The 935,514-nt window shown below is 41.9% G+C and overlaps 97 protein-coding genes, 10 long non-coding RNA genes, 2 other non-coding genes and 3 pseudogenes across 266 annotated transcripts; 53 read left to right on the forward strand and 59 right to left on the reverse strand.

The window, feature by feature from the left end:
• Positions 1–11,631: 11,631 nt before the first annotated feature.
• LOC117606537 (uncharacterized) lies at positions 11,632–13,091 on the reverse strand. The gene is made up of 4 exons (XM_034329090.2): positions 12,937–13,091; positions 12,661–12,810; positions 12,226–12,360; positions 11,632–11,912 (listed from the first exon to the last, which is right to left on the reverse strand). Exons 2-4 carry the CDS (start codon positions 12,664–12,666, stop codon positions 11,745–11,747), a joined length of 309 nt encoding a protein of 102 aa, XP_034184981.1. The 5' UTR covers positions 12,667–12,810; positions 12,937–13,091; the 3' UTR covers positions 11,632–11,744.
• A 1,112-nt stretch (positions 13,092–14,203) lies between these two features.
• On the reverse strand, positions 14,204–16,944 carry LOC117606536 (uncharacterized). Of its 2 annotated transcripts, none has more exons than XM_034329089.2 (3): positions 16,378–16,510; positions 16,059–16,214; positions 14,204–14,564 (listed from the first exon to the last, which is right to left on the reverse strand). In XM_034329089.2, exons 1-3 carry the CDS (start codon positions 16,390–16,392, stop codon positions 14,283–14,285), a joined length of 453 nt encoding a protein of 150 aa, XP_034184980.1. In that variant the 5' UTR covers positions 16,393–16,510; the 3' UTR covers positions 14,204–14,282. The 2 variants fall into 2 exon arrangements, with proteins under 2 accessions (XP_034184980.1, XP_034184979.1); XM_034329088.2 differs by lacking the exon at positions 16,378–16,510 and adding an exon at positions 16,700–16,944 and having other exon boundaries at positions 14,210–14,564.
• An 11-nt stretch (positions 16,945–16,955) lies between these two features.
• LOC117606535 (uncharacterized) lies at positions 16,956–29,111 on the forward strand. Of its 4 annotated transcripts, XR_004581985.2 has the most exons (7): positions 16,956–18,427; positions 24,140–24,216; positions 24,321–24,521; positions 25,709–25,917; positions 27,336–27,568; positions 27,743–27,788; positions 28,389–29,111. XR_004581985.2 is itself a non-coding variant. In XM_034329087.2 (6 exons), the coding sequence occupies exons 1-6, from the start codon at positions 18,405–18,407 to the stop codon at positions 28,404–28,406; spliced, it is 669 nt and encodes a 222-aa protein (XP_034184978.1). In that variant the 5' UTR covers positions 16,956–18,404; the 3' UTR covers positions 28,407–29,111. The 4 variants fall into 4 exon arrangements, 1 of the variants encoding a protein (XP_034184978.1); XR_004581984.2 differs by having other exon boundaries at positions 27,336–27,788; XR_004581986.2 differs by lacking the exon at positions 27,743–27,788.
• LOC143305537 (uncharacterized) lies at positions 19,166–20,616 on the reverse strand. The gene is made up of 2 exons (XM_076689568.1): positions 19,501–20,616; positions 19,166–19,284 (listed from the first exon to the last, which is right to left on the reverse strand). Exons 1-2 carry the CDS (start codon positions 20,614–20,616, stop codon positions 19,279–19,281), a joined length of 1,122 nt encoding a protein of 373 aa, XP_076545683.1. The 3' UTR covers positions 19,166–19,278.
• On the reverse strand, positions 22,097–24,035 carry LOC117606534 (uncharacterized). The gene is made up of 2 exons (XM_034329086.2): positions 23,607–24,035; positions 22,097–23,405 (listed from the first exon to the last, which is right to left on the reverse strand). The coding sequence occupies exons 1-2, from the start codon at positions 23,762–23,764 to the stop codon at positions 22,313–22,315; spliced, it is 1,251 nt and encodes a 416-aa protein (XP_034184977.2). The 5' UTR covers positions 23,765–24,035; the 3' UTR covers positions 22,097–22,312.
• Positions 29,112–31,881: 2,770 nt separating the features above from the next.
• Positions 31,882–35,063, forward strand: LOC117606541 (histone-lysine N-methyltransferase SETMAR-like). 2 transcript variants are annotated; one of them, XM_034329097.2, is made up of 8 exons: positions 31,882–32,030; positions 32,339–32,443; positions 32,629–32,709; positions 32,893–34,067; positions 34,253–34,301; positions 34,492–34,545; positions 34,725–34,782; positions 34,971–35,063. In XM_034329097.2, the coding sequence occupies exon 4, from the start codon at positions 33,007–33,009 to the stop codon at positions 34,063–34,065; it is 1,059 nt and encodes a 352-aa protein (XP_034184988.1). In that variant the 5' UTR covers positions 31,882–32,030; positions 32,339–32,443; positions 32,629–32,709; positions 32,893–33,006; the 3' UTR covers positions 34,066–34,067; positions 34,253–34,301; positions 34,492–34,545; positions 34,725–34,782; positions 34,971–35,063. The 2 variants fall into 2 exon arrangements, with proteins under 2 accessions (XP_034184988.1, XP_076545649.1); XM_076689534.1 differs by lacking the exon at positions 31,882–32,030 and adding an exon at positions 32,080–32,101.
• Positions 32,497–32,561, forward strand: LOC117606834 (small nucleolar RNA SNORD31). Its single transcript, XR_004582074.1, has one exon. It is a non-coding gene; the product is annotated as a small nucleolar RNA SNORD31 (small nucleolar RNA).
• Positions 35,064–37,108: 2,045 nt separating the features above from the next.
• LOC117606807 (carbohydrate sulfotransferase 4) lies at positions 37,109–40,384 on the reverse strand. 6 transcript variants are annotated; one of them, XM_076689532.1, is made up of 8 exons: positions 39,990–40,384; positions 39,517–39,662; positions 38,860–38,907; positions 38,433–38,566; positions 38,135–38,370; positions 37,861–38,059; positions 37,611–37,790; positions 37,109–37,534 (listed from the first exon to the last, which is right to left on the reverse strand). In XM_076689532.1, exons 2-8 carry the CDS (start codon positions 39,652–39,654, stop codon positions 37,213–37,215), a joined length of 1,257 nt encoding a protein of 418 aa, XP_076545647.1. In that variant the 5' UTR covers positions 39,655–39,662; positions 39,990–40,384; the 3' UTR covers positions 37,109–37,212. The 6 variants fall into 6 exon arrangements, with proteins under 6 accessions (XP_076545647.1, XP_034185620.1, XP_034185621.1 ...); XM_034329729.2 differs by having other exon boundaries at positions 39,535–39,662; positions 39,990–40,383; XM_034329730.2 differs by lacking the exon at positions 38,860–38,907 and having other exon boundaries at positions 39,990–40,383.
• A 382-nt stretch (positions 40,385–40,766) lies between these two features.
• LOC117606806 (beta-1,4-glucuronyltransferase 1) lies at positions 40,767–66,294 on the forward strand. 3 transcript variants are annotated; one of them, XR_013062651.1, is made up of 7 exons: positions 40,767–41,218; positions 58,824–59,346; positions 60,794–61,171; positions 61,296–61,631; positions 62,232–62,474; positions 62,703–64,803; positions 64,890–66,294. XR_013062651.1 is itself a non-coding variant. In XM_034329726.2 (6 exons), the coding sequence occupies exons 2-6, from the start codon at positions 59,005–59,007 to the stop codon at positions 62,898–62,900; spliced, it is 1,497 nt and encodes a 498-aa protein (XP_034185617.1). In that variant the 5' UTR covers positions 40,767–41,218; positions 58,824–59,004; the 3' UTR covers positions 62,901–64,844. The 3 variants fall into 3 exon arrangements, 2 of the variants coding, with proteins under 2 accessions (XP_034185617.1, XP_034185618.1); XM_034329726.2 differs by lacking the exon at positions 64,890–66,294 and having other exon boundaries at positions 62,703–64,844; XM_034329727.2 differs by lacking the exons at positions 40,767–41,218; positions 64,890–66,294 and adding an exon at positions 56,431–56,950 and having other exon boundaries at positions 62,703–64,844.
• A 2,132-nt stretch (positions 66,295–68,426) lies between these two features.
• Positions 68,427–73,797, reverse strand: Pp2C1 (protein phosphatase 2C). Its single transcript, XM_034329725.2, has 6 exons — positions 73,200–73,797; positions 72,481–72,831; positions 72,189–72,409; positions 71,972–72,118; positions 70,520–71,898; positions 68,427–70,432 (listed from the first exon to the last, which is right to left on the reverse strand). Exons 1-6 carry the CDS (start codon positions 73,501–73,503, stop codon positions 70,057–70,059), a joined length of 2,778 nt encoding a protein of 925 aa, XP_034185616.1. The 5' UTR covers positions 73,504–73,797; the 3' UTR covers positions 68,427–70,056.
• A 2,323-nt stretch (positions 73,798–76,120) lies between these two features.
• Positions 76,121–80,457, reverse strand: LOC117606408 (uncharacterized). The gene is made up of 3 exons (XR_013062500.1): positions 80,351–80,457; positions 76,468–76,567; positions 76,121–76,343 (listed from the first exon to the last, which is right to left on the reverse strand). It is a non-coding gene; the product is annotated as an uncharacterized LOC117606408 (long non-coding RNA).
• On the forward strand, positions 76,828–80,344 carry Xpc (DNA repair protein complementing XP-C cells homolog). The gene is made up of 5 exons (XM_034328789.2): positions 76,828–78,625; positions 78,689–78,894; positions 78,962–79,226; positions 79,297–79,465; positions 79,590–80,344. Exons 1-5 carry the CDS (start codon positions 76,976–76,978, stop codon positions 79,943–79,945), a joined length of 2,646 nt encoding a protein of 881 aa, XP_034184680.2. The 5' UTR covers positions 76,828–76,975; the 3' UTR covers positions 79,946–80,344.
• A 171-nt stretch (positions 80,458–80,628) lies between the features above and the next one.
• LOC117606407 (uncharacterized) lies at positions 80,629–82,466 on the forward strand. Its single transcript, XM_034328790.2, has 4 exons — positions 80,629–80,888; positions 81,054–81,717; positions 81,775–81,905; positions 81,975–82,466. The coding sequence occupies exons 1-4, from the start codon at positions 80,854–80,856 to the stop codon at positions 82,441–82,443; spliced, it is 1,299 nt and encodes a 432-aa protein (XP_034184681.1). The 5' UTR covers positions 80,629–80,853; the 3' UTR covers positions 82,444–82,466.
• A 132-nt stretch (positions 82,467–82,598) lies between these two features.
• tho2 (THO complex subunit 2-like protein) lies at positions 82,599–91,731 on the reverse strand. 2 transcript variants are annotated; one of them, XR_004581956.2, is made up of 29 exons: positions 91,562–91,731; positions 91,372–91,415; positions 90,987–91,078; positions 90,702–90,815; positions 90,483–90,598; positions 90,277–90,407; positions 89,680–90,059; positions 89,432–89,610; positions 88,770–89,362; positions 88,453–88,687; positions 86,782–86,899; positions 86,556–86,718; positions 86,292–86,473; positions 85,949–86,233; positions 85,759–85,871; positions 85,491–85,686; positions 85,298–85,426; positions 85,103–85,231; positions 84,761–85,018; positions 84,550–84,701; positions 84,354–84,483; positions 84,181–84,286; positions 84,055–84,089; positions 83,867–83,977; positions 83,725–83,785; positions 83,598–83,659; positions 83,135–83,207; positions 82,991–83,055; positions 82,599–82,899 (listed from the first exon to the last, which is right to left on the reverse strand). XR_004581956.2 is itself a non-coding variant. In XM_034328788.2 (28 exons), the coding sequence occupies exons 1-28, from the start codon at positions 91,624–91,626 to the stop codon at positions 82,869–82,871; spliced, it is 4,275 nt and encodes a 1,424-aa protein (XP_034184679.2). In that variant the 5' UTR covers positions 91,627–91,731; the 3' UTR covers positions 82,599–82,868. The 2 variants fall into 2 exon arrangements, 1 of the variants encoding a protein (XP_034184679.2); XM_034328788.2 differs by lacking the exon at positions 83,135–83,207.
• Positions 91,732–92,014: 283 nt separating this feature from the next.
• On the forward strand, positions 92,015–92,986 carry RpL31 (ribosomal protein L31). Of its 2 annotated transcripts, none has more exons than XM_034328752.1 (3): positions 92,015–92,138; positions 92,506–92,732; positions 92,803–92,986. In XM_034328752.1, the coding sequence occupies exons 2-3, from the start codon at positions 92,512–92,514 to the stop codon at positions 92,951–92,953; spliced, it is 372 nt and encodes a 123-aa protein (XP_034184643.1). In that variant the 5' UTR covers positions 92,015–92,138; positions 92,506–92,511; the 3' UTR covers positions 92,954–92,986. The 2 variants fall into 2 exon arrangements, with proteins under 2 accessions (XP_034184643.1, XP_034184644.1); XM_034328753.2 differs by having other exon boundaries at positions 92,118–92,223.
• Positions 92,987–93,649: 663 nt separating this feature from the next.
• Plap (phospholipase A2 activator protein) lies at positions 93,650–96,964 on the forward strand. The gene is made up of 6 exons (XM_034328749.2): positions 93,650–94,042; positions 94,177–95,046; positions 95,145–95,475; positions 95,553–95,790; positions 95,865–96,283; positions 96,366–96,964. Exons 1-6 carry the CDS (start codon positions 93,867–93,869, stop codon positions 96,690–96,692), a joined length of 2,361 nt encoding a protein of 786 aa, XP_034184640.1. The 5' UTR covers positions 93,650–93,866; the 3' UTR covers positions 96,693–96,964.
• Positions 96,965–97,460: 496 nt separating this feature from the next.
• On the reverse strand, positions 97,461–102,422 carry Mkp3 (Mitogen-activated protein kinase phosphatase 3). The gene is made up of 4 exons (XM_034328750.2): positions 100,639–102,422; positions 100,242–100,427; positions 99,918–100,160; positions 97,461–99,844 (listed from the first exon to the last, which is right to left on the reverse strand). The coding sequence occupies exons 1-4, from the start codon at positions 101,030–101,032 to the stop codon at positions 99,468–99,470; spliced, it is 1,200 nt and encodes a 399-aa protein (XP_034184641.1). The 5' UTR covers positions 101,033–102,422; the 3' UTR covers positions 97,461–99,467.
• A 5,097-nt stretch (positions 102,423–107,519) lies between these two features.
• On the forward strand, positions 107,520–109,999 carry LOC117606689 (uncharacterized). Of its 2 annotated transcripts, XR_004582032.2 has the most exons (4): positions 107,520–107,648; positions 107,823–107,906; positions 107,983–108,356; positions 108,502–109,999. It is a non-coding gene; the product is annotated as an uncharacterized LOC117606689 (long non-coding RNA). The 2 variants fall into 2 exon arrangements; XR_004582031.2 differs by having other exon boundaries at positions 107,983–109,999.
• Positions 110,000–110,043: 44 nt separating this feature from the next.
• On the reverse strand, positions 110,044–118,727 carry LOC117606679 (ATP-binding cassette sub-family G member 5). The gene is made up of 7 exons (XM_034329459.2): positions 118,124–118,727; positions 113,185–113,309; positions 112,617–113,116; positions 112,137–112,419; positions 111,574–112,079; positions 111,033–111,499; positions 110,044–110,972 (listed from the first exon to the last, which is right to left on the reverse strand). The coding sequence occupies exons 2-7, from the start codon at positions 113,295–113,297 to the stop codon at positions 110,376–110,378; spliced, it is 2,466 nt and encodes an 821-aa protein (XP_034185350.1). The 5' UTR covers positions 113,298–113,309; positions 118,124–118,727; the 3' UTR covers positions 110,044–110,375.
• A 95-nt stretch (positions 118,728–118,822) lies between these two features.
• Positions 118,823–121,840, forward strand: LOC117606681 (ATP-binding cassette sub-family G member 5). The gene is made up of 5 exons (XM_034329461.2): positions 118,823–119,223; positions 119,281–119,856; positions 119,922–120,144; positions 120,204–120,418; positions 121,117–121,840. Exons 1-5 carry the CDS (start codon positions 119,028–119,030, stop codon positions 121,782–121,784), a joined length of 1,878 nt encoding a protein of 625 aa, XP_034185352.1. The 5' UTR covers positions 118,823–119,027; the 3' UTR covers positions 121,785–121,840.
• SCOT (Succinyl-CoA:3-ketoacid CoA transferase) lies at positions 121,837–124,410 on the reverse strand. The gene is made up of 7 exons (XM_034329463.2): positions 124,120–124,410; positions 123,586–123,969; positions 123,075–123,500; positions 122,896–123,004; positions 122,610–122,826; positions 122,343–122,554; positions 121,837–122,279 (listed from the first exon to the last, which is right to left on the reverse strand). Exons 1-7 carry the CDS (start codon positions 124,207–124,209, stop codon positions 122,089–122,091), a joined length of 1,629 nt encoding a protein of 542 aa, XP_034185354.1. The 5' UTR covers positions 124,210–124,410; the 3' UTR covers positions 121,837–122,088.
• Positions 124,411–124,672: 262 nt separating this feature from the next.
• kermit (PDZ domain-containing protein GIPC-like protein kermit) lies at positions 124,673–128,791 on the reverse strand. The gene is made up of 6 exons (XM_034329466.2): positions 128,276–128,791; positions 126,966–127,294; positions 125,667–125,763; positions 125,219–125,601; positions 125,059–125,140; positions 124,673–124,968 (listed from the first exon to the last, which is right to left on the reverse strand). Exons 2-6 carry the CDS (start codon positions 127,278–127,280, stop codon positions 124,811–124,813), a joined length of 1,035 nt encoding a protein of 344 aa, XP_034185357.2. The 5' UTR covers positions 127,281–127,294; positions 128,276–128,791; the 3' UTR covers positions 124,673–124,810.
• Positions 128,792–129,541: 750 nt separating this feature from the next.
• shams (glucoside xylosyltransferase 1 shams) lies at positions 129,542–131,523 on the reverse strand. Its single transcript, XM_034329465.2, has 2 exons — positions 130,663–131,523; positions 129,542–130,597 (listed from the first exon to the last, which is right to left on the reverse strand). The coding sequence occupies exons 1-2, from the start codon at positions 131,104–131,106 to the stop codon at positions 129,944–129,946; spliced, it is 1,098 nt and encodes a 365-aa protein (XP_034185356.1). The 5' UTR covers positions 131,107–131,523; the 3' UTR covers positions 129,542–129,943.
• A 417-nt stretch (positions 131,524–131,940) lies between these two features.
• Positions 131,941–134,697, reverse strand: Keap1 (kelch like ECH associated protein 1). The gene is made up of 6 exons (XM_034329462.2): positions 134,407–134,697; positions 134,162–134,326; positions 133,418–134,085; positions 133,094–133,342; positions 132,547–132,845; positions 131,941–132,474 (listed from the first exon to the last, which is right to left on the reverse strand). Exons 1-6 carry the CDS (start codon positions 134,695–134,697, stop codon positions 132,287–132,289), a joined length of 1,860 nt encoding a protein of 619 aa, XP_034185353.1. The 3' UTR covers positions 131,941–132,286.
• Positions 134,698–135,301: 604 nt separating this feature from the next.
• On the forward strand, positions 135,302–136,039 carry LOC143305615 (uncharacterized). Its single transcript, XR_013062641.1, has 2 exons — positions 135,302–135,461; positions 135,708–136,039. It is a non-coding gene; the product is annotated as an uncharacterized LOC143305615 (long non-coding RNA).
• A 189-nt stretch (positions 136,040–136,228) lies between these two features.
• On the forward strand, positions 136,229–139,698 carry LOC117606688 (uncharacterized). The gene is made up of 2 exons (XR_004582030.2): positions 136,229–136,465; positions 137,837–139,698. It is a non-coding gene; the product is annotated as an uncharacterized LOC117606688 (long non-coding RNA).
• On the reverse strand, positions 138,986–145,375 carry LOC117606677 (uncharacterized). 3 transcript variants are annotated; one of them, XM_034329457.2, is made up of 9 exons: positions 145,030–145,375; positions 144,290–144,816; positions 143,879–144,228; positions 143,213–143,812; positions 142,289–143,153; positions 141,872–142,221; positions 141,212–141,584; positions 141,071–141,141; positions 138,986–140,991 (listed from the first exon to the last, which is right to left on the reverse strand). In XM_034329457.2, exons 2-9 carry the CDS (start codon positions 144,770–144,772, stop codon positions 140,049–140,051), a joined length of 4,035 nt encoding a protein of 1,344 aa, XP_034185348.2. In that variant the 5' UTR covers positions 144,773–144,816; positions 145,030–145,375; the 3' UTR covers positions 138,986–140,048. The 3 variants fall into 3 exon arrangements, with proteins under 3 accessions (XP_034185348.2, XP_034185346.2, XP_034185345.2); XM_034329455.2 differs by having other exon boundaries at positions 141,071–141,138; positions 143,213–144,228; XM_034329454.2 differs by having other exon boundaries at positions 143,213–144,228.
• Positions 145,376–146,512: 1,137 nt separating this feature from the next.
• Positions 146,513–151,409, reverse strand: aux (cyclin-G-associated kinase). The gene is made up of 7 exons (XM_034329458.2): positions 151,270–151,409; positions 150,582–150,643; positions 149,924–150,509; positions 149,078–149,862; positions 148,267–148,989; positions 146,763–147,860; positions 146,513–146,674 (listed from the first exon to the last, which is right to left on the reverse strand). The coding sequence occupies exons 1-7, from the start codon at positions 151,391–151,393 to the stop codon at positions 146,567–146,569; spliced, it is 3,486 nt and encodes a 1,161-aa protein (XP_034185349.2). The 5' UTR covers positions 151,394–151,409; the 3' UTR covers positions 146,513–146,566.
• On the forward strand, positions 151,371–155,198 carry Atg7 (Autophagy-related 7). 3 transcript variants are annotated; one of them, XR_004582026.2, is made up of 11 exons: positions 151,371–151,512; positions 151,607–152,039; positions 152,116–152,342; positions 152,431–152,902; positions 152,972–153,288; positions 153,371–153,671; positions 153,749–154,096; positions 154,162–154,277; positions 154,347–154,641; positions 154,699–154,837; positions 154,959–155,197. XR_004582026.2 is itself a non-coding variant. In XM_034329460.2 (10 exons), the coding sequence occupies exons 3-10, from the start codon at positions 152,146–152,148 to the stop codon at positions 154,759–154,761; spliced, it is 2,109 nt and encodes a 702-aa protein (XP_034185351.2). In that variant the 5' UTR covers positions 151,371–151,512; positions 151,607–152,039; positions 152,116–152,145; the 3' UTR covers positions 154,762–154,952. The 3 variants fall into 3 exon arrangements, 1 of the variants encoding a protein (XP_034185351.2); XM_034329460.2 differs by lacking the exon at positions 154,959–155,197 and having other exon boundaries at positions 154,699–154,952; XR_004582028.2 differs by lacking the exons at positions 151,371–151,512; positions 151,607–152,039 and having other exon boundaries at positions 152,203–152,342; positions 152,420–152,902; positions 154,959–155,198.
• A 563-nt stretch (positions 155,199–155,761) lies between these two features.
• On the forward strand, positions 155,762–164,935 carry LOC117606686 (uncharacterized). Of its 2 annotated transcripts, XM_034329468.2 has the most exons (5): positions 155,762–155,964; positions 157,705–157,944; positions 162,635–162,802; positions 163,260–163,466; positions 163,698–164,935. In XM_034329468.2, the coding sequence occupies exons 2-5, from the start codon at positions 157,887–157,889 to the stop codon at positions 163,775–163,777; spliced, it is 513 nt and encodes a 170-aa protein (XP_034185359.1). In that variant the 5' UTR covers positions 155,762–155,964; positions 157,705–157,886; the 3' UTR covers positions 163,778–164,935. The 2 variants fall into 2 exon arrangements, with proteins under 2 accessions (XP_034185359.1, XP_034185358.1); XM_034329467.2 differs by lacking the exons at positions 155,762–155,964; positions 157,705–157,944 and adding an exon at positions 158,653–161,727.
• Positions 164,936–168,170: 3,235 nt separating this feature from the next.
• On the forward strand, positions 168,171–171,632 carry LOC117606687 (uncharacterized). 5 transcript variants are annotated; one of them, XR_013062504.1, is made up of 5 exons: positions 168,171–168,895; positions 168,989–169,214; positions 169,296–170,254; positions 170,362–170,453; positions 170,832–171,632. It is a non-coding gene; the product is annotated as an uncharacterized LOC117606687 (long non-coding RNA). The 5 variants fall into 5 exon arrangements; XR_013062502.1 differs by having other exon boundaries at positions 168,172–168,895; positions 169,296–170,453; XR_013062503.1 differs by having other exon boundaries at positions 168,172–168,895; positions 170,362–171,632.
• Positions 171,633–172,484: 852 nt separating this feature from the next.
• Positions 172,485–177,987, reverse strand: LOC117606475 (sorting nexin-13). Of its 3 annotated transcripts, none has more exons than XM_034328936.2 (10): positions 177,807–177,985; positions 177,094–177,206; positions 176,916–177,015; positions 176,770–176,856; positions 176,547–176,671; positions 175,917–176,478; positions 174,277–175,845; positions 174,023–174,211; positions 173,737–173,951; positions 172,485–173,409 (listed from the first exon to the last, which is right to left on the reverse strand). In XM_034328936.2, exons 1-10 carry the CDS (start codon positions 177,834–177,836, stop codon positions 173,079–173,081), a joined length of 3,321 nt encoding a protein of 1,106 aa, XP_034184827.1. In that variant the 5' UTR covers positions 177,837–177,985; the 3' UTR covers positions 172,485–173,078. The 3 variants fall into 3 exon arrangements, with proteins under 3 accessions (XP_034184827.1, XP_034184828.1, XP_034184829.1); XM_034328937.2 differs by lacking the exon at positions 177,807–177,985 and adding an exon at positions 177,332–177,750; XM_034328938.2 differs by lacking the exon at positions 172,485–173,409 and having other exon boundaries at positions 173,815–173,951; positions 174,019–174,211; positions 177,807–177,987.
• A 1,399-nt stretch (positions 177,988–179,386) lies between these two features.
• On the forward strand, positions 179,387–179,577 carry LOC117606832 (U2 spliceosomal RNA). The gene has a single exon (XR_004582073.1). It is a non-coding gene; the product is annotated as a U2 spliceosomal RNA (small nuclear RNA).
• A 1,169-nt stretch (positions 179,578–180,746) lies between these two features.
• Positions 180,747–182,609, forward strand: LOC117606366 (uncharacterized). The gene is made up of 2 exons (XM_076689801.1): positions 180,747–182,493; positions 182,601–182,609. Exons 1-2 carry the CDS (start codon positions 180,772–180,774, stop codon positions 182,607–182,609), a joined length of 1,731 nt encoding a protein of 576 aa, XP_076545916.1. The 5' UTR covers positions 180,747–180,771.
• Positions 182,610–186,483: 3,874 nt separating this feature from the next.
• On the forward strand, positions 186,484–186,663 carry LOC117606838 (U2 spliceosomal RNA; annotated as a pseudogene).
• Positions 186,664–193,551: 6,888 nt separating this feature from the next.
• On the forward strand, positions 193,552–193,729 carry LOC117606839 (U2 spliceosomal RNA; annotated as a pseudogene).
• A 1,467-nt stretch (positions 193,730–195,196) lies between these two features.
• Positions 195,197–195,360, forward strand: LOC117606833 (U2 spliceosomal RNA; annotated as a pseudogene).
• A 221-nt stretch (positions 195,361–195,581) lies between these two features.
• LOC117606561 (lipase 3) lies at positions 195,582–198,602 on the reverse strand. The gene is made up of 8 exons (XM_034329129.2): positions 198,444–198,602; positions 197,544–197,736; positions 197,128–197,242; positions 196,673–196,919; positions 196,346–196,501; positions 196,188–196,272; positions 195,972–196,114; positions 195,582–195,897 (listed from the first exon to the last, which is right to left on the reverse strand). Exons 1-8 carry the CDS (start codon positions 198,561–198,563, stop codon positions 195,745–195,747), a joined length of 1,212 nt encoding a protein of 403 aa, XP_034185020.2. The 5' UTR covers positions 198,564–198,602; the 3' UTR covers positions 195,582–195,744.
• A 2,253-nt stretch (positions 198,603–200,855) lies between these two features.
• Positions 200,856–204,286, forward strand: LOC117606563 (pancreatic triacylglycerol lipase). Of its 2 annotated transcripts, XM_034329133.2 has the most exons (9): positions 200,856–201,561; positions 201,637–201,720; positions 201,782–202,047; positions 202,698–202,774; positions 202,858–203,168; positions 203,243–203,494; positions 203,553–203,667; positions 203,783–203,989; positions 204,070–204,286. In XM_034329133.2, the coding sequence occupies exons 1-9, from the start codon at positions 201,483–201,485 to the stop codon at positions 204,152–204,154; spliced, it is 1,476 nt and encodes a 491-aa protein (XP_034185024.1). In that variant the 5' UTR covers positions 200,856–201,482; the 3' UTR covers positions 204,155–204,286. The 2 variants fall into 2 exon arrangements, with proteins under 2 accessions (XP_034185024.1, XP_034185022.1); XM_034329131.2 differs by having other exon boundaries at positions 200,860–201,561; positions 202,694–203,168.
• Positions 204,287–204,342: 56 nt separating this feature from the next.
• Scox (Synthesis of cytochrome c oxidase) lies at positions 204,343–205,747 on the forward strand. The gene is made up of 4 exons (XM_034329134.2): positions 204,343–204,510; positions 204,646–205,057; positions 205,125–205,330; positions 205,414–205,747. The coding sequence occupies exons 1-4, from the start codon at positions 204,430–204,432 to the stop codon at positions 205,594–205,596; spliced, it is 882 nt and encodes a 293-aa protein (XP_034185025.1). The 5' UTR covers positions 204,343–204,429; the 3' UTR covers positions 205,597–205,747.
• Positions 205,748–206,225: 478 nt separating this feature from the next.
• On the forward strand, positions 206,226–207,258 carry LOC117606715 (transcription initiation factor TFIID subunit 10). The gene is made up of 4 exons (XM_034329528.2): positions 206,226–206,431; positions 206,517–206,666; positions 206,741–206,805; positions 206,880–207,258. The coding sequence occupies exons 2-4, from the start codon at positions 206,550–206,552 to the stop codon at positions 207,079–207,081; spliced, it is 384 nt and encodes a 127-aa protein (XP_034185419.1). The 5' UTR covers positions 206,226–206,431; positions 206,517–206,549; the 3' UTR covers positions 207,082–207,258.
• A 193-nt stretch (positions 207,259–207,451) lies between these two features.
• Positions 207,452–216,110, forward strand: LOC143305575 (GIGYF family protein Gyf). Of its 6 annotated transcripts, none has more exons than XM_076689694.1 (16): positions 207,452–207,684; positions 208,525–208,567; positions 208,658–208,889; positions 209,294–209,467; positions 209,646–209,847; positions 209,928–210,138; positions 210,230–211,232; positions 211,481–211,831; positions 212,038–212,349; positions 212,423–212,515; positions 212,600–213,027; positions 213,100–213,304; positions 213,528–213,734; positions 213,909–214,311; positions 214,388–214,617; positions 214,819–216,110. In XM_076689694.1, exons 1-16 carry the CDS (start codon positions 207,543–207,545, stop codon positions 214,942–214,944), a joined length of 4,362 nt encoding a protein of 1,453 aa, XP_076545809.1. In that variant the 5' UTR covers positions 207,452–207,542; the 3' UTR covers positions 214,945–216,110. The 6 variants fall into 6 exon arrangements, with proteins under 6 accessions (XP_076545809.1, XP_076545810.1, XP_076545811.1 ...); XM_076689695.1 differs by having other exon boundaries at positions 213,528–213,728; positions 213,906–214,311; XM_076689696.1 differs by having other exon boundaries at positions 213,528–213,728.
• Positions 216,111–217,056: 946 nt separating this feature from the next.
• On the reverse strand, positions 217,057–219,716 carry PIG-A (phosphatidylinositol glycan anchor biosynthesis class A). Of its 4 annotated transcripts, none has more exons than XM_034329523.2 (8): positions 219,483–219,710; positions 219,169–219,359; positions 218,904–219,060; positions 218,651–218,830; positions 218,345–218,579; positions 217,980–218,277; positions 217,542–217,902; positions 217,057–217,464 (listed from the first exon to the last, which is right to left on the reverse strand). In XM_034329523.2, the coding sequence occupies exons 3-8, from the start codon at positions 219,057–219,059 to the stop codon at positions 217,393–217,395; spliced, it is 1,302 nt and encodes a 433-aa protein (XP_034185414.1). In that variant the 5' UTR covers position 219,060; positions 219,169–219,359; positions 219,483–219,710; the 3' UTR covers positions 217,057–217,392. The 4 variants fall into 4 exon arrangements, with proteins under 4 accessions (XP_034185414.1, XP_034185413.1, XP_076545814.1 ...); XM_034329522.2 differs by having other exon boundaries at positions 219,131–219,359; positions 219,483–219,709; XM_076689699.1 differs by lacking the exon at positions 219,169–219,359 and having other exon boundaries at positions 217,980–218,268; positions 219,483–219,716.
• Positions 219,717–219,906: 190 nt separating this feature from the next.
• On the forward strand, positions 219,907–228,485 carry Neurl4 (neuralized E3 ubiquitin protein ligase 4). Of its 2 annotated transcripts, none has more exons than XM_076689691.1 (17): positions 219,907–220,340; positions 220,685–220,900; positions 220,974–221,423; positions 221,579–221,779; positions 221,855–222,074; positions 222,303–222,399; positions 222,476–222,652; positions 222,765–223,073; positions 223,151–223,344; positions 223,410–223,699; positions 223,782–224,175; positions 224,557–224,878; positions 224,944–225,137; positions 225,201–225,406; positions 225,466–226,823; positions 227,431–227,583; positions 227,645–228,485. In XM_076689691.1, exons 1-17 carry the CDS (start codon positions 220,158–220,160, stop codon positions 227,838–227,840), a joined length of 5,160 nt encoding a protein of 1,719 aa, XP_076545806.1. In that variant the 5' UTR covers positions 219,907–220,157; the 3' UTR covers positions 227,841–228,485. The 2 variants fall into 2 exon arrangements, with proteins under 2 accessions (XP_076545806.1, XP_076545807.1); XM_076689692.1 differs by having other exon boundaries at positions 227,704–228,485.
• A 250-nt stretch (positions 228,486–228,735) lies between these two features.
• Gbeta76C (guanine nucleotide-binding protein subunit beta-2) lies at positions 228,736–231,119 on the reverse strand. Its single transcript, XM_034329525.2, has 6 exons — positions 230,895–231,119; positions 230,638–230,783; positions 230,238–230,537; positions 229,959–230,160; positions 229,415–229,631; positions 228,736–229,302 (listed from the first exon to the last, which is right to left on the reverse strand). Exons 1-6 carry the CDS (start codon positions 230,961–230,963, stop codon positions 229,196–229,198), a joined length of 1,041 nt encoding a protein of 346 aa, XP_034185416.1. The 5' UTR covers positions 230,964–231,119; the 3' UTR covers positions 228,736–229,195.
• A 1,319-nt stretch (positions 231,120–232,438) lies between these two features.
• Plod (procollagen lysyl hydroxylase) lies at positions 232,439–243,020 on the forward strand. The gene is made up of 9 exons (XM_034329517.2): positions 232,439–232,735; positions 235,091–235,325; positions 235,398–235,738; positions 235,818–236,271; positions 236,346–236,573; positions 240,162–240,483; positions 240,637–240,741; positions 241,026–241,172; positions 242,168–243,020. The coding sequence occupies exons 1-9, from the start codon at positions 232,642–232,644 to the stop codon at positions 242,450–242,452; spliced, it is 2,211 nt and encodes a 736-aa protein (XP_034185408.2). The 5' UTR covers positions 232,439–232,641; the 3' UTR covers positions 242,453–243,020.
• LOC117606714 (immunoglobulin domain-containing protein oig-4-like) lies at positions 236,613–239,456 on the reverse strand. 2 transcript variants are annotated; one of them, XM_034329527.2, is made up of 5 exons: positions 239,271–239,456; positions 238,981–239,130; positions 237,331–237,510; positions 237,111–237,260; positions 236,879–237,037 (listed from the first exon to the last, which is right to left on the reverse strand). In XM_034329527.2, the coding sequence occupies exons 1-5, from the start codon at positions 239,454–239,456 to the stop codon at positions 236,879–236,881; spliced, it is 825 nt and encodes a 274-aa protein (XP_034185418.1). The 2 variants fall into 2 exon arrangements, with proteins under 2 accessions (XP_034185417.1, XP_034185418.1); XM_034329526.2 differs by lacking the exons at positions 238,981–239,130; positions 239,271–239,456 and adding an exon at positions 237,843–238,026 and having other exon boundaries at positions 236,613–237,037.
• Positions 243,001–245,522, reverse strand: Vsp37A (Vacuolar protein sorting 37A). Its single transcript, XM_034329524.2, has 5 exons — positions 245,380–245,522; positions 244,829–245,018; positions 244,657–244,765; positions 244,087–244,596; positions 243,001–244,015 (listed from the first exon to the last, which is right to left on the reverse strand). The coding sequence occupies exons 1-5, from the start codon at positions 245,466–245,468 to the stop codon at positions 243,669–243,671; spliced, it is 1,245 nt and encodes a 414-aa protein (XP_034185415.1). The 5' UTR covers positions 245,469–245,522; the 3' UTR covers positions 243,001–243,668.
• On the forward strand, positions 245,520–252,382 carry LOC117606716 (uncharacterized). Of its 4 annotated transcripts, none has more exons than XR_013062583.1 (5): positions 245,520–245,658; positions 245,717–245,780; positions 245,889–246,051; positions 246,157–249,887; positions 250,330–252,382. It is a non-coding gene; the product is annotated as an uncharacterized LOC117606716 (long non-coding RNA). The 4 variants fall into 4 exon arrangements; XR_013062582.1 differs by having other exon boundaries at positions 245,717–245,776; positions 246,157–250,159; XR_013062581.1 differs by having other exon boundaries at positions 245,717–245,776.
• On the reverse strand, positions 246,111–248,596 carry LOC117606710 (uncharacterized). Its single transcript, XM_034329518.2, has 3 exons — positions 247,551–248,596; positions 246,837–247,478; positions 246,111–246,758 (listed from the first exon to the last, which is right to left on the reverse strand). The coding sequence occupies exons 1-3, from the start codon at positions 248,594–248,596 to the stop codon at positions 246,239–246,241; spliced, it is 2,208 nt and encodes a 735-aa protein (XP_034185409.2). The 3' UTR covers positions 246,111–246,238.
• A 50-nt stretch (positions 252,383–252,432) lies between the features above and the next one.
• Positions 252,433–259,254, forward strand: LOC117606626 (uncharacterized). Of its 5 annotated transcripts, XM_076689497.1 has the most exons (15): positions 252,433–252,613; positions 252,704–252,915; positions 252,986–253,047; positions 253,118–253,424; positions 253,646–254,143; positions 254,289–254,562; positions 254,668–254,772; positions 255,472–255,749; positions 255,937–256,044; positions 256,654–256,940; positions 257,067–257,765; positions 257,858–258,015; positions 258,094–258,205; positions 258,282–258,493; positions 258,926–259,252. In XM_076689497.1, exons 11-15 carry the CDS (start codon positions 257,662–257,664, stop codon positions 259,030–259,032), a joined length of 693 nt encoding a protein of 230 aa, XP_076545612.1. In that variant the 5' UTR covers positions 252,433–252,613; positions 252,704–252,915; positions 252,986–253,047; positions 253,118–253,424; positions 253,646–254,143; positions 254,289–254,562; positions 254,668–254,772; positions 255,472–255,749; positions 255,937–256,044; positions 256,654–256,940; positions 257,067–257,661; the 3' UTR covers positions 259,033–259,252. The 5 variants fall into 5 exon arrangements, with proteins under 5 accessions (XP_076545612.1, XP_076545615.1, XP_076545614.1 ...); XM_076689500.1 differs by having other exon boundaries at positions 252,704–253,424; positions 258,285–258,493; positions 258,926–259,254; XM_076689499.1 differs by having other exon boundaries at positions 252,704–253,424; positions 257,861–258,015; positions 258,926–259,253.
• Positions 259,255–260,417: 1,163 nt separating this feature from the next.
• On the forward strand, positions 260,418–265,019 carry LOC143305505 (uncharacterized). Of its 6 annotated transcripts, XM_076689494.1 has the most exons (7): positions 260,418–260,582; positions 260,705–260,826; positions 261,422–261,552; positions 261,625–261,719; positions 262,317–264,121; positions 264,403–264,671; positions 264,882–265,019. In XM_076689494.1, exons 1-5 carry the CDS (start codon positions 260,418–260,420, stop codon positions 263,919–263,921), a joined length of 2,118 nt encoding a protein of 705 aa, XP_076545609.1. In that variant the 3' UTR covers positions 263,922–264,121; positions 264,403–264,671; positions 264,882–265,019. The 6 variants fall into 6 exon arrangements, with proteins under 6 accessions (XP_076545609.1, XP_076545604.1, XP_076545607.1 ...); XM_076689489.1 differs by having other exon boundaries at positions 261,422–261,719; XM_076689492.1 differs by having other exon boundaries at positions 261,422–261,719; positions 264,487–264,671.
• Positions 264,799–267,543, reverse strand: LOC117606497 (transmembrane protein 26). The gene is made up of 5 exons (XM_034328999.2): positions 267,350–267,543; positions 266,613–266,790; positions 266,119–266,526; positions 265,622–265,977; positions 264,799–265,210 (listed from the first exon to the last, which is right to left on the reverse strand). Exons 1-5 carry the CDS (start codon positions 267,541–267,543, stop codon positions 264,799–264,801), a joined length of 1,548 nt encoding a protein of 515 aa, XP_034184890.2.
• Positions 267,544–268,706: 1,163 nt separating this feature from the next.
• Positions 268,707–271,660, reverse strand: Tpr2 (Tetratricopeptide repeat protein 2). 2 transcript variants are annotated; one of them, XM_034328998.2, is made up of 11 exons: positions 271,370–271,660; positions 270,993–271,081; positions 270,792–270,916; positions 270,528–270,716; positions 270,336–270,454; positions 270,103–270,256; positions 269,879–270,043; positions 269,637–269,802; positions 269,427–269,573; positions 269,211–269,354; positions 268,707–269,121 (listed from the first exon to the last, which is right to left on the reverse strand). In XM_034328998.2, the coding sequence occupies exons 1-11, from the start codon at positions 271,417–271,419 to the stop codon at positions 269,018–269,020; spliced, it is 1,452 nt and encodes a 483-aa protein (XP_034184889.1). In that variant the 5' UTR covers positions 271,420–271,660; the 3' UTR covers positions 268,707–269,017. The 2 variants fall into 2 exon arrangements, with proteins under 2 accessions (XP_034184889.1, XP_034184888.1); XM_034328997.2 differs by having other exon boundaries at positions 269,193–269,354.
• A 218-nt stretch (positions 271,661–271,878) lies between these two features.
• Positions 271,879–275,825, forward strand: eIF3c (eukaryotic translation initiation factor 3 subunit C). The gene is made up of 11 exons (XM_034329556.2): positions 271,879–271,971; positions 272,234–272,330; positions 272,400–272,817; positions 272,887–272,984; positions 273,053–273,180; positions 273,247–273,657; positions 273,736–273,945; positions 274,012–274,165; positions 274,386–274,601; positions 274,700–275,516; positions 275,585–275,825. Exons 2-11 carry the CDS (start codon positions 272,238–272,240, stop codon positions 275,716–275,718), a joined length of 2,679 nt encoding a protein of 892 aa, XP_034185447.2. The 5' UTR covers positions 271,879–271,971; positions 272,234–272,237; the 3' UTR covers positions 275,719–275,825.
• Positions 275,826–275,970: 145 nt separating this feature from the next.
• Vps33B (vacuolar protein sorting 33B) lies at positions 275,971–278,574 on the reverse strand. Of its 2 annotated transcripts, none has more exons than XM_076689780.1 (7): positions 278,433–278,574; positions 278,139–278,363; positions 277,839–278,062; positions 277,252–277,758; positions 276,944–277,174; positions 276,560–276,885; positions 275,971–276,361 (listed from the first exon to the last, which is right to left on the reverse strand). In XM_076689780.1, exons 2-7 carry the CDS (start codon positions 278,294–278,296, stop codon positions 276,098–276,100), a joined length of 1,710 nt encoding a protein of 569 aa, XP_076545895.1. In that variant the 5' UTR covers positions 278,297–278,363; positions 278,433–278,574; the 3' UTR covers positions 275,971–276,097. The 2 variants fall into 2 exon arrangements, with proteins under 2 accessions (XP_076545895.1, XP_034185459.2); XM_034329568.2 differs by having other exon boundaries at positions 278,139–278,368.
• Positions 278,575–278,678: 104 nt separating this feature from the next.
• LOC117606727 (uncharacterized) lies at positions 278,679–283,319 on the forward strand. 4 transcript variants are annotated; one of them, XM_034329553.2, is made up of 10 exons: positions 278,685–278,846; positions 279,249–279,367; positions 279,474–279,719; positions 279,790–279,911; positions 279,990–281,360; positions 281,436–281,645; positions 281,903–282,012; positions 282,085–282,299; positions 282,378–282,634; positions 282,701–283,319. In XM_034329553.2, exons 1-10 carry the CDS (start codon positions 278,685–278,687, stop codon positions 282,784–282,786), a joined length of 2,898 nt encoding a protein of 965 aa, XP_034185444.1. In that variant the 3' UTR covers positions 282,787–283,319. The 4 variants fall into 4 exon arrangements, with proteins under 4 accessions (XP_076545886.1, XP_034185444.1, XP_034185445.1 ...); XM_034329554.2 differs by having other exon boundaries at positions 278,718–278,846; positions 279,106–279,367; XM_034329555.2 differs by having other exon boundaries at positions 278,809–278,943.
• LOC117606733 (sorting nexin-30) lies at positions 282,787–285,875 on the reverse strand. Of its 4 annotated transcripts, XM_034329573.2 has the most exons (8): positions 285,747–285,875; positions 285,503–285,674; positions 285,201–285,356; positions 285,028–285,138; positions 284,786–284,950; positions 284,522–284,717; positions 284,167–284,441; positions 282,788–284,101 (listed from the first exon to the last, which is right to left on the reverse strand). In XM_034329573.2, the coding sequence occupies exons 2-8, from the start codon at positions 285,665–285,667 to the stop codon at positions 283,739–283,741; spliced, it is 1,431 nt and encodes a 476-aa protein (XP_034185464.1). In that variant the 5' UTR covers positions 285,668–285,674; positions 285,747–285,875; the 3' UTR covers positions 282,788–283,738. The 4 variants fall into 4 exon arrangements, with proteins under 4 accessions (XP_034185466.1, XP_034185464.1, XP_034185462.1 ...); XM_034329575.2 differs by lacking the exon at positions 285,747–285,875 and having other exon boundaries at positions 282,787–284,101; positions 285,596–285,727; XM_034329571.2 differs by lacking the exon at positions 285,747–285,875 and having other exon boundaries at positions 282,789–284,101; positions 285,503–285,733.
• Positions 285,876–285,904: 29 nt separating this feature from the next.
• Positions 285,905–297,175, forward strand: Rfx (regulatory transcription factor Rfx). Of its 7 annotated transcripts, XM_076689772.1 has the most exons (20): positions 286,319–286,485; positions 286,614–286,766; positions 286,832–286,923; positions 287,017–287,281; positions 289,219–289,532; positions 289,775–289,967; positions 290,262–290,306; positions 290,635–290,740; positions 290,802–290,901; positions 290,981–291,136; positions 291,379–291,510; positions 291,768–291,949; positions 292,030–292,500; positions 292,573–292,694; positions 292,763–292,860; positions 292,928–293,083; positions 293,155–293,357; positions 293,430–293,583; positions 293,653–293,704; positions 293,777–296,098. In XM_076689772.1, the coding sequence occupies exons 4-20, from the start codon at positions 287,272–287,274 to the stop codon at positions 293,818–293,820; spliced, it is 2,538 nt and encodes an 845-aa protein (XP_076545887.1). In that variant the 5' UTR covers positions 286,319–286,485; positions 286,614–286,766; positions 286,832–286,923; positions 287,017–287,271; the 3' UTR covers positions 293,821–296,098. The 7 variants fall into 7 exon arrangements, 6 of the variants coding, with proteins under 6 accessions (XP_034185448.1, XP_034185449.1, XP_034185455.1 ...); XR_004582045.2 differs by lacking the exons at positions 286,319–286,485; positions 286,614–286,766; positions 286,832–286,923; positions 287,017–287,281 and adding exons at positions 285,905–286,208; positions 297,039–297,175 and having other exon boundaries at positions 293,777–294,009; XM_034329557.2 differs by lacking the exons at positions 286,319–286,485; positions 286,614–286,766; positions 286,832–286,923; positions 287,017–287,281 and adding an exon at positions 285,905–286,208.
• LOC117606737 (uncharacterized) lies at positions 289,895–297,248 on the reverse strand. The gene is made up of 4 exons (XR_004582046.1): positions 297,124–297,248; positions 290,469–290,597; positions 290,113–290,360; positions 289,895–290,005 (listed from the first exon to the last, which is right to left on the reverse strand). It is a non-coding gene; the product is annotated as an uncharacterized LOC117606737 (long non-coding RNA).
• An 899-nt stretch (positions 297,249–298,147) lies between these two features.
• LOC143305593 (uncharacterized) lies at positions 298,148–483,303 on the forward strand. Its single transcript, XR_013062636.1, has 3 exons — positions 298,148–298,255; positions 330,826–330,868; positions 483,173–483,303. It is a non-coding gene; the product is annotated as an uncharacterized LOC143305593 (long non-coding RNA).
• LOC117606734 (traB domain-containing protein) lies at positions 298,625–301,341 on the forward strand. 2 transcript variants are annotated; one of them, XM_034329578.2, is made up of 7 exons: positions 298,625–298,844; positions 299,299–299,536; positions 300,015–300,223; positions 300,304–300,418; positions 300,485–300,618; positions 300,684–301,093; positions 301,170–301,341. In XM_034329578.2, exons 2-7 carry the CDS (start codon positions 299,305–299,307, stop codon positions 301,339–301,341), a joined length of 1,272 nt encoding a protein of 423 aa, XP_034185469.2. In that variant the 5' UTR covers positions 298,625–298,844; positions 299,299–299,304. The 2 variants fall into 2 exon arrangements, with proteins under 2 accessions (XP_034185469.2, XP_034185467.2); XM_034329576.2 differs by having other exon boundaries at positions 298,626–298,844; positions 300,012–300,223.
• Cchl (Cytochrome c heme lyase) lies at positions 301,424–304,003 on the reverse strand. 2 transcript variants are annotated; one of them, XR_013062509.1, is made up of 4 exons: positions 303,779–304,003; positions 303,356–303,711; positions 302,973–303,276; positions 301,424–302,872 (listed from the first exon to the last, which is right to left on the reverse strand). XR_013062509.1 is itself a non-coding variant. In XM_034329579.2 (3 exons), exons 1-3 carry the CDS (start codon positions 304,001–304,003, stop codon positions 303,036–303,038), a joined length of 822 nt encoding a protein of 273 aa, XP_034185470.2. In that variant the 3' UTR covers positions 301,424–303,035. The 2 variants fall into 2 exon arrangements, 1 of the variants encoding a protein (XP_034185470.2); XM_034329579.2 differs by having other exon boundaries at positions 301,424–303,276.
• On the forward strand, positions 301,478–302,825 carry LOC117606736 (putative histone-lysine N-methyltransferase set-23). Its single transcript, XM_034329580.2, has one exon. The coding sequence runs from the start codon at positions 301,478–301,480 to the stop codon at positions 302,231–302,233; it is 756 nt and encodes a 251-aa protein (XP_034185471.1). The 3' UTR covers positions 302,234–302,825.
• On the reverse strand, positions 310,512–314,109 carry LOC117606730 (uncharacterized). Its single transcript, XM_034329566.2, has 4 exons — positions 313,988–314,109; positions 313,390–313,576; positions 311,922–313,298; positions 310,512–311,493 (listed from the first exon to the last, which is right to left on the reverse strand). The coding sequence occupies exons 1-4, from the start codon at positions 314,022–314,024 to the stop codon at positions 311,205–311,207; spliced, it is 1,890 nt and encodes a 629-aa protein (XP_034185457.2). The 5' UTR covers positions 314,025–314,109; the 3' UTR covers positions 310,512–311,204.
• On the reverse strand, positions 323,591–326,332 carry LOC117606732 (nuclear RNA export factor 1). Its single transcript, XM_034329569.2, has 3 exons — positions 326,155–326,332; positions 325,944–326,057; positions 323,591–325,847 (listed from the first exon to the last, which is right to left on the reverse strand). Exon 3 carries the CDS (start codon positions 325,743–325,745, stop codon positions 324,171–324,173), a length of 1,575 nt encoding a protein of 524 aa, XP_034185460.2. The 5' UTR covers positions 325,746–325,847; positions 325,944–326,057; positions 326,155–326,332; the 3' UTR covers positions 323,591–324,170.
• Positions 404,264–467,637, reverse strand: LOC117606403 (uncharacterized). Of its 6 annotated transcripts, none has more exons than XM_076689779.1 (8): positions 467,577–467,637; positions 445,113–445,562; positions 437,383–438,666; positions 434,050–434,195; positions 412,568–412,702; positions 405,627–405,816; positions 405,074–405,276; positions 404,264–404,931 (listed from the first exon to the last, which is right to left on the reverse strand). In XM_076689779.1, exons 2-8 carry the CDS (start codon positions 445,297–445,299, stop codon positions 404,905–404,907), a joined length of 2,172 nt encoding a protein of 723 aa, XP_076545894.1. In that variant the 5' UTR covers positions 445,300–445,562; positions 467,577–467,637; the 3' UTR covers positions 404,264–404,904. The 6 variants fall into 6 exon arrangements, with proteins under 6 accessions (XP_076545894.1, XP_034184678.2, XP_034184674.2 ...); XM_034328787.2 differs by lacking the exon at positions 467,577–467,637 and adding an exon at positions 450,642–451,190 and having other exon boundaries at positions 405,627–405,792; XM_034328783.2 differs by lacking the exon at positions 467,577–467,637 and adding an exon at positions 450,642–451,189.
• Positions 467,574–508,689, reverse strand: LOC143305592 (uncharacterized). Its single transcript, XR_013062635.1, has 3 exons — positions 508,525–508,689; positions 508,223–508,331; positions 467,574–467,661 (listed from the first exon to the last, which is right to left on the reverse strand). It is a non-coding gene; the product is annotated as an uncharacterized LOC143305592 (long non-coding RNA).
• Positions 508,690–508,825: 136 nt separating this feature from the next.
• On the forward strand, positions 508,826–510,168 carry LOC117606490 (U3 small nucleolar ribonucleoprotein IMP4). The gene is made up of 2 exons (XM_034328991.2): positions 508,826–508,969; positions 509,110–510,168. The coding sequence occupies exon 2, from the start codon at positions 509,160–509,162 to the stop codon at positions 510,093–510,095; it is 936 nt and encodes a 311-aa protein (XP_034184882.1). The 5' UTR covers positions 508,826–508,969; positions 509,110–509,159; the 3' UTR covers positions 510,096–510,168.
• A 130-nt stretch (positions 510,169–510,298) lies between these two features.
• LOC117606486 (uncharacterized) lies at positions 510,299–512,848 on the forward strand. Of its 3 annotated transcripts, none has more exons than XM_034328985.2 (5): positions 510,299–510,578; positions 511,229–511,767; positions 511,828–511,903; positions 511,990–512,175; positions 512,436–512,848. In XM_034328985.2, the coding sequence occupies exons 1-5, from the start codon at positions 510,455–510,457 to the stop codon at positions 512,846–512,848; spliced, it is 1,338 nt and encodes a 445-aa protein (XP_034184876.1). In that variant the 5' UTR covers positions 510,299–510,454. The 3 variants fall into 3 exon arrangements, with proteins under 3 accessions (XP_034184876.1, XP_034184878.1, XP_034184877.1); XM_034328987.2 differs by having other exon boundaries at positions 512,505–512,848; XM_034328986.1 differs by having other exon boundaries at positions 511,235–511,767.
• Positions 512,849–513,100: 252 nt separating this feature from the next.
• LOC117606477 (glycine dehydrogenase (decarboxylating), mitochondrial) lies at positions 513,101–517,176 on the reverse strand. The gene is made up of 10 exons (XM_034328968.2): positions 516,862–517,176; positions 516,717–516,795; positions 516,153–516,288; positions 515,694–516,084; positions 515,113–515,633; positions 514,774–515,053; positions 514,051–514,700; positions 513,520–513,983; positions 513,303–513,448; positions 513,101–513,238 (listed from the first exon to the last, which is right to left on the reverse strand). Exons 1-10 carry the CDS (start codon positions 517,063–517,065, stop codon positions 513,128–513,130), a joined length of 2,982 nt encoding a protein of 993 aa, XP_034184859.1. The 5' UTR covers positions 517,066–517,176; the 3' UTR covers positions 513,101–513,127.
• Positions 517,177–517,489: 313 nt separating this feature from the next.
• pont (RuvB-like helicase pontin) lies at positions 517,490–519,456 on the reverse strand. The gene is made up of 3 exons (XM_034328984.2): positions 519,200–519,456; positions 518,220–518,895; positions 517,490–518,146 (listed from the first exon to the last, which is right to left on the reverse strand). Exons 1-3 carry the CDS (start codon positions 519,338–519,340, stop codon positions 517,593–517,595), a joined length of 1,371 nt encoding a protein of 456 aa, XP_034184875.1. The 5' UTR covers positions 519,341–519,456; the 3' UTR covers positions 517,490–517,592.
• A 323-nt stretch (positions 519,457–519,779) lies between these two features.
• On the forward strand, positions 519,780–520,970 carry LOC117606492 (cation-dependent mannose-6-phosphate receptor). The gene is made up of 5 exons (XM_034328992.2): positions 519,780–520,006; positions 520,075–520,183; positions 520,257–520,454; positions 520,534–520,743; positions 520,830–520,970. The coding sequence occupies exons 1-5, from the start codon at positions 519,855–519,857 to the stop codon at positions 520,884–520,886; spliced, it is 726 nt and encodes a 241-aa protein (XP_034184883.1). The 5' UTR covers positions 519,780–519,854; the 3' UTR covers positions 520,887–520,970.
• A 192-nt stretch (positions 520,971–521,162) lies between these two features.
• On the reverse strand, positions 521,163–525,097 carry LOC117606484 (hydroxypyruvate reductase). Of its 2 annotated transcripts, none has more exons than XM_034328982.2 (7): positions 524,943–525,097; positions 524,513–524,653; positions 523,797–523,948; positions 522,644–522,996; positions 522,362–522,580; positions 521,860–522,291; positions 521,163–521,681 (listed from the first exon to the last, which is right to left on the reverse strand). In XM_034328982.2, exons 2-7 carry the CDS (start codon positions 524,645–524,647, stop codon positions 521,437–521,439), a joined length of 1,536 nt encoding a protein of 511 aa, XP_034184873.2. In that variant the 5' UTR covers positions 524,648–524,653; positions 524,943–525,097; the 3' UTR covers positions 521,163–521,436. The 2 variants fall into 2 exon arrangements, with proteins under 2 accessions (XP_034184873.2, XP_034184874.2); XM_034328983.2 differs by having other exon boundaries at positions 524,513–524,669; positions 524,943–525,071.
• Positions 525,098–529,205: 4,108 nt separating this feature from the next.
• On the reverse strand, positions 529,206–533,419 carry LOC117606487 (trissin receptor-like). Its single transcript, XM_034328988.2, has 4 exons — positions 532,551–533,419; positions 531,586–531,754; positions 529,701–530,346; positions 529,206–529,635 (listed from the first exon to the last, which is right to left on the reverse strand). Exons 1-4 carry the CDS (start codon positions 532,560–532,562, stop codon positions 529,206–529,208), a joined length of 1,257 nt encoding a protein of 418 aa, XP_034184879.1. The 5' UTR covers positions 532,563–533,419.
• An 80-nt stretch (positions 533,420–533,499) lies between these two features.
• LOC117606481 (sodium-independent sulfate anion transporter) lies at positions 533,500–536,235 on the forward strand. Its single transcript, XM_034328978.2, has 11 exons — positions 533,500–533,713; positions 533,788–533,969; positions 534,027–534,222; positions 534,278–534,498; positions 534,580–534,724; positions 534,806–534,970; positions 535,226–535,387; positions 535,444–535,584; positions 535,641–535,786; positions 535,856–536,020; positions 536,089–536,235. Exons 1-11 carry the CDS (start codon positions 533,674–533,676, stop codon positions 536,233–536,235), a joined length of 1,710 nt encoding a protein of 569 aa, XP_034184869.2. The 5' UTR covers positions 533,500–533,673.
• Positions 536,236–536,487: 252 nt separating this feature from the next.
• On the reverse strand, positions 536,488–538,067 carry LOC117606495 (uncharacterized). The gene is made up of 3 exons (XM_034328996.2): positions 537,769–538,067; positions 536,796–536,927; positions 536,488–536,691 (listed from the first exon to the last, which is right to left on the reverse strand). Exons 1-3 carry the CDS (start codon positions 537,943–537,945, stop codon positions 536,488–536,490), a joined length of 513 nt encoding a protein of 170 aa, XP_034184887.1. The 5' UTR covers positions 537,946–538,067.
• Positions 537,777–618,403, forward strand: LOC117606476 (uncharacterized). 24 transcript variants are annotated; one of them, XM_076689764.1, is made up of 24 exons: positions 561,715–564,087; positions 565,884–570,472; positions 584,014–584,061; positions 589,837–590,198; positions 591,161–591,187; positions 591,373–591,544; positions 591,656–591,854; positions 591,921–592,116; positions 602,065–602,224; positions 603,123–603,248; positions 603,756–603,927; positions 604,106–604,249; positions 605,571–605,716; positions 606,472–606,525; positions 606,696–606,764; positions 607,254–607,343; positions 608,469–608,531; positions 609,114–609,339; positions 609,856–609,966; positions 610,034–610,141; positions 610,212–610,409; positions 610,487–610,586; positions 612,964–613,016; positions 617,036–617,308. In XM_076689764.1, exons 2-24 carry the CDS (start codon positions 565,921–565,923, stop codon positions 617,163–617,165), a joined length of 7,506 nt encoding a protein of 2,501 aa, XP_076545879.1. In that variant the 5' UTR covers positions 561,715–564,087; positions 565,884–565,920; the 3' UTR covers positions 617,166–617,308. The 24 variants fall into 24 exon arrangements, with proteins under 24 accessions (XP_076545865.1, XP_076545864.1, XP_076545879.1 ...); XM_076689763.1 differs by lacking the exon at positions 617,036–617,308 and adding an exon at positions 614,033–616,330; XM_076689768.1 differs by lacking the exons at positions 612,964–613,016; positions 617,036–617,308 and adding exons at positions 616,299–616,405; positions 617,678–617,815 and having other exon boundaries at positions 561,716–564,087.
• Atg9 (autophagy-related protein 9) lies at positions 538,184–543,392 on the reverse strand. Of its 7 annotated transcripts, XM_076689774.1 has the most exons (9): positions 542,897–543,142; positions 542,562–542,809; positions 542,318–542,426; positions 541,751–542,073; positions 541,209–541,675; positions 540,938–541,149; positions 539,920–540,876; positions 539,470–539,850; positions 538,184–539,392 (listed from the first exon to the last, which is right to left on the reverse strand). In XM_076689774.1, exons 3-9 carry the CDS (start codon positions 542,369–542,371, stop codon positions 539,207–539,209), a joined length of 2,580 nt encoding a protein of 859 aa, XP_076545889.1. In that variant the 5' UTR covers positions 542,372–542,426; positions 542,562–542,809; positions 542,897–543,142; the 3' UTR covers positions 538,184–539,206. The 7 variants fall into 7 exon arrangements, with proteins under 7 accessions (XP_076545889.1, XP_076545890.1, XP_034184864.1 ...); XM_076689775.1 differs by lacking the exons at positions 542,562–542,809; positions 542,897–543,142 and adding an exon at positions 543,250–543,390; XM_034328973.2 differs by having other exon boundaries at positions 540,938–541,122; positions 542,562–543,142.
• Positions 543,282–550,663, reverse strand: LOC117606478 (uncharacterized). Of its 2 annotated transcripts, XM_034328970.2 has the most exons (10): positions 550,219–550,663; positions 548,729–548,796; positions 548,306–548,657; positions 547,788–547,968; positions 547,668–547,705; positions 547,371–547,577; positions 546,966–547,278; positions 546,306–546,910; positions 545,598–546,243; positions 543,282–545,345 (listed from the first exon to the last, which is right to left on the reverse strand). In XM_034328970.2, exons 1-10 carry the CDS (start codon positions 550,239–550,241, stop codon positions 544,968–544,970), a joined length of 2,811 nt encoding a protein of 936 aa, XP_034184861.2. In that variant the 5' UTR covers positions 550,242–550,663; the 3' UTR covers positions 543,282–544,967. The 2 variants fall into 2 exon arrangements, with proteins under 2 accessions (XP_034184861.2, XP_034184860.2); XM_034328969.2 differs by having other exon boundaries at positions 547,371–547,705.
• On the reverse strand, positions 556,673–559,435 carry LOC117606494 (uncharacterized). Its single transcript, XM_034328994.2, has 5 exons — positions 558,964–559,435; positions 557,551–557,734; positions 557,334–557,488; positions 557,150–557,269; positions 556,673–557,080 (listed from the first exon to the last, which is right to left on the reverse strand). The coding sequence occupies exons 1-5, from the start codon at positions 558,981–558,983 to the stop codon at positions 556,912–556,914; spliced, it is 648 nt and encodes a 215-aa protein (XP_034184885.1). The 5' UTR covers positions 558,984–559,435; the 3' UTR covers positions 556,673–556,911.
• b6 (pentraxin-related protein b6) lies at positions 592,125–596,097 on the reverse strand. Its single transcript, XM_034328981.2, has 8 exons — positions 595,910–596,097; positions 595,519–595,756; positions 595,000–595,105; positions 594,433–594,647; positions 593,820–593,919; positions 593,300–593,511; positions 592,897–593,235; positions 592,125–592,840 (listed from the first exon to the last, which is right to left on the reverse strand). Exons 2-8 carry the CDS (start codon positions 595,711–595,713, stop codon positions 592,469–592,471), a joined length of 1,539 nt encoding a protein of 512 aa, XP_034184872.2. The 5' UTR covers positions 595,714–595,756; positions 595,910–596,097; the 3' UTR covers positions 592,125–592,468.
• On the reverse strand, positions 598,925–600,949 carry LOC117606489 (adhesion G protein-coupled receptor D2). Its single transcript, XM_034328990.2, has 4 exons — positions 600,662–600,949; positions 600,331–600,436; positions 600,056–600,264; positions 598,925–599,994 (listed from the first exon to the last, which is right to left on the reverse strand). Exons 1-4 carry the CDS (start codon positions 600,788–600,790, stop codon positions 599,458–599,460), a joined length of 981 nt encoding a protein of 326 aa, XP_034184881.2. The 5' UTR covers positions 600,791–600,949; the 3' UTR covers positions 598,925–599,457.
• A 2,880-nt stretch (positions 618,404–621,283) lies between the features above and the next one.
• On the reverse strand, positions 621,284–622,580 carry mRpS22 (mitochondrial ribosomal protein S22). The gene is made up of 3 exons (XM_034328989.2): positions 622,443–622,580; positions 621,871–622,343; positions 621,284–621,772 (listed from the first exon to the last, which is right to left on the reverse strand). The coding sequence occupies exons 1-3, from the start codon at positions 622,534–622,536 to the stop codon at positions 621,284–621,286; spliced, it is 1,056 nt and encodes a 351-aa protein (XP_034184880.2). The 5' UTR covers positions 622,537–622,580.
• Positions 622,571–623,731, forward strand: LOC117606493 (uncharacterized). Its single transcript, XM_034328993.2, has 4 exons — positions 622,571–623,163; positions 623,242–623,377; positions 623,458–623,514; positions 623,579–623,731. The coding sequence occupies exons 1-4, from the start codon at positions 622,826–622,828 to the stop codon at positions 623,729–623,731; spliced, it is 684 nt and encodes a 227-aa protein (XP_034184884.2). The 5' UTR covers positions 622,571–622,825.
• Positions 623,732–623,832: 101 nt separating this feature from the next.
• Arp8 (Actin-related protein 8) lies at positions 623,833–626,205 on the reverse strand. 2 transcript variants are annotated; one of them, XM_034328979.2, is made up of 7 exons: positions 625,926–626,205; positions 625,690–625,857; positions 625,132–625,623; positions 624,564–625,055; positions 624,284–624,503; positions 624,086–624,214; positions 623,833–624,005 (listed from the first exon to the last, which is right to left on the reverse strand). In XM_034328979.2, exons 1-7 carry the CDS (start codon positions 625,953–625,955, stop codon positions 623,833–623,835), a joined length of 1,704 nt encoding a protein of 567 aa, XP_034184870.1. In that variant the 5' UTR covers positions 625,956–626,205. The 2 variants fall into 2 exon arrangements, with proteins under 2 accessions (XP_034184870.1, XP_034184871.1); XM_034328980.2 differs by lacking the exon at positions 625,926–626,205 and having other exon boundaries at positions 625,132–625,626; positions 625,690–625,821.
• Positions 626,206–628,592: 2,387 nt separating this feature from the next.
• 128up (GTP-binding protein 128up) lies at positions 628,593–630,703 on the forward strand. Its single transcript, XM_034329599.2, has 8 exons — positions 628,593–628,987; positions 629,069–629,234; positions 629,304–629,434; positions 629,516–629,755; positions 629,939–630,107; positions 630,174–630,303; positions 630,369–630,491; positions 630,562–630,703. The coding sequence occupies exons 1-8, from the start codon at positions 628,946–628,948 to the stop codon at positions 630,662–630,664; spliced, it is 1,104 nt and encodes a 367-aa protein (XP_034185490.1). The 5' UTR covers positions 628,593–628,945; the 3' UTR covers positions 630,665–630,703.
• dila (centrosomal protein dilatory) lies at positions 629,303–634,752 on the reverse strand. 5 transcript variants are annotated; one of them, XM_034329587.2, is made up of 12 exons: positions 634,411–634,752; positions 634,015–634,182; positions 633,850–633,946; positions 633,667–633,769; positions 632,605–633,043; positions 632,316–632,533; positions 632,096–632,255; positions 631,787–632,043; positions 631,557–631,728; positions 631,334–631,497; positions 630,514–631,186; positions 629,303–630,417 (listed from the first exon to the last, which is right to left on the reverse strand). In XM_034329587.2, the coding sequence occupies exons 1-11, from the start codon at positions 634,750–634,752 to the stop codon at positions 631,048–631,050; spliced, it is 2,259 nt and encodes a 752-aa protein (XP_034185478.2). In that variant the 3' UTR covers positions 629,303–630,417; positions 630,514–631,047. The 5 variants fall into 5 exon arrangements, with proteins under 5 accessions (XP_034185478.2, XP_034185479.2, XP_034185480.2 ...); XM_034329588.2 differs by lacking the exon at positions 634,411–634,752 and having other exon boundaries at positions 634,015–634,349; XM_034329589.2 differs by lacking the exons at positions 634,015–634,182; positions 634,411–634,752 and having other exon boundaries at positions 633,840–633,946.
• A 505-nt stretch (positions 634,753–635,257) lies between these two features.
• Positions 635,258–640,509, forward strand: Drep2 (DNA fragmentation factor-related protein 2). 2 transcript variants are annotated; one of them, XM_034329593.2, is made up of 5 exons: positions 635,258–635,399; positions 636,878–636,974; positions 637,394–637,567; positions 638,349–638,707; positions 639,073–640,509. In XM_034329593.2, the coding sequence occupies exons 1-5, from the start codon at positions 635,388–635,390 to the stop codon at positions 639,979–639,981; spliced, it is 1,551 nt and encodes a 516-aa protein (XP_034185484.1). In that variant the 5' UTR covers positions 635,258–635,387; the 3' UTR covers positions 639,982–640,509. The 2 variants fall into 2 exon arrangements, with proteins under 2 accessions (XP_034185484.1, XP_034185485.1); XM_034329594.2 differs by having other exon boundaries at positions 639,076–640,509.
• Positions 640,510–651,738: 11,229 nt separating this feature from the next.
• mmd (disintegrin and metalloproteinase domain-containing protein mind-meld) lies at positions 651,739–699,898 on the forward strand. Of its 4 annotated transcripts, none has more exons than XM_034329582.2 (25): positions 651,739–652,551; positions 677,245–677,295; positions 680,502–680,650; positions 680,739–680,795; positions 680,862–680,965; positions 681,133–681,202; positions 681,266–681,412; positions 682,807–683,010; positions 683,378–683,452; positions 683,527–683,699; positions 683,761–683,930; positions 683,993–684,156; positions 684,990–685,157; positions 685,438–685,742; positions 685,812–685,925; positions 685,995–686,076; positions 686,358–686,453; positions 686,525–686,687; positions 689,623–689,761; positions 691,646–691,789; positions 692,779–692,850; positions 694,516–694,652; positions 696,343–696,802; positions 697,705–697,893; positions 699,077–699,898. In XM_034329582.2, the coding sequence occupies exons 1-25, from the start codon at positions 652,467–652,469 to the stop codon at positions 699,666–699,668; spliced, it is 4,110 nt and encodes a 1,369-aa protein (XP_034185473.1). In that variant the 5' UTR covers positions 651,739–652,466; the 3' UTR covers positions 699,669–699,898. The 4 variants fall into 4 exon arrangements, with proteins under 4 accessions (XP_034185473.1, XP_034185474.1, XP_034185476.1 ...); XM_034329583.2 differs by having other exon boundaries at positions 682,810–683,010; positions 699,077–699,897; XM_034329585.2 differs by having other exon boundaries at positions 682,810–683,010; positions 689,623–689,722; positions 699,077–699,897.
• On the reverse strand, positions 696,796–700,850 carry LOC117606746 (uncharacterized). 2 transcript variants are annotated; one of them, XR_013062517.1, is made up of 6 exons: positions 700,569–700,707; positions 700,250–700,485; positions 700,008–700,178; positions 697,742–698,125; positions 697,497–697,583; positions 696,796–697,397 (listed from the first exon to the last, which is right to left on the reverse strand). It is a non-coding gene; the product is annotated as an uncharacterized LOC117606746 (long non-coding RNA). The 2 variants fall into 2 exon arrangements; XR_013062516.1 differs by lacking the exons at positions 696,796–697,397; positions 697,497–697,583; positions 700,569–700,707 and adding an exon at positions 700,757–700,850 and having other exon boundaries at positions 697,887–698,125; positions 700,250–700,415.
• Positions 700,851–700,889: 39 nt separating this feature from the next.
• On the forward strand, positions 700,890–704,056 carry LOC117606743 (protein phosphatase PTC7 homolog). Its single transcript, XM_034329601.2, has 5 exons — positions 700,890–701,421; positions 701,642–701,821; positions 701,895–702,093; positions 702,185–702,441; positions 702,942–704,056. The coding sequence occupies exons 1-5, from the start codon at positions 701,196–701,198 to the stop codon at positions 702,989–702,991; spliced, it is 912 nt and encodes a 303-aa protein (XP_034185492.1). The 5' UTR covers positions 700,890–701,195; the 3' UTR covers positions 702,992–704,056.
• A 299-nt stretch (positions 704,057–704,355) lies between these two features.
• Der-2 (Derlin 2) lies at positions 704,356–706,672 on the reverse strand. Its single transcript, XM_034329602.2, has 6 exons — positions 706,391–706,672; positions 706,230–706,295; positions 705,979–706,146; positions 705,763–705,885; positions 705,527–705,690; positions 704,356–705,452 (listed from the first exon to the last, which is right to left on the reverse strand). The coding sequence occupies exons 1-6, from the start codon at positions 706,481–706,483 to the stop codon at positions 705,350–705,352; spliced, it is 717 nt and encodes a 238-aa protein (XP_034185493.1). The 5' UTR covers positions 706,484–706,672; the 3' UTR covers positions 704,356–705,349.
• Positions 706,673–707,355: 683 nt separating this feature from the next.
• Positions 707,356–710,719, forward strand: LOC117606745 (protein phosphatase 1 regulatory subunit 14B). Its single transcript, XM_034329607.2, has 5 exons — positions 707,356–707,503; positions 708,403–708,620; positions 708,702–708,791; positions 708,872–708,913; positions 709,116–710,719. Exons 2-5 carry the CDS (start codon positions 708,411–708,413, stop codon positions 709,155–709,157), a joined length of 384 nt encoding a protein of 127 aa, XP_034185498.1. The 5' UTR covers positions 707,356–707,503; positions 708,403–708,410; the 3' UTR covers positions 709,158–710,719.
• A 1,554-nt stretch (positions 710,720–712,273) lies between these two features.
• On the reverse strand, positions 712,274–715,386 carry Bap60 (Brahma-associated protein 60). 6 transcript variants are annotated; one of them, XM_034329598.2, is made up of 7 exons: positions 715,243–715,386; positions 714,527–714,658; positions 714,292–714,467; positions 713,630–713,960; positions 713,361–713,558; positions 713,027–713,285; positions 712,274–712,961 (listed from the first exon to the last, which is right to left on the reverse strand). In XM_034329598.2, the coding sequence occupies exons 2-7, from the start codon at positions 714,638–714,640 to the stop codon at positions 712,555–712,557; spliced, it is 1,485 nt and encodes a 494-aa protein (XP_034185489.1). In that variant the 5' UTR covers positions 714,641–714,658; positions 715,243–715,386; the 3' UTR covers positions 712,274–712,554. The 6 variants fall into 6 exon arrangements, with proteins under 6 accessions (XP_034185489.1, XP_076545625.1, XP_034185486.1 ...); XM_076689510.1 differs by having other exon boundaries at positions 713,618–713,960; XM_034329595.2 differs by having other exon boundaries at positions 713,630–713,975.
• A 364-nt stretch (positions 715,387–715,750) lies between these two features.
• Positions 715,751–819,565, forward strand: trol (terribly reduced optic lobes). 23 transcript variants are annotated; one of them, XM_034329396.2, is made up of 61 exons: positions 715,751–716,383; positions 716,472–716,622; positions 716,810–717,051; positions 717,543–717,824; positions 718,109–718,286; positions 719,009–719,126; positions 750,335–750,500; positions 750,572–750,726; positions 750,789–750,939; positions 751,010–751,178; positions 751,399–751,559; positions 751,921–752,070; positions 752,392–752,661; positions 752,921–753,037; positions 780,743–780,850; positions 785,446–785,562; positions 787,349–787,462; positions 787,610–787,723; positions 789,293–789,400; positions 793,611–793,727; positions 795,053–795,202; positions 796,337–796,486; positions 796,939–797,049; positions 797,708–797,821; positions 801,403–801,510; positions 802,407–802,556; positions 804,569–804,679; positions 804,749–804,889; positions 804,964–805,029; positions 805,158–805,172; positions 805,635–805,862; positions 805,934–806,071; positions 806,145–806,393; positions 806,474–807,353; positions 807,424–807,548; positions 807,617–807,797; positions 807,874–808,084; positions 808,310–808,438; positions 808,518–808,811; positions 808,885–809,087; positions 809,161–809,386; positions 809,469–809,833; positions 809,905–810,187; positions 810,249–810,684; positions 810,839–811,135; positions 812,389–812,531; positions 812,590–812,770; positions 812,943–813,215; positions 813,282–813,845; positions 813,917–814,334; positions 814,406–814,607; positions 814,680–814,965; positions 815,085–815,345; positions 815,425–815,694; positions 816,068–816,256; positions 816,731–817,000; positions 817,160–817,311; positions 817,397–817,704; positions 817,963–818,429; positions 818,514–818,679; positions 818,949–819,565. In XM_034329396.2, the coding sequence occupies exons 6-61, from the start codon at positions 719,052–719,054 to the stop codon at positions 819,061–819,063; spliced, it is 11,718 nt and encodes a 3,905-aa protein (XP_034185287.1). In that variant the 5' UTR covers positions 715,751–716,383; positions 716,472–716,622; positions 716,810–717,051; positions 717,543–717,824; positions 718,109–718,286; positions 719,009–719,051; the 3' UTR covers positions 819,064–819,565. The 23 variants fall into 23 exon arrangements, with proteins under 23 accessions (XP_034185287.1, XP_034185288.1, XP_034185290.1 ...); XM_034329397.2 differs by lacking the exons at positions 715,751–716,383; positions 716,472–716,622; positions 716,810–717,051; positions 717,543–717,824; positions 718,109–718,286 and having other exon boundaries at positions 718,731–719,126; positions 814,409–814,607; XM_034329399.2 differs by lacking the exons at positions 715,751–716,383; positions 716,472–716,622; positions 716,810–717,051; positions 717,543–717,824; positions 718,109–718,286 and having other exon boundaries at positions 718,731–719,126; positions 752,428–752,661.
• A 389-nt stretch (positions 819,566–819,954) lies between these two features.
• On the forward strand, positions 819,955–823,003 carry LOC117606625 (basement membrane-specific heparan sulfate proteoglycan core protein-like; the record flags this gene model as incomplete). The annotated part of the gene is made up of 5 exons (XM_076689511.1): positions 819,955–820,368; positions 820,438–820,804; positions 820,873–821,074; positions 821,136–821,486; positions 821,574–823,003. Coding segments are annotated over 5 exons (1,593 nt in total), but the record flags the coding sequence as incomplete, so codon positions are not given.
• Positions 823,004–823,765: 762 nt separating this feature from the next.
• ste14 (isoprenylcysteine carboxylmethyltransferase ste14) lies at positions 823,766–825,285 on the reverse strand. Its single transcript, XM_034329420.2, has 3 exons — positions 824,788–825,285; positions 824,239–824,718; positions 823,766–824,156 (listed from the first exon to the last, which is right to left on the reverse strand). Exons 1-3 carry the CDS (start codon positions 824,983–824,985, stop codon positions 823,974–823,976), a joined length of 861 nt encoding a protein of 286 aa, XP_034185311.2. The 5' UTR covers positions 824,986–825,285; the 3' UTR covers positions 823,766–823,973.
• A 1,647-nt stretch (positions 825,286–826,932) lies between these two features.
• On the forward strand, positions 826,933–829,601 carry LOC117606397 (uncharacterized). Of its 2 annotated transcripts, none has more exons than XM_034328762.2 (5): positions 826,933–827,132; positions 827,228–827,290; positions 827,361–827,478; positions 827,538–827,718; positions 827,801–829,601. In XM_034328762.2, the coding sequence occupies exons 1-5, from the start codon at positions 827,075–827,077 to the stop codon at positions 828,425–828,427; spliced, it is 1,047 nt and encodes a 348-aa protein (XP_034184653.1). In that variant the 5' UTR covers positions 826,933–827,074; the 3' UTR covers positions 828,428–829,601. The 2 variants fall into 2 exon arrangements, with proteins under 2 accessions (XP_034184653.1, XP_034184654.1); XM_034328763.2 differs by having other exon boundaries at positions 826,935–827,132; positions 827,553–827,718.
• Elys (AT hook containing transcription factor 1 homolog) lies at positions 829,579–839,076 on the reverse strand. 5 transcript variants are annotated; one of them, XM_034328755.2, is made up of 7 exons: positions 838,963–839,076; positions 837,114–837,319; positions 836,664–837,041; positions 836,304–836,601; positions 830,941–836,232; positions 830,788–830,863; positions 829,579–830,541 (listed from the first exon to the last, which is right to left on the reverse strand). In XM_034328755.2, the coding sequence occupies exons 2-7, from the start codon at positions 837,141–837,143 to the stop codon at positions 830,355–830,357; spliced, it is 6,261 nt and encodes a 2,086-aa protein (XP_034184646.2). In that variant the 5' UTR covers positions 837,144–837,319; positions 838,963–839,076; the 3' UTR covers positions 829,579–830,354. The 5 variants fall into 5 exon arrangements, with proteins under 5 accessions (XP_034184646.2, XP_034184647.2, XP_034184645.2 ...); XM_034328756.2 differs by lacking the exon at positions 838,963–839,076 and having other exon boundaries at positions 829,579–830,538; positions 837,114–837,443; XM_034328754.2 differs by lacking the exon at positions 838,963–839,076 and having other exon boundaries at positions 837,114–837,443.
• Exo84 (exocyst complex component Exo84) lies at positions 837,589–840,998 on the forward strand. Its single transcript, XM_034328761.2, has 8 exons — positions 837,589–837,954; positions 838,041–838,402; positions 838,478–838,780; positions 838,854–838,998; positions 839,498–840,007; positions 840,089–840,219; positions 840,295–840,711; positions 840,792–840,998. Exons 1-8 carry the CDS (start codon positions 837,900–837,902, stop codon positions 840,996–840,998), a joined length of 2,130 nt encoding a protein of 709 aa, XP_034184652.1. The 5' UTR covers positions 837,589–837,899.
• A 267-nt stretch (positions 840,999–841,265) lies between these two features.
• On the reverse strand, positions 841,266–842,387 carry LOC117606398 (sperm-associated antigen 7). The gene is made up of 5 exons (XM_034328764.2): positions 842,186–842,387; positions 842,040–842,107; positions 841,869–841,957; positions 841,464–841,801; positions 841,266–841,405 (listed from the first exon to the last, which is right to left on the reverse strand). Exons 1-5 carry the CDS (start codon positions 842,262–842,264, stop codon positions 841,281–841,283), a joined length of 699 nt encoding a protein of 232 aa, XP_034184655.1. The 5' UTR covers positions 842,265–842,387; the 3' UTR covers positions 841,266–841,280.
• A 2,841-nt stretch (positions 842,388–845,228) lies between these two features.
• Positions 845,229–864,621, reverse strand: Galphao (G protein alpha o subunit). Of its 2 annotated transcripts, XM_034329723.2 has the most exons (9): positions 863,964–864,621; positions 858,876–859,404; positions 855,271–855,313; positions 854,442–854,583; positions 853,668–853,828; positions 851,169–851,297; positions 849,870–849,999; positions 849,098–849,251; positions 845,229–848,305 (listed from the first exon to the last, which is right to left on the reverse strand). In XM_034329723.2, exons 2-9 carry the CDS (start codon positions 858,991–858,993, stop codon positions 848,118–848,120), a joined length of 1,065 nt encoding a protein of 354 aa, XP_034185614.1. In that variant the 5' UTR covers positions 858,994–859,404; positions 863,964–864,621; the 3' UTR covers positions 845,229–848,117. The 2 variants fall into 2 exon arrangements, with proteins under 2 accessions (XP_034185614.1, XP_034185615.1); XM_034329724.2 differs by lacking the exon at positions 858,876–859,404.
• A 2,133-nt stretch (positions 864,622–866,754) lies between these two features.
• RanBPM (Ran-binding protein M) lies at positions 866,755–877,205 on the reverse strand. 2 transcript variants are annotated; one of them, XR_004582062.2, is made up of 8 exons: positions 876,956–877,205; positions 873,812–874,167; positions 872,846–873,033; positions 872,641–872,753; positions 872,103–872,531; positions 871,663–871,983; positions 871,135–871,318; positions 866,755–868,372 (listed from the first exon to the last, which is right to left on the reverse strand). XR_004582062.2 is itself a non-coding variant. In XM_034329721.2 (7 exons), the coding sequence occupies exons 1-7, from the start codon at positions 877,152–877,154 to the stop codon at positions 871,185–871,187; spliced, it is 1,740 nt and encodes a 579-aa protein (XP_034185612.1). In that variant the 5' UTR covers positions 877,155–877,205; the 3' UTR covers positions 869,454–871,184. The 2 variants fall into 2 exon arrangements, 1 of the variants encoding a protein (XP_034185612.1); XM_034329721.2 differs by lacking the exon at positions 866,755–868,372 and having other exon boundaries at positions 869,454–871,318.
• Positions 877,206–877,741: 536 nt separating this feature from the next.
• On the forward strand, positions 877,742–879,489 carry LOC143305613 (RNA transcription, translation and transport factor protein-like). Its single transcript, XM_076689815.1, has 4 exons — positions 877,742–877,920; positions 878,453–878,674; positions 878,750–878,851; positions 878,933–879,489. The coding sequence occupies exons 1-4, from the start codon at positions 877,860–877,862 to the stop codon at positions 879,295–879,297; spliced, it is 750 nt and encodes a 249-aa protein (XP_076545930.1). The 5' UTR covers positions 877,742–877,859; the 3' UTR covers positions 879,298–879,489.
• Positions 879,490–880,451: 962 nt separating this feature from the next.
• On the reverse strand, positions 880,452–882,588 carry LOC117606796 (AN1-type zinc finger protein 2A). The gene is made up of 3 exons (XM_034329707.2): positions 882,227–882,588; positions 881,778–882,089; positions 880,452–881,700 (listed from the first exon to the last, which is right to left on the reverse strand). The coding sequence occupies exons 2-3, from the start codon at positions 882,071–882,073 to the stop codon at positions 881,367–881,369; spliced, it is 630 nt and encodes a 209-aa protein (XP_034185598.1). The 5' UTR covers positions 882,074–882,089; positions 882,227–882,588; the 3' UTR covers positions 880,452–881,366.
• A 317-nt stretch (positions 882,589–882,905) lies between these two features.
• Positions 882,906–886,081, forward strand: LOC117606797 (protein RCC2 homolog). 4 transcript variants are annotated; one of them, XM_076689811.1, is made up of 5 exons: positions 882,906–883,069; positions 883,135–883,660; positions 884,130–884,370; positions 884,562–885,409; positions 885,477–886,081. In XM_076689811.1, the coding sequence occupies exons 2-5, from the start codon at positions 883,460–883,462 to the stop codon at positions 885,645–885,647; spliced, it is 1,461 nt and encodes a 486-aa protein (XP_076545926.1). In that variant the 5' UTR covers positions 882,906–883,069; positions 883,135–883,459; the 3' UTR covers positions 885,648–886,081. The 4 variants fall into 4 exon arrangements, with proteins under 4 accessions (XP_076545926.1, XP_076545929.1, XP_076545927.1 ...); XM_076689814.1 differs by lacking the exon at positions 882,906–883,069 and adding an exon at positions 883,707–883,838 and having other exon boundaries at positions 883,465–883,595; XM_076689812.1 differs by lacking the exon at positions 882,906–883,069 and having other exon boundaries at positions 883,519–883,838.
• An 867-nt stretch (positions 886,082–886,948) lies between these two features.
• On the reverse strand, positions 886,949–888,854 carry LOC117606624 (uncharacterized). Its single transcript, XM_034329323.2, has 6 exons — positions 888,665–888,854; positions 888,300–888,589; positions 887,787–888,244; positions 887,512–887,723; positions 887,254–887,437; positions 886,949–887,140 (listed from the first exon to the last, which is right to left on the reverse strand). The coding sequence occupies exons 1-6, from the start codon at positions 888,721–888,723 to the stop codon at positions 886,949–886,951; spliced, it is 1,395 nt and encodes a 464-aa protein (XP_034185214.2). The 5' UTR covers positions 888,724–888,854.
• A 504-nt stretch (positions 888,855–889,358) lies between these two features.
• Positions 889,359–891,764, reverse strand: LOC117606795 (RAS oncogene family member Rab18). Its single transcript, XM_034329706.2, has 6 exons — positions 891,631–891,764; positions 890,871–890,965; positions 890,326–890,462; positions 890,134–890,251; positions 889,747–890,064; positions 889,359–889,689 (listed from the first exon to the last, which is right to left on the reverse strand). The coding sequence occupies exons 3-6, from the start codon at positions 890,397–890,399 to the stop codon at positions 889,528–889,530; spliced, it is 672 nt and encodes a 223-aa protein (XP_034185597.1). The 5' UTR covers positions 890,400–890,462; positions 890,871–890,965; positions 891,631–891,764; the 3' UTR covers positions 889,359–889,527.
• Positions 891,765–891,792: 28 nt separating this feature from the next.
• On the forward strand, positions 891,793–898,549 carry RhoGAP93B (MyTH4 and RhoGAP_KIAA1688 domain-containing protein RhoGAP93B). 4 transcript variants are annotated; one of them, XM_034329696.2, is made up of 11 exons: positions 891,793–891,935; positions 892,964–893,068; positions 893,367–893,505; positions 894,058–894,222; positions 894,295–894,820; positions 894,935–895,609; positions 895,670–896,065; positions 896,133–896,321; positions 896,386–897,245; positions 897,314–897,754; positions 897,917–898,549. In XM_034329696.2, exons 1-11 carry the CDS (start codon positions 891,922–891,924, stop codon positions 898,109–898,111), a joined length of 3,705 nt encoding a protein of 1,234 aa, XP_034185587.2. In that variant the 5' UTR covers positions 891,793–891,921; the 3' UTR covers positions 898,112–898,549. The 4 variants fall into 4 exon arrangements, with proteins under 4 accessions (XP_034185587.2, XP_034185590.2, XP_034185589.2 ...); XM_034329699.2 differs by having other exon boundaries at positions 894,295–894,715; XM_034329698.2 differs by lacking the exon at positions 891,793–891,935 and adding an exon at positions 891,979–892,125.
• A 1,019-nt stretch (positions 898,550–899,568) lies between these two features.
• On the reverse strand, positions 899,569–916,747 carry LOC117606793 (pancreatic triacylglycerol lipase). Of its 4 annotated transcripts, none has more exons than XM_076689807.1 (10): positions 916,226–916,747; positions 904,768–904,922; positions 903,837–903,991; positions 902,818–902,937; positions 902,343–902,489; positions 901,827–902,055; positions 901,075–901,506; positions 900,597–900,723; positions 900,195–900,404; positions 899,569–899,918 (listed from the first exon to the last, which is right to left on the reverse strand). In XM_076689807.1, coding segments are annotated over exons 1-10 (1,680 nt in total). In that variant the 5' UTR covers positions 916,228–916,747; the 3' UTR covers positions 899,569–899,815. The 4 variants fall into 4 exon arrangements, with proteins under 4 accessions (XP_076545922.1, XP_034185592.2, XP_076545923.1 ...); XM_034329701.2 differs by having other exon boundaries at positions 901,075–901,497; positions 916,226–916,742; XM_076689808.1 differs by lacking the exon at positions 916,226–916,747 and adding an exon at positions 905,874–906,005.
• Positions 916,748–919,054: 2,307 nt separating this feature from the next.
• Positions 919,055–925,857, reverse strand: LOC117606794 (pancreatic lipase-related protein 2). Of its 2 annotated transcripts, none has more exons than XM_034329704.2 (8): positions 925,712–925,857; positions 924,072–925,001; positions 922,653–922,921; positions 922,312–922,582; positions 920,694–920,933; positions 920,197–920,430; positions 919,521–919,848; positions 919,055–919,271 (listed from the first exon to the last, which is right to left on the reverse strand). In XM_034329704.2, the coding sequence occupies exons 2-8, from the start codon at positions 924,238–924,240 to the stop codon at positions 919,166–919,168; spliced, it is 1,617 nt and encodes a 538-aa protein (XP_034185595.1). In that variant the 5' UTR covers positions 924,241–925,001; positions 925,712–925,857; the 3' UTR covers positions 919,055–919,165. The 2 variants fall into 2 exon arrangements, with proteins under 2 accessions (XP_034185595.1, XP_076545925.1); XM_076689810.1 differs by lacking the exon at positions 925,712–925,857 and adding an exon at positions 925,267–925,387.
• Between the last annotated feature and the right edge of the window lie 9,657 nt (positions 925,858–935,514).

The following is a 935,514-nucleotide window of genomic DNA, read 5'->3' on the forward strand; positions in this document are numbered from 1 at the left end:
CGGACACAGTTAACAAACAATTAGCGAAAACCGGAGGAAGACTAGGAAACTTGGCGATTACGTTCAGGACACTTTAATTATACGCCAATTTGTCGCGTGAAACAAAGCTAAGGATTTAATTCCTTCACTTTTACCGCTATTATGAGCCATAATGCCTTGAAGGAAGTTTAGGCGCACTATGGTAGCAACATCGCTATCTATCATGTTATCACCTCAAAGTTCTTTACAGAGACGGTATATCAATATTTGATAGCTCAAGGCACATCCCCTTTAGGCTGTTCCTGCTTTTTGCATCAGAAGATGCTTTAGAATTAATCTTCCTAGGTCGAGGGAAAAAGGGAAGTTCAGGGTTGCGGGGGTGGCAGTGTCGAGACTTTTTCATATTTATAAACTGATTACCCACTTTTCAACTTGTAAAGAGACCCGCAGACACTCAGGACGGATAAACCCGTTGGTAATTTGGTGTCTAAATTTCAGATAGGACGAGGAGAGAAACGATTAAAAAGTTTCTGCAAGCATAGCTCGTTTACCCGATATGTTTGCTCTTACAAAATCCAACAAAGACCAACTTTTATGAATAGCAAACTAATTACGAATGCTCCAGCGCTGGCCCTACGGTGCTTCCTGCTGATGCTGGTCCATCAGTAGGAGTTGATGGTGCCAGCTTCCCAGTGCTGGTCCCTCGGTGCTATTTACCCATGATGCTGGTCGGTACTGGTCCTCCAGTGCTAATGATGGTAAGACCTTTATTAATATTGCTGCTACTATTACTATTACTACTGTAACCGTAGTTCAGTGTGACCGAGGAGGAAAGGGCCAACCCAACTGAGTTGCCTGGGGACCTTACTGAATATGCACGCTTTATGTAAGATTTAGCAAAGGCGTTTATTCTCTTATTGCTTAAACCTACACGGTCTTACAGTTACAGTTCGGGGTTTTTAAATTTATGGTTCCGAGCCGTCGCGGTGGCCATAGAAGGTTCCCTTGGTTGGTGGCTTTCGCCGGGCCAGAGGACCTTTAACCCGCTCGCTGAATAGCTTCCAGCGACCCGCGCTCTTGCGAGAAAGGGCCTCGCCGGTCGTAGGTCTCGCCGGTCGTAGCCCTCTCGCGGCCGCCAGTTGAACTCGCGGCCTTTCTACGCTTCAGTCTTGTGCGTGGGCACTTGGCCTCGTGCCCGTTACATTATTGTGACTGCTGTCGCGCTTCCCTCACTTAACAATGAAAGAAACTTATCCCTATACCCTAAAAGCAGTTCCTTAGATATCTAGGTATAGAAAATTTCTTTTCTTCTCAACAAATAATCTTAATCCTTCAGAAAGAAGTACTTTCGACCCGGTGCCTAACAGTAACAGAATATACCTTTCTATTTGTTCAATTATCGACAAATCACATCCCTCGTCGGTGGATCGGACAAATCGAATTAATTCTCGGCCGACGGTCCATCTTACCGACAGAGCAACTTTCTCTTCGATAATGTCGGTTTTTAGGCGAAATCGTGACCGGTTTAGCTCCGATAGAGCGATCCGGGTTAACTTCGTTGGGCACTTCCTCACGGTCCGGACCGATTAATTTGTCCAAGCCGAGGAGAAATCGTCGTGACACGAGCGGAGCGTCGTGTATCGATTCTCGCAGAGAACGCGTCGAAACATATAGAGCTACTCATTTTTCTGGACCCGGGGTCTAATTGAAAGTCATCCTCGGGCGAACACTTTCGTCCGATGGGGCACATAAGTTTTGAGGGGACAGGAATGTTCATTTACCGGCAGATTCCTCTCGAATTTACGACTTGACGTAGTCGACCGAAAAGATTTGTCGAGCACGCGGACCGATTTTATGACAGGGACCTGACTTTTTTCTATCCTGAAAATCGATCCTGTTCATTTTTCAGGACCGAAACGAACCGGATTCGCTGAAATATGGAGAATTTACAATCACCTTTTGGCTTCTGAACGTGCATCTTTATTACTGTTGACTTAAAAAGTTCGATGGATTTTCGCTTCTTCGATGAGCTTCGCGGAAAACTTCGAAGCTTCAAAGCTGCTTCCCTATGATTGAATTTTCAAATTTTGAATTTTCATTAGAAAATATTGTTTCAAATCTGTAATACCAAATGTTTTATGCAAATCCAGATTATTCCAAAAAGCATTGTTCTGCTTTTAATACCAAATTCGGTATGTTAATTTTTAATTGTCAATTCCATTGTGCCATTGCATAATGCTTTCCCCGGAAATTACTACAGTTTTCATGCCACTTCCGTTTGCTATTGGCCAAACGATCAAACGATACGATAAGCTCTAATCAATGCCTGGATAATAAACATTTCTCGGATTCCTGATTGCAATCGAATTTGTTCATCCGAATTAGAACTATTGACCCGTTAATTAACAGTGCAATTTACGTTCACCCAAACAACAATAAAGACTGCTGCACGATAAATGAGTGGATAAATTATACTTTGAAGATCTAAATGATGGCAACAGTTTGTCAAATTTATAATGAACCTTAATTTTTAGACAATTACAATTACTTGATAATATAATAATTTCAACCGCATGGGAACGAAAACGGATGAGGTTGGAATGGTAGAACAGATTTGCATACAAAAGTGCGCGAGGAGAGGAGGTCTCACCTCTCGTATCGACGTGTATGAATTTTTCATTGAGTTCTCTTTCATTCGTCTTCGAACCCCTGAACCTAAATACACCATACCAAAAAGAAAAAGAAGATATTCGATCGAATAACTTTAAAGCTGAGCAACAGAAACGTTGCATGGAATTTATCGATAAATAATCAAATGGCAGTCAATTTTAACGGTTAATTACACAAGCGTTCGCGACTGGTCAAAGTATATCCTCCCAACATAATTTAACAACGTTTACCAATAAACGTCACGCGGGTCAATACTGTGCCTCGCTAACTACGACCTGCAGTTGCAAAATTATCCCGCAGTTAATGAGATTATAAGTTGCTGCGCGTTGACGAACTTGCGACCCTTGTTCTTACCAGCCATGGAATGGCCGGGGGCGGTGAAGCAAGGAGGAGCACCTCGGGCTTTCGAAAGTTAAGCAAGAGATTGTTCGTGATCCTTTTGATCTAAGTTTTATATATTATTTCAAATTGACAGTGAACTTTTCACTGTGGACTCTCCAGAGATTCATAGAGTACTATAAATGACCATTGGTTTAGGTTAGGTTAGGTTGAAAGGCATGTCCTGGAATATCCTATGAGCCTCTGTTAATTTATGTTAAGTCCAGGTTTAAAATACGATATTCTATGTTCTGTAGAAATAACTGGAAAGGAATCCATCATGAAACGCAACATAACCTCAAAAGTAACCCAAGAAAGTCTCTCCAGAGATTCATAGAGTGCTATAAATGACCATTGGTTTAGGTTAGGTTAGGTTGAAAGACATGTCCTGGAATATCCTATGAGCCTCTGTTAATTTATGTTAAGTCCAGGTTTAAAATATGATATTCTATGTTCTGTAGAAATAACTGAAAAGGAATCCATCATGAAACGCAACATAACCTCAAAAATAACCCAAGAAAGTCTCTCCAGAGATTCATAGAGTGCTATAAATGACCATTGGTTTAGGTTAGGTTAGGTTGAAAGACATGTCCTGGAATATCCTATGAGCCTCTGTTAATTTATGTTAAGTCCAGGTTTAAAATACGATATTCTATGTTCTGTAGAAATAACTGGAAAGGAATCCATCATGAAACGCAACATAACCTCAAAAGTAACCCAAGAAAGTTGCAAGAAAACGCCAGTCATTATATTTGTAGCATCACATTCGATATTTCTATCATTAGGGTCGTATTAAATTTCCTCGAAGAATGGATGAAACTGGAAACGTCACTTCTCGTCAAGCTCGCATTTTTCATCGAGCGTAGATAAGTGAATATCATTGAAGTTGAATGACGGATTGGCTAACGAGCAAATAGCGAACGGTTTTCCACCGTCGTTGATGTACCAATGATTTATTTCCTAGGACAAAATCGACCCGACCAGAAATTCAATTTCACCGTCGTTTCGTAACTTAATTAATTCTAATGACGAATCTAACGGTGGGGAAGTTTCTAATTAAATCTCCAATTAACTGAATTCCGTCGGTTTGTTATTCCACCATATTGGAATCGAAGCAACGTATTCTGGTGAGAAAGTTTGCATTAGTGTACCAGTTGATATAAGAAAGCACGTATTACTACGTTTTTTTAATTTTACCAGTATAATCCACGTAGTACTACGTGATAACGTTCGTACTAAGCCTTCTTCATTATAGAAGCACGGAATTGCGTGCTTTTGTCGTCAATTCATTACCACACGTAGTACTACGTGAGAATGTTTGCCATTTATTGTCGAGCAATTCTCGAGGGTAAGACATTAAAGCAAACCAGTAATCAGCGTCTCACGCAATCTGGTATCGCTGCAATCACCCCAAGGATGAACATGCCCCCTGGGACCGGAAACACGTGAATACTTGAATGGAATTCGTAGCACGGTCATGTGACCTTCGTGCTACCAGGGAATCCGAAAATTGCCATGATTTCACGGACGATTTCGCTCGGTTACATAAGGATTTGCCCGGTGTGAATTTTTGCACTCGGCCTGGAATCGTCGATTTCGGAATAAATTAGACGAAAGGTGCAACTGGCACGTGGCAAGAATTTTATTCCTCATCCCTGTCTATCGGGTTCGAATAATTGAACGTAGTACTACGTTATTTTGAAAAAATCCTTAACCAGAAACAATATGTCCTTTTATTATTTATTAATCTCAACGATGCTCAATGTAATTCGTCGAATCGAAAGTAACGCCTTAAAACGTAGTACTACGTTCCCTCTCTCTAGAACCTTTTAAAAACCCTTTAATCAAACTCTGTCTCGTACACTTTACGGAAACATCATTTGTCTAGCTGCAACTCGCAAGAATTAACTCGTTCCCTTTTCCGTGTCCTGCAGAGGATTCCGAGTCTCTGGCACGTACGATTTATGGCAAATTCAACCCCTGTCCCTCCTACTACGTTCAGCTTTCTGGTACTGGGCTCGAACGATGTCATCAATATTTATTGCAACGAACGTCAGAAAGTTTGAAATCTTCTCGGCGTGACTAACAAGTGAATGCCCGTTGTACGTGATTTTAACTGCTGTTCCTTTGAATACTAACGCCCCTGTTAAAGGGAGGGGGAGGGGGTGGGGTAACAGAGAGGAAAAATGTTCTCAAACATTGCTCGTTAGACACGGAAAAGGTGCAACGAGCAGATAGAATATGTAGTTTACATAACCGGGAGATGATTCCTTTGTTCTCTGAGAACGTAGTACTACGTGTATGGTTCGAGCTACATCAAACGTGAGTTCCTGCTTCTATTGCACCCTGTGATCAAGCTTCATGCATATATAGTTGCTTTATTACGAATATGGAACCACTTTCGAACTGTTTGTCAAGATTTCTAACCTAACCTAACCTAACCTCATTGCGTCGTGTTTTGCAGAAGCCGGAATGAAAGCAGAAAACGCTTCATTATCCGCTTCTTTCGCACTCTGTGATCAAGCTTCACGCATGTATAGTTGTTTTATTACAAATATGGAACCACTTTCGAACTGTTTGTCAAGATTTCTAACCTAACCTAACCTAACCTCATTGCGTCGTGTTTTGCAGAAGCCAGAATGAAAGCAGAAAACGCTTCATTATCCGCTTCTTTCGCACTCTGTGATCAAGCTTCACGCATGTATAGTTGTTTTATTACAAATATGGAACCACTTTCGAACTGTTTGTCAAGATTTCTAACCTAACCTAACCTAACCTCATTGCGTCGTGTTTTGCAGAAGCCAGAATGAAAGCAGAAAACGCTTCATTATCCGCTTCTTTCGCACTCTGTGATCAAGCTTCACGCATGTATAGTTGTTTTATTACAAATATGGAACCACTTTCGAACTGTTTGTCAAGATTTCTAACCTAACCTAACCTAACCTCATTGCGTCGTGTTTTGCAGAAGCCAGAATGAAAACAGAAAACGCTTCGTTATCCGCTTCTTTCGCACTCCGTGATCAAGCTTCACGCATGTATAGTTGTTTTATTACAAATATGGAACCACTTTCGAACTGTTTGTCAAGATTTCTAACCTAACCTAACCTAACCTCATTGCGTCGTGTTTTGCAGAAGCCAGAATGAAAGCAGAAAACGCTTCATTATCCGCTTCTTTCGCACTCCGTGATCAAGCTTCACGCATGTATAGTTCCTTTATTACGAATATGGAACCACTTTCGAACTGTTTGTCAAGATTTCTAACCTAACCTAACCTAACCTCACTGCGTCGTGTTTTGCAAAAGCAAGAATGAACGGCAGCGTTAATTTCGAAGCAGAAAACGCTTCATTATCCTCCGCCTTAATCCGTCGAACTGCAAAACAGTTGGACAGGCTGCTTAATTGTTGGGAAAGACGCTTAATACCAGGATTACGCGGTTTTGAACGTAACGCGTGGATTTGGAAGTAGCAAGACTTCCAGTGTATCATTACAGGCAACTTTGGGTACTGCACTTTATTGGATATTTGCTGCAGCATCTTCGGGAGCGATAGAAATGTTAGCCGTGTTCCCTAACCTCTTTATAACGAGGCAAGAAACATCGATACGCTGCTAGGATACACGTAGCCAGACGATATTAAAGGAAAAAGCAGACGGGAAATTAAAACACGGTACACGTGCTGTTCCTTTGTCTTTCGTGAGAAGAGAGCGGGACGAGAGGTGTAGACAGCTGCCTACCCCGTTGGGATGAGTCGATGGGGTGGGCGGATGCTGGAGGAGACTTGTATCGCTCTCCAGAGGGTGTACGTCGGTGTGCGCGCACGGAAAATCACCGACCACACTGTTCGTCGCATGGAAACGAGAGAAATCTGAATAGATCCAGCCTCGTGTGCTTCTTATGAACAGCACACCGTGGATTATTCGGGGCGCGTTGCGTTTCAGACACCGGCGGGCTAAGTCCCACCTTTCAAATGCAATGCAAAGTGGCTTAGCGATTTTCAAAGCTCGCTACGGGAGTGAACCGAGCTGTTTTGGGATGAAGATTTCAGTTATACGAAAAATATCCGTGGCTTGTTTTTGGCTTCGAACTGATTATCATAAGTTCCAGATTGGGGTATTTATATATTCTGAGTATTGCAACCAATTAGACAAATGATGTAGGATTGGGTACCCTAGGTGGTCAGACATATGACTGGTACCACAGATGATCAGACAAGGAGTAGCCTTGGTCCAGGTATCCTAAGTGATCAGATAAGTAACGTATGGTCCAAATACAACAAATGGTCAGACAAGTAATGTATGGCCCCAAGTATGATTTATGGACACCAAGTCCCACCACTGAGAAGAATTCACTGTACCACTACATAACTTTCAAATGCAATTCAAAGTAGCTTGCTTTTTCGATCCGTGTAGAAATGAGAATTTGCGTTATCGTACGAGAAATACACGTGACGTGTTTTTGGCCAGGAGCTGATTACCATAAGCTCCAAACAGCGATATTTATGTGGGGACACTTGAGCGTAACAGGAAGTGAATTTACAACAGACATGCATACATTCATCAATTTAAGAGAATTTTATTCAAATACTATAGGGCAGACCTGGGGAACATCTCCCCCACCGTCGTTGCACTGCTCCCGCCATTACTGAGGCGGTTCCCCTAACAGACCAGTCCCTGCGTGGCGCCTGAACGGCGGGACCTACAATGGGAGCTAGTATAGTAGGAGGAGCGCAGTGGAACGAGATTAGAGACCGCCTGGCTCCCGGGCCACCAGTTTCCTCGGCCTATTGCAGGCTACCAGATAGCCTGAGTGATCAAACAAAAAGAATATGACGCAAAATAAGTGGTTAGGCAAGTTAGGTCACAGGCTGACAGACCTCATTCTTCCTCGCCAGTTGCTAAGTCCCTATGCCAGGCCTGTCCAAGTAGGGGAATCCACTCCTGGAACACATGCTTTGGGTCCCCTTCCAACGCTGCTCCTTCAAGTAAGCTGGGACGGTTCCGACTACCAAAGACGGTAGGAAAGACGGAGAGGCGGTAGTCGGAACCGTCCCACCTTACTTGAAGGAGCAGCGTTGGAAGGGGACCAAACACATGTGTTCCAGGAGTAATTTCCCCTACTTGGACAGGCCTGCCCTATGCGACCCTAACCTTATTGGCTACAGAAGACGACTGGGAGTAGAATACGTGCTTCAATGAGCACGAGGCACTCCTAAATAGAATGATGGCAATACGTGATCAGGCAAGTAGAAAAAGTAAAACTAATATGAAATAAATATTTTATTTTCCATTTATATAGTTGTATAGGTATTGATTTTCTTTGATATGTTATTTATTGAACGATCTTTTCTATCAAATAACAGGAGAATTACAATATAGCAGGGGTGAAATAAAAAATATTTCGCCTTTGGAGAAGTTTTGTATGCAAATAACGTAGGAACAGGTTTTCGGTTCCCAGGTTTACATTTCAAAGCAATCGAAACGACGAAATTCGGTAGCTGGCTGAAATGAAATTCTACTGAAAGCCGCGGTACATCCTGCGTCCCAGTTTTCATTTTCCAACAAATCCTTCCTGTTTTATCGAATACTTTTCCTGTCCTGTAAATCCACCCTACTCAAAGTTGTATACAGGAAAATTGAAACCGTCATAGATCGTTCGGTATCGTATCGGAAATATGTTACTCCTGCTTTTCGAAGCAATCGGCAATTCAATTAATCGTAACGGAACATTAACTTTTATCAACTCCCATTATACCTCGATGTTACTTTGCCAGGAGAAACGGATATTTACGAGGCACAGGGTGATTCTAGCCTCGAGATTAGTGGTTCACTAGCTCCGTTGCGGTTACTACCCCATTAAACCTTTGCCTTTTATAGTTTTCACGATCGTTCAGAGCATCATGCTTCGGGATTAGTTATTCGAGCCACGAAGACCATAGACTTTACCACTTCCTATACCCCGACCTCGAAATAATCGCGTTTCCCTGAAGGAGCCCGACCTTCCGGAAGTATTAACTTTGAGTACTTCGTGCAGCAGGTTGTAAAAAATTCTTCAACATCTTAATAGCTAAATTTGACCCCCATTATTTTACCCATAATTCATCTTCCATGCACTGCTATAATATTTCTATTAATTTTTTAAGTTTGCCTAACTTAGACCTTCTGGGATAGGTCAAGTCCCATAAAAATTTTGAAAATCTAAAATTTTGTCATTTTGAATGTTATAGAATCTTTAAATTTAAAAATGATCAAGGTCTACATTTTTGGGGAAGGTCAGGCCGACCTTGTTTCTTAACTAATTACTCCAACCTTTTTGCTTCTCAAACGACCTTGTCACTTTGTTTAACGAAACATTTCTTAAGGGGTACGTTTAGCCAGGTTTTGCAGCGACGATTTAACTAGCCATCTGCCTGAGATTTAGCCAAATGCTCAGCATCAATCTAATTAAACATCGCCATCAAGGTGTCGTCTCGTTGTCTGAAAGCCAACGTAAGATTAACTGGAAGCTACAGAGCAGTTCGCGCCAGCTTTTCGGGATTAATTTTGCTAGGGAAAAAATTCGTCCAAGGTGTTTGTATCCTATCTAGGAAATTGCAAGGATCAAGGAAGACCGGAGGATCCTCGAACTGAATCAAAAATTGAAAACAGAAACGTTGTGTTCGAAAAATTTCTGATTCCAATAATTTTCATTCTCTAGGAAACGTCGTTGTATTGTAATCTTTGTAAATCATTATTTTATCAATAGATTAATATAATACTAGATCAAAGTGATCCAGGATAGCCGTTAGTTATGGTGTTGATCAAAGCGAGTGCAACACCTATTACTTTCGACTGAAGTAATTGGTTTAAGTTTCTCAGAATCATCTGGTAAAGGCCTTCAAGGATGACGATAATCTAAGCTGGTGTTCAAAGGATCAATTATCTTGTATTACGAAATTTATGGACGTACTATCTCTAAAAGGCAACAATTTCGGAAGAAAATTTCGTTTCGTAGAATTCATAATTCAGGCGAAACGACGTTGTTCTGTGGAGAGTTAAAGGGGTGAGGGTTAATTCAGGAGAAGTGCCATAAACGAGGGAGAAACTTTGGATTTTATAAGGAATTAAACGTTTCCAAGATGGTTGGAATACAGAAATTCACTAGTAACTTTTCCAAGAAGAAGTTTACTGTATTAATCAATGTTTTATTAACAAGAAACCAGGGGACTCATCAGTTAAGAGAGGCAACCGCGTTAAAAGTAAAGCTGCCAGCTAAAGGGAATTAATTAAACAGGTTCGAAATTAATAAACAGAGGTGTAAAGTAATTAAATATTGTATAAATAGACGATGTTTCTTAATCAAGGGACAAACAAGAATTATATTGTAATCATGTTCATCTTTTAATTTAATTAGTACAAAATAGAGGAGGATACGAATGTTATAAATTTCATTCGTATTCCTGCTAATTTTACATTAGTTAATTAATGATAAACAGAGGTAAAGTAATTGAAGGTGGTCAAATAGAGGTATCCCTTTGTCAGACATAAAAAAAATTTTGTACAAATGTTAGTATAAGCTCTTGATTTAATTATTCAAATTATGAAGATATTTTCTCTCAAAAGAAGCAGAGTATGTTTTACTCGAATGGCTTTGAAGTCATCCATTTGAAATCGATTAAACGGTACAAATTACATGTTGATTTCAGGCTTGATAATTGAACGCGTGAATCATATTGTTGTTAATTAAAGATATTTATCAAATGTGTGAATTTGAATACAGACTGGTGTACTACTCTGTCTGTATGTTCGTGTCTCTTTATTTTAATGAACATACTGTAGAAATTTCGTAACTATATCCAACTTCAATTTTCCACCATGATTAACTGTTTTCAACTTTATTATATGTAGTAACGTATTACAAATTTACGTACGCAACATACAAGAAATTCAATTTACGCCTCTCATCGTTCTCTGTACATGTATATTATGTTGTTTCATAACATAAATTTCCACATGGAATATTTCGCACGTGCAATTTTCCGTTTTAACAACTTTCACCTACATTATTTATCATTAGCCACACATCACCAGATTTTACTTTATTGGAAACATTTTAGTAATTTTCTAGCTTTTTAATCTGTATATTTTGGTTATCTTTTATTCAGAATTGGTGAATTCGGTGGGGAAATCATTGAAATTATTGGTGGAATATCGGCAGATTTTTATGTTTTTTGAATTATTCTAGTGTAATTTTTACTGCTTCTGAGATATCCCTAGAAATTTTTGTTATTTTTATTCCCATTTTGCGATTCTGATGGATATATAGTGAGAAAAACATCTGAAAATATTGGTGAAATTTTTGCATTTCACCAATTCAATAAATTTTGTTGAATCTAACAAGAATATGGTGAGAAAAACGTGAAATGTTGGTGAAAAAATCTTATTCATCAGCGAACGGGATTTGAACCCTGGTCATTTTTATGGGAGCCCATAACACTACTCCCATGACCAAACTTCTTACCCTGCGGTCATTAGCTATTTTTTATATATCTGGTGTATTAATTATACAGAATAGTACAACCATTATACACTTTAAATTTTTGCTTTAATTTAAACATGGTTTCTGATAATAACTATATACAGAGATTGCTAATTACATTCGGACCATTGTATTCTTAATCGTATAACGATGGAATAACGTTTTAAGTGATACGAACTTGAATGTTATCTCATTGGAGTTTGATTAACCACGTACTCGTGATAGAACAGTCTGAAACTTCTCCGCAAACTCGTTGAAAATGGTTTCGAGACCCGGGACCGTTTGTTTAAGGCACCATTTCGCTGTCATCGGGCTGATAAGGATTATGGCGATAACAGTCACCGTCAAGGGGGCGAACAACATCCAAACAAGCTGAGAAACAACGTTATCGTTAATTCGTTCGCATAATTTTGCGATCCCTGCTGCGAGGCCAAAGAAACTTTCGCCATTTTATCCGTTTCAGTGTAAAAAAAAAGGGTCCTTTACTTTACTAAAACATGGCGTTTTTTGTTGTACCATTTTAAGGTAATACAACGAGAAATTTTATATGGAGAAACTTATAATTTCATGAATTATTTCTCCAACATTTATTTTTTTATTCATATGATGGCATATTAACCTCAAATACAGAACGATGTTAACATAACCTCTAAAATATGTTTAGGTTATGATTCAACATACGTACATAAGATATCCAAGAGATAATTAGCCACCCTAACAGCACTGTACCAGCTGTATTTAGATACGGTGCGTACTCGGGTCGTAGAATATGTTGCAAACATGGTAATTTCGTGTTTAAGTCCGCCAGGATGACCTGAAACTGTATGAAAAATTGATGGATCATAAAATTTGCTTGCAACAGAATTTTCACTTGCAGTGTTCCGCTTTAATGCTGTTATGCATATACGTGAGTGTGGTTATAATAATAATTCTTTAATAAGAGTCCAGAAGCAGTGGTTCTTGTACATTTCTTCTAAAGAAATATTAATTATATTCATTTATAAATATTAATTAGTTTGGTATTAGTTAAGCATTTAAATGCTAAGTTAAAAATTCAAAGATATGAAACTTATATAAGGTACCATTTTAAAATGGTACCGGAATACAAAATGTCACTTACGTCCATTTTCTTTTCATTCACTGGTGCTCTTTCAAAACAGAGAAATGCACTCGAAATTTTATTTAAATCAATACCAAAATTAACATTTTTATTTGGCCTTCATCCTTCTACTACAGATTTCTTCATCAACATAGCATGTCTTCGATTAACCTAAATATATTTTTTAATTTAATAGAAGTAAAAGCTCAGAGTTAACTTAACTTTCGGTTGAAGTTTATCTTGGATGTAAAATTAATTAAATCAAGAAAGTTGTATAACTTTTTAAAATGTTTATACCTGGAAATCCACATAATTTCTTTTCCACCCCTTTTTTTTTATATTTATAAAAGGGGAAAGAGATTCATAACCTCGTTTAATGTTAACATTCAAGGCAGCTAAATGATGAAATAAACGAACAACAGAGGAACAAACTTCACGGTAACAGGAAATACAAACAAAAAATTCTGCTGACGTTGTAGGAAAAACATTTTCCATTCCGAGATGGATCCTGGGGAGGTGTAAACCTCTAGGTTCCTTTTGGATTTTGTAGGAAACCAAGAGTTGGACTACATTTCAGATACATGGAAGAACTTTTTCCGAGCAGAAAGCAGAGAGTGTTCCGTGAAAACATTTTATTCAACTCGTAATGGTAAAAAGAAGAGATTACTACACTTGTGAATCTCATTCCACTCGACTGCAAAATTTTTACATTCAATTACGCAGAAGTTAAAAGAATTTGATAGATTTCCAAATTAACCCGAATTTTTTAATGGACAAAATTCATGCTTGACACTTTCATTATAATTAATTTAATTACCATCCATAACGCCAGTCCGTTTGAAGTTGTCCAGTAGGTTCTCATTTCATTTCTGTTTTTTTTTTTCAATAAAAATTACGAACTCAAAGAAAAATAACGCTGTATAAACAGGAGCCAAATAAAAGGTTTTTTAAAAAATGGTAACAATTTATAATTATTAGAAGAATTGACGGGCTTTTAATTAAAAAGTCATAAGGAAAATTAATTATCTTTTACGACAACCCTGGGCGTTTTAAATGCCACTCAGAACAGCATTGACGTGAATTTTTGCAATGAAGAAGCTTTTTAAGGCTTCCTCGACTTCTTCGAACGATCCAGAAGCGATCTTAAAAGCGTGATATTAGATTTCCTTTTGAAGTTCCCACGAGTACGTGCATTCGCTTTTATTGTTATCGGACTTCGATGATCCTTTCGAATGTTCTCCACCATTCTGTGTTCACTGCTGATGAGGTTCTTTCGAAAATCGGCTTGAACACGGGTCTGCAATTTTCTACCATTGTTATAAAATCCTTTTCAATAGAAAACGAAAAATAAAATTGTATTAAGTTAAATATAAGGTTAGGTCCTTAGTCGCCATTTTCTTGATTCTAGTCAGAAAATGGCGGAGCTGAAATAGGAGTAAGTTAGGTTAGGTTGCACTCTAAAAGTAAAAAACATTAATTTACTCTTGTGTTTAGAACCAAGACAAATTATAAAATGTGTAATTTTTTAAAATAATATCTGATCTACATATTTCTTCAGGTTCATTAAAAAATCCTTATTTGATGTAACTCTATATATTTGAAATTTTCAAATGAAATATAAAAATTAACACAAAAGTTATTTGTTATCCCGTCGTCTCGTCAATTTCTTCCTCCTGCATCGTTGAGTCACCTATCGTCACTTCAGTCGGTGCAGTGCTCGCCGTTTCCTGTTCTTCGGTAGACCCGATATCGATTATCACCGGCTGCGTTTCCTCTACGAGGCCAGGAATCGCGCTTCTGGCATAACGGACTTCCGGTGTTTCCATGCTTATTCCGTCCAATGCCGATTGTAATTGTACGTGGTCCATCTCGCACATCTTGTTAAACGCATGTGACGTACACCTCGCACTCTGATCTACCAAGGACTGCGAACAGGCAGGTTTTGAACATTAACTGGCCAAGGGCTTTCTGGCCCTGTCTGTTACTTCCATTGTTTCAAGTTGAATTATAATTCACTTTAAGTGAATATGAGATGAAGTAAAGAGTATAAAACAACAGCCATTAAAATATTAAGACATTTGTCCAACTTGTCCTCGTCCTGAGTGGGGGGACACTGCCCCCTTAATTTTAAGGTACATTCATCTTAATCCTACTTTGAGAGGGAATTAAGACATCACTGCTACTGCTGGAAGAAATAAGTAAACACTAAGGGTTTATAACTTAATGAACAATCAGAGTTGGGAAAAATAGTTGATAGTATCAAGGTCCTCCTGATCAAGGCACACTATAGGAAGGGCAGTGGCAGCATCTGCTTCTCACCTAAGACTAGCATCTTATCTACTACTTTTATTGGAATTGATTAAATGCCTTCATTTTATAATGTAATACTGATTAAAAATTAGAGAGAAATCCCTTCTATGATGACGTCCCCAGATGCTTCCTCTGAAGTTGACAAAAATGAAAGAAAAAAGAAACAATGGATTATAAGGCGGAGGTTATGACTACGGTTTAGAGGTTATATGACGATGGTTATGGGTACAAGTTATAGCTTATAAGATAGAGGTTATGTATATAAGATTATGATTATAGGTTATGTGTACAGTTTGATCCAATAAATTATAAACCTCCTGGAATGTGAACTAGGAGTATTAGGAATAAATATAGGTTAGGTTAAAAATGTATAGGTTATAGATTACATGTATGGAATGTGAACTAGGAGTATTAGGAATAAATATAGGTTAGGTTAAAAATGTATAGGTTATAGATTACATGTATAGTTCGGTTCAATGAACTATAAACCTGTAGGTGTTCAGGTTAGATTAGTTCAGGTTAGGTTAAAAACAATGAACACTGAGTAAAGTTCATTAGATACGGGATTGCTTCCACGGCGGAAATACGATTCGCTCGTGTAAGAAATTATACGCTCGGTGATATCAAGAGAGGAGGGTGAACATAGGTGATCTAATTTCCACAGACGACGGCTTCTACAATGACGCTAGATTATGAAATTATGTAATAACCTAATACTTTAGCAGACTTCCCTCACCCCTTCTGACAGCTTCCCATTTTCTCCGGAGTTCGCGTACTCTGAAATGCACACGACAAAACGGATATCCAACGTGGCGTACTAATTAATCCCGATGGCTTTAATACGCGGTTTCATTTTTCCGCAACAGAACCACCCTTTTCATTTGTGTTTCGAAGAAATTCAATTACCAAGTTGAACGGAATTTTTTCGAACGGATACCTAGTGAAATCTATACAGCAAAGTTTCGTGTTTCCTGGAAATTAATCAGCTCCGTCCTAGGGATTTTTTTGTTCAGACGCAGATTTATTAATTTCCAGTTGATTCTGGACCGTTGGTTTCCTGTATCGTCTGAAAAACATATCTTTTAGAAGCTTCGCATTTTAGTACTCACAACGGCTAATCGTCCAGACTGATGCAGCATGAAAGTCGTCATCGGGTGAACAAAATGGGTGATGGTGACTTCCATCAATAACGAAGTAGCAGCGACGGCAGTTAAAACCGCGGTAAACAGCACGAATAACACGAACTGGAATAGATTCGTTACCACCTGAAATATTGAAGGTGATTTAAACTCGAGAATGAAATTCACATGATCCCGGAAACGTGACGTCGTCGTACAATGACGCTAGGGAATATTTATCGTTTCCTGGATCTATTCTGGCAGCCATATTTCGTCCTCCCGATTATCAATGCCATTTTTTATTTCTTACCAATAAATAAAACATTCTCCCTGTCTATTTATAAGATCGAAAACATCAATCGGAAAATAACCTCGAAATAAAAAAATTCTAAAAATCTCAACAAAATGAGACGAACAAAGAAGCACATCCTAAGAATATCCGTAGAGCGGATCGATCATTCTCGACTCAATCTTTCGCTCTATTTCGCGCAAATTGTTTCTCCTCGATAACCTAAAAAAAAAAAAAAAAAAAAAAAGAAAAGAAAGGGTGCCTTTCCAATTCGCTCGCAGCCACATCCGGAGCAACGAACAAACGGTTCGAAAGAAAACTGCAGAGAAGAAAGAAGGCTCACGTAGAGAATCGGCATTGCCAGTTCAGTTGTTGTCAGGGAACGGGTCGAACTGTTGGTTTCACGGATAAGCCATCGATATCCGATTCATTTCACAGGATCGAGCCACGTACGGGGGCGCGATGCATTCTTCCTCTTCCGTTTGCCTTCCTGTTCGAAGCGAATAAGGTGTCCTGCTGTTCGGAGAATCGGTCACAAGAGAACGGAAGAGGACATTTGTATTCCTCAGTTCGACACTCGACAACGTCTCGAAGGAAACAGAAGGGAAATAGAACGCTTTTTATTTCGTACCTTGTTTGGATTCTATCTTCAGACCGGTGCAGACGGTCGGTCGATTTGTTTTCGAAACGGCTGCCAGCCGAGTTTTAAGGTTAACTCTCAGCCTCTTCAACCTTAGCCACGGAATCGAGTGTTTGCACACCTTGTCCTGGACTCGAAACTCGCTAAAATGAACCGAGAGGCGAGCTTTGCCCTCCCTAACAAACGGAATCCCGTCGATTCGGACGAGTGCTTCGACAGGACAAGAAAACGTTCTTTCCTAACCTCAACTACTGCAACGACATATAGCGTTTATTTGCGTCGCAGGGACCAAATTTTATAATAATTGTAGAAATGATAGATTATTTAGTAGTATAATTATTTTCCTAACCTTCAATTCAGAAGATCAGAATTTTGCTAGAAAAAATTACATAACCTCAAATTTTTTCTTTAATAAGGGAGGAAAATCTTGGTAGTTACCGGAGAAAGGATGTTTCTCAATAGCTTCCTAACGCAACTGCGAATAAATACTTGAAGTTTATTTAACAAAGATAGCGGTTGGAAATGGAACGTAGAAATTTCATTTTTCAGACGACTCTCTGGTAATGGAGGTAGCTTATTCGCGAGGGTCATGAATAATAATCAAGAGAGAAACTACGATTCCGTTGGAGGCTTTGTGAATGCTGGGACCACGTTGTTGAGTTTATTTCACGCGGTAATTACTCGCTAAAGGAACAATATAAATGTAAATGGACGCATAAATCGAGAGGTTTTCTATTTTTCTCACCACGACAAAATACTTCAGATATTTGATGTGTTATGAGTGGTTATAATCTCTGGAGTAGTAAAATGGCGGAGTGATTAGGCGAGAAAATGGTGGCGAGTTGGAATAACAAAATGGTGGAATGGTAAAATGGTAACAAAGTTGGAATAGCGAAATGATGGAATAATGTAATGTTAAAATGGCAAAATGGTAAAACTGCAGAGTGATAAAATGGCAAAATGGAAAAGTAAAAGAACAAAACCATAGAATTATAAAACCAAGGTATCACAGAAATAACAAGAATCGTAAAATGATAGAATAAGATGATCGTAAAATCAAACTATCGTAAAACCATAAAACCAAAGTATCGTAAAATCGTAGAAGCCACCATATTTAAACATTCTAAATTCAATTATCGAGTCTCTCGAAGTAGCAGAACTTCTACGCTAGGTCGGTACGACCGTGACAAAAGACGGTAATTCGCGAATAACTCGATATACGAAATTGCATCGAGAAAGCGTTAATCGGACGCGTTCGCGTCGCTGACAGAAATACGTTCGTGTCGTGTTGTAACCTTCGGATCCCGATGAACGTTTAAATTGTTCGGTTGATCGCTCGTAAACACTGGAAAACGAAGCTTCCCGACAGTGCACGAATTTCAATCATCGAACAAAGAGACTCGGAATTATGGGCGTGCCAAACTCGAAGAGGTAACCCAGAAATTTTCATTTTATGCAAGAAATAATTTAACGGAAAGATGCAAGATTTATTCAGTCTAATTGTAATAAAAAGGAGATACGATTCCCCCTCCTCCGTTGCATAGATCATCCTGAAGGGTTTGAGTCATATAGGTTAGGTCATTTATCATAACCTCCTCGACTATCTTCATCATCGCTGTGAGATATGAGAATACGTCATAAGGACAAATTATATGGACGAAGGGTCACATACGGTGCTATAAAAAAGAAAAAACGTTTTCCCTTCAAGGTCATAGTTTATTATTCCGTTTGTAAATCTTGATATTTGCTAGCCGGTGTGTGCGCGCCATCGATCCTAACGACAGCCATTTAACGAGCCCTTTCGAAGGAATTCATTTTGTTGGACGTGCGATGATAAATCGCGTACGATTCAGCCGATGATTTCAAATGCTCGTCAAGTATCGTGAATGGACTCTTCTCGCGGTTGTCAGGCCGGCAAATGATGACGCACGCTTGTCTGGAACTAGGATAGATTAATCGGTTCGAGAACCTTTAAAATATAGTCGCAGAACTCGGCTCGATGTGAATTGGAAAACGTTCGATACCGTTTCAAATTGAAACGTCAGGTTAATAGATTCGATTTAACCAGCCGAATGAAATTCGGTGCCTGTAATCCGATAGGATTGATCTTAATTTAATTACTCGGATAATTAAGGGACATTAAGAGATTCGTCACATTATTTCTTGGTACTTTTATTGATATTTAACAATATTTAAAGGCGAGCAAGGAGGAGGTAACATTATAATATTTTGTCTTGAATTTTTAAAGCTGTCCTCTACCCTCAGCCTCCAGAATGGATAGGTTAGGCCTGCTACAATATAAAAATCTTTATTAGTAAGAATGTTACCTAATCTCTTTTCCTCTTCTCATTCGCCACCCTAACCTAATCTTAACGTTATTCATCAACTGTCTTACCATAATACCCCCAAGCACTCGGTAATCACTTTCACCCTGAATTCCTCGAGAACTATAATCCACCCTCTTTCAAGCTCAAAATTAACCAAGCCTTTTAATAAATATCTACCTTCTTCTCCTCGGTCGCGTCTGCTTGGCGGGGCACCAGAGTATGCCCGCCCATCATGTTGCTCCTCTGTATGGACATGATGCTCATCGGCTCGACGGACATGCTGGTGGGTCTGCAGTTGCATTGGACGACGGACGACGAATGGGAGTGAGGGCAGTGCGGCACTTTGAGCACGGTAGCCATTTTCTGCGGTTCGGACATCATGTACATGGGTTTCACGACCATCTGCTCCTTGTAGACAGGCGCCATAGGGACGCAGCTCATGTCAACCTCATCTAGATGTGGGACCATTACTGTCTTCGTTATGTAGTGGGGTTTGACGATCTTCGCTGGTGGCTGAGGAGTCGTCTGAGGCATTGGGGCTGGGGTAGGCTCTGGTTCGTTGTTCATCTCAATGGTCTCTACTTCCTTGGTTGGAGGCTGTTGGTACTGGATGTTGACGCTGGGTTGTGGGCATGGCTGAGATGGTTGGATGATCTGCAGAGTGTGGATCGGTTGGACTGGCTGGGGTATCACTACTGTCTGAGGTGCAGCTGGTTGAGATTGAGTGTGGATCACGCTCATGGTCTGGACTTGCTGCTGGGCTGATGGGATGCTGTAGGCCTGCACTGGCTGCACTGTCTGATGGGCTGATGGGATGTTGTACGTTTGCACTGACGACGCTGGCTGCACTGTCTGCTGGGCTGATGGGACGTTGAACGTTTGCACTGACGACGCTGGCTGCACTGTCTGCTGGGCTGATGGGATGTTGAACGTCTGCACCGACTGCTGGCCTGATGGGATGCTGTAGGTCTGCACCGACTGCTGGGCCGTTGGCTTGCTGAACGCCTGCATCTGTTGCCCTCCATGCATATGTTGCCCTCCATGCATCTGCGGTACCAGGTTCATAGTTTGAACAGGTCCGAGTTGTCCCGCTTGTGCGCCCTTGTCCTTGATCTCCATGCAGAACGTCGACTTCTTCGCTCGCTCCTTGTCATCGCCGAGTTCCTCGGCCTTCAGCTCCTCGTTGAAGGCTGGCTCGTCGTTCACCGACTTCTTCTCGATCCTTGATGCTGGAATGGCGTAGGCCAACGCCAAACCGAGCACAAAAAGGGCGAAACAAGCTTTAGGATGCATTGTTGAAGATCGAACGATGCTGAACTGACGATTCCACCGATTCGGCTACTATTTAAAGGTCCTCTCGGCCGCGTTTAATATCGCAATTCTGCACGCATCCACAACATGCGGTACTGCTGACCACGCGGAATTCCGGGCGTTATTAGGTCACTTGTTGACACGACGCTACGGTGCTCGATGCCTGCGTCGATTCGCACGCATCGTCTCTTTACAGGAAACATTTTTCAGCTTCGATTCTTCCGAGTTTCAATCTCTAAAATAAATTCATTTTTATTTTTTTAAATATTAAAAGACAATAGAGTGGTAGAACTGTCGAGTTGCAAAATTAAAAACAATTTATAGTACATTTCGAAATTTAATTTTTATCATTTCAGGTAATTATTATACTTCACATTTTAATGTCAAATGGTTTTTTTTTTTTTTAATTTCACGTAGTGATATTAACTGCTGTCAGCATTACGATAATTATTTTAATTATATATTGTTTCCAAACAATAACATATGTATGCTGCACGCAATAATTTAACAAACGTTAATTGCGCCAGCGGTCGCATCACGGTGATGAAATGCCGTAATGAAATATCGAATCAAAAGCACGCGGTCGCGTATGTTTGCTTGTGTAACCGATTCGCAAACGTTCGAAAATTGAGTTGCAAATTTTTTTCTTCGTTATTTCGAAACCTTTGATCAATCCGGCGCAGAGATAATTTAATTATTAATTAAAGGAAAATTTATACACGAGGTTGAAAATAATAACAAACAAATAAGAGGCTTCCGTATCATAATATTTTACTATTCTGCCAGATCTTCAACTATTTAAGATTCTTGAAAAGTTGTTCGACTCAAAGTCCTTTGAAAGTGAACTAAGACATTAAACTATTTCGCAATCCTCGGCGGGGATCTTTTCTGCGCAACGCTCCAATTGTTTCCTCTCTAACGGAAGTACGTTTTAATCTCCGGCACTTGCTTCCCTCAGGGAACAGCTGAGATTCTTCTTATCTCCGCCACGTCGATTGGTATCACCGCGTAACAGACGAAAGTACGTGCAGAATCATTTCTCATTACGAGAATACTCTCGAATGTCGGATCGGATAACAACTCTGTTCTCCAAAAACTTTTTTCCCCTTTCTATTTTCTTCTATTTATCGTGGCGAGATCATTTAATAAGAGATTTAAGTTTCACGTTCGTTAGAGGAACATCCGTTCGTATAGGAAATTTTTATTTATCCAACGAAACGCAGGCAGCACTGGCTGAACTAAAAAACTAGTTCTACGTTCTTCATTTTATCGAATATATTGATTATACAGGATGTTATTGCGCGTTTCTAAATATCTATAAATTCATGCATCGACGATGTGTGGGTATTTATAGAATTTTTTATTTACACGTTTTATTTAACTGATACTGAATATTCATAAAAATTCTGGGAAGGAAACAGAATGTTGGAAGAACACTATATTCTTTTATTTTATCGATTCTTATATTTATTCAGATTTGTACATCTAGGGTTTTTCATTTGGTAACATTTTCATCAAATAGTTTCTTTTTGCCTAAAAAAGGAACTAGAAATCGATGACAGTCTTACGTTAATTGCTATCGGGATTCCCTATAGAAAGTACTAGAGAATTTCATTCCAACGAAATTACCAGCAGTTAAACTGGTCGGTGATAGCAGCCGAGAAACATTTCCGCAGGATTAAGCAGCGATTGGAGTCTTTGTCGTGACCTCGCGTTCTGGTGTTGTAACTATTTCGGTGTCCCGTAAACTAACCTCCGTGGAAGGTTTCGTTAACCTGTTCCAGGTCACTTTAGACTTGCCCAGTACCTCGACATTAGTGTTTTCATTAACGGCGTCCCTGTTTCCTATCACGTGTTCCTGCTGGTCATCTCCATTAGAACTAAAATGGCCATTACTCTGACGACCGCCATTACCTTGATTCATCTGTGCCATTCTAACCCTTTGCTGATTTTCGAATTCCTCCCTTTGTCTCCTCTCCAATTCTTGCCTCTCCTGTTCCCTCATCTGGTCTCTGAAACCACTGTCATTAGGGACCTCCGCAGCATCCCTGCCTCTGTTCTGCGCCGTTTTGTAGACATTCAGGTCAGGTGACCGGTTGTACGGATTGTTCCTAACCTGTGGGGAGTAGATCATTGGGGAACTTTGAGGTTGCTCCCTTCTGGTTGGAAAGAACTGCTCCATGTCCGGTGCTCTTGGACCTACTGGCACCCTGCGATTGGGGGTGGGTCTTTGAGGGTAGGGCAGCGGTTGGACAAGGGGGCGTTCGACACCGAAGGAATGATCAGGGTATCTTCCACTTCGGTAGGCCTGGTATGGCTTCTTGTTTGTGTCCTCATAGGAGTTGGATAACCCAAAGCCTCCGAAGGATGGCTCTTCATAGGACAATCCATAATCAGAATATCGATTAGGGGTCGCTAAGTCGGACTGCCGACTGATCGTGTTGTATAAGTTGGGCTTCATGTAATTCGTCATGCCCAAGTTCCTAGATACTTGATAAGGAGGCTGGGAGTCCAGGGCTGGATCGTCTAGACCGCGAACAGGGGCGGTCGGTGCAGGAGCCAGGTCAAAAGTGATGTCCCTTTGGAATGCGAAGGGATTCTCGCGTTTGCTTGCGTCTGCGAGACTGCGGAAAGGCGGGCTTCCTCTGCTTCTAACGGCTCGGTCGTAAGGATTGTAGTAGAGTGGGTCAGGCTGGACCTGCTGTTCAGCAGGCCACTGGTCCACTTCTGGCTCGAGGGGTAGGAACTCTCTTCTGACTGGTTCAGAGTACCTGAAGAAAAATAATTATTCCTACTTAATACTTTTAATAAAATTTAAATTAAGGACACCAATGATCCAACGTACGAAGGGTCTGGGTCCTAAGGAGATGCCAAAGTGCCAGGAGGTTTTTCAAGGTACTGGACGACCTCCTAGCTGTCTAATGCTCCTAGGGAAGTTCTAATATTTCTAGTAAAATTCAAAGGGTACTCACCAGGATACCAAGGCGTCAGGGCGTTCTCGACGGCACGAGGGACAGGAAGCATGTCTTTGATTCCTGACCTCCTGATAGTCTTGGTAGAACGTTGGCGATCCAGACACCAGGATCGCGAACAAACACGGCAATAGTGCTCGAGAGATTCGTTCGAACATGCTATCTGAGTAAATGAAGGGCACAGCTGATCGTGGCTACTTTATAAGCTACCGATGTGACGTACTGTGTTTCCTCTTTCCATCAAGATGTTTTCGTTCACGTTGCATCAGGCTCGTGTCTTTTGTGCAAACGGAAGCACAGATGATTGGATGATTTGTATCACCTTGTTTTGCCACTCTGTCCCGGAAATTGACCGCGGACCTTGATCCACTTCTTATGCAGGTTGCAAGAGAAGGAATATTATAATATTGGAACGTGTGTAATATGGAAACGTGATTCTGTCCTTGGATTTTGTTATGCAACGATGTCGTCATATTCCTTGAAATGGAATATAAAATATAAAATTTTAAAATTTATGATTTCTTCCCCCACAGGCAAGATACAGATGACGACATAATATCAAAGAAATCACTGCAGGCTGTGAAGCAAATCATCAGTTTCCTAAAAGAACGTATGCAAAATAAGAATAAAAATTATTATATTTCCTAATTGGAAAACAATCTAGGAATTGTTTCCAAAGATTCTTAGCTAATGATATAAATGCTCCCTTTCAAGATGCCAGAGAGGAGGGTTTGTTTCGACGCGCGGGCCGTCGCGAGCTACGAACGCGAATATTAAATTCATTGAAAAAAGGAGAGAAGCCACATTTGGACAACAATAACAACGCGGCCTTAGAATGTGCAGCAGCGTTGCAACTTTTTCTTAGCCACTTGAAGAAACCCGTGATGCCTCAACATGTCCAACAACTTCTTCTGGGTAATCTTGCAATTTTCAAATACACAAAAGTTTGTACAATTATAAAAAAGTCGCTTAACTCGTTAAGTAAATATTTCGACGAAGTGATTGATGAAACTAACGAGGGAAAAAAAAACTGTCGCATTTTTGCAAAAAATATATACTGTGCACGTTCCCACAATGTTGCTTTTAATTACACTTTTTTTTCTGCATAAAATGCAATGCGATAAGGTACACTGTTATTCGAGCAACATGCGAGCTGTAAATATTTGCGGTTAAGTAACATCCAGAATTATTACATAATACGACACCGAGCAGAGCTCGTTAATTTTATAGGTTATGTGTATCGTTTTGGATACTCGTCGAGAATTATGCAACCGTGCAAGTGAATGTATTGTGTTGCATATCTAGTTCGACGATATTGCAATTTTGCAACGACCTAATTGCTTATAGCCAATTGAAAATTCCATTGGGAGACATTCATTTCTGATGGCAACTATTTTTGTTTTGGGAGGAGGTTAGGTCCCCCAGCATCACACACGATTACTATAAGCATGAGGCATCTAATATTGCTTAATTATAATATTCTATAACAATTGGTAATTGTTATAAGGTTCTGGTAATCAATGGTTGTTATAATAAATGAAATCACTTTAATCATATCTTTATTTTTTTTAATATTAACGCTTTTCTTTCATTCGCACGCTATATCTATCATATATGTACTATACACCCGAACTATTCTCACACGTATACCAACACACACACTGTTCACCGATCACAGGAAGTCCCATGAGAATAACGCAATCTGATTGGCCGCCCCCCACCTCACTTACTTGTACTTTCAGTCCTGACGTATGATTGGTCGAAGCGGTCACATCACTATTTAGATTCGTATAAAACTAGGGTGTTAGTCGATGTGTGCATAGTACCTCCTCTTGCCTATGTGTCGTCCCGCGGGACATTTTGTGATCGATGCACAGTACAAACATAAGAAAGCTATTATTCCCCATGACAGTAACATTATAAAATGTCGATGTTATTCTTATTGCAATTAACCACCATGGTATTAGGTAAGACCCCTTTAGCCCATAGGGCATAGGGCAATAGCGGTACCCCTTGTTACCATAAATTTCAATGGTTCCTTTCCCTGCCATCAGCGAAGTAAGGACGACCGAGTGATTAAATGGTAATTTTGCATCGACCAGCCGACAATCCCGGGGTGACCGCCCACGTAATCGCGAGGGACGCGCTTGGATTAATACGACAGGACGTCGGGGGTCGTCACGGGGAGCTTCTGGCCAGGCTTCTTGATTTACTCAGACACTTGACGCTTTCCGGCCCACCGTCGGAGAGATCGGAACTACGCGGCTCGCCGCTTCCGATTGCGCTGCTTCCGGTCTTCTTTACCCTAACGGTAAGGATATACTCGCCTGTGGAGGTTGGGGCAGTCCTTTGGAGGTCGGTCTTTTCTCTTCATTTATGGGGTAAGGGCTGTTTGGAGTGTCTGGGCAATCTCTTGGAGCAATTTAATGCAATTTTAAGCCAGACAAAGGAAAATGAGTTATAGTATGGTACCTCAAAAAAGGACATGGTAAAACTCGTAGGTACTGTTCGATGTGCTTAATCCCTGTAGTCATAATTATTTTGTAACCATGGTATCTGACAAGGGGAACTACCCAAGTGTTACACTCACTTATTAATGAAACTTTGCCAGCTTGTAGAGCTCGTCGAGCTGAACACGCCTATACCCCGTTTTGTGGGCAGACGACTAATTGTTTAAAAGATATTAATAATTAAAGTTGGTTACTACTTACATTGAGAAGTATGACAGACTCACACATACAACTCGCAATCTAGAGATCCACGCTTCAAATCCTTGATTCACAATATTTTTTTTTTTTTTTAAATGATAATTTGTCTCTTTTTGAATAACTATTAAATAAAAGTTATCATAAAAAAAAAAATTTTTTGGGAACCAAGGATTTGAACCGAAGACCTTAAACTTGCAAGTTACGAATCTGCTCCGTGGTTAAACACATGACTCGTAATCTAAAGGTCCTCGGTTCAAATCCTGGGTTACTGTTTTTTTTTTTTTTTTTTTTTTTTTTTTTTTTTTTTTTTATGATGATAATGTTTGGTTAATAGTTATTGAAAAAGAGACAAATTATGATTAAAAAGAAAAAATGTTGGGAACCAGGGATTTGAACCGTGGATCTCTAGATTGCGAATTGTATGTGTTAGTTTGTCATACTTCAGAATGTAAGGAGTAACTAACTGTAATTGTTAATATCTTTTAAACAATTAGCCGTCTGCCCACAAAACGGGGTATAGGCGTGTTAAGCTCGACGAGCTCTACAGACTGGCAAAGTTTGATTAATAAGTGAGTGTAACACTTGGGTAGTTCTCCTTGTGAGTATTTTACGCTATGGTAGTTGAATATCCTGAGTGTTACCATGGCAATGGAGTATCCTAAGCGTTACCATGGCAATAGTACCACAGGCGTTACGATAGTAACGAAGTGCCATATGCGTTGCTATGGTAACAAAGTACCCTAAGCGCTACCACGGCAACGGAATAAGCAGGCGTTACCATGGCGACCGAGTATTCTAAGCGTTGCCATGGCAACGGAATACTATAAACGTTACCATGGCACCCAATTACCCTAACCTCTACCATAGCAACCGAGCGTCAAATAACGCATCTTCCTTGTCTGTTTGGGTTATATCTTATCAAATGAACAGTATCGTATCGGCTCTGCTACACCGATTAGGAACGAAAGTACCCAGATCCCTCGGTTTTATTGGGAACTGATCGATTACTTTTCCGTTACAGCCGGCTGACCTGGTGAAATGGAAGCAAGTAGCCGCCAGATTCAGCGAATTAATTACCGAAGCTCCTGAGCAACTGCAGCTGAATGAAAATCGATCGTATGACGTAGAATCAACGGGTGTAACTAGCGGGAGTGAGGCGAACGTAAGAAACAGAAACGTCCTTATGGTCTAACGAAAATATAAAAACTGCCTCAAATTACCCTGTGTAAAAAGCAAAAGTCCTAGTCATGACAAGTAATTATCCTTCGTCATCGTATTTTTCAATAAAAGAGAGACAGGAAGAAAATGGAAAGATAGAATGAAAACGTCACAGTCGAAATTTATCACGTCATTTTTCCTATCTCCCTTTTTTTATTACGTGCCTCTCTCTTTCTCTATCTCCGTTGAATAAACACATTAATGAAACAGACGACACTGGAAGAGTTGGCATATCTTTCGTACTCATATTACGCCAGTAAGTATTACTAACTTTTTTTCCAAATTAAACCCGTTCGCTTAATCCAGTAATTTTTTTTAAATCCGAAATTACCTCGAATTAAATCCACGAAAGGGAAACTTTTAAATAAACTTTCTGCGTAAATTCTCTATATTTTATTCATTTTATTTTCATCAAAACGAGCCCTAATCTTGCGAGGATTAACACCACCAAACAAACTGGGTCGTTCATATTAAAGTTTCATTTTTTTTTTTCTTATTATTTTAAGCTTTCAAAAATACTGAAAATATTTGAGAACAGTTATTAAAGTCTCCGTTACGGTCATTCCTTGCTTCGAATCTTTAATACCTTCTTTTTTAAATAGAAATAAAAATTCAAATGGAAGCCTTCATTTTCCCAGATTTAATTTCGCGGGGGGTTAAGAAATGAATATAAAAGGTGGTGGAGATTGAAAATTGATAAAATGAGCTGTTAGAAATATTTTATTCAGATATCTGAAGAATATAACGAAGGATTAAGTAACGGTTTGAAATTAAAAAAAAAAAAAAAAGAAGACGTTCCTTCTTAGACATCTTGATTTCAATAACAAATTTATACAAATGCCTTTTATCGTTTCAGGTCAGGTTGGAGAGATAACTCGCATTCTTGCTGTGCCGTTGCATAGACTTCCGGCAAGCAGACTTCATCCAGCAATTTCCAATTCGAATCGATAGCCACGGCATTAAAAGACATTAATATAAATGCAATTCTTTCGCATAAATATTAGGGAACGATGCATAAATTATCTGTATCCATTTACTGCACTTCTCATACTTCGTTCGATGGAATGAAGAAAGAAAAAGGAATTGCTTCTAGTTATGCATTTTTATACTTGGTTCTTATACCCTCATTTTTATTGTAATTATTTATTTTTGTATAAAATACTGTAAAATAAAATTACTTTCGCTGGTACCCCAATTATCAACGTTATTGTTAACCAAGACTCGGAGATAATTACATGGGATAATTACATTAATGAGATGAAATTAGATGCGAAACACAGTCTCTCCCTCGTTTTGCGTAATGATATTGGAGATCCTTTGGCGATGTACTGTGCTTTGTGAAGCGATAGAGACGGTTAATTAATTATATTCCATCGTTACAGAACGAAGAGGCACTTGAGTAACTTATGTTTAAAGTAAGAAATCCTAAACTTCAGGATTAAGATGTTTAATGAAATTGTACTGTAATGAGTAAGATTTATATAGAAATACATAGAAACTTTAGACAAAGGTTTAACATAATATTGAATTTCATTTGTAGAATATTATATTAAATATTTAGTGTAAGATAATATAAATATTGGCATGTATAACCAATGTAATACAATATGATACTGATTGTAATAAATTATTTCAAAAGAAACTAGAATTCGTCAGTATTTTCTCGGTCTACCGAGAACATCCTTTACACTCCCCTCCCAGGGTTGCATCCCCTACATCCCTGGGCACTCACATCCCGGTATCCCTTACTTCTCTACATCCCTTACATCTTTGCATCCCCTACATCTCTGCATCCCTTACATCCTTGTATAGCGCCCTCTGGTGATAAAAAAAGGAATTAAAGCAAGAATAAATTTTGGCCCTCTTGCGGCAAAAATTTGAACTAAAATCCCGACCTCGAATCAGCGCCATCTGGGGGTAGAAAAAGGAACTAAAGCAAGACTAAATTTTGGCCCTCTTGCAGCAAAAATTCGAACTAAAATCTTGACCTCGAATCAGCGCCATCTGGGGGTAGAAAAAGGAACTAAACCAAGACTAAATTTTGGCCCTCTTGCGGCAAAAATTCGAACTAAAATCTCGACCTTTAACCAGCGCCCTCTGGTGTTAAAAAAAGGAACTAAATCATGCAGCGATTTTGGCCCTCTAGCGGCGAAAATTTCAACTAAAATTTTCAGGTCGAAACAGCGCCCCCTGATGATAATAATCAGAACTAATTTTCGGACAATTTTTCGCTTTCTGCTACAGGGATGAGATCCAGAGAAGTAATATGAAGAGAGCGGGAATGTAAGGGATGCAGAGATGTAAGGGATGTAAGGGTTGCAGGAATATGAAGAGAGCGGGAATGTAAGGGATGCAGAGATGTAAGGGATGTAAGGGTTGCAGGAATATGAAGAGAGCGGGAATGTAAGGGATGCAGAGATGTAAGGGATGCAGGGATGAATGGGATACTGGTAATTCAGGGGTAGTCCCTGCGTGGTCCATGAAAAGAATGAAAAAAATATATAACTGCGAAAGGAACCCTTGGTCCATAAAGAGAAATAAGGGTGAAAAGGGTGATCTTTAATCTGTAAGGAGGAATAAAATAATAAATAACTGGAAAAAGTGAAGCGGGGTTCACAAGGAAGGATAAAATAATAAATAAAAGGGGTGATCGACCACGGCCCAGAAGAGGGATGAAATCGTTTTCATTCCTCTTTAATGAGCTTATTTAATAAGCGAAAAAGTTTAATAAAGTAAGTTAAATAAACTCCGAAAGGAAATTTGAAGTATATGGATGTCTGATAAGTTGATCTGCACCCCTCGGCAATCGCTATAAGACTGAGGTCGCACCTCGTTCTCATATTGGGAAATAAGTATTTGATTTGAGGTTGATTTTCATGTATATTATGTTTTTAATTTATTAAAGATCAAACAATTATTTAATCTTGTATTTATAAATAACTGAGAAAAGAAGTTAAACACATTGAATAACTAAAATGATAGAAGAATTTAAGCGAAATAAATAAATAACTCAGGAAAAAAATTATACGCATTTAATAAATAACTCAGAACGGAAATTGTATAAATTAAATAAATAACTCAAAAAGAAAACAGGGTAAAATGAATAATAACTCAGTTGCTTTATTAAAATGATTTATTTACCAAGGCATAAAGTGAATACAAGTTTGTCTTACAATTATTTTAATAATGTCTCGGTCTTATACTAGTTTTCATTAATTTATAAAAAATACAGTTAGAGGGAGTCAAAATTGTCTTCTCAGTAGTCTGTGCGAAGTACAGTAAAAGAGGCATTGGTAAAACACGCACGATTCTCATGTCGACTGTATTTTGTACAGCTAACTGTGTCCAGGGGTTCTCAGGATCCCAGTACGCGAAACGGGGTTCTTAGGATCCCAGTGCGCGCCGCTGGGGTTCTTAGGATCCCAGTACGCGCGGTGGGGTTCTCAGGATCCCAACGCGCGCCGTTGGGGTTCTTAGGATCCCAGCACGCGCCGCTGGGGTTCTTAGGATCCCAATGCGCGCCGCTGGGGTTCTCAGGATCCCAGTACGCGCCATGGGGCGCGCGAACTCAACATGCCTGGGGTATCTGGAACCCCAAGTGCGCTTCGGGGTTTCTAAGACCCCGTAGATGTGCCATGGGTTATCTAGGACCCCAAGAATGCAGCCTGAACTGTCTAGAATTCCCAAATTGCGGTATGGTGTATGTGGTATATAAACATTGAGATAATAGTATTCCATACATTCATCAAATTAAATGTACATACATTTTAATTATTAATTTAAACAATTACCTTCGCAAGTAATTCTGAACGCTATTACCCTCCTGCGTTTTTTTATTTCCATCATTTTCCTAATTGTCGGTAAATCGTAACACAGACACTGTTCAAATAATTTCAACTTGCATTTACTTAGAAATTTCAATTTATATAAATTTTGTTTTCTAACCAACAATCGAGAATTAATCACTGATTTTTCGAATTATGATGTGAAACTGCTCTACAAATTACCGATCGATTTTCCGGTTATCGACCTGTCCTCCGGCAGTCGGTAAATTGTTGCGTAGTTCCTTTCAATTATCGACCGATCCTCCTACCGTCGGTAAGTTGTCGCGTAGTTTCCGCTACTTTCCGATAGGTGGCGCTAAGGTCGGAAATGAAGAACATACCTTCCTCCTTTGATGTCCAGAGACAGACTGACGCGCTAGAACGCGAAGCAGTTTACTTATACTACCTTGCCCCTACTGTCGCTTACTTTTATTCGAATTAATGTCAAACAATTATTTTAATAATTTTAATAATATCTAAATAAACAAAATCAAAAGGATGTAATCAGTTCGGATTATGCACCTAATTTCACTTGGGGGTGTCTAGGACCCCGAAAATCATGTCCCTCGGCATGTCGGGTCTTTTTTGCATCTGTAGTCACTACACGAAATGGGGATCTTTCAGCTTGAATGTTCCTCACTTTCATTTTGGATTTCATCATGGACGGTAGTAAGGTAAGTCTAGTTTATTCGTTTCACATAATCGTGTTTAATCACGTGCATCAACACATAAAATATAAAAAAAAGTAATGAATTTCGATTCACTTATTCTGTAATGTATCATTTATTGTTATATTTTTATTAATTTTCTACTACATTTTATAAAAATCGCTTTAAATGATGATATGTTAATAGTCTCGTTCGTATGATATTTCCTGATTACGATCTAAAATATGATTCTGAATGCATTAAAACGTTTAGATATTTTTTTGTGAATCAATTAATCGTTAATTAAGAGTTTGATTTCTTTCTTTTTTTCTTAGAATTGGCTAGAAATGCGAACGATATTAAGGTTAATATCTAGACACGTGCTTTGGGTCGCCTCGCATTGATGCATCTCTTGCTTCAACTTTGTTGCAGATTTTCTAGTAAGTATTACCTTTCAATTCATATTTCTCTAAAAATTATGTTGCATTTAAGTATCAATGATGTTGAGTTACTGCCCCAGTCTGATAGTTATGAATGATTCAGTTATTCTGAGATGAATTATGTAAATTAATAAATAATGTGTCTGATTTAATTGTATATTAAATAAATTCTCTTCTGTTTTTAGTATATAATGGCAAAGATGAAGTTGCAGTACCTTGCAATGAATTGTACCTCCCTGCCCAACATCGTTTCACTATTAATATTAGTAAGTATTGTTTATTGATTCTTCCTTCTAACACTCATATAACATAATTGTGATGAATATTTAATCACCGCTCTAGTCAATCAGAACCATCATGTAGAAGTGCAAAACCTGAGAATTTAATATAACAAACGTGTATCTTTTACATGACTAGTTACGTAATAAAATATGCATATATCGTTGCAGGCAGAAGTATGAGACTACACCGATAAGCTGCATAAGTGTTTACATATTTGGGGGAGGGTACTGTAAACTGTGGACAAAGGAATATCGCCCTTAGCTATGTTATTTTAATTCAAAATGGATCTCAATCGCGAGCATTTCAGAGCGATGATTTTCTACGATTTCAAAGTCGGTTTAAGTAGAGTCAAAAGCTTGGAACGCTTGCGTGGAGCGTTCGGTGATTCCTCGCCGTCCCAAGCCACAGTTTACAGATGGTTCAGAGAATTTCAAAGGGGTAGGGGTTCGTTGGTAGACGAGGAGCGTGTCGGTCGACCAGTCACAGCTGCAACGGACGAGAATGTCCTTGCTGTCGAGCAGATGTTGAGCGAAGACAATCGTATGACGTATGCGCAAATACAGGGTGCCTTAAAGATCGGATCAGCAGCAGTGAAAACCATCCTTCATGAGAAGCTTAGCGTCAGGAAGCTCAGCAGTCGTTGGATCCCTCATCAGCTAGCAGATGCACAGAAACAGGACCGGGTGAAATGGTGCCAGGAGATGCTACAAAGATTTAACAAAGGACGCTCAGAGGCTGTTTATAATATCATAACAGGCGATGAGTCTTGGATATATCAGTACGAGTCCGAAAATAAACAGCAATCCGCAGTCTGGGTATTTTCTGGGGAAACTCCCCCTATGAAAATGAAGAGAGGCCAAAGTGTTGGGAAGAAAATGCTTTGCACTTTCTTTTCCGCAAGTGGCCATATCGAAACTGTAACGTTAGAAGACCAAATAGTTACTGCAGAGTGGTACACCGCTGTATGCTTGCCACAAGTCTTTGAAAAACTTGAGACCAAACGACCCAAGATAGACATGAAAGGGATTTTATTGCACCATGACAGTGCATTGGTTCATTCAGCTGAGAAAACAGCAAATTATTTCAGAGAATTAGGGATCCAAGTTCTTGGTCATCCACCTTATAGTCCTGACTTAGCACCATGCGATTTCTTCCTGTTTCCAAAAGCTAAAGAGAGCATCAGAGGACAACGATTCGAATCCCTAGAAACTGCAATAGCAACTTACAAAGAATTTTTGGATAGTATACCAAAAGAGGAATGGCGAGCGGAGTTCGGCAAATGGTTCGACCGAATGAGGACTTGCATCCGACGAGAAGGAGAATACTTTGAAAAAATATAATGGTAAATGTTCTTTATATAAAGCGTCCTATATCATTTTTATGCAAGTCTTTGTGATGAATATTTTAGTTATCCCTGTCATACTTGAACACATGGTGACAATTACTTTACTGATATAAACTTGGTATACTTAAACTTAGGAACCTATAATAGTTTTCAGTCGTTCTAAGTAAAATTGTTTGTTACAGGGAAAGATGGAAATGGATTCATAGAAACAGTCAATAAACCAGAAAAGAAGTAAGCAACTTTTTATAATTAAGTATTTAAATTTGTTGAGAAAGTTATTTGATTATGATGATTTATTTGACAAGCATATGTCTGAATAAGTTTTGATGCAATTTTCTTTTCTGATCACAATTCACGATTGATATTCAGATGTAAAATAAATATTAATTTATAAATTAATAGTACTTTTGTTTTGTTGCAGAAGTTCCATATGGTTTTCTTTGTATCACAAAATATACTGCCATTTCGATATTAGGTGAGTGTTACATAGTAAATATAAATATAATTTTTATTTGAAATGATGATGATACACAATATATACGCTATAATGATTTACGAAGATGACATCCACTTGCCCTCACTGAATATTAGATCCATAAATAAAAATTTCATTAATGTAATCTTCGTGTTTTAATAGAGTTGCGTTTGTTACAGGTGTGCCGCCATTTTGTAACATACAGTAAAACGCAAACATAACCTTGTTATGAAAAAGGTGATTACAATATTTCTTTTTTTACATTTTCTTACATAAGGGTGTTAACTTTCCCATTTAATGATGTCTTTTATAATATACGCTATGATTTTTAGTGATAACAAATTATTTTTCTGAAATAAACATGTGATTGTAACTTAAACTGTTCAAGTATGTTAGATTTAACGCAATATTAATTAATATTTCAGTGGGATGTTGAAGAAGTAAGATCGAGAATGAAGTCTGATAAAAATTATGTAATAAATTATGCAAATTAGAAAATAAATCTAAATACATTTTTTATAAAATTTACTGTTGTTTTCTTTACATATTCATTATCAACATATAAAAAATTTAGTTTTAAATTTTAAATTAAAGTATGTTCCAAAAGAACACGCTTAAAATATAATTACGACGGATTGTCAATGTATCTAATAAGTTGAAGAAGGTATGCGATGAAAGAATGACATCCTCCATCGTTGACTTCTGGGATTTCGCGCTGAATTTTGTCTCCTAGTAACAGGATTACAGAAAATACGAGGAGGTTACAGATCACGAATGACGTGTGGTGGAAAAACGTGCCACCAACTCCAATCATGTGCTCCCGATGCTGGATGCACCGCAACTAATAGGAGCGCAAAACAGAGATGGGACATAGGACGGGTTTTCCCGCGCATGCGCGAGTTTTGCAGGGACGTGACTATGTGGTGGTGCAACTACGGACTAGGCCCTAGTTACTAGGGGGCGTAGTGTTACCAGCGGGAAAAGAGCATAAACATTATTTTGGTAAGCTACTAAATAAGTTATATTTAAATACAAAATAGCGTCTAATATTGATGAAGGAGCGATTAAAATTATGCAGGGTGATTAAGGTACCCCATTTTATTAAAACTTGTACTATACTGATGCTAAAATCGCTACACATGCGCGAGATAACCCGTCCCATAATCCATCTCTGCCCCAACTTCCCGCCTTTTTTCAAACACGGCATCTGGGGTGATCCTGAATAAATAACTTTTTCTTTTGATGAAATGAATGCTCGTTGGACTAGGTAGATTATTTTATTGCAAAATAAAGTTTCACAAAATGATATTAACATTATAAATTTAGTTTGGTGTTAAAAAAATCTCTGTTGAGGTAAATAATGCGTAAGATATTTAGATAATTGTTAAAACATAACAGTATAAAAAGACATTTTTTTAAAATTTACAACATAAAAATAATCAATAGAATGCCTCAAATGTTTAATATAACTTAACGTAAGTATAAAAAATTAATATTAAATAATATTTTTGTTAATTTGATCGTTTGATTGTTGAAATCGAATACACATGTGTGCCCACTAAAATAAATGTTCAGAGAAATCGAAGTGTGCTATAAATATAATGTACAAATTTATTAAAAGTTTTATACGAGTAAGCATACAGTACATTCACTGAATAAATTTACAGTTAATGAAGTACTTCAAATAATTAGAATAAAAACGTTAATTTTTTATTAAGTTAAGCATTTTACTTTCATTAATGTTCCCCCAAAAAAGAAATATTGCCGATATAATTTAACATTCTAATTTTTGGATTTCAAGGCCGGTTACAAGGAAACTACCCAAACATAATTATCATTAATCAATCGAACAATCCCTACCATTTACAAATTTATTCTAATTAATTCAGTTTAGTACGAAACTCGATTATAGATGCTTCTCTAAAAATAAAAAAATAAACAGTAACCATTTTTATGTCTAATAAAAACGCTGATAACAAGTACGAATTAAACATTAATATTAATTTGTTTGTAACATTTGTTCATATTTGTACAAATATATTACAATTAAAATTATGATCATATGCATTATGCATATAGATATCATATAGATCTCAATTTGTTCGTTGAAAGAAACAGAACTTTCGTATACCCAGTGAAAAATAACATTTTAGCAAATATTTTCGTTCCCCTAATTCAGTGAAAAATTCTCTCAATTACAATTATACCAAGACCTCATTGTTAAACTCTGAATCCTAAAAAAAGACTATCAATTAGATTCGTTTAATGTTTGCACTGATATGAATGTTTCCTTGTTGCACGCTAGGATCTTAGGAACTCGGTTTAATGTTTTGCACCTAACACTCTCATCTAAAATCCTAGCTAAAAGTGTTCCTTCGTTATGCAACAAGCTCGAAGAGCACTTATATGTCTCTTAAATTCTTTAAGGAACAAGTGTACCATTGGTCTTATAAGGTCCAAATTAATTTACTATATTAATGATCATCTTTCATCGTACCAGCGAAATAAACTGATAGTGAAAGTTTTTAAGGGCATAGTCAGCTTTTCAGCACCACCATTTCAATATGAATTTCGGGCACTTGTGATAAGTTCAGTATCTGTGCTGGTAAGCTAGGAATTAATCTACATTTACGTCGAGACACTACACAGTTAGTGCTACGACACGTGTCACAATTTTAATTGATATGCCGTAAGCGGATCGAACTCCTTTTGATGACTAGAATTCGACGCCATTACGTATCCCCATAGGCGCATAGCAGCTGCGCAAACCCTTTGTATCTCGTCGACTTCCTCAAAATCAAGATCCGTACGCCAATGAAAGGGGGCTACCTTTGAATTTCTAAAGGTACTAGACACCCCACCGACGTCGTTTTTTGTATGAGTGTCCAAAAATTTTTTTACATTAATATGAAAATCTAAACCATAAAAATTGTACAGTTCCTTCACGTGTTTGTAGGGATCGACGGATAAATCCTCGTAACGTACCACCCTGTTGAAATATTACATTTGAGTAATTTCATTTAATCGAAGGAGAATAAATAAAGATCAATTATAAAAGAAGATACCTAAAAGTATGTGGATATTTTTTTATTAACCGCACGGCAGCACTGAAATCTGAGACCATGTCAGCACATACTAACGCTGGATCCGAGCAATCCGGGTTAGTGGGACACCATTCCCGATGTTTCCTTGATTGTAAAATTCCTCTTGGATCACGGATCAATAGAACTAATCGTACTCCTAAACTGCAAGCATACAAACGATTAATTTTCTGTACACGGATTGTTTAACAGAAAAATGAAAATATATATTTACTCTTCTTGCTTGAGAAGCTTTTCCGCGGCTCTTAGTCTCAAGCGAACGATCTTCATTGATTGAAAAGGAAACAGTTTGCAAAATTTCGAAACGAAACGTGGATCCCAACAGATCTTTTTATGTATTTGACACTGCTTCCATAAACGATTATTGTGATTGAAGACCCAGGAATGTGTTTTACCATAATCCAAATAACGATCTAGAAACATAACAAATTAATGATCAGAAGTTTGATTAAATATTGATAATCATGTTTGTAGCAAAATGAAATTACCAAGATTAAAGTAATCGCATCTTAGCAGAGACTCAAGGTTTTTAAGGGCTTTGTCAGCGAGCGGTGGACCTCTGATTTGTACAATTCCAAAATCAAGCAGAGGTTCGTAATGATAAAAATTTGCTGGATGTGCGTTTACGACATCGCCAAGGAATGTACTTCCGCTTCGCCAGCTTGTCAGAATTATGCTTCTCATTGGTCTTCCTCCTTTTTCTAACACTAAATCCTCCAATTTACTGTAAAATTAATTACGTTATATACACGTATATTAATATTTTCAATGTAAGAATCAACAAACCTAACATTCACTCCGTATTTTCCATTTGGATATTTATAATCTTCCATCTCATTTTCAATCGCATTCCTCTGTTGATCCACAACTTCTTGTATTTCAGACAGTGTGATATTTTCTATGGATCCTCTAAAATATGCCTATAAAACAATCATACAATTAACGTGTAATATTCATCTATTTTATGGTTCAATTTTGTATAATACAAGCAAAAGCAATAGCAATTTTTTATTATGTTTGTTCCCATTGCCATAATAAATGTGTTAATTGTTCAGTAGAAACAGAAGAAAACAAATATTCACTTACCTACAATATACTTTTACTTAAATTAAAATTAAAAAAAAAATTATTGAATAAATTTCATCTGACTTATATTTATTTAATCAAATAAATATACGTGACATTTATATGTATACATGCACATATTGCTTACCGTTACTGGATCTTGAATTCTGATGATATGGGGCCTTATCTCAACATCCTATATTCAAGAAAATATCGGTATTTTAACATTCTGAAGGTGCACATTATATTGTGAACACGATAATGCTGCTGATGTAACCAGGACAATATCTTTCTCCCTCTTTCTTTATGTAGGTAATGAATTAGTGTCCAGTATGTGCAATAGTGCAAATAAACTTATATGTGTGGATGAAGGAAATGAAAAGTAAGGAGGTTTTGGTTGGTACTGGATTTAATATACAGAATAAACAATGACACAAATAAATATAGAAAGCTGTATCATAAATACAATAAATTTCTTCGTTCAAATGTGAATTACCATAAAGTGATTGCAATTCTGTGACCATGATAATTATAAAATCCTCTTAACATAATGTCAAATTACCCAAATAATCCTCCAAAATTAAGCAGAATGCTTTCCACAATCTTCGCTAACTGTTGTCTCTAATGCTGCGTGAAAAACAATGGAAAGGAATATGTGGAAACAGGGAGAAAGAGAGCTGGTAGTATTTTGCATAGCTCGATAGTTTGTTGTTAGTGTACAAGTGGAAAAAAGTTAGGTGCAAAAGTTAGACTTTACCATCAGAAAGAGCGTGTTTGGCGTGACTCAATTTAGAGCAATCCCCACCTCCGATTTTTTACTGACCGATATCACCGGCTGCAGTCGATGCTCGAGATAGCTGCTGTAGCGTTGATTAAATGCTAAGAAGAAGATGCAAAGGGACGCCAGGCCTACCAGACCATAGAAGCTGAGCCGTTTTGACATCCTTGGTTCTATATAAATAAAAATATTGATAAACAGTGATAAAATAATAATCATAGTACTATTTCCTGTATTGATAAATATACAAACTATATATATAATACAAATGTTCTGTTTTATTCTCAGAAAAGAAAGAACAATACAAAATAAAGTCATCAACTTAATATTTTATTTATATAATTACTGACATGATTAGATATTTATAATAATCTAAGTACAGAAACATTGAAATAAACTGCTGATCATTTGAATAATTTAATATACCGAACGAAGTTTACTCGTCGGAAATAGTACTGGATATACGAACACGACAACGTAACATTAAAGATCTCCCTTACCTCAGGATCGAATAATTCATTACATCTGAAGAATTTCAGGTGTAAGTAACAGGCTTATCGAAAACCTCACGTTTTTCTTGGTATTCTAATGTGACAGCGGAAAGCGTACAACCAACGTGAAGCATTCATCGTGATCTACTGACGCAGGATGGCCCGTATTGCGGTTAAGCTATCCACACCAGCCATATATTTGTACATGGATTCATATACTTATACAAGTATATAATATCCATTACAGATGCAATTCCCAAATCACGAGTCAACATACGTACATACAAGGCCGAAAGTTCTAATACTTGTGTCAAGTCATTTTATTAGCCTAAGAAACATGTGAAGCAGCTGAGATCAAAATTTCCGCTTTTTCGTGTAAAATAGTGACTTCATGCTAAGTCGACGATAGTATTCTGGTACATTGATTTATTTAAATAAACTGTATTTAAATTTATAAATAAAAACTTAAGCCCCTAACTTTTAAAAAGGATTATACAGTTTGTGCATAGTATTTCAGAAATAAAAATTAAAGTAACAAAACATTCGATACATTTATTTCAAATGCTGTATATATTTAAATTATGATTCCTAGGATGCACGCAAGTATAAAAATTGTACAAAATTTTCTTTATTTTCAATTTTATCTGCGATCGATAAAAGGAGCCGAATTTAGTAGGAATCTTCTTTATCATCGGAGATAGAAGAAACTGCAAAGATGGCGCCACCGCTCGTTGTGGGCAATTGGATGCTGTTGCTTGAGCGGTGCAGTTTTGCTGGTTCGAGGGGGAGGTATTTCAGTGCACGCTCTCGTCCCTTTCTCTTTAACTCGATGTCACGCTCTTCACTCGGATTTTAAAGTTGCATCGTTTAGTACCGGGCCGCGTACGACGTCCGTATCTGTCCATCTCTATATGCTGTCGTGTCTCTCCCTCACGGAGCGGGTTGAAAACTCGACGGCTTTGGAGGGTATATTCTCGAAGTGGAAACACCTCGTGATCAGATACGTGAATTCGCACGAGTTTCGTTACCCGGCCAGAAAACGTCTGCCGGTGAAAGATACTTGGAACTCGAGCGTGCATCACGATGAACCTCATACCGTGGATTTTTTGACTGGCCGTGATCGGGTTATTCAGTGGTGCAAGTGCAACGGAGGAGGCTCGTTTACGGGATCGAAAAATCGTGTACGACATTTTTCTGAAATTCTCAGCCACCGAAATGTCACGCTGAAAGTGTACACGGTGAGTTCTCTATAATTTTAATTGGAATTTTAGCGGTACATCAGCCAACACTGGTTTGTCTGCTTCCTCTTTTTTTTTTCTTTTCTTGAACGTTTTCATGAGAATCGTTTGAGACTTTGTTTATACCGGCTGAAACAGGGCTACTAAATTATATACGCATATGCAACGACCATACCGGCGGCCTACATACGGGGTTGAATATGGTTAGCATTTTATTTGCGAGTTTCTTTTCTGTTAAATATTAAATGTACCTTGCTGGTTAAAGATTTAGAGGCTACCGCAAATAGAGTGTTCTGTAATTTACAGTGATGAATACGGGAGATAATTAATCCCTTGAGAATCTGAAAATTGAACTGGCCATTCGCTAAAATGGCAACCAAAATAATTTTTTAAGCAGCTTGAAATATTAAACTATCAATGGTATTTAATTTATTATTCTGATCGAATTATCGTGAACAATTAAGCGTATGTTTCGTTCGATAGCACAATTGTTCGATTATCGAGATGTAACGATCACTGTATAATATATCGAACAATTTGCTTAAGTAATTAAAGTCGCAATGTCCAAGAGCTGACTCAATGATGGTTTACAAGAATTAATTATAATATACATCATTGCGTTCAAGATTTATATATGTTTCTCTTGGTCAAAACATTTTCAAAAATATTCGTACAGAAATCGATATCGACCGACAACTTCATTCCGTTCGATTTTTCGAAACTCGATTTCGAAACGCAGTTGTTTTTAAAGCAATTTCCCCATCACGAGAAAGAAAAGAAAAATGTGATTATCGAGTCTACGGATGTCCGCGTTACTTCCTTTTTTTCCATCAATTGGGATTTCCCCATCACGAGAAAGAAAAGAAAAATGTGATTATCAAGTCTACGGATGTCCGCGTTACTTCCTTTTTTTCCATCAATTGGGATTTCCCCAATATTTTCCCGGAAGTGAAGAAATTATTCGCGCGAAATTTAACTAGAGGTCGGCCATTTTTGAAATTTAAACGGCAGGGTTGAAAATGTACCGTGAAATTCGTGCAACTGTGTCGAACGACGAGTGGAAAAGAGAATAGATGATAATTGTTCGATTAGTCGCGTTTAAAGTAGATAGAAATCTATTTCTCTAACCTAAAATGAAATAACAATCGTATTTGTTCGTGCATTGAATACTTAGGTTAGATGAGATGTTATATAAAAATTCATTTGCAAGCAGCAAAGATATCCTCCATTTTCGAATAAATATTTTTATCCTTCTTTCATCGCACGATATGCAAAATTAAATAAGAGTAGAGTTTTATGCATGCGATGGCCTGGACGTAATACTCGACGTGACAAGAATGCGAAGGAAGGAGGGTCATATTAGTAATATTTATCCTCGATAAAGGGCTAAATAAAACCGCGTTAATATTCGTTTTCAGAATTAAAATATTTATTTTTAATATTGATAAAGAAAAATATTGAAAGTGAAAGCCCGCGAATTTTGAATGTGGCTAATAGTAACCTCAAAATATTTCGAACTCGTGACTCAACAAATAAATATCCCGCTGATTTCTATACCAAAATAGTGCAGAAAAAAAAAAGAATAGAGGCAACTATGAATTATTTATAGCCGGATGTCGGTGTACGAACCGAGCTATTCAATTCAGAACACAAATTACCGTCCAGGAAAAAGAAGTCACAATCGAAAACGAAGTTTCGCTACGAGTTACGCCATACTTTTGTCTAATTTTTCTGCTAGAGAGCGGGGCTACTTAGCCGAGGGAAATGATACTAACTTTTACACGAAACACGCACGGAACGTTCATGATTTAGGGAGGTTAATCGTTCTCGACAGGCGAACTCGCCTAAGTTTCGTTAGCTTCCTGGGGAGCATTAGTGAATGAACTGTAGAAAAATAGTCAGTCAGGAAGTTTGCGTGCAACCGCGTCGCTTCATTAAATACGTTCTAGGGATATGGACGAACTATAATCGATAGAGGGTGCAAGCGTCTCTTGATCCATATTACGGTTCGCGCGTCAGACGGACAAGGAATAAAAACCATTATATTTTGTAGGTTATAATTATTTATCGACACGTGATCAATTGTTAAACACGATCTATAAGAGAATAGTTCCGTTATGCCTGTTAGATTTCCCTCGTAGGTAATTAATTGTGACTCAGCATAGTACGCAATTCTAGCCGTGATCTGTTATTGATATTCCGCGGCGTGGGGAATTATTACTTTCATCTCTCTCTCTCTCTCTCCCTCTTTCGTGAAACGAACCGACTCTATCCACCGGATTAACCGGCCAACGAACGACTTGTGGTATAAATTTCAACGCTTCCCGCTTATCTTCGACTGTTTCCTTAAGACATGCAAATTCTTACTTGAATAGTTGCGGTCTCTGATATAGTAACAGGAAGTGTAACCAGGGCGAGATCTTGCGTGTCTGTCATCGAGTCATCGATCAGGGGCCATCAGGTTTCATAACCTGCAAGATGAGTCCTATCAATTTTTAAACATTCCTGCAGGGTCTCGTGTGCTCTAGCACACTGTATGATATTCTCTAGGGAAAATGGTGATATAGGGGAAGTAGGAATTCTCCAAATATCAATTTTGACGATATTGTGATTAAAAGTAATTTAGGGCCAGACTCTTATACATGGGAGCCCCTTCTCTTTGGGAATGCCCAAAAGGAAAGACGGGAACCATTTTTCCTGGGGAATCCTAGGGAATAGGATAGGGGCGGATTGGGACTTAAATTTTTATCGGAAGATTACCAACATGATCCACCATCTTATCTAAGAAGCGTGTGACCTTACACGCAACAAAATGGCCGCGTGTTAAGACCTAACTTAACAGTTAGATTAAACTCCCAATGGAATCGGTGTAATATATCGTTCTTTCATTCGACGTGGTACAAATTGTTGTCATTTTTTACAACCGCATCGACGGCTGGTCGTATAAATTCTTAAAGAAGATCAAATCGTTACGCTAGTCACGAACGTTGCGCGTACTATTACGCGATGTCATGACAAGCGTTATTTCTTTTTTCATCTAGAAAATATCTAAAGCGTTTATTTCGAATGAAATTGAAACGTAGGGGCGGTGTAACGAAATACATGGCCCCTTGTTACCAGGGCCATGTGGTCGCCAGGAAAGCCGGTAAATTGTGCAAGCACGTAAACACGTAATTTACGTAAACGACCCTCGGCCGCATAGGGAAAGATCGTTTCTCGGTTAAAAAGAGTTAAAATATCGCCAGACTGTGGTCAGCCATAATACAACACGTGCGTGCCATACGGTGCCCGAAATTCGACGCGACGCTTAGCGGCTAAAGTGGATTGTTCCCAGGCTACTTTCGTCTCCCTTTGGAAATATGTCCAATGGCAAAATTGATTATTTCTTCCTCGACGAGCTTCTGACAGAAATACTGTCCGAAGGATTAATCTCGGTAAAATTAACATACACGATTAACAACATCATAAAATTGATGAGATCGAAACGATGGACTCTTACAGACTGCTTCGTTACAGAAAGCAATCAGTATTCAAAGATGAATGAGAATCTTGATAAGATCAGTGGAGGAGATTTTCCCACTAAAATTTCGTTCGTTAATAAATCCTCGCGTCATTAATTACTGTACAAGCGCATTTCAGTTTCCGATACATCCAGCCCGACGTTAATTATCAAACGGATACGTAAAACAGGGCCGTCCTAGATTACCGAGTGCCTGAAATAATCAGTACTCGATGAAACAAGGGAGGAAGCGCGAGAAACTTGATAGGATCCCCGAGGAATCCTTCAAACAAAGTTTCTATTGGCTACAGATATCCGCGGTGCCCTAGCCAAGGTTATGAGCAGCAATTTTTAAAGCTCCAATTACTTAAACCGATCGGAAGAGAAACTCGATCGAGTCTTCGGAGGATCCTCCAAGCAAGGAAGATTTGTAAATATTCAGTTACATAATCGGACAGGTACTCGAAGAATCAAGATGAAAGCGAGAGAGCTGTTTCTTTGGTGCTGATTTTCTAATTATCGAGCGACTGGGAGCTGAGGTATACTTAGTATGAAGTTCCATTGTGTATGGGGGTTTACTGCATACAAGGCTCTAAACCTGGGTAGGCCTGCTGTATACAAGGCTCTACTATGTCCAGGGACTACTGTACACAGGACCCAACTAAACCTGGGGTCTACCCTATATGATGATATACTGGATGAGTGGGCCTGCTCTATACAGGGATCTACTGACTGGTGGACCTGCTGTATACATACCTCTATCATATCTAGAGGCTACTGTATGAAGAGTTCTACTGAACATGGAGGTTGCTCTATAGAGGAACCTATTGAATATGTGGCCCTTCTCTATACAGGGCTCTACTGAACCCAAAGGCTGCTGCCTAAGGATTCTACTGCATACAGGAGTCTTTCAAAATCAAGGACCTATGGCATACAGGAATCTTTCATAGTTAAGAACCTATGGCACACAGGAATCTTTCCAAGTCAGAAACCTGTGGCATACAGAATTGAAGTCCTAGTTCTCACTGCAGTAGGGCCCTCTCTAGTCCATATGACTCACCCTCCCAACAATATAGTTTGCTTTCATTCTAATAGCACACCATGCTACCGGAACAGTCGTAATGCATATCAAAGATCCTCTTGACACGACCAAATGCACTTACGACCTAGGTTCACTGTTGAGTCAGACTCGAGGGGGTCGTTCCTCCCCTCCTTCCGCTTACTCATATAGAATTCAAACGCACCTGGTTTCGTTGCTACTTATCGTTAGCTCCGTCGCCAATTACAACGAACCGCTCGTCTTCGACCCGTTCCAGCGGATCGTTAAATATTTACCGGAGGTGGCTCGGGGTACACCGCTAGGGTCATTATGCATATCCCATCCGGAATGACGCAGAGGTCGGCTAACATCCTCGGAACGACCTTGAAGTCCGGCAGAACGAGAATCTAAGAAACGGGGACGATCTTGTAAGGTGAAAGCTCGGCCTTCTGTCTTACGTCGACGCAGAGTTGAGCGAACGTTAACGACGACGATGCTCAGGGACGCGTTGCTTTTTATCGCCACGGATCACCCGACGAAGACCCGATTAGAGGACTGAACCCTTTGAAGTAATTTAAACGGTCGCCATAACCTACATCTATTTTTCTCTTACAACCTTGCCGTTTCTTTTTTCGCGCCAGCTGTACGTGTTCGCTTAAGAAAACACTAATTACCATTTGTTAACGCTTTTCTGATCAAGGTTGAATTCTCGAGTTCTACATTCTCGTTACACTTTTCTGACAAAAGGTTGCTAGAAGTAGGGATTACCGATCGGTACTACCATCTAGAGACCGAACTAGACGTTCAGATGATGGCTCGGATTTCTCCGATTTCCCGTTATCGAATCTGTAATCGGGAGAGATCCGTGGCATGGTTTCTCTTCGAAACGCTTTTACCGCTGCGCCGTTCCGAAGAAAGTGCACGCCGAGGAATGCCACGGAGCCGTGAAAATGGGGAAAGTCTGAAAGGTGTACTTTCATCCGGTAGAAGGGTTCAAATGCGGACCGTCGCTTCGCGGTCCTCGTTAGACCGAAAGTAAAATCGGACCTGGGTGTCAGTAGGTCGCCAGGGGAATTACATAATCGTTACGTCAACCGCGTGTTATCTTGGAATTGGGATCGCGGACATTATCTCATGGAAGAAGGAGAGGGCCGCGGAAGATGAGACGTGAAAGTACACGCGTGCTCGGGAAACTTGTTGACGTTGCTTCCTAGCGAATAAGGAACTGTTAGCAGGGTTTAATTGAATTTATTACGCGGCTTGCTAAGTGCCCTTGGGAACATTTTAGCGACACATGTATCGTTATGCTTCGCTGAGTATTTGGATGATTTGAACAGTTTGAAAAATGATGATCTATTTTGTGGAAAATAGGTAGAGGATTTGGAAAATTGAAATGAAAATAATAAAGCGGGGCTCTAAGGATGACCTATGCTCCATCCTCCTCGATGGTATAGTCAATTTATTATGAAAGACAAAGTGCGTTCAGAGGGTAAGAGATAGGGGGTGAGCGATCGGTCAAAGAGCCACTCGACGTTCGGCTGGTTCGCCGAAGGCAAGAGTCGCGGCATAATCAATAAAGCCGGTAAAGAAAATAAAACGGTATTGCAAACGCGAATTGGCTACGGCTTATGTTTATTCATGGCGTGTCACATGCAACATTAAATTCCGGATGACGCGTATCGATTCGTTTATTATCTACGTTTTGCTTATCACGCCTCCGCGCACACGGTTTCAACTCGATGACGTATGTATATTCTATTCTCTTCGCAATGATTTATAATTAGTTTACTTTGATTCAGTTTTTACACCACTTCCGAGTATTTTCAGCCGTCTGGTGGTTTATCTTTAGCCTTATCTTCGGTATGCTATCATTTAATTCTTAATGCGATGTTTTACTTTGTTTTTGAGTGTCTATTGGTCTTTCAGTATAGTTTAATCTTCTTGAGACTCTCTGAGTCTTTTTGACCTTTTCTACCTTTTATTAGCTCCCATTGGTTCTCTGGATCTACCTAGATCTCTCTGGCACTCCTTGGTTTCCTGGCTCTCCTTGAATTTCCTTGGATCTCCCTGGACCTTTTTGACTTCCTGGGTCTTTCTGACCCTTTCTGCCACTCCTTACCTCTCATTGGCTCTCTGGACCTATCTGAACCACCCTAGCACTCCTTGGTTTCCTTGGGTCTCCCTGGCCCCCCTTGAATTTCCTTAGATCTCCCTGGACCTTTTTGATTTCCTGGGTCTTTCTGACCCTTTCTGTCACTCCTTACCTCTCATTGGCTCTCTGGACCTATCTGAACCACCCTATTACTCCTTGGTTTCCTGGCCCTCCTTGGGTTTCCCTGACTCCCCTTGAATTTCCTTAGATCTCCCTGGACCTTTTTGACTTCCTGGGTCTTTCTGACCCTTTCTGCCACTCCTTACCTCTCATTGGCTCTCTGGGCCTATCTGAACCTCCCTAGCACTCCTTGGTTTCCTGGCTCTCCTTGGGTCTCCCTGGCTCCCCTTGAATTTCCTTAGATCTCCCTGGACCTTTTTGACTTCCTGGGTCTTTCTGACCCTTTCTGCCACTCCTCGCCTCATATTCCCTCTCTGGACCTCCCTATACCTCTCTGGCACTCTTTGACCCTCCCTCGTTCCCTCTACCTCCCATCGGACCTTCCCAGATCTTCCTGACCTTCTGAGTCCTCCTAACCCTTTTCAGCTCTTCTCAGCTCTCCTCGACTCTCGCTGATCCTCCCACCTTCTGCCATCAAATTCTATTCATTCTAACCCCTCCTTATCTCCTTCCACCCTTTCCAACCTCCCTCGATACTTAAAGATTCTTTATTCATCCAGTTTCGTACGGTAAAGCAGCTCGATCTCGCTTCCTCCACCTTTCTCCACACGATACCTTGCAATTATACCTGTTGTAACTGCATTCACTCGTGTAACGCGAAGAAATATCAGCTTCCAAAGGTTTCAATGCCGGCTGCGAGTTTCTCGGTGTTATATAGCACGGTCGGTGGCAGTGGAGCAGAACGCACATCTGTTGTGATCCAGTTAATTGTAAAGGGAACTCTCCTACAGTGAAACCAAATACGATATCTCTGGTGACAGTACTTGTACGGAAATCACCGTCCAGATTCCTTCGTTCCCGATTTCCATAAAAGAAAGAAAATTGATGGCCAGGTTTAATACGGTTACTAGGTAATTTAAAGAAACAATAAAGGAGAAACGATCGGAAGGAAACGAAGGAAAATTCATGGATTTATAGCGTACGATTCTCTTTAAATCAGAACAAAGTTACCAGTTGAAGAGGATAAAAAAGAGGTTGTATATCGGAAGCAATATTTCATCAGGCACTGCGCACAGCTGCAGGAAATAAATTTTTTTTCCCCCGATCGATAATTAAAGCGCCTTTTTAAGATAAAAAATAATACGCGACGCTCGCGTCTTCGGACGAATTTATGGGGCTAAAGGAGTATCTGGTTATTTACCGTGAGATAAAAACTAGCTTAATCAGCGTTCCAGGTTCTGTAATATTAATTAGCCGCGCGAAGAGCGGAATTTCGTGTACGTCGCACTAAAAAGAAAAAATCTTATTTATACATTTATTTTACCCAACCGCGCGAGAAAGTGCGAAGAACGTTTCATTTTTCATCGACGAAACGAGGAATCCCACGTTCCGTCGAACCCGGTGATTATTCATCCGTCTGTTTCGCAAAACTTCTCGTCGAGATAATTGCGTTTCGTGCGTCCTTCTAAATAACCAGTGATTATTTACGAAATTACACGTTGAACCGCACCTTTTCACGCTTTTCGCTCCATTTTATGATACGTTCGTGTTAATCGAGCCGCAAGATAACGCATATTAGGTAATCGTTGAATTGTCATGTGCCGCACATTGCGGAGGATAATTAAACTCCTCGTTGTTAACATCAACCGCTTCAATTACACGTGCACGTAAATTAACCGTATAATCGTCAGGAAAACACTATGTCGGTTAAACTGTCTACTCTTTTTAATGACTTCAATTACTTCCGAGAAAATGATATTCAATTTTTCAACAAAGAGTTGCGTGGTCTCAATGAAACCGGTTGGCATCGATCGTGCAGACTTTATTGCCATTGGCAGTGGGTGGGTCTGGGCTCCCAAATTGTAGCTTGGGCCCTATTTGGGCCACTTGGCACTTCTAGTAAAGCTAGGAGACCTAATCTTCCCAATATACAGATTGGGCCCCTCTTGGGACCCTTGGCACCCTTAGCACTTCTAGTGAAGCTAGGAGACTTGGCCTCCCCAAAATACTGACTGGGCCCCCTTTTGGAACAATTGTCACTTCTAGTAAAACTAGGAGACCTAGTCTTCCCAATATACAGATTGGGCCCCTCCTGGGACCCTTAGCACTTCTAGTGAAGCTAGGAGACTTGGCCTCCCCAAAATACAGACTGGGCCCCCTTTTGGAACATGTCATTTCTAGTAAAGATAGGAGACCTGGCTCCTTCCAAATAATTACGTCAATGCTTGCAGTTAAAAAAATATTGCACCAACGTGAAAGTTTCGAATACGTCAGATACACCTGCCCATCGAACCCGAATGCGTCGATCCCTCATGGCCGAAGCAATTTCCTTGCGGTTCGATGCTTCCAAACGGCCCCCCTGAGACGCGATCGAAGCTGTCTCGGCGATTTATTAAATTATTCCAGATTATATGAACCAGGCTAATGCCGATTGGCATATCTCCTTATAGTTACGTAAGGTACGTAAGGAGCGTCGGGCTCGACTTGAGAAATTATATTCTTTCCTCCTGTTTGTGGAAAAACATGCAATACCTTATTTCACATAGCAGTTTATGGGTTCCAAGATTTAATACCCCCAGAAGAAGTAGAGAGCTTAGGGAGTAATGGTACTTTGAAGGAATTCGCAATACCAACCCTCTTACAATCCTCATTTAACTATCTATCCTAATACACATCCCCTGCTCTCCCCCATGCTAGGTTCCCCCATTGTCTAGTCGAGTGGACAGTAGAGGGTGCTGTCAGGATTTGGTTATTACCCCAACATTATATTGCTACATTTTCATTATAATTGAAATTCCACGCTTAAATGATGTTCAACGAACCTCTATACCGTAGGAAACACGTAGAGTCAATGAACAGAGAGCGCGGACCTCCGAGAGAACAGGTAACCAAGTGGTCGCGAACTGGCTCGGAGGGCCGATTTTTCTCGCGTCCGGTTCTTACGAGTGCTCGCCGAGCTAAACATCGCTTTGTCCGTGGCAACGCATTAACCTAACGCGCCAAGCAGGAAACGGGTCTCCGTGATTATTTATAGTGGCCTGGCGTGCACTGGTTAAACGCGTTACCCGTTACTTCATCGGGCAACTCGGAACGTGTACGATTTTCAAGGGCTGTGGGGATGGTATAAAGACATTTTCGATAGTCTGCGAATTTTCCCACTGGTGTCAGATAGCCGGAGGACCCGATAGAAGGCCCGACAGCCAGGGACTACACCGAAGTAGGGAAAAAAGTTCCTGGAAGGTCGATCCCTCGCGGGCTTAGCCGAGAAGTCGTCCCCGAGTGGACGATCGAGGCGTTGTAACGGGCTCAGGAACCGTGAACTTGCCCATTAGAATTTGTAAGGCTTCCCCACCCCGCTGCGAAACGTGGTCTGCCTCGTTATTCCGCAGAATTCTCCTCAAGGTTGTCGCGGGAGTTTAACCGGTTCTGAAACTATTCCCCGGCGTCTTTCAACGTACACTTGGAATCATTAATGTCTGCCTGCCTCGGCTGTCCGGCCCCACCACGTCGCCCTGTGCAGCAGGAGTAGGAGTAGGTCTCCTGGCGCATTGGGACATTGAGACTACCGTTTGTCAGGTCGTAAATGTTGCCTGTAATGTCATAAAACTGTGTGCCGAGGTGTGAAAACACTATATGAATAAATGATAATGGTTCAAATTAAATATGGACCCCAATGAATTGCGGAAGGGGCATCATGAATAATATGCATGCCTGGTACAGAGGGGCGACTTTGGCCATTGTAATTTGTCCATTTACTTTTCAAATTCTTCTATAAATAATTTATTACAATCATGCACTTTGGCAAGGGCCTTATAACTGATCCCCCAACGGCGGACCATGGAGAGAGTCCCAATTTCAATTGAATTCTATTCTTCGAGGGTTAATACCTTAAAATCGAGTCCATTATAGAAATATTTGTGTTTCGGATAATCTACAATCCCCGTGGCGCCATAGAAAGTGGTCAGTCTGAAACTGGGCCCTACGGCGCGGCACAAAATGGTGGGGATATGTCCACTGTTGGCGCGTCTCGTCGCGCGTCGGTTCGGCGCTGCCGCAAAAGTTCGGGACTTTACGACGCCGATCAAATTTCGGAAATTCAATCCGTTTCCGCTGATTTCTTGTTTCACATCGATTTATCGTAACGGCCAATAAAAAATAACTTATCAAACTGTTCTTAGCTTTCCATTCTCGCGTGTTATCGATCGCAAATAATTGCACGAACGTGGTGTCCGCACAATATCGGCACAAATCTCAAGCTTTTGCTTTTAACATTTGCACTTTTTCTTTTTTCTTTTGCAACCGCGATAAAAATAAAATTGTTTTTCAATCGTATCTCACCGACGTCTGCGTCGTTAATAATCCCTGAGCTATATTGTACATATTTACATTTCCGTTCGAACGTTTTTGCCTCTTCAGCCTCGTTAATACGGAACAATTAATTCAACTACTTGTTTAATAGATAGAATAAAATTGAATAACTAGGACGTTGTAACAAATGGAATAAATGGAATATTTTCAGATCGACGAAAAAACGGGATGGGAAGTGAGTTATCGGGAATCGCGTCGTTCTATAGCCGGCAATCAATGTTTCGCAAATATTAAAAATCATCGAAATGAAAAACTTGATTTCGTGAAATCGTTTGTACGGTACACCGTTCTAATCCGGCCTTCGAATATAGCTTATTAATTGGATTGGAAAGTCGAGCCGTCTGTACGAGTTACGGAAAATCCCCGATTATCCAAACTGTTTGAACGATCAAAAGATTGATTAATTAAAAAGAAAAAAAGAATCGCCAAACAATTAGTATGAAGCTTACGGTACGTGGCTCTGTAACTGTTCTATCGATGAATTCTCAAAACTTTCAGCGTGAGTCCAGAGAAGGCTATAAAGACAGAGTGTAATTAACAGAAATTCCATGTATAATAATTTACATTTCTATGTAATATCTCGTCATCGTTTAAGAAGTATTTATGTTTCTTCATCAACAATGTCGCGACATTCCTTGCACGTGCCGACGGAAATAGGACGATCATTCCACTCTGTCTGCAGACGCGCAGGAATCCGTTTGCATCACGCTGTATTGATTGATATGTGACGTATCATCGTTTTCCCTATAAAAATCGATGATTCTTGCATTTTATAATTTGTTTATTTTTTTTTTCCTCGATAACACGTGGCATTGACACGCATCGTGTAATCGTGTCACGACAATTCTTTTTTTCCTTGATTTGTTTTCTTAAGAAATTGTTCATACGATATCGCAAATTGCAATTTCTACTTTTCTTTGTTTTGAGAAAAGTAATTGAACTCGATCGTACACGTAATCACACGTGCAATAAATAGTCGGAAATGGAGTGTAATTGTTGCAAATAATATGGTACTTCTGTTAATTATGCCCTGACGTATTTTAGATTAAATGTTACTTAGTTTTCTATTTTTATATGAAAGTATAAATCGTCTAATCACGTTCGCGCTGAAAGTTTTGAGAATTCATCAATAGAACAAGTTTTAGATTTCAAAATATAACTTGAGTCAAAGCATTGATGGGAATTCTCAAAACTTTCAGAGTGCCCTGTCTAACTAGCCTGTTTACTCGAACGTTTAGCGATGATCTTCGTCAATTTATTCATCAAACTTATCAATAAGCATGCGGCGTATTTCCTCGCTATGCCGGAAGAACGTCATCGTATCTAGCCACCTTGACACGAAAGATCCGCAATTCAGCGACGGTTTCGTAAGCTTTAAAAGGCCTACGGCTGCTTCGAAAATAGAAAGGTCGATCTGTTGCACGCGTTTCGGTACGCATGATACACTCGAAATATTGTGTAATGCGTTACCTCACACCTTATGCCCGAAACTACTTTATGAGTTAAGAGGATGACCCTGGTTAACGTGCTCTTCCATGGTCCTAAGACGAATTTTGAATAGAAAAGTGTCATTTTTATCTTTAGGAGGTGATATTGAAGACTAATATGGCTGTTTGTAGAGTATCTCAGTGAAGGACTCAGAGTATTCTAGTGCTCAGTACTTTAGTGTTTGGTACCCTAGAACTCGAGGTTCTAGTATTCAGTACATTAGGACTCAGTATTTTAGTACTTGGTACCTTAGAACCCAATACCCTAAGAACTCAGTATTCGAAGACTCAGCACCTCCAGCACTCTAGAACCCCAGTACTCAGTACCCAACATTCTAGAACCCCAGTACCAAAGCCCAATAGTATCCCAATACCCTAGCACTCTGAAACCCCAGTACTCGGTATTCCAGCAATCAGTACCCTAGTATTCAGTATTCTAGGACTTGGTACCTTAGAACCCAATACCCTAAGAACTCGGTACTCGAAGACTCAGCATCCCCAGCACTCTAGAACCCCAGTACTCAGTACCCAACATTCTAGAACCCCAGTACCAAAGCCCACTAGTATCCCAATACCCTAGCACTCTGAAACCCCAGTACTCGGTATTCCAGCAGTCAGTACCTTAGTATTCAGTATTCTAGGACCCCAGTACCCAACACTCTAGAACCCCAGTATTTAGCACTCCAGTACCAAAGCCCTGTGTACACTAGTATCCCAAATACTAAGCACTCAATATCCTAGTGTCCCAATACCCTAGCACTCTAAAACCCCAGTACTCGGTATTCCAGCAGTCAATACCCTAGTATTCAGTATTCTAGGTCCCCACTACCCAGCACTCTAATACCCCACCACCTGAGTGGCCCTGTATGCCTACCGTCTCCTTTAATCTCGTGTTAGTTAACGACTATAATCATCTTTAATACACCATGCACGCATGGTTGATCATAATTTTAAGAGGGAGGGGGCAGAACAGCCGAATCGAGTTCACGGACGTGAAGCGGAGCAGCGAGTGGCCCGATTGAAAGGTAGGATTTACGGGCATACGTGACATAGATGCGCATACTTGAAATAATCGACGTTAATGGCCGAACAACGTGAGTTACGCAGCCAGGTCGGCGGTCATGGGGCAATTTAAACGCAGAGTCTGCTCGAGCAATTTGTCAGCGACCTGTGTGCACCAGTGTATTATCAGTGCTCTACTCCTCAAGGAGGACTCAGCAATGGGTGACTACGGTCATCTTCGGCACGAAAGGCCCAGTCGGTAGGTGACTATAGTGAACGATGACTATAACAGAAGTTTGACCTCACTTTCCATATAGGCCAGAAGGAAACTGAGGCAAGTAGATTAAATCTTGTATAGTCACGAGTTCGTTGAACCATCCGCTTAGCCACGTGACTCTGGTCTCCAACGACAGGTGATGAATCCCACAAAGCCTGCGTTTCTTTTCTACGAACAATAGCAGTGATTCGAGCAATTTAAGGCACGTTCCTAATGCAGATTAAGGAAATTGCTCTCTGTAATTTTGGACTTTACCTGGAATTTGAATGTTGTCTCGGTGGATTTTAATAATAAATAATGCCAAGTGGAAGTTTGGTCGATAGAATTTGGTAAATGGAGTCTTTTTACTGATATCGACTGACGCGATTAACCTTCAGACCATCTTGCGAAATTGAAAGTTCTTTTTATTCAGTTTTATTCGAAGAATCGCATTAGAATTCCCCGTCGTACTCGAAGGACCGTAGACACATTCGATCGTCCCCAAAATCAATGTTAGATGAAAAATGGATGTGCGTTGGTCGCGTAGAAACGAAATGAATTATGGAGCGGGGAAATAAGCAATTGTTAGACGGGAGTTTCGCAAAAAAATCGAAGTCCTGTCGGGCTGGGGACGTGTCGAGGACGAGTTGGAGCGGTGGTGTTAAACGAGTGACTCAACCGACTCATTATCGAGGCAACGGCCAAGAAATTACAGGTCTATTCTCATGTCTTGACAAACGTTTTACGTGGAAGTATGATGAGATTTTTGCTTAAGACCGAGGTTAATCGAAGGCCTCGCAGTTATTGTAAGCGTTAAAAGGAAAAAAAAACCAGTGGCCGAGGTTGCTATTTTCAGCCTCATTAGCGTCATTAAACCTGTCGCGTTTAATGTTAATGACCTTGTTCCGATGGAATATCCATAGGATGCCAAGCGTCTATTTACAGAATTAAATCCACATACAGGTATTAGAGACACCAGTTGTGCGATATAGGATAGAAGTGTGGAAAATATAAAATTTTCCAATTACCAATTTTCCTAGTTACAAAATTTTCCAGCCACCAAATTTTCTTAGTTACCAATTTTCCTAGTTACAAAATTTTCCAGCCACCAAATTTTCTCAGTTACCAATTTTCCTAGTTACAAAATTTTCTAGCCACCAAATTTTCTTAGTTACCAATTTTCCTAGTTACAAAATTTTCTAGCCACCAAATTTTCGTAGTTACCAATTTTCCTAGTTACAAAATTTTCTAGCCACCAAATTTTCTTAGTTACCAATTTTCCTGGTTACAAAATTTTCCAGCCACCAAACTTTCTTAGTTACCAATTTTCTTGGTTACCAAATTTGAAACCCCCCCTCGAGTTCAATTGACTCTACTGCTTTATAACACACCATATACGTGTGTTTGCTTAAGAAACTTAAGCAAATCCTCATATTTGATTTATAACAGATATATCCCATTGTAATATTTCTGCTTACACTGATCAAAAATAACAAAAGATAATAAAAAGAAATTATGCTTATCATCAAATAACGAGATCAGACCACTGGAGAGACTTGTGTAAAGAGAACGAGGTGAATAAAAGCCTGTCTCTAGATTCGGAAACCAGTTCGTATCAATTTCGGTCACCTACGCCTACTTCCGTGTACGACCGGATGACACGGCCGGATGTCGTGGGCGTTTCGGGATCGCGATCGACATCGATCTGACGAGAGTTGAATTTCGCCAGAGAAATTAGTAAAACGAAGAAACATCGACCAAGTGTAACGTCAGAGTTATTATATTTATCAAGCAACAAAATAATATCCGGTGCGTTTCCAAGAACGATTACTTTATCATTTCCCGTTTAAAATGGAGCACAAGGGAAGGATTGTATCGGGAATGAAATTTCTTGGATAAATGGGACGATGATGACCCGTTGGAAGTCAAGTGTACCGCATTCCATTTCTTGTGCCAACAAAATCTGACGATCGATAGAAAAGGAATGGTAGCGTTCCCTTACGGAAGTCGATACAGCAGTCCTCCATTTTATTGTCGAAGAACATCGCGTTAAGTAAACGAAAGTATTCTCCAAGATGAATTTAAGAACAGTCACGTAATTTCGTTATATGTGAAATTTCCTTGAAGACAACCAGGAGGTCTGACTATTCCTAATTCCAGACAAAAGAAGCTGTTCCGCCGCCATTACGTTTCTAATTGAATACCCGGCCGATGTACGAGACGGCTTTCAACCTGATAATAACTCTATTACCAAACCCAGCAGTAATACTCAGTTACGAAACAAAGGAGAGAGAACTATCTATTTGTTCTCAGAAAATTCAGTGAAACTTTCTTCCTACCAGCCAGAAAATTATCAACGTCTTCGTGGCCGATGATAGGATCAGAGTTGTTTCAATTTAAGACATTTTGTTCCGCTAATTAGGCCGTTCGAGAAATATCAGAGTCCTTCGTTCTTAGAGCCTTGGCTCCACCTCCTAAGACCTCAAGCGTTTAGCTTCAGAACTTCAGAGGTTCGAATATTAATTTTCTAAATCATAAATCTTAAAATTGCAAAGTTACTATCGACCTAAATGCAACTGTCCATCGAGTAGCCCTAAAAGACTCAAAGGCCCAGGGTAAAGCAGCTTCTCTATCGCCCTGGATCTTTTCAGAGATGATCTAAATTCAAATTATCAAATCAACAGTAGAAAACGTCTAGCTTGACCTAAAACAATTTCAACATTCAAAAAATCCTTCATCGTTTCACCAAGGACCAGGTATTCTCTAAGGACATAGCTAAGCTAAGTGAAAGTTTATCAGCTGGAAGTGTTGGGCCACCGTTAGGGCAAAAAATGGGCTTAGATCGTCATGAATTTCTGCGGTTGATCGTTAGTCATCTTCCACTTTGATTTCACTGGACGTTGCTTAAACGTTGATTCATGATCCCGAGTGCGGCAGCCGGGTCGTTGAAAGAAATGCGGCTTGTTAGCGATGGTTGGTTACCTAACCGAGCCACCGGTGATAATGACACGTTGCTAGTTCGATCTTTTTGCCCGGCCTCTCACTACGCATGAATGACTGCGAACGAGCATGGCAATGGCTTCGCTGTTGGATCGTTAGACACGGCGTTGTGTTGCGCGAGCCGGGAATTAAGCAGCGTACGCTGCCGCGTTTAACTTTCCCGGGCAAAAAGCTTGAAAATTTCGTGTTTATTCGAACGTTTCGAAAGTGTGCTGAACAATAGGTTCATCGAGGATCGTTCGCCGGGCACAGGTAGCCAAGAAGATTCCAAGGAATTACCATATTTCCTCATTTCAATCTCCGAGGAGTCATCAGACGATTATGCCATCGTTGATTCCCTTTAATTAATACGTAATCATCGTCTCTGTAGACGCGCAACTGTATAGTCCTACTAGGTTTCATAGAATAAAGTAATAGAATCTGACTTCCCTAAGGGGTAGGTCAACGCCCACACAGCATCCTTCCTATTCCAGGGAGGGCTGAGATACTTGTGTCAATTATTACTGCTGCTTTTCATTTTCCTTTTCAAGAAATTTAGAATTGACTTACTTTGGTGTACATAGCGATGCCCAGTCCTCTGATCCGGGCACCTCCCTAAGGGCCAGAGCCCTATGGCCATCGTGCTTCCAGAGGACCAATGGGAGCAGAACACTTTCCATTAACCAGTGCCTATTCTTTTCAGCCAGCAGCAGTCAGAGGAGGTCGAGGATCTCTGGAATCATGCTTAGATCCTGATCGCGGAGCAGCACGGGCCCCTCCGGGGTGGAGTGGTGGTGGAGCAGGACACCAAAGACAACTTCCAAGGAACCTAAGACAATCAAGGTGCGCTAAGCGGAGAGCACGGTCCTGGAGGAGGCTGGAGAATGAGCATGTTCAGCATACTGCGTAGAAATTGGGCACTTCGCGTGTCGGTGGTGCTCAACATCTGCGTGTTGCTCTACGTGTGCGCCCACTTCGGCTCCTCCGGGCCCTGGATCGAGGAACCGCCTACCAATTGGGCGGCGCCGTTACAGTCGGACACTTTCGGCTCAGTGGAACTAGTGAACGGTACCCAGAAGGGTGCCACATCCTCGGCGCTGCCTGCCACCAAGGATGCCTCTGGCAAGGCTGTCCATGGGGTCAATTCGACCAGCCTGGCCAGGACCAGGCTGCCGACCACCAAGTCGTCGCTCGAGACTGTCGATAATCGTGGCCGGAATCAAACGGTGAGTGATTTTCAGATTATAGATGAATCGTATAGAGGGCGTAGGTCAGGCTAGGGTAGGAATCATCAGGATGCTGATGAATATGACGGTACAGGCTTTGGGGAATCCCCTGACTCTGGGTTTTGAGTCATACAGTCTATTACCACTGTCGGTATGGCAGAACAATTTTGTTTCTTTTGCCGCAATCTTAGTTTTCAACAGCGGAGTCTGGGTCAGTTGTGACCCAAACTTACAAAATATTACCCTAAGGTTAAAGATACAACGTAAAATTTAAAAAATGAAAATAATATCGAATAGGAAATTAAATGGAAATTGTACCTCTCTCCATGGTCCGCCGTTCGATGGTTAACGTAAATTAAAAAGTATCCAAAAAACTGGTGGAAAATCAGTGTTTCTCAACTTTCACTGTTGAATTGTACATTCACAGTGTACTATATTCTTGGATTGAAACACTGTTCAATCACCTTGTCGTCTACGTTCGATGGTTATCAGGCTTGTTAAATAAAATTGTAATAAATAAAGCTGGTAACAAGGAAATTGAGTTGTTCGATGGAAAGCACGATAAAACATGATTTTCTCTCGACCTTTCCTCTCAATTATCGCAATTGTACGAGAGATTCCTTGCACTTGGCTCGAGCGAAGAGCTATGACTGCTAATCGTGGCGGTTCAATCTATTCTATGACATCATGATGTTAACAAATCAACTGCTTCTGATCGAATCAACGATCGACCCGTGAAATTGCCCGTGCTACAGGATATAAATAACGACTCTGTGAATAATTCATTGACCCTTTTGAACAGCTGATCGTCTGGGGAAAGTTGGAAGGGGGAGACAACAAATGACGATACGGTATTTTCATTTGTTTCTTTAAAAAAAATGAAGAAATCATCAGAAGGCGAAATAGTAGAAATTCCTCTTAACTGTGCTTCTATTCACGAACATCCTATTAAAAAAAAAAGACAAATTAATAATCGAACGTGTAGTTAATATTAAAATATTGTGCAGTACATATTCCATGGGTGGCTAAGAACAGCAGCCAAGAATCCTCTCCTGTTTCCTGCCCAACCTCTGCCCGACAAGATTACCGATGGACGAAGAATCTCGATGAGCAGGTTCATTCTTTTTTCACGTTTTACCGCGTATATTTCGTTCACGACTGACGTCACCGCTTTTACCTTCCCTCGACGAAACCTTTCACCAGTGGATACCCTTTTTGTTCTCTTCAAATAACTGGTCGACGTTTGAGATACCATTCGTATCTATCGCGTCCTCAGCATCTGTAATATTACTTAGTAAATGGATCCACAGTTCATCAGTTGGGATCATATCCTCGGTATTTAACATTTCAAGAATGGCCATCAAAGGTATACCCCAGGAATCATTGTACTAACATAGATGCACCTCCGATGTTTCTCACTGTTCACCTCCTTTGATGTCTCATTTAGGTGAACAGCAGCCTGCCATCTGCTCGACCAACGATGAGCCTGAAGGATGCCATCCTCTGCAACGAGAAGTCCATGAATCCTAGGAGAGCCCAACGGGGCGACTATTGGGTCCTCTACAATTACGTGCCGATGAGCATGGCGGTGAGGTGCTGGGAGAGCGTGACCTACACCACTCACGCGGACTACACGTTCCTGGACAATCTGGAACCGTTGCTAGAGCGATGGAGGGCGCCGATATCGATTGCGATGCACGCCCCTGGCACAGACTTCGCGGCGACGCTGGACGCGATCAAGTACTCGAGAAACTGTGGCAGCACCCTGATCTCGCAGCTGGTCACCTTCCACGTCTTTTTTAGCAGCAAACACGTGCCAAAAGTGGTGGGTGTATCTACGGTTCTAGTAGGGCAGTCCGCATGTCCGACTATCCTTGTGGGGAGGCTCCTGCCCAATGAGGTTACCCATAGTCCTCCATGCCTCTACAGAATCTCATTCGTCCCCACAGGTACCCCCAAGCGAGAAGGTCGTCTCTGACACGTACAATTGCTCGCTGGGACCGCCATGGGTGAACGTGACGTTCTCGAAGATGTACAAGAACGAGAAGAAGCTGCTTTACCCTGTGAACGTTGGCCGCAATATAGCCAGGGAGTCGGCCGCTACGTACTACGTGTGTGCCAGCGACATCGAACTGTATCCGAGCCCAAACTTGCCCGCTAAGTTCCTCGAGATGATCAGAAAGAGAGACCAACCGAGCCTCTACAAGCCCAATCCAAAAGTTTTTGTACTGTCCATCTTTGAAGTGGACGAGAAGAGCCAACCGCCGAATAACAAGACTCAGTTGGTAAGTTAGAGTTCGTGTTTACGGACACCCCTGTGCACTATGGCCTAGAAAGGAACACGACTGCCGTACCGTTCCCTCCTCTGTTCTACCATATTGACCCTTGATTCTCATTCAGATGTAAGTGGACAGAAAGATAGAGAGAGAAATCCCGACCACAGGGAAAGCTTATTATTAGCCGCAAAATGGAAGCGTACCGAAATGAAAGCACGGCATCGAGTCCGTTCACACTTGACATTTAAGCAAATCGAGCTTGGAGGTAATTAAGCGCCGTGCGAAAGAGCGCGTCAGCGACTGCAACCGATGTCTGACAATGCGTTAAATGGCGCAGACACGAGGGTCATTTAATCAATGTCGCTTCCTTTGACCGTGGACCTTGATGCTGGCAATTAATGGCGTCGCTGGGAAGCGCAGCTGGCCAACTGGACGCACTTCTATCAAACATTCAATTCAATTCCACCACTTTTTCATTCGAGAACATTTTTCAGCTGTCGGTCAGAGCACAGCTTCCATCATAAATATAGATAATTGAATATTCTTTGTTTCTCTATGGAGTTAGATCATCTGTTTACTCTTTTCTTCAGACGTTTATTTCTCTTTCAGTCCCAGATGCTGAAGGCTGGCACCGCTATCCCTTTCCACAAGAAGCTATGCTCCAGCTGCCATAACGTTCCTCGAAGCAAAGAATGGCAGGAAGCGCCCGAGACCGAGGGCCTCCACGTGTTCCATGTAGGCAAAAGGACTGGTAGCTTCGTTCACTGGGAGCCAATCTTCATAGGGACCAATCATGAGCCTCTGTACGACGAGAGGCTCAGCTGGGAGGGGAAAAGCGATAAAATGCCACAGGTGTGAACTGAGTAAATCAAAATCTAATCTATAAACGTAGTGTCATTCTTCAAATAGTCAACCTATCGGCTGCAGTAAAATCATTCTAATTTATGTTATCTTTATAAGTGGCTTAACTCGGCAAAGCCAAAGCATACTTTATCGGTCAAGTTCAAGTGCCTTACTACTTCTGAGATAATCTGAGATTTGATTGAATGCTCTTGTTGATATAATTCTCATTCACTTCAGGGTTACGCATTGTGCGTTCTCGACTACGATTTCCTTATCTTGGACAACGCGTTCCTGATCCATCGTCCGGGTATCAAGATCTTCAAGAGGGACCCGCACCGAGAGATGCTGACCGCCAAGACGAACTCTCTGATAAAGAAGATAATCGTTCCGGAATTGAAAATTCTTTATGGAACACGGAAGGGTTGCGCGGTGTAGCCCGCAGAGATAAGAGCACGGTGCGTGCTCCACAGGTGTCATTTAGCGAAGTGGCATCACCTGCGACCATCTTCGACGTCCAGAATGTCAGAAGTACAGCGAAACAACAGCAATGTTCGCGGGAGGCTTCTTTTGATCAGACGTGGCTTCAGTGGACAGGTTCATGCCCGTTTAAGTGTCTCCTATAGCGAGAAGAACCTGTGAAGACATTTTTATGATAAAAAATGATGCCAATCGACACGGTGCCGAAAATAGAAAATTGTTGATTAGATTTTCGACGGGGCAACCTCGCGTTTGATTCAACTTCTCCTATGATCGTTAGTTCCTGCAACGAGTCACATGTTGTGCGTCAATCCTTCGTTTCTCGCTGATTAATTATTTTCTTCTTATACTTCTTAAGCAGTACAAAAGTGTGATGGCAGCATAAACACAAAATCACAGAGAGACTTTAGTTCTCTTCACTGTAAAAGAATCTTATTACACGTATTTTTCACCCAGAAAACGCGTTTAGCTAGAATAAATTGTACATAGTAGCGTCGAAAATGGTGCCTCGTATATACAAAAATGTTGTGGTCCTCGGTGAATGTGTGCATTTCTGTCTCGTTCCATGTTCCCCATTGCCCTTTGCGTTCAACAGGCAACAGGAGGGAATGAAAATTGTGTTAATGAAGCATACAAGTATGCAGATACATGCCAAAAAAAGTACACTGCTCAAGTTAATTAAGCGATCTTGTATTTGGAATGCACATTTGAATATCAGGAGTAATTTTATACTCGTAGAATTTTTAACGAACATTTAGTTGATCATCTCGGTTATATAAAGCGATCATCTAATTATTTTGAACAGTGTATGTCACAGTAAACGCAGACTCTATGCTTCCTGTTTCGATGAAAATAAAATAAATGGTTTTAATTTATATTTATGATTCTTACATGTACAGAGGCATAGAGCTTTGTGCGGTTCACTATGATCCAAATGACTGAAGTCATCATTTTCTTTTCTTTTTTTTTTTTATCATTAAAGGATAAATAATATTAAGTGATTTGGTTATATAACAAAACAAATGTAAAACCAAATGAAGCTATAAGATAATATGTATAAAATGTAAAGGCAATGTTTTGTTATACAAACATAGTAATCACACTTAAGTCAACTATGTAACATTCTCAGTTGTGTTTAGTTTTGTGTTCTTCAACGAATAACGTGAGAAAAGAATAATGAAACAAATCAAACACGAATTATTCATGAAGCCAGGAACATTTTACTCTCCAAGACTGAAGAACATTTGATAACAGTTTACTAGGACATATTATCCTAATAATCTTCGATTAAAGAACGTCAAGTCATTAGTTGTTTAATGATTCTTTACTTAGTGTAATGAATTAAGATTAACGCGTTTCTTTGTACACTGATGAAAAATGATTGGTGCTTCCAATGTTAGATATCAATCATGAAAGAAATACTCTGTTCACTTTTGATCATTATAAAAAAGAAGAAATTGTTATTTTGAATCTCACTAAAGAAAGTCACGTGACGAATCCATAAGGATAATTGTTTGCTACCATTTTTCATAAAGTCATACATCTATTTCGTAACTGTACATTATGTGCTAATACTTTTAAAAGAATCATTGTGTAGATCACGTTCGAGAAGAAATGTTTCTTATGCAATTACGACTTTGTGTATTTTATGAACACCTTCGACATTGTATGTGAATGAAAACAAGAGATATAAATATGTCTGTACCTTTAAGCATAAGCATAACGTAACTTGTACTATTTTACACGGTTGGTTAGGAAGACAATGTGAATTTCAATACTCTAAGATAAGAAAATGTACTGTCATGAAATGTTGGACGTGTCTGTGGATTCCAAATTGCGATATTTTATCGATGAAAGTGACGCAAGTGTTCTTTTTCTAAAGTAAAAATTTATTTTTCTCAATTGTGTTTATTGTCATTTAATTGTATTTATCTATTGTGCAATTAGTACCTATCAAAATTAACTGTCAAACAAAGCATGACAGTAAATGAGTGAGATAGTAAAAAATGTGCATAATTCGACATTGCTAAGGGTACTCTCACTAGTCAACAAAAATGAAGTCACTATTCTTTAGTAATCAATTGTACAATTTAATTTACAATTAACAGTCAATTGTTCCAAGTGATCAACAAGTTTCTTTTTCGTGTGAGTACTCTCAATAGTGTGTGACACATGCACAATGCACACAATTATAATATTACTACATTATATATACACACACACATCTTTTTTATCGCCGCCCCGAGTAATCTGAAAAAGGCTACAAATGTAAATATGATTTTTTTTATCAGAAGACTTAAAAAATAACTGAGTACAGTAATAAATGTCTTTAATCGAGACAATATTCTGGGAAATCTAAAATGCTGACCCAATTTTTGTGATAACCATAGGGCACAAGCTATCTGCTACTTCAATGATTGTTTTGCTGATTATTGAAAAAGAAATTTAGTTACACTAGCAAATACTCAATTGTCGTAAGAAAAATTTAATTTTTTACATGTTGCAGTTCACTATAATTTTGTTTTATAGGAAGACATAAATTGGAATAAATAACAGGATACTGTCATGCAAGAAAAAAAGAAGAACTAATGGAAAATTATGTAACATTCTCTTCTAAGTAAAAAATGAATTGAATTGAATTGAAGTTTTAAGTTACAGAAAGCATATTCTATGGTGTGCTTAAAAAATTATTTAAAAAATTTGATTTACAGATTAATATTACTATATAAAAAAATATTGTATATCTGGCATGTATACTGCTGAGTAATTTTTAAAGACACCAGTGGTGTATTTTAATATAAATCTCCTGATAAGTAGTTTCATTTGTGAAAGCAGATTTTTCTGACAAGATAAGTTCCTTTTAATGCTCTTGCCTTTCTTCTTTATTCGTCGGGGCTGTGCAATCCGGTGTAATGATTGCTCGTAAATAATAATGTGTATTCTGTGCCTTATTGTCTTTATCTTCAATGCGTATATGCGCATGCGTGTGCGTTTGAAAGCAGTGTGTTGGACTTGAAAGCACCTAAAAATGCCCATTCAATTGTAAATAGTTAATTATAATAATAAAAATGTTTCCAAGGTGCAATGTATCTTTGAAGAATTCCTCATATAAATTATTAATACTAACAGATATCAATTCTAATAATTCATGGCACTTTAAGACACATTTTATTATTATAATTAACATATTAATCAATTCTTCATGTAAACAAGATTTTACCTATAATACGCTTTTTATAATAACAAAAAATGAAAGAAAAATTTCTCTCCTCTAACGTCATTTAGTTTCTTCTTATTATAATTAGGTTTTAATACGTGTAATTCATCTCTATTGAATTTATTTTTCTCTGCTGAGCACTTTATTATAAAGACAAAGTGCAAAATTGCAAAAAAAATTATAAAATCATGAAAGAAATAAATAAAATTATTATATATTATAATTGTACGTATTGTAAATATTAATAGCCAACAGTATATATATATTTTCTGTGTTACACTAAATTTTCACAGATGTTGAAACAAGAACTTTTCCAAATTTGTTACAAATACTACATGAAAGTTTCCTCTTGATAATATTGTATAAAATACAATGAAATAATCAAACTAAAAAACAATAATGATCCTTAGTATAAATTTTAAAATTCAATACTATTATTTTCAAAAATATACATACATCTTTTATAAACTTTAAATATTCTGTGTGTTTAATACAAACAAAAATTATACGTATTGTTAGTTAAAACACTTTGTGTTAGATTGTATAAAAAATATATATATATATATATAAATGATCCAGCATATTGTACAAAACAATAATCTATTATAGAAATGACATCTGAAAGATACTCTTGAAGAAACAAGTGATGCTTGAAACAGAAAAGAAAGTATTTGTTGTTAATATAAGTTAAATTAATATCGAACATGTATATTAATTCATTAAATGTTTCTCTGTACTAGGAAGTGTTCGAGAAACATTGTATCTTTGAACATATGTATATTATACTTGTACAAGCACATAAAAGAAAATCTGACTTGACTTTTTGTTTTTGTACATATGTATGTAAAATTGTATTTTTCCAAATAACAGGCTAGAAATATAAATATTATTTGAATAAGTTTCAAAAGACTTCAGTTCATCCCTTGATCACAATTTATTCTATTTCAATTATGTTTCTTTCCTTTTTTTTTTTTGTACCATTACAAGGAATATTAACAGTTTACATTGAGTTGAAGTCTTGTACTAAGTTTCACAATGAAAACATTTACAAGCATTTGTATATTTCAGTTTATTTAATTAAAATATACAGATTTTAAACGTGATCACACATTTGTTCGAGTTCTCCTCCTTCGACCTAGTCTTAACCTGAGATAAACCACTATTTAATTTTCATTTGCTACAATGTTTCTGATTTCATTAATAAACCCATCTGTTCTTGTTACTTCAACTCTCAGAAAATACTTAGTTTCGATCACCTATTTAACGTATGTTAAACCTACAAGCGCGATTAGACGGTTTCGTCCTTTTTTTAAATTTTTTTTTTAACTACTCCACTCTTTTTCTCTATGTATAATTATATAATAATTTTTCATGTATATAAATAAACGCTAGCAAAAATTTTATTTATTTCTTCTCCTATGAGCATAATCATCTACAATTTTTATCTACACGTATATAGACACCTCATGAATATACGTGTACAATTTACATTTACAATTTATGTATTTAAATGTTTAAATACATATTTATATATTTATATGTATATATAGTGACAACTTTATAGTGGCATGCACCAAGAAGAGTCATTCCTAAAGTATATATATATATATATCTTCTTTTTTAATTAAGTCTAATATCTATTCCATTTAAAATTTGTTTTAGTCTTTTGTCGCTTTTGTCTGTTACAATAATTGAAAAACACTTTCTTCTTGGTCCATGATATCCTAATACACTTTTTATATATACATATATATATACATTTAAATGGTAACTATTGTAGGCACGTGTTATTATTTATCATACTCTTCGTCACCCTTTCATATAACTTATGTTTCTTTGCACTGTCTATAATGAAACGTAAAAATATAAAAATATTAGATAAAGTAATTATAAACATGTACTTTTCTGAAGTATTACTACAATTTTAAACCTGTGGACACAGTAAATTCTTTTATCACAATGTTATTTTATATGAAATATATTTTCTATTTATTAAATGAATTAAATCAGTTCCAAAATTTGTATAGTCAAGTTAAAATCCTTGATCAGATTCTTAGTAATTTTTTGTACAAAAGAAAAGAGTATAAATTGTAAAATAAAACTGTAGTATGTACACGTGAACTTACTGTACCACTTTAATTATTTATAACAAGTTCAATCTAAATTGTCCTGAAGTACATTTTGCACCGTGCAGTGCTAGCTACTTAAAAACTTTAAATTATCCCTTAAAGTAATACCGCATGCTCAGAAATCACATCCTTAAAATGAAAAAAAAAAAAAAAAAGAAGAAATTCCAATGAATTGTATTCCTACTTAAAAATTTAAGCACTGATTTATATAAAACACCTGCATCCTGATCACCCTTTCATTATTATACAACTATAAACAACTGAATTTATTACTTATTCAATTAATTCAACCATTTCAATAAATTGTTCTAAATATAATCTATATTTCATATCGCATAATAGACAGTCATTTTGTTGCTTCGTACCAAATGGTTGCTATTCAAGACATGGTGCACATATTACTTACAATGAAATACCTCTAACGATGATAAATAGAATAACGAGTTATTCTTTTTACATAGAAAGACAGGGACTTTGTGCTGTGATCGTATAAAGTTAAATATCAAAATTTAATGATTACTTTTCATTTTCATTGTATCTTGAATAGCCACTCCGTACTTAGCCAAAGCAGATCACTGATTACGTACCTACATCCTATAATATTAATAACTTCTAAATCTTACTGTAAGCAAATTACATTCTCTTTAACCATTTGTTAATCACCTTAAAGTCGTTTCCTCCTAAGAAGACTGTAACACTTAAAGGAATCATTGGAAAAACATAATTTCTACAAATCACGTATACAAACATTTTCTCCCTTTGACGCATTCATTCTATCTTCTTGTTCATCCTTTCATACTCATACAATTTATACATATGTTCATTTACTTTCTTAACTTCCCCCTTTTTTTTTCTATAATTAACACCTCAATAAGCTAGTCAAATATTAGAAAGCATAGAATAATTGGAAGGAGTCTCATATTAGTCATTAAGCCAGTGATATTTTTTTAGCGAAACGAAGCAATAAAAATATTAAACAAAGCATCTTTAAATAAATACAAATTTTAATCCATATTGATCATTTTTGAACTAACAGTTGGAATTTGAAGAAACAGGAACATTTAAGTTATCTCCAAGAAATAAGATAACTGTTACTTTCCAAGATCAAAAATTAGATATCTGTTCTATAATGCAAAAATTGTATACGGATAATGACACACGTTGGACAACAGGATCAACTGGAGAATACACGTGCAAATTCTATTCGTTTGATATTTCGTCACAGTGGAACACGAAAAATGAAAGAACACGTTATACCATTCTCAATTGGTGTTTATATTATTGCTAACATTGATAATGTTGAAAAGTACGCAATTATGAAAAATACTATTGATTTTTCACCTTTAATGTGTCGTGGAAGTTGAAGTGGCGTATACCATTGCATCGATAAGAAAGCTGTTGCCCTGCTTGCTATTTAAAACAGTTCAAGAGGAGGTAAGAATTACACTAGAAAAAAAAAAAAAAAAAACGAGGTTAATTTCTCTCTTTTTTTTATGTATGAATTTGGTCCATAAAATGCAAGCCCAATTCCTTCGAGGCATCTGGAAAACTTTGACTCTGACAAAATACCTTGCCTATGGCATTATCCTTGACGCATAAGATCCGCGATGAAATGCAATAGTACAGACGAAAATATTTATAATCAGCACACCTTCCATAGAAATCAAAAGCAACACGCAGTAAAGAAAGAAAAAATAAAAAGAAACTTTGAGGGTAAGAAACAATACCCTGTAAAACAAGTAACATAATCAACACGTGTTACTCTACCTCATTTTCCAAGACGCTTAATTCGTGATCTCGTGGTTAATGATCTAGCGCTTGGATTATAAGGTGACTTTACTCTCTTAGCCATCCCAGAACTAGTGTTGCATCCTGTGCTCGTAGGATTAATCGTCGAGCATGCCCCGTTCCCGGTACCATTATTATTTTGTTTTATACCGGACGACAACGAGGATGACCTTACTCTACTCGACTGTAGATAACCATTATTACTAGACTGTTTCAATTTACTCGGCAAAGAAAGTCGACTTTGCTTTACCATTCCGTACTGATGGACTAATTGTGCTGATATCGTGTGACCGTTTATCTCGACGTTACGTGAACGCAATGTTTTAACAGGTGTCGCAGCAGCAATGGTGTCCGACCTGAAAAATAAACATAAATATCAATGACACTGCGATGGTTGTATACAAGAATATTTATGTAGAGAAGAAAAAAAAAGAAAGACTAACCTAAGCCAACGTTGCGAAACGGTGTCTGGCGAGCCTATAATAGACATAGTTCGGTTTATCCTTCGCTCGGTACAACTACTCGTTGTTCTATTACTTTTCCCTTGATCCCACTCTCTCGCCCCACGACTAGCAGCCCAGAGTTGCTTCAACAGACCTTTCAGCGATGGTCTTCTGATCGCCTTCACCGGTGTGGCTTTCTTTCCTAAATTTCTTTGGAAAGTGTTCAAAGATAGCCTATCTTGTACAGGTACAGTTGTAGCACCGTTCGTCGAACGAGTGATATTCGATTCGGTATTAGGCCAACTTAAATTACTGCTCGCATCCTTCGTCGACTGATTAGCCGGATCGTTCTCGTCGACTGGGTTCCTACGATCCTCCGAACGCGTTCTCCTCTTCACCGATGATTCTTGTAGAACACATGACTCGTCAGACGTGTTAACTACACTCTGTGATATTGCACTATGTCTCCTTTTATTACCAACAGCACTACTCCTCGTCTTGCTAGCCGAGTTCCTTACACTTTCCTCCACTGTATTCCCTGTCACCGATACCTTTGTACTCCGCAATTTAAATCTCGAATTAACATAAGTTTTCCCCTCTAACGAACCTGAATCTACAATAGTATTACGCGAATGGGCGTTCAAGGTGTGACCCCTTCGTCCGTTCCTGATTTCCGTTCTCGGGCCAGAAAATAACGTGGACTGTTTATGACGTGGTTTGTTTAAAACGTCACTTTTTATCTCATTCTCATTAGCATTACTTTCCGTGATAAAATCACTGTTCTGTTCGTTACTACTAACACAAGTAGAAGAGTCAATGTCATTACGTTCACTAGAAAATGCACTTTGGTGTATCACATTTTTAACATTCGTGTCGTCTCTGTCTTTTGATTCGGAAGATTCGTTTTCATGAGTTACCTCGTCAATACCATCCTCCTGTTTATCTAGCTTCTCTGTCTGTTCCCTATCAGGCCTTTCAATTACCTCTGTCGAGTCTTTTTCGAATTCAGCGATACTTGTTTCTAAGTTGTCGACTATTCCGTTAGAAATGGTCTCTGAGACCTGAATACTACTTTCTATAGGGTTGTTCTCTACATTTTCGTGCATTAGATCTTTCGATTCGTGAGTTAAATCAAAATTTTCATCAACCTTGTTTACCAACAACGGATTATCTGATCTTGGCTCTCTGCTGTCTTCGGTTCCAGGCAAGAAGTCTGGTCTCTTGAGATCAACATTGTGAGTTATTATTGGAGAAGGTCTTGGTACGCTTCGAACAACTGGACTGGGCGTTAGTTTCTCTGGGTTTTCAGAAACTGGTGTAGCTGTAAGCGTGGGTGCACTATGATGCGGTAAGCCACATTCTTTTTGGCTCAATATAACCTTTTAAAATACAGAGTTTGATTAATATCTCGATGAGAATTTTTCCAAGTTCTTCTGAAAAGAAAATAAATACCTCGCTACGGGATGGACCAGGTGGGTCCAGCATTAATGTAACTACACTTGTATTATCGGCACGCAGCCTTTTCGAGGACCACCTTTCTAATGCTCTGTCTACTAGGCTCTTCGAGGGGTTTATCCATAGCTGAACGTTATCAGCTTGCTGCTCAAAATCGTTGAAAATAATTAATTCGAACTTGACTATTCTTATAAAATTGTTTATAAATACACACCCCGTTACACGTTTGCTGAGAGGCAATCAGGTGTTTCTCATTGTGCCTGTCGGCAGCTTGAACAATAGCAACTGCAGCTTGGGGCGTCAACATGTTCCATAAACCATCTGTTCCAAAAATAAGACAACGATGTGATTCAACATCAATTGCAACTACTTTAACATCCGGTTCTGGAGATACAACAAAGGTATCTAATTCGGAATTGTAACTCCAAAGATCACCTAGAAAATGAATATATCTGGTTATTTTAGATAATTGTATAAAATCAACTGATCTATGTTACAAGTCGTACCTAAAGATCTAGCGACAGCAAGAAATGGTATTTCATCTATATGAGTTGATCTCCGAACCGGTCCCTTGTGTCCTATGCGCGGTCTGTTCCACACAACTCTTGGCACTCCTGATTTACTGACTACTTTACCACCAGACTCACGTATTCTTACCATTTCTGGCCCACTTTCCGGCTTGTGGTCTTTGGTTAACGCCCTGGCCCGCCACTGTGGATCGCCGTCCACTTGGTACCCAAGTATTATACCGGAATCTCCAACGTGGCCAATATAAATCTTTCCTTTGCGAATGAACGCTATGCTAGCTGTGGTACCGGCCGTAGATGGTAGCCCGGATGCGGTTCTTGGCCACTTATCTATCATAGAAGAAAATTTTTAACAAAATTCAAATTCACCCTTGATTATCGATATACTATTTTTCTAAAATTCTCTGCTATATAAATAATAAATTAATCGCAGAGAAACGTACGATATCGAATATTTTCTCTCAACTACTTTTATTTCAGTTGATACTTTCAGGTTAGCTCGGATTACATAACCTAAATTCTAACCTAATCGGGCACAGGTGGTGGGGGAAATACGCGGGACAATGAGAGAAATTCTTCAACGAATGTTATAAGCATCAGTTTTCCGGGCGAATATATTGAAAATCTATTCAGATTTTCGAAGAAACTAGAGGAACGATGAAATAACGGGACTAGATATGAAAAAAATGGTCTCTTACCAAGCTCCCGCCACATCGCATAGTGCGTGTTCACGTATCCGTCTCTGATGGCTCGAAGTACGTCTTCGTCACGATCACTCCAAAAATTTTTCTGCTTCACGATTACGTTCATAAGGTGCTCCTTGGCGAAGGTAGCTGCCTCGCCGCCACCGTGGCCGTCGAATATCCCAAAGAAGGCGTACTCCAGATCTTTGTCATCCGGTGTAGATTGAAAGGCCACGCTGAACATGTCCTCCATGTACTTACGACCGCCCTGATTACAGTGCCCGGTCACTCTTAGGTTAACCCCAATACTCAACGGCATGATGGACACACGCCGGTGACACGGGATACCGAGATGTGGATACTTTCTTCGTTTACTACGCACTCTTTCGACACGTACTCGGTGAACGGAAACCTCGTATTTACTGGGCAGGCTGCGCGCAGCTCGAGGGACGCACACACACTACAACGATCATGGCCCCACACGGCACAATGACGTTGCGCCCAACGGAGTAGGGCAAGAGGGGTCGTCCCCTCTATGATTTCACCGTCGCCAATGCGCCGCACCACGTCCGACGTTTCTCGACGGAAATCTTCAAACGGAAGATTTTCGACCGATGGCAACGCGTTTTCTTCCCCCGATCTTCCCTTACCTTTCCCTAAACTTACCCCTATCGCCCTGACATCAAACTCCTGCCACGGTGAATACGTACGCATCAATTTCAATTACCTATGCATTCCAACAGCTGTACAGTATATTTGAAGTTTTCGAAAAATTCTACATCGCGAAGTTAAGCATGGAACTTGAGATTCGCGCGCTGATTTTACGCGGGATCGTTAATGCATCGTTTATGTGTGTTTGGGGAGTTTTGAAATCATTCGATCGATGCATTTTTTCAGATAATTTTTCTTGATATAGTTTTATCCCCACCTAAAATACGTTAGGTAATACCATAGTATGTTAATCGGAGAAAATTCTGGGGAATTGATACCGTTTCGAATTTAACCGGGGAAATTAGATGTACCCTATGAAATTACCAAAAATTCTCCGTAAACAGCTACACGGTAACATTACCTCGGTTATATTACGCTCACCGATGACTACCACACGCAAAGCGTATCGCTTACCCCTTACCTTTCTACGTTGCTCCTCCATCCCCACCACTGTGGAAACTTTTACCCTCCCCCTTGCCCCGTTGAGCCCCTGACAACGGGCCGACCCATCAACGTTGGTGCTATTCATGCCGCGCATCTCGGCTCACGCAGTTGCTACGTTGTCACGTTTCTTCCTTTGGACTCGGCCTTTCTTGTCCGACGGCAAGTTCGAACTTGTCTTGAGGAATTTTTTTTTCAAAATTCTACCATTGAAAGGAACGTTGAAACGTAACTACTATATGTTAAACGATCACGATTACATTTTGATTATTATTTTTGGAAAGAAACGAAACGTTTCGGTAAGATCGATGAACGTACGTGAGATACTTATTGGAGCATGTAATATTTCGCATATTCTCGGATTTAAGTTTCCCTCTTCGTTCCACTATTTTAATGTTTAAAACGTGTGACACACGTTTTCAGGGGTATGCTTCAGGGTGATCGTTCAACAGCTTGAAACGATGATTTTATTTCAGCATTTGATCGATCAAGTATATTCGCGAAAAACATACCGATGAATCAAGTGAAAAGCAAACATTCTGTTTTGTCAGGCAGTGCAGTTATCTCTTTCCAAGAGTAAAACACGGGGCACGTGTTTGAACTTGCTCGCCGGACGATCTGGCAACGCTGTGCTTCGTTCAAAATAGCACTCCCAGCTGGCGGCTTTCGTTTAACATTCGATAGAATATGGTTTGATAAAGATCATTTTACATTATCTTAAATAACGTAACGATTCGATTGTAATCGCGGTTTGCAGTTTTACTTATCATGAAAACTGACTGTTAAGAATTTGACAAATTTGAAAGCGACTGGCGACACAGTCGATACGTGTCATCGATTGCATCATCTTAAAAAGATGGCTGTTCCTTTCTGCTTGGAAACAGTTATGCGGAAATACATCAATAGGTTGTTAAGCTATTTCATACATTATTTACGTTAAACATTTAAAATACTTTCAATAGAAACATCATAATTCGAATAATCTGTGATTAAATCTCGATTATTGATTAGAAAATAAAATTTATATAAATAGAAATGTTCTAAGTAAATGCAAGTTGAAATTATTTGAACAGTGTCTGCGCTACCATCTACCGACAATTAGGAGAATACATAGAAATTGAAAAACGTGGGAGGGTAAAACGTTTAGAATTACTGCAAAAGTAATTTTTAAAATTAATAATCAAAATATATGTATTCAATTTGATAAATTTATCTCAATGTTTTAGAGATGCTGGAAATATCAAATGATCATCGGTAAATCAATTTTCAATTCAAGGTAAAATTAGTACAGTTTGACTGGTCCATGTATTTGTTAGATTTGCTTATTTTATTAGCACATTTAAAATTACCTCTTCGCAGAATAGCAGGTATGAGAATTTTAAACACGGACGTCTGCATACCACGCTGAATCATTCGGCAATCCTCAGGACAAGTCCGTGCAGGCAGTGACCTGTAGTCACTGTTCAATGCAAAGTGTTTTATATTTTGATAATAAGATAGAGCAGATGGCGTTCGTTCTCGAGGCACAAATTCAAAACTCCTGGAACACAAAGCATGCGTTATGGAGTCTAAAGTTTAGATGAATTGATTATAATTTTTTATTTGAATTGTAATTTATAAATGTTTTCAAGTCTTCGCAGCTTGACGAATGAGGAAAGGATGAAAGTACAGAAAAGTTTTTATAAAAATAAATGACTGAAAATGATTAATTTCTTCTTTATCGACCTCGACGACCGCCGCAGCGCCTGTGGGGTGAAGGTAATGCAGATTGTCGGTAAAAAGGATTACAACTGTCGATAAAGGCGTGTTCCTTTTACCTTCACCTCACTACATTAAATCAATTATTAGAGTTTTTGTAACACGTATAATATCAAGAACAAAATTATAAACAATTTAAAATCGAGCACCGGAAGCGGGAACGCTCAGCGACGCCACACGCCTTATTAGGGTGCCTTGGGCCTGACGCCCCCGCCATGATGCACCCGCATTCTGTTCTGTTCCACGCACCTGGAAGGTTAAAAGCACACATGTAACACCTTCATCGCCATCTTGTTTTCACAAAGCTTTATTACAATAAAAGTCTCTATCTCATTGTCAGTAAATCGTGAACAATTATTGCAATTTTACCTACTATCATTTTCATGACGCGCAATCATATCTCGCGCGGCCCCTAAACATGTTCAGTCTTGTTGGATTGGAGTCACTGCTGGCTGTAACGACGAAACCGCCACCTGACAAAATTGCGCTAAAGTAAAATATGAACCACAATGAATTTGCATTATAATATTCATTATCAACGAATAAATGATTATAATACCAACAAATAAGACAAAGTTTCATTCATTTCTATTTTCTTAAATCCTTTTTCTAAACACGACAGCGATTGAATTGTATATAATTATTTATTTCATGTATTTATTTGTAATGTGTTAAATAAATTATGCAATTTTCGTTACAACAGTAATGTTATCTTATTTGTACTATCTCTTTATCTTAATTATCTCCTACTTTGTGTAAATCTACCCTATGAATGTCACCGAACTATAGAAACATGTTTGCAGATTTATAGAATGCAATAACATGTAACATGGTGCAAGAGGAGTAAGTTGACGCTGAACTGGTAATATATTTTCGCTGAAATGAATGGCTTATCAGAGGATGACACGTCTGATAGTAGCGATGAACATTTTATTGATTTAAAGAAAAGTAATTCGAACTCTAGGGAAAGTCCTAAACCTAACGTAACTTCATCCGACAGCGGTACCGAAGATGAGAGTACCGGAGATGTAGATTTCAATGACGTCGATCAAGCAAGTAACATTGAACTTTTCACTCAGGTTTTAAAGAATTTAGAATATTCCCAGAAACTCGAGATCAACGATGAGAAAACCGAAAAAGAACCGTCCACTTCGAACTACCTCTTACCGCCAAAAAATGAGGGAAAAATACAGAAGCTGAAAACAGAACCACAAGATACGTCTTTCAACGAGATCACTGAACTTCTGCTTCAAGGTGAGAGTAGCACAGCATCAGCTAGTAAAAAGAAACTTGTAAATACTCCTGTAAAAACTGAAGACGCGGAAGCTCCTACCGAATATACCATCCCAAAAGATGGAGTTAAGATTACTCTGCCTGGTACGAGCTTAGTGTTTAATAAAAAGAAGAAGAAGGGAGGTCAAGATATAAAAGCAATTTTAAGGAGACGCTTAAGAGCTAGTCAGATATTGGTAGAAAAAGTTGGATTGCTATGTTGGCTAGCCTATGGATTTCATTTCAACAAACAGATTAATCAGCCTGAGATAATGGCAGCTGTATTGTCTTTAATTTCAACTTCCAATTATCCGAAGAAAAGAATCGATCTGGTATATTTAGAAAAGTTTACAAAATGGTTTAAGCATATATTCTCGTTTGAAGTTGTTGAAACCAATGGTAATAAATGCATAAATAAGGAATCATTGTTGAAGGTAATAGAGGAGAAGAAAATTTCTGATTATAAGGAGCTAGTATTGCTATACATTGTTGCATTGAGAGCTCTAGGTTTAAATTGTCGGTTAGTGATCTCTCTTTGTCCACCACACAGAGTGTATAGTGATAGTCCATTATTCCAAAACGATTCAAAAGGGCAGCAAACCAAATCGAAAAGTAAATCTAGTACAGGGAAAGAAGGGAGTTCATCGAAGAAAGGTAAGAAAAGTGCGAAGAAAGAAACTGATACTACAAATGTAGTCCAAAATAGCCCAGAAGCAAAGAAAAATGCTAATATAGAAGCAAAAAGAAAAGCAGCTGAAATTTTGCGTTCAAAACCCCAGAAAAGTACAAAGAAAAACAAAGATTCCAAAACTAACAATGAGGCAGCTACAACATCAGGTAATAAAAGTAAAGGTAGCAAAGATGAATCTGAAACTGTGGAACAAGGAAAAAGTGGGATCAGTTTCAAACAATTACGATCTCGTAAGGTGAATGCTGTTCCTAAAGATAAAGCAATAGCAGAAACTGATGGTACAAAATCAAAATATTATATAGAAGAGGATTCCACTGATTCTGAAACGGAATTTCAACCTACCCCCAAACGTTCAAAAAATAATTCGAATAAAAAGGAAGTAACAAAAACTGTTAAAAGCAATAAGAGAAATGTTACAAAGCTACTGTCTTCTGATAGTGAAACTGAGGAACCAGATAAAGCAAAAAAGTCACAGGACATTTGGGCTGAAATATATTTAGAATCAGAGGAAAGCTGGATCTGTGCGAGTGTGATGGATGAAAAGATCCATTGTGTCACAGATATATATGTAAGGAAATTGAAAAATAATGTTATATTTTAAAATACTAATAATAATTATACCTTGTTCCAGAAAAGAGCAAAGAAGCCGGTATTATATATAGTTGCTTGGAATTCAGAGAATTTAATAAAAGATGTGACTAGACGTTACTGTCCCCAATGGCTGACAGTTACACGTAAACAACGCATTGATGAGAAATGGTGGCTTGAAACTTTGTCCCATTGGAAGGAAAAAGATACTGCTATTTCTAGAGCTGAAGACGAGATGCTATTACAGAAGTATGTATTTAATTAAATACTTTTATTTCTGAAAAATGCATATTTTCACATATTATGTATATTTTAGAGAATTGGAGCAACCATTGCCTAAAACGATTGGTGAATGCAAAGGACATCCATTGTACGTAATTGCAAGGCATTTACTTAAATTCGAAGCACTATATCCACCGGACTGTGTACCATTGGGACATCTTGGCACAGGTGATGCCATTTACTCACGGCACTGTGTGCACACGCTTCGTTCAAGAGAAACGTGGTTGAAACAGGCCCGAGTTGTAAAACCGAAACAGGAGGCTTATAAGATAGTTAAGTCTCGTCCAAAATATGATAAGGTAATGGATATTTTAATCTCCCACATTTTTCACTAGCGAGCACAATATTTCAATATGGAAATTTTTACAGCTTTCAAGAATGGTAATTAAAGATTCGGCGTTAGAGTTATTTGGTGAATGGCAAACTACAGAATATGAACCACCTGAAGCGAAGGATGGTATTGTTCCGCGTAACGAGTACGGAAACGTAGATTTGTTTAAACAATCTATGCTTCCAAAAGGCACGGTTCACGTAAATCGTAAGTAACTAAAAATTTGCCTGAACGCTATATTTTTCAACCGAAAATGGCTAAGCCATATCTGATCTAGCAATTAGATAAAGAACGGGATTTAAGATACAATCAAAATGGAATAATGTTATAGTTCCAGGTTTAAATCGTATTGCTCGAAAGCTTAATATAGATTGCGCCCCAGCAGTGGTGGGTTTTAACTTTGGATGTATGGGCGCGGTACCAGCTATCGAAGGATACGTTGTTTGCTCAGAACACGAGGATACGTTAAGAGAAGCTTGGGAAGAAGAGCAGGTCGAAGCTACTAAACGAGCTAAAGAGAAGCAAGAGAAAAGGGTTTACGGTAATTGGAAGAAGTTAATTCATGGTTTACTAATAAGAGAACGACTGGCGGCTAAATACGAATTTTCGAAGGAAGAAAAATCGGTCGCAGCGAACAAACGACCAAAAACTAAAAGAACAGATGTAAAGAAAGCTAAAGTTTCGTAAGTTTCATAAGAAATTCTTTCAATTCTTAATTTATATTTAAATGAAAGAAAAATGATCTGAACGATACTAAACGGTTGCAAGACAACTTTACCTAGTATTACAGAGTTAGACGATTTACTATAAGTTGTACAAATTGTACAAAATTGCGATACACATTGTCTGAAAAGGTATACATATATTGCATGTTTGTGATTGAAAGAAGCATTATCATGTGAAGGATTTGTAATTTTTCTTTGGTATTATTGTTTCTAATTTGTTTTTCAATTGAGTGTATGTGTATGAAAAGAATCTAAAATTCTTACAATTCTGTTGTTGAATAATTATGAATATTCAACATTATTTACCTAAGAAACCAGCGATTTTTGTAAAGCAATATTAATAAATTCGTATATTTTTATATATTACGTGTTAATATGAATTTTGTATAAAGTGCCAAAGACGATAGACTTCTGGGAAAACGCGACGACCCGAGGTCTTCACCCCTTCCCATGATTTCCACCCTAGCCCGTAAGCGGCCCGGGCGAAAATGCCGATGAAGTGGAAGGGGCCTCGTATATATAGGTCTGTGGTCCTTCCCCCACCCCGCCTCTTGAGTGTGTACAAACGTCTGCGCGCGAAAATTTAAATTGATATTTACTTTATTATTCGTACTTTTCAGTTATATATTAAATTTTATGATATTTAATAATTAGAAAATATATTATTTTGTTTATACATATATATAAATCACTTGTAATATTAATATCATCAGAATTATGATTTTAAGAATTCTTGCTTCCCCTACATCGCCATTTTCCATAAAGAAGCCTTGTATATACAAAAACTGATGTGTTTATTTTCAAACAGGAACAATTCTAATTTACAGATACATTTTTACTTAATAAATATTTGAAATTATTTAATGCAAAATGGATCAAGAATATTTTTCTAATATGTACCAATGGTGAATAAGTACTAAATAATGTTTCTTAAAAAGATATAGGTTAAGTTATACACACGATTAATAGAATTTATATTTTAAATATTCTATTAATTAGTATTATTTTAAAATAGATAACTCTCGATTATTATATAAATTGTAATTTATACTATAAATTTATATTTGAAGGTTTGAAAAATGTGGAGTGATATCCAACATAAGAACGCAACTTCGTCAAAACTTAATAAATGCATTAAAAAGTAAAGATTTCACTTTGAAAAACAATGGTCCAAAGTCTGCGAAACAATATATTTACGATTTACTAATAGCAGAGTATTTGTTGAACCATAATTATGCTTATACTCTATCTGTATTTGCAAGTGAAGCACCCCTATTAATAGATTTTTCTAAGAAAACTGTTCAATGTTCTGACGAGAATGAGAAATGTAATAAAGAAAAATTACGAAGCGACTATGTATCGCATGCCTTAGAAACGTTAGGTATAAATCCTCATGATCCTAAGGGACAGTACGTCATATCACAGTATATTGAAAATGATATGCCGCTTCTTTTATGTATATTAAAATGTATTACAATGTTCTCTTATAATCTGCACAATGATGTGCCAATAAAAGAGAAAATCATTCTTTGTAACGAACATACACAAACTGAATTTTCTTGGCAATCTTACAATGCATATATAGAAAAATTAACTGCATTGAAGAAGAAATTAATTATACATAAACAGACAGTTGATCACAAGTTGCACGAAAGAGAAATGATGTTAAAAGAACAAGCAATACTCATCGAACAGCAGCTTGAAATATTGAACAAAAAACTGCAGGAAGTTCAGGTAATATATATTAATTTTATAGATATTCATGAGTTTAAAGTAATTTTAATTTTGTAGAACATCATGCATTCCTTGAGTTTGAAGGAAAAACATTTGAAAGAAAAGAAGCAGAGTAAGGAGCATCAGATTTTTCAAAAGGAAATGGAATTGACATTGAAAGAAAGATTATTGTTACAGGAAGCTGAAAGGTAGCTTCATATTTAAACATATTTTATGCGTTATTTCTTTTGAATTACTATATATTACAATTTGTACAGATTGCAGGAAGAACAGGACAAGCGTAATAAATTAGAGCAAGAGCTAAGAAAGTTACAAGAACAGAAAAGAATGCAACCAGAACCCTCGGTAGACAAAGTATCTAATCTTATATTTAAAAACATAGAAGTACAAACGGACGATATTAATGACATAATACAAAAAGATAAAATTAAAGTTCTTACTAAGGAGAAGGAAGAATTAACTGCCCTTGTACAGGATCAACAGTCAAAGATTGAACAGATAACTCAACGCGCTCTTCAGTTATCACGTCAAGTAGAAGGAATACGTTCGTTGAGACCCATCAGCGTAGAAGTTCCAACGCAAACTGTTAATACAAACACGGTTATCAGTGAAAGTAGCTCAACAGAAGATATTCTTCAAGATGCAAAACTGAGGCTTAAACGTTTGGAAGAGGAAAGTTTGAAAGCAGATCAATATTATTATAATTTCATCAATAATTCACCATGATGTTGCCTTTATAGTAGTTTTATAGCAGTAAGAAATTTGTTTAAGAAATATACATCAATTTTACAGCACAATATTTATATTCATTTTTTACACTGATCTAATTTCCTCAGTTTACAGAGGAAATCTGCAATCAATGAATAATGAAACGATAGAAATACTGCATAAAAATTTTTATTGCAATTACTAATTTCTATTATAAATAATATAAAATTTGTATTATATGTACAAATCTATGATTGAACTGAACGTGTACCAAAAATCTTTCGTTACCTACTTTATTTTATAAAATTGGACGTTAATATAATATACAAATTAATCGCTAATTTTTTTTTCTTTATTATTATTATTCGAATTCTACCTTAATTACATGCAACACCAAACGTAGTATATAAAATGTTAAGTCAAATTTTGTCCATTGTTGTACATCATCTTCGTTTGGGATCCGAACTCCTTCTAGTGTTTATGGTTAAGGATTATACTTATATAATTTACAAAACAAAATCAATAAATATCAATGAATATTTTATAACGTATAAAAAAAGGATATTGTTTATCTCGGCTTTCACGACCTTCCCGTTCATGAGTACGTTCCTTTGTGTAGGGTGACTTTTCCTGAAAATAATATATTTATATAAACTTTATGAATGCCATCTTTGTCTGCAATTGGCGTTTGGGTACTTGATAGTATCACCTAGTTTTTCTGGTCTTTGCTATTGTCTCCCATTTCGTCTTTTCAATGTACTCGAAGCGGACGTCTTTATCAACTAAGGGGTCAAGGAATAGTGTTAGAAAAATGATTAAAAAGTTAATTTATAGACTGAATGTTGGGATATATGCAAATTGTGATGTTACAGGATTTACCAAAAAATAAAGTGTAATATGTTATATGTATAATGTGTTGTCAAATATTCTAATTAAACAGGGACACGAATGTTTTCTAAACTTGTGATATCAATTTTATAGCGGGAAGACGACTAATGAAAACCTACTCATGAAAACGCTAACTTTATCATTGATGATTAAATTGACAAAATATGAAGAAAAAAAAAAGTCTTCTAATGCGATGCCCTAATAATCGACCATTTTATTTTAAATATGATACTCTTTATCTTTGTTAGATGATTGAAAAGTAAATGAAAATTAAAACAACTAACCTTGTTATAATGATGTTTTTCTCTGTGTTCAGGGATATCACCATTTTGATGTGTTCCCTTTGCTGAAAATAATCAATTATCGTTTATAATAAAATAGAAATCTTTCACCGACAAAACAAATAATCACCTCTTTCATCATCTTTCCTTCTCTTTTGTTCGGTTGCAACTGCGGATTCATCTGCTCTATCCTGTTTAAACACAAATTATGTATACATGTATTAAACGAAATTATTATGATTTATATTAAATACTATAAATATAAAATATACCCTTTTTCGTCCTAATTTCTTTTCTCTACGGAGTTCCTTTTGTTCATCCCTTATTTTACTTTTACTTGAACGTTCCTTTTTATCGAGATTACCATCTGCCCGTCTTCCTTCCTGTTAACAGAAATAATAGTTACAAAAGAGTATTTAGAAAATGGAGGATATGATAATAGTAGTTCAATGATTCACACCTTTTGTACACTTTCAACTTTTCTTCTTTTGGCATCTGAAATGAAACACGAATGTCATAATTTATATTAAAATGTATACGTACAATTAATATATGTATTTCTTGCATTTCTTTTTTAAGTGCAAACCTCTGTCTGATCCATCTTGTGTTGGCCCAGAGCTAGCACTACTATTTGATACACTAGAAAGATCTCGGTCTAAATTATCTACTCCAGTTGCATAATAATGTTCTTCCTACAATTATATTCAAATTAAAGATTTATAAATGTTATCTGTTCACTTTTATAGTATGTATAATTACTTTGTAATATTTTCTATCTTTTTTATCCATTGAGTCATCTTCCTTAACCTCCTCCTTTTTTATATGCTTATCCTTACTCTCTGAACTTTCTTTATTTTCTTCTTTTTTCCTAATTTTTTCCGAACTTTCACTGAGTTAAAGACAAAATATTAATTGGTTATTAAAGAAAGAATTAATTACTTAGTGTATAACTTACTGATGCAATTGATTTGATGCAGTTCGTTTTTCTCGTTGATCTTTATTTTCTTTTTCTATTCTTGTATCACCATTAGTGATTTCTTTATTCGATATACCATCACCAACTTTCTCTGACGCTTCGTTATTTGGGGCATCTTGTGTTTTTCCAGTCTGTGTAGAAAATAATGTTGAATAAACTACTCGATGCATTAAAAGTACCTAAACCTAACCTTGTCCCCCACATGATGGAAATCTGCTTCGCGAATCATGTTTGGAGTTTTAGCTTTTAGCTGACCGCTGTACGACGTAGCAAGAACATGCAAATCCTGACGTTGACCACGTTCCTCTTCTCTAACCTTTTCTACTTTTCTTTCAAGAATTTGAGACAACTTTGCCAGCACAGGGAAATGTGGCAATATTTTGATTAATATTATTAAAGAATTTCTTATTTGTACATAATCCTTGGAATCCAAACAAACCACAATAGCCTAGAAAATGAAAATACAATTTTGATATTTTAATCCCTAATCTCTTTAAAAAAAAACACCATACCATTTATACAAATGGAGTACCTTTGTGATTTTATAATGCCACTTATGGCACACGTGTCGATAATTTTCAAATCCTACCATGTCGTTCGCCTCGGAAAATTGATTACTAACGCGAAACTTCGTTACGAATCCTGGATAATTACTACATTCCTAAAATAAAACGTGAATGTGTAAGAATTTTAATGATTGCTTTCAAAGTACACGAGAAAAATATACCTTATCGAATATGGCTTTTTCAGAGTGCCACCTCATTACTGTTTCTAGCATGGCGCACAGAAATCTACCGTAACGATTCGCCTCGTTCTCGGTACACGAGGTAACTGAATATGTTATATCACAGAACAGCTGGAAGATTAAACATAGTTCAATAAATAATTGCACGTACGTTTAATTGATTAATTGTACTTACTCTGTCATAGCAAAGAAGGGTTGAGAAGTTTGCTGTTTTTAAAGAATGTATTGTGTGAACAAATTTGGCGCAATACATAGCATCCACGGTGGTAAATGTACACCGGGGAAACAGGCACAATTGTAGGAATTGTGTTATTGTTTCATTCTTTGCGGATTTTGCACTCCGAGATAAAAACCATGTATCTTTTTCTTGCCTAATATTCAAGTATCAATAACAAAATTAAACCTTTCTCTTTTTAGTGTATCGTATAATCAATAAAATTTACCTTAAATATGCAAACACTTTTTCAACGTGTTCCTCTTGCTTCCTCCTTTCATCCTGTAGTTTCTCAATCAAGGTTGTGTATCTTTCTTGCTCCTTCTTTCCCTTACTAACAGTCTATAAAAAATATATGAATTTAAAATTAATGTTTTACAAAGATTTTATGTTTCTCTTAAAGAAATTTTTCAACGTACCATATCTTTGGAATCAGCACTTTGCGCAGCGAATTGTTTCAATTTATTTATTTCCCTCTGATAACTTTCAACGGGAACATACAGATCGTACATTGACAGTGACCAAAATGTTACAAGGAACTGCGGAGAGATATCTTCCCATACTTTTAAAGGATGCAATGGTCTGACTGACTGAGCAACAGGTGCCATTACGGCTTGTGCTGCTTCTGCATATTTTGCTTGTTTCATAGCAGTAGACATTTTTTTGTAATTTGGATCAGCTTTACGTAGAGCATCATATTTAATCTGAAAAAGGGTAGATATTAGATATAATTGAAGATTAAGAATTTAAAAAGTTACTCACATTAATAGCATGTGCAAACATTGGTCTTGCAAGGAAAAATGCAACATCAGAATGTATGTGATTGTCTTGGAGCATCGAATGTATAGAAGGAAGTCTGTCCACGTATTCGTCTACGGTCATTGTAGAACCCAAAAATGTTCCAAACTGTACTAATGTATCTTGGCATTGATCGTACAGTTTTCCTATAATATTATATCAGATTATATTTTTTTATAGTTCTTTTAGTGAAATCTCAAAAGAGAAATTATAGATATATATATTTACCAACAAGTTTAAGGTGCGACTTATCTGTTTCTCTATACACAACACAATGCTTTTGTTGTGCCATTAAAAGACACAGAGCCACGGCTAAATCATGCTCAGCGAGGGCTTCTTTCAATCGTTGGGAGGATTTTTTTGTATTACGGACTTGACTAAAGTAACCAGCCTAAAAAAATATGTTATTAATAATCATCTATTTAAATCAGCCATCCCCATAATTAAAAGTTACCTCATTTTTCAATAAGTCTCCCCCTGCCATGGCGTTCAATTGATCTGAGGTCATTTCTTCAGCAGCTTCGATACCTGCCATTTTTTGTACTATTTCTTTCAGTATTAATAAATCTAAGCTGTAAACAAAATAAAATAATAAATTGCCAAATTACTGTGAATTTAGAAGTTTTACCGTTCGTCTTGTCTTCCTATTTTTATAGAAAATTTAATAAATTAAAAAGTAGAATCCTATCTTCCTATTTTTAAAAATACATAGTACAAATTAACTATTAATGTTGTCTTTTTTTTTTTCAATGTGTGATGTTTATGTACTAATATAATAATTCAGTTGAATTGTACATTTAGTTTTGTACAAATACAATAAACTTTTTCCACTGTTTCCTTAAAAATTATTAGAAATAATCCTTAATTTATACTTTTTATTGCAGAGATTCATACACTTGACTAGCTTTTTATCCCTTCAATTAAAATATTATCTTGCCATTTTTCTCATAAACTTGTAAATACCTAGAAAGAAAAAGTATAATTCGAAATATTGTAATATATTTTCACTATGCTTTATTAATGCTGTTCATATTAAAACAGCTAAATTAAAACCAATCCCATAATAAAAATTGTTATTTACCTTGTCCTTCTAGGTTTTCATTATATCGGTGGCAATATTTCTCATATTGTAAAATAATCTTTCAAATATGTGTCAATTATTTATATCCACTTATTTGTATTTTTAATAGCAAAGTGTTTGTATTATATAAAGTATTGTAAGAAATATTTTGTATTAACAACTGAATAAACCTTTTTTATTTTTCTATCCATTTGTTTCTTGTTTATAGAGGATTATATTTAATCTCAATCCCTTCCTCGAAGTTCTTTCCTGTTTCTGTATTAAATTCCTCTTACTGTTAAAAATGGTTTATGTTTGATTACTTCAAAATTATATTAATCTTCTTTGAACTTTGTCATTCAAATATTAGATGGCTCAGTAAAGAACAAAAATATATTTGATATACATTGGAATACATTGTAATGTAAAATGTGTTTGAAAGAAATGAAGAAAGAACTGTATATTGCCACACATTTGAAATAATCACTGGTAAATTTCCTTTGCAATGAAAAATTTGTAAATTCTATTCATTCAATGTTATTAGGTATTTCCATTTTAGGAACTATTACAGCAGAGTGATAGTATATGTATGTTCACTGCAATTAAAAAGTCTTCATAGTACATACAACACAATTTCACTGATGTTTTTTTTTTTTGTCAGTATTAATATTCTGAAATTACAAACAGTGGATCAAATTTGTATTTCATCTTGTTTTTCAATGTCTTCTTTACCACACATGTGAAAGTGTTCAATACCCTGTGCATTTGAAAATAATGTGCTAACGTTCATTGAAAAAAAAAAAAAATACACTATTTGTCTCAATAGATCTTAATAATTCTTATTATTAGTTTAAAAAAGCGATTAATTAATAACTTCTATTAACATTACCACTGAAAAAAGTACAATTATCTGTATTAATCTGATTCCCTTGTATTATTTTATACCCTAACATTCGAGAGAAAGAAACGAAGAATTGTAGAAATATCCAATGTATTATTAAAATTAACTAACGTATAATTAAAAGATGTACGCTATGATAAATAAATTTATTTTCTACAATGTACCTTTTTTGTGCTTTAAGTTGATTAGCTACATACTGCAACAAACCAGTAAGTTCGATATTATATTTCTTAAATATAGCTCCACAAAATGAAGCAAGAGACTGTAACCACAGAGATATACTGGTGCCGTCGTGTTTAAATCTATCTCTATCAGCACCGGCTAAAGCTTCCACGAGACAGTAACCGAGTACGTCGTATGAAATGTTTGTTAGATATTTTAAAGAATCTACAACAGGTCCTGTAACATAAAAAGAACAATTAATACAATGTAAATCCTGAAAGGTTCACGTCAGACCAGAATCCCTGGAAAATTCACATACCTATAAGATTATCGTACAATTGAATTTGTATTAAAACATAATCAAACAATACACCAGGCGAGGAATGGGTCAATTTCCCTATTGATCTTCCTACAGGTTTAATAGTTTCCTTGCTCACTCTTTTCATGATCGATTTGATTTTCTTCTGGGCGTCAGCCCTCTTTCGCAAAAGAGCGGCGTGTTGCAATGGGGTATCGTTCTTCCATCGTGCGTACAAACAATACCGATTCTGATATGGGTAGTATTTTAAAATGTTCCACAATTCCTCCGCGACACAACAATTACAATCCATAAAAGATAATGAAGGTAATAATGCTACATCGAGAATAGTCAATACATCATAATATAAATTGTTATTCTTATCCACTGGTTGCTTATTCGAATCTAACGGGCACTGCTTTATAACAGCGTGACATAACCTCATTATTTTGTACATTAAAACAGGATCATGGTGTAAATTCGGGCCCAGAACTATAAGCATCGGTAAGAGTTTATCGTGTATGTTTTCGAGATTTTCTATTGGCTTTGGTGCAAGAGAACTCTTTAGAGGAGGAACTCTTCTGCCTTGTAATTTTTGTGATATGATACAATGTCTGAAATATAATATGGTGGTACAGTTATCAAAATCGAATGGCAATTGAATGATAGAAGATTAAACTTACTTGCGATAAACCGGCTCTATTAAAGATTGAATCATTTTACACAACGCCAATGCAATAGGACGTTGATCGGTTAAACTGTGCTCCGGTAATCGGCTGAATAAGTTTTGTGCTACGTCCCAAGCTCCTATTTCCAGCAATGCTTCGCATAATCCGAATTTCTGATTACTTGCATATTTGTCCTATAAAACGACAATAATGTAAGTGAAGTTATTTGAATACCATTGTTTATTAGGATGAAATTAATCTACCTGGGGATTTTCCTTTTCTTCCTGCACTTCTTCTTTATCTTTAGTAGAAATTACGCTTAATTTACGAACATATTCTTTCGCTTGTTTCATTGCCTGTTCGTGTTCTTTGATGATAGTGCTATCATCCGGAATTAACCAGGGCAATATGTCATCCAATTTAATAACACCGTGTTGCAACATAAGTGCAGTGACTTTTTGCAACGAAAACGGGGTAGAGTTTACCATTGAACAATATTTAAATCCTAAAACTTCACAGAGTACCTGCTGATCACTCATGTAAGAACGAATTAAAGGAATAAAAAATGCATCATCCTGAGGTCGATTTTCAAAAGTTTCTAGTAAAATATCAAGTACTCTGTTGGGGTCAAGATTAAAATACCCTATAAAAAGAATATATATTTAACGTTATATTATTTCAACACTATTATAAACTTGTCAATAAATCATATTAAATGTGGAGCAGCGAGCATGGTAGAATTCAGTAGAAAAAATGGCACTGTGGTGTTCTCTAAATTAATTTCTGTATTCAGGTTTTAAAAATTCCCGCCATTTTTTCTAGATAAGCCTACCACGAATAGTACTGTACATCAAACATACCAATAAGAGATTTAACAATTTCTAAAATTGATGCTACTTCATTTTCTGGACGTTCCTGATTCAATTCCACTATAAGCTTAGAATATCCTTCGCTTTCTTCTCTAAATAAATTAAACTTCCTTTGTTTATAGCTGTAAAAATAGTAAAAATAGCTGTACAAATGTTTTCAATAATACGAATCATATCGATAAAGAAAGAATACATACTACAATTTTGTCTTCACTTTGATGAATTTGGTTTGAAAATTCTTATTCTTTAGCGTTCCTACATCTTGTAATGTTTCAATTTCTAATCGTTCTTTTAATATCCTATCTGTAAGAAACTATATAAAAAGCAAATGATATCAATTAACAATGTAATTATACATTTTTTTTTTTACATTATATAAACACTTTAATCATTCTTGGTATCTTGCGAAATGATACCTTTTCTGATTCTTTTACAATGTAATAGAAGTTATTCCTTTCATCGTTAAGTGCTTCCGCGTCTATCAGTGTAAATATGTCCACTACTGCTGATGGTATTGCTCCATCAATATTCTGAAAATACATATACATTCTGTACATTAAACATATGTAAGAAAATCTAAATTCAATAGTTCTACCAATACACTTATAAGCTCCATTACGGTTTCTCTAATTTTATATCAAATCTTTGTCTCTCAATTTTTATTTCATTTATTCTAAACTTCAATAAATTATTAATCTTACCATCAGTTCACCTAATGTCTGAACAACACTGTCCTTTTTTATGTTCCCACGGATTCCATTCGTAATTAATTCGTATAATCCTCTTCTCCATTCTAAAAGTAGAAACAATAACATACAAAAATGTAAAGAAAAATATAAATTGACAAAGGCTCATTATATATTGCGCGATATCACAAAATGAGGATAGTAATGTATACATTATATCTGTAATATTTATGCGCATTCTTTACTTAAAGTATACATAAAAAACTCTTCTAATGCAACATTATTCATTTATCTATTGAATAAAAAATGTTAGTAGGTTCGAGAAATAATATTTAACACATATAAAGTTCATACTGAAACTCATGGAACATGGTAAATTCCAAAAATTGTTGAGGATTACCTGCAGTGTTGCCTTCCTTAAATTTGTGCTTGAATAACTTGAGGCTGCAAACAGTCGTTAATTGACAATTAACTCTTCAGAAGAGCGAGAAACAGGAGAGATAAGTTGCAACCATCAATTGCACAGAGTATGCAGTATCAATTCAATATTAATCGAACGCACTTCGGACGTTAACGCGTTAGCCACTTACAAATCATTTTTTCCGTGCTTATCCCATGCTTTCCATATTTCTGAATTCCACATTTTACCAGCCATTTTAATTCCATGAAAAGCTTTTTACGATTACAAACAATTGTATTAACATCACAGGTTAACAGATTCCATTTTCCACCATTGCAAGCGTCCTCGAAGCTATCGTAGCGCGATCTTTCTTATACCATAAATTACATTTTAAATAGTAGGAAATCTTTATTACCAAAAACCTTTCAATACATTAATTACTTAATAATAAATTATTGCTATTAAGTACAACAATATACAGTTACAAAATATCTTGTTAAACATTTTGCTATTCAATAATAAAAGCTGTATCAATTAGCTGACTACAGTCGGTAATTTCTTTCGTAATATTTTATGTATTTTTGCTTCATTTATAATATTTAATTTAAATAAATGTAATTTATTATAACATAATAGTTCAATCGTTATATATAATTTTACAAAATTATTGTGTAGCCATTTTGCAATAATGTAACATTATGCAAAACCGATGAGTTTAGGAACCCTAGAAATTTGGTTCTTTTACATCGGAACCATTAGTGAGAAAGGTAATGTCAATTTTAATAAAACAGAATCCAGTAACATCTGGCTGTAAATTTTAAAAAACAGATAACTTTTCTTAGAATTATATCGGTTAGTTAGTGTACAATAATATACGTTTCATATTATTATTATATAAAACATGCTGTATAACAAATACAATTGAGTTCACCATTATTTACCTGTAAACGTATATGTAATTTAGGCAATAAAAACGTAAACTAATACTTTAAGTTAATAGGAGATTAAGTTTATATAAGATATATTTATATTTTTATTGTAATTTGTGTTATTTTATTAATTGTATTTCAGTTTTCTTTCAGTTGTTTGGTTATGTCACGTTGTCATACTAACAGTTCCATGCTTTGTTTTTAGTGCAAAATGGCCAAATCTACAGAGAAGAAAGGAAAGAGTGCTATCAACGAGGTTGTGACTCGTGAATACACTGTAAATCTTCACAAACGCCTTCATAGTGTTGGATTTAAAAAACGTGCTCCACGAGCCATCAAGGAAATCCGTAAGTTTGCTGAAAAACAAATGGGAACACCAGATGTGAGGATTGATACTCGTCTTAACAAACAACTTTGGTCTAAGGGAATAAGGTAAATCTCGTGCATTTGTTAATTGAAAGTAATTTAAAGTGCAATGAAACATAAATATATTTTTTTCTAGGAATGTACCATTCAGGGTGCGTGTCCGGTTAAGCAGAAGGAGAAACGACGATGAAGATTCTGCAAATAAATTATACACACTTGTTACATATATACCAGTAGCTACTTTTAAAGGTTTACAGACAGAAAATGTTGATGCCAGTCAAGATTAAATTACCTATAATTAATAAATAATTTTCATCAATTGTTGTGTTTAAAATTTGTTTAGTGCAATGAACTCTCGCTATATTATCATTCGTTAATAAAGACTTTGATAATCAAAGGCTACATCGAAACAGCTTTCTTTATGTTGTCAGTTCTAAGAATTTTCCACTCCTTCATCTACAAAATTGGAAATATAGCAAGAGTTTGTTGGATATTACCTATCGCTTTAATTAACAATGTCGAGGATTTTAGTTCTTTCAAAACTATAATATAAAATTATCGGTTATTATTGAAAATTGTTTTTAGAACAAATTATAATTGTACAGTAATGAGCATGGGAGATTTTCTAAAAAAAAAAATGGCGATGACCCATCCTTCCATCTGTCCCCGTTGGTGACCTCGGGGATACTACCCACGTAATAGAAGAAGGGCCCGTATATATAGATCTATGGCCTCCCCCACTACTTCTGTACGAACGATTACGCGGGAGAATTTGAATTGATATTTATGTTATTATTCACATTGTATAGTTATATATTAAATTTCATAACATTTAATAATAAAAAACTACACTATTTTGTTTCTAAATCATTTCTAATATGTGCTAATATTAATATTGACAAAATTAAGTTTCCCATAGTTCCTGTTTCCCCTATATCGCCATTTTCCCTAGAGAAACCCACTTTGCTCGATGCTGTACCAGACATTCGTTAATGACGTTAGCAAGAAATTAGCGAAAATTTTTGTTTACGTATGTAATGTGTTTTACTTACGAAAATGCATGTAATGCTATACAAATACAGCGTTAAGTGTCACGCATGCTCGAAAGTGTTTTAAATGTCAAATAGAAAAGCATTTATCCGTAGTTATACATTTTGGTTGGAGAAAGATTTTCATACGACCATAGAATTTGCATAAGTTATGTCCTTGTTGCGTGCTTCGCACGATTATCAGAATACTATGGCTAAACCGTGTTACAAACTGAGAACGTCCCTTTTTGGGCATACGTCTGATGTAAGAGCTGTGGCAACATTCGCCGATGGAACTATCGTATCAACCTCCCGGGATGAAACTGCCCGTGTATGGAAACCGTCTGGGTATTTAACCTGTTAATATATTTTAATTAACATTAATTACACTACACTTTATATCTAATCTAAATCAAGTAAGATGTTTGATTTCACTTTGTTGATACGTCTAATGTAATAAACGTTAATGAAATATCTTACAGAAGTGGCAAGGATTACGAGCATACCACCACACTGAAGGGACACTCTAATTTTGTTACCTCTGTATGCGTTATAAATCCATCAGAACGTAATCCTACAGGTTTCGTTATAACCGGCAGCCACGACAAAACCATACATATTTATGTACCGGATCAAACGGAACCTATAAACGTTATAAAAAGTCATCAAGATACAGTATGTAAGCTAAGTACAGGTAAAAAGGAAGGTATATTCCTTTCCAGCTCTTGGGACATGAGCGCCAAAGTATGGAATCTTAGCGATTTAAGCAAACCGCAGTTGAATCTGTTAGGTCATACAGCAGCTGTATGGTGCGTCATAGATTTATCAAGCGGCTTGTACGTGACTGGATCAGCAGATAAGTTAGTCATAATATGGACAAGCGATGGTTCCGTACAACATAAATTAACTGGTCACACTGATTGTGTTCGTGATATATCTGCAATAAATAACAATGAATTTTTAACTTGTGCCAATGATGCCACTGTACGTCATTGGAACGCATCTCTTGGAACTTGTTTAGGAACGTACTGCGGACATGAGAACTATATCTATAGTATCGTAGCCTTGGAAAATGGTACAAATATATTTACATGCGGCGAAGATCGAACGCTTAGGATATGGAATAACACCGAATTAAATCAAACTATTACCTTGCCAACTCAGTCTGTATGGTGCATCGCTTTACTTCCTGATGGTGACGTTATTGCTGGAAGTTCCGACTGTGTTGTCAGGATATTCACTTGCAATCCAGAACATTATGCGGATGCGGAAACGTTAAAAGAATTCGAGCAGGAGGTAGCCAGCAATAAACTCAATGCTCAACTAGAGTTAGGTGGGATCAAAGTCAAGGAGTAAGTTAAGAATCTGAGAAAAAAAAAAAAACAAAAAAAAAAATAAAATAAATCAGATTATAAACAATAAACTGGCATGTTAATTTTTACACTAACAGTTTACCAGATGCAAAAGCATTGTTACAACCCGGTCAAAGAGATGGTCAAACGAAAATTGTTAATGACGGAGATGCGATAAGAGCGTACAGTTGGTCACAAAATGAACAAAGGTGGATAAAAATCGGAGATGTGATGGGCGCAAGTGGTGGCAGTGCGGCTACATCTGGGAAACAGCTATATAACGGAAAGGAATATGATTATGTATTTTCAGTTGACATACAAGATGGTGTTCCTCCGTTAAAATTACCTTACAATAACGATCAAGATCCATGGCACGTTGCACAGAAATTCCTTCTTGACAATGGTCTTAGCCAATTGCTGTTAGATCAGGTATACAGTTTAAATGATACCCATTATATTTTCCCTAATAACAAATCGTTTGTATAGTAATTGACTTTCATTTACAGGTTGCAAATTTTATAATAAAAAATTCTCGACCTGCACCAGTTGTGAAAGCTGATGCTCAGTATGCTGATCCTTTCACAGGAGGCAGTAGATACATTCCTCAAGCAACGACAGACACAGTACCGCAGGAATGTGCGAAACCAGCAACAATAAACTCCTCTGATACGTCATTAACTCCTTCTTATATCCCTCACATTAAATACCTGAAATTAGAACAGGCTAATCTTCCTGCAATTTTGGGTATATATATTTTTATTATGTTCAGATTCGTCGTTAATGTATTTATTGAAAGATTTTTCTATTTATTTTTGCAGAAAAACTACGTGAATTAAATTCCAAACAAAGTGACCCTCTTAAGGTGTCGAATGAGCAGCTGGAATGTTTGGTAAAACTTGCAGGAAACAAAGCATCCGAACAATTAAGAGGCGATGCTCTGAACACGTTAATGGTCCTTTTAAATTGGTCTGATGACGTATTGTTTCCTGTTCTCGACATAACGAGACTGGTAGTACTGTGTAAAGATATTAACGATGTCCTGTGTACAGATGAATTGTTGCAAATCGTTAAGAATCATATTAGAAACGATGCACTTCCTTCTAACCAGATGCTCGTGTTTCGTTTATTAGCAAACATGTTTGCTTATGAAAAAGGTGAAAAACTGTGCATTAATTATAAAGATGAAATATTAAGATCTATACTGGATCTACAGTCTCTTGGGAGTAAAAACAATCAGGTAGAAATAGTACATAGGATAAAATTAAAATTCAATTTCATTGTTCTAATTTAATTACTAAAATTGACTAAAATGGTTTCAGGTTGCAATTTCAACTTTTATATTAAACTTAACCGTGGCTTTGAACAAGTACAGTGATACCGTTGGTAAAACTCAATGTTTAAACGTAATATTTTCGGTTTTACCTCGTTTAAACGAATCCGAGGCGGTGTTTAGAACTCTGGTAGCATTAGGAACACTTTTATGTACGACAACAGATCAAAAAGACCGTGATCATTTAATCAAAGCGGTCCGACAATCCGAAGCTGCGTTAAATATACTTAAAACAATGTCAGAAACAAAAATCTCGACAAATACATCGAACAAGCTGGCGAATTGTTCAAAACAGATTATCAGCTTAATTATTTAAACATTGCAAGATATTATAGAAAATTATAAAAAAGAACAAAAAAAAAAAAAAAATACGAAGTGATGAACTCGAGACTTTTAATGATTAATGTTGTAATTAACGAGTATACTTGCCGAAATTGCGTTAAATAGGCTTCTTATATTTTTTGCAATTTGATATTTAAAACATTATAGTTACCTATTACTAATAAAAGTACATTTTGCCATAATAAAAAGATAATCTTCATTTGTAAAAAAAAAAAAAAAAAAAAAAAAAAAAATACCAATATCAAACTTCGTGAAACGTATAAGTTTTCTTCATTTCTTTCTCATCTCGACGAGAGTTTTGTTTTTACTCGGTTCAGGTAAGATAAGTTGTATTTCCAAATGAAAATTAATTAAAATATATGTACAACGATGAATATAAAATAATAATTTATGTAATATACATAATATTTGATTAAATCTTTCGAGCATCGTGCTCGATAAACATACAACAGACAACAGTGTAATAGTAGAATATTGTTATTACATTAACGTCAAATATATATTTCCTTAGTTGTATATCAATTAACTCTTGCAAATAGTCAAGAGTCGATTACCACAACTGTTTTTTTTTTCTTTCTTTCATTTTTTCTTCTCTCCTTCTTTTAGTTAATTACATGAAAAATAACATTCACTGTGTACACTCAATATTAACTTCAATTATGCTCGATGAACAATACATATAGTACACGAAAGATAGTTACAGTATCAGGTCATTGTGGCTTATGGGAATGTGAATACGCGATTTCATTTTTTTTTTCTTTTTTCATTTTTACAAAAATAATTTTAAATATATATTCTGAGATCTGCAAGACAATAGAAACAGTGCTGATCGTACAATTCAAAATTTAGCATTCAAATTGTCGTACATAGTTTATTTTACTCTTACTCCTGTAGTAACGCGCACAGAATCGAGATCATCGTACAAAGAAAATTTCTTATTCGATAAATCTTGAAGATTAATTATACAGAATTACTGTCAGAAATTATCTGATCTATATTTTGGTGCAACATAGACTTGTCTGGATTAAAAGGAAACGCAGAAATCTCAACCTTTATACAGGGTGTCCCAGAAAGAGTGTTAGTCCTTTCAGGGAATGATAGTTGGGGTGAATCTAAACATCATTTTCCTTTGCAAAAATGTTGTTTGAAGCTTCGTTTTCGAATTATTAAGGAAAACCACTGGCCAATCAGAGTGCGCGGGCTCAGGGACGGCAGCCTCGACTCCTGAGCCCGCGCGCTATGCGCGCTCTGATTGGCCAGTGTTTTCCCTTAATAATTCAAAAACGAAGCTTTAAACAACATTTTTGCAAAGGAAAATGTTGTTCAGATTCACCCCAGCTATCATCCCCTGAAAGGACTAACACTCTTTCTGGGATACCCTGTCGATGAAGATCCCTCGTGTTTCTCTTTAATTAAGAGAAGCTCGTTTCATTTATGACGTTCAGATTCTCAAATTTTCTTTCTACGACGACCCTGACCTTTTTTTCCCCGTTTTCTTTTTTCTGGAAGTAGAAGAGATTCGGAATGCCCTATAGAAATGCACCGATCCATAAAGATGTACTCCTTAATTTTATTTAACCGAGATTATTTTTCGAGAGAATGTGCACACAACGTTGCATCTTAAAAGTCAGAATGCATCAAGAATACCCTTCTCAAGATAAGTCACTTTTGTGTATTGAAAAACTATGTCAAAAATTACGACGCTCGAGCTTCGAATTACCTCGTGTATAACTTTTTTTTTATCTTTAATCTATACTGTTGAGTACGAGAATGATTTTTCTCAATTTTGTACCTCCGAACTTAAACTTAGTTATGTGTGTGTGTGTGTGTGGTGTGTGTTTTCTTTTTAAGCAGTTAATTAGTTTATTTCAACTACTTGTGATTGCCTGGTGTTTCGACGACTTATTTTCATCAGAGAACACGTGTCACTTCGAATAAGCATCGTCTTGCGATAAAACAAACACAGCCTCGTTAATTGAAGGGTTCAGGGAATAAGTATTAAAAATATAGACTTTGTCCTTCGGGGATATAGTGTACGTATAAAATTGTATCCTAGAAATATACGAGGATAACATAGTGCTGAATAAATTCAAGGTATTTCAGACACTACTACCATTCACATAAAAGAAGTTTGAAATTGATATCTGGTAATATATCAATGTACAATGACGATCGTAGTAAGAAAGTACAGATTTCAATTTATAAAATACTTTCAATATTTAACACTATAGTGATAACTTAGAAAAAGTTGTTATAGAACCCTTTAACAGTCCTAGTTATTTTTCCTAAATTTTTAACATGACTTATGTATTATAATAATTTGACTATGTATTATATATATGAGAAATTTTAGAATCATAATATCTTATTTATCAAATTAAGTATCTTTTTCGAAAAACAAATTTTTTATTTGTTTTAGTAATTCATTCAACTTCTTTGTATGTAGTATAATAGAATTGTGGCTTGGAAAGCCTGGAGAAAACAATTGTGTGTACATAGAAAAATACTAGAAAGGCTCAGCCATTTAACAACGTGCGACGAGTTAGTTCTCTTCAGGAGTTAGTACTCAACGAACATTCCTAATTATCTACTTTTACACTGTGGTTTCAATTGTCCTAGGGATGTATTTTCCTAGCTGAATGTAAACTTTGTTTCCTGCACCCTTCAATTAAGGCTTTTCATTCTCTAAAATTGCATTCAGCATGATAGGAGGGACCTAAAATTTGTATTGGGTCCCCCCTTGCCCGTCTCATTCAGCCGGCGTACTCGACGCCCACCTATCAAATTCTATTCCCGAGTCTGGGCTTAGACCTAAATCGATGGGGCTAAGGAAACTGGGCGCTGGACAATTACAGGGTCCCCCGGGTCGGCAGGCTCCTATACACCTCTGATCGTTCCCTCTGTTTCGGTCACCACGATCTCTCAGTTCCTTTTCAAAACTATGTAACTGTTCCATAAAATGAAAATTTGGGGCAACGTTCGATTTTCGACTACGTACTAGATTGAAAGCATCGTTCAAACTGAGGCTACACTTGTGCATAAGGTAAGCAACGGTGATTGTAACAGACCGAGATACTCCAGCTAAACAGTGAACCAGCACTCCTTTGTCCGAGCTCCGTGCTTCCTCTGAAAATATTTTACATTTAATTCCCTTCATAGATTTGATGTAATTTGTTTTCCTTTCGTTATATATACTTACCAATGAATTGAATTGCTTGGGGAAAGAAACTAGCTAAGTTCTGGCTCCAATGATCACTTATAGGTATTTGCATGTATTTCATGGAACCCGCGCTTTCAAATACATTTGGCAAATCTGGGGTTACATTCAGAATGTATTGTATCCTGTGACGAGCTAGAGCCTCTCTATCTCCGCTATTTGCCGCGTTTCCAAGATACAAGTGGGGCAAGATTTCAACTGGGAAGTCTTTATCTTCTTCGGGTCCTGAAATAAGTTGCAACAGTTTTCATTTCTTTTCTTTCTTCCAGATATTTTATTAAACCAGACATTTTAATGTATACTAACCAACAGAATCACACGTACTATCACTGTCAGAGTCTGAGTATGACCTTGTCGGTGGAGTAGATATCCGAAGAGATCTGAGACCCATTAATTCTCCATCGTTAGAGTCCTGACCAGGAGGACCTTCACCGGTAGTCTGGCTACCTTCGCACCATTCAGGATATCTATTTCTGAACGCTTCGAAGCCATCTATAAAGAAATGAAGAAAAAAGAACCATAGTAAAGTTGTAGTAAAATATATCCCTTCACAGAAATCAATATTTCATTCATTCTCAATGTTTCAATTGATACGTGCTCTAGAGTCTTTAAGTTTTTACTATAAAGTTTAGCTGAATGAAAACTTGCATCCAAATCAATATTACAGGAATACATAAATATTGGATCTACCATTGACACTTACTCATTAAAATAGCTACACATCCTCCGCTACTTCTAAGCCTTCGAGTTAAAACTTGAATCGTTTCACCCTGATGTCCTGCAGGGTCAGTGGAGTCACCGATCAATACGAATGTCCCTCTGCTATTTTCATCACCGCACAGAAACACTTCAACTCGATTTCTTAGATCTAAGCACCTTATCGTCGACAGCAGATCAACTTTACCTGCTGCCAATCTTCTCAGCATGATGCTAGGTATGGCTAAAGGAACCGAACCTCTTATATGAGCTTCAGAGAAATCAGAATGCGCTCGACAGTCTAATATCAGAAGTTTGCTCGGACCGTCTCGAGATCTAAGCTCTCTGAAAAGCCATTCAGGGTCCACAAACTCCTCCTCCGTAACATTTCCCCCTGGCATGGTTGTACGTTTTAATTAAATCTCCTGACGCTTCTTTGGCCTGTGACTTCTTTTATGTTCCTTTTAAAACGCACCTGTTTCTATTCGCAAATGTATATCTTATCTCCATAGATTCCAGCGTGTTCCAAGAAGCAGAAACCTGAGTTTTCACAGTGTCGAAAGAATTTCTTTCATCTTATGGCACTTCCATGTAACGTGTTATCAATGATTCGTATAAGATAGTTGAAGCGCACGCATGACATTTGTCTCGCAAGAGAAAACTTGTTACATATTCGCTCATTTATGATCAATGTGAAATAAGTATGTGTACATTTAGCGCGCTTTCATGTGTGTGTCTCTGTGTCTGTGTAGGTGCATGTGTTTCATATATATATATATCTATTATTAATATTTATTGAATATGATGAAATGGCACTTAGAGTTGTAATAGTAGTACGTATCCCATAGAGGCATCCAGACGCACGTTGTCGTTATTCTCGCGTGTCAATATCCCGATTCGAGGTTTTCTCACGTGTTGCCATCACTTCCTGCGGCAGTTTAATGCCGTTTTTACTCCTCCTCCTTCTCCTTTGCCGCTGCCACCGCTAACTCGTCTCGATTATTGATCCTTTTGTAAATAAAGACGACAAGTCCAATTAACGCCACATCCACGGAATGTTGTTCCTCGTACGAGAAATGCATGATCCACGCGTTGTCCAACCAAGGGTAAACGATCGATCTCAAACTATGATCAAAGAGGGTTCCACGTGAACTGACATCGTCTCGATTGGGTTGAGCGGGTGGCATTATCCTCACGACGGATAGACGGGGCCCCGACTATTCTTCCCGTACATATCCGTTGCTGATGTTTTCGTTTCGCTGTCTTAACCCGCGCGGTGGATCCGGTCACTCGAGCCAAGCTTCGATTCTTCTCGTTGGAATCCAGCGGAGAAAGGGATGCTGCGCGCGTGTACCTGGTAGCCGCGTCAACGGTTGATTCGAATTCGGTCTGAGCGAACTAGGTGCTTAGTTTGGGAGATCGGTCGCGTATCTCGGGCGCTGCGCGACTCGGGACCGTCGCCCTCACCTCACGAATCCCTCCAACATTGCCTCGACGCGTCTTCCCTTGGTCGCCGTACCGACTTCCTGTAATTTTTTTTTTTTTTCCTTCTCTTTCGGGAGTCTCTCCTCACCGCCGACCCACAGCAGCCACGGCTCAACGATTCTCGTGTCTCCTCGCCTTCTGTCTTCCTTTCGCTTTCTTTTCCTATTCCTTCTATCTTACGCGATTCAACCACTGTCTCCGTCTCTCTCACACTCTCTGTCGTTCGTGGCCTTCTAGCCAGCCTGCTGCAGGCCACACCTTACCTCGAGCGTTCTTCCGTCCAGAATGGGCAAATGGCGCTTGGATCCTCGAGCGTAGGGGAAACTTGACTCTGCGTTGATTGGCTCACGATCACGTGGTACGCCCTAACCGACCAATCACCGAACGGGCTGACGTCAGTTCATTGACAAAAGATGTTTTCATTAACAAGGCGTGGGTAGATGGGTCGGGGGGTCGGTACTGACCGAGCTGTTTGGTAAAGCGAAAGGGTAGGAAGCGCGAGGGGAGCGTATACTACACGCTCACTCTCTCACGCGTGCGTGGGCGCATATTATTACGATCCACACGAGAAAGACGGGATTCGTCTACTAAGGTCTATACTTCGTATCGACGTGCACGCACACTCGCGTCCACGTGCCGACCGTACAGGTTCGGCGTAACTCTTCTGATCGCCCCGATGAATTATTCATTTTTCTATATTAATTTGATGGTCCGCGATAGTAAGAAAAATTATATTTGTATCGTTGTTTAAAAATTTTATATTAACATCAGAATTAAAATTTAAAAAATTCAAATCAAAATAAAATATTTGTTAGATTAATATGAGTTACATTAATTGAAAATAAATAGGATTTAAAAGTAAAATTAATAATTTTATTTATAATAAAATTTGAAACAAGTCGAATACGTTAGTGTATGATCACCTGCTCTTCAGATACACCTTAAAACAATAGAAATCAATTACAGTCTATATATCGAGTTTGTAATTCTGTAGACGAGTCATGATCAACCGAGTCATGAATTAAAATGAGAAAGATGAATGAAACGTCTGAAAGGAAACTGAATGTTAGCTTTGTACATACACGTTCCAGTTGACTCAGCTTGAACAAACAAATGTTTTATCGTTAATACCCTTGAATCTCTGATTGGCATCTAATCTCCCAATGATTAAAACAAATACATACCTTCATAAAATTATTTTCTCGATATGCTATGCACCATTTTAAATCTGAAATATATAGCACTACTAAATATTATTCGAATACGACGCCCCTTGAACCACGTATACGTTCCTGAACATTGGAGTACTGTACGCGAAGCCTCACCTCGGATCGAGCCAGCCTATCAGGCGGCTCTCAAGCGTGGGCTGGCATTCCATTCATTTGGGCTGCTGTCGTTGAAGATTTTCACGTTCGATCACGCGGACCGCGCAGGGCCACTTCATCTGCGACCCCTAGGAACGTCGGGGAACGGAAAGGACCGTAGGTAGAGAAGGATAGACGGCGTCGAGAGGTGAAGGTAAAAAGGGCCGGGTCGGTGTCGGTGGCCTTCGACGAGTCACGGACATTCGTGTATAGCGAGACGAATTTCGATTCGATCGCGTGGGAGTGGTTGATAAGGTGAGCGTACTATACCGTCCTTGATACCACGCTCGGATTCGATCAATGGTCACGAACAGATTTACGTGAGAATTTACGCGCTTCCTCTCCGGGGCGCATCGACGTCCTAACATTTACCCTATTCCACGTGAATCATCGATAAACGAAAGGTTGATCCCGATGGATAGTAAAAACTCGATTAAACTTCAGCACGCGAGATGTTAACTAATGCTACCGATGACGTGTCCGTACAGGTAGCGACCTTTCCGAAAATAAAAATGTTCAGCATTAGGAGCCGAGCAAACGATTGTACTAGCTAATCCATAGGACGGCGTAGGTTGTACCCTATATTTAGCGAAAAATCGAAATAAATATAGAGTACAAGTCGATACGTTGTTATATCCATGTTCTACGATGAACACATCGGTTCATTATAAATTGTATAAATTCATTCCATTAAAACGGTTACTAAATCGCAAGTTAACGAGGAAGCGTGTATGTAACCAAAGAAAGTTTCCCCGCGGTATCATTATGGCAGTCACACCGGTAATGTGTACGCTAAGATGACGTAAGTGATACCTGTTGATGACCTTAACAGGTGTGCATACTTAATGGCACTGCCATTACGTATTTCGTGATGCAGTCGGAAGTCACACAGGCGCGCGTTACTCAATCACAATTCTATAGTATACCTTTTTTTCTCTTTTCTGACAGAGAGGAAATACGTTTACGTGGACGCTGACCACCTCCTGGCGTGGGAGGAGGGCCAGGGTACCGTGGGACTCCGGGGTGCTTACCCGAATTTTAGCGGATTCTGGCCTCGCCAACTCATTTTTCGGCTAGACCAGAACTTCTATAGTACTATGTACCTTCTTTTTTGTTTATGGAAGAGGAAATACGTTTACGTAGACGCTGACCACCTCCTGGCGTGGGAGGGGCCAGGGTACCGTGGGACTCCGGGGTGCTTACCCGAATTTTAGCGGATTCTGGCCTCGCCAACTCATTTTTCGGCTAGACCAGAACTTCTATAGTACTATGTACCTTCTTTTTTGTTTATGGAAGAGGAAATACGTTTACGTAGACGCTGACCACCTCCTGGCGTGGGAGGGGCCAGGGTACCGTGGGACTCCGGGGTGCTTACCCGAATTTCAGCGGATTCTGGCCTCGCCAACTCATTTTTCGGCTAGACCAGTACATACTTCTATAGCACACAGTGCCGGTTTTAGCAATATTGGCGTCCTGGGCAAGGTTATCGTGGTGCCTATTAAAATATATGTATATAAGTAAAAAACGCGTCAGGGATGATGTAGACGTAAATGCCGCAGCATATATAGCATATATGTAATATTACATATGAGATGTAGAGAGAAGAGATAATGAGAAAATATCGGTATATTCGCATATTAGGGACACTGGGCTGCGGCGCCCCTACAGATCTAGCGCCCTGGACGATTGCCCCCCCCCATGCCGGCACTGATAGTACATATACCTTTTTTTCTGTTTATGGAAGAGGAAATACATTTACGTACGCGGGGTTGACCCCCTGTCGCACTATTCGGCTAAGGAGGACCGGGCAGTGTGGGGCTCATACCACCCAAAAGGGGTATCTATAGCACTATCTTGCAGGATCCAAGCGTAATAGGTTCTCTTGTGTCCTATCCATAGAAGAATCATTGCAATTCAATATACAGGGTGTCCCGTAACGCATTTTCACCCTCTCAGGTGGTGGTAGATGGAGTGATTCTGAACAACTTTTTCCTTTGCGAAAAAGTGGTTTGGAGCTTCCTTTTTGAATTATTAAGCAAAATTCGTGTGACTGTCATTTAAAAAGAGATCTTGGCAAAGTACCATGACCATTTGACCATATATCAAACTGATCGCTTAACGATACAAGGTAAAAAGAAACATCCGCAAGACGGATACAGAGCCGGTACAGTTTCTACGAATTGAAAACAGCGTGGCTCGTGCAGCGCGCCGTTTATTTGCGTCTGGTTTCTGCAGGCTACCGGAGGAGGAAACCGATTATCGGGTTCACAGTGCTTTGCCAGATGTAACGTCGAACGTGCGGGCACACACGCGCGCTCATACGTGTACGTGCGTTAACCAACACCGATGTAAACGGGTGTACGCACCGGAAGCAATACTCCCTAGCACTTGGCTGGACATTAGTGCACGCACTTTCCTATGTGTGCGCGTGGCTCTCGCCTGTACGTACAGGGAAGCGTGGGCGTGCGCGTGTGATTACCACGAAAAGCGGCCCCAGGTTGACAGGAAATGGTTCGAGATAAGATAATGACGTCCCTCGCCTCTCCTGCATCCGGCAGGCTTTCTTTGCCGTGGCCGCTCGAACATTATAAAAGATTCCTTTGTATGTCACTTGAGGACAGGTACCAAACACCGTTCCCAATTATCCAAATTGAATGGGTTCTATAAATTTTGCATACTGTACGAACGCTGTTTGATACCGTTACATTAGATTTTTTGTTCATTGACCTCTAAAAATTTGACCTCTATAAAAAAATGTTAAAAAGAAAACATTTGTTTTATTTGGACAAAATCAAATTTTTAGTTTAGCGTCAGCTAAACTTTACTTAAATAATATTTTAATTACAAATGGCGTCCCAAACGAAAACCGTATACGTTGCTGTCAATAACTCGGATCCTCCCTAGCCTGGCTCCTAGCAAACGAAAATAGCGTACGAGCGTTTCCTTTGCGAGGATTTTTCAAAATATACAAACCCGACGCCGACACAGCCGCGTAAATTAAACCAGGAGCCTTTGTTTTAACAACGAAACCGACCTCCTACGTCTGCTAATATTCGTCGGCGTGTCGCAACGTGAATAATCGTATCCTGTCGTGTTCGATAAATAACCGAGAAAGAAATACATATGTACAAACATTATAAGATACGGCTTTCAGATTGTATCGAATAAATCTTTGGGCGTATGCCTTTTTTGTGACCAAATAAAGTTTTCGATGAATTGTCATCCATGCATTTTTTTAGGTTAGAGTTGTTTATTTGTTCCCGCCGTTTTCCCTAGTTTGAGAAATCTGAATATGGCCGGACGCTTCTCTGAATGATTCTCGAAACTGGTGCGCCCACATTCCTTTGGTCACGTAAGATCTAAGCGTTAGATCTAAAGTCACGGCACATTCACTAACCTCGATTATAAAACTGCCTACACGATTTCAATCCGTCCCTTTCTTACCTCCTCAGTTTTTGAATAGATGATACCTGCTTCATAAAAGACGGCATGCGGTTCGACGGTACCCCACTTTCGATTATCGATCAACAAAGAATGAGAATATATTATACCTGTCAGATTTATTCATCGTTGTACATACCTGTTTCATTCTGATTTATATCGTTGCAGTGTTTTTACTTGAAAGTAATTATTCGCACATTCGCATCTAAATAATTGCACCTTGACGGTTGAAACAAAAGACAGGAACAATGAAAGGTGGCGTTAATTAACCTAATTCCCCGCGTTTTTTAACCACTTTATGCAAATCAATGTTGATAACAATAATATATGTAAATAAATATTTATATATTTAGAAAGCAATTTTGCACGTTTGTCATTATTTTTCATATTTCTTTAATTATTTATAAATAATATAAAAAAAGAGGGCGCTGATAGGTTGTTTATTTGAATCATTTCTAGTATTTTTTGTCAACTGTTTTAGTAACTATATTTGAAATTTATATCAAATCTGTTATTGTTACATATTTCTGTAAAATATTTCAGAATAAAGTTTGTATATATCATTTTATTTTAATCGATCAAATAATATTTAAAACGAATTCGGTATAAGGGTAGCCACTCTGTTTTCCGCAATGATGGTTCCTCTTCTACTTCCGGTGCTTTCTATTTGCACAGTGTTTGGAGATCGTTTTACATTTTTATGAAATCCAGCATTGAAATGCCAATCGTAAGTATAATTGTTCAAGTTTAATAACAAAATTTTGAAGCGTTAACTACTTTATCCGAATTTTTTATTATTATCACGATTTATTTCTATTTAAGTTGTATCCATGTGTTTCTACACGATCACTCGACATCGCGTGCTAGATCCAAAACGCTAAATATTTCTACCGTTCTTTAGGCTCGCAAGCTTTCAACACTGTCGAGGATATCTGATAAACCTGATTACCACTGTGAAACATATTTTTCAAGGTTAAATACCACGGTGAGTAATCGTACGAGTTCGTGGAAAATTTGTTTAAAAAAAAAAGATTGCAAGATGTAGCTCGAACACTTTACAGGTGCCCTGTTGAAACGAAATTGCAGTAGGACAATGGATAATTAATCTTCCTTATTAGAGGACAATTTTCCCCCAAGGATCCGGAAATACGCTCGCACGTAGAAGGTTGTATAAAACACGTATAAGTTACGCGCTAATATAGACTGCTAGCACATGGCGGTATAGGTAGAAAAGCGGTGGCGAAGTAAAATAATCAATGAAGAGGCGAACGGGATCAGGAGGGAGAAAGCGAAAGAGCTTTATACGTTCGCGCCCACGCGGACCTACGGGCTCGTTATCCCGTGTTGTTTTTTATTCTTCCTGCCGTATACATTACCGAGACCTTGCTAGGAATTGTGCCGAATCCGCCTATTTTATCATTAGAAACGGGAAAAGGTAATGGAGCATAGAACCATGATCAAATATTCTCTCAGACACATCGGACCCAATTAATGGAGCATACGTCTCCTAATTTAATATTCCATTAATTATGCAAACCTTTCTTAAGGTTTACGTTGTTCTAACTGGTTCAATATTTCAGGTGATATGCAACTGCAATGAAAATCACGTAGAAGCTGACGTCGTATGATTCCTCTTTCTCTATCAACGAACGGCTCGCGTGCTTCTCAATGAACCGACCTTTAATGCACGCGCACGGAATACAAGACAGTAGTTCATTGATTTTAGAGAGGTTGCGAGGTGTAACGACGCCGGCCAGAGAAGTTTAACGTTCTCACCGTCAGACTGAAGAACGCGATTCTCCTCGTTCTGGTCTAACGAACTGGATAGCTTGCAAGTCTGCGCTTTTTTCCACGAATTCACTCTCTGCGCCCCGTCGTCCAGCCTACGCGACCATTTAATTACTTTCATCGACGGAAGTCGGCATTTACGACGGCTGCTCGTCGCCAATTCATACTAATTCGGTGAACGAACCAGGGTGATAAGTTCGAAAACTTGGATGAAAGACAAAGAACAAGATCAGAACGTACTATTATGAAATATCACTGGATTGAAATATCAGTGAAATAGAGGCTAATCGCGCCGAAATGAAGAACAATAGAATTAGAGTAATCAAATTTCTTAACTGAATTGAAGCTCGTCGGACAATTTGAAATTGTTAGCTTTGGAAGTTAGTAAATTTCCATTATCGAAAAGGAATGAACGAAATGTTCAAACACGATGCTTGTAACAAGGCAGAAATTGCAACGTAACGCGTATCTGGCTTTTAAAGATAAACGATAGTCGTCTGTTCAAGCTTTACGATCTCCAGAACCGATTGTAAAAGTTGAATGCCTGCATTTCGTGCTGCTTATCATATTGTTTGCCATATCTTTGTTCAGATTATATAGAAAGAAAAAAATGAAAATTATCGCGATAATTCTTCGAGGTGAATGGAAAATAATCAATGAGAAAATCATTGATTAGATACTCAGGCTGTATTCGAAGCAAAGCTATATGAGATTAAAAAATAAAATACCTAGATGTCCGATAAAATTGCTCGGATTCGCTTAATTAGCCAGCTCAGACGGTCTATTTTCTTTGACGATCGTGCTAAAATATTCATTGTGCTATTAGCTGAAAGAGATATATTTACCCGTACACCAATGTTAGCCGTCTAAGTCTTTCCAGGATTAATAATAAATCATGGAATCACTTTTAGACGGGACTAAAATTCTCTCTTTAAACGTGTATCATTGATTTTCAAAGTACTTCTTTTGGGTTCGATAAATTATTCACTTTCTATTGTAATAGCAAGTTTGTTTTTGTAAATTAAATGGGAAATGCTATATTCGTTCGAATCGAATCAATAAGAAATTATACTTATCGTTTGAAGGTAATTTATTAGCTAGGGATATTCTATTTTACCGACTGCTGTAGATGGAGCTTATTGTCGAGTTTTCATTTTGCAACCGACTAAGCTGACTTTGATTTTAAATTTTGATAAAAAATCTTTTCTTTTCTGAAAAGTATTAACTATTACTTACATGATTAGGTAACTGGAGAATGAGGAGTATTAAAACTGGAAAGTAGATTTGATAAAAACACTTTTTTTTCAGTTTGATTATAGCAATACAAATACAAGTTACAATTTTAAAGCATTCAAAGGGGACTGCAAGTTAATTACTCATTGAATTTTGGAACTTTATTGTACCAGTCTATTTTGCAAGTTTCTAAAGCTCCTTGCTTTAAAAAGTCGCAAATAATATAGACAAGAATCAAAATCAATGAGCAGGACATGGTATAAAAGTAATATACTTTATAACAAAGCGATGAAGTACATTTCTTGTTAATATCTATGCTTGTACTTACAAAATTGCAATGTTAAAGGAATACTTTGCTACTTGTTTAGATTAATGATAAAATAGACTAATTAAGGAATGTACGGTTTCAATCATTGATTGAAATTATTGCACTTTATGGCTTGTTCGGTGCACTTCTAAGTCTTTTAGGAGTTGTGTACCTAATGCACAGGAATACCAATACAATTAATACACTGACAATGGCTATTCCTATTCCTAGCCAAAGTTCTCCTTGTACATTAAGTCTATTCAGAGCAATTTCGTACAATGCCAGAGCACCATCAGGTGGTTCGCAAGCTGCTTGAACAATAATATCTTGCCTCTGAATTTGTTTTGGCTTGCAGTTTGTCAATTTATTCATTGTATCTGTTTGATGAAGCAGAGGTAGCAGCAATGACAGAGACCATTGCATGGGACTGATCTTCTGATACCATCCTGGCAGATTTTCTAAATGCAAAGTTACACCTCCTGCCAAAGTCATTTCACCAATCACGATTCCAGCAAACAGGGAGGCCAAATAAATCCACTTGCATGTGTGAGCGAACAGAATACAGATCAAGTGTTGCAGTATCAAATACAACAAGCCGATGCCAAGATAATTCCAAAGGGATGTCAGATTTTCATCCGGCACTAAGTGCAGTCCTGACATTGCGTAGCCTGGTGCTAAATATATTAAATAAACTATACACCAGGACAATATTCCACAAAGTAACTGAAAGTAAAAATGAGTTAAGCACGAATGAACTCATATATTCTTCAAGCAGAAACTTACCTCCATAAAAATGTATATAAATCTACCATAGAGGCCATCTTTAATGTCCCTTTCAACGTTTGGCCTGCAGTCGGCTACCTCGCAAATCGCCATTAGTGTCAGAGGCCAGAATAGGATACCTAAGCTAGCGTAATGAAAACCTACTCTATCCCTTAAATGTAAATTCGAGTCCCCGGCAACATCCCAAAATATTGCACCAAGTAAAATACTGAGCGACGCAGAGATGACTATCTTCCGCAGTAATCTGGTTAGCGTCCAAGGCTGACTGTAGATCAGCGTTCTCAACAGCAACGCATAGATCTGAGTAAATATATTAGGACTTGAAATGGAGGGTGGCAATGCACCGGGTGGTCCAGGATCGCATAACGGCGGTAGTCTCGTCCTTGCTAATTCAGCTAAGTGATCTATCCTCTGGGAGGATTCCAGCATCGCCTCAGCAGACAGATCATCCAGAGTCACCAGGTCAACTGAAAGAAGATCAAGTGATTTAAATTAATAAGAATGAAATCACGTGTCTATTGAACGGTAAAGTGATACGTACGATAATAATCAGAAGGATTCTTGAACGGAGGACAAGGGAATTCGGCTAGTGCAAAATATGGCAACATATCCCTCCTGGGACCAGAGTACATGATCCTGCCGCCAGAAGTGAGCGCAACCTTCGACACCATGGTCAATATTTCATAAGTGGGAGGATGCAGTGTCAACACCACTAACCTCTGCCCTCTATTCGCCCATTGTCTTAAATAATCCACCAGGAAGAAGGCGTCGAATATGTCCAAACCGTGCGTCGGCCTGTCTAACGCCAGGATGTGAGAGTCTTGCAATAGTCTACACGCCAGTGCCAGTCTTCTAGCCTCGGAAGTAGTCAAAGAGTTCACCAGACAATGCTTGGTAGCTTCCAGGCCAAGCTCCTGGAGTATTGCTTCAGCCTCGAGCTTGGAAGTGTTCGGGCCGCCCCTCAGCAACATGTAAAAGCTGAGGGTTTGTTGAGCGGTTAGACCTGGACTTAGACTGCACTCTGTAGATAAGTAAGCCACGCGAGACCTATAAAAGGAGACGATGTAAGAACATGAGAAAAGTGATCTCACGTAGAAAGCATACCTCAAGGATCGTGACGACACTGATCTCCCATTTAACAGGATATCCCCTCGCTTGATGCGTTTTCTACCAGCAATCGTCTCCACGATCAGCTTCCCCTCTTTCTCTGTGGTCGCCATGATAGCCAGAACCTCAGTGGCTCCAGCTTCCAAAGTGATTCCACGAAGCAAGGGTAATCCATCTGATCCTGAAGCTTCCACGCCACGAAGTTGAAGATGAGGATGCTGAAGACAGGGCACTGGTCTGAGGGGCAATGCGTAACTTTCTGGGCCCAGGATACCGTGTCCTGAAATACGTTACCAAGTTGAAACAAAGTTGAAGAACCAAGAATAAAGAATATTTGTCTTTATGCAATGATGAGATGAACTTGAAACGACTGGTAGGCGTAATCGTTTAACTTGGTCGTGCCAGGTTTCAAGCCCAAACTTCATCCAAGAAGCATTTTTCCAGAGTAGCACCTTTTCTCACAGGTGCAGAAGATACCTCTAGGTTCATGGACCCCGTAACCAGGATCAATCGGCGCTATGCTGTGCCTCCGGTTGTTTTTCGCTCCTCCCTGAAGAAGATTCGCCTCGCTCGCGCTTCTTAGCCGCGGATTCTCCCGGGAAACCGTTAGCTGCGAGTGCGCGTGCTCCCTGGGCACCGCGTGAACGTGCCTGAAATCGGGATCGCTTCTGGCGGAACGCATAGCCGAGGTGGTCCCGTGGCCAGAGGTCCCGGCATGGGACACACGGCGTCCTTCCTCGCTGGAGTCATAGCCGCTGGACCCGTCGCGATTCCGTGAACTCGGAGGCAAAACTCGTGGCAGACCGAACTTTAAATAGGTATACGAGTTGCTAGCCAGAGGACTCTTTGGTCCGTATCTAGGATGCCTGAGTATGCTCTGCACCGTCGAGTCGCGTAGCTGGAAGTTTCCGTAAGGAAGAGGAGACTTTTCTGCTGATCCCAACGCCGAGTCCGTGAAGTCGGAATTCAAATTTTGCCTGAAACAATCGACGCTCACGTGGGCTCCTTTTTCGAAATATCCTCAGGATGGAGGAAAGGAAATCACCTGTAGATGGACCAGGCATGCAAGTCTTCACTGGCGGGTGGTTCTAATCCTCTGGTGTCCAAGGCTCCCGGAACCGAGTATCTTCGTTCCAGCTCCCACGCTTCCGAACCCATGCTTTGCGGTATCTGAACAGTTCATGCGAGACTGAATTGAACGTTCCACGGATTACCGTTTCATAAACGAATATATCTAAACTCTATTATGCCACATTTGCAACCCCGCTGGAACTCTACTTGGACTTGAATGCCTCATTGATCAAGAGAAAGGTATGCTGAGATGAAATCATGGTACACTAGTGGAATTAATTCTGGACACATTTTTAGAATTAATTTCACCAGTGTATAGAAGATTAAAAATAGATATTTATTTTCTTTGGAAAGACTTATAATTTGTATTGTTTTATTATATCGATGGCATTCGTTTAAGTGGTTCCATGTTAATAACAAATGTATTCGAATGCGGCGTTATTGAAATCACCATAACATTCCAACACCATGAGTAAACACCGTGCGAATAATCGGCGCGCCTTTGAAATTACTCGCTGCCGAAGGCTCGAAATTGTTGAGGCCTGGTGGTGGTGTTGTGAAAGGAAAACGTGCGCTTAACTGGAATATCACTGATTAATTCTGTTGTCAAATAGAAACCAGTTCTATTTTTAATACTCGAAGCCAAAGGTTTTGATTCTTTTACTCCATAACGTTGGTAAATATTTACATCATTATTAAATTCCTATCAGATTACATGGTACGCGTGTTATTCGACCTGTAACCGTCATCGAGTACACAAAAATAAGTTCTTCTCTCGCTGGTTGCCCCAGCAAATATAAGCATTGTCTATAGACATTATTATGCTCATTGTACACGGATACGAGGCTGAGACACGCCGTTTAACGGTGATACCGACGATGAACTTGGAAGTGCATACGTGATGTCTATTTCAAGACTGCAACTTGGTAGAGATGATCATTGTGATTCAACCCTATAGACTTCTACTGAAATAAGCTATATATTCACCCAGTATTGTATTATAATGATACAAAACGCAGCTATGATTAAAAATAAGCACAGTAACAGAATAAAAAAAAAAGGAATAGCTGTCGTTGAATGCTGGCACTTATCATATCTGTCAGTATTACAATAAAACTGGGAAACTGGATGATAATGATACACAGAAGAAACTTGTGCATTGAATTCTCTATGCAAATGCTACTGTCCCATGTCAGATGCCATCAGGAAGATATTTTTTTTCTTGAAGCCACAACTGCTTTCCCGTTAGATGTTGACTCACTGGCTAAGTGTTTGTGCGAAACTGAACATCCTCAAACAAAACGTTCCCTCTTTTCTCCAGATATCAATCAGTGGATACTTGATATTGGTAGGAAAAAAATCAGTTGGTGCTGATCGTTGAAGCTCTCTCTCTGAGAATTTTGCCTTCCAACAAGGCTGCCTCTTGATTATTTGGTAATGGATTGTCCGTCTTCTTGGAACCGTTCACTGCTCGTCCACCATCAGCTGATATTTTTACCCGTCATGAAGTAACGGTATACCCTGTTCGTCACTCCAGAGCTAGCCAAGATTCTGTGTTATTTGCAACGCTAATCGTCGTTCTTGATCCTTATCCACCTGATCTCCGATCCAATGTAACCAGGTTCTTCAGATTCTCAAGTAGCATCAAACATCTTCTTTATAATTTTTGTTAATTTAATACCGGTTTGTTAATTACAGTCTCCGTCTTGATCACGGGTAACACTTTAACAGCTCCTCCAGAATATATTTTTCAGAATAGAGTATTCAGGATTCTAATCGAGGTCACTTGTGCCCGCATGGTGAACGCTGCGGGTTCCCACTGCCATTATCACCCTATGAAATGGAATTACGGATTCTCTCTGCGACTCTTTCTCCTCGTGGACTTCTATAGGGTGATACTCCCGCAAATGTGCTTAAAGGAAATGCCGCCACACCAGTATGAATGGACCTAAGCCCAAAACCTTTTCACGGACCCAGCCACAGTATGCACCCCCATCGAGATAGTCCAGAAAAGAGCTTGGGTCCATTCATACTGGTGTGAAGGCGTTTCCTTTAAGGGGGTAGACACGGGTAATAGTAGTGCGTTGACATTACCGGCAAAAATGGGCCTAAACAGGGGTTTATGGGAATCGGTTACTCGTCCTTATATGAGAAGATTTGGGGCTGGGTGAGGGCTTATTCGAAAGAGGAAGGTCCAATGCAGTACGGTCAATTCATGCTTCACTGGGATTATGTTGAATCACCCAGGCGAGAGAACCACCCTGTACATTTTAGTACAGTAGTCCCTATACAGGGTGATCCTCTCGCTAGCGGACCCGAAAGGTAGTGCCGCCACAATAGAATGTAGAAGTCGACATCCCATTTCTGACGGAGGTGGCCCCCTCTGTTTTCCGCAGCGTTTAAATCCGGCAGTGCTCTGGTCCGATACCTGCCGAATTACCGAGAGACCACCGTATCTGCTCTAAGGTTCTACTTGAACTCTTCTTCGGATCGCAGGGTCCGCGACCGACCCTCTAGGACGCTGATACGCGTAATGACTCGCGTAACCGTAATCCAATTTACGTAACTTCGCGTAAGGCTTTTTTTTTTCACCCGATAACTATCTCGGATTCGAGTTAACTGTTCATTTGCATATCCCGTTTCTGCAACAGTTGTATCGGCTGCCCGGCGATTTCGCGTTACGCGCGCTGGCTTGTCATTATACGTTACATTTTTATTTTTTTTTTTATTTCCACCGACCCCTCGCGCCAGTTCACCGGCTGAGAAACGCGAGACACACGGGTCCATAAAAGTCGTCGGTTACTTTCTGAAATGCTTCGACGTGTCTGGCGTCCGGTGAACCGTACCTCGTAAGCCAGCGCCAGTTGATATTTAATTAATTCCTCGACGCGACGGTTCGCTGATTTTCATCGCGAACATTAGACGAATAAGAGAGCACCGGCTGCCTGGTCGACATGCAAATTCACTTTTCAATCCACTGATGTTTAGAACACTGCCGGTGAAAAGTGATAGTTCTATGCTACGATGTCAGTCCACGAGCGTTCCCTATTGTTTTCTACGTTTCTAATAACGTTCCCAATACCGATGACATAAAATTAATCGAAACGAACACCTGCGACGTATCAATTTGTAGATGAACCATCGGAGAGAATTGTTACACGTACATGTTTCTCGACTGGGAGAGCGCACTTTATGAAACGAATTTTAAAATTTCAAGGAAGAAGCTGAATAGCCTGCTGGCTCGTTTAGAGGAAACGATGCTGTGATTTCGAAATGACTTCCGGTGGCTGTGGGACTGTCCCACGCACCAATTTCTACGCGTGCCTCTCAATCGTACTCACGTGACAGCGTATCTTAATAAGACGCTACCTGAATACGTGGCCTGGATACCACGTGCGCTCACCAATCTTGCCTGCAGACTTCTCTTAGAAATTGTGGAAAGTTCGGCAAATTAACTGATCAGAATTTATTATCCAAAGTGGTAACTGATACATTGAAAAACTTTGAAAGTAAAATTAACGCCATGGGGGTTACTAGTGACCGGACCCACAGCTTACACGTGCCTGAATAATTAAAAGAAACCAATAGAAAAACATTATTTTAAGTAATATTGCTATGGTACAAATAATGTGAAATGGTAAATGGTAAGCTTGAAATTTGAAACTTAATTATTACTATTCGTCCAAGAAGAAATGCCCAATTTCACTGTGGCATTGAACGTGTTAAAATAGACTAATGAATAACTGGAAGCATAAGCCAAGAATTTTTCACGTTTGTTTTCTTATTAAAAGAAGACACCAAGGTCAGTGTCGCTGCCTTTTTCATTATTCCATCGTGGTACGTACACTTGTGCGCGGTGAGGAAAAGTTAATTAACATTGCAAATACATGGGGTTCCGCGTAGCGTCCATGGCACGTGAAAAGGTGTAGAGGCACACGTCTTGTGCGCTCATTGAAGTCTCTCAACGTAGCATCGTCCAGCCCGTAAGCCGTGTAGCCACTTCAACGCGATGGCACCATGAAATTCATAATCTATACATACTATTGACTCTTCGGATTTTTCAGATTGTTAAAAGCGTTAAGAAGAATGTTTGCCTATAAAAGAAGCAGAAGAAACGAGATAGATTGAAATTGATCTCAGTTGCTCAGAATCGCACAATAATACAGAGAGTTCAACATTGGACGATTACAATATCCGAACGATTACGATTTTATTATCGACTCGGTGAAAGTACACGTGAAATTAAAAGCATTCGAAGAAAGTAACGCCACGGAATATTAAGCACGTTCCGCGTTCTCCAAACTCGTATCCAACGATGCAGTCAGACATGCTTTTTTAAAGAATAAAAAAAAAGAAAAACTAATTCCCTCCTTGCCGAAAGAATTGATCGAGTGATAAACTGTATCCGATACTCTAAAAACAAAATACCGGAACGTTTCTAATCACCTGTTGCTTTCACCGTGTAACAGGTAAACCTTTCTCATTATGCAAAATCAGGTTTGCCAGTCGTTGAGGCATGACCGACGGCGCGGAATTAAAGCGGTGAGCACGCGGTGTGTTAACCGTTTCATTGTACTTTTATTTTCCCTTCGGCAAGAGAATAGAGAGCAATGATTCGGCACCTCGAGACACCGAGGACAACTCTGTACCGCTAATTGGCTGCTGCTTCGATAAACTCGCGTTGGAAATGGCGTTCCAGCCGCAAACGCACGGATCCCTCGAGCAATGTTGCAACTCTCGTGAATCGCAATCCGTTGCGGTGCGTTATAGAAAAATAGAGCGGCATAATTGGAGAGAATTGGATACTCGCGCGTGTGCAAGACACGCTGGTGAAACTGGTCCCTAGGACCCACGCGTGACACCGGAGAGCTCGCGTGATACATTGCTGAAGAATCTTGGCGACAATGACTCACCGCCGGTATTCAGGATGAGCTTCGAAGAGAGCCACGTCCAGTCAAGAATAATGCTGCTCCTCCATTCCGAACACTTCTTCTGTCTCTGCGATCGTATCCCGAAACTGTTACCCTAAACACGCTACGTTTTGTCACCTGAGAAATGGCAGGACGCGTTCCGCGAACGCATCACCCGATCCGCGATCGCGATACTGCAATGGCATCGGTATGCCCAACGCCGGAGTACCTTTTCTAAACGCTGCCTTCTGACAGACGTGCCTTCCGAGTCTCTCCTGCGGACCCCTTCTCGGTCCTCCTACCTTCCCTGTTGGTCTTTCAAGTTCGTAGCGACGTAGCTAGTGACCCAGGGTACCCCGGACTTAAGTGATCTCAACGAAACTTTGATTCTTAGAATTATCTATTCTCCATTGCCTTTCAATTTTATTTTATTTTGATGGACTGGCAAAGTGTATTCGATGAACTGTTCTATTGTACTAAAGAATCTATTGGTTCCGTGATGGCTGCCGATTAGGTGATACTGTTTCAATGATACTTTTTGAAGTATGCGAGGTGATGATTTGGAAATTATATTTTCCAGGGGGCCTGGTTCGATAGGTACACCTCTGTGCTACCTTCGACCTCCCACCAGTCTCCTCCGAGAGGAGACATTCACCTCGCGAAGCCAACTCCCAGGTATCGCCACCAATAGCTGGCCACTTCTATGGCCACGCTGCTCGCTGGTAGATCATCCTGTTCGCTGTGCGTACGACTTATTTTCAAGAACTGACGCGTCAACCCAGAGAACGCGCTCGGTGAACGATCATCAGCCTGCCGGAGACTCGAGTCTCTTTGTTCTCCCAGGTTGGATCACTGTTAAGGTTCCTCTTGATCCGTTTACGAGGAATGTGACTTAGAAAGATCCAAGATGATCCCATCAGACTGTACTTTGGACATCTCGAACGTGTTCCACTCCACTGCTGTGGTGATCGAGGGAAGTTGTCTGAGTAAATCGGAGCCAACTGCAGTATTGAGAGACGTGTCTGCTAGAGTACACGGCGGAGAAGTGTTGGCTATTCTAGGATCGAAAGGATCTGGCAAAAGAGCCTTACTCGATGTCATTGGTAAGGCAATGTTTCAGATACATCAATGAGTTGATTCTAACGGCGATTGCTTTTTAGCTGGGAGAGCAGAGGGTGAGACCAGGGGCAGAGTGACCCTCAACAATAATCTATTGACTCCAGAATTGTTCAGGCGTCATGGCGGATACGTAGCTCACAGATGCCACTTGTTACCCAGTCTGACTGTACGTCAGACTCTGACCTATGCCACTTGGCTGGCTAATTTGAGCAATAGGGATGCCAGGGTACGTCAGACACTGGCTGATCTAGCATTGTCCCAAGTTGCTAACAGGCCAGTGAACGATTTGACCAAACCAGAGTACAGGAGACTGATGTTGGGTGTGCAACTTGCTAAAGACCCCACTCTGTTACTCTTAGATGAGCCTACATGGGACACTGATCCCTTGAACACCTACTTGATCGTTTCCATGCTTTGGTCCTATGCGACCAGAAGAGGATCCATCGTTGTTCTAACGATGGAAACTCCAAGATCAGACGTTCTACCGTTTGTCAGTCGGGTGACTCTTCTCTGTTTGGGCGCGGTGGTCTATTCCGGGCCAACTAGGAGCATGTTGGATTACTTCACTTACATTGGATTTCCCTGTCCAGAACTTGAGAATCCTTTGATGTATTATTGTGAGTACTTTAATGAAGGATAGGAATGATAACTGGAAATCAAAAGATCATTCCTCGATTTTTAGTGTGTTTATCGACCGTCGATCGTCGATCCAGGGACCGTTTCTTAGAGTCCAATCAACAGATATCCGTGCTGGTTGAAAAGTTCAAAGCTGAGGGTGCTGTTTACATGAAGGAGGCTCCGCAAGTGCCGCCCAACGTCAAGGACGCGGCTCTTGGCATTATGCACAAAGGTTTAGGCCGAGGAATCAAACCTGGCTGCTTCTCCACTCTTCTTGCTCTTTACTTGTATGTATTTGAAAATATCGCGCATTGCTCCAGCGATGGTTATGGCGTGTCTATTTTAGGAGAGGCATGGCAGCGACGTTTGGCTTCAATAAGTCTGGTTTAGGACACTTCGCTGCTCGACTATTACTGCTACCATTTTCTGTAGCCTTAATGAGCATCTTGTACTCCCATTCTACCCCCGTACAGTCTAGAATATTTTTACAAACCGGAGGCTTGATGTTCAACGTACTGACTCTATTTTACGTTGCTGGTATAGCGTCAACGGCTCTCCTCTGTAAGTTATTAGCCATCATGTTTCTACGTAACCTGTTAATAACACAAGCAAAAAGTAACATTACTGGCTCTAATTTAGTACATGGGCTGCTCCCTCCAAGGGAGGGGGTTAGTTAACTAATTTCAATAATTTTGACATTGGAGTCGCGTGGGCGGCCAGAATATTAATATAGCCTAACTTAACCTAATGTGGATTAGCCGCCATATTTGCAATCCTCATCCTCCAAGCTATCCAACGATATAGGTTACACCCCAATGGGAAGCAGCCCATATACTAAATGATGCCAAATTCAAGTTCACCGCAACTTTGAACCCCTATATCTCCTCCCCCTTAAGACTTCGACACCTGCAGCCGCCATATTTGTAATCCTCGTCCTCCAAGCTATCCAACGATATAGGTTGCGCCCCAATGGGAAGCAGCCCATATACTAAATGATGCCAAATTCAAGTTCATCGCAACTTTGAACCCCTATATCTCCTCCCCCATAAGACTTCGACACCTGCAGCCGCCATATTTGTAATCCTCATCCTCCAAGCTATCCAACGATATAGGTTACACCCCAATGGGGAGCAGTCCATATACTAAATGATGCCAAATTCAAGTTCATCGCAACTCTGAACCCCTATATCTCCTCCCCCTTAAGACTTGTGGGGAGTAGCCCATATATTAAACTGATGCCACATTAGTTAATCGTTCAGTTCCAGGTTATCGAGCCAGATATTATCAGGAGAAAAGGGAAGGTCTTTATGGCGGTGCGATGTTCCTAACCGCATACGCGTTGCTGAGTTTACCGCTGAGTTTCATCTCAACCATGATCACCATTGGCATTCTCACGCCCATCTTGGAATTAGATCTGTCCTCATGGGCATACGCTTGCGGTGTTCTTTGGGCCAGCTACGTTGCAGCCGAACAAGTAACCGTGGCTGTGTTGATGGTAGTTGGTAAACCCATAACAGGCGCCATAACCGTACTCTATATGACATTAGTGTCTCTAGTGATCGCTTCTGGTGCAATCAGGAGTCTGAAAGGTTTACCCTACTGGCTCGCCGCGGTGTCCACCGCGTTACCAGCAAGATACGCGTCCTTAGCCCTGAATCAATTGGCCATCGACGTGCCTGAATCGTTGAATTTACATTACAACGAGAGCTTCGCCTGTCCTGGGATACCAGAGCTGTGCCGATATCCGGACGGTAGGTCCTATCTGATCGAACGCTTCACACGGGAGGGTGAAAACATTTCAGAAGTGTTGAACGTTGATTTGAATCTGTTAATCTCGTTGGCGTTCGCCGTTGGTCTGAGCATACTGAACAGTGTCCTTTATTTGTTACCACTTCCAGCAAGAGTGAAAGCGAAATTTCGAGAGTGAGCCGTTGTATGATTTATTCTTTTAGAAATTAAAATTATAGTTTATTTTTCAGCGTGTATATTACAAAATTATATTATTTAGTTCGTTAAAAACCTAGCTACCATCTTGCAGGAAATAGATTTACAATAAAGTATACAAACCTTAAAGTTACCTATTCATAAATAATTTTACAGTTTAAAATTGTATTTGTCTGCACGAGTAACTTTCCTGTTGCTACGTTGTGCAAACTTAGAAACGAAGCAGGCTTTTTTCAAAGTTCATCGATCTTGCCGGTAATTGGAAGTACTTGAAATTAAGATTATCCCTATTGGCAATCGGTTAGCTCTACTTGACCCATTTCTTTAAGATCATCGGCTACTGAAAATTCGCAGCCGGTAGAGCTAACGACTTCGCTTATATCGATATTGGGTGCAATTTCGATTAATTTCAATCCTTCTCCCTGGATTACTTCAAATACAGCCATATCCGTAATTATTAAGTCCACGCATTGTTGACCTAGAATGATATACCAGAACGTGAATAAAATATATTTAGTCGAAGCATAGAGTTAACTGGTACCTGTTACGGGTAATGTGCATTGCTTCAAAATCTTTGGGCTTCCATTCCTAGCCTTGTGTTCCATAGTGACCACTACTTTTGTACTTGCTGCAGAAACTAAATCCATAGCTCCTCCCATTCCCTTTACCATTGTTCCTGGAATCATCCAGTTGGCTAGGTCCCCATTCTCTGATACTTCCATAGCTCCAAGCATGGTTAAATTGACGTGACCCCTGAAAGAGCGAAGATTAATAGTAATTTTCTATGGGATATTTTATTAGCACGTACCCTCGAATCATGGCGAAACTTTCGTCGCTACTGAAGAAGGAGGCACCTGGCAAGACCGTGACTGTCTCCTTTCCAGCATTGATAAGATCTGGATCAACTTCGTTTTCATCTGGGAAAGGACCTAGCCCTAGAATACCATTCTCGGACTGCAAGATCACCTTCACGTTCTTAGGAATATAATTACACGCGAGCATTGGGATACCGATTCCCAAATTGGCTGTGAACAAATAAGTTCATTAGGCTCTCCACATTTTCATCACATTAGTCGCTTCTTTAACCGCCTTACCATACATTCCATTTTTGAATTCAAGTGCAGCACGTCTGATGATCCTCTCCCTCGCTTTACCCGCCGGTGTGACCTTCTTAGGCTTCATATTTTGTTTGGTGTATCGTTTCTAAATTTGTACAATCAGTTTTGTAAATGATCTTGTTCGAAATCATTTTTGTATAAAAAAATGTACAAACCTCTACTCGTTTCTCGTATTTTGTTCCTTTTACAATTCTATCCACGTAAATACCAGGTAAATGAACATGATCAGGATCTATTTCACCAATTTCTACTATTTCTTCTACCTCAGCAATGGCTACTTTAGCTGCTTTGCACATGACTGGGTTGAAATTTCTAGCTGTCTTTCTAAACATTAGATTCCCAGCTTTGTCTGCTTTCCAGGCTTTTACAAGAGCGTAGTCTCCTGTAATCGCAGTCTCCATCACATAATTTCTACCGTTGAACTGTGCCACATTCCTTGGTTCACCAGATATTTCTGCATTTCCCTTTTCATCGTATTTCACTATAACATTACCCTCTTGAACTATAGTTCCAAACGCAGTAGGGGTATAGAATGCTGGTATGCCAGCTCCACCTGCACGAACACGTTCTGCCAGTGTACCCTGTACAAATGTTTAAAATACAATTACAATATTCTTTGGATATTGTACGGTTGGATTAGAAATTCTTATTATAAAATATAACCACCTGTGGTGTTAATTCAACTTCTAATTTACCGCTAAGGTATAGTTTCTCAAATTCAGGGTTTTCACCGACATAGGAAGAGATCATTCTCTTGATCCTTTGTTGCTTTAAAAGTAAACCTAATCCAAAATCTTCCACTCCTGCATTATTTGAAACAACAGTTAAATCTTTCACACCCTTTTTTAATATAGCGGCAATTAAGTTTTCAGGAATGCCACAAAGTCCAAATCCACCAACCAAGAGTTTAGCACCGTTTGGCATATCTGATATTACTTCCTCCACATTTCTAAATACTTTTCCTTCTCCTACTGGTGGCGGTGGAGGTACCGTTGGTTCTTCCTTTACTTCAGGGATATCAGTTTTGATAGAAAAATTCACAGAGCATATCTGGTAATAGAAAGATTTTTATTTCATTTGTTATTAGTAATACAAAATGGTTATTTCATTTAATATTATTAACAGATAAAATATTCATTTTCAGGTATTCAGAAAAACAGAGGTTATTAAGTATTTTTAATGAATATTAATATTACATACCCTTGAGAGTTTGAAATTTTTATAATTACACCTTGAACCTGTGCTTACACGGAGAAGCAAACAACCAGCTCTGTTTATGGCAAAAATCATGATTATGTTCTATAAGAAAAAGCAAGTAGTTAAATAAGCTGTACGTTTATGCAGGTTAAATCTTGTGGTGCTTTTTCGTCAGCGATATCAATGTTAACTTGATATACAACAAGTTCTTATTTCAACTTCGTTAATGTTTAATTGAATATGCAAATATTTAAATTTAAATATTATCTGGACTGAGAAATCCAAGGATTAGAATAATTGCATACGTTTAAAAATTTGAAACGAATTCTGCTATGTTCATCGCGCGGGTTTTTTTAAACTTGGCAATTTGTTTGCCACTGATTATATCGGATGTTTTTTTAACTTTACTTTTCTCTTATTTCCGCGTTATCGCAACGTTATCTGTACACTCGAGTAGAAATGATGAAAACAAGTTGATAGTTCTGGCATTCGCACAGATTACTGAATCTGACGATTTGAAATAATCGATGATACGTTTCTGATCATTTATTTATAAATTTATAATATAAATTGTACAAACTTTAAACGCTAATACTACAAATAATTTACATTTTAATCTGCTTCGGTAGACTGATTCCAGTTTAAAGATCATGATTTTTCAACTTTTCTCTATTAATTTACAGAAATCCTTGTATCATCGATGCCTCCCGGCTCTGGCATCGGTAACAGCGCCCCATAATTCAATGACAAAATCGTCGGTGAATCCAAATTCTTCCAAATCAGAATTATCAATAGCCTCAGCAAACTCCATACTGTTATCTTTTCCTTCTGCGAGCTCCCAGATTTGTGTAGCTATATTTTAACAGAAAATTCAGTGCAATTCAATCTAAGAGTCTGTATAAATAATGTATATTCTATGTATTTGTAAATCATTCTGTGTACCTAATTCTGTATCATATATGCCCATGAAACTCTCCAGAATCACGTTAATCTTCTGAATTCCTATTGAAGCAGTGTCGTCCACCTATTCATTAAAAATAATAGAAAAGAAATGAAGATAATGATTGATAACGTTTATCGATCACTCTATGTAACTGATTACCTTTTCTATGATTTGCGCACTTCCATCGGCTTTAAACCTAAGCGTCTCTTTTCCAGAACCGTAGCCTGATTTCTTGCCTTTTTTCAGCTCCCCCCTTGGACCGATACCGGCGAAGCCATTCTTCAGGGGCTCGACAAGCCTCAACGTAAACGTGGTACCTTTTGGGATCTCTTTAAGCATCCTTGCCACCTCGTAGTGACGTTTACCAACCAAGCTTGTGGCGTCGATTTTCTCCAAGTGATCTCCTATTTCTATCACCTTTATCCTGTCGATCACGGATCCTTCCTTGATGCGCTTTATGAAGGAGTATCCTGCACCGTTGTCCGTTATAGTCAGTCCAAGGGAATCATCTGTCTTCACCAGTTCAATCTCTTTAGGCCTTCCTGGAATATGATTGGTAATGAAAATAAGTAAAACTATTGTTCATACTTAGAGACAGTAATGGTACCTTTCTTATGGGCAAATATAAAGTCACCGACTCCTATCTGACCGCCCAGTAATTCAGTCATATCCAGCTTGTGTGTATTCAGCGTGCAAAACAGTATCTGAAATCATAAAAATTGTAAAATAATTAGAATTTGAATTCAAGGACACGAGGAACTGGAATTGAGAACAGCAGCCATCTGGCGGTGACTACGAGTACTAAGTAGATTCTTAGGGGCCCCTGAACTCCTATTTTTTTATGTATCAAAGTTGCCCCTTTCAGCTATCTTCCATCTTAACACCGAGGCTGATGAGGAAAAAAAAGATGAAAAGGATAAATGGCAACAGAAATCAGGTTTCTCTGTACCCATGATAAAAATGATCACTTGGTATCTAGAAGTTTCAAAAAACAGAAAAGATATAATTAACGACATATCAACTTTCACTGTGACTTTTAAGCAGTGTTACAGAAGGCGGTTCAATTCTGTGATTGGAATGACCTACTGCAACATGGTTAAATTGTAAACGTATGGGTAATGACGTTTGAAGTCTGGTATTACAGGTAGAACTCTGGTCGGGACAGAAAGGACGTATCCGGCAGGTCGAGAGACCACCATCCGTAACCGGTGTTTCCTGTATCCGGATCTTTCTCCCTATTCACAATGAACCATCCATTCGTAGAATAAATAGGGCATAGGGCATAAGCTATTAACCCTTAACATACCAAGGGGGTCCTCGAAGGACCCCAGAGAGTTATTTTTGGTGATTCTACCGTAACTATACCAACAAATATATCCTTCATTTTTATATGTGCCCTGGATCCGTTTAAGATAAATATTACATAATTAGTGCTATAAAACGTTCGCTCAAAAATATAAAAAGAACTGCAGAGCCCCGGTTGGTATACTGCATTACATATTTGGAGTGATTTATTTCTTGTTGAATGCACTGGCATTTATGGCATAATAATATGGAGGTGAGCGCGGGCCTGCCCATTTATGACCAGCCGGTTCCCTTGACTTCGAAATAAAAGGGAGCTGCTATCTTTGGGCCCACAAAAGCGCATCCGCCGTGGCCAACAATGCTTATTTAACTTAAATATATTTTAGTCATCCAAAGAACCTGATTTGAGTAACTTTCCACACTAAAATGTTGGGAAATTTTTTAAGTACCATGGGGTCCCAGAAGACCCCGCTTGGTAAACAACGTTGACGACTTAGGCTTGGTATGTTAAGGGTTAAATAGAAAAGCTAATTGTGCATTGTATAAACTTGAAGTTTATGCAAAACCAGAATCAAACGACGATATGAAACGAACAACTCACTTCTCCCGCTGGTAAATCATAACATTCCGCTATTTTCTGATAGAGCTCCCGCACGTTGCTGAAGCCCGATATCAGTCCCGTGGGACTTCCGTGCGCTAATTGACAGTGAAAGACCAAAGGCGATCTCGACACCCTGGACGACCGTCTTTGTTCTTGAGCACCATTCTTTTGGTCGTAGGTTCCATTGTTATCCGACTCCTCTTGTTCGTTCTTGTTGCCATTTTGCTGACAATTGCCGTAATGCGATCCACCGTTTGACATCTCTTTGTCGGACGTCGGTGAACGCGGCGCAGCACGCGCTTTGAACAGCGGCATGGTCTCTGTGAAACCTAGCGTAGAAATTTTTTTTTTTTATTAATAATTTAATAATCGTAATTTTATTTTTTATTTTTTTTTTTTGATAATTATATGTAATTGGAATTTTAATTTGAAGGTATGGAGAAGCAGATGAACAAAGAGTAAATGAACAGGGCCGGCCCTGAGATTTCGGGGGTCCGAGGGAAGTTCCGAAAAAGTAGCTCAAATAAAATTTATAAAATTAACATTACTCTTGCATTCTTAGACGCAAAATTGTCTTATGGGGGCCCTGGACCTTGGGGGGCCTTAGGCGGCCGCCTAGTCTCCCTAGGCCCAGGGCCGGCCCTGAGATTTCGGGGGTCCGAGGGGAGCTCCGAAAAAGGGCCCCTTCACAAAAAAAAGTAGCTCAAATAAAATTTATAAAATTAACATTAAAGTTTGTATAATTAATTTAGATTTGCATTTACATCGATTAATATTCAAGTAAACATTACTCTTGCATTCTTAGACGCAAAATCGTCTTATGGGGGCACTGGACCTTGGGGAGCCCTAGGCGGCCGCCTAGTATCCCTAGGCCCAGGGCCGGCCTTGTAAATGGATAAAAGTGGGAATTATTAAAAATCAAAGGAATTGATAATATTAAGCCAAGCGACGTATGGGCGACGATAACAAGAACAAATTTACAAATGTTCAGGTGATTCATAATTTCGCAATTTTTAGATGATGATCATTCCAAGAAGGTATGTATCGTTACTTGAATTTTGAAGTAAAGTAGTTCACCTTTATAGGAGAACCACTGCAAGGTGATACTGATTTAACGGATCGTTGGCTTCGCGTTATAGTTCTCACAGTTATTAATTTTAATTTTCTAATTACTTTTAATCGAGCGTAATTCTGAAAGTCTACAGGCATATCTTCTTGTTATTGTATGCAGAACAGAAATCCTTTTATTCTTAATTAAACAAGCGTATAGGTCGCGCTTAAAACGAAAGGAACCACTTAAGATCTCTTACCTTCTCTCGGCTGTATACGAAGCAGAAAATGCTACTGTCCACAGACGGGGAACGAAACAATTGAATTATCAACAGGAAGCGATACACGAATAAACGTTACGAAGCTGCAGCATATCTGACGTCCTCCGTATGCAACGAGGTTTCAGTAGTCGACAATAATCTTCTTATCAAATTCGTTCTTATCGCAGCGCCAATTCATTGGACACGCGATCCTACCTCATCGTAGATCGTTGATCCCACCTTCTCTCTCACTTTCGTGGATGCATACGGAACGAGAGGTTCGCGCGTGACAAGGATAGTCTTCGCCCTGTTCTCGCTTCATGCAAGTAGGTTAAACGATTTATTCGACCGAGGTGATTTCAAAACCACCTGTTTATACGTTCAAAGAAAAATTAACGCGGTCAATTTTCTTCGAGGCACAATTTCACAGAACTTGTGCGTCTAACACGATCAAGATCATAGGAGTGTATCACCGGATTCGGTGAACGGGGCTCCCTTATTCCCTCTTCAAATGTGACGTTCCCCCTCTCTTTTTACCGTCAAGAGTCGAAGTACTGTGACTGTGACGTATTATTGCAATTTAGGTGTAAATCGTATTGCCATATTCATATGTGTATGGGCGGCGGTTCAGTATAATGGCAATGTTCGAAGGGGGCGGGTGGGAGGGGGAGGGGGAGTAATACGAAACCCAAAGAATTGTTTTGAAGAAATAAACGGTTCCCGAGATATTTGCAAAAGACTGCTACTGCATCAGGATCTTACATCTGCGTGCACGTCCCTGGCAGCGCATGTGCTGGTTACGCTAACCAAACCTCATCTTAGAAAAATGTATCGAAAAAAAGTTGTTGAAAATGCTAATTTCTACAATATATTCAAATATCATCAAAATCGGTTAGGAGGTACTATATCTATATAATTATCTGTTACAAACATTTGAAACACCCGCCTGAATTTTATGTGCAGAGCAGGTTGCAGCATGCCCACGCATGCGTTGCCAGGGACGTGAACATGCAGGTAAGATCCCGATGCAGTAATAGTAGCGGTTTTTTGCAAATATCTCGGTAACCGTTCATTTCCTCAAAATAATATTTTTAGATCTTTACTCCCCTCGACTTCCTCTTTATAACTATGTATATCATACCCCTGTAAGGCGTTGTCACGATACTGAACTTCAGCCTGTGTATGGAATAAAAACAGGCGTTGAGTTTAAACGTTTTTTTTTTTTATTCGTATATAAGAAAAGTATCACAAACAACATATCAAATAATAAGATAAGAATGTTTGTATAAAATTTGTCAATGGTTCTAAACTGTACACATGTTTCTATAACAATTTCTTTTTTTCACTTGTTAAGTATACAAAAAGGTATTTCAAAAGTTTGTCAAAATTTTTCTTCGAATATTGTCAAAAAGATCTTAGCTAAAGATGTAGTAACTAACACACTTTTTTTGTTTTTTTAATGTAATACATTGTATAAAACAGTAACAATCACAGCGCACTTGTTAACAAAGAAAAATGAAAATGCACTATGGAATATGATCAGTCTATGTATAGGATTTATGTTAAGGAGCAGTACTACTTACTTACACAGTATAGTGTGTTAAATGTTTCGAATGTTTTGATGAATACTTTATATTCTATGAGTTTAGAAAAAAAAACGCTTAAATATTATTGCTGGCCTAGATGTAATTCAGGTTGAATAATAAATACTTTCCATACTTTTCCACAATTAGATTTGTGTTCCAGAGCTAAATAACTTCTCATTGGCATCAACAGATAGTCATAGGGATCTGTATTTAATTGATATTCTTCCATAGCTTGGTAAATTGCTCTAAAAGGTGGCTGTTTCTGAGAATGAAACGTTCCTCTGGAACCATGCAAAACCAAAGCACCTTCTTTCTCAGCCTTGGTACAAACAGGCATATACATACAATGATCAGGCCTGTAATTATATCTGCAGGAATATACATAAAGCTTCTCAGGATGATAATGAAATATTATATTTATTATATCTTGATCTCCCCATGTTATCTTCAATTTATATTCCTTATGTATAGGTATCACGTATTCTATCCACCTAAATTCTCTCATCCTTGTCAAATTCATTAACATCACGCCTGAGTTTACACCTAATTTACCATAATATGGGTGCTTTGCAAATCTATTATACCATCCTGTATTAGGATCTTCGTGTTCTGGACTCAGAGCAGCCAGCTGACTGGAATTCATCTTTTTGAACTCGTCCCAAATTGTCTCTGGTGGAGCTAGGAATAAGGTATCTGTGTCCACGTATAAAACAGCGTCCGTGTCGTTTAAAACTGTCTGCAATTTATAAAAATATGTATTTAATAATCATTTTTAAAATTTCATTTTTTAAATCTACTTACAGGTAGAAATAATCTTTGAGCTGCGCATGGTTTAAACAGTTTCTTCCACATGGCTGCGTCGCTTCCCTCAGGAAATGTTATAGGTTTAACTACGAAGTCAAACGTTTTATTCGATATAAGCTTCCATTCTGTTAGCTTTTCGTTGAATGCAGGAATTATATTAGTCTCTGCTAGAATAATGAACTGCAAGGGTCTTCTTGTGAAAACTAATGCAGATTTAAGCATAGTCAGAGATTCATCCAATCTGTCCCCACACACCACCACGCATATTGTTACTTCCCCTGTTATCGGGGGTGGTAAGATCTTTTTTGCTGGTATTGGGAGAATGGCAGCTTCTTTGGTTTGTGCATTGTATATCTTGTTTGAGAAATTGGTCAAATTAAGTAGTATTATTAAAGCAACAAAGATAAGGCACAAGAAAAACAATTTGTACACAGATTTCATTGTTATACTTTTACTTAAATTTCACATTGTCCACCGAATTTCCGTTGATTTACAAACGGTGGAGAATATCGTGGAAGAAATTATAATTTTCATTTTCTATCTCGTTATTTATCATTCAACTATGATTTCTTTCAAACGAGCACAATATTTATAACCTAATACCATAAGAGAACCACCATAGACAATTGGTAAATATTGTGTCTCAGGTATTCACGGATGCCATTTGAGAAAAAAATGTTAAGAAAATTGCTGGTCACATTTCTAAAGAGAAAATTCTTATTCCATGCGATTTACAGAAAAATGTTTATCGTAAAATCAACTATATACACTTTGTTACTTTCGAAAATATCAGTGTTCCAACTTGACAACAGAACCTGTTTTTAACTCCCACGTATACACCATACTTTTTCAAGGTATTGAGTAATCAGGGTGAATAATTTTGACTAAGGAATGCGTGTTGCATTCAGTATAATTTAGAAGAATTGATTTATTTTTCAACTTAATATTAATTAATACATGGTATTCATATCTATTAAGAAAGCAAAAATGACATAAAATTATATTTCTTTCTATGTGTAATTATAATTACAATTAAGTCTTCCAGAAAACGACATTTTACAATTAAATATTCTTGAACGTTTAATTTATTATATAGAAGGAAACAGGAAATAATAAAATCAAAAATATATAAATTAGTTACTGGATACTTTACATGTATCTATACATATATATATATTTGATACTTTGTTTTCATAATATATTACAGATATATAGTGATTTAAATAAGAAAATTTTATAAAAATCTTTTTAAAATAATATATATATATATGTATATACATATATATTTACAAAATTATTTTAAGTCTTCATGATTTTATAAAAACATACATTATTTTTAATGGAAGTAAATCACTGGTCCTTTCATGAATAAACTTATAAATCGTTTAATAACTAGAATATTGAGAAACTGTGTAAAAACGCATTTACAACCTTAGGAATTTGACTCATTTCCACAGAGTGAAAGATATATCAGTCTGCAATAATCGATAATTCGTTTATTGCTTCAACAATTGATTTCATTATTTTATTTCTTCTTTTAATATTAATCTTCCTAGGCTAAAGTTTGTAATCCAGCTATTCGTACAAATAGCTGATTCAATGGTTCCAATAATTACACGTATCACGATGGTGGCTTTTCTAACGATATATTGTGATCTAAATGATCACAGTGTATAGGACACTGATGATAAGACACTGCACTCGCATGACCTGATCTTCCTGAAGTCATGGGAACACCCTGTTCCCATGTATCTTTAGCAGGATCGTAAATTTCTACAATACTTAAAAAGTGTTCACCATCATATCCTCCTAAAAATATTAAGCAACAATGAATTACTATAATTATATAATGTTGGATCTGTATTTTCAAATGGTGCTTACCCATCGCGTACAATTTTCCATCTAGTACTGTAACACTGAGTGCGCTACGAGCGATAGTAACGCTACTAACAAATTCCCACGTATCTTTCTCCGTGTCGTATCTCTCAACAGAATTCAATTGTCTAGTTCCATCGTATCCTCCTACAACATATATGTACTGTCCAAGGTTAGCAACACCAGCTCCTGAACGACTGCACTTCATAGATGAAACCATTGTCCATTCGTCGTTTTCAGGATGGTAACATTCCACCGAGTTCAGTCGATCCACTCCATCGAAGCCACCAATGGCGTACAATAATCTGTTATTAAAATTCACATAAATGATATATTATTTTGCATTGAAATCTTTATTCGTAATATTAGGTGTACCAATTAATTGTTAGTTACTATTTTAAATTCGAATAATTTCCCGCGCTTTAGTGAATTTGAAAAATGGCGCGAGAATATGATATCGATAACTGTAACTTCTTAAAAATATTTAAATTAATTAAAAAAAGAAAAAGCACCGAATTAATTTGTACACCTAATATGATATTTATTTTTTTACCTGTTAACTACCGCTACTCCAACCCCTAACCTCTTGATGTGCATCGGTTTTACGTTGCTCCACGCATCGTGCTCTGGATCGTAACATTCAACGCTATTGTGATATTCTGCACCTGCGCTACCACCGACAGCGTATAACAAACCATCCATCACAGCCACTCCTACCCGATGTCTTGGCATGGACATTGGACTACAAGTTCTCCATTGATCCATCACTGGATTATATCTGTCTACCCAATCACTGTCGTATCTGATGAAATTGTCATAAAGAATCTTTAATTTTTTTCGCTTAACAATCAAACATTGGAATTTTAAATATGCTTACGTTTTCTCTGGTGAATTATTTCTTCCACCGACTGCGTAAAACATACCCTTTAAGAACGCTCCGCCCAAACCAGACCTAGGAACAATCAGTTTCGCGTGTTGGGTCCAAGTTTTTTCATCCACATTGTAACCCTCTAAAACGTCTAAAGAATGTTTCAAGAAACCACCCGCTATATATATCACTCTTCGCGTATTGGGTGTTCTTTCTTTAACGATCGGTTTCTTATGAAGGGTTAAATCCTTAAAGATTTGTGCCAAGTATTCCCGGCACGCAGGTACTTTCTTCAAAACGTCGCAATTCTTCATTTGTTCTCGTAAAAAGTTCGGTGTAAGATACTGGCATCTAACTGCGTGCAGTATGTGCTCCATTTTAGGCCCTCTTGCTTCTTCATTGTACTTGACCCACTTTAACACAGCGTTGTAAACTTCTCTCTCTTCCTGAACATTCAGCTCATCCTTTCTCACTAGCGTTATCAACTGTATCGCTGATAACTGTAGAAACTCTTCCTCTTGACATATTTGACTAAAATGTTGAACAATAAACTGATTCGCTTTTTGATACAAACTCTGACAGCCGTGTTGTTCGGCAAAATTTGCAATTCCAATAGCATTCGTTGGATCTAACTGTCTTTCCAAGAAAACACAACACGCATCAATCACATTACTAACCTACATCAGAATAAGAATAAATGTAGAAACTTGTAACAGGCATATTTTTAGACGTGGTTGTTTTATTTTTATCTACCTGGAACATGGTGGCTGCCGATAAAAGTGAACACACTGTAATCTCTGTAACTCTTACTTGACCTGTATACATAAAGTACAGGAGACGCGCCATGCTTGTCGGAGAGACACCTTGAAGTTTTACTCTGGTCATTTCAGACTCTTTCAAACCTCCTGTGAACATTGCCTATAACATTATAAATTGTATCCTTGTCTATTTCTTGTTTACACGTTTAAGTATATAAATTACTACTCCGTATAAATTACCTTAAAATATGGACTAGCTGCAGCTAAAATAACTTTGTGCGCGTAGAACAATTCCGAGCCTACTTCCAGTACAACATCGGTGAGCATATGATGGCTACGCATTATGAACATCATTTTCATAACATCTTTAATGTAATTGGCCATACGAAATGTCATGTCACCCAGGTCTCCATGTTTCTCCGTGAATTCTAAGCCCTTGTCGTCTGTCATGAACGATGAATTGGATGCAACATTTTCAGACTTGAAGCTACCTGGAGCTTCTTTTTTTATAAAACAATCTTCTTCATCCATTAAAGTGAACTGTGAAAGTTAGAAATGATTATAATTATTTAAAAGGCTGTAAACACTGTGATGGAAATATGTACTTACCTGTGTGATTGAAAAGTCGCCAAAATATACAGAAAAGTATAAATTATAAAGAAAATTCGTGGCTAGATGATTTTTTGTACATCAACCGAAGTAAGATGGGGAGAGAAGGTGCAACTGAACAATCATAATTCATACAAGATATAATTGACGACTAATTCATTGATGTTGCACGATGACGCAGGGATTGGACAAGTATATCCCCGGGCCTGTCCCTCGATAAATGCGATATTAACAGAACGTTAGCCACGTCAAATCCACAAATTAACATACGCACGTGCTTTTACGTGATCTTAAAACACTGACAGTTTTCCTTTTGTCTGATTGAAACATTTGATAAATCGTTTCGTCACTATCACACCGTTATAGACTATTCTCGATGCGTTATATTATGCGTACAGCTCGACGCTAGTAAATTTTTAGAAACTGACAAGGAATTCATCTATACTATTCTCGATCAGCTTGTGAATGAAGAACCTGTATTCCACCCATGCTCGATATAACGCCAGTTGTGTATTTGTATATACGAAACGAACTAAAAAGAAAAAAAAAAGAAAAGCAAAGATGAAATAAGTAGACGAGCGGACAGAAGATCGAGTTTATAGAAACGAACGATAATTAATGCAAAATCAATGTATATATTTACATGTCACTGTATAATCGTGACTTGTGCCCTGCCTAAATGATCGGTGAGAAATACTTTTTCGGTTATCACGAATCGCGCGCGAAACAAACACAAGCGAAAGTCCGACAGTGAAACAGCACTCGTGATCCTAAATGACGTGAATGACTTGCAATTCTTTCGCTTGTGTCTGGCTTGACGAAGCACGTAGCTTTATCCACGTAGCATTCCTTCTCTAGCTTTGAGAACGCTTTGTGCACTTTTGAACCATTGGTCTCCGATGATGATGATCTTTTTTATTTTTTTTATTCAGAAATCACATCTTTCCGTGAAGATCGAATAGTGCATTCTATAGATTGTACAGTTTGCCACATGCATATATATATATATGCCTTATACATATATGGAGTCTGCTCGGCATTATCTGAGAAAAAACCTATTAAAGCAATGTAAATGTGCAAGAAAGGATGATGTAGCAAACTCGGTGAAGGATTTTAAGCATTGATGTATTCAGTTTTTTCGATGTATTAATAATAATATATAACATTTTTTATTATGTATTTATAGTGTAAATATATTTAAAATAGGTTTTTACTGTTATAGAGGTGTATTTATTATATTATAAAGTAATATTTGTTTTAAGTATTTTAATCTTGTCATTTATTTAATGAATACACGATAACGGTGTATACATATATATATATTGTATACCGCAGTTCACCAGAGTCCATAACTGCGACGCGCAGGTTGGAAGATGGTGGGGGAACGTAGCGAGCTCTCTGCTAATCGCTTTCCACTTCGTTTGGGAGATCGCCAATCAGGGCGAAGATGCGCACTGGAGGTGCGCGAAGAACGAAAACTGGTCTTTTCGCAGTTATGGACTCTGGTGAACTGCGGTATATGTATGATAATGGAGATTAATGGCCGAAGTGCTACAATGTTAACAATTAACTTGGAGGAACTGCAGGATAATGAAAAACCATGATTATTTTGAGACAATATATTTATTTTTTATTAATATGGAGTTTTCAACAATAACAGTATAATAGTAGGCGTAACAAGAGAGACGAGGTAGGTTACGAGGAACCTAACCTAATACCGTACGCCAACAAGTCACCGTAATAACAGAATTTCATGATAATTAATTAGTTATATGTATTTTCGTCTACCGTAGGATCTACAACAGTTATTTATTTCATTAAAGTTGTTCGTATCGTGCTTAGTTGCGACAGCATAAAAAGCTACTGAACACGAATTTTTCAACTTTAATGTATAATTTCAATTCTATCATTTACTAAATTAAAAGTTACATTGCTAGGTAACTAATTAAATGAACTTCACACATATCAGTGAGAACTAAGAGATACAATATGAAACACTTCATTCCTAATTGTAATAGTAAAATAAAGGAGACTCGTTACGTAATTTGGAACATCTTTGGCATTGTATTCTATGCAGAGAAATTTAATGTCAGATTTCCACGATACAAGAAGTTCCATAGTAGTGGTCATTGAAAAAATAAATTTCACAGATATCAGGAACCTTGCTCTGCAAATCGATAAAAGTTTATGCATAGAATTCAACGAACAAGTTCCTTTGCTTTTTGTTTTTAAGATAAATGTTGATTATTATAGTTTCTTATTTGTTAATATTCCATATATTCATTATCTTACTTAGAAATGTTCTCATAATAGAGTAACGAATGAAAGTTTTTATCGTAAACCTAAATAACAAGAAGTTTGACACTTTTTTTATTCAACTTTTGCTGATAAATTTTGAAAATTGAAGGAGTACATTTCCGTGATACACGATGAGATTTTAATACGACAACAATATTATTTGGCAGGATTTTGAAAATCAATGTAACAATAGTTGAAATTATGGCAGTGTTTTGTAGTGTAGAATAATCTTATTGCCATTAGACATGGAATTAATATATTAAGGCTAATACGATGCTAATGATATTTTAAGTACTAATATTTAGAGTTATTTCTAAAAACTAAAGTGCAAAAGTTTATGTTAGATTTGTTAAGCAGTAACGTTAGCTTCTAATTTCTATTCACTGTGATCTCTTGCTTTCTATTCCATGAATTTTATGAGTAGCCTTTTTTCAAAATTGTAAATGAGAACACTTCACGATATTGATTTATCAAATGGAAAGAAGAGAGCACTGAAAATATTTAGAGTAATCAAGAACAAAAGATAGAGTACAGTTCTTTTTTTTCCCTTATAGTAGATAGGCCGATCTTGTGTTTCTATGTTTTCATAGTTAATAACAAAATAATTGTGTGCAGTAATTTTTCTGTTCAATTTATCAGTGAGGATAGAGTACAGATCTTTGCTCTGATCTTTCCATACAATGTTCCAACTGTACAGGTTCTTGTTGGCGCACAATGAAGTAGGGGGCTCGACCTTTAATTCAGTGCAATAATGCCTTTTCAGGTATCTAGAGTAGAAGACACATACGTACAAGGACTTTCAGAAGACAGGTTTTTGTTTATACATTCTGGAACGAATTCAGGAAGAGAACATAAGATCACTACTGAACCAAATTACTGGCAGAACCCGCTTTATCAAAGAATATTACAACTATAATTAATTCAATACGTCTATCTTTGATTTAATTAGGCTTAGGGTGACTCTAAACTGGCCCCCTATATTATTTGTATTTTGATTATCTCCTGAATCAATTGCAATATATATTTGTTATCCAGTAATATTTTAACTAACCAAGCCAGTCACGCTTCTCACTTCAAAGGAAAGTACCGAAATCATCTTTGTTGTTTGTAAAGCAACATTTTTATCGTTACATGTACAAGGTGCTTGTTCAAAATAACGATGATCTGTAAATGATGAAACTAACAAAACAATGCAATTATCCAGGACACTTTCAATGGTAGTAGCCATGTATTATCGTGCAGTCAAATGAAAATACTTACAAATGTATCAGCGAACAATTTGATTGAATCATGGAAGTTTTGTTCAAGTATAGCCTCGAACCAGTTCGTTTGAGGATAATAAGATATTATTCATGAGAGTCTGTACACTTGAAGACTTTCAATAATTTCATAATGATTCAAAGTACAGTGCCTAAACGAGAAAACTATGAAACTAAATCTCTATCTCTATACGTATAATTATAATTGTAATATAGCGAATTGCTCTTTAATACAATAACGCTATATATACAAGTAAAGAATTGGGCGGATCGACTACTCCTAAGGCCTCGCTCATCAATTATTTTTCATTAATTTAGTCCCACGCATTCGTTCTAATAATCTAGGTCGAATATAGTAGCATCAAACAGCTGCTTTCGTTTCGTTTCATTCTAATCCGAAGGAAGAGAAGAAAAGAAAAAAAATTGGATTCAATTCCGATGATGTCTCCCAATGCTTCTGCAATTCCTGAATAAATTTCGCCTATCACATTCGGATGAAAGGTTGCAGGATTTTTTTTCTTTTTAATGGAATAACAATGTTCCATCACCGACTGGAATCTTCAACAATAATCACTATGAGCAATGATTTCACATGTTTGCTGATTGAATCTGCTGGCGATCGGTACAAAAGAAATGATCGAAATTTCGTCCGCCTCTAATGATCTCCCTTATTTTTTTTTTTCTTTCAACGGGCATGAGATAATCGTACGATTATGTGTTTCGCAGTAAGTGGTCATTCTACGCCGAGAGTTCTTTGAGCGAGTCTCTCCGTTCGCGATCACAAGAATTGTCAAAGTATACGGCAGTACGCGGAACTCTATAGATCAGCGTTTCTCAACATTCGCGTATCCTTTCATCTCGTTTTGAGTCGTCTACTCGATGTCACCAGAGTCCATAACTCCGAAAAGACCAGTTTTCGTTCTCTTCTGCGCATCGTCGCTCTGATTGGCTATACTCCCAGCGTAGTGGAAAGCGATTGGCGGAGAGCTCGCCGCGTTCCCCCACCATCTTCCAACCTGCGCGTCTTATGTCAGCTATGGACCTTACGTGACATATAGTATGTACAACTTGTTAATCCTCCTATCTTCGATGAACAACTAAAGGACCAATTTTCGTGAAGCATTTACCCTCACGTCTATGAAGGATGAAAAAAGAAGTTGAGAAATACGGCAGTGTATAGACGGGTGTCTATCAGTATCATTTACAACGAGGAGAGACCCACCCAGACTGACGGTTTAATGTAGAGTTAAAATGCCAACAAGAAAAATATTTTAGTATTCGTTTAAGTACTACGTATTTTAAGACATCTTCTCTACTCAAGTTTATAGCACTTTTTTTGCTTTTCTTTTTATCTTTTTTTTTTCAATCAACATACTCTATCATATTATCAATGTACATAACAACATGAACAGACAAAGAGATTTCGCTTCTCTCCATTAGAATTTCTCTCTCTCTCTCTCGCATACATTTTTTTCCTTTTTCTGTTTTTTTTTTTCTTAGTTTATTACATCCCCCCGCCCCCCAGAGACACTGTGTCTATGTGTTTTTTTTTGTTTTTTTGTTTTTTTTTTTTGGTTTAGTTATAATTTCTCGGATTCCTCTACAAATTGACCTATAAATCTGATATTGCTTAAATCAATCAAAGCCCCTCAGAGGCAACGATCCTCAAAGCTTGCTGCTTTCAAGAACTCTTCTAAATATTGGCGTGTACGTCTATCAAGGAGGATGGAGGTCGCGATGATGAGCTCTGGCACTTAAAATAGCTTTCAACTCTGACTCTAATTGCTTTTTCGTTCGTTCGCTTACCGACCGGCCACCGACCACCGGTTGGGCGGCGAGTCTCGGCGATGGTAGATCGGCCATCAGCTTACCGGTCTCCCTGTTCTCGTGACTCCTCGCTCGTCGTATGGGTTTCTTAACCGGCATCGCGTCGTCCTGGATCTTCTCGTGGCTCGGACGCTCCAGGGACAACGTCATCTCTTGGCTGAGGGTGTATGTCGAGCCTTTGGCAACGGTTTCCGTGGATCTGGCTAGGTCCACGGTACCGGAGCCCCATTCGCGGGACAACTTTCTTCCGATGGTAGAAGTTAACTCGTTCGGAGAGAGGAGAGGACTCTTGGATATTTGATAGCCAGATGAATGGGGCGGCCTCAACGTGGCGAACACCGGGAACGACTGGCCACGTTTCGCAGGGCTACGGGCGTATCTAGGCGTTGGCGCGCCGCCTACGCTCGGCTCGGCCTTCAACGTAGCCGCGGTACCACTCGTAGCTGTGTCGTTCCTCGCCGTGGCGAACGGTCGCAGGGTTGCACTGCCGCCGAAGTGGGATCCGAGGCGAGGTGGAGGCGAACCACCGTCACCGTGGCTCAATCGTCGACCGACCGTCTCCAATGGACTCCTCGCCCTGAGATTGGTGCTGCTCAAAGTGAACTCCCTGGGCTTCATCGGTGCCTCCAGACTGATGGGTGACAGGCCAAGCCTGGAACTCGACAAGTTCGTCGAGCTCCTGCTTTTCTCTGATCTCTTAGGACTTCGTGGCATCAGAGGACTCTTGCTCCTGCTCCTCTCTCTTTCTTTCACTGCTTTCTCTTCTTTCTTGAACGTTGTCATCCTCTCAGTCACCTCGAATACCGTCTCTATCTTGTCCTCTTGTTGGACTCTGTGGAATTGAAACGATTAACCCGTTGGTTACAAACGCGGTGATGCTAGCTGGAAGATTTCTGACCTCTAGCGCCTACCTTCGTATCTCCTGAATCATTTCAAAGAACTGCGCTTTACTTTTGCGTCTGCGACGCTGTTCGTGTTCCTTCTGGAACATGGACACCTTGCAGATATGCGAGGAACGGTTTTACATATGGCGGAAACAAAAATGTACTTACTCGTTTGACGCTTTTCTGGAAGAGGGATGCGATCTGTCCCTGTCGCACCGTGTGGACCAGCTCCCTGGCCGCGTGATGCGGGGAAACCAGCTCCACGCAGTTAATGAATCTGTACAGTTTCTGCGAGAAGAACATCACGTTACGGCTGCGCCATATAGAATCCTCCGGCCTGTGTCTCAGCCTGGGCAACGTGTATTTGTAAAACAAGTGCTCCCCGGCTAATATGATGGTGCCGAGCACCACACCCATCCCGAGCAGACAAAATACACCGGCCACCGATGCCACCCCCAACGGTCTAGGCTGACCCCTTTGCTCGTGCATCAAACCTGCGTCCATGCCTTTTCTTCCTCGAATACAGGGTAAACCACCGTACCTGAAAAAAAAAAAATGGGCGCATAATAATAAAGTTAATAATAAAACACTGGAATTTTTAAGTATAGAAAATGGAGAAAAACTATAAAAGTATTGCAGGAATAGCAACAAACTGTAAAACAAGAGTAAAAAGCTATTTAAAATTCTGTAAGCGATTTGAAAAAAGGATTGGCAGGGATGTCCCTAGGGTATTATGAAATAAAATGAAGGATTAGGATTATGTTCTTTGCATTTCATGTTACTATGAACTATAGACTAGTGGAACTAGAAATTTAAAATACAATTTACCATTTTTCTTGCAAAATGTCCAGCAACCCTGTACTCGTATAATTGGCAATCACTTTGGATATACTTTCTTTCAAGGGATGCCCCTTCGTGAGCGCAACAGCATAGGTATCCTCGTTTATGGTGTCCCCTATCTTCTGCAAACGGCACCCATCGTCCGTCGCTCGATAATAATCCAAAATAGGTGTGTCTGCTATAAGTATATCTAAACTGCCGTTCCTTAATCTCTCGACACCCTCGGCGACGTTCGACAGCGAATAACGTGCCATGTGGGGCCATAAATCTGGATTCGCTTTCTGTACATAGTATTCAGCCGCCGATGCCCTTGGCGCGCCAACTTTCTGTAACAGTAACTATAATACCGTCCGGTTTATTATTACACCGAGTTCGGTTCAACGGTATATTCGCAGGCATACTCACGCTTTTGTCGTAATTGCTTCCCGCTGAATGAAAGAAAAGACCGGCTATCAGGGCGGCTATGTTGGCCGTGTAGGATGCCACGAAAATAACCGAGAAACCTCCCCAAATGTTGATCAGAAACTTGTTAGGCCATGATTTTGGCGCTTTGAAGGCGACAAGGTGCCCGCATAGGAGGCCCCACATCACCCACAAAGCAGATGCTATAGAGAAGTTCTTGCTTCGTTGTCTGCCCCATGGATTCAAGCCGAACGGGCTGAACCATTCGTACAGAGCTACCGCTATGGCAGTAAAGTTCAGCGACGTGAACACAGCGATCCATAGCTCCGTACTGAACGGAAAGAGGAACGCGAACAGTGGTATTTCATAATTCGGCTTTGGCGCGGTGAGGAAGCTAACTCCGCTGAAGAAGTAAGGTGTAGTGAAATCTACAACCTCGGCCCTGCGGGCAGAGACGCTCAGAGGTGCGAAAGCCAGCTGGGCGCGACCAGAGACTAGCTCCCCCATTATCCCATTCCATGTACCGGTTCTACCGTTTCTCTTGCCGAACAGACCATCCTTAACCAGGTACAAATCATAACGGAATCCTAATTCACGGGACACCAGGGACATCAGGTCCATGGTTAAACCGTAACAGCACATCACGGTATCGCCCTGGCGACAGAATAGTCCTCTCAGGCAGATACCTTCCTGGAGGCTGGTCACCATGGTAAATGGCGATGCTAATGCTGTGACGATGCGATACATGGGCATCCCTATTTTCTCGCCACCTTGCTCCAGATAAGCTGGCACGATTCCACCTCCTGGCCAGATTATGGTATCCAAGTGTACCTCTTTTCCACCTTTAACAGTTCCCACTTTGGTCCACCTAAAAGAATTCAGATGTTTATTTTTCAGGTACCAAAGTGGAACATTGCTGAAACAAACCTCAATTGAGTCTTATTCCCAGAGAAACGTATAGCCTGCAAGTTCAACAAATGAAATTTAGCCTTGTCTTTGGAGATCTGGCTCACAGCCTTCCTCAATTTCTGTGCGAGGATTTTCGACACGTTCCTCCTAATCTCGCTGTTCAAGAATTTGAAGTTCCTCTCTGGAAAACATTCCGGTACAAAATTATCGTCCAAATGAGCCTCCGACATGTAATTTACTTTCGATTTAACTTCCACAAACGTTTCGTCCAATGCTTGCGAAGTCTCCCTTATCATTCTGGATAATATAGTGTCGCTGCCCATTAATTTGATGCCGGACGGCCTTAACGCGAGCATACCGACCGGCATGAAGTCCTTTGAGTTTAAGTCTTTGTTCATTAGCCTAATCTCTTCGTCGTCGTCGAAGTTAAAAACTTTGTCGTCCTGTTTCCCGACAGATTTCTCGTTCTGCCATCTGTATTCTTGTAGTCGATGTATGTCGTTGGCCAGGCTCGGCAAAGCGTTCAACGATAACTGGCTCTCAGGCACGAGGTTCGCGGTACGGCTTATGCTCTCAACGGGAGCTGGATTTTCGTTCGTTGCTATCGAGGACCTTGAGCTGTGCAGGATATGAGAACTGATTACGTTCGGTTCGTTAGGTCTTAATTCCGCTTTCAGATCTAACCAGAGCCAAAGAAATCTTCCCTCGAGCATTTCGTATTTCCCAGCAACACCGAGTATCTTTCGAGCGTTGTTCAAGTCGCAACCCATCACTATAACTCCACCGCTTCCCCCCTCCTCGGCTACTCGCCTCAGCCTCATTTTCAACGTCTTATCGTTCGTTGGAAGGTGTATAATTTTTCTAGGCGTTAGGGTCGTCTGATTCGCGTGCAAAAGATGAGTCAATGGAAGCAAAGTTGTGTCTATCAGAAGAGTAAAGGCATGCCAGTTTGCTCTGTGCATCAAAGCGGCAGCAGCTGCTCCTACTTCCTTTGTACTCGAGCCTATACGACTTTCATACTTTCCAAGATTTCCCTGAAAGATAGGATTTTTCATTAGTTAGCCGCATATTGTTATAGCCAGTGTGCGAACAAACCTGTCTAAGAAAATCTTCGTGTGTAAATGGTAGCCATAAAGCTGGAATGTTTAGAGAAGCTGCAGCTGTAACGAGGAACCTGGCTGCTGACCCTCCCCCGATGATCAGGCTCAACACTGTTTTACCGCCTTTAATTTCACCACAAAATTTATTCAATAACGATAAAGGGTTAGGGAGTAAATCTGTCTTCGGCGGTGCCTCTATGTAGGATACGTTCATGTCTGCATGAGACGACTCCAGCCTTGCTTTCTCCCATGCTTTTTGTACGTCTCTCTTAAGCGATCCTTGGGATTGAGACAAACATAGCACCACGCGCCATGCATTGTAAGATGTTCTTAATCTTCCTTTGACTGCTCTCGCAGATCTAGCTGCATCTGCAGAGCATGAAGCCACAGAGCAAAATAAAATTGCCGATAAGAAAAGAAATATGAATTTACAGGGGAAGCCAAACATCTTCATGGTTTCTCTATTTCTCCTCTTCATTTATTTAACTCCTTTCCCTCGCATCGTCCATGGAAGGTTCTGATCTAGAATTATTTCATATTTCTCAGTATATTGATACAAACAGTATCACATTTAATAATCGTGCGTTTGTCAAAATTAATTTTTTTATTTATTTTATATTTTCTTTTGACACTGTTTCTCGGTGGTTCTATTTTCTTGTACATTTACGGAATTCAATTAAATCCGATTTATTCGTTTACAGCGCGTTAAAATATGAAGTATCGAGAAGAGTTTACCTTTTACCGAAGCGAATTATATGCCGTAGATCCGGTGGTGGATGAAGAAGAGCACGAAGATTGCTTCTTAGCCGCGACATAATAGCTATCGATTAGATAACCGTGCGAATCGTCGTCAAATAATGTCAATCGGTCAGTGGGGAAGACAGGGATAAACCGTCACTTGCTCTTTTCTAGACGTCCTACCCCGTGCATAACAGCCATTTTCGTGAAGCCCCTCCCTTTAAGTTTCACCCCTACGGTATACACTACTTGCGCAGATATCTGCTATATACAGGGTGTCTCAGAACTCGGGTAACACCCGGAAACAGGGGGTTCCTGGGGTGATTCTGAACAACTTTTTCCTTTACCAAAATGTCGTTTGAAGCTTCGTTTTTGAGTTATTAACGAAAAACTACTGGCCAATCAGAGCGCGCGTAGAGCGCGCGCTGAACCACGGGAGCGATGGTTCTCAACCGCGCTCGATCATGATCGTGAACAAACGCATTCGATATTCGTGAATAACAAATAATTCCATATTGTTTTTAATTTAAGACGATGTAACATTTCTCAAACGCTTCCCTCGATATCCACGCTGTGCAAATGCGTTTGTTCACGACCATGATCGAGCGCGGTTTAGAACCAACACTTTCGTAATTCAGCGCGCGCTCTACGCGTGTTCTGATTGGTCGATGTTTTTTCTTAATAACTCAAAAACGAAGCTTCAACCAACATTTTGGTAAAGGAAAAAGTTGTTCAGAATCACCCCGGCAACCCCTCATTTCCGGGAATTACGAGACACCCTGTATATGTGTGCCTGTAAAACCACAAAGCATTGAGTAATGTCTCTGTCCCACCTTTTTTCCCCCAAGATATATAGTTTTTTATGTGTGAAAATGTACAACATCAATCATAGTGTCAGTTCGTCTAGTATATTTTGTAATTTCAAAAAAAGTATTGAAATAAATATTCTAAAGCTTTTATCACGCTTTTTAATAAAATTATTTGATAATAATTAGATTTAGTGTTTTTTCACTAGACGAACGGACACTGATGATTGATATTGTATTCAATTTTTTTTTTAAATTATTATAAAGGAATTTTGATGAAGTTGGAGAAAATAATGATAATAGGCTGAGGATAGATTACGTTTATGATTGGGATATATTTATTAGATAGAAGATAAAATACTTGGCCGGAAAATATCTTTATATATTTGGAATCTTCCTTAATTTACATTTTGCCTTATATACATATATACGTTATGCCGCAGTACGGTTAATACAGTAAGTGATCTTACAAGGTTTTTATATGATAAAGATGCATATACACAGGTAGCCATCACAAATGCAACTTCAAACACTGCCCTTTCGCTATCGAATCCGTTAGATTTTTGTCGCTACAGCTAAGATAACATAGCTGGAATGTGTAACACGGAGTTATCTTACATTAAAATAATATTTTCGGGTCTCTTTTCCGCTAGGAACTACCTTTAATCATGGACATAAATTTCAAATTTTTTTTTTTTTTTTTCAGCAACAAGTAACAGCAATTGGAATTAACTAAATAAGTTTTGTTGCGATGCATCGTTCTCAAATGTACTCCATGCATTGTTCAGTTCCATAAAAATCAATTTTGCTATATTCTCATTGGCCGTCCCTGCTTGCTGAAACAACAAAAGAATACATATTTAAATAACGTTTCAAAACTAGTGATTAATTGCCCAGAATAATAATTCGATGCATATGATATACCTTGTCCGGATGCACAGCCAAGCAAGCTTTTCTATACGCTTTCTTAACATCCGCAGCTGAAACTAATTGATGCATCTCGCATCGTTGCCACCTGTCCGCCTCCGGCCACAAAACAGTATGCATCGAGCAAAGAAGAGCGCGTAGATTCCCCTTTTTCCCTTCCGTCCACTCGGCAATCTTCAACCTATCTGGATCCATTGTCTTAGCAGCCTCGACTTTTCTCATTTGATTTATCGTCTTCGGACTGTCTTTCTCCGCTTTCCTTGAACTAAAGAAGTTGTATCCTTGACTACCGAGTAAATCCTCGAAGGCATCGCCTTTGGTTGATTTATTGCTAGAAGCACCGGTATCCGCCATATTGTTCTCACCGCTGGCTACGTTCGACCTGTGCGTATTAGGACTGGAATGAATCGGCGTACTAGCCGGGGCGGGGCTAGCCGATTGGGGAGTATTCGAGTTCCTCGGCGTTCCGTTCCAACTGGACGTTAAACCGGCCCCCAAAGAACTGGCAAGATTAGCGAACGGGTCCTTGCTCTGCGCTGCAAAGTTTGGAACGCTCGAGTTACGCGGAAAGCTCTCCTCGGTGGTCGAAGATTTCACGGTACTCGATTTAGAGCTTGGCATACCACCTAGGAAATTGTTCGCTGATGTTCCTCCGAGAGGATCGAATAATAAATCGTTCACTTGCTGTTTGCTATTGGATTGATTCTGTTCGAAGAACATGTTTAAGTTATTGTTAGTATTATCATTTTTCGTAGGCTGATCGTGTCCAAAGAGTAAATCATTCTGGGCAGGATCGCTAATCTTCGGCACGGTGCTTTTCGTTTCTTCCTGAGGAAAAACACCAAAACCTCCTAAGAGATCACTTTCGTTTTGACTAGAGCTAGAAAATATATCTAATCCAGGGTTCACTGGAGGCTGTGGAGAATTTAAGGTACTGGTATCCGGCATTCCTAGATTCAGTAGATCGGCTTCTAGCGGTACAGCCTCTTCCTTCATTTCTTCCTCTACATTTTCAATCGGTTCGGCTTCCTCTTCTTGCACGCTAACGTTGCTCGGCTCTTCGGCTAACGGCGTAGCCGACACTTCTTTAGGAATCTAACAGAAAATTGCATCGTTGAAAAGCGCCGGTGTAACTGAATACTATAACACCGAACAGTGGCGGTTCGCGTATAGCATCCCCTATTTCCACTTGATATTAATTCTTTGTTTATACTTGTACAATATATAATCCTTAAGCTTAATGTCAGTAGCCATCCCCAAGTTTATGAAAAAAGATAGAAAAATCTTTGTATGGAACTGTGCGCTTCAAAGTTCCCGCGGCGCGGTGTTTGACCGTGTGCGCATGCGCACGTAGGAAGCTGCGCGCGAAGGCTGCGCAGGAGAAAGAGCACTGTCGCTCCCACTTTTTAAATTAAAGGCTAAACATTTTCTGGAGCATCACCCCCACTAATTTTACCTACGAGCCGCCACTGCACCTACATTTAATTAAATCAAGTTTTACCTCCTCCGGTTGAGCAGTTCTAAAGTTTTCTAACGTTTCTTCCATTTCTAAAGTGGACCCGAAGAGCGCGTCCGGTATCAAACTAGTGGTCACTTCTGCCTCCCATGGTGCCGGTACTCTGGCCAGTTTCGAATTTTCCTCGGCGACCATAATATTCAGAAGAACGTGGAACTTCCCTCCGATTTCAGGGGCGTCGTCCAGATCCTTCTTCTTAAACGTTAAAGTGTTCTCAGTCAAAGGTATGTAACCCGTGTGAAAGTGAACGGACGCGATTTTAATTCCTATTATACGACCGAGCTGCTGTCGGGCGTGGAATATTACAACGGTTACGTCGCCGCGGACCGTAGCGTTTCCTAGCGCCAATGAAACTTTCCCTTCCATCATCCCGAACAGCCGCATATCCTCGTACTCGGGCCGCTTCGTAGAGAAGACTAACGCACCGTTGCTGTAGATATCTATGTACGGCCTGGAACCATCCTTCGCTCTGGTGAACAACGGCACCGGTTGTATCATCAACGAGCGAAGGGCTAACGGTTTCGTGTGTGGCTGTACACCGCTACTTAATAAGCTCATGTAATTAATACTGCGTAGTTCCGATGGCTGCAGCTGTGGCGGTTGACAACGCCTGGTCGTGAACAACGATATCGTCTCTTCGGGGGTCGTCAACGCTCTGGCATAGATGAGTAAAGTACAGGCAACCGTGGCACTCGCTCGGTATCCATCCTAAAATTATTTTAATAAACGTTACAACTACAGATTCTCGTTTTACAATTTTTAACGCTATAAAACAATTTCAAGGAAACATACTCACGGTGCAATATAACACTACAACGTGATTGAAGTCCGCGTTCAGGTACCGATAAATATCCTGACAAATTTGGTACAACGCGGACAACAGCGGGGCGTGCGAATCCGACGTGGCATAGGCGAAGGAACAATCGATGTGCCTACCAGGAAGTCTGGTTACGTTCGGTCGTCCCCGGGACAGATTGTACAACTGTATGCGAGCCGGTGGCGGATGTCGTGCCTGAAGGAAAGCCCTGACGTCCTCCACGTGATTTGCTCGATAGGCGGACTCGATACCGTCCGCTGGATACGGCATTATTAATATACGAGACGTTAAGTAACTTGCGTCCAGTTCAGTCCTGGCCATGCTTTGTTGCACCGTGTGCATCACTTTGCTCGAGGTATCTTTTAAGTTGCGTAGAATACTACCAGCACCGCCTTTTAACGAACTAAATAGGCCAGTCGATTGAGCTACAGGGACCTTGGCGACGGCGGTTTGAACCGGCGCAGGCCTAGGTGGTGGCACGTTCACCGGCGGTGACGGCCTCGGTGGAGGAGCAGGCGTACTGGGCGGCGGTACGGGTCTAGGAGGTGGCGGTGTCTTTGCTGGAACTTCTATCTTCGGGGGTTCTCTGGGATCAAAGTTGTTCGACTCTGCTATCGCCGCGAGACGTTCCAGTATCATCGATGTCGTCAGCCTTCGTACAGGCGATACATCTAAACAACCTTTCACTATGTCATGGAGACAGGCTAGACGAGGATTAGCAGGAAGCGGTGAATACTTGCCGTTAACGATAGCAAGTTTATTACCTGTAAACACGTTGTTACCAGTGACAAAGCTGATTCTATTATTCGCGTTTTCAATGCGTACCTTCGGGAAACGGATGCCTCAACGTTATTAAGGAATAGAGTATACAACCGAGTGACCAACAGTCAACCGGTGGACCGATTGGCTCGTTGTTCCATGTATCCATCATTTCCGGTGCACGATACATGGGCGTTGTGTACTTTGCCATTTGATCCTCTAACGTGGCTCGCCTCTGAGCGTTCCACGATGGATTCGGTAAAATCTGCTGGGTCGACGTGCTACCGAAATCGCAGAGTTTCACTAAACCATCGGTACCGATTAAGAAATTTTCTAGCTTTATATCCCTATGAACGAACGGTTCAGGCTGTTGGCTGTGCATGTGATGCACAGCTCTGGTCGCCTGATAGGCTACTTTACATATTTGGGCAAGAGTTAAGGTATTCGTTGATAAACTCCTAAGTATATCAGCTACCGTCCCACCAGGACATAATTCGGTTACTAATAAATACTCGTATCCTTTGCGGTCCTCCCGCTCCAACCGCTGTGCGTACAGATACTGAATTACATTCGGATGACCGGATAGCCTTTTCAAAGTTTCTATTTCTTGTACGATACTTTTGTTAGCCTCTTCATCCACAGCGATGAGTCTCTAAAAATGCAGATGTAAGTGTTATAATTTATATTTAATTGTATCGCAATAATATAAATAGCAGGTGTTTACCTTAAGAGCGTATTCCTTTCCTGTATTAACATCTTCCACCGCGAATACTAATGCCCAGCCACCTGTTGACATTTAATATATTTAAATATCAATGGTAATTATATATTTTATCATGGAAATGTAAAGGAGCATACATATACAAATAACAAGCATACGTATTAAAAATTTCATTGTTTCAATAATATTTTGTTTTCAAATTTAATAACAGGGTGAAGTGCTTCTTATTTCTGAATGGATCTATAATATTTTATCAAACAAAAGAAACGAGAGCACTTGTCTGTTACATTTAGTTTTGATTTCCTCTTAAAATATCATCAACTGCATTGTATTTTGATTAAAAAACGTACGTTAAATTGTCAAATACCAATTGCCTGGTACTGCATGTGAAAATATTTAAATGAACGTTAGTAAATAAAATTCTATAGCTATTTTTAATATGTTACAAAACATTATTTAGGCGTGTAATGTATATAGATCTGAATGTCAAAACATATTTGACACATGTCAAAAGGTTGAGGATTTACGGTGTTCTCAGGATGTACGCGATTCCCTTGCATTACCATCGAATGTTAACACAACAAACGGATATTTTTGTGCAATAATTAAGAGGGGTCACTGTAAAAAACAGTTACTTTGCTTGAATATAATAATCATACATTGGGACAAGTGAAAGGGTTGACAGACTCACCCTCGGCAAGTAGCCTGTTCACACGTAATTTCACATTGTTGATTTCTAGTACTTGTCCAACGTATTCGTTCGTATTTGTGGCTCCGTTCAAGTATCCAAGAGCAGATCTTAAGTAATCCGACATATTTCTTTAAAATATCCCTTTGAACCCCCGAAAAGCGTCTTTCAAAGTTACAGTGCAGACAGCCGATGCTGTCCGGCCATACTGTCTTTGTGACGTCATCGGGACCCATCGGCAGTACCGTACGAATCTGTTTTTTAACTTACGAAATAATGGAAATGGTTTATAATCATTTTTTCAATAATTAAATTATTAATTCTGTTAATTTTCTTTCAGAACGAAGGCTCCATTTGATATTTCAATTAACTATTAGCGTTAAAACATATAAGATATACAGATAAATTTTAATTATTGTTCCATTTATATCAGTTTATAATAAAAAATGATTGTCATTATTAATTTTACAGGAAATAAGAAAAATGGTGGGGAATTGGTGGGAATACTTTTGTTGTTTTTTCATTCCTTTTGTGAATACTGTAATAATTATCATTGTAATTCAACGCGCGCATGCGTGCATTATTAATGTATGTACAATAACATTCGTACACCTATGACACGTAAATTAAAATTGTTTTTTTCAATCATATGAATTTCGTATCGCTTTGTATCGTCGTAAATTTAGTCATTATCGACGATTATAAAGCGGTCGGAATAGGTTATTAAGATAAGCAGACCGTGGACGTATTCGGAATCTCCAACACACGCATTTGTGAGTTTTGTCATGTTGTTATCGAATAAACCATATTTTATTACTGGGCATAACATTAACGTTAAATCATTTTCAGATTCGTTGTTATCTGTTGGAAGCCTTAAACATGTCGAACTTTGTGAAATTCGCAACTCTCAGGTCTACCACAGATTGTACGTTTTGGGCAAAATTTGCAGAATTGAAAATAGATAAATTCAAATTGGATGAGAAAGCAGTGATTAATTTATGGGGAATTTATAGCCTCGAGTCTTTAAACGAGGAGAATACTAATCCGTTGATAATGGATTGTACGTCTTTCAACGAGTAAGTTTATATTTGTACGAAACATAATCGCTTGTAAATATAAGCATTTGTCGGAATTAAATTAGAATTACATGTAGGTCATTTTTAGAGACACTGAAACGTTCAGTCATAATTCATCTGTGGTTTGTTTGGGACATATGATCAATACCAACACCTTTGAAGCATTTCGAAAGATAGATCCTGAGAAACTCATTGATTCAATCGGAAAGGATATAATTCACAGCATTCAAGATGGTTCTATATTACAGAAACCTTGGAAACTCTCGTTATTTTTAGTAGTGGCTTATTCAGATTTGAAAAAATACAGATTTCATTATTGGGTTGCTCATCCTACTCCTTTAAAATTGCCTGAAATGTACTATGAAGAGAATCCAAAACCAATTAACCAGGAATTTACTAATAATTCGGATGATCTATGCAGAGGCTTTCTACGATTAGACAGCAGATCAAAAAATTATTTTACAGTCTTGATATCTAAAGAAGATAAAATGAGCATCGTTGATTTAGCCACAGGAATCAATACGCTTGAGATGAATAAAGTTGATTCAAATGGATCGCAGGTATTAAATATATAATTTTATGTAATTACATTGTTCATTTCATTTCCTATTATCAGTTAACTGTTTCAGGAATACAAGGAACTTTACTTTGCATTTTATGACCCTTGTACAACTGCACAACCTGGATGGCCATTACGTAATTTACTATGTTTATTATTATGGCATTGTCCTACGTATTGTTTCACAAAAATTATTAAAGTAATATCAATACGAGGAAACAAGGCCCAGAATAGTATCGTCTTTAAATTAAAGACAAAAGAGTACGAAGATTCGAAGAAAATCAGAAACTACGTATTTGGATGTTCTTTGGTTGGTTGGGAAAGAAACGCAGCTGGTAAAATGGGCCCTACTATTGTAGATCTATCGCATACCATGGACCCAGCCAAGTAATTATTTGAAAAATAAATTATATATAACATCTACATTTTTATGTAAAACGTTTCACTGGAACTTATGCTTTTGTATCAGATTATCAGACAGAGCTATCAACCTGAACTTAAAATTAATGAAATGGCGTCTTGTACCAGATTTAGATCTAGAAAAGGTTAGTAATCTTAGGTGCCTTCTATTGGGTGCTGGCACTTTGGGTTGTGCGGTGTCGAGAGTCCTTCTTGGTTGGGGAGTGAACAGCATAACTTTTGTTGATAGCTCGAACGTTTCTCACAGTAACACAGTAAGACAAAGTTTGTACACTCATGAGGATGCTGTGAAACATAAGCACAAGGCTCATGCAGCTAGAGACGCGTTGCTTAATATAAGACCAAGTATGGTGAGTAGTTAAACATTTTCTTATTTCGTACAAAATTTCATTATAAATTTCATTATAATTGCACATTAACGCTATAGAACGCAGAAGGTGTGGTCCTCCATATTCCAATGCCCGGACACGTCGTTGGTGAAAGCATGATGGCCTCTACGATAAAGTCATTGGAACAATTAGAGGAACTCGTCGAGAAGAGCGACGTGGTATTTCTTTTACTGGATTCTCGCGAAGCTAGGTGGTTGCCCACTGTTTTGTGCGCGGCGAAGAATAAAATTGCGATCAACGCAGCTTTAGGTTTTGATTCTTACACCGTCCAGAGGCACGGTCCTCGGAACCTTACGGTTCCATCTTCTCCAGACTTGGACACAAAACATCCTTGCGGTTCAGATCTTGGTTGTTACTTTTGTAACGATGTAACGCAGCCTGGAAACGTACGTGTGCTATGAATTAATACAAACATTTTCATTATTTCTTATTTATCTTTCATATTCTGCAGTCGCAAACCGATAGAACCCTGGACCAGCAGTGCACAGTTAGCAGGCCAGGTTTATCACAAATTGCTGCAGGATTGGCGGTTGAATTACTGGCAGCTGTAACGCAACATCCTCAAGGGTGAATAAGAGAATAGAAAGCTTTGGTTAATTGGTGAAATTTTATTTAACGTTTCAATTCTTTTTATAGCATCGAGGCTGGAGCGTTAGTGGGCAACAGCAGGGACAGTATTACTCAGAATGATACCGAATTAGTCGGTCTGTTGGGATGTGTACCGCATACGATACGCGGTTCTCTATGGAATTACGATACACAGTTGACGATTACACACAGGTTCACCGCGTGTACCGCGTGTTCCGTCCCTGTTATCATGGAATATAAAAATCGCGGTTTATCGTTCGTATTGGACGCGTGTAATATTCCAAACTATTTGGAGAAATTATCTGGTTTGGAACTGATATTGAAGAGACCCGATTTAGAGGATGTACGTATCGACTGGAATATTGTAAAATATATTTTCTATTATATTTTCTTATTTTAGCTTTGCTACGCGTTGGACAACATAAGCGACGACGAAGAAGAGAAAAAAGATGATACGCCTTGAAAAAATAAATTTATCATCGCTTGTACACATTTTACTTTGGACGAAGATGCGTTTGTTACATGTATAATAGATTAAGGTAATCATTACGCGCCGCGTAATCGAATAATATGTATTATAATACCATTGGTATTCTAGAATTTGTATAATTGAATTTGATACTCGACATTTATTGTAATTGTTCTTTTCTTTTTTTATAGATTGACACTCGACATATGTCTTTGTAAAGTATAATCTTCAGATCAATTTATTATTACAGATACAATTTTTATATAAAATTTTATACAAATACTGAGAAAAAAAAGAAAGAAACGCAATGCAACAAAATGTCTTTCAATCTCGTTTTTAACGATCGGATAACGCAAGCAGGATATAGATTAATAAATGTTAATAAATACAGTGGTTGTCTATGGTAGCAGGGTGAATAAAGTATTCTCTACATTATCCTTCAAAGTCCCATCTATCCCATCATCTACCATTGCGAAAATTTTATTTGATGCTTCGTTTCCGAATTATTAAGGAAAAACGCTGACCAATCAGAGCGCGCAGGCTCAGGGACGGCAGCGTCGGCTACGAAAAATGGGTCCCGAACGAACAATTTCGGCAGCATGCTAGTATAGCAGGAGTCGAGGCTGCCGCCCCTGAGCCCGCGCACTACGCGCGCTCTGATTGGCCAGTGTTTTTCCTTAATAATTCAAAAACGAAGCTTTAAATAAAATTTTCGCAATGGAAAATTTTGTTCAGAATTACCCCAGCTACCGCCCCCTTAAAGGACTAACACTGTTTCTGGGACACCCTGTATTATTCATAATCAGATACATTTTGTTCTATAAAATTAATCGTACAAAACATTTTCTACAGGAGTGAGCATCCGAATGATAAAAATCATAATACATAGTGGAAGGACAAGAGGGACTTTAGACCATATTTATACGAAGTATAACGCGTCTATAGTTGACAGTTTTGTCTGCAGATCGCGCTGCAAGAGGCGAATGCCATACATTCCAGTGTAACGTTGAAGTAGTGGGGAACCGAGGCTGTCTCTCGTATGTCAAGCAGCCTGTGTTCCGTGTGTCCGCCCGCATACCATTAGATTTTCATCATTTTCAATGAAAATACGTGCTCTGTGTTGATCCGACATGCCATCGTACGTCGTACCGAATGTTTGATCGCAGTTTCGCGAAGGTGTCATCGCGTAACGTTCAGGTAAGTAAAGAGATACGCGAACGAGAGAACCACCATTCGATTTACCTTAAGGAATGCGTGGCTCGCTGACTTTTTTTTTTCACGCTACGCCGCATTCCTCTATCGATTCCTTTGACTGACGGACACGTTAACCCGGCGAATGCTTCTGTTTCTGTCGCTTGGTCGGTAAAAATGTACATTTTCAAATTACGTAGTTAATCGATTTTGCCTTTTAAAATTCTTTCCTATTTTACCCGCCATAATAAGAAAACGTTATTTTTCATTCGTTTCGGAATTTTCTGATTGGTCATGGCTGTACATGTGTGTACGTATGCCTGCGTGTTGTTACGCGATACCGAACTGCGCTCAACGTTTCGTTGATTCATCGCTTTCGACAAATTCCATTTATCGATAATTTATAATCCCTATCGATACGTTCTATCGTCAGACTTCAGTGGTGTCTGAGATTCATCGATAATCCGTATCCGTTGACACTTTGCAGGAGGTATCAACGACGAAAAAATTATTAATAATAATTAATGTGGTAGTTAATTAATATTTCATTGAGAATCAGTAAATTGCGAGAGTCGTCGACGGGGTGGGGTTAAAGGTATTCGATTCAGATTATGAGATCGTTAGGGACATTTTTCTTTCGTTCAATTTTCTTACGCTTGCACATTTGTATTTTATTAGAGAATTATGTGGAGGGATTGCATTGACGGAGTTTGGATTTTTCAAAGAGGAATATTAGGGTAATGAAAAATAGGAGAATTCCTGGAAAGAATGTCAATTTCGTGAGGCCATTGTTTATATCGTTCGAATGAAATTGCGATGCCGTATGATGCCGGTTGCGTGGAGGTTTGGAAAGAGAGCAGGGGGCGCGATACGGGAGTGAGAAGAGGAACAGTGGCTAGTGATGGATTGGAGTTGTTGCTGAATCGGTGTACAAATATCATTTCTTTATTCCAACAGTAATTTACAATAATTACATTCATTACATTTTGATCTTAACTCTTGGAATCCTTAATTTTCTTCTTCTATTAAAAAGCTCTCAACTACATATATAATTCTATATACTAATCTGCTATTTTATCAGGTAGAAAATCCCAGCCCTTGCATGGTTCCAACGCATCTCCCAATCACGAGTCCAATTATCCAAAACATCCATTGAACGAATCCAGTATCAATATAAAGAGAAGCATTTCAAGTGTCACAGGCTAAGAGGCTGGCATACCGCGCCAAATGCAGTTTTTATTTAGTCCACAAAATTTCCTTTCCTAAATATTTTTATTACTAACTTAGTGCTAAGAAACAATTACAAACCAAAGAAAATAGCCAAAAGCTTTATGCAGTAATAAGTGTGTCCTAGAGGCTCACTTGCCATTATATACTGACTCATATGTGTATTTGTAACAGAAGAAAGATTGTTAATAAACAATGTTAAAAAAAAGCAACCCTTTCCTCATCTAACATTCCAAGATGTTCAAAATCCGATTCGCGCGACGCGTCGAGCCCGTCGCTAGCCATCGCGGTAACGGTGGGTGGAGTGGGATCGAGTGCACGGCGGGGTATGCGGAGACTCGCGAAGCAGCTAAGGGGCGGGCGGGATGAGGCGAGGAAAGAAGCGAGAGGCGGGCCTCTGGTGAGGGGTCCGCATTCCACAGACAATGTCACGTTTTTTAATCCCCGTTTTACTTTATTTGTGCTGGCTCCGGCCGCGAGGAAGGCCCCCAAACAGTTAACTTCGACTTCTGTCCCTAGAGAGCGGATTCCTGCGGACCGTGTGCCGGGGCTTGGAGCGATTATCACGCGGACGAGCGCCTACACCGGGTGCCGTCCATCGATTAAGAATCCCCGTCGATCGCGTATCAAGGGTGAAGCCGTTTTCCACTCGAGAGGCGTACATCAGCGACGGTTCAGCGGTGGTTCCTTGGAAGAGGGAGATGTCCGCTGTCGAGAGCGCCTTGGACGTCCTCTCCAGGGCGGCGACGATGGTGCAAGGTCAGTTTGCTCGAAGGAGCCTTCCTTTCTCTGCCCGCTGTTCAATTCCCTTCGGAAATTAAATTGGCTTTAAGTTTTTATTTTAGCCAGCTCACCAGACAAGATCATGGAAATGAATGCGATATATTTTCATGGAGATGGAAGAGGGGTGAGCCAATGAAATTCTTTGGAGGAAATGTTATACGTTTGATTGGAAAATTGAGCTATGAATTAGCGAAACTACTTGATACGATCTCCTCAATCGACCATGCGCGTGTATGTGTGTACGTTGTCAGCTGTTCTGAACAATAAGCTATATGGTATTTTTCAATGTACCACCAGTAGACGTACGGCGCGCTCGTTAAATGGCATTTCCATGAATCCGTTTGTCATTGGTTGATCCGTACGACGATGGATTCTAGTTAGAGAGTAGCAAGGAGAACGCGATATTTCGGCCCAGTTCAAGCCTCGCATTCCTACGAAATGCCAATTTCGCGTCGAATTAGATAACATTGTGCAGTGTTTATTTTAGATCCCTTGCCGGTTCTCCAACGCGGCCGTTGGCAAGAGACACTCGATGCTTCTTCTTCTGACGCGTTTACGCTTCGCCATAGCGGAACGCACGTGATTGTCGTTTGGGTATCGCTTTCTTCGACGAGCACACCTCCCCTGTCTAACTACTCTTTGCTTTCGTTCTGCTTTCGAAACGTAAGAATGGAAAGTAGTTTTCTGTTAAACGGTCGAATTTTTTTCATTCGAATTCCAACCTCGTTACAATTGCATATTGACAGGGCCGGCCTTGAGATTTTGGGGGTCCAAGGGGAACTCCACATATATGACATAAAAAAAAAGTAGCTTAAATAAAATTTATAAAATTTGCTGGACCCTGGAGGGGGGCCCTGCATATTTCACATTGAATTGTTTACAAATCTGCGCGTCAAGGTTCTTTTCATTTAATTCAGGGCCGACCCTGAGATTTCGGAGGTCCGAGGGGGGCCCCTTCACATATATAATATAAAAAGTAGCTCAAATAAAATTTATAAAATTAACATTAAAGCTTGCATCACTAATTTAGATTTGCATTTACATCGATTAATATTCAAGTAAAATCTTCTTGCATTCTTATATGCAAAATCGTCTTATGGGGGCCCTGGACCTTGGGGCCCTAGGGCCGGCCCTGCATATTGTTTACCAATCTACGCGTCAAGGTTCTTCTTTTCAATGGATTTAATTATTCAGAATTAGCTAGGATATCTTGCAAATATTTTATATCGAAACTAACGATATTTACTTATTAAAGTAATTGAATTTCAATTATAGCCGAATAAAGGACGCCGTTTTATCGGTACACATGTTGCGCAACAGTCGGAGGGAAAAGGTTCGATTTTCGAAAGCGATCAAGAGCAAATGAACAACGTGTCATCATAGTAGCTTTGGAAATAATTTTCATAAATCAATCGAGCTACTATCGGATCGAATGGCGGACCGTAACGAGAGGCCTGTAAGCTCGCTTGTGTGGCGAGAGTGTTACTGGTTTTCTCGTGCGGTTTGTTGTGATGGAATCCCGAGGCACCCGAACCTGTTCCGAATACCAATCGTAGTTCCGCTCCTCGACGAACGATGGCGCTTTCGGTGACTTTCTCGGGCCAAAAATATGTTTACCATAAATTTACGAATTATTAATAACCATGTTCGAGGGGAACTGGTCCAGTAGCCGGATATTTTTAGGAATCTTCAATCCTCATAGGAATCTTGCCAATTAATTTTCGTGGATCGATCAGCGGGTGATCCATCGCTGTTGATGGATCTATTTTAAGCTCGCGGATAGGATTTATAGCAACAACAGATTCTTCATCGTTTTCAAAATCATCGAGAATTATTTTAGCATCCGAGGAAGGATATTTATTTTCACTGGTGTTTTGTTCCCAGCAATCTTTTTTTTTTTTCTTTTTCTAATTCAGCACATTCCTCGGGGTAGAAATGACATTGTTCTCGACCGGTGTAGAATCTACGAGTTTCGGTTTAGAAGAATGAGGAAGAGATGGGGCGACGTAGATGGTCACATCGCGTTGTGCAAATTCACGCCCACGAGCGATGGGATTCGCTGTTAAAGGAACGTCCGATAACCGCGTGCGATTACCTGGTCTCTTTGCTATTAAAATACTCGACATTCCTGCCCGATGCCTCACGATTCCTCGAGGATAACGTGGCACCTTGATCTTGCTTGGGAATTATGGCGCTGACAGCGAGCCTGACGAAAATCAATGGACTGTTCAAGGTCACAATCCCCCCCCCCTCCAATATTTAATTATCACTTTCCATGAAAAGGGTAAAATGGGTAAAAAGAAAGTTTATTAAATTCAAGGTGTTCTCTAGAATTTAAATTAAATTAAATTTAATAATTATTAAAAAATTTCTTCTGATAATTTATATAAATTATGAAAGAATCTCGTGGCAAATTTCTTCGCGTCCATGCTAGGATGAAGCGAGAAAGGAACGACGATGGAATTCGAGAATTCTCGGTTGGATCTCTTATCGGATGAATTTTTTTTTTTTTTTTTTTTTTTTGTAAACGTGACGGCGTGGATCGCGTACACGTGCACTCGATGCACATGTGCATAGGTGAGCGTGTATCGATCAGCTTTGCTCGACGTATTCTGCCTACCTGAGGAAAGAAAAAAGGGGGAAAAGAGGAAGAGGAAAGAGGCGAGTTAGTATCTCCACGCACACATGCATTCCTGTAACTACTTAGCGACGGCTTTGAGCTGTGCATCATTTCTTCAAGTTGGACTTTCGAATAGATTGATCGAAGATTTGGTCTTAATTCAGATATCAAATCTTCAATCCATTAAAAAATTCTAGGAACCCAAAGTATGTATACCGCAGTTCACCAGAGTCTATAACTGCGAAAAGACCAGTTTTCGTTCTTTGCGCATCTCCAGTACGCATCTTCGCCCTGATTGGCGATGCTCCCAAACGAAGTGGAAAGCGATTGGCGGAGAGCTCGCCGCGTTCCCCCACCATCTTCCAACCTGCGCGTCGCAGTTATGGACTCTGGTGATACATTATAATTTCAAATTGAAATCGAATTTCACTCTAATGCTTCAAATATTCTTACAGCGTTCACATCAGTAATTTATATCAGTTACTCCAAACACTAAAAATCATTTATCCGTAGGTAGAAATTTGTTCGTATCGAGCTCGACAGGGAGCCATCGCTACAGGCATGTATGCAGCTCCTGCATGTGTAAAAGGCAAGCTTCTCCAACGTGAGGTGGAGGGTGGGGGCAGAGGACGGGACGAGGCGGATGAATGAATGAATCTTAAGACAGTCGTGTAAGAGGGGCATTCACGAATCCACCGGGTCTTTTCAGCGACGTTTCTCTCGGTCGAAAAGACCCTGCCTTTCGTTGTTTCATTCTCGGCCAACGTTTCCACGATTATGACCTTTGACCTCGCAAATTCACGTCTACCCCGTGCGCCGATCACCGGTTGAATTTCCCGACCACCTGGCAGCTTTCCTAAGACGTACCCGAGGCCAGGACATCATGGAAGCCACTTTCTTCGGCGAGAGGAAGATCCTGGCTCGAATCGAGTCCTTGGACGATCCGTGTGCCAAATAGTGCTCTTCGTCGGTTCATCTTTTTCAATGTTCAATCGGTGTGCCGGACTTGTTTCGTGTACGACCCATGGAGACGAAGAATTTGTTAATCGTGTCTGATGAGTGGAGATCGGAGGGAATGGAGGTCCCGTCGAAAAGGAGATGCCTCTGGCAACCGTGGCTGAACACGGACAAGCCAGGAGGTACGTGAGGTTCTTCGTTACTGACCTCTTCTTTCGTTTCAACTTGTTGAGCCATTGATGTACTTACCTGTTGCAGAGGTATTATTTCTGTGGAATTTAATATATGGAATCAGAAGGATGTGGAAGGACGTCGAGCGACGAATTTCTGTAAAACAAGGAGTAAGAGAAACGAGAAAGTGAATTGAACGAAACGATTTGGCTCACCTTCGATCCACATGTTTCGTCCATTCATCCTTTCATTCTTCATCTTTAAACCAGTTTCGCAGTCTTCCTGACGATCCTCTCACGGCTATTAGGCACTTCCTGCCTCGTCCTGGGAACCGGACTCGTTCCACCACCCTATACACCGTCTTTCTTTCTCTTTCGGTCCTACGCTAGTTCTCGATTGTTCCAAGGGTTGTCGGGATCGATTTCCGATTTTAGATACACTAACCCCCGAGTATTTTATAAATAATATCGACGATGCTGGAGGCTCAAGGACAGGCATATTCTCTTCTCACATTCGTTATTATTAGGTTCAGTAAACAGTCCATTTGCTCTTGGTTTGGTGGGATTATGTATAAGGGACTTGGCACCATCTGACTTTTATTTATTTCAAACATTGCTAAAAACATAGATGAAGTAAAAACACAATTTTATGAAAAAGGAATATAGCTCTGAAACGCAGACTTTTTATTTCATGCAAATTTCCTTTCTTTCAATTTATCATTTCTTTGATGAAATGAAAAATTCAAAGTACAGTACAGAAAGCTGGACCTTGTTTCTTTCTCCAGCTTTTCAGAAGGATGCAACACATGCAGCAGCAATCATTCAAGATTCATTTATTTTCAATAAACATACATGTAAATCTATTGCATATGACACATATGAAAGCGCAAAGAAACTCATGCACCTTGTATTTCCACAGAGGAGCGACCAAAAGCGACGAATCTACACCGGAAGCCTAGCAGCGCGTGGCGCAAGGAGCGTAGGAGGGATCCGATTCAGAGCGAGGCACTCGACATGTCTGCGGCCAGGGTGCATCACCATCATCACAGCAGGCCCAGCGTGATCGTTCCAACCACGCCACAGCCTGGTAAGCGAGCCAGGCGGAGGCCGTACTTCGACCAGGACTCGTCGCGAATTCGTTAAAGCGTTGTCGCGTTATTCTTGCCCTCTCGCCGGGGGTTGGAAGGGTGCCTATTGTCCGAGACTGGGGTGACTACGCGCCGTGACAATGCGGCGTGATGCACGGGGCGCAGATGCGTGCATTCGAGCCGTGTTTCAATAGAGGAATACGGTTAATCTGCGGCCTCTCCTAGGATTCCTTGCGGGCTTGAACGGAAAATTGTCGCGTCTCCCTTGTTAGGCTTAATTAACGACGTTTAAACGTGCGAAAGATGGGCATACTATAGGGGATAGAAGTTGGTAGGAATTATTGAGAATGATAGAAAATTCATTTCTTAGATTTTATATAATTTTCATCTCGAGTGATTTATTAGGAATTCGTTTATTTGTATTGGGGTATTAATGTATTAATTATTATTTACCAGGTACAACGATCGAGGACACCGCGGTGACACCTACTCCATCGTTGACACCCTCCGCAGCAACAGCGGGTGGGCAAAGAACCGGTATTAGAACTGTGGGTGGTGTAAGTGATCCTGCGATAGACGAGCACTTTAAGAGATCATTGGGCCTGGAAGAGTACGCAGCCGTATTCAATGCTACTACTACCGACAAGGAGGCAGGTCTCAGTGGTACGGCATAGCGAGAAACTTATTTTCTTTAGAAGAGATATCTGCTTATTTTGATATACATAAATGTATAAATTATTTGCATGCATTAAAAGCAAAGATTATACAATGCGTTTGATATTCAGTATCCCTGTTCCTGGTATTTATTTTTCTTTTTTTTTTTTTTATATATATATATATATTTAATTTCACTTTGGAAAGTGTAAATTTCTATCTTTAAAATTATACTTACAGTGGACGATCATTTTGCAAAAGCATTGGGTGAAACATGGACGAGGCTGCAGGCGACCAGTCGAAGCAAGGACTCCACCTAACTGCCGGACAGTTAACAAGAGTTCCAAGGATGTCGCCGTTAAATACGTTGCTGTCCCCGTTTCGTCTGCGCGTGGATCTTCAAGTCCAGTGTCGTGTTCCAGTTACTCGTCGATCAATAGTGATCGTCACGAACAACAAACGTTTTCTATTTTGTTTTTTTGCTTTTTTTTTTTTTTTATATTTGACAATCCGAGTCGGGAATCGACGGTCCACGTAATGATAGAGTACCTAAGTGTCCTTGAGTGCGCAGGATCACATTCGTGGATAGCGAGGGACGAGCTCGGTACGGGAAGAGGGAAGAATTCAGAATAGGAGAGCAACGTGCTTATCTCTGACCTTGTGAATCGAATATTGTACATAGACGGATAGTATTCTTTTATTGTACGCTAGTGATGTGCGGCCCGACTGATACGTCGGGTTCCCGAGTATTCGGATCGCTTCGGAAAACATCGGCCGGGCTCGGACGGGCGTCCGACGCGTACGCGCAGTCGGGCGGCCCGACTGTTTCGGGTCAGGTCGGATAAAGTCGGGCAGACTCGGACGAGCTCCCGCGGGCCGCGGCCTAATTCTTATTTACTTGTTAATACTTGGAATAATCATGTTCAAAATCTGTTTCATATAGAATTTTAGAATAATTTTTATTTGGAAAAATAATGCAACGAATTTATTTCCATTTTATACAAAATAGATTTTCAAGCGCTAACAAGTACACGAGAGTCGGGTCGCGAATCTGCCCGACTTTACCCGACCTGACCCGAAACGGTCGGGCCACCCGACTAACGTATGTATCGGACCCCTACCCGAGCCCCTAATATCGGGTACCCGCACATACCTACTGTACGCCATTATCACAGCCCTAGGGGCTAGATAAAGTTATTTATTACGAAGTTCCATACTGCCTCGCTAAATAGTTCATACAAATCCGTTCGCTCTCTCGCTAACCGAGATCGCGAACGGATCAACGTGTACACGTAATTAATTATTCAGCTAACCGTTTACGTTTCTATACATGTATGTAACGATTATCTTGTAATTATAGAAAGCCGAGAGACTTTATAAATGACCGTAGAGAATAAGGAACGTGGAGACGCGCGTTCGCGTTGGAAATCACACTGTATCGAAGAGAATGAAAAAAAAAAAAAAAGAGGATACATAAAGCGACTGATAACAATTTTAAATACCGTACGTATTTCGTTCCGCGAATTCCAACTCGAGCCTTCACCTTACGGATTCCCGGATACTGTGGATTGCTAAGAAGAGTAGTACTGATTTCAAATGGTGCTAGGAAGTCCATCGCAAACCCCAGCACGCACAGAAGTCAGTACCTCTGCCTTCTTACTGTTCTCACAGTTTCTTTCCATTTCCAATGTTCGTATGATGAGATGAATTTCGGGGGATACCACAGCACTTTGTGAAACTTCTTCACTGATAGGAATTTTTAAGCAGATACTTCACTTATGCGAATACAAATGAACACCGATGATATTTTAACTTTCCTCGGTGTTAGCGACACTTATTTGGAAGGTACGACACACGGGTAACAAGGACGGTGGCCAAGAGGCTTTGTGTATCGTAGGTGGGCCCAGACGGGCGAGCCAGACTGTCCCAGGAGCGCTCGGATGGCTTCCTATATGCAGGCAGCCTGTTCACTTGCCGTAAAGCAAAATGGTAACTTAATATTAGACTTGAATATAAGTACGGTAATCCCACACCAGAGTCCAAAGTAAGCCTACACCTACCCGCCGCCCCGTCCGGCAGCCATCCCTGGACCTCCGTTCCCCCTTGCGAACGCCCTCGAGCATAATAATACGATGGGATACTAGATATCGGTGCTCTCTGTGCTCTAGGTGCAAATTGCGACCACCTATGCCTCCGCTCTCTCTCTCTCTCTCTCTCCTCTTTTATCTGTTTCTAGCGCGTCTTCGCTCAGCTGCTCGTCCCTCTTCCTGTCTGCAACACTCCTCTTCTTGTTACAAGGAGAGACAACTCTGTTATGGGTATCCTCGATGGAGAAGCAAATGGACTGTAAAGAAAAGTTTTGTATCAACCTACTGCCAAATCGTTTCTGCTTAATGTAGATGGATACAATGGTACCTATTGTTTATCTGTGTTTCTTATTATGTTATTTTTTTAAGGTATTTATATGATTTGTATGATTGTAGGAATTGGGTGGTCCTGATGAATGGCATGGGATATGTATCTTAATTCATCAGTGTTATGTCATGATTATTAATTATCTCCTGATGGTTCTTAAAGGGAAAGCTCAGAATTCTGTTTATAGGATATTTTCAATGAAATTGATTCTTTTTTTTTTTTTAAGGAGGAAGCACAATAAATATATAAGCCTTGATATTGCATTAATTACAGCTATTTCTGTCGCATGGTTGTAACATTTAATATTTATAGCATCATTTCTGAAGCATTAAACCATGTAAGAATGTTCTATATCGTCAGGGGCGTAAGTATTGTACAGTAGTCTTGAAATAGTGACGTTGCCATTGAAGCACTCCCTCCTCGTCACTTTCACCGGTGGATGAACACCGTGTACTGACCACCCTCGTTCCTCTAGCTGAGTCACGGGGTGTTCTTTGCTTCTCAGCTGACTCTCCCTAAGCTCAATAAACAAAAGTAAGCCGGCAACGATCATTCTGTTTTCATAGAATTTTATTTCTTATAAAATTCAGTGTTTATTTTTCTTAAATTTCCTTTCAGGATCTCCTACGGTTTCATTGCAAGGAAACATCTATTGTTGATTAATCAAGAAGGTGACACCATTTCATTTCTTTATTCAATTTTCTATTATGAAATTGTTAAGAAAGACACAGGATACCAGAGGAAGTAATCTATCCAAGAAAATTTTCTGCACCCTTCAAGAGAACACAGCAGGCTCTTTTCATAGAGTCATAATGAAAAGGTGTAGAATTCGCTTGCAATTAGAGGAAACGTGTACCTGGAACTCAAGTAGACTTTTCGCGGTGCGAAATCGTAGAAACTCGATCCATTTTTTCAACATATTTCCTTTTTTTTTTTTTTTTTTGCAGGGAAACAAGAGTGCGAGCACTCTTCGAAGTGCGACGACCTTCGCGACACGTAGAACTAGGATAAACCAGTGGTCTGCGTGTCTCTTTAGAGGCGAAGTAAGCTAATCCGACCGCGTATCATGTTTTCCAGCCCCTTTAAACGATACTGATACGCCTTAGTCCACTGAAATACACGACGTTTCGTTGAATTTCCTTCGTCGACACGCTTAATCCTTCAATTTTCCAACTAACACGTTCTACAAAGTGTTTTAATTAATTTATCAATCTACCAGTCATTGGTAAGGTTCATCAAGATTTTTGCAATTGCAATATCAATTTTTTAGTGGAATATTTTTTACTCTATCTGGTAATAATGAAAACACCTTTTCTAATAATGTAAAAAGTGAAATGAATTCACAGATGTTCAAAGTAATTCCATGATAATTTAAAGCTTTCTTTTTCCAGGACTTGAGCTGAGGGTGCCTGGCCGACTGATTTTCGAGTAATTTCAAATTAATCAGCCCCTGGGGAGTGAAACGCAGCTGTAAATAGGCCACTAGACCACGGACAGATGCACGTTCAAGTTATTTCCTTGGCTACACAGGTGTCTCTATAATTGGACACATCCTTTAACTCTAGAAAGACTAAGGGTCGTTTAGAAAGTATATTATTTTCCACAGAAGATTTCACTTGGACTTTCAAGATTAATACTGAAGAATTGTTCTTGGTTTATTGAAAATATTATTTTAGAAAAAGCATTCTTTAAATATGTATATTGTTTATCTAATACAGAAGATTTCACTTGTATTTTCAAAATTAATACTGAAGAATTATTCTTGGCTTATTGAAAATATTATTTTAGAAAAAGCATTCTTTAAATATGTATATTGTTTATCTAATACAGAAGATTTCACTTGTATTTTCAAGATTAATACTGAAGAATTATTCTTGGCTTATTGAAAATATTATTTTAGAAAAAGCATTCTTTAAATATGTATATTGTTTATCTAATACAGAAGATTTCACTTGTACTTTCAAAATTAATACTAAAGAATTGTTCTTGGTTTATTGAAAATATTATTTTAGAAAAAGCATTCTTTAAATATATATATTATTTATCTAATATAGAAGATTTCACTTGTACTTTCAAAATTAATACTGAAGAATTGTTCTTGATTTATTGAAAATATTATTTTAGAAAAAGCATTCTTTAAATATGTATATTATTTATCTAATACAGAAGATTTCACTTGTATTTTCAAAATTAATACTAAAGAATTGTTCTTGGTTTATTGAAAATATTATTTTAGAAAAAGCATTCTTTAAATATATATATTATTTATCTAATATAGAAGATTTCACTTGTACTTTCAAAATTAATACTGAAGAATTGTTCTTGGTTTATTGAAAATATTATTTTGGAAAAAGCATTCTTTCCAAGGTTTGTAATTTATAATATATATATAAAAATTGTTGAAATGCAAGTAACATGTACAATTATTATTTTTCTATATGAAGAACGTTTCCATGAAGATCTGAAGCGAGGCTTTTCATGTGATTCTTAACCGAAGCAATAACTGCAAGGATCTCCTTGAGGATCTCGAGATCGATTCCGACTATTCTTTGCAGACTCGCTAGGAGATCGTGTTCTAGCTTTTCTATCGGTTCACGGCATTACTGTTTGTTTATTTTAAGTCCCAGGCGTATCTTGTTTCGGAACCAGACCCAGCTGACCGCAACCCGGCATCGTTTTCTCGTTTTATTCTCTTGCGTTACGCTTGCGTCTCGTTGGTGCGAATTAATCGTGAAAAATCAAACTAACCAGTCGTTCTGATATGTTTCTTTTTAATTCACGCAAACACCTCCGTTGACCGCTAATTATCAGGTGCTAAATGAAATCTATATTTACGTTTCATCATTTTATAAATTAATTGAACCATCAGGCTTGGCGTAAATATTATTTATAAAATAAATAATTTCAGGTTGATTCAACGGTGGAATGGTTTCATTTGAAGCGCGTCAGGACGCCTCGTGCCGCTAGCCTCGCATCGAAATCCCCAAGCCACCCTCGACAAACGATGCTGCTGCAAATTCTATGTAAATTCTTCTTTTTTTTTTGCAAATTACCTCTGATATCTTTTATGTTAATTTACAATTGAAAATTAAGGTAAAACTTACAATCGTTCAAAGAATTCCAGATCCATCTCGGTGACCCAATACCAAGGATATGGCGCGACAAACATGTCCTTTCCAGTTAAAAAAAAAGAATCTCCTTAAGGAAGCCCGTAGGAATCGTATTCCGGTCACCAGGCACACACGCACACGGGGGATCGTCGATGGATCCCGGAAGCGGAGGAATAATCAACGGCGATCGCGCACTAGGACCGCGACGAGTCGACGCCGAGGGTCGCGGCGGGTAATTTTTAAAAATGTTCAGTAGCTTCCCTTGTACACGGTTCACGACTCCTATCACTGACCTTGGACCATGAATATTTAGGTCTCACCCTGATGGATCTACCAGGACGACGTAAACTACGCGCGGAATGGTGAAAGACGTATGGAAATGGAAGGGAAGAAAAGACGAACGAGTAGCACAGAAGGTTTCCAACGGCATGGGACTTCGGCCACGACTGATCGAGTGTCCGAGGGGGTAGCATTGTAAGAATACCCCTCCTCGTGCGCTTGTATAGAATTACGTGTGTGCCCGCTCATCGCGCATACAGCTCGTCCGTCCCCTTGGTTCCAGCCAAAGGGAGAACGAAGGGAGAAGAGTGGCTCTCCGTTCTCTCTTCCCCTCTTCTCATTGCTCCCCCTTCGCGTCTCTACTCTCTGTCGACGTCTATCCACACCTAAACCCCCCCCCCCCCCCCTATCTAATTCTGTCCTTGTCCCGACCGATCGGCCGGTTCCCTGTGACACGCGTCTCTCTCGGGTGCGTGAATCATGCATATCGATTTTCTTACGTTAGTACGCCGTTCCGTTCCGCGAGGTACGTTGTGTCGGCCCCGCGTAGTACGCCCGTGGCGATCCCCCTCTTCTTGCGCTGAAAGGCCGGGGGCCGAGCGGTCGACAGAACCCCTTCTGAAAATCCGAGCGCGACGCCACCACCGGTGTGCCTTATTCCTTTTCTTTTTTTTCCACAATAGAGGATCTAGCTGGAAATCTCTTGGCGAAGAAACGAGCCACTGTTTTCTCGCTGATAGACCTCTGTTGGAAGGTTTTTAAATAATCATCAGGGGTAATTGAATTGAACTGGGATAGAAAGGAGGGGGTAGTTTTGGTTACACTCAGTGGCGTAACTAGGAGACTCGTCTGGCATGGACCAGTTTAACTTTACTATAAAAATGTTCTTTCATGTAAACATAGCTTTTATTCATATTTATAGGTAGTATAATAATTATTGTAGATTTAGCAAGTTTTGGCCTAAATGCTTCTATTGATATAAGGTCTCCAAAGGTAACAAATATTTCTTTTGCACCCTCAAAATTACCTAATTACATTTAAGGAACTATATCAGTGGGTCTATTGCAATTAAATTAGTTATAATCATATTTATTTTACAGGAATACAATGGCTCAATTATGAAGAAGAATTTTCTTGTTTTACTTTTGCTGGAATCTGAAGAGGGAACCTGCGTGTATCAAGCGTCAGTTTAGTAAGTTGCGTATCAAAGAAACTGCAAGCAATTTTACCAAGTGATTTCGATTGAATAGTGTCTGAAATACCCGGATCTGTTCCCGTCCCCTTCCTCGGGACGTTCAAAGAACCCCCTCCCTCTTCACGTTCTTTTGGTTCGAGCAAAATGTTCCCGTATGACGGGGAACAACGATGAGACGATGCTCTTGTACCCGGTTCTCCCCCCCCCCTCTTTTTCGCCTAATGTTCTTACTCCCCCTGAATCTCACCAGCACCCCGCTTCAATACTAAGCTTGGCAATAAACTTTCTTTGTTTTTGCTCGCTCCTTTCAATCTGTCGCGTACCCCGTTCATTGTTAACCCGATTCGAGGTAATTAACTTCTCTGTTTGTTGCAGCTTTTGAAACGCGAACGCGGTAAGGATTAGCATTCGAGGAATTTCTTCATTTGATCTATTTAATCTCTGGCTTTGAAATTCCACCGACTTCCGGCTGTATCAAGGAAGTATTATTTCTTCTTGTTCCCTTCAAAGGAATATTTTACATTTTCTTCAGCTTCTCTGGGCAAGGAATTTTTATTGAGTTTAAGGGTAGTTTTATTGTTTCAATGAAAATGAATAAGGAAAGTATTTTTATTTTATTACAGTTGATCTGAATGTTGAAAAGTGGGTAGTAAAAATTAGCAAGAAAGTATTCAATCCCTGGCTATTGAATTAGGACTAGGGAAAATTGAAAAATTTCCAATATAGGGAAAATTATCTTACAAGGGGAACTACCCAAGTGTTACACTCACTTATTAATGAAACTTTGCCAGCTTGTAGAGCTCGTCGAGCTGAACACGCCTATACCCCGTTTTGTGGGCGGACGACTAATTGTTTAAAAGATATTAATAATTAAAGTTAGTTATTACTTACATTGAGAAGTATGACAGACTCACACATACAACTCGCAATCTAGAGATCCACGGTTCAAATCCTTGATTCCCGACATTTTTTTTTTTTTTAATGATAATTTGTCTCTTTTTGAATAACTATTACATAAAAATTATCATAAAAGAAAAAAAAATTTTTTGGGAACCAAGGATTTGAACCGAGAACCTTGAACTTGCAAGTCGCGGATCTGCTCCGTGGTTAAGCGCATGGACTCGTAATGCAAAGGTCCTCGGTTCAAATCCCGGGTAACTGTTTTTTTTTTTTTTTTTTTTTAGGCGAGAATTATTCAAAAAGAAACAAATTATGATTAAAAAAAAGAAAATGTTGGGAACCAAGGATTTGAACTCTGCATTGGGGATTATATGTGTAAGTTTGTCATACTTCAGAATGTAATGGGTAACTAACTGTAATTGTTAATATCTTTTAAACAATTAGCCGAGCTGGCAAAGTTTCATTAATAAGTGGGTGTAACACTTGGGTAGTTCTCCTTGTTAGATCATTCAAATTATTGATAACGATGTATACGTAGTGATTGATTTGTTACTATCATGATAATAATCAAATTACCGTTTACGTTAGCTGGTGATCCTAATTCGACGGCCAGGGATGGAAGACAGGGGAGGAGGGTGAATAGAATGAAGAGTATCAATTTATAAACAATTCCTTTAATAATAAGTAAACGTGACAGATATGGCGTTTCAACACGATAGAAATAACATTATATTTATATATATATACAATTGTACGACATTTACAACAATTTTTTACACAATCGTGCCGAGTATTATCATCGACAAAGAAATAAAATAAAATTTTACAAACATTACGGCTAATTCGAGTGATTTCAGAGGCTCGAAATAAATATTACATACAATTTCTCGCTATGCGAATGGCACGATACAATTGATAACCATTTCTTTCATTTTCTTTGAAGACGAATTAAGTATAAGAACAATCGTGACGATTCCCTAGGTTAAGTTGCCGCGGAAACTTGGTCTTCTAGTACGTGTAAAAATTGTTTAACATTAGTGTGAAGTACATATCGTGAAATGCAAATTGGAATGCATAATGTTCTTAAATACGTGTCCCTAACGGCTAATCGCGCAGAAGATTGTAAAACTTTTACATTATTCTCTACGTAATACCGACATGAATCGCGTCCCCTACGACTCGAACTTGATTATAATATTTATTTCAAATTACTCGTATAACTGTTTATTATTTGGCCACTTGATTACTGCGCTTACTTTAACGAATATGCTTATTATAAATTGAAAGCCTTTTGTATAACTTTCACTTTGTTCCCAGTTGAGAGAAACGATTCTTTCATTTCATTTTTTTTTTGCTCCATTATTGCAGTGTGAGATTGGTTATTGGAAATAATTTATACATTGCTCCTGGTTGCATTACGTCCACGAATCACAAGTTTCTTCAGCTCAATAGTGATTCTTGCACTTCATTGCTATTATTTGTACAAAATCAAATGGCCACTCAAGTCATCCTCAATCATTCTGCCATTCTGTTATATTTCAACTCTTTCGGGACAAAGAACACAAATATTTAACCCTATTTCAAGAATCCCAAATATAAAATTACATGTGCGAGTAAAGTAGAAAAAATGAATGAAACTATAACTGATGGGTATGAAATAAAAATTGTTGCAGTGTTTAAAATGATGATCTTGAGTAGCCAATATTTGTTGACGTGTTATCATTAACACTTTTGCATGTTTCTGTGTTGCACCCTCGGCGAAACAGAGTAGAGTTTCCGGAATATCTCTACAAGATTGTTCTGAGGGAACAGGGTTTCTATTATTCCTTCTAAGAGGACGTACAACAGTCTTCTGTTCAGTACAGGTCGTTGGAACAATTCGAACACTCTCAAAAGACCTCTTCTGGTCGTTTCGCTACCTATGATATGTTTTAATTCGTCGGACAAGCAAGATAACAGAGCGACTTTAGCTGCCACTCTTGTTCTGTTTTTCATCTCTGCGTCCCTAGCTGGTTTCTTCTCAGCCTTAACACCATTTGGCCAAAAGCTATTTCTAAAGTATGAAATAATAATTTGTTAAAATCGTGAAAAAAATAGTGAAGGGTAATTTTTCAACTTTTTTATGTAAGCCTATAATAAAAATTTAAAATATGTCTTTCGTGGATTCAAATAAATTATGTGTATGCTGAAAATTTCATCGAGATCGGTCAATGCTCTTAGAAGTTACTAGAGAAGTTACTAGTAATTTTTTAAAACGATGAAAATATATATTTTAATGAATTAATTTTTATAGTTTCTCAAAAAACTTGAAGTTATTTAATTCAATTTTAATCGAGGTATTCTATTTTGAACAGTGTCTACTCACTGTAGTTTTACTCACTTGAACAATTTCAAATAGCCCGCCACTCTTGCTGGGCTAGTTAACAACGACACGTACTCGACTATTCGTCTGTTAACTATGTCCCCAAACATCGTACGAATAATTTGCCTTAGCAAAGTGACAATTCGTCGTCTAAGCCATTGATTTCGAACTTTCAAGTCGAATATTTCATCCATCAGCAGTAACATTATACGGAGAGGAATATTATCATCAGTCTAAAATATGAAATTTTTGTAAAATATAATTTTTATTCTGTACCATTTTAAAGAAAAAGAAACACACCTACCTCTACATCCAGACCAGCGCCAACTTTAGTGTTCTCGTAAAAGGAATTGGGCTTCTTTGGATTTCCAAAAAATTTGCTTATATTATCCATAACACCGTCCACTGTATTCAGCATGTTATCAGGCATAGTTTTCACAGCTTGGGTTACAGTTTTCATGGATGTCTTCAGAGGATGCATCAAAGTGTCTATCTGTATTAAACAGAAAATTGATATTTTATATAGAACCTTCTCCCAATTTCATATTCATTACTTACAGTTTTTGATATCTGTCCCCCAGTGACACCCTTGTCATAATCCCCTTGCTCCAGAAAACTGAGCAATAAATTTTGCAGACCCATGTGACCATCCACCACTGCTGGTTTAGTTAATTGATACATCCAAGAGTTTAGCATCAACATTCTTCTCTCCAAAACAGTTCTTTCCATATTATGAAAAGCTTTCTTAGCTGGGAATGGTATTTTCGCCAGATCATAATACTTCTCTTTAATTTTCTGATGCAAATCATAGAAGTCAGAGTACCTCCTGTAAATGTGCCACTTCTCTTGGTACCCTGAATCGTAGCTCTTGGTCACAGCCACCGCATAAATACCGTAGGTTTTACCACGGTCGTTTACAATTCCAGTCTCAATGATCTTGGCAGTGATCACGAATCTACCCTGCTGTAACTTTTTAATCGCGTTCCGATCGTAGGTATTCTCATCTAACTTAACAAACTGTTCAGCATTCGACTCTAAATAAAACGACACATCCTTCCCCTCGTTAATTTGATCTACATCGATGCTAGAAGCTTTCCTCATACTTTTTATAGCTCTGATATTCATCTCCGAGTCCGTTTCGTCGGTTCCTCTGCCCTCGTTAGGCTCCACGATGCTCGCTAAACTGGTCGACGAATTTGATCTGAACCTACTGTCCTTCAATTCAGTTCCCCTAGTTTCATCCGGCTTGCACATCTCTGATATCTCGTCCAGGGTTTCCAGTTCATTGTTCGTACTTGATATACTGATGCTGTCTAAAGATTTACTGTCGTCTTCTGAAGTGGGATCTTTCAACAGATCCAGTTCAGCGAGCAGCTTCACGTACGCCATGGATCTCTTGAATCCTGGCAGAAATCTGTCTTCATTTTGCAGCTTCTCGTAACAACAGGTACGAAGATCATCGAACCAGGTTTCCTTCACTGGTTCGATTCTTATTCTGTTTAATAGTGTCTTTACTAAAGCGTCGTCCAACTGCAACTTTGGCGACGCTTTCTCGCTAAGGTACTGCTGATAGATCTTCGTAGCTGCCTCCTTTAAATTCTCCAAGTCGTTGTTCTTACGCCTGGTGCCCATTATACTGGTAGCTGCCTGGGACATGTGTAATTTTTGTAACTCTATGTCGGATATCTGTTGTTCAGCCGACACCCTCCATCCGTATACGTTCAAATAGAAATACAAGTAAGATTCTGCGTTTATCGAGGTCATATAATCGATGAAGTAACTTAACGCTATATTATTCTTCAGCAATTCGTCCAACGGTAAATTCACTAATTTTTGCCCTGGTATCAATAATCTGTTCCAATCGGGCTGAGCACCTATCCCATCTGTCTCCGAGTCCAATCCCTCTTGCATACCAATGATTCTGGTCTCCAATATCTTCTTCACGTACAGTAAACTGTTCAATTGTTGCTTTACGGATAAATCATCGTCTCCCCCCGAGTCCTTAGAACGTAGGTGAGCTATTTCCTTACAAACTATGCTTTTCGTCGCTGTTAATTCGTCTAAGCTATCCGTGACTCTGATCACCGTTAAAAACACGTCGCTTGGTAAACCGCCTTCCTTGGCGCACTGAAATGAATAATCATATCATCAGGTTTCTCTTCTTAACGAAGATACTGGTGAACGATGAAACATCTTACCAGCCATATACACGCCTGATTAATATAATCAGGGTCAGAGAATAAATCCAGCAATGGTCTAATTATCACGTTCACTAACAATTCTCTTAATATAAATCTCACAGTCAGACAATCGAAATCTCCCTTTGGTAATACCAGATACAATAATATCTCTGATATCTCACCGAGGAATTCAAGTTCCTGTGTGCTGTTGGTGCATACCGTATCTCTGCTGATCAGATTGTTCTCCATCTGAACCTCGAGGTCGAAAAATATCTTCTCTAACGATTCATCTTCCTTCTCCTCGCTCGCCTCGATCGGCTCGGTGAGCGAGGATAAATTAGGAATGTAAAACTTTGTCTGAGAATACCACGACACATCTGTCTCGCTTTTGTTCCGTCTGTGAGTGGGCGTTCTCTTAGGAGTTCCACTGGACGTGCTCGAGCTCGCGCTACCTTTTTGCAATTTTTTCGAACGGACCTGCTTTATCCTGGCTCTCGCTTGACGATAAAGCCTCACGTGGGAGGCTACATCGTCCACGAGACGGGTTGTTAAATACGGTATCCAATCTACACCTTTCACTCTGTTTCAGAAAAATTTCTCTTTAGACAGAGGAAACCTTCGGCCTTTATTCGTTTCATCGTTACCTACCGATTTGCGATATTGATAGCTATCTTTTGGGCGGTATCTCGAACAGAGTAGATGAATTCTTCGTCGTCTGTGATAACGTTGTACCATGGTTCCACGTAATCTCTGATAACGAAATCCAATATTTCCTGTACGCAAAGAAAATTGCAAATTGCTATGATACCTTTACCATAAATACATAGAACTTTATATATAATTAGAGAAATTTTGAAAATTGACTATGTACTTGCAGGGACTCGTCGATAATACGACTACCAGTGATCCTTTTATCTAAAGTGAAGGTCATCTTCTGCTTGGACACATCTAGAATATACTGGAACAGCAATGAAGATTCGATTAAAAAGAACGTCAATGATGTGAAGAATTATTTACCTGGCGAAACTTTTCAGTCTTCTTATTCAAGTCTTCCCTTTCTGACTTAATAACGTCATCAAGATTTGCACTGTACGTTCTATATACACACGTGATTGTTCTGTAACAAAATATATGCGTATAGATGTAATTCTTAACAATGTATGATTCTAATTTTGTTAGGTTATATATATAATACCCTAAAATTAAAGCGAGCAGACAAATAAATAGCTTCACAATCGTTCCAAATCCAACAAGATACACGAGTAGAGTCGCTGCAACTCCAAGAAACCCATACAGTGGAACGTTCATCTGTAAAACAATTGCAATCCTTGGAATTGTAATCAATGACCAATAACGTACTAGAACAAAGTATAGTGTGTAAGAAAATATAATATATTGTCCCCTGTTCAGATAATCAAAGAAAAATACTTTACTGGAATTTTCCTATGCAATGGTCCTTATCATTGCACAGAATGATGTATATACAGTGCTCTGCATTATCGCGAGAACTGTCCAGCTCTTTAAATGCAACATTTATTATTTTTACAGCATACGAAAAACGTAACTTCGTTGAACGTTTCATAAATGTGAACCGACGACCTCTCTGTTTATATATTTTTATTTATACAGTAATGAAAGGTCTAAACCCACGTAAATGTACAAAAGGAATGTATGTAGGAATTGACCCGGGGTTGGAAATGAAAAATTTCATTCATTTAATGATGAAAAATCAGGGGGAATGTTTATGGGGGATCGTTCGATCGGCCAGTGCGTGCTCTGTGAAAAAATTTGCGCACGTTGCAACAAAAATAAGTGAATGTTAACAATATGTTCCCGTCTACTGTGGTGGAAATCGTTTGACATTGCACAGACACATAGAAATGCACACAAATATGTACACGCACCCACCTTTGGATTCTTGGATAAACAGCCGGACATGTAGTTACACACATATTGCGGATCTCGTACGATTCATCGCACGAACTGGTCACCTAACTAACAATTTATTTACATCTTTGCAAGAGAACATTAATCCAGCAAATACGTCGAACGACATGTCTATTTAATTCCGCGTGCGGATGATAGAGGCGCTTTTACGCGGTTATCGCAAATTTTATATGCTAGAGGCGTACTGTTCGATTCTCACCGTATGCAACTAAATTGCGTGTAATTACCAGTCACATACGTTTCAATTACTCTTATAAGTATCTTTAAACATGATTTATTCATGAGGATTTAAAATTTTTTATGTTAATGTTCAAAGATCAAGTTGTTTTTTGTATAAAATTATCATATTTCGTTGGGGAAACGGTATATTCATTGGAGGAAGTATCTATTAATAATTAATAATCGTTATCAGGTTTAATTATCAGGATTTTAACTGATAACGGTTATTTTAATAGGGAAAGCAAAGTACCGCGTAACAAAAAGGTTGTAATCGCATCGAAACGATCGGTCGCGGTAAACGATATATCGAAGCAACCTCTGTTGCGCGCGCAACTGGTAACTAACGTCATCTATATATGAAAGCGCGTACTCCAAATAGTCAGTCGTTCCTGCGCAGCAGCGCAGAGTGCATCGTACAAAAGGGGGAGTTTATGCAAATTTTTTTCAGAATTAACAAATTGGACATCTAAAAACAACTTAATCATTTATATTTAATAAATTTCTTAATTCAAACATTAAACTAAGTCCTTTAATATAATAATAATATCCAATGAATTAGTGCCTCTCAAATAGGCAACCTTTATGTATTATAGCAACTTGGTTGCCTATCAAATAGGCAACCTTTATGTATTGTTGCAAGTTGGTTGCCTTAAAAATAGGCAACACATTTATTTGTTGTAACATAACGTTGCTTTTAAGGCAACAAAAAAATGTTTAAAATTCAGTAACTTCGTTTCGTTTTGACCATACCTCTAATATACAGTTTTGTAAAACGTATTATTATGATTATACATACAAACATTATCATAAGTTCTTTAATGCTTCTTTAGGTAATATCCAATGGATTAGTGCCTCTGAAATAGGCAACCTTTATGTATTATAACATATGTTGTTCTTGAGGCAACTTGTTGCCTTAAGAACAATGTGTGTTATAATACATAAAGGTTGCCTATTTCAGAGGCACTAATCCATTGGATATTACCTAAAGAAGCATTAAAGAACTTATGATAATGTTTGTATGTATAATCATAATAATACGTTTTACAAAACTGTATATTAGAGGTATGGTCAAAACGAAACGAAGTTACTGAATTTTAAACATTTTTTTGTTGCCTTAAAAGCAACGTTATGTTACAACAAATAAATGTGTTGCCTATTTCAAAGGTACTAATCTATCGGACCCCCACCAGTCCTCGCTCGCCGCGCGCCGACCCGCTGGTGAGTCAAATTTTCACCGCTAGGGGATGTTTCGACCGAAAACTTTCTCGCAACTAAAAGGGGTTGCTACAGCACATAAAAGGCAATGTAAAGCAACGTACAGCATCGCTTCTCGGCCTGATGGCTAAGATCAAAGTGTAGTATCTGTTCTTATCAGCTTAATATCTGATACACTCCCCATCGGGGAGTCAGAATATTAACCTTATTTTTGGAATTGGTCGGACTCCGGGGCTTGCTCCGACTCCGACACGGGTCGTACCTGCCTTGCAGTGCCGCAGGACGCGGCCCACATATACTACTCTAAACACATTGTATTCTTCTTTCTTTCTAAAAATATTCTGACTCCTCTTTTCTATTCTAGTCTAGTGCTTTTTTTTATTTTCTTTTATCCGCGATCGCGCTCGCGTCTGGCTCTTCCAACGGCGGTGCGACTCGCTCAGCACAGCGGCGACTGACTGCGCGGTAAGTGGAGCTTGGGAGTCTGGTGGTGGTTTTTCGTAGTGTAGCGGTACTGTAGAGTGGTGCCACCTGGAGCAGGCAAAGCGCTGTCGACTCCAGGCGGACTGTTTCGATATATCGAAACCCTTTCGCGCCGTATCCGATTCCGGTGCGGCTTTGCTCGCGTTTGCTCTGTTTTGATTCTATGTTTAGCTGTTATCCGTGAGAACGCTGGTCGTTTAAACCGATAACAGCTGTTTGTCCCACTAACCGACTTGCCGAAATCCACTTTTTGTTGTAGTTTTTGTGCTCCCGTATAGGCTAAATATAGACATTTAGACCGTTACGGGTAGACTTTATTCCATTATTCTAGCTATTTAGCTAGAAATTTTTCTATTTGCAGTAGAGTAATTAGCTTTTCTCCGATCAATTATCGAGGTACACGGGTCCCTTTACAACTTGTGTAACTCGATATCCACAGTTTAGTCCCCTGTGTGCGGTAATTTGCAGATTTAATTTGCAAATTATCGCGGAGAGCGACTCGCACGGTCGTCTTCTCGTTTCGTTCGTTTTGTTTTTTTACTTTCTGATCTCTCTAATCTAGTCACTAGATTAAGGTTTTTATTTTTTATTTTTATTTTAGTTTATCTATTTTGATTTTACTTTTATTTTATTTATTTTCTTTTGGTCATTTTTTATTCTCGCGACGTATATACCTATTATTTAGGTATATATCCCCGCTTTACTCTATTCTATTTTATTCTTGACATTATTTTCTTTATTTTGCATATTTTATTTATTTATCTTAGTGCTAGGCTTAAATATTGACTGGGGAGTCCCTACATTCTACGCTCTCTATTATACTGACTATTTTATTTTATTTATTTTACCAATTTATTTATTTATTTATTTTACTATATATTTTAAAATGACTTCGACGACGAACCCCCAGCCGAGTTGCACCGCCAGGGGTAACGAAGTTATTATCACCTTCCCCCCTCCCGAAACCTTCCCGTGCCCCTTCTGTAATGAAGGGGCACCCCCATCCAGAATGAAGGTGGCCGTGTACCAGCGGCACGAGGACTTAGGCAAACACCTGCGCCTCCACCACCATGGCGCCAGCAGAAGGTGGGTCTGCGGGGTCTGCTTCTTCACCGACGACAGCGCTTATGCGCTGAAGAAGGTGAGGAAGCACCACGCAGACTCCCATGCAAATAATGCGGTGCCTCGTGCCGCTGGGGCACGGACATCTGCCCCCGCGGGAAGGGTTAGTGGCGGTGCACCCTCGGTTGGGGGGGATTCAGCCGAGGAGCGACCCTCTATTGACGTGGCTTTGCCCGAGACGACGCAGAGGCCCTCTCCGTCACCACTGGAAGCGGCGGCACCCACCACGCGTGGAGGCGCGCTAGCGCGCGCCAAGAAAACTACTACCTCAACCAACTCCCGGACCACGGTGGCTGCCAAACCAAGCAACGCGCCGAAGAGAAAACCGGTCATCACTTCTACGGTGACGGGGAGGAATTTATTGACGGGCTGGGCCATTAAAAAGACGGCAGCGACATCGACCACGAGGAAGAGCGGGACGCCGTCCAGCCCCGCTGATGGACGACCTCCATCCACGGGGAGTCCCGCCACCCCGCCGACCGTGGATCTCACCACACCTCCAGCGGGAACCGGCGCCGCCAAAAGGACCAGCGGCGGGTCAGTGTCAATGAGGAGGCCGAGCGGGGGTGCATCCACCACCCTGACCCCCCCCATAAAGGAAAAGGAGAAGAGCCCGGGGACGAAGAGAAGGAGCACCCGGGCTACGACGGAGCCTCCTCAACCTGGCCCGCCCCAACGGACAGCAGCCAGGAAGGTGACCCCCGCCGTCACCTACGCTGAAGTGACCAGGGGCACGTCGACCGTCACCACAACCATGACGACGAGGAGGATGGCACGGGCGACCTCCCTCCCGCCTGTGCCGAGGAATGACAAGGATGGGGGCGCATCTACCACCCAAGCGCCCCCCACCATGCCAGTGACGGCGACGTGCACCTTCGCGACGGCGGGGACACTGACCTTAACGACGACCTCGGTCTATAGCAAGCCGGTGGCCGTCGTCACCGTCGCTACAAGAAGGAGCGGAGGGGGAATCTCGCCGAGGGGGCTGAAGGAAAAGATTCAGGAGGATACGGTGCTCCTGGAGTCCGCGCCGACGACCAGGGCGCGGGCTACTAGGGCAACCACCGAGCCCCCTCGGACCCCCCCCAGGGCGAAACAAACGAAGAAAAGGAGGAGCCCACCAGCGGATATGAGCCCTGCGACGGTGAGCGACACGGCCACCCCGACAACACCGGAGGAGCGCCCTGCAACAAGGAGGAGTACCCGGGCGAAAACCCTCTCGCCTGGGTCAACACAAGAGAAGAGGAGGAGGGACGGGACTACTACCTTACCGTCCCCCGCAGGGCGCCCCGGGAGAAGAAGGATTCTCCCAGCTATAGCCGAGGCGTCGCCAGTGGTCACCGCGGCGCCGATAAAGGAAAAGGGGAAGAAGAAGGAAAAGGAACAGGAAGATGAAGAGAAGGGAGAATGGCGGGACTTCACGCCGCGGATCAGGAGGAGAAGGGTTGGACGGCGTGAAGAGGAGGGAGAGACGACAAACCCGTCACCGAGGACGCAGGCGCGGCAGCCACCCCGATTACATGACGAAGGGGCTGAAGAGGAAGTGGTCCGGGTACCGCGTGTGGTTGAGGTCTCCGTGGCGCCGGAGCAAGGGCCTCCAAGTGATAAGGTGACCATTGACAGGGGGACTAGCCCTGTCAATTTTAATATTAATAATACCAATAATAACAATAATAATAATTCTAGTCATAATTGCTGTGAGTGTGTATGTCCTAGGTTAAGTAATGTCGCCAGCAGCGTGACTAATTGCCCCGGGTCAAACCGGGGCTCTGTTTTCAGCAATAATGGGCAGAGCAGGAGGGGCCGAGGGGACACCGTCAACAGTACGAGAGCAGGAACCCGCGAAGCTAGAGCTAGAGGAGTACCCCCCAGAGGTCGGGCCCAACAGACGCCCGCGACGCACCGGCGAGGGAGAGTGACCCCCCCGCCTTCACCTGAGCGCTGGGGATCCCGGAGAGGGCGCGACCCGCATCGGGACACACGGCTCCCTGATGCCGTCCCACACGCCGGCCGAACCGACGAGCCAACCCGCGGTGCCGATCGACCCGAAGTGCTCCGTAGGAGCACGAGGGCAGCGATAGGCATCGAAAGGGTGAGTCTCGTTGAGGAAGCCGAAACGGTAACGACGCTTCAGGCGCTGGAGGACTTCGCTGCGAAAGTGGCGGAGTTCTTCGTTAAGCATCGGGCTGTGGATACCGAGCGGGCCGCAAATTCAGCCACCAGTGGGAGGGGTGGCCGGCCACAAGCGGCTGCGGGGAGAGAGGGTGGGTCTCGCCGTCCGAGGGACAGCTCGACGACGACCGGTACTCCTACCAACCGCGAGGAATATGTTCGAGAGGCGACGCGCATTCAGCGCTTGTTCCGTGCGAACCGGAAGCGTGCGGTGCGGGAGGTCCTGAAAGGGTCCTCCCCACACTGTGAAGTGTCGAAGGACGTAGTCCAGCGACACTTCACAGAAATGTACGCTCCTCGGGATCGTGCGGGGCCCCTCCCGACTATCCATTACGAGACAGCACAGGAATGTGACGCTCTGGTGTCGGCATGTACGGCCGCCGAGGTGAGTCGCCGCCTGGACCGGATGAAGAAATCTTCTCCGGGTCCCGACGGCGTAACCTACGGTGATTTGCGCGATGTCGACCCAGGCGCCACGCTCTTAACGGCGTTGTTTAACGCCTGTCTCAAGATGGAGCATATTCCGCGCGTCTCGAAGGAGTCCAACACCGTTCTTATTCATAAGAAGGGTGACCGGGATGACTTGTCGAACTGGAGACCTCTCGCGATGGGCGATACCCTGCCCAAACTCTTCGCCGCTGTTATGGCCGACCGCCTCACTCACTGGGCCGTACTTAACCGACGGCTCTCACGAGGCCAAAAGGGCTTCCTGCCGTACGAGGGGTGCCTTGAGCATAACTTCGTGCTGCAGGAATGCATCGCCGACGCTCGGAGGAAGAAAGGGGAACTGGTGGTGGCGTGGCTGGATCTTTCCAATGCTTTTGGATCGATCCCGCACGCCACTATCCTGGAGTCGCTCTCCAACGCCGGGGCACCGCGGGCGATCACAAATATCGTCGCCAGTCTGTACACAGACTGTGCGACGAGGGTCCGCACCTCTGAGGGATACACGGAAAGAATCCCCATTCAATCAGGGGTAAAACAGGGATGCCCCCTCAGCCCCATCCTGTTCAATCTCGCAATTGAGCCCCTACTCCGCGTAGCCGAGGAATCGACCGGTGGCTACGAGATCGCGGGTGAAACGGTCGATGAGCTTGCCTACGCGGATGATCTCACGCTGCTGGCGACATACGAGGAGGAGATGAGGGATATGCTGCACAACGTTGAAGTTACTGCCAACAACTTGGGTCTCGCCTTCAACGCGAAGAAATGTGCAACTCTGCATTTACGAGGCCGGGACGACGTACTGAACACCGTGTACTGTATCCAGGAGGAACCCGTTCCGGCTCTGGGAAAAGGTGAGCCCTACCAGCATCTAGGGGTCCCAACCGGGGTTCAGCTCGATCAGACGCCCTACACCACGATCCGTGGCGTGTTAGAGGACCTGGGCGCGGTGGACCAGTCACTGCTCGCCCCCTGGCAGAAGATCGAGACGGTGGCGACATTCATTGTCCCTCGTCTCGATTTCTTGCTGAGGGGAGCCAACATGCGGCGAATGGCCCTGTCGGAGCTCGACAAGGCTATCAAGCGGACGGTCAAGCTATGGCTTAACCTGCCCCAGCGGGCTAGCCCGGAGGTGGTCCACATTCCCCCGTCACTGGGAGGGTGTGGACTCCCTCCGATAGCCGACCTCGCGGAGGTTACGGCCGTGGCTCACGCATTCAGGATGCTGAATGCGGGTGACACGGTCGTGGCTAACATCGCGAGGTACTCGCTGGAAGCTGCCGCGAGCGAGAAGCTTTGCCGGGCTCCGACTGGTCGGGATCTTGCCCAGTACCTGTCGGGCTCTTTGGCCGGGGACTGGTCAAGACCAACGACGGGTCGTTCGTCGTTTTGGTCGAGGGTGCGATCCGCTGCGCTGAGGTCTGGAGCGCGTCTCGGTTTTCGCTGGGAGTGGTGCGATGATCGAGCTGAACTCGCGGTTGTGATGGAGTCCCGAAATGGACGTCGGGTGGTCGTGCCGCCTCAAGCCAAGGCACACGTCATCACCAGGATGAGGGCCGCGGTGGCGGAGCGCTACCTGTCCTCGCTTCTTCGGAAGTCGGACCAGGGAAAGGTTTTCCAGGCAACCACCCAACATGCGGCGAGCAATCGCTTCATGAGGGGTGGTGCGTTTATCCGCTTCGCTGATTGGAGGTTTATTCATCGCGCCCGCCTCGACGTGCTCCCGTTAAACGGAGCCCGTCGATGGGGGAGCGATGATAAGCGCTGCAGGCGATGCGGATACACGCTGGAAAGCCTTCCTCATGTGCTCTGCCACTGCGGTCCTCATTCTGCCGCCAGGCAGAGACGGCACGACAACCTCGTCCTGAGGCTGAGTAGGGCGATCCGGCTCCCCGGTGAGATCCGGGTCAATAGGCGTGTTCCCGGGGCGTCAGGAGTGTCTTCGGCGCTTCGCCCGGACATTGTAGTCACGCACGAAGCGTCGAAGACCATAGTTCTGGTCGATGTAGCCGTGCCCTTTGAAAATACGATGCAGGCCATCGTAGACGCGCGTATGGAGAAAATTAACAAATACCAAGACCTAGCAGATTCTCTAAAGGGGCGCGGCTACAAAGTTTATTTAGATGCATTTATCGTTGGCGCCCTGGGCGCCTGGGATCCGGGGAACGAGTTCCTCCTGGAACTACTCAGAATTTCACCGCGATACGCGTCTTTAATGCGCAAACTTATGATTGCAGAAACAATCGCGTGGTCCCGAGACATATACGTCGAACATGTCTCGGGCATTAGACAGTACACGGTGTCCAGTACTGAGAACCATAATGACAATAACAGGGTCAACGTCGACGAACTGGAAGGCGAGGCCCGCGTACCCTCATCTCCTCCTCAGGCATGAACACCGAGAGTAAAGTACACGTAATATGCCTTGTTTCTCTTTTTCTCCTCTTTTCGTTCTCCTTTCTTTTTTTTCCTTCTCTTTTTTTTTTCCTTTCCTCATTATTTCATTCTTCTTCTTCTGTTTTACCAACCCACCTAGCCCAGGCTCTACTCGGTGTTCTATATGCTACTTCTCCTTACTCTATTTGCGCTATTTCTGTTTTTACTGTCTTCTTTTACTTATGCTCATGGCTGGATCTAATAATTTTCTAGTCATATCTATATCTATTTAATAACTATACTCGTAATCTACGCTTATATCCATTCCATATTTATGCTATACGTGTGCATCAATACCTATATTTACATTCATCACTATTTATATTTATTCTCATGCACTTGCACACAACTAATAACTACATTAAAAGAAGACATAAGCGGGCCAATAGCTCCTTCTTTTTAATATTTAAATGGCGAACCTCGCTCGATACGATAAACGCGACGCATGCAACGGGAAAATGTTCCCGCTGCACTAGATTATTTTTTTTTTGCCTATTGTTTCTGAAGAGCTACGCCCTAGACTGCTGTATATGTACCCCCCCAGAGGTTCGCCTCTGGGGAAACATTAATTGTTATCTGTTCTTATCAGCTTAATATCTGATACACTCCCCATCGGGGAGTCAGAATATTAACCTTATTTTTGGAATTGGTCGGACTCCGGGGCTTGCTCCGACTCCGACACGGGTCGTACCTGCCTTGCAGTGCCGCAGGACGCGGCCCACATATACTACTCTAAACACATTGTATTCTTCTTTCTTTCTAATATTCTGACTCCTCTTTTCTATTCTAGTCTAGTGCTTTTTTTTATTTTCTTTTATCCGCGATCGCGCTCGCGTCTGGCTCTTCCAACGGCGGTGCGACTCGCTCAGCACAGCGGCGACTGACTGCGCGGTAAGTGGAGCTTGGGAGTCTGGTGGTGGTTTTTCGTAGTGTAGCGTTACTGTAGAGTGGTGCCACCTGGAGCAGGCAAAGCGCTGTCGACTCCAGGCGGACTGTTTCGATATATCGAAACCCTTTCGCGCCGTATCCGATTCCGGTGCGGCTTTGCTCGCGTTTGCTCTGTTTTGATTCTATGTTTAGCTGTTATCCGTGAGAACGCTGGTCGTTTAAACCGATAACAGCTGTTTGTCCCACTAACCGACTTGCCGAAATCCACTTTTTGTTGTAGTTTTTGTGCTCCCGTATAGGCTAAATATAGACATTTAGACCGTTACGGGTAGACTTTATTCCATTATTCTAGCTATTTAGCTAGAAATTTTTCTATTTGCAGTAGAGTAATTAGCTTTTCTCCGATCAATTATCGAGGTACACGGGTCCCTTTACAACTTGTGTAACTCGATATCCACAGTTTAGTCCCCTGTGTGCGGTAATTTGCAGATTTAATTTGCAAATTATCGCGGAGAGCGACTCGCACGGTCGTCTTCTCGTTTCGTTCGTTTTGTTTTTTTACTTTCTGATCTCTCTAATCTAGTCACTAGATTAAGGTTTTTATTTTTTATTTTTATTTTAGTTTATCTATTTTGATTTTACTTTTATTTTATTTATTTTCTTTTGGTCATTTTTTATTCTCGCGACGTATATACCTATTATTTAGGTATATATCCCCGCTTTACTCTATTCTATTTTATTCTTGACATTATTTTCTTTATTTTGCATATTTTATTTATTTATCTTAGTGCTAGGCTTAAATATTGACTGGGGAGTCCCTACATTCTACGCTCTCTATTATACTGACTATTTTATTTTATTTATTTTACCAATTTATTTATTTATTTATTTTACTATATATTTTAAAATGACTTCGACGACGAACCCCCAGCCGAGTTGCACCGCCAGGGGTAACGAAGTTATTATCACCTTCCCCCCTCCCGAAACCTTCCCGTGCCCCTTCTGTAATGAAGGGGCACCCCCATCCAGAATGAAGGTGGCCGTGTACCAGCGGCACGAGGACTTAGGCAAACACCTGCGCCTCCACCACCATGGCGCCAGCAGAAGGTGGGTCTGCGGGGTCTGCTTCTTCACCGACGACAGCGCTTATGCGCTGAAGAAGGTGAGGAAGCACCACGCAGACTCCCATGCAAATAATGCGGTGCCTCGTGCCGCTGGGGCACGGACATCTGCCCCCGCGGGAAGGGTTAGTGGCGGTGCACCCTTGGTTGGGGGGGATTCAGCCGAGGAGCGACCCTCTATTGACGTGGCTTTGCCCGAGACGACGCAGAGGCCCTCTCCGTCACCACTGGAAGCGGCGGCACCCACCACGCGTGGAGGCGCGCTAGCGCGCGCCAAGAAAACTACTACCTCAACCAACTCCCGGACCACGGTGGCTGCCAAACCAAGCAACGCGCCGAAGAGAAAACCGGTCATCACTTCTACGGTGACGGGGAGGAATTTATTGACGGGCTGGGCCATTAAAAAGACGGCAGCGACATCGACCACGAGGAAGAGCGGGACGCCGTCCAGCCCCGCTGATGGACGACCTCCATCCACGGGGAGTCCCGCCACCCCGCCGACCGTGGATCTCACCACACCTCCAGCGGGAACCGGCGCCGCCAAAAGGACCAGCGGCGGGTCAGTGTCAATGAGGAGGCCGAGCGGGGGTGCATCCACCACCCTGACCCCCCCCATAAAGGAAAAGGAGAAGAGCCCGGGGACGAAGAGAAGGAGCACCCGGGCTACGACGGAGCCTCCTCAACCTGGCCCGCCCCAACGGACAGCAGCCAGGAAGGTGACCCCCGCCGTCACCTACGCTGAAGTGACCAGGGGCACGTCGACCGTCACCACAACCATGACGACGAGGAGGATGGCACGGGCGACCTCCCTCCCGCCTGTGCCGAGGAATGACAAGGATGGGGGCGCATCTACCACCCAAGCGCCCCCCACCATGCCAGTGACGGCGACGTGCACCTTCGCGACGGCGGGGACACTGACCTTAACGACGACCTCGGTCTATAGCAAGCCGGTGGCCGTCGTCACCGTCGCTACAAGAAGGAGCGGAGGGGGAATCTCGCCGAGGGGGCTGAAGAAAAAGATTCAGGAGGATACGGTGCTCCTGGAGTCCGCGCCGACGACCAGGGCGCGGGCTACTAGGGCAACCACCGAGCCCCCTCGGACCCCCCCCAGGGCGAAACAAACGAAGAAAAGGAGGAGCCCACCAGCGGATATGAGCCCTGCGACGGTGAGCGACACGGCCACCCCGACAACACCGGAGGAGCGCCCTGCAACAAGGAGGAGTACCCGGGCGAAAACCCTCTCGCCTGGGTCAACACAAGAGAAGAGGAGGAGGGACGGGACTACTACCTTACCGTCCCCCGCAGGGCGCCCCGGGAGAAGAAGGATTCTCCCAGCTATAGCCGAGGCGTCGCCAGTGGTCACCGCGGCGCCGATAAAGGAAAAGGGGAAGAAGAAGGAAAAGGAACAGGAAGATGAAGAGAAGGGAGAATGGCGGGACTTCACGCCGCGGATCAGGAGGAGAAGGGTTGGACGGCGTGAAGAGGAGGGAGAGACGACAAACCCGTCACCGAGGACGCAGGCGCGGCAGCCACCCCGATTACATGACGAAGGGGCTGAAGAGGAAGTGGTCCGGGTACCGCGTGTGGTTGAGGTCTCCGTGGCGCCGGAGCAAGGGCCTCCAAGTGATAAGGTGACCATTGACAGGGGGACTAGCCCTGTCAATTTTAATATTAATAATACCAATAATAACAATAATAATAATTCTAGTCATAATTGCTGTGAGTGTGTATGTCCTAGGTTAAGTAATGTCGCCAGCAGCGTGACTAATTGCCCCGGGTCAAACCGGGGCTCTGTTTTCAGCAATAATGGGCAGAGCAGGAGGGGCCGAGGGGACACCGTCAACAGTACGAGAGCAGGAACCCGCGAAGCTAGAGCTAGAGGAGTACCCCCCAGAGGTCGGGCCCAACAGACGCCCGCGACGCACCGGCGAGGGAGAGTGACCCCCCCGCCTTCACCTGAGCGCTGGGGATCCCGGAGAGGGCGCGACCCGCATCGGGACACACGGCTCCCTGATGCCGTCCCACACGCCGGCCGAACCGACGAGCCAACCCGCGGTGCCGATCGACCCGAAGTGCTCCGTAGGAGCACGAGGGCAGCGATAGGCATCGAAAGGGTGAGTCTCGTTGAGGAAGCCGAAACGGTGACGACGCTTCAGGCGCTGGAGGACTTCGCTGCGAAAGTGGCGGAGTTCTTCGTTAAGCATCGGGCTGTGGATACCGAGCGGGCCGCAAATTCAGCCACCAGTGGGAGGGGTGGCCGGCCACAAGCGGCTGCGGGGAGAGAGGGTGGGTCTCGCCGTCCGAGGGACAGCTCGACGACGACCGGTACTCCTACCAACCGCGAGGAATATGTTCGAGAGGCGACGCGCATTCAGCGCTTGTTCCGTGCGAACCGGAAGCGTGCGGTGCGGGAGGTCCTGAAAGGGTCCTCCCCACACTGTGAAGTGTCGAAGGACGTAGTCCAGCGACACTTCACAGAAATGTACGCTCCTCGGGATCGTGCGGGGCCCCTCCCGACTATCCATTACGAGACAGCACAGGAATGTGACGCTCTGGTGTCGGCATGTACGGCCGCCGAGGTGAGTCGCCGCCTGGACCGGATGAAGAAATCTTCTCCGGGTCCCGACGGCGTAACCTACGGTGATTTGCGCGATGTCGACCCAGGCGCCACGCTCTTAACGGCGTTGTTTAACGCCTGTCTCAAGATGGAGCATATTCCGCGCGTCTCGAAGGAGTCCAACACCGTTCTTGTTCATAAGAAGGGTGACCGGGATGACTTGTCGAACTGGAGACCTCTCGCGATGGGCGATACCCTGCCCAAACTCTTCGCCGCTGTAATGGCCGACCGCCTCACTCACTGGGCCGTACTTAACCGACGGCTCTCACGAGGCCAAAAGGGCTTCCTGCCGTACGAGGGGTGCCTTGAGCATAACTTCGTGCTGCAGGAATGCATCGCCGACGCTCGGAGGAAGAAAGGGGAACTGGTGGTGGCGTGGCTGGATCTTTCCAATGCTTTTGGATCGATCCCGCACGCCACTATCCTGGAGTCGCTCTCCAACGCCGGGGCACCGCGGGCGATCACAAATATCGTCGCCAGTCTGTACACAGACTGTGCGACGAGGGTCCGCACCTCTGAGGGATACACGGAAAAAATCCCCATCCAATCAGGGGTAAAACAGGGATGCCCCCTCAGCCCCATCCTGTTCAATCTTGCAATTGAGCCCCTACTCCGCGTGGCCGAGGAATCGACCGGTGGCTATGAGATCGCGGGTGAAACGGTCGAGGAGCTCGCCTACGCGGATGACCTCACACTGCTGGCGACATACGAGGAGGAGATGAGGGATATGCTGCACAACGTTGAAGTTACTGCCAGCAACTTGGGTCTCGCCTTCAACGCGAAGAAATGTGCTACTCTACATTTACGAGGCCGGGACGACGTACTGGACACCGTGTACTGTATCCAGGAGGAACCCGTTCCGGCTCTGGGAAAAGGTGAGCCCTACCAGCATCTAGGGGTCCCAACCGGGGTTCAGCTCGATCAGACGCCCTACACCACGATCCGTGGCGTGTTAGAGGACCTGGGCGCGGTGGACCAGTCACTGCTCGCCCCCTGGCAGAAGATCGAGACGGTGGCGACATTTATTGTCCCCCGTCTCGATTTCCTGCTTAGGGGAGCCAACATGCGACGAATGGCCCTGTCGGAGCTCGACAAGGCTATCAAGCGGACGGTCAAGCTATGGCTTAACCTGCCCCAGCGGGCTAGCCCGGAGGTGGTCCACATTCCCCCGTCACTGGGAGGGTGTGGACTCCCTCCGATAGCCGACCTCGCGGAGGTTACGGCCGTGGCTCACGCATTCAGGATGCTGAATGCGGGTGACACGGTCGTGGCTAACATCGCGAGGTACTCGCTGGAAGCTGCCGCGAGCGAGAAGCTTTGCCGGGCTCCGACTGGTCGGGATCTTGCCCAGTACCTGTCGGGCTCTTTGGCCGGGGACTGGTCAAGACCAACGACGGGTCGTTCGTCGTTTTGGTCGAGGGTGCGATCCGCTGCGCTGAGGTCTGGAGCGCGTCTCGGTTTTCGCTGGGAGTGGTGCGATGATCGGGCTGAGCTCGCGGTTGTGATGGAGTCCCGAAATGGACGTCGGGTGGTCGTGCCGCCTCAAGCCAAGGCACACGTCATCACCAGGATGAGGGCCGCAGTGACGGAGCGCTACCTGTCCTCGCTTCTTCGGAAGCCGGACCAAGGAAAGGCTTTCCAGGCAACCACCCAACATGCGGCGAGCAATCGCTTCATGAGGGGTGGTGCGTTTATCCGCTTCGCTGATTGGAGGTTTATTCATCGCGCCCGCCTCGACGTGCTCCCGTTAAACGGAGCCCGTCGATGGGGGAGCGATGATAAGCGCTGCAGGCGATGCGGATACACGCTGGAAAGCCTTCCTCATGTGCTCTGCCACTGCGGTCCTCATTCTGCCGCCAGGCAGAGACGGCACGACAACCTCGTCTCGAGGTTGAGTAGGGCGATCCGGCTCCCTGGTGAGATCCGGGTCAACAGGCGTATTCCCGGGGCGACAGGAGAGTCCGCGGCGCTTCGCCCGGACATCGTCGTCACGCACGAAGCGTCGAGGACTATAGTACTGGTCGATGTAACCGTGCCCTTCGAAAACACGATGCAGGCCATCGCAGACGCACGCACAGAGAAAATTAATAAATACAAAGATCTCGCAGATTCTCTGAAAGGGCGCGGTTACAGGGTATACTTGGACGCTTTCATTGTGGGCGCCCTGGGCGCCTGGGATCCGGGGAACGAGTTCCTCCTTGAATTACTAAGAATATCGCCGCGATACGCTTCTTTAATGCGTAAACTAATGATAGCTGAGACAATCGCGTGGTCCCGAGACATGTACGTTGAGCATGTCTCGGGAATTAGACAGTACACGGTGTCCAGTACTGATAACAATAGAGTCAATTCCGATGAATTGGAAGGCGAGGCCCGTGATTCCGCATCTCCTCCTCGCAGCTGAACACCGAGTAAAATGTTTACAACATATCTGGCTTCTTTTCTAGCTACTCTTTCTTTTTCTTTCTTTTCTTTCTTCGCTTGCTGATTCTTTAATCTATAATACTGTATTCTATCCTCTCCATAGCTAAATCTTTACTCGGTGTCTATGTGTTGTCTTCTCCCTCTGCACCCATTCTTCGTATGCATATGCATGGCTATGCTTAATCTCTAGTCATGCCTATACCTGCTCTATATTTATATGCAAGCTTATATTTACACCTTATATATGCATTTATTCTTATATCTATATCTATATCTATGTTTATTTTCATATTTTCATATAGGTCTATCTATGCTCGAAAATAGATCTATCATTACATCTAGCGCATAGTACTTAAGAACTACATTAAAAAGAAGATCTCCTCGGGCTATTAGTCCCTTCTTTATAATACTCGAATGGTGACTTTTATAATATATTATGAACGCGACGTATGCAATGGGAGAATGTTCCCGCTGCATTAGAATATCCCACTATATCATACCACCTGAAGGGCTACGCCCAAGACTGCTGTATGAACATCCCTCAGGGACAAGTCCCTGGGGAAACATCAAATGTTAAAATAAAGCGCTTTATCTGTTCTTATCAGCTTAATATCTGATACACTCCCCATCGGGGAGTCAGAATATTAACCTTATTTTTGGAATTGGTCGGACTCCGGGGCTTGCTCCGACTCCGACACGGGTCGTACCTGCCTTGCAGTGCCGCAGGACGCGGCCCACATTTATTAATTTAAACGTAATATTGAGCATTTTAAAATGCTCTGACTTTTCTTTTAGTTTTTATTTTTATCTGGGGTCGCGATCGCGTTTTGGACTTATCCCAATGGCAGTGGTGCGACTCACTGTGAGATAGACGACTGGGACGCGTGGTAAGTGGCGATTGGGAGACTGGTGGTGGTTTTCTATAGCGTTGCGTTACTGTAAAGTGGTGCCACCTGGAGCGCGCAAATCGCTGGTCAACTCCAGGCGGACATTTCGATATATCGAAACTTTCGTCGCGTCCGTTTCCGGCGCGACTTTGTTCGCGGTAGTTTGTCTGTTTATAGTTCGAATTAACTGTTATCTGTGAGAACGCACAGTCGTCTCTTCGTTTCGTTCGTTCCTGTTTTTATTTTTAACTGATAATCTAGTCACTAGATTAGGGTTTTATTGTATTCTACTTTATTTTACTTCATCAATTTTATCTATTAATTTTATTTACTTTATTACTATTTTAACATGAGTTCGACGACGAACCCCCAGTCCAGCTGCACCGCCAGGGGCAACGAGGTCATTATTACCTCCCCCCCCCCATGAAACCTTCCCATGCCCCTTCTGCAATAAAGGGGCACCCCCATCTCGAATGAAGTGGTCGTGTACCAGCGGCACGAGGACTTAGGCAAGCACCTGCGCCTCCAACACCACGGCACAAACAGAAGGTGGGTCTGCGGTGTGTGTTTCTTCATCGACGACAGCACTTATCTGCTGAAGAAGATGTGGAAGCACCACGCAGACTCCCACAGGAGTAATGCAGTGCCTCGTGCCGCTGGGACGCGGTCATCTGCCCCAAAGGGAGATAATAGTGGCGGTGCACCCTTGGCTAGGGGGGATTCAGCCGAGGAGCGACCCTCTATAGACGCGGCGCCCTCTACGACCCAGAGGCCCCCTCCGTCCCCGTTGGAAGCGTCAGGGACCACCACGCGTGGAGTACCCTTGGCTGGGGGGGGATTCAGCCGAGGAGCGACCCTCTATAGACGCGGCGCACTCTACGACCAAGAGGCCCCCTCCGTCCCCGTTGGAAGCGGCAGGGACCACCACGGGTGGAGGCGCGCTGACGCCCGCCACTAAAGCTACCACAACCAACCCCAGGACTGCGCTAAAGGAGAAGCCTGTAATCACTTAATCGGTGACTGGGAGAAACCTTATGATGGGCTGGGCTATCAAGAAGACAACGACCACGAGGAAGAGCGAGACGCCGTCCAGCCCCAGCGATGGACGACCTATTTTTATTTCTATATTTGTTTTATATCTATGTTTATGTTCATATTTATATGTCTATCTACGTTTTAGTATAGATTTATTTCTACATCTAGCGCATATTACTTAATAACTACACTAAAAAGAAGATTCTATTATATGTATATTCCCATCTAAAGGGCTACGTCCAAGACTGCTGTAAATGTACCCCCCAAGGGCAGGCCATTGGGGAAACGTTAATTGTTAAAATAAAGCGCTATATCTGTTCTTATCACACACTCCCCATCGGGGAATCAGAATATTAACCTTATTTTTGGAATCGGTCGGAATCCGAGGCTTGCTCCCACTCCGACACGGGTGGTACCTGCCTTGCACTGCCCCAGGACACGGTCGACATTATTTATTTTGCAGTTTAATTTAAATTATTAGACTTTTTCTCGAAATTTGAGTAATACGCTCACCGCGCGCTCCTACTGCTAAATTGCGGCTAGGGAGCAAGGGGGGACTATACACAATTATATAGTTACAGTTCATACACACTCCTATAGTAGGCAACATTTATCTAATTCCAGCTGTTTCAACCAAAAAAAGAAACAGGTAAAAATGCAATAATCGCACTAATAAACGTTAAGTATTTTTAATACATAAAAATAGAACATACAATTTATTTCGAATAATACATTTACAGATTGAACAATCCTCCAGAATAGAAGATGTACATTTGGCATATTATATATAGGAACGTTTGGTCGAGTAAAAAGCAGTGGTCGAATACTTTTATTAATTAACTCTTATACTGTTTCAGCAGGCTGAAAATCTTATTATACACCAAAGAGTCAACGTTGTTGCCCCAAACGAAATCAAGATGTGCATAATCCTTGTTTGGTATCAATAATTTCTCCGCACTAGGTACTACTTCTGATAATCTGATCGAGTCCTATTAAAGTGGAACAAAATTGTACATAAATCATTTAAGTAATCCTACATACAGTCAAAGTGTAATATACAAACCTTGTAATCAACCAAAGCGTCATTGGTACTGTAAAGTATATATACTGGTACAGTGATATTATTCAGGTTGTATTGAGGAGGCTGAATCTGTTTATAAGTCTGTAAGTTAGTGATAAGACCATGGTCGAACCGTTGAAACTTCCCTATGAAGAAACAGAAACACGCAATGAACGACTATAAGAGAAGAAAATATACAAAATGGTATAAAGTATTAACCTGAGTTCATTAACTGTCCATAATGCACAAGTTGCATCACCGATGCACCGGCAGGATCGTATCGCACAACTTGAGGTACCAGTGTCTATAATTAAAAAATAGAACGTAATGAAATTGCTAAACTGTAATAAAACAACGAACATGCTAATTGCAGTTACCGTATTTAGTTCTTTGTCAACTCCAGCCGCAAGGAACATAATATTTTTACACATGGGCATTAAAGGTGCATTCTCCTGGCATCCTTTTGTTGCAAGAATCTTCAGAAGCGTCTGCGATGGCATAAACTCGTATAGACCTATCAGATCTCCCAGTGCCTGCGGAGTTAATTCAAATATTTTTTATCTCAAAATATACAGTGGGGACATAAACTGCTAAATAAAAGGAAAGGAAAGAAAAGAAAAAGATAGAAACATTCACTGTCGCGAACAACTTTAGAGTCAGACATCTGTGGAGTAGAAGTAATTGATACAATATGGGAATTTCACCTTTAGATCCGAAGCAAACGGAGCCAAAAGACGTAAGAAAGCGTTCCTCGAGTTTCCCATAAAGACTGCCGGTGCCAAATTGAAGGAGGCGATTATTTTCTTCTGATATTCTGGTCGTTCGCTGGCCATCACGAAGAACGAGGTACCACCCTGGCTGTGCCCTATGTAGTAAATCTTCTCCTGCTTCGTTTTCTCTATAATGTAATCGATCATGGCTGGAACGTCGTACGTCCCTATCTCGTGCCAGCTTTACATAAACATTCATTTTTCAATTTTACATGAAGTATTTATCTTTTCGGTTTATCAGCTGATGATAAAGATTTTGATTCTACTTGAAAATGACATTGTAATCGTGATGATAATTACTTCACAGATCCTGAGGAGATAACGATAACAATGATGAGATTATTCACTAAAGAACCTGAAGATTACATGAGAAGATTTCACTAAAGTACCTGAATTTCCAGAATTTGCCGTTCGTAGTGTTCATCACTCTATGTTTCCGGCTGTATCTGCTGCCACGAACATTGCCCAACCACACATCGTATCCCCGATCCGACAGCAAGAAAGCTAGAAAAGAAAGTACGGTGTTTATCTTTTCAAAATTCGGGCCATTTTGGTCTCAACACGTCGACTGTCATGATGGTCTTTGGTAATTGAATTATTAGGAAAAGAGAAGAAAATGGAAAGCTTGAACAACCCAAGACACCAAATTGAAATTTTTATTTGGAAAATTAACCAATTGTAAGGTTCATAATATTTCTAACCACACGGATCTGTTTCTACTGCGCCAGCCAAGGTGTTAATACTCTTCTTCTGAAGAGAAAAGTTATGACACAAAACCATCTACCATGTGAACAGAAATGAATACCTAAACTCCTTGTAGGATCCGAGATTACCCATGTAGCTGCGCAATCGAACAGTCCGTGCAAAAGTAACACAGCCGGCTTAGGTTTAGAGGTATTTTGGCGACCGGTGACTCTATGCATCTGCAGTATGTAGCCATCTTCTGTGGTGACTTGATGAGTTTCAGCGTTGTAGCCTTTCCTTCTCGCTAACTCAGCCTATCAGAATATAAGTTTTTTATTCTATTGTATTTTTTAGCAATAATACAACAAATTCTAAGTACATTGCTAATTATTTGACTTGGAATTGGCAATATAAAAAAAGCTCTATCTATGCATAGGCAATATAACGAGAGTTTACTGTATTAAGTAAAATTTTTTCATCCTTTTCTATAGAGTTATCCAAATTGAGTGTCACATCTTCAAATTGAAATAAAACGCAAAGTATGTGATTTTTTTATGGTTTCTTTATTTTAACACAAAGTCTACTGTGTGATATTAATTATCATAGATAATATTATTTAAATATCGTTTCACCCAATTTTTCATTATATTTTCATACAAGTCGAATTCAATTTCATTCTTTAGTCAATAGTCTTTGCATTATTGGGATAAACTTCACTTTCCATAAAGCCCATAAAAAAATCTAATGGTGTTTAATCATCCGATCTTAAGTAGCAATTGGTGTCTCCTCCTCGTGAAAAATTACTCGTTAAATTTGATCAAATGTATCGAGCTCGCGAAAAAAAGCAGAGAAGGACTGTTGAATGATATTGTTTTTCATAATTAACGTCATAAAATAGACTTTGTATTAAAATAAAGTAACCATACAAAAATCAAATACTTTGCGTTTGTGCCACTCAATTTGGATAATCCTATATAAAACGTTTCTTAAAATTTTCTTTATTACAATGAAATTTACTTACAGGATCTGGAAATATAAATTTTGTATCAAGATTGGAGCTCGGCACATTTTCCTCTTCCTTAATGGGTACTCCCAATACGAATGGCAACACGAGACACGATACATAGAATATTTTGAGCATTCTGATGTTCCAGCTGGTTGTCTGCTAAAAGCAAACAGTTTCCACGCTTTATATAAAGAAACATCGATCAGATTAAAATTTATCGATCATCAACTTGTCGAGTTATCGATGAAAAAAAGGTACACCCCTCCTGGAACAATTTGATGATCTTGATATGTTATTACACTGATCAATTTATCTGAAATTTATTGTTATCGGCTGTTTATTAATTTAATCCATATACCGTCATTGCGAACACATTTGTTAACTGATTAAACCAAACAACTTCAATCTTTGTAAGATAATAAATTTAGAAAACGCAAATATTCCAGGTGTTCACATGAATTTAACGCATGCAGTTTATTATCTCATATATCACTGTTCGTGAAATGATAAATGTTAAACAATCGACGTTAATTATATACTGTTCTTACCGTATAACGCTATTTTAATTCTGTTTAATCAGTTAATAATAGGAGCATGTTTATCTCTGTGAATCATGATCATTCAGCAGATGATTAAAATAAGAAAATCTACTTTTGCTATTCAAAGATCAATGTTCCTTTCCTTCTTTCTACTTCTTCTTTCATTGCAATGCAGTAAAATCTCTATAAGTCCTCACTCCGGATAAGTCGTCATTTTCCTTTCCTCGTCATTTTAAAATTTATACCGCAGTTCACCAGAGTCCATAACTGCGAAGACCAGTTTGCGTTCTTTCGTGCGCATCTTCGCCCTGATTGGCGATACTCCCAAACGAAGTGGAACGCGATTGGCAGAGAGCTCGCTGCGTTCCCCCACCATCTTCCAACCCGTGCCTCGCAGTTATGGACTCTGGTGAACTGCGGTGTATATGATTTGTACTAACTTCTCGGTCTCTTGAGCGACTACTTATCGAGGTTTTATTGTAATTAAAATTTTCATTGCAAGCCCACGAAAAACATGCTGGTTGGTCAGGTTCATCAAAATGCGATCACGAAACTCGTTCTCAACACGTTCGTCCGGTTTGTCGAACCTCTAACAAGAGAACAACGCGAACCGTCACTCATGGATTTGAATGAAACTTTGTGGATTTATAGAGTGATCCAAGGTAAAAAGAACGGTATGCTTCATTCGTGCCTAATCGCCCGTTAAAGATACGAAAATGAACGTCAAAGTTGCGTCAAACTAACGTCAAACGAGCGCTATAAAAAAAAGCCTTTCTTCCTGAAAAAATAATGTTTCTTAGGATATTTAAAAAAATTTTACATTTTTATAATAACTAAAAATATTACTTATTTTATTCTTAATTCAACGGTATATACTAATTTTATTATGCTTATTATGCTAGGCATAAACAGATATACGACGAAACGTAGACCGTGCGCGGGATTGCATATTGATAACAAATAAGTTGATATTCAGATTTCCTTTTTTTGTTGCAGACTATAATATATGACGATGACAAACACAATAAAAATTCAAAGGTATTAAAATGTATTAAATATCTTAACTGCACTTGTTTTGTATGAGATACATTTAATCGCGTTCCCCCGATGTTTTACCTTCAACTTTAGAAACTGCTATTGGTAATTTATTGGCAATTATTGGTAATTTCGCACGGCTGTTTGTAAAGTTATTATTCCCACATCTAATGCTCTGTAAATTGTATAATGTTATTTGATAATTTGATAATGTTATTTGACAAGGGGGGGCAATGGAGGCACTTGCCTTTGGACCTTAGAGCCTTAGGACCTTATGACTTTGGGGACCTTAGAGCCTTAGGACCTTAAGGACTTTAGAATCTTAGGAACTTGGGACCTTGAGACCGTAGAACCTTAGGACCTTAGGACTTTGGGGACTTTAGAGCCTTAGGACCTTGGAAACTTGGAAACTTGGAACCTTGAAACCTTAGGATTTTAGGACCTTAGGACTTTAGAACTTTAAGGACTTTAGGATCTTAGGACCTTGCCTTGGATAAAAAGAGAGTGTCGGATGTCGAATATAGCATTTATTGTCTCCTTCGTTTGGAACTCCGTCTCTTTCTCGCTCAAACTATTTCGAATTGTTCTTGACTCTTCTTTTCTTTCACACGGCTATAGCATACATTCGTTAATCTAGAAGTGATATTTTATATCATGCCCCCCCCCTAAAGAAATCCTACGGATGCCCATGCCACAAAGTTTCATTCAAATCTGTGAGTGGACGGATTCGCGGTGTTCCCTTGTAAGAAAAGACCCATGCACAATTTTGGACACCCTTCGCGCAGAGATCTTCGCTTTGGTAACTCTGGCGCCTTCCGATTTCACAATTCCTCTTCCCGATAAGATTTCGCTATGATACCGTGGGCAATGTTTACGCAGCGATTTAAGATTTCTAGGAATCAATATATAAACAATTGGTAAAACAAATGATAAATCTCTATTCTTCTTCTATGCGTCCTGAAATCCAACAGGTGAAAGCAGTGCGATTCTATGGGCACGGTCATTATATTTGCGCATGAAAGACTGCAAATATTACATCACACATTGCATGGTTTAAAACGAGGTCGTAATACTGGTGACCGAGGGAAAGTACATTTACTGCTTTTCGTTTGACAAGTTGTAAGCAACCAGTACGAATTTCTGCTACCATTGGCTACTTCATCTAAACGCTCCTAATTAAGTATCTTGATACTCCCGTATAAACAGTGTAGTTTTACGTGGACTAATTTCATTTTCTTTCATTCTGTTAGGGTACCTGGATTTTGTTCAAATTGAAAGAAGAATAGCAAAGGTATAAAATAACGATAGAGTTGGAAAAGAAGAGACGAGTGTCCGGTACTGTATTTGAGTTTCATACCGCATAAGGAAAACCTGAAGAAGGCAGGGACAGTGGAAGAAACTTGTAGAAGGAGAAAAAGAAGAAGGTGGCAAGAGCGTCCGAGTTACACGGGACAAAGATTCGATGAAAGGTGAATGAAAGATGCAGTCCAAGTTGGTAAGACAGGGTTTGGTTTTTCTAATCCTCATTGGCCTCTGGGTGATTGAGGCTAAGCGTTCCGGTAAGTGCTACTCAGATTATTTTTAAGATTGTAATTATTTTTAACTCACCTATTTAATTTGAGCCTTGTTTTTAGGAAAACTTCTGACATTGAGAAACCGACCTCTGCTTCGTCGAACGGATATTAATCGTCAGGACTTGAAACCGAAAATTTGCTACGGTAGGAATTGCGACAAAGCTTTCTGGATAGAATATACGTAAAGGGGATAATTTATTTTTAGATTTAGTCGGATGTTTCGCGGATCCTCCGCCTCGTTTGACACTGAAACGACCACCGGAGCATCCAAATGTGATTCAGACAAGGTTTTTATTGTACACTCGTACCAGGCGAGAATCACCGGACAGTCTGCAGTACGGCGATGACTTTACATCGATTTTGCATTCACGATTCAACACCTCCAAGCCGCTGAAAGTTATAATACATGGGTACAAGGGGAGCGGAAGTGACGTTGGTGCGATACTCCTGGTACAGGCTCTTCTGAACTTGGTAATGAAAGAAAGATTCGTTTATTATTGTTAGATCTGTTCAGTGGAATAGCTGGGATTTTTAGGGCTGGGCCAGGTATTGTATTTTAGAACTTTAGAGCTATAGGATTTTGGGACATTGGGACTTTAAGGACTTTGGGAACTTTAGAGCCTTAGGACCTTAAGGACTTTAGAATCTTAGGAGCTTGGGACCTTGGGATCTTAGGAATGTGGGGACCTTAGAGCCTTAGGACCTTAGGAATTTGGGGATCTTAGAGCCTTAGGGCCTTAGGACTTTGGGGACCTTAGAGCCTTAGGACCTTAGGACTGTGGGGACCTTAGAGCCTTAGAACCTTCGGACTTTGGGGACCTTAGAGCCTTAGGACCTTAAGGACTTTAGAATCTTAGGAACTTGGGACCTTGGGACCGTAGGACCTTAGGACCTTAGGACTTTGGGGACCTTAGAGCCTTAAGACCTTAGGACTTTGGGGACCTTAGTGCCTTAGGACCTTAGGACTTTGGGGACTTTAGAGCCTTAGGACCTTAGAATCTTAGGACCTTAGAACTTTAGGATTTTAGGACTAAACCAAGTCCAGGCCCACTCTGATCCCTCCCCAGTTACGCCACTAGTTCTTTTCTCTATCATTACATCAAGAAATACTCCCCAGGAAGACACAAGCGTCCTGGTTCTCGACTGGACCAGAGGAGCTGCGACGACTTATCAAGCAGCAGTGGCAAACACCGAGCTCGTAGGTCGCCAATTGGGTCTGGTCCTATTGGATGCCATTCACCTAGGCACTCTTCCTAAAAACATTCATATAATTGGCTTTAGTCTCGGAGCCCACGTGGCTGGCTGCGCTTCCGAGATTCTCAAGAAGAGGAATATCCTCCTTGGTCGTATCACCGGTCTAGATCCTGCATCGCCATTTTTCAGAAACCATCTGTTCAGGGAAAAGTCCAGGAAATTGGACGCAACTGACGCTCAACTGGTAGACATAATCCACACTGATGGATCCGAGGACTTTGCTGACGGTTTTGGACTCCTGAAGCCTCTGGGTCACATCGATTTCTTTCCTAACGGCGGTAGAGAACAGCCTGGCTGCGTTGATGTGAAGAACTCCGTTGTCGTTAGTCATTTAAACGGTAGAATTTTCTTCATTTAACATTTGATATTAATGGTGGAGTCGCTGGTAGCAATGTGAACAATGACATTGCAGAGGAAATGCTAACTAAGGAGATAGCTTGCAGCCATTTGAGAGCGTGGTCGTTGTTTTTGGAGAGTATGCACATGACGAATGAATCTTGCAAATTCAACGCCTGGCCCTGTCCTCAAGGGAGAAATTCCTATATAAACGGAATCTGTTTCCCAATGGAGTCCACTATGTGGTCCCAAGAGATGGGCTATAATGCCAACCTTGGCCCTTTAGGAATTTATTATTTGCCTACCCGAGAAGAGGAACCGTTTTGTGGTAAGATTGTAATGAAAATATGTACAAATATTTGTATTTTCATTCGGCTCGTCGCCAGGGCAATCTCTGAGAGCATCGGTTACCGTTTCTGATGAAGGAACGAAAACGTCTGGAATGTTGTTTTTGAAGATGGAACAACGTAATTCGACGATAATCTTCAAGCTTCAATACACGTAAGATACGAACAAATAAAATATTAATATTTTATAATTAATTTCAAGGTCTATTGTTCATCTTAATATTATCGGACACTTCGTATAAATAATGTAACGATATATGTTGTTTAAGAGCAACGAAGCGGAGAAACAAACCGATGACGTTTTACAACATTGCTGCAGCGAAATTTCAATTTTTATCGAATAATCAAATTGCGATAAGAGCACAGATTTGGTATCAAGCAAACAGGGATGAAGAAAACGAAAATGTAATTAAGAAGCCTAATTCGGATACTTTATTCATAGATAAGATTGCAATTGAGGATAGAAAAAACAACAGGCACGTAAATTTATGGTCATCTTAAGATGAAATTAAAGATAAGACAATTTTAATTTACTTTTTATCTATGTACTGTATAGATGGGAATATTGTGGTTCAAATACAAGTATAAATTTACATGGTAGAACTGTGCTGTTGCAACGAGGAGAATGCAACGTTTTGTGAAAAAAAAGTTTTTCTTAACCTTAAAAATATAAAATGATTATATCTAAAGTGTAGAATATAAACCCGAATTAAATGATTATCTATTCCTTTTTAATATTAATTTGTATCATTGTTCCTTCTGCTACGATATAATTGTCTAATTACTATAATTTTTTGTAAAATGTGCTAGTACTTCAGAGTAAAGAAAAAGAATTTTTCAAATAGCCCGCGTGAAAACAAACGCGATGAGATGCGGTATAACCATAACCTCTTCTAAATAATAAGTCGATCCAAGAATGACTATAAGAATGATGTCAAATTTAATGAATCAGTCGGTTTTCTTATTGAATAGAAGCTCGATTCAAATTTTGAAAAAAGTGAGTACTATTTTGAATAAATTTTGCTCAACATCAACAAACTAATAATTTTAAAAACAAAAGAATTTTTTGGTGAAGTAGTTAATAGCTTAGGGTAATGCTTTCTTCTAATATTATTTACAAATATCATTTCAGAACTTGCCAAACTTCAGACAGTATTATGCACAAATTAGATGTATAAATACCTCTGTAGCTTACTATCAGTCTAATAATGTAGGGTCGTTGCCCCAAAAAAAGAAGAGCATCTTTGAAAAAAATCCTATTACATGGAAAAGTGCCATTGTAACAGGTACAATAGGTATTGCTCTTTTATCGTACTTATATTATCTACAAGATGTGAAAGATAAACAAATAGAACGTGAAAGAAGACGTGAATTAGGAAAAGCAGCAATAGGAGGGAAATTTGAGTTAGTTGATCCCGAAGGAAAAACTGTGAAGTCAGATGACTTTTTAGGACAGTGGCTTTTGATTTATTTTGGTTTCACGCACTGTCCTGATATCTGTCCGGATGAACTTGAAAAAATGAAAAAAACTGTTTACCTGTTGGGTATGTTATAAATAATATTGACATTAAAACACAAAAGATAGTATCTTATACTTGATTCTTATTTCAGAAACAGAACATAAGATTAAAGTTCAGCCTTTGTTTATCTCTGTTGATCCTGACAGAGATACACCGGAAATTGTAGGAAAATATGTTAAAGAATTTTCTGACAAATTTATTGGTCTTACTGGAACAAAGGAACAAGTTGCTAAAGTCTGCAAAGCATACAGAGTGTACTATAGTAGTGGACCTAAAGATCAGGATGCAGATTACATTGTCAGTAATATATTTTTATTATACCTTGTTTAAATTATATTGTGTCAAGGAAAATAATGTTTACTTTGGTTGTTTTGTTCTAGGTTGATCATACAATTATCATATATTTGATAGATCCAGATGGTTTATTTGTAGATTATTATGGCTTAACTCACACTGCTGAGCAGATTGCACAAAGTGTTGCTATAAATAAAGTTAAATATGACAGTGTAAAAAGTGATTCCTGGGTCCCGTCATTGTCGTTGAAAAGTCCATTACCAGCGTAATTTATACATAATGTGCATTTTTGCATGTTAATAGATAATTTCTAAAAATTTTCCTATAGTGCATTTTTATATTAATTAATTACTGGATAAATCTTTACAAAACCTGTATGTGAAAGTTGCTGCGGATATGTACATAAATTGTTCGTAAAGAAGTTATTAATGATTTTTCCTTTCACTGTCAATTTAAAAAAATTTTATGGCAATCTGTTTAAAAAAAACTTTAATTTGTAATTATATCTTATTTATTTTTTTTGTTCGTCGATAAAATATAAATACAATTTGAATTTAATCGGTAAAACAGAAATCTAACTTAAATCTCTTTCAAAAACTCGATCGGTAAGTTGTTGAGTAGTTTCCGCCGTTTGTGTATAGATGGCGCTAAGATCGAATTTTAAAAATATCAAATCTATGGTGGGCTTTTTAAAATACAAATTTGTCTAACAATTATTGTAATAATTGGTTTGTGTCTTTTTAGTTGCGATTTAATTTTGCAGTTAATTCATGATTAATTAGTTATCTGCTGTTATTGTCAACTTAGATTAGATTGTTACAGTGTGAATTGTTGAACATTTTTTAATTAGGACAGAGCAGATGACGCTCGTTTTCAAGGCACAAACTAAAGACCCCTCAAAAACAGACATGACCAGTCTTGTTGGATCTGTAGTTAATGGTTGACGTTTATACATAGTTTTTTATGTGCATTCATAAATAGTACGTTGATATTTTCAACGTTCGTTTAATTTGCAGCTAAACAATATTCGAAAACGACATTACTGGCTGTTAATAGGACTTCAGAAACTTAATCAAAAGAAATTTGGTTGTTTGTTAATTGAAGGTTAGGATATGTCATCTATAAACTCTACAAATTTTTAATTGTAATGGATTCTGTTAATAGTATTATTTAAAATTATTTTCTATAGTTTCTAACATAACGTGAAAACAGTTCGTTTTAAATGGCAGAAGATTTTGGGAGAGATACACCACCGATGTACACAGGAAATGAAGAAACAAAAACAGCTGGTCAACCTCTCTCAGATTTTTTATTACAACTAGAAGATTATACACCCACGGTAGTCGCATAATACATTATAAATATGGTGACTCATTTATATTATATACAATATAATAAAACAGCTTTTTTTAGGTGCCTGATGCAATCAGTGAACATTATTTGCATACAGCTGGTTTTAACACAACAGATCCCAGAATGTAAGCATCCTATATAAATATAAATTTTAAAGAATATATTTTTGTGACTGCTGACATATGAATAATCATTTTAGAGTACGACTTGTTTCGTTAGCAGCACAAAAATTTATATCTGAAATAGCAAATGATGCTCTGCAGCACTGTAAGACACGTGGAGCTAATCAGAATACAAAAACAAAAGGAAAAGATCGACGCTACACCTTAACCATGGAAGATTTGACACCAGCTGTGGCAGAATATGGCATCATAGTTAAAAAACCACATTATTTTGTTTAATCCATTTTATCTCATTATTTTTCGTTTAGGAATAATGTTTGTTTATTTATTTAATGTTCTTTTGCATGCATACCAAGTAAACTTGTATATCATGTGTACATTGTATAGCTTTTATAAGAATCACCGAATATTATGAAAAACAAATTATACAATTAATACAGTTCAAAGTTCATACATTATAGGTTTTATACAATTAAAAAAATTGCAATATATATTATGTTCCATTCCAGAAATCAATTTTATAATTCTTTTAGGTATTCAAACATAAATATCCTGTTTTTTATTAACTACTTGATAAAATTACATCCATAAGGTTTGAGATAGTTTTGCTTATCCATAAATAAAAAACGAATTCTATCATAGAAAAAATACAAATAAAATGTTCTTTCGTTTATAAAATTCCAGCCGAACTGGAAAAGTTGTTTTAGATTTATAAGATCGAAGATAAAATTCTTTATCCGATGGTAACTAGAAAAACATTATTACTAGTAACATTTCGATGCGTCAGGTATACCAACGATCTTCGCATGCGCTTTATTCCAAAAAAAAACCATCAGCCATATTGGTGTGTTGTATCGCTGTCCTCAGTAATTTCGAAGATCGGTGAGGTATTTTTCTTGTTCATCACCCGATTCCTTTTATAACCGTTATTCCACGAATAACCGGGAATGCCAATGTGATATATATCCGAAATAAAATTGTCACTTGTGGATTTTTATGACATTCGTGAGCGGAAAAAGTTTGGTTAATGTTGCCACCTGGGCTCAGAAAAATCGGTCTGTTTAAGAACATGTTGTAAATAAACGCGTATTATTTTCACTGGAGTGGAATGTTCGTACGATATTAACACCATCTCCAACGCCGTTCTATTTTCGCGTAAGATTACTACGGGTGTTAATTGATCTCGTAAAGAATTATAATTTTCGGAGTACTTTGCCACCGTCTGTCGCGCTCTCCTTTCGACCACTTTTGCTTCATTTTTTTTCTTTTTTTTTTTTTCTATACCCGTCTCGTATTTGTTTGTAGATCATAACATATCATTCGCTACACTTACGATCGATGTTGATTAACACATGTTCGTTGCTCAATTTTCATCGAGCAACAGGTAAAAAATTGTCAATGTGATTTTTCACAAACGTACTGATAAAAAGCACTTGAACATTTACGATTATTGTCATTCAAGTATATTTGTAACTGACGTTCCTTTTTTGTTACACAATATAATAGCATATATGACATAGCGCAATCTTTTATGTAGTATCTAAAAAATAAAATATTAATTGTGTTTATATATATTGTTACAAATTTTCTTTAATTTATCTTTAGGATTCATGCACAAAGTATGCATCATTTATTTATTTCTATTTCAAACTGAAAGAAACTTGGATCATTTCAATATTATAATACAGCAAAAAGTTATATAATAAATTTTCTATTTTTCAGCAAATCTCATCATGACGGATTCCATGAAATTTGGTCCAGAATGGTTTGTAGTAGTTTATTGATACAGTTATTATACTTATTTATAATTATATACTTTGTACGTTCAGTTTATACATTTTATTGTAACGCATAGGTTGCGCAATTTGTCTGGAGACAATTGCAATAATAGCGGAGGTGGTGGAGGAAGTACGAGCTTAACTACTCCACGTTACCAACTAGCTGAACATAGATACGGGCGAGAAGAGATGTTAATTCTGTTCGACCGTAATTGTAAACCTCCTGAACCATTAACAAGTTTTTCGTCTCTATACGTTGAAAAAACTCAACTTCCTTTGGCTCTTATACAAATGACAGAAGATGAAACGGTAACTAAATGTATATACCTTTATGCTTAAATTTTGCATTAGTATTAAAGAAGTTTTAATAAATAATTTGCCTTTCTTTAAACTATTAAGGTAGCTCGATATAAAAAGAAGGATTATTAATATTATTTACTAATTATATATTCTTATTACATCCTATATTAGGAACTGCCTCGTGCAGTTAATTTAGATCTAAAAATATAACACACTGGAGCCCTTGTGCCAGCTCTTCGTGTCATTTCTCCAATCTCTGTCCTATACTTTACATAATGATTACTATTTTTCTTATCATTCTGTATTCTCTTACATGCTCTTATAGATTTATAACATTGTATCTTAGGCTAGGGAACAGATTAATTGATGTATCTTAAGTATACTGATTTAAGTTACATTTGAACACTTTTTAGCGGATGTGGAATGGAGGAATAACTAATACCGTTGGTCGAGGGAGAGGCGGAAGCGTCGATCGCGGTGTGCGAGGAAGAAATGGTAGAGGTAGCTTGTATACCTCGCATTATTCCCGGGGCGTTGGTTTCGATGATTCAGGGGATGGAGTTCGAATTGACAGTCAACCATTTCAAGTAGGTGGCTTTATTTATCTTTCGTAGAATAAATCAAAATATAAAATAATTATTTTCCTTTAGTTACCTCGTAGGTAAATTATGTCGTTATAAAAGTACGATACTCAGTGAGTTGTACATTATTTTAGAACAAATAAGTGTATGATGTGTTTATTAATAAAATATATTTTTTATTCAGGCAAGAAATCGCACGTTTGACCGATCTCAAAGTGAACGTGGATGGTCAGAAAGGAACGGAGCTACGGAACCAGGTGAATGGAACGGTTCTACTAGCCCTAGAAAAGAATTAAATCGCGGGGCTAGTGGTGGTTCTCTAATGGAAGGTAACTGGCGACGTCATCGTGGGGGAGGAGAAGACGACGATGGTTGGCGTAAATGGGGTAAATGGATAGAACAATTTTGAATTTATGAAATATTTTAAAACAGTCAACGTGCTGTACGTATTGAATCTATATTTTAGGTAGAAGCAGTTGGCGCGAAGGTGGAAGTATGGATAGAGATAGATTAGATAGAAACGAGGAGGGGGAGGAGAGTCGAAACAGTGGTGGGAGATGGGAACATCGTGGAACCCATAGAACCACCCACGATTCGAGTCATCACCCCCCTCCTCGTACCGCGCGTATTTGGGAATCAAATCACCACGATAACAATCATGACAACCTTCCTGAATGGTGCATTTCTTTACACGCTAGTAAAAAAAATCTAGTTCATAATTTCAAATCTAATAGGCTCAAGTTTTGTTAATTATTTTACTAATTCCAGGGCGACCGAGAATCCCGGTGAAAGTGGTAGTTTCGATGCATCGGGTGCTTTCCATGGCGGTATGTATTCAGACGACGACGAGGATGGGGTGATCAGTGCTGGTGGTAATCAAGAAACTAGGACTCGACGCGTTTCCGAAGGGAGCGCTGCTAATACGAGATCTGGTAACAAACATTTAGCTTATACCTCGTCTCAGGCGCAAACGGCGAACCGTAATCCTAATAATGGAACTAGTACAATCACTAAAGAAAGATCAAAGTCCTTGCACCTGCTCGATAACAAAGACGAGCCCGTCGAGAAAGAGAAGATAAGTAATTCTCCTGTGAAACCGTCTGTCGCGACTACGGTTAATACGCCAACGAAAACATCGTCGTCAGTATCGTTGGAAAGTTCGCAGAATAAAAGTAACGTCGCGACGAGTACGGAGCAAAGTGACGTTAAGAAAATTCCACCAAACGATTCGGAAAATAATAAATCTCCTGGTAAAACACAGACTAAAGTAGACGAAGCTGAAACAAAAACGGATCCAATGGCCACGGGAAAGAAACAAATTCCTTTGCGAACAGAACCACAAAAGCCTAAGCACAGCCTGTTCAAGCTAGCCTGTCAAAAGCTTAACTCAGATATTGATAATACTAAGAAGAAGACGGAGGACGATTTTGATAGAATGAAGGAAGAAGCGGACGCGTTGGTAGCTAAATTGATGGCCGACGAGGAGAATCATAGGGAGAAAACTTCCAGTGTACCGACTTCTATTGGTAACCAATCATCCACAGTTCCATCTACGAATGGACAGGAGAAATGGTTTTACCGTGATCCGCAGGGTGAAGTTCAGGGACCGTTCTTAGCGAGCGAAATGGCGGAATGGTGTAAAGCTGGTTACTTCACAGCAGGATTAATGGTAAGGAGAACCTGTGACGAGCGGTATACTACTTTAGGAGACTTAATGAAGATGTGCGGTAGAATACCGTTTACACCTGGTCCTCCTATTCCTCCGCTAAAGGTATCTTTTCATGATAATGAAGAAAAAATGAGTACAGTGATACCTCGGTATACGTCCTCTGGACGTGACAAATTTTGCATCATTTTAAAATAATTATCTCAGAGGAAAGATTAAATTAATAATCAATTGTATTAGAAGTTGATGTCATATAAGAAAATATGCCGAGGTGGCACTGTATTTTAAAAACTATAGCACATAATAATGTTTATCAGAGATTGAAATATTAAAAGAATTGTTATTTCTTTTAGTTAACCGATCAGGTGATACCACCTGTTCCTAACGCGGTACCAACTGGTATATCTGCATTACCAAAAACCGGTATCGAAGATCCGCTTCTTTTACTTCAGTATCAACAAATGCGATTGTTACAAAACCAACAGTTACTTCTTAGGCAAATGCGAACGTCGGCAATAGCGAAGCTTTCGCAGTCCGAGCATTGGGCGACGTTGAGCCCCATGGAACAGAATCAGTTGATATTTCAGTATGTTTTCCAAGACTCGGAAATGTCGGAGGTGCCAATCTCAACGAATCCATTCGTGTCTCATCTACCGTCGCAGCCTTCGAATCCTGTGATGCAACTTTTCACTCAGATGCAGCAGGTTTGTATGAAACTTGGATATTAACCCTTTCACAGTGGACCACAGTACAAATTTTATATTAAAAATTTTATAACGTTAAAGAACTGCAAAATATATTGCCAATGGTCACCAGCGACCACCATTGCCCAAATGGAAAGACAAGCTCCGGTCCCAACGAAAGGGTTAATGGTTCTCAACGATGAGGTAACAAGTTTTGAAATTTCCAGGCGAAAACGCAACCAGAGGCTCATTTACCTTCGACTCCACGTTCAACGACACCGGCGCATCCTCCAGCGATGGATCCTATACAACAGCTTATACAACAAATGGGTGGCATGCAGAACGTTTCGGGGATCCAACAGTCGAACATAAGCTCCGCGCCATCAGCAACGCAAGAGGACAATCCAATCAAATCTTTGTTACGCCAATTGAACGTTAACACGAACGGTCACCCGCAAGCTGCTCATATAGATACCGTATGGCCCCAGCCACCGCCGCAAATAAATCCACAGTTTAATGCACAAAATTGGTTGGCGCAGGTACCAATTTTAATTCCATCATTGAGACTGTTTGTACGTTTGAAAAAGTTGTAGTAATTTTAAAATTTGTTAGGTTGGACCGATACCGGCAGTACCTCCTGGCCAGTTACCAACATCGTTATGGGATCTACATACTAAAGAAATAAAGACTGAGCAGCAAATATTGGTAAACTAAAATTGATGGAGAAGTAAATGAATTAGATAGGTGAAACTGAGGTAAGAATTAAATTGTTATTATTATATATTACAGGATGAACAAAATCTTAGATTACAAGAGGATAGAAAGAAAGAGGAACTGAGGAAACAGGAGGAATTACAGAGGCAGGCCGAAGAGGAGAGCGCGAAAAGGAAAAAGGAGGAGCAAGCGAAACAAGCGGAGGAAGCGAAACGGAAAGACGAGGAGAGGAAAAAGAAGGAAGAGGAGAAGAAACGGAAGGATGAAGAAAAGCGTAAGCAGGAGGAGGAACGAAAGAAGAAAGAGGAGAAGAGGCGCAAGGAGGAGGAGAAGAAACGAGAGGAGAAGAGGAAGCAGGAAGAGGAGATTCTAAGGAAAAAACAGGAGGAGGAGAAGAGGAAAAAGGAGGAGCTTAAAAAATTGGAGGAGAAGCAGAAGAAGGAAGAAGAAAGGAGGAAAAAATTAGAAGAAGAGCAGAGGAAGCAGGAAGAAGAAAGAATGCGGTATAGAATCATTACATTATTTATTTTAATTATTCCCAAAATCATCTTTCTACTAACGTTACATCTTTACAGGAAAGAAGAAGAGGCGCGTAAGCAGGCAGAAGCTGAAGAACAAGCTCGACGAGCGGAACAAAGGCGACGAGAAGCAGAAGCGCTTCGTAAATTACAAGAAAGGAGTAAAGCACCCTGGGCTCAAGCACCTCGTGCACCTGCTGCTACCGCTGCACCTGCCGCGTCGCTTGCTGAAATTCAACGACTCGAACGAGAAAAGAAAGCAGTACGCTTTCTTACGTATTTTAGACAAAATATTATTAACTCTTTCCACTCGCCATCCTACATTATTCTAATTAAGTTAAATTGCAATATGTTCCCTAAAAATGTTTTCATCTTGATGAAATATGAAAAAAAATTCTGAGTTAATTGGTAGCCTTATAAATACTAGTGGAAAGGGTTAATCATACAGAACTTGTACGTTTTATAGTACCAAACGTTTTTTTCAGGAAGAACAACGATTTCAACAAATGATGCAGCAACAGTTGGCTCAACAAAAAGCCACGGAAGCCGCTCAGGAAGCGTTGGCCACTGATTCGTCTAAACGACTGCAATTCAAATGGGCCGAAAAGGCGACGTCTTCAACGAAACCTTTACAGGTGAAGAGTCTCGCACAAATCCAACAGGAGGAACAGGAACGCATCACCAAGGTAAAGGTAGCTATTACATTTTCAGTACTTTTCCAAACCGGTACGTTAAATTTGTTCAATTCTTTATATGTTTTATTAATGAGTACTTTTAGTTGCACATTCTTTGTTTTTGCCAAAGAATTGTTTGTGCGATAGAAAGATAATTATGAGTGGTTGATTATCGCTGACTCTCTTCAGCAGCAAGAAAGGGAACGTCAAGAGAAAGCAGGGCAGAAGGAGTCGGCGAATGTACTACAGAACGCTGGGATATGGGGTACCGCGTCTCAGTGTTTAAATTGGGCGAATTCAGGGGCGTCTAATGTCGGTCAAGCATGGTCGAACAATAGCGGTACCAGCGGTTTCTGGGACGAACCGACGCCGGTGAAATCATCATCGGCGACGAAACAGTCGGCGAAGCAAACCGCGGTGATAAAGTCACCATCTGGTAATCAACAACAACAGCAAAGCAACAAGGCGAATAAGAGTAAAAATAAAAGGGAAGAGGAGTTAGTTAAGAAATTATTCGAACAGAACACTGCCAAGACGGACGACTTTACGCAATGGTGCAACAAAGCTTTGAGTGGCTTACAGGTGTCTGTTGACAGTAAGTTACAGACTTTTCAAACACACATATTACCGTTTCGTTTATAGAATGTTTGACAAAGAAATTTTACATACAGTACCTACGTTCGTTGGATTCTTGCGAGACATAGAATCTGCTTATGAAGTTAAAGAATACGTACGAGATTATCTTGGTGATAATAAACAGAGCTTAGAATTTGCTAAGCAATTTTTAGAGAAACGTAGTAAATGGCGATCGGCGCAACGGCCCCAAGCCGAAGCGGACGATTTATGCAAACCTGCGCCAGCTGTTAACCCAAATGCACCTGCGGAATTTCAAGAAGTTAAGGTATCATTTTTAATATACAAAATTATATGGTACAATGAGTTGCATTGAACTTGTCACAGTGAAGTTGGCTACAAATTCACTTCACCGACGCTGCGGCGTGAATGTGTTAGTGAATTTGTAGCCAACTTCACTGCGACAAGTTCAATGAAACTCAGGGTACAATTTATTTAAAATGCGTCTAAGCCATAATAATATTTCCAGGGAAAGTCAAAGAAGCCAAAGAAGGGAAAAATGTACAAAGTTGATAATAGGATTCTTGGCTTTAGCGTAACCGCGGCCCCCGATCGTATCAACGTTGGTGATCGCGATTATGGGGAAGGTGTTTGAACGAACTCTGACGGTTTTCACTGCTTTATGGAAATTATGCAACGCTTGGCCCAATAGATGATCCGTTATTTATTTATTGTAGATGCCAAATAAGTTCTAAAAAGGAACCTGTTGCGAGTACTTCATTAAAACGTATATAAGAATTTTTTTTTTTTTTTTTTTCTTTCTATTTTATCGTCATGCGTGCAAGGATTTTGTCCCTCGTATTCTCTTTTTACTCGACACGTTAATGGGAGCCTTAGACACCAATATAGGCGTGGCGTTACTTCCATCCCAAACAGAACTGAAAGACACTCCGCAAGGAAACTCAATTGTACATAATACTATTTCAAGAGAGAAAAAAAGGAAACAAAAATGATACTTCATAAAGCAAAGAGAGTGAACTCATCTTCTATTTACGCGATACACATACTATGGTACATGTATAGTATTGAAACGTTTTGTAATATTTCATTATTATCGACGTGAATAAAAAGAAATTATGCCGATCGATATAACTTGTACACGCGGAAACATCGCAGTTGAAAGCAATATGTGCTCACGATAGTGTTCAGTAAACGAAACTACTTTGTCAATGTGTGCTTGTGATTTTAAAAAAATGAACATCGATCGAGCACAGTGTTGATTGGGTGCATCGGTGTACTTGCACCGAAACGCACCGAGTATGTTATATATATATATATATATATATACACATACATATAAATCCTATGGATTTCTTGCTTCATCGCAACATCAAATTATTCTAATACGACTTTAGTTTCGCTACTGTGTTTTAATCAACTAATATTCTTATGTTTGATACGTTGAGTAACTTTTTCTGACCGATTTACGATTGTTTTTATTCAAATTAGATGGATACTTTGACTGAAGGCAACAGTTCAAAGAAACTGAATTGCATATTGTATTATATATTGTGTAATAAATTACTCCTTGCTATGGGAGTCACGTTTATATAGAGCTTACCAGGAAAAAGGAATGAAAAATTACATTTCAATGATGTTGCAAAAAAAAAAAAAAGAATACAAATGGAAGCTCTTGTACTTTCTTAATACTTTTGAATACAATAAGATGAGGAAAACATAGTACTTGCATGTTGTAAAATTTATAAAAGAAATAAACTATCTTCCAGTATGTTGTTTTGCACCAGAAAAAAAAAAAAATAATATGAAAGTAAGGTCATGTAAACACCAGGAACGTCTATTACCGATTTTTTAAAAATTTAAATAGCACATAAAATGAAATATCTGGATTGATTGCTGCGTGTGCCTACGTGTGGATCTCACTCTCGTCGGCATAGTGTTCTTATAATGCTGAGATCAATCTAACGATAAACATCTAACAAGTTTATGTAAGATTTAATTAATGCAATATTTAAAAGCAGTATCTTTTGTAAAACATTTAATTATAAGTGTACATGTTATGAAGTGTCCCACCTCTAACAAGGAGTTAAAGGAGAAAACTTTTAGCACCTGTTTGAAAACCATTGATTTTTTTTTGATTTTTTTTTTTGATTTTTTTTTTTTAATTTTAAATTGAACTAATAACTTGGACAAAGTGGTATGAATACTCTGTTCATTTCGTGGAAAATGTTGCGACAGATCTGACCGCTCTTAATATTATAATGGTTGTTAATTAAGGTTCATTGATCTTCTCTTAATACAAGAAAAGTATCCTTAGGAGAAGATTATAGACCCTTACATGAAAGATTTATGTATAAATAAATAAATGTACAGTAATACAATAATTAAATAGCAAAAAACACATCATTGATATTGTATTAATATTATTATTGTATCTAACGTACAACGTAATAAAATAAATATTATTATATTTTCAATTTGATCTTTTCATTATTTTTTAGCATCAAAATTTTATTATATTCTGATGAATATTTAAAATGGAATTAATGTACGTTGGTATAATAGTAGTTAAAAATTCACATAAATGTCAAAGGGTATATAATTTTACAATTTATTTTTGCAAAACTTAATCAATTGAATAAAAATTGTAGCTTGGACATGATAAAAAACGAAATGCGAACTGAACTTATAGGCACAGGTATATATATCAATTCATTAAATATTTATTATGATGGAAGAAATAACATAAGTACCCCATGAAATTATTTTTACAAATAATGTAAAGGAAATGCTATTTATTAACGCTATTACTTATGAAAGTAGGAAGAGAATAATAAAACTGTTTTGGACGATTTAATTTTTATTAACAATTATATTTGTACTTTCGACGGTGTATTTCACTTTTTTATACATACAATCTTTATACAGTATTAAAATGTTTTATCAAACAAATGATAATTATATTAATGAACATTAAACTGTTCTTTGTGACACTGATAGGAATGTTTCGGCATATAAAATACATATCAGTAAAACGAAATTTCAGTTCAAATTTCATTGTATATCGTATAAAATAAATAAAATACTAATCTTCTTTTCGTTCTCCCTGAGACTGTATAACGTTGATCTCGATGTAATCTTTCGCAATATCAATGTACTGAAAACAATTTTGTTATTCATTGATAAAGAAAAAAAAAAAGAATTGACTTAACGTTGGAAAGATTTTTAACTCACCTTTCTTGGAACAACAATTTCTAAAATTTGTAAAATAATATAGCACAAAGATACCACCAGCAGGTATGCTAATACACCACTTCGAACATAATTAGCTAATTGTTCACCTAAATTCATTTTACTTTCTTTCTTTACCAGATCATAGACTATCTCGGTTCTTTTGGTGATATTAAACCAATTATAAAATAAACTTATTCTTTTATTCATTTCAAATGGACATTTAGTATTGCCTTCTCTGTAATCTTTTATTGCAAATTCCAGTCCTTCGATAAGGGCCTGCACTGTAGGTTCTACTAAATAAATTAAATCTTCAGGCAGGACTTCGGGTATACCACCAACTTTTGTTGAAACAACTTGTAAACTGTAATGAAAGAAATACATTAAAATGATAAGAGTTAATACATCAACGTTATATTAAAATTTTCATTAATATTTCACCCGCATGCAGCTGCTTCAACAATTGCCATGCAGTAAGCTTCGGTTAAACTTGTGTTGAGGAATATATGCCCTTTATTCAAGACATGTCTGACTTGAGAATGTTCCAAACTCCCAAGTAACGTAACTCTATGCTGTAACAAGTTTCTTTCTCGCACCTCTTCTATCAGCCATCTCTTAGGACCATCTCCAGCAATTAGAAATTGTACGTTGTCGTATCGACTACAAATATCGGGTATAATGCGAGCTAATAAGTCCACACCTTTTCGATATACTAAGCGGGATACTATGACTATCGTAACTACAATTAGTTATAGCCAATGTTAGTAATTTGCATTTTTCTCTGAGTAATATTAAGTGATACTTACTAAAATTATCATCTCGTTTAGCAATATCAGGCATGAATAAGGTGGTATCTACTGCGTTTGGAATAACAGAAACCTTCTCTTTCAGAACGTTTGCTCTTAATACAGTGTTCTCTTTTCCAGTATGGGATACGCATATACAATGATTGCAATCAGATAATGATATTTCTAGGAATTTATTTGTTAAGATAGCAGATGCATCAGCGAAACCAAAAAGTGAATGATCTGTGAAAGTAGTCTGGAAGTTCAAAGATGATTATAATTGAAACATTGTATATTCATTTTTTATTAAAATAAATGAATACCTACTTTCAGTCCCATTAATCGACCAATTAACATTCCCTCATGAGCAAGAGCAGAGAATGCAGAATGGCCGTGTACTATCTGAATTTCTTCCCTTATAAAGATATATCTAATAAGAGGAATTGAACAAATCATTGTTGGTAGAACACACTGATTATAAAATACCTTTACCGGTATATAATATACCTTAAATAAGACACAGATTAATCTCAAGTTATATGTAAAAATGAAACATATTTTTTTATTAAATAATGCATACTTTCAGGCCATTTGTCATGTAACGTACTCCAATTCTATCACCGTACGAGTGGGTAAGCACGACAACCTTGTGTCCAAATCCCAATAAACATTGGGATAAATTAAAAATATGTTCTTCCACACCACCCATGTTAGGATAAAAGAAATCAGAGACCATACTGAAAAAAAAATTCAGTATATTAGAATAATGCATGCGACAATGGAACATTTTTATTGACATTTACAAACCATATTTTATGTTTTAAGGTACTCATTGTTACACCTACATTGTAGATGACTCATAGATTAAGATAAGCGATGCTATTTATTCAATATATCCGAAAATTTGGAAAGTTTTTAGGTGTTGATGATCATTTGAATGAATATTTGACAGAATGCTCATCATGTTGACAATTTATTGAATAATTCGTATGTCGAAAAATATTGATGAACAATTGTTAAACAATTATTTTTATCTCTACGAACAATGAATTAAAATTTAAGAAATTTGTTTTACATTCGTAAATTTCCTTTACATTTTCTATAATACATTTATATACAAATAACCCCATTTATCCTAGATTTAATGCAAATAATTGACCTTTTCATATTTTTAATTACTCGTTCAATGTCAGTCAATTTTTTACAACATATTACTGAAAAAAACGCATCTTTGGCCATGCCATAGGTTTTGAAGGTGGGGCTAACATATACCGCATTTAAATCGAATTCAGGCACTTATATTCGATTCGACTTTTTACTAGAATCAATGAATTTCGAGATTTCCATTCTCGAAGATCGATATTCGTTTGACGAGAAAATTGAATTCTTTATTTTTCAGGGCATTTTATAATTCATCGTTTCCGTTATCATTATTAAAATACGTAAGTCTATAAATTCTATAAATTTCTATAATTCTATAAACTATTTCTATAAATTAAAATTTTCTTTAGAATAAGACATGTTTATTTTACATATCCGTCACGTTCTAATAATTTTCTTTATTTACATTATCTCGTTTCCAGAGTTTCTTAAATGTAAAATAAAATTTTTTGTAAAATCCATTATCCAATGAGGAAATACTAGAGGAAAGGGACGGAAAGTATGGTATACGATCGTTTCTATCTTATCCATAAAGTTGCGATTGTTACTTCGTTCGTGACTGCGTCCGAAGAGAAAGAGAAACAGAAAGCGAGATGGAGCGTGGCCAGTGATCGTTAGCAAAACGAAGACAGAGAGACGGTAGAAACGAGAAGGCGATGCACGATTTGGTTATATGTCGACGGTCGGTGCACAACAAATCGTCGACATGTTTCATCAACGATGCGGTCATCGAGTGACTTTAACGAACAATAATTGCACGGCCATACGAGATTTTTTAGAATATAATTATGGATTGGTTCTAAGCGCGGAGCCGCTCAAGGATGACCAGCTTTTCGAAGTCCGCATTGACAAGAAGGTACCAAACAGCAACATTCGAACTCTAATTAACTGTCTCGCATCTGTCAAAATCTTGTTTACAATGTTTATACATGAAGTTTTTCAGTTCTGTCATATAACGAAGCGTCGTCGAATCAACTTGTAAACCCGCATTTTTCATTTGTTGTTTCAATTAACTTGCCATCAATTTTCAATTGTTCATCCATTTTACAGTTCCATGAAATTTAATAAATCATCAGCGTTTAGAGAAACACACAATTGCAGTAGAATGCATTAAAAAAGAAATTTCTATGATTTCCATACAAATCCTAGTTTCTTTTTGAAATCAAGCATTACAATAAATTGTAACTTTCAACTACGCAGCTGAAATCATGGAGCGGCAGCATAGAAATTGGTGTAACCGAATGCGATCCAGAGATAATAGAATTGCCTGCCCGTGCTACCAATCTGTGTCAAGGGACGTGGATCATGACCAATTCTGGTATAGTACACGACGGGGTAAGAACAGTAGAAACTTACGGAATGAACCTGAACGCTTTGGAAGCAGGAAGTACTTTGGGAGTAATGAGGACGTCTAACGTAGGTCTTAAAATGTTAACGACAAATGTTTAATAGGGTAATTTACTTACCGTGTATATTTTTCCAATTGCAGCACGAGCTAATATTTTACATCAACGGTATTTCCCAAGACGTGGCTGTATCAAATATACCAGAACGCATATTTGCAGTGGTGGACATGTACGGTGATTGCGTACAAGTGACCATAACATACCCACAAATAGCTGCTGCTTTATGCAGCGAGCCGAAGGACGAGGTTGAAATCAATAACGATTACGCTCTTGGAGAAGCATCGAATTCTTCGACAACCAATCTAGTCGCTAATTTAAATGTTAATTTAAACGTTAATGTTAATGTTAATTTACCGAAAAACCCGAACCCTGCTGCTGTTAGAGAGGATAGACTGAGGTTTCACGAAAGGGTTGGCTCGCTGGTTAAGTTGTCAAATAATGCGAGGACAGCGGAAAGGAGGAGACCCTTGGATGAATTTAATAATGGTGTGGTAATGACCCATAGACCGTTAAGGGATAACGAATTGTTCGAGGTGGGTAAAAATTTAATTTAATATAAATTTATAAATATCGAAGGTTAATAATATAATTATAAATTAATAAATAATATTAAATAATTTATATATATTTAATAATAAAGAACATCATTTGATAGAAGGAATATTTATTAAACGTTACATTATTGTAGGTACGAATTGATAGACTTCTGCATAAATGGTCAGGCAGCATAGAAGTTGGAGTTACTATGCACAGTCCCACGGCATTAGAATTTCCAGCGACAATGACTAATATGCGATCAGGCACCACAATGATGTCCGGGTGTGGGATACTGGTGAACGGGAAGGGCACGTGCCGCGAATACGGAGAATTTAATTTAGACGAATTGAGAGTAAGATAAAAAAAAAAATACAGTATCAATGAATTATTCGTCGCAGCTGTGATATCGTAGGTAATGTTTACTTAGGAAGGTGATAGAGTAGGAATGATTAGAAGAAGCAACGGAAATCTTCATTACTTGATAAACGGGTTGGACCAAGGAATCGCTGCTAAAGTACCCGCTGGTGTATGGGGTGTTATAGATCTGTATGGGATGACGGTGAAAGTGACGATCGTCGATCGGGACGAAAGGGAAGAGCAAAACTTAGTCACTAGGAGAAACACCTTGCATTTGCAAGGTTTAAATGGTAATGCTAATGTTGATTAACCCTTTCGCTGGCACCAGTGGGCCACGATACAAATTTTATAATGGCAATATATTATAATAACGGTACAATCTTGCCAATGGTCACTGATAACCACCATGGCCCAAATGAAAAGACAAACACCTGTTCTATAGGACCAACGTGGCAGCGAAAGGGTTAATTCATTACAACCCATTACAATAAACAATCTCAAGTATTCTTCATTTTTAGAAGACGAAGAAGAACCGCCAGACAGGCTCATGTTTCATTCCTGTTGCGGTACACACGTGGAAGTGATCAACAATGGTCGTACTGCTCATAGGCCTAAGTAAATAAAAATTTCTATATAAATACTCGAGCAGTGCTGTTTCATTCGCATTTATAACAACATTCTCGTTTTCTAGCGTGATGGACGACTTCAACAACGGCGTTGTACTGACCTCGAGGCCACTGAAACCGAACGAATTGTTCGAAGTGCGATTAGACAAAATTGTAACGAAATGGGCAGGGTCGATCGAGATAGGTGTCACCACCCATTCACCAACAGAGCTGGAGTTTCCTTTCACCATGACAAACGTTAGGTATGTAAAAAGAATATTTCCAATTTATATTTATACGGTACATATTATTTTCCTAATTTATGTTAAGTTTATCGCCCGTGTTATTGCTCGAAGGTGGTCATGTCCCTTGCAGATCCGGCACATGGATGATGACTGAAAACGGTGTGATGCACAATGGCACTACTATAATAGATCAGTACGGACAGAATCTAGATCGATTGCAAGTCGGTGATCGCGTTGGTGTAATGAGAAAGGACAACGCGACGTTACACTTTTACGTGAACGGCGCTGATCAAGGAGCAGCGGCGATGAACGTGCCCGAAAGAGTTTACGGCGTTATAGATCTTTACGGGCAGGCCGCGCAAGCGACCATAGTCGACAATACCGATTTCTATAGTCCAACTACGAATAATTCAAGTTTCAGCAATACAACTTTATATAGGTTTGTACAAAATTTATCGTACCTTCAATCTCTACCCTTGGAAACTTATATTTTATTATTAATTGTGTCACGGATAGTGATTTGAGGTTCCATCACATACACGGTAAAAATGCGAAAATAATAAACAATGGATTGACCGCCCTGAGGCCTAGAGCCTTAGGGGAATTCAACGAGGCCATCGTGATAGCGAATCGTCCATTACGAGACGGTGAAATGTTTGAAGTGACCATCGATAAGATGGTCGACAGGTGGACCGGAGCGATCGAAGCAGGTAAAAGAATAGAAGTTTAATAATTGAAATAAATCATATTATTTTCTTATAACAATATCTGTTAGGTGTGACTCTTATAAGGCCTGACGAGCTAGAATTTCCATCTACGATGACTGACATCGACCACGATACTTGGATGTTATCTGGATCCAATGTGATGAGGGACGGTGTTACCTTAACGAATAATTATGCCTGTGATTTAGACAAACTAGTAGAAGGTAATCGTATCGGTATGATGCGATGCTCGGACAGCAGTTTACATTATTATCTAGATGGAGTGGATCAAGGGCCTGCATGTACGGGCTTACCGCCGCACGTTTATCCTGTGATTGATTTATACGGTCAGTGTGTACAGGTATGTTATGTTCCCTTTTTATTTACAAAGAAACACAACCAAGGAAAGACCAAGTATATATTACATGTAGATGATTTATTAGGTGACAATTGTACTACCAGAACGTAGGGATCCAATGACCCAACAGTATTTACCATCAGAGAACAGCACTAGTCAGCAGCCTACGTCTGTGATCCAGCTTCAGGCTCAAACGGAAATAATGCATAAGTTTCACGAGTCTGTAGGCTTAAGTATTCAGTTGAACAGCGACAGAACGGTGGCGACTAGGTGTAGAGAATACAGTAACGCTGTGTTGTTGAGCGAAACACCGTTAGAGAATAATGAAATTTTCGAAATTACCATTCAAGAAGTTGCCAGGGAGTGGAGTGGATGTTTGAAAATAGGCGTTATGAGCAATGAAACTGGAAACTGGTTGACGTCTATGAATCTTGTACCTGGTATCGGATCCATACCGCCTGACGCTTGGTACTTAACAGGTAGTGTTACAATGATAAACGTAACTCCCGTGACAGCTGGAAATGGGGGGTTGCTGGGGTGATTCTGAACAATTTTTTCCTTTACCAAAATCTTGGTCGAAGCTTCGTTTTTGAGTTATTAACGAAAAACACTGGCCAATCAGAGCGTGCGTAGAGCGCATGCGCGGAACCACGAGACCTCTGCGCGCGCATAGAGCGCGTGCGCGGAACCATGATACCTCTACGCGCGCTCTGATTGGCCAGTGTTTTTCATTAATAATTCAAACACGAAGCTTTGACTAAGATTTTGGTAAAGGAAAAAGTTGTTCAGCAACCCCCCATTTCCGGGTGTTATGGGACACCCTGTATACTTTAATATTCACTATGATTTAATGTATTCAGGTAACGAAGTAAGGCACAATGGATACGTTTTATGCATGAATTATTGCCCCAGCTTAGAATGGTTGCGGGTCGGTGATAAGATTGGAATGAAACGTACCCACGAGGGTAATCTAAAGTTTTACATAAACGGGGAAGACATGGGTATAGCGGCGTCGAATATACCTGAAATGGTGTACAGTGTGGTCGAGCTTTTCGGTAGTACAGTGGCTGTAAATATAACTAGTAGCAAACAACAGAATACCGCTGTGTCACCGAATGCTAGTTTGAGATTGCAGGACTCCTTGGAATTGTTATTAGATCCTATGCCGCCTGTTTTGCGAAAGTATGTATTAATTATTTTCAATCTATCTTTTGATATTTAAATCATATTTATTGATTCATTCTCAGCGATGCTGGAATGGATACATCAGCAGATGTGTCTGAAGGGAAATTAGTGAACGATGTAACGCTTACACCCACACAGACTACCCCTCACTTGGTTGGGGAAAGTGATTGGAGTTACGAGTTTCATGAGAACCATGGTAGAAATATCCAATTGGAAACGAAAACAATTGCTCGTAGGGTTGCGAGTTATAACCAAGGTGCGATATACAGGGTGTCCCGGTTTGATTATATTTTCTATAATATTTTGTGTTCTTTTTAAGGGGTGGTAATGTCCAGTCGCCCGCTAATAAAAGGCAAGCCATTTTCAGTGAAAATAGAAAAATTGAACGAACGATGGGTTTCTAATATTCTTTGCGGGGTAACTTGCATTTCACCGGAGAAGGCTAACTTCCCTCTAACGGCTCTTGGTTTTAAAAAGCACTCGTGGATCATTTGCAGCGACTGGATATCTCATAACGGTATCAGAGTAAGTATTAATCAAATTGTATTAATGATAATGATAATATAATTGTATAATGATATTAGGTAAAAACAAAATACGGAGCTGCTTTGGAAAATCTTCAGTCTAACTCCATAGTTGGTTTGTTCATCGACGAAGATAACAGATTGCGATTAATCATCAATGGCGTTGATCAAGGGGTAGCCGCAACGGACCTGCCCCCTTATGTTTATGCCGTATTCGACCTCTATGGTCAGTGTGAACAAATTTCAATCGTGGGAAATAATGTGGAACCATTTTCATCCACTTCCATCGATAACACCGTGACGTCGGTGGAATGTATAAGAACGAAACTGGAGGATGCGGAGAATTCGAGAGAGAAAGCCGACTTAGAGTGTCACGAAAAGGAGAACGTTGTCGCTGCAACCTCCTCGGACTTATCTTCTTCTACCTCGCCGAGTGTACCGAGCCAGTGCAGCTCGAACGTAAAGAACGACGACACCGTGGAGTACCAAGGAACCTGTAACAACGGGAGCGTGCATTTAATGAACAACATCGAGAACAAAGCGATGCCGAATAACTCGGATAGTAACAATCTGGAATCGAGCTCGGGCATGAGCAACGACGCGACCTCGCGAACCGTGAAAAACAAGAATTACGACAATTCGAATCAGCTGAACAACAGCGCGATATCGAACAGTCAGTCGGAGAATTCGAATAACAGAAACGAGTGTACAAATGTAGAAATAAATAACGCGACTAATATTAATATTAAAAACGGCACGGCGAACAGCACCAGCAATATAACTAATATGAATACAAATGCTAACAATGTGATAAACGAAAGCATAGCGTCCAATAGTCAAGGGGTTAATTTAAACGCTACGCATCAGAACAATGCGTCTATTAATATGTTAAGCTCGTCCCAGAACACGCTTAGCAACGGTGCGTCTGATATGTCGAACACTGTCTCATCTGGTTTCAATGAGATCCGTACGAACGTGGCCTGGAACAACACCGTGTCTGTGAATAATTCTATCGGTGGTAACACAACTATTTCCGGCCAGAATACAGCCTCGATTCATAATGCACCTTCGTTACAGCTACTCCAGATATCGTCGTTACCGTCCACTCCGCTCGCAACGAATACTGTACCTTCGAAAAAGTGTGAATACCTGAAGGCGTGCATGAGGTTGAAGAAGTCGCTGGTTTTACCGGACGAATTTTTCTCCCTAGACGACGTATTGTGTTACTGTAGCGCTTGTTATAAAGTAGAGGGGGACGGTGCGGTATGCAAGAAAGGCGAACCACCGGCGGAGTTTGCTGTACCGATAGGGTGGACCAGGTTTCCGTTGAGACAAAGTATCAACGCCAATCAAATCCCCCAGGGTACGACGGACAAATGGCACGTTGCTTTCTACGGTATACGCCTCGACGCAATCAGGTAGAGGAAAATTACTAAATAATTATTTCAGTGAGCAAGGAAACGTTATTGGGGCGAAGCTTTTTAACTGAAAATCTAGATCATCAATTTTGAATTTTGTGTCACTGTGAGTGTTTATACGCAGGGTGTAATTCCTGGAAATGGGGGTTGCTGGGTTGATTCTGAACAACTTTTTCCTTCACCAAAATGTTGGTTGAAGCTTCGTTTTTGAGTTATTAACGAAAAACTCTGGCCAATCAGAGCGCGCGTAGAGGTGTCATGGTTCCGCACACGCGCTCTATGCGCGCGCAGATGTCTCGTGGTTCCGCGCATGCGCTCTACGCGCACTCTGATTGGCCAGTGTTTTTCGTTAATAACTTAAAAACGAAGCTTCGACCAAGATTTTGATAAAGGAGAAAGTTGTTCAGAATCACCCTAGCAACCCCCCATTTCCGGGAGTTACAGGAACTACGTGTCCTTGAGGAATGGAATTATTATATCGCGCGAGCTTTGAATTCGTATTCCGTAAATTAAAACTCGAGTTGTTTACTTTTACTGCAAATCAATCGCTTCGCTCCAGTATGTGAATGGCGGCCTAGTTTAATTTTTGAATTTTATTTATTCTCAGGCTAATCCTGGACACAGGAGAACTCATGACAAAGGAACAATTAGACGTGAGTAATTTGACGATGAATATAAAGGCAGAGGATCAAAATCCCCAGGTGACATTTTCCCCCAGTATAAAGTACGCCGCATCGGAGGAATTCACTAGGAAATATCCGTAAGTGTTTTCAGACGAGTTTAATATAAATTACGTATCACTGATTGTTCGAATGTCGCAGATACATCGACACCCAGTCGAATAAAAAATTAAATGCCTCAACTGCATTTCAACTGTTAGTAAGGCCCGGTTCGTACACGATTAGCCCCGGCGGTAAAGACGGCAATGATCCACAATTCGAGTCCAGCAAATGGTCTACCAAAGAAGCAGGAGCCACGGTGATTATGGCTCTCTTAATTCAACTCGATGGATTTTAATTTATTACCACAGGAGAGTTGCGAGAGGACGTTTCCCCTTTGCGGCTCGCTAAGAGACGCGTATTTCATTTAAGGATGAACGAATGTACATAAGCATTATAATAGCGTAATATAATTACCGTAAGATATTTTTTAAAATGAATTTTTTATCTTCAATTATTCCGTCGAATCTCCGCTCTGTATATTTACGTTCAATTATGTATTAGGTTACTTCAGTGTAAAATGGTAGCGATCGTTTTGGTAGAGATCCGTTCGTTGAAGATTATTCGTTCTCTTCGACTTAATTTAGCATGCAATTGTTAAAGAGAAGATATTGTGATAGGTGTAATTTATTGACCGTTGATCAAACCAATTTGTAATAATCAGTTCGTTCAAGTATACAGTAGCATGTATATCGAATACATAAATCTATATGTATTATGTTATACATTTAATGTAGCTACTGGCCTAGGTTTACAGCGTCGAGGATTATGTCGAACAGATACGCACCGAAGGTTCGTTGCTACATTAACGAAGCACATTTTAATCCTCGAGCTTTACTCTTAACGAATACCAAATCTTTAAGTATTAGTAACGCAGGTAAAAATCCCTTCTCTTTCTTTTTTATTTTTTTTTAATTTTTTTTTTTTTTTTTTTTTTTTTTAAGCACTCAGCAGTATCGATAAAGAGACATGTTATCTGTATAATGTAGAAATAAAATGATACTACTGTAAATCACAATATAATGCTATCGAATAGAATTGAAGACGCAAATACCCAAAAAAATGAATACATTTTGGAAAATGTAATAACCATATTTTGAAATACGCTGTTTAAAGTTCGAATTTTTCTTTGTGAATATCATGTGCACCATTTATAAATGCAGAGAACTCGCAAATAATATAACTGGAAAGAAAACGATCAACGTGTGTATATATTTTATAACATAATTCGTTCAGTTAGTTATAATCATATTTTATAATGTATTCTGTTTATATCTTTTTTTTCTAATATTCTTTATTTTTCAGTTAAAAAAAAGAAAAGGAAAACGTCAGAATTGAAACTTCAGTAACTAATGCTCCTTTTTTTGGATAGATGTATAGAGAATTATCTTTATACCTCAGCATATTCTATAGGCATTTATGAATATAAATTAATATTTTATCATATCGTATAATCATATTATATAATCATTTAATTTAATATGTATAATGTATAATTTCTTTGTAGAATCTATATAGGACCTGCTTTTTCCACGTATCAAAAACTTTGGTGAGATAGTGAAGAACAAGTGCAAAACGTTTTATCATTATTTTTCTATTCATCCTTTCATTTTTGAGATCCTTGGATGGATGTTGACAACATTTCTCCAAACTTTACACCCAAATTCGAACGTTCTGGTCCCAGGAGCAGCTAGCAATAGCCATACCATTTCCAGCAACGCTTAACGACGTTACTCGATTCTCGTGGCCCGACAAAACGCCTTCAAACAACAGGTAAAATCAATTATATTATATTAGAAATTACTATCTGTGTTTAAAGATTGAATTTTCAACGTTTCTTCTTTTTTTCAAAAATCAAGGTAAGATGCTCACCGTTGTGCTGGTTCTTTAACGTATCCCATATGTGGATAGTATTGTCATCGCTTCCACAAAATATGAATCTACCGCTAAAGGATAAACCGCAGGATGTGTATCCAGGAGTTGCACTCGGTGGCTTAAACGTAGCCAGCTGCTGATCCGATCTCAGGTCCCACAATCTTGCTGTCTTGTCCTCGGAGGCTGTCACGAAAGCTTGTCCCGAAGGATGAAACTGAAAAAGAAATATTAACCCTTTGAGATACAATGAAATTTCATGTGCTATTGTAAACTTTCACGTCTCCGAGACGTCAAGAACTGTCTCCGGCGGACGCCTAATTTATTATTCTATAGCGTTATTTAATTATTATCCATTAACATCACATATCAACCTGATTAAATGTTATATAGCAATGCAAATTTCCAAATAACATGTTCTGTTTCTAAGTTTGCACATAACTGTTCAGTCGAGCCAAATTAAATAGTATTTTTAAGACGCATCGAATTCCATTTTATTTATATGTCAAGGGGTTAAGCAAAGTTTTGATGATCTTGTACTTACGCAAACCGAGTTCACGTCAGCCTCGTGCCCAAAAAAGGTTTGATGCGCAGTCTCCTCCCTTACATCCCACAGCTTACATGTTCTGTCAACTGATCCTGTAACATATGTGTTCCCATCTGGAGATAGACTGATGCTAACCACGTCTCCAGCGTGGCCACAGAAATCTGTCGTTTTCTTGTTTGCTTCCAAATCCCATATACAGCTGAAAGAATATAACATCTTTTATAAAAAAGAAACTGAATAATGATGATAATTGATGTTATCATTTTCCAGGTATACATTTTCATGTCACCAGAGCCGGTAATGATCTTCTTGTCTTCAAAAAATCTACAGGACGAGAGGAAGCCTTCGTAGCCAAGTAATTCTCTAACAATCTTAGCCGAGCCTGTGGCATCACGATTATTCACGTCATAGATGGTGCACATATTGTCCATACCGCCGCAGGCAACGAAATTTCCAGACGGTGCAAAAGCCACCGACATCACCCATGCTGAACGTAGTGGAATCACCTGAACCTTGTTTCCAGTCCAGGAGTCCCAGATAATTAATTTTCCATCTAACGAGCCTGTCACGCAATGTCTGGAAAAGAAGCGACCGTTTCAAAGTACTTGGGATTAAGCAACGGGAACGGAGTTACGGTTCTTCCTTTGGTGAAGTAAATTAAGATTCAGACGCTGACCTACTGTCACCACTGTAATGCACCGAGTTCACCTTGTTGATATGTCCTTTAAGTAATTTTTTTGTTGATAATTTAACTTTTGGAGCGTCCGCTGCACCGCTGCATGCCTCCTCCAAAGTGGTATCCTGTTGCTTCTTTTGATCCTCCTAGGATGTAATGAAGTAAGTTTTCAGACCATGTCAAGGTAAAGACACCGTTAACGTTCTTTTTCTTCTTTTTTTGTCAGTGTACAGTGCGAATGATTTATCTAATACAACCTTGCATTTGTTGATCAGATCCTCCAGTTCCTTCTTCAAGGCCACCGTTTCCGCATCATCCTTCCCCATCTTCTGACTAACTGCTGGTTTGTTTGAAAATTGTCTGAAAACGAAACAGTGACGATGATGGATGTACGGATACTACGAGCAAAATTTTCATCAAAATGTGAAAGAAGCCTCAGCATCGTCTACCCTGCTGCCCTAGTAATTGTATTAAATCGAAGTTTAATCTCATTTGTTGGGCATTAGTTCGATTCTCCGAGCTAACTTAATTACCTACATACACAATAACGCCTGTGTAACTTTTTTTTTTATTAATATTCAGTAACTAAACAAATGTTACAGGTGTGTTGCATAATCTCTTGGAAAGGAGTTTACATTTTTAAAACTATTTGAATGAATGAATGAGGAAATGAAAGGATCAGTGCTACGTTAATGGAGGATCTGTATGAAATTTGGATTCATTCATTTTTCTTTCTGTAAAACAATGTTTTATAGCTGTAGGAAGTAGAAAGGGGAAAAAAGGTACTCGGTTACGGTGCACAAAGACTCCCGTTTACCTCCTACAAAAAGTATGATCCGTTGCGCTTTCGAATTCTTTCACCTATAAATCATTCGGTCGTCTATCCGAATCGATTTAGTTTAATCGGTTCATCTGTTAGAGATAAAAATGTGCTGCTGATAGTGTAAAGATAACAAGACACAAGTGCTTTTATTTTAAAGAATTGATATACATTGAACGAGTGCAATCAATTAAACATTCATTTACTAATATTTATCTTTCTAAGTATTTATTTAAAAAGAAAATATTGGTGATTAGTTTGAAAGATTTATTAACAATAGTGCATATCATACAATCAAATATGATAAATAAAAGAAGAAACATTATTCTGTTTGGAGTTTTTCTATTGAATTTTCTAAGTTGTAATGTTACAACTGAAAAAGTTTGTTTTAATTCAATGCGGGACCGCAACAACACATCCTGTGAAAATTATTTTTCAAATATGTTTAAGCAAATTATTGCTGAACGTTATAAAGGAAGCATACAATCATGCGATATTAGTATAAAGGGTGAGTAAATGATATAATGAAAAGATAGCTGTACTTTATTATTTTAAACAGTACAATGTTAAATTATTATTTGAATTTTTCGCAAAGATTTGCCAACTTTATTAGAATTACTTTTAACCTATTAAGTTGGCACATTATTAAACGATATTTTCATAGTATTATCGACTGCGCAAATTCAATGTTTGCGCAGTCGGTAACTAAACAATATGCAGGTACAAAACAAGTGCTTGACATTTGATTTATTTTAATTCTATTTACAATATATTAAATTCTACTTTTTAACAATTAAAACGTTTCAAAGGTACAATTAAACATTTATTTTATTTTTACGTTAAAACAAAATACGACTATAGTAATACACCCAATATAACAACATACTACAATCTGTGCCACTCCCCATATTATTAAATCAATGAAAATATAAATTTAGAAATTTGTAGTATTCAGAGATTTATTGTTACATTATATGGTTGAAAATACACGTAAGAGTTCAGTTACATTTCCCCGAAATAATAGGTTAAATATAACCAGCGAACATAGTCGTTGAAGATAGTAACTTTTGTTGAAAAAGCGTGGGAGCAACGGCGAACTTGCTTTCCGTTCTTCGGCCCAGTCTTAGTTGGAACAGAGTGTTTGATGTGTTCGTCTGTGCACTCGTGCTTTTCATCAGTTTAAAATGCGTCCCAAGAACGTTGGATGCTGTATTCTTTGGAGCTTGTTCCTAACATACCACGTGGTTAGTGAGACACCACCATCAACAGATACAAATGGTAATACTAATCTTCGTGATTGTTTCAACCCTTCAATAAGAAAGGGGTAGTTATGCGTTGAACATTTTTCTCAATGTTTCCAAAACCATAACTGCATCATTGTGCATGACAAAGAAATATTACTGTAATCATAATTCGTTTTCATTTTAAATTATTTATTAATTTTAATGAAATTATTTATTACCTCATTCATTTTGTCTGAGAAAAAGTAACTGGATGCTGGAGCGCAAGAACGCCGTTTAGTATTTACTTTTACTTTTGTTTAAATATTTAACTACTTAAGATTTTTACCCGGCGTATCTTTGAACGAGGTTTTGCAATAAACTCTCATTCGCTGTCTTTTTTTCGTTGTCGCCCGGCAGGGAAAGTTTTCAGTCCATTGACCCCAATAAGCACGAGATCTTTCGGTTGTTCGACTGCATTTTGAAAAATATTCATGAGAGAAGTGCATGGCACTTATTCCATAGAGGCATTCGCAGTAAAATCATTTATCTCGTTTATCAAGAAACTGAACTGAAAACAGTTGACCTCTTTCCTTCCATTTGTACGCGGGATCACGGTATTTTTATCCATGACATAACTTTGCCGGGAAGATGTAACATTTTACTCAGGGTCGGCCCTGAGATTTCAGGGGTCCGAGGGGAGCTCCGAAAAAGGGTACCTCAAGTAAAATTTATGGGGCCCTGGATCTGGAGGGCCCTAGGCGGCCGCCCAGTCTGCATAGGCCCAGGGTCGGCCCTGCTTTTAGCGTCCAATTTATTGCGCACGCATTACAATACAATAATACGTCTATCAAATTATCAATTTCAATATGTACATAAATTAAAAAATTTCACTTCAAATTTTTCTATAAATGTTTAATTAAATTTTCATTTTTTTAATAAGTAATAATTTGCCGTTTTAAAAAGAACATAATGGATGGTCGTTTATAAGAGTGGACAAGAATAGCGATTAATATATCGGCTACGTAATTCGATTAACGAACAATATGCATAGTTGAAGCAATGAAGTTGCATCGTTGTGTTTGGATACAGATCCATGCAGCGTAACTTGATGCGTCTTGGTACTGATTTTATTGAACGAATATTTCCTTGTCGATTTTTTAGAAGAAAGGGATTGTACGGTTACTGCGATGCATTGGATGCGCAAAGGGAGCATTTTACAGTTTCATTTTTATCTCCTCTTGTCTTTAGTTCGACGGATAACTGGATCGTACATGAAGTCGTTATCTTTCCGTTTCCGGCTGTAATGGCATACGTGATTCTGGAGATGCCTCGTATTTCCTCTTATTCAATTATTATTTATATTCGTTCGCGATTCATCTTCGTCTCTTTTCTGTTTTCATAGATTAATATTCAGAATTGAAAATTTTTTCCAAGGACGCTATGAGCAAATTACGCTGCCTACGCGCTATCTGTAGAATGCGAATGTTGGTTGCAGTTTTATGATTATGTACTTGAAATTGAATGACTGAATAAAATGATGATCTCGTTTTTCTGAAAAAAAAGCTACATTGACACTTCTATGAGAAATTATACCGTTTGACATTTCTGCAAGTTTGCCGGTTGCGTTTAGAGATGACGCGACTTTTAACGCAGCCGGCAACCTCGTTTGTATTACACCACTTGACGTCACGTCGGAAAAGCAACGCTTGGGAATACGTTTCGTTCGAGCACATGTACCAGACCCATGTGTTTATGTTATTTAGCCAAAAATAGATGAAGCCTTTTGAAATTCCAGGGGTGCCCACACGTTGGAACAAAAAAAAATACTGATCGAATTTAATAACCTCCTCCTTTTCGAAATCGGTTAAAAAATGCTACTCGACATTGAATGAAATGTAATCCAAAATTTTGGAATATTTTAATTTATAGATAACAATATTTTTCTGTACATACTGCAAAGTGATTCATTCCATTTTTAAAATTATTTATTAGTTCTTTTATTTTATTAATTTCTGTATTTTTTATTAATCCAAAATCTTGGAATTTTTTAATTTATAGAAAACAATATTTTTCTGTACATACTGCAAAGTGATTTATTCCGCTTTTAAAATTATTTATTAGTTCTTTTGTGGAATTAATTACAACTGAAAAATGCCTGCTATTGTATTATGTTGATTGAAAACCGCCATTTGTCAAGTACTCTATATCACAGAAAATGTGATGTTGCGAAAGCATTATTATACGCTCTACCGATTGCTTGAGGTTTCAGATTACGCGTTCTCGATTGAAGCTGTGATTGTCGCGTTCTGAATTCAAATCAATTCAGGCGAATCAAACTCTGTTCTCTATTAAGAACGACACGTTGGATAACTTTCTACTATTCTTGTACTTATTATTTGCATCATTTCAGATGTTCTCGTCGTCACCGTTGCCACAAACGAGACCGATGGTTACAAAAGGTATCTCAGATCAGTCGAAGTGTACGGATTTCGCGATAACTTGAAGGTCCTTGGCATGGGAAATCCTTGGCTAGGTGGAAAAAATATAAAAACCGGTAGGGGAGGAGGATACAAAATTAATCTGTTGAAGGAAGCGATAGAGAAATACAAAAATGATGACCAGAAAATTATAATATTCACCGATAGGTTTGTATTTCTATTTTATAATCAAGCATCTTTAATTCTTTAATTTGAGCTTAATGAAACTTTATGTTTCAGCTATGATGTGATATTCTTGGCGGGCTTATCTGAAATTATTGCCAAATTTAAAAGCACGGATGCTAGAGTCTTGTTCTCCGCAGAGGGATCCTGTTGGCCAGACAGATCCTTAGCCACCAAGTACCCTGCTGTGAGCGGAGGGAAACGTTTTCTAAATTCTGGTGGCTTCATAGGCTATGCTTCAGATGTACATGCAATCTTGACGTATTCCCCATTGAAAAACGAGGACGACGATCAGTTATTCTATACAATGGCATATCTTGATGAGAAATTAAGAGAGCAGCACAAAATTAAGTTGGATCATAAGTCTGAAATATTCCAGAATCTTTATGGTGCTGTAGGTACGTTAATAAATTAATATTGAACAATTTTGTCCTCTTTTAAAAGCGTCCAGCATTATGATGGATTTATGCATTACAGCTGATGTGGAGTTGAAATTTGAAGGAGCTAAAACTTCCCTGGTGAATACCGTTTACAACACAGAACCACTGATACTCCATGGCAATGGTTATAGTAAATTATCATTGAATTCTTTGGGAAATTATTTGGCCAACGCATGGAGCCCTGAAGAGGGGTGCATTACATGTTGGGAAGGCACAATGGAATTAGATAAAACACTACCAGATACATATCCAATTATATTAATCGCTGTATTCATTGAACGACCGACTCCGTTTATGGAAGAATTTTTCCAGAAGATATACGATCAAGCGTATCCAAAATCAAAGCTCCATCTGTTTATTCACAATACCGTGGATTATCATCAAGGTGTAATTGATGATTTCTTAATGAAATTCGAGAAGGAGTATAGAAGCAGCAAAGTGATTCTTCCAAAAGATTCCATAAGCGAATCTGACGCGAGGAACTTGGCCATGTATATATTATTTAATACATATCATTAATTAGGATTGCATTTATTTTTCTTTTCTAACCAGAAATTTTCTTCAGGGATTATTGCCTGTTGAAGAAATGCTCCGGTTACTTCACGGTCGACTCCCTTGCTCATTTGGACCACGAATATACTTTGAAATACCTAGTTGATCAACATCGAGGAATCATCGCCCCCTTGCTAGTTAGACCTTATAAAATGTGGAGTAATTTCTGGGGCGCTATAATGGACGACGGATTCTACGCTCGAAGCTTCGACTACATGGAAATCGTGAAGAACGAGCGGAGGTAATATTTGGAAGAGAACAACTACTTTTTTAAAACAGCGATTTCAGTTTATTGCCCAAGTGTCTTTTATACAAAAGTGAATCTGGAGAATCTTTTTTATTAGCTTGATTCATAATTAATGCTGCTTTCTTTGCTCCGCCCCCGAATTTTGATTATTCATTTCTGGACATAAAAATATATGTAAAATTTAATTAATTTCATCCAAATTAATTATGAATCAACCCAATATTTCTCTAAAGATTTGAAAGAAAGATTTTCTTAACTCATCAATAGCAATCTATGATTACGTTGAAAGAAACATAAACTTAATCGAAAGCGATAGAAAAGTCAGTTTTGAATGATCTACGATCGATACTATACATATTGTCGGCTGTACATTCGTAGACACCGGCATCCATTTGCGTAGCAGGATCAATTTCTAGTTTCGATTTCACTTGGTCAGGTCCCTCTTGCCATTCGTGTACCTTTACATGAAAAATTTTCTATTTTACACATTTCTCAGTATGCATGATCAGAATTAGATTGAAGAATACCGACGTGCAGGTAAAGATGATTATAGATCTCTGCGCCATCCTTGAACCATGTGATATGGGGACGCGGATTTCCACGTGCAACGCAGAGGAAGACGATTTTGTGTCCCAAAACGTACTCCAAATCAAAGTGCGAGGACAGCAGTATCTTAGCTCCCTGGACAGAAACGTGTTTAAAATTTTCAGTTGAATTTCATTTCATTTCTTTCCTCTAGAAATGCACATACGTTATGATTATTGTAATACTGATCACTCTCTGGATCACGGTACTTCCCAGTGATGGGTAATCCAATTTGAACTCTTGATCTACTTTTACCCCTGGCTCGTCCTCTTCGAGCAAGGGTCTCCTGGCTGTTCAGCAGCAGAACGATTAATAGAAATATCACCATGGAACGTGACATGACTATCTGAGGGAAACAAAGAGGAACGTGTAATCAAGTCAGAAACTATAGGACAAGAGTTTGGATTTGAATAAAGTGAAGAGATTCTCTCTAGAGCCAACCCTTTTTAAACACAAGAATTTTAACTCTTACCCGTTTGGTCTGTACAAAAGTGACTGAAGGTCTAAATTCTATTATCAAGATTTTCAATCTTACATTCAGGTCGACTGGTAATATCTCAAAGGTGTTTATTTAAATCTCATTGCACTTGATATTTTTCAGAATTTCATATCTGAACCAGAGGTTCGATGCACCAGAAAAGACGATAGTTAAAGCAGTAAAGCCTCGCGGATACTCACCGAGTACAAGCAACGTACGACGATCACAGGGAACTCCGATGTAACTGACTGTTACCTACTCATTACTCCCCTAATGTCCTTTCCTATCTATTACATACGTATGGAGAGATACTGTTCGCTTCCATGTATCGCGCGTACGTGTGCTAGTTATTCTTTTGACACCTATTGTAACTCGTGCATTATCGTCATCATCATCGAATACCAAATTCATTGAGTTGATATCAACTGAAGCGGGGTGGTGAACGAGCTTAAACGAGAAGGGATTAAAGCCAATGAAATAGCAAGTTATGGCAATCTTCTAATTTGAATTTTCGTTTCCAGTATCCTTTTAGAATTTGATGATTCATTTTTCATTGATTTCATTCAAGAGGTTTACTTCAGATGATGTTTGTATTTTAATGAAACTTCCTAAATAATTTGTTGGAGAAATTTCAATATAATTCATATTCTGCACCGCAGACATTGACCACCCTTGTGATAGCCAATTGTGGTTTAATGAACAAGTGCTGGGGGAACTGTGAATTTCAAAGTGTGTCGTGATGCGTTGGAATCCTTAACAATGAGAATTTCAGTGCATTAAAGAAAGCAATGAAATATGTAATATATTTTATTAATTGATTCACAGTGGTAATGGATAAAATTCATCAGGTACTTTTGATCAGTCTTTAATTGATATTTCTTAAGGAATTTCACAGGTCTGTCTTTGAATTAATCATTGGCATATTTTCTTTTATTATTTTTTTTTTATAAATGAACAATCTATAGTATTACTAAAAATACACAATTGGAATGTTCCAGTTTTATTTGAAAGATTCCAAAAGGACAGAAGATGAATTAATATTCTTACAATTCTAGGGAGTCAGTTACAAAAGCTACTTTATCATGGAGTTACGAAATAAAGAAGGTACCAATATTTTCAATAGGTGATCATGACATAATCTGTCCTGAAGCCACGACGATCGACCGCGTATTGATTGTCCGCTTGACACTCGTAGTACCCCGCATCTTTCTGTGTAGCAGGATCAATTTCCATCTTTGATTTTAGGGTGTCATTTCCGACTGGCCATTCGTGTACCTGGAATTACAGGAGAGCATAAATCAGGAGAATTGTATTCTTGTCCATCAATGGAAATTATACCTGAAAGAATTTATGATGATACAATTCAATTCCATCCTTTAACCAGGTGATCTCTGGCCTTGGAAATCCTGTAGCCATGCAGAAGAACGTGATCTTCCTACCGAGCATGTAATCTAACTCAAAATGAGATGATTTCACTATTCTTGCGCCCTAAAATTTTCCAAGATTTCACAAACTTTCAGGTTGAATGAAAATTTCTGTAGGTATACAATTTGTAGAATTACAATGAAATTTCTTCAATCGTTCAGTACAATTTTAACGCTATAATTCAAGGATTATTATAGACTCACGTCTTTGTTTTCATAGTAATTGGCACTAGCAGGATTTCTATGAGGAATTAGAATAGGCATCCGTGATTTGTATACTCTTCCACCGCCCCGTCTACCGCCTCCTCTGGCTCCTCCACCTTTTGCCGCGTCTGTGCCGATCAGCAAAGCGGTAAACAAGAACAGGTACAATAGTCGACATCTCGTCATTTGTTCGACAACGAAGTTCTCGGTTCTCTTTTTAAAGAAACGACCAAACTTATAATGTACACTTGCTTGCCTTGTTCTCCAGATATACCCTCTGGCCAGTCTCTACTAGATTTTTATACAAATTAACGACTAAGTGGATAAGTCACAACATTTGACAACGAGATTGTTACACACAGGATTATCCAATGTATGTTATTGATTTATTTCTTCAAATGGAAACTTCACTGAAAAATAGATCCTGGTAGGAAGAATGACACCGGTGCTTGCTAGGAGACGCTTCCTGCAACAAGTGGTCAAGCAAAATCGGTGGCTTTCGGCTCCGCCTGTCCCTACTGCCTAAAATATGAATGGACTACACTTGATTGTCATACCGTCACTGGTGACAGAGTTATGAATCTCAATTGGATAATTATGCATAACCCATTGCCAGTGTGTTCACCGGCCAATCACGGCATCGGAATGATTGCCTTACAAAATATTTAAACGATGCCCTCTGAAAACAACTTTGTCTCGTCGGAAGCAAACAAACCCGTGTCTGTCCCTCTGATCGTTTCGCGGTCTGCTTCTTCGTTAGCCTTGAGCCCCTGAGAATGTCAGACCGAACGGATACTCACGTGCCCCGGTTCAATCTAATATTTTTATTTCAATCAGAAAATTGCAATCGGACCCTTAATAGGAAATTAATATGGTTCTGTATCATTTCAGGGGATTATGGAACGTACCGTTCATCAACACCTGCTATCTAATTAACGCGACTTTGATAAGCAACAAAGAGACTCGTCCTTCCTACGAAGAGGGTGATCTGGACACGGACATGGCGTTCGCTTATTCTAACAGAGAACGATCCATCTTCATGTACGTCAGTAATAGGGCCGACTTTGGGCATCTCGTTGATCCAGACAGTTACGACGTTACACTGACTCATCCGGATTTGTATCAAATTTTCGACAACAAATTAGACTGGGAAAAGAAGTATCTACACGTTAATTACTCGCTTAATTTTCAGCCTGAACAAATTCCTATACAGGCAAGTTACGATGCTCCCAAATGTGGATTTCAATATATATATTTCTTTTTTTATCACTTGCAATAGGATTATATTAAATAAAAATATCAAAATTAAAAATTTGACAATTTATGCAGTTCTTTGTGTTAATTCAATTCATTCTTTTCTTTTTAGCCTTGCCCAGATGTGTACTGGTTCCCTGTAGTGAACGAGAAATTCACCAAGTCGTTGATTGATGTTATGGAAGCATTTGGAAAGTGGTCGGATGGATCCAATAATGTATGATAATTTATGATCCTTACAGTTCACAATATTAGCATGATGTTCTTTATATATTTTATTATCGATGTGCAGAGTCAGTGCCGCAACGAGAAGGCGCCTGCCACAAAATTTAGCTTGTTACATTAAAATTTTTAATTTTTTTGTCATTGGATTACGGGGAGGCGCAAGTTAAGACACTTGCCACAGGCGCTTCATACCCTCGTTACGGCATTGTGCAGAGTAATTGGAAGGAGTATTATTTATTTTTATCTGAAGTAATCGGTTACTAATCTCTTCGACAGGACCCAAGATTAACGGGCGGTTACGAAAACGTACCAACTCGTGATATTCATATGAATCAAGTGAAATTTGAGCCACACTGGTTGCATATTTTAAAGGAGTACATTAGGCCTCTTCAGGAACACGTTTTCACCGGCTATTTCCATGATGTAAGATATGTTTCTTCTTTCATTTAACATACTCGTTAATGATTTTTAGGATCCACGTATCGATGGCGGATACGAAGCGGTGCCGACGCGAGATATACACATGAAACAAGTTGGCCTTCACGAAACTTGGTTAAATTTTCTATACGAATATGTCAGCCCCCTGCAAGAACATGTTTTTATTGGCTACAGTACAAGCGTAAGAACGACAAGAAACGAAAAGAATTTTTTACGGGGGTGCAGGAATAGTTTTAATTGACTGCACGATAGTTTTGTACAAAATCAATGCACCATACGCACTGATCTTAAATTGTATAATTCTTTGTCGTGTGATTCAGTTGCACCGCTTCTTTCTGGTAAAAGGCTTCGTGTTTATTTTTATTTTATATTTGAAAAATTACAATTATGGCTGTACATAGCTGATTGAAATATTTCTGATCAGTATAAAAAATGTAGGGGCGTCATGTTAACTCTTCCCTAAATACTCCTAGGAAAAATCTGATCTTACCTAGTAGGCAAAATTTTATTTCTGTTTCTTTATTAAATTTTGATTATCAGTAATTTACAAATATTTCACGTCAGTATTTTTATTAATTTATTGTAGGTTTTTAATTCTCAATTCTATGGTTCTCCAAGGCATCAGGGTCCAGTTTCACAAGGGCCGGTCCTGAGATTTTGGGGGTCCGGGGTGAGCTCCGAAAAAGGGCACCTCAAATGAAATTTATAAAATTAACATTAAAGCTTGTATAATTAATTTAGATTAATATTCAAGTATACATTACTCTTCTTGCATTCTTAGACGCAAAATCGTGTTTAGACTTTGGGGGGCCCTAGACCTTGGGGGTCCCTAGGTGGTCGTCTAGTGTGCCTAGGCCCAGGGCCGGCCCTATACCTTGAAGAGCCCTAGGCAGCCTCCTAGTCCGCTACCATACTCTACTTGACGCCCCTGGGAAAACTTATGTTATCGAATGATATATCAATTAAATAATTATTTTCAGCCACCTCGGGCACTCATGAACTTCGTCGTGAGGTATCGTCCAGACGAGCAGCCATCGTTGAAGCCGCATCACGATAGTTCAACTTACACGGTCAACATCGCTCTAAACAAGGTGGGAGTGGATTACGAAGGAGGAGGCTGCCGATTTATCCGATATAACTGTTCCGTCACGGACACGAAACCCGGTTGGATGTTGATGCATCCCGGAAGACTAACCCATTACCACGAAGGACTTCGAGTGACCAGCGGTACTCGATATATCATGATTTCATTCGTCGATCCTTGATCGTCCGAATCATAAAATACTCTTATTAATAAAAATATATCATTATCGTATTAGGATAGAAAAGTGTATAGAAAGCATACGATCTGTCTTCGCATACATGTTTTATCTATCAAATAGTAAATTAATAATTAGTTGTAAACTTAAACTGCCAACGTGAACAAAGTATGCATTTAAGGAAAAGAATGTCCTGTTGATGTTATTTTTCTAATATATGAAGAATATAATTGCGGAACAATTAGAAGTCGTAAGTGTTTCGAAATAAAACGTTAAGTTGCATTTTATATTTGTTATTGTAATTGACAATACTATGGAATGATTATTTAGTATATCGGATTTTAGTTTATTGCTTCCTTTTTTTTATTAAAATTTTTCCTTTAAATTATTTACAACTTAAGATAAATTCTACACAGTTATTTTCACATTTCTTTCCAGTAATTTATATCGTTCAACGCGTAACCTCGTTCTTTCTTGAAATCCAATCTGTTGTTATATCTTAAACTAATCTTCTAGTGCGATTACATACGCCGCAAAACGTTTAGAGACAAAGCTTTTCCTTTTTTTTTTTTTTCCTCCTACTCTCAGACTTCGCGTATTTATACAGTTTTTCAGTATGTTACAATATTAGGAACATCCGTAGGATAAGTAATTAGATTAACAAATCACTGAATAGCAAACCTTGAAAAATTGATTTAATCATATTTTCCGCACGTTTATTTACATAGTAAAAAAAGTGCCTCGTTTAGAATGACATCGACGAAATTGTAACATGTCACAGCGCAGCAACGGGATACTTAAATTCATTTAAAAGACACTTTCTGTATGAAAAGATAAGTACATTTAAAATTAATTCCAGTATTATTTTTTTCCTTTTTTCATTTTTTTTTTTACAGTTTGACCAACCCTTTGTTTACTTCACATACACACATTTAATAATTTTAAAGAATTCAATCAACCCACGTGTGCACTTTCACGCTTTTTAAATTATCTTTTTTCCTTTCTTCATGCCACACGATCGAACTGAATTTCGACGTAGCACAAATATATATATATAACAAGCGATTGAGTAACGTAGTAGTACGTCATAAAAATGTTCTCTGCCAGCGAGTATCTTTCTGCCATATAATAGATATTCAGTAAACACGAATGCTATTCAATTTAACTAGGCATTATTTACAATTTGTTCGATTCATAGAAAAGATTAAGATTATACATCGTTTTAATAACCAGCTCGTTTTAATTCGTTCAATTGATGCGCCAACTTCTCCTCTTTAGTTCTTCTCGCTTGACCCAACTTCCTGCATTCGATGTAGGTGCTCAGGAAGCGTTCGACGTCGATCTTCCTGTTCAGAAAGTCCTCGGCTATCTTCTCGCTCTCCTCGTGACTTTCATCCGCTGCTTTCTTCAAACACTCCTTTATATGATCCGGAGTGAACACCTCGGATAATTTATTGTATCGTTGTATCAGCTGATCGTATCTAGCCTTTAGTACAGTTACAGTTTGCACCTTATTCGCTACATCAGATTGTAATTCTCTAAGCTCAGGTTCTTTGGCTACGTTGGCCTCTAAAATAATTAGAAATTTCAATATGATACAATTTGAATATGAGATACAGTAAAATAGAAAATAGCATTACCGGCAGTTTTTTGGACCCAATCTATTGCTTCGTCGATGGCTATGTTAATGTCTTTTAAGTTGGAATGATTATCTAGGAATTCATCTAATCTGTCGTCGTCCTCACTGAGCCGTTTCAATTCCTCGTTAGTTAAACCGTTTAATTCTGGAAACGCGACGCTCTGTCGAGGCTTCGTTTGCGCCTGACTCGGCAATGATTGCTGACGGTAATTCGCGTTCGAATAATGGGAATTTAAATACGTCGAGTTGTATCTAGACGGGTCTGTATTATGAATCGAGCTGCTCCTCGAGGTCGCTATGTACGCTGAATGCTGGGACGGTGAACCAAATTTCGTATGGCTGTCCGTTACGTACGACGTACCCGAATTTGTATGATTGTAGTTGTAAATACTAGTGTTCGCGCTGACGGACGAATATTGTGGATATTGGGTGGTGTAATAAGAGTTGTACGATGTAGGGACTTCTGGATACTGTTGCAGAGAGTACGATGGTGAATTTCTTCCTTGCAAATCTACAATTCATGTTTCATTAAACAAAGTTCACTTTTTCCATATTCGACAAGCATAAATACCTCTATGCGATTTCACAGGAGAAACGTCTTCCAACAGTTGCGGAGGATTCTTACTGAACTCCCTAATGATAGCTTGAACAACACGACCAAGATCGCTGTGCACTGTAAACTGATATATAAAATTAAATAATCTTCCTAGTTCCGATAACTGTTTATGCAAAAGAATTCTTACATTAAGAAGCCCAGGTGCACTAGTCACTTCGCTGTGTTCGTTGCACCAAGGATGGCTTATGGGTGGAGAGACCCTTAATACTGGCTTTTCCATCGGAAACTCAGGTGACAAAGAAACCACAATAGCCATTCTCCTGTCCCCCGCGTTGAATTGTACTTGATATTCAACATCTTCTCTTAATTCTACTACACTGAAATGTTATGTTATAATTAAACATTAGTGCATAATAACATAAACAATTTTTCTGAAAAATCAAAAGGAATTTTAGGTATTATTGTCTTAATGAATTGGGTGTGGACTGAAGAAAATGATATCATTAATCGTTGTATTACGAACGCGTATAGTTTAAATAAGAAACTAGCTGCTAATTGATGCTATTATTTTTTATCACGATTGATATTTTTTTATTTTTTAACAAGAATCGATCATTATATTGTTTTATGTGGACGAGAAAAATAAATGTAATAAATCGTTGTCGAATAGATAGGATAGGTTACAACAAGGAAAGTAAGGTTAAAATGAAGTAGGGCTACGGGAAACAGTCTTCTTACTTGTCATTAAAAATTTTCAGGGTATCGATTTGCCGTTTTCTCTTGACTGCGACATTCTCATTTTCGCCACGGAATATTCGCGATATCATTTAAAAGGATGAAATTTAAACAAAACATTCGCTTTATCCTTCAACCTCTCTGTCAAAGCAACCATCCAGCAGCAGAACAGCTGTTTAGACGTTCGTCACACTTCACGGGGAAAGCGAAATCTATTGTAGTGTTAGCGGTGTTCGTTACACACGCAACACCATTAAGAAAATTCTATTCAGCATAAAAAAAGTACATATTTCGAATATAATGTTTTTTATATAATACATTAATTCCAAAATAATTTCAGATTTTATGTGAAACGTATTCGAGCGAAGTTTTTACGATATTAGAGTCTGCATTGTTATCTGTAGGTTAAGAAAAGCTATTGAAATTATTATTTTACTGTTTTTTAAATTTTAAAGAAATTTGTCGATGTTAAATTTATATTTCAATTTAATTTCTTCATTTTTATTTTGCAGGTGTGATTGGACTTTGATAAGAACAACCATATTAATTTTTAATAATTAGATGTGGAAGGATTAGAATTCTTTGTAGACTTTTACAATGTCTAATAAGATTATAATTCACAGTTTCTGGATGTTTTTGAAGCAGCAGGATTTTCATATTTGTACAAATTGTTAGGTTAGTTTGTTAATTTCTTTTTCTTATTAAACATATAAATTTAATAATTAACATTAAAACTAATTATAAATAAATTTATTTTCATTAATGTGCAAAATCTAACAGCTACAATTGCACTGAATGCATAGGCATGCTCTCACGTAATTGGACATCAAGATTTCTCTATACACAGGTATAAAATTTACGCTTATTCAATGTTAATAGAACAACAATTTGATATGCTGCCTCGGAGAAGGAGAGGTACGTTTGGTCTTTCCACACCACGCTGATACATATTCCTTCTTCTTTGCCTTTTTGTACAGTTAACTGATTCCTTCTTCACCGAGTCTTTATTCACACTATTTATTGCAGAATTCGTAGCTGCACGATCCTGGATGGATTCTTCTTTAACATCATCATTACTAGAACTCTCCTCATCTGCATTCTTCGAACACGTACTTTGCCAGTACTTCATTTCACCCCTCTCGAGGAGGTCCAAGTGTTCAGGATGTACCATTGCTTTCTCGATGGCCAGACGATCCTCTTTAGACAATTTCTGCAACTTTTCATCCATCATTGCTGCCTCACCCGGAGCGAAAGTCCAACGGCAACCTTTTTGTTGATGTTCATACCCTAGGCACTTCACAAAGTTTTTGTTGAACCATAGATAATGAGTGATGGAGTCCTTCCAGCGGTCTGGCGTGGTTTTAAAATATGGAAAGTGTCGACTGGAAAATGATATTTAGAACTTTACCAGCTGATCATTTCTTTTTTTTCTGAAACTTTACAGTTCGCATCCAACTTACCGCATGAAATCATATATCTCTGTGGTTGTTGCAGTACCCGAAGGGCTATTCTTTAACGCCATTGCGATCAGGCAGTGGTAAGGGTAAGGGGGTTTGAGATAGGACCTAGTATCATTATCCGACTGATCAGATTCATTATCATTTATGCCACTAGTGGCTTCTGAATTGATTTGTGAATTATTATTGCAGCTTTTTTTCTGTGATGTCTGAATAAGATTCTGCAGCATTTTCAAGCTTCGAGCCCTGATCTCTGACATGCCATTCGTTTCTGGGACTTTTGTACACCGAGGGGAAGCAGACTCAGGCATCACCGACTTGGAAGTCTCTTGTTCATCCTCAAAATTCTCTTCCATTTTGACAAGGACCATCTCGTATTGTCCTATCATGGTATCCTCATTTTCGTTCACCTGTTCCTTCTTTACTTCTATTTTATTCTCATCCTCATCTTTATTTCCATCTGTCTTCTTATTCTGATGTTCTTTGTCATTTAGGTTCTCTGGAAGAGCGTTATCCTCCTCGACGTCGATCTTCTCCTTTTTCACCCCCTCCTCAAAAGAAATATTCCTCCTTTCATTGTTTGAAGTCTGTTGGATTTCTGTTCGAGGGATTGGAGAAATGGGACTGAGATCAGAATCGAAATTGCTGAAAAATAATAAAGCTTTATTAATTTATCACCTTGTGATCCAAGGACACTGTAAGTATCAAGGTATTTACCAGTATATTTTCTCGCAGTACTCTCCTCTACACCGAATACAACTCTTCATCCTGTCAAACCATTTATCAAATTCCACCCTCCACTCCTCTTTAGGGATGCTGTTTAAGAACTCCTTGTACGCGGCCACAGCTGTCTCCGAGGTCTCAAAGCGTTGCCCTCTGACGCTGTCCTTAACTTTAGGAAATAAAAAGAAGTCTGAAGGGGCTAAATCTGGACTATCCGGCGGATGAGCGAGAACAGAGACTCCTAATTTGTTTAAAAAAGCGACCGTCTCGTTGAACGAATGAAGCAACGTGTTGTGATGTAAGATGATCTCTTTCTGATCCTCGGTTTTTAATCTTTTCTTTCGGAACTTGTCAAACACCTGAGCCAAACAAACAGTGGTGTACCATTTTGCATCCCCGTTGCTTTGGTCCTCCAGTGTGATAGTTTCAATATGGCCGCCAGCGCAAAAGAAGGAGCATACCATTTTCTTCCCAATGCGTCGACCTTTCATTGGGAAAGTTTCACCAGGAATAATCCATTCTGTTTTAAGATCATTTTCATACTGATAAATCCATGATTCATCGGTCGTTATGATGTTAGATACCTCGTTTGAACAACCGTTGTCGAATCTCTGTAACATTTCTTGGCACCATTTTACTCGGGCCCGTTTCTGTTCGTTCGTCAGGTGATGGGGTACCCAACGGCTGCAGAGTTTCCTGGTTCGAAGCCTGTCGTGAAGGATGGTCCTCACCGCTGCTGATCCAATCCTTAACGTAGCTTGTATCTGTGCGTAAGTTGCACGGTTATCCTCTTCCAGCATCTGTTTCACTGCAAAGACATTCTCGTCGGTCACAGCTGTGACCGGTCGACCGGCACGGTCTTCATCCAGCAAGGATTCCCGACCGTTCTGAAATTCCTTGAACCATCTGTAAATCGTAGCTGTGGAAGGAGAACTGTCGCCAAACGCGGCACGCAAACGCGCACAGCTTTGGATCTTGTTTAAACCAATCTTAAAGTCATAGAATATCATCGCTCGGAAATTTTCTCGACTAACCTCCATCGTGAACTACACACTGGTATACACTAAAGAAAATCAACGCTCAACCCTTCTGTTGACAGCCCCACCTGTTTGGATGCAAGGCTTCCATCAGATGACGCTACAATAGCTGTTATACATATATATGTGACCTGTATTGGTGGATTATTAAAACTTTTAGCGTGAAGCCCGTGTACAGGCAAGTTTCCACCCCTTTCGCTGTATTTGTATGGCTTTTTTATTGGGAATATAGAGAATAGATAGTAGGTAGATTAGTAGGTATACATGTAGGATAGGTTAATCAAATATTATTATTTTCTTAACGCATGTGTAAGTCGTTTCAGGATACAGCTATTAAAACGAATAGGGAATTTTGTCTTTGTATTCATTGCTGATATTAATTACTGCAAAGTAATTGATTTTATAAGCCGAAAATATTTCGATAACATTTTAAAAAGGCCACTCTAGAATGTTACTGTCAGCGCCATCTAATAATAAAGCGGTGAACACGGCGATGAAACAACTATTAAGTCGGTAAAATACCGACTGCGCCGCGTCGGTAAAATACCGGCTGTGCGGCGTCGGTAATGTACCAACAGTTAGTTTTTGTTACAAGCAAATAGTTCCTTGCTCCGCCACTGCGTGTTATTTATTTATAAAAAATATGTGCAGTATCGTTGGCGAGTATTTGAAATGCACGATACGAAAATCAAAGTTCTAACAAAAAATCATAAAAATGGCGATTAAAATCTACTCAATTTTAACAGGAATAAATGGCGTATTCAAGTAAAGTCGCATATGGTAAAGAATTTATATTTTATTTTATATTTTATGTTCTTTAAATTACGTTTATACTATACATTTACAGAACATTAGAAAAGGAAGGCTGGTAGTCGTGTGTTCTATCATTGACAGGTTCTCTCTTCCTCAAGAAATGAAAATTTAAGTATTTAGTCATTCTATTAAAATATGGAAATGAAAAACAGCATCACTGAAATAAGAAACAATAGATTTTAGGTAATTTATTGAAGATTGAAAAGTACCACGGAGAATAGAGGATGGCAAATTTTCAAGGGCGCGATTACGATGTACTATTGTTGGCGAACCTGCTTCTTTTTATCTGTATTGTCTCCCACGATAAAATCTGGACCAACAACGTATATACCTGTCCCGTACAGAAGACCTTTCGCAGTATTGATCACTGCGGAAAGGAAAGGCACGTTGGGGGTGGCCGATGAACACGTGGCATCGCTCGAACTTCCAACTGAGGATTTTTAGTCCTTCCAGGGATGACTAAAAAATATGATAAGACAGAGTTAAGAAATTCTGATGAATATTATTCCAAACGAAATTATTATTACTATTCAACTTATGAACATTGAAAATCTTTTTACTGATACATTGAAGTATTGATCCAGCATGGTTGAAATATAATTTTGTTGAATTTAGTCATTCAAAAGAACTTTAGAATCAGATAGAACTGGAAGATAATAAAATATTAGTATTGTTTGCAATTTGCTGAAGTATCAAATTGAATAAATTACTATGATAGAAGATAAACTCATTATTCATTCATAATAACTTGATGTAGGTTTATATTAATATTAATTAAGATTTTATTACTCTTCAAGTATCCAGTTTTTTTGTATTTTCTCTTCTTTCAATCTGAAACAGTATCAGTAACATTATCACAGATAGATTTCTGCTTATATTCCATGTATTGAAAATGTTGAAAACTCTCATGAGATAAATTTCAGGTATCCATTGGTTGAGGAGTGTTCAGGATCAACGTTGCGCGTAGTCACAGGAGGAAGACGTTATCGAAGGGAGGCGGAGGTTGAAAAAGAGACACGAACGGAGAGAACGCAATCAGAGGGGTTGATAATGCGAGCAAGCCGATAGGAACCGACCCAAGAGCAGCGTAATAGTGTTGGTAAGGCAGGAGCAGCGAACGTCTGCTCCTGACAGCCCATTACCACTGTACAAACGCGAGCTCTCGGAGGATGGCGAAGTTTCTCCTCCCTTCCACCCTCACGTTCCATCCCTTTCTGCGTCTGTTCTCCACCTCCGTCCTCGCTACCCTCCTCGTCCACTTCTACAACTTGCTCTTCTTGCGCGAAGATGGTGGGAAACCACCTTGAACTACATCACCATCACCCAACGATTACGTTCAACATGGAAACTGGCTGTCTTCGTTGTTCTGTTAGCATCCTGATTGTAATGAAACTTCAAAGCTTATGAAATTACTCGATTAAACAAAGGGGGTTGTTTCGTGGAAGTTGGAGACCCTTTAAGGAAGCTTTGAGGTTTCAAGATTTCTTTCTGAATTGTAGAATCTCTATGATAGTTTAACTTCTGGAAATCTTTGGGGATAAAGTAATTCTAGAAATAGAAAGTAGTTTTTGAGGACTTTTGTTGTTATTATAAAAGGAGATTGTGTTCATAGATATTCTACAAATCTATAAAATAATCGTTTATAAGAAATGGAATCCGTGCGGAATCAATTTGACGGGTATCCTCGGCGAAAGAGGAGAGGGTTGTCTAGCGGTTTTTCCAGGGTGGCGTCAAGACCACGCCTGCCGCCACGTATAAGCCACGCCCGTGGAACGCAACCAACCCCCTCGATAGGGTGTCTCGAGGGCCGAAGGGCTAATAATTCACGTCACGAGCACACCCCACCATAAAGAGTCAGCTACAGCCGTGGCTCCTCGTATATTCCATATCAGCGTTTGTATATGAACGTTATCCAGCTACGGTTACTGTTAATTACCGATCATCTTCCGTAATTAATTGCCTTCGCATTGGAGAAGCGGCTCCTCGATCGACGCGGCCGGCTCTCCAGCCTGCTGGCTATCGATCCGCTGAGTTTGCTGCACGTTGCCGGGAACGTGCGAATGATTTTAGCGAGATACCTAGGATAACCAGGACACCGGGATTCTTTGGTATCCTGGTTTAAAGAGTCGTTATTGTTGTAAACTTGATACACTATAAGGGCCTTTATTAGGATTTCAGGGTGTTCTGTGTTAAATTAAATTACATGTTTAGAGTATTTTAGTTGAAAAGAATTTTTGTATTCTGTATTTAGGGAAATTAATTGTTAAGAGTACCATGTATTGTGAGAAATTAATTGTTAAGGGAAATTATTAAGAGTACTCTGTAACAAGGGTAATTAATTAAGAGCAGACTATGTTAAAGGCAATTAGCTGATAAAAATATTCTATGTTAAAGGAAACTAGGTGTTAAGGGAAATTAATTAATTAATTTTTAAATGTAATCTATGCCAAGGGTGATTAGTTTCCAAGAGTACTATATGTTAAAGACAGTAAGCTGTTAGCAACACTGTATTTTAAAGAAAATCAGTTGTTGAGATAGAAATAGTGAAATTTGAAACAGAAATTAGTATATATTCTTACAGAAATTATATTTTAAAAAGTAGAGGTATGACAACTATGAAATCAATATTGAGTATATGTATTTATAGGATACATTTGTTTCTCTATATCAGCTCTGTTTTAATTCTGAAAATCAATATCATCTTTTGTCATTTATTATCTCACTGGAAACAAGATTACAACGATAGCATATAATGTGAGATAATTGATTGAACTGACAATTATGTAACGTATTGATTCATTTACACTCAGCCGTTCCATCATTTGGTAATTTATTGGGGTCATCAGAATGGGAGGAAATTTCATTTCAAGGATATATACTTCAATAACTACAGGACAATTAAAGTATATTGTTTTAGATGATTGGATGATCATGAGACTTTACAATATTAAAGTTCTCAAGAGATTGCTGCAGAGATTAGACCTACGGGGGGGGGGGGGGGGGGGGGGGGGGAAGAAATGCTCGACTTTGTCGCTGGTGGTCGGTAGTTTGCCCCTAAAATTAGCCACAGTGACATATTGAAGAGTGCGTTGAAGCGGGCGGGTCATGGTGCCCCATCCAAGGGTCCCCTTGCTATTAAGCACAAAAGCGGTGCCCTGGGAAAATCAACTGACGCGTAACTAAACGGTGTATCATTAATTCCAACACGTATGTTTATATCGGCTGCGTTAAGCAGCATTGCACGGCCAATTTTCTCTGACAATCACAGCTTCACACTGCACTCCTTTTTTCTTCCAGGCTTCCAACGTCCCACCTCTATGTTGCTCCCATAAGTGGCTTGGCTCTGTGCTTTGATACCTGAAACCAATTGCTGAATGGAAAAGTTTTCAAATAATTGATGGGAAGATGAAACATAATCAAAGACAGTTTGCTAATTAAAAATTGAAGAGGAGGCAGTAATGAGCAAGAACAGGAACACTTTATGGATGAAATTTTTTGAAATGAAATAGGTAATTTCTGAATATAATTCATATGAAGATTAAACATAATTAAAGACACTTTGTTAATTAAAAATTAAAGAGGATGCTGTAATGAGGAAGAACAGGAACACTTTATGAATGAAATTTTTTGAAATGAAATAGGTAATTTCTGAATATAATTCATATGAAGATTAAACATAATTAAAGACACTTTGTTAATTAAAAATTGAAGAGGAGGCAGTAATGAGGAAGAACAGGAACACTTTATGAATGAAACTTTTTGAAATGAAATAGGTAATTTCTGAATATAATTCATATGAAAATGAAGGATGGTTGAAGGTAAAAAATTGAACCAATAAGGATTCATGATAATCTCTGGTTATCATAGTCAGCCTCTGTCAGCTTTTTCACCCCTGGATATTTCACCTTACGCGAGAGAGCGTTTTCACGTTGAAGCTGTCGAGCAGAAACGTCGATTCCTCGGCTCGGATTATCGGCGTTCACCTTCGGCGATGGAGGGCCATTGATTGGCACAAAAGGTATCCGTTTGTCGCGACAGAAAGTGTTAGGAAAAAAAGTATGAGCATTGAGTGTTAGCTAGAAGACAGAAGGAACGATTATCGAAAACACAGAGATGGATGTTTGGATCAATTTAAACCTCATCATGTTTCAATCTCATTTTAAAGAAGAAAAATCAAATGAAGGATAAAAAGGATTAATTAGAAGATATTAACTAATATTTAATTTTTCATTTATATAGATCCTCCTGAAGGGTTCCCAACTGTTTCAAGTTATAGGAAACTTAAGAAAATTAAAATTGAATTGTGGAAGAACAGAAGATATCTTCAACATCCACAAGTAGCGATAAAGTTGAAGTTGATAAACGTAAACCATTTCTGAAGAACCGCACGCTTCATAGGACCCGTGACCATCACGACGGTGGTCGTTGGTCGAGGCAAACAGGCTTTGGACCACCAAGCCTATTTGGTACACGTGTCCTTGCACGTTGAATCTCGAGGATCCTCCCCTCACTGGGGCAAAGTAGAGACCGAGCTGGTGACAAAAGGCTGCACGCTTCGGCACGTGGCCGCCGTTGGGACGACTTCAGGGCACCAGTAAGTGCCAGAAAGCAAAGGGGGGTCCAGAAGTCTTTTCCTCCTCTGCCATGTTGCCTCCTAGCAAGGAGCTTTATCAATTAAAATTGACAATGGTATTTTGGATAATTGATACAAATAGATTCATGGTGATGGCACTTAAGGTAGAAAACACTTACTATTATTTTTAATATTTTTTACCCTACACATTTCTTGTTATCAAATATTTTATGAATGGTTTGTAAAAGAGAAGTAGTATTTTTATTTGTAAAAATTTAGATACCTCATCTTTTATTCTTCCTCTTTCAGCTCACGTCCCTGTGCGTTCTCTTCTCTATTCCACCCTGCTCTCTTTTCAACGTCGGACCGTCGATTGGCCACAATTCAGTGTCGCGTCGTTGCACACAGTTTGCGGCGGTGAACGTCAATTGCATTGCGCCGCATATTTCATTTCAGTCTGGTCCGCTTAAAGGGAATCTAATGATAATCCTTGAGGAGAAGGAAAAATCAAATGGTAGATGGAAAAGCCAAATCTGTGGAAGATTAATTTAAAAATATGAGAATCGTATCATAAATAAAACAGGTGGAATTTAAGTATAATATTAGGATTAGTCTTAGGTATCACATTTCTGTCTACAACAGGCAACCATACTTTTTCCATATTTTCATCATGTTCATATAATTTCAGATGCTTCATATGATCATGGAACGTGAAGGAAAAAATAGAGAATCAGAAAAATTCTAGAGTTTACCTTTCCCAAAGAACAGTTCAAACAGATTGGTGGTTGAAAAGGTGAAAACCGCTTCATCGTCGGCGTATTTGACCAATAAATAATTTAGCAAACAAATTGATCCCCAGGGACTATAAACAGATACTTAGAGGCACGCGTTTCTCTTTGCTCATCGGGTAGAGAATCAACTGACCAATTTTCTCTCTACACTGTCCTATTGACCGATTGGACAATTAATGATCGACAGAGTATGAGACCCCTACTGTGAGAACCGAAGTGGGGCCCGCGGCGTGAAATCTCTATTATCGTGGGGTTGGAATGGTACCCCGTTGTTCCCTGTCGTTTGTATATGTGTTCTGGACGAACTGGTGCTGACAGGGACTACCCTCTGCTCCTCGCCCCTTGGAAATAATGTAATCGCGAATTAAATGTTTGCTCGGCTATCCGCGATCCCTCGGTATTTCTTGTACATACATACACTCCTGTGGATGTTGGTCCTCGCTTGGTTAACCCTTCAACGAGGGAGCTGGCTCAATCGACAGTCAGATTTGTGAAAAATATCAAATGGTATTTTCACTAAAATTAGAGTTACCAATTTTCTAACAGAAGGGTTTCATACTCTGAATAATTAAAAATTAGAAATTAGAAATTAGAAATTAGAAATTAAATGTAAGTTAGTAATACTATATGTGGTATAATAGTAATAGTAGTAATTTAATAATTAATTATACTATGTTTTATTTGAGAATTTGTTTGCATAGATTTGATGCATGAACGAGACTGGAAAAAATTGTAGATCCTCGAAGCAGATTCTCCCCTTCTTCTCTACCCGGCTACGTGACAAATTGAGATAAATAATTGTTTGCGGGTATACACAATGCTCTCTTGAAATTTGTCACGGCGATCCTCGAAACGGCACGCTCCGGAACGTTTGCGGGACTGATACTCGTAAAAGCGATACTCGAGCCGCATCTGGTTCACATTTTACTCTGGAAAATGATACTTCAAGATCTGATCGATATTAACCGGGATCTATAGGGTAACTACAAAAATAATTATGTTTTTTATGTTTAAATTACTGTACCAGTATTTTTATTTTATTATAAATTGTAGGGTACCTTTTGAATTATTTCAATTGTTTATTGAATTATTTATATGTTATCTTTTTACACTTTCCACTCTTTGACTCCAAAGAGCCATCTAAAATTGAATTTTAATTTTTGCAGAGACTGCCAGTCCCTCTAAGGAAGCATCAACAAGCCACACACCATGAAATTCAATTCCAGCCAATGGATAATATCAAAATATGCAAATTGAACGTGAAAGCAAGAGAGGTAGCTTTATCTGAACGATGTTCTCATACGTTCCACGGCTAATCCCAATTATAATAGGCGAAAGTATTGGTAGCCGACAATATTAATTCCCTTCGGTAGACCACCGTCGAGTATTAGACTCGTTTTCCCAATGGCTGAAGCGACAAAACTTTACCACCCGCCTAGGTACAACCCTAGCGAACAACCATTGTGATCGTATTAACACCTTGCATAATTGCATCGCCACCGACGCCTCTGCGTTTCTCATTGTCCGTTAAACGCGTCTCATTTGAATATTGGCCCATTCAGATCTCCAGTTCTCGCTGATAAAGGGGAAGCTCTGTCCGCGGTTGCTTCCTATCCGTCGATCCACTCTTTCTCAGGCTGTCAGTTTCTCCTCACTGTGGATCATTTAAGCTGGATAACATTCGAGTTTTATATTAACTCTTGACGGTTCAGTTGTTTTGTTTAAAAATCTTAGAAAGAAATTAATTAAACTAGCAATGTGCTGTGTGTTCATTAAGTACACTTTTCAATGAATATTGATGTAATTAGGATTTTTGTCTGAGGTGAATCTAATTTATAGTTAATTTAATTTAAGTTTATTTATATAAATATTCTTCTTTGTAGGAAGCTGAAGAATTAGATGAGCCAAAGGAGTATTTAAACCATCTTAACACCCATTGGTGACCCATATGGGTGACGCTTGAATTTTAATAGGAATCCATCACTCATACTATTAGAAATTCTTTGACCTACTTAATTGGAAATACTTGTATTAGATACTTGAAATTGTGGATAAAAAGTGAAGACAGAAGTAATACTTAATAGAATTTTCAATTCAAAGTGTTAAAGAGGACTAACTATTAATTGTTTAAGGAGTATAAAATTGAAATAAATTCATGATCAACTACAGGGTAGGTATAATATTTACATGAACAAATATTTCTGCGACGCAATAGAAACAGCACCAAAACCACCTCCCACCCACTGTATAACGTTCAAGTATCCCAACGTATAATTCCTGGACCTCGAATTTTCAGGTTTAAGGAGCGTCCATTCGGGAGGAAACGAGCTCTCCTCGTCACGAAAAGGATTATTCCTCCTCGTTTCTCGTTGGTCCATCCAGAACCTCCTCCTCCTCCTGTACGATGTCAGAGGGTTGGAAAACGATGGAAATAAAATTTCACCCAGGCAGTAACAATGAACCGCAGCAGTGTCGGGGTTGAAGTTCTGGTTATTAACCGATTGGCCAATCGCTGATCATTCTGATAGACGGTCGCACCCCTGGCACGGTCGCTATTGGTCGAGGTCTCCGCCCAGGGGTTGGTATCGATCATCCCCTTAGCTCTGCTATATAAACCAGTCTCCCCAGGGACTCTGCCGATAGTCTGAATCGTTGTTGTCCCCGTGGACATTCTTGGCCTCCACGTGAAGTGTCCCTGAAGAGCTTAGAAAGTTACCTCTTCATCAAATTGATAAGCAGGCACAAAAGTAATAATTACAAGTGAATGTTCAGAACGTTGGGGAGGATTTCTTCGGATCCTCAGCTCCTTTGAAGGTTCATCCTTTGGATAGATTGACTCTAGAGGTTGCAAGTGAAGTGATTAATGAGCTGGTGAGGAGGAGAGAAGCGGAATGGCGAGTCATTCTACGTACGAGTACGAGGACAGAGGCCAGAGGATGCGACATAGGGTCGGTACCACTTCCAGAGCTGCTGACTCCACTGTGGCATGCACCAGGTGAACTTTCTTCCTATTTCTCTCTGACAAACCTTAGGATCTACCAGGGAGGAAATAATATTTTGCACTCTAACTTCAATTATTAATTCCAGTAGTCAGTACTATGTGGGCCCTAGCAGTGACATCAGTGAAGAAGATCTCGTGGAGCTACCTTCCTGCGTTTACGCAGGGAGATCCAGTCAACACGTTCCACATACATCCTCTCATACTCATTCTCCTCTCCATTACCATATGCCAGTTTCTACACCTGGTAATTAGATTGAAGAAATTTTTTACCTGTTCATTGAAATTTTCGGATCAATCAGATAGATGAAATGATTTCTTTTAGATCATAACGATACAGAGTTAAATGGTGTAGAAGAGGGCTATTATCCAAACGGCAGCCCCTACAGAATCCAACGGCACGCCGCGAACATAAGGGAAAGGAAACGTATGCTCAGGTGAGAAATTTGTAAATAGGCGAGGGTGATCCAGTGAACGGATAAAGCAGGTTGTCAGTGTGATTACGATTTTTAGCAGCATCAACTCGGCTTTCGACGAGCTACGAGTTCACGTACCAACGTTCCCTTACGAGAAGAGGCTATCGAAAATCGACACTCTTCGTCTGGCGATAGCTTACATCGCTCTCCTCAGAGAGGTGCTGGCCGCCAGGCTCGACCCGTTGACTTACGTCGAGAGGTGCCTTAGGGGAGAGATAAACGGGGAACGTGCTGAATGGAATACCAGTGGTAAGGATTTATTTACTGATTTAATATGGGTCGTCTGAGGTACTCTTTTACCTGCTTGGTAGATACATTATTAGCCCCCCTTGCAGGGGCCAGAGTGGGCTTGGCCCCCTCGCCATTTTTTAATTTTTTAATTCTGCAATTCCAGAATTCTAATATTCTAAAAACTTAACACTGTCATTAACACGTTGAATGCCACAGTGAAATTGGGACGTATTAAGGCTCTAATTACTAAGAATAGTAGCAAATTTCAAGCTTTTTATAGCAATATTACTTAAAATAATGTTTTTCCATTGTTTTCTTTTAATTATTTAGGGGTCCCCATGGCGTTCAATGTGTCAAAGTTAAGGCACCTGGCCCACTACAGAAATAACCCTACTGCATCAATATTTGTACTCATTCTTTCAATTAATTCTTAATATCTTTGCCCCTTAGATTTGACAGCACGCTTATCATGGATAAACTGGGAGAACCTTGGAGTGAACCCTAATCGACGATCGGTATTAACAACTCTGGCTCTTACCACGGACAATATGAACTAAGAAAGGATCATCGGAGATAACTACAGAAAAATTTTTCTTTCCTTTTTTTTGTAAATAAATATCCACTTGAATAGAGTGCCAAAAGGAGGTTATACATAAATGTGTATATTTCAGTTCTAGTCTCTACGTGCAATACGAGCGACAATGTTACATTTCGTACTTCTAAATATAAATATAAATATATATATATTATACAAAAAAAAAGGGAATAGCTATTCTAGTTTTAGTACATTTTGTTTGGAATAAAATCAACACTCGTCAAGAGCTACGATGAGACTTGTTTGTTTTATTGAATGAACCCTCTTCTGGTACTTAAACGTGATACCCTATTTTTAATTAGCTCTTTAATTTGTGTCAAATTACATTCAACTACAGTTTTGTTAGAATTGTATGAATGAAATAGAATTGTTCCAATTGTATATTGGACACATTGCTAGAAGAGAAACGCAGTCACTGATCTGAAATATGATATTCTTTTGTATTCAATGGTGGCTGTTGCGGGGTCCTTTGTGAGGACCTAGCACGTGGCCAAAAAAGAGATCCCTGCAGATTCGTGCGATACTGTAATAGGTTACGTTTAAGAAGGATAATTAAGGTAGGAGGATAATTAAGCAGCTGAATTGCATGGTAACATCCTACATATTTTATAAGTATCTTTGAACTCCGATTGCTAGATGATACTATTAGGGCCGGCGCGACCTTTTGCGAGGCCCGGTTCAACAATTTTTCGGAGCCAGAATATTCAAATCCTATATTTAAATTTCACAATAAGGAATTATTTATTATAATACAATATTACATAATTTTTCTCGCTTTTTTCGCCGCAAAATCTTTGATTACTTAAAATTGATTGAGTTTGCTACTTCGCTTTTTATTGCAAGAATAGCCAGAGATGTAAATCGGTCTTGGCTTATTGATGATCGAAGATAATTTTTTATTAATTTCAACCGCGAGTTTTCGCGGGGCCTTTCAAAATGCGAGGCCGAGTTCCGGCGAACGCGTGAACCTGCCTCGCGCCGCCCCTGGACACTATTATTCATCTCAGGAAACAAAAGCATGGGATGCGTGGTTGGGTTAGTGTATCGGTTATATATTTCTATAGATCATTCATAATCCCATAAAAATAGTTTGTGTTTATCGACAAGTGTTTTATAAACAACATCAGACATGTTGCATGCGTAGTAGAAGATCACTGAACATCACGAAACAGTATGTCACAGTAATCGTTTACTTTATGCAGTTTAACCCTAGAGCAGTAACGCAGTTCACCGGTGACGTAAAATTAATTAATTTTTAGAATTAATTTCTATGTGTTCAAGATTACCATATTACGTCATCGGACTAAAGAAACCGGAAGAATTGCACGGTTTACTTAATTCCATAAAATGGAGAACCGAAAACAAATGGTACCAGGGGAGAATAATTCCGACGGCAAGGAGGACGATGACGTGAGTGTGATTGCTATAATAGAAAAAGAAAACGATCGGTCATTGAGACACGAGCAAACGGAGAAAACGGATGAGAAACAAGAAAATCGACGAGTGATCGAGGTGAGTGATAAAAATGTCCTTAAAGGAAGCGGAATAATTTCGAATCATCGAACGTGACAGAAGAGTATAGGAACTCGAAAATTATGAAAAAATTATCCTCCGATACGTTTGATATGACACAGGACAAAAAATATAAGGAGGACAGTGATTACGTGCGTGATTCGACAGAAACCAGTAGCGGAGCCTCGACTTCCGGCGGTGGAGTTAGCAAAATAAGAAGAGTCTATCGAGCTGTAAGAAAAACGTAAGTTTCTTCAAAGGTACTGAAATTTAATGAATAATTTAATTTAATAACATATGGGCTGCTCCCCACTGGGTAGTAACCTATATCGTTGGATAGCTTGGAGCAGTGGCGGCTCGCGTATGGGCACTGTGGAACTGCAACACCCCTATTTCCACTAGATATCGAGTCCATTTTTCTTTAATTCTTTCATTATACTTTTACAATATATAATCCTTAAGCTTAATGTCAGTAGCCATCCGCTAGTTTATGAAAAAAAATACAAAAATCTTTGTACGGAACTGTGCGATCCACAGTTCCAGCGGTGTGGTGTTTGACTGTTGTGCGCATGCGCGCATGGCTGCGCGAGAGAAAGCGCACTGACGCTCCCGCAGTGGCGGTTTTTTTAAAATGGCTAAAAATTTTCTGGAGCAGCAACCCTACTAATTTTATTTACGAGCCGATGGATGAGGATTACAAATATGTAATCCCCCAAACTATCCATCTGTATAACTCCTTCCAGGGGAGCAGCCCATATACTAAATCGGAGCCGAAAATATTATTAGGTGAATTTTACTTGAAGGAATTAATGATAAGAAAGATTTTTCTTTAATTGCAGTCACAGCGTGACGGAAGTACGTAGGAATCCGATACGCGCGAAGAAGAAGGATCCAGATAAAAATTTTCCCCGATTAAGACAGCGATTACTTGCCGCGAAAAAGAAGGAAATGCTTTTCAGTTCGGAGGATGGTAAACGAGGAAAATCTTCCACTAAGCCTTACATGAACACCAGATCAGTGACACGAAAAATGTACAATGTAGGAGCCACTTATCAGGCACCCACCATGAAGGATGCACTGGAATGGAAAGAGTGGCCCGTACATGGAATGCACGAGAGACCAGTTTTCCATCCTCAGGCAAGACTATCAATAAAAGAATGTTCTAATATTTATTTTTTTATTTTTAAGGTGAATTCTTTCAAATTTAATCAAGATGAGTATCTCTAACCTCAAAATTATTCAGCCCGTGTGTTGTTTATACAGGGTGTTCGACAACAGGTGGGCAATATTTTAAGGGGTGATTCTAGGGATGAAAATAAGACGAAAATCAAGAATAACGAAATAGCGTTTACGGCTTTGTTTTCTAGTTATTAACGTTTAAAACTTCGAGTAAAAAGCGCCTAAAACCTGCAATCCGCTCAGCACCGACGATCGAACGTCACGTCGGCAGGGGTCGGTACAGTCATAACCAAGAATAGTAGAAACTTACCTCGTGCTGTTCTCTTTCTCGGTACTGCAGTATTCGGTTTCGATTCTTGGTTATGACTGTACCGACCCCTGCCGACCTGACGTTCAGTCATCGGTGCTGGGCAGGTTGCAGGTTTTAGGCGCTTTTTACTCGAAGCTTTAAACGTTAATTACTGAAAAACAAAGCCGTAAACACCTGTTATCGAACACCCTGTATATTCTTCTATCTGAATTATTATTAGATATTAATGAAATGTGAATTTTCAGCTTGGTCTGGCCGCAGAATATTTGGGCCGATATTTCACAAGCTTCGACGGGCTTTCTTACTGTGAGATAATTAATCGGCCGGAAATAGAAGTGGTATCCGTCGATCCTCACTGCGATTCTCTTCATTCCTCTTTCGAAAAAAAACGTAGTAAGAAAAGCAAATCGAGTAGAAGCTTCACAAATATTAGAAACTCGAAAGATCCATCAGAGAAGGTGAAATCCTTTGAAAGTTGTATGCATGAAAGTTTCCACTGTGTCCTTGGTTATTGCTCCCAAGTGATGACTCCTACTTATAAAACCAACGTGGAGGGAAAGCTGGATATGTTAAATGAAAAGAAGAATTCATCTACAGTCGTTAAAGAAACACCGAAACAATCAAACATTGTCGAACAGACTCCTAGGAAAGATTCACCAAATAATTCCAAGGAAAATCTACAAAAACCCATTGAAGAAAATAGAATGGATAATTACACAGCTGTTATGATGCCACAGAACGCGAAGAACTTTAATCAAATTCCAAAAACTCAATTGTTCCCAGCACAGAAAGTCTACCTTGCTAATTCCCAAAAATCAATCGCCTTCGCTAACATGAAAACGCTTCAGGGAGGACAGGTGAAGATTCAAGATGCAGTACGACCGTCCAAGAACCCTTTCATACTGGTTAACACTTCAGACATAAAGGACACACGGTTTGTAAAATCCACCCCAAGCACTGTGAACACAAAAGCTGAAGACACAATCGTTGGTGAAGAAAATTTAGGCGAGCTGTCGTCGATATACAAACACTTTGACCTGAGCGAACAATTTGGCTCAAAGAAAGCTCCAACGAAACGCGAGAAGAAGGTAGAGTTCGCTATGACCAGATACCTGCTTAATACTGCTAAACACACCAAGATTCAAATACCAAACGCTGGGGAAGGGAAATTGTATTATGAAATACCCTGCAAAGGACTGAAAGTCAAATCACCTTCTACCACTTTGAATAAGACCTGCTACAGCAACGAAGCCACGGAGATCGCCAAGATTCTCTCTGAGTACAATAAAAATACCACAAAGAAACCTGCCTCGGAGAACGCTTCTTTCTGCCCTGGGAAGAACACGAGGGTCAACGAACTTTCCTGCAAAGATGAGAATACGAGTCAGAACTCTCAGGAGACTTGTATAGAGAAGAACACACAGTTAACGTTCTCCCATGGTAAGTGGAGGCGGTTTCACTTGACTATGGGGAAGGCGAGAGACCTGAAAAGTATCAGAAACGAGGAGAAACTTTTGCCGAATAGGCAGTCGTTGTTCAGGATCAATCCGACTGGGCTGCGTTCCTCGCCAGGGGGGATGATCGAGGTGTCCAAGCACCTGGAACTGCTTCAACGTAGGCAAACTAACGTGGAGAACGTGGAGGAGAAGAAGAGGGCGTCTGCAACGAGCGACGATGTCGATTCAACAGCTCCTAAGATGCAGTACTTGCAGGAACTGTTGGAAGATACAGCCATGTTGTACTGCGCTGCTACTGGTACACATCAGGATGATCTAGCTAATTATATTGACACTTTGGACGCTGTACAAAGCGTGCAATGGTTGGAAAGCTGCAAGAATTCAATAACATGAGTACTATTTAAAAAAAGGGATTACAAGCTTTATGAATTTTTATTACATTTTTCACAATATTCTTCTTCATTCATTGTTCTTCCATAATTCTGTTTTAGTTAAGTCATCGCAAAGCAAAGATCCATCGTTTGTTTTTATTAACGAAAGCATCAGACAATCGACACAGTATAAACATTTTATATTGTTTACAATATAACCAGGTATTAATTAAGGGTTGTATTATTCAATTAATAATGTAACACGCGACGAATCGAATGTAGAATTGATCAGATATTAAAATAATGTCTTTCTATATTTAATCTAAATCGTTTCTCTTATTTTAAGCTAATCGGGTGCTAAATTTCTATAGACATTAAAATTTTGTGCTCCACACGATTTTTCACTCTTTGCACTCCATTTGTGCGTCTCGAACGTTCGCTATAAAATTCTTTAAATATAAAATACATTAATCTTTTTTTTTTTCTCTTTTTTCTTTTTTTAGGTACCTTTCAACATTGCAACATTAATGATTTGTGGTGGAGTGCAAAGAGCTAATTAGTACGAGATGTTTTCTTTAATTTCGTAGTCAACACCATGCCGTCATTGACCCCGGCATGTATGAAAAGCATGCAGGTAACGAGGATCGCGGAATAGACGAAGAAGAGTGCGATTATGCCGAGGCGTCTTTGTCAGTCTCTATCTTGTCGCCGTTTTCGGTGAACGTACCTGAGGAGAATAGAAACCGTTTTATTTAACAAAATTTTATTTATGGTAGAATAGTATTTTCTTTTCAACTAGAAAATAAGAGAGTTGTTATCTTCCTTTAATCTTTTTTAATTAAAAATGTAATGTATAGGAATAAATTAGTAATGTATGTTACATTGTTAGCTTCTTTATTTTATATTAGAATTTTAAATAGTATATTTAAGTTAGATTGTTGATAAATTAAAGTAGAATAATTAATGTACCTTTTCCTTTCAGGTTCTGATTCACTTTCCTCGGTGACAGTCTTTCCAGCGACTTCTTCAGTGGTCGACTCCTCTTCGCTATTGTCTTTGCACTTCCTACTCCTGCTGGAGCTTTTACTGGAGTCGTCCTGTTTGGATTTCAACCTGGTGCTCTCGGAGAAATTCCTGTCTCCTTTGGTCGATGGTTTTCTGTCGACTTTCCGTCTACGTTTCTCTTCCTCCGTTGAAATCTCGCGTTTGGAATCATTTTTGCGCGATGATTTCTTCTTGATTTCAATCCTTTTTAATTTTCCTTGTTTCCCAGAACTTGACGTAGAGTAATCAATGTCTTGGCGAGTTTTTCTGTAAGATTTTAAGAAGTAAGTCAACCAAGAAGCATATATCATCGTAAGAATTATTATTAATTAGAATTATTATTATTATTATCATTATTAGAATTATTATTATTATTATTAGAAATATTATTATTGTTAGAATTATTATTATTATTAGAATTATTAGTATTATTATTAGAATATTAAGAATTATTATTATTATTATTATTATTATTAGAATTATTAGTATTATTATTAGAATATTAAGAAATATTATTATTATTTGAATTATTAGTATTATTATTAGAATATTAAGAATTATTATTATTATTAGAATTATTAGTATTATTATTAGAATATTAAGAATTATTATTAACAAAGAATTATTATTTTTCAGGTTGAGAAGAATAATTATTTAAAAAGAGGAAATATTATGCACCGTTTAGGACGAGTATTTCTTGGAGAGGAGTCAAACTGGTCATCTTCTTCTGTGGTTTCTTCGCTCTGCGAGTAATTTGCCTCAACGTCATTGTCTCTTCTTCTCTTTCTTCTTCTCTCAACAGAAACTTTACGACCTTTCACGTGCTTATACATGTCCCCTCGTGAAATGATACTAATATTTGACGTTTCAGGTTTCTTCTTCCGCTTGTTCCTGTTCTCTGTCTGTACCACGTACAAACGATACAGTTGCAGAAGAATAACCAAAGTGTTTTTGCACGTGAAGAAAATGTTCATGTAGCTGACAATGTGGTAATGAATGATTAGAATAAGTCGAAATGCAAGAAATGGTCCATCCTGTAACAAATTTTATAAGAGACTTCATCAGAAACTGGAACGAGATGAAAATTAATTTTTAATTTAATTGTCTTCATGTGTAAAATTACAATTATTGAATCACTGTTTCATAGGGTGGTGGTTTCTGTAAGTAAAATCTACCTGTAAAAGCATGTTCAAAGCGATCCCCCATACGTCTATGCTACAACAACTGGTCTCAGTGTGTACTCTCTTTTTGACAGCGCTTCCGGACGAGAGCCGCGACTTCCTGGACTTGGTCGCCGTCAGGACTACGGTAAATTGCATCAGGGACCACGCCCAAATTCCTAGGGTCAAATAAACCAGCACAGGTTCACGTGCTATTCGATCCTCTTTGAACGAATCGAAAAACTCGATGATGTCCGCTGCTGTTCCAATGTAAACTAATAACAACTGGCTTAATTGGTCGCGGGTTAAGTCACCTTTTGGTAACATCCATCTTCCAATGATCAGAATCAGCATCAGGAATTGTTCTATTAAAGTCACCCAGGTTTCTGTGGAGATCCGTATGTCTGGCAGGTAGATGTTCACCTGAATCATCAATCAAGACAAGAAAATGATTTAAAGAAGAAACTAGACTTCTACTGATTATTTGTTCAGAGGGAAGAAATACCCACGCCAAATGCTTTCTCCAAGTGTTTTAAGTCTTCAGCTGCTAAATTGGTAAGATCAAAATTTTCTGATATGTTTACATTTGCTTCAAATGCTCTCAATCTTCTGTCAACCTTATCCAACTCCAACAGCCATATTGCAGGCACTACACTGCTTAGATACAGGAAAACAGAAGGACAAAACCTGTTGAAGAAGAAAGAAAATTGGATGTTAATCAATTAATAATATCAGGTAAATTGAACAATGAATATTTAATATTGTACATATTTTGTTCTATAATACATCAATGTTTTTTCAGGCATATTTCTGCTGAATCTCCGTCCAATCGATCACACAATATGAATGGAAAAGGATATTAGAAAAAGGGGGTCACTGTTACGTAGCCTTTTCTATATGTCGATAATTTTCGACCTGCTTCTACCTATAGTGGATTGTGTCTCGTCCCGCTCTTCTTACTAATGCTTCAATTTCCGACTGTCAAATTGAGATGAACCCACAAAAAACACGCCCTTCTTTCAACGGGAAAGTAGACTTGTTTTATCATTTGAATTCCCTTCTAAGGGTGTTAATATTATTCATATATACTTTGATAAATCCTTCACATATCTGATCTTTTAAATATTTAAACATTTCAAAAGATAAATAAAATTTCTTAAAGAATAATCAAAATGAAAAAGGTAATTCAAATAATGTTGAATTTTCTTCTAAGAAATTTGTTTAGTAAAGATGAGTTGTTATTTACCATTTCCATTCTTGATTTTCTTTTATAGAAAGCGTGAAGATCCCCTCGAAGAAGAGTAACAGAATTGGACAACTCAGGTACCAGAAGAGAGGATTCTTTTTAAACGTGGTAACTTGCCAAATTGCGATGAAACCATGAGCCGCAAAAACTAACCGTGTAATAATTGCTTTAATAGTTGCTAAAAACTTTGCCATTGTTATAAAATATTTTACTGTTTAATTAACACTTCACTATATTCAGTGGTTTTATAGCGACGCGCAGGAAAGAAATAAAACTAAGCTTTTCTGTTAATTTACACTTGGAACACTACATTTTTCACGGTGGTTGATATAAAAGATTATTGTTTAGTTGAGTGCGGTTCAACTGGAGTTCACTGTACCAGAACTGAAATAAAGCACTAAGGATTACAGAGGGTTTGGATTTCAGGCCGCCGTGCGCATGCGTGCTTGTATCCTGTAAAATTTAACTGAATAAGCAATAAGTTAATTGAATTTCGAATAACAGTGTTTTGTAGAGTATATAAATTATTATTGTTTAAATTATTTGGTATATTTAACGCTGAAGAACGTATAGTGGGGGGACGGTAAAAGGGGATGATCATTCTTTATAGCTTGCGCTAGACGCGCAACTCCTCAGTAGGACGCGAACTGCAGTGGGGGGAGGACCGCTTGTTTCCTTTTCCTTCATTTTTTAACTTCTTTGGATATTTCAAAGATTGAAATAAGACATCCTTTCCACTTAACATTACTTTGAATATAATTGCATTTTTATTTTAATTAGAAATACAGAAATTTAAATGAAAGTAAGCATGGATTTTACTTTCAGGATCTTTCGGAATTTTTATTGACCGATATTTATTACATTTAATTAGATATTACAATTATAGTACAATGTAATGCATAATGGTTTACCGAATGAAGAAATTCTGATTATTTCAGGTAATATATTGCAATTTCTACTCGTTTAAATACCACTAACTATGATTGAAAGATAGATTCAGTGCCTGTTTCAGAGTTTATTATTGCTCAATATAACAATGGTTAACACATTAATATTTCTATAGAAAGTTTATATAAGTTTACAATCTCACTCCAATGGTAATTGAGAAATCGTGTAACGTGTACATGAATTAAAGCAGAGTTTCAGAAAAATTTATTACGAATATTATTTAGTTCCAAGCCTACTCCTGTAACCATTCGCTGTGATCAGGGAAAACTAAGGGAAAATAACTTAAATGTAATAAGTACTGTAGGAAGCTGGAAAGAATTCATTAAACCAGAGCCAGCCCCTGTACGCTGGGGACCCTTCTTACTCCGGTGTCGTCCCGGATGAAATCTCAACGGCTCGCTACAGTACCTACGTCAATGCAACTGTACTTTGTGAAAAAAAAACACATTTGTTTCACTTAAGAATCCGTATGAGCGTTAATATTCAGTCACGTTTACTGTCTGTATCGCAGGTCTATCGAGATGTTGTCGTATTTACAGTTATTTAAATAAATATATAAAACTATGTCTAACAAGTAGGTTTTACATTATTTATACTACATGCTGATACGGGATGTGCTATGAATGGAAGATACACAAATCCGGTACATTCATCTATAGAATAAAGTTCTGATGGCTTGAAACGTTAAAGTGGTACGGGAACCTGTATGTCGGAATGCTGTTAACCAAAGTGGAAAGTAAAGCCACCAGGAAAACCAGACGTATGGAACTGATAGCCGTCGTGTTGGTTGAAAAATGTTTGGAACATCGCGCTTGGATCGATATCTGAAAAGAAATTTAGTAACGTTAAAAATGAAAATGAAAAATAGAAGCGTGATCTAAGAAAATATTTTAACCATGGAATCCACCATCACCATCATCAATGTCGTATATGTCGTGTCCACTGTCGTAACGTGACCGCTTTTTAGGATCAGATAGAATCCCGTACGCTTCTCCTACTTCTTTAAATTTCTTTTCTTGCTCCTTCTTTTCCCCTTCTGTTGCGTTGGGATGTCGGTCTGAATGGAATAACGCAAACAAAAATGATTAAATTAAGGCAGTTAAAGAAAAGGAACTACTTGGAAACTTACCAGGATGATGTACCATCGCTCGTTTCCTATACGCTTTCTTGATATCATCGGTCGATGCATTCTTATCAATACCTAAAATCTTATAATAATCTTTCCTCAACGATTTTTTCAGTGCTAATTTGGCTTCCATTAACAATCGTTTGTTTTCTGCAAATGGATATAATGGATTATAAAATGTAGACTTTTAAAAATAAATTATCCTATTCTTACCGCGACTCTTATCCAGTTTACACGCTTTCTCGAGATCATGAACAGCCTTTTCGAATTCATCGAGCTCCATGTAAGAAGCTGCCCTTCTTAGAAGAGCTTTCAAATAATTTTCATCTAATTTTAATGCCTCTGAACATTCTACTACCGATTCGTTTAATCGGCGTAACTATAGAGTAGTAAACGAAAATTAATAGCATTATTTGTAAGACGTGTTTTAAAAACACAAAGTAACGATATAATACCTTGGCTGCAGCCATTGCCTTGTTAAAATGAAGTTTCGCGTTTGTTACTATGTTATGAGGATCTATAGCCAAAGCTTCGCTGTATAGTTTGTATGCTTCCTGATATTGTTCCTTTTTATAAGCTGCATTTCCTTCCTCCTTTTTCTTTTTCAAGCTTTTAGCTTTCTAAAATATTACAATGCAATATTATAAGTGTTTCTTAGGGATTTAATTAAACCACTTACCTTATATATTTCTAATGCCTTAACGTGATCAGGTGCTAGTCTAAGTACTTGTTGAAAATGTGCAAATGCTTTATCAATATTATCTTGGAAGTACAAACATATTGCACGAATGCACATAGCATCGACATTTTGCTTATCAAAATGTAAAATATCACTGAAATAAAAACAATCAAATAAAATATAATCCTGTAATCTAATATAATCCGTTGAGCTATGAAACAACATAAACATACTTAACGATTTTTTGTGCCTCTTGATACCTTCCTAAAAATGCTAAGCATTCTGATTTAGTCAGTTTGAATCTTGTACAAGAAGTGCTTACGTCGAGACAACGATCCATACAATACACAACCTAAACATGTTACAACAGATTAATAATTATGAATTACATACACATTTTATATTTTTGAAATTGGACTCCAAACCTTACGATAATCCTTAGCAGCGTACGCAGATTCCGCGTCTTTAATAAACTTTTGTACAGTTTTCAAGACACGTTTCTCTACAGGTATCGCCTCGTTTTCAGGATCAAGTTCCGTTAACTTAGTTAATATATTTTCAGCCTCCATAATATCTCCCAAAATTAAACTACATTTCACAACTCTCACGTATGCCTAAACAGGAATTAATTAAAATCAAAAGCTGTTCATTTACTATGTACACAGTTTCATACAAATTGCACAATTTACTTTAAATAATTTAGGATCCAACTCGATGCTTTTTTTGGCATCGGCTAGAGCATCACGGTATTTCGCGAGCATCATATTACACGCAGCTCTGTTTCCATAATACACTGCATTGTTTGGGCATAGCTCTGAAAAATATTAATTTGATTAATTCATCAGTTCGGCTATATTACCAGAGTTCTATAATTAAAAAGTATACTTTACCGATAAGTTCACTGTATTCTACTAATGCTTTTTTATATTCCTTCACAAAATAAAGTTCCTTGGCAGCTTGATTTTTCTTGTTTGCCACCCTAAAATGTATAATGAATAATTTAATAATCGCTGTCGTACCATATTCCTCCCTTTAACAATTACATAATCCCATAACAAACTAACAAGCTTACAGAATTATTGGTAAAATAAAAATATCTAAATATATAACAAGATGAAAAATATATCTTCAGGGCTAAAATTTCCAAATGAATCATATTACATCCTGTATATTACTGAAGAACATGATACTTTTAAATATTCGAAAATGAATAATTGATGTATTATATGTAGAAGTTTGATATTATATTAACATATTCCATACTTACTCTTCGACGGATTTTTCAGGATCCATATCACTCATCATAGCAGTTGCCATTGCTGCAGCTTTTGCGATAAACTGGGATAATTCCCGCAAAGCAAAATGACATTCAACGAAATGTTACGTCTTGTACATAGACTGCCCGATATTTTTCTCAAGCTCTCAATCTCGTTAGAAAAAAATATACAATTACTACCTAATTTCCTTATTTTCTTTGTGAAAAAGCTTGATTTCCTTTAATAATACCAACAGAAGGGACGAATTTCTAATGATCCCGAAATCCCGAATAGCATCTACGTGTTCTGAAAAGCATTCGGAATGATTAATCAAAATTTTCAAACCTTCAACTACTCCCTAATGTTATAATTTATATGTATAATTATTAACAATAGACGAGTTGAACAATATGTATATAATTACAAATGATAAAAACGTATAATAATCTGAAATATTTGTGTATAATAATTTTATGATAAGTTTTAGAACGCTTTATTACATATATATATATATACATATAGTATATTCAATGGCGAATGAGCCTGTGGCAGTATAATATAACCTGTAAACCTCGACGTTTTAAAAGAAAGCGAGCGATTGATTTTATAATCCGTAAGATTTATAAAATACATAAATTTCTGTTTCTTGAATTAAATTTTGTTAATAGCATTTATTGCGTGATATCCGAGATTATTTATTTAACTACTGTGCCATGCGTCCATAGACCGAACACATACGATCCCTTTTATAATATTTCGTTATATTGGATTATTACACTAACTAAATAAAATCAAATATTTACATTGATACGATATATTTGAAACGTTTAACTGCATTGTTTCGAGCAGAGTACATATTAAGTATTTTTTTACAGAAAAATGAGTCGTTTTTTCGCAACTGGATCAGACTCTGAGTCTGATACCGCCTCAGAAGAAGAGCAGATTCAGAAAACACCAACTGCAGCTTTTACAGTAAGTAGACTAGACTCATCTAATGTCTCTTATTTCCAGCAACTGTAACATAATATTTTCTTTCTGTAGTTCAGCGATGAAGAAGAAGAAACCAAAAGGGTAGTACGCTCGACAAAAGAGAAGAGATACGAAGAGATAGCTAATCTCATTAAACTTATAAGAAACTATAAGAAGATTAAAGACATGAGTAGCATGCTTTCCAGTTTCGAGGATTTAATGCGTGCCTATCAGAAGGCATTGCCAGTAATAGCGAAAGAGGAAGGCGGTCAAACACCCCGTTTTTATATCAGATGTTTGGTAGAAATGGAAGATTTCATCAATGAAGTATGGGAAGATCGTGATGGTCGCAAGAATATGTCGAAAAATAATTCAAAATCGTTGACATCTTTGCGTCAGAAACTTAGAAAATATAACAAAGACTTTGAAGAAGACATAGTCAGATTCCGAGAGAACCCTGATCAGGATGACGACGAAGAGGAAGAGAAACGTAAATATAATTCAGAAATATCATTAATTATATTTATAGGTAAATATTAATTTAAATGTGAAATTTTAGCCGAAGAAGTTGTGCAGTCAGAGGAAGAGGACGATAGTGCTGTCGCTTTTAAGAAAGCTGGATCTGAAGCAAGCGAACCAGACATTTCTAAATTTAAGGTTCGTGTTACACGGTAATTCTGTATTCTAAATGACGTACTTGTAAGCAAGATTTTCATATTTTACAGAAGAGCGTAGTCGATGGGGAGGACGCTAGCGAAAGTGAATCTGATTGGGGCAGTTCATCAGATAGTGAAAGCACTAGTAGCGAGGATGAAGGCCAGTATCAAAATATCCGTGAACGATTTATCAAAAGGTGCGTATAATTATATAGAAATTAGTGGAAAGATTAATAGTAATTCAAACATGTTAATGGAAGTAGAGCTGCGGATAAAGAGGATGAAGAAGATAAAGTAAAACGAAAGGAACAGCGAAAGGAGCGTAAAGAAAAGGAAAGGAAAAAGAAGAAAGACGAGGATGACGGAGAAGGTGAATGGGAAACCGTTAAAGGCGGTGTTGCTATTCCATCTGAGAAACCAAAAATGTTTGCAAAAGATGCTGAAATTAATGTAGCTGCTGTTTTGAAGAAATTATCTGAAATAATCGCAGCCCGTGGTAAAAAACGTACAGACAGACGAGAACAAATTGAATTATTACACGAATTACAGTCCATAGCCGATGCTCATAATCTTGGACCAGCAGTGGCTGTTAAAATTAAATTTTCCATTGTGTCCTCCATCTTCGATTACAATCCCAAAGTATCAGACGCGATGAAGCCCGAGTATTGGTCAAAGTTCGTATACGTTTCATTTTGGTTTTATAACACAAAATTGTCCTAGTTCAGAAATATACAGCAGATTACTTTTTACAGGATATTGGAACGTATAACAGAGATGCTCGACATGCTTTTGAGCACTAAAGATATGATAATCGCTGAAGTGATATCCGAGGAGGGGGAGGAGTACGAAACACCTCCGTATAAAATCCATGGATGTGTGTTAACTTTAGTAGAACGATTAGACGAAGAATTTATAAAATTATTAAAAGAATGCGATCCGCACAGTAACGAATACGTTGAAAGGTACGTTTAGAAAGATTTTTGAATTACGAATGTATAATAAAAATATCATTTACAATCAATTTTTAGATTAAAAGATGAGAAACAAGTATCTGCTATAATAGACAAGGTTCAGGAATATTTAGAAAGGCAAGGAACCGTTTCAGAGCTTTGTCGCGTATACCTACGTAAAATTGAACATTTGTATTATAAATTTGATCCCAATGTTCTTAAACAGAAGGAGGTAAGAATGATATTACATATTGTTAACAGGGCCGGCCCTGGGCCCAAGGCAGATTGGGCGGCCTCTTAGGGTCCTCCAAGGTCCAGGGCTCCCATAAGGCGATTTTGCGTCTAAAAATGCAAGAAGAATTTTAGAAATTTTATTTGAGGTGCCCTTTTTCGAAGGAGTCCTCGGACCCCCGAAATAGACGTGGAACTGTATAAAACTATATCTTTTTCAGGGTGAACTTCCTGCTGACATAGTAACATCTGTCCAAGTTATGGAAAAACTTTGCAAATACGTTTATGCTCATGATGGGACCGATAGGCTTCGAACTCGCGCGATTCTTTCCCACATTTATCACCATGCTCTTCACGATAATTGGTTCCAAGCGCGTGATCTTATTTTAATGTCTCATTTACAGGAGACTATTCAGCATTCCGATCCAGCTACCCAGGTGCGTATTTTATAATTTTCACAAAATTGCGGGGAAAAAATAAAATACAAAAACCGTGGGAATTTATTTACATTCTTTTAACTGCATTTAATTTACAGATTTTGTATAACAGAACTATCGCTCACTTGGGCCTGTGTGCATTCCGTCATGCGAATATCAAAGACGCTCACAACTGTTTGGTCGACTTAATGGTAACGGGGAAGGTGAAGGAACTTCTGGCACAGGGTCTTCTTCCGCAGAGGCAACACGAGCGTAGCAAAGAGCAGGAGAAGATCGAGAAGCAACGACAAATGCCGTTCCACATGCACATCAACTTGGAACTTCTCGAGTGCGTTTATTTAGTTTCCGCGATGCTGATCGAAATCCCGTACATGGCTGCGCACGAGTTCGACGCGAGAAGAAGAATGATTTCGAAGACCTTCTACCAGCAGTTAAGGTCCAGCGAGCGTCAGTCGTTGGTTGGTCCTCCTGAATCCATGCGCGAACACGTCGTGGCGGCGGCAAAAGCGATGCGCAATGGAAATTGGTCAGCTTGCAATAATTTCATTATCAATGAAAAGATGAACGCTAAAGTCTGGGATCTTTTCTACCAAGCGGATAAGGTTCGGGATATGCTGACGAGATTGATCAAAGAGGAAGCGTTAAGGACGTATTTGTTCACTTATTCTCACGTGTACGATTCAATTTCAATGCCAAAATTAGCAGAGATGTTCCAGTTGAAGCGACCGGTTGTTCATTCGATTATCAGTAAAATGATTATCAACGAGGAGCTTATGGCATCGTTGGACGACCCAACGGAAACTGTTGTGATGCATCGCAGCGAACCGAGCCGTCTGCAATCCTTAGCGTTACAACTTACCGATAAGGTTAACAATTTCGTTGATTCCAATGAACGCATCTTCGAAATGAAACAAGGTAATAAAAATTTGAAATAATTTCTTGTTGAATTTTGAACGTTAATAATATTATGTATTATGCTACAGGAAACTTCTTCTCAAGAGGAAACCAAGGTAACTTCCGCGATAGGCAGAATTATAATCGGCAAGGACAGGACTGGGGTCGTCAAAGACGTGATCGTGACCGTGATCGTAACCGGGAAGAGAATCGCAATTATTAAATCATTTTCAAATGTGGAATGTTATTTACTTGGGTGTTCGGCATTAAGTTATTATTACGTGTATGCACTCATGTAAATAATATTGAGAATAACAGTATATTAATTCAGTCTTTATTGAAATATCTGTACTTCCATATTTGCAATTTTTTATATACAGTGAGAGGCAGAACTGTTCAAAGTGGAATACTTTGGTTAAAATTGAGGTTTTTTGAGAAGAGATAAAATATGTAATTTTTTAAAATGATGAAAATTAATTTTTATAGCTTCTAAAAAAACCTCAAGTTATTTAGTCCAATTCTATTTTGAACAGTGTCCATTTATTTTTGCCTCTCACTGTATATAAAAACATTTTATTTTTCATATAAATTATTTTTAATGTTCAGATTTCTTGTACTTTTTCGAGCATCTTATTACCAGTTATTACACTATCAGACGCAAGGACTAGTCGAATTCCGGTTGATTTTTCTATGAATCTGCAAGCTGTTATTTCAGCATAAGTGATACCTCCTATAATACATATCACCACCATCTTTGGTAACAATGGACCACGTTGACCGCTTATAACACTGTTGGATAAATTAGCTATCTCTTCAAGATTTTTCGGCTCCTTATCTTGATTTACAATAGCATTTAATATTTGAGCCTGTGAAAATATGATTCTGGTAATTTTATTTTAATTAACCCTCTATTGCATGAATAATAAAATTGTGCAATGTTCCCACTTGGAACCAACTCAGAGTCTTCAGTATTACTATAGAACATTTGAAATTTAAGTTCCCAATTGGGACTGGAATGCAATAGAGGGTTAATCAATATAAATATGAATAAAAATGATACCAACGATTAGAGGTATGTAAGCGTTATTGAATACATAACTGGGGCACGAACGACCTTTCTGTTCAGCTTGTTTCGAGGCACTCGGTAGGAGCTTCAATTTTTGTGCATTGCTATTCCACTCGCTAGTCCAGTTCGGTAATTTGTACAGAATATTCTCTGCCCTGCACTTCAGTAAACCTATACTCTGTAGCTTGTAGAATAATGGTATATGCTTGTAACCGTGTGCGTGAAGATGAAGTTTTTGAACAGAGTGCAATTCACTCTGTGTAAGACCATCACTAGCGATAGACAATAAGCATAACAAACGCAAAGTTCTTAATGGATGATCGTCTGAAAGATGAATCAATTTAAATCTCAATGTAATAATAAAAGAAAAACGCAAAAGTACCTATGTATCTTTCAATGTGATTGAAACATTCTTTCCTCTCTTTGCATTCAAGCACACATTTTTCTATTTTCTGCAGAGTTTGAAAATCCGAGCCTAATGTATCCGCGATAAGCTGGCAGGCAGAAATGTGAAAAGCAAGCTGACGCGTCAGATCTCTGGTCTTTTGTAATCTTGTCGTCACGTATCTCTCCATTTCGGACAGCTTCATCGTTTGTATCGCATCTTGCTCGGCTAATGAGTAACATCAAAGATAATATCAATATTTATGAAGTAAAATTAGCGAAAGAAATATAGGCAAATAAATATACATTTTAGAGATTTAGCTTTTCCATGCAAAATGGGGAAAACATCACTGCATGGCGTGTCCCTAACTTCTCCATAAATCTGATCTTTATCCGGATCCAATTTGGTTTGAGATTTTCCTAAAACACCTGTTCCAACGTTTACATCTACAACTTCCTGTAATAATCCAGCATACGTTACTGGAGTTAAAAGGGACGTGGCTAGATCACAATTCCTGTCCATTAGAATTAAAGCTCCTATTTCATTTTCTATATTTGACGAGCCTAAACATTGTTTCATTGACTCGATAATGTTCAGTACTTGTTGACTGTACTTTCCAAGGGACACTGTTAGTTTAGGTGCACCAATTATCAGTTGCAGTGACCATAAGCAGTGCGCCAATGCTGGTAGTAGGGTGGTATCTTTATGATAATAGAGATCAGTAAACATAGGATTTTCTAGAGATAAGATGTTTCCGTCTAATCTTATGAATTCCCAGCAGAGTGTTTGCAATGTAACCAATCCGGATAAGCCTAAATAAACAATCATAGTTTATCTGTAACGTAATTTCTAATAACTATCATTGTGTGTACTGATCAAATAAGATATTCACCCTCTTCTTCGATAATCGAATTAAGGACAGTGGGTACAAATGGAGCGACCAGTATATGATGACTCGGCTGCAAGCACGGTCTGATATTCAAAGAAATCTCTGACTGTATTTGATCTAACACCCTCTTGCAAGTGATCAGGTCGCTTGAAACTAGAAATACATGTTGAGAATTTGAAAGCTTCAAGCCCTGTTCCATTTTATAGATTTTTTCAACTCCATAGCGTCTAAATAAAGAGTGATATTTAATAATTATCTCTATCTAATAATAATGTTTCAAAGACATTAGTTAAGAACGATTACTTAAGAACAGAAACTCCTATGAAACTGTCCAAGATTTTCATAAGCCTCTGCTCTATCACCAAGTCTTTCGTTCCAGGAATAGAGTCCAATATTTCAACAAATTTTCTTTGACTAATTTGTTGCAATACGTTTAATCTGTCATCTAAAGTGATGTCCATACTTTTTTCTTACAATTAGAGCGATGGGTTTGAAAAATCGTCCACGTATTCTTATCCAGTTTCAAAACTGAACTAAAATAGTATCAATAAGTACATTTTTTATTGACTGATATGAATTTGATGCAAAATTAAATACCGTGTATAGAATTTTGACGTTCTGTTCATCCATCAATATTCATTTATACATATCGCAGGTTTTTCCTTACAAACTTCCTACGAGATCAATCTCAAAGAGCTAAGAAATGATCTATTATTAATCTGTTTGGAACAGATAAAAATTAAGTAATGCACTCATACGATAAAGCTTCCTGAACCGGATTGAATAGTGTTTGCTCGTTACACGCTGACGCGCGTATCTGCGCGTATCTTTCAGTAGGGTTATTTAAAAATGGCGGACGCATCGTCTTCCGATACTACCTCAGATTGTTGCAATGAATGGTTCTCTGATATTACTTCCGAAAAATCAGAGTACATTATAGTAGGCCAGAAACCGTGCCTGTCCCATCGTCGGAGTAAAAGACATTTCTTACAGAAGCTATTTTTACGAGAGGTAGGCTCGCTTAACCTTCAACCTACCGAAGTATTAATAAAATTGACGGACTGAAGATACCTGTCAGAATCGGTCTTTAATCCGAACAAATAGCTTTGTATGTTTAGAAAAATTAATTCAATTGTTTCTAAATGACATTTACTCGTTATCGCACGAATCGTCACGTTGAACTTCCATCGACTGCAAGAAAAAAAAATGTGCTTTTGTTCTTGCACAAGAAGTTTACTTTATTGTCTTCCTTTTTTCTTTTTTGTTGCAGTTTAATTTTTTAATAGTAGTTGCATGATGTCTAGAAGCTTGAAATAAAAAATTTAAAAAAAGTATCACGAGCATGATGGACAGAATTAGAAGTTGCGTATTAAAGAGTAATAGTAACACTGCGAAAACAATTAATTTTTATAGATCAGAGGTTGTTTATCGGCGCACAATTATGCTTCAGAAGAAAGACTGTTCGCTACTGTACCTTCCTGGCGACATTTACCTCTCCTACACGTAATCCCAAAGTCGGCGTTAGAAGCAGGGTATGTCTAGCATTTATTTCTACTCCGAAAGAACGTAACAAAGTTAAAAGAGTATTATATGAAATATATATATATGTTGTAACAACAATACTTATTGTTATTGAAGACACATTGTAATGGGATTGACACAGTGTGGTCAGTTTTTACTTACATATACATATACTATGGATATGAGTGGCAATACTTCCTTGTATAAATACTTGTTACATTGGTGGGCTTTTACTCCGAACCATGTCGCACGTAAGGTGGCAGAGGTGACACTTTTTGGTAACTACACTATCTACAGAGAACTTAGTATAGTTATATCTCAATGGCCACTGGAAAGAAGTAAATTAGTAATACACGGTCTTTGGTAAGTTTTCATTCAGATTATTTCATTTATTTGTTCACCTTAAGATTAACCGATAATAATTCATTTTTAGTACAAACTGGTTGCACTTACAACCTACAGATAGAGCATATTTAACAATAACCACAGTACCTTCTCTTGAAAATTGCAAAGATTGCTTAAAGGTTGCAGCATCATATGAAGAAGAAGGCGAAGGTAATGTCATATTATGAATATTAAGAACTAGGTAATGATGTGACAAATAAAAATATATTTCTTTAATATTTTTTATAGAGTTAGCAGCAAATTGGGACGGTTGTGTACGGTGTAACTGTCTTCAACATGGGCTTACCGTTCATACCACATATGAAGTAATTTCCCCATATCCTAGGTTTCGTGCTACTGTCTGTTTGAATTATTGGAATCATGTGGTAGTTAACACAGGAAACTTTTTACATGTACTCAGGGTAGACTTGGACATTCCAAAATCGAAAAACCAGAAGACTTGTGATAAACAGGACACTGTCGTTACCGATACAGTGCCGTTAGACATGAGCGATGTCGAGGAATTGGATTACACGAAAGTGGTGGAACGTTACGAATGTTCGGACGAGAAATTATGTACACCCGAGTGCGCGATCCAGTCCCCGATAATCGAACATGATTACCTAGAAGAACCAATTAAATTAAACGATAGGTTAAATCGTGATTCATTAAATACCTCAATAATTAATCAAAGCGATTGTGTCTGTGATATAAATAAGTCTGCCGACCCTACGACCGTTAAATCGTGCGAGTGTATGGACGTTAGCGAATGTAAATGTAGGACAGCGAGCCCGATATCGCGAACCGAGCAACAAGCAATATCAGTTAGGGACAAAATTTTACAAGATTTCTGCGAGGACATGTCTCAAGAACTGAACATCGGTAGCGATTTAATTACGTTAGTGAAACATCCGTCGTGTTCACCAAGGTCTACACCGCAAAGGCTTCCCTCTGATCTCAAAGCGATGACTACATGGTCTTCGCCGATTCTCACACCGCCATCGGACATTCTGAAAACCCGAAATTCCGAGTCTAGTCAGAAGAGTATCCGTACTTTTCAACGTTCAACTTCCCCTCAACCCGGTGCTTCGGAGGATAACAATCTAACTTCCGTTAATTCTCCCCTTCATTCGGTCTCCGTGAGTCCTTCGTCCTCATCGCGTTTGATGTCACCGCCAGTAACACGGTCCTTTCGACACCCGAGCCCGAGGAAACGATCCAGCTTACACTCCCCACCGCCCATCGTGAATTCGACGCAGTCGAGGACGCGACCCACTCATAAACTGATCCTCGAAGCGGAGAAAGCGTACGAGTTCACGGACGAGGCGCAGGAAACCTGCGAGAAGCTCAGTTCGTTCAGGAAACGAAGACTCGCCGACAAGAAGTACGAGTTCTGCGACGAAACGGAGGACGCGGAGAACATAGTTCCTTTCAAACATATACGGGATCAATTCAAACACCGTGGATGTTCGATACACCAGATACCATCGTCGCCTACGATGTCGCCTGCCCTAACCAATGGTAAAAAACATTGGGTGGATTCGGATCAAAGTGAAACGGATGATTTGAATATGAGTCAAGATCAAAATGGAGTCAATGATTTAACAACTGTTGATTCAAGTAAATTAATTAAGAGTATAAAAAGAAGGATAAATCACCTCCTTGATATTTGATAACACTGTTTTAATGTTTCAGCTGAAAAGAATGTGTTACGACCATTGAATCAGAACCAGCTGCCTAATGGGTGTATCAGCAGGGAACGTTCTGGGAAACACTGCTTCAATTCCTCTCCGTTGGTTCCAAAAATAAATTTACAATATCCCACCATTAAATGCACCGCACACTTTAAGAGGAGTTACATAGAACTTGACGATGAAATGATATCAGTTATCACAGATGTTGAAGGTATATACTTTAGTATCTGTTATTTTGATTATTCTTGTTAATTACAATATGATGCTATTAACACGTTCAACGCCACTAATTATTAAGAATAGAAATAGTTAATTTTCAAATTTGAAGCTCTCTATTTACCATTTTACATTATTGCAAAATAATGTTCTTTCTATTGTTTTATTTTAATTATTCAGGCATGTGTAATTTGCTGTGGCGTTCAACGTGTTAATTAAAATAAAAAGCATAAATATACGTACGTTTTACAGATGAAGAAACAGGAGGATATGTAAGTTATCAGTGCGTGCTTCCTATGCATGTCCACGGATCTGGATACGTCCAAATGCAAATGATCAGCAACAGTAAAGCTGAAAAATTGGTATTGAAATTGGTTTAAAATTACGAATCTATCGTTTCGTACGCTGAATAAATTTGAACAATCATTTTTCAGATAGTACCTTGCGTATCGATCAATCAGTTGAGCTTCGATATTGAAACGTTTTCTCATCACATAGCTGACTGGATTTGTATGAGATTTAAAAAGAGATACTGGCACTGTAGCGACTACGACATCGAAATAATAGACGTGTGTGCGCTAAGCGGTGATATTATTTGTTTATTAATTATGAAGATTCAAGCTAGCGAAATTAATAATCAAACACAGTGGTTCGTATAGTGATTTATGTTTAAAGAGGAAACCTTTTCTCATACTTTGGATAATTATTTAGTAAGATTAAATCGTAGTTCCCAAGAGAGGAAGCAGTACGAAGTAGGATGTAAATTTACATGGAATATTGATACAAGCCAGTATAGAATAACGGACGTGTTACCAATGGAGGAGGTGAAACCAGAATCGTGGAAACCGAATTGTATAGACGTTCCAAACTTTCGTACCCCTTTGTGGAATCCAACTCGACGTCTAGCACCGAAATTAAGAGAGAAAATTCAACAACCGTACGCGCATACAGTGCGATTTTTACATAATGAAATGACACTGATGGGTGAGTGTTTCGAGGAAAACGTTAATTTAATTTTAACGAGGATAACATACAGTATTATTTTTTCAGGCGAATCTATAACTAGACTGTACGATTTGGATAATTTAGTTGAATTTTACATAACACCAATGCCAAATTACCCTTCGATCGAATGAAACAATTGTCGGATTAACCGCAAAACAATAATTTATTTATTGTTACAAATCTAAGATAGAACGTGTATAATGTAATTGAATCGTATTGGAAACATAATCCGTACATAGTTCGCAGTGACTGTACCGGGGATCGTTAAGTTGAAACGTGAACAACAGATGTAACTGTTTGCTTTCTTTTCTTTGACAAGACTTACTTTATGTGTTAAGTACTGCTGCGCGAATTTCCCGAAACTTAACGATATAGATTAAGGGTACTGAATAACAATACAACGAATATTACAAGCATTCGCTTGAATTTGTAAATTATATTCTAGAATTATACACTAACTATCTATATTATTATAGACAAACTTTGGTAATAACCACATATAGGTAACTAAGGACTGATTGTCAGTGAATGTATTGTAATGTGTGGTTAAAAGTATAAGGGAAAGAAAGAATAGTGAAATTTAGTATTTGGTCCCAAAAGTAACTGGCGATTGAAAAAGAAAAAAAAAAAGAAAAAAACAAACAACAACAATATATCTCAAAGTCTTAATTAATTAGTTCTCTATGCCGACAAATTTTCCTAGCTATATTTATAATATTGAACATGTTAATTTAAGTTTTTACGTTACTTCATGACCTTATTGTATCATAAAGCCATTTTATCATAAAGTTTTTATATCTGAAAACTATAAATACATATATAAATGTGTATAACATGTACGACTAACAAACGCATCTGTAATTTATGTAATTATCAATTGAATTCTCGAGAATAAGCATTTAAGGCTTGACGAAGTTATTTAATTGCTGAAGCGACGACAAAGCTGGTAAGATCGAATTTCTTAATTACCAATAAAATCTTTGTTATTTACCGGCAAACGATTTAAGTGTGTTTTTACCTTATTAAATGCATAGGATATTTTTGAGTATGTTCAAGTAGCAAAACGTGACTTCTTAGTCGGATTCAAATTGGTATCTTGATCGACGATCCTACGTTCACATCGCCTCCTGTTCCATCCAACTTCAGACCAGCCAGTGTTTCCTCCCACGCGTTCATGCACTGTTGGTAATGCCGTATTTGTCGATCCGCCATCGAGATCAACATATTCTTCAAATCCATCTGTTTCTCGACGTTCCATCTTTGCAAATCGCTCCGCAAATTTTCATTCGCGCATTCAACGCGATCTTGCAACAATTCCGCTTGCTTCGCTAATCGCGGAATCGCTTGTCCCAGTCTTTCTAATTTCTCATCGCGGGACTCCGCTTTCCAAAGGGATCCACCCCAGTTTTGCGTCGACAGGTTTCCACTTACGATACCCATTAGCTGCTTAAATAATTGGCATTATAAATTAATGTACTTATAGAAATTGAACAGGCGAATTATACACGTACCTGATCCTTTTCGACTCGTTTCTTCGCGAGATCCTCGATCGTCATTTCATATTCGATTTGCATCGAGTCGCGTCGAGACAGAGCACCTTTCACCGCATCTATGTACGAAATGTATTCTCGCTCTTCGTTCGGTACATTTTCTAGAAGCTTTTGATGAGCTACCGCGTTACATTCAATCGCTTTCGCGATTGCCAACAAAATCGGGGCTAATTCTGGTTCAGAAGTCGCCCACAATGTGAATATTGGATGCAGCTGATGCAATTCAAGTAAATAATCTAACAAGGTGGTACATGTAATGTTTGGTAGAATTTATAACGGTTTTGATTAAGAGAATAAAACTTATTTCTTATTGTACCTTGCCTGTCTTTTTGTATACGATGATTTATCTTATCTATAGTCGCTAACTTTTCGCTAAGAGCCGTACAATATTCCCGAATTTGCTCGAACTCGAAATGACGTTGCTTCATAGTATACGTGCTTGCAATATTTTGCAAGGAGTCCGTCATTTTTACAAGAACGTTTCCACGATTTTTACGATGTATGAGAAATTCCTGAAAAGAGAAAAAAGATAGAGATTCAAAGGTGTATATATAGGGAAGAAGAAATGACTGAGGCTTACCGCAGGTTTAGATGTCAAGAAAATGTGTAAATTTTTGTCGCAGCTAAGAATAGGATGATTTACAACTCTGTTCAGAAATATATGTAACAATTTCATGCGTGCTATGATAAATTCTTTGGAATAACGATCTAACTGCGCAAGTAATGTATGCTTCCCAGGCATCGGCTGTAACATAGACAATTAATATACTGAATATTATTCTAAAAGTAGTAAGGAAGTAACTATAATATTAATAGACTTACTGGTATGATATGAGTTGGATACGAATCCACTAATTTTTGCCTTAGCCATATGAAATCATTGTACCGTCTTCTGACAACGTATTCTCCCTCGTCAAACTCTGGTCGCGTGGACTAAAATAACAAAGATACAATTAAACATTAATATTTATAAATAATTAAATTTATATACTCACCTTTGTTGTTATACGAAAAGTGATATAAGTTTCAAGAGTTTCTAGATGCTTCTGAGGATTATCTACTTTCACCTGTAAGTCCCTAGAATCTGCCTGAAAATCTGATATCTCTTGTTCTGGTAAAGTGGAGAAACTATCGACAGAAGGAGATGCTATCTGAAAATTTATTCAATTTAAATATATTAAATACAATGTATATTTTAGCATGTTAATCATTATCATTTATTGTAGTTCTATTAATTTTTATTTCTACAACATTGTTAACACACGGCTGTCAAAATAGTCTCAGGTTATATTCTTACCACAGAACCTTCGACAGACGTACTACAGTTCGAAAGAAAATCCGTATCGCGGCTTTCCTGCTTAATAACACCGCCGACTGCCATTGTGCTTACTTCTAAAATTGCCGTATCTTCCGCATTGTTTTCACCCAGCTTTTCTACATCAGTTTCCGACGAAGTCATCATCTTTAAACTGTCAAGCAACAGAGAGCTTTAACGACGCTGCGTCACGATGCGCAGCGTTGCTTTAAAGAACGATACGCACATTGATTATGTTTCAAAAAACCTGACTGAACATTCGTGAATTCTATTCAATTATATTTTAAATATACTTTCAACCGTAATCGTATTGATGTATTTTTAAATGTAACTTATAATTTGCCATTATAATATACCCGTTATTCCACGCTGGAATACGTTGTTCTCTGTAATTTGAAATGCTATAATTCAACTTTCGTTTGTTCTGAAATGTAGTGATGGAAATTTACGACATTCCGGAGTAAAAAAGCAAATATTTTTCGCCCGTGGAAACCGTATCTCTGGGATACACTCGATACGTTCTTTTCCCGCGATCAAAAATTCGAAACTTTCGCACCGATTCCACGAAAAATGGACTGGCCAGAAGATGACGAATACCCTTCGGTTTTTTCCAAAAGATATTCCATAATGATGGCGGAAGAATCCTCACTGCCTATTATTTATTACCGATCGCAAAATTCATTATCCAGTAAGTTTTCTTCTCTTTTTTTTTTTTTAATAAATACGATTAATAATTTATAGTTTCTCGATGCGTTAATTTCGAATAACGCGCCGAATCTGTTGGCTTCGATAAAGTGAAGAAAGCTTTACGATGAATTAGAAATTTTTATATAATGTGTGTTTAATTAGACAAAAATCAACAAGTGATCAAAACAATTATTTATTAACGCAAATGTCATAATGCAGTTGGCCGGCATCGTGTATGTATTATAGCCTGCGCATTAATACGTGATTGCGCACGCATGGTAAGAATACCACACAGTGTAATTTCTTTTTACGAATAACACTCGTTATTTTCAAAATACCAATTTTCTTTTTCTAAAAAAGAAAGTTTGGAATTAAGACTTATCCAAATGAATGTTATTAATTTTAGCGACTTCAGATCAGATGATCGACGAGCTGTTTAGAGTAAAAGGGGGAGCACGCGCGATCCTATTCAGAGACGTATTAATAACTTAATAATCCTAGTGCAAAACAAATTGACATTAATTGCATTAATGAAAGAAGACAGGAGACATCGATGGAAGTCGGTATATTACAATTTCTGAACATTTATTCTAATTTTTTTTTTCAAAGAAAAATTTTTACTAGGTATTACTTGCATCGAGAACGGAAAAGAAATTTCACCAAATAGGAATAATTTAAATTTATACTAGTGCAATGGAAATAGATACTTTCAAGAGGTATGAATGAGATTAGACATATTACTCGTTTGATCTGATTATGGCACCCATGCGAATGAATATTATGTACGCTACTGATCGTGACGCGGGCAGTGATGCCGTAGTCAAGGAGACCGCAGTAGCAGACAACCAACACTCCGACCAGCCGTCGACAACAAAATATACAGGTTCGTCGGAGTGTGCTGCTCCGCTTTTCCGCTTCTACGGTGCCTTCGCCATCCGCGTGGTTTCCTGGGTGACAAGCCACCGCCGTTTCTTGATCGGGAAAGGGCCGGTTGAAATCTGTCGGGGGGAAACGTTCGGCCGCGTAAGTGCGCCCGGGCGTCGTGTTGAAAGTACACGCCATTCATGAAGACAGGTGAGTGAAAATGAGACGTACGAACCGCGCTTTTCCTTCCATTCTAATCACGATCATTGCGATACATGTTTTATATGATTTTATAAACGCAGCCGCAGAAGTAACATCTATTACATTTAAATCCGACATACTGCCGCCTTATCAATTACGAGATACTAGGATTATCGTTCGCAATATGTATTTGCTCAGTGACAGTTGGCATAGAACGATTATTGATAATTATAAACTAAACAATACAAGTTGTATTTGGATGTATGTATTAAAGGATGCTTTAGGACCAAGTTAAAGGATATCATACTACTCATTTCTAAGCTGGCATAAACTTCAGAATGAACTATTTCAAGGATTCTACTATTATTGTTAATTCTACAATTGTTAGGTATTCATAGAAGAAAACAATGTCTTTTCATTATTAAATCAATATCTGATATCTATATTTCAGATTGTTTATCTTAAAATTCTCTATAGTTTTTAGTATGCTGATTCGTCTCAAAGTTTCTTCATTATTCAGGAACAATTAATTTCCTTCATACTACTTTGAAAGGAAACCATTGCTGGATTTTTGCTTTATATATTCCCCTGCTGCATCATGCTTTGGCGATTTTATTGTACACTTCTACCTAGGGGGCATTTAATATTTGAAGGTCTATATAGGTTTTAATTAAAACAGGCTTATCAATTCCATCAATGTATTTCTTGAAGCATAATAGAAATCACTTTTTACCTATTTAATTATTGTTTTTATTTTTTATAAGATTCACCTTACAATAAATTTTTAATTATATTTTTAAAAATATTACCATTGTTGTTTCTTTATATCATTTTTCCTTTTAATACGTACTCTTCTTTCTTTTACATTTGTTTCATAAAAATTAATATTATAAAAGTTCAATCAAGTATGTTCTGCAAAAGGTTTATAAATAGATAGTAAAAGGATGGAGGGTAAGCATTGTAAAATAACAGATAAGGTGTGCAGAGCAGTTTCAAGCATCAGTCATGCATAACGGTGGCCAGGTGTACATATGGTATCCTTTCTAATGTGATCACCTTTTATAGAATATCTTGTACCATAAAATATACTTTTCTGTAACATAATAAATTTCAGTGTGAGAATGTTATTTGCTTGTCTGTTGTTTGTTAAAAATTGTATGCTTCTCATGAATCTCCAGGGTAATTAGAAAATTTATTGCTATTGGCAAAAGGGAAAATTTAATTCTCTCTAATTGCACCTATCATCTGCCCATTTCTACTGATACTTTCAATCCCCTTGACAAGAGCTTTGTGTCCAGTCACGCGTACATTGCATTTTAGTCACCACCCCTCTCCATTTCGTTTTCTTCCCTTTGAAACATTGTTTGGTACCTGCTACCCCACAGGTACAGGGTGTACTAATACATCCTGTTATATGTACGTTGAAACTACAATGACGTGTTTCATTCGTATTGGAAGCTCTTCGGGGCTTCACTTTGATCTGTAGATTATTGAATGCTGCACACCTGCGAGAAATTACGTAGACCGATCCTTCTTATATGTAGGTTAGGGTGTTTGTTAATCTGTCGGTACCCACCCGAGTGGCGGGCGTCGTCGTCGAAACATGTTCCTTCTTTCTGTTCACGAATTTACGTGACATATAATGTTAAATTTAATGCAATAAAAACGATTTTTATTATGCTTTTATTACAACATACACATACTTGTATTTCCCATTATAATATAATAAAAAATCATTAGGTGTACAACATGTTTCTACAGGACATGTATATAAGGTCTGTGTTTATTTAAAACCTTAATGAAAAATTCATCTCTACTTATCAATGATTTAACTTTAATAGAGTATTTAAGTATACCAAAAGAATTCACAGCAGTCTTTCATGCGTCGAAGCTGTTGGGGAAACTTTATTGATATTTGTTTCATTGGTATTGGTGTCTGTCTACAGATTCTTCCCTTCACAAACGGGGAGGCAACAACGGTGGTGATACGGTGGGAGTAGAGAGAGGTGAAGGAGTGATTGCCATGACTACAACGGGAGCTCAGTATGCCCTCGCAGCATCCACCAGAGCTAATAACAGTGGGGGTAGCTCTACATCAGTGGGGGTGGAACCAAAGCCAAGCGTTGTTGTCGTGACTACTTCCAGCTCCAGTGGCAGTGGCAGTGGAAGCGTGGCACAGAGCCAGTCGGCGAGAGGGCAACAGCTTATCACTGTTGTTACCAGTCCTGATCCTTCCAGTCCAAATTTACAACCTATACAGGTTTGTTTACTAGTACATTATGTCAATTAAGTTTTTATCTAACATAGATTCTTTTCTTTCTGAACATATTTTATTGATTTTCAAGCATTCAAGAGTATTGTATTACATGTCTGTATTAAAAGCATAAATTTTTATCTCTGTACTATTAATATTTATCAAGAAATTTTATTTTTTTTTTTTGTATATTATATAGAAAGTTACAGTTGATCATGAGAACACGCATACTATAAATAATAATTTAGTTATTGGTTCAGGACCCGCTTGAAACAGCTGCAGATTCTTCCAACGGCTCAACAGGTACTCCAGCACATGTTACAGCACAAGTAGTTGTGAATACTACTCACTCAGGACAGCACACCCTTGTCGATTCTGACGCTGCGTCCACATCGGCTGGCACCATCGTCGGTGGTTCCCCGCATTTTATAACAGTAACAGGTACGTGTTACATAACATAAAACTCATCTTTATTTTACCTGTTGTTAAGTCGTCGGTTAAAATTTTGCAATCGTTCAGGAAAAGTCCTAGAGATTAGTCTTAACAATTAGCCTTAACGCGTATAGAAAAGAAAAAAGAAACTTACTAAGTTGTGAAAAGACTTCTTATAAGTCGCTTATGTTAGGGGTGAGTATCAGGATCAGTTTGAAAAATTATAGTGTTTGAGTAGAGATTTGGCCCTTTCCATGCTGCTGAAAAACATGCACCTCTGTTCTTCTACTCTGACTACACTAGGCACCAGTGATTCACCATCCTACGCGTCCCTCACAACGGCAGTAGGTGAGGGCAGAACATGATCAGCATGCATTATTATTTTACTTACATGTAGACTGTCTGTAAAATTGCAAATATTATATTTGATATTTTTATACAGATTGATTTTGCATGTATCAGTATACATTTCATTTACATGAATAAAGAAATAAGTATTAACATACGTACGTTAGATTTCATTTTTGAAGAGTGCAAACGTTCGCTTAGATGCACTCTGTTCTTTCTAGCAACTATTTGGCAAGGTATATTCTGAATGTTGTGTGCATTTTGTGAAGCTTCAATCATGTGAAATTATTTCTGATAAACGAATTGAAACATATTATATTTGTTTCAGTGTCAGGAGAACCAGAGGCAGTGGGGTCCGAGTCGGTATCTCATCCTACCTATGTACAATATGTTGAGGGGGATGGCTCCACGTATATACCGACAAATGGTCAGATGTAAGTATAAAACTACTGTAATTAACTTATGATGTTAAGTTAAATAAATTGTTATTTATAGGACATATCCTGTATATGCTGTGGGAGAAGCAGGTGCAATGTATACTCCTGCTTCGAGCCAGTATTACACACCAGCATCTACACCGGTGACATATGCACAGGTAATTTATAATAAATTTTATTTCCTTTCGAACACTCATTTTTTGTTGCATTATAATCAACAATTTTATATACATTTAGGTCACTGGTCAAGGTTCAAATTCTACAACTGGACAATTATTATCTCAGGGCAATGGCACGTATCTAATTCAACAAAGCGTCGTGGATGGAGATCCCACTACACATGCATTAATATCCGCAGCTGCTGCGCGTGCTAGTCCACAAACAGAAAATGCGGTAAGATGGCAGTGCATGTGTAGACGTTAATTGCTTCAATTTTCTTTCTCATTTTGTCAACTTGTTAGAAATTATTATATAAATACAGATTCTTCTATCTACAGGCATGGTAATCCTGCATGATTGTGAAAGGGTGAATGTTTTTATTTGATGGTACAAATGTTATTGTTTCCTTGAGTAATTTAGATAACGTTTATTTTTTAACTAGTAAACATTAAATTGGGATTTGGATTGTTTGATAGGAATCTGTGGTTAGCGGGGGTGGAGGGGCATACTTGATCAGCGGTAATTCAGGGGGTGCTACTGTCACCGTGGAAGATGCTGCAGCAGCAGCAGCAAACATGACGCATGCCACTAGAGTTTCACAAGCCACAGTAAGCTGATACATAATCCTAATTTGTAGATTTTCTGGTACACTAATTTGTTACAGCATGTTTGTGATTAATTGCTGATGTTTTAATGAATGCTTTTGTACGAGTTTCAAAGTTTTCTGTTCGACAATAACACAGACAATATAAATGTTATTATTTAAAAATTGTGAATGTTGCAAGTAACTAGCCTCTTAAGATGTTTACTATTGTATTTAATATATAATTTACAAAGTTGATAATAATTTTTATTGTATAATTAGGTTCATTGGTTGCTCGAAAATTACGAAACAGCGGACGGTGTTTCTCTTCCAAGATCAACTCTTTACAATCACTATTTGCGTCATTGTTCTGAAAATAAATTAGATCCTGTAAATGCTGCGAGTTTTGGAAAACTAATACGTTCTGTCTTTTTGGGTTTGAGAACTAGACGATTAGGCACAAGGTAAATGTTTCTATTAATTTTTTTATATTTAATATTATATATTGTACATTAACTCTTTGGAGTTGTACGACTTGTTACAGAGGAAATTCAAAGTATCATTACTATGGAATTCGGGTAAAGCCTAGTTCTCCTTTGGTGATGTTGAACGAAGATGGAACGCCTCGTCAGCAACAAAATGCAAATTCACAGACGAAACGATTCAAATTTGTGAATCAAAAGCAGGACGCTACGTATGAGAATAACACGCATTCGAATACGAATATTTCGTCGAATACTTCACCGCCACAGTATCACCAGTATCTTGGAGAAGCGAGCGGTGCCATTCCAGAATTTCCCGAAATAATAGTAGGGCATGGTTCGTCTCTTCCAGAGGACTGTACGTTAGAAGACATCGATACTTTTCGTAGTATATACAGGGAACACTGCGAAGCCTTTTTAGATGCTGTACTCAACTTTGAATTTGCTACTGTAGAAAGCCTTTGGAGAGAATTTTGGCGCAGTCAAGACAATAATAACGGTGACGAATGCGAGGAAGAAAAGTACTTATCAAAGTAAGCCTCGATTCACCTACAATTTTATATTCTATATATTGCAAGATAATATTAACAATCTCTTATATTTAGGACTAAGCTATATCAAATATGTAAATGTTCTGAAGTTCAAGATTTCATTAGAAAGGTTGATTATACGTTTTATCAAAATCTGGTTGAAGTATTAATGCCTAATGTACTACGACCTATTCCAAGTAAGTTATTCTTTTTAATTTCTTATGAAATTTCTTAACATTGTACTAATTAATGTACGATACGTTAGGTTCGTTAACACAGTCAATTAGAAATTTTGCAAAAGGATTAGAATCATGGCTGACATCAGCAATGGCCGATTGTCCAGAAGAAATGACCCAGATAAAGGTATTATTGAGATAGTATAAATTTTACTTCTTCAAGGTATTATTTTAATAACAAAACTTTATTTTAGTTGACTGCTGTATCTGCATTTGCTCAGACACTAAGGCGTTATACATCGTTGAATCACCTTGCTCAAGCTGCACGTGCAGTGCTTCAAAATTCTAGTCAAATAAATCAAATGTTAGCCGACTTAAATCGCGTTGATTTTCACAATGTACAAGAACAGGTATTGCATTAACGAAATTATATTTTCATGTTATATCCTTTCTGATTTTACAAAATATATATCCTTTATAGGCTTCATGGGTATGCCAATGCGATTATGCAATGGTACAACGTTTAGAAGCAGATTTTAAAGTGACACTGCAACAACAGAATTCGTTGGAAGATTGGGCAATCTGGTTGAAGAGCGTCGTAACGCAAGTTCTAAAACCTTTCGAAGAGAAACCAACATTTGCTAAAGCTGCACGTCAATTTTTGCTCAAGTGGTCATTTTACAGGTATTTATAGCAATTTTATATAAAATATTTGATTATTAGTTTATTATCTTTTATATATCATTTATTCGACAGTTCCATGGTTATTCGCGACCTGACTTTAAGAAGCGCAGCTAGTTTTGGATCTTTTCATCTTATTCGATTATTGTACGATGAATACATGTTTTACTTGATAGAACATCAGGTAGCAGTTGCTACAGGAACAACCCCGATAGCTGTGATGGGAGATGTGCGTAATTTTTATCAAATATTGTAGAATATTTATTCTACATTTATTTATTCCAGTGTTTTCTTCCAGAAAAGTCAAACTTGCTCTTTAGTTAGCGCGTTTGGTGCAACTTCTAACGGAGGTGAGGTTGCTTTTCGTGATTGTCAATGTTTCATGTGAAACTTGTTAGTTAGAAATTGTCCTTTCTTTTCAGATACATCTAATACATGTCAACCAAAGCGTATGAAATTGAGCTAACTGCGTGCCTACGTCCTTTAGTTTGGAAGTGAGCCAGTAGCACCTGATAACGAAACGTTAGCACAAGAGCATGCAGGCCTATTAACACACTAGTCCCATAAATTATAATTTTATATAAGATAAAATCTTATTGTACTATGACTTAACAAAGAAGATTTTTGCATAACACCCAGGATGTATACAATCTAAGTAAGTTTGTGTGATATAATATGTAGGAACATGTACTGCAATCTTGTTTCATACAAAACATATGATTCAAGTATAAGGTATCGCTGGCACGATGTTTAGTACGTTAATGTATTGTCTAGTCGAAACATCTTTCAAATATGTATGGGACCATGAATTTGTCATGCCCTTATAGTATTCAGTATTAAAAGTTTGCTCGACTGAATTTTTTTTCTCATGTTCAGATAATTCAAATCCATTGTTTTAATAGAGAAAATGAATTACAAAATTGATTAATAAATTCTTGTGAACGTCTATTAATTTTAATAGGATGTTAAAGAAAAATAAAGTCGAGCAAACTTAAAATAATAGACATTTTGTGCAAAAGAAAACAGTCGAAAATTGAACAGTTTTGATAGGGAAAATTATTATTCCCAAATTTGTATCGACGAATTCTATTTTGCACAAATACTTGAATAACATTTTACCAAATCCGCCCGTCGACGGTATTGTCAAAAAAATAATAACTATTCCTACCGGAACAGATGCAAATTAGATTACTATAATTATATAATCGTACAAGTTTTAAATACTACTCCCAACATTCATATTTTTTAACACGATTTATTAATTATACATCGAGCTATGTAAAAGTTTTGTTGTAAACCATCTGTTACACTTAACATATATATTCTTTCAGTATTTTTAAACGAATAGTACAAAACAGCGGTGAAGAAAAACTATGAACGAAATGATATAATAATGTAGTCGTTTTAATTTACTGATAGAATATACATCATGGTTCTTACATTCAATGTACATATGCAAATGGTGTGACAGATAAAAATGCACAGTTGTTGAAGTTTAATGAAAAAAAAGAAAAGAAAAAAATTTCAAACTGTAAGAATAGAAGTTGAGTGTCTTCAAACATATTTCGCATTTAATTTAAATATATTTTACTATAAAGATCTATTAGTAATATGATTTATAATTGGAGACACTCGAATAATTCTTCTGTACATAATATTAAATCTAAGTGTGCATTGTGAATTTCACGTTATACATGCATATATATATATATATTTTTTTTTTTGTTATGTATATATTAATTGACAAACGTATGTTCAAAATGTGTGAACTGTTTCAGACGTCGAAAACATACGCGTTATTTTTTGTTCGTATACTTGTGTTTAAATTCTATTGTGTTCATGAAGTATTTAATAATCTATTATTTTAATTTTATAGTCATTTTCTAAATGTCGTAAATTGCACTGGACTGTTTGGATCAATGCAAACGAGAATGAATATATAGTGATTATTTATAGTATAATACCAAAAGACTTACATTACGTTAATTTCTTTTTTCTGTAAATACTTTAACATATATGTTTAAAAAAGTGAATACGATCTGTTGCACACTAGGTTTATTAAAACTTTACGTCTATTCCACGTGATTGTCATACAGCATTGCATTCTGTTTTTATAAAAATTTGAAGCTTCTAAATTTGTCATACTATACGTTTGATTCATGTGCTTGATAACACGAATGAACATACACATATTATCATATCCTTCTAAACAAGTACAAAATTTCATTTACAATATTACTTCAAATATTTTTCCATTCGTTATGGCTATTATTTAATAACAAAATGCTTGTTCGTTTTTTTCATAGAAAGTTCAATTAAAAAACTTGCATTTATGTAAAATCATGTTAACGTGATGTTTTATGTTTTGAAAAATGTAATGTATACATACATAACATATACATATATATATATATAGTTAGTGCTGACATTAACGATAATTACCATTAAATATTTTATGAAATGAATATATCAAAAAATTATCGTTCAGAATTGTTAAGTATTGCGTGTGAGTTCATTCAAGTACAGAATTAATGTTGCCAGTGTATTTTTGATTGTAAAGCACCGCTGTGTAAACCATCTGCTAAGCTTTGTGAATGCACACTACGTAATTTAGGAGAAATTGAAGTTTAATACGTAAGAGTATAGAAATTATCCGATCATATGAGAAAATTTCAAGCCTGAATGTATCTCACAATGCAACAAAAAAGCAAAAGAAAAAAAAAAAGATGAGTAAATGTCTCAACCCATTGTAAGATGCCACTCCTATTCAACACTGAATTGGAAGATGCAAATTCCTATGAACAAACTAAATGTTTGGTAAAACTTGGTGCCTTTTATTTCATACAAGAAAGAAACGAACATTTTTTTACTGTACCTTGATTATACAAAGAATCGAGGCCAAACGACCAAAATGAATTAAACAAATAGTTATACTCTTCCTTTAGGGCTTCTTCATAAAGCTATTTTAATTTTTATAACGTGTTTTACTTCAAGAAGCTAGTAAGTTTCTTTAGAGTCGAAAACAGAAGCAGATTAAACGAAATTTTGAGAGAAAAATGTATGTGCTATATATACTTTGTAAAAATATCACATTCAGATCATATTGCTTCTTTTCTATGTATACAAGTGATTCTGTACATGAAAATTTCTTCCAAAGTAAAATTCACATTGCTAATGATCATATTAAAGGGTACTAAATGCTGATCAAGATTTATTACATTGCGATATTCGCAAGTAGTTTTAACAAAAGATAGGATATACGTTTATTTATTATATAAAACTATTATATACTAGTCAAATTTCATAGATTTAAGTCGAGAAACAGGGATTGAGTATCAGACAGTACGTTGACTAGTGGTTGCGCATGTAATTATTTGTGCATGTGGAAAGGATAGAATATTTCTATAACTATAATGAGCTTATACGTGTAAAAACTATTGATACCTATGTGTACTTAGTGTAAGAATGGCTTTTTAAGAATTTTCATTTTCTTTTCTTGTGAATGAAAACTCGTGCAATGTTTGCAAGTACAGTTGAATATAGAAATGTGTACCGATATAACTTATTATCAGAACAAAATACTTGAGAATCAAAATGAAACAGAGTTGTCCTATTATTATAAAAATGTAACGTTGGTATACAATTCTATGTTCATTCACACTTGTTTGTACTTTGTACTTTTAGGTAGGATTGCTGTTTGTAAGTTTCACATAATTATGGCAAGGTGCAAGTAATTGTAGTCTTGTTGATGATAAAAGATCAAACTTACCATGGTTTCCTATGTTGCGAAAGAAGACGGCCTTAAAATATTTCCAATTGTAAGACAGAAAAAAAGATTTACTATGTTGTTAAGGGTGGACACTGATAATGAACGAAAAGAAAAAAAATTAAGAGATACTCTTTAAGGAGGAAAAGTAAAAGTATCATCGTTTTCCTTGTATCTTAAAGAAAATATTTTGATACCTCCAGATTTGCACAAATCGAGTGTCATTCATTACTGCTTAAATAAGATTATTTTTACTGAATGCAGCTCAAATCGAAAACAACTTATATAAATTATTATGTGAGGCATAAAAAGCTCTAAAAATTGTGTGAATGTACGGATTACAAAAAAAAATAATAAATATATGTTTAAAACTTGTGAAACTGTACTTATTATTTAATCATACATGGAGTATATAGATTTTCAACTATTTTTCAAATTTCAAATTTCCCGCCACACAGTACTGTCGACCCCGTAGACGGAGTGGGACGCCATTACAATGGAGAAACCGGAAGTCTACAACTAAGTTGCATTGAACTTGTCGCAATGAAGTTGGCTACAAATTCACTGTGATAAGTTCAATGCAACACAGTGTCCGGATGCGGCGCGTAAAGTTTTGCGAGTTTCTCATAAAAATTTGGAAAATAACGTATAATTATCACGGTTTTATGTTTATTTGTCTTTCGAAAACGCGTATGAGTGTGGAATATCGTAGATTTTAGTGAAAAGTGCAACAATTTCAACATAATTACACCATCAACGCAGTAGTTCTAGTAAGTGTAATTTTCTGTCAACATCCATCCTAAACATTAAATGATACAATCATAACGCAATTCTAATTTATATTGTACATTAAATTTGAAAAATACAATCGTAATGACGAAAATAATAACTCGTCGGTGCCATTGCTTAAATATATTACTTTATTCGAATCCGTTGGAATCCGGAAGTAGAGGGTGCCCTCTGTCGGCCATTTTCTTTTCATTCCGATTTCAACAGTTTAAATTCCGGTGTTTCGAACTCGTTGTATCTAAATTATAAAATTAATTGCTGTATTATTTGTATTATAATAATGTGCAACTTGTAGGTGACAAATATCCAGCCGTACATTTCAACCAACCAAAGTATCAACGAATCGGTGAGTGAATAATATTCATTAGTATTAGTAACGCGTGGCGTTTAATATTTTTGCTCGGAAGTGCATGAAAATATTATTCAAATAAATTTTTGGAAACTTAAACGACAATATAAAAACTGCTTATTATTTTTAAGATAATTGAATTTATCCGATTTTTTATTTTCTATAACAAAGATTCTAATTAGAACTTTTCAATTTAAGTTCACAAGTACTTTATATAAACAAAGAAAAATTAAAGATTTTTTTTTTATTTTTATACTTGACACTAATGTAGATGTAAAATACATCCGAATATGCGATATTTTGTAATGAATTTACTTAATTTGTTTGATAATGGCAAATAATTACAAATTGATAATAATCGATAATCCTTGCACTGATAACCTGTCCCTGGTGAATGGTACAGATGGTGTGCTGCTGTTTGTGACATAAGTCCTATTTAGTTTATGAATAAGAAAAATTAGGCAAAACTCGATTTGTCCTTGATGGGTTTATTAAATTTGTTATTTTAACGAGTGGAAAATACGATAGATCGTTTTTTCTCTGTATTTTAGTGTGAATATCTAGTTTTTATACACGTCATTGACAGGTAATGAAAGGATGCTGGTGTTGTAATCAGTCATTTTCTTCTACAATTTTCACTTATAAGTCGAAAAATGTTGTGTTTAGATTATTGTTCTTCGTTACATACTTTCAAATATATTCGAAGGGATGTTGGTTTGATTTGGTTCATAGAATTAGGCAATTATTGAGACCATATTGTTACTTTCGGAGGTTAGGAAAGCATTGCATCATTCATAAAGAGTTCAGCAAATGTTTTGAAATATTTTGATATTAAAGATTCTATTTGTTGTTATTCAATGATAGACGTCTTCATATTTATGCACTAAATATATTTTAAAACCGATTTGGAAGAAACGAAGAACAATTTATTGTTTATTTTAACAAATTACCATACAAGATAGAAGATCATTGAACACTGAAGTAATCCATAGGATCAATATGGATGAGAATATAATGCAAAGCGTATTTTTCATTGCTAGATTAAAATGACATCAAAGGATGCAAACTCTGGCGAGAACATAAATGCTGAAACCGATAAACACTATTGTGTAATTCATAAAAAAGATGTTAATGATCAAAAGTATTCGCATGCCCAAAAGGAGAGCGAAAAATTAATTTTCAACGAATTACAAATAGATGTAGAACAGAATAGTAATTCGGAAAATGAATCTCAGAATGAGACATCTACAATGGATAAACAGGAGGAACAATCTACAGGTGATAATAAGAAACTAATTGAATTACTATGATCAAAGAAGCTAAAAATATACTTGCTGTGCTATTATCCTCTATAGTTGATTTGTATTTTTGATTGGAAGTACATTAGGAGTTGCTAGAAATTTGGCCTTAGTTGAAAAGTGCTTTAAAACAGTTAGTGTTTTAAGGCTTCTATAGAGAAAGAAAGAATCACTGTGTTTTCTCTCTTTCTATCTCACTAATATGATAATAAAATCAATGTAAAGCCATTCACTGAATTATAGGGTAAGCTTAATACAGTAGTATTTTGGTGCTTTCAATATGTCAGTACAAAACAGAAATAGAAGAAAATTTCGAAAACATCAAGGTATATTATTATCATCATTCACAGAGTAGCTTCAATATTTCTTCCAAAAAATTGTTTCTTTGCATCTAGTATTCAAAATGTGTTCAGTATCAGGTCGTACGTTTAAATGAAAGTTTTCTTCCACTTTAGAAGTTGTTGGGTATCAATTAAAATTTGATGCTCATAATCAGAATAATAAAACTAGCAATGAAAGTGATGCACCAAGCCAAAATGAATACGACGAAAGTATAGATGAAAGATTACCAGAAACTGTAACATTACTCACCACACCAGATGGAGGAAAACTGTATTTAGTAGGAACGGCACATTTTAGTGTTCAAAGCCAAAATGATGTGGCAATGGTAAATAAGATGTATCCTTTCTTAGAATTGAAGTAATATAGTTTAGGAAAGGAATTAACGGTATCTTCTTAAAATTAAAGATAATCCGGGCTGTACAGCCTCATATAGTGGTAGTTGAATTGTGTAAAGCCAGAATTGACTTTTTAAATATTGCTGAAGAGGTTCTATACCGTAACGCTACGGATTTAAGTTTAAGTAAGTTCCTCCATTAGCATATTTAAACAAATTTCATACTGGCAACTCACATCTTTTGTTTTGTAGAAAGTTTAACTGATATGTTAAAGGAATTTGGGCTTTACGGCTTTTTACATTTCATATTGCATAGAATGGTAACTCATGTTGTCAAAGAACTTGGAATGCCACCCGGTGGCGAATTTCGTACAGCATTTGAAGAGGTAAACCAGGCTACATAGATTAGTCAGCATTTAAACAAAAATTTCAAACGATTATATTTCTTCAGGCCAAAAAGGTACCAAATTGTATAATTCAGTTAGCTGATCGGTCAATCAGTATAACAGTTCAACGTGCTGTAAGAGCACTGTCTTGGTGGGAAATAATCAAACTCTTATGGCTAGTGAGACACTTAGATTCTCATATCAACGAACAAGATGTCGAACGCTATAAACGAAAGCGTGTGATAGAGGAGATGATAACCAAGTTGAAAGAGGAATATCCAGCAATTGAGCAAACGTTTGTCAAAGAAAGGGACATATATCTGACTTATCATTTGCAAGCAGCTACTATGATCAAATATACCCCGGAGGGATTAAAGCCAGCAAGAATCGTAGGAGTTGTTGGAATAGGGCATGTCAATGGAATCGTAGAAAACTGGGGAAAAGTGAAATCCTCTGACATATGGCCTATCATGCGGTAGTTACACTTAATACAAGTTTCTTTATACATCAAACTTGACGTGTACCAAAGCATCTTCCATTTATTTTTCTAGAGTGCCTCCTCAATCGTTATCCAGCAGAATATTGAAATTTACTTTTAAAGCTTCCTTAATCGGTGTTGCAGTATATGTGGGATATAAAATTATACCATTGCCATATGGTAGTGCCCTACAATCTATCAGATCTTCTATTGAGGGATTGTTTAAGGTCAGTGACAGAACGTAGAATATCTGGAAGATTATCTAAGAAACTTTTAGTGAAACTTTTATCGAAAAGAAGAAGAGGAAAAGAAAAGTTTCTTTAAAGATTCTATCAAATTCTTCATTTTTATTATTTGATATACAAAGTTGTGGTAAGAAGCATGGAGGCAAGTGCTTGTCCCGACGACTACGAGCACCCGATACCTGGTGTTATGTACATAGTAAATAATATACCAGGTCCTGGAATAGATATAGAAGATTTTGAATCGGAATACTCTGTAGGTTGTTCGTGTACGATCCAGTGCACCGATTGTTCGTGTACACGTGGCTTTCCTAATTATATCAATGGTCGTATAATAGATGAGAAATTATCAGGTCCTATACTCGAATGTAATTCTTGCTGCACCTGCGGCCAAGATTGCGGGAATAGACTGGTGCAGAACGGTCCATTGAATAGTTTAAAGGTACTCGAAGCTAGTAACAAAGGTCTTGGTCTTTTCACTGCTAAGTTGATTAAAAGAGGCCAATTTATTTGCGAATACGCTGGTGAAGTGATCGGTATCGACGAAGCTCGCCATCGGTTCGAGGCGAATAAAAATAGTATGAATTATGTTCTGGTGGTCTCTGAACACATTGGAGATCAAAATATCGTAACGTGTATAGATCCTAAGTATTTCGGTAACATTGGACGTTACGCTAATCACAGTTGCGAACCAAATACGAATATCGTACCTATAAGAATAGAAGGAACGACACCTCGTTTATGTTTATTCGCCTGTAGAGATATCGAAGCCGGGGATGAGATAACATTTAGCTATGCTGACGGAATTGCCAATTCCGTCCGTAATTTTAGTGAAACGCGCTGCCTTTGCGGTTCCAGCAACTGTGTTGGCTACCTGCCTCATAATTCTATTTAAAAGTATTTAAGATTTGGTACATCACATGTTCCATTAAGTTAAGAATTTTTCAAAGTGTTCCTGTAATTTTCATCGATCGACCTGGAGTAATTTATAATTCTTTAAGAATTGTGCTTACTTATAATGACGAGTAAGCGTACGCGTAATTGTGAAATTTTTAGAGAAATAAAAATCTTCTATACACTATTGTAAGAAATGCAGGGTAAAACGTTATCGAGATCAGAAGATATATCAAATGCTCTGTAACTGATGTAATTCCATAATAATACAACATTATTGAAAGGATCGATTTAATATCTAATGTTATATACATATTAAACATTTTTGTAACAGGTGGTAATATGTTAATTACATACTGTATGATGATGCAATATATACATATTCGGTCATGATTCAATATGGAGTATGTATAATCTATTTATTATCATTTGAAATGTTGAAATTTTTAAATAGCAATTGAAAAATATATTTGTTTTTAATATAAATTATTTTGGAAGTTTCTCTGTCTATCTTATCATTCCCGGCAGTATATTATATTTCTTTATACTATTTAGAAGACAATTCAGTTCGATGTACTTTGCATTTAAAGAAATCTGATTAATTCTTATCCTGATGAAGCAATAAATTTCTTAGTTACACCTTCAGAGAAATGGAAATAATTTGAAAAATATTTTTATTTTCATCATTGCCATTTTTGATAACTTTTGTTTTATAAATAAAAACGTAACGTGTAACTTACAAAACCAGCATGTAATTACGAAACTAACGTTTCTTCATTCTATTTAATTTTTTGCTAATCTTCTTATTGCGATTTCGTCGCGTACTCCGATTCCTTAGACTCGTTGCTATATCTCCAACGCATCCATGCAACTCGCATGCGATCCCAGATATTTTCCAAAGAATCCATAGCTGGCCTAACGTCTAGCAAAGCGAACGTATACTTTTCGTCTACTTGGCCACCGTCGTAGTAGTCTATAATGTATCTTACATTTTTCCCGCATCTGTCCACGATCCAGTCATGACGATCGAATGGCAATTCATACCTAAAATCGTCCCGTATGCGTTAGGTTATTTATCAGAAATAGAATGAAACATTATTTTCCAAAAAAAATTTCAATTCACCCCATCCAATATCGAATCCGCGCACGCGGCGAATACTGTGTGGCTTTGCCACCAAAGCTGCGCAGTTTTGGAGTACTACATTCTCTTGCGTGAAGCGCCTCCCACTTGAGAACTTCCAGCCAAGCTTGTTCGTTGTTAGCATTGTGAATCTTTATAATATCATCCATATCTTTTGGCGATATGTCGTCATTTTTCCAACGCCATCCTTTCCTAAGCATCGCGTTCCAAAACATTTGTTGAGAAGGATATACCCAAAATTCAGTTTTCTCAGTTGCTTTAGGTATAGATGAAACTTGTCTGTCTGTGGGCAGTGGAAAAGGTTGATCCGGCGCTGGGTGTTGATTAGCCGCAGGCATCTGTGATAATTTCATGTAAGTTTGGATGGGCTGGATTAATAATAAACCTGTAAGGAGTTTAATATACCATGTTGAGGGGATTAATATCATCTTTGTTCATGTCGTGTATTGGACATTCGCTAATATGTTTAGGAGGTTCTTTTTTCTCTGCTGATTTATGCATAGGACACTCTGGTGGTGGTTCTCCTTCGGGTTTATGTTTTTCATGATGAACTTTTGAAAGTTGTGGTTGTCGTTGCTGTGGTATAATTACATCGGTTGCAGAAACAGCAAAGTTCATTACGTTACCCATTTTTCTTCTTCTTAAAGTTTCTGTAAAATAGGTTTCTTCAAAATCTGTTTTTCTTTTTATTCAAGAATATTGAAATAAATAATATACAGGTGATAACCTATAAATAGATTATGCAATAATCTATATTTGCTGTTATTATATCTAATATTTCTATTTTAATATCATATGATTGCAAGGACTAATAAATATATATTTTCTTAAAGAATACGTTGGCTTGATAAAAGCAATTAAATACCGCAATACTTACATGTAACTAAAGTGTTTATAAATTTGTATAATATTATTTGAACAGGTCTAATTGTTTGTCGCTATGATTAGAACGTTTCAAAGGAACATTTTTATTTATTGCAATAATTAAATATTTATTTATTATTTAAGTAATAAAAGTTATTATATATTTGAAAGAATTGGAACATCTCAATTCCGAATTCTTCGAACCGCTCGCGACAAACCGTGCACCGTGCACCTTGAAAGGTATATGTTGCCATCCCAATGTCATTTCTAGTGATTTTTATTATAAAATTTTATCAAGATTTACTCGTGGTTTATGAAATATTGTCTGTATAAATCATTTCTAAAAATATTTTCATTACATATACGTAAAAATTAGCAATATTAATATTTATATAGCAGAAAGAAACCTCTCTATTCCTTATAGTAATTTTTATATTCATAGAGTCTTTTGTATTTCAAAGGATTGATTCCACCAACATATCGACAAGCAACTAGTTTACCGACTACCGGTATATCAAAGGGTTAGTCGACCAGTTGGTAAAAAAGTTCCGGTCACTAAGTTATTGAATAGTTTCAGCTATTTTTGTATAGGTGGCGGTGGGGTCGAATTTTAAAAATAATTGAGCAAAGTAAGGAGGAATGTATAGTTATGAACAGGGTTGGGCACATAATTAAACAATACTGACCATGCATTGAAATCGTCTCTGCTTGAAATATTTTTGCCAGGGTTGATTTCTTTCTACCATTGCGTATCAAACAACTTCGTTCTTTCTAAATTCCATATTTTGTGATTTTCTTTTTATTTTATTTTTAACCGACTTCGAAAAGAAGGAGGTAATTAGTCATTTGTAATTAGTCAAAAATCATACAAGTTCCTTTTTCAGGAACTATAAAATTACTATAGTTATACGTTCTATATGATAATATTGCAATCCCGAAAATACTTTTCTGAATTTAAACTATTGTTTCCCAATTAAAAAATATATAAATCTTTTTATCGTAGCGCTTAGCTTGATATCGCTTTCTAAAAGTTATCTTTAGAAAACGATATCAATTACCAGGTCACACCACATGGAGGTGGCTACGTTAGTGACCCACCCTAAAATCATAAGAACGTGAAACCATTCAAAACATACAACATAAAATAAAAATTTTAACAATACAATCCTGAAATAGAAAATAAAATTAACATCCTAATATCAGAAACAATTGAGAAAATAATAATAATTTAACAATAAAATGCTGTAACGGAAAACATAATTATTAGGATTAGACATACAATAACGTGAAACCATTCAAATCAGACAACATAAAATAAAAATTTAAACAATACAATCCTGAAATAGAAAATAAAATTAACATCCTAATATCAGAAACAATTGAGAAAATAATAATAATTTAACAATAAAATGCTGCAACGGAAAACATAATTATTAGGATTAGATATACAATAACGTGAAACCATTCACAACATACAACATAAAATAAAAATTTTAACAATACAATCCTGAAATAGAAAATAGAATTAACATCCTAATATCAGAAACAATTGAGAAAATAATAATAATTTAACAATAAAATGCTGTAATAGAAAACATAATTATTGGGATTAGAATTTAAATAAAAATTTCAATAATAAAATGCTGAAACAGAAAATATAATTAACATTATAATTTCGATTACAATTGAAATAGTAAAAGCCGAGAACAGAATACATAACTACCACTGCAATCTCAGAAATATACAATAAAATGAGAATTTAAGCAGATGTAAAATGAAAATACAAGATATAATTTATGTGCAAAATCAATAAGAAAATAATAATTTATTTCAATAAAGTAATAAAGAAAAAGGAAATAGGGGAAATAAAAACGCGAGTTGACCATTCAACGAGCTGGGTATTGAACTCGTAAAATGTCGAGTTCAATACGTCCTGGATGGTATTATTCATACCGTTCAAGGAAAAACACAAAAAATGAAAAAACAAATTAGCGAGCATAGTGACAGAATGACTGTCCATCCGAAGATGGAGAGCCATTAGTAGTTCCCCTCTTCTGGGCAAATTTTGCCGGGGCTCTTCAGCATATAGCCTCTTCTTTCTTCGGCAATAGCCTCACAAAAATCACTCGCGAAAATTTTACGTTTGCTCAGACATTTGTAAAAACGTAACACGTAAACGAGCAACGATCCCTTGAATCGCTACTCGCATACCTGCACAATTTTTGCAAATGTCCAAGCACAAAACACTTTTTAATTTCACTTCACTTCACTTCACTTCACTGCACTTTCACTTTAATACTTCATTTTTGTAATCGGGTCTAGTACCACGACTACGACTTACAAACTAATAAGGCTTGGCCTTGAAAAAATCAAGAGAGAATGCTAAATTAATTAATTGATAAATTAATTAAATTGCATTTTCATCTTTTCTCTTGATTTTTGGTTTCCCAACCCCAGATACAAGCTTCTCACGTATTAGAGGAGAATACGAAGAGAAACATGAAAGCTTGCTCTGGCCCTGCCTACTTATAAACTAAACTCAATCACACCAGAAGTAAACTACCTGCCTGCCTATCGCTATATTTAAAAAAGGGCAAAAATCATTCTCACAAAAATTCACTCCACGGTTCTCATACAACCACCCGGGTGCAAAAATGCCTACACCTAGGGAGAACGTCCCGGGACGCCTCCGACACCCGAGTTCAATTCAACTTTCACACTCTAATAAAATCATACCTTTTTGCTGAAATCGACTGACAAATAATAGTGAACATTATGCTAAAGTAACACATTTCATTTTCGTATTCTATTGAATTATCTAATGTAAAAATTTTTCAATTTATTCTTGATAAGTATTTTGTAATGTTATAGTAAGTTAAGATTGTTAATAAACGATACAAATCCCACATCCTAACCACACACACACATGTGGAACTTCTATCGTGGTTCACTATTGGTTCACTACTTTTGTCAGTCGCCAAAATGTACACTTAAAACTAAACCTTGTCCACCGCCCTCCACCCACGCGAGTACATCTAAGTACCCGAATGAGCTTTGGGCATAAAAATGAACAAGGCCAAAGGTATTTTCACCTACCAGTTTTCTTCATGTGTGCTGAAATGCCTAAGCTAAAACGTATCATTAGCAAAAACTAAAGATGATATTCTCACTTTATTAAAAGTAAGAATATCGGCGAAATTTCACGGCTCCGATTTAGTATATGGGCTGGCCCCCACAGGGGGTTTTATTTTTAATAAAAGTGACTCGACTTTGCAAATATAAAACTTGAAGAGCAAATACAGAAAAGCAAAATTGAGCAACTATGACATAAAACATGGTGCACTGCTAATATCAGCTGGCAACGAAGGGTCTCACGCCCCCTAGACTTACGCCAGACGCTACATACCACCCACCCCGCCTGGACGTCGTAACGCCAGGACAGAGTGCACCCCTTCGCTAAGAGCGCTACCCGCCCGTCCAACACGTTGCATCCAACGGTGTCAGATTGACGGACGCCCATAGTATAGACAAAAGGACTACAGTTTAGAATATGGTAACATATTTTCATATGTTCCGTATTCTAAAGCTGCGCCTGCAAAGGCCTAGTAATGCATGGGTTTGTCTCCCATGAGATGGTGTTCACGGTCTTATGCCGCGGAATCCTTGTAACTAATTTTATCAAATAAAAACCAAAAGGATTCCCACCGAATACTAGTCAGTGTATAGTCATATTTACTTTCGCGCCGGAAATTTTTCGCAACACTACTTAAACTTGAAAATTCTAAAGGAATAATATTTACTCTCGCGTTGAAAATTTTTCGCAACACTACTTAAACTTGAAAATTCTAACGGGGTAATATTTACTTTCATCGTTGAAAATTTTTCGCAACACTAAAACTTGAAAATCCTAACGGGGTAATATTTACTCTCGCGTTGAAAATTTTTCGCAACACTAACTTGAAAATCCTAATGGGGTAATATTTCGCTACACAAAGGTATGCGGGTGGATAAATGATTATGTGATAGAGTTCGTGAGGCTGAAGTGTGAATGATGAGTGTTTAGGGTCGAGAACGTGACGGAATAAATTTCAAGTACGAAAGGGGAACTTTATACAATGCTTGAAGAGCAAACACCGACCCCCTTGGGGGCCAGCCCATATACTAAATTGATGCTAATTTCACGAGTAAAATCTGAAAAACGTTTCAATTTCAAGAGCGATTTCGTTATCAAAGTAAGTAGTTATAATAATTAATAGTATTCATGCTTATTACTTTGATATTGAAATCCGCTCATCGCGAAATAAATTCTTGTACATATAAAAAGGAAAGTGTATTGTGAAGTCGGAGGGTCATCCGACTTCTCTACATTTTTAAACTCGAAATCTATATATGTAAATATGTACAAGAAAACCCTATCCTGAGCTATGGCATAAAATACACAGAAAAGCAATTTGCACGATTATCATTGTATAAAATGATACAGTGATATTCGTGGGTCACTATGCTCGCTCAAAAAATAAAAATTACAACCAATTCCCGTGTCGCTACGGACCATTCGTCCTACGACATGATGGGAACCGGAGGAACTTTAAAGCATGCGACTCACCGATCGTTGACTTGCACTACTGCACTCGCCACGCATCTTAGATTGATCCATAGCTCGTCAAAGAAACGGTACCCCCACTGGCCAAACCACTCATCTAGAAGCATAAAAATCACGATTCTTGAACGATATATGTTTTCTCTCAATTTGTTGTAGTTAATATGCTAATAAATACTATAATTTAAAAATATGCATGCAAAACTATATGGAAATAACTACATCATAAAATACGGTAAAACACATGCAAATAAATACATCCCAAAACACATGAAGATCAAAACCATAGAACACCATAAAATATTTGCAAAATTATAGTAAAACACATAGGGTACCTATCCAGAAAACCTACTAATAAACCCGTATAAATATGCCAAAACACAAAGGGTACTACTCCATAAAACCCACTAATAAATCCATATAAATCTGCCAAAACACATAGGGTACCACTCCATAAAACCCACTAATAAATCCGTAAATATATGCCAAGGCACAAAGGAAACCACACCATAAAACACAATAAAGCACATGCAGGTACATGGGGTACTACACCACACAGCACACTAATGCACTTGTATAAAAATGTCAGAACACATGGGTGACCACACCATAAGACGCACTAATATATCCGTATAAATATTCCAAAACACATGGGAAACAGTATAGGAAACACCATAGGCACACATAGAAACACTTGTGGTAACACACTGATAAATCCATGCACGAATATCCATAGTGTCAACCCGTACCGGTATATGTTTGGCAGCTCCATCCGTATCCTTCGGGGGTCGCGATAAGACTGACTCGATTTGACCTTCCTCCAGGTCGCCGTTGTACCGGCGCGCGACGCGCCCAATCAAGCATGACGTTCCGCTTCACCGGTTCCGCGGCCGGTTACATTTAACTACTTCTATCTGATATTTGTTAATATTTGTTTAATTATTATTTTATATTTTACAATTGTTTATTAATCAAATTATTGTTATATCTATTTAAATTGTTTATTTCTTTACATTTCCGCGTGGGTATATTGCAAAATTTTGTTTAATTATTTTATTAAAAATTATTTAATTATTATTTTTAATTTTACAATTGTTTATTAATCAAACGAACGAACTGCGCTCTACAGAATGAACTAGAAACTAAATTTCTGGTCTGTTTTACCTTCTTGACGTCTTTCGCGAGTGAACAATCAACGAAATCGTAGTTTTCAAATTACTTCTACCTGGAGACTTGTACATCATCCATTGAGTGCTCGTTTTATTCTATCCGACCCAAAGAATATCAGTCTGGTCCCTATTTGGACATACGATTCACAGAAATGTTTATATTACGAATAAAATAATGCAGGTGAGTCCGATCCGCCATTTTCTTGACCGTGGACAGGCAGCAATTTCAATATTTTACAACTTTTTGACGATTTGGGTAAAATAAGGACCAGAGCGCCATTCTTTAGGGCTTCCTGAACACGTCTCTCAAATTTCTTTGCAATGTGTTCAGCAGGAACGAAAAATGGTGTGTTCTACGTTCTAGGGATATTTCTAGGGACTGTTTTTAACGTATCTTACTGTAAAATACTGTAAAATGTAAAAAACCCTAGAAAACGCTCGGATGACCCAACCCTGGTTATGAATATAAAAAAAATTATCGAGCAACTTTTGAAAATTTTTTCAAAATTTAAGATTAAAATTTTTTATTTTTGGTTCTTTTTTTATAAAATTTCTCTGGCGATACGCAAAAATTGGTCTAACGATTCATGGTACACAATATAGCTATCGTAGCATACGTGTGTCATTTAGGTGTATACAAAAAGTGACTGTTACTACCGTATATTTTATTTACATTTATATGAAACAAGTAATTTGTAGGAGTGTAATATAAAAACAAAATTTTTCAATTTGCCAATGCAAACGAAAAAATATCTAACTATTGAAATATCCCAATTATTTATCAATTTTGATACATTAATACCAGGTAGTCAAGTTTCTCTTTCCATTAGGCATTACATTACCATTATCATTAAACAGTTTCTCTAATACTAATAATTTAACGATACACGCAGCATTAACTTATACAAACACAGTTCTTTATCCTACAATACTGTAAAAAAAAGAAGAGAAAGAGTAGATCGGTTGGAAAACTCGTCATAATTAAATTTATAATAAAAAAGGATCTCCATGTGTGCTTAAAACAATAATCTACTCTTTACAACAAAATCGGTTTTCAATTCTTTCTCCTTTTTTTTTTTATATATATATATATATATCATCGAAAACCGATTTTGACGATACACTGGCCACAATTATTTCAAAGTTTCTTCTCGCGTGGCAAAGATGGTTTTTCCTAATCGATCCATCGTCCATCGGATCAATTCCTCGCGATCTTCGTCGATTCCTTATTTCCGGTTACGTGTTCCAAGTCCAAACCATCGTATTCGAGACCAGCTGTGTTATCATAGTAGGCGTAATCGTAATCATTCTTCTTGCCGGATTTCGGTCGTGGCGTAGTGCTACTCGCTAGCCTGGTCGTCGACGAGAAGGGTCTGGCTGACCCACTCACGTACGTACTCGCTCGGGGTGTCGTCTGTGGCTGCGATGCTTTTTGCGTGTTCGAATTGAAGCTATTCGGATTATACGTGGTCACGGTAGAAACTCTTCTAGATAAAAGAAAAATGAAATAATTATCTCTCGGAGGACGGACCATGGAGAGAGCCCCAATTATAATTTAATTCCAATTTTTAAAATTACTTTTCCTGACCCCTGAGTAACGATTGACCGAGACTCCATGGTGTACAACGGGTTTAGGGTCAACAGGAGTTAAGGGGCATAAGCCGGAATTGATTTTAAGCGCCTCATGCGGGAAAACCGAGAAACTATGTAGACTATCCTTGTCTCTCTTACATAAGAAACAAGGACAACGCGAATTACTTTTTATGTTTCACTTCTACTCCGCCAGAGGTGCTATTGTCACATCCAATCCTAAACTTACTAAATTAATTTTACTCTAATTTTATTTTTTCTTCAAAATCAAACTCGCTTTCAAAAATGAATCAAAACTCCCAAATATTAATTACTAATCAATTACCTTGGCACTGGAGTGGTGGATCGCGGTGTCTCAGCCAAATGATTGATACTCGCAGGACTGAACCCAATCCCAACGGACGATCTCGCGAATTCGTAATTACTGGTACTACTCTCGGTATAATATTTCCCGTTGTCGTAATTATACTGAGTAGCCTTTTTCGGTGTTTTCGTGCTGTCGTAATACTGGGACGAACTCTTTATCGACTGGCTAGATTTCTCGTAATACTGCCCGTTCTCTGTGTTCCTGGTCACAGTCTGCGCCTGGCTGTTATCTATATACTTCTTCGTAGCCGGACTGTAGGTTGTAGGCGCGTAACTGCTGCTCGCGAAACTGGGGAAATACTTTGTAGTTTGAGCAACGTCTTGCCTGGTAGACGTGGCTGCTCTGTATTGTCCATTGTTATTACTACTGTACGTATTATCGTAAACAGGCGAAGCGGTGGTCGTCGGATAAGGTACATTATTACCGTTCGTGCGTTGAATATTATTATAATTTCTCTGATAATTCGTGTAATCGTTCGCCTGGTAATTGGTACTCGGCTGCAGAGTGGTCGGCAGTGAAAATTGTCCGTTGCTGTAACTCTGATAATTCTTGTTGTAATTAGCCGGCTTCGCGGTCGTGCTCTGAACAAAATTACCATTGTTCTGTTGATTATTATAATTCTGATTATAGGCGTTGTAGATGGTCGTCTTGGACGTCGTACTGGGACTCTGGAAATTGTAATTGTTCTGATAGTTGGTGGAGGGTTTGTACGTGGAGGATGGTACATTGTAAACCTGTCCATTCTGATTTCTGTTATAATTTTCCTGAGGCCTGGAACTGGTCGACTGGACGAAGCCATTGGCTCTTTGATTATAATTATTCCCACTGTAGAAGCCGGTGTAGGTGTTCTGATTGCTAATAGGCGCAGGTGCGGGTGTGCTGGATGAAACGTAATTATTTTCATTCAGCTGCTGCTTCCTACTGACTTTCCTCACTCCAGTCTTCTTCTTCGTCTCTTGAACAACCTCGTCCTTGTAGGACTTGTCGTTCTCGTAATCGTCCTCTTTACCGTTCCTGTTATAAAAATTGCCGGTGTTGCTGCCGCGTAGGTCTCTGTTGTTGTTGTTGTTGGAATTGTAACTGGGGGATATTCTGTTGAGGTTGTTAGCGGACGAGCGAACAGGGTCGCTGGTCTCGCTGCGCTGAAGATGATCCTGAGGCTCCGCGTCGGTACGAATACTGTCGTAATGGAGGGATTCCAACCCGGATCCGATTCTATACAAATCGAAATTGTCACTGGCGTAGTACAAAGTGGCGGCTTCGCAGTCCACGTCGTACCAATCGGCGCATGTTTGGCTTTCCTGGTCGAAGGCTGTGTCGTTCGGGCATAAGAACCTTTTTTCGAACAGAAACGATAGGATTTTTGATATTTCGAATTTGGGAAGAATTTGAGGAAAATTTTTGTCGTTGGTTTGGCTCGACTTACTTGTAATCCTGGACGGTGCCGGACACAGACACGCAGACGTGAAACACTTGGCAGTCGGTCTCAGCGTCCGCGTAATAGCTTCCTACGATCTTGTTGCGACAACTGAAGGATGTCTCCGGCATTTCCTGCTGCGAGTACCTGGGCGGCGGTCGTTGAAGACCGAGGGCAGAGGTCCAGAAAACAGCCACTGTAATCGATTTAAAATATTCGAAATTGCTGCTAATGAAAGAAAGTCTGAACAAAAGTCCTTCTGGAGTCGAAAGGGTTAAAAATGATTTCATAGCACGAAGCAAGAAATTTAAAAAATGAGCATCGACTAATCCATTTCTGTACTTCCTTCAATTTTTCACGCGTTAAAAGGAAAATGACTTTCTTTGGCTCGAGAAAACGCGTTTCGAAAGTCGACTTGGAAGTATCGACGGCGAACACGAGACCGTTTAAGGATTTCCACGGTCCGTCACGGTTACCGATGATGAGAGCAGACAGCCTTTTTACCAATTCTTCGAGAAAGAAAAAAGAAACATCACGCAAGTGTTCGGCTTTCCCTTTCGAATACTCCTCGAGCGGATCTAAAGCTTCCTCAACGGAAATAACGTACCCCATGCAAGGAACAAGAGACGTCGTGTCTGCTCCATGGTGTCCAATGAACGATAATAGCGCACGGAAAAAAGATCACAAGTTGTCCCGCGTTACCTTCGCGAGAGGATCGTTAGAGGCGACTGCGGCTTCGAGGAGAACGCTTCGACCGAGAAGAGGATACCCAGCGGGGAAACGCTTTCTGGGAGGATGACTCCGGGCCCCGTGAACCAAGGTAGGGGTTCCTTACAAGAGAAGGTACATACACGTTTCTGTGTATGTACCATGGAGCTGGAAGACGTAACCCGCTTCGTTACGTCACTCTCCGCTCGATCACCAGCCAGATGGTAGTCCTGGATGATGATTCCTCGGCTTTGCCGATGGTCTTTGACCATTTTTATGAGAACGGTCCTTAGAAAGACTATCTGGACCTAGAATCGTTATGGTCTTGCCTTTTGAAGGAAATTGTCCATCTTCAGAGGGAAATGAAAAAAGGAGGATGTGTTAAATTGAGACACTTGGAATTGTCCAATTATTGGTCCTTATAGGACTTTCTTTAATTCATGCTGGCAGGTGGATTTGTCTCAGTCTGGGACATCGTGTACCCAGCTGGAGGTCAACGTTTAACTGCAGATACTCTTGGTAATCCTAAACACGTTCTCAGAGAACGTCCATCAATCATTAGACGTAACCGAGTAAAACTATCGCCGGAGTTAATGTTTCTACTCACACTGAAGGAACGTGGCTCGTAGGTGCAAATATCGTGCCATCTACGAGTCGAAGACAACTTTCGCCCTCCAAGGCTGAGAAGATTCCTCGTCGCGAGCTCATCGCGCGTAATAGAGGCGAACGGTCATTGAAAAACATGGTACTTGTCGATTGACCCCGGGTAACCTATATTCTTCGACAAGTACACCTTCCATTCCGAGGTATAAATCGAAACAACGAACCTTCTGTGTATTGAAATGGTTTCTAGTAATCAAATTTGACGAAACTAGTTCGCCAAAAAATAAAACGAAACATCATCTTATGTAAGTAGTTTCGGAATTCGTAAACGTACCGGAAACTTTTTCCCGCCTTCTTTCACGGCATTACGCAGGGTAAACAACGTGGAATAGAAGGATGGAAGACGGTTTCAATTGCGAAATTTCGATTGTCGAGGTACGACCTCGATCTTCGTGGAACACCTAAGCCACGTGACTGCCTTGCGTTTCCTTTCTGCATTTTACCTTCGACGAAACATTTCTTCGAATCGAGTCTTTTTTATCGAAAAAAACTTATCTATAATTGCAGATATTAGTTTTATTTTAAATCTATAGGTTAGGTTAAATGATGTCAGGTTAGGTTATGAGACTATATTTGATAGATCTACAAAATTGGAACATTAGTTTTATCATGAAATCTGCATTCCATGCAGTCAAATGCAGTGGAATGCACCGGAGCAGTTATTAATTTTGTTTTAAACTTATAGATTAGATTAATTTACGTCAGGTTAGGTTATGAACGGTCATAGATTATATTTGATGGATCTGCAGAATTCGAACATTAATTTCGTCACGAAACCTGCATTCCATGCAATCAAATGCAACGGAATACAACGAAGTAGATATTAATTTTATTTTCAACTTATAGATTAGGTTAGATTAAGTCAGATTAGGTTATGAACCTTCAGAGGTTATATTTAATGGATCTGCAGAATTCGAACATTAATTTTGTTCTGAAACCTGCATTCCATGCAATGAAATGCAACGGAATGCAACGAAGAAGATACTAGTTCTATTTTCAACTTATAGGTTAGGTTAGGTTAAGTCAGATTAGGTTATATTTGCAGAATTCGAACATCAATTTCGTCACGAAACCTGCATTCCATACAATCAAATGGAACGAAATGCAACGAAGTAGATATTGGTTTTATTTTCAACTTATAGGTTAGGTTAGATTAAGTCAGATTAGGTTACATTTGCAGAATTCGAACATCAATTTCGTCACGAAACCTGCATTCCATGCAATCAAATGGAACGAAATGCAACGAAGTAGATATTAGTTTTATTCTCAACTTATAGATTAGGTTAGATTAAGTCAGATTAGGTTATGAACCTTCAGAAGTTATATTTGATGGATCTGCAGAATTCGAACCCTAGTTTCACCATGAAACCTGCATTCCATGCAGTCAAATCCAACGGAATGCATCGGAGCACTCCCAGGATGCACCTTTTGCGCCGGAGAGATCCAGCAAAGGGCACGAAGACGACAAAGGTCGTCGAGCGTGTCGCTAAAACGTGATCCCGGCATCAACCTAACAGAAAAGGAAGAAATTTGTAACATCATTAATATTGCAATAGTAACGCAACAGTTCTATTCGAAATGTTTAATTGTGTCATCGCGGTTTGCTCCAACTTCCACGGTAATTTCGATTTCGCAATCGACCGATCCGGTTGTCACGGCTGCTCGGTTAGCTCTTATTTAAAGGCACATGTAAGGAGACTCGGTTGGGAATCGCTTTAGGGCATCCGATCGCGATTCCATCCAGCGTCCAGGCAATCAGAGCTGCGTTGCCAAACAAGCGAACTTCCAATTAAGTATTTCAATCTTGTAACGGCAGGAAAACAGCGTGAAGTCTATTAAGGAACAACAACTCACGATCAGCTTCGAAAATTAATTCCTCTTTTGCATACGGGTCTACCGTTTCCGCGGTCCATTAATATCCCAGTCTCGTTAACGCCTACGGTTACGACCAGCCATTTGTCTAGAAATCTCAAAGTGCATGACATTCTTTGGCGACCATAATACCGGTAGAGAAAGCAGGGAAGGTCAAAGGTGCAGTCAAACTATCTTTTTCAAGATGGAATCTTGTTTCATAGCATAGAGTGATGGTAACTGTAGCATTTACGGTAATCAATTATTCGAAGACTGGGATAATTAACTAGAAATACCAAGCAGGGGTTCTACTTAGAAAATGATAAAAATATTATTGTTAACGAGTTGTTTCAACGTGGATTATCGAAGAGAATAATGATAGTAAATGTTGATGGGCTAAATGTACAATAGTTACCATGGGCTGTTATAAGGAACAATGTGCTGAAAATTTGCATAACGATTTAAAACTCGGCATTCCGAGAGATTGTTGGCCGTTTCTCGAACGAGCTACATCCGTGGAATGTTTCTTCTTACTCAAGCGGATACAAAAAGGTGTTAAGCGTATGCGGGAACGGTAGACTTCCGTCAGATACATCCGCGCGTACGGGCCGATGCGTATGTACCCGAAGATTCGATCCGTCGATCGACGAATAAGTTCAAGGAGTCCGATTCCTTCAAGATTCTTTCAAGATTTTTAAACAAATTTCTCGAACGTAGAAGACGAATCGAGCTTCTTCCCTTTGTCCTATTTCCTTTCGTTCGATTCGTGGAACAGAACTAGTGAAAGTGTTCGCCATGTATGCATGCACGTTCAGCTCGTGCATCGGGTGAATCCTCCTCACGAATTCGCGATTTATTGCCTCGTGAATCCGTGGGGAAAGCAATAGGAACTGGAGCGCTATCGACATCACTGGCTGTTCGATAGATTCATTCTGGGTTAAGAAATTTTCCTCTTTTTTTCAATAAATTCAATTAGAAGGTTATTTGTATTGAAATTCAAAAGATTTATTCAGGTTTCAAGCTTTTTATTTGCAAAAATTCTATAATGTTTGCACAAGTGGAGTTATTTTTAATTAATTCTCGGATGGCGGACCAGGGAGAGAGCCTGAAAACAGCGGACCATGGAGAGAGCTTCTATTCTAATTTAATTTTGTATCTCATATTATTATATATTTAACCCTTTTCCTAAAAAAGTAAGAAATATAATTTAATGTGTTTTCTACCCCTCGGACCCCTTCTATCTCATATCAATGTCTTTGTTACATAAATGTTAGCCACCAATGACACAGGCTCCACTGTTCGAGGGTTAAATAATCAACAACGTGGGACTCGAATAAACGATTCGTTTATATTTACAATAAAAATATACGGGAAAGTGGTAATACATAGTTGACCCATGACCCCCGTTGCGTGAGCAATGTGCGTCTACATGGCCATTCCATACGAGAGAAAACTGGTGGCATTTGTTTGCAATTTTTTCCTTTTCTTCTATTGCGGCATATTCCCTCGGTCATTGAGAAATTTCACTGAACATCGCCGCTGATTGTTCCCCAGCGTGCGCGCAGATGAACGATAATTTCATTTACACGGCAAAAGCATCGATTCCCTACTTTTTTTTTTTCTCTTTCTCCATTGCATCGATTTCGAGGCGAAGAAAGTGAAAGCTCTTAGCAAGCGAAGAGAATGAAATTTAAATATATGTATTTGTATCGCTTTCTAATTACGATATTGGAGTTTCTATTTCAAGCATCTTCTTCTGTCCGAATTTTTTGGTCACAATTTTTTAAACGCAGTTTCGTCTCCCGATAGATTCTTCTCTCTTTGAATATCCTCGTGGAATATCGAGCACATTATCTCCCCCCAGCTGCATCGCAGACTCGATTACATTGTCGCAATTACGATATTTCCCATGATTTTCCCTTGATTTCGAAGCGTCTGCCCAACGAAAGTTAGCGTCCTCGCGCACACGTGGCGCCTTTTTTCAAGATCTCGTCTATTTTACATTTTTACATTTACTTCTTTTATATTTGTGGTCATACTCTTATTTTCCATTCATATACATTTTTGCTTTATTCATTTTTATTCATATTCGTTGCCAACAGCATACGGTAACCCATCTTAGGGCGAAACCGTGCCCACTTAGCTTGACTTCGGTGATCTTACGGATACCGGTATGGCCTAAGTGGCTAGGGCGGTTTTGATTTCTCATAAAAAAAGAAGCACCGTTTTGTCGATCCTTTTATCATCTTTTTTAAATCAAGGACAAAGAAACGTAATAATAACGCTATAGAGTGCAAATGCTTCGGAGAGGAACGATTTTCAGGATGATCGGCAACTCGGAGGAGGACGTTGTAAAGAGGATGCCTCCTCGATTCCTCGCCAGACCGCTCGCCTTTTGCTTTCACTTTCTCACGTGGCGGAGACGAGAGGAGGACCCTCGACAACCCCCTTCCGCCCCTCGATAGATCATACCAAACTCCTCGAGGATCCTCTTCCTCGGCCACGAGCTAGGATTTATGCAGTCCGTTCGTTCTCTCCTTTAAATCATTTTATAATTAATTATTAGTACATATTTTCGTTCGCTTCAAGATTTCTTTCGCAATTCAATTTTTATTAAATTTTCCGCGCCTCGGAATAAAAGAGGATTAATCGGTGTAACGTAGCCTCGAGGTCTTAATTACACTAGCTCGTTATTGTTACACGGAGCCGGTGCAATTCCGTGCGAAAAAGGGAATAATTATCCGCTCATCAGCGTGATACGCGGCTCTCTTTTACGTAATCAACTCGCCTCTTACCATCGAATTTCTTCCATTTCGTGCCGCGCGATTAACACTTCACCGGAATTAATAATCGGTTCGCGTTTTCCATCGCGTGTCGCCGAGTTGAAAGCTTTCCCATGACGAGGCTTTTCCAATAGGAAACCTATGGGAAGTCGAGCGCTCTTGATACGAGACGTTGGTTAAAACGTTGCTCCACTTTTTATCGGGAACACAAGATACGTGTAACAATCGCGTTTCAAAGGTTTCCCAATATTGTTCGCCAGTGGAACACTCGATATTTCCCAGTGTTCGCCGCAGGCAGTCCTGATGAGCATTCCATTTATCAGTGGCGCAATCATAATTATCCCTTCATTAATAAAACGAAAGAAATTTCTAATTTCTTCATCGGATGATCGGATGATCGTTCTTAGGAATGTATCTCTAGATCCATGGATCGATTTAAAAAAAATTATCATTCGCGTAACGAAGGAAGAGATTACCGATTTCTGTCAGCTTCCGATGCAACACTGCCGATTTAACGACGAATGAGCTGTTACGAGGCAACAGTTGGCATAACTTTCACTCACGGTGTCGCCGTCCTCGTGTTCCAATCGCACACGTGTACGAACACAAATAGGTGCGTGTATGAATCTTCGGAAAGCAAAGTTGCATAAACGCGTCCCGGAACGTGGAAGAGGCTCCGTTATACAAGCGAGCCGGTTCCCCCGTCTCCTCTCGTCAACGATTTTTCTATACGACTCGCGTCTACCTGTCGTTGACTTTCTGTTGGATTCCTTGCGTTTCGCGAGGTGTCGTTCGGGATTACAGATGGAATCCGAACATATGCTCGAATGTTCATTTCCAAACGGTCGAACGGGGATTTATCCGTCGTTTCACTTTTCTCCGTTCAATTATTTATCTTGCGACCCACCTGAATTCCTCCGGGCGAGGATCGACGTACTTCCGTAATTCGGAGTCGTTCAATCCTCGGATGGCGGACCATGGAGAGAGCCTGACATTTATTAAAATAGAATAGCAGAGGTTTTAACTTGTCTTTTGATCTTTTCTGTTTGCAATATTGTTTTTCATTCAATTTTCGAATGGCGGACCATGGAGAGAGTCCTAGTATTTATTAAAATAGAATAGCAGAGGTTTTAGCTTGTTTTTCGATTCCCCCTATTTGGACTACTGTAAAATAGAATTAACTCTCGGATGGCGGACCATGGAGAGAGACCCAATAATTTTAAAAATAAAATAGCAAGGTTTTCAACTCGCCTTCCTATCTTCTCCATTTGCACTTCTGCAAAATGTATCGTATTTAATTGGCAATTATCCTTCTAGACAGCTGTTGAGCAATCATCCTGACCTTTGCATTTCCAACATTTCTCGAACGTCTTCGATCGCTATAACGAATTAAAGGATCATTTCCACCTGTATCCTGTTCGCGCTTCTCCAGTACCGCGTTACGTAAATGTGGGTTACGCGTTACCAACCGGTTATCCGATGGCAAAATTGTGCGAGAATGAACGAGAAATAAGGAGGAAGGGGTCTCTGGTAACGTATGCGCAACTCTCGTGAGAGATTTTCTGAGAGAGGACCACGAACGAGTGAGAGGCTCCTCGTTGCTAATTAGTCGCCAGTCTAACGGGCTAACAATGCCAGGAAAATAGAATTTATACGGGATCGTACGGATCCGTCTGGCAATCTCCGACCGCTTCAACAGGAAACGATCCTCCGACGCGAGATTCCATGCTGCTCGATTGAACGCGGGTTCAATGGCGATCGGTTCGGAAGCGATCTCTTTTCCTGGTCCCCCCTTCTTTAGAAATCTTCCTCTGATTATTCCGGTGTAAAATTCCAAAGGAATTCAAATACCATTTGCATTACTGCAAAATGGACCGTTTTTCACTTAACTCTCAAATGGCGGACCATGGAGAGAATCCCAATATTTATTAAAATAGAATAGCAAGGTTTTTAGCTTGTCTGTTTGATTCCTCCTATTTACACTACTGTAAAATGGAACGTTTTTCAACTAACTTTCAAATGGCGGACCATGGAGAGAGCCCCGGTATTTCAAATACCATTTGAAATCCTTCTATGAAAGATATTAATTTATCGAGAAATTGGTGGAAAGCGTGCGTGTTGCGTGATCCGAAGTGGCTGAAATTTAATTGGAGGGAAGCGCGCATTCATTACCGGTGAAATGCTGCAACTTTGCTCCATTTTAATTAATCATCTCCCGACGAATCTCACGGACACCAAACAGCCTGTTAGACCTCAAAATTATGCTCAAACTAATCATCTGGAAGTTGTTTACCCGCTGGAGTACACATATATCGCCAGAGAGAATTTCGAATACACATACAGGTTTCTTATGTAAATCCTTCAGATGCTTTCTTAGTTTCTCGATGATTTCATTTATCTCCCGAGGCAGAGACGATCGATCATCCGACCGGTGCGATCATTACGTTTTTCCATGCAATTTCATCCCGTGTTCGATGAAATTCATTGGCAAAGGAGAGAGCTTCTTCGAAGCGATAGCGAATCTTTTCGATAGGAACAAAGTGTATGTTGTAATCACGAAATCGCGGGATCAGTTTCGTGCTACCAATGTGTCGTTGTCGGTTCGAATGTGGCACAAGGATGCGTTGGTCGCTCGGTTGGATCCTGTCGTTTCGTTTTCTCTCTACAATTGCAAACGTCTTGCCAACTTTGTATCGACCTTCTCAATTTTTCTATTAACCCTAAAAAGACAGACTCTGATTATGGAGATCAATTTCCAATGCTTCCTTTAATAACCTAAAATCATTTCTTCAGTATTAATACTGAAGGCATAAATGAAAATAAATAATTTTTAGCTAATGTTTTGGAAATGTTTGAAAATTTTTCTAAATGAAGAATTCGATGAGTCTACTCTTTGGTATTCCTAGGGAACCCTTTGAAATTTTCTAATCTAGGGATCCCTAGAATTCCCAATATACTTCTGCCACAAAGGAGTAAAAATTACTCGATTCTTACAGCATTTATTTAATATTTTCCTTGTTTCTTATACAATACACTTTTTAGTTTTCCCTAGAGAAACACTTAAAATTTTTCAAATCTAGGGATCCCTAGATTTCCCAATATACTTCTGCCACAAAGGACTAAAAATTGCTCCATTCTTACAGCTTTTATTTAATACTCTCCTCGTTCCTTATACAATACACTTTTTAATTTTCCCTAGGGAAACCCTTAAAATTTTTCAAATCTAGGGATCCCTAGACTTCTCAATTTACTTCTGCCACAAAGGACTAAAAATTGCTCCATTCTTACAGCATTTATTTAATATTTTCCTTGTTTCTTATACAATACACTTTTTAGTTTTCCCTAGGGAAACCCTTAAAATTTTTCAAATCTAGGGATCCCTAGACTTCTCAATTTACTTCATTTATTTAATATTTTCCTTGTTCCTTATACAATACACGTGTGCTACCAACGTTTCTACTCGTATCAGGATAAAATTTCCATAGGACCTCGATGATTTGACTTTCTCTGACTCGTTATCGATCTCAGCCATCTTCGGATATCATTCATGCACGTTTCACGTGGTCAAGCCGCTTCGCTTCGACGTCCTTCTGTTGTTACGACCTCTCGGAACTCGGGGGGAATATTAGTTGGAATTACAGGCAAGACTCTCGTGAGAGATTGCCAGTGGTCTCACACTAGGCAACAACAAGGACAATTATTTTATTGTACTGCCAGTTGCTATAATTGTTGGTAAAATGACTCGGTCGACAAATATACGTGATCGCGTAACGCGTGTTATTGTCAGACAGGGAGATTATTTATCTTGTAGCATCTTCCTGCGTGCAGGATTCGAGAGCAGGAAGTGGTCTGGTTGCGCAATGGGAAGCGGATATGGTGGGATCTAGAGACAAATATGGAAGCGATTATTTACCTTCTAATTGTTCGTTTAGAATTATACTTACTCGATCAATCTGATCATAAAACACCTCAGAAACTTGGATGATTTTAGCTGAAACCATGATCGTCCAATGGGGGGGTCAAAATAAATTTTTTTTATAGCTTTCCTTTTTTGTTTATTAAAAAATTTTTTTGAAAGTTTCAATATAAATCAGGATTTTATCAATCTGAATAAAACACCTTACAAGGGGGTCATGGTTAACTAAAACCATAATTGTTCAATAGGGGGGTCAAAATAATTTATTCCCTGATATCTTTTCATTTTTGTTTATTAGAAACAAAGTTTACTATAAGTTTCAGTACAAAAGAAGGTTTTTCCTAATGGGGGGTCAACCGACCTTCTGCCCCCCTCCTCCTCTACCACCATTCATTGCCTTTTCTTCAAGAATGAAATGGTAACTTGCAAACTGGTCACACCGCTTCTATGACGGGCCATTTGACTTATTAACAAGTTCCTGGTGTTTTTGTTAGAGACCCAAGTTTAATTAACTGGTCATTAGGTAATTAACTGTGATATTCGATGGAACATGACTGCTCAATCCCTTGTAATCGTCATAATCCTTGAATGCATAACCTTTTGACGAAGCCATCGAGCATCCTGCAGCATCTAAATGCCAGAGGAGTAACATCACGACGCGTTCGTTGATCTGTGATAGAGCTGCGGTATGACTTAACACAGAAATATTTTATTTAAAAAAAAAAAGCCCCTTCTGTCAAGGATATCTCGTTTTTATTGCGACTTTATACTCATGGAATCGTTGAGAACGTGCCTTCTTACAATAAAAAAGATACTCTTCTTTACAAGTAGTATTTACAGAAACACATTGCACATAGAAAAGTACAATATTATCTTAAGAATGCATCACTTGGTATAGCTGAAGATTTGTAATCCTTCATGAAATTTGAAATTGCTTTTCTTATGTTCCACTTAGCTTCTTCCAGATAGGTATGACACCATTCGTGGTTCAGCGTGGTCACTTCCATAAATTTATTAAACAATTCTTTCTTTTCGGATGTACTGAAGCATAATGGCGTGATCTCTTCGAACGAGATCTTTGATTCTATACTGTTAGGAGAAATTTCTTCAGAGGTCGAATCCACGTGATACTGATCGTTCAGAATATTGTATTCGTTATCAGGACCAGCAAACAGGACGAATGTTCTATTGAACGATAAAACTTGAGGGGAATTGATCAATACTTTAAACAAACCACTGACAGAGATAGCTAAGCATTTACCATCATCGTACATCAGGTCGCATCCAAATGAATTTCTGTCATGGTAGGATCTTGGCAATCTTTTCAAACCCCCCAAGATATTATCTTGACCGTAATAGAGGTGCTGTCGTTTCTTATTAGGATCGACTTTTCTCAGTAAGTTCCTGTTTGCTGTGAACTGACCAAGGTTTCTTTTCTGAGCTACAGTGGTCGTGATACCAAAGCTCATGGAGTAAAATGCATTCTTATAATACAGTCCTCTTAGAACTGTTCTGTCGCCGTGGTCGTATAAATTGAAGAAATGGTTAACAAATCTGGTGACTAGTTCCTCTCTTGATTCAGTTTTAAAATAATTAACATACATCAGTGGCAGGTCTGTGGATCTAATATAAACTCCATCCAGAAGAATCAAATGAGGACAATATCTTTTGACAGACTGTATGTACTGCTTTGAGTTTGAATAATTTTCACAGAGAGGATTTCCATCCAACCACAGCTTCGTTATGCGCAGATCCTTCAAAGCAGCTAGCACGTCCATAGAAATTATACGATTGTACCTTAGATCAAGGTTCTTTATAGTAGTTACATTAGAATTTTCTATGGCAGACAGATTAGTTAATTCGTTCTTCTGTAAATTCAGGTGTTCGACAGTACCGATCGCTGTTTTCATTAATTTCATAACGTGATTAAAAGTTCTCGGTTGGGATAATGGACAGTAAATCGTTTTAAACATTTCAGGATCTTTGTGAAATTGTTCCAAGTTCAAAGATTTCTTATTTGAATCGTATCTTTTGGACATTGCTGCTAGTAACAGGGGTTGTAGATTTAATTTGAGATCATGAATGGATGCATATCCCAGAGTTACTATTAATATTAATGGATCTCCTTCTGGATTCTTAATGATTAAGTTAGTTTTACAAAGTTTGTCAAGTGCATGGGCACAGTTACGTGCTAGGAAATAGGTGTCTTCTCCACTGGCTTGATACTTAACAGGGATCAGGTCTGCTGGTTCTATGGCACTCAAAATAGCTTTCAATACAGACTCCTTGCTGTATTGGGTTCCTTTAACAATTTTAACTTTATGCCACACATCTGAACGACCCATTAATGTTCTTTCTTGAAACATTGATCCACCCATGCTTATCTTGATCGCGATGGAAGAATCCAGTTGCATGGGTACAATTGGTAGATTTGTTCTCTGCATGGTTGTATCGCTTGTTATTCAACCATTTCAATTCATATTGGAATCTATTACAATCCTACTATCAATCTTACAGTAATCCTACTGGAATAAATTATATGTTTTCTAAAAAAAAAATTTATATTATTTACATCATAGGTTAGGATTTAAATCATACAAGAATCAAATTCAATCTTTAGTAAAATTAAAAAATCGAATTACCTCATTTTCAAGCAAACTTTCCCCTTTGTATTTCGCTTTATCTTCCAACGATATCGTTAATTATAATCAACAATCAAAACTGCGTCACAATTGACAGCTGACAATCGATGAACGCTATAATAATTAATCTCCAGTTAAGTCTATAGTTCTATTGTTTATAAATATATACAAGCAAAGTCTTCGATCTGTAACAAAATAACAAAATACTTGCGTTTGCATAAAATTTCAAAATCAATCTGTTTATGATGGTATTTAACCCGGGAAATCTCCCTGATAAGATCACGTGTCGCCGCGAGATGGACCCTGCCTAAAACGCGTCTCTTTTGAGTAAAACTTTGACTCCCTTTGATTTTATTTTTCAAAAATCAGTTAAAATCAGTACAAGACCAAAAAAGTATTAGAATAATTGTTTGACAAATTTGAAATTATTTTTAAAATTCGACCCTAGCGCTATCTATACAAAAACGACAGAAACTACTCAACAACTTACCTCGACATTATCGACAGGTGGATAAGTCAGCGACTGCTGCAGGATCGGTCGGTAACTCGTCGTGTAGTTTCCTCTGTTTGTGTGTAGATAGCGATAGAATCGAATTTTTATAATAAATTATGACGGTCTTTTTAAAATACAAATTTTTCAATGATTTTTCTTTTCTATTAAACGTCGCAAACAAAGCTGTTCTCATAAGACGTATTAAAATTAAAAACCATAAAAGTAAGGAAATTCAATTGGCTATTTAACAATATTATAATGTTCCCTGAAATAAAGTGGCACCATCATCCCTATATGAAGGGTGGGAAATTTCAAAAAAGATTCTTAAGAGCAAGTTAGGTGGAGACATTCCTACACCTCTTCTATTCTGCAAGTATATATCACCAACAAGGTGTAACGTTATCGGGACAGAATTACCCGCTCTAGAAATCGGTCCCGTCTTTTAAATATGTTATTTCGAAACATGAAAGCAACAATGAATGGAGGGATAGAAGACGAGACCGGTGATTTTGTCCCTCGTAGCGTCTTGTATGCCGCCTTGGGCACCTTCTTCCGCATTTCACGTGATCGGAAACGAAAAAATCCGCCACATCTAACGATCTGCTAGTTATATACACAGATAGCCGGACAGATTTTTCCCGGGAAAATACTCGGCCAGCTGCACAAGCGGTAATGGTCAGCTCCATATGCGGCGGTTACCCCGGGGAAAGTCTCGAGATAGAGGTGCCATCTAAAGCGTACAATTTAAAACATAGACGAGGAAAAATGTTAATGGAGCCATCGCTGGCTCTTTCGCTTTTCGGTTATCGAGCCACTTTCACCTCTCTTGCTATTGAAACAGAGACAAGGGAATACACCTAGGATTTTCATGCCGTCTTATTTGAGATTTAGCCAGGTCCCTGGGTATTTTTCCAAAAGCTATACGTGGTAGAGGAAGGTTGATACGCGGCTCCGTATTATAGCAATTCAATAATAAATTGTAGAACGCTCGGTCGTCGCATTATGCGCCGGTAATCACAGTAATAAGCAGTTCTAAAAGTAACGTAAGTACGTTGTAGGTAAGTAGTAACGAGTGAGCTGTAATCTCGGGGATGCCCCCTATTTTCGTACTCGGATACATCCGAGGGGGATTAGGGTAGAGAGAGAGGCAGTCGGACGAATGACAGAGAGGGATAATAGAGAGAAGTAGAGGGCGTTGGGACGAGGCAATGGTGAACAGGGAACGGGAAGAGAAAAGGACGGTCTGAGAGGAGGCCATGGGCGTCATCCATGGTGCGATCTGGAATCGGCATAATTTACAACTCCCGCAGGAAATTGAGCCACGACCAGTCGATGCAAAAGTCAACGCCAAGCGTTGCTCCCTGCATCTACTCCCGCCATTAGATCATCCTCGATCGATGAATGTCTGCTCTATGGAAGAGGAACCATCTCTCTCACTAATTCCCCATGTCTGTACTATCAGCTCGCAACTTTAACAATCTTAGCAGTTCTACTTTTATCGCTAAGAAAAAGGAAGGACCAAAGGACATTTCTCTAAGGACACGGTTGTTCCAAAGAAGAGCAGCGTATGTACGCCTATGAGGCAGGTACGAGGAGACCGTGTCCGTACGTACCCGTTAAGCCAACATCTAATTCGATAACTGGCGAAAATAATAACGTAGCGATCTGTTGCGTTCGCGAGGCGCAATCATCCGTTTCGTACCGGGTGTCCACAGAAAACTATCGCTCGATCCTCGCACGGATATTCCCCGCTCGATGGGGATCACTTCCAGAGATGTGTTTTTCTTTCTTTTGTAAACTCGAGAATCGTTTGCGTGCCGATAAAATTGTTTGCAATAGTAACTTGGACGATTAGTTGGCGCAGGATTTGATTTTACTCGGCCTCTCTCCATGGTCCGCCGTCCGGGAGTTAAACATAGAGTCTAGGTAGGCGCAACAGGAAGCGGCGGTAATGTCTTATTTTTAGAATCTTCTATCAGTTTAGTCGATTTATTCTTCTCGGTACAAGTTCCTTTAGTTTTACCTTTTTCCTAAAGATGGCGGCCGATCGTCGCGCGTACCGAGACCAAAGCTGCGAGACGGTTCCAGGGAATCAGATAATTTTTCTGACGCGTTTCAAAAGAACAGAGACCGTCTCGCACGGTAGCGATTTATAACGAGTCCGGCTACCACGGTAGCAGATGACATTTATTAAAAGTTTCTGACCGAGCCACGACGAGCATCGATCTTCTTTCTCCGCTTAGCCTTCGTTTTTAAAGGCTCGTGTCCGTTCCTCGCCCGTCTTGTTACCCGGCTCCGCGACGAATACCGAACAGTTTAATAAGCAAGTGGTAGCCCACGATAAAGCGATACAAGATACACCGTGTACCATCCATCACGATGAACTCGCCACTCGTCGTTTACGCGTTACCAGAGCAGAGATCTCTCTTTCGTCCTGCAGCCTCGAATCGTTTTAAGCATCCTGTTCTCCTCTCGCTAGGTCTCGTTATTTTACGCCACCGACCAGTGGCCGTACTTTTTGCATGGAAGTTGGATTCAAAAGGAATATAAAGCGACGTAGGTCCTAGGCGGCGGGCAAACGATAAAAGCTCGATAAAAGGCGGCGCGGATCGACCCGTCATCCGGGCGGTCGCGTGCAAAAAATACGTTAATTCCGCGGAACTTGCATGACCGTGCAAATAAATAAAACGGCAAACACATACACAGGCGCGGCGTGGATCGACCCCGGTGCTAGCGTATTTTATATTTTATCCGGTTCGAATGATTGATTGCGGCTCCGCTCGGCTCAGCCGATAGCATCTCGCGGAATGCACGGCTGTACTTGTCGTTTCACGCATTGTTTATTATTGTCCGATGCTTTTATCGTGATCGTCTGCTCGAACGGACCGCGACAATTTTCACGGAGAGGGAGGAGAAAAAAGAATTAACGATTACGATTATCCTCGGCTAAGAACCTTATCCCCGACCTTTTTAATCGGTCGTTGTTTACGATTCGGTAGGGCGCACCGAGGCTTCCATTAACAAATTTACGGCCGTGTTTGATTAGATTGACGTGGAACGAGTTTCGCGTGTAATACCCGCGACGGGACGTCGTCGTTTTTCGCCCGGGACCGGAATAAAGAGGCGAGCAAGGATGCTGTATACGCGGAGGAAGGATAGTAATTACAGAAGCGGGACTGAAAACGCCGGGGTTCCATCAGACCCTGCGAGGCACGATCCTCGATAAGTATAGTTGTTTCAGGATCGCGTCGATGCCTCCTTCTACTCCCGCTATCTCATTTTATTGGTACAGGTTACGTGAAAAATTTATGTATTGCCCTCGACGCAGCACGATCGTGTTCGAGTATATACTCGGCAGGATTAGAGAAACCACGACTTTCCTACACGGCGCATGCTGCAATTTTAATCCTCCGCCGAACACTCTATTTATGTTACGTAGATGGACGTAGCCTGTTGAAATGTATAATCATCGGAATTTTCCAAAATATTTTCAAGGTGGAAGAAACAACGACCGTTGGGTCGTCGATCTTAGAAATTCCCAGTGTCAACTTTCTTTTTATCATTTTTTCCTCGACTTTCGTCTTAGGTACCTCGTGTTATTCCTGTTCTCCGGTGAACGGACTCGATCACCGGTACACGGCTACCCCCTTATTATCTTCCGATACAGTTTTGCCTGATTTTATTCCCCCCGATTGCCCTCTTTTTCTGTTATTTCATGGCTTATCCCTTCCTTAGTCCCTGCGATCCTTGGCTGAGCGCAGGATCGACGAATTCGTGCAAATTGCTCTGATTTTGTTTGTTGCACCGAGTCAGAGGCGGAAGAGTATTCTCCTCTCATATCTGCGTCGAGTGCTCGATGCAGATCCTCCCGGTCGATCGTCACGCTCGACTTCCTCGGCGTTGCAGAGCGCAGAGTATAATGTATCCAATTAATGCCCGCGGGACAATCGGCGCAAGTTTCTTACCAACTGTCCCGCAAATTGCCGCGATAAACGGGCACTGGCAATCTTGTCCGAGCGGTATCGCGAGACGGAAACGCCGGACGCTACCGAAACACTCTTCCACCCTCGTCTGTTTGTTTATTTCGATGCTCGGGACAAAGGTTTTCTCTTTTGTGAGAGCCTAGAAAGCATTACCAGGGACTAATGCAGGTTGCTTCACAGCAACCCGGACTACTGGGAAGTATTGATGTCCTGGCAAACGCTTCGGCCACTTCCTAGCGATTGTGCTAGCCTGACCCCATGCTTGCCAGGAATCAATGACAAATCCACCGGTTAGCCTTCTTGCTTGTCAGCTTTTTAATCGGGCCGATCGACCTACCGTTGGTCCACTCATCTAAGGAATAATGGAGCTTCAAAGACTGATCAGTCTCCTGCTTGTGTGTTTCAGGATTCGAGGGAGAGCAATTTGGATTCAGCGCGGGCTCGCACTGGTAAGTGTTTATTAAAAATTGATATGCATGTTTGGTGAACACTTGATTCTTCGAGTACGTGTATAGATAAACGAGAATCTAAGTTCGAGAGGGTTCAGTAGTTTCGCGCTAGGTGGCAGCAGACTCGAGTCTTGCTAGAAAATTTTAGGCCGGTATTCACAGTCGCATTGGTTAGATTCACAGTTGCCGTATAAGCAATCTTAAGCATTTGCTTAGGAAAGTAAATGCTTATCGCTGCAGATTCACAGTCGATACTCAAGAAAGTCTTAAGCTCTTATGAATTCATAGTCGAATAAGTCCGCGTTACTTGTAGAAAACGGGTTCTTATTTGGCTTCATTGAGGTTATGTTTTTAAGTCGACGATATTCAGGACTTAAGCACGCGTTTGAAGGCGGTATGGTGCAGTGTTGAACAATTTATTTTGATTAATTGTGGAAAATTATTTTTAAAAAAGTACAGAATGGAGTTGGACTTTGCGGATATCAAGGACAGTGATTATAATTTGTGTATATATCCACGAATATCGAGACGATATATTCGAGACGGGAGTGATCCAATTCAAAAAGCGCGTCACTAATTAACAAATAATGCTACATCTTCAAGAAGCATTTTGATTGGTTGTTACAGCAAAGTATCGACGGAAATAGCCGAACGTTAAATAAGCATTGCTTAAGCATGGACTTAACTAAGCAAAGTTTAAGCATCGCTTCCTTAACTAAGTAGGCCTTATTCGCCGACTGTGAGTGGTATTGTGCAGTGTTGAACAATTTATTTTGATTAATTGTGGAAAATTATTTTTAAAAAAGTACTGAATGGAGTTGGACTTTGCGGATATCGAGGACAGTGATTATAATTTGTGTATATATCCACGAATATCGAGACGATATATTCGAGACGGGAGTGATCCAATTCAAAAAGCGCGTCACTAATTAACAAATAATGCTACATCTTCAAGAAGCATTTTGATTGGTTGTTACAGCAGAGAATCGACGGAAATAGCCGAACGTTAAATAAGCATTGCTTAAGCATGGACTTAACTAAGCAAAGTTTAAGCATCGCTTCCTTAACTAAGTAGGCCTTATTCGCCGACTGTGAGTGGTATTGTGCAGTGTTGAACAATTTATTTTGATTAATTGTGGAAAATTATTTTTAAAAAAGTACTGAATGGAGTTGGACTTTGCGGATATCGAGGACAGTGATTATAATTTGTATATATATCCACGAATATCGAGACGATATATTCGAGACGGGAGTGATCCAATTCAAAAAGCGCGTCACTAATTAACAAATAATGCTACATCTTCAAGAAGCATTTTGATTGGTTGTTACAGCAGAGAATCGACGGAAATAGCCGAACGTTAAATAAGCATTGCTTAAGCATGGACTTAACTAAGCAAAGTTTAAGCATCGCTTCCTTAACTAAGTAGGCCGTATTCGCCGACTGTGAGTGGTATTGTGCAGTGTTGAACAATTTATTTTGATTAATTGTGGAAAATCATTTTTAAAAAAGTAGAGAATGGAGTTGGACTTTGCGGATATCGAGGACAGTGATTATAATTTGTGTATATATCCACGAATATCGAGACGATATATTCGAGACGGGAGTGATCCAATTCAAAAAGCGCGTCACTAATTAACAAATAATGCTACATTTTCAAGAATCATTTTGATTGGTTGTTACAGTAGAGAATCGACGGAAGTAGCCGAATGTCTTAAGACTTTGTTTAAGTTGCGACTGTGAATACGGCCCTTATTGTCTTAATTTACTAAAAATTTGAATTATACAGTAAAATAGTACTTGATAAGTAAACATTTCTAATAGAATATTTTTATTACTATATTATTGAACTAAGAATAAAATTAGAAATCGAAAAATGCACCAATTTGAGGTGCATCTTTGTTTACTTCCGAGTCCTAGTGAAAAAGCAAACTTTCGGGGAGAATCTAGGGTTCCCTATATCCACCTTCTTCTTTCTTTAAAAGAAGCAAACAAGTTTATTGGCTCGTAAAATGCCGCGAAGCAAACAAACGATCCGGTTGTATAAGGCAACTTTATAGCCAGTTCTTGTCGAGATTATTTCAGTTTTAGGATCGTGTACCGCATTGTGCGTTAGGTAATATCTAGTTGTTTTTAAATCAAGGCAAATTGGACGGGTAGGAAGGTGTAGAAAATATAAAATCTGTAAAGTAGCCATAGGGAAGCAGCAAGTGGTAAGAGCAGTCTCGTAACTCGTTCGCGAGTGGAGTAGTTTTTTTTTGCAGTCGAGGTAGACTTTTTTCTCAGTCCCGATCCGTCGTTATCCGTTGGCTCTCCGCATAACTCGAGGCAGATTCTAGTTGAGGCGCAGATTTATTAGCGATAGAGCAGTTCGATAGGCAGTCGTGCATCACCACGCCCAGTCCCTGGTGCCCGAGCATGCAGCACACACCTGGTACACCTCGATGCAACGATGTGCAACAACACCCCGGCGAGAGAAACGCAACGTAATGCAAGCTGCTTCAGTGCTATGGCTTCCAATGCATCGACCGATATCTCTCGCCCCTGGGCCCAACCGTGCAACCGAACGAACCTAACCTCCAAGCTTCTACAATTTTCTTTTTAGTTATTTATCGTGAAATATGTTTTCTTCCTTGGAGGTACGAATTGACACGCTTGAAATTATTTCATAGCACTTAGGTTTCATTAAAGTGAGGTTAGGAAGGGGTAAGGCGAGGGTTGAAAATTCGTTCAGAATCGAGGCGCTAATTAGAAGGAAATCGAGTGCGAACGAGCGAGCTTATCGAGTATGATCAGGCCGCCACCGCCGAGTACATCGCGAAAGAGATAAAGAGGCAGAGAATCTGTGTCAGAGGTTGCTTATGCCTCGGATTTATGGGTTTGATTACCAGCCGCGCCATACGTGCCGCGATTTTGTATGGTTAAATCGTGATCGTCCACGCCTCCTATCTCTTTCTCTTTCTCCACCCTCTACGGTGTTCACCCCTTGCCCGATCTCAAGTATAAAGTTATCGCATTCTCGGCCTGGTAAGTGTCCATTGTCTACTTTCAGGCCTGCATTATTCCTCGTGCCCGCGTCTCGGGCCACTCTTGCAACTTACCTGCGATGTAATTTCACTTTTACAGCCGCGTCGGATTGACCGACGATAATCTCGATACGCCTCCCATCTTCTACTTCTTCTTCTCCTCCTCCTTCACTGTTTGAGTTGCGATCGTTCGACGAAACCTTCCGACGATTCCTCGCTCGGTTTAATGAAATCGTGTTCGTTCGGTGTAGGCTTAGCTTTTTACGTAAGCCTCACCGCGGGAAGAAGTGTGCCGAGTGCAAAGGGTTAATTTTCGACGCGAACCAGTCATCGTGGAACGGGGGGGATATTGGGTAACGGTAAATATTAATACCGGCACACCGTACCGAAAAGAATTAATCTCGTATCGACGCGGGGACCCTGGGACCCCGGGAGGTTCATGCGTTACGAAACAAGTGGGTCACCGTGCGATTGAATTTTTCAGCAACGCGTACTTACGCGTCGGTCTTATCGATCATCCGATCTACCGATCAGTGTTAATTTAAATAAAACGAGAATCCGTGTTCTCTTTACACAAAATTCTCATGGTAGTCGATTTGAGGTATGCAGGTACCCGAAGACTGGGTCGGGAATTTTTAGGGTTCAGGGGGATTTTGAAAGTTTTTGAGGTGGAGAAATTTTCGGGATTTTGCTCGACCTGACCTGGTAAATTATTACCCGACTCTACCCGACCCGAATTTTCGGGTACCCGACACCCCTACCCATCGACAAACAACGACAAATCATTGTACACGACCAAGCAGTGAGAAAAACGGTGTCGGTCCGTGGATAGACAGCAGCAACGAGAGATCACAAGTACTAAAACGAAGCGGAAGGGCTGTGGGCCCGAAGGGCCTGCTGAAGGGCGATCGAGGAGGTAAGGCAGGCAAGATGGAGCGTGAATGAGGCGCTAACGACCAGTGATTACCGAGCTGCAGTGTACACGTAAAAGCGCGTACGAGACGTGGTCGAAGCACGGGGAGGAGGATGTGTAATCGTGCGTGTGGCACCAAATAATCGAGCGTGTAGGTGAGGATGTCCATCAATCCTGGACGGCAGGACCTCCCGCGACGTTTCTCATCTTCTCGCCAACGAACGTCCGCCGTCTGCCCGACACCGTCCACCGTCCCATGGACTTCTGCTTTGCCCACGTTTCGACAGAGTCCGGCCCTCAAGATTGATGCACCCTGGCGTAACGGTGGATCGCGCGGACCACGGAGAGAACGCGACAGTGGGATATCGGTTAAAAATCAACGTAGAACACCGTCCACAGAACGGTTAGAAAGAAAAATTCTGTGCTAATTATCCTGCTCGGTGGCCTCGAACCGAGTCGAGATAACAAGGCTACACCGTAAGAACGGGTTAAAAGCATCTCGCATCTTCTCAACACCTCATCTCTCACGGGCAAGAAGCGTTGATGATGTTCGAAAACTGGTCGGCTCATTAGTATGTGAAGGGTGGGTGCCACCTACTGGGCGGGGCAGCGGGTCATTGAAACAATGGTGTTGTGACTAGACATCATCGAGCTGGTAGGCCACGTGGAGCAGAGAGTCTGATCGATTCCATCCCGATGATCGATCGATCCACCATCATTCCACCCCCGTACTCTTCCTACTTCTTCCCTCGAACCATCGAAAATCATGAAAATGAAGATTTTAATTATTCCCGACTATCGTTTGTGAGGTGGGGTCATTAATCCGAAGGGAGACGCGGGGGGGGAGACAGAAGCGGTGGATATAAATCAGACGTAGGTAGGATGGTTTTTTAAAATCGAAGCAGGAAGCATCGTTTATTCGATCGATCGCTAATAGATCTCCACCGCGAGAGGATCATTAATTATGCCGTAATACACGTCGAGGATGCGAGCCCATTCTTTTTTCACTTTCGCGTGTCAGCGAAACGAGTCGAAGCCGGGAACGAGTTCAGGTAAACTGGACGGCATTCGAGGTTAGTCCACGGGGCCCTAGCCCTTTCCTTCTGCTCCCTCGAGAAAAGGGTACACCAGAGAGTGCCAGTCATATATTAGAGAACCGTTGGGGACACCTAACAAGCTAGCAGGACACGTTTCCCAGAATCATGGGTACCTGCTGCTGCTGCTGTTGTTGCTGCCGCGCCGCGTCGTTGCGAACAACCCTCTGACTATTCCCCCCCCCCCCCCGCTTTTTCTTTTTATTATATCTCGTCTCTTCTTTGCGCCGTACGTTAGTTCACGCGTCAACGATTATTTTTCTTCGACCCCCGCCCTCGATGTATCATCGACCTCGCGAATCCGGTCGATCATTCGGAAAATTTCTATCGATCCGCCGCGCCGGCTGCACTTGTCCGGGCGGAAAAGAAAATAAGGACAAAACCCGGGCGGTAAATCCGGGACTGATTAAAGAAGGTCGGGTTAAGGGATGCCCGATACGGGCTGGCCGGTTAAGCAGCAGTCTCTAATCGTAAAAGGAATAGAGGAGCGTGTGAATCGTTTCGAGAGTAATAGTGTTATCAGACGCGAGTCGTGTAGGACACGATGTGTTTCTGATACTAGGACAACGCGCTACCTGAACCGAAGAGAAGTCCTCGAACGGTTGTCCATTCCGAACAAAATCAACTAACTCGATTTACATTATTTTTCTTCTTTATATTGTAGATCCTGGAAATGATAGCGTTAATTATAAATTATTTAGTCGTGGGAGGAAATATTGAATTTATTGAAAATTTGCACTGTTCGAAGATCGTTCACGGATTTCTCTGTCGCAGACGGTCCCTACTAAATTCGAAAGCCCGTACAAGTTATCGCGATCGTTTCGTTTAATTAAGACTCGTTTTTATTTCTGTTAAAGTCGTCGGGGTATTTTAGGAACTCGCTCCCGCACCGGGATTCCTAATTTATTAACCCAAGCGGAAAATTGCGGGAAAATTGTGTTGGAGAGAAAAACAGCAGAAAATTTCAAATACTACTTTAAGAAATCATAAACTAAATCATTTGAAATGATTTTAGCGTTGAAATATGCAAATTGACATTAGAGGAGAGCATATATTTCTTCTTGTTAATAATAATAATTCCAGAACAGGTTAAGGCGGTGTAAAAGAAAACTGCCGGATTAATGATAGCGTCGATGAGCCACCTGGAGAACGGTTGCTCCAGCTACCAGATAATTAGGCCTTCCAGAAATTATTTATCAAATAATTTCTAATTCAAGTCCATTTTATGAAATATAAAAGAAAATTGATAGGTACACAGGTTTTTTTGCTAGCCACAAAAGGTGTCTGTTAGGATGGTAATGGAATTATCGGTTGGGACACGTTGTACCAGGTTGATTGACTTGACGGGTGTACAATGGGAAACGTCAATAACAATTGCCTCGATCGCTTCCTTATTTGTAATCGAACGATACTCGCGAGGCCCGTTCCCGAATTATTCCCAAACGTGATCGTCGGCTTTCACGTCCTTCACACCTACCGGGATGAATGTTAATGCGCGCTTAGCTGGAACGTCAGAACCGGCATAGAAATTGTACTGCCACACACGTTGATCGAAAGTATGCTACGGAATTTTTCCTAGATTACCATCGAATGAAATTTCTTCGTTGCAAACGATTCGAACGTTTGCGTGACTATTTACTTGGACATGTAGAATTGCGATATAAGGAAAATGATGATATAGGGGAAGGATTATCAGAAATTTTAATTTTTAAATAGGATAACGTGTACAATTGTTGATCCATATAGAATGATTGATTCCCAAAATGGCGGACCATAAAGAGAACCACAATTTTAATATAATTTTCTATCTAATATTATTTTCTTTTGTTTAAAAATAATATCCTTCTATTATTTTAGTCACGATTAACCCAGGCTCCACCGTTCAAGGGTTAAATAACAAAATATAATTCATAATAATTGTATACGTAATCTTGTTAAAGGGTTAAAGAAATTCTGAGCAAAGTTTCGATCGATGACAACATAGAGGCCGAATAGAAACAAAGCAAGAAAGTAGTAGGGTGATTGAGGGGAGGGAAGAAAGGGTTGGACGAGTCGAAGGGGTCAAGGGTAAGGCATTCCACGAGTTGACACTCGTAGCTGGCCCGAATGTTTCGGATGGTTTTCTTTCCTCTTCGACCTTTTGTCCCCTCTCGGTTGCATCCTCGTCCACGCTGGCTATGGGTTCCAGCTGGATCCAACACGGCGTGTTATGGGCTCGGGTTCAGGCACAGGCACAGTCACAGTCTCAGGCACAACCTCCGAGCAGAGGAGAACCGTGCTGTACTACGGTTCGTGTTCTCGGTTCTTGGAATCGCTAATTAGTGTCCTCCTTGTTTTATTCCCGTGCCGCTCGTCCCTCTGCCTGAAAATCCTTGTCCACACGCTGCCCACGACGATGCTCCTCTCATCCCCTTCGTCGAACCTCGCAGCCAATCTTCGATTGACACGTACCATGACGATTTCATCCGTTTCGTAACTGCCTGTATCTTTTTTCAACCCTTTGTCCTTCTCAGTAGATAAACTGGATAAACGTGGCAACACGAGGGTTGATCAAACGATTCCGCAGAAAATCCTTGGAAAACGAGAGCTCGATCCTCGGAGGCGTTAATTACCAAGGATTTCTTTTTCTTCACCCAACTCGAAGATCGCGCTTGTTCACAGCTATTCGGAGAATGCCATACGTTCTCGTAACGAGTCGAGATCGAAAGCGTCGAAGGTTTATCGATTTCTTTAACGAATATCTCGGATGCCTTACACTTCTTTACGAACCTTCACACCTCGGACGTATATCGAGGCATCTTCGCCTGCCGATTTGATCCAGCGACTGGATCCCCTTTCTCGGAATCACTAATTAGTGTCCTTCTCGCTTTCTTCCTTTCCAATCAGCGGCGAAGGGACCAGTCGTCGAATCCGATTCGAAGCAACTCGATTCCTCTACCAGACAGACTGTCGCCCCTGTCCCTGCTTCTCTGTATACGTACACAGGATCCTTCTTCTTTTTTAAATCTTCGATTAATTTATGAATCGATTCAGTGTTTTATATTAAATAATTTGAAGAAAACGATGAGACACTTTGGAAAAGAGGTTGCCGAAGTGGACGAGGGACATCCTCGGTGGTAGAAGCGCGTGTCGTGCGACAGCCCGAGGAATATCTGCACGTCCTTTGGCAGCAATAAGAACGGCACACGGAATAAAGGAGAAACGTGACCGGCGCTCCTCGCAATTTACGTCAAAAGCGGCGTCGTGGATTCCCGCATACCGAATAACGACGTCGTCGAGAATAATGTCGCCTATGTAGATTCGATCCCGATAGGAAAATACCACGCCGGTATCTCTCGCAGCAGTGCCACGTAGAGAGGCGAAAAAAAAATGGAAAGAAAAAGGAGTAAAGGAAAGAAACGGGCGAAACGAACGGAACAGGGTGTTCTTCCACCGGTCAACGAGCTGTTGCAAGATGAAATGAGTGGATAAAGAAAAGGTTCTCCTCTGAGTCCTTCCTTCTCGAATCTTACGCTAATTCGGTTGATTATTCGTTTATCGAGAAACCTTAACCCGAAGGGTTTACGTTTCATCCCTTTCGATGGATAATGACAATTTCGCGTCATTGAAGGATTCTAACGAGCGCGGTTTTACCTGTTGCACCGGAGCCCGGAGGTCCTGCGGTTGTCGAAAGGATTCAGCAACAACAGCCAGCACAATGCGCCGCCGCGGTTGCGTCCCGGCAACGGATAGCAGTTTTTTGCCCAATTGAATTGAATGTAAAACACGGCCTTACATCAATCTGAGCCGCGAGGCTGAGTGACCAGAGTGATTTAAGTATCTCGGCCTGGCCGCGCTCTTTAGAGCTTTCGTGGAGAAAGAGGACTCCGGGGGCCGGCGTCAAGATTCAGCGAGCCTCCCCGTACTCCTTTCGGTATTTCCAGAGAAACACCAACGGATAACTCGCTTCTTCTTCTTCTTCGTCATCGTCTTCTTCTTCTTCGTGGGTCGTTCAACTTCTTTTACCCAGCGACGGAAGAAAATTCTCGAATAACGTTCAAAGATTCGAGCGTTAGATTGAGAGAAGTTAGAGGAAGGATTTTAAATAGTGTCAGAAATGGTTGAATTGTATTATGTTTGGTGGAAGTAGGCAGGAGAGACCACCGTGTTCGTTAACGCGACGAACCGAGTCAATCCATCAGTCTCGTTCCTTCCGATCGCCTAAAACTCGTGTTCTTTTACCGCGACCGAGTTCAAGAATAACGTCCACTTCGACAGGGACACGTATCGTTCGGACGCACGTAGAATTTATAGTCGGACGGGGCCGTTCGATTCTTCTTCCATAACCGCGGCCAGCATCTGGAGCGTTTTATGATAATTGGCTGGGTGGCTTGCCGGCACCGGCCGCCACCGCCTTTTGCTCTCGTATGATAGATTTTTTGCCCTACGACCCGGCATCCGCCGTGAATATCAACGATAGCCTCGCCGATTTTCGCCGAAAGTATTATTCCGTCTTTCGTCGAACTATGCCAACTCTTTTATCTTTGTACATCGTTGGAAAAAGATACATTTGTTTCTTGTTTGGTCGAAAATCTTGATTAGACCTGTGATTTTGTCGGATTTTGTCTAAATATCCGGGTAATTACAGGGATAGAGTATTTGAGTAACACATATCCGGATATTTTTTGTTGTCCCGAGTATTTCCCGGGTACCTCTCATTTTCCCGGGTATCTCCCGGGTACCCAGGTACCCAAATACTCGTATCACAAAAATCAAAACTCCACACGAATTCAGATGCCGTTCGCCGCTCGCGTCCGTATCAATAGTAAATCACCCGGCCTCGTGGCAAATGCGGCACGTAAAACTCGAGACTCACGGCGTTGATGCTCTAACGCAGCGTTCCACGGTGACAAACTCCACCAGGCGAACAACATTCCCCGTCCTCGATTCTTTCTTTTCCCCGTGGAAGAACGCGCGCCATTGTTCTTCGAATTCCTTCCCCTTCGATCCCTCCTCGTTTCGCCCCCATCTATTTGTCGTCCGCTTCCCTAATATCGCCGTTTAAAAGAAGCCCGATGCATCGAAATTGGGGCAACGATTAACCTCTTTCGGAATACCGACGTACCCGTAGCGTGTATACCACCTATGCGGCAATATTCGCCGGCAATTTAAGCATCCATCGAGAGGCTGGGGCACACGCGATGCGCCGGTGGTTCGTCAAGAGTACCGGGCCTCGTGAGGGGTGAAACAAAGTGGAAAGAGGTTTGGCCAATGATCAAACGCGATGTTTCGTCGCGTGCGCTCGCGCGATTCGCAATCGTTGCCCGTACACGTACGGCTACACCGGTGGACACACGTACGGCAGGAGGCCGGTGGACAGGGGAGGACGGTGTGAGTAAAGGTGGATACCACGGGACAGAGCCAGGTATATACCTTTGCTATACCAAACCGTTGTCTTAAGGCTACCATATATTACGTCTGATGCCGTGGGTCTCGCAGCTCCCTATCCTCCTCCCACCTGCGCTCGCATCTCGGGATCGTTCCTCCTCTCGTGTTCACTTCCGAGATAGACGAAGAGAGCCGAGATAGAACGAGGGGGGCAAAGGCAAGCTCAGCCGAGAGGAGAGTGGTTCGAAGAGGTCCCACAGGCCCCGTGTCGTCGCGGGCATTCCTGGAGCTGATTTTATTTGTAGGATGTCAAGCAGTCAGAGGCACCGAGGGACCAACTGAGGGACGCAGAATGCCAGCCTGGGACTCGGGGGATAGGGAGGGACAGAGAGAGAGAGGGAGAGAGTGGGACAGGTTGCTTCGAGGAGGGTGAGTCGAAAAGAGGCGGAGAGGGAGAGACAGTGAGGAGCAGTGCACCGGGCATGGGACCCGGATCGGACCCAGACCGGACAGCACCAAACGGCAATTAATTCCCCTACGGATTTATCGTGTCCAAGTCCGAGTTTGCCGATCGGAGCTCGCGGATCCTATTACCCTCGCGGGCCTCGATCATTTTTACCCGCCAGCACACTGGCAACAGCAGCATCCTAGCTGCCAATCATTTCGACGCTTCCTCGAGGAAAGCGAACGAATTTTCCGAAGCTCTCCCGCGGAGATTCCCAACGGAATTTCGCGTTTCCTTAAACGGCCCGGGTCAGCAGGCCGGGATACCCGGCGCGATAACGTTTCGTTTTATGATACGCGTATCCGTGTCTCCGTACGTGGACGGAATCTGTGCCGCGTCCTCTTGGCTCCTGTCAAACGGCAGCGGAGCTGCTCGAAACTCCGTCGCGAGATAAGACGGCAACATAGTCGGCTCATCGTCCTGTGTCATCGAGTTAATTAACCAAAACGTATTACGAAGGGGGAGGGTCGAACGCGGAGGACGGTTCGAAATTCCTCGCCGAGGTTGGAGAGAACGATCGGACGTCGCTAGACACGGCTACCGTCTTTGATTATCGAGCAGAAGCATTTTTCTCGGCGAAGATGCGGCCGCGTAGATAAGGGTGACCGAGGATGGCTGTCGAGATTCGACGTTACCCCGGCTAAATATCGAGACCCACTAATTTCACTTGTGCGTGGGCCGGGTTAGGTTAGGAAATTTCCAAAATCTTGGAGATTCCTTTCGAATTCGCATCATCGCCACAGTGTGTTGTTTCGGCAATCTAGCAGGACCAAAATATTGCACCAAAGAAATACTAATTATCGTTGGTTTTATTTATGGATTTGTTAATATTTATTTTCATTTTTATTTTTAACACAGTACATCTCGAAAACAAAAGCAGTTAGCCCTATAAGACCTATACAATTTTTTGCTCAGCATAAAAAATACTATCAAAAACCATCGTCAAAGGCGGCCAAGTTATCGGAATCGTGCCGCATCGTCGTTGATCGCGATGGGAAAAATTAGTCTGCTCGCAGGGCGTACGTCCATCGAGAGCCGTAATGGTTCGTGGATTCTCGTCACGACCATAGATCGTTGGGTGCCGTGGTAGCCGGGACTGCCCGCTGGGCGTCCCAACACTATCGCTCCCGGATCAGCCACGAATTTCAGAAGCTACCAACTTATATATATCCGTGCCGTTTATGTATGTTTATGCCTGTGTGCGGCCCAGTGTTTACGGACCCCCTGCTGTACACGGCCGCGGCTCTCGCGCTCTTCCATCGCGAAAAGAAGCGAACGAAAGGGGGCTGTGTATCCTCTCGGTACCCGGGCGGTGTCGATGTTCCAACGGCGGGAAAAACGCGTAATAATTTGCGGCTCGTCTGTCCGTTGCCTTTCGTTCACTAATCAATTTCAGTACATTGATTGATCATCGTGCCTACACCTTTTTTTATTCCCTTCCCATTTCCCTCCTCTCGGTCCGTTTCACCTTCATTGTTTATCGATCCGTGATCGATTCCCTGGCTGATCAATCGAATGGAAATTTCGTTCGAATGTACTCGTTTTGTTCGTTTATTTTATTTCTTTCTTTTTTTTCTTTTTTTCTCGTTCATTCGGCTTGCGATGATTTATGGCGGGGATATGTAAAGCAGCGCTTCGTCGAACGGTTAACCGAGTCGATTACACGCGCTGTCTCGCTACGCGGCCTCGTTTTTCGACGCTGATTTTTATGATAAATTAATCCGCGTTTCGAAACACGGCCGGTCCGGCTCGATCGTCGATAAACGGGTCGTTTAGAATTCGGAGGGAAAGAAATTCCTTACAAAATGCTCCCTTTGAACAATCGCGGGATCGAGTGGTTTGTAAACGCCTACACGAGACGAGATTTAATTACTTGACCAGTTTATTAATACTTAATGTGTCCTGCCGCTCGTCCTCCTCGTCGAAACGTTCTAAAAGCGGATCCTTCGAGGGGGAAGGAATAAAAAGGAAGTCACGACGAAACCCGCCTTTACGACACTGTCGGAATGGCTGGTTCGGCCCTTTTTACGCGCGGATTTTTAATTGAATTAAACGATGATAAATAATCGGACGGCAGGAGAATGGTGGATTTTTCTGGACTCTGTATTCGAGTCTGTTTTTTCATCCGAATCTGGATTTCTATCTTACGTGGACGTGTTCCATTTTCCAGTAAGGTAAAAGCGCCAATAGTTGACCAGTTAAGAACATTTTTTTCTGTAAATAACAATCAAGGTTTGCTTCTTTATTAAATAGAGAGACTCTATATTATCCGGATTCTATTAATCGCGTCAGAAGTTGACCCTACTGTCAATTATGTTTTTTGAGGTTCAGTTAATTATTTTTCGCGTTTTCCTGAAAAATGTTCAACTACTGATACCAGGTGAATTACTGGTGCCTTGGTTACCTTAGCGGTCTTCTAGAAAATCGAAGGAATTTCAGGGGTGTTTGGCGACCCCTATCGAGGGATCGAAGATTCGAATGGGAAAGGAGGCGGTTCGTGGTCCGCGAAGAGAGAGAAAGAGAGAAAGGGGGCCCGGGGCCCATTTATCATACAGGAAACAATAGGAACTGGCAAAACACGTGCTTCGCGCGCGCTCCGCAAAACCAGCCGAGGCGCAGCCCTAGAGAGAAAGAGGGAGATTCGAGAGGAGAGGGTCCAGATACATAATACGCCGAGGTAGAAAACAAGCGAAAAAGAAGAGCCTGGACCACGAGTCTCCACGAGAGAGAGAAAGAGAGAGAGAGAGAGAGAGCGGGGCCAACAGGGTGACCGGTCCTCCCTTCATTTGTTAAAACAATATAACAATTCATTTTTGTCACATCCACTGTCGAAGAGCTTTTATTGTGACGGGGAGCCCCTCGGAATTGTTTCACCGCTGGCCAAACTATTGTCAACCGAGCGTGTTCAGGGCCGGACGAATATCTGAAAACAAGTCGTCCCTTCATCTTACAGAACATTCGTCAACCCTGTTTAATTTTTTCATTTTTCCAACACGAGTAATTCAATCGTATTTTTTAAACACTGGTTTCCTAAACTTTTAACGTACATTTTTAAAAGTTTCAAGTCGAAACCTGTAAGATTTGATAATTTTTAACCAAAAATTGTTGGTCCCCTAAGACGAAGCGCAGCCTGGAGGTTTAACGAAGTTGCCGTAAAGGAAATAAAAATGAAAGAAAAATTCTAATGCAACGAATGGAGGGCATAATAGAATCTTCGGGGAAGGAGCAGAACCGTGTTGCTGAAAGTTTAAAGCGTGACGATAGATTCGCAGCGAGGAACGCCATTATGGATGAAGCGAACTGAGGCCGGTCTTCCTGGTCCGCCGCCATAAGTTAGCTGCCACCGGGTTGAACCCAGGCCGCATGAGAGATACTCGCGGCAGCGCATTATTTACATATTTATACATTAAACGCTCGTCCCCTGAACACCGGGCCGGCCGTGGAGAAAGAGAAGCGATCCTCGGGGATCCCTTGTCGCCCCTTTCGGGGGATACGAATCGGCGAAATTTGTGCGGTGACCAAGTCGATTCCGCATGCGAGTTTCGTCGATAAAATTCTCGCCAGGTTCCCTTCGCGCGTCCACCTCCACCTCCAGGCTGGAAGGAACGAATAAACGAGCTCTGTTTCGACGCCGCTGTCGCGTGGAAAAGTGGAATTTTATCTTCGACAGGGGGGCATAAGTTCGGCAAGTAACAGGATAGGAGAGGACGTGGAACCGGTGCGTTATTAAATTACTGGCCAACGGGTGTTTCTCTTCCAGCCCTCTGTCCGTGTGCGGTTTTGGCAGAGGCGCGGAATTTATCTCGCGGATCCAATTGCAGCTTAGAATCTTTCTCAGGTAAACGTAGCCGAGCGAGAGAGAGAGGAATAAAAATGAAGTTCGATCAGGTTGAATGGCGAAGCTACGGGGACAGTTTTAACCTGGTCTCGTTTCGCGATGCATTCGAACGGGGAAGCGTGAGCTTGCGATATCGCGGGCTGGAAAGAAAAGCGTTTCCGACGTGTTTCATGCAGGAAAGATAACGGGGGCTTACGGTCACATGAAACGCGTCAGAAGGAAGTATGAAGATTTATCGCGGGCGGGATCGGTGCTCCGCTACCTCAAACCCGCGCGGCCGGCCGCGCACGAGCGATCGATAATTCCTTGCTCGTTTGCTCCCGCGGCCTAACGCAAGCTTGCAAAGCCCGTTTCGAACGCGATAAAGTCGTTAACGCGCATTATCGCCGGCCAACGTTTCCCAAGGCCAACGGGAATGCTGAATAATACAACGTTCGCTTTATGGATCGACCCGGTGAGCTTTCGCCGCCTGGTAAACAGCCCTAATGCTCTTCGTCTTCTTTAAAGCTGCATCCAAAATTTAAATGGAACGTAGGGGTAACGGTAGAAATTAGCGTCGAGGAGGCTGGTCCGAGCGAAAGTGACGCATAATTTACATGGCTGTCGACGTGCATCCTCGAGCGATAAAACTCGGTCCCCTGGTAAAGCGATCCACGTTGATTTCGTATGCGATCCGCGGGGGCCCGTCAAAACGCGCCGACTATGTCGCGGGATCCTCCCAATAAAACACGCCACTCTCCACGATCCACAGAGATATACAGTCCTCCTGCAAAGTATCACTGTTATCCTTTCGATTTTCCTTCTAAACTGGGACCCTTCTTCTTTCTTACTTCACGATTATTCGCAGTTGGCTGATTTCTCTCATCTTCACGGTAGAGGAGTAATGAAATCGTAGGTCCTTTCTTATAGCCAGACGGTAGACACACGTTACCAGGTCGTAACTCTGTCCAACATTCTCGTTAACATATTTTCGGCCAGGACTGTATGCCCGGTCGAGTATAGAGCGGGCCAGCAGCCTTCTATGAGTAGCTTTTCGACGCTGGAATTCCTCGCGAGGCATCACAAAGGAGCCGCTGCTGGCCCGTTTCTCTCTCGCGACCGTACCAGTTCTGGATCCCCCATTTTCGACGCAGCGCCATTTTGGTGAATCGCTTCGTAACGGCGAGTTGCTGTTCTCGGTGTTGTAGGAGAGAAATTTCGTACTCCGTATCCCGGCATAATTATGCAAAAACATGGAGGGGGCGAGGGAAGGGAGCAGCGTTGAAATCGGTCGAGATCAAAACAACGCGGACGGGTCGGACAAATTGTTGGATTTATGGATCGACGACGGGGCGAGAGAGGCCTCTTTCCAGCTCGATCCACCCCGTGGTTATCGTCAAAATCTCCGTAGCTTCCGAGAAGGAGACGAGCGGGAAGCAGAGGGCCGAACGGGAGGACGAAAAAAGCGGAACCGGCTACGAATGTAAAGGCCCTCCACCACTCTTGCGATCTCCTAACGCTGTTCCTTTAGAAGGAGAATATTTTTACTTTTCCAAGCAGTTTCGGAATAATCGAGAGGCGCTGCATCAACGAAGCGGATGGGTGCCGTTTCGGGCCGAAAACGCCGCGGCTAGATTTCTATTCGCGATTAGGACGCGTATATACGCGTTCTCCGGCTACGTGACGTGAATGCTCGTCAGACGTGTGCCTCTCGTTGAACGCACGGAATATCGGGTTTCTGGCCTCTAACGACACCATCTGTTCCGTATCCGTGGGCCATTTAACCCACGCCCCGGCGAGCTTCGAATAATTTCTTTCATCGTCGACGATAACGCCGTGTACATTTCCGCTTCAAAGTAGTCGGTTAACAAATAAGCGCGTTGAATCCGCGACGCGACGCCTTCCGCTTGGACGTCTTCGATTCTGTCAGCGAGAGGCAGGGTCACGGCAGGGACAATGGTAATTACAAGCGGGCCCATTAAGGCCAATGCGTCGCTCCGCATGGGGCAGGTGTTTTTAGCCCGTTCTCCCACACGGGATCGACAGCGATGGCTATGAAGATTCCTCGAGATCGATCGAATCCTCCCACATCCTCAGTCAATGTGTTAATAATTATTTTATAGACGAGACACTTAAAGTTATTTTCTACTACTAGCGATTCTCTTTCTTACGCGATTACACAACTCTACTTCTGACTCTGATTCGTGTAGCAATCGAGAAAAACCAACGGGTGTTTCGTCTCGGGATCGTCTGTCAGATTCGTCAGTGGGGCTGACAACAGACGATCCCTGCCCCAGACACCTATCACACCGCGGTTCGAAACTTGTATTTATTCGAACTGCATGCCGGGCGAGCGCTTGCGAGAAACCGTTCTCACCTCGCCGCCACCTAGCGGTCCCCGGCCCGAACTCAAGGCGTCCGGGAGGCGAAACCTCCTCCATTAAACGATTGCGACATTCGTATTCTTATTCCGATGGGAAAGTGTTCTAGTACTGTTTTTAAAAACAGTATTTCAATCTGATTTTGTAAGTGGCGGGAATGAGGATTGGGACCAGTAGGAATTCTTGAATGTTACTGAGGTTCCAAGGGTCAAGCGTATGACCAAGGCTAGAGACAGAATTTAGAGTTTACTTATCCTAACCAAAACTCGAGAAGTAAAAACATTTTCTTACACTATAACGGTACCCAACACAATTATAAAAATACTCCTATGGACTCTGGGAAACGTTAGGCATTGATGGACTTAGGTTATTAGAATGGAAAATCAATCGTGACGGTTGGAAGGTTAAGGATTTGGTAGCTTGGATTGGTTCACAGACATCGCTGGACCCGCGAGACGCATCGCGCGCGGTGCCCAGAGGGTGATTCAGCGAATAGTCGACGAGTTTGAGCGAGGAGAGCACCGTGGCCGGCGGCGTGCAAGTCTTATGGGGTCTTAAGGGCCGTTTCTCGCGCATTGTTTCAGACCCCCGCGGGGCCGTAGCCTCGCGAGTCATCCGGGAAAATTAGTTCGTCCGCGGGGGGTTCCTTGTTACGACGGAGGCGCCCTTTCCTCCTCTTCCTCCTTCCACTCCTCCTTGCCAGGCCTATCAAGACATGTGCGCGCGACACGTGAGAAACTTTTTACGAACCGCTATCCACCGACCGCATTTCGTCTCTTTACACCTACGGGAGACAATCGATTCTTTGATTATTGTGTTTGAAGTACCCCCCTACTTCTCCCTCCCCACGGGTACTCGAAGATCCGTGTTGGGAATTCTTTTTACCAATTTGATTATTAGAGGATCTGATTCGATTCGATCTTTATTATACTTGATTCAGTTATTAGATTCGGGTACCCGAATACCCTTTCAAATCTTAATAATTGATACTCTTTTTTTCTTCAATTTTACAAGTTTTCTAACTTTAGAAAAATGTCCCAACTTTAGGAATTTCTAATTTTACTCGTAGGTTTAGATTTAAAACAATCTCTCCTCACTTTTTCCACCTCTGAATGAAATACACTTGGTGAAAGTTGGTACCGGCGTTAGAAAGGCCCGCTGGTGTATCTCCGATCAAACTTTCGGCTTGTCCGACTTGTAATTTGACCGTTTAAGCTACGTCTCCTGCGGAGTGAGATCGGTCTCCACGTTTTCAAAGTCATTCCTCTAGCCTCGACTTGTTACGTAACACATGATACCTCTGTTTCTGAAACAACACCCTAATCGTGCACAAATACATTCGAGTATTCTTTCTTGAAAATCCGACGGCGAGCAGTTACCGAACCGACGGGACAGGTCGAGATGAATTATCCTCGACGAAACAAAGAAACACTTGTTCCATCGGCTGGAACCCGGCGAAATACCCGTGTACATGATTATACTTTTTAATGATTCCAATTGACGAATCCAAAGGCCGAGGGGAAAGAGTTGGAGAAGCGACGGTTCAGCCGTGAGGGAAATAAAGCGACACTTGTTTCGTCGCGTCGAGCGGAGGAAGTGGAATGGCCGTACAAGTTACACGCGATAATTACGATTGAAAAGCGCGTTTCGAGGGCCTCGCGAGGCGTGAACGACACGAATAGGGCGTTGATTTGACGACACTCCCATAGGGTCTGCTCGAGACAAGCCGCATGCATAATGCATCGCGAGCCTTAGCGTTTATGCATTGTTCTTTGACACCGAATGCTCTAACGAACGCGTGCTTCCTCGTCTTTTAAAACCAACCGATCCCTTCCCAGACGAATTAAAGGAGAATGCACCTTTCTATGCCCGCATTTTCAAGAAAATCACGATCGATCATCCCCTTTCGACGATTCGACCGAGAAGAAAGTACAAATCCGAGGGCGATTTAACAGGAAACATGGAATTTCGAGGAGGACAAAGCCGAGGATCGATCCATCACTGTACCATTGACAGAGACGATCCGTTAACCGATCGAAGAAGCGTCATTTCTTCGTCTGTTATTATTTCCTGTGCAACCAGGAGCAGCTTTTTCCCCCAGGAAGAGGACACCGTCTGGCAGATGGAAGCGGATAAAACGTTGTCTAGGCGATCGAATCTAATTAATTCGCGGCGATTACTAATTGGACGTCTCGCGGGGCTCGATTACCCGTGATCCATGACGGTTGGATAGAACGCTTTGACCTCTGCGCGTTGAAATATCTCCAATTACGGGTCGGCGTTCTGTGTCGGCGAGTTAAAATACTTGCAAGGTGCCGCCCGTTCTTCTTCTTCTTCTTCTCCTTGCGTCCTCTTAGCCGTACCCTGTGTCAACGAGAGCGTACGACCGGCGAGAGGAAAAGTATCGACGGGAAGAAACAGCCCCTATGGGGATGCGCTTTTCGTAGCTGGTTTATCGAGGGAACGGTAAGCAATCGGACCGATCGATCGATGCGGTAGCGATGGCGAACGCTGTGCTCACCTACCAGAACATCCCTACCGGCTACTGGCTCTCTCTCCTAAGCCAGATACGCCATCTTCTTCAAAGGGGAGAGCCCGGTCGTACGAAGTCGAGGCTCGATCTGATATCTCGAGCCGCCTCCATCGGCTATCCTGCCGATTCTTTCCCTTCCTCTCGTTCCCTTCACGCTCCGCGGACTCTGTCCGACTCGCCCACGGAGTCGGATGTCCGTGATTTTTCGCGGGCAGCCGAGAAAACGCGAGTTTCTCCGTGCTGTCGGAAGTTCAGGGTGTTCGGGTCCCGGACCGACCCATCCATCGTTCGGGTGTCCACTCGGCTCGTTAGCGATTCCGCATCAGTTGTCCCTGTTCCCTCGATCTCTCGTCTTTTTTAGTGGACCCACGAGCGAGGCTAGCCGAGCCGCGGGCTCCCCTTGACGCGGGACCACCCCGTCTACCCGACAGGTATCCCCGTCTGTCACGTGACCTGTCATGGATCCTACCCCGTGAGACGCGGCCCGTACCCCCTGCCCACCTCCTCGAGGCGCTAAACGCGCATAACTTTTTCCCTTCCACGTGGGAAAGAAGCAGGTCCCGACTGGCCCTCTCCCTAAGCTCTGACAAGCTCTTGAAATCCGATGCTGAGGTGAAGGAAATTTTCGGATTCCAAGAGGTGTACACTTTCGAGACTCGTCGTCGGAGGTGGACTCTGCTGCGGCACTTACGAGCTGCGAAAGGGAGCAGCGTCGCGGGTAATTGATTCGTCAGTGCCGGTACGTTTACACCGTTTTAAGTAAGGCGCGTTCAGGTTCGCTGCAGACGAGTAGCGACAGTCGGAGTCCTGGTTGGAAGCTGTAAACTGACTGCGGGGAATATTTACGCGGCTCGTAACGGAGACGGGCAGACATCATCGGTTATTGCGCGCGTAACCGGTTACACGTCCGTACCATTCGAAGCGATGTGGCTGCAGCATCGCGGCGCTCAAGGTCTTCGATTTCCCATATTTCCTCCTTCTGCTACGGCCCTGGCGACACCGTGGCCCGTTGGAAATAACAGCGAAATAAATTTGATTTCGTCCCGGCGCGGTAGTACGTTACACGTGTTGGATCCAACCGATACCATCTTCGCCCGGTGTATCGATTTCACAAAAGCCTCCTCTCCTCTCGCCTCGATGCCCCCCTCCTCCCCCCCCTGGACTTTCGTCCTTTCCTTCCTGTCGACGAGCCATCGAATTACCCGCCTCTCCATCGATAACGAATTTCTTGATCGTTCCTGCATGCTTACATCGAAAAAAGTTCTCCGTTTAATTGGCGTTTGATGTTTGACGCCTTCCAAGCTGATATCGCGCACTCGGCAATTTCGGCTTCTGAAAACGTTTCGCTAGGAGTTGCTTTCTTCGTCGGGCAACAAGAACAGCGGTCCCTAAGAAAGGCAGTGGTTGCCGGAACGCATGTCCTCCGGTTGTTCGACCATTTGCTCGCATCCCGTGTGGTCCGTCGATGTCCCCATTGTTTCTGAACCTGGTCGTCCGTATTCAAATTCGCTCGTTTCGAATTGGGTCCGTCCCTCCGCGACGCAAACAGCAGCAGCAGCAACCCGGTCGCTGAAGGAGTAGGACGGAGGAGAGCCTCCGTATTACGAGCGGGCGAAACACAGCTCAGGGAGCGTGTTCGAGAGGAGAAAGAAGCGTGATGCACGGTGTAACACTGCCGGTGTACAGAGAGAGGGCTTGGATAGGACGAACGAGGAGGGAGGGTGGGAGGGGGGAGAAAGACGACGACTGGAATAAAATATTCACAGCCGCGGCCCGAGCGGGGCCTTAATTGCGATCAGACGCGATCTCGGATTCCAACGGCCGGTGGGCCCACGAACCGAAGCTAAGAAGTCCCCTCGACTTCGTCCCCTCCCTTCACTCTTTCCTCTTCTTCGAACCGTGCTGAAGCTGCTGCCGCCGCCTCCACCTCCGCCTCCTCCTCTTCTTCTTCTTTCAGCGACGATGCAGCTGCTTCTCGTGGTTTTCGTTGCCCTCTCGGCTACTCCCCACGGCCACTACCGTGTCTCGACTCCTGTTTATCCTGTTACAATGAGATGTATCGACCTGTTCCTACCGGCCTCTCCGCAGGATTATTTAATTAGCTAGGCGATAGATTCAGCCGGGGATCGAGGATTTTCAGCACGGGTTCTCGGGCCCGGCGAAACGACGGGGGACCAAGGTGATTTCGTGACACCGCTGACCGGAAGACGGAGACGGAGACTGCTCGTGGGAACGAAGCGAGTGATGATGCAAGAGAAAATTAGTTGGTAGGATAACGAAACGGAAGTCGCTAACAGCGATGCGCATCGTCGCTGACGTAAATGCGACAGAATAGGGCACTGCCAGACGTTAAATCCGAGATCTCTTCAGGTCGACTGTTCTTGCTCTTCGGAGCCTGATAGGATCTCCGAAAGATTCTTACGTTGAATACACCGTTGCATAACTCGAAATACAGTGGTACCTCGGTATACGACCTTTATCCGTTCCTGATGTTTGGACTTATGCCGAATAGGACGTATACCAAACTAACCTTTCCCATAAGAAGTAATATACAAATGATTAATCCGATCTTATGTAAAAAGAAATCCTATTGATATTATACCTAGATTAATTTTTCCTCTTGAGATAAATATCGAGCAAAATTTGTCACGTCCAAACAGGACGTATACCGAGGTACCACTGTACCCGCGATTAGGTTAATATTCCAGCATAAGGCGGGCTGCATTGTCTTATTAAAAATCTACTCTTGAAAGTTTCCGAATCGAATCGCTGGATAGGATACTGTAAGAAGTTGTTAGGGAAGTGGTGTGCGTCGGGCCACATAGGAAGCTGCTTCCGCATAACTGGCGCGTACACGCGTCTGGGCCAATGGAGTCCAGTGTGGATCCTGGGAATCTCGTATTTTTTTCCCCTCTTCGCCGCTTTCTCTCCATCCGTTTCTTCGGCTCGTTGGCGGATGTGAACGCGACGATAAGGCCCGGGGCACCAGCGTACATACGTGCGTGACTCTTCTCTCGTCTCTTTCTTCTCCGCTCACCCAACACACAACCCTCCTTCTCCCTTTTTCCTTCTCTTCTAACAGCTCGGATGCATTGTTCCGCGCGATCTCCCGCGTACCTACACACCACGTATATTACATTGTTTCTCGGACTGGAATTCGTTTCGAGCCCGTTACCAACCAGGACTCCGCTAACCCTTTATAGTATTTAATTATTTATTTCAAACGAAATCCATTGCGATGATTGGGTATTATACTTTCTAACAGAGCGTCAGGGGTAGAGGATAGGCTTGCTTCTCGCCCTCGCCGCCAGGGGGACACTAGCGACATCTGTGCCCGCCTTTCTCGCAAGTAGTCGTTCAACTATTCATCCACTGACTCGAAGTATCTCGCTCTTAAGGCACGGTGAGTTAAGCAGAATTCCCTTCCGGTTCTCTGTCCTTCTTCGGAGCCTGGCGCGGATGGGATTTAGGGCGTCGAGGCGAAACGATTCGCGCGGACAGGGCCGATATGCTAACGCGTTGTCATCGATAAAGCAATTTATCTGTTGGTCGTTGGACTACCGTTAGCGAGCAGCTGTGGCCAGTTCCATCCGTGTCTAGATTCGAGGCAACGATGTCTCAAGCATCCAGCAGCATTCTTGAGCCTGCCTAGTCCTCGTGTGCTCCCTGGCTAAAATAAATCGTCCGATGTAGCCTATAGCCCGAGATCGGAGCGTGCGTGCAGTGGCGAGATTGAAATTTGAAAAATTCCTCGCCGTAGAAGGAGAGCCCTCTGTTTTATCATCTAGCCTAACCTGCCTCTCCACTGGCAGGTTCCGTTTAATTGGAATATCTTGGTTTCTCTCTGGTTTACTTTGAACCAGATTAAGAAAGCCCTTTATTTAAAAAAATGAATCACCAATCCTTGTTTTCATAGCGTGCAAGAATCTATTCAGCCATCTAACGGCACAAACGTATCTGTTTCAAGTTCTCGAGAGGAACGGCGTCCAGGACAGCGCGGAGTCCCGATGAGTTATCGTTCCGGTACACTGTTAAATAACTCGCGCAAAGTAGAACAGGGGGAAGGTGTCGAAACCGAAGGAAAGGTCAAAAGGGTTTCCAAAGATTCCGTGAACGTGGTAACGGAATGAAAAAGCGGTCCTCCGTCCTCATCTCCGCGATGCTTCGGCTGCTTTCCTCTTGGCGAGTACACGCGCGCGGTAGAGGAGAGACACGCGTGACGAGAAGCCGCGGAGGTGGCGAGGCGTCGCGGGGACCAGATAAAAATCTCCTAGTCTTGCGGTGTGACCAGAATTCCATTATTTTCACCGTGGAATAACCTGCTTCTTTTGGGAGAGTGTCATTCGTGGATGGTTGTACATTTCAATAAACACGGGCCAATTACAGTTGGCGCTCGTTAATTCACCGTTTCATCAAATTCCTTGTTTTCCCAGTCGATAATCTCTCATATTTTTACTCGATAATTCCCCTGTTTTTCCATTCGATAATTTTTCGTTTGCCTACTCGGTAATTCCCCGTATCCCCACTCGATAATTCACCATTCAAAGGTAAAGTCTACTATAATTACCCTAATTTTCTTCACCTAAAAGACACGTATGTTTACCTATTACAAGTTTAAGCCTTTCCTCTTAAGCAAACTCGAAGCTAACAAGATTCTAATGATTAGGGATTCAGAAACTTGTTGTCACAGCTTCATAAACAACACTTTTGTAACACGGAATTCGAATCAACTCCCAGATGAACTAAAATATGTTAAATTAAATTCTTCTTTTTTTCTAACGAATCTGTGGATAATAGAACTGGCTTTTAATGGTGGAACGGTTAAATCAAGGAAAAGCCTCGTGCAGTTTATCAGTCCCGATCTCACGCGAATTGATATATTCATATACTGTGCATTGTGTTTTATCAGCGGACGCGATGGACGGAAGTGTCACGCTATCATCGTCACCGTGCGATTGCACGCTTGCGAACGAATCGCGGCTCTCTCGTGGAAGAAAAAGAAAATTTCTTTCGTGTCGGATCGATCTGGTTTCGCAAGACGTAGGCAGGATCGCGTACGAGTGTCAGCGTGTGGCACGCTGGAAACAGACGTTTCGTAGAACGAGATTAGCATAATTCCAAGGAAATCATCCGCTACAGCTGGCCCAACGGAGTCCACGGTTTTATGTAAAATCTCGAAGAAACCGTTCGTGGAACATCAAAAGGCAGCGCGACGCGATCGCTCAGGCGAATCACGTACAGTCTCCACGGATTTCCACGGATGTTCCTCGTTAGGAGAGGATTTCGGAAACGTGGCTTCTACGAGCATCGGTATGCGTCGGATCGCACGCATTATGTCATACCGCGCGGACAATTCTTCAGTCTATCACCTGATAATGTTCGAATCCCCATGGGCATCTTGATCGAACCTCCTTCCATTAACATCTTTTGTCAGAAATGCAATGCTCCTCTGTATACCTTGTGTCTTTGGTCTGACGAGTGATGGATTCGATCGTTAGAACAACTTCCCTAATAGTTAGGTTATGTTGCGTGGCGTCGTTGATAGAAATGGTATCAAACGCGAGGAATTGGACGAAGAAAGCAAAGGATGATGAAAAAGGGAATAAATCCAAAGAACAGGCTGCCCATTTTCATGCGCACGTATCTCTAGCGAGGTGTGAAGACGTTATTCAAAATGTACAGCCATTAACCATTGGCATCCTACGGAACTGCCGTCCCTGAATTAACAAGTACTCAATGTGCGCCCGTACATCACACGAGGTGTCAGCCAATTCAGAGAATCGTTTCCCCCGATCTCAGAAGCCATTCACGATGCGACCCGTCGCGATTAACATTTCAAATATTCACCGGACGGGAACGGAGCTACTTGGACCTTTTTATTTCGAACAGGCATCAACTCGCCCTTCTCGATACCTCGGATTTTTCATGTTTTTCCATTTACCCGATGCTCGTTTAACGGTGCTTCGTTAATTAAGTATGGAAAAAAAGATTTTATAGGTTATGCGAAATTTTCTGACGTGCTAATTTCAAGTACTCGGAATCAGTCTCTCGTTTTTCTTCAGGTTCGGCAAGAAAGGCAAATGACGAGCATTCGTGTCATCGCCGTAGCTAGATACCGTGTTAATTGCGTTCACAAATCATTCGAAACATCGGTAGTTTTCGTCCCCCTGGCGGGACACGCGGAAACGAGGGCATTCGTGGCAGTAGATGTATCTCGTATCTGATCAGACATGCTTCGGTTTGCTCGCCAGTAGATTTACGATCGTCTTTCGACGTGGCTAAGCGCGGCCACTCCTAAGTAAGTAGATTAATTCTCTCCTGGTTAGACTGGTAGATTCAGCAACAACTACCTCGAAGAGATTGATTACTTTCCAAGCGGAGTGCAGGTTTGGTTAAAGTCGAAGTCCATCGAATTTCCCTGTGCTGCACTTTCGAATTTCCCAAGGATTCGATGCAACAGCATCGCGGTGTACGATTGGACCGGAATGCAAAGGGTTGCAAGGGAGTCTAAATCAAAAGAGTCCCGATAACAGGAAAGTGGAGGAAGAGGAGGCGGAGGAGGAGGAGGAGAGGGTGCGTGCTCGTTAGACCCCGCTGGTCCGTGTCCAGCGATAAGTGCGAACAAGTGTGCGGCTGTCAGAGCTTCTCGCTCCATAGAAGCCACGGGCTAAAAGGGAAAAAGGAGGAGAAAAAAGGACGGGGGTGGGTGAGGTAGGGACACGGAGGTCGAAGCGCAGCGGGAGAGGGCTGCAGCAGTCTTTCGAGCGTCACGAACAAAACAAAGCTCGGGCTACGTTCACACAACACAAACGCATGCACACAGAGAAAGAGAGAGAGAGTGGCGAGGCTAGCAGACGAACGGACAGACGGACAGACGGATGGACGGAGAAACACAGGAGGAACGAGCAATGGCCATGGGGGAAGGAGAGAGAGAAAAATGAGTCGTGGGGAGGGGAAGGAGAGAAGGTTGAGTAAAAGGTTTCCACGGAGGGAAACACAGGGGCGACGCGCGATGCCAGGAGGAGGTGCTCGTCGACACGCGATGTAGCATGTTCTCGGCGCGATGCAGCAGGATTGGTTGGCCAGCGACCTGGGCGTCCGTGGAAGCACGCCTCCGATTGGCCCCCGGCCTCGCTAACAAGCCTGCTTTCCAACAGACGAAATAATAAACCGCCAGCAGCCCTCCTCTCATTTTTGATCCTCTATTTTCTACCTGCCTGCCTTCTCTTCTGCCTCCTCTTCTTCTTCTTCTTCGTTCCTTGCGCTCTACCATTTCCCTCCGTCGCCCCCGCGACAGGGCTCGGCCGATGATAAAATATAACGTGGCCAACCCTCGCGCGAGCCACGAGTCTCCTGATCCCCCGATCCTACCGAACGTGCCTCCTCCACGCGATTGGAGAACGATTCCTGGAACCAACACGGGCCTGTTCCACGGATCCTCGCATCCCTTGCACCTTCGAGCTAGCTTACCGACCGACCCATGGGAACAAACCAGTTTCGGACCAATGCTTTTCGATTTTCACTCGGTAGAATCAAAGACTGAGACTCAACCATGCGTATACGTCATCCTAAGTCATCCTTCTGCAAACCATGGATGAAATCCTCAGGTGCTGAGCTAATCTTCTTCAGAGATACCTACCTATTCACCTGATCAAGTCCCATGCACTTGACGAGATCAGTTTTATTCAAGGGCCTCGATGTCGTACGACTCAATCGTTTGGAATACACACTAAAAGTGTCCGTACACGGGGTCGGGTTAACGAATGTAAAATTCCATAGATGGTTTAATCTGGGAATCGGGGCCAGAGGTTCGTTTAATCGCGCATAAAACATCGGCATCGATCTCACTGGCTAGGCGCAAGCCCGCGCTGTTTTCGGGCAGCATTCCAAATGAGCTCTCCTGACACTCACTTACACCCGGAATTAGTTCTTAGCTATCTGGCGAATCGCGTGCCTACCTTAATGGCTATTCGCTGCTGTTAGAAGTTGCATGTAAAGTTGTTTGTAAAAAGGCCACGCGGCTACGGTGTACGGCCGCGTACGTGTGCCCACATGTCTGACGTCGTTAAACACACACATACCGACAGAATGTGTAGGCACAGAACCCCGCGGCACTCGCATCGTTTCCATTAATCAGCTTCCAGATCGTATCTGCCGCTCGAAAAAGTACATTTAAAAAGGAAAACACAACTCCACGAATTAGCCTTCTTTTCTGATGCATTCGAAACCGAGGAAGCAAAGCCGAACCACTATCGTGCATTTCTGTGCAGGAACTTTTCAGAGTGTATTTGTTTTCCAGATTGATACGATCGCTTTTCGCTCGTTTCCATCATCTGAATTCATGTTCTCGGGCATCTGGACAGGTTTATCAAGAAAATTTCGTTGAATTATTAAGAGCGATTAAGCTTCCAATTTTGAAAATTCATGCGTGGAATGATTAATGAGTTTTGTAGCAGTCATTAATGAGTGTTTTTGGTTCATTTAGGAATTATTAAATGGATTTGGGGGTTAAGGCTCAACAGGAGCGACAGTAGCGCCTCTAGCGGAGGTTATAGAAAGTTCTACTTTCTTGCCTTAAAAATCTTTAATCTACAAAATTGCTAATTTTTTGTCTCCATAGTGGAGACACAAAGATCGCCAAAGTTTTCCAATTTCCCCACAGGAGGCCCCCAACATCGATCCTAACCCTAACATTACAATTATCAGAACTTTTAGAGTGATTCCATCGTTCGTTTCTTTTTCCCAACATCCTGCAACAGGGTTTTTGAATTTATTCATCGTTGACGGATCGTTTTCGACGTGTTGGTTCGTGGTTAGGCAGGAAAGCGAATAATTTGAAACGTGTTAGTCAGCCCGTTATCGTTTCCCCGATCGACGGGCGGGCATCGTCGTTGGTCGTGTGGAAATCACGTACGGGCATCTTCCCACTTATGCTTTTTAATTGTAAAGTAATTTCTGGTTTCATCAGCGTCTCGCTTACCTCCCCTCGTACCGGAGAAACCTGCGTTTCCTACTCCACCGATTTTATCGCGATCTTTTGTTCGCTTTTGTAGCGTCTCGATATTTCAAGCGTTCTTAAATCGCCGCGACCAATTTCGGTTCACGCGCCGTTTACAGCCGTGCAATCGAGCAAAATCCACAGGGTGTCTATTCGAAATTCTGTAAATTAATGTAGCATTTAAATTATGAGAATTTCCGAACAGAACACCTAGTTAATTATCCTCTTTTTATTCGCGACGGAAAAGTGGATGTCGACTTTCACGCTCACCGCGGACGAATTAGTCGCTTGTCAGCGCGAGACCGCCTCAATTCCGCGGTTCAATTGTTCCTCGATTTCACACGCGGTCGCGAAATCCATCGCGGTTTTTCATTCCTTTCGTTTGTTTCATAAGCGACGGTAACTAATTCTAGCGTTGAAACCTGTACGTCGTTGCATTTCCACGCGAGCTTGTTAAGGATCTCCCCGAGAATTCCTTCCCTCCGCCGCGCGCGGCGATTGTAAACAAGCCTTAATCAGCTGGACACGAGTCGTTAAGATTAGGACCGGTTCGTGGATCAGCAGTTTAACACCAAGACTCATCGGACCGATCTTCCGATCGATCTTTCTACGCAATTTCTTCAGCGCTTTGCTTCGGTTAAATATGCAAAATTTGTACACTTACCGGGCCCCGTATCTTTTTGTCCGAAGCTTCGAGGGAATGAAATATCGTTCGGTTAATGGACGATATAATAATTACCCGCTTTGGCCCACGCCTCTGCGGAGGATATATGGTTCATCTCTCACCTGGTCCGGCTTAGCGAACGATTTTTGAACGCATTTCGAGGCCCTCCCCTGCTGAGAGGCTGTTTCATTTTCAGGGAAGCTCCATTAGCCTCGCGAACAATTATCCCCTCTTTCCTTTCCCGGGAACGATGACGAGGAAAATGCAAATTAACCGAGGTATTTTCTGAAAAGTGCGACAATGGTCTATTGATTGGAAGAAAAAAAATAATGTTCCTTCTGCGCCACCTAACCACGCACTCGGAGGAAGGTATAAAAAGAAGAAGAGGAAGAGGAAGATTCGATCGACGAACAGGGGGGGAGGGTGCATCTTCGACGTTGGGGTATTAGCATAAAGCTAATATGCCACGCGAGGGGGACAATGCGTTATTAGAGGAGGCAAGGAGAATGGGCCACCGGCTCCGCCGACAGATCCCTCCTTGTGATACGTCACGGACCACGCATATGCTCTATTTAACATAATATAATTGACCACACGCGATTCAATGGATTCCCTATAAGAAACAAACGGTATTGTTTGCCTTCTCCTTTTTAAGCAGCTCGATTAGCCTTTGCCTGCGAAGCTGAAGCTGAAAGTTTACTTCATTTTCCAAGTAAATTACGTACTTTTAACGAGAAAAAGGAAGAGAAGTTGAAATTTCAAGAAAACAGAAGTAAATCGCTAGGATCTTGAAGTTTGCTGACTGAAAGAAAAGAAGAAGAAGAAGAAGAAAAAGAAGAAGAAGAGTGTCGGGAATGATAATGAGAGATTGGCTCGGCGTGATAATCGGCGCGTCTCTCTTCCTTCGCCGCGTACACACAGGTGGGTGTACACTCATACACACCTGGCTTTTTAACGCTTCTCAGAGACGAGCTGCCGGACCCCCCGGTGCGTTAACGGAACCCAATTGTCCGTCAGTTTCGAGGGGGGCGAGGAGAGACGGTGTTCCTTGAAATCGTCCTTCTGAATGTTTAACCTCGCCGGCTCAACGAACTTCGAAATACGTTCGATGGAAAACGAATTCGAGGAGTTTAATTATCAGAAACAAGTGTTTCCAATCGATCCGAGGCTTACTTTCTCGATTTATTGCACCCTTTTGCCTCCCTTCGGACGCTCGTCCGCATTACTGTCGCTGCATACATCAAGCGAGAGCGGAGAGGCTGAGCGGTTGACAAGCGCGGACCAAGAAGGAAGGCAGCGTCGAAAGAAGAAGAAGAAGAAGAAGAAGAAACGCGAGGTAAGGGAATGCCCGTTGGGTAGACGGAGGAGGCCAGAAGGAGGCAAAGGTAGAAATGTGGCCCGGTAGAGCCGTGTCCTTAATTGACAGGCCGTGGTCCCGTGTCCTTCGGCTTCGTGGCAGGACCTCGTTAGCGAGGGGCCCCACGAAACGGAGAAGAAACGAGACAGAAGGACTGGATGGCAGTCAGAATGCCATCTGCAGGTATACAGGATCTACCAGGCCGAACAGAGAGACGTCTCTAAATTAGTCGGGACACATTATCCTCGATAACGTGCCGCTACCACCGGTCCAGGCCGTGAATCGGGGAATCGATCGTCCCCGGAATCGAAGCCGCGTGTGCAGCTAATCGTCGTAAATTCAATTACTATACCTCCTCGTCCCCTTTTGACGAGACGAGGAATCGTTCTACGCGTAGACGCTCGTTAGGATGCCCTTACTCTTTCATCATTCCTAACTATAAAACTTCCCTGTGCAGCGGGTAATAACAACCGATGCAAAGTGCATTAGCATAAGTTTCTGGATAATAAGGAAGCTGGAGCGAGAAGAGATGGCATGCTTATCGGGCAGATCCATGACACTGAAAAATCACGTTCCGTTCCTAGGTGTGGTATATTTAGACGTAGGGTGCACGTGGAGCTGATCGGTAGGCTGAAACGAAGTAATTACCGTCGAGCGGGATAAACGGCAGCGAATAGCTCGCGAAACTGCTTTATACTTCCTTATTTCTCTGCTCCGTGCATGCCCGAGTAGTGATTAAACGTTGAACCTTGAATTAAGATTGGGGCTCTCCATGGTCCGCTGTCCGAGAGTTAGAAAACGTATTATATTAACCTTCTCACTTCTTTAGGAAACTGTTTAGTTTTTAAACTGTTACTGAAAATTAAATTAAAATTGCCGCTCTCTCCTGGATCTGCCGTTCGTTTGTTGAACGCATTTTTCCGGAAGTATTCAGAAATATGATTGCGCACGAGCGTCTGGAAGGTTTTTAGCTAAATAAAGTTAGCTCCGGAGCGCGTAGGACGCGTGTAGACGCGTATCCGTGTATTACGGAAGGTGGAATGCGGCGAGCACTTAGGCGAGGTGAAGCATTGCCGCATAGCTCGGCTGGTTCTTGCGATCATCGCTCAGCAGCCTAATTACAGGACGATTACTGAATCAACACCTGCTTCCCTGAAGGCCGACTATGCGGTTCGTTCCCATAGTCGACGTTGAAATATGTATTTGATGCGCGACGAATCGCTCGACTAACAAAACTTGCTGCCGGAACCGGAAGCGGGTCACGTCTGCGGGATTGGACGTTCTTCCAATTACTCCTAGCGACCGATTTCAATTGCTAAAGGGTTGCTATAAATATTTTATGAATCTTACCATTCGTTTTTTATCGAACTTCCGTGGGAGGTACGCCTCTCTTCTGTCTGATTCTTTAATAATAATTCGAAAACAGGTTTATCGAGCAGGGTTATCAAGAAAATGACCCAGTAGCCGTTTGCGTATTCGGGAGAAGGCACGCTGTCCAATATATTACAATTTGTCCGGGAAACATCGGTGTTCCTTGAAGCCCCCCGCGGTTCCAAGGACCTCCTCCATCGCTTTCCGTATTCGATGCGTCATATCTTTTACCTGGTCAAAGGTCCTAGCGATCGAAACGTTTGTTAAACCCAGCCTCGATGATTTGTAACATGCTTCGAACGTCGTTAGAAGAAGAAACGAAAATGCCCAATTATAGTCGTTTATTTTCGTTTAATTCCCTTCGAAGGAGAAGCGCGCGTTCGAAATTTTTCCAGTAGCAAACATTCGGTCCTCCTCGTTGAACAGAGATTAATATTCCTCCGTAATCTGAAGGATCTTTATCGGCCAATTATACGGGGTGTGTCCGTCCGAGGTTCGAAGAACTACCTGACAGGATCGTGGCTGACCCGTGTAAAGTGGAAACTTTATTTTCCCGTTCCTGGTCCGGGGATTCTTACCTGGACATTTCGCGGCGTGTTCTTTTCGGGAAAACGTCCAGCAGGGAGATTTAGGTGCGGTCGTAGACGTCGTCGATCCTGCCCTGACGACACCTCCTCTTCCCCATCCACATTTTTCCTTGATCTTCCTCTCCTCCGATCGATTTTCGCGTATAAACGTCAGACTTTTTAACGCGACAAATTGTCGACGAGGTTAATCGACGGATTTAATCGATCGTTCAAACGTGGACCCTCTGAGCGCGGGGGCCGAAAGATGAGGAACGTCGAGGACGCGCTGGATGCTCGTAAAAGTCGTCTACCTGGAAATCTCCCGTTAGGAATGCCTTAAAACAATGCGACGACGGTGACATTCCTCCCCCTGGGCGAGCAGGGGACGTTTCTCACGACCCTTGTCCTTCCCAGGTGGCGACCGCGTGATTTGTGCTCGAGATCGACGAGAAATATGTCCAGGATCTTTTTTTCTGAAACTCGAAACGAAAGGAAACGAACGACCAGGTTTCTCCGCGTTGATTTTTCATCCCTCGGACCTGGTTGACGGATCCTGCCAGCTCGTGGACGCTTATTTCTCCCGCCTCTCTCGCTCGCTGAGTAGCGATCCACTCGGCGTTCGTCTTTTTCCATGGGTTGTTGGTCAGGGTTCAACGTCGAGGGCTCGGAATAGTTCGAAGTATCACTGCGGAACGGGAGGAGCCTGCGGGAAAGAAAGGGGGTGGCTCGGCCACCGAAACGAATGATAATGCGAGGGATATCGTATTAAAATCTGGCGCTACCTAGAGGCCGGCCCTGCAACGAGCGTTGGGCGCCAAAATAGATGGACCTCGTTACAAATGGAATGGAGTTTATAATCAGTATCTCTGCGGTGGCATCTGTGCCCCCCCCCTCGAAAGAGGCTGCTAGCGACAAGGATGAAACGCCGGCCCGCAGAAGGGACGAAGGAGCTCGGTATCGAAGGCTGTGCCCGTTGGAAAGAGTAGAGGAGCTGTCGGTGCTTCTTTTCCCTCTTAGTTCTGGTTCCTCGGTTCTCCGTACTCGTTTATATCTCTCTAACTGGTGCTCTCTCTGGTCCCTTCCCCGTTTTCCTCCGTGGCCACGCTGCTGCCACCTGCACACGAGAAACAAGTCCAACAATAAGATTATAATGGCTCGTGGGAATGCGTCGTATTTATCATTGCCCATTGTTTACCAGCGTCAGGTCTCACTTTTTTAAATTGAACTGGTCCCTTCGGTCTGCCTCCTTCGAAAGGTCCGCGCTCCGTGGCCCCCTTTGGTTGCCCAGGATCTTCCGTGCGGAACGGAAGCGTAGACACTCGGCGACACCGATGACCCGGGACTGATCCCGAAGCGTCAATCAGCCGGGCAGTTCGGTTCAATTAAATTCAATCTCCTATCCGCGTGCCGTGGATCAGGTCGGTGTTCCTAGATCCTCCGGCGAAAGGAGAATCGATAGCCCTGAAGAGGAGCATCGAGGAGGAGAAGGAAAGATAGGCGCATCCTTCGGCGTATTTGCATGCCGTCTGCGAGGAGTAAGTTCGAAGGGGGCGTGGGGATCCTCTCCATTGGTTCACCATCCGAGTAATGGTCGCTTGCATTAGCTACTTCGCGAGGGTCCGCCGGGCCCCGTAGGCAAACGAGAGACCCCGATAATTCCTCCCGCGGACTCTACGGGCTGCTCTTCCCTCCCAGTCCCTCGCATCTAGTCGCCTCTTCCTACTCTCTCTCTCTCTGGTTGTTGTTGTTGTTTCTACTCCCATCGGTATGTAACGTAGCCTCGACTACGCCTACCGTCCTGTATCGCAGAAACTACGCCTACGTGTTTGCCTGTTTCTCTTTTTCGACGCCTTCACCTTCACCGACAGGTGAGTTCGCTTTGGATCAGGAATTTTCGGAAAATAAAAATGTATCGTGGTTCGCGAAAGATGTTTATTCATTAGGTACCAAAGAGCGAGGGGTGCGGATTGTTGTCAAGGTGTAGGCTCGGTTAGGGTGAAGGATCAGTTCGAATTCCAACCGCTGTCATTGCGGACGAAAATTCGGTTCACGGTCGCGCAAGCTTGCTAATTAGTCGAGCTGGCTCGGCCAAATGACTCGGTGGTCCCACGAACGGTCCCATATGCCGACCTCGTTCGGGGTTAGATTAAAATCTTTGCTTCCGTCTCGTTCCATTTCACCGAACCTCTCTCTCTGTTGGTCACACTAGCTACGTAGACGCTTGCGTGCGTTCACGAGACCCTGGATATGCGTTTTGTGATCCAGATCGAGGGGATCGTTATCTATGCTGGCCCGAGTTTGCCCCGGTTATGCTTGGCTCGTCGCAGAAAACCGTCTCACCTGGTTCCTCCTCCAGGAACGCCCTCCTCACGAACGATCTCTCGTCATTTTATGTCCTTCCTGGACGCGTCCACGCGTCCTCCTACGGAAGTGCTCTTCCTTCTTTTTTGCCGATCGAACGAACCGTCTCTCCCTCTTTTGCACGCACCGCGTCCGTCTCGTCCAGGCCCATTCTCGTCACGATTCCGTTGACGTCTCAATTACCTCCACGATTCCGTTGATTTACACGTACGAACCGATCGGGACATCGAAAGCATCGCTTGTGCGGAGGATCTCCTCTCCTCGGGATGCCTGCTATAGAGAGTGTATTTTTTTATCGAGCGAAGTCCTGCAGCGTGGCAGGACATCGTTCCTCTTTTTACGCGAAACACGATCCACCTTGGAAGCCTATAGTTAACGCTCCTAAAAGACCGATCGCGATCGACGTATTCAAATTCGACACCCCGGGTGTATCGCGGGCGTGAGAGCGGCCCTTCGAGTCGTTCAACCTTCGCTCGGACTGCAACTGGAAAGCTTGGCTCTCGAGTCTTGGAAATTTTCAAAAGAAAGGGAAGAAAAGATGGGGATCGGTTCGCAGGAGGCGCGAGCGGGTTCGAAGGGAGCCTTGGGTAGGTACCATTATGCAAATTCGTAGTCAATACCTAATACAAGATAATCACAATGATTATACGTCCCAATCTCCCTTCTCACGAGCCCGCGCGTCTTCCTCCACACACGTACACACACGTCCCTATCGTCTTTTTTCCACGGCACACGCTTATCCTTTTCACCCTCTCGCCTCGGTGTCTGGATCGAAGTTGCGAGTGCCTCGATCGCCCCTGGCGGGCTCTCGTGGCAAAAATGCATCGCTGCTTATCGTACAATATGCTCGCGATGCACCTGGAGAGAGGGTGAGGGACTGGAATTTCGTGAAACCTACCCGGCGTCTCAGAAGTACTTTGACCTTCTGATGATTTTTTCTGTTCCTGATTAGAAATTCGGGTTGGACCAAATGCAGTCAAGTTGGAATAGTCTTCAGCAACGTGTAGTGCCAAAGAAACACCAGATAACACGCCAGGAACAGGCTTGATCCTAAATAAGGGTCGATGCGGGCAGGTCCCGGGGGGTTCCCGCAACGGACTGTTAAGCCTCGATGAAAAAAGAGGGTGGTACTTCTCGAACACAGTGTACGCCGTGCGGAAAGATATGCCTGCATCGCGCTTACCCCCGGGTGGCGCGTAATATTACGTGCCTGCCTCCCCGTGTGTGTCTTACGGGAGAAGTCGAGCATTCTGTTGGCTCGCTGGTGTTTTCGTAAGCAAGCACACGGGTACCGGAGTTGTTCGCTCTACGCCGCGATGGGAGCCCGCGGCCAATTGGAAATTGTCCCTAATAACAGGGGAACAGGCTGGACCGTCCACTCCTATCGCGGGGTGGATTGCTCCGCTCTGATCCGTTTTGATCCACTCGCTTCTACCGCATACCTCGGTGAAACGTACTCTTACTCCGGGCTGATGTTCCGACTAAATCCAACATCGCTTTCCGCCACTAATTTTTGATAACGCTTTGAAAATGAACGAATAACCGTGTCGACGTGGCAGGACATCTGGGAGGATTCGATACAGGGATAAGGAAAGGAGGAAGCGACGGTGCCGCGTGTGTTTCTTAATGAAACGTCGCGACAAAAACCAGCCACCCTGGTAATGTATTCGCGGCGGAAGTAGGCCGATGGGGTTGGGGAACCTGCGGTACCGAACGGCCAACGAGCCCTTTGGCTAAGACCGTTACTAATTAACGCACACGAGTCTACCTTATATCCCACGATCCTACCACTCTCTCCTTTCCTACGTGATTTATCGATCGACGTCGCTTCGAAGCGTGCCCTCGCTTATTTTCCTCCTGTCTCCGTGGATCCTTCGACGTCACCTAACGTCACCCGATTCATCGAACTGAGTACACCTACCTTAGAACCGATTGAGCGTTTAAGTGTCGCGTCGTTTTAATCGATTTCTCAATTAGCCCGTTTAAAATTATAATTATTCCCAGGTCGGGGACCGTTTCTTCTTTCCCCCCGGTGTCGTTCATCGTTTTTCATCGTCCCTGTTCTTTTCCCCGCGCGCGCGCGCGCACGGCTGACGGCCGGTGTTGCGCGAATTGCCGCGGTAGCGAGACCAGACACAATTCCGTTGCGGCGCGCGGGAATAAGAGAGAAAGAGGATCGGTGGAGGAGACGCGTGCACGAGTGCGTGATATCGCGGACACGCATCTGAGATCCCGCGCCGTGATATCGAGCACGCATATTACGAGGCCCACGGAGCAGATGCTAACTTCGGTTGAACCCGAGTCGCTGCCTCCGTTCCCGGTCGTTGCTTCGACGCGTCGAGAAAGAGGCACGCTAGGAAAGGCGCGCGGAGAACAACGGGAGTGAAAGAGAGGAGTAGAGAGTTTTCGAGCTGCCCCGCGGGAACCCGGCAGCCTGGACTTCCTCCTATGCTTTCGTTTCGGCCTGCTAACCGACGAGACGTCTTTCCTCTTGCGTTTCTATACAACTTTTATTATTTCGTTGTTCCTCCGTGTAATTCGATTTGCTTGCGATTCCTCGGGTGTGCCTGATTCCCATTCGCCGGGAGTTTCCACCTTGTCCCGCGAATAGTTTCTTCCTCGATTTGCATGCCTCGCGAACGCTTCGATCCTTAAATTAATCGGCACGTGATCGGTGGCTTAAATTTTTCCGCCTCGAATGCTTTTTTCTCTTCGAGTCTAACGTTTACTTAGCATAAGAGCGTTGGCGTGTAAATTAAGAATTCAATTGCGCACCGGGACGATTCGCAGCTGCGCTCGTAAACTCGAAGTGGAAAGCGTTCGGTAGAACGCGTGGAAAAAGTCTGGAACACAGGATCGGCGAGAAAAAATGCACGCGAACAGGACCGTGTCCGTGTTCTAGCTTCGAGGAACCCGCAGCCCTTGCCCGTTCGCGAGTATTGTGTTATTCGAACCCTCCTATTAACTCTCGCTCGTGGTTCTATCTCGGAGAAAATCATAAACGCAGGGTGTAAAATCAAGATACATACGTGGCTACGTTCTCGTACCGGATCGCGAGGAATTTTTTACCGGTTTGTCAGATTTCAGCCCCGCAGTTTAGACCGGTAATTTATTTAAGAACGTGCTGAAATCGCACGCCCTCGATACACGCTTATTACTACCGGTTAATGAGCAGAAAGAAACACGTTTGCTCGCTCCGAACAGAGATAAAGTTGATAAATTAAACCGTTTCTGATAAGCGGCTTCGACTAACCGTAAGAATTGCAAGAATCTTGTATCACTTTTAAAGGATAAAAAAAAGGATAATTATGTACTGAAAGGGGATTTCTTTGATTTTAATGATCTTGACATTTATATATTAGGAAAAATTTAAGAAGAGAGACAAAAGGGTCAATTGGCCCTTAAATAGGGGATAAAGATTTTTTGTCTCTTCATCTTACAATTATGATTGCGGTCCCGATAAGAGTCCTTGAAATGGACAAGATGGAGCCTGCTTCAATTACCAAAGAAAGTCCAAAAAGGCAAGCGTGGCAGTAAGAAAAGATTACAAAGCGATTTGCCAATCACGGTTGACGAGGCGTTAAAACGCCTGGCATACCTGAACGACAAATGCTCGTGAGGGGTGTAACGGAAAGACAAAAGGTGGTAAGTTAAGGAGGCAGGAAGAATCTCCTTGTTCAGCTACGATCGTATATTTAGCCGGTCGGTGCGGCTCGTTGCGGCGGGCCTGCGGAGGCATTTGCGGAATGAAGGCGTCCAGGGGCTTAAATCCTTTTCGTTGCAAATAAAAAGCGGCATCCCAAAGGGACACGGTCCTAACTCACTGCCAATGCCGCGGTTCGGTCTCCGGGGAGGGCAAGAGGGTGGAACGAGTGCGAAAATAATCGTCAGCTTTGTTGCGAGCCGCCTACACATGCGTCGACACGCTCCACGCGCGCTGCCTGCCTCGCGCTCTCCTCTTTTTCTCATCGGCCATCAGCTAGCTGCTGACGTCGTAATCCATCAACGAGCAACTAGGGATTTAATTAAACATCGCGTGGCGCTAACCGCGATCACGTAGCTCCTTTTATAAATCAGAAACGTTCCTGGAATTTCCTTCTTGCAAGGACTCGTTTGTACGCTTTCGTGAGAAGTAGCTTACCCTTCGCGACCCTTATTCCAACGTCCTCCCCCCTTGAAATATACGGGTCAACGCGAAGGTACCATGGCGTACAACGATCGATTTCGTTGTAATTTCGAAAGGTGTGTGTGGGTGCAAACAATAGCGTTCAAAATCGTCGAAAGTGTGCGCGGCTTGATTACCCTGGCAATTATCGTTAGCATAAATTAAGCATCGTGTCCGTTTGCCAGCTGAGCCAATTACGGAGGAAAAGCAAGTCGTCATGTAAGCAGACGACTTTGAAATTGAAAATTAACCCGTGGAATCCTTCAGCCTCGTTCTTTATCTCGCGAGTCTTTCCTACTCCGACCTACGATTTCCACAGAACGGACGCGCAATTATTAATTGCCGTAATTACGCAAGCTATCCGAGACTCTCGACGTTGCTAAATTGCCGAACAGCCGAGCGAACGGCGAGGAAATCCTGTTTAGATTTCGCGACGTAACCGTCCAAGCTGAACCGAAACATCGACCGAGCTGTTCTTTTGCAAGCATCCTTTTTTCAAAAGTTTCTAGAACAACGCTAGAAAATTCGGGTACCCGAACGGTCCTAAAACACGAAAGCGTTTTGGTACGGGTGATGGCGATGGGTCAGGTTCCCATCGCGGCCGGTCGAGCACGAAATCAGCGAGGGAAGATCGCTGTTAGTCGCTGGACGTGTTCGACTCGGTTGCTGAGAGTAGCTGAAGAGAAGAGAAGACAGGACAGGGTTCTGGCCGGTAAGTGACGTTTCTGAGAAGCTTGCGAACGTCGCGCAGGCTTGCCGAGCGGCAGCGCGAGACACTCGGACAATCGTTCTCTAAAATCTCTCACGGTTTTGCCCCCTTCTACCTTCGCGGTTCGCCTCCCCCCCATCATTATTCCCGCATCACCCACGCCCGACGGCCATTCTTGGCCCGTGGACAGGAAAGACGTAGCTCCGTTTCACGAACGGAGAAAGAGAATATCTCGGTAGAAGGAAAGAGCTTAAGGGGGCCGAAAGCTGCGCGAATTATCAGTCGCGTGTGATCGCCGGCCAAGCGAGTCGGTCCCCGACAAAGACTCTCTGGCCATCCATAATTCAAGCAATCCGGTCATTGTGTGTCCCAGCGCGGGCGCCCAGGCGCCGATTGCCTCTTTAGCCAACCACCAAACCCTCTTCGCGCCCCTGCGCGCACCGCTTCTGACAACACCTGCGAAACAGCCTCTTCTCCTCTTCTTACGTGTTAATTCTGATACACACACGATGGCCCGCGGCTCCAGGCCCTGGCTCCTCTTCAAGTCCCCGACACTTGTATACTTCTACACTATTTGCCTTGTATCCTTTTTTAGCTAGCTTTGATGAAGATTTGCGAGCGATCACGCACGGAATAATCGTTTATTTTCTTCTTCTGTGTCGTTTCACGCATTCGACAGAGCGAGAAAGCGTCGGCACCGATTGAAATGAAGCAATTAGAAAATTACCATACGTAATACCGGCTGTTTCCGAAAGCAGTAAGTAAAGGAGAGGCGCACGCACGTTCGAAGGCGAACGCTATCTGATAGGGACGTTTCCTCGCGTTTAAGCAGAGGCATGCAACACCCGTGTGTTTTGTGCTTATACGCTAGTGTTTGCGCTGTGCTGTGTGCATTCTTCTTTACGTGGCACAACGCGTCTACACGGGGCCGACCGACTCTCATTAAGGATAACCAACGTCTCCACCGCCATTGAGTTTTCACCCTTTCGCGGGTTCAAGGTCCTTCACTCGGTTTCGCTCCTTCCGATATGCTTGGTCGTAAAAAACTCGCATACTCGTTTTCTATCGTCAAGGATCCAAACACCTACCTAATGATATTTCCTTTGTTCCCATTAGGGACGTTCCTTTTTTCTTTTATTTTACTATGGACATCCCCTTTTTCCTTTTTAGCTGCCCCGCTGGATGGGTTATAAAATATTGCCTTATTGAACATTACCATTCTCCATTTTTATTAAATTCTGTATGCTTTATTTTCTTTTTGACTGTTTTTAATAGGCGTTGTTCTTATTTTATTTATTCCTTGTTTGGCCCTTAATTATGGAGACTCTTTTCTCCATTTTCTATTTATTTCCATTTTTATTTTCCTCATTTTCTATTTATTTTTTATTTATTATTTTCTCTTTTTGCCAACACAGTGAGCGGTAACCCATCTTTCTCAGATCCGCAGTTAATTTAGCTTAACCTCGGTGATCGCTGGGACCTACATAGCTAAAGCGGTTGACGATTCACCCACTTATTTTTTATATTTTTGAGCTACACTGATGCTGACCACACTTACCCTGATACCCGACACATCTACCCTGACGTTGACGTCCTAAGATGTGCTAACTTCTATCAAGCTCGGTACGGTGAGTGAATCAGTAAAATTTGTCAATTATCTGCAATATCCTTTTCTTAATCACGGCTCGGTCATAGAAAAGTTAATTATTCCCCATCAGAGAAGCACGAAGGAAACTCAGGCGAGAACGTCGAAGCGGTGCCTCTTCCCCCGGAAGTCCCCTCTTCTATTCCCTTGTTGTAGCTCGTCCAAAATCCTTTTGTATTATAATAGCGGGTCCGGGGATATTTAAACCGCGTGCGGGCCGGTCTGTATTCAAAGCAGCCTTAAACTAATTTGAATAAGGAATAAAGTGCCTTTTTCGAAGTGATATAAGTGAGGGAGCCAGGTGAGGCCCCTCTCGGCCGCTGTTTATCTAATCTTGTCGTGCCATGTAAGGCGGGATGGGACAGGCAGCTCTTAAAAAGTCCCAGCCACCGACGTTATTATTTAAATCAGCTCCACCACTCTTCTTTTCTTCCTCTTTTCTCGGCCAACAGCGCGATGACACTAGCTTCTTTCGGCGACCTCGATACCGAGGAATATCGAGCAATCGAACGACTCCGCTGGACAATGAGAGACCTTCGAGTGGATCGTCGCTCTCGATTACAGTCTTTCTCTCTGTAAAATTTATTTGCATTTTTATGACGTATCCTGATCAAATCGACCAGCCCGTAAAATGAACGACTCGTTGTTCGAACTCGATGAGAATTAAAATGACAGGAACTCCGCTTTGAGAAGAAAAGCTGTAAAACCCTAATGAAAATCGAGTCTTACGCTTTTCTATTCACTCTTCGTCAAACTTCTACACGATGCAAGGCAGTGCGATGAAAAAAAAAGAACTTAACTATGCGGTTAGATAGGGACGTGCGATAAAGCTAATGGAAACACGTGCCAATAATATATACGCGCCGAGTAGAATGGAAAAACGTGAAACGCGCGAGTAATGCCTGGATATCTTTCTTTCCGTGAAAATGCATCGCTGACGTTCAATCTGCGATTTCAAACTTTGTTTCAATAAGAAGTGGACGTAGGAGTGGGTTGGGGAAAGGCATCCAGTCGGACCTGACGCTATTGTCCGCGGTTTAGAAGGAGGAACAGGTGAGGAAACCGTATTAATATGGAAACGATGGACAGGTTGAACGATTTTGTTGATTCAAGCAACCGCAGAGCCATGGTTAGGGCCATTGCGGTCATCCTGTTGGCACCTCGATCTCTTCTTCGTCCTTCTTTATATTTCTATTGAAGCAAATTATATCAGTGATTTCTGACGAAGGGTGGGGGCAGGTGACCTCTCTTTTTTAACCCCTCCTGCTCCCGCTACTGGTTTTAGGAATTAGTTTGATAAAAAGCTGGTCGAAGCTCATCGATCATCGGTGGTGGTCGGTGGGTAAGGGTAGAACGGGAGTAAGGGGGCAGTTTGAAAAATGCCCTGTGGCCGCGTAATCGAGCACGAGCTTGCTCGTCGTCGACGTGGACGAGGACGCTGGCCTACATCGTCGTCGTAGGCCTGGTGGTTGGTGAGCACGCGATCTGATAAACGTAGACGTGGCTCTCGTGCCGAAATAAACCGTCGCGCTTTACATAATGCGCGTCCAGAGGGAGAAAAGAGAGACGACGAGGGAAAACGTGCGCCCGGTCGTCGGGCCGGGTCGAGCGTGGTGTACGTCCGTTTCCGTGCGCGATTGCGCGCTCACTCGATAAGTCATCCTCTCTCGACTGGCGAGCAAAGAAATCAAACAAGAGAGCCAGCCGAGAAAGGCGGCAAGCTCTGCACGAGCCTCGTAACTGCGGCTTTTGTTGCTTCCTCGTTAACCGTATGGAAGCCACCCCTTTGCACAAAACCCGATTGCTCGATACCGATCGTTCCGCGACGGAAGCGGCAAAGTAACGATGCGACGATCGAAGTGACTCGACGATTCGTTTATCAGCTTTATATTAGCTTCGTTTTTCTAAGCGTAGCGAGGGGTGAAGCTTCACTCTTTGAAGCTTCGAATAGACAAATTAGCTTTAGGAAAATAGGAAAATTAAGCTTTATGATAGCGATATGGGTGTACGGGTATCTGAAAATTCGGGCACTTGGGTCGAATTATGATAGATTCGGGTTGGGTAATGGTCAGACCGGGTCGGATATTGATGAAACCAGGACGGGTAATAGTGGGACCAGGTCGGGTATTGGTGGGACCAGGTCAGGGCGGAATTTAAAAAATCTCTCCGTCACTTAAATTTTCGGCATCTCATCCGAACTCAAAAAACTCCCCGACCCGTCCTTTTCGGGTACCCACCCACCCCTAGATATCCAGCTACGAAAGCTCGCTAGTATTTACGAAAATACTGGACGTAATGGAAATAAAAAGAGGAAGAAGTGGAAGCCACCGGGTCGGTAGCGTGTTCGAGGAGCGTTTAAATGTTGCTGCCTCGAGAGAGCCGGGAAGGACCCCTGGAACGAGCTAATTATGAAATTATGATAATTCCCGCCTGGTCGCCGTTCCAGCTCGACGCTCGCCACCTTGTTCTCGCAGTTTCTCCACTTCCCTGTCGATTTTACCATCTGTTTCTCTTTTTCTTTCCTTCTCGTGTCATCGAAAACTGCCTACTTATGCAGCCCAACAATGTTTCTATAAATCCTCCGAATTATTAATACATATTAATTACTGCAATCGTCGGTTATGCTTCCATTTATCATTTCTTCCAGGACGTTGTATACGAACATTTTTGGTATCTATCAATCTTGTGTAACGTTGCGTGGGCATGAAATTTTATTTGAAAAGATCTTTCTCATTGCTTTTCGAAAAAGTGCTAATCATCGAAGGGGTTGAATAATGGCGAGGCGAGTCCGGTAGCCTGGGTTACGTTTTCGCGTATCATCCTTCCGGGGGAAAAAATTAGTAGGTTCGAGTAATCGGCCACTTTGGACGTTGTTTTCGAGCCGCGGTTAGATAGGCCATCTCATGAATGGTAATTGCCCGCGGAATCGTAAGAAGCGTGCGCCCGCTTGAAACGTATCTGATAAGGACTTCGGAAAGTCGGAATCCACGGGTTCGTTAAGAGTTATTGCATTGTTCTGTTCAATTCGCGACTGAAACCGACCGACGCAACAGCGAGACCAGCACGGCTTCGTTCGCGTGACCGTCGGTCGCGGCTGGCTAGTTTCAACGCGCCATCCTGACTTCTTCAAACTCTTATCCTTCCTCCTCCGCCCAGGCCGCCATTACTGCCTTTCCAGACAATCCTCGCGTTTTACGCCATTTCCTCTGTTGCTTCTTCGCGCATATTTTTACGAAGCAAACTTTGAGTTAGCCTAATCGTAGCCTCCTGAAAAGCTAAGTTCCACCTATATGGTTTGGTCGAAAGATATCAACCAGCGTGTCCGTTCGCGTGCGGCTGTGCGAGGAGACAGGTGGCTGAGAAAATCGACCATCGGCCGATAGTTCGAGGCGGAATTCGAGAGGACGTCGAGCACTTCGGGTGGGCAAAACGTGAGCATTAGCTCGGCCGATTACGTATTTAAATGCGGTTCCGGTGATCAGCTGCTGCTGCATGCTCTTCGACAATCATTTTCATCCTGTAGCCCGGCGGCGACCACGCGAACGCGATCAACTTTGATGGAAGCCCTGTGATATTGTTTCAACTGAAATTCGTCCAGTTTCCTTCCGTTTTCTTCGATTCGTCACCTTTTATCACCTGGTCAGATTTAGGATCGCGATCGTTTTTACGAGGGTTGCGAGAATATTTTAGCAGCGAAAGTGACCGAACGACACGAATTCGAGAATGGCTACGGACAACCGACGCGACGATACATATCGATCCGGTGTCATACAACGATCTTCCGTACGATCGATGGTAAACGGGCTATCGGGCTACGATCGCAGAAGGGTTCGTTTCGTCCGGATAAACATCGAAATCGCACGGCGAGCCGCGAGTTAACAACCGTAATGACCGTCTTGATCCTCGTGTCCCTCGTTACTCACGGTTGATCGACGATCCTGCTTTTTAACAGTGCCCAGTAAATTGCTTCCCTTTTTTTTTTCCTTACGTTGATTTCCCGCCTCATCTGCTTTGGATCTCGTTAACGACGCTTCCCTGTTGCGCTCTCCAGGCGACAACTGCACCTCGAGCAACGTTCGAATTGGACCTGAAAATTTTCTTGGTATCCGGGTACTCGAGTACCCGGGTTACAATTTTTCAGGTAATCTTTGTTCCTGGGTAAGGCATATGGGGATATTATTTTATTATTCCAAGTGTTTCCTGAATATTTATAATTTTTCAAATGATTTCTCTTCTCGATTAACACATACCAGAATATTTTGTATTGTCCGGGATATCCTCGGGTACTCGGGTACCCGAGTACTTGGATTGTTACCCGGATATTTACAATTTTTCGAATAATTTCTGTTCTTATAATTTCTCATTGTCCCGAATATTTCCCGGGTACTCGGGTACCCGAACTCAACTCCTTCATCCCAATATATGCATACACCAATGTACTACAATTTTAATCCATTTCGACAGAACCGTTAAGAATTAAATAAAACCAGCAACAGTACCAGTAGTTAGAAAGCAGGTTACAATGCGCGGTACAAAATCGTTTACACGGCCGTGTAAAAAGAGTTGGACAACACCGTAGGAGATACAGAAGAAGCGTTTCAGAAGGGCGACGCGAGGATCCCGTCGAAGGCTTAGACAAGCGGTACTCGCGTTCTGAAACAGGGATCCGGGCGCGTATCTGCATTGACAGGCCGTATAGGAAGAAGCGTGGAGCTGCTGGTGAATTGTCCCTGCGATGGGTGGAGGCCGGTCGAATAGGTGCAGCAACAAACAGCGAGCGACATGCGAAAGAGCGCGGTACGGACAGAGAGGTTTGTTTCTTTGTTCAGGAAGGCGGGAAAGAGAGAGGCGACGGCCGATTGTGCGACGCGTTGATAATTTTAAAACAAAGCCCAGCCGGCCAGCCGGGCATTGTGCAAAAATCACGGGGAAACAGGGAAAAAGGAAGGCTAAAAGAGGGGCGGTCGGCGGGGAGATGTGGAGGATCTCGTTCGTTCGTTTGTTCGTTCGTTCGTTGGCAAACGACACGAAGCGCGTGCCGATGGAGTGGGTGGCTTTTATCTCGCATTAACGAAATCCCAAGCTGGCCTCGATCGACTAATCGACCGTGTCGACGCCAGAGATTCCCTGAAAAGCTTTCTCGTCGAGTGAAAAGAAGAAAAAAATAAAACGCCTGTCGATGATATGCCTATGCTTACGGATCACGAATCCTCTGCCTCTGACGCCTGTCCTTCCCTCTGCCTCTCACGGTTCATCAGTGCCTTTCGAATTGTCTCGGAGGCAAAAGGTTTCGTTGGAAAATTGAATAAATTAAACTGGGACATCTCAGGCGATCGAAGGATCCCGAAGTCCTGGACGTGGGAGAGGAACGGGTCGGCGCCGTTTTCGTTCTGCAACGAAACATTGCAAATCACAGCGGCGCGTACAGCGATGCATGTCATAATGAACGGCTGGCGACTTTTTGTTTCGGTCCCGTCGGCCGGAAATATCGGCCATTTTGAATTTTCAATTTTCAACGCTCTAGTAAGCCCCTTCGGCTCTCGCAGCCACCCCTTGCCTCCTCCTCCCGGCCCGCCAGCATCGCCAAATGCACGCACACCCGACGAAACATCGTCGCCTCGCGACGCCTCGATCGAAATTGCACAGCTTCGGTTCACTTTTCTTTTTCTAAAGGCTGGAAATTAGGAGTACAACGCGTCCAGGTTGCTGGAAATTCATTTGAAATGTCCTCTCGAACGTTTCTTTCCATTTCGATTTCAACTTCCACGAGGAATTCATTTCGTGGCTGGACGATTTTTATGAGCGATCCGAGAGATACGCGGTGTTAAATATTCCCCTGGTTTCGATCGCTCCTGCTCGCTAGAGATAATTGTTCTCTTCGCGGATTCGCGGTGGTTTCCTATATTTCTCGATGATTTCCCTTCGTGCCGATCGACGGAGGCTCGTTAGAGGCTGCGAGTTTGTCGAGGCGACGCAGGTGTATCCTCGCGCACAGCTGGGTGAACGACACCTGCGGAGGCGCTTCAGGCCGGGAAATTATGGCGCGTAGCCGTGGTTCGCGTGTAATATTTATTGCCAGCCCGTTATCGCCGAATCGTCGCTATTTATTCGACCCGTTAGTCTGCCCTGGTCGCAGGGCGTGTTAACCGCGGGTATCGAGTAGCCCGCGGTTCCGTGGCCTCCGGGTCGCAGCAGTGGATGAATGCGAAGAAAATTTCGTTACCGAAATTTTGCTGAATTCGAAAGAAATCACGTGCCCTCGTTAAGGTTGCCCGGCGTGCCCTGAAATCTGTGGTCCGGTCCCATCGAGGGAAAAGGCACCCCTTCGATGAAATTGAATTCTAAAAAATTCAATCACGTCCTCTTTTAATGGAAGACCAGTTGCAGTCGTTTGTTTCATTGATGCTTCAGTAGCCTTTCCACGAGCCTTCCCGTTGATTCACGTCGACATTTGCTAGATTCCAGTTAACGGTTTATCTCGATCGCGGACATACGTCTCAATTCTCGCGTGCGATGATTTATAACTCCTGCCCGCTGCGTTTCGCAGCGTTCCAGCCAGGAAAACCCACGGACTTTTGTCCGCTAGGTATTTCTTTTCTTTCTCTTCGAGGTCCCCGGTGTTTCGAAACGCGAACGCCAGCGGGCGACTTCGTGCTCGGCCCTGGTAGCGAAAGGGTTAAACGGGGAATAATAAAAAAGCACGAGACACGTTCGGCCACGTCAGCAGATAATCGTGAATTATCTAGAAGGTAAGCTGAAAGCAGATAAACGGTGATGTGTGGCGACGTGGTGGGGAGTTCGCGTGTCGAGCGCTTATGCGCCCTCGGTTTTATCTAGATGCTTATCCGGCCGGTTTATCGGTAATTTATCTGAACGGGCATTAGTTTTTGCCGGCAGATGGCGTGCAGGCCGTTCGCGAATCTAAATTATTCATTATGTGGAGCAATCTTTCGCTACCGACCTCGCTGGCGCCCTCTACCTGGCCCCGATCTCCGGACTCTCTGGTCCGCGCGTTAATCGCGGACGCTTCTGTTCTTCTTTGAACCTTGCGATTAAGGTGCAGCTGATTTTTTTTTTATAGAAATGATGCTAATAACTTCGAACACTGTGACACATCGATAAGGAACCCTTTCGTGTAATTATACATCATTTCCCTTGGCCCTTCGAGGACTTAAATCATCGGGCCTGCAATTCCTTCGTGCAAAGCTCGAGGTCGCGTGAACTCGCGACGTTTATTAATTACCCCAACGGTGAAATTACGATCCGGGATCGATCGAAACGTAAGGAAAATATGAAAGGACCTATGGATATCTTAATTTTGCCCTTTCACAGGGTTTAACAGGTAGGCGTTTCGCGATCAATCGACGGATTTATTACATTATGCATTCGAACGCGATTAGATGGTCGGCGCGGATAAAAAAGGGACCGATTAATAATTAATTATCCGTCGATTATCGGATGATCGATGTCCGGCGTTATCGATGAAGTCGTCATTGAAAACTCGTTTTCCATTTTTTTACTGCCTGGACACGTTCGTCGATCTTATCTCTGCTTAATTATTCACGATGAAAGATCGATGCGAAACGAGGATTTTTTTCGTTGTATCCGATCGTTTTCTTGGAATTTCAATGGGAATCAAATATTGACAGAACGGTCGAGCGAGGAGAGGGCAAGATTTTCATAAACGCTCACGGAGGAGGAAGATTCGCGATGCGGGGCGGAGGGTGGGCACAGCCCGTCGTCCTCGTGAAAGAAATATACGCGTATCGGCCGGTCGATCTAGCGGCCGCGTGCAAGATAATTATTCACGTTTAGATAACGAACGGGCAGCGATGATATCGAGCGGAGGCGTCCATTAGCGGGGCTAAGCGTCGGCCCGAGCAAAGGTGTATATCTATTTATCATCAGATAACGCGGCGGCGAATTATCTCGAAAACTCGCCTCGAACGGCTCGATACCGCTCGCGTGTCGGGGAAAGCACGCGCGCTCCTGGTGGTCGCCTCGCTTTTTTCCCCCCCCTTCTAGTTTCGCCTTTCGGAAGCGCTGAAAATTTCGTCGAACGCCTTAGAACAATGGAGTAAGGATTTTCTCGAGAGAAGCGTCATCGGGGAAAGGGAAAGCGAGCAGATCCCTTTTTTTCCACCGCAAATCCGGAATTCCGAACACGAGAACCTGTCGTCGCCGATTAGTCGCATTGTCTCGCGAGCATTGGCGCCTACCCCGTCCGGGCAGGGCCGGCTTTTTTGCCGAGCAGCGGTCAGACATAGGCAAAGGGACCGTGAAGGTCTAACCCTAAACTCGTGTTCCCTTCCCCCCCCCCCTCGCTTTCCTTTTTTTTCTTCTTTTATTGCTTCGCCAACCTCGAAGACAATGGATCTTGCACCTTGCACGCGATTCTACATCGACCCCCTTCGGCGCGCTGGAAAATAACCAGAACGGAATTTGTATACGTTTCTGCGACAGGGGGTAGAAAACGGGACGAGTCTAATTTTTCAAAGTACCCGTTAAAAATTTCAAGAGTTTTAAGTTGATCGCTTTTCTTCGCCGATCGACCGGGCGGATTAGGCGAATAAAGAGTCTGGGCGTATCGCGAGGAATTAATACCAACTATTAGGGGGTGAAATGTTCGAGCGACGGTCGAAGGGGGTGGTGAAAATAAAAAGCGGCTAAGAATATCGGGGCACGGTAGCGACCACGAAATCTCGGATAGGCTTGCGAAATAGCCTAACCGTGGTCGGGTAGGACCGTTCCCCGTAATGCGAGGCTCTCTCACGGAAAGCCACGGCGCGGCGCGGAGCTCACTTCCGGCCTTGGTAACCGATTATATACGTGTAGTCGACGTGCAGAAGGACGAAGTCGAAGAGAATCAGCCGTTTAAACACGAGCCGGTAAGCTTCCACGGGGCTTGTCCAGTGGCCGGGATCACGCTAACCCCTCGTTAAGTCATAACTTACCCCCACCTACGCCACTTGCACCAGCGGTTTCTTATTTATAACCCGTTGCACGGCTAGACTAATTAAATATTAATTGCATAAACCGTGAATTACAAGTGCTCTTAGAGGCAGACATTTCGATGTTGGTCTTCAAAGTAACAAGTCGGTTGATGTCTTAAGAGGGATCCGAGGGGGTTAATCGCGTTAAAATCTTTGGGGAATAAAGAAAATTGAACGTTTCCTACGGGAAAGGAATGGCGTTCTAAGCAAATCCCGAGCAAAGTTTCTCCCCTTCTTTTCCATGGCGAATCAACGCCGACGGCGGGCAAACGACTGTGACCAGGCTCGTTCACGGGTTATTAAATTCCTACGCGAGTACGGAATACGCGAGATCCGCGTTCGTGTTCGCGAACCCTCGTACCTCTTCTTTCTTCTTTTCCTCTCTGTTGCCCTCGGTGCTGGTAGCTGCGGGCGCTATGCAAACTATTCGACGCTTAAGCGGTGCGGTTGCCAATTATCCTGCGTACTGTTTCGTCTACCGTGTGTGCCGGGTATCAGTTTGATCTACTCGGTGTTTCATGATGCCTGGTTAACGTCTGTGTCCTGTATGATGAATAGAAAACGTCTTATTCCTCTCTAATTAGTGATACATTGTATCAAGGTGCGCTGCCCGTTCAAATGGGAGTTAGGGAATGAGAAGAAACAAGGAAACGACTTTAGTAGTATTTATTTGGTATTTACCTTCCCGGCATTGCGAGCGGATTACCTACACTCTTTTTCATGCGATATTTTACAATAATTACCTTTTTACCTGCGTTTAACATTGGTATTCTTAAGGAATTACTGTCCTCCTTCGTGCGATATGTTACAGTAATTTTCTGCAATTTATGTATTTGCTAGAAGTGTGGGAGAAGTTGAAAATTTCGGGCCGGGTCGGGTTGGGTTGGGTCGGGTACTCGGAAGTATAGATAGGCGAGAATCCGACCCCACGTGATCCGAATCGAACCGAATCGAATCGAATCGATCCGAATCAAAACCGAATCGACCCGAATCGACCCGAATCAATCCGAATCGACCCGAATCAATCCGAATCGATCCGAATCAACCCGATATTTCCGAGTCTCGCATACTTGTAACATTTGCTCTTTATTACTGCTTATCTGTTACCATCGCAGCGTATGATAATAATATTTCTCAAGAACGATCGAGAAGCAAGCGTACGTTTGTTAGAAACACAGACGGTTCGTCGAAGGCCGCGTTTCCTCTCGGTGTCTTGGCGGTAATTTATTTGCAATTACAGGTTACAACAATTACCCTTCCGTAGCCCGCGGCCCGTTGAATAATTCGAGAGACAACCGCGCGTCCGCTTATCTCTTCGACTCCCCTTTCGCCGGATCGGGCGCAATTAACTAAACGAAGATCCGTCGCCGATAAACAAAAGTCGCGCTAATTAATTAATCCGCTTCACTCCACCTCCGCGTTTCCCCGGCAATTTTCTTCGAATATAATAATTGTTCGATCGCGAAGTTTCCCCTTGACAGTGACGGCGGCCAACAACGATCGAAATCTTTTTCTCCGTTTACCTCGGATCGTGCGAAAATTCGCGAGGGTCTGAATATTCACGAAACCCTTTCTTCCTCGTGACTTCCTTTTTTTTATTCTCTACCCTCCTCCCCCCGAATCCCTCTTGTCGAAGGTCGGGCAAGAAATCGAGATAGAGAGAGAGAAGGTTCCCACCTCGACTCGACAAACTGCAAAGCGAACAAAAGCGAGCAGTGAAATAAAAAGTGAGAAAGATAGAGGGCGAAGCAAAGCGGTGGTGGTTGGGGGATTTTAACAAGAATTTCGCTTCGAGCTCGCAAAGAGACGAGCCGAGGATCGAGGGGGCAGAGGAGATGTCTGCCCCGAGAAAGAGCTCTCGTTCTCTCCCTCCCACGCGGCCAAGGGTGGCTAACCCATCATTATCGACAATTTATCAATAGCCAATAATATTATATTAAAGCGGTGGCGGCGGCGGTCTGCGTTGCCGCAGCGCTGTGGAAACCGCACGCCTCAAAATCGCGAACTCGACTCGCATCTTCGTTTGCGCGAACGCTATTTTTCCATTTTTCCATCGTTAATGATTCCTCGGTGTTGGCGACGAAGAGGGAGGGTCATCGTCTGGATAAAAGAGATTTTTATAGAAGTTTAAAGAAGATTGGATTAGCATCTCACGGGGGGAAGGATGATGCAAAAATGAGTCGGTTAACTCTCACCGGCACGCTCCGACAGTATTCCAGTCATTACGATATTTACCGAAGCCTTAAAGAGCCCGTAACCCAGCCACCGTCGCGCCTTGAACGACCCTACGGTTTTGCATGTAATATGCAAAGTTCGCTTCTGTTTGCCCAGACGAGAATTTTTTAATCTCGATAATTCTATGCCTTTGCTCGCTTCTTTTCCCGTAAGATCGCCTGTTTTTTTCATTTATAAAAGGTTCAAATATACAGGGGTAATGGGAGGTGTGCGGGAATTTGAAAATATCGGGTCGGGTTTTCGTAAATCTGTACTCTTTGAAAACCCGAGAGGAGCCGATCCGATCCGACTCCACCCGACCCTACTCGACCCTACCCGAATCCAATCCTCTCTGACCCCACCCGACTCTACTCGATTATATCCGACTCTACTCGACTGTATAGTATTTCCGCGCAGTTCGAATAATTAGTAGCAAAATCACTGTCCTCTGACAGATTACATTTTTAAAAAATTCTTAATCTGAAGCGACGTGGACACGCGTGGTGATCCGAAAAATTGAAAAGATAGAAATCGAACGAGGGAAAGAGAATAGCGGCGTTGTCTGCGGGTGCCTTAATTTACAAGAGCGATCGCGATCGCGCCGATAACCGCTCTTGTCGGGGATATAATTTAGCGGTAGTCCGCTTCCACGGACGATCTCTCCAATCAACCACTTAGTCCGACGATGTATTTACGAGGTGTTTTGTAATTTCCTCTAATTCGACCGACTGTGTGCGGCAGCACGCGACTTTCCGTTGCGCCCAACCGAATCCTATTCCTTAGATCTGGTCTGCACAACTCGATCTACCACAGGGCAAACACAGTAGTTGTGTGAAACTTACTAACAAATTGCTATTCCCTTTTATTAAACGGTCGAGTACTATGTATAGAGCCTACGTTAGAGCGCTTTATGTCGCGTTATGCTTTTACAGACAAGCCGATTTGTCTTCTTTAGAGCAACCGACCGGCGGAACGATACGATCTGGCGATAGATCTTCATTTGATGATCGCTCGGATCACGATAAGTATCGAGATCTCCTGGATAGTTGGCTCGATGGATGAGGCTTCCGTGGGTTTTGGAAATTTCACCGTCAACGAGATACAGTTCAGATCGATAGAGATACTTCCGTTGATACATCTGAATACAAAGTTCACCGATAGAATGAGCATTCCTGAAACGACGCGATTCCATTTTAGAGGTGTTAATTTACGAGTACATAGAAAGGGGAAGGTGTAACAAGGAGTATGCGAGTAAAATTGAACTGGGAGGACGAGCGGGATAAAGAAACACGGGTTCCACGGGTTGGATGGTTGATACATATCCGGGGATACATGGAGGCCGAAAGGGAGACTGGTAGACCGCGTGTCTGAAAGGATGCTAACTAGATGCTCGACCCCGAAAAAAGGGTCCCGATCTGGCTGCCTCGCTCGTTCCTTCCTTCCTTTCGTCCCCTCGAGCCCCCTGTTGCTCTTCCTGTTCCTCTTTCACGGCGGCTGGCCGAGGGCCTGCACCAGAGATTAAAAAGTTAATGGGGGGGCGTGCTGTGGGGGCGTGCAACGTGTACGCGGTGCCGGGATTTATGTCCGCACCACCGAGATATCGTTCTTCTCCCAACGCCAATAGGCACTGACTCCTTCGAAATCTCCCTCGGTGCCGACACCGAACGACACCCTAACTCACCCTCCGATCCTCCTCAGGTCTGTCGCGATTCCTTGAGAAATTTTCATTTTTCCTCCGCTGATTCTGCATCGAAAGATAGAAAAATCGTGACGAGACGATTCAACCAATAGCCGTATCGAATCGAGCCGAGCGTCTTCCGGGATTTTCAACGTCACGATCTCGAAACAGCTCGCGATGCACGAAATCGATCTCGTTCGTGGTAAAAAATCGTCCGTCTGGCAGATACCGAGAGCCGGCCTCCGTTGGATAGAGAGTTAATCGCTCTAGTCTGACTTGCATTCGATTTTTTCCCCTTTTAATTGCCGATAATTTATATTATATACAGGGAAATATTAGATTCGTGCGAAAACGTATTAAAATCGGGCTCGGGGATGGAAGATGGAGCACGGGGAGAGGTCGCGAAGGGGAACCGAGCCATCGAAGGCCTGTAATTATTGCCAAATATGAACACCGCGGCCCATAAGATTAATTTTTGCGCGAGATTGATGCCGAGGGATCGAAGGGTATCGACTGACGGAACGTTCGATGGAACAGGAGGGGGGGTGAGTTTCAAGGGGGTCACAGGGAAAGGCATCTTCTCAGGGCCCCGATCGATTCCGCCTCTCTTAACAAGATTCCATCCTTCCGTCACTGCTACAGCGAATAATAACCCGTCGATGAACCAATGAAAATTGCTGCGGCCCGGAAGGAAGCTTCCTAATTAACGAATCAGTGCCATCGGACGATTCGCTTTCGTTTGATATCAAAATCGAGCCTCGTCGATCGATCGATCGTAATGCAAAGGTGGCTCCAGCGAGGCGCGCTTTACCGGCTTTAATTACCGGGAACCGTGAGAATTTCAAGCTGCACGACGACCACCGCCGGAGATTGAAGTCTCGAGGCTCGAAGTGGGCCAGACGGCGAATCTAGGTGGGAAAAAATCAAAATAAAAAATGTGAAAGTACAGCTATTTTTAAAATTAAAAAAGAAAATTTTTAACTGGGATATTTGTGTCAGTTGCAAAATTGATTTTTGTCTCGCTAGATTGGCCAAACGTCACACTGTGCGACGTAACGAATTTTCGGCTATGGAGTTTCTTGTTGAAAATCCTCTTTTTAGCAGAGAGCCGAAGAGAAAGAAAAGAAGGTGGCGGAAAATCGGTGAGTCCCGTCTGACATTCCAGTCGCGCATCGTTGCCTGCGATGACCCTTGTCCATGAATTACACGGTTGACCATTAAGACAAAAGCCGACCTCTGCCATAACTCTCCATAGATTTATAGTAGCCGTGCACGGGCAGCGAAGGAAAAGGAGCCGGCGTTATAATCCTTCTGCTGTGTCCTCCCCGGTACCCGTTTCGTTTCGTTTCGTCCCCTTTCGCGATATAGAAAAGGAAGCTGGTATACAGAGAACACGGCGAGGAAAGAAGAGGAGACACGAAGATGGCCTCGGCGTTTATGCGCACGAACGCGATACATTAGCATCGAGAGACAGAAAGCGCAGAAAACGCGGACCGGTGTGTGCCAGTGTCCACACCGGGTCGAGCTATATACGAAAGAACCACGCGGGCAATAAATATTCGCTTATTTACGGGCGTAGGTCCTGCCAGGCAGCGGGGATAAATCCAACAAAATGCTCGTTTAATTAACACCTTATTTATCGGCACGTCCGATTGGCGTTGCGTCTGACAAAACACGAGTGCTGCGAAGTGCCATTTCGTCCCGAAAGAACATCGAGCAAACTCGAGAGCTTGACACAAAGAAACGCGAACTGTGCAACCCTGTGCCCGCGGAGGGGTTGGTTAACAGCGGGAATAATTTCGAGGGCACTCGTCGAAACTGAAGCGAGTGCTCTTTGTATCCGATCGCAAATTTATTTCTCGTACTGCCCCTTGTACGCGCAGAATAATCGCTGACTGTTCACGGGGTTGTTCAAAGGCGGTTCAGGAAATTAGAAGCTCGTTAAACGATCGCGGCGGTGAAGAGTTTAAAAAGCAGCCCCTTCTGCTCCCGTTTTTACCGGGCCGCTCAGGTGCCAGTTTTCTCGAAGATTCAGCTGCTGTCGATGTCTTCCTCTTCTTCTTCTTGCCCAGTTCTAAGGGCTACTACCGGGTGGTAAGGTACACCGGGACACGAAAAAGGCTCGGTAACACCTGCTTTACAAAAGGCAGAGAACGCGAACACCTTCCTTCCCTCGCGCCTCTTGCGGTAGAAAAGAAGCTCGAATTGTTTGAGAAATCTAATTAGGAATGTGAAATTATCCGCCTGATCGAAGCCTGGATATTTACTCGTAACTGACTCCGCGTGCAAACGTTTGCCGAAAGTCTTGGCCCGCGTACGCGAGAATAATTTGTTCGGGCCTCTGGCTGGAATTATGCATTAGCAGAAGGAAAGGGAGCATCGATCGAGAGAACGAAAACGGTGTACCCGGCTCCCAACTCCCCGAGGATCGTCCCTGTCCAGAAAACCGACTGGATTACACCTGCGCAGCTGCCCGGCTGGGCAGGTGAATCCTCGGCTCACCTGAGCACCGTAGGTTCCGCGCACACAAACCTCGCCACCACGTACGTTGACACGTGTAATGAAAAATACTTGGCCGGGCGAGGCAACGGGGAAAAGTGTCTTCGAGGACACGCCGGGCAGGTGATATCAATTGTACGAATTATGCTTGATTGACTTATGACGTCCGCCGGGCATCGATGCGGACTTTACACGCGAGTGAAATTCATTTCTCAACTTTACGTCCTTAGATTTATAGCGATTTAAGTTCTGTTTATTTCGGGAGGGATCGGACGGGGAGGCCTCTAAATTTCCGCGCGCAGCTGTGGCCCAATTTTTTTCTCGATCGGCAAATAAAAACTCTCGTATCGATCTATAATTTGGCGCCGGACTACTCGGGCCCGGCTCGGTTCGTCGCAGCCAGCCACGAGCCTCTTCTTGGTCCGCGCTTATAGTGGGCAATCTTTGTAATTATAGAGCAGCCGCGCGTCCCATTAGCTCGGTACCCCGGTGCAAAGGCGGTCGCGAAAGAAGAACGAAGAGAAGCCGAAGAACCTCAACGTCGCCCACTTTCCTTCCCAAGTAGTATAGCGTTATTTCATTTTCCTCTTCTTTGGGCATGAAACGCGTACGGGCAGCCATAGCGGAAGTCGGTTGTAAACTGGCGCGAAGGGTGCGCTAGTAAAAATCGTGTAAAACAGGAGGTTGCGGGTTTACAGCTATGCCAATGAGAGCTTTCATTGCGACGGAGGTGTTCCTCCCGGCGAAAGTACTCGTTACCTTCTTCCCTAATGTCTTATTCCGACCCGAGGGTCCTCCGAGCGTACGATTTCAGAAAATCTGAAAAAGTAAAATCGAGGAATGGAAAGGACTCGAATTCGAGTGTCCTCGACAGCGGGATCGGTTATGGGGCCCTGTAATTCATTGGTTCCGCTGCAGGTGTTTTCGCTCCTTTGACGCGTCCGGTTGTAAAAGAACTATTAAATCGCGATTTTATGCCCGATCACCGACTCGTGCCCGAACCTGCCTCGTCCCGATAGTCCTGATCGTTTCGTACGTGGTTTTTAATTAACGACAGCCCTCGCGCCCTTCTCGCTATCTTAATTCATCCGCGTCCTCGGATCAACCCTTCCAGAAGAATTTCCAACGGATAGACCTTAGGTGACTGGAATTATTTTCAGCGAGTTCTTCCCTTTCCGAAGAAACAAAACGAGTCGCGTGGCTAGTGAGCAGGTGCGTCCGCGGACGCGTGCTTCGTGTATCGACCTTAATTATTCCTCCCGACGCCACGGATTCCGTAGGTTTCTGTAAAATTTCAGAATCGCAGAAAAACTGTTCTCTGTTTTGAGTTGATTATCGCACACGATCGAGAGATTGCCAACAACTGGGTCGATCCGAAAAAAAAGGTGACGACAACGTCAATTATTCAGCGACGTTTCAGGTGGCCGAGATATTCATCCATTTTCCTCGAACGAGAGATTTGCTTGGTCGTTAGTCCGGAAGAGAATCGAATAGGCGGACTTTTCCGGTGGCGAGAGACGTTCACCTGCCTCACGGTCGACTTTACATTTATTTCCTAATCGGTCGAAAGTTCGCACCTGCTTTTCACAGACTTTCAAACCGTCTCCCTCTCTGTCGGTTCCTCGGTTCTGCCAGACGCGTCTCGATTAAACCGGTGATCGTTGAAGCTCAATTAACGAGAGCGAAGCGAAAACGTACCGGGTCCCTTTCACGGTTAATCGATTTATCGGGCTCGCGTGATCGTCCGGGATGATACATAATTAATCGTTCCGAGAGAAACTGCGAGCACGTCGTTGCGCCGGTGTATTTACATGATAATCAGTTGGAATTACGTTTCATTTTGGCTCGGATGGAAAATGGATAAACTTTGTCGGTTTACTGGCTCGATATTTCCTTCCTTCTAGGTTAATGCGATCGGTTCATTATTTCAGAACACTTACGTATGATAATTTAAATTGGCTGTGAAAGAATTTGCAAATTTTCAATATAATACTCTTGGAACATTTATGGATCTCTATTCTTCAATGATACTTTTGTTAAAGGGTATTTACTTTATAATTCAAATTGCAGGAGTACAAAATACTCCGGGAATATTCAATGGTACTTTTGCTAAAGAGCATTTAGGTTGGGTTAAATTGAGTTAGGTTAGGTTTTCAGTAGTAACGCCCTCTAGAAGATGGTGGCGCCCTCAGCGAAAAGATTAGGCAGTGACTAAAAAGTCGCAGTGACTACAGATAGTAGAAGACAGGACATGCCTTTGTTCTCAAAGGGTCGTAAATTTTTAAATTTTATAAATTTGAAAATTTTGGTCGTAAACCAAAAGCAGGTCCCTGGCGTCCAGACGCCTTTGCACGGGGCTCAAGTAAAAGCCGGCACAGGGTGCGACCCCCGGTGTCGGCCACATACTAGGCACCCGAGATGGGCACCTGTGTGCCAGGCGTGAAGGGCTCCAGAGTAATACACATAAGGTTGCGGAGCCCTTCTTTAGCGCCAGTGTCGGTCGCCGTGGGGTTATAGTCAGTAGGAATCTGATACTCTCCCCGGGATCAGTGGGGGAGTGTTCAAAGATCCTTTTCTATTTTCTCTAATTTGCAATTTTGCAAAAGGAAGAAAGAGAAAGGAACAAAGTGACGCGTTCTCCGATGCATTAACCGTACCTGTTACTTGGCCGCGGCATTGGTAATTAGTTCAGCTGCAGCGAACGGAGACGCGTGCCCAGTGCTGCTGCTGCTGTTGCTTCGGCTGCTGCACCTGTCGCTCCTGAACGTTGAACGCCTTCATAAATACGATCCACGTAGCATCGAGGAGCGTACAAGTGGTACCGGCGACAGAGAGGCACGATAAAAAGCCGCTATTAAGCTCGATTCCAGACGTCCGGCCCGCCTGTAAATATACACGCCGTTGCAGTTTAAGTTTGATTTAGGAACCACCGTCGACTCTCTCTTTCGTCTCGTTGCATCTGTAGATATATTTTTCGATTTTTTCTTCGTTAACTCTGAAAAAATGGAAGAGAGTGTGGTCGCGTCCATCAACTTGAAAATAATGTAAATATATCATTTCTTTAACGCAAGAAGTTTCTAAAAAATTTCCAGATTATTCTTAATTTGCAACGGTAGAAATTCTGAACAACAGAGTAGCATAGAATAAAATGCTGAAAGTACAATAGAATAAATTTATCGCATTGTTTAATTCGGCACGCAATAGTTACAATTTATTTAGATCGGTATCGTTTATTTTTCGATTTATATTTTCCGCTCGCTACCTTGCAATTATAATCTGGCATTAATGCTAGTTTAAAAGTGTTTAATTGTATTACATTATAATTGTACCAGCCCCTCGATGTTTCGAGTTGCTACCAACAATGGTCTCGATTTCAAGGCAAATTGCTGAATTAATTGTGCAACTATGGTGTTTATCCGTTGCACATCGAGGAATAATAAAAAGGAAAGGTATTCTGCATAGAACGGAGGCGGAGGATCGATCGTTTTCTCGAATTCGCAGGTGTTCCGCTGCTGGCGAATCGTAGTCGGTCCTCGGCCCGGCTGCAACTATCGCGACGGCGACGACGACGACGACGACGACGGTGCATAGTCGGCGCAGCACGATAAATCTCGGCCACGATAGCTATCTCTGTGACTATGCGAGCGGGGCAGACGGTTTCCTCGTTGGGGACGAGCACGGGACCGTGTGTCGAAGCGCAATCGCAGATTCGAGATCCTCGAGAAACGAGGGAGCCCCTGGAATTTCGATAGCTCCAGACTTCCGCGTGCCTCCGCTTCCTCCGTGGAATTTATTTCAGCTCCCCCTGTTTCACGCTTCTTCCTTTGTCTTTTATTATCTTCGCGTATCGTGCGAATCACTTTTCCTCGTTTAGATGATTCTATGGTTGAAATTCATGAAGCTAGTAAGAGCATTCGGGTACCCGAGCCTCGGGTCTGGATCAGGTGGAACTTCCATACATAAATTTATTTGGGTAGTCGAAGTTATTTATCCGACCCGAATTTTCGGGTACCCGATACTGTCTATCCGACTCGAATCTTCGGGTACCCGCAGGCCCCGAGTAACTACCCAATACTTCTACTATAATTTTATTATTTTTACCAAGTCAATCTTGCACAATTATCTTCTATGACCGTTCGCAGGATATAGGTCAGCTCTCTTTTACTTTTCCTAGTAATTATTGATAAGGATTTGAGGAAAGTTAAAACAGTGTTGTCGCCTCGGTGGTTAGAAAAGAGCGGAAGCAGAGGGAGAGCGAGCCGATCGAAAATGAAGGTCCGGCACGCGACAAGAAGCAAGCTGCAATCGTGAGCGCAAGCTGCAGCCTCTCGAATGGGATCGTGCGAATCGTGTGGAACGCGAGCAAGCTATCATTACCCGGATAATCACGGTCGTTTGCTCGAAATGTTCTAATTGAGAGCCGATATCGGCCGGCTGTGTGTATAAATGCAAAACACGATGTTAACCTACCTTTGCTCGATCCATCGCCCGCTCAGTTTCGTTAATTAAACACCGACGAATTTGCACGTTTCGTTGCGAAACTCCATCATCGAATAATAATCGAAGAACTATTACTTAAAAAAAAAACGTCTGACTCTTTATCCGTATGAACGTACGTCGAAACATTTTGACGGAGGAAGAAATATACACGCAACGAGAGAGAGAGATAGTCGAGGGTTAACGATTATTGCCCAGTAAATAACCCCGATCCACCTGTGTACCGAGCGCTTGTAAAACCGACAGAACGTTCCATTGTTTTACGCAGATGATCGTAAAGCATAACGAGGCCGCGGCGATCTCCTCGTCTCTTCCACGAATTTCACCGAGTTACAAGCTTCCACGTCCGCCTTACAGTTATATCCAAGATAGAGCCGCGTCGGACATCGTGGCAGACGTATACCACGAGATATTCCATTAGTCAAGTTTGAAAATGAAAGGCGCGCAAGGAAAAGTATCGTATAAACAATAAAGATTCCCACGGGGTAAGGATCTCGATAGAGGGTGTTACGGGGGAGGTTTTTCCCTGGCGATCGCGGAGAAAGAGCTCAAAGCAATATTATTTAACCGTTAAAGTCAGTCCTCGTTAGGTTGCGGCCGATAGAGGCGTGGGTCGTGTCGTCGTATATTAGTTCGGATACGCCTCCTTCAGGATCGAGGGGGTGATGGCACAGGAGATTAATAGCCAACGGGTCAAGTACGCCTGTATATAGACGCGAATTACCTTGGAAAGTTACCGGGCTGGCCAGTCGAGCCCGTTCGTTACCGATCGAAAATTTTCAAGCTCCTTTGAGTCGATGCGACGGACAATGAATCGTAACAGGGCTCCGGATTTACAAACTCTTCGTTCCCTGTCAATTGTCGAGTTACGTTATGTTTGCACTCCGAGGCACGATGGAACGATATCGTTAAGAGACCGATCAGATTTTTTCCCCGATAACATCTACCCGCGGCAACGCCGACGGAGTAATTGCACGATACTTTATATATTACGCCAAGTAATCGCCCCGACTGTATGCACATTTATGTAACTCGTCGAGCGAACAATGAGGCACGATTAAGATCGCCGCGTAGCGACCGGGATCGTTTCTGAATTGTATTATCCGCTCGCGTTAACGAAACTAGAGCCCATCGTGAGTCGCGTAATTAACGAGGATCGTACGCAGTCAATTTTCCACTGTGAAGAAAATTTACTCGAGTTTAACTGGGGTGAGTGATAGGGAGGTAATGTAGGCGTTTAGTGGAGGGGAGAGAGTTTCGTCTCCCCGGACGCCTTGAGTTCGGACCGGGGAGCGCTAGATGGCGGCGAGATTGAACGGTGCTCTCGCAAGCGCTCGCCCAGCATGCCGTTCGGATATATATCAGTTCCAAATAGTCGTACGATAGTTATCTGGGGCAGGGATCGTCTGTTGTCAGCCCACTGACGAGTTTGACAGACGATCCCGAGACGAAACACCTTTTTCTCTCTTACAGTAAGTATTTTAGAAATCGGCACTATAGCAAACTAGCATTATATTTGTTTACTAGAGATGGGTTCGGGTACCCAAGCCGCAGTTCGGGTCGAGTCGGGCAATGATCGGGTCGAATAGATTCGAGAGTGCTAATAATCACTGATTTGGGTCGGGTCGGGTCGGGTTGGACCGGGTAATCATTGGTGGAGTCGAGTCGAATTGGGTGGTCATTGGGACGGGTCGAATCGGGTCGGGTCAAGTCCAATTAAGTCGAGTCTTGGGAGATTCCAAATGTTACACAAACTTTCAAGATCCCCACCCAAATTTTCGGAGACCCGCGCGCCCTTACTCTCCACCCAACTACCCCCTTAAGGGAGAAACATAGAAACTGAATCGCGACAGGTGGAAAGGTAGGAAGGAAATAGTAAGGCAAGCTCGTGCACCTCGCGAAAATCGTATTTAACGGCGTGACCGTTCGCAGTAGCGTAAATTTATCGAGTGGACGTATCGTGGAGCGGGATCGTAACATTTATTTTCGCGTCGACACGCACGATCGACCGGCACCCTCGCGATGACTTCACGGGCGGGTCGGGAAACTGCTGGTAGGAGAGAAAAAGACAAGGTCCGCTCACGTCGCTATAATAGAAAATTATTCACGCATTACTCAGAGACGTTCGATTAGCTTCGATTGTCTTGTAAACGCGTCCACGCCGGTCTGTGTTTTCCACCGAGAAAATTTACGATCCTCCTCGAAAAGAAATCTCCCGCCGCGGCAGACAATTTAGAAACGTATTCGTGATTTACGAGCCACGCAATCGACGCGTCCGTCTTGTAATTATGTAATCGCGTTTGCAGCTGCTGCGACGACACGAAGAAGGGACTCGTTGCGAGTAGGATGTTACTGTGAAATTATTACGCTTTGGTGTATTTCTTCCTCCCCTCCCCCGATTAATTTAATTAGTCGAACCGCGTAAACATTCCGCGGGAAAGGATCTATAGGCTCATTGTGCGCCGCGTAGATTTCATCGAGGATCTTTTGTATGATCATTAATATTATTGTTATTTGTAGTTACACGGTCGATAATTAGAACTTTGTTATTACGACAGAATTGCGTGCGTTTTAATTCTCGGTTACAAAGCGTACGAGCGTGTTCCACATCTATAATATGAGAAAACAGTGGTTCGAAATCAATTTCTTCGGCAAACAATGGATGATCGGCTTCCGTAACTCTTTTCCGCCCCTATATTTAAAAAACACGAGTAAATCCTAGGACGACTCACCGCGATCGTTCTAATCCCAGCCGCCTAAAACGAGCACGGACCGTGGACGCGATTAGAAAAAGATGTACGAGCGTGCAGAAAATCCTAACACGATTCCGGAGACACGTACAGAGGGGGCGGGTGGCGAGGTTGGGCAGCAGTAAATTGTCGAACGTTGGCCCCATCCCCAGCCGCCTAGTCCAGTTCCTGGACGCGTCGTGCTGGACAAATGCCCGGATACCAACGGTGGAAGTAATGCGTCTTAACGGCGCTACTCTGCAAGGCGTTACCAGCCTAGCATGGAGTTCCTGCAGGAGATCGTTTAATGCTTCTTGCGCGACGACTAAATGCCGCCAGCCAGCTTCTGCCCTTCCCGTTCCGTCGAGCTTTTTCCTCCCAGGAACAACCTATTATTTACCGTGACTCTCCGTGAAGAATATCTAAGCCCCGAAGGAAGGGAAAAGGAGAGGGCAAGTTTTCACGAAACGGAAGAGAAATTCGAAGCTGTAACCGCGCCGATTACGATTACATTAAGGCCAGATTTCTCTGGATCGGATTAGCCTGGCTGGATTATAGGAGAGATAGAGAGAGGAGCTGGGAGGACCCCTGGCGCGAAACAACAAGCAGTCAGAAAAATGGATGGGCTGCTAACCGTGCCACACATGGAGCCAGCTCGGTTATTTTACCTTTTACCTGACCATCCCGCGGCGCGAGCCGCGCACCGCGCAACGCGGCTTTTAATAAGCAGCATTCTTAATTACGTTTTCACCTGTGTCGTCGTTGCGCGATCGAGTGTCGAATCGCGAGGACGGTACGGGGTACGCCTCGCGAAAGGTCCTACACGGCATCCGCTTGCATCACGCTGGCGATGACTCACTGTGGCGGATTTTTACACTCTTGTGTAACTGGAAATGTGTAAACTACGATTTAATCGCGCTCCAAGTTCACCGATCTAACGATTTCTAGTATGGCTTTTTGATCTACTCGAAGAGGGCTAATAGGAGCGCGAGGAGGCAGGATAACTGGTCGATCACACGATCGCTTTTCTCGGGGTACAATGGAAATTCCGAGCGTAAAATGTCGATGTTCCAGACGTCAGGAGCCGGCGTGTCTGTATAAGAGCCGGTGTCACGGGGCACCGTGACACCATGATACTCGAGAAAGCCAGCTCGACTCGAAGAGAAGTTCTCGTGGTCCTCCCTCTCCTCCACGTTTCTCGCTCGCCCGATACACCGTGTAGCAGAGTCCACCGCGTGATTCCTCTAAAGATCCCTGTAAGCGGCCAGTCATGCCGCTCTCATCAATCTTGTTCGATTATTCCATGATGGGCGAAAAAGAGAGCCGCGAACGGGCAGCGAGAGCAGGACAGACGAAACAAAAGGAAGGCACGAGGTGGGTCGTTATAAATGGTGAGGCGATTTGATTTCTATTAGGCGACGTATTGTTCGCTCCTCACGGGAGACTACGATCCCGCCGGCCATTAATGAATTTGTGCTCGATGCTGAAAAATCCGCCTCCTATTATCCTGCTGAACGATTTACTTATCTTTTTCGACGATGCTCCGTCTAACGTTTTACTCCGTTTAACGTAACGTTCAATTTTACCCTGTGGTATTTGCGCTCGTTTCTAGTTGGAAGTTTCCCTTGGACGACTATATTCGATTCGATGAAAGTTGAACAACTTTCTTGGGCTCGGTTGGCGCGCGGCGAGGGCGTTGACGGGAGGTGGACCATCGCAAACACTCCTCGAAGTGTCAGTCTCGCGGATAATTTACGTCGTGGCTTTATGGGGGCCTAACTAGCGGGGTAGACTCCCGGCTGTCGATAACCCTTGTCCGACATCTACATCCATCTCCCGAGGATTCCTCGCGCCGAAGACTTTATAAACTCCGGAGCTGGTAATACTTGCCAGTTCCATGGAGATTCTCGTTACGCGGCTAGACGCAAACGCGGTGGCGAGAGTCGATTAGAAGGTCGGATTCCGTTATAAAGGAGAATCGAATGGAGGCTGGGGGTAACAATAGGGGAGATTAGGGGTGCTCGAACGGATTCCTGGTCGCCGGTATTCACGTAACAGGATCAAATCTATGCGGACGAGAAGAAGAACGGTCGGTGGAAGGCGAAATTATAGGTGGCGGTGATCCGAAGAGTAAACAGGATAGCTCGGCGTTCCGTAGCAGGCCAATTCATGCAGGAAATCGGTTTGCCAGTCTCTCCTGTTCCCTATTCTCCTTCCTTCCTGTCTGCGCCTTCTTCTCTTCGCGTGTCACTCGGTCTAAGCGGTTTCACGGGGCCATTGTTAATTTTTTCCCCTCGAGAAGATCGCTACTACCTCTCCTACGACACTCGAGATCTCGTTTGCAAACAAGATTTTCCGCTTCTTTTGCGCTTTGTAACCATCGAAATCGTTCTGCAATCGTTAAAAATGCATACGATGAACGGGAATCAGGTTATAGGGTGTACTTACGATGTTTTCGACCCCTACAGGTTTTGTATTTTATGGTAGTATTGGTGGTATTTTAGGTTTTACTTTTGCTCTAGGAAACATTACACATCATCAATTTTTATTTTTATTAATTCTATGTTCTTTTATAATTCTCCCTTTTGGTCATTTCTTTTTTTATTCATTATCAATTCTATACTGCCCGGAGAGTCAACGGCGCGCGGTAACCCATCTTTCTGGAATCCGCGGTCGAGTTAGCTTAACTTCGCTGATCGCACGGCTACCGATAAAGCTAACTCGTCGGCCGTTGACTTGCGATTGCTAATTACTCGGTTTACTTGAATGTACGTAAACGAACAATCTGTTAATATTTAGCATGGGAATGAAGGAAGACAGGAAGTAAGCACGATGGTTATCCACGAGACAGCTCGACAAGCGCAAACATTCGAAATATCTGAATAATTCAGTGCGATCGCCGCAGCGTTTAAATGGCCGAACGGGCTAGAGGTTAATAAAAGCACTTTATCCAGCCTTGTAATCGTAATTCCAACCCCAATTAACCGGCAGTCCCTGCTGTTTATATTCCCAAGATGAATCGAGCGTGGCGCGCGAGCGCAAGGCGGGACAACGACCGTGAAGAAAACCTATTACAATCGTCGAACGATTAGCCCGATCGTTTTTTGGCTGGCCCATCGAGGCGGAATCACGAGGAGGGCATTCACTGGCTTTATGAGGCAACAATGACTGGTCATCCACGGGCATTCGGGGATACCCTTCCTTCCTCCTCCTCCTCACCCGCCCTCCACCAACACTCGACTCTCTCTCGACTCGGTTGGCCGCTCGTACCAGCGATGATTAACACGCGCGCCTACCTTATTCGATCCCGGCGCATATGAGCTGCCAGAATCGAACGATTCGGTAACGGGAGGGCGCCGATAATTGCCGTTATTAAAGTATCTGCCCTATGCACCCCGGACCCCCTGCCTTTCTTAACTAGTCGACCGTGATTTGTGCGATTTATTATTCGCCAACTGCCCGCTCACCTTTCCTCCTCTCCTTGATTGTCAACGGGACCATCCCAGCCTCCTTTACAATTTCATTCGAAACAGACGTTTCTGTAGAAAATCCATGGCGCGATCGTCGGCTGCTTCGTCATCCTGTCGATGATTTCTCGAAGCGCCGTCAGCTCGAAATTTCCTTATCGCCCGATCTTATCGGCCGAGGAATTGGATTAACAGGATCAGCCGTTGATGCGATTAATCCGGCGGACGTGTATCGTGGCCGATCGAACGACGCGCTTCCCTCTCGATCGAAGAAAAAAAGAACGACGACGCGGTTATATGACGCGGAGAAGGAAGGCGCAGGGTGGAACGAAAAAGGAGGCGAATATTCGAGGGGGGGCAGATTAAAAAGAACGAAACGAGAGTGGCGGGAAAAGGATTCGACTGGGTGGATGAAGGGAGGTGCCAGGAGGAGAGTAGAGTGCCGATCGAGAGGCACGATCTGCCCGCTCGAAAATCGAGCATCGAGGGCGTCGATGGCTCGCCTCGCTGCTTCATGATCAACCTGCAATTAAATCGGCCAACTGAATTTCGACGGTGCACGCCGTTTGCTCGATAATTTGCGCCCGCGGACGTTTGTAGATAATTAAACGATAAACTCTTTGCCATCCCTCCGCGCGGACCGTTCTACCCTCTCTGTCTCGTTACGCAACCTACCACCTACAACTAGTAGGTCCCCTGTATTTTAGTGAAATTCATAGGGACCGAAAGGTTTAACGCGTTACTTTGATGAGTTTTGAATAAAAGAATAAGAAAAGACTTTTGTTTCCCGCGAGGAAGAAATGTCCAGGGGGGAGGTCAGTCGACGGGGCGTAGGGGGAGGCATAGGAGGTGGATCAGCATCGTTATTAATGGGCACGATTACTTGGCGAAACTCGCGCCTTTGTACGCCAGCCTACTCCTCCACCTCCTCCTTCTTCTATACGTATAACCCTTTGCCTCTCTCTGCCACCTCCGACGCCTCCACCTCTGCCAGGACCCATAATACCCACACGAGAGAGCATTCTTCTTTTACACCTGTACAAGCCCTACTCTAACTTATGCATGGGATCCTCCCACAGAAACAATGCACCCGCTGTTCTTCCTTTTTCCTACCATTTCACTCCCCTCTAGTTCGATCGGTTCCATCCACCACCGTCGCTCCTGCTGCTAATTGAAGCTGTTCTGCTTGTTCAGAATCTCTTTTACACCTTTTCAGCCCAACTAAACGATCCTTTCAATTGCATCAAAGCAAATTGTCCTCGATAACGTTTTATTAATTCTTTGATAAATAGATTGTAGTTAGGAGTGTACTGGTATCCGAAATTACTAGCTCGGGTAGGTTCGGATGAGTTCGGAAAAATTCGGGCGGACTCGGATGGGTTCGGAAGAATTTGGGCGGAGTCAGAAGAGTTCGGACGGGTTCGGAAAAATTCGGATGGGCTCGGACGCTTTGGACCTAACCTAGCCAAACATTCATAAGGGTCGGGTACCCGCCGATCCGACTCAATTTCCCGGGTACCCGTCCACCTCTAATTATAATTTTTTATTTTCCAAACATTTATAAATCATCTAAGTTATATTAATAGCATTTCTTCGAACACTTCTCGAATCAGTAGCAAGATTGCAGCAACATTTTCCGGCGGATCGCGATCGAAGAAATTCTAGTTAGAGGCAACAACGAATTAACTGTGCTTTAAGTGGCCGCGCGCTGGGGCGGTGGGTTTCGTGGAAACGTAGCGCGGAAATCTGGCCGAGTTAACTCGTTTCCCAGCGGACGAACGCTTCGTCTTGGAAGTGCGTGACACGTTAAACAACGTTGCGTGCCGGCAACAATAATCAGGACACCAAGATCGCCAACAGCTAAAGCCTCGACTCTCAGACGTGTCCATTCCGCTTCAATTTCAAGCCCCCGATTCCATTTCGCTTACCAACTGAATTTTCCACTCGGCATTGAATTAATCAAAGAACCTTCGCGTCCGTTGCATCCGAGAAAGATGATATCACGCTCGATGAGGCCGTCGTTCCCGATAGATTGACCAGTGGAAGCTGTCGGTCCTGTAAATCCGTTCGATTGATTTCTCCTTCCTTATTTGCCCTGGACAACCTCGAAATCCCTCAGTTTCACACTCGACGTGAGATTGACCCCTCGTGCTTGACCCACACTGCAGGATACGGGAACAGGGACAAGGATTACCCGGTCGTTCGTTCGTCGGACAGGCTCTTCCTCGATTCAGCCGAATTTTCTTACCGTATACAGAGGTTTACAGCGATCGTTCTAGCTGCGGGGATTTCGTGAATGCGTCACTTTAGCCAACTGACGCGGAAACTAGCGCCTGTTCGATTTTCTTCCAGTAATAAAATCTAAGAGAGATTACCTCTGGTCAATCTTTCAACCTGTCCGGCTCGAACTTTTACACAGTCAGCAGCTCTCGATCCCCTCGAATCTTTTTTAGCATTTTCACTCACCCCTTCTCTCCGGGCGCAAACGAGTCATTACACCCCCTGCAATTTTTATGCAAAATGTAAAGAACAATTTTAGCTGCAAAAGTATTTAAAAATGAATTAAGAGAGTTTTATTAACCTGGGGTGTGTTTGCACCCCTGCACACGGGGGAAGGTTAAACGACGGCGTTTATTCGGTGGATTGGGTTCTTTTGAAATGACCACGATTAAAGGATGCTTTTTTTCTGGAGGCAGCTGCGGCGAACCGCGAGGGATTAAAGCGAAAATCTCGTTGACTCGGTGGAGAAGCGAAGCAAGATGATCTTTGCGGAGAAAAGGGAGGCGCTCGTGAGAAAGAGAGAGGTGGCTCCGTCCCGTGGAGGCAGAAACGGGATTACGCGAAATCCCGATCACTTTTCTAGAAAACGTACATCTTGCCCGGGATACGATTATCCGAGCCAGCCTCTTCCTTTCGATTTCGATTTCGATTTCTCTGCCCTCTCCTTTACCCTCGTCTATTCGCCACTCTGTTGAGCCCGGATCGTTCAAACAGCCATTTGCTAGCCAGCTGCCGGCGACTCGGTTTAACCTCGCCTCCACTGCTCTCGAAAGCTATCCGGATTTAATACGCCGTGAAACGAGGAGCCTTCTTCGGGCAGAATTTTTCGATGCAACCCCTTGTAAAACGCCTGTTCGTGTCCTAGCACTCTGAGTAATTCCAATGACTGTAGAATTATTTAATGTTCCTTTAAAGGTACTTAAATTTCTTTACACAAGGGTATAATTTTACTGTATGAAAGAAAAACACTTTGGCTACATAAGTAGGATAACAGTTATTGACCCTTTTCCTAAGAAAGGGGATGATATAATATAATAAACTATAACTTTGTTAGGGCTAAGAAAGGTAATTATATTTTATAGGGACATTATATTATAGTTGAATGTATAATTTTTAAACAAAAGAGTTTCATGTATTGGAAGAATAATTTTTAAAGGAACTGTGTAAAATTTAGAAAATGAAAATAATATGAATAACATTAGAATTGTGGCTCTCTCCATGGTACGTCGTCCGAGGGTTGATGAACATATTATATTATATTTCTAACTTTCTTTACAAAAAGAGTCAAGTATATTACTTTGGGGTGTGTTTATACCCCAATTGGAATCGAATTTCAAAATTCCAATTATACGATAATAATAATTAAAATTTAAATTCTCATACATTTTTAGGAGAACATAAAATTCCCAAAAAACCTAATATTATTAAATTAGCATGTCTACTCCAAAATTGATTCAAATTCACTCTACTAAAAGGTATTATATAAAAAGAATCTTGAAAAACGATTCAATTCGTTCTAAATGTTACAGCATTGAAATAAACGTATCTACAATTTTAAACGAATCACGAATGTTAGCGAAGTCCATGGAGGATAGTGAAGTAATGGTGGTTCGTTCGCGTCGCGATATCTCGTTCGGAAGCTCCTTATTTCCCGGCGTCTGGTCCGGATATCGATAGCTATCTGCTGCCAGGAGGGAATTTATTTGCTTTCGCGAAAGCCGGCGTGCCTTTGATTTACAGCTAAACACCTCGCCTCGCCGCCGATAAGACTTAATTAAGTCGCGCCTGTTAATTAATAAGAGAAGCCCGTACGAAGTGATCGTCGCGTTGCGCAGCATCCGATTGTAAATTCCTCTTCTTCCCTTTTGCTAACAAAAATAGAAGGGAAAAAAATTTGCAGGCAACAGGTCGGAAGGGATGGCACCTTCAACTGTGATCCGATCCACCAACTAGAAATGTTAATGCGTGAATTATCGTTTAATTTATTTTAAGTTAAAACCTTTTTTTACAATGATATCTTACAATGTCGCTTTATACATTCGAAATAATATCGCCACGATACACCTCCTCTGTCCTACTCGTCGATCCTACGTCGACGACCATATCTGTCCCCAACTTTCCCTTCTTCTCCTCTTAAACATCATTTATACCTATGCGGCTGTATATCCGTGTGTATGTTTGTGTGTCTGTCTCGGTTCGTGTGTTTTATACAGTCTACACGCTACTCCCTAATAATACTATTATTAGAATAACCTCCCTCTCGCGTTCTTCTCGTTCCTGAATGCGGGGGTGGTTGTTCGCGAATTCCTCGCCAGAAAGCACCCCCCTCCGGCTGGGTCGTATCCGTCGTGCCGTTCGTCTAGCTTCTCAGTCTTTTTCGGGAAAAGTCACCCCTACCGCGAGTTCCCCGGGGTTGGCTCGATCGATCGTCGATCCTCTGCCGTCGGTTCAGTTTCGAAACCGAGACGTCCAAAGAGAGGAAAGGTTTTCAAGTTTGAAGAAAAAATTTTGTCCGACGGAAAATGTGAATTTTTTAAGGCGGAGGATCGAGGATCGAGAATCGATTCAACCCCTCTGCCCTCCCCGCTCCCAATTCCCCCCCTTAAAAACACCCTAAACATCGAAAAAAGAAAGGATCACAATGTGGTCTGGACTCGTGTTAACGACCGCGGCCGAGTCACTCCGCGATTAATTAATTAATTAGAACGATTAATGAATAATCGGCGATCGGCCGATCGGCGACGACGATAATAGTAATAAGAATAATAATGATAATCGTCATTTACGGCTATTAACCTTTTCGCTCGCGATAAATCGTTTTAATTACCATCGCTCGACTATCTAGATGCAAATCTTACGATGCGCAATTAACCGCTAATTTATGCACAATCACTTTTACTCCTCTCACCCGGCGCTTAGCCAGCCGTCCTCCACGCCGTTTCTATTTATTTATAATATTTATAATATTTATATTTCCATGTGTGTGTGTGTGTGTGTGTATATATATATATATATTTATTTATTTCTGTTTATTTATATTCATTCATATAGATTTTGTTCATTTATATATTTATATACTATCATTACAATGATAACGGTACACAATCTCGAAGATACAAAATTTACAACGCCTTCCTCCGTAGCCGGATATCTCGTTTCGTTTTCACTTTATCCTCCTCCGTTCTGCATTTCTGGCTTGCTCCTTAGCTCGCGCCTCTCCCCTGTCCCTCCACCCGTGACCTCCTCCCGCGACAGGACGATCGACCCGATCTGGATTCACCGGAAACTCGATATAATTTACGGATTTACGCTACGTGGTTTTACATTTACTTGTCCGCTGGCTATCCTCTAACCGGTACGACACACGACGCCGCGACGTCTTCTCTCCCTCCACCCTCGAATAAATTAAACACCCCCGCCCGGTCCCGTTCAGCGCAAACGCGACATACCCACCTCCCTTTGCGTTAAACGCGACGGGGGGAAACACGAATGAATCCGTCTCGAAGGGAGGCTGAAAAGATCGGCGCGGTTTGATAAAAGATTTTGAAAATTGCACGATGTCTCTCGATTCGCATTTAAGACTAACGCGGCTGCTCTCCGAAGATCGATTCCGATTCGCGAGGGTTTCATACCCTTTTCTTTCTTTGTTTTCGAATAACCGTTCGACCGATTATGTTCCTAATTTATTCGCTGATAAAGCACCCTGTGAGAAAGAATCGTCCTCGAAGGCTCCGCGTCGAAACAGGGACGGGGGGCGCGCACCGGCGTGCCCCACCCTCCCATCATTCACACGTACACGCACATAATATAAACTCTTGCATTTAACCGTATAAGTGTATCTATATGTACAGGCGCGTATAATAAGACTCGATACAAGTTAGCTGACTTCGTTTGTACTTGGGGCCTGGGCTCGATGGCCCTACGATGAAACTTTACATATTTACAGCGACGCGAGACCGCAACAACAGGAGAACAGAAACAGAGAATAGAAATTAGAAGGACAGACCTGTATGTGTGTATGTGTAAGAAAGAAAGAGAGGAAAAAGGAAAAAAAAAAAAAGAAATGGTGTGTTCTCAGGGTATACTTCCCTGTTCTCGAAAACCGTCTCCCTTTGTCGCTAGGAGAGAAAGAGAGGAGTTCGACTTCTTTTAAGTTTACGATAGAACAAGAGTGGTGGGCTGCGTCCTGAGCTGCTGATCACTCGCGATTCATGTGTACTCCGATCGCCAACCGGTCTGAAATCACAGAAGAAAAAAAATCCATTGTCTCCCTCTGTGGACAGTATCGACCCCTTCGCAAGAACGTCCGAGTCGTGCACTATTTCCTCGTCAAAAGTTTGCGAGATAGTTGGAGGGATTTTGCAGATTGGGCACTTACCATCGCATTCGTCGTGGCGGCCAACTGGAGACCCTGAAGACTCGTCATGTGGTGGGAATGGGAATGCGAATGCGAGTGGGGGTGGATCGGGGGCGGCGCCGGTGGTGCGAAGCCTTGATGAAGACCTCCGGCCACGCCGACGCCCGTGTGGTACATGTAGTGCTGCATCGCCGGGTGCATCGTGTGGTGATGCTGCGACGTGCCTGTAAAAACAATTGGATCACTCCTTTTGAGTACCTCCTAAAGAAACCTCTACTTAACCCTTTTTCAAAGGCACCATATAAAATTTAGAAAATGAAAGTGATATGGAATACGAAAAAATTAAAATTGGGGCCCTCTCCATGGTCCTCCGTCCTAAGATTAATCTACCCTAGGTGTCTATAGGCGCTGGGGGCAGCTGGAAAGAATTAAAATACCCAAAGGGGCTGTGGAGCAAGATCAATAGGACCTGCAGTCCTTCCAAGTGAGTTCTTTCCAGCTCTCAATGGAACGTTCAAAGATTTTTGAATCTATATGTCTGAAAGAGGTAGAGAAAGTTGGAGATTGAACTTACTCATTGGTGAACCGAAGCCCGAGTGGAATGGCTTGTTATCGAGATCGAGATGACCACTGGCCTTGATCATATCGCCCATCACGCCGCCGAGGCCTAGGCAGCCGCCGGCCTTCTTCTTCTTGCTCTTCGACGAGAGCTTCCTGTTCCTCGTCTGAATGCCCTCCTTCTTCATCGTGAGCGGCCGGTTCACCTGCAAGAGTCGTAGCCAACAATTCGTTGAGTTGAACGGTATATACCTAACGCGGCTTCCGATCAGTCGGCATAAACGATTAAAACGTTTCACGGGCAGACGTTCGAACAAGCGCGTCGAGTAATCAGGCTCTGTTTAATAACATCGAGCTGCGTTAACGAGTAGGGGAGATTCGAGCGTTAGACGATCGCTGTTCAACGGGTAATTAAGCGGTTTACACAGACTCACGCGGCTGGCCAATTTGCATGCAAATGAATAACAAGGAAAAGTTGGAGATTCACGGTTTTTCTCCCATGTCGAAAATGCTCGTCCGCTCCGCCAGACGGAACGGCAATTAATCCCCCGGATTCCTGGTAGTCTACGAGACTCTCCGCACTTAACGAATCGACAGGGCAATTTTCGTGCCGCTGCGTCACCGTTGCGAACGCTCAATCTAATATTCGTAGCCGCCTAGTGGGGGGAGAAGAGCGTTTGGTACCCTGGAGACCTTAGGTTGGGCTGGCGGCCGCCAGGTTTCCTTCCCCTCCTAAAAACCCTACACCCCAGTTTAACCTAGCTTCTTCCCATACTTAACTAAATAAAAAATTGAAAATTGGAAAATTGAACTTGAAACGGATTGCAATAAAAATAAAAATACGTCGTGTTGCCCCTACAAGGGAAGACAGAAAGAACGGAATTCGGCGAGGAGGCGAGTCTCGCGCACAAAGGGTCCGACGACATAACAGGGGTCGGGCATAATTCGACAAATTCGAGCAATTGCGTAATTCCGAAAAGTGTCGTTGACCGTCTGGACGCGTTGGCTTGGGTGGCGGTTGAGAGGAAGAGGAGAGCGCGAGTCCCCCGGGGTCTGGGGAGGAGGACGAGGGAGGATGATGCCTCGGCCGCCACCTCCAGAGGCTCGTTCGCGCATCCCGCAATACCAGGAACCTTTTCCTTAAGTTGGCAGTTACGTCACGTCGCGGCAACTACAAAGCGTACGCCTCCTCCGCCCCCTCCTTGCATTTCCTCCTCCTTCTCCTCGCTGATGCACACCACACTTGCATACCTACTTATTTCGTACTTAACCCATCGTACGCGCGCTCCTTTCATTCGGCCCGATGCTAATTTAAATTCTTCTACTAATCTGTATGTTTATGAAATTGTTCAATTAATTGGCCGGATCGATTGATCGGACGATTGGAAAGGATAAACCACGATCGCGCAAGGCGATAGATCAACCGCGGCACATAGTTTGAAGAGTGATTTGACATTCAGGTTGGATCGCGGAGATGCACCGTGAATCACGGACAATGAGGCGGCCCCATGAATAAACAAAGGATTATTAAACGCGCATCAACTACGTACACGCACGATTGGAACTTCCTTCTGCTTTCCTTTCATCGTGGCACCTACTACCAGAACCTAAGCCAAAGACCGAGTCAATTTGTAGTTTAATGTTACTCGTGTTGTGCCTTCTAATTTCAACGCCACTCGAAGGTTAAAAAATGAAATTTTACAGTAGAGAACGGTGGTCCACGCGTGGTTCCTTTGGCAAGGATTAAAATAGGAAGAAGCGCGAAAAGGCACAGTACGTATTTTACAAACGAGTGGACGGATGAAGCTTAATGAGCTCGCGAAAGCTCGATTTGAATACAATACGAACGCGGCTTTAATAGGAACCACAGAGGGACCTGTTGGTGTCCGAAACTGTGCGAGGTGCAAAAACAAAAGAGAATCGAACGAACAGAGGAAGAAAGGGACTCTAACCGAAGAATGAGAGAGAGGTAGAAGAAGGGTTGCCCGGGAGATTTGAATGCAGATTGATGTGGTCACACACGATGCAACCGCACACCGATTGCATACGAAATCGAAGGACCGCAGAACACGAACCAGCCAGGTGGGGTCAATGAATGAAAGATTGGAGACAAACCACGCTCGTTCGAGTTTCCTTGCTCGATCCGCAGGCGGATCGTAATCGATACGGACGATTCCCTGAATTCGACCTGTTTGATCGGTTTACACGTAGAGATTCGTTTTTTTTTGTTTATCTAATTCTAAGTAACGCTATTAAATGATTACAGTTGGTAGTATAAGAAGTTTCGGGAATCCGACCCGACTAGATGATTACCCGGGTTGAGTTGAGTCTACCCGACGCGATCCAATGCAATCTGACGCGACCCGACCCAATAGTAATTCGATCCGACGGTAATTTGATCTGACACAACCCGACTCAATGGTAACTCGATCCAATACGACCCGATCCGACTGTAATTCGATCCGACGCGACCCGACCCGATGGTAATTTGATTCGACACGATCCGATTCGTTAGTAATTCAATCCGACGGTAATTTGATCTGACGCGACCCGACTCAATGGTAACTCGATCCGATACGATCCGACTCGATCATTACCCGACCCTACCCGGATCAAGGCCGGGTACCCGAACTTTCGGGTACTCGCATACCCCTAGAAAAATATGAAAAATTTTACTTTTCCCCACTCTTCGATTAGAACAAAATTTTGTTAATCTCAATATCCACACCGATGTTCTAGATATAAACGTATGTACGACGAGTTAATCTACGAGTAGATTTATAAATTCGCGTGTGTGGGAGTGGAAAGGATGGAGAAGGGCGAGAGGAGGTACGCGCAGAGGCAGGGGAATGTCTCGTCCAACGGTTCATCAGGGGCATATCAATTGGCGCGAGCGGCCCTTTGCGTTTCTTCTTCTTCGTAACACGATTTTACAACTTCCTCGCAACACACCCGATGCCGACTGTTCGACGAACCAAGTGAGCGCGCTTTCGCAATCCGTGACGCATCGCGGGATCGAACCGTGATTTATCTGCGAGTTTAACTGTACGAACGTGACCGGCGTACCGAATAAAAAGGAAGTGTGAGAACCTTCGCGAGGATTATTCAAATTTCCAGAGGACGTATTCCTCGTATTTACACCTTTAATCGTCCCGTATACAAAAGAAGTCTCTTGAAACTTTCTCGATGGAACCACATCGAAACTGTAGAATCCATTTGTGGAAGCCCGAGTAATTTCCTTTACCAGTCGTCCTCGCAGAAGCAGATGCATCTGCCGGTAAGCCGTGTGCCTAAAATTATATTTCCCTTATCGCACGATCGTTGCCCGCGTGCGCCTTTCCAAGCGGCGACCACCGATCGAGATCCATATCGGAAAACACAGAACGGGGCTCTGTTTAGAAATTCCCCGAGTTCGTTCGCTCTCATCTCCCGCCATTATACTTTTCCATTTTAAATTTAAATCTTCCCCGACTCGCTTTCCTAGCCGCGCGGACCTTGTTTAACGGGTCGCGTCTATTATTCGTTTTCGCGTTGAACGAACAATCGGACACCTCCTTTCCCTCCTTTTGTCCCGGACTTTTACACGAAACGTCCGCGCGATCATCGTCCGGCGATGCGGGGAACCGTGTAACGCTAGAAGGTCGACGTTTCAGGTGCCTCCGGCTGGAATCTAACAATGTACCGAGATGCACGAAACGTAAAGTCCTTCTACGAATCGTTCGCACGGACAACGTCTCCGATTACGACGGGATCAATCGAACGTCGATAAAGTGGATAAAACGAAATTCCTCGGGGAAGGTTGAACGAAAATTGAAAAGGTAACGCGGGAGGATGGGTTCCCATCGCGACGGTTCGGTTCGAGGAATTCGTACGGTGACCCCGGGAACCCGACAGTTCGGGCGACGCGGCGATTAGCATATTTCGAGCACCCGGTAGCTCAGCTCCGAGCACGAATAATCCGTGTATTTTCGAACTAGCCTGGCCCCGTGTTCGTGCGCGAGTTCGAGCATGGACGCTATCGGTCTGCTCTATCTTAACGACGCCAGATCTGTCGTTCTGTGTCTCCCCTGTTCCTGCCTCCGCCCTCCTTTCTCTTTCCCCGGTCCGGCATCTATCTCGGACCCGAGAGACAGCCTCGTAGCCGAGCTACCCGATCTGGTGGCAGGTACAAGAGAAACTGCCGGAGACGTTGCTCTCGAAATGATTGATCTTTGCTCGGTTCCACGGTTACATACTTGGTAGCTGATCGATTTTTCTGTCCGCCCGTCGCGTTCCTTTCTTTTCCATCTGCTCGGGGATCTGCTTTAATTTACCAACGATGCTGTTTTCTCTCCGGGTATTAGACATTTTTTTCTACCGTGACGACAAAGGTCCTTGAACGGTCCAGGGGTTCGAGGTTCGCGTCGACTAATCCTAAAGCGAGTCGGTATCGTCCGATTGTTCGGTCATCGACTATTTCGAGCTGGCATGCTTTACCCGGGACGAAGAAAAGATATTCGGATGGACGCCGGTGCCCGAGACTGTAACGTGTCGGCTTAACGTCAGCGAAGACAGTCGCCTATTCCATCCTCTCCAGTCCGCTTACCCACACGCGCCCGCGCCCTCGTCCTGACACACGTCGCGGACCAACGACGGATGTTGTGCGATTATTATAATTTCGAGGAGGAAGGCGCGGAGGCAAGTTTGCGAAACGATTGCTATTAAATATACAAAGTGTAAAATGGTTTGGGTAGGCAGGGAACGATAGGATGGCGTGCACTCGCGAGCAGGGTAGCCGAATTTATTCCCCCCGGAGCGAGTAACCGCGTCCCCGTGTCGCTAGGCATTCGACGACGCCCGGCGACGGAAGGGAGCCGTACGCTTAATTAATGATTACCAGGAAACGTGTCTGGGGTCCGGCCTTTATGCCCGGCATTAACCACCATGGTGTTCTTGCGGGTATCTTGCACACGGTGTTCCTGGCCGTGCGCCATCCCCCATGGTCCTCCTCCACCTCTGCTTACCTTCTGCTACAGATCCACACTCGGATAAACGTCGGCGTGCACGAGGAAACGCGAATTAAGTCCGGCAACTTGTCGTTCGTTTAATAGATCATCTGTTTCACTTCGTTCTCTATCAAATTCACGGAAAATAAAGTCGTTGCTGATGGAGATTGATCAGTTAAAAGGTGTGCGGTTATTCGAAAATTCTACCCGACCCGGTTCTACCCGACTCGACGCTACGCGACCCAACCCCCACCCATCCTTACCCAACACGACTCCACTTTATCCTACTCGACCCTATCCGACCCTACTCGAGCCTCGGGTACCCCCACAACTCTATACCCCACCTATTAGACTCCAATGAAACTAACCACGTCCCATCTCCCTAATTCGAATCTGGACCACTCGAAAGAGAGGCACAAATCTACGAAGAAAATCGGAAATAAAACGCAAGGAGCTGCGCGAAGCGACGGTGGCGAGCATCGCGATGAGATAAACGCAGAGATAAACTGGAAGGAGGGAAAAAAGCCGCGTAAATTCAGACGGACGATTTGCTCGGGGATCGAGCTCATTGAGGGACGCGCGTGCATCGATGCCGGAGGAGGGGGCGAGGAGGTAGAGGACAGTGGGCCTCATTGTCCCCTCGTGACAACGGGAAAAGAGAAACAGAAAGACTTCTGTGACGGGGAGCGAGCGTAACGAGTGTTCAACGGAGAAATCGCGAGCCAATTAGCGCAAGCCGCAAATGAATCGTCCGCTTCGTCCGCCTCTCTGCCCCCTTTTCACTCTTCTTATCGAGATCATAAGAGGGAGATCGCACGCTGGAAATCAAGATAGCACGGCCAGACGCACTCGCGGTTAACTTTGCAGCGAGTGACTATTTTTGTCGCGCGATCGCGGAACGGAGGATTTTTTAGCAAATTGTTCGTCACGTTAACACCCTCGCGCAAAAATCAGGCTAAATGACCCACGCCTTTCCAATAGACTCTTGGGGGGGAAAAAAATCACAGCACAAAGCAAGAATTTCCCGGGGCAGAAGAACAGACGCAACGCGTTCCTCGTTTATTAAGGTCGACGCCCACGCGCCGCTAGTCTGGCGAAGATTTCCGCCTCGACGTGCACGTCGCGGCGCTCCGTTGGAGGGCCGGCAGCCGCGCGATCTCCTCGTTCCTACGTGAAATACCGAGTTCCTGAGAAAAACTCGTCTACCGACAGGATTTCCTCTCTACGTCGCTGCTCTTCCGCCGCTTCCTGTGTCACACGCCGTTGAGCACGCTCCACCTACTCGTCGCGTACTCGTGTCCTGGGGGATACCGAGCGACAAAGCTCTTCGCACGTCCGGCGACGCGTGGAACACCCTAATTGTTGGCGCAACACATCCTCGAGTACTCTCATTGACCCCCCCGAGTGATTCCCTTCGGGAAACGCGGATAAATTTCTCGCGCAATGGTAAAATTTGTTGGAACTGGATTTCTTCGAGAGAAGGAGATGAAGAAGGACGACGGAGGAGAGATCGGTTCCACGCTGGAGCGCCGACAATGGATTTCGAGAGGCCGTCAGCGACAATGGCAATCCGATATTGCTGCGACGATCGGTGGCTTCGACGGTGGCCAAAGAAACGACCTTTTGCCTCTACTATTTACCGACCAAGAGCTTTTATTATGTGGATCTGGTATCCGTCGTTTAATACCGTGCCCTCTCCTTTGTCGGTGTCTCCCTTTTCAGAAACATTGTATCGGGTCGCCTAGCGCAAACGATCTTCCACCTTCCTTTCTCCCTTGCTTTCAATAGCGATCTACTTCCTCCTCGAAACGGAAGTATCCCGAAACGTCTCGCGTATCTCTTTCGAGTCGGGTTAGTTTGAATGAGAAATAGAGAAACTCTCGGAGAGGCTTGTCCGCGAGGAACGAAACGAAGGCTGGCCGATCGATCGATCGACGGTTACGTGGACGATTATTAATGATCGATTACTTACGTTGTGTAGCTTGTAGTAGAGGCCGCACGCGTTGCAAACTGGCTCGCCGGCCTGATTCCTCCGCCAGAGCGTGGTGGTCGCGGTTTTACAGTTGGCGCAGCTGGTGCCCGCCCGTCTCGCCGCACTCTGCAGCGACAGTTTTGGAAAAGAAAAGAAACAGATATCACACCCGTAATCGGAACGATCGTACCAATTACGATAATTTACAAGATTAATGGAAAATATAACGGGTGTCCCAATTTTATTTAAGCTACTGGACACTGGTGGGTTTCCGAGAAGGATCGAGCACGAGAAAAAGAATCTGGGTCGAGTGTTCGAACACGGGATCGCGGTCCAGGAATTCCTTACGGTCGACCAGCTTCCAGAATCAAGAAGCCACAAACCGAGACGGGATCGCGTGAAATCGGCCGCCCTTAATCCCCGTTCCCGAGGGATCCCGCTGGAAACGTGAGCCCGTGTTCTTACCTGTGCACCAAGCGCCCCCCCATTCTACCTCAGAAAACGGTCTACACCTGTTTCGTGTAGCCGCGTTCTCGGTTAGCAAACACGCTCGACGAGAGCCCCCTCTTCACCCTAGTATTAATCTTGAGTCCTTAAAAATTTTCTTTGCCAGTCGACGGCGAGACGATTTAAAGATTCCGAACGTTACATTTAGCTCGCTTTTTATTCGTGGACCACTCGAACCCCCGGTCGGAAGGGGGTTGGAAAGAGAGCATACCTGGCTGACGCGTATTGTCGGCGAGTGTACAAGGGGGCTAATGGAAAAACGATTGAAAGCTGTTTGAGCGAAAACGAAATATCGACAGGACCGAAATTGCACCCCCTTTGTGCCTTCCGTCGGTGGCCGACGTCACAATACGTCTCGAGCGCGTGTCCACGAATATAAAGTGTCTTTGCAACTGTTTTTCTTTTTTCTTCCCTGCGTATTCCCCGGGTATCTTCCTGTTTCTCGAGAGTGCTCTCGAACCGGGCGCCCCCCCTTTTGTCGTGCTCACAATGACACGATTCCCGGTGCAGTTACGAAATTTTTGCCTGGCTGCTTCCGATTCAGAAAAAAAAAGGAACTGATGGGACAAAGGGAATGCAGAATTTTTCACTGTTTACATGGCCGCCGGAGGTGAGGGAGACGAGAGGGCGCGGGAAGAAAGAGGAGAAAAGGAAGAGAAAGACGAGGGTGGTTGGACGCGGTATGTAATCATGCCTTATCTCACGGATCTTATCGAGGACTGGCGCGTAGCAAAAGGGGTCTTCAGGGTTCTCGGGTGCCCCCGAGGAACCCCTTCGCGTGGAATCAATACACGGAGAGCCACCTCATCAATATAGAGGCTGCTATCTGCTCTAGATCTTTGACACCCTCGTCGTCCAGCCTTTCACCTTCGCGGCCCGGGGGTCGAACGGGGTGGAGCGGCCTGAAAATCGTCCGCGACCGGCCAGCTTCCTCGCCCTAATGGTTATTAAACGAGGGAGAAACGAATTTCTCACCGACGTTCCTCGTTATCGATCCGCGACAAACAGAAACCCAACGCGATTACACGTTTCGAATGTCTCTCTATTAGGGGAGGACGGATACCCGAAAATATTGTTGGTAGTGGTCATTACCCGACCCGACCCGACTCCACCTAATTATTACCCGCCCCAACTCGATCACTACTCGATCCTACGCGATCCAACCTGATTCAGTAATTCTTTGACCTAATTGAATTACTACTCGACCCAACCCGATGCCCGGGTACCCGAATTTTCTCTCACTCCTCTACTATTTTTATATTTATTTTATTATAAATTGTCCGTGTGGTTTGGCGAAGGCGACTGGACGAGGGTTCGGTCGGAGAGAGGGGAAGGGGCGAGAAGACCGACAGGAAATAAAAGCACGATTCCGAGCACGGGTGGAAGCGACTCGCATCTCCTCGTGGACAGAGAGAGAGAGAGAAAGATCAGGGAGCAAAATAAAATGAAATCCACGGAGAGGAGACGGTCGAGAGGAGAACGGAGAAAGAGAGACAAAGTGACGTGGGCTCGAGGGACGAGCAAAACGAGATAATAAGGGAACAAGACCGGCAGAAAAATCGAATTGAAATAAAAGAAGGACTGCTGAGGGGGATGGGGATAAAAGGAAGGAGAAGAGGAACGTAGATGGCCACGAACTTCAGAAATGTCATATCCGTCAGTGTCCACGGTTCTGTGCCTTCTGAAGGCAACCGGTTCCCGACCACCTAGCGGACCAAGTATTGTCCCCCCCTTCGGAAACACCGATTACACGGCCAATCGATGAATTTCTTCGGGTTTAGAAACATTGAAATATTATGTTAAATTAGCGCTGCTTTCTATGAACAACGGGTAAAGATAAACGAAGGGAGTTTGTATATACTAACACCGGTCGGCCGTTTAATCGAGAAGCAATTCGGGCTCGACCAAGCGGTATCCAACACGCGGATATTTCAACGATCTAATCGCCCAGCAATGCGTGCACGGCTGTCCCGGTTGACCACTCGAACGATCCATGGATCCCTTTCTCGGAAGATCCCTTAACACTTTCCGACTGCCACCGATCAAAAACGATCCTGCTAAATTATACTATTCGTGCTATTCAAACAGAATTTAATTTATTATTTCTTTTTTATATTTAAATTGTAATAGAGTTACAGGAGTAGAGGAAGGAGGTGCAGTGTCGCTGTCGACGATCGCGACTCCTAACTGTACTCGATAAATTTCCTCGTTCGATCTCCTCTGCCATTCCGGCCATTAATCACCGAATCGGGCTAATTAATAACGCTTAATAGCCTGACGAACGCATCTTGCGCAGCGTGTGCCCCGCTTCGGCTCGATATCGGTAGCTAACCACCGAGCCACTTCCTTTTCCTCTCGTTATCGTCCCGCTTATCGCGTTAACGGTTCGATACCGAAGGCTCAGCGGCGATAGATGAATTTTTCGTTTAATCATCGTATTGGAACATTTGGAGAACGTTAGAACGGTGATTAGAAACTTTGCTCGAGCAAAGTGGATGGAAAATTACGCGAAGGTTCTCGTTTGATTATATTTATCGGGCTGTATCGCGGGCCAGCCGCATCGGCATACGAGCAATTTGTATCCCGATGAGAACAATGTTTGTATCGGGCTTGTATCGGCGTACTCCCTTCGCTTCTAGTCACGATTTAGTCAAGGATACACGGAGATCGTTATCGGGTCTACGCTCGTAAAACGATCGTTTACTCGTGGAGTACGGAACCGGCCGGAAAAGTCCCGAGATCTCGACTCCGCTCCGTTCTCGGTAATCCCCCGATTTACAACGATTCCCTTTGAAAACAATGGGTGGGGCATCGATTCGATGCACGGTACCCTTACCCAGGACGACACGATTCTTTGCGTTCGAGCAAGGATTTTTGTTTTAAGGCCAGGGGGGCCATCGATGATCCTTGCTACCAAATTTCTTTCAGCCTAATAATTTAGAAACGATATGGTAATGGTATGTGGATTTTAATGAGTGAAAGTGAGAATTGGGAATTACTGGGGGATTCGGGTACCCGTGTGTGTGTCGAGTACCCGAAAAATTAAGGCTAGCCGAGACAGTGGGGCTACCCAGTTGAACCCGTTCAATTTTACTCGACCAGACCCTGAAATTTCGGGTACCCATCTGACCCGACTCGAAATTCCGGGTATTTGTCCGGATCCTTACAATTTCACCCGACCCTACCCGAGCCTTAACTGTCGGGTACCCGTCTACCCCCACTTACCACCTATCTATATCAAAAATCCCTAGATCTAGTGTCGCCATCTGATCATTCTCCGTCTTAATTAACTTCGAGCCAAATACGTTTACCAGATACCGATATTCCCGTTGACAATTTCCAAAATCCTGAAGAGTCCCGTGGAAACCTGTTCACCAGCAGCAATTATCGTCCATCGGGGGGGCAGTCGCGCGGCGTGTACGGGCTGGCAAAGCGGATTCGGGATGAGTTCGATACAGTTGGAGCGTGCGAGGCTGTCGTACGCCTACCTCGCCACTACTCGGTCGCGCGTTGCGCTTTATATATGCAACCGCAGGCCGCATAATATAACGCACCGATGCGGTGCGGTGCGGTGCGGTGCGGTGCAGAGCGTGCGCGCTTGTGACTGTGACAAGCAGTGGTACCACATTCCTAACACTAGCGCGCACTCGACCCACTCTCTTTCTCTCTCTCTCTTTTACTTCGCCTCCCCTTTTGTTTCTCCTCTCGTCCTGATAGAGAAGGATACGAACGACGAAAGGGTCCGTGCAAAGAATTCCTGCGAACGGTCTGCCTTGACCGGGTCAGCGTTCTGATTAACGATCCCCCGAGGGTGGCTGACAACAGCTGCCACGAATTTCATTCGAACGACAATTTTCAATATTATTTTATTTAAAGCAAGAAATCGGTAATGGATAAATGGGTCGAGGACTACCCTAGCAGCCGCAGGACGATACCGTTGTAATTGGCTCGGTGTTAATATCGCGGCAATTTGCCTGCTCCTTCGGTTTATTCCTCGATAACGGTGATAACCCTTGGCTGCAACCGCCTAGCTCAAGGACGACGCGCAGCTTTTCCAGGAATCGTGGAAAGTAAGGTCGCGGTGGCCGTACGCTTCCATCCGGCGCTTAGCATCTCGACGCGAGTGAATGCCGCTTGTCAAAGTTTATAACGCGTAAATCCCTCGATAAATTCGTGCCCGATTTACGAAGCGTTCTCTGAACATTGTACCACCGTTAGGTGAGAGAGCGATTCAGAAGCCAATCTATATGATAAACAGCCCAGTTACGCGAATCGTTCCGAGACGAATACGCGGGTCAATGTCACAGGTCCAAAGGAAAGAAAGGGGCTGGGATTAAGCCGGAAGGATGAGTCTGAAATCGAGACGAACGGCGAATAATTTTCTATCCAGCAGCCGATGGATGGATCGATTTGCTCGACCCCTTAACTCTTGATTACTGTTCGAAACCGGTAGAACGTATCGGGAAGAAAAAAATGAATAATAATAACGGAGGCACCTAATGAACCGTACCGAGAGGGTGAAAATAGAGCAAGAACGATTTCCTCGGTTTCAGGGTGGAGGGAAATTTTCATGGGAAGCCTTCTCTCCTGGTGGATTCAATTAATTCCTTAATTACTTTCTATGAAAATAAATGAACAAGGTAGAGAGGGATTTATAGGATTTATAGGACAGGGTAGTGTTAGTGCTCGTTTAATGGCAACGGGCACGCCGTTTTCTACGGTTCGTTGCTATTCTGGAGGATAACCGACGAGATGAGACATTGAACAGACCTTGGTAGGCTAAGGCAACCTTTCACTCATCTTCCATCCTCATGGAATCGCGCGATTTTCACCGTGCCACGCCATTCCTTCGCGATCGGCTATCTGCCTTTCTAATAACCGTTACCACCTCGATCCGTCATCGCGATTTCTCTGAATCATCGCGCGCGTCAGCGTTTACGTCGACGCGGACCGAGCGGAAAATAGGAAAATCTTCGCGTCACTTTCCAACGCGAATGGTGACATAACATTGACGCGGGTATCTTAGGAGTTGGGGTGCGGGTACCCGGGTATTCGGGTCGGGGTTAAGTCGAGTTTAGCAGGTAAACTTTCGGGGTGTCGCCTGACCCGAGTACTACCCGAGTATTACCCGGGTATTACCCGAAAATTTCAATCCTACACCCTTATTTAGAAGATGTCGTTTCTGTCGACCAAGTGGAAAGCTTATTAGCGAAAAACTTCTACACGCTTTTTGCTTGGACATAGGTAACAAGCGACTAAGGTAGCTGGTTTCTTGGAACAAAAGCTGCACAAAGCAGCAGGACTGGTCCCCGAGAGTTGAGGCGAGGCAGAGAGAGAGAGAGAGATGGAAAAGTATGAACCGTTCGAACGGAGTCACGGGGACACGGTGAATTTATTTAAATTGCGAGCAATGTTCCAGCGTGTTCAGCAGCTTCTTCTGGGCCGGCGCGATCGAAATCGAGCAAAAGAAGCAACAAAGCGTAGCGGATCGCCAGTTTATATAAGGCGGGGAGAAGTCGAACGGTGGGTCGTTCCGTGGGACAACGCCACCGAACCACCTCCGCCACCGGATCCTTCTTTCTTCTTCTTCCTCTTTTTACTCCTCTTCTCCTTTCCCTCCTCTTTATTCCTTCACCGATACACGCCACCTTTTTCTTCCCTTTTTGCAAAGCTCCGTGGCTCCGCTTAAACGATATCTCCAACACACCCTCCCCTCGTGAGAATTCGTCCCCAGCTTAGAATAGCGAAGATTTTTCACCGTCTAAACTCCCATCAACTTACGCGATTTCAGGTTACAAGTGTATTATCCTCGTTCACGAAGCGTCCAACGCGAGCGGGTAACGGTAGCAAGGATTTTTGTAAACGGTTCCTCGGTGTAGCATCGTTAAATAGATACCCAGAAGCCATCGAGCCGGTTTCCGGCTTACGCGTGCTGGCCACCGCTTGATTACACCGCTCTAGAATGTATCCGCCTCGTGTAAGTACTGTTGCCCGGCTCACGGCCGATTATTAATCGGACCTTGACGCGGAACTAACAATCACACGTTCGATTTTTCGTCAAGAACTCGTCGAGCCCTGCCCGAAACGATCCTGGCCGACGAGCTTTCGAGGATCGGGTAGCACGAAGGAAATTGCCACGTAGCAGCAGCGGCATAGGTAACGGTACACGCGCGTCTCAGGGAACGAAATAAAGCAACCTGGTAATTAGTCGTACGGAATTCTCACAGCGATAACGAGACGCCTCCTTGCTAATTGCGATCCATTTCGAATCCCCGTCGCTTCCTAATTCCTATAGCGACACACGCCGGTAACAAAGGAGAGGCGTTGCTGAAATTCCTGCGGCAGCGAGATGAAAGCAGCGCGAAATAAAGTGGCGTATTTACACGAACACTTTCCTTGCCCTGTAAATTGCACTGTAAATCGTGCCCCTGTTATTTGGTCGCGAGCAGAGAGAACCGGGGAGAGCGAGGTTTATGGCGCGACTTATGATTTACGGTACGATAGTTGAAAACGAGTCTCACGGATCGAAGGACGTTTAAATTACTGTATCTTCCATTTGCTAGACAATGGGTTAATAACAATGTGTCTCGACATGGGGAATCCACTTGAAATTTCTTTCAAATTCTACTGGAAGTTCGAAAACTTCGGAGCGAGGTATTTTCCCTGGAATTTCAAACGATTCCAAATTCCAAGGGTTCTAGGTAGCGTAACGAAAGGACGTCGTAGGAGCGTAGTGGCGCGGCCAGTCGGAGCGCAATTAAGGTCAGCTGTTTATGCAGTCAACGAGGTGACACGAGATTCATTATAGTTTTCCCGAGACGGCGAGAGTTCGCGCGAAGCTCGTTCAGCTGCCTAAACAAACATAAAGCTGGCCAGGTTCGTTAATTATTACGCCAGCAGGAAACGGCTGGCACGATCGAGCGGATTGCCACAATGGTGTAGTTACACCAGGATGCGTTCAAATGCATCTCGTTGCATGCGCGTGTATATGGGACAGGCATTAAGGTCGCATACTAAACTCGATATTAATTTTCACTCGGGAATCAACAAACTGTTTCGGCCTGTTTCGAAGGAAAAATTAAAGAAAGATTGCTTATTAATCGGATCCATGATTTCTCAAAACCGCGTTTAAAGTTCCGAAGGCTTTCTCTCCGCGAATGAAACAGCGTGGGCAGTGAATTACGAGGTAAAAGGTTATTTAAGGGTTTCAACGCGAGAACATGAGCTGCATTTATACGGGAAGGAGTATGAAAAATTAGCAGCACCGTTTTTCTATTTCGAAGGAACAAGAAATAGCGGGATAGCGTAGCTGGAAGAGTAGGAGGTTCTTGGTAGCAGCGTTCCCGATGTAAATGCTGAAAAAGAAACAGGGGGGCCAAGGAAAGGGTGAATTATGGCGGGCCACCCCTTCTACGCGCGTACAATGCATAAAGCACGCGTTTCACGTGTGCGTGCCCGTTCCCGTGCTCGCGATTCACCTCTCGAACGCTCGATTTATGGCTCTGCCCGACAGGGGCTGCTCGCAAACGCATGGGAGCCACCTATGCTTTCTCCTCTTCCACCTTCCTCGGCTTCTCGTTCTTTCGGCAATTGCTGCGCCCTACACATCGCTACAAATAACCTCGCAAATTGCTCGAATCTTTGTACTTCCTTAACGATTCTTTAGAAATTAATAGAGGTGAAGGGGGATGGGCGAAAATTCGAGTCGTGGGAGGGTGGGAACGAGATCTGGAAAATTTCTCCAGGATATAAATTTGTAATTTTGAGATGCGAATATTATGCGACCCTATCCAACTCAATCTCCATTAAACGTGGGTACCCGCCCCTAAAAATGAAAAGCATCGCCCCCCCCCCCCCCCCCCCCCAACTATTCCACAAAGCGGATACGTCTATTATTTTTATTCTCGTTGAAAGAATAGATATGAGAGGGAAAATCTTTCGCTTTCCGCAAGGATAGCTATCTATAATTCAAGGCGTTACAAGTAAACGCTCGCGACACGACATAAATCTCCGACGGCTCGATCTTTCAACAGCGAACTTGGTTCGACGCGGATTTCCACGTATTCCCAGTCCACCTTCCTTCCACCTTGATCTTTTCCAGCGAGGAGCAGGTGGAGTTTGCGCAACTAAATTCCAACCGATATTCCAGGGAAAGCTTTCTTTCTCTCCAATATGTAAACCCTTCAGAAACACCCTTGGGAAGAGGAAACAGGGAACGATGGAAAAATTGACGAGATGTTGGATCAAGGTTGCGAATACTGTTAACCTCTACCCAGCACCGCCCACTACACGCGGGTTTTTTTAAAATTCAACCTCTTCCGAACAACCGACACGATGGGGCGAGCTATTTGAATAGATAGCTAGCCGTTTCACCGGCGGCGAAATTAGAATATTGAGATCGAACGAATTGTGAAGTGACTGCACCGGTGATTACAAAGTGAAATTCACGGATCACTGTCCCCGCTTGAAATTCTCTTTGAATTGCAAACAAATAGACCGGGGCCACGGGGAAAGCCTTTAACCCTCGTACGTTCTCTATTTCTATCTATTCCAACGATTCTTTTTATTTCTCCCGGTCGCCTTAGAATTCGATCGATGCAAACGTCAATGTCCTACCATCGTCTCGTTTGAAATCACGCATTCTCCTCATGTGGGTGATATTTTAGTCATAAGCGACACTCGCGAATACGGAACGAATTCGTCAGCGATCGGCTCGAGACTTTTACTCGAGGAAACGAGCTGAGCGTTCGCGCACGCCAGTCAGCGCGCTAATGATCGGTAAAATCGCGGCTCATTGAAACGCATGAAATTATATAGGCGGCTCGGGATAATTGCGATTCCACCGACCCGTAATCTGCAGTTAGATAATATACGATAGGAGAGGACGGCTGCCAGGCTGGCCACGATTACCATACAGTCGGTTCTCGCTCGTAGACACGTGTAGACGACACGAGTGTGTGGTCCTCGCGGCGCGCCGCCACCACGGTTACACCCGTCGATGCCACTTTAATGGCATCATCATCAACATCCTCGTATTCGTCGTATTCGAACAGCCAGTTACGCGAATCCATTGACTTAACTGATTTCTGTAATTTTGCAATTAACGAGCCGCGTCCGGAGCGGATAAATCGTGGATCGAACGACGGGACGAGGCGGATCGTCTAAACGACGATATCTGTAACGCGCGAATGAGACCAGCGATCGTGAGAAATATTCTATGCTTCTAATTTCCTTGTTTCTTTTTTCTTCTCATATATTAATAGACCCGTGGACATTTGCAAGTGAAATGTTGCTCGATTATGTGGCTCGTAACTGTCTCGAGTATTCGATGTTCTTTATTGATATTCCAGCTAATTGATGTATAGCCGATAGTCTTAAAAAATCGTTTTAAATACTCGTTCGATACAAGCTTTTCTCTGGACATTCGAGAGCATTAATCGACTTGCTTAACGTTCTTCTGGATATAATTATCGTAATGCTGCTCTTTAGCAAGGCTAATACCATCGAAATCCTTTACAAGTTTGATCGATCAAGTTCGAAGCACACACACAGCTGGTTGGTCCGATGAAAAATGGAGTTTCAGCGATTCTACGGGCAACAAGAGAGGAGAGAAGATCGACAGGGAATCGATGGTCGCGTGTGCTCGATATGCAAATGACGGCCGAGATGCAAATGAACGCGGTATTAATTTTCCCCTCGGGCTGAAAGCAACTCTGAACACGCTTGAAACTCATCGACCAAGCCAATTATTAATTTCAACGGCGATTTCCATTCTTCAGATGGTGAACGAGCCGCGTAGAGGACGAACAGACAAACGCGTTTCCCTTCGAAGGATACCTTGGACCAAAGTGATGAGATTGTTGGAATTCTGCTTCAGAGAGAATGATTTGTACTGCAGTTTGAGAAGCGGTTTAAGTTTCAGCTAGAATTGGGATTTTTCCCGGGGATTCGGGTACCCGAGTACCTGGGTATTAGAATTTTTCGGGTAGTCTCTGTTCCGGGGTATTTAGACAAGTAGAGTATTCGGGTATTTTTCAATGTTCCGGCTGTTTCTCGGGTACTCGGGTACTCGAAAACTCCGGGTACCCGGGTATTTACAATTTCTCGGAAAATCTATGATCCTAGGTAATAACACAAGTATACTACTCGGCTATTTTTCATCGTCCCGGGTATCTCCCGGATAATCGGGTACCCGAATGATGTTCGAAAAATTTCCCAAACATCAATTTCACGCGATTGAAATTCCAAGGCATCGTGAAGGGTTAATAAACGAAAGGCGAAGCAAGGAAGCGTGTACCTGTGTATCGGCCGGGAGCGTTCGTCTATCCCGCGGAGAGAAACCGCGCGTTAAGTGTGTTAAGTGTGCTCTAGTGAACTTTTAGTCACGGCCACACCCAGCCTCCGTCCGAGGCAAGGCTGGACCTCTTACACACACCCACACTCGGCCGTGTACTTTCGTCCGGGCGTATCCGATGTAACGGGTGTCCACGGAGAAAGGTGAATCCTATCTCCGCGTTCCTTCACGAAAATCCTTATCGCCGTTACGGGGTGTAGTTACTCGCAATTACAAGATCCGGAACAACTGGCGGCAAAGCGCGATCAACATGAAAGACAAGATCACCGTGGTGAGGGTAATTGAAAATCGTTGCCGTTTACACGATGATTTCCCGTGTGGCCGTCGATCGTGACAAATTGCCGCGATCCAATTAGACGCGTTTTTTGCCCGCGACGAGGCAAGGGAAAAATGATCTTGTCCGCGCACGGTCGAGTAGAACTCGCCATTACTTTCGATCGACCGTTAATCGTTTCGCCTCATTCGCGAGCGTCGTTATCGCGGTATATTAATGCCCCCCTGCCTGCCTTTATTCCTGGTCTTTTCTCTGGGAAACACGATCATCGATGTTACTTAAACAAACGACTCCTGTCTTAAAGTGACGCGTATACCTGATCGAATTCTAATTAAAAAACAATGAATTTCTCGAGTACCCGAAGGGCAGTTCCAGAGAATAAATCCACGGACAAGACACAGTTCGTGAATAGAATAGCATCCGAACGGTGAACAACAGGGCCACGCGCAATTCGTCGGTATTACACTGGCCTCGACACGAGAAAGTCAGTCTAGCCAGTGCATTAATTACGTCACTGGACAAAACTTCGCCACCGCCGACGCGTACACGTATCTACGTATGTACAGTGGTCTCTGTCTCTCTTGGGCCGTCTCGTGGCGTACACGTGCGTCCTTGTTTGTGCACGTGCTCGTTCGTGTGCGCGAACGCGACACGTAGCCAGGCAAACAGACGAACGAGATTGCTGTCCAGGTGTGTAACGCCGCGTGGTGTGGCATTTAAGTCGTTTTACAACGTTGCTCCTACAGAGACACCTATTTGCCCTGTTCGATTGATCGTTGAAATCACCTAGTCCGAACTGTGACAGTAGAGTACGTTGTTGTTCCAGGTCCTCTAGGTTCGATTTTAGACATCCTTCCACCTCCCAAAGGATCAAAACGCTAACTATTCTCGGTAGACCGAAGTAATTCAACGCCGGCGTCGCGGGCAAGTGGTTAGAAGGCGCGCGCGTACACGTAAAACCGTGTACAGGTAAATATATCGCGAGTTTGTCGTGCATAAGCGTGCCAGGAATTGTGCAATCGCTCTGTACGCGCGTCAGACAATATACAACACGGCACGCCGACGACGGGACAGGATTGAATATCCTGTTCGGGCTTATTAGGGCAAGGTGGCCAGCCTTGCAACTTTGATACCGGTATCACTGATACCGCAGTCGCGCCGCCATTGCGATTGCAACTTTAACGCGTTCCTTCTTAATCGGGGGCATTCGTCGTTCGTTCTTCAATTTCGTGCGGACGTTATCTGGGGCATTGGTTCGATCGTTGAGAGGTTAGGTTAGGTTTGTAATTTCTCAGCTATTGCAATTGCAACTTTAATACGTTCCTTCTTAATCGAAAGCATTCGTCGTACAATTCTTTAATTTCGAATGGCGCTTTCTGACACTTTGCTCAAACGCTGATAGATTAGGTTAGATTCGTCCTATCGCCGCTAGGTTAGGTTAGATTCCCCCCGATCGCTAAAGATTAGGTTAGGTTCATCCAATCACCGACATAACCAAGTATCCAATCTTTATTCGCAACGTTTTTCTCTCTTTTTAACACTGATTTATCGAATCTACATTAAAACTCGGAAAGATGTTAATCGAACTTGCGTAACTCGCATTATGGTGTTCTACATCCGATTTAAATTTCTAATGGTCTGGATAAAAAAGCTTTTTCGCGCGGATTACTCGCGGCTTTTCCAACCGGAAAAACACAGAGTAGAGTCGTGTACGTTTCTGCGCGTCAACCATCCATCAACCCCCGATCGTTTTTCTTTTTCCCTCTTTCGGAACGCATTAAGCACACTCGCGGCCCTCTGTTATTTGTTCGGCCAACGATCACGAGATTAGTCGGTGTAATTATTCAACCGCTGTCATCCAACGCGGCTCGTGACAATCCGTCTTAGCTTGTCACGCTCTCTCGCTTAATTATATTAAATTCCGACCCGCGCGCGCCATTCGGTTACCCTTTATCGAGGCACGGATTTTCATTTTCGATTTCCAAAAATCTTCGCCCACGATTCGCCCTCCTTCGAGGGAGAACGCAATCGCGCCGCGGTCCAGGGCAATTATAATCGTCGATGGAAGAAAAAATGCACGTGCATCGTCCTTGATTCCTGCCGTCGGCAAAAACGTTCGATAATTATGTATTCCCGATCGTGGCTCGAGCCGAGGGAGAGAGAGAGGGAGAGGCACGAGGACGAAAGGAGACCCGGTCAACATTTACCATACGCTCGAGCCGCAACAACAATAGAGACAACATAATGACGCTATAAATAAATAATAATGCCACGGTCTAAGCACGGTAGAAAGGCTCTTTGTAACGGCGTACCCACTTGCCTCGGCGTTTATTATTCCGTCGAAGCCTGGGCACGCTCCAATGGATCTCGGAAAAAGAACTCGTCGTTCCATCGAAAAATCATCATCTCTTTCCACCTCAAGTTACGGAAAATTTCAGATCCAAAGATTCAAAGAGAAAGTTTCGATTCCCCCTACCCTGATTCGTCGATTTATCCCCGTCAGCCTTTCGACCCGTGAATTGCCGTTTTGCGTATACCCAGGTTTTTTGCCCGCTTTCAAAAAGCGGGATCGGCGAGGAAACTCGAAGGAGAACAGTTTGGAAAGGCGAGCGGACAGCGGCGTGAATTTATTCCTCTTAACGGCGAAATAAAAGGCAGCCAGCGGTAAAACAGATTGGCCTGTCTTAATGAGCCACTACTCGGATTAATATTTATCGTAAATGCCTTTTATCGGCAGTAATTTATATCGGTCCCGCGTTCGCGTGCTTATCGGTACACGTGTTTACCGGAGCAACTGGTATGTACCTAGATTCTGCGCGCCGTTTATTCGCGCCGAGATGCTGGCAGACGTTTTAACGATGAGAACGGAGTAAGTGTATCTTGCAACCCGTGAATGTCTTTATAAATAACGACACTCGAAATTCGAAATTCTCCTTCCATCGGTACGGGATCGAAGAAAATATTTCAAGTTTTACGAAAGTCGTAGAGAGGATAATTTTTGCGATTATAAAGACGACGAACGGGCGAGCGTGTAAATCGTAGGTTCGGTGGGCGAGTTTCCAGCAGGCTCGTCACGCCGTTTATTCAGTCGCGCGACTAATCGCCGGGACAGGCGCGAGCGCGAGCGAGCACGCGCTCGCTTATCGCTGGAAATTGCCCACTGCGCCTACGCTTCGCGTGTGGATCGGCAACGGAACGATAAATAACCGCCCCGGCGGCCATTACTTGTGTCGCTCACCCTCCGCTGCCACGGTTTCTCCTACGGGCGGGGGTTGCGCGACACCCTGCGCTCCCTCTCGTTTGCGCGCCTTTCCAGCGGAAATATTCGGTAAATAAAATCGATCATTCCCCGTCGCACGATGACTCCCGTGTTTCAGAAAACCTTCTCTTTCTGTTTTTCACTAGACGCCCGATCGCGAAATGACTGACGCGTTTCAGCGAAATTGGACGAACGCGATTGTGATAAGCGAGAATGAGAATGGAAAATAGAGCAACCGAACGGAGACAGCTTTAATCGAACTGGTTGCTTAATCGCGGTTCTCCGTCGCTTTTTGTCTTCGTTAATGGCCACTCTATCCCGTTCGCGGCCATTGCATTAGCTGTTCGATAACTGGCGCGCTCCTGTCAAGGCTCGCGAAAGGGGTCGTTGTACTTTTCCCCGGTGAACGTATTATTTCGTCGAATGTACCGAGTTCCTTCGACGCCGGAGGACGTTTTAATTTTATCAAAGAATTATTTTAGAAAAATTTCAAGAAAATTGCTTTGTATCAGAGTCAGGTTTTCGAGAAAGCTTTGCATCGTGGCGTCGGGTAGATGAAACGACGCCAGCGCCACGCGGTAACTCGATGGACGCCATGCGTCCCTAATACAGGAGGCCGGGTATTGGTCGACGCCGGGCGTCTGCGCGCTTTTCCGCCCGCGTATTGACTTTGCACCCTCTCTCGGTCCCTCTTTTTCTCTCGAAACGCGTCGCCCTCACGCACACCCACAACACGAGTGCGCAGGAACAAAGAAGCGAGGCGGAAGGAGCGCGCGGGGAACGCGGGGCACACAAAGGAAGGTGACTCGGTTCACGGGTAACGCACGGAACCCACGGGATCCGAGGGGAAACGGAGCCAAAGAGCGTGCGGGGAGGCGAGAAAGATAGAGAGAGAGTGAAGCGGACTACACGCGAGGCGAGTGTCTTACAATTGATTTTCACGCCAGTTTGATTTATTCGACCGCGCCACCGGCAGCCGCGTTTTTCGTGCCCGCGGGTCCCAACCGTGGAGCAACCGGCCAACCAGTCGGCCTACACCACCACCACCTCATCCTCCTCCTCCTCCTTCGCCGCCTCCGCCTCCCCTCTGGTCGTGTCCAAGATTTATGGACTTTCAGGACGATTCTTTTTAGATCGACGAGACCCTTTTTCTGGTAGCCGCAACTTCCCTACGATCCCCCACGATTCCACGCCGACGATACCCTTTTTTACCACCCCCTGTTCACTTTTTTCCACCACGGCGCACATTCTTCTTCGACGTTCTTGCGAGCTGGTAGTTTTTCTCTGGATCGGCTTCAAACTTGTCCGAACTAAACAGGACACTCGCGATATCGTGTATATACCGAGCGGAAATAGCAGTACTTTGAACCTGACTGTCCTTCGAGATCGATAAAGGAAAGCGGAATTTTCCGTGATAGGTTAATCGTGGAAAGAGCGAACGAGGATTTCGAGGATCTTTCCTCTAGGTGCAATTTCATCCGGGAAGAAGCCCCGAGATCGAGTCCACCCCGAAACAGGGGATCTACCCTTGGCATGGGAAAGACGGGATGGGATTGGTCCTTGATTGCTGGAGGGGTCGTTTCCCGGACTCGGGTGGGATACATCGAGATCGCGACCAATGATAGGGAGCGCAGCTGCCCTGGGGAATCTACGAATCCTTCCTAGCCCGGTTCCCAGCCCTTTTCACCGACGCAGGCCAGAGGGGCGGGCTGACACCTCGAAACGCCGATAGGGCTGAGGATTACAACCACCAGTCGCCCTTTGTGCTACCGCTTCATCCCTAACTGTTACCGTCGCGTCAACGAGCGGTCGCTTTAATGACACTCGGTGTACAGGGGAAATAATAATAACGAGTTTTCTGGGTAAACAATCTGCGATTAATTAGATCCGAAATTAAACTTTACTTCGAACCCTACAAAATTACTTATCTCTTCCTTTATATTTTTAAAATTCCCGAAGAAACAGTCTCACAGTTTGCTGGATAAATTGGATAAACGAAGAATTTGCGATTAATTAGGTTAAAGTTTCCAGAAAAAAGATTCAAAGATACCAATTTTAAAAAGAGAGCGTTTTTAAGGTTAGGTCGACGCCATATTGATTCCTATCTATAATCTGATTGGTCCCCATGTACCAGCATCAAATTGGTGTCAAATAAACTAACCTAACCCACCCAAACATAACCTAACTCGCTTAAAACACATTCAGATAAACATTTTAAACTCTCAAAGAGAAATATCGGTCTAGGACAAGGTAAAGCGTTGTCTCGACGACCGCTGAAAAAGATACTGAACACAATTAAAGGAAAAGGTTGCCCGCTCGTGTAAATGGTATTCCAGCATGTAAATCGTAAAGTACACACGATGGCGATCGATCGCGACGCGCACCTGTGTGCACGACAGTGCGCTGACCTCGAAACGATGCATTCTTCGAGCGGAATCGACTTTTCCAGTGGGCACGATTTTCGTGCGACGGCTTTTCGTCCGCGGCCGCGGTTTCTCCGCGAGAAAGCACGCTGAGATCGTCGTAGAAAAGTGATTTTCCTTCGTAATTATTTATTCGCGCGGTTTCTCGGCCGAGGAATATCGTTCGGAACAGAGCGAGACCGGCACGGAAGCGAACGGGCTCACGCGAGAAAAATTCTTTCGCGTACTTTCTCGCGTGGTTACGGCCGCGCGAGTTTCACGAGCGCTAAATCCCGGGCTCTCTGTTCGTTTCTGCCACGGGAGACGCGTGTTCGTCGAGAAAAAAAAAAAATTTCACTCGATTTCATTGCAACAATCTATCCCGGCCGATGTAAACGAACGAGTTTTCTTATTTGTATTATCCGTGGAACAATTTCTGTCGCGTACGAAAACGAGGTAAATCAATTTTAAGCCCGTCGCTCGTACAACGCGCACGGTAGTTTATCGAGCGGCTCGATTGTTTCGCTGTGTCGGTGAATGATCGATCGACTTGTCCGACAGTCGAAACTGGTCGTCCAATCGCGTCGTGCCGAATCTTAAGTAGCCCCGTGCTCGCGCCGACCGGAGAGAGAGAGAGAAAAAAAAAGGACAAGTATTGTTGAAGCTAACGGTGTCCACCGTTCAGCTTCTCTTATTAAACGCAACATCAACGCGTGTATTCAAAAATTTACCAATTATTTAACAGAGTAAAAGCGTTTCAAATTAATGCGCGTGGTGGGGGAAAGCTTGGATGCGCGCGCAGCTTAGATGGCGCTTCGAGCGGGTGTCGCGTGCGAACGGAGGTGTGAAGGCGCCTTTAGGCATCGAAAAAGGGAGACGAGCCAATTAGACGGTCAAACGGAATAAATTCAGACCGCGGAGCAAGGGAGCAGCACGTAACGAATCGTCGTAACCTATTAACTTGTAAATTGCTTCCGACTGTTCTGCCCGAGAGGTACGCAATCCTGGTCGCGCATAAATTCGCGAAATAAATCGCCGAGCGGACAAAACGAAGCCCGGGGATAACTTATCGGCCGGCGTTGACTCGGCTGACGATCTCTCGGGGAAATAAATAGGTTTTAGATCAGAGAGAAATTTGACAAAGGGTGTTCTTAAAAATTGCGAATGAACAGAGGTGTTCTATTTAAGGAACCAAGGCGAAGAGTCCCTGAAATCGAAGGACAAACGTATAAAAAGCTGAGATTGAGATACTCTATGAAGTTAGAGTCGAACAGCAGGAGAGACAAGATAGCGAGAGTATCTCGGCGTGGACAGCGACGTATTCAAAGTGTGAACGGATGCAAATCTCGTCTCTCATGAGCGGAATTTTCAAGGAAGCTGAAAGATGGATGGAGCACGCCGCCGGCACCGGACAATACGACGACATTTGCATCTGGTACATAATTCAGTCGCCGTTTCTGCCCCCGACCACGACTGCGTGTGCTGCTCATAAACCACCGTGCCGAACTCACGAAATCCAGAAGAGTCTCCTTCTTTCTTAACCGTCTAGAATTTCAGAATTTTCTAATCTTTCTAGGACCTTCGAAGGTTCGCCACTTTGGAAGCGTAGTTTTAATTAAACGAGGAAAGTTATCTCCTGGCTCGACGAAAGGGTTCGAGAAAACGAATTCGAGGGCAACGACACCCAGCTGGGACGCGTCTCGCGGATCATACGCAGACACAATGCTGCCGAGATATTTATCTGAGATCCCCGACACCTCGCGCGCATTGTACTCGCGAAGGTAAACGACATTTTCTTAATCGAACGCGAGCGCGACCTCTCTCGACTCGTCTAGGACGACGTTCTTTCAATTATTTCTAACGCATGAACCGAGAGAATAAGATTTTCCAAAGGGATTTCGCGAAGAGGCGAATTCGAAATTCCTCGAAGGGATTAACGGGGTCCTGGTGGCTGGCGCTTCTGTTGCCACTGGAATGTCCAGGAAAGGCCGCAGGACCGTAACTCGACGATCGTTGCACGGGTTGGCATGGCGTGGCATGGCGTGGCGCGCGATAACCATCGCCAGGACGAGAAAAGAAAAGGGAGAGCGTGTAGGACAGCCGTTAACGAGCGATTCCACGCAGAAGGTTAACCTCCTCCTCCCTCTTTCACCCTCTCTCTCCTCGAGCCGACGTCCTCGAGGATTCCCGTCAGATTCAACGAGCGAATCCTCGAGGTTCGTGAGTCGAAGGAACTGCACCGGGGTCAGCGTACAACGCCGATAATTATTTACAGTTCTGTTCCTCGGCTGCAACGAAATCGTGAATTTTACTGCGCGAAGTATCGTGGAATTACAGAAGAACCCAGAGCGAAGGGAAAAAAAAGAAGCACCAAAAACTTGCCAGCTGTTCCAGCCTATCTCCGCGTTGAATCAAAGATGGCGACGGTCGGTCGAGCGTCGGCGGGGAACGGGGAAGAAAGGAGGGTTTCAACCCTTGCTATCTGCCCCATCGGGGCTTTCGAGCACGTTAAACACTGTACCCGTTCATAATAACGCTCGGCTGGAATTTCCGTGGAAGAGACACGTCGGCACAATGCGTTTTCACGTGGCTCGATATGTGCCACGACTTTATTATGCCCGGGGAGGGGTTAGGTAGAGACACTGGAGGGGGGCAGAGTGCACATACCTGGTGGTGGTGGTGGTGCCCTTTGTTTCGCAGATCGTATCGTCGGCCCTCTTTCTCTCCTTTCGTCACATCTGTGACCGGATTCGCTCCCATGCCCGTAAAAATACGACATATTGTGCGAAAAGAAAAAAAAAGCATATGCCCCCATCGCGCTCCTCCTATTCCCGGGGCCCACCGTCGGGCATCGCGCTAAAGGGGGTCCGCAACTGGTTCTTGCCTCGGACTTTTTTACCGACCGATTCGGATCCAACCCCTCCCGGTCGTCATTAATTTACGTACGGCGAGGAAGCCTTTCCCCCTTGTGACGAAGTTTCGACGGCAGGGTAATCGATTATTCATGACGGTCAATCGCATAATCGAGGACAAAGTTTTGTCAAACTGGCCGGCAAAGGTGGTCGCGTGGTAGGAAGAGAAAGGTGTAGTAGCCCCGGGAGAAGGGGGCAAGGAAATTACACCGTGGTCGAAATGTGACACACGTGCGAACGATAAGAGAACCGCCTACCGGGTTAAACCGATACATATTTTATTGAAGGCATCGCGTGAACCGATCCGCGCGAGTGCGTTGTCACGAGTGAATGATAGGTGGGCGGGACGACTCATCGCGCTGTCATAATATTTGACCGGCTTTCGGCCGCCTCGACGAAATCGTTCGCCCCCTTCGTTTTTCGGGGAAAAGTTTCACGCTCCTTTCGACGATTTCACGTGAATCACTCTTCTCCGCGAAGGATCGAAAAAACTGGACGATTAATGAAACTCAAGGCGCGTGAGCAGGGTAATTAGAAGAAACGACGAGATGGCGGGTAGAAAAAGGCTGAATCCATCAGCTTTGCTCTATCGCGCACGGGAGAAAGTGCACGAGAGGGATAGTGAAACGTCAACGACGTGTGAGCGGAGCTATGCGCTTTTGCATCCTAGGAATGCAACTGAAATATTTGCTACAATAGTGATTTCACGGCGCCGCTACGCTAATCGCCTCATCTAACTTTCCCCTTAAATAAACAACCTTGCATATTATTATCCCGGAGGAACGAAGCGTTTTAACGCGAGATATCTCAAAGGAACTCTTAAAAAGAATAAACTTTGCTTAGGGCACGTCATTGGACCGGTTGACGACGTAGTACTAGCGAGAAAGTAGATGGAGATGTCGCGAGTGTCCCTCTATCGGCGATTACACGAAACATCGACGTAATTTCTCAGCGAAGGGGAATAAAGAAAGACGAGGCTGATATCGAGTTTCGTGCCGTTATATCGGACCAAACTATTCCGTCTGCGTAGGTGCCAGTCTGCTCGACGAAAATAGATCGAATTCACACGAACTGTACGAGCCGATCGCACGAAAGCCCCTGTTACCCTTCGCCCTATCGATCCGCCTCCTCCTCCTGCCCTCTAATCCCGATTCGATACCGAATTTCCATTTCTAACGCGTTCGAATAATTCGTCGAGACACCTGTGCCAGCGTTAAATCGAAACCTGATCAGGACTTTCCTATCGTTTCTAGAGTTGTTATCCACGAAATCGTACCGAGTGTCCCTAGGATCAGAGGGAAGAGCCTGACCGGTAGTATTAATAGTCGCGGGTACAGGAAATTAACTTGGCCTTGTTTTATCTTGCATTCTGATGACTGCATCTGCGTATCGCGAGAAACACATAACTCCGTTGTTCCGTGCGCGCGTATTAATTAAGTATGTGCCGCTCGGTGTGCGCGAAGGAAACGATCAAGGACACGGTTTCACGAGTCAGCCAGGTGCACCGAGCGTATTCTGCGAATCATCGCTGCCAGTTCGCTGGAGGAACACGAACGGTCGGGTGGCAGTTTGCGAAACCCGCCACCCTTACCTTCCCTTCGGGAAGAATTACGCTTCGAGGGTTAAAAAGTGCCGGATAAAGGAGTGGAGAAATTGAAAACCAGTTTCGAGAGAAGCTCCGAGGCATCTCGTCCTTTCGATCCTTCTCGTAAACCGAATAATAATCATCAGCGGAAAGAAAAAAAAAAAGGTGATTACCAGCTTAGGTACTTACCAGGCGTCGTTTCGGCTTGATGAGCGGTCGATTCTGGCCGTTCATCTTGTAGTAGAGGCCGCAAGCGTTGCAGAGGTAGTGCCCTGTGCCGTCCCGTCTCCAAAGGGGCGTCGATGTCGCGCCGCAGTTCACGCACTCGCGACCCTCTGCGCAACGATCACTTGTTAATAACAATTTCAACAAAATATTCTAAAATAAAGCTACGTTCACCGGATGCGATCGATGAAACGATAGGATACCCAAAGAAATGTATCATTCGTTTTGAAAATCGTTTCAAGGATGCACCTTGGGTGAAAAAGCAACTAAACGTTCCTCCCTCGACATTTTTAAGGCCCGAAGGTAAAATTGACGATGAAAAGCGTCGAGAGAGCAACGTATAAAATGATAATACACCAAGATCACAAAGTTAGGTGATGGAAGTCGCATGCAATTGGCAGACATACCATATCAAGCGATTACCAGAGCAAAAGCAGAGTCTCTTTAGGACCGTGGATCGAACACGATCGTCCGATAGCGGCTTGTTAATAGCTAGGACAACGTTTCTCAGTGAATCGGAAGGGGAAGGAGTAAGAGAGATCTGGTTCGGTTAGTCTAACCCCGACCAAACAGCACTGGGATGCTGGAGGAACGTCCTAGTCATCGAAATTCTCAAACTTCCTCCATTGTTTCTGAATTTTAATTTAATATTTTTGGTTTTGTTCCGGGGAAGTTTGACAATTGTTCGAGGATTCGTAAGAGGGGAGGAGGGGAGGAAGAATAATCGTACTCTCTCGAAATCGTCCTTCGAGCTGCATCCTCCTCGAGATTTGACCGATCGTTGGCCGAACTGCAAAAGAACCCCATGTAAACTGCTCCGACAGACATTTCGCATTCAATTTCACGATATTCCGTCTTTCGGGCGCGACCGACGTGGCCGAAACTTGTCCGCGATTGCAAATAAACGATACACCTGACGATTCCTAACGAGGTTCCTTCTATCTCCCTCGTCGAGATATTTGATATTTCGTTGCTGTTTGGAAAAATCACTGGTGGCTACGCTGGTAGAGATAAATAATAAGAAAAAAAGGAACGCACGCGAGACGTTTACGAGAAGAGGCGAAATTTCGATGGAAACCGGCGAGAGAAGCAGACCGCCTCGTGCCACTTTTGCCGTAAACGGATGAATTATGATCCAGGACGAGGAAACCGGCGTTCCGTCACGACTTTGGCCCGGCCACTCTTGTTTCTCCGTTCATTCTGATTCCGAGCGATCGTTCCGCGAGAAGAATCGCCGAAAAATTTCAATAAAAACCCCTTCTTTTCACGTCAAGGCTACCCGACGGCTGTGATTCTTAAATGGTGCACGGAGAAACTAGCGCGAAAGGCGATTCGTTCGAATTAAACAGCGGTATTAATTAGCAGGTTAATAAATTTCCAAATTTCTGTACTTTTACTTCGTCGAAATTGTGTCTGGTATTCGCGGAAAAACAAGGGGGGGGGCAACCTTAAAGAGGTCGCCGCGCGTCCACGGATTCGTCTGGCTTCACCGAGTGGCCGAGTGTGTCGTAAGTCGATTTAATTAGCGGACTTCCACGCCGCAAAGTCGGGCCATTGTTCCCGGAATTAGGATTTTTACCACGCCGTCCTCGACGCCGACCGGCTATTATTACCGCAATCAACGTATCCGGCATTTTTCAACCGTTCCATTCCCATTCCCCTCTACCCAATCCCTATTTCCATTTCCCATCGATCCCTGGCACGTTCGATGTTTCTTTTTTTTTCCAAGCGTTTCCACCAGTGATTCGAAACAAACCTTCGTTTTTTTTTTTTACATATATTCGCTTTCCACGCTTTGATCGCCACGCTGAATCGTTTGAAACTTTCACCGAACGAGCAATTTTATCGTTTAATTAGCGGCAGTCAAAGGTGCGGTAGATTCGATTGAAAAACAGACGAAACGTTGCTCCGCAGACTCTTATCGAGAGGGAGATTTGCTGTGACAAAACGAAAAAACGGCAGCATGTAGCCACACCACATCGAGGAACAAAAATAGGTACGTGTGTGCTATTTCGCGCTCTCGCGTGTGTACTAGGAGTTCGCGGGTACCCGAAGATTCGGGTCGGATACGGGTCGGGAATTTTTGTTCTCGTATGAGTAGGACTTCGAAAATTTATTCGGGTACCCGAGATTTCCACTCCCGGAACTACGGGTACCCGAATAAATTTACGTGCTGGACGAAGACTTAGGAAGTACTTTCAAAGTCCCATCTCGACCCGACCCGAGACTCGGGTACCCGCGCACCCCTATTATGTACGTGTTTTACACCTGGTGTATTTATAAAAATATATAGTGTGCGGGACCGGTCGCCTAAAACAAAACCCATCTTCTCCGTCGCTTCTGAAAGATGCGAGAATCTTACGATCTCATAACCGCCTGATTTTCTCTCTTTTTAATTCTAATTAAAGTGTTATTTACGTGAGGATTCATCGCCGATAAGATTCTCGCACGTTCAGATCGATCGAAGAGATTCGTCGGGTTTCATCTCAGGGTATCTCGTGCTTCGCGTCAACGTTCATCGAAAAACAAAAATCAATCAGGTGTGGTGCTGTTCACTCTCGACGTTCTCGCGGGGTGCCACTCAAAAAACACATCAGTGAGGCAAAAATACAAAAAACACACGGTCGGTGTGTCTCCCTCTCGTCGCAACACTTATCGAGAAACAAAAACAATTGTACGTGGTTTTCGTTTTCATCAACGAACTGTTAAGCGAAAGACGACCGCCACCAAAAGCTCGTCAGGGGTAAAATGAACGAAACAAAACGAGAAACGCGACTCGAGACTTCATTTATAACAAGAAAACCGCGTTCTTTAGAATCTCCCGGTGCTTCGTGAATTTGAAAGAAAATTCAGGGAGCATCGATTAATTCCCAGAAATAAATCTCGAGTCGATATAAACGGAAATGAAAGAACCAAATGGAAGCAAACAGAGGATACTAAAACTAAAAGCGAGTACACCTGGTGTACACCAGAAACCATAGAAAACCAAAGAAACCCAAAGCATAAACCAGTAAAACGTGCAATCGTTCCGGAGGCTGTCTGATCATTTAACTGCAAACATATTACTCTAATACTTATCGTATCGTACGCTAAGATGGTTGAAAACCGGAAGCGACTGCACAGAAACGAAGCCCTGCCTCGACCCTCCCTCCATGGCACGAGGGGAGGCGTCAAGGCAAGGTGTTCCCAAAACCAAAGTTCCCCGAATGCATAACGAAAGAAACCCGGGAAAACGAAAGAAAGATAAAGAAAAAAGAAAAAATAAAAAGGGAGGAGGTTGGTAGGCGTGCCGCTTACCGGCGGACGTCCTCGACTTGTTCCTCGGCTTTTGCTGCTGCTGCTGCTGCGCGGACGGCGAACTCGGCGTGTTGCCGTGCGTGTGACCGACCAACAACTTCGAGTCGACGTTTACGCCGGCCACGCCGGTCGCGTTGCCGGCCCCGGCGGCGGCGTGGTGGCCGAATATACCGGAAACCGCGGTCCCGTTGTGCGGATTGTGGGACGCGGACGAAGAAGACGACGAGGAGGCGCCGTGAAGATGGTGATGGTGATGGTGGTGGGTGGTACTAGGATACTGCAGGTGCTGGTACATGTTATACGCGCTGGTTGCCGGGTCGTACTGGGATCCGGAGGTGGCATGGTGGGTGTTGGAGGCAGCTGCGGCCGCGGCCGCGGCGGCGGCGGCAGCGGCGGCAGCAGCCGCGTAACTCTCCCTGCAGGAGGGCGAGCTCGCGCCACCGCCACCACCGCCACCGCCCGCCACATTGTTTCCCTGATACGCAGCCTCTTGTTGCTGCTGTTGCTGCTGCTGCTGCTGCTGTTGTTGCTGCTGCTGCTGCTGTTGTTGCTGTTGCTGCTGCTGCTGTTGCTGTTGCGCGGCGCTAGCCTGTTGGCTGCCAGACACGTTGCCCGACTGGTTATTACCTTCGCGTTGCTTCACCTGGCCGGTGCCCCCGGCGCCGCCGTTCGTCCCGTTCCCACCGTTCCCGCCGTTCGTCGTCCCGTTGTGCTGCTGGTGCGGCGGCGACGGTGCTCCGTGGTGGTGGTGTCCCAGCATCACGCTTGGCTTAACGTCGCACGAGCTCGCGCCCGAACCGCCCAGAGCGTCCTGATGGTGCATGAAAGCGCCCATGACCGCCGCGTGGGCCACCGCCGCTTGGTACTCGCTGCTTGCCCCACCTCCCCCCAGACCGGACAGAGGGTTGCTACCGTTATTGTTGTTATTGTTCGCACTGCTGCTGTTGTTGTTGTTCGTGCTGGAGGTTGTGCTGGCGGTGATGCTGTCGGGGGTGGCGTCCTTCGGAGGTGTCGGCGGAAAGGAGAACAAATGGTGGCCCGCTCCAGCTCCGCCGTGACTCGACAGGCTTCCGCTGGTCGGTGGTAAAGAGCCTAACGGACTCTGCGGTTTGTCGTCGTTCACCGTGCCACCGGTCGAGCCTGTGCTCGTAGGGAATCCCCAGGGTGTTTTCGACGTGTCCGCCCCGCTGCCCGACAGCCACGGGTGCAGCACCGAGCTGTGAAAGTGCGGCCGACAGACCTGACTTACCGGCCCACTCGTCACACCGCTGCTCGACATCCTTGCTGGAAGAACGGACAGAAAATCGAACACCATTAGACGATTCCTACTCGCTTCCACCTTTCAGCCTCTCGATCCTATTACCGATTCGAGCCAGCCTCCCCCCACTGTGAAAGGCGATCGAACAGGCTACGTAATGCCAGTTCCGGACGAACATGGACAGCGCAAGATCTCTCGTAACAACGATCGTTCACCCGTTAAAAGGAAGAACGAACTTGATTCGAGCGCGTGCACGGAATATGACGGGGTTTTACCGAGATCCTAGCGACACCTAATCGCGAGAGACGTCTTAATTACCGGCGGGCGCTGTTATTGCTTCCCGATCGAATTCCCTTATAGGCTACGATCGATTCGACGGATGTCCAATCAAGGGTGGGAAGACCGGGGAAAAATTGTAGGGGTGAAGTTCGAAACGCGAGGAGCGTCGGGACGGGCGTGCAAGTTTGCCTACGACGGTGAAGTTGGACGAGGCACGCGATCGATATATCGAATAGTTCTTGCTCCGCCACCTCGGCATACGCTGATAAGGAGAGAATGTTTTGCCAAATTCCACCCCCGTTGAATTACGAGCATTAATTTCCAGGACCGTAAACGTACCGCCTTCTACTTTTCATTTCTAAGTGTATGCAAGTTTCTGATGCGATTCGAATTTCTAAAACCCTGTCGGAAGCAACCTGCATTCATTCACCACGATTACAACTCAATTTCTTTTTTAAGAATAATTATAACAGGGTTCGTGTCATCGGGGTTCACGCGATTGCACCAGCGAGGCTACAGAAAGCTCTTCTAAATTTAGGAGCGCGAAACGTAATATCACGGGACGAGCAGCTGCAGCCTAGCGCAATTAATCGAATGCACCGATGACCCGGCTGTAATTGGATCTAGTGCATTACACCGATGCGACGCGGCAACGAAAAGTAAACAGGCGCCGAGCGAGATCTACAAACTCCACCACCCTCGATAGCCGTCCAATTTGCGAAATTTACGTCTTCATCAGAAAAGTTTGAATTTCTTTTTGATACTAAGTAAAAGAGCTGGAGGATGTTGAAATAAGAAACGAGGAGAAGAGGCACTTCGCACTCCGTATGCCGCAAAAAACTTCCATGCTAAAGGATATTTATCATCCTGTTGCCTGCTGTTTCCGTTCCTCTCGGACCCTTAACTTTAAGAACTTTTTTATCCGTCGCCTCGTTTTCTTTTTTACCTCCTTCCTCTACTCTAACGCATCGTTATCTCGACGAGTTTAGCCATGGCCGACGGCGGGCGCGACTCGAATCAATATGGCGATCGATCGTCAGCTGATTTAGGGCCTCCACCTCGCTAATTCGTTACGTTATTATAAACTTTTGGTGCGTCTGTTCGAAAGGGCAATGTGATTTTTCAATTTTCTACGTCTGAGAGATTGTATTCTTGTATCTAGATTCCTTTTACGATCGAAAATATTCAGGTCCATTAGTTATCGGTCGAATATCAGAATGGCTAAAACATCATTCCTAACGTTACTGTGGTTTAACATTGCGAAGCATTAGTTGAGAAAATTGACAGTAGAGAGGGCGAATAGTCGGCCAACTAGGTTCTATCGAAAACAATCAGGATACATAAATCGCTGGGCGTATGATCGCGGTCGTTCAACGCGGCGCGCGTGCCCTCGTAAATTTCGACGGGGAAGTTGGCAAACGGCGCGACGCCGATGGAAAACGGAGAAAAAGCCAGGAGAACGAGGTCTCGTTAAGGCAGGAGGAGCTCCTTAGGCGTCGATTCCCAAGGTGCTCGTTTCGAAACAGGTCGCCTCTAATATGGCGCCGCTTTTCCAACGTTAGCTTTTTTACTTTTTCTTTCACCGTCGCGAACTTCCACCATTCCGATGCTAACGAATTTCTTCCCTAGCCCCTCTCGCTGCCGGCGTACGAAGGTTGGATTCTAGAAAGTGGATCGTTCTATAGCAGGACGCCGTAATAATCTTCCGAATCGTTTCGAACAAGTTGTCGCTGTAATTGAAAACAAAATTCACGCGCGTCCGACCATTCTCGTCCCGTGAAGAACCTGTTTCCACGAAACGAATTTTGCGATGTAAATCAAACTCGTTAATCGCTTACTCGATCGCGACGACTTCGGAACGAGACTTACGCCCACGCTCGCTGAAAATATTACTTCGGACAAGCTGGTGCTACGACATTCCAGCTGTTAACATGATAATCGACCGGGAATATCGAGATCTTGATACCAGACACGAGGGAAAATCTATTCGCTCGTACCACGCGAAAACTGACCTTGAAATTCACCACGCAAGAAAATTACGTAAAATCTTATAATTGCCTCGTTCGATCAAAAGAGTCGCGCTGTCGAGAATAGGGAAGAAGGGTCCCTCATTCATCGTCCGAAATTTTATCTCGCGGTCGAATTAATTCGCGAGTGAATGGAAAGTCGCGCGACACGTGTGGTGGCCAGCGTGGTATCTCCGTTTGGTCAGCATTCGACATCAAAGCGGCCACTCCAAATAATTAGCCGCGTGCCCCGAGCGTCGCCGACTCTGCGACGCTTTTGTGCGAGGCGTCGCGTCGCCCAGCGATTCAAAGGCTCGAAAGGATTCAAAGCGACGGCCAGCTTTCAAAGGACGAGCTATTCGAAACGGACAGGGAATAAAAAGCGAGGAGCCCTGAAAAACGTTGGGATTCTAATTTCTTCCTAATGTTAATTTTCTATTTAAATTACACTCGGACAATCGTTGATTTCTAAAACGATTCTCGCTAATTGAAGTCATTTTTAATGCGTCAGACAGTGATCCAACGATCTTGGAAGATGAAAACTAGCATTACATTTCTTTATGCCATGAAAGTACATAAACAAACAGCTGAGTCACGAGATCGTCTAGCCAGAGTATGCAGCAAAGTGATAATGTAACTAATAAGTGTCCTTATACGAGGATAATCGTTACCGGTCGCCTGTCTGAACCGAGTCGACGGTATAAATCGAGCTTAAACGCGGCCGTTTCATTCACGTCGAGCGAGCCTCGGAGAAAATCGCGTCGGGAAAGGAAATCGCGTGAATTATGCGCGAGTCGTTGGTATTCCGATGGAACGAGCGTGGCAGCAACGTTTCCAACCGCGTTTTCTAGAGCTGTACGCGTCTAATTATTCTCTCGTTACGTCGCCGGTTTCTTGAGTAAGTCATCGAGCAACAACCGATTCCAACAATTAACCCGAAGCGCGTGTAAAACGGTCGGGTTTCGAAGTTCGTTGAACGCTACCGAGCAACCGATCGCCTCTCTCATTAAACACGCGTTAACATTGAACACGGTTATTTTCTTAACGAACACTCGATGCCGCGGCACATCGTAAATCGTCGAATTACGATGGAAAATAAAAGGCGAGGAAAAAGGGGGATACCGAAAGTGTATCGAGCGGATCGAGGAGAATCGCGCGGCTCCGTAATCAAATTCACGACGCACACGAAATTCCAGAAGAAAATAACGTCTCATTTCGTCGACCGCCACTAGCTGCTTTCTGGTAATAACATGCAATTTCATCCCCCTTCTTGTACGCTCCACCGTGGTTTGCTGATTCCAATTTTTTTTCTTGCCCCACGGCTCTCTTTAGCGGACGACGATTATTTACGAGAGCAAGGAAAAAGTGGACGTAAAAAACCCTCTGAATATCATTAATATTGTACCGACGCGACGGGATCTATTTGCGATCTGTCTGACTAGGTGTCTGCTTCTAATAAGGGAAGATTCGGGCACCCGAGCCTCGAGTCGAGTAATTCTCGGGTGAAGTCGGATACTGACCGGGTCGAATCGGGTACCCGAGTCTCGGGTCGGGTAATGATCGAATCGAGTCGAGTAATTCTCGGGTGGAGTCGGATACTGGCCGGGTCGAATCGGGTACCCGAGTCTCGGGTCGGGTAATGATCGGGTACCCGAATAAATTTATAAACTGGACAAACTTCCGAATTTTTAAAAATACCCGATCCTAATTTTCGAGCAACCTAACGCCTCATTTACATTGACAGAGTAAACGGAGTCATATGTAAACTAGGTTTAATTACTCGATCGATTCGCTGGTATAAATTTAAGGCGAAGTGTCAGAGTGACTAATTACTGGATCTAAATCGTTCTTGTTAAGACACCCGACAGAGCAGAAGAAAGAAAAATGTCCATATCGACGGTTGACCTTTCCGCGAAAAATCCGCGAGCGGAGGGCGGCTGCATCGTGACACCGGGAGGAAGCTACCAACTTGAAGCGACCGCGAGAATCGTAGTGTAGAGGAAGGGTATATATATATATATGGCAAGGGTAGAGAGGGGCGAGGAGGGTAGGGGAGGCAACAACGAGGAGGAAGATTGATCGCGGTGAAGCAGCATCGCGAGTTGCATCTGCCGCGCGCGCGAGAGCCTCGCGGGGGGGAGGGAGGGAAGACAGACGGACGGAGAGAAAGAGAGAGGGTGGGAAGATGAACGTACCGAGAAAGAGAGCGAGAGAGAGAGAGAGAGAAAGAGCCCTGGGGAGAGGCTCCGCCTTCGGTTGGCGTGTGCATTTGCGCAAGATGGCGGCGGTCGCGGGTTTTGCACGACCTATGCGCCGCGTTCGAGCGCCGGATCCTCTTCTTGGTCGCGTCGAGTTGCAAGCTGCTCGCGAGACACCGGTCCCGATGAGCGAGCGAGACGGACGCGGCGGGCTCGCAGGGGTTAAGCGTAGAGAGGGGGAGGGGGTGAACTTGTCGGGGCGTGGAACGAGGAGAAGGGGTGCGTTCAACCCGATGCCCGTCGCGCAATCACTTATCGCCCGGGGCAATTTTTCAAACACTGCTTTCCAATTTAGAAAACGATAGCTGGCGTTGGAAGAAAATGTTTCCTTCCTTTTATAGAGAATACAGAAGGGCTCTAATAGACGCTAGAAAGAAAATAGAAAGGGTGGAGAGGCGAGACGGAAAGAGAGGGTAACCTACAAAAGCAGCGCCTCCCGCGTGGCCTGCAATTACGTATGCACCTCTCTGAGAGCCCGTGGGCTTCGCGGTTGGCTGCGCTTCCTTCCTGTCTGCCGCAACCACTCTGTGTATTATGCATCCCGGGCCCCGCTCGCATCGCGTCCGCTCGTCTTGTTTATTTTTTCGCCTCGCTCTCGCCTACCGTCGCGCCACCCTGCTGGATGCCCCCGATCCGCGTCGCACTTTCGTCGATCGATCACACGCGGACAGAAACATCCTCCGTGAATCGTTTGCCCGACGAGTTTCCACGGGGCCAACCTCGCCTATCCTTCTAACCTTTTGTCTCCTAGCTATCCGATTTTCGAGCGTCTTTTTATCGAACGCCGACCGACCGACGCTTCCGTCCCGACGCGAAAAGTAAGCCGCGTTCTCACAGACCGTCGAGGGAATTCCTGAGGACCGGCGGATGTCAGAAGGTCAAACACCGTGGCGAGGCACGAAATAAAGAAAGAGGAAGAGGAGAAGTCGTAAAGAAGTCGCCCCGGGATCGCGGGGCGACAGATAGAGATTTGATTGCGATTAGGGCGCTGCTTTTTTTAGCGCAGCACGAGTTAACAGAGGGCCGAGTATGATCCATGCACGTCGGCGAGAATCAGGGATATCGCGTTCCAAGCTTCGCTCAAGATCCGACCGGCTGTATCGAGTTTCCTGCCTGCTCGGTGCACACTTTTTGGCCCCTTTCCCTCTTGAATCCGGCCCTTTATTCTTATTCCCTCTCACTCTGCTGTGCCCTCCGATTCTCCCTCGGGCCCTGCGATGCTTTTTCATGCTTGGCCAGCGACGGAGAACCGAGAACTATCGGCATTACCTAGACCGTGTACGCGCTATCGCTTTTTCTGCCTCCTCGGTCCCTTCTTTTTCTCCTCCGTGTTAACCGATGGCAACGATCGCGTTAACGAGTACGGGTACTCTTTACCCGGGTACCGATCGAGGGCGCTAATTTTCGGCGAACACGGAATCCTTCGGAAATTTCGCGAAATTTCCGGGAATTTTTTTTAGCGCCCCGAACAGCACGACGGCGACGTAATTAAACAGCACCGCGGTAATTAACAAGCTGAACCGAGATACCATTAGCCGACCGTTGAACCGAGTCACGAGAGACACGTGAAAAAAGGAAAACCGAGAGGCGGGTAGTTATCGTGACCGTTCCCGGCTCTTTTTATAAACCAGAGGGTGAGAGGCGTCGAGGTCAGTAACCCCCTCGATTAATTCCTTAATTAATAAACTATTTTCGGAAAATCGTGAAAATCTACTTTTCCACCGATTTCTCCGCAGCCTTAAACCATCTATCGTATTCTCTTATCTTCGTAGATTAGATAACGCGTTCATGAAAATGAAGATACCATTCGTCCGCGTTACGTCCGCTCGAATGTACTTATGTAAGAGACGAAAGGGTTAACGCGACTGGTTTCGAACCCCCGGGTTCGAGGGGTGTACGAAAGAAAATTAGAAAATGGTCGCAACTTACTGTGAGCGTAGTGCGCTGCGGCGGCGGCGGGGTGATGAGCCGTGGGTCCAGCGTGGGGGTAGTAACCCCTGTAATCGGTCGGGTTGCCGACGACTCCGGCCACTCCGGCGCCCCCGGAGGGTGGTTCCAGCGTGGACCTAGGCGGCTCGTACCACCTGGCCGCGCTAGACTCGCTGCTCATGTCCATATTGAGAATCGTCCTCTCGCGAGCTCCTTCGGAGCAGAGGAGCCCTCTGCTCTGCCGGCAGGTGCACCAGGAGTTTCCCGGACCGGTAAACTTGCGTACGGAAAATCAAGGACGCTGGGAGGGGGAGCGGAAAGGGGATTAGGAACGATGCCAGATACGCTTCTTCTGCGGAAGCGTGGTCCTCCTGAGAACGCACGGGGGAATCATAGGTAAATCCTATCGCTGCGTGGATCACGAGGAAGATCTTACTCCTGGCCCGACTTCTGGAACGAGAAAAAACAGATGCTCGTTAGGTATTAACTCGGAAAGGTACCTCGGTGTTTTTCAAACTATAGAGCACTTGACGTTCTATTACGTAACCGACTGGAGCCAGGTGAGAAGTAAGCGAACACCGACGGAAAGGCGAGACGATTCCAACGAAAACCGCGGAATCCGGTTGCAAACGGTCAGTTTATCTCGTTACACGATTGCAAACGGATACGGAGGTATTTTTCTCTAGAGCCCAACGACGGGCTGACTTGAGAATCGGTTGAACGAGCAACGGCGAGGATAACGAGACATCGTTGCCCAGGGATTTAAGAACAGGTGGGCTGGGCAAACGCGGTCTCCGATGATTATAATCGATCGCACGACGGTTTACGAATCTCCTGGATCGACGATAAACGCGCGAACAAACGAAGAAACTCGCGCGGATCACTGGCCAAGACTCACCCCGTTCCTGCGATCACGATAACCGATCAGCCCGAGAGATCTCGGTTAATTAGCTCCCGATCTGCGCTTTACGCCGACGACACTGATGCTCGGCCACTCGACGATCGAGTGCCTCCAAATGATTTATCAATCGGCCGCCGGACACCGTCGATGATCAAGGTCATCGATGACGTAATCACCGGGACAGGAACCATCGTCGATCGGCCAATCGATGGACAGAAATCTGACGGAGTAGGGAAAAGGGAAACGAACCTCGATTTTTCCGACTGGAAAATCTTTCCTTTCAATCGATGCTAATTTCATTGAAATTTGTTGGGGAAGGTTCCCGCGTTCGAGCCGCCTCTACCGATTTAACAGCAAATTTATTTTCCGAGAGAAATAGATTTTCCTGGACTCTATGGACACGAATCTTCCAAAATTCCGCGGCAAATAAAATACTCGAGAACAAGATCCGCGATAAGATATACACAAACAGGCTGGTGATAAGATTACGTTCCGAAATTGGCTACAAATGTTCGATTAATTTTTTCCATGTCCACGTGAAATTACCATGTCCAACCGCGAATAATCAACCCTTTCGATCTGTTACAGTTTCGAGCTGCACAGAGTAATCGTGATAGCGATCAATGAAAAATTCACTGATTATTAGGAGAAAGGAACGGAATAACGTGGTTTAGATTTGTTTAAAGTTCGGAAAGTGTTAGCTAGATCGACGGCCGATCACTCTTCGAAATCGTGAGGTGGACCTGGACGAGATAAGGGGACTGATAAGTGGAAACCATCGACGGTTTTTAAAGGTTCGAGGAAAATTTGCGTCAAATCACATTCGAAATAGAGTCTGAGATTCACCCTAGGAACGACGGACCGTGGAGAGAGCCAAACTATAATTCAATTTTGTATTTTCCTTTGTTTAAAAATTATACATTTAATTTCGCGGTGACTGTCTCCTCAATTCTCTGATGGCGGACCATGGAGAGAGCCCCAACTATAATTCCATTTTATATTTTCTTTTAATTAAAAATTACACATTTAATTTTCCTCAATTCTCGGACGGCGGACCATGGAGAGAGCCCCAATAATAATTCACACTATTCCTTTGAATTTGGGTCACGATTGACCCAGGGTTGAAAAGCTCGAATTAGGAGATTTTAGAGAAGGAAGCAAAGTTGATCCAAGGTTCGTTATCTATTGATTTCGAGCAGAACAATATTTCAATAAATCGTTAGAGGATGCAAAGTAACGATAGGCTTATCGCAACTTATCGGACCAGTTAAGATAAGATTCGGAATTTCGGCAGAAAGCCCTAGACGTTTTCCTGTCTCCAGCCAATTTTCCATACTCGTTTCTCGACAATCTGTCCGCGAATTAATCGGGAACCGATCGAATTACGTCACCAGGTCCGAGGAACAAAAAAGCACATACACCTCCATCGACGAACGGCGATTGATCACGTATCGCGAACTGTAATCTTATCGAGGCCAGTTAATCTTCGTTCCCCGTGTCCGAAAACGGCGTCGCGGCGCACGTGCGAACAAAATCAGCGTCGCGGTACTCCGTTCCGTTTAAAAAATAAAAAATCATCGCGCCAACGAGCTGGAGCAAAGTCCAGGGTGGAGGATTCCTCGACGTAGGAAGGTTTGATTAAGCGACTCGAGTGGAGGTGGTAGGAAAATTTGGACGAGAAAGTTAATTATGAGAAAGTTTGAGATACAAGGTGTACCAACCCTCTATACGCCATGTTTTCACTCCTTTTTCACTCGACTCTATTCTAGCCTCGTATGCATTGCTACAAGTTCGTCGTTGAATGGTAATGCAGCAACATTGTTCGAGAATTTTAACATAGGGATATGTCTTCTTCTATGGGAGCCTCGTTAATAATTTATTTGATACTTATTTGGTAGATACTAGGAGAGATTTTTCTTCCTAAAGAAAAATGGTGAAACCCTTGAACAGACCCTGGGTCAATCGTGACCCAAAATTGCAAGATTATTAGCCTGAAGTTAAATGTATAATTTTTGGAAGAAAAGGTTTTTGAAGAAGTAGCGTGAAATATAGAATAAAAATTGAATTAAAATTGGAGCTCTCTCCATGGTCCGTCGTCAGAAAATCAACTACCTAAGATAGAAAATTATTAATATTTACTCAAATGGAGATCGATATGATTTTTCAGGGTTTCATATATGGGAAATATAATTTCTAAGAGAGCAGTATAAAAGTTAGAACATGATAATAGCATGAAATAAAAGATTGAATTAAAATTGGGTCTCTCTACATGGTCCGTCATTCGAAAATTAAGACACTAACTGCCACAGTGAAAATATTATATTATTATTATAATACTAATGGTACTCTTCCTTTCCTAATAATTAACAGACCCCTTTGACAATCAATCCATTAACCCTTTAAGAAAAATTCGAAAGAAGTTCGCCTGTGCCATTAACCCAGATTATCCTCAGCAGCTTTAAACCCACTTATCAGATTCCTCAACTAATTATCCAGAGCATTAATCTATGTCCTTGAAAGTAAATAACAAAGAACTTGAAAAATTCACGGAACAAAGCTGAGGAAAGCGTGTTTGAGACGCGGATGACTTGGAAGACATGGCCGTCGGATCGAGGAGGATCGAGGTACCATAGGTGAAACGCGATACCTGAGGACCTTCGGGATTCCGTGAAGGACGAAGGGACGTTGGCCGAGGCACGAAACCGGAAGCGACCAAGTGGAACCAAAGCAACCCCTACGGTCTCGAATACGTAAAGTTATCGGTGATTTCAACGACTCGATCGACTGGATCTCGTCGGAATGAATAAGTAGCTCGACTATCCGCGTTCCAATTATAGTTGTCTTCTATTTTAGTATTAAAGTATCATAAATAGACGGGCAAAAAGTTGAAACGAGTGGCGTTAAGATAGAATACCATTAACCGGTGATCATTGAAGCGTTCAATTAGAAAAATGAATGGAGTTAATACCCGAGACGTAGCGGTCAACGTGTTAATGATGAATAAAAATTCATTAGACATGCAGTGCTATTAAAGGTCTATCAAAGCGGTTTATTACGAGTCACTAAAGTGCTCGAAACCATTAGACTGGCAAAAATAGCTTCGTTGAAAGAGGATGTTAACGTCGATGTTTCTACAATAAGGATGATCTTATGGGATTACCAGATTCGATGATTTCCATTGAAAAAGTGTAACCAACAATTGTTGTTTTGTTCGATATTCTACCGGGAATATTTTCTTATCAAATAATGATCTAACTGATCGTTGATTCATTTCATGACAGAAACGTTGCCGGGTAGAGGCAATTAACCTGTCGAACGCGATTTTCTGTTTCCAATCAGGAATAAGGAAAAATCCATTCGGCAACCCTCTCGAAGAAAAAGCGGCGAGTTGTATCTCCGTTCGATTTCAAACGCAACCCGGTGACAGTAGAATGGAAAGAAGAAAAAGCTGGACGGACGGTTGGCGAATGGAAGAAGGGGTTGTTCATCGCGAAGGAACGAGCGAGTCGCTCCTTTTGAATGCATCGTTGCGCTAATAAGCGGAGGCATTTCGCGGCTAATAAATGAAAACAGAAACCGGCGCGGCGGCCGTTTATTATACTTGCAAATTACCAATTATAGGCCACGCAAACTGCCAGCCGATATTCCCTCCCTTTCGCGGCTATCACCCCATGCCATTTCCCTTCCGAAAACCGCCGAACGATCGCTCTACCGTGACATTTCGCGAACCGACTGCTTGTTTTCCCCCGTAAAACGCACCGTGGAATCCGTCTGCGCGTTTATTGTTAATCGACCATCTATTCCGCTAGACGCTTCTATGACGGAGCAGTTACTTTTCTTTTCGGCTTTCATGAAGAAAAAGTCTAAGCTAAGATTCATCGGAATCGAGTTGAAAAGCACTTTTCCAGGAGCAGGTTGCTATCGAAATATGCCTCGAAAAGAAAAAGAGGAAATCAATTTGTTTGTTTCTGGAGAACTTCACTCCGTTTTTGGAGTTGCAAAAATTTGAAGAAAAGCGTCCGCTGTGAGTTTTCATTTTCTCGTCATTGATGACCACTTTTACGATTGGAAGAACAAAAGAAAAGCCCTGACTAACGACACGTTCTAAAATCCTTCCGGTGAATCGGCCGCTCTACCTGGTCCGTCGGAATCCGATCGACTCGACTCCGACTCTCCTCTTTCTCGCTTTCCGAGAAATCGACCCGTTACGCAATCGAGCGTAACGATTTATTATTCCTCGATCGGTTTCTAATTTCTCATGGAAATCGGTAACTCGAGCCGTCGGGGTCGGGAAAACTGGACTTTCTCGAGTTTCCCTAGGGACTGTCCGAAGCGCGCGCTCAACTCCGTTATAGCGTACCGACGTTTTAATTTCCAGTGAAACCGACTATCGTCGGCGCCATCTTTTCTCAGCTAACGAATTCCTACGGCCTCTAAACAGGCTTCGAGTCAACGACCTTTCTCAACAAAAGAAAAACATTTCTTCGATTTCAGGGATTCTGGGAATTTTTCACGGAACGTCGGTTGTTTCCTGGAAATCCGTCACTTTGAGAACGCGCACTCCATGAAAAGGGGAAGGAAAGATCGAATCCCCCCACCCCACTGAAACGATCCGAACGATCTCTTACCTGGTCTGTTATCAATCCTGGGTGGATCGCGCGATAACTCGTCGCGCGTCGTCTGATCGGTTCGTGGGCGTGTTTAATTATCGTGTTATCACTAAGTTAGCACCAACAAGACACTGCACTGTACACAAACACAGCACATCGTGGGGTTCCGAGGGTTGATCTCGCGGCGAGGGCCGGCTCCTCAGTCCGGTGTCCGGTCCGTGCGTTGATAAAACAGTACGATCTCTCAAGCTGGTTTCGGTTGATGAACAACACGCAAGCTGGTAGTCCCAGCGGAAAAAAAAAAAATAGCGTCCCGGAAAAACCGTACGCTACTCCGAAACTGTACTCGCGGTTCTCGCGTCTGCGTTCCTCCCGCTTTCCTTCTTCTGCCTGTCTGCCCGTTTTTCTCTCGCTCGCCCGTTTCGAGGGAGGGGAGACAGAGAGGGAGAGAGAGGGAGAAAGAGAGAGAGAAAGAGAGATTTTGGAAACACGCGCGCGCGCGCACGTCAACTCGAGTCGATGCGACTATCGTGGCACCCGGCGCGGAACTAAGGCGAACGAAAACACCGGCCTCGGCGTTCCCCTCGCGTTCACCGGCGTTCGTCACCGATCGTGCGCCGTCGGCTCCGCTCGGTCCCGCTCGGACACGCCCACCGCCGCGGACCAACCTACCAGCGGGCGTACACTCGGCTCGCCCCCCCACCACCCAACACTCGCAACTCGGAACAACCCAGCGGCGTTCGTGTTGTTTCTCCTGTCAACACGACCCTCTGCCTCCCTCCTTCTCGACCCGACACCGCGACCACGACCCGATTTTCTCCCCTCGGCGCGTCTGTCTCTTTCTTTCTCTCGCACGCTTCTCGTCGTCTAGCGCGACGCGTGGACGCTTCTCGAGCGATTTTTCGTCTGGAACAGGAACGCGCGGTTTCAACCCATCGCTCCGCGAATCAATTTTCTAGCTTCCTTCGATCGGGACTCGAGTAACAAACGACTGTAGATCGTGTACACACGCGTGAAAGTTTCTATCTCGGAGATGATCTTTGCGCGAGGCACGCGCCGTGGCCTCCCGTTTTTCCTCGATCCGATCTAAATTTGGGTCGACCGATCGTGGATCGCATCTCTTTCGTTGCTCCTCGGCACACGAACGCGACGTACACCTGCCTGCACTGTGGCACGACCACACACAGTCGTGAAGAGAAGGGGAAACGATGAAATCAGCGCACCGATCCGACGGAATTATTCAACACCTCCCTAGCTAGCGGCTAAATCTAGATAATATTCGTCGGTTCGATAAGCTCGATTTCACCGAGGGACATCTTTCGAGGGTACAACAGTCTCGAAATCAACAGACGTTTATCTACACGGTGTACACCTAATTTTCTTCATCGATATCGGAAAATACCAAGCACTGTCCCTTGGCGAACGAAATTGAACGATGCGTCGCGTTCAGGATTATTTATTCCCGGGCAGACGTTTGTAAATTTTCGCCCTGCTCATTGTAAAACACTTTGCGCGTCACGTTAGACGACTCCGCGCCGGTTATCACGGATCTGAGCAAATTTGTCGTGCAAATATTCCGACTCGCCGGGGGTTATTAATGTATTCAAAGCAGCCTGCACGAGCGTACGGCATGGCGCACGGGGCTGATGGAACGATTTGGCAGCGCGGAGGCCGCGGTATCTGCCAATCGGTGGTGAGAACTGCATTAAATCCGCACCGGGAACATTGAATTTTCCGCTGGCGGACGTTCACGAAATTCCCGCTGCCGTCCCAATAATTGCCCGTTTCTCAGGCAAATTAAAGAATCCCTCTGTGTATAAACAAGCGGAAACCTGATCAGACTTCGAGCAGGGCAGGGCGTCAATAGAGGCGCGTGTCCGCGTTTCCGTGAGCCGATCTTGATGCCGCGGGCCTATCTAGATGAGATACGACGATTAAGATACACGTCCCCCGGAATCCAAACACCGAAAACCGAGCTGCGAACCGGGCTTACTACTTTGGCCCAGGTCAGGCCTTTCCCTGCTTTATCGAAACTGACGACGTCTATCGAACGTCTATTGACGGCAAAAAGACATTTGATTGGAAAAGCGGAGGAAGACAAAAGGGAAACATGAAAAGTGGGGATACTAGGCGGCTTTTCCAAGTCCGGGACGTCGCATCGCGTCCCGGGAAGGACGGTTGTCCCGCAGCAGCAGCAGCAGAGTTCCTCTCGAGTGTCTCGCTTTCACGGCACTCGCGAGGGTGTTGGTAGGGGTAATCTGGCACGGTGTGCGTGTCGCGGTGACACGCTGGTGGGGGAAAGGGAGGTAGACGGGTTGGCGGCGTTGCCGGGTCGCTCGGCTCGCTCTCCGTGCCGACGCGACGGAGAGTACAACCGAACAATCTGTAGAAGCTTGTTCGGGACGAGAGAAGTCCGTAGATCAGCCAATCAGATAGGCATACCCCCTCTCGTCCATTGTCACAAAATGGCGGCCCTAAATCAGCTTGACTCCGCCTATCGGGACCCCCCACCCTCCGGGCGCCTCTAGCGGCGCGTCATGAAAAACTCCGCCTATCGATTCATTTTTACCGCTCTTCTTTCCCCTCTTTTCCCATTCCGTCGCTCGTCCTTCTCGCAACCCCGTCTTCCATTTCTTTCTCTTCCACCCTCGCCGAGTCCTTCCAGTACATCTTCCAGCATAAGGAGCCGCGTGCATCCCCGATATCCTCGCGGTCCTGGCAAATCGATGGCGAACCCTGTCCGTTCGTCGATACCGCGGGGAACGACTACGCTCGAACCTACAACGATTTTCCCCATTTTCCGCTTCCTAATCTTTTAAACTACCTTTCTAATTACCTGAACCGTGTAATCCTAACCCGAACCTTCCCAAATTGCTTTTCCCCCTTTGCTGTCCCACGGTCCGCGGTCTATCGTACGTCCACTGTGTACTGTAAATTAGAAACAGAGCTGTTCGTTGTCGAAACGACGATTTCGGCAGATAATTTTCTGCGTCCGCGAACGCGTGACCTTAGGTTATCAGGGTTACTCGCACTTTCAACCGCGCGTATTTTAACCAGGTCCATCGTTTATCCGAATTTAGCGAAAGCAGCCTTGGAACAAGCGGCGCGCGAAATAATCCCACCTCTCGTCGAGGTCGAAGCTCATTATCGTTAAACGCGTTCGAAAATCTCATTGCCGGCTCGATCGAATTATTTGTCCGACGCGAGAGTTCGTTTTCGCCCGGCCTGTTCGACGATTAAATCAGTGATCGCTCTCCGGTTCTATTGACTCTTCTATCCGTTCCTCTAATCACCCCGGTGTTTCCCATCGTTCGTATCGTTTGATCCACCGATTCGAGCAACGTTTATCCGAGAAGTTCGATCGAGTTCGAAAGTTAATAAAATCATCGAGGAAAAATCGTTTCGGGGTAAACTTTAGGCAATAAATCGTTGAAATTTGTGACCTCTCGTTTGTTCGACGGTTCAGGTACAAAGACGTCGTAAAACGTAATTTTCCCTCCGTTTTATCTAGCTTCGCTTTCCCGTGTTTGAGAGACACTGGTTGTAAAACAGAAGCCGCACAATTTCCAGCGTAACGAGCTTCGACTAATCGCCTAATCTTCGATGACTCATTCGCGTCCCCCCATTAACAGCCATTAGCCAAATCACGGGACACCTTAAGTAGCTACCTCCGAATACGAGCTTAGCAATTTCTTCGTAAACAAATGTTTCATAAAGTTTCGACACGAGATAGGAGCGGTGGAAAAAGTTATTATCGTCGCGAGGGAATTTGACTTTCGGGAGGTCAGCCCGCGAAGAAAAAGAAGTCTCGCTATCTGAAAAGGGGACCCTCGAGAGTCCTCCCTTCTACTATTTTCTTAGTTCTTCTTTTTTCTGCACTGCAACGGAACGACTACTTTTCCGAAGAAGGTCCTTTATCCGACAGGATTCTCTTATCGACCGGTGGACCGAGCTTTTTTTCCTCTCGACCGACAAATACCGCTCCCAGTTCTTTCCTCCGCTGTATCTGCGGTTAACTTTCCCGCCGGCTCTTCTAATTTCCCGTTTCACCTTACGCTAAGTATTTTCGTAAAATATTTCACCCCCGTTCGCTACGTTTGCGAAAAACAGAGAAGGTATCGTCGGACGAGAAGTCGAGACGTGCGGTGCCCGGAATCCCGGCCGGGATAAACAAACAATAGGCGACTAACGGAGAAAGGTTCGCTCCCTTGGGAGAAAGGGCCAGCGAGAAAAAAAACAACGAACGGACTTTCATCCGAAGGAAACCTCGCTCTGGCTAATTTACGACTTACGTTTGCTTTTCCTAGCGGGACTCGACTCCGGACATTGTGTAACCCGGACTCGTAAAACACAGACACCTCCGGCCTCTGACCGCGAGATCCGAGGATCCTCGTTAGAAGGACATCGATATCCTGCCCGGAGACAACTGTCCGCTCTGGGAATGCGGCAGGTAAACGAGGAAAAATGAAAGAGAAGGAACAAACAAGTTGAATTCTTTTCTTTTCTTTTTTTTCCCGACATCTCGAACGAGTTTCTCTGTGTTTTAATTTAGAATATAGATTTAATAATTAATCTGGTTTAAGTCCGTTTCGAAATTCCATCCATTAATTCATTTTTAATTTTTTATCAATTTTATTTCTCAGTTAATTAAAATAAATCTAATTTTCTAAAAATAAAATTTCTGTGCAATATGGTTTTATTTTATTGTCTGAAATTTCTTTTCCTTCGCATCGATTCGACTCGCTAGAACTTAAACGTTACTTCCGAACTGTCCGACAGATTTATAGCCGGCCAACGGAGATTCTTCCTATTTTTCTCAACTTTTATTCCCCCGCCTTTCGTTCCCTCGACTTTGATCGGGCTGGCAATTAGATTCGCGGCTCGATCGATTGTCCCGGACGAGGCTGATTTGTCGAAGTGAAAACGATAGCGGCTTCTGGGCCGGCGATCGTTTCGATAATCGTCCAGATAAGAGAAGCGAGAGCAGCGAAACATCGTGTCGGACGCGAAAGCTTTCAGTCCACAAAAATCGAATTCCTGCAGAGTCACAGGCCCGTCCCTCCGATACAGAGCGTTCCCAAAGTGATCCTCGGCATCCATTGTCCGGCTGACAATGAAGTTTGAAACATCCATTCGATCGCGAACAATCGACAGACTCTTAGCCCTTTGATTACCGTGTTAAATTCCTTCGAAATCTCAGAGCATAATAAACGATTTCATTTTTAATAAATGCCAGTCGATTACTCCATCTTTGCGATGTTCAATTTCTTTCATGGCGTATTGGATTTTTAAATATTCGGTTAAATTATCTGAAATTTAATAAGAAAAATAGGATTGCTCCATTTTTGAGAAATCTCAGAGTATAATGAACGATTTCATTTTTAGTAAATGCGAGTCGAGATCTTTGCGAAGTCTAATTTCTTTCATGGCGCATTGAATTTTCAAATATTCGGTTAAATGGTGAGAAAAATATCGAAAGAATAGGGTTGCTTCATTCTTGAGAAAACACTGTAGACGTGAAAGAAGCAAAAGCGAGACGAGAGTGGTAGGTGGATTGATTGTGACAGACGCGTGTCAGGAGCGTGTTGCATCCGGCGGATGGAAGGCACCCGGAAAACGAGCGGTTCAAGAGGAACACAAAAAAATGCCCGGCCCTCTTGGATCTCTGTGATTACGCTAATGCACCGACCACGAAGGCGCCCCCCTTTCGGACGTCCGTTTCGTTGCTCCTCTTCCCTTGAATTTGCCCTCCGAGCCTCGAAATTTCTATTTATAAACCGAGCTTAGAAAACGTCGGTTAATTGCATCGGAGAGTTTGCGATCGGACAAAGATCCTCGAAAGTTCCGCGAGACCGAGCTCCGACAATCAATTTCAACAAGGACAAAGATGTCGGTCGATCTGTTTACGTATGAATCGCGACTGTTCGTGCCTCCCTTTTGTCCCCGTGTATTCCGACAATGGAAACGCTTCGAGGACAGGAACCTGCCCCTTGTGCACTCTTTCGTCCTGTCGCTACGGGACCAAAGATTTTCCTTCTACTTCGAAAGATAACATCTCTTTTTTCAGTCTAGAAAGAAGTGGCAAAATCTCCGAACGAATATTTCGCCGGCTCTCTTCCTGGTCCGCGCTCCGTGGTCGCCGATGGATCTCCGATTTTCGTGGCTCGGGTCGATCCGCGTCGATTTTTCGGGAAACAAAGGGAAGGTTAGGCAGGTTTAGATTAGGTTAGAGAGGTTATGTAGCAACAGCTGCGCCCTGAGGAGGGTAAAAAAGGTGGCGCGTCGGAAAGGAGTAAACGCGAGGAGGGAATAAAGGAAGGTATACCGAGAGGACTGAGAAACTCGTTGATGCTGCTGCCACGGTATCTCGAAAAGGGCAAAACATAAAGCACACGCGCGCACACCGGCGTACAATATGTTCCCCGGTTCCTCGCGGAGGTTGGCCCCTCGAGCGTTCCACCACCGCAGCCCGACAGCGTTCTCTTGGAAGAAATACAAAGCCAGAGCGGAGTTATCTTGATGAACCCTAAGTACTACAAGACCTATTTGGAGGAGAGATAGGCCCGGTCGCGTTGCCGGGTACAGTGGGGCAGGGGAGGCAACGAACGAAAGGCGAAGGTGGACGGAGGAAGGTAAAAAGAAAGAGAGACGGTGAGGAGAAGAAGGAGGGAAGGGGATGGATAGCGTCCACCTTGGAAAAGAGATCTTTCACGGTTGTCGATGCCACGATGATAAGGGGACGGCATTCTCCATTGCTACTCTTTTTACTACCACTCCAGCCTTCTATTGCTTCTTTGCTTCACTCTACGCTTTCTTGTCGCTCAGCCGCGCTACTGATCGCTGACAAACCGACTCCGTCCATCGGGACAACGGCCTGAGACGCGACGATCGGAAATCCACCGGCGACCGCGGACCGCGGACCAGGAAGAGAGCCGGCGGAAATATTCGCCACGCACCTGGTCGCCAGGTTTTCTGCCAGAGTGCTCCCTCTCAGCGAGTAATTAACGATCCCAGGGTTAAGCCAAGCCGGACGAACAATTAGCTTGCGGAGACGCTGGCGTACCGACGTCCTCGAAGGGCGTGACAGCGTCCACCGAGTCCCTCGTTTTCCCGAGGCTAAGGAAAGGGTTCGCGTGGCCACGTGCGGGCATAAATCATGAGAATTTTCCAATAATCGGGCCGCTTGACAACGAGCGTGCCTGTTCCTCCATCTTGTCGCGTCCCAAGGATTTTCCGGCTGCCAGAGAGGAAGTTCGAAGCCGGAGACGTCACGCGTTAGCCCGGCACCGATTTGTCGCGCTAGTATTTTCGAATCTCGACACCGGCCGCCGACGCCGTCACGGATTTCGTGCGAGGGCCGAGAATAGCCTCGTCTAGGTCGACATTTTCAAAGTATCCCGACGCAACGAGGAAAAGGCGAGCATCGAAAGGGGTAGAGCGATCGTGAATCGATCCGTTGAACAGATAACCGGTTCCCTCGCGAGGTACCGTCAGAAAATGAATACGATAAGCGAACAGCGTCGAGTTGACGTCCGTATCCGAAAGGAGATCGAGCTACGAGCCACTTATCTGCTGCTGCTGGTCCCGACAGATAACCGGTACGTGGTTTAACACGGTGTCGGGGCGTGTCGAGGATACATCCCTGGCCAGGGCCCGGCTCTTTCCTCGTTTGTTCGAAATTGAAGTTTATCGATGCGCCTGTTGTCCGTCGCCCTTATCTACGAGGCGTGGCCGTTCGTGGCCGGGGCTTTTACCACCGCCAGCCGGAAACACGTGTAATCTCGCCAATTCGAAAGGGTTTCACTACCCCGGCATCCGAGGACTTTCGAGACTCCCGGGGACCACGGGCTATTCTCTTCGAGATCGTTCCAGGGGGGGGGGTTGTTGCTTTACCGATAAGAAGACAACGTTCCTTCGATCAGACCGATAAGCTTCCGTTCCACGGAAGTCTTTCAAAAGAATGTTTAAAAGGTAAACAGACGATCGAGGATTTCGAAGATGTCACCAAGTTTGACGGGTGAATTTTATTAAGTTTTCAGTCGAGGAGCAGAATGTCTGAATGCAAATTCCATTCGAAGGGCTGGGATACTTTCAAGAATGGTCCCAGGGTGAAAGGGGAGACTGTAGGTTGTAAAGCAGGCGCCAGGCCTCGTAACCTTTAAATTCTAAATAACCTCTCCTTGTCCTTTTTCACCCGCCTCATCTTTCTTCCCGGGGGTTTGTAAACCGATGGCTTCGTCTTACGCCGCAATCTTCCCTCTCTTTATGTGTTTATAAATTCTCTTTGCGACGAGCACATCCTACGTGACTCGGCATAATTCCGAATGCAGCGTAATTAAATAGTGCCCGCACGGGAAATTTGAGGGCCTTTAAACCGACCGTGTCGAAAGGATGTTTCCCTCGAGATTCTCTCCCGACACAATAACCTTCTCGCTCCGTTTCGCTTTATATCCACGCAAATGTCCACGCGTTTACCTGGCAGACCCTAAGGTGGACCGGCTGAATGGAAAATTCGGCCAGGAACTCGAGTCTCCTGTCGGATACGACGAGACAGGGGTGACCCAGTTTCGCATTACCGATATTTACGATCACACCGGGGGGTCCGAGTTAAGGTAAGCTAAGGTAAGGTGTACGGGCTGACCGAAGCCCACTGAGACACTTACCTGGATCACCTGTACTCCGCAGACGCGATTAGAAACGGCTCTGTGCTTCCACGTATTTCTTACGAAAATATGCTAGTTACCTACGGAATAACTATTTCCATTACGGTTTCAGAAACAATTGAAACGAGTAGCTTAAGCCGGCCGGCATTATCCGGATTTCTTATCTCGAATGTTTCAATTTCATTTTATAGAGACCTATACAGTTAATCTTTACGTAGATTTTCTTCATTTTTGTTTAATATAAATTATATTCAAAGAATAATATATAATTTAAAAAACGAAGATAATATGAAATATAAAATTGAATTAAAAGTTAATTTGTAATTTTTCATTTCTAACTATAGAAACCTACTTAATGTCTACTTTCTGTACTTTACCAAGGTCTTTGTCACACCTTTGTTAAATGTAAAGGGTGCCCACCCGTGTGTACTAAATAAATAAATTAAAATTTAAAAGTTAATCATATTGGGACTCTCTCCATGGTCCGCCGTTCGAAAATTCATCAAAACAAGTATGAAATTGTTTCACATTATTGAACGCATATCGATTCCTTACCCCTTGATCCGTCGAGGGGGTGATTAGTCGTTGCAATCGTTCCTGGAACATCCAGTTAAGTTTCATCCAGCTTAAGGGCGCAGGTACAAGGGATTTCTCGGAGCCGGTGTCGTCGCTCCAAAATGTCGTAATGTCTTACGTGTTCGAGGCCCATTGTCCTTGTCTCCTGGGCACCCTGCCTGCGCCACCCTTCCTCTCCCTTCGCCCCTCGGCTACAGAAGGAACGAGACGAGACGAGGTGTGCTCGCTATACCTTCGGCGCGAATACCACGGTTTTATGGTCGGTCGTGGCTGATTTATGGACACTGCGAACCCCGTAAAATGTAAAAAGCGTCTCGTGCTCACGTGACTCCCCTGCCACCCTCTTCCAACCCCTACGCCTCTCCGTGCTCGATTTATTTCTTCGTGTATTTTTTTTTTTCTTTTTTGTTAAAAAAGGGTTCGCTGTTTTAACTTTGTTTTGTTTCTCTTTTCCTAAGGAAATATGGAAAAGTACGAGGGGTTTGTAAAAGTGTGGCCACCGAGTTTCAACTTGACCGCATCGGCCAAGCTATATTGTCATAATTGATTTGCCGGGGTATCGATTTCAGCGGTCGTAAATAACGATCCACCCTTCGATGCGGGGTGTCCTTGTGACTCGGGCTGTTTCGTATTCTTCCCGGGGATTAGGGTAGGCAATACCTTTCAATTTTATGGCACCTCCATGGGCCAGCCTCGAACTTCTGTGCTCCAGCTCGCTCTTTCCTTGCGTTCCCGATTTTTTCCCTTTTCCCGAGATCACTGAACGAGAACCAAGTCCCGTTTCACGACACGGGTCGAATAGCAATTGTTTCCCTTTTTTTTCTCCCTCGAAATTTAACACTTTCAGCAGCCGAGAGCTTTCTCCGAAATAACTCAATCGGAGTCGCTTAAGTAGAGAATCGAAAGCCTGTAATTGCGGGTAATCGAGGCTCAATTAGCGGCTGACACGTGACGAAGAGGAACACCGAATTCTTCTCTAATAACAGGTCCTACGAACCCTCGATTCTCCCAACGATCTTTCTCCCTTTCTGCTTTCGATTCGCCGATCCGTCGTTATACGGTAGCCGTTTGCTAACAATCGGAACACAGTCGAACACCGGAAGCGGCGATCCTAATTTCTGTTATTACGCCTCGATATTTTCCACGTTCCCGACAGCTCGATTGCACCTCGACCCACCTACGTAATTGCCGGTTTACCCGGGAACACTGGGAGACTATACTTTCGTTGATGGATCGACGCGAAAATTGAACGAGCATCCTTTCGAGAACATCGTCCCGATGTTAAAGTGACGACGAGTTTTCTCCAGGGAAAATCGGACCACACGTGTTCCCGTCCATGAATAACGAAGGGAAAAGGAAAAGTAGCAACAAAACACGTGTAAATTTTCAGGAAAGCAAACAGAGAACGAGTTCCCGTGAGAATGGTAAAGTCCACGGTGATCCCGCAGAATATTCTTCGTAGAAGTGGTAGGAGGAGGAAGGTAAACCCCGGTCCTCGAGGGACGCGATTTTCGGGATCCTCTCGAGGTTTTCGCTGTCGCGTACGGAAAACGAGGCACGCCTACCTCGTTATCGAACACGGAAAATGTTTTACGACCTTCTAATGTGCGCTTTTCATTTCTGGCTTCTGACCGAGGGTCTCGAACCTCGGTTCTGTCGTTTTTATGGATATCAAGCCCCCTCTCAGAGTGGTCGTAAATTACAGTACATTCGCTAGAAAATTCTCCAAATTACCATAGAAATATAAGCACGCATCGCGAACGTGTCGACGAAGGGAAATTCTTGAATAGATTTAACGTTTTACGCTAGACCGGCCTCTCTCCCTGGTCCGCCACTCGGCCGTATCGTTGCATAAACCGTTTGTCGAGAAGCGATGCACTTGTCGAAGCGTATGGGCTCGAGGAGTGGGCTGCATTAAGCGCTTTAGCGCACCCTTCGGGGTCTATAGATGTCGATAGGGCAGATCGTGGCCCTCCTCAAGGTACCACTCGACTGGCTCACGGGTGAAAAAGGTAACTCGAGTTCCGCGACGACGTCAAGTAGAGCCTTTTCAACGGAGCCCTGCGAACGGGTTCTAATCTTTTCTCATTGTCGTGTCACGAAGGACCACGGAGGCCGGAAGTGCTGTTGTGCTGCCATCCAAAGAGTTAGACATCGCCTTCAGCTCGGTATAACAGGATAGTTTAGGATGAATGAAAAATAAAATAAACGCTCGACGATTTTGAAAATTTTTTTTAAAAGAACATCGATATCCCCGTCGACGAGAGAAGAAAATCCCTTCTCACCTTTCTCGTCTCATTAATTAACGCCACGGGGCTTAATTAACGCCAAGTCAAAACACCTGGCGCAAATTATCGGCCAATTACACGTGCCATTAGAGACACCAAGCGACTTTGAGCGAAACAGAGATCGCTCGTGAGATCGGGCACGTGCGACGGAGAGAGATAGAGACGAGGATGGGAGAGAGAGAGAATGGCCGATGCGCAATCGTCTAATTTACGCAAATTGCAAATCTGCCCAGCCGTTCTCCGTCGCTCTCACGGCTGCTAACGGCTGCCTCGCTGCGCGAACTAAGATCTAATAAAGCGACAAATCAGCCTAACGAGCGACACGCGGACGCTGGAAATGCGGCTTAATGCGCCACGGCCCGTACGTTGGATTAACAGTCGGCCACTAATGGCTTTCCTATGCATGCTACACTCCTAGACGCGAGACGCGTATGATTTTCCTTATCTCCTATACGGAATTCGCTACACTTTGCAGGGTCTATCGCGAACCCACCAGCTGCATATCCACGTTTTCGATAACGAATCAACGATTCCTCGACTTTCGATCGTATCCTATCGAAAAATCGACGCGACATCTCGAAGGGAGGGAAACGGAGCCGGTGATAAAATCTATCGGCGAATTTCGAAACGGCAGGCGTTCTCTCTCGTTGGCGAATTAATTGAACGGCGTATTTATGCGTGCATTATGCGACACACCGAGGGATAAGACTTTCGGCCAGGCCTGCGGCTAATTGAAACGCCACTGCGCGCCCGATAAGCCCGATTGCGACGGAGAGTTATGAGACAATATTATGAGGCGTCGTACGTCAAGCTGAAATTAATTTCGGCCATCGCCGAGCCGAGCTGCAGATAGTCCTCTGCCCGTCTCTATACGTCATACCGCTCGAGTTCCGGTTGGACTTTTCTTTTTGATTATGCTATCGAATGGACATCGTCGCTGATTGTGCTAATTATTGTTAAGGGCTAATTAGGCAGCGACGAGTCGGGTATGAGGCGATAATATTTTATTATTGAGAAAGAAGTTGAAAATTTCGGGTACCCGAATGTTATACGCTTTAGTACTCGAATCGAATATCGGGTACCCGATTAAAGTCGATAATTACCCGAGCCTACCTGATCCAAATATCGGGTACCCGATTAGATCCGATAATTACCCGACCGAACCCCATCATTACCCGAGCCTACCCGATCCAAATATCGGGTACCCGATTAGATCCGTTAATTACCCGACCGAACCCCATCATTACCCGAGCCTACCCGATCCAAATATCGAATACCCAACCAGACTCGATCATTACCCGAATCAAATATCGGGTACCCGATTAAAGTCGATAATTACCCGAGCCTACCTGATCCAAATATCGGGTACCCGATTAGATCCGATAATTACCCGACCGAACCCCATCATTACCCGAGCCTACCCGATCCAAATATCGGGTACCCGATTAGATCCGTTAATTACCCGACCGAACCCCATCATTACCCGAGCCTACCCGATCCAAATATCGAATACCCGACCAGACTCGATCATTTACCCGAATCAAATATCGGGTACCCGATCCAAATATGCGATCGACCGATGTCTAATGTGACTTTTAGGTGTCATTTTCAAACAGTTACCTAAAGCGATGTTTCCACACACCCAGATGGTGAAACAGCACCCCAGAGAGGCTCGGTAAAATAATTGTGACGTCAACACCGCGTGTATCATCCCTTCGATTGAACGTCACCGTGCGGGAACAGATGCGGGATGCAGTTTGATCCGGCCAATTGACCGCGACGGGTGGTCTCGTCACCGGGGTGCAATCAAAGGGATCGCGAATGTATGGTAAAGTTTAGCTCCTTAAGCGACTATTAATCGTCGCGAAGAGAAAGGATGTTGGTGCCGAGTATAACAACCAGCAACCGGCTCTCTATTCGTTCCGGTTTACCGTCCTCTCCTGGATTTATGCCCGTCGAACAGGTGAATGTTCATGGCCATACTACTATGTATGTACCTCGTGAAAACGCCTTGTCGTTGGGACCGGACTTTTAGCCCGGTGGACTCATTATCGCGCGAATCGACGTTCCTTACTCGTGGATCAGTTAAGAATCTTGACACTTGACACTTCCTGTTCACTGCCCGGCGAACATCGCGCCGTCCACGATGACTTATGACGTTACCGTCGAAGCCAATTACTTCATCACGTGGCTCGATAAGGAGAAAAGAGGCATACGCGTACGCCGATACGGTGGAGGTACTTTATATCAATGTTTCTTGCACGGAATTACACGTACCTTCCGTCCGTACGCTTTTCATCCTGCTGTCGTTGTTAAATATTAAACCTTGTAATTATTATCGTATATCTCGGAGATCGAAACCTCCGAAGTCGACAATGATGAAAATGAAATTATTTTTCTTTGGGTTAATAACTTCCTTTAAAAATTCGGTTGAAATTCTTTTACCAATCTTTTCTTTTTACATCACCTGTTTTTGTAAATTAATTCTTTTTTATATACACTAACGGGACTTGTCTTTGAAATTACATTTGAAATTATAATATAATATAAGAGACACGAGCTTCAAGGAAAGTCGATACAAAAGCCAAGAAGAAGAGAAGGAAAGTAGCAGAGATAAGAAGCGCGAGCGCGAAACAAAATTCGTGGCAAGGTGGAGGGTCAGAGGGTCGGAGGGCGTCCAGAATGGAAGCGGAGGAGGCATAAATCAGGCGGGCAGCCGAAGGTACCGCGGAATACAAAACAGAAGAAGGATCACACCCTCCAGCCCTGTTCGCTAGCGGAGCATCTCAAGAGCGGCCGACTATTTTCCAATAATTTACCCCTGAGGGGGTGGGGTGGAGCGGGGAGTTGCGCTGGGTGGCGGTTTTCCGGCAGAGGGGTGGCTCCGCTAGCGCTGTGCTCGAGCGCACAGGACTGACACTATCGCGGCCATAAATACTGGGGAGCAGCCTCTGACGTCACCGGCCGAGGGCCCGATATTATACTTTATCTCGAAACTAATTCCCCGCGACCAGATTTATTGCAAGAAAGGGGTGAAAAAATACACCATCCCGTTCCCACTTATCTCTGTCCGATGGAAGAGTAAGTCTTTTCCGTCCCCTTTCGTTGTTTAGAATTTTCTTCGATGGAAGCCGCGAAACGTAAAGGAGTTCCCGGCGTTCATCATCCCCCTGATGTCCCCTGCATTTTTTCCTAACCTCGCGAGATAAAGGATTTCTCCAAGGAACTCGGAAGCATGGAAAATGCAAATAGGGATCTCATCCCCCGTCATCCCTCGGCTAATTTCCCGCGATAAAATTCCAGCCCCGGGAACAATGAAAGGAGTAGGTTTGAAGAGTTTTAATTTCAGAGTAATTTCTCGTCAAAACGGATCGACAACGCGGTTATCTCTAACGATAAACCATCCCTCCTTGATTCGTTCGTGTTTCGTTGAACGTTTCGTTTCCTGGTCTCTCTCTTTTTTTTTTTTTTAATTCCTCCACCGGTGAACCAGAAATATACGAGCAGAGGAGGAGGTTCTGGAGAGGAAGCCGGACAGGACGGCAGCCATATAGAGGCAGCGATATATGTATATCGGAGATATCGGCGTTATCTGCGGCCAGATATATCGAACTCGTATACTTTGGCAGGAGGACGCGGCCGGAAAGACATTTTTACGAGAAGCCTGCGGGATATGCGTACAAATACCGGGCGATATATCCTATTGGCCGGCCGGCAGTCATTCTCCTGTGTGAAATATTTTAACCGGAGATAACGATTCCATTACTTTATTCGAGCGTTCGCGTTACGCCGCGTGGAAAAACGGTGTATAGGGTTGATTTTTAATTAATCCGAGAACGAGACGGATCGAGTGGAATATTTACGCAGAGGTGATGAAAATAAGTGGAGAGACACCGGTTTATTCGCAGCCGATCCTGGAAAAGAAGCAGCGTCTCTGAATCGTCGGCGAAGGCAAAAACGAGAGAGACACGCGGATGCAAACCCCTCCGACGCGGAGGGTTGCATAGAGGGATGCCGGAGGCGAGTCGCATTTTACATTTTTACTCCACGCTCTCCTTTTTTTCCCTGCCAGCCACCATTGCGAGCACGGTGAACGAACGAGCACACGATCAACCCTCTACACCCCGACCCACCCCTCGGCCACCCGTATTTCACATTCAAAGCGTCCCTCCGCCAGACTCACCCCTTCGCTCCTGGACAAGGTTTCTCGCGTATCTCGGCAAGAAATATAAAAAAAAACCGCGTCCGCGTGTGCTCGTGCGAGAGAGGACGAGAGTGCATCCGTGCATCGCACCTGGCTTTAATTTAGAAAATAATTAAACCGCAAAATTAAACGAGTCCGCCATCCCTCCTGTCTCTGCTCTTTCCCCTACTCTTTCATCCCCCTGCGTTTCGCTTCGTTCCAATTTCTTTGGAACTGAAATTTTTCTAAGATGCGTATCACCTATGTAATTGTCATTGAAATAATTATAAAAAAAATTATTTTATTAATTTAAAATTGAAGTAGATTTTTAGAAAGTAAATTAATAAATTAGTTTAATACAAATCTTTTGATTCAGAGTTGATTAAAGTAAATTTATAAATTTTAAATATCTCGAAAATTGAAAGGGTTAAATATATAAAATTCGATTCTATTCATATCTAGTTTGGAACGTGACTCGACGCGTGGGAAGGGGTAACCGATGTCTCCATTAAGCATTTGGCGATAAAACTCTCTTCCCGATGTAGGTGAAAAAATTGCAAAAATATTCCCTTCTCGTCCCAGGACAAAGGATCTTTTGCAAGAAAGATATTTCGAAAAATGTCGCATCTATCCGGCTTAAGGTTGCTCTATATCACAAGATCTCTAGGATCTTTCTTTGCTCGAAGGTACGCGTTTTGCAGCTTCGTTTTAAAAGAAAGAAAAAAAAATATTCATCTGTATAAGTACCATGGACAATAAGGAAGGTATAAACAGAGGTTGGGAACGTTGGAGTGCATCGAGTCGAAGGCATCAATGTTTACAGAGCTTAACGCGGGCGGCCATTGTCGGAGCAGGTTGCCAACAATGCGCTCGCATTACGCGGCTCTCATTATATCGGCGCCAACTCTTTTTGTTGGCGCGGATTAAGTCTGATCCCTCGCAGCGGGGGCGAACACCCCCCGGACCCGGCTCTAACCCGGGATATCCTTCAGTTTTAACGGGCCGAAAGTGGAGCCGCCCACTTCCATTCTTCTCGCAACGTCTGAGACAATGGAGAGCAAGGGATCACCGAGAGGTCCTGGGCTGCGCAGGATTTCGCGGGAAAGCTTTTTGCGTTAAGGATCGACCGTTACTCGGACAGGATGTATTTGCATAAAGCAGCGCGTGTCGTCTCGATTAAACCCGATTCGACGGAACATCGATAACGCGTATAATGTATAAGAGGAGAACGGATGAGACTCACCGTTGGACGTCAGCAGGAGCTCAGGTGTCCCCGAATCGGCGTGGATGCACCTGCGCGAAGGGTATCACGGCTCGGTGATCGGCATCTGCAAGCGAACGATATCCGATACGATATTACCTGACTGTAGGCTTGCTCGAATATCGCGATGATAAAAAAGAAGGAGTGTTCGTTGACAAAGTTGATCGTGTTCGAATCGGTTGGATACGAACCCTTTCATCGTTTCTTTTTAACCCTTGAAGAGATCCTGGATCAATCGGGACTTAAACTTACGTTGTATAATTTTTCAGAGTTTCATGGATTAGAAGAAAATTTAGAAAATAATGATAAAGTGAAGGAAAAGATTGAATTAAAATTGGGACTCTCTCCATGGTCCGCCATCCGAATCTCTGTTGATATTTGTGCAAATAGAGGTTAATCATGACCCAAACTTACATTTCATATATTGGGAGAATGATTTTTAAGAGTGCAGTGTTTAGAAATAAAATTGGGGCTCTCTCCTTGGTCCGCCATCCGAGAATCAACTACCTAACATAGAGAATTATCAATATTTGCGCAAATGGAGATCAATATAATTTTTCAAGGTTTCATATATTAAAAATATGATTTTTAAGAGAGCAGTGTAAAATTCTGAACATGATAATAACATGAAATACGAGATTGAATTAAAATCGGGGCTCTCTCCATGGTCCGCCATCGGAGAAACAGCCAGCCGAGATAAAAAACTGTTGATATTCGCGCAAACGGGGGGAAGTTTCGCGGGAATATAGCGAACGATTCGGCTAGCCGTGTACGTAGAAATTCCCATGGGAGGATCGGTCGGATATCGGCGAGAAGAAAAACTCGACGGAGCTTCAAAGTTGCATCCTGTTATCGCTTAGCTAGCTCGCCACCCCTCCCGCGTGCCCCGTCGATCACGAAATCGCCGAAAGCGTTGCAATAAGCCATAAAGATAGCACGTTGGATAGCGAGTCGTGCACGCGAGCCCTTCCTTCCGAAGATATCCTGCATCGAGAATAATTATATGGAGGTGGCCGGTGCACCGTGGCCGTGAACCATCAGATTCCTCTTTCCTTCTCCCTTTTTATTTTTCCTTTTTTTTTTTTTATCCCCCTTTCTCTTGTTCGGATCCCTAACGAAGTCCCGCGGCTGGATCTCGCGAAGGAGCTAAATAATTCGTGGAATCACGAGGGAAGAGGAAGAAACCCGCTACCGGGAGACACACTGGTCGCGTAACCGAGGCGAGTATAATTCGAGGAGGACGGGAAGGGTAACAGATAGAGGAACGGGTTACAGAGGCGCAAACTCGCGGGAGGAAATCAAAGGGTGGCAAAGAGACGACGAGTCGAAGAGAGAAGAGACGGTGGGAAAGGGAGAAAGGAGATTGTTGAATGCTATCTATATTATCCGAGCAAGGGTTTAGCCGGTCGCGGCTGTTTGGCGTAGATCGAGATTATCTACAGCGGTATCTGAGGCCGCAGCCGCCGCCGAAAAGCAAAGGGCGGAGAGGGTTGAAAAGAGGAGAGACACACAGAGGGAGAGATTATCGCGTGATACGTTTGTGAGAGCACGCACGTTTGCTCTCCAAATCTAATGTGACGTCTGCGTCACGTAGCTCTCCTCTTCTCTTCTCTTTCCTTCCGTCCCGGCGACCAACGACCAACCCCTATGCTTCCGCCTCGCGGTAATTGGGCCGGACCGGTTGAATGCCGTTCAAATGCCGCGGAATGAGAGACATTATTATTTCTCAAATTGATTCGCGATCAACAATTTTTGTCGTCATTTTTTCCCTCAAATTCGAAGATGGCGTTTCGCACCCTCCTCTGGGAACTAATCTTCCCATTGTTTTGCAAAGCACGATGATTAGTCCCTTTAATCGCGATCTAATCCCAGACCCTGTTACCTGAAACTAGAGCGGATTTTCCGAGGATCTGAAACCGAACTACAATTTCCTGGAAATCCGGAAAAATCTACCGGCAGGTAGGAGTTTTGAATGAGCAAGAATTTAACTGACCTATTACGAGACCTATGATTTTCTGCTTTCGCCAAGAATTATGGACAGAGTCCTCCGCGTTGTTCCTTGAAAAAACTTTCGATCCTGTTATCGGCTACCCTGGCGATAACTCGAAATTAAAGCGGCCAGTGATAAGGGATTTACGATCGTCCCGTTCGAGGTGTGTCGCTGACTCGGCGCGACTCTCGCTGTATACGAAACGGATCAGCGACGTAGCGAAACACCTTCTTTACTTGTGTATAAACAAGAATTTCGCCGGATCAATCTGCCCCGAAGAAATGAGACGATGTTGTTATTTGAATTTCTAAGCGAGCCTGCCAGCGATACGTTATCACGCGTTGGCTACGTTCTCGAGTGTGGCAGCCCGATGGGAGAATTTCACGGTCCGCGTGTCGCGGTGATAATACGAAGAAGTGAATCGAAAATAGCCGTGAACGAGCAGGATAAATTGCCCGTGGTAAATTTTCTTAAATCGCTCGGAACGTTGGATCTGCCTTAGAAAATCGCGTACAATATTTGTACGATTTATTGGAAAATTCTAACTTGGTTAGATTCGACGAGCTGATAAAACTTATCTACTTTAGATAACGATTGCTGATCGAAAATTCCGAAATACAGAGCAGTGTTTCTTGGAACGTGAAATAAAAAGAAGAAGCTAGAATCTCGATTCTGGTAATTAATTAGACAGGACACTTTGATCGACGTCCTGTCGGTAATTCTTTCCGCCTCGCTCGATGCCAATTGCGCGTTGAAAGAACGCTCCTCTTTATCCCTTTCAGGTTTCTTAGGATCGTCTTGTTATGCACGCCCGGGGAATCAAACTTCCTTTACGCGTGTTCCTGGAAAACGATGCTTTCTTTCCGTTCTCTTTTAAATGAGACGTTTCGTTCTGAGCTCCTGGGTGGCAGGGTTGGCCATAAATTAGCGAATTACGGGTCGATATTTATAGATTTGGAAGATTCTAATTTACCCAAACGGCGGACCATGGAGAGAGACACTGTTTCTTTAAAAATTATTTTTCTAATATATGAAATTCTTTCGTTCAACTTTAGGGTAGATATTCTTAACATTCAGATGGCGGACCATGGAGAGGGACCCAATTTTAATTTATATTGTTCTTTCAAAATAACTTTTCCGGATTCGATTTAGGGTAGGTATTCCTAACATTCAGATGGCGGACCATGGAGAGAGACCCAATTTTAATTTATATTGTTCTTTTAAAATAATTTTTCCGGATTCGATTTAAGGTAGGTATTCCTAACATTCAGATGGCGGACCATGGAGAGAGACCCAATTTTAATTTATATTGTTCTTTTAAAATAACTTTTCCGGATTCGATTTAGGGTAGGTATTCCTAACATTCAGATGGCGGACCATGGAGAGGGACCCAATTTTACTTTATATTGTTCTTTTAAAATAATTTTTCCGGATTCGGGCAGAAATGGGAACGAGTTGACGGGGTGCAAGGAATTCGACGATGAACCACGGATTTCGGCGCCCCGTTGCCCGACGACGGGACAACGAGACGCCCCGAAAGGGATTAAGTTCTCCAACGAGACTTCAGGACGCCGACGCGGTCAATTACATCATTAACGGTAGTCGTCCAAGTTAAACGAGCATTTTGTTGCTCGTAAATCAATTACGCGAAGCGGTCGAATCCTCAGCATCCCCCGCCTCACGGTTATTCGGACATTTCCATGCGGCTTTGAAAAATAAATTCGCCGATCGAACGCGGGCAGAATAGAAATTTCCGAGTAAGTTGGTAGCGGAAGCGCGCGTACACCCAGTCGACTGTAAATCAGATAAATCCGTTTCCGTGTTATCTGGCGGGCTTTTCAAAAATACATTTTTTACACTTCGTATATTTAGAATCACCGGTTGATCTCGAATTAACGCGACCCATAAATCAGTATTAGCCCGAACGATCACAACAACAACAACGATGAAAAAAAAAAAAAAAAAAAAAAAAAAAGTGGAGGGAAACGCTCGGACAGAGGGCGGAAAATAAAAACGTCTGATCGAGATTAATTCCGCGTGGCCGTTCGACGACAGTCGAGTTTTTTCATAAGCCGCTGCATAATGCCGATAACTTATCGGATCGGTATCGCGAAAACGATACCCCCGCCCACGCCCCGCTGTTTCAACGACACCGCGATCCACCGAAAAAATATAGACATATACTATTTTCAATGCCCTGCTCTTTTTTTGTCCCTTTTCAGAACGAACTCGGTGATTTTACTGCCATTTCGAAAAAATAAAAAATGTGGAATATTAAAAAATTGTTAACCGTCTATGTCAGAGATATCTGGAAATCGGATGAAGGAAGAGCAGTTTCAACGAAACCGTCATGGATCCAGGTTTTCCATGATTAATAAGGATGTCAGGACGAAAGGTGGGCGACGCTCGCAATCTCGTCATCTAAATTCGCGTCGAATACCCGCTCGGAAGCTTCTTCTCCCAGCACGTGAATATGGACGCGTGGTTCGCGTACATGGGCGCAAACCGCGTGCTCAAATCGGGCGAGAAAGAGAGGAAGAAAAACGGGAGAAGAGAGCGAGGGATGCAGATGAGATCGTATCGGGTCGCCGTAATCGTCGGATCTCCGGGAGCAGGACAATACCGGGTGTTCTCCACTGTTCGGGAACACTCAAAACATCGCGCGACAATGGCGCAGAATGGGCGACAGCTGCCTGACGCTGCTCCTGATGCCCAGGAACAACGAGACTGCTCTGACAGCCTGGAGAAGCGACCTCGCGAACATTTTGTCCATCTTTGCCGGATTCGTATGTGTCTTCTCGATTCTTAAATGACGGACCATGGAGAGGGTCCAAATTTCAATTAACACTGTTCCTTTAAGAATTATTTTCCTAATATATGAAATTCTTTTATTTAAAAATTAGATGTTTTACTTTAGGGTAGGTTTTCTCCTCCGCCTTAGGATGGCGGACCATGGAGAGGGACCCAATTTTAGTTTACATTGTTCTTTTGAAAAATTATACTTTCAGTCTTGTTTAAAAATTGTAGATTTAACTCTAGGGTAGGTCTTCTACTCGACACTCCGACGGCGGACCATGGAGAGAGACCCAGTTTTAATTTAAGCACCCTATTCCTTTAAAAATGATTCTTCCAATATATGAAACTTTACTCTTTCAAAATTATACATTTAATTTCAGATTAATATTCTTGCAAGTTCGGGTCAATTTGACCCAAGAATTAATTTTCCCACGATTTCCTAATATGAATAACTGTACAAGATATGAAATAGTTGGAAAAGCGAAGTGCTCGGATTTGGCTAAGAAGACATAGTAAAAAGCATAGTGAAAGTTGCACCCCTACCCCCCACGCGTGGACCGTAAAAACCGAAAATCCGCAGATCGGTGATCAGCGATAACCGAAAATACAGCTGCAGTTTGCGGTCACACGATGCCCGTAGATTCCCGATCGCGATTACCGCGGCAGAAACGTAGGGACGAGGAGGTAGGGGACATATTTTGACTAGAACAGCCGTAATTTGCCGAGCATTGTGGAGTGGTATTGTCGGTAGGGAAGGAACGTCGCGACGACGAATGAGCTAACGGCGAAACGGTGTACGTCTTCATGTATAAAAGGATCGACGGGAGGTGTGTGCCTTCTGTTGGATCCTTCGATCTCCGGGTGACACGCGGAGGACCCTCGGCACAATTTGTTTGCGGTTGTTGGTGCTGTCCACTGTCAAAGACTCGGGATCGGTACCATTGTGACGATCGAGTAACACCGATCCCACTTCTTTTTCTTTTTCTGTTGGAAAATCTGTGGATATTCACCTCCCCATGCAATTACTCCACCTTGATTAAATATTTTTTTCACAGAAACGAAGTACGTTATTTTCTATGGTGGGATACGTTTGCATCCTGAGGGACTGGTAGCGCGATCGTTAACTGTAGGAGGTCCTGCCACGTCCTGGGGGTTCCTAGGCCGGGTATCAATCTCCGCACCTGGCCACACTGATTTCCCAACGAACGCAAGTCACTGCCGTAATTTATTTTTCCTTCGCCTACTCCCACGCGCGCTGACAATTCACTCGGGGCCAGTTCATTTTTGACAACGAGCGGCCATCAATGTTGAAATTGATTTCGTGGAAAATGATACGAGACGACGCGTAGCCTTGTTTGAAAATATTTCGAGAAGAAGAGAAATACCTGGAAGAAAAGAAGTAGGGTGTGGCGTGGTGACGCGACGGTAGCGAAGCGTCCGGAGAATCGTGCGATCCGTCGATGGATCCGATGCCGCGTTAAATATGGGTGTTCCCCGGGGGATAACAGGATGTCCTCTGATTGCTCTCTTGTCCAAGCAGGCCTGCCAGCCACGGCAATCTATCGGCGTATTAGCATTTTTAATATCCCAAACGGTAGCCGCGAGACGGATTTAAATACGATCAAGCACTCTACGAACCACCTGGTTCCTTCCCTCTTCGCATTACTCAGTCCTCGAAAGAGGATCAGGCAAACTGATCTGAATAACTGTCTTCGCGACGAAAAGCGAGTATCTCGGTGCTGAATTTCCAACGAAACAAGCGGGTATATTAATTATAATTAATTACAGTTGGCCAAGCGAGGAGACGCAAGAAGGTAGATCCTCGAGGTAAAAGGGAACAGTTTCTCAGACAGGCGGTTAATTAAGAGAGAAAGAGGAGGCGGAGGTTCTTTTCACCTCGCATGTTTGTACGAACGCATCAAAGGTTCTCTGGTTTCTTCGTCGAGCTTTGAGCCTGGTCGCAAAGGCGATTCTAACGAAGAAGAAATAAGTATGAGTCTCGTGGGCTAAACTTTTTATCGAAATAAAGAGATATCGTTATCTACTTGTTTAAAGATAGAAAATGAGGGAACGAGGAGATCCGTTGCCAGGAAGAATTTCGAAAAAAAGATAGATTGTAAAAAGAAGAAAGAAAGATGGCGTTGAACGACGGGTAAGGAAGAGGTTGGATTAAGGTAGAGAGAAAAGCTGGTTTCCTATGACGGGGCATGAGCGCAGCCCGTCGTCCTCGTCCTCGTCGTCTATGCAGATACGCCGTGCTGATACGTTTCAGCTCCCGGTCTAGCCCCCACAGATAGAAGCGATATTATTCAGCTAGCCTCCTCACTAATTCCATTCATTCGCTCGAAATGGAGAGAGGAGAAGGTTCAAGCCGGACCCTCGCAGCTCTTCGTTGCGAGCTACGTGCTTTGGCACCCCTCGAATTTACGTCAACGCACCCCCTATCCTCTTTGTCTCTTTCCCTCTGGCCACCGTTACCACTTCCATCAACCTCTCTCCTTTCTACTCTCCTCTGTATTCCCGCTTTTTATTCCTTTAATTAACCCATTTGCATGAAAATGCCAAGTATCCTATGTGCAAAGCGAAACTGTACTTTCTTAATCTAGGAGGAAATAAAATAATATTGTCAACTGCCTTAGCCATGTCTGCTTTACCGGTACTTGTGAGAGATATAATATAATTAGGGTTAATCAATGTGATAAGAAGTAGGTTAATCTTTATTAGATAGGAAGTGCACTCGACTCAAGGGTGCAAAATTATTGTTTATATATTTTTGTACATCTAAATATTATATAAATGAAAGTTATTGAAATTTTTAAAAAAATTGGGACTCTTGAGATCACCGAGGTTAAGCTAAATTGAGCGCGGATATCTGAAAGATGGGTTACCGTTTTGTGAATACTTTTTTTTTATAGATTAACAATAAGAAAAAGAATAAGGGGGCTCTGATATTCATTAAGGGCCTAAAAGGAGTAAACAAAAAATGAGAAAGTGAAGAAAAAATGATAGATAAGAAAAATAGCCAAAAAAAATGAAAAATGGAAAATAACAATGAAACTAATTTTATCCCTCCAGTGACAATTAAGAGAATTACAAAGAAAAGGCCCATTTTCCAACAACAAACAACCGTATGCTATTTCAGGGAATGCAGGGAGAGATGTCAATTAAAACGCGATGCACTTGGTGCAGCGAACAAGTTGCACTTTCCGATCAGGGTAACGCGACAGCAGATGCGCAACGCGAATTACACGGCCGGTTGTAGCGACAGGATCGCCACGGGGTTTCCGTATTATGCTCCGGCCACGTAACCCTCGTTAAGGGGTTTCTTAATAGGGATCCACCCCCGTACTGCGCGTCGATAGTTTACCGAAGACTATTAAACCGACCACCGACACAACCTGCTACCCACAGCCTAATCCTGCCCGTTTAATCTCGATGCACAAGAGTGTGTCCCATGATTCCTTTCTTCGAATTTATTCTCAACGCTAAAATCCATCGAAAGAAAGTAGCCCACAGGAAACTGGAAAGCGTATGATGTAACTTGGTCGATCGGCGAGTGGAAACAACAGCGGTGCTCTAATAATAGGGGACGATAGGGTGAATGTGCCGCGTCATCATCATTCTCCTGCTCGCAGAGCTGTTCTCGTATTCGAAAGCCAGAGAGCAAGAAGGTCACACGGTGTTAATGTATTCAGATTCCGTGGATGGGCGTTTATCGAATAAAGTGCTGGGCGTCCACTTTTGTCGGCCGTTCGAAATTCCTCCGGCTTACTCAATCGTTCCCTCCCCCGTAGTTGTTCCTTCCTTAAAACTCCTTACCGCCGTTACAGTCGGGAAACGTGGTCCTTTCGCGTGGATATTAACGAGTACGATGTACGGAAAGGGGAAAGGTAATCGAATCGGAGAACCTAATTGGCCGACTTATCGAACAGCAGCGCCTAAGGTCCAACTAAATCTAAAACATATTCGTCGGTTAAACGAAGCGGAAGGTATATGTTTAGTCGATTTACTCTCACCCCGGGGGTTGCGGAGAGCACGCGTGCAACCCCTCGCAGGCCTGTCGTCCCTCCCTCCGTTAGTTCTACGACGATCAACCCCAGTGTTCCCGGTCGAACCAACAGTTATTTATACGTTCAAGCAACGCCTGGTTCGTTGCCGAATTTTCAGAATGCTCGTTCCTCGTTCCGTCCAGTGCCGTATCAACCCTAACGACACAAATTTCTTTCTTTCGTTTCGAAACGAACGATCTTGTCGATCGTCGAATACACCTTATCAGTCGAGTCTAGTTTTGGAAAGATAGATTCGAGAAAGGTGATGGCGTTGTCGAGAGCAAACCTTATCGATTTTCGGTTAGCCACGAGTTTCCCGAAGAAGGAGGTGCTCCCCCGTCGCGTAGATACGAGGCTGAGAGGCCGACATCCCCGCGCACCCGCGCTCCGTAAGAATACTGCTTTCCAGAGATAAGAGTTATCTGTCGGCCTCCGATACGATAGAGCGACCCCCGGGGTGTATTTGGTGGCGCGTGTGCGTGCACACACTCGCGTTACCGGGGCCACTTTTACCCTCCTTTTTCCAGGGACGCGTACGCGGACGGGGTAGCTTCCTCCACGGTGTTATGACCCATTGTTGGCCGTGATGCATCGCCTCGTAAATATTGTATCGAGACAGGAGCTAGCTGGCCGTTTAAACGATAAACCGTACCGCTGCTGTCTGCCGGGAGGACGCATCACCCGCGAATTTCTTCCCTAAATAACCTTTTTGTTTTTCGAAAGAACTTTCTCAAGAGGGAAAGAGAAATTTTTATCGACGCGATTCGACTGCGGTCTAATGCTCGCGGCTCGCTAAGCGTAAAGCTCAGCCACGGCAACGGTTTTGTCCCTCTCGTCGAGTAGCACAGGCGTAATCTTGGCCGATGCTATCTCGCAGCCAGCCACGGACTATAATTATATCGGATCCCGGAGCCACCGCGTATATTATTATTAATATACTTACTCGAACCGTTCGTTCCGCGCACGTATGTGTAACACGTTACAGTACAAGAGACGAGTTACCCCGTTGGCCGCGTATGCGTTTCGCTTTCGTGTGTACGTGCCCGTAGCACAATGGACGCCCGAGGACGGGGGTGGAGCTGGAACGAGCGAAGGGAAAGAGGGGCCTTATTTGCATACGGATCCACCCTGTAGAATGTGGATCGGCCGTTCCCCTCCACTCAACGAACTCGCCTCTTACAACGTGCTTTTCGCTCGCCTCCGCTTCGTCGAGAGCGTTTTTCTTCGACCGTGAACCGTCCGTAATTCGTAACTACCCTACGAGGACTAAGAGAATCGCGATGGAAATATGCCTCGCGAAAGGACTGACAGATTCATTTTCAGCACGATCGACGGTTAGATCGGCTTGAAAAGACGTCCCGACGATCACTTCGGATGGAATTCTGTCGTCTTTGAAAATCCGCTTGGATTCGTTTAATAACAAGGTAAAAAGTTCGACCGATTCTTCCGAGTTTCCCGTGTTTGTTAGAAAGAGGGAAGGATCAAAAGAGGTTTTTCGAGAATTCCGAGAAAATTCCAGGCTGAGGCAGCTCTACCCGTATCCGAACACTCTTTCCAGCAACGTTTTGACGTTTTTTCCATGTATTTTGACGCATCATTCTTCCCAGAGGATTTCTACGATTCGACAGGTTCGCCACGGACCTGTTCTCCCTTTTCAACCCTCTTTAGCCGCGGTTAATCCTCCGAGTCTCATTAGACTCGTAATATTTCCATTTGCGTCGGAGGGGGTGCGCGAGTGCAGATCGGAGAAGGTAGATGTATCGATTTTGTATCGAGTGAAACTCGAGGCAGCCACTTAGTCACGAGATTAACCGATCCCGAAATTCCACGTGTCACCGTCGCCCCCCTCTGCTCCCACCTTTTCTCCCTCGGAGCAGAAAGACGTATCATCGAGAGACGTTCGAATGGGAAGAATGACAGAAACACAGAGGGATGGACGGAGAAAAGGGAAACGGGCATCGAGCAGGACGGTGGAGGTATAGAAAAGAGAGAAAACCGAGGTCCCGGATCGGAGAGGGATCGCAGGAGCACAATGTTCGTCAGCCAGACAATGAAGTCAGTCTCTCGGACGATGGACCGAGGACTTCGAATATCGATACTAATCGATGTATCGCGCACACTCACCCGTACACGAGCATACGTTACGCATACAGTGTTGGCTAAAAGTTTACGACCCTTCAAAATCCATCGACTTCCAATTAACCCTCAAACAACGAAGCCTGGGTCATTTATGACCCAAATTTGAAAAAAAAAATGTAGAAGAATATTAACTTAAAGTTAGATGTATGATTTTTGAACGAAAGAGTTTCATTTGTTAAAATAATAACTTTTAAGAGAACAGTGCAGAATTTAGAATTGGGGCACTCTCCATGGTCCGCCATCCGAAAAATTAAATCAACTAGTTAAATGTATAATTTTCAAACGCAAAAGTTCATATATTAAAATAATAATTCTTAAGGGAACAATGTATAATTTAGAATTGGGGCTCTCTCCGTGGTCCGCCATCCGAAAAATTAAATCAACCAAAAAGAATCAGTTTTAAAGGTTCATAATTCTAATAAAATCAATCCAAAAGTTAGAATTAAATTTCCCAGACACCCTGGGTATCTTTCCAACCGAAAATCGAAGAACGTGTCGCACACGATTGAAAGTGATTGGCAACTTTTACCAGACACTGTACGTGAATGCGGACTCGCAGAGGAGCCGAGATTCGATTAGTCTCCGCATTGTGAAGGTATACGACTATGGAAGAGGCTCGTATCCACGTACACCTCCGTAGCAGGTGCTTCGGGTATCACTCACACGAGGAACGAAGAAGCTAGTAGTGGGAATAAAGACGAGTGTGTCATTGTTGGCCAGCCGAGTGGGCCTAAGTGATTCCTGACACGTTGTCCGTGAAAATGCTTCCTGAGCAGAACGAGAGTGGCCGTGCGTCGGAATGGCAGCTTCTCGCTGGAACCGATCGATCGCCATTACCGGTCAGGCTTTTTGTTTTCGAGTACGAGAGGTATCCCTGCAGCAACCCCGATAAAACCGCGTCTGGACTTTTCATACCGATCGGTTGGCTAAGCTGGGAAGCAAAATAAAGGCGGGCACAGAAGGTCGCACGATGATCCATGCGGCGAGAAGTCAATAAATTTCCCCGACAAAGACGCATTAAGAGGGCCATTCTTCTCGGCTCGGTTTGACCGGAAAGCTGGAAGACAATTTCACGGCCCGTTCAACGGACGGACGTCTTTAATTTTTCATCTCCCCCAGGTTGGAAGCCGGACGATCGGGTGCACGATCCTCCGGATTCCACGCTCGTCCTAGGTATAGTCAAAACAGCCCCACCCTCTCCTGGTCACGCGTACCTACAACCTACCCCTGTTGGACCAGTTCCTTCCTTCGGAGGCCCTTCGGAGCGCGTGTCGCCGAGGGTGCCTCGAAACCGTGACACCATCGGGTTACGCCTGTTTTGTACACAGATTCGGCACGGCCAATATAACGGCTGTTTACCAGCCATCCAGCGTCTCCTCTTCTCCTGGTTGCTCGCCGATAAAATTATCCAAGGTACGACATTATGATACACTCGCCGTCTATACCGGGCATTGTTCGGGCGATTTCAATTATCGGAAGACGATCGTCGATGATAGATAGAGGAGGGTGGCGAACGGGAATCGAGGAGGCGTGCGAACTACCGTCGTTTGTATTTATATTAGTTCGAACGGTCCATAAAAACGTGACTCATTTGAATTCGAATTTGAATTCGACCGGCGGGAAAAGCAGGCTTCGAGATTTCGGCGCGCATCGATCAGCCGCTGATTGCAAGGCGTCGCAAGTGTATTAGGTAAATTACACGTTGCGCCGATCGGCCGACTCATTATCGTTCGGTAATGATTCAACGACGTGTTATATAATTTATGAACCACGCGATGCCAATTACCATCGCGCACAATGCTGATTTGCATACGAAACCGGCGGATCGAAGCGGCGCCGTTTGATTCGCCGATTCTCCTCGCCGCGAAGATAAAAGTGTTAAACGATAAACACGCGTGGTGAATGATGGTTGGTTGCACGGAACCGTCGTATTTCTTAAACATTTCCAATTCAAACTTTCCGGGAGGCGGTCGCGTGTCGGGAACCTCTTCCCGGTCCGCGCGTCTTCGCAATGAATTTGCGCTTTCCGCGAATCGTTCAATCTCCTGAATTTATTGAATTTCTTTTGATTTTTATTTTTCTTTTCGAAAATTCGAAGGAGGAAGATTCGTAAGGTGCGCAGAGCCACGGGGGCGTCGGTCGTCCACGGCCCACGCGGCGGGTTCCCATGGGCAGGTTGGCCCACCCATGGGTTCCCGAGGACGCGGTCCGTGGCATTCAGAAGGGACAGACCGAGGGAAGAAACGGATAGAGTCCTTCGTTCCTCTGACAGCGGGGAGCTCGACGACCTGGCAGATATAAAACGTGTAATTCTCTCGCGTTTCGCACTCATTGTTCCCCTAAACTATGGATTGCGCCATTGTCGCGAGGAACGCACCTCTCCCCGGGGGTGGACACTACCATTATTTCCATCGTCTGAACGCGCAAACTCACGCGGTCTTCGCTCGTTACCTCGTGAAAAAGATGCACTTGACTCTCGAGGGAGAAAACAGAGAAACTCGATCGCCGTTGATCCAATAAGAGTTTCACACGATGGGACAAGGGTTCGCGAGAGTCAAAGCTGACCAATTAATGACCCGAGCTCGCTTAATCCAGCCATTTGGTTCTAGAACGACTTCTCATCCCCGGCATAATTCGCCATCCCCTAGGTTCAAACCGAAGGGTGTTACGATCCCCTCGAGAAAGAAAGAGAACGCTCTAACCCATAGACGAGACATCCTCGTTGCCCGTACTAAAGGCATCAGCCACTTATCTGGCACGCGCATCGGATTGCGTTCCTTATCGCGACGGTGCACTACTTTCACCCTCCTCTAGGACGACGTTAAGTAAACGGGACAAGAAACGACGTATTCGTGGATCGTTTAGGCCCGCGAATATGATTTCGACGGGCTGCGTCTCGTTTCTTTTTCTCTCTCCCTTTCTGTTTCACCTGAAAACGATATTTCATTCCCCTACGACCGAGTCACGCTTCCCTCGGGATGATATATGAACAGTCATAGGTAGTCGAAGAATCACGTGACGCCTCGATAGAAACACGAACGATCTTAAAATGAAGTGGAAAGCACGACGCGGCGCCGTAATCCGTAACAGATCTTTTATGAAGGGATAGTTACACCCGTCGTACATTATATCACGGACATTGTGTTTGTACGGGCCCCGCCATGTGTCAACGTCTTATTCTTATTCTTAAGGGGGGTCTATAGAGCAGCCTGGGAAAAAAAGGTTTGACTCGATGCATTATACTCCCCGGTCCATTATGCGCGGTCCGGAGTACATTAAAATGTTTTTGATAAATCGTGTCTGAGTTTCTTCTTTTTTCCAGAAAAATAATTTCCTCTTTCTCGGTCGAACTATTAAAACAATGTTCGACGTTGGCGGAAAATATATCTACGAGCACCTTCGGTCGGGCAGGTACGGTTTTCCGAACAAAAGAAACACGCAGGCTCAGGTGTAGCCCGGGAAAACGTTGGTAAACTGAGCCGTGTGTCAACGGAACGGTCGTAAGTCAGCCTCTTTATGGTGGGTTTGTTTGGAACGAGGGAGAAAATTATGCAGAATCTCGAGAAAGGAATCCCATCGACCTGGCTACGGGAATTTTCGATTATAATCAGCGTCGCTAAAGCGTTAATCATGCGTTCGCTAATAGAAGAGCCGTGAACGTTGAAGAGGTAAGGGAAGGATAAAAAGCAGAACAGGAAGAGACTTAGGTCATGTAATACCTGGAAGCATCCGAGGATGATCAATGAAATAGGCCGTAGGCGTGCAGCGCTATCCTCGAGGAGAAGCGTATGCGTGGCCGATGTGTACACGAAAAACGGTAGGCAGCATCGGATAATTGATAGACTGAGACGTTCGTATAATGCCGGACGATTTGTCCGGCTACCCGAACACAATCAGACTTATTGCCGGCGAACGGATGCATCGCATTCGTAATCTTTTATGTCTCGCGTGACGGCCGAGAGCGTATTCAGCGCGAACGCTCGCGAGCACCACCCTGTTAACGGACACACGGCGACCAGTTCTCGTACACCCACACGGGGCCCTTTGGAAAAGTGTCTTGTTACCCGGCGATATTAATCCCGGCCATTAAAAACTGGACGAGTGAAAAATAGTCGCGCAAAAGGAGCATCGAGCGCGAGCCGGCTACCTGTGTTCGGGGCACGGATGGATAACCAGGATACAGGCGAAAGATTCTCGGAGAAAGGAGGGAAAAGTGGGAGAAGACTGAATGGCCGATCGACTTTCGTGCTATTTCATTCTCGGCACCGTGACCGCAAGATCGTTAATCAGTTTTTATATCCTAATGCAAATTAATTCCGATCGTTAAAATACAAGATTGCTTTCTTTTTGGAAGGAATCGATGTTTGATTCTTCGATTCAAGTGTTTCACGAAGAAGATTTTCTTAAAAAACTAAAAAATATAACGCATTTCTTAATTTTCGGACGGCGGACCAGGGAGAGACTCCCGAGACGCCGCAACGGACCATGGAGAGAGCCTCAATTTTAATTTAATTCAATACTTTATATTATTTTTATTTTCTAAACCTTCTAAATAATTTATTAAGAAATAAATCAAAGAATATAACGAATTTTGTAATTTTCAGACGGCGGACCAGGGAGAGACTCCCGAAACGGCGCGACGGACCATGGAGAAAGCCCCAATTTTAATTTAATTCAATACTTTATATTATTTTTATTTTCTAAACCTTCTAAATAATTTATTAAGAAATAATTGTCTACTCTTTTTTCAGAATAAAGATCGATTAAGAGCAACTTTCTGAATGACTTAACTTCCAGTAAAGTTTTCTGTTTCACTTGAACGAAATCCCAGGAAGCAAGACTGAATGAGCGGCGGGGGTCTAAGTTTCTTCTAACTAGGAGCAGACACCTAACGCTGGCCACGCATAATGTCCCCATTCGTCATGAGAGCGCCTCTTTCTTCCCTGCTGTATAATATACAGTCCAGCGGGCCCACCGATCGTCCAATGCCTCTGTCCGGCTTCTCAAGCTACATTGGGGGTGGTCCTTGCTTCGTAAAGGACGCCACGCTGAGAGAGACGAGAACTACCTAATTGAAACGTTCTCTTTCATTTATTATTCCAAGACCACGCGAGATGTCATCTTACTTCCTCGGAATCGATTCGAAACGAACCCGTCCGCCCAAAGAGGAAAAGGCCAACGCCCTTCAACCCTTCAGAAAATCATTCGATCGATTCGAAAGTGAATTTCTTTTCTTCTAACCGATTTTCTAATCGGATCGACGTTCCCCGGCTTCGAATTAATCAGCCTGCGAGCCGTGATTTCTCCTGCAGTGGACGAGCCAGTGCCACGCACAGGTAGGACAACAAAGCAAATGGGATTGCCGGACAACAATGTGCATGCGGTAGCGGCGATTCGATCTGCGCGAAGATACGGATCAACGACGCGGATTTTCTGCTGGTATCAGAAGGGCAGGGGGCGTGGAAGGTATGCCGTGGATTGCAGTTAACGGATAAGATCTGTTCATCCCCTAACAGGAGGGTAGACATCGCGGTTTCAACGTCACTCCCATCAACCCCCGGTCCGGACGAAAACGCTTTTATACGCCGCTCGTTTCGTTTTACTGCCGCGATTTACTTGCTTAGAAAGGGGGGGAGGAGGCTTCCCCCATCCCTCGACCATCGACTTTCCTTCATTTTCGATTACCAGCCACGATTCCTCGAGATACCACGGAAAAATTGTATCGCAGAAGCAAAAAATGTCGAAAGATCGCCGCGACGAAGCTCGAATGAACTCCTTGGAGCAGAAACGTGAAAGGCGGGGGTGGTGATATCGCGACAAAGGTTACAGGCTCATCTCTCCTTTTATTATTCTCCCGGCAGTCCACCGTAAAAATTCTAATTTCGCGAACCCTTTTTCGCGTGCGCCACGGCCCGCTCGTATATCTATGCTGCTCTCTTATCGCGCTTTATATACGTTATACTTTATATTTTATAGCGTATACACCCACCCGTCCTCCCGTATGACCTCCCTCTCTCACCCCCTTGTTCGACGCTCGCATGCAGCCGCGGTCGTTTCTCGAGGCGCGGATATTACGCCGCTCCGCTCTCTCGAACGCGCGCCTCGCGATCTTTCTACCTCCCCCCCGTTCACCCCTCCTCATCGGCCGGCAAACAGAAGAGAAACATTTTTCCGGGACATTACTTTTATCGGACCCGGCTCGTACGTGAGCTCTGGCCCGGCGATGCTATCCGCTAATTAATTGCCTCGAAAAAGAAACCGAGGAGAAAAAAGCACGCGAGGGTGGAGGAGGGAAAAATTCAAATCGTGGGAGGGATCGGTTTTGGGGAGGTGCACGAGGGCGTTCTACGCCGTTCCTTCGTGTCCGAGGGCAGTTTTCGAGAAAATCTCTTACAGGGGTCTGGAGACCTCGTTTGCTTATTATATTATTTAAACAAATGCATTATAAAAAAGTACATTGCACCATCTTTCTAGCTCTGCTGGGGGCTGTTTTCACCCCCTTAACAAGAATGTCGAGAACTGTATTATATATAAGTTTCATGAAAATCGGATATTATCGCTTACATAGAGGAATCTAAGCTAAGATCAAAATGTCGAAGCAAACGTTTGCGGAGATCGGAGATCTCCGATAGATCTCTTCGAAGACGTCGAGAAAATCTAATCGCTAAAACGACTAATTACTCCCGCGACACCGGTGATCCCAGACTGACGGATAGCATTCAGAAGGCTCCGCGATTATCACTCGTCATTGCACGACACGGCTTCCATGGTAGCCGATGTCATCTCGATATCGGGTTATCGGATCAGATATACGCGTCCATATCCCGCAAGGTATTACGATTCACTTCGGCACAATGGATATTGTTGCCGGCTGACGCGTGACTGACAGACCCGGCTTTCGCGAATGCCTCTCCTCTCAGAATCACCGCCTCGTTATCTGCCCGCGGAGGACATCGATCCGACCGGATCGGGCTTCTTTCAGGTCCGCGCTCGAAACTGGCTAATCCGGCTAATCACCACCCTCCACCTTTTAAATTTTCTCGATTTCTCCCATCAGCTTTTGGTCCTCAACGACTTCTACCCTTCCATCTCTCTAAAGGATGGTGATTCTTCCCTCGTCCTCCTATATTCTCCGTTTGCTCCGGCAAATTTTGAAAATTTTCGGAGCTTCATTCACGAAACAGTAAAAAATAATCTTTCTGAGACTATCTGGCTACCGAATGTTCGCCAGTTATAAAACTCTCTTCTCCAACGGAGAAGGCTCGAGGAAACCGGCCTGGCTGGTTACAACTTCATTCCTTTTTTCTACGGCCCTGTCGATTCTCGGTCTCATTAGCTATTCAGCAGATTCATTGCCACCTGAACGGTATATGACCAACTCTCGCTCCTCCGATGAAACATAAAAATCAGCCTCGACCCCGCTGCATTTTGAAAGCATTCGATCTCGGGGAAATCTATCGTACGGTGTGTGTTTCCATCGGGTAACAGTGTGTATTACAAGCGAAAGAGGACGGTCGCATAGCATTACGCGTATCTGTTTGGCATCGTAGCTCGGCAGGGATGCGGCATAGGTGCAATCTTCGCGCGCATCGACATGTGTATTTAAATTAGTCGCTCCTACGGTTGGTAGCACTGTGCTGCGGGCAAGCAGCATCGGGAATCCCGAGGCACACGTTTACACGGCCGTGTTCGCCGAGCGAACGGTGCAACACACGGGAGAGGCAGCAACGTGTAAGCCGGCCGGGCCAGCTTGTATTCAAATTAACTGGCTGAGAAGCTGTTAATTAGCGGGTCCTATTGCTACAGGCCCTTTCATTAGCTACCCTCGCGCTTCGTTATCCGCGTAACTCTTTAAATATCGCGTCGCGCTGACTCGGCTCACGTGCCAAACGATTCTCTGAATTCTCCTGGCCCGATCGTTGAACGCGATTCGGAAAGGTAGAATGGTACCTAACGAACCCTAGGAGAAATATTTCAAAGCTAACGGAGACGTTCACCGCAACAAGTGCCAATCCCTTCGGATTCTCTATCCGTTTCTTCTATCTCGATTGATCGTTCGGACGCGTATGTTAATGGATGGTAAAGTTGCAGACTGGTCTCGCTTAATAGATACCAGGGCTCGATTGCTCGTCCCCTTCGCGACAGCCTTCCATGGCGACACTTCTTCTCGGTAAGTTAAGGGACCCGATGTATCGAACGCCGAATTAAACGGGTGTGTCGTGAAAACAGCTGCCGCGGCGCGTTTCGATCGGATAAGCGGCTTAATTTCGTCGCGAGACACCTTTCCAAACGGACGACGCCGGTGCATTAACGTCCTGCCGAACCGGACGTTCGCGATATCGCCGTTGACGAAATGGTAACCGCGTTGAATACCATCGCTCGATGCGGTATTTTATTATTTCGGGGTTGAATACTCGAAGAAAATCAACGCCATATTGGCTGACGACAATAGTCACGCCTATGATCTTCGAGGATTCGACGCGGCACGACGAATCAAAGTTAAATCCTCGAAGTAACAACCCCGTCAACAGAGGGTAGATGCTGTCTGTAGCCACGGAGATGCGATCAATATCGTGCTTCTCTTTCCCTCCCGTCTCACTCCGCGACCCTCTCCTTTTCACCCTTGCACAATCTCCCTCTTTTCCTCCCCCCCTCGAAACCCTCCGGCCTTCGCGCAGTTTCTCTCTGGCCGATTATTCTGCTTCCTCCTCGCGGACCACTCTACCGTTCCTCCCTTTCTCTCTCGCCCTCCCACGGTTCCACGCTTCTCCACCCTCTTGCTTCTCGTTTCACGCTAGCGATGGCCGCGAAACGCGTGCCAACTTTTCCATCGAATTCGAGAGATCGTTGAAAATCCTTAAGAAGAATCCTGGTTAAAGCTCGAATTTTTGGAAATTTTTGTGAAATGAAACCGAGGATTTTGGGCGCGTCTCGTTTCCAACGATGTTCCAAGCAAATTGCTGGAAAGTTCGGACGATCAAACTCCCATCGCTACACTTCGCTCCTCTCGCATCCTGTTCCACCCTCCCCTCGTTCCTCTCTCTCTTCCTCCCGGCGTCGACCCGCCACCTGTGACGTCACTATCGTGGGACGCCATCTTGCCATCAGACAACCAAGGCCCTCCGTTATCGTCCCTCTATACAGCCGCACCCCGGCTCGGTTTTCCAACCCTCTCACGGAATCCGGCGAGCATTCCGGCAAGGATATCCCTCGTCCTCGTTCGACGGTACACCCCTGGCAAGCTTTCCCCGCACCCAGGCACGCAAATTAACGAGATTACTTGGGAGGCTTTCGAACCCACCCCCTCACAACCCCTCGACTCCGCTTGACCCTCCTCCGCTTCTCAAAGTCCTCCTTCCGGGTTCGACTCGAGACGAGATCGTTCAACCCTCCGAATATTGAATTCTCCTTATTTCCAAAGCTGTTAGTCAGCTACGAGTCGAGTTGTAAATATACAAAAAATAAAAAGAATTGCAAAATTCCAGGAGAAAGTGAAACGAGAATCCCCAGTTAATTAGAGAACGGCAGCCTCGCAGGAAGCGTTATTCATTAGTCGAGTAGGATTTATTCAGCGTTGTTTGCATCACTGGGTTTCCATCGCGAATATTACCTTTTTCATTTAATTTCAAGAAAACCATCCGAAGCGTGGCGACGATCCGCCGAGCAGAAAGTTGGACGTAATAACGAGCAGAACGAGCATATTTTTTCTTTTTTTTTTTTTTTCCATCGACCGACCGTGGAACAAAGAAGAAGACGGTCGATCGCGAAGAAGCGGCATATCGGATACACTCGGACACCATCACCCCCGTGCTCCCGTTCCTCACCCTTCGGTAACCGACACACGTAGTAACGAGCATACTGTCAGCCCTTCCAGGCCGCACAATGGCGAGGCACATGGAAACGTGTGTCGGCTGTCTCCTCTCTGGCATAGCTGCAGCCCCTAAACCTACCGCAGCCTCCGTGTGTGACAGGGGCGCGTGCCCTCACAAAGAACACTTCAGGGATGACTCGAGTGGCGTCGTGGTGGTAGTTAAGCTTTATTGTTTCAACTTACAGAGGCTACCGTTCGTTGCGGAAGATCGCGAGAGGGAGGAAAGGGGCGCGCGGACCACCGCGTCGCTCGACAATGCTTTCAATTTTAGCTCGCAAACTCGCTGACCGACCCGTCCAATAATATAACCATGGACGCTTCCATTGTTCACTCCCACCCCCGTGGAAACGGATCTTCGAACCGTTCGCGGGTTTCGGCTCGTAATTGTCTTAGCCATTCGTTCCTGGTTCGGTGAAAATTTTTTTAAATATCTATGGTGTTTACGACAGCTGTCAAAATTTGGACATTTTGATTTTTTAAGTTCCTAAATTCCTAATGATTCTTAATTAAGATGTGATTATAAAAAATGCTTATATAGTCTGCTTTTGCCGGACCCTCTAATAAGTAATTTAGGAATTAAATTAGGAAAAAAAGATGGGCAATTTTCCAAAGAAGTGTTAGAAAATGTAAATACCCAAAACAGTTATTGTACTTTGATGTTGGTTATGGTACATGATTTTTCCTGTCTGTTAAAACAGCTGTCTGACTGAGAAAAATTCAAAATTTGGACTTTTTTATTTTTTTAAGTTCCTAAATTTCTAATGATTCTAAATTAAAGTGCTTATATAGTCTGTCGCAATAAACATGCTTTTGTTCTCTTTAGATCCTCTAATAAGTAATTGTACTTTCAATAAATGTAATTAACAGTTAGTTAATTTATTATTAATTTAGTTATCATTTAAAATATTTCAAATTAATAAAGAAAATACTCAGCTATTAATAATCTTACTTATCCTCATTTATTTCAACACTTTCATGCTGAAAAATATATTCTCGCTGTCAGACGGTCGATTTGAACACACCGGGCGCCGTTTCCAAAGATATCCTTCCACGGTCAGTTAATCTGCGACATGCTCGACGAGGTGTGAATCGAATTTCGCAAGGATAGAGGAAGTTTCGCGGCCGGTGTGCGTGTACACGGTGGCGGACAATCGGCCGGATAGGTTTCGCAACTGATTTGAAACATATGCGGCTCACTCGAGGCGAAGTGCACTCGTTCGGTACGCGAGAGGTAGGCATCTGTAGTGGCAGCGCGTGCCCGACAATGCGTACTCCTGCGTCTAGTGCCCTTTCAACGTTCTCCAGTTATTTTATCGTTACCGTGAAGCACAACCCGTCGCGTAGAAAGCTTCGATCCCCATCCTCGAAGACCACACACGGCTTAGTTCCAAGCGTTGAAAATGAACCAACTAAAAAATTTAGAAATCGACGGTTTTAGGGGGCGAACTTTGACACAGTTGAAACGTAAACCCGTAGATCCGCGGTAGATTAGTCGTCTTCGGGGGCATTATAAATTTCGTGGATAATCGCGCGGCGCGATCTTAGCGCGTGTAGGGCGTAGGGTATGCAAAACGCGAGCACCAGATATCGGCCTAAGCATAAATTCCTCAAGCGTTGTGACACACGCCGCGGCATAATCTCGCTGTATAACGGCGTTCGGGGCTGCGACGGCTGGAATCTGCGCGAACCGCGCGCAATATCGTCTCAGATTTATGGCCGACAAAGATAGAGCAGAGTGATATTCGACACACGATGAATCGGTAACCGGGCACCGATCTAGATTCGCTTCCTAATTGCCGAAATTGCCTCGCTTTCCCCCGAACTGTATCGCTCTGGTAGCGTTAAAAATAAAAAGAACAACTAATGTCAGATCGATTGGCTACAATTTTAATTCAACCCCCTTCTTCAATTCGGGGGTTGAATTTTCATGAAACCCGACGAGCGAGGAAAGAGTCGCCGCGGATGGGTCGAGAGGAAGGTTGTAGATTCGCTTCCTAATTGCCGAAATTGCCTCGATTTCCCTCGAACTGTATCGCGTTAAAAATCCTTCGATCATAATTCCTTTAAGTCCTTTTAAATAAAAAGGACAATTAATAACAAATCGATCGATTGGCTAAAATTTTTATTCAACCCCCGAATCGAAGAAGGGGGTTGAATTTTCATGAAAGCCGACGAGCGAGGAAAGAGAGGAAGGTTGTAGGCCGCTCGGCGGGTGGAGCGCGCTCCGGAGTGTGAAAAAGACCATCCTGTGTCACGCAACGTGTTCTCCGCTCCCATTGGTTCTCCTTTCCAAGAAGATCGTGAACGCCCCCGCGCACGCACGCGGGACGAGTTCTCGTGACCGGTGACAATATTCCCAGCCACCATTTTCATCCGGCTACTTTCCTGTTTTTTTATTTCTTCTCCCTTTCCCTTCGCCGAGACCGCGGGCCGATTTTACACCGCCATTTTAAAGCGACCCGATCACCGGGCCGAGATCCACGGAGGGAATTACACGCAAAGTCCGCGTTGTTCACGGGCTGCCGGGACTCGCATCCCCTTTAATTAAGAAAAATCATGGAACCCCATGCGCCTCGACTGGCTAGGCTTCTAATTAAAACGAATCCACGATGCGACCAGCTCGAAAATCTTTCGTATAAATTGTTTCGAAGAAGCTACACGATCAATCTGTCCGCAGACAAGCGAGATCGATAATTCGCTCCCGGTCTTGTACGACTGTTCTCCGTCCTGGACGATTCTTTCTCGAGGAAGCAGACTCGTGGAATCATTTATTAGACGCAGGGGCAACTGTCAGGCTCGACAAACAAATGATACAAGGACTCTCGGAAAGGAAACTCCTATCCCAACAGGTTTCCGAGCAGTCGGCGACGCACGGTAACGAACAGATCCTACGCTGTTTAAAGGCTGTTTCGGGGATCTTTTACAATCCGAAGGAGATGCCGAAGTTTTTCATCAGTAAAATCGTGATAAACTCGCTGAAACGATGATCCGAACGAATACCTATCCATCGGCCATGAATCACTGATAGACATCGTTCGACGCTGGAGCCCCGGCCGCGTCTCGAGTCCGATTGGTCCGCTCGTTTGGAACACTGGAAGCATTCTGGGCTCGATAGGTGTCGCATGATTGAAAGGTTCGCTCGCGAGTCGATCTCTTATCGATCGATGATTCCATTTCGGTACCTCCTCCGGGAACTGGTTCGACGCGGACAGCCGAGGCACAAGCGTTCCGAGTAGCGTTCCTCAACGACCAGCAAGATGTTCGAGGAGATAGCGATCCCGGGTCTAAGGACTAGGAGCCTCCTCGCTCCTACGCTTGTGTTTCGGGACCGGGCGAGATAACGATATTGAGATATCGACTCGACGCGGTCAACGTTTCCAGCTATTAGTCCGTGAATCGTACGAGGGTCCGGTCGAACCTCACCGGTAAAACGTTTCTGTAGCGATCTCGGTTGTCGGAAGTCTCGTGGAAAGACGACCGCGAGAGGTTCACGAAATATTGGCAAACGGCGAACAAACGAGACGCGACGAAGAGGAATGCGACGATGCGTACGGCAGGCGGATGAATAATTAATAACGTGGCCCGGTGAAAGGCTGGGGTTGTCGTTCATGAATGCGGATATCGCTTAACGTACTTTTGACCGGACTACTCGAGCCACCCGGGCCATCGGAAACTAATCCAGCCATTAGGGTGACTTTGTAGCGCGACGGACGACGAGTCGTGGCACGAGGCTGCCTATTCAGGGGTGGGCGGTCTGTATTCCGGCCACCCCGTCTCGTCGTAAAGCGTCGATACATCAGGCTTTGCATGCCTGATATGGGAACGGTGCAGTTCCTTTTTCCGTCGATCACCGAGTTGCGTCACGACGAGGAGCAGGTTCATGGGAATTGACGAACTTCTCGTATTCCGAACGAAAACTGTCAATTCGTTCGTCGAGTCCGGGTCATCTGAGACCCGAGATTATAATTTTTAAACAAAAGTGTTTCCTTAATTGGAAAAATAATTGTTAAAAGGTCGAGCTAAAATTTAGAATCGTGGCTCGAGGCTTGGGGCTCTCTCCATGGTCCGCCACCCAAAAATTGATAAAATAACGCGTTCTTTCACGTTTAAAGTAATTTCAACGCAAAGTATCGCAAACACCGAAGGAAATAAATCCTAATAATACCTTCGCAAACAGTTTCGAGTGTCGGAACAGCAGCGCGAGCAAATGATCGGTGATCCTAAGGAAACAAACGGCGTTGCCTAAACAAATACTCGAAAAGCTTTGATACCGTGTTGACGTCGGTGACTTAGCATCCGTTTACCCTATGAATCCCGGTTGACTCGTCTACGCAAGGATACAGAAGAGGGTGGCCGTCAACCCCCGACTTTAACGCGGACCGATGTCAGAGGGTGCGAGAGCCACGTGCCGATCTCTGTGGGATCATTTAGGGCCAGGGCGTTAGGATGAAATCTACTGTGAATCGGTCTCCCTCCACGAAAAGTCATCGTCCTGTAACTTTAAACCCGATTGTTCGTACAATCTTCCATCTATATATTTCACCGTCCACTCTTTTTTTTTCTCTCCTAAAAGTTAACTCCGTGATCGTAGGCGGGAGCGCGATTCGATGACGCGAATATTCCTGCTCGAAACTGAATTTCAAACGATGCCACGGCTATTCGATCGTACGCTAATTGGAATTCGAGCTAGATAGGCGAGACTGCAACCTGCTTACCGATGCATTTCCACGTACGCTAGAGCACGCAGTGCGTTCACCCTGAGTTTCCAGGCTGGGAAATGCGCCGCGGCGATTATCGCGCTAAAAATCGGCGACCTTCGCCCGGAAATTCCTCGCGATCAATTCTCAAGACAGAAATGAAATTTGACGAAAGAAGGGAAGAAAGAAAGATTCGTTAAAAAGAGGCCTCGAAGTGGATCGGTAATAAGGTCTGGGATTAACGGAAGGGGAAGGACGAGAGGGCCGCGGGCGAGCACGTCGTAGGTGCAAAGTTTAACAATGCGGTTCTACACAACCGCAGTGCGTTCACCTAGCACCTAGCTCTCTCGCTAGAGCAACGATTTATGTACGGGGTAAGTCCGCCCACCTCTAGTATCTTCATCTCGGCCGCGGGACGTGGCTCGGGCCGAACGCGAGCCAGCAAAACAGACAACGGTGAAATCACGAGAAACACGCGATCCTGCCCGATGACGAGGCTATTTCGCTCGAACGTTTTCTGATTTTCGAAACTTCTGTTCCTCGAGGTGAATAGAAAGCGATTCGAATCGCGCCGAGGCCGAAGCCGCCGGGACAAAGACGCTCTCTGTCTTCCTCTTCCGTTCGTCCTCGGCAGACCTCTAATTAATAAGCGCACCGACGACGATCTGCCCCCGGGAACTCGTACCTGGTAGGTGTTCCTTGCTATCGGAAGATATACGCGACACCCGGGTGGAAAATCGAGTATTTCGATTAATTGAATATTTCGAGGATGGTGATATAAATTCGCTGAAAAACAGGTGGAAAACGCGTCGGTGCTATAGCCGAGATAAATATGCGGTGTTTATTGATGAGGCACCTTGACCTCTTCACGAGAGAATAACGATGCGAAGGAAGGATAAAAGGGTGATGCTGGTGGAGGAGCCACGGAGCAGGCGAGTTACCGATAGTACGGCCTACGGTGGCGTTATAAATCAGCCAACAAACCATCCCTAACTAAATCGACTTTGCGTAACCAAAACTAGGGAGGGTTTGCGGTGGTTACCGGTGTGAAATGTTCCCATGGGGGGTCCCGGGGAAAATAGCACCGGGGAGCCCCCGGTATAGACGTGCCGACGCGACGCGACGCGTCGCGGTGGATCCCTAACAGGACAATATGTTAGACGTCTTTCGTTACGCTAGCCACCAGACACATCCGATTATACATATTAGATCCTGTAAGCTACTGATCTCTGTGAGAAACCGACGACGGACCGCGGAGAGAGGCTCAATTTTAATCTAATTTCGTATTTCATTTAATTATTCTTGTGTATAAAAATTAGAAATTTTACTTTGCCATGGCGGACCATGGAGAGAGCCCCAATTTTAATTTAATTTCGTATCTAATTTTCTAATGTTATTTTTAAATTATTCTTTTTCTTAAAATATCGGTAATTGTCTTCTTCTGAACCTTAGAACGGCGGACCATGGAGAGAGCCCCAATTTTAATTAAATTTCATATTCCATTTTCTACATTTTACATTATTATTTTTAAATTATTCTTTCGTTAAATTATCACACGTTTATCCCTGCGTATGTTTTCTAAGATTGGGTCAAATTGACCCAGGCACGGCTGTTCAAGCGTTAAATTTGTTAATATCCGAGGCAACGTTACTTTGGTGCCGGTCGACGAATTTCGACGGGTAAACGTATCGTTTTCTCAGTTAATTAAAAGAGCGTTCATTATTTCGGGCAGAAGTTAATTGGCCGACGTTAACGAGTGCGCGGGTTATACGCGTTGATCAGTGTTTCAGGCTAGGAACGATGAAAAATGGAAAATGTGACCCGTGAAAGAGGTCGTAAAAAAGACTTTCGTTTTCTCACGTGCTGGCTGTTCTCCGGCCAGACAGACTGGTTACGTCAGTCTAATTAAAGGAAAGGATGAAACTGTGCCTCGATGAAAAATTCTTGCGCAACCCGGTGAGAAAATATTCTTCGAGGGCATTGTGAACGATTCCCTGGCTACATTTTTATCTCGCGCCTTTCTACACCGAATTATAATTCCTTTCATAACGATCAGTCGCTGTATCGTAAATCAGCAAGCCCGGAAAATCGTTTCCACTATCAGAAAAATATGAAAATTTCATTTGTATCTCCTCGTTTTCTCAGACACGAAATATATTCATTTATCCGTTTCAACGATTCCTCTCGCGTTACAAAACCATTCCTCCTAACTGTAATAAACCATTTCCTTCGCGGAGCCGACGAATCCGTCGGTGGGGCAGGATGCTTTCTTCCAGCTGGCCGAACGCGAATAAAACGAAAAACCTTCGTGGAAGGAGGAGAAACGAAAACCTTGCTGTGTTCTAAGCGCGAGCGTAAATCCTGCTCGCAGGAGGAAAGAACTAATCACAGAGGGTGTATCCTCGTAAATCTTTACCCCTCCTCGTGTCATTCGCGAGTCGCAACTCACGATTTAATAACACCCCGCGCAACTGACCGGTGCAAGCTGTTATTTGGCTACGCGAAACTTTCGCCCGTAGGCCAGTCACACTTTCTCGGATCGGTACCCTGACTATTAGCCTCTACTCTCCCATTCATTTTTCTATCGCCCAGAACGGGTGAAATTTCGCGCCATAGAATTTCTGGATACTCTCTAACGAGATCGGAGAGAAAAACTATTACAAAGAGGGTTGAACGGAGTGGAGGAATCGATCGGGAGCCCCGCTCGCTGTGTTCCGACTCCCCTATGAAAATGATTTCGTAGGGTGAGCAGGCAAATCTGGGCTATCGATGACTGTGTCACCCTCGAGTGTCGGGATTAGAGATTAAATAAGCTACTTTTAACCGCGTTTGTCGTACGTGAAAAATAAACCGTCCGTTTTCTTCGTTTTTAGGCCGGAAACAGATGGCCGCGAGATCATTAGCGAGAGATTAGAAGTCCGGCGAGGGCCAATTAAAATTTTCGTGAACGTCCAACCGTCTTCGCAACGGCGTTCGCCAAGTAGTTGCACCGTAATTGCAGGAGCCCGATCGCATTTGCCGCGTGGACGACATCGTCGATCAGGTTACGATAGGATCGATGTCGCCTGCGAGGAATTACGAGGGATCCCCCCTTATTTCTTCTCCTTCGATTCAATTTTCGACTCCGATATACCGTGACGATCCCCTTTCAACCCCTTTCGCCGAGTTTTTCCGCGACGAAAGTCCGTTCCCGTCAGAGGGAATTCGTATTTCTCGAAGTCGTATACTCTTTCCTCTCTGTTCGCAGAGGCGCATCCTCCTCGTAGCCTCCTTTCTCGTTCTTTCTCTGTTCGCATTGCCAAACCGTAAGGTACAATAGTGGCGTATCTGGATCCGCGATCAAACACGAATAAAGAAGCACGCAACACGAGCTTCTTCCTCCGCCGTCACATCGAACCGTGTCCAGGTATTACGACACACGAACGTGACCCTTTCTCGCACACTGAAATGCAGCCACATCCTCGTGGGCCACAGGTTTATCGCGTATTCAGCGAACGTTTCGTATCACCTGCTGCCTGCACCTTCGGTTCGGACATCGGCCGATGACTGGTCGAATTCTAATTTGCTCGACGGGCCAGGGAATACTCGTGTATACGGTGGTGGAACACGATTGCCGGATTGCGGAACTACCAAGGCGATTCCACGATCGGGCCATCCTACCGGCCGGATCGTTAATTCCAGGTTGTAAGCGCATAATGTATGCGGCCATTAACCGTAATGAACACGGGCGTGCTTTCTTCGGGAGGAGCATATTCGAGAGAATTTGTCAGGAATTTACGAGCCACGACACGCTAAGAGGGCATGAATTTATGCTGGATACGCGTTAACACCGTCCTCCGAACTGTCTCCTCTTATTTCCCTTCGATGGGTCACGATTTCGTTTCGTTCGGATTTCACTCTAGGAGGATGTTTCGTTTGTAGGAGGGAGGAAGGAATGTCGCGTAACGATCGGGGCTGGTTCCTCGGGATTGAAATATTCATGAGAGACGGGGCAAATTTGCGTCCGAAAATTGGCAAGATTTCACGTCGATGTCCGTACAAATCGCCGGTTATTTTCTTAACGTTATAATCGGTCCGGCTCGACCGGCACCGAATAATTTTTCCATTTGTCATCGCAGCCCGTGGATTTAGTGGCTGGATGTAACGCCATGGGAACAGCGCCCTGGCAAGACGCCCGATCCCAATGGGGTGGCACGCGCGGAAAAATCCGTAAATCCTGTTTGATATTTCCACGTGAAACAAACACACCCACCATATTCCTGCAAACTTTACCATGGGATTCTGACAGGGTCGAGAAAGCCCGTTGAATTCACTTTCGGGTGACGGACCAGGGAGAGAGCCGCAATTTTAATTCCTTTCAATATATGAAACTTTTTGTTTAATTTCCCTTGATTCTTTATTGTATCGTTTCATATGATTCTTGAATTATTTTGTTCAGGAAGAGTGCCACAATTTTAACTTTTTCCAATATATAAAATTTTCCTCTCCCCCTCTTTTATTTCTTGGATGTCGGAATCAAAACTGTGGACGGCGGACCAGGAAGAGAGCCACAATTTTAACTTTTCCCCCTCTTTTATTCTCAAATCATTTTCTTGCGTCGTTCATTGACACCCTTGAATTAACTCTTTGGATGACGGACCAGGGAGAGAGCCGCAATTTTAATTCCTTTCAATATATGAAACTTTTTGTTTAATTTCCCTTGATTCTTTATTGTATCGTTTCATATGATTCTTGAATTATTTTCTTGGGTGTCGAATCAACTCTTCGGACGGCGGACCAGGAAGAGAGCCACAATTTTAACTTTTTCCAATATATGAAATTTTCCTCTCCTCCTCTTTTATTTCTTGGATGTCGGAATCAAAACTGTGGACGGCGGACCAGGAAGAGAGCCACAATTTTAACTTTTCCCCCCTCTTTTATTCTCAAATCATTTTCTTGCGTCGTTCATTGACACCCTTGAATTAACTCTTTGGATGACGGACCAGGGAGAGAGCCGAAATTTTAATTATCGTTTCGAATGATTTTTGGGCCGCTTTCCTCCGTCGTTCATTGCCACTCTCTTCACAGTCCAGTTGCCACAACCACCGACGAAACGACGATGCGTGCTGCGGTTAACAGGGTAAACACCCTCTTTCTTTCCTCGCGCGTCGACATGGGAAACGAACATCTCCTCTCGGTCCATTAAGTAGATAACTAGCCGGCTGGATCATCATTTAGGGAGAAGAACGTCGAACATGGTCGACGTGCAGAAATTTCGTTGGGAACGAGATAAGTTCGACTTGGCTAATCCAACAATAACGATAACAAGTAAATGGCTAATAAATAAGTAACCGGAGCCGTGCTGCAACCCTTCCGCAATTTAAAATTTTACAACGAAGGGGTTGATTGGCGCGTGTGAAACGACCGATTCGTGACAGCCACAATATGGTTGTAGAAAAGGGGGTGAAAAGGGGGAAGGCTGGTCGCAATTTGTAACGAAAGCCCCCGTTTTAACTGGTGTGCCTTCGGATTTCTATAGAAGGAGTCTGCTTTTCTGTCTCTCGGTTTCATTTACCGGGGAACTGAATGCGAGGCTCGATTCGAGGAACAAAAAATGATGGCCGATAGAAGACTTCTCGAAATGACAGTAGGCGTGCTTGCGACGAGCACCGGGACGCTCGTCCGACGCCCCTCTTTACCATTTCAATGGCATCGGACTGTGACAGTGACAACTGTAACACCGTACCCGATACCCATGAGAATCCTGTCGATGACCAAGTTAAACGCGCGTAAAAAGGCAACCGTGCCAATCGTTAACGGAACGATTAAGAAAATAGAAGAAAAAAAAATCAAGAGGTGCAACGAACCTACAGCTTTCCCACTACGCCCATCGTTCGGCAGTTTAAAACGCGCGACAGCGACGGCACTTTCAAGCGAAGGGGTTACGTACGAAATTTACACATCCATCATCTCTCGTTCCAACCCCTTAACGATCGGCCCTGCGCTCGCCACGCGCCATTATAATGCCTCGGCTTAACTCGCTCGAAATTTAACTGCCCTTTAAAACCTTAACTACATTTTGCGAACTTACCGCACGACCGTCTGAAACATCCAAGACGCGGCCGTGCTTTTACGACACCCTTTTCGTTGCACGCTCGACTCGAATCAAGGCAAAGAAAATGGAAATTGAATGCAACAACCTCGCGCGTAATTTCCTGTCCGTTTCGACGAGTTTGTTAAAACCTCTTTATCTCTTTATCTTTGTGTTAAAAAATATAGTATGATGTATTTCTTATCTTCCGAACGACGGACCATGGAGAGATCCCCGCGACGGCGCGGCGGACCATGGAGAGAGGCTCCGATTCTAATTTAATTCTCTACTTCGTTTTATTATCATTTTTAAAACCTTCTGAATTTTTTTTATTATTACTTAAATAATGTTATATTTTATTTTCTATCTATCTAGGAAAATCTCACGGAAATTTGCTTCTTGGCAAAACGATTAATCGAATAATCGTCCTTTTTAAAGGCGTTTAATAGAGAACGAACGATTCCGACGGTGGCGAGGGAAAGCGGAGGAAAATTCAGTGGGTCTGAACAACAAAACCTTGCTATTGTTTCCATCTAACAAGCACGGACAGAAAACGTACTGGCCTTCGTTCGTGCTTGAATCGAGCGCGATGGTATCGCGCGTGACCCCGCGTTCAAACGTAAACGGAGAGATTTCAAGTGGCCTAGAAGGGAAGGAAAGACGAGGTGGAGTAGGAGGAAAAAACGCCTGGCGAGGAGAGCTTGCCGTGCAAAAATTCCGCGCGTAGGACGAACGGAAATCCTTATGGAAATGGTGGCTGCTAACGGAAGCGAAGACGTCGGCTCGGGCATACTACTGATAAGGCGGTCGTACCAGCCGATGCTACCCGAGATTATGCTCATTTTTGACCGTTTCAAAGGGACCTCTGTCTCTTTTGGATCTCGAGACGCTGTCGTGGGGATCTCTCCATGGTCCGCCGTGGGGAAGATAAGAAATACATCGTATCCTCTTGTTCCGACGATAGCTGACCGCTCGTAATCTTAGAACTCGCTAAAATCTAGTTTATCCGGACAAGAGAATTAGGAAATCTTCAACCCCCCTTCCTCCTTTATTATTCTTGAATCGTTCTCTTTCGTCGTTCATTAACACTTTTGTGCGTCGAATCAACCTTTTGAACGACGGACCAGGAAGAGAGCCACAATTTTAATAATTACGGCTCTCTCCCTGGTCCGCCGTCTAAAGGATTAATTCGACGCCCAAGAAAATGATCCAAGAATCATATGAAAAGAAAATTTCACATATTGGAAGAAATGAAAATTGTGGCTCTCTTCCTGGTCCGCCGTGCCAGGAAGGTTTCCATAAACGGAACCACTTGCTGTTACCGGTATATCAGCTCGGATGTTTTCGTTTATTATTCATGATGAGATGTTGGCAACGGTTCACCGGCAAGCGCGTGATTTAACGGGAAAAACACGGCAGTTTGGTACGACCACGCGATGGAGGAAAAGCTTGGCGAGGAATTCTCATGGCACACAGGGAACCGTCTTCTCGCGGCGAGAAGACTGCTCGACCGGTTGCGTAATTGAATTAGGAATGAATCGAGAGCGAAATTGAAAGGATCGCGGACCGTTTGTGTGTAAATCACCCGCGTGAAATCGTGGAGAACCTGATCGCGTTCGCTTGAGAAATACGCTCGGCGAAAGTTTCGTCGCGGAAGGGGATGAAACGCGCGCAACCTGACGGTTCCATACATCCGTTCGTGTTATACGATTTTCTACGCGAAATCGATCGACGAATTGTGGAATTTAAGCGAATCGTCGAAGAGATCGGCCGCGTCTGAAGTTTCGAACGAGGAGAATTAAGGGAAACGTAGAAGGAGAACCACGTGAAGGAGAGTGAGTTATCTCGAGCTATCTCGTTCGCTGAGCGATCGTCTTTTGGTTCGGCTAACGCGCTAGTGCCGCGGCGAAACCGGAAATTACGTCTGGGGTTCCATCTCCGGTGTTGTGCGGAGAGTTTCTGCGCCCGCCTTGGCGGAATTCTCCGTGAGAAAACGGCGAACGCAGGCATCGCTTCTCGAGCAGTTATTAAACTTCCAACCGTACCTTCTCCCCCTACCCGCCCCTCCTTCTTTTATCGTTGTTACTGTTTGTTGCAACCATCTAGCACTTTGCCTTTTCATTTATCATCGGAAACGTTAGCGAGCTTCCCAGAAACGAAGCATTAAAAGCCGACGATTCACGGACAATCATTTTCACGGACATTTCTCTTGTTCGCAACGGTTATCGATTTTTCTAATCTACTCTGTTCTCGTCGACGGCCACGAGAGAGGGGGGGGGGGGGGGAGGGTTGTCTCGCGTCGGTAACGTCACTGGGTCATACATCAACTCGTTATCAGCTCGCTTCCCTTCCTCCTTCAAAGGGAGAGACTGGAAAATGGAGAAAAAGTGGACCGAGGAAACGAAACGATCCGGCATGCAAATTTACGACCCGGCGAACACGTTCAATTTGCCAATGCGAAATCAACCCCCTGACCACTTATCGTGCCCCGACTTCGACCCCCTTCGATCTCTTATTTTAAGTTTTAAAGAGACGTCGTACGATACCGAGACATTTCTCGCCGGTTCTAATTTTATTGCGTCAGATCGAATCGGACGTTGCATCCAACCCTCGGTTGTCAATCCTGGCCCCAGGAAAAGCCGGGCAAACGGGGAAGGAGAAGGTGCGACGCGGAGGAAGAGGAGGACGAAACGGAAGCTGAAGGCGGTCGGTATCTGACGAGATAAGGGCGCAATCTCTGCTCCCTGTCTCCCTTCTCTCCTTTCTACCCCTCCAGAGAGATCAAATTTTCTCCCTCTCACTCCCCGCGTCTCCCGAGACCTTACAGAACGCTTACTCCCCCGTCCTTTTCCCGTTCAACGAGGAACGCGTTAAAGGATCAACCCTGACGACGAATCGAAGCCGATCGGAATCATTTATTTTTTTTTTTTTTTTTTCTTCATCCGAGATACTTGGATGCTCGAATTTCGAGCATCGAAGAATTCATACCCTCGCGATACTCGAAAGAGAAAAGGTACCTTTCCCTGTGTCTCTTTCCCTCTGTCCAGAGAGGGTGGAAGGAGCCTGGTTGTAGAAGGGGTTGAAAGAGACAGAGAGAGGGACCGTTGCCTGGCAACGTTGAGAGGGGTGCCCGGCAGTATAGATCGCTATCCAGCCACCTCCTCAGGGGCGGGCTGCGAGGGTGGAAGAGGCGAAACCACCCCGTTGGCAAGATGGCTTTATTACCCTCCGCCGAGGACTTGCCGATGTTGCTGCAGTAACTTGCTCCTCGCTCTAGGAAATGACTTTCGGGCGTCGCGTCGCCTCGCTTTCCACGAACGTGTATCTAGTACAACGGGGGTGGTATGCATTCACCGGGGGTAGGCCGATCCTCGGTTACCGAGGGTCGCTTCGATTTATGGCCGCCGCGAGAGATCTCGGACCTTCTTCGCGGATTCACCGACGATGGTTGCTTTATTTTAACGAATAGAGAAGAAGGAAACTTGCCAATCGAGTTAAAGAATGAAATATAACAAAATTTAATACAATATAATAATCGTAGACGTGCGGCGTCTGAGATTCTCGTTCGGTCTCTCTTCCTGGTCCGCGCAACAGGACACCGGCAGACGGTGTAGCGCGGCGGCGTTAAGGGGGTGATTTAGTAAGATGAAAAGCCACCCCCTCGCAAACCGTTGTCGGCGTTATCTAACGCAGACAGAGATTGCCTGTTCCTTAGAAAACCCTGGCGGAGAGGAACGCGTTCGTGGGTATCTTTCAGCGTTCCTCGTCGCGTGGAAAACCGCAGGAAAATCGATGACGTCGATACTAAATCGAGCCGCAAATTAGCCAGCTGAAATTTTATCTACTCCCTGGTCCGTGAAAAAAAAAATCATTTTCAAAGAGTCCAGATATTTACGATATTATCTGCGAAGGACGATAGAGGTATTTAACGACGATCCGGAGGAGAACGCGAATTTTCTCGGGAAACGATCCTGCTAACGACCCGAACAATGGAGAAAGTTCTTTTTTCTTCGAGGGAAGCCGGAAAATAGGTGGACACGCGACAGGAATGAAAAGAGAGATCCGGGGTGGGTTTGTTTGGGTAGCGAGTATCGAAACGACATCGGAACAAGCGTGATTCGAGGGAGTAATTGTACGTTTCAGAGGAAATCGAAGAGAAATATTTCTTCCCCTCGATTCTAAACGAAGGATATCGAAACGTTTCGAGGAACCTTCTGAGATTTTCCTTGAATTTTGATCGGGAAACCCGTGAAGCGTCTCGGTGCCATCGCTATCTTTCAGTCGGGAGGAAAGAAAGGAGAGAAGAGGCACGGACCGCAGGGGTGGATTTGAAAGAAAGTCGAAGCCTGCGGCTGTGGCACGTCATTCTCTGGGAGGAATTAAATTTTTATATCTTTCGCTGAGAGTTTGAGCGATAGGAAAAGTTCCGGGGGCTCCTCTTAATTCGAAAGTCGGATATCGGTTAAATTAATTCTGATCGAGCAACTTCGAAAGCCTAGAATTTGTTTTCGCGAATGTACCGGGTGGAGACGGTCGTAAAATTTCGGAAAATGAGCGATGGAAGGTGGCGGAGGTCCAGCGAACGAATGATGAAAATCGAGAAAAGGGAGGGGGAGGTGGAAAACAGAGGTGGAAAGCCATAAACCACGCGATCCCCCGTAAACTTTACCTTATCCTGGAACCCTTCCAACGATACCTTATCCCTCCGAGGAGCGGAGTTTGATGAGAAAGGCAAGAAATTACCCCCGAACTTTTGCTAAAACGCGTCGTGAGACTCGATGAAGCCTGAAATTCTCTTTTCTTTCGAAAGCTTACATTTTATAATACCCAGGATCTATTATTCTTCCTTGAATTTCTGAAGAACAAGGATGCAGCGGACCGAATTGCCTCCCTGTCCACGATAAATTAGGGAACATGGGAATCTGGCGAAAATCGATGCAGTAATTTAACTTGGTCCGTGCGAAGGAAAGAAAAGGGTCGATCGAAGGGATCGAGAAGAGTCGGATAGCCATCGAACAGCTTTTGCCTCGAACGTCCTCTCGGACGAGATCCTAGCACCCTTTAAGGCTGCCCCTTCTCGCCTACCTATTCCGCACACGCGATCACATTCTGCTGGCCTTGCATTATCGCGTAACGATCTGGTAGTCCCGTGGAAATCCCATGGAATTCGAATGGGAATTCGGTTCTGGTTGATTTACCTCTTCGGCCACGATCAAGGGCTAAGAAACGTTTATTCGATAAATAATACTAAGGATCCAAGGTGGGCGAGAACGAAGAAACTGGTAATTTTCCACTTTCTATTCGATCCTCGCTAATTAATTTACTTCCAATTAATTACCGACAATTGCTCTCGCTCTAATTACATGCGCTCGATTAGAATCAACGAAAGTTTACGAGCGAACGGGGGCAATCGTAACCGTCTTGGCTTTTGCATGCTGACTTCGAGTTAGCGAGCATAGAGAAATTATATTGATAATTTCGAGGGCAGAATATGAGATGCCTTTTATTCGTATGGAATAATTCAATCGTCGTCACAGCCTCTGATTTTCATTAATTGCCCGCGCTAATTAAGAAGCTATCCTCTCTCGTTAGCGTTCGTACCGAAAGTGAGCGGAGTGTATGAAATTGTGGGATACGTTATCTTACGGTATCATCGAGACGCGTGGTAGATAAACACGCGCGGACCGACGATTAATCCGTTAACGGCCGTGGAAAACAGGTACGGAGCGGGGCGTTTGAAATCCGGCAGAAAATGCTTGTCGTCGAGCGTTTTGCCAACGAGATAATCGCATTTTCTCGTGAATCGTCCCGCTGTTCGCTACGCGATGCATCGATCAAATTAATCCGGGCTTGTATGCAAAGCGACGCGTTTGCCCGCGCGATTTCATTCCGCGAGCGGATTGATGCCCGGCCGAACGCCGATCATCGCATCCCTCCTCATTCACGATCCTTCAGCATCGTTCTCCCCCCACCTTCTATTCGTCGATATGCAAACGATCCAAGAATGATCGAGAGTTCTAATCAGATTAAACGTCTCTCTCTCCGTCGATTCTATGCCGATACAAAAACCTGTCCATCAATCGAGGTTTTAGAATCGCGAATGAAATTTTTCAATTTAATCGTTGATTAAACAGCCTGCCTTTTCGACTGCGAAAAGGTCGAAGCTGTTGCGAGTAACGGATCCAAATTCATGCAGAATGGAAAGGAGAGGAAGTGCTGGGAGCCATAGAGCAGCCAGTAGCCAGCCATAAGATGAAGGAAGCTTTGTCTTAAACGATATCGGTAAGTGGAAATCAGTGGTTGGGTGGCGCCTCCTCCCTCTGCCCTTAAGGGCTTCTCTCGTTCACGCTCCTGGAATCGCGTCTACGACGACGAACCGACGGCCGACTACCGGGAACTTGCTAACTTCATTAAAATATTGCCATCAACACCGGGCCCCATTGTCTTACTCCGAACCGGCCGATTAAACCTGCTCACCCTTCCCCCACCCCCTTTTTTCACCGACGAACAGTAGCTGCATTTTCTTTGTGCACGCGTTACCACAGCCTCGTGTTCGATAAAAACCAACGAGTTTCTTGATGTACAGCGTCAAGAATGGTGGACTTTCCTAGGGGAAATGGCAGTGTAGGGGAAAAAGGTCCCATCAAACTTCTATTTTGGGAAAAATGAATATAAATTTTGAAGTTTCAAGATTCATGAATTTACAGCCCTGTTTCCCCTAGAGCGCCATTTTCCCTAGGGAAGTCCTCCATTCTCCCCATTTACGTCGTTCGATAAAAACATATCCCAGCAGCCAGTGTTCTTACAAGAAAGGTAAGAAGAAAATACAATGCCACTTCATCGACTATTTTCATTTTTCTTGATGTATGTACAGCGTCGAGCATGGTGGACTTTCCTAGGGGAAATGGCAATGCAGGGGAAAAAGGTCGCATCAAACTTCTATTTTGGGAAAAATTAACACAAGTTTTGAAGTTTTCAGCCCTTTTTCCCCTAGATCCCCATTTTCCCTAGGAAAGCACTCCATGCTCGGTACTGTACACTTGCAAGTTTTAATTACGGTTACTCGTTTACGTCGTTCAATAGAAACATATCCCAGCAGCCAGTGTTCTTACAAGAAAGGTAAAAAGAAAATACAGTGCCACTTCATCGACTATTTTCATTTTTCTTGATGTACAGTGTCGAGCATGGTGGACTTTTCTAGGGGAAATGGCAATGCAGGGGAAAAATGTCCCATCAAACTTCTAATCTTGGGAAAAATTAACACAAGTTTTGAAGTTTTCAGCCCTTTTTCCCCTAGAGCCCCATTTTCCCTAGGAAAGCACTCCATGCTCGGTACTGTACACTTGCAAGTTTTAATCACGATTACTCGTTTACGTCGTTCGATAGAAACATATCCCAGTAACCAGTGTTCCTACAAGAAAGGTAAGAAGAAAACGCAATGCTCCGAAGTAGAAAGATCGTCGAGGCAGCTGGCAATTCCAGGGGAGCGTACGCGCTTCTCTTTCTGTGGCTGCGCTAAGAATTCTGGACGTTTTGCACGTACGATGGAACGAGCTTAATGGCAGCGGAGTCGAGCAAAACGGATGACAAAGAGCCTTTAACGATGTCCGCGGTGACCGGTTGAGTGACGCAGGACACGAGCCTGCGGGGCTTCTTTGGGCAATTGAAAGAAAAGAAGGACGCGACGCGTTTTGAAGCGGCAACGCGCTCGCAACACGGACCACGCACGTCGTACGTAGAAGCTGCTCGTTCCTGTGCTTTTTTGCCACGGCTGTAATTGAGCCTGTCTCGTCGAGCTACCGTCTAAATGAATTACGAGGCGCCGCGCCGTACACGGCACGAGCAACGAGCCTCTTCTTCGCCTCCACCCTACGTTCGATACAACCTCCTTCGCACAGACTTTCCGCAACACTCGACGATTCTTATACGAGATACAATTTCATTTCACCGACTGATTCCACGGGTTCCTTCAACCTGATTAATTATCGAAATTTACTTGACCGAACGCCCTCTACCCTTGTAACGAATCATCCTCCTCTCCTCTATTTTTAAAAAGAATTTCTGCCATATTTTTATATGTAATATATATTGAAATCGTGTAAAATTTTCTGTATCCGTGAAAAAAAATATCGTGCTAGTTCATATATTATGGAAACATTGATTACAGTGCATGTGTCTGTTATAAATAATTAATAAGTAACTGCTAAGTCGATGTTTGCTCTATTGTTCCTCAATGTACACGTTCTAATACGTGTAAATTAGAACGGTGTTCAGTGAAAAATGTGAGAAAAAAATTATAAATTTAAAGCGGGGATGAATGCACATGGGTGCATGGACGATTAAATATTCGGAAATTTGACAAAGAATGCCTTTGTGAATATAATTTGCGGAGTTCGTCGTTAATTAAGTGCAGCCTGAAAAATTCTATTCCCCGAAGAGGAAGGCGGATGAATCAAAGAAGAGTGAACAGGAATTACAAGCTGCTTGTAATTAACGACAGACCCCGTGAATTATGAAGGGAAAAAATGATACGAGTGATATCTAATGTGAATATTTTGAATTGAATATATTCTGTCGATCCCTTATCATGGATCGATCAAGTTATCGATTGAAGAATAAAAAATATTATTGATCGGTAATTACCGACTATTGAACAAAGAGAATGTGGAGAATAATATCGACAGATGGCGCAGTACAATATATCCAATACAGTTTTTCCCTCGCAAGAAATTCATACCACATTTTTTATTATTAACACTAGAACTACCGACATTTTATGCACACTTATTTGAAAATAATGTAGATTACTAAATAGATAAAGGATGAAATATAATTTAATACAATAATACATTCATTATTTAGCTCCATAACAGTCAACATACATTTAACCAAAAATACCTCGATAAAATTTATAATTTAAAATAAGAAACTGGAAATCAGTGATTTTTATCCCTTTGGTAGTTCTAGTGTTAAAAGGCACAAGCCATAATAATTCATAATATGAAAACTGACTCACCGATTCTGGGGTCCACGGCGTCCCTTTGGTCCTGTGTGGTTTGAAGTTCCAAAAGAGCCTCATGGTGGTTTTTCGAAGTGTTCATCATAAATGTCTCTCCAGAAATCACCTGCAATATCAAAGCAAAAATCTTTCGTTGTTATTTGCATATAAATCAATTATTCAAATCAATCATTTGAAATTACGTTTCGAATAACCTTCGTTTAGTATTTGCAACGAAAGGTATTCGACTTGTTGATATTCGATTGATCGGAGAGAAATGGTTATATCTTTTTCTATTATTTGCTTAGAGAATTGCTTACCATCACTTTTTGCTACTGTTGAGATAGATTTAAGCACAAATCTCATCTTCTTTTCACTTTAATATACTACAACGTGCTTCACTTAACAAGCGTCTTCACGAAATAGTTGAATTACCAATTTTTTAATATCGAAGCCGCTCATTGGATACCAGTTCAATGAGAGGAAGGCTGTGATTGGCGAATTACTAACTTGACGAACCAATCATATTAAGGCGCGATATACAAACTGCAATTTAGTTATTTCTTTATTTATATATACCTAATGAAATATAATTAATACAAATAAGATCTTTGTATAATATTTAATATGGGTTTCTAAAACAGAAACTTGCCTAGTTGTGTTTAGTTACATTCTATTAATAGATGTAAATTCTACTGCGAATATGAACCATCTTAAGCACCATTACTGTTTATAATCAGATATTTGTTTAGATCTATATGTAAGGTAATTAATACAGATTTATTAATACAAAATTTTCATGTTTTATGATCTTTTATTTAAATGAATTGAATGTAGCATTAAAATATTTATGATAATTTATAAACACGTGCCCATCTAACTTAACCTATAATTATCTGTCACAGTTGTTTCATAATCAAAACATATAAGGACAAATACACATTTAAAAGCCAAAATGTTGCGACGACAAGCAAGACTTCGTAGGGAATACCTATACCGAAAATCAGTTCAGGATAAACTAAAAAATATTCAAGAAAAGAAAGAGAAACTGAAACGCAGTTTAGAAGAGAATGTACCAATACATCCCGATTTAAGGAAAGATGCTTTGAATATTCAACAGAAACTGGATTGGGAAGATGCAGGACCAGAAATGGCTATGGCCATGGGAACAGAAATGGGTGGAACATTAGGTTCTCATGAAGATGATGAGTATCGATGGGCTGGTGTTGAGGATCCAAAAATTGTGATCACAACCTCCCGTGATCCAAGCTCGCGATTAAAAATGTTTGCCAAAGAATTACGTTTAATATTCCCTAATTCTCAAAGAATGAACAGAGGAAATTATGAAATGAAGCAGCTTGTACATGCCTGTCGTGCAAATGATGTTACAGACTTTATAATTGTACATGAACACAGAGGTGTACCTGACTCTCTGATCATTTGTCATTTGCCATATGGTCCAACAGCTTATTTCACAATGTCAGATGTTGTTATGAGACATGATATACCTAATATTGGTACAATGTCAGAACAATATCCTCATCTTATCTTCCATAATTTTAAAACAAAATTAGGTACGCGTGTCATGAGTATTTTGAAGTATCTATTCCCAGTACCAAAAGAAGACAGCAAAAGGATAATCACCTTCGCCAATCACGACGATTATATATCTTTCCGGCATCATACTTACAAAAAAATTCATGGAAAAGACATTGAAATGACAGAAGTTGGACCTAGATTCCAATTGAAATTGTATGAAATCAAATTGGGTACTTTAGATGCAGAATCAGCTGCTGATGTAGAATGGGCTTTGAGACCTTACATGAATACCACTCACAAAAGAAGATTTTTATCCGATGAGGATGGATGGCAACAAGAGGATAATATTTAATTTCTTTTTTATTATTTAGCTAATTAATTTCAATAAACTCTGTAACATTAACAATAATATGTTTTTACACGTGTTATACTTCTTTTAATTTTCTATTCTTAATTTATAAACTTACAATTACTTATTTATTTAACTCGAATGAATGCAAGTCCTGAATGCATTTTAAAGTGACCGCGTATTGCATCGTGAATGCGTCATTCGATACTGCGCAATGCATTCTGGTTGCCTTTGTGGCAGTTGTTTTTAAAAACCTCTTGGAAATAAATAGAGTTTGGTCAGTGAAGGGAAATTTCAGGTGGAAGAAACGGGGAAAGTTTGACAGATGTATTTTCTTTGGAAGAGCGAAAACTTGACAGTGCATGATGCACACCAATATTCGTAAGCCCGCGAAATCTGAGAAGACGCCGCGGCGCAAGAAGCTCACAGAGCAACAAAGCGACGCTATGGATATGTTCGTGACACCAAAACGTCAGAAAAATGACGGTGAGATCAGCTTTTCATTTCATAAGAGAACAGAAATGGTAGATAAATTGTTTGTTTGCTCGTATCGCTTGCAGTATTTAGCATGATTTGCGCGCATCTGTAACGAATTTATCAATTTTCTTGCAATATTTAGTCGGAGCTGTGTTTCAGTTACTAGCGCTTTCCATTCGTAGCGGAGAATCGTCGAACTAACGATGTACATAACCCAAACGTGGTTAGAAATTGTTGATACATGCGAAATTTAATGAAATACACAAACCCTGACAACGAAACAACGATGCATTCAAATATATTATTATTAAGATAAATCGCGATCTTTATTGTTTGTCCCATAGAACGCTATGTTTTTCATACACCAAACATACAGAGACCTCTTTGTTAATATATATTTATATGTAGCAATTTTATTACACATAATACGCGTCCACGAGATTTAATAATTGTTTGTCCCAAACTTGTCAGAAAGAATGTAAGGAAACAGGTACACTGTAAACTATGTTTGGACACCCACGCATCCTTGTTGTTGAGTATGTTTGTGTGGACCTAATGAACTTTGAATCCCAAAATTTGTAAGAGTGTTAGTTAGGAGTTACAAAGTAGTTTGATCCGTTTCCCTTTCTTGGCAAGGTGCAGTCCGCTTTATCTTTCAGATCTAGAGGTCACGGGTATCTCCCGCAGTGGCCGTGTGAGAAAGAAATCTTCCAAGCTCGTTGACTTTGAGTCACCTGATGACTTTGCGGATAACAAGTACAAACGTCAAAAAGCTCAACAATTACAAAGTCAACAATTCTTGGACAGATACGACTCTCAGCATATATCACCGAATCAATCTATTCAACATGGAAGCGGTGGAAGGCAGAGGAGAAATTCTAATTCTAGTACGGGACAGGAAAGAATCAAAACAGAAATACTGTCAGATAACGAAGAGCAGTCTTCAGAATCGGAGTCCGATGACCCATCTGGGCTAAACGAGGATGAAAGATACAGTATAGATTCTGGGAGCGACGATGATGTAGATTCTCTTATGATAGATGATAGAGAAGCAGGTTTTAGAAAACTCGAGCCACCTGGCCAAGAAACGCCTTCCCAAGCGAATAGTTTATACATGCTCGAAAAATGTAAGAAAAAGCTAATTATTAAAGATGGTAAAATAATAGGTAGAATGAAGGCACAACGAAAAGACAAAGGGGTATGTACACATGAAAAAGTTTCTATGGGGATTATTTCACAGTTTGGATGATATTTTCAGAAAACAAGATTCACCGCTTACATGTTATGGGCTAAAGAGATTAGGCAGGAATTACTAGAGCAATGTCCTTATATGGGTATATAAGCTTCACTTTGTTTCACCATAATACAATCGGATTAGCGAACGATGCTAATGTTACACGTGAAACGTTGCTTTTTGTAGATTTTGCAGCTATTTCTAAACGGTTAGGAGAACTCTGGGCCACTGTACCGAATCTGGAAAAGTATAACTGGCGCAGACGTGCAAAACGCTTGGCCGCAAAACCTCATTCTTTACCAGCTAGTAAAGATGAGCCTGTTTGGAAAATGCCGCCGCCCGCTTCGCGAAAAAAGTTCATTAATAAAATTGGTGGGTTTGTTGGTTCTCACGTATACATCATTTCTTCAGTATGTCTCTCAATAGTAATATGGTAGTTCGTTCATCTTGATTTGCTTCTCGTGCACGCGTATTAGTGAAATATTCATCAGATGAGATATTATTTTGTCGCCTTAAAATTACATGGTAGTTATTCTCATTTGTTTTGTACGCATGTGTCTCATTTAGCGGTAAGCAAAATATAAGTTAAACGACGCTGCAACGTTTTATGTTCCTTCTTCTTTGCGTTACAGGTAATGGAAAAGAACAAAAGCCTGCTACCTCTAAAAGAACTATTCAACTAGGTCTACCGTCCGTTGTAGGGAATGTTCCGGTTTCGCCGCCATCGAATCGTACCGGGAAGGATCTGGTTAACGAGCCGATAATAGGGACAGGAATGTACAAAGTTGTTGGAACGCAACCCATCGACGTGGCCGCGCATCTGAAACTTCTCGGTGAGAGTTTAACGATCATTGGCGAACGATTGAAAGAGCACGATGGACAAATAGCAGTTTCCGGAAGTCTATCCGTTTTGCTGGATTCTCTACTTTGCGCCCTGGGTCCTTTAATTTGTCTGACGCAACAGATACCAGAAACTAACGGAGCTAAACACGAAACACTTTCGCAGATGCTCGACAATATCGCTTACCTTATGCCCGGTTTGTAATATATGTATAAATATTAAGAAACTAATTTGTAATAATGTACAATGTAAATATATCTATCGAATAGTCGCACGTTATTAAAAAGGATAAAGAATACAAACTGAGGTATGCCTTTTCTTTGCTAAGGAAAAGAAAATAAGTGTTTTAATCAAATCTTTGTTATATTTTGTCTGCTTGTAAAGGTATAACATTTTATATAAATAATATGTTTGTACAAAAAGTTACAATAAATATTTAAATAGTTCTATAACTAACTGTACAGGGTGAATAATTACACATGATTATTGATCTAAGGAAACAGGAGGACACGTGCAAAATAGATTCATGTCGCCGTATATGTCGTCTATCCTTCCAACACTCGGCCAAATTTTATTACCTCCTTTCACGAATGGCTGAAATAGAAATCGCTGGATGGATTATCAATTATCTATTAAATACGTATGTATGAACACTTACAGCTGGGAATGCCGCTAACTCTCGCGAGTACCCTCGGTCCCAAGTAGTTGATATCACTTGTTCCTGTGTATGCGGTGCCATTTTCAGTGGATTGTTGAGATTATCTAATTTTCCATTTTCTATGTCACTAATTTCTTTTCTTATGACTGCAAAACAAATGTATCGATAACTCTTCAAAAATAAAAAGAAAGATGTATAAAAAGTTAAATAATCTTACAGATGAGAGCATCGCAAAATCTGTCCAGTTCTTTCTTGTCTTCAGACTCAGTTGGCTCTATCATTAACGTCCCTGCCACAGGCCAGCTCATCGTCGGTGCATGAAAGCCATAGTCCATCAACCTCTTAGCAATATCCGCAGCTTCAATATTCGCAGTCTTCTTGAATTCCCTTATGTCCAAAATGAACTCGTGCGCTACTAATCCTGTTTTCCCTTTGTACAGAGTCTTATAATACTTCTCCAAACGTTTACTCATGTAGTTGGCATTTAGAATAGCGACTTGCGTGGCTTTTCTCAGTCCTTTAGGACCCATCATCTTGATGTACGCCCAGGAAATTGGCAGGATAGCTGAGGATCCAAAAGGAGCAGCTGATACCGCACCAGACTGCTTTATACCATTGTTACCATTTCCCAGACAATCAATCACAGGGTGAGATGGCAGGAAAGGTGTAAGATGTCGTTTACTATCAAAATACCACCTTATTATATTCATTGTTACAACACAGTGAACGTTATATTAATATTACTTACACTCCAATAGGTCCCATTCCTGGTCCCCCACCGCCATGAGGTATGCAGAAGGTTTTATGCAAGTTCAGGTGCGAAACGTCGCTGCCATAATCACCTGGACGGCACAGTCCAACTTGGGCATTCATGTTAGCTCCATCCAAGTACACTTGACCACCAGCCTCATGAACCATCGAGCAAATATCGCTGATCGTTTCTTCGAAAACGCCATTTGTAGATGGGTACGTTATCATCAGACAGGACAATGTTTCTCGGTATTTGTCAATCATTTCTGTTAAATGTACAGTGTCGACGGAACCGTCTTTCTGGACGAAAATAGGCTTCACTTGCATGCCGGCCATCTGAGCGGACGCAGGATTGGTACCGTGGGCGGAGATGGGAATCAAGCACACCTGTCGATGCTTGGTTCCATTGGATTCGTGGTAACATTGTATAGCTCTTAAGCCGGCGTATTCTCCTTGGGCTCCGCTGTTCGGCTGGAAGCTTATATTATCGTAGCCTGTTATAGCGCAGAGATCCTGTTCCAATTCGGTGAACAACTGTTGGTATCCTCTGGCCTGCTCGATCGGAACGAAAGGATGTATTTCTGTGAATCCTCGAAGACTGCAGGGCATCATCTCCGTCGTGGAATTCAGTTTCATAGTGCAGGATCCCTGTTGAAATAATTATACAAGTACAATTACGTTATTAATAGTGTAGACTTCTTTTGAATCTATTTCAATTTACCAGAGGTATCATGCTATGCACGAGAGACACGTCTTTGTTTTCTAAGGACTTCATGTATCGCACGATTCTCGTTTCAGATTGATGGCTGTTGAACACAGGATGTTGTAAATAGGGGCTGGTACGAGCAAAATGCGATTTGCTCAGACTTTTGTTCATACAAGACTCTTCCTGACACACTTCTTCAACAGTCGTGTCTATGGAGAATATCTTGTAGATATCATTTACATTCTGGATGCTGGTAGTTTCATCCAAAGATATTCCAACACCGTCATTATAGTATCTGAAAAGAGATTGACCAATTTATTCATCAGATTACCATATTGTTTATTATTCATTTACCTAAAGTTCACTTTAAATGCATTTGCATTTTCCTGGATGGTTTTTATAGGTGTTTTAGGTAACACTTTGATGGTGTCAAAGAAGTATTCATTTTCTATTTTGTTCCCAGCGTTCTCCAGTCCCTTTGCAAGGGCCAGAGTCAAAACATGTACCTTGTTGGCAATGTTTCTTATGCCTTCAGGACCATGGTACACTGCGTACATCGCAGACATGTTTGCCAATAGTGCCTGAGCAGTACAGATGTTGCTAGTAGCTTTGTCTCTTCTGATGTGTTGTTCTCGAGTTTGAAGGGCCAAGCGGTAGGCGTCACGACCACTTGCATCTTTTGTAACCCCGATCATTCTACCAGGCATCAAACGCACCAACTTTTGTCTGCACGCGAAGAATCCAGCGTGGGGACCACCGTACCCAAGTGGCACACCAAAACGTTGGCTGGTACCGACACATACGTCCACCCCAAATTCACTTGGAGGCTTGAGTACAGCCAGTGCTAACAAATCAGTGGCTGCACAGACAAGTGTCTAAAAGAAAGAGTACAATAATTATTTTGATTTCAGGGTTCCAACTGTTGAAATACATACACCATCAGCATGTGCTCTCTTCACAATGTCTTCAAAAGTATAAATGGACCCAGTTGTGTCTGGATATTGTAAAAGAATTCCTGCAATGTCCTTTGCGCTGGTATCAACCTGCTGGACGTCCCCAATTTCAAAATTAAGGCCAAGAGAAGTTGCTCGTGTAGCAATAACACTGATGGTTTGAGGATGAACTTTATCAGAAACGAATAATTTCTTTCTCTTGTTGCTCCTGTAGGCAAGGGCTAAAGCCTCAGCTGCTGCTGTGCCTTCATCCAGGAGGGAAGCGTTTGCTACTTCCATTCCAGTTAAGTCACATATCATTGTTTGGTAGTTCAATAAGCCTTCGAGTCTTCCTTGTGATATTTCTGGCTGGTAAGGTGTGTATTGCGTTGTCCTAGAACACAGCTGTACTGATTACCTTAATTATATCAATTTCTTTACAAATTATCTTCCATTGCTTACCATCCAGGATTTTCAAATATGTTCCTCATGATGGTATGAGGGACACAGCAATTATGATAGCCCATGCCGATATACGAACGCCATACGTCATTCTTCTCCGAAATTTTTGTGACCTTTTTCAGTAATTCGTATTCAGCTGGAATATAATTACACCATTTCATGTTCTACTTAGGTTTTTCGCTCCAGAAAATCACGTGAATGTCAATCTGAATGCACGAGATTGACCTCTGACCCAAGATACGCTTACATGCTTAATAAGAGGTCATTATCTTATTTATTCTGTACAGTTTTTAATTACACATGCTTCTCATTAAAAATGAAAATAGGTTCCTTTGAAAAGGAACTATTATTTTATTCTTTCTTTCAAAATTTATTTAACGCACAAAATATCTATAACAACATTTGATGTTTATACTTCTAACGTGTTTAGTTCAATATCAAAGGGTTATCGTTTTGCACATGTTACATATCATAAGTCTCGTGACTTCGCACGCTTATGCATGCCGCAATTATCTTTCCAAACGTTTCAACACATTATTCCACATATGATAATCTTATACTCACTAACTGGTTGTTCAATCTTCAATTCTTCTTTGTAGAGGATCTTAGCCGGGATTGCTGTTTTTGTTAATTCTTCCAAGCTCTATAAAAATTAAGATAAAATTGCTACTTTGCTATAGTTGTACGTCTGAAGAATAAAATATGTTACCTCGAATCCAATAGTTTTCAGCATTTGTAATTGCTCGTGCTCGCGGGGTCCGATGTGTCTAACTTGGAACTCATCCTGTTGTGATAAAAATTGTTCAGCTTTTCCATTTCGCAAATTGCTCAATGTTAATCCACGCGTTTGTTGGATCACATTGCTTCTGTTGAACAGTTTTGAACATTTTGTCATTTTCAGAGTGTAGGACATGATGAGTTAGATCTGTTCCAATCAGGTTTTAAAATATAGACATCTGTATTTCTAGTGTTAATTGAATAGGAACAGTGTAACTGATAGATCCCAGAAGACTAAAGAGCTTGTTAAAGTAGACAGAGGTTTTATACCCCTCAGACCTATCATCCTATGATGTCAGAACTCCTGATTACAGTTTGAACTTTTGTAACCTTGAGTTGTTGAGTATCTTAGACAATATTGAGAAATTACCTTTGCATGCGTATGTTTCTAAAAGGTATTTCACCATAATGTGAGTTCAAATAACTTATAAAGTGTTATCAATCTTCTTGTTTTCAAAAACACTGACAATGTTTGTTGTTGACTTGTTATTAATTTAAGGAAATAAAGTACAGCAAGAAAGAACATATATTTTGTATAGAAATTCAATTTTATTTGAAATATACAATCGTTCTTACAGCAAACCGAACACTTACAGAATCTATTTATTTACAAACCATTAAACTTAATAAGCGTTTTATTAAGTAATATTGAAAGAAAGTATTTCATTTCATAAATTTATCTTTGTTCTGAGTAAGAATTTTAGCAGAAGACTTTGCATCCAAAAACAGCGATGCTACTTCTTCGACATCTTCCTTTTTAATTACTGTTCTTTCGTTTACTTTTGCCGTTAGTGCCGCCGGAGTTAACAGTTGCACTACGTATCTAAGAGTTGTTTTTGTCCCTAATTCTCCCAGATTAGACAAAGCTTCGTCCTCGATTTGCAGTCCTTCCGTCGTAGCTCTTAATTTGACTATTTGTTCTATCTCGGATCGAGAGTATGGAAGTGTTCGTATGATGAGCAATCTATCTAAAAGGTCAAGAGGTATTCCATGCGGCGATACAATGTCTTCTGTTCCCCTAATTACACAACGGCCTCGGTTCGTAGCAAAAATAACTATCGGAGCAATTGCACTTTCCAAAGCACGGTGGAGATAGGTAAATGTTTCAATGTCTAACATGTGTACTTCGTCTATGAATAAAACACCCGGTACTAGTTCTGCGACTCCTTGATCAATGTATTTATTCACCACTTTGTTTATTTCTTTACGCAATTTATCTGAAAATGAAAATAATCAAGCTTAATAATTTATTTAAATGTATTTAAATAATTTAGGTTCCCATTGCATTACCTGTGATTTCTGTTTTCTTAGGCTTCATTAATTGGCCCATCATAGACATAACATCTTGACCACCTTGTGGTTTAGCATTGGCAACATCCAGATCATGCAATGTTACATCTTGAATAACTTCCTTTTTCTTGTGCACATCACCTTTAGGTAAAGGAACGTATTCCTCTGCTTCTAAATCAAATTCTGTAGCAAAATTATCGCTTCTACCCTGTCTTTTTACAGCGCCGCTATTTGCTTCTACATAGATTACATCTCCTGTTTCTACTTTTTCTTTTTGCAGAGATTCGTATATAGAGGGATCCAGTTTCAACTGTTTTGTGCCTTTAGCAGTTTTTAATCCAATAACTACATGAGACACCGTTTTCCCATATCCACCCATTGGATTCTCTGTTTCAACTGGTGTTAGTTCAGTAACTTCACCTTCGTATACTTCTTTAGTTTCTTTAATTCTGAGACCAATAGCGCGTCTAAAATTCTCCATAAGAACTTCTGTCTTTTTTATTTCAGAACTGTACACTTCTGAACCAACCATAGGGCAGAATGGTACTTTGTTACCTAATTCTTGAGCAATAGCAAGTGCAATTGCAGTTTTTCCAGTACCTGGTGGGCCAGCTAATAACACCGCTCTGCCAGCCATTTTCTTTGATTTGATCATATCAACTACTACTCCAGCAGCCTGAAAATCATTACTTATTTCATTAAAATAAACGATTTTCCTTGGAATATGTTTTTCACATTACTCCAAAACAAAATTATCATACAGAGAGTTTATTAATGTGTACGGCAGTTAACCAGAGTCCATAACTGCGAAAAGACCAGTTTTCATTCTTTTCTGCGCATCTTCGCCCTGATTGGCGATATTCCCCAACAAAGTGGAAAACGATTGGCGGAGAGCTCGCTGCGTTCCCCCACCATCTTCCATCTTGCGCGTCGCAGTTATGGACTTTGGTGAACTGCGGTATAATATAAAATATTCTAACCTCACGAGCCATTTCTTGACCAACGAGGCCTGCTGCGCTTTGTATAGCTATACCATTTTCGTCAAGCCCTAAACCTTTTATATGCGTATGAGCTGAGATTCTTTGAGTTTTTGCAGTACTCTTTACTTCTTCGATCTTCATTCTCTTTAAATATTATTGAATCCCTTTTGAAAAACACGTTCTATGAGCGCCGGTTTGATTGATACAACTTGCACGTTACCATGCTAACACGCGGAGCATTTATGTATGTACAGCATCGTGCAAAGAAGGATTTTGCAGAAAAAAATAGTGGAGGGAGGTCATAGGTATATCGCAAAAATTTTTCACGGTCAATATAAAAATAATTTCTTTCTAATTGTAAGAATTAATAAAAATTTAATGGAATAGATAGTTTATAAAATAGATGTATATGGGGAGGTACATTGGTGGAGGGTATCGCCGCCATTTTGTTTGGGAAGCCTACCATGCTTGGCGTTGTACAATACGAAGTTTCGATTCGATTTACTTCGAGTTGAGTCGATTCGATTCGATTCGATTAAGGCGCATGTTCGAACGAATACAAAAGAAATTAACACGAGTGACATCTCTCGATTATGACAATGTCTCGACGTAGTTACAGCTGTTCGAGCGCGCACAAAAATTGCTATCAACGAAGATGTTTGGTCCGGCTTGGAACCTGATTGTATGCGTATGTTTTTTCACGTTATTTTGCGAGCAAACATCTTCGGAATGTACGCAGTTGACACCCTGCTCTTGTATGTTCCCCGACGGGCATGGCTATGATTTGTCGCCACTTCGTAAATTGAGGTCTGTAAATATGACCAACATAACCTCTATGTTTTCTTATCTCTTTATTCGACAACATTTCTTTTCAGCCCGTTGCAGACAATTAATGACAGTTACACCTTTTATTTTCATCCGTGTACAAACAAGCCACTGTCAGTCAATGTTACAAGCGAATGTTTCAAAGGAGATGGTGTTTCTGTAAGAAACAACGCCGCCATAGCAGCCTAAAAATATTTTTTCTCGTTTCACATTTAATCATTTGTAATTTCAGCTGTGTGCTCAACATGGCAACACCACAATTAATCTAGGTAGAGTGGAGGATACGCATATAGAAGCAGCGTCCGACCAGGTAAAGCCCTCTTTGATCATTCATCATGAAAACTACACTTCAAGCGTAACTTTATTTTGTTGTGATTCCTGTACTTCTTCACACATTATTATGGAAACGAAAATTGGAAACTCTGAGTTCGTAAGTGTACTCTTGAATTTTTTGAAAAATTATAAAACCACAAATTTTGTTATACTAATTGTATCAATAATTGTTACAGCGTTTGCTATTGGTATCTCCTTATGCTTGTAAAGTATCCATACGTCCTAAAGGCCTTTCCATTGGTTCAATTTTAGTTCTCAACTTTTTCATAATTACTGGTGTATACTTTATTGGTGGAGCAATGGCATTAAAGTTTCTGAGAGGAGCAACAGGCTGGGAGATGGTACCGAATCATACATTTTGGGGAGAGCTTTCTTCTCTCGTTAAAGTAAGCCTTACAAGGCATTCACAGATTTTTCTCCTTGCATGATTTTTCTAGCACAGTATATAAATGACTTGTTTCTCTTTTCCTAGGATGGCATAGCGTTTACTTTCAGCTGCTGCCGTATAGACAGTTACGATAGAATATGAGTTCATCTTCTCTTGAACGTTTTGTCGTTTGATCGTGTGGTAGATGTAAAGAACTCAGAGCTCTCGCGTTCGTCGTATAATATAACCGGAATGACTCGTTTTGATTTCGCGCGCAAACGGTCTTGTTTCCTAAGTCGATTGTAAGCTTCTCCTGCAAAATACGCAGAATCATTGCGCAAGAACTCTAGACGTTAAAATAAAAGAAGCAAAAAGGAGATTAAACAAAGATTAAAGTCTGATAGTAGACCTCGTACCAGGGAACAAGTTTGATAGGAAACAAAACCAGGGAATTTTGTGATTTGATATTTTATTAACGACTGGCGATACAAAAATATAAATACTTAAACATACATATATTTTGTATACTTGTAATTTTCTATACATGTATGTAAAATTTTTAAAGACTTTCAATTACATGGGAGCACGATAGAAGTTTACCTCGTTGTTTTCGAGTCGAATAAAATAAATAAGATAACTGCGATTAACGATCATTATTCTCGCCCGAGATTGAAAATACTGAATGAAAAAAGGAGGAAGCGACATTTGAATATTAAAAGCTTTCGATGCCGTTGACGGGTATAGAAGTGTCCCGGTCGCTTTGCACGATTATCCAGTTGCCGTTGGCGTTCACCGACTGAACGTTCACGCTCTTTGCGGAGAAAGCGGACACGATCTGCGCCAGGTCCTGAACGCGGTTACCTTTGTACAGGCAGACTGAGTCTCCCAAAGCGATTCCATTGGCAAACGATGCGTCGTCCAGCGAGAGAAGCAGCGGTTCCTTGTCGCGTACAGTGCCTGGATGAAAAGAAAAAAGAAGGTGATTAAGGAGGAATAGAAGAAGAGGAAGTAGGTCGAACTTGAGATTTGGACGTCCTTAAGAATTAGGAGTGTACCCGAATAAATTTATCTGCTAAACAGACTTTTGGGATTCTGCCCGAATCTGAAAAGAAAATACCGGGTACATCGTCGCTACCTTTGATCCGATGCCCTTCTACTTGGACGAGGACGGCTTTCCCCTCCGCCGACACGTGGCTCCCTTCCACCTCGATGCCCATTTCCCGCGCAAGCGTTGGCGCGTTGATCAAATTCAAACCGTTCTTAGTCTGTCCGGACAGAACACCGAGTAGAACGGCGGTGTGCACGAAAGCCTTCTCCTGCATCCCGCAGCCGATCGTCTGACTGCGAACGGTGACGTTCAGCTTCCCTTTCAACAATCGAGCCGCCAGTTGGCCCAGCTTCTTCGACAGCTCTATCCACGGCTCGTTCTCGTCCGTCATAGCGGTGCTCAGTATCGGCGCGTTCACGATCCCGGTGACGGCGTATTCCGTGGATTTGCCAGCCAGCGCTATGAATTGTTGAGCTATCTCAACGGCGACTCGCTCCTGAGCTTCGGCCGTGCTTGCCCCTGTGGACGGCAACCTGTTAGGATAATTGTAAGCGGAAAAGAGGTGTTACAGGGGCAGTTTTTTTTTTACCGAGATGAGGAGTGGCGACGACATTCGGATGCGCGATCAGCTGTAAGGTGACCGGATTCTTCGGCGGCTCTTCGATGAACACGTCTAAAGCGGCGCCACCGCAATGGCCGGACTTGAGCGCGTCCAACAGCGCCTGTTCGTCCACGATACCACCGCGGGCGACGTTCACCACGCGCACCCCTTTCTTACATTTCGCCAGGGTGGTCGCGTTGATCAGATCTGCAAGAAGAGGATAAGAGTCAAGCGATGGTATAGGAGGAGGAGGCTTAATTAACTTCGTACTTCTCGTTTGAGGAATAAGCGGCGTGTGGACGGTGATATAATCCGCCAGCGGCCATATTTCCTCCAAAGTTAGCTTCTCAACGTCCAGTTGGATCGCGTCTTCCCCGGTTAACAGCGGATCGAACGCGAGCACTCGCATTCCGAACGCCTGCATCCTTCTGGCCACCTCGCGGCCGATCCGACCCATTCCGAGAACCGCGAGCGTCTTGCCCGACAACTCGAAGCCCGAGTACAATTTCCTGTCCCATCGTCCTTCCTTCAACGACTGAGCCGCCTGGGCGACGTTGCGGGCCAACGCGGAGATCAACGCGCAAGTTAATTCGCAGGCGCTGATGCTGTTCCCGCCGGGGGTGCTGAAATTTTACGTTCGTTTCTTCCTTTTTACCCATTCGGATGATTTTCCAGTAAACTCTTGGTATATTGCCGTTTATGGATGGAGAAATTCTTGGATTTGGCAATATAAAAAGAGCTCTTTCTATTATGATAGAGGGAAACTCCCTCAACCGGCAATATATCAAGAGTATATATAGTAAACTCTCGGTATATTGCCGTTTATGGATGGAGAAATTCTTGGATTTGGCAATATAAAAAGAGCTCTTTCTATTATGATAGAGGGAAACTCCCTCAACCGGCAATATATCAAGAGTATATATAGTAAACTCTCGGTATATTGCCGTTTATGGATGGAGAAATTCTTGGATTTGGCAATATAAAAAGAGCTCTTTCTATTATGATAGAGGGAAACTCCCTCAACCGGCAATATATCAAGAGTATATATAGTAAACTCTCGGTATATTGCCGGTTATGGATGGAGAAATTCTTGGATTTGGCAATATAAAAAGAGCTCTTTCTATTATGATAGAGGGAAACTCCCTCAACCGGCAATATATCAAGAGTCTATATAGTAAACTCTCGGTATATTGCCGGTTATGGATGGAGAAATTCTTGAATTTGGCAATATAGAAAGAGCTCTTTCTACTATGATAGAGGGAAACTCCCCCAACCGGCAATATATCGAGAGTTTATATAAATTGGCAATATAAAATGAGCGTCTGCCTCTATGGAGGAGAGCTTACTCAACCGGCAATATAACGAGTGGCAATATATCGAGAGTTTATTGTATTTTGACTATTTTGCAACAAAGTGCACATACTTCAACACGACGACTCCTTTCCGCGTAGCGGCCTCGAGATCGATGTTATCGACTCCAGTTCCAGCTCTGCCGACGACGCGAAGTTTCGGGCAGCACGCGAACACCTCGCTGTTCACCTTAGTTTCCGATCGAACGATCAGGGCATCGTGGTTCTGCGCCAACAAAGAAAATAGAAATAAACGCAGGTTGTAGACGATGCGTGCCGATGGAAGGGAGAGACCGAGCGATAAGTACAACGACCCGTGCAGCTAACCGGTATCCGCGTTCACCAATGGAACTGGCTGCAACCGGCTAGTCCGCTCGAACGCGAATTGCAATTAGTCGAGACGGCGGAGGCAGGGAAAGAGATACGAGAGATGCGCGACTGGGAGAAAGAGATAGAGGGAAAGTCGAAGGGGATATAGGTTAACGTTGCAGTAGGAAATTACCTATAGAAAATATGAGATAATCCCATCTGCCCGTAGATGTACATACAGGACCGAATTAAGATTTCTGGGACCTGGGCTCCTTGGTTGAAAAAATTCCAAATTTATTCTAAATGAAATTAAATAAAAAAGGACAATAATAAACAAAATTTAATTCAATATTTTTTAACATAGCACATGGAAGGTTTATAAAGGGTCCCCTGAAAAATGGCTACAACCCTCCTTAATTCGGCACTGTATACTTATTATCTAGACTCATTGTCAGTTTATTTGTTTATTCCTCGTTGTTACCTGAAGTTCCTTAATCAGCTCCTCCTTCGACAGCTTGTGCTTGGTTGTGACCGGAATGCCGTAACGGGCAAGCAGCTCGCCGCAGGACGCGTGCACGGGGTCGCTTATGAGAACGCTTCCGAAGCTGGTCGACATGTTATCCTTGAACAGACGGAAACTTTGAGAAGGTTCGATCCCTCGAACACGATCGGTCTGCGTTACGGAACTGCGCACCGATCGACGCTGTTTTCGAGTCGCGCCCATCGAACGTAAACACGTCTGTATCCGCGATTTAGGCCCGCGAGGAAAGGGAGAGGAGACGAGATGTTTGCTTATGTAAGCGAACGATTTACAAGAAATTAAAAATTCGCTCGAGATCGGAAAGATACCGGCACGTCTGGCGTCGATCGGTCCCCGATTCTGTAAAAAACACCTGTTGATTAGGGCGTACCTCGTGCGGGCGTCGTTCGGCTGCGATTCTGTGGAAACACTGTATCCGCTCTGAACAGCGATCCAACCGTAAACTGTCTGTTGGTCGGTGATTTATCTTCTTATAGCGTTGTCCCCACTCGGCCGACCTGAGTTCACAGCAGTCAACCGACGCTGCTTTTTATTTACTAAACGACGAGACGCGATGTTACGGAGCGGAAATTCGACAAGACGTTTCTTATGTTTCGTGTCCTTCCAACGATCATCTACGTTTCGTTAATTTTTTCGCAATCTTTCCTTATTTTTCTTTATTTGTTTGGAAAGAAATAACCGAGGAAAAATTGATATCTTCTCGTGTTGCTTATTAGACCAAAGAAAAATAAAATTACCAACGCGCGTGCGATACGCGCCGACTGCAGACCGCAAAATATATTTTCCATTCCGGGGTCATCTAGTGTTACGTGATGCAACTTCTGCTGGGGGTCTGATGTAGCAATAATAATAATTATTACGCTGTTATCGCCGGTTCCCGCTTATTCCTCCGTTTTGCTTCTTTTTCCTTGATAAAGCGGGGAGCACGTCGAGGGTCTACGCGGCCCGCCCCGACGCCCCATTTACGTCGTCGAACTTTGGACGAATTTAAAGTATCGATCAAACGGTTCTCCGATGAGTTTCTCAATTTCATTTCCCGTCCACCTGGGTGCTCCGTTACTGATCGTCTTTCGTTTCAGCTGTCGAGGACGTTCGCGAAAACGGTACCCCCAGCGGCGCGAGTTATCTTATCTGAATGGAAAATAACTGCATTGCGAAGCTTTCGATAAATAATCCGAGATTTGTTAGGTATAAATAGGAGAGATTTTGTGGACGATTTTATCATTCGTTCGTTTCGTGTTGCCTCTCGCGGATGGTATAGATATGTGGCTCGATGTTGTCTATTTGGATGAAATAGATTGTTGGAACAAGTTTTCTAATCGGGAAACCTTGTTTATCCCTCGCTCGTTATCGTTGGACACTTGTTTCACTGCACGCATTGTTTCGTCATGCTTTTGTGGCATCGAGGTATGCATATGTTGAGCGGATGATCAGTGGCGTAAGTAGGAGGTTCTTCTGGGATGAGTGAGGTTCGTTGAATTTTGGAATTCTGGGATTTTGGAATTTGGGGATTTTGGTACTTTAGAATTTTGAAATTTGGGATCTTCGAATTTTAGAATTTGGGAATTTGGGAATTTGAGAATCTTGAAGTTTGGAAATTTGGGAATTTGGGAATTTGAGAATTTAGGAATTTTTGTATCTTGAAATTTTAGAATTTTGGAACCTTGGAATTTGGGAATTTTAAAATATTAAAATTATGCAATTTGGAATTTTAGAATTTGGGAATTTAGGAATTTGGGAATTTGGGAATTTTAGAATTTTGGAATCTTGAAGTTTGGAAATTTGGTAATTTGGGATCTTGGAATTTGGGAATTTGAGAATTTAGGAATTTTGGTATCTTAAAATTTAAAAATTTTGGAACCTTGGAATTTGGGAATTTTAAAATATTAAAATTATGCAATTTGGAATTTTAGAATTTGGGAAATTTTAGAATTTCAGAATTTTGGAAAGCTGAAGTTTGAAAATTTTAGAATTTTAGAATTTGGGAATTTAGGAATTTTGGTATCCTGGAATTTTAGAATTTTGGAACCTTGAAATTTGGGAATTTAAAGATATTAAAATTATGCAATTTGGGAATTTGGGAATTTTTAGGTTTTGGACTCTTAGAATCAAACAATTTTAAGATGATGGAGGGATCAGCCTACATTTTGAAAGGGGTCCAGACTCACCCTGGCCCCTGCCTACTCATCAGAAGAGCCACGATCTCTTATCACTATGGGAGAGTTCGAGGCACGATAACGATCCTGTGTTAAAAGGCATTCTACAAAAGCGTCGATAACGGGATCGTCGGTCGTTCGAAACAATGCAAATCTGTCTTGTCGAGAAAGGAGCGTCCGCTGGCTGATAAGCGAAGCGGGAATAAGTTGATAGACTGGAATGAACCGGTTGATCGTTACTGAACTCGCTACCCTTTCGGACCGCGTACAGAGGAAAGAAAAAAATGTTGATAATGCTCACATGATTCTAGAAGAGAAAGGGAAAGAAGAGAGAGCGGAAGAACGACAGAGATATATTGTCGTTCGGATCAAGAGGTGAACGCTGGGGAAATAAGAAGTAAAGAAATTTATGTTTCTCAGATGTGTAAACGTGAATGCACATATAAAAAAATTATATACATATAATTATCATCGTCCAAGCGTAACATTCTGACGTAATCTTTGATTTTGCAGACACCAAAGTCACCCCTTTTTTCTCAGAAAATGAAAAACAATCACTTAAAGTCGGCCACCTCTTTACTTTCGATCTTTAGCTATTTCCAGATTGAAAAGTTTTCTCGAGATTGGAAAACAACTTACTTAGATTTTCTAAAGACCATGTACCATTTCGAACAGAAGAGATATCTGTATTTATTTGTCGAACCAACGATAGACAGAAGCATGTTTTTACAAGAGTGACTTGGTTCGAATCGAACATACTTTTCCGTAAATACTGTACGCGTGTACAGGTGTACAGATTGAGATAACGATTAACGAAATTGGTATCGTGTTGTACACCTTTTGTATCGCAAGAGCCACTCTCTCTCTCCCTTTCGTTCTCCCGAAAGAGCTATATGAAAGCGTCAAAGTTAGTCACGAGAACGATTATTGTTCGCAGTTTGTCGTTCCAATTCTGTCCACGCGAGAATTTCGTTGCAGTAGTTCGAACACGATGAAATGGCAAACGGAAGTATTAGTGCTTTGACTACAACGCTGTAGATATTTAATATTTCCATATTTTTATTAGCTGTTATTCCAGAGACTCTGATTACGAATATTTTCTTCTGGATTCAGAGAATTTTTTATAATAAATTGTGTTAATTAATAGCAGCGTTAATGGGCAAAGGTGGGAAAAGGAGAGAAGAAAATAAGACTTGAATCAATATGGTTTATTATCGAACACGATGTTAAGGTGAACAGCTGACACTGAGTACAGGAGATGTTATCATTTCTTCGAGCAATTGTTCATTGTTCGTGAATGCATAAAAGGGTTTGAATTTCTAATGCTTCGACAACATTGTCGCGTTTTCGATGCAAACAGCTTTTCGATCGATTCTTGAAAGCATTTCCATAGAGGAACGATGCGACGAACTCATCGAGAAAAATACTCGATCCTTCAGCTTTTATTTTCGCAATCGTAGCTTTCATTCGTTTTCATTTAAAAATGTAGCCTTTGGCTATTTGTATAACAATTACACCTCGTACCTGCGTGAAATTCTAGTTTTTATTTTGCCAATTCGATACCGGTTCGGTTGCTTGAAATAATAACCACTCTTGTTTCCTGTTACAATCGCTATTTCAGCGAGGAAATGATACGAAACAAGATTACAAGGCTCTTCGTGCGAGTTTATTTTCACAATGCTCGATCGGTAAAATCGATTGGACGTTAACGCGCGAGTCTTCGAACTGAGAGGAAACAGAGGAGACCGTTTTACGATTACGTGAAGCTTTAGACGGATGGTTTAGTGTTTTAGTTTTTTCTCTTACCAGGGACACAATAGTGCATGCTTTCCACTGGATGGGCGCTTAGGGGAAGATTTCTTTCCCCATATTGCTCAACGGACGTTGCCATCAATTTTTATTAAACTACACTACTCCTTTTCTGTGTTCTATTTTTCTTTTTGACCTTTATATAAAGTTTTTTGTTCATTATTTGGTGTCGGGTCGGGATTTTTTTTGGGATCGGGTTGAGGAATTTTCCGTTTTCGGAATTCTAGTCCGGAATTGCTCCCTTTTCGAGATGGGGTCCGGGTTGAGGAATTTCTCAATTTTCTCTTTTTGAAATCGGGTCCGGCTCAAGAGAATTTCCCCAATTTTCTCTTTTCGAGATCAAGTCGGATCCAGGAATTTCCCAATTTTTTCTTTTTTGAATCGGGGTGAGAAATTTCTCAATTTCCTTTTTTTGGAATCGGAACGGGTCCAGAACTTCTCCTTTTTGAGATTTCGGATCGGGTAGACTTCCAATTATATTTCAAAATTCGAAATTTAATCCGTCACGATGCATAAAAATGTTCTGGAAACATTTTTTCGATCTCCCACCTTGAGAGCGGCAACCACCCATCCTTGACCGGTCCGCGGTCAATTTAGCTTGACCTCAGTATCTAAGGGGTAGCGGTAGAACCCACATAGCTAACACCATTGACAAAGAGGTTTCTAAATCACATACTTTTTTCGCAAGTTGTCTGCCTAAAAAAAGTTCGAGAGGTCCGAGAAGCATCTTGTCCAGAACTAGTCCGAATAAGGGAGGCCTGTGCAATATTCGCGTTCATACTATTCTCCTGTCGCGTCGATGTATCTCCTCTGGTGCATCCCATTGCTAAAGCACTACTTCCCGCGCCGCTTCGTTTTCTCCTTTTCCCGTAACAGTTGAAAAGTTCTCTGGTCCCTTTCTGAAAATTCCGGGACAGGAAAGCGTAGAGGAGCGGATTGAGGCAAGAGTTCACATAGGAAATCAAGAAAGTCGACAAAGTTAGGAGAGTGCTAAAGTCCGATGTACGATCGTAGTTCGAGTCCCAATATCCCCAGGCGATTCGTGCTTGTTGCGGCAAATTGCAGACGGCAAACATCATAACCACGGCGATCAACATTCTGAAAAATCGTCTCGTTTCCAATTCGCCAAAGTCGTAAAAGAAACATCGAATACGGGTAGGTACCTGATGACGCCGCGTCTGGCTCGCAGCACGTTTCTGCTGGAAGTCTGGATGCGATGGGATTTACCATTTCTAGCGTTGCTAGCTGCACCGCTTAGAGTGGCGCTACTTTTCCATAAACCTACCGCCAATCTCGAGTACAAATGACACATCAGCGCGAGCGGAACTAGGTAGAGAAAGACGAGGTTTACCGCGTCCAGGACGGCCTTGTTGTGTTTCTTAATGTTGGCCAAGCAGATGATGTCTACGTCGCCCGTGATCAAACGGTTTCTCATGGTCTCGACGTAAAAGAACCTGGGAGAGGCGTAGATCGCCGCGATCATCCAAACTACTCCGATCACCAGTTGCAGACGACGTCTGGTGAGCACGGATCTGCATTTGATCGGGTGAACGATGGCCAAATATCGTTCCACGCAGACTACCACCAGGATCAATATACTGGCCGTGTAAGAAAGTGCGTGGACGAACATGTAAACTTTGCAAAGAAAGTCACCGAGCAGCCAGCTGTTCATCAGGTAGTTGGTCAGGGTTTGGTACACGCAGAATATGCCGACGCAGAAATCGGCCACGGCTAAGTTTGCCAGAAAGAAGTTTGTGATACTTCGTAGTCGTCGAGAGAAGGTAACCACCAGGATCACAAGCAAATTACCTAAAAATAAACAAATCCTTGGTTCCCAACATTTTTTTTATTTTTAATGATAATTTGTCTATTTTTGAATAACTATTACATAAAAATTATCATTAAAAAAAAAAAAAAAAAATTGTTGGGAACCAAGGATTTGAACCGAGGACGTTTAGATTGCGAGTCGTGTGTTTAACCACGGAGCGGATCCATGAGTCGCAATCTAAAGGTCCTCGGTTCAAATCCTTGGTTCCTAAAAAAATTTTTTTTTTTTTTTATGATAATTTTTATGTAATAGTTGTTCAAATAGAGACAAATTACAGGACCGGATGAAGATTCCTGGGCCCGGAGGCTATTAAATTTTTGAGGGACCCCTTGGTTCAAAAATTTAAATTTATTCTGAATAAAATGAAAGAATTTTATTTAGTATTTTTTGACATGGTAAATAAAAAAGGCTTATAATTAGGCCCCTTACAAAGGGACCCCCTTAGGTCTTCCCTTGATCCGGCATTGGTTAGCAAAAATAAATATCAACAAATGCAAATACACGAAGGCAAGTGTAGGCAAGAATCGATATTTTTCCACCTTATGGAACGAATGTTGCATAATCACATTATCACGAATCCCATTTAAATTCACTCCCCATCGAATTACATAAACTCCTATATTTTCACTTAATCAATACGAGCAGTCGAACCAATTGTAACGATTACGTATTTATTTATCGAAGCTGCTGCTCGAACAAACATCCGGCTGAGTGAAATAATTTCTATGAAACAGCTTTCCGTCGGGAAAGTGGACGGAATTTTCGAAAGATCCTTTGGAAATCTGTCAGCACGTAATAAAGATTAAGGGGAGCAAAGAAAAGGTCCGGAGTGCCTTCGTTATATTCATTTGCTCGCACAAAGCTTTTCTTCTGTTCAATTCTATGGAAAATGTAAGCGGATGTAAATGAGATTTGTTGCTCCATCAACGAGAGGGAAGTTTACCTGGAGCTCGTGGCATCGTTAATCGAATCACGTTTAGAGCGTTTCCTTCTCTCGTAATCAAATTTTTCGCATTTTTATCTACACCCTCATCCGTCTGATTGGAAACTTCAAAGTTGGCAAAGCGAAACTGTTAATACTTCTTTCCCTCTCGCATTCTTAATAAATCCTACTTCATTCGACGTTCTATTAAATCCGATAACGCGTGCTTTTCCTTTTTCAAGGAACAATATTAACCTCACAGAATCGATCCGCACTCGAATAGTGGAAGCGAACTTACCGAAGAAGCAGCAGACAAACACGATACTGTAAAGTGTAATAAAAATCACTTTCACGTCGGTTCTGTCGAAGATGTATTCCTCGTTTAGGGACACGTTGGATAGGAGAGTTTCGTTGCCTTCCACCGTTTCGTTGCCGGGGATTTCGTACATGACCGTGTGTCGCGTGCTCTGAAAAGAAATCGTGAGGAGGAAAAGGGAATGAACGATTGCTTCGCGACGTTTGATGGATGGAGGAAATAGAAATCAGAGTTTCTCTAATGTAGAACGTGTGATTTCTGTCGCGTATCATTCCTTCACATTTTCAAGTTAATTTCAAGTTTTCTTTCAATATTGGATGTAAATTATTCGATCGAGTCCCGAAATTACGGGTACCCGAATAAATTTAGGTGCTGGACCTGAAATTTCGAGTTAGCGTTTGACCCGTCTTGATTAGCACTCGACCCGACTCGATCATTACTCGAAGATTACCCGAAAATTACCCGAGGCTCGGGTACCCGAATTTTCGAGTAAGGAAAAGGGTTACTGCAAGCATAATACAATCGAAAATTATCACATTGTAATCAATTGATAATTTTTTAATTATCCACTCTAAAGCAGAGTTTGTTGTACCTGGACTGTTGTACCTGAATGTTTTCATGTTACAAATCTGTCGCGTATCGTTTCACGATCAATTAATCCGCTACGTGTTCAGTTTTATCAACGACATAAGTAGTATAATACCGGGGAAAAGTTCTCGCCCGATATCGATAAACCGATTCGAGTAGTTTTTAAACGGTGGATTAAAATGGAAAATTGAAACATTACCGAATTTTGATAAACGTTTATGCGATACGTTGCTGTTTTTCAGTTTGAGTTGAAGGATTTTTTTATCAATCGAATGCATGCGAAAAGACCAACGCGTCGAGTTATTTTATTTTTTGACAGATTCTGTATCGATGTTATCTAAAAAAAATGATAATCTTACCTGATAGTTCATAGACGAGTTACAGTCTGGGTTTCTCTTTTAATCTTTGTACCATATTTTTTATGGTTTCTCGCGATAACAGTCGTTTGTCCCAAAGATATACAAAGAAGGCTTCCCCCTCCAATGCAGGAAAATGGGAAAATTTGAATTGATATTTATTTAATATTCATATTTCCCAGCTACATACTAAATTTTATAAGAATTATATTATTTTCTTCCTAAATTATTTTTAATATTTAAATAATCAAAATTAAGATTTTCAAAAATCCATCTTCCCTAAGGAAACCTGATTTGTCCCCGAAGTACAATTACTTTTGTAGTATATTTAAGATTCAAAAGCAATCACAAAGAAGTCAAACATCACTTATCATTTTATCAGATTTCTTCGCACCAGATAAATTAAGCCGGTGAACATTCTTCTGATTAATTTTCGTCTATCGCGAATCAATTAGGTCGCCTTTCATTCCCGATGTAATTCTTTCTTTTATGAAAAATTTCTTTCATTACAAACGATTTGAAAAAACAGCATTATGCAAAAACCATTTCAGAATTTCGCAAGCGAAAAAGTGTAAAACGGAAATGGGTAACGTACGGCTGGCCGTTTCGCGCGGTACTGAAAGCTTCGAGCTTTCATTCATATCCGAGGAGGTGACCGAGAATCCTGGATTTCGCGCAGGCGTTCGCCAGCTTGCTCCTCCGCGAAAATCGCAAACCCTTAAAGAGCGAAGGATTTATTACCCGGCACGATTCCATTTCGGTTCCGAGTCCGATATAACCGGAGTAAGTTTCCCGCGGTGGTAAGGAGGAGAATTTTCGAAGCAATTACAGCGCCGAGGTAAGAAGAAACCAGTCGAAGCTCACCGGATTAAACTTCGGGTAGAATTTGTCGAGTTTCGTCGGCGTTCGTTGATTATCATTTCCGAATCGAGTCGAAGAGGGGGATCGCGCGATAAATAGTGGCAGTTGGCAGCAGAGCGATTGCTCAGACGCACGAGGCACCGATGTCCCCTTTCTGCTCCGAATCAAACTCGATCGCGTCTTTGCGCGATGTCCGATTGCCCCGAATAACGAGAAAAAGTGCGGTGAAAACGTAACTGTCGTGCGGTTTATTATTCCGAGGAAGATGTTGCTGGAGGATACCAGAAGAACTTTCGGAGCGAAAAGTGAGTTGGCACGGTCTTCCTCGAGGAATCCATGAAAGTAACTCAGACTAATCGCTGGTGTTTCTCGATTCAAGTGGCTCGTTGCGGCAAAACCGATTGCAACGAGTACACGAAACGGAGGCTTCCAATTTTATCCTGGTTGACCAGCTACAAGCTCGCTTGGTTGCCGCAGGACGCGTTGGCCGGCTTCACGGTCGGCCTCACAGCCATACCTCAGGGCATCGCTTACGGCGTCGTCGCCGGATTAAGTCCAGAGGTACGATACTCGAACGGTCCGATTTCCAAGAATTTTTATTTATCTTTCTTCCTTCAGTATGGGCTGTACTCTTCTTTCATGGCGTCCTTCGTGTATATTGTTTTTGGTTCATGCACCAGCATCACCATCGGGCCCACCGCCATCATGGCGACGATGACGCAGTCATTGGTATTGAAATACGGCTCTGATATAGCGGTGTTGCTTACGTTTTTGAAAGGCTGTATCATCACCTCGTTGGGTCTTCTTCACTTAGGTAAGCGAAGAAGACGAGGCTATTTATTCGCGATAATCACGAGCGCTGATTTCAGGTTTTCTGCTGAATTTCATTTCGTTACCCGTCATCACCGGCTTCACCGTTGCCGCGTCCATCAACATCGCCGCTTCCCAGTTCAAAGCGCTGTTGGGGATTCCAGGTAGAAGCGACGATTTCATGGATTCCTTGATCTCGGTGTTTAGCAAACTGGACGAGATCCGATATCAGGACACCTTATTGGGAATCGCGACGATAGCGATGTTGGTGTTATTCAAGGTACACGGTATAGTTTCGGTGGAAATTGGACTGAAGGTACATTGGATGACAGAATAGACGTATTATTTTTTTGTTTACAAGAATTTACCCGGAAGACGAACTGGTAACTGGATGCAAAAAGCCGCGTGGACCGTTACCCTAGCGCGTAACGCTTTAGTGGTCATCGCAGGGACTGTGATGGCATACGTGTTCTTCATCAACAATCAGACACCTTTTGTGTTGACAGGTGAGAATTTTCGGTTCGTCGAAATTTCTCGGGCCTAAATTAACAAAAGGTAAAACGGAGAAAAATGAAAACGATTTTCAGGAACGATGGGTGAGGGTTTGCCACCATTTGGACCACCGCCATTTATTATCGCCGCCAACAATAGGACGTACGATTTGCTTGAAACGGTCGTTGCCATGGGCCCCACGTTGGCTTTCGTTCCAATCGTGTCAGCCATCGAGCACATGGCTATAGCAAAAGCTTTCGGTATGCTGAAAATACTGTTGGGGCTCTCTCCATGGTCCGCCGTCGGAAAGTTGCGAATCGGCGCGAAATTTGCAGGGAAACGTCCCCAAATATAAAATTGTACCTCCGGGTATTTATTAATTTTTTAAATATTAGAAAATCATTCTCAGTATCGTACAGACGCGAATAATCCCCCACGACCCCTCCAAGTTTCGTTTCGATCGTCAACCAGGACTTTTCAAAATTAACCGATTATGGAACAATGTGTGCATTTAGCAAAGGGTAAATCTTTGGACGCGACCCAAGAGATGTTCGCTTTAGGGCTGTGCAACATGTTCGGCTCTTTCGTTCGATCGATGCCGATCACAGGTTCTTTCACTCGAACCGCAGTCAATTATTCGTCCGGGGTTAAAACCACTTTTGGAGGTCTATTTACGGGTAAGTACTGAAACTCCTCGTAGAATTTCTTATAAAATTCTCTTCCTTTTTGTCAGGTTGTCTCGTGTTGCTCGCAGCCGGCTTATTGACATCCACCTTTCGTTTCATTCCAAAAGCCACTTTGGCCGGGGTCGTTATATGCGCCATGTATTACATGCTCGACTTCAAGGCGTACCGTGAATTATTCAACGCCAGAAGTAAGAATTTTAGAAACCGAAATTTTGCAAATTTTCTTCTTCTAATTCATTTTCAGAATTGGACTTTGCATTGATGATGGTTACTCTGTTGTTTTCCGTTTTCCTAAAACTAGAATGGGGCATCATTATCGGTATAATTCTGAACCTAATCATACTCTTGTATTTTTCAACGCGATCTACCGTGCAGACTGAAACGCAACAGGTAAACTGAAACGGTAAATAATTTTTTTCAAACAGCTATGATTTCATTTTTTCATGATTTTTGATGAAGTTAGGGGATAAAACTGTGATACGCATTATACCTGAGGAAACTGTTACATTTCCGGCGGCGGAGAACTTCCGAGCCCATATAATGGAACTTTCGGAGGACAAGTTGTGCTCCGACGTTGTGCTCGACTGTCAGAATTTGAAGAGGATCGACGTAACCGTAGCGAACGTAAGGCGAAATAATTTTTCTTCAATAGGATTTTATCGAGACGATTGGAAACTATTGTTATTTCGCAGAATCTGAAACTGTTGGCCAACGATCTGCGACTTCGCGGGCAAACGATTCGTTGCGTAAATTGTCGCGACAACGTCCAAGCTGTATTGAAGGCTATCGCTCCGGACCTCCAATGCGGATCGTCGAATGACGAAAATCTATATCAATAAGCCATCTCGATAATTTGACCTCGCTTTCAACATGTGTTCATTTCAGACTATCAAAGCCCGTAACACCGTTTATTGTAAAGCAACGATTGCGTAATACCAGCTACCTCCTACTCCTTCCATAACAACGAGTTATTATAGGTATGAATAAATAAATAATTGTAATTTATTTTACAAGCCGCTGTGTTTACAAATTTCCAAATATCGCGCTAATTTCATATTCGATTGGTACGTAAGTAAATAGGATGGTGGGCGTTAAACGCTTGTTGTAACGATTGAATCGATTCGATGTATGCTTTCAAAGTGCTCTTCCATCGTTTCATTGTCCATTGGTATCCAGTAACAGTATTTACAGTATTTTCGTCGATGAAATTTAACGTGTGTCGAGAGGGACAGTAGAGTAGCAATTTGTTCGTGACAGAAATTGCATTCGAACCTCAAGGATCGTTGCTCTGAAAGCTAACAATTAAAGCCTTATATAACCGTGCAACTATGGAGTGGAGAGAAAAAAAATTGTTTTCCTTGAAAATTGATAATACGTAATAACAAATAATATAACTCACGTTAAATGCATCGCCGCTCCCGGCGTGTTTATCTCTTTCTGAAATAACAGCGTATTGAGGCACTTTCGAGTCGGAATTTTCCTTCTTACGGAGTTGCAGCGATAAAACTATCGGCTGTTTTATTTCTTCGAGCTAAAATTTCGTTTTTCATTAGTAATTATTAAAAAAGGTTATAAGAAAAGAAAATTTTATATAAATTAAATATTATTTATAACATAAATTAAACATTATTTGCATTTCCCGAGCTTGATCAGCTAATACGATACAAATAAGTACAATAGATTTGATTTAGTTTTGAAAAATATCGTTCCCCGCGCATTCGATCTGCGCATCGCTCGGAAGGTGGTTGCGCGCATGCTCGTTTCCGACAGTCCCCGCGTGGCGTTCGAAGAGTGCGGATCGTTTCGAACTTGCTCGTGAATTTTGACACTTTGTGCCATTTAGTAACTATATTACGTCAAAATAGTGTAAATTTGTTGCTTAACAGATCGTTAAATACGGACATAAGTGAATTTAAGTGTATTTCTACGTAATTATTTAACATTTCTACGATAATCTGTACTCGCGAATACAACGGTGCTTTTCGCGGTATTACGCGACGCCATCTTGCTTTCTAGTGCACCAACGCCATCTTGTTTTTGAACAGACGCTATTTTATTCCAATAGTACTCGTGTTAACGAAATATCGTTTAATAAATCATTTTATTTCTACGTAATTATATAACATTTTTACGATAATCTGTACTCGCGAATACAGCAGTGCTTTTCGCGGTATTACACGACGCCATCTTGCTTTCTAGTGCACCAACGCCATCTTGCTTTTGAACAGACGCTACTTTATTCCAATAGTACTCGTGTTATCGAAATATCGTTTAATAAATCATTTTCGCGGTAATTCGTAATTACAATGGATAATTTCACGCGTGTGCATCGAAATGGAAGACAATTGAAGAGGAATCATGATCCAACCTACCTTCCTGGTGCTTTGAATCGGAGGACGGATGTCGTACACGAAATCCTTCTTCGTCATCTTCTCGCTGATGTTTCGATTGCATCGCAGGTTATACTTGACAGCATCCCCCGACGATGAATCCGTCAGCGAATTTCTCCAGTCTTGGTGAGTGTTCATATTCTTTCCATATGCACCCATTTCATTTTTCACCAGTCATATTTTTTGGTATTCAATTGTCTAACCGTATCCACGGTTACGTGTACATAAGGAAATTTGTAGGTTTTCATGAGAAACAATTTTTATTACGAAACGTATGTATTTATTTGTCATAATGATAAATTACAGATAACTCTTAAGTCAATAATATTGTTTTTCTTTCATAAATTCATGTTAATATAAGATTTTTCCTAGTAAAAACTTTTCTTTCATTTATATCTTCTTCTTTTTTTCTTTACTCGAAAATCGTTCAAGTGCGAGTTTTAATTATTCGATGTCGATAAAAACCGGCATTTATGAAGTTCATGAAAATTGCGCGTAACAGAGAACTTAAATACATTGTGGTTATGAACCGATGCCTCGTGACAACCTGCAAGTTTTCTTTTTAAAAACGATTTTAAAATTAGATGCAAATAAGCAGGGAAATATCGGTGCGAATATACCCTACTTGTTAACGTTTAGCCCCACCGTGTTTATCGAGTAACATACATTTAGCAAATAAATAATTCTTTATACTATGGCGCGCCATTCGTTTCATATGACTAGAGAGAATCGTGGCATTGAAAGGCAGAGATTACCACGTTCAAAGAGATTCTTTCTAACTCAAATAGAGCAAGAATTCGTAGAGTTTTTATTTTCGACCAGCAAACGTCGAAGGAAGAGATAAGAAATAAAACCGCGTTTCCATTATAAATAATAACTTGTTAAAAAGAGCTAATTCCCAGAGGTGTACGAATTCTCGATATTTCAAGTTCGGGTTGGTTCGGTAAAGTTCGGGCGAGATCGAGCGGGTCGTCGAAAATATCCGACTGCGAGTCACCAGCTTCGTGCGCACTCGAGCTCTCCCGAATTCTCCCGAACCGACTCTTATGAATTCGAGAAGCCGCACACCTTTGGTACAGACTCGTTTACCCCCGTAAAACGTACACAATAATGTTTCCAGTTCCATGTTCTATGCAGTTTAGTTGGCAATCATCCGACGCGTAGAATGTAACGGTGCATAGGCCTCGAGCGTTATTTTTCTAATAGTAGGCGTTCAAAGTCGTCCTTCGACTTTGGAAACGAACCGCGATATTCGGATACTGTATTTACATCGATACAACACAGATATCTTAAACGTTCCAACTGTTCCCACTTGCTAGCACAGAAAATAAATCACGAGGACGTCGCAATCGTACAAGCGAATGATAAAAACATTTTATTTTCTTCAAAGTGACGAGAGATATCACTGCGGGAATATGATTCAAATGTTATCTAAATGTGTGTTGGCGGTGTACGCTGAGTCCCTGTTGCTTCTTATCGAGGAGTCCTGATGTAACAGCAACGGTGCTCTCTCCTGTCTTACTTTAGGAAGCGTGGCGAGCTCCTGGACAGGACTTTGCTGCCATATGCTTCTCGTGGCCATTTCTTGATAGCCCCTTCGTTGAACCTGGGTCAGAAATTTGTAAAATTAGTTTAGCTCGTAGATAAATGAGTTAGGGTTAGAGAGGTCGCTTTGGGACCTACTTGTCTGTGATGAAGTTCGTGCAGGTACAATGTAGACAGAGACATATCGGCAGCAGTCAATTCCACCGGTACAGAGAAATCGGTAGGCATCTCGTGGGTCGAGCCGAACACGGAGGCGCCTAGAGACTGATTCGACATTCCTTGTTGCAATCCGTAAAGGAACCCTTTGTCGTTGTGTATCGGGCCTTCCGCTTTACTTAAGCCGCGTCGAACCGCCGCGTACGACAAAAAGTCCGACCTGAATATCGACGACTCGTGAACGCCGCCGGTAAAAGCAGTCGAGGTAGCAGGTTGATTCGCGAACACGTTGCTGGTGCTCGCACCTCCTAGCACTTGGTTCACCATGGTGCTTCGAATTATATTCGAAACGATATCGTTATACTGAAACGAAAAAGAAAATTGTATCATCAAAGTCGAAAGGAATAATGAAAATTAATTATAAACACTTACACCCGGTCCCAGACCAGACAGGCTGCTCAGACTCGCCAACAGAGGATTGATCTCCCCGTGCACACCGTGCACTTCTTTCTTCGCCCTTTCCCTCAAAGCTGTGACAAAGTTCTCTGCGTGACTCGGTGGCTTCCACTCAGGATTGGTCAAAGTAAAATGTATCAGGGACAGTTCCGTTTTCCCGTTCTCCGCTTGCGTGTACTGATTCGACATAGGGATCTGTAGTTTCTCCGGCTCCATACCGTAACGTTGGTTATCGTAACCCGTCGTGGCAGCACGGTCCTCGATGGGACTCTGAGTGACCGTCTGCCACATCGGGTTCCCGTGCTTCCGCACGTCCATCTGGGCGAAGCTGCATACATCTCCGACCCCCGTCACCTCGATGGTGAAGTTGCGGTAAAAGTCGACTATATCCAAGGCTCGTTGTCTCATGTGGAAGCACAAGATGAACGGAGTGAGCAGGGGGGAGATTAATTCTTCTAAGAGATGAACGGCGCGGTACTGGAACAACTGTGCCACTTGCGCCCTGGTCGTCTGAGTGTGAGCATGCCCTCGCCAACTGTCCGGTCTGTAGTGTGTATGCGCTAGAACAGCGGTTAAGAGAGTCTCCGGGCACCAGACTAAGTTCTCGTCCGGTATGAACGCTCTGGCACCGGCCACCAACGCGCCCAATATGGTTATCGTGGTCAGCACGTGCTCCACGGTTAATACGTCTTCGTCGTAGACTGTCAGTATCAATAAAACTGCTAATACGCTTCCAGCGACGAAAGCGACGTTCTTCGCGAGGACGGTCATGATTGGGGATGTAAAAATGCTCATGTATTTCGAAGCCGGATGATAGGCGCGATTCAACCGTGCGTTTAATTCGTGGTCCAGCTCGTTGAAGTGTCGGAGGTAGAGGCGACCGTAGAGGGACCACATCCTTGTGCCCAAAGTTCCTGGCTCTCGTTTGATAATCTGCTCGAGGAGAGTAGTTTTAGTAGCGATCGGTTAATCGTAATAGGTGCATGCCTCTTACCTCTCCGTAATTAAAAAACGAATAAAGTATCTGCCAGAGTAGGATCAAGGGGCAAAGCATAAAATTCGCGATACCGACCCACAAGATGTGCTTGGACAGTGACCTAGCTAGTTCTTGCCTTTTGTTTAGCTTTTTATAGTCTTCCTTGAGATGCCAATTGTTTTCGAACGGAGACCACGGACCCCCTATGTAAAAAGGGTAGGAAAGATCGGCTATTATCGGTTATTTTTTTTTTTTTTTTCTTATTACTTAACAGTGTCTAAAGGCTTACAAAACAGAAGCAATTCCATGTTGTACTTTAGCCCCCTCGTCATGAATATAACTTCACCGATGATGGGAACTTTGAGCCGTACAGGTAGCAAGGATTTATTGATCATAGCTATCATGTAATTTTTGAACCGTAATATTCTATGGTATATGTCCAATTCCGTGAGCTCCCTTTTGTGAATGCACATCTCTTGCTCTTTTTGCACTTCTCTAACTCGCTTTTGTATCTCGTGCCAAGTAAGATTGTCCAGATCGCTGTCGTCGATTTTCAGCGCGGTGTTAAAGAACAGCTTAATGTCCCAAAACTGCGTGAAATGGTATAAAACTTTGATTGCTCGCAAAATCCAAAAAAATCCGGCTACTAAAATACAGATCCAAGTGACCAGACCCACAGATGCCGTACATTCGCCCGTGGACAGAATCGCGTCGCTGATGGACGTTTTGTGCGAGGTGCTGTTTGTTACTTTGTTTCTGAAAAAAAAAATAATAGACTCGTAACAATTGGCTCCTGATTATATCAAAGTCATACCCTGAATGAAATCTTACTTGAACAATACGGAATAGTCGATGCAGTGAAAGAGAAATGTTGAAAAAGCAACTACAAAAATAAATTGTCCTAGTTCAAACGCTTCTTGCAGCATCATACAAGCGAATCCATGTTTCTGGTGGTAGTGATACATTCTTGTGAAAAACGAATCCAAATCTTCGACATGATTCCATCTAGCTTTGTTACCCTCTGGCACCACGTGAATCATAACACCAGATTCCTGTGGTGTCTCTTCGTGTTCGTCGTCGTCTTCTCCATCCTCTTCCTCCTCTCCTTCGTATGGCTCCATACGTTGGTAGCTGCCATCTAGTACGGTTGTCATCTGGGCAAACATAGTTTCGCTTAAGGTCTTTTCTCAGAAAGCAAATCAATTAGCTAAGTGTTTTGAAATAAATTCAGTAATTCCTGAAAGGTTCAACCTTGAAAAGGAAGACAGTTTTAAGTAGAAACAGAAAGTAGGTAGAAATTGTGCGAAGAGACATACTTGAGAAGCAACTGAACGGTAAAGGAGGGATCATGCGATGAAAAATTAAGTGGTAATAGGCCTAGAAGACACAGAGTCTTACCGTTTTGGCTCGTCTGTTTGACTCTACGCAGGTAATAACAGTTTCTCGTTTCATTCTTTCATGTCATTAAGATTAATTAACTACCAGTCGATGGTTGCTCCACAAGCATCTAGAACGTAAGCCAGCCACCAAATGAACGCGTGAACCCGACACAAAACACAGTTGATCGTTTCAGTCCATTAGTTGCTAGATTTTGTAAGACTTAGAAAAAAATGAAACTTTTGCAACCTTTTTCTTTGTCTACCTTTGTCTGGCCGTCGATAATGACTGTTCAAAGATGTTCTTTATCTAAAGATATTCTCTTATATCAGGATGTTTCCCAATCGAGCGGAAGGATGGATCATTCTGCTGCTTTTCGTTTTATGTTAATAGAAAAACACCGTTTTCCAGAGTACACGTGTACTCTTTCGATCACGATCGGTTTTTTTTTTTTTTTTTTGTATTCTTTTTCGTGAAACGTCTCACGGAACAGTTATTGTGCGAGGAAGATCACTAAAATATTGTACGTAACTTTGAAGAATGTTCGTATTGCTAAAACAATTCGGTCGATAATATTGGGAAATATGAAACACGACGTACGAATAATATTCAGCTGGACGGATGACGCGATAGTGCAAATTCGTCGAACACGCAATTGCAAATTGACTCACTGTTCGATAAGAGTGTGTGCATTTTATATTCGTTAATTTTTTCGAATTTTTATTTTTCCTTCGCTAGCTTAAAGGTGAAGAAGTCTATCATAAGTTCGCTGGGTTCGATCAACGATACGTCCAGCTTTCGACGTGTATCGTTCGTGCGTCGAGCGTCGCTTTGTCTTTGCTTTCGGCTGACCTTTATTCGACGAAAATAGAAGCGTCGTAGACGCAGCAGCGAAAGCGATAGGAGTGTTTGGTAACACAGCTGATCTCCATAAACAAAGCATCCTGCCGTACCTTCGTTTTCCACCACGTTCGTCCCGTTCTCCAAATTGACACGTGTTTATCGATATCAGCTGCAAATTCATGAATCCTCACTCACATATTGACTAGGACACGGACCGTTATTTACTACTAATTTAGACATTGAATAGTTAAAAGCGTTCGACCTGTTCCCTGTCTTCAACCATCTTTGCTGAATGTTCTTTTTATTTGTGGTTCAGCTTAATTTTGCTTATCACGATCCGTGCGTCATTTTCGGGAATCATTATGGTTTCAAACGGTCGGTAACAATATTTTCTTCTTTATCGATTCGATATTCTCGATACTCGATACGTTCGATAGATTTGAATTTGAATTTACTTTTAAAAAGCGCGCCTTTTTCGGGGATCTCTTCTTGGTCCGCCATTATTGAAAAATTAAATAGACCATACAATTAAGCTTACGTACTTTTAATTGCGATATCATATTTACAACGTATAGTGGAACATCGTAATTACAAAAATATTATATTTATATATATATTACGATACGACTCGTGCCGTATTTCGTTCTAAAAGCATAGACGCGTGTCGTCGAGATCGCTTTTCCGTACACGTCGCCGAAACGTTTCTTTTCTCCAGATTTTATTAAATAAATCCTTGGCGAATCCTATTGTCGTTCTCAATGCTGATACCGCGGTCGCATACGGTTGAAAAGATGCGAGAGTTAATTTCACTATGTACATCCACTTGGTTAGGCGAGGTTCGCACGTTTCCCTGCGATATGATTTTTCAAATGTTACAACGCATTTGCTCGTCTTTTATCGTCTCGATTGTTCGCTCTCGTCGCGCCCGAACGATATCCTTTTGGTAAACGAATCTCTCAAAGAATATAGCCTGTAATTCGTAGTCGATCGTGTATCAAAGTAGTTTGGTCAATTTCGAGAAACTAGATTATAACTAATAGTCCGAGCATTAAAGTGGTAGTGTTCGAGCATGAACATTCAGGAACAAAGAACGACTCGTTTCGCTACTTTCGAGCTCGATCTCGTCGAATTTTCAAACTATGACTATGAGAAAAAGGTATCGAATAAGGGTGTGCGGGTACCCGAGGATTCGGGTCGGATACTCGTGTTTTCAGGACTCGAATTGAGTTTTAAATCTCGACAATTTTTTGGGGTATCTCTCGACCCGATTCTATCATTACCCGTTCTACCCGACCCGAGACTCGGGTACCCGTGATTTTTACACTCAAATTGGGATTCGAGTTTTAACCATTTTCCGGTGTATCGCCCGACCCTACCCGATCATTACCCGTTCTACCCGACCCGAGACTCGGGTACCCGTGATTTTTAGACTCAAATTGGGATTCGAGTTTCAACCATTTTTCGGTGTATCGCCCGACCCTACCCGATCATTACCCGTTCTACCCGAGCCGAGACTCGGGTACCCGAAAATTCATGTCGGCTACCCGTGATTTCAGGACCCGAATTGCGTTTCGAATCTCGACAATTTTTCGGTGTAATCGTTACCCGTCCCTACCCGACCCGAGACTCGGGTACCCGCACACCCCTATCATCGAACGATTTCGATCACACTTGTTCGATGTTGTTCGACCGCTTTGATCGTTTTGGTTCTTGTTAGGACAAGGAATCGAAGCGGCTCGACGGATAAAGGGAGGTATGTAAGTACTACTTGGTTATCCTCGAGCACCGAGTTCGCGTTTGCGTTCGCCTTCGCGACGAGTCTCGCTGTTTATTCCCGAGAAATGATTTGTCCAGGACGTCGCGGCGTTATCCTGCGCCTGGGTGCTAAAAGTCCCCCGAGACCTCTGGTCTCCTCGTGTTTCGTGCTCGCGGCGGTGCTGGTCTCGCCGGATGTCGGCTCGGTCGGTTCCGTTTCGCCGGAAACGTCCACCTCCTCGGACACCGCCTCCTCTTGGCTGCTGGTCTGAGCGACGGGCGGTTCGGTCACTTTGCGACGGGGCAACAACGGCGATCTTCTGGACACCGCGGGTACCGGGGACCTGGTCGTTGTTTTCGGATGCACCTGTAGTCGGTTCCGATTGCGCAACTTGTTCAACGGATTGACGGTGGTCGAACGGGCCGGCGTCGGGCTAGTCTCGGCCGGTGCCTGGACGTGAAAAATTCAGATTTATTTAACGAGATGATTACGGATCTCGCGTGTTCGTGAGCGGCGCAAAGACGAAAAGCGGTCGAGAGTCGAGGCATGCCTGACCGAGCGTCGTTCGTGACATTTTGTGAAAGGCCATTTAGTGAAAGCGAATCCGAACCGTGCAGGCAACTATGACGAACGATCTGTCGCGCACGTATACAGCCATAGAATCGTTTTCTTGAAAAAAAAAAAAGTCATCTATTCTCTTACCTCGTGAGTTTCTTCTTCGGTCCCCTCTCCGGCTGGCTCCTCGACCGACGATTCCTCCGGATTCTCCACGGCGGCCGGTGTCGTGCTTGTGGTCGTGGTCGATTGACCCGGTTTCTGTCTCAGATTCACTCGAGCCCCGTGCTTGATCACCGGTCTCGCTCCGGTTGTCGGAAGTCTCGCGCGTACCGTGGACTTGGACGGCGCTGTGACAGCTTCCTGCGCGGTTTCCTTACCCGTTTCTTGACTCTCCTCGCTGGTATTGGGCGCCGTGGTAGTCGGTCTTCCTCTTCGTCTGTTGATATTCAACTTATTGAACGACGGCCGGGATACCCCGCTGGGCCCCGAGGCTGTCGAACCGGCGCCGTTGGACGGAGCGGAGGTGGTCGTCGACCCAATGGATCTCGTGCCCCCCGAACCGCGGAATCGGTTCCGATTGTTATTCGCCGCGGGTCGTTCCGCGTGAACTGAACTCGTGCTCTCTTTCTGCACCGCGTCCTCTTCGACGGGCTGTTTATGCCCGGGTCGGTTCCTCTTGAATCCACCGTTTCCATTGGATCCGTTGCTACCGAATCGTACTCGGGTCCGCTGCGTCGGTTCCGCTGGGGCCTCGGTGGTCGTCGTGCTCCCGCTTCCGTTCGACTTGAACCTACATCAATCCATCGTAAATTTAAGCAAACTCGAACGCGTATCCTCCCTTAAATCACTTACCGATTTCGCGGAGCCGCGGCTCCTCCGATACCCGGTCTCCGGAACTTCCCTCTTCCGATCGTTGACTGACTGGTGGTGGTAGTTGGCGGTTCCGTCGTTGTAGTCGTAGTTGTAGTAGTGGTCGTAGTACTCGTGGTACTTGCCAGGGTAGTGGTCAGTTCCGGCGTCGACGTCGGAAGCACGGTGGTCGTTAATTCGAGATTAGCGATCGTTGTGGCCGATTGATCGGTGACAGCCGTTAGATCAGTGGTATCGGCTTCCTCGTTCGACAGCGTGGTCCCATCGGAGGAGGAATCCGCGCTAGGCTCGCTACTGGACGCGTCCACTAGATTATTCTGACCTTGTTGCACGAAGGCGTACAAATCCAAAGCGACTTTGTCCATGGAGGAAGAAGGATACTCGGTGGTCGGGGTCTCGGTAGCGATGGAAGCGGGCGTGCTCGGGGAAACCGAGGAAGAATCCGTCTCTTCGTACTCTTCTCCTTTCTCAGAGGACGTTTGCTTCTCCTTCGACGTTTGTTTTTCGGTAATAGGCAAGCTCTCTTCTTCCTTCTCATCGTTAGCCTCGCTAGATCGCAGAGGTTGGCTCCTGTTCGATTCGTCCAGCTGGAAAGGAACTTGGTAAAAATCCGCGTTTCATAAGGTGAGTAAAAATACTTACCTCGGAGGCGACTGGTCGTCTCCTGACGGTCGTGGGTGCGGGCACATCCTCGACGACCTCTTCTACAGGCGCGGGCTCCTGGACTCTCTGAGGTCTGCGTCCTCTGGTACTCGTCCTTTCCTCGCTCTCCTCGTTCGGTGTGACTCCTAGGAACCTGACCGGCCCTTTAGGTAACACTTGAGGGAATTCCGGGCCCTCTTGATGCGTGCGGAAGCTACTCGAGTCGACCAGGTCCAAGCCCGGTCTCGGACGATTGCCCCGGCTCCGGGAGGGCTCTGTAGTGGCCGTAGCTGTGTTGTGATTCGACCGCGATCTGTCGTCGTACGGATTCGTCGCTATTACTCGAATAGAAGTGCGCGAGGGGTATAAGGGAGGTGATACCGTAGCTTCGGTTCGGATACGCACCTCGGTGGAAACCTGGTGTTGGTCGGCAATCTTTCCTCGGACACGTCTTCGGTTTCGGCCAATTGTCTCCCTCTGTTTCCGTTTCCGCTACCGTTTCTGTTCGGAATCACTTCGTTGCTCGCCGGCTCCACGGTGCTCGATCTCTCCCCGCTACTGTACTTGTTTCTGTTGCTGGACGAACTGCCGCGCCTAGGCGCGGACGTGCTTCTAGAAGGAACGTCGTAAGAATTGGTGACGGCCGAGTCCGCTGTACCCGCCTTATTTTCATCCTCCTCGTCATAGTAATAATATACGTACTCGTATTCGTAGTCCTTCCCGTTCGGTCCCTTTTTTACCTATTCACGAGAAAATAATCAAGAAATCTCAAGTCATTTTGTTGCTTGAATAATTTTGTTGCTCATTGTATGTATCGCCTACCTGGATACGGGAATTAGTGCCGGCGGGAACTAAACTGACGTCGCTGAAGTCGCCGAAGTTTCTCTCGCGAAAGGACGTCTCTTTGCCGTCGTTGCGGATTATGTTCACCGGGACGAAGTCGAAACCGCTCGTCTCTCGCGGTGTGGTCAGAATCGGCAGCATGGTGGTTGGATACTCGTTGCTTAAATCAGAGAATCTCAGGATAAATTTACTAAAACACTTTAGAATTATTTTGGCAGAATGGGACACGAACAATATGATATCAAAATCCAAGACAATTAATGCCTTTTTGACTAATTATTAATTAAATATTCAGATAATTATATTGAATAAAAATGAATTTATTTGAAAGTATTTGTCTAGAATTTACAATATTTTGCTTGTGCCCCACTCTGCCCATTTATTTTTAAATTATTATTAAAAATTCCTCGATCTTTATAACTTAAAATAAAAAACTTGAAACCAGTCATTTCGACTGGTTCGTTAGTTCCATTGTTAAAAAAGTAAAATTCTCTCACCTGACGCGAACTCCGGGGATCACGGAATCCCTCTGATCGTCCACTCGCGATCTGAACGCGTCCGTTCTTCGAATTCCATCCTCCTGAAGGACACCCGTGTCCCCAAAGTTCTCCAACTCCACGCGTACCTGCCTCTTCGCGGTGTTCCCTTTGTCATCGTCGCCGAAGTCGAACCGTCTGACCGGTTCGAGTAGCTTTTTATCGAAGCTCTCGAACTTCGGCAGGACTTTCTTCGAGTTTTTCCCATCCTTGCCGACTACTTTCCTCTCCACATCCACCACGTCGTCGTCCTCTTCGTCCTGATCGAGCGGTCGTGCCACGTCCTCCGGTAATTTGTGCGAGGTCACGAAATCTACGAGCAACCGGTTTCGTTTGCGAAAGCACGAGAAACGATGTTTTGTAAGAAAGACGATGATACTGTACCTGCGACCGATACGGCTCCGCCTCGAGACTCGTCGTCCGCGAGCGTGCACGCGATGACGCAAGTTATCCTAAACGATGGAAACAACAAGACGAACATTTTATTAATATCATCGAAGAACGGGCTTTCCGCGAACGCGGCGAATCGACGAAATCTCTCGCCGGTCGCCTTGGAAAATGCTCGACGCGGTGAAAGTTTCCGTCCGACCGGTGAGTTGGAAGCTGCAGTCGGCCAAGCTGGCCAGTTCTCCTCGAACCCGCTCGATTCGATCCTTAATACCGGATAAGCTCGGTCCGGGACCCGGGGCGGGAATTTTAAATACCACCACCGCCATCGAGAAATTCCCAGTTTCGTTCTCGAACCGACGAAACATCGAAGGCCGTCCGGTAAGGTACTTCGAAACGCGATCGCGACCTCGTCCTCCTTAAACCGAAGGTTGGTCCGATGAAATTCGTCAAAACGGTTCGATTTAACCAGAGGTGGGGGAGAACTCGAGAGTCGATTTCGTGGCGTGGATCCGCAAGGTCGATCGGTAACGATCGATTACCTTTGCGAAGGAGATCCGCTTGGAAAATTCGAGCGAACGCCAAGGGCTTCTCGTTTCTCGCTAAACTAGTCCCCGCGAAAGATCTATTTTCTATCCCCCGACCGATTCGACGCGTTCCTGTCTAATAGAAAGTATCGGCGAGGGTTTCGCGACATTTGCGAACCGCGATCGAAAGGAACGATACGCGTAGGTCCTGTTCGAGCCGCGTAGGTATCATCATCCTCCCGTGAGGGGAAAATGGCGAATCGGTTAGCAACGGACGAGCAACGGAGAGGATCGCTTTGGTATCTCGAAGGCTGAGCACGGGACGCAAGCACAACGAAGGAATTTATCACGATACCATATGGAGAAAGCTGTTTCGCTCTTGCAAACATGAGTATCTACGTAAGCGTGCACGTAGGTAGGTAGGTATCTCCGGTGGCACGAGACACGCGTCTTACGTAACCCACAACATTACCGTGAAAGCTTATTGCAAATCGGTAAATATTTTTCGGCATAAACGCGTTAAACGGCAGCTTCGCAAACCCCGCCGGCGCGTAACCGAGAAAACTTTCTATTTAACCAGTTTCGTCGAGTTGCGCAAAGATTCAAAGCGGCCAGGGAAACAGCGTCGCGTCGGCGTGTACCTCGGAGAAGAGGCGGTAATTACGAAAGTCGCGCGAGTACCCAGCGTTTTATATCCGACGACGTGTGAGATTTTCACGATTGGGAGAGAGCGAAGACGCTTCGCGTCCGTCGCGATTCTTGAGGATTCGGCGAATCAACACTTTTGCCGATACCGTAATCCATTCGCGCGATCCTTCTCGTTCAAGGAGAGCCACTTTTCTTTTTTCCTGCACGGCGAACGAAGGAACGGAAACCGTGATGAAAATTGTCTCGCGGTCGCGGTTTCTTAAGCGTCGGGCAAATCGGTATCACTTCTCGAAGAAAAGTTTTGCTACTCACAGGAGCGCGACTTTCAGCCACATTTCGACGATTCCAGCCGATCCACCGATCGTGTACCCTTCTGTCTCTCTCGGAACAGTGTTCCCCGCAACTGGCTGCCCTCGAGACGCGGAAACACGCTCGAGGAATAGTTAATTTCGTCGAAGTTTGACGCTGTGCTGCGAACGATAATAACACGTATCGTCACCGGACACTCGCGATCATCGTGGGCCTTCACCTCGAGACACGGTTGCTCGTCTTCCAGCGGCTACCAACCGTTAATTCTCGCTCGAATTCTCTCGGTAAATCACGACCCGCGTTTCGCGTATGGTACCTTTCCTCCACGTCGCGATCTCCGTTCGACGAGATGAACGTGGTACCGGAGAGAAAGAGAAGCGGAAAAAGGCTGACGGTGTAAAAGTAAGAGTTAGCCGAAGGACGCGGTGGTGAGGGTATGAGAACGGCGGCGAATGCAGGCCTCTACTTATACGCCACCCACCACGGCCACCTGGAGAACACCCCACCAACCCATGAAAACTGGACACCACGTAGTCAAACTCGACTCGATATACGCCGCTACGGCTTCTCGACGCTCCACGGATCACGGACCGTTTGTTCGGTTAACGCCGGAGCCGAGTTCACCTAGTTTAACGGTCCGTTCCACCGCAAAACTTCTACTTCGTTTGATCCAGTTTTAATCATCGAACCGTCCTCTTTTCATTTTATCCGAATCGAACTCCAATGCGTATCGTTCGACGAAATACCGATTTTCAATTGACTCTCGAAGAGATCGTCGGATTCCAGAGAGACCGTGGATTCGCTTTCACGAGTCTCGCGGATGGTACGTAAGAAGACGAGGTGAAAATGTACGACGGTACTCCGGCGAAGCGACAGTGCCGTAACCGGCACTTTTTCTTTCGCGGCCACGATCCACGTCGCTCTCGCTCCGAATCGTGAGAAGATGTATTTTTTCGTAGCGTACCGTAGGTGTCAAGGCCTGGTAAAACCGTGACTTTCGTAATCGTACGCTATAGAAACGATCCTATTCTCGATGAGGCACATCGTCGACGACTCGATGGTAGTTACCGCGTTAAAGGTCTTTACGTCTCGTTGCGCAAGAAGAATGTCGATCCATTAGGACCAGGCGAGACCAGGTTAGCCCGTGACGCGGTAATCCGTGATCCACTGCCAGCTTCGTTTGCCATTTTCCTTCTGGTTCGAAAGGAAAAACCTCGACGTGGCGGCCCGTATCCGCCCGGATTGGCCAATTGACCGTTCGCCCTTCCGGTTGCACCCAGGAATCGTCTAGTCCGGTAGCTGTTCGAGAGACTTTAGCCGAGTCGGTGACGAAATCCTAGGCGTCGATTATCCTCGGGATAATCTGGCGGTTGTATATCTGCTCGGAGCAAGCGTGAAAAGACAAAGCGCGAGGAATACGGGCGCCCGATACACCCACAGAAGCTGCTCCTTCTATGTACGCGTGTATACGTAGGTACCTATGGGACTTTCTCTCGACAAGGAGAGCACTCGTGCGCGCCCCTTTGCCGGGCAAGCACGCGAAACGACGGAGAACAATGCGTTTTCCTGCGCGTTTATTATAGCGCAACGGCGACGCGAGATCGGTCCAACTCGACGTACCTCTATGTCTTTTTCTTCCACGATGTTCAGACTAGCTGTCGCACGGAAGACCGCGCGTGACCCGTACGATTCCTCTGCCCGCTCTTATACGGACGATGAATTAGCCGTACTCGATTACCATTCAGCCCGGCGTCTACTATATCCGCCGCCCGCTGCACCGCGGACCTTCCGCGCGTACGAATCGAAGGCTAAATACGGTCGGCCATTGACTGTGCGCCCGTGAACGCAGGTGCACCGAGTAACAGAAATTACCCGCGTGCACCGACCTTCTCTGTTGAGAGAGAAGGCTCTTTCGAACGTGCGGTATCCGCGATGCTGCATTCGAAACGCGGTTGCAATTAGTTAGCTTTTCAGTTTGGTCATTTTGTCGCCATTCGTAGGCAGATCGCCTTTCAAAGATACTTCTAGATGGAATCTCGACGTCCCGTTTCAGAGCGCGATTTACAACACGCGTGCACGGGATAATACGCGAGAACAGCCTGAAGAACCTTGACTGCACTTTCGCGGAACTCGAGCTGCATTTCAATCGACCTTCGCGATTCGCACGATTTCTCGATACACTTTCGAGGGACGTCCGTCGGAGGAGTTTCTTTGAAGAATCGTACGGGAACATGTTCGAAGGCGATCGAGGCGTTTCCGAGTTTCACGTTCACGCGACACGCAAATTCGTCCTCGAACTTTCGGATCGGAATTCCGAGCAGGAGGAGGCGTTGATTCACCGTTCAAAAACTCCACGCACCTTCTCGATGAGTAAAGTATTTACGCCGCGACGTCGAATTCGAACGTCGAGGTTTGACTTTCTCCGGAGTTGTTCGCATTCTAGGTAGCATAGATATATGTGTACGATAAACTAACGTGGCATTTGACGCGTCGCGGCGCGGCGTCGCGTTTTACCCGGCCGGCTTCGTGTCATCGATTTTCGATCGGATTCGATTTGACTCGATGCCAAGTCTTGATCGAGAAATATGGCACAAGGAGAAACACAGACAGGCAATTTTTTCTACTTTGATTAAGGGTTTTTTATTTTAATTAGGGGGAGAGAGAAGGGCCGCTTTTTGGTGTCTATTAGATATGAAGATTTAAGGGAGAAAATTTTATTGAATTCTAAGTCCTTCTATTTGTATGTTCTTCTTTTTAAATTAGGGTTTTTGGTGACCCCTTTCTAGTTTTCCATTAAAAAAAAAGTCATTTTTCTTTTTTTTATTCGAGCGGTAACCCATCTTTCCGAGATCCCCGCTCCACTTCGCTTCACCTTACTGGTTTTTCAAGTACTTTTTTTTTAACATGGTTTATTTAATCAGTGTTTATTAAGGGTTTTTGGTGACCCCTTTCTAGTTTTCCATTTAAAAAAAAGTCATTTTTCTTTTTTTTATTCGAGCGGTAACCCATCTTTCCGAGATCCCCGCTCCACTTCGCTTCACCTTACTGGTTTTCCAAGTACTTTTTTTTTAACATGGTTTATTTAATCAGTGTTTATTAAGGGTTTTTGGTGACCCCTTTCTAGTTTTCCATTTTAAAAAAAGTCATTTTTCTTTTTTTTATTCGAACGGTAACCCATCTTTCCGAGATCCCCGCTCCATTTCGCTTCACCTTACTGGTTTTTCAAGTACTTTTTTTTTAACATGATTTATTTAATTAGTGTGTAATAAGGGTTTTTGGTGGCCTCTTTCTAGTTTTCCATTTTAAAAAAGTCTCTTTACGTATTTTTCTGTTTTTATCCAAGCGGTAACCCATCTTTACGAGATCCGCGCTCCACTTGGCTTCACCTTCCAGGTACTTTTTTTTTAAAAATTGTTTATTTACATCAGCATTTAAAGCACATAAAATTATAATATAATCTGTAATAAACAACAGACTTAGTTATCTAGTTGAGCAGTAGATCTAATGGCTCATTGCATCGAGCTTCTCTAGATCTTCTGTACAGCGTTTTTTAGTTTTGTAAAGCCTACGTGGCTATGGTCGTTGACGAATGTCTACTTCGTATTCGTTTTCACAAAGTTCACTTTCTCTGGATACGGTAAAACGTGATCGAGATCGTTATTGACGATTCGTGCGGAGCAAATACGGAACGGAGTTCGTTAACGGGTCGGAGCGGAGGCGTTTCCATTGGTCGGTGTGAATGCAGGGTATCCAAGTGAAATCTCAAAGTTGCAAAACATCCTCTCGTAAGGTCGAACACGACCCGTTCAATGTTAAGGACAGCCGAGAACCGGAATCTAAGATACGCGTTAATATCGGCGATGACTTTCGCTCTCGAAAACAATAAAGTCTCTTCGAAAGTTTAGCTCGCGCTCGACGGAACCGCGATCAGACACACCGAATTCCACTTCGCCGTCGAAAGAAGCTTATCGGTTACCGATCGCGTGTCACCCGAAAGAAAACTCGTCGCTCGAAAATAATAGTTTTCGATTTCGTCGAATACGATCGATGACGAAACCTGTCGAGAGGCGCCTCGTGGAATTTCATGGAAAGTACCTCCCATCGTTGTCGATTTCAGCTCCCGTCGTGTCGCGCCGTTCGATCGGTTAACCGGTTCGAATACCTTTGTTCCTTTATCTTCCGACGACTTCGTGCCTCGTTAAATCATCGAGAAATACTGTTTCACGCGGACAGGAAGCGAGGAGGAGGCGGAACCGATTTACTTGCCGTTCCCGATCGCGCATTTACCGCCCATTGTTCCTTCGTTATCGGTGTTCCGTGAAGCGTCCGGGAGAGGCACTCGCGCGTATCGTCCGCGATTTTCTACGATATCGTGGATATTACGCAAATGTAACGTCTCGGGAGGAGGACGGGCAGCTGGTACCGACGCTCTAAGGGAAATATTTAATGGACGGACATTCCGGTTTCGCAAAACCGGACGTCAACTTGACCTACATCGTGCATCGACGATCTCGAGGTTCCATCGCGTTTCGTTACGTTACCATCGGGGATGGAACGACCTTAACATTGATACGAACACCGTGCACACCGACGCGCCGCGCCATGTCGGGGTCTTCGTGGTCGCATCCGCCATGAAAACGATCAATCTCTCCGTTTTTTGTTTCTTTATTCGAGCTATTTTTAAACGACGCGTGGACACGGACGGATACGATATCAGGGAAAGCGAATAAGGATCTGCGCTCCGGAGAGAAAGTCCTTTCCTCTTCCTCCTCATCGGTTGATGCTTCGTTTTATTTTCGACCGATTTTTTTCTTCTATCCTTCGTTATTCGAGACTCACGCCCGTTCTATTCCGATTAATTAAATCCACGGATGCGGATTACGAGCGGTAACTTTTTAAATTAGTTACGCTTCCGCTTTCAGGAAGAATGATTTTCGTTATCTCTTCCGGAGGATGAACTCTGGGGGCCCGGTAACCCTTTGATTAAGAAAGGCGTAAATGTGAAGTTTAGTCTGATTTGTTAAAATAAATATTGAATATTGAAGGATAAGAATAATTTGAGATTTAATTAGGTGTTTAAAAACAATAGAAAAAATCAAATTTTATTTAAAATAAAAATTTATTCTCTATTTTCAAATAATTTGGTTTTAGGAAGATCTATAAATAAATTTTCATACAAGGAAACAATACTTTCATTTATTGCTCAACTTTCGATTAAGTTAGGAAAATTCTTATTAAACGCATCTACTATTCAACTAAATTATTACACACGAAGCGAGCAATGTGAAAAATACAAGATTCTAATTTTAGAACTGACGCTTTCCTTTCGGAGCGCGCAGTCAAAGGGTTAAACGACGTGCGTAATTACAGTTACGTTACACTTTCTGCGGTGTAACGAGAAACGATACCCGCGTTTCCGTAATCGTTTCCTCGTTTCGTAAGAACGTCGCGACGTCGTTCGAAGAGTTCGCCCAAAAAATGAACGAAAATTACCAAAAAAACAGCTGTCGAAACGAACGATTTGAAACTTTCTAAAATTTCAACCACCTCCTCGGCTCGTTTGCGCAATTCTCTTCGAAGAGGAACGTTACTTTCGGGCACCGGAGAAGAGGAGCCCGCGAGGGATAGACGGTTATTATTGCATCTGCCGTTCGCTTGCCTCGGCGACATTATCGAAAGGTCACCGGAGGACTGGTCGGTGGCTCGCTTCGCGACTCGTCGCGGTTTTAAAAGTCACCGCCCCGCGGGTCACGTAGATTCTTCGCGTCTACATCGGCACCGGATAATTGCGGCTCGAGGAATCGCTCGCGGAGAGAATCGTGTCGTAACCTTTACCGCGTAATAACGGTAGCGCGGATAGAAAAGGATCCTAAAACGGAGAACGCGGGGGAGAGAAGCGGGAGATCCACGGAATGTCGTCCGCGTCAAGGATGACCGGTGGTGAACAGAGGACACCCGTAGTTTCCGACTCCTAATCTTTCTCGAGGAATAAAGGGTTCCTTTTAAGGCGCCATCGGGTGGCATCGCGAGATGGAGGATTACCTTCGAAGCCATCTTCTCTTCATTTCAGTACGTTATCAGGCCGATGACGCGACTCGGCTCGGATGGTCTTTGCGAGTGAAATGTTCCTCGCAACCGCTTCAAGGCCGACGAGATACAACCTCTCACTTTCCTACCTCTCGCTGCCTACTTCTTCCACTCAGCCTTTCGCTGAGTCCTCTCTTCTTCCCTCTTTTATCCTTATTTCCCTGCCTAAACCCACGGTGCCGGGGTCGTTGGGGTCGAAAAGGTACGAATACGTCTTCTCCTCCTCGCGAGAATGCAGATGGATATCACGCCCATTCGACATTCCGCAGCCGGACGCTGGAATTTCTCTGCCTCCCACAACCATCCCGTATGCAAATACCTCGGGGGAAAGTGATTTTTCGATCTTTGCATTCGTCAAGGTTACAACCTCCCCCGTGTTCATTTTTTTATTACGAATTTTATTGCATTAATTTACATTTATACAGTAAGTACGTTGAGTATTCGGTGAATGACAGCCTTCTTCTATGTACACTTGTCTTGATCTAATGTTCTAATGCATATCTTTTTTGCTCGTACACAGTCCGTTCGGCGGTTACTGTCTTCCCGCCGTCTGGCGTCGCTTTTCGAACGCGGCTCGTCGATTAAAATGTGGAATTTTGCTTCCCTCGTTTATCCTCTACGATAAGGCTTCGGTTTTACTTGGACCTCCTCCCGCTGGGTCTCCTCTACCTCCTCCTGGACGGGTTTGCTGCCTCGGGTCGCCCCGAACCTGCCGCGTCCCGACGACTTCGATTCGCTCGCCCCGTTGTTGCTTTTATTACGACTGGTCGTGGCACCCCTGTGGACGAGGAAAATGGTCAGAAGGAAGTTTTACAGCTTACGAAAAGCAGTATGGTCGGTTATTTACTTGGATTTCGCCGTTGTGGACTCGGTGGCCGATTGAGTGGCCGAGGAGTCTCGATGGCTGCTGCTGGGTCCTACCTGGGCCCTCCTCCGCTTCAGCGCGGCTAATAGGTCCTGGTTCGACCTAAAGCAAACTTCTTAACGTCGTCCTGCGTGAAAGGATAAAGAACATTCCGTTGGATACGTACCTGAAGGGTCTGACACCGCCGCGGACCTTTTTGGAGGACTCCGTAGTGGTGGTCGGTGTTTGTTCTTCCTGTTCTTGGTTCTCCTCGTACTCTTCGTCCGCCTCTTCTTCAGCTTCCACGGCCGGCTCCACCGCCTTCGCGGTCGTCGACTGCGTCTGCGGAAAATTTTTCGGTTCATCTTTTCTTCCATCAGGGATTAGCCGTTTCTCGTACTTACCGCTGCTGCTGCGGATGTTTTCCTCGGGACGTTCACTCGTCCTCGCGAGGACAACAGGCCTCCGAGTCGAGGCGAGTTGGATCTCGATGGTGGCGGGGTGACCGGCGCGGCCGGTTCTTCCTCGTAATCGTATTCCTCCTCCACCGATCGGACCACGGCTACCAGATAGCCGATGGCCACCAATCTGCAAAGAGCGGAGCGTTATTACGCGGCAAACGTAACGGGCTTTCGCGGGCCTGGAAAAAGGGAAGATGACGAACGACGGTGAAAGGTGGCCGTGCATGCTAAGGAAACGCTTTCCCGCCTGGCGGACCGAATAATGGCTCGCGAACAGGAAGTCTCGGACGGTGTCTCTATTCCTCCGTCGAGGGAAGTTGGGATAGGTTCCTTGTATAGAGCGTATGGCGAAATTCAGGTGGAATATTGAAATATTGGCCCCATAGAGCCCGCGGGCCGCGAGTGCAGCGCAGGACACTCGGGGCCGCGCGGCGCTGCAACTTTCGCCAGGATCGAAAATAGAATCCGAGGACGAGAAACGTCCTCCCGGAACCGGGGGGAGGTGGAACGGAGGTGAATCGTTACGAAGAAACCGGCGTGCAGCGAGCTGTGCACGCTTGTCGTTGTAGATCCCCGTGTACACTACCAGATGGATTTTGACCTGTGACATTCACGTACGAAACTCACTTTCTCTGCTTGGCTGGCGCGCGCGTTGCCTCCTGGGATCGGCCGCGGAATACGTGAGACGGCTTACAAATGTCACGAAAACTTAGCCGTGGCGAATTCGAATTCGTATTTCTTCCAAGAGGAATCGAAGGCCGGTGAAACCTCGATCGAACGCGGAAAAATCGTCCCCGGAGAATTTAGAACGGGCCGCGATCCGCTTTCGAATACGCTACTCTACGTCGACGAAGGAAGAATCCTCCGAATAATCGTATTTTACTTCGTCGCTTTCTCGACTCCTTTGTGCTAACTCCTCCTGACGCAATTCCGTACGCTCGACTCGCTTCGACGGCCGCAATCACCGATTGTGTCAGAGATTTCTCGCGGTTACCTTCGATCGAGAATTCCCGTGGAATGAAACAAATTTCGCGGTTTTCGATACGGAATCTCGTTTTCTAATCCGTTTCCTGGTCGACGTGTCCTGCGTTTGCATAACGCGATCGTTTCGCGGCGCGATACTTTTCGCGAGACGCGATCGGTACGGCTCGTTGCGACACGCGGCACCCGGTTCTGACGTACGACCGAACAAATACGCCTTTCGATCGTGCCGGATACTGGTATCGGCCTTGGTTCGCGACGCTAACACAGGGCATTCGGTATTTCCTCTCGCAACGTTCGAAAGTTTCCGGCGCGGACCAGGGAGACGGACCGCTGATCGAATTCAACGGATCGTCGAGGGTTGAAGATACTCACGCGAATAGTGCGAGTTTCATGGCGTGCGTCGGATGACCGTGGACGTCGGACGGGCGTCGGTCTGTTGGTAACGACGGAGGAAATAGGCTGGCCCCTCTTGATTCGTGCAACGTGCGGAATTGTTGAAAGCCGCGTCGCTCGAGTGTTGACACGGTCGCGATGCCGCGAAGAATGAATATCGAAACGGGCGTAGAAGGAGCCGAAAGCACACCACTGCAATCGCGGAGGCTGTGTACTTTGGAGTGCCGAGTCGAGTTTCCCCTTCTCTCTATATATATATATCACTCTCTCGCTCTCACTCGGCGGCCAGCAAACCACCCGTGGCCGAACCCATCCACCTATCCTACACCAGACTTTGATATATCCTTCGCGATACCTGGAAATTGTTAACCACGCGCGATACCCACGCCATTGTTCGTGACACGATCGTCCCTGGTATATCCTCGATAACGAATACCACCTTATCGACGATTCGATTTCTTTCGAAACGCGACCAACCGCGGGAAATCATCGGATTTATTTTCGTGTCCGCGAACGTTCACGCGTGCCCGACTGGAACACCGATCGTCCGACGAAACGAACGCGCGAATCGTGTTTTATACACGTAGTTAGATCGCGCGTAAGCAGTGAAAGTAAACGGCTCGGACCTGTTCGCTGGTTCTGCAGCGAAGAATGTCAGACACCCTGCTGTCTTTTTTCGTTATTCCAGAAATCCTTTGGAAATGTCAATTATCGGCTTAGCTCGTCGATTCCACGACGAACCAAGGAATGTCTGACGATTATCCTTGAAATTCCGCGACGTCGGATGGAAAGAAAAATGATCGAAGGGGAAGACTGGCGACATTTATTCCGCGAATAGAAATTTCTTGGACGATGCGTCCGCGTTCGTATCGCGAGCGAAAGAGAACCGTTTTGTTTACCGATAAAATCAATTCCATGCAGGTCGCCCGTGTTCGAAGCTCCGTCGAGTGGTCGCGCATGGAAAGATATTCAGGATCTTCCGTGTGCAAATGTCAAGAGGTGTTGCGCGGCAATGCGCACGTTTCGCGTGTCGAGTAGCTCGTTCGAGCGCGTTGCCTTGAGCTCTCTCGGTAGTCGCGAAAGAAACCGGTTGATTCTTTGGAAAAGAATCGCGGTATTTAACAAAGGATTCGAACCGCGAGCCCCGCGTTACCCGCGGTTTCTTCGATCGATTGGAAATCCCTTTCTAGAAATCGGTTCCCTGGGTGAATCGCTCGATAAACTCGTGCTGTCACCTCTCGGACGTTCCCGGCAGTCTTCCAAACGATCTTGGCGACTTTCGATTTACCTTCCAATCGAATTCGTGCTCTTTCAATTCTTTCCCGCGTGAACTGTATCGATTTTCGAACTAGATCGAAATGTGCTCGGATTATTTAGCTTTTTAGGAAGGGAAATATGAGTAGGGGTTTGCGGGTACTCGAAAATTCGGGTCGGGTAATGATCGGGTAAGGTCGCGCAGGAACTCGAAAGTTTGTCTAGCATAAAAATTTATTCAGGACCCGAGTTAATATTCGGGTACCCGAATTGAATTTTGGGTTTCCAGTTGATATTCGGGTACCCGAAAATTCGGGTCGGGTAATGATCGAGTAAGGTCGCGCAGAAACCCGAAAGTTTGTCTAGCACATAAATTTATTCGGGTACCCTAATTGAGGTTCGGGTCCCGAGTTAATATTCGGGTACCCGAATTGAATTTTGGGTTTCTAGTTGATATTCGGGTACCCGAAAATTCGGGTCGGGTAATGATCGGGTAAGGTCGCGCAGAAACCCGAAAGTTTGTCTAGCACATAAATTTATTCGGGTACCCTAATTGAGCTTCGGGTCCCGAGTTAATATTCGGGTACCCGAATTGAATTTCGGGTTTCTAGTTGATATTCGGGTACCCGAAAATTCGGGTCGGGTAATGATCGGGTAAGGTCGGGCAGGAACCCGAAAGTTTGTCTAGCATAAAAATTTATTCGGGTACCCGAATTGAATTTTGGGTTTCTAGTTGATATTCGGGTACCCGAGTTGAATTCCGGTTTCCGAATCGAATTTTAGCTTCCAAATTGATATTCGGGTACCCGAATTGAATGTCAAGTCCCGATTCGATATTCGGGTACCCGAATAAAATTTCGTCTTTCAAGTTGACATCAAGATCTCAAACTTACGGGTACTCGAATTAATTAATCCCCTGGAAGAATTTTTTTAGTCCCACCCGATCCGAGACTCGGGTACCCACCCCTATACAAGATTTCCTCCCCGAAACACCCCTGAAAACGCGTTCTGCAAGACAGAAACAGCCGAATTGAAATTAGAAGAGCGCGGAATCGAAAATCATTGAAGCAAAGTTCGCGCTCAGCTTCTCCGACCGGTAGCGCCATCCTCCGAGGTAGCCGAGAAGGGAACTAACGGAGTCGAGGAGCTTGTCTGTCACTTGTTGCATCGCCGTCGGCCTGACGTTCGTTCTGTCCGGGCCCGGCGTGCTCGCACCGGTACGCTCCCGTGTTTCTCGCGAAACGTTTTATCTCGCTACCGGATCTCTCCATCACCCCGCGAACTACAACCCGATCGCGATTCTCTACGAGCGTGAAGATTCACAAGGATCCGCGAGTTGACAGTGATCGCGCGTTTTCGTTGCCGCATCCTTGAACGGAGAGATCTATCGGATCCTACGTCTCGCGTGTGGTGCAACTCGCGGTACATCATGGTAAGTAACTTTGTAACTTCCGATCGGTTACATTCCCGTCTAATTTTAAAGCCGATATTAAAATTTCTGTTCAATGGAATTTCACGCGTTTCTCCGTCGACGAAAGATTCCAGGTACAGGTAGAGGGTAAAAGGAGGGCCATAGAATGCGCCTGGGTTTTTCGTATTCACGACCAGGCTGTTTTCTCCTTCCGAGAACGAGAATCACAATGGCCGAGTACAATAGGGCTCGATCGTGCGTGCACGATCACGATCGCGATCCAGGCGAGTTTTATTCCCCCCCAGGCTATCGAGTCGCGTTATCGTTTCTCCTCGGGACCGATCTCTACAGAGTTTCAAACACAGCCAGGAAAAACTCTTGCAATTTTCCCGAAGTTTCCTCCGCTTTATCGCGTCGCGTCGGTCAGTTCCTTTGTTTCCTGGTCCACCAGCTCTCCGGTTGCTGCGACCACGATGGACGCCGTACGCTGTTCCTTTCTCTCTTCCTCTCATCCTTTCTCTTCACATCTCTCTCTCTCTCTTCAATTCCTTATGCCGCAGCCTCGGCTCGTTCTCTCGGTCGTAAGAGCGTTCTCTTGAAACCAGTTTCCAGCTGTCAGCGTCTAGTTTCTCGCGTACGCCTTACCTCGGCCGCGATATGTGCAAGAATTTTTCAGCGACCTCCCGTAACCCCGGCCCGTCGCGTTGGTCGCTTTCGATTTACCCGGTCGCACCGGCGAGATAAGCCAGGGGAAAAAGGGAATCCGGGCCGATAAGAAGCGCGACGAACGCGGCCGGAAAGCAGCGCTCGGCTCGACCGAAATAATTTTCTCCCCTAACGAAAGCCGAAGGGCGTGCGTCTGGACCAAAATAGGCGGATGCAGAGGCAAGACACGGGCCGGTGCTTTGCCTTGTCGAATTCATTCATCAGAAGCGAGAGGGAGAGACGGTGGTACACAGGATGAGGGCTGGGAATGGAAGTAGGGTACGGAGGGAAGGGAAAAGGTTGATTCAAACGTCCAGGCTTAAACTCCATCGTTGCTTCGTCTGTACAGCCAGGTTCTCGACCGTCCTGTTTACATGCCGTGTAAGCATCCCCCAGGGATGCTTCCTCGAGTTCCTGGAAAGCGACCGACTGAAAAGTGGACGAATTTTTCGGGAGAGAGCGTGGGAAGCGACAGATGGTGCACGGAGGATCAGGTCAAATCTCGGGGGACGGGAAATAGCCGCGATATTCTTTCGCAGGTATCGAGCCGAAGACATTTTCGATCTTGTATACCTGCTCGTCTTAGTACCTTCCTGAATTTATGATCCTTTTAGCGGTCTCGAAGTCTGGATGGGAAATAGAGACTCTCTAGTTTCGACGTGCATTAAGGGCGTCGAGGAATAATCGATGCGTTCAGAAGGGAGGGAGATAAAGTGTGAAATCGTTATTCATTGATAATAGCAGTATGATGGAATCATCATGCGTATCGAATTGGAAAAATAATTTTTGCAGGAATGTGTAAATTTTAGAAAATGAAAGTAATATGTTGTAGAGAAATTAATTAGAATTGCGACTCTCTCTATGATTCACCGTTTTGGTGAAAGTTGCGAAACCCATTATATTTTTAACCCTTTTAGAATGATATGGAAAATGGTGCACGCGTTTCTTCTTCGCGAGTAATCGTGTCGAGGTCGGGGGTGAGTAGTCTCATTTTCCCCGCGTGTCCGCGAAAGGAGAGAGGCAAGGGCTCGCGTATCGGTCGTTATCCTTTTGGTATTACTCGACGACCGATTCCCCGATCGTTCGAGTCATTTGAGAGCCACTGTGCCGCGGTTCTGCTGATACGGCGATGCGTCATAAGTAAATACTCGCGTACCTGTAACTCGTTATCGGCGTTAACGCGGCCACCGCTTCACGTTGGCTGGCACCCAGAGGTCGGTTCGCCAGCGAGCGAATCGAAGCGTTCCCGACGACGTCGCGCGAGTTGAGTCGAGCCCGAGTCTCGTCGCGTTCGCGATTACCTCGAATCCATTCTCTCTGTTCGTTATTCCACAGCCGTGTCTTGCTCTTTCTCGCCTTCTATCCCCCACCTTCTGTTTCACTCGCTCTACGTGCATTACGCGAACGGACTCGCAGTCAGTCGGCACAGAGTCATCGTTGACGCCACCGAGACCCTCCTTATCCCTTTCTTTCATTCTTTTCCTCCATTTCAATCTCCCTCTTCGCTCCTCTCCGTTAATTCATCCCGCGATGTTCCTTGATTTTCGCGGTCCTCTTAATATTCCTTCCCCGTTTCACCGCCGGCAATCAGCCCAGAGCCCTTTCGTTCGCGTTCCTGGTGAAACATCATCGAGAACGTACGTTGCAACGGGAGTGGTCAGTGTTCAGTGGTTGTGATACTTCTTCGATGCCACGAGAAGGATAGAGCGGCTTCGACCTTGCTCACCCGTTTGGTAATTAACCTTTGACAGATGTACGCGCGATTTTTTCCATCTCCTCACCGTGCCAGAAGACGAGGAGATCAACTGATAGCGAGTTGCGCGATAACGTCGCTTCGCTAGTCTATCGTTTTTAACTATGTATTTTTTCCTCCTCGACGCGATGCACGCTTGAGAGTGCTCGATCTTTATCGCCAGCACTCCCCTCGTACCAGTAAACCGATAATTGAACGAGTTATGAAGGCGCACGCGAACGTACCGGTTAATCCTCTAACGGCGGACCAGGGAGAGAGACTCAATTCTAACTTAACTTTGCTAACTTAACTATATGTTTAACTTTAAATTGATATTCTTCTGCATCTTTTGTAAGTTTAAAGGTGGCGGACCAGGGAGAGAGACCCAATTCTATATTAATCTCGTATTACATATCATTTTCATTTTCTAAAATGTATAGCGTTTTTCCAAGAATAATTCTTTGAACATATGAAATTCTTTTGTTTAAAAATTTATTTATTTATTTATTCAGTATATACAAAAATTGTGTATTTAACTTAAAATTTCAATGCCCGCAGCAAAACAAAAAGTAGAGCGCACTGTAATCAAAATTTTCTCTTTATTTATATTACAACCATAATCGTTTCGCAAGGTTCGCATCGCGGAATGTCCTCATCGGCGCTTCACGTTTACGTAAGATTTCGAGGCGACGATCATTCGAGCGCAGGACGCGTTGGCGCGTGGCGCACGCCATGGAGTCTCTGCGAACCGACGGTCGGCAGCCGGTAAAGGAGCTCGTCCTCGCGATAGTATCTAACGACGATAATGGGATAACGAGGGTCTCGATAATTAACCGGGAAGCCGGGTACGAGTAACCGAGTCTTGCTCGATCGTTGACTCGACGGCAACCTTCCCCCCACCGTTCCTTTCCCGTTGCTTCCTCCTCGGACAGCGGTTACCATTGTCCGCCTTAACCGAGCGAATCGATGACCCGTGGAAGATTATCCTCCGTTCCGTTCGCGGGAAGCTATCCCGTCAGCGTTTCGCTTCCGTTCTTACCTTGGCGCGCTTTTTTTTTCTTCTTCTTCTTCTGCATCGAATACGCGGTGCGTTACGTCAGCGATACAAAGCCGGTTTGCGTAATCGATGGCGACAGTGCGTATTTTTGTAATTCTCCTGGCTCGTAAGTCAACACCGAGGTGTTCATTTCAACGAGAACGAATATTGCGTTTCCCCGGCTCCCTTCCCTCCCCAAGCGCGCAAATCGAGGGAAAGGTACGGCGGTGTAACGGTACCGGCGAAAAACGCGTTCGAAAAATGACTAAAGCGTACCGTTTTAGCCGCGGCGAGGAATCGGTTACGGTCGTTGATCTTGCCGACTTCGCGCCGCCTTTGTTTCTTCCGGCCCGAAAGGGGCGCCGCGTCCTCCCGACAAAGCTTTCGGAATGTCGGAAGGCTGTCCGCCGAGTCACGTAACGTGGTAGTCGGGATAAACGTGCTCTCGAGCTAGATCGATTTCCCGTAATCAAGGTAACGCGATATCGCAACCGCGACCGATATTATCCTGGCGCCTGTATCGCCGAGTCGTTTCGACAGCCACGCCACGAATTCGTACCTTTCGCCTCGGTCTCGGAAACGTTTCGTTTGCTTTGAGCCGCGCTCGTTAACGCAAACGCGGAAACTTTACAGCTCCCCTCCCTGAGAGTAAACTCAGAATTATCTACTCGCGGCTGTTTGTTTGATTTAACACACGCACACGCGCACGGTTCTAGTATCGTCAGTTACCAGGCACCGGGTTTGTTCGTTTTCAATTTTAGGAGGCAAGATCGGTGAGCTTCGCCTCGCGGGGACAGAATGGAAGGAGAGGATGTAGGCGATGATAAGCTTTCGAAAAAGGAAGAACCGGGGCTTCGTGTTCTCTCGGTCGACAAAGTCACCGTGGAGAAGATCGTGTTCGAATCGTCGAGTGGATCGCGGGAAGTGCTGCTGACGAAGAACGAGACCTCGAGGAAACTGTCGATTAAGTCCGAGCTCTCGCGGTCCGAGGACGAAGGGAGGAAGAACCGCGCATCGCTTCCGGAGGACATACTCGCGGCGAACTCGAAGGGCGCGATCGAGAAGAGGATCAAACCGATCAAACTTACCAAGGGTCCCTCGATAGGCAGCATCGTGGTCGACGTTCCGTCAAAGTTAGAAATTAACGAATCCAATTCAAAGAAAGCTGAAGAGAAAGCAAAGGATGAAGATAATCAAGAGGACCGAAGGGAGAACGAGGGAACCGAGGCGAAAGATCGTTTAGAAAAGAGTCGTTCGAACATCAAAGTGCTGCAGGAAAATTTAACAACCAAGATCGACGCCAACACCGTCGAAAGGTACAGGAGGAAGTTGCAGGAGCTGCGCGAGAACTGCGCCCACAAGTTGCTCGATTCGAACGCGAACGAGAAGTTCACGGAGGTCGCGTTCGACGAGGAATTCCTGCAGAAGCACAACCTCGACAGGAGATTGAAGATCGAGGAGGATAGATCACCGGAGGGTGAGCTCGAGCAGGAATCGGACGAGTTGCTGACGAAGGACACCGCGACAGCGAAGCCGAGCTACAGCAAGAAGGTCTCCGAGGTGGAGAAAAGGTGGTCCGGAGAGTTCCTGGAGAACAGACTGACGCGTCGATCCTCGGAATCCTCCAAGTCCTCTTACGTGGAGGAATTCGGCAGCGTATCCTCCGAGGAGAGCGTCGCGGGAGATCGCGACTCGCCGCGATTCGAGCGAGAGAAGAGGAATACGGAGGTGGAAGAGAGCGGACGAGAGTCTTTCGGGAGGCAAACTTCGGAGGAGGTCCTCGCGGACAGTACCGTGAGCACTTTAGATTCCGACTCGTGTCTGGAGGATCGGATCAAGGCGTTGGAGGAGGAGGAAAGTGTAGATCGGAAGGACGAGGTGGAGGATGACGAAGGAGAGGATCTCGACGTGGTGCGTCGTCGACGTCGCTCGAAGCTGTTAGCGTACGAGCGTGCCGATCGTTGGAACGAGTCTCTGAAACGGGCGAAGGTTTCGAGCGGTTGCTCGACGGACTCGATCGACTCGACGCGTTCGAGGAAGGACGGTTACGCGAGTCTCGTGAGGGAATTGGCCATGGAGGCGGCGGCGGGCACTTCTCGAGTGAAGAAGGAAGAGAAGCAAAAGAGGAAGCTGGGGCTTCGCAGATTGCTGCCTGGTTTCTTCTCGCCGAAGGATTCCCGGAAGGATTACAAGAAGAAGAAGGAGTCGAAGGAGAGGAGGAGGCACGAGGACAGACACTTCGCTCGTTACCAGCAGAACGGAAATTACACCAGATCGCCGGACACGATGAATCTGAACGAGGACATCAAGAGGAACGTGAAGCTGGACAACAGTCTGAACGGATCGATCATCGAGGAGAGGCTGGACGAGATAAAACGAGAATTGTTCCCGGATCAGTGCCCGATAACCAGCACTCCGGACCACCTGGCGCGGGACGAGGAGCAGAGTCTGTTGCGCGACCGAAGCGGAGCCGCCAGGGCGTACGGCATCGACTCCAGCCTGAGCTCCATCGCGCCGGACGACAGGTGGAACGAGAGGAGCGGGCATCTTGGGATATCCCCGGACATCCGGAAGTTCGAGCAGAGGCAGAAGCGCGAGGAGTTCGACCAGAGGTACGGGGGGCAGCAATTGGAGCGAAAGCACAGTCTGCAGGAATCGAATCCACCGAACCGTCTGTGTTTCTTTCAAAGAAATCATGGCCCCTCGGGAAGAATCTCGGCGCCGCCCAGCGAGAGGTACCTCGTCCGACCCAGGGCGATCCATCCGATCGACAGACCTCTGCCGGCGATCCCTCGATCCCGAGTCGACTCGTCCAATTATGAAAACTATCCGGAGGAAGATAATCAACCGCGGCCGATCGGTTATGAACGGAGTGGGGCATACACAGCGGACAAGGCGGAATATTCTAACAAATCAACGTTGTATGAGAACGAAGGTTCGCCAGGTGGATTGATTCTGAAATCGGTCTCCGCTCAGGTGAAGATCACGCGGCAGCCGATAGGGAATCAGAACCAGAAGAGAGCGCCCTTGGTCGGTCGATCTCCGAAGTATCTTTCTTCAGGTTCCAGTCAGAAATCCGGGGACTACGGAGATTCCAGTTGCACGCCGAACTCCAGCCAAAAAAGCGAGTTCTCGCCGACCAGTTCGAAGAGCGGGGAGTATTATTTGAATTCTCCGCGGAACAGCGGCTCTCCTAACGACAGGGACTTCGACGAGGAGAACCCGTCCAGCAGGGAAGGCATCTACGAGAACGAGAATGAGAATTCGCCTTCGAGATCGTCCACCCGGTGCGCGGATGAGAGGATCTACGACGAAACGCCGTCCTCGCCGTCTAAACCGCCTATCCGTTCTCCAATGGATGATTCTTTGGATAAGACGGACTCTTCTCCGGGTCGAGGATGTTCCAAGGGCGGACGACCAATGTCGCCCAGGACGAACGCGGACAAACAGAGCATCGATGGAGAAACTGGCAAAACAGGAGCGCGGACCGTGCCTTCCAGGAGGTCCCAGCCTAACGAACAGATCCTGATCGCCTCGCCGAAGAGGGAAATCGCGTACGAGTGTCGGATACCTCGGCCTTTGAACGAGTCCAGACTCTGCGCCGTCGAATCTCCCGTGCGGATGATGAATACGCCTCACAGACTCACCGGAGTGACCCCGTTGGAGCCGCGTAATCAAGATCCAAGCGGGAACCGGGAGCCTCCAGCCTCGAAGATGATCGAAGATGACTATCCAGGAGGAGGAGGAGGACTCGCGGAGATAGCCCGGCCGGAGCCCGTTTACGGACATCATCGAAATCAACCAGTAGCAGGTCAGAATGGTGGATCGCAAGCGGAGGATGAGCGGAGAAAGGACTGCGACGATAGAGTGGCTTGGGTTCAGGGAAGAGCAACTTCTCCGGCGACGAGCCCTAAACGAAACGAAGCAACATCTGGAGAGAGAAACGAATCCCCGGTTACGGAAAACCATCGACAGGGTCAAAATCAACCGCCCTCTCGTTCGCCTCGGTCCGTGGCCCCTTTGCTCCTGCAAGAAGCGCAACGTCCCCGCATCGCGGGTCGGGAGAAATTGTACGGAACCGCGGGCCCGGGACGCGTAGACCCACCCAGGGTCCTCCAACCACAGGCGCAGCAACGACAACCGCGATCGCCCACACCGCGAAGTCTAACGGAACCTTTGTACCTTCGTCAAATCCCCGAGTCGACTTACGGGCAACGGGAGAACGCGGCCGTCGGGCCGCTGTCGCCGTCGAAGCAGGAGACTCGACAACACCTGGAGGCGTTCTACTGGCAGCAGAAGACGCTGGAGGCGAGCAGGAAGACCGTCGCGCCTCCGAGCGCGAACGCGAACCCGAGACAGATTGGAAGGAAAATTGATTTACCGGAGGTCAGGGAGGCGGTGTATTGGCAGCAGCTCAAGAAGCTGGACGAGGAGCAACAGAGGCGCATCTACGAGCAGAATTTGATGGAGGAGTCTTCCTGTTGCAAGGCGGGACCGAAGATTCCCTCTGCGAGGTCCGTGTCTCAGAGGCAAGTGTCGGTTCCAAGTCCCGCTGGAGCTATGAATCTTTCGTTGACGATCGGATACGGGGAGCCGGGTCCGTGGGCGGGTAATGTCTGTCGTTCGAAAGGGAATCCGAGCGGAAAGCCGCCGTTAATGCAGAGTCAAAAGGGTCCGAATCAACCGGTGTTGATCGTGAGACCGCAACAAGCGATTCGCGAACGTCGAGAAGCAGCGATGCCCTCTAAGCCCGTCGATTCCTCTCGCAGACCGGAAACGCAGAGGTCGAAAAGCGCTTCCCCGCATTTCCACCGCGGCGACGCCCCTCAGATCGTGCCGCGGAAACTGGACGCCCCGTCGATTTACGAGGAGGAAGTAGCAGCGGTGAACGACGTCGAAGGGAAAAGCGCGCCTCCTCCGATATTCAAAAGGGGCAGCCTGATCGGCGGAGAGTCGGCGGAGTATGGCACCGGAGGTGGCGCTAAGAGGGTCAGCTTTTCGAATCAGTCGACCACCGTCGGACGAGATTTGCCCAGCGGAAGTTGGCCGACAAAACATGGCACAGCTCCGGAACCACCGACTCGAAGACATCGAAGCGAGGACAGCGTTTCCGACACGGACTCGGTGTTTCTTCACCAAGAACGTCGCGACGCTGCGGCTGGCCCCTGCCCCGACGTGGAATACGACGCTGACAGACCTCTACCTCCTCTGCCCAACGACGTGGCTCCTGCGAATCCGAGCGGAAGTGGCAGTACGCCAAGGAGCAACGCGTACGGGGAAGTTCGATGGAACCCCCCACGACCGGATCCACGACGAGCCATCAGCCCCCACCGGATGCTTCGCCCAAAGGGTGAGTGCTTGCTTTTTTTTCCATACACCTCTTTCTATTTTCCGCGATTTTTTCATTCGCGGCGCTGCCACGATCCGCAACGCTCGGATCGTAATTTCACCCGGACAAGTTGCAAAGGATCCGCTCTACGCGGCGTATGACCGTGCATTTCAACGAGCCTCTTAAGGCACACCGAGAGCGGTATCGCGTACAAGCACGTTCCTGCCCGCGGTACACGAATCTCGCTCTTATATCTAAAGCCTGTACGAACTTCACTTCCTACGTAATGTCGCGAATTCGTGAGAAGTTTGCACGTATTCGGGCTGCAGGCGTATTTGTCAATTTGACGAAATTTATTGGTAAGTCGACTTAAGAATATTGAGTGGAATCGGGTCGAGTCGGGTACGATTTCGGGTACCCGATATTCACGTCAAATATGCATTTTTTGGGTCAGGTTTCGGGTACCCGAAATTTTCAGATCTCTATTAATATCGATACTCGTCGATCGTTCATACGTCTTGGTTCGACGACCCTGCACCTTAACGAGGATTTTTACCGTGAACTTGCCACGACGATGGAAGCAACCTGGTTCGGGGTCAGAGATGGTCTTGGCTGCAGGATACGTGGGCAGTAGCGTTACGTCATTGGACGGGTCGGAGTAGCTGTACGGGCAGTCGCGATTAGTTGCTCTTCTAGTTTCCCCGGAGGAAGGTCGGTAACCTACGACTCGATAAAACGCTATGCGAGTTCACCATCCACCTATCCCAAGAGGAAACCGCTTTTAAATCAGCCACATGCCACTCGCAAATTCTTGATCCAAAACGATCCTATTCAAAAGAACGTATCCGGGCAAACGTTGATCGAATTCTCGTCTAGTCCTTCGATACGATATGTATGCAAATCGGTAGAATCCTCAGAGACAGCGGATACAGATTCGAATATCAAAATATTCGAAGAGCCCCGAGAATTCGCGCCATCCAATTAACCGGTTCATCGACCGTCCGCGAATTAACGCGTCTATTTACCGCGGTAATAAGCAACGAGGTCGCGAGGACATCGCGGAGAAGCGAAACGCGTCAAAGAACCTGCGTACCAGTGTGTCCGTGCGTGGGAGGTCGGGGGAGGTCGCGGGAACGGTCGTATGTTTTCCGTACGGTGAGTAGTAAGTAGCATTCGGGAGGATGCGGAGGCGGGAAGGGCGTTCGGGATCGATCCCCGACTTGGTTCCCGTGACGTCACACGGGAAGGGAAGATAGAAGGAGGGCGCTGGGACGAGGGACGAAGGGACAAGGAGGAAAGTGAGACAAAGCGAGAAAGGTTTCGCGAGCTGAGCCGCGACAGGGTGGTACGGGGGCATGCGGCGCGGCGATGTAGAGGGAGGAAAGAGAGAAAGGTGGGTGCAGTGTGCCGGGACTCGGGCAGGTCCCGGCGACGTTCCGTTCCGTTCCGCGGGTTTTCGATGGTGGTGCCGCTGCTGTTGGTGCTACCGGCGTTCGCGCACCTTGTGAAACGACTCTAACCGCGTACCTGATAGTGGTTGTGGGTGGTAGTGCGGTGGTGGTGCGACGCCGCCGTTATCGGTGGACGTCGCGTCTTATTTTCCGCGCTCGGACTTTTCCCCAACATCGCAGCCTCTTCTTCAGGGCTACGATCGATCGCGACCTTCGAAGACGCGTGTTCGCGAAGGAGGAGCGCGCGGTGACGTTAGTCGCGATCGTCGAAGGGACGAAACGCGAGGTAAGCACATAGGGTGCTGGGGGATCGTGGAGGGTGGCGGTGCTGCCGTCGAGCCGGTCGCCCGTCACACGGCGCGAGGTACGTGCTCGTCTCGCCGGTGCCCGCCGTGTAGTTTCTCCTCCCTCGTCGCCTTCTTTCGGGTCTCTGTTCGAAAAATCGTCCAAAGGTGTCTAGGCCCTATCCTAAACATCCGCGTCTCATCGGCAAGTGTAGTGACCTTATCACGGACCAAGGATTAAAACTTAAACTGTGCCCGTTCGGTGATCGAACTTGAAAAAAAAGCATGCATTTAGAGCGTGAACCGCGCGATACGGGTAGATCCGCCAGGTATGGTTATCGCTCCTCGGCCACGACCTTCACCGTGTAATCGACGTGGAAGGGAAAAGGTTCTCGAACGAAGGGGATGCTGTGAATCGTGCCAGTCCAGCGACTCGCGAAATATTCCTTTCTGAAAAATCTCGCGCGCTTATTAATCCCGTAGGAACGTAAAGAATATCCTGGCGGGAGACAACGGGGTGTCTTGTTCGTTCGGCCCGGGTCGATGGGTCGACGTTCCCAAAGTGCAGCCCTGTGTGGCTTAAAATACGAGCCACGACTATCGATTTCGAAGCAGACCGAATTCGTGATAGCCTCCTCTGCAGTCCGCCTCTCTTTTTTCTCATAATTTACTGGTCCTTTTTTTAATAATTCAACAATACAATTTTTGCTCTATTCTTTAGACGCTGTAAACTTGTCGGTCCACCCTTGCGATTCCTATGGGGTGGTTTGCCTTTTCTTTTTTCGCGATTTGTTTCTGGTTCAAGTATCTTGAAGGGGGGGGAGGAATACAGTGATTAGGATTCGCATTAGGGTTAAATTATCTGCAGAAACTTTGGAGTTTTTATTTTTTTATTAGAGCCTTTATACATTTTCGATCGAAACGGGAAAGGAGGAACGTCCTTCTCAGGGCTGACGCTCGTTTGACCCAGTGATCCGATTCGGTCCATGGCACGCTCGAGTGTATCCACCCTCCATGAGCGGTGAAACGCGTCCCGACCGAAAGATGGCGACTCGACGGGCGCCGGGACGTCCGAACGATATTCCCCTAAACGAATTTTAATTCACCCTACGTTTCGTCCCGTTAGATCTCACCTCGCGGTCCTGGTCGTTGGAGAACAAAGGATGATCGAGCGAAAGCCGACAAAGATCTTCGCGTGAATCGTTAAAGGGCGGCAAACGAAAACGATACGCGTCGCCGCCGTTTGTGATGTTCGCCGCGGTGGGACGAGGGGACCGCGTGAAATCGCGCGCATCGACGCGCGATCACGCGAATCGCTCGAGAACGGCGGCGCGATTGAGCGTGAGCCGCGTGTCGTGAACACGCGTCCACGCGTCCGCGCGATCCCTTCGAGAAATGACGCTATCCGGCCTACGTTCGAAACGCTGAAGCGATTGCGAAACATGTTGATGCGTTGGAAGAGCAAGGACAAGAGCTCCGGGAAGAGCTCCTCTTCCGGTGCCAGCCTCGGCAAGAAGAAACGGAAGTTCGGAAGGGAAGGTAAGATACCGACGAATGTTTCCTTCAGCATCGCATGCAATTTTCTCGGAGAAAGACACAATTTTTATTTAATTTTGCATCTCATATTACGTTTATTTTCTTAATTTTACACATTCGTTATAAATTATATACATTTAACTTTGTTGGATTCGCGGTAACTGTCTTTTTCTCAATCCTCGGATGGCGGACCATGGAGAGAGACCCAATTTTAATTTGCACTGTTTGTAAAACTCTTCCGCTTAAAAATTGCACATTTAATTTTATATTAATATCCTAGTATATATTTTGTAAGTTGGGGTCAGCTTGACCCAGACTCCGCTATTCAAGGGTTAAAACGCCGAAATTCGTTTTTGGAAATTCTTTTTTCTGAGTGGCTCGACTGAGTCATGTTTCGGCTATTCTCCCGAATCTTCGGGTACCCGTACACCCCTTCCGCCTCGACAAGGTCAACGCATCCGCTACCAACAAACGCGTGAGAGATCGATCGCGATCGCTCTACTATTCTAGATCGAGTAGCCGATTCGATTTCGTCGACGACTCAGAAGAGAAAAGTTGGAAAGGTTTTCGGAACAAAGTTAAATCGACGGGTTATTCCTCGCGGCAGGGAAGCGGTAAGCGATAGATTTCTCGAGCAACGCAAAGGTCGCCCCATAAAATTGATAATCGAACAAAGCGTCGTAACTCGCGCGACCACCCAGCCTTCCAAAAGCTGCACAATAGATTCTCTTCCGGCGTTTCCCTTTATCTCCAACGTTAGCCGCGTTTTTCATCCCCTGAATCGCCTCTCTTTGTGCCCGGTCGAGGACCGTCATATTTCGAATTAAATCGCAGGAAATGGCCGATATCGCAGCGACGTTAGAACGCGTCGGGCGATAGCGGTCCGAACGTGCTTTTCGCCAACGGAAACGGAATTAAAGGCTTCCGGTAAGAGTCGGTTAATCTTTTATCGTCGCTCGCCAACGCGTCGTTCCGATGATCGACGATCGAAACGCGACGGCGGCGACGATAGGATGAAACGACCTCAGCTTCTCACCTGTCACGAAGACGGAACGTGCATCCGAGGGAGCAGGTTGACAGGCTAGAGCCGGCTACACCCTGTCACGGTTCCTCGACGCTTGCGCGCAGGTTGCACAACCCCCGTTCCGTTCCGTTCCTTCTTTGCACCTCCGCGACTCTCCTATCGCTACGCTTCTTCGTCTTCTTCTTCTTCCCAGTGTTCGCCGGCTTTACTCTTGTATTCCGGGTGTGTACACAAGCCGCGCGCGCTTCCCACTATCGGCAGTGTGCTTACGATACCACCACCAGTGCTATCGGTATCGGGTCCGCGCTTCTCGCAGCAGCAGCAGCAGCAGCAGCGGCGGCGGCAACCTACCCTCGGCCAATCTGTCCCACCCTCTGGCCTGCCGCCGGCAGTGCCGTTCCTGAACAGTTACCTTGCATCCTCCCGTCGCGTAAGATCTTTATCGCGACCCGCCGATCCGCGCTCGGTTCGATCACTCTCGGTATAGATCGTCGGACCGTAAACGCGGGGTGGTGATCTTCTTTGAACGCGAGTGGAAAGCAAGAGGACGATGCTCCCTCGGAGGAGAATAGCGCGCGATCGTCCCGCGATCTCTGACGGTGATGACGATCTCTGAGATCGAAGGCTGCTCATCTGCGGGGAGGAAATCGAAAGCGAACGTCGTGTGTCCGTCCTGATCCTGCTCCCCCTACAACGAGATGCGTATATTCGTGTGGAGACACTGCGTGTCGTTGGACGGTAAGGAAGTTCTCTACTTGGTTTAATAATCCCGATCGATCGAACGATCCTGCGAAGTCATTATCGCGTCGAACCGCGCTTTTTCCCAGGGCGGGAAGCTTTGTTAAACGATCTCCGACGTTCCCTACGAATTCTATTTCGAGGAGAACAAACGAGACTTTACTTTACGGGGTAGATTTACCTTGGCCGACGTTTATCTAACTTCTTGAACGTACGAGACGGCGGTGGTTATTTTACGAGAACGAGGGGATGCACTTTGCGTTTAATAGGTAAACGGCCATTTGTAGTAGACGTCACGGCGTATCCTGTTGACCCAGTTGTCGTGCGCGAACTTGGATCGTGACAGGAGGGCAGCGGGTCGACCGTTCGTTCGTTTCCCCTAAGCGAATATCAATTCGCAAACGAGTTGGCGGAATCGTCTCGTTTCGATAACCGCGAGAGATAGACGTTAACGACGCGACCCAGTTCCCTTTGGATCCGAGCGTCGCGACGACCGCCGAGGCGACGAACGTTTTACGACTCGCATTCGTCGTCTCGGAACGGGTTAACGCTTCGTATCGGGCGAACGTTCCGCGTGTATACGCGGTGACCCAATTGCCGTGAGACGGATCCTTTGTCGTTTCCGAGGAATAAACCGCGTTCGAGGTTCCTCGAGGTAGAATTATCGATCCCCGTACCTGGTCTTCGAGGAGATGCTCGATTTCCAAAGGAAAACGTACGCGTCTTGCAATCAAGTTTACCCGCGTCAACGTCGCCGAGTACCGCGACCTGACCCAATTACGCTGGACCGAGCTTCGATCTTCTCGGTGAAACTGCGACACGAAATTGCCAATTTATGCGGCACACCTCTCCTGAGAGAAACAAGGAAATCGTAAGGGTATTATTTGCTAGAAGAAAAGGTTGAAAATGTTGAGATTCCTTTTCTTCTTTCCCTCGTTTCCTGCCTGTATCCGGCGTACGTCGAGATACGTGCTTAGAAGTTTCTCCAGCGTCTGCAACTTGCCTTCTTTTCGATCCCGGCAGGAAGTAGCCCTCCTCTTTTCCACGTTTCTGCTTCCGTTTGCAGCGATAAAAGGTGTACCGGTTGGTTTAAGACCCGCGTATCGCCCGCTTTACGCCCATTGTCTCGGGGTACCGAACGGCGGACCTCGGAGAGAGCCCCAAACGAGGGAGAGAATTTTTTAACGGCTTCGGTTGCTTTTATCTCGCAAAGGCGATAATCGAGATTCGAGAAGGGTGAAAGACGAAACGAATATTTCGCCTTTTCGTTTCCCGGCGCCTTTGATGTTCCACGGAAACGTCGCAATCCACCCCGGGGTACCATAAAGCCTAGTTACCCGACGCGAAATAGGTCGAGCGTCCTGTGTGAACTTGCGACCTGCCCGTAACTTTGTTTGAGAGTAAATCATTCTGGTTTGCGCTATTTACTCACCGCAACCTTTTTCCATTCGCTTCGGCGAAGTAACCGCTCGAAAACGCTCGAACCCGGCACCTTTTCCGCGGAAAGGAAAATCCATCTCGCTCGACGTTTCCTAGCAATCCTCGAGAATAATTGAAACGGGCATCTCCCTGACGCGGAGTCTTGTCTTTTCATTATTCTTTGATCGCTAACGATCCTCTTCTCTCTCAGTTGGAGCGTGTATTTTAAATGTTTGCAATAATAATCTTATCCTGGTGTCGTCACGGTACCACGAAGAAAGGAATACCTCGTCTCGAATGTTGCTGACGAAGGCATCGATAAGAACGTTGCTCCGTTTGATGCAACAGCTGCTGTCGGTTCATTCGACGTGATTTATTTTTATTTCCTTCAATTTTTTAGTACGAGCATGCTCGAAGACATTTATCTTATTTTCTGCTCTCGCAAAATTTGAAAAATTTCTTGGGGGGAAGATTGATGGATTTAAGGAATCGCGAAAATTACCCGAACCGAGGTACCCGAATTTCACGATTCTTTGGTTAATTAATCTGGCGCGTGTGAAACTTTCGAACAGACGAAAAAGAAGAAGAGGCGTGATGCGTGAACGCATTGTTCGTCAGTAGGTTATCGCGTGTGACGGCGAAGGGGTTGGAGAAGTAAGGGGTGGTTCGGCGACTCTGGTGGGAGGGGGTCAGGCCGAGGTCGGGGTCGGGGCTGTGGGGCAGGAGAGATGAGGAAGGACCGCACCCACCCCGGTTTATCGACCGGGTTACACCCTTAGCCGACTATCTTTCTCTCTCACTCAGCATCTCTCTCTCCGTTTTTCACTGATTCTTCTCCTTACTCGTATTTCCCTTTTCATCCGTTTCCCTTCTTTTTTCCGGCCGATGGAACTTCCGCGAACGCGCCGCTACGAGAAAGAAAAACTTGGCAAATTATTCGTAAAGAAACTGGGCTACGAGCCGTTGGAATCGATCGCGTTTCCGGTTGCGTCGGCTAGGTGGAAGCCATTTCCGGTGATTGTCGTCCAGGAGTAAATTGCAGTAAAGTTGACGTTTCGGGATTAACGCGCGCCCGAAACGGAATCGATCGTCGCCGCGACAAATTCGACGGAGTACGATGCTTTTTACGCGCTTCGCCGCCCACTCGCTTCCGTTTTCCATCTTTTTTTATCCATCATCCGGTTCGACGTCGCAGTTTACAGAAATAAACCGTGCGAAAGCAGAGGGATTTTTTCGAAAAAATTTCCCCACCGATACTTCCCCTCGGCGGTAGCTGGATTTACGCCAACGCGTTCTCAGTCCTTTGACCTCGTTTCGCGAACTCCTTCGAGAACACGATCCTCCTCGGCATCGAGGAAAAGGATCGTGAAACAGAATAGCGGCTGCGGCTTCGATGTTACCGCAGTCGTTTCTTTTTCTTTTCCATGCCTCTCGCGGCAGGACGTCGAGCGATTAAACGAGCAGGGGCGATTCAAAGGTTTCGCGCGCGTTCCATTCTTGCCGTCGCGTCGGTCGCTGCCTCTTCAGGGTCGTCGTTCCCGTATTCGATGAATGACGGTATACTTCTCCGCGTTAGAAAGAAGTTCACGTCGGGCTGCTTCCGTTCCGCTTCGAATTTCGCGGACCAGAAAGAGATGCCCAACCGATGCGTAAATCGAACAGAACCCTCGCCCTCCTCGCCTCGAAACGGTCCGACGAATCTACTTCCGTTCCCCGTCGTTCCATTCCGTTTCGTTCGCCGGCAAAAGTAAAGGAAGTTGATCCAATTGCGGGGACGCAGTTAACGGCAATTGCCGTCGGCAGAGGCTACGCAGATGCGTGTGACGCAGGATCCACGTTCAGGGTACGGGTGTTCGAAGGGCGCGAGGAGGGAGCCGCGGATGGCAGAACGGAGAACAGGCCGGAACGAAATGGAAGAAGGCTCGAGGAGCGAAGGAGAGAGGCGGAGAGATAGAGGCAGGGTGATCCGATGGAGGCGCAGAGTGCAAGGCGGCGGAGAACGTCAGGGAACGGAACGGAACGGAACGTGGGGAGGGGAACGTGGAACGGTACGGAGAAACGACGGGAGGAGGAGGTGGAGGAGGAGGAGGAGAAGAGGGTTCGCGGTGCAAGCTTCTAGGGAGCGTCGGTGTCAGTGTGCATGCGGACGTCGAGTCGGTCGGCGTCGTGGCAGCTCCCATTCCCTCCACGTTGATCCTCGAGCGCGAGTTTCGAAACGGACATCCGGCGGGGCCCGGATCGTCTCGTCTTGTTCGGAGGAGAACGATATCAGTGCGCGTTTGTTCTCGACGAGTGCCTCGGTTTCTGCAGCAGGATATTTCTGGATACCCTTTTTTTCTCGAAACCGATAATCGATAGTGTGCCGCACGTTTTTCGACGAACCAACGCCGAAGAGCATGTAGCAACCGGGAGGATCGAGAACAGGTTCTGGCCGCGGAACCGCGACCTCCGCCTTTCCTCTTCCGCCGTACGCCTCTGCCAACTTATCTTCCGACCATTGTACCCGCTCGCGATTTCCATGCGACTCGGACGGAAGGGAGGGAAAGGGCGTTCGAAATTGCCGCGTCGCAAGCGCATCCTTGACCCGACGCGACGGAGGCGTGTCCCCCCCCGTAGGCGCATCCTCGAACTCTGGTTACTTTCGCGCCACTTCTGGCCCACAGGGTGAACGCTTCTCCCGCGGGTAACGTATTTACGCGGAGGGATATATTTAGAGACGATCGAACGTCGATCGTTTATACACCCCGCAAATTTGCCTTGCCGTTGTAAAAATAAATACCATCCGAGAGAGCGGGTCGCGATTGTCCTTGACCCGTGGAAAAGGCGTTCGACTGGACGCTCGGCGTCGTTCGTTCACGCTCCAAAAGTTCGTTCGTTGGAAAAAAAAAAAAATGAAGGGAAGATCGAGAAGGGTAAAGGAATTATTCCTGACGCGACGGCTCGAATTTCACCGACGCTGGCGGTCGGGGGAAAAAGAGGGAAATTCTAGGCGCGACGCGGTTTAAAGTAACGGAGGGAAAAGAAGAAAGAAAACCGGCGAGCAGACGTACCGTACGCTTTTCGATGCTGGATACGGGACGGGAGAGAAGGAACGAAGAGACGGGATATAAAAAGAGTCGCGGCGGTGGCGGTGGCGACGCGTCGCCCGTCTGCACGCGCAATCGACACGCTTAGCAAAGGGAGCGGAAAACGAAAGCTTTTCGTTCGCATCGTCTGCCATGCATTCGTAGTTTCGTTAGTCGACCGTCTTCTTTCTTTTTTTTTTTTTTATTTTCTTTGTCGGTACGATCGCGATTCCCAATTGATCAACGCGATGCTTCGGGTTGTTGGTTTTCCCTGCGGAGCTTCCGTTCCTCTTGCGCATTCAACGGCGGTAACGATCTCTTCTGAACTACTCGTAGCGTTGGTTGAAGAGCCACGGCGCGTCGCGAAGACAAAAAGAATCGCGGAGAAGGAAACGGGACGGCTACTAAGCGGAGAGTGGTACCCTTTCTTCTGTTGCTTCCATCGTGTTTCCTAAAGGTCAAGAGGAAGATGTCGGAAGATACGCGAATACGAAGAGCAAAGCTGGTCGTTTTACGGTTGCCGGGTTAATTTCGCGGGATCTCGTTATTTCCGCGGGAAAAGTGACGAGAGGATGAGGTAGAAGAGGCGGGAAGCGAGTTAAGCTCGAGAAAAGACTCGTCTCCAATTATCCGAAGGCTCGAGCGTCGTACAGGTGTCGCGACGCCAAACGCGATCCAATTAACTCCGGGAGAAAGGCTTTCCTATCAGTTTCCGCTTCTGTAGTTTTCTTCCACCGAGTACGCGGTCCGAAGTAGCCTTTGCAAATACCGGCACCGTGCGTCGCCGACGATCCGGACGGTTCGCGATTCCTCGACAAACTCTGCCGCCGTGCGTCGGCGACGCTTTGTTCCGCGGACGATCGTTTTAATCGTCCGTCTGGAGAAGAAACGGTATCGATTACCGGCGGAGAGGGAAACGGGACTAGGGAGTAAAACGATACTTTGCAGGATACGAACAAAGACAAAGGTTCCGTCGCTGTTCGAAGGGGGAGAAGTTAGCCTGCCGGTCGAGGCAAAAAGTGTCTTCCGATGTTCGATAGACACGCGCGCAAGGCACCAAAGAGTCTCTCTGTACGGTCTGTGCCTTGAAAACGTTTTGTTTCGTTGCATCGGATGGATCGACGCGTACGCGGACCAGTCGTCGCTCGAATCGATCGCGTTTTCACGCCTCCACGCACCCACGCAACTGGATACCTAGAACTGCGTAGGAGTTAACGGCGTACGGGTACTCGATTAGGACTTAAATTTGTTCGGGTACACCCGGTCATTACCCGATTTGACTCGACTCGGCTTGTTCATTACTGAACTTTACTCCGGGTCGGGTCGGGCCGGGAATACCGGACGGGTACCCGAGAATTCGAATTGAGATTTTCTTCTTTCGAGATCTCGCGTCACGCTAATTCGGTTAATTAGCATCCACTCGCGGTCCCTCGCGAGTACAATCCCAAAGTATCCTTTCCTCTGACGGGCACCGTGCGTCGCCGACCATCCGGACGGTTCGCGATTGCTCGACAAACTCTGCCAGTTTTTCTAACGACTGTACACACCGACCTCTGCTCCCTCGTCCTCTCTCGCTTAAGCCTCTTAACGGAGTCGAAAGCAGAAAGAAAGACGCTGACTCGAGTAGAGTAGACGTTGCTTCTCTCCCTCTGTTGCGAGCCTCGAGCTTAATCGCCACTTAAGAATCGCGTGATCGCGCTTCGTTGCGCAATTTCGCGAATTGCCACGAGGAAAACTTTCCTCCCGTTTTCCCGCTGTTTCCGCGTTTATCCCTGTTCCCATTCCAACTTTTCTCTGTTCGCGGCTCCAGCTCGACGACCTTTTTTTTTCCCCCTCTAGCTCTAGCAGAAAATATTCGTTTGTTCTACCTTACGGGCGATTAAAATCGATGATCGATTTTGGACGAAACGAACCCATCGACGTTTAATCGAATTTCGATCGGTCGTTTATGGAAATCTCGCTGGTTGGTTGCTGGTTACGCGAATTCCAGGAACCGAATTACATGGAATTTGAGGTGGCAGGAGAGCGCGCGCGTCATCGCCACCCATCGCCCTATGCAGGCCCACCCACTCAACCCCCATTAGTCTCGCTTCGAGGTGTACGAGAGCCAGCCTCGCAAAATACCGCTCGCGTAATTGCGAATTGCCATCGTTGCGTTCGACGATCGATTTCCGTGAGAGCGCGGCCAACCGATTCGTCCGCGTCCTACGTCCTCGGTTTCTCCTGGCGAATCGGGTTACCAGTTAATTTCGCGTCGCTCTGCAACACCGTTCCTCCCCCGATGTTTCTGAATTTCGTTTAACCCGATGCCATTTACCGTTCCTCCTCCTCGACCAGGCTTTATTGTTTCTCATTCCGTCCCCATCCCCCCGACTCGTCCAATTCCTATTTCGCTGTAATTATTTTCTTTCCCCCGTACCGCTTTGATGCCACGTTCAGACGGTGACCACCGGGAATTACGTGTCTCTTTGCTTCTCCGATGAGTTTCCTTCGCTCGTCACGGTGTCCGATTCCTCGACAAACTCTGCCAGTTCAGTTGCTCGCTCCTGGGGAAACTCGCGATGCACCGTGCGTCGCCGACCATCCGGACGGTTTGCGATTCCTCGGCAAACTCTGCCATTTCGATTGCTTGCTCCTTGGGAATCTCGCGATCATCGTCACAGAAGTCTCCTCCCAATTCTCAAAGATAAATCGGCGAGGATTCGCGCAATTTCAGCTCGATTTCAATTTGGCAGAGCGTTAGGCGGCCGATGGAAGGAGATAAACTCGCGGATGAGATAAAAATTATTTTCCCACGGTAGTTTGACCGGGTTTCGAGGCTCGCGGTGGTGGTGTTGCTACTAGTGATGGTATCGGTGATGGTGATGGTGGTGCCGGTGACGGTGGAGGCCGTGGAAATCGGGAGACCACAGTGGCTTCGATCGATGCCTTCGAACAACAGGCCGTACTTGGCCGAACGATAATCGATCCTTTCGAAAGCAGCGAATCGAAGGGTGATCCTTGTCTGCGAAAGGGAACGGGAGAGAAATGTGCAGCAAGTGCAGCGAGTGTTGCCAAGGATCTCGGCACAGCGTGGACGCTAGCCCCACGCCAGGATCCGAATCCGACACTTCAGGTAACCTTCGTTTCCCTTCGGGAAAAGAACTTCCGTATCATGGGATAACGGGGTGGGTCTAACTGTACCCACTTTCTTTTCTTAGCTAATCTTAGGTGGTCGAAAAAGATTTAAACCTTCTTCCCCGATCTGGATTGCGCATTTGTTAGTTTCAAGCTTCGTTTGTCTCGAAACTCCAGCATCGACCCTTTCGAGACGCGAGCTGGTAAATGGACGTCGAAACGCGAAAAGGAAAACTAGCAATTCTTTTTCTTCCTCTCTTTCGAATTGAATTCGTGCGAGAAGGACGTCCCGTTTGCGTTTGTCGCGTTCGTTTAGAGAACGTTGAAACGAGATTGCGAGGGAGGAGACGAGGGTGAAGAGAAAAAAGTTTACCCTTTTGGCAGAGCCTCGAGCCATCCTTCTCCTCCCTTCCCTGTTTCGTTTTGTAAACAGACGGATCTTTTGACATTTAGATGTCGCGCAGGAGTTTCATAGGGAGCTTTTCGCGCGAGACGTTTGTCATGGAAATGCGTTGACCGGCCTCAGCGTTATTAAATCGTCGCGCGTCCGTGGCCCGCGGTGCTCTCTTCCCGGTCCGCGCTCGGCGGCGAATTCGTCGACCGCCGGAATATGGGTCGACGGGGCGTGAATTTAAATTCATACCTCCCGCGTGGCTAAGAATGCGAAAGCGACGTCACGGAGGTACCACGGATCCTTATAAATTTACACGCCGCGCACAGGCCACAGCCTCTGCGGGAGTTCTGCGCTCCTGAATTATGCAACCTGCACCTACACGGAGCGCGGAAACCTCTTTAGGTGGAAGGAACTCGGTAAATTTGAACCGCACCCCTACTTAGAAAACGGTGTAGCTTTTAGATCGGTCGAACAACCTTCCTCTCGCTATGGCACCGATGCTAATAGATGCCTGTGTCCTTTTTCTTGTTGCAGAGGAAGAGTGGAATTCGGATGGCAAGGGCCGACAGTCCAACGACATCGGTGAGTCAGCCTCTTTTGCGAAGAAACTCGGTCGCGAATTCTTCTCGTTCCTTTTCGCTTTAGTCGAGATTTTGGCCAGACCTGAACCCCTGTGTTCCTCGCGTCCCGCGTTGGACGGTGTTTAAGTAGGCAGGAGCTTAACTTAACCCCTGGAATCGGCGAAGCGTCTGTCGGGTTTCCTCGGTTCGAGTTTCAACACCGACCACCACGGCACCGGCCTTCTCCCTTCCGGTTACTCTTTGACGCGTGAAAGCGATACGGCGACCGCCCTTCCGTCTTTCGCGTTAACTGTGCCCTCGGGGCAACGCGCTCAGCCCAACCTCGCTCTCCGCTCCCCCGACGTACCGGTAACTCGGTAAAGTCGTAGATGTAGGTTCCTATAAAAATGGAAGATTTCTAATGCAAAGGGTATTCTAATTCTAACGTTTCCGTGTTCGATCGATCCGCGAGACGCGTGTCTAATGCGAGGGACGGGACGATCCAATAATCGAATCGAATGCCCTTAATTCCGAAAAGCGGATTTCGTTGCGGCGCGGCACGATCGCGAACGCGATCACGTCGAAATTTCCCGAGGAAACTTGTCTCGCAGACGTTCCCTTTTGTTCCGTTTCCCTTCGAATTGCCGGCTGTTCTTTCAGCCCGTTACTCGACGCGTCCCGCTCGATTACACACGGCCGGAAGTTTTGCTGCAAAGACGCCGGAAGCGGGATTAACTGGGTGCATAAAGTTGCCGTTTCAACGGGCAGGAACGATTTAAAGCTTCGTTTCCATTAGCACTCGGCAAGCTGCCCCGCCGAAACTTTGCTGTGGCTATTGAAATGAGCAACCGTTAACTCGAACGGTGTGCGGGTACCCGGGTCTCCGGACGGGTCGGGTCGGGTTGACTAAGATTCTAAAACATTTATATTCGGGCAGACGAATATATTAATGTCCTGGAAAAATTTTCAGTTGTGCCTGAACTCGAAAAAAATTCCCAAATGGAATTTTCTAGTACCCGCACATTCCTAGTTATTTGTAAAAGTTCCAGACAAATACAGCCAATCTTTTCTGGTAAAAATTACACCTCCAACTTCCCCCCTCGCGTTGGCATGCATCTCGAATGAAAAATTACCGACATCGGATAGGAGTTTGTTCGAATTTTTTATTCGTCCCTTATTCGTAATCGAGTCGCGTCGTAAAAATAAAAGAGAAATGTAACGAACGATCGAAGCAATACCGAAGGCAAGATGAGATCCCAAGGAAATCCCAAAGGATAGGATAGAGTACCATAGGATAAGTAAAGAGGCTCGAACGATAAAGTGGAATTCCCTCGGTCGGTGAAAGGGGACCGATATACCGTCCCGAGTGGAGGCGTCCCAGTCGTCCTCGGCAAGATGGCGCGACGCTAGTCGACGCGACACCGGCGTCGCGCTGGTTGCGATGCTCGAAGGCGCCCCCGCCGCCGGTGGACGCCGGTCGAAGCGAATCGCGTGGCAATGTTTTAAAACCGTGTGGCTCTCTCGCCACACCCTGTCGCCGATTTCCGAATAAAAAACGTCCGATCACGGGGTCGCGTTTTCCAGTGTCCGGAATAGTGCGAACCTCGTTCCTTTGGGTGGGGGGCGGGCGAGGGTGCGGGAAAATCGGCTCCGCGTTTTCTTCATTTTTTTTTCCGCTCGTTGATCGTTCGACGATGAATCGGAAACTGGGATACCCTGGTGCGAAACGATGACGCGGTTTCTGGGGATGCACCGGGCTCCTGTAGGGAAAGGACGTCGGGATGCAGATCGAGGGCGACCATTCTGGAGGTGCGTTCCCGTCTTTCCCTCTAACGAACGTCCTTAATAAGTAAGTAGCCACCCCCAGTTAGACTTAATCATCTATTTTCTGATCAAAAAACCGCGTTCGCAAAAATATAATTCGCTTTCGATTTCGATATCGTCGTCTATCTCGCTGGCGACGCCGGATCGTCGAGCGGCGACGCTCGGCGGATCCTCCGTCAACTAATATTGATTATAAAAGCGGCGTCGGCGGCGGTGGAGGCGGTAGCGACGGCAACGAGGACGGTGGCGTTGCTTCGTATCGGTTCAACCGGCTCTGCCTTCGAGGGCCGGCAGTCGTGCACGCGTCGCGGAAAGGACAGTGACCAGATCGCGTCACTCGAAACGCTTTTCCGGTATATTCTCGTTCGTCCTCCGAGATGTAGCCGAGCGGAAGCTGAGGACGGTTTCCCAGGAGCCGAGGTTAGGAGTAGCCCGTTTGGTCCGTAAGTTTGTCCAGACTCGTCGGGTAAGTGAACGGGAACAGCGGGGCAGCGTGCGGGGACGCTTCTGGAATCGCGTGCGATCGATGCCGTCGGCCATACACTCGGGCTAGGAGAAAAACAAATCGGCGAGATCCGATGTGTGCCGCGGCGGTGAAGGAAGCGTCGGGATGCTGGGGAGGACGCGTGGACACGTGGGCTGTACCGGGGGGCCGGGCAGCCCGCTAAATAACGTAGAAGCACGTCCTCACGCACGTATCCGCGCACGCACGTGCACGTGCCGGGAATGTTTCCTCTCCCCGGAAGGCATTCTCCGGCTTGAAAAGCGATATAGATTTTTGCCTGGCAGCACGCGCTCGATTCAGAAGCCACGCACACACGGCACGCAGGCTCACGCGCCCCAACGCGCCACGCTCGGCCCTGGTTGCTGCTCGCGACGGCGACTGCGACTGCTATTCGCATGAAACGAAGAGGGGACAATTTCAAGAACGGGCAACCCTATAATCCAAAGTCTTCTTTTGCTTTCGCCCTCGCCCTTTGTGCTTTCTTTTGTTCCTGGTTAAACGGAGAGTATCATTCGTTTCGATTTCTATGTCGTCCCTTCTCTATTCGATTCGCGAAACGCGCCCGTCTCCCAGTCCCGTTACTACTTAGAACAATTACGGTTAATTAACGCGGCTCGTCGTGTTTCTCCGGTTCGCTGAACCTTAGCTCGAACTACTCGTAAATCTCAAGGGCACGAATCGCTTCTTTCGTCTCGGCTTAATCCGATTTTCGTCGTTCCGACGGCGCAGGGCTTCTCCCGGCGAGTTTACAGCTGGAATTCGAGAGGAGCCAGTTTCGCGCACTTTCGAGCGCGTATTTTTGGCCAACGATAATCGATAAACGGCCTGCAGAATCCGCCGCGCCGGAGAATTATTGTCTATCGGGCAACGAGTGTATCGTATGAGCGATCGAACGCCTCCTGGTCCGAAAGTACCGGGCGTTTCTTCCTAAAATATTTTTTATTCCAGTCACTGTTCAAAATTCGCGCGAAAAATTGTCGAATCAGAAGGAAAGAAAAGAAATGGATGCATATACTGGGGGGTCAAAACTTTCGCGTGGCTAATCGACGCCGTGCTGTTCTTTCTCCGCGACGAGATTAATACTCAGCGCGGCGCCTGCACCCGTATGGCCACGATTCCTCCTCCTCGTTGTCCTCGACCGTGCTCTCTCCGTCCCTCCTTCCAACTCGATTCATAAGCCACGCTTCGAGTTCGTTGCCAGAGAAAGCGTTTCGATGGATTCTTCGATGCGTAACGCACGCGATATGTCCAGTAATTCATCGTGGAAACTGGTGGAAAGCGCGGGTACCCGAAAATTCAGGTCGGGATAGAGAGTTTTTGTATTTGGAGAAAATTTAGAATTCCCAATTGATTCGACCCGACTCGGTCATTACCCGCCTCGGGTATCCGAAAATTCGGGTCGAAGTAAAAAATGCTCGTGCTTGGAGAAACTTCCAGGGTTCCATTCGATCCAACTCGGTCATTACCCGACTCGACCCGACCCGACCCGGGTACCCGAAAATTCGGGTCGAGGTAAAAAATTTTCGTGCTTAGAGACACTTCTAGGGTTCCATTCGATCCAACTTGGTCATTACCCGACTCGACCCGACCCGGGTACCCGAAAATTCGGGTCGAAGTAAAAAATGCTCGTGTTGGGAGAAACTTCCAGGGTTCCATTCGATCCAACTCGATCATTACCCGACTCGACCCGACCCGACCCGGGTACCCGAAAATTCGGGTCGAAGTAAAAAATTTTCGTGCTTGGAGAAACTTCCAGCGTTCCATTCAATCCAACTCGGTCATTACCCGACTCGACCCTACCCGGGTACCCGTACGACGCCCCTAATGGAAAGGTTTATCAAGCAAGATTGCCTCGATGCACGCAAATCGAGGAAGGGAGCAACAGTTGTACCTAGGGCGAGGTCAAGGAACCAAAGCCACTCGGCTGCAACGTTCGTGTCGCGGTAATTGAAATCGATCGGTGCACACGCGTAATTGCGATCTCGCAGGATCGTTGGCTAGAATACTCTCCACGGAAACCGCGCGTTCGATCCTCGTGGATTCTAGGAACGCCTCGCCCGGCATTCCGTTAATAACCACGGGGGGCGTTTTGGTAAATTTCTTTCCGGAGCGTGGGCGGGCTACTCGAAAGGGAACGTTGAACTTGCAAGTGTGAAACGCGTCCGGGTTATTTTCGTTCGTTTATCGAGACCAATTCATCGGTCGGCCTCGTTACGCGTCGCTCTAATTTCCTGCAGCCGATGCGACCATAGAAAGAAAGAAAGAAAAAAAAAAGAACGATTCTCCGCGAAGAGGAAACTGCGGAGACCGATCGATTCGTCGTCGATGCGTTACGAGTCCCATACGCGCAGGTATTTGCAGTCCGCCCGGACGGAATCTTATCTCCGTCGAGGAATTATCGAATAGCCGTACGTTAGATTAGATTTCTCGACGTAGCAGGGAACAGAGCTTCGTTGATTCGTCGTATACTCTCACGCTAGCCGGTATTCTGAAAATAAACTCGTTGAAGAATCTCGCGGCGCGTCGCGGTGCCAGTGCTGCCCGTATCGCCGCGCGTCGCGCTTCGTATCGTTTCAACCCTCGCGTGCGTACGCGTCTGTTCTTTCGTTACTTTTACCACAGGCACCGTTTCTCGCCGCAGGATCTCGAGAAGGAAAGCGGAGAAAGCCGAAGGGTTACTTGGAAAAATCAGTGAGAAAGTTCGTCTCGATGGAACCGCGTCGCTGTCTAGTGCCCGTCTCGGGGCTTTTAACGAATTTCGATACCAGCCGGGCTATCGATCGGCGTTATGAAATTTCACCCGTCTTCCCCGTAATGGATTTCATCGGCCGTTCGGCGAATACTCGTCCTCGACGATAAGTCGACGCGCGAGACGTTTCAATTTCGCAATCAACGAGACGGGCGCGGATAAGGTGCGCCTACTAATCGGGCATCAGCGTCGCGATGGAAGGGGATAATTCTGCGACGAGCGTTAATTATCGCGGGAGAAACGGGCGATTGACCGGGCGGATTCGCGCGATGCTGCTACGGTGCAGCGGAATTCGCGAGGCTCGTTTATTAATTGGACGGAGAGCAACGGGCAGCCGTTTGCGACCTACTTTCCTACTCCGCTAGCTTCCATCCTCGTGTTCCGATTAAGCGCGCCAGCCTCGTTGCGTTCGGTTCGACCCGCGTGCCATCCGAATTGCCAGCGCATAGATTACGCGCCGATTGGAAATAGTTGGTTCTATCGGTAAATAGCGGGGTATCCTCGAATACCGCGGAGAAAACATGCGATAAAATGGTCGTCTGTCGCTCGCACGTGTAGGATCCTTCGTTTACTATTTCCGGCCAGTTTCGCGAAGGCCAAAATTATCCGTAACTTACCCGCCAAGTAGGTCGGTCGTGCGGAACGTCTTAATCTTTCGTTAGATTAATCAGAAAAGAAAATAATATACTGATCGAAGTTCTGCTTTTTTATCGTTTCAGGTGGGTCCGGCAGGGGGGAGGGTGAGGCAGGCTCGAACGAAATTCCAGGTGGTAGAAGGGGAGGTGGCGGCGGCGGTGGTATCGGAGTCGGGGGCGGAGGAAGCGTGTTGGGTGTCGGAGGCGGGGGTGGAGGCGGAGGAAGCGGCGGAGGCGGCCCGGGGGGCAGAAGCGGGTCGGTGGGTGGCGGTCGGTCAAGGGACGAGCCGAGGAGGCACACCCTCAGTGGCGATCACCAACCGTCCCTACATCATCAACAGTTCAACGCTGCCCAGCAGTTGCATCCCCTTCATCCCCATCACCTGCCGCCGCCACACGGACAGTACGGTACGCCGCCTACGCGTCACACCACCATGGATCTCGAGGTGAATCTTTGCTTCCGGAACACGTAAATATGTACCCCGTTAAGAATCTGATCGTTTATGCCCATTTTCGATACGTCCACACCCTAATTATAATATTTTATCTTATTCCCCGTCGATCGAACCGCGCCAGGGGCGTTCGGGACGCAAGGTAACCGGTATCTCGGTATCGGATCGCGGTCCCTCTTCCTGGTCCGCCGTTAACGAATCGCGCGCGGAGATTACGTAAGCCTCTTCCCTCTTCTACCGATCTTCGCTCGAGCATCCCACGTCGGCGACGAACGATTTTAACGGATATTTCCGAGGTCAAGAACCGAGCGTAACGAAGGGAAGAGGTTAATTAAGCCGTATCCACCTACGCCGTCCTCGTTTCCCGATCCTCTCCTCGAGCGCGAGTTTCGGTGTCCGGTGTCGCGCGAATCTATCGATCCCCAGGTTTAACCCGTTGCCGAGCGGAAATCCGATCGGCGGAATGGAAACGTCCCTGCGCCGTACCTCCTTTATCCGCGTACTTCCCTTTGTCTCGTACCACGCGGACCGAACGTCTCTTTTATCGTGCATCGTCACGCCCTCTTGCTCGTTTCGATCCTTTATTCTCTTCTTGTCTCTGGTTTCCGTTTTACCTCTTGTCTGTCCGTCGATTCGACGCGGGAACGCGTTAACGCGGTCGCCAACTCGGACGAATTTTCGGCGGGAAATCGAGGGATAAGGAACGGAAAAGGAGATCGTTGGCACCGAGTTGGCGATCGCGGCAGATTTTTTCCAGGACTAGACCAGCCGCCACGAATCCGACGAAGAGCAGTCACCGATGCCGGATCGATCGGTCGCGATCGCATTGTTCGCTCTTGCCTTTTCAAACTACATTTCCAGCAAACCCCTTTCTTTCTGCTCCATGCATATATGTATATACATCTAACTGGTTTACTTGTGTGTGTGTGTTTCCGTGTACCCGGCGCCGCAAACAGATGGGGACCAAGTCTCGCCAGAGAAAGGTAATTTACTTATTCTCTTTTTTTTTTCAATATGCACGTTCAATTTCCTCGTTTCTCCGATTTTTGCCGTCTTTTCTTTCCTCCGTCGACCGACGCGTCGCCGGTTTCGTTTCGACGGATACCGTTGATACGACCGCGACGCGAGGACGAACGATGCTAATCGAGCTGCAAACGATTGTTTCCAGTCGCCTCTTCCGCGCGGGTACCCGCCTCCCTCCTCCACGATGTTGCTCGATGAAGACCCGGGCATCATGTCCGAGGTGGAGACATCGAGCACCGGATTCCGTCGGGGTGGTAAGCAAAGAAGCAGCCTCCCCGTGGTACGGAACCCCAGCAAGACACTGGAGCGACCACTAGGTAACTCACGACCCGCGATAGAATTAGGAGCGTCTTGTTGCTGCCTCGCCGATCGATGCCCTTGTCGGACATACCTGACGAAACGATGCGTTTCTGTGGACGATTCCTTAGGTCTAGTGTTCCTGCAGTATAGGAACGAGACGAAGCGGGCACTGCTACCCAACGAAATCACTAGCATAGACACCGTCAAGGCCCTCTTCGTCCGAAGTTTCCCGAAGCAACTGACTATGGAGTACTTAGACAGTCCACACGTGAAGGTTTACATACACGACAGTAACAAGGACATGTTCTACGAACTCGAAGATCTCAGGTACCCGGCGGAACGGCCGCGAACCGTTCTGGAACTTTTCGGATAACGGTGCCGATTATATTTCAGATCCCATCTGAGAGACATCCGAGACCGTAGCGTGCTGAGACTGTTCGAGAGTACCGACGGCGTGACCGGGATGTCGGGACCCCTTGGGATACCCGGGACCGGGGCAGGACTTCCCCCGCACTGGGAGGACCAGAGCTACTTCAGCGAGCCGGAGTTCGACAGCGAGTACCAGCACCAACACATTCACAAGAGCAAGGTATCGTAACGATTGCATGGTTTTATTCCGTCGACGCATGTCGTCTCGTCGGGACGACGTTCTTTCCGATACATGTATACATACTTATCTAATACTGACGCTTAGCCTAACTGCGTGTACGTACAAACTTAATGATCTAAGGAGAACTTGTAGAAAAGCTACTCCCCCAAACTAAGGCCGAATTTTACAATAAATACCTTTTCTACAAGTTCACCGATCTATGTGGGCCACGTCCGAGGTGGCGATAAATACGTCTAGGTGATCGATCCTCGGGCAGATCGAGCTATCGCGTTCGAGTTCGCAACACGTAGGAAAGAGATCCCGTGTCAGCGATGGCGGGGTTGGGTCGGATTCAGAACACTTTGCACAGCGGGGTGGCTGGTAGATGCAGCGCGCCGGAGTAGAGTTTCTTCGGGACCGATCTCCAGGCCATGACGAGGGCCTTGGAGAAGGGCTCCTCGGCGCAGCCGTCGCAGACGTCCATGATCATCCTCACCTCCGCCTCCGCGGGCTCCCTTTCGTCGTCCTTGTTCTCGTATTTCGGTAACTGGAGTCCGAAGTTGGTCAGTCCAGCGAAGTAGTCGTTGTCCAGTCCTTGGGAAATGTATCTGTCGTCGACTATCAGTCCATCCCCCAGCTGCACCAGCTCTCGTTTCTTCAGTTCCGAGCCCCTTTTCTCCAGCTCCTCCGCTTTATCGGTTTCTTCCCTTGGCACGAAGGTCACCTGAGAATTCTCCTTTTCATCATTCCGTTCAACCATGGTCTCTTCTTTTCACTTACCTTCCCGTCGGAGTGTTCGATGCTGGTATCCTCGATTTGTCTCTTCTTAGTCGAGGATTTCTCTTCGCCCTCCTTTTCGACCGAGTTCTTCTCCCTCTTGAAGAGGTTGTGGTACGAGCCGTCGGGGAAGTTTCCTCCGATTCCGTTCGACGGCGGGCTAACCGCGCTCTGCAAGTTGCCGAAGAACTGGGAGGATTGGAGAGTAAACGCGGCTGGGGCTGAGGAGGGGTTCGCGGGAGGGAAGGGTTGCGGAGGTGGGTCTCGGGGGATCAGGGCTGGGTGACGGAGGGTGACTCCGCCTTGGACGATTTGTACCGGAGCTCCAGGGTTCAGTTTTACCTGAAATTTACTTAAAATTTAGCAAAAAATTTTCATTTATTAGCAAGGTTTCTATACGGCTTACCTGATGGTTAATTTGTCCCCCGGTTAGATAGGGATTCTGTGGAAGAGGGGGACCAGTTACAGGGGGTCGTATGGGCCTTGGGGTGTTGTTTCCGGTCTCGTGCTCATAATGATGGGCATGGTGGTGTTTGTGATCTTTATGTGCCTTTCCTGCTGTCAACGCTACCTCGTATAGTTGCACCATAGTTATCTCTCCCAAAAGACCTCCGGAACCTAGACACGATCTCAAGTAATATAAATCGCGGAGAAAAGTGGAGAAAGTCCGGGTTCCCGGGATTCGGGTCGGGTCCTGTGGAACCCCATAAGTTAAATTTATTCAAATATCCGAATTGAGTTTCTAATCCCGAGTTGATATTCGATTATACGAATCGCGTTTTAGGTTTCTACTTGATATTGAGTTTCATCTCCTGCCTCGATATTCGGGTACCCGAATAAGAAAGAAACCTTCAAAGTTCCATCTATATTCGACAAAAATTCTCGACCCAAATCCAATCCGAATTCTCGGGTACCCGTACACTTACCCGTAGGCGCTCCTTCTCCCTCCAAGAAGCCGCCGCCCAGTTGTCGCTGCTCCTGTCCCGTGATCGCAATCCCACCGCCTTTAATCACGTGTCCGACCAGCTGACGCGTTCCAAGCAAACACGAAAGTATTATATGAATATAAAGAAGCCTCGTTTCATTTGACACGCAAAATCGCTTTCACCGCGAATCGCGCTCATCCCAGAAACGCGAAGGTGAATTCCGTCGGGAGGGAAAAGCGCGCGGAAAAATCGCGGCAATCTAGGACGCGTCGACTTTCACGGCACGAAATAGGCTAACCAGAGTAAGAAAGAGAGAGGACGAATAACGAGCGTGCTCTGCGTGCCAAAAGTTCCGGAAAAGTCAGTCATCTCGTCGAATTCCAAACGCGATTTGCATCGCGGAAGACGGCATGCGAATAGAGGAAAGGGTTACGCAAACGGATCCAGGGAGATCGCGTTCGAATCGTCCGACTCGAAAAGATCGCTTTCTACTCGGCTTTCGAGGACGATTCCGAGGCGTGGCGACAATGTTTATCGAGAAAGCGTCGACTCTCGCGGTTTTCCAACACTCGGATCGCGGAATGTTGAAAAGTACCTCGGAGCCCGAACTCACCCTGTTGTTGAACCCTCGACCCACGCGCTCGTCGTTGACCCAGATCTGCCATTCGCCGGTACGGCCGTTCCAGCTTTGGCAGGAGTGGTACCACTTGTTCAATCGGAGCGGATAATTCAATCTGTACAAGTTGTGCCCGTTCACGTTCATCATGAAGTAGGAGCTCCTGGCGGTGTTCGCCACCCAGGATAATATTCCTCGCGGTTGATCCCCCACTTGAAGAAAAACGAGTCGCTAATCTTCGAGATCCCGTCGATCGATAAACGGCTCCAAGGAGGTGGGGGAGGATAATTGAACGACGATTGCGTAATCGCGTGGAATATTTGCGTGCGATTCGGGAGAAGGCTTCGCCTCGAGGTGGACTTGCGAAACTCGTTCCGGGGATTTCGCAGGAGCGATCCCCCGTCGATAGTCGTGTTCCGAGCACCTCGAGGTGGTGATAAAGCAGAAAACGCGTTCGGAAAGCACCGTGGACGGGACTTTCGCTTTCTCGCACACGGTGCAAAAGGGAAAAAAAAAACAAAGGGAAGAGGAAAGGTGAAAGGAAAGAGAAGCGGCGTTGCTCACCTGCGTACGAAAACAGAGGATGGTCGTTGCTGTGGTTGTGGAACCTACTCCACATGCACAGGGTGAACTCCTTCATGTCCGGCAGCTCGGTCTTGTACTGAATGTACTGCGGGGAACGACAGACAAATCGAGTTATTTGATATCGATCGGAAAACCAGTTCGCTTGTTTCCCTTCTAATATTTGTCGTTTCGTTTCGACAAGAAACCAGCTCGCCGTGATTATCGATTTACGTAAGAACGGCTGGCGAGTTTCACGCGCGACTTTCGACAGATTTTGCCTCGGCGGAACAAGGTCTTTGCCGTGATTCTTCCTAGGACGACACGGAGTTGCGCAACGCGGAATCGATCGCGGTTCGATCTCGGCTCGTATTCCGCTCGACGGTTAACCTTGATCGCTAGAGGAACCGATGGAAAACTCGCGTGCCGCCGTCGTTTTCTCCTACTTTCGTCGCCGCGATTCGTGTCATTTCACTCGTAATCCCTCGACCGTGAAAAGCTTCCTGCGTGCCGCGAACGTACCTCGAAGTAGAGCTCCTGATTCATGGAAACTTTGTACAGGGTGCACTTGTCCGCTTCCGGGTCGTATCCCCCGAACACCCCCGACGTCTGAGGATGAACGCTGCTCACGGAGACCGGAAACGACGGTCGCCAGGACGTGGATATACCCTGCGCCGCCCACGCGAATCCACAAAGCAATAGAACAATCGCGGTCATCTCGTCGAGGAAACCTCCCTCTCTTGCAACCCCTTCGATTATCCTGAAAGGGCAAAAAGATGAAGGAAACGCGGGCTAAACTCGATGGTTACTTTGTTCCGCTGCACGGTTCTAATTGCGTAATTTAATTCACCGCGGCGGAACGATATCGCGAGTGGAAACGATACACATCGGTTTCTCCGTGCGCGAATCTCACCTGGTGCACGCGAACGATCGCGAAATCGGCAACGATCCGTAGTAAGTCGTCGACTTCGATGTCCTTTACCGTGGATACGTCGTATGATATTGATCGACCGAATGAAGCTTTGAAAGACGTTCTTTGGTATCGCGCGAAGCCGAATAACCAGCGGACGACGCGATAGAGGGAGGTAGATGCTCGCAGTCTCGAAACAGAAAGGTAACTGTCCGGTCGTTCTGCTCGGCGTAGGCCTGGTAAGCTCGTAAGAGGTGGTGCACACCTCCTACCCGCTTTGATTCGCCTTTTTCTCTCTCCTTTTCTCAACTTCCAGCCTCGGACATCCTACGATCCGCCGCGTGCTACAGGATGCGCGCACGCCCTGCCCCGCTCCCTGTACACCTTCCTCCGACGATTTTCTGGGTCACTCTCGGTATCGCTCCAATTTTTCCTTCGAATCGTTCCACGGATTCGACACAGCCTTTTTTCTTCCCACCTCGCTATCGATATTCCTCGCAGACCTCGACCGTTGATCCAGTTCGATCGGAAATGCCTGGCTCGAGAAACTCGTTTAACTCGCGTAATCGATGAAGCGAGTGAGCGGCCGGGTAACTGTCCGAAGGATAATTAAACGCGAAAGCGCGTGCTATTTGCCTTGTGACTTACCGATCATCGACGCTACGCGTTTTCCCCGCTCGCGAAAGCGGTCCAGCCTCGTAAAAAGTGTTCGTGACGCGAATAGACGGTTGGTTCAGAATAAATTGCGACATTCTGACCGCGAGATCTTGCTCGGATATCCAGAGATTTCGGCTCGCGACCTCGGGCTCTCCGGTGATCCTTTTCGGAACAGCCTCGTTCCGGATCGAGCGACCGGTGTGTGTGGCAATTCCTTCCCCCCTCGTGTCTACGTACGATAGGAAATTAGAAGGGTACTTGTCGTTCCACTCGTTCGACCGTGTTCGTTTGTTGAATTCCAAACGGAGAGAAAATTGGAGCGAATGCTCGCTCGGGTTTCGCCGCGGTTCGTGATCGAATGGAAAGGGGATCGGGAACTATGACCCAGAGGATGGACCTCGAAGGGTCGATGTCGAGACTCTCGTTCCTCGAAGAGTCTGGGGAGAAAAGTATTGGGTAAAGGAGAAATTGACCACTTTGAATTTCTTCGTGTATCAGAAAGTACCTGAAAATTCGGGTACCCGATATTCCAGACCCTGGGGTAAAAATATTATGCTGTTATCCCTAAGGTAATTTAATTACCCGAAATTTTCTATCTTTTATTTTATTTATTTATTTATTTGTTAATAAACGGGATTAACCCTTTTGATAGAAAATTTAACAAAAATAATAATCTCTCAGTTTCCTTAATTTTAACACCTCTCTTTCTGCCTGATATAAAAAATTCATTTACTCCATAACAGTAATCTAAACAGAAGCTCTTAAATAATCACCTGCTACATCCTTTACCTACTGTACCTGGTCGCGGATGTAACACCGAAAGTCTCGGACATTCGAGAGAAGAAAGTAAACGGATACCATGGTCAGCATCCAAAGCGGTGGGGAAAAGTTAGCGAAGGAACGAGACGTTTGCCTTGTCCGAAAAAATGCACCTATCCAACCTCCCTTCTCGCGTCTCCTTTCTCCATAGAAGACCGGAAGGAAGGAAGGAAACGAGGCCCTGGAAAATGAAAGTCCGATTGCAACGGCTCGGCCTCGAAAAAAGCCTACTCCTCGATTGACGGCCAACGAGAAAACAACGCGTTGTCTCGAGGAATGCCGGCAGATTACCGCCTCTAATTGTTCCGTTCCTAATGCGGAAGGCGGTCTTAATCACCGGAGACGCTATGCGTTCATTCATTTAGGCTAACTCGTTGCCGCTAATCGTTTCGTTAAAACCGATCGTTGGCAGTGGCCGAAGGCAGGCGCCGTTCGTTTTTAACCCAGATACGGCCTGCCAAAGGATCCTTTCGACTTTTCTGCGTTGTGCAATTCTTCTCGCGGTTATGTAAATCGAGGCTTCGCGGACGGTATCGGTTTTCCGTCGATCTCCTTTTAACAAATCTAACAGCCGTAAACGTGGACCAACTGGGACTTCAATTTTCTTCCGGAAGATTGGGTTCAATTTTGGCCCCAATTTTAATTAACACTAATTAACCAAACCAATCAAAATGACTGATTTCAAATTTCTTATTTTAATTTTAATTTATTTAATCTATACGATTTACATTTAACAAAGGTGTGCTATAGCTAGAAATTAATATTTATTTAATTTTTTGTATAATTTTCAATGTACATAACCCAAGTGTTAATTAGGTCCCAAATTCTCCCCATAACCAATCCGTCCGTGGCCGTAAAAGTAATTAATAGGAAAGGAAATAATGTTTCAAAATGCGTATACCAATCAACAGATATATCTTTATTATGTCATGTAAGAATACATAAACCATTCGAACAGGAACACGGTGCGCAACGTCAGTCGGATTACGCGAGCGAGACCGTCCGAGCAGGGCCGAGAATCCGTCTCGTAAAGCAGTCGATTTTTGGTGAAAGTGAAAGCGATTTGATGAACGTTCAGGACCAGAGGGCGAAAGCAAAGCTCATTTCCTTTGCGATGGATCGAGAAACCGGTCGGTAGATCCTTGGGACCGGTCGCGCGATTCGTGTTTTCCGCCGGCAGCTTCCGCGCGGACCAGATTTCACGGTCGAAATTCGCGACGGAACTCGTTCAAGGTATGCCCTGCGCGATCGGTACCGTTCGATCTCGTAATCCCCTCGCCTTGAGAGTTATTCTCGGGTGAAAGTTTTCCATGCGTTCCTTTCGGGACGAATCACGTTCCCCTCGGCAGGTTGCGTAACGACGCATCTGTAGCACGTAACGTTGGTAGGTTGTAACGGGAGCACCTTTAGGGCCCGACATGGGTAATCAACGCCATTTGCGTAATAATCCGTGTCCCATAGCGATTCGCGCCATTTGCGACGCGGGATCGCTGTTTTCGAAAGCGCGGACCGCGGAGAGAGACCCGCGCGCCTTCGCCCTACACGGATTCGCGGATGCAGAAAAGCGGCGACGATTACGAAATGATCGCGGAAAGAAAGCCGAAATATCGCTGTCTGAAGGAAACCGAGTCGCGTCCTTTTGCGTAAAAGGGTGCTCGCGCGACCTTTTTTTGCCTCGGCTTAGCCTCGCCTAGATATCGATCTGTCCTCGGTTTTGTAACGTCGCGCGTTTCTTCTCTCCCGAGTTTTTCCGAGATTGCGGCAAGCTGTTGCACGCGGTGCTAGTATTTCACCTCGGACGAACAATGCAGACTGCCGCGTTCCCTTTTTTATCCTCGACAAATTACGGCTAACGTAACGTTATCTAATAGTTATCCAGCGAGATCGATCTCTAAAACGCGTTACATCGTTCGCAGTGAAAATGTAATGGGTTGAAATTTCACCGGATAACCGGCTGGGTTAGGATCGGACGAGTTTGGTCACGTTTCGAACTGGATCTTAACGGAAACCGAGATCGAGCGACAGTCCAGTTTGACTTTTACGGTTTCTCCGTTTTCGTCGAATGAGTTGATTGCTCAAAAATTCCCGCACTCGCTTTTCACGTTCTTCAGGATCGCCCCGCCGAACACGCGGACGGGTGTCCTGCTCCAGGAGATAAGCATCAGATGGCCGCCAATGAACGGGCTTCCTCTGCCGATCTCGCAGCGAACGTACGACAGTTTCACTAATTGCAAGCCGAGAGGCTCTTTGTTCGAGCCGATAACTTTGTCTTTGTAGCCTGCGGTGCGATTCGTCAGCGGCAGCTGGAAACTGTCGGCGTATCGACGAGCCCGCGGTTGGTTGGAGACCGGCAAGGTCCGCGCTGCGTAATCGAAGCCGGGTTGCGGCAACTTCACAGGAATCCGCGCGAAAAGGGGCGCGTTGGCGTAACTCGATGAGGAGGAGGCTTCCCGATGCTGGTAATCCCTCGCCAGAGGATCGAAAGCCGAGGCCAGTAGAAGGTTGAAGCCCAAAACCGAACCCTCGACCCCTTCCTCCAGTCCCTTATCGAAGTCCGTGTACTCCTGTCCCAGTACAATGTCGCCTCCGCTGGGTATCGCGTGACCCGCCGTCTGAAATCGTACATTCCTCGTAGCGTCACTCGATCGGACGCCTGTCCCCGTGTGTACCCACCTCCTCCGATTGGCCCCGAGCCCACAGTTGCCCGTTGATCCACAAACCGTACAGGCCGACCTGATTTTCCCAGCTGAGACACAGGTGGTACCAGCGATTCTCGTCGATCTCGGTCGTCGACGCGATCACCTGTTTCCCTCCGATCTCCAGATGGACGCTCCTCCCCCGAGGGGATATCCAGGCGCGGACCAATCGCTCGCGTTCGTTTTCTGTCGAAGAGGAGGAGATTACGGCGATATTGCCGAGAAATATGTTTGTTTTACCGATGAACTTACTCGAGTAGGAGAATATGGAGTGAGGGTGAGTGAGGTCGTCGGACTGGATCCATAGGCAGAAGGTGAACTCGGTGATCCGTGGCACTGGTAGCTGCCATCTGAGGAACTGGAAAAGTCATCGATCCTAGTTAACGATCGCGGCATTCCGTTCGACGAATTTAGCCTCGCCTCGATCGATGTCTTATAAGGGCGATGGCTAATACTCGCGATTTCGCGTAAATCGATTGGAAAGTAGGTGGACGTTCGTTGGTGGGTCGGTTACGAATCCGCTTCAAGGACTTCCCCGAGGGCCGAACTATTATTCTTTTTGCGAACGCGGTAACTTTCTCACCTGGATGTACCCCTTCTGAGTGAGCTGCGCTTTGTGCATCGGCGTCTCGCGTTGCTTCTGCCCTCCGGAACAGGGACAAATCGCCAGGCCGAGGAGCAGAAGTAGAAAATTATTTCTTGACATTTTCATTGTGGTTCTTTCCTCCTTTAGTTTGTATTCTTCTGTTTGCGCTCTTTATTCGTAATCGCTTCCTGTTGCGCTCCAGGCCTGCTTTCTTCGCTTTTCGCAGTCAATCAGGTAATTGCGAAAATTATCCCGTTGCTTGTGTGTCCGACGAGAGCCAGTGTAGCGAACAGTCCGCGCGAGTAAACAACACTAAGCACAGCCGATGGCGAAGCCGGCGAGGTGAGCTCCGCGAGCAACTTGAACGAGGAAGAGGGAGGAGGACCTTGCCCCTGATACCACTTGGCGAACCGTTTGCTTGTTCAGCTCGAACCCGCATCCCCTCTCTCATTTCCACCTTCCTTCCTTCCTTCCTGAACGGTACCATTTCCGGAAACGCAGCTGAACGCTGCGCGGATCTCGCGAGCGTCATACCGCTTTGCATTCACGCAGCACCTGCGTGGCGAGGGTCTGCTGCGATTAAGAGGGATGTGGGGGAGTCTGAAAATTTCGGGTACCCGTGTCGACCCGGAAGAATTTCTACCCGACTCGATATTCTCGAGTTTTCGCACTCGTATAGCAATTGCCATTCGAGACAGCGCGGTTAGGCTACATATTTATGAATTATAAAAAGCGAGAGCGAGTTTATTTATGAGGGAAGATTTTCGAAAGCGCGAAGATAATCTAATCCGTAAAGAACAACAGCGATTTTTCTGAAAGGAAAGTTGAAATACTCGTAATCCGACAAACCATTTCATGTAATTGTGAATCCTCGTAGGCGGCCCGGTTACGAACGCGACAAATCCGTATCGTTGTCCGAGTCGAATGGGAAAATTGCCGCTTGTTTATGAATCGTAAAGTCGGTTCATCGTTGCGCGTCCGCGGTAAAACGAAAATGAAAACCTCGATGTATATCATTTTCATTACCATGAAACCTTTCGTTTTCTCTCGAGAGAGAAGTTGAAATTCAAGGAAATCCAAAACCTCGCGAAACCGTGCAGTTATTAACCGTGTTTACCCGATTATACTTTCTACCAATGGTTTCTCGATCCCCCCTTTTTTTCCATATTTGAACATACCGCTACTTCTTTATCAAGAACGTTGCATAATTTGTCCATCAATCTTCCACGCTGTTTGTTCTTTACGGCGCTGAGGATAACATCTAATCCCCCTCCCTTATCCTTTTAAACGGGTATCGTTTCGGATTTCGACATACGTGCTCAAACGGGATTGTCTTCTGCAAGATAACAAAAAAAAAAAGCGAAGCACGTAAATTACATTGTAAATATTTCTGCTTTCAGACGGCGAAGAACTCGACTTCCGGGAGCAGCGGCTACTACGTCGGGGGGAGCAGCACCCTGCCGCGAGGAGGACCGGTGATGAGAGCGTACAGTCCCGCGGCGTCGTCGGTGGTCGGACCGAGTTCCACCCCAACGCAGCCTAAACCTCTGACGACTCCAGGTACACGAAAATCCTCGGAACCCTTCGGATCGTTCGATTATCCTAAATCAAGGGGGGTGGTCCTCGTCGTTTCGGGAATCGCCGTTAGAACAATCCGTTGCAGCCTTGACTGTATGCGTGTCTAACCTTGCGCCACGCTCTAATCCAACTAAAGAATCGTCTCGAGAAACTGCCCGCTTCTCTCGAGACACACCAGATCTCCTTAGCCCGCTTCCTTCGTTCTCGCACGCTCTGCGATCGTCGACGCTTCCCTACTCGCTAGCAATCCCGATCCGCAAGCATTGCATGGCTGTCCATTAGGGCTGACGGGTAACCGAAATTTCGTACTCGGGTAGGGTCGGGTACCCGACACAATCGGACCAGTTTGAAAAAGTCTAGTACCCCGAGGGTTCGTACGTCTCGGGTACCCGTTCGACTTTACCCGACCCGACTACTCGGGTACCCGCGTATCCTGGACTTCTGACCTCTGCTCTTGCTTGAACGCGGCTAAACCGTCCATGCCTCTGTATAACTCATTGCGATCGGTAGCACGCTCGATCCTTGCCTGTACTGTCTGTTCACTCGGTCTCCTAGTCTGTATCTCGCTCTCTATCTCTCTGTCTTCACCTCCGTTTCCGTGTCCGTGTTCGTTCGATCGGCGATCATAGAAGGACCGTGATCGGAGAAGGGTGGAAATGTTTCACCGGGTCTTTGCTACGACGCGACGGAAGAGTGCACGATTACCGACAGAAGGTAACCTCTTAGGAGGTGTCCATTAGTGGAACCGAGATCTATTCGCGCGATTCTTTCGTGCACTTTTACCGCGCTGCTTAGCAAAGAACGTTGGATATGCTCGGGGAGAAACGCGTCGCAGGCTGGGTACATTGGTTTTTGTTTGGTTTTCCGGATGGTTGGATAGGTGGTGGCGGGGTGCCGCCGGCCAAGCCGCTTCGCAGCTACCAGTGTGGTAAGAGTCCCCTTGGAAGTCTCGGGGGCTCGGCACGCTTCTCTAGAGACAGTTCGGTCTCCCTCTATAGTATAGCAGGTCAGTAGTAATCCTTAAGTAAATCCCGGAAAGCTCGAATCCTTCCGCCAGTCTGATCGCGATCGCGAGCTGTCGGGCAGACGCATTGTGATGCCCAGGGACGCTCAAAGAGTTTGAGTACGGGGCAGGCGGTTTGGTCGATGTACGAAGGCTATGGGAAACGATTGGCCAAAGAAGAGAGAAAATTGTTCGGTCGAACGAGACGCGCGACCCCTTCGAAGTACCATTTGCAACAACGTACACTTAAACCTTCCCCGTTTCCGAGACTATCGGTAGAGCATCGTGGTCGTTCCTGGTACGTTGGTCGTGTCCGCTCCTCCCATTGTCACCGGAAAACTCGTAGAACTCTTTCAATGTCCCGTAAAGCACGCTCGAAAAATACAAAAAAAAAAAAAAAGCAATCTCTAGAGTCGCTTTGTCGCTCGACACCCTCGGGAAATTGTGCGCGCCCGCTTGGTAGGCGGTCGTTGGACCCGTCCAACGTCTCTAACGCTTGCGATTCCGCAGATCGATTGCACGGCGAGAGCGGCTACATGAGCAGTCCCGAAAGGGGGGGAGGAGTTGGCTCCGGGACCGGAAGATACCCGCCTGGACCGTACAGCGCCGGGAGCAGCTACGAGGATCCTTACTACTCGCAGTACTCGGGGACCGTCACGCCGGTCATCGACGAGGAAGCCAGGTAATCAGAGTTCAACGACGGACTCGTTCTCTCTTTTTTTTCCCCCCCGGACGTTATCATCGACGCGCGCGCACCCATGGTTCATCGATATTGCGACCAGTTTGAAAGAAAAGACTCGCGTCAATTTCGTGGATGGCTGATAGCGCGGATACGTATGTCTCTGTTGTGGGTGGTGCAGCGATACGGAGCTGTTGGAGGAATCGTACAGCCTATACGGTGTGAAACCGCCAGGCCGTCCGCCGTCCGGTCCACCGCGATCCCCGTTTCCTCCAGGGGCGCCACCACCTTTGCCACCCGGTGGTCAGAGCTACGACGCTACTCGGTACTGACTACCCTCTTCTCTTCGCTTCTTCTACTACTACTACTACTACTATTTCTTCCTCTTATTTTTCTCTTTACAATTCGCGATAGAACCGCGGTATACCGAGACCGTCTTATCGCTCGATCCGTCACACGAATGCGCTTGTGAATGCGTGTGTGGTCGTTGGTAGAATTCACGAACCGAGGCGTCGTTTACGGGGAGGATCGCGAAAGAAAGTGAAAAATCACGCTGGCTTCTCTCGGGTTCAACCCTTTCGCCCTGTCGGTTATTTATACGCTCGATGGCTGCGAGTGGACGATAATGTGCCACGATAAATACGGCGCATCTATTCGAGTTGATCGATCGACGTTCCCGTCGATTCCGTTGACCCTAGGGTGGGCTCGTTCGCCTCTCGAGACGGCCATTTATATCTTCCTTACCGACCGGACGAAAAACTCTCCCCGGAACCGAGCGTCGTTCGTTCAGTGCATGTATAGTACGCATCGAGGCATGCAGGTAGGTTGCGTTCGATATTGGAATTGCCGGGAATCGAGTTACCTGTCGAGTCGATACACCGCATCGCGTCGGGTCGGGTCGGGTCGTCTCGTGTTGCGTTCGAAAACTTGTCCGACCGTTCGTAGCTACACCCTCTGTGTGCGGACGTGGATATGTAAAACGATGGAATGTAAGCATGCCGATTAGCGATCGTAGAGAGAATGTGTATCGAGCGCTTTTATGTATATATTCGTAATTGAATATCATGGCATCCTGTCGGAAACTTTGTCGTCCTCGTGGTCGTGTTATCGTTTCCGATTACAGTTTCGTGCCGAAATGAATGCAAGTCGTTCGGGACCGGCCAGTTGCTTATTACGGATCAGGTATACTATTCGGCTTGGCTTTGTTCTGGAACCGCGACGAGTGAGAGGGCCGAGGTAGCGGCAAACTATAAAGTGATCGCGGCTCGCTTTGAACAAGGATGGAATGTACTATGCCCTCTCATTTTGGTATCAAGTTACTTCTTACTTCTCCTCGGATCTCTCGCTCTGCGGCCGATTTCAAAGAAACAAAAGGGGATTACGAGTTACTTATTTCGAGCCCGGAGAAAACACTTGCTTATTTCGGATCAAGACTGTATATGGACAAGATGTATCTGGGGGTGCCCGGGTACCCGAATCTCGGGTCGGGTAATTTTCGGGTACCCGACCACCCCTAGATGCATCCTATGGAATGCTTCTTGAAAGACGCTTTTGATTTTCATTAGAACTAGACTTTATTTAGTTCCATCTTCGATTTACGGAAAGTACCGTTTTCGTTCTAACTTGTCGCCGATTCGTTGCTCTAGGATAAGAGTAGAACACATGGAGAGACAGCTGGCTAACCTGACGGGACTGGTGCAGAAGGCTCTGACCCACGCGCCGCACACCAGTCCATCGCCGCGAGATTACTTGCAGGTTCCCGCGGGACGCGACCCATACGCGAGAGGACCAGGTACGTTCTCCTTTTATATCGCCTCTCGGCCATAACTATCGAAACGTCTCTACTATTTTCACGTTAGACGCGCTATCAACGGTTTCTCTCTTCACTGCGAAACAGATTCTATCCCTTGGTTTCCGCGCGTAGTTTTTCTTTCCGCCCGCCGTCGACCCCCTGAACCTCATCTTATTTTCTCAATTTCTCTTCAGTTTCCGCCTTCGATTCGTTTCGACGATAGGGTAAATGGCTGGGCGAGTGTCTGCGTGAACGATCAGAAGGAAAGGACGAGAATAATCGTCGAAACGAATCCCTTCGCATTTATTTTCCATTCGATCTTTCGTCGCATTTCGACTCAGTTAGAAGCGTTAGCTCGTTTCGTTGAAGAGATTTCATTCTGCGACGCTTTACCGCCTATGTCCCGTTCTTTCTGCGTGAATGTTGGTACCAACCCCTCGCTTTCTTCGTACGTTTCCTCGCGTCTCGGTTTTTCTTTCGTTCTCTTTTAGAAAATTTCGATCTCGATTCGTCTCGAACGGACCAGTCGGGAACGCATCTTCTGCTCCGTTCGAGCTAGCCGATTATGTGTTAACGTAGCAAACGTACATACGTTTCATGCCGCGACTTACACGCTGGCGATGGTGCGAGATTTTCCCGAGCCGTTCGATTAAAAAGGCGTTGAACCATCGCCGGGGTATAAGTAAAGCGGTTCAAAGTTTCCTGATACCCTGCTGTACAACTGCTTTGTTATTCCGATTTGACGCACACACCAGGCGCCGGGGACGAGTTCGACAAACACTCTAGCTCCAGCTCTGCCTCATTGCCAGGTGTGTCTCTTCATCTTCTTCTATCTTCTATTTTTCCTTCGAATCACTGTAACCGCCTGTATACGTAATTAAGATATTATATTATACTGATACGTTATTGTATACATTTTATAATAGTGCCCTACGTATAACCAGTGTGATTAAAACGGTTCTCCTTTGTAAAATTCAAGTGTCTCAACCTGCCGTTACAGATGACTCGTACTTAAGGACTGACGTAAAACCACCGAAATTAGGCAAAGGTGCGGTTCGCAAACAAATTGTTTTATCTCATGTTACACGTGCTGCAACCAGCGCATGCATCGTTGCATTTTTACGTTTACCGTTCTCCAAGTAGTACCGCACAATACCTCATTCTCGATCCTCCCCCGCATCTTTGTTTCGCCTAATTTCTCGTCTTTGCACACCGTTCAAGCACGATTCTCTAAAGAAGCCCGATTATCGCGTGAAAATCACCTTTAATTACCTCCCCCTTTGCGCTTTCAGGCAATCTAAGATCTTCCTAAATACCCTCTCGGTTTTTTCTCTTTCTTTCGCTATTCCTTCGAGTCGCGGAATTTCATTTCGAGCTTCCGGCGCACATTCTACACTATTTCTCCACTTGTATCGCACCGAACGCTACCTTCTTTGCACCATTCTCTTCGTTTACGCGCGCACGCTGTTTCGCTATCCCTATGAAAAAGTACAGGCACGAAGGAGATAAAATATCGCTGATCAACCCTCTATTACAGACAAGTCGGTGTCCTTCGAAAAGTCAGTGTCATTCAGCGACGACCCGCCAGACATGAACTCTCCTAAACAGCATTCCCCGCAGCACGCAGGTAATGGTTACGATCGCACATTTTTATTATCGATTTTCAATGTACGGGTACCCGAGAATTCGGGTCGGGTATGTCGGGTAGGATTTGGAAAGTCCAGCATATAAATTTATTCGGGTAATTGAGTCCCGGGTTCCGAGTTGATATTCGGGTACCCGAATTGAATTTTGGTTTCAAATTTTATATTCGGGTACTCGAATTGAGTCCCGGGTTCCGAGTTGATATTCGGGTACCCGAATTGAATTTTGGTTTCAAATTTTATATTCGGGTACTCGAATTGAGTCCCGGGTTCCGAGTTGATATTCGGGTACCCGAATTGAATTTTGGTTTCAAATTTTATATTCGGGTACTCGAATTGAGTCCCGGGTTCCGAGTTGATATTCGGGTACCCGAATTGAATTTTGGTTTCAAATTTTATATTCGGGTACTCGAATTGAGTCCCGGGTTCCGAGTTGATATTCGGGTACCCGAATTGAATTTTGGTTTCAAATTTTATATTCGGGTACTCGAATTGAGTCCCGGGTTCCGAGTTGATATTCGGGTACCCGAATTGAATTTTGGTTTCAAATTTTATATTCGGGTACTTGAATTGAGTCGCGGGTTCCAAGTTGATATTCGGGTACCCGAATTGAATTTTGGTTTCAAATTTTATATTCGGGTATCCGAATTAAGTTTTGGCTCCCAAATTGATTTTTGAAACCCGAGATGATGTTCGGGTACCCGAATTGAAGTTTTCGGTCCCGAGTTGATATTCGAGTACCCGAGATGAGGTTCGGGTACCCGAATCGGATTTTTATTCCCGAGTTAATACCGAGGTCCGGAACTGGACGAATTTTCGGGTTTCTCCCTACCCGACCCGAGACTCGGGTACCCGCTAACCGCTACTATTGCCGTTTTCTTTTAAGCACACTATCCTCGGAGACACGATGGGACATTTCAACCAATTGCTCTTTCCATCTACAAGTATATTAATTAATTCTTTCTGATTATAATATGTAATTAGCCTCCATCGTGTCTCGAACAGCCCACTATTTTAAGCGTGTCCGAACGGGGAAAGAATAAACTCTGATAGTTGATACTAACGCAATAATCTCTAACGACTTCTCGTGCAATGCCTTCCACTACTAGCGGACACAAAACCAACGAAACCGGCGATCAAATCCTCCACGTTGCCGAGGATGTCTTCGCAAGGTAAAGCTGTCTCAGTGTTATTTTTTAAGCTTCCTCGTTCCATATGTGTTGTCGCCGTCATTCACCTTCCGTTTCCTCCTCCCTTCCGTTTGTTTCGTTCGGTTTTTGGTCCGCGATTTTCACCATTTTCTGTTCGATCCTCGAACATTTCCCTAACCGTGTCTCGTTCATTCAACCAATAACTCGAGAAACAAATCGTACATCCTGCACATTCACCGCCCCCGCCCTTTGATCGTGCGAAAGGCGTCGCATGGAGTAGCACCGAGCGACCGAGTGGCGTCGACCGTGAAATTCGCTCGGTCAACGGAACGAGATCCGTTCAAGGATACGAGTTTGCATATCCGCGTGTTTTCAACGAAGCGCGACGTTCCTTTCGAATCGTCCAATCATCGTCCCCTTTCCCGTTCCCTCGGGGCTCTGGTTCACCCAGCAGTCGCGTCCCTGGGTAACGGACCGAGTGTCCAATGGATAATCGAGTCGGACGATTTTTCGCACTGATTAACGGGCGGAAATGGCGACGCTTTTTTTCCCCATCGCGAAACAGGGGGCGGTTCTTATCCAGGCTGGATCGAATGGTTTCAGAGAGGGACAGGCATAAGCCGACTCCGCCGCCGAAACCAGCGGCCCTAGTCGCCGGTCAATACGTTTATCGGGACTTGGCTCTCACGCCGGAAATGTACAATCAGCTGCGGGGCTTGCAGAAGAAGGCGAAGGATCTCAGGCAGGAGGTACGAAACCTGCGGCGCATGTCTCAGGCACAGGCGCACACCATACGGGAGACCATTCTGGACACGTTCATCACGATCAGGTGTGTGCGTTAAATAAAAGGGAATTTAGAAATAAAAATAGGGTAACGGTACAAAAGGGTACAGATGACCCTTATAATTATAATGGGTTTCGTAACCCTCGGGCGGCGGACCATGGAGAGGCCCTCCTCCCCAAGAGGACGGACCAGGGAGAAAGCCTTGGGGCGGCGGACCATGGAGAGAGCCACAATTTTTATTTCATTTCAATGTTTCATAAGTTTGGGTCTCGATTGACCAAGGGTTAAATAATTAAATATAATTATTTCGATTTTCAATAAACTCTCCTTATATAGCCACTCTCTATATTGCCAATTGAGCAAGTTTCCCTTTACACGTTTCAACGATGAAGAGCTACATTTAAGGCGCTCTTTCTATATTGCCAATTCCAAGAATTTTTCTAAGCATAACCGGCAATATAGCGAGAGTTTACCGTGTTATCACGTATGAGAATAATTTTTCTTACTCCTCTATTAGAAAATTATAACAATTTTTCTGTCTCTAATTGGTGTCCGTTTCAGGGCTATGTTACTGTCATGCGGAGACGCAGCCTGGGACGCGGAGAAGATTCGACTGAGCCGCGAGGAAGACCTCTACAGGCAGGAAATGCTGAGGCTGGTAAAAGATCTGACGTAAGTGTACCGAATCTTTCCTCTCCATTCCACAGGAATGAATGATCATAGAGTGAAACGATTTCAGCGAGCTGGAAAACACGGTGGAGGAATTGCGTGGCAACGTCATAAACAGGAAGACGAGGGTAAACATGTCGGACGTGGAGAACATGGCGTTGATAATGAGCAAATCGAGGTGAAAGAGAAATCAAAGTAAAAATCATAAAAATCTTGAAAAATCCTCAACCAAATAAACACAGGGAAAGTTTGTCCCGTTTCAGCAAAACGGTAGCCGATCTGAAGGTACGATTTCCGAGTCTACAGGAGGGAATGAAGGGTCTGCTGAGCTCGGAAATGGAGATGGTCGTACGAGCGGAAAAGTTCCTGAAGGAAGAACCCGAACGACTGGAGTCAGCGTTGAAGCGTTGCAAAAAGCTCACCAGTACCCTCGTGACGCTCAAACGGTAAGTAGAAAACGGTCCCCATTTTTCGCGAGGACTATTCTTGTTAAACGTGGAAACGCCGTTTCTGTGTTACCCAGCTTGGCGTCGGTGCAAGAGCAGCGATTACCAAACGCAGCGACGAGCGTAGACGCCGAGGAGACACCGCCGATAACACCCACTTCCGCTCAACATTCCAAGGTAACGCTTCAATAGCCCCGCTCGCTCGCTCGCCGCTGTCTTTTGTTTCATTTCCATTTCAGTTTCTCTCTCTCTCTCTCTCTCTCAAATTCTCTATCTCTTTCTTCTCTCTCGTCTGTCTATCGATTTATCCATCCGCCGATTTATTTATCCGTTCTCCGATTCTATTCGACACCCACCCCCAATCCGATCTACCCTTCCCTGCATGAAGTCCCCCCTGGTACCCGGACCGCACCAACCCCCGATCTAGTTTGTCGCGCTTTGAATACCCTATGCCCCCCCCCCCCCCCCCCCCCTTCCGAGAAGGAAGAAAAATGAAAAGAGAAGCGTTCGATCTACGCGAGAATTAATTTTATTCGGGATGCAAGAATCTTCGAGGATCCTTCGAGGCTCCGACGAGCACAGTCGGCACCTCCTATCGGGTCGTCTTTCTAGCAAACGCAAAGAGCCGCGTGAAACGGTCCGATCCATCGCTTACGTAGGTATTGGCCAATGAACCGAGTAAAACGATTTTTTGGTATTGTTGCAGCGACCCACGTACATCGAGTCTGACCAAACGCTTAACTCCCCCTTCGTAATCCCTGTTAAATGCTAAAAAGCGCATGCCACGAGTGACGTAGAATTTTGTCTACACACACACACACGTATTTATTATTATACATTTGTATACATAGACTCTGATCGTACTGATTTTATAAATATATTCCGTCCACGTTGAAATGTACCAGCACACGTGTGTCACTGTGCGTGCATTCACGTGACTTTCGGCGAAAGTACAATTTATCTTCCACGATCTCTGTCTCGCGTGCTAAAATCAGATTTCGTTTTCAAACGCTTGCCATTTTGTTCGCTTTCTGCGGCAACCGGTTGCGGATCTAATCTCGGTGACCCTCGCGTTTTATCGCCAAAATTGCCGTGGTCCGCGAGCGTAGTACCCAACACGATTTCTCTCGATCCTTATCGTTCTCGGTAGACAAGATCCAACGTAAACCTTGCCGGGAATACCGGCTTAGAGACAGGGTCGACTCGTTCGAAGAGCGAGCCTTCCTTCGTACCCGATACCGCGGATAAAGAAATACCTGAATGCGTCTCTAAAGATACTTCCTCCAACTCGTGTCTCTCTTTGCGACATGGACCCCTCCACCCCGATCAACCCCCCCACAACCAATATTTTCAGTGTTTGCTGTGTCCCGATAGTATAGATATTTTTTATATACATTTAGCAACGCATGGTATGACAAAACCAAACTCGGTCGTCGACGCTCCCCGGTGAAAAAATCGTCCTTTTTCTCTCTCTCTCTATCTTTCTCTATCTATCTATCGCTGTCTCTCTCTATCTCTGTTTCTATTTCTTCAGTTCCAACCCCCAACCCCCGACGGCGAACCCTCCTCGCAAGCAATCGCGATGTCGACGAGTGCCGACGACCGTGTTTTGTCAGATCATTATCGGTGTTAGTTTTGTGTGACTTAAGGAAAACTTAAGGATGAATCTGCGTCGCGACGAGATACGAGACGAGCTCGTAAAAATGTTTGATACTTTGCTCCCTGTATTCTCTCTCTGTCGCTGTATTTTTGCATTGTTATTCTCTCTTGTCTGTCTCTCCCTCTCTCGTTCGCGAGAGAGACGAGTTTGTCGGTTGGCAGCAGGTCGGGCCGCGAGCCAGCGACAACCAGGAGGGCTGATCTCTCCGTTTGTCCGGCGGTGGTCGTCGTCGTGGTCATGGGCGTAGCCAGGGGCACTTGCCCCCTTCTCCTCCCCCCCCCCCCCCCCCCCCCGTGCTCTGGAAGAAGAAAAATGGTATTTGCCCTACCGTAGGAGAAAATTTGGATTTCGCCCCCCCCCCCCCCTCCCTCTGTCAAAAGCGAGCGATTCGACGTCGAATGAAAATGAAATTTGCCTTATGATTAATTTTGCCCCCATCCCTGGACTGATAACCTGACTACGCCCATGGTCGTGGTTAGTCGCCGCGTTCGGTCGACCCAACGGCCGGCCCCTCCGTCTAATCTCGATCTCTCTTTAGCTTGTCTTTTCGAAGAACACGAGCGAAGCGAGAGGCTCGATCGGCTGAAACGGCTCTTCTTTACTCGTTGTTGTCTAATTTCTTTTTTTTTATCGTTCAGATTACGAGAATCGCAAGCGACGCGGGTTACGTTAATGAGAAAAAAAAAAGAAATGAAAAAGAAAAAAATTTATGATTATGCTGTCACTGTACAGCGGCCAAAATGAAACGAACTGTTTAATTGTTAATTAAAGAAATATATTTGTATATATACATATATATATATTTCTATTTGTCTCTGTTTTCCTTTTTAACTAAACAAACCTCTAAACGCAGGTTACAGGCTACAGATAGTGAAAATGATATTAATTTTTTAGTATGGCTGGAAGTGGAGTACTAACTTCAAGGAGGCCATACAGACCAGTCACGAGTAATTTTTTACTGATTCATATTTATAAATTATTAATTATTATTCTTATTCTTATTATTATTATTATCATTATTATTATTATTATGATTATAATTATCATTATCATTATCCATTATTATTATTATCATTATCATTATTATTCTGTACTATTTTTATATATACTACACATATATATATCTATATATATATATATTCGTACACACACTCTGTATACATTTATATGTATACATCTATACATAATACACCTTCCCTGATTATACATACACACGTGTGATCCTTTGTTGTCGGTATGATGTCTGTCGCACGCGTCGTTTTATTATTTAACCCTTTAACCCTCGAACAGCGGAGTATGGGTCAATAGAGACCCAAATTTAAAAAACATGTACAGGAATACTAATTTGAAATTAAATGTATAATTTTGAAAGGAAGAAGAATACAGAGTATCACGGAATTAAATTAATATTAAAATTGTGGCTCTCTCCATGGTCCGCCGTCCGAGGGTGAAGACGCTCCAAGCATTTCGCCAAATTCGCCTCGGATTTTTTTACTTTTTTTACTCGCAAAGAAGGTTTTAATCTTTTTCTTCGTGAATTCGTGAAAATTCTGCTCTAGTGTACCGTGTTTCTCTCGTTGTTCAGCATCTTACCGACACACACACACACGCACACAGAAACAGACACACACCTAGAGCTTTATGATCGTTTTCCCGCTATTTTCTCCCAGCGCTTCTCAGATACATTCGATACGTTTTTTCAAAATGATTAAAGAAGAAAAAAAAAAAGAAAGAAAGAAGAAAATTAAATAGAACGCGACTAGCACGAAAATTTTTGCCACGAGATAATCGAGTACGCGCAACCCTCGGCTATGCTATACGCGCCTACGAGCTCTCACTTTTGGCCTTCTCGCAAAACCTCCACCTTTATTACTCACTTATATACTCTTGTATTTACAATCTATATATATATATATACTACTCTCTAGATGCATTCGTTTTTACGATGTTTTTGTCTCCTTAGTTTTCTCGAGCGTCGTTCGAGTCCCGGTCTCGATACAGCGCCGCCAAGCGAGCCAGCTCGAGAGAAGGTTGGGCCGCGACGCGACGCTCTCGACGCCCCGGCACCGTGCCGACCTAAAGAAAGTAGCCGCGATCTCGCCTCGTCAGACACACTCGTTCCAATCCATTTCTTATAGTAAGGTGTACCTCCGTCGACCTACGTCTACTCTGTTCTCGACGCACGAGGTTTACATTGGATCTTTCATTAATTACCTTAAAAAAAAAAATTTTTTTTAAATCCGAGAACAATACCGCGAACAGAACACATTCGTCGCGTTACAAAGCTTCCGTTACCCTGCTTCTTCCCCTTCGACCTCATTCCACACGCATCATCTCTGTGGGGAGAATAAGAACAGAAGGAATCTGTTCGTCGCTCGAATTGGCACTCGCGCCACGTTATTTTTTTTATAAATTAGCTCGAACGGCCGATTGGACCAAAATTATCACCATCATCAGCATCGTCGTCGTCGTCGTCGTCGTCGTCGTCAACGAGAATCATCCCCTACGACGAGTAGTCGTTTTTTTTGGATAAAAAGAGTCTTGAAATTTTTCAGCCATCCGAATCGTTTCGTACGTCATCATGCATCTATCACCCTCCGTACCCTCGTTCTAATCTCTTTTTTTTTTCTCTCTCTCTCTGTCTCTTCTTTATTCGTCTTTCGATAATGCACGACACCTCGCGCCGACACGTCGCTTTCGATTCTTGTAGAATTTGGTTCGCTGCTAGTCGCACCCTTTCGCTTCACCGTCCAAATTTTCACCCCCCCCCCCCCCTGCCTCGGACGAACGGATCGATTCGACGTTGTCGTTTTGTACGATACACATATTTTGTAATACACACGCTCCTTTTTTCTCTTTTTCTTCCTTCCACGCTATCTCTCTGTCTATCTCTCTCTCTCTCTCTCTCACGCGCGCGCTCTATCTATTCTCTATCTTTCACTGTCTCTCTATCTATCTGTCTGTCTATCTATTTTTCTGTCTCTCTGTCTCTATATACTGGGCATAACATGCGCGCGCGTACGTGCGGGCACCACCGACACGTACGCGCGTCCCTTCGACTCTCCGAGTCCGTAAATTTGTTATACTCTGCCTTACTATAAGGATTGGACCGAAGGTTTTGACTGTGTATCTCTAATTGGCCAACTTTTTTCGTACATTACTTTAACGTTTTTTTCCTTGTTTGGTTTTTTCGACGATCGCTCGTCTATATACTTTGGAGCATGTTCCTACGTGTGTACGCAGAGACGAGACGCGCCTCAGCATGCGGCATGCACGTTTACCTTCGTTCGACACGCCTACGATGTGTATATTCTATGTATATACGCTGTACATATGTGCATGCGAGTGTGTGTGTGTGTGTGTATATATTTGTGTGAGGTTAAAAGTGGGCGAGAACCCGAAAATATCGGGTCAGGTTGGCTCGACGAGAGTCGGGTTGCTTCGGTTCGGCCGGGGTGGGGTCGAGTCGAGTCGGATTGGCTCGCTCCGGCTCGAGTGGGGACGAGACGACTCGAGTCGGGTTGGCTCGGGTATAATCGGTTCGACTCGACGCGAGTTGGATTTGTTCGGCTCGGCCGGGGTGGGGTCGAGTCGAGTCGGATTGGCTCGCTCCGGCTCGAGTGGGGACGAGACGACTCGAGTCGGGTTGGCTCGGGTATAATCGGTTCGACTCGACGCGAGTCGGATTTGTTCGGCTAGGCCGGGGTGGGGTCGAGTCGAGTCGGATTGGCTCGCTCCGGCTCGGGTGGGGTCAAATACAGCTTTCTATAAACACTTCCAATCAACTTCCGATCCAAGTAATTTTCGGGTTCTCGCACACCTCTAGCGCGAATGTGAATTTCGATCCGCGTTTGCACGTGTCCGAGTTTGGCGTTATACATATACAGCACTGCATGTCGTTTAAAGCTTCGTTTTTGCCGAACAGAAAGGAGTGCGTGCGCGATCGCGAGGCGTTCGTCGGGTACATCGACGACGAGTATCAAAAGGGAACCTCGACGAGAAAGAATGATAGGTAACTTCGTCGAGAGCCGAGGACGCGTCGCGACGCGTACAGCTTTACTTTCTCGCACACGGACCGACGAAGAGAACGCGCGGGACGAGACGCGTGGGACACGGGTCGTCAGGGGCAGCGTTCAGCTTCCCCTCCGGGCCCCTCTGTTCCCAACGAATCGCGACAAGATCTGATTTTCGATTTTTCATTTTTCGTTTCTCTGTTTTTGTTTTTTAAGTTGACTAATACTGGACAACAATCGATGCCAAACGTAAAAGAGCCCCAAACGAGTACTGACTTGTAACACGCACAACGCACGCACAAAACGTATAACCCAGACCGCAGGTAACTATCTAACGGAATTCATTAATTAACCGTATATATGTTTCCAGTTGACTACTTTTTTTTTATCTATCTTTTTTTGCGCTCACGACTCATCGACTCGCATCGTTCGATCTCGCGTCTTCCGATCTCTCGGTCATCCCACTTGTGTCGCCTACCTCCGCGTATCTTTTTTTTTTCTCCACCCCTAGCTATCACGCTCTTTAGCCCTGGATCGCTCGCTCACCAGTGTCTCACTCTGGCACCTTGCATGCGAGTATAATAAATCGCGAGCACTTCACCATTACCACTGGCATGACGTAGACGATAAGCGAACGGTGGATGCGCGATCCGAATCCTCGACGTCGCCGGAAGTTGCCCTCCGTGTTGGTTGGAACGCATCGTTTCTCTCTGGTACTGTGTTCTCCTCTGTCTTCTCTGGCTATCGTTCTCCGCCTCTGACTTCTTTCCACGTATTCCAACTTCCGACGATCGCTCGAAGGGTAACGCGAGCGGAGCAATCCGCTCTGCGTTTCACCGACGGATGGCGCCACTGTACCGTGTCGCGTGCGTAGAAGAAGCGTAAAGCGACGCATAGAGGTTTTTCGCTGGTTGAGATACGTAAACGTAAACGGGAACCTGTCGAACACACAGGCAACTGCCCCTGTGCCAGCGGAACGCACTGTCGTGGGGTCAGCGAGCGTCATCGGGGGAGGGCCCCACGCTCTCGAGCCACCCACCGCCCATCAGCAGCGTCCGGAGAACGCACTCGACGCTCTGCTAGACGAGCTCCAGACGTTCTCGAGGCCGAGTTCGCAGCTCGGTCACGTGCAGACGTCGGTCAGAGGAGAGGCGCCAGCAGGAGCGGTCACGACGAACGTCGGCACACCGGCACGGGCGCCGTGCATCTCGGACATCGGGAGAAAGGGAAGCATCGACTCGTCGAGCGGAACGGTGATAGCCGCCCTGGCGCCGACCGGCGCAGCTGCGAACGTCGCCGGTGGCACTCTACGCCGACTGCACTCTTATCCTTCTAGTTCGGACACGGACACCTCGCCCCCCATAGCGAGACTTCAGGTTTCGTTGCAGGATCAGCAGCCGAGTCTGCCCACGTTGCCGCAGGGTTTCGTGCCGGGTCAAAAGCCGCCGGTGCCGGAACGGAACGCGGAGCTGCTGCAGTTGGCCACAGCTAGAAGGGTCCCACCACCTCCCCCGCCGCGCACCAGCTCCAGATCCCCGTTGGCTAGCCCCACTAGTCCCCAGCTACCGCCCAGAAATCACTCTTGCAACTTGCAGACCGGGAACGCGACCCTGCGAAGACCTCCGGCTCGCGGCACTCTGCCGATCAAGGAGGGCAAACCCCCGATGGCTCTACCGGCCGAAGCCGTCTCCGCTTTGGACGCGAGGCCGTCGCTGCTGCACAACAACGGGTCCACCGGGTCTCAGACGTTGGCGGTGCTGTCCACAAGCAACTCCAGCTCCTGCGAGAGCGTCAACTCGCAGGAGGGCCTGCAGATCGAGAAGGAGAGACAGGAGCAGCTGGACCAGCGACACCAGGAACTGCTGCGCAAGCAGAAGGCTCTGCAGGAACAATACGCGCGCCTTCAACAGCTGCAGAGAAACACGGCCGGCCTGACCACCGTGCCACCCGCGCCCCCGGATCTCCTGAAGAAAACCGGCTCCGAAAGCAACCTGTTGGCCAAGATGGGTCTGGGACTCAGCGCCGCTAGTTCCGGATCACTGACCAGCCTCGCGGGCAAACCAATCGCCCCCATCCCTCAGGAAGCAACGCGAGCTGAACAGCCCGGCGACCAACGGAACACCGCGTCCGTGAACTCGTCGACGTCCATCAGGATCGCGACCACAGCCACCGCGTCCACCGAGTCGAACGGCGCCGATCAAGTTCCGAACTCGGCCGCGATTTCCAACGGCGCTGCCTCCGCCACGACCGCCCCCGTCACCGCGACCCCGAGTACGACCACCACGACCACCAGCAAGATCTACGAGACGGACATTCTGTGACCGAGATATCGATTCTCGATCGACTCGACCGTCGAGCTGCTGGTCCGGCGGATCGCCAGGCTCGCGATCGCGAGTTAACGACTCCTCGGGGGCTATTCTCGGGCGCTGATTTTATCGGGACACGGATACACGTTTAACGGGAGGTATTAGACTGGCTAAGCGGCTCGTGGAAACGCGGCAGCTCGCGTTTCGATGGAAAGTAGGGTATCACAGCGTAGAGAACTTAGCGAGTCACGCGTTATTTATAATATCGATTATCATAATTAACGATATAGTGTTAGAGTAATCGTAAAGGGAAACGTAATCTCTGTCGGAACCCAACAGGGAGAGAGAGAGATCCTTAAACAGAGGGAGAGGGGGATCGCCCAGCACCCTTCCTGGGTGTTCAACGATCACGGGAAGAGAAACAGGTACGTCGCGTTAAGAAGTCGAAGCATTTCAGACTTTCGGAGATCCGAGTTCCTGTCCGAAACGCGAAGCTGTAATCGACTCCCTTCGGACGATGGGAGGGAAGAGGAGGAGGGTCCTCGTGTCGTCAAACTTTCGCGACGATTGTGCCAAACGAGATGAGAGAGTAAAGGAGAAAGAAACCGCGATTCCTTGCTACCTTCTCGCATTTTCGACTCGGCCAATTCCATTTTTTACCCGCGACACCATCGCCGAACCATCCTGCGTACGTATAAGTATTTATTGTATCCATTGAGAAGAATACATATACAAGAGGGACGAGAGTAAAGGAGTATCATAAAGGAGTATTTAAACGAATATAGATAGGTAGATAAAGAGGCGGATGAGAGGGAGACCAGAATGTCGCAGGTGGATGCCGCAGACGAATTTTCCTCCTGCAATTTGCGGCGCGTTTCGAGTAGGTAGCTTTAATCACGAGCTCGAGCGAAAATGCGACGAAGGAGAGCGCGAGAAAATCCTGAGAGAGGCAAGATTTAAAGGAACATTGCTCAATATTTACCGATTGGAACGCGACGAGTATACATACGTATGTACGGTAGACTCTCGTTATATTGCCGCAGAAGTGGTTGTAGAGGCAGGAAATTTTTCAAGCTTACAGTTGGAGGGAAAAGGAAGATAAAAATATATCACTTTCGAATGGTATTGTTATACTTGGAAATCTATATCATAGAGAAATCCTTCACGTGGCAATATAACGAAAGCCTACTCGTATATCGCGAGGCGTGCGCGGCGCGCCGTTTCAAATCCAATTCGTTCCACTTTCCAAGCGCAAATTGCGAAAAGAAATCGATTGTAAATTGTTTAACAAATTAACCGCTTCTTCTCGAAAATCGACCGGCTTCTGTCTGTGTGCTCCGCGCGCTTTACATTGGAACAGCGTCGCGAACGCCTCGACGATGCAACCCGTGAAACATTCATTCCTAATTCGATTAGTCGATCAATTAATTCGCTTGAATCGCATCAACCAAGTTTCTGTCGTCTTACGGAACGCGAGCAAAAGAATTGTTCTGATAAAAAGAACGTTGGAAGAAAAAGAAATGGTAGGAAATTAAGGGATCCGTGCTTCCTTCGATACCAGTGATCTAAGATGGGATAGGTTTCTCTGCGCATGCGCGACTTTTCGTGACGTACCATGATGGCGGCGCGGACCCCAGAGTTTTTGGCGGGACTGCGCTGGACAGTAACAGGTTCTTTACCTTATCACTTTCTTATCTTATAACATCGTATATACATATATTCATTATTTATAATTCCAAATTTTTAAGTAATTTAAATGAGATCAAACGCAGGGGCACTATAAGTCCCTCGTTTCATGCGTACACAATGCACATGCGCGGAATAACCTATCCTGCCTAAAATCGCTGTTCGATACTCGACAGAAATCCATGGTATATACGTACATACACATACATCCATCACACGCGTCACTTATATAATCTACACGCGCATACTTTGCTTCAGGCCTAATAGCCGATAGATTCGAATCCGTGCTTATTCGATTTTCCGTTCGTTTTCCGTTTGCCTCGTGACACATTGGCGCCGGCGGTTTCCTTTCCTCGTCGATCGTCGTCGAATAGCGAATTAGTAACAAGTTTCGTCTACTGTACGCGATCATCGTAATCGTGCTCTTATTTATTTTCTACGTACACACCATGAAACTCATCTATATGGAAGTAATAATTAATATACATATAAGGATAAGAGTAATACGAGTAAGATATGGATAATAACGATCGATCACACACAGTATTCAGTTGCGAGTGTTTATCAAAACAGAAAGAAATGCTACTCTATCCCAACGAACTAGCACTTGCCGTTCGATCGGTCTAGATCGAACCGCTGTGTATTGTGTTCCACCGAATACCACGACAAACTTAGATACTCACACTTACACGGGCAATCTACAGCCGCATATCGTCGCATTTGTACAAAGCTGCTTCTTTCTATCCGACTCCTGTTCGTTTCACGCTCTTTGTTTATCCATGATAGTACGCGTTTCTTTCATCCATTTTACCTATCAATGTACCTGCGTACACCTGTCTCGTTCCCTAAAAATAACCCGCGAGAATTCATTCCCTGTTTTACCGTGCCACGGTAAGCAACCCTCAGACGCAGGAAGATGCACACCTAACGAGTTTGCGCGACGCAAACCGGGACCCGAATAGATTCTGTTCTTTCCATAACGTTAGCCGTAAAAAAAAATGTTTTAAGAATGTTTTCCGACGATCCTGTACGCCAAATCGAATTGACTTGTTACATTTGTAAATGTTTGTAAGTAACTATCACGTAATAAAATAATCGATTAATAACCATCGAAGTTGTAGCGACTTGTCGGTGATGAATTATTTATTCGATTCGTAACAATAACAAGGTTTGTACAAGATAGAGAAATTCTCTTGAAACGCTTTCCATTCACGTTTTCGGTTGGTCGGATTGGTCCGTTTCCTCGGCCACGTGGTGTCCCTGCTCTATACGCTCCTGTAGTTGTTTTTTCTCTGCCTGTATATGCTCGTACGTCTCCAAGGCGCGCTCTATGCCATACCGATCCGAGGAATCCAATTCGGCGTAGAGCCTGATCAGCTCTATGTCGTTCTGTGTCGGTTTTCCGGCGGATTGAGCCTCGGGATGGAGACAATGATACAGCTCCACCAACGCGGCCCCTTCCTCTATCTTCCCATTTTTAATTACATCTTCCAACAGAGCTTCGATGTTCTTCTCCGAAGCTAGATGGAACACCAGAGGACCAAAATGTCGAGTTGAACGCAATGCATCGAATTTCTTCCATTCCTGCACTCGAGAGTACACCGCTTTAGTGATCCTGTGATACTCTGAATGGTCCGGATCGTACTGCAAGCATGCTCTGTCCAAGATGAACTCGAATTCCTCTTTTTCCAGCAGTTCCTAGAACAAAAAGTCCAGTTTATAGGTACTTAACACCTCTGGACTAGGGTAACTAGCTTTCCCAAGGGAAGCTTCATTGGGAAAGTAGAAATCCTTACGCTGAAGTGGGGATTAGTGAACATCTTTGGTGTATGTAGCTCTCTGTCTTTTATAGGAAAGTAGACTTGATTCATTCGATGCCTTTCATCGGTATTCGCGCGCCTCAGTATGCCACTAGGCTCTCGCACCACTATTACTCTATGCCTATTGGTGCCGCCGAAAGATATGTCGGTAAACACGTATTTTGTATTGTCGAAACCTTGTATGGCATAATCTTTGGATAATACTAGATCCGTGTCGTCCCTCGGATTCACCACCGGTGGCATTTGTATCCGTCCCCTTGCTTTTTTCTCCACCTCCAATTTCGCTTCTTTCAGCTCCTCGTCCGTCATAAATTTGTACGTCGGACTGGTCAACGGTGTTCCATCTCTACGAGGCGCAAAGATCCTTTCGTAATTAATGCGAGTTAATGTTACCAACAACTGTTGTACACGTTCGTCGAAAAACATCGGTGCGAGATCTTTTTCGTTCCCTATAAACAATTCAATTTCGTTGAACAACATAACCTCCAAGCGATGGAAATATTCACGTACGCTTAAGAGGAAATAATTCGAGAATTTATCGTGATTACCTGCTGTTGGTGGAATCGTTGAACAAAATCGACAATTCCATGCTGGTCTTCTGTAAAATTGTCTTAAAAGGAAATTCAATTTATTGGACATCATTACGATCCCTTGAAACAACTACCTAACCTCACTTACAGCAGACGCCGGGTTAGGTAGATAAAATGCGCATGCGAGATGATTTGAAAATTCACCAATCAGTACTCTGATTTTCATAGTTATAAATTGAAATAACCCTAACATTTCAGCCAGTTTTTCATTAGAAATTTCTTCGCAAGGTGGTATTATTTGACGTTCGTTTGAAACGAAGTTTATGCACGTGTGTAATTCCCGCGTTTTTTGTACTCCTGTCATAACATACCGTTTTTTTTTCAACATTTAAACGTACAAAATGGAATTCACGTTGGAGGATACTCTCGAAGTTCTGAAAGATACTCAAGCAGAACGACAAAGAGAAATAGACGATTTAATGAACATAATTTTGAATAACAATCCAGTCGCTTTGAACAACGCTAGTAATCCCGAGGATGTGAGAAAAAAGCAACAGAATTTTTATCGTAGCCTGTTATATCATGTAAGTCGCGAAGAAGACAATGATCTCCCAATTGTTAGAACTCCTGATATGCATATTCAAGTTTTGTCGGAACTAGAGGAGGAAGTTGAAGCCTCGCAAAAACTTTTGGATTATATGAAGGCTGAACTTTCTGAAATTAACGAAGACATATCCTGGTTCGTAAATGATCAAAATGCTTTCAATTTTCTTTGACACTAATCCCCTCTAAAATGTCGTTCCCTCGTTTGTTACAGTTTGGAAAGTAAACAGCAGGGATTGGAGAAAATGAAAGAAGGTTATGCCGTTACAGCTGAAACTAAAGCAGGTACAACGTACATGAAGGAACAAGTTATAACGCACCGAATGTTTAAGGAAGTAAAAAGTGATTTGGTATGACAGAACACGGTATTCATTTATCATTGTCTTTTATTAGAATTATGTATTGACTACAATTATATTTAAATGTTTAGAGCGCTGTGGTAGATGTGATATTCCCAAAAAATCCGGAGTTTAAATATTTCTTAGCAGTGAGTATCATTCAAAGAGTTCATGCAAAATATTTCAGCATAAAAATAATAAATAAATTTCTAGGATTTAGTATTGTCGTATAGCAAAGGTGGCAATGAATTATACGTGGATGTAACACCTGATGTTTTATACTTTGTAAACTTCCTAATTGGAGCAAACATTGCTGTGTACCACAGAAACGACAAAAACAAAGTTAGATTAACAGAGCCGTTATAAGACACGAATCTACTATAAATATATACTTAATATATTTCACTTATTGATACTTTTTAAATAAACTTGCATAGTTAATTATACATGGAAAGACTTGGTCGACATCACCACATGAAAGGCGCTCTTTCTCTCAATATTCGAACGCCGTTTCGTTCCCATTCCTGTCGACCGATCCACAGTTCTTGAGCAGGTTCCAAGCAGCTCAAAATCGCAGCACCTTTCCACGCCGTCATCCCAGGGTCCATTTCCTTGGGTTGAGTTATGATATCGAGTTGTTCTATAAATTGTACAAAAGAAGAACAAACTTGAGTATCCTTACAACAGAATTAAAGTACAATATAATTGAAATAAACATACCAGCTCTGTACATGTAGGGAATTTGAAGGGAGATCCGATTGTGCAACCACATACCAATGCCTTGGAACTTCATGCCTGAACCAACGACAAGCACGCAGCTGTACATCTTTCTCTTCAAGTCTTCAGTAGCTGTAAAGTAAAGTATTCAATGAAAAGCTTCTATTAAGCATTGCTATGATTAGTTTGAAATTAACATACGGCAACGATCGATGCTTTGGAGCACGGCGTGATCGAGGCCCAGGAGTTGCTGAGGGCCTACCACAAAATCACGAGGTGCGTCCAAATCGCGATTGGACAAAGCGATCGGCGCCGAATCCACAGCATCCACGACCACTTCCTCTTCTCCTGCTGCTGTAGGGGCAGTTGCTTCCTCAGGCATTTCGGACGTCTGCTCCAGATTCTCTTTCATACCTCTCCTCTAGAAATGATAGAAATCTAAAGCTAAAAGAAATCCCTGTTTCTATTTCAGAGTACTTACACTCGTTTCCCGTAAATAATTCTCATCGTGCGGATCTTCTGGATCCCCTGTAGATCTCTTTTGTATATGTACATTGTGTGTTCCGGTTACTTTGAATAATTCTGGTTGAAACAAACTCAGAGGCGCTACCAAACATTCGTCTCCAACTTGAAGAGTGTACTTCTCTGTCTGTTGTTTTGGCTTTCTGACTACAAATGTCTTCTCTTGGGATCCGCATACGTTCAGATCAACGTGACAAAAATCCTTCTTTAGTTGATTCAAAAGTAAAGCGTCCAATTTATTGGACGGATCGCATGATTTGTAGGGAAATGCGCATTTCTGAAGTAACCAAAAGAACGTTTGCGTAATGTCTCCTCCACCGTAATCCATACGGACTCTGGTGTTCCTATGAGAAATTCCATCTTCCACGCAGGAAACAGACGTTTTCTGATCGCCCACGTCAACTACACAGGCGTATCCTAGTCCTGCGCCAAACGTAGCTGCTACGTGATCCTTTCAATAAAGTATTCATTCATTAATAAATCTTTGAGTTCCTGAGTGTACTTAAAAAAATTTTATTGATACCAACTTGCAATAGAAAGCATGCGCCGAATCCGATTTCACAAAGCATCAAGGTTGTCAATTCTTTTAAATATTGTCTGTTATAAATATCTGGTATTATGAGAACAGCTCGGTAATGCTTTAGATCTCTTAAAGGAATGTCCATTTTCTCTGTGAGAACATATTCCCAAATGGTTTTTAAGTCGGCCATAACGGATCTTAGACTACCACCAGGTCCTGAATGAACATTCAGCTCTCCTCTTTTATATGGAAAGTGAATATTGAAGTTATCATCGGGATTTAGGGACAGTATGTCGTCTCCGACTACAACATCTCTGTCTGTTTTAATCCATTCAACGCTACATGGGGATGATATTTCTGGATTTGATCTGCGATTAAAGGCAGCTATTTGTTGAGGTGGAGTAGCATATCTTCTTCTTCCGTCGGATTGAAGACAAGATTGTAACGTGTGAGACACTTGGAGACGAGATTCTTCCATCGCTTGAGTCAATTCTTTTGTCTACTAAAGCCAGTGGTAAATAAAATAACTCTGTTGAACCATGAATTATGAAAGAAAGAAGCTTACTCGTGGAACAGCAGGTGGTAATAAACTATCTTTATATTCTAATCCTCCAGGTAAACGTCTTCTTGCAACAGCATTTAAGATGGTGCAAGGATTTAAGTCGGATGCTCTTCCCATCCTAAGATACATTGACCCAGGGTGAATTATAATGATGGTTTGAGCTTGGATTTGCTGAAATATAGAAAGTATTTCTGCTAATTCTCTATATTAAATTAATTATGCAAGATTTGAAACGGTACCTCTGCACAAGACTCTTGAAAAACCGGCATAATTACACTACTTTGTGTAATGTTTTAGTTTGATTGGTTATGCGTCTGTTTCATCGAACAAAGTCACAAAGGATGAATAAAATATATTTTGTTAACTCGCTAACGTTATCTGGTGTAATTTCATTTATTTATTTGATATCGACAATACGTGTCATTTTCTTATATACAAGAATAATTCATTACTGTATATTAAAAATACCTGCAGAGATTATACCGACTTATGTATCTATGCATATACCGACGGAGGATCGGTCGATAAGTTGGCAAATAGTTTCCATTGCTTTTCTGTAGATTCTCTTCAGCCCTACATTCCTCACATCGCTTAATCCATTATATCCCTACATTCCTTACATCGCTTCATCCCTTATATACCTACACTCTTTTCATCCTTACATTCCTTACATCTCTTCATCCCTTATATCCCTACATTCCTTACATCACTTCATCCCTTATATCCCTACATTCCTTACATCGCTTCATCCCTTATATCCCTACATTCTTTTCATCCCTACATCCCCTTCATTCCTACATTCTTTTCATCCCTACATTCCTTACATCCCTGCATTCCTTATAATAAATATATTATAAAGGCGGCTTCGAGTAAAGGTAAGTTAGTTCCTTTTTTCGACACCAGAAGGCGCTGATCCGACATCGAGATTTTAGTTCACATTTTTGCCGCCAGAGGGCCAGAAATGGAGCGAGGTTTAGTTCCTTTTTTCGACACCAGATGGCGCTGATCCGACATCGCCGTTTTAGTTCACATTTTTGCCGCCAGAGGGCCAAAAATTGAGCAAGGTTTAGTTCCTTTTTTCGACACCAGATGGCGCTGATTCGACATCGACGTTTTAGTTCACATTTTTGCCGCTAGGGGGCGCTATTTTTCGAGAATTTCGCGAAAATTAACTTACCTTTACTTACCTTTACTCGAAGCAGTCGTTATAATATATTTATTATAAGGCATGCAGGGATGTAAGGAATGTAGGGATGTAAGGGATGAAGCGATGTAATGAAAGGAATGTAGGGATGAAAAGAATGTAGTGATGTAAGGGATGAAGCGATGTAAGGAATGTAGGGATGAAAACAATGTGGAGATGAAAATGGTGTAGGGATGTAAAGGATGAAGCGATGTAATGAAAGGAATGTAGGGATGAAAAGAATGTAGGGATGTAAGGGATGAAGTGATGTAAGGGATGAAGTGATGTAAGGAATGTAGGGATGAAAAGAATGTAGGGATGGAAAGAATGTAGGGATGATAATAATGTAGGGATGTAACGGAACGAGGGATGTAAAGGAATTCCGTAGGGTCCGGGGCTGGGGCCCTGGTCTCCACTGCATGCGGCCCAAGGAGTGCCGGCATCGAGTGTGGCCCTCGATGCCGGCGGAGTTTGGCACATGGCGGAGGGTCACAGGACCCTCCCTACCGCCCTAGTGCAGGCCACCGTGGTGGTTTTAGTGGGTAAAAATCCCACACTACCTCCGGCCCCTCCCCAGGGGGGCTGAAGGTGTCTTTCTGAAGATTTCCACCACGTTAAATAAAAAAAAAAAAAAAAAGGGGGGTATTTAAGGGTTCCAGGAATGTAAGGAATGCAGGGATGTAAAGGATACTGAGAAGGCCTTGGGCTATAATGGGGTATAAAATTATATAAATAACTGGAAAAAGTTATATAAATAGGGACCTCGGCTGAGACCCAGAAGACGGATATAATCATAAATGTTATTCTCCTTTGATGAGCTTATTTAATAAGCAAAAAAAAATAAATGAAGTAAATTAAATAAACTCTGGAAAAAAATTATACTGGTTGTGCCCTCTTCATACGGACCTGATAACATTTTGGGGTGTTAAGAACCCCCAAACGCCGGTGGATATCTTTGCATACCAATAATATAGCATCCGGGGTACCAGGGACCCCGAAGCACCATCAACTATCTCTTTATACCGACATGATATCATATTGGGGTGTCAGGAACCCCAATACGCCTGTAGCACCGTTTCCATACCGACATTTTGGCATCCGGGGTACCAGGAACCCCAAAGCACCAATAACTATCTCTGGATACCGACATGATATCATATTGGGGTATCAGGAACCCCAATGCCCCTGTAACACCGCTTCCATACCGACATTTGGCATTCGGGGTACTAGGGACCCCGAGGTACCGGTAATGCTGCATACAATTTTAAGTCACCGGGGTGTCAAGGACCCCAAAGCAAGTAGCGAAATATAAGACCTAAAAACGAACAAATCGTGAAACTCTCTTGTTCGGAATAGTGATGGGTATGACCGAATCTAGCGAAATATAAGACCTAAAAACGAACAAATCGTGAAACTCTCTTGTTCGGAATAGTGATGGGTACGACCGAATCTAGCGAAATATAAGACCTAAAAACGAACAAGTCGTGAAACTCTCTTGTTCGTGATAGTGATGGGTACGACCTGATTCGATCCTTGGGGTGTCTGAGACCCCGAAGCACCGCTGACTCTCCCTGTATACTGACATATCATCCTGGGGTATTAGGGACCCCGAAGCATGGCTGACACTACTATATACCGAAATGATGGCGTTTGGGGTGTCAGCGACCCCGGTGCATCGATGGCGCTTTCTGCTTGCAGACCTGATAGCATCTGGTGTGTCAGGGACCCCGTAGCTAAAATATGCGATCCATAGACTTTTTATAGGAAAGTTGAAACCTCTGTTTTGAGCTAGTTTCATGCAGTTTCATGTGTTTAATGCATTAGAACCGTTGCCAGATAAAGGCTTTGTACGACCATTTTCTCCTTATTTCTGGCAACGGTGATATATTGTGCATTCAAGCGTCAACACGATCGTGTGTATAACCTGTCAGCACGTGTGAATTCCACCGGAATCCACGTAGCGGAGTAAATACTTATAGTCGAATTTGTAATGGAAGAACACGAAAGAGCTTGAAAAAAACATAGCTTAAGTATATCAGAAATTAAAGAATATACAGTGTATTTTACTGTTTCAAAATGAGCACAATATTGGAAAAGATTGCTTCGATCGAAGCCGAGGTAACCCTCTCCTTTTTTGATTTCCTAAGTTATTAAATATATACATACAGAGTAGTTACTAAAATGTATATTTTCCAACAGATGGCTCGTACCCAAAAGAATAAAGCCACCTCTGGCCATTTAGGTTTATTGAAAGCAAAGTTGGCTAAGTTGAGACGAGAACTTATCACTCCTAAAGGTGGTGGAGGTGGTGGTGAACAGGGTTTTGAAGTGGCTAAAACCGGTGATGCTAGAATAGGTTTTGTTGGTGGGTACATAAATGACAAAGATGCATTTCTTTCAAAACACTGTTACTTTATTTAAATACAAACCATAGGCTTCCCCTCCGTGGGTAAATCTACATTGTTGAGTACGCTTGCTGGAGTGTATTCTGAAGTAGCTGCATATGAATTCACAACTCTTACTACAGTACCAGGTTGCATAAAATACAAAGGGGCAAAGATACAGGTTTTTATACTTATCCTTCAAGCATAAGACAAAGAAAACTCTCTCTTTATACAGAAGAAAGTAACTTAGTATCTGTTATAGCTACTCGACCTTCCTGGTATCATAGAAGGTGCTAAAGACGGTAAAGGACGCGGAAGGCAAGTTATCGCTGTTGCTAGAACTTGCAGCTTAATATTTATAGTATTGGATGTATTGAAACCACTCGGGCACAAGAGATTAATCGAACACGAATTGGAAGGCTTCGGATTGCGATTGAATAAACAGCCGCCGAATATTACCTTTCGAAAGAAAGATAAAGGTGGCATTAATTTTCAAACTACGGTAATTAAATGTATAAATAAATCACAAAGAAAACTACACCTGATTTGGTTCATTAAGCAATGCTTCTATCTTTGGTTCTATTATATTTTTTCATGGAGGATAAATCAGGTGCAGTTTTTCACAAAAAATGGTCTCCTTTTGTTTGCAAGGAAGGATAATTAAAATAGTTGCATTATTTGACAGTGCGCACAGTCGGAGCTCGATTTAGATTTAGTGAAAAGCATTCTATCAGAGTATAGAATTCACAATGCAGATATCACTTTGCGATACGACGCCACTTCCGATGATTTGATCGATGTCATTGAAGGAAATCGCGTTTATGTACCGTGTATTTATTTGCTCAACAAAATAGGTAACTTAAAGTTTATAAATGGAACTTTGGAAGGATGATTAAAATTTGTTTGATTTAAATTTCTAGATCAAATCAGTATCGAGGAGCTCGATATCATTTATAAAATACCGCACTGTGTACCCATTTCTGCTCATCACAAATGGAACTTCGATGATTTGCTTGAGAAAATGTGGGACTACTTGCAGCTGGTCAGAATGTAAGTTTTTCCTTCCTATTTGATTTAATTTACTAAATTATTAATTGTTTGATGGCACTGTTTAGCTACACCAAGCCTAAAGGTCAGCTTCCGGATTATAATTCCCCTGTGGTGCTAAACAGAGAGAGGAGAACCGTGGAAGACTTTTGTAATAAACTTCATCGATCCATCGCGAAGGAGTTCAAATAGTAAATTTTCTTTTTATCATACCTGTAGCTTTGCTCTTCGCAATTCACTATATTTTCATTGTATTTGCAGCGCTCTTGTATGGGGATCGTCCGTGAAACACCAGCCTCAAAAAGTAGGAAAAGATCATGTGTTGTGCGACGAGGATGTTGTGCAGATTGTGAAGAAAGTTTAATTTTCTCCAATTTATAATGCATATTTTTAAAGAACATTGTACGTACATTTGAATTGATGTATCTTCGCTTAAAAGATCATGTAATATTTTTATTTTTGATGTAATATAAGGTATGATGGAAGGTTAGGAAAATACCCCATAAAAAGAAAAAAATGATGCAATCATTTTGGTATGTATCCGAGAAGAAATATATAATAGAAATGATTGAAAAATAGTTTTTTACCGAATAAACAGTATACAGTTCAATTGTAAATTAGGCATAATGCCTGCTCCCCTCAGGGTATCATACCCACTGGTGAGGACACCTCCTCCGCTAGCTCAGATCGCCATTTTCCCTAAGGGGACCAGAGGGTGCTCAAGGGTGTACATTGAACAACTGTTTTTCATAAACTTTTTAAAATATATTCTCTTCGCTGTTGATCCAGTAACTTTTCTAAATGTTCGCTCTGCCGTTTTGCATCGTCCAGCTCTTTGGTCAAATTTTTAATCGTCAGGACCTTCTGGGTCATTATTAATTTAATTCTACAACAAAAATATGTTAAATAGAAAATGTAATAAGAATTGTAAACATATTCTCCATAAAACTTCGAGATGAGGTTATTTTTTTAAATTAATCAGTCTGAATAAACATATATTTTAAAAATAAATTTTCTATTCATTTACAAATACCTGCTATGTAACTGAGACATGGAGGCATCTCTGTTCGAATTAATACGAGTTATTTCCTGATAAAGCGAGGCGATTTTCTCCTCTAATTCTCTTTTTTCTCCTTCAATTTCTTGCCTGGCCAACTTTTTCGCCTGATCTTTTTCCATACGCAGCTGCTGTATTACCTAAAAATCCATATTCGTTCCAGAGACTGAAGGATTTTTTAATAAAAAGAAAATCTTACCTCGTTCGCGTCGTTCAACTCGGACAGGCATTGCCGCAGCTTGTTCTCCGTTTGTTGCAACTGAATTTCAACTTTCTCAAGTTTCTCCTTCGTCAGGGTCAACTTGTCCTTGGAAGAACGTTCGGCATCGACCGCAGCTTGCAGACTCGTCTCCAATTTTTCCCTCCAATATCTAAAAGCGATGAGATTTGAAAAACCACCATCAGCTGGAAGTCTAAACCGTACCCTACCTAAGATTACGATCGAAATTCTGTTGAAGGGTCAATTTAGCATCTCGAGAGTGTTTCTCAAAACGTTCGATGACAAGCTCGATTTGTCGATCTCTCTCCTTGTCACACTCTTCTCTAATTTTACTCTCAGCCTGCTCGATCCTCAAATTCTGTTGTCTCTTGTAATCAGCGAGCCAGGCCTCCCATTCCATCTTCAACGATTCTTCAACAACCTTCTTCTCGTTTAAATGGCGTTGCTTGAGAAGCTCTGTTTCTTCCTGAAAAAGAATTTTTTAAAAACTGTTCTTAAAAATTTGAAGAAAATCCTACCTGGTAGCGAAGGTGCATCTGCTGCAAAGCTGCCTCCTTCTCAGCCTCCCATTTCCCTCGTTCTTTACTTAAATTTTCCCTTTCCAGCTGCAGCTCTTCCAACAGTTTTCCTTGCTGTTCTTTGAACTGACTCTCTTGCTCTTCCAGCTTCTCTTTATATCTGAAAGAACAAAAATTTAATAGCTAAAGTTCTAAGGTGAAAGGAAAGGACAAGAGTTACCTGGTCCACAGGAGATTCTTCTCATTAGTCATCATCCTCTCCTGACTGGCAGTCAGTTCCAATCGCAGCTGTTCCAACTGTTCATTAGAACGACGTATGGTTCTCAGTTCCACATCCTGCAGCTCCTTCATGTGGACGTTCCTCAGCCTCTGAATCTCCTCTGCGTGCTGCTCCATCATATTATGCAGCTCTGATTCCAGCCCCTTCACCGTCATCTCCTTCAATAATAAAAAAACTGATTAGAAATTTTACAAAATTCTAGGTTAAACTTTTTAAGTATAAAAGGAACCTTAATTTTTGTCGTCCTAGCTTCTATCCATCGTTCTCGTTTGATCTTCTCAGCGGCTGCGTACCTGTCCTTCGCCCTCTGCAGTTCCACTGCATGTCTCTCAGCTGCAGCCTTCAAATCCCGCTGCATCTTCGTCTCTATCTCCTTCACTCGCTGCACCAGTGAGTTACACTTCTCAGTCAGCTCGGTTTTCTCGGTGATGAGCTGCTCGATGAACTTCTGATGCCTCTTTACTATTCCTTTGTACCTGTCCTCCTGTTGCTGCAGCTTGCACGCGCTGTTTCTCTTCTGAGATTCCAGTTTCTCGCAGGCGAGCTTCCTCTCGGATCTTAATTGTTCTTTGAGTAACGATACAGTGGCGTTCTTTTCTTCTAGTTGTAACCGAGCTGTGGCCAAGTCCTCTTTGAAGGTGTAAGGAGAGTTGTTTTCGACGTTAGCGCTGAAGGAATAAATATTCTTTCTTATTTGATGTAGATGGACTAGTTTTTCTTATATTATTTCTATAATACAGGGTGTTCGACAACAGGTGGGCAAAATTTTAAGGGGTGATTCTAGGTTTCAAAATCAAAAATAACGAAATAGCGTTTGCGGCTTTGTTTTCCAGTAATTAACGTTAAAGATTCGAGTAAAAAGCGCCTGAAACCTGCAACCCGCCCAGCACCGACGACTGAACGTCAGGTCAGCAGGGGAAAGTTCGGCTTCGATTCTTGGTTATGACTGTACCGACCCCTGCAGACCTGATATTCAGGCGTCGGTGCTGGGCGGGTTGCAGGTTTCAGGCGTCGGTGCTGGACGGGTTGCAGGTTTCAGGCGTCGGTGCTGGGCGGGTTGCAGGTTTCAGGCGTCGGTGCTGGGCGGGTTGCAGGTTTCAGGCGCTTTTTACTGGAATTTTTAAACGTTAATTACTGGAAAACAAAGCTGCAAAACCTATTTCGTTATTCTTGATTTTCGTCTTATTTTGATCCCTAGAATCACCCCTTAAAATTTTCCCCACCTGTTGTCGAACACCTTGTATAACTGGGCAAATTTTCCAAAATGGGTGAAAGTAAAGGGTAGCATTACCTGTCGCAGCTAAGGCAAGGTAGACCTTGTGGCTCCTCCAGCATCTCCCTAAGCATCGTCTCAGCATCCACCTCAACCATATCCAGCTTCTCGTCTATTGGACCTATATAAAACAACTAATATAATAATAAATAAAAATTCAACAATACTTAATTTATAAGTAATAAAATTACTCCAAGGTACCAGTCTCCTCGAACTTCGTCAGAAAAGTCATTATATCATCATATGTCGTCCCATTCCCTCCACAGGTCCCATCGGAGTTATCCTTTTCCGGTTCCAACTGCAACATCATAATTTAACATTAGAACTACCAAACCAGTTTTAATTAAATTTCTAAATTTTACCTACCTGGAGATGATTCTCCACTTCCGGCATCTCGTTGACGATATTCTTCTCCAGATCGTTGATCATATTACACAGTTGCTCGAAGGAGCACTCCACGTTCTGATTACAGTCCGCCTTTTCCTGGACCGCGTTGGGCCTATTCACAGGCGGCTTACCCCGGGTCTTTGGATGCTTAATATTAATCATAGACGACAGTATAATAACACGCCTTACAAAAACCTTTTCGCCGATTGTTTACGGTTGTCGTACGGGTACCAAGGTAACGAGTAACTCGAAACGATCAGCTGTTTCCTGGGGGGAACTAAACTTGCTCGAAGGGGTAGGTTTTCACGGACGGATGGTAGATGGAACAGGGTGCAGATCGACGGAGCAGGGGGTAAAACAGTTGGCGGGCTTTACCGAGGAGCGTTGTTGCCGGCGTCGTCGCCGGGGGTTGGCCGATGGTTGCAGGCAGCACCGTCTGGGAGGAAGTCGGCTACTCTGGAAGCGGCTAACCAGTGGGAAGATCGCGGCCCGTACGAGGAGGCAGTGGTCGTCAGTCGGAAGAGAGAGGCGCGCGTGGGGCGAGGTTGTTGCGGGCGAACTGTCTCTCTGCACCGGTGAAGGAGAGGCCGAGGCCGAGGGTGAGGGTGAGGGCGAGGGCGAGGGTGTCTGTACGTACACCGAGAGAGAAATCGATCTAAAACTAGGAGTCGCCGCAGTAACCGCTGGGAGGAAGCCACTGTTACAATTTGCCCCCATATGCGCTAGTGAAATCTTAGATCGGGTAATTGTACGCCGAGAGCGGAGCTAGGATGAGGTGTACCCGCGAGGTACGTGGCCGCGTTCGGCCCGCGCGTTGATACCGGGGCTCGCGCGAATCGCCACGCCGACACGGGCCTGATACGGTGCGGAAATCCAGAGAACGACTCTCGGTAAACCCGAGAGTGGGAGAGAGAGATAGAGAGAGAGGAAGGGAGAGGGCGAGGGAGACGGATCGAGATAGATCAACGGGGTTGAAAGGGAGGAAGGGAGGAGGAGTAACGGGGTGTCGCATCGCAAGGTGTTTCGGTGAACACGGTGCACGGGAGGATCGCGAGGTGCAGGCGAGCTAGGAACGAAAGAAGAGACTCGCGGAAGCGAGAGAAACCGGGAGAAACGGAGAGGAACAGGCCGTGCAAGAGAAAGAGAGGGAGAGGGAGAGATAGAGGGAGGGAGAGAGAAAAAGACACAGGGAGAGAGAGAGAGAAAGAGAGCGCGGGCGAGAGCAAGGGTGGGCGGACAGTAGTGCACGAGAGCATCCCGTCGCCGCGATAATGCGACGTGCAGCTTCTTTACTGGTTCCTTCTGAATAAGTGCTTGCTGGGACGGTCCCTTACCTGCAGGGATATGACGTAATGGCAAGAGAGGTACGCATTCTTAGCTTACTTATTCCCGGATGCATCCGTTCGTACGAGAAACGCACCGACCGCCCCTGCACGACCCTTGCCCGATCCTGTCCCTGAAATTTCCCTCTACCTTCCTGTGTTTATCGCCGCGTTTATCGTCCGACGAACCAGCCTTACAACACCGCTTTGCCCGCGAGTGCAGCATCCATGTCGTGTCGGTCAGTTACGCATCCGCGACGCGAGTTCACGCGTACGCACGCACGGCTTTGCCGCATACACCGTCCCCGAAGGTCCTTGCTTCATCCTAGAATCGAGGAAGGCTAGGAAGGAGGCGATTTCGTCTCGAGATCCGACCGGATCAACCCTTTCCTCTTTTAGGTTATGCTCTCGTCCACCGTGCGGGAGCATCCCTCGGGATCGGTACAGCCTCGACCTCGCTGTTAAACAGTTGCATCGTTTACCGAGGAAGCTGCCGATGAAGCTGCATCGAGTGCGATCCCGTTGCGGGACGAGAGCATCGGCGAACGTGAAAAGACGCGGACCTCGTAGAGATTCCCTTGCATCTACCCTCCCACGGTTTCATCGTCCCTTGTTTTCTCCTAGAATTTTTCTCTAACTTCCCTTTATTTCCCTTCTTTTTCTGATCGGTTACCCGAAAATGATTGAATCAGGTCAGTGTTTTCGACCATAAGTTGCGCCCGCGTCTGCGCCCTGTTCGCTTTGCGCCTCCCTGTTGAAAACTAGGGACAACCCAAACATAATATTCCTCTTCGCCTCGGCATTATTCTAATATCGTTTGCCAGTCCCCGTAGCCCGATCCGGAGACCCCTTAACCCCGATAATCGAGTAATCGGTGGCCCCGTTACCCCAGCCAGCCCCCCCATGCAACGGCCACCATTCGCGCAGCTTCTTCGACGTTCAAGCGTAGGAAAGTAGATTTCGCTTCCCTTCTTAACGCCGCGTCCAATTCCTTCGGGGATTTTCTCCTTTCCCGACGGCTCGGTCTCTCTTCGAGGTCCGCGCGAATCGCGCCACGGTTTCGCAAGACTTTCACGCGATCTCGGACTTGGGATACTGTTTTTGGTCCTGTATGTCCTACTTTCGACTAACCCTCGCGCGCTACCCTTTATCAACCACCCCGAAGTGTCTCTCTCTTAAAGAAAAAAGAAAAATGAACACGGCCGATGCAAGGACGCGTATGGATGTTCGATAATAATTCCACGGAGGCGCGTGCGATAGGCTCTTGTTTATAGTACGTTCTACTTAGTTATCGCGTATGAAACACGTAAGGGTAAATTACTTTCCCGTTGACCCGGCTCGGACACTCCACTTAACATCTAGGCGATAAGCATTTTTTCCACGCTCGCTCTTTACACGCAATTACGTCTCGTTTCGAACTATCCTACCCCCGATACGTTTTCTAGAATTTCGGTAAGCTATGCAAACGAACCATCGAACGATAAGAAATTCCATCGTTTTTATATATTTCTTTCCCGCAGGAGTTACGGAGCAAGAGACCTTTTAAGATATGGGACAGCTGGCGTAACGTAAGAAAGGGACTGGTTGTTAGCAATTTCGAGGAACTGATACACCGTGGTAAGAAACGTGCCCTACGAAATCGCTGTCGACGGTAACGATATCTCTGGGAAAGTACTTTCCTACGGCACGGAGCTGTTCTTGTTGTCGTACGGTTCGATGCTCGCGGTTTCTCGCGGCAACGACGAAGTCTGCGACAATTATGTACATAAAGTGATTTCTTTCTTTTCACGACACACGAGATATTGGATTACTGGGTGCAAGGTATCGCATCATATTTTTTTTTACGCAGAACAATTACGGGGTTCGTGGGGGAGGGTGGATAATCGTCGAGAGTGTGGAGAAGGGCACGGAGAATAAAATTAACGCGTTTCGAAAGAAAACGTCTTCTTCCGTCTAGTTCGAAGCTTGAATTTAATTCCTTCGATTAACCGGAAGGACGAAGGAAAATTCTAATCGCGGTTTCTTTACATTCGCAGGCAAAGAGAAATTGGGCGTGCCACAGAACGAGAATGTGTCTCTAGTGTTGGAATCGGACGGCACCCAGGTAGAGGACGGCGAATACTTCAAGACCCTAGCGAACAACACGATCCTGCTGTTGCTGCGGCATGGTGAACGTTGGTTTCCAACGGGGGTCGACATCATACGCGCCGGTATCTATCCCTTTTCCTCGGAATCTTCTGGTTGAACGGCGACGAAAACCTGAAAAAACATATCCAGGAATATTAATCTTAGTTAAACAAAAGAATTACGTACGCTGGAATAATTAATTTTTGAATAAACAGCGTCGAAACGAGAATCCGAGAATCGGGTCTCTCTCCATGGTCCGCCGTCCGAACGGTTGATCGTCGAAACGAATCACCGCGAGGCTGGGAATCGGATTGGCCTAGAAATCAGTGGATCGGATCGGACGATAGGAGAAATAAAAACAGCAGGAGCTTCGCGTGGCTCGCGGAAAGTAGGCAAATTGGATGAGCGAAACGATTCGACGAAAAACGAGCAGCCTCGTCGTTGCTATAAAACTTCCCTTTCGCCTAGCGAGCTATCTTGGTCGCGTTTATTTATTATTTTCGCGTAAACAAGAACGAGAACGCGGTGATATTTTTACGACGCTCGCACCTTGGACTCGATTATGGTCGCGATGAACTATCGGGTGCAAAGGTGTTCCCCCGATACCATCAAATATTTACGACATCGATATCGAGCGCGGATACGCGTGGCAAAGTGACTTTGCGATGATAATAGGCGGTGATGGTAGCGGAGGACGCGGACCGGCCCGTGAATAGAAGACGCGTCCCGTATCGATTCGCAAGGCACAATAAGACAAAAGTGCAGATTCGTTGGAGAGGCCGCGATCAGATAACCGCGTTGCGTCCCGCCTACGTAAACGAGTCTGGACAAAAGATCGATACACCTGTTTTCTTGATGTTCCAGCGATTTCAGCCATACCGAAAATAGTCTGCGAGACGATACACGCGCTGGAGCTGCACGATGAAACGCCGTCGTGGAAAATCATGGACAATAAGGGACGGGTCACCGTGGTGTTGCACTGGGACCAACGTTCGTCCGCGTCGTCGCAGGTGCAGCAACAACAGAAAGTACCAGATGCCCAGAGCTCCAAGTATTCGCCGACTAAGAAAACGGATCTGAGCGGTAGCCAAAGGCCGTCGCTGGTTATACAGACCAGCTTGGACAAGTTGAACTACGGACCGAAATCGGGGCACCTGGCGGGGGAGATCGGTCCCAGCCGCTACACCAGCCCCCAAATCACTGTGATAAATCATGACGACATGGTACGAAAGCGTTGATCCATTTATTTTCTATATTATCATTCTTCACGTTCACGGTTCTTTCCTTTCTTCGATTTCCGTTCTGTTCATTTATTATTTCACTCACGACGTTTTATTTTCTTTCTTTCTTATTTCATACACTCTGTAGCATCGATTCACGCGAGGTTTCCGGGTAACGAGTCGATTTCGATGGCGCAGGGGACACCGAGCGCCACTGTCAGGTCCAGTGGAGAACCGAGGCGCAGTTAAGGTCGCATTCGAGCCCGGAAGCCTCGAACGAAGCATCGCGTTCGTAGTAGCCTCGAAATCCTCGAACCCTCGATCTAGAAAAGAGTTACGTTTAAAACTGGCCCGTGTGGTAACGACAGCAGCAGCAGCAGCAGCAGCCGCAGCCCCAGCCACACGGAATCCCGGCCAGGCTGGTGAAGCAGAGTACCAATTCCTTCGACAGCACCACCATTCATATCCACACACCCGAGTGTTCGAATCACATTCATCAGCCGGTGGCGAGGAACGGTAGCCCGGTGAACGGTGCGGACGGCGGACCTAGCGGCGAGTGCGACTTCCATTGCTGCGCCCTCCACGAGGAGGGACGTAGGATCGCTGTCCACAAATCGGTCGCCACATCGCCGATCCAGGACGCCCAGCACCAACAGTACCAGCAGCAACATCACCATCCGCATCCATCGTCCCAGCAGCAACAGCAACAACAGCAACCGCCACAGCAGCAACAGACCCAGACGTCCTCACCCCAGCCACCATCCTCGTTATCGGACGGCACACGACGGCCAGGTCTGAGCAAGGGTCACGTACGTTTCTGCGACACAGCCGACGAGGAGTCGAGCTCACGTTTGGCGGGCAACTCGACCGGCGGTTTTCATCTCCATCATCATCACAATCATCATCAGGAGCACGACAGCTCCGAATCGGAGACCGAGAACACGATAATGGAGGACGAGATCGTGACATCGGAGAAGTTTTTATTGCTGATCGATCAGCTAACTGTAGATCAGAAACACTTAAGCATCAAGGACATAGGTATCATACTCGAACGGCTCAGCTCGAAGATCCTCGACGTCGAACGGCTCGATCGGGAGAGCGAGAGCGAGGAGTGTTACAACTGGACGATCAAGGCGATCATCAGGGGAGACGTGTTGAGGGAGCTTGGGGTTATCTACAACGGGAATTACTACGCTATCTCGGAGCATCCCGGTTACAAGGAGGAGTCCGAGGAGAATAACGAGGATAACGAGGAGGAGGAGGAGGATAGACTTTAATATGATGCTGTTTTACTAGATAGATAGTTAGATAGATAGATAGATAGATAGATAGACAGATTATATACCTATTAATGGTTATTATTAATATAGTATGTATCGAGCTGCGGGGGGAGGCAGGGGAATCGAGAACGATGGTAGAAAAGGGTCGAACAGATGGGGCTTGGGGGAGGGGGAGAAAAGAGTAGAGAAGGGATGGAAAGATTCGAGGGTACGTTCCATTTACGATATAGGGGAGATATTGGGACAGGTCGGGGAAGACGGTAAACGAGCGATGAAACGTGATTTTTTTTCAAAATGTTTTCATAATAAAACACAAAAGAATGCATCATAATAAAAAGAACAAAAAAAAAAAAAAGAAATCATACGATACCTTAAACTTAGTTCTAAAGACGGTTGTTGAAATATGTACTTATTAAATAGTATGTATACTTGTAGGAAACATTTTTGGGATTACGGACATTGATTCCGTAACCGTCCACAACACTGCCCTATCTAAAAAAAAAAAAAAACAAAAAAAAAATGAAATAGAGAGAGAAATGAAGAGGAGGATTCACGCGAGCGTTGTTCGCGCTGTTCTACTCGCGATCCCGCCGACGCGGCGCGTTCTCGTCCCTCGACGTCGCGACGCCTCGAATTACTCGTCACACGATAACCCGGACACGGAGAGGAGAGATTGTCGGCTCTGACGAGGGAAACTGCCAAAAAAAAGAAATACGTCGCTCCTGATACCGCGAGGAACACCGTCGAGAGGATAGAGCTGCACCGGAGGCGGGTAACGAAGACGAGACGACGGGAGGATTTATAGGAGGAAGAGGAGAAACCGTCGATCGCACCGATCGTGAATTCTCCTTGCGTTCACCGGGCAATATCGCTATAAAAGCTCATCGACGTCGCAGTCGGGCACATTCCTTTTCAATCGAAAGGATTCTCGTTTTCCTTCTAACGCGATGTCGCGTGTGCCGTTTCTTCCAAAAATCCTAGGGATAAAAATCAAGGGTCGAGGTCCGTTCGGAATGATAAAGAAACTTGTTCCTCGCCGGTCCGTAAGAAACGAATTGATCCGATTGCCCGATTGTACGATCACGCGCGTACATACACACACGTACACGTATATACACTAGGGAAGTGCGGGTACCCGAAAATTTTCCTAGGACGTAAATTTCTTCGGGTACCCGTAATTTCGGAACGGGTACCCGAAGAAATTTATGTTCTGGTCGAACTTTTGGGATACCGGCTTGATTCTATTATTACCCGAACCGACCCGAGTCTCGGGTACCCGAGTAAATATATCTTCTGGTCGAAACTTTGGGGTCTCAATACCCGAAAATTTTCGGGTACCCGAATAAATTTATGATCTAGTCGAACTTTCAGGATACTTGATTCGATTATTACCCGAATCGACCCGAGTCTCGGGTACCCGAATAAATTTACGTTCTAGTCGAACATTTGGGATACCGGCTTGATTCGGTTATTACCCGAACCGACCCGAGTCTCGGGTACCCGGATGAATTTATGTTCTGGTCGAAACTTTGGGATCTCAATACCCGAAAATTTTCGGGTACCCGAATAAATTTATGTTCTAGTTGAACTTTCAGGATACTTGATTCGATTATTACCCGAACCGACCCGAGTCTCGGGTACCCGAGTAAATGTATCTTCTGGTCGAAACTTTGGGGTCTCAATACCCGAAAATTTTCGGGTACCCGAATAAATTTATGTTCTAGTTGAACTTTCAGGATACTTGATTCGATTATTACCCGAACCGACCCGAGTCTCGGGTACCCGAATAAATTTACGTTCTAGTCGAACATTTGGGATACCGGCTTGATTCGGTTATTACCCGAACCGACCCGAGTCTCGGGTACCCGGATGAATGTATGTTCTGGTCGAAACTTTGGGATCTCAATACCCGAAAATTTTCGGGTACCCGAATAAATTTATGTTCTAGTTGAACTTTCAGGATACTTGATTCGATTATTACCCGAACCGACCCGAGTCTCGGGTACCCGAATAAATTTATGTTCTAGTCGAACTTTTGGGATATCGACTTGATTCGATTATTACCCGAATCGACCCGAGTCTTGGGTACCCGAATAAATTTATATTCTGGTGGAAACTTTGGGATCTCAATACCCGAAAATTTTCGGGTACCCGCGCATCCCTAATACACACACACGCATAAATACACTCAGTAATTACAGACACGCGATACGGTAGGGAGAGAATTACGGAGGACCTCATTCAGGATTTAACGTTAGCGGATACGCTACGATAAGTGATACCGATACATAAGGAAAATTAGCCGCGCCGCGTACTAAATGTCCGGCGTACTCCGTGAAAACTTTGCAATTTTAATATATTTCTATTGTAAGTATATTTGACACTGCGAACAAGAGAACACGACGACAACTATTCGATTAAACGTCGTACGTAGCGATAACGTCGTGCAAGAAGAAACCACACTTTATACATAACGTATATATATAAAATATATATATAAAACGTATACATATAAATATATACAGAAACGATGACTCCGTAGAGAGGACTCGGTGCTCGAGATAAGGAACCAACGATGGAAAAAGAACCAACGTTTCGATTCGATTCGATCCGTTTGCTTTCGGGGTTCGAAAGCTGTTTCGTTCGGGCCACGTAGCTCGTTTTATCCTCGATTCTTCCTCGCGTTGCGTTTCTCGTATCGACTGGGGGAACTTGACCGTACGAGGAGAACGAAAACCGGGGGGGAGGGTTGAAAAAGAACACAGAGGGTGCGCGAGATGGAACGAGTGGCTGTGAGAATCCTTCTATTGCCCGTGTGTATGTGCGAGTGCGTGTGCGATAGAGATGGAAAATATTTGGCAGAGAAAGGAGAGGGAGACAGAACGGAGCGCATCTTTAGTTGCACGATACTTTTCTTCCTTATTTTCTCTGATATTGTACACTCGAAATCAAATCAGGCTTCCTTAGAGAAAATGAGTATATAAGGATTCTGAAAATCCTGATTTTCATCATATTAATGTTAACAATAATTTAGAAAAAGAAATAATCTAATTTTTAATTATTATATATGACTGAAAAGCGAATATCAATTCAAATTTTCCCGCGTAGGCGTTCATACGCAAGAGGTGGGGGGTGACAGGCCCCTGTCGCTGCTGCCTCACGCTCCGCGCGGATGCCTACGTGGAAGCATGCTGCCAGGGGCACATTTTCCCCGAGGAAGCCTGTTTTCGATTTAACGAAACCGAGAGACGTGTTATCCGTGCTTTCACACGTTTACAGGTTTATTTCATAGTGCTACTTGAAACTACCAATCGGTAAACGAACGAATCATTAAAATTAACTAAACGAACGGATGAAATAAAGACGAGAATAATAAATCCCAACACTACTACTAATAATTAAAAAGGAAAATAAAAAAAAAAGAATAAAAAGGATTGTTATAAGTTGTAACTGTTGTTTTTGGTACGCGAAGATACTTAAACGAACCTATTGAAAAATTATGATCATCTTGCGTTCATTTTCGCAGCCTTTCCCTGGATCCTTTGATCGAAACAGCGAGCGACAGAGTACCGAGGCACAGAATAAGTAACCTCGCATTACGATTACCTCTGTGTATCTGCATGGCCGCACTACGGAGGATACTAACAAGAGCGAAAGTGTGAAAGTATGTAAGCGTGAAAGTGTGAGAGAGCGTAACGTTACGAAACAATTAATAGTAGCTACACTTTTGTCGTCGCTTAGCGTCTCTTGCCGCGTAGTACGTTTTAGGATCCTACCGATCGAGGTAAGATTTTCACGAGTCAGACCGGCCGATACAATATCGGCGATGGATCAGCGGAATCGAGAAGATTTGTTAAGCGATCGTAACGTAGAAGGAGTCTTCCCTCGCGCGGTCAGCAGCGAGTTTACGCGCACCGGCACGCGTGAACGTGAGATACAGGCGTGAATAGGGGATAATTAAGGGGGAATTAATCACAATCCGCAATCCTACTGTGCACTGTCGAAACGAAACATAAAATGATGTAGTGCGAATTAAGATTTTTTAAGCATTACGAACGATGTACTGACTTTTTTAACGACGTTTTATCACGTTACGGAGTACTATATATATATATATATATATACATACCGAAGAAATATAAACAAATATAAATAAATGAATATATATATACACACACACACACACACAGAGTACACATACATGATAACAGACCTGTACACCGTAAAACGTATTATAAACACACAAGTGTCAGCGAGCGAGTGTCTGAATCAGTTTGACGAATGATGCGCCAAAAAGCAAGAATGTAAATAATAAAGAACCATATATATACACACGATATATCGTTCACGAAGAAAACCTACATTCGACCGGGGAAAGCTGTTTCCCGTTCTCGTCGCCGAGAATGAAGGCGTTTTTCTCGCTCGACGAGACAGCAGCTGGGGTAGCAGCCCCCGTTTTTTCGGGAGGATGTTACACGCCAGAATGCGACGACTCCTACCCGCTCCATTGATCCCGATCGATGGGAGGAATAAGAGGGGAGAAGCGAGATAAAGGATCCACCCTCTTATTCCGTTCGTCGATCTTCGAGCAGACTCAACTAGGAATAAACACACACAGCAACTGTACCTACTATACGTAACTAAATAAATAAGTGAAATGAAAAAAAAAAAAAGAAAAAAGGGAACACTAGGTCGGGCTTTTCAATGCTTCTCGTTCATTGCTATCAGGACCGGATTAAGATTCCTGGGACCCGGGGTTGAGGCACCTTTAAGGGCCCCCCTTAGGAGAATAAAGTTTCTCGAGAAAAGGTGATGGTATAAAATAATTGCATAGGGGGCCTCGGGGCATTAGGACCCCTTAATTTTCCGCTTAATCCGGCGCTGCTTGCTATCACCGTTTTCCGTGAATTATTTTTCAACCGTTCAGAGGAATTGAACAGGATCGAAGAAACGCGGTCAGTGGTTTCATTGGATTGAAACGGTTCTTCTTCTTCTTTTTTTCTGTTGGCTTGGAACGCGAGTTTCAAAGGAAGATTGATATTTGGTTTGTATTGTTCGTTCTTATCTCTCCGGGAGCAATTTTCCCTCGCCTTTAATCACGTTGGATGAAGAAGAGATTAAGAAAACGGTCCGTGGCTCTCAGGTACGCGCAGTTACGATCTACTAAAAGTTGTTATTAAAAACCTCGCCGAGTTAACCGTCTGTCGGCGGGATGGTTCCGCTCGCTCTTCAGAAACTCGCGAGAAGGATATTTTTATCCGGTCTCCTTAGGCGGCCGTAAATACGGAAAGCAAAAGGTATAATCTCGCAACAGGCGAGTCGGGGGGTATTGATCCAAGCCGTTCTACGACAACGTCCTTCCTCTTTCATCGAGCACGTCATTTTCCGACTCTTTGCCTCACGACCGACGTGTTTTACGCTATTTTCGACTGTAACTTCCGTTTATTCGTTCGCGTCGGGTAAAAATAAAATTCGGGTACCCGGATACCCGAGCCTCGGGTCGGGTCCGGTCAGGCAGAGTAATGATCTAGGCGAGTTGGGTAATGATCCGGTGATCCGGATAATGATTAGTTCGGGTCGGGTAATAGTCAAGTCGGGTCGGGTAATGATCGGGTAGGGTCGGGTCGAGTCGAGTAATGGTCGGATCGAGTCGGATTGAATAATTTATTGGTCGAGTAAAGTCGAATAATATTCAAGTCGGGTCGGGTAATGATCGGGTACTAATTGGATCCGGTCGGGTAATGGTCGGGTCGGGTCGGGTAATGATCGGGTACTAATTGGGTCCGGTCGGGTCGGATCGAATAATTTATTGGTCGAGTAAAGTCGAATAATATTCAAGTCGGGTCTGGTACTAATTGGATCCGGTCGGGTAATGGTCGGGTCGGGTAATGATCGGGTACTAATTTTGTCCCGTCGGGTAATAGTCGGGCAGGACTTGCTGGACAAATTTTCCAAGTGTCACCCGAACCCAAAAAAATTTCCGACCCGACCCGGGACCCGGGTACCCGCTAATAACCAGCCGTCCCGGATACGGACACGATCCACGGTATGCCTGAAATGCGGTACGCGTGCATCCTCGAATCAGGGAAATGTGTTTTAATTACGGAACGATTTGGTGGAGTAGGAAGGAGCGGGATGCGAGCAAATTCCTCGCTTCTGACGTCACCGATGCACACACACACACACACTCGGGGCATCGATTATTCGATACACCTTTCGAGGGAAAATCCCGCCCTGCCCTGTTCATAAGAAGATCAAAGAAACAGAAAGCTCCAGGAAGGAAATAAACTATTCGCCGCTCGAATCCGCTTTGAAGCCGACCGCGTATTTGTTGCTCGCTAATTAACTACGTAACGAACTTTCTTCTGTCGCGCTTCTTACGCCACGGTCCGCCCCGTCGAATACTCGGGCCAGCGTCAACGTCGGTAATCGGAAATTATAACTCGAGCGTAAAATAGCATTTACGCGTCCCCCCTCCTCCCCCCCGTTCCCCGACTGACGTAGCTATTACCGCGACGGTAATTATAATGCGGCCAAGAGTAGCTGTAACACGTTGGCGTATCGATGCTGACGACGACGGTGACCCGAAAGGCTAAAGGTTCGATTTGATTGACACGCCGGCCACGCCGGGCGAAGAACCTTTTGACCTGACCCGCATATCCCGAGAAAACTTTCCTCCCCTTTGACTGGCGTCCGTGCAGCCGGCCAAGAGTTTCTTTTCCCTTTGTAAAACGAGAAACGAGAAACTTTTTCCTGCTCGTTCCAGCCGTGTCCCCTCTCGCGAATTGAATTTCACACACAACGGTCCGACAGCCTGAGTCGCCCGTTAGTGGCAGTAGTTCGAGCCGGCGACTGGTCAGACGCGGCGCGACGAAAACGTACCCGTTCCACTGACGCTCCCCGTTTCTTCCATTCTCGGAGTCTATTAAAACGCGCACGGTTCTTCCCTTTTTTCACAGACCCGTTGGAAAGTTTCGCGTCGTCGCGCCTTTTGCCCGCTCGATTTCGTTACTCGACGTCGGGAGGGAAGAAGGGTCAAAGGGTGCATTATCAATTTGCGGTCGTTTCGAAATACCATTGGCCCTGAACTCGGTCGAGAGGAAGCCTTTCGCTCGGGTACGGCTGTTTTTACCTCTGTGAAATGGCTTTATTACAGTCGCAAACACAACCCGCCCTTTAACTAAACTCGTCCGGCACGCGTTGGCAAATACGAATTTCCCGTTCGCAAACGAGGAATCTCGGTTTCGGTAAACTTTCTCTCGATTCCCGTCAACTCCGCGGCGACGCCGGTTTAATCGCGTTCCCTGTCGCCTAATCGTCGTCAATTTCATCCGGGGGCGCGAACGTTTTCACGCGTCCCGGGCGAGAGGGAAGGAAAAACAAGTCGGGATTCGGAAGTTGCTCTCCGCCGTCGTTTGTTTCCTCGCTTAATTCCCGAATCGCTGATAAATAAACAGCGTCGTGACAGCGACAAAGGGGGGTAACTCGAGACGTCAATATTTGTTTCTCCTTCGACATAGGGCGAGGAGAGGGAACACGGAAGGGCGAACGGGTAAGGTGGTAGAACGCAGACGTCGACGAGGCAAGGAGTCTTAATAATTTACGAGGGAAACCCGTCGACGATCTGATAATCCGACGTCAGTCATTTTCAGAAAACTTAGCCTCGAAGGTGTGTCCCTTCTATCTAGACTCGTCTCTCGAGAAAGCCGCCTCGGCCAGGCTGAAGAAGCGGCCCGGTTATCTCGTTGAATCGCGCACGTACACTAGTTTCGAGCAAATTGATTGCAGCCTAAGATTTTACCCGGCCGAAACGAGCCCCATTATCGTCCACGTGAAAGTGGCTGGATAAGGCTCAGCTACGGTCTCCTCTACACTTTTCCGCTTACACGAGAAACGCCGCGTCTGCCGACCGATCTCCTCCCCCCCCCCGTGGAATACGCTCGAATCCTATCAATATTTATTACGTGTACTCGGGATAATTCGAGTACGACTTAACCGTGCTCGGTCGCCGGCCTTTTTATCCGGCTTAATAAAACGACCGATCGCTGCGAACGTTTCTTGAATTTCCTTTCTAATTTTCTTCGGGGGCGACTTTAAGAAACGGGGACAAAGGTCGACGGGGGGAAGGGCGCGCGTGATATCCGATGCGGAACGATCGGAAGGAAAATTTGTGAAGGGAGGAGGGAAAAAAAGAGAGGAGGAATGAAAGTTAAAAATGACGAGTTCTCGAAATGGGAGACGGAAAAGCCGGGGTCCGCGCGACGAACCGTAAGGTCCGTTGAAACGTGGATCGAATTTGGCGCAGCTGGCTAATAATATCGTTTATTTTTACGCTGGGCTATTGATACGCAAAGCTTCCACCCTCCCCTCCCCCCACGTTCCTCCTCACCCTGTTTATTCGTCTGAAAAAAGTTAATCGTCGAAAGTTGTCGGTGAATTTCGCGTCGGTGCAGCGCGAGAGAACAAATAAAGGAAATGGCGCGGAACAGATGACAAAGTACCTGGAAGATTCGCTGGAAAGTTTCTGTGTTGGCAAGGAATAAGGAGAGAAGAAGGAAGACCGTTGCGAAATTACGCGCCTTTCGAAATAACCAGTGCAATGCCGCGATTTATCGCGTATGCCGGCACGCGTCGGGCATCTCTCCCTGGTCCGCGCGCGCCACCGGCCAGGCTTCCGAAGTCGGGCAAACGTTGCCCTTCGATAAGGGCGCTTTCGAGACGTGTTTATTAAATCGAGACCGAGTGTTTTTTTTATAGAATAGACGGGAAAATTGAAGACCGTTATCTACGTAAAATCGGAGGAAGAAATTTTTAAGCATCCGCACTGCGTCAGAAGATCGTTGACCGCGAAGATGCAACTAGGCTACTCGCGGTTTGCGAGCTCACCGCTTGCATCGGCACTCACCATCTCATAATTTATAATAACAGACGTGGAAACGTGTACGAGCCGGTGTTACCCAATGCGCAACACTGCGAATTGCTGCCGTGCCTCGGCGATGTTTCTTCACCGATTTACGGTTCATTAGTCAACGAGAAGCTTGAACGCGAACGCGTATCCCCTTCTGGTATACACACGTGTTGCTGCAAAATTAATTTCCTGCCTCGAAACGGTCGATCCGACGTCGGTACGTAAAATTGAAACCGCCCGAACGGGACGACGATGATAATCGGCGAGGCTGTATTCGTAAAGATCGACCCGGTGAAAATTTAATCAAACCCCGTTTCACCGTACAAGCGAATCGCACGATCAGGAGGGAGAGTGTTTCCCTGTTGCTATCTGCCCGAACTTTCCAACCCTTTACTGAACACTGCGAATTCTGGCTTCCCTCCTTTTCATAGGGATTTCATCTTCTGGGGGGAATAAGGGAATTTCATTCGGGTACCCGAAATTTTCCTTTCCATCCACCGAACTCCAACCGACTTGTAACTGACGATCCTTCCATAATATCGTATAAATACATAAACCAGTCATAATTCACCGATCGTCATTTCCTCCCGCGTCTATTAATCATCGCCTCCGCGTAAATGGAACGTGCCGATTCCGTCGCGATCTCTCGACCTTGCCGGGCTACTTGAAAAACTCCTATTTCCTTCGCAATCCCTGAATTCGATTCGCCAGCAGTTTCAAACAGGCCATCAGGCGAAATTGTCGCGTAACTTTTCACCAAGCAGCACCGTTTTCTCCTTCGCCTTTTGGTAATTAGTATGCATCCACCAAAGTCGCTGCTTTTTTCGACACGCGACTAGGAAAACGGCAGAATTGCCGCGTTTTAATCTGGCGGCCTTTCTGAAATGATAATTTGTCGGCAGGCCGGCCGGCCTCTCGTGCCGCTACCATTTTTCATCAAAGTCTCAGTTTTTGCAGCGTGTTCCGTTCGGGCTCTCGACCGAACAGAGGGTCGAACGAGGAAAAAAAAAAAAAAAAAAAAACGAGAAAATTATCATCGTGGTATCGCGGGATGACCAGTGGAAATCCGTGAGGAAACGGAGAGGCGCGATCGGGCGCGTTTAACAAGCATCGGTCTTCTTTACGATGCTCGAAGAGGACGAGGAAGAGATAAACGAGACGCGTACACCTGTCTGGCTAGACGTACCGCTTGCCTTCGTGTTTCCACGTTATTTGCCAGAGAACGAGGTACATGCTCGAGGCTACGGATCGCCAGGTATGCGGATCGCATTCGAGTCTCGTGAAAGAGTCATTCAGCCTCACCTACCTCCTCGTATTTAGATTGTCGCGACAGCTTATTCTTCGAACGATCCGAGCCGCGATACGGTTCGCATCGTCGACTATTTATATCATCCGAGTCAGGTCCGCCGAAACTCGACGGGAGAGAGGAAAAGTTGCGGAAACCGCGTAGACGAATAATAAATAGCTCGGTAAAATACGGGAGTAGCGGAGAATTACGAATCGCATCCACGGTAAATCCCTTCCCCGACGCAAGACTTTTATAAAACAGTAGCGAACGGGTAGAAAGTTTTGTTGAAAAATAGAGGTGGAAAAAGTCAAACTACGATTCGATAGGAAATTTAACGGGAGCGGATTTTTATGCTCGACTCGAGCTGCTTTTGTCGAGCCCGTTCCCTCGACGGGGAATATCCGAGCCAATTACCGTACGCATTTTCCGTGAAAATGTACCGAGACCTCGTTTCGCAAGTTTCGAGGGACGCGCGGACCAGGGAGAGATACCTCCGTCTCCAGTCGCCGCGGTAAGAAACCTTCTCGCGTCGCATCGAAAGTACTCGCAAACTAATATTTTAGATAATCGACCGATAGCGAAACGATACCAGCGAAATTGAGTACCTTAAAAAAAAAAGAAAAAAAAACCGCGTCGCGCGAAAGAAACAGGTGAGAAGCAACGAAATTTCGTTAGCTACGAGGCTGAATAGACACTCGATCTTCTATGACAGACGTGTGTGCGCTTGGTCTCTAAAAAAGCCTGAATAAACCGCTTCACCAAACGCTCGAGCAAAGACAGCATCCATCCATCGGATCTCGCGGTTAAAAACTTTTGTCCAACAAGGGAACGCGTTCTTTTTTCCGTTGAAAATCGATACATCGGTACTTGGGCCTTGCATCCTACGGGTTTCGAGGGCGACTCCACCGCGAGGATCCTTTTACCGAGTCGAGGTCGAGTCAAGAGCGAAGGGTGTAAAACTCGAGGTTCGAGGTAAGAGCCGTACGCCGAGAGGGCAGCGAGTGGGGCAACGTCCGGGCGTCGAGGTCCAGCGGAGTAGGCGGCAGGGATACAGGTGAACCGGTCGGCCAGTGGCCCATCTCTCGGATGACGGTGGTTCGTGGCAGGGGATGGAGAGAGAGAGAGAGAGAGAGGGTGTTCCGGTGCGTTCGGCTGGGGATTTCGCGTCTCTGTATCGGCGCCTGATCCGTGGCGAAGAAGGAACCGTGGCTGCCGGCGGCATCGGGACCGGCACCGGTACCGGCTCCGCCACCTCCGCGTCGTCGTCGCCCACCACCACTGCCAGCAGCACCACCGGCGTCGCCGCCACCGCGTTATTGATTTGACAGGAATGACGGGAAATGGCGCAGGAATCGATAAGAGGTGGTACCAAGCTGGTGGTGGCTCTGCGCGGGTGTACGGCGCGGGTGAACGAAACACGGGTGTAGATGCCAAGGGGTGGGATAGGAGGTTAGAGCGCGTAGAGGGGTTAGGCGGAATGAGCTGGCCAGGGGTGGGATGGCGTGGCGAGAGACGGGAAGGGGGGAGGGTGGTCGGAGAGGAGGCAGCAGAGAATATTTTCATACTCCAGACTCCCGGCGTAGGTAGAAGATGGCAGCCGAGGCGTGATTCGAGACCGGGACCTTCACTCTCTCTGGGCGCGCGCGAGTAGGGGGTATCCTTCGTCGTACCGGACCAGATCGCGGAAGTAGTGCGCTAGCGTGGTGCATTATCGCGTGTCGTCCAGTGTACCAAGAGATTCGCGATGTTCTAGGAGGACCGGTCGTTCCTTCTATACCGTCGGTGCCGGTTTGTCCTCCTATCGCCGCGAGCCTTCTTACTCTCTCTCTCTCTCTCTCTCTCTCTCTATCGCTCTCTGCACTCTCCTCGCTATCTCTCTTTCTGTCACCTACACACGTACACGTACATACACCTACACTCTCCTCTTTTCTCCTGCATCCCTTTTTCCTTCCGATACCCTCGGCCAGCATCCAGTTTTCTCTTCCTCGATCCTCGATTACGTTGCTTTCAGTTTATCTCCACGTTCAGTTTTCGTCACCTTTCTACAAACAGAACACACACCGACCGTGCTCCTCTGGTTCCTACCATCGCTTTAAATTCGCTCAGCTTCTTACGCTCCTACCCCACCGAAAACCGCGTAATCCAAGTCAGTCAGTCGTGTTACTGATGATCCGACCGGCGACCAGGTAGTATCGCTGATTATGCGCGACATGATCACCACCGCCATCGTAGTGTTTTACGAGCGTCATGTAAAATGGAATTAAACAATGTTGTTAAGACGTAAACATGTTTTGGCTACACTGTGGACTCTTTGTTCTCGTGATTGCCGTACCTGGATTTATTAGCAGCGCCGACAGCACGTCCAAGCGAGGTAACGCCTGCTTGCCTGCCTGCCTATTTGCTTGCCTGCCTGCCTGCCTATCCGTTTCTTTCGCTACTCGTTTCACCTCCTATTATTTTTATATATATCACCCGCTTGACTGTCTGTTAACAACCCACCACCGGTATGTGTCTTTTCATCTTTCTGCACCTAATTTCTGCGCGATCCAGCTCAGCCTCTCTCGCGCGAGACCGAACGTTCCCTATCGAAAGGATTTTCTCGAGGAAAGCTTAGTCAACCGACGTGGAACCTCGGTGTCCTGGGAACGCGGTCTTATCTCCTTGATTTATACCCTCTGGCACGCGATCCTGTAATTTCGTGCATCGTCGTTGCGTGCCCGTTTCAGCCGCCTCCCTCGCTTAGACCTCTCGTCTTTTCCCAGCTCGTTCTCGTAAATCCTCGCCTCTGTCCCGCGGTCGTTAATCGTTCCCCCCCGTGCTGGCATGGCGTGTTCCGGTTACACACGATTGCCTGTTGCAGACTCACCGACGATTTTCATTCCAACCGATTGTTATCCAATCCCCGAAGCGCGGCACCCTCTTCCGTACGTTCAGTTCGTCTTCCGGTCGTCGAGGGATTAAAAAGTAATCCCTTCATGCGATATGTTAAATAGATCCGTATGCTGAACGGACAGGGCGTAATACGCGGTCATTAGCGTACATTTCCGTCGCGTTCAATCGAAATGCTATCATTATTCGTAATCCGATCGTCCACCTTGCATGCCGGTTTCCCGTCAGTGTGCGTAAAACCGCGCGCACGAATCTATGTTTTGCACGGACGAAATTATTGCTCTGTTATCGCGTATCGATTTTCCCCGATGATGCATGGCCGCGGCGCGTTCACGCGAGATACCGAAGCGTGCACGCGCTTCCTCGCTCGTACGGGCATACCCGGTCGCGGTTTAAAGAATCGCGGTTCCGAGCTGATTTCGCGCCCAAAAAGTATTCACCGTGGAGGAAGATTTATGGACGGGAATCCGTGGCACGATTCATTTTTCCACGACGCGGGGCGTCGTTCCGCCGCGCTATTACCTGTAATTAAGTTTCCATCACCGGCTGGCCAGCCGTCATAAACGCGTCACGATACACCGATTCGTCGCTGTATTTGCTCCGGCTAGACTGAATCAAGATTCGATCGATTAATCGACGTGATTAATTACGCGTCTCACGGGATATTCGCTCCCGTCGAATCGCGATCCGACTACGCCAGCTTTTCCGAGGTGGAAGAGATTGGAAAATTTGGGAAACGTTATCCGAACGATCTATGAAATCGGATTCGTTTCGGTCGGCCTCGGCCGTTTTAATTAACGGAAGTTACTTTTCGACGAGCCGATCTTGAAATTTCGAATGGATTTCTCGAAATCTCGGTTACGCGGTGTCCTTTAAAATCAGCCAGCGTAAAATTTGCAATTAATTTCTCGTGGCGGTACCGGCCGAGGCGATCAAACGATCGACGCGATGTAAATTCGTTGCTCTCACCCTATGTTCCGAGCTGCCCCTCCTGGTCCGCGCCGTCCTCCCGGCCATCCCTTTCTCGTCGGTTTTCCTCGTTGCTCCCCGTCCGATGACGTTTCGTCCCGAAGTGGCGGGTTAAAAGATCCCTGCCACTCCCGTTTCCCGAGCCCGCCATATTCGTCACAGGTTTACGCCAGCGAGGAATGACGTCATCGAAGAACGAGATGGGTCACGAGTGCACTGACACGCATACCTACGTGCCGGGAGACCCCGATTTAAACGTATCAACGAAAACTCGAATTAAAATCGATCGTAGTATTTTAAAAGCGATCCGTTCGACGACCGTTCCCCTTCACCCTGTCCGCCTTATTTCTCGTTTCGCAAAGGAAAGGAAGAAAGAATGCCTTCTCTCTAATTAAATTGAAATTATGCGAGATTTCGCCGCGGAAGAAAAACTGCCGAGAGAAATCTCGATATTAATTTCCAGGGGCGATCAAAACCGGGGGAAAGGAAAAAAGTAACGAGCTCGAGACCCACTTTTCGAATTCCAATTAATTTCCGCGAGATATTAACAAGCGTTAGAAAAGCGAGCGAGATCAGCCGGGGGGGAACAAAAGGTTTAACCTTCTATCCTTATCGACTACTAATCTCAAGTCTAAACGCTGAGGATTCACGGGTACCCGAAAATTCGGCTCGGGAATTTCGAAAATTTCTTCGGGTAATAACGGGTGCCCGAAAATCTGAATAAGGATTTTACCGAGTTCGAGGAAGACCTTAAAAATTTATTCGGGTACCCGAGCCTCGGGTCGGGTAATAACGGGTACCCGAAAATCCGAATAAGGATTTTACCGAGTTCGAGGAAGACCTTAAAAATTTATTCGGGTACCCGAGCCTCGGGTCGGGTAATAACGGGTACCCGAAAATCCGAATAAGGATTTAACCGAGTTCGAGGAAGACCTAAAAAATTTATCCGGGTACCCGAGCCTCGGGTCGGGTAATAACGGGTACCCGAAAATTCCGGTCGGATATTCGAATACTCGAGAATTTATCTCGCGAACTTTTTCGGATTCCAGCGACACCTCAAAAGTTTCTCCAATATATAAATCTACCCGACCCGAATTCCCGGGCACCCACGCACCCCCGCATCATCGAAAGGTCTAACAGAAATTTATTCGAGGATGCCGGGAAACGACGCCGACGCGACGCGACTCGACGCGTCGTAGGAAATTGTTCGTGAAAGAAATACGAAAAAATTACCCGGGGAGCTGGTTCGCGTTCTAATCGGGAAACGAGCCGGAGACAGGAAGGGGCGGTTATGGGACACGCGTCGGGCAAAGTTATTCGGGCAACGCGATAAAGCAGCCAGTAAAGCAGAGATTGTTTCGGCGAAGGGCAAAAAGGAGACGTAGGGAAGAGGTCGGGTCGTAGAGTGAGGAGAATATGAATAGCGGGTATAATTTGAAGTAGTCCCGAACCCTTGCCTTGCCACGTCCTTGGCACCCTCCGAGAACGTTGCTCGCGGTACGGCCACAACACGTAGGGTTGGGGCAACGGCAATTTCAGTGGAACGCAACGGAGCGGCAGTTGTGCAACGCCACACTTACCTAATACGTGCAATTCACGGTGCGGCGTAATGCTGGAATAAAACCGGGACAAAGCTCAGTTTTAAAGCCTTCTTTCCTGATAGCGGGCCGAATCTTCTGAACCGTTGCGAATATTTCTTTATCGGCTTCTTTATCGCTCCACCCTTCCGAGGGAAAAATAAATATTCCCTTCGTAGGAAAAATAAAATTCCCTTCGGAAAACACGAGGGACACCGATTCCTCAATCGAGGAACGCGGTTTCCTCTAATCTCCGGACGTAAAAAATCCACCGCGAAATCAATCAATCCGCGTGGGCGCAATTAATCAACTCCTGCCCCTCCGCGTCGACGAAATGATGCCTGGTAGAAGAGTTTTCAGCGTTCTTGTCTCGAGCAAGATCCGCGAGATTGAAATGGCAGAGCGCCAGTTCTAATTTATTGGCCTTGTAGGTACTTTTAATACATGAACTTTTGGCCGATTTTTGGCCCGGAAAAAGGGGGACGAAGGGTCTCGTCTCTGTCGTGAACACGCGAGCGACCGTTCGATCGGAGCAACGTTACGCATCCGATCGAGATAACGAACGATTCGCGTTATTCTGCCAGATCTTCGAAGGTAATCGAGCCACTCCGTCGTTGTTATTAATAATTCCGTTGCTAGAACGAGGCAGCTGGGCTCAATTCGTTTCGCGGCATCGATAAAACCGCGATGCGGCCGGTTTATCGCGACGTTTGATCGCGAAACGAACGTGCAATTTTCTATGCATTCGCTTCGCCGCCAGTCGGAGAACCGCGGACAGCCCCTGGCATGATTCGCGAATCTATAAAAGAAGCAATTACACGATCCTGGGAAATCGTAAATTCAAATCGCGCTCGTGCGATGCATCTTGGCGACGGTGGAAATAAACGGTCCGTTGTTAATTTACATTAGGAGGGTGATGGTAATTAACGCTGAGACAAGGTTTCGGTATTCAGGGAAGGAACAAGTTTATCGCGAAAGAAACGAGCCTCCGCGATATATCGGTTAATGGAACGGTGCCTTCGGGGAAGCTCGATATTATCGTCGCTTCGACCCCGTTAGATTTATTTCCACGCGTCGCCCCTTTCGAGCAGAATAAGCACATTTACCCTTCGCGAACAGGCTGGATTTCAGAATTCACCCTTCTGTCCTCCCCCACCTTTCTCTATCTTACCCTCAGACTTCTAATCGCGCAAATAACCCGCGTACCCTCTTCGGGCTGGCCCGTCGCAAGCTACCGATCCTCGTTCCCGTTTCTCCTTCGCTTCCGATCCTTTCCCTTCCTTCCCAGCTGATACTCAAACCGAGTCTCCCGAATCGATACCGAACAAAAACTAACCCCCATTTTCGATCGATTCGACCAGAATTTTCCCGGAACCGAGTTCACCCCTCCCTCTGTATTCCTGCGCCGTCTTTGACGATGAATTTTCTGAAAGAATAAAGGAAAAAAAAGGGAAGGGTCCACGGTCTCGTTAGCTCGAATTTCAGGCGCGTCGACGCGGTTCCATCCTGCAGGATTCCCCGGAGTATTCGATGATCGATTCCGAAACTGTTCGCCGGCTTCCGCCTCGATGGCCCTGGAATATTTCAAGTGGCCATTGCGTACGATCGATCGGCCAATTAACGGATCGAATTTTACCGGACGCTGCAGCGAACGCGGCTAATTAACGCGTTCCACTTCGTTCGTTCGTCCACTATACGTATTTCTTCCTCGAATACGATTCCACGCAGGAATTACGATCTTGGGTCATGGGTGATCGCGTGTCTTATCGGTGTCTTATCGGTTAGGGGGTGAATAATTAAGAGAAAGAATGGTGTAATCGAGTTTGTTTTAAAGAACCTACGTCCGTAAGTGTTCAGGGTTGTCCGAGGGGAAATATCTGGCGACGGTGGCGAAATATTCGTTATGATACGCCTTACGTGTTTGCGCGTGTTGCGACGAACGAGGGAAAACGCAATATCGAGTTAGCGCATGCCAGCGGACTCGCAGCAAATGGAAACGAACGGGGGATCAAAGGGAAAAGAGTTATTGCAACGCAGAGCGGAAAGCCAGCGTTTAAAGCCGCGTCGAGCACGCCATTTCATGAACGGATACTTTCGATTCCAGACATATTTTTCTTTTCTTTTTACGAGGATCAGACGCGTACGCTCGTTTAGAATCGTTAGAGAACGCTTTTCTTGCGTGATATACTTTGGGGGGCTGAAGGAATTCCTTGGAACGCGTTCCTTCCCTGCCTGCGTGAACGAAACGAATTCAATGAACAGTTTTGCTTTTCTTTCAGAACCCTTCGAGCAAGGTGTTCTTCCTTGGGATTTCTATTACGGGGATTAATTACCCTTTCAGCCGTTCAAAGGGTCAGTCGCTCAAATCTAATTCCCCCCCGGTACGGTGAAAAGAAACTTCCTGGCTGATTAGAAATAGATTCACTGAAGAAACACAGTAATTGTAAAATTAAACTCTCGCTATATCGCCGTTTATGGTTTGGAAAATTCTTAAAATTGGCAATATATAAAGAGGCTTGATTGTTGAAATCCTAAGAGGTATATTAAAATCCTTGTAAAGTGGAAATCGTTGAATCGGCGATATAGCGAGAGTGTACTGAGTTATGGGAGAACGTTTCAGTAGACTGTACACGCGAGAGACGCGAGAAAATGAAAGGAAAGAAATTCGCGAGAACACGTTGGTAAAGTTTCCGTCGAGTAGCCGGCCCCCGGCTCGATTGGCGTCAAATAATTACTTTAAAAGTTGGAAAGGGGACAAGAAGAGAGGTACCGGGCGCACATGCTCGAGCATTTAATGAGCTTCAAGATTTCTCAAAGAGGCCACGGCTAAAGTTCCTTCGATCTGTCCTATAAAATTAATGAGTTTGCGCCGGCTAACGAGGTAACGCACTCGTTTGTAATTGAACGTCGTATCGAAGATGCGCGTCGTTAAGGATATCGAGACTGCGGCTGAAGCACGTACGAGCAACCGAGCACCAGTCAAAGGAACGAGTCGATTTGCCTTCAATTATCCACGGACCATGGATCCATTGCTTTGAAAAACGTCCATACATCCACCTGTGTGTCTGCGAAATCCGTATTCGCATACGTAAGATTCTTTCCGTCTACTTAGGGATGTACGGGTACCCGGGTATCGGGTCGAATAGGGTAATGACGGGGTCGAATCGAGTAATGATACGGTTGGACGGAGTAATGATCGAGTCGGTTCGGTAATGACGGGTACCCGGGTATTGGGCCGAGTCGGGTAATGACGGGTACCCGGGTATCGGGTCGAGTCGGGTAATGAGGGGGTCGAGTTGAATAATGATAGGGTTGGACGGAGTAATGATCGAGTCGGATCGGGTAATGACGGGTACTCGGGTATCGAGTCGGGTAATGACGGGTACCCGGGTATCGGGTCGAGTCGAGTAAAGGGTTGGACGGAGTAATAATCGAGTCGGATAATGACGGGTACCCGGGTATCGGGCCGAGTCGGGTAATGACGGGTACCCGGGTATCGGGCCGAGTCGGGTCAGGTAGTGACTAGGTTAGGTCGAGTAATGACGGGTACCCGGGCATCGTGTCGGATTGAGTAATAATTGCGAAACGGGTAAATCAATACCCGTAATTTCGGGTACCCGCACGCCCTTCTCTTAAAATTAAAGACAGAAGAAGAAAAGTCTAACGACAGAACAGATCGAGTCGAGATGGCGGAGGCTCATCGAAACGCGTGCCACGATCTTTCCTTTTATTCCCTACCGAGCTTACGTCCGCGTAATCGTCGCAATTCTCCCTCTGCCTCAGTTCCGGGGGTGGAAGGAGATTAATGTTTATTCTGTTTAAAGCTTGCGTTACCGTTGAAATTATTCTTCGAATTGCGCGAAACAAAAGAAAAAAATCCCGGGGGCCGGCTAAGGCGGCTTAAACGTGATGGACGGATCAGAGGATTAAGGGATTAAATTAAGTTTCCCGGTTGGAAACTTTAGCGAGATAAAAGAACGGAGGAAATCGAATTCGTAGCAGACGCACTCCTAACTCGCTCATTTTTTTTCTCTCTCTCCCCTTCGCTCTTCGGGAGGGATGGGACGAATATTAGAAAGCAATTCGGAAATAATTTTCCTTCGAGGATAGGCTTGTAACCCTCGTGATAGACGTGCGGGAAACGAGGCGACGTAAATTGCGGAGGAAGTTTCGTGTTCGCAACTATCGATAACGGTTGTTCGAGCAATGGAAGATCCGTGTCACGAGGAGGCCTCTTTCCGGGACACTGTTCTCCCCGTATCGTTTAGCCGGCCATGTAAACACCTTCGTGTCAAAGGGGGATGGCAAATCGTTCTCCCTCCACTAAAAACGAGCGAAAAAAGGGTTACAATGAGGAAAGAAAGATCGGTTTCCTTAGAACGAGGCTCCCTCGTTAAATAACAATTAAATCGGATACCCGACGGGGTGAAAAGTTCTGTTAAAAGAAGAATAATAGAGTCGAAAGGGATGGAATAATGTTTTCGAAATACTCGAATGATTTTTGAGCGAATGCCAACCGAGTTAAGCGATGGGATGGAAGCCAATAAATACTCCGCTTCCCTTCGTGTTCCATCCACGTCGGGAAAGGAATTTCAGCGAACAAAAGCTGCCCACGTTTCCCACCCCCACCCTTGGTCTTTGTAGAAACATTTTCAATTTCGTTATTTCTCATCCCTTTTCTTTCCCTTTCGACACAGAAACTTGTCCAGAGCGCAGAGACTAATAACATTGATCATTAGCAGCTCGACCAATCTTTTTCTACGGAATCAAAGGAAGTTTCCTCGCGGGGATGGAAAAACTTTCGAAGAATACTAACGACCTTTATCGAAAAATCGCATTACCAGCCATCGTTCTATTTAACGTTCCTTTTTTTTTTTTTTTTTTTTTTTTATAAACGAGCCACGGCGAAATGCAAAGTATCGAGCGCGATTGTACGCTTTAAGGAAAGTTCGCCGCGCAACAGCTTCCATCTTTCTTCCCTGCCCCACGGATCGACCCCTTGCAGTTACCCGTTCGCGTTTGCGTTGCATAAGAGAAAAGGAGGGTGGAATTAAACGAAATTGGAAAGTTGAATCCTGGGATCGTTGAAGGAGACCACGAAGCTGAAAGGAAGAAGAGGACGTCGGTTCGCGAAGAGGAATCGGATGAGAGGAAACAGAAAAAGCATGGTATTTGTTTTAGAATTCTTACGCTTTACAGATGTTCGAAGTGGCAAAGCGTTTGAAATCTGAAACGAATGCGCATAAACCTTCGTCTGTCGAAGCTGGCCAGGATTCCAGGAGCTGGACACGAGTTACGCGCTGCGCTCGAAGGGAAAAGCGAGCTGTTCGAGCGTGATTAATCGTCTGTCCCCTAAGGATTACCCAAGGGTAGTTGCGTCAACCTAACGTTGCTTTTCACCTCGGCATACGCTACGTCCCTGTTTTCGCTGCGATAAATATTCCATCGGAATACAGGTATCCGAGAGATATTCGAAGCTCGAATTGAATTCGAGTTTGTTCGCCGTCGGGAGACATTTTCCTCTGCGCCTTCGTAGCGATCCTACTTGAAAATAGATTAGGAAAGAAGGAAAGCTCGAACTGGGGCTTCCCCTTTCGATGTGGAAACGCAATTGACGTCTGAAGCGTCTCGTTCCGTCGCGTGGATGAATTTTTAACGACCTTGTTTCCTCCTCCGCCTCGCCTGTTTATTTCCCTATCAATGTTTACGAGTTTCGCACTCGTTTCTTCTTGGAAACCGAAGGATTTTTGTACGGGTGTGCGAGAAACAGAAAATATTGCATCGGGTCGGGTAATTCTCGGGTAGTACCGGGTAGGGTCGGGTAGGACAGGGTAAGAAATTATTCGCTTCGGGTAGAGTCGGGTAAAAATTGTTCCCGTCGGGTAGGGTCGGGTAGGAATTGTTTCCGTCGGGTAGGGTCGGGTAGGAATTGTTCCCGTCGCGTAGGAATCGGGTAGAGTCGAATTCTCGGAAGCATAGTAAAAACTATGAATACCCGATGCTCGGGCCGGGTAGGAATTGTTCCCGTCGGGTAGGGTCGGGTAGGAATTGTTCCCGTCGGGTAGGGTCGGGTAGGAATTGTTTCCGTCGCGTAGGAATCGGGTAGAGTCGAATTCTCGAAAGCATAGTAAAAACTATGAATACCCGATGCTCGGGCCGGGTAGGAATTGTTCCCGTCGGGTAGGGTCGGGTAGGAATTGTTCCCGTCGGGTAGGGTCGGGTAGGAATTGTTTCCGTCGCGTAGGAATCGGGTAGAGTCGAATTCTCGAAAGCATAGTAAAAACTATGAATACCCGATGCTCGGGCCGGGTAGGAATTCTTCGCGTCGGGTAGAAATTGTTCCCGTCGGGTAGGGTCGGGTAGGAATCGTTCCCGTCGGGTAGAAATCAAATCTAATCGACGTACGAGAACCCGAAACCTCCGGGTACCCGATACCCGGGTCGGGTCGGGTACCCGAAATTTTCAAACTCCCCGAAATTTCTAAATTTTCAATAAAGAACTGAAGCCTGCGAGTCCTATAGGGTGTGACGAAAAACGCTACACACCTTGGAAAATATACAACGCAATTACCGCGAGCAGCAGGGCGTCAAGCAGCGGCGTAAATTTTTCACGAATCGTTCTTTTTTCTCTCCTTGCTTCTTCCTGAGCTAGCAAAGGCCGTGAAGCTTTGTTAGGACGTTCCAAGGGTAAATCCCAGGTCGTTTGCCGTTCCATTACCGTTTCGCGGACAGTGGAGCCCTACTTTTGCACGGACCGAGGCTCGGCTGACTGCATACTAGATCATCCACGGCACATGCCCTATTCACGACTTGCTTACAGAGCCGTGACAGTCGTAAGTGATCTTGTTAACTAATTTCCACGAGATCCTGCGACACGTTTTTCTTTCTCTCTTTTATTCTTTACCTCATCCCCCCAAAGCCAGCTGCTCCATTCTCCCCTGGTCCTTTGCTTTTTACACCAGGATCCCCTCGGTCCAAAGTTAATCGGTGCCTCTATCTCTGATTCTTTCGAATCGCGGATATTCCATATGCGTGGAAAATAAATAGTCGGAGGGTAAACTGTAGGAACAGCTCGAAAATGGGAAAAAGTATCCTCCCCCTCGCGTCCCACCTCGTCGCCCCCTACCCTGATTGTATATTTATTCGATTCCGCGCTGCCTCCAGTCGACGTCGCTCCAGCGATTCTCGAATCAACGCCGTTCGCCAGCAGTTTACCCTGTTTAACGGTTCCATAGTTCGAAGAAGGTTAGTACTACTCGTCGGGAAAGCAATTCCTTGGTGAAATACGAAACACGGTGGGTGGCGGGGAATAAATTGACAAGGGTTGTATATCCGTTTGGTACTGTACGCGTCGCGTTTCGTTCGACTCGGCAGCTTTTCCGAACGCCTTAAACTTAACTGCCCTTGCCTCGAGACCTCTTAACTTTATTAGCCGCGAGAAAGCGTCGGCTGTCGATTCCTAGCCGGCTAGAAACTCCTTCACGGTTATTGATTTCCCTCGCGGCCGCGAAAATCGTGGAACGGCGCAATCCAGCCGGGCCGGGGCGGGGGCGGAGGGGGGGGGGGGGGGGGGGGGATGCATAAATTTTCCAGGGGTGGAAACGAAACGCGTAAAGACCGCTTCATTTACCGGGGAATGTTGAACGACAAAACATTGGCTCTCGCTGCATGTTACCCCGAACGCAACGTTAAAAACTTTTACCCTTTAAATCTCCGGGCAACGAGTAAAGTATTTACTCGCGTAACGAGTTGCGGACGGGCAACGCTTTTTCCACCGGTTCTGATTGTAAATCACGGTGAAAAAAAAAAAAAAAAAGAAAAAGAAAAGACAAAGTAAATAATCTTCTCGGAAGAAAATGAAACCGTTCGACTGCACGGAATTTTTACATCGAGTAGAATACAATGCGTTCCCGTCGCGCGAAAAAATCTCTTGTTTGCCCTGCTGGGACACGGAGGGTTGTTTCGTTTCCATCCGTACGAAAACCGATCTGGCTCGGAGTCTTGGACGCGATCGACAGCGTGTCAACAAGATGCTCGACGTAAGAATGTAGCCGGATCCCTTCCAGGTTTCTGGCGACAAAGACCCTCCTCTGTTCGATACATTCGACGTCCCGGTGACACCTTTCGTCGAAATCTCTTTCATCCATCCTGTTCGCATTTTCACCACCACTAGAAGAACGGGTATTAGTTTTCACCGCGTCTCTTCTTTTTCTTTTTTTTGTCCCCACGACAACCTGACCGTAGGGTGGGCACGGAAGGGGTGGACGGTCCGTCGGAACGACGTAAGCCGGCGCTTATCGCGAGCATAAAAATACACGGTGCAACGGAGATAATTGATAATTCTTTTCACGGTGTCTCGTCTTTCGCAGAATAGCGCTGCGGCTTGGAAAAAAAGGGCCAGGCCAAGTTACACGAGCTAGCAGCACGTCAGCGTCGGTGTTATCTAGAATGTAGAGGGTAGAGAAGAGTAGTCTTTCATTTGGTCGGACGGCTGCAGGCCGATATGTTCACGCAGCCGGTCTCATCAAGCGTATCAGTCCGAGGGAGAGAGGGAAGGTGCAGAGCAACGGTGAACAAAACGTTCCTTCCTTCTCTTTTTTTTTTTTTTTTTTTTTTTTTTTGCAAAAATCAGAGCCAGGCCAATAGCGTGGGCGTAATTTCGTCGAGAGAAAAGCGACGCAGCGACAGCGTATGGGGAAACAAAGGGAGCATTGATCTACGAGGACGGTCAATTAGGAGAACGTTGGGGAGCTTGGTTAAGAATCCGACGTCATACGTGTTCCACTCGTTGCATGTATCTCCCTTCTGTTAACCTTCCTCTCTTTTTCTTTGCTGTTTCTCCATTAAAGAAAGATGAAATATCGACTACGAGCGGATCCAATAATTACAAACGGCGCGGCGGCCAGGCCGACCGGTGCACGCGGGCACAATTCCGCGAGGGTTGATTAAAAAGAACCCGCCAACGGTGTGTAACCTTAGTACTTGCTACAAGAATACTTCTCCCGTTTCACGGTGAAATGAATGGCTCGGTTCGAAAATATTCCTCGAATTTCGTTGTTTGAAGATCGACGAGCCGGTTCAAAATTGCACGTCACTATGCTATTCGATTTTTTGTACAAACCGATGATAGGAAATGGAGGATTCATGGATTAAGCGAAGGATTTAAGAAACTGAAGATGATTTCAATGGTGAGAAATAAGGGTCGGCGGGTACCCGGGTCTCGGGTCGGGTAATGATCGGGTCGAGGCGAGTTGGGTAATGATTGTATCAGGTCGAGTCGGGTAATGATTGCGTCGGGTCGGGTCGGGTCAAGTCGGGTCGGGTAACAATAAGATTGGATTGTGTCGAGGTGGATAATGATCGAGCCGGGTCGAGTCAGGTCGAGTCGGGTCGAGTCGGGTAGTGATTGTTTCGGGTCGGGTCGGGTCGAGTCGGGTAACAATAAGATTGGATTGTGTCGAGGCGGATAATGATCGAGCCGGGTCGAGTCGGGTCGAGTCTGGTCGAGTCGGGTATTGATTGTCTCGGGGCGGGTCGGATCGGGTCGGGTCGGGTAATGATCGATTCGGACCAGGTGTGATCCCAAAGTGAATATACTGGACAAACTTTCAGAATCCCAGCCGACCCGACTCGATCATTACCCGACCCCGATTTTCGGGTACCCGTACACCTCACAGCAAACGATTCACGAGCCATTTAGAAAGATCGCCTTTCCTCGGTAATCCCGAAGGTGGAGCAAGCTTTTCACGATTGCAAACAGTAACTTAGCTCGTCGTCTCTTAGTTTCTATCTTTCCTTAATGGAGCCGCGTAAGGCTCCGAGATAAATTACCTTTCTTTCCTGCAAACTATTTATTCTGGATAGAAGCGGTCTTCTAATGGAACCGAGAAACATTGGATAGGGAACGAAGAAGGATTTGACCGCGGCCACCGGATCGCGATTACCCGCCCGCTCGCTTTTTAACCTTAATCGCTGGCAGACGCAACGGTCTCTTGTACGAGGAATTCTATAAAGCTGTAAAAGAACGAGCCGGTTACGAGGTTCGTTTATCGTGCGTGAAAAGCACGGCTTGTCGCGAAATACCCACCGTGTTCTAAACTAATTCGCCGATCCTTTGATTCGTACTCGGCCCCCTTTTATTCGCCGCTCGAAAAGCCAGTATTCCCGGGAACGAATAATCAACGGTGGACGTTCGGATGTTACGCGCACTGCTCGTCGTCGATTTCTATAGAAGTGTTCAACTATTGGAGCGTAAAAAATATTTCGTCGAAAAAACGACTCTATTCAAAGTCACGCACGGGTTAATAGTTTCATAAAATTCTCTTTTACAGATCGAAAAGCGGATCGTTAAACGCGTAACCGCGTTAGAATCTGCAAAATCTTATTACCTGATATATATTTTCTTCAACTTATCTGCAGAGATTTGGGGGCTGCTCGAGGCACGGTTGAATGGGCTATTTGTAAATATCAGGGGGTGCAAACGCGTTACGAGGTATTTCTCCCTTGAAATAAGTGGTATTGCGTGTACTCACGCCTGCTACCGGTGTCAGATAATTCTCAACGTTCAAGAAAATGCTCGTTCAAACAAGGAATTTCGCGTGACCGATAACGAGCACGCTTCTGTTGAACGGAAATTTAATAACGAGCCCCGTGGCTCGATTATACATAGTTTGGAAACTAGAGGAATTGCTTGGTACTGCTTGTTGAACGTACGTTAATTTCCTTCCGACCCTTTTCTCTGTTTTTTATTTCAACGTTTTTCGACGATTAATTGTTTACTGCAACTTATGTTTCCCTGGCGACAACGCTAACGACAGAACGGGTGAGAGAAATACGGTGCGTTTGTAGCTCGGCCAGCGACAGCAATTAAACTTACTCTAATTGCAATGGCTGTAAACAGCGACGCGTTTCCCTGTGTAATTAACAGTAAAATTTTGTTCAAATGTTTCTTAAATGTGTCGACGAATTTTCCATTTTTTTTCTATGAAGCAACTACGGAGGTACGGGTACCCGAGCCTCGGGTCGAGTAATAATTTGGTCTCACCTGCATCCCTAGAAATTTCCGACCCACATTTTCGGGTACCCGTACACTCCTAGAAACAACCAACCATAAACTGACAAAAGAAAATAGAAATTTAATTCTGGAAGCTTGCAAGACGTACCCGGAATGGTGGGGGCGGAGGAAATTCAAAGAGCGCATCGGTGGATGAAACACAAGAGGGAATATAATACAGCTGTAAAGTGGTACGTTTCTGTCAGTCGCAGAGACTCATCGATCCTCGTTCGGCTGGCACTGTGGTACCCGTTCAATTAATAATTTTCGTCCGACGTAGACGCGCGCTGCGCCTGTGTAGTTCAATTACACTCGGCGTAGTTTCACTCGTTGATCATAGAATAATATCAGCCGGATGCAAATGTGTGACTATTAATTACACGACCGCGGAAACTGCGGCTATATACTGGCTGCACTCGTGTCCAACTTTTACCCAGCACCATCCATCATCCGTCCTCGGTTGAACCCGTGCCACCGATTAAGCGAAAAGCTAACCCGCTACCGTCTGCCGATAATCGCTTCGATTCGAACGACCGATTGATTTCGAGATCGAACTTTGTCCTCCCGTTGCTCTTCCCGCCCTAACCTTTATTCTCTTTGTTCGTTCGCCAGCAAAGCCGAAGAAAAATGACCGTGTCACGTGGAAAGGGCAGCAACGAGGGGGGCTAAGGGAAGTCTTGCGAGGTCGACGTTGTTTGCGAACCGTTTCGGGGAAACTTGTACCCGCGTCAGCGTGCAATCCAATCGCTCGAATTCACACCGACGACCATCCATCCACCGAACTCGAGCTTAATTGCTTTTCAAGTTAAATACAAATCTATCGACGCTGCTGGCGATTTGGTGAAGCATTAAAATCCTCCGTTTCCATGAAAATGACAATCGATCCTCTCCTCGTGTTTTTTCTTTATTTCTTTTTTAAATCCATCGTAAACTGGACGTTATTTCGTTTGCTTTTTAGGATACCCGTAGATTCGGGTACTCGAGACTCGGGTCGGGGATTTTTTCTGGAACTCTGCAAGTTTATCTAGTAGATACTCGGGTACCCGATCATTACCCGACCCGACCCAAGACTCAAGATCAGAAATTTAATTACGTCCCAAATGAAATATCGACTTGTATACCCCGTTTTGTGGACAGACGGCTAATTGTTTAAATGATATTAATAATTAAAGTTAGTTTTTTTTTAATGATGATTTGTCTCTTATTGAATAACTATTAAGTAAAAAAAAAAAAAAAAAACAGTAACCCAGGATTTGAACCGAGGACCTTTAGACTACGAATCAGGTGTTTAACCACGCAGCCGATCCGTGACTTGCAATTTGAAGGTCCTCGGTTCAAATCCTTGATTCCCAAAAAATTTTTTTTTTTATGATAATTTTTATATAATAGTTATTCAAAAAGAGACAAATTATCATTAAAAAAAAAAATGTTGGGAATCAAGGATTTGAAGCGTGGATCTCTAGATTGCGAGTTGTACCCGGGTACCCGAATTCTCGAATACTCCTATCACTTTTCAACAATTCTACGTACACGATGAGTCAAAGGTTCCCCATATACTCCTGAAAATCTGGCCAGGCTGGAACTTAAAAGATTTCGCGGTAATGGCGCGACGCGTTTCTGGGAATCCGTTTGGCCGGATTAAAATGCACCGTACGTGGCGAGGGATAAACGGCGCGGAGCGTCTCGTTCGGCCGTGAAAAGGGATTTTCGTGCGTGGTAAACCCGCGGAACGATGAAAAATTGTTTCGCTCGGGTATCGATCGTCCGTTGCGTAACGGAGACGGCATCTTCGAGGCCGGTTATCGTGCGCGTTCGTAACGGCGTCTTTCGTAATCGGCGCGGATTTACGTAAGGTGATTTTAAGAATCTCGTCGGATGAAATCGTCGGGAAAAAACAATCGACGCGCCGGTAATAAATCCATCGACGATCGAAGTCGGTTGACAGGCGGACGTTTAAACGTCGATCGATCAAACGGTTAGCGGGCCTGGCATGCAGTTAAGCGGTGTTTTAGCAAACTGTTAAAGTTCAATAAAACGGCGAAGTAGGGGGTGGAGTGTCGGAGGTTAGAAACGTACGCCACTCGACGATCACGAAAGTTGAACGGGGCCTTTCCTTCCCCACCCTCCCTGGGGGCTTTCTTTTCCAGACGGAATCGATCCGCCAAAGAGAACTACCACCACGACGATTACCTGGTTGCGCGTTGTTTGCCCTTTTTCCCCGAGCTCGTTTCGCCGATCGTTTCAAACGAAGGGGAGGAGAAAGAGGATGTGGATGACGATGACGGTGATCCGGTGCAGCCCTGAAAAATCTCCCGGTTTCCAGGGAAATTTAATTTATCGAGCCGTTTCGCTCGGCGGAACCGCGCGTACAGTGACGCGTGTACGCGTCGATCGATCGATAAAGCAGCGAAACCGTTGCCTGGCCCGATCCGCTCGTAACTCCGTGAACGGGAAACCGTCTGGCAAAGATGCCCGCGTCGATCGATTCATCGATCGGGGTTTCAACAACGATTCCGTATAGACGTTCCCGGAGTAAAGTAGCCACTCGGTCGTTCCTACTGTTCGTAAAGTTTTCAAAGGGGGCAAGGATTCAAAGATCCGGCGGCGAGTAAATTCAAGCAGCATCCAGAAACACGAGTGGGTAAAGCCCCGAGTGGCGATAAAAATGGTGGCTCGAGTATCGACTCGGACTCTCGTGCAACTCGGCTGCAAACGGGGGATGGGTCGAAGAAAAGAAAGGGAAAGAAATGGAAGGACAGGAGTCGACGTCCTGTTTCTGTTCCTTGGGGAGGAGGATGAAAACCGTTAGGTTTTCGAAGGATACGATGGTAGAAATATTAGTTGCAGCTGGGAACAATCGGGGTCCGTTCAGTCTGGCCCGTGGAATCACGCACTCGGGGTGCACGTAAGGGAAGGGCAGACGCGTATGCTGGGAGAGACGTCGTGATCGCAGACGGCGGAGACCGTAAATTCGAGCGCGTCCGTCGGTGTTGGAGGATAGGCCGCGGACTCGGGGTGCTGGAGGGAAAAGCAATCAATCTTTGAGAGGCAGATGAGTGCAGGAACCTAAAATATAGGGCAACACAAATTTAGTCTGGCTGCCGGTCCACGTCCACGTGTCGACGTGAATGCGCAACCGCCCGGGTTTGTAATCGATATTGCCGACAAGGCACCACGCCCTGCACCTGCGAGATGTGCGGGATATGCAATGGTACCGAACGCTACGGGATCCGCGTCTCTCTCTCTCTTTCACCCTCATCCCCTTTGTTCACCTCCGCGCCTCACCTACCCGCCACCTTCTCTTTCTCTTTCCATTTCACCATCTTCGTCTGCCTCGCACGTTTCAACCCCTCTTCAACTTCGTTCTCTACCCTCTTGTGTCTACACGCTTCTCTCCCTCTCGTCCCGTTTTCTTTCCTTCCAGCAGCACCACCCCACTCCGTCTCTCTTGTTCCCTCTCGGCCTAGTTATCCGGCTTTCCTTTTCCCTCCCTCTGCATCTTTCTTCTTCTTTCCCTCCCTCTACTTATCTATTTATCTATCTTCGTCGCGGAGCAACTCCGATTATCTGCCCGGAGTCTGCGACTGCACGTCGCGGCAGCACTGCGGGCAAAACCGCGAGCGCCGATCGGTATCGGGCCGCGTGTAACTCGGAGAACGCGGGACGGACGAATCGGATGAAAATTTAATAAGGGTCAGACCAGAGTATGGGAAGATATCGACACGCTCCATTTACCGGCACCGTTGCCCCCCCCCCCATGCCCGTAATCGGTCGGCAGGCGCGTTTAACGGAAAATTGTAGCCACTTAAAAAATACACGACGCGTACACGGTTTCCCGCCAAATCGAATTACACGTCCGAGCTATTTTCGGCTAATGGAAATAAATTATAGACCGGCGAACCGCTTTCCATCGAAGTCCACATCGAAATTATCCTTGCCGGAGAACGGAGCGCGGACCTTACAGCATTCACCTTCAAAGCCGTCGAACCTTTTCGAAATTCCATTCGAAAGGACCGAGAGGGACCTGTTTCAAAAGCGACGGATAGAATGCTCTGTTCGATTGGAAATGGGTAAACCGCGCCCACTTTACAAGCAACCTGCTCTCCTGTACTGAGTTTGGTACGTTCCAGTTTCTTGGACGGTGGTCGAAGTTTCGACGATCGGCTACGCCCTTCGACGAACCGGACACTGAATGGGCCGGGGAAGTTACGTCAACGGCGATGTTGCGTTGAAAAATATCCGATTTCTCGTCCACGCAGCTCGGTCGGCCACGAAAATGGATTAGATCGATCTCTGACCGCTCTAGGGCTCGTAAATCGCATCCCCCGCAGCTTCCATTTATTAGCCGTTCGTAAGTTAATACGCGAAACGGTCCCGCTCGAACGGTACAATAAACAAAGCCGATCGGGTTAATGTCGCGATCGCGAAGGGTAGCTCGTTAATTCCGAAAAGTACCAAGGGGGGAGACGTTAGTTCGGGAAACGGCGACGCAGTTTGCATAAGCAGCTTATCACCCGTAATAATGTAAAAAGCATTAGAGCTTCGCGATGAAAGCATCCTCGTTGTTCCCGGGAGAAGAAGGGGGATCGCTTTGCCTCGGTTCCTTGAAAAGAAACGTTTCGATTCGATTAACGACCCGGGGAACGTTTCAATTTTCCAACGTTCTTACCGGAGGACCGGTCGTTCCACGGCATGGCAAAACAGCGTGGCAACGGTTAAGCTGTTTTAAGCCACGACAGGACTTGCCGGGTTAGTTAGGAAAACAAAGTGGTGTATAAATACGTGGGGGCTGGTTTACGAGAGGCACGCGATTCCGATGTTTCGTCCGATAGCATCGAGAATTTAATATACTCCGGACGAATCGATGCCAGCCCGGATGGGCTTGAACGAGGGACAACAAATATGTATCGCTTCTAGTCGACACCGATTCCGTTATCCTCGCGTGTTCTCGTTTAAATCGATAACGACTCGATTGCTCTCGCGATCCTTTATCTACTATCAAATTAGTTTAGCCGTTTCATTGAAAAGTTGATGCAGAAGGAGTGGGGGTGTGCGGGTACCCGAACCTTAGGTCGGGTCGGGTCGGATCGATTAATGATCGGGTAATACCCGGGTCGGGTCGGGTAATACCCGGGTCGGGTCGGGTAATACTCGGGTCGAGTCGGATAATACCCGGGTCGAGTCGGATCGGGTAATGGTCGGGTAATACTCGGGTCGGGTCGGATAATACCCGGGTCGAATCGGATCAGATAATGGTCGGGTAATACCCGGGTCGGGTCGGGTCGGGTAATACTCGGGTCGGGCGGACAAATCTTCAGAGTACCAGCCGACTCGATTCGACTAATACCCGACCCTACCCGACCCGAATCTTCGGGTACCCGCGCACCCTAAAAAGGAACCTACCCGAAGTAGAATATCTAGAAGGAGACTTAGGTTCGAAATAAGGAAAAAGGGGACCTCGCCAGCTAATTTGTAACTCAAACGTTTCTTGCGCCTCTCCGTCGCGACGTCTTCGTTTGAATCCATCGGTATTCCGGCACAGAAATCCCCCAGACGACAGGGAGTATGTAAATGCGTGCAGATACCATGAACGTAAGCGTATAATGGGAACCGTGTCGCATCAAAGCGCCTCGCGGGCTGTGTATACATGTAAATAAAGTGAATATTTCAGAAAGCATAAGGCACGAGCCTGTGAATCCTCGAAACTTGGTCGTCCCTTTGCTCGATTCCTCACGGGTCAGTTATCGAGTCCAATGATCAGCGATTCGAATCGAATTCATCTCGATAATTTCCACTTTAGGGAGGGAACATTTGATCGGTAGGATATCAAAGGCGTCGACTAATTAGGAGAATATCTCTCGTTCGAGTAGCAGCTATGGTAAGGGCCGTTTGTCGTTCGTTTTTCTTTACGTCGAGCAGCCGCGCTTTGTTCTCTCGGCCAGTTCCCGTTTATATTCCGAAAACTGTTCCTCTGTCGGGAACGCGAATTCGACGGTTTCCAGATGGCGGGGGCGGAGGAGGTATGGTCCTAGGGAAACGGGGCAACGAGGGAAAAAATTTAATTGCCACGGAAACAGAGGCAAAGGACTTTGTCAAATTTTATTTCCTACTCGAAACCCGACACTCGATCACATTAACGAGACAGTGGAACGATGAACGTCGGGTTCGCGGTTCCTTTGTTCCCAGCGTGCACAGAATTTTACTTGAAACAATTAGAACAAGGCCAAGAGACTCGAGTCGATCGAGTTCAAACCGTTACTAGGCGAAGAAAAAAGAAAAAAAAAAACACGTCGCTTTTTCTAACCACCGTATTCCTCTAACGATAATATTATCGAGCCTCCATCTTAATTCATCCAGACAAAGGAAAAAAAAAGATAATCACTTTGTTTCTGGCGAGAAAATCGAATCGAATTCCAGTCACGCGAACAACTGGACGAGCCACACGCTCCTCTCGACCATGAATGCTCCGGTTACTCGTGGTCGTGAGCAAAATAAATTTTCTTCTACCAATTTGACCCGTCTTCGTTCGAGGGGGGGATGAAAAAAAAAAATGGGAAAAGGAAAAAACTACTGTAGCTTGTCCCAGTTTCTACGATCCCTCTCTGGGCGAAAGAGAAAACGCGAATCGAATCGATGCCCGTTCCAGGGAGGGAAGAAGACCAAGAAGGGGAGGAGGGGTGCAAGCTTTTTGGAGCGATTTCGCTTCAAAGGAACAACTCTATCGCCGCGGCCACTTGTTCCACGAAACTGGCAGATCCTCGTTTACCTCGTGCTATTCTACCGTCTCCTATTGTCGTCCTTGCTTCGACGGTTTGTACAACGGATTACGCGAATCTCCGTGAATCGATTAATGCTCGCCGTTGTGGAGCGTTGCGGCGGTGGCCGCGCGTGCACCCTGGCCTCGTATCATCGTACGCTCCACGCTGTTGGAAATTTCCGGCGGAAAAGTAGGCGCGAGTGTTTGCCGCGAAGCGTTTGTCTGCGTTCGAAAGCAGCGGAGTCTGGGCGCGAAATCGTTAAAAGGCCCGAGGCGGAAAGGTACGAGCGAAGAGTTCATCGGCTGCGACGCTCCGCTTTTTTTTTTTTTTTTTCTCTCTCTTCCCTCGTCGCGGCGAGGCCAATTTTTCGTCGAGTTAATCGCCCCGATGGTGTGCGGCAAACTTTTCTTTTATTTCTCTAACAGACGTACGTTTCTTCGGGGTGTTTTTTCGATCGGGATTCTCTGTCTCACCCTTTCAGTATTTTTCGTACTGCATGGCGGACCATGGAGAGGGACTCGATTTTAATCTAACCTTGCATCTCACATTTACAATTATTCTTCTCTTTCGTTTCAAAATTATACATTTAACTCTAACAAGGAGAACTACCCAAGTGTTACACTCACTTATTAATGAAACTTTGCCAGCTTGTAGAGCTCGTCGAGCTGAACACGCCTATACCCTCTTTTGGGGGCAGACGGTTAATTGTTTAAAAGATATTAACAATTACAGTTAGTTACTGCTTACATTGAGAAGTATGACAGACTCACACATACAATTCGCAATCTAGAGATCCATGGTTCCAATCCTTGATTCCCAACATTTTTTTTTTTTAATGATAATTTGTCTCCCTTTGAATAACTATTACATAAAAATTATCATTATAAAAAAAAAAAAAAAAAAAACAGTAACCCGGGATTTGAACCGAGGACCTTTAGATTACGAATCAGGTGTTTAACCACGGAGGAGATCCATCACTTGTAGTTTACAGGTCCTCGGTTCAAATCCTTGGTTCCCAAAAAAATTTTTTTTTTTTAATGATAATTTTTATGTAATAGTTATTCAAAAAGAGACTAATTATCATTAAAATCTGTCTCACCCTTTGAGTATTTTTCGTACTGCATGGCGGACCATGGAGAGAGACTCAATTTTAATCTAACTTTACATCTCACATTTACAATTATTCTTCCCTTTCGCTTCAAAATTATGCATTTAACTTTAACTTAATATCCTTGGATATGTTGTTTTTTTAATTTGGGCCACTATCGACCCCATGCGAGGGTGAAATTCACAACGCGAGTCAACCAGTTAATGAAATCTTTCATTGTACTCGTTCCACGTAAATCATTCCCGTTTGCTCCGTCGACCAGTAGGATTACAGGAATTTCTGAACCGTTTAATTTCAACGCGCGAGCATTATGCCACGGCCAGCCCTGTTGCTCGATCGTACAATACGCTCGGAGCGTGTTTCGCCGACAACAAGCACTCGAGAAGTTTGTCGGTACGACGAAGAAAGGCCCGCCCCCAGTACCTCGGTCAATGAAATTGATTTAGTCGCGTGCAGGGAACAATTGTAACGCGACTTCTGTGTTCAAAGTCGTTGCTGGAACGATTCGAACAATCGCGAGAGGGTTGAAATTCGCGGCCGGTTCCCGGTTTGCCTCTCCTCGACAGAGAATCGTAAGGAGAGGATTCATCGAGAGGTTAAGCCACGGTGAAATTCGTTTTCCTTCATTTCTTTCTTTTTCATCCCCCTTCGGTCGCGTCGCGTGCTGACAAACCGTGTACATTTATCAAGGAAAGAGCCGGCCGAGAGAGCGTTCAACCTTCGAGAGGGGAACGTACTCTAACCGGACGATTAGTTATTAAAGAAGGAAGGAAGGATGAGAGTAAAGGAAAGGAAGAGACGAGGGAAACAGAAGTAATTTCGAGCGCGTCGATTACCCCCGGCTGAATTTTTCTGCCCGTACACGCCTTCCACCTGAGTGTCTCTCTTGCCCACGGCCGAGCCCCTATAGAAATACCGTCATTGACTATCATCTATTCGAGGCCCTCTTCGCCTCGGGCTTATTTTTCGTATACCACGGCGAACTAGGCCACTGGAAAGCCAGTCTTTTTATCTGCACACCGTCCATTTTATGAATTTTATGAAACCCCCGGATGGCTACGGAGATGAAAAAGTTTCGCGAGCTTTAATGAAACTTTGGAGAAAAGTTTCCTCCTATCCCCCCCCCCCCCCCCCACCCTGCTGGCTGTCCTCGGTTCTCCTATATTTTTCCCACGGACACGTGTATTCTTCGCGCCTTTTCCAATCGACGAGGTGGTCGAGAAAAGAAATGGATTGATTCCTAAGAAAATACCGAAAAAACCGGAGGATCTATCGTCGAGGCGGTTCGACGCTTTCGCAGACATCGCAACTTTGCCGAATGCGCTAAACGCCCAGGTGGCGAACGGGGTTATACGAGGAGAGAAAATCGACGAACCGTGACGGTCACTGATTGGTGGCTGCAGCGATACGTGACGGTTTACGAGAACAGGGAACCGCCGACTCGGAAAATCCTGCCTTCGAAATGGTTTGCGATGCTGCGTTCAGCATCGTTCCGCGATCCTGGATCAGATTTAGGTCGAGATCCACCGAACGTCCTTACGAAGGGATATCGTTCTTTATGGCGATGCTGCTGTTTCGAAATCGCTCGTTCTGTATGCATCAAGCTGAGATACAGACGTAAACTAGTGCATTGGAATTGCGAGAAGATTGAACGAGTCTCGAGTCGTTCGCATCGAAACCTTCGCGCTTGTATTTGGGTGGCACTCGAATTTCTAGAGGAAACATTATTGGAAATTTTTCTAGCTTTGGTAATAATTTGGATAAAAATTTTTCTAGCTCTGGGTACCCGAAAATTCGGGTCAAGATCGAGTTAGGAATTTTATTGGCTTTAAAGGAGATTCTGAAAATTTGTCGAAAATATACATTTTTCGGGTACCCGACCCGACCCGACCCGAAGCCCGGGTACCCGAGAATTCGGATCGAAAAGTACGGATAGCTAAATAAATTCTCGAGGTTTCGCCCTACCCGACCCGAACATTCGGGTACCCGCAATTCAATTTAATGAAAAATCAAAATCGTTAAAAATTGAAAGATGTTATCATCGAAATATTTTGATGTTATAACGATGTTCGATAGGTGTTTTCACGCGGACGCGATTGGAAACGCGAATCAGCTTTTAATAACATCGGTATCAAAGTTCGAGCAGATAAAGAGATTAAAAACTTTCCCGATAAAGCGCGTTAGTTTTCGCTTCCGATGCGGGCCGAGTGGTTTCGGGAAACTGTTCGAAACCGTTCACCCGATTACGTTCGTTTCCTTGAAAACGCTTCCTCCTTTGTTGTTCCTTGGGTTAAAATTAAAGCATCGCTGGCGGGTGCGTAACGTCGGACATTTTATCGTTTTTCGATAACACGAGTCTCGAGGACGGTCTGGCAATCTTTTTTTTTTTTTTTTCCGGGGCAACGTTCCGCTGCCATCGTTCCATCGGTGCATGTAGTCTCGAAACTTTCGCGAAAACTTTCCCATCCCGTGGAAAATTCCCAAGGTAACCCGTCCGAAATTCCTTTGGGGGTACAAGTTGCTTTTCGTTCCGGAACGGGTACGTTCCCATAGGAATTTTCCCCGCGAACTTGGAAATTTTCCGGGAGAAACTAGATCGTTCCGCATCCCCCGTGCATCGATTCGAATCACCTGCCCTTATTTCACGCATGCGTCTCCTCAACGCTGATCTACTACCATCTAATTACATGTTTCATCTTTTTTGTTCGCAGAAGCCGACTACACTTTAGATGATTCCTTTTGGAACGAAGAAACTCCCAGCGGTAAGTGTTGCAGGGTAATTTTCCAGATTGCTCGTGAAAGTTTTCGAACAAGCAAGAGTTACGTTCGTCTTACGCCTCCTCCTTTTCTTTAGAAGAAAACGCAGCCGAAGTTATGAGACGATCGCGTAAATGCACAATGCGTGCAAACTTCTCGTCAAAGTCGGTCTTTCCTTTTGAAACGCACCGCTCGACTAGGATTCGTGCGACCATTCTTCTTCCTCCTTTGTATTCATGCTATCGTGGAAATTATAGGAGAGTGGGGGTAAAATTCGGGTACCCGAGTCTCAATCGGGTAATTACGGGTACCCGAGTCTCAATCGGGTAATGACGGGTACCCGAATCTCAATCGGGTAATGACGGGTACCCGAGTCTCGAGTCGGGTAATATCGGGTACCCGAATAAATTTGCATGTTAAACAAACTTTCAGAGTGTCGTCCGAATTTAATAAAATTTTAGGACCCCAATGGGACAAATTTTCGGGTACCCGCACTATAAAAAATGAAAAATAATTTTGCATATAAAAAATGAATCATTGATTATCGTACCTTATACCTTGGTATATTAAGGGCTTAAGAACAACTGGAATAGAAGAATCGTGAAAATCTGGTTTGCGATCGCGTCGAACTACACAACGGGAGGGAGGAGACCGCATTGCAGCACTTCCCTGGTAAACTCGATCTACGGTTACATCTAGTTCTCGGACGGGCCGAGAATGGTTTATTGTTAAGTCAACAGCGGTGATTGGCTGGAAACACGAAACTTAAATTGGGTTAAATTTTAGACGAGAGGACGACGCAACGAGCCGTATAAATCGGGCCGATGATGGAACCGATCGCGATTGCGCGATCGTCAAAATCTTTTCCACCCTCGTCGAACCTATGCGAATCAGGGGGTGGAAAGCTCGTCGACTTTTGAAAGGCGCTGTATCTCGTTGGTATTTCGAGGCGCACAATTTTCTTTTGTTTAACGAGGCTGCCCGCATGTTTCTTTCGTTTCCACGGGACAATCCCGTTTGACGTCCCGCGAGGGGGGAAAAAGTGTACGGATTTAAATTGCAAACGAGCGCCTAAAAGGAAAACCTTCTCGCAAGCGTTTCCCAAGAAAATTAATATTCATCCCGGTATTTCGTTACACTTGTAGCTGACCGAATGGACGGGGTCGGTGGAAGGGCGCGGGGGCCGGAGGGTGTCGCGGGTGTCGAAAAGTAAATTCGCCATGAATTTCGTCGGCCGCGAAACGGGATGTAATAACCTGTCGTGTAGCTTCAATTAATCGCGATTCCCGGTTCCGAGTAGTCGCGCGTCGCGGCTTTGCACGAGCAAACGTACGTAACAGGCAACGACGATAAACTGCCTGCCAGCTTGACAACCTCGTGAACAGCCGAGCTTAATCGGTTACTACCGCTTCTGAAAATTCAATTCACCGGCTGCGTCTCCTTGGCTACGCGGTCTGCAAATCGCGTCTCGACGAGGAAGTACGGAGAAAGAAATACCTACTCACCGACGAAAGGCTCGAAAAATATATCACGATGGAAATTCTATTTGGATTTTTGTTGAAAATATTAGAAAAAAAATTTAGGGTACGCGGGCACCCCATCGTCGGGTCGGATCGGGTAATGGCCAGTACCCGAAAATTTCGGGTACTCGAACCTCGGGTCGGGTAATGGCCAGTACCCGAAAATTTCGAGTACTCGAATCTCGGGTCGGGTAATGCCCGATATCCAAAATTTCGGGTACCCGAACCTCGGGTCGGGTAATGGCCAGTATCCGAAAATTTCGGGTACTCGAACCTCGGGTCGGGTAACGGCCAGTACCCGAAAATTTCGAGTACTCGAATCTCGGGTCGGGTAATGGCCAGTACCCGAACCTCGGGTCGGGTAATGCCCGATATCCAAAATTTCGAGTACCCGAACCTCGGGTCGGGTAATGGCCAGTATCCGAAAATTTCGGGTACTCGAACCTCGGATCGGGTAATGGCCAGTACCCGAAAATTTCGAGTACTCGAATCTCGGGTCGGGTAATGGCCAATACCCGAACCTCGGGTCGGGTAATGCCCGATATCCAAAATTTCGGGTACCCGAACCTCGGGTCGGGTAATGGCCAGTATCCGAAAATTTCGAGTACTCGAATCTCGGGTCGGGTAATGGCCAATACCCGAAATTTCGGGTACCCGAAAAAATTTTCCCCGACCCGAATGTTCGGATTCCCGGACCACCTTGCGATCTAAACCTAAATGATAAATGATCGAGGAAAACACGAGCTTCCCCGTGTCCGTTTGATTAGCTTCATTGAATTTTATCAGGAATTCCGTGCACTCGTAGGTGGAGAACGTTAACGCGATGTTACGGGTTAGTAGCAACAGATTAGCATAACTGCTATCGCAACCGTTTCCTCGGCTAAACGACGCCCATATCCCGGCCGTAGCTAAACGCAATTTCGTCAACAGGTGTTACGAACCGACCTACGGCTAAACCTTCTTTTTCTCGTTCGGAAATTGAAAGCGAAACGCGGGCGGTTGAATCGTTTAACCGTGTCGACCGAACGAAAATAGTGGCAGTAAAATGAAAAAAGAAAAAAAAAAAAAAAAGATAGGACGGAGATTGAAACCGTGTGTACAGGGGTACTCGATTCGAGTGACAGTGCCGGCACGACGCGTGATAATTCATTACACGACGACGTCTTGTCGCGTTGAAAGAGGCACGGGCACAGAGGGGGTGGAAACGGGGACGGGAGGGAGGGGAAGCGTGGCAAGTAATTATCCATACACTTCATTTTGAATGGGTCGGGTTAAATCGGGCAAAGCCCCGGACACTCGATAAGAGGGTAAACTAGATGCTACACGCTTCGAGGAGGCCCTTCACTGATTATCTCGACTCATTCGCAGCTGGGTGACACGGGAACCGGTTTACCAGGGGAACCGAGCGAAAGGAGCAAAGTTAACGTTCGACGCGATCTGCTAATTGCACTCGGTCCGAGGAGACTTTGATTCCTCTTCGAGCGAACCCTTGTCACCTACGATACGTTCGCGAAGGGATCAAAGTGAAAACATATTCGATCGTTACCTGCATTTTGTTTCGTCCCGCGAGGGATTTCCATGATCGGCAGTGACGGTTCTTCGTCCGTCGAGACAAAGGCGGCAGAGATGACATTAGAGATCGAAAGAGACGGAATCGGCACGTATCGATTGAACGGGGAAATTGATTTCAGGTGAGGTCGAACGACTACTACGAGAATATCGACAGAACCAAGAGCTAGTACGAAATATCGGGGCCCATTTCTATCAGATCATCTATCCAGTACAATTACGGCATCACGAGAAAATGGGGATATCCACGAGAGAAGTCAGCGTATCCAAGGTAATTTGATTTATCCGAAAGTTCGGCTACGGGGATGGAGAAGATAAGATCGATCGTTGATCGAGGAAAAATTTTCTCACGTTTCTAGTTTCCTCAAAGAGGATACGGAGAGGGTGGATATCAAAATTCGAGAGGCAGAATGAAAGTAAGTCGAACGATTAACGGAGAAAGGGGGAAGCGTTCGAAAACGCTTAACCAGACGTAACGATAGTTTCCTTCGATTTTCAATTTTCAGACGGGGAGACATTTTCATCGGACGTCCCTTTTGATCAAGGCCTTTAATCATAAATTTCGCCTAGATTTAGAATTAAATACGTAAGTGACAGCATGACGAGAACGTAATCAGGTTTCTCGAGATACGAAGATCCTTTTTATGTGTACGCTTTTACCTTCCGTCCGTCTCCTGTCCGCTTCTTATCCGCTCGTAACTTACCATACCCTGTCTCGAGGGTGTGCTTGATCGAGGCGATTCTGTGTTACAGGCAACTTCTAGCTCCGAATATTATGCAAAAAGACTATTTAGCCGACGGCGTGGAACAAAGTTCAAAACAGGTAACGGAAATGTTTCGAATCAACGTCTGGGAGTTTATCGTTTTACTTTCAACTATTTTTCAGGAGATAGAGCATTGCTACTATCACGGCACCGTGAGGGATTATCCAGGAGCTAGCGCTGCTTTTCACACGTGTAACGGTGTCAGCGGTGTTATTCATTTAGGCAACGAGACATTCGTCATTCATCCATTTTATGGCGGCGATCTATCGGTCAGTTTAACTGTTCCTGAGAGATTTTACTATTATTTTTCAATTTGAAAATTCGGGTACCCGGGTACCCGGGTCTCGGATCGGGTAATAATCGGGCGCGCTCGAGTAATGATTGGATCCGATGGAATTTCGAAAATTTGCCCGTCACATTTTCTTCGGGTACCCGGGTACCCGGGCCTCGGGTCGGGTAATAATCGGGTGCGCTCGAGTAATGATCGGGTCCGGTGGGATTTCGAAAATTTGCCCGTCATATTTTCTTCGGGTACCCGGGTACCCGGGTCTCGGGTCGAGTAATAATCGGGTGCGCTCGAGTAATGATCGGATCCGGTGGGATTTCGAAAATTTGCCCGTCAGATTTTCTTCGGGTACCCGGGTGTCCGGGTCTCGGGTCGGGTAATAGTCGGGCGCGCTCGAGTAATGATCGGGTCCGGTGGGATTTCGAAAATTTGCCCGATATATTTTGGAAGCCGAATACCCGAATTTTCCAAATTATTAATCTAGAAACTTCAATTCGTAAATTTATCATCTAATTAGTTTTAACATGTCTGACCATATATGTCCAATTCCACTGAACCAATCAACACGTTAACACGTACCATGTATATTCGATACATCTACCCGATACACTTGTTACCTCCGGTTAAAAAAATACGATTTTTCACTGAATACTGACTGAAAACGATTTAAAGGGTTAACGAATAGCAGGAGAAATAATCTGTCTGGCGTTCGGGCGAAAAAACGTGGAATCAAAGAGGTACTTTGTTGAAGCGAATCCTGTGAAGCCGTTTCGAGGACTGCAAACACGTCGCGTTCTTTGAATCCATTTCGGTTTCGTCGCCGCGACAGACGAACCGAGAGGATCGCGTTAAGCAGATTCGTCTGGTAAATCGGTACGTTTGTTCGGCACAGCTGTTCGTACGCGCTAGTTAGACCGGAACTGATGCCAGACTCGGAATCACCGAGCCAGGGTTAATTTCTTACGAGCCTCGCGACGAATTTCCTCTAGCCGAGGATCGTCCTCGTCTTGTTTGCTCGTCGAGAAAACCAGGTCGTCGTTGAATATCGAAACGCGTCGAGGTTGGTTTGGAAATTTTGTAACCGGCTGCGTCCTCCGCGAAACAGGACCAGTCAAGTGGAGACGTTGTTTTTCTATGCATGAGCTGCGCCCTCGTTATTATTCATGAAAACGTCTCGAGGTAACAACGGGGCGAAGAAAAGGAAAGTAGAATCTCGCGTGTCCCTTGGGCTATCGTTCATTTAGAATCGTGGGATAATAATTAAGAAGAAAAATGATAGGGACTTCCCTTAATCGAGTAGAGATAGAACAAGGCGGCGTTAAAAGCGGGCATCGAGCTCCTCGGTGAATGTTAACTATATGCAGACCTCTCTTTTAGCAGAAACATCCTCACGTTATATTTGAAGCTCGAACAAAGGCTAACAAAGGCTGCGCTAACTTGGGGAACCTTGAGTGGCGTGCGAAGAGCCGCCGGCAGAAGCATGTTCTGGGGCTATCGGAGACCCCTTCCGATCGATACAAGAGAGACGTCCGTGAAACAACCAAATACATCGAAACTGCCATCATTATCGATAAGGCTATGGTATAGTAATTTTATTCCTCGCCATCTCCTTTTATCCCGAGGGCAATGCTATCGTATCGCTTCGTTCCCCTATCGTTCCCCCGGTAGTCGATAAACGGAAGTTACGCGAGTGCCAATCATCGGCATAATCGTTAAGAGCAAAGAGCCGTCCGGGTCGTTTACGAAGTTTCGTGGCAGCCGAACGTCTGGGAAACTCCCTGGTACGTTCCTCGACATACCGATTCAACGATAATCGTTATCGAACCTTTAAACGAATCGATACGATCCTTCCCGGTGTCGTAAATAAAAGATCGGTTCACGATCGAACGAGACACGGACACAGAGTTAAGGATAAATGAAAGGAAACGTTCTTTTTCCCTGTGTTCAGTTCGAGAAGAGGAACGGTAGCACCAGAGCGGAGGTTGTTCACGATGCCATCCAAGTCGCCAATATCGCGGATTTGGTGAGGACCGTTAATTAACCCGATCGAGGTACCTGGATCTGATCGAAGTTAATCGTATCCTTTCACTTTTGCAGTATTTCCGTACGTTAAACACTAGAGTCTCAGTCACATACATCGAAACCTGGCAGAGCACCAACCAGGCGGACATCAGCAAGGGTATGGACATCAGCATCGCTCTGCGGAATTTAAACGACTACACGGTACGAAGGATGTACCAGGTGGACGAAGATACTACCCAACTTCTCACGTAAGTATTCTGATAGACGGATTATTGATTGGTTTATAAAATATCCCTACGTTCCATTCAGGGGTGAAATATTCGCGGGTGGAGAATTGGGGATGGCCGAGTATCTGACCATCTGCAAACAGAAAGCCGTAGGAATCAGCGTCGATTTGAACGTGTACGAACCTCATCTGTTGGCCGGCACTATGGCTCACATGATTGGACACAATATCGGCATGGCTCATGACGATAGAAGTTAGTTTCGATTTTGATTATACGATTTATCAGATTTGGGAAACGTTGGAATGATTTTTCAGGGAGCGAATGCATCTGCCGCGACTGGCACGGGTGCATCATGGCTCAGTCGATCGTCGGATTGGAAAACGTTCAACCGTACAAGTTTTCCGAGTGTAGTAAAATGGATTACATAGATTCGTTGAGAGCCGGCAAGGGGTTTTGTCTTCTTAACAAACCGAACGAGGTAAGTAGGAGGAAAGGGGCGGTAAGAGGATCGCGGCGAAACGAACCGCGAACTGCTTTTCAAGCTGGCGGGAAAGTAAATTAGCGAATAGCTGGAGGGGGATTCTGACTTAATTTCTTGTTCTGATTCTAAAGAGTATTTCCTAGTAGCGATAAGGCCCGATCCGGTGCGATTTGAGCCGACTCGAGGCAACCCGACCCCATTCGACCTCGCCCGAAGCGATCCGACTCAACGCGATCCTCACCCGACTCCACTCGAGTCGACCCGACACGATTCTTATCCGACTTCCCCCCACCTCGCCCAAACCGGTCCGACTCGACGCGATCCTTGCCCGACCTAACCCGACCCCACCCGAATCGATCCGACCCAACGCGATCCTTACCCGACCCCACTCGAGTCGATCCGATTCTTATCCGACTTCCCCCCACCTCGTCCAAACCGGTCCGACTCGACGCGATCCTTGCCCGACCTAACCCGACCCCACCCGAATCGATCCGACCCAACGCGATCCTTACCCGACCGCACTCGAGTCGATCCGATTCTTATCCGACTTCCCCCCACCTCGCCCAAACCGGTCCGACTCGACGCGATCCTTGCCCGACCTAACCCGACCCCACCCGAATCGATCCGACCCAACGCGATCCTTACCCGACCCCACTCGAGTCGATCCGATTCTTATCCGACTTCCCCCCACCTCGCCCAAACCGGTCCGACTCGACGCGATCCTTGCCCGACCTAACCCGACCCAACCCAACCCAACTCCTCCCCACCCTCGATCCAATACACCTAACTTACTCTAAATATCGCTTTTTGCTTCCTTTCTATGGCGACAGGTGGAAATGAGGACATCTTGCGGGAACAAGGTGATCGACGACGACGAGGAATGCGACTGCGGCTCGATCGACGAATGCCCCAAGATCGACCCTTGCTGCGATCCAATCACCTGCAAGCTCACCTCCGAAGCGGAATGCGCGAGCGGTCCTTGCTGCAGCAATTGCAAGGTAAAATACTGAAGAAATTCTTAGGATACGTGACAGGGGAATCTTTCCTGCTTCGTCACATCCCTAATCCCACGATTCGCTTAACCGTCGGCTCCGGAGCCCCGGTTCTATCGGCAAAGAATCTTGGAACGTGCCGAACGTACCTGCTGCGAAAGATGTACGTGCTCGATAACGAGAAATACAATAAACGCGTGGATATACGATGAAAAAAGATCTTTCCATTCGAGTGTAAATAGAGAGAAAGGTTTAACCCGACCTGGTATTTTCTGTAAAAATGCAGTTGCTGAAACGGGGCGTGGTGTGCCGGGATTCGACGAACGAGTGCGACCTGCCGGAAGTATGTTCCGGCGAGTCGGGCCAATGTCCCGTGGACGTTTACAAGAAAAACGGTATACCTTGCTCGAACGATCAAGGATACTGTTTCAACGGCGAGTGCCCGGCGTTGGATCTACAATGCGATCAAATCTGGGGATACGGTGGCGTGGTTGCCGACAAACAGTGCTTCGAGCAATTTAATTCCAAGGGCTCGCTGACTGGACACTGCGGCACCGACGCTTCCGGTCACTACATTAAATGCGAGCCAGAGTGAGTAAACTGAATTACGTTCGACCGATGGTTCCGACCGACACGATCGATTCTCCCCTCGTTCCTTAGGAACGTCCGTTGCGGCTCGCTTCAGTGCCAACAGGGTAGCAAACAGCCGGTGATGGGCGGTATGGATCATTCGAGGACCATCATCTCGATAAAGGGGAAAGAATACGAGTGCAAGTAAGCGGTACCCTTACGTTTCCAATTAAAATCGAATTAATTAAACCAATTATGTGTTTCGAATGAAAGATCGACCACTGGGAAGGTGGAGGGATCGGAGATGCCGCGAATGGGGTTGGTTCGCGACGGCACATCGTGCGGCGACAATTTGGTAAGTTTCGTTATGATCTCCCTATCCGTGGTTAATTAAACGAAACTCCGTGCCAGTTTTCGGCTACGATACCCGGACGCGGATTCGTCGTCGCTATAAAACGGATTATGCAAAGTCGACAGGGGGGGAACCGTGTATACCGTGTTAGCCGGTGGCACAGCGAGCAAACAAATCTGTTTACCTTCGATCTATATACGTGTCGTTGGGCTTAGTAAAACGAGCGCGAATTGAACGCGGAGGAAAGTTTGTCAAACGGTTTCGGTAACTTGCCGGTGTTCCAGATTTGCGTGAACCAGACCTGCACCAGTCGATTCCCGCTCATAGACAAAGAACACTGTCCCAGCAATCACAACAACAACGAGTGCTCGGGAAATGGCGTAAGTAGATGAATAATCATGTTTCTCGATAAATGGTACCGGTTGATAATAACAGGGAATTATTCTGACAGGTTTGCACAAACGCGAACAAATGTTACTGCTATCCAGGATGGAGCGGACCGGATTGCTCCATCGTGCAGGAAATACCGACTCACCCGCCCACTACGTCTAGCACCGAATCATCGGGTAAAAATAGTACTGATCCTAAATTGGTGAAGAAAGAGACCCCCTACGGTAAGTTCTGATTCGTTAACGACCGTCCAATTTTCCACGATTGACGAGCGAGAAATCGAAGCTACTCCGCTTCCATTTCTTACAGACCGAATAATTTAGCGATAGATTATAGATTATGATACTATTTGCGCATAATAATCGCACGGTACGGTGGGGAAGCTTGCCGAACGCGATATCTCTGCGCGACGGACCAGGGAGAAGCGCCTTAATGGACTTAAAAAATAAATACAAATTCTTCCTTTATTTTAAAACAATGGTGATAATGGTAAAATAAAAACGTTACTCGCCCCCCTCCCAGAGATATCCTAAACTAAACAAAGCCAAGTCTGATTAATGATCGACCAGTTCTACTGATTCAGCGATATTCTACCGTGCCCTGTGATCTTTTAAGACAGACATTCTTTCGATCATTCGGACGTGATTCGCAATGAGACGAATATTTCCCCGTCGGGATAGCCGCCTGATTATTTGGGGCCATACCAACAGCTGTGCACATATGATTCGATGTGTTCTCCGTACATACGTATATATATATAAGACGGGTAGATAAGCTTACCTATCTTCACTTTCGACTCCAACCGAGAAATAAATCGTACCCCTCGTTAGGCTGAAATGCTTTGTTCCTGCTTTCGAGCGAAATCGATCACGAGAACATCGTCGATGGGAGTTTCCTTCGAATCGTAATCTATTTCGTTCGTGACGAGCGATGCGATTTGTCATTGAATTTCGTTTTTCGACCAAGCTTACGCGGTCCAAGGGAATCTAACAGGAATGCATCAAAAATTTTTGAAATAAATTTCGGGGGTCCCCTAAGGGTAAATACACCCCTGGAACCGGGGGATGGTTGAATAGAGAATAGAAACCGCGTAATCTTGGCACCGTTGCGTTTCAGGGACGATGTTGGGAACGGAATATGTTCGCAATCTTTTCAGGGATACTTCGGCTCGTGAAAGAGTTTTTCTTTTTTTTTTTTTTTCTTTTTTGAAAAAATTGTAGCATTTCGTCCTTGAAAAGATTACGATGGGAAGAGGATCGTACGAGATCCAAACACGCGGATTAAGTCGTACGATCTGGACACGCGTAGGTTACGAAATAATTGGTCGTTTCAGAAGCAACTAACAACACTCTTAGCACCGGAGCGATGGTATTAATCCTGGTCGGTGTGGTGAAAGCAGTCTTCATTTGTTTTGCACTAATGGCTATTTGCTACAGGTACAGTAGCAAAATAAAAGTTGTTGAGTGGATTCGAGCAACGCCTGTGTCGTTGTCAAGTAATACGTGGCTAGCTGGATGATGAGGCATCGCACGCGGCCATCAATTGCTCTCATAATATTGATTCATCTTAGCCTACTTACTCGATGTTCGTTTATGTATATATATATATATATATATATACGTGAATATTATATGCGTACATCTTATACATATATATATATTTATATACAGGGTGGGCCATGTAAGTGTTTCAGCTGATAACTGAAAAAAATGTCAAAGGAGAAAAATAAATGGTTTGAAAAGTACTGAAAAAAAAAGAAGAACTACTTATACTTTTTTAGACAGAACTAACAGGGGAATCAATCTGTGCAAAAAAAAAATATGCAATTGTTAATTACACGTGCACTGTTTGCATTTAAAAAAATCTAAGGTCCTACGAATGTTGTACTCTTCGAACCATTTATTTTTCTCCTTTGGCATTTTTTTATAAATGCGTTAATAACGGAGTTATCACCTGGAATAGGTGCATGGCTCACCCTGTGTATACATGTATACAGGGTGTCGTGTAACCGATTGCTGTTTTTCTATGCTAAGAAATTAATTAGAAACACGATTTGAAGATATATTTTTTGATGGGTGTCCCGAATCTCGGGTCGGGTAGGGCCGGTTAGTATCGGGTAGGATCGGGTAATCCCAATTAATATTCCCTTGTAATAACTTAATTAACATTTTTTCTGATTAACTCGAGGTTGGTCAATCAGAGTTACAAGACAGCCTGTATATCCTAATGTTTCTTCGATGGTGTGCTCTGAATGTGCTCGTGCTCGCATAGCGCGTTTTGAATGATCACGATGATCGTGACTATGCTGCACGAGCGAGACGGATCTATACTGTCGCACACCGAGGGACGAGGAGCGGGTTAAATATACCAGGAATCCCACGAATTTCAATGAAAGTCGCAACGACGCGAACGCTGCATCGTCCCTTAGAGTGTACGATACCAAAACGCCAATGTGCCAGCTGCTTGTATGCCCAATAAAAGCATGAACGAGGCTAATTAGAGTGAGACTAAAAAAAGAAGAAAAAAAAAATAATACATCGTCCCTTCGTACCGTTCGCGACAAATGAGAATATCTATAAAAGGAAAGACGAATGAAAATCGGTTAAAAATCGGTTGAAAATCGGTTGAAAATCGGTTGAAAATCGGTTGAAAATCGACCTCCGCCCGCAACTCGAGACCACGGATGCTCGATTTGCGACGACGGAAATACCAAGAAAATATATAATACACATATCCTTAGTAATACAGAATCTAACAGTGTCATATATCTAAACTAAGGGAACGTAAAATAATGGTTCGCACCGATCGTATCGAGGAGATTTTACCGATCGATCGATGTTCCGTACCATTGATGAAAAAGAAAAAAATAGAAACATTGAAAAATACGTCTATATATGTATATGTATATGTGCTGATTCTGGCTTCTCTGTTTCTTGTCTGTTTCTGTCTGTCACTGCCATCTCTGTCTGTCTGCATGCTGTGGGACGCTCGGATACGAAAATATAAATCATCCTTGTACAATGGTACCACTACTCGATCATCTTGATACGAAACATTTGGATATCAAACTATATATTTACGCGACCCACCCCGACGACGACGGCGATAATAAATACGATGTAACTAACTAACTAAAACTAACACGTCTGATCGTCACAGAGAACTACCACGGCTCTAACACTGTATTTTTAGTTGGTATGCTCATGTCGGTGGTAGGGGGTGTTTTCATAGTATTTGCTCTGATGGCTCTCTGCTACAGGTCAGTCGTAGTACATAAAAACTACTCCCTCTGTCTCAGGTTAGTGTGCAGAAACATACACGTAGAAGAAATTTTTTTTCCTATTGCTTATATATGTATATATATATGCACATATGTACATATATATATAAAAAAAAGAATTGTACCTATAAATCACGTTTCACGGCTGGTACATACATATATATTTACATGTATATCTTTAGAGTCCGTATTCGTATTTATTTATTTATTTATTGGCTTACTTGTGTATATTCACTTTTTCTACGTTCCGTCTACTTATTTCTTATTTTCTATCTGTCTCTATCTCGCTCTATCTCTCTCTCTGTATTATCTATTTTCATCGAATCGGTGGAAAAAGAAAAGAAAAAGAAAAATGCGCAATGAACTGGCAATAAATTATTTTTTTTTTTTTTTTTTTTTTTTTTTTTTTTTTTTCGCAACGAAACCTTCTCAAGGTTTCGAACACCGATAACTCGTCGCAACGAACAGAGACGTCGGAGTTTCAGCTGATCGAAAGGAAATCCGCCGGCTATTTCCGGGACAACTGATCGTTGCTACGATTATGCACATGCAGCTTTGGGCAAAAACGTGAATCCGATCGCTTTCGCAAAATCGGCTGTGAAAAGTATCAGCGGCTTCAGCATATTTCGCGATCAAAGTCGCCGGGTGACCAACTGGCGATTATTAAACCCCTTCGCTTGCTACCTTGCACAATTAAGCGAAATTTCAATCGATTGCGCGAGGTGACAGCAGGGTGATAGAGAAAGAGCTTTGGCTATCGAACGCGCTTCGAAATAATTTCTCTCTCTGTCTATCGTTTCATTTTGAAGTTAACATGTTTGGTTGTCACGGGTACTGCAGTGGAAGGCGATACCACACGAGCGGCTGTAAGGCCAGCTGCGGGTGTACCATTCGAATGGTTATCTCTTTTCGTTCTAATGCATGCCCACACGATTCCTTAATTGAGCCCTGTAGTTGCGCCAGCTTCGCTAGCTTCTACCATCCCATGGAAATTATCGATACACGTACGCACGGTAGATCCCGGTTTCATCTATCTTTGAACTCCGATCAAATCTCGGGGTTCATTGTTGAAAGCTATCTAGGAACAATGGAAGCATATAAGGGGACGTACCGTGCATACCTGTAGTAAAATATCGCACACCACTATGCAGGGTGTTCCATGAAGATATATGAAAAAATATGAGGAAAAATGGTGATTTAAAGATTTTAAAGTCAGCGTCATTTTTTTTGTTTTTTTTATGGAATTGGGTAGTTTGCTATATGTCAATCGAAGCGTCTTTTTATTCTCTATAAAAAAGTACTGGGGTACCTGGGTCGAAAATTGATCGATTCGAAAGATATTCCAGGGATATCTTTTTAATTAATTAATTTTCAATCAAAGTACTTCAGTAATTTTTGTAGAGAATAAAAATACGCAGCGATTGATGTGAAGAGAAGTTCAAAATTTTCCAAAAAATTTGGCAAATTTGGAAAGCCTCTCTCCTTAAGATATCTTTTAAACCAATCAGTTTTCAATTAAAGTACTTCAGTAATTTTTGTAGAGAATAAAAATATACAGCAATCGATGTCAAGAGAAGAAATTCAAAAAATAAATTTTTGCAAACTGGAGAGCTTTTAAATTAATCAATTTTCAAGCAAAGTATCTTGATACTTTTTTGTAGCAAATAATAAAATGCCAAAAAAATTGCAGAATTGCATGGGACACCCTGTAGTTTCACAGAGGGACGACTACGATTCCTTCCGAATCGATAAGATTCCAAAATCGATGAACGATTAATTAAATTCGTTCGGAGTCTCCCTCCCTCCGCCAGCTTGCATGCGCTTCGAAATTTTCACAAGTTTTATTCTCTGGTTGTACGTACCGCGAGCCTCGCACCCTCGTAATCGGCGAATTTCTCGCAGAAGGAAGAGCACCGTCCAGAAGTACGATCAACCGTACGGGAAGAAAGCACCGCAGAAGAGTTACAGCGAGAACCATCGTCCGGAACACGCGATCCTGGACGACGTGAACAAGATCCTAACGTCGAACAGTATGCCTAATTACAGGTATGACGTAAATCTCGTAGCATAATCATCGATCGATCAAGGCTAGATACACGTGGTCGCGTTCGTTAGATCCGATCGACATAAAATTCTTGTCTCTCGTTTCTCTGTTAACTAAATGCTGCTTGGTAACAAAATAAAAGCAGAGAATCGAGAAAGGAGATTCTAAATTGTCGTTCTAAAACGAAGACGAAAGATTGAAATTAAAAAAGAAAAAAATTTTTTTTTTCCTTAAATACTGCTTTTAAGAAACAATCTAGGGAAGACCCCTGCAGCTAGTGTTTGAAAAATATGAATAAAGGATCCATTAACGATCGCCAAAAGACACATATCGCTTCTACTTATTATACATTGGTTATTCCATTAATGTTTTGCGTTACACGAATTCATGTCACACGACATTCATTCGACATCTACAGAATCATTCGACGATTCAGCGTTGCTTTAACCGGCTGCAAGATAAAGTTTCTTCACTTTAGACGCGTTCGATCGATCGGATAGGTGGTTATCTATCAGCGACGTGTCATCTTCTTCGTCGTTCGACGGAACTCGGGGAATCTTACTCGATATTTCGCTTTCTCAAAGCGGCAAAGAATTCCTTTAATATCGCCAGCTCGGAAAGTGGAAGCGGAAATTTCTATCGTAGAAATAAAGTCCGGATACATTCCGTTACGCAATCCGCCCGAGGAATTTCGCTTTCCGAGCGACGAAAGATTTGAAAATTGATAGAAATTCATTTTCCGAAAATAAACGCGAACGACGGACCAGGAAGACGCCCCGTCGTAGTTTTACCGAGAACACCATCCTAGACTGCTTTTTAACCCTTTCTGGTCGGTACACTGGTATTATTTTTCTTTTCCTTCTCTGTGCTGTGCGTTTTCTTTCTCTTTCTTTTTTTTTTTTCTTCTTTTCAAGGAATTCGTTGAAACTAACCGCAAAGGGTTAAACACTCGTGAGATAGCCGCGGCATGCCTATATTAGTATATTTCTAGCCGCAGCGACAACCAGCGCGTGGTGTTTCGATCCCCGAATAACGTCACCACCGCAGACGGGCCAAGACTCAAGTAAGTCTCATGTGTCTCGCCGTTATGTCACCATAGTTGATCGATCGATTGAAAAACTCAGTACACTAACCCAATCGTCAACGAAGCAGGCCAGCTTTATTATTTCGCTTAACGCTTTGACGGTCGGTATAATACTTCGATCGATTTCAAATAACCGAAGTGCAAACCTTTGAGACCAGCGTATCCTTCATTTCTCTTCGTTTTCTTATTTCGTTTTTATTTCGCTGCCCTGCCTCGTTTCGCTATCTCCAAGAGACCAAATATGGTTCCGTTCGTAGCACGAAGAAAGATATCACCTAGGAACGCGTAGCTCTGTCCTCGTTGAAGGAAATATCTTTCGCGTGCGATGACCGACACTGTACACTTACACCCCCGCAGAGGAAACCGCGCATACGTACACTCGCGGGCAAAAGGCTTCCCTGGGGAAAATGACGATATGGGGGGAAAAAAGGAATTTTCAAAAATCAGTGATATGATTTTTAATTATTAATTATTTCCACGCGATAGGGCCAGATCTCTATAATTGTCATTCTCCTAGGGAATGCCTTTGGGAAACGTTGCAACATTCCTGGGGAAGAATGTCTTGACCGCGAGTGTACAGTGCGCGATAAGACACGATAAAACGAGAATCAATTTGTAAACGTGACACTGTTTAAGAGCACTTGTTGATGAGGAATGCAGCAGTAGCGATTTATATACATATATTCGGTACAAATCGAAGCAAGTACAAAGAGGAATTCACGGTTTCTGTTATCAGTGATAACGAAACTTCCTGCACTTTTCTGTTTCCTTTTCCTTTTTATCTTACTTACTTTCTTTACTTTTCGTTCCTTCATTCGTCGAGATATCTCAGATGATTTTCTGTTGGAAAGAGAACAAAGTCCGAGAGAATTTTTTAGTATCGCATAACGGCACGATGCATTTGGCCCAATGTTGTTCAAGCAACGTCCTAGGTGGGCATATTTCGATTATTTTCTACGAACAACTTGAATTTGTTGTTACATTCGTATACTCGTATCACCCATTCGTTCCGACGAATTAACAGACTTCATTTTATCGCAAACATACGATTTCATTATGTTTCTTTGATCTTCTTTTTCTTGATTTCGTTATTCTTTCGCCAGTTCATTGATCGTGTTACATTTCACGAAAATTTTTCCATATTTCATCGTATGTCTGACACAAACACGCTGCGGTCCAGTAGACGTGAAGGGAATGCATGAGTAGAAGTAATCTTAAGCCACCACGATTTGATTTCTTCACTCTGGGCACCGTATTGCATGATGAGTTTTATTTCGAATGCACCTCGACCGATGCATGATTCCTATGTTTCTTTCGTAGAAATTCCATTTTGCAAAACAATCAAAATACTGTGTTGACAAATTGTCAGGTGAAAAGTACACGAAATCGTCGTTCACTCTTGATAGTTGCACTCGGGGATCAAGCTGCGCTTCTTACGATAAAATATGCGAAAGGAGCTTCTTACTCCTTTAAAATATCGACTGACCATCCCATTGTTATAAAATTTAGAAATTTAAAAATTTGGAAATAAACGAAGTAAAAAGACAGCTGTGAACGTCGAGTGTGTACGATAAATTTCAAAATCTTCCTTCGAGCTATCAGACGAATACCGAATGGTTTTCTTTTTTCCATCCACATTTGCAGGGATCACAGATCGCAGGCGAAGAGGCTTGCTATAAACGAGGTGGACGCGGTTACGAGCGCAGAGGAAGCGGTCTCTTTCATTGATCTACCGAACCATCCCACGAAGAAGGGAATTTTAAAGAAACACCCTGATTACGGTATCGTAACGACTAATTAGAAACAAGTGACCGGGTCACCCGCGAAATGCACCTCGAAGGAAGGTGCAACAGCTCGAACGGGTCATTGAGACCCAAACTTATAAAATAATAAATATACAAAGATATTAGCTCAAAATTAAATTAAAGAATTTCATATGTTAGTAGAATAATTTCTAAAGGAACAATGTAAAATTTAAGAAATGAGACTCTCTCCATGGTCCGCCATTCAAAAGTTAATCAAATCGACCATTTACCTAACACGCGATATGAATAGCCTAAAGTCAAATTAAAATATAATTTAAAAATTAAAGAATAACAGTATAAAATTTAGAAAATGAAAATGATATGAAATTAGGCCTCTCTCCATGGTCCGCCATCTAAAAGTTAATCAAATCGACCATTTACCTAACACGCGATATGAATACCCTAAAGTCAAATTAAAATATAATTTAAAAATTAAAGAATAACAGTATAAAATTTAGAAAATGAAAATGATATGAAATTAGGCCTCTCTCCATGGTCCGCCATCTAAAAGTTAATCAAATCAATCATTTACCTAACACGCGATACGAATAGCCTAAAGTCAAATTAAAATATGATTTAAAAATGAAAGAATAACAGTATAAAATTTAGAAAATGAAAATGATATGAAATTAGGCCTCTCTCCATGGTCCGCCATCCAAAAGTTAATCAAATCAATCATTTACCTAACACGCGATACGAGTACCCTAAAGTCAAATTAAAATATAATTATAAAATGAAAGAATAACAGTATAAAATTTAGAAAATGAAAATGATATGAAATTAGGCCTCTCTCCATGGTCCGCCATCCAAAAGTTAATCAAATCGACCATATACCTAACACGCGATATGAATAGCCTAAACTCAAATTAAAATATAATTTAAAAATTAAAGAATAACAGTATAAAATTTAGAAAATGAAAATGATATGAAATTAGGCCTCTCTCCATGGTCCGCCATCTAAAAGTTAATCAAATCGACCATTTACCTAACACGCGATATGAATACCCTAAAGTCAAATTAAAATATAATTTAAAAATTAAAGAATAACAGTATAAAATTTAGAAAATGAAAATGATATGAAATTAGGCCTCTCTCCATGGTCCGCCATCTAAAAGTTAATCAAATCAATCATTTACCTAACACGCGATACGAATAGCCTAAAGTCAAATTAAAATATGATTTAAAAATGAAAGAATAACAGTATAAAATTTAGAAAATGAAAATGATATGAAATTAGGCCTCTCTCCATGGTCCGCCATCCAAAAGTTAATCAAATCAATCATTTACCTAACACGCGATACGAGTACCCTAAAGTCAAATTAAAATATAATTATAAAATGAAAGAATAACAGTATAAAATTTAGAAAATGAAAATGATATGAAATTAGGCCTCTCTCCATGGTCCGTCATCTAAAAGTTAATCAAATCAATCATTTACCTAACACGCGATACGAATAGCCTAAAGTCAAATTAAAATATAATTATAAAATTAAAGAACAACAGTATAAAATTTAGAAAATGAAAATGATATGAAATCTCTCTCCATGGTCCGCCACCCGAAAATTTTCAAATCGAGCTGTTCGCATCGACCTTTTGCCATTTACCCAACACGCGATTAAAGAGGGAAAAATATTGAATTTGTTAATGAAACTGACTATCCTAACAGGTATCGAAGGAGGCACGGTGGTCGAATTGGAACGCACGTTGGACCGATTGAACGGCTACCACGAGGGTATCATCGAGGCGTTGAGGAACGCGGAGAGTCATCGTGAATTGTCGGGACCACCGTTGGTCAACAGGAATTTGATCGACCAGGAGGCACTGCACAAACCCCTGTCGGAATGCAGTTACCCGGACCCTTATCGCAAAGGTCTCGATCGACAGGAGCACATGGAGAACCAAGCGGACGAGGAGGACGAGGAGGAAGAGGAGGAGGAAGAGGACGAGAGCATGCTGCCGTGCGGTACGATTCGCATACGAAATCTCGAGGACATAATAAAACAACTGGAGCGTCACACAACACGGAACATAAGTCGTTGCAACTCCGACGACATCCGGATGTCCGAGAGCGAGGCCGATCGCCACTACAGAATAGATTCGTCCGTTTGTAGCGAGTCGTCCCAAGGGTAAGAACTGATGCGAAATAAGCGCTTCCGGCCTGCTTAAGTTTAACTTTTATCGACGTTCTCATCCGCTTCTACCGTTCTCGATCGTCGTACTTTTCGCAAAGCTTTCGATCGCGGCCGAGTTTAACCCTTCCATCTTCGTTTAATCTCGGCCGCGATGAACACGTTACATCGGTTATCAGGCGTATATCAATTCGGCGTTACGGTAATCGATTAAATCGGTCCATTCTATCCGATAATTTCTTTTTTTTTTTCATTCGCTCTACTTAATCGATCAAACATCTTATACACGCTGGCACAAACTCATCACTGTTACATCTACTACTACTCTTATTATTATTACTGTTATCGTTGCTTACCTTTTTTCTTCTCTCGCCAATTCGTTTTGTATCTTGTGCTTCCATACTTGCGCATATTTACAGCTGTCGGACTGGGTGAACCGGACGGTTTTTCGTTAACAGTCGTAGTAATTAGCGTAGTTACCAGCCGTACTATTCTCGATATAATCCACCAGCATCGTCGACCGCGGGTACGTTTCACGATTGAACACATGCAGAGTCTGTTTATACCGTGTCCCTTTGACAATCGGCTTCAACTGGATCGATGGAATAAGAGAGCGTGTTTACAACGTGCCAACTCGTTTCATTTATCATATTTACATAATGTTGCTTGTGTTTCTTTGTTCCAACCTTACCCCTGTCTCTCGACGTACCAATGAAACGCCGAAAGCCCGCGTCCATCTATTTCTCCATGTTATCTTTCCATCGCCCGTTCGGGTAACCTGCAATAGAAATTAGGTGTCAGAGAGCTTAGGACGGCAACGAGGCGGCGACGAAAGAATGTTAAATCGCGTGACCGAAAGCTGAGAAATTTTAAAGAAACTTATACGATTTCCTACGTAGAAGCAGAAGGTGTAGCCGCGCCCGTGACGATACCTACGGTAGATATTGTCAGCCATCGTCTCGAAGTCCTTACGGCACCCATCAGCTCGTTCAACACCCCCATCAAATGCACAAGGAGGAGGATATCTATGAAACTGCCGACCCTGACAGAGGCTCAAATACTAGGGGTGAAACGCCCGATAGTGAAAGGTATCGCTGATTCTTTCAATACGAAACAAAAACGGGCTTAGTAGTTAAAGAGAGAGAGACGTTTTAAAACGTGGTAGTGATATATATCGTGGTTTCACGTTCGATCAAAAGATCTCTACGTCGAATTCCTGAAAATTATTCCCCATCGATGATAGTTACTCGCTTCTCCCAACGAATTCAAGCGTGCCGCGATTAGTGTTGGGAATTCGACGATCTCTCCTCGGCTTGATGTCTGAAAGCAAAGAAAGATAAATTAATACATTCCCATCACTATAGTGTACGCGTATTCAGATAAGGATCGGTGCATGTCCGGAGGAAAGCGACGAGGAGCATCGAGAAAAGAAACGAAAACGCGCATCCCCAAACGTCGATACGGAATATAAATAGACTCGGCATATACTCCTTGTCTCCTTTCGACAAATATTCGATAGTCCAATTTTTTTACCGAGTTTCCACCAGAATGAGCGAACCGTACCGACAAAAATTCAACACATCAACTTTTTCGCATGCAACTTATTATACTGTTTTAGCTGCTTGTGTGCGATGCGCTGTGAATGTGCTGCAACAACAAACGCGCGTGGACAGGTGTTTCTTTCAGCGTAACACGGTGGCGATAGTGGAAACTTGAGCGGGAACCGCGGCCGACGTCGAAACGAAACGCTAGAAGCAATACGCAGCTAGTTCTGTTTTATGAGAATGAATTTAATTAACCGGCAATCTCCGTATACGGAGAGGAATGATATGCGGTTTACGACGCGCTAGAACGATCCGCACTTATCCTTATCTGAAGGTTTCCTTTCCTATTTTTCAAATTACGGAAGTGTGATGATACCGTTCGTAGCCGCAATTGCAAGGCTTCGCACGTGCGCAATGGTTTAGAAAAGCTTTCTATGTACGTAACACGTTAAACACCCGGTCGGGTACGTGTACGCGTTATCGTTCATTCGGTTGACGGAGTTTTATTAAACACGGATAACGCGTGCACGTACGGCCACGCATTTAGATAGATTGTATTAGGGACACCGGGCGTAACCCAGCCCGAGAAGGTAAGTAATTGATGAAGGGGAGGGGGATATAACGATTAGAGAAGCTAGAGATACCGAAGATAGCGTTGGTCCGCGTATGCAGCATTAGTGGTCGTGGAATAGATCCAATGGGCTCGTGTAATCTTGTTATTTTCTAGTGATGCATTTATTCAAGCTCAACAACAACTAGCCCGATGGACGAGTGAGGACGGAGTGCAACACCGGCCACCGCAGCAGCCGCCGCCGCCCCCGCCTCCACCGCCGCCACCAGCAATGACCGGTGGTACGGTGCCGTTACTGCAACGCCGTCAGTCTCAACGAGATTACCGTCAGCAACAACAACAGCAGCACCATCACCACCATCAGTCGCAGCCACTGCAGCAGCAGTCGTCGCAACAACAGCATCAACATCATCAACAAGAACAACAACAACAACAACACCAACTGCCGGTGGAACAACTGCCAATACAGCAGCGCGGCTATTATCCATCCCCGCTCCACACTGACAACGGTCTCGACAACGACGAGACTGAAAATGCTCAATCCCACCAAAAACAAATGCTCCCCGACGTTCGTGGAATCGATGTTAATCACTTGCCTAATATTAACAAATGCCCACTAGACGATAACTTTAGTCTAGATTGTAACATAAATAATGGTTCCCTTAAAGAATTAAATACCAACAACACTAGTGATAACGAAAATACTGCCCTATTGCCCCCTTCGCATTTTCCTGAGTACAAGCATTGATAATTATTAATCGATGACAGATAGTGTCCATAAAACATAGTGGTGTGATTTAATCTTGAACTCGCATTTTATACTGAATAGTGTAAATAACGATAAACTATTGATCGCAACATCAAGAACAACAAGAACAACAGCAAACAGGTATTAAATTATAATGAATTAAAATAATCTATATGAAATGTTTATTAATAAACATTAGTAAAGCGATTTACTCAAAGAAACGTGTGGCTGTTGTTTTTATACACCCTGATGCATAATATACCTGATTACGTTGTAAATTAGCTCCCGTTACGTTTCAAAAGTACCCCCATTGTTTCAAGAATATCGTGCAATACTTACATTCAATATGGCGGCTATTGGGACGCGCCAAATCGCGAATACATTCTTCCATCTTGAGTCATACTTCTGATAAAATTCTTTCCTTTTAACTTCGTATGTATTTCTGTGCTCTTGCGGAAAATTCTTCGATATCGTTAGGAAAGTAATATTTGCTTTTCCATAGTTTTTTATCTGAAATCGAATCGAACACGTTACGTTAACACGAAGAGGGAATTAGTGAACAATTGATATTCAGTACTCACCGTATATTGTCGAATTTTCGTTGAATTATACTAATGCTTGCGATTCGATACTCTCTGACACTTTCTAGATTTCTTTTATTCTTCCCGACTCTTCCTGATTCTTCCAGCATCCTCCAGCTCTTCCCGCTTTCTCGATTCTCTTCAAAACTTTTCCTCTTCGAGAGTACTATCGAAGGCAAATCGAGATTTAGGAATCGTAGATGGCGTCCTCCGACGTACGCAACCAACTTCACGGTCTTCAAGATTCAATTTATTTACCAAATATCATTTGACTTAACTCAAACTGTATATTATTTTGTATTAATTTATATAATAATACCAATAATAATGATGATGATGATGAAAGTAGATGTTAAAGTAAAATATAAATCACGCTCCTGTCCTTATCCTTTTATAAGCATACTTTATATTTTCGCATCGAAAGATTAGAAAATTTACTTCCTCTACCGCGTACCAATGAACCAATGTCTTCGATATTAAAAAACTTTACAGCCAACAATTTTTTACCTTGATAATAATGTTTACCGATAACAATAAATGTTTCAATAATCGGGTCTCCCCCACTAAATACTGTTCTGAAGTTAGTATATCTTCGTCTCATGATTATAGTAGGTGCAATGCGAACGACGTTCACGTCAATTCATTAGTTAGTTGCACTGGAAGAGGTACTTTCTCGAGTTGCATCGTAGCGAAAGATAATTTCAACTAGAATTACGGTCATCTATCGTCGTTTATTTAAACGTGTACCGAAAGTCGAGGACAGTCTGGTCCATGATAAGTGTTGCAAAGAGAACAATCGACAGAATTGATTGACGTTACATGTACCTCCGACGAGAACATCCAAACATGCCATCGATACCATTTGTGAATTAACTGCACGATTCATGCAGATTCGTCGTTTAATTATTAAAGATGTGCGTCAACAGAGTCTGAACCTCACCGTACGATGCAGTCCATTTATTGGACCGGGAGGTTGCTGTCTCGGGCGATATGGAATGGCATATCAAATTACACAGCATGCGCTGATCCCAACCTGAACAATCGTCGCGAAGCATCTTTCATTTCGGCTGTATGCGGTTTTCCCAAAGATTTTGCGCGTGGACGTTTGCGTAAGGGACAGTTCGGTGATGACGCTTGGTTCAGTGCCAAATTCAAGACTGTTGAAGTAATAGGTATGTCAACCTTCTTGTATCATCAATAAACTGTCAAGCTTATCTCTGTGCATTCGCACATGACTGATAATTTGAGAGATTCCTGGAAATCTGACGTCCAGAGTTTTTGATTCTTTTCTTGATATCACTTCTCTCCAGAGAAATTTCTTTGCTTGCAGTTCAATGAATTGTGAAATACGATTGTGAAAGATACAACTGGTTGTTTCTTCTAATTATTTAGGTGTAGCTGATGGAGTGGGTGGATGGCGACACTATGGAATAGATCCAGGAGAATTCTCTAGTTTTTTAATGAGAACTTGCGAAAGACTGGTCACTATGGGCAGGTTCACACCTTCTGAACCAGCTCGATTATTAGCAAATAGTTACTATGAATTACTAGAAAATAAACAACCCATATTAGGTACAAGGAGCAATCCACTGTTTGTAGTTTTGTACAAGATATAAGAAACTAACAGACACTGTGATTGTTTTAGGTAGCAGTACTGCATGTGTTATAATCCTCAATAAAGAGACAAGTAGCATTTATGCAGCTAATATTGGAGATAGCGGTTTTGTAGTTGTAAGAAAAGGAGAAGTAGTTCATCGTTCTTCTGAACAACAGCACTACTTTAATACTCCGTTTCAGTTGTCTCTTCCACCTCCAGGACATTCTGGCCTGGTGCTCAGCGACAGGTATCACGTTTTATCTAAACAAAAATAAAATAAGATTATTAAAAAATTTATATAAAATTTCTCATTGATCTTGTTTCCGACCTGATTCTAGTCCAGAATCTGCGGATACTTCTAGTTTTGGAGTCGAAGATGGTGACGTAATCCTTCTAGCAACGGATGGAGTGTTTGATAATGTGCCTGACCAAATACTTATCACTGAAATGCGTAAAGTTCAAGGTGAAAGAGATCCTACTAAGATACAAGGAGTTGCTAACTCAATAGCGTGGATGGCTCGTAGTTTAGCGTTCGACGGCGCATTTATGTCTCCATTTGCCCAAAGTGCTAGAGAAAATGGAATTGACACTATAGGTATGAGAATAACATCGATCTTTACAACAACAAATCACGTAATCGGTATCAGTCATCGTCATAACAGAATTACTTAACATCCTAATTTTCTTCGTTTACAGCGCATACGTACACACGGGTTTTAATAAAAAATATATTCCATTTATTCATAGTACACATTTTACAAATATTTTTATCTTACACATATAGCCGTCTTTCATACCTTGGTAATAAATTTCCTATTGAAGTAACTTTTTGTACAGTTTAAACATCTTTTGATTCTTACAACTAGAACAAAAATCTGGTACAGGTTTACTTTAATTAAAATCTTTTAATAATTGCATGTTTATATGAAAGGAAAATTAACATAGCCCTTGGATTAGTTTTTTCTCATTTCAAATATGAGGAGTGTTAACAGTGTCGCGAAAGGAGAAACAAGGACTTTCAAATTAGATTATCTAACTAATTTCTTAAATTGGATTAGTGTTAAACGAATTAAAATATTAATTTGTATGTTTCAGGTGGTAAACCAGATGACATTACAGTGCTTTTAGCAACGGTGGCAATATAATAAAGTATGTACAATAGAATCTTGATCATTGTATTATAGTCCATGTCATTGCGTATATGTACCTAGTTTTACATCATTATATTCCGTTATGATAATCATTTACTATTTAAATAAATGGTTTTGTAAATCATCCTGTATCACGACCAACCTTTATTACGATCATCGTGAAAAATATTAATTTCAAAAAAAGAATCAATGGGTACATTATTTTCTCCACTGCAACCAAATTGTATACAGACAAATCTTCTATTGTAATAAGTACAAATAAGTAGTTCCTCGTTACTTATAATGAGAATACTTTTTATATGCCACGGTAATATAATTATCTAACACTGTAATGAGTCAGAAATATCATCTGTTTATGTTGAACATTCAATAAACTAGAACGGATACAAACAATTATTAAGACAATCCGATGCTTCCCTGGAAGAACTACCGCATTGTGCGGCCTATTCACAGAGAAGAGTACATCATGTCTAGTACTTTCACGTCGTATACAAATAATTATCACTAACAGTAAATTGTGGTTGAAAACTTAATTCGAAATTAAATAAATGCCTGTTCAAACCCAAAAAATGAAACATAATTTACATAGTAATAATGTTAAACTAAATCAAACCATTTTATTTCATTACATATTCATATAAATAACATTTTTATCTAGTATTTACAAAACGATTATTATCTGGTTAAATCCTCAAGACTTACGCCCTGGATTATTGTAGTTAAAATTGCCGAAGTTCTCTATATAATCTATGTCCTTTCAAAAAGTGATATCATTTAACAATAATTAATCGATAAGAAGCTACAACAGGAAATGTACAACGTTAGTCCCAGCGCGTAATAAAAATACAATCCCCTATAAAATAAAAATAAACTCGTTCAGTACTGTTATAATTGTTTTCCAAAAGGACACAATTTACACTTGGAAATATCTAACAGTTTTAACTACTATCTAGTAAGTTATAAATAATCAATCAATTGGAAATATTTTGTGTTTTTTTTTATATAATGCTTTGGCATTTTTGCTGACATTACACATTGCCGCAATAAGTTCAACAAATATACTGATTTAGTATATGACAGAATACAATCATCTGATCAATAAAGTGAATACATCACAGTACAATGTACAACATGATATCCTAAAGACAACAAATATTTACGGCAAACACTATTATACGTAAATCTAAATATGATATTTATCACACAAAAATATCTGTAAGAAACTTAAAAGAAAAATTTTTGTCCTTACGTACTACAAGTAACCCAATATGCCGAACTAAATGTATCCGTTTCGAAATATATCTGCTCGTTAACTTTCGATTCCGATTCCTATTTATATTCAGAAACTACTAACATGAAAAAAAAAAAAACAGGGAATACTGTTTTATATTTCATTAAACATTCTCTAGATTCCTTAAGCTTACCTGTGTTTTATAATATTACTTTTATCAAAAAATGCCCATAAAAACATAACTGTGATGTATTCTAGTATTTACAATGTTACGCATTTTTAAGCGTGGTATAAAATGTACTATTATATAACTAAAAGGGTCTAGGAATTATTTATATGAGAATAAATAGTAATATTTACATCGCTCAATTGTACGAAATCTTTATAGTAGAATATTTTTAAATCAGGGGTTTCAATTTTATATTTTTCTATGAAGAGGAAAAATAGTACTCTTTATTTCATGATAAATTCTCTTTTGACTAAATTTAGCATTAAATTTAAACAGGAGGTTAATGATTATGAAAATAACACTGAAACAAACCTTACCAAAATTAATTTCAGAAGGAAATGTATATAATAAGACAAATTAAATTATTTTTACGTATGTATTTTAAATTTTGTACTTCATGAAAATTTTTGAAAATTATATGCATTACAATTTCTGAAAATAAATATAAAGGTATACTTCAAAATATTTTGTTTGTTTTTAACAATTACGTTCATAGTATAAAACAATTTTTGTATTTCTCTCCGAAAAGTCGTGGATATTAACAATGTATCACAATGTTCGATTGTTTAAGAAGTACTATTTTCATTTATAATTATTGGTATATCACTCATACAATACGTTGCATAACATGTCACTAGTATGTGTAATACCAAGATTTTATTTTTTTACATGAAAAATTGTAACCCCTGTATAAGCTGGAAGTCTTATCTTTTTTCATTTTATTACGAGTTCCTTCTAATATTATGCAAAATATCATGTACTTTAATTGCTTAGTATTGTTGTCGGTAACCGGGAAAATCAAGGAACGATCTTGCATACATAGCAATATAAAAGTTTACTTGATATGCCAATTGGTAAAAGATGTTTTGGAAGCAGGACCTCAGATTTAGAATTATTCCACATTGGGTTCTTGACCCCAGTTAAATCCACCAGGCCGTTCTTCGGGCGGCGGAGTGTAATCTGGATCTTCCGGATGTGCGTCAAACAAAGTCTTACTGCGAACAAGCAATAGATGAAAAGTATTTTATTAAAACGCATAACTCGCTATAACGTTATTAAAATAACTTACAGTATTTGCGGAGTCTTAAGAACACGAAAACCTCCTCTCAAACGCGGAAATACATCTTCCGCGAAGTAATACATGTGCCCTACAGCCATACCAACGAGATCTACCCATATTGTATTACCAAGAAGTACGGAAAACCCAAGAAGCACCCAGGGTAAATATGGCGCCTATTTATAAAACATATTTAAGTACAGTCTTTTTTAACTGTATAACATTAAAAATAGATGGAGAGAACTTACATGAAAGTTTAAAAGTCCAAAGAAGTTTAGTCTAACAAATGGATTTCGTCGTGACCAGACATAGACTAACATAATTGTAAATGCATGGCCCAAAAATAATAGATTAACAAAAAATGCGAATGTCTATAGTAAGTTCAGAATACTTGTGTTCAATGAAACGTATTGAATTATTTATGGTTACCATATAAAAAGTATTAAAAGATATCAAAAGGATACAATCATACATATGCCCCCAAAAATGAACATCATTACAAAATCAGACGTTCTCCTGCGAAATGATCCTTCTTCCAACATTCGACAATACCGATATGTAAAGATCATATTGAAAAGGAAATTGAAACCCATGTTTCCAAAGAACAGAAATGTTGTTATTAATCTCCATAGCTGAAACAATTTGTATTACAGTGTTAGTAAATGTAAATCAATTGAAGCTTATCGTTTATACCTGATGTAAATCATTTGTTTACCTGGTATTGTTCAATTATTAATGTAGGATTAAAATAGAGTCGAAACGGAGACACCAAATCTAATTGCTAAAATTGAAAAATAAAAATAAACTTATGGTTAAGTTTCGCGGATAATATTTTATACACGTGGAGCAATACCGTGAGAAGGGTATTTTACAAACCACTGCAAGAGTTGTGATGACACAAGCTGTTGTGTAAGCTCGTGTCACCACAGGTATTTGCATGTACTCCTGCCGGAAAGTTTGATAGGCCATTGGTGTATTGTTATGATCTTCCGTACACCTAAGGACCAATATTTTTTCCAAATTCTTCGGTTATCCTATTTATCATCACATGTTGTTCGTTACTATGCGTTATCTACATTTAATCACTAACCACATCACGACAAAATTGTTATGTTCAGTTTCGTACACGTAATACGTGAAGCTTGCCGCAGTTCAATATATCTCGATTTCGCGTCGTTATCGATAACAATTTCGTGGCCTTTTTGTATTCGCGAAGACTTAACAAGGAATAATTGTTTTAATGATTTGACGCGTTTAAAAAACGTAGGTAAAATCGTAAATGCTGCGTATTTATAACTTTCGGTCCCCGAATATAGCCTTCGTATAAATTAAGTCGATTAACTTATCAATATCAATTAAATAAGTAACTGAGAAAAAAGATTACGGGCATTGAATAAGTAACTCAGAAATGAAATTGGGTAAATTAAATAATAACTCAGTTGCTTTTTTAATATGATTTATTTACCAAGGTGCATGAAATGTGTTACCAAGGTGTTTGGATGACATAGTATGAAGCAGGGGTAGCGTGCGCACGCACACATTTACACGGAATACATATACAATGACGTTCTTTAATACATACAAGGCAGTGACTACAGATATAAAAAGGCTTGTTGCCACAAGAGTCCATAACTAACGACGCGCAGGTTGGAGGATGGTGGGGGAACGCAGCGAGCTCTCCGCCAATCGCTTTCCAGTTCGTCTAGGAGTATCGCCAATCAGAGCGTCGATGCGCAGATAAGAACGAAAACTGGTCTTTTCGTAGTTATGGACTCTCATGACATCAAATATATATGTGTATGTATCGCTGTTTGCTATGAAATAGGAACATTTTATGTTCTTCTTGGCAAACATGGCTAGTGGAAAAATGCTATATAATTGCCGGTTAACTTCAAGGAAGTTTATTATTCGTACGGATACCGAACCTGGCAGTACGATCACTGTGTTACGGCTCCAATAGTGGACGTTGTGAAAAAAGAAGCAGTGAGTGTAAGTAATGTCAAGTAATCATATAAATGTACTATAAAAATATTATTTTTAGATTAATTTTCACATTCTAAACTGCATTAATAAGCTTTATCTTTGTTTATGCTTAGGCTGACAGGAGTTCTTGATCTTTGGTCAGAACGCTGAGCGCTCTTCTCTCTTCATATCGCTTTATTTACATGATCGTCGGCTGGGTTTCGTTTTTTTTTAATTTTTATGAATCCACTGCATTGCATTTTATCGAAACATAACATTTTCTTATTTCGATGCTCTAGGTGTTTGTGTAACTACGGCGTCGCGTCCCACCGAGGTTACATTTGCATTCAATAGCGTTTCAGTTAATAAAATTGGGGTCCCATTGTTTATTGTAGCATGGGAGAAGCGGTCGGCATGTGCGTGAATCTTTCGCATCGTTAACAACTCGCTCACAATGAGTTTGAGTGTTGCTGTTATTTCATCCAATTAATTTGATTTAGTTTGTCAGTGATCGATCATGCGATTAATTCGCTCAAAGAGATTCTCATATATTTAATTAATTCTGTCACAGCGGATGGAATTTCACTGACTTATAAGAAATATTATTCGTAATTTTTTTAAAATTATTTTTATGCTTTTTCCCGGCAGATTTTATATAACGGATTATAGAAATCCTATTATAAAAAAAAACGTCGAAACATACATATAAGTTCACTAAAATTGCATAAAAATGCATTACTTAAGATATGTAATTCTGTATAATTATATTTTGTAATATACACATGCATCATTCTATAAAAATGTTAGGCATTTTTCTTCTTCCTTTGACCTTTTCTTTTAATCTTTTAATTGCTTCATTAATCTTACACACTCTGAGGCAACTTTATTTTTATTTTTAATTAAATATGTTTTGAAAATATTATTAGGTAGTTTTATGATGGAAGGAGGTGGTGTACTTACGGCAGAACGCAGTCCAGCACGTGCAAATTTGCATGTGGCTTTCACTGAAAAAGGGGAAGTAAAAGAGCGCAGAGAGAAATTTCTGACAGCCAAATATGGGTCTCATCAAATGTCCCTTATTCGTAAAAGGCTTGCAGTAGAAATGTGGTTATTTGATGAACTAGAAAAATTATATGAATCAGTTGTAAGTTAGAGATGAAATGTTCCTTAATTTAAAATTGATTCATTCTGAAGATAACTTGTTAAATGAAAATATAATTTACAGAATGAAAGTGGTAAAAATCGGGAAGTTGAAATTGATATAGATGAACTTCTTGACATGGATAGTGATGAACATAGACGAAGATTCCTGCAAGTATGTATATACATATTATAACTGATAACTGAAAATAAAATTTATAATTTTATGAACTATTATTTCGTTTTATTTTACAGGAATTATTGGTTGATACAAAGAAACCACCGCATGATATAAATGTAAGTGTAAGATACATGTGTCTTATTAAATTACTTGTTGCTTTTTCTTCTTACAATTCAGGACTTTGTGACTAATTTATTAATTAAAAATAGTAAAAGGTGGTTGGAGTAAATTAATACAATTTGAATGTTATTTGTTTTAGTGTTTCAGGAATAGGTTTGTAACTAACATAGATTTATATGTTTCTTTTATATGTTTCAGAAATTCATTAATGATTTACTTGAAAAAGCTAAAACACTTTGAAGAACTTCTATGTTCTTTTTAATATTTACGTGTTTGCAAGGACTTTTTTGAAGCATTAACAAATTTGCTCAGATTTGGAACGAGTCAAAGACATATTCAAGCCTTATCGAGTCGCGCACACGCGACTCAAATGCCAATTTATCATTACTTGGATTGAACTTAACAATGGGGGAAAAAGAAACATCAAATGACTCTGCACATTTTTATTGTAGTGTATATTATTTCATATTGAAATCGTATACATTAGTATCTGACTTATCTCAGTACAATGGCTAACTTCGTTAGTTATTTATGTGCGCATCGCATATCAAGTAATAAACCTCACAGTACACAAACTGCCTTGCTGTACGATCCATCCAGTGTGATGTATAGTAGAAAAGTTTGTTCTACACTCTAATTTTGTATGCCTTCTATACTCCATCGTTCATAGTAATATTTATGTTATTAAGAATGATTAATTAACTAAATACTTCCAAACACTTGTAACTATACCAAATGATTTCTATACATATCCTACGTTTATTCAATTATCCCAACTGACGAATCCAATTGGGTTGAAAAAATCATTAATATCTTTATGTTGTAGTATAACGAATTAATATGATTTTTATTTATTTTAGAAGGTATTTTAAGGGAGTAATTTGCAAAATGTCGCATCAAATGCTTGTACGAATTAAACAAAAAAAAAAAAAATATATAATAATAATTCTATTTGATAATATAATAAAAGCGTGTATGTTTCAGATGATATTATCACTGGCATAGTAGTAGTTAAAACGTGGAAATGACACCTATTGTTGCTTCGCTACCGAATCAGTATTTCAGAAAATTGTTGTTAAGCTGAAATTTAGTCTCATGTAAGTGTTCTTTCAAATTTAAATTCAAATTCTTTTGTTATGTCGTTAGAAGAAAAAAGGGAAAAGAAACACAAAAACATTCCTAAACATTTTTTAATAACTTTGTTACTTATATAATCATGTTGTTAATTTCAAGATTTTAAATTCATATTTATACATGTTATACTTGTTTAAATTATAAAAAAAAAAGAATATCATTTTTAATGAATCTTCATATATTCGTCTCAAGAAAAGAATGTACAAGTTCTCTGTTTTGACGGTCTCGTTTGGATAAAGTGTAAACATAATGATATATTAATCATGTGACTTATAGTACAAATGAACGGTTATGTTATGAAAAATCACCGTCGCGACAGAGCGCAATCATAGGTGACATTTATACGCTTTGTAATCAGTCATATAACATACGAGCTAATGTGTAAAATGTATCCATAGTAATGTAAAAAAAGAGGAAGGAAATGAAGTTGATAAAAAAATATACTTCCAGAAACTTGGATCTCTTGTCGTTTACTTAAACAATTGTACCAAAAAAAAGACTGCACAAAATGGAATTACCTTCCTCTTGAAAAATTAGATGCGTACAGAAATCACACGGCAAACAAGATGATGAGATAGACATATTTATCAAAGATCGAATACATAATATTGGATGTCGAATGAAGCAAGAACGTTTAGCAGAAAGAAGTTTTTTTTTTTTTTTTTTTTGCACGCTGAATTAAATGTAAAGCAATATTCACAATTGTGATCATTTAAGCTACACGGAGAAAAGAAAGGAAAAGAAACTGTTCGAGGCTCTACGACTACCTGGTATTGCAGAAAAGCAATATAACCATTGTAGCGTTATCAGTCCCCAGTTCAAATTATGGAAGAACAAAGAAACGAGAGTTTTATCCAAGGCAAGGACTAGTGAAATGTACGAATCATTATTATTTATGATATATTAGGGTGTACAGAGATTCACCTGCCATTCGTCGTTTGGCAACACGCGTGATCTTTGTGGACATTTCTCATGGGCATAGAAGAATGTGTTTAGACTTTTTACCCTTAAAAACTTCCATACGATTTAGGTGAATAATGTCGTCTAATTAAAAGCGTTGAACTCGTCTTGTCACCCGTATACATACATACATATACATATATATATATATTTAAAACTTTATACGACGGAATATATGTGAATGTGTAATTAAGATTAGGAATATATAAATCTATACAATAAACCTTGATCTCATAAAGTGCAATCGTCGACGTATTTGTTCTAAACGAACCGAGTCGTAACACAAATTTCGTTAATGACTGTGACGAACGAATACGTCAGAATTTAATCAGAGTTTATTGTATTAGAAACGATACAATCAATTGGTGCACTTGTGATTTAGTGTTGTAAAACAGTATGCGACCTTGCGATAGAATTATGTTTCATCAAATCGAAATTGTGAAGTTTGGAAATTTTATCGCCGAAGGAAAAAACAAACGCATCGAAAGTCCCCTGTTCATTTTCTTTCCGTATTAATCTTTCTTTTCCGCGATAAATGGTAGAAATACGATCAAAATGCTTATCCGTGTAATGCTTGTGTCGGTATACGAAGTATGTTTCGTAATAATCTTGTTCCGGCTTGGTGTATCTAAAAAAGAAAAGAAAACCGTAGGAATTCATGAGAACGATGTATTCTCTGGGTTATTTTCTCAGTGAATCGTTTGCAGAGAAATGGGAAATATTCGATGTCTCTAAATGAAAATGTTAATTCTATATGGCACTGGAATCTCCCATCCACGTGTGAATGTTCATTTGGAATGTTTAATGTTGTAATACCGAATCAAATTAAATCTACAATAGCCTTAAGTAAGGGAAAAAAGCTAAATTCAATTTCCATATTCATCGCGTGATTCAAAAGGAAACCATAGACCATTTAATATCCCTGTTCCCTATGTTTTAAAATTGGCGATAGTATCGTTTCCATGAGGAAACAATATTTTGCATCAATATGTACTGATTATGTAAGAGATTGTATTTACTTGCACAAACAAAATAACAATTGGATAAAAGAAAAATTAACCAATTGTTTCTTTTCATCCTCTTCTATTACTGTTATATAATTATTTACAATTATCATTCACTGCTCAAAACATATTTATGAAAAAATATTTATTTACCAACATGAGGTCGGGTATCAGATCGTTTCAGCGAATTATATCAAAGTTTTATTCGTTATAATGTACAGAATTTCATCGCAGTTATAGTGCACGTAGCGAATCGTGATACATATTTTCATAGAAAAAAGAAAAAAAAAAAGAAACGTCAGCATGAATAAAGATATATTGCGTAAATAAACTTGCATCCAAGAAATCAATGATACTATGCATCTTATTCTTTGATTTCTTGAGATTCATAAAAATATGTCACCCATCGTCTGCACTTGATAACGTCACAGAAATACCGAGTCAAGCTTAATTCGATTTCGCAATTGAAAGAAGAAAAGGAATCGCATAAATACTTTACATAATGACGCTTTGAATTGTTAACGGTACTTCGACCACGTTTAGGAATTCCGGATACCGAGCGCTTGTTCCAACTCTGCGCGTTTCTGCTGAACCTTCGTGTAGAAGTATCTGCAAACAGCTTCCTGCGCCCAGGGTTGGTAATAAAACTCTGCCCTTCGTTCCTCTTCCGGGTTACCAACAACGTCTATCATCGTTTTCAAGTCTCTCGTTTGGGATATGATCCACTTGTTAATGAACTGTTGAGGATCTTTGGCAAAACTTAGGAAGAATTCCCTGTTCGTTTTCAATTGATTGATCGTTTCAACTGTTTCGTGTATCTTGTTGTCTAGACTCTGAATTTCTTGCTGACTCGCCGTTGAAAGTAAGAAATTGTTCATCTGAGTTTTCAAGGTGTCGTCGACCTCGACATCAATGTCGTAGCATGCAGTCTGTTTTGTTTCTGTACCTAAACATAATAAATCGTCACGTTTCCTTTTTTTCAGAATGATCCTGTGCAAATACCATTCGTACCTTCCACACTGATAACGTGGTTTATTACAATAGGATCCGGCGGATGGAGCAGCGGATTTAAACGCTGCGGTATCTCAGCGAATTTCATCCTTGAACAAGCGAATATTTGCTCCAAATACTTATCACAGTTTATGAATTCTCTTTCATGACTGTCCTGAAGTTTGTGCGTTTTTATATACTGCCAGAGGGCGGAAATAATGACAGGACGCGTTTGTGTATGTACTCCTAAAAGCCGCGCTAATCTGGGATCTAATTTGAACTGTAAAACGAAAAAGCATGTTTGTAAATGGGAATCTTTTGTTCAAACACCGATGGGAATGAAGTGTTTGATTACTTGTAAAGGCTGGTAATCAAGGAGCAATAGAATGGTACATCGAACGTTCTTATCCCCAGGTCTTTTTACTTGAAAACCATCGGTCTCCTGCGTTGTCAGCGTACGGTGCCATTCAACCAAATGATTGTCAGGTCCGTATAAATCTTTGTCTAATTCTATAACTAGACTCTTAAAGAACGAAGAGAATTTCCTTTTCACCTGGAAGACATAACGTAAATTTGATATTTTCAATTTTTGCGTAATATCTAGTTACATACATTGCTTTTTACCTTATTAGGGTCATTCTTTGTATCGTCCAACAGCCGACCTTCGACCCTAAGCTCCCAAGACGCGACCGAACCCTCTTCTCCTTCGCCAGCTTCTTTCGCTGGATAGAAGGTATTGGAAATAAATATTCGTAATTTTCTCTTTTGCTTCATTGGACGTTTAAGCGCTTCCTGTATGTCGAGTCGTTTTCGCATTATTGTTGCATCTAACTTCCTCTCGAATGCAAGTAGATCCATGTATGCTTGAGATTCTGGCACTAGATCGCGTACTTTCTGTGGCAATATTTTATCTGCCAACTTTTTCTTCTTCTTGGATGTGGAATGTGAAAAATCACTGTTCCAAAAATACCTAAATGAGTTTGTGTAAAAATCATAGATTCAAAAATCAATAAACCAATTTTGAAGCTTATGAAATGCAGTGAAGTTCCTGGTAAATTTGTAAATGGTATTTTAATGTTTCTGCTACTATAAGAATCGCAACTGATGATAACAATCAAATTAAAATACTGTCATTCTGAACAAAAAGCAAAATCATAAGTAATCAGCAAACTAGTTCTCAGAAGAAAAATCTTTAATATCAGCCATAAGGTGAATAAGTTAATGAGCATAGTGATAAATACATGAATGCAAAATTGAAATAAACCATGCAATGTTGGTAGACTTACGGTTTTTGTTGTGACATAGGTATACGCTGATCAGCACTTCTCTTCCCAACTGGTGGAGTAGGCATAGGTCCTTGACGCATATTTGAATACGGTTGATTTGCTCTAATTATACTAGCTGTACCAGGACCTGCAGTTGCCATTTGGGGAGGTGGAGTAAAACCTGATCTTTGCTGCATCTATAGAAAAAATTAATTTATCAGCTCTGCTACTATATATAAGTTAGTAATATACTCACAGGAAAATTTGGGCCAGAATATTGCCGTAAATTTGGGGGTACAGATGATGCTGCATATCTTTGAGGTGGTGGGCCATTATTCCCTGTATTTGGTACAGGAAATCTTTGTGCCATGACTCTTTGCTGACTATCCTAGCGATTGAAATCAACAAGCTCTTTATTTACATACATATCCAGATTTTGTTCATAGTTTAATACAGAAATCACTCAATATCAAGTCAGTAGTTGTACAGTAAAATCATATGAACTAAAGTATACAATCGTTTATTAAACAAATAGATTTATTTACAGCATCTCGTTATACATAAAATCGTTTATTTATAGATGTACAAATAACCGATAATATTTTCTTCACAAATGATCCGTTTTACCTGACAAGTTAATTAGGAGAAAACAAAAACATAACCTTCAAATGTGTATCTTAATTATAACTCTACATAGGTTACAATTAATCACACTATCTTAGAGATACATTAACATCGATTATTCGTGTAACGAAATTCATAACGTGAGATGAACAAATGTGTAAGGAAAATAAATGTTTAAAAACACTGTTCTCGGAGCTTCATTCGGTTGTCCGTCATATTCCAGTACATTTTTACATCACACACAGTTGATTTTAGAATTTTTCGAATAGTGAATTTCTGTGCTTCAGACTGTAAGGGAAACGAAGAAAGAGAAAAATTAAGTTCGGCGAATAGTGAAAAACCACCTACGTCCTCAAAGTTTCTGTCCACTTTTTGCCAGATTTAGGAGGTTCTCGAAAAGCGATACAAGATTACACACGGATAATTTTTAGGTTCTGTTACTCAGAGGGCGTTCGTGTTGGATGCAGTTTGAATTACATTGATATTAAGAATGATTTAGGAATAAAATATCATTTCTAATCAGCATACGATTAAGAAATATGAATAGTAAAATAAATATTCAAATTTTCAAATTTGGGATTCAAATCTTCCCGTATAAACGTTCATACCCAAGTGGGAACTTTGATCGTCCCGCTCGACTCGATCGATTGCCGATAGATAGGTATTAACTTATACCGCAGTTCACCAGAGTCCATAACTGCGAAAAGACCAGTTTTCATTTTTTGCGCATCTCCAGTGCGCATCTTCGCCCTGATTGGCGATACTCCCAAACGAAGTGGAAAGCGATTAGCAAAGAACGCTACGTTCCCCCACCATCTTCCAACCTGCGCGTCGCAGTTATGGACTCTGGTGAACTGCGGTATATTTGTGATGTGACCGTTTCTACAAATGACGAAATTACGCGAGTTCCACAGTTATATTATTCCGTTAATTTCCACAGTTGTATTAAAATTAGATGCATAGCATCCAAGTGTCATTTCTAGTTCTCAGTACGTGTATTCTTTGTGTCACAAACACAAAGGACACGCGTAGTTTTCCTACTTGGAAGACATTCGTCATTCGTCATCAAAATATAGTATTATTTCTTATTATTATGAAAATTTATTTCTAAATTATCATACAATTAGTTGTTACATCGATTCTAATGAGAAAATGCATGAAACATTACGAATTTTTCGAAATTAATTCTCATCGTGGTTATATCAGAAAAAGTACGTTAAAAAGGCGCCATATTTGAAAACTCCCTAAAAGAGAAAAGTTACCGGAAGTGAACGAAGTAAACGTAAATCTTTTTAGGATTTTGATGATTTCAGAAAATCATTTTATTATATTTTTTTTTATTCTAACTTAAATTAAAAATAGATTTAAATAAACGAATTATTTAGCTTATTATTGCGAATAAATTTTTAATCGGCGAACCGGAAGTTTACGTATGTACTTCGTCTTCCGGACAGAGGCAGACAGAGGATTCAAGAAACACAGAGAGGAGGTATTTTTGCATGGAATATTCGAGAGATGTCTATTGTTTCCTCACGATATCGAAAAAAGTGAAACTTACAGTTTACTGTGCATTTCAGGATTCTCGTCCGAGCTCCAGTTCTTTTATTCGTCAGTTTTGAGAGCGAGCTTTGCATTCAAAGAGAATGGCGGTTATTATACACGCGTGTATACGTGATAAGAGCGGCAAACAGAAACCGTTAAAACAAATTAAAAAGAGCAGGAAATTGGGTGAGTTCATATATTCTTCTAACCTAAGCATGTCCACTTTGCCAGATCACGTCTAAATTAAGCATGGCTATCAAAAGCACTATAAATTCAAATTTACCGTAGTCTTAAAACAAGTTTAACTTATTCGTGGATATAAATTGTCGCTGATTATTATCGATGCAACTAAACTAAACGTAATTTATTACAGGCAATTTATTATACGCGGTTATGTAAATGAAAAAGATGAAAAAGAAGAGGAGAGGGCGTACGCAGCTAGAACTGAAAATAGACCGTCTTCCGATCGAATAAAAGGAATCGAGTGGCTAAAAACTGCCGAAGGGCACATACACACAGGCGGAATCAAGAAATCCAGCTGTCACGCTATAAATTGTCCTGTAGTTTACTTTGTATTCAGCAAATTTGTTTCGACATTTTTCTTCGCTCAGCCAGGTCGGTTTATATTCGCGACGTGATCCCCGATACATCCTCTTCAAGTTCGCGAATGGCCATAGTTACTTTCCTTTCTTCCATTTAGTCACCGTGTTTATTCTAATTAATTTATGACCTTTTTTCGACCGTTGGTGACAACATATTTCTTAGAAAAATCGTTGCCAACCTCATTCCCAGTATCAGAGTTCTCCCAACATAGAATCAATTGATCCAATGCTAGAACGCTCCATGTTGTAATCAGTCATCTCATTAGCAAAGCGAACATTGAATGGAGATTTATCTATCGTTTGAACTTGACATAGAATAGCCTCCGGAACATCGTTCAAATTAACCTCTACGATTTGAAAGTTTGGCGGGAAACGAGAGGTTAATTTAAACTTGTCCCTTTATTGCTACGTCTCCACCAGTTGAGATGACTGTGTTCAGCCTGGCCCTGATTATTTTCGCGGACCAGTCTGGTTGTTATAATTAACGTATCCGCACTGTTTCAGGGTACGTCGTCTCTTTGAACATGGAGGAAAGGCGTACGCGCGTGGCGCTGTTGACCCGTTTAAAAAAGATCACCCTCGCATCTGTTGCTGAGCGCAACAGATCCTACGGTTGGACGAGGAGGTTCTGCCAGGAAGAAGGAGGACGAAACGTGCACGATGAAATGCGATTTTTTTTTTCCTTTTGCTGGCGTGACTCGTCGTTGCTGACGCCGCGAGTCTCTATCTTGAAAATTTTCAACCATACTCCTTGAACACCTTCGAATGATCCATGGTTGATCACTGGTAGGTATAGAATTTAAAAAAAGATGAAGAGATCGATGAGGTTTGGAATTAAAAATCAAAAGCATTAAATTTTCTTTATTTTCATATATCTTTGAGTAATATACCACATTACTAATTTTATAGAAGTTGAATAATTCCATTCATTCCCTCCATTAATAACACAAAAGTATCCAAGTATCCTCTTCAACCTAAAATTATTCAAAAAACAATCTCAAACTCATCGCTCTTCCCAAAAACCCGGGGTATCCCAAAGCCGATAGACTAATCCATCCCTGTGAAAGCAGGTATCATCCGAAAGCATATTTCTGCAAGAGCAACGATCGCAATTGGTCGCTCGTTAAAAAGACCCGGGTGCGTCCGCTTCTGGTCCTCGCCTCGTGTGAGCCCGCATTGTGCCGCTTGGAGGATGAAGAAGGAGAAAGCGTGAGAGAGAGGGGATAGGATCGTCGCGAAATATGAGAGGTAGTAGAACAGAGATACGCGGAGAGATATGCGGATCATCGGTGAGAAGGAGTAGGACGACAGCGGTTACGAGGAAATCGAGAAAGACGCGTCGAAGGAGACAGAGAGTAAAAGCGTCGGGAGGGGGAGGGATCGGCGGGCCGTAGTGGGGGTAGGCCGCGCGAACGAGGAAGCCCGACGAGTGCCGATGTGCCTCTGAGCGAGACGGAGAGAGAGCCATGCTTACGGTAAGCCGCGGGAGGGAGACGTCGCGGCACGCGCGAGCGAGAAAGTCGCCGGAGTCGTCGGGCACGACGGAGAGAGCAGAGAAAGAGGAAGCGTACGTCTCTGGGGGAGCGTGCGAGACAGAACGAACCCGGCTGTAAGGGAACGGCTGAAACGGAGACCGCGTGTAGAGTGGGGAAAAGCACCGGGCTTTTGAAAAAGTTTTATCTTGCCGGCGCGCTCGGCCTTTCAGACGCTACCGAACGCCGGTACGCTCTTGTACAGTAACCCCCCGGTGTGTTCGGTTCTCGCATACGAACCAGTTTCCCAGAGACGAGTCTCCTCGAACCGCGGTTTTCGCCGGTCCTCTTGCCCGGTTCGCGGATCGTGCACCGCTAGACAGTGCCCTTGGAACTGACCGGTCGCGTTGTTTCTCTTCCTCGACATGCGTTGACCATTCCTTCGAGCCGCACGCTAAATACAGACAGAACAAGGTGGACGAACAGTGGGTGTTATAGGTGAGAAACGAGGCGAATTGGACGCGGGATCGTTCTTCGCAAGATGAGGAACTCCGGCACGTCGAGGTGCTTGCTTCTGCTCCTCATCGCGGCGGCCGCCCTCGTGGATGCTTCTCAGGTGAGTACCGAATTCTACTTTTAACCGCCCCGTTTTTCTGACCTGGTACCACCTGGTCGGACCGATCTCTCTTCTGCTGATGATGTTTTCTATAGAATTTGTAGGATCACCGAAGAATAGGGAACAGAATTGGTTACTGGTTGATGGTAGAACGCCTTTGTAAACATTGCATTACATTGTACACACGCATTTGTGCGTCGCTCCGTTTAATCCTGGAATGAAAACAAAGTTTATCCATTGCTCAGTCCTTGTCGCTCGTTGGAGGAAACCTTGGAGCCTCTTTGGCTTGATTTTCCTGGAATATTTCAATTTTTCATTGTCAATTCTTCGCGATGATAAGCGTTACCGGTCAGGTTCGCTGAAAATTCCTTTCTGGGTCAAGTACATCTACATGAATATATATATATATATATTCATTCTTTAGATTATTCTCAAGCGTTATAATATGATAGAGGGTGGATCAAATGGTTGAAATGAATTAATTCATAATACACAAGTGAAATATGAATAGAAGTGAAAAAATTTAGCGACGGTCTGGATGACATTTCGACGGATCGGCAGTTTCCAAAGCTGACGCGAGCTATGTTCCCGTCTACGAACTTCCCGATGTGATCGGAATATAATTCGAGCGAGAATTTACGAGAACGCATAGCGATTCGAATAGCAATTCATGAGACGTAGATAGCAACACCTATACCTTGTACGGGAAAAGGATTAAAAGAAGTTTGCGAAGAATCGTATCTTCTTTGGTCACAGAACTTCAGTTAAATATTAATTGAAAAGATTGCTTTGGCCCACATTAGATATTCAGTTAATCCTTTACTTTTTTCGCTGGTTAGATATATCATTTATTTATCATTATTGTTTTTAATATGTGAGTAATATACTTATAAGTAATCTACAATGATAAGTTACTATTGTTGCAAGTAACTTTCCATTATAAATTACTTATAAATATATAGGAGCCCATCGAGCAATTAATTTTCTCCAATTTAATGAAATTTAACTTCCTCTTTGTAAGAAGTTAATGATGGTATATCCTGTATAAAGAAAGTCTATATGGAATGATTTCTTAAAAGCCATCATAAATCTGTACCATCGAAGAGACGTTGATTGATCAAGTATCATTGAAGAATACTTTTTCAAAGCATGCCTATGAAAAAGAGACGAAATTCGTTTAATATTACCTGGCTATCGAGCCTACCTATATCACAGCAATAGCTTCTGATAAGCGACGAAAAGGTATGCGAAGATTCTTATCTTTCCACGTAACACCGGTACACAACACAGTGTATAATCACGAGGGAGCTCGGTGAGTGAACTTTCGCAGGCCAGTTTGATCGTTGCCAAAAAATTTTCCCATCAACCAGTGCCAATTTGTCCGTACTTTCTTTGGATGATCATTCATCGAATTCTTGTTGAAATATTGCAGTATTTTAATAGGCTGTTGAAAAATTAACGTGAGAAATTGGTGTACAATAATGGTGCTGGAATCAAAAAAATCATAATTTTTAAAGATATTAGTATTAAGAGTGATTTAAAAACAAAATAGTCTAATTTTTAATTATTATAAAATTTAGTATATAATTAAGAGATATGAATAATGAAATTAATATTAATTCAAATTTTAACCCTTTGCTTGCAAGTGATTGGGCCTTGCATTTTTATATATTTGGGACCATTTCCCCTAGATCGTCATTCTCCCTAGGGAAGCCTACCTAGTGCTGGATGTTGCACTATGATAAGCAAAATGTTTATTAATAATTTTGGGAACGGAGTTTGGGTGGGAAATTTGAAGATATTAAAATTGCTTAGGATAAATTAGAATATGGGAACAAAGTTCCTAATTAAGATATCTGGCTATTTTTCACAAACTTTTCATATAAATCTGGGTAAAACACGAAAATTCTCGTTCCTCGATGCGAATGTGTTAATAGAGTTTCTATAATGGTTGGAAGTTAAAAAACACGTTTCTATTTATACATTATTGATTTACAATCTATTTAACTTAGTAGCCTCTGATTTATTTAATTAATTCTTCACAATCTGTAACTATTTTTGTTACCAATGGAACTCCATCTTAAGCTGTGCATTTACATTTAATTATAAGGGATCATGCTTGAAAGAAATCTGAAAACTCGACAAATTTTCTCTTGCTTTCAATGGTATAACTTCAACCGAATAGTTCGAATGAACTTGTGTACATATTGTTAAATATAATACGTATAACCAGGTTGCGTCTTCGATTGGTATACAGATTGCGAGTGTCTTATTCAATTATCACGCGATAACTCGAGGTATGATTATATTATCAGTTCGCGGTATCCAGCATCGTGCATAAGTTGGCTGTCGCATAATTGAAAGTCAGTCTAGAGGCCCGGCCTGAAGAATTCATTTACATATTGATGATCAAATTTATGCATAACAAATTAAAAGGAATTGAAACAAAATATAGATTCTTCATATAAAAATGAATAAAAAAGTCTTTTACCATTTTTGAATCTACAGCTTCGTTTAGGAGATACAAGCAATTAAAGATCGACCGTCCCACTTCCGGGGCGGGAAATTCAAATCGTTTCAACTATTTTTGATAATATCCGAATAATTAGTAAATAGATTTTGATGGAACTTTTTGCAAGTTGTTTGTTAGTTCCATTGGCACCTATCCGTGGCAATTTTGACCTCGAGATATTTCGTGCACGTTAAAAATAGAGGAAAATGGAGACGTACGAAAGCGATAGGAATCTGTTCCTCGAAGCTTCACTTAGATAGGAAGGGAAAAAATGACAGCATTATCGAGGAAAGTGTATTTTTGAAAAGTCAAAACAATACTGATATACTCTCTCTGTTCCCTGTATTCTCCGATTTTCCTTAGTCTCGGCTTTAAATAACCAGTCGACCGTCAATCTTCATAAAATTGCAATACGAAGAACTTATCTGTTCCTGTCTCTGCACTCTTCCATTCATTGTCTTTTAATACAGCTAAAAACAATCCTGGCCAATCTATTTCTTCGCGATTTCCTTTTCCCTTTTACATTGTTTAAAAATGATCAAGAACTCGTATGAAAACCTTTATTCACCTCCAATATTTAAGACTATTAACCAATTCCGATTTTGAGCGATTTAAAATATCGCGCTTTCAAATTTCGCGCCAAATGAACGGCGCCAAATTCGAACCCATTAAAATCATCGCGTTTGAAAATTCTACTCGCGGTGGTTTTTGTTAAAGAATTGAACAAATATCTTGAAAAATATATGTTTTATGTTCGCGAAAGGTGTATCCTGTCAGAAATAAACAAATAGCGGATGAGGGAATGTTATAAGGGTCAAAGATGCCTCGTTTTCGCGGCTCGTATCCTTTTCTCGGGGATGGACGCGTTAGAATTGCCGGACCAAGGGGGATTCGCTGGGGAAAAAGCTCGAAAGATTTGTACCTTATGAAAAATATGGTAATGTACAGGGTGAGCGGCCACGTTCGATACCGGGCTCGTTGAACCGTCGGCTTCCACAAAGATTTTGAGGCTTCACGCGAATCGCGTAATTTGAAAAGTTCCGGAAAACGCGCACCGTTGTTCGACGATTTTAGTTTTTTTTTTTTTTTTTTTCTTTGTCGAGAGTTTATTAGGAGGAGAAGTTTGGCCAGGATATTTGAAGAGCTTCCTTGTTTTAAATTCAGCTTCCAGCGATTCTTCGCTCCACGATTGTTGACAGATTTCTATTTCAAAATGGCACATCTGATCCAAGAATAAACCATGACATTACCAAGTGTATGTCTCTATCGATAATACATTCTTATATTTGTCATGCAAAGTCTATTTCTGCTTCCTGTTTTTTTTATACGGTGCGATTATGCTTCTGTGTGATTTAGTATTATGAAATTGCAGAAATGGTATAATTAACGAAACGAGGTAACGGTACATTTGAGTCCAGTGGTGAAATTGTCAGAAAAAAGACGTTTGTTTAGAGGATAATTTTTTCTTCTTAATTGTCGCACAGTAGAATGAGGGATGATTTCTCACGACGTAGATCGAACCCTCATTGCCAGCCTCGTTTCGGATTCTCGAAAGAGGAGAGAACGTAGGGATCCGTATGCAAGTACTCCTTGTCCCTGAGTACCGGTACTCGAGTGCAAGCTCGAGTGCTTTATAGCAAGAAGGAACTTCTCGACGATCGTCGATTCTCAAGGCGATTTTCACTGACCACCTTTTTACATTCACTTCTGGTCTTCCTGAAAATCTTCACCTTTCAAGTGATTCTTCTGTCAAAAGAATTTGATCTTAAACGTTTCAGTAGGACAGTTCTTGTAGGAACTCCTTCATTTTATAATCGTTTTACTTCAAAATAATTTTAATACAAAGGCTAAAGTTATATCTATATTTATTATAAGAGAATTTTAAAATTTTCATTTCATATTTATCTGTCAGAAATTTTGGAAAATTTTAGGTGGAGCAAATTTCTTCACCTTTCAAGTGATTCTTCTGTCAAAAGAATTTGGTCAGTAGGACAGTTCTTATAGGAACTCCTTCATTTTATAATCGTTTTACTTCAAAATAATTTTAACACAAAGGCTAAAGTTATATCTATATTTATTATAAGAGAATTTTAAAAATTTTGGAAAATTTTAAGTGGAGCAAATTTGTTTCATGTGAAAAGTCAATTTCTGCCTTGTAGATCAGATTGATTCGATATTATTTAATCAGAAGGATAACAGGATTTTTCTTGTCGCCTTTCGTGTCCCTGCGTTTAATTACAAGAAGATTGTTAGAAAGGTTGAATTCACTGGTTCAGCTACGGGTAAATATAGACGAGTACCACTCGAACAGCCACCTAAACGTCCACTCGACGCGATAAAACAGCGTGTCAATTGGCGTTTAATTAGTCCGGTCCGGTTAGCGATGAAACGCAATCAAAGACAGCGCTTCGGTCAATGAGACATCTCTTGTTTGCCTTCAAATTTCTCCAGGATTTCTTAACACACTGCCCTCTCTGTTCCTTTGTTACGTAACACTCGAATGAATAGAGTTTTATTCTGCCTTCTTTTATTGCACAGGCTACTTGCATAAATTAATGGTTAATTGAGATTAGTTTTAAGGGAATTCAAAATTTTTAATTCAGTTTTGGAGGACCTGAAAATGCTAGGAGAAACTTAGAGTGCTGCGAGGAACTCAAAGTACTCGAAGAAACTTAAAATACTGAAGAGAGCTTTCAGAGAACTCAGTATTCTAGATTGAGCTTCCAAGGAAATTAGAGTTCCAATTTGAGTGCCAAGAGTAATAATTGCAAATGCAAGTTACATCAAAAGAACATTGTGTCCAGTTATGATACCTAAATATATTTTCAGTCCAAATGGGTCAGAAGATTGAGCTATTAATTTGGCATACACAGACACATGTAGATTAAAATTTAGAAAGAAATGAACAATCACCAATTCTGGTTAGAAAGCACTTAGCAATCTACTCACTATTACTCAGGATTACGTGTAAGGATTGCTCAATGATAAACCATTAAATCACTATCTTTTCTCTTGAATTAGTCAATTCATCGTGTGTTCCTGGAAACATAATTATCTATATTTTTCCAATTTTTAATCTGAAAGACTGAACAGATAGTTGATGTGAAAGGTCATGTCTCCAAATTGAACGAAGACGATCCATGTATCATGGTTCGATTTTATGCAATCTTTCAGAGTAAATTTTTCATTCTGTTGGAAAACGATAGAGGTAAACCAGTGCTAATCGATTTTTCCCATAATCCGTCGGGGTATTATCTTCTAGACTCTTCCTGGTAATCGCTGGTTCGTTAGGGATACACGTGTGGGCGAGTCTATGTAATTGTTTCCGGGCTTTATAAATCAATATGGATAAAATCGATGGAAATTGATGATTTGAAATGAAGTACATTGGTAGGAAATATATGAGTTCATTATTCAGTTCATTATTTAGTAAGAATTCTTTCACATACTTAATTAGATGCTTGAAATATCGTGAAGACAATAGAAAGAAAAGTATTGCTTAATGAAATTTTCAAGAGCCTCTGGGTGACAGAGAACGTGTTAACCTCGGATGAAGTAAGTTCGACGCTTGGACAGGTAGGATCCTCAGTGTCGAGGCTTTTGCCGGTGCATCTGGTACGCATGCACTGGTAAATAACGTGTTTTCACCAGCCCACCTTATCGATCCGTTTCCGCATTGGTTACTTCTCCTCGTTTTTCGAATTTCTCGTGGATTTGCGACACCTTATGATTCCGAGAATTTATATTGAAGTCGATGCTCCAACGACTTTGCAGATATTGTGACCTTTCGGTTGGATTTATTCCTCTGTTCTGATGCCTTAATCGAGGTTGGGAGAATCTTTCTTGAATTCTTACCGAAATTTTTAAGAAATAACACAATACCAACTGCCATTTCAATAAATTATAGATTTCTAAATATGTAGAATCCAAAATCCTCAGGTATCTAATAGCACTTCAAATTTCTAGGCATTCAAATACACAGCAATCCAAATTTCTAAGTATCTAAATACCCAGCATCTCAAATTTCTAGAAACTCAATTTACCCAGCACTCGAATACCCAGGGTTCCAAATCCTTAAGCACGTACCTGATACCCCAAGTTCCTGAGGATCCAAATACCCAGCACTCAAATATCTTAGGGATCTACCTAGCCCTCCAAGTTCCTAGGTATCTAAATACCCAGAGTCCCAAATTCCTAAAAACTCAATTTACCCAGCACTCGAATACCCAAGGTTCCAAATCCTTAGGCACGTACCTGACACTCCAAGTTCCTGAGGATCCAAATACCCAGCACTCAAATATCTTAGGGATCTACCTAGCCCTCCAAGTTCCTAGGTATCTAAGTACCCAGAATCCCAAATTCCTAAAAACTCAATTTACCTAATACTCTAAATCCTTAGGCACCCATTTGGCACCATAAGTTCCTAAGTACTCAGACACCCACCAGTCCAACTCCTTAGGCATCTAAATACCCTATACCTGAAATTCCCAGACATCCAATTTACCTAGCATCCCAAACCCCTAGGCACCGAATACCTAACTCTCCAAGTATCTAAGGATCCAAGTACCCAGAATGACAGATGAAGTAAGTGATCTCAACAGAATGACCATTCGACGTATATGTACATTTCCTAAGAATTACTCTGGCAACGTTGCTTCGCTGGTCGTTTGGTTTTGTCGAGATAACACCGGTACCCTGACAAGTGGTTAAACAAAGAGGTAATGCGTAAGATACGTCCCGTACGTGAGATTCGACGTCTCGAAACGATTCCGTGCCAGGAATAGTTAACCTGATCGAACAGTATGTTCAGACAACGATCGCGCCGCGACCGGGCTACCTACAGCCTCTTCGTTTTCGCTATCTTGAGATTTCTGATCGGCTAACGATACGATTAGGCGAAATCATCGAGTTATATTTAACCTGAAGATCTGGATTAGATCTCTGTTAAATACCGGTTTACATAATCCTCTTGCCACTTCGTTCGTTCCTTTTCATTTGGTTATCCATACTGGCCTGAATCTGATTCGGTTATTTCTGAATTCAGTGAAACTTTAGCCTTCTATTTCTTTCGACTTAAGTATGTTATCGAGGCTAAGTAGCTAAGTAGCTGTACTCAGTTATAACTATTCCTCAGTACTTAGCATTTCTATTCAGCTAGGTCTCTTGTGTATTTAACTGAAAACAGGTTCATTTAAAAGTTGACTCATCACCAAATATTCAACCAGTCTTAGCGAAGTATCCAGCCGGTTTACGACTTCGAGATCTCATTGCAGAATTCTCCATTTTGATAGGGACAGGATACAAGGCTGCAGGATATAGTCTTCTCAGGATTGTCCATAAATATTCTTCGTCGTTCAGACAAACGAAGGAAAGTCGAATTGGACATTCGGAATAAGATTCGCATCGGTATCCGTGCAACCCGTAGTCTTTCATTTTGGTTCGAGCCCTTCTTACGACCGGCACAAGATGTTGGAAACCAGTTTCAGACGCCCACGCGTTCCAGAACGCGACTATTCCGACGTCTCCTCCCAATTTTTTCGTCTTTTTCTCTGTTAACCCTCCTCGTGACATCGAATCTTAATACCCGACCGAGCTGGGTATCCAGGGACTCTTTGTTAGTGTGCTTTCCTTTGGGACTTAGCAACAGGGATCGGTGGACAGTTGTCTGTCTTGGAGGTGTCGAGATCTGTGTTAATTGAGTTTAGGAACTTCCGGTACTGGGTGTTTAGGTGCCTAAGTATGTGGGTATTTTAGGTGCTTGGTATTTGAATAAGAGTTTGGGGTGTTGAGTATTTGGGTGCCCAAGGACTTAGGGTGCTAGGTATTTAGATATTTAGGAATTTGGACTGCTGAGTATTTGGATACCTAAGAATTTGGGGTGTTGAGTAATTGGGTGCCCAAAGGCTTAAGATATTAGGTATTTGGATACCTAGGAATTAGGGTACTGTGTAATTAGATAATTAGATAGTTAGGAATACTAGACAAGTCCATAGTGAGTACACACAGCTAAGGAGTTTTAATTCATAGCAAACACTTCAGACACACCATTGCGTAAGACACTTTCTTTGTCTTGGATGTTTAGGTAATATCAGAATACGTTAATGAAAAAGAAATGAAGACAGTGGACGATAGAGGCAATCAAACGAACGATAATTAGCAATTGCCCTGGTTCGATTACGTGCTTCTTTCCACTAATGGGCCAGTAATTCTTCGGTTAATAAGGCCAGTTTGATGTATGACAATCGAACTGCATATACCTCATTTCTATATTAAAATTACTTGATGGAAAAGTTGAATAGGTCAGTGAAAAAGAAGATTTTAGAACTGTCTATCTACGTTTGACACTGGATATATTCCATTTAAACTCTATCTTATCTAATCTGTCAATTTTAATTTCGTTATAAGTCAATTTTATTAATTTGTCAGTTAACAAATTACTGATTATAGATAAGAGCATAAATAGGACTCAAGATTTTTTTTTTCATTCTGTTATCTTAATTATCCCAGTAGGTGAATATTTTAGTATACGTTGCAATTTGAATACCATCACTTAATTGGTCAGTACTCTAAATCTCTAGTATTCTGAATTCTTAGATATCCAATTACCTAGCACTCTAATTCACTAGATATCTAATTACTTGGCATTCAAAATCCCTAGATATCGAATTACTTGGCACTCTTAATCCCCGGGTATCCAATTACACTGCACTCTAAATCCCCAGCCACCCAATTCCCTAGATATCTAATTGCCCAGCACTCTAAATCCCTAGATATCGAATCACTTGGCACTCTTAACCCCTAGGTATCCAATTACACCGCACTCTAAATCCCCAGGCACCCAATTACCTAGCACTCTAATTCCCTAGATATTCAATTGCCTAGCACTCTAAATCCCTAGATATCCAATTGCTTGGCATTCTTAATCCCTAGGTATCTGATTACACAGCACTCTAAATCCCTAGGTACCCAATTACCTAGCACTCTAAATCCCTAGGCACATTACTTCTCACTCTAGGATCTAATTTCCTAAGTACTTAGCACCCTAAATACCTAATTCCTTATGTACTCATCAATCTAAATACATAATTTATCTAACGCTCAATATAATAATCTACTGTCCAACTTCCTAATCAGGTAGCATCCTTATATTCCAGATTTTAGTAAGCTGGAAACGAGTCTACCATCCTCATGAGTGCATAGTAAATTAGAGATCAGGTGTGAGCGAGGTATCTGTTCGCAGATTCACTGCCACGATCCTGGTCGTCTTATTGTTGCCAAGAATCTTCTTCCTTTGCACGCACGAATTTTGTCAGGGCAATCTGGAAAGGGCTAAGCTTCGTGACTTGGATCGGTTCGAATCTCAGATTCATAGGGCTTGAATAATGCAGCGTCTACCCGTATTCTTGATCCTTCTTCTCGAATTTGCCAAAAAATAAAAAAAAAAGAAATATTCAAAGATTTATATACAATAGTTTACAATAATCCTGATTGTTTTTGCTATGTCCTCTTGTTTCATTGTGTTTTTAAAAATAAAATCAACATTTTTCCATAAATCTTTAACAATTCAAACGAATAGATTTTTTTCTCAGAATCCATAAAGAATAACATTTTTTTATAAAATTTGCGGTACGAACGGAGAACCCTTTGAAATATTTTTGACTCTGTTTATTGTCGAATTGGCGAACGTTTACGCGATCCCAGACTGCAAATCGTGTTCGTTTTAAACAAAATCGCTGGACCTTGGTTGAGGGAAGATAAATAGAAAAAAAATATGTACCAGTGTTCTTTGAGACGGGGGCCTGTTACTTGGAGATTTATGGCTGGGATCCAGTTTATGGGATGCACGCTGTTTTCGCAATTTTTAGCAAGCCTTACGTCATGCTTACTTTAAAAAGTGGAATCGCCAGATGTTTGGCAATTAAAGTGAAAGAAATGTGCCTTGCATGAAATTGATCTTGATATCAAATTTTTTCATACATTTCACTTCGCTTGGTAACTCAAACAGTGAAATTCAAGGATCAAGATAATTAATAAAAAGTCAATAGAAAGTAAAATAATTATTAAATTACAAATAGAAATTTTTTTAAAATACAATAAAATTCTTACTCATTTACAGGATACAATTACAAAATTAATGATCTGTAAATTGTGTAAAATGTGGTAATTAACCGAGTTTGATACGAACATGGTATGATTCATCCATGCGTTATCTTTTTTCCATTAATGTCACATTATTTTAGGAAATGGAACAGAAGTTGTGCTCATCATTTCTTCGGAATTTTTTTATCTCCTTTCAACCTGAAATTCATTTATCATTTAAGTTTAATTGATGACTGAATTTCACTGACTGATTGCCTGGAATAGTGTGGTAAATTAAAAAAAGAAGGGAAAAGAATCATTCAAAAAACGTATCAGAAATATAATCCTTATCATCTGGAGAACTGAATGTCGGTTTGATCAAACAGTTTGGTAGATTAACGAAGCTAGGAATTCTGTTCTTATCAAAGGTTAACATGAGCTATTGCGAAGCATCATGCGAAACCTTGATATCAAACATTTTCTATTTTTTTATTAAATTAGATTTCGATTAGTCATCATTTTATAGAAATCAGTGATTCCAATGTTTGCCTTTTTTATTATGTTGTTCTTTGCTGATAAAGGTTATCATAGTATGATAATTATGTATTATTTTTTTGGTAATTTGTTCATTCTTTGCACTCTAATAGCATATCAGCTGTAAAATTTAGCACTCTACAAATTCTTGGCACTCTGTTATCATACCAATTATGAATTCTTGGCATTTTAACCCATTAACTGCCAAATTTTTATTTTTCATATTTTTATTTAACATTTTATTTAATATAATCCTATTGCAAGTGATAAAAAAAATCCTCATTTGGAGATCGTGGTAGCAAATGGGTTAATATCATATCACTCAGGAATTCTTTTCATTTTAATAGCATATAACTTGGCACTCCAATAGCATATTAGTTATCAATTCTTGGCACTCTAATAGCATATCACTTGGGAATTCTTGGCACTCCAATAGCAGAAATTTGTATTCTGCACAATTATTTTCTGTGCCTTCGGTTCTTGAATAACAGTACTGTGACAAGTTAATACGAACACCCTGTACACAGTAGAGGAAAGTGATTTAGAGGCACTTTAGCGACGCGATAACTGCACTGCTCTTAGGGACAACAGCCTCTACGATTCTAATCAGTCGCTATTCAGGTTTGTCGTCCCTCTAAAATGTCTCGATTAGGCTGTTTGTCAGAGTATTTCTGGAAATCGACCTCTTCACCAACGATCGGTACGAAACCTTGGTGCATCGAGCGACAAAGAAAAATGAGAAAATTGTAATAATTTAAAAGAATCTCCTACCAAGAAGAAATAATTAAAATTCAATTATACTTTTTCTACAATTTTTCCCAGAATTTTCTCAGCTCACAACACGCATGGCCAACCATTATGGTTCCATGCTTCATCGGTTCACTAAAGGACTGATTTACGACCAAATGATAAGGAAGGGAAATTTATTGACACCTCCGTTGTTCCCGAGCAGTTTTCGCGTGCATCGTCCTCCGGTTATCGTTATCGAAAAGAAACTTATTGTCTTCAATTCGAAAAGCATTTAACAAGGCGTGTAAACAAAACGGAAATGGAACATCAGCTCACCGCCAGCCAGCTGATAAGCTAGCTGATAACTAGCAGAATACCACCTATTTTTCCCAATTAGACTTCAGTGGTCGATCATAAATCTATGATGAATTAAAATTGTTTTTAATTTCCTTCAAAAATTTCTACTGTCCTATACACTGACTAAAATATTTTAAATTAATCATTTCACAGGGTATATTAATTTTTCAAAGGTTCATCAAATTCAACAATTAAAAAGTGTTTAGAAGTTACGTTTCATTTGAACCACTTAGTATATCAAGGAGCGTACATATCAGAAATCGGTTAATTTTAGATGCAAGTGTGCGTAACTAAAGGCTCGTTGCGATAAAACGATCGAAGAATCAAGGTCGTATTGTTAAACGCGATAAGAACAATCGTTCCCTTGCTTCTTGCAATTCTCGATTCGAAATTAACCTCCTTTCTTCTTCAGAGTTCTGTTTTTTTAAATAGAAATGATACATGGGAGAATCGAACTCATACGCCTAGTGTCCTATTTTGATTGTCTTTTTTTTTTTCAATGAATTATCGCCGCGGGCGTACGCTGCAGTTAGTAATTTACATATCTCTTTTATTGAACGAGCTGTACATATTCGTTGCGTAATCGAGAAAATACAATGTATCGGTACGAATTGTTCAGCTGAAAGTTGGTGATTGCCTTTTAATTTTGAAGTTATTTCAGCTGGGTACTGAAATATATTGGTGGTCGGTAAATTTTTGTATTTGGTATTAAGTAGTAGATACTGTACACGGTGAGTACTGGTATTAAGTTAGATTTAATACTAATAAATACCAGTATCCAAGGATTATTAAGTCAAATTATATACTATTCGATCATCCATCAACATTAAAGCATAGTACTTTGATTGAGTACTGACATGTGAATAATGAATACCAGTACTATTAAGTTAGATTATTAATAAATACCTGTACTCAAACATTACAAAGGCAAATTAAGATGTAATCTATCGGCCATCGATACCAAAGCATTGTACTCTAGCTGAGTACCGGTATCCGACTACTGAATACCGGTATTATTAATGATTAAATCTTAAATTATACTACCAACAAGATATTTTCCATAATAATTGAAGCTTTTATTCGGTACTCACTTGATTTAACCTCATCAAATACTTTTAAAATCTCTGATATTTAGTTCTAAGGGTTAGAAGTACAGAAAGAAGTAGAGAATTTCATAGGATTTCAATTTTGTTGGCGAATAGTTACACGTGGATCGAATCTTAACAAAGACGATTAGCGAGAAACGTGGATGAAAAGGAAGCGACAGACAAGTCGTCGATCGGTGCGCAAGAAGCGCGTTAATTATCGTTAATTCGTGACGGTACAAGTTCGAGAGATGGAGTCCGGCTGCGTTCCGAGTAATTACCATCGGGGACTGTTAATGAGAAGCGTCGGGCAGGGTTACGACCTCCGTTTTTCAATCGTTCTATCCTGTCTTTCACTTTGATAAATTATTAATTCAACTGTTTTTCATTAAATAATGACAAATTATTAATATATAATAATAATAAAGTAGAAATCTTAATCCAATGCTGCATTAAAGGCATTCTTGATCTTATTTATTGAAAAGTTGAATCTTTGAATTGAAATAAGCATACCGCTGGAATTGATCTATCATTTGCAAGACAGAACACTGACTGCATCTCAATGATTAAAGGCAATCTCTAAACGGGGTCGTTGCGTCACTTTGTAACGCGAAAAATGGATGCATTATGACGTGCATTGAGAATGAATGAAAATGCATATGCATAGTCATGTTGACTTCTCAATGAACGTCGTAACGCTTATTGTTGGATTGATAAGGTCGCTACAATGTTTCTTGCGCGATACTCGGTACTAAATTTAGTAATGAGCTAACCGATGATTTTAATATTTGGTATGCTCAAATGTCGTGCGATGAATTTAATCAGGCTTGGAAAGATTTATGATCATCTGGTTGATTGCTGATCTCACTAACTAGCTACTAGATGTTCAATCTAAGCTGAGTATTTAACCATCGACACAGATATTAACTTACACGTGAAATTCGATAGGTATTCTGAAAATGGGCCTTTCTCCATGGTCCGTCGTAAAGGTGTTAACGGGTTTCGTATTTCTGTTAGCAGCTAGAACTGATAAGCAAAGTAAATATCGCGAAATAATTCGCACATTGCGGGCAAAGTACACAATTACAAGAACGGTTACGTTTGCCATCGTGATTCAGTGAATACCTTTCTGTATCGAACGACGTGTTAACGTCAGACTTGGAAATAGATATATGAATTAAAGACATAAACCGTTCCTTCTGTTAGTGGTTTCTCTTTAACGATGTAAACGTCGATTGGCTGCTCGAATAAACGATTCCGCAACGATGACATAATTTTCGCTATATTAAATTTCGAGATATGGCCGAATACAAATTTTTATCCTTTTATAATGCTACTTTCATTTTTTTTCAACCTCTCGCGAATTAGATTACGATATTCTTTTATCGCGGTATAGCGATCGGTGTTATGCAACGGGAACGAATAATCGCTTGATATGCAAAGCGTTTTATTCGAACTGTTGCCTTTGATGCATCACCGCTAATCCATAAGTAAATGCTCGAGCCTCGAACGGATCTAATTGGATGACCGCAAGGTTGATTTCTTGCTGAAACACTTAGCGCGCCTCGCATATTTTAAGTATCCCTAGCGAGGGCTTCGAAACGCGCCCGTGTCGATCAAGGATCTGAGAAAAATAGTGGTAACGATGAAATTTCATTTCGATTGAATATCAAATATTAATTATCAATTAGCAATCTAGTGGTCGAAGGCCGTAGATCTAGTGTGAAACACCCACGATAGACTTCGAGAAATCGTTCCATAATATCTTACTTAATACTCGGATTGCTCAGCAAAATATGCAATAATAAAAATGTTAAATACATGAGTTACTATATTGACTTACATGAGTCACTGAAATTCCTCAGCTCAAAGGCGCCAGGTAATTTTACCGTCCATTCATGCTCAGGAATAACTTATGAACGTTTAGGACGTAATTACGTAATTGGACAAATTTGTGTCGCTATTTGTCGGCTCGTTCACACGTTTTCACTTGACCTCGAGCAAATATCTTCAAGATTTTGTCCATCGGTTTCCAATATTAGACCTGTTACGATTCACTGATGAGTGAAAAACCGGTTGTGCGTATGAATATTTCTTATTCCTACAATGTATCTGCTTTATTAAGAGCCATGTCGTAACTTTATCTTGTCCACTGCAATTATTGTAATTATTGATTTTTTGCTTGGATTGATCTTTTCTGTTTCCTGGGTAATTCAGGTAATTATACTGGTGATTACGAACAAGGACAATACTGCCTGTTGAAATAGCGTTATGTTCTTGCCATATATTGTTTTTATCCGTCGAGGTTAGGTATAGTATATATTGCAGGTTATACTTTATGGATCTTGTAGATTAACGGTTATAGTTCATAATTTTTAATTTATAGGTGAAATACTCTAAAAAAACAAACTAACCTAAAAACTTTTTGTTCAATTTCTATTTTAATCGCGAACGGGTTACAGCCATCGCTAGACATCGCAACCCGTTGGTAGATAACGCGGTATCGTAACAGTATCAGACGTCGCCAAGTTCTTCCGATCTCATCGCGCGTTAATGAGCGCACGCACGTCGTTTCAATAGTGTCTGCTCATCCCCCCGGTGTTTGTACACGTGTGCGTGAATGCACACACGCGCGTAACCTGGGCCGAGGGTATCGGGAATGTGGTTTTTCAAAAAGACCAGGCCAACCAGCCGGGAGGATGACGAGTCGTGCATCCACCCGCGAATACAGCCTATGGTCTCTCCCCCAGTGTTGAATAAATTTCAAACGTTCTGTCCCTGTCTCGTAATGATGTCTGCTTGCCAGAGACTTTAACTGAAGCGTTCGTTCGAGCAAACGATGCATACGATTCGAGGAACGACACGGCTAACCGCACCAGACGATCAACCCCCTATACATGCCCTTTATTTTCTCCGCACCCTGTTGCTGCTACATCGCGAGTGCAAGGGGTACGTGTAATGAACGGGAGGAACTGGGATTGACGTCGAATCACTGGTTCATTGCTGGCCAATTTAATTAATTCTGTTTGACATTTTTCTACTGGAAAGATTCTAATGAGAATGATGGAATCGGTAGTATGGATGGATGTAGGAGGTTTATTGGGTTCAGTTAAGTTTTTTACTTTTTGCCTGCTGAACCATTTTTTTTAAATTCTAAATTCCTTTCCCCGTTTTTTCTTTTTGTTTTCTTTTATGTGCCCTTTTGGAATGGGTAGAAGGTTAATTTTAGATCAATTCAGAGTTTTTTATATACTCCTTTTACCAGGGGTAGGGGAATTTTGCTGAACCCCTGGATGGACATCAATCCAACATTTTTTTTTTTTCAAATTCGACATATTCCTTTTCCCTTTGTTTTTATTTCGTTGCGCCCTTTTAGTCCTTAATAATTCTGCCCTTGGGCCCTTTCTTTGTTCATTTAAAACCTCTTTCCCCGCTGTCAACGGCATGCGGTAACCCATCTTTGTGAAAGCCGCGCTCCACTTAGCTTGACCCTTCGAGTGATCTTACTGATACCTTAACCAAATCTATCCACCTCAGGCCGTTGACAGTGATAATAGATACACATTTGACAACCAGAAAAATTGCCAAAGAAAAAATAAAACTCGAATCAACTAAAACCGACAGACATGTCCAAAAACATTTGGGCCCTTAGGAGGCAACGGTCGAGCATGATTCAATTCGAAGCGCAGACTGGCGCACGTTAATTGACCTCCATCATCCGGCCAAGAAATTCGCGTGCCGGTTGAATCATCATGCAAGCTTGTTACTCGGAACAAACTCGGCCAGAGCGAAACTTTTAAGCTCAAAGGCATCCGCCGGCAGCAGCTAGCAGCGAGGGGTAAAATTCAAAAAGTTTTCCTCGATTCTTAAACCTTTTGAATAACGCCGGAAATCGTCTTGGGTCAAACGAAAACGAAACAATGGATGGCTCGGTGGTTGGCGGTCGCGGCACAGCCACAGCCACTCGCACAAACACCCGCTGTACAATAATTGGAAACGTCTGAATGGAGGTGTGAAAAATCCGCTGGAAAAATTGCGAGTTTTTTGTTCTCCGCCTCGTACACCAACGACTTGGGTATTTGGGTCGCTCGCGTCCCACATTCCGAGCCGCGTCAAAGTTAATTGCAGGTGTTAACGACGATTACCGTACACGTCCCTTCCCGACCCCGTCTGCGGCCACGCGATTCCGGCTGCCGCTGTTTGTATCCGTGTGTCTGGCCTTTTGTGCGGCCAGGTCGAGCGGGATGAATCAAATTTCATCCCTTTTGTTTCCCGCCTCGTAATTTTCGTCTTCTTTTATTTATTTTTTTTCTTTTCTTTTCCTTTTATTCACCGCCTCGTTCCGCCAACTGATACTTTCCCGGGGATGAATCCCAGGAGGATTCGACCTGGATCACAACAGTGAAATCTAGATCGAGTGTGTAAACCGACGTAGGCTTCTGATGTTCTTTTTATAACTTCAATTTTTAATCCCGCACAGCTTGGAGATATTCATTTTTTATTACTTTCCCCCCCAGCACCTCCTGGATGACTATAGGGGACTCGGTTAGGGAATTCTCAAAACTTTCAGCGCGACACGTTTACTTTGACATACACATCGCTGAAATGTATTCATATCGCGAATAGGCCTTTGTTTATATCTTCTTTTATTATCATCCTCACGTACAGAGAGTACAGAGATCTGGATATCGTTAACGAGCCCCTGGTATTCTTAAAACGTTCCGTAAACGAATTCGAAATACTGGTAAGCTCGTTTGAAGTGTCCATAAAACAGGTTACTGCTGGCTCTCCTATCCGCAGGTCTCTGAACTTACTAATTTCAACCAAGCTATGAAATGCCATTCGATTTCCTTTGTACCGTTCGAGAATAGAAGGGATAAATAAGAAATTCTATTTCGAACGATTGTCGATCCGGTGCATTTGTCGGACGGTCGGGATGAAACCTTCGAAAGACCCCCGTGAAATGGCGCAGACGATCAAACACGAAGAAAACGGTGCAAGTAGGGCGACGAAGTGAAAGAAAGGCGGGAAGGTATAATAAAAAAAGAAAAAATTGAAACTCCGAGGCGGGCCCTGGTGCGTTGGCTATTTTCATCAATTTCGTCACTCGTTCCGCCGAAAAACTTTCTGTTGTTCAAGCTCCCAGGAGAAAGAGAGAGACAGAGACCGGGTGAGCCTCTATAAATACACACTTACGACGATATGGCTGATGTAAAATATGCAACAAACGTCGTTCCAGTTCAAGGAGTGAACTCAACTCGGTCAATTAGTCCGCCACGAGACTAATCGTTCAGGGTGATCATTATAATTTTCTTTCCCACTACGGTCGCGATAATGATTAAAGGGAGGCTCGTGTCTGGACTGCCGTAGATAACGATTTATCAATGGTTACTCTGACAAATAACGTAATTGACTGTCGATTCGTCAGCTGTGCTGAAGATAATCCATGATGTGTTCTATTTTTGCCTCGTCGAATAAGTGCTTTGAAGAAGCAACCGAATTTAACACATTAAATTTCAACAAAATAAATATTCATATTATATCAATGCACTCTTTTATCATGTTTGGAATGATAAAAACATGTTTGTTGGAGTTTGACCCCATTTACATACTTGACTGACCTTTCCATGAAGCAGATCTTATTTTGGCAAAGAAAAAAAAGGGAGATTAAAGTAATGAATGAAAGAAGCATAGTTGACTTGCTTGAAAATACCACAGAACCTCTCTGGAGCATATTAAATAAGAGCCTTTACTCTGAAAGCTGATGAAATGCCTAAGTTTGAGAGCTGTTCAAAATCTATAATCGACCCATGACGCGACATGCTTTCCTTAGGATATATTTGCTTTGCGTTTATTCATTCTGTCGAATAGGCTTTGCTGTTGTTCCATTTTCCGGTGAATGGTTTTGAAGTTTCATCAGAAATAGCTATCTTCATGGCTAGGCATCTACTGTCTCCTTGGGAGCCTCTACATTTTCATAAGGGAGCACCCTATTGGTCCCAGAGACCACTAGGTTGATTAATCAAAATTAGATTTACAGAAATTTGTTATTTCAAGCCTTTAGAATATATAGATAACACCCCATTGCTATAAATAGTCTTCTACTATCATTTTGGATCCCTCCTTAAAGGAGCACCTAGCACCTACTAGGGCCCTCTTAGGTAGTTATCTAAGACATCATAATAGACTTGAGAAATTTTGCTATTTGGAGATTCCAGAGCATTTGCCAAGCATCCCATCACTATAAATAATCTTCTTCTATCATTTTGGGCCCCTCCTTAAGGGAGCACCCTATTGGTCCCAGAGCCCACTAGGTTGATTAATCAAAATTAGGTTTACAGAAATTTGTTATTTCAAGCCTTTAGAATATTTAGATAACACTCCATTGCTATAGATAGTCTTCCACTATCATTTTGGATCCCTCCTTAAAGGAGCACCCAGCACCTCCTAGAGCCTCCTTAGGTAATTACCAAAGACATCACAATAGACTCGAAGAATTTTGCTATTTGGAGATCCTAGAGGATCTTTATCATAGATAAACCTCTATCTGTCTCTCCTCCCATCTCCCTAAGGAACAGATAATCGTGTCAGATTGTGCAATCGTCCTCGTGCGATACTCCGATTCATCATCGGAGAAAGCGGAGGACATGTTTCATCATCTGCCGATGCATAATCTGGCCATTTACGGTTGCTCTCGAAATCCAGCATTGGCCAGACGGACACTTTCCTTTCCTCGATGTCTGAATCTCGGCCGTGAACATGGTACGCGAAGGAAATGAAACGTTTTTTATTTCGTTCGGAGTATCTTGTCAAACACGGACGCAGATAAACGGCGAGAAAACAAAAGTGGGTTACACTTGGACAAGCGACGAATCACAGGAAGGAAATGGTTCTTGCATGGAGATTAAGTTCGAAGAGAAAGAAACCTCTATATCCTTGTTCGTGGTTCATTGAATCGAGCCCACTGTCCCGGCCACACAAGGTGAGGCTTGTTCTCCACCTTGATTCGATCACAGTTTCTGCTTGTACAATTCCTTGAATCGGACAGATGATCAAATAGCCACATCAAACTTGGTCAAACATCTCAAAACATCAATTTCAACGAAGCTTTTTAGGTAAATTGGAGTAATTAGGATTCTTGAGCAAAATTAGTTGAATAAAAATAAAATTATTTGTACTTTCGTTAATTCAAAGTTGGTCAAACATCTCCAAACATCAATTTCAATGAAGCTCTTTAGGTAAATTGGACTAATTAGGATTCTAGAGCTAAATTAATTAAATGGAAATAGAATTATTTGTACTTTCGTTAATTCAAAGTTGGTCAAACATCTGCAAACATCAATTTCAATGAAGCTCTTTAGGTAAATTGGACTAATTAGGATTCTAGAGCTAAATTAATTAAATAGAAATAGAATTATTTGCATTTTGATTAATTCAAATTTAGTCAAACATCTTACAACACCAATTCAAATGAAATTTAGACTAATTAGGATTCTAGAGCAAAATTAATTAAACAAAAATGGAATTCCTTGAACTTTGGCCAATTCAAACTTGGTCAAACATCAGAATAAACATGATTTCATGCTCCATATATCTGTCGATGGAAAAGACAATTTAGCTGGATATTTATGGACCAGGGGGAAATGTTGATGGAACTCGTGAAACGTTTAGTGCAATAACAAATGGAATTGTTTGACACGAAGGAGAACGGATGCGCGATAATGTTCCGAGGAAACGACCACGCGTGACCCTGGCATTACGCGTTTATTCCAAGGATTTATCATCCGTTCCTTCGAATCTGAGCGATTCGAGCTCGCAAAATTACTTTAATCCATCGATACCATCTGCTATTCTTAAGGATTCTTAAGGACCGAAAGGATAATCGGATAAACGTAGAAATATTAATGAGACAGAACGTGGCGAGTTTTCTCCTGAATAATCCTCCGCCGATAATGAACAGGAAGAACACGTGTAAAATAGAAAGTGGAAGGCAACGGGAACGTGTAATTTACCGACTTCGCGATAGTTGGCCAGCCCACAAACGAACCTAATAATCCAAAGTGATCGGGTTTCCAATTTACCGCCGATTATCCTAACGTTTTCCATGCAACACTTCCGGCCCCCCGGTTGCCGATCGTCATTACCGGGGCTCATCAGCGATTGATTACGGCGAAAATGTACGCTTGCGAATTCAACCGCGTTAAGGAATCCGTGGAGGAATTAATGGAACACGAGTTTCGAATATACCAGCTGGTTAAACGTATTAAGGGAGCTCCCTCCCTCCTTCTTTCAAAATATTAAATCTCTGACGAGCGAAGGACGAGATAGACCATTTTAATTATTCGATAATGATTGTTTAACCGTTCGAAACAATTGAAAATTAAATATTGAACGAACAAAAAATGAGTGTCGTTCTCCTTTCGCAAAGGGGTCAAAGATTCTCTTACGTCATCTCTGACATCATTCAATGATAATAAAATATTCCGTGCGTAATCGAGTCAGATAACAAAGTCTGGTCAAACGAGAATACGGGATAATTCAACTGGGCTCGTTCAATATGCTTGTTCCACATGCTCTCGTGTCCGAACATCTCTTTCTGTCGGAATCCACAAAGGAGAATAAACAGCAGCTGACGTAACCGACCGCGAAGAAACGTGTTCGAGCCGGTCGATTATCTTTTCCCCAGTGATTTCTTGATCACAGACAATCCTGTAACAGGTATGTCAAAGTTTCGAACGACCCACGGTTCGTTACGCGCCATCGTTTGGTCACCTAATCGAGCAGCAGGTAAATAACAGCACGTGGATCCTTTGAACGAACCGGTGAAACCTCGTGGCACGTGCTGTCATTTCGATTAGAATCTCAAAGGGCCGACTACCTGCACCGTTTAGTTATGGGGGATTCTCTCATTATAGGATTCAAAATTCAATCCAGCACCTCAATTTTCCTCACTTTGGGTCGTTAACGTAACATCAGTGTCACTGAAAATTTAATCAGATTTATGGATCATCTCTTACAAGGAGAACTATCCAAGTGTTACACTCACTTATTAATGAAACTTTGCCAGCTTGTAGAGCTCGTCGAGCTGAACACGCCTATACCCCCGTTTGGGGGCAGACGGTTAATTGTTTAAAAGATATTAACAATTACAGTTAGTTACTCCTTACATTCTGAAGTATGACAAACTCACACATACAATTCGCAATCTAGAGATCCACGGTTGAAATCCTTGGTTCCCAACATTCTTTTTTTTTTAATGATAATTTCTGTTTTTGAATAACTATTACATAAAAGTTATCATAAAAAAAAAAATTTTTTTTGGGAACCAAGGATACGAACCGAGGACCTTTAACTTGCAAGTTACGAATCTGTTCTGTGGTTAAATACCTGACTCGTAATCTGAAGGTCCTCGGTTCAAATCCCGGGTCACTGTTTTTTTTTTTTTTTTTTTTTTTTTTTTTTTTTTTTTTTATGATAATTTTCAGGTGATAGTTATTCAAAAAGAGACAAATTATCATTAAAAAAAAAAATTTGGGAACCAAGGATTTGAACCGTGGATCTCTAGATTGCGAGTTGTCAATGTAAGTAGTAACTAACTTTAATTATTAATATCTATTAAACAATTAGCCGTCTGCCTACAAAACGGGGTATAGGCGTGTTCAGCGCGACGAGCTCTACAAGCTGGCAAAGTTTCATTAATAAGTGAGTATAACACTTGGGTAGTTCCCCCTTTTAGTCATTTTGGTTTTCTGGAACAGGGTTTAGGTGATAATTAGCAAATTAGGAAAATTTATCGAAAACGAATATTCGGTGTCTTCCTCCAACTGTATATGGTGTATTTCTGGATAGTGAGTCATCGCGTTTCTCTGCCACGTGCTTTCTCCGTCATTGAGTCACGAGCCAGAAGACGACATTCTCACAGTAATACCCAGTGTCTCGAAATAACGATTACCCTAGTTCGTGGTTTCGACTCTTCAGGTGCAGCCGGTCTAACGAGACCGTCGATGACAGTTTCGGATCATCAGGAACGATAATCGAAACAATTCTTTTAAACGACACTCGTCCGCCTGGTAGGTCGTAAGGGTCGCGAGGAAACATTCTCGCGTGTCATCAAGACGGTGAGCTATAGAAACGAGGATTTGTCGCTCGGATGCTAGACAATGGACTATTAGGGCAGTTTCGTGGTAAGCTGCTCGACGGAGCCTCTCTTCGTCGCTCTTTTCTACCACTGGAGAAGGGAATGAGGGTGGACGGGCTGGTAGAGGCGTAGAGGGTTTGTCGAGGGTGCTTGACGCACACCCACAGAACCTGGATGCCTTCTATACACGTTCCTTTTTCATACCTATTTGCTCTACCGTTGCTCGTATCGTGGTTCCCACTGGTTGTTGGCTGCTTTGTGACCGAAAGTCCCTGGAAATTCCTCTTTGTGCATCACCTCGTTGAAAACGTCTGCCTCGTCCTGGATTTTCTTTTTCTCTAGCCTTCGATTTCAGACTGGGGCGATCAGGATTGGCTACTGTACTTTGAAGCTTTTAAGTTGTATTTCATTTTTTTCAAGCATAAACAAGGCTTGTCCCTCTATGGAGGACTTTGTGCTTTAGGCTTAGATGGTTAGAGGTGATGCCTCTATTGTTGATTAGGGTCATGTAAGGGTGCTGTAGTTATTAATTGACTATAGATGAAGGTCTTTAAATTCTTTAATTTATAATTCAAGTTTGCCCCCCTGTGGAGGACCTTGTGCCTTGGGTGCTGAGGCTTGGGTGGCTTTAGGTGATTCCTATACAGTTGATTGGGGTCATTTTCAGCTGAGATGATCAGGAGTAGTTATTGTGATTGTTAATGGCCTATAGTTGAAAATCTTTACGTTTTTTAATCCATAATTCAAAATTGGCCCCCCGTGGAGGACCTTGTCCTTTGGGCCCTAAGGCTTGAGTGGCTGGAGGTTGACTGATTATCCCAAATATCATAGTTGATTTTTTAATTTATAAATCTTGCCTATAGTTTGAAAATCTAGGGATTCATATATTAAGTCTCTGTTAATAACCATCCTCATTAGCCTGCCACTAAAATAAGGTGATATAAATGGATTTTCAAGTGTCTGGTCAAATCGATTCCTCCCACGCTTCCTAATCGTTGATGAATAAATTATTCAACGACTTCCAGCTACGCTGATCGAAGGCCACACACGTTGATTGCCTAAATGAAGAGACAGAGGAAGGCACTTGAGAAAATGACAGGAAACGCAGAGATTGAAATCTTGAAAGCCTTAATGTTGCTTATTCGAAGGTTGTCTCTCGGTTTTTTTTGTTTTTTTTTCATGAAGAATGGTTGGATGCATTGAATCGATGGAGTCCAAAAGTCCAGAAAGTGAAATTAACAAGTCAATGCGACGATATTCGCCCGTAGGGTATGGTTGTGCAATCTCTGCTGAATTATAATTTTATTTCTGATGTAATTGCGCGTGTTACGCGGCCACGAATCCATTTCTCGTACAGAAATAAACCGGTTGCTTTCTTTCTGTCTGTTCTAAGATTATTTCACTCTGTCAGCGAATACTTGCAATTTAACAGAGCCTGCTATCGAAAGAATTCCAGATACTTGTTACTTCAAATTAATTTCTCCAGTAACTATAATTTCTCTTCGCTTAACTGCCAAACGAAAACTTAGTTCTCGTGAAAAGAGCCATCCTTTACCCTGAAACCATTAAAATTTGGTCGATTAACGCGTTTTATGGAACAGGGTGACTGGACGAAAAGAAAAAGGATACATCAAAGGCAAACCTCGTTTTATTTCCTCTGAAACGAGAACAATACTGTTTTATCGTTATTCAGGATGTGGGTTAAATCAGTTTTATATTTTACCTAATTTTAATCATAGATAACGTATTAAACTCAGTAGAGGGGGAAATTCGATCGTGAACGGATGTGGCGTTCAAATTAAGGCCATTTGAATGATTTGTTGCTAACAGGATGTGGTTTTTCAGTAATTAATTATCAGACTACAGTCTTCCAAAAATTCTCTACCATTTGGTAATTTGAAAATTTTATAAGGATTCTTAAATTCTTCAATGAGAATATCAGGGAATCAACTTACATCATTCATTAATTCGTTACAAGAAGAAGAATCACCTACGTGACGAGCATGCCGTCGTTTTTCATGCTTTTCTTCGCGTCCAGGTGCTCTTTGAAGAAACTGGCTCCTCAACTTTATTAAGTCATTAAATCTCACCGAACATCAATCCTCTCTGGTAATCTTCGACGCTTTAAGCGACCATAAAATTTCTCTTTTTTTTTCTTTTTCATTATCAAAGTAAAATTACATGTCGTATGAAAACCTTTTAGGGCCACTGTTGACCCAATTCAGTGGCACTCAGGTGTGAATGTGAATGTTCAATGACTTTCATCTTTGGAGAACAATAGAGGAAAGATCAGGGTCTGAAGTGTCTCCCCCATTATTTGATCAGAGCTGAAAATATCGTTTTCATTGAAAACAATACTGACCGATCCAAAGAGGCGACTCGTGTCCACTTAGCCTCTGTAAATCTTGAAAAAGTGGGCTTGAAAGCCTTGAAGTCTTTAAAAACATTCTTTGACTCTGAAGGGGAACCGTGTCTGCCATTGAAAAACGAAAACACGACAGTTAGAACATCGATAAATCCTTGCAGATATTTTGGAATAAAAGATCCCTGTGATTTAAGGTTTCCCTTTTTGAAGAAGAATGACAAGTAACAGAAGAGCTGGTAGGGGTCTGGTTTGGCCTGGTATCGAGAGAAGGGGGAGGGTGTGCTTGTTTGGCAAAAGCAAACAATCCATCGGGAGACCCATTTCCTCTGATCCAGAATAGAACGCTTTTGAAGACTTTCGAATTGTTCGTCATCCTTCTGACCACTTATGAGATTAGAAAATTAATATTGAATCAGTAATTATCTTTGATAATGAATTATTCATTGGGAAAGTTTGATGGTAATTGTCTTGATGAATAAATCAATGAAATTTATTTTTGTCCTATCGGTTCGATGTTTAATTAGAAGATAGATTGAGAGGAATTTAAAAGTTCTAAAATTGTTGGTAATAATAACCTTTACTCTTTGTAATCTAATAATTATTATTCATGTGGGTAAATTTAGAAAAGCGAAAGCTTAAATATTTGAAAAACTCGTAAAAAGGTGTTGGAGAGTCTTGGAAAAATCTGAAAATTTGGAGAATCTAAATTGGTAAAAGATGATAGAGAATAAAAGCCCCTAAGTGGGTGACTGAGCTTTCTAATTTGTCGAGTCGCCTCGAGTTTCAGCCAAGGGGTGAGAAACAGAGAAAATGGGGGAAAATTGTCTGGCTAACCGCATGGGGTGCAAAAAGAGGGTGGAAGAGAGAGAGAATCAAGAATGGTTAACCAACGTATTTAGGTAGGGTGTAGAGATTCCTGCTTGTTTGCTCTGAAAACAAACCTGTGACGCTGTTACGAGCCCTTTTTAGTCTGTGATCGATTCATTCATTCACTATTTCTTTCATTGAGGACGATTATCTTCTGTGGAGTGTCTTCTGTTAGTAATTAGATGAATATTTATTGATCCAATTATAAATTGAATCTTGAAAAATCGAAGGGAAATTGTTGAGTTCTGGAAAATGCAGAAAAAAAATTTTGGGGTGCTGGAAAATGCAGAAAAAATTGTGAAAAATTCTAGTCTTAAAAAATCCTACGAAATCATCAACAATGATATGCCATGATACAAATGAACTACGTCAATTGTGTCTGATTAAAAAATTGCCTAATTGATACTTCCCCAATCGCGAACGAACGAGAGGGACAATTGAAAAGGCCAGTTCGCTTGAAACCCTCATCGACATCCGACGGTAGCGCCGGAAGCGTTACGCGGTTTTTTCCCCCTTACCGGAATAGAACGTGCAGTTTCGATGTGTGACGCGTGACTGGCAGATCGCAGCCCGAGGCCCGATTCTTTCGCGAGCCAGAACGTTTCTTTCTCGGGAAGTCGGCAGCATCGTGATTTCCGCAATTTCACCCTTTTCAGAGGATTGCAAACGGTGCTTGTCTCCCACTGGGGGATATGAAAGTTCATATAAGATGATCCGCTTCGGGATCTTATCCCCTTCCCTCTTTCTATGACCTGGGAATCAACACGTGACTATAGTTCTTAGGTTACCATCCTTGGGAGCCGTTGTCTATTCGATTCCGAAGGGTCGTGTTGCGTTACGATAAAAATGAAGGTGAATTGTACAAAATTTTAGATCATGGCCTCGTTGGACTTCAATACACAATCTCTGAAGTTATTGTGAAATAACTGCAAGTCCTAGTTGATCATAAGCCTAAAATTAGGGATCATGAGCTCAAAAGTCTCGTCCTCCTCCTTCCTGGGTTAAACACCCAGGGCAAAGGACTGGTAAATACCTGTCCACGTTTCCGGGCACCTTAGGGAGAAGTCGCCGCTCCATGGAGGCAGTTAAAATGCAAAGGCGCCCCCTATGCTGCGGCTCTCCGCGCTCCTTAGTATTCCGCACGACGACGGCCCTCTTTTCCGCGCCTAGCTCACCCTCCTCTCGCGGTCTGCTCGCGCGTGGCATGCTCTTCGCATTAATATAGCACGGCTTAAGACAAAGAACGATCGGCCAGCCCTGGTCCTCTCCTCTACCGGCAGCGCCCTCTGCCTCTCTCGCAGGCTCGTCTGCTCGCGATGAACGTATATTTTCGTTAAGTTGAAGCCCTCCAGGAAAGTCTCTCGAATTGGGGGATTTCTTTCTTCTCCGCCTCGCGGAACGTGCCGGGTCTTGACCTTTGAAAGACGTTCCTGCGATGGCGGACCTGATCCTGGCCGATCAAGAGCCTCCATATTTCACCTGGTACCGTCTGGACTGGCTGATCTTCCTGTGATTAGGTCGGTTTAGATGGGTCAGACAGGTGTCTGTGAATGCTGCAGGAGACTGATGTTGTCCTAGGTTAGGATGGTGTACAGGAACTTAGAGGGACTGGTGGGAGGATTGGTTATTTGGACATCTGCATAAAGGGAGATGAACACTGTGGGGGGATAATTCTGAAGTGGTTAATTGATTAACTGAAGCGACTTAATATACATACTTCTTCAAGGCAACTGTGTCCTAGGGTCACAAGCCTTATAGGCCCAAAGGAAGTGAATGTTTATTATGCAGCTAAGTAGAGTTTCTTAGTGTCATTGCAACAGCTCAAACAAACAGACTGCCTAAGAAAATATAGACACATGTTAGTTTATTGTAAAGCCATATGTGTTCTACAATGTATCATAGATCAAGTGACTCTTTATCAAGTCCACATTCTTATCTATGATAAATATTCTGAAATACTCGACTTGGGGGGCAGGGTAATGAAAAGTCAATGAGAGAACTGCATCAGCTTCGAAGCGTTTTCAGTCGTGTTATGCAATCGACACGTGCAGGCAAACTGCAAACTGGGTTTAACGACACAGACAGCAGAGGAGAGGCGCGAGACTTATTTTTCAGGACCAGTTCTCCACGACCGGTGACTCATCGCTCTGGACTCATTTTTGCGCCGAGTTTAATGACCCCCTTTCTTCCTTCTTCGTTCACCCGGCTGAATCTCCTTCTCGCAGGACTTTCCTGCCCTACGCTGTCCAGCCTGTTCGAAAAGCGGTTTCTGATTTCGAAATATCATCGGCATTGATATATAGGGCTCTTGAAATGATTCAGTGCTTAACCTCGATCAGTCGTCCAAGACGTCTAGGTTAGGTCGCACCATCGACAGTAATGCTATTAGCATCTAAGAGCAAGTATTAAATGTATCTATTTTACACGTTGCTTTATTCCCAGTCCTATGTGGGTACCACTGATCTAACTTAGGTTGGGTCAGGTTAGGTTAAGTTTGGTAGGGGGCACCACTGGCGCTGTTCGAAGCAGTCAAATAAGGGAGGATCAAAGAGGCGTTAGGTCTATAGGTCGCATGAAATTGACCGACAGCATGTGGTAGGTGGGTGCCGGTGTTTGGCTGCAAGTTTGTCCCCGAGAAGCTTCAAAGTTCCGAGGACGAATTTCCTGCCGGCCACTTAACCTGCCCCGACACGTATTTCCCATGCATTTTAAGGATTTCGGACACCGTGGGCCCCGCTGTTTTGTCGAAGTATGAGCACGTAGTTGTCGTGAAAGGATCATAGAGTGGACTTAGCCGGGAAATCCCGTGTAAAACTTGCCTGGAATAACAAAGTCTCGTCTCGGAAGCTCGTTCATGCCACCCTATACGACCCGCCCTCCCCCCCCCTTTAACTTCGTTCTTCCCTTTTCTTTCCTCTTTTACGACCGTTTACGATTCATGCTCTTTAACAGGTTCATCGACACGCCTAGATTCTTCGATTATAATGATATTTATATCCAAAAGTTGCACTTTTATGGCCGCGATGAGTTTTTAACGCCGAAAGAAACATCCGAGGTACGCGTCTATTCGAAGCCCTTCGAGCGAAACAACGAGTTTCTGAAAACGTTGCGTCCTCCTTTTGGCAGGGCCGAAAAATCCTTTCAGCGTATCTCGCGCAGAAATGTCGACGTTGTTGAAGAGGTCACGAACGTAACGAGCCTGAAAACAGTCGTCGAACGTTGCAGGATGCGTGGCGCGAGTTATCGTGGATTTATCTTGTTTGAGCGTGTCCACGTTTCCGTGATTTTTCACGGAACGCCGGATGGATGCAGCTTCGGATAAGAATGAACTGCGATTTACTGAAAAAGCGTTATCTGTTAATTAACTTAAGTCCAAATCTGACTTAATTAAAGCAGACGCAATACTGATCTAATTCAACAGTTTATATTAGACGTGCACACGAAATTGCCCGTAGAGCGCTCGAGTGCCCCCGGAGTTTATCGCGTGCCCGCAACTGTACCCACGTGCTCCTAATTATGGATTGATTAAGATCACAATTAACGAGCGTCAGGTCGTGCCATTATCCTCCACGACGTATCGTTTATGGTTACGTAATGTATATACACGCCGTATCTTTTCCTACACATGGAACACTCGTGGATCGTTTCGCGTATGCTTTAAACGAACGCGTGAACGTAATAATACGTTCCGTCTGGACCGATTTAAGCTTCATTAACGCGGTGCACGAGCAGGAAAAGCGCGTCTGTACTTCCGGTCACGTGCTACCGCGAGGCGCATCTCTTCGTGCACGCTGCATCGAAACGCTAAATATTAGCTTTTATTGAGCGTATCCGCCAGATGGTTGCTTTTTCCCGCGGATCAGTTTTTGCAACACTGATTCGGTGTTCCTTTGCGGAAGTTAGGTCGAGTTAAATTACCAGAATTCAACTCGACATCATTCAGTCCCATCCTGTATCCCTCGATTCATCGTCGAAATAGGACACTAGGACGGTAACGATCCTGAAAGTGCGCTTTATATCTCTTCAGCGTCCTCTGATTCGTGTGGGGTCACGCAGGATCCCCGAGGAGCCATCCAGTTTGGTATCCCCGCACCGTGGAATAACGTCGATACACGATTCGCGTTGCATAAGCTCGTCAGCCGTTTTCTTCCTCTAACGATACTTTATTTCCCCGCGCATCCAATAGTCTCGTCTACCTCTTCGAAAGAGGGTGGAGGGACGTCGTTGACCCGTGACTCGTTGAATGCTGGCCAGCTTGTTGCGAATCACGGCGGTGCCGGGTCGATTCTGAATTTATATCGCGTGTTTAGGTGAGAATTGGTTCTTTATGAGCGGCACGTGAGCACACTCGCCGATATACAGACTGATTTGTAGCGATGGAGAGGTTGGATGCTCAGGAACAGCTTCGGTTTGCGTTATCTCAAGCTTCCCTCTTTCGTTGAACGTCCTCCGGGTGCACCGTAATTGAGAATCGACGTCATTTGACGAATACGTAAAGTAAGATTCTAGGCATGATAGAAAGCTTCTCTGTTTGCTTTGCAGAACGACGACCTGGTTTTCGACCAGGATGGCAAGCAGTCGTTCAACGAGGCTCCGTTGATAGAGACGCATCAGCAAGAGTCGATGCTTCATCGATTAAAGAGAGGACTCTTCTCCTGGTTGCAGCCAGCATCCTCGACAGCGGCGCCGACTACCGAGGCAACAGCAGGTACCCCGTCACAGTCGATGTTCATCCTCATTTTTATTCCACCTTAACTGATCCCCCTTTGATTCCCGCAGACCAAGACGAAGACAACGCCGAGGAAGAGCTGGAAAATGCACCGCCAGGTGAACCTGACGGCGAAGCAGAGCCAAAAATGTCCAGTGTTAAAGAACCAGCCAACCTGGAGAGACTGGTCCATGAAAGGGGAGATCAGTATGAAGACGTCGATGAGGTTAGCGATCGAAGATCTGTCGTTTGTCTAGGATGTTATAACCACTGCATTGCGTTTAACAGGAAAACGAGATTGGTAATACAGCGGAGGGTCGCAGAGAGCCAGCTGACTTTGGGAATACCGACGACGAGGACCTGGCTGGTTCTGGGGAAGTCGAAGGCAGTGCCACTGATGGAGGCATTGATAATCATCCTTCTGCGAGGGGAAACAGAAGTAGGCTATTGTTGACATTGGGTCGATAGTACATTCGTCAAGGTTTACAAAAATGGGGATGGTTTTACAGAGTACTACAGGATCACCCTGACAGTCGGTGAACCCTATAGACGCGAGTATGCGGACAGAAATAGCCGGGAGTACAAGGAGCTTAGTGGCAACCTGACGCAACCCCTTGAAGAGCTGTACAATCGCCGTATTCCTAATGAGAACCATCATGTCAACGTCGTCAAGATATCGTAAGCATCACTGAGACCTAAAGTTGTCCCTGGTTCCAGGACTCTATGACACCTTGTTCGCAGGAGTCTCTGGACTCCTCTCAGTACCTTGTGATTCTCCTCTTTCCCATCAATGAGATTATTTTCAAAAGCATCCAACGGAACTACCTAAGCCACTGGGTCACCGTGGCTCAGTCTAAAGGCATCCCAGGAATGCTAACAATTTTCCTGCTTGTTTTAGGCCAACGTCCGACAGCTTCACGTCACAAGTTACTTTAGACATTGGGTCGACGTTCACGGATGAGTTGGAGGTGCGGAACATCCTCGAGCAACAGCTGCAGTACCACTCTTTGGGCAACATCCAAGTTGGTCCAGAGGGATTCACGTTCAGAGTGTTCCAAGGTAACTTATCCCCAAGATATGCTGGCGGGAAAAATGATCGATTCCTCGGCGGACCATCTCCAAGCTGTGTGTGATTCGTAATTCGATATCCTTCTTGCTGTCGTATAAAGAGGAAGTTCACTTTGGAGAGGAGATCGATGAACTTGAGAAAACTTTTATCACGTGGGTCTGTGTCAAGGGATCGATCTCTTCAATAATTGAACACAATTAGTGATACCTAGTGTAGTACATCTGCACGTGAATGGTCAACATATCAAACTGTTAGCCATTGTTCTTATGTTCTGTTTTATTTTTTGTTGCATCCTTTTGTTACTTGACGGTTGTACACAATGAAACACATCCACACACGAACACACATCAGCCGACAGTGGTGTAGACGAACTGGAATGCGACCAATCGACAGAACTGAGATGTAGAGACGGTGCATGCGTGCCATTAGACTCCAGGTGCGACGGCATTGCCCAGTGCGAAGACGGTTCTGATGAGTTGGACTGCTCCAGGTCGCCATTTGGTAAGTAAACGAAGAAAATCGCGATCGGGCTCTGTAAATATATCTAAACTCTCACAAGGATAGTTCCTGAAGTGGTACCCGAATATCGATGCATCAGCATGCAAAAGCTCATTAAAATCTGATACCATCATTTCAGAAGCTGCTAATTATTGTACAGTAACTTGTTCTATTATTGACAGTCATTATTATATTCAGTGTAATTAACTTCATCGCATGCTAATTTTTCACTACTTGAGAGGGTAGCCAGCAAAGTGGCTCTACCTTCTGCCATTCATATGATTTTTTGTTTCTCTCCATATTTTGATTATTTATCATCTAAAGACGCGACATCCTCCCTTCTGCACTTCCACCCCATAGACCGGGACCATAAGACCGTCACCGAACCGTACCAAGAACCTGAAGAATCGGTCGAGTCGACGACTAATCAGGATGAAGAAGAAGGAATCACATCGAGACCTAGCGTGAATAAGTGTCGCGCCGACGACACGGTACGCTGTAGCGACGGAAGTCGTTCTATTTGCTCTGTACAGCGATGTGACGGTGTGCCAGATTGTGACGACGGCGGTGACGAAGTTGGCTGCCCCCATCCAGGTACAGAGTCTGATTTGGGATACCTTAAACATGGCTTCGAGGATCACATCGAATTGTACATATTGTATCATAAACACATTGCATGATTTGTATGTAGCCATAGATTTCATTTTTGTTGCTTTGTTCTGGCAAACAAAGAAGTCGGAGATGACTTTCTGTTTGTCGTCATCTTCATTCTCTTTATGTGTACAAGAAGCGTGCAGAAATGTAATTTGTTGTACTGTTAGTGGAATACGAAGTGGATGACTTGATTTTACAGGCTGCAGTGCTGGGGAATTCGCCTGTGATGTGTCCAGGTGCATCTTGGAGTCGCATAGGTGCAACTTCATCAAGGAATGCGACGATGGAAGCGACGAACACGACTGCAACTACCCCGGTGAGTCTTGTTTTTTGTTATAAAGACGGCTGAAAACAGCTGGAGTTTTACTTTCAACGCTACTGATTATCGCCTGCAGGGCAGGTAGAAATCTGTATACATCTTTCTCGTGTTAAATTCGCAGTCGATAAGGAAGATTTCATGCGACATTACCGGCTGTTAGATTTATCCACAAACGATAACATCAAATTTTTCGTCGGTAAAACGTACAATATTCCATGAGAATCTACTTGACCGACGGGACGACCCTTAATCTTGATCCCCGTGGCCTCAGACAACCATTCTCGAGGCTGTAGCTTTTATTCCACCGGAAATTAATTAAAAATAGTTTTAACTTCGGTCTCGACGTGTCTCGGCTCGAATACGACCCGGAACGTGCCGATTTTCCCCGTTGAAACAGGGTCAGGTGGAAGTCGACCAGGATGTACCTACTGAATATTCAAAAACTCGAGGGCTTTCCCTCTTCCCTTTTGTTTTACGTCGCTTTTTTTCACCGTAAACCCGGTGTCGAGTGGTGGTTGATCGTGGTCAAGAACGAGGAAGCAGCGAACGACTAGGTTGCCACATGGTAGTGGCTGGTAGCTCTGTCTGCACCTACTTAGGCCAGTATTAGATCATCGAACACGACCTTTTGCCATCGTCCTCCTAATAATAATTACGAAACAAAATCTGCTACTGACATTACAGCGTCTAATTTAAGATCGCAGATGTAGAATCGCTTATCATTTTGGTGGTTCTACGTCATCAATTAAGAATATCTGATTCTTTGACCTACTTAAAATATATATGCCTCTGTTCCTGATGGAACTTTCTGGCACCACAGATGATGTCACCATCCTATTAAATGAAGTTCTAGGCGACTGCTAAATAGAGTATATTCTGTTTTAACGAAAAAGTCAGCCACGTATGCCGAAGGTCCTCGAAGAGATTGCTAGGCCTAACAGCGCGACAAAGGAAACTAAATTTTGAAACAGGAACGTGCTCTCTGCCACTCGGCTGATCATACTCTGAAAGTAGGCCAGACCGCGACGGAACAATGAGTCGAGAAGGTTGATCATTGAAAAGCTGATCGTAAACCAAATATCATGCGGTCTCCTCGGTTCATACCACGTAGGTAATTGTTTTAGACGACTCAGAAATGATCCGTTTTGTTTCCTGTCGAAAGAAATAGTACTCGAATCGATTGGAAGTCTAATAACATATTTTTAACGACGAGCAAATGTTCATGAAGAATCGCGGATCAGACTTTTATCGAAGTTTTAAAGCTACCTGGTTTCCTTAAACGAGTCACGGTTAGGGGAGATCCATCGGTCGCGGCGGAGACTTTTTTCTGCTGCGGTGGGAAGGGACAGAGACAACGTCCCGTATAAATATCCGCAGACACGCAGCCCGGCGAGGAGCGCTTTTACCTGCTTCCAGTAATCGCGATGTGCATGCTTAATCAATATTCAAGTATTCAGCCGCGGGACACGGGGAGCGATCAGGCTTGTCCCTTTAGCCCCCCGTCCCTAGCGATGGGTATTCCATTCCCTTTGTCGCGAGTCATCGAGCAGTTCAGTTCCATTGAATAATCTGTAATTTTACAATAATCGCGAGTCCCTGACACTTGGAATCCATCAAAATGACTTAACCCTTTGGGATCTTTTAAAGGTGACATCCCAACTTTCAGATTCCTCTTATTAGGTTTGCAAGTCCTGATCCCAGGATGTCAAATCTCCATTTATATTTCTCTGGCTACCAATTTTCTAGGCCTAATAGTCAAGGTCTAAACGCTGAATGTGCCATAAGTTCAGCACCGTGGTCTGATGTCCCATATTCGAGCCCATCGCTAGCTCATCCCTCCCTCCAGCTACCTTACCGTGCGTTTCTCCACGTTGAATAGGAATGCGCATAACCACTTTCGTGTCCTCCGGGTTGCTTCCGCGATATGCCAGCTCGGACGAGGACAATTATGAGTCCTGTTGGGCGCGTAAGCGAGGAACAGGGCTTCGGAAAGGGGGAAGACACGGGTATTTGGCGGAGGGCGGTGAGGTTACGTTAGGGGGTAGTAGGTGGAACAGCAGCACGCTAGGCACTGCCACGACAAACGTCAACTCCCACTGTCCCAAGGCATTAGTCAGCCGCGTCCTCTCGGCCCATATACACTGTTGGCTAAAAAAGTCATCAGCGTTGAAATAATGAACGACGTAAATGCTGTATCATCTTCTTGATTAATTGGCTGGGTTTATCAGCAGCTGCCGAGTACCCTCTGTTTGTCGTAGGAAATTGAAGGCGTGATACCGATTGTAGCAAGTGAACTACGAAGGCCAGGACCCTTCAGAGTTTGTTTTGTTATTAAGCATGTTGAAGTATAAATGGTAAATAGGAAAGTAAATGGATTGGAAGTGGGTTTCCTTTTGGGTTTGATATGGGATTGATCAGGGTAGACCACTTAGCAGAGTTTGCCTTAGACCTATGGTCCCTGGGGGATGTCGCTATGTGTTTTTCCCACTTCTCGCCGGCTTAAGCCTCTGTAACCCATTATTTGTATGGGGGCAGCATACATACATGATATTTCCATCCGTGGAACCCTCGGCTGTACCCAGAAGGACGCATGCTTACCGCTTACTGTACATCGGACCTAAATTTGCATTCTTTTTGCCATAATTAAGGACACGGGGAATATTGTAAAAGGTTTTTTCACGACGATAAGAGGTGAAACTTGAATTTACGTTTCCTGTGTCCCATTGTGTTTGCACAAGACCGTCCGATTTTTTTGTTCGAACGCAGAAACGCGAGCACTATTGACAAAATAAGCGTATGCAAATGTGTCGCGAGTCGTTGAACGGGGGTGATTTGTCTAAAAACTCGCCCGGCTAGAGTCGTTTGTTCCGCTTATAAATCATGCCGCGAATTTCAGGCATATCGCGTGAGCCTTGATCGATAAATTAACAAGCTACCTAGCATCCGGACGAGGCAGGGACAAAACTGAATTACCCGGTTCGTTCTTTTTAAACCGTGCCTAATCTAATTTCTGTTTATAACTTAACATTGTGCCCTACTCAACGCGCTCAGCCGGGTGACGTCATAAGACGCCAAGGGGCCCAAACACTCGGCCCTACTGACATAGGACGTGTCGAGGCGATCAAATCCCAAGTCCTGATGATGTCATAAGATGCCAAGGGGTCCGAACTCTCGGCCCTACTGACATAGGACGTGTCGAGGCGATCAAATCCTAAGTCCTGATGACGTCATAAGATGCCACCCTTAACAAAACTGCCCCTTCGCAATTGCTACCCCCATTTCTCATCCCAATTCCAAAAATCCAAACAAACCCAACTGTATTTCGAATCAACCACCGAAGCAAGGATGCATAAAATGGTTCCTTCCACCGTCAGATTAAACGAAGAGTAACCAGGATCGCGCCGACGCGACGCATCCGCAGGAGGGTGGATCGTAATTCTGTCGGTCGCGTTCGTATCCTCGTAAATTACAAAAAAAGTCGGAGAATTGTTGCCGCAGGTATAACCTCGGTTGTTGTGCACCGCGTGTATGCACGTGTAGAGGAAGCTTTTGAAAGTGGGAGGGCTGGTATCCGGGATTGGAGGTGGAAGGAGGTGTTGTTCGTTACTGGTGGACCCCTTAAGTGTACCAGCTGCTGCGGTAACGCCTACCAATCTGCTGTTTGTCCCCTGTACCAATCCCCCTCCCCCTTCTCCGCGAGCTTAATTCCGTTGGCCGTAGAGAAATGAAGCTTAAAGCTGAAAATGAATTCTAAAAAGCGTGCCTGATGAAACCGTGCCGACGATAGGAGGGTGGTACCGTAAATCTGACGGCGCTGCTGTCGCGAATGGATCATAATTGCGGGACGCGGCTGTACTAACTATAAATCATGCGTTTCCGGTCGCGGTTCTCCTTTTACCGCGGGAAATCGTCGCGTTACGCCGATTAATAACCGGGAAAAGTTTCCCAAATGAGGATTTATTATTATTCAACTTTACCAATACCGACGTCCCACCGAAATTATAGTCACTTTCTTCAGGATCAAACGAGCGAGGTCTAAAGATAAAATGCTGCAAATATTCTTGAGTTTCAAATATCGATCCGCGAGCTCCAGTTTCCGTATGGTACTCGTAGATACGTACGATGTAACGATGAATGATCGTTCCAATGTGGTATATAAAAAAAAAAACTATACAGTTCCATTGGAAAGCCTATAAAATCTAGAAAATATGATATTCCCAGATGCGAAAGCTAAAAACCTTCACCAGGCTAAAATTCTAATTCTTCCTCTGTCTTTTGATAAATGAAAATTGAAGTCAGGGTGGAATGAAGGGAGGCTTGCTGAAGATTCGAGCCCAAAACTCCTGACCGTCGTAAAGCATATCACTGGGCCGTTGAAGGAACACGTTCGAATTATAAAAGTTTAAATAAAATAAGTTCAGAGGTGGATGGTTCGTGCTCCCGGCTCGGTTGGACAGAACGGGACGAGGAAAAACGCGGACGCACGTCGAGCGGAACGAGGAACAACCCTCGGCCCGTATGTTTATTCAAATTCTCTTCTTCCTATCGCATTTTCATACTAATGGACTTCTTCAACTTTGTCTACCTTTTGTTCTGGACATGCTGTAACGGGACGTCACTTCTTGGATTGTCTTTCAAAGTCCAACACTGCTCGCTGGTACTGCCTGATCGTGACGATAGTAATTAATCAAGGCCTACCTGGGATTTACTATACTTTTATATAGACGTTTAAGAAAGCTCATCTTTTTCTTAAAACAAGTCAGTCCTAATGGACGAGTCGTCTTTTTTTCAAATTCCAATTAATTCTGATCTTTCCAAAAAACAAAGCCCTTCATCCCCCAAAATTCTGGACAATCAATCAGGATCAGTCTGAACCCTAACGAACCATAACTATACTCCTTCGGTGTCCATCAAATATTACGTTTACCATCCATCGCTGTTCATCTCGGTTCAAGCTAGGAAAAAGGGATTCTTCGGCAAACAAAATTACCCCCGGCTAAACCGGAGGATTTAAATCCTCGATAAAGCTGTGTTGCCGGTGGTGGTAATAATCGAAGGATTTTCAATTTTCCTGCCGGTTTGCCTTCCCATTCCGTTCGACCGGAGTACGTGAGATTGCTGCGCACGATCCTACCCACCACTCCATTGGCGGGTGTTGCGAACGACGCTAGGCGCCGCGACGCTTTTCCCACATTACGCCGCGGAGCCGCGGCGCCTGCAACAACCTCCCACGCTTCTTCTCGCCAGTTACTCGCTCGAAACGGCACCGGTCGTGTCGTTTCGTTTGCTGAATTATTTCGCGCGAGGGACACCGTTCGTTACCGGTAATCATCGATTGATACATCGCCGTTCTTTCATTTTTGAATGAACTCGAAAATTGTCCGAGCAATTAGTCGTTAATTTAATTTAAATTGGATTTAGTTTAGAATATCAGCTACTTTGGATCTGAGGATGAATTTCTTTGAAGATTTAACCATCGTATAAATCTGCCTTTACTTCTGTCGGAACGACGCTAATGTGTTAATCTCTCGATTTGTTTCTTCCTCCTCGAGGCCCTTTCTCCCTTCGTTGATCGCTCTATTCATAACCGGTGTCGCGTTACCAGTTCCGCGGGGGCGGACCAGAAAGAGACTCCTCTTCGGCCAATCTCCCCGAAGCATTGGCTGCTCACGAGCAATCGGTAAATCTTTCGTAACTGTCGGCTGTTCACAAATTCTCACCGGTTTCTCGACCACTCCACCTCAGGGAAGCGAAAGTTAATCCTCTGGATCGCTCGTGGATCATTCACAGGATCCATTCATGTAACTTTGTAATAAGACGACTATCTTCTAGGGTGTTCTAAGTCTAGCCGATGATGGAGGATCGGTATTTTTATTATAGTTTAATTGTAAATCAGAATTTTGTTTTTATTTAAATATTAAAATTTCAGTGGTTACTGGAGCAAGTTGGGCAGCGAAGATTTTTTTGCATGATTGTACAAGATACGTGAATGTTTGAGATATTCGAGCCAACTGGTGGTAAGATTCGTAGAAGTGAAGTTGCTGAATGTGCAGTGAATGAAAGAAGTGCAAGGTGGTTTCAATTAAAAAGTAGAATTCCTCCTGGGACGTGTCAGGTTAAGTAATTAAGACGAATCCTGGTGTTAGAAAAACCTTGGAGAAATAGTCGATGAAGTAATGCAGTATTGTTACTTGAGTTACAATGCTGCTAACCTAAACTCAATTCAACACAACTAAATTGAGCTAGTCTTGAGAAACGATCTGTCTTGTTACAACGTTCAAATCCCTAGGGAAAAAATTTGAACTGACTTAACACTTTCTAGGGTTCTCTAGATTTGATCCAAATTTACCCTATATTCAGTTCAAAATCCCCAAATATTCCTGATATTAAGTTAGTTCTAGACAATAATTGATTTTATTGCAACGTTGAAATCACCAGGAAAAGAATCCAAAGTAACTTAAAATTTTCTAGGGTTCCCTAGATCTAACCCAAATTCAAAATGATCAAATTTCCCTAGCATTAAGTTATTCCTAATTAATAATTTATCTGATTATGACATTGAAGTCACCAACAGAAGATCCAAAGTAACTTAAAATTTTCTAGGGTTCCCTAGATCTAACCCAAATTCAAAATGATCAAATTTCCCTAGCATTAAGTTATTCCTAATTAATAATTTATCTGATTATGACATTAAAGTCACCAACAGAAGATCCAAAGTAACTTACAATTTTCTAGGGTTCCCTAGATTTATTCTAAACTTGATCCAATTCCCCCTAGACAGTAATCAATCGTTGAAATCACTTACAATAAAGATCTAAAGTGGCTTATTTGACTAAATACCATTGAAACAATTGAAATACTCGAACAGACGAAAAAGAGAAACACGTTTCATCGATAAGTTAACGTGAGTAAGTAAAAAGCGAAAAAAAATTCAAAGTAGCTTAGTGCCTCCCACGCTTCCCTTGTTGACAGCGGAGGAGGTGGGGTGGCCTGTTCTTCGTTCGGTTCATGGTGACTACTAGTTTGCCAGTCTGTCAGGCTCGGGCAACGCGGTATCTACTTCTTCGAGCTCTGTTCACCGGTTCGCATACGTTACGTTCTTTTTTTTTCTCGTTCTGTTACACACCCCGGCTACGATTGAATTTCGTTTACCACCAGAGAAAGATATTCTGTGAGTAGATCGGTTGCGGTGAAGGAACACCTTCTTCGAGGATCGTAAGATTTATTGTCAATTTTCTACAATTTTTTCCCTTCTCCTTCGACATGGAGTGTCTTGAAATACCTTTCTTTTTTTTTTTTTTTAAGTTGATTGTGAAGTTCGAACACGTGCTTTCTTCCTCAGTGATAGCAGTTTAATTTTGGACGTCTTGAAAAATATTGCCAGAGGCTGTGACTTTTGTTTTGTTAAGGATAGAAATAGAAAATTAGAAAAAAGAATTTGATCGAAATCTCTCTCGTGAGTGCAGTGATACACTGGAGAAATGTTATTCTAATTTTTGTGTTACGAATAAAACAGGGTGATTTTCTTACGTTAATTAATTGTTTGGTTTATTTTTCAATACATCTTTGCATTAAATTATATTAGTGGAATAATAAAAATTTCTAACTCAAAATTATTTGCAATACATATTCCAGCTTAAATAACATAAATGCAAAAAATAGCAAATCAGTCGTTTGCATTTAAAGTTCAGGATCAGTGTACAGAATTAATCAGACAAAATATTGTAATACGTTTTCTTAATGAACGCGTTGAATACCGTGAGGAATCGGTGACCGGCAGCATAAATAATTAATCGAACAGTTACGCTACAATCAGACAATAGATACAAATCTTGATATTCGAAAATTAATTACTTTCATTCGTAATAATTAAGGCATCGACAGTTGCTCATTTTTTACCACGACAGTGAACGTGTTAAATGAATTAATAAAAGACTAATTGCAAGTCGTTTAGTATACCCGGTAAATGATTAAATTAAATATTCCTGATTAAAGTACCCGGCCAAAATTTCACCCTCATAGACATCACCATTTTTACACCTGGGCCAGCCCCTCGGTCAGCCTTTCGTTTGTCGGTGGTAGAATTCAAAGCGTGTTGTTTTTTCGAATCCAAGTCCAGTTTCTTTGTTGAGGGCGTCGCAATGACAGCCGGGGACAGAGGTGGACTTTTTTAAATTGGACGTCGAGGTGGCTCGCTTCACGGAGAGAGAGTAAAAGTCCAGGAGTGTAAAAGTGAGACGGATAGATCGATAGGGTGAGAAAAAAAGCGACGGGCTGAAACGGAGGGGAAACCGCGTGGTGTGCATCAAACGCGCGGTTCTCCCGCGGCTTTCAGAAAATAATTAAAAATAATTGAAAAACACAGCGCGTTGTCGCCGTGGCCCGAGCATTGTGCTTGCACGGTGCACAATTTCCTTGCCTTTTTCCTACCCCTTTACACTTCCCTCTTCCGACACCCGTGGCCTCGTAATCCCGTGGAACAAAAACCGAATTGTCGGTCGGTTAAGATGCAGAGGGTTACGGATGGAAAAAACATATATATATATATATAAAGCTGTCGTGTAACTAACGAGAAGCTGGTCTCGTTGAACCGTTTAACGGTGAAGTCTTTCTACTAGCGATTGCTTTGGTCCTACTTGGTATTTTAATAATGATTAGACTGAATTTTAGATCATTCATACTCCATACTGTCTCTTAATCAACTGTTTTCATTTCTAACTTAATTGTATTTCAGTGTTTCAAGGACAAAAATTACATTTCGCGCGATACGTTTAGTTTTTTTTTTTTATTAAATATAGGTTCTTTAATGGGTAATAGATTCTTTGTGTTAAAGCGAATCGAAAAGTCCTTTACCATTTTCTGATACGATGCTTCGTTTCCGAGATACAAGCGATTGAAGATTGACTTCCGGGGTGCGGGTACCGCGATCACGTGATCAGGCTCGCACCCAGCACCCCGGAAGTCAGTTTTTAATTGCTTGTATCTCGAGAACGGTGCGTCGGATTAGAAAACTGTAAAAGACTTTTTAACTTGTTTTTTCATGAAGAATCTATTTCCATAATGCACAAGCTTATAACTTTCTTTTTCTGTGCTTCCTGAATATTTTCTTAAAATCAAGACACTCCACCCTCGAAGAAAGTGTTAGGGAGCCATTGATAGAATCTTTCTGATTAATTCGTGCGATTGATGGGATCTAGCTAGAAAGGATCATTCTATTGTCTGCTAACGATAATAGAGGAGAAGAATTGAGAGAGATAGGGGGATTTTCGTGCGCGAAAATCGACCGTGACAAATGAGACGCTAGTGAACGATAGTCGAAAGTGAAATGGGACATCCTGCGAGGAGATTCCTCGTGATCCTTTTGCTGGTGCTGGCAGTGACCCAGTCGAGTCTTGGCCAGAGACAGAGGAGGCCTTATCGTCAACGGAATAGAGGTAAATATCAAATTCCTACACCTGTTGAACACTTTTCTTTGCTTTTTCGCACGATCGTCCAAGGTACCGAATGGTTAACTATGATCAAAAATAGGAAAAACTGAAAATGAAAAATGAAAATCATTTGTGGTACTTTTATGACATCAAATCGCTTTAGACTTTTGGGCAATCAATATCTCGTTTATTACTACTCGGTCTGGGGAAAAAGGAGGTAAAAAGGATCAAGTTTCGTTGTTTTCGCGTTAAGCTCCAGGGACAGATCGATACAACGATGCTGGTAAAATCGCAGGTGTTTATTTTCAAATGAATTTCAATGTAAGTCTCGCGTCGGAGGCGAAACAATTACCCGTGGATGCAACGCGTTCAACCGCGTCAAATTTCTACCGTGTGTCGGTTGAAATCGTTTCGACGATTGTTTTCACGTCGAGGTTAACTCCACGGGGAGATTTTCCGCTTAAATTCGATCTTAAACGCGCGAGGATGCTGTGTATCGCTCTCGTTTGTATCGTTTTTACATTATGCTCCACTTTAACGAAGAGCACTCGAAGGTGACGTTATCGATTCCTCGAATCTGAACGGGTACTCTTATCGCGAGAAAAATCCTTTCTGTTTACAGACCTAACCTAGATTTAATGTAGGTCCTGTTGAGGTCTAAATTGGGCTTAGCTTATCCCAAACTAAGGATTTATCTCATGTCGAACGTGGCATCTTATGATGTCATCAGGATTCAGAGTTTAGCCACTTGGCGTCTTATGACCTCATCCGGACCGAACGTTTAAGTCCACTACTAATGTCCTTAGGCCTCCATTCGAATATGATTTATAACTGCATCTTGTTTAGCAACTATTTTGGGTCGTTTATTGCGACAACAGATCTTTCTCTCTTCCTTCACCGGCATCCTTCTCTCTATACCAACGTACCAACTCGTTTTTGCTCGTTTTTCCTTCCCTTTTCTCGCGCTCCGACGTACTCACGTTTAATTGCATGATGCTGGGGCCACGATGTATTTTCAGGGTAAACCTTATGCTGTTTCTCTTGCTAAAAAATACGGTAGAGCGCGGGAAAACGCGGCAGAGAGGCTGGTAGCTGGGAGTCCTTTTACGTGGCTCGGTGTGGCGGCCCGTGAATATCATTTTCGGGATGAAACAATCGTGCCGACCGTTGCTTCCCACGTACAGCCTTTTCGTTACGTCTCTTTCCGGATGAACGTTCTCTGTGTGCGTGCCCTCCTCCCCTGGGACCGATAAACTCGTAGCACGCGAAAAGATTTTCGGTAAGCAGCGATGAAAATCACGGGAACACAATTTTGTCTTTTTTTTTTGGTATTCTTTGAATGTACGATCGGTGTACGTTGAGTTTAATAAAGGTACAGCGGCGAGCAAGGTAGCCGTCCCTAGGGAAAATGGTGACGTAGTCGTATAATCAGTGCCCAATTAACGAACTCGATGGAAAAAGAAGGAAAGATTGGGAAGGGCGTAAGAAAAAATTCTTTTCCATCGTGGCACAGAGGTTTACATTTTAAATACCGTGAAAATTCTTCGTCAGATTATTCGTAAGATGGGGTTTATTCTTTCTTCGCGAGGGGGGAGGGGAAATCTGCTCATGCATATTGCACGGACGAACGAATCGACGAAGGATTTAATTACTCCGTCACGGCGCGATTATAATCCGCGGATCCTTGAATATTTCTCGAGGTTCCGCGGGAATTATTCTTTCGTTCACCGAGGAATGTCTTTCCGTCTCTTAATTTAGCCTGACCTCAGCCCTCGTTGGGGACGTTTACCCTTTTCGGGGTGAGAATAGCGCTTTGTTCGAATAATCATGTTGTTTCCACTTATTTCGCTCAAACACCAGCTTTGAATCTTTGAAGGAAGTAAAAGAGCCCCTTCAATCTTCATTTTGTTCAAATTATTTTCCTCTGTAAAGTGTTAACCAAGTATTTTGGTCGTCATCGACAGAGTCGTGATCGATATTCAATTGTTTTGAATTTAAAAATACAAATTTTACAAGTTTAGGTACCCATGGTTGACTTGGAAAAATGTTAACCACGATTCATTTAGGTTAGGCTAGGTTAGGTTAGCATAACCTATAAATCAAGTAATATGAAATTTCCTTAATCTAACTTAATCATATTTAAGGCCATCATCCAAGTAAATTTCTGTCTATTCCAAATGCAAACCTAACCTATATTTACCAGAGAATTTCTATTTATTCCTTTCCAATCAATCAACTAGGTTCCATATTTATCATTTAATATGACAGATGATACAACTTCTCTCAATACATCGCAGAATATTTCCCATAAAACCGATAATTACCTTTTGAATCCTATATGCATCTGCATATGGAAACTTGCACGTAAGTCCAAAACCAGTGCTGCCACGATACTTCCACTGACCCAAATATCCCTAGTTATTTTAGCTACGGATATCGATGCATTCTATTGGTTATTCCTGTTCAGGACATTATAGACCACTTCTCGAACTTTTTGACGAGTTCCTTGTCAAATTTCGGCTACGGTTTCGAAAGGGGAGGTGGAATTCGTTAACGGGACTAAAAACGATTTAAGTTTGGGAAAAGCAATCGGGCGTCTTCCATTTCGCTTGCATATCCGTCGCAGACGTTTCATCGAGTCACCGTATTGTTTTCGTCCCGATAAGAAGGGAATTGTTTCGCGACGAACCGTTCGCGTGGAACAAGCTCCGGGATCTCGTCCGAGAAGTTTCTGTTTCTTGAAACTTCTTACTTGACGTCTCTGAATCGTATAAATCAATGGCATTTGAAAATATATCAGTTTCATTGGAGAAGGGAGCGGTGTTAATGGCCAGCAGTTTACTAGCTCGAGGAAGCCCGTGATGCTTATGGCGTACCACTTCCGGTCCAATGAAAGATCGTAGCTTCCTGAACCGAGAGGATTTATCTGTTACTTCATGGATCTCTTTTATCGATGGCTTCCTCCCTTTTCTATGTTTTTTGAGGTTAGATACCAGCTTCAGACTTGGCGGTCCCTTTTTTCTTTTTCTTTCAAATAAACATGGCGGATGATTAGAAAATTAACCTAACCTCAATTGAACTTTAACTTAGATCTCGTTCGGAGTTAACTAAAAATAAATTAGCCCGCACCTAGTTGAATTCAGTTGTCTATTCCAGACCTAATAATCTACCTTAGATCTCGTCGAACATGAAAGGAAGTCGAATTGCGTGAAGCATAGAGAAGAAAGAAAAGAAAGAAGGAAAAAATGGTTAGAACACAGCCCGCAGCTGGGAACAATGTTTTCTTCCGCAGAAATATTTGATCTATCGTAGAATTATTAGATTTTCTATCCGACTTTCACCACCCTCACGGTAAACACGTTTTTCGAGAGACAACACATGTAGGCTGCTGCATTCCTTCCATCGAATTTTCTTCCTTCTCTTGGCCCTCTTTTGTCCCGAGCCAACGATCGATGAAGGAAACGAAACAGGGATTCGAAGATTTAATTATGTCATATTAAATTGACGATGTTCCATTCTTTGGGCAAATAATTCTTCGAGTTTAGTTGTTGGCGTAACCAGGTAGGGACCAAGGTGTTCCCCTACCAGAAATATGAACTGACTCCCTCTTGACACTGTTTAATAAAAACATTAAGGAACCTGGCCCAAGTAAGTCCTAATTACGCCCCTGAACTTGGCACCTCCATTTTCCTATTGACAAGTGCCATTACGCCAAAATGGCGAACATTCATTGTGGAGTATTCTGTATATATTCATAAAGATATTAGGGAAAGGATGTTCTTTGAACTTGCCTGCGAAGGCATCAGATAATTCTTGAAGAGTTCATTTGACAAAATGAATCACGTATACACGGACACAGGTTCAGAGCTTGATAATCGGTGGCTTTTTAGTGACGTATCGATCAAAGGATCGAGCCACTCGAGCCGCGAATTTGACCCGAATATCGTCAGCGATGCGCTCGTTAAGCGATTTTAAATTGCCACTAGAGGACACGAAGAGTCTCCGGCTGCGTGAGCAACCGCCTCTTGTCGCGGGTATCATCGACCTCTTCCCCGCGACAGAATCCGCGTGGCATGCTTTGAATCGCGACATTTACGAGGCCAGTCGACCTCCACGAGTGTCTTCTTCGCGGCTTTCTAGCCTACCGACGAAGAATGCCTTATTGATCATTAGCTCTTTGAAGAAGCTCTAGAGATCTGGTTAATTGCAACTGGTTTCTTCTTGCTTAACTTTTAGACAGTTCTACCATCAAAGTTCGATTAATATTTGGTTCATCTTATCATTGATTAAATGTACTTGTTAGATGATTCTAGGGTTCCCTAGATTTCTAGGGATTTTTTTGTTTCATGATCTTTCACTTTCGTTTGGATTATTGGTTAAGTGTACTTATCGACTGAGTCTAGGGTTCCCTAGATTTCTAGGGATTTTTTTGTCTCACGATCTTTCACTTTCGTTTGGATTATTGGTTAAGTGTACTTATCGACTGAGTCTAGGGTTCCCTAGATTTCTAGGCACTTTTTGGTCCTAATGAATTATATCACGATCTTTCACTTTCGTTTGGATATCTATAATCAACCACCTTGGGGGTAAATCTATATTTACATGGACGGATCAGATAAAGGGATGGCAAATGAAATGAATCAAATTCGAAAGTGAATGTTTTATGAAATACATGAATACGTTTATAGTACATGAATACTTTATAGTATACATGAAGGAAATTTTCATTTGGAAGAAAAACCGATTCGACAGAATCTACAATGTGGCTAAAAATCTAGGTCATAACGTAAATGTTTTACCAGTAAACTGCCTTACATTTTTCATTATATCGTATAAAAAATCTTCCCAGCAGAAATTTTACAAACACTTTTCTGTTTGAAAATTTCTGTCTCGTCGGTTCGTTCCGTCTTTAGACCTCCACGTTGTCCATCCCTTCCATCTAAATGTTATATTTGTATAACAACGAAGGATGGAAGTAAACGCGTTCCTTCGACAAGGAAATTGACACGAAAAAGGAAGGATAACCCTGGAACTAATACGAGCCACGATGGAAATGCTTAGTCTCGAACCGAGAGAGTTCCACACCGATGGAACGATAAATTATTCGGCCGCGTTCACCTTGGCATGTAACAGCGTTCTAATACATATTGTAACAGCTTTATCGTGGGTGTGTGCACGCGTCTAGGTTAAGATGTTTCCAACATGATGCAGTACAGTCGATCTACAACGGCGACATCTGCTCCTCTCCGGGCTTTCAATCTTTCATTCGGAACTGTCGATTCTCTTCTTAACATGTCCGATTCCGGATACTCGAGTGCATTGGCCCCGTTCTTCTGTGATTTTCTGACACCCTATAGATCTCCAACCATACAAAACTAAGTCTTCTTCGTTTTTCAACACAATTACCTTCTGCCCTCCATCATCCCCAAGAGACATTGTTTCTTCAGTCATTTTCTTATTGTGTCATACGATCTATATCCACAAGTGGGGTGTCAAATAATAGCATTTAGCTCGTAGTTTAATAATACATAAGCTTCATTTTCATAGATCAAACCGTTCAAAAGATACAGCCAAAAAAGTGGCTGGCCCTAGCCCAGGGAGTATGTACACTTGAGAGTAAAGTAAGCTTTCTTTGGCTATAGGACTTTCTGAACACCCTATACATTTTTCCAACTTTTGAAACATTTCTCTGACAATGTTTACGCATGATTAAGGGAAAACGAATGGTTACACGCGTGGTTGACCGTGCAAAAACGTTCCTTTGTCCCCCCAGCGCGGCTCGTCATTCCTCATCGGCACTTCCGCTTAGCTTGCTGGCATCCCGAGGCTGTTATCTGATCGTGATTCCCGCTTCCGTGTTCGCAATCCAGATTACACGAGTGCCACGAAGCAGGTTTCAGGAAAACCGTGCTCTCTGCCCTCTGTGATCTACCGCTCCTCTGACGAGAGTCTCATAAACACAGCGCCTCCTCTGAATGTACATTTATAACTAGACTAGGGATGTTTCTTGAGATATACAGGGTGCCTCGAAAATAATGCTTGGAAACAATTATTCGCTAAAGATGGTAGCGCAAACGGTGTTTCGCACTATTCGTCCTCGCGTTGAAACTGTTACAAGGACTCTGGCAATCCTGAAAATAGGCAGACGAGATGAACGGAGTAGGTGGTAGGTTCTTCCGTCCCGGTGGGACGAGATTAGAGTTCACGGCGGTTCGAGTGCATAATAGCCGCGTGCACTCTTGGCAGGCGCCGCGAGCGTCGCGCAAAAATGTCCAGCGTATTTCTCAGCCACGCTTATCCTCGCCTCTGCAAATGGATGCTTCTGCTGCGCTCAATATTTTATTAAGCTCTCACGACGATGAAATCGCGAACACGCGTAACCTAATTGCGTCGGCCGAGTTCCAGGGATTTTTAGCGGAGTTAAAAACAAAAAATCCCTAGGGACATTTTTCATTGTTCCTCAGATTATTCCATCTCAAATGGTAAACAATGAAAACGGTAATTAGGGGTAGAATATTCTGTAGGTATTATATGGTGAATTTCAATTTTCTTGAATCTTTTGCAACACCCGGTATATTTAAAAGAATTTGTCCCGCGATAGACTCTCTGGTGTAACTTGTGTACCCATATCATGTAACGATATACCTTCGACGATGGACAGATAACACGAGGGAATATGTTGATTACAATGACGCAAGTTTTGCAAATGATCCTTCTACGAAGCCGCCGCATCATCAACAATGTGACAATTCATCTAGCGCGTTGGTCAATCAAGATTTACGAGCGTGACTTCAGGTTACAGGTGACACTTTTGTAATTTACGTTATTGTTTCTTTTACCATATCAAATGTGACCCAAATAAAATCGTTCAGCTGTACCTCGCGATTGAGAACCTTCTGGTATTTTTACATTGATGAATGGTTTTTCAAAGTGATGAGGTCACGTTTAATCTCCGCGCATTCCGAAGGCATATAAACAACGCCTGAAGTGCTGTTCCAAATTAATTTTCCAACACGTTCGATGCCAATTACGAGGCTTGCGTAAGACAAGTGCGATTATTGCTTCTGGGCCCGGACTATCGAACGATCATTAACGCAGTTAAATGATGGTTGAGCAAACGAATCTCGGCCTTGATCAATCGATCCAGCTGCAGGCTTCTGTAATGCCAGGGTTATTCGTTTCTTGCCTCCCATAAGAACTACAAATATTTCTTTAAACCTTGAAGAGGGAAAGGATTCAGCATCGGTTCTTTTAGTGTTAATATGCGTAGCTAATTATTATAAAAAATTATAGTGCGGTGTGGGGGACGTCGTGGTGGGGGCGGCAAGGCGCCTGCTTACCATCAAAACGTCCGGGGTTCAAATCCCACTCCAGGACCCCAATCGTTTTTTCTTCTAATTATTGCATTTTCTTCGCTACAGTTGTATTATTTGCAAGTAATTTGTCAATTAATAATTATGTTTGGTAATGTTCTGGTGGAATAAAAAAACAATAGGAATTCCAGTAATGTTGTTCGCAAGGTGTCAATTAGATCGCGATAAAAAGAGGCAACATGACTTGAATGCTGAAAGAAGAGAACACGTCAGATGATTTCATTGATAAAATTGAAAGTCCTCGAGGCGATACTCGAGCATAAGCGAACGGTGACGAAGCTTAATGAAAGTTGACCCGTGGGTAATCAGAGCAACAAAGAGTAAATTCCCTATATAGTCTCGCAAGGGGGAAGAAAGAGAGAGAGTACTTTGCTCCCCTCAGGATTGATTGTTGACACCAATTTGTGTGTCCTGGATGGATTTGAATAAATCTGGGCATCGTCGGCCCTTCTAACGAGACAGTAAAGGTCGAGTCGTGTAGAACAAAATACATAAGTAGAGAAGGTCACAAATGCAACGTCGTGTACCAAAGGGAATTCAACAGTTAGCAACGTGGCTCGCACTCGGAATAAGAAGTCAAAGGCCGAAGCGAGCCGAGATCCCAATCTAAACAGGGTAACGAACTCCGCTCGACGCGTGCGTGTACCTAGAGAGATTTCCGCCCAAATCGTCATCGAACCCGCGCGAGATTCTTCTCCAGCCTGATGCATAATTGAATAGCTGGCCTCACGGTTTGCTCACGTCGCGTTCGAGCGAATTGAGCCGCGTGGAACACCCACGATCCGCGTTAATTAAAAGGCAGCTCCGAGTGTAAGTCGGCTCGATCTCGTCATCCTCGTGACCGTGGGTGTCGGGCTGTCGAGCAGCGGGAAAAATTAGCGGCTCGTGCGCAGCTGATGTCACCGCTGGATACCGGAGAAGAAAAAAAAAAAACGAGCAGAAAACAAAGTGCGATCGTAATTAGAGGCGCATCGTAAAGTTAACGCTTTTGCGGTATGTAAAAACTTTATTGTCGCATCGACGATATACCAGCGCATCTGGGATTGGTCGCGCGATGCTAGTTTAGAAAACATCAGCGCGTTGATGGTCGGCGTAACGCTAATGCGATCGTAAACATGGTTAACCCCTTCGGGCCAAATGATGGACATAAACGTCTGACTTGATTCTTTATGAAAATGAGCCGAGATAATGAGTTTTGGTTATTCTTCAGCTTGGGTTAGGTCGAGTTAACCTACATGAGTTACATCCCCAGATGGATGATGAACTTGCAGAGACCTTAAGCGTTTGATAAACATGGATATTCTGATACCTGTTGCATTTGACTGATTATAGCTTGTTTTAATAGAGATTATTGTTCGAACTTCAGTTCTTGGAAATTCAATGGACTCGAGTTTTCTAATAAATTTCAGTTTGAAATCTAACAAAGACTTTCTAAAATTTTTAAGTCAAGTTTTTATAGTCTCGTAGGTTGAATCTTTTGAAAACTTACAAAACGTAGAATCTGAATTTCTAATAATGTACATTCGTGTGTCCATTCAGACCCACGTTTGAACAAGAATTTCGTAAAATAACTTCATTCTCGTTCGTTCACACCCACGAGTTTGAAACGATAACAGGACGTGTAGGTGAATAATAAAATGAGAAGGCAAGACTGAAATATGTAACAGGAAATATGTAGGAATCGATGGGGCAAATATAGCTACCTTAAATGTAGCTGTAAAACAGAGATGTCTGCTTAAAATAATTCTATATGTTAATAATGAACCATCGACGGTTTTAGATATGAAACTCGTAGTATTCAGTTGTTTTTCTTTTACTATTCTGGCGATAGAATAGAGAATGGTTAATTTTTCAAATTTAGAATACATTAGAGCAATGTAAACTGAAAAATCTAACAATAAAAATTCTAATGGCAAGATCGTAAGAAAGCCAAAGGCAAGGTCAGTCATCATTCCCAAGAACTTCCTGTGTTTGAGGTAGCAATCAAAACGTCAACCTGCCAATCATCGTCATTGTAGACAAGAGAGGAGAGGCGATTAGTCAAGGCAGAAACTGATTCACTGTTTGCCACCTCCTCCGCAACACGTCTGACGCTACTAATAATAACGTTTAACACGTACGATGTTGATACACTTTCCTCGCAGACTATGAAATTAATTAGAATATTCCACGATATTGACACAGAATCTTAACGCCTGTCGGCTCTCCCACGTTGGTACTTGGAAAACGACATCAAACAGTCGATGTTTGCTAGGAAACCTGATCCATCCTCTAATCAAGAAGCGACAAATCATTTCCAAGAAAAAGTGTGGCTTGATGAACAATTAGCCTCAAAGTGGTCGCTCCATTTCTAGCCGCGCACCATTGTACTATGTAACGTCAACATTTGCTGATACATTCCGAACAATACTAACAAAAATCATATAATTGATTTATAAAAAAGTATTAAATTAGTGTTTAGTGTAGGGTTCATTGGTGACGATGGTTAAGGCACAGGTGTTATTCGAATCCAAAGATCGTGAGTTCGAATCCCGCTCCATTGAATTTGTAAAAAAAATATTTTTCTTTGATTTTTCTCTCGAATATTTCTCTAAAATCCCGAAATAACACCATATCGAACCACTAAAAGGTTCTCTATAAATTAACCCCATACGATAATTAAGGTTCTAAAAACCCCCACCCTCTCCGCCCTTAGCTCCCTGTGTTGTAGTACTAATCTCCCCTAGTGAATCAGGTGGTCGCACGTGACTCCACACGATTCCCAATATAATCGTGTTTCTGCGGTTTTCTTCCCCCATGACCGAGCGCACCAGAAGTTAGTGTTGTATAATAATAAAGGTAGATTCCTGTGGTTCTAACTCCATCTCCTCGATGAGCAAAAAAGATGAGATATCCAACGAACGGAAGGTGATGTCAGCCGCGTTTCCCGCGATACGTCTCCTCGATAGTGTTCCCTGCCCGATGAACTCATCGCGTGCAACACTCGATTCCGTGACATAACCGACGATGCATGTAAGCACCCATCGATCCCCTTTACTTTACTCTCCCGCTCGTGTACGGTTCTTCAGGCATTCACGAAAGAAAATGAAGGTATTTTTAGTTGAGCACACCGTAACGGAATGTGCGCATGATTACACCTTTAACTTATGCGACACTGCTAATTAACTGTGCATTGTCGAACGGAAAAGCAGGCACACAAAGAGGTGAACACGCGTCGTTGTTGGCAATTATTCGAACTCGTACGCGATCAGCATACGATTGAACGATAGGATAAAAGTGATCGAATTCAGGATATTTAAAGGGAAATATTAATCACGAAAGCACAGAATAATGGAAAATTTCAGAAGATAGAGAGCAGAAGGTTTTTCTAATAATGAAACTCTTCGGGAATGAAAATCCCTTTGAAAAATTCAGATATCTGAAAGGGTGTATCCGTATGGTTTATTGACCCAATTTTTCAATCAAATTACAAGAGCTGTACACATTCGTGAAGCTATTCCCGTTTTCATTGTTTTCCACGTTTTCAAACGATAATAGATGCATTATCGAGGTTAATGGAAAGGAGGAACGAAAGTTTGGTAGGAGTGTTTAAAAAGTAACTCGTGCACGGTTATAAACCGACAGCACACCATTTTTGCATGAAAATTGTATCGACCCTTCAAGCTTGTCTTCCGCAGCCAGTTAAACGCTGTCGCCTAAAATATTCCTGAAGTTAGCAAGTTTTGACGAAAAGTGAAGTTCCGCGGTATCATTCTGGGCCTGTTGTAAAAAAACAACGACGATGTTCATAAATAAATGTTCCATGGACTGCTTAATCGTGGAAACGTGTCCCGACAGCGGGAGAAACCAGACAGCGGAGCCTTCTTTCGCTCTATCTGGTGCGGATGCAGTAAAATGCGATACCTCCTCAGGAGTAAACTGCTTAGCTGAAAAAATTCCAACGGCGCCTCTGATAAAAAGATATCCGTTAGCGAACCGCCGTCCTGAAAATATCCCCCGAGTAAATTATTCCGGCTGAACTGTTCGGGAAATCAAAGTTTCATAACAGCGACGATAAGGGAAAACCGGTTAAAATAAACCACGAAAGTGGTAGCATATGCAAAATCGAAGTTTATCGACAAACTTGTCAAAACGTCCAAACAAACATCGTCGGGAAAGCAAGATCAAAAATAGACGGTGCCGAATGGCGGAGGAAGTTTTGGAAAAAGCAAACTTCAGCCGGGTCAGAATCGGATGATAGAAAGCTGTAGATACGAAGGACGGTTCGATGAATTCTAATTGCGTACGCGAAGAATAAACCACGCATCACTTTGACGATACGAAACGAAACGAAACGAAGTGGGACGAGATAGAGGTGAAAGAGGGGTGTATATAACGCTCGGTGAACAAACGATAGCGTGACCTGTTATGAAATAACGATCCCCAAGCTGGCTGCTGCTGTCCACCCACGCGTGTCACACCGTATCCACGGCTCGAGCATTTATTTATCGACAATTCGTTTCACCTGGACGTTATTTACGACACTCGAGGGCGGAAAGAGGCTGTGTACCGAGCCCTGTTCTACCGTGATCGTTGTCGAAACTACGCCTGGCCGTCATCGTTGCATCACTGGCCCCCGTCGATGACTATACGAAGCGACGTTCCGACAGTAGGATAAATCAGTCGCTCCCTCAGCTTACTTTCCGAGTGACTTCGATGCTGGGTGTTTGGGATACTTCTTAATTCTTTCAGTGGATACAAGTCACTTGGGTGAATTAAGAGAGGGACCTTCCCTTATAAGTCTTCCATTTAATATGTCAATGAAATTTTATTTTATTCCTATCTTTTTTCCTGATAAATGAACTTATTTCTTTGAATCTTAATAGTCTTTGGATGGATAGCTTGAGGAGTACTTGCGAGAAAGCTGCTGTTGGAAGTATCCCTCTGGTGGCGATTATGGAAACTATTATTATTTGTTGTTGTACAACTAATTTATGTTGGGATGAAGTCTGCTAAATGGAATTTAACAGTCTAATGCTTTTGATAGGGTACAGGAGACGAATAGCTTGAGGAGTACTTGTGAGAAAGTTGCTGTTAGAGTATCCCTCTGGTGGTGAATTTGCAAACTACTGCTATGATTCCTTCCAGAATCAAGGAACTTTCTAGTACCTCCAATCTTCTATATACTTACATTATTATCTTTAAAGTGTTTAAAATATGATCTAGATTCTAATATCACAGATCAATCATGATTAGCATACTTGAGTCACTAATACCTCTTAAACCAGGAAACAGAGATTTTAGATAGAAGTCGTTGTACGATCGGATCTACTTTTTTCACGGTGGAATTAAAAGAATGAAAGGGTGTCGTGTGTAGCAGCTCGTCAGGGTCGGAAGTGGCGTTTTTCGAGAAGGGCCGCGAGCCATTTCGCGTTGGATTTCACGAGATAGCAATGATCCGAGCGTGGAAACGGGAATTATGCCGGGCTGGATCGCGATAAGCGACCGAGAGACGTACGTTTAATCGTGGTTATCGCGAAGTTTACGCATACAGGCGGGCGTAGATTACGCGGTTGATTTTGCACGCGCCAAAGACTAGATGTTTCACGCTCTAGAAATACTCACGGTCTTTCATAATAAATTGCTACTATAAAAAAAAAAAAAAGATTTCCTTTCTTCATACCGGAAATTTACATTTTTTCTCATTTTTTACAAAAATTTGTACTTGGTAACTTTCTAAGAAATCTAATACAAGAATAAAGAAAAGTATTTGTCATTCGACGGAAAATTAATTGTAAACGAGTTATCGATTGCGGCAGTCGGTGCCACGGGTTCATTGTGCACATGATTGAAGAGCCGAGGATTTATTTATCGATTTCGTCCCTCTTGATTTCACCCTCTTTATTCTATTTTTATTGGACCCCCGATTTCATGTCCCATCTTTTATTCAGATCGCTCCTTTCTTTGGCTAAATCCAATACAAGAATTTTTAATATTTCATTCTTCTGCTTAGAAAATGTATGTTTTAGTTTCAACCCTTCTTTCTATAATATTCCTGAAAAAGGAGATAAATTATTCTCGATAATTTCCACGATGAAATACATATATGCTAATATTCAGCATGACGATATTAGAGCAACAGGAAATCTTACGAAATCGTTTCTCCAGCACCGAATCCGAACGATTATCATCCCCTCGGTCCACGTGCAAAATTATTTTTTCCCCTCACGTTCGCGGTTCGCGACAGAACGTCATTAATTATAACGTTTAAATTGCAAATCGGCCACTAAAATATGTCGAATCCCTGGCGTGTACAGGCTGGCTCTCACGTTTTACAACCCCTCCTCGCGCTTCACTGTATGACGGGGAATATGACTTTATATATTGCGTTCATATATCTGCTTGACTCGGTGGACGCTCGTTACCCATCGAACAGTGATTTTTCATGCAAATTCATTTACCAAATCGATGCTCATTTTTCTGTAACGATTATTGTTTACGTGATGATAATGTCGAGCAATAGAACTCCTACCACCACGTATCAATGATTTCATGACATAAAAGTATTGCGGAATAACACTTATGGCACATCAATTTAAAGCTTAAAGTCTAATAAAAATGAATTAATTATTTTGTATTAAAACTATTAATGAAACATTTATACAGTAATTTTCCTTGAACATTAACCTTTAAATTGGTATACTACAAGTGCGATTTCGTGATACTTTTATGTCATGAAATTGTGTCGAACTTTACATCGATCATTTGATATGCAACAATGAAATAATGATTAGTTTTAAAGAAACAGAAGCTTGCTAAGCTTGTAAAAAAGCACAACAGCATTGGTTCTTTACTCGAAGGGAAATCACGCCCTTTCTGTTTCCGTGTCTCATTAGGACGAGCAAACCCGAACTCGTTATCCGTTAAATCACGCGAGTGTTCTCTGAAACGAGGAGAGTTTAGTGTGCTAGGCAGGTTTTTTTTCCCCCGAGCCCGCAAAACGTTGTTGCTTCTTTTCAAGAAACTTTCCATTGTGCTCGTACTACATTTACCGAAGCATATTTCATTCAATTAATCAATCATTTTGATAGTAAGCTTATCTGAGACATAGACTAAATTCATGTAGCCTTCATTTTTTATTATAAATCAATTGAAAAATTATTTCCCACCAAATGTTCCAACAGCTCTTCTATCCTTTGAATTATTTGAAAAAATGAAAATAGATAACAATAATTTGTAATGTTGCTATCTCTTCCGCAACAACAGAATACAGTGGAAGAAAAATCGTCTGGTAACGTACAATAAAAAGTAATATGCAGAGTGTTCAACGACGCGTCCCACAGGTACCCTTACCCGGAAACATACATCAGAACCGGGAAAAACTCGACTCGATATAAAGCTTAGGATATTAGCATGACAGGCGAAGCCGGAGCATCAAATTGCTGGACCTAAAAGGCAGGCTAGAAAAGCGAGAGCAGCCCCTCTCTGCTAAATCGTCCGTGCGCTTCTAATGGACTGCTAGCGGGCAAAGTTTAGTCCCTACGGTGTTTCCCATCCACCTCTCGCCTGCCAACCCCACGTTTCAGGGATGCGACACGATCTTCACTGTCTGTTCCCTCCCGACACCGTTTCAATTCCATTCTACAATCGTGTACCAATCGACGTACCGAGTTCCCGAATACGTATAAAATAATATATTCAGCTGAAAAATCTCAGTAGTGTCGCTGGGCTGGTTGGATGGAAAATTAATTCACCGTCTCCTATCTGGAACATCATTTCCCGGCTACTTTCTTCGTGGTAGCCGTATGAAAAAGCTTGGCAAGCTGCGCTGAGTGTTGCACGGGCTGTTGCACGCGATACTAATGTCCTCGTTATGACAGTCGAAAAACTGTGAACACCGTTGGTGAAAAAGGGACGGGGCAAGGTTCTTGGTCCAGAGTTATATTCCCTGTCGTCCGTAATTGATCTACCTCCATTCAAATGGTCCGCAATCTTCTGAATGGTTAAACACCGTTCTCAAACGAGGGAAGCTTTGATTGATTAACAGACGAAAAATGCGTGCCAGGAGGATGATCGTTTGGGTATCAAACCCTGTAATCCCGTGTCGAACGATTGTGGGATTCCGCGCAAATTGACAGAGATGGATGAGGAACGGCGCTAAGGAGAAGTTGAACGGTAGTCAATGACCATTAGCTGACAAATGACGCAAGGAATCGCGTTGCTCGATGGTTTCAAGGCTCTGTAAACGAGTGTTCCCAGCGGGCAGACGATAAAGCTGCCGCGTCAAAGTGGTTACAACACGGCAATTTCCCGAACTTCTCGAGCTTTAAATAGTGATGATCGAAGGTAAAGGCGAGAGGTGTGACGTTGGGAGGTGGAGGACGCGATAAGAGAATCGCGGCTGTAAAATGGTGCAGGGTAAAGGCGGGCTTTTCCAACCGCGAGACACGCTCTCATGCATCTTTAGAGCATGGAGGAAAAAAAAGGGGGAAGAACCATGCAAACTTTTCCATCCGCCTTAAGCTGCTGCCTCAATATTTCACTCTCCCGCGGTTCACCCCCCCCCCCCTGTTCCCCTTGTTTTCGATAAAGATGTTAATGCCGCGTTACGATGCGACTGGATTATACGGAATTTCACGACGCAGCCTTCGTGTCTTCGGTTGGATATAGTGGCGAACGTTCGGCAGCCTCGAAAATAGAACCCTCCATCGGTATTGTATCAACAATCTCAAAATTCAACGTTTAAAGTTGGCTGGACGTTTGAAATCCTACAACTCGAAGCCGCACCGTTTGATGGGGTTTCGTAATATGCGGCGTTGGGGAATAAGAATGTGTAGAACAGAAGATGAGATCAGGTTTTGACGAGCAGAGGGGGATCAGGTATGCTTTGTGACACGGGAGACTGCTATTCAATCACCCCACTCGACACTGGTTCGTCATTTACCAACGTATCGCCATGAAGACTCCAACGGGAGCCCTTCTTAACCCTGACTCTGCTGCTATGAATCTTCCCTTTCCCCATCTAACCACGTGCTGCTGTGGGGATCCTGAAACAGGATAATCTCGAGTGTCTCTTTGTAAACCTGTTGACAATTAAATTGTGGTTAACAGATACGTGATTCTAAGTAACTTAATATTTGGTTTAATTAACCCATTTGCTACCAGGATCCCCAAATAGGGATTTGAATATATATATATATTTTTTATCATTAGGATTATATTAAATAAAATGTTAAATAAAAATATCAAAAATAAAAATTTCGCACTTAATGGGTTAAACAGCTTAAGTTATTTTGCATATTTCATTCTACAATCGTTGGATTGAGGTTAATTGTGGTCTGTTTTTAGGTTATACGTAGATAAAATGGCCGTTTAATATTTTCCAAAATGGGGGAAACGAGAATCGACAGATCGCTCGACGTGTTAACATCGGTCGGTAACAATACCGGTGTAAATCGAGCGCGGGAACGTGGAAAATAGGTTTGACCAGCGAAACGCGACTCCGACCATTTTATACGCGTCGCTGTAACGTTATCCAAAGCGGATTGTCTCGAATGAACACGACATAATTGCGAAAACGAGATGACCCGATGTCGATCCAATTGCTGAAACAACACCGTAGTCAACGGATTCGTATCGCGGAAGTGGAAACGTACCAAAGCATATCCGGCGTTCACCGTCGACCGGGATGAAACTGGACCGACTCGCGGCTTGTGTTTATCTGAAATGCAATACGTACGAATTCCAAGCACTTTCGATAGCAATACGAGAGTAGCGAGAGTTGATAACAAATCGCTGCGTACAGGTTAACTGGCCGAAAAAACTGAGATGAAAAATATCTCATTGACGCTATTTTATTTGATTTTCCCGCTGATGATTTCATTGGTCCTATCTGCGCCTAAATAATGTGTCACGTCGTACATTAAAAAATAGTTCCCATTAATGACACGCATTAAGGGGGGAGCCAGTGGCGTTTGAAAAATTTTAAATGGCATGAAAGGAGTGGTGTCGAATTAAATAGGGAGGAATAAATATGATAAGCTTATTAAAGAATAAAAGGAAATCCATATGAAATTTTAGAAATAAGATAAGACGATTAAATAAGACAAAATTCATAATCAAACTGGGTAAACAAATACTTTCTTCGGTTCTATATTTCACTGTGTTTTATCAATCGGCAAACAGGTTAAGAAATACTAGAAGTTTATAGAAGATATCGATCCGGTGCATACGATTTCGTCTTTGAAACCTGATTCTTTTCGTCGGAGCTACCCCACGAATATTAAACGTCGAGCGTGCGGCATTATTGGATCTGTTCCCTCAGTGCATCAAATAGAAATTCGAGTACCACCGCTTCTTTGTAAACGAAAGCGTCAAAGAGTAAATATTTTATTTTTATCGCCTCTAAACTGTGCTGATTTTTTCACTTACTAAATAATATTAACCTGTCATTTTACAAACTTACGAATGTAGGTTATCCAAGCGTGCGCATTACTTGCGCAGTGGACATGCGCGTTACTTGCGCAGTGGACATGTGCGCTACTTGCGCAGTGGACATGCGCATTACTTGCGCAGCGGACATGCGCAGTAGCTCGTATATTAAAATTTGAAACTTAAAATAAGTTAGATTATTATTTTGCAGCAGGAATATTCTACGACCGTATAGATTCAAATCGATACGCTTATTTGAAATTAGAAACCGTGATATCAAATGTGAATTCGATTCGTTATGGAGCTATGAAATTTTCATCGTGACCAATAAATAACCACCACAGTTTATAAATTCAAAATGTCGGTTAAAACAGGAGCTGTTGTTTAATTTAGCGGATGGATAAATCTAACGTCGGGAATGTCTGACACAAAAGACGTTCGGTAATTCTATGCACCTAATTTCACGTTTTCCTTTCTTCTTTTATGCGCAGCTTGCACCTCCACGCAATTCAAATGCAGAAACGGCCAGTGCATCGACAGCAGTGCACATTGCAATGGCGTCGAGGATTGTCGCGACCGTACCGACGAGCTTAACTGCCGTGAGTACACAAAATACACACGTGAAAAGAACTGTTGTTATTATTATTTCTTTATTGTTGCACGTATTGTAACCGGGGTTTTCTTAATTTCAGTGCGCGCGTGTGTGTGCATGTATGATGCATCCATGTTTGCTTGCACGTGTTCGTTGCAGTTTTGAATTGACGCGGCAGGTCTGGGCGCTTTTTTTTTTTTATCGAAAAACGTCAGCTGTCGCGAGTGTGTTTTGTTTTTTTAATTAATTCCTCGAAAGGGTCGCGATTCTGCGGTCCCAGCGCTTTTGTGAATAATTCTGCTCGCTCGGATTAATTGTAATTGCCGCGTCAATGGTTCAAATTCTTTGTTTATTTTACTATCGAATTTGTTTTTTAACATTCTTCTGATTTGCTTGTTGTTAAATTACACAGAGAATGATATATGGTACACGTAATGATGGATATAACTCACTCGCGTGTTTTCAAACAAAGCTATTACTAACACAATAATCGTGCACTTATGTTCTTCAGCAAAATTGTCAGCAAGTTTCAGTCGTTATTGAATCCAAGAAGGTATTATCTATACTCTTCCTCAAACATTTTATGAATGCTCGTCTCAATACTTCATCTCACACTCCAAATGTTCTTTCAATTCATATTCATCCAGTTAGTTCCTAGCCATCTTGTTCATTTTCATTCAAACATTGGATTCTGAACCTGTATTTCCTGACCAGCAGTCCTGGTACGATGCAAGAATTCCATACACAGTAACCAGAAAGAACAAGACTCGTATAGGACGATTTTATCGTTGGTTATCATTAAGTTAGCATGCGACTACGGTGGAGTTAATCGCGAACGAGCAGGTATTACGATGAGCTGAATAATTACAATAGCTGTGACAATAATAACAATAGCGTGATCAGAGAGAGAAGGTAGCCAGCCGAGGGGTATGGGGGAAGTGGTTGGCCTAGTGTTTCCAGGCCATTGCACTTGTTGCCCCTCCCTCGGCCACCCTCTGTCTTCCTGTCTTTCCAACCCCTTATTATTTCCATCGCCTTTTGCAGAGGCACGCTCTGACGGTGCCACGTCCACGGTTAACCACCCCTTAGCGACACTTTGCCCCTCATTTTTGGCCCGTGTCGACAACGTACAGGCAAGTTTTCTGAAACATTCAGACGAAGATTAACTCGACTTAATAATCCTGCATACTATTTTTACATTGTTAACTATTACTGGAACAGAAATTAGAATCTCTTCTCTGTTTCACATTATTTTACCGCACGGTAAAATTAGTTTCCTGAAAAATAGAACAACGTATTTCCTCGAACACGTACGTCCACGTGTTTCACCGAGGGTCCATCACGAGTCAGAATTGGATTAAACCGATGAAAACGGGTGAAATTCCAGGGCACAGGCCGCGGTAAGGGCCGAGCAAACCCGGCTGGAGATTAACGTCGGATTAAAATTGCAGCCGATTATTAGAGCGGCTTAATAAACGCGAGTAAATCTCGTTCGGCAACAGGGGGTGCCTTAAATTCGGCTGCGGGAGCGTTGCTCGTTTTTCCGGCTTCGGTATTAATGCCACTAATGAAGTCTGGTGACAAATTACAAAAAGGAGGAGCAGCGAACGTTAGGTAGAGACAGTAGAGTTAGTTTCGTTCAAGTCTTCTTTGATCAATCAACTAGAATTGTTTGTTCATTTTGAAATGTACCTTGCAGGAGGCTTGCGTCATAGTCTAAAGAATCCACTATTGGAAATGTTGACCTTAAGATACATTCTGAATGAGTTTGTAACCCGAAGACCAGTTGAATGAGGAAAGGTTATCGAGATTCCATCGTGAGGCATCGGTATTTGCAATTCATCCCAACGAGCGGAGGGAGCCTTGAACCTGAGATGATGTCAGAAAGTCGGAGGATCTGTTTGAACTTTATTGCCGAGGCGTGTCACGCGTTCGCGTGCTTTCTCGCGGGGCACGTTTGCCAATTTCGAGGTCGAGATATTCGCCGATCGAGCGTGCCAGCGAGCGGACACCCATTTGGCGTTGGCAAATCGCGTTAAATCGTAACTGGATTCCGTGCGGCCGTGGCCTCACGTACCGTTCGATTCGTTGCTTTCGCGGAATCGAATTAATTTCGACGCTTTTTTCACCGCGCGCCTACGTACGGGCCGTGCGATCACGTTTTTCTCGGTGAAAGAATATTTACTTCTTGCTTGATTTCACGAATTCCATTGGCGAACTTTTCACTTCGTTACGGCCCGATAACTTGCGGTCATTTTTGCCGCTCGGCTACAGGCTGGTACAAAACCCTTGATAAGTAGCCGCGTTGGGGTTGGTAGGGGAGGAAATCTCTGGGAAAGGGAAGTTCGACAATTTCCTCCACCAAAAACCTTAAATATAATACCGCGCTGAAAAGATAGATATATGTACTGGAGACGTGTGATTAGCATTAGTAGCAATAGATCTCTGCGAAAAGTTATCGAGCGGCCAGTTATCAAGCGTTTGCTATACATTCATTATACTCTCTTCGCGACTTTTGTCGTTTGTTTCTTCGACGGAAATTCTTCCTTAGCGACGATTAGATGCGAAAAGTATGCGTGCCAGTTATCACCGCGATAAGATCAAGGCAACCGTAGGCGTGAAAAGGAAAATGGGTCATTGACGAACAAGGCGATATCGCGCTGCGAAAATTGAGGTATTGTCACGGTTAACGCATTGTTCACCGAACGAGTCCGATTCCGTCAATATTTTGAACTTCCAAACTTCATTACACATTTAAACCATTTTCAGGGAAAGATGAAAGAAACTTGGTAAACAGAAATCTGATTGAGTGTACGCATTTATATACCCGGTGTTCCTGGCACAGTTTGAGAGACGACAAGGAGCAATTAATGAAGACAAAGCGGAACGGTTTTTAAAAGGATTCTTTTTCAATTTTCTCCTTTCGACTGGTTAAACGAATTTCTTCAACCGTCCCGCGTTTGTCGCTCGACATGCGAAGCACGATTCTCACGTGCACAATAATTACACGGGAGCATCACGAGCGTGTCCCCGTGTTTCCATTAAACAGTCACGTTTTATGCGATATACATTTTTTTTGTCGTCAACACCTTTGCACGCGATCGTGGAAAACGCATTACCAGAGAGAGTCGGAATTAATCCGGTAGATCAGAGGACGGGCTCAAAGGCTTTTATCTTTGTATTTTTAGTGGTTGCAAAAAGAACACCCGGTATGCAGTATTTAAATTTTCAAATATTACCAGCCTCTTTCTGTTTGGAAAAGAGAGAAGCTCTGAAGCATCTTTGGAGAGCCCGAGTGGTTCAAAATTGATTGTCCTTCGAAGTTTCAAATCTTGTTCAATTCTTCACACCCGATTCAGGGAATAGCATAGAATTTCGAATCCGTCTGCTTGTCGAAGCTGGAACGTTCAGTTATTTTTTCTCGGTAGAGAGTTCTACAAAGAATCTTCATCAGACGTTGGCAAACTGGCATGGCCAAGTGTTACGGTGCGGTGGTGCTTCCGTTTCATTCTTTCGAGTGCACTACGTCCGAAGAGTCGTTCATCCTCGATCGTTAGCTAATTGCCGCCGTAAATTAGAACCACGTAGCCTCGTAACTCCTTGTTCATTTATAATCTCTTCCACGAAATTTCCTCAGGTGCGTGTTAATTAATGGCCAACGGTGGCTCGTTTCACGTGCTCCTCCCCTGTCTGCCCACTAATTAATTCTACGTCTGCTTTTCTAAACCTACTACTTTCCTTCCCTCTGTCTTGACTCTTTTTCGTCTGTTCGAATTACGTCTGACATCCGGTCAGTCATTGGGTGGCTACTCTTCTGGAAGTCTCTTCTGGAAGTATACTCTTCCTTCCAGGGGGATTACTACCGTAAGAGGTAGTTAGGGGGTTTTTAGGTTTCTTTATTTGACAGTGAATGTTCTTGCAAAATTATGACATAGTAATCAATGATTAAGGCTTCTCTTAGTTAAAGGGGAAGGTTGAGAGGAGTCGTTGATTGACCCAAGAGAGGAGAAGGCCTTTGGTTTTGGGAGAAGCTTTGGAGAACCTAAGCAAAATCCAAGGAGGACCCAAGAATGGAAGGGAGAGTTTGGTTTTGAGAGAAGCTAAGGACTCAAGGGGAACTTGAGGAAAATTCAAGGAGAGCCCAAGAAAGGGTAAGGCTTTTGGTTTTGGGAGAAGCTAAGGAGGACTCTAAAAGAACCTAAGCAAAATCCAAGGAGGACCCAAGAAAAAGCTTAGGAGAACCCAAGGAGAGCTCCTCACCTCCCCTCAGAAGCTACCTTAGAACCTCCTCTCTTCCTTAACTAAGAAAAGCCTAAATTATAGATGATCTAAGTAGTATGTCCATCGTTGTCTAAGAACCATCAAATCCTCATCTAAGAAACCATACAATCATAAGCTAAGCAGTAGAATCATTGTCCATTTTTCTACTGCAATCTACTGTCTTATACGACTGTGGCGTTACATGTTCTGCCTTATGTGTCCCTACACGTCTTCGTCAAAGCATATTCTTCACTGTCTGTGTCATCTCTCGTCTCTGGCATCAACTCGAGCAAACAATCAGGTACCATTTCACAGTAGATCGAATTCTACGGATTATTACAGCTTGCAGAGAAGACCAATTTGAATGCACACCTGGGTTTTGCGTGCCTCTAAACAGACGCTGTGATCGGTTCATGGATTGTACCAACGGAAGGGATGAGGAAAATTGTTCGAACATGAGTATGAAACTAATACATTCGATTTTCGAGGGAAGGAAGCGTTAACAAGCTGCGTTCGAGCGTCGATATGTTGCCTGTGAAAGCATGAGAATGAGAAAGATGCATGCCTGGACGTGTTTGGTTTCGCAAGTGGCTCGCCAACTGACTGTTGCAAGAATCCTGTCACCTGTTTGCAAGGAAACCCCATAAACCTTATTCATCGATTTCAATGAAACTTTGCAGTTTTATAGAGCGATCCGTAACGAGAATAACAGTACTCTTCGTTCTTCTTTATTTGACAAGGGGAACTATCCAAGTGTTACTCACTTATTAATGAAACTTTGCCAGCTTGTAGAGCTCGTCGAGCTGAACACGCCTATACCCCGTTTTGTGGGCAGACGACTAATTCTTTAAAAGATATTAATAATTAAAGTTAGTTACTACTTACATTGAGAAGTATGACAGACTCGCACATACAACTCGCAATCTAGAGATCCACGGTTCAAATCCTTGATTCCCAACATTTCTTTTTTTTTTTTTAATGATAATTTGTCTCTTTTTGAATAACTATTACATAAAAATTATCAATATAAAAAAAAAAATTTTTTTTGTGAACCAAGGATTTGAACCGAGGACCTTCAAATTGTAAGTCACGGATCTGCTCCGTCGTTAAACGCTTGTCTCGTAATCTAAAGGTCCTCGGTTCAAATCCCGGGTCACTGTTTTTTTTTTTTTTTTTTTTTTTTTGTAAGAATTATTCAAAAAGAGACAAATTATCATTAAAAAAAACAAAAATGTTGGAAACCAAGGATTTGTACCGTGGATCTCTGGATTGCGAGTTATAGGTGCGAGTCTGTCATACTTCTGAATGTAAGTAGTAACTAACTTGAATTATTAATATCTCTTAAACAATTAGCCATCTGCCCACAAAACGGGGTATAGGCGTGTTCAGCTCGACGAGCTCTACAAGCTGGCAAAGTTTCATTAATAAGTGAGTGTAACACTTGGGTAGTTCCCCTTGTGAGCCTTAAGCCTTTAGTTTTTTGTTCTATTACTCTGTTATGCCACAAAGTTTCATTTAATGCGACAGTCAACAGCGTTTGTGTATCCGGCTCCTTTCAACCACAATATTCTGAGATGTTCCACCGGTATGATTAAAAGAAATTGTTGAAACAAATTTTACAATATTTTATAGCGAAGGGTGGGAGATCTCGAATGATCGTAGCTATTAATCCGCGACTGAAACGACTCGACTCCTGAATTATCCTGCGTGTCCTACAAACTATGTTGCATTAGAGAGAAAATTAATTTTTCCAAAATTCTTAAGCTTTCGTTTGTAATTAATATTAGGTAAAGAAATTAATTTGCGAAGACACCCAGTACACAGAAACAAGTGTCCGATAAGAGAAAAAAGTGGTGTCCGATTGGAACCGAAGCGAAAGGCTGTTCGAGCGAATGGATATAACGCTTGGCCCTCGATTATGGACCCTTGTTTCTCGAGTAATTAATTACACGCTTCTCCGGGTACGGAGAGTTCAGAGTCGTCCGTTTCTTCGGGATCCCTATCCTCCTTGTTTCCGCGTCGAGGCGCAACGGAACTCCGCGCGAATAATCCGATTCATTTCGCCGCCTAATTATCCTGGCGAACGGATATCGGAGGATAAACGAATGATCCCCGGTTCGTTTCATCTCTAACGACCTATCAGTCCTTTCCCTCTAATTAATCATTGCGCCTTGCCTTAGTTTTCCTGGATATTTTTATTTAACGTTATATATTTTCTTTCTATTTTCTTTTTCTTAATTATTAGCACGATGCCGACCGGACGAATTCACCTGTTCCGACGGTGGTTGCGTAAGCCAGAACGCAAGATGCGACGGACGTTCGGATTGTCCAGATCGTTCGGACGAGCACAATTGCAATGGTATTTTTTATTTCGTTTTATTTCATTTCGTTAATTTTCTATTTTATTTGCCAACGCGAATCCGAGAATCCCAATCTTTCAGACCAACTGTCCGAGAATCATAATTTATGTTCTAATTCTAACGTATGTTATTTTGTACCTTTTTAGTAACCACCTGCAGCGGAGATCAGTTCCGGTGTCTGGATGGGACCTGCATCAGCATCGACAAAAGATGCAATTCGAACATCGACTGTCGCAATGGAGAAGATGAAAACCAGTGCGGTAAGAAAGAATCTCTTCATTTTTTTACTAAATAAATAAGCAAGGAACTTTAATCGTTCCCAAGAAATAGGGTGAATCTGTGGATCCAAATGGAACGCGGTTTGGAGAACATTATTGTGGAAACAGTTTCGCTGTTAAACTGTGTGTCGATCATGCTTATTGCGAATGCAACAAGTCAACACGCTGATTGTGACGGTAACGAGCGACTAATTAACTTGAATGGAGCGGCAATTCTCATTGAGGTACTGACAGATGTTTTCCAACGTCGAAGAGTGGGAGTTCTTTCTCTTCTGTTCTCATTATTGGTAATTTTATGCGGATTTTTTTTTCTATTAATGCTTCAAAGTCTGACACAGTTCTCTTAGAAATTGAACATTTCTGTTGCTTCAAATTTCTTCCTTAATTTCAAGTAATTTATAACTCTTTCGATTTGCAGAATTGAATTTCAAGTTTGCTTTCAAATTGAAAAACACTCCTCGACGTTGGAGCTGCATCGATCAGTAATCAGATGAAGATTTTAAACTGGCTCTAACTTTGATCCTTAAATTTAATCGCTTGATGGAAATCCTTTAATAATAACAACTCTTCTGATCGTCGAGTTCGTCGACCCGATTGTTAATTTATCAGAAAATGAAAATAATGATCCGAGAACGATGATCATTCTGGGATCCAGTTTTCAACGTGTTCGATTGACAATTTTCCATGCTGACCGTTCTTCAACCGGAAGCGACTTCTTCCCCCTTCCTCAGAGATCAATTTTCCGCCATGCTACGCTTCGACAGATTTTTACCCCCGGCAAAAATTGACCCCAATCAGTTCCATCATTTTTGCAATTCCTTGTAGCGTTGGGCTCGACTATTTAATCGATCGGAGTCTCACAGAATTCATAAAAAATTCCCAAATGAAAAGGAACACGCCTCGAAGCGTTTCGAAAAATTGTTTTCAATGCTCTTTGAAGAAATTTTTTTTTAAACGCACTTTGAAGGTTTTCTTTGATGCTTTTTACGCGAAACGTTTTGAAAGGTGGATCGAGCCCATCGCTAGCCGAATCACGAGCCATTTCATTGATCACTCGCCGTAATAACGAGCAAGAGGATTTCGTGGTTTCATTGACGAACGCGAGATCAACGGCTTATGGCTAATTTCCCACACGTCGAGTGGGAAAAAGGAACGCGACAAAGGGAAAACGCTTGGAATTGTAAGCGGATACCGCGTGTTTTATTCTGTGGAACGGGGGTTAATCGAAAGACCGACTTCGCTCTGCCTTTAACCCTTTAACCGGGCCTCGACCGATTACCAGGAAGCCTGAGAAATAAATAACACCGTTTGTTTATAAATTGTATTTATTAGATAAACGTTACGATGGGCTTTCATAATTTCATTATCAGAATGTTAATACTCCCTAACAAAACAATATTTCATCCTCTAATCGCTTTGAAGTAATCGCATAAACCATGAAGAAATGTATTCTGGAGGAAAGTAAAAGATAAGATGATACAGTCCTATGTTTGCCTTGTGGACTATGACCGTTAAAGGGTTAAACGTGCATGAGTGTGGTGTGTGGAGCAGGTTGCGGAGAAGCCAAGTTTCGCTGTACGGACGGCCAGTGCATCGGTTACGAGTTGCAGTGCAACGGGGTGGAGGAGTGCTCTGATGGCTCTGACGAGAGGGACTGCGGTAATTATGCCATTCACACCACCTACTCACCCCCACACACATGTACACTTTACATCTACCACACAGGCAACCAGGTAGATTCTCAGAAATTTGTATTTCTTCTCCCAGCTAGGACTTGTTTTATCAACAATAAGGGTCGTCATCTCTGTTTAGTTGACGAGGTTCGTTGATCATCGACTGGTTCAGTTGTTTCCATTTGATAGGAGGTTTATTTGAAGGAAAAAATTGTCCTTTTAGATGTGTGTTAGGTGAGGATGAAGTTGAAGATGGAAGAAGAATCAAACAGAATGATAATTTTGAATTTGAGGAAGTAATATAGCGAAGGAACAATGAAATCTTTGCTGAAACTTAATAATGCAAACACCTGTTGCTGGGTGAATTCTGTACTGCTAGATTCTTGTTTAGGTTTCGACCCTGAAATTGTAATCTGATTTAAATTCTGATACTTGTTTTCTTCTTCATCTTTTCTTCTGTGTTTTCGTTGAAAGAATAGGATTTATGGTCTTCTAAGGCCCTTCTTCCTCGTGTTATTATTTGAAAAAGAAAGCAGAGGACTTCAACGTTTGATGGTTCCTCATGATCACAGGGAATTCTGAGTCTAATGTGATCAACGATGAACGATTGCTGTGGAAGAACAAAGAACCAATGGGAAAACGTGAAAATTCAGCTAAGAGATGGAGCCTGAAGAAATTGAAGAAACAAGGAGAAAATATCAAGAATGATTCATTCTCAACAATGCAGAGTCCAAAAATGGTGGAAGAGATGTATAGTACAGTCTCTTCTGAAGAAAATTACTTGAAGACTACCAGAAATTCTCAGCATCCACTGAAGAAACCTAAGAATTCCACTGACGTTCAGTCAAGGAGGTCTAGAAAGAAGAAGAGGAAACGTTTACACAAGAAGAATTTAAAGAATGATACTTTAACCGAGAACGAGATTCCTATGAGAACTGAAGCTTTACTTCTGGTAGAATCCACATCATCAGCAACTACTTTGAATGAAAATTTAACTAGCTCAACAAGTACAGAACTAAATTTTCAGGAAAGTTCTTCAACTATTTTAAAGAGTGAACAATTTATTGAGCAAGGAAATAATAAGAAATTGGAAAACGAAGTCAGTACCACTGTAGCAAGCACAGAATCAGCAACTGAAGAAACCAGTGAACTCACTGATGATTTCTTATCAACCTTAACAGATGACACAACAGTTTCTGAAGATCTCGATCAGAAGTTGAAGACTACAGAAGACACAACACAATGGAATGTGGAAGAAGAAACTAATTTCAGTGACTCTATGGAGACACCAAAGGTCGAGTGGTCTTCTGAAGATTTTAATGAAACCTCAACCATAATCCCTGAAGAAGAGACAACAAAATTCAACTTAGAATTAGAAGATTCTTCAGAAACCCTAAAAATCAAACGATCCTCGAAGGAAGACTTGGATAATGCCTTGCGAACAATCTTTCCAGAAGAAGTTACAGAGTTAAACTCAGAAGATCCCTCCACAACTTCAGAAGCAATTGAAACTATCAACTATGGATCAAACGAGGTCTCCAAAGAAAGGTCATCCAGTAGAGAGGACATTTACGGTTATAAAGCAAAGAAACGTGGCGACTTTGCTAATTACTTCCATAGATATTTGTCAGGAAGCGTCACACCATCGGCCACAACTTCTTCCACAGCTCTGAGTAGATACGAGTACAATAATTCGTCTGTTAAAGTGGAGAGTGGTCTGTTCGACTCTGGTTCGAACATTTCCAAGGTTGATCTCGATTTGCTGAGCAAAAACAGGCTGTCCAATGAAGTTCCATCAAACTCATCCCTCTCCACAACTCAAGCATCCAAAGGGAAGGTTGATCCCTGCACCTTGAAATGCGTGGAATTGTACAAGAAATTGAAAGCGTATGAAAGAGAAAAAGAGAAGCAGTCGAATAGTTTAAATAATGGAACCCTGAAGAGTGAAGAGAACTTGGATTCAGGGCTGATCAGCATGGAAGATACGACTCCCTTCGACTTAGCTGATGAAAACTGTACTGAGCTGATCTTGGACACTGAACAATCAACAGAAATATTCAGTGAGATTCCAAAGATCATCCACAGCATCACCAGCAGTACAGAGCCCCAGGATGTAGTAGAGATCATCACTACTACTGAGAAGATCGAGAGCCAGGTTGGTAAAAAGAAGCCAAAACACGATAAAGGGAGGAGGAAGGATAAGCATCCCAAAGGTAAAGGTAAAAAGAGGAAGAATAAACACAAGAATCGAGTGAACAAGCAATCTACTTCAAATGAACAACATAAAACCACAATTGGGATCGATCAGTCTACCTGGAAGAGCTCCACTTTGCCTTACTTTGATGTTAAACCTACGCTTTTCGAAATAGGAACCGGTACTTACCCAATAAGGGACGTCGCAGAGTTTCATTCTAAGGAGAGCACGGACCAGGAAGAGAAACACAGCCAGCAGGAGACAACTGCCTCTTGGTGGAGCACCGTCACAAGTTTCATAAACCAACCTGTTACCAATGATTCTTCTTCAAAAAAATGTAAAAAGGGTGATAAGAAAGCGAGTTGGTGGAACGGTGGTTCTTTGTTTAATCAAAATTCAGAGGAAGATTGCGAGGAAGATGCTTCAGTAACAAACAAGGATTTGAATGAACTTAAAGAAACTACCACAGAAATCTTTAGAGACCTGTTTACTGGTACAACTATCCAATGGCCAGAGACTATAATCCTTGAAAGATTCAGGTGCAACCAGGACCAGTACTTGTGCGACGACGAAACCTGTATCTCAGGGAGTCAAGTGTGTAATGGAATTATAGATTGCAAAGACAGCAGCGATGAATCAAATTGTGGTAGTCGTGGGGACAATAGAGGTGGGTCTAATGGAACCACAGAACATCCAGTGGATTGTGGAGAGCTGAGTTTTGCCTGCGATGGGACTTGCATCAGCAACATCTTTAACTGTGATAACATAAGACACTGCAATGATGGATCAGATGAGGCTAACTGTGGAAGCGAAGGTAGAAATAGAACTGGACTGGTTATTTCTTCCTCTTCTGTTGTACAAACTAACTTCCTGCTTCGTGGGACTCTTCGGATACTGTTCAGTGGAACATCTTGTCAACGTGTGAAATTGAACAGATGAAAGTATGGCTGTGCAATATGGTGGCTTCAATGGGAGTCAAAACGTTGTTGCAATGAAGGAGATTTATGTGTTGAAAGTTTCACTTTGTGACGTCCATCTGTGCTGTACAAAGGCCTTGAAGGGTAGATTATCAATATATTTTCAGGAGTTCTGTTTTGATACCATACAGGCTGCATGGCTTGATCTTTACTTTGCATTTACATAGGTAAGCAAATCATTGATCATCATATTTCATATTTTCATTTCTTATTATTGGATCAAAGCAAACAACTAATGTTTTACTTCATCATAGGTTCAGATCAAATTACCCAGTAAATGCAAAGGATAGATAACGAGGTCAACGCGTGAGGCAGCCTGTACGAGTGTCTAACAAGCATTTTTAATCCTCTAGAGGATTTCACCAGCTCGATTCGATACGATGCATCCAGTTTATTAATCCCGAGATTCAGTGGATTTGTTTGGAATTCAAACAACGCGTACGTCGTTCATCGTTTCCTCTCTTGAAGACGTCGAGGTTTTCATTTAGCTGCCACAGACACAAGAGAAGAAAAAAAATGAGTCACACGCTCATAATACTGAAACAACACTGTACATAGAACCCATGGAATTACCTAACCGCCTTCGAGGGGCTTCAGATTGCTTTAAGTGTTAGTTTCGAGGAAATCCCTTGTAAAAAAGAGGTCCCTTATGGTCGAGGAGTCATGTGTGCTGTTAGACTGATAATATATTTTCTAAACGTCATTGTTCATCCAATGGTGTCTTCATATAATAAGCTCTCTTATCACAGAGATGAACATTCTGACATTGTATCACAGTCTGACAGCACACTGATGGTTACCATCGTTCACCGTAACAAATGCTTTCAGTGTATCAACCTGTGCCCCTGTATACGCTTTAAATGTATTCACATGGATAGCTTGTACATACATACATATATATATATAACATTGAATGCCTGGGCTCGAGCTTTTCGCGACCTTGAAGAGAGATGCTGAAGAGCTAGAGCCTAAGGTGATAGGGGTTCACGAACAGGCTGTTTGTTTTTGCCGGTGGCGCCCTGTAGATTTGGCCCCGTGCCCTTCTATGGACTTCACCTGCAGCGATGGCTCTTGCATATCGAAGAGCTCGGTTTGCGACGGATTTGACGACTGCCCCAGGGCAGAAGACGAGCTTCACTGTGGTATATAAACACTTACATTTCATCTTGGTGAACCTGATGCCAGTGATTCTTATACCTACAGCTGACTTTCAAAAATTACATGATATTATGTAGAATCTGGCATCCGGTGAACCTTGCTTTTGCTTGCAAAATAATCTGATGTGAGTCTTCTCTGTGATGGTACTTACAGATTGGACCACGACACAGCTGATAAAAGCTTTCACGTTTATGGGACTTGATTGACAGAAAAGTGATTGATTAATCATGGTACTAATTAAGTATGACTTGTATTGCTAAAAGAGGAACATTTTAAAAGCAAGGAAACAAGAGATTCGTTTGTTCGAACTGCATCAGTGTCAATTAGAAGAGAAAGAAACTGGTCAGATTAATTATTGAATGTACTACTGAAATGAGGGCAATTTAGAAGTGCCAGGAGGTTTTATTCATTTTTTAATATGCTGCTGTGTCTATGTATCTGAAAATAGATAACAGGACAGTTTGATCAACATAGTCCACATTATGGTGATTGCATTTTGTTTTTTTAAACGTGAAAGCTTTGCCAGCCACTGCTATATTCGTCCATTGGTAGCTTCAAAGTTTTAACCTTCGAGCTATCATCAATTGTACATAAATTCACCTCTCCCAAGTACCCTGAACTTCAGGATAGTTCCTTGATCCAGTCTCAAAGCCAAGGGAACGATCGTTTCAATCTGATCAGCACATTAATTTCCTCCCGTCCTTTGGAGAAATGATCGCTCCCCTCATGAGAGAAGTAAAAAGCTTTTGTATCGTTGTTCGTCGAACGCTTTTGTTGTTCATGGACGAGTTTCGAGCTTCAGTAATGTTGTAACTGAATAAGAATCCTATTAGATAATCATCCCTTAAAGCATTAAGTTGTTGCACATGAAACAACCAATTTAGGAATGTAAGGAGACTGGCACAATGACATAAATAGCATTGGTATGTCAATATAATTTCTTCAAACTTTCTACTATTAGTGCCATTTTATGTCACCTAATTATGATAGATTTTCTATGTTTCAAAATGATCCATTTCCCATGCAACAACTTGATGCAATTATTAAGAGAGATGAGGACAGAGTGAGTTGAACTTGAAGAAGGAGCTATTATCTTTAGTATAATTTAATTAATTTTCAAAGTCTTCTATAGATTGTGGGTAATGAAAGTTTCTTCATCAAGCAACAAACTGTATCAGCCTCTTTCTAAAACAGAATTTTAATCTCCTCTCATGCACCAACATTCATCTCGTCGTTTGTGTTTGTACATAAATGTGTGTTCTCTGCTCCCGTGTACCCTTGCTGCGACACAAACGACAAAACAAAACAGAACGGGAATGCACACCCACCCAGTTCAAATGCGTCACCGGGAACAAGTGCATCGAGGGTGTCTACCGGTGCGACGGCCATCCGGATTGTCCTGATCACAGCGACGAAGATTGCGCTAACGAAACCATTACACACGCCATTCAGCCTACCAGTACGCCTTTAATTTTCCCTCTGTTTTTTTTTTATATCAAACCCTTGATCAGTGCCTGAAGCTTCACTTGGACTCAGCTTGAAAATAGAAACAAATTTTGAAGGATAGAAACAGGAAGTGTACAAGAATGGTTCTCTGGCATTGATTTTGGAGTTTCATGGCATGGCATTGCATAGTTGTCATTGATTGAAAGGAACGCTCTGCTAATTTGAGGCTTCAGATGAAAGAGTAAAGGTATAACATAACAATATGTACATTTTCAGAAGAAATTAGATCAGAGACTAACTCCTTCTTTTTTCAGATGTATATTGTTTCATCTTCTATGAGGCATAGTTTGGGAAATTGTGTTTAATAGGAAAGTGTTAAGGCCACACTCAGGAACTTCTATCCTCCTCAGATTTTAATAAGCTTCTCCATGTTGATGCATTATATTATTGTGAATTTCTCTATCAATATTGAGAAGATTTCTGTAAATGCATGTCTCATAACAGTGGTATCTTTCTAAAAGAAACTATGAAGAGCAGATCTTTCCTTTCAATCTGACGTATTTGTACGTCTAAACATATATATTTGTTATACAATCTGCTTTCGATTATACTCGACTCCTCTTCCTCTGCATGATTCAGATACATCTGAAAGAGGCGTGTTTACGAACCGCCGAGACCCAGCCAGGTAAAAATGGTCAAATAAACTCGTTCTCCCGTTTGCTTAACACTCCTCGACGGGGACAACGATGCTAGCCGACTTACTCCCGTCTAATTAATTCATTAGCTTGATAGAGGGAACATTCAAAATGGCAAGGACTCTTTCATTCCAGATTTCTACTGTCTAGTGTATTCAGGTGTAATTTCTGAATGAAAATAGCAAATTTGAACGAAATACTTTTTAGAATATTTATTCTGAAGGGTATGCTTTACATAGTATAAATTACAATAAGGTGAGCTTTCAAAGTTTTAGAATCACAGTGGCAATAGACGTTCAAGTTCAATTGCCCTTAAAAACCTGCTTTTTAGTTACTAATTGAATTTGAATCTCGTTCCCCGTCACGGAGACGTTTTTAGTGGTCATCTTTGCTGGAAATGCTTATGTCCAAGTAGCTGGCAATGTGCTTGTTCTGTGTATGTATACGTCAAGGCCAACCATGGCCAGGCCGGGCAACCGACAGCCTGAGGGAATGCGATCCGAGCAGGGAAATGCGTTGCGACGACGGCAAGTGTGTTCTGCTTCGACGTAAATGCGACAATATCTTCGACTGTATCGACGGCAGTGATGAACGTGGCTGCGGTAAGAGCTTCCTCCGATCCTTTCCTATATCATTCAGAAGATTCACTCGTCTTTTATACCTTGCAGTATTCGTATTTGCTGGAGATCATGGACTTAGGATTTCAGTTGAGAAGAAATAGAATTGGTCACCTTGATGGACTCCCCTAAAACTCTAGCTCTGGATTTCAATATTAGAATTAAGAAGAGAATACCTCTAAACTAGATGCACTGATTTAAGTTCAATTCTCAATTTTGTAAAAATATTTTTATAATAATATTAGGAGTATCAAATGAACTCCTCGCAGGTTCCTATTGATTCTGAAAATCATCGAATTTTTCTTTAGGGAAGTTAATATACAAATTGTGAATCTCTGAATGACATATTCCTATTGATCAATATCCAGCAAACACAACCATAAAACCGCTTTTTTAAATGCTTCTTTGGTGTGCTTATATGTGTTTGTGCCGTTAAGGTGTCTGCACGCCTGCCGAATGGAAATGTGCCAGTGGCGAGTGCATACCGGAAACCGAAAGATGCGACAATGTAGTCCAGTGTGCTGATGGAACTGACGAGGCTGGATGTGGTAATTATGCGTCCTCGCCCCCTTGCCTCCCAGTTCGACGAAAAGTGGCCTTACCATATTGGAAAACAGAGAGATTCTCTTAAAATAATCCTTTAACCATAACGTACTTCTACCATGAATCAATAGAGGTGCTTAGTTAAAGGGTTAATCAAGATTGCTGAAAGATAATTAACATCGCATTCCCTCGTTAATCAAGTTCATATTGTTTTGAAGCATCGATTGCATGATTATCGCATGACAATTTATAGTCCATTTGTACGTTTTGATTGTACTCGTCGCTTTCTGCTCGCCTCAACAATTTTGTACTCTTCAAAAATGAAACACGTACAATCAGTTGGAGCAGACACGTGAGTATCTCTTCCAAATTCTCTACTCTGTGGACTAATGTGCACGCGAGGATGGTGAGCACAGTCCTGTATTCCTTTCAGCAATACAGAACCCCATACACTCTGAGTTTGATATACCATAAGTGCTCCTTTGCGTTACTTTTGTGTCATACTCTGATGCTTGAAAATTGATCAACAATCTAATAGCTGAAAGGAATACAGGCTCTGCTAGTAAGGCCGTTTTCGACCCCTCCCTCTGTTCCCCTTGTGTCGCCCACTAATGCACGAGATGTCCTAACGGAGTACCACCTGGTCGTTTGGGGTCGTTGTAGTAAATGAATGTCCGGCTGGAATGTTTCGATGCAACGACGGATTGTGCCTGGACAGTAAGAGACGTTGCGATGGTCGACCGCATTGTTTGGACGGCTCGGACGAGATCAACTGCCGTACGATCACTACTTTTCTACCTCTGCCTCTTTCTATCTCTATCTCTATCTTTCTCTCTCGAGGCTGATTTGCATTGCGAATTACGACAGAGAACAGTCGAGGTCCTTCAACCGGGATGCCTGGATGGATTTATATGAAGAACCATGCTGGACAAATTTTTGTGACTCTCCTAAAGAGAAGACTTTATTATAATTTTAATATCATAGACTGTAACGTCAACGATGAATTTATGATGGAACTTCTGCAAAGCCAGCAGCTCTTCCTTTTCAATGTAACTGGTAAAAGTATTGAAAGAAATTCGATTCCTTTGCGAGAAATCAATTATTGTTCAAAGCGTGACGCAAATCAGCCATCCTCTTAAACGAGGAGCTTCTTCTGGGCACCGTGTTTTTCTTTTGTTTATACCCACTTTCTCGAATTCTAAGAGCTCCCCGACTCGCTGTAATCCATCCTCCCCCTCATCTTGGAATCGATTAAATCCACCTGGTTGATGAATTATTCTCTTCTGGGGTTTCGACGTTTCGGATTGTTTCGCATGAAGGAGCCAGCGATCGACGGGAAAAGACGGAATCTTCACGCAATGCTGCTCTCCTAAACGACACGCTGAACATTCCTTCTTTTTTCAGGAACGTCTGGCCCGTGGGTCTGTCTTACGGGAGCTTCTTCCTGGTCTGCGTACGCAGATGTCGATGGGAATTGAAAACGTTGAGGAAGAAGATAGGAAGCTCGTGGAAACGGGTTCGAGAGCGAAAATACGAGAGGAGAAGCCAGAGAATAGAGATCGATGCGTACGCGGATCGGTAGGAACGAGCTCTCCCTGGTCGCGTCGGTCTTCAAGGCGGCAATTAAGAAGCTGTAACTAATGCGAGAGCCAGCTCGGCTAGACGAGAGGCCCGTTAATCTCGTTTCGTCGTTCGATCGACCGTGCTTTTTCGATGCGAACGTTCGTTGACTGCCGTTTTGCTTGGACACCGACCTTCCATGCTTCGCGATCGAGGCTGTTTGATCGTGGAATACCCCCTCCGAGGCTACAGAATGTCTACTCGAGGAAGATTTAAAGGATTGAACCTCCTGAACCGTGGCTAATGAGCAAGGCTTCCATGGAAACTCATCGAGATTTACTATCAGACACAATTCTTAGAGTTATTTGTAATTGTAACTAAAATGATTGGTTATTCAAAAAAAAGATCAGGAAAAGGTTTTTGAAAAAATTTTAATTGAACTTTGTATAAGTTGCATTATATTCTTCATGATTTTAATAATATATGCCTGTTGAGAACCACTGAAGCTCCGTGGATTCTCGACCGACTTTCAAATTGTTTTCCTTCAGAACTAGAAAAATGCACTTCGCTTCTTTTTACTCTTTCTTCTGCGAATAATCACCCGTCCAGATTGCAACGTATTCTGTTTAAAAAATTCGTGTAGAATGATTCTGAGAAAAATTCACCCCAGTAGATATTTAATTGACCCACTTAAGGTATTTTTGTCAAATTATCATAAAATGTTTTACAGATGATTTCCAGCAGCCTTTCTGTAGCCTCAGTGATCATCCTCTTAATTACTGACATAAGTAGCCAAGAAAACTTTCAATCAGCCTCGATCTGGCTCACTGAACCATGTATCTTTGTATGTTTCAGCGTGGCACCTACTTAAATCTCATTAAATTTCACGTCTTGGATTATCTGACTCTATATACAGAGCAATTTTTTATCTCTACTGTTAACACATCTTCAACAATACTTTTCTTCCTCTCAAAGAATCTGTTTCTCTTCACCTTGCTCGAATTTTCTCTACTTTCTTCTCTTGCTCACTGTCTCACACACTCTCTTCTTTCCTTTTGTCTTCTATTTCAGCACAGGTTGCCTGATCTTTGATATATACATACCTGTCTTCTCTAATTGTATACTATTTATTATCTTTTATATATATATATATGTATCTCTTTTTTAATATTCTTCTGTATTTATTTTTATAGTGGGAATCTTGCACAGCGCACGAACATGTACACAAGATCCAAAGTATTTGATGAATCCAAGTGATCATTATACTTTATGGTACACTGATCCTGAGGAAGAAAGTTTGGGGTACAGATGGTTGAATTTTGGAAATTTGGACAAGTATTGGACAAAGCAGAGGTTGTAACTTAGAAAGTTAGGAAAATGTAAACTGAAAATAGTGAGAAGAAACAATAACTATCAATTGTAATACTTGTGATAATTGTAAAAGAATTCAAGCATCACAGATGTACTCAAACTTCTGATCAGCCAGTGTACATATCTCTCTCTCTCTCTATTTCTCTCTGTCTCCTTTTCTCTCTTTGTTTCCCTCGTATGATACCATAGTCTTAGATTTACGAGGCATCTCCTTTTGCCTAGATCTTTCTGTTTGATACTGTTTAAACGTTCGTAGCTTTTGGAAAGTACATTACACTCGCTCCCTAGGGAGGACATAGTTCACGGAGTTATCGTGCTGCATAGTAGAATTTTCCTACTTACCACTCTTCCAATACTATCGTTGGAATACCAGGGCGGAACATTCACCAAACCCCTTTGGCGTTAACGCTCTCGTTATCGGCTCGATTCCTCTCCCGATTAATCGTGAATTTGACGGGGATGATATAATGATAACCGGATCCATCCTCTTTCCTGCAATAAACGTGAAACGTTTCTATCAATGTTCAATCTCTACTCTATTGGTGTATAATATTCATGTTATCATTTCAGATTTTTCACACACTTATCTGATAATTTATATAAATTAATTTTGAGTCTCATTTTGTGCTATTCTTCAATTTTAAGAAAACCTATAAAATAATTGAAATAAAGAAAGTTTCATTCTATCACTGGTATTCCAACTATGAACAGTGAATGTAAAAAGTATTAACACACTTTGGATTCCTGCAAGAAACATGTATCATGTTCATTAAATATTACATTATGTTTGCTAAGGTATCACATGATTAGTTCAATAATTCACAAGTTATTGCAGTATAAATGTGTGTACCAATACTTTTTCCATTCCCTGTAGAATGTACTCTGACTGAACACCTGATAAACGTATGGTATACCCGCAGGACACCATAGAAGCTCCATGGGATCAGTGTACACGTGCGCTCTAAACGAGTTTCCTTGAAACGTCGCATGACAGACGGCAGTGTGCTCGTTTATTGTTTGAAGAACCGGGACCAGCACGCTTTATCATCGTTCGTATCGCAACCTGGACAGCCTATCGATCGCTTAATTATTCGCTGGCCACTTATTCAACCTCCCTCGCATTTAATTTCGTCGTTAGACCGTGGAAAATCGATGAAAAATGATCGTGCACTTTCACTCTGGCCAAGTTTTCCCCGGTTCAGAAACATTCTACCTTGAAACTTTCGGGCTTTCAATGACCCTCTCCATACCATGGGTGTATATAATGGAGAAGGATCTATGGGGCAGCGATGGTTGAATGATTATCCGGGTGAAACGAGCACACTGCCTGGAATATATGACTTTCTTTTTTTCTTATATGGTTTCTCTATTCTGGATATCTTTAAATCATGTAGTTTCCATAGCTGATGATTTCTTTGTGCTTTCAGAGTGTCCTGACGGTGAGCTACCCTGCGATAATGGTGTCTGCATCAACAAGAACTTCTTCTGCGACCGAAATGCCGATTGCCACGATGGCAGCGATGAACGTGACTGCCGTAAGAATGTGTTCTATCTGTGTGAAGATCTCTTTTGGATCAGTTTTGGGAACTACCCAAATGTTACACTCACTTATTAATGAAACTTTGCCAGCTTGTAGACCTTGTCGAGCTGAACACACCTATACCCCGTTTTGGGGGTAGACGACTAATTGTTTAAAAGATATTAAGGATTAAAGTTAGTTACTACTTACATTGAGAAGTATGAGAGACTCACACATGCAACTCGCAATCTAGAGATCGACAGTTCAAATCCTTGGTTCACAACATTTTTTTTTTTAATAATAATTTGTCTCTTTTTGAATAAAAAAAAAAAAAAAAAAAAAAACCAGTGACCCGGGATTTGAACCGAGGACCTTTAGATTACGAGTCAAGCGTCTAACCACGGAGCAGATCCGTGACTTACAATTTAAAGGTCCTCGGTTCAAATCCTTGGTTCACATAAAAATTTTTTTTTTTATAATGATAATTTTTATGTAATAGTTATTCAAAAGGAGACAAATTATCATTAAAAAAAAATGTTGGGAACCAAGGATTTGAACCATGGATCTCTAGATTGCGAGTTGTATGTGTGAGTCTATCATACTTCTCAATGTAAGTAGTAACTAACTTTAATTATTAATATCTTTTAAACAATTAACCATCTGCCCTCAAAAGAGGGTATAGGCGTGTTCAGCTCGACGAGCTCTACAAGCTGGCAAACTTTCATTAATAAGTGAATGTAACACTTGGTAGTTCTCCTTGTTAGAGTATTCAGGGAGTGCTATTTCAGAGATTTCTGAAGTACCCTAAGTCACTGTAACCAAAATCTAAATACCTCCAGTATTCACACTCTATGTAAATTACTCGTGTACATAAAAGTGTACTGTAAAATTAATACACCGTTCAAATTTCAGCGGTTATCGATGAGACAACTGATGGGGATCATGTTGCATGCCGCCAAGACGAATTCGCCTGCCCCCATGGAGGCTGTATACCGCAGTCTGCAGTCTGCAACGGACGAAACGACTGTCCCTACGAGGAAGACGAGATCAATTGTCCACGAGGTACGTCGCGAAATACACGAGGACAGAATGGGAGTAACGAGGAACACGTTGCCCATGTGCGCACCGCCGGAAACGTGTACTAGAGATCACGTAGAGAGACTTAGCGTGTCGAGAAATGGGTGAAAAATGCTGCAAGAACCAGCTGCAATCTACACCGATAGTCATTGATACGAAGACAGACGAATAATATAATATCTTAGACATTTGTAAATATTTGAAAAGCCTCCAGTATCTTCGTCCAATGACTAGAAGTGTATTTTGTTCTGACATCCTTGAAACTCTTAATGATACTTTGTAGAAACAATTGTAGAAGCTTATTTGATCAGAGTGAAATCATTCTCTATTTTGCAACAAAGTTTCATTAAGCTAAGGAGATTCATTGAAAGAACGTCTGACAATGTCGCGATCGTTTTCACCATTTGTATATATATATAAATACGCTCTATTCGATCTTGCACACTTGATCCAGTAGATCACGCAACGCACCAGGTTGCATACGCAATGTTTGGCCGTGACTACGTGTTCACCGCCTTCTAGAGGCAACCGATTATGCCGCACCAATTTTCCACGTGCACTTATTCAAAGGCAAATACCTGGAACCGTGCTTCAGACTGGTAACTTTTCACCGAGCAAGCCTCTTTGTATGTTATAAAGTATCTAAAGTGCATGTAGCCAGTCTGAAGTACAAACCATAAGTCACAAATATTTGCAGTGAAAGGTGGAAACGCCAAGTAGTAAGTAGTTTCAGGATTAATCCCGAAGGACAGGTCGACAATGTTAAGAAATACTCTCCCCAAAAATACAGGCTGATCCGCGAGCAAGCTGGTTTAGTTTCGGTTACTTCTAGGTATAAGCACGGATAGAACCTCTTCAAGGGGACATCCAGACACCCTGGTGGGGCTAACCCACAAGAGCCAGGCTAAGGGTTACAGTCTGGATTATCAAGCACCGGCTAATCTGAGCACGCCGAGGAGTTGTGCTCCGGATGATTTTGTTTGTGCTGATGGCACTTGCATCCCTGAAACTCACCACTGCGACCATTTCTACGATTGCCGCGACTTTACCGACGAACAGTATTGCTTCGGTTAGATCACTCGTTGACCTTGAAAATCTGTTGGCGTCTTTCCACCTGTTGGATCCTTTTTATCTCTCATTTTTTATTCTTGCCTGTTGAGTTATGTTCCATCAACTTGTACCCTAAAAATGTTGCTTGCGTTGCTGATATGAATCATCAGTACTACCTTGTGACTCACATTTAACTTGAATTCTTTTAAATAAAATAATTCCCAGGATGGAATTGCTAACTGTGAATCACAATGTACGGTGATAGCTTTTCTTTAGTTCTTTAAATAGGTTTCCATTCAGAATATTATTTTGTTTCTTTTACTTAGGAAAAGTGTCAGGGCTGAAAAATAAGAATTAGATTCTCTTGATTGCTTATGTTCATTTGATACCTGGGACGCCACAGATTCTCTAGGCTTTGCATTCTATTTTTCTCAGTCAGTGTTAGCAGCCGAATAGATAATGTGTAGGCTGTTCAAGTAGAAACATAATGACGTTTATGAAACTCGACTGGACTTCATCAGTTACACGTTCGTCGCATCCTAGCTGTTAATCATAGTGCATCTGTTGCTTGATGTTTTAGTTGAGTCCTTATCGATAGATGCAACCCTGTTACAGCATGAGAAAGAAAGAGGAACGCAAATTGTTCTTCTTTTTTTATATTATAAATGTTGTAGATGCTAGTACCAAGTGTTCAGTAGTGGTGCAATATTCTGCACGCCCAAAGAAATCAGTAATTCTTAATTTAATGTAACAAGTTCTAATACTACTGTCCTGTGGTGAACCATGTTCTTTTTGAAGCCCTTAGAGGATTGTTTGAGAAGTAATAATAGAACCTGTTCTTGTTTCCATCACTTTATTCCTCGTTCATGTTTTTTAATGAGTACATAATGGTTCCATGCAAATGCATCAATTGACCTTGTCAGCTACAATGCAAGGTGTTCTTGTAGGTTGTGGCAAGGATCAATTCCAATGTTCCAATGGAGATTGCATCAGAGCTGATCAGAAATGCAATGGTTATATAGACTGTGTTGATGGATCCGATGAACCTGAAGAATGTGGTAAGTTTTATATTTATTATACATTATTACAAAAGGTTATTAATATTTTATTTCTATTCATTTTATTAGAACGTCCCGGTTTCCATCCCATGCCTGGTCGTTGCCCAGCTGGGTACATCATGTGTGTTTCTGACAAAGACTGTGTACCTCAGTCCTCTATGTGTAATGGAATTCCAGAATGTAGGGACAGGTCGGACGAAGAGAACTGCGGTAATTAATTGAGCTGCAATATTTTGTAGATTGTAATCCAGTTTCATTGACAATATTCTTTATTAATGTTTCAGAACAACTTAAAGAACCATCTCGCCTCAATTTGAAGACATATCCTAGTGAGCAAGTGATCAAAGAGAGTAAGTATCGCAAGATATATGTTAATAAGTACAATTATCTTATTGTATACACAAAAGTATTTAGAATTGTAAGTTGAGTACGAATATTGATTAACAAGAATTTTGATTATTTTTCTTGCCTTGGCTAGACCCGGCGAAGCAAGGTAAGATTCTTTCAAAGAGCAATTGCAAATAATGCTGCATAAGATTTCGCCTATTTTTGATTCATAAATATAATCAGTGATTAATGATCTATCAAGAGGACCGATTTCAGTGATGTATTTGTATCACATACATCATTTATCTACCATAAACTTAATATGAATTAATTTGTAATCGACATCATGGAATATAAAATTGCATGAACAAATAATTTCATACTAGAAGTGTACAAACTATGTGATTAAAAGTGAAACAATTGTTGAACATTTTACACCTTCATTTTGTTGAATTACAATACACTTAACACATACATACATACACATAATTACATCCATACTAAATGAGCTGCTTGGAAATACATCACAATTAATTGAACACAAGTAACAAATCATAATACAACACAAATAAACAAGCATAAATTAAAAAATTCTTTCCCAAAATTACAACTGAATTGGGGTAATCAGGTCGAGAAGTCGTGTTCCAATGTCGCGACGAGGGTCCTCTTCGAGCCAGGGTACGTTGGCTTCGCGGTAACAACCTCCCTCTGCCACCTGGTAGTCGAGATCTGAATGGACGTCTTGAAATTCCAAACATCCAACTGGACCATGGTGGACTGTACATTTGCGAGGCTGTTGGTTACCCTGCATCCACAACAGGCCAACAAGTGAACGTTTATCTGACCGTAGAAAAGTGTAAGCACCTTCAGAATCTCCTGTAGATAATTTATTTCATCAAATGCTTTCATTATTAATTCCTGTTTCAGTCGAACCACCAGCAACGAACAAGCCTCATGTCTGCATGTACGATGAAGCCACTTGTAGCAATGGGGACTGTATTCCCAAATCATACGTATGTAATGGCAGACTGGATTGCACAGATGGTTCAGATGAAATGCGTTGCAGTAAGTGTTCTTTTCTCCTGTACCAAGCATTTACATGATTCACACTCGAGATGATGATAATCATAATAAACAGGTCCGCATGGCTGTGAACCCAACGAGTTCCGTTGCAACAACACACAGTGTGTGAGCAAACTATGGCGATGCGACGGTGACAAGGATTGTGCTGATGGTAGTGACGAGGAAAATTGTGTTCCAAACAGGCCAGGATCTCCTTGTCGCGTCACCGAGTACACTTGTGCCAGCAATGACCAGTGTATACCTAAAAGTTATCATTGTGACATGGAGAAGGACTGCATTGATGGTAGCGATGAAATAGGATGTTGTGAGTAATGGTTCTACCATATAAAAAATAGCTAATTTTATATAACAGAGACATTAAAAGAATCATTTTATTTCCTTCAGCTCCGGTTTACATAATGAAGCCACCTCCACCGATGATCACTTTAGATCTAGGAACAACCCTGGTGATCGTCTGTACAGCGATAGGTGTTCCTACCCCTGAAATAAATTGGCGGTTGAACTGGGGCCACATTCCTCCAAAATGCACCATGACGTCCATCAATGGAACTGGAACTCTAACCTGTCCTGACATACAGACCGAAGATCAAGGAGCTTATTCCTGCGAGGCATTAAACACCGCTGGCTTCGTGTTCGCGGTACCTGACGCCATTGTGATGGTGAACAAACCAGACGATGTTTGCCCCAAGGGGATGTTCAATTCCGAGGCAAGAACTGTGGAGGAATGTATCTCCTGTTTCTGCTTCGGTGTCGCCACCGAGTGTCACAGTGCGAACCTCTTCACGTATCAAATCCCTCCGCCTTTTGATCGTCATAAAATCGTAGCTGTTAAACAAGAGCCTGACCTTCGAATCCTTAACGACATCAGTTATCAGTTAGCTGTGAAACCATTGGGCAGAGACGGTTTACATTTGGACGAATCAACTCCATTCTTGAACCAGTTAGCTGCTGAGAAAGATGTTCCTTACTTTGCCCTGCCTGAGAATTTCCATGGAAGTCAGCTGAAATCCTACGGTGGTTATCTGAAGTACAGGGTGCGTTACAATGGCACTGGAGTTCCAAATTCTGCACCAGCGGTCGTGCTAAGCGGGAATAATTATGTGCTGATACACAAAGGGAAACAATTGATACCTAATTACGATAACGACGAGTCTGTTAGGTTCTTCGAGGGTGAGTGGTTGAAGAAACAAGGCTGGTCAGAGGTACCTGCTACGAGGGAGGATATCATGATGACATTGGCCAACGTAGACAACATTTTAATCAAGTATGTATTCGTGTTAAACGATGATCAGTTGAAGTTACTTGAAATCACTGAAACTTGTATTGCCCTTCAGAGTAGAGTATGACAATTCACCAGACTTGGATGTCCAACTGACACATATTGTAATGGACACTGCTGATGTGAGGAACACTGGTCTTGGGTCGGCATCGTTCGTAGAAGAATGCCAGTGTCCTTCAGGTATGTTCTGATCTTTTAATAATCCATCGATTTATTCGAATGATTAATGAAACATGTTTATTGTTCAGGATACACTGGTCTGTCGTGCGAGGAATGTGCTCCAGGATATCTGAGACGAAAAACTGGCCTATGGCTTGGTCAGTGTTACAGAGACGAACCGGTTGATTGTCCTCCAGGATACTATGGCGATCCCTCGAGGAATATACCTTGCAAAGCTTGCCCCTGCCCACTTACCAATCCATCTAATCAGTAGGCTATCATTAAAAATATGGAAACTGCAGAAAGTTCCACTGAAAGAGGTCTTAATGTATTCTGAACTTTATAGATTTGCACGCACCTGTCATCTTGGATCCGATGGCCAACCAACCTGCAATTGTCCTCCAGGATACATTGGTCGTAGGTGCGAACAGTGCGACGTTGGGTACCAAGGAAACCCTCTTATTCCTGGAGACATGTGTGTAGCAAGGCAACAGTGTGACCCAGAGGGCAGTATCAGTTCAGTTGTGGATCCTCTTACTGGAAAATGCCGGTGCAAGGTACTAAATTTTCAATTTATTCAAATCTCTTAGGTCTCTGTATTATTAAAAAATAGATTTATATAACATGTTCAATTTCATTAATGCTGTCGTTTACTCGGAAATCTGTCTTTCTTTCTTAAAAGTAAGTACAGTGAATGATAACTGTATCATTTCAAAGGGATATTGATTAAGGATTTAACTGAACTATTGATACCTGTGTTTCAATTAAATGTAAATTTGCAGCAATACGCTACGGGTATCACTTGCAACCAATGTAAGGCGAATACGTTCAAAAATCAATTCGGTTGCACTAGTTGCTTCTGCATGGGCATCACCAACAAATGTGTCTCGTCCAATTGGTACAGGAATGACGTGAGTACACGTTTCATTGCGTTGTTTCAATTATCCTTATTAAACGACTATAAACATAAAGCATTTATGAATCTTACAGGTTCGAGTTTCCTTCACAAATTCTATCAGAGATTTCTCCCTCATCGAATCAAGAACACCGCATCCACCACCCATCGTTGATGGCATCCGTTTGAACACAGTAACACGTGAGATCATTTACAATGATTTCCCTAATCGTGGAAACAACGACGTCTACTACTGGCAGTTGCCTAGTATCTTCTTGGGCGATCAGGTCACGTCTTACGGTGGAAATCTTAAGTACACTGTTAGATACGTTCCAGCACCAGGTGGTCAGAGTTCAAAGAACAATGCTGCTGACGTTGAATTGATCAGCGTTAGTAAATCAAATCTATTCCTATTATTAACTCACTGCATTGCCTTTAGTGAATCTTATTCTTCATCCCCAGGCCAATGATATCAATTTGTTGTACTTCTCCCGGGAATCTCCTGAACCAAACACACCGCAAACATTCACTGTCCCTCTTCTGGAACAATACTGGCAACGTAACGATGGCACGCAAGCTGACAGGGAACATTTATTAATGGCACTGGCTGATGTTAGTGCCATTAGAATCAAAGCTACCTACACTACCCATACCGACGAGGCTGCGTAAGTTATTGAATTACCCTTTTGCACATATTATACAGAAAATAAATCTAAACATCTGTCACTATTCCTTCAGGTTGTCTCTGGTATCTTTGGACATTGCTGAAAAATACAACACAGGAAGAGCTCGTGCGGTTGAAGTAGAAGAATGTTCCTGTCCTATTGGCTACAAAGGATTATCTTGCGAAGACTGTGACGTTGGATACACCAGAGCCAGCGAAGGCCTGTACCTAGGCATCTGCGAACAGTGCAACTGCAATGGACACTCGGCTCAATGCAATCCTGACACTGGAATATGCGAGGTTGGCAAAGAATTATTAACGTTGCTTCTGGGCGTGTCCAAAAGAAAATTAACTATTCAATTGTTATTTATAAATATTACAGAATTGCGCAGACCATACCACCGGAGACTTCTGCGAGGTTTGCGAGCCAGGATACGAAGGGGATGCAACTCGAGGAACGCCACACGATTGCGTCTACAAAGACTCGACACCGTGTCGCTGTAACGAGGCTGGCTCTCGTAGCAGCTCGTGTATCGGCGACAGATGCGATTGTAAACGAAACGTCGAAGGACCCCAATGCAACCGTTGTCGTCCATCCACCTTTGGACTCTCCTCGTACAATCCTGATGGATGCACCGAATGTTACTGCAGCGGTGTGACTAATCAGTGTCACGAGAGTTCACTGTACGTTCAACAGATACCAGTCTGGGTCTACGACAATCAGCATGGGTTCACCCTTACTGACTCGTGAGTAGCTATATCAATTTTGAATAGAGCAGTTTAGCGTACAAGATGATCAATGGAACATTGATTCACAGAACTAGACAGGAGATAATCGATGATGGTTTTGAGCTGAATTTCGCCATGAATGAGATTGGCTATCGTTACCCGGATAGTCGAGGACGCAGGTTGTTCTGGTCTCTGCCAGCAATATTCACTGGGAACAAGGTTAAAAGTTACGGGGGGAATCTCACTTTAACCCAGCATATCACTGCGTATCCCGGAGCTCAGAGTTACAAAGATCAGGATATCATTTTAATTGGAAATGGGATTACATTGTTCTGGACGAACCCTATGGATATTCAGCCTGACATACCATTGGTACGTATTCGGATATTGTTTATCATGGTGTAACTTAACTGAACCTTCCCCCTCGTTGTAGACCTACTCGGTGCCACTTAGAGAATCAGAATGGAGACGTTTAACCACCGAAGGTCCACGAGTTGCTTCCCGCATTGACCTAATGACTGTACTGTCCAACCTTGAGGCTATTCTGGTCCGTGCAACGCACAGTGAAAGAATGACAGCCACTTACATCAGTGATATAAGTCTGGACACAGCGGTGGAGCATCAGACTGGTAACAGAAGAGCAGTTCAAGTGGAAGTTTGTCGCTGTCCAACTGGCCACGTTGGTACATCCTGTGAATCCTGTGCTAGAGGATACTACAGAGACCCGAACGATCGTTCTGCCAGCTACTTGGGCTCCTGCAATCCATGCCCTTGCAACAATAACGAGGAGAGCTGCGAAATCACGAGAAGTGGACAAGTGAAATGTCACTGTCTGCCAGGATACACCGGTCAATACTGTCTGAGCACCGGTACGTATATTTAAAAAAGCTTCAGTATTATATACATAATACATACATACATTGCAATATTCAAGTTTGTATAGAATTATCAGTGTAAAAGAGTGAGTTGATAGAAAAATAGAGTTCACTTGAAATTAAATATTTTGAACATTACATCGGTTAGGTGAATTGATGGTTAGTATAAAGCCGATGAAGGGTGAAGTTATGGCAAACTCGTGGATTCTATTCACATGCAGTTACGAGTTCCCGGAACCTTTGTATATCTCTTTTAAACTAACACCATTCGGTGGAATGCCTTTAACTGCGACCGGTGTTACACCCGGCCCGATTATGATAACCGAGAAAGGGGCACAGCGAACCTGGTACGTTTACGTGCAGCTAGAACCTTGCAATGTGGAGTGCCATATCCAGGACCGTGATGGCAAAGAGTTAATCAAGGTGGTGACATCGGTTACACCAGGTTTGGCGGACTATATCACAGCAAATATTACGTGTTCGTCCGTCCCTGGGAATGGAAAACAGTCTGGGACTTACATTCATTCAATTGAAAATATTCTAATTCCTCAAATACCATAATACCATGAATACCATAATTCATCAAAACCTTTAATTTACAAGGAGAACTACCCAAGTGTTACACTCACTTATTAATGAAACTTTGCCAGCTTGTAGAGCTCGTCGAGCTGAACACGCCTGTACCCTGTTTTGGGGGCAGACGGTTAATTGTTTAAAAGATATTAACAATTACAGTTAGTTACTCCTTACATTCTGAAGTATGACAAACTTACACATACAATTCGCAATCTAGAGATCCACGGTTCAAATCCTTGGTTCCCAACATTTTTTTTTTTTAATGATAATTTGTCTCCTATTGAATAACTATCACATAAAAATTATCATTATAAAAAAAGAAAATTTTTTTGTGAACCAAGGATTTGAACCGAGGACCTTCAAATTGTAAGTTACGGATCTGCTCCGTGGTTAAACGCTTGACTCGTAATCTAAAGGTCCCCGGTTCAAATCCCGGGCAACTGTTTTTTTTTTTTTTTTTTTTTTAAATTCAAAAAGAGACAAATTATTATTAAAAAAGAAAAATGTTGTGAACCAAGGATTTGAACCGAGGACCTTCAAATTGTAAGTTACGGATCTGCTCCGTGGTTAAACGCTTGACTCGTAATCTAAAGGTCCCCGGTTCAAATCCCGGGCAACTGTTTTTTTTTTTTTTTTTTTTTAAATTCAAAAAGAGACAAATTATTATTAAAAAAGAAAAATGTTGTGAACCGAGGATTTGAACCGTGGATCTGTATATTGCGAGTTGCATGTGTGAGTCTGTCATACTTCTGAATGTGAGTAGTAACTAACTTTAATTATTAATATCTTTTAAACAATTAGTCGTCTACCCCCAAAACGGGGTATAGGTGTGTTCAGCTCGACGAGCTCTACAAGCTGGCAAAGTTTCATTAATAAGTGAGTGTAACACTTGGGTAGTTCCCCTTGTTAGAACACACATGGCGTGGTTTCTTTTAGTTATAGCTATACCTCTGCTTTGTTAGAGCTTATGTCATTCGATTACACGTGGGGTTCAGGAGCTTAATATCGTGTTAGAAAGGGTGTAGGAATTTGTCAGATTTTCTTTTTTCACTTTGTGTTGTAAAATACAGCAAACAAAGATTCGAAGCTTCACGGTCTTCTAATTTATGTAATATTTTGTAGAAACTAATGTAACAACCACTACACCGTATCCTCCCTATATACCTCCACCGAGGATACTGGTTTACATCAAAGGACCAGAGTTCCAAATCGTTGAAGCTGGAACCACCGTTCGATACCATTGTGCTGGCAAATCTTTAGACAATGTAAGTAAATGCATAATAAATCTTTGTAACAGATGAAACAAAGAATCTGTACCAACAGGGATCATTGCATATCAAATGGGAAAAAGAAGGTGGCCAGTTACCTACTGGAAGAACTGTGGACGACAGTCAGGGCTTATTGGTCATTCGTGATGTGAAAGTATCCGATAGCGGCGTATATGTCTGCCAAGTTAGCGATGGTGTGCATATTGGATACAAGAACGTTACCCTCACCGTTGGAGGTAAGTTAAAAATTGAATGAATATTTCTGAAACATGTGTATATTAAATGTAACGTATTACACGGACGCAGCATTTCCACAAAGTTTATTAGAGATACCAGGTACATGAAACAAGCCACATCAAACATATTTTCAAAGGTGAACCTAAAATTAACTATCCGTGTTCTATTTAGGTTCAAACCCAGTTGCACCAAGAGCCGTTGTCATGCCAACATCCTTGGAGGTAGTGGAAGGACAACCTGCAGAATTCCGTTGCATGGCCACTGGACACCCACAGCCTCAGGTCGAGTGGATACGCGTCCATGGACCTACGAGCCCAGAAGTGGTCACTCATAATGGAATTTGGTCTCTGCGGGCAGCCTCAAAGAACGACGCAGCTGAGTACAAGTGTATTGCCAGGAACAACGTTGGCGTAGACGAGCAGACTGTTATTCTTTATGTCAGCGGTGAGTACAAGGAATGATTAATAATTAACGTATCGTTACATTATCATAAATTTTCATTGTCCACAGATAATCCTTCCATGCCACCGACAACTGGTATACTCCCTACCATCACTCCATCGCAATGGTACGGAACAGAGGGAGACGCAGTCCTGTTAACCTGTTCCCAAACATCACCAGAACTCGCGAGCCTCGTCTGGCTTCGACAAGGAAACTTACCCTTCTCTCCAACAGCTACTCAACGCGATGGTGTATTAACAATCATGAACTCAACTCAGTACGACTCCGGCGTTTACATATGCTTAGCGACTACCTACGTTGGAACCCACGTCAACAACACAGCTGAGATAACAGTGGTGCCTCGAAGATCTCCACCTTCCATCAAAGTGAGACCCGAGAAACAGACTGTTCCTCAAGGCAGCGTAGCTGAGGTACAGTGTGTCACCAGCGGGGAACCAGGTCTGCAGGTGAAATGGAGCAAGTATCATCACGAACGACTGAGCTCTAACGTTCAACAAGTCGGTGACACCTTGAGGATCGTCAATATTCAGATCCCAGACCGTGGAGTGTACGTGTGCCACGTGACAGGACCATCTGGTAGCCACGAATCCAGCGCTGTGATCGAAGTTGAACGTGAGTAAGAATGGAAATTCTTTGTCCATGCTGTGAACGTTAAGAAAAACTTGTGCGTTTTGTTGAAACAGCTCGGGAAGCTCCTCGCGTGGAGATCTACCCAAGGGAGGTGCCTCCTGTTATACTAGGCGGTTCTACCGATTTGCAATGTCGAGCTGTGGCCGGGATTCCCATGCCAGAATTGCACTGGTCCCATCAGAACGGCAGACCGTTCCCGTCCAACATCAAACAGCTTCCTGGCGGTGTTCTCCGGCTGTCGAACATCACAGCGAACGACGGCGGTGCCTACGTTTGCTCGGCAGTGAATCCCGTTGGTTCGAACACAGCGGTGGTTTACATCGAGGTTCAATCTGTCCCTGTTATCATGATTTCACCCAGGTCTGGAATTCTCCAAGTGAAACGAGGGGACAGAGTGAAATTGATTTGCAGATCGTCGGGTTATCCGCAGCCTAGGGTCGCGTGGGTCAAACACCAGAATCGAATAGACTTGTAAGTTCCTTTCCTGAAGACGACGATGAAAAATTCAGCAGTTGGATAAGAAATGCTTTTGTCTCTTGCAGTAGGACTCCGTTCTATTTATCATCAGAAGCTGCGACACCTTTGGAAGCTGTATATGAAATAAACTCTGCCTCCCCCGACGACGAAGGCTCGTACACCTGCCACGCTAACAATGCCGCAGGAATGGTTGAAGAACGCGTTTACATACGCGTGGAAGACAACGAGGTTTATTCTCCGGATGAGTATCCTGGTCCCGATAAACCTGTGCGTTTACCACACAGCTATGTGAGATCGCAGTGGTTTCTTGTGAAATAACGTTTGATATTTTTGTGACAGGAAAATCCAGACGACCAGAAGATCACGGTACCGAAGGATTACTTCAAGATTCCCAGCGGTGGCAAAGTGGAGATGCGTTGTTACGTTCGCTCGTCAGATGGAAACCATATCTATCTAGACTGGAAGAGAACCGACCATAGACCTCTGCCAGAAGGTAGCACGGTTCACAATGGAATACTGAACATTCCAGTAGCTGACAAAAGCGCTGCTGGAGAATACGTTTGCCTGGGCATGGACCAGGCTCGCAATGTTCTGTTCAGGGCCAAGTCTCATCTTGAAGTACTCTGTAAGATGATCCATATTTGACTATGTATTTAGAAAAGGGTTGATCCATAAGTTAGATCATTGACCCCTAAAAATTTGCTAATTCTCTTATGATTTTATGATGGCTTATAACATTTTCAGCACCACCTAGAATAGTGTTGAATCCACCCCGCCAAACGGTCCGTGCCGGTGAAAATCCTTCCATAGACTGCAGCACGACAGGGGACGAACCGATGACCATCCAGTGGGCCGCCATAGGACGTAACCTTCCTTCTTCGGTCACCCAGGACCGTGGAGTCTTACAGTTCCATGGAATTACTTATTCCGATGCTGGGAAGTATGTCTGCACAGCTACAAACGATGCAGGAACTGCTGAGGCTGTGGCTGAGGTTCTGGTGAATGGTATGAACACAATTTGAAAGTTGTCATATATCTCATGGAGCACACCTTAAACACCATTAATGCTATTTATTTTTTATAGAACATCCTTTCGACGAAAGTAGTGTTGTCCATGCAGCCCAAAGAGATGTGGTGACTTATGCTGGTCAGCCTGTACGTCTACGGTGCACGGTTAACGTAAGAGCAACCATACATTGGAGCAGAGACGGTCAACCATTACCTTCGACTGCCAGGATAGAAGATGATTATTTGGAACTGCCTCGAGCCAGACCAGAGGACAGTGGAAGATACATTTGTCAGATTCAAACTGTACACGGAGTCTCTAGCGATTATATAAACTTGAATGTCTCACGTAAGTTCAATGCATGTTACCTATATAAAAGCGAATGCCTGTCATTGTCTTAATTCACCTCACACAGTTTGATAAACTAATTTCTCTGAAACTTCTTCCCACACGTTGCATCCTTTCAGATGAAAGTTTTTTTCAATTTTTATAGCATTAGATGATAGGAGAAGAAGAAGTAAAGGATATATAATTGTCTTTTTTCTTCAATTATTTACCACATTTTCAATTGATTTCTTTTATTCTATTAATCCGTATGAAGTAGATGATTAAAGTAAAATGACACACTCGTGCGAATAGTAATCATCACATCTCGTTCAGTCATTCACCGATACTCAGACGAGACATAGTTTATTTATAAAGTGGTCGCGTTATTATTTAGTAGTTAATTTGCACACGGAATGCTCGCGAGCGAACCGAACCCAGTGCAGCGAAAGCAAGTGCATATGCAACGTTCAAGGATGCTTTCTGTTGGATTACCTTTGCAACGTCTATATTCGCTACTACAACGATATCGGTGACAACTACTACAACACCCCGCAAAACCGTCACTATCTTCAACAACGACGTGGTTTGTTTTCAGATAAATTATGTGTACCTGATGTGACGTCTATCTAAAATGATTAACGCTTATCACCTACCATTTCTTAATTCATCAATGTTCTCTTGCCTCAAACATCTTAGTACCAAATACTAAAAAAAGTGATTGTCCCGCCAGATAATTTATAAACACAGGTATTGTAAATGTCCTTGCATCGTAGTTTAATTTCAAGCTATTTGATCTCATAGTTCCAGGACGTGTCCCACGTGTGTTCGTTGCTCTGTAGCATAGTCTACTCCCTCGTACTCCAAATGGTATACAATCATCTGCTGTCATTCGTTTTCATTATATCCTAAAACTTCTGCATCGTTGAGATACAGGAGTTGATAGGTGTACCTTGGAATTCAATGTCATAGGAAGTAATGTAATGGAGAAGGGTCCACGTTTATGCGTCTGCGAAACGTTTCTTAATACCGCCAACTGACTCAAATTTTCTCATTTTAGCCACCGTCACACCTGCGGTTAGCGTGGAAGCCTCCCAGAACCCAGTGAACATCGGAGACACCGTGAACATTCGTTGCGCCTGCTCTGGAACGCACAACCCTCGTTACCATTGGGTCAGACCGAATCATCCTAGTTTACCAGAAAATGCCCAGGAATATGGAAACGTTCTTAGATTAACCAACGTCGCTGTCAGCGACAGTGGGGTGTACAGGTGCATCGCAGACACGCCTGAAGGAGTTTTTGACCACGATTTCAATCTCGTCGTCCATGGTAATGTTCAGACTGAAATTTTCTTCCTGTATACCATAATGAACTGTTTAAACTGAGAAAATCCTTTTTTCATGCTTATAAAAATTGTGATTTATTGTGAGTATTTAATAGATCCTAAGTAGAGGAACGAAGAGGATATTGAATGTTGTTTATTTTTAGATGGAAATAATGATGCACCAGCTATCGAGACCAAGTATGCACCTTATGGATCCAGCCTGGAGATGGATTGTAAACCCAACTTGAATCCACCACTGAAATTCCACTGGAGTAAACTTGGAGGACTCCTCCCACGCGATGCACAAATTTTTGAGGTGCACTAATGAAAAATAATATCAAGATGATTAAAGAAATTTCCATTTTATGAATATACTAAATTTTGGGGGTTTTCTTCAACAGAATAAATTGAAATTAATCAATGTGAAAGCAGAGGATGCTGGAACGTACGTTTGCACTGCGACCAATAATCTCGAGAACATTGAAATACCCACAGTACTTGTGGTAACCGGTGTGGTCCCATACTTCAGCCAAGCTCCTGAGAGTTTCATTGCCTTACCACCTCTGCCTGATTCCTACTTAAAATTCAACATTGAAATATCGTTTAAACCTGAGAGCTATGACGGTATCATTTTGTACAACGACGAGTCGAATCGTGGAAATGGTGACTTCATCTTGTTATCCTTGGTCGGAGGGTACCCAGTGTTCAGGTCAGTGTTAAATGATCAGTTGCCTTCCAGATCAAGCAATTAACTTTCAAATGTAGAACCAAAGGTTTTCAACTGTTCAGAAATGAATATTAACCCTTTGCGGTCGAATGTCGCTATAAAAGCGACATCACATTTCTATTCGCTAGGTCAATTGTCGGTAAAAAATAATACCGCCACTGGGTATATTTTCCTATTTGGGAATAGTACACCTGGAAAAGTCCTCGACCTCAAAGGGTTAAATTAAAATCTTCATTTCAGCTTTGATCTTGGCTCTGGACCGACTATCATCCGTGCAGAGAAGTCCGTCACGTTAAGCGAATGGCACACGATCAAACTCCAACGTAATCGCAAAGAAGGAACTATGTTAGTCGACGGCGAAGGTCCTTTCAAGGGTGTTGCAGCTGGCAGAAAGCAAGGCTTGGATTTGAAAGCGCTATTGTTCGTCGGCGGCGTCCCCAGTGACAACACTGTCAACAAATACGCTGAGATCACTAGCGGTTTCGTTGGATGCATCAGCAGACTGGTGATAGGAGAGAAGGAGATCGACCTGATCGATGATCAAACGAACAGCGTTGGAATCACAAATTGCGAGACCTGCGCTGAAAATCCATGCAACAATGCTGGTGTGTGCCAGGAGGCTGCTACCAAGAATGGATACACGTGTTTGTGCCGCGCTGGTTACAGTGGAAAACACTGTGACTACGTTGGCCAGTCGTGTTATCCAGGTAAAAATGATTATTTATTTTTTGTATAATTAAAGGAACATTGTCTCGTTGAAAGACTACACTGATGAAGTTGATTTGATACAGGTGCTTGCGGAGAAGGTACGTGTGTAGATAAAGAAACGGGTTTCGAATGTTATTGCCCCCATGGAAAAACTGGATCTCGATGCGAACATTCACTGACGATTTACGAGCCAGCTTTTCACGACGACAAGTCTTTCGTCGCGCATGAAACGCCCAAAGCTCTTAGACGGTAAGTATCTGTACATGAAAAATCATCTGCATGCTTCCTAGATGTTGTAGATGTAGTTCACTTTTTTATTTTATTTACAATGTACACATATATTTTTCATCCTTTTCTCTTTGTTAGTAGAAAATTGTTGAGTTTTATATAATTGTCTTGTTAACACAATGTGTCGAATAATACTTGATAATTCAGGGGATTCTGAAATTTAAGTGCTTAGGGAACTAACCAATGTTCGATGGAAAATTGTTAATTTTAATTGGAGAAATTATTTTCAGGACGAGAATGAACCCAAGCTATACACACAATAGATTACGAGCACGCAACGCACAAGTTAGAAAGGCACGGTCGAGGCCTCATGACCATAATAAGATGCACCACACAAAACATTAGTCCCTTCACCACCAAATTTCTATGCACATAAATAGAAACAAGTCATTTATGTATTGTTCGATCGATGTGTAATAGTCGTAGGAACAAATCAATTTTTTGTGTAACTGCTATTTATAGTTGTCAGTCAACATATATGTTATATATATATATTATTTTTTTTTTATAAGAATTTTATTTACTATTAGATGTTTTCATTTCTGCCTCATACGTGTAATAGATTACGTTGGATGCATAGGCCATCGCAGAGCCTGTAGAGTGAGTAGTTCCTTGGAATGAACCTCATGGTGCTGTAATATTAGATTATCAATAGCTATTATATCACAACCCTTTGCAGTCAAAAAATGAAATTATAATATGAAAAATTCCTTTCCGGAATCCATGGTGTTCGAGGAAGGACTTCTGCTCGCAGGGCTCTCTTTTGTAACATTTTCACTTGAATGCTTCCAAGATTGCAAAGGGTTTCTTTGTACAGCTTTTCTTGAATAATACATTTAACGCATTATGTTAGTCATTTTAATTATTGTATCAACACACCGTACACGTACACACACGCGCAACGGCACGTGTAAAATGTTTGTACTTATTTTCTAAGAACCTGTGTGTGTATGTGCCGAGGAGGTGTATTTTTAGGACCAGAATGACCATTTATATGTATTCGACGGGCTTCGAGCAATGCTATAAGTATAAATATATGTCTTGAGATGCAAATAAAATTGATTTAACAAGAATTGGTTTTACATCAAACATTTACCATCTTTTCATAGTTTATAATCATCAGAATGGTAAGTTATGAAATAGAACATTTTATTTTTCTCCTCACATTCTCCTACTTGTAGTAACATTTCTCCCACCTAACAGCAAGTCATTTCTATAAATCTTACATTATTTTAACATGTTCTATTTTATTGCAGGTTGAGAGTGGCATTGAACTTCAACCCTTTGGACGACAGAGATGGGATACTGATATACTGTTCCCAAAGCGACGAGGGACTAGGAGACTTTGTGGCACTTACTGTCAAAAACAGACGAATTGAATTTCGGTATGACATTGGTTCTGGTGTAGCAATCATCAAATCAAATCACATCCTTCAACCTGGGGTCTGGACACACGTGTCAATAACCAGAGACTATAAAGAAGGCAATTTAACAGTAAACGGAGAACCTACTGTAACAGGTAAATCCCCAGGACCCTCTCGCACAATGACGCTTAATACACCCCTGTACATTGGAGGAGTTGATCGCAGAAGAATCATAGTGAATAGAAATGTTAGCGTGAATCATGCCTTTCGTGGTTGCATCAGTGATGTAAGTTCTTATAAGAAGCCAACAGCTAAATGAATTTCTATAATAATAAACATTCCATTAAATTTTTAGTTGGGAGTGTCTTCTTTGAACGTGGACATATTGAAGTCAGCGATAGACTCAGCAAACATAGATGACTGCAACGTGTTACATCCTAATCAAACTAAGTTGACCCCCATTGTCACTACTCCACCATCCACCACTACACCCTATGACCCATGTGCATCAAATCCATGCATTCATGGAGCATGCCAGAGCACTGATTTCTATGACTACTCCTGCACCTGTGAATACGGCTATGTGGGTAGAAATTGTGAGAATATTCTGAAACAATGCGAGCTGCTTTTACCCTGCAGAAACGGTGGAACGTGCACTGATCTTCATGGGTCGTACAAGTGTGATTGTCGACTGGGTTACAATGGACAGAACTGTGAAAAATGTAATTATATCAAGGCATCTGGATGAAAGATTGAAATATATTTCTAATGGATTTGGCTCGTTTTTCAGTGGCAGAAATAACCTATGATGTTACATTTAGAGGAGACGGTTGGTTGGAATTGGATAGGTCTGTGATGACACATGAAGAGGAGCGTGAAGTCTTAGGCTTTGAGATTTCAACAAATAAGACTCAGGGATTGATCATGTGGCATGGACAGACACCGAACGATCTGAATCCTGATCATTATATGTCTCTTGCAGTGGTGGATGGGTAGCTATCCTTACTTTAATCAAATGTTCAAGGAGCATTTCTTAATTATGTATACTTTCAGTTATGTAGAGTATCAGTACAACTTGGGCACTGGTCCAGTGGTGATTCGTGTCACAGCTCAAAAGGTAGACGATGGAGAGAGACATAGAATAATCCTTAAGCGACAGGGTAGCGATGGTAGTATTGAATTAAATGGTGAACACATGGAGAGTGGTTCCAGTTATGGAACGCAGCAGGAATTGAATACCAGGGGCAGTGTTTATCTGGGTGGAGTGCCTGATTATGCCATGACTTATGGGAAATATCAAGAAGGATTCTCTGGTTGTATATACACCATGGAGGTACAAGATTCTGGAGCAATTGACATTGGGGAAAAAGCCATCAGGGGAAAGAATGTTTCTCCATGCACCAGGTAAATAATAAAAAAGAAACATTATTAAAACAGTTGTTAGTATATTGAATGTATTAAGATGAGGTGATAATTTTTCATGCTGCTCAGAGCAAGATGGATTCCTTCTTCCTTGGTATTCACGAATGCAGACACAGACATTTTTGATGCATTTGTACCACCGCCCCCTGTCAATATCATCCATCCAAAGCCAGCAGTCAATTTGGCTGCTTATAACATCAAACATTATTCATTATTAATCCTACTCCAAAATCTGCTCGCCTTTGCTATGGATATTCGAGAACAGAGTGTACTTTTTACAGTATTATGCATAGACATTGTAAACGCGATCAAATGTATATTAAGTTAAGTGTTTCTTGTCGCGTAGCGTCCGCTGACTGCGTTTTTCTTCATGGCTTAAATGTACCTACGAACAAAATGAAGAAATACGTATTCCTAGGAACTTATCAATAACTGATGTAATTATTAAATTTGTAAAGTATTTGATGCTTTGTTGACGTTGGGAGCAAGGTAAATTGTTTACGGTTTTATTTGAAAATTATTTTCAAATACTGTACAAAGTTTTTTTTATCTTTCTTCAAACATATCTTAATTTTTTAATTATAGAACGAACGAAGATTTTGAAATTTTAATGATTAATTTTACTCTTCCATTTTATAGAAATTTGGATGAGAAACTTCCAACGCGTGGAGATCTTGGAACGTTTTATTAATAAGTTTCCCTAGCTAATCATAAACGGTGTGGAGTTCTTCTGAAAATGCTAACTCGAATGGTAATTATTGCCCACGATGTGAAAGTACCGCGTTAAATACATATGTAAGCAGTTTTATATTTGTAGATATACAAAATGTATTCCCAACAACATGATACAAACACCATTGATATTAACGTTTTATAACCGAGTCAACTACATTTTATACGACTTCGTTTTTACAGTGTATAAAAAAAAGAAAACAATACTGATTTCATTTATATAGAACAATCATTTTCTGGGGCATGTATTCTTTATCAATCATTTGGTTCAATTTCTTCTTTTCATGTTAACTGCCATAGAACACTGAGGCGACTGCAGAGGAATACAATACTGTTATATCAAATCATATATAAGTTTTCACTGCCATTGTTTCATTTGTTAGGCTCCTAATTTTTCTAATCTTCAAACTAAATAAAAATACTTTAGTAGTTTAATCTAGTCATAATTGCTTTGGTGATAAAAAAAGAAATGGGGCCTATTTATATAGAACTTGTTAATTGTTATGATTATATTGGTAATTGAACAAAGGCCCAATATTTATTAAATATTACAGGCACGTTACAATAAGTTCAACGACGGTTCTATTTCTGATCAAAACAGTTTGAACTCCATTTATGTGATACTGATGAAAGTTACTTAATGAGATATTTGCATAATTAAGGTCGGTGCTAGTAAAATGTGTTGCTAGTTAATAATAAAATTTGTATCCAATATATACATACACTGTGACAAAAGAACATATGTAAATATTTATAATTAGTCTTGCGGTATTGGCATTTTCTTACATTATCTGTAATCGCTATTTCTTAAGAAAGGGCATAGTAATACTGATAGTTTGGCAGTAAGGATGAAATAATAATGGATAGATGAACATATACAATATTTAGATGGAACTTTTACAGATCATTTTATTGTTCATTAGATTGACATTACAGGGTAGCGTTTATGTTACAAATTCATTCATAAAAATGTACTTTATATTCATGCGTTTATTTGTTAAATGATTTGCTGTCAATTACAAATGCAATTATCGTGAACACTTTTATAGGGCAAATGAATTGACGAATCAATGAACAAGAAAGACTCGAATTCAATGCACAATAATAACAGCTAGACCGTTCATTCATTTCTTTTCGTAGCCCGATAACATGTATATTCGCGAATTTTTATCTTTTAACTTCAATATATATTCTTTAATTTCATAGAAGATAAACATGTTAATACCCGCATAGAATTTTTTAAAACATATATCAAAACTTTATCAATATATTGTAAATGACTGTGTACAGAAATTTACTATATACAATTGTAAGTACATTGCTTCGACCTAGCACCTTCTTATTATCCAACATCGAACAAATGCTTTCTGAATGTTTTATGTATAAGCTTTAATGTAAGCTTATATGTGTATATAAACATAAATATAAAAGAACAAAAAGAAATGTATAATCGTCAATTGAAAGTATCTAACGTAACATGAAAGTGTAGTCTATTGTTACATGAATAATTCTTCAAAGTGAAATGAGACAATAAATATAATTTTGTTAAGAACGCTGTTTAATTACCATTTCATGATTAACAGAAAAAGTATATCCTTGTAAGAAATAATATACAAAACAAAGCTGGTATAAATAAGTCCGTTCTGTTACACCTGAGAAATTAATATCTATCAAATATTGATAGAAAAATTTAATAAAACATTATTTAAAAGTTATCGTTCAGACGGATACCGGCTGCTATAAATTGACTTTGTAACCAGATATGAACGGTAGTCCTGTACCCACTCTTTTCTGATATTCGATATACTCCTCTCCAAAGAAATTAAGCAAAGTAATTTCTTCGAATAAAATGCGATCGTGGAAAAACTTCCAAGATGCTACTGCATATGCCAAAAGGCAAAATGGATTCTGAAGTATCAACTGAAAAATAAAGATACAAAAATTGTTTCAATGTTCCTCTCTTGTATCCTTAATTTAAAATGTTATTCCTAAAAGAAATTACCTGTGTTCCAATAGACCAATAAAACCAGCCTACATAACTAGGATGCCTACAAAGTCTGTATACTCCACAGGTAACCAATTCATGGTTCTCCATCTTCTCACTTTGTACAATATGATTAAAATTATGTTTCGCCGTGAACATTGCTGACTTCCTTAAAATTTCTCCACCGATGCATAATATCAATCCGAGGTACGATATAAATGAAGATTCCTTCATTGTTGGAAAATAATGTCTTTCGGTAATAAACTCCATCCAGCCAGAGCATGCTGCTACTCCATAAGCTACACTGTCATTTAAGATAAAGCTATCAATAGATAGGGTAGATGGATTTATCCAAGCTATGCTTAAGAATTCTGTGTAATGAAATGTGGCCAATACAGTAATGTATACACCAAACATTTGCCATGATGGTGGTGCAACAAATGCTACTATGATTCCAGTACCAAAAACATATCCTAGAAAAGCCGCTCTTACTGCAACCTGTAATAAGTATAGGTGTTGATCATTATGTCCATAACCTTAAAAAATATATGATGTAACATAAATTACCTGATAAGAAAAGCCTCGGAAGGCAAGAATCAAGAGTAAGTTTAAAACCCCGTATTGAAAAAGATGGGTAAGCCAGATATTACTGAAATATGCATCAGGAATATCGAACTCTAACCTCAAAAGTATTTCAGGTAGGACTGCGATTACCGCAGCCGCAGTGAAACAAAATAAACTTAGTTTTCCATCGTAGGACAACATTTTATTAAAACTTGCTTAAGTTTCTCTCTTGTGGAAAGAATTTATCATCGCTATTAAACTGATCTTACTGTTTTCTAACTTTACGTTTCCTAACCTCACTCCTTACTTGTTCTTAACATGTAAATATATGTAACAAATCATAATTCTACGAGAATTCTCCGATTATTTCGTGTTAGCGAGATTTCAGAATTCTCACTATATTTTGTATCGGGAAAATGACAGTAAATAATAAAACAACTTGTATTTCATGTTTTGCTAATGATTGAGTATTTAAATTACGGCAGTACATGCCTTTGTTTTCGAGAGGTTATTACATTGATATATCATTTTGGGGTGTTAGGGACCCCGATGCATCGGTGGCGCTCTCTGCATACAGATCTGAAAACATCTTGGGGTGTCGGGGACCCCAATGCATCGATGGCGCTCTGCATACAGCTCTCATAGCATCTTGGGGTTTCAGGGACCCCGGAGCACAGGCAAGCCTTTCTGTATATCGACATATCATCTTGAGGTTTCAGGGACCCCGGAGCGCAGGCAAGTCTTTTTGTATACCGACATATCATCTTGGGGTGTTAGAGACCCCGAAGCACGCTGACATTCGTAGTATACCGACATTACGGAATCCGGGGTGTAAAGGACCCCGGTGCATCGGTGGCTCTCTCTACCCTTATTTTATTTTCTGCGCTCATTTAATTTGCTGTAATTATCTTCTTAGCTTATTGAATAAACTCCTTAGGACAAACATGTTGATTTTAATATTTCCCTCCGCACCATTTATATCTCTGGTTCCACTATATCTCTGCACCCTTATATCACTGCATTCCTAACATCTCTGCATCCCTTACATCTCTGCATTCTTTTCATCCCTACATTCTTTTCATCCCTACACTCTTTTCATTTCTACATTCTGTTCATCCCTACATTCTTTTCATCCCTACATCCCCTTCATCCTTACATTCTTTTCATCCCTACATCCCTTTCATCCCTACATTTTTTTCATCCCTACATTCCTTGCATCCCTGCAACCCTTATAATAAATATATTATAAAGACTGCTTCGAGTAAAGGTAAGTAAAGGTAAGTTAATTTTCGCGAAATTCTCGAAAATAGCGCCCTCTAGCGGCAAAAATGCGAACCAAAACCTCGATGTCGGATCAGCGCCATCTGGTGTCGAAAAAAGGAACTAAACCTCGCTCCATTTCTGGCCCTCTGGCGGCAAAAATGTGAACTAAAACCTCGATGTCGGATCAGCGCCATCTGGTGTCGAAAAAGGGAACTAAACCATGCTCCATTTCTGGCCCTCTGGCGGCAAAAATGTGAACTAAAATCTCGATGTCGGATCAGCGCCATCTGGTGTCGAAAAAAGGAACTAACTTACCTTTACTTACCTTTGCTCGAAGCCGCCTTTATAATATATTTATTATAAGGAATGCAGGGATGTAAGGAATGTAGGGATGAAAAGAATGTAGGAATGAAGGGGATGTAGGGATGAAAAGAATGTAGGGATGAAAAGAGTGTAGGAATGGAAAGAATGTAGGGATAATAAGAATGTAGGGATGAAAAGAATGTAGGGATGAAAAGAACGTAGGGATGAAAAGAATGTAGGGATGAACAGAATGTAGGAATGAAAAGAGTGTAGGGATGAAAAGAATGTAGGGATGAAAAGAATGCAGCGATGTAAGGGATGCAGAGATGTTAAGGATGCTGGGATATGAGGAACATATGCTTGGGCTCAGTGAGGCCCACAAAGACAGAAAAATAATAAATAACTGGGATGGGTGAACTGAGGCTCATGAAGGGGGGTAAAATAACAGTCAATTGGTCATTAAAAGCTTATTTTATTAATGAGAAATTGTAAATATTTTATCTACAATACACTACTTTCGAAAATTCGACTTACAAGTCAGTCGCTTCGCGCTACAGCGCGTCAGTCGGTCTTGTTCTAGGCTTGTTGAGTCTGCAGTCACTGTTCGCAGCAATTCAAGATGGAGAGAAAGCAGCGTACTACGATTTCCGTAAGGTGGTTGTAAACAAGAAAGTTGGGCAAAGGAAACGCTTTTCTGCCAAAGACAACGAAGATTTACTACGAGATGGCGAAATCCGTGCTGAGCTCGGATACATTACCGAAGGCGGGACGAGTAAACGAAGGTATAAAAGTCATTCTTTTAAAGACCTGCTGTCATTCTTAATTAGAATTACTCATTCGGCTGACATGTCTAATGGTATTTGTTATTTTTCTATAGTGTGTCGTGAATGGCTAGTGCACGAAGACGGAGCACTTGCGTATCGTCTTCAAGACGAAGAAAGTAAGAATTTTCAAGTATTTCTATAAATCAATTTTATTCAAACTCTAGACTTTAACATGCTGATTCACAGTCAAAGAGCATTACACGGGTAATAAGGTTCGCAATGCGCAAGTAAGGGAGGACTTACCGAGAGCACGAGTCGAGCAAGAATTAGAAACGCTCAGATATCAATCCTATGTTCAACAGCAGTTAGTATATAAGCCCTCTATTGTATTGCACTTTCGTTCCGTTATAAGTTTCATCAAAGTGTTTCATGTTTTAGAGAAGAAAGAGATGCTCTTGTTGCAAAACAAATAGCGCTATCTCTGGAACGAGAAGAGAGGAAAAAGGAACGGGAATTGCAGGAACAAATGAGGTTGCAATTGAGATTGGACGACGAGGCTGCTCAGCTCGAAATTAATCGCCATATCCAAGAAGAAAAGGACGAGGTATTTCTCAGAATGAACGAAAGCATCTGTGATAATTTTCCAAGCACAACATTCATTAATTTAATTTGTTCCTTGATTAAAGGAGTTGGCAAGAAAATTACAGCTGGAAGAGGAAGAGAAAGCTGTAGATACTCACGATGGACCAGTCAACGAGCAGTTGTTACTGGATCAAAAAATTGCGATGGAAGCACAGGATGCTGAATTGGCGCGCATGCTTCAGGAGAAGGAACGTATGAAAGCGAGGAAAGCAAGGCAGAGAGCGAAACAGAGAAAGTTGGAACGCCAACAGCTTCAGGAACTCGATGATCAGAATCCCTCGGAGAAGCCTCAGAGACCGGATAAGCTTGATTTAAAGAATGGACAAAGCAAGAGTAGAGTGCAGCATACGCAAAATTATCCCCATTATTCAGATCCTGAGGAGATACAAACGTTGGACGAGTCTGTGGAAAATATGAGAGAAGTACCTAACGTTGCTGCTATCATCGACCCTACGTACAATGGAAACTTACATCGAAATACTTCGAGTAGTTCGAGCAGCACTGTGAGCCCAACGCATGCGTTACCAACACCACCACCGGAGCTTATGAACGATGATGCTCCATGTTACATGCCTATACAAGGACAACGACGAAATCAAATTCAATCCCCGTCCCAAACTCACGAAGAGAAACATAAGCGCCGTGTGAAAGATAGCTGCAAACAGCAGTAAAAAGCTAGCATGAAGTCCCTCTATTAATAATAAGTATTTTTCACTGACGGATATTTTCGTTGCCATGAAAAGAGTACATAAGTTACTTACCGTAAGTTATTTAGGGATCGTATTTGTATCAGTGAAACTAAGGTTTATACGTTAAGAAAGTTCTGTTTAAGATTTAAACCTGAAGCATATCTCAGCTAAAGCAATATTTTTCAGCGTTACATAAATGTGCCTTTCAAAATGGGTACGGTGTAAAAGAAAATCAAAAGATTCCATGACAATCTTACAGACAGTTTGAATAATCAAATTGCACCGTCCTGCATCTTAGAACTGCCTTCTACAATCTATATTAATGTTTAACTTAAAAAATGATATTGCTGTTGATGTTGTATAATGCTAATGGAAAGATGCTTGCGAGAAAAGATAGGGAAGTAATTAACAGAATAGACAATCAGGATTATGATAAAATATATATTATATAAATAATCGTGTACAAAGATTGATCATTTGGACTAAACATCAAATGAATCTCTAAACGAAATTTATTATAGATTTAATATATTTCTATGAATTTTTGCTTGATTTTTTAAAGCAAGTACGTTTTCTCTTTAAATTAAGGCGCAGAACAAACGAATAACTTACTGCCAAAGATACCATTTATAACAAACTTGTACCAGATCAAGTATTAGCAAAAAGATAAAATCCAATGAAAAAATATGCTAAACTATAAATGCGTGCTAATTAAAAATATTAAATACATAATAATTTAAATGATTTTTTCAACAGTCTTGTTATGGTTCAAAGACAAAGAATTGTGTAGGCGTATCGATAATTTTTATGATGCTTTAACTGTCTTAATCTTAAGTTCAATAATCAAGATATATATATATATAATCTATTGAAAATGTAAATGTATACATTTGTAGTATTATTTAATACTGTTTCAGTATTTAAGCTTAACAAGTTATTATTTATGGTGATTGGAAATTTATTCTGTAATGACCGTATGTATTAATTCTTTTTTACATTTATTGTATGAATACAGCTATACATGGGTATATTAATAAATTATTTACAAAGTTATAATACATGTTTTCATTGAAAACCGCATACAAGTTAACACACCGTACAACAGTAATTCATCTCATGAACTTATTGTAAAAAAAAAAAAAAAAAAGAAAGAAATTGATTAATGTAACAAATATTATATTTGGCAAATTCCTGTATAAAAGTAACGGACCTTATGATTTACAGTTAATATGGTACTAGTCGTTCGTTCGATATAATACATTGTTTTTGAAACCCTGCCTGTTTGAATATTTCCAAAATAGAGATCAAGAAAATTTCTGTTCTGTACAGCTGCCTACACGTTTGGAAACTTAAAAAGAATATCAGTTAATCATAAATTCAAACTACAAGTGGAGAATAATGTAAATTTATAGATTATACAAAATAATCTTTCCAATTAAAACATGTTAATTTTAAAAATATACTTGTCAGAAAACGATCACGTTAGCATATATTTTAAGCATTAATATTATATGAGATTACTTATTGATAAAATATAGTTATTGTAACTGGTATTATACTGAATATATTAAATCCATAAGAAAAAGCTCCTTTCCATGACCATATTTTAGAAAAATTGATCTTGTGCCTTAATGAACTTAGCACCTTTCTTTTTCTGATATAACAAAAGTTTAATTCCACATGGTCCCATATCATCGTAATTTCTAATTCATTTTTAGCTGTGCAACGAAATTATACGAAAAGCCGAGCTATTTCTTTTTTACATGTTATCACTATACATCAGAAATAAATGTCACTGTGCAGGATCTATCATAGATCTGATAGAGATATTGTGAAACTGAAAGTACGTTTAAACAGAAGAAAAAAAAAAAAAGAGTTAAAAAAAGAAATTTTATACAAAAAATTAAGTTTAATCTGATGTACTTTTTGATCTTTTGGGTAGTACAAATTTCGTTCTATAGCGATGTGTAGTTACACGAGTGTATTGGCCTGTTTTTTTATACTTTGAGCTTTTCTGTAGACTCTGTCGTTCTTCTTCTTTCTCTTCTTCTTCTATTTCATCTTCGTTCAATATTGGAATAAAGTTTTTCATTCTGCTGCATGAAAATGATTAAAAGAACAAATTAGTATCCAACAGAATGCCTCTAAAGGAAATAAACGTGTATGCATTGAAAATTGTTAATGGAACAATTAGCATGTTATTAACTGTCGTTAAAAGAAAATAAACGTAAACGTTGAATTCTTGTTGAACGTGTTGCGTAGAGTGTTGAGCAGAAAGTTTCTAGAAGCAGTAAGCGGAGTTTTGCTGATAAAGCAAATTAATTCAATTGAAAAGTAACCACCTACGATAATCAGGAGCGATGGCTTTTGACCTGGTATGAGGAGGTGAGAATACATATTTTGGTACTTCTCCGATGGCTGAAAAATATCAAACAATAGTATTAACAATTTATCTGAATATAATTAAAAACACTCAAGAAATTATTATAATTCACCTTTTTCATCCAACGGTGAATCACCTGGCTTGTCTGGTTGTGAAAACAAAAACTGGTCGTTAATTCCTTGATTTTTTGTTTTTCGTCCTCTTCTTGATCTGGGCGTTGTTTCTTTATCTTCTTGAGTGGTAACAGTAGTCGAAGAAGTACGTTTTCTTTTTGTAGGAACTTTCTTAACACCAGAAGCTTCTGCCTTTCCAGGACTGTCCATTTGTGGCACCTCCTCTTCTACTATAACTTCCTTAAGAATATCCTTACCACGAGTACTTCTGGTTATTCTTTTACTCTCTGCTTGGTAAGGTTCAACGCTTGTAGCTCTTCTTTGTCTGGAAGTCTGTGCAGACTGCTTTGTAGCTTTGGACTTGGTTGCTCTCTCCTTTGATGGCACGCTTAGGACCTCCTCCAGCTCCTCTGGCACGGACTGTATTGATAATCTTCGACTACGTGTATTTGCAGCAGGACTATTCACTGCTGCATCTACCACATGTCGTTCTTTCATTATTTTCTCTAATAATTCAACATCCTCTGGAATATCTTCCTTAACTACGCTGCTAGACCTTCTAGTTCTTATTGCACTCATCGCTTCCTTAGGCACTGAACTACCATGTTTCCTTGTTGCCTTCAGATTCATTTCCTCTCCTTTCTCTTCATTTAATTTAGATTCTTTCATTGACTTTGATGGTGTGCCTGGTTTTCTTTCACTCACAGATCCTCGTCTTGCTTTTGTCTTTTTAATTTCTGTCTGCAGCTTCTCTTTCTCATCTTCCATTATTGGCTCAGAGGACAAGGAAACCTTACTATTCTTTGCTAATGGCTTGTTTGATTCTGACAGTTCCTTTTGCACAGAAGCAGCTCTCCTTGTGCTTCTCCTCACCACTGGTGCCTTAACTTCTTCATCTTCCACTTTCTCAGAAACATCCTTCGTTACAGATGTCGCTCTTCTTCTACCTCTCTTCGGTGATGATTCCTCTGACCCAGAAGAAGCTGTCTGTCTGACTTCCTCATCCGCTGGGGCAATGGATGCAATTAATACCTCCTTCATTAATGAACTGGCTCGTCTTGATCTAGGTGTCTTTCCAATCACCTTGGTAGGCGAATTTAATGGTGATATATTTATCTCTTTAGCTATCGAAGAAGCTCTACGTGATCTGGTTACTCTAGGTGTAATATTCTGACTGGTGTCTAAGGATTCATTATCTAAATTAGAAGTATTAACATCATCCTTCAAATTCACAGATTTCTGTGAATCATGAACTGCTTTTTCCACTGTTTCTCTATAACTGGAATTATTATTATCAAGACATATGGACTTTTCAATTGTTTCATCGTCTCGCGTATATTTCTTCTTATCAGAAAGTTTATCTACATTTTCCTGCTTATTGGAAATTGCAATACTGTTCCTCTTCGATTCAATTATTTCTGTACTGGAATCAGATTCATCATCTGTGATGTTCGATGCGTCGTACATATTATCTCCCTTCATCTGTATCTTCTGTGAACCATCTTTCTCTTTATCCTTATCTTCGTCGCCGCTCTTTGAAGATTCATCCTCAGTGATGTCACCAAAGTGTTCACCATTGTTCAAATTTTCATTCTCCTGTCTAGATTGATTTTGTAATTTCCTACCAACCGACCAGCGTTCTTTGCTCCCTGAAAGTGCAGATTTATTTTCTGTAGCGTTAGAAAAGTGTTCGAATTCTTCCTCGTGGTCGTTCTCCTCATTATCAGCTTCCAAAGTTCTCGCCTTTGAAAGATCTCCATTTCTACATTTACTTAGCACATCCTCCCTTGATCTATTATCCTCACCAAATTGGAAATTCAATTTCTCTGTACTCTCAGACCTATTCTCTGTGCACTGCACCTCATTATCTTCTTCAACTTTATATTGTTCTTCAGATCTGGAACTATTTCTTAAAACAGTTGAATTGATGGAATTATAATTATTCTGCTGTTTGGAAAATTTTAACAACTGTGAATTGTTCTCCAGGGATCTCTTCAATGAAATTTCCACCTCAAAGCTACTATTCGGGGAGAGTACCGCTGAGGAATGAATAGAGGAAGAGAATAATTCTGTACAAGTTCTGGACAGGCGAGGCGTTGCCTCTGACGCGAGTTTGGAACAATTCTCCACGAAATTAGACGAATTACTCAAATTAGAATTCGCAGATATTCTTTTCCTAGACTCGTTTATAGACTCCGTTGGCGTTTGCAGGTAAGTTCTCCTAAGACTAGGTCTAGGACGAGGTGTATATACATTTTTACAAGTATAGCTACTATCAGACAGAACTGTACTTTCAGTAAGAGACTTTTCATTTATCGTTGGACTAAGGGACACCTCGTCGCTTCCTTCAGACGCATTCACCTTACTGCCATCTTCTTCTGCATTGGTTTCATCATGAGCGTTATTTTTCTTTGATTGAGAAATACTGAACCTTATCTGTCTATTGATCTTTCGTTTCCTTTCAGATTCTGTACCGTCCACCGTATCCCCTTGCAAGCTCCCAATGGTCGGTGAAGTCGAATTTCTTATAAGCTGTCGAATCTTCAAGATAGAATGTGGAGTTTCAGACGGCGTGTCTCTGCTGCTGGATACCTTTCGTTTCACCAACGGGGTGCTAAACGCAGCGTTCAAGGCCGCTTCACCCTCGTCCAGCAGCTTCCTGCGTTTAGTCCTGTCAGGTGTTCTCATTCCACTGTCCTCCTCGTCCTCCATCGTTCGATCAAAACTGCGTTTCCTACTCTTCTGCACGATTTTCGGAGACACCACACAGTTTATATTAATACGATCATCGTTCAACCTCAGTGACGTGCAAGGAGCCGTGACGAAAGGAATAAAAGACCTCTCCCCTCTGGGACAAGTCTCCTTCGCCTTCCTGATCATAGTCTCATAAATGTTAGTAATCTGCTGAGAATTTTTTGTGTGGGACATCGGTTTAGGATACCTCGGCTCTAGGCCTGTATCGAAACTCGTTTTCCCCATGTTCATGGAGAATCTTTTCACCACATCAGGCAACGTCGCGTTGTAAGCGTTCAGCATATCAGTGTGCAGGTTCCTTGTATCGAATGATCTTCCATTGTTAGCTTCCATGTAACGACAGCGTTGTAGGTAGTACAACAACCTCGTATCCTCGGACTTGGTGTCCTCCAGAAACTTGACGAACATTTCCTCCTCCTCCGAGTCCAGAGCCAAGTGCAGAATGTCGCTGAGCTTGTTGTAAGTTTTACAGGCTTGGAAAAAGCAGGTTAACAATTGCGCGTAATGAGACTGGGGTCTGTGATGAAAAGCAGATTGTATCAGACCGTGTTCCACGGACAGGCCTATCAGTGTGCTCTGTTCCTGAACGGAGGACAGAGGAGGTTTCTTTATGCGCAGGTACATCAGAGCTAATTTGTGCTGATTGTTCCTGATCAGTGTCCTAAGTACAAGTTTATGGTGCCAGGGTTTGACGTCTGAGTCGCGCACCAGTTGACCAGTCATCATGTCCAGGAAACCATGATAATCTTCGTGGTCCAATAACCAGAATGCCTGGGTGAGTTTTATGAGACTGGGGCTAAGTTTGAACGAAGAAGGGTACTTGATTAATTGATCAACGCCAGGATAAGATCCTTGCAGTAGCATAGCCAGGTCCATCAATAGGTATATGATGATCTGATGCTTGCATTCAATCTCGTCTGACTCTGCCTGATCGCAATCAGTGAGATAACTTCTGAGTAATGATTGTAAGGAAGGGGGAGGATAATTGCCATTGGTATTCGTGTCTCCTGCTTCTTTCTCCCATTGCAAGTTCAACGCAGGACACTCCCTTGCTATTAATTCATCTATAAAAAATACTCTCACGTTTTCATCGGTTTCATTATCGTCCCTGATAGACTCTCGTTTTTCTTTGTATAAATTGTACAGCTTCTCAAATGGATAAGGGATCTTCAAGGAGAGGGAGATCGGTAGAGAACCTTCCTCCAGGCTTTGGGTCTCAGGCAACAAACCAACGTCGTAGAACCAGAGGAGTACTTGAAAATACATGGATACACGTTTAAGCGCTTTTCGTTGTTTCATCAGACTGCTAGTTTCGAAAGGCAACTTCGCGACCACGTTCGACAGACATTCCAACTGTTGGTAACAAAATCTTAAGGTCTTCACGTCGGACTCACCTATGCTGTTACCGGACTGATCGAACAATGGAACGCATAAGCGATCCGCGATCAGTTTTATCGAGGAGGCACGTTGTATGCCCCATTTCAGGAAATTTGGGTACATGTACGCTGCACTGCCGTCCGACCATTCTTTGGCGCATTTTATTAAGAAGGTCGTCCAACGTTGCTCCAGGCAGAGCGACAGTATCATGTCTCTTTGAACGTTCTGATCGCTGGAAAAGGATACTTCTGTGTTGAACGGTATCAAACCTACCGAGAGACACTTGTGAAACATTTCTGAAGGCTGAGTGAGTATGATGGGCCCGGTGAGAGCTATCTCACGGAGCAACTCATTCTGAACACCACGGGTCAACCAAAATGTTAATTTCGTAAGGCTCAATTCTATCCATTCGAGGGACAACGAGTTCGGATAGAATATCTCTTCCGACAGGCTTAGATTGTTATTTGGAAACTCTTGCAGAGACCTAAGCACGTAAGTGCTGCTTATTATCTTGTCTCTGTTGGAGCTAGACGGTCTGTGTTTCGTGTCGTAACAAGCTAATATACTGTTCGGATTTTTGCATTCGTTGATCGTTTGCGGCATCTGTTCCTTGTACCACTGATTCAAATCGAATAACAATGTTCTATTAGTAGTTGAGATCAATAGCAAACTCTCCTCGCTTCGTCGGAACTCGGATTCCGTTTGATCCAGATTCGTTTCCCTCTCGATCGTGGATAAACTGACAACTCTGTCCGCTGTGTCTAATTTAAATTCGAATTTAAGGCAAGGCTCGGCTTCCAGATTAAAGTAAAAATTCGTTCGTTTGTCGGAGTACTTTCGCTCGAACAATAAGGCATACATTCTTAAGAGAGGAGGCACCTTGAACGTGTCATCTTGAAAGACCACCCACAAGTAGTAAAATGGTCTGGGGTCGTCGGTTGGTTCCAGCAAGGCTAACTGAGTTACTACCATAGTCTCGTCAACGGGCGAGCTGATCCATCCTACTGAACCATCGTTTTGCCATATTATTACTCTGCCCAAGCAACCTGATATCAAGCATCCGATTTTCGTTGAACTAATGACACTGGTCGTTAATTTTTCATCCAAAATAACATTCGATTCGAAATCTTCTCTGTTAAATCCTATGTGTGTTTCTATGCCTAAAAATACATAAATATAATGACCGTATATTGTAATAAATAAACACAAATGATCAATGGATTCTACTTACGACGATTTAATAAATTACAAGCCATGTGTTTATTTTTATTCGTCTGGTTTCTATGAAAAGAATCCTTTGTCGTTATAAATTCAATCTCAGCTGGAGATACTTCATCCATTAAAACGGATGATTCAGGTATTTCCCAGGAGGATCTCTGTAGATCGATCATCAGATGATGAAGATTGCGTAAAACTACACAAGCTATACCGTCCATCTGCGTGAGAATATTGTCTGGTCTTTTGTCATTGAATTCTTCCCACTCTGCTCCACCAGACACAATGCAAACTTGTTCTACACCGGCAGGCATCTACACGGATATATAAATATCATGAATATTTGCTTTGTTCCTAATATTTTAATGATACATACTCTTATAGCTCTCAAAACACGAGATGTAGTGCAATCAAAAACGCATAACAAGCCCATGGAGTCTTTAGTTCTAGTCGCCTCATTGTCCAAACCAACAAGAAGCAATGGTAATTCTCCTGAGTGAGCAGGGAATTGACAAACGCATGTTATCCTCCCTCTGAAAGTCCAGGAGCTACAATTTTCACCAGATTTTGTATTCAGTATTATTAAATGGCAACCATAACCGAGCCAAGCGTATGCTGCATCGTTTAAAAAACCTCCATAAACATCGTCAACACCGTTACATATTTGTGAACCATTCAATGATCCAGTGCCATCTCCTTCTATATTACTTAAATAGCTTGTCATAAACTGTTGAATCTCTATGACATTGCGAATCTGCGGGAAAGTAATGCTGTTATTAAATTCGAATATGACATTGTTTAAAAGATAAGAAAGATCGTAAATTACCTCGCAGTTTACTTCTTCTAATTCTCTCATATTTTACATGCGGTATTAAAATAGACTGAATATGAAAAAGTCATTTATAAACTTTCCACTGAGGTCACCATAAGGTTATGATGCCGCCAAATTTCAATGTTCTGCTTTCCTTTCTGTATCGAGCAGTTTGAGGAAACTTGGATCGCGTATGTTCAAAGTATCATCTGATAGAGTATCTGCAAAACGACGTAATTTAGAAACACTCGAAAAAAGTGGTATTATTTTAGATTCGCTTCACTACTCGTGCATTCATTTTAAAACTGTAACTATACAACTGCGAAGTACGTTAGGAAATACTACCAATTACACGTTCTACCAACTGCGTTTTAAATGAAATGCGCAGTAACGCTGATCTCGGTCCATAAAACAGGACGCGACACGAAAATGGTTGTGGGCTTTGCTAAAGATGGCGGTTGAGGGCCCTTCGAAAATGGTAGAGGGTTTCTAAAAAGTACTTGAATGATAGGTCTATTCTACATCTCGTCTGTGGTAACACATTGATATCGCAAACCGATGATGATCTCGTAGGAATCCCTGAGAAATGTCAACGTCGTTCCTCTTGACGTGGAGTTTGAAGTGACCACAAATACATGTATTTAAATATTTATATGATAGCTAATTACCTAAAGGATATTTATGAAGTATTTGAAAAAAATGAAACGAAATTGAACGTGACACACAACTGATACATAACTCTGCTAGTTTAAGTAACAAATACAGAATACTGGTTTAGGAAGTAACAAATACTTTCCTACAATGGCTGATAGTTTAGCAAAAGTCTTCACAGGAGAAGATTTCAATCCTGAGAAGTGTAAGTAATAATGTTCCCTTAAACAGGATGCTTGTTTATATATATGTATGTATTCAAAAATTTCAAATCCGATTAATCTGTTACAGTTGTGAAAGAACTTAGCGCGCAATGCGTTGGAGCGGATGAATTAAGGCAGCAAAGAGCCAAGATACAGGAGCTTGCTAATAATACATCTGCTCAATTAAAGCGGAATGTTTATCAGAATTATATGCAATTTATAGAAACTGCCAAAGAAATCTCACATTTAGAAAGTGAGATGTACCAGTTATCTCAGTTATTAAGCGAGCAACGTTCTTTGTTAACTACATTAGGATCTGCCAGAACAACTGGTGTCATTTTTGAAGAATCCTCTGAATCTCAATTGGAGAATCTAAATGATTCCACTAGCAAAGAAGAAGAACAGAGACAAAAATTAACACAGTTGCTTGAGAATGTAGAAGGAGCAATGGTAAATTATCGAAATGCTTTTATTATCTTAACTAAGAATACAGTGTAACAGATAATTTTTTATTTAAATCGCCAGAGTTTAGCGGAAACACCAGGTCGTGTATGCTTACACGAAGGTTCGTTACTGGAATTAGATCCATTTGAAGGGACACCATTGAAGAGAGTCCACGCCTACTTATTCAACGACATTCTAATGATTGCCTCCTGGTTAGCCAACGGTAACAGAAGGGGACCGCCAAAGTACAAAATGCAAGCTGTATACAATCTCGAAAGTTTAGCCATCGTTAACATCAGAGATCTCGGCACGGTCAAATTGGCTTTTAAACTTCTAGCGTTCTCTGACACCAGAGTGTTCCAGTGTGCAACCGCGACAAGCAAAGTTAGCGTATTATAAAACAAGAACATTTATTCAATTCATGAGAACGAGATTTGTAATTCAGTTTATTTTATAGAAAGACTGGTTGGACAAATGCGAGCAAGCGAAGAAGATGAAATTAGCCGAGGATAATTCATCTGGCGCTGCAGATTATGATAAACGTTCGAAGGAGGAGAAAACTGTACCTTCTAGATCAATGTCCCTCGACTCTAACACCCTGGGTATGCCTAACAGTTGTAATTAGGAAACTGGGTTGGATTTAAGAAAATGGGATACCCCCTTATTGAGCTGATTTTTTTACCATAGATAGCCTTTGATTTTCCAATGGTGGTCCCCCCTCCCCCGCCCCAGGGGTCGAAAACTGAAATGGTCCAAAAAGTGTTTTTCTGCACCGATCTCAGGGAGTACATCATTTCAAAAAAAAGAAAAACTAACCTAACCTATGAATTACTTGTAGGATCATTTTAGGTTAGGTTAGTTTGGGGGGCGGATGATGTACTCTCTGAGATCGGTGCAGAAAAACACTTTTTGGATCATTTCAGTTTTCGACCCCTGGGGTGGGGGAGGGGGGACCACCATTGGAATCGCCAGGTCGAGGGCTATCTATGGTAAAAAGATCAGCTCAATTAGGGGGCACCTTGTTTTCTTAAATGCAACCGGAAACTGAATGAAATTAAGTCGAATTAAATTAAATTAAATTTTTCAGTTATTATTTTCTAGGTATAGACGAGGAGGACGCGGAGTACCACGAGCCTCCGCCTGAATGGATGCTGGAAGTCGCGGAGGACTTGGATTCTTGCATAGCGCAACGACACTTCGAGGAGGCTTACAGCCTCTTGGAGAGGGCGAAAGCATATTTAAAAGACTCACAAGTAACACCGCTCTTGCTCGAGATTCAGTCGAAGGTAAACGATCGGGGGAAATCGTTGGTGGACGTTTTAACGAAGGAACTCGAGTCGAGCGTGGAAGCGAAGTCGCTTCAAGGCGGAGGTTTAAGAAGCGCGCGTCGCGTGGTCAAACTTCTGATACAATTGAACAGAAGCGCACAAGCGTGTCACCTGTATTTACGGCTGTGCAGTGCTGTATTAAAAGCGCGTTTGAAACGGGTGAAAAAAGAAGGGACCATCTCGCCTTACGTGAAGCAGCTTAGCGCGATTGCCTTTAGCAATATCGTGGAAATCGCGAAGGAATTCCTAAAAATTTTTCCTCAATCTACAAATTGTACATCTGGTAATAATTGAAAATAATGTAAACGTAATTTAACGCAGGGGAATAATTTATTTATTCTTCTTCTTTTGTATGCACATTTAGGTCTGGTCGTTTGGTGCAGTCAAGAAGTGAAACACTTGACAACACATTTAACTAAACAAATTTTTACCCCACAAGTGTCCTTAAGTACACTGGTAGAATGTATAGCTGCTGTTCGAAGCCACTGCGATCAGGTATGGCCTCTAATTAATCAAGATCTAACATTTAATATTATAATCTAACATTTAATATTATTAACTCGATTTTAGTTAACGCAACTTGGAATGGATTTTCGTTATCAATTAGACGGCCAACTCAGATCACCGTTAGCTAAAGCTATACAGGATGCAGGAGAAAAATATGTCGATATTGTAAAGGTACACGTAGCTGAAGATACTTGGCGACCTACAAATTTGGAAACGAACAAGAATCTTCAAAAATTATTATCAGAATTAGATGATCTTGGAGTAACCGTTCCATCGTCTTATCTGACCAACAACTGTTGGATACAGTTGTCCAATAACACTTTAACTTTCTCAAAACTCTACGTGAGTCTATTGGAAGATTGTCTTAGTGTGGCTACACCAGAATTGATGGCCACGATAGACGGAGTTTTAGTATCGGTAATGCGGGCTCAAGTACAACATGTATGTGGCTCGCTCACCAATCCGAAATTAAAACAAGAGGTAATGAATTTCTTTCTAATTAATTACATTGATACCATCGTTATTGTTGTAGTTAAAAATATCTGTTTTTTTTTTTATAGAGGCAACTAGTACACGATAACGCATCATATATTCGAGACGTGGTGATCATGCGAGGACTCGAGCTGTATAAATCAGCAACTAATCAAACTTTCAAAAAATTATTGGCTCTGAAGGAACAGATTGTATTTGATTCCTCGTCTCCGACGAAACCAAAATCTGCCCCCAGAACTTCGATACCTAAGTATTCCACCACAGAATATATTTAACTGAATTGAGATGCGTACGAGACAGATGTATTATATTGTATATACCTATAAGTTATTTCGATCTTTTTAGTAAATACATGTACTGAATTTCACAAGAAGAAAATTCTTTTTCGTTTTTTATCACAGGTACAGAAAATAATACTAGCGTTGAACAAGCAAAGATTACAATCAAGAAATGACGAACAAATGGTATTTCCTTTACATTTTAGCAAACCTAGTGGAAAATATTTACAATTCAAAAAGGAAACGACTATCGGAACATTGATTAAATTTCATAATATCTCATTGTTTTATAATCTTATCTTTACACTCGGAATCTTTGGTTTCTTCTAATTTTCTTTTCTTAGCACGTATGTCCGCTAACGTTTGCTCTATACTTCGTTGATCTTTTTTGTTTTCACTAGGAACTGAAAAGAAATTTTATCATGATTCATGAGGAGAGATTAGCTAAAACCATCTGCTTACCGCATCCGTAACTGCTGTTAGCTTCTGTTTTTCTAGCTGCTTCTAAGGCAGCTTCTTTTCCAATCAAGTGTTGGTATTTATCCTTATAATAACTGTTTGGGGTGAAATTATCTTTTCGCTTTTTAGATTTCGCGATTTCTATCTCTTCTTTGGCTCTTCTTTCCCTTTCTTCTACTAATTTGTTCGCTACCTCTTCGTTCCATTCCTCTCCTCGACGTAACACGTTCAGTTGATCCTCAGACGGAGCATGTTCTCTCTTAAAAATCACGATGTGACGATCGATGCCTTCCTCTCCGAAGGAATATGCCCATACATTCGCCACTTCGGCGACGTCGTGTCTATGGTAATGAAAGATACTTGACTGTTATACTGTTTATAATGTAAATGATAATTTGTCTTATGTACATTATACTTCTATGGATTTGGTCCATTGGAGGAAACTTATATTCCTTTGCATTGTCATCCTGAAGGAATTTGTTAATTTTGTCTTCTACCTATAGCAACGAGAAATAATAGTAATGTCTATGTAATAACCTTTTCATAGTAAAACAAGATGACAGATCAGAAAATTCAAACCTTTCCTCGAAAAGATTTTAACCTTTCGGCTTCTGCCCTTTGATACTTCTGATACTCCTCTTTCTGCTCTACATTGCAAAAGGCATTTCATAAATATTAACATAATTGCTCGCAATGGTTACGATATAGGTTAACTTTCAACTAACTTTTCATAAGTGTCTTTTGCTTGTCACTGACTGTGGGAGGCTTGTCCATTGAGTTTAAGATAGATCCTAGCAAATCCATGATTTTAGCTGACAATGTTCTTGGTCAAATTGTTTTTATATTTCTGTAACTTATGTGCAAGACACAAGAACCTGTGACAGCTATTACGTTTATACCAATGACTACAGGTCCAACAAGATTAGACATCCCTTTGTTTTCGAGGGATCTTGAATTTATGCCTTCGCACTACAAGCAGCTTATTAGAATTAATATTCAATGCTTAATAAAATCGCTATGTAAAAATGCTTATTCTTATATTATCCAATTGATTCACAAATTAATACGTTGATTATAATTTGATTGCGAAATTAAATCTCCCGCCAGAGGGGAGAGGGGACCAAATGCGACCGTATCGCCATCTATACAAAGTCGGCGGAAACTATTCAACAACTTACCGATCGGGGTTTCAAAAAAGAGAACACTAGCGCCATCTGTCGATAAGTTGCGGAAACTAGTCGATAAGTATCGGTAACATAATCGGTAAGTTGTTGAGTAGTTTCAGCCGTTTTTGTATAGATGGCGCTGGAATCTAATTAAAAAAATATTTAATTTGCGGCGTTCTTTTTAAAATGCAAGTTTATAAAGCGATTATTTCAATAATTTTTCGGTACTGTGTTGATTTTAACCGATTTTTAATAACTAGAATCGAAGGGAAATTATAATTAACGTTTACACACCATCAATAATGTAACAAAAGTCTACCATTTATTTTAGAATTAATTGAGAGAATGGTTATTTTATGGAACTGGATATCATGCCGAACAATTTCGACTAAACTATTATTTAGACGCATCATGGCGTAATTATAAATATAAAATAAATTTATTTCTATCCATCATATACGAGAAATATATGGTACAGCAATAAAAACTGCTCATCTTTACTTGTTCGTTTATTTCGACATTTCAAGATGTATGGACAATTATTACATAATAATTATATATATTTATATATGTATAATGAGAGAGCATTCTCCTCTCGTAACGTTTCCTTTATCGTCCCCGAAAAATCCCCCTTCCCTGTGTCTCTCTCTCACTCATTCTCTCTCTTGCTTACGTTTTCTCTTTCTTTCATTCTTTTCTGCCTCTCGTATTTTTGTTTCCTTCACGATAAAAGAATGAAAAGGTAAAAGTAAGAAAGAAACGGCGTTGATTCGTCGAATCTACGAATGATTTTACGAAACGATTTATTTTTTTTTTTGTTGGGCGTATCATTTATTAACAATCATCACGTCAATGATTGCAAAACCTTAACCCCCATTTTGTTTCCCTCATTTTCTTTCATCCACGTCTTATTATCATTTAGTGTTTATCGATAAGATTATGATCGTTACCATTTAATCAGTTACAATTACGATAATAACACTAGTGTTTTTTTTTTAGTTAGTCTCGCATTTGTCCCGCCTACCCCCACCACGCGGCCACCTACTCCCACCCAGGAACTCTGGTGCCAAATTCAAATACCAAATTACAATTAATTTTGGCGTACGTCGCAGCTGACAATTAGTTTTCTTTTCTAGCGTTTCTTCTTCCACTTTTCTATTTCGCTTATCTACTTCCCTACCCACTATTCTCTGTCGATAGAAATATTTTCTCCATCGATCAAAACATGTTTCTTTCTTTTTCCTGAGCCATCTCTCCTTTTCATTCTTTCTCTTGCACACATCACTCTCTTTACGTACTAGATATTTCTCGTAATTAGAGTTTTACTCTTTAGTCCTCGTGAAAAATATTATTTCGGTTTTGTTATTAATTTGTTATTATTTTCTTTTTTTTCACTTCTACTAACAACGTTCTCTTTTATTTTGGAAATATTTTCTTGTTAATTTATCAATAACTCTCGATGATCGAAGGAGCGATACAATTTTTCGACGTGCAATTTAACAACATATCCTCTCAGGACCCTCTTTAAATGCAAATTGAACATTTCTATTAAAGTACTGTTAAGAAGGATCGGGTTAGAGTGCAGAAATGAAATTCGTTTGAAAATTGCAAATCGAAAAATCAGAATAAAAATGCGTACTTATTTTAGAAGTATTATCGGTGTCGCAAAATTAATTTAGTGTCATTGATAAACGTCGCAAGGCGAGACACATGTTTTCTTTTGTGCAAAAATTCTTTCCTTACAAATCCCTGAATTTCACGTTCGATAAATGAAGAAAAGAAGTTCAGTTAAAAAATGAGAAAAATAAAAATGAAGAATAATTAATTAAAAATTAATGAATTAAAAAAAGAAGAAAGGGTTTGTTTCAAAAAATGGCTCTAGAAATTTCGTTCCTTTCTTCGAAACACCCTAGGGAAACTTAACTTCAGGTGAATCTGATTGGGGAAAAAGAGCCGCGAAGAATGAACAAGTTTCAACGGAATCACTGCTGTAACAGTTTAATTCATTATCCTAGTCCATTATAATTACAATGAACTCTCGCTATATTGCCGGTTTCGGGGCCGCAGAAGCGAAAAATTGAGAAGCGGGCAATATAGAAAAAGCCCCTTCCGTATGGTGACTGACATACTGCGACGGCCTGCGTGGATCCGCGCGAAGGGGAACTAGCTCGACCGGTAGTATTACAAGGGGCAATATAGCGAGAGCTTACTGCACAGTTTTCAGCCTCGTTACAATCATGAATTTTTCCTTGGTAAAATCGTCGAAATTAGTTTTTAATTGTAAAAAAAATTAAACGTTTTGGAATTCTTTATATTTTAACTTACGATTGAACATTATAAATACAAAACTTCCTATTTTTGGCTTAATCGTAAAATTTGAGTTGGACTCAATTTACTCGTTAAATAAAAATGAATGATTCCCCAATCGTATTGTTTTGTACGAACTAGTACGTTTCTCTATTTTGACTAGAAATTCTATATACGTACTTAATTTATACATAATTACGGCTACTACATATAGGAATACTTAATTAATTATAATCAATACCCCTAAGATTTATATATATTAACTTTTACAGTAATATGGCAACGGCGGTGACGGTAATACTATTTTATTATTTTTTTTTTTTCATTTATCTCCTAGATTCAACTAACGATATAAAAATAATTCACAAAATCGGCATATATAAAAAAGAAACACAGGAGAAACTTAAAATCCCTTCGTCTAGTGTTCGCGATAAAAAAAAAAAAAAAAAAAAAAAAAAAAAGGAAAAGAGTAGCGAAAAAATTCTTTTTGGCCTTTTCAATATAGGAAATCCTATTCATAATTCGGATTAATTGTTATTCTCAAGATTTTTGTTTTTTACAATTTAATTATTGTTCTACGATTCTTTGGTTCTTTTTGGTCGATCACTCTTCTCTGTATTTAATTTTTACATTACAGTAGCAGTGGAATTGCAACTGTAATTATTTAAAAAAAGAAAAGAATTCTTTAAATGCTTCACATCTTAATAAACCACACTACACACAAATAGAAAATTTATAGTATTAAGAAAAGTTTGTTAGTTAAAAAATTGAATAAAGTACCTTTGGCAAAGTTTCTTAAAAAAATTAAGATGGTTAAAGTATACACTTTTCAACCACAATTGCAATCCCATGACAGAGAGCAAGCTGTTTATAAAAACTGAATAGAAAAATTAGATGTGCGTTAATTATTTATAAATAAGGGGAACAAACGGAAAACTGCATTTGCTTGTGGAATGTTTCAATCGTAGCTGTTCAACTGCACTGATGTTCCTTTTTAGAGCCAGCAAAGATTCAGTAAATAAAAAACAAATCCTCCAGAGAAATGTCCAAAACATAATTATTAAGGTCAACTAAATGATTTGAAATTTGGAAATTCAAGGATCCTAGTGTATTCACAGTGGAACCTTTTCCCTTTTCTTTTTTCCTCGTGATATAAAGATTTCAAAGTATATGTTATTATATAGATTCTGTACATGTGTGTTATTTTCTATTACTGTGCGATAATGTGCGTACAGTGTACGAATGTGCATTTCACGAATCAGAAAAATGTATAATATACGTAAAAGAAATTAATCAGAAATCTTCTTTCAGACATACTTGTACCCTGAATTATCTTCAGTCGGGAAGCTTGAAATCGCTCCAACCTTTTAAGCTCGCGAAGCTTCTTAATATTTCAGTCATCAGAATTGATTGAACAGAAATGTTTCCAAAGCGGGTTGAATGAAAATTTCATGAGACCTTTGGGCGCATCGAGGCACGGTAATCTTTTATGCTTTCACCGTTCTGTTCTTCTCATTAATTTTGAAATTTTTTTTTTATACGATTCTTATACTGTCCCTGCTTCAGTCTTCCAATCTAAAAAGAGCTGATCATAAACTTAACGTTATCTCAACAACCGTCGACGAATTTATGAATTCTCCAGTTGAAAACATAAATGTAATAAGTAAAAATATACTTTGTGCGTGACTGATATGATTAGCAATAAACATATTGTACATTAAATAAAGCTAAAACGTTGAACGATATTGTTACGATATAAGTAAGAAAGAAAACTATATATTATGTTGTAAATTGTCCGTATGATGCTCCCAGGTAGAAAATTAGTAATTGATGTTTTGTGCAAATTTTAATTTTAATTGAAATTAATTTTAAAGGACAAACAGTAAATATGAATGAATTAAAGTAGCAGCTATGAAGACAGCCTTTTATTTGTGCTAGATATGTGTGCTGACTTTGTTTTATTTTGCTTAAGTTCCTTTATATTTGAGAATGTCCTATTTCAATAAAAAAAATTACTTTAGTTCAATTTTCTACCTGGGTGAAGAGTTTATCATGTCTCATTGAATCTCTTCTTCTTAATTTACAGTAAAACCAGATGAAGGACCTGATGATCCAAATGTGTTGTGTGATTGGTCTTTGTGCAATTCATGAAAAATCTAGATCAACCATTGTGAATCCCCTTTCGATATTTTCCTTAAGTTTCTATCCACGATTCTCAGAGGATCAAGTTGTTGTTCTTCGTCTCTTGCTTTATCAAAGAAACTTGCTTATCAATTCTTTCGGTTTGTTAAATTATAAATACATTAAAAATACATTGGCTTCAGTCTTGAAACAACTTGAAACAATAGTCACTTCAAATGTTTAAATAAAAGTTGATTGTCACTGAATATTCTAATTCTCAGAATCTGTCTTTATGGATAATAGATCAGTCAGATTCTATTAATTAACATCAGAATTAAACTTTTATAAGTATGTTAATTCTATAAATCACAACCAATTGAATCCTACTGATTAGTTCAGTATTCAGGAAAAGTGGAAACAACACTAAATCCTCCTCAATCAATATCCCTCATTTAAATATAGAATGTTTCTTTAATAATGAATCAATTTTAGGATTAAATTCGCCCCTTAAACAGGTCATGGATCTACATGACCTGAAACATTGAATTCATCTCCAATAAAGAAGCACTCTCAATGCTGCCCACAACTGAAATCTCTTACAATCTGCTATTAGTTCAACGACTATTCAAAAATCAATTCATACTCACTGATATTTACCTTGCAATCTTTTATCAGTCCCCAGAGGGAACAGCCTACAGTGCATAGTTCAGCTTGGACAGCACTGTTATAAATTTCAGGTTCCGCTTCCACTCAATTACCATGAGAGGAAAAAAATCGAAAGGGTCGCACGTGAGGGTGTTTGATTAAAAAAAAAAAAAAGAATAGAATCGAGAAGGTATCCGCAGGTGGTCGGTAGTAGTAGCTAGCGGTGGTACATAGGTGTATATCTTGCTCTCTCTCCCTTTCGCTCATTCTCTTTCACTCTCTCTCTCCCCCTCTTTCACTCAGTCTCTCACTCTCACACGCTCCCTCGCTCTCGCAATACATGTCTGTCGTGTTCATATGTGTGAGTGTGAGTGTGAATGTGTGTCGGTCGATCGAGTCCGCGACGGGAATATTTATCCTAATAGAGACCGCAGCCACGGAGATTATTGGCGATAATGACATCTGTGACTGCGTCGAACACGAATTGAATGTTGTTTGTATCAGTGGCGCAAGTCATGTGGCAGTAGATCTCTTTAGTGGTTGACTTGTTCTTCGCTTCGAACTGCGCCTGGATGTACGCGGCGGCCTCACCGTATTCCTGCGCCCCTGTTGAAAACCACAGACATATTTGTTAGTTGAGGACATTTAACTGTTTAACTGGTATACAGTCTGGAGCACAGGAGTCTTCCTTAAAGAAAAATTTGAACTAGGCCAAGGAGGTTCTACTATTTGCCTTTAGATTCTGAGTTCTTCCACAATCAAGAGCAAATGATGGAAGATTCCTTTCTTCAATTTTACTCTCAGCCATAGGTAGTCTACATTGCACAGAATTATTGCTATTATATTTGGAGGAAGGAACCCACACCATATGGAGCTTTCATTTTTGGGAGAGCTGAACCAAATCTAGGAAGAGTCTAGGAAGATCCCCAGGAGGAGCATAGGGAGAGCCTAACTTCCCACTTAATTAAATTCATAAAATGACACACCAAAGTGTTAAATTTGTAAATAATCAATTATTTCATAACAAACCAAAAGTGAATAAAGATCACCTTCTCTGTGAAGACAGAATCTGTGTTATTTGGAAATAATGACTACACAGATGGAAAAGTTGGTGATGAGGAATACGCATTTAGATCATGGTGTATCTGAAACAGGAGGATGTAGATTTCTTGTGGATCGTGAAGGAATCCCAAGGACGGCAACAGACTACGAACTTTTTATAACAATGAGAACTTTCCGCGTCTATTTTTACACCGTACGTTACATTCGATCGTTATGAACAGATGACGCTCCCATTTATCGGGTCTCGTTATTTGGAGATTGAATGTTTTAAATTCTGTTTGCTGGATGGAAAATATACAAGGTGATCTGAGAAATGAACGATCGATGGATCCTTACCAGCATATTCAGGGAAACAAATAGTGAGCGGAGACTTGCGAATCTTCTCCTCGAAAAGATCCTTCTTGTTCAGGAAAAGGATGATCGAGGTGTCGGTGAACCATTTGTTATTGCAAATCGAGTCGAACAATTTCAAGCTCTCTTGCATTCGATTCTGTAACAAACAATTAACATCACTATGGAAAATTATTTAATGTCCACCTAAAATCATAGTAGCATCATTTGTTTATAAATTCAAAATTATCGAACTTTATTACATAGAGAGTAAAGATTTGATGTTGTAATGTCTGAGTTGAAAAATAACGAGTAAATCATTCTACAGAGGTGAAGAATGCGAGGGGTTAATCGATGAGGTCGTCCCAGCTGGAGAACTGGTTAATTTTCAACAATTGCAGCCTGTCATGTATTCTTCCCACGTTGGATTGTCAATTGACTTATACATACATAAACAATAAAAGTATTCATCCATGAGAAATGTTACTAATTTACAATATTAATAAACAAAAATTGCTTTATAATATTATTAATATTCATTGATCCTTAAGGGTCAGATTTGACTCTGCTCTCTAAATTCCTGAGGTGTATAACACTTTGTTATCCTATAGTTAAGATTTCGCTGGTTTCTTGAATTACTCCATTGTCAGAAATTCCACAACCATGACGGATCATATATCTCTTTGTACATAGATACATCATAATAATATAATCTTCATAGAGTAGAAGACTATGGAGAATTCTCCACAGTCTTATCTAAAAATAAATAAATATTCACCGTCGTTTCATCTTCGTGCAGAACTTGATCGTATTCGGACATCGCAACGCAAAATATAATCGCTGTGACATCCTCAAAGCAGTGGATCCATTTTTTACGTTCGCTTCTTTGACCGCCCACGTCAAACAATCTGTAACAATGAAAAATAAATGTTCGTTAATAAATGAATGAATGGTGGATTTTGCGAAGATTATACGTCGGGCATACACGCGGGCACGCGGGCACTCGGGAACCCTACGGGCAATTTCGAGTGCATACTTAAAAAGTCATAGGACACATGCTTCCTTGAATAAAATTTAATTAATCATAAATTGTTTAAATTATATTTAGCTTTAAATAGATTTCAATGTTACTTCATTATTTTTCACAGAATTCTTTTTTTAAGGTCTATGATATTTTAGTAAATATTCTGACTTTTGAACGAAGGTGTATACCGTAGAGTGATTAATATCTTGAAAGTTTAGACTGTCAGAGCTAATGGATGTTCTCTGAATAGAAATGATTTATTTCAGTCCACGTCGGCCGAGTAGTAACACAATTCGCTTCAAGCACTTATTCTCATTCACAATTTGCAATTTAGTAGTGTATAATCATGAGATCACTATTGTAGTTTGGTAAGATTAATTCAATAAAGTTTAGTGCATTAAACAGGATTTAATTTTATTATCTAACAGATGAATAATGGTTAAGAAAATAATTAATTTCTAAATGATTAACAATAATTAAGTGATTGAACTGAGATTTATTTTTTTATCAAGATAATTAAATCACCAAATTTCATCATTTTTTATTTTCCTTTGTAAGATAAGTATAGATGATTCTTTTAATCACTATCAATGGAAGAAACGAAATTTTCTATAATCTTTTTTGGCAGCTAATGTTTGTAGATTCTACGTTACAGGATGTTAACACGACTAAACTGTAGTACGCTATCACTAGAGTACAAGATAAAACTATGGAAAACAGTTTCCCGTCTGTTAAGATATCCTAATGTGTCTAAAATGATAAAAGATAAAATTGCACCTGTATTTGTACGAATGTTTGATTGCAAACCTCGAGTGAAAACAAAAATCATTCTCTTTTTCATTATCTTGTAACAAAATCGAGCAGATTTGTCAAAACATGAATTAAATAATTAAAATTATTGTAATGGATATTTTGTAATATGAAAAATAAATGGTTAATGTACATTTCTTTCCAAGACGCACCTGTTGCGTCACTACTTTAACTGGATAAGCATTACGCGACGCACCTGGTGCGTCACCAGGTTAGAATGGTTCAAAATAATTTTGAACTTACTTGAAATTAAGATTCTTAAAGGAAAAGTGGACTTCGACTATGCCCGTTGTTTTAACACGAGTCCTTAAAATATCCTGCTCTGTGGGCTGATAATCCCTTGCTCCTAATCGGTCCAGGTCATCCAAGAAACTAGAATTTCAAAGAAACATAAAAATTTTAACTCGTATACTTGTTAAACGCCAATTAATAGATCTTAATTTTAAAATTTCAACTATGTAAATGGCGATTTTCTGATTTTTCGTCTGTAAGATGTTTCTAGGGACTTTTGGCACACCCGGTGTAAAGCATTCCTAGGGATCCCTAGAAGGTAAATGACATTTTAGATTGAGGTGGTAATCGAGGTCGGTATCGATCGATCTTCACTGCTCGTGATTCGCCATTCATTGCCAAAGTTGGATGCACCTGTAGCTTCCAGAAACACTTTCGTCTTATCGCAATGCGTGGGCTTTATATTGCTTTCCATAGTTCCTGTAACCAAATGATCACTAACGGGTGTCCACCTAACTCAGTACATACTCTGTAAAAATTCACTCATATGCGATGCATGTTATATTGAATTTAGATTTTCAAACGCAGTTCATCTTTATCGATAATGATACTGATAAGGAATAACAAGGAAATAAAGGTTACGTTTCTAAGAAATTTCTTATTTACACAACAAAATACACACCCTGTACATGTGGGGTATAGCTTGGGCTTATCACCAGTTGCTTTCTAAGAGCATCGTATATCATATGCTTTTTAGTTATAGCGTTTACGATTATTCCTTATATCGGGGAAATATACCGGGTGGCTCAAAAAAATTTCAAAGTAACAATTAAGTGAAATTTTTCATAAAAAATTGAAAATAATTTACTGATCATATTGTACTAATAGAAGGGAGAAGGACAAATATAAGTGTATTATACATTAATAAAAAGCCATAGAGTAAATTCTTAAATTATAGTAATAAAGGGGTCAAATTTGACCCTCCTATTGTATTTGAACCTAAAAAAATATCTTTATTACATTTATTTAAAAAACCAATTATTATATAACTAGGGTTAGTTCTCTTGAACACGATGGATAGGTTAAGCCTCATTTCCATGAAAAGTACCATCTGTCCAAATTTCACCGCCCTCTTACTCAATTTCATCACTTCAACTCTACTTCTCTGAGCCACTTCTTTTCTCGTTTCTCTAGCTAATTATGAAGTGTCCAATTATTAAGAATTTCCCAACGAGATAGTGGGGTTTTCTTTCCATTATCCCTCCCACTGTTCCCCACCAACCCTCCAGCTTCTCTTCATTCTCGTGTACCCCTATATTTTGTTGTTCTTCTCGGCGTACCGAAAAAGCGTTAACAGAATGAAAAGAGAAACAATTGGGGGTTAGAAAGGAGGGTGAAAACGAGCGAATGGTGGGAGGGAGGGGTTGATGCCGGCAGCCATTTTAGGCCACGTGACAGGGGCGTGGCGTGACGTCATCGGCGATCAATACGCGGCTAAACCTAAATAAGAGAAAAGGAAACGGGGGAAAAACCGGGAAGGAATGCTCAAAATCCCCTGGAAATTTCTTTCTCCTTTGTCCATGTTTTATCGTCCATACATTCGAACGAAATTAGGTTAGGTTAGATTCATTCGAAAGCATAATTAAATTCGTACAATCTTAAAACATCATAGATCCTTTCTTTTTAAATACATTGTTTTATAATGATAAAGATTATTATTAATTAATAAAAAAGAAAGAATAATTCCAGGTTTTCTATTTTAAATTGAAAAATTGAAAATACACACTTTATGTTTATTATGGAACTGAAATAAGAGGAAATTGGATAATGAAATGGTGGAGGAAGTTAAATTGAAGATTCTTAAGCAAACTGTAATTAATTTCTTAGATGCTGGCAGACATTGGCCACTGAATATGAATGAAGGTTCAAAAGGTTGAGAGTTTCTATTAGATTTGGACGTATTCCAAATTCGAGGGTAGAGGCAGTAAGGACTTTGGCAAGCCCTCCTCTGGGTTAAGTTTATTTGTAAATAAATGTATATAATAAATCGTGTCAATGATCTAAATCTTCAACTAATTACAATCAGAATATATTCAATAAGAAAAAAGAAAATTATTAGCTGTACATTTCCCAAATATGGGTCACGATTGACCCAGCTTCATCATACAAGGGTAGTTAAACTGTATCTATCCCAATTTTCTGAAAGATTTTTGGTAAAGTGAAATAAAAGTTGATGCTCGGAGACACATTTTTGTAAAACCGAAAAAAAAAAGGCTTCTTGAAGGTGAAGATGCGAAATCGATTTCTTTAGAAGTTTAATGTGACCCTCTTCGTGTTTGGACTGCCTTCGAGCTAGTCGGTTTTGCATTATGCCAAAAAAAGAAAGTGTCTTTTATAGAATCTTTTTTTAAATTTATATTTATACCTTTCATACATTGGTGGTCTATGGTCCCCATGGTATTTGAAGTGTTAGGTATATTAATTAGTAAAATTTTTAATTAATTGACTTACTATTTTGCAGAGTCGTTGAGTTGGTACTCGTTGCTCCTTCCAAAGCATTCCTGGACCCCGTTATCAGCCCAGAGCCTCTTCATTGCAGCTAAAAGTTCCTCGCTAAATGGTTCGGTGTCTTCCATTCTCTGGATCACATCGAACACCATTTTCGCGTCCGTCTGAAAAAAGAATTGATCAGATGTGTTATTACCAATAAAAGTGATCAGATTGAGAGACACTGATTCAAGAACTCGGATCAATCGGCACTCGAGGCAACCCCTTGTGCCCGTTGTTTTCAAGACAGGGGCTCGTTATTGGTTCTAAGGTAAACGATGGAGCCACGATCGGTAAATATACCGAGGAGGGTGCTTCAGAAATCGTCTTCAAAGATACTCATCGATCGCTTAAATGTTCATCTTTTTATAGATGGCATTTGGTTTTTAATATATATGGAAGGTTTTTTAAAAAAAAAAGAAATATAATTTATTAAGCAATTGTTGATAAATTTTCATTTTTACATAAAGATTTCAGGTCCAAGATTATCGATCTTCCTTTTGTTATAGAAATTTGAAAGACCTTTGATATATGCTGAGGATTAAGACTTGGGACCCTTATTGTCCACTATCCTTATAGGGAGCTTCAATGGTGATTAAATCCCATAAGAAAGACTGATTCTTTTAATATTCCCAAGAACTTGGAATTTAAAAACCTTATGTTCCTTTTATATTGAAGAATAAGAACTATATATATGGTAGCAATTTTTAAATATTATATTAGGAGGTACCAACTTACCTCTCGTTCATTGGTCGAAAAGCTGATGCCCAAAGTTGGCATCGCTCTTAGAATAGCGACTAGAGATTGTATCGTGTTGCTATACACTACGGGCCTGTACTGCTTGAAGTCTTCAGGTGTAAATCCACTTTCATGGATAATTCTGAAAAAAAAAAAGTAAACAATCTCGTCAGTGTCATCAATAATAAGAATTTATATTTTTACCTCGGTATTCGTTTATTAAAATAATTTTATTTGCAACGAGAAATATTTTGATCCATTTATTTTTATTTCTAATTCTAACATTTGTATTTTATTTTTGTTATTTTGGAATTAAAAAATTTATAATTGAACTATAGTCGCCTATGGTAGTGAAAGGATTAAAATTCATAACTTTGCTATCATTATTTCTTAAATTCTTTGAATCTATATAATTAAACGTTAAAGTTTCAATTTGTAATTTAAGGTTTCGGATTTCTAATTTATAATACAAAAAAAATTGATTGTTCGTTAACACATTGTTAATCAATGGTCCAAGAATGATGTCTGTAAGTGAACACGAGGTGCTTTGTTCATAGCACACCATGAATGGAACCATTGACGAGAAAACAAGATTTCAAACATGTTTTACTGGCAACCAGTCTTTCAACATGGAAACTATCGATTTTTCGAGGTGAACAACCCTTAGGATGTTAAGAGACAATGGTGTTACTCTTTCTTCTTGGCAACGATTATTGCTGAACAATCAATTACTAGTGATAATTACATTACTTTGATGGAAATATTAAAATCACATTCTTAGACCAGTTCTGATAAAATATTTCTAAATAAATTAATATAAAGTGCTTACTTCATTTGTTTAACGATGGTACTTTTCCCAGACTCACCAGCACCTGAAACACAAAGAAATGAAATATAATTACAAGGATTAAAAAATTTAACACTCGTGATTTTCAAAATGTGAATTTGTAAAATATGTTAATTAAAGTTTACAATATTAAGTATTTGAACCACCCTGTACATTTTTATCTACACACCCTGAGAATAAATAATAATAATTTTCCATGTTAAAAGAAAAAATAAATAATTACTTCTACCAAAAAATCATTAATCTCGACAAAAATCTCTACTGTCGCACACTCGATATCGCGTGCGCAACTATCTACCTTAAAAATCCGGTCACGCGATATCGCGGGGTAAATGGTCAAGATTTAAACGTTGCGGCACACAGCGATCGGCCCGCATCTTAGATTCAGCAGTGAAGGTTGGTTTGGATAAAAATAATAATTAATAATTTGAAACACCCGGTATATAACGAGGAACGTGAACGACACGTGGTACTTAGGGGACGAGGTAATAAAAAATGGAATCGTCCCATAAATTATAATTTTGTAGGAAGACAAGCGAAAAAGATGCGCGAAACGGAAAAAGCTCCGCTCCCGAGGACGGAAGCATGGGACCGGAAATGACGTGGCACACTGTGCCAGCGGAACTTGTTTTCCTGCTTATGGGTGGCGGGTCTCCCCCTCTTTTAAAAAGCTCTTTCATCCCGAACCGTGTGCCTACCACGTTCTACTTCTATCGATCTGCTGGTACGGTTGGATTCTACTTCGTCAAGTTGGCCATTACACCCGACTTCCGTCGCGTTTTTTTATCGCATGTCACTTACATAGCTTAACCCTTCTCTAATAAATTCATGCCAATCGATCGGTTATCTATCCTTCGTGCTCGTTTCTATGATCGAAATCGTTGCTAATGCCTGTTCACGGGTTTTAATCGTTATGGGTTAAGATTTCATAGGGAGAGTCTTGTTCCATTTGTTGCATGTCACTGATGGTGTTAACGATTGACATGTTCTGTAAGAGGCATATCATTATAAATATTATTATTATCATTTATTATTTTATTAAGGTCCATTTTGATTTTTAAAACTTAATCCACTTGCTGCATATCACTTATTATGTTACTGACTGATATGCTTTGTGAGAGACATGTCACTGACCTATTAGGTTGCCGCATATCAAATGGCAAATTTTGAAACACTGAAAGTCTGATATGATTTGATAACATAAAATGATTACAAAATGGCACTTGTGGCATATCAATTTAAAGCTCGAAGTTTAAGGAAAATGGCTGCATAACAGCCCCATCGATATAACACAAAATGGCCGATAATGTTTGATTTTGAAACGTATCAAGTTTAATATGAATTGATGACATAAAAGTACCATAAAATGCCACTTATGGCATATCAAATCAAAGCTTAAAGCTTCAGGAATATAGCTGCATAAAGGTTTCGTTAATATTTTCAACATAAAATGGCTGGTTCTTCAAAATAAGATTCAATATTTTTCCTTATGGTATCTTTAATTATTAATACCAATTACCATAATCAATTTTTATTACTGATATTCGTATCATCGTCGTAATGAAAATCATCTGGTTCTGGTTGATCCTATCCATCGGTTGTTATCACCATCGATCAGTCGTCATCGGTATTTTATCGATGGCAATGATTTAACACCCATTCAAATTAGCGAATGATATACGGGTTAAAGTAAAGAACGAACGTTTGCGTTTCCCGCAGCATAAATGGGATGAAAATACTCGTGGAAGACGCAAGCAAAAGGGATGACGTCATTGGTAACACCAATAAACAGAACCCAGATTTCCCTCGAATAATCTCGACTTTAAATGCCGACCAGAAAACCAGAAATTCTTTGTCTCTGCTTCAATTGGACATAAAATTTTCTGAAAAATCTTGATATTCCACACTGAAGGCGGTGGAAATACCTCTCTGTCTGATTAATAAAGCTTAATCATATGTAAATAAAAATGAGTATTAATCAATAAAGGTACCATAATAATAAACATTACATTGGTAAGTTAAAATATTGCAAATAATTCTTTTCATAAATTAACTTAATTAATTTATGAATTTATAAAACAATTATATAAAAAGGATAATTAAAGGATACTTAATAATCATATTTTTGTTCGAGTACCATTAAGCTTGGAAAATTCAAGTAGATTAATTTTCTGAAAAATTGATTTCTCAATGGCGAGAAAGATAATAATGGTAATACAATAGAATGGAACTTGTCGATTTGCAGGCGCACGTTCGCGTTAATAATTGCTAATTTCACGCTAATTATGATGGAGTTCATTAATTTGAAGTCACGATCAGAAGAGTCATTAAAAACAAACAGTACATCGAACACGTAAATGAAATTTGCGAGAACAACGAGCCAATTAATTAGCTACTTCAATAGTGATGCCCTCTTGAAACTATTTCAACTGTTCGTTAAAAACTGTTTACATATAATTTACATTTCTCACTTTTAAAATAACAACTTTATCTGAAAATAAATATTTAATAAAATCTCGTTAAAAAATTATTGTTTAATGATATAATCCAGGCCCAGACAAAAGTGTTCCGGAAAATTAACAAAAGAAAAATATTTAAAATAAACATTTATTTTTCTCAATACTAAAATATGCATTTAAATAAAAAGTTAATTATATTTGTTTCTTTCATAGTTATAATTAGAAATGTGCTTTTAAATGGGTACGAATGGCCAGTAAGCTATTACATAATAAACACTTGCCTCCTTAATGGTTTTATATTCGTTGTTTATATTATGATCAATTTAACCCATTAAGGCTCGACATCCTACTTATGTAACAGCTACTTTTTCATGTTCAAGTGTATTACTCTCCTATACTAGTATTCTAAAAATACCCATTCAATTCTTTTTCTTAAGCTATTTGTTACAGTCACTCTAATTATTATTAAATTTATTGAATTAATTATACTGATAGAAGGTTAACGCCTCCTAATGACTCCTATATTCTTCTCAGAGATGCCTATAAAAAAGGATGGGAACCTGGGATTGGTGTCCCATTTTTTTTTTAGAGAAGCCTAATTTAAATCCTCCCCCTCAAATTAGAGAGTGTAATTTTCAACCCTTACAATGAATATGTACATTTAACAAAAATTGTCATATTTTAATAATCTACTTGGTTTGCTAGAAAATAAAATATTTTTAATTTTTTATTATTCCAGGGGATGATTTCCTTCTTCAAAATAAATTTGTACAAATAAAATACCCTGGGACCACTATCTACCTGCAAAGTTCCAAGGAAATTGATGGGGATCATTGACCTACCCCCTTGGTAGATTCCCCATTCAAAACAATAGTCCTAAGCCTACTATGTGTTAAACTTCTTGTAGGTCCTCAATGATCCTTAAGCCGAATTTCCATTGATCAAGTAGCCAAGCTGGTAGCCTTTGTCAGTGGACAGGGGCGATGGAAAAGGGAAGGAGGCTGTCAGGCAGGTTATCCTCCTCGCCCCCATGTACCGGCGCAGCCTCCTGGGCCGGCTTGTTGCCCAATGTAAACCTGGCCTAAGCATCGAGCATGCTAAATACAGAGTGGTTCGAAATGAACTCACCAAGCAGCAACAGCTTGATGTCCTTGGCAGCCTGGATACCATCCTCCTTCAGGTTTTTCTCGATCTGCTTGCTGCGGGCCAAGGCGGCCCGCTCTTCCGCGGACATGGCACAGCCCATCTTGCTACAGGTTGCCTTCACAAACGCCACCACCAACCTCTAATTCTCCCCTACCTCGGAACCGAAACCGTTACTCTACCCTCTTCCTGACCACCGCTCGCGACTCGCGTCGCAAGAGTCGTCTCGAGATTTCCTCCACCACCACCGTCGTCCTCCTAGTCACCACCACCCTCCTCCTCCTCCACCACCTCCTTTGCTTCTTCACCGCCACCCTCGGACTGCTCTTCCTCTTCGACGGCGTCGTCTTCGTCTTCGTCTCCTTGTTCGTTACTCGTCAACACCCTCGAGCGACTCCTTGCTTCCGGTGGTTGCTTCTTCACTAGCTCCTTCCCGACGATTGCCGTTTCTCCTTACTAGCGACGGAGACCGCCACCCTGGGACGTGGAAAATAACCACTCGCGAGCACTAGCTCTGAAACAAGACGGATTTCGAACGTGTTCCATTGAGTGGATCCTTGTGTTACAGTACCGAGCATGGGAGACCTCTAAGGGAAGGTCCTCGATACTCGTTTTATAGCACATTATTCTTAGGCATTACGTTAGGTTAATTATTAAATGGATCTACTTAATTTAAAATAAATATTAATTTGAGTACCTAGTTTCTATGGGGAATGGTGAGAGTTTTCCCCTAGGGAAGCCTCCTTGCTCACCACTGTACAGTGCACTACTATGCCCATTACTGTACATTAGACTTCCCTAGGGCAAATAGCACTGTAAAGGAATTTTTTGGGGAAAATTGTAATTAATATTTCTTATTTATTGTATAATATTTAATAATTCAGAATGATATTAATTTTATTTGAAATTAATCTAGTATCAATACCCCTTAAATTATCGGTTTACTCGTTTATTGAAAATCGGAACAATACCCAATGGAGAAATTGAATTTCCAGAATAAAGGTACATTTATCGGGGCAGTGAAAGGAACGTTACGAGACAGGACATTTTATTAACAGTTCCAAGATTCAACGTGCTCGTTACCACTCAATTAACGAACAACGAGATGGAAACGCGTGACGACGGTTCAGACCAGACGAGAATATTAATAAAGCTATTCATGATTATTTCTGACCGGTCAGGGAACGTGTTTCCCGCGGCTTTGATAAGAAGACCTCCTATCTCGAACCCAAAGCTTTCGATATTGAGTGCGTACTTGGATGCTTCGACGAAGCAGTGATATCAACAGGGCTGAGAGCCAACCGCAATACACGCTGTCGTTACGCTGTGGTTAACACTTTAACCCTTGGGAAACGGACCTTCTATGTTATGATCATTTTGACCCATATTTACATCCAAGTTTAAAAGTTAATTATAGCACTATGTACAATTTTATTAATTACATAAATCAAATTATAATTTTAATATTAATAGAATTTCATGACATAAATGTACCTTAAAATACCACTTATGGTATATCAAATTAAAGGTTAAAGTATGGCAAAAATGTAGAATTCTATTACAATGCACATCAAATGGAAACGTTGAAATTCTGACACGATTTCATGAGATAAAAGTATCACCGAATACCGAATATGGTGCATCAAATTAGAGCTTAAGGTTCGATAAAAATGGCTGTGCAAAGGTCTCGTTAATATTCCCAATGCAAAATGGCTGGTTCCAAAAATCCAAATAATCCAAATAACAAAAAGCTTTTCATAATAATTTTTAACAAACCTTAAGCTTTTAATTGATGTACCATAAGTGGTATTTTGTAATACTTTTCTGTCATGAAATAATCGTCGAACTTCAACATCTGCAGTCTGATTATAATGATATAAGGGTGCTTCATTTCCGGCTGAATGTTGGCTTAAAATTTCATTTTCGAGGCTTATCGAACAAAGATAAAAAGAGAGAAATGGGTGCATTCGCACGCGACGAACGCATCAATACGTTCAAACAATGTAGCGCCGCTAATTGCAAACGACTTTTATCAGACGAGAGTTCGTTTACACACTCGATAACTTTACATCGGGATGAGTAATTTGTTTGTTACGCCTTAACGATCCGTTCGAACGAGTCTTCCCCTTTTTCCGCGATTCGAGCCTCGCTTTGAAAATAACGAAAATTTTACCATTTTCAGAATTTTTTTTTAACGCCTAAAATTTGTACGAAGGGTAGCAAAAAAATATATTATTTCATTCTTTGAACTTTATTTTATAAAATTCATATCTCGAAAGAATGAAATTAATGGGAAAAGTACAGTTTTGGATTAAAACATTTTTATAAGGCCTTTTCGAGTAATGAGCGAAGGATATGAAAATATTGTTTTAATCCTTGAACCTTGCCCTATAAAAACGATATTTCAAAGACATGAAACGACTTCGAAAATATCCCGAAGAAAAATAAAACTTGCACGCTGCGAGGTGGTAGCGAAGTACCATCAATGCGTCACGAATCCACTAATATTAAAATCGGACTATTTCTTAACTTGTTACTGTTGACAGAGTGTTTAACATTTGCTCAAGGAATCTGCTATTTTTTCACTGAAGACAAATTTTTAAACGATTCATATTAAGAAAGATATTATATTACATTAAAAGTTTAGGATTTTAGTTCATATTCGATGAACTTATCGACTTGATTTCATGACAGAAAAGTATTATAAAATAACAGTTATGGTATAACAATTTTAAGTTTAAGGTTTTAGGAAAATAGCTGCATAAAGGTTTTATGGATATTCTTGATACAAAATGGCTGCTTGCTCGTTATAGTGAATAGTGGCTGATTTAGAGGGGTGTAAAGTTTAATGATGATTTCATGACATAAAAGTATTGCAAAATACCACTTATGGCATATCAATTTAAAGTTTAAGATTTAATCAAAATTACTGTATAAGAGAGCCATCAGTATTCTTAAAATAAAATGGCTGATTATTGCAACTTAAGTATATTAATAAATAATTCATATGCAATTGTTTATATTTTATTTTAGCACCCTGTACATCCCTTTATATAGAGAAATATTCAGTTTTTATGGGACACCGTGTATATTTTAAATCAAAAGAAATTAGTTTTTTTAAATTAACACAGGCTAATTTTATACAAATTATTTGATCAAACCTTGATATTGTTCTAAGGATATTTAAAAAACGCCTGTACCTCACGAGCTTTCATTAAAACAAACGATAAATAAGAAGGAGACCATAAAACTTACGAGAATACTAAAACTGCAAACTCGCCTATTTTTATCTTCTACTTCAAGTACTTAAATTTCTCTCTTTTTCTTTGAAGAAATGTAGCTTCTTCTTGGAAATCTAATTTTTAAACATCTGCTCAACATGTGTACCTCAATTTTATATTAAAACACAAGATACAATTTAAGAAAAAAAAATTAAAATTGATATAGTTGATCCTCCATGGCTAATTAATTTTTCAAAATATAAAATATTTTAAATTTTTCAAAGCTATCAAATTCTTTTATCTAAGGGGGTAGATCTACGTTGTGCCTACGGTTTGTCTCACAGACCGTAGTCTTCGATCACAACTGATGATCTATCAAAGGCGTTTAGAACTCGGGTCGACGAACAGGAGCAAAAAAAAAACATGAAAATCTTAGTCAAAAATATTCGAAGGTTCCCAAGCTCTCGAAAATAAAATCTATTTTGACATTAGAACGACTGCTCGGATATACTGATCAATGAGAGAATTATGGTGTACTTAAAAACACCTTAATTCATAATAAAAGTGAACCAACCCATTATTTATTATTTTTTCAAAAATTGTTAATTAATTTTTAAATCGCAATACAACTTTTTTTTCCATTTGTAAATTTTGTCATATAGACCCATTGCAATTAATTATATATAATATCGATACTGATTTCTGAAAAATTAATTATTTTTTCAAAAATTGTTAATTAATTTTTAAATCGCAATACTACTTTTTTTTCCATTTGTAAATTTTGTCATATAGACCCATTGCAATTAATTATATATAATATCGATACTGATTTCTGAAAAATTAATTATTAATTTATATTTGATTTTCCTTGGAATCAAATGTTTCCTCTGATCAGCAAACAAAGCACGTTCGTGGAACACCACAAAGATATTAAATTTCATCGTTGAGCCGACCACTATAGTAGTTCGATTAAACAAAGAACAGAAAAGGACAGTGCTGTCACTCCTACGCGCAATCTGGAACGTTTTGAAAATCACTGTATCCCGTGTGCGATTAACCCCGTGCCTTATGGTGACGCAATTCGCACTTCAGTTCCGCCAAATGTGGCTGATATTCAAAGTGCGAATAATATTGCAACATTATTTATCTTAATATTAACAGCGATAAAAAACTGGCTATGAAAAGAAAAAAAATTCTAAGGCAAGAGGTTAACTCGTTAATTTTCGAAGGTTGAAAGTACATTATTTGTACGATAAAATAAACATTTTTAACCGTAGAAGGTATAGGGAAACGTTCCGTATACGCAGCATTGGGTATTAATAGATTAAATATTAACCGCTCTGACCCAACATTTTCCTCGACCAATATTAATTATTATACCTTCCAAAATATTTACAATATTGATTATACTTAGAATAGGTACTTAAATTTCCTATACCAAGGTTTTAGAGAATTTTACAAATAAAAAATTTATGTACTTGTAAGAAAATTTGTATGGTGATAATATATCAATATTGGACCTGGAGTATTGATAAGATGGATAGCCTTAATATATAGTTCCAATAGTCCTATTAATACATAAAATTGAAATATTATATATTAGTATCTTAATCGCACTGTAATTATTTAAAAATTGCAAAATTCAATTTTAAATATAATATTTATTTTAGCTTAAATTACCCAGCGTGCATCAGAATGAAATGGGTCTTTATATATCACAACACAATATTAATTTTGTCATCATAGGATATTAAGCAGAATTGATTTTCTGAATCAATGAGATAAGCGAGGCAACGCTGGATAATTTGAGTAAATCAGGGATGAAAAAGAAGGGCGTAAAATTGAGACTCACTGGTGAAGCCACCCCACGTCGTCCGCTAGGTGCCAGGGTAGCTGTCCGTGTCTCCGGGCGCGCACATAGACGCCTCTACCCCGTGGATACTTTCAAAACCCTTTTTACGCACCTACTCCACGTATATCTCACTTGTCTCACTGTGGACGTGCGTGTATCTCTATGTACGTACGCCCGTATCACCTCTCGAATCAATATGACCGGTAGGGATCGAGTGTAAAGCGAACCGGCTCCGAAAAATCCCGAACGTACCGTGTCGTGTCGAACCGATTCTCACTGCTTGATACGAAACTAACCGAATGACTTATCCCGGACAACGTTCGAACAGGATACGAAAAGGAAGGACGACGATAATTGTAATTTCTCGTATTTCAAAGAACACTGAACGGTCACGTTTGCTCTCTCTCTCTCTCCCTGAACGATAACTCGAGCTACGCGTCTCGGTTACTTAGAACCGAGGTTCCGATTTTTTTATAAAGGTTGATCGAGAGAAAAGAGAGAGATCCGAGCGAACGAGCAACTCGAAGCGTTCGAGGAGCTGGACGCGTCCCTGATGGGCTCCGGTACACGACTGAGGCGCCCTCTCGCCCCGCCCCAGAGGCGCAGCGGCGCTCACGACCGCGAGGTTCGACGGGACGTCGATCGATCCACCGACTGACCCCACCACTCGAGCTTTACGGGTTGGTGAGGAGAAATTGAGCCGCGCGCATGCGCGGGACTTCCTTCGAGATTGTCGGCAATCGAAAGCTTTCGCCCGCGAAATCGAAGCGCCGATTTGAATATTTGAAGTTTAAAATTCTGTGACACGCGATATTTTTTAAAACAAGAGACTAGTAATATTTTTTATGACTGCTGAGCTCATAAAATTGAAGTTATTTCTATATGTGTTTAATTTTATAGCGATGCGCGTTTGGAAAATGGTACTGCTAATGTTATCTATCAATGAAACTAATAAAAGAAAAAATTGTACATTTTTATAAAATAAATGCTATTTTTGCTTCTCTTGTTTTGTTAGAAACCCTCAAAACTATTATCTAACAATTTTAAAACTCTCTAAAGGGACCGCCGTTAACTGTGCTGCCGCGCTATCTAACGGCGAAACGCTGAAACTTCAAGTATTCGTGCCACGATGGTAATGAACGTCGGAAACCTGTCGGTATATACCAACTGTTTGGTTACAGTTCAGCACATCTTGCACAGATGGCGCTGCGGTACTATCTCGGCGGTCTTTTTTAAAAAGGATCTATAACAAACAAATTATAAATCTTTAGTATTTGTAGCTTATATTAAATAAACAAATAATCGAATCCTTCGTTTTCAAAATAAGAACAAGCAATATGATAAGAAATCTTAATACATCTCTATATAAATTATAAACATATCTACACCCACGAAATAAAAATTTCTATCTAAAATATTCTCAGTAAAATATAGAATCCTTCGACAAAATTGGTTACAATGGACTGTCTAATCAAAACACAAATAATACCACTAAATAAAAATTTTTTATAAAAATCCGGGGTTCCTGTTTGAAGTAGAATGATAGAAACAGAATTCAACGAACAATGTCTCCAAATCATACTGTATTATTCGCAAGATACTCATGGCTCTCTACCTATAGTACAGAAAACGTTTAACACTAAAAATTGTCAAATTTTTTTTTCTTCTTCATTGATCTTCGTTTCGAATCAATGAATTTTCACACTCTCCCTTTCTCTCTATTGCACAATCTCTCCCTCTCTGTCACTCATGTCACAAGAATCACACATTCGTTATGTCTGCATATATGTACGCAAAACGCTCACACATATGAATCATACTGATATGTGTGCCTCTATACATATACACATACATAGAAAATAATTAATTCACGCGTACGCTATTAATCATACCGTTAATATCTTTCGTTTTGTTTCATTTTTTATCATTTATACACATATACATGTTTATATATACCTTTACACGTATCCATACATATACATGTATATACGTATCACGTATTATAATAATAATATATATATATACTATTTCGCATATAAAAAACAATTACTTATCATAGAATACAAGATTGTTTCAATCTTAAATATAAATATATATATACATACATATTTTTGTTAATATATTTATATATATATTTATACATATACTTTTTTGTTAATTATTATTGATTCGTTTTATGTAATTTAATCGAGTGTTGGTTTTTTTTCTTTCGTCGTTAGTATCAGTATTTATTTATTTTTCGTTCGTCACGTGTTTGAATGGTTCTCTCATATGTCCCTCAATTAATTAACCAAATTTGATATAAAAAACTAAATTTTAACTGAATAATATAGGATAAAATTTTTTTAGTAGAAAAAATATCTTTATTAAATTTCTCCGATTGATTATGCGATTAATTTAAATATACAATCTATTAAATGGAGAGAACATACAACATTAATTTCGATTCTATAATTTTTTAAGTATCAAAAATGTTCGTTCGCTAGAATGAGACAATTTATATCACCTAACTTAATCTAAAATTCGTATTATTAATTTTTAATCGAAATCACGTTTTATTTATAAATCCTAAATAAAAAGAAATAAGAAATTTCAGTTTTCCCTCAATCGATTGCAAGAAACTAATATAGAGAAAAAAAATAACATCGCATATTTTACAACGTATCTCTTTAATTATATAACTTTTTATTCATTTTTTGCACTTTATATATAACTTGTCATAATTTTTGATCTTTATAATCATTCAGAATCAATATATAGTATATATAGTTTCCATCGAATTGATCGCTCAATTATTTTTTTTTTTTTTTTGGTTTCCTCTATTTTTTCACTTATTTTTTTTACAAAGTTTCTGGTAATCACACGACGCTCCTTATTTTTCTCATATCACTAGTACACAATTTTTTTGGTTCTTAAAATTCTTTAGTCGCAAACCTAAATCGAGTAAAATCAAAAGGAAATTCAACTCAACGATTGTAAAGTGTTGAAAAAATTCGTATGACGATTAAAAAAAAAAGATAGAGAAAAAACGAGTACCAAAAAAAAGGGTTCATTACAAAATGAAAAATTATTGCTTTCGTCATTGTTCGATCGAAAGAATCAAACGTTCCGTATCCCTTATAATATACAATAACGAAACTTAATCGAAGAATATTTTCTTTATTTCATCATCTTTTTTCACGTATCTCTTTTTTTTTCTTTTTTTTCACTTTTCTTTAAGAGCTAACAATTGATACAAAAATCGACTCGTTGACGATACGATTAGAAAGGCTATCAGGATAATCGACGAGGGATTAATTAATTAATTAGTATAGACGAGGCTCTTTTCTCGTTTAAAAATGGGCGACGATGAATGGATGAGAGACTTTTTAAAATTCATTCAAAAAATAGGTGTACAAATTAATTCGTTGCCTATTTATCAATCACAATTTCAAAATTTAAATATCTATCATTTTTTTCGAAATAATTCTTTGATCCTTTGTTATAAGCATCAAATTAATTTGTACACACAATAATTAACAATACAAAACGTTAAAATACACATAAGGATGAAACAATCTGTTAATACAATTAAATTTAACAATATATCTGTTACAATGAAACAAAACTTAAAATTTTTCATCGCACTGGAAGCAAACGGTTATATTCAACAAACTTAAAAAAATATAATAGAACCGACAGATGGTGAAACTAGAATTTCGATACGACAGAAGGCGTTAGGCGATGACGAAAACAAATGATAAGGTTTAATATTAAACCTACCTGCTCTAAACAAGACGAATATAAAAAGTATACTCCTTGTTGACAAAACGACGGGTAACACAGTCGGTAATTAATTGGGAACGAAGGAACAACCTCGAGATGATGATGATGATGAATAACAGGGCTAAAAAGAGGAAACGAGAAAAGGGTCGTCTTGGCAGGTGTCTTTTTTTTTTTTTTTTAAACGTGATCCTTAACTTCTTTTTTATTCGCATCCATCTCAACCTTGTCCTTCGTCATCATCCTCTTCGTCTCTTCCTGGTTTCACAACCGTGTTAAATCAGATCAACAACCTAGTTTTTCGTCATCCTTTGTTCTCCAGCATTCTTTATGGGTCTTCTTCAGTTCTCTGGACTATTCGGCGTAACGATGATCCTCGATGATCACAGTCAGAAGGTTCATATTCATCCTCGTCCCCGTGGCGTATCGTGTAACATACATTTGGTGGGTTTTCATTTCTTCCTCGCTGCGGGCGTGTGTTTACGTGTATGTATATTCGCTTGTGTGGTTCTTCCTGTTGGGGTGTAGACGTGAGATCGAGCCAGAGAGCCAACTGCCGGTAGAGCGGACTCTAGCTGAAGAGGCACGCGATGTCGCGAAGTTGTTGCTGCAAAAGTATTATCTGCTCCACGTTCCGTCTCCACATCCTGAAACAAACGGTATTGTTATGGTCAGAATTCGTATAAAATATGATAATTTAGTAGTTATAGGATCCTATTGCAAGTAGACAAATTTCAATGTATCAGGTATAACTAAACCTTGATCAAGTACACTTGGGTGGAACATAGACTTCTCTTGGTTGAGGAACCTTCCATCATTTGCCTTTGATGTTGGGAAAATCTAGGGAGAACCAAATGGTAGGAGTCTACTCCCCTTAATCAAGAGAGTCTACATAAAATAAAATATCATCCCAAATCTTATAAAGTGAAACTCCTGTGAACTTGATCCATCTGTATATTTAATTATTTGTTACTCTTAACCATGTTAAGGGCTTTTAGGTGTAAACTGTGTTCTGAAGGAAGATTTTCTCAAGATTTTAATAGAATTTTAGCCATTAGCTTCACCATGGGACAGAAGATACATTGATACTTACAAAAGAAGATCCTGAACCCAGAAATTTAAAAGATTTTCAAAAAATCCCTAAAGGAGATGGAATGAATGATAAGGATAAGTCCTGGATTCCCCTACAAATACCATAATTCTAAGAGACTAACTTGTATATGATGGAAAGTTAGAAAAGATGTCCAAGGAAAAATTTCCTGAATCTAGTGAAAATAAAATACTATGTAAAATAGTTTTATAAAGAAATTGTAGATGACATATCCCTTTAGGAATGTTAAGTTTAGTTGTATACACTTTGTTATTTTCTATAAAGGGAAATGGGATAACTGAAACTAAAAAGCGCCGATTTTTAGTCAATCTTAAAAGAAGGAACAATGGATTATGTACTTTAGTAATTGATAAACATGCCCGATTATATATTTGCACACAATATTTTATTAAATCTATAAGAATATACACACATGATTGCCAATTTAATTATGTATATCATATATATTTTGTATTGCGATTTTATTTCTCCTTTTACTTACAAATTAATAAAATATATAATATTTTAAACATTCTTTTAATTGACAAAATGGATATATAGTAATATTAAAACATTACATTAAAGTACAGAATTCATTAAAAAAATATTAATCTTTATATTCTCGATCCAGAAAATCCAAAAAATCACCTACATTTTTAAACATAAAATAATGCAATCAATTTTCTACGATTTTGTAAATAAAATGTAATATTATGCTTCAATAATTTTGTATATAACAAACTTCCCTTTATCTTACTAAATAAAATATTGTTTTTTTAATGCACTTTGAAAGACACAAATGTTTATACAAATTTTAAAAATAATAAATGAGAGGATGTTAAAACTGAAAAAGTGTAAAAAGATAAACTGAACTTAATGTTAAATAATTAAACTATATTGCAATCTATATAATGAGTATTTTAAAAATAAATTTTCATTATTATTTTATATCATGACTAAATTTATAAAATAAATCTATTTTATCCTCATAAAAAAATTACAAGAAAGCAAACAATTTGTGATGTAAAAAAAGATTTGTTCACTGATATTTAATATCATAATAAATCACAAAATTTTTCTAAGGACTTTTGTCAAGAAGAAAGATATTTGCAAACATTTATAATTTTATGCATTATTTTATTTTTGACACGGATATACGATTTAGAAATATGAAAATTCACTTTATATAAAAAAATTCATAACATTTGTATCTTAATTCCTAATTACAGCACCATGTATTTGGCAAAACTGTATAAAAAACAACAAAAAAATTAACATGGATCGATAAGTATAACATACTTATGATTTCGAATTTGTAAATACATCAAACACAAATGATCGTTTTATAGGTATAAAAACTATTTAACGATGCGATGTGTATGTATTTTAAAACCTTATATAATTTTAGAAAAATATATAAAGTCAAGTACTTAACAGTTACATGAGAGGATTATGAGCTAGTTTACAAATAATTTCAACAGAAGAGTCGTGTACTGTTGTGTGCACATACTTTCTTGTAAGGTTTCTCTTTACAAAATTGTAATCGTCATAAATTATATAAAGGCTAATTCAGTTACTATCTACATTAGAGGTAAAAATGTACAAATATGTAAAATGTTTCCATCAAGAGTCCAGGGATAATTGATACATTGATTTTGAAAATTCCAAAAAATTCTATCATCTTTAATTCCATGATTTACATTGCCATCAGCTTCCTTACATTAAAAACCACTGTTCAATAATATTTTGCAGCAACAACTTAGACACAATTTATTATTGTCGTTCAGAAACTTGATTAGAAGAATTAAAGAATAAAAACACACTGTCATTTCTCATTCATAACAAGAAACAACACCAATAATATTTCAATGATTAAAAAGTCAAACAGAAATTAAAAAATGAAACGAGTACACAGAAGAAATGGGAAATCATTAGAAGTTGATACAATGAAATAAGGAGACGACGAACGACACATAGGAGCAAAACAATAGCCTGTATTCCACATGAAAGATGTACGAATAAATGAAAAATGAAAATGCTTTATTCATTCCACAGAGAACTGACAGTTTAATTATCAGCAAAATAAAGAAAATCAAATATACGCGATACTCTCTTCTTATCACAAAATATAGCTTAATTTAAAGACAGACGACGTAACTCTTCTCGTAACAATCCTCCTCGTTGGTACAAACGTAACGAATAATTTCGCATTTTCACAGACGATTCCTAGCAAGTGTTTGTATGTACGTGTACGTGTGTATCAACTATCCCCAGCTTCTTCTAATCGATGCGTAATGTACGCATAATAGAATTACTAACCAAACTCGAGCCGGCAGAAGAAGCAGACGTGGTAGCAGGGGTAGGCACCGTCAATATTGGATGATATTGTCTACGACCGCGAAGCCGCATGCCCCAAGACCAGCGTGAGACATCAGCCGTACCAACTCTCTCGCATGTGACGCTGCCACTTCCAACGGCGGTCGTCGTGGCAAATTACTCGATTCTGGAATCACAATTTCAAAGGAAAATGATGAAAAATCACCTTGTAAAATAAATTAAACGCTCTATTGTCAACAAAGTCAGAAGTATTAAAATAGACTTTATTTTACAACCGATGAGTCTTCTTTATTCCTTCCTCAATGGTTCAAAGCAGTCAATTTAGAATAACAGAAGATAAATTGGAAATTTAAAATAAGCAGAAACTCTCCTGATATGTATTGCACGACATAGAAGGTATCATACACTGCTAAACATAATTAGAAATGAAACAATTAATTTCCATAAAATCTATCGTCAAATCTTTTTCATTTCTAATATCTTAATTCGTACAAATTAAAATTATCTTACCGAGTATGGCAGAGTTGAGTCTCGCACAGACGGTTTCTCTCTGTTGTGGATCGAGTTGCCATCCAACCGGCGAGTTCCAAGGATTTGCATAAGCTAGAAGACTAAACGCATCTTGGAGCATCTTTTTATTGCTTTCGTTCTTTCCGTGTTGCTGTCGCAGATGTATCGATTGAGAATACAGCTGTCTGCCGAATTCTAACATCTTCTCGATCGCTTGTTTGTCCCCGCCGCAAAGTTGCTTCTTATTACTTTTATTCAATGTGTTCTCTAGAATGCAACCGCCGTTCTGCTGCTGCTGAATTTGATTAAGACTGTTGGTCTCTGAGAACAAGTGAATGTTTTTCTTTTCAAGAAAAATGTCTGAAGTAATATTTCAAGTAATAAAAAAGGTACAAACTATTCATAAAATTTGAATAAAATTTAACACAACAACGTCTCACCCATATCGACATCCTCTCCATTCTGGCACTTGTATCCATTGGTATTTAGATCACCATTCTGATAGCCGTTTTCGTTACTACTTTTCACACCGTTCATAACGTTCTCTTCCATATCTACATCGTTCTCGATTTGTCCGTTGACGAGCAATTGTTCTGTGGAACCGTTTATCGCGTTGTTCATATTCATCTCCTCGACGTTACCGTTTGTCGAGGACTTGGTATAAGCCTTCGTTGACTGTATAACACTAGTTTGATTAATGTTAGAGTTCTGAGAGATCTCGGAGTCGCTGCCGTTCACCATCTCGACGAATTGCCGACACTTTAAAGCGAAGAGAAGATTTGGATCCCGTTCCAGAAGACCTGGGTACAGTCTACTGGTTAACTCTATGGCCTCTCCCATTCTGCCTGCCAGTACTAATTTTAGAATTTCTGAAAAAAAAAAGAAAAAGAAATATGGATTAACATTATTGGAATAATATGGAAAAATATTATATTCAGATTAATTGTTTAATGTTATTCATTTAAAAAGGAAACTTGCTTTGTCTATTTTTAATGGAGTTAAGATCTTCTTCAAATCCTTGGCCGGTACTATTGGCAAACGCCTCGGCAGTAGCACAATAACCATGATGGACTAAATATGTTGAAACCATTCTGCAAAAAGTAACAATAATCATCAGAAACATAAAATACGTTAAAGAATATAATTTTAAGAAGGAAGTTATCAAAGAAGAAGTTGAACTTACTTATGAAGAACTGCTTGCCACTGACCCTGTCCATGGTCTGGTGTTGGATAGTTTATTATTTGCAATCTTGTTTTGACACGAAGCTCGTTAAGCATGTCGTCAATGTCGAAGACAAAAGGTTCCTGTCCAAAGTTTGCGTCTACTACCTCTCCTGGCGTTTGGAGACCCACCGTGGGATATAAATTTGGCTATAAAGAAACGATAAATAATCATTATAAATATTTACTATTATGAACAAACAAAAAATGAAACATAATTTTAATGAAAAACAGATAATACCATTCAAAGCTGAAAAAACATAAATACAGATAGATAACTAATTATGTAAAAACAAAGTAAATACACGAATACTGCATACAACTTTAATAAAAACAAGATTATCTTATAATGTTGACTATTTTGCACAAAGTATCACCTCTTTCCCTCTTATATCCCTGAATGAATGATAATTTGCATACTATAATTCCTTCCAAAGAAAAACAATACAATCCTTCTACTATTCTCTAACAATTGAATTCGTTTGGTAATCAAAAGCGCACAGATTTCGTGATCAATATTTTGTCCGTACGTCGTACAGGGAAACGGTTAATATACAGGATGCCTCAAAAGAGATGCATGTTTCCAGGGTAACTGAGGAAACAGCTGATACATAGTCAAAGAGATCATGATCCCTCTAATGTAGTATTGTTCAATAATGCTAACTGATCAGCTGTTGACTGTGCAGGCTAAGGTAAGTAAACCATTAACCTGCCAGCAAGATTATTTCTCTCTTTCTTTTCCCTAACAATTAGTCTAAACAGTTCTTAAGAACTGGACAAAGTACCCTGAAAGTCAGGTAGCCAATTGCCATCCCTTGTATCTCAAAATTAAAGCATCAAAATGGTACTGGACTTTCTGGATTCTTTGTTCCATTGAGAATTTACAGTCTTCGCGTTGTGGACGAAATTGCCTTTCGTGCTCACGTACCGGAAGATCAGTGAATGCGATACCAAGGTGGTGTCCATTCTTCGTGTAGAAGGCAGTGTTATCGACGAGATTTACACCACAGCCGATCACGTCCCCCGTGGTGAACGTGGGCCCATAAGGCTGTCCCGTTCCCGACGAACAGAAGCTATTTCCATCGTCGCCGTGGTAACCGTAGGAGTGCTTGTCCCACCCTGGCAGCCTGTTCACGTTAACCCCATGGGCAGAGAGACCGATTCCCATGTAACCGTCTCTGCCTTTACTGACAATCTTCACCTCGAAATAATAGAGACCACAGGCTGCTGGTATTGAGTGCGTTGTACGTACACTTGCGGCATCCTTATGGGTTTTTCCATAACCTGGAAGACAAGTACCATTGTTCATTAGTCTCGACGTATAATTACATGAACTGGTGTTAGATTTCCCAGTGTATGCAGGATGTTTGATAGGAGATAATGAAAATGGAAAAGAATTATCTTAATGTAAAATAGAATTGAATTTAATAGCAATGAAATTAATTTTTGAGTATTATTAGAATTGGATGGTACTGTTATTATTGGAAAAATTTTACTGGACCATTAATTAATTAAGGTAATGGGAAATTAATTCTCAACATTTTTTACATTTCCTGCTTATAAATATAAGATAAAATGGAATTTTTTTTAGCATAAAGGTAGAGGAAATGGTTTGATTGGTAAATAAAATTTGAAGGAAAGAAATTCGAGAACAGAAGTGATCGTTCGTCGCAATCTAATCGCTAATCTTGGATGCACTTTCAATGCAGTGATGCAGTTTGTCGACCTAGTAACCCAGAGTTAGCCATTTCACATTTAATTAAGTATAAATGAATTATTAACGGATCTTGTAAGCACACCGATATACGTGTTGCAATTCGTGTTCCAATTTAACAATATACTTAACATTATTGGTTTAAAACGACAGAACAACAAATGTGCGAATATTTATATAATAAATTATTAATAATTGTTATATAATGAATTACAACACGTTCGATCTGACGATTTAATTATTTTCATTTACTGTGCAGATATTTTTAGCTATCTAACTCGAATGAATTATTTATTAATAATTGCACAGATTGTTTAAAATAAAATTTTAAAAAAATTGAAACGATGACTGGAAACAATCATTAACAGAAGTCATTTACATAGTACTGAATATGTATTTATTTTACAAATTACTTTGAAGAATTATTTCATCCATAAAAAAAAAGAATTCCAAACGTAATAATTAGTGAGTGTTAAGATTAACACGGATACGCGGAAACGTACCCACACGTATGCAAATGTGCGTTCAATTAAATTCTATCATATCCAAGTGGTCTTGTTAACAAGAATAATATGACAATGAATTATTTATTTATTATTTCGCACTCGGTTTTCATTGTTGAATTAATCACAATATTCATCTACAATAATTAACATGATGTTCATTACAGTACATTATTAAATTCATTAAGCTACTCATATTATTATAAATACTGCTGTATAGTTAATGAATTTAATGGAACAATTAATGATTGTAATTAAATGGTACAACAGTAAACAGTAGCTCGCACATTCTATACAAGATCTCATAATAAAGATTAAGAATGGTAAGAATTTTATTAAATAACCATTTGATATCATTCACAATTAAAATTAACAAATAACAGTAAACACCTTTGTCTCTTTCTTTTACATTTTTCTATGAAAATTTTCTATATATATACTATTTTATTTTTATATTTAGAACAATCTATTATGATTACAATTTCTGATAAATCTGAAGATATAAAATATGTTTCCATGTTATCATAATGATAAAGAAATAATGTAAGCATGATAGTGTTTCGCTAGTAAAAGTGTAAGAATTATACTGTTGAAAAGATTCTAAAGAACAAAAGGTATATAATTAATTATTGCCTGAAGGGTATTAAGAAAATCTATCAATACAGCATGCTTCATTATTTGCAACATAAAATTCGATACTAAAAATTGATAATAAGAGACATTAAAATCTTATAACAACTCGTTCTTTTCTATTTATAAATCACATTTATTGTTAAAAAAATTGAATTATTTAATTGTAAATTGAATACACTAATCTTTGATGTAAAATAACAAATTAAGAATGTTTTCATCTTATCAATATTAATTTATAAAAAGGTAAATGATATTGGTATTAATTACTCTCAAATTTATTATATGAGGTAAGATAAATTAAAAAACACAAATAATTAAGGTTAACAAACTTTAATGTTCCTTATAACAAAAAGTGTTTGCATTAATTAAATACATTAACATAGATAAATCATTTGCAATTTTTTAAAATTGTAATTGTAATTATATTAGAATTACAACAAATAAGTAATTGTATAGCAACATAAATATTACTTTATTTTATTGTTATTAACATTTACCAACAATTTCTTAATTCTTTACGTTTGATTTTGAATATTCTATCCATACAGTATATTTTTAAATACAAAATTATTAACATTTAATTTTGGAAGTGAGAGTGTAAAAATAATAACAATAACATTGCCCTTGATATTACTACAACTTATACCAATTTATGAAATTGAAAGAAACATATAATTTAAATATTTGACTATAAAATGTGTTCATTTCGAAACTGGTCAAGGATGAACGAAGAAGGAAAAGAGGAAGAAGAAAGAGAATAAGATAGAGAAAATGAGAGAGAGAAATGTAACTGTTCAAACATCGCAGCTGTCATTGCCATTGCGTCTTCTCTACGCAGATTCATTTTTTCCACGAATTTTCGAAAAAAATCACACTGAGACTGCGACAAATTGATGGAAAATCACGATCGATGAAACGATATTTTTCGGAAAACTTGGCACGCGATCGAAAATATAAGTAATCAAGAGAAAGTCGAATAGAGACCATGACCGATCAGCTGATTCCTTTGTTTAGGTCGCTGACACACGCGAAACGGAGCCCTGCCATTTTCAATCGATATTACAGCTCCGTCAACGATTCGTCCATATCGAGTAAGAATCGAATCCTATTGGCCAAGATCGTTCCTCGATCCTTTCATTCGAAGAACATTAAAAATCTTCCACAAGAATATTCTGAGATGCAAAGAAAATAGCTGGGAAAGATCGAGAGTGATCAAACGTACCTTTGTAGTGAACACGAAGATTGTTTTGGGAGAGGCCGATGTAATTGTACTTGTCCTTAGGACTCCACGATCGTGGCAACGGTGTTTCCTCTTCATTTACCATCGGATAGAGCATCTTAAGAGGATCAACGGGCTGATTTTGCCCGGAATTCGTCTGAGAAGGCTCCATAACACTCGATTCCTCGCTGGTGGCGGCCATCTTTCTCCTGGGCAGCCCCACTACTTTTGCCAGTGGACTGTGCTTAACTGACTGCGCAACACTCCTGCGCAACTCAGCTTTACCATCTGTTCATTAAACGTATAATGTATAGACAATATACTTTAAAAAATTCTATATTATTTATATCGCCATCTATCAAAAAATAGAACACTATGATAATATATTTAAACAAATTTTAAATCATCAAAAAGATGTATTAAAATAAACAAACAGATTTAAATAAAAAGTAGAAAATATTTCCAATATATCCTGACTTATTATTTCGTATTTTTCTAAGATACATGGTGTTTCAATTTATATGCTTTTTATATAAAAAATTACTGTTTCAATAAGTTCTTAATTGTATAAATAATTATCGTACTTAATAAGGGAAAAATTTGAACTATAAACTATTGTATTACGTAGTAAATATTGAATTTAAAAATTAAGACTATTTTCCTTCAATAAAATGAAGGAATAAAAGATCAATGAAGAAAGTTTTTTTTAAATATAAGTTATTTATTAACAACCCTTTTTATGTTTTGAAAATGGAAATGACATAGGGAAAGTTAATAATAAATATATGTCCTGCATTTTGTCAGCTCAGTAGTGTCAGTATACTAGTATACTGTCTACTGCCACCAAGTTGACAAAAATTGTATAAAGTTTAATTTATAAAATTTGTATTTATTTTGATAATTGAAAATGTTTAAAAGAAGACTGAAAGCTCTTGGTTACGTGGAATGGGAAAAAGTTAATGTAAATGGTTCGTTTCTCTGATAGTTACATATGTTCACATGACATGTGAACACTAAATTAGAATAAAATTGTATTTGTTATTTACTATTATTAATATAATTATATATATCAATTTATATAAAAATTCTTTGAAATTTTCATATTTAGTAAATGTTTCAAGTTATTTTTCTAATAAAGTTACTTAATCATTGTTATAGGTTAAAACGACCGGCAACGTTTATCAAACATTTCATTTTATGTTTTAAATATGGTTATAAAATTTGCAATGATGTAATTTTTTATGTTATATTCAAAAATTCTATTACTTCATTTGTAAAATTGTAATTCGTTGAGTGTCCTAAGTTAACCTATAAATTTGTATATTGTATATTATATTATCATTAAATACTCAATTATAAATTTGTCCAACTTTTTGTATAATAAATGTATAAATATGTGAATAAAAGATATTATAATTTAAAATAAGGCATCTTAAATTCTATACAATTACATGTCAGTTTGAATAATGATTACTAACTTATATTAAAAAAATGTTACAGATCCACAACATTTTCGTAAAGTAGTCATTTGGTTGGAAGATCAAAAAATACGTCAGTATTCTATAGAGGATAGAAAACCATTGCGTAACTTACAGAGTGAAAACTGGCCTAAAGTTTTTGCCAAATACTGTGAGGATGTTAAATGTCCAATTTCAAATAAGCCTCTTGATCAGCTTGAATGGTTGGTTGGACATGCAATCTGGTTAGAGGCAGAAAATAATGGTAAATAATTACAAATAAAATTTGAATAAGAGTATAATTATTTTATGTAAAAGTAAATTGTAAATTTCATTTTAGTTGAAGAATACTCACAAAATGTGAAAGAAATGAAACTGAAAATGAAAGAAGAAGCAAAAGTACCTCAGCTTAGATCAAAAAATCCACTTGACAACCTAGATTGTAAGTATTATATGTATACAATTCAAAGTTCATTTTACAAATTGCTAGAATTATTAATTTTAATTATTTTATACCAATTAGTTTACAGCAATGAATTCAAAACTGGAACATATGCACTGGCAAAGTTGCTTCGAATTCCGCGACATCCAAATCACTTGGTTACATTAAAAGCTTGTAGTAAACTAGTACAAAAGAGATTAAATTCTGAATGTTTGCGGAATCCAAATTCGAAAATTATACGAGGTAAACCGTTTCCAATAATGGACATTAACGCCGGTTTCCAATTGAATAAACCAACATTGGAGAATGCTGCAAAGATTCTTGCTCTTCTTTACATTCAAGACATTAGGAATCTTCAAACAAAGATTAACGAGGCGATCGTCCGTGTACAGAGCATCACAGCTAATCCTAAAACAGATACTAAATTAGGAAAAGTTGGAAAATAAATGAAAAATAATTGTTTGCCACATACCATGTTCCCAGAATTGTTTTTTGGAAAATATATTAGAGCATTCAAATAAGGATTAAATTCATAAACCTTCAAAATGTTCTATGAATTTGAATAATTTATTAATTCGTTTATTAGTCAATTAAGATTTGTAAATAATTTAAAGATTATATTGCTTAAACATTTCAATATTGAAGCAAAAAATATAGTTGTGTATTTTTCAATGTTTATAATTTACAATAAATTATAACAAAGATAAAATTTTCAAGGTTTTTTTTCTCATAATTAGTCAACCTGTTAATAATTGAATTAGACAAAAAATAATACTTTAAAACTAAATGAATTGTATATTTATTAGATAAATATACAAATTTATTTATAAATTCCTGAATAATTAAAATTATCATTGCAGTCATTACAATTCTAATTGTTTTTAAATATAAATAGAAACTGTATATATGAGAGATAGGAAACTTTGCATTTAATATATGTATAATTATTGTTGAGTTGTCGAAGCGGATAAACATATAAACTTTTAATAACGATAATAAACATTGTCTTATAAAGTTCTTTTATACCTAGCAACTGATTATGTTATTTAATAAGTTGAATTTACGTTTCAATAAAAACTAAGCTTTATCTATTAAGGCACTCTTCTTTGAGGCTGCCTTTTAACGTTTTTTTATAATCTTCACGCAAGTTTGGCAGATAATGTTGCTGATAGTTAGACAAATCGCTATAAGATTAAAACCATGTTTTTACAATGTAAATATTATATTATTCAAAGGGTGAAGTTTCATAGATACCATTATAATATATTATACATTTGGTATAAAAAGTAAAATTATTACATGTATGTTATACCTTAGTTAAATGCATACATACAATTATTTTTTAGACTACTGTAAATAATGAAATTTGATTTCACAAAAAATTAAATTTGATTTCTATTTTTGATTTGAAGGTTCATTTTTCTTTTTGTAATAGAGCTACTTACTTCTTTAAACAAAAATACAAATATTAATTTAAAGTGAACTGAATAAATAGGTGATTCTAAAAATAGATAAAAGTTATTTTTAAAACCTTAATCAATAAAATAACAAAATGTAATTCGTTTTTTAAATTAAATAATTAAAGAAATAGAGCATATATTTGAATTAGATATGATACTATATAAATATGGAATAATTTATAATTTCAATACTACACATACTTTAAGTATTTGCTATACTAAAAAAATCGAAGAAATTGAGAGAAAATGTAAAACAAAGAAGGTAGACACTGTTACTATACGTACTTGTTAAAAAAGTATAAAATATGTAAATTGCTGGTTACATTGATATGTCAGCTATATTGTATGTACATTAACTTCAATATTAAGTATAATAAAGTATAGAATAAGAATAAGTATAGGATATATTTGTGAATTTTATAACTATAATTATTTTTATATTACTTGCTTCTAATAAAATTTACTATAGTATTAAAGTAAAATTCAATAAATGCTAATCTTCTACAATTATATTATAGGATTTTTAACAATTTCTTATAATATCAGATTATTATTTTATTAATTAGACTATGATTTAAACTTTAAAATGATTAGCTTTTATTGATAAAACCATTATCCTTGTGCAAGCACAACCTTTAGAACCCTTCCTATTTGCTTTATTATTAAAAAGTAGTACTTTCAGTAACATGCTTTAAATCAAACTTAAAACAAAAAGAACAAAAATAATTTAAGTCTCCCTCATTTTTGAAGGTTTCATCAAACCCTATAAAAATAACTTAAAATGATAATGTAATGTATATCACCTGTAAATCTATAGAATTTCTAGAAGTACATAATGAAATCTCTAAGAGTTTATGTGAACAGAGTATTTTAAGGTGAGGAAATAGAAAGGTAAAGTTACAAGGTAAGTCATGACTTTTCAATATGCTAATTGAGTAGCATTAAACTGTTTTTTAAGCAGAAGATCGAAATCTCTAAAAGGTATAATTATTTCTCTATGTTTGTGCGGTTAAAGAACGTACCTTGCAACGTTTATAAAAATTTGTGTGAAGATTTTATGAAAGTCTACACCTATCTCTATTTTCAGAAGGAACGGTTTCGAGAGTTCGTCGCCTAGCAGTATCTTCTTCTTGCAGGGAAGCCTGAAGAGCTCTAGCGAGAGCTTCGTCTTCGCTCATACTACCCTGATAGGTCTTAAATATTTCGCCATTTCTTCTATTTACTTTCACATTGTTATCGAGCGCATCCAATCTTTTTCTTCGAGTAGCTTCTTCTTGGCCTACACACGCGTGATCCGTCGGATGTCTATGTTTAAGACAGAAATTTTTACCGCAATCGGAACAACGTATTTGAACAATTTCTTTGATTTTGCAACCCTTAGATGAACATCTGGAATAAAATAATATTAAAATAATAATATTCAAACTAAGAAACATGGAAATACGTGAATGAAAATAATGTTTCACCTATTGGAGAAAATTTTTTGCCTAGGTTTTCTTAACTCCGATTGGCATTCATTATCTATATGTTGTCCGACTGCTATATCTGGAGGATCTCCACGTTTTGTAGGTACTGGTGTATTGCAAAGAGGACATACTGGAACCTGTATATCTTTTTTATAAGCACTTGGACAGCTATGGTCAGTGTATGACATATGTTCTGCACAAAATATTCCTGAACATGCATCACATTTTACAGGTAAAAAGTCCAATCGATTGCAGCTCTTTTCAGAGCAGTGCTCGCCTAAGTTTGGGAATTCCATTTTTGACAAGAGCAATCTAAAATGAAATAAAATATATTAACATTCTGAAAAACTATAAATTTAAACTCTAACCTATATTTATATTACAAATATCACACAGGAAAGATTAAAAATAGAAAATATAAAGAAATGCATAGTAATGCAATTACATACCTTGAGTCACGTTGAAGCAAATTTATTAAAATGTGTCTGGCAAATGAAAATTAACATTTCGTTTATACCACGTATCACTGTAAAACAAACGCTCCGATGAATCGTTTCATGTTTTTATTACATTATTAAAGTTCACAAGGTCTATGAAAAAGATTTGTATTTCAAATAGTTCCTCTCCTAAGATTTAAAAGTACACTTTGAATTGGCACGAGTGACTGACTTGTAAAATTTCAGGCGAATATAAAACTAGCAAACTTACGAAACGGACGGAATAATCGCGTCATTTAGAGAATAACGCAAATTAATCATGACATTGCTTTCAAGTAAGTCGAAAGTGGCGACCCTAATCGTTGAGGTTAGATACTATACTTAAAAAAAAAATGACGCGATTATACCGCAGTTCACCAGAGTCCATAACTGCGACGCGCAGGTTGGAAGATGGTGGGGGAACGCAGCGAGCTCTCTGCTAATCGCTTTCCACTTCGTTTGGGAGTATCGCCAATCAGGGCGAAGATGCGCACTGGAGAAGCGCAAAGAACGAAAACTGGTCTTTTCGCAGTTATGGTCCATAACTTATGGACTCTGGTGAACTGCGGTATATATTTGACTTATTTTAGCTTTATGATTGTACTAAAAATTATATTAATATTCAATTAACATTAAATGAGTGCTTTGAATTTTAGAATTGTGCGAGAATCCAAAAATATCGGGTCGGGACAAATTTTCGAAATTTTGGAAACTTGACCCGAGTATTAAGTCCTCGAAATTGTCGAATTCTCACACACCTCTAACCTCATTTATCCGCAGAAATAATAGAGATAATGGACAGTAGGTTATAAAGAGGTATATTTCATATTAGTAAGAAATGTTAATCATCAATAGGAAATAAATATTTCTCGTGTTTTCAGCCTTTGTTACAAAATGAATTGAATCTTCCCGGGTAGTGAGGGGATTACTGTTCAATATCCACGTTTCAGAGACTTGAAATAAATGGAACACGGAACGCGCTCTTGGCGATTTACAATCATAAACTTGAGTTTGCTTTGTACTTATCACTGGAGCATGGTTTTATTATGATTTTTGAGCGCCAGGTGGCTGCGTTTTTGTTGTCCGTTTGTCGAAGAGAGTACAGGTCTCAGCGCCATTACATCGATAAATGTCATTGTGTTCGCGCGTCCTACTTAATTGATTTTCCAAGCGATAAATAAATTTAGAAATAGAAAATTCATCGATATGTCGGCTAAACGAAAAAGTCTGACGACTAAAAAAGGCCGTGGAAAATCGAGAAAAGTTGAATACGACGAAGAGGACATTTCCAGTGAACACGATTCAGATGTTGATGACGCCGAGACCGGCTCGAATGCCGACGGTGAGGACGCTGCCGAAGATGATCTTACCGACGTCTCCACTATCCCGGAATTGCCGCCACCTGAGGTGATATTATTTTCATCTTTTTCACATGCTTATTTATCCCAGGTAGAGGGTATATTGATGTCTGAAGGGATGAAAAAGCAACGTTGGTATTTACGACGCTGATGGGCCTCTCAGCCATGCATTTCCTACGCTGGTAATAGTCATTTCAGAAGAGGGAAGATTGTGTACCGTTATTTCAGTAATTAATATACTCTGTAATTGCAAAACAGTATTATGAAGTTCATGCATATGTTTTAAGTCTTTCTGTATAACTTGCTTAACAAGATAGTACATTAATGCGTAACTGTTTAGATTTGCTAGATTGTATAGTAATGAGATTAATTTTATTTAAAAAACAATTTGAAATTATTTGCCTTTGGTAAAATTAGATGATGTATATACTATTCAAATATTTAATAAAAGATGATATTTTTAATAAAAATTTCTTGTTTTTTTCATTCAACAATTTGTTCATGAACATTTATTATAGGGAGGATGGGGGAAGCCTGGAACATTGCTCATGTGTGGCCTCACGAATTGGGATATGGCAGGTCGTAAAGCTCCACCAAAAGGAGTAAAAGTAAATGTCGGACGTAGTTTGTGGACTCCACATACGTTTAAAAATTTAAATGGCTCTCGTGTCAGATTAGTTGCCTCTGGCCCAGCTGCTTCACATAGTATTATTGTTACAGAAGATAACAGATGCTTAGCTTTCGGTAGAAATGATAAAGGTAAATGAATAAAAGGTAAACAAGACTTATCCTTATAATTAAATGTTGTGATGTAAGTAAATGTTGAAATATATTAAGAACTTAAAGATTTGTTAAGCCGTGTTGTATGTAGTAGCAAATTTTTAACTTAATATTAATCGCATAGAAGAATAATGATTCATATTTAAATTCTTATACGATAATGTTTAAAGGTCAACTAGGTGTTGGTGATACGAAACGTCGAGACGAACCAACCGAAGTGACATCGTTAAAGGGGCATACGGTTATAGCAGCATCATGTGGTCGTAATCACACTTTATTTTTAACCAGTCGTGGTATAGTTTTTGCTGCTGGAGACAATAAATTAGGTCAATGCGGGGTTGGAAAATCCGATGCCTGCATTGTATCTGCTACTAAAGTAAAATACTCTGGTCCTCCTATAGTTAAAGTAGGATGCGGGGCAGAATTTTCAATGATTTTGGATATTAAAGGTGGTCTACACTCGTTCGGAAGTCCAGAATATGGAGCACTCGGCCACAATACCGATGGAAAATATTTCATAACGAACACAAAGATGGCGTTTCATTTTGAGAAAGTGCCTAAGAGAATTGTTTTATACGTTGAAAGAGCTAAGGACGGCCACGTTACGCCTTTGGATTGTGTCGAGATTACAGATTTCAGTTGTGGACACTATCACACCGTTGCGATCGACAGTAAAAATCGTGCATTCTCCTGGGGATTCGGTGGTATCGGCCGTTTGGGTCATAACGAGCAACGAGACGAATTAGTGCCTCGTTTAATTAAGTTCTTAGAACCACCTAATCGAGGCGTAAGAGCTGTACATTGTGGTAGTACTTATAGTATTGCCATTAACGTTCATGGATCAGCCTTAATGTTTGGACAAACGAAACGTACAGGAGAAGCGAATATGTATCCGAAACCAATTCAGGATTTGTCTGGTTGGGAAATAAGATGCGTTGGATGTTCCCAAACTAGTGTAGTAGTTGCAGCTGATGACTCGGTTATCGCTTGGGGTGCTAGTCCTACATTTGGTGAATTGGTAAATAATTTTATACAATGTGAATATTTTGTTAAGTTCCTGAAATAATTGTTTCTTGTATCAACAGGGTTTTGGTGAAATGCGTAAGTCTTCGACTACCCCTATGGAAGTGAAAGCATTGGAAGGTTTGTATATTACTGCTGTTACCTGTGGTCTATCTCATACACTTATGATTTGCCGAGATGAATCTGAGGAAGAAAAAGTTAAGATTAACAAACTTCAAGTGTATTCTGTTTAAGTTACTTGATTTTGCATTTAACTCGCATAAAATTTAAATGCTACCGAATTATCGCATAAGCGTACTCAGATACTTTTTCTGTATTTGTCGTAATTATTACTATACTGAAAGGTTAGATTATAAAAACAAAGATACATCACCAGTTTGATGAATAAGTTAGACAAGTATAAGAAAGGATTAAGAGATCTGAATGGTTTATTAATAGACTGTGAAAAACGTCCATATAAAGTATAGACTTAATTACTCTCTTTGTACTTCCAATTTTACTTAATGTATGAAAGAAAGTTTACCATAATAGGGAACCCCATTCTGTTAATAGCTCAGGATATAGACCAAACGAATAGATGCAAAAATATATTTTGATACGTTGCTGTTTTATTAAAGTACTCTCTGTGTCTTTAACAAAAAGAAAAAAAAAAGAAACAAACATAGTTGATATCTATGAAAGAAGAGTACTAGAAGCTGGAAAAGAATATGGAATTTATCAAATACTGCCTTTAATTTTATTATTAATTATCACTCTATTATGTGCGAAATAATCTATATCATTGATTCATTACAGTAGTACCTGAATCATTACATCTGCAGAAATCATTTTTATATTCTATGTACAGAAACAGTTTAGAAGCAGTTATAAAAAGAAAAAAAAGAACAGATCTTATGCTTCAATGATTGATGTGTTTTTTATAATAAACATATAGAGACTAATGACATGAATAGTTTATAAACTCATTATATCTTTGTTTTTGAAACTTTGTTATTTTAGTTTACCGTAAGAAAGAATATTTCATGAAAATTAGTATTATTTATCATATTTTTAATTAAAATGAACATTTCATAGCTGTAACAAAATAATTTCGGTAAAACAAACGCATTGTTCATTATTGTATTATATAAGTACTGATCGAAAACTCATCACGAATTTAAATGTGGTTTGGGCAACATATGCTATCAGACTCATGTATACGCATTATATTTAAGACTATTCACACCTCAGTAGCAAATATAATCGAAATTTTATATAACATTTTATTTTAGAATTAATGTAACAAAAATATTTATGAAATTAACAATACTGTCATTTTTAAGAAGAACTGTAATTAGAATCACTGCCATTTGACATTCTTTTTCATATGATACAATAAATTGAATGATTGTTTATTCTATTCTGTTCGATGCAATACTCTTGTAAAATGATTGCACTGTTTTAGTAAACTTAAAATAAATGTGTAAGACAATTTATAAAATAAATGAATTTTTAAAATAATTTTATATTAAATACTGTACTGTAATAATTTTTATTAAACACTGGTGTTTGATACGTTGATTTTACAAGAACTACACATTTCAGGAAATTCACAAGTTTCATATTTCTTTAATGACTTTCTTGCATATTTCTCAAACTGTTTAGAATCTTTGCAAACAGTATTTTTTGTATTTTTCTCATTCAGATTTCTAATTAATTCTTCTTCTTCTTCTAAACGTATCTTTTCCTATTTGAATATAACAATACTTTATAACAATATATCATTAAATATTGTATCATCTTTTTAGGAAATAAAGCGTTATTTTTTAAGTATTCAGAAGTATTATGAATAATGCTTACTGTAAGTTTCCGGTCCATTTCTATGGTAGCTAATGCAATTAATTGTTGAAGAGCATTCTTCTCAGTCTCGCTAACATTATGTGCCCAACGTAATAATTGATATGCGGTATAATGTAATGGATCTGTTGGTTTAAATTCTAAAGTTTTAGCCATTGCCCATGATAATGGAACCATGATATTTTGTCTGTATTTATAAAAAAATCACAGGATAAGAGTGATATTAAAAGCACAGCCATGTAAGAAATTAAGTTACTTTACCTTAAATAATCATTTCGTTGTGCAGTTAATTCAGCTACTGTTTTATTTTCGGCTAGAAGATGACATAGACAAGCGTATTGTTGAAAATAATTTGATGTATCTGTAGAACTAGAAGTACTTTTCAAATCAGTCGTTTTACAAGTGTCTTGTAATTTTTCTAAACTGCTAGTACTTGATTCCATAACAGTTAATTTATAATCACATACTACCTCCTACATACATATAAATGTTTTATAAAAGTGAATAAAAGAAGTTTATATTAATTATGTTCAAACCTCCATATTTGATAACTGTTCTTTCATTTCATCAAATCCTATATCAATTAACATTTGTTCAGTTTCTTCAGTGATTCCATACTTTTTTACCAGTTGTATAATGTCTTTTGCTATTCCAATATGTTTCAAAAACTGTATTATTTCTGGAGATGTCAAATTAATAACAGAATGCCAGTTTAAAATTCCAGGAACATCGATACCACTTAATGTTAAACGATAAAGAATATTTAAATTTTGAAACATTATTCCATGTACAATAATATTCCAACATTCTGATTCTGTAAAACCCATAGGTTTTAGATTTAAAATCAATTCATCGTTAAATTTCTTTGACCACATTTCTTTGAATTCCAATATATATGATACTACATTGAAATTTTTAAAACAATTAAGTTCACAACAGTTCAGGCTAATAAGTCCAAGTTTCATTGCTTTCAGGATGCTATACATAGACATTCCTAAAAATTAATTTGTCTTTAATTTATTATACAGATTAATTCTAAGCAAAAATACCATTTTCTTCTAATTTCTTTAAAACAGAAGTGCTATATAAACCACTGGAAATAGTCATCTGTAATCGTTCATTATTGATAGCATCATAAGGAAAGTTTCTGTGTACATGAATACATTGTTTAAGTCTATCTGTAAGAAATGTGAGTAATTTGGTTTTGCTCCATGTTCCATATAATTGAACACCTCTATTTGTCAGAATCAAATCTAAGCTAGATCTATTAAGTGTTTCTCTTGATGGTAATGAAGATGATGTAGACGACGATGTTGACAATGATATTATTGAATCAGTTCTAAATAGAAGAGATATCATACATTTTAAATTTAGTAGATAGACTTGAAATTAATTATAATGTTCATGGTTTTACCCTTCACGTTTTGAATATTTATTAATTCCTTCATGGACTGTTGTAGCAATTTGTTTCATATTGTACAAATAGAATTAATTTTCAAAATGAAATACCTACATGATAAATATGTAATTGTTTAAAGTCAAATATTCTAACAGGCAACTGTTTTCATCATAAAAACACAAATATACACAACGATAAAATCACTCAATATGTAGAAGTATAATTAACGATATGAACGAGCCACAAAAGAATGATCTAATTGCAGAAAAATTTAAATATTTTATTTACAAATGGATACATTAAAATAATTTCAATTGATGGGATCATTTCGTTATTTCACTTCATATTGTTCTTTAACATATAAATATATGTAAGAATAAAACACTAAATTAATAGATATTACATTATGATACATGTATATACGCATTACATTACTAATTGTGCAAATTATTATGAATGATTTAATAATTTAAGAATTTAAATGGCTCCATTTCTGATGTTGCAATTACTTATACAAAACTGAATTTATAGGAGTTGAAGATATCATGTTTGCCTGTTATCGTTCTATCGATATTTATTAATCATTAAATTATGTAGATATGCATAATATATTTACATGAATATAAATTGGTATTACAAATACCTATATAAAATTCAATTATTTAACAAAGAATTAAAAGTTATAAGCAAACTCATATGTATGTATCTTTGATACATGTATGAAACATTTCTTTCCACAACATACACAAAGTATCATTAAACACATCTGTCGTCGAAATTCTCACACTTAGGTATCTAGTTTTCAAATAGAGTTTAGACCATATTTAAGGTATGGCTTCCTTGTAATTATCACCATCTGAATTTTATATTATGATCAGCTAAACCAGACTACAATAACAATTTGAGTATGGTTCGTGTGGTTGAGAGTCATTTGCTAATTGTATCCCTCTTTGACCTCTGTGTCTTGCTCCTCCCATGCTTCCATTGCCATATGCTTTAAGAAAAGGTTGTCTATCCCAGAGGCCCGGCGTTTGTATTATCTGCAAAGAACATTACCATGTTACAAATAATCATTTGAAAACAAATAAATCATATACCTTTTGTACAAGCTCTTCAAAACAACATTTAATCCCATCTGCAGTTTTGGCACTGCTCTCAATGTATAGAGTTTGATGCCTTCTTGCAAACTGTAGGCCTTCCTCAGTGCTTACTTCTCTATTTGGTAAATCTATTTTGTTACCTACTACCATTTTAACAATGTCTGTTTTATTGCAGTATGTATTTAATTCGTTAAGCCATGTTTCTAATTTCACAAAAGTAACCCTATCTGTAACATCGTACACCAATATAGCACCTTGACCATCTCTATAATAACTAGGTGTCAGAGTACGAAAACGTTCTTGTCCAGCAGTGTCCTATAAAAATTGAACATTATTAGCTTGCAAGTAAAATATCAATGTTATTAATAAGATAAATTAACTAACCCAAATTGCCAATTTCACTGTATTGCCATCGATTGTAACTTGTTTAGTTTTATAGTCCATGCCAACTGTACTTTGCATGTTCTCATAAAATTCATCCTCTGTAAATCTGAGGATTATGCTAATAACAAAAATTACAGTATGAACAAATAAATTCATTTTATATTTTTAGACAAGTGAATTAGTTTTACGTACCTTGATTTTCCAACATTGGATTCCCCTATCATTAACAGCTTCAACACTGTTAATACATCCTGATCCATATCCATCTTTATTATATTATGGGATTTGGTACAAATATTATGTAACTTTTAAATACTCCCTTTATGTCTCTATAGAGAAATTTATTAGTTACACTTTATTATAGTGTAAGAAAATTTAAAAATCAGTTCTATTAATAATATGGTACTGAATACTTATTGTTTATAAAATTGATCATAAAACATGTACTGCAATAGAACTACTCTGATCATAATATAAAAACCACAACAAATGAAAATTGTTAAAAATTAAATAAAGGAAATATACAATACTTTATTTACATTAAATATCTATAACACATTATTGTAAATCACATTATTATTCAGTTTAATCATGATGGTAAATATTGAACAACAAAAACAAAAAAAAACATTAACAAACTTTATTTGCAAAACGATAGAAATTGTTTATACATAAAAAAGGTTACAAATTGATATCTTCATTGTTTAATTTCACTGGAATGATTTTGTAAAGCTTACCTAAAATAAAACGTCATTCAAGTCTAATGAATGATCTCATGCATTTTTGCAATCCATGAAACACAAATTACGATGCACCGTTAATCTACAGTGACCTAAGCAATAAAAGAAAAATGTCAAAACAATTATTAGTTATCACAAAATGGTACAGATGTCGTTTCTATTTGTTTTTAAAAAATGTTTATAAAATAAAATTTGTATTGTTAGCTGGTATCATTTAAAGAAGGAAAACAAATAACTGGTGTATCAACTTTAATAGAATATATACAATAATTATAAATAACCCAAATATTGAAGACAAGTAAAAATAAAAATGTTTATTTGAGGATGTCATTTGACATTTGCTTATCAGGTGTTGAATAACTTCTACACTTACACTTCTCGTATAAAATATATTATTATTCATAACAAATTCATATAACAAGTTAAAAATTGTATTAATAATAAAATTATAGATAAATAAATAGAAAAAGATAAGGCCGACTGCATTCCTAATCTTAACATCGCAACATGTGCGTTATCATAACTAAGATAATAGTTTTATAAATAAAAATATCAACTATCAAGCATCGTCAATTCCTACAGACAGTACTTAATGATACTTCTTGCACGATATAGACCATCCGAACGATCAATCAATACTGGTTTCAATTTTAACTCGGAAAGGTATCGTAACCCAAAAAAAAAAGAAGTATGTAACTCATCAAACATGTTATTTGTGCGCGAAATTCAATTACGGTTACACGTTGCAATAACTTACCGACGAGGGAACATTAGAACAGACGAATATGCAAATGCATTTTTGGATATACTCGATATCTAGGATAAAGTAAGTTTTAGGTCTGTATAGTGGTAGAACGATAAAATGAAGAGAAGAAAAAAAGATGGCCGCCGGTGGGCTGCCATGAAGAGGCTGCGTCGCTCGTGCTCGTGGAAATGGGACGTTGGCGACATCCAAGTGTCACCGTCGTGCTCGTCAAGTGTCACAAAGTGTTCACGGAGTGACGTTAAGTGTTTTTGTTTTGTTCGAATAGCGGATTAATTCTCCGAAATGGCATCCGATGGGTAAGAATGAAATTCGCTCGATTCTAGGGAAATGGAAATACAGCGGAGTGTATAGTGGCTATGTTTCGCGGATCGATAGTGAATTTTTTTCCCAGTGACCCGTCCCAGTTTCCTTAGGAGAGAGTCTCGTCATATTTCCACTAAACACTATTGTGTTTCTCTTATTTTCACTACTTATCGTCTAAACTGGGTGGGTCTTGTTTGCTGAAATTCTTTCGTATTTACACTCCGTATACATTGTCGAAGACATGTCCCTCCTTTTCCTCTCCGTCATTCGTTACTTTCGTTTTTTCTTATTCTCTTGTATACAACTATGTAGAATGGATTTCTACTGCCTATTTCAGTCAATTAAACGGATAGCATGACATCAGACGGTTGTTCGTATTGCAGCCAGCATTCCTATCAATTTATGGTTATGGGGGCGGGAGGGGCGAACACCCATTTATTATGACGAAATTTCGCTTAATTTCAAATGTTCTTTCCCCTTTTGTTTTTCCAATGACGATTTTCTTTTTCAGTTTCCTAAATTCTCCTTGAAATTATTTGTTATATAGAAGCGCTTTCGTCGTGCTTGGTATTGTCGCAGATTTGGCAGAATGCTATTGATTAATTATTTATAACTTACAATTGATCTGTTTTTATTTCTCCTTTAATTTGGAGAAGCTGTCATCTTCAATTTCACATTATTCTACTTTTTATTTAAACATTTCCCTACTAGCTACACATTTTCATTTCATTGCAGTATTTTTAGAATTTTTAATTATAGTAATAAAAAGAAGCAACAAATTTATCGTCCCTGCACCCCACATGCTTTAATGATTTAATATATATATGTAAGGTGCTTTATTAAATTTAAATATCGTTATTTCTTAGCAGTGTTAATTTTAACACTTTTATTGATGTTTTATCTGATTTCTTTTTTAAGCAAACATTCAAGCATGATAAAGCTGTTCAAATAATTCTTGTATATGCCTGAATAATATGTATTTTTGAAGTATAAGGAATTAATTAAATGTATATAATTACAGTAGGATGGAATGGGTGGAAATTATAGAACCTCGTACCAAGGAGCATATGTATGCCAATCTTACAACCGGAGAATGCGTATGGGATCCTCCACCTGGTGTACCAGTGTAAGATACATATATTTCTTTAGTAAAAATGTGATAACTTTCTCATAAAGAAGATTAATTACTTATGTAGAATTAGGTTGTCTTTCTGATCTAATTAGTTTGGTGAAAGTTATCAGCATATAAGGTATTCTTTCTATGGTATAGGAAGCATTAATAATCAGTATGATTTCTATTTCAGCACATGTTTTGAATTTAAATGTATATTTTATTTTCTCTTCCTTATTAAAAGTTTTATTAAATATTTCTATTCATTTAACAGATTGTCTAATCATACTCACTGCTGTGCTTTTAATTACAGGAAAAAGACAGATAACAATCAATGGTGGGAGTTGTTTGATCAAAATACTTCAAGGTTTTATTATTATAATGCAACTTCCCAAAAAACTGTATGGCACCGCCCAAGTGATTGTGACATCATACCTTTAGCAAAGCTTCAGGTGAGTGATTCATTTTGTCTGATAACAGATTTGGCAGAATATGATATGGTGTTCTAGGTATTTATGATACTGTACTAAAAAGTAGGTGGGTCACAAATATTTGATACTACAGATAATCATAAAATCAATTACATTTACTGAATAAAATATTTGACTTAATAAAGCCATTTCCTCAATCATACACATGAACATAATAAAACAATTTGCAAATTTTTCTGCACTATCACACATTAATGCAGTCACTCTGTAGAATATGTTGGAGGTATAAGTGTGCAAGCTGTCTGCTCTCCTGATGTCTATAAATAGACGTTTGTAGCTAGGAGAAAAAACTCTGGTTTACATTATACCATAGCAGAAGCATGAAAATTACTTAACATTGCAAAATATGATGGGTTTGCACAAATGACAGTATTTACATAATTTATCATACATATTATATAAAATAAAATTTCTACTTTTTAGTAACAGTATCATGTTGGAAGTATAACCACGTTTAAGCATATTTATTATAAAAATCTTTCTAATATTTGCAATATATTGAATCCATTGTAGACATTGAAACAAAATACAGAGCCAGCCAGTAGTAGTGGAATAGATAGCCAAAAATCAGGCGAGCCGAGAAGGAAAGAATCCGTATCAACTCAGACGCAAACTCCTTCCATTAGTAGATTAACGCGATTTAATCATCAAGAAAATTCCAATTTATCTTCTTCGTTGGTAAGTTTAACGCTTTAAAAACGTCACGTATATTGGGGTCATGGAAACATGGTGACAAAACTTTCGTTATAGCAAAGTGGTAATGTAAATAAAACGAGAACATCCAGTGTCGGTGTGGATCTTCAGACATCTCCTCCATCACCATCTCCATCTTCGAGACGGCATCACCATCACCATCATCATCATAATAACAGGCATCATAGGCATCACGAAGTGCCAACAGCACGACGTCAGCACAATCATTCCCAGGATTCTGGACGTTCTAGTGATAGTTCTGTTTCTCATAGTCGAACGTCTTTGGAGTCGACTGGATATCGGTTATTGGACTCACCGCACCGGCACCATCACCGACCCGGTGGCCAGGTACCGGGTCAAGCACAATCATCGCCCAGGCAACACAGCGGTACATTGGAAGCTAGAGGGCACAAGAGTGGAACGTTGGAAAGTGTAAAAAATCAGAAGTCGGTACCGTTGGGCGAACCGCCACCCTTAGGTTTGTCCCTCTCCACTAGTACTCCTATTTTTAAGAAGAAATCATTTGTTGACACGCAACGCGAAAGTAGGACAGGGAACTTAGAGTTGGAAAAGAATAAAAATGGTAAGAATGTGAGTTAAATTTCATAAGAACATCAGTTTCACAGTACGCTTGCTTGCATATGGGATAAGATTAAAATAAGTTGATTTAATTATTTTTATAATTTCAATATCACAGGTAGAGAAAGCAGTAGAGGTTCGTACGGTCCTGAACCAAGTACATCGCCATATCGTGATTCGTTGATGGAATCTAGAATATTTAGACAAGAAATGCCTCCTTACCGTCCGCCGGAAGTTCAATTGAGCCATAGTTACAAATCACAGGGTGAGAAGTATGGCTCGTTGGTGGAAAGTAGTAATCGTTATCATAGAGATAGAGAAAGAGAGATGCATCATAGAGAGAGAGTAAATAGTTTGGACAAAACAAACACTTCAGCCTTTTATCCAAGTTCCATGCATCCACGTAATATGAATAAGCAAGATAATACCGGTAGTATAGGAAGAAGGCATCACGGATGCTCGGTGTCGCTTTCCGAAGCGAACGTTAGAGATATGTACGGTGCGATGTTAGCCGAAAGAAACGAACCGTCTAAAAGCCTTGTCAGAGGTGCGAGTGTCCTAAGCAATGCATCGAAGCAAAGAAGCATAGAGGTTGTGGAACGAGAAAGAGAACGTGAACGTGAACGTGAACGTGAACGTGAACGTGAACGAGAAAAGGAAAGGGAACGTGAACGAGAACGTGAGCGAGAAAGAGAAAGAGAGCGTGAACGCGAAAGAGAAAGAGAGCGTGAACGAGAACGTGACAGAGAAAAAGAATACAGAAGAAATACAGCGTGCAATAATTCCTTGGATTGTAAGTAAACCTCATCTTCAAAAATTGAACATGTTTTTCACAATTTAATTTTCTGTTAAGGCGTGTCACAGCCACTGGCTCGCAGTTACAGTTTCGTTCAGCAGCAAAAGCAACAGCAGAAATTACAGCAGCTCCATCAACAGCAGCAGCAGCAATCGAGAAGAAGGGACAGGGACGACGATTCCATGCACGAGCGTTATTTAATAAGTCAAAGCCACGAGCAACCTAGACAAAGGCTTAGTAGTAATACTAGTAGTAGCAATAGCAGTAACAGTAGCAGTAATAGTGCCGTAGGAGAGGAAACGGAGGGGCTTACGGAAGGCGATGACAGTAAAAAGAAGAGAAGTAATGGTAATCCGAGTCCACCTCCTTCTCCGTTTTATGGAAATCTGTTATCCGACGCGGATCACTTGCTGCCACTTCAGCATTATATTCTTCAGCAAGCAAAACTCTCAGGTATGCTATTAATAATTCTTTAAACAAATATCCCATTACATTAAAGATTTCTTCCTTGTTCCCTCAGGTTGTTACAAGTTTGGAGATCCTTTGTTAGTAGAGGAAGGCGATGATTCCTTGGACGAGGAAGGTGGAAGAGGTGAAGGAATCGGTGGGAGAGCTGACGATGATTCTGACGATCAGTTTGCGGATGATGAAGCAGCGAGTAACCAAGGTGACTCTTCTAGTCAGGAGTACCTAGAAGATCATTACGCTGGTTAGTTATTAAATAACCGTGTTATGCATCGTCATACGTTGATGTAACGTATCTGTTATCACAGATTTAGGTAACTACGATACCGCAGGCTTGGCCACGTATTACAACACAGCGGACACGTTGACAAGGCCGCAAGTACGACCGCCCTCGCCGCCCATAATCGCATCGCAAGCGGAAATACGAGAGAGCGTGACAACGGCGAGGCAACCACCGCTTCCAGCACCTACTACTATTACTTCTGTTCCTAGTGTTGGTACCGGCGTTGATAACACCGACATAGACGAGGCGAGACGGGACGACAGCGCGGGGGGCGGTGATATAGAGAAATACGCACAGGACAATCTTAACTTGAATTGCGGAAGGCCGAAGGGGCTGAGATTGTTGTTTCGGAAAAAGTTCAGCGTCCGAGACATTCTTAGCTGGTCTAAAGATCCGATACCGCAGCCGATGCTGGTGGTAGTCGACGGTGAAAAGTTACTGAAACGGGAGGCCTGTAATTTGTTCAGATTGGTGCAAGTGTACATGGGTGATCGGAAGGCGAACGTAGAAATGACGTTGGACAGTGTGGCTATGGATATCGTGAATACCGCATTCTCGAAGCCACCGTTGCGGGACGAATTGTACGTTCAGATTTGCCGACAGACTACGGAGAATCCACGGAAGGAAAGTTTGCGTAGAGGTTGGGAATTGATGGCTGTATGCCTGGCATTCGTGCCGCCCAGCGCCACGTTCGAGCCTTACCTCGAGGGGTACATGAACAGGCATCGTGATTCGAATTTTCAATTCTCCGAGGTAGCCAAATGGCCGATTCATGTACAAGTTAGTCACTACGCAACTGTTGCCTGTCGTCGTCTACAACGAATCGGAGCGCATGGCAAACGACAGCCACGCAAAGCTACCATAGAGGATATCGTTCAAGCAAGAGTATGTTCATCACTTTATCTTCCATCAGATATTCCATTAACCTTAATTCCTTGATTTTATATTTATAGATCCAGATATTCCGAGCATCTATGTTCGGAGCTACGCTTTCAGAAGTGATGGCTCTTCAAAGAGACAGATTTCCTAACCGAGAGTTACCATGGATACAAACTACGTTGACCCGTCAAGTGTTGGCACGAGGTGGTATCCTGACTGAGGGTATATTTAGGGTATCCGCTGATGCGGATGAAGTTAGTATTTTAAAGTCGTACTTAGATAGGTTCGAGGATGACAATTCGCCAGCTTCGCAAGATGCTCACGCACCTGCTTCTTTATTGAAATTATGGGTTCGAGAGCTTTATGAACCGTTAATACCTGATTCCTTTTATACGGAGTGCGTGTCGATGAGGCACGACGATGTTGAAGCTTCAGCAGTTAACGTTGCCGCGCTTGTAGATCGACTGCCTGATTTGAATCGACGAGTTCTTTGTCATCTAATAAGATTTCTTCAGGTAAATATTTGTATTTTACAAAAACAGTTTAACCTAACTTTTTTTCACAGGGATATCAAAATAGAGTGTGTAAGAGAATTGAAAGAAAATTAGATAAGACCCTCACTTTAAAACGAAAGTGAAATCTGAATAATTAAAAAAGAATATATATATTTATTTCAGATATTTGCTAGGCCAGAGGTGGTAGCCCGTACTAAAATGGATGCGAACAATTTAGCAATGGTTATGGCACCAAATATATTACGGTGTACTTCTCAAGATCCTCGCGTGATCTTGGAAAATGCACGAAAAGAAATGGCTTTTGTTCGTACTCTTATCGAGTCGTTAGAAACTGCTTGGGTCGATGATCTTCACTGACCATTCTATTGCGCGCTAGAAGAAAGAACGCTCTAGACTACTATGCCAAATGAATCAGCTGTATATTCACATGTATTGTTAGTTATTTCACTGTTCTCTATTATCTTTCACTATCTTTCTCTCTCTCTTTTTTAATCTTTATTTTTATCACAATGCCCCAATGAATGTCTCGTAAATGGTAAATTTAGTGCTAAAGTCTCGTAAAAGTCTTGAAAATCAACCAGTCTCGATTTCCTCGTTTTCCTATTTATTATTTATATATACGCAGATTATATGTTATAAAAGATAGAGATTATTAGATTATATTATGTACATCGCTATATATTCATATTATATATTTTACCAACCCTTGTTACCGCGTTGATTAAAACGCGGACGGCTTTTTTACTCGATCATTGTTGAATCTCGTGTAAAATAAAAAGGAAAAAAAAAAAACAACTCCATGTGTTACCGTGTATAGCTGCACTCCGCGATGATCTTTTTGTATAAGCGACGAATTGACGTGTATAACGTTTTATCGAGGAGTAAACATTGCAAAAGATTAGCAAGCTGTACAAGTGTGTTTCTTTTCCTGCAGCCTTTGAAAACATACCTTTAGTTAAAAAATATATTTTCACGATATGAGTGGTGTAACTGTTAATCACAACAATATATAGTTGTATGGCATAACAAGTTTATATTTTACAATCAATATATTTATAAAAACTTGTTTCTAACGTTAGAAACATTAACACAGTACGAGATACGTTCGTAACATTTATAGTTGCCCTCTTATCCTTGGTTTGTACAATTAAAGTTACCAGTAAAGTATGTATTATTTTAAATTATAAAGAGAGAAGAAAAAAAAAAGGAAAAATATCACAAACGATTCTCGCTATATTTATGTCACAACGGACGGTAATGAACTTTCCTGTAAATATTGTATAAAAGATGGACGTAGATACGCACAGTTCACAATTGAACCAAAAGTTTTTGCGTTTTAACAATTTCTACTAGAAACCGTCGATGATCACTCGCAAAAGATACCTGCTTTGTACTAACCCTAGCATTATCTAGTTAACACTATCGAATTTATATTTATATATATATATGTGTGTGTATATATATATACAAGATGTACAAAGTAAATCAATCGTATTTAATACTGCTGCAAATACGTGCCGATTTCATACATTACATATTTTCAAATTGATTTGACTAACAATCTTCAATGCACTTTACAGGAAACAAAAGTGTGAATTCCTGAATGAGGCAATGATTTTTGTAAAAGAAAAATTTCTTGTAAACACAATACTTTTTTTTCAATTATGTTTGTACAGTTTTTTGTGATATGTGAAAATAATTCCATCGATATTTTGCTTTTAAAAGATAAGTATTGCTGTTTATGATTTGTTTTTTTACCTGTAACTTGTGCATTGTGTTCTTTGAACTTAGCATATGTTTCTGTTACATGAATGTTTTTCTTTTTTCTTTTTTTTTTTTTAAATAAACTATTACCAAAGTACAGTGTATTGTTTTTTAAAGTCATGTTTAATACTTCTGTACTATGAACATGATTGTTTCGCTTAAATTAGTTCTAATTTAATATTACTGAAAAGAAAATCATTTATATTTCAATTGTCATACCCTTCACAGGAACACTATCACAAACTTCAGACTGATCACAGTGTAATCAGAAATCCTTCAAATGAATTGAAGATAATGTCAGCAGTTGTCAACAAAGGCTGCTGTGGAACCACTAGCAATCTCTGCATATTCGTGCCTGCTAGCAGAGCAAAGTTTGCTGGTGAAGTCTGCTTCTCTTTTTCTGTACAGACAAACAGGGTAAGTAAATGTAAAGGAAATATTTCCAAATATTTTGTAAACTGCTAATACCAAAGAGAATGATATGGAATAAAGCATATTTACCATTAAGTAATCTGTAATTTTGCAAAGGAAATATATATTTTTTACATAAAACAATGGTGATGATTTGAATTATTTCCTTTAAATATGTATTACATTTAATGTGGAGAATTAAAATTTTAATTTAATGATAGGGCTTCAAGTATCAATGAAGTGCAGCAAGATGGAATTAACTTACCCTCTGCCTGGAAGCTCCATAACGTCCACAGTGACACTGTTCACGTAGAGACGGTCGTTGCACCAAAAGAAGCACAACGATCGTGGCTGTAGCACGTCCATGTCGTAGGCCCATGAAAGTTCAACCCGTTTGATTTTTCCAATTTCACCAGATGGTCCGGCAGCGACCACCATTCGTACCGTCGATCCGTGTTCCAGTTTCATGTATCCGCTGCAGTTGTGGGTGAAAGAAGCAGTAAAATTTATCTTTTCGAAAGTTTCATATTCCGTCGACGTGCGTTTAATAGAAGTTTTACTTTTCTCCAGCAAGAATGTGATGCCACTTTCAAATGCGAGGCAACATTTCATTCCAAATAAAGCCAACATAAATGATATTTATTTAAGATTATTAGATGAAAATCACCTAGGAGTAAGATCGACGTCTCTTATTATCCCATTTTCAGCATACAGAGTAACTTTCATGAAGCCCTGCACCCAGCTCTCTGCAGTCGGTGGTCGGGCAAGATTGATGGTAATTCTGTAGTGCCTTCCTAAAAAGATTAATTTAAAATTAGTATTTTCCAAGTATGTTACAGTTTCTAAAGTGTAAAAGCAGCAGATGGTATTGTCCCACCATGGAGGACACAAGAATGTAGCTGCTCCCTGGGGGACTGCCCTAGGTACGCCTGCTGTGACTTCAAATCTCAACTGTTTTATGTTTCTAAGGTTCTAAATTAAAGATAACACTCAAAATTATCATTTCATAACATCATAAACATCAAAGATATGATACAAAGTGCCCTCAGTTTCCATCTGGAAGGCAGGTACCTATCCCCAGTATGATGCCTCAAGGTTTCAGTTGGGTTGAATGTGCAAACGCCCTGTTTTTAATATGTACTTACTGCAATAAGGATCTTCCTTGCCAGTGGTGAAGAAGAACTTCGACCCCAATAGTGACAGAACGTCCTGCCCCATGGCCTGCCTTCTGACCAGCGCAGGACTAGTGTCCGCATGGTACCCCATGACACCGCAGCTGAGGCTATTGTTACTCTTGCAGGAGAAACACTCCCCCTTGAGGAAACTAGCATAGCTGGAACACTCGTGTGCCACGTATTGGCACTTCGAGTTGATGCTTTCGATGAACAGTTTTATGGCACGCACGTGATTGCAAGCCACCAACACCCGGGATGCCTCTTCCAGACCCTCTTTTATGAGCGTCAAGGGTAAGGACGGTGTGGTTTCGCTCAGATCCGTGCATCCTGGCTGTTCCTTCCCGTTGTTTGGGTAGAAGTCCAAATGGCCGCACGGCTGACTCATTCCGTACCCTGGAAGTCCTTATTGTGTAATAAGTTAGTTTGAAATGAATGATGCAGTGGGGTATAAGATCAATGCTTTGTTCCATTGAGACAATTAAGCGATGCTGATCAGTTAGTCTTGCATTTAATATGGCAAAATGTAAAATGTTGGATGGATAGTTAGATAAGGACTTGCGAGAAAGTTGGTATTACGGATGATCCATCTGGCGGCGAATAGGCCACTACCCTGGGATAAGAAACAGAGCCTATCAGACAAGCTGTCTTCCTCATCCCAGGTAGTAGCAAGGTCTATTAACCCGACTACTCGCCCACATGCTGACTGCTCAGGTTACCCTTACCTAAGAGGAAGATGCTCTTGCCATCCGTGTGAATGACATCGACCAGCTTGGCATCCGTGTAATCGAGTCTTAGGTGACTAGGCATTCCTTGGAAATAGGGTTCCGCAGGATCCAAACCCGTTATACGACCTATTATCCCGCCCAATTTTTCACCCGCGTATCCTGCTGTGTGGGCTCCCAAACTGTGTCCGATCAGATGCACGTCGTTCGGGTCCAGCCCATAATTAGTCTGCGTTTCAATTATTACATTTATGTGCTGATGAAAGAGTGTAAGATGTTCGATGAAAAATTTGTCGCGACTCTAAGTCCAGCGCCATGACGACGTATTACAAATTCACCTGACATACTTTCAACTCTTCACACTTCCAATTAGAAAGATAACGTTTCCTGAAGTTCTACTTTCTATCTGTAGACATTGTTAAGAGGAGCATCTAAACGATCCGAAAGCGTGTCAAAGTAAAGTGTACGATTCGAAGTCTTTCATAAGCTTTTCACCGGTAACCTATTTTGCTTTACCTGCAAATGTTTGATGAGGTGAGCTATTTCAAGGCCCACCAGTCTTGTATTGGCAGTCGCCTGAGTGTACAATGGCAGGCTACCTCCAGCCCAATCCACCACGATGACATTGTAGTCGTCATGTTTCAATAACTCGTACCTCATCTCCTATGGTGATTATTCAAATAGAAATGTTTTGGGTCAAGTTAAAAAAGAGACAGTAAATCTTAACACTCTGATGGCCAGTGTCTAGTCGTGTTTAATCTTATCTACTCCATCAGGTATTAATTGCAAATTGGAGATTAGTCATTTTGCAGACATGCGACCCTCAAAGTGTTCGATTGAAAATAATAATGAAAGAGATTATAGATTTCTAAAGTGGAATTTTAAAGGTTATGAAATGACGTAATACTACGTCACGTATGTTAATGGGGTCTTACGACTGTGATCAGGAATTCCTCGAATCTTTGAATTATTTAACGAATTATTCTTTTACCTTGACCCAATTACTAAGCGGGGTGTCTATGAAACCGTGTATGATGAATTTCGTCTTTTTTTTCGGACTGAAGTTCGATCGTTTGATGGACTTGTCTCTGGCGACTATTAACACTTGGCCCTGAAACAAAATCAATTACTTTTTTACAAATTGTACTTTTCTACAATTTTGATACTTAGAAATCCAAGTCCAATAACACTAGTCTACTATCAGCACAATTAATAAAATAATTTTGCATATATTTCGCACAAGCCTGTCTTACTCGTTTTTTAAATTTATTCAGTTCCTGTTTGGCAGGAAGAAATTCCAAATTTCTCAGCAATCAATTAAAATTCCCCCCTATCGTGCTCATAAACAGCTAGACAGGATTAAATTTCAATATAAAGAAGATATTTCTACATAAGTTGAATAAATTTCTTTCAAATTTATATTAAACGATGTCTCAAATATTTTAGGTAATAAACATTGCCCTCCATTTAAAATGAAAATGTGAGGTTTACAACTGACAATTTCCTTCGTTCTGAACGGAATTTAATTAATGGCTTCCAGGATCAGAGTCCCACGAGTTCTCGAAAGGACACAAACGGCTTAGGGAAAGTTTTGTCTCAGCCCAAGGAACCTGTTCATCAACCACCCACCACTTTCACTTTGACAGGATAATGAAGGAGGAACTTTATTTTCTGGAATTCTATTATAATTGAGACAGGACTTTCCACCGTTTTATCTATACCAAAAGGCAGAAATTCATAGAAAGCTAAAGATCTCCCATCACCGACCATACTTCACTGAGGAACATAAAGTCCCAGAGGGGAAGTCCCGGACAAGATATATTTAATTGCCTATAAATGAATCTTCATTCAGACAGGAAAACCCAATGGATGGTTTTAAATTAATTCTACTAACTACCACTTTAAAAATATCCTATCATGTAAAACAACAATCGCTCATTGTTTAGTCCTGAGAATCATCAGTGATCAATATCTTTAGATTAGAGTAGAATAATTATAGTCTGTACATACTTCGGTGGGATTTTCCTTCGTGTACAAAATGAATCTTGTATTGATGACTTCCCGTGGTAAAGGGAACACATTCAGTGGCCTGTGGATGAGGTGGTACCAGCTCCTGGTTATGTTCAAACAGCCTAGCTCGTGGTAGCAACGTGTCTCGTTTTCGACTGATAATAAAAATATCCAGCAATAAATTAATTAGGGATTGTATTCATTTTATACTTTGGAGAGACAATCGGGGGTAAAAGTGAAGGTAGATTGGTACGCAACTTAGGCTTCCTAAAGTTTGTTACTGCTTCCATTCAGAAATATGACAGACTCACACATATAACTCCCAATGCTGAGATCCACTGTTGAAGTATTTGGTTCCCAACATTTTTTTTTTTTCAATGACAATTTGTCCCTTTATCAATACCTCTTCCAGCATAATTGTCATTCTTAAAAAAAAAAAAAAAAAAAAAAAAAAAAAAAAAAAACAGTTCCCAGGATTTGAACCGAGGACCTTTAGACTGCGAGTCAAGCGTTTAACCACGGAGCAGATCCGTCACTTCAACCTTGATGGTCCTCAGTTCAAATCCTTGGTTCCCAAAAAATCTTTTATTTTTTATGATAATTTTTATGTAATAGTTATTCAAAAAGGGACAAATTATCATTAAAAAAAAAAAAAAAAAATGTTGGGAATTAAGGATTTGAACCGTGGATCTCTAGATTGCGAGTTGTATGTGCGAGTCTGTCATACTTCTCAGTGTAAGTAGTAACTAACTTTAATTATTAATATCTTTTAAACAATTAGTCGTCTGCCCACAAAACGTGGTATAGGCGTGTTCAGCTCGACGAGCTCTACAAGCTGGCAAAATTTCATTAATAAGTGAGTATAACACTTGGGTAGTTCTCCTTGTAAGTTGCAGCCAAGTGTAAGATAACGATCTCATGGAATAATTACATGGCAACCAAGGAATGTTGACCTCGATACGATCACTACGCGCCCACTGCCAAGGGTCCAGGATTCCAGCGGCACAGATAACAGGAGCCAATGCGACGAGTAGCAGAATCGATGCTCCTTCGCCCTCGGTGACTCCTTGCTTCTTCCACCTCATCCTGAAATTAATCACAAGGAAGCAATTGAACACAGTGCGAAATGTACAGTTGGGTGCAAGGTAGGTTATTCTTGGTTAAGGATGAAGATAAGGGAGAAGACTCCCACCATTTGCCCTCCCACTATTTGGGTCTCCCACCATCTGCTTCCCACTATTTGGGCATCTCATTTGATTCCCCCACCATTCGGGCCCCTCTCGGTCCTCCCAAGACTGAAAGAAAATAGTGGGAGGCTGCTCTCCCTATCCTTCCCTTTAATCAAGAGAAGCCTATATCATGATTTTCATCTCCAGTAATACTGGAATAAAATTATAAAAAATCAAAATGATGGGATCATATAGAGGTAAAGAATTGCCGGCTGAAATCGACGAACTGTTAATGTTTATCAAAAGCTACAGCTGCAAAAAGGGTATCGCAATAAAAACGAAAGCCTTCTTTCTCCCGTATGATTCATTTTTTTTCTCCCGCAACAATTATTGCTGATAATTACAACCGTGATCGCACTTTTAAGTAGAAAGCTACGTCACGTGTCAGACATTTCTCATCCTGCTATTAATTACCATTCGGCTGTTATGTAAACTTGTTTTCGCGAATTCCCTCCTTGTTTCGCGTTTGTTTTCAAGTTCGACACGAGAAATCGGTTAGGTTAGGTTAAATTAATATTGAATTTTTAAGTTCCACCCGTTATGTATATTGCTTGACGGGTACCATGCTGTGTTTACAGAACCAGCTATCCCATACTGACGCACACACTGCCATGGACCTGTAGGTATACGCAGAATTCACTGTAATAGTAGCAACTTTCTTTTGCAAATATCTCGAAAAAGTTGCTCAGAATCATCATCCCAACAATATATTAAAAAACGAGCGAAATCAGTGGGGTTGACGAGATATCGATAATTACCAAAAATATTTCCACTATACAGTGTTATTTGAAAATTAAACGAAGAATACCTCGGTTCACAGGAAAGATTTTCACAATACACTACTGAGGAGAAACTGATGAGAGGATGATTAAATGATTAAATGGACTCGTTACACGAAGGAATCTCACCACTTAGAAGATCAAATTGTTACTAAATGTTCGCAGAAAGGAGGGAACCCAGTTCAGTTCCCATAACTGTTGGTGGGGAGAAATGACGGTTATCGAGATCTGAGGAACCTTGATCCGATGTCATATTAATTCGTGAAAAATATTCAAGGCTGTTTATTACATCTACTCGATCGTTAGCTTACACGTATACAGCAGATAATGATTACTTGATTCCTCTTTGCTTTGATTATTCTTGAATTTTCATGAATAATCCGAAGGTTCTAATCTCCACATTTGGAATTGCAAATAATTGCTTCATTTATTAGAAAATCCAGGGAGCACAAATCGCTACTTTCTATTGGTTCGTGAGAGGTTTCATTATTATCCTCGCGCGAATTACGTGTAAGCGGGTTGAAAAATGCGGAACAAAGAGGAATTTCAGGATAAAAAAGTAACGGTAGCTTGGGAACCTGTATCACGGTAGTGAACGATGAATAAGGTCGGTGTTCGCGTGGAATGTTGCACGATAACCTGTTCTTCAGCATTTCTCGTCGGCAGCTGCGTATAAAATCGATGGAAACTCATCCGAGATGAAATTCGTGAACCTCGTGTCAAGTACCCCGTCGCTGAACCCTTCCGCTATGGCAACATTCAATTATTGTGATGTGTATTGATCCTAAGAATTAATAATTATTAATTCATGACCTGTCGTACAGACTAGGCATAATATATAGGACCTGAAGTACTGGGGTAGTTGGTAGGACCTCCTTGCCCTATATTGCTTGGGCCTACAGGGTCCTACCCAGGTATGGGTATGCCATTGGTTGGAATTACTTCTTTTTGAACTTGTCAGTGTATATAGAAGACCTAATTAGACCCCCAATCCTAAGTAATCATAGTGTCTCCTAATGGTCTTCAGCAGCACTGTGCCCCACACCCCCAGGGAGGTCACCTAAGTCCTATACGCCAATCTAAATGGCTTTTTAGAGTGATATATTACTAGATCTTTTGTTAGTGATCATCCACTCAAAAGGGATCACAACAGTCCCTTTAGCGCCACTCAAGCCTGAGTGTCTCTATAGGGCACAGGCAGCCGCAGCAAATTGGGCTTTCCTGGGGGGTCTTTTTGGCCTGCGCCTCATTTCTCCCAGGGTTCCCCTAAGATTGAAGGCGAATGGTGGAAGAGAAAGTGTTGCGGAATGTAAACAATAACAGCTGCACTGTTGGCCCCCACTATACCTGTCGATGTTTGGGTTATTCATTATCCTTGTGGGTTCAAAGGAGCTAGGGCTTAATAGCCCTACCTGAGGGGAGAATCTAGGTCTACTAGTCCTGGCTCTTAGCCTAATGTAAACTGAGTCCAACAATTAGGCTCTAATCCTAAAATTTGCCTAATATTTTAGTTTGAGTGATGAGTCTCTTATGTCCTGTGGCTGACTGTAATCTGGCGCACCCTCCATATACCCTGAGACCTCTGTTCACACTCCTCCCGAAGTGTCGGACATGGTACTTCATACATTCCTGATGTGGGGAGGTGCAGATATAGGTCCTTGAAGGGGGCGAGGAGGCAGAATTGTTGCATAATTTTGTGAACTGGTAAAAACCGCTAGAGATTACACGTCGTGGATGTTTATCGACGCCGGAGAGGTCCCGTTACGTAAAATCCAGTTTTAATATCCGTTGACCGAGGATCGCATTTTCGAAAATGCTTTCATTATTACCGTGGGCCTGGTGGTTGCTTCGAAAGCAGGTCCCAGGAAAGAGAGAAAAAGATTAAAAAGGGGCGCAGGATGGCTCGTGTTGGCCGAAAACCGGTATAGTGTCGCTCGCATTTCACCGTGGCTTCGGGTATTAAATAATTATTATTTCGAAAGCGAGAGTGTAACCGCGGCGCCAGCATTGCTGCGATCTTGTGTCCCAGTGACTCGCAATTGGCGAATCAAATTTCAAAAAAATTTGCAAACGTTCTATGTGATATGCTTCTTCTGGAATATTTCGCCATCTTGTATCTTATTGTATTTGGCTTTCATTGGCATATTCAGATAGCTCTTACTAAACTGAACAACTTTTATTAGAAACGTTTTTCCAAATTTTGCACGGATCAGTGATAGGGATCCAATTTTAACTGATATGCCGTTAGTGCTGGAGGAATGTTGCACATGCCTGACATGTCAACGAAAGCATGTCATTAATACTTTCTTTCAATTCTTGTACCTATCATCAATTATAGGTAAAACAAATGATTTTCGAACAAATTTCCATCGAACCATCGATGGGAACCACTGACATGCCTACATATCCACGAAGCCACAAGGAGAGGAACACGATTGTAACCTAGATTCGACGTCCTTCCCTCCGGCAATGCTGTACCACTTCCTACACCACACCTCTCTCTTCTCTTCCGAATCGACCTGTTGCTTTTTTCTTCATTTCTTTGCTTCCTCGGCCTGGCTTTCCTCTTTCTTGTTTCCGTCACCCGGGGAATGCGTTGGGCCGGGATGAAAGTCGTCTAAACGGCACCCGTGGCGAAAGTAAACATGACGTAGGGCAGACAAGTTGATTTATTGTCTTTCGTTGTTATTTTGCAGTATTTTCGAGATTGGTAATGTAGATCAGATATACTTGCAGTAAAACAGGGAGATATGGATCATTCAGCATGATATGCCAACAAATTATTGTTGGTACGAAATGCTGCCTTAAGTTGCTGCCACACGATTCGATTTCATTGCAACTTCTACGATTTCTTCTTTAGTTTTTGCAATTGTAATACACGTGAATCTAATCGATTCATTGGAATTTGTTCGAGCAAGAAAAGTTTCTTTATCGAAAGTGGCACGCTTTTGTTTTCCACATGTACACTTCGCATTTTCATCACCACATCTATTTTTACTTAGTGAATTCACGGTAAATTGATTCTAATCGCTAGAGCTGTAGCCGTGACTAATTGTGCCGGAAGCGTGAACACCGGAAATGCTGAGTTTCTATGACCAGGTGAGTAAGTAGATTCCTATTCGATCTTTCGAATCTTCACGGTAATCTTGGCTCAATTTATCTTTCGTTATATAAAACTTAATTTGTTGCTATGGAATTTCTAAATGAAAAAACAAAACTAACCACGTGTGTAACAATGTTATGCCTTAGCACTGAGAACGATTAATGATGTTCGAGGTGCGGAAAGTCATTGAAATTCTTAGCTGGTGTAACTTCATGTATCGTATCGTGCATGAATCGACGTTCGTCGGTTTTGAAACCAGTGAAAGTGACCATTGTATTCAACAATGGAGATTCCTCGTTTTCATTGAGCCGAGGTAAACAAACCTCTATTAAGTCCAAGTTCGACCGTTCACCGATATCGATTTTATTAAAACAACGCCGTTGTTTTTCTTTCGACATTCACCTCGAACGTTTCTTCCATTTTATAGCGCACGGTACCTGAACGAATTCGCCGTGTAATTAAAATGGAGTGCATATCTTGTGAAAGGAAGAAATCGCACTATTATGTACAAAGATAGAAGGTTTTAGGTTAGGACCTAACCTAACCGTCAGGCTCTCCCTGGAGGGTGGGGTTTTCTATAGATATCCTTGTCGACTGGGGGCAATTTAGATGGGGGAAGAATTTGTGAAAAATAAAGAATCCAACTGAGGATTGAGCCCTAAGTAGGTCTTCCGCATTGCAGCTGGTCTGCTAGCATTCCTACTTCTATAACTCCTTTTATTTTGGACCCGAATGGTTATATTTCATTGGTATGCATGTTCTGTTGATGGGAATTACTTCTTATGGAATGTATATTAACTAGGAAGTACTTAGATGGAGGCCTAGTAGACCCCCACTCATTGAAAATCATCCTGACTTTAGGTGTGGGTTTAGCAGCTTTGTCCTCTATACCCCAGGGATCCCCCCATACACCATCCAAGTCATATGCTGGTCAAAGTGGATTTTTATTACAATTATAGTACATACAAATTGTATATATAAGAGATCCTACCAAAGGAGGTCTCCACCACGTAAGACTACTGTGTCCTTCTAGGGCAGAGGCAGCCCCACTGGGTTTTTCTTAACTTGCCCTGCTCAAAATTCACTTTTTCCTTCCACAATAATAAAAAATCTCTTTTATATCTCGAATGACTCATTGTTTCTTAATTTTCGAGAATAAAAGAAGAAAGGAAGTAAGAAAGTTATCGATGTCAGCGAGTAAGACGTTAAACGGTGCAATTTATTCCATGGTCTGCGAATTTCTGAGGCGACTCGCATTGCGTAATTACGTACAGACGTCGGAGGGACAGAAAGAGAGAGAAAGCCAGGATTACGTTAGCGGTAAATAAAAATCGAAAGCATTTCTCTTTCTGTCAGACAGTGGATTAGGTCACCAGAATGACTGGATGGTTCCATTTCTCGCGTTTCTCTTCATTTTTCTCTTTCTTCATTAGTACTTCTCATCAATCTTCGCCAATGATGGCCTAAGTCAGGTTAGGTCACCTAAGGAGCCTAAACCTGTGGTCCATCTAAGTCAAAATGAGGTTAGGTGACTTAACCTATTCTAAATTTACATCTAAACGAATTTTTAAATTGCAAATAGAACCTAGTAGCGAAGATAATGTTAGGAAATAGAATAATAATGAAAAATCTTTTGGTCAGGCGCCATAGTCATAAAAACGTGACACTAACTTTAAAGTGTCAGTTATTATTCTTCGAATTGCCAAACTGGCTTTACAATATACATACATAAAAAAATACGACACCACGAAAAACATCACGTATGTTTGTCAAAACCATTCAACTGGCTAGTACGTGATCGAGCAACTGACATTTTATCACGTTTAATATCCGCATAAGTAGGTACAGCACGTTATTTAATATACTTAAATGACAGAGTATAACCAAGCAGTCGTTATTCAGTTTCCAAGTTCACGTGCACGTAGCTGACATACTAATCACAGTTCTGCCACGTTTCGATGTGTCTATTTAGAATGATCCAACCAGGAGGCAGGAAAAAAGGGTGAGAGCGAGAGGAGGCCAGACCGGAAGCGAGGAGGGAGAGACAGTCTCGTCTAACCTCAACTTACGCCGAAGAACTTTCTCAAGAATTTCACGTCCGCTTAATCAGCAATCATTGTACGCGGTAGTTCTAAGATTCATACTGGCCTCCACTTCGTTAATCTAGCGATAGCGTAGATTAAAATGCTTTCTAATCATTTTCCATTAATTCCGATTTAGGAGTACTGAAACTTTACAAATGAATCGTGGATCTCCTTAGGGGAAATGGCTTTTAGAGGAAGTAGAAATCTTTCAAGCCTTAATCCCCAGGATATTAATATTGAAAATAATTCAGAAACGGTATATACACTTTTGAATTTAATGGGGCTTCCCCTCGGACGCCATTTTCCCTAGGGATGTCTCCATGCTCGGTACTGTACACCTTTGTCTGAAGATATTAAAATCTCCCAAAAGAATTTTAAATAAATACTATTTAATGATATGGAATATAAAGATTTGAAAAATAATGAATATACATAAAAAGAAAAATCAAGTTCAATGCACAAAATAGATGCATAAATTATTGAATAAGAAAAATGAGGAAGAAAGAAAAATTAACATAAAAATTAATGTATAACAACTCATAAATGAATTCGCTCGATTCGGATCGCAAACAAAGAAGAAAGCGAAAAGAGTTTCACAACATGTTGTATACACCTATCAGTCGTAAATCATGGATGCAACGTGTTCGAAAGAAATTCTTTTTCAGCGGGTCGACCTATGCACCGACGTGCAAACGTGATATCTCGATGATCCTTTGAACTAGAAAGTAATCAAACGATTCGAAAGAGAGAAAGAGATGAAAATAGGGGGGCGAATACAGCACGCACCGTGCAATTATGTGGAAAGGAAACGTCAAGGATGTAATACATCTTCTAATTAATTTTGACATTTAATTGCCAGACAAAAATTATTTTTTTGCAAGTTTATTATTTTGAAATTTGATTGCATGGAATTTCTTTTGAAATGTAAAATTATTTTTCAAATGACGAAAGTTATTTTTGAAAACTTTTCCACTTTCTTTCTCTCTATTTTTGCATGTGTACTCCATTAAGTTTCGAAGTTCCTTTTCTTCAAAATGGAGTTTCAGACGAGGTTACAGAGATATTTATCGATCTCTCCGGCCTTCCTCAAGGCTAATCGACCCTGACGATTGTCCCGTAAATGTCAAGGTGATCAAAGGAAATATTCCTTTCCCCATTGGAGATCGATACCTGTTGCAATTATCTTCTTCCTTTCCAGAAATCGCTTTTTTATAGGTTATCAGCCATTGCTATTATGGCAGCCATGAATTCTAACGATCGTGGATAACCTTAAAAACTTATTTCAGCATTCATAAAAATAAAGTTTCCTGAATTTCACTAAACAGGAAAATAGTTTAAAAAGTTTTTATAATTTGTTGAATAATGTATTAGGCAAATGAAATTGCAAACATTTTTCAATTTAATGGTTTGAAATAAATATTAATACTCCTTTTTGATAATTTATTGAAGAACAGAGTCCATTGTAAATTATACAGGAAAAGATATATCTTATAAGATCGACGTAAGATTTAAGATTAGCATGAAATTATAAATCAAACAGAACATTTATCACACTTGGAAAAAACATTGTTTGCACTAGAGATTGGGCAACTATGTCAATCTTGGAATCCTAATCGTCGATGAAATAAAGGTTATTTAAAAGATTGTTGTTGCACATCGACAGATATCCCCAGACGTTTTGTAATTTATTATCCATTTTTCTATAATTTATACGTCTGGTTTTCAATCTTTATATCAGACATTGTACTTTTTTAAAAACAAAAAGTGATAATGGACCTGTGTTATTAGACATCTCGAAAATTTGATTATTAAAAACACAAATAACTAATTTGCAAATCAATGTTATTCATTTTCCTTCTTTTCCTTCTTTTCTTTTTATACCTAACCTAGCATAACCTGATCATCACGACACTGAACGTGTAAAATAAATAAAAGCTATTGAGAAAACACTGCTTATGTAGAGAAGATAATAATCAGAAATCATTGCAAAATAAAAATGACAAACAGATGAGCATCAATAAGGAAAAGAATGCAATGGTGCATTAAATCGACGGCCATTTTCTTGTCAACAAAAATCACTTAATGGACGAATGCGTTAGTTGGCGGAAGTGTGAATCGCAATTCGAAAACCATTATTCCCTCGAGTTTGAGTTCTTAAAGATGCAATTCACGTAATCACGAAGAAATGTGTTCGATTCCGTGAGTCAGTGTCTATGCTCGTTTCCTAGTTCGATAGAAATCGTTTGGTGTCGCAATCTGTTCGCAATTGCTACAAAAGAAGGAAATAGAAATTTAGGTAATCGTATTTATTAACCTTGGACGATGTGATTTTCCGGCACGTGATATATTTCTTTTGCTATACTCCGGTAATCATGGCCTTTATTTTTCCCAAGCCTCTGTTTATTTCCATATTTATTCTGACTATTAAGCTATTTCATCAGTTCCATTTGCAAATATTTGCAAAAACTTATTTAGAAGTAATTTAGAAATAATAAATAAACTATTCTACAAAATTATATATTTTTATTTTCTAAGAAAATTGTATATTTCCTCGTATCTCTTAGTTAATTTATGATTTATTATATAAAATTGCCTATAACTGCATGAATTTTATAACATTACTTATATAATTTTGCCATTGTATCATTCAATTGCTTTTTTCATCTTCCTATTTTCCCAAGAACAATTATTTTATCCATGAGTTTCACGGTAACTAATTATGCGGTTCATTAAATTATAATTTACTTTCAACTATTTTTATCTTCTTCTAGTGTACGTAACAGCTTTCCCTATAGCATACGATTTCTTAGAATAAACAATTATATTGTTTCATAACAACAGTTGCAAATTGATTGATTTATTGGTCGTTCCCACGAAGAATCAGCCATTTTGTATGAAAGATATTAATGAAACATTTATGTAGATTTTCATACGTTGTGACCAAGGGTCGTAGATCTACGCTCTGCAGGTCCATCAGTAGGTTCTAATAGCGTAGATCTACCCCTTTAGACATAAAAATTCAACGTATGGCATATGTGTTGCTCCGCCATAATTCTATGTCATCAAATCATGTCAGACATTACATGTTTCCAAATCGGTCATTGTTTGCTATAACTGGCAACCGGCCATTTTGTATCAAGAACATGATTTTCAACTTAAAATCAATGTGGCATAAGTGTTATTTGTGATACTTTTAGGTTATGAAATCATGTCAGCCATTTTGTTTCAATATCAGCCATTTGGTGGACCAACATAACCTAACTTATCCAATATTAAAATTATTGTCCAAAAGTCCTATTTGGTGAATGTCTGTGCAGAATGATGAATACATCATTGATCTTCGGCTTCTTTCTGCGAACTTGCGAAATTACCTAACTTCGAAACCTCAATTATGTTTGAGCAAACATTGCTCGGAGGATTATGAGTGGCCATACGAAGAGTCTAGAACCGTTTGGTAGACACAGAAGCTTGTATGCACGCCTACGTGGATAGAGGCATGCCTCTGGAGAAAGTCCGCAACACTTGTTTCGTATCTGCCTTTCGAGACTCGTCTGTTCTCTCATCGCGAATACTTCGGAAAATCTACCTCCATTTCAAAAGTAACTTGAGGAGGATAAGTATTTGTTAATTAAAATTGACATCTGGGTCAATCGTGACCCAGAATTACAAAATTGTGACTAAAGTTACAATAAACAGCAATTAAGTTTCTATTTTTATATCAACAAAGGACGAATATCTCCTGAAGCAAATACTGATTGTGGCATTGCTAAATAGAAACTATGTTAATAGAATGCATGGGATTAATCTGAAACGAAATTTACATAATTACAAGTTGCTTTAATTTTTTGCAATAATGGCATTCTGCGATAATGATACATTTAAAGCGCATTAAATGTTATTAATATGGAAATTCGATGCAGCTATAATAGTGTAAAGATGTTATTAACATCATTAAACATCAAGATGTTTGAATGAAAATTATGGCCACTGTTGTCCCTGTGCCATTTTGTTATGTAAGTAGTGTCATTTGATATTTTGCATTTTATACTGCTATTATTTCTGATTAAAAAGCTTATATAGAGTTAAACCCCATATTGCAAACATAACCTCTTGCATCCTCCATGTTCACTGGATAATGTCCTATTTGATTATTACCATATTTATTTTAAAATTTTAATAAAATCTTTTACATGGAAACAATATTTGTGAGGTTATAGAAACAATGCTTGGTATATTCTTTAGGAGGTTATTCTCCCTCGGAGGCGCCATTTTTACAGAAAAATTTATTTCAAAAGATTCATTTATACGTTTTCAGAAAGGACCTTCAGAATGAATTGATATCTCATTACTTTTATTGCACGACGTCTCGCTTCGAAATATCCTGTTGGTCAATCCTGTCGAAAAATCTGCACGGACCGTTTAAAAAAACCGGCGTGCCATTTAAAGCCGCGTTTGTCGAGCACGTGTCGGGAATTCGAATCACGTTTCAATGAAAATTGCGATCGAGGTCGTGATCTGCCTGGCGAGCGACGCTTTTTTATCGATTCGTTCCTTCGATCCAGTTCAACGATACAATTATTGTTTTTATTTGCATCATATAGTGTAATATGGTACAAGATTGGACAGATGGAAAAGCAATTAGAAAGATAGATAAAATGAAGTGTCATTTCGACGAAAGTATCTTACTAAGGGTTAGGTTATGTTTGCACTTTTACCACGTGACTCGTGGTGAAAGAGTTTTAGAAGTTCTAAATGAATTCATTGAGCCCAGGGCAATTTTTCAAGTTTCTCTCTGGGCTCTTGGAATTATAATATTTTTATGTCTAAGGGCCTAGGACCTAGGCTCTCCCAAACTAAAGACAAATCACGGATAACTCCAACCCCTACACTTGTTCTTTAACGCGGAAATGATGAATTAGTCTAATTGGTCTAACTGGACTTCCCTAACATACTGCTTTCCTTATATTGACTGTACCTTGGAAATAACAGTGCATAATATGTAATATCCCCAATGCTATCAATTATCAATTTTTTATTTATTTTTTATCAATGGTACTAATTAAAATCTAAATTAGTTTTGAATGAACTCAGCAAAGGGTTTATCCTTGATCTCCCGCAACAGGTCGTCCCTGACACTGACAGTGCCAGTACCGCCTCTATCTCTATTCAACGCACACGATGTCATGGTACTCACATTTTCGAAGTCTGTGGTTCATGTCACTGCCTCATGTGTCCCTCGGTCGATCTCTCTCTCATATTGATTCCTCTTGGGACGATGAACGCTTCACAACACTCTTGATCCTGTCAGCAACGGTAGTCACACATCACAGGCACCGGACAGCTTCTTCACTTGGACAAGCACAGCTTCCGTTTTTCCTGTGGTCACTAATCGTGACAGTAGACACGGATCGAGAGGAGATGCGCTTCGGTGAGAGGCGGACGCTCGACTGAACCGCTCGAACGAAGCGCATTCCGTTTCGCTCGAAATCTTTCGCCCACCACCTGACCAGGTGTGTTTGTTGTTTTCCTTTTGCTCGTGTGGGTGGGGGTCCTGCTTGATTTTCCTTTCGATATCCTTGTTGTATTGCATTTTGCCAGCTGTTGCGTCCTGCGGAGAGCTAGGGTCAGATGCTGTCTGGTTCCCCCTGAGGGCGGGAGGTCCTGGATAGTTCCCTTGTTGATGTCCCTGTTGATTTGGACTTTGTGGGGTCTTATGCCCTGTGGGGAGTTTAGGTCAGGTAAGAATCTGTAAAAAATAGAGAATCCAGTGAGATTGGATCCTGTGTCTTCCGCGTTGTAGCCAATTACCACAGCCATTATGTCACAACCGGTCTGTTGCCATTTCTGCTTTTATGACTCCTTTTTTCTAGGTCCAAAAGGTCATAATCGACAGTTATGAATATCCTATTGATTAGAATTACTTATGGAAGGCATACCTGGAGGCCTAGTAAACCCCCATCCCCAGGAAATCATATCGTCCTCTACACCCCAGGGAGTCCCCCCGCCCCCCACGATATATGTGTTGATCCGAATGGCCTTTCAGTATAACATGGCATTCGAAAAAGTATATAAGACGTATTTTCTGTAAAAGAATGCTCAAGAAACATAACATGTTTGTCCCAAAGGTGACCTCCACTGCTCAAGTCTATTGTGTCTCTCTGTGATGGAGGCAGCCCCAATGGATTTTCCTTGTCTGGCCAGCTATTCTTGGGCAATATAATTGTTTGAAACACTACACAAATTTACAAATAAATACTTTTCCTTTGAATTTGTATACTGCGCAGTCAGTATTTCAAGTAGCAATTTTATATGACTCTGTCTGCATGTTTCACTTCGACAACAGGGAGAAAGATTTGTTTTCTTCGAAGCGAACAATTGCCGTCTACATCGAACGTTTTTCAATCGTAAAACTGAAAAGAATTCAGTACTGTAATAGCGAAATTCCATTGAAATTGCTCGAAGGAGAGATCTCTGCTCCCATAACATTGCTTTACGACAGCAGTTCGTTGCATTTTTTGTTTGCAAGAGAAAATTGCAAAACGCGATGATTTTTACATAAGCTCAATATTTCTCAATATTTCAAATATAATTTTTATCACATTTATGATACGTCAAACACGATGTTTTTTACATAAACCTGTTTCTTTGAGTGATTGCTAAACTTAAAAAGAAGAAAACTGCACGAGGCATTTGCAATTAATCTAATCAAGAAATCTAATTTCTATTTGCAAGTTTTTGAAAATGGTACATCCAAGAAGAGTTTCATGGGAAATTATTGTTGCGCTGCGAGTAAATCCAGGTGAACCAGATAGCTCGGTGTACGTACGATCGAATAAAATCGTGCGAAGCAGTCACTTTCTCTCGTACCGTTCACGTAATAAACCCGAAATATTACCCGTAAGTGGAGGCTGAAGTTATGTCATCCCGCAAATTCTTTTCTTCTTACATTCTCCGGGAAGCATCAACGAGTTTCTTACCGCTGAAAAGTACAACGTTGACCCCGTGGACCGGCCGTGTGTCACGTTAATTAATGTCACTTTCGAAGAAGCATAAAACGCAACGATTTTCAATGGTTCTTTGGAATAATTGCACGGAACGGTGTGTCAATTAATTTAGAAATCTGCTTCGAGTGTTCTTAAGGAAATTATGCGAGACCAGCCTTAAGTATCCGACTTTTGAAAATGGCACAAGTACAATTTTGAAAAACAAAAATGAGTTAAAGGTGGCAGATGAATAATTTAAAAAGAGGCTTGTCTAATTTTCTAAACAAAAGAAAAATGTCTGAACTAAAAAATAAAGTTTTAAAGAGTAATGATTTTACATTTATCGAAAGTGCCATTAAGAAGTCGTGTGGACGACTCAATGGTTGCAAGAAATCATCCTGCATATCTCCGCGTAATTACAAGAAGGAACATGGAGCAATGCACACCAGTAATTTCCTCGACCGGAAAAACGCGACCTTCCCGTGCGGAACGGCCGCTTTCCGCTTTCTGTCTCTGTTAGAGTATAATAACGCCGCGCTCGTGAAGCCACTATTTCCTTTCACTGCTATTATGCACGCGTGCTCTTTCACCTTGGTGGCCGCTTTCGTTACCGAAGCTAAATCACCGTTTGAAGACGTGCACCCCTGTGATTTATGATGGGGAACTCTTCTTGAACGCTGATTATGTGGTAGATTGATGTACAGTTGGCTGCAGTGTGGGCCTGTCTTGGGTAAGAGTGAATGTAGAGGGAGTTGGCATCTCTTACCATGTTTTCAGTGCTGGGGGAGCTTAGGGAGCTGTGTGAAGTTAGGGAGAACCTAACCTAAGGGGAGCCTAAAGAGAACCCTGGAAGAATATGAGAGCCTAAGGAAAGATTAAGTCCAGCCTAAGGAGGATTCAAGAAAAAACCAAGGAGGACATTTGAAGATCCCAGAAACACCATGCCAGCCGCTCCAGCATCCCTCCAGTCCTTCAGAGTTACTATTAAGTCTACATAGTCTGCAGGAGACAAGTATTAATTCTAACAACAATATGCAACATATAGTAAAAAAAAACACATTTTGGTCTTTATTAATACAATATTTGAGAGCATCAAAAGCGGATTGTATAATCTTTCCCTACTGCTGAAGGAATCTTATAAACCTGCTTACTTAAGCAGAAATTAGATTTGAGTCAGCATTCTGGCAGTTCTTGGTCGTTAAAATTTTTGGCTCATTGGCGATCAGCGTTTTCGTTGCATCAGGACACACAGTAATCCTAAATTAAACAGATAAAAAGTATATTAAAATTGATAGTTTATATGCAAATGAGGTTAGGCGCAGGTGTTTATGGGAAGTGACATCTGGTGGCCAATTCTTGCAGCGGTCATAAACCTTTCATTCTGACACATGACACCAAGGCATGTCACCAAATTCACCGTGTATAGCATTTTAAATAATCCTATGACGGATGTAACTATTTTATTCATCAGATGAAATATCCTGATCAACATTGTGAAATACGTACCCATGAGATGACTCCAAACTATAGATGGTTAACGAGTCGATGTAGACACGTGGTGTGTGAAGCAGCCTCCACGTGAGGGGATTGAAAACAGAAGCCTGATACTCCCAGGAAATTTCGATCGCTTCCGGTTTGCCTACTACCTCACCAGCTAGTACCACAGTGTGGGTGCTACCTGGTTCGTAGTACTTCGACTGCGGGCTAAGCGGTATTTTCTCGGACTTCTTGTCATTTTCATCGATTACTCGGATCACGAAGGTGCCTACCTCGCCACCGTGGTCCAGGCTCTCGTTCGTCTTTGATATATTAATTGTTACCTTATAATGACCCTCTGAAATCATCGCAAATTTAACAAAATTCAGAACAATAATAGGAACAATTTGGAAAACTTAAAAATCTTCGATAATTTATAAGATTCTATAATATTCTCTTTTCTTTTGTTCTGGGTTTATAATTTTTCGGCGCAGTAATAAGACGTATTACAATCATTATTTCCGGGACGAACGAACGTTTTATGCATACAATAATGTTTCGGATAGCACAAAAGAGAATCGAAAGATTGAATGGATTCCAAGCATGTGCAAAAGGATACGTGATTTGAATGCATAATTAAATCAATAGCAATAAAATCGAAGATCAATTCGGTTTTAGCTGAAAATTTAATATAGAAGATACTAACTGCAAAATGGTTTAGATGATCCAGTCATTAAATAAACAGAGGCATGATAATTCCCAGGTTGAGCATCCAGTCCAAATCTGGGACAATATTGATTCACGCAATCGAAACAGACACCTTCCTGAAACTTATCCCACGAGGAGCAAGGAACTGCCAAAAAAGGGCAATCCGTATTGACACTTTCTATAAAGTACTCGTAACTCCGAATATGATTGCATCCGAGGAACCTTTTGATTCCTGAAATAACAAACAGAGAAATAATAAATACTAATTCAAATTTCCCGCGCAAACGTTTACGCGCGAGTGGTGGGGGTGCCCGCCATTTTCCCTAGAAGGGCGCCCCATGCCCGGTACTGTACAGAGGAATAGATACATTTGAAACAGGTTCTAATACGATCACCTTTATTCTCGTCACATAATCGTAATCGATACCAAGGATCGTGACTGGATGTGTTATAATCCGAAGGGACCGATCGATTATATAACAGAAGAAAGCTTACCGCGAAAGAAACTCCCACGTTCCAAGGTGATGGAATTGAGAACACCCTCGTTGCAACCGGGCTGGTTGCGGCCGCCGTTCGGATAGAAATCGATATGCGCGACGGGTTGAGTGATGCCGAGGCCACCGCTGATAAAAGGATTGCAATCGGTGTGAATCGCCGTGACGAATGTTGCGTCCGTCGGGTCGAGCCGAACCATCGTGGAGGTGTTGCTGAAATGAGGCTCGGCAGGATCGAGGCCTTTTAACAGACAAGAGAAACGAAACGAAACGTGAGAAGCTTTACTGAACTGTTGCTGCAACCATGGTTAATACTTTAGAGGCCGTACATTTTATATGACTTTTGTAATTCTATATTTCTTTTTATACTAATTATAGTAAATGTTACAGTGGCGGTCAAAGAGGTGTCTAAGGGTAAATTTTGTGTTGGACAATTTTCAATTAATAATCATGGGGCAATTCGTTAATTATTAGGATGAAGCTCTAAATATTATTTTGATTTTATATTTGAAATGCAGTTTCATTTTCTATGGTCTCCAACCCCCATAGAGCAGCCATTCTATGTGCCCTCCCCTTCTGCAGGTTGAAGGGTCCTGCCAACCCTGATCCACCCTCGCTATTCACGTTCTCCTTGTTCGCTACCAGGAGAGCTTTCGTTCGTTCCTGTTATCCTGGTAATTCCCGATGGGATCGATAGCTTACGTGACAGTGGTCTGGGTCAATCTGATCGAACCCCTTCACCACCATCGTCCCAAAGCGAGGGGAGGATTGATCGGAAATGGGAAACGGTTCTCATCTTCGATAAACTTCCAGAAAAAATTTAAATTATCAATACCTCGAGACACCTTAACAGTACCCAAATTTTGACTTTGATCATTAAAAGTAAATTTTTTTAAACATAAATATTGTACATGAGTATTGTTAAAGAAACTACATATATAATAAAAAATAAAGGATTTTCTGATTTTTCTTCTTCATGCTTACAAGATTTAGGGTTATTTATATTTATATATTGATTGCATATATATATTTATAAATCCTTTGTTTTAATAATGTATTTTTGAGGTTTTAGTTGATTCTCTTCCGCGTATGGTTCCGCATGGAACAAAATGGAGGAACTGCACCTTTTTCGGCCGTGCTTCTCCTTCTTCAACTGTTACCCTGATCGTTTCTGATTTGATCGGCTATCTTCGTGCGTCTCCGCTCGTTCCTTGACCGCTGGTGGGGCTGATTGTATTTGACTCGATTGATCGTTCCACGAAACGCGTCAATAAGCGAAAAGAGACGAAGGTGGCCGGAACGTTCGCGTATGCCCGAAGATACCCGAATTTTATACCGAGAACGCACGAGCGTCTAACGTGCGGTCATGATGGGATACATATCCAATTTAAGTTTCCCACTTGCTATTTAATACTAATTAAAATTTCCTTAAATGACCCCGAGGGCAAATAGCCTGTGCTACTACCTGGGTGGTCAGAAAGGTAGCCTAACAGATAGCCTAAGATAGCCCCCCCCCCCTTTTTTTTTGCCCGCCCCAATACTGGTAAGGAATGCTGGACTCGGCTAATTGCCCTATAGATTCTGCCTCCCAATTTGCAGTATTGGGACAAATGACTTACCAGTAATCCTACCAAGATTGTACTCGTATCTCTGCCGCAAGGTATATCCAACATAGCCACAGGTGTGGGCACCGAGGCTGTGGCCTATGCAGTGCATCTTAGCCGGGTTAACGCTTCCGACTTCGATTAATTGATAAGCCAAACGTGCTGTCATGGCGCCAACGAGTCTCGTGTTGGCGACAGCTTGGGTGTAAGGGGGACCTGCTCCACCGATCCAGTTCACGATCACTACGTTGGAATCTTCTCGTAGCAACAGCTCCTTCATCGTTCTCTATGGAGGGAAATAAGTGTCCTTCAGTTTATGAATGGTTGTAAGAGTTTAGAAAATGGGGAATACATACCAGCACCCACGTTTTATCACCGTTATCAAGGAATCCATGGACGATGAGGTATAGATTACTATTCTTCCGAAGGGGTGCTTGGTGAATGGTCTCGAATTTATCGATCTTCAACTCCTGAGGTTCTGTCTGATCACGTGTATAAAGGATGTATCGGGGATTTATGGTATCCGGTCGGGCTGGGAAGGTGGACACGGGTCTGTTCTCCCCGGACCATGGGGAACCGATGTAGAAGCAACCGTAGGGTTCGAAACATCGCCACATGTACCATTCTACGCAGAGAGATAATAATTTAAGTTTTGCACCTGCTGATTGAGCACCGTCTACATATGTTTGCAATTAATTGATGTGTATAGTGGGGCGCAATATAGGCTTCTCTTGGCCTAACCTAATTTTTAATTACCATGATTCTGATGGGATCATATGTGACCTACTGTGCTACTTAAGGGTTGAGACTAGGTATAAAGGGAAGAGTTATCTATCATTTGCCTTCGGTTTTTGGAGAAGACCCTAAGGGGAGTCTAGACCCTAGGGAGAGCAGGTAGAACCTAACCTAAAATTCTCTGTAACCTACCTCTACATAAAGGACATAAAGGACCTATGAGTCCAAATTGGCCTTTTTAGTGTCACAGGTGTAAAGCAGAAACATTAATTTTCTACATAGAAACACATCGAAAGCTAGAAACATGACTATGGGTACTGCAGTATGAGTACTACTATCATTATTTACAATGAATCAAACATTTGAACATTTTGCTATGTCCGTCTAGGGGTTATCTGACGTTTGTAATGTTATCAGTGCACGACGGGTGTTATCAGTTCCTCGAATGCCTCGCTACTGTTTTCGTCTTCGAATTGGATTAACGATTAGCACGGCTGTACTTGTATGCACGTGACTACAATTGAATGCACGTTCTAACATAATCTTCTCTTTATTGTTAACTATATCTCTCGTGCTATTTGATGTCATTATTTTTCAATTTCCTTTTTTATCGTCTATTAAGGGATTTAATTTTCATTTTTAAGAATGTAAGCTTTTGCTTTATTAAAATTTAGATTTCGATAGCAGCTTTATTTTTTGCTTATAAAATTAACAGAATTTTTTATTTAAATATGATAAATACATATAGGTTTTGGACTGATCTTCTTTTTAACGTTCATGCCTTGTAATTAATTATATGTATCGAGTTATGGATGGAAATTGACAGAAAAGATAGAAAGAAATCTTGTGCCGGAATTTATTAACGCCAAAGAAGATAATTCGCAAGAAATATGTTATTGACGTCTCGCGACGTCTCATTCCTCTTCTTTCGAGGGCAGACTTAATAGACTAATTTTGTAATTATTGTTTTAAGCTGAATATCAATTTTTCATTAATACTCCTGTTATTAAAATAAATAATAAAAATTGAAATTTACTTACGATCTTGCAAATCAAATTGATTCTCTTTCTCCTCTGGTGATAATGTAGTAGTTGTTATATTTTGCTTCTCAATATTGTTATCCACAGCCTGGGAACCAGCCTTTTCAGGTAATGTTGCCATCATATTGGCAGTGTACGCCAGTATCAACATCGTCTCGTTTACAAACATTTTGTACGATCAATAAATATCGTATACAAGTCACAAAAGTTCGTCGAACTCACTTCACAATTAATAAATCAATTATTGAACAAAATGTTCACAGATAAACAATTTTAATTTGATAGTTTCAACACATTTTTTATTAATAGTTTTAAACAAATTTTCTTCTTCTTCATGATCTTTCTAATCAGAACCTCACAAATCGTTTAAAAATGTTTAATTGTTATTAAATAATTGTTGTAAATTAAACTGTATAAATATTAATTAATGAATAATTTCACTAATTATAATTTTAACAAAATTAATCAAGACCTTCACAAATTCTTACCAAACACTAATCCGTCCTTAAGTTAATTAATAATTAATTAACAATTTCGTTTCAATCACAAAAACGTTGCAAATGTTTTACTTATCACAAAATCACAAAACACAATTACAGTCTCTTCTTCAATAATTTCTTTTCTTGATAGAAGATGTTTCTTCTCCGATGATTTCTTCTCGATTCAATTCCGATACGATTATTTAAGTAAAGGGGAGCGACGATATTAGAAAAATGCAATTGACGTAAGTAATGATAACACGATAGACGAACTGCATCAACGAAAGGCCATCGTTTGTTAAAAAATAAACACTTCAGCAACGAAGTCAGTCCTTGTTCTTCGTGGTAATAATTATACCATATTTGTGTCCTTGATCTTGTTATGCGATGTATAATTCACAGAAGTTCAATAATGACATTTGTTTTGTCTTTGTTAATAATTTATAGCTTTCTGCAAAATAAACAAAACATTCATTGATTTTATACGAAAATCATGAAACTTTAGTAATTTTGAAAAATTACAAATTAGGCTCGATGATTTTTTATCTTTAATTGTTTATAAATAATAATTAGGAGCAGTTGGAAATCGGTCTATACTGAACATATGATAATAATAAATGACTTGATCTGTGCAAAATTCAAAGCAGATTTTTTATTTAACATCTGGGTAGTGAATGTAAAAATTTGCATAATAATTGCGAAGAACATCTACTCACAATTGAGGTATTGAAAAGTAGATGATTCATAACATGTTTTTCAATAGGACGTCACAGAATAATTTGTTATTCAAAATTTTTGTATTACGGAAACCTGTCAGTATTTTGTTTGTATCTTAAAGTGTTTATCATTGAATGACGTATTAAATATTTATTTTAAGAAGAGGAATGAGGAAAATGAAATTTGTAACTTCCTTGAACTTTTTTCCTTGAATTTGAAGATAAAGCCCATTTGCAAATAATAAATTACTGTAATAATATTTTAATAATTATGAAACTTTTAGTATCAAAACTTTCAAAATTTTAGTATCAACCATAACAAATATAAATTACATATTTTCACAAAATATTCACAATTTAATAGAATGAAATAAAAAAAAATATAAAGGCAATGAGCTGAACAATGAAAGGGTTGAGAAACTAAGTCTTTATCCATGACACTCACAAAACCGTGACATTAAAAATCACAATTAGGATGATTTTCCTTTCACATCACAATAACAAATTCCGAGGATTAAATGAAAAACATTCGAGAGTTCACCACTGATCGAGCAAGCATCGAGCACTAATCACTAGAAATTGTGAGAACAGCTCTGTCAGCTTCGTTTTATCGCGCATTCCGCCCCACTCCAATCGGTCCGGGTCTCCTCTCGTCGGTTCGGACGAGCTGGTCTCCAAACGAACAGAATTCACAGCAAAAAAGAAAGAAGAACCGGATCGGTCTCTCTAATGAGGCTACAGTCGTCTGAAAAGGTTCGACCTTTTCTTTCTTTTCCCTCAATAGTTAGTCCGGTTGGTTGGACTTAACCGTGTCATTGGATCTTCCATTGTTTGGAAGAAATGGTTCTGAGGGAAGAAAAATTTCCCAGCACCAGAATGTATTCAATTAGAAAAAGAAAATTATTTACATGGACATTTTAGTTTTCAAAATTGTTTAATCAAATAAATTTTAAGAGTCAAAAATGTGTATAGGGATCTTGGAGGATTACTTTATGGGGGTGTCCCTCTTTGCCATTGATTTATGGTCTGACTTCTCAGTGTGAAATGTATGTTGGAAATCTTTCAAGTTGGTCCCTGAAAGGCTGCTGCAGTGCCAGCTGTTTCATTCAAGTTTGAAGGAAGTTGAAGGGACCGATCGATACTCCAGGTTCCAACAGGCGTCCTGGATCAATAGACGGCACAATGGGGGTTCCTTTTAGCGTGGTAAGTTGAAACCAGTACATTCAACATCCCCTATTGCCATTCAACCCCCCCCCCGGGAAAATTGCCTCCTGTGTCGTTATACGTTCCTGGCGATGGACACCCTTGAGATGTCTCTCGTGTTTGCTTGGGGATGTTGCAAAACCACCCTAAACAACTTTAACCGACCTCTTTGATGTTTCTGAGAGCCTGACGACCGAATCGTACGAGGGTTGCATCGTGATTGCTGTGAAAAGTATGAATGACATCTGTTACAGGGTGTCAAAATGTCAGACGTCACTACCCCCCGTGTTTATACCGGTGTTGGTAAGGGATGAAGTTGAAGAAATGATGATTTCTTGAAGGATTGATTATTATAGGGGTGAAACTTGGGGTATTTTAACCCTACACTGTATTATTATTTATTATAAATAATTATTATTGTTTATTTAATAAAAAAATGAGTTTGGGTTTGATTAGGTCAGGGATGAAATTTGAGAAATTGTATTTTTTTTAAGAGGTGGTTGTTATGAGAGGTAAAACTTGGTAGTATGTTAATTTTGCAGTAGATTATTATAAATTATGAATAATTATTGTAATTAAAAAGTGCTCCTTTTAATTAAAAGTAAAATTGAATATAGTACAGCTTGAATAATGATAATGTAAAAGCTACATGCAAAACAGAAAGTATTTGTGAAATAATCCAAGAAACAAAATTATTTATTGATCCTTGTAGGATATTCAGACACCCTTACAGTGTGAATGGGGAGGAGTTACAAGTGTATGGGTTCGTTGAAACATGGCCGACAGCTGATTGTATACACTCCATTCAACGTCGAAGGGGCCTTCAAGACCCTTGAAACACTCCTTTTAACCCCTGTTATCCTGTTACGTTGCCCTATCGGATCCCCATTCATTTACATGAGTATTCGTGGTAGGGTATATCCTGCGGGTGTCCTTTGGAGAACGTGAATGAAAATGGTGGAAGAGCTTCGTGCCAGAGAAGAATAACCACCGAATGACGGAAACAGGTCAATCGTAACTCAGACCTACAAAACGTGTTACACAAAAAATACTTTTGGACTTCCAAAATCTCAAATTCTTGAAATATTAAAAAATACAAAAGAATTTTAAATAAATTTCAATTAAATTTAAATTGTTTTAACTTCCTGTCATTCAAGTACAAATTAAGTTAAGTTAATTAATCATAGCAATTTTTCCTAGAAAGCTAAATAAAATGAACATTGTTTACAAAAATTTTCAAATTGTTGACAATTTTCCAAGTGGTGTTTAATTTTAATTGTTGCTATTTCAGCGATTCTATATTCGAGCGATCTTGTTTATTCTATGACCCAGAAATTCTTAGAACCGTATCAATTTTTTCAATTAAGCTGATTATCAAATTTCATGCGCAACTGAGCCAGCAACATTCGAAGGAAAAAGTGCTATCGGTGTGAAATTGTGAGATAAACGCCTCGACCTACGACTCTGCTTTTAATCAGCAATAATCATTGGTTAAATTATGTAGAGAAATAATTTTATTCATGTTATTTTTTATGGTAATTGATATTTAATCATTCGAATGGAATTTGATATACTTTCTACCGTACTAAGTGTTAAACAGATTCAGTTTGATGAAAAGGAGGGCGGGAATTGTCGTCTCATCGGTTCGACCGCCATATTTTAGGTAACAGCCATTGCTGCGTGGCCCTTTTGGTAGGGACTGACCACGCACTGTAATCCCTAAGACACTTGCCTTCACCTTCTAGCATCCTGTGAACGCGGCCCTTTGTGAAACGTCCCTAGAGGGTTAAATAATTAAATAACCTGCGTACTTTGGAGGCGATTAATATTCCCGCCCTTTATGAAAATTGTCACTCAATGGCAAAGGGAAGCAACCTGGTGACAATGAATAGGAGAACATGCTCTCTGGTGCTTTCTGACTTGGAAGGACCTACAAGGGAATTCTGTACTTGTCCAAGTATATAAACAAAAAAATGTCAGGGGATATAATTTTTATTAAAATTAATTTTAAAATTATAAGAAGTTAATAGAAATTTCAAGGGAGATGATTTCTATTAGAATCTTTCTGGCTTAATGGGAATATGTATCTAAAAATATAAATATTAAAAAGTGTAGATTCCTAGATAAAACTTAAAAATTTGTAAAGAAAATGCACCTATTTTATTTATTGTATTTATGATTAACAATTAATTATATTATTTGGTATCACCCATTTTGTTGAAAATGAAGTTACACCATTTTTAAAATAAATGTCTCTGTAGCTTATAAAATGAAACTCTTCTATAAAATCTTTTTGACTGCTTTTCTTATGGTGTACAAGGGGTTGTGCGTTGAGTCCTTTTGGAGGATTCTCAAAGGGCCGCCGCGAGATACAACCAGTCGTTTCCTTATGGTTTCCTAGTAAAAGTGCGTAGGCGTATGCCCTTTAGGGACCAACAATTCTCGTTCTTCCCATAAAAGGGCTACCTTGTCCTTCAAGGGTGCCCTATACAATTTTCGACCAGTTTACTTTACGTTTTCCTGGACTCCTGTTGCTAAAGTTTGTGTTTAATTCAGCGTACTGTATTTAAAACGTGAAGACAAGACATACTTCATCAATTTACAAATTGTTATAATTTTGTTAATTTTTGAAAATTTGTTCATATACGTATTCAAAAATGTTATCTTCCATAAAAATTTTCTAGTTTGTTAAAAGCTACATTAAAGTAAAAATTGTTTATTTAAAAACATATTTCAATTTTAAATAAATGTATGAAAATATTGTATCATGAATGAGATTGTTGATTCATTCGAATAAATGATACAAATAATTCATTTCCTTGATATTCAGTGAAATGTTATACATCGACGAAGGTAAAAGAGATAACGAATGGAAATTCCACTTTATTTCCATTGAAAGGGGTAATTTAATCGTGGCTGATTATCAGGGTGGATGGGGGGTCACTCAACCCACCGGGAATTTTTTTTCCATCGACTTCCGGAAGCCTCGACCAGGAAACCAGGAACTTGTGTTGTTCGTCTGACACCAGGATTGGTCACATTAACATATCACCTTCTGCTAATCAATATCGCAACCCAAATGAAATCATTAATAATTAAAAAGATAATTTCAATAATGTGTCAACGAGAACAAAGATTGTCGATAACAATAAAATATAAAATGTTATATACATATTTGGGCTAAAATGCATAAATCATATTATAATTATGTAGCATTAATTACTTAACACCTTCAATAAAGCTAAGGCACTTGGCTCACTGCAGAGCGATGTTCCACTTACGTCCACGACTTTGCGCGTACGTGAACGTCATTATTTCCTCCTAATCATATCCGCTTCGCCTGCTAGATGGCATCGACTCAAGCAGGAAGTCACGTGCACGTGCTGTGTCAGTGGGACGACGGGAATTAAGCCGCGGTCTGTGCAATACCCTCCTGCGCAATCATGCTGTCCTAGTACCGTTGACATCTGCGCGATTTATCTTTCTTCAGCCGGGACAAATTGAATTTACTCGCCGCAGGAAGGGCTCGTCCGTCATCCTCGAGACGACCACTGTGTCCCCCTCATGCTTCCCTGATTGTGCGTGTGCCCGCACTATAAAAACAAAACCAACTGACGTGTCACGGACATGAGAGACGTGTCACGTGCGTGCATGCCGGACAACAGGTGTTTTAATGGGCGGACAAGAGTGTTGGACGACACTGGTGAAGTTAACACGTTGATCGCCACAGTAGAAATAAATGTATGAGGTAAGGTACATTGGGTCTCTGTTCTAATTATTGAGAATATGATTTTAAACTGAAGTTCTCAATTTCCTAGACTGCTGTGCTATATCAGCACGTGTTGCCAAGGACCTAAGGGGGAAGATTTCGACCCAATCAATAGTGGTACCCTTTCTAGCACCCTACTTGTCCCTGTGCTCTCTTAAGTGGTTCCCTTCCTACAAGCTTTCTTCGAAGAGATTGCCAGCGCATCGCGCATCACCACACTACCCACATGCCATCTCCCAACTCAGCACCCAACTCATCCGCATCCGCATCTCTCCACTCTATCTCGGGCCAACACTCATCCAGCCCCTCCTTCTGCCTTATCCGCAGTAGGCACATGTACCATATACAAGGGAAGGGAGTAGGGGAGCCCTACCTCTGCTGGATGTCAAGCAATTGCGAACAGTAGTGGTGTATGAAGCAACAACGTCGATGTTGGTGAATGCCAGTTGCCTTCAGGAGACCAGAAAGTCGACACACGATCCGTCCACGTGTTCGCGATTATGGTACCCTGGTAACGTTCGTGTCTACTCGTCTCTGTCCGTACGACAAACAAACGTAATTTACGAGGTCCGCGACCTCTCACGTTCGCCGCCCCAAATGTTGGGGAATGACGAGCCAAAGCGAGGAATGCGGCCGTGAAATGGAGGAGGATTAAGCGTTCTTGGATAACAGAAGATCATAATGCGAGGGGATTCACGTTGGGACGGTTGTTCCTTTATGGAAAGAGGGGAGGGTATGAGATAATTAAATCAGAATAGGTTGAACGTTATCTGACAGTTGGAATTTAGGCTATCTTTGGCACTAAAGAAATATATAATAGTAAAAAAATAATTAAAATATTTATGTTACTTTATGAAAGAAGAACTAGTCTGTAATGGATATATTTTCAATTGAGTGTCATTAGTCCATAAACGAGTTCATCAATGTAAATTAATGTAAATTTACTTTGTATATTTTTTAATGAAATAATTATACAGGGATATGTTGATCATAGTTTCAGCAGAAATACAAAGTCCTACAGGATTCTATAGTTTCCTAATACCATTGACATCTGAGCGATTTGTCTTGCTTCCCCACCAGGCAGACGCATTTTATGGTACGGTTTTATGTGGTCTGGACGAATGGCGAGCGATCCCTGTTTCCGGTTAACATTGAAAGCACCGGAAAGATAGGTCCTGGGAGACTTTAATGTTTCCATGTTTTCCTGATGGTACAATATTCTGAATTGTCAGAAAAAAAGTGTTTGACATGTCGGTCGATTTTCATTTTGTTTCTCTTATTTATTCATATAATTGATTGATTATGTGATGAATGGAAAAAGTGGTTTTGAAAATTGCGATCTGCCATGAAAGCTATGGGTTGGAGATGATTGACGGGAACGTTTGAATTGGATTAGCTTTTGGGTGTCAGGTTACCGGCGTGTACTCTCCCCTCCACGCTTCGCGCTGGTTAGCGGCGCCGCTCACTTCCTCCTGAAACCGGCCTTGAAACGCTGATAAGCATGGGGCGTCAAAACATCATTTGCTTAATACTGAGGATATTTTTGAATAGTATCTCACAAAATACAGTCCAAAAACAAATTATTATCAAATGTTCATAGAAATATAAATGTTTTTGAACAACTAATAACCCATCATATACATACATATTATGCAGGTCATCGATTCATTGATATAAGCTGCACTAATATTTATTCTTATTTTAACAATATGAGAAGTCTGTTCAAAATTTATATAGAATCGATTTCAAGTAGTATTTAAAGTCCAAATTGCTCAGAACCATTTGGGCAGTTAGGCGTAATAAAATTCTAGGTGAAGGGCTTCGATCAATCACCAGGTGACAGTTGAATACCATTAAGTATCAGGATTTCATGAGCGAAGCGTAATTTGCAGAAGTTGGGTGCAAGGAGTGAATGATCGTGGTGGAGTTAACATTTCAAAGGAGTCGAGAAGTGGTCCAACTGAATTTTCACCTATCGACTAACCTCCGCATGTGGAGTCGCCATTTTATTGGAGATACTCGATTGGTACGTCGTGTCTCGAGGTTTCCGGCGAATGGAAACGTGGGTAACGATACGGGAAGAAAACACTTTGCATCGACACGAGGAGATCCAGCGTCTTGGTCGACCCAAGAAAGCTGAGGACAATGGAGCAACTCCTCCATGTGACAGGGTAATATGAGACCGAGAAATCTGTTGTTCGAATCACGGCCAAGGAAAATCATAACCTACGACAATTTGCAGAGAACAAAAGAATCTTGGGGTGCTGGAACAGGGTAGTATGCTGGGGGGTCGACACTTGTCACGATCGATCCATCAATGTTGCCAAGCCATCGTTCTACGTTTCAACCCCTTAGGCCCTGGGGCTTAGGGTGGTAAAACGATGATCGAAAGACAGTTCAATGCCTTATTTATTGGAAGCCTATTGACTTGTCTGCCACAATGGAAATGGTCGTCTGGAGTACGACACTAAGAGGGTTACTTCGACCCTTACTTTTATCAGTTATATTTGTCCTAGGAAATGTAACTTTAATTCTTAATCAATTTTAGAATATCCTATTTTTTAATTCCACAAATAATATTTGCAATTCATTATAGTGGTTAAGGATTAAAATGAAGAAAGTTACCTATCGTGTATATACCACTGGTATATCTCTGAAATTATGCACACAGGTTCATAAATAATGCATAAGAATTATGAGGCTATTTATGATTCCGTTGGTCATATTAAATGAAGAGAGACGTTTATTTAATCGAGATCGCAAGGATACGAACGGATTCTAATTCCATCGTTCCGCTCGAGTGACTCTGCATAAAAGGAATGCGGTGACAGGGAGCAGGAAGTTATAACCTCCGAGAATCTCGAGCTTTCACGGCCGTTTCTTCTCTTCCTCCCTCGATCGAACCCATCCATTTAACCCGACACGTGTTCTGAAAGGAATGCCAGGTTGAACGAACGCGCGTGTTTGTAAACACTGTTCGTTCCACGCATTCGACGGAAATCGTAGGAGACAAAACGCGGAGAAACGAGAAAGGGTTGTGGGCGGCGACGGAACATTCATAGAAACTCTATCCGGTATGCAGAATGACGAGGAGGTCAATCGGCATTTGCTTCCCCTTTACGACTGTGCTCGGCTGTTAATTCTGGCTGACTTTTGTGCGCCTTCCGTTTGGGGGAACCCATTCAATGGTATACTCTTCCTACCTCCATTCGTTTATTCCTCTTAAACGAGTCGCTTGGAAGACAAACTGACTAATCCAGTTCCTCTCCCATTTATTTAATTCTTATTACAAAGCGCATGATTTGATGCTTAACTTTTTTTAAATAAAATGATTACCTGGATAAGAGGTAAAGTTAGATGTGAATGTACCCTAGAGTCAACGACTGATTCTATCCATCTGTTTGTTTTTCCAAAGGCATCTGGAAAAGATATGATATGCTGAAGTATTCTATGTATAGAAACATTAGATAGTAGATAAAGGATGACTTTTGCCCTTATATTTTTATAGAAGGGTCGGTCGTTTTCATTTCAGCAAATGAAACGTATCGAATTTGTATATGTTCTGTAAAGCGAAGGGGCGAAAGAGGGAGCACAAATACGATTTCAATTCATCATATTTATTATCTACCACGAATACGATATCGACGAGAACAATATCAACGAGAAAAAAAAGCTGGACCAACTTTTTTCGACACCAGGAGGTTATGGAGGGATCATGGTCACCTTGCAGTATCAGGTGGACTCCCGGTCCGTGGGGTTTCCAATCAATCGGTGCCTTCCGGTGTTATCAGAGCAGCATAAGTTAACCGGGAAAACCGAACTTTCCTATCGTTCGCAAGAAAAACGTGCGTGTCCCCGATGCGTCGCTCCTGATAAACGGCGACGCAGCCAAGACTTTTACGGGCCGTAAAAGAAATCCTTGCAGGGAAATAAGATTCATGGGGTCGGGGGACGGGTTCGAGACGAGCCCCATCCCTCGTTCCTTTCACATATGAGAATGTCTGAACGATCGGAATCGAAGGAAAGGGGTTTCAGTCGCTCAAGTGCTTCGAGTCACACATCGTGAGAGGGATGCTATGACGGCACAAGAGGTGTCCTAATATTGGTGGGGGTTGTTCACCCCAAAAACATTTCGAATCAGGGTAGTGGACAATGGACAAAGGAGGGGTTGATTATTTTTTTCAGGATTCTGTTGATAGGTTGTGGAATTCATGCGTTAATTAATTACTGTCCTGATTACCTCTGACTGGAATAAATTGTCCTCTACTTTAGCATTTAGATGAGTGTAGGAGGTTTTGTATTATAGAAGGGGGCTAAGGGTTGCTTGATAAACAAAATATTATTTTAATTAAGATAATTTAATGATATGCAGAGTATTTTGTTTATCTTATTCTTAGATATCTTATTAATAATTTAAGGATCAAGAAATGCCAAATTTAAGATAAGAAAATGTCATTGATGTAGTAAAATTTCTATGAAAATTATTTAATGACAGAATTAATTTGTCTGGAGATAGCTAGAATTTATCGTATAATGAGAACTACCTACAATTTTCCATAATTATTCTACCAATGTTTAATAAGTCATTTAAAAATATTAAGTTTCATTTACTCAAATAATTCTATTACTTGTAATAGTCAAATATTCAATTCAATTTGTTATTCTCCAAAATGTCACGTTTTTAAGTTAACTACTTTCCATATATTCTTACTTCTATGTATATTTTCTTTATCAGGGTTGGGTTACTGTCAAGGCGTGATCAATACCTGTTCGAGTCTGCGCAATGGCGACCACTTTCACTTTCACCCTTCGATTTCCAACTTTTTAGAAACAGTATACCCTTATTTTTAATCTGTTACACATTGGATTAGGGTTGATTACCCCATGTCCATTAGCCTGTAAGTAGATCGTTTGACAAAGGTTGAAGACATCAAAAGCCATTGGGTTTTCTTTCTAACCTAAACTGTCTGATGTTTGGGTCTTTATCTCATGATGTGGCTGATTAGTAAAATGTCACTTTCTAATTTACATGAATTTGTAATTATATAATATTAAATATCTTTGAAACTAATGACCTAATACATAATCAGTTTAATCAGTCTAAAGTCTACAGCATTAACACCTCCAAAGAGGTAGCACTTGATGCCAGAGGATACTAACGTTAAGACCGAGATCACCACCTGTCAAAACTGTCCATTAACGCATCAGATCGATGGCATCATAACTCGCTGAAGTAGCAGGGTAGAATCAAACCCAAGGAGCTCGAGGCAGCCATC

This window comes from Osmia lignaria, chromosome 8, assembly GCF_051020975.1.
Source record: "Osmia lignaria lignaria isolate PbOS001 chromosome 8, iyOsmLign1, whole genome shotgun sequence".
Lineage (NCBI taxonomy): Eukaryota > Metazoa > Arthropoda > Insecta > Hymenoptera > Megachilidae > Osmia > Osmia lignaria.

Coding starts and splice junctions, on each gene's coding strand:
- Atg7 (XM_034329460.2), top strand. CDS start 152,146: ATGTCGAACTTTGTGAAATTCGCAACTCTCAGGTCTACCACAGATTGT. Junction 152,903..152,971: donor TTGATTCAAATGGATCGCAG/GTATTAAATATA, acceptor TAACTGTTTCAG/GAATACAAGGAACTTTACTT. Junction 154,097..154,161: donor ATGTAACGCAGCCTGGAAAC/GTACGTGTGCTA, acceptor CATATTCTGCAG/TCGCAAACCGATAGAACCCT.
- Arp8 (XM_034328979.2), bottom strand. CDS start 625,955: ATGCCGGTTTTTCAAGAGTCTTGTGCAGAG. Junction 625,624..625,689: donor TACCACCTGCTGTTCCACGA/GTAAGCTTCTTT, acceptor TGGCTTTAGTAG/ACAAAAGAATTGACTCAAGC. Junction 625,056..625,131: donor GCGCATGCTTTCTATTGCAA/GTTGGTATCAAT, acceptor CTTTATTGAAAG/GATCACGTAGCAGCTACGTT.
- Der-2 (XM_034329602.2), bottom strand. CDS start 706,483: ATGGCCTATCAAACTTTCCGGCAGGAGTACATGCAAATACCTGTGGTG. Junction 705,691..705,762: donor TTGGACTTTTAAACTTTCAT/GTAAGTTCTCTC, acceptor TTTTATAAATAG/GCGCCATATTTACCCTGGGT. Junction 705,453..705,526: donor CTTAAGACTCCGCAAATACT/GTAAGTTATTTT, acceptor GCTTGTTCGCAG/TAAGACTTTGTTTGACGCAC.
- Elys (XM_034328755.2), bottom strand. CDS start 837,143: ATGAGAGAATTAGAAGAAGTAAACTGCGAG. Junction 836,233..836,303: donor TTGTAATTTATTAAATCGTC/GTAAGTAGAATC, acceptor ATGTATTTTTAG/GCATAGAAACACACATAGGA. Junction 830,864..830,940: donor TTCACCGTTGGATGAAAAAG/GTGAATTATAAT, acceptor GATATTTTTCAG/CCATCGGAGAAGTACCAAAA.
- Bap60 (XM_076689507.1), bottom strand. CDS start 714,640: ATGGCACAAAGATTTCCTGTACCAAATACAGGGAATAATGGCCCACCA. Junction 713,559..713,617: donor CTAATAAGGTAAAAAGCAAT/GTATGTAACTAG, acceptor TATGTCTTCCAG/GTGAAAAGGAAATTCTCTTC. Junction 713,286..713,360: donor TTGATTACCAGCCTTTACAA/GTAATCAAACAC, acceptor TTCGTTTTACAG/TTCAAATTAGATCCCAGATT.
- RhoGAP93B (XM_034329696.2), top strand. Junction 894,223..894,294: donor CCAATTTATCTTCTTCGTTG/GTAAGTTTAACG, acceptor CTTTCGTTATAG/CAAAGTGGTAATGTAAATAA. Junction 897,755..897,916: donor ATCTAATAAGATTTCTTCAG/GTAAATATTTGT, acceptor TATTTATTTCAG/ATATTTGCTAGGCCAGAGGT.
- trol (XM_034329396.2), top strand. CDS start 719,052: ATGAGGAACTCCGGCACGTCGAGGTGCTTGCTTCTGCTCCTCATCGCG. Junction 809,834..809,904: donor GGGTTCACCCTTACTGACTC/GTGAGTAGCTAT, acceptor ATTGATTCACAG/AACTAGACAGGAGATAATCG. Junction 818,680..818,948: donor ACGCCCAAAGCTCTTAGACG/GTAAGTATCTGT, acceptor AATTATTTTCAG/GACGAGAATGAACCCAAGCT.
- LOC117606686 (XM_034329467.2), top strand. CDS start 161,613: ATGGAGACGAAGAATTTGTTAATCGTGTCTGATGAGTGGAGATCGGAG. Junction 162,803..163,259: donor TCCAACCACGCCACAGCCTG/GTAAGCGAGCCA, acceptor ATTATTTACCAG/GTACAACGATCGAGGACACC. Junction 163,467..163,697: donor CAAGGAGGCAGGTCTCAGTG/GTACGGCATAGC, acceptor TTATACTTACAG/TGGACGATCATTTTGCAAAA.
- Vps33B (XM_076689780.1), bottom strand. CDS start 278,296: ATGGACATCACTTTAGATGACAGATTAAACGTATTGCAACAAATTAGT. Junction 277,759..277,838: donor TTCGATTATCGAAGAAGAGG/GTGAATATCTTA, acceptor TTGTTTATTTAG/GCTTATCCGGATTGGTTACA. Junction 276,886..276,943: donor TCACATTGAAAGATACATAG/GTACTTTTGCGT, acceptor TTCATCTTTCAG/ACGATCATCCATTAAGAACT.
- Vsp37A (XM_034329524.2), bottom strand. CDS start 245,468: ATGATATCGCGAATATTCCGTGGCGAAAATGAGAATGTCGCAGTCAAG. Junction 244,766..244,828: donor GTGCACCTGGGCTTCTTAAT/GTAAGAATTCTT, acceptor TTTATATATCAG/TTTACAGTGCACAGCGATCT. Junction 244,597..244,656: donor TCCTGTGAAATCGCATAGAG/GTATTTATGCTT, acceptor CATGAATTGTAG/ATTTGCAAGGAAGAAATTCA.
- SCOT (XM_034329463.2), bottom strand. CDS start 124,209: ATGATTTTTGCCATAAACAGAGCTGGTTGTTTGCTTCTCCGTGTAAGC. Junction 122,555..122,609: donor AGTTTCGCCATGATTCGAGG/GTACGTGCTAAT, acceptor TCGCTCTTTCAG/GGGTCACGTCAATTTAACCA. Junction 122,280..122,342: donor ATGCACATTACCCGTAACAG/GTACCAGTTAAC, acceptor ATATCATTCTAG/GTCAACAATGCGTGGACTTA.
- LOC117606679 (XM_034329459.2), bottom strand. CDS start 113,297: ATGGGTTCGGAAGCGTGGGAGCTGGAACGAAGATACTCGGTTCCGGGA. Junction 111,500..111,573: donor GAATCCTTCTGATTATTATC/GTACGTATCACT, acceptor ATCTTCTTTCAG/TTGACCTGGTGACTCTGGAT. Junction 110,973..111,032: donor TTATATACATTTTTATGGAG/GTAAGTTTCTGC, acceptor TTTTACTTTCAG/TTACTTTGTGGAATATTGTC.
- LOC143305575 (XM_076689693.1), top strand. CDS start 207,543: ATGGTAACTAGAAAAACATTATTACTAGTAACATTTCGATGCGTCAGG. Junction 209,468..209,645: donor TTGACAGTCAACCATTTCAA/GTAGGTGGCTTT, acceptor TTTTTTATTCAG/GCAAGAAATCGCACGTTTGA. Junction 210,139..210,229: donor CATGACAACCTTCCTGAATG/GTGCATTTCTTT, acceptor TACTAATTCCAG/GGCGACCGAGAATCCCGGTG.
- LOC117606727 (XM_076689771.1), top strand. CDS start 278,685: ATGGCGGACGCATCGTCTTCCGATACTACCTCAGATTGTTGCAATGAA. Junction 279,720..279,789: donor TTAGTAATACACGGTCTTTG/GTAAGTTTTCAT, acceptor ATTCATTTTTAG/TACAAACTGGTTGCACTTAC. Junction 281,361..281,435: donor TTTAACAACTGTTGATTCAA/GTAAATTAATTA, acceptor TTAATGTTTCAG/CTGAAAAGAATGTGTTACGA.
- Atg9 (XM_076689775.1), bottom strand. CDS start 542,371: ATGAAACGAGAAACTGTTATTACCTGCGTAGAGTCAAACAGACGAGCC. Junction 541,676..541,750: donor GACTATTCCGTATTGTTCAA/GTAAGATTTCAT, acceptor TTTTTTTTTCAG/AAACAAAGTAACAAACAGCA. Junction 541,150..541,208: donor CATGGAATTGCTTCTGTTTT/GTAAGCCTTTAG, acceptor AACCGATAATAG/CCGATCTTTCCTACCCTTTT.
- LOC117606743 (XM_034329601.2), top strand. CDS start 701,196: ATGCAGTCCATTTATTGGACCGGGAGGTTGCTGTCTCGGGCGATATGG. Junction 701,422..701,641: donor CAAGACTGTTGAAGTAATAG/GTATGTCAACCT, acceptor CTAATTATTTAG/GTGTAGCTGATGGAGTGGGT. Junction 702,094..702,184: donor GGCCTGGTGCTCAGCGACAG/GTATCACGTTTT, acceptor ACCTGATTCTAG/TCCAGAATCTGCGGATACTT.
- LOC117606475 (XM_034328936.2), bottom strand. CDS start 177,836: ATGTCCGGCTGTTTATCCAAGAATCCAAAG. Junction 176,857..176,915: donor AGACTGAAAAGTTTCGCCAG/GTAAATAATTCT, acceptor TTGCTGTTCCAG/TATATTCTAGATGTGTCCAA. Junction 173,410..173,736: donor GGCTATTTGAAATTGTTCAA/GTGAGTAAAACT, acceptor TTCATACTTTAG/AAATAGCTTTTGGCCAAATG.
- PIG-A (XM_034329520.2), bottom strand. CDS start 219,562: ATGGCCAAAGATGCGTTTTTTTCAGTAATATGTTGTAAAAAATTGACT. Junction 218,580..218,650: donor GTCGATTAATGGGACTGAAA/GTAGGTATTCAT, acceptor TTGAACTTCCAG/ACTACTTTCACAGATCATTC. Junction 218,278..218,344: donor TAAACGAGATGATAATTTTA/GTAAGTATCACT, acceptor AACTAATTGTAG/TTACGATAGTCATAGTATCC.
- LOC117606710 (XM_034329518.2), bottom strand. CDS start 248,596: ATGGAGGTTAGTCGAGAAAATTTCCGAGCGATGATATTCTATGACTTT. Junction 247,479..247,550: donor TACTGCGAGAAAATATACTG/GTAAATACCTTG, acceptor ATTATTTTTCAG/CAATTTCGATTCTGATCTCA. Junction 246,759..246,836: donor GAGATATATGATTTCATGCG/GTAAGTTGGATG, acceptor ATCATTTTCCAG/TCGACACTTTCCATATTTTA.
- Tpr2 (XM_034328997.2), bottom strand. CDS start 271,419: ATGGCAACTGCTATGATGAGTGATATGGATCCTGAAAAATCCGTCGAA. Junction 270,044..270,102: donor AGGCATTAGAAATATATAAG/GTAAGTGGTTTA, acceptor GTAATATTTTAG/AAAGCTAAAAGCTTGAAAAA. Junction 269,122..269,192: donor TGGTGATGGTGGATTCCATG/GTTAAAATATTT, acceptor ATTTCTTTTCAG/ATATCGATCCAAGCGCGATG.
- aux (XM_034329458.2), bottom strand. CDS start 151,393: ATGTCGGATTACTTAAGATCTGCTCTTGGATACTTGAACGGAGCCACA. Junction 148,990..149,077: donor TTGTAGTGTTATATTGCACC/GTGAGTATGTTT, acceptor AAATAATTTTAG/GATGGATACCGAGCGAGTGC. Junction 146,675..146,762: donor TGGCTGTGCATCCGGACAAG/GTATATCATATG, acceptor TTGTTGTTTCAG/CAAGCAGGGACGGCCAATGA.
- shams (XM_034329465.2), bottom strand. CDS start 131,106: ATGAAATCTGTGTACAAATTGTTTTTCTTGTGCCTTATCTTTGTTGCT. Junction 130,598..130,662: donor CTCAAAGATTATTTCTACCT/GTAAGTAGATTT, acceptor TATAAATTGCAG/ACAGTTTTAAACGACACGGA.
- Neurl4 (XM_076689691.1), top strand. CDS start 220,158: ATGTCGACGGTCGGTGCACAACAAATCGTCGACATGTTTCATCAACGA. Junction 221,424..221,578: donor GGGATAACGAATTGTTCGAG/GTGGGTAAAAAT, acceptor ACATTATTGTAG/GTACGAATTGATAGACTTCT. Junction 225,138..225,200: donor GGTTGCGAGTTATAACCAAG/GTGCGATATACA, acceptor GTTCTTTTTAAG/GGGTGGTAATGTCCAGTCGC.
- LOC117606476 (XM_076689750.1), top strand. CDS start 565,921: ATGGAAGGAGAGGATGTAGGCGATGATAAGCTTTCGAAAAAGGAAGAA. Junction 591,855..591,920: donor TACGAACTCGAAGATCTCAG/GTACCCGGCGGA, acceptor ATTATATTTCAG/ATCCCATCTGAGAGACATCC. Junction 606,526..606,695: donor CAGCTCTGCCTCATTGCCAG/GTGTGTCTCTTC, acceptor GTAAAATTCAAG/TGTCTCAACCTGCCGTTACA.
- LOC117606535 (XM_034329087.2), top strand. CDS start 18,405: ATGGGCGTGCCAAACTCGAAGAG. Junction 24,522..25,708: donor TGTCCAACAACTTCTTCTGG/GTAATCTTGCAA, acceptor TGCATCGACCAG/CCGACAATCCCGGGGTGACC. Junction 25,918..27,335: donor CGGTCTTCTTTACCCTAACG/GTAAGGATATAC, acceptor TTTCCGTTACAG/CCGGCTGACCTGGTGAAATG.
- LOC117606736 (XM_034329580.2), top strand. CDS start 301,478: ATGGAGGCAAGTGCTTGTCCCGACGACTACGAGCACCCGATACCTGGT.
- Mkp3 (XM_034328750.2), bottom strand. CDS start 101,032: ATGCCAGGGGGAAATGTTACGGAGGAGGAGTTTGTGGACCCTGAATGG. Junction 100,428..100,638: donor ATGTGTAGCTATTTTAATGA/GTAAGTGTCAAT, acceptor ATTTCTTTATAG/ATGGCTTCGAAGCGTTCAGA. Junction 99,845..99,917: donor CCAAGCAATTCAATTCATTG/GTAAGTATATAT, acceptor AAATATTTTCAG/AGGAAGCACGGAGCTCGGAC.
- Drep2 (XM_034329593.2), top strand. Junction 636,975..637,393: donor CGAGGAACTGATACACCGTG/GTAAGAAACGTG, acceptor TTACATTCGCAG/GCAAAGAGAAATTGGGCGTG. Junction 637,568..638,348: donor GGTCGACATCATACGCGCCG/GTATCTATCCCT, acceptor TTGATGTTCCAG/CGATTTCAGCCATACCGAAA.
- eIF3c (XM_034329556.2), top strand. CDS start 272,238: ATGAGTCGTTTTTTCGCAACTGGATCAGACTCTGAGTCTGATACCGCC. Junction 272,331..272,399: donor CACCAACTGCAGCTTTTACA/GTAAGTAGACTA, acceptor TTCTTTCTGTAG/TTCAGCGATGAAGAAGAAGA. Junction 274,602..274,699: donor ATTCCGATCCAGCTACCCAG/GTGCGTATTTTA, acceptor TTTAATTTACAG/ATTTTGTATAACAGAACTAT.
- LOC117606734 (XM_034329576.2), top strand. CDS start 299,305: ATGACATCAAAGGATGCAAACTCTGGCGAGAACATAAATGCTGAAACC. Junction 299,537..300,011: donor ACAGGAGGAACAATCTACAG/GTGATAATAAGA, acceptor CTTCCACTTTAG/AAGTTGTTGGGTATCAATTA. Junction 300,419..300,484: donor CGCTACGGATTTAAGTTTAA/GTAAGTTCCTCC, acceptor TTTGTTTTGTAG/AAAGTTTAACTGATATGTTA.
- LOC117606745 (XM_034329607.2), top strand. CDS start 708,411: ATGATGGAAGGAGGTGGTGTACTTACGGCAGAACGCAGTCCAGCACGT. Junction 708,792..708,871: donor ATAGACGAAGATTCCTGCAA/GTATGTATATAC, acceptor TTTATTTTACAG/GAATTATTGGTTGATACAAA. Junction 708,914..709,115: donor AACCACCGCATGATATAAAT/GTAAGTGTAAGA, acceptor TATATGTTTCAG/AAATTCATTAATGATTTACT.
- LOC117606398 (XM_034328764.2), bottom strand. CDS start 842,264: ATGGATTTGCTAGGATCTATCTTAAACTCAATGGACAAGCCTCCCACA. Junction 842,108..842,185: donor GCAAAAGACACTTATGAAAA/GTTAGTTGAAAG, acceptor TTTGCAATGTAG/AGCAGAAAGAGGAGTATCAG. Junction 841,406..841,463: donor TAACAGCAGTTACGGATGCG/GTAAGCAGATGG, acceptor ATTTCTTTTCAG/TTCCTAGTGAAAACAAAAAA.
- Cchl (XM_034329579.2), bottom strand. CDS start 304,003: ATGGGTAACGTAATGAACTTTGCTGTTTCTGCAACCGATGTAATTATA. Junction 303,712..303,778: donor ATATTAATCCCCTCAACATG/GTATATTAAACT, acceptor AAATTATCACAG/ATGCCTGCGGCTAATCAACA. Junction 303,277..303,355: donor CGGATTCGATATTGGATGGG/GTGAATTGAAAT, acceptor GGACGATTTTAG/GTATGAATTGCCATTCGATC.
- tho2 (XM_034328788.2), bottom strand. CDS start 91,626: ATGGCTGGTAAAATGTGGAATTCAGAAATATGGAAAGCATGGGATAAG. Junction 89,611..89,679: donor AAGAAAAGGAAAATCCCCAG/GTAGATTAATTT, acceptor GTCGTTTTATAG/GACAAATATGCAAGTAATCA. Junction 84,702..84,760: donor TCCATCATGTGGGGGACAAG/GTTAGGTTTAGG, acceptor TTTTCTACACAG/ACTGGAAAAACACAAGATGC.
- RpL31 (XM_034328752.1), top strand. CDS start 92,512: ATGGCCAAATCTACAGAGAAGAAAGGAAAGAGTGCTATCAACGAGGTT. Junction 92,733..92,802: donor CTTTGGTCTAAGGGAATAAG/GTAAATCTCGTG, acceptor ATTTTTTTCTAG/GAATGTACCATTCAGGGTGC.
- kermit (XM_034329466.2), bottom strand. CDS start 127,280: ATGCCGCTGTTCAAAGCGCGTGCTGCGCCGCGTTCACCGACGTCCGAC. Junction 125,602..125,666: donor TATATTTGCCCATAAGAAAG/GTACCATTACTG, acceptor ATCATATTCCAG/GAAGGCCTAAAGAGATTGAA. Junction 124,969..125,058: donor CATATATGATACAGAATTAG/GTACACAGAATG, acceptor GTTAAAATATAG/CTACACAAATCTGGGAGCTC.
- LOC117606795 (XM_034329706.2), bottom strand. CDS start 890,399: ATGGATATGGATCAGGATGTATTAACAGTGTTGAAGCTGTTAATGATA. Junction 890,252..890,325: donor TCCAATGTTGGAAAATCAAG/GTACGTAAAACT, acceptor TTTTGTTATTAG/CATAATCCTCAGATTTACAG. Junction 889,690..889,746: donor TTGAAGAGCTTGTACAAAAG/GTATATGATTTA, acceptor TGTTCTTTGCAG/ATAATACAAACGCCGGGCCT.
- LOC117606626 (XM_076689496.1), top strand. CDS start 257,662: ATGGCGAGTCATTCTACGTACGAGTACGAGGACAGAGGCCAGAGGATG. Junction 258,206..258,281: donor GAAAGGAAACGTATGCTCAG/GTGAGAAATTTG, acceptor TACGATTTTTAG/CAGCATCAACTCGGCTTTCG. Junction 258,494..258,925: donor TGCTGAATGGAATACCAGTG/GTAAGGATTTAT, acceptor TTTGCCCCTTAG/ATTTGACAGCACGCTTATCA.
- Xpc (XM_034328789.2), top strand. CDS start 76,976: ATGAATGGCTTATCAGAGGATGACACGTCTGATAGTAGCGATGAACAT. Junction 78,626..78,688: donor ATTGTGTCACAGATATATAT/GTAAGGAAATTG, acceptor ACCTTGTTCCAG/AAAAGAGCAAAGAAGCCGGT. Junction 78,895..78,961: donor GACGAGATGCTATTACAGAA/GTATGTATTTAA, acceptor TGTATATTTTAG/AGAATTGGAGCAACCATTGC.
- Keap1 (XM_034329462.2), bottom strand. CDS start 134,697: ATGGATGAAGAAGATTGTTTTATAAAAAAAGAAGCTCCAGGTAGCTTC. Junction 133,343..133,417: donor AATAATTCACCAGAGAAAAC/GTAAGCATATTT, acceptor CAATTTCATCAG/ATACGACAGTGATTGGGTAG. Junction 132,475..132,546: donor TGGAAAATTGTACGCGATGG/GTAAGCACCATT, acceptor TAATATTTTTAG/GAGGATATGATGGTGAACAC.
- LOC117606487 (XM_034328988.2), bottom strand. Junction 530,347..531,585: donor GTTTGTCTGCTGCTTCTTCG/GTAAGTTCGCTT, acceptor GTTTATTTTTAG/GTAATTTGCTTGTGATCCTG. Junction 529,636..529,700: donor GCCAGACGCGGCGTCATCAG/GTACCTACCCGT, acceptor ACGATTTTTCAG/AATGTTGATCGCCGTGGTTA.
- LOC117606715 (XM_034329528.2), top strand. CDS start 206,550: ATGGCAGAAGATTTTGGGAGAGATACACCACCGATGTACACAGGAAAT. Junction 206,667..206,740: donor TAGAAGATTATACACCCACG/GTAGTCGCATAA, acceptor AGCTTTTTTTAG/GTGCCTGATGCAATCAGTGA. Junction 206,806..206,879: donor AACACAACAGATCCCAGAAT/GTAAGCATCCTA, acceptor TAATCATTTTAG/AGTACGACTTGTTTCGTTAG.
- LOC117606796 (XM_034329707.2), bottom strand. CDS start 882,073: ATGGAATTCCCAAACTTAGGCGAGCACTGCTCTGAAAAGAGCTGCAAT. Junction 881,701..881,777: donor CAAAAAATTTTCTCCAATAG/GTGAAACATTAT, acceptor ATTTTATTCCAG/ATGTTCATCTAAGGGTTGCA.
- LOC117606794 (XM_034329704.2), bottom strand. CDS start 924,240: ATGTTTGTAAACGAGACGATGTTGATACTGGCGTACACTGCCAATATG. Junction 922,922..924,071: donor TCAATTTGATTTGCAAGATC/GTAAGTAAATTT, acceptor CTCTCTGCGTAG/AATGGTACATGTGGCGATGT. Junction 922,583..922,652: donor GTGATAAAACGTGGGTGCTG/GTATGTATTCCC, acceptor TTCCCTCCATAG/AGAACGATGAAGGAGCTGTT.
- LOC117606797 (XM_076689811.1), top strand. CDS start 883,460: ATGTCGGCTAAACGAAAAAGTCTGACGACTAAAAAAGGCCGTGGAAAA. Junction 883,661..884,129: donor CGGAATTGCCGCCACCTGAG/GTGATATTATTT, acceptor CATTTATTATAG/GGAGGATGGGGGAAGCCTGG. Junction 885,410..885,476: donor GTCCTACATTTGGTGAATTG/GTAAATAATTTT, acceptor TTGTATCAACAG/GGTTTTGGTGAAATGCGTAA.
- LOC117606732 (XM_034329569.2), bottom strand. CDS start 325,745: ATGCAGAGAACAAATCTACCAATTGTACCCATGCAACTGGATTCTTCC.
- LOC117606497 (XM_034328999.2), bottom strand. CDS start 267,543: ATGGCAAAGTTTTTAGCAACTATTAAAGCAATTATTACACGGTTAGTT. Junction 266,527..266,612: donor ACTTGGAGAAAGCATTTGGC/GTGGGTATTTCT, acceptor TTGATGATTCAG/GTGAACATCTACCTGCCAGA. Junction 265,211..265,621: donor AGAAATACTCGTCCTAAACG/GTGCATAATATT, acceptor AAAATCTTACAG/AAAAACTCGCCAAGACATTG.
- mRpS22 (XM_034328989.2), bottom strand. CDS start 622,536: ATGATGTCCAATAAATTGAATTTCCTTTTAAGACAATTTTACAGAAGA. Junction 622,344..622,442: donor AACGATTCCACCAACAGCAG/GTAATCACGATA, acceptor AATTGTTTATAG/GGAACGAAAAAGATCTCGCA. Junction 621,773..621,870: donor TCACTAATCCCCACTTCAGC/GTAAGGATTTCT, acceptor TTTTTGTTCTAG/GAACTGCTGGAAAAAGAGGA.
- LOC117606714 (XM_034329527.2), bottom strand. CDS start 239,456: ATGACGAGATGTCGACTATTGTACCTGTTCTTGTTTACCGCTTTGCTG. Junction 239,131..239,270: donor ATTACTATGAAAACAAAGAC/GTGAGTCTATAA, acceptor GGAAAATTTTAG/GGCGCAAGAATAGTGAAATC. Junction 237,511..238,980: donor ATCATCATAAATTCTTTCAG/GTATAATTTCCA, acceptor TGTTTCCCTCAG/ATAGTCATGTCACGTTCCAT.
- ste14 (XM_034329420.2), bottom strand. CDS start 824,985: ATGTTGTCCTACGATGGAAAACTAAGTTTATTTTGTTTCACTGCGGCT. Junction 824,719..824,787: donor TCCGAGGCTTTTCTTATCAG/GTAATTTATGTT, acceptor TACTTATTACAG/GTTGCAGTAAGAGCGGCTTT. Junction 824,157..824,238: donor ATTGGTCTATTGGAACACAG/GTAATTTCTTTT, acceptor TTTATTTTTCAG/TTGATACTTCAGAATCCATT.
- LOC117606495 (XM_034328996.2), bottom strand. CDS start 537,945: ATGGGTGCATATGGAAAGAATATGAACACTCACCAAGACTGGAGAAAT. Junction 536,928..537,768: donor CGATTCAAAGCACCAGGAAG/GTAGGTTGGATC, acceptor ACGAAATTTTAG/CTCGAAGAAATAAAACAGCC. Junction 536,692..536,795: donor GGAGCGGCGATGCATTTAAC/GTGAGTTATATT, acceptor TTTAATTGTTAG/CTTTCAGAGCAACGATCCTT.
- mmd (XM_034329582.2), top strand. CDS start 652,467: ATGTTTTGGCTACACTGTGGACTCTTTGTTCTCGTGATTGCCGTACCT. Junction 684,157..684,989: donor TTCTTAACAAACCGAACGAG/GTAAGTAGGAGG, acceptor CTATGGCGACAG/GTGGAAATGAGGACATCTTG. Junction 686,688..689,622: donor GAAGAAAGAGACCCCCTACG/GTAAGTTCTGAT, acceptor TGATCGTCACAG/AGAACTACCACGGCTCTAAC.
- LOC117606806 (XM_034329726.2), top strand. CDS start 59,005: ATGAGCATGTTCAGCATACTGCGTAGAAATTGGGCACTTCGCGTGTCG. Junction 59,347..60,793: donor ATCGTGGCCGGAATCAAACG/GTGAGTGATTTT, acceptor TGTCTCATTTAG/GTGAACAGCAGCCTGCCATC. Junction 61,172..61,295: donor GCAAACACGTGCCAAAAGTG/GTGGGTGTATCT, acceptor TCGTCCCCACAG/GTACCCCCAAGCGAGAAGGT.
- LOC143305537 (XM_076689568.1), bottom strand. CDS start 20,616: ATGCATCCTAAAGCTTGTTTCGCCCTTTTTGTGCTCGGTTTGGCGTTG.
- LOC117606624 (XM_034329323.2), bottom strand. CDS start 888,723: ATGAAACAAATTGCTACAACAGTCCATGAAGGAATTAATAAATATTCA. Junction 888,590..888,664: donor AAATATTCAAAACGTGAAGG/GTAAAACCATGA, acceptor TCTTCTATTTAG/AACTGATTCAATAATATCAT. Junction 887,724..887,786: donor AACAGTTATCAAATATGGAG/GTTTGAACATAA, acceptor ATATGTATGTAG/GAGGTAGTATGTGATTATAA.
- LOC117606489 (XM_034328990.2), bottom strand. CDS start 600,790: ATGAAAATGTCAAGAAATAATTTTCTACTTCTGCTCCTCGGCCTGGCG. Junction 600,265..600,330: donor CTCCATATTCTCCTACTCGA/GTAAGTTCATCG, acceptor CCTCTTCGACAG/AAAACGAACGCGAGCGATTG. Junction 599,995..600,055: donor CTCGGGGCCAATCGGAGGAG/GTGGGTACACAC, acceptor GTACGATTTCAG/ACGGCGGGTCACGCGATACC.
- LOC117606478 (XM_034328969.2), bottom strand. CDS start 550,241: ATGTGGCTGAAAGTCGCGCTCCT. Junction 547,706..547,787: donor GCACTAATTCCCGTATCCAG/GTAGGCGATACA, acceptor TCTCGTGAATAG/GTAAAAAAGGGACCGAACGG. Junction 546,244..546,305: donor GCCGCGGCTCCGCGAAATCG/GTAAGTGATTTA, acceptor GGATTGATGTAG/GTTCAAGTCGAACGGAAGCG.
- LOC117606492 (XM_034328992.2), top strand. CDS start 519,855: ATGTTTGGTCCGGCTTGGAACCTGATTGTATGCGTATGTTTTTTCACG. Junction 520,184..520,256: donor TCAAAGGAGATGGTGTTTCT/GTAAGAAACAAC, acceptor TTGTAATTTCAG/CTGTGTGCTCAACATGGCAA. Junction 520,455..520,533: donor AAATTGGAAACTCTGAGTTC/GTAAGTGTACTC, acceptor TAATTGTTACAG/CGTTTGCTATTGGTATCTCC.
- pont (XM_034328984.2), bottom strand. CDS start 519,340: ATGAAGATCGAAGAAGTAAAGAGTACTGCAAAAACTCAAAGAATCTCA. Junction 518,896..519,199: donor GTCAAGAAATGGCTCGTGAG/GTTAGAATATTT, acceptor AATGATTTTCAG/GCTGCTGGAGTAGTAGTTGA. Junction 518,147..518,219: donor TAAGAAAACAGAAATCACAG/GTAATGCAATGG, acceptor TTTCATTTTCAG/ATAAATTGCGTAAAGAAATA.
- LOC117606677 (XM_034329454.2), bottom strand. CDS start 144,772: ATGAAGAGGAGAAATAGAGAAACCATGAAGATGTTTGGCTTCCCCTGT. Junction 141,585..141,871: donor GACATTTTGCAAGAAAAATG/GTAAATTGTATT, acceptor TTTTTTTTTCAG/GTACGGTGGTTTACCCTGTA. Junction 141,142..141,211: donor TCCAGAAAAGCGTCAAACGA/GTAAGTACATTT, acceptor TCCATGTTCCAG/AAGGAACACGAACAGCGTCG.
- LOC117606407 (XM_034328790.2), top strand. CDS start 80,854: ATGGATCAAGAATATTTTTCTAATATGTACCAATG. Junction 81,718..81,774: donor AAAAACTGCAGGAAGTTCAG/GTAATATATATT, acceptor TTAATTTTGTAG/AACATCATGCATTCCTTGAG. Junction 81,906..81,974: donor TTGTTACAGGAAGCTGAAAG/GTAGCTTCATAT, acceptor CAATTTGTACAG/ATTGCAGGAAGAACAGGACA.
- LOC117606486 (XM_034328985.2), top strand. CDS start 510,455: ATGATGCACACCAATATTCGTAAGCCCGCGAAATCTGAGAAGACGCCG. Junction 511,768..511,827: donor CACAACGAAAAGACAAAGGG/GTATGTACACAT, acceptor TGATATTTTCAG/AAAACAAGATTCACCGCTTA. Junction 512,176..512,435: donor AAAGTTCATTAATAAAATTG/GTGGGTTTGTTG, acceptor TTTGCGTTACAG/GTAATGGAAAAGAACAAAAG.
- LOC117606730 (XM_034329566.2), bottom strand. CDS start 314,024: ATGGAGCAGACACGACGTCTCTTGTTCCTTGCATGGG. Junction 313,299..313,389: donor GGCACCGTCCAGGATTACAA/GTAAGTCGAGCC, acceptor GTTCGAAAAAAG/GTTCTTATGCCCGAACGACA. Junction 311,494..311,921: donor TCCACCACTCCAGTGCCAAG/GTAATTGATTAG, acceptor TCTTTTATCTAG/AAGAGTTTCTACCGTGACCA.
- LOC117606494 (XM_034328994.2), bottom strand. CDS start 558,983: ATGAAACTCGCACTATTCGC. Junction 557,489..557,550: donor AAACATCCGCAGCAGCAGCG/GTAAGTACGAGA, acceptor AATTTTCCGCAG/ACGCAGTCGACGACCGCGAA. Junction 557,270..557,333: donor GGCGGTGTCAGACCCTTCAG/GTACGTATCCAA, acceptor AGTTTGCTTTAG/GTCGAACCAGGACCTATTAG.
- LOC117606563 (XM_034329131.2), top strand. CDS start 201,483: ATGCAGTCCAAGTTGGTAAGACAGGGTTTGGTTTTTCTAATCCTCATT. Junction 203,495..203,552: donor AGAAGAGGAACCGTTTTGTG/GTAAGATTGTAA, acceptor GCTCGTCGCCAG/GGCAATCTCTGAGAGCATCG. Junction 203,990..204,069: donor GAGGATAGAAAAAACAACAG/GCACGTAAATTT, acceptor TGTACTGTATAG/ATGGGAATATTGTGGTTCAA.
- Gbeta76C (XM_034329525.2), bottom strand. CDS start 230,963: ATGGGGAAGGATGATGCGGAAACGGTGGCCTTGAAGAAGGAACTGGAG. Junction 230,538..230,637: donor CATTACAGTGGTGACAGTAG/GTCAGCGTCTGA, acceptor CTTCTTTTCCAG/ACATTGCGTGACAGGCTCGT. Junction 229,303..229,414: donor GTTAAAGAACCAGCACAACG/GTGAGCATCTTA, acceptor TGTTGTTTGAAG/GCGTTTTGTCGGGCCACGAG.
- LOC117606397 (XM_034328762.2), top strand. CDS start 827,075: ATGGCGAAATCCGTGCTGAGCTCGGATACATTACCGAAGGCGGGACGA. Junction 827,479..827,537: donor CAATCCTATGTTCAACAGCA/GTTAGTATATAA, acceptor GTTTCATCAAAG/TGTTTCATGTTTTAGAGAAG. Junction 827,719..827,800: donor TCCAAGAAGAAAAGGACGAG/GTATTTCTCAGA, acceptor CCTTGATTAAAG/GAGTTGGCAAGAAAATTACA.
- 128up (XM_034329599.2), top strand. CDS start 628,946: ATGAGCACAATATTGGAAAAGATTGCTTCGATCGAAGCCGAG. Junction 628,988..629,068: donor TTGCTTCGATCGAAGCCGAG/GTAACCCTCTCC, acceptor ATTTTCCAACAG/ATGGCTCGTACCCAAAAGAA. Junction 630,304..630,368: donor TACTTGCAGCTGGTCAGAAT/GTAAGTTTTTCC, acceptor GGCACTGTTTAG/CTACACCAAGCCTAAAGGTC.
- Exo84 (XM_034328761.2), top strand. CDS start 837,900: ATGGCTGATAGTTTAGCAAAAGTCTTCACAGGAGAAGATTTCAATCCT. Junction 838,999..839,497: donor CCTCGACTCTAACACCCTGG/GTATGCCTAACA, acceptor ATTATTTTCTAG/GTATAGACGAGGAGGACGCG. Junction 840,220..840,294: donor TTCGAAGCCACTGCGATCAG/GTATGGCCTCTA, acceptor ACTCGATTTTAG/TTAACGCAACTTGGAATGGA.
- LOC143305505 (XM_076689489.1), top strand. CDS start 260,418: ATGGAGAACCGAAAACAAATGGTACCAGGGGAGAATAATTCCGACGGC. Junction 260,583..260,704: donor AAAATCGACGAGTGATCGAG/GTGAGTGATAAA, acceptor GATATGACACAG/GACAAAAAATATAAGGAGGA. Junction 260,827..261,421: donor TATCGAGCTGTAAGAAAAAC/GTAAGTTTCTTC, acceptor CTTTAATTGCAG/TCACAGCGTGACGGAAGTAC.
- b6 (XM_034328981.2), bottom strand. CDS start 595,713: ATGACCGCGATTGTTCTATTGCTTTGTGGATTCGCGTGGGCGGCGCAG. Junction 593,920..594,432: donor GTCGAGGGTTCAACAACAGG/GTGAGTTCGGGC, acceptor GGAACGCGTCAG/CTGGTCGGACACGTGATTAA. Junction 593,512..593,819: donor GGGAGAAGGAGCGCCTACGG/GTAAGTGTACGG, acceptor GATCGTGTCTAG/GTTCCGGAGGTCTTTTGGGA.
- LOC117606793 (XM_076689807.1), bottom strand. Junction 902,490..902,817: donor CGCTTAGTAATTGGGTCAAG/GTAAAAGAATAA, acceptor TAATCACCATAG/GAGATGAGGTACGAGTTATT. Junction 900,405..900,596: donor GACGTCGATCTTACTCCTAG/GTGATTTTCATC, acceptor CCACAACTGCAG/CGGATACATGAAACTGGAAC.
- LOC143305613 (XM_076689815.1), top strand. CDS start 877,860: ATGTTTAAAAGAAGACTGAAAGCTCTTGGTTACGTGGAATGGGAAAAA. Junction 877,921..878,452: donor GGAAAAAGTTAATGTAAATG/GTTCGTTTCTCT, acceptor AAAATGTTACAG/ATCCACAACATTTTCGTAAA. Junction 878,675..878,749: donor GTTAGAGGCAGAAAATAATG/GTAAATAATTAC, acceptor ATTTCATTTTAG/TTGAAGAATACTCACAAAAT.
- LOC117606733 (XM_034329573.2), bottom strand. CDS start 285,667: ATGATGACTTCGTCGGAAACTGATGTAGAAAAGCTGGGTGAAAACAAT. Junction 285,139..285,200: donor CTTTTCGTATAACAACAAAG/GTGAGTATATAA, acceptor TTGTTATTTTAG/TCCACGCGACCAGAGTTTGA. Junction 284,951..285,027: donor ATCCAACTCATATCATACCA/GTAAGTCTATTA, acceptor TCTATGTTACAG/CCGATGCCTGGGAAGCATAC.
- LOC117606493 (XM_034328993.2), top strand. CDS start 622,826: ATGGAATTCACGTTGGAGGATACTCTCGAAGTTCTGAAAGATACTCAA. Junction 623,164..623,241: donor ATTAACGAAGACATATCCTG/GTTCGTAAATGA, acceptor CGTTTGTTACAG/TTTGGAAAGTAAACAGCAGG. Junction 623,378..623,457: donor AGGAAGTAAAAAGTGATTTG/GTATGACAGAAC, acceptor TTAAATGTTTAG/AGCGCTGTGGTAGATGTGAT.
- Pp2C1 (XM_034329725.2), bottom strand. CDS start 73,503: ATGCCGTTGAGTATTGGGGTTAACCTAAGAGTGACCGGGCACTGTAAT. Junction 72,832..73,199: donor TGCGATGTGGCGGGAGCTTG/GTAAGAGACCAT, acceptor CTTCTATGATAG/ATAAGTGGCCAAGAACCGCA. Junction 70,433..70,519: donor GTTTCGCAACGTTGGCTTAG/GTTAGTCTTTCT, acceptor TTTATTTTTCAG/GTCGGACACCATTGCTGCTG.
- Plod (XM_034329517.2), top strand. CDS start 232,642: ATGCGTCCCAAGAACGTTGGATGCTGTATTCTTTGGAGCTTGTTCCTA. Junction 240,484..240,636: donor CTGAACAAATTCCTATACAG/GCAAGTTACGAT, acceptor TTTTCTTTTTAG/CCTTGCCCAGATGTGTACTG. Junction 240,742..241,025: donor GGTCGGATGGATCCAATAAT/GTATGATAATTT, acceptor TCTCTTCGACAG/GACCCAAGATTAACGGGCGG.
- LOC117606481 (XM_034328978.2), top strand. CDS start 533,674: ATGTTGCTGGAGGATACCAGAAGAACTTTCGGAGCGAAAA. Junction 534,223..534,277: donor GTTGGGTCTTCTTCACTTAG/GTAAGCGAAGAA, acceptor CGCTGATTTCAG/GTTTTCTGCTGAATTTCATT. Junction 534,725..534,805: donor GACACCTTTTGTGTTGACAG/GTGAGAATTTTC, acceptor AACGATTTTCAG/GAACGATGGGTGAGGGTTTG.
- LOC117606403 (XM_076689779.1), bottom strand. CDS start 445,299: ATGGACATGAGCAGCGAGTCTAGCGCGGCCAGGTGGTACGAGCCGCCT. Junction 438,667..445,112: donor CGCAGCGCACTACGCTCACA/GTAAGTTGCGAC, acceptor CCGTTCTTCCAG/CAAGGATGTCGAGCAGCGGT. Junction 405,277..405,626: donor GGGCTTCGGTTCACCAATGA/GTAAGTTCAATC, acceptor TTGTTTTTACAG/GCACGTCGCAGCATCACCAC.
- LOC117606534 (XM_034329086.2), bottom strand. CDS start 23,764: ATGTTCGAACGAATCTCTCGAGCACTATTGCCGTGTTTGTTCGCGATC. Junction 23,406..23,606: donor CCTGACGCCTTGGTATCCTG/GTGAGTACCCTT, acceptor ATTTTTCTTCAG/GTACTCTGAACCAGTCAGAA.
- Scox (XM_034329134.2), top strand. CDS start 204,430: ATGACTATAAGAATGATGTCAAATTTAATGAATCAGTCGGTTTTCTTA. Junction 204,511..204,645: donor CGATTCAAATTTTGAAAAAA/GTGAGTACTATT, acceptor ATATCATTTCAG/AACTTGCCAAACTTCAGACA. Junction 205,331..205,413: donor ATCAGGATGCAGATTACATT/GTCAGTAATATA, acceptor GTTTTGTTCTAG/GTTGATCATACAATTATCAT.
- LOC117606477 (XM_034328968.2), bottom strand. CDS start 517,065: ATGTCCTACACTCTGAAAATGACAAAATGTTCAAAACTGTTCAACAGA. Junction 513,984..514,050: donor GGAATGGGACCTATTGGAGT/GTAAGTAATATT, acceptor GTATTTTGATAG/TAAACGACATCTTACACCTT. Junction 513,239..513,302: donor AGTTAGCGGCATTCCCAGCT/GTAAGTGTTCAT, acceptor TTTCTATTTCAG/CCATTCGTGAAAGGAGGTAA.
- Galphao (XM_034329723.2), bottom strand. CDS start 858,993: ATGGGCTGTGCCATGTCCGCGGAAGAGCGGGCCGCCTTGGCCCGCAGC. Junction 855,314..858,875: donor CATCAAGCTGTTGCTGCTTG/GTGAGTTCATTT, acceptor TTTGTGTTTCAG/GTGCTGGTGAGTCTGGGAAA. Junction 853,829..854,441: donor TTTCGACCAATGAACGAGAG/GTAAGTTGGTAC, acceptor TTCTTTTTTCAG/ACGGACGCGAAAATGGTGTT.
- RanBPM (XM_034329721.2), bottom strand. CDS start 877,154: ATGGCCGCCACCAGCGAGGAATCGAGTGTTATGGAGCCTTCTCAGACG. Junction 874,168..876,955: donor TCTTCGTGTTCACTACAAAG/GTACGTTTGATC, acceptor CTTGTCTTCCAG/GTTATGGAAAAACCCATAAG. Junction 873,034..873,811: donor TCGCATTCACTGATCTTCCG/GTACGTGAGCAC, acceptor GTTTCTTTATAG/CCAAATTTATATCCCACGGT.
- Plap (XM_034328749.2), top strand. CDS start 93,867: ATGTCCTTGTTGCGTGCTTCGCACGATTATCAGAATACTATGGCTAAA. Junction 94,043..94,176: donor CGTGTATGGAAACCGTCTGG/GTATTTAACCTG, acceptor AATATCTTACAG/AAGTGGCAAGGATTACGAGC. Junction 96,284..96,365: donor TTGGGAGTAAAAACAATCAG/GTAGAAATAGTA, acceptor AAATGGTTTCAG/GTTGCAATTTCAACTTTTAT.
- LOC117606561 (XM_034329129.2), bottom strand. CDS start 198,563: ATGCTCAAAATATTCTATGTATCGTGTCTCGTGTTGCCATTCGTATTG. Junction 197,737..198,443: donor AATTTATATTTCCAGATCCT/GTAAGTAAATTT, acceptor ATATTCTGATAG/GCTGAGTTAGCGAGAAGGAA. Junction 196,920..197,127: donor GGCAAATTCTGGAAATTCAG/GTACTTTAGTGA, acceptor GTTTATGTAAAG/CTGGCACGAGATAGGGACGT.
- LOC117606536 (XM_034329089.2), bottom strand. Junction 14,565..16,058: donor AGTCTGGACGATTAGCCGTT/GTGAGTACTAAA, acceptor GCCTGTTCGCAG/TCCTTGGTAGATCAGAGTGC.
- LOC117606807 (XM_076689532.1), bottom strand. CDS start 39,654: ATGTCAAAACGGCTCAGCTTCTATGGTCTGGTAGGCCTGGCGTCCCTT. Junction 38,908..39,516: donor CGGTCAGTAAAAAATCGGAG/GTGGGGATTGCT, acceptor TCTTGAATATAG/GATGTTGAGATAAGGCCCCA. Junction 38,567..38,859: donor GAATTCAAGATCCAGTAACG/GTAAGCAATATG, acceptor ATTGTTTTATAG/GCATATTTTAGAGGATCCAT.
- LOC117606366 (XM_076689801.1), top strand. CDS start 180,772: ATGAAGGTGGCCGTGTACCAGCGGCACGAGGACTTAGGCAAACACCTG.
- Rfx (XM_034329557.2), top strand. CDS start 286,091: ATGGACTGGCCAGAAGATGACGAATACCCTTCGGTTTTTTCCAAAAGA. Junction 289,968..290,261: donor GCATTTTATAACAGTAACAG/GTACGTGTTACA, acceptor TGACTACACTAG/GCACCAGTGATTCACCATCC. Junction 291,511..291,767: donor CTAGAGTTTCACAAGCCACA/GTAAGCTGATAC, acceptor TTGTATAATTAG/GTTCATTGGTTGCTCGAAAA.
- LOC117606484 (XM_034328982.2), bottom strand. CDS start 524,647: ATGTCGACCAGCTTCGGAAGCGTTCTCATAAGCGACCCCGTGCACGCG. Junction 522,997..523,796: donor AAAGGAGTCGTCGTGTTGAA/GTATGTGCACTT, acceptor GTAAAATTTCAG/CACCCCCGGCGGGAACAGCA. Junction 521,682..521,859: donor AGAAGGGCATCGGATCAAAG/GTAGCGACGATG, acceptor CTTTTCATCCAG/GCACTGTACGCGACAAGGAA.
- LOC117606490 (XM_034328991.2), top strand. CDS start 509,160: ATGTTGCGACGACAAGCAAGACTTCGTAGGGAATACCTATACCGAAAA.
- LOC117606681 (XM_034329461.2), top strand. CDS start 119,028: ATGATCCCATCAGACTGTACTTTGGACATCTCGAACGTGTTCCACTCC. Junction 119,224..119,280: donor AGCCTTACTCGATGTCATTG/GTAAGGCAATGT, acceptor ATTGCTTTTTAG/CTGGGAGAGCAGAGGGTGAG. Junction 120,145..120,203: donor ACTCTTCTTGCTCTTTACTT/GTATGTATTTGA, acceptor TGTCTATTTTAG/GAGAGGCATGGCAGCGACGT.
- LOC117606541 (XM_034329097.2), top strand. CDS start 33,007: ATGGATCTCAATCGCGAGCATTTCAGAGCGATGATTTTCTACGATTTC.
- LOC117606537 (XM_034329090.2), bottom strand. Junction 11,913..12,225: donor TTATCTCTTGGATATCTTAT/GTACGTATGTTG, acceptor GTTGTTTCTCAG/CTTGTTTGGATGTTGTTCGC.
- dila (XM_034329587.2), bottom strand. CDS start 634,752: ATGGGGGCAAATTGTAACAGTGGCTTCCTCCCAGCGGTTACTGCGGCG. Junction 633,044..633,666: donor CCTTGCCTTAGCTGCGACAG/GTAATGCTACCC, acceptor TTATTCCTTCAG/CGCTAACGTCGAAAACAACT. Junction 632,534..632,604: donor CTAGGACGACAAAAATTAAG/GTTCCTTTTATA, acceptor TTATTATTGAAG/GAGATGACGGTGAAGGGGCT.